General features: G+C 40.0%; 22 protein-coding genes and 3 long non-coding RNA genes across 44 annotated transcripts; 11 read left to right on the top strand and 14 right to left on the bottom strand.

Moving 5' to 3' along the window:
• Window positions 1-7,269: 7,269 nt before the first annotated feature.
• LOC117227652 (uncharacterized) lies at window positions 7,270-672,195 on the bottom strand. Of its 5 annotated transcripts, none has more exons than XM_033483090.2 (16): window positions 671,411-672,195; window positions 669,502-670,196; window positions 117,847-118,035; window positions 116,594-116,751; window positions 106,107-106,153; window positions 71,859-72,010; window positions 53,001-53,162; window positions 51,696-51,752; window positions 42,088-42,154; window positions 37,332-37,497; window positions 36,372-36,600; window positions 29,710-29,808; window positions 24,955-25,293; window positions 21,620-21,835; window positions 18,636-18,786; window positions 7,270-16,971 (listed from the first exon to the last, which is right to left on the bottom strand). In XM_033483090.2, exons 2-16 carry the CDS (start codon window positions 669,997-669,999, stop codon window positions 16,244-16,246), a joined length of 3,258 nt encoding a protein of 1,085 aa, XP_033338981.1. In that variant the 5' UTR covers window positions 670,000-670,196; window positions 671,411-672,195; the 3' UTR covers window positions 7,270-16,243. The 5 variants fall into 5 exon arrangements, with proteins under 5 accessions (XP_033338981.1, XP_076380431.1, XP_076380432.1 ...); XM_076524316.1 differs by having other exon boundaries at window positions 671,356-672,195; XM_076524317.1 differs by having other exon boundaries at window positions 71,871-72,010; window positions 669,502-672,195.
• Window positions 672,196-758,138: 85,943 nt separating this feature from the next.
• On the bottom strand, window positions 758,139-759,784 carry LOC117223131 (uncharacterized). The gene is made up of 2 exons (XM_076524040.1): window positions 759,681-759,784; window positions 758,139-759,334 (listed from the first exon to the last, which is right to left on the bottom strand). The coding sequence occupies exons 1-2, from the start codon at window positions 759,693-759,695 to the stop codon at window positions 758,456-758,458; spliced, it is 894 nt and encodes a 297-aa protein (XP_076380155.1). The 5' UTR covers window positions 759,696-759,784; the 3' UTR covers window positions 758,139-758,455.
• A 256,076-nt stretch (window positions 759,785-1,015,860) lies between these two features.
• LOC117217667 (glycerate kinase) lies at window positions 1,015,861-1,023,834 on the bottom strand. Its single transcript, XM_033465445.2, has 4 exons — window positions 1,023,407-1,023,834; window positions 1,022,397-1,022,958; window positions 1,020,495-1,021,366; window positions 1,015,861-1,017,777 (listed from the first exon to the last, which is right to left on the bottom strand). Exons 1-4 carry the CDS (start codon window positions 1,023,671-1,023,673, stop codon window positions 1,017,421-1,017,423), a joined length of 2,058 nt encoding a protein of 685 aa, XP_033321336.1. The 5' UTR covers window positions 1,023,674-1,023,834; the 3' UTR covers window positions 1,015,861-1,017,420.
• Window positions 1,023,835-1,025,550: 1,716 nt separating this feature from the next.
• Window positions 1,025,551-1,026,398, bottom strand: LOC117217666 (uncharacterized). Its single transcript, XR_004489611.2, has 3 exons — window positions 1,026,104-1,026,398; window positions 1,025,919-1,026,014; window positions 1,025,551-1,025,727 (listed from the first exon to the last, which is right to left on the bottom strand). It is a non-coding gene; the product is annotated as an uncharacterized LOC117217666 (long non-coding RNA).
• Window positions 1,026,399-1,028,128: 1,730 nt separating this feature from the next.
• On the top strand, window positions 1,028,129-1,030,631 carry LOC117217669 (uncharacterized). The gene is made up of 6 exons (XM_033465448.2): window positions 1,028,129-1,028,520; window positions 1,028,840-1,028,995; window positions 1,029,218-1,029,479; window positions 1,029,566-1,029,676; window positions 1,029,757-1,030,113; window positions 1,030,205-1,030,631. The coding sequence occupies exons 1-6, from the start codon at window positions 1,028,356-1,028,358 to the stop codon at window positions 1,030,426-1,030,428; spliced, it is 1,275 nt and encodes a 424-aa protein (XP_033321339.1). The 5' UTR covers window positions 1,028,129-1,028,355; the 3' UTR covers window positions 1,030,429-1,030,631.
• A 134-nt stretch (window positions 1,030,632-1,030,765) lies between these two features.
• On the bottom strand, window positions 1,030,766-1,040,722 carry exp (expansion). Of its 2 annotated transcripts, XM_033465446.2 has the most exons (10): window positions 1,040,432-1,040,722; window positions 1,040,187-1,040,316; window positions 1,033,867-1,034,000; window positions 1,033,525-1,033,682; window positions 1,032,979-1,033,210; window positions 1,032,381-1,032,579; window positions 1,032,066-1,032,304; window positions 1,031,824-1,031,914; window positions 1,031,495-1,031,713; window positions 1,030,766-1,031,233 (listed from the first exon to the last, which is right to left on the bottom strand). In XM_033465446.2, the coding sequence occupies exons 3-10, from the start codon at window positions 1,033,975-1,033,977 to the stop codon at window positions 1,031,118-1,031,120; spliced, it is 1,365 nt and encodes a 454-aa protein (XP_033321337.1). In that variant the 5' UTR covers window positions 1,033,978-1,034,000; window positions 1,040,187-1,040,316; window positions 1,040,432-1,040,722; the 3' UTR covers window positions 1,030,766-1,031,117. The 2 variants fall into 2 exon arrangements, with proteins under 2 accessions (XP_033321337.1, XP_076380328.1); XM_076524213.1 differs by having other exon boundaries at window positions 1,040,187-1,040,722.
• A 198-nt stretch (window positions 1,040,723-1,040,920) lies between these two features.
• On the bottom strand, window positions 1,040,921-1,042,426 carry RpS13 (ribosomal protein S13). Its single transcript, XM_033465449.2, has 3 exons — window positions 1,042,278-1,042,426; window positions 1,041,614-1,041,741; window positions 1,040,921-1,041,269 (listed from the first exon to the last, which is right to left on the bottom strand). The coding sequence occupies exons 1-3, from the start codon at window positions 1,042,298-1,042,300 to the stop codon at window positions 1,040,965-1,040,967; spliced, it is 456 nt and encodes a 151-aa protein (XP_033321340.1). The 5' UTR covers window positions 1,042,301-1,042,426; the 3' UTR covers window positions 1,040,921-1,040,964.
• Window positions 1,042,427-1,043,263: 837 nt separating this feature from the next.
• LOC117217702 (uncharacterized) lies at window positions 1,043,264-1,045,562 on the top strand. 2 transcript variants are annotated; one of them, XR_004489617.2, is made up of 3 exons: window positions 1,043,264-1,044,448; window positions 1,045,020-1,045,327; window positions 1,045,402-1,045,562. It is a non-coding gene; the product is annotated as an uncharacterized LOC117217702 (long non-coding RNA). The 2 variants fall into 2 exon arrangements; XR_004489616.2 differs by lacking the exon at window positions 1,043,264-1,044,448 and having other exon boundaries at window positions 1,044,455-1,045,327.
• A 38-nt stretch (window positions 1,045,563-1,045,600) lies between these two features.
• LOC117217701 (small ribosomal subunit protein uS15) lies at window positions 1,045,601-1,047,048 on the bottom strand. Its single transcript, XM_033465497.2, has 3 exons — window positions 1,046,958-1,047,048; window positions 1,046,294-1,046,421; window positions 1,045,601-1,045,949 (listed from the first exon to the last, which is right to left on the bottom strand). Exons 1-3 carry the CDS (start codon window positions 1,046,978-1,046,980, stop codon window positions 1,045,645-1,045,647), a joined length of 456 nt encoding a protein of 151 aa, XP_033321388.1. The 5' UTR covers window positions 1,046,981-1,047,048; the 3' UTR covers window positions 1,045,601-1,045,644.
• A 589-nt stretch (window positions 1,047,049-1,047,637) lies between these two features.
• Window positions 1,047,638-1,061,129, top strand: PHRF1 (PHD and ring finger domains 1). 2 transcript variants are annotated; one of them, XM_033465418.2, is made up of 15 exons: window positions 1,047,638-1,047,825; window positions 1,048,622-1,048,779; window positions 1,048,868-1,048,942; window positions 1,049,028-1,049,097; window positions 1,049,171-1,049,508; window positions 1,049,583-1,049,816; window positions 1,049,943-1,050,100; window positions 1,050,225-1,050,774; window positions 1,050,854-1,051,095; window positions 1,051,174-1,051,824; window positions 1,051,913-1,052,885; window positions 1,052,959-1,056,762; window positions 1,056,990-1,057,118; window positions 1,057,191-1,057,321; window positions 1,057,684-1,061,129. In XM_033465418.2, exons 2-15 carry the CDS (start codon window positions 1,048,663-1,048,665, stop codon window positions 1,057,700-1,057,702), a joined length of 7,491 nt encoding a protein of 2,496 aa, XP_033321309.2. In that variant the 5' UTR covers window positions 1,047,638-1,047,825; window positions 1,048,622-1,048,662; the 3' UTR covers window positions 1,057,703-1,061,129. The 2 variants fall into 2 exon arrangements, with proteins under 2 accessions (XP_033321309.2, XP_033321311.2); XM_033465420.2 differs by having other exon boundaries at window positions 1,052,959-1,056,678.
• A 361-nt stretch (window positions 1,061,130-1,061,490) lies between these two features.
• On the top strand, window positions 1,061,491-1,063,830 carry LOC117217713 (CCA tRNA nucleotidyltransferase 1, mitochondrial). Of its 4 annotated transcripts, none has more exons than XM_033465527.2 (6): window positions 1,061,491-1,061,803; window positions 1,062,034-1,062,413; window positions 1,062,499-1,062,775; window positions 1,062,891-1,063,085; window positions 1,063,157-1,063,513; window positions 1,063,614-1,063,830. In XM_033465527.2, the coding sequence occupies exons 2-6, from the start codon at window positions 1,062,137-1,062,139 to the stop codon at window positions 1,063,783-1,063,785; spliced, it is 1,278 nt and encodes a 425-aa protein (XP_033321418.2). In that variant the 5' UTR covers window positions 1,061,491-1,061,803; window positions 1,062,034-1,062,136; the 3' UTR covers window positions 1,063,786-1,063,830. The 4 variants fall into 4 exon arrangements, with proteins under 4 accessions (XP_033321418.2, XP_033321417.2, XP_033321419.2 ...); XM_033465526.2 differs by having other exon boundaries at window positions 1,062,107-1,062,413; XM_033465528.2 differs by having other exon boundaries at window positions 1,062,111-1,062,413.
• Window positions 1,063,831-1,064,420: 590 nt separating this feature from the next.
• On the bottom strand, window positions 1,064,421-1,067,354 carry TfIIA-L (transcription factor IIA L). The gene is made up of 7 exons (XM_033465529.2): window positions 1,067,190-1,067,354; window positions 1,066,332-1,066,542; window positions 1,065,912-1,066,250; window positions 1,065,628-1,065,833; window positions 1,065,388-1,065,531; window positions 1,065,220-1,065,309; window positions 1,064,421-1,065,102 (listed from the first exon to the last, which is right to left on the bottom strand). Exons 1-7 carry the CDS (start codon window positions 1,067,211-1,067,213, stop codon window positions 1,064,995-1,064,997), a joined length of 1,122 nt encoding a protein of 373 aa, XP_033321420.2. The 5' UTR covers window positions 1,067,214-1,067,354; the 3' UTR covers window positions 1,064,421-1,064,994.
• Window positions 1,067,355-1,067,785: 431 nt separating this feature from the next.
• Chmp1 (charged multivesicular body protein 1) lies at window positions 1,067,786-1,069,834 on the top strand. The gene is made up of 4 exons (XM_033465530.2): window positions 1,067,786-1,068,082; window positions 1,068,541-1,068,861; window positions 1,068,930-1,069,074; window positions 1,069,162-1,069,834. The coding sequence occupies exons 1-4, from the start codon at window positions 1,068,061-1,068,063 to the stop codon at window positions 1,069,271-1,069,273; spliced, it is 600 nt and encodes a 199-aa protein (XP_033321421.1). The 5' UTR covers window positions 1,067,786-1,068,060; the 3' UTR covers window positions 1,069,274-1,069,834.
• A 224-nt stretch (window positions 1,069,835-1,070,058) lies between these two features.
• Ist1 (increased sodium tolerance 1-like protein) lies at window positions 1,070,059-1,072,417 on the top strand. The gene is made up of 6 exons (XM_033465531.2): window positions 1,070,059-1,070,520; window positions 1,070,599-1,070,875; window positions 1,070,947-1,071,108; window positions 1,071,177-1,071,308; window positions 1,071,412-1,071,465; window positions 1,071,563-1,072,417. The coding sequence occupies exons 1-6, from the start codon at window positions 1,070,252-1,070,254 to the stop codon at window positions 1,071,740-1,071,742; spliced, it is 1,074 nt and encodes a 357-aa protein (XP_033321422.1). The 5' UTR covers window positions 1,070,059-1,070,251; the 3' UTR covers window positions 1,071,743-1,072,417.
• Obp59a (Odorant-binding protein 59a) lies at window positions 1,072,405-1,073,956 on the bottom strand. The gene is made up of 6 exons (XM_076524167.1): window positions 1,073,678-1,073,956; window positions 1,073,234-1,073,499; window positions 1,072,999-1,073,134; window positions 1,072,890-1,072,925; window positions 1,072,595-1,072,786; window positions 1,072,405-1,072,523 (listed from the first exon to the last, which is right to left on the bottom strand). The coding sequence occupies exons 1-6, from the start codon at window positions 1,073,738-1,073,740 to the stop codon at window positions 1,072,500-1,072,502; spliced, it is 717 nt and encodes a 238-aa protein (XP_076380282.1). The 5' UTR covers window positions 1,073,741-1,073,956; the 3' UTR covers window positions 1,072,405-1,072,499.
• A 365-nt stretch (window positions 1,073,957-1,074,321) lies between these two features.
• LOC117217717 (uncharacterized) lies at window positions 1,074,322-1,077,036 on the top strand. The gene is made up of 3 exons (XM_033465533.2): window positions 1,074,322-1,074,473; window positions 1,075,037-1,075,332; window positions 1,075,405-1,077,036. Exons 1-3 carry the CDS (start codon window positions 1,074,456-1,074,458, stop codon window positions 1,075,574-1,075,576), a joined length of 486 nt encoding a protein of 161 aa, XP_033321424.2. The 5' UTR covers window positions 1,074,322-1,074,455; the 3' UTR covers window positions 1,075,577-1,077,036.
• LOC117217718 (1-acyl-sn-glycerol-3-phosphate acyltransferase gamma) lies at window positions 1,075,650-1,080,099 on the bottom strand. The gene is made up of 7 exons (XM_033465535.2): window positions 1,079,942-1,080,099; window positions 1,078,459-1,078,720; window positions 1,078,106-1,078,278; window positions 1,077,844-1,078,005; window positions 1,077,420-1,077,758; window positions 1,077,113-1,077,332; window positions 1,075,650-1,077,036 (listed from the first exon to the last, which is right to left on the bottom strand). The coding sequence occupies exons 2-7, from the start codon at window positions 1,078,637-1,078,639 to the stop codon at window positions 1,076,951-1,076,953; spliced, it is 1,161 nt and encodes a 386-aa protein (XP_033321426.2). The 5' UTR covers window positions 1,078,640-1,078,720; window positions 1,079,942-1,080,099; the 3' UTR covers window positions 1,075,650-1,076,950.
• Window positions 1,080,100-1,081,277: 1,178 nt separating this feature from the next.
• cpb (F-actin-capping protein subunit beta) lies at window positions 1,081,278-1,084,206 on the top strand. Of its 2 annotated transcripts, none has more exons than XM_033465536.2 (4): window positions 1,081,278-1,081,437; window positions 1,082,106-1,082,317; window positions 1,082,413-1,082,785; window positions 1,082,900-1,084,206. In XM_033465536.2, the coding sequence occupies exons 1-4, from the start codon at window positions 1,081,435-1,081,437 to the stop codon at window positions 1,083,131-1,083,133; spliced, it is 822 nt and encodes a 273-aa protein (XP_033321427.1). In that variant the 5' UTR covers window positions 1,081,278-1,081,434; the 3' UTR covers window positions 1,083,134-1,084,206. The 2 variants fall into 2 exon arrangements, with proteins under 2 accessions (XP_033321427.1, XP_033321428.1); XM_033465537.2 differs by having other exon boundaries at window positions 1,081,295-1,081,343.
• Window positions 1,084,207-1,084,814: 608 nt separating this feature from the next.
• Window positions 1,084,815-1,089,684, bottom strand: eEF5 (eukaryotic translation elongation factor 5). 3 transcript variants are annotated; one of them, XM_033465539.2, is made up of 4 exons: window positions 1,089,547-1,089,684; window positions 1,087,761-1,088,056; window positions 1,087,385-1,087,519; window positions 1,084,815-1,087,178 (listed from the first exon to the last, which is right to left on the bottom strand). In XM_033465539.2, exons 2-4 carry the CDS (start codon window positions 1,088,034-1,088,036, stop codon window positions 1,087,107-1,087,109), a joined length of 483 nt encoding a protein of 160 aa, XP_033321430.1. In that variant the 5' UTR covers window positions 1,088,037-1,088,056; window positions 1,089,547-1,089,684; the 3' UTR covers window positions 1,084,815-1,087,106. The 3 variants fall into 3 exon arrangements, with proteins under 3 accessions (XP_033321430.1, XP_033321431.1, XP_033321429.1); XM_033465540.2 differs by having other exon boundaries at window positions 1,089,513-1,089,647; XM_033465538.2 differs by having other exon boundaries at window positions 1,089,289-1,089,589.
• Window positions 1,089,685-1,090,470: 786 nt separating this feature from the next.
• Window positions 1,090,471-1,092,498, bottom strand: Urod (uroporphyrinogen decarboxylase). Its single transcript, XM_033465456.2, has 7 exons — window positions 1,092,270-1,092,498; window positions 1,091,769-1,092,103; window positions 1,091,489-1,091,647; window positions 1,091,248-1,091,409; window positions 1,091,034-1,091,171; window positions 1,090,755-1,090,928; window positions 1,090,471-1,090,685 (listed from the first exon to the last, which is right to left on the bottom strand). Exons 2-7 carry the CDS (start codon window positions 1,092,063-1,092,065, stop codon window positions 1,090,545-1,090,547), a joined length of 1,071 nt encoding a protein of 356 aa, XP_033321347.1. The 5' UTR covers window positions 1,092,066-1,092,103; window positions 1,092,270-1,092,498; the 3' UTR covers window positions 1,090,471-1,090,544.
• A 105-nt stretch (window positions 1,092,499-1,092,603) lies between these two features.
• Ssrp (structure specific recognition protein) lies at window positions 1,092,604-1,096,505 on the top strand. The gene is made up of 14 exons (XM_033465455.2): window positions 1,092,604-1,092,857; window positions 1,093,072-1,093,257; window positions 1,093,355-1,093,570; window positions 1,093,671-1,093,846; window positions 1,093,932-1,094,067; window positions 1,094,151-1,094,254; window positions 1,094,339-1,094,467; window positions 1,094,537-1,094,828; window positions 1,094,915-1,095,073; window positions 1,095,140-1,095,289; window positions 1,095,395-1,095,586; window positions 1,095,691-1,095,912; window positions 1,096,021-1,096,098; window positions 1,096,173-1,096,505. Exons 1-14 carry the CDS (start codon window positions 1,092,807-1,092,809, stop codon window positions 1,096,290-1,096,292), a joined length of 2,211 nt encoding a protein of 736 aa, XP_033321346.2. The 5' UTR covers window positions 1,092,604-1,092,806; the 3' UTR covers window positions 1,096,293-1,096,505.
• On the bottom strand, window positions 1,095,038-1,098,344 carry LOC117217676 (uncharacterized). The gene is made up of 2 exons (XR_004489613.2): window positions 1,097,215-1,098,344; window positions 1,095,038-1,096,608 (listed from the first exon to the last, which is right to left on the bottom strand). It is a non-coding gene; the product is annotated as an uncharacterized LOC117217676 (long non-coding RNA).
• On the top strand, window positions 1,098,339-1,103,306 carry LOC143259932 (serine/threonine-protein phosphatase 2A regulatory subunit B'' subunit gamma-like). 2 transcript variants are annotated; one of them, XM_076524173.1, is made up of 8 exons: window positions 1,098,373-1,100,326; window positions 1,100,771-1,100,941; window positions 1,101,036-1,101,166; window positions 1,101,240-1,101,626; window positions 1,102,098-1,102,423; window positions 1,102,509-1,102,722; window positions 1,102,805-1,102,932; window positions 1,103,016-1,103,306. In XM_076524173.1, the coding sequence occupies exons 2-8, from the start codon at window positions 1,100,896-1,100,898 to the stop codon at window positions 1,103,125-1,103,127; spliced, it is 1,344 nt and encodes a 447-aa protein (XP_076380288.1). In that variant the 5' UTR covers window positions 1,098,373-1,100,326; window positions 1,100,771-1,100,895; the 3' UTR covers window positions 1,103,128-1,103,306. The 2 variants fall into 2 exon arrangements, 1 of the variants encoding a protein (XP_076380288.1); XR_013033983.1 differs by having other exon boundaries at window positions 1,098,339-1,100,941; window positions 1,102,509-1,102,726.
• Window positions 1,103,307-1,103,844: 538 nt separating this feature from the next.
• Window positions 1,103,845-1,111,905, top strand: LOC117217665 (anillin-like). 5 transcript variants are annotated; one of them, XR_013033982.1, is made up of 20 exons: window positions 1,103,845-1,104,320; window positions 1,104,661-1,104,787; window positions 1,104,941-1,105,135; window positions 1,105,755-1,105,927; window positions 1,106,001-1,106,195; window positions 1,106,340-1,106,871; window positions 1,106,973-1,107,250; window positions 1,107,342-1,107,444; window positions 1,107,509-1,107,738; window positions 1,107,830-1,107,937; window positions 1,108,222-1,108,424; window positions 1,108,497-1,108,629; window positions 1,108,701-1,108,953; window positions 1,109,034-1,109,198; window positions 1,109,272-1,109,528; window positions 1,109,640-1,109,810; window positions 1,110,211-1,110,433; window positions 1,110,515-1,110,659; window positions 1,110,751-1,111,078; window positions 1,111,206-1,111,905. XR_013033982.1 is itself a non-coding variant. In XM_076524168.1 (19 exons), exons 1-19 carry the CDS (start codon window positions 1,104,303-1,104,305, stop codon window positions 1,110,857-1,110,859), a joined length of 3,618 nt encoding a protein of 1,205 aa, XP_076380283.1. In that variant the 5' UTR covers window positions 1,103,845-1,104,302; the 3' UTR covers window positions 1,110,860-1,111,905. The 5 variants fall into 5 exon arrangements, 4 of the variants coding, with proteins under 4 accessions (XP_076380283.1, XP_076380286.1, XP_076380284.1 ...); XM_076524168.1 differs by having other exon boundaries at window positions 1,110,751-1,111,905; XM_076524171.1 differs by having other exon boundaries at window positions 1,107,509-1,107,732; window positions 1,110,751-1,111,905.
• Window positions 1,111,906-1,112,257: 352 nt separating this feature from the next.
• CPR28 (cuticular protein 28) lies at window positions 1,112,258-1,115,182 on the bottom strand. Of its 2 annotated transcripts, XR_004489607.2 has the most exons (4): window positions 1,115,024-1,115,182; window positions 1,113,678-1,113,925; window positions 1,112,863-1,113,005; window positions 1,112,258-1,112,397 (listed from the first exon to the last, which is right to left on the bottom strand). XR_004489607.2 is itself a non-coding variant. In XM_033465417.2 (3 exons), the coding sequence occupies exons 1-3, from the start codon at window positions 1,115,030-1,115,032 to the stop codon at window positions 1,112,945-1,112,947; spliced, it is 318 nt and encodes a 105-aa protein (XP_033321308.1). In that variant the 5' UTR covers window positions 1,115,033-1,115,182; the 3' UTR covers window positions 1,112,258-1,112,944. The 2 variants fall into 2 exon arrangements, 1 of the variants encoding a protein (XP_033321308.1); XM_033465417.2 differs by having other exon boundaries at window positions 1,112,258-1,113,005.
• Window positions 1,115,183-1,134,429: the final 19,247 nt, after the last annotated feature.

Consider the following 1,134,429-nt stretch of genomic DNA (forward strand, 5'->3'; position numbering starts at 1 on the left):
TTTAGAAAAGTTACTACGTTTTAGAAGGTATACGAACACTTTCGTGGACCACCGGATCATCATTATTTTGAAAGCGATTGTAACAAAATACGTAAATAGAAATGTTAAATAGCGTTACACTTCATAATTCATAAATAACGTGTTCGGGTCAACGAATTGACGCACACGCGTTTTTCATTTTACAGAGCAGCGGCGAAGTCCGTTTTCTGCCAGGGCATTCAGCAGGTCCGCCGTTTTTTCTTCGTTTCATGCGCAGAGTGAAAATTTGTCCTTCCCAACGCGTTTCTCGCTTTTCCGAAAAGGTTCCAGCACTCCCGGTGGTCTCGAGATTTGGCACCCCGTGATTTTCTTCGTTTTTCTCGAAAGTGAAAAACGCGCTCGAGGCAACGTATTTTCGCTCGTTGCAGGCGGCTAGGGAAAAAATGCAGGCTCTGCTAAACACTTTGATTTCGAGGTGTAGAAACCGCAAATGCAACGGTGTACAAGTGAAAGTACTTTCGCGCGTGCAGCGCAATAATTAAATGTTCACGGGTCCCGGTCGAATTGCTGTTCTTGCAAATACCGAGCTTTTTTTCCTGATTAAGTAACTCTCATTGTGCGATTTATCCATCGGACGTATTATCGATCGTTACGAATGAAAAAGAAAACGCACTTAACGTCCGATGATGATGTTTTATAAGAATCGAGGAACATCGATCGATCGGAACTGTATGTTTCGTTCTCCCCTCGCTGTTCGATTGCAACTTAAAAAAGTTTAGCTCCGAGTGGAGGATGCTATCCACGGTAACCACGTTTTCATTGACTAGGAAAAGTGTAAGAAAAGATTCGAGGAGAACGCGCGATACGAAGAAGAAAAACGAATGTAGCCGTTGAGACGATCCGCGAGCGCGTGGTTTCCAAGCAATTGACTTCAACCCGTTCAGTGAATCCGAAAAATTTCGATGCAAATTGTTTACGATCTTCGCATCGGATCGTAGACGAATTTACATTATTTAACATTACAGGAATACGAGTAAAACAAGCATTTAAAATTGCTCGTCTCTCCGATAATCGCGAGAACGAAGCTAGTATTTTCTTGCTAGTTTTAAGATGACATGAAGTATCGGTGGTTTCGCAGCGACGTTTTCGTTAAGCCGGGTTCAAAGTGTAAAGGGTGTTTATTCGCGTTCTGTTGGAAATATTTCTTCGTTTTTCCCTATTGTGTGCACAAACGAGCGGCCACATTCTTTCACCGTAATTCCAGAAAGTGAGCTGAGCTAAATGGATTGCGATGTCTTGCGGTCCTTTGCGCCATTTAAAATGAATGACTGTGTCAGATGGATTTATGTGGAGTTTTAAAAGCTGCTTTTTCCAAGGGCATCGCCGTGCCTCACACCGGTGGCCGTCCGTTAAAGAAATAATCCAGCAAATAAAATTACACCGGTCCTTGTTGAGTCGACACTGGTTTCACCGAGTGCTTAATGTTTGGCCTAACCTTCGGGGGCAATTAACAGTACCAATTGCGAAGCGCAGCGATTAACAAATCCCATCGACCAACATTATTCGAACGTTTAACCATCGGAACAATGGACAAATATATATTCGCGCATTTCAACGCAAAACGTTTGTCGACGGTCGTGTATGAATTTCTAATAAATCATTAACGCAGCGACGCGTAGAATTTCGTTTATCACGCAACTCGAACTGCAACGGAATTAACGCGTGCTGTTTATTCCGGTTGAAACTCTGCGCTAAAATAAGACGGCGCGCACTTGTTAGTACGAACATGAACTACCTGTGATTGTTTCTTGGTTTTCAATGCGAGACGGCAACGAACGGCGTCGGTTGAGAAGGAGCACGATAACTTCCATTCGTCGGGGTTAATTTCCGTCAAATTAGTACCTCTAATACGTCAAGCGGAATGATGAAAGAGCCGGAAGCGCAATCAACGGACTCGCGTCCAGTATACTAAGGCTCGCCTCTTTCTTTTCCGCCGGCCATTCCGTTTTTTTTTCTCTCTCAATCAACACGTGCTTCCTCTTTTAACACCTGCTCGCCGTATTGTTCTATCAAACTTCTGGAAGACCGCCGCAGTTACACTCAAAGAAACGCGCGAGCGACAAACGCGGGAAACTTCGGTGCTGCTCGAGACGACACTCTTAATGCTTTGTCAACATCCTTATTTAAATCCTCCTCCTTTACCCACTCTTTATTAATTGTCACCTTCGCGAACCTCGACTTTCGCACGAATAAACAAACTTTTACGTAAATTGTTACAAAGGCAGAGTCCTGTAACATCTCTCGATGACTTTACAGTGGCTCGCGACAGTGTTCGTACACCTTTTAAAATGCAATAACTTTTTTAAAACTGGACCGAGCGACTTGAATCTTTTTTAGATGATAGCGGGACTAGTCTAATAGACGATGATCAAAATGTTTTTTTTTTTTTAATTTTGCTATTATTTGGAATGACAAAATAAAAACTCTCGTTTTTCGATTATTTTATCTGAGTCTATAACGGAAATTGAAAATATGCTTCCCGTTGTCTCGGTAATTTACACGCATGTTGAAAATTTTCTCGAAATCGGTTGACGTTGATAAAGTTAAAGGTGGTAAAAATCGCAGCTTTATCACGATTTTGACCAAAAAGTGGAAGAAATCTGCAGTTTTAAATCTTTCAACGCCCGTAGCTTGACTCTGGGTTAACCGATTTCGATCAAATTTAAAAAATGTTAAAATTGTAAATTCGTTTTCAAATTCGTTGTTCAAATTTGAAAAACGTTTTAAAAGATGTACGAACACTTTTGTGGGCCACTGTGTTTCATGTGCGTTGAAACGTGTAAACGTGATCAATGTCGATCCTTTTATTCAACTTAAGACGATCACATAACAATTAAAACTAAGAAAAACAGAAAAGTTATAAATTACTGTTACATTGCTTTCAATCTATTAAAATTGTTAAGAAAAGAAATCGATTTCTGCTCAAAATCTTTTTATTGCGTTTAAGGCAGACAATTTTTATTCGCTGCTACGTAGTTAGAATTTTGGGATTGACGTTTGCGATACCGTGGTTCCAAAAATAATTTCGACGGTTCTGGAAAATTATTCCGTCACGTTTTACGAACGTACATGAAGAGCCCGCCGACGAATATCAATCTAAGAGACGGAAAGACGCAATTTTTGCAGACAGCGGTTGTTTGATAAAATTTTAATGAAGTGCTCCGTAATTCCGCCTCCGTAAAATCGTAATTAATGTTTCGTTGGCTAAAAAAGATTGAAGTGCTAAAAATATTTGCCTGTTCCCTGTAAAACGTGACAATTGATAATTATTTGGGCGATATTCAGTGCTCATTATCGGCGATCCCTTTTAATTAAAACGGCCTTCTCTCGAGGAAACGAGTGATTTCAACAATCGTTGGGGAGGTCGTTCTCTCGGTCGAGCATCATCCCGGCGGATCTATTTCTAAATTTTCTTTTTGGACGTATTTGGACTGTAATCAGTTTCAAAAACTCTTGTCACGACTCGGTAATCAATAGCGGCTGTTCCCCTGTTTTCCCTGCGGAAACTGTTACGCGGCGGTACTTACGCCTTCCTTTGTCTTGCATTAACAAGCTACATCCGAATAAAGTAGTCTTGCCTCAATTATAAGTCGGACAAAAACTCATCCCGACAAACCTCTGTTTCCTGTAACTACGCTGGCGAACATGCCCCGCTAGATGGGATTTGAAATCTTGAATCCCTGTCGAGAAGTTCGAATTTGTTCGCAGGCTGCGTTGTATAATTTTAACGAACGGAATATTAATAAATCCTTGACCCCTCGTAGTTTATTCTTTCAGTACCGATTTCCCTTTTAAAGCTGAATAAATTAAATATTGAATTTAAATATTGAGTTAAATATAAAAATGCTCGAAACTGCGAAATTATTGTGACTGTAAAACATTCAAGAAAACATCAGAATCCTTAAAATAATTTAAGCGGTTATGTTAAGCTAAAAATGTGAAAATAAATATATAATTCCTATTTGTTTTGTTTGTTTGTTTGTTTAAGACAACTACCTTCTGTAAAAGATATATTCTATAACTCGAAGCAAATTTTTGCAGAGGTTTTTAACAGATATTTTCAAATATTTTGCTGCAAAAGCTTGCACATTGCACATTGTTTTTATCTAAAATATTTGTTTAAAGTTAAGGTTATTAATTTTCGCGGGAAAAGCTTCTAAAAAATGGCGGATTCTTCGGATTGTTGACCAAGGCTGATTAATATTAATTAGCCTTTGATCGATGGCTAGACAAGATCGATTATTAATTTAATTTTCGGATCGAAATTCTTCGTATCAATTCTGCTTGAAATCAAACGCTTATCCGAACTTCCTAATTAAAGCCGCAAATTACCCGGCACGGACAAAGCACACTGTCGGATGTGTTACATGCTGGCACACGACCAAGAATTAAAATCCACGGGGCACTAATTAATGTGGATCGGATGTAATTACCGATGCCACAGCCAAGTATCATTCTCGAGTTTTCGTGTCTCGAGTATTTCGCAGAGAAACATCGCGATGTCTTGCAGGTGTGCTAGCGAACAGCACACTGATTTCTGTGAGGAGCGTTCGCTAATAATTTCACGACGAGCTTCCGTCAAAATATTTCTGTAACTCCGTACAATTTTACAACTTCCCACACCTAGGAAATTCGATTAAAAAATATACAACATTTCGCCGACGTCGCGTAACCTCCACTAACTGTTCTTTGATTGCACGCCATTAAAAAATATTTATTTCGATTCTGTGATTCTAGGCGAATACGCGCGAGTTAAATTCGTTTTATTTAATCTCATTTATGTTTGAACGTTTTAATAGCGTATTTTAGGAGGATATAACAATTACACGTAATTTAAGTAGGATCCTTGGTTACGAACGATTAAAAACTCAATTTATATTCAGTTGGATAAATTTTATATATCTTTGTAGAATCGCTTATGCCGGTTTCGTTGATATACAGGGTGGACCACGCAACTCGTGCACTTCCTATAACTTCCAAAATATGTGTCGCATGAAGAAATATTGTGTACAAAAGACGCATGGTTTCAAGGGACACATTATATAGTGCATTTATTTTTTTTTATAGGTGGGGGCGTTTCGGAGATCCGAAGGTCAACTTTGTTTTTTTATATTGATTACTATATTTTTTACATAAAAATATGGAAGGATATCGAATTCTGAGTAAAAAAATATTGACCTTTATCAGCCCTAAACCTAATAGCTAAGGAGTAATTTAACTTTATTTTTCGAACATTTTCTTCATTTTTCGCTGTCCTTCGGAAATCTGTGATAAGAAAATTTTCAAGAAATAAAGTGAAATTACTCGTTAGCTATTAGGTTTAGGGCTAATGAAGATCGATACTTTTTTACTCAGAATTCGATATTCTTCCATATTTTGATGTAAAAAATATAGTAATCCATTTAAAGAAGCAAAGTTGCCCTTCAGATCTCCGAAACGCCTCCATCTATAAAAAAATAAATGCCCTATATTTTTGTATACAAAATTTTTCACCCTGCATTCATTTCATGGTAAACACGGTGTTTCGGATTTCGACGAAATATCATTGGATATTTAGTGAAAGATTATGAAGTTAATTCGCGGCCGCGAATTTCGAGAAATGAATTTTTCCGGGGGAAATTCTGTTTAGAGCAATAAAGGTTTAAACTCCTTAAAGAGCGGCCCCTGGTACTTTCGAACCATTTAGAGCAGCACGATAAGAACATCAAACCGGACGAAGTTGGCAAACTCACGGGGAAACCTCGAATCGCCACAAATCATTGTAATTTCGTGCAGTGACTTTAAAAGTTAAATTAGATTTCAACCTAAACGGGCAACGAATTTACTCACGTGGTCGGTGCCGCCAGCGAGGAAAGATACTCGTCGAGTTATTACCGTCATAATCTACTGTACTAAAAGTAACTTGGCCTTTCGAGACTGGTCTCGAAATAGGTGTTACGAATGGACACGTACGTGTCGTTACGTTCGAGACGATTCTCAACGGATGCATTTACATGCGTCGCTAAATGCATTTTATTGCAGTTACGAAAGTTCGTTCCACCGGCGGATCATTCCTTTTGCACCTCAGTTTTTGGTCCAACGAGTTCTTATTAAACGGGCCAAGTTATACGACTGCGTATTCTCGCCATTTCTCACTTGTGATTACTTTCCGGTGTTACCTGAGGAGTAATTTTTCAGAAAGTGTGATAAAAAATTTAACAGCGGAATCGCCGAAAAATAAAAATGACTGATTTAATACAATTCTCTGCATTTTTTGTAACAAAACAAGTGAAACTTATTAAATAGTTTTCCGCGGAGTCTTCACAAAATTAAAGATCAATTATTATAACCGGTTCGGACGTTCGAATGTTGAAACAGCAGAATAAATTCGTTGATTTTTTTCAGGAATCGCCGAAAAATAAAAGTGTCTGATTTAATACAATTCTCTGCATTTTTTGTAACAAAACAAGTGAAACTTATTAAATAATTTTCCGCGGAGTCTTCACAAAATTAAAGATCAATTATTATAACCGGTCCGGACGTTCGAATGTTGAAACAGCAGAATAAATTCGTCGATTTTTCTAAAATACGCTCTTCTGCATAAGTTACGTTCATATAAACGCATTTGTTAAAAGATATATTAGATTTATACAGCTTTCTCTTAATTCTCATCTTTCACACGTAAGTTAACCAACTAAATCAATTACATTTATTTAGGATTGGCAGTAATAAAATTATTTTTAACGTATTTAAAAGTCGTTTGTAGTAGATTAATAATATTTCCTTTAATTTAAGTTAATGTTACATTATAAATAATGTCTTTTTATAGATTTAATTAGAATTATGCAACTTTTTCTTAATTCTGATCGTTTACGTGTCAGCTCACTAACTAAATCAATTATATTTATTTACCATTGACAAAAACAAAATTATGTTTAACATATTTGAAAGTCGTTTGTATTGCCTGATATTATTTCCTTCAATTAACGATAATATTACGCTACACATAATGCTTTTACCGAAATCAATGTCAAAGAATGTACAGTAACGAATTAATTTCATTAGAATAATAACAACGAAACCAAAACTGTAACATTACATAAAGACTTTCTAGAGAATTGAGAAGAAGTTTTTTTCGATGATAAGCGACGGAAAGATTTGTATATTACGAATGATCTTCTTCTAGAATCTAAGAGGCCTGTAAAAGCGGGGATTTGGAAAGTTCGGGGTAAGAAACGTAGAGAAGCCGGATTATTTCTTTCGCCGTTTATTTGAATTCGCCGTCAATAAATTAGCACTTATCGTTGAAAAATCATACGAGAACCGAGAGACGATAATAATGAAAAAATTCGTGACCTCTGTAAATCCCGTAATTAATTAATAAATACAAAATCAGCTTATAAAAATGTACGGTGACGCGCGCTGGCGCGGTCGCCGCCGCTTCTCCTAACTCTGTTTCCGTTATTATTTTTGTTCTTATGTACAGATCGTGCCTCGCATCGAATCGTAAACCTCGGAAGAAGAGATAGACTAGACCGCTAAGTAGATACTTAATCGTGTTTCACTAGCGATTTAGCTACCTTCTAGACGCTATGTTTCGCAAGATTCCCGCTCGCTCCGTCCGAGCCGGCTGATCGTCGAACGGAAGATCTTCGATCGCATAGAGATCGAGATCGGGATCGTCCGCGCGCCGGACACCGAATATCATCCGGAGACACGCGCGCGCACACACATAGAGACGTGCCGACTCGCGCAATATGTACTCATTTTTCGCAAAGGTCTCATTCCGCGTGTCACTTCGATTACAGGTTTTTATCGTGTCTACCGTTAGAACGAATCTGATTTATTTATTTGTTACCTTGAATTTTTACATCGAATGCGACTTACCTCCCCAGCTAATAAAATCACTATCGTGTCTATACGTACTCTTTATAAACTCGTTATCAATTAACATTTTCCTCGCGCGTCCCTCACCCGCCGTTCATTGTACACCCACTCCTCTCACACCATGCACACGCGAGCGCGCGCGCGCGCGCGCAATTAATTCATCATTCTCTACGCGTAATGTTACTCTCGATGGAACGGATAAGCTATAGCGTTTATTCGTAATTCGTGTGTATAGATATAATAAACATTTCGCTAATTTTTATTTCGCTAGAACTGTTCGAACCGTTTCTTCTTTCTTTTTTTTCCATTTTGCTTGCTTTTCGAGTACAGTCATTGTTGGGTTTCGTCGGTGCCCACCGCGACCAGAGCACCAGTCGTTCGTTTTACAAGAGAAAAAACGGAGCGCGCTTGTCCTTATCGCCTAAACGCGCCTTCGGAAATCAAGATGAGACCGCGCGCGATGCCGTCGAAGAAAGACCTAAGTAAAGAGGATCGTAGTCATGGAAGCAGCCTGTACCGATCGGATCGCGTCGAGCCGCGGATCCGAGAAACGATCGAAACGGCTTGCGCACAAACGAGTGCTCCGTCTCGATCGTCTATGTATGTATAATCATTGTACGAAAGAGCGCGAACAAAAATCTCCGGAAAGTTCGTCGAATCGTTGACGATCGGACCGCGGATCCTCGGGCGATCGCTGCGAATTTATAGAATTAGGGAGAGCACGTGCCAATCGACGGCAATCGGCAGGATGTTGCAAGTTTCAGGACAGAAATAGCTCCGTCGTTTTGATTTCCTGTAAAGCGTGTCTCGACGAGACGCCTGCACGAGGATCCGGGGCCCAGCGGTGACGATGTTAAAACATGCATCTTAAATTCTATAAAATCTCTAACACTTTGCTCGTCAGTCCCCCGGCTGTGTTCGACAACGAACGAGTCGCGCTCTCTTTCGAATTCGTTACGTGTGTATTCTTATTTACAGCGATCGCAACGCGTTGTCCGGAGCGCTTGTTTACCGTTTTTTTTTTTTTTTTTTATAATCGCGCCAAATCCGCTCTCGTCAATGTTTATGCTACTCTCCCCCGTGGTTTCCCTTCCGTTCATTCTCTCTCTCTCTCTCTCTCTCTCTCTCTCGCAAGGGTCGTCCTCGTTTCCCCCCTGCCCCGATTACGGTGCGCTCGCGTCACCATAAATCCGTCTAGCATTATACACTATACAAAAGATGTACAGAAGATCCAACGGTGCGATATATAATCGTTATATGTATATTTATAAGATCTGTATAGTCTAATGTTTTGGCAAAGATCGGGTCAATATAAAACATCGTTTTTTTTAGGTTTCTATGCGCGTCGTTATGTACATACAAAAACTTTGTTAAACTTTCAACGTTCGTCGCGGCATTGTAGAATATACACATGTACATGGGTTTTACCATCGTGTCGAAGAACTGGGGTTGCATCGACGATGGGGATTGTCGATCGTGTACTAGTTTTATGCAGCTCTCTCTCTCTCTCTCACTCTCTCTCTCTCTTCCTTTCTTTCTCTAATAATGGGACGTTTGCTAGCTAGAGAAATCATCTTCGATTTGGATTTTGTGGTCGTCCCACAGAATTGGATAAAGTACAGTAATGTCTCCCTAATTGACGCTCAGATTGTCCACAAAAATGGGCAATTTTGGAAAGAGGAGATACGATTATTCGAGCGGCTCGTTTTTAATAGTTATCGATTGTCAACAACTATAAAAACGAGTTGCAAGACTCGGATAATCGTATCTACTATTCCCAAATTGTCCAGTTTTGTGCACGATCCGAGCGTCGGTAAGGGAGACTGTAACGCGTGTCGGCGATACTTCACAATGAACATTTTGTGAAAAAAACGCGCATGATTTCTTATATTATGTACGTAGGTGGTACTGGAAACCGTTGTTGCTATTGCTCGTTGGTTTGATATGCTCTAAAACATTCGTAGACGCTTCGTTCGTGTTCCTACTGTTGGACACGATTTTGGATACTGAAACCGGCATCGCTTCGAACATCAGTCGAGAGGATATAATTTCTTTAGCAAAAGCTGAATTAGAAAGGATGTTCATAGAAAAAGTTGCTTGAGCACGGGGAGAAATGTTACGACTCGCTAAATCTTATCGTTAAATGAACTCGTGGACGAAGACGCGAGTCGAGTTTTGTGTGAAACGATTAAAAATCACGTGTTTTCTGTTGATGTGAACTATACTGTCAGTCAAAATATCGGATCAGTTCGTCTCGAACCAACTCTGATGACCAACGAAAACGCGAGCGTGCTTGTCCGCGGAACGCGTGAAATGATTAAAAACGTATTATTCTACCGGCGAACTCGTGTATCAGTCGTTAATGTTGGCTCTCCTCGTCGAATGAAATCAAAGAAATGTTCCGATCTGTAAAATCTTATTGTTCAACTCTAACTTGAGCACGAAAATGTGAGTTGGCTTCTGTTTGAAAACGGAGCGACTGAAAATGTGGTACTATGACGACAAAACTCTTCGTATCAGTCATAAGATTAGTTTTTTCGATCGGAAAAATGTTAACCCCTTGACATACAGTGACGAATTGGGCTCGTCATTCGTTTCATGTGCCACTGTAGACTTTGACGAGTCTAACTCGTCAAGAGCTGTTTTCGGCGGACGACATGCAGTATATTATTAGATTACTCGGTTGCTTCGCTCGTGTATCGATTCTGGTCTGTTTACAATGTTCACCCTACCACCCTGTTCACCCGCCCAACTACCTTCTCGACGGTACCAATAACAAAGTTGCATCCACAAATCAGTAATCCAAATTTCGAAATAAAATATTCTCTTTCTCAGTTTGCACCAAATTGTTCAGTTGAGCCAAATTAACCCTTTCGCGCCGAGCATCTCATATATGCGGCATCGAAATGAAGTGTATACAGAAGACGGGGATGTGTAATTTGTAGCAAAAATGATAAAAGAACGGATTCGCGGTACGAGTGCAAAGATTGCGATGTTGGCCTTTGTGTAGATCCTTTTTTTCAAACATATCACACAGAATTATATTATTAGTTTTTACATATTATTATATTTTAATCATTTCCGTCTCTCGTTATTAATTATATTAAACATTTAATCGTTAGGCTTTGTAATTATATAAATACCTATGTTACCTATAATTTTGTAAGTCTTTTCGAATTAAAAATGTAAATATACTTGTTACACATTAGAGCAATGATTGTTTTATTCGGCACAGTGATTATTTAAGACTTAGAACAACATATATACAGAAACCACGCGCACTGTGCATATTTCCGGAGCGGGTTTCCGTTCAGTGACGGTACTTCGGCGGATGGAGCTGCCGTAGCGAAAGGGTTAAATAGTATTTGTCGGACGCATCAATTTCCGTTTGATTCAAGTATAGTGTATGTCAAGGGGTTAAGAAACATTTTGATTTGCAGGATCTTACTCTTGAGCAAATTCTAACGCGAAAACGCGGATCAGTGTGCTTTTTAAAAAAGTTAGAATATTCTTAAAAACATTCAAAAATCTGTTTTATTGTTTCCGTTCTAATGACTGAGACGGTTATTGGACATCGGACTTTATGCGTTTCCGAGACAGCGAGTGTGTGCGGCCTATTAAAAAGCGAATATTTGAATAATCTTCTCACGGGATCTCGACTTCTCTTCATCTTCTCCGGATTCCTGCCAGAAAAACGATACGTCTGATCTTCGTTCTACCAAAAATAACATAAAAACATCTGCAACCGCGCAAACATCGAATAAAACGTTGTTGCTTCGATAGAAATCGAAGCTTCGTCCGACAGATATTTCCGTCGGCAAAATCAATCAATAAAAATCTGTCGCGGCATTTTTCCAAATTTTAACACACTATTTTACCCAACTCTGCGCAAAGCTTCGCGCGTACTGAAACATTAACGAAGAACAAAAAGAAGGACAACGACGCCATGGAACTAGCAACGAAAGACACTCGGAGCCTGCGTGGATACCTGGAGCCTATGGAACACGCACTTACGAAACTAGCTTCCGCGCTTATCCGCAAGAACATCTTCGCACTGAAATGCTCGGTTCGGTCGTCGTACGTATTATTTTCGTAATCGGTATACATCGAGAGGAAACGTAGCACAAGAGCTTAACAATCTAAGGGATGAAGAACAACTTTCTCGATCTCGGTAGAAAAGCTTGGCGGTCTTTAACCTAAACCGGTGGCTAAATTGAAAAAGTCAGTCCTTCCGTCGATCGAACGAGAAATCAGGCCCTCTGCTAACGTCTTAAACACCGACGACCGCGACACGCTTGTCCGTCAGGCTCGCGGACATTTCGCGCGAACGTCGGCGCAACGCCGGCGCAACGCTAATTTAACCGGAAACAGCGAAATCATGTCTCTCTCCACTCGACGTCTCACCTACGGCTTATCGTTATGCGGTAAAATTGCGAAGAAGATCTTTCCGTTACAGGCCTCCGATCTATCTATATGTTAGAAGGGGCGTTATATTGCTACTATATCACATAATATTCCTTACGATTATTACTATTGTTACTGTTAGCGTTATTAATCTTATCGTAATTACTATATTAACGTTATGAATTAGACGAGCATTTTGTAAACGATAGACGAGATCGTGAAACGATCGGCAGTGACGTGCGGATTTCAATTCGTCCACGTTTGTCCTGTGTTCTCTTTTCGGTGAACCGCGCGCGCGGCCACGCCGAAATTTTCCGTCGGGTTCGTCGGCGACGGGCGCGCGAACGTCGAGAAACTTTGCTCGCTCTCCTCGTTAAAACTGCTTAAATTTTGCTTCTTACACCCTCGCCCCCCTGACTCGCCTCCGTCCCACCACCACCTGCCGCTCCGAACCCCGCGAAAGGTATCTTCTGTTAGAGGGAGTTTGAAAAATTCAGAACGTGAATAATGAAGTACATCCCCGGCCCGATGTTTAAATTGAGGTGGGAGAAACGAAGTCGGAAGTCTCGCCAAAAAAAAAAAAAAAACGGTCGGCGGCGGCGGCATATACCTTTGATTATAGAGCAACGAGGAGAAAGGATCGTTAAGGCAACAAAGGGTACCACAAGGCACCTCGTTATTTCTTTCGATCCCCCCGATGTATTTGAAGATACAATTCACTATTATATGAGGTGAAATTAAAGCAAACGAAAGACCTGTTCCGTGATATTTACAGGATCCGTAAGATGCGGGCGGCCGTGCTCCGGATCTCGGATAGAAAACTGATAGGAGGCTCTAAGGAGAGGACGAGCGCTCTCCGCGCGAGTCCGGGGCTACCGCTTCGCTACACACGTACAGTGATTTCTTCCTAATTCGCGCTCAGATCGCGCACAAAAGTCGGCAATTTGGAGAGAGCAGATACGATTATTCGAGCCTTGCGTCTTGTGTTCCATAATTATGTTAACACCTGGAAAGGGGTGATTCCTGAAGTCATTTGAAGTAACTTTTTCCGTTACAACAATTTTCTCCGAGGCATCGTTAACGAGTTATTAACGAAAAGCGCTGACCAATGAGAGGCGAGCTCGGCTGGCGCGAGGCGGCCCAGCCAACGAGCGCGCGAACTCAGTTCCGCTGATTGGCTCGGGCGCCTAGCGCTAGGCCAGCTCACCTCTAATCGGTCGCTTGGCTCGGCTGGCGCGAGGCGGCTCATCCAACGAGCGCAAGAAGCTCGTTCCGCTGATTGGCTCGGCCGCCTAGCGCTAGGCGAGTTCGCCTCTTATTGGTCACCGTTTTTCGTAAATAACTCGCAAACAAAGCCGCGGATTGTATTTCCGCTAAGGAAAAAGTTACTTCGAATGATCTCAGGAATCACAACTTTCCGGGTGTTAATGTAATTATGGATCACTCTGTATAGTTGTTGACAATCGGTAATTATAAAAACGAGCCGCAAGGCTCGAATAATCGTGTCTCCACTTTTCAAATTGTTCATTTTTCTGCGCAATCTGAACGCGAATTTGGGAGAAATTACCGTATTGGTTTCCCAGTCGTTTCGAACGCTATCTTTCGAGCGTCACCATTCGATTTTTACTAAATCTTCGTGCATCGCGTGTCACCGTGTACGAGGCGCGACGCGGAAATAAACGAGACCTTGTTTCTCGGGGAATTACCTCATTTCGACAATTGAAATTTGTACACTTTCAATCTCGTAATCGTAGACCCTTGATTTTTCACACGTTACAAACATGGACAGGTGTATGCGGATACCTTTTAAAACTGAGCAACTTTCTTAAAATTGGACCAAACGTGTCGAATCTTTTTCAGATGTTACAGGGATTAGTGTAATAGACGATGCTGCCGTTCTTAGTTAAAATACCGTGTCTACTAATTTGCCACGTTTCAGGATATTTTACAATATTTGAAATATCGCGTGTCTTTCATCTTTTAAGCAAAAAGCTAGAATACTCGATATACTTCAATTCCACTTATTTAGAAATGATCTTATTAATTTGAGGCTTGATCTTTTGGATGATCACAGGAATGTTAGTCGAGACAATTTATCTACGGAGAGCAGCATGTATGAAGATATTTTTCGCAAGAATAACAATCGCGCGAAATGACAGAGACTGCTGTGAAAATTAGAGAGACTGTTTTTTCAACTGTTTTACCCGAGCCTGTAACGAAAACGTAAACAATGCGTTTTGTAGGTCTTTGAGATTTATATGCGTGCTGAAAATGCCATCCAATTCGGTTGACAAAGGGACAAGCGACAGGTATTGTAAGATGACAAACTCTCTCGATTTCTCATAGTCTTTGGTCGCAAGTTGCGAAAAACTGCGATTATTACTATTTTTAATTGTTCGTAGCTCGTTGCAGCGTTAGCCGTTTCCGACGAAATTTCTCAAAAATACATCGTTTCAATTTTAGTTATGTGCTCGGTTAAAAAGTTGAGAAGCGTTATTTTTGTTGTATTTTCTATCAAATCGTTCGGTCTAATTTTAGGAAAAATAATCTGTTTTAAAAGGTGTTCGCTTTTGTTTGTCCACTACTGCCTGTCGAATAAGGAAATCTAACGTTTCAGAGTATCTCCAACATGAAATGAAAATTTCGGAGGTCGGGAATATTGTGTCCGTTGTCTGTATTTGTTTAATAAAAGTCATAGATATTCCGGCTTTGTTTTTTTGGATCGCACCTCGCACCTTCTGTGTTCTCCGAAGGTTACCGGAATCTTTGAAACCGTACTTTGGTATCGTCGGGCCCGTTCCGCGCTTCAAATTTCGATCATCGTCCCGAGAAGCATCTCGTTCAGAGTCAGCCCGCCGCACTTTCGGCTGGACTCGCGTCAAATTTAGAGACTATACCCTGCTATATATAGAGTACTTACGACACAGCAGAACAATCCCATCGACGTTGTACGCAAACAACCTGCAAAGTCGCACGCTGCCCCGAGCGAAGCAGAAACAACGCCCCTTTCGTCGGAAACTTGTCGGTTGAATGCAGGTAGCATGGAACATCGCAGAGAATCTTCTGGTACAAGTTTCACATATTTCATATAAAAAATTTCTTCAAAGCGATTGGGATATTTAAATATTGTACCGAAGAAAAGTGAAAAGATCGCGTCCAGTTAACGATCCGAGAAAAGAATTTTTCCTGAGAAAATTAATGGAGCTTCTTCTCTAACGAGTACCTTATTCAAAAGTATATTGTGTATATATATATGTATATTGTAAAATTTGCTTTAATTGTTTGGCAGCTGAATCTTACAAAATGCCTGAGTAGCAGCCTTTTCCCCAGAAGTTGTCTTTCTATTCTTGAACAATTTGCTAACAAGAAAAGCTTTTCACGCAAATGATCACTGAACTGCGGATCTCTCTTTTCTTCTTCAATAATTTGAATACACTGAGAGGAATGTATCAACAGTTTTGAATTCTTCAAATTCCTTTCCTGTTTTATATTTCACACGCTCGTCTTTGTCATAAATGCATGAAAATCCGCAGTCCAGTGATTACATTAACCAAAAACGACAAGTCGAAATTATAGTGATCTCAATAATCTAAGAGTTATTCGCTCAGAATACTCGATACAGGCTAGAAAGATGGCGTCGAACGTCATTAGCCATTAGCAGTTCTGGATCAGCATTCAGAATACTCCAATTACCACAAAACGAGCCTTAAAATCTACTAAATAATAATCACCGATAGAGATATCGTTCAGTGTCAACTATAGAAACAAACAAAAATTCCGTATTACTACTCCCTCGCCTCTCCCGCAGGTTTCATTGAAAAGACAAACTTTCCTACACGTTTCGCAAGCTTTAGGTGTTCCAGGCTACCCGCGTCCAGCTTACAGCATCGAAGCAAGATAAATCATGGTTCTGGTCTCGCAGCCCTGTCGCTTATCACGGGTAATTAGCGTCGCCGTTTTGACCTTTGCTGCTCGTCGGCTGGGAGGTGGGCGACGACTTGGTGAAGTTGCCGAAGTTCTTGGTGGGCGAGTCCGAGGCCACGCTGGCTAGAGCCTTGTCCCTCGGCGGAGGTGCCGAGCTGATGCTGGACGAGCTGACACCGGAATCGCTGGACTTCTCGCTGACACAGCCCCGCTGTCCTAAACCGGCGACGGATCCGGTCCCCTCAAGGCCAATGTCGCTGCTGCCGACCACGTATTTCACCATGTTGCCGAGCTTCTGGCCGCCCTCGTCCTCGATCACCACCGACTCGCCGAAGTTCCCTCTCTTCGCGATGTACCGTATGTTGCCGCTGCGCAGCAACGGCGACTTGTCGAAGTGGCCGTCCTTCTGGCCGGCCACAGAGCCGGTGATTGGGATGTTCGGATGGAAGTCGTCCTTGCCGTCGGACGCGCTGCCGCCCTCGGTGCTCGAGCCGCCGACATTCTTCGTGGTCGTGGTCACGTCCAGATTGTTCTCCCTCGACAACTTGGCGCCCGTCGATTCCGGGCTCACGGTCCGCCGGCTCGTCGGATTCTTGTGAGCGTCATAGCAACCGGAGTCCCGCGGGAACTGGCGGCGATTAAACGGTGAACAGTGACCGGATGTCTGGCCAGAGGTTAACACCAGCCGGCTGACCTCGTCGCCCTCCGAGCTCGACGCCAGATCGCCCTCGCTTCCGGCTGTTCGAACAGAACAACACAACGACGTGTAGCCGCGCCATCGACTTCTAAGGAGCTTTGCTTATTTTAGCTTGGACTTTGTGTACAGCCTAGAAGGAAGTTCGGTGTCACGATCACCACGGTGCGATTTTATCGGGGTCGGCATAACAGATAGCGCAGAACGGACGGTGTGTCGCGATTCGAAATTCGGCGTTTTGAAAAATGATGCAAGAGTGTCGTAGTTGCGACGACTGGTTTCTGAGCTTTTTCTTTTACTATTCCCGATACTATGGGAACGTTTTTGTTGTAAATTTTTATATAAACTTCTTCGTTCGAGCACATGCTATAATGCAAATCGTGGAGGTTTAACGCTAGATTTACGGAGCATAAAAAACAGCTGTTTTATATTATATATAAATATATTGTAAAAGTAATATATATTGTATACTATATTTATTATATATATATATTTATATATATATTATTATTATTGTTATATATATATATATATTATATATTATTATAATTATATTAATATTATTATATATATTGTAAAAGTAAGAATAAGACGTTTATTCTGACTTTTAACGAGTGTTGTTGTAACATTTGCCGTAAGTAACGTATAAATTGAATAAATAACTCATAAATGTGTCTTCACGACATGAATAGTTGTAAATGAAAAAATTAGTGACCCGCCATTTTGACGGGTTCCGTAAATCTAGCGTTAAATGAATTCGATCGTGTCGTTACGAAACAACAACATTGCTCGAACGTTGAATAAGCAAGCAAAAAACGTCCGCGATGTAATCTGAAATTATTCTGATGAAGGATCGCAACTCAACCGGCTTCTGGACAAACGTAGATGTATTATTGATAGACTGCGGATTTTTGTACCGGATAAAAATTGTTTATGTAAATTGTAACGAGCACACAAGTTTGATGAAAATGTGTTTCTTCTTTTAATAATTATAATAAGTTGAATATAATTTTACGATCTCCTCAAATTCTTGTCATGACATCACAATGTTATATTTGACTACATTTTTTACATAAATGCAGAAAAGCCGCAATCTAATCATTAGTTATACAGGGTGTGCCAAAATTATGGTATTTCAGAGAAATGAGGTGTTCCTGAGGTAATTTGGAATAGCTTTTTCCTTTGCGAAAATGTAATCCGCGGCTTCGTTTACGAGTTATTAACGAAAAACCGTGACCAATGAGAGGCGAGCTCGTCTAGCGCTAGGCGGCTTAGCAATCAGCGGAACTGGGCTCCGTGCGCTCGTTGACTGGCCAGCCTCGCGCCAGCCGAGCCATGCGACCAATGCGAGGCGAGATGAGCTGGCGCGATGCGGCCGAGCCAATTAGTGGAACTGGGCTCCGTGCACTCCGAGCTCGCCTCTCATTGGTCACCGTTTTTCGTTAATAACTCGTAAACGAAACCGCGGATTGCATTTTCGCTAAGGAAAAAGTTGCTTCAAATGATCTCAGGAACCCCTCATTTCTCGGAAGTACCATAATTTTGGGACACCCTATTGTGAATTGAAAGTTGATGGATCGCGTAAAAGATACGAGATCTAATACGTCTGTCCGAGACTTCGTTTTCGAGAAAATTGAAATGCAAAATCACACTGCGGCGGTCGTGGCATTTTATCGATCATGGCGGGAGAAATAGTTGAAATGCTTACATTGAAGATCGTGCAGCAGTTGCACGGCGGTAAGTATCTTCGCGCGATGCTCCGGCTGGTGGATGCGTAGATAATCGAGATCCGCGGGCTCTATCTCTCGGAAGAGTTCCAGATCCTCGTACCCGTTCAAGACAAATACGGGAATGTGTTCCTGCGAATACGCATTATTGAAGTTTATGTCGCGATTGTGGCCGGCGCTCCATCCTCCAATATTGCTAAATGTACGTGGCGCGCCGTCATAAATATTTTATCGCTTTTCATCTTTTGCTTTTCTAAGACTGAATTTCATTCTGCCCATCGTTCCTATAACACAGAGCAGCGGCGAAACAGCGGATCGTGACAAAATATTCAGCGGCTTGAATTTTACCCAGCTGCCTGTGACATTTTGATGATGAACTATGTCACGCCGATTTTTCACGATACGATAAAAAGATTTCAAAAGAATTTGGAAACAATTCCAGCTATAAACGCGCTCTAGTTGTCGTTTCCATTCGTAGCGTTACGAACGATGAATATGTATGTTTAATTAATGAAACAAGACACCTGGAAAATTCATAGTAATCTATCGTAGTAAATTAATAAAGACTTTAACACTTCCTATAGCACTCGTTAGCGAGACTACGCACCGTTCCGCGCATAATACCTTTTGTCCCTGTTATTCTGCATTCTGAACACTGCTGTATTTTATACGAGACAAAGCGAGATTTATACGAAAATATAAAAATGTGTCAATGATGTCATTCTATTCGTAAAAATGCCTCCTTTGTTCTCCGTTGACCTTCGTCGAACCATAGGGAAGAATCGTATTTTTAATCCTTTGCTCAGCGAAAAATCAAACTACGCACGTTGTTCCGTAATCTGTCGATCCAAGCGAAAAGATTCGACATAAACGAAAATATTAGGGTGTCCTATAAGTTCTTTGCTTTTTTCGGATGCGAAATGATTACACGATATTTGTTGTTTAAGGTTGATTGATTGAGTTATATATCAACCATTCTGCTCTATTACCTTCTTCCATCTTTCAGGAAGCCTCGTTACGCCGTCTTCCCAAGATTGTTGAGGCTTGTTTGCAAAATATTGATCAAGGTGCGTTTTTATTTCGCTTACGAATTTAAACCGTTTTTCACGGAGAGAATTTTTGAACGAGAAGAACAAGCAATAATCGGATGGTGCAATGTCTGGAGAGTACGGAGGATGAGATAGAATGTCCCAATCAAACTGCAATAATTTTTGTCTTATGATCAACGCAACATGTGGTTTTGCGTTGTCGTGATGAAAATTTGATGGTGTAGAACTTCGAATCGATTCACATATCCCATCTTGATTAAATACTTATGTACCGTTGTCCTGGGTATGTTAGTGGCATCCGTTATCTCGCGCACATTACAGCAATGTCTCCCTAACTGACGCACAGATTGTACACAAAAATGAACAATTTGGGAAGAGGAGATGCGATTATTCGAGTCTTGTGGTTCGTTTTTATAGTTGTTGACAGTTTGTAACTATAAAAACGAGCTGGAAGGCTCGAATAATCGTATCTCCTCTCCACAAATTGTCCACTTTCGTGGACAATCTAAGCGTCAATTAGAGAGACATTACTGTATATCGCGGATTTTCAGCGAGCATATCTTTGATACGGTCCGCATCCGTCGTCGTTGGACGCCCGCTGCGGTCTTCATCTTTCAAATCATGATTGCCAGCTCTAAATCTCTTAAACCAATCGCGGACTGTCCTAATAGTCGTAGAACCATCACCGTAAAACCGGTACAAATCTCGTTTGCAGTGATCTTTGCCCTATCACTTTTTTTTTTAAAGCAATGAAGCATAACGTGCCGCAAATGTGTGCTTCTTTTGGCTATCCATATCGAACGGCGTAGAAAAAATTTTGTTGAGGAACTTTATCACCAACGAAACGTACTCTAAAAGAGCTCTGGGACGACTGAAACCGATATCCTAAACAGCTAAGAGATAAGCCTGCGTATTTATACAGGGTGTCCCAAAAATGTCTCGCAATCCGAAAGTGTCGGGTTCCTCAGGCCATTTGAAGCAACTTTTTCTTTTACAAAAATTTTCTCCGAGGCACCGTTAACGAGTTATTAACGAAAAACAGTGACCAATGAGAGGCGAGCTCAGCTGGCGCGAGGCGACCAAGCCAATGAGCGGAACTGGGCTTCGCGCGCTGGTTGGCTGGGCCGCCTCGCGTCAGCCGTACTCGATTTTTATTGGTCACTGTTTTTCGTTAATAACTCGTTAACGGTGTCTCGGAGAAAATGTTTGTAAATGAAGAAGCTGCTTCAAATGATCCGAGGAACCCGCTATTTCCGGATTGCGAGACATTCTTAGAACACCCTGTATAAACACAGCCAGTTAGAGTCATTCATAGCGCGGCGCGGGAAGAACTTACGGGACACCCTAATAGTACGATTCGTTTTTCGAATGATCGGTACACGCGAAATTGACGTAACAGGAATAAATTCGCGTCTGCTACGTTTTAAATTAGCCGGGGCCCCGCAGCTTTCGTCGACGCGTACCAGCGAAATGATTCGATCGCGTGCTCCCGCGAGATTTGTGCAAATCGCAGCCTCGGGATCGGTTTAAAAAGAGCGTCGCCGTCTAAGTTCCCGGGCGACGCCGTGCTCGAGTATCAATGGGATCGATTCAGGCACCGCTAAACAAAAAAGGCACAGGCGGGAAAGAGTTGACGAGAAAGGAACTCGCCACGATTTATGATGTAACTGTGATTTATACGCGATATAAAAGATATGTGCGCGGATGGAGGTGTACGCATGAAAAGAAAAGGGGGGCCGCGGCGCACGAAAAAGAGCAGAGAAAAGGAGTGAAAAAAGGAAGGTGAAGGATGAAGGTAAAAAAAAGAAGAAGAAGAGAAAACATCGTATATAAAAGCAGAGACTCCCTGCTTTGCATTCGAAGCAATGCAAATGGGAATCAGTTTGTTCGAGTCGCAGCAAGATATTGCTCTCTACCTGAAGATTCATTCTCTGCAAGAGCTCTTGAACGGAACCGGGCTTCTGTCTGTACCTCAGGCCCCACTTCCCCCGGCCTTCGGGTTCTCCGCGCCTTGGAACCCTGTCGTTCAGTATCTCAACGTTTATGAATTTGAAGTGGCCTATCCTGTTGTGCAGGATACCCTTCCACAGGCCGCTCTTGTTCATTTGCACCACGTCGATAATGTCTCCCTTCTGCAACAAAAAAACAGCGACGCTCGCGATTCGCCCGATACCTTCCGACGCGCCCAATGTCCTTAACGACACTTCTGCCATGCAATTTCGCAAATTGAACATGACGCGCAACGCAGCGGCGTGACACGCCGCGCAACGGCACGTATAGAATAATACCGAAGAATAGGAAACCAGCATCAACAGATTGAATCGGGAATCGTCGGGTAGCGCTTTTCGATCTGGCCGTTTTCATTCATTTGCTCCCGGGATTATCGTAACATCGGAAGAACGCGTTGCAGGATTGGTTAAATCGTTAATTTTGCGCCCATTGAAACAAGCAGAATTGATTGCAGCAGGTTGGAAGAAGGAAACGATTTGTCGATTTCACTCTTCGGGGCACGGTGGGATTAAAAATGTCCCATCTATTCGATGCGCGGTAACGCAGCATGGGACATTTTTATGCCCACCTCGAAATATTGCAATAGCTGCATGCGGGACTATTCGAGTCCCATAACAATAGATTGAATTTAATTATTATTATTTTTGTATGTTTTTATATTATGTGCATGTCTAAGCAATTTTCTATTTTTCTTTAGCAGAATGAAAACGGTGCGATCTGTTTGTTCGATTACTTTTGACCAGGGCACTGTGCAAAGAGTAGAAATTATAGATGAAAAAAAACTCGTATAAAAGCATCTTCTATCGTGTTTAACGTTTTACCGAAGATATCTTGTTGGGTCCGAGACATTTTGCATATATTTATGTCATAGAAGAATGTAAGTAGTCATGCAATGTACTATAATGTACACTCCTTTTTATGAAAAAATGTGCAAATAAGAGTTTCAGATGCGGACACAAATTTTGTGATTGTATTTTATCGTGATCCTCGAACAGAGAGAGAGAGAGAGAGAGAGAAAGAGAAAGAGAGAGAGAAAGAGAGAGAGAAAGAGAAAGAGAAAGAGAAAGAGAAAGAGAAAGAGAAAGAGAAAGAGAAAGAGAAAGAGAAAGAGAAAGAGAAAGAGAAAGAGAAAGAGAAAGAGAAAGAGAAAGAGAAAGAGAAAGAGAAAGAGAAAGAGAAAGAGAAAGAGAAAGAGAAAGAGAAAGAGAAAGAGAAAGAGAAAGAGAAAGAGAAAGAGAAAGAGAAAGAGAAAGAGAAAGAGAAAGAGAAAGAGAAAGAGAAAGAGAGAGAGAAAGAGAAAGAGAAAGAGAGAAAGAGAGAAAGAGAGAAAGAGAGAAAGAGAGAAAGAGAGAGAGAAAGAGAGAAAGAGAAATTTGGACAAAGAGAAGTAAACAGAGAAAGAGAGAGAGAGAGAGCGAGAGAGAGATAAAGGGAGCGTTGGAAAGAGAAGAAGAGAAAGAGAGAGTTGGAGAGAGAGAGAGAGAGCGCGAGAGAGAGAGAGCGAGAGAGAGAGAGAGCGAGAGAGAGAGAGCGAGAGAGAGAGAGCGAGATTTGTTCCTTTTATATCAAGTTTTATCTTCGAAAAATTGAAGTCGAAGTCACGCTGTGATGACTTGGAACTAGAAGTTTCGAATTAGAGACAGTAGATCGTTCAGGAACATACGTAGATCGTCTCATGGCATGTAACCAGGTTTCTAGTTGAAACGTAGTTCCAAGTTACAAGATAAATTGTCTCGTGTCGTGGAACCAGGTTTCAAGCTTAAAATCTAGTTCAAAATGATAAGATAGATCGTCTTACGACGTGGTACCAGGTTTCTAGTCGAAAAGCTAGTTCCAAGTGACAAGATAAATCGTATTATAGAGTGGAACCAGGTTTATTAATATACACCGTCTTATAACATGGAACCAGGTTTCTAGTTGAAATGTAAATCCCAATTGTAAGATAGCTCGTCTCGTGAGATGGAACCAGGTTTCTAGATTAAGAGTTAGTTCTAAGTGATCAGATGTATCTAGTTTAAAATCGTTTCAAAATGATAAGATAAGATGGTCTTACGACATGGAATTATATTTCTAGTTCAAAACCTAGTTCCACAAACGATAATATACAATAACTATTTTAAAACTGAACTAAACGACTCGAATATTTTTTAAATGATGGAGGAATTAGTCTACTAGATGATGACTGAAATGCTTTTTCTTTTTTAATTTTGCTATTACTTGGAATGGCAAAAAGATAAAAATCTCTCGTTTTTTAACTTTTTTTATCTGAGCCTATAACGAAAATTTAAAAAATGTCTTTTTTAGATCTCGATAACTTATATGCATGTTGAAAATTTTGTCGAAATCGGTTCACGTTGTCACGAATTACGATAAATTAAAGATCGCAAAAATTGCAGTTTTATCACGATTTTGACGAAAAATTGTAAGAAATCTGCAGTTTTAAAAATCTTTCAATACTTCGACCATACTTCTATCAATACTTAACCAATTTCGATCAAATTTTCAGCACGCATACAAATTACCGAGATCTAGAAAAGGTATCTTTTTTTAATTTTCGTTATAGGCTCGGATAAAAAAGTCAAAAAACGATGGTATTTAATTTTTTCTTTTCATTCCAAGTAATAGTAAAATTAAAGAAAAACTTTTCAGCCAACGTCTAGTAGGCTAGTCCTTCTATTATCTAATAAAAATTCAAGTCATTTAATTTAATTCTCAAAAAGATATTGTTATTCTAAAAGATGTACAAACACTTTTGTGGGCCACTGTACATCGTCTTATAACATGGAACCAGGTTTCTAGTCGAAATATAGTTCCTAAATTATAAGATAGATCGTCTCATGAGATGATGTGATTTTTGATCTTTAGATCAAAAGTTAGTTCTAACTGACAAGATGTATCTAGCTCAACATCTTTTCAAAATGATAAGATAGATGGTCTCACGACATGGAATTATATTTCTAGTTGAAAACCAAGTTCCAAGCGAAAATATATAAAATATAAAATATAACATAGAAAATATAACCTGATTTATAGTTGGAAACCTAACTTCAATCGGCAAGACTGTTCGTCTTATAACAAGAAAAAGAAACAGATTTATAGTTCAAAATCTGGTCCCAAGTGACAAGATTTATCGTACTGTTGCATGAAACCAGATTCCTAATTCAAAATCTAGTCTCAAACGATAATGCGCTCGACGAGTGTTTTCCACCGCGTTCGCTAATAGCTGATGGTAAAAACCGACCTTGAATTTCAGGGCGTCCTTGTCGTAAGGGCTTGGCGTGTAATCGACGAGCGCCCTGGCCCTGCAGAGCACGGGTCCCGTGGCGGTGGGGCTGATGGCGTCCCTGTCCTCGCAGGATATCGAACTATGATTGCTCCCTGCACGTACAAGAGCTTGCGTGCTGGATCCGCTTCCACTCGGCAGGCTCTCGACGCTGCTGGCACTGCAGGGAAATGCTTCCGAGGAAGCTCGATCCTGCCGGAGCCTCGAAATCTTGCGCTGCACGTCGTGCCGCAAGTTTCTCGCTGGTCCAGCGATTCTTGCCCGAGCATCGCCCTCGAGCAGCACGCTAGCCTCGGACTGGAAAATTTCAACAACCGATTGGAGCACACCAGGAAACCGAGGGACCCTTCCTCTTATTCGGTGAACGACACCGAAAGGCGAACGAAAAGAGGAAATTCATGACAGTTGCCCCGCTTGCTCGATCGAACAGCTACGCGAAAGACAACGCGCTCTTAGATGCAATTGTGGGCTTAGAGTTCGTCCTGGAATGTCGAGAGCGAGAGGATCCCCGCTAGAAGAGATCTCTCACGATTTCGTCTCCTTTTCCGACGTTCTTCTAGAATACACTTCAGGGATATTTCTTTGAGGTTGCACTTGTTCCTGGAGTAGCTCTTTGAAGTGAAACAGAGTCTTGTGCAAGTTGGACACTCGGGCGCAACCGCCGGGCATCTCGACTGAAGAAGATTCTACTTGGTTTAGGATTGAACTTTTAGAATCTAGGTTCGCTCTGAGTTTTGCATTCAAGTATTCGGTTATACTCGCGATAGACTCGGGCCGTTGCGAGTCCTTCGACGAAGGAGGTTTTTTTCTTTTAAGTAAGTGGTCACTCTAGACCGGCTGTTTCTAGGAATTCGAGATATATGTACTGTGGTGTCGCAGCTTCAAGCTTCGCACAATGATTAATTAGTATGCGAGGAATGTGCTAAGGCAATGATAAAAATGTTCGCTAAATTTGCAGCGATAACGATAAGAACGTTTTTAGAAAGAGGTAAGAAGTTTCTCTGATTTCAGGCTATAATTATAAGGTTGGCGTCGGGCATTTTTTTCAAAGAGAACCAGTAGATTAACCAGTATGCGAGGAATGTGCTAAAACAATGATAAAAATGTTCGCCAAATTTGCAGCGATAACGATAAGAACGTTTTTAGAAAGAGGTAAGAAGTTTCTCTGATTTCAGGCTATAATTATAATGCTATCGGGAATTTTTTCAAAGAGAACAGTTCGATATTACAATTTTAAACTTTGCACGATTGTTCACTAGCATTCGAAGAATGTACTCGAATTTTGTCGTCTACCAACAATGATTTTCGGCAAAGTTACAGCGATAATAGTGAGAAACATTGTTCTGAAAGTTCTCGGTTGCTGTTGTAATTGGATGTCGGTCGTTTCGCGTAGCTCTTTGATCGACGCAAAAATCGATCGGTGAAGTCTTTTTACAAAAGGTGTAGGGTCAACAGGACACTTCTGTTGTTCTGCAAAATGTTGAGAACATGCAACAATTATATATATATGTATATATATAAGGTATCTTAAACGGCACGATCGTGAAAGATTCACAAAGGCCGTTGAGCCTCGGCTTCGAGCCAGCACGATGTCGTTGTCGACTTGTCGGTGGAGTAGACGCACGTGTTGTGATTGTATAACAGGTAGAAATGTTCAGGAATTAGAGCTACCTTTGCGCCGAACTTGTGTAGATTTCTAGGGCACGGGCGCGAAATGGTTTCGACTAGGATCCAGCGAAACAAGAGCGCAAAACAAAAATCGTAACGAATTCGAACGGCTAGTTGCATGTATACGTGATCAGGGGGACTGTGTACATTCGATTTAAAACACAGGTTTTGTTCGTTTGAACTCGGGGGGAGGGGGGGAATCGCCATTCTGACACGATGCTCAACAGGGATGGACTGTTCGTAAAAAATAATGATTAAATATAGAATTATTTGGAGAACGGATGGACGGTTCGTCGAATGGGAAAGCGAAGATGGCCGCTACTGACATTGAGACTGTCACTTACCCAACGATTATGGTGCATAATACTAAAAAATTACCAAATAAAGCATCTCACGTTTGCCTATCGAAATGTTGATGTAATCTCGTCGGGCTCGTGAAAAAGTAATGTCGACAGTTTTGCCAATGAAATGAAGAGTTACGTTGAAATTTCAATTCCATCGACTCGCCTTTTATTGTTATTTCGACAATTCTGTTTCGACTATAATTTCATTTTGTAAAGAATCTGTGATCTTCGCAAGCTGTACTTTCACGAGCTATATTTTCCGTGGGTTAGTTATTTTACGTACATCGCGCGAGCTTCTGTCTATGAACGAGCTATACTCTGAAAAAATATCGGTATTCTATAAAAAAAATTATATATTCCGTGGTAGCCTTATTATTTCATTTAGGACACATATAATGTATCGATCTCCGATAGTTCCCTTAAAACAAATAAATTGTATCATACAATAATTGTATCGTCAATGCAGCAAGTTTACCTCGCGTTCGATGATTGTGTAAATAGAGAAGATGTACACCGTTGGCGGGAAGTTTCCGTCCACGTTTACTTTGATCAAAAACCGGAGCGAAGTAAATTTTAATAACAGCACAGTTATTACAAAGAATACGTACACATTATACCGCGTATATACACCGTTCCGAAAGTGCGGAAATTGTGTATGGAGGCAATATATTCCTTTCTACGATACTCCCTTTTGCTTTAAAGTCCGTTTATGCCATCCGTAAATTGCGTAGTTGCTTTGGGATCAACTGCCCACGAAAAAGCTACGTTGCTGCAAGCTTAAAAACTGAAACGGAACATTTTGCACCGTTGTGCGAGTTTAATCGCTGTTTAACATACGGCGATATTTTTCCTAAAGCAACGCTTACATATTGTATAGACAATGAACGAATTGTTTCGCTCCCTTTAACGCACGAACAGGTACACATTTCAACCTTTTACACTCCGATGGGAGATAATAGAACTAGATTGATGATCACGGTGCTTTCAAAATTAACAATTATTTGCTTTTTAAAATCTATATCGATACAATCTTTTATCGAATTTCATCCGACAATTTTTGTTTCTTCTAATTATTTCCAATGTTTTATCGTTTTATGTTCTTTTTTTTAAAGCGTTATTAACTACTTCGCGAATAAATGCGTACGAGTTTTTGGTAGGTGATCGGAGAAAATTATCCGAAGATTAACCCTTTGCACTCGAGTGGCGAATCTGAGGCACCGCTAAAATTGTTACATCACGTTCCAAGATCATTTTTGTATTATAAAAGCTTAGATATAAAAGATTGCTATAAATGTCGAACTGTTGTATGAGTCACGAGATTCAATTTCATATGCATGAAATGCACTTTGTCATATAAAATGGAGACACCATGAGTCAGAGAAATTAATTCAGATTTACAGTTAAAATGAGCCCGAGTGCAAAGGGTTAATACACCACGTTACAGTAATGTCTCTCTTACTGACGCATCAAATTGTGCAGACAAATGGACAATCTGGGAAGAGAGGAGATACGATTATTCGAGCCTTGCGGTTCGTTTCTATAATTATTGACAATCGATAACCATAAAAAACGAGCCACAAGGCTCGAACAATCGTATCTCCTCTTCCTAAATTGTCCATTTTTGTGGACGATCTAAGCGTCAATTAGAGAGACATTACTGTATCTCTATGCAACTGTCGAAAAACCTGCGAAACCTCCTCAACTAATAAAAAATTGTTTTCTAAGCGATCGGCACAACTTTCCGCCTACATATCCCTCGATGTTTCCCTATTTTCGTATTTCGCTTAGCTACAGCTTTCGCAACGAACCTACATCAAAACGTGCATGTACCTAGCTCCCTCGTAGGCCAATACGATCCCAAATAACAGCAGATTTCATTACATCCTCGAAAAAGAACGTCACTGCGAGTCAGCGGTAACATGACCTACTGGCAAGATTCTGTATCACGCACGGACAAATCGCGGAACATGGTTGAATTCGTCGAGACAGACATCACTTTTCCACCGGCCCAACACCGTGCATCATTTCACCGTGTGTATGCGCTACTCACATTTAGTCGTTTCTACTAGACAGCCAGGGGAATGGTGTTCTACGTAGCCCACGATCATGCAACACTTAAACCAGTGCAACGAAGGGACTGAATATACAGGGTGCCCAACAATTATTGTACAAGCGAGAAATGAGGGATTCCCGAGATCATTTGAAGCAACTTTTTCCTTAGCGAAAATGCAATCCGCGGCTTCGTTTACGAGTTATTAGTGAAAAACGGTGACTAATGAGAGGCGAGCTCGGCGTCGAAGCCCAGTTCCGCTGATTGGCTCGGCCACCTAGCGCCAGCTGATCTCGCCTCGCATTGGCCCTTGGCTCAGCTGGCGCAAGGCGAGCCAGCCAACGAGCGTACGGAGCCCAGTTCTGCTACTTGGCTCGGCCGCCTAACGTTAGGCGAGCTCGCCTCTCATTGGCCACCGTTTTTCGTTAATAACTAGTAAACGAAGCATCGAATTGCATTTTCGTTAAGGAAAAAGTTGCTTCAAATGATCTCAGGAACACCTCATTTCCCGCTTGTACAATAATTTTGGGATACCTTGTAGAAAGAGAAAAAGTGAAAAATAAATAAATAAAGAAAGAAAGAAAGAAAGAAGAGAGAGAGAGAGAGAGAAGGAGACATTTTGTGAAAGGAGGAGTTGTATATGTCACGTACTGTGTGTACGGTGGCGGAGTGCTGATTCTCAAGTTCTTCTTGATCCTCGTAGTCGCTGCTCTGGCTCGGCGACAGTCCTTCTTCGCCGCTACTCCGGCTCTAAAACGTTGATACTCACAGAGACTGTTCTAATCACGCAAATGTAAAAGGAGAAGCGGGCTTTAGTTCGAGTTTTAGTAGGGGTGCTGTCGCAGGTGATCGATCGTTTACGTGGGTGGGTAGCTAGATCGACAATCGAATCTATAGGGCGCCATCGATAAAGCGTTGATTGGATCAACGCCAGAATCAGTAGGATCAGAGAGTGTTCATGAATGTGTGTATATGTGTGTATATATCTGGATATATAAAAATAGTTATACCATACGTGCACGTACAAGGATCAGCCCAGAATTATGTGCATGCTGTGAGCTTTCGGGATCAGAAAGTTAGGGGGTACATTTAAGCGATTCTGTCATGTTCTTCCTACACCTGATTAATTCGAGTGATCTCAACCGGCCGACGAACGACTTGCAGATCACTTCGGTTTCGTAGATTCATTCATTAGCTTAATTCATTCGACAGTCGCGTCGAATTGTAGTGAAATCGAATAAAGTAATAGATCGCAGATTTTGTGCACTTATAAGAAGAACGAATAGCTGATTCAAACAGTAAAATGAGTTGAGTGAATTTACGAGTGCCCATATATTATTTTCAATTCGTAATACAGTAATGTCTTCCTAATTGACGCCGAAATTGTGCAGAAAAATGGACAATTTAGGAAGAGGAAATAGGATTATTCGAGCCTTGCGGCTCGTTTTTATAATGGTCGACGATCGGTAACTATATAAACGAACCGCCGAGGCTCGAATAATCGTATCTCCTCTTCCCAAATTGTCCATTTTTGTGCAGAGACATTACTGTAATTGTTAAATGTAGGAAGACGGTTCACGCGATCATCGTTGTTGGAATTCTAGTAAAAATTCAAGGAAAGATAGTAGACTGAAGATTTGATGCAGTTATGTCAGAATAAATGATTGTTTAAGACAGTAGAGCGGTCAAATGAATCGATGAAAACGTGCATGTATTGTTTCCAATTCATTACAATTGTTAACCCTTAGCGCTCCGAAGGCTCCGCTACGGAGACACTTATCATTTGTTCCCTAACTCCGAAGGCTCCGCTGCGGAGCCAAATGTTTTTAGCATACGTTATCGTCGGCGTTAGCAATTGTTATCTGTAGTTAAAACGTGCTAAGTTTGTACCATTACGATTAAACCATTTTTTGACCTTTTCTATGGTTAGCAACGTGGAGAAAAATAAATATTATGATGAGAATTTAGAGCCGAGTGATATCGAAGACGTATTTGATTTTGAGGAGTTAAAAGACATTGTGGAAGACAATGTTGGTTATGATTTTAACACTTGAAGTAGTAGTAGCGAAATTATACTACCAAAGAGACGAAGAATGAGAATGATTGAAAGTGAAAATTACATATTCCAGATAGAATATTCCTTTTAGTGTATTGCCACAGGTCATTGGACCACAAGTTCCTACAAACGTTGAACAGCCGATACAATATTTTTAATTATTTTTCACGGACGAATTGGTAAATGAAATTATAAAGGAAACCAACGATTACGCAGAAAATGTTCTAAACTTGAAAGAAATATCTAGTAACTATATTTGGCAAAGTGAATACTGTGACACTTGTCCAAGTAAGCCCAGAATGCACATGGGAGATTGTTACCAAAGATATCACACCATGGTGAATTACAGAATTTAAAATTTATCTTTTATTTACAATAGGAAAATGTATATGTGTGAAATAAATAAAATATCAAATGCATTCACAAGGACGTGTAATCAAAATAAGACGCTCAAAATAAGACTTCCTTTATCTCAGGCGCTTCGCTCCAAAAATGTGCCGGAGTTGCTGGGTAGGCAGTACTGGAGAAACGCGCGGAGCGCTAAGGGTTAAATGAAGAAAGACGTTTCATGCCCTCAATGAAGAAAATTTATAAGTTGCCTCAAGATCTGCGGCCTAAATGTAACACTGTCGAGTTATACGATCTTCGAGGACTGCGTCTGTTTAAAATGTCACCTTATCTCGTGGAACAGATGTTTAAACAAATAATTTGTATCTTCCATAAGTTACTTTCGCGGTAAAATTGCGTCTGCAAGTCGTTCGTTGAAGTAGAGATTTTCCTGTTGAAACATCACTGTTATTAACGTTCTCGGAGTGTTCGTAGGGTTATCAGTCACTTGTACATAACGCGCGAACATGTGATCGGCGAGAAACCGCGTGGACACGCACGCGGAGTGGAAGGAACCCAATCACCCCTAGAGTTAGTAAGAGGAAAAACAATAAGATCGACGAAATTTCTATCTAAACATGCCTCGGAGAAGTTTCAGGTACCAGCATTCCCTCGTGAACCGGGATTATGTTTTTATGTACAAACTCTTGTTTTATTGTTAATAAAACGCAAGCGCTTGCAATAAGATACCCTAAGTTGTAGCGGAGATTGAGAGCAGTGTATTAGACGTTCCAAAAGTTTGAATTAAGTTCCTGGAAAATTGCATTCTCAGCCATTCGCTCTAAAGTTCACGAAGCTCGGCCAGTCAACTTGTCGTCGTCGTGTATGAAAAAAGTTCCGCGTGTCCGTCGCAGCACGCTTAATTTTCTACCGTGTCTCGTTTGGTGAACACTTGGAGCAATCGCGACAAAATGTGTCGTCGAAATCACGGAATTGTTCGTTCGTTCATTTGTTCGTTCATCGGCGAATCGAAATTGCGGAATAATATTGGCACGATCCGCGTCGATCTCGATAGAGATTTGCAATTTTATCAACTACTTTGTTGCTACGTGAATTAGAAAGTTTATAGAGAAAGCGGTGTTAAAGCAGTCTGCGGAAACAGACGAATTTCTGGGAATTATTCGGTTATTAAATCGTCGATGTTCCAGATGCACTTTCTATGAGATTAGCGATCATACATCATGTATTATTGGAGGCACTACACGGGCCATGAATATTTAGCTCCGAATGCAACGAGAAGTATGCACTTTGGATTTGTACATCATATAATTAATAATATAGTTCAAATGTTTGCAGTAAATATCAATAGATGTACCACTAAAATTATTCCGAATAAATATTTCATTATTCGATCTTATATCGATTTCCATAAATTACGATCTGTAATATTAATGTATCTGAACCGTCATGTGGCGTACGTTCCGGACGCGATTCTAAACCCTAAATAATCTCTTGGAAATCATCGCTAAATTTACCAACGTAAATCATCCGTAAATCATGGTGGAAATTATTTCGTTTACATTCGTAATAGTTAAGTAATCGAAGCTTATTTTTATTACCTAATATCTTATCTAAAATAAGGAATATCAAGGGCAAAGCAATTAACGTTTATAAATCGATACTCGATTGTCCCGTTTCTCCAGAATTAACTAAAATTAATGAAGATTGAAGGGGGCCGTAAAAGCTTGATCGATAAAATTACTTTGGACGGGAAGGTTTGTTAAAAAATTATATATCGCGAAAGTTTGAACGACGCACACAAATAACAATAAGAAAAAAAAAGCAATATTCGTGATCGCCACGCCTATGTACAATGATACGTGCCGAACCGTAGAAGTTTCGTTTGTCCAGGATCGAAGACGTTGATGTTCCTGTGTTCAATGTGTCGGCGCGTTCAGGCAAAAGTGTAATCGCCGAAACGTATACACCTGTATGGAAATTTCTGGAACGGTGTTGCATACGCGCTACTAGAAACTAAATAGATTAGTATGCAGCCCCGGTTCTGTTCCATTAGGTAAATAGGAAGGTGTTCCGAGGAATATAATCGCGTTTCGACGTTAGAAGATAGCGAATTGCTTGGAATAGTTAAGCAGAAGTGGTTTGTTAAACCCCCTTGCATTCGTATTAAGCTTAAATCTTGAATATAATAAGCGAAAATTAACTTTGCCTTTTAGATTCTGCGCCGTTTGCCTAATTTTTTGCCCTTAACCGTACCGAGGAAAACGAATTGTAATCGTGCTTTCACTCTTTCGATGCATTTTAATTGTTTATTTTACTGTATCCGTGGACACGCTGATATTTAGTCTCGTAATTCGAACGAATCTCGTAGGATATTACGTGGCTGCCAGCGACAAATAAAAAGACAGAGGATACCTAGAACAATGAAACGATAAAGAAGAAGAAATACACCGATCCTTCGTGTTTCTGGTTGCTAATTATTGCCAATTGTTATAAAGTTTCAATAGCGACCTCGTCGTACAATTACGCTACACAAGTGATGTCCACTTAACACTTTCACCTGATCTCCGTTGTTTTGAACGACACGAGAATATGTGCAAAGAAAACAATGTTTACTTCAGCGTGTCAATTATTGCGATGAAAGAGATTTTGCTTTTGAATCTAATATTTTCTAATATTTCAAGATTATCGTCGTTTATTTAAATGGGGAAATAATGTAACGCAAACGAGAAAACGAATTTGACTATATTGACCTTCAAGTGACCTCCGGAAGGAATAGTATGGTACAGTACATTGCTATAGTATTTATAGTATATTACTTATATATAGTATAGTACTTATATACAGTATATTACTATTTATAGTATATAGCTATAGATACTATAGTAATAGTAATATTTATTATATTAGTATAGTAATAGTACTATACCTATAGATACTATAGTAATAGTAATATTTATTACATTAGTATAGTAATAGTAATATTTATTATATTAATATAGTAATAGTACTATACCTATAGATACTATAGTAATAGTAATATTTATTATATTAGTATAGTAATAGCACTATACCTATAGATACTATAGTAATAGTAATATTTATTATATTAGTATAGTAATAGCACTATACCTATAGATACTACAGTAATAGTAATATTTATTATATTAGTATGGTAATAGTACTATACCTATAGATACTGTAGCCTATAAGCTATACTATAAGCTATAGTATCTATATAGTATCTATAGGTATAGTACTTTGTAATACGTCATCCTTCTTGAATTAGAAGATAATATGAGCGCGGAGAAGAAAATCTTTTCTATCACAACGATCGGCGCATCGAAGAAGTTTCTTTTCTTAGACACCTCGTTCCGTCATTAACAACAATGGAGGCAATTCCGATGACAATGTTAGTCGATTTACTTTGCATAGTCGGCGAAGTACGTTTATCAACTTACCGCTCGTCCCGACAATAGAAATGCAATGTCAGCAGTAACTGTGAGTGTGCGAATGTTACATCGACTGTAATTGTAGCGAAGCGGTGATTGGGTCAAATGTTGGCTTGTTCACGATGTCGGTGTGTCGATAGTTATGATACTGTTCGTGGTGGTCGTAACGACTGTTGCGAGGGTGATGGTCAGGGTGTAGATCACCCGCCACCGAAAGTTAGTAACTCCTACTCGTGTTCACCGACACAGTCGACAGTCTCGAGCTCACACTTTACACCACCAAAATTAAATCAATCACGCCTTGACGTGTAACCACGACTACGTGGGCGTCATTTTGACGCCTTCTCGCGACGGGGAGGGTAAACACCGATCGGGATGAACCGAGACAAAAAACGAGCACCGTACTTGTCGCCGTCGGAGACAATGGGACCCAATTAGCGATCATAAACGCCCCGCGAAAAAGCCAATCGAAAATGCCGATTGAAACACGTTCATATGAAATTTCGTTTCCAACGATCGCTAACTTAATCCTGAAATTAGTCAAGAAAGAAATTTCTCTTTGTTCCTAATTTTTTGCATCGCGAATGCAGACAATTTTGATAAAAACAAATATATACGTATCAATTGTTAAATATTGTTCCAGATTTCGTTGGCAATTCATATTTCCATTTTTTCTTTAAATATGTGAACGCTATAGATTTTTTAATGGACTGGCTACTCTGTCCGATCATTACTTAGCATTTCTACTTGTGTTAGACACGCAGTGGTGCGATATTATTTATTTACAATAATATCGTAGCAAACACTGTTTGTAAATATAAACGCAAGTAGAAATGAATGAGTTAGAATGTTGAAATTATATCGTCTCGAAAACAAAATTTTATACGAAACGATGTTATTTCTAAATTTCCAATTTGCTTCTTTTTTAAGTAAATTCGCGTCTTCTTCTTGCTGTGGATTATCCTATGTAAGATTTGTCAATATAATGTTTCGTATGTGCATTTACTAAAGAATCCTTTATTGTTGCAGCGTGAATCGGAATCGGCGAACGGTGAAAAGAAGCGCGTAACAAGTCCATTTAGACTTTTGATTATTCAAGGATAACGTAACAAGTTTGAGAATCGAGTGACTTTTGCTAGATCGATACCAACGATTGTTCCCGTTTAAAAAACAACATACTTTGCAACGCGAACGGTGGAATGTTTCACGAACGTATTTGGACTCGAACAATTCCGATTCACTCGGCAATACGAGACCACGTTCGACGATATCCTCGTTTAGTACGTATCTGGTAAATTTTACAGTCGATCACGTGGTCTAGACGTGGCATCTATGGAAGTACATGAGACTGCAGAACTGAAAATAATCGGGACCAGGCGAGACACTTCGCGCTATGGTTCCCGTTCGATAAATATATGCGTACAGCGTCTTCAAGAAACTGGTTTCGTGTGCAAACTTACCTGAACGTCGCTACTCGCGTAATCTCCGCTTTCTCGAGAGGCTCTCGAGTGCGTAAGTGGTATGATAGTGGGTGGATTATTGTGACCTTGCGGTACAATAAGTCCTCGCATCGTCGAACTTGCTCCTTTCCTAGAACGATCTCGAGGTAAACTGATGTCTCCAGCTGTCCGAAGCGATATCACTCCCTCGCTTCTGTTCTCTGGCCTCAAATTCAGCGTGAAGCACACTCTAGAATTTATTCACAGCTTTGAGCTTGATTCTTCTACGTGTACGATAACATCGATTACTAATAACTATATTCGTTATTGTTGTAGAACGTCGGTGACGAAAAGCAGTCGAATCGTTTATTCGAAACGTTTCATTTGCGAGGTAACTAATCGAGAACGCAAATTAACCACAATTAATTGATCAAAGTTCAACTATATTGTACTTTTAATGAAAGGAATAAAGACTGCTGTTAACCCTTAGCACTCGAGTGGCGACTCTGAGGCACTATTAAAGTTGTGTTACATCACGTTAAAAGTCTAATTGTTGTATGAGTCGCAAGACTAAGTGCATAAAATGCACTTTGTCATATAAATTGGAAATACCATAAGTCAAAGAAATTAATTTAGATTTACAGTTAAAATGGCTTCGAGTGCAAAGGGTTAATAACAAGAATTTAAGATTCCGTATGGAAAATAATGAATAAATCTATTTTCAATTTGTCGTTTCCTTCTCGGAAAAAACGAACCAAATAGAATTAAACCTCTTCTTCAATTTCTACTTTTCTCTGTATTTGTTCCAAACGTTTCGTCTTTTTTGAAGGATCTGAACCACGTTTCGCGTAGGAAAATATATACCGAAGAGGTTCAAGGATATTTCGCAAGAGCGAAATATTTGTGGTTAAATAACGAGACTGTTGGATTATGTCTGTATGCACGTGGAGACAAGCGTGACAGAAAGTAACATGATTTCACCTTCCGTTCTGAATAGTCGCAGTTGGAACACCTCCGCCGCTTGCTCCCATGAGGAAATCTTCAGGGTCTGACTCATACGGGGGCTCGTCGTACCAGTGCTGACCTCCAGGGCCTGGACCTAATCCACCCCCGCACCGTGCGTCTTCGTCATACATGTACGTGTCATCTGGAAATGGAAGATCGACTTCGATCAGTGGTTTGGCAGCTGTTCAAATTAATTCTGTAAAACACTCTGCATTCACGTTTTGACCACTGTTGCAGCGTGCATTGAATTAATGGTCGTACCTAATCGCAAAATATGGAAACAATTTTTGTTCGAGGGAAGTTAGACGTGTTGAAAATTTTAGGAAGAGTGAACGAGTCAAATTGTTCATTTTTCTACGAATTAAGAATCTTCTACGTATAAATACAGTAATAAAAAAAGGCCCATAAAAGTGTTCGCACACCTTTTAAAACGCAATAACTTTTTCGAGACTGAACTAAACGACTTGAATTTTTAAAAAGCTTTTTTTCTTTAATTTTGCTATTACTTGGAATGAAAAGAAGAAGTTAAAAACTCTCGCTTTCTAACTCTTTTATCTGAGCCTATAGCGAAAATTTAAAAGATGCCAAAAAAATTTAATCGAAATCAGTTAGCCCCGAGTCGAGCTACAGGCGTCGAACAACTTTAAAAACTGCAGATTTCTTACAGTTTTTGGTAAAAATTGTGATAAAACTGCGATTTTTGCGATTTCTTATTTATTGTAACTCGTAAACACGAACCTATTTCGATAAAATTTTCAACATGCATTTCTACGAAAGACATTTTTTAAATTTTCGTTATATATATAACGAAAATTTAAAAAATGTCTTTTGTAGAAATTATATATATATATATATATATATATATATATATATATATAGAGAGAGAGAGAGAGAGAGAGAGGCTCAGATAAAAAAAAGTTAAAACACGAGAGATTTTTATTTTTTGTCATTTCAAGACGAATTCATCATTCCAGTCTAAAAGGGGTTGGCATTCGGGCATTTTTCACCAATTTTTTTTTGTGATATAGAGTGCTCGTGGAAAAAAGTGTCCATTAATTTTCCGACGAAAAATTCCGAAAGATCGCGTCTCTTTCAGACTGTTAACTAGTCATGACCCTTTAAGACGCGGGCGCTGCTGCTAATGCGAAGTAATTTGAGACTGGAGAAGACCCCGAGTCACCGCGGCTGGTGAGAAAGACTGACAAGTGAGCGAAATTAACTGTCTGAGGATCACGCACGTGCGTGTGGGCGCGAAAAAAAAAAGGAACGTGGAGATCGGAAGAGGGAGGCGTGGAGAAAGCAGTCGACGGCTGTTGACGATAACGAGATTAGCCAGTATATGTATAGCAGAGGCTTCGTACCGCGGTTACTGCCTCCCCTGGCAACGCGATAGCAGCAAATAAAGCCGCCGAGTCAGTGATAAATCGGCGATACGAAATTCAAAGGGCGTCCGGAAGATTATTCCTGACACTATTCGTTTTTTCTTATGACGCACCGTACACGCTGCTGTCAGAAACATTTCGACCCTTACGTGTTTGCTGATACTACCGAAATATCTCCTTAATGTACCAGGCGTTATTGTAACACTTTATAAATGCTAATGTTCGCAAAATTATTATTCCACGACAAAAACAGTACTTGTAATTGGACTGCAACATTTGTGCACACTTATGACAAAATTGAAACTGAAAGCAGTTGGACGTTTACATGTTTGCTGGTACTATTATAATATTTCCTTAATCTACCACGCGTTATTGTAACACTTTATAAATGCTAATGTTCGCAAAATTATTATTCCACGACAAAAACAGTACTTGTAATTGGACTGCAACATTTGTGCACACTTATGACAAAATTGAAACTGAAAGCAGTTGGACGTTTACATGTTTGCTGGTACTATTGTAATATTTCCTTAATCTACCACGCGTTATTGTAACACTTTATAAATGCTAGTGTTCATAAAATTATTATTCAACGATAAAAACAATATTTGTAATTGGACTGCAACATTTGTGCACACTTATGACAAAATTGAAACTGAAAGCAGTTTTTACATGTTTGCTGGTACTATTGTAATATTTCCTTAATCTACCACGCGTTATTGTAACACTTTATAAATGCTAGTGTTCATAAAATTATTATTCAACGATAAAAACAATATTTGTAATTGGACTGCAACATTTGTGCACACTTATGACAAAATTGAAACTGAAAGCAGTTTTTACATGTTTGCTGGTACTATTGTAATATTTCCTTAATCTACCACGCGTTATTGTAACACTTTATAAATGCTAGTGTTCATAAAATTATTATTCAACGATAAAAACAATATTTGTAATTGGACTGCAATATTTGTGCACTTATGACAGAATTGGAACTGAAAGTAGTTAGACGTTTACATGTTTGTTGGTACTATTGTAATATTTCCTTAATCTACCACGCGTTATTGTAACACTTTATAAGTGCTAGAGTTCGTAGAATTATTATTCAACGACAAAAACAGTATTTATAACTCGACTGCTACATTTGTGCACACTTATGACAAAATTGAAACTTAAAACAGTTGGACGTTTACATGTTTGTTGGTACTATTGTAATATTTCCTTAATGTACCACGCGTTATTGTAACACTGTAAATACGATTATATGGGAAATTATTATTCAACAAAAGAGACAGTGCTTGTAATTAGATCGCAGACACAGTGCATTTATGATAGAATTGGGTAAATGAAAGTCAGACGAGTAGAACAATTAAAAGAATGCAGAATGAAAGAAGTCTTGCAGTCGACGCAGAAAATTTTTGTTCCAATGCTATGTACAATCTCTTATTACATAATGCTGTAATATATTTTACATATTATGTCCTATAATATGTATAAAGAGTTGCAGTCCATTTATAAGAATAAAGTAGTAACCAGATTGGTACAGTCTTCAATTCGTTTTTTCTTTGATTTCTTTTTGCTTTCTTTTTCTTTCTTTTCTTTCTCTTTTCGCATTTTTCACATGATTTTCGCTTTCGGTGTTACAATAGTTAACCCTGGGATCAAATACGTTTCTACAGAGTATGTTGACTAGGTTCATCAAAGGTTTGCCTAGAGACTGGCAAACACAATTTGAAGTTTCTCCTATTTGTTGAGATATGTTAACTATTTCAAGCATGTACGCGAGATTCTGGATCTAGTAACTTGTATCTTGTTCTACCTAATTTCGGGAAGTTTAAGCATTCGGTCGGAGATCTACGTCACCGGTATTCTAAATGTAATCATAATCAAGTTTCTACAGTTTAATCAGTCGTCTGAAATGCAACACCGAACATCGTCGTTTCTTATACGTATAAATTAGAAGAGAATGCTGTCGGTTGATCGGTTTCGTCATTTGCGGTTTCAAATTGCCGAACTGTCTATTGTGTCTCAAGATAGAGCAGATGGGTGTGCGCGAAATGAAACTTGAAACTACCAATTGCATATGGTGCATATGTTACAGCAGCGTGGCTTTTATCGAGTCGCTGTCGACACGAACCGCAGACCTGCGCGATGATAAATCAATTTAACAATCCGCTCACAATGTCTTCTTTCATAGACGATGGTTTACAAGAAGAGCTTAGTAATGACAAAGTAACGAGACGAGCGACACGATTCTCAGAAATGAGAATTCAATTAAGTTTGCGCCGATATATTCAATGTATGGAATTCAGTTTGGATTTGCAAGATACGACAGGATCGATAGAGATTAACTGTCAAATTTTGATTTCATTATGCACTTAAGTGATTAGTCCGCGACGGTCAGTGACATTTATTAAAAATGTAATCGTGTCCTAATGAAATATATTTTACGCCATTTGACCCATTTCTTTCACTTTTCATTAAATTAGGCAACATTAACACCGGATTCTTGAATTTCGCGAATTACAGTAAATTCTCCCTAATCGACCCTCAAATGTAATCGTGCCCAAATGAAGTATTTTTTACGCCATTTGATTTGACCCATTTCTTCACTTTTCATTAAATTAGACAACATTAACACCGGATTCTTGAATTTCGCGAATTACAGTAAATTCTCCCTGATTGACGCTGAGCTTGGAAACAAAAACGGACAATTCCGGAAGAGGAGATACGATTACTCCAGCCTTGCGACTCGTTTTCATAGTTGTTGGCAATCGGTAACTATAAAAACGAGTCGCGGGGCTCGACTATACGTGTCTCTTCTTACCAAATCGTTCATTTTTCTGTTTTAAGCTGAGCGTCGATTAGGGAGAATTTACTGTACTTGAAGCGTCGATCTCCAACGTTGCGACAAAACCAAAATCGAACAAAATTTCTGGAGTAATCGACACGGTGATCTATCGTCGCCGAAATGAATTCTCAAGCCTGAGTAAATAATTCAGCGAAATATGGTTGACACAGCAGCGAAATTCCACGCGAACGGAACGCGACTACCGAATCGATAGACCAAACAGTGCTTTTCATCGACTGTGTACTTGAAGTTAGTCTGTCGAGGATGTGCTGAGACCTCGGAAATGCGCGAGGTGTCAACCATTCGTGATTTCGATTCTCGTGTCGGTTGGCGCGTGCAGGTTTTGCCGAAGGTGGTCACGCCTATGTATTGTGACAGGACCGTACTCGCACACACAGAAATAGGACCAAGAACATGACACAGCGAGTTCGTGGAGACGCTGTAGGTTCTAGAGCGACAAGGCGACAACTAGCTAGAGGTTGCTCCTTGATGTACTCACCTCCAGGGAGCTGACCTCGCCCGTCCCGTCCAAGTTGCATTAGCCCCTGCCGAATGTCCCTCAGTATCTGAAACAGAACAATCATGGGAATGAACGTTTCTTCGATAACTCGATTAAAGCGTACATTAATCGGGGACATCGACAACCGCGCCGTCGTCGCTCGACCGCCCAGAAAATTCGCCCGATCCAATTACTTTGGCAAACTAGAGCCCTAGGTTCGGCGGCGATAAGGAATTTAATGAGCAATATGCGATCAACTATTCTATGGTGCAATAATAATGGCGCATTCGGTTTTTCATTATTAGATTATCGGATTAGTTACGCAGCACCCCGATTTTGTGCGACAATGTTTACATAAATTTCTATTCCCGAACACTGTTTTATCAAATGCAGACAACGTGGATTTCTAAAACATTTCTTCTGTCTAATGAAAGAGGTCCAAGAGATCCAAATAACGTAAAATGAAATCCTATTAATTTTGGTTAACGGTAAATATTTTCGTAATCGAAATGTTACGATTATTTTTCAATGAAGTTTTATTTCAAAATCGGTATAATCAAAATGGCGGAACATCTAAATAAATTTAGTCTTGTCGTCGTTATAAAGCATTAGTTATTATTATTATTATTATTATTATTATTATAAGTAACTATTTTGGCAATCGAACTGTTACGATTATTTTTCAATAAAGTTTTATTTCAAAATCAATATAATCAAAATGGCGGAACATCTAAATAAATTTAGTCTTGTCATCGTTATAAAGCATTAGTTATTATTATTATTATTATTATTATTATTATTATTATTATAAGTAACTATTTTGGAAATCGAACTGTTACGATTATTTTTCAATGAAGTTTTATTTCAAAATCGGTATAATCAAAATGGCGGAACATCTAAATAAATTTAGTCTTGTCATCGTTATAAAGCATTAGTTATTATTATTATTATTATTATTATTATTATTATTATTATAAGTAACTATTTTGGAAATCGAACTGTTACGATTATTTTTCAATAAAGTTTTATTTCAAAATCAATATAATCAAAATGGCGGAACATCTAAATAAATTCAGTCTTGTCGTCGTTATATAAAGCATTAGTTATTATTATTATTATTAATTAGTTAGAATAATGATCGTCGTCGTCTGAAAAACAAAGTAAATGATACAATATAATTTTGCCGATTAAATTTTCCCGAACTGCATTGTCCCGTCCAAGACCTTCGTCCTTTTTTCGAGTTTAGAAACACAGAGTTCAAAGATTTCAACAAGAAGTACCATTTTAAAGAAGCGAGAACTCGTTTGTAAATTGAGAATGTTGCTTGCTCTGTTGCCAATTTCATTGTCGCGACAACAACACGCAGGCATTGAAGTGCCACGAGATCCGCAGTCTAGACTGCGATGTAGGAATTTCTCGAGGACTCGTGATATGGTTGAAAAATGTCGAGTGACTACTTTTTTTTTTTGGAAAGTATTCGAGCATTTTCGATGACAAGTGGCGGCGCATCGTGAGACCACTCAAGACGAGGAGGACCCAGGATGGACTCGGATGAGAGACTCGTTCAATGTCCTTGTAATGCATACTTGTTGACAACACGCGGCGAACTTCAGAAAACTCTCGATTGATTATTCTCGTCCACGCCGAGTCTGTCTCGGAAGTTCAATTAAAACTCATAAAGAGCGGTAAACAAGCCGCTGGGAGCAGGACATTTCGCGTTTCCGCTTCGCACGCGAGTTGTGTTCATCTCTGTCGGACTCGTTGAGAAACTTTAATACCATTGAACACGAACACTATTTTGAGAAGAGTACAGTAAATTCTCCCTAATTGACGCTCGGTTTGTGCGCAAAAATGGACAGTTTGAGAAGAGAGGATACGATTATTCGTGCCTATTATAATTGTTCAAATTATATCGTCTCGAAAACAAAATTTTATACGAAACGATGTTATTTCGAAATTTCCAATTTGCTTCTTTTTTAAGTAAATTCGCGTCTTCTTCTTGCTGTGGATTATCCTATGTAAGATTTTTCAGTATAATGTTTCGTATGTACATTTATACTAAAGAATCCTTTATTGTTGCAGCGTGAATCGGAATCGGCGAACGGTGAAAAGAAGCGCGTAACAAGTCCATTTAGACTTTTGATTATTCAAGGATAACGTAACAAGTTTGAGAATCGAGTGACTTTTGCTAGATCGATACCAACGATTGTTCCCGTTTAAAAAACAACATACTTTGCAACGCGAACGGTGGAATGTTTCACGAACGTATTTGGACTCGAACAATTCCGATTCACTCGGCAATACGAGACCACGTTCGACGATATCCTCGTTTAGTACGTATCTGGTAATTTTTACAGGCGATCACGTGTCTAGACGTGGCATCTATGATGAAACTGCAGAAACATGAAACTGCAGAACTGAAAATAATCGGGACTTTAATACCATCGAACACGAACACTGAAAATTTTGGAAAGAGTACACTAAATTCTCCCTAATTTACGCTCGGATTGTGCATAAACATGGACAATTTGAGAAGAGAGTATACGATTATTCGTGCCTATTATAATTGTTGACAATCGGTAACTATAAAAACGAGCCGCAAGGCTCGAATGATCGTATCTTCTCTTCCCAAATTGCCCATTTTTGTGCGCAATCTGAGAGTCAATTGGCGAGAATTTACTATATTTTGATTCAAAATAAGAGGAGAGAGTCGCGAATTGAAATTAAAATTCAGGCTCGATAAAAATGCACGATTTATATGTATACCGGAATAAAATGTTCAGTAAAAATATTCATCAAAGATTTCATAGTGGCAGATTGATTTCCACGTCGTTGCCAGAGGTGTGACGAATTTTAATATTCTACATTCCTGCTTCAGTTTTCAAATTCCTTCTCTTGTTCATATCTAAACCATAACTAGACAGTGGATTTTTATGCGAAATAAAAATCGTCTGCCGTCGTTGCAGTATACGAGAAGCCAAGTGTAATTTGTAATTATTTTTTTAAATAATTTCAATAAGACGTAATTAAGACATTAACATTCTTAGCCTCTTTTAATCTCTTCACTATTTTGAAACGCACCTATTCGCGTTTTTGTCATAAATGCATAAAATCCGCAGACAACTCGTAAAATTTTCTGCTTCCTCATTTATTCACTTGATGTCGGATCAGCTTTCCAGCAATATAATAATATATAGACCGCGGATTTTATGCATTTATGTCAGAAATATGCAAGTCAAATCTCAAACTGTGAGAAGATTAAATGAATTTAAAGATATGAACTTACTATCTTCCACTGGTTAAGATTATTAAAGGAAGAATGAAATTTAGTTTCATCGTTTGTTCAACGAAAACAAGAGATTTTTCTTGCAACAAGTAGATGTATTCAATATTCTTGATATTGTCAACAGCTGCGAATGAAAAATTTAACGCGAATATTTATAAAATATATCTAATAAATAAATACTTATTGAATTATTTATTTATTTTGATTTTAATAAATATTATATACGGTGTTTTCTATTGTTTATATTAGCTTCCAAAAGTGTATTCATTTAAAAGTATCTATTTAAAAGTATTCTTATATTCTTTTAATATCTAATATTGCACATTTCTGTTTCAGTCATCAAATTCCTCCTTTCTGTAATATTAATCCTTTGCGCTCGATGTCATTTCAACTGTGAATCTAAAATAAATTTTCTGATTTATAGCATTTCCATTTCGTATGTCTTGCGGTGGCTCGTACAACGGTTAAGCTTTTAACAATTTTTTAAATCTAAACTGTGTTGGCATAAAAATTATCTTTGAACGTGATATAACAATTTCTGTAGTGCCACGGAGTCACCGCTCGAGTGCAAAGGGTTAACTCATAACCTTTTCTGTTTCTTCATTTGTTCATTTGATGTCGAATCAGTTTTCCCTGATATAAAGAGCGACTAAATTGCACAATGTTTCCCCAAAAAAGTAAGAAAAACCAATAAGATCTTATTTTTCCAAACTTTTCTTCCACGAAGTAGATGTATCAATAGCTCTGTTATTCTGAACAATTACGAAATAAATCAATCTGGGTCCATTATTTCGACAGGCAGTCCAAACATTGAACGTCTGCGACGGGCGAGCATTTAGCCGAAACAAATGAATCATAATTATACTTGCCATTAATCTCCGCGGCGTTGCTCGTCGATTTGCCGGGAGATAGCTAATAAATATGTAGAAGCGTGGAACTTGCGTACATTAATCGCCGGGCGAGGAGGACGGGCAGAGCGGAGGCGAGCGGAAAGCGGTAGCGGGAAAAGGAGCTGGAAAGGACGATACGGAGGGATAGATGGTCAAGTGGTTGCCCGTGGGATGATCCCGCAGTTTCTTGTGCAAAAGAGAAGTCAGCCGGATAGCGGCGAGAATAGAAGGCGGAGAACAGAGAAGAAAGGCGGGTTCCCTCCAGGGAGCAGTAAACCTGCGGAGGAGGAAGTGACACTAAAACTTTTACACGGATACCGGGGCCTTTATTTACATATTGCTCGCAGACTCAAAGGAAACTGTTCGCTTTATTTCCATCTGGCTTTTTTCTGTCTCGCTGGCTAGCCCGCGGCCGGAATAGGTAGTTTCGGCCAATTTTTATGGAACCTTTTCTGCTCCCTTAACATTTTTTTGAAAGGACCCGGTGAACTTTTTCGCCCATTGCACGCGCACCGGAATCGTTCGTTCTCGTGGAACAGAGAAAGAGAGCGGGAGAGAGTTAATTCGAAACTCGTTTGCCATTACTGTGCACGACCGCACCGCACCGCGCGGAAACGATCTCGGCGGGGCAGCCAAAATATTCGCGGCGACAGCCGTTTCGCGGCGATGGATCGCGATACGACGCGACGCGGCGTCTCAACCTTGCGGATGTCACAGCTGAAATTTTAATGGAAGTCCTCGGCGAGACGCCTCGTTTTAGCCGTCGAAGTGTTTGGACGATCGCCACACTGCGGATCTTCGCGCGGGATCCACATTTTCTCGAGCAATTGCAATCGAACGGTTGAAAGTTTTACTATTTCGAATCTCACGTAATCAACTTTCTCGTAAGCGGGCGAAATCGAAAACTCACGACCTTCTGCGGATTCTTATGCGTGATAAAAGTTTTCTATGTTAACTGCATGAAGTCGCAGGGATAGGAACGATCTCTTGGAAAATATGCCTGATATGTTCGCAAATACAGTGGCCCATAAAAGTGTTACTTTTAAAATGCAATAACTTTTTGCGAACTGAATTAAATGACTTGAATTTTTTTTTTAGATGACAGAGAGACTGGTCTAAACGATGGCTAAAAAGATTTTTTTTTTAAATCTTGCTACTACTTGAAATGAAAAGAATAGATCGTAAACCCTTGTTTTTTAACTTTTCTATCTGAGCCTATATCGAAGATTTAAAAAATGCCTTTTGTAGATCACGGTAACTTATATACGTGCTGAAAATGTCGTCGAGCTACAGGCATTGAAGGATTTTAAAAAGTGCAGATTTCATCCAGTTTTTGGTCAAAATCGTGACAAAAAACTGCGATTTTTGCGATCTTTAATTTGTTGTAACTCGTAACAACGTGAGCCGATTTCGATACAATTTTCAACATGCATATAAGTCATCGAGGTCAGCGAAAGATATTTTTAAAATTTTCCTTCTAGATAAAAAAGTATAAAACGAGAGATTTTTATTTTTTATCATTCCGAGTAATAGCAAAATTAAGGAAAAAAGCATTTCAATCGTCGTCTAGTAGACTAGTCCACCTATCATCTAAGAAAAGTTCAAATCATATAGTTCAGTTTTAAAATAGTTATTGCGTTTTAAAAGGTGTGCGAACACCTTTGTTGGCTACTGTACGTGAAACACGATGCTTCGTCTACGATAGAATTGTATTCGAACACAGAAGTTCATTTCTTTTAAATTTAGTGCACGGAAGAAACTATAAAATAGCGCTCCTCAATTTTTCCAAAGCTTTTACTACACATTTTGAATCTCGTGTACTCAACTTACTTATCCGCAGTCTACTTATTATTTTCTGCTGATTCTTATGCGAGATTCGGTAATTTCTCCCTAATTCGCGCTCAGATTGTGCAGAAAAGAGGTCAATTTGGAAAGAGAAGATATACCTTGCGGTTCGTTTATATAGTTATCGATTGTCAACAACTATAAAAACGAATCCAAAGGCTCGATTAATCGTACCTTCACTTCCCAAATTGTCCATTTTCGTTTCGAAGCTGTATTCCTAAATTTTTCACCATTTCGTAACTCATCGCTCAATTTTCTCACACAGCGCACACTATTCACATTACGTCTACGATTTCTTAGCGTATCTTGACGCAGAAAACTTGAATCGTTCGTGACCGCAAGAAGCAAAAGTTAACTGCTGCCTATAAAATGATCTATGAAAATGAAAATCCTCATAAAGCTCTGACCCGTTACGTTTAATCCTCGAAAATTACGCGGAGGAATCCGCATCGCTCGTAAGCCGCTCTGAAACGTCCTCCGACGAGCAATCGTTGGAACGACGACAGGAAAGCGTTCGCACGGTTTTGATAACTCGGCGCGTCTAAAAATCTGCAGCCGGTCTCCGAACACAATCAAAGAGATCTGCGGAAGTTCGACGGGCCAGGAACTTCCGTAATTTCGTAGGGAGGGGAGGGGGAGGGGGAATATCAGGGAGCTGAAAATATCGCGTTTCTAGATTAGACTGCCGCCTGGAGCGGAACGAGAGTTAAAACGCAACAAGGATCGGGACGGTAAGCAGTTCCCGATACCGAAAATCTGGCGGAGCATCCGAAGGTATCTCCGGTCGAAGGCGCACGCACTCGCGGCGAAACAAAAAGTAGCAAAGAAATCTGGAGAAACGAAACCGTCGGTGGGAGGTACACGGGAGCGCAGGAGAGAGATATCGGGAGAAAGAGAGATATACGTATAGCAGAAGAGAGAAGGAGGAAGAAAGAGAAAGAGAAAGAAAGAGAAATAAAGAGAAGAAAGAAAGAGAGAGAGTGCGAGCGAGAGAGTGAAAGAGAGCACGAGAGGGAGCGAGAGAGAGAGTGAAAAAGAGCACGAGAGAGAGCGAGAGAGAGAGCAGGAGAGAGAGTGAAAGAGAGCAAGATAGGGCGAGAGAGAGCGAGAGAGAGGGAGAGTGAAAGAGAACGCAAGAGAGAGCGAGAGAGAGCGAGAGAGAGAGAGAGAGAGAGATCAACAACGCTGCCGGCGATGCCGTGCGATTGCGCATAAGAAATTCCAAGCGTAATGTCGCGGTACACATTGACGATTATGACGATATCGTGCTGATCTCTGGATGCTTTGCATAATAAGAGGTATCGGGATGGCGCGAGACAGACAGTCGACGGTCCTAAAACGGGGTAGCGGGAGCGGGATAGCCGCGACTGTTGAAAAAGCACCGAGCGAGGAAGAATAAGCGTGGGTGAGGGACCGGGAGCGAAGTGATAGCGCTCGCTTGCACACATGCAAATTTTCTTCTTGTGAGAATTTTGTCGAGCAACGATCTCGGGGGTCGCGGATCGGAGGGCAGGGGCAGGGGGAGGGGGATCATTGTATCGGATAAAACCATTGGCTCGCGGAGCCAATATTGGTCGAACGACGAGAAAGGGGGTTTGTCGATGATCCGGGGAATGCACCGGGGAATTGAAGGAGGGAAATAAACGAGCTGGGGCACAGATTGGTTTAATCGAGATAGGTTTTCTCTTGTCATGATTACCCGGCCTGATAAAAGAAATTGTCACTCGCCGAACACCTTTGCGAATAATTTACAACGCTGTAAACCGAACGCTCGGCTATCGAATCGTCACCTCGTTGCGGAGATAGCGGCGCGTTGCTTTGTCTTCGACGATTCTCTTGGTGCAGGTGATGCTTGTTGGGCCTATACAGTGGTTTCGACAAATTGTTCGAGCAACAACAATTCGGGTCCCGAATTTCTCGCTTGCTGTATCGTGCAGAATCATTTTTGGAAACGATTGTTCACAGCGGTGTGAAAGTGGAAATTTGGAGCTTCGAAATGAAGCCAGGTTCGTTGTTGCACGATTGCTCTTTTTGGAAATTATAATTGGGTCAATGTCACAATGATTTGTTCAATGTTTAGTGTTCGAGTATAGAATGTTCGTTTTGTTCATTTTGATTTATTTAATCCATTTAGTGCCGACCGAAAGAGTCGTGTGTACTTGAGCGACATATATCAAAATTGCTTGACATAGTTTGGTAAAATTTATTATATTTGAAGAAAATTATAACAATTTTGTAAAACTTAATACTGTGATTTCGCTTAATCCTTTAATGGAAATTGAAAAAGTTAGCTCGTTATTCATTTTCTTCTTGATTCATCAAATTATTATTTCATTGTACATGTGTCGTAGCACAGTAATTTCTGCCTAATTCGCGCTCAAATTTTTGATGAATATTTTTACTGAACATTTTATTTTGCCTGAAATTTAATTTCAATTGGCGACTCTCTTCTTTTATTTTGAATCAAAATATAATAAATTCTCCTCAATTGACTCTCAGATTGCGCACAAAAATGGGCAACTTGAGAAAAGGAGATGCGATTATTCGAGGCTTGCGGCTCGTTTTCATAGTTACCGATTGTCAACAACTACAAAATAAAAGAATAATCGTACCTCCTTTTCCCAAATTGTCCATTTTTGTGCGCAATCTGAGCGCGAATTAGGGAGAAATTACTGTAATTAGAAAATTCAAAAAGGGAGAAGAAATGAGAAACGAACGCGTAATTTATTAAAAATATTATGAAAACAACATTTTTACAAGCGTAACCAACAAAGATATATTGTTTGGCACTAAAAGGGTCGATTGGTATATCAAGGTTATTTTAAGAATATGTGTTATTAAGTAAGTCAAGGTTATATTAAGAATAATACAAAGTAAAAATTGTATCAATCGCAAGAAACAGAAGATAAAGCAAGAAGATATCGCAACATTTTAAAATTCTTCTTGCTTTAGTTTCTTTCGATTTGTAGGGGAAGAATGTCGCAGCTTTGTTATTGCAAATATTGCTAATATTTAAAAGGAGGAAGCAATTAATAGGACGTTCATCGCGGTCACTCTAAAAAAAGAATATTTTATCGGAAGGAAATGGTGGAATCACCTTGATAATTCATGTGATTTATCGAGATTTTACGCACGCTGTCGAATGCACTAAATATGCAATGCACGTGTTTTACTGCAGTTGATTTCGGCGGAATATGTTTGCCGTTGTTTACGCACGCGGCAACATAATAGCGTATCTATTGATATTAAAGTTTGCACTTTTCTGGCGGTCAGAATGTTGTGTTTGCTCAAGATTTTATCGTCGCGCCCATTCGTCAATGTTTATATTAATTAATGTTCGCACTCGTGAGCCTGATCTGCGGTGAAATTTTTATACATATTTTAAATTTCACATTTTAAGACAGGACAAACGCAGTCGCGACGTGAATTGATAATTAAATCGGTCTGTTTGCCGCGCATCGCGTTTGTTGAACTTTTTCTTTTTTTTTATAAATATATACTCCCTGCACTTCTTCGCCGGCAGGACTCGCGTAATTTCATTAGCGAATTATAAAACGCGGATGAGCTTTAATTTGAACTGTACTCACCTCCTCGTGTTCCCGGTGAAATCTCTCCTTCTTTCTCAGTTCCTCTTGAACCTTGAGCTGCAAAATACAAAGGAGTATAAACAGCCGGTCAATTGTATCAACCAACATCTGGAAAGTGACGGCAAATAATATGTCGGCCGGCCCGCGGGAACAACGGCTCGCGGGATACGAATATGTGGAAGCGCAGCCTTCAATTCTTTTGCCACGCGGTTTCCTACGCGGAGGGAAACTGAAACCTTCGCGGAGAGTAATTATCGCGGATCTTGCGATAAAGCGAGCTCACCGGAAATTCTACGGTTTTAATGAACTACAGGCAATGCGCGCGGCAATTCATCAATTTAGTCAATTCCGTGGAATGTTTGAACGCACTTTCCATTTTCGCATTGATGGCTTTGTATTTCATTAATTGCCACCGTACCCTGCCGTGAAATTAAATAGATGATGTTGTTCAGACTAGAAATAAACTCATTTAACTGCGAACACGTTGACGATCAAAGTTTCGTTAAATTTTTAATTTGGTGTTCACACCGAATTTTCTACTTCCAAAGTGAAGCATATTAATAATTAATTGCTCCCGATGCACAGCGTCAAATATAATTTTGTTTAGCATTCTTTTGAAACATTTAGGATCATGCGAGATTAAAATTAAAATAAACATTTTCTACTTCCAAAGTGAAACATATTAATTAATTGCTCCCGATGCACAGCGTCAAATATAATTTTGTTTAGCATTCTTTTGAAATATTCAGAATCATGCGAATTAAAATTAAAATAAAAATTTTCTACTTCCAAAGTAAAACATATTAATTAATTGCTCCCGATGCACAGTGGTGAATATAATGTTTTTTTAGCATTCTTTTGAAATATTCAGAATCATGCGAATTAAAATTAAAATAAAAATTTTCTACTTCCAAAGTGAAACATATTAATTGATTGCTCCCGATGCACAGTGGCGAATATAATGTTTTTTTAGCATTCTTTTGAAACATTCAGGATCATGCGAATTAAAATTAAAATCGAATCTTCGTTGCTCGTTGATTCCAAATTAAATGAAATTGTTGATACTTCGACGACAATAAAATATTTTAAATTATTGTGTTAGAATTAAATTGTTATTACTATGCATTCATATATGTGGAAGAAATATTCGTCGTCCAATTATCCGAAAAGCTTATCTGTTAGCCAGATTGTAGGATCAAGATTCTGCTGTGTACGCAACGAGATGCATCAATATTTATTCGTCTAGGCAGCAGCATCAAGAACACGATCTATAATGTTTACTTTAATTTAGCAATGAAATCATACCCTGTGTATAGTCTCCTCGAAGCTGTTCGGCTGACTGCCGTTCATCTGCAGGCATCTTAGTCGGTCGTAATCTTTGGGATCTACCATAGAACGTAGAATCGTGTTCCCCATATCTTTTCTTAAACCCAAACCGCTCTGCAATACGCTGTCTGGCGTGTCCACCTGTAACGAGCGGAAAAGAGGAACGATTACTTGATTTTTGTGCAGTTTACGGAACATTTAGACTGCGCATCTTTATGTAGAATTTAGCATGTTACATACATCGTTTCGATTCATTCCAAATTATTAACCCTTTGCACTCGAGTGGTGACTCTGAGACACCACAAAAATTGTTGCATCACGTTCCAAGATAATATTTATATTATCAAAGTTTAGATATAAAAAATTGTTAAAAGTCTAATTGTTGTATGAATCACAAGATTCAATTTCATATGCATAAAAATTGTACTTTGTCACATAAAATGGGAATACCATAAGTCAGAAAAATTAATTTAGATTTACAGTTAAAATGGCTTCGAGTGCAAAGTGTTAACAGAAATATTTGTATTTAATTTCTGCTTCTTGCAATTGATTTTAGAAAGCGTTTGTCTCTTCTATTGATGATCTGAATAAATCGAAGATGTAACAATATTTATAGACTTTTCGAATCTCATTATTTAAACGCATAAAATCCGCAGTCTAATTAAGGATTGGTACTCTCTTCAAGTGGCCGATGCTCCAATTGCTTATCATTTTGATCCGTAACTAATTTATCGATCTCTTTAATTAGTTTTCTCTCGAAATAGTCGTTGTTATCGTTATCTTTTATAACGAGCAATTTGTACCATTAACATCAAATATTGCAACGAACAAATTAAAAAAAAACACTTATTAATCCCTGCCCGATTTTTTCCGCTGACCCTCAACTTTTTTTCATGCCTCCAAAATAATCGAGTTCGGTGAAACAGAATTAGGATGCGTTAACTAAACACAGACGAGGCAAATTAGTATGAATAGAGGACGTATTCCCGTCAGCGAGTAATTGAATTCTGAATTCAGCCTTTGCACCTGCACTTGCGTCCTGCACTTGCGTTTCGGGCCAGCGTCTGTGCCCTGTTTACAATAAAACGTAGCCGAAATTACAGAAGTTCTTTTTATTTTCTCCGGCAAATTAACTTAGGCGAATTGTTCGGCCAGCTTAATTCATTTATGAATTCGCTTCGTCAACTAGCCACGCACAGGAACGAACAATTTAATTAATTGCTTCTCGAGAAATAATTTAACAAGCCTACGAATTGCTTGATTTTCTATTCGCGATCTCTGATTCATTTTCAGAAACTAGTCTTCGGTTATGAAATTTCGTGGCTGTTGTTATGTTCGTAGAAAAATTGAGTAAAACGTCTGAATATTGCAATCGATATATCAGAGCTGTTGCAACGTTTTCGATTTTACATTCGCGAGATTTCTTTTTTTTCAAAAATGTAAGAATATAAAAATTGTCGCGCGGTATTAAATTATAAATATTTTAGAGCGTTAACAGATTGCACTAGATCTGTTGGTATCACTCGCTTCATAGACAGAGCACTGCGAGGTATAAAATATCCAGCTTGAATTTCACTAGATGTAATATACTTAGCTTTAACCGCGTGATCTTCGATATTGGAAGCGAACGGCACAAACATTCTGGTCACGATGCTCAGATAAAAGTGCTTCCCTGTAGAGCATCTTCTGGGTCCTTTTATGAATATTGACGTCCTCGCCGAGGAGAAAGTATACGAAAAACCCCAAATATTTTACGCAGCGCTATTATTAAAATAGATCTTCCCTACGGTCTTATTAATCTTACCCAAATATCAAAAAATACCATTTATTTAACACGTCTCCTATCAGCGTCACCCATCGCTGCTTCTTACGTCTCGATATTATAATGCACAGTAATTTATACAATTTAAGAAATTTCGAACTATTTCGATGCGTTTATTCATAAAACCGTTACTATGAAGAGATGTTAATATCAACACATACTTTAAAGATGCAGAACAGTTCTCTGCATTTTCCGATCGCGTGTAAAATTGAATAGAAAGTTCATTTCCGACGAACGTAGATTTTCTGTGCGTTCATTTACCAAATTGTTAAATACAGTAAAAAGGAAAATTAAGTTTCTAGTTTTCTCTATTTTTCTACCTTTTTTCCTGTATTTTAAAGGGAGTTCGTTTTTGCGTAATTGTGTCATTTTTCTGTGCGCTTGATTATCGAAGTGTTCAATTTAGGAAAATAATGTTTCTATTTTTTTACTTGCGACACCAAAATACAGAAAACTGTACTCTATTTTTAGAGATTTTTTGACAGTTGCTAATACAAAATACCTTCTTAAGCTTGATCATGCCTCGGAATTACAGCCAGCTGGTAGCTGCGGGTTTTAGGACGACATTAAACCAAAATTTTCTGCAGGGAACGTGGTATTCGAAGCACGCAGACGTCGGTTCGAAGTTAGAAAAGCAACAAGCACGCGAAATGCACATCCCTCAATATTCTACCAAATATTTAAGGGAATTCCAGTCACGAGTGTTATCACGCCACTTAGATGAAAGCGTCTTACGTCGAAGATGTCTGTGAGCCTTCGAACCTAATAGGAACACTATGAACTTCGGCTGGAGTTTCGGATGAGCATTAACTCCTGTCTGGCTTCCGGTTCGTTATTAACTTTTTATTTATAACCACGCTCTGATCAACGAAAAAGCCGAACCACGAATTATACTGAGCTATAGAAAATCCAGTGAAAATATTTAATCGATACCAATAAATTAACTCGTTGAAGGCTTTGGCTTTTTCATCGATTATGAAAACGAGACGCAAGGCTCGAATAATCGTATCTCCTCTTCCTAAATTGTTTATTTTTGTGCGCAATCTGAGCGCGAATTAGCGAGAAATTACTGTATTAGGTTATTAACACGTTCCGTGCCGAGCTTTTTTTACTCGAATCTTCACACTTTGATATTTTACTAAAACTTGATGTATTACGTGCAATTATTAATTCTCGTACACATAACAACGTAACAAGAACTTATCAACGCCCATTCTTGCGGTGGAAATTGATTCTTCGGTTCTAAATTTCTTGTAAACAATTTGTTCAGTTCACTGAGTAAACATGCAAGCGTGTACCATCGATGGTACACGTGGCACGGAACGTGTTAAATATAAGCTTACGAAGGCTTTGAATTAAAATTGATCGGAAGATGTTACTGGAAACACGGGCACTGGATAAGAGCCGAAAGAATATTCCGAAAGGATATTATAATCTCTTTGAACTGATGAAGTCGAGGAGAGATATCTATGTAGAACTGTTAAACTTGTTGTGCGTGCTTTGTAATCAAACAGAAAATTACTGGAATTGCAGATTTTAGTACCCAAAGAATCTTGCGGCATTCTATTCGCTTCATTAATGCTATTTATTATTTCAACTTATGGTAAAAATAATCGATTATCGCATCGTTACGCGAAGCGATTCTCGCTTTGATCGACTCGCTGAAACAAAGTAATTTCATATAATAATGTGAAAATCAATAAATGTGTAATAACGAAATTGTCAACGTCGTTATCGGCGATCAAAGTTATCGTCGAAAAATTATATTAGACTTTACTCTTTCGCAAACGTCAATTTCAAACACGCGTTTGCGTAATGTAACAAGGCGCGAACCAACGAATGAGGTTGAAAAATCGATTTTGCGCTAAGTGTTTTATTTGTTCGAAACATTCTTTCCAGGTCAAAACTCCAATTATGAATTTATGCACGTGCATCGCTGGCAGTTTGCGTAAATCGATTCTCGGCCAGGCTACATACGTACACGTGATCGACGCGGGGCATTTAAATTGCACGTAATTCAGTAATAAATTAAGGCGTTCAACGTATGCCACATAATTTATGCGTTAAGCTCCGGTCTCATTCCACGTTTTTATCGACGTGCCATTACAAGATCGAACGCAATTCTGTTACGTAGAAATCGCTCTACTCAAAGATTCGTCTTCCTAGTTGACGGATGAAGCAGACAAATGCGATATTGCGTGTGGTCGTTGCAAGTTCTTGGATAGACTTAATTATTGTATTAATTATATTAGCAATATTAGGCGAACTACGTGTAATCTATTTCTTGTTCCGAATCACACCGTACGCTCTATTGTTATCAAAATTGTTTAAACCGTTCACTGATCGTCGCAAATCACTTACGGATACTCTTATTTTTTTTCTAATCATCTCATCTTTCATATTTCCTTACATCTATTATTATTTTCACCATTGCTATCATTTTTGTTCTGTATTCTGTTTTGTTGCATTTGTATTGATGTCTTTCTTACTCTCTTATTATTATTATTAGTATTATTATTATTATCATCTTTCTTACTTTCTTCTTCTTCTTCTTCTTCTTATTTATTACTATTATATATTTATTTTTCTTATTATTTATTATCATTTTGTGTATTCTATATTCTTCTAACTCTCTTATAACTATACTCGCGTGACAGCTTTTGCGTCGCCGGTGTTATCAAAAATCTTAATTCATAAATTCTTAATTAATAAAATTATAAAATTCTTAAAATTGTGAAAATGCACGATAAATATAATAATTTTCTGTAAGGTCACTTCAACATACATGTTACGAGAAATTTCCTACGTTAATTGATCACCTATCTCGAAGTACTATTTTACCATCAGTTACCGACACGCAACAGCCTCTCTGTCGCGACCGTTTCAATTTTCCACGCCCAAGATAAAACGGAAGTGTTCAAGAAAACGAAATAGCCACTTAGTTCTCCGTGTCGCCCAGGGATTTAATAACTAGCATTACTCGCAACGACTGTATAAAAACTCTGCCGCGATAAAGCTCATAGCCGCCGTTACACCGCTTACGTTTATGCAGATTCGCGTCTTCATTGATTAATACGAAAAAGAAAAAAAAAAAACACCGGTATTACATAGAAAACGACTTCAACCGGGGCGAAGTGACTCGTTCCAGGTGAAAGCAGCCCGGAAGCTTTATCGAACCTCAAAAATAACCGAGCCCGCCGCGCTATAAATACGTAACAACTGCTTCCCAGTTGCGATTAATCAGTCGCAATATCAGGCCGCATATATTCCTGCCTCGGAATTGCTTCTATCGCTTCTTGAGCCGTTGGTTCGCTTATGATCGAAACGTGGCTCCGCGCAGCCACGATGGGATACGTTTTACGGTGTTAGCACAAGCTTGTGTTATCAGCGGTCTGCAACCGGCCAATAAAGTCGAGGGCCGCGCGCGGTCGCAGCGTCGTCGATTTTATCGTTCAGAAAACCGTCTTCGATTTAAGTGCCGGGGACATTGCCCAATTGATGCGGACGTATAATCAAATTTCGTGCCGTGCCATAGAAAAATATCCTGTTTCTAGCTGGTCGATGTCGCGCGCGTGCACGCTCGGCGACGCTTCTCTTAAACATTTTCATTGGCTGATGACACGACGGCCGTGCAATATGAATACGATCGATGCTTCTCTTAAACAATTCCGTTCGCAATTAACACGACGTTCGGGCGATACGGTAATTTCTCGCTAATTCGCGCTCAGATTCCGCACAAAAATGGACAATTTGGGTCAGAAAAACTATATTAAATTTTTCGTTAATTTGGCTTCGAGTGCAAAGGGTTAATAACTTAATACAGTAATTTCTCGCTAATTGGCGCATAAAAATGGACAATTTGGGAAGTGGAGATGCGATTATTCCAACCTTGCGGCTCGTTTTTATAGTCACCGATTGTCATCGATTATGAAAGCGAGACGCAAGGCTCGAATAATCGTATCTCCTCTTCCCAAATTGTCCATTTTTGTGCGTAATCTGAGCGCCAATTAGCGAGAAATTACTGTATTAAGTTATTAACCCTTTGCACTCGAAGCCAAATGAACGCAAACTGAATTTTGTGATTTGTGTAACATAACTGTTACGCACATTACCGCTTTCGACATTTCTTTAAATATAAACAAATTTGATTGATAACATTATTTTGAAACGTGACGTAACAGGTTTTAATGATGCCTCGTAGTCGTCAGTCGAGTGCAAAGGATTAAATATGAAGTGCATACTTTGCTCTATAATTTTATTATAATATCTACGCATTTCATACTTAACGACCTAATAGGAATTCTCTACGTTAACTGCAAGAAGCTGCAGAGACAAGAACGATCTCCTGCGAAGTATGTCTGACACAAATGTATGAAACATGATGCTTCGTTTATTAGACAGAAGTGTTTGGACGCTTGTATTCGAACAGAAGTTCATTTCTTCTTGTACTTTTAAGTGGATCGAATAGTTAATAATAATAATAATAATAACAATTTACGCAAACGTAATGGATCTTTATTAACACGCGCGGCTTCGACAGAACTGAACATTTAATAAACAAAAATCGACAGGGACGATTCCACGCACAGGGATACCTAATTATTACATATAAAGCTTAGTAAATTGACGAAGCTAGGACAGTATTCGTCAGTATTTTTAAATTTTTTGCCATTTTACTGTGCTATCGTTCAGAATTTCGTAATGCTGAATCAGTCTGTTTCGTTGCAAAATGAAACAAGAACAACGAATGAATTCTACTAAAAAGACAGCTAATATAGATAACTTCATTTTAAAAATATTTTTATTGATCCTCCGTGCTTGTTAAGATTATTTCTCTAGGCAGGTACGTAGTTTACTGGTAACTTCAAGAATGACGTAAATGATTCATTAGTATCAATTTTGAAGACAGAGGTAGGATAAATCTTTTTTCGAACCCTCATACGTCACTGAAAAACAATCACGTAAAAGATCCGTTTAATTTCATCGATTGTATTTTACTCGTATTTAATTACATTTTAAATAAGCACAGTGGAATATCTTAGAAAAGAACAGTCTTACAACGAGCGAATGCCACAGCGAACAGTTTCTCTCATTAAATTAAAGTGCTACGCCGAACGAATGTGGAAGAATGAACGCGGGGAAATGCAATAAAAGTAGAATCGGAGACCGACTCTTCTCCTTCCTCCTCTTTTTATTTTTTTATACAATTTAAATATAACAAAATTTAAGTTATATTATGTATAATTGCATGGTCTCTTATGTTCTCTTTTTATTTCAGATTAAAAGCCTATATTCTGTGAAATCATTATATTCTGTAATAACTGTTCCGTATATTTGGTAATAATATTCGGTAATATATATATATATATATATATCACAATTATGGCACTTCCGGGAAATGAGGGATTCCTGAGGTCATTCGAAGCAACTTTCTCCTTTACAAAAATTTTCTCCGAGGCATCGTTCACGAGTTATTCACGAAAAACACTGACCAATGAGAGCTCGACTGACGCGAGGCGGCCGAGCCAGTTGATCTCGCCTCCCATTGGTCACTGTTTTTCGTTAATAACTCGTAAACAAAGCCGCGGACTGCAATTTCGCTGAGGAAAAAGTTACTTCAAATGACCTCAGGAACCCCTCATTTCCCGGAAGTACCATAACTTTGGGACACCCTGTATATTGTAAGATATAAACGAATTAGTTTGTCATAGGATACCTAATTGTATTTTATTATAATATCTACGCATTTCATACTTAACGATGTAATCGTTAATGCTGTAATTAATTCACAGCACAGAATATTGCAAAATCTGCAACACAAAATGTACGAGAGTATGTTTTATTAAAAATAGTTTCACAGGTATACTGCTTGAAATGGACGGGAAGATGGCGCGGAGACTAAAGTCTTGAATGTTCAACGCTGTCTGGGAGCAACGCATTTCAATGCGCCAACAACATCGACGCCGGCTTTTCTGTCTACTGTCTGCCGCCATGTATGTATCTAAGTGATTCGGGATTGGCGCGCTAATGACTGTTTCATATTCATTGGGCGTGCAACGTGGTCACCCTACTACTACGCCCGGGTCGCACGCGTCTCATTTTATCGCTTCTGGTTCGCTTCCATAGCGGCATCTTTCACATTGTCGCCCCGATAACACCTTGCGTGAACGGCTAACCGTGTATTATTGATCCGTTACTCTTCGACTGATTTCAGTGGCTGTAACAGCACTACCCGAAACTTCATAACCGCATTGTACACTGTCTACCTCAGCATCGGAGACCTTAACGAGCGATAATTGAACCTCCCGGGTAGACTATTTCGCATGAAATTAGCATTTTTGTGAGTTATGCGATTATCTTCGGTCGGGGATTGGTATTCTGATGTAGTATAATTTGATTCAGCTGCTGCGTGCACAGTAATGTCTCCCTAACAGATGTTCAGATTGTGCACAAAAATGGACAATTTGGGAAGTGGAGATACGATTATTCGAGCCTCGCGGCCTGTTTTTATAATTGTTGACAATTCGTAACTATAAAAACAAACCGCGAGGCTCGACATTGTTCGTTTCTGTGGACAATCTGAGCGTCAATTAGAGAGACATTACTGTACTTGCCAGTGCCTTTTCAAACGTATATATCATTGATCCTTTCATTGATAACCGCATTGTACACTATCGGAGACCTTAACGAGCGATAATTGAACCTCCCGGATAGACTATTTCGCATGAAATAATTAGCATTTTTGTGAGTTATACGATTATCTTCCGACGAGGAATGATACTCTGATGTAGTATAATTTGATTCAGCTGCTGCGTGTACATGTCTCCCTAACTGACGCTCAGATTCTGCACAAAAATGGACAATTTTGGAAGTGGAGATTATTCGAGCCTCGCGACCCGTTTTTATAATAGTTGACAATTCGTAACTATAAAAACAAACCGCGAGGCTCGACATTGTCCATTTCTGTGGACAATCTGAGCGTCAATTAGAGAGACATTGTTGTACTTGCCAGTGCTTTTTCAAACATATGTATCATTGATCCTTTCCGGGCGAGAAATATTTAAAGAATATTTCCCTTAGAAAACTAGATTATGGTATCAAAAAGACTTAAATAATGAAAAAAAGGAACAATATTGTAGAACGCTTGGCGTCGTGTCAGCTAAGGGATGCGATCGATAAGAGGATCGTTTAATACATTACGATGTTTATTCGTTTCGACAAAAGGCGAGCCGATGTTGGAAACAGTTCGCGCCGAGCCTTTATCAAATAAACACGTTTAAAACTTCGACTTTGAATAACAAATTTGCCGAATCATTACGTACAATATATGTATACTGATCTTGTCTTATGTACGTAAATAAATTTGCTGGTTACGTGAATTATCTTGAAATCATATATTTCGAAACTCCTGTAGGAAAATGTTTGAAGAAGTTCAATCGAATTTCTTACTCTCTTTGGAACATGATAAAACCTTTGATGAAGTGAATTGGAATTTCTGCTCCTATTTTGCTCGTGAAAATTTGTATTTACATAAAGATCGCAGTTTAATTAATCTCATTGGACTCCAGAAGAAAGATTGACTGTTCAAGGATGAAACTTCCAGCACTAAAACGATTCTGAATAATATGATACTTCGTGCAAAATCATAGCTGTGCCAAGAGCATTATTAACACTAAATCTACCCAGTTATAAAATCAATTAACGTTTCTTGTGTTATAAGAATAACAAGATTGGATTTATTTAAACCTTTCTCTATTTTTATTAGAATAAAATCTTGACATAACAAGATTGGATTTATTTAAACCTTTCTCTATTTTGATTAGAATAAAATCTTGAACTTGATTTATTTAATCGTTTCCTGACAAATAAGTACTGTGCATTGTTCTGTAACGACGAAAGGACCGTATTTGTTCCGACCTCTCGCTACTATTAATAATATTACACATTGGATTAATGTGTTAACAGATTATTGATCGAGAATGTCGGTGCCGACTTTTGATACGTATTCGTAATAAATAGATCGCGCAATTAAATATTAATAGAATTTTGAAATGTCAACGAGATATCGTTAATCTACTAAAATTAATAAATAAAGAAAGAACGTTCTATTTACTTCCTATTTCTTGCAATTGATGCAGACAATTTTTATTTTCCATAAAATACCGCAGTCTGATAATAAATGTTACATTACATAACAAACAAATGTTACAAACGATACTTAAAATAATTTGATACCATATATGTATACAAAGTTTCGAATAAACACTGTATGCGATCAAAAAGTTGTTCATTTTTCTGATTCGCTTTTAGGAAGAATCGTCTGCCAGTCGCACCAGTTTCCACAAAAAATGTGAATAACGCGTTAAGACAATTAAACTTTGGCGTTAAGTTAGCCAAATTTTGTTCTAACACGGCGAACGAATCGTGCGGGAGTGTAAAGGTCCTGGAAAAGGTGAAGAAGCGCGGAAAACGCCGCAAAACCCGGGCGCGCGTCGAGAAGACCCCGTTCCTTCGTGCAGTAATCAATTTGTATCGCCGGGCGCGATTCGGCGTGCGCGCGTTAAAAGTAAGCACGAACGCGTTCAAACGAACCGTCTAGACAGTCCGCAATCGATCAACCCCACTTCAGAGAAATCTCGCCGTGAAAACGACGTCGCGTGAACCGCGCGTGTCGCATGCGTGCGAAATGGTACGCGAACTTCGACACCGCGCCGCGGCGGGAAAACAGTAGCGCTCCGGGGGCTGGAGGCGACGCGGCTCTGAAATATCTTTTTGACGGCGTTTCATCCGGCTGGATACATTTACTAATTAAAACAAGCCGCTCGAAAAGTCTGGCTGCTGCGGCTTCGTGTCCCGCTCTGCTTAGACACCGGCTGCATTACAAGCGCGATGACAGCGACTGCGACGACAGCTACGACGACTACGACTACGACGACGACTACGTCGACGACGACTACGTCGACGACGACGACGACGACGACGACGACGACGACGGTGAGACGTTTCGTCTGGATGCGGAAGTAAAAGACAGAGACGAAGGGAACACGTCCGGCGAGAACTGAATGGAGAAACCGAGCGGCGAACATTACGTTATCGCGGCGGAGCGAGAGGGACGCGGAGTCTAAGATGAGACAGGTGGAGAAAGGGGAAGAGAGCTACAACGAGGGTGACATACTACATCGATCGCACCTGGAACATCCCCACCCCTCGCTGTCGCGGTTTAGTCGCAAACCTTTTCTCCTTTTTGCTTATCGTCTACTTTTCCAGCCACCTCTCTGTTTCCTCAAACATGCACGCCCCTCCTCATAAATGCCGAGACACCTGGCTCTCGCGATAAACGAGGTAACCCCGGATCGATACTTTCGAAAATTCACCGACTTCTTTGATCCACAATGCCTGACATTTTCTATGCGCGCTTAATACACTACTCGTTGTTTCGGATCTATGTATGAGGGCGAAGGGTAGATTACAATGTGTAAGAAAATATTCACAATTCGTAAATAAAACAAGAACTATTTATTTATTTATAGATATTTATTTTGTTAGCAACACCACTTGCTCACAGCGGGGCTTTGAGAAATTCCGGGTACTTTCTGTACATAATGCACTGTCTCATTGAGAATCATCAGTTTCGTTTGCTTCGCGCAGTTACCATTAAATTGCGGATTTTATGGATTTGTGTCAAGATTTAATAGTTGCTGTTTAAAATGTGCGATTAAGAGCACAAAAAGCAGCTGTTTTATATTAGTTCATGAAAGTAACAATAAGAGATTTATTCTGATTTTTAACAAGTGTTATCGTAACATTTGCCGTAAATAACATATAAATTGAATAAATAACTCATAAATGTATCTCTGCGATATGAATAATCGTAAATGAAAAAATTAGTGACCCGCCATTTTGACGGGTTCCGCAAATCTAATGTTAAAAGAATTAAAAAAATGCCAGTGTTCCATGTTAAATCTATTAACCCTTTGCACTCGAGTGGCGACTCCGAGGCGATATCGAAAATTGTTACAGCACGTTTTAAAATAATGTTGATATCACCGAATTTGTTTATATTTAAAAAACATTACGAAGTGCAGGTGTTGCTCGAGACACAAAATTCAACGTTGTATGCATAAAATGCGGTAAGTTATATGAAATGGAAGTACTATAGAACAAAGAAACTATTTCAGATTTCGAGTTAAATTTGCTTCAATTGCAAAGGGTTAACCCTTTTGCAAATTTAACCCTTTGCACTCGAATGGTGATTCCGAGGCACCACTAAATATTTTTATACGACGTACTAAAATAATGTTTACATCATTAAATTTATTTATCTTTTAAGTACTGTTAAAAAGTATAGTTGTTATATAGACTCAATTTCACGTGCATAAATTGTACTAATAAGTCATGTAAAATGGAAATACTGTAGATCGTCCGAAACTATTTTGGATTTAGAGTTAAAATGGCGTCGAGTGCAAAGGATTAAATTTAGTAACGAAGGGAGGAACTTATTATTTATTTTCTATTTCTTTCAATTGACGCAGACGATTTTTATTTTGCACGGAGCACCGCGGTCCTGTTATCAATTTTATCGAAATATGTTCACCCGTATCGCTTTGATGCAAATACGTGAAAAATATCGCACAGCTTACCTCGACGCGTCGACTCAATTGTTAATTTTTAAATGCGAAAAAATCGTGTCGCTTCAGGAAGGATGAATTCGCGAATCGATTGCAACAGTTCGCGAAAAAGGACACACAAATTTCGATATAGGTGCAACGTATCTCTAGGCTACAAGATAATCCAACGATTTCGGCCCCGCAGTTCCATACTAATAAAATAAACATAGACAGTTTCTCAGTATCTGTGAACTCTCATTCGGTTCGTCGCGTACGGTACTTTCAGCAGCCACCGATAGCTCGTGCTTGCAAACTGTTCCGTCCTGTGGAACGAATGCCATTCTTCGTGCAGATGGTATTTACATTCGGAAAAGCCGGCGAGAAACCGAAAAAACGATGAATCATTTAGTTTCCCCCGAAAAAAAAAGTTCGTAGGAAATCCGGATAGCTGTTCGCAACACGTATTAGTATCACTGGGTCGAAAAAGTTCCGAACCATTCCGGGTAACGTGAAATATCAATATTAACGAATTTGGAAATGTAGACACACCCTCCGAACATTTTTATTGTGAGCGTTGCACCTGTAAAATTCGGGATATCGATTCCGCGGTTCAAAAATCATATCGCGCTTTCTCATGGTAAGAAATAGAAAATATTTTTATAAAAATTGCCAAGGAGGCATTGTACGAAAATGTCTGAAAATGAAACGCAAATTCTCGCGCACATTTAATTAATCATACCATAGATATTCATGCAAAATGATCATCATTAGAAATTTCATCTTTCCTTTGATAAATTCAGCGAGCCAAAAATAATACACGATTATCCTTAAATGCTTTCGATGGTTTCATCGTTTTAAGTTTCATCTAATCTTGTTATAAATGCATGGTATCTTTCGATGTAATAATCAAGATTTAATCATTCGTTATGGAACTATTTTATGTTTCGAATAAATCATCGCGATGCGTATTGTTCCATCTTGGGGGGAAAAGGGGAGAAACATTCGGCAGGTTATTCGGCTGATGTAATTGCAAATTCTGGTTCATAGTCCGCAATATGTTCGAGTTCGGGCCAATCGAACGTTCTCAACAAGTTCATTAAAAGCATTCCATAAACTTTCACGGAAAAGTGGCCGGAAACACCAAGAATTGGAAGTTCGGTTTTGCCCTCAACTTCCACGGAAATTGCTTATCCGCGCAGCACTTTCTGGCTGTCCGTTTCCCCGCAGAAAAACCGTTTATACTGCCGCTTTTCCAATCGGTCGTGCTCTTTCTCCAGCACATAATCAAGGACCGGCGTCTACCTCAGCACACGTCGCGGTAGAATGCCGCCTTTTCGTTCCGTCCACGAACTGCGGGAAACTTGGCTCGTCGATGTATCGAAACGTCGCGTCATCAAAATGACCATGATACCTAAATGAACATAATAATGATGCTTCTTCTTTCTTTGAACGATATGTGCACGGATTGTATGCATTTTAGAGTAGTGGAAAGATTAAAAGCTTTACGCAATTTATACACAGCAGATTTAAATTTTGTTTATTTAAGTATAAAATTTAGGTATTTTTTGATATGAACTAATTATATATATTATAATATTATATAAATTTAATATAAATATAAAATATAATTATATATATATATATATATATATATATATATATTATAATTATATATACTATAATTATTATAATACTACTATACTATTTAAAGTTATAAAAATGGCGACAAGAAATATCTGTTAAGAGGCAGAATTCGAGATGTGAATTGTTATTAACTATAGTCTGCTGTTTCTTATGATTATATCCTTCACAACAGAAAATATTGATATTTTTTAATGACGAGTATACATTCTTTATTAAATTATAAATTTCATGGAATCGTTGTATTTAAAAAGATATGATTCATAATTTCTCAAAGGTACATTTCATATTTATTTTATACACACTTGTTCTAAATTATTTCTTGTATTTATTTCATGGAAGACCAGCTTAAATTAATAATTAACAAATTAAAAGATTTGAGAAACATTTTATGATAATATTAAATCAAACATATACAGTTCACACTAATACACAATTACACTAACTTACACATGTTTCAAAGAGATTGCACCAGCCAACTGGTTAAATTGTAGACTTTATTTGGACTTTCATTTCACATAATGTTGACTCAGATATAATATTATCATAAAATGTTTCTCGAATTTTTTAATTTGTTAATTATTAATTTAAACTAGTCTTCCATGAAATAAATACAAGAAATAAATGTAAGAAATAATTTAGAACGAGTGTGTATAAAATAAATATGAAATGCACCTTCGAGAAATACAATGCAATTTTAAATACAACAATTCCATGAAATTTATAATCGAATAAAGAATGTATACTCGTCATTAAAAAAAAACGTCAATATTTTCTGTCGTGAAGGATATAGTCATAAAAAACAGCAGACTAGTTAATAACATTTTACATCTCGAATTCTGCCTCTTATCAGATATTTCTTGTCGCCATTTTTATAACTTTCAACTGTACAATGACAGAAATTAGTTCATCAAAATACCTAAATTTTATACTTAAAAAAACAAAATTCAAATCTGTTGTGCAAATCAATCGCTTAGAGCTTTTAATTTAGAACGAGTGCGTATGAAATAACTATGAAATGTACCTGTGAGAAATTACGAACAGACTCGTTAGGACAAATTTTGATTTGCAAATGGAAGGAGAATTTTGCAGGGGTGAAATCGAAGGAAGAAACCATTGCAGCATTTCGCACCTTTTACCTCTATTTCAGCCCCGATCGGAAGAAGAGATGTAGAGCTAGTTAACCCTGAACTATCGTACATTCGCTTAACTGCCACCGTAAATTCTTTCAAATGCCTCGTTGTTTCGATACTTACTGCATCGGCTATGTAAAGTAACATCATTTATGTTGAACGCAGATTTTCCAGCGCGGCTCCCGTATCGAGATTCAAGAAGGAAAGAATAAAGGTGGACATAAATAAGGGGATGTACGCGTATAACAGGAATTAGAATTGCTGAAGTTGTTAAAAGGAACCCGATAAATTGCACTCGAGCGAATTGCTTTTTCGCAAAACACGTTGGTGCCGCCCACCGCACACTTACTTACGCTCGCAGACGATATTAATTACCCATACACCGCTGTCGCGAAAAATGCTTAGTGCTTGGAAATTTATTGGCCACTTGTTCGTACAAATGCGGGACTGCTGTATTAGGTTAAACGCGGCCGCAGGAATAATTCTTCGATTTCTTTCGCGGCAGAGAGACCACCTTTCTCCCATCGACAAAAATGAAGTATAATTAATTTGTATTATGTATACGCAGCTAGCGATAAAATTGCGGCTGAAATTAATCTTTTTTTTTGTTACGGAAGGAATGGAACATAAAATGTAATTGGACGAATTGAAATGTGAGGCGAAGGGGTAAGAGCAAATTATGGGAGCATATCTCGTGCGATCATTAGAGACGAGTGCATAAGGATTAATTACCTAATTTAAATATGATTTAATTATAATAGACATTACTATACTGTTGTTCTTTTGCATTTATGGCAAAGAGATGTGTAGCTGAAATATAAAATTGCGAAGACAATACGAAATATTTAGTAATATTTTTACACTGTTTCCGAATTATCAAAATTATTAAAAGAAACAATTTATTTTTCTCGCATTTATGTTTCTTACAACCGTGTTCGCAAATCTTTTTATTTTACGAGATCGATCGAAGCTATGAATTCCAATTAAAATTCTTCCTTAACACGTCCTGTGCCACGTGTACCATCGATGGTACACGCTTGCATGTTTACTTAGTGAACTGAACAAATTGTTTACAAGAAATTTAGAACCGAAGAATCAATTTCCACCGCAAGAATGGGCGTTGATAAGTTTTTGTTACGTTGTTATGTGTACGAGAATTAATAATTGCACGTAATACATCAAGTTTTAGTAAAATATCAAAGTGTGAAGATTCGAGTAAAAAAAGCTCGGCACGGAACGTGTTAAGCTTTCCAAGATTTTCCAAGATTTTTGCGTCATTCGGACTCAGGTTTTCAAGGATTTCTCGAAGCGTTCCAGCGCGAAAATTATTGCTTCGAAATGTTTGTCTGAAATATCGCTGGGTTAGTATCTGGGTCACAAGGAACGGAAAGCTGGAGTTGACTATCTCCGACAAACGTGTTAGTAGTGTTTATAGGAAGTGAACGCGCAATTCTGTCGTTAGGTTCGCGCGAGCGTTATGGTATTACTGGCAGCGGTGAATCCAAAACAAGACAAATCGCAATGTGCGGTAAATGGCGTCGACAAGAGATAGACATATGTCGACAGTTCGCGATATTCTATTCCAGTGGATCGTGGTCCAGCTCTCGTATCCTCCGAGAACTCGTCGGTTGCCTTCCATTACAGACACAGGATGTCCTGCTAGACAGCGAAACGCAGTTCTGACTGTGGTCACAGAGCGAATTCATACAATGGTCGCGGCAGTCATGGCGGCGGCAGTATTCATGGTATAGTAATACAGGTACTATGTATATTCTATGTGCCCACGTATATGTATGTACAATATATACTTGTTCGGGATTAGATGTAATCTTGATACCAGCAATTTATTTCTTTTTGCTCTCTGATAGAATCGAGATTCGATTCGATGCACGATCTTCCTTTTCTTTAATAGAAATTGCTAATTCTTGTTGTTTTTGTACAGCGTGTTTAACACGTTCCGTGCCACGTGTACCATCGATGGTACACGCTTGCATGTTTACTTAGTGAACTGAACAAATTGTTTACAAGAAATTTAGAACCGAAGAATCGATTTCCACCGCAAGAATGGGCGTTGATAAGTTCTTGTTACGTTGTTATGTGTACGAGAATTAATAATTGCACGTAATACATCAAGTTTTAGTAAAATATCAAAGTGTGAAGATTCGAGTAAAAAAAGCTCGGCACGGAACGTGTTAATGTTTCAGAATTTGACCCTTCGCACTCGAGTGGCGACTATGAGGCGACGCTAAAAATTGCTACAAGATTTTCAAAAGAATTTTCACGTTATTAAATTGTCAAATAATAGAAATCTTCTATAAACGCTTAAAAATAATCATATCGAATGAGAATGCTGTAGGTTGAAATATCTCGATAAATTGATGATTTATCAATTATTATATTACATAAATCGATAAATTGTCAAATAATAGAAGTCTTCTATAAGCGCTTAAAAATAATCATATCGAATGGAAATACTGTAGGTTGAGATAAATGCAGTTAAAATAGTCTCGAGTGCAAAGGGTTTATAATTATTGCAAAAGTAATCATGTACAAACGTTATAACGCTTAAGTCAATTATTTGTAAGAAAACTATTATTCTTTTCTCATTTCTGTGCAATTTTTCTGTCCTCCATTTTTCATAGCGTATAAAAGTTGACACATATTCGTCCGGTAAATTTTTGCACCGTCATTCACAAAATGCCAGCATTTTTTGACACTATCTGTAGAAATGAGATATGGTCTATATAAAAACAACGTAACTTGTTAAAAATCGTATATTTTTCCGTGAAATTTTGGAAAATGATGTAAAACAAATTTGTCTTTATATATAAAATTTTTAATTTCTTTTTTTTTGCTTTCCGAAGTTAAAAAAAAAATTATATCCACAAAAAGGTTGAAATGAATTACTGAAAACACAAAGTTATTATTCTCTTTTTTAATTAGATGAAGTAAATTATATTCGAATCTTTAATTTCATAAATAATTGATATTTCTTCAGCGTTATGCGACGCAACTGAAGCCGAAATCAGTTCTTTATCGAAATTATCTCTGTTTGGTAAAAATTAGAATTTAATTTATTTAGAATTAAAAGAACAAGAATCAATTATTTTCTGTAACATACAAATGACGAATTTTCGTCATTTGGCGTTTCCGTCATTTTATCGTTTAAATGGTTTTATCGAGTGCTAGACATTTGAATTTATCCCTAAATGCTTCGAGAAAGTGATTTTAATCGACTGCTATTTTGCAATGTAAACACGTTAGATATGCATAATTTCCAAATGATGAGAAGGAGACTTTCCCCGAGATGTTTGAGCTGTTCACGTTTGCTTAAGGCGGTCTCCTTGCATTAACAACCAAAGACAATATTTGGATTATCTTATCAGCGTAACACTGTGTTATACTAAAATTTGTGTTCAAATTAAATCTTGATCGTAAGTAAAATAGCAAAACATTATCTAATATCGTGATCCTCGGAAGAAATTGTATACTTGGTCAATTCTTGGAATCGAAAATGACTTGGAGCATTCGCCACTTGTGTTGTGATCTTTACGTATCGCGTGGCGAAATTTCGATCACAAGGAGCGCATTTATGGTAGGGGAGTAATATGAATATATAAATTGATAAACATACTTGAAAACTTACTCTTTGGGGCACCCCCATCCTGGCACGACCGTGTCTTGGGGAACCCTGAGTTTGACCTTGTTTTTCTTTCCGATGCGTTTTCAATCCCCGAAGCAGTCTCGAAAACGTGGTTTTCTTCTTGTTCGTATTTTGTCCTTGTTCTGAAATTAAAAAAGACGCAAACATTCAATTTCGAAAAATATCTCAAAAGATCCAGTTAGGTCTAAAAATTAGGTCAAAAAATCTTATGATATTCAACTCTTAACCCTTTACACTCGATCGGCGACTCTGAGGCGACACTAAAAATTGCTGTATCGTTTTTCACAAGAATTTACACATTGTTAAAGTTCTTTTCTAAAGTAATTCAATAAATTGATAAAAAATAGAAGTCTTATATAAGCTAAAAGGTTAAATTTTCTGTACATCCAATAAATACAACTATACAAAATGCGAATACTGTAGCTTGAAATAAATGCTTTCATTTTGGAGTTGAAATAGTCTCGAGTGCAAAGGGTTAATATCGTTCTATTCTTTTTGGTAGCCTTTCTGTTTATTCCACGAACGTTTAGTATCTTCCAACTACAATCCATATTTTATAAATAATTTTTTTAATTCCATATTTTATAAGCAAATTATACAATTCTTTAATATTCGTCTAGAATAAATTTTGGAAAATATCCTTTTGCCTATGATGGTACGCGGGAGGATGCAAAACGGTGCTGCACGGTAATCAAAGTGCGAGCAATAATTGTTTACATATCCTCTCGAGGATTTTTTTAACTGATCTACGAAGCATCTTCTCTCTGGTGAAATTAGTTGCAGGCCGATCCATCGAGTGGTTTCTCTAGGAGAAATGTTTGAAAACGTCCTTTTTTTCGCACCGACGAGGTAACAATTGAGCCGTTTATTTTGAAAGTGGCATAAGTCACTTTACCGTAATGAAAAGTGGTGATTTTTTAATGATTATACGAAATTATTTATACTGAGAAAAATATCAGTATCCTGAGATAACAAGTACAAGTAAATCTTCTCGAAAGTTAGCATCCATATTTTGAAACGTGTTAAAACGCAAACCCTTGAATATATCGACTTAAAAACAAAGTGACTTATGCCGCTTCCAAAATAAACGGCTCAATTATCGATGTGATTTTAAGTTCGAAATAAGAGAAAAGAAATGTCGTCGATGATTTCCGATGAAAAGCGAACAGAAATCTTCGGGTAACCGTGGCTTCGAATAGCGATATCCATAGCCAGAGTTCACGGTCTCACAAATAATCGAATGAATCGGGATTAGCCGCAACATCACTATCCATTAATGCATAATTCAGCTATACCGTTAGTTATCCTACCTTCCCAACCCTCTAATCCTATGCTGCGTCTGTATATTGTATTAATGTCAACGCATCCGTTTATTAGCACCGACAACAATGCCGCCTAATTAACTATCTTTGCGTCCCGAATGTTTGGAACCTGGAACGTATTCTGATGCTTTTAACTAGATGCTCGTTGTCGAGCTAACTTTCGACTAAGTCCTAACGTTGGACAAACTTCCCTAGCGTTCGACCTGTCTCTCTCTCTCTCTCTTTCTCTCTCTCTCCCTCTGCGGCTCCGTAAACCGGCACTCGCTAATTTAACGAATTACGTAATCGACGTAATTGTTTGACTTGGTCAAATGGGATATGTTGGGTGACACTGATTCCCCTGTAACACTTGACGGTTCTTGCTGACTTCAAAAGCAAAGCGAACTTCCGCGACTCTTCCAAACGGAACTGACACAAGGGTTTTGAACTTTGCGGCCGTATTCGACGATCGCTGCTGGCTGTAAGTTTTTCACTTTTGTTGGAACTCTTTGAAAATGAGGAAGTGAAAATTTTGTTGACTGACACGGTAACACCGCCAAGTGTAACACGCCGATTTTAGTAAAATTTGACTGCGGGAAATTGAAAAGTATTTCACAATTGACATTGTGTGGAACAATGAATTTAAGAAAAAAATACGTGTTCAATATTTATCGACAAACTATGTTAAAATTTTATTAAAAGCCAATGCGTTCGCTTGTAGTAATCGTATGAGAATTGTTTCGGATAATATATTTATCTGGAATAATTATCCGAATGAATTATTTTTAGTGGAATATTTTATTCGAGTCAACTTTTATTCGAGTAAAAGTTTATTCGGACAAATCGTCATCTAGATACGTTCTTATTCGCTTGAATATTTATTCTATAATGACGTTTCCAGTGAAATGTTTATGAATACATTTCTCCGACAAAAGAGCGAAAATTATATTTATTTTTCTGCAGGCAGGAAGCAGAAAATGTAAATAAATTCCCGTATCGTCATTACGGAAATGCAGTACGGTCGAACTTTTATGGTAAAATTTGTGCAATAACAGTACATTTACATGTTCAAAGTTTTGTATCAATAAAAAAAATCGAGCAGTTAACGGCGAGAGCTGCGAACAGGAAAAACGATACGTGTCGCAGAAAATTGGGAAATGCGTTTCACACATAGCAAAACGTTTTAAATAAAGTCGAGGGTTATTATTTCGCAGCAACTGCATATTGTATATTCGTCGGTACGTTTTTTACGGATTTGTTGAAACTTCTAGTGACTGTTGGATGATTGACAGAAATGGGATCCCGTCGGAGTACGTATTATCGATTGTTAAAACCGGTTTCATTTTTACATGCGTTCCGCGTTGACGGGGAACACTGCTCGAAAATGGAAACTGCGTTTTCTGCGTCACTCCGGCCATCGAGCTCGCTTATCGCGTGGTGTTAAACTTCGTAAAACCGTTTATGAAATTTGACTATTTCCTGCGGTCCGGACCCGTAGAGAGTCGTGCATGATTTTTCCACGATCACTTTATACAAATCAATAATTACTAGACTGTGGAATTTTATGCAAATCAAAAATTGTCTGCATCGATTGGAAAAGACAAATGTCAAATACGAATGTATTTCCTCTTTGAATAGCTTTAACGGCTTGAAAGTAATGTAACAATTTCAAAAGCTTTTAACACGAATGCATAAAGTCCGCAGTCTAATAGTTATGAATAAAATACAATTGCAGCCATTTATACAGGATGTGTCAGAATTCAATTTTTTAGTACAACCGAGCAGGGAGTGATTTTATGTGAAAACATTTTATACAAAAATATTTGCTACAACATTTTTTTATCCCGGGCTCCGTTTTCGAAAAAATCGACTTTAAAGTTTGTTCATCTTTGTAAAGGATTTAATTGTCGTCTATTCTTCTACCGCAGTTGTCTTCGTCCGAAATAGTGCTTACAAATATTAATTGTTGCGAACCATGTACTGTCCGTTGCTCAGAAGAATTCTGCTGAGAAATGTTTAGTAGGACCGATTTCCATCAATTCATCCATGTTAACGCCCTCGCAGAAGTAGGACCCCAAATTAGCCGTCATACTGAATTTCCACGAAACGAGGGACTCGAGTTCGGCCGATTAAAAACAAACAACGGGACCTGACTCCCGTCACATCTCGCTCTCACGTGGTCGCCATTTTCGGCTAGGAGAATATCGGGCGTGTGTGTCTGCGCTTTCTCCCTCTCTTTTTCTCTCTCTTTCTTTCTTTCTCTCTTTCTCTCTCTCTTTCTTCCCCCTCTCTCTCTCTGTGTGTGTGTGTGTATGTGTATGCTCTGTATGCGTTATTTGCGCGACCACGAGCGAGCGAGACGCGTGAGACAAAGTGACACAAACAAAGTGAAACAGACGCAACAAATACAAGATGCATTAACTTTAAATTCTTCTGATGATCACACGATTATTTGTAGTTACTAATTACTAATTAGTATCTCGATTTTCTCTCATTGGGTTACGTAGCAAATCACACATTTTTCTTTATTTTTCCACGTAGAATCAGCTTCTGCTCGGTTGCACTACGAATTCCGGCACACCCTGTGTCACCAACGAATGCTAACATTTTTGGTTTTGTTTTTCCATAGTGAATTTTCGAATTAGTTAAAGAGATTATTGTTTAAAAAATGAGCTATGAGAATGACAGAGTGCATTAAAACTTGCAGTCTACATACTTACAATAAATCAAACATATTCAACGCACTGAATTTTGCATTAGCATTTCTTTAGATGTAACGACTTTATTGTTAACAATATAACTACACACACGAAAAATAAGAGTAGTTGCAATGATGCGCAATCGATGGTATCCGTTTGGCGAGCTTACACCTCAATTGCGTATGAAATACGCGCTTTTTCCCCGAATTTCCGTGTCGCAAAGCAGGACTCGCGGCCGCAGTCATTCTAAATTAACACGATCGAGGATAAGCGAGGTGCCAACCTTCGATATTCGCGTCGAAGCTACAAATTCGCCAGGAGAGCCGCTATTATTCCGGCCGGAATTGTGCGTATTTTACGAAGGCCGGATAGCGATCGGCGCAGGCAAAGAGTACAAAAGACTCGCGGGTCCACGGTCGGAATGTCGACTCGCCATATTGAAAATATATTGCCGAGCCTGTAACCGCAAGTCATGTTCAATCGAACGAGTCGTATGGAATAAAAATAAACCTGCCCAACGTAGACGGAAGGTCCAATACCGTTCTCTCGAGCACAAGTGGCAAGCAGATCGGCGAGTAAAGGAACCCGGAAGGATGTCATGCCAAAGAGCAGGACAAGAGACAGGAGAAAGTAAAAAGAAGACTTTTGCCAATTGGAGAAATGTTTTAGAATGAGATCCTAAGTGAAATCTTGGAAATGAAGTAATCAATTATGGCGTATATCTTCATAAAAAGAACATAGTTGAGTGCGTATCTTATTTTTAATAATCTAAGGATTGTTGTAGAGCAGTTTAAATATCATCGAACAGGAAGTATCGTTACACAAATAATTATTTCAAACGTTAGACGTTCAAAGAACACTTTGCATATTTTTGTAAATTATGGCAATCGCGAATTTTATGTAAATTTCCGAGAGGAATTCGAAAGAATTGTTGAATTAAATAATTATTACAACAAGAAAGCTCCCGCGTGTCGTGCACAATTTGTTTATTTTTATAATTATAAGGAACGCAGAATTCGCTATAGCATTATAGTAAATTCACGCAAGAACATTAAGACGAAGCTACCAATTTAATTTTACGAGTGAAACGATTACGAGCATAATTGAGGCTGACCGTTTGAAGATACTGCAGGGAATGTAAATTTAGCAGGTGACCGGAACAAGTGTCTCGGAATCGACGTCGAAAAGTATGAACGGAAAAGAAGAAATCTAGAGAGAACAGTCGGTAGAACGACGAGTAAATAGGGCAGTAGATTTGGTTACGCTTCAGTTGACTAGGTTTCCTGGATATATCCATCCCGTCTGACTTCCAACCTATTCTTCTTCTTCCTTACACTTCCCCAGCTTCTCACGGTTTTCCCTTCCGTGTCGTCTCTCACCGAATATTGCGCAATCCTCCGGTTTAAAATACCACCGTAACCGGCTGAAAAATTATCCAATTTCGGGAGATCTTCCGCTACAGGCGTAAAATATATTTTGTTCAAGCGATGACAGAAGTAGTCCGGCATGATTCATGAACGGTTTATCTTGTTATCGTTTCTACCTATGGTAACCGCAAATTGGACGGTATGCGTTAAAGAAATCGCGAGGAAAGAAGAAACGGAGAATCGAGGCGGTCTCCGCGAAAATTGGAATCCCAAAACGTTCGAACCTCGTTGTACACTTTTCGAAATGACCATCGCGATCGCGCAAGAATCTCCTCGCACTTTCGAGAACGAGCAGTAACCAATTAACGAACGTGAAATAAACTTATCCTTGGCTATCAAAAGTTTTAATAACACATCCATCGAGTTACTTAATTTTCTAAAATTGCGGAGCCATCTGAAGACATTTTAGTAAAATTAGATTTCCGTATTGTCATCAAATTGATGACCTGAAATATCGCATAAGCTGCTTTCTGCTGTTACAGATATAAAATATAACCGATCAACAACGAAAACTAAATTGATCCGTGCCGTTAATAATTTTAAAAATACATTCATTGAGTTAATTAATTTTTCTATAAAATTAATCTTGGATTAATTTTTCTATAAATTAATTTTTTCTATAATTACATTTCCACATTAGCATCGTACCTGTGACGTCAAATATTGTATAAGTTATTTCTGCTGTTAAAAATATAAGAAATACATAAGAAATACAAATCAAAATCTAAGATTGATAAACAATTGTACAAATTAGATCAGCCCTTTAATAATGAATGAATAAAGGCAATTCGTGCAATGAACGTACGCGGTCGTTACGTTCCTTCGTTCCCGCTTTAATGGAAGCAGTTAATTAGCCTCAATTAGTTCAGTGGAAAAAACAGGGTACAGCGCAAACGTTGGCCAACGAATTCAATCGACTCCGCGCGAGGATACGGTTGATTATAACTGGACCACCCGGATAAAAGTAGCTGGCGATAATATTGTTGTCGGTTTCCGGCCATCGGCACGTTCCCCGTTAACTTACAGGGCGAGTTTCCCGCGCCATGTTCACCGTACCGCGTCCTTGTTTCTTACATTGTAATTCCACGTGAGAGGAATTCCCGGTTGCGGCAGAAATGGGATATTCAAGTCAGCGATTCGGTGGCCTGCTCTTTTCGCCTTTCCGAAATTGTCTTGAAGGGTCGAGAAGTGCGGAAACTTTTTCCACCCAGACGTCGTTACTCTGTTTTGCACGGTTGCGATACGAAGAAACGACTTAATGGCGGTATTGTACCCAAGAAATTTGGCCAAGTTCTCTTACGCTTACTGTAATAATTCGATGAAAAATACTTTTGATAATAAAAAAAGTGTTTTTTTTTTGTGGTAGCGTAACTCGTATCCACGCTTATGTCAAGTAAGAAAACTAAATTCCCTTTTTATCTTAGAGATTTTGCTTTTTTCGTTATATTTTGTTCATTATATATATTATTATATTTTCAAATATATTAGCATGTATTTGCAACATATAATATGTATTGCTAATATATATTATATATTAGCAATATTTTATTGTATGCTAATTCAGAGACCCTAACTGTTACAACAGAAATAGAATAACAATTATTTATTCGACCAAAGCGTTTTCTGTTGCAAACAATAATTATTAATAACGGAAAAATCATTTTTATTGCCGATAACGATTATCGATGTAACTGATATGGACAGTCGAAATGAATTGCCCTCGTGAATAACTATTATAAGTAGACTGCGGATTTTTATGCAAAATAAAAATTGTCTAACTGGATTATAAGAAACGTAAGTGGGATGAAACTGTTTTTGATCTGTTACTAGTTTTAACAAGTTGTGCATAATATAAAAATATTCTAAAATTCTTCTCATGTTTTTACAGTCTTGTTTTTGATCCAGTCATTCTTGTCAAAAATACATAAAAACCGCGGTCTAATTATAAGTGACCGAAATTGAATTCTTTTCGTTAATAATGATTACCAGTAAGGACGAATTTATTTGGTGCCTTGCGATAGTTATTTGCACTATATTTTTCGATAATATATTGATCTCAACTTAAATAATAAAGAAGTTTCGACTATTGATTTTGTTTACTTTATCAAATTATTGGACCAATTCCCTGGACTAATTACACATAGAGAGCTTGATCTTTATTTTTCAGTCGTCGAAAAATTTGGGGATCGTGTTGAGATATCGATTAAAACGTACATGTAAGTATGATGACGATAAGTGTTGTAGTTTTCTGCCAAAAACAATCGCAGAGTTGGCCTAAAAGATACTTTCGCATTGCTTTTAATTGTACGATTATTTCGATTCTCGGTTAAATATATCGAGAAGGCGGGATAAAATCCAAATTGGATTCGAGGTAGGACGTGCTTCGATAGGCCGTGATTACGGAGATTTATTTATTATTCAGGAACCAGCCAATTCTGTATTTGAATGAAATGAATCGGTATTGGTCGGGAGGTTGCAATCGGCGCAGGTGTGCTTTAGCGGCGCGTCTCACGTGAGAAACCTGGCACTTTGCAATAATACGCGGGATTCAAGTGGTAACTCTAAGGGCATATCGTATCCGGAATTCTGGAGCACAGTGGCTTATAACGACAGGCTCGTTTTCAAGTTCATGTCACTATAATCTCCCCTCGTTTCCATGTGGAAACTATTCAGAACATGTGAACGATACTTGACACGTGATATACAATGAACACCCTATACAAAAGGTGGCACGCGGACGATTTACTAGCCAGTAATTGGTTCACGATCAATTCGGATCAATAAATGTGCTCGTTTTCCGGGGGAAAGCTGTCTCGAATCGAACTATAAAATTTATGGAACAAATATCGAATAATTGAAATTATATTAACCAGTTAGCCGTGTTTGACGAGTATACTCGTCATGGAGAAATGGCAATATTTTGTGACATGACGAGTATACTCGTCGCGCGTAAGAAGTAGTGACCATTGGTCATTTAAATTGTAATTTTAAGGAAAACAAAAACATATTCTCAAATTTCAAGATGTTCAGAATATTTTCAGGCCAATCCTGCACGAAGTTGTTTACATTGTTATAAAAATAAAATTAGAAAAGAATCACGGTATTGGGGTGTTCGACGTGCAAAGTGCCATTATATATTGTTCCTTGCTTTGCTAAATACCACTCTCTCTCTACAGCAGCAATTTGAATTTTTAACTTTTATAAGTATTTGATTATCTCTGGGTTTTTCGTTTATTATGTGAATAAGTAAATATTAGTAATAAAATTGTTAATTTTATCAAATAAAACCGTTTTTTTGACCCAATATTTTAACAACGACACTAACATTGTGTTCGACGAGTATACTCGTCGTCGCTTGATTCTCGCGACACATATAGGTGCGCGCTCTAAAATGGAGGCGCCACAGCTAACTGGTTGATTTAATAGTCGAACAATGTGTACTACATAATAAGAATCTCCGAGCTGCGGGCGTGATTGCAATGATTGCATAGAAATTAAAAAGAAAAAATGTTAAACCTCTGGGATGTGCTGTGTGCTCTAATACTGAAAGCAACGAACGCGATCGTGCTTTTGCAAGAAATGATGCACGAACTCGTCGATTGTAATTCGAAAAGCACGCGCGCATTCGTGTTCTTTTTAACGAAATCAAACTATCAGATCAATCATTCACATCTCGCAAAATAAAGAATGAAATTAAAGACTCTGTTTTGGAAGCAGAACGTGCACGCTGTTTTTAATCGAGTTATTGAAAACGCGTAGTTTATCCGATGTCGTGTGCAAATCGAAACAACGGTACAGTGGCCACGAAAATTCTTTCTAGAAGCAGATAAGGTATTTTTATTCGATATTGTTGCATTCGATCGATCGACAGTTTTTAAACAGAATTCAATCGTCGTGTACCCATTGTATATGTTCGCTAAGCGACCACTAAAATTAGATTCGATAAACTTTGTGTACGAACATTTTCGTGGACGATTGTACATGGACAGGTTCCAAAACAAACCGAATGAAAAAATATTGCCTTTTGATTGTGAATGCTGGCACGCGAGATCGATCGATCAGCTGTCTGAAGTTTAACATGGATGATATCACTGTTCTGCAGTGAAATTAATAGTAGTTGAAGCATTGTTAAAGTAAGATCCGGAAATTAACGTTCATGGTGCGATGGCTGTTGTTTAAAGTTTCAGAAATGTTATTCTATAGCTTACTGTCGGTATAGAATTTCTGGCGACAGTCAATGAACAAGTTAACTAGTTAGTTTATATACAATATTTTTATAAAATATATAATTTAATAAAGAATATATATATAGATATATTATATAATATATATCATATATATTATATTATTATATTATATTATATTATATTATATTATATTATATTATATTATATTATATTATATTATATTATATTATATTATATTATATTATATTATATTATATTATATTATATTATATTATATTATATTATATTATATTATATTATATATTATATATATTATATAATATTAATATTAAGTATTATAAATTAATATATAATATATATTTTAAATTATATACACATATATCATATTATCTTTCTTAACCAGTTAGCTGCTTTTAACGAATGCGTTAATGGTCACTTTTAACAATAAAGTAACGTGTGAGATAATGATAGAAAAGTAATCGAAAAATCGAATTTAGGTAATGATTTTCCTGACACAAAAGTTAGTGCAGAAGCTGAACTTGCAAAATGCCGGTTTCGGCTTGTATCGAGAATGTTTCGGCTGGTCCAATAATTTTGAGACGCCCTGTAGGTCGCAGCTTCCGTCGGCAGTATTGAACCTGGCAGTGGTAGGTCGCCACCGACGTGAACAGGATTGTTCACGTTTACTAGTAAGTTGAGGATGCTCGAGAGCGGCTAACCGCTGTCACGTTCTTGAAATTCCATCACGACAACGTAGGTTTAACCACGTCGCGTACCACTTGCGCAAATTCTGCCTTAAAAACAGTGAGGGATTGCGAGTGCTGGCGCTGTTTACACGTGTATCGTCTTTAAGCAAAATCTGTGCGCCGTGCCCTGTTGACTGGCGCCGTCATGCAGAGCCCGATAAAAAACCGGGTTTAGAACTTTCAGGGCTGATAACACAATGGGGTATGGCGTAGCTTATGTTCAACGCGTCCACCGCGGAGCCACGTAATTCTCCGAAAATTAAAGTAACGCATTCAATCTGAAGAAGTTGCTCGAAAGATACAGAATTCTCGCAGATCTTCGAAATCTGGATGTGAAAATTGGCGAAAAGATTCAAGAAACTTAACAAGTAATTTAGAAATATCGAAATTAATCGTGAAAAGTTTAGTCTCGCGCTGGGTCGAAACGGACCCGACGATCGTCACGCGAGAATCGACGCAGACAGAAATGATGTTCGAAGCGATCGCGACAACTGCGCGTTTAATGAAACACCTTTTATAATATAAATTATTTTTACTGCGAGATTCGGTCACGCATAAGAATTCGTCTCTAATTGGATTTCAACGTTGACCCAATTTAATTTACAAAATATTAACGCAATCGCTATCAGCGTCACACATGCGCGACCCCGTATTTTGCGCGAAGAAGGGCGAATTAATTTTATGCACGTTGTTATTTAAATCCGTAACGTAACAATTAGGGAATTCTCTCTTTTCCTTCGTTAAGGTTTAAATGTTTCACGAATGGGCGGGTTTAATCATTCTACGCTATTCAGAACCGGTTGCACAATGCTCTCGCAATAATATATGTGCTCGAGTATAAAACTCCTTCAAACAATTATAAAAACATTTTATATACCGTCGACGAGGAACAAGTCAGAAAATTCTAGCATTAAATGCGCGCGAACCTCGCTCTTTTATAAAACACCGTTCAACCATATTTAAATGTCTATACATCTCTGAAGTGTCTCTCAAAAAGAGACACAATTTCGACAAATTTTTATTGTAACTTTTGCTACGATCGTTTACAGTTACGTACGAAATACAATGTCATCCATTGTTTTCAAAATTCTTTGACACCCACACAGTGGCTGCTCAATCTCTTCAATGATCCGTGGGACGTTATCTTCCGGTTCATCGGTGGTTTGTGGATTATAGCTAGCCCCGTAGAATGAAATGGTTTTTTTTTGTTTTAGAAAAAAGGGTGACTGAGTGCATACAGAGTTTGCGTGGTCGTTCGACTGATATCGTATTTCAAACATAATTGCAAACGAACGAACCAGGAGTTACAATGAAAATTTGCCCGGTTTTGAAAATATAAACGCGTTTGCAAAAACTATCTGTAGCTCTTGTTGAAAAAACCCTTTACTTGGTAGAATTTATAAAATCCTCGTTTGTACAATTGTTACGATGCGAAAGCAGAAGGTATTCTAAAATCTAACCTTTTCTCGGGATTAAATCTTTTCTACCTAGAAAACTAGCGCCTGAAATGAAATGTGAAACAATACGTGAAGCTGAACGAAACGAGTGTTAACCCTTTGCACTCGAAGCTGTTTTAACGAGAAATCTAAACTAGATTAATAAAATAAATAAAATTAAATAGAGATAAATAAAAAAAATAAGATAAATAAAATAGATGCAACACTGATCTGTAATATTTCCATTTCAAATAATTTGCTGCATTTTATTCATACGACGTTCGATTTTGTGATTCAAGCAACAGTTACACTTCGCAGTTAAAAAAAAAATAAAAAAAAAATATATATAAATTATATTATTAACTATTATATATTTATTATTATATAAACTATTATTAATTATTATTATATAATATATAATATAATATAATATAATATAATATAATATAATATAATATAATATAATATAATATAATATAATATAATATAATATAATATAATATAATATAATATAATATAATATAATATAATATAATATAATATAATATAATACAATAATATATAATAATATAATATATTATATAATAATTGTAACATCATCGATTGTATTTGTACGTATTGTGGTACAATAATTTTTCTGACACCTCAGTGTGTTCACTCGAGTGCAAAGGGTTAAGCCTTAAGGCAGAATCTAATGAAACAAGTACGCGAGGTAAAATATAAGAAACGTGCGAAGGAAGTATTCGAATAGCAGGGGTAATTTCGCGTTTTAGGGGGAGCACGCCGGGGTCTTTCGAAATTTGCATAAGCGTTACGTCAGAATCTTAGCATACGTGCGCTAATAATGTCTGCGCATAGTACGTACGCGGGAGTAGAACAAATCTGTTATTATGAAAATCCTTGCGCAGCGAAAGCGGGGCTATAAGCATGAATAAATAAGCGTTATTAGGGTTCACTTTCTTCCTCGTTCTTTTCTAGTCCTCGAGCGTCGCCGCGCGTTTCCTTCCTACTCCACATAGGGCACCGAGTTCTACTTCGCGGCCGGTGTAATGGCATTCCTCTTCTCCTTTTTCTTCCATCTCGGCAATTTACTTCGTTTAGGGGTGCTCCTCTACCACACCCTCCGGCCATTCTCCATCTTCACTTATTTCTCGATAAACGTTACTCGACGGAGAAACATAAAAATGCATCAGCTCCTTTAATAATAAACTGTACGCGGGATAATCTGTCAGCCTTCGCGCTCGGCCAAATTATTGCCGACACTCGGCAATCGATCGTCGAATTTTTCACGTGGCTGTGTGAAATTTAGACGATCCGAAAAACCGAGCCGATCTCTACGCACGAATTAACACGTTCCGTGCCACGTGTACCATCCATGGTACACGCTTGCATGTTTACTTAGTGAACTGAACAAATTGTTTACAAGAAATTTAGAACCGAAGAATCAATTTCCACCGCAAGAATGGGCGTTGATAAGTTTTTGTTACGTTGTAATGTGTACGAGAATTAATAATTGCACGTAATACATCAAGTTTTAGTAAAATATCAATGTGTGAAGATTTGAGTAAAAAAAGCTCGGCACGGAACGTGTTAATAACAAATTCAAGTTTTCAATTCAAATTCAGCAATTTTTTTTTCAAAAATCACTTTGAACTGTGAATAGATAAAAATCGTAATCCATAATCTTCATGATTATGAAGGAGAGATAAGTTATTTTTGAAAAAACCCTATACTAAAAAAACCCTACTCACGCTAAGGAAGAATTAGGTTAACCAGTTAGCTGTCGCAGTCTCGTTGAAAAATGAATAATAAGTTATTTTAATTACACCGTGTAAGTTAGATTTTCTTCATACTTCGTTTCAATATAATATTATTATAAAATATATAATTTAATCAAGAATATCAATGCGTATATTCCTCTTAATCAGTTAGCTGGTTTTGACGAGTATACTCGTCGCGAAGAAATAGTAACATTCTGTGTTCCGACGAGTCTACTGGTTAAAATAAGCTAACTGATTAACAGATAATCAAGAAATCCGCATGCAACTCGAAACATACCGTTATCGATCTCTAGATACGAATTAACGAACAAATGAGAATTTTTTTTAACTCGATGGAGAAATAATACACAGTTTCGCCACACTGTCGCTGAAAATCAGAATTCTCTCAAATTCGTATTTCAATGTGAACTGTCCTCAAATGTTTACTTTGCATAATAATAATAATATAATATGGATGTTGTGTACGATTCAATATTTAATTGCAATGGAACTTCCGGTAAATCTACTCACTTGTATAACGTCACACCTTATTTTCATGTTTAATTAATTATTCAGACCGGCATTGTTTGCGCGCGCATGTAATTATACATTAAAATTAGAGACACCCTGGAAACGATGGTTTGATATTTACCTCGGAAGAAAATATAAATAAATCGAAATCAGGCGACGCGTGAAGACCGTAAACAAGCATCGTGGATGTATTGAAACGAATTAAATTTATTATTATAACAACGATAATAATCATGACAACAAATTCTGGGAAAATTTCATATCCTCCTAACCGTACGGTATTTCACGATTTTGTACGAAATACACGCGATGCACAGAGTCTGCCCGACGCTGACTAACAAATTATTGTAAAATATCAACGTCGATGAAACGGAATACAAATCTTTCGTCTGTTTGTAAATATTTGAAATTCGACGGGAGACTTTTATGATCGGACAGCGAATCTTGCAAATCGATGCGTCGATTACGAAATTAGTAATTCGGTTTATGCGATGAACATGTTCATCTCTGTCGTAAATGTATAAAGCTCGCAGTCTACAATTTAGGATTTTTGATAAGCTAGATGCATGTCGTGAAAAGAGGTATAATAACGGAAATAAATCTGTGCATCGTTTACGAAAAGCAAAGTTCACAGAAAATGTGTACAATAAATTCTCCCTTGACGTTCATCTTGTACATAAAAATAAACAACTTGGGGAGAGGAGATTTATTATAGTTTACTTTTAAGCTAGTACTTTTTATAGTTAACGATTATCAACGACTATAAAAACGAGCCGCAAGGCCCGGTTAATCTCCCCTTCCCAAATTGTCCATTTTTGTTTCGAAGCCGAGCGTCAATTAGGGAGAATTTACATAATAGTTTGGTTCATGCGATTAACTCGTTCACACTTTTTATCACGAATTCATAATACAGTAATGTTTCTCTAATTGACGCTCAGACTGCGCACAAAAATGGACAATTTGGGAAGAGGAGATACAATTGTTCGAGCCTTACAGCTCGTTTTTATAGTCGTTGACAACTCGTGGCTATAAAAATGAACCGCAAGGCTCGATTAATCGTGTCTCCCCTTCCCAGATTGTCCATTTTCGTGGACAATCTGGGCGTCAATTAGAGAGACATTACTGTACTCGCAGTCCATTTCTTGATTTTCAGCAAGCTAGATACGTGTCCGGAGAAGCATTTAAATGAAACAACGTTAATAAAATCGTGGACCTTCCTTGTTTCACGAGGCTGAATTCGAAATATCGTCTACGAGCACGAAACTCAGATTTTGACTGTAGACTACGGTCTTTTCGAAAGCAGCGAGGATTCTCAGCCCGGGGGAGTCAGATTAATGCCGGCTTAAAGTCGACCACCTTTAACGACACCGAATAAATGAACAGGAAGATAAATGACGAGAGTATGCCGATGTTATCGGGCCATCCATTTTTCACTTTCTCGATATCGTGCGAGTAGTACGGCAGCCGAGTGGAAATCGCGCTATTAATTATTACGCGATAATCGGCAGAAATATATGATGATCGTCGATAGATTCCATGGAAAGCGATTTAAGCTTTAACTCAACGGGGAAGTGCAGATTGAATTAGCATCGCCGTACAATAAATCCCGCGGACAATAAATATTTCATATTATAAAATGCGGCCGTAGGGTGGTTCACATCATGGATTTACCGGGACGAGAAACTTGCAATATACGTGCGACGCCTTGCTAAACCTGCCGTTAATAAAATTAGGGTGCTATCGCAATGGCTTCGAGGTAAATCGAAAAAAAGTACAGTGCGGAGAAAGCCGGGATAAAGGTTGCGTAATAAAACACATTAATATATTATTGCATTCGTCATTACGCGCGTGACATGAAACGTATATATTCGTTGTTTCATGCGTCATTTTCGCGTGGGAAATAAAATACCTTAATATAATATTTCGTACCTTATTATATGTATTACATTTCTACAAATTGTTGGCGTGTTTACGAGATGTTCGTACTGCGGTATTCTTTGCAATGCGGTAACGTTACACTTGAAGTATGCAATTTAAAGTTTGGAGTAATTGTTAGGATTAAATTATACATTATGTATTACATATTATATATAAATATAATAAATATATTATATTTATTATATTCGTTCTTTCGCGTTTTAAGAAACGGATATTTTATTTTTTCAGTGAAATCTTTTCAAGTTGGATATAGAGGGAGACGTTATTATAGTTGGCAGCACGGTTTAGATTGCATAAAACCGATGCTTCAGAGGTTAGAGTAAAAGTCGCGGCACGCGAATCTAAGGGTTCGAAGACTATACTTATCAGGATCAAAGGACAGAGGATTGTCAGAGGGTGTGAAAGTTGGACGAGTTCCAAGGCATGCGGGAGAATGGTTTTAACCGATAAACACGATGGCTCTTAGTCTGGTCTCGAATTTTCCTCGTGAATTATCAATTTGCCTGTCCATTCTCGCGTGGCGTTCCAACAAATGTATTTTTCAGTTACTGCTGGCAACGTTATCAATTTCACGAATTATTCTAACCACGTTGCGGGCACCTATTCAATCAACAGTTTCTAAAACTAAGCTTCGTCTATTTCTTGATTTTAGAGATTTTATTATTTTGTAAAATATTACAAAATTTCTAATTTATATCGAAAAATATGTCGCTGTAATATTTGACAATATACATTCGATCTATCGATGTAAAGTGTATAAAATAAATAGACGAAAATCCTCTGGGATCTATAAGACATTGATCACAAGTAGACTGCGGATCTCTGTGGAAGAATAAAACTAAAAATAAAGATTGTGTGCTTAAGCAAACATATTTTCTCATTCCTGAATAATTTGAATAAGTCGAACAGTGTAGAATAATCTCTTAAAATTCAATTTGATCCACTCACTTTCGTCGTAAATGCATCAAATCCGCAGTCAAATGATGAGTGACATAATTCTTTCAAAATTCTGTAAATATTCACGAGATCTAAAAGACTCCATAAATGAATAATCGTTGGGATAAAAATTTAAAATCGTCGCCTTTAACACTAGATTTATGGAACCCGTCAAAGTGACGGGTCACTAATTTTTTCATTTACGATTATTCATATCGTGAAGATACATTTATGAGTTATTTATCCAATTTATATGTTACTTACGGCTAATGTTACAATAACACTTGTTAAAAATCAGAATAAATGTCTAATATAAAACAGCTGTCTTTTGTGCTCCGTAAATCTAGTGTTAAATGAACGTATTAATTATCAAACCGCGCCAAAAATTCCAGAAGATCGAACTAATCGGTAAAACCTTCGGTTTTAAAGCCGTAGTTTTTTGGCGTAGTTTGATAGTCAACACGTTGACGCAACTACAGTAATTTCTCCGTAATTCGCGCTCAGATCGCACACAAAAATGCACAGTTTGATTGATTATTCGAGGCCGGGCTCTCGTTTTACAGTTGTTGACAATCGTTAACTATAAAAAGTGTTAGCATAAAAGTGAACTGTAAATCTCTTCTTCCCAAACTGTCCATTTTAGCGCGGAATCTGAGCGTGAATTAGGAAGAAATTACTGTATTTTGACACAGAGCATTCGAATAAAACTGAAGGAAACCGTATCGACGATTTAATTGGAACAATGATCGTGAAAATAATGTGCAGAGAATAGAGGCGAATCCTGCGAACAATTCGGTAGCGAATTGCTATATTGGACGGTGAGCAAGGCGCGTGGGCGAGACGCTTGTCAAAGAGGAAAAGATGCGTGGCGCAGGAAAGGCGAAACTTGGATGAACTCCAAGCATGAGAGCGGATGGTGTTACAAGCACAAACGATCTCGGTTCGAAGTAGCTGCCGCTAAGAGTCCTGTCGAGAGGAACATCGTCATTGTCTATTCTGTTCCCTGTTTGTCACGCCTTTGCTTTTGTGGCCGATGCCACGCGCGTACCAGTGTTGTTACCATGACAACACCACGCTGACTGCTGGTGCGTATGTATCCTGTGGATCAGAAACGTCTCTATACCTCGTTCTTCGGAAATGCATAACTGGACACCGAATGCACCCGAAATGCCCCGTCGATTCTCGCTTATTCGACCACCCCCATCCCGTCGAATAATATTATTTTTATCAGCCACCGTGATCTCTATTCGAAACTATTCGAATAATGCATTTATAGGAACCGCATATAATGCACCGCTTGTATCGGTTAAACGAAGATTCGTTCAAAGTGTAAGCATGTTTGATTCAGAGGAGAATTTTAATGCACATTTCAGAGGATCCTAGGGATGTAAATCCATTAATAGCGAACAGAGTTTGCCGAGTATCGTAATTAATTCATGGCAAGATCGTTTCGTGGGCGGATTGAATCGCTGATGAATTTTGTAGTCGATGTGTTGCAATTATATTTTCTTGATTAGCATTATGTTTGAGCCGGTTCCAACATCGTTTATAAATACAGCTTAATTCATCGATTTCGAGAATAATTCAAGCAAAACCTTCGATTATGGTTCCTGTTAAATTCCTCTTAAAATTGGCGCAACCGACGTGTCATTTACATAATCGACAAAGCACAATTCACTGTAGTTTGTATTGCAATCAATTTTAATCGTGCACATATTGACCTTTATAAATAACAGTCAATGCGAAATTTACGATTTTCTCTGCGTAATATACTAAATGACTGAATCTATTATTAAATACTAATACACGGAATGATAATTTACAAGTCATTGAAATTACTTAATAATTCCAATAATGATGATACAACAACGATCCAGCGTGTGAAAGTGAAACGATTTATAAATTCGATGCAATCGCGCCAATAAATGAGTAAAAATTACATAACGATAAAAATGAATAAGTAAAAATTACTTAACGATAAAAATGAATAAGTAAAAATTACTTAACGATAAAAATGAATAAGTAAGAATTACTTAACGATAAAAATGAATAAGTAAAAATTACTTAACGATAAAAATGAATAAGTAAAAATTACTTAACGATAAAACCGAATAAGTAAAAGCTATGTCCCGAATAAACAATGTCGCAATAATTTACCGAATAGAAGCGAAACAATTCAGAAATTTACCAAAGTTCCGTCAACGAATAAATAAAAGTTATAACGCAGATTTTATAGCATTTCGCATATAAACAATTTGACAATTTACGAGTTACCGCGAGGAGCGCATGATTTCCCAATAAAAATAATAGAACGAAAATCTAGCGAATAGAAGCGGAGCGATTTGATAATGAAGCGGAATTTCGAATAATTATTTAGATGTTCCGTTTCTGGCGAACCACCCTTTATAGGATAGCCGTGAAAGCCCGTTTTTTCATCCCCCCGTTCTCGCCGAGAGTAGGGAGAAACCGGCTGCGGGAGGAAGAAGCACTTGTGCGCTATGCGGAAGTGTAACGTCACGTGTCCGCGCGAATTGAAAAGCGTCTACTTCACACTCTCCTGCCTCTGTCTCGACTTTGTTCCATCGCTGGCTCCCTCTTCCACCCCGGTCTTTTATGTTCTTTTCTGTTTAATAGTCACTTTGTGCCTCGACACGGCTCATCGCTAAAACTGTTATGTGATTAGTGGTGGACGAACGTTTCGCGTTCTGCTGTTCCTATCGGCGACGACACTTGCGACCGACTTCCAGAACCACCGAATGACAGTTCAAACTTTGCACAACTCTGTAGACTTTGGCCCACCTCGGCAATTTTACGCTCTTTTACCGATGCTTGCCTTGCCAGTTTCGCATAATCCGTTTAATTTCGGAAGATGTCGCGGACAATGTGGTCTTTAAATTCGGTTATTACCGAAATCATTTTGCAGACGGTCGCAAAATATTTCAGCTTCGTATGTAGTCTACAGTTCTCTATGTAAATTCTCATTTTCGAAGCATATTTCATTAAAATCAGAATAAGTCGACTGTCAGATTTCTTGCATTTCTCTATATGGTTTTTTAACTATTCGTTTTAGGTGATTCGTAAACTTATTTTGCAAGCAGTAGCAACAGAACTTCATCTTCATATGTTGACTATGTAAATTCTCATTTTCGACGCATATTTGATTTAAAAAATCAGAATAAATCGGCTGTCAGATTTCTTGCATTTGTCTATATGGTCTTTTACTATTCGTTTTAGCTGATTCGTAAACTTATTTTGCAAGCAGTAGCAAAAGAATTTCATCTTCATATATTGACTATGTAAATTCTCATTTTCGAAGCATATTTCATTAAAATCAGAATAAGTCGACTGTCAGATTTCTTGCATTTGTCTATATGGTTTTTTACTATTCGTTGTAGGTGATTCGTAAACTTATTTTGCAAGCAATAGCAAAAGAATTTCATCTTCATATATTGAATATGTAAATTCTCATTTTCGAAGCATATTTCATTAAAATCAGAATAAGTCGACTGTCAGATATCTTGCATTTGTCTACATGGTTTTTTAACTATTCGTTTTAGCTGATTCGTAAACTTATTTTGCAAGCAGTAGCAACAGAACTTCATCTTCATATATTGAATATGTAAATTCTCATTTTCGAAGCATATTTCATCAAAATCAGAATAAGTCGACTGTCAGATTTCTTGCATTTGTCTACATGGTTTTTTAACTATTCGTTTTAGCTGATTCGTAAACTTATTTTGCAAGCAATAGCAACAGAACTTCATCTTCATACGTTGACTACAGGTCTTTCTGTAAATTGTTACTTTCGTGAAACATTCAATAAAAATTAGGGTGGAAATAAATACTTTCTCATCGACAGTCAGAATTCTTGCAGTTACGTGTATATTCGTTTACTAGTTGTTTCAAATTAATTTCATTTTTGTAACTCGATTTGTTCCTATCGAATTCGCGCAACGGTACAAAAAATCTGTACGATAGAAAGGCGAACAATTAAATACTTAAAGAAAAATTGTAGCAAGACGTATATGGACCTTTAGGAATAGTGAAACGCGTGCCAAATCGATACAACGGAGTTGGTTATGTAAACATGCCCAACAGTTCCCGAAGTTTGCTATCAAATATTGTTAATAGTGAAACAGGAAACCTGCTAGTAGAGTAGAATTATTTATGTTCCTCTAGAAACAATAGCCGTCCCGTAGCACCAAAGAATAGTGGCAGCTTGGTGAAATTGATATTGAGCACCTTACTCGAATGTACAGTTTGTATAGAAGTTGAATGTTCATTTTCTGATTAACGTACACCCTTCGCCAACGTGGCACGATGATTTATAGCGTTCTGTAGCCCATGGCGGATTCGAAATTAAGATGTTCCACTGGTAGCCTAACTAGCCAAGTTACTGCAGAAGAGTTTTCCGTGACGTCGAATGAATCAGACAGCAAAAGCCTGTCCCTCCGTTTGAACTTCTCACCGCGTCATGCAATAATTCTATGGCTGTTAACGTAATGCAACAGAATTATTCGCCTATTTTACTATGATAAGCGGAATTTGAATTTTTACGAAAATCGGAACGAAGGAAGAATTTATTGCTGGATCTATCTTGGCCCAGTTCTAAAGAACTTCATTCAACTTTTCACCTTATGGTGGTAGCTAAGAAATAAGATTCACGTTCCTTGAAAAGATACTTTGTAAAGTATGGTTAAAACGTGTCCTACGGTGAGTAAAGAGTAGATTTATTTATGGTATACGTGTGAAACTAGAAAGTGTCCATTTTGCAGGGGTCAGGGGTCGAATAGCGTCATTAACCAGTTAGCTGTTGCAGTCACTTTGAAAAGTGTGCAAGTTACTGTAATTGTACTGTCTGTGTTTGATTTTCTTCATATTTCGTTCAAATACGTTACTTTTACATATTTTATATATTTATATATATATTTTATAAATATCTTGACAAGGAATATCAAGATATATATCCTTTTTAGTGAGTTAGCTGTTTTTGACGAGTATAATCGACATGAAGAAATTGTAACATGTTATGTCACAATGAGTATACTCGTCAAAAACAGCAAACGATGCTATGTAATTAAAGAGTTACAATTCTTAATCTTGTAATGAAACTATAGGAATCTTCATGCATTTCTTACATTTACAAATTTTTGAAAGTATTAATAATACTTTATTAGCCGGCTAGTTGCTTTCGACGAGTATACTCGTCACGAAGAAATGACAACATTTTCTGCTATTACTAGTATACTCGTTGAAAACAGTTAATTGACTAATAAAGTATATTATTCAACGTATATTTCAATGTATATTATACGTTGAAAAATTTGTAAACGCGAGAGGCGCACAACAAGATTCTTAGTTTGATTACAAGATTAAGAATTGTAACTCTTTAATTATATAGGATCGTTGAGATAGATAGTAATATTCGAAGTTCTATCGCTGCGAGACCGAAATCCAAGATCGTTATGGTGAAACTTACGAGTTGAAAATTCGATAGGGTGGGGGAACGCGGCGCGTTCGCGTCCCACGAAAACAAGGAAACATTTTCCAAAGTGAAATTCAGTGGATATCAAGAAGTTCCGAGTTTCCTCATTCGGTGTGCTTTGTTTTACGATACTTGCGTGAGATACGAGCAATATATGCTGTAAAGTGGTAAAGAATGACGTTAAAAGCATATACTCGTATCCTTTTATTACCACCATCTTCGATTGATGCGCTACTAAGAAAGTTAAGCTTATAACACTTTATCGTCCCCATTGCATTAAGGGTCACGTCTCTACTTTCACATATAAAAAGCTTAATTTTTTAGCTCTTTAAAAGTACCCCCACGCGTCGTTCATATTGCATGCTCGGCCCTGATGGCAAGCCAGCTATTGCAACGAATAAACTACTTTTACTGCAATTTTTATCGATACTCTCATCATCTATGAAACGTTAATAACAGTTTCTGTAACTAGTGACAACGCGACCCGTCCCTAAACAATTTTATTACTTTCTATGACATTACACGATAACATTAAATTCATCAAACCTTTTTATGGTTGAATTTATAACACTGGAAAATAAAATGTGTAAAATTTCTCAGATAAAATGATACGATAAAAAAGAATTATATCTGCAACATTTAAGTGAGAAAATGTTGCGACTCGACTAAAAGTAAGTAAATAAAATATCTATAGGTAAATATAATGATAACAAAAACATGACATAGAAGCTAAAAAATTCGATTTCCTGTTTCGATTCGAGTTTTGACATTTATTTTACGAAGTGTGCTACAACGATAACTTGATTTGCTTTATTTATCTTCGAAGATAATCAAAGTCAACCAGAATTGTTGTAACACAAGTAGTTCAACTATGTAGTTCAACTACATGCTTATCGTGTGTCTCCTAAGAAAACTTACATTCTGAACTTGCGTATTATCTGCATATACATCGGTAGTGTAAAGTAGTTGCATAAATTTATTTAACCGTATGCGATATATTTATTTAACCGTATATACACCGGTAGTATAAAGTAGTCGCATAAATTTATTTAAACGTATGCGAAAACCGTCAGACACGTTAAAACGTTGAAACTTATTAGCCAGTTCACCAGCTGAAAAGTTTCGACTTACTTGGCGAGCTGTTTATCTTGAAATGTTCGCTTTACTTGCGAACATAAATTGATGGATTGCGAAGATACATTTGCACCGAGTTCATATGCAACACGGGCTGAAACAACAAGTTTAACAAACTTACATCGGACTATTACGGTTTTAGATAACGAGGACACCGGTTATTGGATGAATGTCTGAAGCGCATTCATTTCCGACGTCTTCTTCATTCTCGACCAATAGGAACTCACAATTAAACAGTGGATTTTATGCAATTATGAGATGAATCAGCAAGTGAAATATAGAACAATGAAAACAGTTGAAGAATTTTCAAATGCTGTTATATTGTTTGCAACATGCCAGCTTTATTCACAGAGAAAATACATTTCTATTCGACTGTGGTTTATTGTGGTGTATTAATCGAGCTAGATAAATTTGATTCTGTATAGAAAATCCGTTGTTTACCCGCAAAAGTCACTTGCAATTGGGAAATTAGGACGAGTGACTTTTGGGACACCAGGTACAATTTATCAGATAAATGTTACGAGAATACAGTAATTTCTCCCTAAATCGAGCTCAGATTGCGATTATTGATAAAAACAACAATAAAATTTTAATGTTCGATTATTCGAGCCTTGCAGCTCGTTTGTTTATCAACAAATATAAAAAAGAGACGGAAGACTCCAATAATCGTATCTCCTCTTTCCAAATTGTCCTTTTTTGTGCGCAATCTGATAATTAAAATTACTGTATCCTGCATCACGTTGACCATTCATTATAGTAGACTGTAGCCGTGTTACATTTCTTTTCTCCAGCTAGAAGATAGTACATTAAAAAACGTATGCAAAGAAAACAGTAACTTATAAACTGCGTAAGAATGGACTTCGCCAGTCAATCCGTTGAAGATATACGTTCATGTATGCACTCGTGGGAAGTTTGCACAGGGAAATATTTGAAGCTTATGACACGTTGCGATGATCCATAAAAATCCCTGATAAAACAATGAATATTCCGAAGATTTACTGTGCACGAAAGTTTCGACGATGGTAAACAGTTCGCTGCAACGCGGCGCATCATGTAAATCAATATTTAAGCATTCTAGACAAGTACATCAAATAACGTTCTCTGCTTGAACAGGTTTATTGTTCAGCGCGGAAACTCTTTAATGGTTCCCCTTTGTCTTTTTGCTTGAAACGAAGTTCAATGCGTTTCGGTTCCTACGGAATCTTCGAAAGTTATCACGTCGGAACTAATCTGATTCACTCCCGGGGAAACTAATATTCTCCGTTTTAAATTTTTCCACGCCAGTCAACTGTACGGACGGCGAAGTATAAAGTCGCAGCACATATTACCGAACTCCTAGGAACAAGTTAGCCAAGTCTTTTGCAGTTAGTTGTAACGTCCGCGAAGATATCCGCGCCAAATGTTACTGGAAAACAGGAAGCCCTGAGCCCCTAACTGGAGCTTAAAGTTTCCTCGCCTTCGAATAACGGGGCATTTAGAATCGTCAACGTTCTCAGTCGAGAACCACCGTCTTCATGCTTTCGGCTGTAATGCCAACAATTTTATCGAATTCGATTTTTCACGCTTTTTGACATTTTAGACTAGGAAATGGAACGGAAATTTGATGCTTCGGTTGAAATAAACAGGAGCCACTTAGAACAGAGCCATTCTTTCTGTAATAATTCTAATCAATATTATCGAATTTTAGGAGTTTTTCTTCCTACTTAAATATTATAATATAATATAATTTATATATATATATATATATTCTAATCAATATTATCGAATTTTAGGAGTTTTTCTTCCTACTTAAATATTATATTATAATATTTAAGTAGGAAGAAAAACTCCTAAAATTCGATAATATTGATTAGAATATATATATATAAATTATATTAAATATTATAATATAAGAATTTTATATATTATATTATAATATTATATAATATATGTATAAAATTCACAGTCTAGTTATTACGTTCTTGTTGAACTAACAACAGTTTTTGTCCAATCTCATTGTGATTCTGAAATTAAGCAACATACACAATTGAATCAGAATTGCAAAAATCCTTCAACAGTCTATGATACTTTTCTTTTCCGAATTCCTTCTTTCTCATATTGTTACACTTTTTACATTTTCAAATATGACTAGGGATTGTAACTGACCCTTAAATATATATATACAACATAAAAATATTTTATATCAATTTTATTAAATTCAGACTTCATACACACCGTATTTAGAAGTTCTCGAAAGCTTAACAAAAAAAGATAACAGATCGACAGCGTGCTTTTTTCGGTGAAAGAAACGTATTACAATAAGCTAGACACTTTTCGGAGCTTCGTAAAACCGATATGCCCTTAAGGGATCAGCTAGATGGACGGGAAAAAAATCAGTTTCTTTAAAAATATTTGAAGTCGATAGCACCGCGTTTAAAGTAGATTCTCCGAAAATTTCGTTGAAAAATTCATAAAATTAACGAAGTTGTGGCCTGCAATGGACAACTACTCCAACGATCCTCATCCACTGCCTGTAGCAGTGTTCGAAACTTTAAACGCTTTTTTACCGAAAGGGTGTTTTAAAAAGTGGCGACCGATACTGCCCTTAAATTAATGGTCCCATTCGACCGAGATTTGCCACATAAGTTTCCATACAGAACTATTTAGCTGTCTTGTATGTTCATTAATGACTTGCTTCATTTCCAATGAAAGAAATAATTGCGAATTTTCTATCAAAAATATGATTTCCTCAATTAAATTGCAGAAGTTGATATCGACTGGAATATTCAAGATTAAAAAACAAATTATGCTTATTGACATAAGGGTTAAACGACTGGTTCTATACGTATAACAGCTTCTTATATATAGTATACAAAATTTATATGTATATAGAACAAATTCATTTAAAATTAACTTTTCTTGAATAATTATTTGTGTTATAATAAATTGTTTGTTCAAGATTAATTACTTCTCGATAAAACAAAACTAAATTAAACTAGGATAAGCAATTTTTTTAAGATGATTTAAAAATTCATTTACAATATAATTATTATATTATTAAGCTACAATTATATACAGGGTGGTCACTATATAAACGTCAAACATTTGTAGACTGTCCTGTACATAAATAATGATAACAATTCACTTAATTTTGCCAGATGACTCGGGCGTACTCGACTGAAATCTTTCTTCGCACTTCGATTTTCGTCTCGAGACTAATTCTCAGGATGAGAGCCGTCCTAGTTAGGCGGCGGAGTAGGCTAATGACGCCCGGTGCCTTTGATTGATGAGTACAAGCTGTAGAGAGTCGCGACGGCATGCATTTCACCGGTCTCGCCTTACGAAAAGAATTTCCCTCGATAGCGTTCGGACACGCGACGCGAATAAACACTGGGGAAATTATTAGTCGTCGAAGAAGAAACCGCGGTCTCCCTCCGTGCACAAACGTACACTTCGGAGCCTCGATCACGCCAGTGGCGGATTAACTTACGCGTTTGCGGAATTCCCGTTGAAATCACAGATTATGTGCTTTTACCGGGTCGGCCGAACAAAAACAGCGAGTTCGCACGCAAACGCAGCTCGTCGCTCGGCTCCGCGTCGGGGTGTGAAATATATTCACGAAAAACGGGCCGGGGTTCGAGCACCGGGGAATCGCGTTCTCTCCTTCCGATATAACACCGGGCACCGTATTACGTTCAAAATAGCCGTGGAAAGAACTTTCAATCCTCTCGACAAGCGTTTTTATTTTCTGCAGACCTACCGACACGAAATGTTCCGTCGGCTTCGTCGCGCGGAAGAAGACGCTTTCCGGATGAAATTTTATCTTCGAAAACGCGATTGAGAAATTAAGCTGAACGCCGAGAAACGGACCGCGGACTTTTATTTTCGCAAACGGATCGAGTGCGAGGCGGTTTTTCCTGAGAATTGGTCGCAGGTTGCATACAGAATTTTGGCACGCGTTATCTGCAAGATTTATTTTCCGGGTCATAGCGTCAATATAAAGCGTTGAAGTTTACTTCATTGATCTTGATATTCTTAATCTTAAACAATTTCGCAAGATTTTAACAAGTTACAAGGAGCAATAATATATATGAGAAAATTATTATAACTAGACTGCGGATCTAGGTGCAAAATAAGAATTTTCTGCATTGATTGCAAGATGCGGAGGTTAACAGAAGTTTGCTCCTCTTTTTTTAGTAAGCTTAATGAATCGAAGGTGAACAATAGCATGTTTGAATTGTTTAAATGTTTTCACTGTTTCGAATTTCATCTATTTAAATTTCATCTATTTTTGTCTTAAATGCATAAAATTCGCACTCTACTAATTACTTTGTGTAGAAAGATCTTACAACATTCTTCCTGTGCTCACCTCAAAGAGTCATCATTCTACTTAAACAGCATTAGTCTACAAAATATTTTGAGATCCTTTCACCCGAAGTTAGAACAGATCAAAATGTTCCTTTGATCCTGTGCAGTTGTTGCGAGCTTGAGAACGCGATTACTGCCTTTGTTGTTAGAAATGTATCACAATTCTCGCGATACTGCGTCCCTTAACGATATTGAAACTAATTATTTCTAGACTGCGGATTTTACGATATATAAAAATATCATCGAATATAAAAGTATGAAAATTATTCGCATAGAGAATGAAAATGTTTAGCTTGGAAAGTATGAAAATGATTGACATGGGAAATATGAAAATTAGAAACATGGAAAATATGAAAATGATTAATATGGAAAATATAAGAATGACTAATATGGAAAATACGAAAATTATTCACATAGAAAACATGGAAATGATTAACGTGGAAAATATGAAAATAACTACATGGAAAACATGAAAAATATGAAAATGACTAGCATGGAAAACATGAAAATTATTCACATGGAAAACGTGAAAATGATTAACATGGAAAATATAAAAATTACTTACATGGAAAACATGAAAAATATGAAAATAACTAGCACGGAAGATGTGCAAATTATTTACACGGGAAACGTGAAAATGATTAACATGGAAAATATAAAAATTACTTACATGGAAAACATGAAAAATATGAAAATGACTAGCATGGAAAACATGAAAATTATTCACATGGAAAACGTGAAAATGATTAACATGGAAAATATAAAAATTACTTATATGGAAAACATGAAAATTATTCACATGGAAGATATGAAAGTGGTTAACATGGAAAACATGAAAATTATTCACATGGAAAACATGAAAATGATTAACGTGGAAAATATGAAAATGACTAGCATGAAAAATATGAAAATTATTCACACAGAAAACGTGAAAGTGATTAACATGAGAAATATAAAAATGACTAACATGAAAAATGCATTTCCATGTAACTTTTGGGAAACCGAGGCCGACCATCATTTTTCCTATTAAAAGAATTCGCAGTACGTAGACGCTTCGGTTGAGAACGACAACAGGAAGGATCAGTTTGCGGCGAGTGTGCGATCGTTATAATTCGAGGGTGCTCGAACAGTTGTCAGAATATGTAAGCCCCGGCAGTGGCTCGATGTAAATGTAGAGCTGTAGACTGTAAACGTATTCTTCCGGCGCCAGTATTGCGGAGAGAGCCACCACGTGGATTTCAGTTAGAACAAACAGGCTTGCTCTGTCACAGTTGACACCGAGCAAACAACCCGGGCGAATGTGTTTGTGCATTCTGGTAAGCCTCACGAATTTTAGGTTAGATCCGGCGCCAGGATTCGGTAGTTACCTATGCACTGCAACAAACGCGAAGGGTTCAAACAGGTTCGACAACGGTGCCTCTTACCTTCGGTCGTTGTCGGAGAGGCGTCGTTCGGGACGCATTCTTGCGTCAACGGCGTTTACGCGCGACGTATTCGCGAGGAGAACGGAAACTATCGCTTTATAGCGGTGATTAGCAATTTCGACAACGACGATTTAACGGATGATTTACAGGCTTTCCAAATGGGAAAGGACAGCTCGTCGCAGAGATAAATTATGTAATAAAATGTTTAGCGACGTGGAAGTTGTAAGATGAATAAATTGTATAACTTGCAAGATTCTGTAAATTTCCTAAACTTCAACAAAATATAACAATGCTTTTGCAATGCAATCTACTACATTATTTTTATTTGTTATATTTATGACATATTGTTGTATTATATTTATTTCGTATCGAAATGAGATTATATATCTCTGTTAACGATACCCGATCATTAGAGGTAATACAGGTAAAGAATAGATTAAAATTTGTCCACTTTTGTAAGAATTGATAACAACGATGAGATAGAGACAATGGAATACTTTACTTGAACGTAAATCGAAGATATGGTAAGATGCGATACAGTCGAAATAAGTAGATAATCAACGATCATTGCCAGCAGCTATTGTCAAATACTCGAAGTCAACTTACTTATTAAGTTTCATTGTCCACTCTTTCAACATATTTAACTCTAAAACCTACCGTGTGTCGGTCAAAATCACAAATTCCATATTTTTTAATTTACAGTTGCACAAATTGCAGACTCTTTCTTGATGAATAATTTGATGAATAATAAAATGAATAATTTTCTTACTCCGAGCATACGCTATAATACAAATTGTGAGAGGTCTAAACAAATTCTTGCTTGCCATCGTTGTCGTGTCATGTTAAAAAGAGGACAAACAAACAATTATCGCAAGCGAAGTGAATAGAATTTTCTGAAGAGAATAGTTTTACGCGGCAGAATAGAACATTCGGCGAAAATTGAAAGGATTTTCGCTATATTCGGCGTGCTCTCGATGTAAATATCGGCGAGATGAAAGGCGCGCGAAGAAAGTACGGTCGTTAAAGATACATATGTCTGCGGAGAGGACGGAAAAGGAGCGGGCGATCTTAATTATACATTCATAACGTTGGGAAGAGCGGGGGCCGATGGGGCGAGAATGGCGGGCGTAGTCAATGGAAATGAAATATCAAAGCTAACCCCTTTGGCCGGCGTGCCAAACGCCTCTCCAATATGGGATCTAAAGTGTTTTTCGATATCTTGAAAAATTCCAATGGCACCGCGCGTCCTTTCTTCGTGATCTTATTTGCTGTTCTCGACGTCTATCTTCGGCATAACTACGTTCCGGGGCTTCTATACTTTATCACGGCACCCGCGGAAATCGAGCGTGGATTCGAGTGCGATGACGGTGCATTTGCTCGATTTTCTTTTCAGCTGCAAAGACGCGGGTTCGATTATTTCGGCGGAGCATTTGACAGCGGCCAGACGCGGAAGTACAACGTTTGCGCGAATGGTGTTGACCCGAATTCGCGAGCTTCGGTCCCGACCATTATAAATTATGAATATCCTGTCAACATCGCAATATGACGCCGAACGCTTTGCATTCAAAGCCATTCCGACCCTAAATTCGAAATAGCTTCTTCTGACTCCCAGTATGTCCACTTTATATATGACTATTAGTGTATTCTGTGCACACGAAATTGAGTCTTGCGACGCGTACAACAGTTTTGCAAAGATACGAACAAATTTGGCAACGTAAAAATTGTTTTCAAATGCGATGTAACAATTTTTAGTGGTAAATTCTCCACTCGAGAGCACAGGGTTAATGGACATATATTTTTGTTTCAGAAATTGTTAAAACGGATAAACTAATTAATAATAATAATAAACTATTAAAATTTTATAAGCACAATATTAACATTCAACTCTGAAGAAATAACCTTTCGAGTAATATAAACGTCATTTATTCGCTCCTGGGAACCATTAATTCCATTTTAATATAAAAACCGCCGTATCCTCGCTTTATAAAAATTAGAACAATTTTATTCGCTATGCGGAATTTTTGTGTTTATATTTTATAAAGTTGTTCACGCAGTAAACTTATTTATACACTATCTGTATGCGACACAACGAATGGAATAAACGACTGCAATGGTAACGCGAGTAACCCGGGGTAACAGGACATTTATATCATGCGGTTTCGCGCTAACGTGCTTATAGAATTGGGGGAACCGCCGTGTAAAACAGAAGCTTTCGCCGAAAGGAGCGCAAAATTGAAGAAAGAACTGCGCGGAACTACGGCGAGGCCCGTGTTTTAAAAAATTCTAAAGATCTTTCAAGAAAAAGCGAAACAAGTGAAAATAACAGACTTCGTGGGAAAAAGCGGAGCGCAGGAATAAAGACGTCGCAGGCGGTGTCGTTTAATTGTGTTGAGCAGTGACAGCAGAAAGGAATTAACGCCCGTCTGACAATAAGATTAACTTTTAATGGATGTGTCGTTCGTGTAGCTGCGAAAGCAAAATAGTTTTCCCTGCTTTGGAACGTGATTCTGTGTAGTATACTGATCTTTCTGGCAATTTCGAGAGACCGAGATTTTCAAACAGCGATAATTTAATAAAAAAAAAATGCAATACATTTGTCGAAATTCATTTACTTGTTACCAAAATTATTTTGTGTTCGTTGCTTAGCAAAAAATAGTCGAGAATTTTCAATAACATTTTGGCGATTTTATCACTCGATTTACCATTTTCTCATAGTTGTTTTAAATTCGAAGTTCAACAGTTAAGCGTTTCTTAAAAAATTGTTGAAAAATTAATAAGGAAAAATTATTGGAGATATATGCGATATATATGTCATCTATGAAATAACGAATAACGAAATAATTCATTATTCGAAATTATTTCAAATGGATCGATATTATTAATATTATCAAATAACAGCATTGCGAATAAATGAAATATTTCAAACAAAATGAAATTAAATATTTCAAATAATGTTTTTATTTTCGTGTCGAAGAAAATTTGTCCAGGTGCGCCGTGCCACAAACCAGTTGTTAGCAAGTTCTAACCGCGAATACTTGTCCCTTTGTCCGAGCTTACATCTAATTCAAGCTTAGCCGTATGAACACATATTCTATGGGCGACTTTATCTGCGTGTATCGTAGACGGATAAGCTATAGAATATCATTGCAGCGTAGAGTGCAGAATCTAGATATATGCGAAGGCAGCTGCACGCATATAATGTGCCGCTAGCAGAGGATCTAAAGGCGCGTGGCGAAGACTGCATAAGGACTGCAGCCTTCTCGCGGATGATACTACACTCTGCGACAATACTGCTAGACAGTATGCACAGTATGCTGCAATATGCACGCATAACTTCTGATACGACTCGAGTGCTTGTCCTATAAAAATTGTTACACGACGAGTCTCATAATGCGGCCTAGAATCCACCATTCTCGGCGTGCATGCGAACGACTGGTTGAAAGTTACAAAATTATAATCGCGAACCACGATAATTTTTCTTGAAAAATTCTCTTTCGGAAAAATTGTAACTGTGTGCAGATGAACGATTTTGTACGCTTTCAGAATCATTCGTGGTTATCATTTTTAGACAATTTCGCGAGTTGGGTTTTCTGCGGTTCTCTTTGTCAACATGTCAGTCAACCCGATTTTTAATGAGCACCAAAGTCTATAATAAAAATTTATTTAGGACTATATTATTCTCCTGTCATAAATTCCTGAAAATGTCCTATTCGTTGTCCGATTTTTTGTCGTTGTTCCCGACTAGTAGTTTCTAAATATTAGAAAACGAGCGGCCGATCGAATGCGCTAAAAGTTCTGTGATCCGTCTCAAAGACTCGGAAGCTTCGGAATTTCCAAAAATATCGCTTCGATCGAATCACTTTCCGCATCTGGTCGAGTTGAAAATGATTCGCGTGAAAACATTTCGCGTGCCATTAAAAATAATGAAGGCGCTTTTGTGTCTAGCTTTCGGCGGCTCGGGCAGTATATTTGGCCAGGAACCGAAAGCAGGAACAAGCAATGCTCTCTCTTGGAATAACCGTCTATAGCTGGCGGCGCGAATGCATGCATCGCGGCGAGCATTAGTTGGCGCGTTAAATAATCCGAACTGCATTCACAGGCGGCCAGATCTCTCTACTTTCTTTGTCTATTCCCCTGTTTCATGGCCACTTAATGCGCCACGGATGTCCATAACGGTTTGGTTTACAATGGTGCCGCATTAATAATGTGATACGAATTACGGTGCCGCCGACGCCGACGCCGACGCCGCCGTCGCGTTGGAACATCGTGATGCAAATTGAAAGGCTGAATGGAACAGGAACTTTTCGAGTTAACTGATTTAACGTGGTCGAAATTATATGGGCGAGATCATGCTTGTTTTGCTATGCGCGCCGGAAAGTTACTCGGACGCGTATCCATCCTGCCGCGTTCTTTTTTCCGCCTTCGTTTTAACTTTGAAGTGTAGCATTTTCGAGGGGAGCAGGGAGGGGGCAGAAAATTAATTTGTCAAAGAGAGACGAATGCGCTGAAAAATATATGAAACTACAGTCTTCGCTGGCGCATGATGTATTCATGGAATGACGCGCGTTAAACTTCTGTACAGGTCAAACGGGAGGGCGAGCGAATTTTGTTAAAGATCTTCTGGTATCTCCGCCACGTGATAGAACGTTTCAATGAATTATTCGGTGGGATCCAGGCGAGAATTATGCAAGGAAAATTCTGTATTGTAGGTATCTCTGATTTAATGAACGTGGTTCTTACATTTTAAACCTTATAATTTTATCGTTCGGCATTGCTTCGAATTCCAGCAGAAAACTTTATGCAGTCTCTCCTAATTATTAATATAATTAAATAACGTACGAGATTTTTTTTTCGTGCAATAACTTACCGTTAGGTGGAAACTCGTAGAAGAACGCTGATCTCGGACTTAGGCAACTGGAACATCAAAAAGTTATAATTATACATTATGATTTTACGATGAATTATTTATTTTGCGTATCTACCTGCATGAAACTATTTTGATATTATACAGGGTGGGGGGTTAAATGGGAGGTTCTTGAGGCCATTAGAAGTAACTTTTTCCTTAGCGAAAATGCAATCCGCCGTTTCGTTTACGAGTTATTAACGAAAAACAGTGACCAATGAGAGGCGAGATCAGCTGGCGCGAGGCGGCCGAGCCATTCAGCGGAACTGAGCGTCGTGCGCTCGTTGGCCCGGCTCGCGTCAGCCGAGCTTGCTTTTCATTGGTCAGCCTTTTTCGTTAATAATTCGTAAATGAAGCCGCGGATTGCATTTTCGCTAAGGAAAAAGTTACTTCGAATGATCTCAGGAACCCCACATTTCCGGATTGAGAGACATTTTTTGGACACCCTGTAGAAAGTGACATTGCACAATCGTTATACTGTTGTAGAAATAAAAATATGGATGGCTCAAAAAAGACTTCCGAAATGCAACAAGACTAAGAAATGTTAAAAAATGTGCCTGTTGTACTTTGATCACAAACAGAAAAACAATCGTAGACAGACTCAATCTATAATTTGAAGAAATCTATGTAAAAATCTACATTATCGAATAATTAAAGCGGTATAAATTGCAGGAGGTTTTACCTATTTTTCGTATTAAATATTTTTAATCTGTTCAATTATTTCACCCGCAACACTATCTTTACCAATAGTTTCTTACAATTTTATCCAAGTGGAATTTTATCAATACTCTTCGAATTGAAATTTTATGTACTATAGTTTTAAGTTGTTGAATATAATTACACAATCCAGTTTGACATGAAAGCAATATTGCTAGTAAAAAGAATATTTTCTATATAGAGTGTTCATTTGAAAAATTCTTCATCTCAAATATTTCTTCTTTTCTCGCGTGGGAAAAAAAACCTGTAAATTAAAGCATAGGTTTTCATTTCAGAACACAAAGATTCCCTCTAAATAACATCAAAGCGATCACCAAGAAATCGAAAAAATCCTTGAAATCGAGTAACTTTTGCATTTAATATTTTTCCCAAAAATGCGTTGTTTTCGAGAAATCTCGATTTAAAGTTTTCAAATGAAACATGTGGTACGCATAATTTTGTAGAATATAATGTTTCATAGTATTGATACAATTTTAGTAGAAAATACTTCGATTACAAGTGCAAACATCAAAGCGAGCTTCCGAGATTTCTTATAAATTCCATCCACTGGCGAGGTTCCCTGAGATTCATGAAACGCTGACCTAATCCTAACTCGACAAATGGCGCGTAAAACCGTAAACAAATATCTTAATAGCGTTGGTAACAGCGAAGTTGACTGTCGTGTTTTCTTAGCGCACTGTATTTGCCGAGGTATTCGAAGAATTCCCCATGGAGTGGCGAAGGGCTCGTCGACCGCGTATGGTAGATTAGGCCGGAATGCTCGCACAATGATTCCCGGGCAAGGCTGGTGTTCCGTGGGCAAGACTAATCGTCTTATTGGTACGAATCGACGGACCCTGTTCTATCGATCGTCCAACAAAGCAATCTACCGTGGAAATACAGTCTCCGCGTGGAGGGTCGACGGTTCACATGCCAGGGAATCGGTAATAGATGGCGATGTATCATCCACGTATCCCGATACACCGTTCTGTAATACTAACTGCATACTAATAGCGGTCTTTGACGAAAAGCTAACATCTCGACAGGCAAACCACGTTGCAATTCCGGCCGGACCCCAACTGCTGCTTCTGTCCAGACCTCTCGACGCTTCTCTCCTCTAACCTATTCTCGTTCTCTCCTTTCTCCTCTCTTCTTTCGCCAACTTTCTCTTTCTCTCTAATTATCTCTCTCCGTTTCTCTCCAATTATCTCGATCTCTTCAACTCTCTCCATCTCTCCCACTCTATCTCTGTTTCCGTCTGCCTGTCTGTCTGTCTCTCTCTCTCTCTCTCTCTCTTTTTCTATGCATCTTTCCAACTCTCTCTCTCTCTCTCTCTCTCTCTCTCTCTCTTTCTATGCATCTCTCCAACTTTGTCTGTCTGTCTCTCTCTCTCTCTCCCTCTCTCTCTCTCTCTCTCTCTCTTTCTATGCATCTCTCCAACTCTGTTTCTCTCTGTCTTTCTCTCTCTGTGTCTCTCCAACTCTGTCTCTCTTCTTCTCTCTATGCATCACTCCAACTCTGTCTCTCTCTCCCTTTCTCTCCCTCTCTGCATCTCTCCAACTCTGTCTCTCTCCCTCTCTCTCTCTTTCTCTCTCTTTACATCTCTCCAACTCTCTCTCTCTCTCTCTTTTTCTATGCATCTTTCCAACTCTCTCTCTCTCTCTCTCTCTCTCTCTCTCTCTCTTTCTATGCATCTCTCCAACTCTGTTTCTCTCTGTCTTTCTCTCTCTGTGTCTCTCCAACTCTGTCTCTCTTCTTCTCTCTATGCATCACTCCAACTCTGTCTCTCTCTCCCTTTCTCTCCCTCTCTGCATCTCTCCAACTCTGTCTCTCTCCCTCTCTCTCTCTTTCTCTCTCTTTACATCTCTCCAACTCTCTCTCTCTCTCTCTCTCTCCCTCTATCTATGCATCTCTCCAACTCTGTCTCTCTCTCTCCCTTTCTCTTTCTTTTCTCCAATTCCCTTTCTCTCTTCTTCTTTTCAACGCTCTCTACCTCTCTCTTTTTCTCCGATTCTCTCTGTTCACTCTATCTCTGCAACTCTTTCTATCCCTTTAATAAGGAAGAATTTTTTTTGTAGGTGTTCGCCACCGATTGCTTTTGTTTACAAATATGTTATAGATAGACTGTGGATTCTTAGTTTCTTTTAATAGGATTGATGTCCCAGTTTCCGTGCCTGTCCCAATTTCCGTGCTTCCGAATTAAAAATGTATAGAAAGAGAAAAGTGTTATATATAAATTGATGATCTATTTTTCTTCGTTATGTTTACCTATCAGAAGAATTTAATTAGTACGTCTTGTCAAAAATCGTAAGAAACGATTGCTGAAGATTTTCGTATAAATTAATTATTGATGTGATTTACGTCGCACGAAGCGTACATTATGTACACGGAAATAGGGGGCACACAATCATGTGTAGAGCTACTGGAAAAGCATGGAATTATGGTCAGAAACATCTTTTTTTATTTCATTAATAAACATTATTAAATTACTAATTTTTATCATGCAAAGAAATATGTTTAAAATAAAAGATATCTGAAAAATCGAAATATATTTTTACAGTGCATTAAATGAAAATTATAGTGTTTTAATGACAGCTTACACCGAGATAAGGATGACTGACATAAATCATAATTTTTTAGTTAGGAGGCGAACACCCCAAAAGGCTTGCTTGTAAGTCTCTCTCCCTCTTTCTCTCTCTCTCTCTCTCTCTCTCTCTCTTTCTCCCTATTTACGTTTCTCTACCCAACCTTCTCTCTTTCGCTCTCGCGCGCTCTCTCTCTTTCTCTCCCTCTCTCTCTCTTTGGCGCACCGGCGAGAGATGATTGCCTCTCGAGTGCACCCTTGCCCGAATAGATTCGTAATTGTTCTACCGGTTACGTGCAAACGAACAATGTCCGTTATATCATCCGAATTCTGTTGCTATTAGCCCGATCGCAATTTGACGACGAGCTGCGCGAATCAGCGAGGAATCGGACTGTCCCGTGATCAATTTCACATATAAATGTCCCCGAAATGAACGATTCCCAAGCGGAGAACCTCGAGCCTGGAACCCGCGGTCGATCTCGATCCTCTGAGAACTCGGGTAACGAGAAAATCATTACGTAACCCTTTTATGGTAGTTTCGCCATATTTGAAGAACGTGAGTTTCATTCTTGATGAGCTGGTGGTTATTGACAAGGATTTATTGTCTGTAGAACTGCTGAAAAATAAATTTCTCCAAATTGTATATTCTCTTTATGCAAACAAAGATTGCTAGAGCGATTTTTGTTGTCGAAAGTGACCATTAGATAAAATCTGAATTATTCGGTTGGTATAGTATTTATGGATTAGACTTTTGATGACACTTTTACGGTGGTAATTTGACTCGTTTAGTACATTATTTAGATTTAAATCCAAAATACAGTAAATTCTCTCTAATTGACCCTCAGCTTGGAAATAAAAATAAACAATTTAGGAAAAGGAGGTACGATCGAGCCATGCGGCTTATTTTTGTAGTTACCGATCGTCAACAACTATAAAAACGAGCCGGCTCGAATAATCGTACCTCCTCTTTCCAAATAGTCCATTTTTGTTTCCCAGCTGAGGTACAATTAGGGAAATTTTACTGCACAAGTACACAGGATGTCCCAAAATTATTGTACAAGCGAGAAATAAGGAGTTCCCGAGGTCATTTGAAGTAACTTCTTCCGCAGCGAAAATGTAATCCGTTGCTTCGTTTACGAGTTATCAACGAAAAACGGTGACCAATAAAGAGGCGAACTCGGCTGACGCGAGGCGGCCAAGCCAACGAGCGCACGAAGCTCAGTTACGCTGATTGGCTCGACCGTCTCGCGGCAGCTGATCTCGCCTCTCGTTGGTCACTGTTTTTCGTTAATAACTCGTAAACGAAGCAGCGGATTGCATTTTCGCTAAGGAAAAAGTTACTTCAAATGACCTCAGAAACCCCTCGTTTCCTGCTTGTACAATAATTTTGGGACACTCTGTATAAAACGATCATTAAACCCGTAGCTGTGAAATTAATTACTAAAAAGCTTCGAATATTAGGATTAATATTAAAAATGTCATGGTTCCTCGGAAAACGATAAAATCAGAAAACATCCTGAAAATTCTTTCGATCGAAGAAGACATCGCAATGTACACTAATTATACCGCAACAGAATAAACAACCGCTAAGCTAAGCTATTATAAAAACAAATAATACAAATGTAATTCGTTGCGTTAATAACTAGAAACATTGATAAAAGAGTTTAGTAACGTTTCCAAGTCCCGCAGTTGTCGGTTTTATTATGAATTTTTAGACGGTAGTTATTAGCGCGCGCGCGTTACTGTACATATTCTTCCATCGTGCGAAAAACTCTCTGTCAACGTAATTATCCAGTTTCATCATTGTCAGGTTACGAAATACGACGTTTAAATCGTTCGATCGAAACGTATCTCGTTTCGTACGTTTCCGCGTTGTACGTTATCGCGGGCGAAAGAAAGCTCGGGCTGCTGTTTACTCTAAAAATTGTATGTTAATTCCTTCGTTTCTAATTAAGAACTTCCTTTGAAGTTTATTTTAAATCCAAATTTAATTAAAACTGGAATTTCCCCGTATGTACAGACGGAGCGGGATAGAGAGAACGAGAAAGAGAGAAAAAGAGAGAGAGAGAGAGAGAGAAAGAGAGCCAAACCGTTTAAATGCAAATGCTTAAAAAGTCAATAGGCACACGCCGCGGCATCGTCAGCTGAAATCGTCAGCTGAAATCGTCCGCGGCCACGATAGCCGACATTTTTTTCCGGCGCGGTACGTTTTCGGCCGCGTTCCCTAAACGTATGCAGATTAATATGGAAGTTCATTTAGCGGAACGGTATAAACGTTCGTCTTTCCGAGTCGACCGGAGCATCTGCGGCTCGCGGAACACCGGCCGCATGGTCACGGAATGGAAACGACGCGTATCAGGACCGGCGCATTAACATGATTCCGGTATAATCACGTACGGCGGGATTCTAACAACGAATGAATTCGTGCCGGGCCCGTCATTACTCGGTCCGCGAAAGGCACCGCCGCGCGCCGATCAAATTTTCAGCGTTTTATTCGGAACAGTCGCGTGATCGATGCTGGCGGCCGGTCACATTTGCCGAACTCCAGAATGCATTTAGTGCGCCGAGTGTCACGCGAATTTTAGGAGCTTTGCTTGAGCGTCGTTCATTTCGCTTGTTAAGGAGGTAAGAGTGCTATTTAACACTTTAATGGCCCGTACGTCTACGCAGTCAAACGTCGCCAGAGGCCGGCAATATTTATGTAAATTCATGAAACAATTCAACATGCGCGATCATACACGTAAAACACAAAAAAACGACGACAATAACAATACGTTTAATACAACAAATTTCATATTTTTCCATTGTGTGATAATTGTCAAAGCAATCACCTAAATAATTATTAACCCTTTGCACTCGAGTGGTGACTCTGACTAAAATTGTTACACCACGTTCCAAGATAATTTTTATATTATCAAAGTTTAGATATAAAAAATTGTTAAGAGTCTAACTGTTGTATGAGTCACAAGACTAAATTTTGTGTGCAGAAAATGCACTTTGTCATGTAAAATGGAAATATCATAAGTCAAAAAATTAATTTAGATTTACAGTTAAAATGGCTTCGTGTGCAAAGGGTTAAAGCATCGCACAAATGTTGTGTGTGCGGCCATTAAAGTGTTAATCACAGTTATAAATTTAGTCGACGGAGCTGTTTTAAACTCGAGCTGTCGTTCGGTTCATTGTAATTTTCACTCTTTACTGCACGGTTTCTTTCCCGGAACAAAAAATCTAGTTCTAGTGCCGTTTATAAAGTTGTATATCTTGTATACTGCACGTCGGCCGCCGAAAACAGCTCTTGACGAGTTGTCGAGGTCTACAGTAGCACATAAAATGAATGACGACCCCATTGGCGACCTCCCAGTATGTCAAGGGATTAAATAGATAAAGGTTGAAAACAAATGAAATGCAAAAAAAAAACAAAATAAATATTAAAAAAAAACAGAACTTGTTTATAACTCGACCTAATATTTACATAAGTTCATAAAGTTGTGCACAAAAGTCTGTATACATTAGTTAGAAATGTTTAGAAAAGAAACAGGGTTTGTTCTGACTAATAGACGTCGGATTTTATGCACTCGCGACAAAATCGAATAGATTAAATGCAAAACAATAGAAACACTGAGAGAATTGAAAAAATACTGCTGCACACGGGTCTCAACTTGCTAATTATTAAGAGAAAATAAACATTTCTGGTAACTTCATTTTCAGGAAATTAGAACAGGCGATTTTTATGTTGCATAAAAATATACAGCAAGTTGGCCAAGCCGTGAGAAAGTGTAATGTTTTCTTTAGGTTCGTTCGGCCGAAAAATAACTGAACGAGAAGGAAGAAACTATAAAGATCGTTACTGGACCAGGAGAATATATAATAGTAATATAGTAATTATTTATGGACTGTCATGGATTATGATCAAATCGAAAATCGGACATAAAATCAATCAAAAATAAATCACAAAAGCATAATAAAAACGAAAAATCTTCCGCGTTGTCCTTCACAGTGATTGCACATAAAACAACATAAAACTGTCGCAAAAAGTGGCAATAAAGTTACGTCGTCAATTTTCCAGAATCCATCTAATTTGATCTAATCAATGAATTTATCTAATTAAAACACTCGGAACTCGACTGATCGTTTTAAAAGTATTTCATTCGCCGATAAAAGCAATAGAACATTAACACGTTCCGTGCCACGTGTACCATCGATGGTACACGCTTGCATGTTTACTTAGTGAACTGAACAAATTGTTTACAAGAAATTTAGAACCGAAGAATCAATTTCCACCGCAAGAATGGGCGTTGATAAGTTTTTGTTACGTTGTTATGTGTACGAGAATTAATAATTGCACGTATTACATCAAGTTTTAGTAAAATATCAAAGTGTAAAGATTCGAGTAAAAAAAGCTCGGCACGGAACGTGTTAAGACAAAAAATTAACAAGCGGAAATGAAACCGTTTCCCTAAACGCTCCGTGAGAACCATGTGAGTTTTGTTGCACTGGTCAGCATTTAACCGTTCTTTACCGTGCTCGTTGTCAACACAAAATGCAACCGGCCACAATGGAAGATTACTTTTCAATGAAACGTCATAGATTCTGCATCGCACTTTTGCGAATTCGCCGAACGAGATGACGAACGCGCCGAATCATTTTCCCCGGTGTATTTTCATTTTCATTTTACATTTGTCAGGATATTAATAAAAATTGGTGTGCACCACTGATAGCGGTATTTCTCGGCGCGATTGCACGCCGCTGGAAGTACATCAATTTCACTTTCGTAACAGGTTTAGTATCCGAGCGCGACGATTTCTCGTTCAGATCTATCTTAATCTATTGCGGCAACGAACGATGCTGTAAATAAAAATACACATTTGAGTGATATAGCCGGAGCAGAAGTGCTTCTCAACGGGAAATCCCATTTTCTCGCTGGGCGACGTAAACGTGGTATCGATCCCGATGCTAAACATTATTGAGGGTTATATGCTATCTACATATATCGTCAATTAAAATTCGGCCGTTCTGTCAGCGGTCCGATAAAAATTCACGTACCGTCGATAAAATGAAAATGTAACCTGCAAATCGATGGCATATCTCTGCTGCCGAATACTATCGAAACTGGTCTAACAAAAATTTACGATTCCCCTAATGATACGATGGCAGACAGTGCACATTTATTCGTTTACGTCACTTAGGTGCTTCAGTTCTCACTCGCTCGCGTCAAATATGTTTCACGAACGTACAATCGAAATTTCTTCACTCCGATACTAATAAAATTTAGATAACAGAAATTTTCTTTTAATCAACGTGAATGTGAATACAGTGGTGCGTGTTATTATAGAGGCAAAGTAACGTTTACGTTGTTACTGATGTATAATCGAAAACTTAACAATATATATAGCAATGTATATTTCTATTTTCTATTATTTCCGAATGGATATATGTATATATATATATTTATGTATAAATATATATGTATTTATTTATTATAAATATATATGTTTATATATATTTATATATTATTTCATTTATATGTATATTATATATATATATATATATTATTTATTGTATATATAAATTATTATATATATTATTATATTATATTATATTATATTATTATTATTATATATATATATAATATATTAATAATTAATATGTTAATATATATTTTTCGAATATGGATTTTGGTTACGTTTTTGTACAGATATCACTAAAAATGTAAAAGTTACTTTCAGTCCGTAATTATTCACATCACTGTAATTTATAACACTACGAATACAGTAATTTCTCCCTAATTCGCGTTCAGAGTGCACACAAAAATTGACAATTTGGCAAGAGAAGATACGATTATTCAAATCTTCGTGCCTCGTTTTTATAATTGTTGACGATCGGTAACTATAAAAACGAGCCGCGAGACTCGAATAATCATCATCATCCCAAATTGTCTATTTTTTAAATTGCTGTTGGAATTACTGTACTATGATACATGGTACAACGAAATAACTATTCGATGAATCACGAAGAAAATGAATAACGTGCTAACTTTTCAATTTCCATTAAAAGATTAAGCGATTTAGATCAATGAAATAGCTAATATTTGATTGGAGGATTTGGTGAATCTACTTTTGATTCTTACGCCGGGGGGGATTGGAACGACAGGCGGTTAAATAAGGGTGTTGATATTCCGTTCAAAGTGCGCATTAAAGGCGATTGTAATGGATGTGTAATCGCGGATTGCATCATTGACCGTGTGACAAACGGGCGTCACGTATTCGTGTGCAGAACCGTGAACAATTAACACACACGACCTATTCGTCACTCGAGCACGCCTGTGTCGACGCTAATCAATTGGACGACGATCGTCTGATCTGTAATGGTGTGATAACGAGGCAGAACATGTGTCCCATCAACCGCTTAAAATACGGAAATCCTACGAAAAGATTTCCCAAAAATCTAGTCACTGTCCGATATAATATTTTCATGCATCACTGAATATTCAATAATATACATACAATAGTAACATGTTCTGCACTTATGAAAATGTGTTTGTAAACTATGTGAAAAATTTCATAGGATATCCACATTGTTTTTATCACGCAGAATTTTATAGTTACAAATTATTATGCCCATTTCTACGAAATAAAAAATTCTTCGAGGCATAATTGTCAACGATTGTTTTAAGGCTTACTGTATCGAGCGTTAAAAGTGACTTATAAAAATGACAGGATTTAATTTCGTCGGATATTTTGAAATTTTTATATCAATACGGATAAATAAATTCAATCAATGATTTCCGATGGAAGCATCTTTATAGGTTCAATAATTGTGGAATAATATTTACAATTCAAAACGTTCGTTTCACCGGCGATGATACGAATCATGTAGATTTTTTTAATGAAAATATTTGAGTGTAATTTTTATGAAATAAAGAAAAATAATCGCATAGAATTAATGGACGCTTTTGATTCTAATCTTTACGAAATAAAGAACAATAATCGCAGAGAATATTCTATCTATCTGATTTCTATACAAGAAAAGAATTTTGGATATTCGATACTTTTTTGCAAACAGAAAAGACAGTTGTATAAATAATTGCTAATGGCCCACAAGATTCAATGTCCAAAAGCAACAACACAAAGTCAGCAGAAGGGATGAAAGTGGAGTTAGGAGAAGTTGTTACCTTTGATAAGGCTGCTGATGTCCACCAGGTGCTATCGTAGTATTTTGTGCGGCGAGAGCGAGTTTCTGTTGTCGGTGTTGAAGCATTTGTCTACTGAATACTCCGTATCCAAAGCCATAGATTTCGTCCTCTTCTTTGTCGCTCAGACAGCTCGAGGGCTGCACAAAAAAAGGAACATTCTCCCTTATCCTGTTATTTTTCTTCTTGCCATTGAAACCTCCAGTTTCCCTTGCGTGGCAATAAAGAAGACCACCTTCTTTTCAGAAAATATTCCGTACACAATTACTCAGAATTACTGTTTTCAAAGTTGCAGTAATTTTGAAAATTCGTTTCGCTGGTCGATCATCGCGTAATTATTTTCTGAACATTTAAAACTATTTAGCACTGTTGCACGAACGTGGAAATATGTCAAATATTAATTCGAAATTGCAAAAACAGATGCGGCATTATCGAGATCTCTTAATAAATCAATTTTTAACGATAAAACAGTTGAGATGTGCAATTTGTTTGCGCAAAAAAATAATCAATAAATCAAACTTCAATGATTTTATGCTTCAAAAGTTACTGTTTCTGTTGAACACGACGCGTCTGATCATGGTCGATCATTTCTACTTAATGTAGACATTGACGTTGAATCAACGTGTGCTGTTAATAGAACTTATATTTAATGCAAAGTTTTACACAACAAGCAAAAGTGAACGGAGCACGTGAAAATGCATAAAATGTAATAAGAATAATTAAAAGGTAAATAAACAATACTATTTTTAATTAAATTCAAGAGCGACTGTGGAACGATACTACTCACAGATACCAAAGATAGAGATTAAGAAAGAATTTAATGAATTAACTTCCCCGAGAACGATTTAAAATAATTTAAAATAATATCGCTGATTATTATTTTTATTCTATCCTGCCCTTTTATCCGCCTAAATTTTATGTTTCAGAAAATAATTTTCTGAGAACAAAACAACGAAAGCAGCAGTTTGTCGACAATTCGTAGAATCCATCTGGCAAGCAGCCGCTAATAAAGTGACTATTTCAACAGTAGTGTTGCCACTGGAAACAAGTTTCTACGATTGCGGGAGAGAGGCAAAGAGCAAAATGTAAAATCGGTGTAATTATGTAATGTATGTACCAAGGAATTCTGTCGGAGTTAACGAACAAAGGAAAAGTATAAAGGAGAGACTGACGAAGACAAACAGAGAAAGGAGAATGAAAATCAAGGGCGGCGAGAAAAGGACAGATTCACTCACCGAGTATTTTCCAGGCACGTAAATGGGCTGTGAATGACTGGTGGTGAGTTGAGTGTTGGGCATTCTGGGGGAAGCATTTGTTTCACGGCGGCGTAGTTCCTCGAGTGGCTCCAGGACGTCTCCGTAATGTGTTCTGAAGAGGTCTGCATATCTTGAAGCGAGCCCCTCTAAGTAACCCCTCTCACCTTCCTGTAACAGGCATTCGAAAAAAAACGAAATGTCAGAGGGGTGTCTTTCCGTAGATACCTGGCTGCAAACTATTCTTCTTAATGCTACGAATCGTTTTACCGCAGTAGCCGACAGTTTCTTATTACGGCAGAACCTCCGTTATCGGAAATGATCATTAAGATCGTGAATAGCCGGATACTAGAACGCTTACTTGGACAAGCTGCTGGATTAGATCTTATCTTTTATGTAAATGTGATTGCATTTATCTGTTCATAAATCAATCAAATCGGATATTGGTTAGTCGGAATTACATTTGAAATTTAGAATGAAAGAAAATGTTTGCACATTTTGATTGTCACGTCGACCGTCGCAAAAATTGTGTAAAATTATAGTATTTTATTGAATCAAATTAGAATGGAAGAATTAAGTTGTATGACAAGAATTACATTTTCAATATTCTTACGTTTTGCGGATCTTATGAATAAAATTAGAAAGATGTAATAAATAATAGATTAGCAAATTAATTTTTAAACCTGAGCAAATAATTCCGTCACTCGAATATGGTTGACATGGCGGTTAAAGTGTTGATGTGGTCGCATTAACTATGGAGTCATTAGCGTTCACACGTTTTACAGAATTAACGTGGGTGACAAATAAGTGCATTAATATTTATTTATATTAATGCATTTATTTATATTAATGCATAATAAATGCATTAATATTAATTTATATTAGTGCATTTATTTGTCGTCCACGTTAACTTTACGATACAAGAATATGGTATATAAGTCAATGAATTACGAAAGTTCAATAGGTTCACAAATTTTCCACGAGTAAAGGACAACATTATTTTATAACGCTTCAAGTTTCTAGATTCGAAGTAAAGGAGAACGTTTCGCATGTTATTTGCTTCGATTAAATTCGTCCCCTGGGTCACTTTTAACAGGGTAACGAGTTCGTTCCTTGTTTACAATAAATAGCCAAACTGGATAATAGCGAATTTAAGTATCAGAGGTGCGGATAATCGAGGTTCTATCGCACTGGACTGTGAATATTAATAAAAGCATCGTAAAACTAGCATCTATCTGCTGTGTTTCTCGCTTAGAACAGTTTTATCGCGTGCATGAAAATCCACAGGTCCACTTTCAAGATATTTATAAAATGTTTACTGGCAATCGACGTGTTAATAAAGGTATTCGAATATGTGCGTCTCCGTTTTCGTGGATAGAGAAAATATTGTTCAAAGCTGTTGGAAACTGGAGAAACAATTGCTTCGCCACTTTATACGCGAACTTTATTGAGAAATGCATAAAATAAAGCAATAAACCTGACATTCATTATCGCTTCTACATAAATAATTTCGCGTAGTTTGGGAATTCTTTATTATATATTGGTGGATACACGAGGTCGGGCCGGGTTTACGATACGATCGTTACGTGTTGCTCTTTTCATAATTAAAGGTTCTGTGTTCGCCTCTGTGGTGTGCGGCACTGTTTCATTCTTATTTACCATCATTCTTACTTATATCTTATCTTATTTACTTTCCATTTGTCGGTTAGTCTGATCTCAGAAAGTATACTAAGTGATATTTAAGTAGACACTTTATTAACAACTTTCTTACAGACGATATCACGTTGAAAAAAGAGCTTAACAATTTTCTTCTGAATAATAATTGTATAGAAATTATCGAATTATGTTTCCGAGAGCGACTTATCGTTTCCCGTCTGAAATCGGGTATTATTATTTATTGGCTCGTGTGCATTGCCTTATAAAAGTAAGAAGAATAGTTACTGCAATATTGCAATGAATTCTATCATTTTCCACGAAAGTATCTCTATAATTGGAATAATTGTAAAATGAGAAACAGGCGATTAACCGTGGTATGTTTGATATTAAGGGAACCGTTGAGAAAAATTATCGACAGCAAAATAAAGTGTTAACAAATTACGAAACGGTAGTACATAATCCTAAATGAATTTTCCTCTGTATTTAGACCAGTTCCTCGTTGATACACCGATACCGGCAACGATCCGAACGACAGACAGTCATTACCTATTAATTGTCGAACTTTCCACTGGCACAAACTCGAGTCCATGAATTTGTTTCCTACGACGTCGCTCGATAAAGGATACGCGATCCGACCAGCGACAGGAACAAGCGACCCTTCGGTGTTCCGTGTGCCGACATGTACGTACACCCTTTGACAAGATTGTTGGGCTACGTGGGTGTGCCAAGAAGAGACGGGTAAACGTCAAAGAACGAGAAAAACAAGAGAGAACAAAAATACAAGAAGTGCAAGAGGAGAGGAGAGGAGAGGAGAAGATCGGCGCACAGCCTCGGCGGAAGTCGCATTAATATTTCAGAATTCCACTTTTGCTGGTTCCCGATTCGGCTTCGTGCCGTCCGTGAAGGGACTACGCTCCTTTTTTCTTTCAAGCTTTAAGAAAGCGAGAAGAGGGATTCACAGAAGGTTGGAAAAGGCGGAGGAGAATACTTTGTCTGGCTTGAGTCTGCTTTTATTTACACTATGAGCGTCGCCTTTCACCCGGCTGCCATCGCCCTCTACTTCCGCGGACGATCGTACGTTTCCTGGACCTGAATCGCGTTTATTGCCTGTCCAATTACGTTACAGACCCAAATTTTCAGCAGATACCGACGTTACGCGTTCATTATTTCCTCGCGAGAGGAGAAAATAATCGATCTTTTTATCGCCATTGTCTTCGTGTTTCTAGACACGCGGTCTTTGGAAATTTTGATTGTACATTTGCCAAGTGCGATTAATATACGCGAACGTTATTTAGTTATTTACACTTTTCTCTCTCATTTTCCATTTACCCATCGCGAATATCCTTCGGAAATCGATGAACAATAGACCGCGCAACGAGCCGACTGTGTCGCAAATGTAAGGTAATCTAGATTATCGGATTTTACTTTCTTGTTGCATTAGTATCATTGTACTTGGGTTACTTTGCTACTCTTGGACTGAATTGATACTTTGATCATTCTTGAATATTGGAGGAACTAATAATGGCAGTTGAACGATTTTTTTTTTTAATATTTGTATCTCAAGTTTTCTTTAACTTGTAATGGAGTATCCTCTGAACTGATTTTCTGATTTTGGACAGTTGGGTCTAGATCTTGTAGCTAATTTGTTTCATGATTTTAAACTACACTGTTCTAACTGTGTGTTTATTAACACTGACTGCCGCGCCAGTAACCTGCAAAATTTAATAAGACGAAAGTATATTATAATTGCTTTGTCAACATTTTTACGTTTCGCAGATTATAATAAAATTAGGAAGATACGCTAAATTATTGTAAAACAATTTTCAAGTCTAAGTAAATAATCATCTGAGTCATCCGCACATGGGTAACGCGGCAGTTAAAGTGTTCATTAGAAATTCTCCGACTCTCTTATTAGGAATACAAAGTGTCCCAAAAATGTCTCGTAATCTGGAAATGGGGAGTTCCTGAGGTCATTTGCAGTAACTTTTTCCTTAGCGAAAATGCAATCCGCGGCTTTGTTTACGAGTTATTAACGAAAAACACTGACCAATGAGAGGCGAGCTCTCCTGGCGCTAAGCGCTGGGCCGAGCCAATCAGTGGAACTGGACTTCCACCGCTCGTTAGCTCGGCCGCCTTGTTTTAGTTGAACTCGCCTCTCATTGGTCAGTGTTTTTCATTAATAACTCGGAAACAAAGCCGCGGACCGCATTTGTGGTAAGGAAAAAGTTACTTCGAATGACCACAGGAATCCCTCATTTCCCTCGTTTCCAGGTAACATACTTTTAGGACACCCTGTATGTATACGGTATCGATGCAATACAATGGTTTTGCTACTGCATTGCCATAGATTCGGTTTTTCACAGATCATACAATGATCCCGTTGCGCACCCGGTTACATTTTGTCGCGTTCGGCTAATTAAACTTTTTTCGCCGTGCGTGACACACAGGCTTGGAGCAGCACAGAGGGTTTCAATAACTGCTGATACATCGGTTGATCGAGAACGTAACAATGAACGTCGCGTACAAATCTTTGCCGGGCAGAAATCACGGCCTCACGATATTGCATGGTAACAAAAGAATCTGCTATTTACAATCGACCTATATCCTTTCAGCACGAAAACAAAGCCGGCAAAAGCGCGGGCAAATTCGTCCATCCACTCGTGTAAATGCAGGCGTGCAGAAGATAGACAGGTGAGAAGTATCGGCAGGATAAAATCTGGTAAAGGAACGATGCTATGATAAAAAAGTGAACCCACGCAATCCTTTGATATACTAGCGTCGAATAGGGTGGATGTCCCAGTTGCTGTCGATGTCTTTATAACACTGCCACTTCAATTATTTTACTTAATGGCGAAGTACAGTAAATTCTCCTTGTCTTTTAGCTTGTAAACAGAAGTGGATAATTTGGGAAAAGGAGATGCGATTATTCGAGTTTCGCGGCTCGCTTTTATGGTTATCGACAATCGGCGACTATAAAAACGAGCCGCGAGGCTCGAATAATCTCGCATCTCCTTTTCCCAAATTATCCACTTCTGTTTACAAGCTGAAACGTTTATGGCGCGCGCTATTGGAAATTAAGTTGTAAGGCAAGGGATTACATTTGGATTTCGTTGTAGGTAATATTAAGGAAACATTGCATACTAATATTTATAAATTAGTATTAAAAGGCGAATTTACTATTAACGTATCAAAAATGCGACTGGCATAAATAGAATAACGAAAAAGTCGAAAAGGATAGCGATAATTTTATTGTTCATCTCATATCTGCTGTAATAAATGAATTATAAACATATTTAATAGTTATTTGAATAATATAAACGAGTAAAAGTAGCGACATTTATTGCTAATTTATAATAATTAGTGGTGGCAGTATTGGGAACAATGTTATTTTGTTCTGTCCATTTGATTGAAAAATTGACAAATTCGTTTGTTTGGTCGAATTCGAGTAATTTTTGCATGTTGCTTTTACTTATTTATTGCCCCTGACGTTTGAAATGCGCGCATAATCATTACGCGACAAGAAGGCAGCTTTGTGTTTACATTCCCCCTCTTACTAGCTGCGGCAGTGGTGCGTCTAGTAAGAGGGAGAATGTAAACACAAAGATGCCTTCTCGTCGCGCGAGGACTGTACGTAGCATTATGTTTATTTATATGCACTAACGTACTTATATAACAGGACTTTTTTAAACGATTTTTTAAATGACAGCTATAGGGATATTCCATTTCCTTGTACATTTTCAACTAACCATCAATTAACACATAATATTTATAACATTAAAGAATGTTCTTTAATAAGAGAGATCTTAAAAGCATTATTACGCAGCAAATTGGAATTATTTTCAGGTTAAACAACTTCTGAAACAGGCAATTAAAGTTATGCTGTATCAGATCGAAAGACATTCAACTTGTAAGACTGAAGTTAAATCAATTCGAGACTAGAGCCGAGCAGAAATTATTTTACAATGCCGCAACAACGCGAAAACTATACCAGATGAAACTAAAACAGTTTATTTCCCCACTATCGATTGAAAATAAGTTGTTTTCTTTTAGTCAAAATTGCATTATGCGTATTGAGTTTGCGAATAGAAATTTGTTTGCCGAGCAAACTAACTCGTAACAGTTGCGGATGTTGTTTTAACCAGCTTCGTACGGACGATTTTCATTTCACACGGTAGATTTCCTCCAGTATACTAGAGGATGCAGTGTATACAGATCCTTTCTATACAGGGATCTGTATGCAAGGATCAACAGAGAGTTTTCAGTTTGCAAGTGTACGCGACACGTTCGTAAAGCGGAACGGAATTGACGCATGCTAAGGTTTACAGTCGAAGTTCATCAACGAATTCACGTGCAAGCCGGAAGCATATTTTTTCCCGCGAGCTCGGCGCAACGTAGAGATCGACCAGTCATATGCAAAGATACACGGCCGGCGCAGTGCCACTCATAAGTTTTCGGACAAATAATTCTTCGCCGGCGTGCAGCCGTTGATGGTGTGTAAAGGCCGTCGGTGTTCGAAATATTTACGGAGCTGCGAGTACGCTGTTCTTTTTTCCACCCCATTTCCAACGATTCCTGAGAATTCACTTTGTTTCGTGAAATTGCTTTGCTGTGTACTTTCCGTCGATCTAGTTTAACTGTTCTTGAAATAAAACGCAAAATATTGCTTCTCAAAGGATTCGATGGAGACATTGCTAAAAAACTGCGAGCATTAAGCCAAAGAGTGATAAACGTTCGTATATTTTGTGTGAATCAACTCTTTCTACAACCCAATTCCAATAATTTTGTCAGGATCTCTTAGTAAAATAGCTTTGATGCATGCTTTTTGTCAATTTATTTATATTTTTACTATAATACAATTATAATAGAATTTATTATATTATATTATTATATTGGTATATTTATTATATTATATTACTATATTAGTATATTTATTATAATACAATTTATTATATTATATTGTTATATTAGTATATTTATTATAATACAATTTATTATATTATATTATTACATTAGTATATTTATTATAATACAATTTATTATATTATATTATTATATTAATGCATTTATTATCATACAATTTATATCTTATTATTCTTGAAAATAATGTGCAGAGTGTTTCATTTTAAAACATTCGATGGAGAAATCGCTGAAAGGGTGAAACAGTAATAAGCTACATAGTTAAACATTATTATAATGAAACTACTCCTTCTTCCACCCCATTTCCAGTGATTCTTGAGGAATCACTTGGTTTCATGAAATCGCTTCGCAGCCTACTTTTTATCAATTTAACTTACTTAGCTGTTCTTGCAGTAAAAAGCGGAATGCTGCATTTTCAAAGATACAATAAGATTTTATTAAGAATTAAATCACAACGTTAAAAATGTGTTTGTATTCAATCTGTTCTTCTTTTCACTTTATTTTTAATGCTTGCTAAGGATTTACTTCGCTTCGTAAAATTGTTCCGATGTACACTTTCACTCAACACGAACTGTCTGTTCTTGAAATAAAACACAAAATGTTACATTTTCGAAGATTGAATGAAGCTTTGCTAAAAAGGCGCAGCGGCAATAAGCCACGATGCTCGAAATTCTCGTATTGAATCTGTCAAAGGAATATTTGATCGTTCCACACAGTAACACGTGCCGAAGCAATTCCATGTAATAGTTTTACGCGTAAACATTTCACCTAGATACAGAATCGATCAAAGCCAGACTCCAAAATATCAAGATCCGTACGTTTTAGTATTCGTGATTGATACTGCTCTGTCAGATAGACGTAGATGTCAATAAACCAGACAATAGGATCAGCAGAATGTGTTCTTGTACCATGCAAATCGTATTTGTTCGCGAAACGTTCGATGAATCGAGCGTGGAGTGGTCTCATCAAATGCCTAGGTGTCTATCGTGAAAAATTTCGTACGATTTATCCTATTGTTTCCTAAACAAATATTACAACGAAACTGCGAACCTTTCTGCGAAATGCTCCGCGAAATTCATTTTAAGAAGTCGGAGTTGAATAGAAATGTCATTAAACGGACGAACCAATTTTGTAACAATTGTAACACTGAGCTTACAATTAAACCTTTCGCGCCGAGCGCCGCATATATGCGGCATCCACTCGACGACCTGTGGGTGCGGGCGCCGCATATATGCGGCATCGAAATGAATTGTATACAGAAGACGCGGATGTGTAATTTGTAGCAAAAATGATAAAAGAACGGATTCGCGGTACGAGTGCAAAGGTTGCGATGTTGGCCTTTGTATAGATCCTTGCTTTCAAATATATCGCACAGAATTATATTATTAGTTTTTACATATTATTATATTTTAATAATTTTCGTCTCTCGTTATTAATTATATTAAACATTTAATCGTTAGGCTTTGTAATTATATAAATACCTATGTTACCTATAATTTTGTAAGTCTTTTTAAATTAAAAATGTAAATATACTTGTTACATTAGAGCGATGATTGTTTTATTCAGCACAGTTATTATTTAAAACTTGCAACAATATATATATAGAAACCACGCGCACTGTGCATATTTCTGGAGCGAGTTTCCGTTCAGTGACGGTACTTCGGCAGATGGAGCTGCTGTAGCGAAAGGGTTAAGCACATTCTAATAGAACGTCCAGTGTACAACAATATCAGAAAAAAAGTAAAAATGCCCAATACCATCAAAGAATATTTCGACAACTACAAACAAACAGCAAAAGTTATGTCATACTTAGAAAAAACCTAATTGATTAACGAAATTATATAGTGACTTAAGAAACCTAGATTAAGAAAATAATGCAAAAATGTAATCAAAAACTATTGTATATTACACTGCATGTAACTTACAAATGTTATCCCACAAGTGGTCGTTAATTGCTATTAAGCAGATGCGACATTAAATAAATTAAATAAAAAAAGAAAAGAAATTTCATTCTTTATTCAATAATAAGGTAAAAGATGGACGATGCTTCTTCATCTCACAAGTTTAATTAGTATAATTAAATCATTCATTAATAGACAGCGGATTTTTATGCAATATATAAATCGTCGGTACTTATTGCAAGTTCCAGATTTATAATACATACATGCATACAGATTTATTTATTTCCTTAATCATTTAAACGAGTTGAAATTAATGCAACAGTATTTTGAAATTCTTTAAATGCATTTAACGTTTTGAATTTGGTTCACTCATTTTTGCTATAAATGCATAAAATCCGATGTCTATTCATGAGTAAATTAAATTCTTCTATTTTTAGAAAGCTTCCGAAACGAAATGTTTCATATTACTAACTTTTATCCTATTTCTTCCTTTTTATTTAAAATGATATCAGTCTAATGTCATAAGTAGATTATGGATTTTATGCATTTACGACGAAAGTAAGTTGGTCGAATACAAAACAATAAATGCAGGAGAAGAATTGAAAAACGCCGTTAGATTGTACTCAACTTGTTAAAAATATTAAGAACGACAAATAAATTTTTATCTAATTCTCGTTTGTTTCTATCGAGGTGGAGAACTTTCATTCTGCATATTCAGGGTGGGCCGGAATTTGTAGTATAACCGAGCAGAGGATGATTCTACGTGAAAAAGTAAGAAACAAATTTGATGTAACATTTTTTTATCCGGGACTTATCGACTTTAAAGTTTGTTCATCTTTATAAAGGATTTTGTCGCAGCGAATTATATACTATCCGCCGTTTAGAAGAAGTGCGCAGAGAAAAGTGTAAGACCGATCCCCACCAATCCATCTATGTTAATGCCCTCGCAGAAGTAGGGTAAACGTGTTTCCCTTATTGGCGAAAATAATCCCTCCTTATTAAACTCAAATGAACTTCAACGCTGAATTTCCACGAAACGAGGGACTCGAGTTCGGCCGAATAAGAACGAACATCGCCTCCTGACTCCCGTCACGCTCGCTCCTCCGTGATCGTCATTTTCGGTCAGGAGCACATCAGACGCGTGTGCCTGTGCTTTCTGTGGATGTGTACGTGTGTGTGTATTATTTACGCGACCACGGACGAGCGAGACGTGCGACGTGAGTTAGGAGGCGTAGAACAATCGACACAAAGTAAAACAGACGCAACAATTACAAGATGCAAGAGCGTTGATTTATCCTCCAAGCATTAACTTCAGATTCTTCTGATGAACACATGATTACAGTAATACCTCTCTAATTGACGCTAAGATAGCCCACAAAAGTGGACAATTTGGGAAGAGGAGATACGATTATTCGAGCCTTGCGGTTCGTTTTTATAATTGTTGACAATCGGTAACTATAAGAATTAATTGCGAGGCTCGAACAATCGCATATTCTATTCCCAAATTATTCATTTTTTTGCACAATCTGAGCGTCAGTTAGGGAGACATCACTGTATTTGTATTTACTAATTACTAATTAGAATTTTGATTAACTTTTCATTGGATCATGCAGTAAAGCCGCTGTTCTATACACACATTTTACATATTTATGTTGTATCATATGGTAGTTCACGCCTACGTTAACGTAATAACGAGAAAATGAAACACTGCGCATAAGCTAAATGACGCTAGGTGCAAGGGGCAAGGGGAATCGGTTGCCCGCTTCACCTAGCCTCTTCCAATTACGCGCTGAGTAAGAGACGTGATTGGGTGGAGCGGGCGACCGATCTCCCAATAGAAGTGGGTTTCGGGAGGTCATAGAAAAAAGTGGTGACTACGGGCGTGCAGATGAGGCGGGGCGAGCGGAATATCCCCCTTCCCTCTACCGAAACGACGGACTTCTTTCTGAGCAATGGAGAGTAGTAAACGGAATGTTTCCATCACTGTCAATGTTTGTAAACACTATCTTGATCAGATACGATTTTGCAGTCGATTTCCTCGAAAACGAAACCCCGGATAAGAAAATGTTATACCAAAATTTGTTTCTTATTTCTCTATGTAGAATCACCCTCTGCTCGGTTCTACTACGAATTTCGGTCCATTCCATGTATATTCGCAGTCTAGTCGCGAATAGACTGTGGATTTGATGCATTTATGAAAGAAACGAATGGATGAAATACAAAACGATGAAAACATTTAAATAATTTAAAGATTGTATTACTATATGTATAGTATTGTATTACTGTACAATCTTTAAATTATTTTATTACTATACATTTATTTTATTTATTTATTTTATTACTATACTTTTATTATACATATTTATTTGATTACTACGCAATCTTTAAATTATTTTATTACTATACATTTATTTTATTTACTTATTTGATTACTATACAATCTTAAACTTATTTAAATGTTTTCATCGTTTTGTGTTTCATCCATTCGTGATACTTCACGTTCAACTGGTTAAGCTTATTAAAAACCAAAAAAGAAAACAAATATCTTTCAAACACCTGCATCTTGCAGCCAATGTAGACAATTTTTATTTCGCATAGAGATCCGCAGTTTGGTAATGCGTTACGATTTCAAGTCACGATTTCAAGATTGTAAAAGCGATGAGATAATATTGAAACATCATCTAGACTAAATCAATAATTCTGACATGTTTCGCGAACTCCGAGGCGTTTCAGCAGGAATTAATAGAACGGGTCACTTCTTCACCCTATTTCCTGTCAAAGGTAAAGGTTCGAATATCGCTGAAGACTGGAGTTGCCATTGGTTGCTCAGCGAAAAGGGCAAGCTCTCAAAGGGCGGTAATGGGAAGGGGGGCGGGGAGGACTTATCGATGGGAAAGTTTTCGGAAATTACGCGTACAACGTCGATACGTAGAACAGAATCGAATCGGATTGTGTCCTCGGAAGATCGGCCGGGTTGATAAAACGCGGCTGAATCGCCCCTCGATTATCCGTTCATGGATAAAATTTTAATTTACGAAGCGGCGAAGTTCCAAACAGTTACGGCGCTACGGAAAATTCGTCCGCTTTATGTGCTGTCGCCTCAAAAGTTTCAGTTTGATCGTTAAACCCCGCGGCGGATCTGGATCTGGTCGGCGCGCGGGGTTGGTGGCGAAGAGGGGGGGGGGGTTAATCGGGAGACAGAGAAAAACGCGGACACCGTGGGAGAGAGGGGGGTTGGCTGAAGGGACGGTGACAAGTGCTGCAAGGAAATTCGAAGCAACGGGTTTGTCATATTAAACCGGCAGATTGGAATTCTAATTAATACTCGTGAATTATCGATAAAGACGCGCGGGGGGAAGAATGGGGGATGAAATTGGAAGGGGAAGATGGTACGACTATAATTCATCCCGTTCGTTTCATCTTTCATGCTGCTTCGTCTCGTCCCCTTAAATACCTTCTCCAACTTGCCAACGCTTTCCGGTTGGGTCAGTGGTTCTCAAACGACTGTCCGGGAAGTTTCATCATTATGCAGAATATCATCGATCGGGCTGCTGGAAACCCATTTAACCCGTTGACACCCGAGCAACGACGTCGGACGATTTTTTTTTATAGAACGCGTACAGGGTGTCCCGGATCGGAACCGACGAACTTTCCTGACACGTTCGGGAGATCGTTCCGAGCAAAAAATGTTACATACGTCACAGATCGATTCGTCCTCCTTTTCGAAATATGGATGGAGATACTGATAATTTATAATACGGAACTGTACGTCTCTTCGATGTTCAAATAAACAGTTCTGTATATATCTTCGAAAGTTAAGTATCTGTGATTACAGAGTTGTGCAGAATTACGATTGAATTATGTCAAGGAATTACAATGACGACGTAATTTAATTATTAGGTCTGATTATTCTGATAATGTCTGACAATGTCATTGCAAATTTTAATAGATATGCACACATTCATGTGAGACATATATTTTTGAAAAATGTTGCTCACAAATTGCCATCACGCTGGCAAGAGGTCATAAGTAACGACGGAAATTATATTGTACAATAAATATTACTAAATTTATGAAAAATCTATTATTTCCTTTCATTTCTTAAACGGACAGACCTTTCCGGTAGACCTAATACATTATAATTCAATCACATTACAGCTTAATCACATTGTAATTCGTTACAGAGATTTCCATTCAATTAAATGACAATGTGATTCGTAATTGCAATTGGTGTACAATTACAGAATACTAGGCAATTAAGTTACATTAATCGCGAATCAGGATGTAATACAATTTAAATTACAGATTAGGAAATAATAAACGAATAGGCAATAAGAAGTTGAAAAAACCATGCGAAGGTTTCAAACGGAGGAATATTATTATTTATAAATTCATGTCTGAACAGAAATAAACCGTAATTCGAAGAACTGTAACAGCATAAATAGAAAATAATAATAGAAAATAATAAAAACGTAAATAATTACTAGACCGAGACTTTTGTGAATTTATAACAATAACTTCTACGCACTACTTTCGACCTTAATTATTACAGAATCGACGTTGTTAAAGAAAGAAATGCAACTTCTAAGTTGAAGTTGAAGTCTAATAATTACATACAAACTACACTGTGTCTTCTCGAAACATAAACGAAAATGAAAATTGTTGGTAACAAGATTATACTACGATCCGAAGCTGCATGACTGAAAATTTAATTTTATGATCGATACAATATACCGTGCAAAAATTAGCGTGTTTGATTTTCGAATCGTTCGAAGCCCCAAGATGATTGCGTCATTAACGCACAAACAGCGAAACGTCGGTAGTTGGTGAACGTTACCCCTACGCGGCACAGTTTTGCTTTAACGAACTAGAAATACAGCACGGCATGCCAATCTAACGTAATAGGGACATACCGTGCGCCACGATGACGAGCCACGTGCTTTAATTATATTCCACGTTACACGACGAATTTTCTGCGGAGGCAAGCGGAACCGTTTTCGTTTGGATTGTATTTTCCGGCAAATAGGAAACTGTTCGTGAAATGGAAACAGGATCCAATATTGAACTTGGATCCGATTGTAGAATGATGGTTATTTTATCCAAAATGATTCCAGTCCCGGGGTTTCTTCAATTCTATATTGCGTCGCGTTCATTCGGATAAATTTCTGGGAACGTTACAGGTTTACTTAACAGTTAGATTGCTTTTTCCAAATTTTTTCCGCATCGCTGCGTCGAATTAGCTTCGTTCACTCAGTCGCACGATAACGCTCGAATAAATTGTGAAACACGAGAAGGACAAATTTGGACATTTTATTCGTAGGTATTATGGATTCGTAGTTATTTTTATCGCAAAGTTTGAAATGCATGATCGAGTGAAGTATGTACAAATTGTCGATTGACGCGTTTGTTACATTTTGGCAAAACGCCCAACGTCTCACGATTGAATATAAAAGAAAGTCTCACGAATTTCTATACATAGCAACCTAAGGTCATTTGAAGTAACTTTTTCCTTAGCGAAAATGCAATCCGTCGTGCATGCAATGCTTCGTTTACGAGTTATTAACGAAGAACAGTGACCAATCAGAGATGAGATCAGCTTGCGCAAGGCGGTCGAGCCAATCAGCGGAACTGGGCTCCGTGCGCTCGTTGGCTGAGCTGCCTCGCGCCAGCCGTGCTCGCCTCTCATTGGTCGGTGTTTTTCGTTAATAACTCGTAAACAAAGCCGCGAATTGCATTTTCGCTAAGGAAAAAAATTACTTTAAATGACCTCAGGAACCCCTTACTTCCAGCTTGCGCAATAATTTTGGGACACTCTGTATACAACATTCTGTTCTACGCAGTATCGTTCTTAATATCGTTAACTGTGATAACTAGATACATCGGATTTTATGCATTTGTGATAAAAATGACCAGATCAAATACACAAAACTGTAAAAACATTAATTTAATCGAAGAATATTTTTATGCTATATATGCAATTTAATAAAGTGATTAAAAGCGAAAAGATTTTATTGAACTGTCGATTCTAATAATTGACTTAGACAAATTTTATTTTGCATAAAAGTCCGCAATTTAGTGATAACAATAACTTTCATAGATTTTAGACTATTTTATTTATTATTTTATCACACATACAGACACCTCTATTGACTTATGTATAAATATGATTTTTCTCTTTGTTATGTATTTTCCTTTCCTTTATTCTTTTACTATCTCTGCACTATTCCGTATATAAGTCTATTGAGACTAATGGGTTTTATTATCCGTATACGATGAACAATGGTATTAATAATTAAACTACGAATTTTACGCATTCATAACAAAAATGAATAGTTGAACACAAAAATGACGCTATTAGAAGAATTCAACAATTTGATTATTTGGTTTATAACTCATTAAAGTTATTCAAGGCTGTCTATTGCAATCGATGCACAACATTTTGATTTATCGCAAAGATCCGCAGTCTATTCATAACACTAATCATAGAACACCGATGTCCTACAGTTAGTACATAAACTGCAAAATGAGAGAAAAAACTTTGTTCTTTCAAGCAAAAAATTCCTTACGATCGAAATAGTACGAACGGATCGTTGACTTTCGTTAACCCAAATGCTTTCTGCTATTTAAAAATGAGTGCCACCAGGGCATAAATCGAACGCTGCGTAGATTTCGAGGAAGCATTGAAGTACGAGGACGCGTGAGAAAGTAATGTAGAAAATACGAGGCGCATCGACGAGATAAGGTTACCTCAATAGGAGAGCCGGTATTAATGTTTCGTCTTTTGTCCGTGGAGACGTCACGAAGTGGAGCACCGTTACCACGATTGCACCGGTTGGCTCGTTTCGAGGGGAAACGAAAAAACGGAAATGAACCGGCTCCAGGAACGGCGCTGATGTTACTTAGTTTGTATTAACAAACGCTCGTTGAATTTCCTTTTATACGTTCCGTTGAATCTGAGCCCGTAATCATCGTGCGCAGCCAGTAACGAGAAATCTTGATCCACATTACTTTCCCTTCACAATGTCCCGGGGAGAAGCGAGGAAAACCAAGGGAATTAGAGTCACGTGTCCGCAATAGTAATATCCGTGATAATAATTTCGTCTGTGCAAAGTCGAAATGTCGCGAGGAAATACAGTGAATTCTCCCTAATTGACGTTCAGATTGTACAGAAGAATGGACAATTTCGGTAGAAAAGATACGATTAGTCGCGCTTTGCGGCTCGTTTTTATAAGTTGCCGATTGTCAACGATTATAAAAACGAGGCGCAAGACTCGAATAATCGTACCTTCTCTTCCCAAATTCCCCATTTTTCTTCCCAAATTGGGCGTCGATCAGGGAGAACTAACTGTAGCGCGTCGAATATTAGCCTGACAGGAACGCGCGTTAATTCTTATCGGAGCGTTCCGGATATTTTTCACTTATGACGAGAGGTCAGGGAATTTAGTTATGCATACCACGCATCGAAGGTATCTTGACTTCGCAGAAGTTTGTCTATCATAACTTGAAAAACGGGAACTCGTCCGAACTTTTACAGTCGCTTCGTATAAAGGATCCGACGTCTAAGACTAGAATCGCAAATACGACCCCTTGATTTTATGTTCCGAGCAGAGAAAGAATCTTCGGTAAAGGAAATCTCTGATTTGAAAGGACGTATGTACATACACACACTCTCGGTAAAACTTTCTATCAACTCGCGATCGTGGCTTCCGACGTCTCGGAATTATGCGGACTTCTCCTCGTTCGCGATGCGATTAATACGTCTCCTGACATAACACGGATTCCGTTGAGCACACCTCAAACTTTCTGTATAATTTAACAAGTGAAATATTATGTATTTAACACTTTAACTGCCGCGTCACTCCTACATGGCTCCGATCGAATTATTTACTCAGATCTGGAAAATGAAATTTCACACTCCGGGACCAAAAGAAGGCGCACCTCGAAAATCTAATGTCATCGTCACATGTAGATAATAATAATAATAATAATAAATATAATAATAATAATAATAATAATAATAATAATAATAATAATAATAATGAATATAATAATAATAATTATAATAATAATAAATACACTCTTATCAGTAAAGTAAAGTACTCTTAAATGTACTCTTGATAATTGTACATTTTCCTTGCGAGATAAACTACATTGCAAACAAAAGATCACAGGAATTGAGCCGTTTATTTTGAAAGTGGCATAAGTCACTTTGTTTTTCAGTCGATATATTTAAGGGTTTGCGTTTTAACACGTTTCAAAATATGGATGCTAACTTTCGAGAAGATTTACTTGTATTTGTTATCTCAGAATACTGATATTTTTCTCGGTATAAATAATTTCGTATAAACATTAAAAAATCACCACTTTTCATTGCGGTAAAGTGCCTAATGCCACTTTCAAAATAAACGGCTCAATTGTCCGTTTGTTTAAATATATAAAAAGAATCAGAAGCCAATACGACTAAATGATGCCACGCATGCAACAAAAACGTGAATTGTATATTTCCTTAGAGCTTGTTTTATTCGAGCGTTATTTAAAGTTAGAAAAATATTTAATACTATTAAATTTTATTGTCATTCAATTTTATATAAATAAAGTTAGCGAAATATTCGAACGAAAATGGATTGGCATGTTCATAGCCGAATAGTGCCGTCACAACTGCGACCCCTACTATTATTAAATCAAATTCTAATTTTGTTCTAGTACAATTAATAATGTTCATTAATAGAGAATTCATTTTATACCGTTATTTCGCGCAACTTGATTACGTTCAGGTATTTCGAATAAAGTGATTCCAAATCGAAATCATGAAATATCACAATTGTGTATCGCGTTCAACGATATGAGTAATGCTAAAAGTACCTTTACCGCTAAACGCTATTTAACAAAAAAATATCCGAATAAGAGTTAAGAGCGCATTGTCACCACGTTTATTTATCATCGATCCTCGATTTCGATCATTATACTACTCTCGGTGTGATTCTGTTGAACTTTATTTACAGCCCCCAAGAACTTTCTACAAGCTTTCTACCACACAACTTTCTAATAATCGTTGTGTACAAACATTTTATTTGCTATGACACGAGATCCTGACAAGAGATAGCCGCGTACGATTGCTTCTATCATCTTTTTGCGGTAAGTATCGCGTTGCCATCCCGGAACCAACAGAGAATCCAGCTTATAGAGTGACAAAGCACCGATATCGAGGAAAACGAACAGAAACCGTAACGATCGATAAAAAGATACGGCGTGACCGTGCAATTTTCTCGGAACTGGGTCGTTAATCTCGTCAAGTGCTATAATTTTCCGAAAAATTACTTTAGCCGATGCCAAAGGCGATTCCTACTGACTCACCCAGATAGCTCGGACCGACTGGCTCTCCTAAAGAGAGGCGGAGATCTCCGACGAGCAGGACGCCGTCGAGGGGAAAGGAAATTGAAAAGTCAAGAAGCTTTCCCCCTCTATTCACCGTCTTGCTCGCGGAGTTTAACCGTGTATTACAAGGCGACTTTGTCCACCTTCTGCTACTCTGTTTCGCCATTCCTCTCCCGGCAACGGCCACTCCAGATTCCTATCTTTTACATCTTCACGTTGCGACTCGCAACACCGCGCACACATTCCGTGTTTCGACCTGCTTACAACAGCTACCACACGTTTATACGCAATCTCCCGCAATTAACACATCGTAGTTCTACCTACCGGCCCTTTTAGTTGACCCTTTGCGCTCGAAGCTATTCCAATTCGACATCCAAAACATGTTCCCTCGGCTACGATATTTCCGTGATTTGTTGCAACTTATACGGTAATCGATGTATTCGTTCACCTTTCTCGAAACGCAATAACATTTGTATATAGAGCTCTTGAAGAAGATAAATAATGTTTTTTTTAATACTTTGACGGCCGCGGCAAACATCTCGAAAGTTTCATAAAGTTAAGATATTATATTTTATTCGGTGAGATATAAAAATTGTACAGCAATTGTATGTGGCATACGTTACTTTTTCAATATTCTTACGCCTTGCGAAGCTTAAGAAAATTAAGAAAATATAATTGACTGGCGAAGATGAATAACTCATAGTGTAATTATAATACATTTTTTAAATGGTGCAATTATATGATATATCTTATTAATAATATAAACAGGATAAATTTGGTTAATAATATAATTATGGTGCATTCTTAAAAAAGTTACGCTTACATCGATTTCTATAATTAAAATTTTATAATATTGTAATAATACAATTTTATATTATAATATAATTATATTATATAATTTATACAATAATATAATTGTAATATTGTAATTTTATAATTTTGTAATAATCTCGAAAGAATTTATTAAATTATATCGTCCTAAATAATCAGATCTGAAATTGCTGTTTTAAAGAAATCAACTAATTACCTTCTGAATAAAAATCAGAAAAGTATACCTACAGTATTTTCACTTTGTCTTATAAATGAATTAGAGAACAAGTACAATTTCTGGCAAAAAGTATTCGAATACCTTTTAAAACGCAATAACTGTTTTAAGATTAATGTTCCGAGGAAGTGGAGATGTTTAATGATTTTATTATTTGTAAAACGATTACTTATTGGATATGGCAGCGTAATCATGGCTGCACTGGGAAACCGAAGAATAAATATTTATTTCTTCCTTTTATTGTTATTATTACGTTCTTTCAATCTGTTCACCGCTTTTTATATTATACATTTTTGTTGTGACTGTAGTTTGGTTGTGAACCACACACACACAACTACTATGATCAGCTCTTATCCAGTGTAAATTATCCACATAGCGGCCCAAAAAAGTGTTCGTACACCTTTTAAAACGCAATAATCATTTTATAACTGAACTAAATGATTTGAATTCCTGTTTTTTAGACGATAGGAGGACTAGTCTACTAGACAATGATTAAAATGCTTTCTCAAAATTTTGCTATTATTTCGAATGACACGGCGCGATTAATTAGCGTGTCCGAACGTACGATCGAAGTTAGGGTAATTTAGTTTATGCGAGGAATGGAGAATATGTTGTGAAAGAAATGCAAAAGTTGTTTCAGCCCGGGAAATAAAAATGCATTCGATTTTTGAATATCGAAACAATTCTTTTCTTCCTACGTGGCGTTTTGATGGAAATTCTGTTGCCGCGAGAATCTGTTGACTATTCATATTTTCAACAATTTACAATTCTTGTGTACGAAAATATAAAGTACTTTCATCGCGATATTCTGGTTCGTCTTCCCTCTATCCGTTACATATTGATTGTCGTGTTTACAATGGATCAATCGATTTGCATCGAAGCGATCTTAAATTGCGGACACGTTGTTAATGCATCGAAAATTCTGTCGGACGAAGGTATTATACTATCGACGCAAGCTCGTCTACACCGCAAACGTCAAAAATCGCGCTGCAAGTTGTAACGTTGATTCAAAGTCTAGGCCGCAAACGCTAAAAAACGTACAGCAAAGGAAAATGTTCAACGAGCACTGTGCAGCCGGTTGTTCGATCCTTCACCACATTTCAATCTAGAGTGCATCGTTGCACAATGTGCAACACGCGTCCTGCAAATGCGCGATGAGGAGGATCCCAGGTAAAAATGGATAGAAATGTTGCACGCTCTAATCCTGTAATAGTATCGCACAACACGACCCGGCGCAGATTTTCAATAAAACACCGAAAGTTTCAGAATGCCGGGCAACTTCTGTTCTAGCTGGAAAAAATTGAATGAACTGTTTCACGAAATATTGTTCTGGAACTTTTCCCCCGATAGAATTTAGTAGCTCGCTTAATTATAGAAAAAAGAACGGGAGATACCGGCGCATTTTATGCTGCGTTAACAATTTTCCACATTTTGACGATGACACGCGATGGAGATTTCGAGTAATAATCTGTTAAGTATGAATGTTGTTCCGTTCTTTTTAGTCCGAATAAAATTCTGATTTCTCGTCATCAATATTTAAACATTTCAGTAAATATAGACACGCGATAAATGTAAATTGCGGTTTTTTTTTCTTAGGGATTATTAGAATCGAAAAACTTCTAATTATTGAAACGAAAAGTAATCAATCTGCAGTCTGTGCAAGAACCGTGTAAGATTGTTTCCTAGATCGTGACAGCAGGTGTTTATATTATACAACGTGAACATTGTTTGAATCAATTGCTAAACTCGCTGCGCCATTCTCAAATGTGGATATTCTTTGATTTTTAAAAATGGTCAAATTCTAATAACTATGTAATTTTAACTAGGATTTCAGTTGTTAAAACGGAATAACTTTTTACAAATTGGACCTAATGATTTGACTTTTCTTCAGATGCGAGGCCGTCACTAGGGTTTTATGCATTTATGATAAAACTGATTAGGTGGAATACAAAACAGTAAAAACATTTAATAATATAAGAAACGAAATAAATGTCTATGTAGTTCTTGCATTTTGCAATTAATGCAGAAAATTTTTATTTCGCATAAAAATTCGCAGTCTACTGACTAAATAATGAGGAAGAAATTTTGTAAACATTGCGATTGGTTGGAGCGATAAACAAATTAAAAGATAATGTGTTATTAGTATTATTTTTTGTATTCATATTAACACGTTCGTTACCAGCGTTAGTAGCGTACATAGTTATATTTACTATATTGGATCGTATTAAAAATTATGATAAAAATGTCCTCAAAGAGAAGCTTATATTATTATATATTCTCTAAACATCGTTCAATGTGTTACAATTTTAGTGACATACGTAAAATGAATTTCATGTTCTGTACGCGAATTGGAAAATCGTGATCGTCGCACACGTGCAACGCTGGTAGCGGAAACGTGTTAAATAAATATTTCAAAGTTCAATGCGTCAAACATCAATCTATCGAATAGTAGTACAGATCTATAGAACAGTAGTATGAATATTAAACAATAACACTTTTAAGTTCTAACAAAATCGATGATAATCCGACACCTCTTGAAAAGCGTTCCATAATAGAGTAGTGAAGCCGGTTACGGTGGGTTGACCAATTGCCGTGCATTTGGTTTATCGAATGAAACGTATTAAATTTGTTTATTATTTCATTTTGTTTGTTTTCGAATACAAATATTTATAATCTGTTTTATTCCATGAACATAAAATCAATTACGCCCGAAAACAAACCAAAGGCACAGCAATTGGTCATCCCGCAGTAGAGACAAAGAATTATTAACCCTTTTTAGTGTCAACATATTATTAGTTATTAGTATTATTTTGTATTTATATTAACACGTTCGCTACCAGCGTCATACAATAAATTTCACGGACACAACGATTTGACAACCCAAAGAGTATGAAAAATGTAAAAGTATTATATTGTATTCTTTTTACAATACAATAAAAATACAATATAATAAATACAAGTTACGAGGGTACCGACATTCTCGGTAACTTATGTGCGTACTTTTTTTTACGTATTTTTATTTAAAAACTGCAAATTTCTTACAGTTTTTGATCAAGATCGAGATAAAACTGCGATTTTTGCGATCTTTAACACTGCTTGGCTAAGTATTCTTTCCGACTCTACCGAAGATGCCTATATACAAACATATTAAGGCATTCCGCCTATAAATAGTAGAAGTATATAAATAAACATATTATCGAAGTGGCATGGAAATATGTAAAAGTTCATTTAGATTATCTTTCGGTATCTCGGCTACTCTGATCGGAACTATCGGCAGTACGAGAAAACAATCGATAGTTTTCTGTAGCGAAATAATTCCCCAGCTCCACCCGACGGCTCCGCTACCCTAAGTACATTTACCTTAACAATCGAAACGAAGTTACGGGTGACAATGGGGGTCCCGGCGGAGGCGACGCGCAAGGCGGTTAATTAAAATTTGGAAGATGTTCGCATGGGCGAGCATCGATTTTTCACGCCTAGTAAGATTTATTGCCGGTCGTATTGTCCACGGACAAGCGTCACTCTTCATTTGCTTAAGCCCGAAGCGCGAAGTAGTAGGTAGGCATTTCACGATAATTGGGTGGCCCGAGGGGGATTCTCTTGGCGAGACGGAATTATTTTCGGATAGCCCTTCAACGACCGTTGCACCCGCCATTAGTGCAGCCACAGCCCCCAACGTATTCATTCCCACCCTCATTATTTACATATACTTCATGTGCTTGCCTCCGCCGCCCCCTGCCGCCCGCCCTCTGCCAGCTGCCTGCGTTCCTCCCTCGCCGATTACGAAATGTAATTCGTGAAAAGCGAGGTGAGCCGAAAATCGGGATCTTCTGCCGCCAGACGTCATTCAAATTCATCGTTAATCGAGTGCCGGGCCGGCCGGTAAACAATGAGTTTCGACGAAATCTACGTTTTATATAGCTTTTTTCCGGCCTTTTTCACCGGCGAGCTCTCGCACAGATCCGCGGAGCAGAAACTGATTCGATGGGACGAAACGTTCGAGGAATCGATCCGATGATGAACATGCTCCGAACTATCTCTGTCGGAAAAACGCGCGTTGTTTCGTTGCCGCGGACGAATTAGGTGTATAAATTAACCAGTTTGTCGAGTATACTTGCCGCTGAGAAGTGGCAGTACAGTAATGTCTTCCTAACTGACGCTCAGATTGTGCACAAAAATGGACAATTTGGGAAGAGGAAATACGATTATTCGAGGCCTGCAGTTTGTTCTTATAGTTGTTGACAATTCGTAACTATAAAAACGAACCGCAAGGCTCGAATGATCGTATCTCCTCTTTCCGAATTATCCATTTTTGTGGACAATCTGAGCGTCAATTAGGGACATTACTGTGTATTTTGTGTCACGATGAATACTTGTCGCGCGTAAAAAGTAGCGACCATTGGCTGTTTAAATTGTAATTTTAGTGAAAACAAAAACATATTCTCAAATTTCAAGATGTTTAGAATATTTTTAGGCCAATCCTACACGAAGGTGTTTACACTGTTATCAAAATAAGACTTGAAAAGAATCACGATATTGGCGTTCAACGTGCAAAGTGCCATTACGTATTGTTCCTTGCTTTGCCGAATACCACTCTACAGCAGCAATTTGAAGTTTTAACTCTTTTACAAGCATTTGATTTCTCCTGCGTTTTTCATTTATTATGTATCTAGTATATTTTAATGTTAAGCGAATAAGTAAATATTAGTAATAAAATTGTTAATTTTATAAAATAAGACCGTCTTTTTGATCCGATATTTTAACAGCGACGCTTAATCTGTGTTTGACGAGTATACTCGTCATCGCTTGATTCTCGCGGCACATATAGGTGCGCGTTTTGAAGAGAAGGCGCCACAGCTAACGGGTTAATTCGCGGACCCGCTTTGAAATCAGCTGTAGCATTGATGTAAAATTGTCAGTTTCCGGTCTCGTTTAGCGTACTCCAGTAACAATGTAAAAACTGACTTCGTAAAAATTTGAAAATGGATATTATAACCTCAAATAAACAGTGAAGTTTGTATTGCCACAATGATGTTCCAAAAGGAGCATCTTCGTCGTTGCATATTATTCGTGCTTGAAATGAAAACAGTGCAAAATATTGCACTATTTAAAGTGTCGCTCATTTTCTAAAAATAAATATTGAAGCTTGCAAAAAAGGCCGAGGACCAATTTGTATACCTAATACAATGATTCGATTGTAATTGAGATCTTAATTCGCTCATTATGAAACTGAACGAAAACGTAAATTGTCCGGATTGCACGATTCTGTGTGCGTGGCGGCGTGTTTCCTTTGCTGCTTTAGAGACGAAGGTTCTGCAGTTATTTTTTTATTATTTCTCGCTATTCGGTCCGACTATTGCCAGTTTCGGGTTCTAATTTAGAAACGTCGAGTTCATGGGTCATCCTGCAGCCCGATAAAAATTGGCGCACCATAAAGTCACGCAAACTTATGACATGCCTGTCCGCGATCGTATATCCGATCTGAAAAACTGAAACTGGCGATTGTATACAGGGTGTCCGCGTTTAAGTGGTGCGGCCGATTACTTTGTAAAATATTGAGGTTACGGAAAATGCATTAGTCAAACCGATCTTTTATTTACACTTTTCATTTCGGAGAGGGAATGCGCGAGTTTCGTTTGTCTAATGGAGCTGCGCGTGTTTCTGAAATATGGCGAACAATGTATTCTGACAAAAATGAAAATATTCCTACGGATGAAAGCATAAAAGTGTATGCAATTTTTTACTATCGATACAACTCTTTCCACGAGGAAGAGGAAACGATAACGATCAATTTCTTCTCGTTCGTGTTTTACAAATAATATTTCCAATAAACCTTATTGCTACTATTGCTGTTGGTCATTGCAACAAAAGCAGACCTTCGTTGTTGATTGCGCTTTTTTTATTGCTCAAATATAGAGGGTGTCCCAAAAATGTCTCGCAATCTGGAAATGGGGGCTTCCTGAGGTCATTTGAAGTAACTCTTTCCTTAGAGAAAATGCAATCCGCGGCTTTGTTTGCGAGTTATTAACGAAAAACGGTGACCAATGAGAGGCGAGATCAGCTGCCGCGAGACGACCGAGCCAATGCGCGGAACTGGACTTCGTGCGCTCGTTGGCTGGGCCGCCTCGCGGCAGCCGAGCTCGCTTCTTATTGGTCAGTGTCTTTCTTTAATAACTCGTAAACAAAACCGCGGATTGCATTTTCGCTAAGGAAAAAGTTACTCCAAATTACCTCAGGAACTATTCATTTCCGAATTGCGAGACATTTTTGGGACACCCTATATAAGTTAATTGAACGTCATCTGTGATCCATAATTTATTTTCCAAAGTATAAATGTCCCAATTATCGGAACACTGTAAAAGTATCGATCTCCTTAATAAAATAATCAAAATACTACGAATATCGATGCATATTAGTCGTTAAAAGCAGAACTAGTCTAAGTCAAAAAAGTTAATTTGTGGATCATAAAGGATGAATTAAAAGTTCTGAATAATGCAGTTATAAAAAATGATTACAAGTCTTTTATGTAAGCTACTTTCAAGCTTTAACTTGAAATGATACAAAAAGATCAAATAAAACATTAAATTGAATATGATTTGATAATATTAAATCAACCTAGCAAAAAAATAACTTACACCATGTTTGCTTTAAACGGTTTACATAAACCAAATGTAAAATGTCAAACTACAAGAAAAATTGACATTAACAAATACTAATAACTAAACCGTGGATTTTATGCGTTCATGATAAATATGATTAGACGAAATTCCATGCAATGGAGACATCAGAAAATTTAAAAACATCTCCACATTCTTCTTCATTCGTTGGAATCATCAATAGAACAAACAGATTTGCATGAAAATCTTGTTCCTTACAATTGATTTATCCGCATTGATAAATCCTTACAAATCCACCAAATACCATTTCTATTTCATTCTGCCCGGAAAGAAGATTTCCAGTCGACGAACCATATTCAGTCTTCGGTATCTCAGCCTCCCGGAACAACCATCGAAAAATATGAATTTGCACAAAGATTCTTTAATTGAGATGATAAATCCGTCAGAGAAACTTTTCAGTCTCTGTGTCATTAAGGAAACTGCTTTGATTCCGTCGAGTTTCAGCGAGGTGATTGATCGTCGTGTTTAAATCTATTGAACTGCCGCTGAGAACGTCGACTGTCGCGCGGAGAACAAAGTATTAATTGTGACGAGAGACGATCTTGCTGCGAGATCTTGTCGCGCGGCCACGCGAACAAGATAATTACGGAGCGAGGAAATAATTTTGGCAAGAGAAGACGGCGACGTGAAAGCAAAGGCGAAATATAACGAGGCGGAGACCGCCGAGTAATGTGCAGCAGACCGGTCTAGGAGAGTCGTGTTATAGTGGGTGGCAGGTGGTAGGTATTTCATTCCTTTTTAGCTCGACGAAAGTCTCGCCGCGCCGTCAGGATTTCGGCGTCAGGCTTAAGAGTCGCCACCTTAATCTCTTCGTGCCCGACCGATCCTTCATTCCCCACCATCTGTCTTCTTTCTTTTTCTTCCGAGCACGCCGCCCACCTCTTCGCTCACCCTCTCTCTCTCTCTCTCTCTCTCTTCTCTCTCTTCTTTCTCTCTCTCTACTCTCTCTTCTTTCTCTCTCTCTTCTCTCTCTTCTTTCTCTCTCTTCTTTCTCTCTCCTCCTACTCCTCCTACCCTTCTCTTTTAACCTTGTATTCGTGTCTTCTGCCTACCTTATCCAAGAGCCGGCACTTCCGTATTTCGACCCTTTACAAAGCCTCGCGGCTTTCCCCACCCTTTTCAAGTTTTCTGCACATAGAACCGCGGGAATGTTTACGGAAACCCGGTTGTTAAAGACGTCCAAGAGGAAATCGTGAGAGATGGAGGCAAGAAGCTCTTCTGACGCTACAGACGAATAAAGCTTCTTTTCTTTGCCGGCAGGCAGTCGAAATTGACGCGTATTTTGACCAGCAGCTACATTCTTTGAAGTTACAATATGGCGGCGCGATTCACCCCGACGAGCAACGCCGCGGGCTTCACCTTCGTTCTCCGCCTTATCGTCTGGAGATTTCTATCATTTACCGCGCTTCGCCGAAACCAGTTCAGTGTAATAAGACTCTGGCCACGTATGTGCCGCTGCACCTTTCAATGGTCAACGAACATTTGCCGTCTCTTCTCTAGATGCATTGTGTCGCTGCTGTGACAGACCTCTGGTAGCCAATAACGTTACAAGGTGATATTTGAACAAGCTTACGGTTCATACTGTAAGGAAATGGTTTCCGATTATTTGCGAAGACTTATTTTTAAAAACGTTATTCTTAAAAACTGTTATTTTCAAAAACGATGTTACATTTTGGATAGATTGAGCTTTATCTTTTATCCATGATCGAATTTTTATAGAATACAATTTTTATAGAATAAATTTCTTTTTTTTTAGGTAGTTTATAAATTTCTGCCATTAAAAACCGTGATATCCAATTTATTTGTTCGATGCGAATTTTGTACTTCTATTACAATTCTTTCCTTTCTCTTGTTAACTCTGTTCTCTGTCACAACTGAACAGATGCTTTTCATTACTGTGAACTAATGGGCTTTTGCCTGTATAATGAATGAACGAATAAATAAATAAATAAATAAATAAATAAATAAATGATTGAATAAATAAATAAATGAATGAATGAATAAATAAATAAATGAATAAATGAATGAATGAATGAATGAATGAGTGAATAAATAAATAAATGAATAAATGAATGAATGAATGAATGAATGAGTGAATAAATAAATAAATGAATAAATGACTGGATAAATGAATGAATAACTAACTAAATTAATTTATTTAATTAATATAGAAATAAATAAATAGTTATTGCCTATTGTCTAGGTAAAACAGAAGTATTCACCGTCTTTTTAACATCGACATGGACTCACCATCGTCCTCCTTAACTCTTACATTGCTATTTGGTCGGAGCGAATTACGAGGGCGAATTGAAATTTCCGTCGGCGGGGTCAAAGACCGCGGTCAGGTCGCCCTCATACTTCGAATTTTGACATGTTCAGGTTTTCATCAGGAAGCTACAGGTAATGCATTCGCTGGTCCAAACAGCCAGTGCATACACACACACACACACACACACATACACACACGAACACACTCATCGGCGTCGTACGCCAGAGAAGCGTAGCAGCTGCATGGCTAAATTTTAATCAGAAAAATGCATTGCTCATTGTTTTAACAGTCGCTTGCCGGATAGACCGGATCCGTGAGATAGCCTGAGAAGCTGTCAGAGGGTTTCTCTCGCTCGTGGATGGATGTGTTGCCGGTGAAAAATGTTGCCGAGGGTGTGAGCGAGCACACGCGCGCGTACACATAAAAAGAGAGAGAAAGAGAGAGAGAGAGAGCGTGAGAAAGAGTGAGAAGGGGAGAGAGAGAGAGAGAGAGAGAGAGAGAGAGAGAGAGAGAGAGAGAGAGGGGTGCGAAAGAATGATTTGGATGGGCGTTTGAGTGTACGCGGCTGGGTGGAACGATTCGGGAGGGAGGAGGATAGCTGCGCGAGAACAGTATATGCAGGAATGGATTGTAGCATTGTTAAGTGTAGCAGTGCAGGGCTGGAGAAAAAAAAGTGCTATTGTCAGTTTAGCGCTCGTTCCCCTAGTCTAAACGGGCTTAAAGTCTTCGCACAGCCGGAAAAATTCCTTCTTTTTTCCTCTTTGCCTAATAGCTTCGTCCAACGTGTCTCTCTTTTCGTCTCGTTGTCTCTTTCGCCAATTTCTACGCCATTCTTTCTCTTCCGGTCTCTCGCGCGAGATTTCCGGCATTGTAAATCCCGCGACAGAGGATCTACCGTCGCCTAGCGATCCCCGAATGATAAATGCCGACTGGACCGCCGCTCGTCCGCCATCGGGATCGTCAACGTTCGCACCGTGATATTGACACCTGCGCGCTATAGCAATCTCGGTTTTTAACGGTCGAGATAGCTATCAGGTCTGAGACGAAAACTCTGGCCAGATCTCGGCGCCTTACTCGACCTCTTGACCCCCGTGCCGGCAACTACGATTTTCCAGGATTTTCAGCGCAGTGACTCGATTACGTGGATCTCATGTTGAAATTGTTAATTTCATTCATTATGTTCCGAGAAAGTGGAGACGTTTAATGATTTTACTATTTGTCAATGAAAACGTACAAAATGTTTTAGAGGCAAGTTCGCGATGTCAGCAAGAAGATTACTTATTGGACATGGCGGCGTAATCATGGCTGCACTGGGAAACCGAAGAATAAATATTTATTTCTTCTTTTTAGTGTTATTATTACGTTCTTTCAATCTGTTCACCAGTTTTTATATTACACATTTTTGTTGTGACTGTAGTTTAGTTGTGAACCACACACACACACACAACTACTATGATCAGCTCTTATCCAGTGTAAATATTCTTAGAACTAATTTATCAAGTTATTCATACAGTGGTCCAAAACAGTGTTTGTACACCTTTTAAAACGCAATAATCATTTTAAAACTGAACTAAATGACTTAAATTTTTTGTTAGATGACAGAGGGACTAATCAACTAGACGATGACTGAAATGATTTCTTTTTAAAATTTTGTTATTACTTGAAATAACGACAAAATAAAAATCACTCGTTTTTTAAACTTTTTTTATATCTGAGCCTATAACGAAAATTTTTAAAATGTCTTTCGTAGATCTCGGTTCACGTTGTTACGAGTTACGACAAATTGAAGATCGCAAAAATCGCAGTTTTATCACGATTTTGACAAAAGAACTATAAGAAATCTGCAGTCTTTAAAAAAAATACGTAACAAAAGTACGCGCACAAGTTACCGAGAAAAGGCATTTTTTAAACTTTCGTTATAAGCTCAAATAAAAATGTTAAAAAATGAGGGTTTTAAACTTTATCTGTTCATTCCAAATAATATCAAAATTAAGAAAAAGCTTTTTAACCATCGTCTAGTAGACTAGTCTCACTATCATCTAAAAAGAATTCGATTCAAGTCCAGTTTTGAAAAACGTTTTAAAAGGCGTACGAACACGTTTGTGGGTCACTGTATATATTTTCTATATATTTTATAAAATTGTGTAAAAGTTTGTATTCAAACAAAATACGAAGAAAATCGAACATATATAATACAATTAACTTACACACTTTTCAAAAGAGATTGCAACAGGTAACCGTATCTTAAAGAGTAAACACGCGAAAACCTTGTTTTAATAAAGATCGAGATAAAAATCCTGTTCCCACCAATTGATACTTCAACAAAGCAAAGAGCTATTGTTTGAAACGTAACGAGCACGTATGCGTATGAAAATCGCATGCGCGCCAGACCCGTAACAGCCTTCATTTCTGCAGACTCGAAATTATGGCAGTCGTGTCTCTCCACTTTCCTTTGTTGTTCCTCTCCCTTGCGAGCGTTCGACCGCCTTTTTTCGTGCGTTTCGCTAGCTTCCCGCTGATCAAAACAGCGCGTCGGTGTCCGCGGGATCTCCGGGAAAAGAAGCTTTTTAATTTCTAGAAGTGGATCCTCTGAGGCCAAGGTGGACAAAAATTTGGAGACTTTTTCGGTAGCCCGTCTGTGCCTCTGTTTATGTTTGTCGGCTGTTTGTCGAGTTGATGAAAATGTTCGTGCTCTTGTTACGAGAGTGGACGTAAGCCTAAGGAAGAGAGATTTCTCGCTATCTCCGTAATAATACTAAGTAAAATTCGCGGCACTCGTACGCGTACAAACACCGTGGAAGCTACAAAACGCAACCGGATATCTATTGTCGTTCATATTTTCTTATTTCAATTTGTTTACGGTTCCCAGCGATCAACAGAACTTCAAACTAATAAAAAAAGGCCGCTTTTTCTAGGATACAAAGTATCGTTAGTAATAAAACCTGTAGAATTGTGCGTTTCTTACAATAAACGAAAAGTCGCACAGTAAATGTGATAACATTACTAATATTTACTAACCAAACGTACGAAATATGAAATATTACAATATGTATAACGTAAATATAACTAATATACTAATATACTAATATATAGTAAAAACAAAAAATTAGTGGAAAAAGAAGTGGCAATGCGAATAAAATAAATAGTGACAAGGATAAAGTAGAAGAAGAAAGTAGATAAAACGAAGAAAAATAAATTAGAAGTAAATGGAAGGAAATTGCAAAAAAGTAAATAAAATAAAACTTTTACGTAGCACAACAGAGTAGAGGATAATTCTACGTGAAAAAATAAGAAGCAAGCGAAAATTTTATTTTCGATAAAATCGACTTTAAAGTTTATTCATCTTTGTGTAGGGTTTAGTTATTGTCTATTCTTCTAATTGTTGCGAACAATGTACTGTCCGTTGCTCAGAAGAAGTCCGCTCAGAAAAATGTGTAGAACCGATTATTTCTTTCCTTAATCATTTAAACGAGTTGAAATTAATGCAACAGTATTTTGAAATTCTTTAAATGCATTTAACGTTTTGAATTTGGTTCACTCATTTTTGCTATAAATGCATAAAATCCGATGTCTATTCATGAGTAAATTAAATTCTTCTATTTTTAGAAAGCTTTCGAAACGAAATGTTTCATATTACTAACTTTTATCCTATTTCTTCCTTTTTATTTAAAATGATATCATACTAAGTGATTTTATGCATTTACGACGAAAGTAAGTTGGTCGAATACAAAACAATAAATGCAGGAGAATTGAAAAACGCCGTTAGATTGTACTCAACTTGTTAAAAATATTAAGAACGACAAATAAATTTTTATCTAATTCTCGTTTGTTTCTATCGAGGTGGAGAACTTTCATTCTGCATATTCAGGGTGGGCCGGAATTTGTAGTATAACCGAGCAGAGGATGATTCTACATGAAAAAGTAAGAAACAAATTTGATGTAACATTTTTTTATCCGGGGCTTATCGACTTTAAAGTTTGTTCATCTTTATAAAGGATTTTGTCGCAGCGAATTATGTATTATCCGCCGTTTAGAAGAAGTGCGCAGAGAAAAGTGTAAGACCGATCCCCACCAACTCATCCATGTTAAAGCCCTCGCAGAAGTAGGGTAAACGCGTTTCCCTTATTGGCAGAAATGATCTCTGCCTATTAGTCCCAAGTTAGCCGCTATACTGAATTTCCACGAAACGGGGGACTCGAGTTCGGCCCAATAAAAACAAACAACGCCTCCTGACTCCTGTCACGACTCGCTCCCCCGTGGTCGCCGATTTCGGCTAGGTGAACTTCAGCTTGTGTGCCTGTGCTTTACGTGGCTGTGTGTATACATATATTATTTAAGCGAGATAACGGGCGAGCGAGACGCGCGACGGGAGTCAGGGGGCGTAGAACAATCGAGACAAAGTAAACAGACGCAACAAATACAAAATGCAAGAGCGTTATCCCTAATGCATTAACTTCCGATTCTTCTGATGAACACGTGATTATTTGTAGTTACTAATTACTAATTAATAATATATGTAATAATATATAATAATAATTTTATCAAGATTATTACATTATTATTGTATATATTATAATTTATATATTATAATAACAATTTTATCAATAATAACTTTATCAAGATTATTATATTATTATTATACATATATATATATTATAATTTATATTAATTTATATTAATTATATATAAATTATAATATATATATAATAATATAATAATCTTGATAAAATTATTATTATAATAATATAATAATCTTGATAAAATTATTATTATAATATATATATAATAATAATAATATAATAATCTTGATAAAGTTTTCATTGAACTATGCAGCAAATTTGCTCTACTATATACGTATTTTTTATATTCATGTTGTTGCATATGATATTTTACGCCAACGTTAACGTATAACGTTAAGAAACTGGAGGTAATATCGGAAAACGAAAAAATGAAACACTACGCATAAACAAAATGACGCAAGAGGCAAGGCGCCTAGGGAATCGGTCGCCGGTTCCACCTAGCCTCTTCCAATTTTCAGACTTTTGATTATTATTGGCTAAGTTACGCGCTGAGCAAGAGGCGTGATTGGGTGGACCGAGCGACCGATCCCCCCTTGCTCCTCGCGTCAGTTAGCTTGTGGGTTTTCTCGTTTACCAATAGATGTGGGTTTCGGGAGGTCATAGAAAAGTGGGGACTACGGCGTGCAATTCGGGTGGAACGAGCAGAATATCCCCCTTGCTCCTCTGCCCAAACAGCGGACTTCTTCTGAGCAACGGACAGCAGTATAAATGGAATGTTTCCATTATTGTCAATGTTTGTAAATATTATCTTGGACTGAGGCAACTGCGACGGAAGAATAGACGATAAACAAATCCTTTGCAAAGATAAGCAAACCTTAAAGTCGATTTTCTCGAAAATGAAGTCCCGCATAAAAAAATGTGTTCACGTAAAATCACACTCTGCTTGGTTCTACTAGGAATTCCGGCTCACACTCTGTACATCATTATAAATTATTACACCAAGATTTTCAAATACCACAGAGTAAAATATAGAAAAATGAAATTTTTTAAAAAATTACGCTGCATTTTAATCGTTTATATACTTCGTTTTTACAAAATTTATGAGACGCGTAACATTAAATTAAATTTTACTATATTTATACTGTAATAATTAACTGTGGTGTAGGAACGGTGTTAGATGCGTATTTTACTAGATTTATACTGTAATAATTAACTGGTGTAGAAACGGTGTTAGATGCCTATTTTACTATATTTATACTATAATAATGTAGTTAGATATCAAAAGTGAAATTAAATAAATATTAAAATAATCACGTAATAGATTTCTTACGTTAAACATTTAAGCATTACGTTGAAATTCCTATAAATCCTCGACGTGGCTACCCCATTGTTTCCTATGAAAATGAAAGCAAACTAGAATCGTAACAATCGTAACAATCGAATTTCGTGCTCAAAAATCCGTGTACATCATTCAACCATTTTTAATAGTACTCGTTTGAATTAACCGTTAGTTCGTTAGCACTCGCTTCGATTTGACAGACGATGGAATTGTGTGTGTCACTGTTTCCACCGGACGTGTTCAACAAATTCCCAGGTCGTTCCATAAAAAAAAAAAACGGGAATAAATGGAAAATCTGTTGCGTCGACAAAAAAATCGTCGCCTGTATAAATAAAATAAAGTCGCAATTGCAAAACCGGGTCGTAGAAGCTCCGACCGATATAAAAGCGTCTGGGCAAGGACCAGAAATATGAATGTCCTTTGCAAAAAAGATTAGCACTTTAAAACATCAAATATTAAAAACCGGTTGCAATTACAAAGAAACTCTGCGCGGAGCGAGAACCGCGAATTGCGAAGCGCGGGTCTGCTTCCGCGCTAGAAAATTTGATCGCGGCTTTATTCTTCGGAACGCTGTTAATTCTCAAACGGAATATGAAATTAGCCGGGCGGCGGTGTTCACTGGTGAAAAATTGTTTGCGTTAATTATGCAGATATTGTCCGATGCAACGTAGCCCAGTGCGCGCGGGGGTGGGTGGGGGGAGGGGCCAAGCGTTCCTTCTGGTCGGAGTTAAGCCTATGCCGCGATTATATTAACCGGGGCGAAGTGTACCATTTGCATAATTTCTTTCCACTCCCGAACAGCCAATTTGATCGCGGCCGATCCGCCTGTATGGCGCAAAAGCTAAACCAAATAGCCGGCCTCGTATATTATGCCGCTGCTCAAGTTTTATGGAAACCGGCGCCGCGCCGGTTTCTCCCGGCGAAAAGTTTTCGCGTTCGTTGAATATTGAATGCAAATTAGTGCGTGCGCTAGTTCCTCAGACCAAAGTGGAAATGATATGGCGCGCGCGGGGCGACTTTGTTTCGTTTCGAGTTGTCGGGGACCGCGCCGATTACTTCGCGAAAAGCGTGGCCCAACGTTGCGCGCGGCGGGAGGAAGGGGGGAGAGGCTGGCTGCTTTAAAATGCAAATCAGCCCCTCGGTTTACAAATTTATGGAACGCACATTTCGCCGGCATAACGACGGCTTATCCTCCGTGCTGTGTTCATTAACGGTTACGCGCGTACGCCCGTCAGGTGACAACTCTTTTCGTGTTATTTCAAGAAGAATAGCTGATGCGGCTCGTCACCCCTTGATCAGAGCTTGGCAAAAAGTAATCTGATTAATAATTAACGATTATGGCTAACCTAAAATCATCCTCATGACGACGAACTGATCTCGATCCGCGATTCATTAGATCTGAAGGTTATAACGTAGTTTCGGAAAATACGTTCAAATAGAAAACACGATCGTTTTATTTTGAGTATTTTATATCGTTTTATGTTTTGTTACACTGTATCATTTGATTTTATTCCGATTTTGTGTTCCTATGTTTTTATTCTTTAATCTTATTCTAATTCTCTATCTAAATCCCGCTGAATTCTCACGGAAATCTAAAATGTGATCGGGGAGGCATATTTAGACATTTAGCCTTATATTTAGACATAGTGTCACTTCCAAGAAGATTATGAACTGACAACAAACATCTGCGTTAGAGAAATACAGATGCTCACAAAAGTGTTCGTACACCTTTTAAAACGCAATCACATTTTCATAACTCAACTAAATGACTTGAATTTTGTTTTAGATGAGACAAAGGGACTAGTCTATCAGACGATGGATAAAAAACTTTCTTTTAATTTTGCTGTTACTTGGAATGACAAAAAGATAAAAATCCCTCGTTTTTTAATTTTTTTTATGTGTGCCTATAACGACAATTTAAAAGGCGCCTTTTGTAGATCTCGGTAACTTGTACACATTTATGAACACTACCCAATCCTCTTTTAAGATTTCGGGTATCCCAAAAATTCTCGGGGCTCGTTTTCAAATTCGGGTACTTTCCAGATACCCAAAAATTGCGGATTCCGACTCGAAGAAAATAATTTTCTTCCGAACCCGAAGAAAATATCCGACCAGACTTCAACCCGAAATCTTGGATAGTATATGTATATATTATATACACATATTATATACTCTAATATTGTATACACGTGTAGTTTGTAATTTTTTAGTCACGATCATGGGTCAAAATCGATCCTCACCAATACCAGTAGAGTTCGATTTCACGTAGTTATTTCCATTTTAGACCTATTAAAATTCGAAAAAGAATAGACAGTAAATGCAAATAACATTTTTACAACATCTCTGTATACAGTCACACTTTTCACTGTACAAAAACATTCGGTGTACTGCCACGTTCAACGAAAATGTGATATTCAAATATATTTTTATGTCCTTAGCGCCAGTAAAAAGTATCATATAATGCAAATTTTATAATCGACGGTCTACTATAAATTTTGCTGCAATACTAAACGATACGAAAAATATTGTATATTATACTCGCACCGAGAATACATGAATTTTCTCGTGCGTTCGACACTAAGGAAAATGAATTGGACGTTAAGCGCATCGCGTTCTCGTTATTTTTACAGAAACGGTGTTTACAAGAATTATATACAACAACGGCGCGGTGCAATAACGGAAAAAGTAAATTTGTCGGGCGCAGGAGAGTATCACAGATTTCATGTTATTTTATAGTTCCGCGTAGTTACGCTAGCTTAGTAGGTGCTCACCGGGCAAGTGCGAAATTTCTCCTGTTCGCTTGCAGCGTGCGTAAACTTTATGATGGATACTAGCTGTTTATGAGCGTATTTTTTGGAAAAAACTCGTTGCGTGCGTCCGAACATTTTCACGAATTCTCTCTCTCTCTCTCTCTCTCTCTCTCTCTCTCCTTTCTCTTTCTCTCTTTGTCTCTCTTTCTGCATGCGCGAATATTCCGATGGCCATTTTTGTGCACGCGCGAATATTTCACACACACAGAGGATACTTGCTCTCTATTTAAAGATCCGGCGAGAGCGAAATTTTATACGCGGATCACGCCGATCCACACTTTTTTGATAAAATGATCGAGATATTTCTCAAATTATCTGCAGTTCTTTTTATCAGGGTGAGTGGTTGATGATTATTATTGTTTCATGGTTCTGACCGAAGATTCCTTCTCATTAGTTCATAAATTCTATTTGTTACAGCATCGTTCGACTCATAGTTGACCAGCGATTGAAAAGGTTCTGAAAATAACTGTTTCAAACTGTTATATGCTGGTTCTGACTTTCATAACAGTTATGAGGTATAACGGTTTTAACTTATATTGGTTCTTCAGAACCGAGATATTATATTATATCGGTTCTATAACTGTTATTTCTCGGTTCTGGATTTCGATTATATCTGCACATATTGGCAAAATTCAATGTAGTGTAAGAGATGGTACACCCTTTTTCTGCGTGGTCGGCAAAACACTACATTAGCCGTAGTCTCAGCTTCTCTATAACACAAAGTACAGTAAATTCTTCCTAATTGACGCTCGAATTGTGCACAAAAATGGACAATTTGGGAAGAGAACGTACGATTATTCGAACTTTGCGGCTCGTTTTTATAATTACCGATTGTCAACAACTATAAAAATAAGCTCGGATAAACGTGTCTCCTCTTCCCAAATTGTCCATTTTTTGGAACAATCTCAGTTGAGAAGAATTTACAGTTACTTCTCAGTTGGGAAGAAGTATTTGTTACATGAACTGTAATTAGAACCGAAATTCATAACCGAAATTTAGAACCAAAAAATAACAGTTATAGAACCGACATAATAACGGTTCCGAAGACTCGAAACCAATATTACATGAGCCAGAACCGATATACCTTATAACAGTTATGAGAACATTTCGGTTCTTCATAACTGTTTCGAGAACCGAAACCGGTATCGTAACTGTTTTCAAACTCAGCTTATTTTAATGATGTGTAATTTTACACCAGTTTTGTGTGTTCAAAGAGGCGATTTTCAAATTTAATTAACCACCATCTGTGCATTAGTTGGCCGGATCAGAAGCCAATCAGTGTTAAGTTCACTTTTCTTCATTCAATTCATAGCGTCTTTCGGTCGATAAATCAATGTAGTCGACTTCTTCGTATATAAACAATAGATAGTAGCACTTATGTCGACCATGGAATGTCTAAAAAAGATTATTCAGAGAGAATTTCATTTCTAATAGAAATACAGAACGTTTTATTTAGTTTCTGCTTCTGTTAAGTTTATTATTACTTATAATACAAATTGTGCTTTGCGTTATGAATGGCATTGTTAGATTTTTGCAGCTAATTTTCAAAATCCTTTCATTCATCTCAATTTTAAGATTGATAGATTGACACTGATTGGCTTCTGATCCGGCCAAATAATGCAGATGGTGGCCAATTAAATTTGAAAATTGTCTCTTTGAACACGCAAAACTGGTGTAAAATTACATGTGATTAAAATAAGATAAGGAAGAGCGTGCTAAGCAGAAGCTGAAAATCGTTATGTGTCCATTGTGTCAAATTGTTACTAAGCCAAATTTACTGTACCCGGAGTTTCACTATTGTGTTACAAGATCATTTCAAATATGTTCTAGTCAATTAAATTCTGTAGACCTAAATTGTATACTAGAAAGTATTTTAACCCTTTGCATTTGATTGGCGACTCCGAGACGCCGCTATACCATTTCTCAAAATAATTACAACAGTATCAAATTCGTTTATATCTTTAAAAAGCTGTTAAAATTGCAACTATTGTACTTGCTCAATTTCGTAAGCATAAATCGCAATAAATCATGTAAAATAGAAATACTGCAGATCAGAAAACATGTTTTGGATTTCGCATTAATACATTTAGCGCTCACAATTAGCCACTAAAATTCCCTCAAAGCTAAAGTTAAATCGAAACTAGAATGTTGAAATTTATCATAGTGGACGATATTCGAATTCCTTCGCGTCCGAAACATCCTAATCAAATTCAGTTTGTTCGAATATATTATAATGGAAATGGATTTTCAAAATTTGTGAAAAATTAGTGTCACGCATATATTTGACCGACACGGTGCTGAACGTGTTAAAACAGCTTCGAGCGCAAAGGGTTAATACGGTATTCTCAAAAGAATCCCATTCTTAATAAACTGTTGAAAAGTGTTAATATTTTGAATAATAAGACCCATAACGACGATTTCGTAACACAGAATCACGATTTCGTAACACTGGTTGGTAACTGTGATCGAAGAAAATTCGCGCACACGGGTCGCCGGCAGTCAAATTATGAAAAATGACTGGAATATTACGGCGAGAGGCTGCGTTTCATCGCTAGTGTGGTATTTTATTCGATAATCCGAGATTCCTGCGTTACCAAGGTCCAAACTATTTCAGAAAACTTGGCCGATGCAGAAGTTCGTTCGCGAGATTGTTCGACAGAAGAATTTCAGAAATGTCGTTTATCGTGTCCAATAAACCGTATTTCGCGGAATAATTACAACGGGCTGAAAAATCTTGACAGAAGAATGCGGCGACAGTCGGATCGTACAGGAATTTCATTCGCCCGATGCCTCGCTGCGAAATTTTGTTTCGGCAACGAGACGGGAAAATAGTCCGCGCGCATCTCGCAAGAAATTACAAAAACTCGTTAGTAGACGGTCCGCTAATAATACCGGAAACTTAGTGATCAACGACACAGTCGGATAATCAGCTGCAGACGCAACTAAAGCAAACATTAATTAACGTATACAACGAGGAACGTGTACGCAGCATTATCGCCGCCTACACGACCGGCTCTAGTGCAACTGCAATCTAGCTACCGGATTGTTCATTTAAGTTCCGACGATGGAATCGTTTATTTGAGAACGAGTTAGTTGCTTCCGAAATAAGTGTTGTCTCCGATGCGTTGCTACATCTTCGTCGTTAACCAGCTACAGACGAGTTTGCCAGCGGCCGTTTCGTAATGGTTTATCTCTCCATTTATTTTCCGAATGTTTGCGGCTCATTTGACAATTATCACTAGACTAGACAATTATTATGTAATTACTAGGCTAGACAATTATTATATAATTGCTAGGCTAGACAATTATTATATAAAGACATGTTTCATTTTAAAAGGTTCTATTTGAAGAAAGCAGCATTTGAACTTTCAGTGACACTTCGATTAAAAAGGCAAAATGTGTTCGACTAATTGATATTATTTTAACACATTTTTCAAATAAATATTTGATTTATTTATACCATATAAAAATGTTTATTAAATATATATATATATATATATATATATATATATATAAATATTTATTAAATATATAAGTATGAATATATATTTATATATATTTATATTATATTTATATACACAGTGAATTATTTTCTCAAACATAGAGCGAAGACAAAATTTCTCGCGCCGAAGATGAAATAAAAATCCTATGATATTGATTATTTAAATAACTACCAATACCATCGAAACAGAGGAAGGGAAGATATTTAAAAATGTAATAAACTAACGAACCTCTAGATTTATACTTCTAATTTTCCGAAGGTAAGATTAATTTCGATGAATGTACGCGCGCCTTGTCTTTAGCAGATTCATAAAAATGCAATAAAACCGCGCAACCACGCAGGTGCAAAGCGACCGTCAGACGCTGTGGAAAATTAAAACAGCCATCGGGCTGTTCCACCTCCCGCAATGCCAAACGCAAGAAAACGTAAAAAGAAGGATCGTCGTTCGTTTCGTCACGCCGCGCCGGGGAGACCGGTTGAACGGGCCGTATCGGAACGTACAGCACACGGTTCTTTTTAAGTGAAACATCCAAAGGGACATTACTTGCAGGTCTTCTTTGGAGAGCCACGGGAAATCTTTCGGAGAGCAGCCGAATCTCGGAACGCGTGGATGCAAAAGGTAGGAAAGTTATAACTCCGAAGGAGAAACCGATCAGATCCGCTGGTAATTGAAAGGTTCGAAGGTTTCAAGGGGGGTGAACGTGCTCGTCGTTCGCCGAGGAGCGCGCGACCAAGAGAAAAAGCATAGAAACGGTGTCGGGACGTCGGCGGGGAGGTGTCGTGGGACCGAGGGGGTGGGTTAGACGCGACGCGGAATTGGATTGGTTTTTTACTAATTAAAATTTCAAACTTGACACCTGAATGTGCCGTCTTTAATGAGAAGCCGTCTGGCCGTGGGTTTCTCTCATTATTCTCGCGGGTGCCGGTTACACACTGTCGTCCGAGAGAAAAGGGGATCGAGGAAAACTGCTGTTCGGAAGACAAAGGACAGAAAGGACCAAGACGGTGTTGGCCCCGCAAAGTAGTTCCGCGCGCGTGCCATCCCCGCGCGAATTTACTTGTTGACAGTGCGCGCATGAACTAGCGCAAAATACGCGGCGCTTACTTTCTATCTCGCGGCCGGAAAACTCCTGTCCTAATGTCGCATGCTTTCTCACCCGGTCTTTCTTTCGTTGTTTCTGCGGCAAATGGCGACGCTGAGACGCCGGAGGGAAATTATTTCGGAAAATAAACGAATTTGCGACATTTTGGAAGAGACAAGGCATCTTCGGTTTTTAACGCGTTAAAAAGCGCCACGTCGGTCAAATATGGGCGACGCTAATTTTTGACCAATTTTGAAAAGTCATTTTTCAAAAGTCATTTTTCATGGTAATATATTTGAACAAACAGAATTTCACTAGGATGTTTCGGATGCGGAGAAGTTCTAATATCATCCATTATGATAAATTTTAACTTTCTAGGTTCGGTTTGATTAATTAAATTGCTTCAACTTTGTGGGAATTTTAGTGATCGATTGCGGGCGCGCTGAATGTGTTAATCATGTTTTACGAAACAAAACAATTGTTCAGAAATGAAATTTTTGGGGTGCGAAAGTAGAGACTTTGAACTTTAAAATGAGCTCACGTACTGTCTCGGATGAATCTTTTTTATGAAGTTACAACGGTTCAAAAGTGGACAACTCTCCGATGAACATTTAGTGTTTCTTTGATTTTTGCGGGCGAGTGTATTCAGATAGGTGAGTTTATTATCTTATCTTGTATTAAATTATTACAAATATTGTATTATTGTCTATCGTCTTAATCAACGTTCCGAACAAAAATGTAAGAACAACATTGAAAAGATTTTAGACGACGTTACTATCGTCTTTGCTCTTTACTCTCTCCTCGCAGAATATTCAATCTGAATATACAGAGTGTCCCAAAAATATCTCGCAATCCGGAAATACAGGGTTGTTTCTGAGATCATTTGAAGTAACTTTTCCCTTTGTGAAAATGCAATCCGCGGCTTTGTTTCCGAGTTATTAATGAAAGACACTGATCAATGAGAGGCGAATTCAGCTAAAACAAGGAGGCCGAGCCAACGAGCGATGGAAGTCCAGTTCCACTGATTGGCTCGGCCCGGCGCTTAGCGCCAGGCGAGCTCGCCTCTCATTGGTCAGTGTTTTTCGTTAATAACTCGTAAACAAAGCCGCGGATTGCATTTTCGCTAAGGAAAAAGTTACTGCAAATGACCTCAGGAACTCCCCATTTCCAGATTACGAGACATTTTTGGGACACTTTGTATTCCTAATAAGAGAGTCGGAGAATTTCTAATGAACACTTTAACTGCTGCGTTACCCATATGCGGATGACTCAGATGATTATTTACTTAGACTTGAAAATTGTTTTACAATAATCTAGCGTATCTTCCTAATTTTATTATAATCTGCGAAACGTAAAAATGTTGACAAAGCAATTATAATTTCATTAAATAAGATACTTTCGTCTTATTAAATTTTTCAGGTTACTGGCGCGGCAGTCAAAGTGTTAATAAACACACAGTTAGAACAGTGAAGTTTAAAATCATGATACAAATTAGCTATAAGATCTAGACCCAACTGTCCAAAAATCAGAAAGTCAGTTCAGAGGATACTCTATTAAAAGTTAAAGAAAAAACTTGAGATACAAATATTAAAAAAAAAATCGTTCAACTGCCATTATTAGTTCCTCCAATATTCAAGAATGATCAAAGTATCAATTCAGTCCAAGAGTAGCAAAGTAACCCAAGTACAATGATACTAATGCAACAAGAAAATAAAATCCGAGTAAAATCTAGATTATTTTACATTTGCGACACGGTCGGCTCGTTGCGCGGTCTATTGTTCATCGATTTCCGAAGGATATTCGGGATGGGTAAATGGAAAATGAGAGAGAAAAGTGTCGAGCAAGTCGAAGGATAGAGGGCAGTACGTAACGTGTAAATCAGAGCAGGACAAGGGAAACACAGAGGCGAGGAAAGCGTGTGTATAGACAAAGACGTTGGGCCCGAGACGCGATACATATCAACCGACACTACGGCCTTACTCAATTTGCAGGTCGGTCTTGTTGATTGTGCACGTAATGCCATTACCACGGGCGCCACCTTCGTCCTGGAATCCGTTTTCCTCGTCGCTGTTACATCGGAACAATGTATTTACTCGTGCGATACCGACGGGATTTTAGCACCAGATGAACACGATCCACGAGATCCAGCAGACAATGCCGCGTCAGATCTTTTGTCCTCTCCGCGCGAATATTAAATTTTATTGCCGAACTTTTTCGTTCCTTTCGACGCTGGATTTCGGCGGGCTCTCTCGGACCTTTTGTTCGACGCTGTTACCACGAACGAGTACGTTCGGTGTTGGCAAATTTGCTTTAGACAATAAAAGTGCCAAGCAATCGCCTGTATAAATAACCCATTTGTAAGTTTTTTCTACGAATCACGAAAGTACATTTCCATTCTCACTCGAATTCGGAATGTGGGATCTTTTTGTACATTTATGGAAATTTTTGGACCATGAATTTATGGCATTTTTACTTTTCCCCCGCCTATCTTGGAGCGAGAACGTCGGACGTTCGCTTTGCCTCTGACAATAAAAAGCGCCGAGCAATCGCCGGTATAAATAACCGATTTGTAACTTTTTTTGCACGAACTTTGAAAGTACATTTGCATTTTTATACGAATTGCGAATGTTCATCTCGTACATTCATGGAAATTTCTGGACTCGGAATTGATGGCACTTTCATTTTTCTCCGTTTATCTTTATTTTGACGGTAGCTTTGCCACGTGACTCGTCGAAACGGCGCGGGTTGAATATTTCTTAATTTACGTCCAGCGAGATTGTAAACATGCGTTTATGGAGCATCAATCAACTTTCTTTAAGCATATTTTATTGTAATAATCGCTAAAAATCTGAATAACTGTACGTTCGTTGTTTTTATTAAATATTTTAAAATTGTTGCTTTTAGTGGTCCATGAATCTGGTGTTAAATACCTACTTGATAATTATCTAAACTAAGATATTTTTTAATACAATTCTCAGAGTGTGATTACGTGAACTCGCGTTTAAAAAAGGTCTAATTGAAACTTTAGCGAACAGAAATATTATGAAAGTATGAGAAGTGGAACGATAATGAACTAATGGAACGTTTACAATAACGATTACGGAAAGATGAATCGGCAAGTCGAAAATCAGTGGAAATGAGAAGACAGTTTAGGCTGTAAATGGAATTCCCAAGGGAAACAGGCGTGATACCGGGGTAGAAATGTGCGCGTTGCGTGACCACGTTATTGTTTCTTGCAATTTGTCACACCCACGCGTAACAATAGCGATACGAAAGTCGTAGACCGCACGCATATATATCACTTGTTAGAGCACAATACTATCATATTTGTTTAATCTCTTGACTACATATCCATATGATTATAAGCGAACACGATTATCGTGAGATTGAACGATTGCTATCGGTGTTGACATTGTACTTTCGCGGTAAATGAGCGATTAAAGTGCATTGTTAGCTTTTGTCGATATTGTTAAGATTTCCTGGACATTGTATGCTAAACAATCTGTGAGCAGAACGTGGGTATCGGTGTGCCTTTAATCTTTCATTCCACTTTGATTGTATTGTAATTTAATGCACTCGATGAAAAAGAAAATTACGAACGGCGGAATATTTTTCAAAGCATAGTATTTCTGAACAGAGCATATAAAATCGAAGTTATTACCTTCGACTGATATTATTAACGATGATTCGTCGAGATATTGCTTCAATAAAGAACATTGTTAATTGCTATTTCATAAAGACATTTGCTTCAATTATTTTCTGCGACAGCGTTTCCACAATTGCAATACATTTAAAATAAAAAATGTGAAATAGGTCAGTTTGATCGACAAGGTAGGTTTAGCGTTAAAATTTGCTAATTATTGCATACTGATGAACAGCGATGCGAAATAGAAATTGACTGCAAAGCTGTACTTCTGCTAATAGTTCCAATAAATTGAAAATATTTGTTGCTCCGTGTTTCACTTACACATATTTGGCATAAAGAGGCATTTACATGAAGATATTCATCGGAAACGGTCGGATTCGTGCAAAAAGATTTTGCAGATTTAGATTTTGCACCGCGATAATGCTCCGTCGGTGCAAATCCGTCTTCGTACGCGAATTTTTCACCAAAAGCTCGTTGAATGCTAAGAACAATGGCAAAAGCCACGTATTCCTTCGGTTGAGGCCTATTTCGACGGTCTATTTTGTTTAATCCTTAGCGCTCCGAAGGCTCCGCTACGGAGACACTTATCATTTGTTCCCTAACTCCGAAGGCTCCGCTGCGGAGCCAAATGTTGTTAGCATACGTTATCGTCGGCGTTAGCAATTGTTATCTGTAGTTAAAACGTGCTAAGTCTGTACCATTACGATTAAACCATTTTTTGACCTTTTCTATGGTTAGCAACATGGAGAAAAATAAATATTATGACGAGAATTTAGAGCCGAGCGATAACGAAGACGTATTTGATTTTGAAGAGTTAAAAGACATTGTGGAAAACGATGTTGGTTATGATTCTGTCACTTCGAGTAGTAGTAGCGAAATTATACTACCAAAGAGACGAAGAATCAGAATTATTGAAAGTGAAAGCGAAGATTCGTTACAAGACTTAGATGAATGGCGTGATGTTACGGAAGAATTACATATTCCAGATAGAATACCTTTTAGCGTAATGCCACAGGTCATTGGACCACAAGTTCCTACATACATTGAACAGCCGATACAATATTTTAAATTATTTTTCACGGACGAATTGGTAAATGAAATTATAAAGGAAACCAACAATTACGCAGAAAATGTTCTCAACTTGAAAGAAATATCTAGTAACTCTATTTGTCAGAGTGAATACTGTGACACTTGTCCAAGTAAACCCAGAATGCACATGGGAGATCGTTACCAAAGATATCACACCATGGTGAATTACAAAATTAAAAATTTATCTTTTATTTACAATAGGAAAATGTATATTGATAAAATAAATAAAATCAAATGCATTCACAAGGACGTGTAATCTTTTCCGCTCAAAGTAAGGCTTCCTTTATCTCAGGCGCTCCGCTCCAAAAATGTGCCGGAGTTGCTGGTAGGCAGTACTCGATAAACGCGCGGAGCGCTAAGGGTTAATCAACAAATGTTGAGTAAACAAGTAGTTCGTATTTTCTTTACAGATCACGGGATACTTTTTTTCGCGCAATGTATCTTCGACGGATGAAGTAAGGAAGAATGTTTCGAGAATTCACGTCGCGGAAACGCGATGAGTAAACGTCGCGAACACCGACAATCACCTGTACGTGAAGCAATACACCTGCTTGTGACCGTCGGACGATCATGCAGTAAACGTAATTCAACGCTTGCTCAGTGAATTAACTGAATGAGGGGAGCGGCGCTATGTATGAAACAGTGAATGGCGAGGCGAGACCGAACATACGTAGTACGAGCGAACTAGACATGCGCCGCACGTACTAGTGTAATACTACGGGCACGTGCGGCTGTTAATGAATAAATGGGGCTGCAACTAAACGCACATACTGTCATATTAATTATTGCCGGTGAAAAGAACGTTGATTCACCGGTCGCGCATTCGCCGCGATACCGTTCCCATTGAAAACGCGAACGAAAGGAAAATCGCATCGATTGTTTGCGATATCGTCTCGCTAATTTTTCTGCCGCCGCGAAAATTGGCGCAACAGCTGCATTTTAATCCTCGCCTTTCACTCGCGTAATTTCTGCGTTTCCATTCGTATCGAATGCTTAATTAAAATCCAAAATATATGCGAGAATTTGATTTCGGAATATCCATCGTAAATCCTGCGTCCAGACAGAAGTTCAATTATAGGTTTTAAGTATGTCTCTGTATCGTATTTTCGAGAGAGAGAGCGAAAAATTATTTGCTTTTTATCAGGTACGAATAAATTTACGGGCAATTCTGGTAGTAAAAGGATCGCCGATGCAACATTGTTATTTTCCGTATTGATATTGCCCGCAAATTTCGCAATAATTTCGTACGCAACATTTTATCCGCATACCGACGGAACGAGAGGAACAATACTTTTAATTAAAACATTCACCGAAAGAGAATTTTCCGCTTTTCGGTTTGTACGTTTTCCACGAGGACTCTCTCTCTCTCTCTCTCTCTCTCTCTCTCTCTCTCTCTGTCTCTCTTTGCCCTCGGATTCTATCTCCGCGTAAATCTACGCCGTCATCTGAACTGCAACGAGGAAACGGTATGACAACGGTTACACGTTGCAATTATCGTTTAAATAATTATATTCGATCAACTAGTACAATTTATCGTACGATAAATCGTTTCGTTTTAGCGGCGGTTATTATATTGCTCGTAACTGTCTCTCGTTTTGTAATTTCGCCTGTAATTGATTTCATTAACGAGCCGGGTCCCTTATTACTCATTGTCAAACGGCTGTTGAACCTGAAAATTTCATTCGCGCGCGTTCCACGCGCGTGTTTTGCATTCGACCGCGCGTGCATCCGAAATCGGGAAGAAAACAAATTTGTCAAAATGTGCTACGTATACTTTGCATAAGCCATCGAATTAAGGATCATTAAATAGAACGATCCCTTGGGATCGCCGATCACACGCAACATTTGATTTGTTGATTCTTTTTACATTTTGAAAATTGTAAATAATATTGTAATTATTAAGATTTTATTTTGGATCGCATGCAACGACGTCACGTATGTCGAAAAATAGAAGGGGTCGTTCAAGAAGCCTAACTTCGTCGTCCTTACAAGCCTAACTTCGATGTATTCTTGACAAAAGCACAAAATGCTTTATTTTATGAATCTCATTGTTTAAAATTTTTGAAAATTGTGAGGTAGATTCGCGATGCGTTTACGATGGGAATTAGGGGATTATAAAACTGCTTAATATAAGCTTAATAGATTTAGATTAATATAATAACATAAGCTTCGGAAGAATTTGACGAGCTTAACGTCTTTGATGTTCTTTGACGCCAAAGCCACCAAGATTAATTGAAAGATAATTCGCCGATTTTGGTATCCCAATTATTTCAATTTGTTTAATTAATTCTTTGTGCATCGGAAACATTAGTTTTATATATTTCCTAAATATGTCGCAAAATATTTTGTCAAAACAAATAATCGACAAGTGAAAAGCGATTTTTGTTATTATTTTAAACGTATCAATAGAACTTTTTACTGCGAAGAAAAAGGTCCCTATTGTGACACACAAGTCGAACAAACGTTAATTCCCCGGTTAACAGATTAATTAAAACTGGCGGAGGAAATGAAATTTCTGACGAACATTCTTGCAACTGGTTCAGAAAATTTGCTGAAAGACCCGTCTACGAGCTGGAATGCGTGAACTCGCAAAATCTGGTCGTCATCGGGCCGAAAATATGGGAAGACAAGGCAGCGGTTCGCGTTCTCCGCGGCGGAACTTCGGCGAGGCAATAATTTTATAATTCCTGCTCGCGGATTAATCCAGCGGCGAAGTTCGCGAAACGAGAGACCCCCAAAGGATCCCGGCTACACCCGAAAGAACGGCTACAGGGGCAAGAGAGGGGAAAAAATCCTAGCTGGGTCTACTAATTGGGCAATTCAGTAAATCTTTGGCGAATCTTGAAATTTCGCCGGAAGTGCCGCGAAGAGTCTTTCTTCGAGAAAGAGTCCCGGCCCCGGCGGAGAGGGAATGAAAAGAAGTTTAAGACGAGTCTGTGGGAAAGTTGGTGGCAGAAGTTGGATGACCGGGGCCTGGCTTGTACGAGGGAACGGAGTCGAGCAAAAATTAGTGTCGCGTAATTAACTCTGAAGAATAAATTCGCATTAAAGCGGCGGCCGAAAGAGAACGGGAGAGAGTGCGGAAGAGAGAGAGAGAGAGAGAGAGAGAGAGAGAGAGAGAGGGACCAATGAGAAGAACGTACACGAGGAACGGAGCAAAAATCGCGGCTGTAAAAATTAACCGTTTTAAACGTCCCGCCGAGTAACGAATGAACCTTCAGGCGCACTCTTCTTCGAGAAAAATAGGACTGAAACGCTTGTTCAACTACTCGTACCGACCGGCGCTATACTTCTCCTAGTTTCTTCGCCGGGCATTCTGTTTATATGTAACACGCGATTTGGAACTAACGACTCCACGGCGCGTTAATACTAATTCAAAGTTACAGCGTTGCCTTCTGTGCGAAATCAACATCCACCGGTTACTCCGCGGTGACAAATTGCCTTCGGTTTGTTTTCGAGAATAATTGACTTTGTATTCATCAAATAAGACATCACTTTTTCCGTTGTTCTTTTATTTTGTTTATTTTTGAAATCTGTGCTATCTTCTCGTTGACGGCATATAGACGGTGTTTTTTCATTCGCGATACAAATTAGATCATAAGACGAAAATAAAGAATAACGAAATTACGTGGAAGACTTCATTTCCGAGGAAATCAAATTTAAATTAATCAAATACATGCATTTTGAACAATGCCTTGACTGAAAACAACAAACTAAAATCGACGAAAAATACGCTGATTATTTTAGTATCCTGTGTTTAATGGATACAGTAATGTCTCCCTAACTAATTGTGCACAAAAATGAACAATTTGGGAAGAGGAGATGCGATTATTCGAGCCTTGCGGCTCGTTTTTATAGTCGTTGGCAATCTATAACCATAAAAACGAGCCGCAAGGCTCGAATAATCGTATCTCGTCTCCCCAAATTGTCCATTTTCGTGGACAATTTAAGCGTCAATTAGAGAGACTATTGTACTTCTATCGTATCCTGATAGCCAACAAGCTCTGACATTCTATCACGAATGCTGACGATCGTATCAGTAAAGTACAGTAGTATAGTATTAGTAGTATAATGATCGGTTATTAATTAAGTACACGTACTGGCTGTACACGGCTGTTGGCGCTTGGAAATTTTGTTATTCTTCATTTTCGTCTTATTTTCATCACACAGAGTCTACCTCGCCCAATTTGTAACGTGAATTATGAAACATTCTGTATTTACATAAATAAAAGTGAACAGTACTTTCGTGTCATTTCCATTGCAAGGTGTATTTGTGTCCATGAAGAAACATCTTCGTTGTTTTCGTTCCCGTGAAATTAAATGTGGAACAATAGTTTTCACGAAGATGTACAGTCTACGTTTTCCTAATGATGTCTCTTATTGTTTTCTAAGTGATCGTTTCATGGGATTAATAATTCAGAAAATTTTTATTTCGAAGATTAAGGAAAGTTTGACCCGTTTAACATGTTGAGTCGAGGCAGTATGAAATATAAATATCTTCGTCTGGAGTTGGTTATTTTTAGAGTTCTGTTATATTTTGCGAAAGCAAAACGACGAAACAGTTATTGTCGTAGATGCCGTTTCCAGTTGAGCTGCAAACTTTATAAGTACACGATACTTTGTTGAGTTTCGTCGGTTGCTCGTCAATTAACGTCAATTAACGTCGTATCCGGTGATGTATGTAAATTGTTTAGAGAGTGGAAGCTGAAATACCTCGGGGAAATGTAAAATGATGGAAGGTTTCGCGTTTTCTGTTCTGAACTCGGCTAAGCGAGTCGAACGAGCTCGTGCGAAAGTTTAAAAATCGTTGAAGAAACATCGATACTGATTTATGACACTGAAAAATGGGAACAAAATTGCATTTCAGTCAAACAAAGATGAAAATCGAACCGTACAAATTAAATTCTTCCAATTGTCTTTGCGAACGTATTTGCGGATGGTAAAATTATGTATCAAATTCCCTTTCATTTGTAGCTCATACATAAATTCAATGATCGTAATTACAGATACGGTAAAACTAATGCGACGGTAAACGTAATTAATGGCGATGTTTAATTGTACGATTGATCAAGAAAAATGGAGTGGCAATTTTTTAACGAACTGGCGATTAAAGCAATCTCTACTTTTTATCGCATGTGCCGCAACGAATATAAATGAAGAAACCGTAGAATATTAATACTAAAAGCAATAATAATCGTGATATGAATAATTTAATAATTAATTTATAGATGTCAGAAAAAAAATTGCCACTCTTCTTTCTTGATGAATCGTGTCTTATAGCCGCCGAAAGTAGCGCAACAATTCCAGCACAAATAGCTCTCTCTCTCTCTCTCTCTCTCTCTCTCTCTCTCTCTCCTCCCTCTCTCTTTCTCTGGCCAGCACTCAAATCGCAAATTCGACGTTCCAGACGCCGAATAAAGAACGCCACGTCGATGATCCCGAAGTGGCATATATCTCATCGTACGGCTGGAACTCCCTACTCGAGGGTCGGCGAAAGTGTTCGTCTTAAAAAAATCTAAGACCGACTGGTGCGAGCATCGAATCGCAATTTGCCCACCTCGGTAATCCCATTCCTCCGGAAAATCCCCGGTAACTCGGTTGGTAAACAGAGGCGCTGGAACAGTGCCTGCCAGTTTTTCTGTTTTCGTTTGCCCCGGTATCTTCTCCATAAAGAAATTTCCATCGTTCACCCGGGACAGGCAGCGGTGCACGTGCAGCAACCAGCTAGCAGCTAGCAGCACCAGCACCAGCAGCCGTAGCATCAGCAGCTAACAGCAGCAGTAGTAGCAGCAGCAGCAGCAGCAGCAGCAGCAACACTAGGAAAGCACAGTCTGGGCATTGTGTACGCGGTTATCGATTCGTCGAAACTCACCCCCGGTTAGCCCCGCTGCCGGTTCACCCCCGGAGCTAAACCGACGAATATCGTACATTTTCAAGGTCTGAAATACTTTCCCCGGAGAGCGACGAGAGAGAAAGAGAGAGAGAGAGAGAGGGAGAGAGAGAGAGTGAGATAGAGACATGGAGGGAGGGATAAAGAGAGATAGAGTTAGGGGTGCGTGGGCGGCGGGAGAGCACGACCGCGTGTTCATGCGCACGTACACACACCGAGGCCAACGCCTGCATCTTTTAGAAAGCCTCGAAACGTTTCAGGGTACACCGACCGGCCGTTTTCATGTCTGAGACGCGATAGCACGACGAGGAAGACCCGGCCAGATATACCGGGAGGACCGAGGAAGACGGGAACATGCGAGCACCGGCAGGGAAATAACATTCCATCTCCTTCGGCGGACTCCTTGGAAGGGGTTGAGAGACAGGGGCGAACAGGGTTGAAGAGGGTCGAAAGGGGCTGCAGGTGGGAGCAATGATACGTGCGTAGAATAGCCTTGGTGTTTTGAACTCCTTCGAGATTTAGTTTGCGAAGTAAAGGCCTTCACCTTCCCCTACCTTTCTCCTGCGACGCTTCTCCTTTTTACTTTTCCACGGACTTGCCCATTTTTCTTGCTACTCCTCGAATTGCTTTGGTTTCAGGCTGCTTGTCTTCTGCGGCTGCGGAAGCCGCTGTGCCGCGATTTACGTAATTATTGCGGCCAAGTTATTTGGAAAACTTTTCTTGTCCACGGTTTGTGTCGGGTGCTGGAATTATCCGAATGCGGATTCTACGCATTTCCGATAGGGTAGATGTCCCAATTTCTGGGCCTTTGCGCCAATTTTTGTTTCGCCGAAACTCTCATTAGATACTTTAATTTTTATTTAATAAATATTTTTGTGTTTAGGAATATTTTTTGCGTGGCAAAATTCAGTAGCTTAATAATGTTTTTATTGAGGTAGAAGTAGGTGTTGTTGACTTTAATTCTGTGTTTTTTGAGAGGCTCTTCACATAATTTTGGGCACCATATTTCTATGTCTGTCCATATGTCTGTGCCTCTTAGTTCTGTACCTGTCCATATTTCTGTGCCCCAATTTCTGTGCAGTATAGAAAGCATGAATGGCACACATACGATTTAAAGTATTGTATTTTATATTTGACTATTTACAAAGGGTGTATGAAAATTAAAATCGTTTGGATTGTATATCTATACTTCCATTCTGATAAATTAGTCTTCAAAAATTATATATTTATGTACAGAATATAGCTATTTTAATGAGTGAAATATTTTATAATTTCCAAGTAGTCTAAGAATACTGAAAATCAGTTAATTATTCAGTCGGAATGAATACATTAAACAACGAATTATCATTAAAATATCTTAAACAAAATTGATAAATGTAATGAAATTTGCTTTGCCATAAAAGATTATCCAAATCCGGAGATAATCGCATTAACACAATTAAACAGCCATGAATATAGACCGCAGATATTATTCGCTTATGATAAAAATGCGTGGACGAAAATATAAAACAGTAGAGAGCTTAAAAGAATTCATGAATATCAGTGTATGAAAATGATTAAAGTTTGAAAGAATTTCAGGACTAAATAGGTAGATTATTTGATAAATTACACAAGGAACCCCGGTTTAATCATCGACAATTTTAATAAGAAAAATTCCAGTACCACACTTAAAAGTTGAACGCCATAATCTCTTCGAATAAATCCGTAAATCCGACAAGATCTAGAGGCTCGTGTATGATTTTCTGTAATCGTGACGGCCGTGCTGATGATCTCGGCAGAACCGTTTGTTTTTCCACAGTTTTTCATGCTTTCCTCAGAAGGATCAGCAATCTGAAAATATTACCTCGCAGCATGAGTTATCGTGGTATTTAATCACCCCCAATAAGCTCGGAGATCGCGCAGCCCCACGCAGTCGCCGCATTCTTTTCGTTTCCCGGCTAATGCTTCTTTTTCTCCTCTTTCCTCGTCAAGTGTTCTGGCTTCACTCGAAGCACATTTTCGGCTGCCGTTTTTTCGTTTTCTTTTTATTCGCCTTCTTTTTTCGGCGGAGGACTAGCTCCGAGGTATGGCGCTTAACGATCCTCCACCACGTTCTTCCTGCCAAATAATTAAGAACGATCGAAAAATCCTCGTTGCACGAAATACGTCGCCGCAATCGTCAAACTTTCGTAGAGACGTTCGTTCGGTCCTCGGAAATATTTTCCGGTTGGCTCTCCGTTTTCCGAAGGGACTTCCTTCCAATCGCTCGTCGTGCACAAAGCTCGTTTTCACAGTCGTCGAACAATCGTTCGCAAACAAACCACGTAAATAATCAAACATTCTCGTTAATTAATCCGTTGGAAACTAATTCGAGACTCGATCGCATTTGTCGTAAAATTCGCATCGTCGTAAACAGCTGTAAGCATTCTCTCTATCGATTTTCCAACGCCACGAACTTTCTATAAGCGTGAATAATTATTTATCCCTTTTTCGTAGACGTTGTATCAACTAAAAAATTCGTTCGCATACATTCGCGTCGGAAAGTATTACGATACCATCTCAAACGAAATAACTATTTTAAGATTGGTACGAATAACTTGAACCTTCTGGACGCATTTTTTAGATGATAGCGATCAGATAAAAAAGTTGAAAAAACATCGTGTTTTAATTTTTGTTATCATCCCAACCAATTAAAATCTAATAAAAATGTTTGTATACTCATTCCCTAGAAAATTAGTCCAAGATCTGAGAAAAAATTCAAGTCATTTGGACCAATTTGAAAAAAACTATTCCAACGCGAGTGTATATAATAAATTAATATTGCTGATAATGAATTAGTCGGTCCAAGATCTGAGAAAAAATTCAAGTCATTTGGACCAATTTGAAAAAAACTATTCCAACGCGAGTGTATATAATAAATTAATATTGCTGATAATGAATTAGTCGGTCCAAGATCTGAGAAAAAATTCAAGTCATTTGGACCAATTTGAAAAAAACTATTCCAACGCGATTGTATATAATAAATTAATATTGCTATAATATTTGCTGATCGTAGGATCATTGATGGTAAAATGTTAACGGCCACGTAAACGTTAATATTATTTTAAATATCGCCATTGTGTTTGTATCGCGGTGCAGATGCAATTTATATAAATTTTCATATTTTGGAATTATACACCTAGCGATAACAATAACACGTTGAATCTTACTTGAGACCTCCGACGATTCGATTTCTGTATCTCAGGATGCTTTTAGAATCGAACGAACAAAGAAACGAAATCTAGCTTTGCGGAATCGAACAACACATATTGAAGGGTCGTTTTCGGAAACGCTGGTCTCATCGAAAAGGAATGGGATACAGACAAGGGCTTTCGAAAGGAAGGAAAGTGGATTTTGCAGGTACGTCGCTTCATGACAGGATTTCTGGGGAAATCGACGCGCCAATTGCCGTCTGGGGAGTTTGGCTCGAGTAAACACAATCTTAAGATACATGCCGAAGTGCCGCATTCTGCACACATACCAGCTTGAAAATCGCAATAGTACATAGATTCAATTTGTCTGCTTTTGTCAAAATATAATACCTATTCAGATCTCCTACGAAACAACCCGAATTTGAAATAAATTGCCTTAAAAAATCCGAATCGAAACGCATCAACGAAATAATAAATCGAGACTGTATTAAAAAGAACGAATAGAAGCACAACTTAAAAATGTCAATTGCAACGAATGAATGAAAGTACGCGATTTAGAAATCTCAATTGAAACGAAGGAATCGACTTGAAAATCTCAATTAAAATGAATTAATAAACATATTGCTTTATCTTGAATGTGAACTAAAACGAACGGAAATATACGCGAGTTAAAAACCTGAATTAAAGTGAACAAATGAAAGGACAACTTAAAAATCTCAATCATAGTGAATGAATAAAAGTACAACACTTTTGAACTTGAATGTGAACGAAGATGAATAAATGGCCTGAATTAAGAGTGACGAAATAATAAAAAGAAATTAAATAAATAAAGATGTATCTCAAAAGTCTGAAATAAAATGAATAAATGAAAGCACAGCTTAGAAAATGGAAAATAAAATGAACGAATGAAAACACAATTGAATCTCGAATATGAACAAAATTAATGAATGTATAACTTAAAAATCTGAATCAACGTGAACAAATGAAAGCAAGACTGAAAAAAAGTCTGAATTAAAACGAATGAATGAATGAAAGCACACCGCAAAAATCACGACCAAAACGAACAAACAAAATCGCGTCTGAAAAACGTGGCTAAAAATAAATTAACCGTACGAGTGAAATTAATCTGCACTCACTCGAAGTCAGAAGTGAATTTAAATTGACTGACCACGAAAGGTCATGTTCAATGATCGATCCGCCAAAGAACAAAAACTCCCCAAGAGAAAATCCATTTTTCATAAACCAAGTAGATACATAATCGTTAAGTAGAATCGTTAACGGTGTATCAATAATTAGAAAATTCGTAGAGCGGGATCGCGAAGGAACAATTGATTACCGATTTGTTGCGGTTCGGTGACACAATGTTACGCGCAGGTAATTGAACTCGCGTGGGCGACGGCTGCGGCGAGCGGCGCCATTGGAAATGTAAAAACATTTCCAGGCCGTCGGCGATCTATGGGAAAAAACACGCGTAACGTAGTCTGTGCCGCTCGCGTTTTACATTCTTCCTGGGAATACAGATATTTCGCTGAAATCACATTTGTCGATTGTAAATCCAGTGTTCCGCTGATTTTGCAATCCCTACACCGTTCTCGGATAGGTATTCCGTTCAGCCCCGTCGGGTCCCACAGGGTCACCCAGCCACGGCGGTGCTTCTCTTTCCCTCGCGCGCCAATCGACAGATGGAGGATCCTTCGCAAAAGTTTACGCACCGTCGGAATAGACGGCTGAATTTCCCCAGCGAATTGCGCGCGTGTACGTATACGTTACTGGGTCGATCCCCGGGAGGCGTTGTGGAAATGTCAGAGTCAGTGATTCAAGTGGAATCAAATCTGGTTCCCGGGTGAAGAATAAGGGAAATGTCGTTGCCCGCTATGAACAGCCTAGAACCCGATCGACGAGCGACGTTCCGTCGCCCCGAAACTGCTCAAGACCGAAAATCAGTTTGCGCCGGTCTGCCGACCTCGCGCGATCCGATCAACATTTTTATTCGAAGCCGCTTTATAAACTGCTGGTTCGACGTTCTCGCTCAACTAACTAAACATTTGGACGTCGTTAGGACGCGGATATTTCTGCAATACAAATATTGCCTGCAGCGATTATATACTAGAATATTTTATTTGCCGATTTATACTGGGTGTCCCAAAATTATTGTACGAGCGAGAAATGAGGGGTTTCCGAGGTGATTTGAAGTAACTTTCTCCTTAGCGAAAATACAATCCGCGGCTTTGTTCGCGAGTTATTCGCGAAAAACAGTGACCAATGGGAGGCGAGATCAGCCGGCGCGGGGCGGCCGAGCCAATCAGCGGAACTCGTCGATCGCTCGTTGGCTCGGCCGCCTCGCGCCAGTTAATCTCGCCTCTCATTGGTCACTGTTTATTTGTTAATAACTCATAAACGAAGCCGCGAATTGCATTTTCGCTAAGGAAAAAGTTGCTTCAAATGACTTTAGGAACCTCTCATTTTTCGCTTGTACAATAATTTTGGGACACTCTGTATACGAATGGAGCACAATTCGTTGATTTTAAGTATCATACCGCTAGGATCTTTTATTTATTATTAATAATTATTTGTCCTACTATTTACATACGAATGAGACACAAATTGTTGATTCAATTTATTCTTTCCTAAGATTTTCAATTGAACTATTTCTACATGAATGAAACACACAATTCGTTTATTGAATGCATTGTATTCTATCAATTGGTTGATTTAATTATACTCGACAATTTACAAAAGATTTATGAAAAGGAAATCCGTTTGGATTTTGTGTCTAAACTTCCATTCAGATATCAGTCTTCTGAAGTCACTCACTTCAACATTTAAAAATGTCCAAATAGTCTAAAAATTATCGTCTAAGAACGAATTATCACTGAAGTGAAATTTGTTTAAAAACTGGGAATTCGAGATTAATTTACATCTCCGTATTATATTTGTATGCCCGTATAAAAAATTCGGATCATAGAGAGTTAAATAAAAATGTCCTATCAATCTTAATAGTCTCTAGTCTTAATTAGCCTTCGTTCTTCTTTCAGACTTTATAAATTGTAAACAGAGTAATTAAATTCTTACAAATGTATAAAATCCGTAGTCTAATTCATTAGACTACGGACTTTGCATGTTTTAATCGCTTGCTTTATAATTACCAGTCAGACTCGCGACGACGATATTGAACACGATTTATACAATATGCATGTTATTAATTTTCTTTAATCTGAAATGGAATTTTGTTTACCTGTTATCGATGTGCAATCATTTATTTCTCTTTCTTTTATGAGAAATCGTAAATGACAACAAACTTCTGACTACTGTGGCTGCTGCAATAATTGTGTATTTTATGATTTTGCGAGGAAGAATGAGGCAGCAATGAACCTGCACTCATTTAAATGATTTCTGCATCTCCGTTCGCTGTGTATCGTTCATTTTACTGCAAAATACTTTTACATATATAAATATTCGAGCCTTGCGGCTCGTTTTTATAGTTATGGAAATCGGTAATTATAGAAAACGAGTCGCAAGGTTCGAATAATCGCGTCTCTTCTTCCCAAATTGTCTATTTTAGTGCACAATTTCGGCGACAATTAGGGAGACATAGATGCCGGTAAATTTCAAACCCATTTCCACTGCAAGTGAATTGAAACATCTCTTGTACAGAAATTTTCTTATCTTCAGACTAGGCTGAATCTATCGTGAATTTAAAGATTGAAGCTTCGCCTTCACAACGACCTCAAAAAAACTTGCTATACGAGCTTTTGTTACCTTTTCATTGAGCCTCGAATGAAAGGTGCAGTGCAAACTTTGCAGTAACTTGTTCCGCATCTTTGTTGCACGAAACTTCTAAAAAAAGAAGATCGTACATCAAGTTTCACGAAGTTCTTATAAAGCAGAAACCTCAATCTTTAAGGCAGTTAATAATAAATCTGAGGTAGATTTAAATAGGAAAAGAATAGTGTACAGTGGATTTAACGCATTTATGAGGTAAATCAGCGGATGAAATATAAATAACCATGAAAACGATTGAAGAATTTAAGAGAAAACATTGATATACCATTATCCCCAACTTACAAGATTTATTAACGGAATACAGTTTTATTCGAGCTCTGATAAACAAGTGTTCGTGAAAGACACGCGAAATCGAAGTGTATCGTTTAACAGTGAAAACAGGAAGGGCAGGATTTATTATAGAAAAGTTTGGTTTGCTGAATAGATACTGTACTAAAGGCGAGCATACATAGCCGACGTTCTACCGAAAGCGTTACTAAAGACAGGATAGACATGAGATTATGTTGTCTTTCGGAACCGAGCAAGATTGATCCGATTTTCTTACACGAACTAAGCTATTCAGCTTCGTAGCCCGGGCTTGTACAAAATATGATCAGAATAAAGCTACCCTAGAAGCATCCGCGAGAACAGCCTCGAAATTTGCTCGACAACGTTTTACCGGTAACAAAAGCATAAGAAGCAGCTCGTTGTCTTTCCGGAATAAAGTGAGTCATGCTCTGTTCGGTCTACGCTTCCGTCTTATCGTTCGCGGAACGCTATCGTGGTAGTGGAAACGATGTCATCGATACTTTCCAATGAAATCTATCTAGGGAAGTGGAAGCAGTCGTTTCATCTTCCGCACGAAGTTTCTCGTCCCGTGGCGAAGAGAGAGAGAGAGAGAGAGAGAGAGAGAGAGAGAGAGAGAAAGAGAGAGAAAGGGAGAGAGAGGTAGAGGGAGAGTAAAAAGGATAAAGATAGAGGAGAGAGAGAGAGAGAGAGAGAGAGAGAGAGAAAGGGAGAGAGAGGTAGAGGGAGAGTAAAAAGGATAAAGATAGAGAGAGAGAGAGAGAGAGAGAAAGGGACAGAGAGGTAGAGGGCGAGTAAAAAGGATAAAGATAGAGAGAGAGAGAGAGAGAGAGAGAGAGAGAGAGGGAGAGAGTAAAAAAGATGAAGATAGAGATAGAGAGAGAGAAAGAGAGAGAAAGAGCGAAAGCAGAGGTATTCGATATTCGATGTAAGGTGCCGTGAAACACTTTCAAGTGAAATTACTATCAGAAGGGAAGTTGGTTGCGCGCGAAACGTCCGCAAAGCGAATAAAATTGCTCTTAAAGTAATTACTTCTTGCATTTTACTCTCGCTTAATGTTTCCCGGCTGTGTTTAAAACACGGCGAACTTTTCAATGCGTATGGCAATTCAGGTAATTGCATTTAATCGAGCGCAACACGGTTCTACATCGGTGTAGAAACACTGGCGAACCATACAGAATAGGCATATTTCAGCGGTCCTCGTGTCTCCGGAAACAATTCCGCCGCCGCCGCCGCGGCATGAAATTGCTTAATATCGTTCCTGGGAAAATAACGTCGATAGTAGAAACTCATTTCCTTAACAAGTGGCGGCTTAAATGGAAGACTTCGCCGGGATCGTCTTCGGAATGCATCCGGTCTTTCAATGAGCAACTAACAAAAAGTTTTTCGAAAGCAGTGGCCAGTCGGAGGCAGGAACTTTTTAGAGGTCGTTTATTGATGGCCCATTGATGGGGAGCTCCGTGTAAATGGAGATCGCGAGGATTTTCTGAGAAGTGATTACAAAACGAACGATTATAGAACTTTATTCCATTGAGTTTTTTTTGGCGAACGGATGATCGAAGGAAGAGCAAACCTTTTGGAGCATTGTCGGATGCAACGAACGATGGTCGTTCATCTTCGAATGATGGAAAAATGGGAAATTGTAAGCTATTATTCGTTATTAATAGAAATTAAGACGGAGCATTTACTAAATTAATTATACAACGATTCGTATCGCTGTTTCTCGGATTAATTTTCACCGTTTCTTGAAATCTCCGTGTAGAAATTTAATGTAATAACTTTTGAGTGGTAATTTTTATTGTATGGTATTTAATTTATTAAAATAGTAATTTAAGATTCGGCGTTTATTCATTTTAATATTAAATTATTCCTCCACGTATATTATGAATGTACTACTGTTTTTTATAATTGTGTGTACTGAATAAAGTGGTGTGCCAACAAGTATCTGTACACCGTCTCTTTATCTAACATTAATTTTCACACGAAAATCAAAGTATACCTCTATTGCAGAATCTTTTTATATCATATTCGCTACAATTCTCTAAACACTGGTTAAATATTGTTGACCACGTGAAAATGTTGCTTTAAATAATCATCGCAATAGAAATAATTAAATTATACTGCTTCAAACGGTTTGTCGATTTATGATCAGAACTGCTGTTCACACACACACACAGTGGACAATACATTATAAAACTCTCTAGAGTCTTCGTCTTTTTTCAAAAGAGAGAATTTATTAAACTATATCGTCTTAAATAAATAAATCTATGAACGAAATCTTCTTTCGAATAATTTAATTTTGAATAATATCTAAAATGTATAACCACTGTATCGTCACTTTTTCTTACAAACAAATTAAAGAACAAGTACTCGCGGATAATGTTTTAAACATTGTATAAATGGAGTATTAAATTCAAGTATATTAAATGGAATCTGATTGTACATAAAATATATTGTTTGAAACTTCATCGCGTCTTTTTATGATTTTTATAGGATTACAATTTACTTTGAAGCCAGTAATCCAATAACTAGTCAATAAATCTTGTACAAGCCTTCGGGTAATTCTAAAATGATTCTAGTCGTCCAGAAGCGATTAGGGAAGTTCGAACATCGGCGATTACGGATTGAGAAAGTGGAGAACTGGCATCCCACGCCAGCAAGCAAGCAAGCTGCTTTTTGTCATACTTTTTCTTCTCATGTTTAGACTTTCGGTTAATTAAGTCATAAGCGTTCGCTGTAATTGGTGCTTGCTCTTGTTGCAGCTCGATTTGCGTTTCACTTCCGTTGTTGGAATTTGCAAAATTATATTTCGTAATCCATGATTTTACGATGCTCCCAGGAATGCTGTTTCTAATCACTAGGTAGAAGTCGTCGTTACCCATATGGAAGTATTAATTATCGAGCGTAAGATAATTTTACGAGCATAATTATGTCGCTATTTAGGTGAAGTTCGCGTTGCGCCCTCGTCTTTGGAGCGCCGTAACCGTGTATCATTATTTCTGTGTTAAACGCTGCTTAGAAGTAGGACTGCTATTAGGATATTATAATTACGCTTATAACTGGATGGAGAAATTCCGTGAGATTGTGTGGGAAAACAGTGTTCGGGCGTTGTAACGCCTGGGAACGATTAGCATGGTGTTGCGATTAAAAATATCGTAGATGAAATTATGCTTGAACCGCAAAACTATGCTTATCCCAGGAGTCTATCAATTTCATTAACAAATTGTGCAGATTTAAAGATTCTGAATAATTGCGAGGATTGAACAGTTTGTAAGATAACTTTTGGCAAATGCCACCAGAAATTTCTCCGTCGATTTTAACCTGAATTTGGAAAAAAGCAGTATTTTGCTATAAAGTGAAGGAATTGAACCTGTCGCAGCCAGTTTTGCAATTTTCAGCTTTCGCAACGAGAAAATGTATCCTGTATAGTTCAGAAAATGTATAGTTAAAATATTATAAGTAAACAATATTTAACCAGTTAGCTGTGGCGCCTCCATATCAGAGTGCGCACCTATAGGTGTCGCGAGAATCAAGCGATGACGAGTACACTCGTCGAACACAATGTAAGCGTCGTTGTTAAAATATTGGATCAAAAAGACGGTTTTATTTGATAAAATTAACAATTTTATTACTAATAGTTACTTATTCGCTTGACGTTAACATATACCATATACATAATAAACGAAAAACCCAGGGATAATCAAATACTTATAAAAGTTAAAAATTCAAATTGCTGCTGTAGAAAGAGTGGTATTTAGCAAAGCAAAGAACAATATATAATGGCACTTTGCACGTCGAACACCAATACCGTGATTCTTTTCTAATTTTATTTTTATAACAATGTAAACAACTTCGGGCAGGATTGGCCTGAAAATATTCTGAACATCTTGAAATTTGAGAATATGTTTTTGTTTTCCTTAAAATTACAATTTAAATGGCCAATGGTCACTACTTCTTACGCGCGACGAGTATACTCGTCATGTCACAAAATATTGCCATTTCTCCATAACGAGTATACTCGTCAAACACAGCTAACTGGTTAAGTTATGCGTTTGAGAGATTACACTCTGATCAGAAGTCGCGAGTAGACTGGAATTTTTCTATGTAGAATATTCCACGGTGAACACTTCTTCGAAATGAACACTGTTCGTAGTTTATCCGAGAAGTCCGTCGAAATCTATTTTTACACAAACTGTTCGATTTTAATCTATATATGAAGATAACTCGTTAATCGTCCACTGTATAAAAAAAATGTTTCCCACAAAAATGAAACGGTTTCGAGAGAGCAACACGATGACACCATTAATTTGTCCGCAAGTGGACGCGTATAGAGCAAATACAGGTCAAGTTTGCTTTTTTAAATGGAATCATATAATTTTGAATACACTTTTATCACAAACAAAATATCAAACTACATATGGCAAAAAATTATTAGTTTACGAGACAGTTAAGTGTGAATATTGCAATACCGTATAAAAGAACACTCGTGTCACAAAATATTGCCATTTCTCCATGACGAGTATACTCGTCAAACACACAGCTAACTGGTTAAATATAAAATATATAACAGCACATAGCCTAAGATTTTTCCAAACAGGATCGTACGAACGGTTCAAAATCGTCGGAATAATTAGAAGGGATTCGGTGGATGATGGTCGAGGGGAAAAAATGCGAAAACGTTTGGCGCGACGAGTGACGCGAAATAAGCGTGCAAATTCAACGCCGTGCCGGCTGGTATTCGCGGCCGGCGAAATGAGCGCGCTCGTCGCATCGCATCGCATCGCCGCGTCGCATCGGCTTCAAGACGCGTTCGCGTTTTCCACGTCACCGTTAAGTTGACCGGCGTTCAGCTGCAACTGTATTTAAATGGACGAATATTTCGACTTAATTAGTGGCCTCCGGTGAATATTCGGCGAGGTTCGTGTAACGTTTGGCGGAGCACCGCACGCATTTACATCGACCTGCCGCCGTACGCATCTCGAAATATGCAAAACAGATTATGTTGGCGACTCGGTTGCGGTTAGGATGGACAGGACGTACGTACGTGCTTACGACGAAGTCGTTAGATTATTCATTAAACCGTCCTCTCTATACGGATACACGCGCATTCGTCGACAGTTGTCCGAGTTTAATAGAAGGGCCGCCGCTCTAATAAACCCGCGGATTAGGACGTCGAGAAGCGAAAAAACTGTTGGACCCTAAATTGGCAACCTTTGCACGGTGTTCGGATAATTGAGACACGACTTTCGGGAATTATCGGGTTCACGCGCGAACCCTGACGCTTGGTTTTATCCTGTTTTATTGCGAAGGGAAACCTTTTTTTTTACGTTTTGTATCGTTTTATCTATCTATTTGTATAACATTTTTTATGTTTAACAATTTGGCCGGTTGTCGATGTGACAACCTGAAAATTGTATAAAATGAAAATAATTGTATGAAATGAATTTAATCAAGTTAATATTGAAAAGTTAAGCTGTATGATATTAATTGTTTTATCGATATTTCTTACGTTTTGAAGATCCTAATAAAATTAGGAAGAAATAATAGGTTAGCGTAAAAATTGATTTTCTTTCCGAGGAATTATTCTTATATGTCAAATGTAAATTATACTGTTAATGTAGTAGTAAAGGTCGTTAAAAATTGTCGACGTGTAGTAAATTAAAATTTTAATAAGATAACCATGATTCTTTATTTTTTCAACGATTGAACCGTGTCTAATAAAAGTTCGATAATTATATCTTCTAAATAATAATTTCAAAAGAACTTGTTACATTAAAATAATCCGTATAATTTGATAAGTTGTGAATCAGATTATTGTAGTTTCTGGAAAATTCTTTTAGAATTTGTTAACTATTGATCTTCGATTTTGAAAAACAAAGAATATTAAAAAATTCAATCTACTATTAAAAGCTCAGTTAATTTTTAAGCGTTGAATTAACAATCGATAACTCCTGCCAACTAAATATGGTGCAACAAATTTTCATCATGGATATAATATTATACATTTTAGAATTTTGTTGACGAGAGAAGCGAAATTTAATCGAGTAGCCGTGATTACTATTTAAAATTGCGCCCGTAGGTGCACCAGTAATCTCTGATAATTCCATCGAAAATTTTCGTAAAGTGGTTTGCACGGTGCAGGTATTTTGCTAGCGGTGTTTGAAGTGACTGAAATATCTCTCTCGATTTTGATCCGGATAAAAAAAGCAACATATTCCCATAAAGTAGACAAATAAATCTGATCCGCGCTTCAAAGCCGATTTAAAAAATTTCAATTTCTCGATAAGTGCTGGTCATTTCAAATGGAAATTGCGAATCTCTAAAAATAACTATCGTTCGAAATAATAATATTCTTGGATTATTCTATATATTTCCTCTCTTAATAAATAACTCCAACTTAAACAAGAGATAACGATCTTATACAACCAACCGGCTTCATTTGAATCGAGAGTATTAATTAAACGAAACAGCTGTATGCAACGGTTTCGTCAATTGTCACTTTTCCGCCGAGTAATGCATTGCGTACCCAAATTGGGTATAACATATCATCATAATAACTATCTGGGGCAAGGAGAATTCTGGTTGCTGTCTCGTGTTTCCAAGTGCTGACTGTAGCTTTATGCCCGGAAACTTGTCTGCCTCTATTTGCATAACCACCTCAGAAATTACAGAATAATACGGCGAAACAATAACATGAACAACGCTGTACATTAATTACACCGATTGTTCTGTAATCTATTAATTCTTGCGTTAGGGCACAGCTGATCTTTTTTTCGCAAAACAACAACGTAACGTTAAAATCTAACAAAACGATTTGTGAATAATTGTTTATTATAAGAATGTTGTTTATTACAAGTATGCGTAACTGAGCCATTATTAATGACAACTGAATTAGTTATAGGACACTCTCATTTTGTGTCGATGTTATTTCTGTACAATAACATGTAAAATTCACTGAGATTAAAAGCTAAACAAATGATAAATGTGTACAAAATTGTTCCTGAAATTAGTCAAAAACTGTAGCAGGTTTTCTCAGACTTTTGATTAATCACAAAACCAAAATAATTCGAAAAAAAATGTATATATATATTTTTTTCTTTTTCGAATTATTATACACATATAATTATATTATTATTATTTATTATATATATATATATATATATATATATATATATATATATAATAATTGCTCGATACTAAAAGGATAGCTAATTTACTTTTTCATCAAAGTTCACGAGTCTTTTATAAATATTCTCAACGTAAGAGAAAGCTTCTAATTACGATGAGAAACGTTTAGAGCAATATATTCTTAACGTAACAAGATTGTTAACTCGTTGGAAAATGTTTACTCACTGCCAGCAGGGAAAATGGTCCAAAAAACATCTTCCGCAACTTACCTGGAACATAAGAAAAAAATGTTGTTACTTGTGCAAATTGGTACAGCTAATTATGAAAGATCCGATCCGGAATGTATCAAGTAAATGATGAGAAATTTGACTAACACTTTGGTAAGAGGAACAATGACCTACAACAATGTTTCGACGAGGGTAAATATAGGAGAACGAGAGTTGTAATTTAGCGAATGATCTTGCCCGGTTAATATCCCTAACGAGGCATACGAAGTGATTAATGCTACCTCGATGCAGTTCACAGGTACTGATTAAAGCTGTCTCGGTCAGGTGCCGAGGTGGTTAAACCTGTCTCCATAGTGTTTAAATGAGCTGACGATCAAACCTACCTGTGTAAAGTATATAGAAGTTGATTGAAGTTGTTCGGGGTAAGCGTGCGAACGGGCTGGTTAACGTTGTCTTAGACGGTTTCCAAGGAATTGATTAACCTTGCCTCAATTAACTTCGTAGCAGTTCATTCGAGGCAACGTAACCGACTCTACAAGACCACGAAGAATCAGGACAAAATCGAACGAAAAGAACGATTCTACTTTTTCGAAAAATTAACACCTTGAGTGACATTAATTTCTGACTAGTTTTCATAGTTCGTTCTTCTTGCAATATATTCGAACAAGCTGAATTTTACTAGGACGTCTAGAATGCAAAAGAGTTAAACTATCGTCCGGTATAATAAATTCGATATTTCTAGTTTCAATTTCGTTGATGAAATTTGTTTGATTTTGTGGAAACTTTAGGGGTTGATCAACGTGTTAACCCTTTGCAATCGGACACATTTGAACTCCAAATCCAAAACAGTTTTTCTGAGAACTACGGTATTTATATTTTCTGTGATTTGTAACTAGTATATTTTATGCAAATAAAATTTAATCTCGCGACGCATGCAACACTTTTAATAGGTTTTTAAATATAAACTATTTTGGTGATTTGAAAATTAGTTTGCAACGTGATGGAACAATTTTTAGTCCCAGAGCTTCAGAGCTCTGCATCTTTAGCTTTAGAGTCACCTTTTGAGGGCAAAGAGTTAATAACATCGGTTATCCAGATAAAATCTCACTGTTTTGTAACTTCTGAAGAACAGTGTTGAACAACTCGGGATTCATTCGATTTGTCTTACTACTTAATGTTGATTTTGTCTTTTTCATCGGTATAAACATAGTCTTTGACGAGTTCGGTGTCGATGGAACACAGTCTAAATCAATTTTCTGCGACTAATTAAAATATTCCCTCCCAAATGAAATAATACATATTCTCATAAACTTTTATTCATAAACACGTTTATACCCTTTCCCGTGTATCTTTCAATTTATTTAGAAGACCGCAGCTTCGAAATGAAAATAGCATATTTCGTAGACAGCAGATTACTGTAATGAAACTTTCGCTGGGGAAACGCGGGAGAAAATACTTGAAATTTCGACGAATTAGTGTAAAACAGTTCCAGCTCGACGACACCTGCGCGCTCGCCAGTGGTTTTTTGATTCAACAATTTTTTTCCGCCAAGGTAGAAAGCAGAACCGGCTGCAGCACACCTCAAAATAATACGCAAACGTTGAATTGCTTAGTGTGTACTCGGCGGGGTAGCACAAAACTACGGGGCCAGGGCGCAATTCTCTCGTTACCGTGCTTAATTATTCAGCGAACGCGATTAAGTTTTTCTCGGCTTCTCGGCACGATGGGAATCCAGTAGATTGCAACATTATCGAGTTACTGTCATACTCCATGAGAACTGTCGCTCGTTTTTGTGTCACGAGTTTTCCACGCGTCCCGACGCGACCCGCGCGGTCAGCTAAAGCTTCAAAATTACCTTTAAACGTTCGCGTAATCCTCGCGATGTGTGGAACGCTTTAGTTAATTGTACGTACAGGTTCCGCCCATAATTGCGTAGCCGTGGCTCTCCAGAAGAACATGATTTCTTACGGAACAAAAATTCTGAAAATGTAAAACACAGTTTCCTATAGCCTTTCTTCTGCCTGAGAGATTAAATTTTCCTCTTACGGGAAGCAAAAAAAAGAAAGAAGAAAAAAACGAAACAGGCTCTTGACTTTAATTCTTTCTACCTAAGAGATTAAATTTTCTTCTTCGGATGAAAATATTAAATCGAAATTTTGCTCGTTGCGAAAACATTCTTACTACGGTTTTAATGCTGATTAATCCAATTTTCAGACGCGTTCAAGGGCTTGAAGAAACTCAATTTGTTAATTGAAATGACGAATTGTAAAAATTCTATCTCGCCAAAAAATTTACTGAACACACTATTGCTACTATTGAAAAAAGACAATTATTTTTAATCTATTAAGGTTATTAAAGAAACAATGAATTTGCTATGTAACTTCCATTTCCTGAAATTGGCTCAGACGATTTTAGTTTTTCATAAAAGTCTATAGTAACATAAAATAATGAAAGACGTAAGACGATAATACAACGTTTGAAATATATTATTATTGCTATTATAGATATTATTATTACAGATTTCAGGCAACAAACATTTTTTACGTTGGAAGCTACTGGAACCTTGTCCTTTGACAAGGGACGTCAAAGGGTTTAAAATCGAACCAATCTTGCACGATAAAATTAAAAATGTCTACGTCTTTTTAATTAAAAAATGATAAAGAAGCGGTGTTGAATAGAACGCTATTGATAGAGCAAATGAGACAAATTTCTCACTAACACACTCATTCGATAAATTAGCATAGTACACATTACCGCTTGGTATCCGAGGCCAATAACAAATGAGGTGACACAAACCTCGAGGATTCGACACAGCAGCGTACAAATTCGTTGTAGCCACGCCCCTAGGGACCACCACCCTTGCAGGTCACTTTATGGGGGATTCTGACCCCCATGGATGACGCACTAGGCATCAACGCCTAAATACCCTCACTATTTATGGCCGCAAGAAAAGCTTCTCGGAACTGAGCTAATTTTCGCGGCATCAAGTCAGTATCTGCAGAGTGTCCTTTTCTGTAAATGTGATCATTTCGTTTCGTATATCAAGTTTAACGTTAATTTTCGTAATGGAACTTCGATAGATATCGAAGAACTACTCATTGAACTGCTCATTATGACTAGACTGCGGATTTTTTGCATTTATGGGAAAAATGCAACGATGAAATTTCGAATAGTGAAATGAATTTATTAATGACACTATGAATGTATTAATTTCGACTTATTAAAATTCCTAGGCCTTGCAATTGATACAATCTTTTTTGTATAAAGATTCGTAGTCTACTTGTGACTTATGACATTAATATTCGACGGTTTAGTTAAATTGAAAGGTAAATGCAATTCATAATCAAATTCTGCATCGAATGTTTATATTTAATATTTAAGTTGAACACGCGGAGTTAATTAGTTATGTTATAAGCAAGAAGACAAGATGATTTCTATGAATATATTTAATTTAAATCGAGTTTTGATATTTTTCTTTAATCCATGATTCAAGTATCCATAAGATCTCTTCGGACATATAATATTAATATTATATAAAAATAAATAATAATATTAATATTAATATTATTATGTTAATATTTATAATTATTATTAATTTATTCATTTATTATTCAAAATTGCCATACCACAATTCACAGCAATATTTGCACATCTAAGTCTGATATTAAAATAATAGCTAAACAATTAAATACGCTATAGGTAACTGCGCTTGATTTCATATAGACGGAACGGAAACGATAACAAAGAATGATAATATTAGATCAGATGGTGAAAGAAGAACGAAACCCGAAAAAAATTGATAAAAACTCTGCAGATGTTTGAAATTCGAGAATGTTTGTGAAATAGAGAAGTACCTTCACATTTTTTCGTTTCGCACACGAGTAGAAAAGCATTTCGAAATAAAATCGTCAGAAAGTTCGAAAAGTGGAGATTTCGCTGTTCAAAATGAGCAAAGATTGATCTCTGTACGAGATGTTTCTCAACGAAAATATAGCAGTTCGAACGTTGTTAATTTTTCGATCACTCGATCCCTTAATTTTGCTCATCGATGTATGTGGCTCGAATAAATCGAACCTTGACCAACAAACTCCTCGTAAAGAAATGTATCAAATTCCTCCGACTTCGGTAACCGTCAGAAGAACAAATTAGTAATCAGTCAACAGCCTGTCAACAGCCCACATTTCATCGCGCGGAAAATGGCGACACGTTCTCGCAACGTCCGTCGTTCCAGGCGCATTCGCCCGGCAAAAAAAATTGATTTCAGGGTCGCGAAAGCCTCCATACAATCCGCGAAGTGTAAAAGGAATCGTGGTAAGCGAGGTGCGGAGGCCGTTGCCGAATTACTAGAGTTATTTTTGTCGGTGACGGAGCGATTTGCATTTAAACAACCCCGGCGTGTCCCCAAGGGTTCGTCGGGGGCTACCGGTAATGGGGTCGTTGCTGTCCCGTCTGTTGTCATCTCGAAAACCAAAGGCCTGGATCAATTTACCAAGTATCGGCTTTACTGCAGTTTTATTATCCTGTTTACTGTCTTCCTCGCATCGGTCCCGACGCCGCGGCCGAACCCCGGCGACCTCTTAATCTATGTATTCGCGCAGTCGACGAGGAAGCAGCCGGCTTCTTACGCATTTTTATTGGCCCATTATTCCGTCGTAATCCGAATCCGTCGATAGACCGCTGTGCGTTGCCCTACAGGGGGGATGCCTCGCGTTTTCTGGGATGGCGCGAATAATGCCGGGAAGTCGACTATTTGTGCAGATCGATCGCCTTTTATCGCGGCCTGCCGCGGCGACACGTTAACGCCTCAACACTTTCCCGACGACAACGCGTCACCGCTTTTATGACGACAACGCGCCTCCGTAACGTCTCGGCCAATCAGATGCAAGATAAATTTTATTTGAAATGAAAATAAAAAGAAACTGTTTGAAATTTAATTTATTTCAAGGCGGCTTTCTAATATTTAATTTCTAATATTTCATTTATATTTCTTTTATCTAATTTATTTCAAAGCGTTAATTGAGAAGATAAAAATAATATCGATTCATTTCAGGTTAAACGATGTTGAACAATACTTTTGGCACATACAGTAACGTCTCTCTAATTGACGCACATAATGCACAAAAGAATGGACAATTTGAGAAGAGGAAATGCGATTATTAGTGCCGTGCACCTCGTTTTTATAGTTACCGATTATCAAGAGCTATAAAAACGAATCGCAAGGCTGGAATAATTCCCTAACTGTCCATTTTTGTGCAGAATCTCAGTGTCAATTAGAGAGACCACTACAGTACTTGATTTCAATGTAATTATCCATTTCCAGTGATTACGAAATAAATACAGTGAGTAATATTAACGTTTTGTGCTCGAATGTCGCCGATATGGCATTTCTTTTTAATTATTATTTCCTTGTTCATACCGTGACGTGATCGTGCAAAATACATGAATGAAAACACCAGATCTGTTATTTATTAATTCCGATGAAATTTGTCAGCAGTATTTTTATCTCAATTCGATTTTGTACAGCAAAATCACAATTTTTTGCAAAATTGCAACGAGTGCTCAAGGTCAATTTCTATGAAATGCTTGGTATTTGCCAGCAGAGAGTGTTTATTAGCACCCAGGAATAAGAGATGATACTGACAACTTAATTATATAACATAATTTGAATTACGCATAAAATGTTCACGAACACGCGATTCGATCGTGTACATAACAAAAGGTCAGGACAAATTGTTTATTTCTGCCCTCATTTAAGTTTTTCGTACGTGATCTAATTCTCTGAGGAATATACTCTTATTTTGAAAATGTTCGTCCGTGGAAGCTTAACACGTTCCGTGCCACGTGTACCATCGATGGTACACGCTTGCATGTTTACTTAGTGAACTGAACAAATTGTTTACAAGAAATTTAGAACCGAAGAATCAATTTCCACCGCAAGAATGGGCGTTGATAAGTTTTTGTTACGTTGTTATGTGTACGAGAATTAATAATTGCACGTAATACATCAAGTTTTAGTAAAATATCAAAGTGTGAAGATTCGAGTAAAAAAAGCTCGGCACGGAACGTGTTAAAAGAAGATATTCCAATGAATTCGATACTAATCTGGACGAAATGATTCTTACTTGGCGCGACGTTTTCAATTCCTTTCGCCGTGAAATTTGTACGAAGTTCGGGAATATTGTCGGAACGTAGGGAAACATAAAGCTCGCCGGGGAAACGAAGGAGCAGGCAAGAATGGAACAACAAATAGTAATGAATTCGTTTCGAACGACAGCTTGTTCTGGTTGAAAGAGGCGCAGGAATTGGAACGGTTTTATTACGATGATTCCGCGCGCGGCGACGCGGCGCGGCTTGGTGTTACCGGCGAAACTATGAGCCGTACACGCTGAAGCCTGGCTTCAAAGAATCTGGATTAACGGTTTCACGTTCCATTTCACCGAGGGTAACACTGAATTCTAGGCTTCCGCTTTGGACGCCGGTGTTCACGCTCGCAACACAGGAGTTCCACTATCCGACGCGTTGCTTGCCTTTTCATTATTACACGTACACGCGTGCAACGCGGATCACTCCACTTTAGCTTGTCGATGTGCCCATGTTTTGTCCGGTCACGGGAAAAAGAGTTCGTAGAACCGACCCGGAAAAGTGATACGCGGACAAATTAAACGCGGGGCGAACGACCGCCTTTTTCCGACCTGTAAGAACCTGATTGATTCGTCGGGATTAAACGAATTTTTACTTCGCGTCGGCGACGTCGCTCGTATTTAACTCCGGAATCGCCCAGCGTTTTGGCGTGACTGACGCAACGATTTGAATTGATTCGCAATCGCGACGAAATTTCAAACTTTGTACGAATTTTGTTATAATGTGCAATTAAACAGTCCACGAGAACGTTCTTATAATTCGAACAATTGTTAGTTGTAACAATCGGAAACGAGTCATTTTTGACCGTCCGGTAGTTGCGATGATGAATGATCCTTGGATTTTTGTAAAATTGTCGATATTTATAAGCCGTCGTACTTGGATACAAATATTTGAGAAAATCTTTGGTAATACTTAATGAAATACTTGTTTGCATGAAATAACTCTTTGCACTCGACCGGTGACTCCGAGGCGACACTAAAAATTGCTGTGCCATTTTTAAAAAGAATTTACACATTATTAAAGTTTTGCATTCGATACATTGTTAAGAAATAGAAAGCTTCTGTAAGCGAACAAGTTAAATTTCCAATACATCAAACGAAAACAACTGTAGCTTGAAACCAATGCTTCCATTTTGGAGTTGAAATAGCTTCGAATGCAAAGGGATAATATTTCAAGATCTATTTGACGTCATAGAGATAAATACATGTATTGAAAATAGTTATATGGATAGTATATTAATAGTTACATTAATAGTATTTACGTTGGAAAATTATTCATTGAAATAACATTTTTTCAAGATGTACTGGAAACAGTTATTTGAAATAGTGCCTAAATTACTATGAATTATTTGAGATTCTATTTCTTACGATTATTATTTATGAGAGAAAATAAACCTTCAGAAAAAGTACATATTTGTTTTGGAAAGCAAGGTTCTTTTCTTATATTTCTCATGAATAATTAATTTACTTGGAACATTTAACCCATTTGCATGCTTTTAATAATGTACACATTTCACACACACGTACATATCTCAAATGTAAACACGAATGCCAAGTATACTCACAGTTGCTTGGTCGGAAAAATGTCATGGAAATAATATCCAAGTGTTTTTTTGTTTTGTTTTTAAATGAGATTTACAGTCTATCGACCCCGAGATCGTTAGCGCCATGCTGGGTTTTTTCTTTATACTTTGTCAATGTACATTGGATTTCTTTTAAGTAACTGATGGTATTATTTTGATGCTTCGGAGAAGTCAAAGCGGTGTTTGGGCTTGTTTCACGTACAATAAAGAAAATATTTCTTTCAGTGAAGTATTTCAGGTTCGCATATTGTAAAATATATATTTTAAATACTTATTATATATGTGTATATATTTATAATATAATACTTATTATATAAAATCGTTTAAGTGTTTCAATTATTGTTTCATTTAATATCAAAGTAAATTACTATTTCAAATGAAGCATCTGCAACGCAGTTTAGTGAAATAGTATTTGTTAATACTTATATTTCTTAGTTGAAATATTTTTACTCGGGTCTGGTTGTAACTCTGTAAAGCACGATAACGACCAGATTTTCTACATTTATGCTATATAGAAGTATTTAATATTGAATTAAACGCGCGTATTAATAGAAATTAATTGTATTCTAATTCTACGTTCACTAGAATGTACATACTAATTGTATTCTACGTTCCACGTTTTCTAGTTAATTGAAGAAGTCTTTTCCTTCTTTAAATTTGTATAAAAAAATTCATAAAAGTAACAATTCACACGAAGATTCGCAGTCTAGCGATCAGCAATAATCCTGTGCATATTTTAGAGTTAGAAGCATTTACGTTTGCAACATTCAGTTTCTTCGTATAATATTTTCGTAAGATATCGTTTCGGTAGCTTTATAGAAGCACGTTTTTCCTAAAAATACTACAAATTGTCCTTACAAACGTCGAAAAATTTTTCCTGCGAGTAAAACTACCTCTGATTTGAAGCTCGAAGATTTTCCGTTACAATAAATCATTGAAACTTGATATACGATTTTTCAGTGCGACAATAGACTCGAAGAAGTTCGATCGCCTGACGTTATTCTACTCTTTCCATCACAAACTTAATAAATCGGCTTAATAAAGCTTAATAAAAACCGCGTACATCAAGTTTTAACCCTTTGCACTCTAGTGGTGACTCCGAGGCACCATTAAAATTGTTGCATCGCGTTCCGAGATCATTTTTATATAATAAAAGTTTAGACGTAACAAAATTGTTAAAAGTCTAATTGTTGGACGAGTCACAAGACTAAATTTCGTGCGCATAAAATGCATTTTGTCGTATAAAATGGAACTACCGTTAGTCAGAAAAATTAATTTAGATTTACAGTTGCAATGGCTTCGAGTGCAAAGGGTTAAGAGCTCGCTGCGAAGAAGCGTAACTTCGATCTTTAAATTCACGGCAGATGCGATAAAAACATTTTCCACTGTTCCTGAATTTTTCGATATTATCGTTTGCTTTCGCATATTAGAAACCGTCTATCTGGCTTTTATGAATCGAAAATAGCCCAAACGAACGGTGGCACGCTAAATAAACGAGCAGTATCAGTTAATAACAGAAGCGTCGTATTGAATTCCCATAGGAGATCGGCGGGTTCATTAAAGCGAACTAGGACAAGAAAACAATGGCCGGGTGAAATAATTATAAAACCATTTGGGCATGCGATGGCTCGAAAAATTCCGGGCACTTTGCTTTTAATTATTACACCATTTTCACGCCATTACATTCTATTATTCGCGTACGGTTGCGCGGCGGGGTAAGCTCGTAAAAAGCGTGATCGTCACGGATTACAATGTTCCGTTTTAACTGCGGATTCGCAATCAACTTTGCCCATGCATCGGGAATAGTAGTCCATGCGGAATCGTTCGTTTCCTCTCGAAACATCGTTCGGCCGCGAGCGCGTCGAATGTATGCGCGCTACGCAAACTTTTCAGTCTGTCTGTTTTGTCGTAAACATAGTTTAGTACCCCCGAAACAGGACCGATAAACGTATTCAGCGCTTCGGCGAATTTAAATCCCGCGGAATCTGAAATCGGTTCGGTCAACTATTGTAAGACTCCCGATTCTTTGTCACGGGTATCCGCTTCCCGAATTTATTTTCTGTTTTTATTTCGAGTCTGTCCCGTGACAAACTGTATGCAGATAAAACCTAACTGAGTTATCAGCCCCGGAGTTTCCCCTGTCGTACGTTACCTACTGAAACGTATGTACACGATCCTACACGATTTTGCATATTTCACCGTTTTTTTTTTTTTTTACCCGCCCCGTTGTTCGGCCCGGCCTATTTTTGAACGTTCTGCCCATCTTTCTCGAACTATAATGACGTTATCAATGAACAGAAAAATATTTCGCCTACGGTCACAAATTTCGTAAACACGCTTTCAAAAGCGTCGTTGCAAAGAGAATCTCTTCTGCAGAAGTTTACTTTAATCACTTTTACTGAAGGCATATTAATATATTATCCGCAGAGAGTCTCGGGCATTATTAGGATTATTTCGAATAAATATCTATCTAAAATTATTATTCGAATGAATTCTTTTTAGTCGAACGTTTATTAGAATAATATATATTTCTTATACGAATAAATGATTCGAATAGAGATTGTATAATTATTCGAATAATGATGCCAATTAACTTAATTTATGTTTTTCATTACATAAATCTAAATGGAGGAAATGAGTAAATTATGGAAAAACAGAATATACTATTATTTTTTATTCAAATTGATTATTTCCCGAATTAATTCTAGTACAAATATATAAATTCTTATTCGCATAACAAATAACTTCTTATCGAAATGAATCTTTGTTCGACTAAAATCTTATTCGGATAAATTGTTATCTAAATAAATTCTCATTCGACTGGATATTCGATAATGTCGAATTTTTTTTTTTCGTTGATACTTATGTTTTATCCGCCATGTGAACAAAAATTTGGCCGAACTCTGATCTTTCAATGATTGCACTGTGTTAGAAGTGACAATAATAGCTTCCCATTAAATAACAAACCTTCAAGAAAATTGTATTAATTTGTATCTGATCAATACACGAGCTCGATGAATAATTGAAATTGCTTTTGCAGGAACGATGAAAAAATTAATTACCAACAATCGTAAAATAATGTGTATCAAAATTAAATTCCTTTTGGAACTATCGAGTCGACGTTGTGTCCCTGTAATTAGAACCGAGGCCTTCATCGAAACTAATTATTTTAATCAGATTTCAGCGTTGTACACATTAAGATTTTCCGTTGGCAAAATTCCGGAAGAACGAAATTGTTTCGGAAAGGTTAAAACGCTTCGGGTGGTGCTTACGGTATTTCGAAAAGCCAAAATGCACATTTCAATAGCAACGCGGCAAAGCAGCGGCGCGAAGAGTGGCCGAGAGAATCCGAGGTTACAACTTTTAATTCGTTTAATTATCTTAATGTAGATTTATGGACTTGACACGTTGAAGCACCCCGTGTATATAACCCCTTGGTTATCTCCGTTCACGCTGTTTCGTGCTGGCCCTTGCGATTCATTTGCCAGTCCCTTTCACGTCCATGCGTTCATTAGACGCCCTCCCCCCCTTCCTACCCGTTCACTATATTTATTAGCGAAAACCTGGTCTAATTGTTCTAAAAGCTTCTTCAACAGTCCCCTACCTTTCAAATGAGATTTGATTGCAGCTTTATTAATCACGTAGAACCGCGGAAAACCGGGATGCCACCTCTGTTGTAATCCCACACACAGTATTATATCATGAAAAATCTCGTCGTGTTTTCGCTACGCCAGGATTCACTGTGTTCCCAAAATTTGCCAAAATATTCCGCCTTTGAAACATTGGGGAGGGGGCCGCCCGCGTGTAACGCGCTCATCTCGTGTGAATACGTTCATCGTTAGATCGATCCTCGGTTAAAATAATTCAATTCCGAGTTCCCGCGGAGTGTAAAAAAAGAGAGAGAGCGCGGGGCCGGTAAATGATTCAAGATTTTTGCACACGTAACGAGAAACAATTATTTGGGACGGTTTCCATTGGTCGGCAGTTTAACGCATTTTTCGGGAACGCGTTCGAACGGTCGGTTCCAGGCAATCGACACTGGGGACTACCAAAACGATCGACAACCATTAACGGCTTTGATCCGGAACGAAGTGCTAATAAAATGTTCGACTATGTGTTAACGATCTTTTCAACGCCGCGCTCTGTATATTTCACGATGTTTTACGATGCCCGCCCGCTTTCGGCATCCCGCGAGGAACTTTCGTTCCTCTGTAGCGCACGTTCGTTGGCATTTCCATCAACAACCAATGACGACACACACTTTTGTCAACGTTCTTGCAAAATAAACCGAGTCACCCGCGGGACAGTCGAAAAGTCCGGTCGAAATTATTTCACCGACGAAATAATTCTCCTTTTATTTATTAGCGCCATTCTTCTTGGCCATTTTATCGAAATGAAGGAACTTTATTTTGCCGAATAGCATATCGTAAAATATTATGACATAATATTTTATATATATGTAATTTTACAACATGAAATTTTAAACCTTTACATGCATCCAGCACTGTGCCGTGTAATGCTGTGCATAATTAATGAGAAGATATTGACTGGAGTCAGATCCGGGTAAAAATATTTCAAGTAAGAAATACAAATATTTACGAATTATTTAATTAATTGAACACTTAATTGAGTTTAGGAATATGTAATAAGTGCGAACCTGAAATAAATACTTAAAATACTTAAATAAATATCTAAATACTATTATATTTAATTTATTTATTTTACTGAAAATTGCTATCGGTTATGCCAAGGTTATGTCAATGTAGAATATGTTGAATATGATGCCAATATCTTGAAATTTTCAAAATGAAGATGAATTTTCAAGATCCGTAGACCCGTAACCACTCATTTCGCATTTTATGGAGAAAAAATTGATTTCATCTTGTCATAGAAATTTTACGGGCGCTGATTCGTAGAGACGATGAAATAGCTTGCGAGGTTCCTCCGAGTGTATTACGTGGATCGATTAAAAAGGGACACCCAGTATGTATTCCTGGTTCCAACTCGTTTGAGGGTGGTCTCGTTACACGGCTTCCTCAATTTATCTCCATGTTCCCTTTGAACTAGACGGTCATTAATGCCATAACTACCGCAGCCGCCGAAATTCACACGTCCTTTCTAACCCAATCGCCCTCTTCACCTCTTTCATCGCCCACCTTCATCCGTGACGAACGCTGAAAGGTGACCATGAATACACATCAACCGACGAATGTTAAATTCACGAGGTTCAATCAGACGCGCGCGCGTCAAAACTGCGAAAAATTGAAGTTTTCGCTGCGACGAAGAAACTCTTATGCACCAACAATTTGTCTGCCAGAAATTCTTATAATTATAAATAACCGAATTTACTTCTGATCGTATATGTAAACGGAAAAACAACGTACAAAACATTTGTTCGAATATCTTCCGATCGAATGGAAAAATTGTAACATGATACCTGGATGTACATTTCTGTTGCAATGTTGTTTTAGCGTTCTTCAATAACGTGTTTATATTAATTTTGTAACGCGTTATTTTAATGCGGTTGCACATAATTAATTGAAATATTCACTGGAGCCAAACTCGGGTAAAAATATTATCAATGGAAACGTACAAATATTTGCAAACATTATTTCTCTCGACTGTGTTACATACGCTTCGTTTAAAAAATATGTATTATTAATTATAAATATTCTCTCAGAAATGTCAAGCGTAAGTTATAAATTTTAGATAATTAATAGAAATTCAAACGCATGAAATACTATTTCAAATCATTATATCTAGTATATCTTAAGAAAATACTATCATAATTAATCATTTTCTTTACTATGACTTGAATAACTACCATAAATTCTCTTCAATTGACCTTCAGCTTGTAAACAAAAATGGACAATTTGGGAACAGGAGATATAGTTTTTGACAATCGGCGACTATAAAAACGAGCCTCGAGGCTCGAATAATCGTATCCTCTCTTCGCAAATCATTTTTGTTTACATGCTGAGGGGCAATTGGAGATCATGCGAACAAAAGTATTTGATTAACGATTTCCAATACTTTCTCAAATATTTTTAATCAGGTCTGACTGGAGTTTTATCATTTACTGAAATTCATTTCGCCAGTTTCGTTTAAATGGTAGAAAATGAAAGTTCGCAAAATCGTTTCGAAACTTCGAGCTCCCGCAGCTTCGACAACACATGCTCGGCAACTAAATGCCACTTCGAAATGTCATTATGAAATGTCGTGTAAAACGCTAACATAATGCAGCATGCACCGTCACAGGATTAAAACGAATCATAATTTTGTTTAAACGACGCACTGATACCTCCTTATAGAATCAATGAATTGCAGACAATAGAAAAATGATAAACCAATCAGAGGCCTTTCAGGACTGGCCAGTCGATCAGCTTCTTCGTTTCCCGAAAATCAATTAAATGGTTTGAAGAAGATCTCGAGCCACATCAAACACGCCGCGGTTAGCAGAAGATTCGGCAACCCGGAGAAAATGGAACGTCCTTTAGATCCTGATCAATTGAATTCACCGCGGTTAGAGCCGATACGGTGGGAGTCACGAATACATCGAAGGATTTAGTAGCAATCAGAAGTGCTACATCAGCGCCGAGCAAGACACACGAAACGTCTCAGTGATTCGGCTGCATGGTAAGCGCATCTTCGCCGTATTCGACGCATCAAATCTCGTACTCATCAGCTGCGCGCTAGTAAATCGATTATAAACACCGAGCTGGCTGGGACGCACTAGCCGAAATTTAATGAAGACACAACCCCCATAAACATCGCAATCTCTGCCTTTGTAACGGCGCCCATTGTACGACACTAACGGCTTCAACAATAGTAACGCACGAGTTCCCGACTGACGTCGAGCAGTACATAAATCAGCGCAGCAGGAACAAGTTTACTTAATAAAGTCGAGTTACATTAAAATATATATATATAGTTCAGGATTAAATTTTATCGATATATATATATATATATATATATATATATATATATATATATATATATATATATCGATAAAATTTAATCCTGAACTTGGGTTGCGTCATAATATTTTTAACCCGAGAAAGATAACCTACGTCGCAGAGGCGCCTGCGAAGACTGTTGATTTTTGTTAATTTTTCATAGAGGTCCAGTGATTTAAGTTTAAAATTACTTAAAATATAAAAAAATATAATATAAATGCATTTTAATTTTTACAATAATGCCAAACCTTTAAAATGACTAGATTAACTTAAATAAATATCCATTGTTAGTATAAAATTGACGCCTTAGAAAAGCATGCGCCTCTGAAGCGTATGGTTATCTTTTACGTACGTTGTCATATGATTATCTTTCTAGGGTTAATGAAATCAAACATTCAAATCGAGTAGCATGAAAATATTCTTAAAAAAATCACATTCCAAAATTAAATTCCATCAACATATCTTTAATGCCACTCCTGCATAGGGCATTGGGGCAAATCAACCCTTCCGTCTCCGGCCCTGTCGGAAGACCGGCCGGATTAACATCCTGACCCCACTGATAATCCGAACCGAATCGAACCGAACCGAACGAAACTGTAACAAACATAACCTAAACTAACATAATTTAACCTAATCTAATCTAACCTAACCTAACCTTATTTGAGAAAACCACCCCCTCTCCAGCCGAGAGGGTTATATTGTATATTGAGGGTTATATTGGTTATATTGTCAGAATATAATTAAATTCTGAAATTAAATTTCATCAAAATAACCTAGGTGAAATCGAATCCTAAAATTGGTCTGCATTAAACCATTTTTAACATAATTAAATTCTAAAATCAAATTCGATCAAAATATCCATAATGAAGACGAATTAGAAAATTAAATCGTATTAAAACGTTTTTGCTATAATTAAATTCTAAACTTGAAATACATTAAAGCGGCTTTAATGGTATCAATTTCTAAAATTGAATCTCATTGAGAGTTACTTATTTATTTATTTAATTCCTGCCCTGCGACGCAGAAATAGATTTGACTTACATTTTTACATATTCATATCCATCCTTCCGGACACCTTGGCCTAATCTATTCTAAGCTAACCTATCATAATTTATTCTGCCTAGCTTCTGTTGCACATAATTCCTTCCTGTAGCTACAGCCACTTTTCCATCTTTTTCTGTATTTCCAAGCCGTTCTACTTCAGCGAAACTTCCTCCATAAAAATATGTTTGCATTTTGGTGTTCTACGAATGCTTGTGTAGTATTATATAATATATAGAAAATACGATTTTTTATAGAACCATGAAAATCTACGTAATATCGCATTCTTTCAAAAATAGAAAGAAAAGTATTTAATGTATAAGAGAATGCATCATGGAGGCAGTTTCCAATGATTCTGCTTGTTCGCAGTGTCATGGGAAATTGATAGCTAACAAACAGTAAAGTGCTGTGAACCATCTAGTAGTAACCTGACTGCGGGTTTTATGCATTTGCAGCGAAATGCGTGGGCGAAATATAAATTTTGCAATTGGAGCGGACAATTTCTATTTCACATAAAAATCTACGGTCTACTAACTTGAACGCCTATACAAAATGAATACTTTCATATTTATTTAATAATAGAAATACGTTTGTTTTCTGCAAGAAGAGGAAAATGATATCCTCTGATTTCACGAACTACGGTAAATTCTCCCTAATTGACGTTCAGATTGTACAGATTGTATAAAAATGGACAATTTGGGAAGAGGAGATAGAATTATTCGAGCCTTGAGGCTCGTTTTTATAGTTGTTGACAATCGATAACTGTAAAAGCAAGCCGCAAGGCTCGAATAATCGTATCTCCTTTCACCAAATTGTTTATTTTTGTGCAAAATCAATTAAGGAGAACTTACTGTATTACTAAAACATCGAATCCTCGAGACTAAATTTTAACCCTTTGCACTCGAAGCCATTTTAACTGTAAATCTAAAATAATTTTTCAGACCTACGCTGTCTCTATTTTATATGACAGAGCGCATTTCACGCGTATGAAATTGAGTCTTATGACTTATACAACAGTTATACTTTTAACACGTTCCGTGCCGAGCTTTTTTTACTCGAATCTTCACACTTTGATATTTTACTAAAACTTGATGTATTACGTGCAATTATTAATTCTCGTACACATAACAACGTAACAAAAACTTATCAACGCCCATTCTTGCGGTGGAAATTGATTCTTCGGTTCTAAATTTCTTGTAAACAATTTGTTCAGTTCACTAAGTAAACATGCAAGCGTGTACCATCGATGGTACACGTGGCACGGAACGTGTTAATAATTTTTCAAATCTAAATTTTGTTGATGTAAGAATTATTTTGGAACATGACATAAACATTTTTTAGTGGTGCCTCGGAGTCACCACTCAAGCATAAAGGGTTAAGAAACCACATATGTACATACTTCAATTCAGACCTCGATAGCATATAACTTTGCTTACGTTCGAAATAATACAAAAATTAACTACCATTTAAACTTGACGATTCGACATTATATAAACCTCACGATTAAATGATGTAAAATCGAAAATCAACATCGACCGTAGCTCTGCCGGTTGAATTCGCTGGATTATTCGGCCGAAATTTCTTGAGACTCCGCAGTATCGGTTCATCTTGAGAGGATCACACTGAATTTCCATGACAACTGAAAACGAAATGTCGCTCGTCGCGCAAAGCGCTCGTATTCATCGGCCGCGTTCCAAATGTCGCCGCATCAATACGCTTCGCACGTGGGCATTATCGTCCTCCCTCTCGGCCAGGCTACTTCCATGGATCATGGTTGCATAGCAGACGTGGTCCATTTGTTATTTACCGCGAGCGCGGGTTCGCACGATACGCAACGCTACCTTAGCCCCGGCGAACAATGGAAGTTGCTGCGGACCGAGGGAAACAATCGTGGTCGCACGTACGCGCGCGTGATCGCGATCGTGTGTTAGAAATAGACGCGCAGTTAAGACCGATAAATCATTCCTGCGTCGCTGTTCGCCGGTTACAGCCTCTGCATCGACGTAATTATTTTATGGCTCGGCAACGCGACGAGCCCTTTAGCCCCGGCTTCTTGCGTGGAATTTTTACGCAATCGATGCCTGATCGCGTAATCGAACCTCGAGTCGAATGATTCTCATAATGTCGTAGCTGCTTCTAATGATTTTCTTTATCTAAAATATTATCGTTGTCTCATTGCGAGCGTTGAGTTAGCGATAATTAATTTGCGAATATAAAAAGAAATTAATATAGACACACTGTTCCCAGATTATAACGCTATTTATGGGGTATTTTTTGTACGCGATATCAGCCGGTGAATCTTTGAATAGCTCTTGAATTGACCGAAAAATTGATTCAAACATTCAAGGATGTTGCTGTGAATGGTAGCAAATTTATGAAAGCTTGGTAAAAGAAAATGTTCAGACAAAATTAATCCGACAAAATTTAAAATGAAAATGAAGTCGAACTCTTCCAAATATTTAAAACGATCAAAATGATCACTTTGCGCCAATTAAAAAGGTAAGGTTGATCGTTTGATATTAATATTGATATTAATATTAATAAATTATTATTAATTTACTTTTGTTTTCTGAGATGTCATAATTATGCTTTTGGTATACCGTGCGAAATAAAACTTATGATAACTTCTATATCCAATATTTCTTCTTTCATACTTACAGACTCGTGGAACAAAAAGGATATTAATTATTATTAATTATTAAACAAAAAGATTAACAAATTTGTGTTTTACAAATGCACAATGAAAATAATCCGTAAATCTTTCATGCGAAATATAAAATATTGAAAATGCTCTTTCGGAGAAAATAATGGAAGCACATTGGACTTAAAAAAGTTCATTATTATTCATGAATGTAAACATAGTGTGTCAGGAATCAAGTCGGAACTATATTCAGTATTTGCACAGGTATCTATTCTGTTCTTGTTCGATCTGGAATGTGTACAGCGCAACTATGCAGATTTTGATCTCGTCAATTCAATGAAGAGCGGATGAAGAATGACTTACACGGCACAGTATAATGGAAAATGTGTTGACGAGTATTTAATAACCTCCTGATGAGCTATCCGCTTAGACAAGTTTGAAACAAGCTTACAATGTAGTCAGCCCTGAATAGTGTCTATAGTGCGCGCTCGCTTAACTAATTACACGTAGGTGCACCACCAACAGATACTGCACTTGAACCCCAAAAAAATGCTCGCTTGAACAGGAAGTTGCACGTGAAAATAATTATAAGTTATATATTTTGAAAGCTACACTCGATAAGTTTCCTATTTCTGTCCCACTTTATTATGGTTTTCCAAATTTGTTTTTCCACTGACACGTCGAGTGTCACGGCGGGCACTTATTTTTTTATTTTCGCATTTCCGAAATTCTGAATTCACTATAGTTTCAGTTTCGTTGATTCAATTACTTCGATTTTGTAGGAACATTTTGGATATAAATATTTTCGGCACTTAACATGTTCGCTACCAGCGTCGCACATGTGCGACGATGATGATTTTCTAATTCGGGTGCAGAACATAAAATTCATTTTACGAATGTCACTATTTAAAGTTGTAACACATAGCATGATATGTTTTGTCCGTACGTTCGGTTAGTCGCCTAACGTACATGCGCGACCGAACTATTGTACGCTCGATTCGCGCTTCCTACGGCAAATTAATGACGTGGAAGGGTCTCTAGTAGTCTTAGAGAACTTTATTTTTTGTGTTGTACTCTCTGCGAGCGCTGGTGGAAGAATGCTCTTCCAACGCTGGAAAGTCGTGGAAGAGCACCCGTGGATGGAGGTAGATTGTTTATTATTGGTCAAGGCACGAATCACCCCTTGGAGGGGGGTGTCTGCCTTGACCCTTGTTGGGGCCTGAGAGGGTTTCCCCAATGGTGGGACCTTTTTATGGCCCTTGTCTCTGGACGCAACATGATATACGCATAAAGAATTTATTTTATAGCTTTTCTTTGGCGACATTTTCGATTGCATTTTATAAGGGGATACGATGTATTTAACACGATAAACAAAATAAATGTAATTAAAAACTAATAAATGCAACGCTGGTGGCGGACGTGTTAACGTGTCAATTAGAGTATAGAACAATTGCAACCGTGCAGGGCTACTCGCGCAATTAAATCTCGACGTCTCGGTTGGTTCAACGAATAACGGGCCTCGTATATTTTGTTATCGAAACAATGGTTAAATTATTTAAAGCATTCAGGTTCTCGTGCACCGAGGCCAGTCAACATATTAATCGCTCTGCGCTCTGCGTACATATTTGCAAATATTAGTCGCGAACGAGCGACAGAGAGGAGTTTGAAAGGTGAAACCGTTCCCGATGAGTTTCGTTCATCGTTTCCCGATGCGGTCGCCGGCGAAGGGCTTTTTGTTGGAGGAAAAAGTCACGGACTTAAGGGCTTGATTCAATAAACGGTGCCCCTTGGCAACCAGCAGTTGTATGTATACATATGTACGCATTAAGAAGGCTTCAGAAGCGGACAAAAAAGCCGGTTGGTGTACCGCGGACTCCTGGTGCAGGAAGTATATAATAGAGGAACAAAGGAAAGCTAACCACAATGAATAATGTGTAGAAGAAATATGCTGAATTTCTAATGATATATAAAGCGGCCCCCGTCCATAAGACTCTCGAATATCAACGAGCACAAGTTTCATGCGACTGAGCATTGCAAAAAGGGAAACAAAGGCCGCATCACATTCGGCTTTTTAGCGAGCCGGGAAGAGATTCGACACCTGGCCAGGTACAATTTCGCTTCGAAAAATGGGTTTCGTAACTTTTCGAATCGATAATGAAACTCGATCCAAAAAAAAAAGAAGAATTCCGACAAAATCGAAGTAATTTAATTAACGAAGCTGAAATTGAAAAGTTTAAATTTACCACAGTGGATAAAATTCAATTTGTTCGAATGTAGTACAAGAAATATTGATTTCGAACACATGTCAGGAATTAGTGTCCAATTTCTTGCGAATGATGCAGAAACTTTTATTTTGCATACAGATCCGCAATTTCATAATGAGTCACAATAATATTAGCGATCTTTAAGACTTTATTGTAGACGAAAGAAATATACACCTTATGCGTCAACGTTCTGTCACGTTGTCTATATTTCCTATGGCAATTGTGTTCCACAAGTTCGAAAGTTTAAAAACAATTTAGCTCTCCTGGGGAAGTTTATTTTACTTTCCCTTCCATTCGGGTGTATGAAGATTGAAAAACTATTCCCTGTTTCCCTGTCGATAGATTCTATTTTTATTTCCCAAGTTGATATATTCGAATGTTATTGTTAACTGAAAAAGCGGAACTTTCAATTCTGCGATGGTTTCCTTTCCAAACAAAACGCACTGATGCAATTAAACATTAAAGCCATAAACTGAAAGAGAATATTATTTCGACTCGGAAACAATCGAACAAATCTTGTTACGCGCTACACGAAGTCAACGGGTTGAAATAAAATGATCGGCAACGGTAGAATTACTTGTATAGGGTGTATCAAAATTATATTTTTTTCATACATAAAAATTTGTTCAAAGTAGCATGTGTAACTAACATTTTAAATCGAAACTTCCCCTAAAAGTTTAACCAACTTTAACCAACCTTCTACACAAGAAAGAGAAATAAATTATCGTCAATTATAAATGATTACAGCAAAGCAGAGTCGGGCATTTTTTAAATGTGAAATTTTGATTAGACTAATCGTTCAAACAAATTCTTCGAACAATGTTTTATTCGAATAATGATTCGAATAAATTATACGAATAAAATTTTATTATAATAATAATCCGAATGAATTCTACGAATAAAATTTTATTCAAATAATACTTTGAATAAATACTATTTGTTATTTAAAATTTTATTTGTATTTTAAAATTTCATTTGTTATTCGTTGTTCGAATAAAATATGCCCAACTCTGCGTCAGAGTTTGACTGTTGTTATTTGACTATCTAATTCCCGACAATTAATTAATTAATTTATTTATTTAATTATTGTCATATGTATAACGTGTATAGAAGGGGTAGCTTAAAAAAAAATACGTTCCAAACATTGATGAATAAAGTTACAAATCATTCTAAACGCACTCGGTAACGTTTTTGTCGAAACGGTCCAGCGATAAACAACGGTTCGAGTGTGAAATCGTTCGCAGAAAATGATTCGACCCGGCGCCAACTAACGACGCCGTTAGGTCAAACTTGTGTCCCGCGAGTATGCGTATGTGATTGAAAATTTGCTATTCGCGGCAACGTGGTGGTTTTCGTTGGCCGCGAAGAGAGCGAGCTGAACTTTCGCCGGCGACTCCCGGTCCCCCTTGACTTTAAGCTACCTTTATTCGCAGCGTGGCCGACAACGTGGCAATAGAATCTGCCGGCAGACTACTAATTAAGTCGCTAACATTTTTCCCTCGTCGCCTTCGCCTCGGCGACGGTTCTTTTGCCAAGCAAATGAGAGTAATTGGATAATAAAATAGCCTCCGCGCGACTGGGAACAATATCGCGGAGGAAGGAGGACAGAGACCGGAATAGAAAAGCAAAAGAGGGCGGGTGACCAGAGGAAGTGATGGAAGCTGGTGACAAAAAACTAAGAGTAGAGGCGGAACGAAACGGAGGATGAAAGGATTTGCGCTTTATAATCGTGAGACTGTCTGGCCGCGATGAATGAGCGGGGGCGTTTAAAAAAGATTGGGCCTCCTGGATGGCTGGTTGGCTGGCAGTGTGCCTGTCACTTCTACTCTTTATTCTCTCGTTCTCCTTCTCTCTTTCTGGCTATCTCGCTCTTTTTTCCATGCCCGTTTCCTTTTCGCGTCGCTTTATCACCCTCTAGTCGTAGTCGCAATCGTTGCGAGACTTTTCCATTTCTTAAGGGGTCGCGCCTAGTTAGCTGTCTCGAAAAGACACGATTTTTAGGAATTTTTTCTGGAAAAGTTGAAAGGCTACTCTTTCAAACAGGTACCTCGCACGAGAAATACGCGTATCGTACTGCTTGCCGGAATTTTTTGGTTACGGAATCTTAAATAGTGCGGCGGTAACAGCGTGTCTACCAGAGGACTGCACTGATCGCCTGAATTAGAACATTTCGCACTACGATCTCTTTCACGGCTTCTTTGATCAGCACTCTTTCGTTCTGTTTCAGATTTCTTTGCTTCCAAGTTACTGAAATTGTATAAAGACAATTTCATAGAAAATGTCGTAATATGGTCAATAGAAGCATACATTATAGTACAAATGGTGAAAGGTCTGAACGAATACTTGTCATCGTAATAAAGCAGTGACTTTTACACTAGTTACTTTTTAAGTCTCGGTAGATTTAGTGGTAACAATTTCCTGATAGAACCAGATACACTTTCTACGGCTTAATAATAGTGGAATCAAATTTCGTTGCGATTCAGTCGAAATTAGTAACATTCGAGTTTAGTAAATTATATAGAAAATCTTCATTACGAGGGTAATTATACTGGGTGTGTGTGTCCTAAAATTATGGTATTTTTGGGAAATGAGAAATTGATGATGTCATTTGAGGTCACTTTTTCCTTTGCGAAAATGCGATCCGCGGCGTCGTTTACGAGTTATTAACGAAAAACGGTGACCAATGAGTGGCCAGATCAGCTGGCGTGAGGCGTCGCTCAGCCGCTGCTGAGCCAATGAGCGGAACTGAGCTTCGTCCTGTCGTTGGCTGGGCCGCCTCGCGCCAACCGAGTTCGCCTCTTATTGGTCAGTGTTTTTCCTCAATAACTCGTAAGCAAAGCCTTGGATTGCATTTTCGCTTAGGAAAAATTTACTTCAAATGAGCTCAGGAACCCTCCATTTCTGGATTGCGAGACATTTTTGAGACACTCTGTATATATGTATAAATAATATATATTGAAAATTAGTATTTTATATATTAAAAAAATGTTCGTGTACATTTTACTTCAAATTATCAAACCGATGACAGCGAATTTTAAGCATTTATACCAAAAATGAGTAGATCGAATGCAAAGCAGTAAGGACATTTTCAACGAATTTACAAACACTATTACTGTTACAAATACGAATTTACACAAATCTTTAAAATTACAAATACGAATTTACAAATCTTTAAAATTAATAAGAGGGGAAATGAGAATGTGCGAGTAACTCCTGTATCTTGCAATTAGTGTGAACAGTTTTTATTTTGCATAAAAATCCGCAGTCTACTGTCGAGAGAGAATACATTACACAAGCATTGTTTAAAATTTTTCAGTTAAAATATTACTGCAGATACTTGTTTAAAAAATAAGTATTTTGGTTCGTTCGGGAGAATTTCGGGATGGCAGAGCTCTCCGGAAGCAACGAAAAGGCGACTCGCTAAGAATACAATTAATTCGATCAATTATTTGCAGCAGGACACGGCCGGAAGTCACGAAGCTGGCTGCGCAAGCTTGGCTCGTCCTTTTTATTGTCCTTACGTTGCGCTGGCGTGGCACGTATTCATTCTTTCGACTTTGGGATCGCCAGCCGGCGATAGCGAGTAACTTACGAGGACCAGCTCCTGCTAGAGGGCGTGTTCCAGTGATAAGGAACCTTTTATACGTCATCGAGCTGCGACGGTTTTTCCACTCTTCGGCTAAATGTTAATGAATTGCTGCTTTAGCGTGCGGTGCGTTCGCAGAACTCCCGAATAAGTACCCCTCGCAATTTCATGACGGTAAAGTATTTCTCCAATTGTTAGAATAAATTATTCTACTAATAAATTTCTATTTATTAATTTCTATTTATTAATTTCTATTAATAAATGTCTATTTATTAATCTCTATTAATAAATTTCTATTTATTAATTCTTATTTAATTAATTTCTATTAATAGATTTTTATTTATTAATTTCTATTAATAGATTTTTATTTATTAATTTCTATTCATTAATTTCTATTTATTAATTTCTATTAATAAATTTCTATTTATTAATTTCTATTTATAAATTCTGTTTATAAATTTCTATTTATGTCTATTTTATTAATAAAATTCTATTAAGAAATCAATAAATTCAATTACGAAAGATTCTAGATTGTTGTTCACCAATAAATTTACACTTTAATACAATAAGCTATGCGTTACTCAAAAGTTCATATTCTAAGCAGATACATTAAAATTACATTAAAAACATATTAAATAAACAAACAATATATTGTGTTAAATAGTGTCTATAATCATACTTTATCAGAACCTAGACGATTGTTAAACGTGATGGATTATTTATTTTCTTTCTTTACATACTATACAAACGTACATAACCTCGAATTGTTGTTATTGTCTTAAAATAACAAATTGCATTAGAATATTACCAGAAGTATAAGAAATTCACAGTGAATCGAAAGAATCGGTTCACTACAAATTTTCTTTGTTTTTTTACATTCTTCTTTTAAGAAGAATTTAATCGAGAGAAAAAAGAAACTGTTCCAGGAATGTTCACGTTTGAAACGAAAATGTCAAAGTAGCTTAGAAAATAGTTGAAAACGGTGCGAGGGAAATATAACAGCAGTATCGAATTCAACTTCTCTCGTTCGATAACACCGGCATAATGTAGCTTCATCTTTAAGAGCGTTCGAGGGGAGGAGCACAAATACGACCGCAATAAACTCGACGGGTTGTTTTTCCTTAAATAGGATCTCATAGTACGATTCTGTGTTTGCATACCAGACCGGTCAGGGAAGCGGAACTGCAGCGAGCGTATTCAGCACGCTAAGGACCGCCCAAGAATCCTGAACATAAGCCAATTGAATTGTTCGTGTGCTCCTACAACGCTCCGTTGTAAAAGTATTTCACCACCTCGAAAATTCCTATTTTAATCGTACCGTTTTGTCATTTTATTCTTATTAAAGTCCATTTCTAAAGTAAAATTCTTTTAATATCACCAATGATTTAATAAATAATCTTTTAATATTACTAGAATATTGTACATCTGTGTGCAGAGTATTGTACATTCTCCGTGTGAAATTGTATTTAAATGCTAAAGATCGCGATGGCCTTTAGCTTCCTCAGAATACCGTATGAAATTATTATTTCTAGATAGAAAGAATATCGGTTAAGATCACTATCGAATATCATTAATAAACCCTTGGATAATAGATCAGTTTTATTAACACGTTCCGTGCCACGTGTACCATCGATGGTACACGCTTGCATGTTTACTTAGTGAACTGAACAAATTGTTTACAAGAAATTTAGAACCGAAGAATCAATTTCCACCGCAAGAATGGGCGTTGATAAGTTTTTGTTACGATGTTATGTGTACGAGAATTAATAATTGCACGTAATACATCAAGTTTTAGTAAAATATCAAAGTGTGAAGATTCGAGTAAAAAAAGCTCGGCACGGAACGTGTTAAATGAAGAAGTTTGAAATAACAATTTCGCTACGTTTGCAAGATAGATCGCGCCTGTAAAGGTATTGGAAACAATTTATCCGACTATGTTAACAAATGAAGACTAACGAACAAAATTTGATTCGACGCTGTCGAATAAGAATTTATCTAGATAAAAATCTATATAAAAATTCGAATAAGAATTCATTCATAAAGTAAAATTAATGTATTCGTACAATCGAATTCTTACAAAATTACGTAAAAAGCGAACACAGTCAACGATCATTCGCATTATTATTCGAATAATTTTACAATCTCTAATCGAATAATTTATTCGAATAAATAGATAAAACAATTCACGACGAATAATGAACAGTTGTTACACGAATAAAAAAAATATTCGACTAAAAAGTATTCGTTCGGATGATTATCTTACATAAATTCGTAACAATTCGAATAATGCCCGGTCCATACGATATATGGTCCATTCTAAGAATTCTTTCGATCGAACGATCGACTTTGCAAGGCCGTCGTTTAAAGTTTCCTCCGAACGCACAATATAGAAAACCTAGGTGCCTTTAGGACACGTTTCTGTCACACGGCGAGTATAGCAGCGGATCGAATATTTTCTGAACATATTACTCTGTTTAGAGTACTTTTACGCTCGAAGCCTGAACACCGATATCCCGCCGCAGCCTTTGCATAACGCATCAACTCATCCGTTGTGCTCCGCGTAAGCGACTATCGTAGAGCAGACAAGGCGATACGCAACAATGCCGTTTTCTATCAGTATCGTTACCACCATCCGAAAGGAGAGCGGTTCTTAAAGCTCCTCCAGGGCTTCTTCGTTTTATCGCTTTCAAAAGTACCGCATCAATAAAAAAAAGGAAAAAGAAAAAAGGAAGAAGGAAGAAAAAAAAGGGCAAAACGAGGGAAAAAGATTGCAGGCGGCGCGCTATTGTAAACGTCCACGACACTGGCAAAGCGATCCTCCTCGAGCCTGTTGACATTGAAACGAGCATCCTTGTCCGTGAAATTCCTTCCTTTACGAGGACACGATAGACCATTTTTGAGGCTAGTCAAAAGGACATTCCTGGGACGGTAATAATGTCGTCCTTGGCTTCTTGCTTGCGAAAATGTAACTGCATTGTCGAAGCGCACAGCGCTTGAATGTATAAAGAATTAGGGTCGTAAAGTGCCTTTGACGGCCGCGCGCCAATAATCTCAAAGATTTCGTAATATCGAAGTGCTTTGTTCAATTAAATTGTTATTACAAAGCAAAGTAGAATGGCATCAATTACTTGTTCAACGTTCTTACCTCCTGCGAGTATTAAATCTTAAATTATTTTGTCACCCACGTATATGTGACGCGGCAATAGTAAGTATTGGGTTGGCAACTAAGTAATTGCCGATTTCAGTTATAGATGTCTCTCACTCCCATTTCGTACTCCCACTCCGTAAATGTTATATTATAAAATTATTATTATTATTATTATGTTATTTTTTATTATCCGCGAATGTTAGCAACTGGACAAGTTGAATGCAGCGGTTAAGGAAAAGCGACCAGAATTGGTCAATCGTGAAGGTGTCATTTTCCACCAGTACAATGCTAGGCAGCACACGTCTTTGTCCAATCGGCAAAAATTGATGGATATTGGTTGGGAATTGATGTTACACCCACCATATAGCCCTGATCTCGCGCCATCGGATTACCACTTATTTCGATCCCTGGACAACTCCCTTCGTGGTAAAACTTTTAACGATGATGACGCTGTGAAATCTCACTTAACTCAGTTTTTGGCCGAAAAGGATCAGACATTCTACGAGCGTGGAATTTTCAAGTTGTCAGAGAGATGGCAAAAGGTCATCGAACAAAATGGAAAATACATTACAGATTAAACTTCGTTCCAAGTAAAAAAAATTTTTTATTTCATTGAACAAATCGGCAATTACTTAGTTGCCAACCCAATATTAACAGGGTAATTATGATACTCACGTCAAGTTTTTGTATTATTTCGATCAGATGCTTTCTACGAGTCGCATTATTATTATAATTACGTATCTGATTCAATCGACGACTCTTCAGAAAATTCTTTTCAATTATTCCTTATCATTTCATCATTTTCCTTCCATAGACAAGTCCCTCGCATTTCTACCGACTCGCCGTTTCACAGTTTCTTATCATACATTATTGTACTACGAAATTGATAACAATAATCGAACAGATGAAGTTTAAAAGAATTTAACAATGTCAACACACTATTTTCAACCTACCAAAACAATTAAAATTGAATTCTGCACGAAAGTTCGCGGCCTGGTTACAACACCTGGCGCGGAACCACGATCGAAGCGTTGACATCTGACATTTTTACCCTATCTCACATCCTGTGTATCGATTTCCACAGATCCTAGATACTCGTATACGCGAGAGCCCCAGAAAAAGCTTCATTCCCACGCTGGGAACAGCCATAGCGCCGTAAACTCCGAGAAAAGCTAATGCCGACGAAATGTAACTAGCTGCCGTCGCCGGCGTTGATTCGCCCTCGCCCTCGGTAAACTACACGCCGGCATCGGATGATACAGGGGCCTCTATCCGAGTAGCACTCGCGATCGATTTTCATTCCTCGGTAGTCGTCGTGTACCCTGTCGCGGCTGTTGTACTTTACCTTTACATCGACGCCGCGCCCCTCTACGCCCCGGCCGCCCTGTGTCTCAGGGGTGAAACGGAGAAGCAGTGGGTGGCTCAGCTGGGGAAGCAGGACGAGGGGTCGGAGAGGAGGCAAAGGTCGGTGTAACGATGAATACGATATTTCATAGAGCGCCCCTCTTTCGGAAAAAGCCTCGGGCAAGCTTTCGAAAGCACAAAGACGTCGCGGCGGGTGTCGCGCGCTCGTCTACACGTGTATTATGCGCGAAAGCTGCGCTACCAACGGTGTACACCACGTCGGAGCACACGGTTTCCCAACCGTCGGCGACACCGACGATGACGACGACGACGACGACGACGACGACGGCGGCGGCGGCGGCGTTGACAACGACGACCACGGAGGAGTCGTGGGACGACGGTGACGGTGCGTAGGTGAAGGTGCATCGCGAGCAGAAAACAACCAGAACGGGGGCCACCATCGACATTAAATATGCATCCGAGACTGCGAGGGTGACGGTGATCAAGGCTGGACGATCATCTATCATACATGAGACGTCGGAAACGGAGTGGCCTACCCACGAGTCGGGGGGATCTTTCCACGTGGAACCGTTACGGCGAACATTTTAAACTTTGATCTGGCGTCTATCAGTGCGCCCGCACGAAACCCGCCGCCGGAATTCAATGATGCATCCTCTCCTGGATTTTTCAACCGCTGCTCGCGCGCCCCGGCTGTCTTCTTTCGGCTACGACGACTTCTGCGGATTGTCTACGGATGTCTGGCGGTAGACAATCTGCGGGGAGATTGTCTTGCATCGACCTGTCGATTTTTACGGAATGCTGGGATTTTTACTACGTAAACGATTTTGTGTTTCCCTGCAGCCGTGGCCGGGTAAGTCGCCGGTAGGGTGGCAGTTGGAGCCGATTACTGTGAGCTGACCAATTGCTGCGCCTGTGGTTCGTTTTCTGTTAGATTTTGTATTCGTTTATTTTGTTTATTTTTGTAGAACAAGAAATTTAACCTTTAGCGGACGGCAAATTTCTCTGATGGGAGTACCAGCTAGTCGGAGAAAATTTAGCTTTCCGGCGTTATTTCTTCCTTAACGATTTAACCTTTTAGGTACGGCTGAATTCTGCGCGAGGCTATTTCTCTGGACGGCAGAGTCTGATATGCACTGTACAGAGTCTGATACTGTATATACAGGGTGTCCCAAAAATGTCTCGAAATCCGAAAGTGGCGGGTTCCTCAGGCCATTTGAAGCAACTTTTTCCTTTACAAAACTGTTTTCCGAGGCACCGCTAACGAGTTATTAACGAAAAACAGTGACCAATGAGAGGCGAGCTCAGCTGGCGCGAGGCGATCGAGCCAATGAGCGGAACTGGGCTTCGCGCGCTGGTTGGCTGGACCGCCTCGCGTCAGCCGTACTCGATTCTTATTCGATCACTGTTTTTCGTTAATAACTTGTTAACGGTGCCTCGGAGAACATTTTTGTAAAGGAAGAAGTTGCTTCAAATGATCCGAGGAACCCGCCATTTCCGGATTGCGAGACATTTTTGGGACACCCTGCAGACTGTTGTAAATCGATGTGAAGACAAAAGAAGTGTGAAACAATACATATGAAGACGATTATTTGGTTCAAACGATGAGCGAGTGAGCTACTAGAGCAAGCCACTATAGTGGCGCGTCGTGCCTAAAAGGTTAAAGTAAATATATGGATATTAACCCTTAGCGCTCCGCGCGTTTCTCGAGTACTGCCTATCCAGCAACTCCGGCACATTTTTGGAGCGGAGTGCCTGAGATAAAGGAAGTCTTATTTTGAGCGGAAAAGATTACACGTCCTACTGAATGCATTTGATATTTTATTTATTTTATAAATATACATTTTCCTATTGTAAATAAACGATAAATTTTAAATTTTGTAATTCACCATGGTGTGATATCTTTGGCAACAATCTCCCATGTGCATTCTGGGTTTACTGGGACAAGATTTCGTCGTTAATACTTAATTATTTGACTAAATATAGGCAGACAATAAATATAAGTTTTCTTTTTTTTTTTTGAAGAAATATTTGCAATCGAAAAGAGTTAATGCTGAATCTATTAAGCTAATCAAAATGATTGATTTTTGATTATTTCTTTCATAGTCACTGAAATTATCTATTCTCTATTAACCCCATTGATATACCATTTGTTTCGCGGTTACTGCGATTAGAAATTTTTCGATTGCAATGATTTCTTAGAAGGGAAAGAAAATTGATGCTTATTGTGTGACCAAATTTACTTGAACGTTTAAATATTGATGACAAGAGATTAGAATTTTATTATTTATTTATTTATTTATCTTATTTAATTTAATTTTATTAGAATTTTATTTATAGGACAGAATAACATCTATACACGACGAGAAAGGTAATTCGAGGATTTGTTCGAGTAGAAAGCAGATCGTGGTTAATTAATGCTACTCTTAAGTAATAGGAAGAACATTGGAAATCGCGTAATCCGTCGCTAATTACTCGCATTGTGGCGACAGCCTCTTCTTGAAACAGAAAATTCAGAAGGAGGACAAGTTTTCAATGTATTCATGACAACGAGAAACTTCGCGGATGCTGCAGTACACAACGATCACCATACTGAGTGTTTACAAAGTCGGCACACATTTGTTGCTGAATTTGGAAGTCAATGAGCCCGGCAACTATTTAAGAACTATATGGAAACATAGAAAATATTCTAGTATGTCCGTACACACTTGAGCTTTCGATAAGAAAATCTCAAAAAAATGGTTGGAAAAATAGTTATTTAAATTCCGAAGATCGCTAAACCGTTCATACGATTTGTTAATTGTTTCAACGATCGAGAACAAAGTTATACAAATAATAAGTTCGATATTTTTCTTATATATCGTGATAGATTTTGACGCAAGAAGTAACGTTTGTTACAAGCCTTTTTTCTGTCGTGTACAGTTTACAAATTATGGCAATAAAATCAAAAATAGCTAAACATTTGGATGTTAATTTCCTCTCCATAAAGTGAATTTATGTGAGAAAAAAGATTTTTTTTTTGCATGATAGAGATCCGCGTATGCTCTACGTATCCCCAAAGTTTCAGAATATTTTTAATTTTCAGGTTAGGTATCATCCCTTGTTAGTTATAGCACCAGACGTTATCGTTATCGATTTGCACGGTAAATCCTGTTGCATATTTGTCTCAGATCGAACTAATTAATAAACTGCGGATTTCATGAATTTATGAGAAAACTGAGCGATTGCAGCTTAAAATACATGAAAGATTAAAAGAATTGAAAAACGTTGATCCCTCACCTTTAACCCTTTGACTACGAAAGGCGTATATATACTATATGTATTAATTATGGTACTTCCCGGAAATGAGGGGTTCCTGAGGTCGTTCGAAGTAACTTGTTCCTTAGCACAAATGCAATCTGCCTTTTCGTTTACGAGTTATTAACGATAAACAGTGACCAATGAGAGGCGAGATCAGCTGGCGCGAGGCAGCCGCGCTAATCCAAGGCAGCCCGTTCGTTGGATCGGTCGCCTTGCGCTAGCCGAGCTCGCCTCTCATTGGCCAGTGTTTTTCTATTAATAACTCGTGAACGATACCTCGAAGAAAATTTTTGTAAAGGAAAAAGTTGCTTCGAATGACCTCAGGAACCCCTCGTTTCCCGGAAGCACCATAATTTTTTGACACTCTGTATACGAAAGACGTAGACATACGTCATACTTATTAACGTTTTATATTAAAACACCAATTATTATTGCAGAAACGTGCAAGTAAATTTAAAATGGCTTAGAAAACTACGCTCAAGATAGATACTTAATTCATTTGCAATTATTTATTTCTTTTCAAGCCCTAAGAGCGGTATCAAATCTCTGGGTGTCGTTTTGGACAATCAGTCGGCGCATATCGACTGAAATGCGAATATCGCGTCGTCTGTATCGATGGTTATCTCCGAGAGTGCGCCGCAGTCAAAGGGTTAATCAACTAAAATGATTAAAGGAAGAATGAACTTTCTATTTCTTGTTTCTTTTCTTATTTTCCATAAAAATCCGTAGTAAAACGTATTCACATGTAAAACCTACGTGGATATTATCGCGTTGTCGTGCACGCAGTGTCGGATTTCTATTCTATTCTAGATTGCCCGCAAAAATGGGACAATTTGGGAAGAGGAGATACGATTATTCAAGCCTTGACATAACCTTGACAATTCGTAACTATAAAAACGAACCGGAAGGCTCGAATAATCGTATCTCCTCTTCCCGAATTGTCCATTTTTACGGACAATTTGAGCGTCAATTAGAGAAACATTACTGTAGAGCTAGAAAAATGGGTTTAATATAAACGAATTCGAAATCGAGTTCCAGTGAACTCTACCTTAGGTCTGCTTGCTCTCCATTCTTTCAGCTAAATAAATCGCACGAGTTAGATGGCCGTGGAATTCTTAATTTCAGTTCACGAAATACAGTAATGTCTCTCTAATTGACGCTCAGATTGTCCACAGAAATGGACTATTTGGGAAGAGGAGATACGATTATTCGATCCTTGCGACTCGTTTTGTTATAGTTGTTGACAATTCGTAACTATAACAACGAACCGCAAAGCTCGAATAATCGTATCTCCTCTTCCCAAATTGTCCATTTTTCTGAACAATCTGAGCGTCGATTAGAGAGACATTACTGTAAATATAAATCGAAAAGCCGCCGCGCTTCGTGTTTAACAACCGAACCGAGATAAGTCTGATATCGAAGGGCCGGATAATCGAGGTTCTATTGCACGCGCAACGAGATGTTCGCCGAAAAAGGGAGCACCGCGGGTACGTGCGCGCACCGTCTAGATATTTGTTGGAAAATTTGGAAGTCAATGAGCCGAGGCAACTAACGGTGCAAGGCAACAGGAAGGGACGAGAAAATACAGCGACAGAAATAACCGGTGCTCGTGGAAATAAGCCCTGAATGGCCTTGAGCGGCCGGTTGATTTTCTCGTGACTATAGCGGCCGTAACGAGCGCGTCTACGTGTGCACGTATCGGAAGCAAGAGCTGCTGGCCTAGTTGTTTGCCAACACGCTGGTAATTACTGATACCGCTTTAACGCCTGCACCGTGTCCAAGCTACAGCGAAGTCTCCGCCACGGGTGAGACACCGCAGCCTGTTTATACGGAAAATGGAAACTTCACCGTACCCAGAACCACCCACACCAGCCCGGAGAGCACCGGCGCACACGTCAACGCTTCCGCCGAGCAAACGGACACGACTGTGCCCGAATGAATTATGGTTTATAGTCTTATGGCTTACATGAAACTCGGCAGTCGCCGGCTGATTAAGGAGCCTCGCGCATCTGGCTGCATCCAGAAGCCCGAAAATATTTTCGTCCGTGTCGTTACGAAATTGCTTCCCCTGGAAAACTTCGTCGCGCGAATGTTTCATCGGTACCGAACCGGTTCATCTGGAACGGACATTGTATTCCTCGTTCTAAATGGGAATCGTTGCCGGATTTTATGCATTCCTGTTACGAAAAACGCGGCGATGGAGTACGAACGATTTCTAGAAAAAAAGATTATTTTCACATTTTGTTAACGCTTCTACGGTGCTTCTACAGGGTGTCCCAAAAATGTCACGCATTACGGAAATGTGGGGTAGCTGAGATTATTCTAAGTAACTTTTTCCTTTGCGAAAATGCAATCTGTGGCTTTGTTTACGAGTTATTAACGAAAAACACTGACCAATGAGAGAAGCAAAGCTCGAGGCTTTGACAGAAGGTCGGGACGGACTCGAGCCGCGTTCGAAGTATTGAACAAGTCACGAAGCGTGAGCTTTCCGGATTTTTTTTACGTATGTAACAGTGATATTTTGAAGAAAAACGTACGTTCACCTTTACTTTAGAACGTCTGAAGAATATTTACTAATTTTTCGGACCCCAAATAATATGTAGTTTAACCGTGACAGCCGTTTTAATTTCCTGAAGTGCATGACACTTCGTGTGTACCATATGAAAATTTTAAACAAGATGTACAGTGAAGATTAACAATGTTCGTAAATGATATTTTAATTTAAATAATTCCATGTCCAGGCTGGTCGCGTATCAGGCTTATGTGACTTTTTTTAATTACCACTTTATTCGAGAGAAATTTATTGAATTCTGCTAATGCATTTCTTTTTATCTTTTCTTTATGTCCTTTCATATAGTAACGAGCCTAAAGAGTTAAGACGTAATCATTGCATTGTATTATATCGTACTATAGAGCACCATTAGGTTGGCTTTTACGAATAACGTGGGAGGATTCTTAAGAGAAGATAAACGTTCCTCTGTGGCAACTTGTTCGTTGCAACCGATGCAGAAAATTCCTGCACTGCGTAAAGATGCGCTGCTTTATTGTAACCAATTTGATTCTCCGCAATAAAATCGGACTTTCAACGTATATGCTCATTAGTCGCTCGTTCATTCGTTATTTCAATCGAATTTATCGCAACAATTTGTTATTCCATTGCGATTTAACGAAGAACTTTTCGAGAAGATTGAAATATTGTTACGATTTTACATAGTAATGAGCTCTGCTCCTCGGAGGAGAAGACATTTGTTCAGTAACTAATACAACAACTTCGAGCTGAATTATTTAATCTCTTTAACAAGAAACGAGAAACGTCCAGTACAGCAGTGCAATATTTTTCATAGATTGCAACAACTTGGACGACCAGTATTTTTCATCTTACACAAGATTCGAGGGACCACAAGTATTTTGATCAACTTTTCGGACCTAACACGTACTGCGTGTCGTAACAATACAGTAGAGTCTCCCTAATTGACGCTCAGATTATGCACAAACATGGACAATTTGGGAAGAGGTGATACGATTATTCGAGCCTTGCGACTCGTTTTTATAATTGTTGACAATCGGTAACTACAAAAACGAGCTGCAAGGCTCGAATAATCGTATCTCCCCTTCCCAAACTGTCCATTATTGCGTGCAATCTAAGCGCGAATTCGGGAGAAATTGTAATCTCTCTCCAATTGTCCCCTAGTAAACAAAAATCGACAATTTGGGAAGAGGTGATACGATTATTCGAGCCTCGCGACTCGTAATTGTTGACAAACCACGACTTTAAAAACGAGCTACGAGACTCAAATAATTGTATCTCTTCTTCCCAAATTGTCCATTTTTGTCTACAAACTGAAGGACAATTGGAGAGAATTTACAGTATCAGTCATTACTGGATCGTCGCAGAAATGTATACACAGATATACATACACGGTGTCCCAAAAATGTCTCGCAATCCGGAAGTGACAATTAGGGAGACGTCATTGTACTTCGCTTAGGCTCGGAAAGAATGATAAAGGATCAAGATGAACGTTACCCCAATCTCAGTCACTGCGTCGCAAAAGATTTCTTCCTCTCCCGACGAATGACGATTAAACTGCAGATTGTATTTCGTTCCGCGGCACTCGCACAAACGCAGAAGACAATAGCCAGCCGGGACGGTTCGGTAAACTCGAAAACAATTTTCGTATCAGAATCGTCTTCGCCGTTTGCGACCGCGTTGCGCAAACACAGAAATTTCTATTCAACGCCGCTTTTCTGAACTGGTCCAAACAAGCGTCCGAGTTCGCCCAGAAAAGTCGGCGGGTCTGGTACCGGTTGATAATTTGAATAATCCCGTGTGGCAGCGGCTAACAATCAGAGAACTTTCACCGAAGTTTTCTGCGGCTGGATGTTACGTGCGTTCTGCGAGCCATGAATTTCTGCGCGCATAGACAGAGAAAGAGAGAGAAAGAGAGAGAGAGAGAGAGAGAGAGAGAGAGAGAGAAATCGGGCAGCGATAAGAGCTCGGTACTTTATTTTACAGGAATTCTCGGATGTACTTTCTCGGTCGAAGGATCGAAAATAACAAGAGGCCGTCGCCGGTCTCTTCCAGGATACACAGAGATAAATATCCGAGAATCGGATCTTCACGCTCGACACACTTCCCCCGTATTTCCAATCGCGCAGCAGACGGAATTTCTGCGAGGCAGATTGAATCGCCAGTGGTGCGGTAGTCCTGTTATTGTCACACATCGTGGCCCGATTGTCTGCCGGCTACGATCATCGTCGGAATCGAGCTACACGGATGAATGGCTGAATAGAGGCATATCTTACTCCGACAGAAGTACTCGCGAAGAGACAAATGTGCACCGCAACCGCAGATGTATGCATATGAAAGATAACAATAGGTGCCATGCAGTCGGCTATATCAGATCTACATATATCGATTTCCTCTGTCTCTCTCTCTCTCTCCCTCTCTCTCTTTTTTCTCTTCCTCTTTCTCTTTCTCTTTTTCCCTCTATCTATCCATCTACCTCTCCCGGGATTATTTTTCTGCCGGAACACTCGCAAAATCTATCGATTATTAAATCGTTTTTACAACGGCCGATTGGCACTCGTGTCTAAAGCGATGGAATTCAGTTTCATTTACCGGTTAAAATGCAATCGGCCGCGATTCGTTGTGACGTGGAAAAATCATACGTAAATTCAGGTACATCGGTTCCGTTTGCACAATCAATTAAATCTCTGTAGTTCATTATGTATATATGTATATAGGGTGAACGCGTTGACACGGTCAGCTGGGAATTGTTCGGAAGTTAGTGGACGAGTACACTGGTTCACTGCGGCACGATCTCTTTGCTTCTGTTTTGTTTCCGTATAACGTCGTCAAGAAAAGGACACTTCGGTCAATTTCGAAATGGCGTCGCGTAAAATGTACTGATTTTTGCAAAATAATGTGTCGGAATATTTATTATCTTTACTTTCAATATGGTAGATCATTTAACTCGTTCACCCTAACTTTTCTTGCAAACTGAATGTATAGAAAGGTGTTTCGAACGAAAGTTGTTTGGTATAAAGAGAACCATAGACGGCAATAATTAATTTTTCGCTGTTTTCTTTCTTTATCAAGATATTGAGGTCATCCGGAATCTTTTTTTAAACTATAATGTAGAAAATTTAATCATGCCATTCGAAAGTCTATTAAATAGAGAATGGGATATTATTAAGATGAAGAAGGGTTCAGAAATTAAAGTTTATCGAGATACTGTCCAGTTGATTTTCAGTTCAGGAAATGTTCAAAATGTTGTCCATTAGAATAAACGCAAGTGCACTATAGGAGATTGAACAATGCGAGTGACCTATGAGTAAGTATTTCATATTTCGTCAAATAAGCTACATATTTTGATGAAAAAGCAACATAGCAGAAAGTTCATTGTTGAGCGTATACTCCTTTATATAACAACTTCTGTTCGACAAAATTTCTCCACGCGTGTAATTTACAAGAAAAATTAAAGTGAAAGAGTCAACTAACTCACCCTTATATTGTATATTTTAGTTGAAACATTCAAGTTCACGTTCATGGAAAAAGTTACTTCAAATAACCTCAGGAATCCCTCATTTCCCGGAAGTACCATAATTTTGGGACACCATGCCGAGGTACAGTTATTACACAATTTGAGAAGAGAAGTTACGATTAATGAAGTCTTGCTGCTCGTCTTTATAGTTACCGATTGTCAACAACTATAAAAACGAAACGCAAGGCTCGAATGAACGTATCTCATCTTTCCAAATTGTTCATTTTTGTTTACAAGCTGGAGGTCAATTGGAGAGAATTTACGGTAATTATTCACATGTCATAGTAAAGAAAATTATTAATTGAGATAGTATTTTCTTAAGATATACTAGACATAATTATTTGAAATAGTATTTCATGCGTTGAAATTTCTATTAATTATCTGAAATTCTATATAACATACGCTCAATATTTCTGAGAGAGTATTTATGATTTTTCAAACGAAACATATGTAACACAGTCGAGAGAAATAATGTTTGCAAATATTTGTATGTTTCAAATATTTTTACCCGGGTCTGGCTCCAGTGACTATTTCAGTTAATTATGTACAACCGCATTAAAATAACGTGTTACAAAATTAATATAAACGCGTTACTAAAGAACGCTAAGACAACAATCTTTCAAGTATTATTTTCTCCAAAATGCATCGAGCTGCCGATTATTTTAATAGCATTTCCATAGCAACAACAATAATTTCTCAACACTTTCTAGACCATTAATTTATTAAGCATATTAGAGCATTAATTTATTTTCAACAGTATGAAACACATTCTCTTTTCTCTTCTTTCGCTTTATCAAGCATATTAGAGCGTTAATTTGTTTTCGACAGCATCATGAAACATTTTCTACAACTGCGGTCTCGTTTTTTGCAGAAGGAGCTGCGCCAGCTGCAAAAATTGTACGGGCTCTGTGTGCCAATGAAATAAAGTTCGGCAGGTTTCAAGGTAAACCGAAGCCGGGAATACTAAAGAAAAATAAAGTTTGAGATCCCCGGCGGTAATTGAAGGAGTATTTTCGTTTGCAGTTAAAGACATTACGGTGAATTTCAATTTCGACTGGCACTCGCGAGTCTCCGGGAACGGATCTGAGAATTCTGTCACGTCTACGCTCGCTCCGAAGGGTGTCAATGAAACAGGGTCTCTCGATCAAGGGAACAAAGGGACGCCCTTCTCTCCGATAAGGCGCGGCAAGAAAGTGGATAGCGAATAAAGCTAGATGAAGGAAGGGAAATCGAAGGACGCGGAGACCAGACCCTCTGTGAATCATCGGTGGCACGGGCGGCGTTGCTTTTAATTTGTAGCCCTCGGCCCGTAAACAGCCGAGGCTAAATAAACATTGACTGAGCTGCCAGATTCGCGAGAGTAGACGGAAGAACGGAAGGAGGATGGCAACGCAATCACCGTAACTAGATGTAGAACGATGGGAAACCAATTCTCGGGAAGTTCTTCCAGCGCAATATTTATCGTGTCAATTAACAACGAGGCCACTCTTCCTCAATGCCGCATAGACCGAAACCTGAAATCGATTTTCTCAACGTTCCTACCAGATAAACGGAACAAGTAGGCTTGTCACAGAAATCGGTAGGCGATATTTTTAACGCGTACAGAGTGTTTCAGATCGAAACAGAAAATGTTGTTACATACCATAGGTCAATTCGTCTTCGTTTTCGATCGTTTCTCGAATCTATACGTTTCTCTGATGTTTAATATTGATCAGAGAGAAACGTTGACAATAATTTTGCTGCGTATATACGATCAAGAGGTGCTCTCGTTTTGAACAATCTCTTTAAATTACTTAATCCAGTATAAATAACTGTAGAACATAATGGTGAATAATGATTACGTATTTTTAAAAGTTAAGTATAATAGTGCCACCCTTATCCTGAAGATTTATTTTTGTAATATCCTGGCACCGAAACGTTCTATTATCTAAAAATTTCTGTAAAAAGTTCCCTACTAGATGATAATGTGTCTAAATAATACAATGATTAGGTAATTAAAATACCATGCTTTACGATAAAACTTTAACTCTCCAGTTTCAGTTTCATTAACGTGTTACTAATAGTGATAAGTTGAACATAATGTAACATCTTCAAATTCTTCTAATATCATCCCACAGTTTTGTCTTGTCCATAAATGCATAAAATCCGTAGCAATGATGACGCGATGATTGCAGTTGATATTTAGATGCTAGAAGTTCCCAATCTACGATTAATCGATCTATAATAGATGTTCAAAGAATTGGGAGCCAAAGTTTGAAGACGTGCTTAACGAGTTCTCTCCTAAAGAAACTTTATAATTCAGGAAATTTCATTGTAATCTTCAAATTAACGACTCTGTGAACTGCCAGGCTCTCTGTCCAAGGTTCTGATCATCAGAATTAACGTCGGTGTTAAAGAATTCGTCCATAAAATTTCCTTCAAATATATACATTCGATTTAAAAAAAAAATACACATTTAGACCATTCGGTTTATAAAACTGTGACTATTTAAGAAATTTTAAATCGCTCGAACGAATGCTTACTATAAACTAGGATTTGTAATTCTCTCATTGAATAATTCCTTCGTCAGAAGTAGCCTCCGCCAAACTAGAACACGAAGCCATAAGATTTCGTTTAATTTGATATTCGGAAACGCGAACAGACGTAAAAAACTTTAACCGAACTTCATTTGAATCCATTATCTGTTTCAATTTACTCTTAGGGACCATTAAGCAGTTCCACTGCCGAGGCAAACAGTGTTTCGCAGGAAAGACAGCATGCGTTCTAGCTAAACAGCGGTTCTTTATGCAAAATAAAAATTATCTGCATCGACTGCAAGCCATATGAACCAAATACAAGTTTGTATCTTTCTTTAACAATTTTAATATGATCAAAATAATCCATCGACAATCTTAAGTTTCTTTTAATCTCATTTTCGACGTAAATGCATACGACCCTAGTTGTAACTATAAAAAATGTTCGTTAAAATTAAACAGTAATTATTACACTGCAGATTTCCTGCGTTTACAGTAAATATAATCGAGACACGATTAATTACGCGGCTTTATGAAGGATATTGCTCGCAACACTATTGTAACAGAATATGTTTTGTTAACTTTTGTTTCGATTCAGATTTCTGTTTCGCCGGTGATTAGCATGCAAGCAGTTCCACTGCCGAGGCAAACAGTGTTTCGCAGGAAAGACAGCATACGTTCTAGCTAAACAGCGGTTCTTTATGCAAAATAAAAATTATCTGCATCGACTGCAAGCGATATGAACCAAACTCAAGTTTGTATCTTTCTTTAACAATTTTAATATGTTCAAAATAATCCATCGACAATCTTAAGTTTCATTTAATCCCTCCTCTGTTTTAAGTTATATCTACTCATGTTCGACGTAAATGCTTACGACCCTAGTTGTAACTATAAAAAATATTCGTTAAAATCAAATAGTAATTATTACACTGCGGATTTCCTGCGTTTACAGTAAATATAATCGAGATACAATTAATTACGCGGTTTTATGAAGGATATTGTTCGCAGCACTATTATAACAGAAAATGTTTTGTTAACTTTTGTTTAACTTTGTATCTAGATCACTGTTTCACCGGTGATTAGCATGCAATAAAGCCGATTTTGCGGTTCTTTATGCAAAATAAAAATTATCTACATCGACTGCAAGCCATATGAACCAAACACAAGTTTGTATCTTTCTTTAACAATTTTAATATGTTCAAAATAATCCATCGACAATCTTAAGTTTCATTTAATCCCTCCTCTGTTTTAAGTTATATCTACTCATGTTCGACGTAAATGCTTACGACCCTAGTTGTAACTATAAAAAATATTCGTTAAAATCAAATAGTAATTATTACACTGCGGATTTCCTGCATTTGCAGTAAATATAATCGAGATACAATTAATTACGCGGTTTTATGAAGGATATTGTTCGCAGCACTATTATAACAGAAAATGTTTTGTTAACTTTTGTTTAACTTTGTATCTAGATCACTGTTTCACCGGTGATTAGCATGCAATGAAGCCGATATTGCAACGATCGAATAGTTTTTCGCGTTATTCGACCGTAGAGGAACGCTCTGGCTGAAAAGTGAACAGTGACTCTGTATAAATCTGATCATGTGTGTCGAACTCTCCTTTTTCCCCTCCTCTTTTCTCGTGAGCCGAGCGCTATTGACCGAAGAGCACTTCGCGTTTTGAAGTTACCGCTCGTGCGCACGATGCGCATCTCGACCAATTTATATCGAGCAAACGTGCTTAGCCTGCCGCGTCATTCCACTCAAACGAAATTCTGCTCGGATTCGGATCCGAATGCGCGAGGCGCTAAAATAGAAACCTGCGAATTTTTCGAATCCATTAAAACCCGAAGAACAGCCGCGCGATTCACCTTAACGTACAAAGAACCTGCGCACAGCGAGCACCGTCGGCGGTGCAATCTTTTTTTCACTAATCCCGGCGGCTCTGTGAATAAAACAGCGAAACCTGAATAAAATAGCACCATGCACCATTATGCCCTAACTGTTGATTCGATCATTCTGCGGTTTCGTTGCAGACTCGTTAGACGCTCGTACAATTTTTACAAGAAATTCTGTCTATGGAACCGATGGAAAAAATGAGTTGCAGTGAGAATGTTGGTTTAGAGAGCGAAGTAATTATTTTCTGACGATGACAAGTCTTTCGATGTAATTTTGTTAGGACGCTGCGAAAATTATTGCAACTTTCGAACGTCAAACTTCAACACGTTAAACGCCAAACCTGTTTTACTTATTGTGATTATTAAAAAGAAAGAAAAATGAAATTTCTATTCGTCCTTCGTTTCTTCAAGTGGATATACAGTGACTCGCATTAATATTCGGACACGATATTATTACAAAAATTATTGCTCCCTCTTATCGTTTATGATAGTATGTTATATTAAAATATTAATGTTATGATAACATGAGTAAAAAGATTTTCATTTTACATAAAATTAATGTAATTCATTCACTGTCCGAATATATTTGCGACGTTAAATTTTGTCACAATCTTGTTTATCGCTTATTATACAAAAGAACATGAGCAATAAATAAACAAAATTTATGTTTCTACTTTAATAAGTGCTTTATTATATGATAAAACAATTGATTCAATAATATTATCATAAACAATAAAAAGGAGCAATAATTCTTCTAATAATATCGTGTCCGAATATTAATGCGAGTCACTGTACAAAATTTTGATTTTGCATAAAGATCCGCAATCTAGTTGCACAACGGAAGTAAACTGTGTAGCGCAATGGACCAGCAATTTATCCAAAAAAAAAAAACAGACGCAAAGATCGCTACGACACGAATCACGGTTAATTTTCCGCCGACGCAACAATTGTCTCGTTTAATTGGAAAACAGAACATTGGCTTCAGCTGCCGGGAAAACAAGGGTTACACGATCTCAAACAGAATGACCGAAGCAATTTCTTAAAGGGGCCTTTGAAACTGTGAGTTTCCGATATGACTCGTCGGAGCAGCGAATTTCCATAGCTATCTGGTGCTCATTACCGCAGATGAAAAGTCAATATAGACGAACTTTCTTATTTCTTCAATTAAAAAAATATATATATACATATTACAGAGCCGAGAAGAATTCTTCGAATACTAATGACCGAGAGTCAAGGGGCCACGGTTTCGTCGGTGTTGACCGAATTTCGGGAAAGAATAAAAGCAGCGGCAATAGCGAAGGAGCCAAAAGCCGAAGCTCTCGCGTGGACGTTGTGGAACTACTTCCTTTTCATCTTAGACGTCATTACGTTAACATCCCGGGGCCGATGAGTGCTGGTAGGCGACGTCCACGGTCTCATTCGGGACACAAAACACACTCGTCGAGGCCCAGGGCCAGCTCGAAGCTGAAATTATTCAATTAGCTTAAAATTGCAGTCGCCAGTGGCCTCATTAAGACTGGGCTAAGAGGATTTCCCGACGAAACGGTTAGCCAGGAACAGTTCATGCAGGAAAGTGGGGGAGGGGCGGGGGGGTCGGGGTGCACGGTAGCAAAAGGTAATCCAAGCTTCCTGTATCCTGGCCAGAAGTTAAGATTCAGACACCAGGAAACCAACGACTTTGTTCTCCGCGCGGGTCGCCATTTCTCTGTCCGCTGCCTCCCTCTCTTTGCTGCTCCCTCTTTCTCTCTCTCTCTCTCTCTCTCTCTCTCTCTCTCTCTCTCTCTCTTCCTCTCTCCCTCTCTCGCCGGTTCTCGTCTCTTTGGGTTATACCGTCTGCGGTAACTGGCTTCCGTAATTCCGGGATTCCTTATGTAAATGGTTATCACAATAGCTGCGAAACGAGAAGATGGAGGACGGGCGAAAAGAGAGGAGACCGAGCTGAAACCGGTGGACAGATAAGAACTCGCCGGAGCTTTTCCAAGTCGTCCGCAAGCCGTGAGAGGACTTACGGAGCCGCCGCTATCACGAACTCCCGTGTAAAGGGTGCAGTCAGAGTTTATTGGTTACGACAGTCGATCCCGGGAAAAGATTCTCCCGCTCGATCCATTTATGCCGGCGTAAAAAACCGCTCCGCTCCGGCGTAGTACTCGCGCCAGAGCGTTACAACGTTCTGATCTCGCGGAGAACTCGGGAGGATACCTTTGCGCAGGGTCTCCGGAAAAATTATGATCGGGGTTTGGCTGGCTTCGGTGTGTTAAGGTCGTCGCAGTCTGCTGCAATGGTTTCTTTTAACAGCGAACGGCGCTGCTGGTCAGAGCGACCGGTTTCGCGTTATTTATTTTGCAATCGTAGGAATTACGTGTAAAGACTGTTCCGTGGAAAATCAGTGTTGACTAGGATCGGAAAGTATATAATAGAAACAATATCTATCTCTTGTATTATTTTCACGACTACATGATATGAGCCGTTTATTTTGAAAGTGGCATAAGTCACTTTGTTTTCAAGTCGATATATTTAAGGGTTTGCGTTTTAACACGTTTCAAAATATGGATGCTAACTTTCGAAAAGATTTACTTGTATTTGTTATCTCAGGATACTGATATTTTTCTCAGTATAAATAATTTCGTATAAACATTGAAAAATCACCACTTTTCATTACGGATGCTTTTCATTACTTATGCCTCTTTCAAAATAAACGGCTCATATATCTGTGTCATACAGAGTGGGTCGGAGTTCGTAGTGCAACCAAGAAGGTGTGATCTCCGTGAAAAAATGAGACAAATTTGGTATAACAGTTTTTTTTTATCCCGGACTCCGTTTTCGAGAAAATCGACTTTAAAGTTTGTTCATCGCGTTCAGAGCTCCGTGGTTTTAGTGTTAACAAATTTGTTCATAGCATTCAGAAATACTTGGACGTTTATTTTATAAAATCACAGAATTGGAAACTTTTTGCGGCAGCATCGACTACGAAGCAGGTTTTAGAAACTTTGTGCTAAACAATTCTCGCAGAAATGAATTTTTGCAAATTCTACATATATGTATAGTTGGTAAATGCATCGAAGATATTTTTTGTTCTTTTCTTCGGCTTAAGTTGTACCGTAGTCTGAGCCACGTGGAAGAAGGTCGCTCAAATTGGTGCAGTATTACGAGAATTCCAGTTCAGCCATTGTTTAAAGAAAACGAAAAAGGAGAGTACAGAAATACTACGTAAGACCTGTATAATGAAGGCCGTATTCTGGTGTTTCCTTTTTAAATTTATTCCTTTGTAAGCAAAAATTGCGGCAGGAGTCTCTTAAGCTACTTATTAATGAGCACGGGTTCGTGGATCTTGTATAATCGCGACGAAAGAAATATATAGAATGATTTATATAGTTTGTGTTAAAAATATAAAAATGAAAATAAGATCATTTCCGCTCTTGTTTTCTTTTGCCAAATATTTTTCGATGAAACATGTTGAATAATTTCAAAGCGATGTTCAACGAACCCCTTCTATTTTTCGGCATAAGTAACATTATTGGATTGATAATTTTTAATAATAATAATATTATTATATATTATTATATTATTACAATATTATTATTATTATATAATATATAATATATAATAGTATAATATAAAATAATATACACACTATGTAATATATATTATAATATAATGTATTATATATTATTATGATCTATTATGGGTTGTATAATATGTAACCTCAATGTTTAGTATTTATTTAGACAAAGAAATTAAGACTTATTTAGCAAAGAAACGAAAAATTGTATAGGGTCGCCGTTCTAGAATTGATATTGAATTCATTTTCAGATTTCAGCGAAAAATCAAGGTTCGTCGAACGGTGCTAATTAACGGCTGACTTCTTGTAGGATCGCCGAGCGTCCGAAGAAGATTAATTTTAGCGCATGAAGGAAGGAATTCGCGGATAGTTCCGCGGTTTACACGCATGAATTTCCCCGGGATATTATTTTGAGAACGGGAATACAATTTCGATGGATGGTATTCGGATGAGTGGATCGCGTATATCATAAACAAATTACTGACGTGACCACGATTAAACATTGTGCGCCCATCGTGGTTACGGTCAATAACGCTTGCCGACCGCCGGCAACCGACCGGCAAGTATATTTCCTCGAAACTTTTCCGTGCAATTACAGCGGAATGTAATTTCACGCTTCTACATAAAGCATCGACGTTCTGCCGCGCGATCGTCGGTCACCCGGCAAGGGAAACTATTTGCATTTCCCTTGGACGGTCAAACGTTTCAATTAACATTATTTACGCGTTTTCTGCATTCCAACGGCTCCGGTTGCTCTACGGAAAATGGAGGGAACTTCGGCTGTGGAGACGTCCTCCTCCGCGCATTCTGTTGCGTTACGACGGACCCCGTAATTTGATGAAACAATGCGTCACACTGCGCAGAATGGAGCAAATAAAATGTTTGCGAATTGTTCTGCCCCGAAACTGCATTAGACGTCGTGTTCACCTGTCGGATTAAATTGGACAGGGTTTATCGATACGTTCGTTCTTGTATGAACTCTTCTTATCGTTTCTACTCTGCCTAAGAACGTAATATTTTGTGTACAATATGTTTATGCAAGTCATCTATCGTTCGAACCGTAAATATATGCGCCAAATGTCTTAAGGACAAAGTTGAACGGTTCAATGCGGCTCACACGATGCCATAAACATATTTGTCTCGTTATCCTTTTTAGAGAAGACAAGATCACCTTCAGTTTATTGTATAATATATATATAATACAATATAATATAATATAATATATATATATAGTATAATATATATAATATATTGTATAATATAGTGTATAAATATCGGAAAATTATTATAAGGGTGTCTCAGTAACTCTGTTACAAAGCGATATCTCCATTATCGTTAATGATACGCGGAACGCTTGAAGAACAAATTGTTTGGTTCGAAAGGACACATGTTATGGTGGAAATCATTTTTTTGTGAAGGACATATTTTTTGAGATTTCAAGGTCATCGACGTTTTTTCAAATGGGATTACATATTTCTATCATTACAAAATATTTACAAAAAAATGATTTCCACCACAACACGTGTCCCTTCGAACCAAACAATTTGTTCCTGAAGCATTCCCGCGTATCCTTAACGTGGATTTGATGATGTGGATTTTATTGTATATTTGTATCATTCCTGATACTTAGAATGTTTATCATTTCTCACAGTAGCGCGCGGAAATATTTTTGTAATTCCATTTTCTCTAAATTGGCCTATAAAAATTTATATCTGTATATAAAGATCCACCATTTAGTGATTTCATTTAGAGAAAACCATGTTTGCCTGCTGTTAATGATACGATTAGGCTATAAATTGCAATAAGTATTGTTGACGAGAAAATATGATTTGCTTGAATGTAGCTAAAACTTGCCGCGAAGAGAACGCCCGAAGGAAGTAGCATAATTTCTGGCAAACAGAGAAGCCCGCTGATTATTCGGGAAGATTAACCGACAAATGTAAGAAACAGTAGGGTGGATAGGGTTAAGATATCCATCGACGTCAAGAATATTCATCGCTCGTAACGATGTTTGTCTTAATTATGGGACTGAAAGTTGTTAGCACGAAAATCGCGCGGCAGAGAATCAGAGGCGTGTCGTGTTTCTTTGTCAGGACAGCGCATCCTTCAGGGTGGAAAAAACAATTTACCACGAAAGGTTGAAAGCTTACCATCTCACGGTCTCTAAACTCCCTCGTTAATTATTCCCGCTCAGGGAATTGTGCCTGTAATTAACGTTGGACTGTCGCGCGTTATTACGCGAGCGGTGAATGACAGATAACGTTCATACTTGTTGCCACAACTACGGGAGCGCAAAAACTGTTTTTGTTACGAATGGGATACGCGGCGAGCCGAAGTTCGGTTCTTTCACCGGTACAATCTAAATTCTAATCGACTGACAATCTAAATTATAATATTCGTCATTTATGTTGCGAACACCTTCGGGCGTCTTACCTAACTTTACAACGCTTTGTGTACCATAAGTTTCACCATGTTCGACAAACCAACATCTTGTGTTTACCGATTTCTGTCAAATTGTAGAAGCTGCAAAATGTGCAACGCAATGCATAAATTGATGAGAATCTAATCAAAATTGAAAATATCGAGAGAGCCGCGACGCGAGCAATTTTCACCAATTACTTCGCTACTCTTTATCGGACAACGGTGTAAAACACTAAATCATCGTCGGTGTAAAAAATATTCGTACACTTTTTAAAGTGGAATACCTATTTTATAATTGGACCAATCGACCCAAACGGTTCGAGATGTCAAATCCCAACAAAATCCCAGCATCCCAAAACGATCGTTGGGTCCAATTACAAAAAGGTTTCTTCATTTACAAAGCTGTACGAATACTTTTTTACACACCGACTGTATTGCGTACAGACCGAAATATTTATCAAAAATAGCGCATCGCAAAACTTCCAAATTTCTGTGCACCGTGTAGACAACGGGAATTACAACAATTTTCAACATTTCGTGGCTCCGGACGCCTCGTGTTCGGCATGCGAAAAAAACACCGGCTGTTTTAGCGGAAAATTCGCGGATCCTGTAACGCATTATAAGAAATTAATACGCACGCTGTGCGTGCATTATTCGCTCGCACGACCGCAGCACAACGCACCGAGACAACCAAACCGTACAAATCGATTTTCCAATAAATTGGATCCGGGCGAGCGCGTGTGTACGTCCGTGTACGCACAGTAAACGTGCAACGAAGTAGGAGAAACGCGTTACCGATCTCTTTTCAATTCGGCGTCGAATCGTTCCAACAAAATATGAAAAATTCAGGCAATTTGTCCGACGACACTTCGAAACGTCGCTAGAACAAAATAAACCTCGACCGTCGGGAACACATTTTTACATTCATCTTCTGACGTTAGTGATATCGGCGAGGGTGTGCAGACCCGACATATTCCGTCTCACGGAATCCAGAAGAATTTACGAAGAATGCGATTTTCCATTATTCACGATGACTCGTACACCCCGGGGATGAAATGGAGAAGGACAGAGGATCGTTATAATTTTGGTGGCCGTGGTGGCGTCCGTGCGCCAGTCGGAATATCTTTTTTTCTACCTTGGCCCGGTACGTGACTCGCCTGTTGTTTCACCTGTTTATTTCTTTTTCTAAACGTTATGACTGTCATCTTGACACACGGCGTTTACAGGTAACCGTGCAATCCATGCGACCAGACTCTCATGAATGAAACAATGACTTGCGTCTCTCTCGTACAACTACGTAACAGCATAGCTGTCGCAGTATAGCTGTGACCAGTATAACATATACACAATCTCTCTCTCTCTCTCGCTCACTCTCTCTTTCGCTCGCTCTCTCGCTCACTCTCGCACTTTCGCTCTCTCTCCCTCTCTCTCTCTCCCTCTCTCTCTCTCTCTCCCTGTCTCTCTTCGTCTTTCTTTTTCCCTGTGTTGGTGGACCCATCGAGCAATAATGCTCGCCGAAGGACGAGTCAAAGGGCAAGGTGATGAAACATCCTGGGTCCTGCCTCGCAACTGCCAGTCTACATTAGTCTTACTGTCAGCTAAGATACTCATTCGGCATCTGTATGTACAGGACGTTAGAGAAACTTATGGTACACTGTCTTTCCTTATCTTCGTTGTTGAAGCTATTTCTTAAATGATATTATTTTTTATTTATCTAATTTATTTAATGTCGCGTCTGCTTAATAGCAATTAGCGACCACTTGTGGGATAACATTTGTAGGTTACATGTAGCGTAATATACAATAGTTTTGCATTACGTTTTTACATTATTTTCTTAATCTAGGCTTCTTAAGTTATACTATATAATTTCGCTAAACAATTTGGTTTCTTCTAAGTATGGCATAACTTTTGCTGTTTGTTTATTCTTGTCCCAATATTCTTTCATGGTATTGGGCACTTTTACTTTTTTTTCTGATATTATTGTACACTGGACATTCTATTAGGATGTGCTTAACTGTAAGCACAGTGTTACAGTTGTTACAAATTGGTTTATCTGTTTTAGAGAGTAGATATGTACTGATGTGTTATTTGAGTATGAACAATTCTTAGTCGAGACAGTACAATTTGCTTTCTTCTTGTTAAATACAGGGTGTCCCAAAAATGTCTCGCAATCCGAAAGTGGCGGGTTCCTCAGGTCATTTGAAGCAAGTTCTTCCTTTACAAAAATTTTATCCGAGGCACTGTTGACGAGTTATTAACGAAAAACAGTGACCAATGAGAGGCGAGTTCAGCTGGCGCGAAGCGACCGAGCCAATGAGCGGAACTGGGCTTCTGTGAGCTGGTTGGCTGGGCCGCCTCGCGTCAGCCGTACTCGATTCTTACTGGTCACTGTTTTTCGTTAATAACTCGTTAACGGTGCTTCGGAGAAAATTTTTGTAAAGGAAAAAGTTGCTTCAAATGATCTGAGGAACCCGCCATTTCCGGATTACGAGACATTTTTGGGACACCCTATATACTGCTGGGTTGGTAGAGAATATACTTTCCCTGAGTTCGTATCACAGTTTCAAAACATGTTAGCTTATGCAGTAATTGAGATAATTGAATATAAGATTTACGTATATATATATATTATAAGAAAGGTCGCAAGAACATATTTGATAGGTTCCACAATTAAAAAAAAAGGAAGAAACGAGAAAACATTACGGGTAAAAAGCAATTAGTGATCAGAACTCTAAGCGAATCATGAAAGTGGAAACAAGCGACACGCGCCGTTATACTTCCACGTTATCGCAGAGTAAGAGAGTGTCGACGAGGACGCAGTCAACGTTTATTATTAAAGATGACGGCAGCTAAAGCGCGATAGTCACGTATGATTGTCAAATCTCGTCGATCCACGAAGGGTATCGAGGGGTGTGTTAGGTCGAAAACTGCGAACGAGGAGAAAATCCGAAGGCGAAGAACGGCGAGAAGGTGGCGGATGTGGTACCGCGCGAAAGGCATCGCCACCATTTCGAATTCCAGACGAGGGTGACTGAGCGAGTGAGTGAGCGTGTCGGAATTACATTTTGACGGCATCGTTTGTCAGAAGTGACCAAGATTATTAGGTTTACGAGTGACCGCCTTGGTACGTCCATCAAGATAACGATGTGGGTCCAGGCAGCAGGATAGAAGTGGCACAGAGGCCGTGAAAAAGACACGAGATACTGGAGAAACTGAAAGAAGGAGGAAAAGGAGGACGGACAGCTGACTGGTCGTGCGAATAAGCTATTGAAGGATTCCCATTTTGCCTCCCTTGCTCTCTGCTGTTGACGTCCATTCGATGCTTTCCGCCCACTAAAGCTTCCAGCATTTTGATGCTCCACGGTCCATCCTCCTAGCCATCGTTGTCTCCTCCTCAGTTGTTACGGAGGAGTGCGTTCCGCGTGGTGAAACCCTTGGAAATGGTCCCTCTGCCATACCAATTAGCCAACCACGCGAAAATACGTCGAATATTAAAAAAGTAGTAGAGATTTCAACGATTTGATAACCTGCAATGGGCCAAAAATGCATTGGCCCATATTATTCATAGCTGCTATTGTTTAATTTTCATGAAATTTAGATTTTTAGTGCTTAGCATATGCTAGAAATATCCACGATTTATCATTAATCGCTTGCACTGTAACAACGAAACAGACTCGCGACGATGTTTCGACTGTCATTCATTTATTCTAAATCGAAACAAAATTTTATTCTTTCGTTGTTATTTCTATTTCTCCCTAATTCGCGCACAGATTACGCACAAAAATGGACAATTTGAAAAGGCGAGATACGATTATTCGAGCCTCGCGTCTCGTTTCTATAGGTTATTCCATAATTATGTTAACATCCAGAAAGGGGTGATTCCTGAAGTCATTTGAAGTAACTTTTTCCTTTACAACAATTTTCTCCGTGGCGTCGTTAACGAGTTATTAACGAAAAACACTGACCAATGAGAGGCGAGTTCGGCTGGCGCAAGGCGGCCGAGCCAACGAACGGTCGGAGTCCATTTCCGCTGATTGGCTCGGCCGCCTAGCGCTAGGTGAGCTCGCCTCTAATTGGTCACTGTTTTTCATAAATAACTCGTAAACAAAGCCGCGGATTGCATTTTCGCTAAGGAAAAAGTTACTTCGAATGATCTCAGGAATCACTTCTTTCCGGGTGTTGACATAATTATGGAACATCCTGTATAGTTGTTGACAATCAGTAACGATAAAAACGAGTCGCAAGGCTCGAATAACCGTATTCCCTCTTCCCAAATTGTCCGTTTTTGCGCGCAATCTGAGCGCGAATTAGGGAGAAATTACTGTAACTCTTTCTTTAGCAATTTTCACAGATTGAAATAACGTCTAGCCATCGAAATCTATGAACGAAAGTAAATAAAGACACGCAAGAAACAAAAATTGTCTCGTTCTATCAGAAAAATTGTTAAGGACGAGGAAGTGCTAATCAAAATAGAAGAAATAAATAATATCGTTTGATAATTGAACAATTGCCTAGTCAGAGTGCTGTGAAATCTTGACCAATTTGTACAATAATATTGTTAAGGACGCGGAAGTGCTAATCAAAATAGAAAAAATAAATAATATCGTTTGATAATTGAACAATTGCCTAGTCAGAGTGCTATGAAATCTTGACCAATTTGTACAATAATATTGTTAAGGACGAGGAAGTGCTAATCAAAATAGAAAAAATAAATAATATCGTTTGATAATTGAGAATTGCCTAGTCAGAGTGCTGTGAAATCTTGACCAATTTGTACAATAATATTGTTAAGGACGAGGAAGTGCTAATCAAAATAGAAAAAATAAATAATATCGTTTGATAATTGAACAATTGCCTAGTAGTCAGAGTGCTGAGAAATCTTGACCAATTTGTACAATAGTGTTGTATGTAGATCGCTTTAGATCGGTCTATTTACGCGAGAAACGCGGTTGGATAATAAAGAACTCAGATGTTCGGATAATCAAGGTTGCACTGTACGGAGCAGGTATTAACGATTTATAATACTATGACTTTGAGATGCCCTTGAACCTCGGCGTTGTCCGAGGGTGGAACACGCCTTTGTCCTCTTCTCAAGCAAGCTGTTTGCTTGTATGGGATACACACATAATGCGGTGCCTATGAAAACAGAGCGAGGGAAGTGACGAAGGCAGGGAAGCAAGAGTAATGGAACTAGAACGAGAAAAGTTCCTTAATCTTCGCCGCTTCTGTTGGTCAACAAGCTTCGTACCTAAAATACGTCCCGATTGAACATCGAACTAAAGCAATTACATTCGCATGCTATTTATGTTGATATTTATAAATATTTGTTATTTACAGTACTTTGTAAAGACAGTGTTATTTTAATCTATCATACCAGCCAAAATGAGCCATTTCATATTATTTATTTTAAAACAATTAAAACTATGAAGACTTTATCATAGGAAATGATTGAACGAATTTTTCAATTCAAGTACACATTGTAATAAAAATAATGGAAGGTTTAAATAAATTCAGTTTTGTTTTTCTCATAAAGCAATACGCGGCAGTCATTTTTGGAACTATAGTGTCCCACAAAAGCGTTCGTATACTTTGTAAAACGCAATAAATTTTTCAAGACTGAACTAAATGACTTAAATTTTGTTTTAGATAAGAGAGGGACTAGTTTACTAGACGATGGCTAAAAACCTTCTTTTTAATTTCGCTATTCCTTGGAATGAAAAGAAAGAATTAAAAACCCTCGCTTTTTAACTTTTTTATCTGAGCCTGAAACGAAAATTTAAAAAATGCCTTTTGTAGATCTCAAATCTCAAAGGTAACTTATATGCGTGCTGAAGGATTTTAGAAACTGCAGATTTCTTCCAGTTTTTGGTTAAAATCGTGATAAAACTGCGATTTTCGCGATCTTTAATTTGTCGTAACTAATAACAACGTGAACCGATTTCGATAAAATTTTCAACATGCATGTAAGTGACCGAGATCTACGAAAGATATTTTTCAAATTTTCGTTATAGGCTCAGATAAAAAAGTTAAAAAATGCGAGTTTTTTTATTATTTTTTTTTGTCAATCCAAGTAATAGCAAAATTTAAAAAAAGCATATCAGTCATCGTCTGGTAGACTAGTACCTCTATCATCTGAAAAAAATTCAAGTCATTTAGTAGATTTAGTTGAAGTCATTTATGTAGATTTAGTGTTAACCATCTAAGACCATCTTTATTGTTTTTTCATCACTTCCTGAGCATTTCGTGATCACTTTTCAAGCCAAATGTTTGTTCGAATTCGAAAGAAATTATGTTATCGAGGGTCAGCATTTTCTCAGAATCATCGGCTACATAGCGAAAGAAAGAAGTTGTAGAGGAATATCCTGACATTGCGTGCAGCGCTGTTATTTCGTTTCCCATCTCCATCTCATTAGAATTTTCATTGCTACCGCTGCATATATACATCCCTATCTTCGATCTAATCGAAGGGATCAAGATCGAAATTAAACATGCAGGAACAAAGAAGCTCAGCACCTCAGGAATCTCTTTTCGAATATACGCTATCCTCGAAAAGTATGTAGGTATATTCGCATATTCGACGACCCCACTGAAATATTTATCATATAACTCTCTACGAAAAAGTTTTATAATTAAACTACGGATGTTTAGGCAAGTGCATATTTCTCTAGAAAATAGGTAGACACATAATACCTGGACGGAAATTTATATCGACTGCATATATGCCATGCTATATATGTGATTAAAAACACATTCAATAATATATTGCGTATGTTATTTGCCGTGTATATACATATATCATGCTCGTCCGAGTAATCTATCGTGTTAAATTTATTTGGTCTATTAGTCGAGACTCGTATCATAACCGGATTATGTTGGTAGCAGTTAATATCAATATAATACTGAACATACGCCGCAGGAAATTATGTTTTTGAAACACTGAGTTCGTGATTGAACATCAGATGCAGCTATTAGTCTTTGAAATTCGAACATTTCAGTTTTATTATTAAAGCGACGAGCGTTTCAATTTTTCTAAAATGCCAAAAGTTCAGGAATGTAGAATTTCATTAATGAAAAACTGGGTCGAATACAATTCCAATTTTATCATTGATGAGAATAATGAAGAAAATATTTATTGTTGAACATGCAATAAAAGTGTAAAGTGAGATCGAAAATCACAATTAGTCGAACCAATAAAAGTAGTAGAACCAATAAAATTATGTGCTGCGGAGCGGTCATTTTCGACGTACAAATAAATATTTGAATTAATGGAAACGCCAAACGCCGTCGACTAACGTCATCAAATTTAGAAAAAATGCTTGTAATATACTGCCATTCGGAGTATAATACATCAGAATAACTGTGAAACGTTTCTTGATACTTAACACTAGAAACCTAAGCAAGACTTATGCATATTGTTTTATAACGATGCCACACATCATTGGATTTCTCTAAACTCTGTGCAATTTCTATTATAACTTATGCTTGAATAAAAAAGTTTATCTAAAAATTTCTCATAGTAACATTTTTATAATATCAGGAATTGCAGAAGAAAATATTAGAAACAAGTCATTTAGTATATACTCAATTTTGTAAATATGTACATATTACCGTGCATATTTTTCGCGCACAAATGTCACATGCATTTTGAATGCATTACGCACACTTATCGTGCATAAATATCCACAGTTTACTTACAATATTCTGCTCATTTCAATTTCACACCGTCCAATTTAATTTCTTTCGGACTTCCTTTTACGTCACAAAACGGTGAACTTCCAAGTGAAAATTGTTCTTTTTTCAGAAAAATTTCTATTATAATTCCTCTGCGGAATTGAAACTTACAGCTCCGATCCATGTTGCAACCAACAATCGAATAAACCCGCGGATTTCTGGATCCACGATGCTAAAATCAATCATTCGTTAGGTCGGACCGCGTCGTAACGGCTTGTTCCCGCTGGAACAGCATGAAAAAGTCGGCGACAGAAAATTTTCCATTCCTCCGGGTTAAATTATACAGTCCGCAAGATTGCACAGGCTCGTTTCTTCAACGTCGCATTCGACTTCCTACGTCCGTCCTTTCCTATTTCCGCTTTTGGCTACGCTAGCAGGGACCGGAAGCCGTGTTTCACACGGACGTCCGTCCCTTGGTCGGCTTGCGGCCCAAATGCCATGAATTATAACCACGGAATAACAGCGTGGTTTTCAGAAAATTCACGAGAAGGAAGAGGGTGGGACGGCCGGGGAGAATGTTCACTGTTGGGGCTGAAATCGCAGATCCTGCGGTGACAACGCCGCTCGTCCTTTTTTCTTGCTAAACGCAAACTGGTGAAACATTCTGCCGGCTGAATTATACGGGGGTGAATCGTGACGCGCGGCTCCTCTGGAGCATGCGTGAACCCCAAATGCGAAGAGTAGTCGTTCTATGTATACGGTGGCCTATTATTCCTCGTCAAAATTGTTTACTTAATTTCTGTTTACCCGCGGAATTTATTTTACGCTCGTGAAGTACTTGTCTTTGCAATTTCGCAATTATTCTTCAGCTGAAACGCCTAAAAGTTATTTTGTACATCAAATGGAAAGAATCTACATTTATGTTGTTTTAAAATGAAATAAAATTCATATTATTTTCTCATATTTTTTATGTAATCGTTTATGGTTTGCTTAAGGGAGGCTGATTTTATATCCAGAGATTAATATGAAACTGCCGAATAACTTAGCTGACTGCAAAAATAAAATATAAAATAATTATAAAAGAACATTGATAGAGCAAAAGTACTCGTTTAAAACTGTGCGGACATTTTTCGACCCACCCTCAAGCATACTATGGTTAAAGAAAGAATATTTATTTACTTATTATAGTGGTTATAATATAGTTATTATAGTTCTAGGGATATAGTTATAGGGATCTTGCTATACTGAAGTATTCTATGGAGTCTCGATTCTATGCAGCCTAAGTAAACATTCAGAAAATAAATATTAGGTGATTTGAAAGTTATCTCTTTGTACTCGATTGATGACCCTAAAGCACCACTAGAAATTGTTACATCACGTTCCAAAAAACCGTTTACACTATCAAACTTGTTTATATTTAAAAAAATCGCTTTTTTAGCGATTTACGCTTTTGCGTAACCGTTGCATTATATGCATAAAATGCACATCGTATAAAATGGAAATACTGTAATAACAAAGGATTATACGACGAAACAATTATCTTTTCAATAAAATGATGGCAGAAAATCGTCGATTAACTTTCGGGAGATCATTGTAAAGGAGAGACTGCACTGTATGAGTTTACGTTGGAACAACCGTGGAGACAACATTTTCTGTTTGTATTTGTAGAATTCCACGTGTCTAGAAAGATATGTGGCATTCTTCTTTATTTAATATTTTTTAACACGAGAAGATTTATTTAACACGATAAATAATTTATTTAATATGAAAAATTCGAAGTAGACAATTTGAAACGACCAATTGTTACATAATTGTTATTTATTAAATATTTACACCCACTTTACACCCACCGTTAAATGTTTACACCCACTTTCATGCGCTCTATCTATTTTTTGATCGCGTTGATTGTGCTAATGTTTCAAGAAGGCGTCACAAGTGAGCGGTGTTTTATAATGATACTTTTACCTTCGCAGAATCTGTAAAGCGCGAGGCCGGGGGGACGCCCGTCTTTCTTTTCGATTTCGAAATTCAATTATCGTCCCTTCTGCGCGCCTTTTCAGGCTTTACGCGAAACATAACGTTCCTCTGACCTTTTCGACGCTATTGGACCGTGTAACGAACACCGTTCCCTTTCTTTCGAAGGATGACACATCGGGGGTGGAAAGTATAGTAGTCGGCGAAGCAGGAATCGACGGAAGAAAGGATAATGAGGAAAGCAGCGAAGACGAACAGATTCTATCGAGAAAGAGAGCGCGAGAGAGGGGGGATGCGACGGAGGGGGGGGGGGGAGTAAATAGGGACTGAGCGAGGGGGCAGAAAGGGGGCGCCGTGTACGCATCCGTTAAACCGAAGAATTTCTCCTTCTGTTCGCCGCTGTTCGCTTTTCCCATACTACGATAAGACAGTGCAATAAATATTCTGTTCCACGGACGTCTTCCCTTGATCTTGCATGCGAGATACACAACGAGTTTCTACCTGCAGCGACGAGGAATGGAGCTATAACTGTGCTGCAAAGCGGAGATGACCTGGATTGATTCGGTATCGCAGTATGCTTTACGGGGTGCTTCCAAGCTGCTTTCAGTCGAACCCAGAGATTGTGTAATCTGACGGTGTGTTTAATTAAACGGGAAAACTAAGGAAAACATCTTTACAAATCACGTATAGCCAGCCTGCGCGGGACCCTTCGACGTGCTCTGCAATTACGCTTTAACGTTCGCACGCTTCCAATTTGTAACTTCAATAGACTTTTGATTGTAGGTTTTCGAATCTAGGATTTCTTGTTACTTAACGCCAGAGAGTTCTATAGAATCACAAGTGAATTACTGAAAGAATTATAATTACAAAACATTTTAATTATACATTGTAATTTGTAATTCAGAGCGACATCGAATTCAGTCACAAAGTAACTCGAGTACTTTGTAATCCTATTACATCGTAATTCAATTACGTTTTAATTCAATTGCACTGTAATTCAATTACGTTTCAATTCAATCACATTGTTATTCAATTACGTTTTAATTCAATCGTGTGTACTGTAATTTAATTACGTTTTAATCCTATTAAATCGTAATTCAATTACGTTTTAATTCAATTACATTGTATATGTATTACAATGTATTTCAATTACACTCGTGATTAAAATAATTAGTAATTGAATTAAGTAATTGAATTATGTAGTTGAATTACAATGTAATTGAATAAGCACAAGTCTGCTTAACACTAGGTTTACACAATCTATCAACATGGCGGATTCGACAATTTTTAATTTACGATGAAATAAAATTACTCATGAGTTTTTTACCCCTGTAACGAATAAATAAAATAGAAGATAAAAATAGCGTTATTGAGATCGCGAAGATACGATTATGAAACATCTATTCAATTTTGTTGCTTCGGATAAACATTGCAACAGAGGTCGTTAGAAATCGGAATCAATATATTATTGTTGTTAGTGTTTTTAGCGATTCGTAAACCCTACGGTTAACGCTTTGACTGCCACGCCAGTAACCTCGATAAATTCATAAAATTCGAATACCTATATCTATTTAATCAAATTTAAATTGAAAAGTTCAGTTGCACGATGTCAATTACTTCACCAAACGTTCTTACATTTTACGGATCCCAATCGAACGAGAAAGACCGAGTCCAGCCGTAAATACAAAGGCAACATCAAAAGATCGCGCTCTCGCCGTATAATTTACATAATTTGCGTCAACGCGCGATCAATATTAATCTCGAATTTTGTGTTGAACACAATTTCCTTCAACCACAAAGTGTACCGCCTAGTTTGAAGCTCGAACGTCAGAAGCATTCGCCGGAATTTCCACTTTGCAAATTCAAATCGCGGCGAAAGGGAGCTCAGCGCGCGGCGTTTCTGTGCCATTTTCGCAAGGCCGGGCTTAAACCTGCGGAAGATATGCTTGGTCCCCGGAATAAGGGCCGGCGTAGGCGTAACGGAAACGTTAACAGGACAACGAGAAGCCAGATGCAACAGATCTACGTAGATCGCTCGTGCAGGCCGCGCGTGCATTCATTAAAACTTGTTCGCTTACCTCGGCGAATAATCGCATAAAACCATTAATTGATTATAAACTAGAGTAAACGATATATAGAATAATGGCCGGCCGCAATTCCATTATTCGGCACTCGCCGGGACGCCGAACGAAAATACACGTGCCGACGTGGGCGCAGGCGCGGGGGCTTCGGGCTTCGCTGGGCTGGTATCGGTTCGAGCCGAGGACCCGAACAAATTTTCATCGCATAATGACACAATTAAAGTTTCATACGGCTGTGTGCATAGCATATCACACGGACACCGTGGCGCAAGGGTGGCGCGTAGGCAGAGCGGAGGCTAAGTGCAAACTCGGTACACACGGGCCGAGTCGGGCTGAGTCGGGCCGGACCGGTGCCAGGCCGGGTAAAGGGGTGCAGTGTAGTCATTAAAGCCGCGGGGCAAGAGGAGCCAACGAGCAAGAGGAGTGGGGGAGACAGAGACCGAGAGAGAGAGAGAGAGAGAGAGAGAGAGAGAGAGAGAGAGAGAGAGAGGAAGAGGGAGAGAGAGAGGCCGGCACGGTGAAAATTAACTATAAACTCAATTAATCCGGCAAAAGGACATCACACCCTTGCGCATTAACGCGGACGTTATTAAAAAGCAACACTTTTAAATCAATGTCTGTCGCGGTGTGCCGGAGCGAAAGTGGCGCTTTAAGCCGGCGGATAACATTTACTCTTTGGGCAAAAATCTCTTTAGCCGTAATTGAGAAAAATTATCGTCTCCTTTGTGCCCTCTCGCTACGGGCTCCGGCTCTCTCCTTTGCTCGCCGATGAACCGACGGATGCGCGTCCTCTCCATTGTGAATGAGAGCGTTAAAAGCGACAGACTTTTAACCCTTCTGCTACGGTCAGAAACTCGCGCAATTAAATAGAGGTACGCGTGCCGCTCCGCACCGCGTCGCTCCGCGCTGCGAGAAAGGCCTTCGGATTCCCCATTACCCCGGTCAAAGTGACGTTTTTTCACGCGTTCCAGAGAAGGATTTTCGAAAAACTGTCCGCAGTAGCCGACGAACTCTCTTACGCCCGCTAAAATCATTTCAAGCAGAAATTACCACTTTCCGGCTAACTTTGCACAATCGATTCGGCTGGTCGAGCGAACGTTTCCTTCTTCCGCCGTTTTATCGTCATTTTTACCCTTCGTGCTGACATAGCTTCGTCGAATTACTATTTCTTTAAGTTATAACAGCGTTATTTAAGGGGATATTCTAGTGCGAATCTTTGAAAAAAAAGAAATAGATTTTCTCTTTCTGTTTACATTTTCTTCTTGTTTTAAAACTAAACTGCGGATTTTATGCACTTAATGTCAGAAATTGGTAAGGTGCATTAAGAAAAAGGGATAAATTTTTAATCTATTTCTGTTTTATACAATTTTATCAGTATTATTTTTATTTCGCATAAAGATCCGCGGTCTGATGATCGCTAATGGAATACAAAATTTTGAACGCGTTTTACTCGAAAGTATGTTTTTCAAAACGCTGACCACGATATCTCAAAATCTTCTTAATCAATTGCCATCAAAATTTAGCTGCACATTCGGTACACTTATGCCTACAGCTCGTACGAAGAACCAACTCAAAATTTTTTAGTTTTTACATTTTTCTCGGCTCCCAATATTAAAAAATCAGTGGGAAAGATCGATAATCAAATTTCGAAATGTCGCCATTTTTGCAATTATCGACTTGTTCCTTTCGTTCTTGCTACAGTCGAACTCATAATTAAGGACATAACCTTACACGTTTTATCATCTCGGATAAACAAAATGGCCGCGATCATGATCTTCATGGGACGATTTTCTTGAAATTCCACTATGTTGGCAAAGTAGCCAGTGCCGTCAATTTTAACTCTTTTTAACCCAAAAAATGTTTAACTGTTATCGAAACATGCATAAATAAATCTTGTAAATGCGACTGCATTTTGTTTCTTCACAAAATAGGCCCCAAGAAAAGTTAAACAAAAACGCAATTTACAGCAGCCTTCAACCAGTTGACAATGTTCGAAAATCGTAGAAATCCTCAAATTTCAAAGCGAAAGAAGGGAATGTATTTTTGTTGTTTTCATTGCGGCAAGATGGTTGTAGAATACTATAGAAACTAATTACGTTGGGAACAATAAATGATGCAGATATCATTGATCTTCGGAATAATTTTAGGGGATAATTTCTCCCGCAGCGGACAATAGAGACGTCGAGTTCCCGTGCAGAAGCGGGCTGAAAAAGCGGAACGTACTTTTCTGGTACACGACATTGTTCTTACAAAGAGATCGTTAAAAATTCTATGCACAAGTTTTAATTTCAGCAAATGAAAACGCTTCGAGGCTGCCGCTAACGTTCTACCTCATCCGACCACTTACCAGAAACTTACCGGTGCTGTTTCTTTAATTATTTGCACGTGTTTCTCGCGAATGTTGAGCGAGCTCCGCTTGCAAATAATAAAACGTGCGAATGAAAGACTTTTAATTTGCTTCGGCAACGATATAATACATCTCCGAACAATTCGAGAGTAGCATTAAATTAGAGAAACGCTTTAGTATCAACTGCACTTGGAAACCAAAGAATTAGGCGAAAATATGTAAACTATATACGTACATCTTACAAAACAAACGGAAAGAAATCAAACGTTTCGTGGTAACAATCAGTTAAACAAATCAGAAAAATACATTTGTACCATTGATCGTTAATCGCTGTCCGAATCGTTGCAGTGTAATTAGCTGTTCGTTTTGTAAAATGGTTCGTTCGATGTATCGCAAGCACAGTAACTAACTCATCGAGTGAAAAATAGATTCACTTACTGTGCACACAGTAAGTAACGCACCGAACGAAAAATTGGTTCAGTTACTGTGCACGGTAAAAGAAAAAGATTAAATAAATATAAAAACTAAATAAACGGAAATTGAAGCTGAAAGCAAGAATTCGAATACATAATCGCTATTTTATTTTTCCGTAATCTTAACGCGTTTTACCAATACAATTAATATTATGATATCGTACATAGAACGATTTATTTTACTGTTTATTGATCTTCGTCCGCGTTCAGTATTTTCTCAAGCTTTCCCATAACTTTTCTTTACAGAAAATTTCACGAATACAATATCAAAAAGTTGAAATAATTCTTGTGGTATCTTAACACTTTATCGTCCGGTCGTGGTTGAGGCTGCCACTCAGTAAGGACTGGCTTAGTCGCGCGCGCATTTGCTCCCAGTACCGGCTAAATTTTCGCTATTCATTGTGTTGTGCTTATTCCTTTAAAAATAATAATAAATAATAATATAATTATTATAATTATAATTCATAAGGATATGGGGAGGTCAGCATACAGGAGGTCAGCTACTAACAAAACAGTAAAGAAGCGAAAACCGTCGATAGCTAAAAGTCGATTAATAGGCTATCGGTCGATAAGCATTGGCAATCGAAAAGCCGATTGATAGGCTAGCGATCGATAAACATTGGCAATCGAAAAGCCGATAAATAGGCTAGCGGTCGATAAAGTGTTAAGAACTTCCGTCTTTAACACGTTTAATCTTAACAAATAAATAATTAAATGAATTCGAATGCAAATATTTCATATGCCTTATTCGATAAACATAAGGTTAATTATGCTCGAAAGTAAACAAAAGTCACAGTAACTGGCTCCACTACCCTACGACAGACCACCAACGTGCTTCAAGATCTCTAAGCGACAAATCCGAAAGTAGTCTGAGAAAAACGTTCGCAAAATCCGCGCGGATAAAACTAACAGAAATCGGCGTCGGCCGCCATAAAGCCAAGGTTGTACGGGTGCCGACGTGTCAAATAATCGCGGCTACCGCACGGCGATGTCGCACTTCGGGAACGCGCAGCATTGTTGCCGTCCTCCGGATTTAATTGTCCCGAGTTTGCCGGGTCGGAACGAGGCGGCTCGCGCGTTACCGAAGATTTGAAGCGCGTGCACGCCGGTATTTTTTCCGGCCGCTCGTCGAGAAGAAAAGAAGCAAACAGGAATATCCGATACGCGGCAAAAACACGTGCGCGGCCGTATAATTTAGCAGATATTGAAAAGTCCGCGCGTTGCATCGGTTCGCGCGAGGCGGCGGGACGCGGTAACTACCGCGGAGCCCGGCCGTATTTGCATTGCACGTATTTTATTGAAAAGTTCACCCGGCGCTCTCTTTACATTCCGATACATTTTTAACCGGTATCGTTTTGTTGATACGGCCCGCGCCGCTCCGCTCGGCCGCCATTCCGCTCCATTCCGCGCGCGCCATTCTGCTCCATTCTGTTCGCGGCGCTGTTGCCGCGTCGCGTCGCCTCGCCTCGCCCCGGCTCGCCGCGGCTCGGCTCGGCGTGCGATTCGCCGCGCGAATTGGGTGCCGCAGCGTTCCGTCGACACCAGCTATCGCGCCGGCAATATTTAAATGATAAGAGACGTCGGGTCGGAAAGAGGGGAGACCGGCACGGCGCGACAGCCTGCAATAATGATCAGGAAATACGACGTCTATACGCACTAAACATGCACGCCGAGCCGCCTCGAGGCTAACGCATGCTCTGCCGATGTCTAGACCACTGATCATTCCGCGGCCGAATCACCGTTTCGCGGATAAGCTGTCGTTAAGCTGCGTCTCGAGTGTCGTTACGGGGTTTGCTCCGAGCCGGAATTGAAATAGCGACGAGCTAACTTGAAACAAGACCGGCGAAACAATCGAGACGTTCCACGGTGCGTTGTCCTCTGGACAGAAATCGGTGGATCGTCTTTTCGATCGGTTAGAGCAGAATTTATTAACGTGTTGTAGACTGAGATAAGGTAATGGGAAATGACATGTTTAATGGCACGTTTAATGACATGTTTTTGCACTCGAGTGGCGACTCTGAGGTGCCGTTAAAAATTGTTACGTCACGTCTCGAAATAATTTTATTAATCAAATTTGCTTATATTTAAATAGCAAAATAATTTTATTAATCAAATTTGCTTATATTTAAAGAGGAAAATAATTTTATTAATTAAATTTGCTTATATTTAAAGAGCAAAATAATTTTATTAATCAAATTTGCTTATATTTAAATAGCAAAATAATTTTATTAATCAATTTTGCTTATACTTAAGGAGCTGTTGAAAGCGTAACTGTTGCACGGCTCACAATATTCAATTGCATGTGCATAAAATGCACTAAGTCATATAAAATGGAAAAACCGTGGGTCGGAAAAATTATTTTAAATTTTGCGTTAATTCGGTTTCGAGTGCAAAGGGTTAGACCAGAGTACGTAACTGTTATAAGGGATATATTAACAATTAGTACTTATGTAATGCCATTATGTTAATTGATTTTTCTTAGGAATCAGCATTTTGAACGTTATTTATTTTATGTTATAATAATCATTATTAATGAAAGAAATTTAATTTGATTATGGTAACCAGTTTGTATGGCCGGAATTCGTTTTGATTATTAGTAACCATTATCGATGACTAGAATTTATTTTGGTTATTCATAACCATTATCGATGTCGAATAACCTTTTTTTGTTATTCATAACTATTATCGATGGCAAATAATATTTTTTTGTTACCGGTGATCAATATTGACACCGAAAATACTTTCTGGATAATCGTTTCAACCGAATTCAAATGTTTTGGCTGTCAATTTAAATTGTTATCTACAGACATAAAATTCGATAAAAGGATTAATCGTTAGTCCCAAATAAGTAGATTCATAAGGCGGGCTCGGTTGATGCGAGGCGGCCCAGCCAACGAGCGCGCGAAGCTCAGTCCCGCTGATTGGCTCGAGCGTCTCACGGCAGCTGATCTCGCCTCCCATTGGTCACTGTTTTTTGTTAATAACTCGTAAACAAAGCCGCGGATTGCAATTTCGCTAAGGAAAAAGTTACTTCGAATGACCTCAGGAAACTCCCATTTCCGGATTACGAGACATTTTTGCGACACCCTGTATGTCGCCTTTCGTAGACAAAGGGCTGCTCTAAACAATTTCATGGATTCTGAATGACATTATTGTAGATCGTGATGTTTTAAAAAATTCTCTCAACTGTGAATCTTCAATCTTAAAAGAACTATTGGAAAACTGCCGGTAGATATAGTATTAAATTTTTCTACAGTCTTTACTGGTGTGTACGCCACCTACTCATTTATGCCGTAATTGCATAAAAATCCACTGCTAAAAGAGTCTACTAAAGAAGAAGAAAGTCTACAAAAAAGAACCTGTTACCGAAATTTTAATTGTACACCGATCTGGAGAGATTTTGAGATCTGCGAAAGAAGTTCGTGCGTTTATTCGCGCGAACCTGTACGAAGATTCCCATTATAATTATAAACGACACATGCCTGAATCGAATTAGCGATTTAAGGAAAAGGCTTACGCGCTCTTTTTCCATGAATGGTCCCAATTTTCCAATTTGCCGCGGCCGCGCGTTATCAGCGCACCGGGAGCCTTTGATTGAATACTGTCGACAGAATCGGGGTCGGCGCAGATGAAATTGCCGATTGCGGCCAGCGTAAATGTTGTTCTACTTTGTTTGTAGTCGGTATACGTACATCAACAAATGCTGACGCCGGTTCGTAAAAATGTTGCCAAGGTAAATGACCGCATTGCCTACCGCATAAGAATATAACTGCTTTGCGGCGGGCGTTATACGCCGAGCAGGCCAATAGTTTCGTCGTGCTTCATCTAGATCGGTGTTTTCTTGTTTAACGCTTTAATGGCCGCGCGTCTACGCAGTTAAACGTCGCCAGGGGCCGGCAATATTTATGTAAATTCATGAAGTAATTCAACATGTATAAACATACAAATAAAACGAAAAAGAACAATAACAACGATAATAATATTAATACAATCAATTTAATATTTTTCCCTAGTGTGATAATTATTAAAGCAATCACCTACATAATTATTAAAGCATCACGCACATATTGTACGAGCGACCATTAAAGTGTTAATTTGACGCCGTGGTATTTTCTGTAGTTTAAACTTTTGCACTAAAAATTTCTTGTATGAGACAGATCATTTATGTTTCTCATAATTATGTTTCAATATCGATAATTAAAGGATAGAATTCGATTCTGATTAAAAAGACGTGTGGATAACAGCCATATTTAGTTCCAAAATCTTCCAAATCTTTCCAAACAGTCTGACACGATATTATAGACAAAAGATATTATAGATATTATAAGGGGTTAATGCTCCACTGTATTTTTCCGAAAAATTAAAGAAATTTAAATAGAATTACTTTACTGTAAAATTTTCATATTAAATGATTGTGTTGCTGACGAGAGAGATTTTTGGAATTTAGCCATGTTTCTACAGAACTTTACCAGAAGAATGTAGCAATTTTTGCTAATTATGACCTCTTTCGTTTTGCAAGTGTTTGTGTCCGTTTTCCTGGAAAATCGTACCAAATGTGTTGAAATGATTAAAAGACAAGTTTAACGATTTTTACGGTAATTAGTTTGAATCGGTGAGTCAGTTTAATGAAGTTTTATAGATTAGGGGGTATTTGCCCGCACCATTGTTTTCGATTATACAGGAGCCATTTTCGAACATCCCTAAGACAAAACAGAGATAACTAGAGCGTTCACATAATAGGGATTCACGTGGTTACAGTGATTCAGCTTGTTCGCATCCAGACTATGCCTCGACCGAACAACAGAAGTGATTGTGTTCGTGTAGCAGAAGTGCCACTTGGCAGTAGTTCAAACAATAGGACCTCATGGAAAGGTTCCGGTATGCATGCATTCAGAAAAATTTCATTCTGCGCCGCCCAAGAAACTTTAACGGCCTTTTCCCAATCAGAAACAAGCGTGTCCTTGCTTCTCACTGGGATTTTGCAACACTCGTTACGTTACTTCTGACTTCGAAATTAATTTGAAGAGAGATCTAAAAGCATAGAGAGATAAGATTTTTCTCGTTCTAGTCTTGATTTATTAGGAAATTAAGTTGGAAAGTTTATTGGGTTGCGCGTGATGTTAAAGGGGAATTGGATTGTGGCATGTTCGATCATGGCCGATCGTTTCTAATTCTGGTAAAAGTCATTTCTCGATAGATTAAGTTCTTCCTACGTTTCGTGCCACATGTACCATTGGTGATACACGCTTATATTTTTATTTAATGCGCTAAAAAGATATTTTGTGACAAGTTTAGAACTGAAGAATTAATTTCCAGCAAAAGAATGGGCTATAATAAGTTTGTTTCATGGTTATACATAAGATCATTAACAAATACATATAATATATTAATTTTTAAATTATCAATTTAACCAGAATGAAAAGTCCACTGAAAACAGCTCGGCACGGAACGTATTAACCCTTCGCTGTCGTATTGGGTCAAAACGTCAAACATTCTTTTTTCCCGAAAAAGTGATATTGTCATGAGAAGAATGAAATGAGCAATTAATTCAATATATGTAAAGTGAGATATTAAGTTCCAATAAGGGAAACGATGCTTTAGATTCTCAGATTATATTCTTAAATTATATTCCGAAATGTCTGGGTCTGTGAACTGAACCAGGTCTGAGTATGACACAGTATAACGTTTATGTTCTGCATAGGAACGTGTGGCAACGATAGATTAAAATACTATATAGATATAGATATATAGATATAGATATATAGATATAGATATATAAATATAGATATATAGATATATAGATATAGATATATAGATATAGATATATAGATATAGATATATAGATATAGATATATAGATATAGATATATAGATATAGATATATAGATATAGATATATAGATATAGATATATAGATATAGATATATAGATATAGATATATAGATATAGATATATAGATATAGATATATAGATATAGATATAAATATATAGTTGTAGATATAAATATAGATTAAAATACTAATATTGTTAATTCATCACTAACATAAAAATAAAGTCAACTAGGACAATGAAGCCTACAAGATCAGAACTTAAGTGTTCGTCACTTCAAATAATCCATCCATAAATTAATATCTCGATGGAAAGATATCGGCGATGAACTAATTTTACGCCGCTTTCTTCCACTATTCCAATCCTCGTTTCAAAACTGAACTTCAAAATGCAAGAAATCATACATTTCCAATTTCAAAATGAATTTTTCAAACACTCGTAGACCTCCTCGAGCACGTAACTGCCAGGAACCCTCGCCAATTTCTTTGCGTCAACCTCGTTAACGAGAAACACGTCCCAATTAATGGTCGATTCCAAAAACGAACTGCAATCGATATATCGGTCGATTCGGAGCCGGCCAGCATTCGATACATGCATCAGACCGTTCATTACTAATGCGTTCCGCGGAATTCCCGCGGCGCGACACTTAAACGAAAACGAAATTTTCAAATCGGCAAAATTAAAGTCACTCGTCCGTCTGTTCGACCGCTGGCTGCAGATAGAACTCGATTTTACGCAGGACTTGCTTTAGGCTTTTTGCCGGAGGGAGAGAGAGATCACGAAGAGAGCAGGAGATCAAGAGAGAGCAGGTGATCAAGGGAGAGAGAGAGAGAGAGAGAGGTAGAGTAAGAGTGAACGCGTCCCTTTGAAGGTGAAAGAGGGAAGAGCGGCGGACCTTTTGCCGGCTGACTGGTGGATCTGTAGGTATACCGACAGTTCGTTAAGCTACGACTGCCTCTGAATGAAGGTAATGGAGTGGGTAGGGCCGGTAATCTAAATTTCTCATGTCGCGGACGTGCAGCTCGCCGGCAAATGCCGGGTCTTCATGGGCAAAGAGGCGCCAACAGAAGGTGAAAGAAGACGCGGAAGAAAGAGTCACGGACGCGAGAGCCCGGTTTCGATTTTCCTGCGGTCGAACGTATCATGCCAGTTACAGGCCCACCTAGCCGTGACTTCGACTCGTCCTTGTCACAACCATGTGACTTCTCCGTCGAAATTAGGGGAAATCTGACCGACTACGTTTCGGTGTTATCTCTAAGAACGAATATACAGCGTGGACGACGTAACGTGATCAGTTTAATTCATTCTGCTGCCAGTGGTCAGACTGGAAATTTTTTCAGCTAAAATCGTATGGATTAACCCTAGAAAGATAACCATATGACAACGTACGTAAAAGATAACCATACGCTTCAGAGGCGCATGCTTTTCTAAGGCGTCAATTTTATACTAACAATGGATATTTATTTAAGTTAATCTAGTCATTTTAAAGGTTTGGCATTATTGTAAAAATAAAATGCATTTATATTATATATTTTTATATTTTAAGTAATTTTAAACTTAAATCACTAGACCTCTATGAAAAATTAACAAAAATCAACAGTCTTCGCAGGCGCCTCTGCGACGTAGGTTATCTTTCTCGAGTTAAGGAGAGCTTTTTAAGATGATCGCGCCAAATTTTTGGTCAACCCCTTTCTTCCGGGATTATCAAAGTCATCTTCAGTTTTTTATAGCTCGACCTACGATTTTTTTGTACGCACCTTTTATGGGATGCCGAGTTGAATTCGACAAGCGGCATAATATATAGTTTCTTTTGAAAGCTCTTAAAGTAAGTGGAAATGGATAACTGAATGCCTATGAAGAAAATGGTGTTCCGCATTTGGCCATTTTCCTGTAATAACACTATCGCTTCAACACAATCGTTCCAGTAACTTATTTAAGAAATAATGTCGCGACCTTCTTACTTCCCTGGAAACGATTAACAAAATTAAGCAGACGAGCTTCAAAATTCGATTCCTATCTAGTCCTATTTAACTAAACGAAGTTCGAAGTTAAACAAAGTTTCGAATTTCAACGCTGTAGGTGTGAAATTCTACTCCGAGGGCCCAAAACTCGATTATCGCATACTTAAACTACCTCAAATTTGATAAACACGTTTTCTGACGAAACAAACGCCATTCGAACGCCTAAGGACATTTCGCGAAATTGTTATTGTAAATAATCCTTATAAAAGTTTCTATAAAAATAGAAACTAGTTTCTTTGAAAATGGCGATCAGCACGAACATCCGTAATGTGTAATGGTTAGCATTTTTTTACAGGAACGAGTAGGAATAATAATAAACTGTAAAAATTCTGGACATAATTTGAGACATGTTCAAACTATTGCACGAACAGATCAGATCTCGACAAAATTGATTTTAAATAGTAATTCAAAAATAAGAAATTCAAATAACGCCAATGGATATGTCATAAGTAACGTATTTTAATAAATCATATGTTCATCCGTTTGGTTAATTAACAGTGAATGCAAATATTGATTATTTGAGAAAATAACATTTATTTCTTAATTAAAAATTTGTATAATCGTCTCAAATCTTCGAAGAAAGCATTGAATAATACACAGAAAAAATCATAGTAAATGTGCAGTACTGTGACTGATAATAATAGTGATTAGATTACTCAAGGCCACGAACTCGTTTTAAATGAGATTTGAAATTAGATACAAATATAAACTGACTTTTAATTGTCATATTATTCGTGCATTTCCTTACACTTTGCCGGAGTCACGCGAAAATTAGAATTATAAAAATCTATATATATCTGACTTTTTGAAGAATGCATCATAATTATATTATTAAGCAAAGCTTATGTGTTTGTATTATTAATAAGGTATATCATAATTGCACTATTTAAAAGGTGTATTATAATCGCAGTATTAATCATTTGACCGCCGCGACACCCACATGTGAGTATAACAGAGTTGTTTAAAATTTAATTTTCGAAATTTAAGTTCTTCGCTAGTCCATTATAATTTCTTAATGTTATTAAAATTCGCAGGAGATAAGAACGTTGAAAAAAGTAATGTATGTCACATAAATATATCACCTAATAAAATACTTTAATATTATTAAACTTTCGAGGTGTTTGCCGCGACTGTCAAAGTATTAAAGTACACTAGCTAGGTAAAACTTTAACACGAGTACCATATAATAAAGTGTTTGTTAAAGTTCTTTTCGTTATTTCGTCACCTACATTATTATTGACACTGCCAATAGATGATTCGTACACGCGGCTAGAACTATTGTCCGTTGCTCAGAAGAAGTCAGCTGATGAAAGTGTAGGACCGATTCCATGTTGCCGCCCTCGCAGAAGTAGGGTAAAACGCGTGTCTCTTATTGGCAGAAATGATCCCTTCCTATTGGTCCCAAATTAGCCAGCACGTTGAATTTCCACGGAACGAGTTCAGCCGAATAAAAACAAACAACGCCTCCCTGACTCCCGTCACCGTCTCACTCCCCCCCGGGGTCGCAATTTTCAGCTAGGAGCACATCAGACACGTTGTGTGCCTTTGCTTTCTGTGGGTGTGTGCGTGTGTATTATTTATGTGACCGAGACGCGCGGCGTGAATCAGAAGGCAAGGCAACAATCAAGACAAAGTGAAACAGTCGCAACAATCGCAAGATGCAAGAGCGTTAATCCTAAATATTTATATAATTTATATGATAAATATTTATATTTTCAAATATCAATAAATTATTGTTATTAAATTATAAATATCATTTTCACGCTTCAAAATTAAAAATTCTTCTTCTAAATATTTATATAAGTTATATAATAAATATCTATATTTTCAAATATATCAATATATTATTGTTATTAAATTATAAGTATCATTTTCACGCTTCAAAATTAAAAATTCTTCTTCTAAATATTTATATAAGTTATATGATAAATATCTATATTTTCAAATATATCAATAAATTATTGTTATTAAATTATAAGTATCATTTTCACGCTTCAAAATTAAAAATTCTTCTTCTAAATATTTATATAAGTTATATGATAAATATCTATATTTTCAAATATATCAATAAATTATTGTTATTCAATTATAAGTATCATTTTCACGCTTCAAAATTAAAAATTCTTCTTCTAAATATTTATATAATTTATATGATAAATATCTATATTTTCAAATATCAATGAATTATTATTATTAAATTATAAATATCATTTTCACACACGCTTCAAAATTAAATACAAACGTGGTTGCGTCACCCGAGAAAGCTGATTCATTCTGAACGACTTTCTACGTTTCGCGAGTAGTAACGCCTAACAACAAACACAAACCATTAACAGTGACTCAGTTCTAAGAAACGTAGTAAAATGCGTCGTAAGAAGCGTAGTAAAAATCGTAGTAACAATCAAAGTCACCGTGAATTATTCTTAGTAAGGAATAGTAATAGTATGAAGAGAAATAAAACACACTAAGAAACTGAGTTATTTTGGTGACATCCAAATAACAAATAACGAATTACAATATCAAATAACAAATGATTCATTATTTGAAATGCCAAGTAAATCATCAATTGAAGATACATCAATTCATTTTTCATATAAAATACTTTTTAACATAATTGTGTCACTGTCTCATTTTGAAATAGTTTATTTATCAAATACAGTAATTTCTCCCTAATTTGCGCTCAGATTGCGTACAAAAATGGACAATTTGGGTAGAGCAGATACGATTATTCGAGCCTTGCGACTTATTTTTATAACTGTTGACAATCGGTGACTATAAAAACGAGCCGCAAAGCTCGAATAATCGTATCTCTTCTTGCTAAATTGTTCATTTTTGCGCGGAATCTAGTATCTATTTAGTCTCTAAATAGTCATACCTAACAGGTTATTTCTAGAAATCACGAGTCAAACTCGTCGAAGTACGGTTAATGAATAGAATAATGAAAACAAGGACGTTTATTGAATGGTATTGTTTCTAATGAACCATGATAACCAGTTACAAAAATGAATGTATAAGTTTCTAACTAAAATGTTAGGAAAACCATGAGAAGAATTTAAGGATACAGTAAGTTCTCCCTAATTCGCGCTCAGATCGTACACAAAAATGGACACTTTGGGAAAAGGAGATACGATTATTCGAGCCTTGCGACTTATTTTTATAACTGTTGACAATCGGTGGCTATAAAAACGAGCCGCAAAGCTCGAATAATCGTATCTCTTCTTGCTAAATTGTTCATTTTTGCGCGGAATCTCAGCGCGAATTAGAAAGAAATTACTGTAATTCTGGAAACTAAGTTCGAAATAATGCAGTTTGAAATTTTCTGAAAAACGCCCTGATCTGCAACAGATAATTGCACAAAGCCATTAAAAGCTTCCTTTCCGCGTTACTATTAGTCAGTTCTGTGAAAGCATTGTCGCCGAGCCTGACAGCAACTCATCCCGGTTTTTGCGATCGCAGATCAGCTCGCAATCAGCCAGAACGAAGGTAAAACCATATTGACGCGATCACTCGGATCTACAGGTACGTCACGAATAGATTAGGCACGCATGCGAGTACGCGGGATAGTTACGGCACATTTAGCGCAAGAATCCGGCCGCATCCTGCGTCAAATGAGCATCGCGGCGAGCTTAATATGCGGTGCCCGAGAAGAAACCGTGCGTTCTCAAGGGATAAGTCTTACATGCTCGCGAGCGTAATAAAAATTCAGTCGGGTCGGCCATCACGCGACCGACACGCACCGCGTATCTTTATGGTGGCCCATAAAGTCGCGTAATTGTGAAATATTGCCGGGCACGGCAATGCTTTCGCGATAAAAGGAGGAGGGGTGGGGAGAGGACGTGATAAAAAGAGATCGAACCAGAAGAAGCCACGTCCTTACCCTTTTTTCTTTTTTCGCTCCCTTTTACTTACTCCGACTGGCTAAGATTTTCGCTGCGCGACGAAGAAATCAAGAGCTAGGGATAAAGATATATATATATATATATATATATATATATATATATATATATATATATAATATAAACAAAATAATAATAATAATTTTATATATATATACAATACAATAATATATATTATTTTGTTTTTCAACATTAGTTGGTTGGCTTCAAGGTAAAGTCCGGGCTTATACCAAGTCTTGCTATGTAGAAAGGTTCTTACGATATTGCAAGTTTTCTGTATTATGGCCTTCTGTATCATGGCCGAGGCGACGCTAGTAATTGCTACGCTATTTTCAAAAGAATTTTCGCGTTGTTAAATTTGTCAGTATTCGATGAATTGTCGAATAATAGATTTATTGCAAGAAATGTTCGAAAATTCCTCACACTGCAGGAATGCAGGCTTTTTCATTCGTCGAATTGGTGATTGTCGAAATCTTTCAAATATCCCATCTGTATTGGAAATACACAGTAAATGCATTTTGTGTACATTCCCAAAATTGATCTTCTGTTTATATTGCATTTTTATAAACCAACGCTTATATAAATTTTGAATGCTCATATCTTTTCAATGCAGCATTTTCGGACACAAGTTTATATTCATATTTTTCATCTATTTGACCTCGGTACGACATAGTATAAGTTTGGTCCTAATCTTTCTGGTTGCCCTGTATATCTAAAGAGAGAGAGAGAGAGAGAGAGAGAGAGAGAGAGAGAGAGAGAGAGAGAGAAGTATGAAGACGATGAGAGAGAGAGAGAGAGAGAGAGAGAGAGAAGTACAACGACGATGAAAGAGAGAAAGAGAGAAAGACCGAGAGGGAGGGAAGTATAAAAACGATAAGAGAGAAGATTAAAGAGTTGAAGAGACAGAGATATATAGAGACGAACACAGGGAGAGGGAGAGAGAGAGAGGGAAAAGAAGAGAGATATGAAAAGAAAGATGAAGAGAGAGAGTCAGATATAGAGACAGGGAGAGAGAGAGAGAGAGAGAGAGAGAGAGAGAGAGAGAGAGAGAGAGTGATGAAGACAGAGTGAGATATAAAGACAAAGAGAGAGAGAGAGAGAGAGAGAGAGAGAGAGAGAGAGAGAGAGAAATGAAGACAGAGTGAGATATAAAGACAGAGAGAGAGAGAGAGAGAGAGAGAGAGAAATGAAGACAGAGTGAGATATGAAGACAGAAAGAGAGAGAGAGAGAGAGAAAGAGAGAGAGAGAGACAAGTGCGAACAGCCCCGGATAAATCAAGCTGAATTACGCGTAGGGATAATGGAGGGACGACGGACGGGCAAACAAGGACGTCGCCTGAAACAAGGAACGGATGAGCGAAAATGGTGGCCGTGCGCGAATAAATATAGCGGGACAACGAGGGGGGCAGAAGGGTGTGCGCATGTTATAACAGAGAGGCACGCCGGTGAAAGCGGCAGTCGTTGCTCGTTTGCACGAGTTCTCCTTTAACGACCTATGCGAACGAATACACTCTGATCAATTGCAATCCGGTTGAGTATACCTCACGAGAAAGACCTCCCGGGTCAATACCACCATTGTCAGGGTCCGTATGAAAAAGTTTGGATATTCTAGGAACACCGTATCAGCTGTAATTGAGGCCATCCCGGTGCAATCACGCCCATTTTGCGGACATTGGCGACGACGTATTCTACACAGGACCTACATTCAACAATCAGCTCAAAAATCTAACGGCGTTGACTACAACTACTTCGTTGTGTTTTCATCGGTTGGTAAAGAGCTTCATGGCTTTGCAATGATGTTATGATTGAATTGCGGATTTTTAGACGATTTCTCACTTTTATGCATTGTGTTATAGAATTTATCATGATTTGCTTCTGGAGGAGAGAAGCAAATGTCCTTTTTTTTATTTTATATCGGCTACAAGATTTCTCGTGAGAAGCATGAATTAACCCTTTGCACTCGAGTGGCGATTCCGAGGCGCCATTAAAAATTGTCGCGTCACGTCACAAAATAATTTTACCAATCAAATTTGCTTATATTCAAGAAGCTGTTGAAAGCGCAAGCTGTTGCACCGGTCGCAATATTCCATTGAGAAAACTGGAGAAACCGTGGGTCGGAAGAACCGTTTTAAATTTTGCGTTAAATTAGGAAATTTGCAAGCCTTAAATTTAGGATTTTCAAAAGGAACGAATACAAGCGTTAATATTTTATGTACTTGCGCGACTGTTGTCCTATCTGTTCTATAAAATCCCATGTAAAACGCAAGGGTATTTCTTGAAACTTTCGTTGCATACGTTTTTGTGCCATCATCAAATAACTCGGATGGAAAACAGGTATCCCCTCTCAAATTCGAAAATGTCTTGTAAGGCTTAAAAATATTTTTGCGAACAGTAGTAAATATATTATCAAATACATGCTTCTTACAACATCGATACAATTCCTCTAAAAATACCCAAAAAATTGGCTATACAGTTTCCTAACAATTTTTTTCCGATACTCCAGTTACATTCATACGTTCCGTGCCGAGCTGTTTTTACTCGTCTTTTTACACTGGCCATTTGATATGATCAAATATCCGAAACTTGATATATTATATGTAATTATTAATTATCGTGTATATATATAACAATAAAACAAAGCTTATTATGACACACTCTTGTGGTGGAAATTAATTCCTCAATTCTAAATTTGTGACAAACTATTTTTTTAGCGCATTAAATAAACGTGCAAGGAAATAATATTTTTTGAAGTGTGATGTTCAATCAACCTTGAAACTTGATATATTATTTGTAATTATTAATTATCGTATACATAACAATGAAATAAAACTTATTATGACCCATTCTTGCGGTGGAAATTAATTCTTCAGTCCTAAATTTACGACAAACTATTTTTTTAGCGCATTAAATAAACGTGCAAGGAACCAATATTTTCTGAAGTGTGATGTTTAATCAACGCATATATCGCTGTTCAACACTGAAAGGGTTAAGATGAACGTAACTCGCACCAATATACGCACCAATATATAAAGTGCCCTAAAAATAGTCGATTGGCGATATATTATCATAAAAGAAAGATGAAAAGAGAGATTCAACTATGACTGAGCTTTCGAGTCGCAAGAGGCTGATATATCCGAGAGCTCGGAACCGCGTATAAAAAGCCCGATAAGCCATATATTTTAGCTTAAAGAGCCGTGTTCAATGAGACCGTCTGTTGTTATTAAAGCTAATCCAACGACAGGGCATAATAATATGATAAGGACGATGTAGTATCGGGCCGCATTTGAATATCGGCGCTTTCACGGTGCACGCAGAAAATGCATAGGGGTAAGTAGCGTCGAGTAGCGTGGGAGGGAAGTCGGTCAATGGCGCGGGTGTAGACGCGAGGTTTCGGCCACTCGTGTGCGCAACATTCGTGTCGAGGTAAGGTCAGAAATATATGATAAGCTGTGTTTCCATATGCAGTGCGTGTTCCAGAATACATTCGAGATGCCTCCTCGGGCCGAGCGTTGCGCGTCTCTAAAAGGCAACCCCTTTTAAGTACTTCGAGTGTGTTTTAAATATCGCGGCCACGAGGTCGAAGTCTTTAATATTAACTCTGCCCCATCCCCTGCGCCACAGAGCCGAGCATATCAATGATAAAATGGTGAAACGCTTTTTCCCCGAGACCGTTGGAAATTCTCTTTTCTCGCTCGCGTCAGAGCGAACTACGGGTCCCGTGTCTTCTTCCGACAAAGTGGTAAGGCACTTTACTTATTTGCGTATCTTGCGTAATTATTCCTTTGTACGTCCCTCGTGTCGATTTCTCACATTCATCGTGGACTCTACCGTTCAACCTCTGTAACCATTCAAGTCTTGTTTCAAGCCTCAAAGGGCTTGGAACGTACAGTGACGAGCATATAAATAGGGAAATATATGTGTAGATAAACATGTGTGTAATAACTTTTCTAAAATACGACCAAATGGCTTGAATCATTTTGGGATGTTAGACCGACTAGTTCATTAGAGAATGATTTTTTGTACTCGATCGTACAAATATTTGTCTGAATAAAATTTTACTCGTGTAAAAATTCATTTGAATGAGAAGTTATTTGTTATTCGAATAAGAATTTAATTGCGAAATTTAATTGCGAATTAATTTCGAAAATAATATAAATATAATAATAATAACAATAATAATATAAAAATTATAGAACACGGTGTTTGTCCATAGTTTATCGATTTATTTCCGTCACGTCAATTTTTATAATTAACTTTTTTTATCAATTGCTGCATCAGAAAGTTTGTTACATTTTCGTACATAGATCATTGACGTATAAGTAAATAATATTTCTTCGGGTGCAAATGAAGTCGTCGTACATTCCAGGATTCATATTTTCAACACATACCTATATGTTTAAAAAATTGTGTAAAAAAACGGTCAAGAATAATTCGCATTATTATTCGAATAAGAATTTACAATGTCCATTTAAATAATTTTGCAATCTCTATTCGAATGATTTATTCGAATAATTTTACAATCTATATTCGCATAATTTATTGGAATGAAAAATGAAAAATTATTCGAATAAATTGGTAGAGTAATTTAGTCGAATAAAACATGAAAAACTATTCGAATAAATTGGTAGAATAATTGATTCGAATAAAAAATGAAATATTATTCGAATAAATTGGTATAATAATTTATTCGAATAAAAACTGAAATATTATTCGAATGGAATAATTTGTTACGAATAACGAAATTCGAGTAAAGTATTCGACTAAAAAGAATTCAACTGAATAATTATTTCAGATAAATATTTATATATATTCGAAGCAATTCGAATAATGTCCAATTGGGCAGCATAATTATATTCTGTTTAACAAATTTATTTGGAACTCGTTCCTCCAACGAATCTGTAATCCTTCATACGAGGAAGAACGAGAAATTCAGTGACACTGGTTCGATTTTAAGAGCCAGCTCGCGAGCCAACGATCGCGTGATTCGTCGATCAGGTAGAAATTCGATCGTGGAAACAGCTCGGAGGTGGGCTCCGGACGAATTTACAGCGAAATGGAAGGCGGAAAAGTGAAAAGAGACGTCATTGGACGGAGGGAAGAGACGATCGAGCGGCGAATTGTAGAAGGAATGCAAAATGAGGACGCTCCGGGGTCTGGGACGTGCCGCCATTATGTATACGGATTTCTCAGGCCTAGTCTGGATTAGAAACTTCTGCCTTAGAAAAGGCCGTGGCCCTGAGGAAGCCTCCAGCTGAGAAAACAGATTTGTGAGTTGGCTCTTGATTTTGTGCATCAGCCGGATCCCAAAGCTGACGGAAAACTTCGCGGCCGTCTTAGGATTTGCACTTTTGTCGTAATCTCTGTAAAACCGTTTTGTAAACGGGTTTCGCTCGAACGTTTGCCGCCGTAATGATAAGTCCAAGCTTCGCGAATTTATAAAAGGATAACGAATCAACGAGAACGCGTTTCTAATCATTGCGACGAATCGGTTGGTCCATTGTTTTCGCGATGCAAAAAGTATTTGAAGCGAAGTAAAATCTAATTGCTTTAACGTGTACTCTTCGCGGCGTGTAATTGGAACGTGGAAGATTTATACCGCGATATTAAACGGAAATTATAATTGGATTACGAGCGTTTTATGCAAATTCAGTTTATGCAGATTCAAGTATTTATGGACTCCCTTATGAAAACGAGAATTACATAGAAACTTGTTACCTCGACGAAGCATTCTGCGCGATAAAGGAGAATGAGGCTGCGTTATGATTAGTATTCTCAATGCGATGCGTCTTTTGTTTACTCATAGTTATTATGGAACATTTTCCTTCGACTTCAGACTTTTATTTAGCGAGTTCTATTTGTTACCATTTTTGTTCATCTTTTCTTCCTTATCTGTTCGACAGTTATCACTTTCCCTTCCAATTGTGTGACACAAAGTCTCGTTAAAATATTGAAATAAATAAATAAATTTTCCGTTTCGTATTGCGTTTGTGCCTCTTCGATTCCTTACAAATTCGGTGGCCTGTGTTTGCGTCCACTCTACAGAATATAAAATAATATATAATACACATCTTTGAACTTTCCCGCGTTCGTGTGAAATACACGCATGAACTCCAAACGGGGTCGATTAAAGGTCATCTTTTCCCCCGTTTACGCCCTTTCTTAGGTCACTTCGAAATGTATTCCAAGATAGAAATCGTTTCATTTGAATTCTACATATCCGTGGACCCATTTCGTGCACAGTATTGCCGCAGTTTCAAACGTGTCCGATAAAGTCATACGAATCCTTATGAATGACAATTAAGCTATGTATTATAGCACTTTAGAAGATCATCAATATTTCGGTTCTATTCGAAACGCGATCGTTTATATTTATAATAAAGTTCACCGACGACGATGGAACTGGCGGAACTCCTTTAATTCGAAAGTTTCTTACGAAGGAAGCTAAAGTTATTAATTCAAACGTAGCAGTAGACAAGTACCACTGCGTTGGTAAGTGGACTTGACATTGACATTTTTAAATCAAAACTTGGTCCTCTTCATTTTAGTTGCCGTAAATGGAAAGGAATTTTCTGCCACTTCATTTTACTCGCATAATAGCTTAAAGAAATTCCAGAAATGTTGACACTTCAACCGTTTCCGAGCTCGTGCAACGATCTTTCCATAATTATTATCTTTCATTGCTCCATGTGAAAGTTTGACGTTCACACAATTTAATAATAAAACTCGGTATATTAACACGAGCACTAAAATTTACTTTGTAATTAAAGCTTATAATTAACGATGCAATAATGTAAATTATCCGAGAAGAATTGCAACCGAAGTGAACGCCGAACTTCAACAAGTTAATTAACGCGGCGACTGCTGTGTCGGTCGAATATGGGCGACACTAATTTTTGACTAGATTTTGAAATTCATTGATATTGTAATATATTAAATAAATTGACTATTACTAATGGATTAATGGGCAAGCAATTTCGTTTGTCTGAAAAGTTTTGTTTCGCGAGGGTGTTGAAAAGCACTTGACTCAGTATTCCGCCAATAGAAAACAGGTCTTCTACGATCACAAGATTTCAAAGCTACCAGAAAAATAACAAAAAGTTATAGAACAATGCGCATCACTGAATAATATTTATTTAAAGCATTAAACAATTATCTTTCATTTTCTCGTGAAAGAGCGAAATTACTTTCCAAACAGAATTTTTAGAATACCAAATAATAGAATCAATATTTCCTGTGATAAATTTGAACTTTCTAGTTTCGATTTCATTGATGTTATTCGAATAATATTTTCATATTATGAGAATCAATATTAAATTCGAAAGAACGGAACATCTGAGAGAAAAGTAATTTATCGCGAAACATGATATATGTAGTCAAAAGAGCAATAATTGACTCGTTTAATTTCTTCAAATTTATTCGATCGATAATTGAATCGGTACTGGATACGTGCACACGAATGTAGATAATCATTCGCTCGTGTGGTTGTTAATAGAACTTCCACGTATCCGCAGGCGGGTTTACACGTATGACCACAGTTAAGCGAATCACAGGTGCAAGCTCGTAGAATTCTGCGAAGCGTGACGTAGACGTCTCTGCGGTTAACCGACTTAATCCGCTCTTACGTTAGTCTGCTACCATAGAACAATAGTTTACAGCCTATCGATCGAATTGTATGTTGCTCTCGTTTATACGAAACCCATTCCAGCGTGCACATCTCGTCCCTCCGATTCTGAGCGAAAATCTTCTTCCGCCTCTGGTCTTATTCCACGCTGAGAAACCATTATTTAGTAGTTTATTCGTGAAACATTGTCAAGTTGGAAAATAGAAATTAAATTGTTAAAAATGGCATAGAATCGCTATTATGAAATCTGCTAAATATGAAAATTCGCTTTATTTTGGACTCACGGAAATAAGTTGTGCAAAGTGATCAATAATTTCGCAACGAAAATATTCTCGCAATTTTAGAAATCGATTCCCTGGAATTCAGTTTAAAATTAGAAAGTCGACTCTGATTCTGAACAAGTGCTGGAATCTGTTTTCTTCAAACTAAAACAGGTATCGATACATTTGTTTCCCAAATCTTACTTTTTATACTATTTATTTTACCTTTTTTTATTGTTTTTATTGATCAGCAGAATTCTAGACCTTAGTTTTGTTGTTTAACACTAAACCTATCGAGCAATAAAACTGTAAGACTCGTGTTGCTTTATAAGAATGATAAGACTGACTCTATTTATAAGTTTCCTTAGTTTTACTGCAATTTATGCGTGAATTAAGGAATTTATTGAACCATTTCCTAAGAAAGAATCTTTACAATTAGCAATTTTAAAAGTGAAACATGTGAAATCGATCCATAAAAATCATTTATGGCGTGTGTAAATTTTCATCAGTAGATTTACGGAGCACTGTTTTACATTAATTTATTAAAGTACCAATAAGACATTTATTCTAATTATGAACCAGTGTTATTGTAATGTTTGTCGCAAGCAACGCATATACTGAACAAATAATTCATAAATGTATCTTTACGATCTGAATAGTCGTAAATTAAAAAATTAATGACCCGTCATTTTGACGGGTTCCGTAAACCCAGTATTAAATTGTAACGATAGATACAATTAAAAAAGGTCTAACTGCATTTTTATGTTCTTCTTGCAATGAGTAATTTTTTGTTTGACGAATTACGCATTTGCTTATTCGTAACATTAGAACTACCGAGCTCTAAACGCGACTAATGTGTATTGTTTTATAACAATGCCAAGACTGGATTTATTTAAACTTCGTTTGATTTATGTTATAATATATACTTCAATAAAGTAGTATACCTAACAGTTGCTCCTAGATATATTTTTATAATATCACGAAAAAATCAGAAACCAATCATTTTTACTGGTTCGGTAATTCTAGTATTAATTTTCATAAAATTCCAAATAAAAGTTGAAGTTTGCATAAAGATCCGTGGTTTTATTAAATTAAACTTAATTATATTAAATTTTTAAAAAATTAAAAAGAATTAATTAAATTATCCAAATAGTTATAATATATACTTCAATAAAGTAGTATACCTAACAGTTGCTCCTAAATATATTTTTATAATATCACGAAAAAATCAGAAACCAATCATTTTTACTGGTTCGGTAATTCTAGTATTAATTTTCATAAAATTCCAAATAAAAGTTGAAGTTTGCATAAAGATCCGTGGTTTTATTAAATTAAACTTAATTATATTAAATTTTTAAAAAATTAAAAAGAATTAATTAAATTATCCAAATAGAGAAATATGTTATCCGATCATCTGCTCCGGCGCATAAAATTTAACAAGTGACGTAACTCATCTTGCATCTCTCGCCATATAGACCAAGTAGTATCCTAACGTCTTACCTATTAGGAGTAAAATCGCATTACGATCTGATGATCACGATTCTCGGTCCTTTCTAGGATATCCTCTCGCGAAACTACACAGCCGACATCGAAAAAAGGAAAAAGGCTCAGAGGAAAGCAGCATTGATGTTTCGCGCTGGCACTGTTAGCCGGTGTGCCGTAAGAGAAAGTGAAGGGCGTGGATAGAGGCAAAGGGTAGGTACTGTTGGAAAAGGGAATAAAAGGCAACTGCCATAAAGCCATTGATAGAGGTCGTTCGAGTTGGTCGTTAATGGCATGGAAAAATAGCAAAAGCCAGCTAACTTTTCGCTATGGCTTGCCGGCAGTCGTGGCAGCTGCGACGCGAATACTCTGCACGTTGCGAATAGGGAATGCACAGTACACAGTTTTGTTCTCTTCCACATTCTCTCTCCCTCTCTCTCTCTCTCCCTCTCTCTCTTTCCTTCTCTCTTTTCGTTCTTTCTCTCGTGATCCGTGTCTCTTCTTTGCCTCCCCCTTTTCTCGATGCAGACACCTCTCTACCTACGAACTTGGCTAAGTGTTCGAGCCAGTGATGGCATCAATTGCAGAGACAGTAAGAGTCCCGTTGCCTCTGATAGCGCCGAGAAAGATTGTGGTAGTAACGATTGCGCTGCAACTGCTACGAATGAACCAGTTGGAACTGAGATAGGTCGGAGAGAACTCTGTAGCCCTCTGCGCCTCCCTCTCTCTCTCTCTCTCTTTTTCTTTCTCCGTTTCTCTCTATCTCTTTCTCTGTTCTCTCCACCTTTCTCTCCTATCCCTGGTGCTCGAACCGACCGAAAGAAACGCCGGAAAGCAACGACTACGTCGCCGGTGTATGTACACTCTTAAGTTTCTGCCGAGGTTTCGAATGAGACCCATTTCAGTCCATCACCTGGACAGAGTGTACATAGAAACCCCGGAGAACAGAGGAGACCAAGGCAGAGCGAGGAGAGGAGAGATCAGTCGTGTCGACATCACGTCGAGGGCCAACGTGCCACGGGAACACGAGAGCTGAGGGTAGCGCTTTTCGAGATAGCCGACGCGCCGCAACGCGCCGCGCCGCTCGGATCTGCTCCGCTCTGCTCCGATCAGAGCGGAAAGATACAATCATTCCGGATGCGTCCATGACGCCGCGCTTCATCGATTCTTGGCACGTGATCGGCGAATAAATTAATCCTTTCGCGAAATGGCCGCCTGGTTTAAATCGACCAAGTATTTTCAATACCGAACGTTGTTATGATGCGCACACCATATTATAGTGATTTTTTTCCCTAATTCGCGGTCGGATTGCGCATAAAAATGGGCAGTTTGGGGAGGGGCGATACGATTGTGCGAGCCTTGCGGCTCGTTTTTATAGTTGTTGACAATCGGTAATTATAAAAACGAGCCGCAAGACTCAAATAATCGTATCTTCTCTTCCCAAATTGTCCATTTTGTGTGCAAGCTGAAGGACGATTGGGGAGAATTTACTGTAGTTAGTGTATTTGTTGTTAACACTAGATTTGCGGAGGACAAAAAATAGCTGTTTTATATTAGTTTATAAAAGTAACAATAAGACATTCATTCTGACAAAAGTATTTTAACAAAACGAGTATTATTGTAACATTTGCCGTAAGTAACGAATAAATTGAATAAATAACTCATAAATGTATCTTTACGATATGAATAATCGTGAATCAAAAAATTAGTGACTCTTCATTTTGACGGGTTGCGTAAATCTGGAGTTAAATATTAAAATGGTAAAATAGAATGGCGTAGAAATCACTAAATTTTGAATAAATGTTATTGACTGTTTCGGGCTAGTCACTTGAAGCATTAAGGCCGGAGAGGTACTAATCAACGCAGCTGCGAAAGAAATCGTAGCCCAAAGGGTTTACAATTGAATTGAGGAATATAATTAGCTAACCGAGTGAATGTTATATGTTCAACGAGGGACAATCCCTTAAAAATTGTTCACGCAAGAAGGAGAGAGTACTATTCTTTCATAATTTGAATTCTCAAATGATTAACCGAGATTCATTGTTAATTTTAGGTACACTAGAAAAACATTTATTTATTTTCTTAATAATTTTAACGAGTTGCAAATAATACAGTAGCATTTTCAAATTCTTCAAATGCTTTTACTGTTTTGAGATTAATTAGAGTTCGTGGATATTTTATTACAATATATACTTGAATAAGGAAATTAATCAATCATTTTTCATAATAGTATCTTTGTAATTTTAATAATCCTAACATAGAAAATTGGTCGGTTTATTGGTCATCATAATTTAAGTAGTTATACTTTAAAGTAGCCAAATTTATTTGTATTGTTCGTAGTATACTTTAAAGTATCATAAGTGGAGTATAGACAGGAGTATGCATATAGACGTTTGTAGTTTATTTTCTGAAAGCAGCAATGAATTTTGAAGTCTTCGAAATGCCTTTACTACTGCAGCAGATGTATGCATCGCGAAAAATTCTATGTTGCCTATAAAATTTGTAATATTTAAATGCTGCGCATACTTTGGATTATATGTAATTGCACGATGATTGAAGCTAGAGATTCCATAACATCGACTGCAGTTTAGAAGATCGTTTAATAGCCTTTGTAATTAAGGTAGATTCCGAGGCAACGTAAGTTGTTGATTATGGCGAAAGGGAAATGAAGAAAAAACACAATAGGATCCAGTAAACGTCCATATTGTAGCAACCGTTCAGTCCCCGAGGTCCATGAAAATATTATAAGATATCACATTAAGCATGCATAACGTTGCTGCCGACGGGTTGAATCTGCGCCCGTAATTTCCGCTAATAATAATTTATAAAGCGCAATCCCCGACGAAACGAAAAGCCGACGATTTTCTGGTACGGCGAAGGCACCCTCCGTTCCGCCGTTTCCCCATGGTTTCCGTGTGTTGAGGTACAACACAGAATTCATAAATCTGCAACCGGACCTTATTGTAGCCATCTTTCTCGGATCTGTTTAATTTTCACCCGGCAACTCTTTCTGATATAATTAAACAGAAGAAGAATTACTTCTCCGAGCTCTCGAGCACAACGAAATGCAATTCCAGAATAACGCTGTTAATAAAACCATGTAAAATATATCTTTAATCTTGTATCGGAAAATATGATCGTGTTTCCCTTTCTTTTTGTTTTTTGTTTAATTGTTCACCCGAAATCTCGAGTTTTCGAAACTGTGGAATCGGCATTTTTTTTAAAAAAAGAGCGATACTCGAATGCCACAAAAATGAATAATACATCGATATAAAAATGCTCATGGGATTAAAAGAAATCACTGATTGAATGCATTATCCGGTGGGAGTCCCTTGATTGCGCTTTCGCGTCATTTGAATATATTCGAAAGATAAAACGTGCAGCTTGTCATAAGTTCTCGCGTGCAAGAATTATTCGACAAATTGTTGCGATGCTATGCACGTGTCGTCTTTATCCGATTCCATTAATATTTCTCCCGAAATTAATTACTACGGATATCCGGTGATTGGAAATATGACACAGCAAACGCATTACATATTCGTGGAGTCCAGTGATAGAAAAATTTCGATGACATTATCGGTAAAAGTGCTTCTAATAATTAGAAAGAGAAATTCGAAGAAAATTGCAGGACACGCTCCTGACTATTATGAAACTCTTATTTTGTACAATTCTAAACGAAAAATATCGTAGATTTGCAAGATTTTTGACGCGACACCATTTTTAACACGTTCGTCCACAAATTCCATTACAATATGTTGATCATTTTCTGTGCGGTCAAATTAAAAGGAGAAGAAATCGTGTTCAATGAAAACTTGCTCGATAGCAATTGCGAGTTATATTTCCTCGAACATTTAAAATCCTCGGAGCAGAGGATTAATTTTTTTTGTTTACGAATCACCGCATGAAATTATACATTTATGAGCTAACGATTAGCTTCTTTGGAATCGGAGAAAACGAGTTGAATTTTTTGCAGACGTTAGGAGGACCAATTTATGAAGTAGAGAATTTGTTGACAACTTTTTGCAGAAATATCGAATGGGTCAAGCAATGCATTGTTTTTGGTCGAAAGTTGTGAAAAACGGACTATCTTTAATTGTTCGCGCATTGTATAAATTTTCGTTATATGCAGGGATAAAAAAGATAAATACGTAAATTTTTTAAATTGTGTCTTTTTGTCATACCACCCGATTGCAATTTTGCAAAAACAAAAAAGTTCAAATCCTTCGGTCAAATTTAAGAAAACATTATTCCAAAAGGTGTCTTCGTAAACGTGTTCTAAAAGGTGGCCATTTGCTCGCGATTGTAATTACAGGATTGACGAGCTCCGCGTAATTGTTGTAAAATGACGTTTCACCGTTCTCTTAACCGAGGCAGCTCCAAGACTTTTGGTCGTGTGTATTTCTTTCATGTAGCTGAAGTACTATCCACCTGTGCTCCAGATTCCTTCCGCGCCCTCAACCTACGTCGATTTAGCCAGAAACGTGCTTAATTTGCGAAAGCGGCCGGCATGCCCGATGCATCGCAGGAGTTACCAGCCAGGCTATACCGCACGAAAGAGGATTCGCCGGCGAAGAAGCACTAATGCTTTCACTTCCTCGTGTTTCATTCGTTCCTCGCCTTCTTTCTGCCACTTAGATCGGGGCAATAACAAAGGGGGATGAATTAATTCGCACGAACGTCGAGAGCAACCTTCTGGCAAGTTCATTTGGGTCTAGAAGTTCTTACACTCCCGAAACAAAATTTCCTCTCCTCTCTTCTCTCTCTCTTCTCTCACTCTTTCATTCTCTTTCTCTTTTTCTCTCATTCTCTCTCTCTCTCTCTCTCTCTCTCTCTCTCTCTCTTTCTTGTCTCTTCTTTTTAAGGGAGGGGCGCGCCGCACACTATGAGAACCCACACATAGCAGAAAAGCCATATACTACTGTGATCAAAAAGTAAGGTGAAATTGTCATTTAAAACTCCCGGACATTAGGAAGGCAGGCAATTGTTTTTTTCCTAGGTTGGTAGGACTGTCTATAACAATTGCCAAGCGTCTGTTTGTTAAAAGGTTTAATTATCTCCGAGTTACACGTGTTTTAGTAAACGACCAAAAGTGAATTTTTCGATTTTTACAATGGGTGATTTTGTTGAGCAAAGAACTTGCATCAAATTTTGTTTGCGGAACGAATATTCTTGTGCGGACACGTTGAAAATGTTGCGGAAGGCCTTTGGTGATCAAACTATGGCACAAAAAAACGTTTATAAGTGGTACAGCGAGTTCAAAGCGGGCCGAGAAAGCGTTGAAGACGAACCGCGCTCTGGACGACCATCAACGTCTACCGACGAGGGCCACGTCCAAAAAAATCGAAGATTTGGTGCTTGAAAATCGTCGACTGACAATGAGAGACCTCGCTGATAGTGTTGGAATATCATTTGGCTCAGTCCAAACCATTTTGAAGGATGTTTTGTGTCTCAAACGCGTCAAGTCTCGATTGGTGCCATGTCATACTGCATTGGTTCTTCGCGACCTTTTGCCAAAAACTCGACTCATATCGTTCCGCAACCACCGTATTCGCCTGATTTGGCTCCGTGCGACTTCTGGTTATTCAGCAAACTCAAAAAGCCAATGCGGGGACGCCGTTTTGACACGATTGAGGAGATCAAAACCGAATCGAAGAAGGTCTTGAAGGCTATACCGGAAAAAGACTATTCCGACTGTTTCGAGGACTGGAAAAAGCGTCGGAAACAGTGCGTTTTATCGGACGGGGATTACTTTGAAGGGGATGAAATTGATTTGGAAGAATAAATAAAGAATTTACATTGTATAAACAAATTCACCTTACTTTTTGATCACAGTAGTACGTATGTTAGTTTTAGAGGATTACATCCACTAAAACTGACGCTTTAATATCGAAGTGTGCAGTTCACAAGTGGAAAATTTAGATTCCGAAAAGACTAAACTACTGGACTTCGGTTGTAGAAATATCCGTTTTGCAGTTATTGCGGAGATATTTGCAATATTCGGCCAGAGAGTGGTGTCAATGTCACGAGCAAGACGACACAAGATAGCCGCCGCTAACAGTTTTTCGTAAATATCGAGAGATGTAGAGCTCGAATCGAAAATTCACAACCGAAGTCGCCGAGATAAGGCATGTACAAAGGCAGTGGAGTGTATTTTCAGTTGATTACTTAGTTAATTAAGACATACGATTAGTGGATCTGAATTGTATCCGAAACACCACCTCGAGCTTCCGACATTCTTCACTTACTTACATTACATTCTTCGCCTCCTCAAGAACATACTACTCGCACGTCGCAAAAACTGTAAATCCAAAGAACAAAGTTTCTCTATAGGGTCGGTGGGAAAATAATTTCGACTTTATGGTCCCGTAAATCAATTTACAACAGCGTTACGATTCCGGGTCATCGCACTGCGCGGCGCTCCTTTATTCTTAATTAACAATTAACGAGCGGATCCTCGTGCATTTATGGCTCGTAAAAATATTCAAGACGCAATAACATCGAAAGCCCGATAGAATTTAATACTAGTTTTGGTCGCCTTTTGCCCGCAGAGGTTGTTACAGGAAAAGTCTTCTACGTCCCACTATTTTCACCTGTGTCCGTTAAAGGAAAAATTTCCTCCACAATTTTCCAGCAATTTCCTCGATCAACATTTTCTCAAATATTTATGTTTCTACCGTAAGAACTTTAATTTCTGCTTGTGTTGTACGATCTACTCTTCGAAACCATGGGATCGGGATTTGCTCGTTCAAAACAGAAAGTTTAAGTGAAATGAAAAGTTTAATCAAAATGAGACTTCGTTAATTTTCCAACAGGAAAGGATACTGGTTAAGCCGTCTGTACTTAATCGGTTCAAAAGACGTGTAAGTTCACTTTTGCTTTGAAAATGAGTTACGTTTAGGATGACTGAACGAAATTTAAAAAATATTATAAAATAAAATAATTAAATATTAATATTAATTTTTTTAAGTTAATACTAGATTCACGGAGTACAAGAAACAACTGATTTATGTTAGTTTATAAAAGTAACAGTAAGACATTTATTCTGATTTTTAACAAGTGTTATTGTAACATTTGCAGTAAGTAACATATAAATTGAATAAATAACTCATAAATGTATCTTTACGATATGAACAATCGTAAATTAAAAAATTAATGACCCGTCATTTTGACGGGTTCCGTAAATCCAGTGTTAATTATAATAAAAATTGTGACTCGCATTGTCAGTTGCACAGTTCTTTTTTTACAGCTAATGTGCAAAAACCTTATTCATCTGAATTTTAAGGTTAACGAACTTAGCTTCTAAGCTGTTCAATCGTCTCTGTCTTTTCAGCTGAGGAAATTCGAAGAATGTTTAACTAGAACTAAAGCACTTTTGTACAGATTGTGTAGGTCGTACAATTGTAAAAATTGGCAATTTGAGAAGAGGAGATACGATTCGAACCTTGCGTCTCGTTTCTATAGGGTGTTCCATAATTATGGTAACACCCGAAGTGGAGTGATTCCTGAAATCATTTGAAGTAACTTTTTCCTTTACAACAATTTTCTCCGAGGCATCGTTAACGAGTTATTAACGAAAAACACTGACCAATGAGAGGCGAGTTCGGCTGGCGCAAGGCGGCCGAGCCAACGAACGGTCGGAGTCCATTTCCGCTGATTGGCTCGGCCGCCTAGCGCTAGGTGAGCTCGCCTCTAATTGGTCACTGTTTTTCATAAATAACTCGTAAACAAAGCCGCGGATTGCATTTTCGCTAAGGAAAAAGTTACTTCGAATGATCTCAGGAATCACTTCTTTCCGGGTGTTAACATAATTATGGAACATCCTGTGTAGTTGTTGACAATCGGTAACTATAAATACGAGTCGCAAGGCTCGAATAACCGTATTCCTTCTTCCCAAATTGTCCATTTTTGCGCGCAATCTGAGCGCGAATTAGGGAGAAATTACTGTAATACGATTTCTGACGATTAGTAACAGGTCTTTCATCTTCAGTGGGAATAGAAAAAGAATGATTGGTCGGTATCTCGAGATTCTACGTTAAAAACACTATATAGACAGAAGGAGCAGCCGGGGATAACGAAAGACCAGGTTCCGCTGGGAAAGTAAACTATTAGAGACGAGGAGGTACCGGCGTCTTCCATGAGCGCAGCTTTCTAACTAGAAGGATCAGCATAGAAATGTGTAGAGATAGAAAACGAAGGCACCAACGTCCTTGATGGGCTCGGATTCCTTCAAAAGGGTTAGGAAGAGTTTGATCTTCCAAGTTCTTGTTAGGCTCGGTCGTGCACACTGATTTTGCCCCGAGTCCATAGAAAATACGGACGTCTTCAATGCCCCCCAGGAGAACCTTCTTTGTAGGATAGCGAGCCAAGATAGGCGGCTCGAAAATGACTAGCTTTTTAAGGCGGAAGGTCCTTATGCATTTGTATTAATCCGAGTCGGCGGGACCCGTCAATGAGAAAGGTCTTCGACCGCATCGTCTTCATCGGTAACATCTTGTTTGACTGTTGCCAAAGACGCGAGACTTGCTACCGGTTGCGGTCGACGATCACTCCGATGATTGGCATTTCCAAAATTTTCAACCCATTTCGAGATGGAAGCGATAAGTCGAATATCGATTTTATGCAGTCGCGACGATATTCGGTGAGCGATATAGCAAATGGTAAACGATAAGGTTCTTAAGATAAATGCAGAATTTTATAATTAATGTTTATAAATAATGATTATAAACAATATTTACAACTAGGTTCACGGAGCATTAAAGGCAACTATTTTTTATATAACTTGATAAAAATAACAAAAATATATTTATTCAGATTTTCAGCGATCGTTATCGTTATGACAATGTTCGACGAAACAAATGTATTGAATTAATTCTCCGTGAATGTACGTTTATGACACCAATAGTGGTAAATTAAAAAATTATGATTCCTACGTTTTGACGAGTCTCGTAAACCTAGTGTTAATGTAATCTAATTGGTAACGATTAATAATTGGTAACGAATAAATCATTCTGATGTTTTCCTATTCTTCATAATATTCTCTCATATACCGTTTTCTTTACTGGTCTTGTATGCTTTTTATAATAAATATGTAATGTATCATATATGTAGATATGTATATAGTAAATATAGATAAAAAATCGAAAACTAAACAGAACGATTGTTTTCTATGAGTAAACATTTACAAAAGACTTTAACAAATTAAAAATGTTACAGGAACATTTTCATTCAATTTTTGCCTCTTGCACAACATTTTTATTCTGCATACAGATTCTATAATACTTCTGTAATTTATCATTTTGGTTCATCCGATTAGTCTGCAAATTTTATGCATTTATATACATAGATTTTTATTTAACTCTTTGTAACAAATGCGGAAAATAGTTATTTCGCATAAATATCTGCAATACATTAATTATAATGATTAAAGATAATGAATTAAATTTTGTTTGATAATTTAATGTGATTGAAAACATATTGAAGATAATAAATTTATAATTTATCATTAAAGTAGTAAAGCAAGGATTTAATGAAATTCTTTTTGCTCTGTTTCGATTTTTCCAGTATCCTGTCAGGACGATAATTTGTGGAAAAATTGACAGACGAGCATTTTGTGGCGAATTAAAGAGCTTGAAACCTAATTGGACGATTATTGCATGGCAATGAAAGCGAAATCCCAGATTGGCATTAAGCGACCCTTTCCTGGAATTAATCTCATTGAACGCAGAGAGCATTCTGCAAGGGTAATGGATTTCTGTAATTACATACATAATACTTTAGTCTATAAATACATACTCCAATTGTAAACATGATCGACAGTCTGCATATTAATATTTTCCTGCTGCTATCGGAAACATATGCGATTATTGGATGAAACGGGATTATAAATTATTATTCTTAATACTTAGTAAGTACATTAAAATTGTTATTAAATCCTACCGAAACATTCTATATAAAATGCTGATTTTCATGTTGTTTTCTCTTATGGCATTTTAAGATTATTTTATTCTTTCCATTGTTCGAAATTTGGCCTATACTCATTTTTTACCAAAAAATACATCACACGTCACAGTTTCACGCCATCATCACCGAAAATTATACTTGCGAATTGATCGTAATATTCTACAAATATAATAAAAAAAGAAACATCTGTCTTTTAACAATTTATTTGCCGGGAGCTTATTAATAAATTTTCTAATCACTGAGCTGTATATAAAAGAAGCTCGATGATTTTCTTTCGAATACCAATGCCAGAAGAAATTGCTACACTATTTCAGTTCGAACAATTTAATAATTAAGGATAGAATTGTAGTCGCTTTTGAACAAATGTTTGAAGGAACTCTCAACTATTTCGACTGTAAAAGGACTAAAAACTACCGCTATATACAGTGTTAAATATGAATAAAATCTACAATCCAATTACATCTTTCTAACTAGACAAAATAAGACTAAAATTACATATATTTAAGTATCAAAATGCATTATGAAAGCAGGCCACGTGATTGCTAATCGCTAAACTCCGAATTTCATGCGTTCGCGACATAAACGCAAAATAGCAAAGAAATGCATACAATTTAAAGACAATATGATATTACTGTCAATTTATTAAAATGAATAAATGAGTAAACAGTAATTAATGAAGAAAAATTTTATTTGGCTAAAAACTTCTCAGTCTTGTTAAATTGTTAACGTTATCATATCAAAGTAAACTATAAGTAAATAAATAAATAAGTTTCGCATGAATCTTCTTGCAAATTCAAATTCGGAACTCTCCCGAATAATTAGAATAAATGACGCTAGGAACCAGTTTACGAAAATCGCGATAACGTTGGAATAAAATCGCGATAACGTTGAAATAAAATCGCGACAAATCAGAAGCAGACAATACTACGGCAAAAGGACAATCGACTTAAGAAAACGCGCAGCAGCGATGACGAATTAACCCTTTCGCTACGGTGGTTCAGTCCGCCGTAGCGCCCCTCCTGAACGGAACCACCCGCCGAAATTGTGCACATTGCGCGTGGATAGTGTATTTGGAAAGAAAAGGGATTTTTCTTTAAAACAATATAGTTATAATTTCTGCATAAGGTATAAAGTTATTTAATAGGTAAAAAAAGTTTCATTAACAATGGAAAAAGTGAAGAAATAATATATAATATACAGTAATAAAATAAAACATAATATTCATAATACAAAACGTAATACATAATAATTAGTCCTAAAGTTAGTACTTTCGATTTTCTATCCCTTTATGACATGTAACACAATAATAATGGGAAATGCAGGTAGAACAAATATAACTTGAATGGTGTGTCGTTTATTTCGGACTGTCGTTTGTTTGTTTCGTCAAAAGATTCACGCAATAGTAACAAGAGGCGGTGCAGTCCAAAAATTAGGTCGCGATTTTACCAGCATGTCGGAAATATCCGGCGTTCGGCTCCGCGAGTGTTCATATGGATGACGGATATATCCGTCGTTCGGAGCGAAAGGGTTAAACCGGTGTGGCTCAGCCGCATAACAATCACCGTTTACATCGCATTATGTACATCGCAGGTCGTCGGACCGTAGAACTTCCTACCGTAGCCTTCGCGTTTGTTACGGAGAAGCAATCGATTCATTTCCGTATATAAAAGCGTCGCTGCGAGAGTTGGTCGTTCGCCGATTCTATTATTACGTCATCGAGCGCGAAGCTCGACTGTGAAATCACTTTCGCGCACAATACAAGCTGCGCGTAGGAGACACGCGTTGAACGCCGCGTCGCGTCGCGTCGCGTCGCGCCGCGCCGGGATCGCATGATGGGAGAACAAAAAATGAAGAGAACAGCAAGGCGAAATAGGATTAACAGTTTTCGTTCGTCAGGAGGTCGGTAGGAGGGAACTTAGCGCGCCGGCATCCATCGGGGCGAGTCTGTCAATTTGTCTCGCACGACAAATCCCCTTTTCTATACCGGCCGATGGGCCATTAATTCCCGGGGAAAAAAATCGCGGAAGGTGAATAGTACGCTAATTCCCGTTATCGTCGATTCGGTAGCATCTGGGCGTAGTCGGCTCACCGGCGGACACGACATTTCAATCCGCAAGCAGCGAAAGCGGTTTACCGCTTTTTTCGACGGCCGCGTATACGCGAGTTCCGCGCGAATACGCTCGTAAAACGGTTATTCCCGAGAGAGCAGGTGGCAATGATGGCGATAGCGGCTGCCGGAGGAGGGAGGGAGCTTTTGAAACGATCGCGGACCGGAGCGCCGGGGAGGATCGGGTTGCGGGACAATCGACGCTCACGTGTGTTTCGACAAAATCGGCAGGCAAGAAGTTTCCTGTGCTCCCTGTCGACGGACCGCGCCGTCTATTAACACTTTCCTGGCCGTGTATAATGAAAGAACGAGCGAACGTATCGAAGTACGCTACTTTTTTTATTCTTTTTTCGCCGGATACCGGCGTCGGATGAATTCTTACGCGAATAACCGTGGATCGCTCGGTGAATGGAAATGGTTTATCATTCTCGGATGCGATTGGGCGTAACCATTTGTGTTCTTCAAGCACTTTAACTCCTTAACTCTGTAAATATTGTATAATTTGCAGTGCAGTAGGGGCCTTCTTATTCGAACATTTATTTTTACGATCTTCTTTTCTTATCTAATCGCATTATTTAAATACCTAGTAGATTAATATCTTGAATTATTAAATTAATTTAATGCCTATTTAATTACCTAGTGGAGAACTCGAATGAAACTTTTAAATAATAGAACGTTTTGGATATTAAAAAAAGGATATTAAACAAAAATAAATCTTCAGATTAGAGAGTGTCTACTTGCGAGAAATTTTATCCAGCGTGACCTGTCTAATGAATTGTATGTAATAAAATATTTATCGTCCAAATACAATTTACTCGATGTGAAACTACGGGAGAATAGAATAAGAGAAAGAGAATGGAAGAAACTGATAATCAAATACAGAGATCCTCTCTTAGCAAAATGCAAGAAAATACAGGAGCAAAGAGAGGCACTATAGTTATCGATTGCTAAGTTTTGTTTATATTGTTCTCTCCTATTGTTAGTCGATTTTGTAGTATAAGATTATGTTAAAGGTTTAATATACTAGTTATCGAGTGTTAAATTTTGTTTATATTGTTCTCTTCTATTGTTAGTCGATTTTGTAGTATAAGATTATGTTAAAGGTTTAATATACTAGTTATCGATTGCTAAATTTTGTTTATATTGTTCTCTCCTATTGATAGTCGATTTTGTAGTATAAGATTATGTTAAAGGTTTAATATGGAATGTTAGCTTATAAAAGGAAACGAAATAAGCGAATCACTGACTTACGAGCTAAGTGAGTCGAACGGATGCGAGTCAGTAAATGTAAATAATATTGGAAAGACCCCGAGGCCTATTTCTAGTATGGGTGTGCGGAAATATAAAATGTGATCGGGGAGACATATTTAGACATTTCATTAGCGTCGCGTTCACATAGTGCGTCGTAGAGTCACTTCCAAGAAAATTACGAACTGTCAATAAACATCTACGTTGGAGAAATAGAATACGATATTTGTAGTCTTCAGTATTTCGAAGGTTGTTGGAAGGTGTTGTACAAGGCTGTTGGTGTGCGAATTCGGGAGAATCAATAAAGTGTTGTTACATTATTAAAATGTCACAAATATCATTAATTTCTAAATTTTAGTATAAATGTGGTATTCACTCATACTTGTTCACTCAGGAATTGGACAGATCATCTTACCATGATCTTTATGTGATCTACATATAATATAATATTTATAATAATAAAATATAAATCTACATATAATACACATAATATGTTGTTATTGTAAGTACAAATAATATAATACGAATACAATATAAAGTCACAAAAATAATATAAATAATTATATTATATTATAGTCAGCATTGAAAGGGTTAAAATATTGCTTTATAATATATATATATATATATTATAAATATTTATATTTATAATAATAATAAAAAATAAATATTAATAATAATATTAATATTTATAATATAATATTTTAACCCTTTCAGTGCTGACTGAAATATATATATATATATATATATATATATATATATATATATATAATATATATAATATAATATAATATAATTATTTTTATTATTATTTATAATTAATTATTACTTATAATTTTATATATATATAATTTTCTCGAATTTATAATTAAATATAAAGCAATATTTTGATTCTTACAGTGGCGACTGAAATATATATTATACTTTTTCATTTCAGTGAGCACTGAAAGGGTTAAAATATTGCTTTCGTTAAATGCTCACATATGCGATCCCGGTGTGCACATTCACCCCCTTTTGTTTTTAAATGTTAAGCAATATTTGAATTCCCTCTGATTGCGGTGCAATATCGTGTCGGAGTAAATAGCATCATTCCAGAAGTAATTAAATTCTTGCGTACGCGGCATAATGAACATTTATGCTTGCTTATTATATGTATATCTGAAGCATGCGTAACAAAAAGTTCGTCATTGGCCAAATAACTTGCTGTTGACGATCGATAATAAAAAGCGTATAATAGTTTTGTTATTTGCGTTGCTCTCCGCCGGAATCGTATATTTATAAGTAATTATTATGCGCGCCGTAATTTTACAGGAAACTTCGATTAAATTGCAGGAAATTTACATAGCAGCCCTGAACGTGTAGTTTGGTTGAGACACACCATCGCGTGGTTCAATGCCGGGCTGTGTGATCACGTGTTGCGAATTCCTGATGGGGGAAAGCATGTCTATTGACCTTGGAAACTGACGGAACATCTACCCTACTTTAACACGCTCGCACTCAGAACGTTTCAGCTTGGACTTGCGGGTAAGCAATGGCTTTGATAAGATCAATAAGGAACACCCTCTTTCTTTAACGGTTATGTAGTAGCATTTCGTTAATTTCAACATGAGATCTCGATGGGGAAATTGAGTGAACGAATTTTTTAATACAATTGGGCCAGTCAAATTTTCAATGAAATCGTACGAGTTCACTTTTTAACACACTTGGACGAGTCAAGTTTTTTTTATAAAATTAGACGAGTCAACTTTTTTAACAAAATTTGACGAGTTAAGTTTATTATAAAATTGGACGAGTCAAATTTTTTAACAAAATTTGGCGAGTTAAGTTTCTTTTTATAAAATTGGGCAAGTCAACTTTTTTAACAAAATTTAGCGAGTCAAATTTTTTTCTATAAAATTGGGCAAGTTAACATTTTTAACAAAATTGGCGAGTCAAGTTTTCAATAAAATTAGACGAGTCAACTTTTTTAACAAAATTTGGCGAGTCAAGTTTTTTTTTTATAAAATTGGGCAAGTCAACTTTTTTAACAAAATTGGCGAGTCAAGTTTTTTATAAAATTGGACGAGTCAAGATATTTTAATAACGAGTCAAGTTTTTAATCAAATAGGGCGTGTCGATATTTTCAATAAAATTGAGCAAGTAAATTTTACAATCAAATTGTACTCGTTAAAGTTTTCATAAGGTCCTGGTAGCTTGGTACAAGAATCAGACAGTTCTCGAAATTTGAATTTAGTTTTTGAACAATGATCTAGTAATGTACTTTATGTTTTAGATAATTATTTGCCTAGGTTACAAAACTATTGAGAAATTAATGAAATACGAGGTTTCAAACATGTAAATACTACTTTGTACCATGTTTCATCTAATCGGTATTTACTAGATAATCTATTTAGTGTGATAAAGTGCTCGAAAAGATATTTTCTATATCTGCAATTATCTACATCGAAGGGATGAGATTATTTCCACGTATATTTAATGAAACACATATGAAAGAGAATTCATTATTATGTATTGCCAACTGTAGAATTTAATGCATATTTCTCGCAAAATGTTAACATTTTCGTGAACGTTGATGTTTATAAATTGTACTCCATTATTGAAAGTATACGACTTCGAAGTTTTAATTGCAACGTAATTTCCGTAAATAAACACGGCCTGTCAATCACATGTGAATCATCTGACAAGTACCACAGCTTCTTAACGCGTTTCCACAATTCCAAAATATAAAATATTCATCGAAATTAATACGAATGCTTAATCGTTATCGAGAAGCTGTACTTTCTAATTCCACTCAAAAATTAAAAATTCCTTAACGCTTTATTTACCAGGGCCCCGTTAATTAGCATCCTAATGACTGAACTATGTTTAAGAGTAGCTCGACAATTTTCTGTTCAATATTCATTTTCAAGGAAATTGTTACAGTACATCAAATCAAATAATTGGACGATAGATAAAAACATCGTCGTTTCAAACAATATTTTAAGAAATTCTCAACTTTTTAATGACTGAACAGCGTCCGAGACTAGCTCGACAATTTTCTTTTATATATAAATATTATTCTAACATCGATCCAAGTATGTTAGATCATAAATAAAGACATCGTTGTATCGAACAATTTATTAAGAAATTCTCAACGATCGATCTCCGATTTAAAAAAGAACTGTTAGAAAACTGGCGGTGTCTAAAGTGTTAAAAATTCTTCAAAACGGAAACGCAAAAGAGCGAGAAACGTCTAATTCAGAAAGTAATTAAATCAACGTCGTAGAAAATCCGGAGCCGACATTAATCCGGACAGTCAATAGAACCTTCGCTAAACATTCTGCATAAACGAGAGGGACCCCGTCGCGTCTACAGTTGAACGCGTGTGACACGAGCGGTTCGACGCGACGATCGACTACCGTGCAAAACAATTTTCCATTTTTCGATTGCCCGTCGATTTGCAACGACGCGACGCGACGAGACGCGACTCGGCGGCGCGGCGGGAATTTCATTCTCATTCAATTTGACTTCCCTGTAATTCGGATCAATCCGTTTACCTTGGATTATCTCTCATCATATCTGGAGACTCCATCGTGTATCACGATCAATATTCTCCGGTTCCGCCGCGTCTATCCCCCTGTCGCGACTATCCTTTTAGCGATCGGTTGCCCGCCGCTATAACCCGCACCGAAAATAACAACTGGCAATAAGCCGTTGCTACATCCGGTCTAGCTTTTCCACATATTAAACCTGGCTTTGCCAAAATATTTGCCGGCCACTGTTACAAAAAAAAATGCTCACGTGAAAGTCAGACCGATAGGAGAGGGAGAGGGAGAGATGGATAGAGGAAGGAAAGGAGAGAGAGAGAGAGGAAAGAAGGGAGAGAGAGACGAAGAGAGAGAGAGAGTGTGCGAGAGAGAGATGGAAAGAGAGAGACCGATCGAGAGGAAGAAGTATCGTCGAAGGGATGGGGTTTCGCCGGTGGTGGAGGGTGTATGGGGTGTGTGGGGTTGCGTTATAGGAGAACGAGACACGAAGCGAGGTAGAAGGAGAAGAAACAGCATCGAGAGCAGCGTTTAGTAGGTCCTGGGGTATACGCAATGCGATATTGAGGCGCGCGCTCGGCGTCATTAAGCCATGGCGTTATCGGAAGGGTGGACAGAGAGGTTCCTGGGTGAAAGAGAGAGAGAGAGAGAGAGAGAGAGAGAGAGAGAGAGAGAGAGAGAGACAGGGGCACACAGGAGTGTGAGAGAGAGTAAGAGAGAGAGAGTACAGGAGGGATGGAGTCGACGGAGAGAGTGGAAAACCGAAGAGGGGATCGAGACGGGGTAAATTGTCGAGAGTGGCAGTCAGGGAAAGAAGCCTAGGTGCGGGGGTGGATGAGGAGTGTCTGCTACGCGGTCGGAATAAAACAATGCCCTTCCTCGAGAGATGCCGCCGACGCCGACGTCGTCTCTGGCCTGTGTTGCTGCTGGTGCCAAAGCAACTTCTCAGGAAAGAGAAAAAGGCGGAGTGGCTGCTCGAGACAGTCTATTTATACGTACGCGGCTACGTATATAATATATAATATATATATATATATATATATAATTGTAAATATATATGTATATATGTACATCGTCTTTATATAATGTATATAGGCTATAGAAGTGCGAGTGTGCTGGTGCCGAACTATATAAGTGGGTATGTATTGGTACATAGCCGGTGAAAAGATTTTTTGGGCATGGACCAGCTGAGAGCCTCCCGGATAATGATAAGACGACAATTAGTCTGGCGCTGGGGAAGAAAGCCGATGCTCTGCGTTGCGGTCCTGGAGACTGTATTCGTGGCTGGAATTGAAAACATCCCTGCGTCGATTTTTTTCTAGGGACACTCTTTCGACGGTAAACAAAAGTTTAATAATTCACCGGAATTTCTGCGTCGACTTGTTTCTCAGTTTTTACTCCTTCTGTTTTATAATTTGTCTCTAAAACAAAGTGGAAATACCGTAGAATCTGAGATTATTGTTTCAGAGAAAATGATATTTGGATTCTTTCAAAAATATCCAAGAAGCGAACGATAACAATTGCAAGTTTCTTAATATATATCGTTGAACGATGATAAGCTTATAGCGATCTTAGTCACAGATCAACAAGTTATTTGGAACAATGTACGAAGTCGTTCGAGATTATTATTTAAGAGAAAATCATTCGGTTTCGTTTAATATTCCTTGAGAAAAAAAACGGGGACTACTAATCGAAAATCTCTTAGCTCTTCTTATAACCTTATAGCGATCTCAGTCACAGATCAATAAGAAAATAATAATATCGAATAATAATAATAAAAAATTATTCGGTTTCGTTTTTAATATTCTTTGAAAAGAAACACGGGACTACTAATCGAGATATTATACTAATCGAATTCCTTATTGAATTATTTAGTGACAACAGCAGTTCTGTTTATATAATATATTGGCGCACATTTATTTGTATACACTAGTTTATATGCATTTGTTTGAAGATATACACCGGTTCGCACGTACGCATTTGTTCGTATGCACCAGCCTGCATGCATTTCTATGCATTTGCTCGCACGCATCTATTTATACCCACTCGCTCGAATGCAGCAAAAGAACGATCACCCTGCGTCAGCCAAGAAATCCAATATTTCATGTCACACGACCGAACGGGAACAACAAAAACGATTCCACTCACAAGTTTTAATAAATTCGTGAAAGTGCGAAACTAATAAAACGTTTTATCGAGCTTCGTAAAACGAAATCCTCTGTAAACGCAGGATCTAAGTAACGCGTTTGGGATGTATTAACGAAAAATCTCGCTAAGATCCATTGAAATTCTGTTCTAGAGCAAAACAGAAACAGGCACACATAGAGCGTCTCGGCGCTATCCGGTAAGTACGTATTGTTCGCAACATATATTCGGTTTCATTGTTAGTAGCGGCGAGCCAATTTCTGGGGTGGCGGATATAAAACGCGGATGATTGCGCGTGCCGTACACGTAGAAGGCGCATGCATCGAATGTCTGCAGCAAGGGAGGATCGTCCTTGCACGGCGTCGTTGCGTTGCAGACGATAATAGCGGCCGGAATTATTTCTGTGCTTAGAAGCAGCCGGCGCGACGTTGATACCCCTGCGAATGGATTAATAGTTCCTACTTAGCCGGCGGGGAGGGGTTGTTAAAAGACATTCCCCTCCGTTGTTCTTACCGAAATATCCGGGCACCGTCGGGATTTATCGAATGACTTAAGTCCAGGCTTATTTCTTTGGCCCGACTGCGCTACACAATGGAGGCACCAGGAGGAGTATTCGGCTACCCTGAACACTGAGTAAACCTCGCGCGGAATTCTAAGTCGCGAAAGTAACCGTGGATTAACATCCGGAAGTTATTTAATAAATGCTTCTTGGCAACGCCCCTCTTCTGGTTCGGTCGTCGCTGCCGGTGTTCGCGAAAACGTGAATTCGCGTGGATTAAATTAGAGAAATTTATCTGCTGTTCTAGAGATCGATGGTGGGGTTCGAGTCCACCGTGAATCCCGTTCAATAATTTATCAGCTTGTCTCACGTGTAATTTCCTTTCATATTTCTCGATCATAGCATGGAATTGTTGTCCGCGTGTTCTCCGGCATTTGCGAACATTCTGTGGAATAACGCGCGGAAGATTGATGAACGAAGATATTAAGCTCTCAAAAATATGAATACCGCATGCTAAAACATGAAGTGATTGATTCGAAACGGAGTCGGGCATTATCCGAATCAGTTTTTATCTAGACAATTATTCGAACGAATAAATAATTTAATAATTCTATTCTCTCGCGAGCGCATGTGCTTTGTAAATAAGTCAAATTATTCGCGAATACTTTAATCGCGAACAATTTATTTGCGAACAGCTTATTCGTTGTTTGTAATAACATCGATGTGTACAAAAGAGTGGTGGCAATCAACGAGACTATTTTATACCTAATCGTTGTTCGTCGATCGAATGAATTTTAGCCAACTCTGATCCGAAAAAACTGCGTTATACTTAAATTTGCTGCTTGAGCGTGGAGTATAAAACATATCTCTGCGCAATAATATGAAATTTCGTATATTCTAGTAGTTCATTAAAGACAGAATGATCACTTTAAAGTAAAGGCGACCGTGTCCGATGAAATTGGACACTAATCGACGTCTCTAATTGACGCCCAGATCGACCATACAAATTGACAATTTGGGAAGAGGAGATACGATTATTCGAGCCTTGCGGTTTATTTTTATAGTTATAAATTGTTCACAATTATAAAAAAGCGAGGCTCGAATAATTCCGAAATTATCCAATTTAGTGGACAATCTGAGCGTCGGTAAGGGAGACATTACTGTATCTGAAAAATGAAATAGCGCGATTTCATCATTAAAAGTCTAACTACGGAATTACGGATTATTCGAAGTATTTGAAACGACTTGGCAATAAGCTTGTCCTCGGGGAAATTATAATTTGTAAGCGCGAAGGCAAAGCGAATGTAGGACAGGATCCTAAATATAATACAAATGTACGTGCTGACAGCGATACGCGGTTTCGATCGGCAATCATTTTCGTGTCGCGTGCGTTTGAATCCAGTGCGCGTGTTACGGCTGAACGATAAGATAAACGCTTATAATAAATCGCAGTATATTCCATGGAAGTGTTATCGTAATGTTTTTTTTGTTGTATAATAGATACCCACTCACAGATAATATTCATTTCGCGGCGGGCACTTGCACTGGCGTTATTACTCTCTATTTAATATGCACCGTGAAAATTCAGCCGTAAAATAATACAGGTGCTTCGGATGAATACTATTAATGCACACCGACACTGATAATTTAGACTAATAATTACAGCCGTATCAGCGGCGTAAACAAAACACGCGACAGCCCCGTATAATATGCTTTTATTAACGAAAATTTTATGGTAAAAGCTGATCCGGTGCGAAAATGCTCTGTCTGCGGTCTGATACGCGTATGAAACATTAACGAACGTAAAAATTTAGCTGACAAAGGGTGCATTATTGCAGTTTCTCATTACATCGGTGGTCATTTTCGGAACGCTTAACATTCGCGAATAAAAACGATCGCGCACGCGATTGAAATGGAAAATAAAACAACACAAATTTCCGAGGGCGTTTTTCGCTTCAAAGTTTTTCGAACTTCATCGATACGTTATTAACTCTTTGTACTCGTAGTTGTTTTAACTTTAAGACTAAGGTATTTCTTCCAATGTTGTATTATTTTTGTATTGTTTGCATATGAAAGTCAGTTTACTCGCTCGTACAATAACTACACTTTTAATCATTCTTTCAATGTAAACAAATTTATTAAATATATATAGCTAATTATATGTTTGATATCTAATTATATATATATATATATATAAAATAATATAGCAAATAAGTATACAAAAATAATACAAATATAAAAATATAATACAATAATAAATAATATAAGCTAAATATTACATAGCAATTTTTTAAGCGACGCCTCAGACTCGCCATTCGAGTGCAAAGAGTTAATCACCTAACAACAGGCGAGTTCTTGATTTTGCGGTATAAAATCGCAGTTTATTTTGTTATGCAGATGCGTCCTCAGAATTAAAAATTGATATAAAACGAGAAACCAAAAGATATTGTAAAGATTACAATTAAAAATTTCTCACAGTTCGTTTTCTTTTCGTTCAATTTTACAAAATATTTCCAATGCGAATTCCACGTTTCGAACGGTTGGATGATTCAAAGATTTTTGATGAAGTAATTCGACGAAGTCAATTCGATGAAATACTACTGTGATCAAAAAGTAAGGTGAAATTGTCATTTAAAACTCCCGGACATTAGGAAGGCAGGCAATTGTTTTTTTCCTAGGTTGGTAGGACTGTCTATAACAATTGCCAAGCGTCTGTTTGTTAAAAGGTTTAACTATCTCCGAGTTACACGTGTTTTAGTAAACGACCAAAAGTGAATTTTTCGATTTTTACAATGGGTGATTTTGTTGAGCAAAGAACTTGCATCAAATTTTGTTTGCGGAACGAATATTCTTGTGCGGACACGTTGAATTGTTGCGGAAGGCCTTTGGTGATCAAACTATGGCACAAAAAAACGTTTATAAGTGGTACAACGAGTTCAAAGCGGGCCGAGAACGCGTTGAAGACGAACCGCGCTCTGGACGACCATCAACGTCTACCGACGAGGGCCACGTCCAAAAAATCGAAGATTTGGTGCTTGAAAATAGTCGATTGACAATAAGAGACCTCGCTGATAGTGTTGGAATATCATTTGGCTCAGTCCAAACCATTTTGAAGGATGTTTTGTGTCTCAAACGCGTCAAGTCTCGATTGGTGCCATGTCATACTGCATTGGTTCTTCGCGACTTTTTTGCCAAAAACTCGACTCATATCGTTCCGCAACCACCGTATTCGCCTGATTTGGCTCCGTGCGACTTCTGGTTATTCAGCAAACTCAAAAAGCCAATGCGGGGACGCCGTTTTGACACGATTGAGGAGATCAAAACCGAATCGAAGAAGGTCTTGAAGGCCATACCGGAAAAAGACTATTCCGACTGTTTCGAGGACTGGAAAAAGCGTCGGAAACAGTGCGTTTTATCGGACGGGGATTACTTTGAAGGGGATGAAATTGATTTGGAAGAATAAATAAAGAATTTACATTTTATAAACAAATTCACCTTACTTTTTGATCACAGTAGTATCTAAAAGGTCAAGTGTCTTTTTATTCAGTTAGGTTTACTCACAGTTGTTCTCGAACGAGACCCGAAAATCAGCGACTTACCTGCAAAATAAGACAACGGAATGTTAGTGTATATCGAGTAGAACAAGTACGCGAAACGGAAACGCAATTGTAGATGGCAATTACGATAAGCGGCTAACGATTTATTTCCACGGCGGGGCGGCGCGGCGGAAGAAAAAGAAACGAATGTTTCGCGCGATTTTACAGCTATAAGGTAGCTCGAATGTGTTCACGCATGGCCGCCTATCTCCGCTAATGTGTGAAACCACTTAGAGTGCAAAACCATGTAAAGCGTTTAATGCAACGCGATAGATTGATTAAACGGTTACACGAGTCTCGATTTGTAAATTATTAAACAAACCGATCGTCAACGTAAATTGTCGGTCGGAGGCTTATTTCTGTTTCTCGGTGCACGATCGGCCTATCGATTAGCCAACACACCGTGCGTTTCAATTCGTTTCAAAAAACAGTATAAAAATACCTCGTGTGCTACAAGCTGTAAAAAAGCGATTGCTGTAACCAGTTTTGCTTTCTCTGCTCTTGTATCGTTAAATTTATATTGTTATTCCGATTTTTTGCGTCTGTTATGCACACTGGTATGCGAACAAGAAATCGATCTTAGATCTCGACGAAATATACGAAGCAAAACAACACGAAAGAAATCTCCTGAAAATTAAATGTATGGGTATATGGGATAAAATGCGATGTTAAAAAATGACAGAAGAAAAAGAAATCGATCTTTCACGAAGAGAAAAATATATGCAAGAGTTAAGAGTAAGGACAAAATCTCGTATCGAGCAAGTGTTGTAACTAAACCGCGTATTTTATATATTTCTGACAGGAATGAGTGGATCGGGCGCAAAACATTGAAAGCATTTCAAGAGCTTTAGAATGCTATTTTAACCTTGTACGTTCAATTAATCGACGATATTAGAAAGAGAAACAGCTGTCTACGTAGCCCGCGGTGTCTTGCAATTGAGCCGGGAAATTTTAACCCTTTGCACTCGAAGCCACTTCAACTGTGAATCTAAAACAATTTTTCTGCCTCATAGTATCTCCATTTTATATAACAAAGTGCATGTTATGTATACAGGGTGTCCCACAATTATTTTAACAGCCGAAAATGAGGGGTAGCTGAGGTCATTTGAAGTAACTTTTTCCTTTGCGAAAATGCAATCCGCGGCTTTGTTTACGAGTTATTAACGAAAAACACTGGCCAATGAGAGGTGACGGTGCGAGAGAGAGGGTCCGCGAGAGAGTCCGCAGCACGAGGCTTTGACAGAAGGTCGGAACGGACTCGAGCCGCGTTCGAAGTATTGAACAAGTCACGAAGCGAGAACTTTCCGGATTTTTTTAACTACATAACAGTGATATTTTTAAGAAAAACGCTGTTCACCTTTACTTTAGAACGTCTGAAGAATATTCACTAATTTTTCGGACTCGAAATAATATGTAGTTTAACCGTGACAGTCGTTTTAATTTTCTGGTGTGCATGAACCTTGTGTGTACCATATGAAATTTTTATGCAAGGTGTACAGTGAAGATTAACAAAGTTCGTAAATGATATTTTAATTTAAATAATTCCGTGTACGAACAGAATTCAACGAATGATTCGCAAAGCTGATTTAATAATAAATAATCGCGTTAAGGTACGTAAAGGATTTGTTTTTTAGAGAAATATGAAAAATATTATCGATAAGAAACTCACCCATTTAGTTGAGGATGCATTTGCTGACTCGTACGTACTGACCTCGTACAACGAACAGCTGATCCCAGGTCGATGACCGCAACATTCGAGGGATACTGTCGGTGGAACCTCTGGTATGGTTATTTGCGAAGTTCACTTACACTGCACTGTCACCAAACACTGATCAGTTATTTAATCACTGATAATCCGAATCACTTGTGGATATTTAAGAAAGATCACTGAGACTCGTTCGCGGATAATCGTTTATTCGACGCGTTCGTTCGGAAGTCGACGTTTCACTGCCGAAAAATTCAGGCCTTGACTGTGGGTCCTTGTTGTTCTTCGTTCGGCCGTCCGAGGAAATGACACTCGATACCATTTTCTTCGCACGGCCATTAATTACGTTCTAAGAGCGCAGGGTGACAGCGGGTCGGACACAGTTTACGTCTCGGCATATCTTGTTTATTTCATTTGGCGGTACCCTGCGCTTCGAAGAAAATAGTATCGGGTGTTATTTCCTCGGACGGCCGAAAGACGAACGACAAGGGCCCACGGTCGAGGCCTCGATTTTTTGGCAGTGAAACGTCGACTTCCGAACGAACGCGTCGAATAAACGATTATCCGCGAACGAGTCCCAGTGATCTTTCTTAAATATCCACAAGTGATTCGGATTATCAGTGATTAATTAAGTGATCAGTGTTTAGTGACAGTGCAGTGAAAGATCAGCTGTACGTTGTACAAGGTCAGTGCCCTTCGACATCATGAATTTCAGCCAGCAAATGCATCCTCAACTAAATGGGTGAGTTTCTTACTGATAATATTTTTCATATCTCTCTAATAAACAAATCCTTTACGTCCCTTATTTATTATTAAATCAGCTTTGCAAATCATTCGTTAATCTTCACTATACACCTTGCATAAAAATTTCATATGGTACACACAAGGTGTCATGCACACCAGAAAATTAAAACGACTGTCATGGTTAAACTACATATTATTTCGAGTCCGAAAAATTAGTGAATATTCTTCAGACGTTCTAAAGTAAAGGTGAACAGCGTTTTTCTTCAAAATATCACTGTCACGTAGTAAAAAAAAAATCCGGAAAGTTCTCGCTTCGTGATTTGTTCAATACTTCGAACGTGGCTCGAGTCCGTCCCGACCATCTGTCAAAGCCTCGTGCTGCGTACTCTCTCGCGTACTCTCTCTCTCGCACCGTCACCTCTCATTGGCCAGTGTTTTTCGTTAATAACTCGTAAACAAAGCCGCGGATTGCATTTTCGCAAAGGAAAAAGTTACTTCAAATGACCTCAGCTACCCCTCATTTTCGGCTGTTAAAATAATTGTGGGACACCCTGTATGAAACCGAGTCTCGCGATTCATACAACAGTTACGCTTTTAATGATTTTCAAACAATCTAAACTTCGATCACATAAAAATGATCTTGGAACGTGATATAACAATCTCAGCGGTGCCCCAGAGTGGCCACTCAAGTGCAAAGGGTTAATTTTGCCTAAAACTCCTCGAGTTGAATTGTAACAGAGAATTTTTCTCGAAAGACGGAGAACTTTCCAGGAAAGACTTTCGTGAAACGTTTGCCAGGCAGGAAAATGTTTAGAGAACGGAAGCGATACAAGTTCGAGTTTTATTTATGATCGCGGCGGCTTGAAGGAATCGGCCCGAGGAAGCATGTTCGAGAGCTTTCTCGGAAAAATGGGGACACACGGCAGGGGATGAGGGGGGGGGGAGGTGACCGGGCACGTGTGAAAAATATTTTCACGGTGGCGGTCCCGATCGCAAGTGTGTAATTGAAGCAATTTCACGGATACTCCTCCGTAGCCGACTCGAGTCCCTTTTTGCAGAGATAATGACTAAGCCTAGGCTAGGTAATCGATCTCCGTCAGACTGTCTGTGCCGTCCCGTCTCTCAACAGTCTGCTTGAAACCGCTTGGCCGAATACACAAAAGCAGAGCCGGGGTTGGCTTTCCCCTTCTTGGTCACGGGTAAAGCCAAACGTCTTTCAGACCGATGCGGCTGCCCCCCCCCCCTCTTTCTTTCGTTCTTGCCGTGGAAGGAGAGCAGCGGTGCAGTTTCTTACCGGTAAGAAAGTAATTAGTGCCGCTTTCGGAAGCGAGAACTTACTGCACGTATCGGTGTAAATCTCCGGGGCTAGACCGGAACAGCGGATTAATAGTTACGAGAAATCGAGAAAAAGGACCTTGTTATTGCGGAACCAGTTTGTCAGTCGCGTTCCGATCGCGTTCCACTTTTACGGGCCGCTGTTCAACCGTAAAAGTCGCCGATATAATTCCCCCGAGCAAATTGCACGAGAGATCCATTCTATCCGAATGCTAACGATCCGTCGGTGTTTCTTTGTGTAATACAAAATGGAAAATGTTTTCTCGATTTTTATCGTCGATTCATGCCGGTTTACACGGTTTCTCGTTTTCCAGAAACTTGCGTGCTGCGAAGATACGGTCTGCTGATTGCGTTTCATCAGTTAGCTGTGTTCGACGAGTATACTCGTCATGGAGAAATGGCAATATTTTGTGACATGACGAGTATGCTCGTCGTGCGTAAGAAGTAGCGACCATTGGCCATTTAAATTGTAATTTTAAGGAAAACAAAAACATATTCTCAAATTTCAAGATGTTCAGAATATTTTGAGGCTAATCCTGCACGAAATTGTTTACATTGTTATAAAAATAAAATTAGAAAAGAATCACGGTATTGGTGTTCGACGTGCAAAGTGCCATTATATATTGTTCCTTGCTTTGCTAAATACCACTCTCTCTACAGCAGCAATTTGAATTTTTAACTTTTATAAGTATTTGATTATCCCTGGGTTTTTCGTTTATTATGTATATGGTATATGTTAACGTCGAGCGAATAAGTAAATATTAGTAATAAAATTGTTAATTTTATCAAATAAAACCGTCTTTTTGACCTAATATTTTAACAGCGACACTTACATTGTGTTCGACGAGTATACTCGTCGTTGCTCGATTCTCGCGACACATATAGGTGCGCGCTCTGAAATGGAGGCGCCACAGCTAACTGGTTAAGGGATATCTGACCACCGCCGACATTTTCTGCTTAAGCTAAAAATGCCATTTCCGAATAGTTCATTTGTACTGGATTATTATGAATACAAGTCTTTCTGAGAAATAACAAATTTTGATAATTTTTATTTCACATAAAGAATTCGAATATTCTTAATATTACAATTGTAATTAATAATATTGTTATTGTATTAATATTATGTATCACTATTACAATTATTATTCGTTAATATTAGTATTGTAAGATTAACCCTTTGCAGTCGGAAGTATTTTAACTTGAAATTCAAAATAATTCCTTCGATCTGTAGTATTTCAATTTTGCATTTTGTGACTCATGCAACAGTTAGACTTTTAGCAGATTTCGTATATAAACCGATTTGACGATGTTAAGATTATTTTGTAACGCGATACAATAGTTTCTAATGGCGCCGCAGAGTTGCCACTCGAGTGCAAAGGATTAACATACTGTAATATGACACGTATCATAGTTACACATATTGTAATATAACATAGACATAACGTATTTATAAATAGATCGCCTATCAAGATAAAACAAAATAAAAGTTCTGGCATCGGTTGCAGGAATCGAAAACTGCATAGACATTTATTCCCCTCTGATATAATCGATCGTTAAATTCGTTGAATATTGTCACTGTCTCGTGTTTCGTCTACTCATTTTCGACATAAGTGTATAAGATCTGCAGTCTATAAACATCGTAAAATGTGGGAAGATTTATTTTGTGAATTTTGTGCAGAAATTTAGTGTTTCGTTTCGTCGATTTATTTTTCTGAATAGAATTGTCGTAGCATTTATCGTGGGCTTTATTGCATGAAATGGTAAATAGAGCTACAGTAAATTCTCTCTAATAGTCTTTCAGTTTGTAAACAAAAATAGAGTCTCCTCGTGTCTCGTTTCTATAGTTGGTTGAGAATCGGCAGGTTCGAATGATCGTATCTCCTCCGAGCAAATTGTTGCATTTTGTTTACAAACTGAAGAACGATTGAGATGAATTTACTGTGTACACAAGTGACTCTAGACTAAGGATTTTTGCAGTTGCGGACGGTGTGCGCGCGATTAGGACAGGTGAGCGGCCGTAGCGCCGACACCCCATCTTCTTCACTTTGAAACAATAGCTTGAAAGCCTTCTCGAGACACTTTAAACACAGCGAGTCAAGATGGCGACTCAATAGACCGAGACTGACAGAAACTATCAGTGAAAGCAGACGCTGTGCTTTGGCGGAGACGGTGAGCATTCCATAAACTACGTAATTATAAATTATTTGACAGAATCAACATTATAATGCAAGCACGATAATTGATATCTGTCACAATCATCTTTAGCTGAAGATCTTTAGTTGATCTTGAAAATTTTCGATGTAAATTTTTAAATTTGTAAAATATTTTTCATTCCGAATTCGTCGTTCAATTGGAAAATTTCGCAAGTATTCATTGCTCGAGAGTTTAAGCAACATTATTTCGCAAGTAATTTCGAAGACATTAGAGATATTTAAATGTAAATTACATGGCGAATATCGAGCACGAGTGGTCATCGTTTTAGAGTTTAAATAATATCGCATTTTGCAGTAATTTCGAAGACATCGAACAAAGTTAAACATAACTGATACGTCCTCGCTGTCGATAAATTGGCTTTCCGTTCCTGATCTTATTAACGTGTAAGAACCCCAAGATAATATGAATATACGCCGTTGTCCGAAGCCTTCTTGATATTCGGAAATTTATCGAGCAAATATCCGTAAAATTGGTGCGATTACGAGCTTAGGTTTCAATCTACCGACGCAACAAAGCTCGATACGGTTCCCCCCTTGTCTGATATATATACTTATTCTGGATCGCTCCAATAGACATTTCGATCGCTGACTATAATTCAAACGCACCTATTTTGTCGCCGACGATCCACAACAGCGTCTGTTGTAACTGCTTACAAAAGACATTCAAGAGTAAAAATAAAAATAAATCTAATCGCGGCACATAGTCAACAGAAAACGATAAAATATTTTAATCTACCAATGACGAAGAACTTCAAACACAAGAAATAAAACATTTCAACAAAAAGCATTGCCATTTTGACGCATTTTTTTCTCGTGGCACCAACTACACCTACACTTATACTAAATAAATCACCAAAAATGTTCTAAGAATATGAAGTATGTTTAGATTTTACTTTTTCTTGAGAAGAGGTTATATTTTTTGGGAAGTCATTTCGTTCATCGAGAAACACTTGATTCGAAATTCAAAAAGAATATATATTTTCTACTTGAAAACACGAATTTACTTTCGAAACAATCGAATAGTTGTTCTGTTGAATAGATGATTTGTTTAAAAATGAATAAAATTTTCGTAGAACACAGAATTCCGTGCCGGTAAAAGATTTCCCTAAAGAATAGCGTTACGGCGTTGAATTCTATGAACATCAGCTATCGCTAATATTAAAAATAAAATGTTGAAAATATGTTTTTATAACATCCCAATTTCGTGAATATATTCTTTACGTAAGGAAAAGATTTCTTTTTTCGAAAAAATCATCGGAGCGTGAAACCATACCCTTATTTTTTCAGTACCGTGAATATATATTATAAAAAATGTTTTTAATATATTGCTTATAATTATTCACAGACATCGCAACAGAAATAATATACAGTGATAAAGCATTTATATTGCTAATATAGCAATATAAAAAAACATTGTAACTTCTACAAAAATAAAATTTTGGTGCTGATTTTTTTACAGAATATATTTACGATACTAACAAAATGATGGTATGGATTTCACTATCTGATGATCTTATCGAAAAAAAAACATTTTTTCACGTAGAAATATTCTTACAACCTTAATTTCCACGTATTCGAATTTGTCGTAAAAGATCTTATGAAAACACATATTTTCAAAATATTGTCCCAAACGTTACTGGTAGCTAATGTTCACATGGTTGCCCACCCTTAATGCAGCATTGTACGTCTACGTCTGTCTATTTATATATTACCTTGAATGATCGCCGACAAGCTTTGATTCTCCGCATCACGAAATTTAAGCTTCCCCCCTAAAAGCTGCTGCTATGGTGCGCGACGGGGGAAGTGGCCCAGTTGACAGAATAGGTACAGATCCCCTCTCCCCTCCACCCACAGCTTTAATCGGCCGCTAATGCCTCCTAATTCATCGCTCATTGTTTTCGAGTATTAGGAAATGAGGGTCGATTGTACGTAATACGTTAACTGTACGAGAATTGAATATTAGTAGATGTTGTGTCGTATGTCGGCGCGATGCGGTTTAAATCGACCGTGCGTTCGCTCCAACAACTGCGAACGCCTGTTTCGTAAATAATAGGTCGGTTCATAAGTTCGTGTGGATTTAATCTCGATTTAAATTTCCCGCATAATAATCGCCTCACACGCCATTCGATAGCTTTGATTTTCTCCTGCTGTGCAAATGTTCATTTATTCATTCTGTGTAAGTAATAAAGCGATTAACTCTCGGAATTAATAATTTATATTATTATTATTATCATCATCATTATTATTATTATTTTATTATCATTATTATACATATATTTTTTTACAACCAAATACAAAATGTTCATTCTTGTTAACATAATTCTCTATAATTTTCAAAAATTTTGATCACTTTATTGTGGACTCGATCGTTCAGCGAAATATGTCGGAGATGTACATTTTTGTTAACTTGACACTCCATTGCTTTAAAAAAAAATCTCTTTATAATTTCAACAATTTTGAAACGGAAACTGTAAAGTCAGTTTTGATCAGTACGGCAAGTTCAGTATTAAATCCTGCGTTCTGGGAGAAGAAAATTACGTGGATTAAAATGAACGTTGCAAAATGTATGAGGTGTTTTGCTTGAGTTTGTCAATCGTCGTTTACATATTTTATATTTTTGTCTGACTTCCAAATATCTCGAGGAAATTTTTAGTTTAAAATTGTTTCGGTGGTAAATAAAAGATAGAAAGTTATGTGATATATGCACATCGCGTAGATTCTAAATTTCTCACTGAAATAAATTTTTATTTTCGACAAGACATTGTCGAAGCATTCATCACAGGCTTAACAAGGGACGAAATTATTAATACCGGTAGAGTTTGGTGAGACACTCGGTATATTGTTGGATATTCTAAATTGTAAGAAGAGAGCGGCGGGAAACGCGTTGATGCTTCGGGTCTAGGTACCAAGGCACAGGGTTGTAAATCTTCCGTCTACCCTCTGGAAAGGCAACGTGGAACTCTAGAATGTCCTTCTGAACCACCCTCCCGCTAACTTTTTAATCAATGACAATGAAATACATTATCCCGTTCGGCCGAGCCACGGAAAAATCGCTCTGAAATGAAATACGCCACGGATCTAATCAACTAAGATTAGAATTCGGACCTGTTATTTAAGATAAACATATTTCCATTTCAATATTAACATTAGCGCATTTGCTTATTTCAAATGAATTTTCGCTTTGACGTCGAAATTAAACTATCTGCTTGTATCGAATAAATTCCCATTTTAAAGTTGAAATTAAAGCGTCCGCGGATTATAAATTACTTATATTGAAATTTCGAGCTCTGCTTATTTTAAATAAATATATATTTTATGTTGAAGGTAAAATTGTAACTTCTGGCTGTCGCAAATAAATATATTTTCGCGTCGAGGTCGAATCCTGCCTCGCCGGTGTTCAATAAAATTTATAAATCGCAGTGAAAGGAACGTTTGGTGGAATTGAAAAGAAATCTGCTTACAATACGTTGCATCTGGCTTTTTAAATCCGTGTTTGGCTCCGAAAGTTACATTCGCGTTGTTTGAACGATAAATTTTCGATAGACCGAACTGAATTTCGATATTTGCATCTGTCAAGGAAACAAGACGAATGAAGATCCCGTATAAAATGAATGCCGTGCGCAGTGAACACAGTGGCATGGTTTTGTGGCTTCACTTAATGCCACAATTCATCAATACGCGGAGACAGATTACATCGGATTTCGTTCATTAAAGCAAATATAATTACCGAGAACTGTGGTCTCGTAATTGACGAAGAATACATCCGCGCTGTACATATCACGAAATATCACAACGATGTTTCAAATATCACGCGTTTATCGATACGACGTTAATAACAATGCACGAGTTGTATTTGGACACCTATTTAAGATGATTAATAAATTATGCTGATTATTATTAATGGACGACGGGCATCTATCTTTCCATCACGTGATATCTTTTTTAATATCTTTTTAACGTGTCTGCACGGCGCTTTCATTATTAAATGCACATCATGTTTTATAATTTAGTACGAACTGTACAAGAAGATATTATAAATATTTATATAATAAAGATCTATTTTAGTGTAAACTGCACAAGAAATTATATATTTTTATGAAATTTATATTTATAGTATGAACTGTACAAGAAAAAGTGATACATTTTTACAAAATATGGTTTCATAAAACTGTACAAGCAGAAATTATAATTATTTATAAAATATAGATCTATTCTAGTGTGAACTGTACAAGGAATTATATATTTTTACGAAATTTAAATTTATAGTATGAACTGTAGAAGAAAAAATGATAAATTTTTACAAAATATGGTTTCATAAAATTGTACAAGAAGAAATTATAAATATTTATAGAACATAGATCTATTCTAGTGTGAACTGTACAAGGAATTATATATTTTTACGAAATTTAAATTTATAGTATGTGAACTGTACAAGAAAAAATGATAAATTTTCATAAAATATGGTTTCGTAATACTGTGCAAAAATACCGATAAATTTGCAAGTTTGATAAATTCAGTATGAACTGAACAAGAAAAAATTGATAATTTTTCTACAATTTCACGCGTCGAAATGTTATCAGAAATTGTATAATAAATTGGATCGAAATCCAAAGTGTAATGGTAAAAGAATGCTCTTTGTAACTATGAATACCTAAACGTTAATGAATCTTTTTGATAAGCGTAAAAATGGCCGAGAAATAATGCACGATAGTTAATAATCGATTGTGAGCGAATCTTCTGTTTTCCGATTTACCAACGGACCATGACGGAGTAATGCACAGCACCGTAGGAATTTTACCCCGTGGTGTTCGTAGAATGCTCTCCTTCTCTTCAAACGACGCTGACAAGATTGTTAACATGACGCATTCCTTCCTTGGAATCAACGTAGCCTCGTGACGAATTCAGTGCTTACAAGGATTTCCAGCCAGCCTGGGAATTCTGATTGTAATGAAACTTTGTATGCACGCAGAGCATAATGAACTATTCAAGAAATTATTCATTTCAATGGGAAATCACTCTAACCCTCGTACACGCTCTACGGTTAACAATTCACTCGTTCTCTGGATGTCGGAAAATGTCTTCGTTCTACTCTACTTTCTCTGCGGCCACACGATAATATTGAATACTATTAAATATTAGGATATAACTAAAATGAACATGATTCATTTTCTTTCTACGGAGTACGAAGTATCACACTGGAATCTCTCGAAAATTCCGTAAAAACTCACTGCAACACGAACGTTCAAAAGAGATAATTTATCTCCAATTTATATCAAAGATAATTTATCTGCCGTCGTGACATAATCTATCGATTGGTATCAAACAATTTGACAATACCATTGAATCATGGCTGAAGCCATGGTAAAAGTTGTTTTTGCTCCACACCGTTTACTTTTCCCATAATAAATCCTTAACACTGAATCTACCATGCCGATCAAACTGATTGGACTCGAATGATTTATTTCAAGATTGCTGGGATTACAGAGACAATTTCGTGAAAAATAATTGAATAAAATTTCTTACGCCAAGCGCACATCGTAATAAAAATAGCGAGAAGTTTAAACAAATTCTGACTGATTATTCTTATGAAGCATGACACGTCCGTTGCCTCCTAGTGCTCGATAGTTGCGGTCTTAAAGCAGCCCATATTTACGAGGAATATCCTCGGGCAAAAATTTCCTGAAACCCCGGCTCACTATCAATTATCCAAATTGCCAAGTATTTCGCAAGTATCCCGGCGCTCGTATACAGTTAGAGTAGCTACGCGTAATAACAGCACGGCGTATGGAAGTGGCGCGATGCGAGCGCGGAATGTGGAATCGAAGCAAATCTGACAATAACCACGGAAGCGTATAACGTTTTTATTTCTTCGCGAACAAATGCCGCTTAAGCGACCCCGTTCCACAAAATTGCTAAAGTTCCACTCGCGCAACGCGATACGAAATTTAATACGATCGGGAAACGGAAGTCGTAAATCCCGGCTGTACTCGGCCGCGCCGCGCCGCGCCGCGCGCTGGTTACATGGAACCGTTAAAAATTTCCCGTGTTTCCGTTCTCCCAATTAATACAGAAAGAGCGAGCCGGAGCGAGCGAGTCGGAGCGGAAATCGGCGGCAACAGCTGTCTCGGTGGACTCCGCGCCGCGCCGCGCCGCGCTGCGGCGACAATTTCGTTCCGCGGATTAATAAGAACGCTCGTGAAAACTTTACGACACCGTTGCGTTTCGGGACACTCTCAAAGACCTCTTCCATTTACTAAGGACTGCCGGCTGTTTACTTTGTTTTACGATCATGCCAACGGAGCTGTTCATGCCCCGGGTCTAACGCACGTATCTTCGACGCCGCGCCGCGCCGCGCGGCGCGACGCCCACGCGCGAGAAACCAGCGAATCTGCACGAGTGTTATTACGTCGTCGAATCAAATTCCCGTGAGGAACTCGAACCGCCTGATACAGGAGCTGGAACTCATTACTGATTCATTTTACAGGGGATTGAAAGTTCCACGACGGAATTCGGATACTTCGCGGGGAGCTTCATTGTGCTGGAATTCGCTGGTTCTTGGGAGATCCTGACCACGGAAACGATCGTGAGCTGAGCACGGTCGGTGCTGTTTTTGAGGTAACTTCGTCTCGATATGAAAATAGAGGGAAGAAGGATGAGACAGGTTTATTATCTGTATCGTTCGTTTAACTCTACGTATACTACGATATTTTAGAGTGTTTTATTAGCTTCCTCAGACTGTTTTCTATAGAGAAGATACATTTTCTGTACTGTTTTATTAATTTCCTAGTTCAATTTTTTACAGGATAAACAATTTTAGGATAAGTTGCAAATAATTATGGTTTATTAGCTTCTTAAGACTGTTTTCTATACAGAAGATACATTTTGTGTACTGTTTTATTAATTTCCTAGTTCAATTTTTTACAGGATAAACAATTTTAGGATAAGTTGCAAATAATTATGGTTTATTAGCTTCTTAAGACTGTTTTCTATAGAGAAGATACATTTTGTGTGCTGTTTTATTAATTTCCTCGGTCAGTCCTGTAAAACAGGATAAACAATTTTAGGAGAAGTTAAAATAATTATGTTTTATTAGCTCTTTAAGACTGTCTTTTACAAAGAAAATACATTTCGTGTTCCTTCCGTCTCATCGTTCTGTGTTTTACAGAGAAGCGAATTTCAAAAAAGAGTTAAGAATAATTATGTTTGATTAGCTTTTTATGACTGTCTTCCACGAGAAAGACGCGTTCTGTAGATCGCGTATTATTAATTTCCTCGTTCTGCCTTCCAGAGAGCAGTCGATCTTATAAGAAGTTAAACGCGCGCGCGCGCAATTATGTATTTATAATTATTCTCGAATAGAGTAACAGAAATCAGAGTGGAAAGTGCAGAAAACCGTAACTGCAACTGTGCAATTTGATATTAACGAGGAACATATAAGACACCGGTAAGATAATCATCGGAGAAAGTACAAGAAAATTTAATTATTTATGATCTACTCAAACGATTAAACTTATCTTGTACAATATTTATGTGAAACACGGACGAGATAATCATCATAACGATACGAAAAGAGAAGAAATCGTTTTAAAATTTGCCTGGATGATTCGTGTTATCCTGTTTAATATCTATAAAACACGAATAAGTAAATCGGAAGAATTCAGTCATTCCTGATTAGATTGCGGACTTTGATCTAATGATTTATTTAATTGATGTAACTTTTCACAGTTTCAATAAGTTAAGAATACTATATGTACATATATCTTTGTCATAAATGCATAAAATTCATAGTCCATTTATGATGCACTTCCTGAAAGCTGAAAACTTCGAAAATCTTTGCTAACATTCTGCTCGGCGAAATCGTTAAATGGTGAAATGAATGCAGAAAAGGATTTTAAGTGGGAGGGCGATTTCCGATTGGCAGAATACGTGTGTTATCATCGTATTCTACGAATCGGAATTTGAATCCCAGCTGGGAGGTGTTCATGAATTTGTATGAGTGGAGAACGGATAAAGTGAGCCGAGTGTATTACATGCAGATTGCATATTATACAGACTGAATCTACAAGGATGTAAAATCTATATCCCTGGATGAAAGCTTCATCTTCCTTGCGTTACAGCGCGCGATAGAGATCCGTTAAATGCTCCGTGGACAGACCTTGTTTGCCTCTTGTTTGACTGCAATTCATCCTCCGGACTAGTTGCAATCAAGCTTCGACGACGGTGAAGTAATATTTTCATTGCCATCCAATAAAGACGAATTTTCGGATTTGTAAATATGGAGCCGATTGTTCGCTGTAATCTAGCGACAGCAAATTGCAAACTGAGGCTTGAACGTGGGACACAATATTTTTAGGACAAGACGTCCATTTCTTACAAACTTGTAATAGTTATGTTATTAATGTTATTGGATTATTTTCTCTCTTTTGAATACTCAGAAGTTTTTCCTTCTAGCATATAAGTTACAAAAACGAATCGACGCCGAGAGTCTCGCCAGAGTACCATTAGATAAACAATGATTTCATATGTATATAGAACAGAGTGCTCTTTGTCTTTAGGTGACGTTTTTGGTTTCGTCTTTGTGAATAGTCTTCAGTCTCCTGGAGCAATCAGGAGAGTAAAGACGGTCCTTCCTCGTACATCAAATTAATAAACTAAAAGGGATAAGTTTAATTCACTGCGTTTTACTTTTATTTATCTACCCATTTCCAATAAATGTAATGTCTAAAATTCATTTTTATTGTAATTTACAGTGACATCGTTTTTCTGATATAACAGCGTGTTTTAATATTTCATATTTCCTGTATTGCAATATTTCTGTTTCTTGTTATTAGACGACTCGTTACAACGCATTTAATTGGCATTATTTAAGTAATATAACTTTTTATTAATATGCTTATTCTATTAAGATTGCAAACATTTGGAAATTTTATGCGAAATAAATATATGTTCGCTGAATATTTTTGTATTTAAAAAATTATCATAAATTCAATTAGAGGTTAATTAATTACCAAGAAAACTTAGTTTAGTCCTCTACTGTTTTTATGACCATTGGAAATAATTGTAGTTTCAGTTCCATTAATTAAATTACTTTGATTTCCCGGGAATTTTTGGGCTTGATTTTCGGCACTTAACGCGTCAGAAAATTTTATATTCGCAATTGTTTTGCGATATAACGCTACACAGCGTAAACAATTTTGCTGAGGAACCTGCTCTAGAAAATGAAAATCGTGTACTTGCAATTCGAGAAAAATTCGTCCCCGATATTTAAGATTCATTTCGGTTTGAAAATCCATTGCGTTTCATGTAGAAAACTAGGAATACAATAAATAGTTTAAGAATGATTTCCGTCGTACAAAAGATCAGAGATCTCCTTTCCTCGAAGATTTCGCGCGTGCTGCTAATTACCTGTTTCATAAACTGTTCGAGATGCGTTCGCGTTTAAGAATCTCCGCGCGTACATTAATCTTCTTTACGTTTTTTATCGCCAGCCTTCAGCACACTGCAATTAACACCTACTCGTGATTCTATCCGACTGGTTGGCTAACTACTTTATTAATCTCAATTAGAACCGTATAACAGAGGGTGTATTTTAGTCGCACTATTTTTCAGGCGGCCGTGCCATTGACATTCAGATTTCAGCGAAGATACGTGACACAGTAGCATTCCCAGAATCGAAAGTAAAAATATTTTTCGTTTAATGAGAACGATATCTAAGCTCTTTATTACACTTTAAAAACGACAAAGCTTTTATAACTTTCTTTAAACAGCTGTTTTTTTTTTAATCTAAAACAATGTCATATTGATTTTTGTTACATTATTGTCAGAATAATATGTGAAATTCACAATTAAATCATGACGCACTTATTACGTTTAATGAGAACGATATTTAAGTTTACTTGCATTTTAAATGACACAGCTTTTATAACTTTCTTTAAACAGCTGTTTTAATCTAAACCAATGTCATATTGATTTTTGTTACATTATTGTCAGAATAATATGTGAAATTCACAATTAAATCATGACGCACTTATTACGTTTAATGAGAACGATATTTAAGTTTACTTGCATTTTAAATGACACAGCTTTTATAACTTTCTTTAAACAGCTGTTTTAATCTAAACCAATGTCATATTGATTTTTGTCACATTATTGTCAGAATAATATGCGAAACTCACAATTAAATCGTAACGCACTTATAAAGAATTACGAAAATGTTAATACTTGCATTTTGTGCAAAAGATTAGTACACTGTTTATGTTAAGAAGTTCGGTATAAAGTATTTGAATGTTAAAGAAATACTGCATATTTTTTTCGTGCATTCTTCACAGTTAAAAAAGCGGCTCTTGCGTGGTTCGCGGGTTCGTGTACGTGTGCTATGTCGTATGTAACAGCATGTAACATCGCCGGTGACTTAATTATAAGCCCACGTGTGTACATAAAAGCGGGCCAATCTAGAAAAGCATGGCTGACAGTGTTAATTTCAGATGATAGATATCGGGTGCCTAGATGCAACGCAAATGAGCCTCACGCGATGACTCTGAAGACATGCGAAGCGAACTGCATTGCTGTTTATATCACGGCAACACTATTATCAGTAAACCCTGCACTTTCTTCCTGGTATCATTATTGCACCACCAGAATGCTAAATTCGACAAACCAATTTGACACACGTAGATAAAAAAAGCAAAATCTGTTTTCGTAATTTGCTGCAGCCTGATTGCGAGACAGTTTTGGGGCACTCTGTATAATAAAATACACTACTTCAATAAATATATTTATATATATTATAATATATATATAATATATATAAATATATTTATTAATAATATATTTATAAATAAATATATATATATATATATATATATATATATATATATATTTATTCGCAATGCAGTTCGCTATATATATCATAATTTTAGGACGCCCTGTATATATACATATACATGATGATACTTCCGGGAAATGAGAGGTTCCTGAGGTTATTCGAAGTAACTTTTTAGTTAACTTTTTATATATAGGGGTATATAAAATATACCACTTGAAAGTGTATAATAAATTATATTACTTAACCTATACATTCATTAGATCATCGCACTGAATACGACATTCAAAATGAAACAGAAAATGACGTACTTTTCCCTACAGTAAATAACAAAGAATTGCGTATAAAATTCTTCTATCTCGTTGTTTATTTTCTCCATGCGCAGGTACATATTGCCGTAGATACAGATAAACAAGCACGACGTTACGGGACGTAAGAAAAACTGGCAAATGAAGTTCAGTTGCGTTTCTCATCCGCATTAAAGCCGGCTATTTACGACGCTGCTTGAAATGTACAAAACTTGGCCAAAGGGAAACTAGTTGTTCAATTTTTATCGTTTGCACGTGGATATCAAGTCAGGGACAACGTGAATATAGTGTTAATATTACGAGCGCGACGAAGCTGCTATCAGCTACCTGGTTGCAGATCTTGTGAAAAGTTCGTCCGTAAAGATTGCAGGCTAGAAAATGTAGTTGCTTGGGAATTGAAATACACCTTACGTTACATAAATGTATTACACAGTCGCCGCAAAAAGACATAAACGTCTGCTCAGCAATTCAATGCTTCCCATTCGAAAGTAATGCATTATCAGAATGCGGATTTTACGCATTTATGATAAAAGTGACTAGGTGAAATTCCGAGCAGTGAAGATGTTAAAAAGAGTTAAGGACATTTTTAGATTCTCCACCATTTATAAAAATCATCGGAAGAAGAAATAGATTTTTATTCGAATCCTGTTTCTTAGAATTGGCTTAGACAATTTTTATTTTGCATAGAGATCCGCAGTTTGTTAATTACTAGACTAGTTTGTTAATTACTAGATCGCAGATTTTATGAATGTATAATAAAAATGGGTAGGCGAAATTTCAAACAATGGAAATATAATTTAAAATAAATCCCTAAACATTTCTAAATTCCTAAAAAAGGAAAAAAACGGAAAAAAGAGGAAAAAATTTGTATTTGACTCATGTTTGTTGCAATCGATGAAGATAAGTTTTATTTTGCACATAGATCCGCAGTCTATTAATTACACTGCCAACGAATCACTATTATCCCGAGGAACAAGGGCAAAAATGCGCAAATTCGATTTCGCAGCTTGCGAAATCTTACCGAAACGTAAGCCGAAGGAGACCCAAGTTGTTGCAGAACGATTGTTCGCGATTGCGGAGGAAAGCTGGAAACAGTCGTTTCAGGAATTTATAATCACGTCACAATTCAGCGTGCGTACTTCAATTATCCGAACAAAGTGCGTTCATACATTCACTCTTGCGCGCACTTGTTACGCTTCCGTCGACAAACTATTAACGTTGAAGAGTATCTCATTTCGTGACAGCGAGTGCTTTTAAACGCTGCGCATTATTACGTTCGTTCTGTCGTGCCTTTAAACGGGCCTGAAATGTAGGCAATTCAACCTGTTTTTAATTCCTGTTTTAAACTGTGTAATTTACTGAAACGGTTTCGGGGAATCCCTCGACAGTACGTATTCAACCGGAGACCGACTCCAGCCCGAAGAAATGATGTGTAACTTTTCCAGAAGAATTTGTTCTTCCGATAATTACGCATTCTTTCACGGTTTGTACGAATGCGTTTGCAAATTAGCACAACACTCTATACCGAGCTGTTGCATTTCCGAAGTCCATTTAACCTGTCGATTGTTTGGTGTTTTCGATTCGGTGTATTTACGGGACAATACCAGGCGAATGAAATTGATGTAACAATTGTTCTGTCCCCGGGAATGATTGAATCGAGAACTGACAAGTTTCTGTTGGCATTGACACTCCGTAGACTGTTGACCGTTATAGCTGGATTGATGTGAAATGATCATACTGTATGTTGCTTCCATCCATTGACAAAGTTCTACATTGACACTAAACCTTCCGAGCATTAAAAGCAACCAACATCTGCTGCTTCATAAGAATAACAATACTGTATTTGAGCCGTTTATTTTGAAAGTGGCCTAAGTCAATTTATACTTCAATTGAGATATCTAAGGGTTTGTGTTTCAATACAATTAAAAATATACGTGCAGGATCCTAATGAGTCATACTGCTTAAGTGTATCTAAAGGAGTTAAATTCATAGTTCCTATTAAAATAATAATGTCAATTATTACGCGAATAATATGCGTTTTCTTACAAAGAATGGAGTTAGGCCACTTTCAAAATTAACAACCAGATTCGTTATAAAATTTGAAGGAGCCCAAGTCCATTCGACATAATTTAAGATGCTTCGAATTGAAAAAGAAAACAATGCTCAATTTATTTTATATATATCTTTACAACACTTCAAAAACATAATTTATGCGATTCAAAACATTTTTTTAACTACATAAATTACAAAATAAGTAAATTGTTTTGTAATGCAGTAGTAAAGCAGTAGCTCGTCTACATTTTGTTTTAGAAAACTTTTAATCTTTCGCACTTTTTGGATGCATGTTCCATCAATCTTTTCTCCATTGTTATCTGTATCTTCGTCCCCTGACGACGAATATTGTTCTATAATCCTCTTTCTTCTTCGATTTTTCTTGAAATCGTTAGTTACTAATTCACTACTTCTTCACTATCTGAACTAAAAGGTCTTGTCGTTTTGTTCTTCCCCATGGGTGAAATAATGTCTAAAATTTAATATATATATATATATATATATATATATATATATATATACATATATATATTAAATTTTAAGTTTTATATGTAACTGTAAGTATGATTATTCAACTAAAGCAATTGTCCAAAAACTGAGGTTAACTTGTTAAATACTAATTAATTAAAATTACCTTCATCACTGCCTTCGCACATTATCAATAATAAATATCTCAATTTAAGTATAAGTGGACTTGGGCCACTTTCGAAATGAACGGCTCAATTATCGAACTAACTGTGAAAACTTATGTGTCCAATATTATCGTATTTACTCGGAATGTGTATTGATAGATAACTTTAAGTTGTACATGTAACCACGGGCAACCGGAAATAATTGACAAGTGGACTTTAGGTCACTTTCAAAATAAACGGCTCATTTAGACTTTGCGTTATTTTCGAGTTCGATTTAGGTCCGCAACAATTCTAGCGATATTCTTCGTCACCACAAACAAGTGCGTTAGAATCACAGCGGTGTAAGTCACATTTTCGAAAATGTTCACTTACGATTAAAAGGACGAGTGAAATAAATTATAATGTTACTACGAATTAACTCGATTCTCGTTATTTGTTTTATAACCTAATGCTTCGATTACGAAGTTTATTCGATCATTTCCTACGATGTAGACTTCATATCATGAACAATTTGAAAAAAAAAGTATGAAACCGATGAAAATGACTGGCACGATAGGTTTATTATAAACAACGCCGTAAACAATCGGAATAACGTCCAACTCTGCAATGAACGATGAACGATTAAAATTAGATATAACCGACAATTTCCTGCTGGAATTGACACATCGTAGCTTGCCGATTATCATACCTAAATTACTAAAATCATTGCAACAGGCCATGAAAATACATCGAAGAAGAAGCATAGTTTATCGACAGCCACATCGCGCGAGAATGTTATCGACGATGAAATAAATTGCTAAACGAAGAAGATAAATGAAATCACACGTCGGCGAACCCTTCATTTAGTTCGAGCCGGCGAGCAATTACTTGATCAAAGAAAATTAGACAAAAATGGGGAAGACGGCGGCGGCGGCGGCGTACGCCGGATCTAGGGATGGCTCGCACCCCCATCGAATATCTGATCGAGGGGCAAAAGATGATCGACGTCCCTTCGCAACGAGTTCCCCTTGTTCCTTGCACCCGACCGCGAGAAGGCGTGGACTTAGGCTACGGGTATCCGAGGCAAGGAGCAGTCTGCTAGCACCCTGGGGAACTACTCTAGACATATGTATGTTGCCACGTACCCTCCATCTAACAGCGTTTTTCTTTTGAACTTCGGAACACCATGGAACGGGGACTAATCGTTCTAAACGGGCCACAATCGCCCCCCGTTTCAGAGAACGAAGCAATCGCGGTTGCATTCAATCGCGGAAATGGGAGCATAATGCCTGGCGAACAATCGCGTGGTTTTTTAGTTTTTGAACTTTCCGATATAATGGACGGTCTCTTGTTCCGGGCAGGCGATACGATTCACGCCGGGTTAGGTATTTTGTCCTGAATTGCACGGTGTTCTTAGGTTCGTTGGTTCTAAGTTGCACGCTGCGCCGATCCTTCTTTGTACGTTGGTTATAGATCTGCGAAAAAAATTAGCTATATCTTAACACTTTATCGACCGCTAGCCTATTTATCGGCTTTTCGATTGCCAATGTTTATCGATCGCTAGCCTATCAATCGGCTTTTCGATTGCCAATGCTTATCGACCGATAGCCTATTAATCGACTTTTAGCTATCGACGGTTTTCGCTTCTTTACTGTTTTGTTAGTAGCTGACCTCCTGTATGCTGACCTCCCCACATCCTTATGAATTATAATTATAATAATTATTATTATTTATTATTATTTTTAAAGGAATAAGCACAACACAATGAATAGCGAAAATTTAGCCGGTACTGGGAGCAAATGCGCGCGCGACTAAGCCAGTCCTTACTGAGTGGCAGCCTCAACCACGACCGGACGATAAAGTGTTAAGTGATTTTGTTAGTGGAAATTGCAGTGCTCGATTTAGATCCAACAACAATTTCATTGATATTCTTTGTGTTGAAATTTTAGCCTCGAACAAAAATTAATCTATAGTTTACTTAGTAAGATATCTTCAGTTAAGATATCGATTTACATTTCGCCGGCTCCGTCAGCGGGCAGCGACGGTGATGTAAACTGTATATATTAGATGCCGCGATACATCATCGCCGGTACCTTTTGATATACATCGTGCCCTGACTGTTTGAGGGTCCCAGCGTCACGTATACAATGTAAAACGCGACAAATAAAACGTCTCTAATTGGTGGACACGACGAACCCAAAAAGGGTATAAAAGAAGCGTTTCTTCTTACCGGACTCTTAGTAGAGTTTGGTCGCTCGATCGGTTTCGCTCATATACCTTCTCTCAATAAAGGATTAAAATAAAGTCTTCTGAAGCAAAGAATTAGAATCATTTCCATTCCATAATCCCAACACTTTGTCATCCATATAGGAGTATGTTAGAATAAATCATTGGTGTAAGTTACATTTTCGAAAATGTTCACTCGTGTCTTAAAATGTGATCAATACGTGTCAAAATGTTAAAAGGACGAGTGAAATAAAAATTATAAAGTTACTATGAATTGATGTTAAAACTTTCAATTGTACTCGTCGTTCCGTGTTTCATCCGCTCATTTTTTTTTCTCGCAATTGCATAAGATTCGCTGTCCAATTATCACTCTTCGACAATTCTTTCGATTTCAAAACGATTTATTGAAAAACTCCCGGTACAATAAAGTAAACGACGCGCACTATTAACCCTTTGCGCTCGAGCGGTGACTCCGAAGCACTACTAAAATCGTTGTATCATGTTCCAAGATAATTTTTATATGGACAAAGTTTAGATTTAAAAAATGGTTAAAATCGTAACTGTGGTACGAGTCACCAAAAGACTAAATTTCATACGCATAAAATGCACTTTGTCATATAAAATGGAAGCACTATAAGTCGGAAAAATTGGTTTAGATTTACAGATATTAAAATGGCTTCGAGTGCAAAGGGTTAACATTCGGTTATCCGGCTAACACGTGCAACACAGGCACGCCGCGAACAAGTTCATTTCGTCGCATCCGCGAAACCGTTTGCTGCCGTTTGACATTTCGCGTTGCGTAAGAAGAAAGAAATCGCTATCAACCGCGGCGGATTATTAGCTGGAACTTTCTCGCTTGTTCGAACCCGTATAGGAACGATCGTGCGACACAGTGCCGTGGTAATATGTCGGATGTCGCAAGAGAAGAATCGTCACGGTTCCAGCCGAAGCATTGTTGATTCGAACCTCTGGCAGCTTCGCCGAATTACCAGGTGTGTACCCAGCGCATTGAGACATCAGTCTGACGGAAGCATTCCGAACACAGGTCGGCTACAAGGAGGGATCGTTAGCTGGGACACCATGGAACACGGTGGAAAAAGAAAGCGTAGAAACAACGAGATCGTTGGGGAGGAAAAGCGTACATTGTACGCGTACGATTGATGCGAAGAGTGAAAGAGGAAATTGGAGAGAAGTGCGAACGGGTTAAACTGGAATTTCGGGTCAGTCGTCTATGCGACAAACAGGGAGCGTGCAAACACGCCTGATTTATAGGTCAGGCGATCGTCGAACGGAATAGAGAGAGCCGCGGAGAACCAGAGAGTGAGGAGAGAGAGAGAGAGAGAGAGAGAGAGAGAGAGAGAGAGAGAGAGAGAGACGGGAAAGAAAGAAGTAAAAAGTGAGCGCGCGGAAATGCTGGTCGGAAGAGAAAGGACTAATTAATTGCCATAGTAGTGTTGAAAAATGCGCAGGTGCACTTAGTCCCTTTCTCTCTCTCTACAGGTGTCGTTGTGTTGGCAGTCGGTTTCGACGGGTGCACCGGCGACCATATGTGTGCTCGATAACAAATGCGGAAACGCTCCGGCGTCTGTTGGATCGATCAGACTACAAATGCTCCGTATCCGTTGATTCCGCGCCACTCGATCGGGCAAATTCTAACAATGCTTTCTGAGAAACAATTGGCCCGATTGTGCCACCAAAGAGCCGGCGATTGTTCCAATTTTTTCGCGAAATTTTCACGTTTCGAGGGGAATTATATGTGTATAAACGGAACCGCTAATTATTTTTCCGCGAACCATTCGCGCAGTCGATTTATCCGCGCGATTTCTTTTATTTTCGGCTCTCCGGTTTGTCTTGGAAATTTTAATGTTCATCCTTTGACTTGTAACGAAAACGAATTTTTGATACCGTGTTATTTCCATTCACAATTGTACAACGTCCATTGTTTCCTATCCGATTGAACGGAAACTTAACATCAACGCGTAGACGTTCCGTCCTTCGCAGTTCATTAGCGGCGATGAAGTCGTTTCAGCGAACACAATTACGAATATATCGTATGAAAATTTATAATGCTTCATTAGTGTTACTTTTTTTCATGCTATATAATTTATTCTACCTGTTATTATCGTTGATTTTAGATATAACCGTCGGTCGGGTAATGTCTTATGTAATTTGTTATTAAATAATTGTGTTCTTATTTCTCAGTATTGGCCTGCAATTAATTGCTGCAGAACTCAGTTCTGATATTTTCAATTTGAGAAAACAGCTTCGCCAGTCGTTGTTGTAGTAAAAATCCCGCGAAACACTTCTATGAATTTAATATTGCAGCGATAAATGCTAGAGGAGATTTTTTACCAGTAAATTACCCCATCCGATAATAATTAGGTTAATGCATCGTACTACACCGGTTGGTAAAAGTGAGGTCTAATATTAAGGACGGCAATTATTCGGAATCTCGAGTTCTGTATGTATCACCGAACCAACTAATTAGAAATTAGACCTCGATACAGCAGAGTGAGTGCCTTGTGGCTATATTCATAATCGATATTGCCTCGGGCAAAGACAAAATTACCTCTGGGTTTTCGGGGGTTGCTTCAACGCCTTCGATGTTCTTGATTGAAGCTGAAGATTCTACAGTTCTGAATTGTGAAATAATATTCCGAATAGCTCTCGCGTCGGGACAATGAGTTCCAGGATTATTTCCATTTATTAGAAAACTGATGAATCTTTGCCAACAGAACTTCGTTAATCCAACAGTCTGTGTTTGTTATTTTCAACTTTGCGCGTCTTCGGGCTGCCTTGCCATAGTCGGACAGAGAAGTGAAATTTAAGTGACACTATAATTTACTATTTGAGTGATTTCTTTAACAATGAAAAATAAGATTTAGGATACAATTTTACACAATATTGACATTCGATAACGTACTCATGTTTGAATAAAATTTGAAGGTAGAAAGATGAAAGTTTTATGTAGTATTGACATTTTATTGTTTAACGTTTGAATAATTTTATTAAGAGAACAAAAAAGTGTAAGATTTAGGACACAATTTTATACAGTATTGATACTCGAAAATGTACTGTTATTTCAGTAATATTCTGATGATAGAAAAATGAGACACCAAATATAAATTTTTATGCAGTATTGATACTTTATAATTTACTATTTTGAATGATTTCTTTATATATATAAGGAATAAAGAAGTAAAATTTAGACTAAATATCTATACAATATCAATACACGATATCTTGAAATTAATAATAATATTTTCAAGCTAAAAGAATTGTGACTAAATAAAATTTAAACTGGTGATTTCATTTTCTTTTCATTATCTTCAAAGAAAAAAGAATTGTTTACCTCTAACGGAACGTTACTTCCAGCTACGATAAAATAATGAAATATCATAGATAATATTAGCACGCTATGTTTGTGCCGTATGTTAACATTTCCGTATACAGCGTGCTTCGCAGAAGTAAATACAAGAACATCGAGCAGCCGCCACTGATTAATCAATGAGGAGTACTCATCGACGTCGAGATATTTCGGAAAACGATGACACGCTTGCACGTGTAAAGTGGAAACAAACCAAGACTGCCGGCGACGTTTCCAGCCGGAAGGCAAACTCCGGAAGACGTCGTCTCCGGCGGAGCTCTCGACCTCTCGACCTTTCGAGAGGTCTTCCAACATTTCCAGCGACGCTGTTGTTCGTCACCGCGGCGAAAGTATTTCCATACCTCGCGAAATGTATATTCACCCCGAAGAGATATCAGGAAACTTTTTGATTTCGTCCCGGCGCCCGTGGCCGGGGATTAACTCTCGTAAAAGTGCAATTTGTATTCCCACTGGGAAACCTTGCCACCGCATTCGCCGGCAGTTCCCCCCCCCCCGTTTCTGGGGGCCGGGCGAACAAGTCTTTTTCATGCCTCGCAGTCAGTTTGCTTGACGATCCTACTCTCCCGGACCGCAATTCGGATTTCAAGAGAATTCGCCCGCCTGGAAAATATTAAAAATTACGCGCGGTCGGAATTCCTAAGACAGAGCCATTGACTTTGGGGAAAGTCTTCGTTCGATGGCATTGTGTTTAACGCTAAATCTACTGACACTTCGCCTATACTTATATTGCACAACTTATGGGTTTTAATATACAGGGTATCTTAAAATTATGATACTTCCGGGAATTGACTATCTGAGATCAATTGAAGTAACTTTTTCCTTAGCGAAATTTTAATCCGCGGCTTCGTTTACGAGTTATTAACGAAAAACACTGACCGATGAGAGGCGAGCTCGCCTAGCGCTACGCGGCTGAGCCAATCGGTGGAACTGAACTTCGACCGCTTGTTGGCTCGGCCGCCGCGCGACAGCTGATCTCGCCTCATTGGTCAGTGTTTTTCGCTAATAACTCGTAAACGAAGCCGCGGATTACATTTTCGCTAAGGAAAAAGTTACTTCAAATGACCTCAGGAATCACCCATTTCCGGGTGTTAACACAATTATGGGACACTCTGTAGAATGGAGATAATAGAGATATAGAGAATAATAAGAATAATAGAGAATAATGGAGAATAATGGAGACAATATAAAAATGTAGTTTCTTTTGTTCAGAAGTATATAATGTACATTTTATTCGAGGTTTCGGACTGCTTTGGATACCGAACTGGCAGATAAACACCGCGAGACCGATAGACGAGCGAGAACTGTAAACACTTGGAGGTGACGTAAGGCAGTCCCTGGAAGGCACGTTTCGACTAAAATCATGCCATGACTGCATTACCTTTTGTTTGTAACGACTTCATAGTTTCAGAATTGAGATTATGACAGAATTATATTACAAAAAGATATAAATCGTTCAATCGGTCAAATTTCCGTCGTGGTAGGTAAAACAGACTACAAATTTTTCTCAAAAAAACAAACAATAAATAAAGTAGTGAATATTGGGAAATTTCGTATAATTTTCGTATAATTTCGAAAATTCCTATGTTTTAGGAAAAGTCGTGAAGTTTAAAGGCGATGCAATTACGTTGTACATAGGAAACTCTAATCGAAATATTAAAAACGGTCATTCGGCCGGACGTGGTAAGAATAGTTTACCGACCACTAAAGCAATTATTTTATGTCGCTTCAGAAACATATCAATAATATATCTGTTCGAATTTTTAACGATTTGTTATCACACCGAACGAAACAAAATTATTGAATTAATTCTTCAGAAATGTTCGCAATCTCGCTGAACGCAAATTAAGAAATATGAACCCGTCATTTTGAAGAATCCTGCAAACCTAGTGTTAAACTATAAAAGCAGAATAGATCAACTAAATGATACATATAATAAATAATGAATGAACTAACATCATTTGTAGATTTTTGTTGCAGGATTTTCCTGACGCAACTTATATTTTTCCATTGCAGCAATTAATGTCTACTTCAAAGAGGGATTTTGTTTCTCACGAAATATATTGCAACGGTAGAGATCCACTCGAGAAAATTCGATTCGCAGAACCATTTGCCAGAAGCACCTCTTTATCGATTTTGCAAATAAAATTCAAAGAGTTTACAGAAGAAGGTACGCAGTCAGTGTAATAATGTTTTGATAAAAGATAACTTCAGCTCGAAGAAATACCGGTGAAGGAATTAAACGGACGATTAAATTCGTTCGCTCTCGAATTTCGTTCAATTCGTATTACATCGTTGTTGTCGACCAGATTATGAAATACTGTGCGCTATACAATACTGTAACTGATTAGGTTGAATTCCCGAATTAATGTTCGAGCACAGACCTCGCTAAACCTGGACGGAGTGAAAGAGTGAGAGAGAAAGAGCGAGAGAGAGAAGAAGCAAAAGCGAGAAAGAGGGAGTGAGAGAGAGAAAGGGAGCGAGAGAGATACAGTGAGAGTGAGAGAGAGGGAGGGAGCGAAAGCGAGAAAGAGGGAGTGAGAGAGACGGAGCGAGAGAGAGCGAGAGAGAGCGAGAGAGACGGAGCGAGAGAGATGGTGCGAGAGAGACGGTGCAAGAGAGAGGGAGCCAGAGAGAGCGAGAGAGAGGGAGCTAGAGAGAGTAAGAGAGAGCGGGAGAGACGGAGCGCGAGAGCGGGAGAGAGGGAGCGAGAGAGCGAGCGATAGAGCGTGAGAGAGAGCGGGAGAGAGAAAGTGTGAAAAACTGCCAGCGAGAGAAAGAGTGAGCGAGAGGGAGAAATAACGAGAGAGAGGAAGGCACGATTTATAAAGATTTATTATTCAGATGTATCGAATCGATTCGAAAACTAGAACGAACGCGTAATGCAACGAGTAATGCAACGTGTGATGAACGGCTCACATGAACGCATACAGAATCGTTAGGGAAACCGTAAGCGACGGAAACTTCGATTTTCTTTCTAGCCGGGGCTGCGGCTAATTACAGTGCCAATTAATTACATAATTAATTGCGGTTAAATGTGTCGCCGGTATGGTAAAAACGTGTCAAGCTGCGGATCAGTCATCGGAAGTCGAGCAGCTTTGGTGAAAGCAGTTTGTTTTCTGTAAAAAGCAGTCGTCCGAACGAGAACTGCGGTAAGAGTCACCTGCAAGGAACGAGATGAGGATCATGCTAGGTAAGCGAGGAAAGAAGCTGGTCCACGGACTCCGGTGCTAATTAATCCAGTTCTTTCCCCCACGGCGAACCCGGTTTCGCTTCTTTTAAGCAACACGCGTTCAGTCGCAGCCATTGGCTTGATATTGCTAAATGAATTAAATCTTAATTTCCGTTTCGTTTCGAATTAGCAAACTTATCTTCGCCGAAAAACTTCTCCCTCTTCTTCATCATGCTCTGTACACACTTACAAGTGTGGACTGTGGATCTTTATGCGAAATAAAAATTCTTTACGTCAATTTCAGTACGCATGAACCATTCATGAATTCATTATAAATGTATAAATAAATTTAATTCCTCTGTGAAATTATTTATAAATTTCATGTTTTATAACCATTATAATCATTCATGAATTCATTATACATCTATAAATAAATTTAATTCTTCTATAAAATTATTTATAAATTTCATACCTTTGTACAATTTTATGTAAATTCATATATAAGTTTTATTATATAGTAATTTAATTTGAATCAATGTCTATGACTTTATCTGCAAATCTTAAATTATTCTGAGATCGAGGCAAATGTTTTCTTGTTTATTATTTCTTAGCAAGAAATCTGACTATTTCTAACCTATTCTTTAAACCTTGTATTTTGACAATATTAATTGGTTCGAAGCAGACTCAATCTACATAAACAATTTTCTAAAAATATGCAACAACAACATGCAGTTCTGCATTCATTACAAGGAAATATAACCAAATAGTTTTTTCCTTTCTGAAGTATTCTGAATAAATTGGAAATCTGCCGGTTGAAAATAATTAACGATTTTCTACACAATTTACTTCATCTTGTAAGAAATCTTAAGCATTTTTTTTGCGTACCATAAGAAAAAGGACTCACAGGCAGCTTCCTTCTTTATTCGATATTTTTATTAAATTCAAGATGGTATATTGGTATTAACTTTTAAAAATCCAATTTATTCATTTATACCATAATGAATATATATTTAGAATCAGCAATCTATTTATTACGTTTCTTGACCAAATCTTTTATACCAGGACGAGAAACATATTTTATTTACAAATTATAAAATTCTATATGATAAAACCAGGCTAGAAGCGTCGGTTTTTGTTCACATACATATATTTTCTAAAAATGTTCGAATACCATAAACGTATAAAAATCCACAGTATAGCCATAAACTAAATGTAAATTTCTGTAAATTTCTGTCAGCGATTTCGTAATTAAGACATTGAATTACGATTTTAGAGGCCTCGGTCCTCGTAGCATCATTTGCAACTGTAACCCGAAAGAAACAGAACGCGATACAAAACGATAATATTCAGCCATGAATCATGCATTGCTTGACTCGTCACCGAAGTCGCCTGTAAATAACGAACTTTCTGCGCTTTGAACAATTTATTCCGACCGCGTGTATCCGCAATGAAACATAGATAACGCCGGTGGTATAGATTGCAGAAAGCATAAAGATCACCGTAGCCAACCTCGACTTCGCCACACGGCAAAAGCTAACTTCTTAATTGCTTTATAATCTGGGAAACCAAATGTGCGCGGAATGTCGCGAAGTTTCGGAAGTTTTCAAATATAATGACAGTGCCGTGGTAATTTGGTAGTTAAGCTTGAACGTTCGCCGGGTCGTGTTATAAAAATTACAGCCTCCCGAAGTTGCGCGATTAATCCCGCTGCTCGGGCGAACTTTAGCGCTGAAACAGACGCGTCGCGATGGTCGCGAAAAAAATCATAAGAATTACACAAATCGTGCAGGAATGTCTGCAATTACTGTCACGCCGCGGACTGCCTGAAAAATCCTTTAAATACTGCATTTACAAGGATGTTGCAAAAATGTTCCAATCGAATGAAACGGGCGATTTCTGTGCATATTTGAAGACACTTTTTTCTAGGCGAAAACGTTCTCCGTGGCTTTGTATTTGAGTTGAGAAACAGACGAAAATCAGAGCGCCCGAATTCTTCGTCATTTATCTGGAATAATGTTTCCTATACAGGGTGGGCCAGAATTTGTGGTGCAACCTAGCAAAGTGCGATTCAACATGGAATAATAAGAATCAAATTTAGACTCAAATTTAGTATCAAAATAGACTTATCGTCTATTCTTCTACCAGAGGTGTCATCGTCCAAGGGATAGTGTTTATAATCATTGACAATAACGGAAACATTCCGTTTACTTAATAAAAAGTCCGTTCTGCTCAGAACAAGTCCGCTGGGGAAAGTGTAGAACCGACTCCCACCAACCCACGCATGTTAACGCCCTCGCAGAAGTAGAATAAACGCGTTTCCCTTTTTGGCTGAAACGATACCTTCCTATTAGCCCCAAATTAGCCGCTATACTGAATTTCCACGAAACGAGGGACTCGAGTTCGGCCGAATAAAAACAAACAATGCCTTGTGACTCGCGTCACGACTCGCTCATCCGCGGTCGTCATTTTCGGCTAGGAACACATCAGACGTGCGAGCCTGTGCTTTGTGTGGTTGTATTATTTACGCAACTACGGACGAGCAAGATGCGCGATGGAAGTCAGGAGACGCAGAACAATTGAGACAAAGTGAAACAGATGCAAGAGCGATGCAAGAGCGAATACAAGATGCAAGAGCGTTGACTTATCCCCAAAACATTAACTTCAGATTCCTCCGAGGTAATACATGATTATTTGTAATTACTAATTATTAATTAGCATCTCATTGTACAGCAAATATGCTGAACTATACACATGTTTCTTATATTATTCTTTTTGTACCATATAATTGTTTTAAACGGTCATCATACACGTCTTAAACACGTGTTCAATATTTATGAAGTATAAGTAAAAATAATCATATTTTGCTCGTGCAGTATTGTTCCCATGTTGGCAGGCTTGCAATGTATTATTCGAGTATAGACATTTTTTTTACCGATGTCTTACGCCTACGTTAGCATGCAACATTAACAACCTGAAGATAATATGGGGAAGTGAGAAAATGGAACACTACGCATGAACTAAATGACGCAAGGGGCAAGGGGATTCGGTCGCCCGATTCACCTAGCCTTTTCCAATTTTATTTTATTCCAGACTTTTGTTTATTATTGGCTAAATCACGCGCTGAATAAGAGACGTTACAGATAGTGAGAAGACGTTATGAAGTAGAAAGACGATTAAGAAATACTGTTGTTACTTCGAAAGAAGTGTTAAAACGAAATATTATTGAAATATGGCAATCGATAGATGCAAATGCTACTTCTAAGTTAGTCCACTCAATGGAAAACAGACTTAGGGCTGTTATAAAAGCAAAAGGTGGATCAACTTCCTATTAAAACCTTTAATCGTTCAATTTAAATAACTATTAATTGTTTCGTTCGAATACTTTTGTGAGCCACTTCTGCTAAGTGTTTATAATAAATGTACTGTAAAAACGTTATATATTGTTGAATTATTTTCTAATTTCGCTTACGCAGTCTTAAGACCCATCCCTTGTTATATGTGTCATATTATATCAAATGCTTCAGTTTAACACATATATTTTATCAATTGAATGTTAGAAACGCGTAAGCGTTCGAATACTTTCGTGTATGAGTGTAGATAGACGTTAATAGGAGACGTTATAAGAAATCTTAAACATAATTTTTTTAATATATGCATTACTATACTGCAGATCTTCGTACAATATATTTTAGCAACGATTATAATGAAAAGGGCGCAAGAGTCATTTCTTTTTCTATTTACTTTTATTAGTAATATTTACTTTTATTAAATTCCAAATTTTCTCGAGAAATTTTGTCTGTCTTATATATTTGATAATATTCTACACGCTTCATTTTATCTGGCAAAGAAATGTTAAACATCATATTAATAATATGTGCATTAGTAAACTTCGAGTCTTCATGTATAATAAATATTCTCTTATTCTCGACAATAAGAAAAGAGAAACAAGCAGTAATTTCTTCCCATCTCCAACATTTTTAATAAATTCAAAACAGCATTGATGTTTTCTGAAATTCTTTTAAATGTCATCGACTCATTTATGTCATGAATGCATAAAATCCGCGGTCTCTTTATATTACATTTCTTGACTAATTCGTTTTTTAATATTCATCTGGTGTAACGCAGGTGTCGCGATATTTCGTGCACGTATTGCCGCGCGAGAAAGGTCTTCGCCGACTCGCGCAAAGTGCCTCTGAAATCAAGGTACAGGCCTTATCTTAAAGACAGCCCGCGCAATTTTGACGTTTTAATAATTGCGACGAATCGAGAGACCTCTTGCGGCAAATACACGTCCGTGGGACACCGTTTTTAATTGAAATCCGCAGTTTACCTGCGACCGCACTTTTGCCAAAAGTTCGACGCCGGACAGATGGCGCATCTGTTCCTGCGGGACAACTATCAGAACGCAAAAAACAAGGACACGTGGATATTGCAGGCGGTATAAATAAAAGCAGAGGCTGCTCGGGACAGCTGCAGTGCGGTGTTCACCTGTGCGACCGTGGTGTACACGGCAGAAGCGGGCGAGACGCGGCGGACAGCTTTTTCCGGCGTTTCGCTTTTAATGTCGAACGAAAGTAACCGGCGTGTCCCGCAGCGTCTTTGGATAATGATCGGGCGAGAAGAGACGAAAATGTAAAAGGAGAACAGAACGAGAGAAAAAGAAGAAGAAAAGGGAGACGTAATTTCAAATAGGAACCGGCTTTTATTCGGCCGCGCACAGTTGCGCCGAAGACCCGTTCGACTTCGGCTATACTCGATTTACCCCGCTTTCGTCTTTTCTTTCGTGTTCTCCCTATGCTGTTTACCGATGTGTGCACAACCAGGTCAAAGAAACGAGTTCCCTTTAGGAGATGTGCCGCAATATTCGAGCCCGTGGCGTATACACTCGAAAGGGAAAAGGAACCAGGCGTTTGTCTTTCCCCGCATGGTATATTGGAAAAACAATTGCATCACCGCTGCATATTTGACTTTCCGCTTTCCATCTGAATCCACTTTCTCGGTGGCCGCTTACGAAAAACTGTACCGCGAGCACCGCGTCGGCGCGATATTCCGAAATAATTTCCAGCCCGCAACATTTTTCTCGCGGCCTTGTTATCGCCCGCCGCGATCCGCGGGAACAAAATACCATGCACCGAAGGACACTGATTTCGGTGGGCCGAAAATGGAATCGACCTTGTAACGCGTCGCGTCCGCCAATGATAATTGGCAAACTGTAGGAAATGTTAACCCTTTCGCGCCGAGCGCCGCATATATGCGGCATCGAAATGAAGTGTATACAGAAGACGCGGATGTGTAATTTGTAGCAAAAATGATAAAAGAACAGATTCGCGGTACGAGTGCAAAGATTGCGATGATGGCCTTTGTACAGATCCTTGCTTTCAAATATATCGCACAGAATTATATTATTAGTATTGGATTATTTCTCTCTTTTGAATACTCAGAAGTTTTTCCTTCTAGCATATAAGTTACAAAAACGAATCGACGCCGAGAGTCTCGCCAGAGTACCATTAGATAAACAATGATTTCATATGTATATAGAACAGAGTGCTCTTTGTCTTTAGGTGACGTTTTTGGTTTCGTCTTTGTGAATAGTCTTCAGTCTCCTGGAGCAATCAGGAGAGTAAAGACGGTCCTTCCTCGTACATCAAGTTAATAAACTAAAAGGGATAAGTTTAATTCACTGCGTTTTACTTTTATTTATCTACCCATTTCTAATAATTAGTATTTACATATTATTATATTTTAATAATTTTCGTCTTTCGTTATTAATTATATTAAACATTTAATCGTTAGGCTCTGTAATTATATAAATACCTATGTTCCCTATAATTTTGTAAGTCTTTTTAAATTAAAGATGTAAATATACTTGTTACATTAGAGCAATGATTGTTTTATTCGGCACAGTTATTATTTAAGACTTAGAACAGAAACCACGCGCACTGCGCATATTTCTGGAGCGAGTTTCCGTTCAGTGATGGTACTTTGGCGGATGGAGCTGTCGTAGCGAAAGGGTTAAACTTAACTTTCTTATGTTTGTTTATGATTAAGTTGCGGATCATTATGCAACGCGACAATTTTCTGCAACAATAACAAGGCAAAGGAAAGTAAAAAATAATTGACAATTTTCCATACACTTTGCTTTATGTTATCAAAAATCTAGAACGTCGCTTTATTAATATATTCATTAGGAAGAACTAAGTAGATTTTTTATCTTGCTTCAATGTCTACTTTAAATAAATTGGAAATCTTCTAAGAAACTGTGTCAAGTCAAAGATAATTGGCAATTCTCTACACGCTTTAGTTTGTCTCGTAAGAAATTTTAAACTTAATTTTGTTAATATGTTCATATTACTAAACTGCGAACCTTTATGCGCAAAGAAGATTTTCTTGTACCCAATAAGGAAGAAGGAACAAATAGAAATTCTTTCGTATTTTCAATCATTTTAATAAATTGAAAATTGTACATCGATGTTCTCAAATTCCCTCGAATTTCATTTACTTTAAATAAGCGCTACTACTACTCTATGTAAGTGCACAAAATCAGCAGTCCATTCGTCACGTTGCATAACTAATTCTTCTTTAATCTTGTCGCGATTCCTTGTAAAAATATTTGTCTCAATTTACGATGCACATTTGCAACTGTGTATGTTATTAATGTGCCAAACTTTTTTTTTATTTAACTATATAGTTTCTGTAAATGTATTATTTATTGATATTGTATTATTTTAATATATTGTATGATTTATTGTATTATTTAAATATATTGTCATCCACTGGAGAAATCGAATGAAATGTTTATAGATAATAAAATGTGGACAGGATATTATAAAAATAAAAACCTTCAGATAAGAAAGTCTCTACTGTTTCCATCGAAAATGATCTTTTTGTTTTCGAGATTATTCTGTGATAGAAAATATTCGGTGCAGCGTGTTCATTGTCGGCCACGAAAAAATATTGGGACACTTTTTGATTGTTTTATTTATCATAATTGAAGAACAGGTTAAACCATGCGAAACTTTTATGGTATTTTATATTTTTGCTATGCATACTTCTCATTCAAAGCACACAATAAAACAACAAAAAATCATACATACACTTTTGGGATGGTTGTAAAGAAGAAGCTTGAATCTAGAAATCCATAACAGATTCAATCACGAAAAAAATTGTTCAATGTTTTATAAGTCGTTTCACATTGTCTGTTATTTTCTGGAGGAAACGTGTCTTTAGGTGAAACATCTTAGAACAAATTAATTTGTGGGCTCTGAAAGTAGAAGTTTTTCTGTAAAAGCGTAACAGAGCGTAATTCTGTAAAAAATAAGGTAAGAGATTAGAGTTACTTTCGTGCAAAATTTCATGTTCCAGAATATACGCACAATTCAGCGCGTTACGGCGCGTGTTTCATACCATTCATTATCCCAGGCTGTTTCTAATTTTGAACATCGATGGTTGATACGTTATTATCCGATTTCCATAGCTGCTTCGAAATTGATAGTTGCTGGACAGTGCGATCGATAGAAAACACGTAATAATATGTCATTAATGCTTGTAACATGAAAGAGCTGCGATTAATGAATAGACCTGTTAACTGACCTCCATTTATCGTCGAAATAGAATATCTAAGTTCGAGGTAGTGATAAGTGCAGTGTTTTTATAACAGGTCGGTATATAAACTATAAAATGTGACAACTATCGTTGCAAAATAGCAGCTATCATTATAAAATAAAAGCTACTATTATAAAATGACAGCTACGACTATAATGCAGTTTGGAAAAATTGAAGACACGTTTTCTCTAAAAAAAATGTTACAAACGGGAACATCTCTAAAAACATTGATCAATTTTGTTCACACGGCCGAAGCCGCCGCGGACTCGAAGATTGAAGCTTACCCTCCGTAACAAACCCCTAAAATTTGATGTACGATTTTTCTTTACTGTCCCATCGGACAAAAATGAGAAACAATTTCTATCATGTAAAGGGCTCGCGATGCGCCGTACATTTTTATAAAGTTGCCAGTGCAACTATCGTTCAAAGTTCGATGAAACAACAACAAAAAATCGCACGTCAAATTTTAGGGTCTCGGTGTAAAGAGCAAGCTTCGATCTTAAATTCCATGGTGGACTCGGTCATGGAAAAAATTGTTCAACATTTTTGGATACGTTCGAACGTGTTGCATTTTAGAGGGCGATTGTAACTTCAGTTTTTCACCGGCTGTATTACAAGAAATTATTATTATAAGAAAACGTTTCGAAACGAAAGGAGATGAACAACAGATTATAAAATTAGGTACTCCAAATTGTAAAACGGGTCCAGGTTCGCTGGTGTACGATATTATTTCAGGAAACTGCAACAGTTCGAATCTCGCAAAAATCGGAAATTTATATTTCGAATTATTTTTGCGCCAGCAAAAAGTTGTCTTCGAACTAGGATCTCTATTTTCGTAGAAGAACCGGCTATGTGTGTGAACCGTCTGCGAAGATGACAGTGCACGCGGTCGACGTCGTCCACATGCTATAAGGCGGCAGAGTTAAAGCCCGGCGAAGCCGTTTTGAGCCCCGGCCTAACGACGCGGACGACGGGACGTGGAGAAATGAACCAAAAAAGGGATTGACAGGTATCGAGACGAGGAAGAAAGTGAAGGAGAAAGGGAAAAAGAGGGAGCGGAACGCGAGAAGTTAATGAGGAAACCGTTTGCGGCGGTCGATATAGTTCGGGGATTGGCGAGATCAACGGCACCGGTAGGGCTCCTCTCTGATCGCTAGCGACCGAACCGGAAGAGAGTGGGGCTGTCGCCAATTAACCGGCTAGGTAGGTTTATTGCCTAATGAGATAATACCCGGCCTAATGAGCCGCGATTATCTACAATGGCGTAAGGCGGGCGATGTATCATGGTTCAACCCGAGGCCGTTTTCGCTCGGCCCTCTATGGTCTGCTTGTTGGATATGGGTCCCCTGATTTGCGAGAATTGACCGAATCGAAGATTGAGGGACCGGGAACACGCATTCTTTACACGGCACCGGTGCTTCCTGGAAGATACTCCCGTGAAACGACCACCCCGAGTCGTCGTTCGACTATTTTAGCCATTTCGTGAACACTTCGGAACGAGAATTTGCATGTTCGTTGCAAAATACGTAGATCGTTTTCTTTAACGATAAGTCTAGAAACTTATGTGAGGAGTTTTAGAAACGATGTACAGTAATGTCTCTCTAATTGACGCTCAGATTGTCCATTAAAATGGACAATTTGGGAAGAGGAGATACAATTATTCGAGGTTTCTTGCGGTTCGTTTTTATAGTTACGAATTGTCAACAACTATAAAAAACGAGCTACGAGGAATAATCGTATCTCCTTTTCCCAAATTGTCCATTTCTATGCACAATATGAGCGTCAGTTAGGGGGAGACATTACTGTACATCTTCTCTTGAAGAGAGATGTGCACCCGTCTCGCAAATGACACGAATTTCCGTTCCACGTGGATTTGTTTTACGCGAATGAAAATCGTGCGAATAGAGTCTGTAAACACAACGGAAAATATATTAGAAGTAACGCAGCTAATTTAAGTTTTAGAAATATATATTTTGTTCAGATAGGTGAACGAAATTCATCGATTTTAAATTTGAAATGTAATTTTCATTATGGTGTTCGTAATCGATGGAGGTCGATTGCTTGAATCATTATTAATAAGTAATTCAATGTTTGAATATTCGAGAAAATTAATAGTTCATTAAATTCCATTGTCTAAAACTGATAATATTAGAGACTGTTGCTAATAGAAATAAGGAAAGTGAAATGAGAAATTAATATTAACCCTTTGCATCACGTAAAATACGTAAATAAAGAGAGAAAATCTTTCATTTATTAATTCCTATAGAATTTCACAGTGGTATAATGATTTTGATTTCAATTCAACTTCCCATACTGGAATCACAATTTTAGCAAAATTTGCCCCGAGTTGCTGGTAGCTGTTTATGCTGAAAAAATCATCGGAGTTCTAAGGGTTAAAAATATATCGAACATAAACATTTAACTGTATTCTAGATTCTATTTTAACACCGAACCTAACGAACATTAAAAATAACTGACCTGTGTTGCTGTATAAGAATGAAGAGACTGAATTTACCTAGACTTCTCGCCATTTTTATTTCAACATTATTAAATTATGATTGTACAATTTATCGAATCATTTCTTATGAAAGAGTATTTATAATTTCAACAATATATTTGGTAGGTTTAGGTATTAAAAGGTTTTGATAGAACTAGTTTTGCGAGCATCGTTTGATTCATTCTTAATTGGGGATTAAACTTAGAAACTTATTTGAGACTTGTTTATGCGATATCACCGATAAATTTGCATTTCAAATTGATACGTACTCGTGCATCAATCTATTGTACGATACGCTTCCAAACAATCTGGAATATATTGTAACAAGTAACTATAGCGTCGATCTGCGTTAGTGTTAAATGCTCGATACGAGATTAATCGTAATCCACAAGAGGCGGGACAAAGTATAAATTCATGGCGGATAAAAGTCCTCGTTGTAATTTAATGTGGTAAATATAGAAACACACCTCGTTAATGCTAGCATTTTTCACTTTCAGTAATTAGATATCCTGTTAACCTGTGTACAATGTCGAAAAAATGATTAGTTTAGCAGATACTTAGTGTTATTTTCCGAATTGTGAAAGTTCGCATAAAAAATCCACGTTAAAAATCCAGAAAATTAAAGCTAAAATATCTGCTAGAGCAATTATTTTTCGAATACGATGCGACAAGGCAGAGTTTTAAGGATGACACAGAGTTTGAGGATGAGTCAACGATGACATCATCAGTTTTCAAAAGATTTTGGGATGGCACGCAACATCGGTACCGCGTCTATTGAAATCTGGGTCCATCTCGCCGAATTTATTTGAAGCTGCTTTAGACAAGGTTCGCGCACGAACCAACTAGTGATCGAGTTAGAAGAGTATTACTACACGCTTTGTATGTGTTTGTACAGTATATAAGCTTATACGTACATATAGGCATAAAGCTGTTTCCGTGGAATATATATTATGCTAATTCCTATAACATCGACAGAACGGAGTTTAGCGTTTAGTGGAATTTATATGTCCAGAGCAATTTGGCACCGTGTGCAGAAACAAATTGCTGCATCTGCATGAATTAATATGAAAACTCGACTTTTCTCTTCGAATTTAAAGCATTTCCACATTAACCCGGCCGACGTGCATCACGTTGAATTAGAGAGCTGTACACGGCTATCATCAATTTCTTCTTTCAGCAGTCTGACATCCAAGTTACGAATCGTACGCGTCTAACCGAAAATTAGTGGATTTAAAAGAATTGTATTAATATCGAATTCACTGAAATTATATTAACAAAATATATCTCTATTTGGTGCTTGACGAAGCGAATTTTTATTTTGTGTGCACTAGAATTTGGATTGTGTAAAATGAGCACAAACAGAACGTTGTAAAATTGCATGAAAATATTTTTCGAAAATTTAAACTACAGTCTGATCATCATCAGATTGTGAAAATAGGGGCTTCACTGTATAAAATGAGCACAAACAGAACGTTCCAAAATTGCATGAAAATATTTATTGAAAATTTAAACTACAGTCTGATCATCATCAGATTGTGAAAATAGGAGCTTCACTGTACAAAATAAGCACAAGCAAACCTTATGAAATTACATCGAAATAATGTCCGTAAACTTAAAATAGAATCAGTAAAAATAATATAAGCTACTTTTAAAAAATGTGTAAATATTTTACATGATAAACGAGTGAAAATAGAAATTTGGCAGTATAAAATGAGCTCAAGCAGAACCCTGTAAGATTTTTGTACGCGAATTCAATGCTTCAATTTTGTAATGCAGCTTATATTAGCGATCGTATTTTACAATAATCATGGTTTTCACATACTTTGCAACATAATAATGATAACAAAATTTGTTGACAGCCCGTAGTACAAATTCTGTTTGGATTTCAACGATTCCAGGCGATTGATGGGGGAATTGCGGATGACGACGGTATGGCAGCCTGCGAAATTTTCCTGGTTTTCTGCAGTTTGCATACGATCTCCGGGAATCCACCGTGTTATAGGCAACACGCAGATACACAACGCAGAGAAACGTTGCACGCATCTTCACTTTGCCGTGCCAAGCCGCAGTCCCACAGTGCCTGTCCAAAGTTCACCGTCACCGGGAGCTTTAGGCGGAAGAAACCCGAAGTTTTAATTAAAATTTGCACTTTTCCGGCTCATAAATAACTACATTGAAGAACGATGGGGGTAAAAGAAGCACGCAAGAACTAAAGCTCAAAAACAGCGAACAAGTCACGTACTCGTCGTAAACTGAACCTACCTCGAAAACCTTAATAGTTTCGAAGTAAAGAAAATGCATCGGCGCTAGATAGTGCAGGTACCAGCTAATACAGCACCGTTCTACTTTCTACTTAAACCTGTAAATATCGATACGCGTGTAACATTGTTGCGGAAGTTGCGAGCTTCCAATGTTAATGTCAATGAAAATTCAGACAATAAATACCTTACACCAGGATTCAGCTTTTGATGTATAAAAGCATCGAAAGTAGCTGTTTTAGAATACTTACAACAAATATACATCTGTTTCGGAATATATAAAATAATATACAGGCTGTCTTAAAATTATATTTTCGGGAAATGAGGAATTCCTGAGGTGATTTAAAGTAACTTTTTCCTTTACAAAAATGTTCCCCGAAGCATCGTTGACGAGTTATTAACGAAAAACACTGACCAATGAGAAGCGAGCTCGGCTAGCGCGAGGCGGCCGAGCCAACGAGCGCACGAAGCCCAGTTCCGCTCATTGGCTTGCGCCAGCTAATCTCGCCTCTCATTGGTCGCTATTTTTCGTTAATAACTCGAAAACGGAGCCGCTGATTGCATTTTCGCTAAGGAAAAAGTTACTTCAAATGACCTCAGGAACCCTCCTTTTGCGAGACATTTTTGGTACACCCTGTAGATAAAATATATAGCTATCTCAAAACAAGTATAAGGAATATACGTATAGTGGTTTTAGAATATGTATAGCTTAGTTTTCAATTTTAGAATACGTGCAATAAATATGTAGCTGTTTCGGAATATGAAAAAAAATATACAACAGTTTTAGAATTTGTATAAAAAATATATGTATAGCTGTTTTAGAATGTATAGACAAAATATATAGTTACCTTAAAATAAGTATCAAGAATGTGTATAGTTGTTTCAGAATATGTATGAAGGATGTACAGCTGTTTTAGAATGTATACAAAAACAATGTATAGCTGTCTTAAGAATATAGACGAAGATGTAAAACCTGAAAAGTATTCAATAGCGATCAAAAATGTTTGTAGCATGAAGAGAAGGCTGTAGAATAAAGTATTGAATAACGAAGCAGCCGAGAGAAAATCTCGTGGAAGATCCTTATTAAATGATTAATTAAATAGAGTCCTTCATTCGGTGGAACGTTCGATGAGACATTAATCGCGGCCGAAGTCCACTTAACCGCGGCCCTTCCGTCTTCTCCAAACAATCGCGAAAGAATAAGTCAACAGAAGGGGAGGGAATTGGAGCAATAACGAAAGTAGAACAATAAACTGTATCGGTACAATGAAAATTAAGGAAAAAGTTATCAGATTCTTCCCGACGGGATGAGTATCGACACTTCTCTCCCCCGTTCAGACGAAAGTTTCACGCTCCGTTCACCTCTCCGCAGCTTCGTCGACTTTTTTTTATCTGCTTTCTTTCGTAATTAAGGAAGTCAGCGAGGCAGGCGCCGGCTCCAAAGTGATTTTTTCCTCGCAATTACACTCCCCGCGCTCTAATATGGAATCAATCGCGGCGCGTCTCACTTCTCTCGGAATTTTGGTTATTAATGTACGCAACTAAATTATAGGACCAAGTGTTCGGGCCAGAGCTGAGCATTACATATAAACAATAATAATAATAATTCATTAATTGTTGTAAATTGTTCTATCGATCTATTTGAACAATTCTCTATTCGATGTATTATTTAATAACAAATTATTCCAATAATATATTCGAATAGAGATTGTACAATTCTTCGAACAATTTACTTGAACAGAGATTGAAAAATTATTCAAATCATTTATTCGATTAGAGACAGAGAAATGATTCGAATAATACTGGGAATAATTGTTGATTGTTTTTGTTGTTACGTAATTTCATAGAAATATACAGACGAAAACTAAATCCTTTACAAAGATGAACAAACTTTGAAGCCGATTTTTCCGAAAACGGAGCGCCGGATAAAAGAATGTTATACCAAATTTGTTTCTTATTTTTTTCAATTCCGGTCAATCCTGTATTTATAGGTTCGAATATATTCATGATCAGATCAATTTCAAATACTTAGGCCGTGGTGCGACGTCGAGCAAACAGGCACAATGCCAACAGTTGAAAACAAGTTAATTGTAAAAAGTAATAAGGAAGAAATAAATCGATGAACTATGAAGGAACACTTTATATTCTATCATTTTCATTCAAGTCGATTATTTTCCGTACGAAGAACGGGTACGAAAATAAATTCTTATTCGAGTAAAATCATCCTCGAATGAATTCTTATTCGAATAAAAGCTTAGACGGATAAATTTGTATTTAGATAAATTTGTATTCAAGAATGCCGAATAAAAGTTTATTCGTTAGTCTTTATCTCTTATCCGTCATATGAATAAAATTTTGCCCCGCTCTACTACGGAGCATCAAACGCAGCTATTTTCCATTGCTTCGCGAATGTATTTATTCAGAGCTCTAGCAGCTTTTATCATGGTATATGTCCAATGAAACTTTATCGAATAAATTTCCTATAAATCTATATTTACAATTTCGACAATCGTAAATTAAACTATTTGGAACGCGTCGTCTCGACGCTTTCCGTAAACTTGGTTTTAAAATGCATTTTTTAATATTATGTGATCTGTTCAAGTTCCACTAAATGTCGAATCAAATGTATTGCGTTTTTAACAGCACCAAAGTGTGCGAAATACTCTAATTTCGCCTGAATTCGCGCTGAGATTGCGCACAGAAATGGACAATTTGGAAAGAGGAGAGCCTTGCGTCTCGTTTTTATAGTTGTTGGCAATCGGTAACTATAAAAACGAGCCGCAAGGCTCTCCTCTTTCCAAAAATGGTTAATTTGGGAAGAGGAGATACGATTATTCGAGCCTTGCGGCTCGTTTTTATAGTTGTCGGCAATCGGTAACTATAAAAACGAGCCGCAAGGCTCTCCTCTTTCCAAAAATGGTCAATTTGGGAAGAGAAGATACGATTATTCGAGCCTTGCGGCTCGTTTTTATAGTTGTTGGCAATCGGTAACTATAAAAACGAGTCGTAAGGCTCGAATAATCCTATCTTCTCTTCCCAAATTGTCCATTTTTGTGCGCAATCTGAGCGCGTATTAGGGAGAAATTACTGTAGTATAGACTGCACGCGCAACAAAGTTCACGGTTCTTAGTTTCTGACACTCTCTGTTACTTCGTAAACTCATCATTCCACAATCGGAGTTCCATCTTATTGGAACTTTCGATGTTAGCATAGTTTTAAAACATGTCTCCAATCTCGCATTGCCGTCGGATATCGCGCGTTATCGCAACTTTCGCAACTGCACGTTTTTAGATTTTGTAACAACATCGTGCAAACGTCACGCTGCAATAATCAAAATATAATTAGTAAGTAATTCGCAAAACTTGATTGGGAGAATCGAAGCAGAAGAAACGTGCACAACATAATTCAGGTGCAAATGCAGTTCAGTTATGATGCAGAGTTTTAATGAAGAAAACGAATTATGTACACGGTAATTCGTAAAATGAGACCGTATAGAGAGATCATTCTCATTATTCCTCATTAAAGAAAACCATTTTCGACAACTACTCCACTCCCTCGACACTGTTCCCAAAAAAATGAGAATATTCAGAGAACTCCGCGGTCCATTTAAATTATAATACCATGAAAACAAAGTCAAAATCCGAGTCTGCGGCCGTGGTTCCTACAACTCCGCAGACCCAGTTCGGAACTGTAAATCCCGGAATTTTTCGCCAGCGATGTTTTTTTTCACGTTCGCGCGATTTAACAATGCGCTTCGACTAGATAAAATACTACACCGTTAAAAAATGTCCAATTAACGAACGTCGACAGGGCGCCTCGATAAATCAGATTGTCTCAAGCGTTCTTTTTCGTCCGATTGTTTTTGCTCCCGTACCGTCGAGTTCACCGGTGTAATGAAATATTTGGACATGTTTCTCAATTGCAGCAGAATATGGAGCGCGTCGTTGTTTTATCCGCGTACAGTGGGTCACGAAAGTATTCGGAGGCCTTTTAAAACGGAACAACTTTATAATTGGGAAGAGCGATATACATTTTTCGAGGTAATTGAGGTATGCATTGAGTTATTAGACAGTGTCTTAAAAAGTCTTTTGAAAAATTGCAATTACAGTAAAGTCTCCCTAATTGACGCTCGGATTGTGCACAAAAGTGAACAATTTGGGAAGACGAGATACGATTATTCGAGCCTTATATTTAGTCTTTATAGTTACCGATTGTCAACAATTATAAAAACAAGCCGCAAGGCTCGAACAATCGTATCTGCTCTTCCCAAATTTTTGTGCCTTGTTCATTTTTGTGCACAATTTGGGCGACAATTACGGAGACATTACTGTATCTAGTTGGAGTGACGAAGAAACGACCGCACCCAACGTAGCATAGTGCAGTCTTAACACTTTAATGGCCGCTCACACAACATGCGTGTGATGCTTTAATAATTATGTAATTGCTTTAATAATTATCACACAAAGGAATAATATTACATTTGTTGTATTAAATTTGTTGTTATTGTTGTTGTTTTTGTTTTATGCGTATGTTCACACACACGTGTTGAATTATTTTATGAATTTACATAAAGTTTTTTTAAAATTAATTCTTCAAAAATATTGCCAGCCCCTAGCGACGTTCGTTTAAATTACTTAAAGGACTTAAACAATGAAATCCTTCGAATCGATATTACATATAGCCGAAATGAAATTTGTCGACATACATCATTTTATAGCATTGATTCATATTATATATCACTCATTTATTAAAACTGGAAAGCGTTCACATAATTAACGTATAAATAATATATAATAATAATAATTACTATTATTGTTAATATTATTATTATGTGTAAATTAAATTTATACACAATCAACTAAATACGAATGTTATTCGTTCCTTCTAAATGGAAAGTAAATTCGATTCTTCTGTTACCAAAGTACAGGAATGAAATTAAATGTAGACGTACGAGAAACAAGAACTGTCTCGTTCTATTAGGGATATTAATAAGGACGAAGAAGTGCTAATCAACGTAACTGTGAAAGAAATCATAGTTCAAGAAGTTAAGGACGGAGGTGAGTGTAAATTACCGAGACCTACAAAACGCAGCTTGTGTTCTATGCTCAGATTGAAAAGTTAAAAAACGCGAGTTTCATTCGGTTTTTGTCACTGCAGCAATTTTTGGAAACAATATTTTAGCCATTACTTAGTAAACTGATCATTTTAACGTCTCAAAAATATCGCTTGGCCCGTTTACAAAGAAGTTATTCCGTTTGAAAAAAAGGCTCGAATACTTTCGTGGCTCGCTGTGGATAGAAACAGCATTCGGTTTCAGGTTCCGACGTGTATTTTTGCTCCGTTGAAAGCAAGACGAGACAGAGTAGGTACCAGGCATTGCAAACTGGCTTACTCAGGAGATCGACCGCCGGTGTCTGTGCCCATACACGGTCCCTCGATTAAATTGACTTTGGGTAACCACCACCTGGATCGAGAAAATATAGCCTAATATCGAGGTAACGTCGAGGGATGCCGGTATATATTCTCCCATAGACGTATCGCATTGACGATTTGTAGGTTCACCGGCAGAAGCGTTTCGTAATTCATAAGTGGCGTGCGCGCTCACCTGTGATATCAACCGCGCGTACCTACAATTGCTCGCCGACTAAACGATCCACCCAGAAGCAATTAAACGGTGTCTATTGCGATTCTGCGGCTCTTAAAAACCCGGCTGAAAAACCCTTTTACTTTAATCAATTCCTTAACGTAGAACTATCGAGTCCTAAGCGTGATTAATACGCAGTAATGTACATTTTAGTAGCGACCGTAAAAAGCCGACGAATTTTAATTTCACTTACACGCAGACCGCATCGCTGTCACTTATTTAATTTAGCTTCTTTCGCTTTGAAATCTACGGATGCAGGTTTCGCTTTATTAATCTCGAACATAGGACTGCGTTTAAACAAGATACAGTTTGTTTAGATTTAGGTTTCTGGTCTCCCGACATTCATACGCTATACAGTAATGTCACCCTAACTGACGCTCGGATTGTGCACGAAAATGGACTATTTGGGATGAGGAGATAGGATTATTCGAGCCTTGCAGCTCTTTTTTATAGTTGTTGACAATTTATAACTATAAAAACGAGCCGCAAGACTCGAATAATCGTATCTCCTCTTTCCAAATTGTCCATTTTTGTGGACAATCTGTGCGTCAATTACGGAGACATTACTGTATTGACTCCGACAAATGTTTCAAAATTGATTACACAGAGTCAGATTATTACAGTACGATACACTCCCACGCGTTGTGGCTTGCTTTCAAGAATTTCAACATAGCTGTGGAAAATATCAAAAAGTCCAAATCACCATCGGATTATAATAACGTCTCAATGTACAACAATTGTATAGAAAGAAATTGACAATTGCGCACGATCCTCGACCATGTCCACGTTGCACTACGTACCAGAAATTTAATTACGTAAGCATATTGTGTACGAATACAACGAGTAAATCTAACGATTTACATAACTATTCATCTACATCGATCTATTCATCTTTTGTCCGCTACTATATATTGCTTTACAACAACGACAAGATTGATATCGTTTAAACTTCGCATGATTTCTATTATAATGTATGTATAAGCTCATTAGTTGTTGAGGTGTAATAAGGTAAATTTCTTGCGGAATCAATTTTATAATTTCGGCAACTGTGAAAGAAGAAGTCCGGAACCGTTCCAGTGTTAAATTCGAAAACCAGTTCTGTCGAGAAGAAATTCGCGTTTCATGCCGCAAGATGATGATCCCACTTTCGCGCAATACAATCAATCGTCTCGAAAAGATGAATACGAACAAGTAACTGAGAGATCCCTTCGGTAATATTTCACCCATCGTCGTTCCACTTAATTTTACGAACTGTTTCTCATTCTTCGACTGCGGATTTTATGCGATCATGCTAAAAGTAACCAGAAAGAAGATACAGAAATGTGAACGCATTAGAAAGATTTATGAAAATTGCTATCTTCGATTCAATTTATTGCAATCATTAAAGGAAGAGATACGTTTTTATTTCGTTTCTATTTCTTGGAATGACGTCGGACAATTTTTATCTCGCATAAAGATCCGCGGTCTAATAGTTAATTATTTATTTAATTTGAATCGTGGAATGTAAAATGACTTTCTTTACACCCGAAGGAAGATTATTTAAATTAATTGTAGAAATTAGCGTGGAAGAAATGAATCAGTAAGCTACGGAAAAACACTATATTCTATAATTTCTATTCAAATAGATTGCTTTTCGAATTAATCCCTGCACAAATAAATTCTTATCCGACTAACAAGTAACTTCTTATTCAAATGAATTTTTAGACGAATAAAAACTTATTCGGATGAATTGCTATCTAGATAAATTCATATTCGATTGGATATTTATTCGATAATGTCGAAGTAAATTCAAATTAAATTTTGCCCAACTCCGAAATTGTGTCAGTGCACAGTAACTTCTCCCTAATTCGCGTTCAGATTGCACACAAAAAAGGACAATTTAGGAAGAGGGGATACGATTATTCGAGCTTTGCGACTCGTTTTTATAGTCACCGATTGTCAACAGCTATAAAAACAGGCTGCAAATAATCGCATCTCCTCTTCCCAAATTGTCCATTTTGTGCGAAATCTGAGCGCGAATTAGAGGGAAATTACTGTTCAATCTGAGCGTCAATTAGGGAGAATTTACCGCATCTTCAAATAATCTGTTTGGAAGAATCGCGGAATAAAGCTCGAAATTGCAATCAATGCGTCAATTAGGGAAAATATACTGTGCTGAATAGAAGCAAAGATGCGTGAACTTTCAAGCAAAGAGCTTAGGAAGATTAACCCTTAGCGCTCCATGCGTTTCTCGAGTACTGCCTACCAGCAACTCCGGCACATTTTTGGAGCGGAGCGCCTGAGATAAAGAAAGTCTTACTTTGAGCGGAAAAGATTACACGTCCTTGTGAATGCATTTGATTTTATTTATTTTATAAATATACATTTTCCTATTGTAAATAAAAGATAAATTTTAAATTTTGTAATTCACCATGGTGCGATATCTTTGGTAACAATCTCCCATGTGCATTCTGGGTTTACTTGGACAAGTGTCACAGTATTCACTTTGCCAAATAGAGTTACTAGATATTTCTTTCAAGTTTAGAACATTTTCTGCGTAATTGTTGGTTTCCTTTATAATTTCATTTACCAGTTCGTCCGTGAAAAATAATTTAAAATATTGTATCGGCTGTTCAACGTTTGTAGGAACTTGTGGTCCAATGACCTGTGGCAATACGCTAAAAGGTATTCTATCTGGAATATGTAATTCTTCCGTAACATCACGCCATTCATCGAAGTCTTGTAACGAATCTTCGCTTTCACTTTCAATAATTCTCATTCTTCGTCTCTTTGGTAGTATAATTTCGCTACTACTACTTAAAGTGTCAGAATCATAACCAACATCGTCTTCCACAATGTCTTTTAACTCTTCAAAATCAAATACGTCTTCGGTATCACTCAGTTCTAAATTCACATCATAATATTTATTTTTCTCGATGTTGCTAACCATAGAAAAGGTCAAAAAATGGTTTAATCGTAATGGTACAGACTTAGCACGTTTTAACTACAGATAACAATTGCTATCGCCGACGATAACGTATGCTAACAACATTTGGCTCCGCAGCGGAGCTTTCGGAGTTGCAGAACAAACGACAAATGTCTCCGTAGCGGAGCCTTCGGAGCGCTAAGGGTTAAAGAATACTTCTGTTCCCAAGGAGAGATATTGGAACTGTAGCAGGATATCGCGCGAACAATAAGGTCACATTCCCGCGACACCGGCCGGCAAGGAATTAATAAAGAACGTCCGGCCCCGGAGACCGAGAAGTTTCAGCGGATCGGGGGAACATAAATTTATCCTTGGCGAAAAGTCTAGACACAGTCGGCTCGGAAATTCTGTCGGCGCAATGACTGCTTCGGATTCCGAATGTGGGAGGCGATTCCATAGTACCGAAGTAAAATAGGTTACAATTGCACGGAACGCAGGTCCTTCGTTGGACAGTGAATTGCATTCGATATCACGATGTCGAGTTCCGGGCACGTTTTTCGGTACAGAAAACGCTATTTCGTACGTGGAAAGTGTCGACTATAAAACTGTCAGGATATCTCAGAATGGGAGGCGGCTCTTTTCCTGTTGGACAGGAAGTTGTCGAATCCGCGCCGGTTTTCCTGCGAATAAACCAGTGACGGCACTATAGGCGACCATTCAAGAGTTCTCGATACGTTCTGAAAAGAATTTCAGCCCGCTACACCGACATTTAACTACGAAGCCAATGTTGTCTACGTGCCCCGACGCTATTGTCTCATTATGGAACGTCTAATAGGAAACTGGTCGCGCGAAATATCGCGCTGGTCGCGCCTTGGCAATTAAGAGACGCGGCAATTTCATCGTTAAAGAAACAGGATTGACAAACAGATGGCGGAACGTCCGACACTTGGCCGGGAAACTGGGCCAGGTTTCGCGTGGGTCAAATAAGATCGTCGGCATTCGGGATGATAAGGATTTTATGCATTTATGGTAAACGCAGGTAGCTTGAAACGGTAGAAATATTTAAGAAGCTCGACAGGACGTCTAATTAGCCAGCATATTTCATGTAGACAGTAACAAAATGAAAGCGAAAAAAATTATTCTATTATTCAAGTAATATGACGTGTACATATATATATTCAAGTAATATGACAAGTACATATATATATATAATCGGTTTCTCAAATTATATATATTTTACGTTAAAATCAAAATAACGTTAATTTTATAAAAGAATATTAAATTTTCATTACGTCGATATAACAAGTACGTATAACTCAATATATATTTTCGAAAATAAGATGCCATAAAACTCGAAACATTACCTAAGCCGAATAAAACATTACAATTTATCCTATTAAATAAGCAGGTGTCCTAATACATTTAGGGGAAGAGTACAAATTACTATGCATGTATGTATGTATGTATGTACTTAGGAATTACTTTACAGGTCCGTAACTTTTTATCCGAACGATGGTAATTTCCTGTAGATTTACTTGCTTCGAAGTGAACAGAAATTTGAAAATATGTTGCAAGAATCGCATCATGATTTATTTTAATTATGAACAGAGGCACTAGCATCGCATTATGTATAGTCCACCTTAATATATGCATTCAGGCATTTTTCATGAACCACTTTACTCGGAGTAATATCTCAAGATCGTTATTTCGCCAGCAGCCAACGGGATCGAAATGTAAATTTAATATCACGCTTCTAGACATGATTATTATAGTCTATGATCCTCGTTATATTCTTAAGACTGATTGTAATCCGTATACATAGATGTTTCCATCAGAATGTTCGCCTGGTACCGGTCCCAATTTAATTCGGTAAATATCCGATATTCTTTGGCGCAATAATAGCGTAAAGATTAAAGAGATTGCCTGCCACAGCTACGACGTCAAAGAATGGATTAACTATGTAAAAAAGAGCAGGAATGTAAAAAGTACAAGAGGCTGCATCGCGTCAACGGACAAGCAGCATTTTAGATTAAATTTTTTCATAAAATAGATAGCCTCTTCAAGTATGCCATTCCTTAATAACATAATCTCCCAAAGCTCGGCGAGCCTGTATACATAGCTTGTAATGCGCGACAAGCCTTGGTTGATAACCAATTTCTCGCGAAACATCCTGTACTGCAATAGTTTAATCTTAAGAGAGAGAGAAAGAGAGGACGAAGCTTGTGAATTGTTCCGCATACCGAAGTCACCAATAAATTGCGACGACAACTATTTTAATTCACTTCGCGGCCGGCTGGATAGATAATTCCAAGAGATATATTTGTTTAGGAAATTGAAATGTTTAACAATTTTTTACGGAACTCATTGCGAAATTTCCAGTTCGATTGAATTTCAGCATCGCGTTTTGACGTACAGTAATCTTTCCCTAATTCGTGCTCAGATTGCGCACAAAAATGGACAATTTTGGAAGAGGAGATACGATATTCGAGCATTGCGGCTCGTTTTCATAGTCATTTCTTTGCGCATTTTATGCGTAATCTGAGCGCGAATTAGAGAAAAATTACTGTATTTCTATATTATATACGTCGCGATTATCCGTATTCGAAAAGGCTACTTAAGATTTATCCACGACTTTCTGACAATTAAACAACATCCTCCTGAATGAATTTTATTAGGCGAGTTAATTCGTAACCATCGCGCGCGTACATTACTCGAATGCCCCAAGATTTCCCTGAAACGAACCAGACTTTCCAGGAACTTTTTGCAATTATTAATATTGTAAGATAATCATACAAAATATAATAGATAAATAAAAACACAAAATCTTTCATTTATTAATTTCTCTAAAATCTCACAGCAGTATAATGATTCTTATTCCAATTTAACTGTTGATATATTATAAATTAATAATAATAAAAATCGACATCAAAGCTTGTTCATTTGAACAAACTTTAAAGTCGATTTATAATACAAAATATATAATCATAAAAAATAAAATAAAAATAAAACCTTTTATTTATTAATTTCTCTCAAATCTCACAGCAGTATAATGATTCTTATTTCAATTCAACTGTTGATATATTATAATGAATAATAATAAAAATCGACTTCAAAGCTTGTTCATCTGAACAAACGTTAAAGTCGATTTTCTCGAAAACGGAGCTTCGGATAGAAAAATGTTAAAAAATGTTAAAAATTAAATGTAAGATCATCCTCTGTTCAGTTGTACTACGAATTCCGGCCCACCCTATATATCTGGTTATAATATGTATTGGTAGGTACAGTGACCCACAAAAGTGTTGGTACACCTTTTAAAACGCGATAACTTTTTCAGAATTGAACTAAGTAACTTGAATTTTTGGCTAAAATGGCTAAAATGCTTTTTTCAATTTTGCCATTACTTGGAGTGGAAAGAAAAAATTAAAAACCCTTGTTTTTTTTAACTATTTTACCTGAGCCTGTAACGAAAATTTAAAATATGCCTTCCGTAGAACTATCGATTTCTCAATTTTTTTGGTCAAAGTCGTGATAAAACTGCGATTTTTACATTTAATCTGTTGTAACTCATTACAACGTGAACCAATTTCTACATGTTTATAAGTTACCGAGATCTACGAAAGATATTTTTAAATTTTCGTTATAGGCTCAGATAAAAAAAGTTTAAAAAGGAAAGATTTTTATTTTCTTGTCATTCCAAGTAATAGCGAAATTAAAAAAGAAATCATTTCAGTCATCGTCTAGTGGACTACTCCCTCCATCATCTAAAAAAAAATTGAAGTCATTTAGTTCGGTTTTAAAATAGTTATTGCATTTTAAGAGGTGTACGAACACTTCTGTGGACCACTGTATATCAAAAAAAGTTTCAGGGAGCAACTGGTTAAGGGGGAGCTCAAAGCCAAACCTAAACGAATACGATATGTTACAGTTACTCAAGCTATATATATAGTATGAATGTTAATTATATTCGAAAATATAAGTGACACGTTAATTACGGTATAGTTCATTGTTAAGACACGTAGTCGATAATGACCTCGCTGTTAATGCGGCCACGCTAAAAGAGACAAACTTAGAATAATAATAATATAATAATAAAGAAAATTAATAATCTCATTAAAACAGAAAACCTGCTACCTACCCGTCAACAGATTCTCCCCGTATCGACTAACAAAATAATTGCGGGCGGTATTAAACGGGAAACCTTCTAAAAATTCGCCGTGTACTACCTAGGATATAAAATACAGAGCGCATTATCAAGCGGCATTACGAAGTCAGCGGGCTAATTATCGCCGGGATCGTTCGCCAGGATCCGGACCGGAAGACAAGTCGGATAATGAAAACTTGACAACGATTCAACGCTCGTTACGGGTTCCCAATCTGTGAATATAAATGAAACGCCAGTCGGCTAGTCAATTTCATTTCGAGTCCCCGGATGGAGTCACCGTGATTCGGATGGGCCCGCATAATTGTGGAAATTAACCTCGGGATAATTGCCGGCCGTCGTTACGATCCGCCGCGTAGAGCACAGTGAAAAATCTTCGGCCGGCCGTTCCCGCTGATTGGTCAATCGAAACGAAACAATTCGGCGAAGTATTCGACACACACGTAGATGGAAGAGAGAGAGAGAGAGAGAGAGAGAGAGAGAGGTGAGAAGTGAGAGAGGAGAGAGCAGCCCCGTGTGCGTGCTCGACGCCCATTAATTCCGGCGCTCCTCTCGCCTTCGTGTATCGATACACACACCACGATCGCGATCGGCCGGCAGCGATGGTAATTCTAGGATAATTCCAATTTCGAGTGGTGATTTTGTTGCGCAATTCGTGTCGGCGAAGGAATACGATATTGCGGCCCGCAATGGCGGATCGTCATGCAAGACGCTCGCCGAACTTTTATCGTTCATATTTCCCCGACGACGAGCTTCTCTGTTCCTCGACCGCGTCGCTGAAACGTTCAATTAAATCTGCGGATTTCGTCGGGAATATACCTTTTGCGAACTCGTTTGGATATTTCTTCGGTGGCGGACCAGAAGTCGGAATTATTGGCTGCGCAGAACGGAGCATTTCTCAGATGCAATGCACATAAAAGATTATAAGTCGGTATTATTTGCCGCGCGGAACAACGAATTTCAAATGCGGTGTACGTAAAGAACTGAACATAAAAGATGACAACTAGACGACGGATCGTTATGCAGTTTCCCCCATTCTTACGGATCGTTCTTCAATTGGCGGAGAAATTCGTTTCGCCGAGTAGAAAATCCATTGCAGCGAGAAACTATTAGGTCTACCGGAAAGTTCTGTCCGATAGTGTCACTTCAAGTTTCAATCCATATGCACATGTTGATTTGAGGCATATATGTGACTATCTCTCTTTATCATTGCATTTACACGTATGTACTCTCCTAAATAAACTGAAACAAAGATGTCTCATGTCATTATTAAGTGAGATGCGATCGTGAAAACATGGCTACCGATGATAATGCCAGACCACATGCTGCTTTGGCGACTCGTCAGAAAATCGCAGAGCTAGGCTGGGAAATTCTGTCGCATCCACCATACTCCCCAGATCTAGCACCCTCCGATTATCACTTGTTTCTCTCTTTGCAAAACTTTTTACAGGAAAAAAAATTCAAAACTGAAGCTGATGTCAACCAAGCACTAGTCGAGTTCTTCGCCTCTAAAAATAAATCATTTTTAAAAATGGCATTTACAAGTTGCCATCACGCTGGCAAGAAGTCATAAGTAACGATGGAAAGTATATTCTACAATAAATATTATTAAATGTATGAAAATTGTGTTATATTTCAATTCAAAAACGGACAGAACTTTCCGGTAGACCTAATATGTTAAAGATGCTATTAGTTTTTGATAATGTAAATGATCTTTTCGTATTCCACGAAACTGCACACCGCATAAATACGTAAAGATCGATGGTTCAACGATAACTAGACTGCGGATTTTATGCATTTATGGGAAACATGATTAATGATAATTTGAAACAGTGAAAATGTGAGAAGAAACTGCGGCTGTCGATGTATCGGTTCGCGCTTACTAAAATGGTTAAAGCAAGGAAGAAAACGTGTGCTCGGCTACTATGTCTTGCAATTTAGGTAAAGGTAAACACTACGTTCAATGTACACTTATTTTTTCATAATTGTGACTTACGTTGGTTTAGTTAAAATGCGATTTAGGCGATGCTGTCGAATGTATACCGATCACCTAAATCGTATTCCATCGTCGGAATCTCTTTTTCGAACATGATTCATGCATAAATAGTCGAAGCAATCAACATGCAACACTATTTATTGCACGAATCAGTACAGATTTAATCTAGCACTGCAACCAGGAAACTGTTCTGCCATGATTCTCTGATTAGCTCGGATGACCGAGGTTCTACTGTAGTTTAACCCTTTGCGCTCGAGTAGTGACCCTGAGGCACCACTAAAATTGTTACATCACGTTCAAAAATAACTTTTATATATTATCATAATTTAGATATAAAAAATTGTTAAAAGTCCAACTGCTGTACAAGTCACAAGACTAAATTTCGTATGCATAAAATACACTTTGTCATATAAAATGGAAAATCAGAAAAATTAATTTAGATTTACAATTAAGATGGCTCCGAGTGCAAAGAGTTAATCCTAGCGACATACACCATCGGGTTAGTGTTACAATTCTTTTTTCTCTTTAAAGAACTCATTTTATTTCCAATGCTTCATTATCGCCAAACAGAATTTTGCTATGTCAGAAGTAAGTATAATTTTGGAGACGATATAATCGATGAACATGATAAATGAGTCTTTGTAGGCAGTTTATTTCCTTGGAACATCAAGATATTAACCAATCGTTTTATCTATTCATCTCCAGAAAGAAGCATAACGAATTTCATCGAGAATTTAAAATATTTTATTTTTATGTTAAATATTAACGATTGTACATAAACCTGACCGAAGGAAATTGAGAAATTACAATAGAGACTTCTTTGTATAATATTCTGGTATCCAAACATTCGATTATCTCAGCATTTATTTATTTATTATTTATTTATTATACATTATTATCCAGTAGAGAACTTGAATAAAATTTTCAGATAATAGAATGTTTCGGTATCAGGATATTACAAAAATACACGTTCAGATAAGAGAGACTCTCTGCAGCAGCAGAATATTTTCATTCGAATCCACTTCTATCTACCAATTTCCAGAAAAATCGAATCCGACGATTCACTCTACAAATCGTGTTTCCCAGGGATTCCAAGTTGCACAGATTTATGCAACCGGTCTGCACTGTATTATAAAGCTTAGCTGGCCTGTCGGGAAGCGTATTCGTGAAAAACAACAGCGATAACTCTCTCGCACCCGATCAGTAGTCTGGTTCCCGTGCCAAGTGGGTTCGTTCGGCCTGGCAGCTGCTCGATGCTCTAGGCGCGGCCGAAAAAAATAGATGTTAACAAGCGTTTCGGCAGCTCGCGAAAGAATTCTCTAACGTTAATTCAAGCAACCCGCACAAAGTTCCCGTGCCCGGGGGCTTCGGAACTAGACGCGGCAGACTCGGCTAAATCATCTTGCATTTTTCGCTAACAAGGGAGGCCGCTTTTCGTACACGTTCCCCGGCGCGACGGTGTCGCCCGGTCCCCGAAAACGTACGAGGAAAGAAGGACCCGGCTTTTTAATGACTCCCGAATTTCTGCGGTTCCAAACGGCCCGAAAAAACTCACGCCTCCGGGCATTCGCGATCGTTAGACCGTCGATCTTTACGGTGTTCATGAACTCGTGAGGTGCGATGGAACTGCACTGAAAGTTGCCGGCAGAAAATGATTTTATTGGTGCAGAGTTGATATTCCGTGTGCCCAATATGGTAATTTCTACTTAATTTGTGCTCAGATTGCGCACAAAAGTGGACAATCTGGGAAGAGGAGCTACGATTATTCCAGCCTTGTATCTAGTTTTTGCAACTGTTGACGATCAGTGACTATAAAAACGAGCCGCAAGGCTCGAATAATCGTATCCCCTCTTCCTGAATTGTCCATTTTTGTGTGCAATCTGAACGCGAATTAGGGAGAAGTTACTGTACACTGACACAATTTCGGAGTTGGGTAAAATTTGATTTGAATTTACTTCGACATTATCGAATAAATATCCAATCGAATACGAATTTATCTAGATAACAATTCATCCGAATAAGATTTTATGGAATTAATTCGAAAAGCAATCGATTTGAATAGAAATTATAGAATATAGTGTTTTTCCATAGTTTACTGATTCATTTCATCCACGTTAATTTCTACAATTAACTTAAATAATCTTCCTTCGGGCGTAAAGAAAGTCATTTTACATTCCACGATTCATATTAAATAAATAATTAACTACTAATTAAATAACTGAAAGCAAACACTTCGTAAACCTAGTCAATTAATTATTTTCGACATGTTATTTTATCATCGAAAATTTCAATGAAAACCCTTAAGTGGTGCAGAAGATATGATTGTTTTAAAGTGTGTCGGTTAATTATCAGGCACACTGTAAATACATTATAAATATATAATCTAATAATCTAAAGAAGCACGATGCTCTTGAAGTAAAAACTGTCATCGAAAAACGATGTTACTTATGCTAAACTTGCTTAAATAATTAACCCTTTGCTCTATTTTGACGAGTCTGACTTCTGATAAAGATTTTCAGAAGTCGGAATTTTAAGTCGGAATAAAATTTTGTTCTATGGACCACATCGAGAAAAACAAACCCATCAACATGGTACAGAATTTTTTTCAACAATCGCGGAGTAACGACATGAATAGAAAGGAGAGAATAATTATTAGGTCATTCAATATGAACTGCATAATTCTAAATTTATCTATAAAATTTATATATTTCATACTTAACGCTAGATTTACGGGGCACTGAAAATGCAGCTGTTTTATAATATATTAGTTTATAAAAGTAACGATAAGACATTTATTCTGATTTTGTACGAGTATTACGGTAATATTTGCCACAAGTAGCACATATATTGAATAAATAACTAATAAATATATCTTTACGATCTGAATGATCGTAAATTAGAAAACTAGTGGCCCGATATTTGGACGGGTTCCGTAAATCTAGCGTTAATGACCTAACATTTCAAGATTGAGATCGGGATATAAGATCACAAGATCAAGGACTCAGATCACGAGCACCTATTCGAGATAACGAAATCACAATGCAATCCGTGTAACGCAGTATGTATGTACTAAACAATCAACCGTCGCAAGAACAAAACGCCACTAACAACCAACCATCTTCTATTTGAATGCAGGAAATACCAAAACAATAGAATGAAATATCCTCATTGGATTTGACGTGACAAGAATAAATTTAAAACATCCTGAACCGATCATGAAATCATTAAAGATCAGGGAAAAGAAAATTTCGTTCTCTTGTCGTCAGTATTTAAACACTTAAATAAATCTATCCGCAAGATAAATATAAAATTCCTTTTTATCCTATGAAATTATCATAATCGAAAAACTTGTAATTATTTTAACAATGAAGAATATGATACAGCGAGGGTTTAAAAAGTGAAATATATATATAATAGACAGCTCTGCGATTTTTGCGATCTTTAATTTGTTGTTACTCACAACAACGTGAACCGATTTCGATGAAATTTTCAATATGCATATTAGTTACCGAGATCTACGAAAGGCATTTTCTTAATTTTCATTATACGCTCGGATAAAAAAGTTAAAAAACGAGGGTTTTTAATTTCTTCTTTCCTCTCCAAGTAATGGCAAAATTGAAGAAAGCATTTTAGCCACTGTTTAGTAGACTAGTCCCCCTATCATAAAAAAGAATTCAAGTTACTTAGTTCAATTTTGAAAAAGCTATCGCGTTTTAGAAGGTGTACCAACACTTTTGTGGGCCACTGTACCTACCAATACATATTATAACCAGATATATAGGGTGGGCCGGAATTCGTAGTACAACTGAACAGAGGATGATCTTACATTTAATTTTTAACATTTTTTAACATTTTTCTATCCGAAGCTCCGTTTTCGAGAAAATCGACTTAAATGTTTGTTCAGATGAACAAGCTTTGAAGTCGATTTTTATTATTATTCATTATAATATATCAACAGTTGAATTGAAATAAGAATCATTATACTGCTGTGAAATTTGAGAGAAATTAATAAATAAAAGATTTTGTGTTTTTAACCAGATATACAGGATGGGCCGGAATTCATAGTACAACTGAGCAGAGGGTGATTTTACGCGAAAAAATAGAGGTAAATTTGGTTTAACATTTTTCTATCCGTTTTCGAGAAAATTGGCTTTAAAGTTTGTTCAGATGAACACAAGCTTTAAAATCGATTTTTATTATTATCCATTATAATATATTAACAGTCTTCATTTCTTTGTCAGAGCATTTCAGTCGTCGTCTAGTAGACTAGTCCCTCTGTCATCTAAACAAAATTCAAGTCATTTAGTCCAGTTTGAAATAGTTATTGCGTTTTTTAAAAAGGTGTACGAACACTTTTGCGGGCCACTTTTCAATTTTGTACTTCGTCTATTCAGTTTTCTGATAAGTGTTATCAAACGTGATCTCTCTCGACGCGACTTCAAAGTTCCGATCGCACTAACTTCGCCGTACCCGGGTCGCGATTGACCCGTCGTTCGCCGGCCAAAGCGAAAAGTCACGCGCGACTCACACGCGCGCGCGCGAGAGGGTGAGGAAATAACAGAAATCGAGCGGCAGCTGGCTTAAGGGATCGAGGGCCGGATATACTGACCGTGCGCGAGATCGGCTACGTCGATCGAACAGTTCGCAATCAGGATCGCTTATTGAAGAAGAGAACTGCAATTTATCGATTCGAGCGTTGAAGTGCAACCCTTAGCTCGAGTTCTAAAATGCAGTTCAGCTGAACGAGAGGAGTGGAGAGATGGGCACGTTGTTACGGTGGAACACGCTGATCGATTTGTAAAGGTTTTCAGCCCCGGAGAACCTGCTATTTGATTTGTCGAAAGTATTCGGTTTAGCCGTGGGGGCGGATTCAGTGTACAGCCCCCGCTAACGACCTGACGAATTCTGAACTGAAAAATAAAACCAAAAAGAAACGAAAGGAACAGCAACAGTAGCAGCAGCAACAACAACAACGACGACGACAACGACAACTCGCGTTGAAGCGGGTTAGAAAATTACTGCATAATGAGTCGCGTTCGTAACGCGCGCCGGTTGTAAATGAAAACGAGGAAAAAAAACCAGAAAGAAGGAAAGAAAGAGCTTTCTGGGTTTTAATGTTCTTTCAGAAGACGATCCATTGTGAGCTTCCTCATTCTTCCTGCTCGTCTACTTCCTCTTCCGTGCTAGGTGTGCTGGGTGTTGACACAATAAATACGTTACGGATCTCCACAATTAATTGCAGCACGAAATTGCATAATGTCCTATGCCCAAGGTCTGGCGTCACGGTCTGGCGCACAGAAAGAATCTTGAATAGAAAATGCAGTCGCGACAATGTACGTACATACACCGCGCGCGAACTTTTCTAAACAAAAATTTTGAATGCCCCCGCACGTTTTAGAACCGCCTAGCGGAGCTCGCCTTTTTCTGAGCACTCTGTGATACTTTGATTAACCCTCGCTAGACGGTGGCTGCGTCGATTGTGACCGAGAGTATTTGAATCGTTCGATTCGCTACTCACTTTTCGGCAATTAAATTAAATTAATTACTGATAACGTTAAGAACAACAGAAAGGCTGATAAGTCTGCAAGAAATATCTTGGAAAATATGTTTTGAAAAATTGTTGAACGAAGCTCAGGATTGTTATAAACACCGTCGATGGTATAGTTGTGAAAATGGTTCGCCGTTCGAGGGTTAATGAGTAAATCTTTCGAATAGTTTACCTTTCGCGTTACTTCACGGTTTCATAGGCTAGATTTTCAGAGGAAACGGCAGCATTGTGGCTATGCAACTCACCTGAAACATAAAGGAAGGTATTGTGTTAATTGAATGCTTTCTGCATAATATCTTCTTAATTATTTCTTAACTTGTATGGAGCATAAGACGAATCAATATTAATGTACAGTCGCCTTAGAAAATACGTTAACACCTTTTCAATCGGAATAACTTTATTCAAAAGTGGTTCAAAGGACTTGAATTTTTTTGAGATGTTAGACCGACTAGTTTTCTATGGAATGAGTCCATAACGAAAATTTAAAAAAGGCATTTTGTAGATCTCGGTAACTTATAATATAATACATGCTGAAAATTTCATCGAAATCGGTTGACCTTGATATGAGCTGTAAGCAATTAAAGATCGCTAAAATCGCAGTTTTTCACAAATTTCAAACAAAAACAAGTAATTTTTATAACGTTCAGTGGCTGTAGCTTAAAAAATACATTTTTTAAATTTTTGTTATGGGCTCAGATAAAATAGTTGAAAAAGCATAATTTTTTAATTTTTTTATCATTCCAATCTAATGCAATCTAGAAAAATTTTTATATACTCATTTCATAAAAAACTGGTCGGTCTAACATCTTAAAAATATTCAAGTCTTTCGAACTAATTTTAAAAAAGTTATTCCGATTGAAAAAGCTTTAAGATGCTTTCCAAGGCGACTGTTTCGAAGAAGAATCATTAGGATTACTCTGCTGTCGGAACGAGATTTTATCGACGATTTTTATCGAATGATTCTCGATTTTAACGAGAAGCAAAACTGAAGCACCTTTCTTTCAGGGAACCTCAAAGGGAATTTAAATAAGGTCTGAGACCCATTAAGCACAAATCGTGATGCCTCTGTAAGACAACTGATCTAATTAAAACAGATACAGCGAACTGTCCATAAAGCTTTAAAAATGACGTATATTTCTATTCGAAGTGCAAGCCGAGATCGTCCCACAACAAGCTATCTTCAATGCTTGTCTCGAAAAATAGCGATTACATCAAAGCAGTTGAGGATGATGAAAATATGCTATTGATTTCTACAGAAACGTGTAAAGAATTGAAAACCGATACGGGTTCAACAAATTACCCCAAATGCATGTCTCCAGAAATGAGGATCGCGTCAAACTAATTAAGGAGGATGAAAATATACTATTTATTTCTACAGAAACGTGTAAAGAATTTGACAAATTATCTTGAATGGCTACCCCTTCGAAATTTGTCATCTCACAAAATTAACTCCGATGAAATTATTTGTAGAATGCCCCAACAATCTTTTACAAAAACCCACCATGTTTTTCTATCTTATTTTGATGTGTCTGTATTATTCTCTTTAGTATTCATCCTTCGAAAAGGATGCTCCCATCGGTTAACGCTTATGCTAACGACATTGATTTCTTTGTTGATGACTTGATGACAGTTTCTATGACAATTTCTATGTCAACTCTATAACGTTATCAGAAAGTCGGACCGTTCAGTTTGTGTTCGTTTTTTTTGTAATCGTATTGTTTTCGTATTCATTATTATTTTATTATCCGATACCACCCTCAAGTAATGTGTAAAACAGTTCTGAGGTTGGGTAATGCAGACGTAAGGGGTTTTTTTAGTGGATAAGATCCCGACATACAGTAATGTCTCCCTAACTGACGCTCAGGTTGTGCACAAAAATGGACAATTTGGGAAGAGGAGATACGATTATTCGAGCCTTGCGACTCGTTTTTATAAGTGTTGACAATTCGTGTGGACAATCTGAGGGTCAATTAGAGAGACATTACTGTACGTCGGGAATCTGGCTGCGTCCGGGGATCTTGTTGAAGATTTTCCCTCGCTATAAAAATCAAACAAGAAAATTATTTTATTACTACTACTGTTATTATTACTATTATCATTATTATTATTATTATTATTATTATTATTATTATTATTATTATTATTGCTATCATTATTATTATGTTGAATTTGTGTAGAAAAATTAAAAGGGAATTTGGCCCGTTTATGCTCCACAAATAAGTAAATAAATAAATAAGTAAATAAAAATTGTTCAGATCGCTTGATTCTTTTCGAAAGCGGTGACAAATAGTGCAGATATTTGGACGATTCCGAAACGATAGATCTGATTCGATGATCTTAAATGCCTCGGCCAGGGCACAGGACAGGGACACGTTCCTGCAGATGTCTACATTTCTATCCGTCAGTCAACCTGTCTATCCGCACACTATTTTTTTCCTCCAGTTTGTATTTTCCAGCCATAGAAGGTCTTCTGTCACCGAGATTAATTCTTCACCGGTTGTCCTCAACGTTGACGCGTTGCATCAGTCGGCAATCCTTGTCACGTTTTTCGATTTTTCACCGTGTGCCTCTGTATACTACAGCCTCGAAACTGTCGATTGACGCTCTCTGGCTTCCCCTCCTCTCTCTCTCTCTCTCTCTCTCTCTCTCTCACTCCACCCCTTTATTTCATTGTTTCCCCGCACAGACGTATTCTCTTTCCTCCAATAATATTGCTGTCTTCTGGTCCACATGAAATTGAACGCCGCCTTTAAATCGATTCCGGCGGAAACGAGGATCGCGTGCACGCCATGCAATCACGTGTAAATATCGAACGGTGTGTATTATTTGTGTGTGTATGTGTGTACCAGACCCGGAGAACATCGGCGTTGTTGCTACCGGGGAATTTATTTAACTGTTTTTCTTTTCGGGCCGAGTCGCCGCGAACTATTCAGATTACCGCGCCGGACAATTAACAGTTATTAGCGGCGACGTACACACGTACGGCTCGGTATTAACGTTACCAATTAACCGGCAACGTATTATCCGCGACGCGTGACCGGCTGTCTCGCGTGTTGTGTTTTGGTTTCCGTTTCGAGCACGTATCGCTGCGAGCCGCCGGCGAAAGTCTTTTTCGCGTCGCTCTAACACTGGGTTTACGTGTAAACAATTTTTTTCCATTTACGATTAGCGAAGTTGGAGAGGTACATTTACGGGGAATTTATTCAACGTCACGCATTGGATATATGGACGGTTCAGATGCCGATCGGTGTAAGGCCACTTCCCTTTGGAAATGAGCTGCGCGGTACAGACGCGTCCTTGTCGTAGGAATCCTTGTCGATAAATCAATAGAGTCGATTTCTTTCTAAATAAATGATTCTTCGCAATAAATTGCAGCACCTACGTTGACCATCGAATGACCGAACAAAATTGTTCCAGAGGGAATTGTTCTTGCAGAGAAAAACGCGTTGACGCTTTTCTTCCGTTTCCCTTCTGCTTTATTAAAAATTTATTGAAGACACTGAACAAAAAATGTAACAAGAAAGGACTATTAGTCTCAGAATTTTCGAAGGATAGTCGAATAATTTATTAAAAATAGTGAAGAAAAGATGTAACAACAGAAGACAATTAATCTCAGAATTTTCGAAGGATAATCAGGTAATTTATTGAAAATAACGTGCAAAGACTGCAACAAGAGAAGAAATTTTACGATTTTCGAAGGATAGCCGAATAATTTATTAGAAATAACGAGCAAGAAACTGTAACGAGAAAAGACTAATTTTAGGAAGTTCGTCAGGATACTCTCGCGGAATTCCGAAAACGGTATATTGTTATTCCGCATTTAACGTTTACTACAAAGCACGTTCCAGGGTTTTATCTTCGGTTTAAGAATAACGGTTTTACGAGTGACTGGACATTCAGTGTGTCTGTTGGGAAATCAGATAGAACCCGCGTATCGGAAAACCCATCAAAGAGAATCTATATTGTTTCATTGAACCAAAGACGTCGATATTTAACGAAGATCCATTATACATTGAGAACCATGACTCGGATTAAATGTGAGAAGAAGAATCAGCCTGAGCATTCCGCTTCAATAATTACGGTGAAAACGATGGGGACCGTACGGCCGTGTCAATAACACTGAATAAGCAAGACGCGACGTGTCTCTGGTACTTCGGGAGCATCGTCGGCCATTATTGTAGACATAATTTGTTCACAGAAGTCTCGATTATCGATCACAGTCGCGTGATTTATTATCAACTGAACATTGCATTGCATTTGCTTCGATGCACCGTGAAATCTTCTTTTATTCAAAGCAGAGAAATCATTTAAAGAATTTGAAACTACTGCTGTGCTGTTTTTTCGATGCATTAAGATCGTTGAGAAAAGAAATATGTGTGTATGTAGCTTCTGTATCTTTCAATTAATAATAACAACATTATTGTGACAATATTTATCTTGCATAGAAACCGCTGTCAAATAATGAAGGTGTGACGAAGCTTTCAAAATCCTAATCCAGTAAATACGAATTTTTCTAATTTCTTCTAAATCGAAAATTGTCTCACTTTATCAAAATTGTTTATACAGTAAATTCTCGTCAATTGTCCTTCAGCTTGTAAACAAAATGGACAATTTGAGCAGAGCAGGTACGATTATTCCAGCCTTGCGGCTCGTTTTTATAGTTACCGATTGTTAATAATTATAAAAATGAGCCGCGAGGCTCGAATAATTGTGTTTCCTTTTCCCAAATCGTCCATTTTGGTTGCAAATTTGAGGACAATTGGGGAGAATTTATTGTAGTTAATATATTTGTTGTTAAATGTTAAAATGGTGAAATAAAATGGCGCACAAATCACTAAATTTTGAATAAATGTTATTGACTGTTTCGGGCTAGTCACTTAAAGGGTTAAGGCCGCAGAGGTACTAATCGATGTAGCTGCAAAAGAAATCGTAGTTCGAGGGGTTTAAAAATGAATTAAGAAATACAATAAGCGAACTGAATGAACATTATATATTCAACGACAATTATATATTCCTTAAAAATTGTTCACGCAAAAAAGGGTGTACTATTCTTTCATAATTTGAATTCTTAAGTGATCGATCGAAGTACATTGCTAATTTTAAGTATACAGGATGTCAATATTACAAGATTGATTTTTGATACGAGAAGCTCGATTTTTACACATAGTCGGTGTACGAAGTATTCGTCCAGCTTTTAAAACGGAATAACTTTTTCACGATTAGGCCAAGCGATCTAAATCTTTTTGGAATGTCAGAGAGATTAAGATAGAGTTTACTAAATAATGGCTAATAAATTATTTTCAAGAATTGTTGACATGATAAAAAAGTAAAAAAGTGATACTTTTTCAACTTTTTCACGCGAACCTATAACGAAAATTTAAAAAATGTGTTTTGCATATCTCGGTAACTTGTACACATGCTGAAGATTTCATTGTGATCGGTCGACATTGTTGCGAGCTGTTAACATTTAAAGGTCGCGAAAATAGCAGCTTTTTCCACGAATTTCAACCAAAAAGAGATCATTTTGACATCTCACAGTGGCTGTATCTTCGCTATGCATCGATCGATTCCAACGAAATTTTCAACATATCAACAAGTTACCAAGATCTGCAAAATGCATTTTTAAAATTTTCATTATAGGTTCAGATAAAAAAGTAGGAAAAAGCATCGTTCTTTCATTCCCTTGTCATGCCAATCAATTGCAACTCTTGAAAACAATTTTCTTCGTCATCGTCTAAGTAAATTAATCCTTCTAACATCGAAAAAACAATTTAGATCGTTTTAGCCCGATTATAAAGAGGTTATGCCGTTTTAAAGCGAACATTGTACGAATACTTTGTACTTTGTACCCTGTAGTGCATTCGTAATAACTGGAAATCCATATCACATTATGCGACCAATTGTTCGATTCCTATCAAGATCCACTGAGAACCGCGTCAAAGCGAATAATCGACAATCAGGAATCAGTAATTAGGTTCGTTAAGAAGTCGATCGACGTTGAAGTCGCTTACGGATCGAGAATAAAAAGTTCGCTCGCGAGTCGCAGTTGAATCATTGCTAAGTGTTCCACGCAACAAGCTTTTTGCTGTTTCATTACATGAATGCTCGCGCGAAATTATGTAAAATGTAGACCGTGGGGCAGCGGCCACGCCATCCCATCGCTTTTCTCTTCATCTCTCTCCTCGTCTCTCGTCCACTGCACGCACGATGCACGCGCGTCGCACGTACGAGCGCTCGCGCGCGTGCATTCACTCGTTCATTTTCCCTTTTATTCTGTTTCTCGCTCTTTCATAACACGCACGAAGGAAAATGGGATGAAACAGGGAGCACCGTGGAATGCAGCCTGCCGGACGATAGACAGAGAAATGAGCGGGAGGGGGGAGGCGTGCAGGATGCAGGCAGTCACCTGCATAATTTCCTGCGTTCCAGGTAAAACAACCCACTCAGCATCGAGCGTGAGGCGCATATTATAAACGCATTCATAACTGATCGCAATCGACGTTAATTGATGCCGGCGACAAATGAGGTCGAGCCCTTTTTCTGTCCACGTATCTGCTACCTTCTTGTTAGCCTCCGCGGAATTAATGGGGTTAGTTGGGGCCGCGGCGACAAGCAAAAAATATATTCCCAGATACGGGTTTATTAGGCGAAAACGTTGACCAGCCGCCGCGCCGACGTTACTCTACTGCTGCTGGCGAACAGCGAAACTTTTAAATACCTCCGCCGGAATTTCTGCAATTAGTATTCCGGCGCAGACGTTAATCGGTAACGAGGGTCGGACAATTTCTTACGCGTTGGAAAATTTCGAGCTTTCGACAATTCATATTTCGCTTCGATCTCGTTATATTTTACAGTGGATGATTACATAAATTTTGATACGATCAGTGAATGAAATGATAATATTACTGGACTGCGAATGTTTACGCAGGTGCATATTTTTTAGGACAATCGGAAGACTAATTAAGATCTGGATAGTTTATGGCATGATTATATGATTCCAAAAATATATTATTTATTTTGTATATTTTGCATGTAGGTAATGGTAATATTTTGCATGTCCTGTAATTATGTTAACACTCGAAAAGGAGTAATACCTGAGGTCATTCCAAGTAACTGTTTCCTCAGCGAAAATGCAATCCGCGGCTTTGTTTACGAGTTATTAAGGAAAAACAGTGACCAATGAGAGGCGAGTTCAGCTAAAACAAGGTGGCCGAGCCAACGAGCGGTGGAAGTCCAGTTCCGCTGATTGGCTCGGCCTAGCGCTTAGCGCCAGGCGAGCTCGCCTCTCATTGGTCAGTGTTTTTCCTTAATAACTCGTAAACAAAGCTGCGGATTGCATTTTCGCTGAGGACAAAGTTACTTCAAATGACCTCAGGTATTACTCCTTTTCGAGTGTTAACATAATTACAGGACACTCTGCATATAATTACATAATGCAATAAAATGGAATATATTATTGCATATATAATATATAATAATATAAATAAATATCTAATGAAATTAAAATGTGAAACCATATATTATTCTATCAAACTAATTTCGTTGATTAGTTAGCACTTGTGCCATAACCAGATTATATTGGCAACAGTTATTATATCATTATAATGCTGAATATACGCCACAGGAAACAATGCTTTCGAAACAATGTGCTGGTAATTGAATATTAGAAGCGAACTATTGGTATTTCGGATTCGAACAAATCAATGTCATTATTGAAGCGATGAGGTGATTTTTGTGCGAGTGCATTTCAATAGTTTTGAAATGCTGAAAGTCAAATGAAAGAAATGTAAAGTGCAATCAAAAGTCACAATTAGTAAATTTAACATCGAAATATGTACAAAAATAATTGCCATTATGATTTTGTTCACATCTACGTTGATTAGCATTTCTTTCTTCGTGAGTAAACTCAACGTCGTCAACTGTACGTTAATTGTAATTGCCAAATATCAAGTAACGTTCATAATTAATAAAACCATGTTCGAAATCGTCGTAACGGGTCTGACACGGTAGTCGATTAACATCGATGTCCAGTCGTTCAAACAACGTTTAAAAAGTATTAATAAAATTCTGCACACGTCCGAATCGATTTCTCTGATCCCGTTCGGATCCTACGGAAAAGTTTACTGTTCGGCGAATGCAGGTGCGAAAACGGCGTCGTATCCTCCGATGTACAAAATGAAACTCCGCAGTGTACCAGTTGAAAGTTTTATTGAAAAGTCGGAAGAAACTTAAGGACTCCGAATTCCTAATTAAAATTCTGAACGCCGTCTAGCCACTGCGGCAAACTGGTTACCACATATTCCCAAGGGGGTTCAAATGAAGATAGGTTGCAGTTCTCCGCAACCTATCGATCAGTGTTCGATTTTCTACGTCTACATATATCACGTTTGCGAAACCATCGATCAAGCTTGAACAGTTGTTCCCGATTTTTCATCAGGAAGACATTAAAATGAAATATTCTTGAATCGTCGATCGTCTTTGGTTCCCTAGACATTTTTTTTTTTATATCGGTCGAGATAGCACTTGTGGGAGCTGCGTCAGTGATTTCAATATAACTCTCGGAGAGCCACGTACTCTATTCTATAATATAGTTTTTTAATTGCTCAGCCTGCCAATTAAAATCTCTAGTCGGTGGCCATTGATCCGGAACGTGAACAGGGTTCACTTTCCCAGCGAACCACTACACACCGCGCGATAGCGTTAGTGTGTAATTCAACCCCCTGACGAAGGCAGCTGCGATGTTAACCGTGCGTTCGCATGATTTCTTGCAAAAGACCGCAGCTTATTAAATCGTCGATGCCGAGACTTTTGATGCATTGTATTCGCAACATTGTAGTATATGTATATTATGCTGGTATTAAATTTCCTGGTAAATTAATAAATTGATGTGCAATGAAAATTTTATCAACAAGTCAGCTCGTGTGTGAACGTAAATAAAATTAATGATACCTGTAATGTAATCGGAGATCACGATGAATACAATTTTATATTATTTACCTCTGTTTATATAAAATTATCAAATTCCTACAAAAATTGTATCGGAGAATAATAATAATATTATATATATATATATATATATATATATATATATATATATATATATTATATTAAATATAATATTATATCAAAATATTACTATGATATATATATATATATATATATATATATATATATAATAATGATATAATTTGATATGTTTACTTCTTCTACGTGAAATTATAAAATTGCTATAAAAATTGTATTAAATAATAAAATATAAGAATATCACTGTCCATATAATTTCGCGTGCTAACATTTAAATAATACGAATTAAGATGCATCACAATAAAAATATCATCAACAACTGTGGAGATTTCGATTTCGTTACCAGTGAAAATGTGTTTTCAGTATCGCAGCACAACCGGATAATATTGCTTGACCGTTTCCCCGTGACGCCAGTGAAATTGTTAAATATGATTCGCCTATTCAAGTTCGTCCGACCTATTTACACTTTCATGCCTATGCAGCGTTCACTTTTAACTGGCGGCGCAACTTTCCGTATCAACGTGAAGTACCGCTCGATTCACAAGTTTCGGGAGCAGTCTTAAAATACTTTTGCTCATTTACGGCCGCAGCTGCGGCACTAAGTCAACCGACCATGGGTGTAACTCATTATCTATTAATTAAGGCGTTTCTGTTAATTAAAACTTTACACTCGCGGCGCCCCACATTCGTACGGACCAGGGACGGCGAGATGTTTTCGAAACGCGACGGGTTCAAACTTTCGTCAGCCCCGAGAAATTTCGAATTTTGTCGCGGCCAGTTGGAAATTATATTAAAAGACAATATAGAACAAAGTTGAGCTTCCATTATAGTCGCGATGTTATCTGTTAACAGAAGCGGAGAATAATTGCGAGTCGATTGCAGAATCCGTTAACGAGAGCCTTGGAGGTTTCGCGACTGATCATCGATCAGCAAAATGTTCTGCGTTTCTAGTAATCGAAGTTGCGCAATGCAGTTGGGACAATCCTATTCTCATTCCCGTAGATTTTCTAATCTGATTTCTTAACAATGCCACTTCTCTCTGCGTGCAAACTAATATTTGTAAGTAATGATTTGTCAAAACGCATGAACGTCCCAATGTATTAAACAAGCTTTGTATCGATCGCATCCCGTAGCCGACTCGACGCGACAAAAAGCTACTTTTGCGTCGTGTTCGTCTCTTGATACCAGTCAAACTCTATACGAGACAATTTTTTGTAACATCACTATTGGAGGAGATATTTCGGTGGAAACATTTACGTGGACCACACTGTAAACATTTTTATAGTACTTTTTAGTACTATTTTATAGTACTCGTGTGTGCGTTCCTTTCTTTTTATTCCTCTTCGATTATAAGAAGGAATTTATATCACATCGTACGTACGAATAAAGTTATTATTATTATTAATCCGATCGGATCTATTAACGACTGCGCGCTGTAAACGAAGCCGGGTGAAATAAATGTTTACACGGTATTTCCCCCCGGCTATTTTTTTTGTGCCGAACTGAACGGTTAAATTATGGCACGCGGTGCGTAGCGCGGCGCAAGTCGCGGCGTAATTGAATGGCAATTTATCGCGATGGAAGATGAAGATACTATTAAGCCCCTCAGCACCATTTGCATTGGTCATTGTCTGAAGTGCATAACGTGACGTCGGCCGTCATAAATATCGCTCCCCGGGAAAATGTTCGAACGGTATTTAATGGCACGCTCGGTAACCCAGCAAGGGGGACGGACGTCTTTAATGTAATCGCCATCGAGCGGAATTACTTTATTGGTGGTTCCGGCTACAGGAATCTAAAACGAATGAGAACGAGGAAGAAAGTTAATCAAGACTCTCCGTCGAATTCGATCGTAGACTTAAACTATCCATTTTTCAAGCAAATTCAATTAAAATCGACCGTCCCGACGATTTTCGAACCTATTTCCGATGAGAAAAGGGACTCGCATCGTTGATTAATCTCTCGTCGTGCACGAAACCGTCAGAATTAGATAAATTCCCGCGAACGATAAATTAGAGCCGAACTTCCTTCACCGGCGGCCATTAAATCGGTTCGATAGCTTGATGAGAATTTTCCGGAATTTTTCCTGCGTTTATCAATCTTCTACGCGACGACATCTTACTGTTCGACCGCTATCGTCTATATGTTCTTCGCTGGAATTAACCAACCGAGATCAATTCAGCACACTTAGCATGAAAATAAAACGGGGCAAAATGAAAAACAGAAGCTGGCATGCAAAAATTACCGCAGGAAACGAATCCCGGCAGCCGGATAAAAATTCAGTAATATATTCGAGCATCTATTAAGAAATACAAAACTTTTTCTAATGCGTTTTAAACAATATAAATTTCTGTGTAAATTTAATTTTTATTATAAATTTATGTATAAATTTAATTTTTATTTTAAATTTGTGTATAAATTTCATTACTACTATAAATTTGTGTATAAATTTAATTACTACTATAAATTTGGGTACAAATTTAATTTCCATTATAAATAAATAAATACATTATATATGCATCATTAAATTTATACAGAAATTTATAATAAAAGTTGAACGTGTACAGAAATTTACATTGTTAAAAATGCTTTAGAAAAAGTTCTATATTTCTTAATAGAAGCTCGAATATATTATTAAATTAAAGATTAAGAGATACTTGAACTATATATATGTTGTCCACATATTTCGATTATATTTAATTTCTTATGTAATATAAATTACATCCAATAGTGAATTTAATCGAAATGTGTACATCATACATACAGTTCAAGTACCTCTTAATCTTTTATAGCTTGAAGTTATAAAATCGATGAGACAAGAACAAATTCATAATTTCATAAATCAAAATTATAAATCATGATGCATAACCTTCTTGATTACGAAGGAGAAACAATAGAACAAGCTGCTTTCTTTACGATATGACTGAAAGTGAAATTAGATTGAAAAACATGATGAATCAGTGGCAACTATTTTTAAACGATATAATCCGATTAAATGTACGAAAACAGTGATTGACTATTGAAAATCATGGATAAGTGATTTTCCGAGCAGAGTGGAGGCGAACTTTCGGCACAGGTATAGTGCTGCATAATGGCACAGTAGACACTTGGAAATTCTTCAAAGGCACGCAGATGTCTGGACCGTTCGGGAGACGGAAAAAAAAATAGATTGGTAGCTAACTTTCGGGGAAAAGGTCGGGATGAAAACGTTGTAAAAACTTTTACATCGTAGGACGAAAATTGCGTAGCGATGGAGGGGTGAGGTGGAGGAGGAGTGGAAAAAGGCTGGAGAAGCCGGGAACTCCGGTCGAGGTTGCTCGTCCCGTTTCACGTTTCCGCTCGTTCGGCTGTCCTTAAGCATCCTTTTCGCTTCGTTGAGCTCGCCACGCATCTTCGAACTCGAGAATGAGCCCGCGAACTCTTAAATCCGATATTTCGTCGCGTTACATACTTGACTGGCGGCTTTACGTCCCCTCCAGAAAAATCCCCTCTATCTACTTCGGTTTTCACTTATACCGCGGGTAAAGAGCAGCCGTGGTAGGAGACAGACGCTGTTTCTTCGATTGTGGTGTTTCGGTATCATTTTTGAAGAACTTTTTCAGCTTCTAAATACATAGACTGAAGCAGACCTTCATGGTGCATTTCAAGTGGTAGTACTTCAGATATTATTTCGAATAACGAGTTATTTTATTTCATAATTATCTCCACGACTGTGATCAGTGTACTGCGGATTTTTTGGCGGAATAAAAATTGGTTGCATCAGCTGCAAGAAATATAAATTAGATAGCTCTAGATCTTCCTTTCTTCAATTTAACCTAAATAGATTGTTAATAATTAATTGGCATTTTCTCAATTTTCTTGATTTTCTTATTATTTTAAATTTGAAAGAACATTATTTGAAACATTATTTTAAATAACATGCTATTTTATTTTACAATCGTTTGAAATAATATTATTTAAGATAGCTGTGAAATTCTTATTTATTAATTTAATTATTAGTTTTGAGTCTGATTTATTAGATGGACCCAGACAAAAAAAACTTTATTAGGGATGGACTTGAAAAAAAAGTTTCGCTTGAAGCAAATTGTTGTAAAGATTTCGTAAATTAAAATCTTTTTGTTACATATTATTTCGAGGTTTTTATGAGGAGAAAGTTTTACTTAAAGTAAATTGATGTAAATATTTCTTAAAATAAAATCAGTTTGCTGGATATTAGTTTGAGGATTAATTCTTTTGCAGTATTAACAATAAAAATATAACGAGATCATTTTTTGATTTTCTACAGATTTTTATGCACAATCAGTATTGCTTGCATCGAATTTAAGACACAAGAATCTAATAGAAATCTATATTTTTCTTCGATAATTTTATTAACGTGTAAATATTGTAAGGTGTAAATAAATGTAACTATTTTTGAATTATTTATTTTAAATTACGTATTTTTGACAAGGTTAATCACGATCAGAAGAGAAAGTACAATAACTTTTCTACATTTAACGTAATAAAAATGAAGATTGAGTTTTTTAATATTTTGTTTACGGAGAAAAGGGAATTTCAGAATGACAATCACCTAGGAAAGTAAGTTAACAATTTCTCCAACATGTTGTCCTCAATTATTGAAAATTCTGAACTTTCATTGGTTGGCAATTTCATGCAATAAATTTGCAAACTTCGGAGTTCGCTAACTTACTTTCCGCAGCGACTGTGGGAGTCATTAAAATGTAATTTTAATGTCACGTAACACGACGTCAGGTTAATCTTTTTAAAAAAACACTACACTGAATTTATTGCTTTGGCTATAAACATGATTTAAAATATGGCAACAGTAATTTATATTACGCTTAAAAAAGTAAGAGATTAAAAAGATACTCACGAGTAAAACAATAAATGCTGCAACATTGCTTAAAGTGAATGCAAACATTTGAATTATTATGTTAAACAGAAAAATATAAAAGCACTTCAGTGTCCCTCTAATTGCAGCAATTAATTCTAGGAAATGGTAGTATTATTAGAAAAACTGAAGCTATGATCGCAAACGTGATTTATTTAGAATAAATGGTTTATGGAAGAGGTGTCGATAGGCTATTTTCCTTAGAATTGCATCGCTGCACTATATCATACGGCTAGCCGAGGATGGGCGGGGTTTGATTGAATCTAGGCGACAGTGAAAGAGTAGGAGCATCACAAATGCCAGCCAATAAGACGACCGTAAAATCGAGTTCCCCGTTCCCCTATCCTGACAAACAGAACACAAATTTCATGGTAAGCTTTCGTAAAGTTCCAAATGCTTCTCTTCACAATTTATTCATATTTCCTTGAAAAAAAAGAACAAAGAGAAGAGAATAACCAGGAAAAATTCTCTTATAAGTGGATCAAATTTTTTAGAAACGCATAATAAACATACGAACGCATACAACACATACGAACTAATTTTTTTTTTAGATTTAAAGATATATTTTACATTTCACATTTAAAGATTTAACCTTTTTGGTAACGACCAAAGAAGTCGAAGCTGATAGAAAATAATGGAAATCAACTTTCCATTATCCGAATATTCAAAATTGTTTAGCCGTCTCCTTATAACATAGCATTGCTTTAACAGAGGAAAACTGTTCCGATTTATGCCGGAACAATTAATGACGAATTTTTATCAGTTTAAAAAATGGTAAACATTGTACGTCAACGAAATTAATTTGTGGACAATGCAGGATGAATTAAGAGTTCTGTAAAATGTAATGACATAAAAGAACTCTAATACAACTCTAGTTATAACTCGAATAATTCTCGAATATGTAATTCGACAAAGTAAATATGAAACTTTTTTTTCAAATCAATTATCTTGCGTATGAATTCCAGAGTACGAATAAATTCTTATTCGAATAAAATCTTATTTGAAAATGAATTCTTATTCGAATAAAATCTTATTTGAATTGTTGGGATTATGGAATGAAAATGAGAATATGATTCTAATTCTTTGCTTAAAAGGACTTTATTTTATTCCTTTATTGAGAGAAGGTATATGGGCGAAAACGATCGAGCGACCAAACTCTACTGAGAGTCCGGTAAGAAAAAACGCTTCTTTTATATCCTTCTTGGGTTCGTCTTATCCACCAATCAGAGACGTTTTATTTGTCGCGTTTCACATTGTATACGTGACGCTGGGATCCCCAAACAGTCAGGGCACGATGTATATCTAATGGTACCGGTGATGATGTATCGCGGTATCTACTATATACAGTTTACATCACCGTCGTTGCCCGCTGACTGAACCGACGAAAATGTAAACCGATATCTTTAGTATCTTAGTACTAAGTAAACTATAGATTAATTTTTGTTCGAGGCTAAAATTTCAACATGAATGAATTCTTATTCGAATAAAATTTTATTCGGATAAATTTCTAGCTACATACATTTTTATTCAGTTGAGTATTCAGTTGAATTCAATAGCGTCGAATAAAATTTTATTCGAATAAATGTATAACTAGATAAATTTGTATTTGTTCGAATATTTATTCGATAGCGCCGAATGAAACTGATTTATCGTAATCACTTTATAACTTTGATTTCGTTTTAAGTTAAACATTGGATGAAAATATCGAACTCGGAAATAAATGATTTTGCTTGACACGAAATATAATTTTAACCCAAGTATTCTACGAAGTTCCTAAATCTCTTAAAAAATTATAAATAAAATAAATAGTTAATAATAGTAAGTAAGTAGTATAAGTAACAGTGAATAAAATAAATAGTTAAGTAAATTTCCTGGATCTCTTATCATTTTGTCCAGCGGTATATACCACCGTGTAGATACCGAGAGGGTGAAAAATACTGAAACTAGAAAAAGAGCCTCGCGAAGACGTTCATCTCATCGACTCAAAAACCGCGAATCCGGAATTTCAAGTAGACCGTAATAGCGCAGGTTGTTCTTCCGGGACGATGCAAAACGCGGCGAGGGAAAGAGGGAAACGCGAGGGGAAAAGGGCACGAAGACAGCGGCGTTATCTCCTCCGGAAATGTTTTTCCGAGCGTGATACCGCGTCGCGTCGCGCGTCGGTGAGGTGTCCCCGCGAGCGAGATAAATGAGCCAATTTTCCGAGGCTTAAGTCACTAGCAATATTGCAGGCTGCGAGCGGCTTCCTAGGCCGACCTTCCATCTTCTTAGATTGGTGGCACCGTTTAATGTGACGCACGATGCGCTATGGATCTTCTTTTTCCCGGTGTACGCTTGCACGCGCGACGCAGCGCGTTCCAGCGCGCTGCAAAGCGTTGCAAAGCGTTGCGACGATCTGGGAACCGGCTCCCACGCAGAGGGCTGCGGCTCGCCGATCTCGCCTCGAGCGTGAAGATGAAGAGCGTGGGATAATATTATAGTTTCATTGGAGCACCTGAGTCGCGTTATAACACTAGCAGCGGCTCGCACGACTGCCTTGTTCCGCCATTTGTCTGGATTGCACTCCCGTGGATCTTTATTTCAGATTTACTCGCTACCTGATACCCGCCGCGATACGCCGGGACGACGCTCGTTCAGTTTACAAGCGGTTCACTCGCTCTATCGTTTCGCTCCCCCCATTGTCACGGAACTACTCGTAAAACTATTACTGACCTTGGAAAGCACCGGCAACACCTGTCACCGGCGACCAAGACGATCGTCGTTAAACCAAGGATTCGCGGCACTTTGTTGCGGTCCTCCGAATTCGTACGCTCATTCCGATCTTTGTACATGTTCTGTTCTGTGTTCCGTCAGTCATTTCGTACAGACGAGATTCAGGGAAGAATTTATTTTGAAATTTATGATGTCACGTTCTAAAATAATATTTTTACATTAGCAAAGTTTAGATTTAAAAATATTGTTAAGAGCGTAACCGTTGCGCGAGTCACAAGAGTCAATTTCATATGCATAAAATGCACTTTGTCAAGGTTATATAAAAATACTGTAAGTCAGAAAAATTATTTTTGATTTACAGTTGAAATAGCTTCGAGTGCAAAGAGTTAATTTACAGTTGCTGAAATTATAAAGACTCTTACATAGGAAATGATTCAATGAATTTCTTAATCCGCGAATTCGTTATCAGATCGCGGATGTTTATGCAGGATCAAAATTTTCTGCATCGATTGCGAGAAATAAGTACCGCGCGTCCGTTTAATTCTTTCTTCGATTAACGCTTTGACGATCGCGGCAAACACCTCGAAAATTTCATAAAATTAAAGTATTTTGTTCGGTGAAATAAAAATTGCACAGAGCAAGTTTATGTGACATATATTACTTTAACAACATTCTTACGCCTTGCGAATCTTAATGAAATTAAGAAATTATAATCGACTGGCGTAGAAATTCATTTTCGAAAATCAGATTTTAAATGACTCTGTTAGCCACGTGTGGATGTCGCGGCGGTCAATTAATAATGTAATTACAAATTAATAGTGTAATTACAATACGCTTTCTTAATAGTGCAATTATGGCATACTTAATTAATAATATAAATGGGATAAATTTGGCTAATAATGTAATTAAGATACATTCTTCAAAAACTTATTCTAAATAGATTTTTACAATTCAAATTTTCGCGTGTACGCGACTTCGGCCGTCAAATTGTTAAGGATCAAAGATTATTAAAACTTTCCTCGTGCATCGTTAGCTTTCCATTACGGTAACGAACTAGTCGAAGAAATATAAATACTTTTATTTCCTAGAGCTTTGAAACAGTAGCTGTTGCGCCTACGCGATAGTAAATTATTTGAACGAAGCGGGCGAATGAAACTCGATTAGCTGATTTCGCGTGCCAGGTCGAGCCACTTTTGCACGAATACGAGGATTTTGACTAATTTCGGCTGCAACGCCGGCCGTATTTAGCCCGCGTGTCGTAGTTTTAATTTTAGCCGTTCTTTTTTTTATATATATAAACAGTACCGGTTCCCAGAAAGTTTTTAATTAAATTAGAATACATGCTGCCAGGATGGACAGCTACAACCAGGAAATCCTTCCTCTCGCGTGGGCACAGTGCCTGCCGTAAAAATGATTGAATTTCGCTGGACAAGGTGGATCTAACAAGGATACTTGAAATGTCTCCGTTATTTCTAGCAGTGCGAGAAACTGTCGACGGAAAACTTCTCATTTATGCAGACAAATGTAAATGCATAAGGATTCGCGGGCTAATAGTAACGATATACAGGGTGTCCCAAAATTATGGCACTTCCACGAAATTAAAGATTCCTGAAGTCATTCGAAGCAACTTTTTCCTTTAGAAAAAATTTCTCCGAGGCATCGTTAACGAATTATTCAGTGAAAAACACTGACCAATGAGGGGTGTGCTCGCTCGGCGCTAGGCGACCAAGCCAATGAGCGGAACCGAGCTCCGTGCGCTCGGCCGAGCTCGCCTCTCATTGGTCACTATTTTTCGTTAATAACTCGGTAAACGAAGCCGCGGATTGCATTTTCCCTAAGGAAAAAGTTACTTCAAATCACCTCAGGAACCCGCCATTTCCCGGAAATGCCATCATTCTGGGACGCCCTATATAATAAACCGCGGATTATGTACACCTATACGACGTTTAATTGAACCCACGTGTAAGAGAAAAAGAAGCTATTGACCCGTTAAAATAATACCCCCGATTCCTGCTCTCGTAAATCAGCCAATAAAACTTTCGATTTGCATAAGTATCCACAGAACCGTTAAAACTATGATCTAATTGCATTTTATTGCTTCCGCAGTGTACATATGTTTCAATCAGTGTCATGTTCTTGTCTGTACGATATGAAACAGTCGAAGCTGTAAAAAAAGAGCTGATGCACATTCGTTTTACATATAATTGTTTAAGACACATGCTTCCACAGGATTAGAACGTTCATGGGGCAGAACAAACGGTGCAACCGGCTCGTACAAGCGTGCAATCCCGTCTGACCCTGAACACGCGTTGTATAGTTAGACACTATTAATATCTACCGAGAGAGCTAGCCCTAAAAATATTAATTACGTACAGGACAGAAACAAAGCTCCGGATTACAGATTTGCTACAGAGTTTCCAGACACAGCTAATTTGCATGCTTAAGAAGACCGGGCATAGTCGCACAGTATAGCGCGGTGCTTTGTTTCGCCGGCTGGCCAAATTGCATCTTCAAGTATTTATTAGAGATTTGATTTCATCTGTTCCACGGGTACGTACTCCGACTGCGCGATTATTTTCTGCAGCATTAGCCGTGTTGCCGGCGCATTTTTGCTGTCCGAGAAAAATTGTACCGCACGAAATTGCAGAACTGTTCCGACGGTAGACTGATGTAGCATGAGCAGACCGTGAATTTTCATGCGGACATAAATTTTAATGTACCGAGATTCAAAAACTGACGAGGATAGGAATTTACTTCTTTGAATACGGTTCTACTGTAGCGATAGTGACGGTGGCATTAAAATTGTGTCGCGTGCGATTGTTCAATGCGATTGCTCATTTGCATCGTATTTAATTCATTCATTTTATGAACATTCATTTTTATGCAGAATAAGATTTCCGAGACGAATTATACTAAATTGAGCAGAGTTGAACATTATTCGAATTGTTTTACGTAAATATTTATCTAAAATAATTCTACGAATGAATCCTTCTTAGTCGAATATTTTATTCGAATAACAATTATTCATTGTTCGTAACAAATTATTCTATTTCTTCGAATAGTTCTTCATTCTGTACTCGAATAAATTCTTTTTAGTCGAATATTTTATTCGAATTACAGTTATTTGTAACAAATTATACTATCTATTTATTCGAATAATTCTTCATTTTGCATTCGAATCACAGTTATTTGTAATAAATTATTCTATCTATTTATTCAAATAATTCTTCATTTTGCATTCGAATCACAGTTATTTGTAACAAATTATTCTATCTACCTGTTCGAATAATTCTTCATTTTGTATTCCAATAAATTATTCGAATGTTACATTATTTTTCCAGCATACATGTTTGTGTTGTAAATAGGAATCGTGAAAGAAATGAATCAGTAAACTATGAAAAAACATTCTATTCTATAATTTCTATTCAAATCGATTACTTTCCGAATTAATTCCTGTGTACAAATAAATTCTTATCAAATTCTTCGAATTCTTCAAATGAATTTTTAGTCGAATAAAATCTTATTCGGATGAATTGTTATCTAAATAAATTCGTATTCGATCGGATATTTATTCGATGATGTCGAATTATATAGATTCTATTCGTTAATTCTATCTCTAATCAGTCATTCGAATAAAATTTTGCCCAACTCTGAAATTGTGTCAGTGTACAATAATAGGAGATAAGATGATTCGAGCCTTGCGGATCGTTTTTATAATCACCATTTTTGCGCGCAATCTAAGCGCGAATTAGGGAGAAATTACTGTATTGCAAATTTCGAGTCCTACAAAGCGTGCCGACAACGTCATGCTTTTGACAAAATTACAGCTTCCAAAAGAGAGAATAATCGCGAGTCGCAAAATGTGGTCGCGGACGATGAAACTAACGGCAATTATTTTTAAGAGTTTGCGGCTCGGTCTCAAGAGGAAAGTAATCTCGGCGGACTGTACGTATTCGTATCGGGTTTAATTAATTTCGTTCGACGAAATAAAATTAAATAAATCGAGTAATTTGTCCATCGTTTCCAGTTGGTTCTTCCGGAGGCACAGATTATTGTTCACTTACCAGGCCACTTATCTCGAGAGACCAAGCGCTCTTCGTTACGTACATAACGACACACGATTCATTCCGCGAGAGGGTTATTACACTCCACCGTCAATTTTCGGAAACAAAGGGACGATCACGTGGTAAATATTGTTGCCAGCAGATTGGAGACGCCGAATGCTGCACTGTAGATGATTTAATAATTGAAGATCATCATTTGCTTTCTCTGTGCCCACAATTTACGAAAATTTGTCCTCCACCTTTTCCAGTGACTGCGTCATATTTTTCAAACTTATTTACTGCTCAATCTGCTTAATAGCAATTAGCGCAAATATTATTTTATAATATAATATATATTGCTATTAAGCAGATTGAGCAGTAAATAAGTTTGAAAAATTAGCGCAAATATTATTTTATAATATATATATATATATATATATATATATATATATATATATATATTTGCGCTAATTGCTATATAATTGCTATATATATATAATAATAATAATAATAATATATAATATATTAAAATAAAATAATATATTTATAATATAATATAATAATATTATATTTAATAGCAAATAGCATTAGCTCTTGCGAGATTACAATTGCTGGGTTACATGCAGATGTAATATATACGATAACTTTTACGGTAAATTTTCTATACTAAACACTGTGGCTTTAACATTAATTTCTTTATCTAGATTCCTTAAGTTATTATATCATTTCACTAAATAATTTGCTTTCTTCTAAACGTGACGTAACTTTTGCTATGTGAAACTTAATCATATTCTGGTAAATTAACAAAAGAGATCGAAAAGATCATTAAGTAAAATAAGTCACTGAAAGTCACTGATTGCCGGTTCTAAAAAGTTCTAAAAAGTTGATTAAGAATTTCTGTAATGTTGAACATTTTTGAGCAACCGTTGGCAAGTAATTTTTTATTTTCTTAAACTGCAACATACTTCTTTGCGGCGGATAAATTTTGATCAGCTTCTCTCGACGATGACAAAAATTTGAAATTGCAGACTTTCTTCCGAATTATTGAAAATTATATTGCTTACATCGATGCGACTTTTTCAGAGCATTTCTGGTTACGAAAGAGAATATTCCCTAGCCAATGGCATTATTTTCGTCGTTCCCAACTAACCACTTCAGTCTACTCCCTGGTGTATTAATTCTTCTGGAGACGAAGTCAGCACTTTTAAAATCAGTCGATTAGGGTCGCAAAAGCGAGATCGTAGTGAACGATCTAACAAAACAGAATTGAAACAAACCAATGGACTAGACGATAATAGACAATAATAACTTTTCTGCAAGTAAACGGTTATGTGAACTAAAATATCTATACTTCTATCTTATAAATATCTATACTATGAACTATAAAATATCTTTATTTTATTTTATGGAAGTAAATCTGGACCAATTGAGCAATAATACGATTGTAACAATCAATTACTCATGTAGTTACTAATTACTAAACTACGGATCATTATGGAAAATCAAAATTTTATGCATTGATTACCCTTTCTTGAATCATTTTCATAATGAGATAATGATTGTAATGATAACAGTATTACTGTTTTGTGTTTCATCTACTCATAAATGTATAAAATCCGCAGTCTAGTAATTACAATTAACCAGGAAGTAATACGTCAAAACCAATTTTGATTGTGTGTGTGTGTATATATATAATTAATAAACTCTATTAAATCTCTATACGAACAATATTTTGTTCTTCGTGCGTAAATGTTAGTCATAAACATGTGCAAAGTACATTGTACCATAAACAAACAAGAAACAATATACAAGGTGTTTATCAATTTCAGGAATTCTACGTGAAAAAATAAGACAAAAATTTGGTGTAACATTTTTTATCCGGGGCTCCGTTTTCGAGAAAACCGAATTTAATGTCCGTTCATGATTTAGCTGTAAACGATTTAGTTGTCTCTTCTTCAGTTACCACCGTCCGAGATAGTGTTTACAAACATTAATTGTTGCGAACTACGTAGTAAACGAAATGTTTCCATCATTTAAGCATCGATTTAAGCACTCAGAATACAACTTCTTTAACACAATATTATCTGAAGAACGATGCTGGATGAAATAAAAATTAACAATATTCTTTATAGTTCCATAAATTTTAGATGAAGTAAACAATTCATCAAATTACAATTAGTTTATCTGCTATATCGCTCAGTTGTTCTTGTTTAGAACTCAATGGATTATCCTATAACAAACTGATCCGTGCCAAGAAATAAAGTGGAACTTCGATTATCCGAACTCAAAATTGATAGCTAATTTCTTTTCTTTTTTGAAAAATTATTGACTCATTAACCCCTTAACGCGCAGAAACGTATTAACACGGGCGTGCAAAACCGGCCAAAATGTGCAGACCCGTATATATACGGTCGGCGTCGCAACTTATGTTATGTTACCTATATTAATTGAAAAACAGTACGATGGGTACAAAATTCGATCTGCAATGCGATTCAATATTCACTATAATTATTTATCCATTATTTTTATTGAATTTTTAGTAATTTTTGCATTTTTTTTTACATATTTATTGAAATTAAGGTCCAAATATGTATTTTCTTAGATTAAAAAAATTGATTTTTTTTGGTCGGTTTTTTTTTTAAATTGTGCATTAAGGGGTTAACTGTCAAATATCTTTTTTGAACTTTTGACGGGGGAAGTTATGTATATGCACAACAAATCGTATAACAATATAATTATATCCAAATTATGTGTTGTTGTTAAAATATTTTATATTTTTTAAAAAGTCTCAAATGGGGATTGCGGCAGATTGCATGAACAAAAAAGAAAAGAAAAATTTTTTTATTCTATAAAAACAAAGGATTAAGAAACACATAATTACTATAACCTCTAAATTACATATTTATGTATAGTATTTAATTATAATATAAAAACCAAACCAAAAATATCGTGCTCCAAATATGATTATTTCGTTGTGTTCAACTTACAGATGAGATTTCCAAATTTGTTCACTTGTTGAAAAGAAACGAAACACAAAATACACATCGTCTGCTATAAACAATGTTGCAAAATCCGCAAATGGGGATCATGGGAGTTAATGGGTTAATACAATAGTGTAAGAAGACAGGTCGAGGTTTAATCGAGGTCTTTTTATAGTTTCATCGTAATTGCTTGGAGTAATCAAAAATCTAAATAATAAAGATCGAGGAAAATCCGGTACGGTTAATCGTGGCTCTACCGTAGTTCGTTGCGCGAACTATAATTTTGCAACTTCTCGATGTTCCATATACCCTGAACAAATGAAAAAATCCATAAACATCTTATTAATGTCTGAACAATCTACCGCGATTATTGCAATAAAAATTTTGAAAACCGGTTTCGCCGGGTATCTATCCCGACCGAATGAAATCACGGAACAAAGCGATCCCGCGCTCACGATAGAAATTTTCGCGTTAACAACAATCTCGTCGACGGCTGCGGCAAACACCCGTCCCAAGTAGCATAAATAAAGGGGCAAGTATTCGTCAGAAGGAAGGACCTACTTAACATTCTTCGAGGCCCGCTCCAGACTTCGCGGTTACCGCAGGAATACCCGCGGAATCGTCGACAGTCGCTTCACGTAGAACTCAATTTATTTCTCTCATATAATCGGGACACGGTCGCCGGCATGTAAACGCGGGCGAACCGAGAAGTATGGCGGGGCCCGGGATGAATGCACAGGTAGAAGGGAAACAAATTGGAAATAGAGAAAGCAAGGAGGACGGAGATTGGACCGAGAATGCGTCTCGGTGCGTACGTGTTGGTTGTTCTTTATGAAAGGCGAGTAGCTAAACCGCTTTCGATTTGTAATCCGGACGGGGACGCATTCACTCCTAGATTTACAGACGAGGGCGGAACAGGGAGGGAAGGAGAACGGGCCACGGATAACCGACGGAAACAGGACGAGGGAGGAAAAGAGACGGAGAGAAAGAAACGGAGAAGGAATGGGAGAGAGAGAGAAAGATAAATATGTAGAGAGAAAGATGTGCAGAGAGAAGAGATAGAAACGGAGAACGAAAGAGAGAATAACTGAGAGAGTGGATCAGAGAGAGAGAGAGAGAGAGAGAGAAAGATAAATTGTAGAGAGAAAACGCAGAGACAGAGAACGAAAAAGGTAAAGAAAGAGAGAGAGAGAGAGAGAGAGGGAGGGCGAGAGTCAGAGAGGAGAGAAAGGGAGAGAGAGCACGAGAGCGAGAGTCAGAGAGGAGAAAGAGAGAGAGAGAGAGAGAGAGAGAGAGTAAGAGTCAAAGAGGAGAGAGAGGGAGAGAGTGCGTGAGAGCGAGAGTCGGAGAGGAGAAAGAGAGAGAGAGAGCGAGTGCGAGAGTCGAAGAGGAGAGAAAGAGAGAGAGTCGGAGAGGAGAGAAAGAGAGAGAGTCGGAGAGGAGAGAAAGAGAGAGAAAGCACGAGAGTCAGAGAGGAGAGAGAGGGAGAGGGCGAGAGTCAGAGAGAGAGAGAGAGAGAGAGAGAGAGAGAGAGAGAGAGGGCAAGAGTCAGAGAGAGAGAGAGAGAGAGAGAGAGAGGGCAAGAGTCAGAGAGAGAGAGAGAGAGAGAGAGAGAGAGTCAGAGAGAGAGAGAGAGAGAGAGAGAGAGAGAGAGAGAGAGACAATGTTCGAACCGATGGTGGCAGAAGAAAGTCAAAAATAAAAGAAAGCCTCGGTAAAGGAAGAGCAGACACAAACGTGAAGAACGATCGCCGTGTTATTTCGATTCAAAGGAGCAATAACGAGTAAATCCGATCTGCTTGCAGTTTCCCACTATCGGCTGCCTTTTTGCCGCCATCAACTAACTAGCTAATCCCTTATCGAATGGAATATCTGCCTACATACGTCGATAGTATGTACCTATCTCATGTGCATCTATCTCTATATGCATTTCTGCAGTTCGTGGCCATCAGGGTGGCATATGACGGATATTGGATACAACGCATAAATGGCACCCTCCTTCTCCCGTCGCTAAAAAAACATTTCCAGAAAGAAAAAAAGAACGGCTTAGCTCGAGTTTGGAACGGTACTCCGATTTGGAAATAAACTAGAGAATACTTTAGTGGAAACAGCACTCGCAACACCGTTAGCCTGCGTGAGTGAATTCGATTTAACTTGATTAATCTTTTCAGTTCTCTCTGTTCCAATATACGATTTTTACGATGTTTGTAAATTAAAATCGACGTATTTATTCATTTAATTACCAATGCTTTAAACCGAATGGTTTATTTGGTAAACGCCTAATTGTTACACGCATTGTTTTGAGGAAATAGTAAATTATTCTAGGTCTTTCTATATCGGGATTACACCGAACGAAACTAACGCAAAGACAAAAAGTATTATAAATCTTGCCTTTGAAAAGCTTTGCTTATTTTATCGAATCTTATAGACAGATTTCAAATTTCCATATCTCTTATAATTTCCTCTGTATATTAAAAATCTGCAAATACTAAAAATGCAGAAAGATTTACATTTCATCAAGCTGAGTTAGTCAAAGACGCTTCCGTTCATGGCTCGTGTAGAAATGCAAATTTAATCTACATGAATTACGAGCGAACATAAACATTTTCTGCAACAATGTAAATTCGAAGTTCGCCGTCGTATTAAATAATACAAAAATCCGAAGTTTTACATTTCATTCATCGAAATCCGACACCGCGAAGACCGAGAAGATTGAAAGGCCTCTTCGACCCACAACAATATGTTGATTAAAAAAGTCTGAAAATAAAATGCAACGACAAAACGCATTATTCCACTGTCAATACATACTTTGATCAAAGGCTCGCGACGTTTGACTATTTTTAGGTATTGAGTATATCGCGCGCATTCACGCGTGTCTGCTCTTCTCTTTTTCTTGTTCACTCGCGGAAAGGAAGTATAAAAAATGCGGGAATAGACGGGAATAGTTGCGCGATATAGAATTTTGATGCGACGATAGTGCACGTCAGTGACATCAAAGGATTTCAAACGTACCCACTGTCATGGTTTCGCTGGTCCTTGCGCGAATTAAAATCTCAGACGTGAGTGCGCTTTCACGCTGCACAGTATGTGCACTCTACACGCGAGAGATGCGCATCGTGCCTAGACCAAGTGTCATCAACGCGTCGTGTTGTACGTCTGGCGCATTCAGGTAAAACTATAACGCCATGTTGTTTTTCGCGGAGCGGACAGCCTCAGGATTTTCTGCTTTCCTTGCCAAGAAACGTATATATAATACTTTCGTTGATCGCATCGTCGATACAAAAATTACATATGAACCGAGTAACGCGTTGATCGAGGATATATCGCATAGTTCGTTTCTCTATTGCAGCTTCGTCAGTTTAATCAATTTGTTCGAAATAAAATATCATTTTTGAGACAAGAACTGCATTTTTGGAAACAATGTATAGAGGAAATTCTTTTTGTAATAACAAAATTTGTAAAAGTGTCTGCATTTTTATAAATTGCAACGTTTCATTGCTGGTGGACTAATAATGACTGAATTGTTCGCAAATAATTTTCCTGACAGAACATTTTCTTTTTTGCTTGGTGTTATTTTAAAGATTGTAAAATACACTAGGGAAGAATTTAACGTAATATGGTGAACGCGTTAGTTTTTAAGTAAATGTGCACTACTTAAAATTGTTACATAAAACATTTCAAAATAATTTTAACGTTACCAAATTTGTTTGTATTTTAAAAACTGTTAAAAGTGCAATTGTCGCACGAGTCATAAAAGTCGATTTTATGTATATAAAATGCGCTTAAGACATACAAAATGGAAATACCGTAAGTTAGAAAAACTATTTTGAATTCAGTGCTAAAATGGCTTCGAGTGCAAAGGATTCACAGACAGAATATAATCGTGAAGGAGACATTCGATTTAATTCTAGAACATTTTTAAAAAATTGTAATTTTACGCATTTTTGTTTTTATACATTTAGATGTTTATGCACTGAGTGAATAATATATGTAGAGTTTCAACCCTTACGAACCGGAAGATTTTTCTGATGTTTGCAAAAATTGTAATCTTTCTATAGAAAGTACAACTTAAATAAAAACATTAAATTATTTTTAAAATTTTTATTTATATCCTGTTAACGTGATAGATAACCGTAAAATCCGAAACGAAACATTCCAGAAATGAGACATTGCATTCGCCTATGCACCATCTACGTGTCACAAATATAGTACAAAATATAACACAAAATACAATAATGTCTCCCTAACTGACGCTCAGATTGTGCACAAAAATGGACAATTTGCAGCTCGTTTTTATACTTGTTAACAATTCGTAACTATAAAAATGAACCGCAAGGATCGAACAATCGTATCTTCTCTTCCGAAATTGTGCACTTTTGTAGAAAATTTGAGCGTCAATTAGAAAGACATTACTGTATAGCACAAAAGATTCCGAATCAATTTTCGTCCATTTAAATCGAACCGATAGCGTGCCCACCATAATCTCACATTTTGAACAAGACAGCGACATCGTCCAAAATTACAGAAAATTTCGAACACACGACTGTACGAACGTACCATCAAAAAGGCATGTACGACGAATAATAGAGACGCGGTTGCGAACAGGACATTCACCCAGCTCGATGATTTGCTTTTCGCTTAGCAGTCGTCTTCCCCGCTTTTAGGCAATATTCGCAGACCTTCGCTCCATTGGTAGGCAATATGTCGCCGGTGAAACCGTGCATGCGTGCCGGTTCGTTGGACAAAGATAAGACGATGGAAAAGGAACAAGCGCAGCGAAAAATAGGAACAATGATCAGACACCGAGAAAAAAAGCAGTATATGTCGGCTAGAAAAAAAAAGAGAGATGAGAGACCGGGGAGGGGGGAGGGAGGGGGTTCGAAGCATTGTAGGTGGAATAAAGCGGCAGATGCAAGGCGAGCATCGAGCAGAGAACGGAGATAATGAAGTCGCATACATTCACGGGTGTAACTAAACTTCTCATTTAGCGATTCTACGCCTCCCACTTCCTTCTCTGGAACGAAGATCCGTTCATTCATAATACAACGGCTGGAAGGTACGGGGCATAACAGGAGTACCTGAGACGACATAATGAACACAATTACGCGGGGAATAATGAACACCGCATCCAATTGGAAATGTTTATTTCATTAGCGTCCGTTAAGATTCATCGTTTCCCGCAAGGATAATTTGCGAACGTACGTACGGATCCAGCCGCGAGCCTGTTTGTTAAGCCGCGGACGAAACGAAAAATCTCAGGAAAAAAGCCGAACAACTCTTTTAAATCCTCGGCTCGGACAGACGCCGAGCCCGTTTTAATCTCTCGCGCGCGCGTTGCAACAACAACGCGAGTCGAGCTCGACAAAGTAAGACCGGTTATCGCGTTAACGAGATTCTTGCATCATTATCGCTCTAATTCGACGGATCCTGTTTTCATTTCGAACGTCCTCTTTTTATTTAGAAGCTCCCGCATTTAACCCTTTCGCTACGGCGGTTCAGTCCGCCGTAGCGCCCCTCCTGAACGGAACCACCCGCCGAAATTGTGCACATTGCGCGTGGATAGTGTATTTGGGAAGAAAAGGGATTTTTCTTTAAAACAGTATAGTTATAATTTCTGCATAAGGTATAAAGTTATTTAATAGGTAAAAAAAGTTTCATTAACAATGGAAAAAGTGAAGAAATAATATATAATATACAGTAATAAAATAAAACATAATATTCATAATACAAAACATAATACATAATAATTAGTCCTAAAGTTAGTACTTTCGATTTTCTATCCCTTTATGACATGTAACACAATAATAATGGGAAATGCAGGTAGAACAAATATAACTTGAATGGTGTGTCGTTCATTTCGGACTGTCGTTTGTTTGTTTCGTCAAAAGATTCACGCAATAGTAACAAGAGGCGGTGCAGTCCAAAAATTAGGTCGCGATTTTACCAGCATGTCGGATATATCCGGCGTTCGTCCCCAGAGGGCGATCATGTGGATGTCGGATATATCCGGCGTTCGGCTCCGCGAGTTTTCATATGGATGACGGATATATCCGTCGTTCGGAGCGAAAGGGTTAAAATAGCGCGCAAGAACGGCGACACGGTCGCCGGAGATCGAGCATTCGGCGGAATCCGCTTGGCCGTGGAACGCGGGCAGAGAGTACAATAATGTCTCCCTTACTGACGCTAAGATTGCGCACAGATATGGACAATTTGGGAAGAGGAGATACGATTATTCGAACCTTGCGACTCGTTTTTATAGTTGTTGATAATTCGTAATTATGAAAACGAACCGCAAGGCTCAAGTAATCGTATCACCTATTCCCAAATGTTCTCCTATATCAACAAATTTGTGCACAATCTGAGTGTCAATTAGGGAGAATTTACTGTATTTATCGTACAATAGCATTCTGCAAGCGCGTGTTTCTCTATGGAAAAAGGAAATCCAACATCGTCGAAAGCTAAAATAAAAAGTATTAGTTCGCGGCTCGTTTTTATAATTGTTGACAATCGGTAACTATAAAAACGAGCACCAAGGTTCGAATAATCGTATCTCCTCTTCCAAGATTGTCCATTTTTGTGCGCATCATCTTAGCGTCAGTTAGGGAGACATTACTGTATTCGCTTGTTGCAGAAACATTCTCGGCGATAAAGCCGACCGAAACGGTCTCTCCGCGCGATCTTTAACAAACAGAAACGGTATCGGTAACACGTAGTAATCAGGCGGAGGCGCAACTTTAAAATTAACCGTCGTAAATTTAAATGAACTCGCGTTACCATGGCTGGGCGCACGCACGTGACTTCGCGCGTTCACGCCATTAACTCGAAAAGGTTGCCCGCCGAGACAGGAAGCTGCGAATCGCAGACGTGCCACTGAGAATCAGCAGTTTCTACCGCCGCGTGAAAGTTCCCCGCGTTTTGTCGAACCTTTAGCATTTTACTCTGTCGCAGCACTGCCGCGGTCTCTGTGCTTGTGCATTTCTGCAATCAATTCGCAGATTACAGCCCATTTTAGACGTGCCTCGCGCCACGAAGAGAACGCAGCCGTTCCTGCGTTCGACGAAATCACTTACTTTTGCAGGTAATATTCAATCTTTTGAATAGCACTTTCATTTGAAATAATATTGTTTCAGTCTTGGTTAAATTCTAATCTAAATGAAATTCTATTTATTTATTGTTTTACGTATGTGTGCGTGTTTTGTGAGAAATATAAAGGAAAATGCATTCTTCGTTCCGTTTGATAAAGTTATGATTTTACATTTTTGTCAAAAATGTCGATATCGAATCGCTTTCATACAAAGTTTTCATTCGATCAAATTAGTGTTCTAGTTTTCATAAAAATATGTGTTCTTATATAACAGCTTGTTTAAATATTTAGTTTCATTTTTCTCTTTATCATGAACATAAAAGAACGCAGATCTTCCTCTTATTTTGATAAAACCAAGATCATTAATGTCCACAGGAAATGTCAGCGTTGAATTTATCCGAAGAAAAACTTGAATTAAATAAGAATGAATCATGAATTGTATATTTGAATTGAAATAAGACTGTTCCTATTTTCATTCAAATCTAAATCAAATCATTATTATTAGAATTTAAATCAATTCATTTTCACTTTAATCCATATCAACTCGTTCTTATTAGAATTTAAATCAGTTCATTTTTGTTCGAATTTATAGATCAACTCATTTTTATTAGAAATTAAATCAGATCATTTTTGTTCGAATTTAAATCAACTCGCTGTTATCAGAATTTAGATTAATTAATTTTTACTAGAATTTAAGTCAAATCATTTTCATGAAAATTAAATTCAAATTATTTGTATTAAAATCTCAATGAAATCATTCTTATTAGGGTTCGAATAAATAATTTGTATTACTATGCAATTTAAACAGAATCGTTCTTATCTGAATTGAAATCGAATTATTTTCTTTGCATTCCTTAGAATCAAAAACAGAATGGATATTCATCAAAAAATTATACGAGGGGCAAATCAATTGGCACATCATCCAAGAGAATAATTTTGGACTTCGACCTGCATAACGACGAAAATTTCATTCAATGTAAGAAAGTAAGGAAACGTGTAGGCCAGAGTGGGTCACGATAAATCTAGCAGCACGTCGGGAAAAATCTGTGTGCCGTCCCGATCAATAGATTATCAGTAGGTGTGTATGTACAAACGCGGTTTAATCACCGTGCTGATTTATGAGCCGTGGCCATGCGAGGATCCGCAATCGAACGATGGCGAACGCGCGTGTCTTGCATGAACGTATCCCGGGAATGGATCGTTCCACAATGAAATTCCTATTGACTGAAACTCGTCTCAGTTTTAATATCTTCAGAGCGAGGCTTGCCTCTAGAAATGCGCGCCGGGAATCGAAATGGACGGCTGATAGCGAATTTCGACTGACAAAGATCCACTTTCCATTGTATTCCGAAGCGATCGTCAAAATTTCATTATTTGTCAGAGAGAAACTAATATGCAACGTTCGGAGCTAAATTGAAGCTTCAGAGATCATCAATGCTCATCAAATGTTTATATCTGCATCCTACGTTCGATAAAAATTAATAGTTCATTCTCGTGACATAGAATTTCACAATTTTGCCGAAAGTTTTCGTATGAATTGCTGCATGGTAAATTCGTTAATGAAACCTGAATCGATGAAATCGTGCGCCACCTTGCGTGGCTGTTGCTATTATACTTATCGGGGAACATTTCACGTCAAATAGTTCACGAAAGATTCGTAAATAATGCTTCAACGTCTGAAAATTCTCCCTAATTGACGCTCAAATTGTACACGAAAATGGACAATTTCGGAAGAGAAGATACGATTATTCGAGTCTCGAGGCTCGTTTTTATAGTTTTATCGATTGTCAACAACCATAAAAATAAGCCGCAAGATTTATGTCGTACCTCCTGTTCCCAAATTCTCCATTTTTGTGCGCAAGCTGAGCGTCGATCAAGGCGAATTTACTGTACTTGTTGCAAGAAAAAACGAATCGACGAATAAAACATAATTGTCAGAATTACGAAAACAATTGGAACGTTACCAACGGAAACGTAGACTGAAATTATGTTGCAAATAGTTCCCATTTGCGGGAACTTTGAAAAGTGATTGTGCTTTCGAACGCCACTGGTTGCCATGTCTGACCATTGCCAGCTATTACTACTGGCAACGCTCGATCACAATGCACGTTTCCTGCTTCCGAGTGGTTCAATTGATTTCTCTCATACTGTTACCCGTGAAATCGTTGTTAAACACTATCGAACGAATAATTCCACCGCATTCTCTAAAATTCGGTATTAATTGTCAAACAATAACGAAACGAGAAAACGCGATGTTTATCATTTTTCGAAGCCGCAAAGGCGGGTAAAGACGAAACAGAAAATTCGATAACATCGCGGCTCCGATGCCGTGTCTAACAGCGACACGCCAGCAAAATATTTCACTCCCGTTGACATAATTCAAAAATTTCATTTCCACCGCAGGAACGTAACAAAGACCCGCCCCGAATATTGTTAATTCATAGGAATCACCGTCGAAAACTTCCGCGTTCCACGGCAGCCACCTAAATTGACGTAAGCAGCAAACATACGTTAATAGGTAGTGCTGTGCATGCTCTTTTGGAGCGGCCACTCTCAAAATTATTCGTGAACAAAGGTCCGTGAAAACGGGGAAAGAAGGTGCGCGTTTGCATTCCCCATTCGCCGAGCCCCGGGTACTCTGGACTTCGTGTTTGAACGCATCGTTGACCTGTCACAAACGACACACGTGGAGACCGCACAATAAACAAAACTGCAAATGAGACTCGCGATTCGGCCTTTTCCTCTTCTCACGATGTTGCCTGGTGCCCCTTTCACAAGTGAATGACAAGAACGCCGGCAAAGGCAAACAAAGAGGGCGGAGCTCTCTCGAGGACACGTGCACCATTTGAAACAACGCATTTTTTTTTAATCCTTCCTTCCCGGCAGTTGTCCAAATTGAACGCTCCATAGGAACAATCCTTCCGACACCCCTGCATCGTGTTCTCTCCTGATCGAAATTTTTTCATCGCGTACGGAAAATTCATTGAACCGCCGCATTCTTGATTTTCGGAAAGTCTTCGACGTTCGAAATGTGATTTCTGGATCAGACGTTACGCGTCGGTGACGAAAATTTACGCGATAAATGCGAAACTGTGAGGACGGTGTAAGAGTTCAAGGACTATTATTATTATTATTATTTTCAATTTTTTTATTGCTTTTATTAAAAGAGGAGAGACACGTTTGTCTAACTGATAATCAACGTAGACAATTTTTATTCTCCTAGCTGAGAACAAAATCGTACGATAATATGCTGACGATTATGATACTTTGAAAGTTAACAATTTTTGTTTTATAAAATCTGTTTCGATAGAATTTTTAACTAATTTTTAAGAAGTTCTCAAAATTCGTTTCTATTCCAAGATATTCGAACGAACTGAATTTTACTAGAATATATAGAATGCGAAAAAGTTAAAATACCATCTGTTATGATAAATTCGAACTTTCTGGTTTCAGCTTCATTAATTAAATTGACTTTATCGAAATTCTTGGGTCCGATTGTCGGTACTTGACGCGTTAAAGCGTTATTTATTATTTCTGCAAGTGCAAAGGGTCAAAATTGAAAAACTCTACTCTCGCGAGAACTATTTTTATCTAAAATACTCTCTCTTTTGTACGATGTATAATAAGCGTAAAACTGAAGGTTATTTCTCTCAATTATTTTTTCTTCTCAAGCAACAGAAGAATGAAATAACAACAACAAAACAAAAATATATATATGATGAATTTACAGAACTAATTAAGAACGTGTAAAATTAGAAACAATACAAATGGACTCAGTTGTTGACGATTACAAAATGTACACGAAACGTTTCAAAAGGTTATACAGGGTGTGCCAAAATTATTGTACAAGCGGGAAATGAGAGATTAGCGAGATTAGCACGGCGAAGCAACCGAGCCAACGAGCGGTCGAAGCCCGGTTCCGCTCATTGGTTTGCGCCAGCTAATCTCGCCTCTCATTGGTCGCTGTTTTTCGTTAATAACTAGTAAACGAAGCCGCGGATTGCATTTTTGCTAAGGAAAAAGTTACTTCAAATGATCTCGGGAACCCCTTATTTCCCGCTTGTACAATAATGTTGGGACACCCTGTATAGTAAGATAATAATATAGTAGTATAGTAATATAGTAATATAGTAATATTTATTAGCAAGTAATGTAAATTATTCATACTAATAAATTAATATGCTATTTATACAAGAGTAGTATAGTAATATAATAATATAGTAATATTTATTAGTAAGTAATGTAAATTATTTATACTAACATATTAACCCTAGAAAGATAACCATATGACAACGTACGTAAAAGATAACCATACGCTTCAGAGGCGCATGCTTTTCTAAGGCGTCAATTTTATACTAACAATGGATATTTATTTAAGTTAATCTAGTCATTTTAAAGGTTTGGCATTATCGTAAAAATAAAATGCATTTATATTATATTTTTTTATATTTTAAGTAATTTTAAACTTAAATCACTAGACCTCTATGAAAAATTAACAAAAATCAACAGTCTTCGCAGGCGCCTCTGCGACGTAGGTTATCTTTCTCGGGTTAATATGCTATTTATACAAGAGACAGCGTGTTACGCGAACAGTGTCAAATAATTCGTTTCAGTGCATTTCACGTGGAGCCGCATGATCGACGAGACTGGGGATCGAGATTTTCTTTTCGCTATACTTATCCCCACCCGGCGTGGTTCCACTCCACCCCGGCATTTTGTCTCCGAACCGAAAACAAGAAATGTATGCGAAATTTATACGGGCCCGGCGATGAATTTGCATGCGAAATACTAGGTACTCGCAGCCGTGGAATAGAGCAAGCTGTACGACGACGATAACACCAGACCACGCTGGCAAAGATACCTACGACGTCTACATGCACTCTATGGAAACGTATGGAAACGTACTCGCGGCTCGATCTGTATCGGTAAAATTCGTTTCTGTTCTGGCACTGTCGTTTTCCATCGCTCTGCCAAATTCGATTCGGCGGACGTTTAATGCCCGTCTCGAACTTTGCTCATCCACGCTCGCTTTCTCGTTTCGGTTAGGCGAGTGGAACGATTGCGAATTAAACCGGAAACGTAAATGAAACTGAAACTGTAAATGATGTTCGAACATCGAGTTCAATACGATACTGTTCGCAGAACTTCGCCATTTAAATGGAAACGACGAGTCTCGCGCGAAAACATTTTCTGTGTTGAGTTGACTGTCTTTTGACTATTTAAACAAATGATCATGATATTTACACATTCTCTTGTCATTTTTGATTAGAAAATAAACAGTATTGAAAAGAAATTCAAATAGTTCGTAAATTCTGTTCAGAATAATTTCAATTATGTCCAGAATTTCTTTCGTAATCTCTTTGTAACTTGAAAAGGATATTCCTCAATTTTTATTGAATATTTGCATTACTTTATTAATCCGTTCTATTATAAATGGAATGGTTTCCACGATTATATGTAAATGTATTAAATAAAAACAGAAATATTTTAGTTTTACTTTGTGATCGAGAAAACTCAAAATTAATTAAAGATTGTTTAATAATCAGGAAGCATCATTAAATAACTCTTCTTTCGTCAGAATGAAACACACGAGTAAAGTGAAATTTAACTGTTTTCATGCTTCGATAAAAATTGTTTAAGATAGAATATATTAAATCATTTATGCTTTTTATTAAATCTTTGTGATTTCAATGTATTCTTTTATGTTAAAGTTTCTGATGCAAATATGTACATTCAATCGCGTGTGACTTATTCTAAAACGTTTTTACTTGTAATTTTAAATGTATGCTCACGAGTAGACTGCTGATTACATGTACCTGTGATAAGTAGAACAAAGAATAGTAAAACTGTAACATCCGTTTGTTGAAATCGACGTAGAGAATTATCGTTCTGCTCATACATACACAGTCTACTCGTCAAATTTAGTGTTTTGTTATTTGCTTGAAAATCGTACAAAAGCATTTTTCCTTTTTCAGACATTCAACCAAGAAACTTTGATGTATAAACTGAATTTTTGCGACAAACCTGACCCGCCTTACAACGTAAATTCTGCTTTACAACGTAGAACTGTTCGCTGTAGAATAAATGTTTTTTCTTATGGAGCCCGAGGGCATTTAATGGAATTCAGGCGACATATTTCAGGTCAATCCCATTCGAAAAGGGCCGGTCATTATCATAACTCGTGCTTGTAAACGTTATGAATGCGGAACGCTTAATTAAGAATCCAAATCCATAGAGTTATATACCCGACAAGACTCTGTCATCCAAACTGCCTGTAATAACGTTTTATCACCACTCGTGCGCATAATAGAGCATCGCGCACCCCACTTGCATTTATGACTGCAAGAACGCTAGGGTTTCTTCGCGAGTCCCACATTCTCGCTGTCTATTGTCACCACCTTCTGCATTGTACCGGCAGAAATCCGCATAAGCTTCTCGTAAAAATTAATTCCCGTTAAAGGATCACGCTAACGCTCTGACGAGCAGCAGAGAAAATGCACGGTGGTCATACGTGAAAGTTGAAAAATTCCGTGAACAGAAACGTTTGCGCACGCGATAAACTGTTACACGTGGATTCTGTTGTTTCGAACTCTGAAAATTCGGCATACTCGATTAAACTTCCCTGATTAAATCGAGAACACCAACACGTGCTCCGAAATCGGAATCTCGCGAAAGTAAACCAAACCGCCGTCCTCGTTAATTACTGGCCGTTGATTACCCGGCAGTGGATGCGACGACGTAAAGCCTCGAACAAAAGAGGAAAAAAAGAACGAGATTTTTCCTTGGATGCTTGATCTTTAATTTCTTTAAGTGGCGCCGAAGGAAAAGGGACTGTGATTGAAAAAGTTCCAGTAAAAATAAGAGCTCGGTTGGTCCGATTTAAGTTGTTTACAGATAGCAAACGAAGGAAGAGTGCTATAAATTAATTGAAGGTGCACGGACCTTCGTCTTGAACGATCTCCGAGCTTCTCTCGTTCTACCATTCTTCTCGAAATCGGTGTATCGGTTCCACTATGCGGCACTGCGTTTCAATATTTGTAAGTAAACGTTAATTAACGTTCCGTTCGCTAATCGATTTCTTGTTGACTCGTGTGCATATCGACGTTTGCGCCTCGCAAGAAAACTGCGCGGCTCGATATTTGTTCAACACAATTTCGTGCTACGGCGTATTTCATTTTTCGTTCGACATAGAGAAAGAAAGAAAAGAACCGAATTTTCGCAGCAGAATCTGGCGCAACCTGTACTCCAATGTACAGCAATGTCTCCCTAACTGACGCTCAGATTGTCCAGAAAAATGGACAATTTGGGAAGAAGAGGGATACGATTATTCTAGCCTTTCAGCTCGTTTTCATAGTTGTTGACAATTCGTAACTATAAAAATGAATCGATTGGATCGAATAATCGTACCTTCTCTTCCTAAATTGCCCATTTTTATGCACAATCTGAGCGTCAATTAGGGAGACATTACTGTATCTAATACGCGATTTATATACAGAGACTCTTATTAATATTCGGGCATCATGCTATTCAAACAATTGTTGCTGGATTCGATTGTTTGTAATAGTAAATTTGGTGTTCTTGTTTTATAATATGATAGAACTTGCATCGTAGTTCGTGATAACATCAATTTTATTTACTTATTGCACACACTTTTCTTAATACCAAACAATAAACTAAATTATGTCGAAATTTAACGTCGCAAAAACATTCGGACGCTTGATAAACTGTAATATTTAAACATGAAAATTATTAACATAAGCATTAATTAATATTTCGTTGGATAGTCCTTAGCTTCAATTACGTGTCGCAACCGCTTAGGCATATTGTTTATAAGTTCTTGCAAGTAACTCAGCGGTATATGTTTCCATTCTTCAATTAATCGTTTTTTATCTTTTTTATCTTCCTTCGATCTGATCGGTATCGTTCGAATTTTCCTGTCCACACGTCCAGTGACACGGATTGCGCTTTAGCTCGGTGAAATTCGCGATGAAAAAAACGTACCGCATCGATTTCGGCCTGACAGAGTAGTTGCAATCGTAGGCGAATTGCTCCTTTGCGGCGCGAATAACGTGGAAACAATTGGAAGCAAGTTGAAAACAAAGCGTATGAAAATTTGCGCGAGGAAACGCGTCGTGAAAAGGCATTAAGTTTCGCGCGAATAATTGACGGCAGGAGAGGCAGAAACGAGAGCGAGCGACGATAGGCAGTAATAATACTGCAATTATACATTCTATGCATTCGAACGCGAATAAAAATATTTACTGACCTGTTAAGCAAGCAACGCAGAAACAGTCCGCTGTGGCCGTGCTTGATTTTTGTTTCGTCGTTAAACGTTCCATTTAATCGCGGGAACGGTCATCGACAGCTCATTAAGGATCAAAGCGTTCTATGGTTTGCCCGTGAATGACACCCGGGCACCAAGAGAAATAAAATTTGAGGTAGCGAATTCCATTACATCGTAACTGGCTGCGAACGCGAGAACAGAACGTGAGAGCAGCAGATGGCGGCGACGATCCTGGGGAGATTTAGATTGCTATACTGTTTTTGATACAACAACGCCCTAAAACGTACGTCTCTCTCTCTCTCTCTCTCTCTCTCTCTCTCTCTCTCCCTCTCCCCGCGACAAATGGAATTTTCTTTTTATTCGATTTTCCTTCCGTCGATGTACCGCCGCGTATCGATCCCCATATTAAAGGCAGATAACAGATTCACGCTGCATGATTTAGCCCCGGATTTAAATTGGATTCCGCAGTTTCTAATTGGTGTCAATTAGCGCTCTACGCAGGTCGGCCACTCGCGTATTAACCCTGTATCGCTCGCGTAGGGTCAGGTAAACACCAATGGATTTCGTTTAATTAAATTTAAATAAATTTAATCAGATTTAATCATCTGTGAGGAACAATTAGCCACTTTAAAAATGGGCTGCGGGAAAACTCGTTCGCTAAATAGAATGTAAATCACCCGGACCGAATCCCGCTCCCGACGAGCCGCAGTTTAAAAAATATTTACTCGCCGCGCATCCCGGTTTGCGAGATAATTAAACAAATGAGTTTTTAACTACATCGCGAATTTCTGTGTTTGCGATGGAAATGCGACGTTCGAAACCGTGGAAAAATTAAAAGAATTTGAAAATATCGATGCATCGCTCTGTGCCCGCTGTATGAAATAATTGACGAAAGAGTGTCGAAAGATCGATCGAATAAATGCAGAAAAGTTTTATTTTCCATACAAATAATTAGGATCTAGATATCGATTCTTCGTTGCGGGCGATCGCTAATAAAGAAATGTTACACCAGATGCTATTACTACGAGTAGCTAACGATAAGAGAACATATACATAGATTCGATATCACCGAACATGGTCTCATAGAAACGATTTTGCAGCACGAATACTCTTTGTTCGCGTGATTAATCACGTGTTTAATCACGTTAATTTGATCCGACATAATATGAATACATCAATGATTATTTCGCATCACAGCAGCACACAATCAGCCGTGTTTTAGCTATTTACAAGTTATACATATACATATATTCAGTTACGTATAATGCCGACTTTGCTGCTGACTGCAGCCGTTATTACTGCGCCCGACAGCTACATGCATTTCAAATGTTCAACAAGATCGTGTTCATTTTATCACGGGAACAGCAGATGTTCTTAGGTTCAACTCTCCATTCAGGTTGTCGCACTAACATCACATCTCATTGAATTTTCATCTGAAATTACTGTAAACTACGTTTTCTAGCTTCGTCGAACTAGCCCATCTTTTTTACAACAAACAACAAACTACAATTTAAGATATATAGAATTTCATTGTTTATGTAAAAAGAGTATTAGTTACGTTAACCGTCTGCAATCAATTGGCGACTGTACGAGACCATTCAAACTTAAACTATGTTATTTTTCGAAAGAATCTTTACGCTACTAAAATTATGTTATATTTGAAACATCGTTAACATTCATTCTTAAGTGGCATTTGAAATTCAGTTTTATTATGATATATTCGAATAAACCGAATGTTCCTAGGATTTTTGGAATACAAAATAGTTAACCTAATATTTCCTATGGTAAACTTGGACGTTCCAGTTCCAGTTCCATTAATTAAATAACTTTGACTTCGTGAGATAATCCTTATTTCATATTATTATATATTATTATATATTATTATATTATTACATAATATTTATATGTTATTTTATAATTATAAATATATAAATATATGATAATATTACATATATATTATACGTATAATAATATAATACCATTATATATGTATAGTATATACGCATATAATAGGCATAATATCATAAAATTGAAATACTGTACGTCGGAAAAAAAATACAATGGTTTTCGAGTTAAAGCTCCAACGGGTTAATAAAGTCATGCATAATTATCCTGCAGTTGATACAAAATTTCCCTTGATAGAAAACCTCTGACAATCGAATAGTCCCCGTATCGAGCAGAGAAGATGTTTAATCTCGAAGAATATTTTAAAAAATACTGCGAATTGGTATGTTCCCATGTCCGACCAAATCGGCGTAACAGTTGATAAACGAAAGAGAAGTGCATCCCGGTGCGCGCGACAGCGTCAGTCTCATTTCAATTACAAAGTGGGCCATCAAAGGACTATCGGTGACATAATTACAAGCTGACGGCGACATAACTCATTTTTCAAAAACGAGAGGGCCATTTGTCAATACGAGCGCGCGCAATTTCTCTTGCTCGTTCCAGTCGCGGACCGACGAGGATTGACAAGCCGCGATTCCGGAGCGATTTCCATCGGACGTTACAACGAATGAGCCAATCGGAAAGAATCCCACGGTGGATTTCGATTATGCGATCAGCGGGCTGAATCATCGAAACGGCGAGGTACACTGAACCTCGTCGAAGAAACCCGAAGGGAGAGAGAAAAGAGAGAGAGAGAGAGAGAGAGAGAGAGAGAGAGAGAGAAACGGAAAGAGAATGAGGGACAGAATGAGAATGAGAGACAGGAAGGGAATGAGAGAAGAGATAGAGAGAAAGAGAGGCCACCGAACAGCAATGAATGATCGAGAATAGCTCCGCGGATACACCCCCATAACTTACCACCCGCGGATGGTGATCGTATTACCGGTTGATCCTTATCTGGCAATTCTGGAGCACTTTTTGAAATCTCTTGCGAAGAGAAAATCGGATATGGGAATCCGGAAAGCGATCGTTGCGATCCTATTCCCAAAGACATTTTTCTTTAATCGCACAGATCCTCTGTCAAATATTAGATCCCCTTTTGAAAATCAAGCGAACGAGTTAATTAAACGTTCGTGGAGGGGGGGGAGGGGGGAGAAAACCGGACGATTGAACATTTATGCGAGCTTGATCATTTTTTTTTACCAAAGGGATGTAGAAAGTTGATGATTGGTTTCTTAACAATTTCGTGTTACTTCGCGCTGTCAATCTGATGTTTGTTAAATTCCTAAATTGCTGATTATTCTAAATAATCGTTGCTCACGATCGTATATCATGCACGAGGCTATTATTCGAGCTGTTTCCATATGATTAATCATCACGAGTTAGATTTAACACGCTCACTGTCCCGTGCATCCATACACGATGCACTTAATTCTGTTTCACTACCTTCAGCGTATCATTTGCTGTTCACAGTGTTTAATGCACGATTATAATCAGTACACAGCGGATATTTATGGAAAATAAAAACTTTCTGCATCGGTTGCTGAATTCGTTTCGATTTTAGTGTGAAATCAATATTTTATTACGAAACGATTTATCAACGTTTTAGTAAGAAATAGTTGATCAACGTTTAATTAAAATAAATAGTTGCTACGGCTCAATTATCGAAATAGTTACCATTACTATTCGCAACGTTGCCACATTTTTGAGATAATTAATGTACAATATCGTGATAAAAGCTCAACGATTTTTAACCAATAAACACGGAGACTTTACGGACGTGATTAATCAATTTACAACGTGTATCTGTTAAGTAATGTTGTAACGATCTGGAATTAAACTAAAAATGTTGTACAACAGTTATAGGAAATCAATAGAAACATTCGTTTATAATTTTAATGAATTACAAGTTACACATCGATGTTCGTCAATTGTTTTACGAATAGTTCTCGTATATAAATTGCTTTTTAATTGTACAATAGTTATGTTTATTCCATAACACTAATCGGAAATAATTCATTTCTACATCTGATAGTTCTGTCTTGAATAATTTTAATAAATTTTCACCGTTTTCTGTACCATCCACTCCTTTTTGTCACAAATTCGCAAAATTCGCAATCTAATAATCTCGTATTGAATTTGTTTTCGGTATTTATAATTTATTATTTATATTTATATTATATTATATCTATATTTATATTATATATATTTATATTATATTATATTATATATTATTATATATTATATATTATATATATCATATAACTTATATAATTTTTATTTAATAAATAACTTACCAAAAACTAAAAGTAACTGCTACCTTCTAAAAATTGCTCTAGCTTCGTTGTATTTAAGTTCCTTATAAGTAATTTGTATTACAATCGGATGAAGAAAATTTAGCATTTCTGACGGAACTATTTATAAAAATTCGATAATTGTATAATAGGAAATCTAAAATCGGTCTTTCTCACAGAAAGGTTAAGAACGAACACGAGTGAACTTCCAAGTTTAATTTCGTATAAGTAGATTTCTAAAACGGTTGATAATTTCGCAGAAATATCCTGTTCCTCCGGCGGAACATCGAACACCACGAACAGAGAATAAAAATAAGTAACAGAATGGGAGCTGAGAGGAGCTAGCAAATAATTTTCTTGGCAATAGTCTAGCCGTATCGGTCGAAGCGCATTCAAGAGTGAAACAGTTCTTCAGTGTCACTCGACTGATCTCTCCCGAGATCAAACAGGAACAAGAGATGGATCGAGGGGAAACGTGATATCTCTGTCGCCGGCAAGGCAAAGATTATTCACAGTTATCATTGACATCACTGCGCCGCTGATATGAGAGCTTCTCTCGAGAAGAGGAGAACGTCTTGATGTTGTAAAGGGGGTAGCTGACTTCTGAAACTGTTCATGATAGTCGAGAAACTTCATGGAAATTGATCGTCCGCGCGGCTTACAGCTCCAATTAATTGTTCCATAAAATGGTGTGGCAGTGTTCATCTTTTATTAACGCTACGCTCCGCGGAAATAGAAGCGTGAAAGATACTGTGGATAATTCTTCCATTCTTGCTTTATAGTTTAAATCAACTTCATTCGTGATTCCGTACTGTGCAACACTAAATCTGTCGATCATGTTATCTTTGTTACAATGAATGCTGTGAGTCTTTACAGTTTCAACCATTTTCAGATAAAACATGAACAGGGGGGCCATTTTAACCGGTACGATAGGTTTATTGTTAAGTAAGTATTTTATTATGATCTTAATATTAATGTACTTGGTTTGCAATGTATGATAAAAAGTATGCGATCAGCTGATTGGTGAAATAGGTATCATATCTTGCAATTTTTATGTATAATCCTCGAAGCAGCATTTTTTAAAATGACAGATGTGATTTAACACTTTAGTCGGTTCGTTATTATTATTTATTATTATTGTTGCTATTATTATTATATATTATTATTATAAGTTTGTTTATTTTAGCGTGGTTGAATTAACTACGATGGCATTAGCTACGGCATGGTTTGCAATTAATTATATACATAAGGACTTACATTCTAGATTATAATTAAAATTTATGTTGACATAAGTAATTGTAACAGAAAACTGTAACGAGTCATATAGATTTATAGATTTCAAGAAAAGGGTTCTGTCAATATACATAGTTTCATTGTTGGAAGTAATACTTCATCGAAATTTGCGATGTTAGCTTTTGCAATTAACAAAACAACTTCTTGTTTGAAACTACGTCACTCTCTCATTCTTCGTACCTTCCTAATAATTCCGAAATGTTTCTAAAAATTGTTGCACGCTCTTAAAGCAAATACGAACCACATTTTCGCATGATCGTAGAAGACAGCGAGTTTTTACGGTCACACGAGGCTCCTTAAATTAAACAATCTATTGATCCGCATTAATCTAATTTATATGGATGGAATTTGCATTAAAAAAAAAGAGACTTTTCCGTCGGGCGAAGTTACCAAGGGAGTGCGGTAGTACGAGAGCGAGCAAAAAGTGGAAGAGAGAGAGAGAGAGAGAGAGAAGTGTGCGAGCTCTCGACGAGTTCATGGACTTGATTTCCACAGTCAAATCTAGCTCTTTTCTCTTTCGACCGATGATCAGCGAGGTTATACGCGGAGCCGACGATGATAGTATTGGTGCCAGAAGCAGAAGTCAGTGATTCGGCTCGCCAACGATGGCCGACACAGTTAGGGACGCGTTTGATTACCGCGGATTTAACGGCTGCACTCGAATACCCGGGGTTAGATTACTTTCAGATGGCTCAGGACGCAATACGCTTCCCTCGGGCTGGCCGATTGCGTGGCAGAATGTATATCGATGGCGGCCAATTTAGCTCCCAAATCTGGATTAGCGTCGGGGCGGCACAAGTGGTTTCGTATTCTGACTGTTAATTTTTATCCCGGCGTACATTTCTTTCGCGGCCAGTCGAATCCGATCGATCAATCGTTGCCTCGGCTCGTTGCGGGCTTCGACCGAAATTAACGACTCGCCGTGGATCAATTGGCTTTTACGTCAATAGCTACATACATCATAATGGGATTTCAGGTACATCTCGTTTTGTAACGCTGCTCCGGCCCTCTATCCTCCTCCCTTTCCATTTCTATTTCTCTTTTTCCCTATTCCACGGGATCCCTGATCTCCCGAGCTGGACAGGGAACTCTTGAAAAGTACGGAATTAAATTGAATGTGTCGCGGAAATCGGATGAAACGATACTTAGGGTATAAGCTTCTTTTCAACGGTATTGTGGAACCGGCTTGATAAAGGGCTGGGCCCCGCCCACGACGATTAATAATGCCCGATAACGGTAAGAGAGAAATATGACAACCGAACGAAATTTTTCGAGATGATCGCCGAAATCGGAGTGAATAATTTCGGACGATAAATCCGGATTCCTTTATCCTCTCTCCCTCTCTCTCTCTCTCTCTCTCTCTCTCTCTCTCTCTCTCTCTCTCTCTCTCTCTCTCTCTCTCGAGGATATGTAGGAAATAAATCTAAACATATTCGATTAAGCTCCGCCACGGAAAATAAAAGACCATGGGCGAACGGTTTTACCAACTATTACTCAATGAGAATCATCCCTGCTACAGTATTTATCGGTGGAAATTATTGACAAAAAACAGCTTAAGCTCTTCGCGCGAATTAAAGCATTCAAAATATTCGTTCTCTCTGATAAAATCACGATTCGTTACTTTCTAGGAAAATCGTGTACGCTATTCGCAAATTAAAACAATTTTTTTCTTGACACTTCAACTGCCACGTCACTCAGACATGGGTGAATTATTTGCTCATAATAATTGTCACTTGACAATTATTATGTCACTCTACAATTATGGAAATTATAAAGGCACTTTCACCGGAAAGTGATGAAGTTAGATCAATTTATTCGGCCGAACACATATTAATATAAAAATTGGAAACATCTAAATACATTCAATCGTGTGATTTTAATCAGACAATACGAACGAGTCACTTTTAGCACCCGGTACGATTGGTGTTAATATTATTAGAATCTGGTAAATGTAAAGACGTTGTAGCAGTAATTGATATCATACAATTTAAATTTTCAATTTTCATTTAAGTAAAGTACTTTAACCTTATATTTTTCAGGTCGTTGGCACGACAGCCAAAGTGTTAATAATAAGTAGGAGAATTTAAAAATATTACTTGAAAATATTGCAAATAGAACCCTATTTAATTCTTCATTGTGATCTTTTTAAGTCAACGATTAGATTTATGTCCGAAATAAATTCTACATCGATTGCAAGCGACGGGATAAAAATTGAAAATCAAGTGAAAATTCGATATTCTTGAGATCTCTCGATCTACACAAATAGAAGCACGAGTTTTTTTATTATTTTCTAAATATTTTACAATTTATTATTAATTATTTATCTGTTGGACTAAATATCGCCTAGATGATTTCTCCATCGGAAAAGTGTCCATATTTTCAGGCTCTAAGGATCTGTCAGATCAGTTAGGTGAATTCTTCGGGTTACAGTAAATTCCCCCAAATTGTCCCTAAGCTTGTAAACAAAAATGGGCAACTTGGGATTGTCGACCCACGGTTCGTTTTTGTAGTCGTTGATAATCGACAACCCCCTAGCCCCTCTTCCCAAACTGTCCATCTTTGTTTACAAGCTGAGAAGCAATTGGGGAGAATTTACTGTATCTTGAAATCACCAACAATTATTTCATCGATACGATTTCAGCGTCACCGCATTTCACCGTCATTGTTTATATACTGACACGTTGAAATCACCGACAAATGTTATTATCGGCACTTAGAACCTTTGGCAGCATGCCAAGTATACGTTTGAACGTCGTATCACGCACACCTATTCTCAGTGCTGTGGTTTGCATATTATTTACGGTAAAAGAAATGGATTTATCAACAGAAAGTCACACTTCTGAGAATAAAGTGCAATTGTTGCAAATAGCATTGCTCATTCAGATTCTTCTTCAACGACTCTTACGAAAGAGTCTTCCATTTCAAGTCTTTCCAGTTTTCCATTCCAAGTATTCAACATTTTGTCGGACAAATTAAGTTCGTCGATATTTTTTGGTTCAGCAGATTTATTTTTTCGCCATTTAGATAACACTTGCTGTTTCAAAGCAGAATTACTCGGAAGTTGCGGTCGAATAATTTCCTTTGTCTCTACGATCGCATTTCTGATAATCTTGCATGGTATCTCGTCAATAGCTACAGTCAGTTCATTTATTTTATTGCAAATTGTAACAATTTGCGGACGTGTTGCTTCTGGTGCGTGATTATGTTTTGTAGAGTCATCAGAACGAATAATGTGTTTTTCATTTACATATACTGTATTTATTCTTCCTCTGCACTCGCAACTGTTTCCACTTCTGCCACTTTTTTCACACACCCGGTAGAACAGATTGTCTGTATTTGGACCGTTTATTTTGAAAGTGGTGTAAGTCCTTTTTTAAAAAAAATTAGATATGACGTAATTTATGCTTAATTTAGTGTAAACCTTTTGTTTATAACTAATTGGCCGGTAAAAAAAATTGCGTAACCATTGATTATGAAAGTGGTGTAAGTCCAATTTCCATCACGATGCCAAGCCTATTACATACGAAAAATATAAGGATATGCAGCAGCTATTACCTTATATACCTCCTGTGCATCATGAGTATTTCAAAACACTGCCCCATGAAGAGCATAAATAATTAATAATACCAATATCTTGTGTTAAGTTTAACAATATATAAATATAATTAACGTTGAAAATAAAAAATGCTAATCCTATTGTATTTCTTGTTATTATTTATAAACAAAATTGGATTAATATGAGATATATTTTAAGTGATATTTGTTATTTCAAAATTGAAATTAAATGATATTTACAATTGACTAATTATGAAAGTGGTGTAAGTCCATTTGCAGCCTGAAAATTGTATATTATTTTAGTTAAATTCGCCTAAAAGAAATTTATATAATCAAATTATATATTGATAAATTAGTACAAACATTCCCAGACTTCACATAATTAACCTATATTTTTTAATTGTCAGATCTGCTAACATTCAATTTTCTCGAAACGAAAGAAAGTGGACTTGCACCACTTTCAAAATAAACGGTCCATTTCTGCATTTCTCATACACGAAGCGTCGACGATAACATTTGTCGGTGATTTCAACGTATTGGTGAGATGCGGTGTCGCTGAAATCGGGTCGACGAAAACATTGTCGATGAAATAATTATTGGTGATTTCAAGGTACTGTCAGTACTGTCTTTCTAATCGACGTTCAGATTGTGCACAAAAATGGACAATTTGGGAAGAGGGGATTGCAGCTCGTTTTTATAGTTGCTGAGAATCGGTAATTACAAAAACGAGGCGCCAAATTGTCCATTTTTGTGCGCAATCTGAGCGTCAATTAGAGATACATTACTGTAATTCGAATTCTTCGAGAAGTAGAAGTATAATAAGAACAATTATTGAAAGCAGAGACACTATTTGAGTTACCCGGAGGATGTTTCCCAGCAACAAACGATTGCCCAATGCTCGCTACGTCTCAGTATAAATTCTGAAATCTTTCCGTCGACTGGACACTCGAAAAAACGCAGTTTACTCTAGCTACGGCTCTAGACACTTCTGAAGAATACTTGGAATTTCTGCGCACGTTACTCGAAGAATTCCATTAGCCGGGAAGGTCATTTTGTGTCGGTAGCCGTGGCCGGAGTCGAAACTTTTTCGGGATTCGGTAAATTTGCACGTGGCGTGCTGACTAATACTCGAAGGGGCATCCATTTATCAAGGAAAGGAACTACCAACTTGGCTTCGCAGATTTATTAAAGCACGGAACTCGTAAAGTAAAAACTATAAGGGCCCCCCTCTCCCCCCGAACGATGAAAGTTTCGCTTTAATTGCGCGATGACAAGAAAAATTATATCGCGAGAATCGATTTCTGGTTAGCTCTCCGTTGTTAACGGCACCTGGAATTGATCAACGTTTTCACGTGCACGATTTGAGCGATCCAATTGTTAAAAGCGAGCAAAACATCGTTCGCATATTTCTGCTACAAACTGCGAAACCGCTGTCAAAAATTTTATCGATTATTGTCTCTGAAAATTATTGTGAGGAATAACCGGCATGAAAATGTCTTTCTTTTTTTAATAATTTAATAAGCTGTACACGACGTAATGATATCCTCAAATTCTTCTAATGTCTATAATTTTTCTTTTTTAATTAGTCGTTCTTGTGAGAAATCCATATAAAATCCGCATTTTATCCGTAAATTATGTTCTAGAGTCAAGGATGAGGACAAAATTTCATACGTCAACACAATATTCTTTATCGTGAGGTAACACTTTGGTCTTTTTACAAGTTTAGAGTTTCATGAATACACTGCAACATAAAAATCATCTAAGTTAATTATGAGGAACTTAAATCGGATGAAAACGTTTTTTCTCTTTCAATAATTCCAACAAGTTTCACACAATAGAAAAATATCCTGAAATCCTTCTGTCTTTACAGCTTTGTTTTAGAGTTAATCATTTCTATGTAAACCGCATAAAATTCGCAGTCTAATAATAATGAATATTTTGGTAATCAACGAGTAATTTTAGGAACGTTACAAAATTTATTTCGGGTAAATGTATGTGATGGCTTGTTTGGAATAATATTCCTAATATTGCAGACCGTTGCGAATTTTAGTAGTTCCCGGGTAAAATTGGCTCGAAGCGTAAGTGCGAATGTGTCGAATGGCGCAGTGACCTGCACCTGGTATGCCAGAGGGCTCATGGAAGTCATCGATAACTGGTAATGTCAAAATTAATTAACGCACATGCGCCGAATAAACGGTAATAGTTGTAAACTTATTAACGCTAGTATGTGTCGCGCCCGTAAACCGGCGATCCCTGATAAGATAAATTGCACGGAATACCATAACACAAGTTGACCTAAGAATTTCCCGCAGTATTTCGCCCATTATACTGCATGTAACGTTCATGTGGGAGCACTCGAACAATTCTGTAACAACATAGCAAGCATCCACGGCTTTTTATTCAAATTAACACTTAATCCGCTGGATAATAATTCAGCGAATAGTACTGAATGTATCTTTTTATTTGATACAAGTATATGCACATCTTTTCTATCGACGAAAAAACTATACTGAAAGTTGAACAGCAATTTGTTTCTATGGCTATGTTAACTATTATAATTTAGGTGTTTCAGAATATGTGCATTAATTTGCGAAGATTTTACTTTGGCTTCGCAGTTGGCAATTTACTGTCTCGACTACTCTATCTACTATTTTATCCATAAAAATATTATTCTTAAAATATAAAAATTATAAATCAACAGAAACGACAACAGTAACCTCTTGACGCCCCGCGCGGTTTCGGCTGCAGAGCCACTTTAAACAATAATCATTTTCATGGATGGACGTTGGGGGAAGTGATGTTGGTATGATCATACAGGTATCTAAAAATCATTCTACTTTGTTAATTATATAAAACGTCGAGAATTCTCCTTAGTCAACTGAATGTTAATGTTCAAATAAATTATAAGCAATATTTCTTATAGACAACAGCATCTTTAAGTACGAAAAATGTGCTATTGGTAAAATAAAAATTTGCGAACACCATTTATTATTCCCATGTTATCGTAATTTTTCAATCATTTCCGGTGCTTTGACAAAAAAATGTTTCGAACGAAAATTAATTAGTATTCAGTCTTCTATAAACATCAATATAAAAAATTAGAAAATAGATTTTTTTAAATAAAAAATTAAAGTCACCTTGATTTTTTAATCGTTATCATATCTTTCTTACTTAATAATGTTATAGCTGACGTCAAGACGAATTCAACGACCTATATAATACTGTTTTCACGTCTTAAAACGTCATCGATTGGGACCACTGTGCGCCGGTTTCATTTTAAAATTGTTGCGATTATAGAGACACTTTCGTAGGAAATAATTGCATCAATTTCTTGAGTTAAGCGGACGTTGCGATAAAAATGGCGAAAAGTTCAAATAAATTTAGACTTATCACTCTTGATAGATCGCATATAGCGATTGTAACTTTCGTAAACCGTTCGATAGATTTTTATTCGACTAAAAAAGGATTTCTACATATTTAACCACGAACTCCAACACTTACATGTGCTGCTTAAGGAATAAGAGACAGCTCGAAAAGGGAAAATTGCCTGGATCGGGACGAAAGGAACACCGAGTATACAGCGGCGGGCTTAATTAAAACATTTATTTTAGCGAGTTTCGCAGGTTACGGCGTGCCATGAATGCATAAACTTCCGCAGACTAGTCGTAATCCGGTGTTAATGGAGGAATTACATATACGCCTGAGTCAAGATGAGATTCTTTATCTTTGATGGACCGGAGCGAATATTGAGGCGGGAAGAGTGAAACAAGCGAAGCTAGGTTTTATCGGCGGGACGCTGAAAATAGATCTCGAAGGCGACAAGATACTGAAAGAAGTTTTCTGACCGGGAAACCAGGTCGATCTCGAACGAAGATTATTTCATTGAAGTGTTTGATCGGCACGTAAAATTAAGTCGGCTGATTAATGGCGGCTGCGCCTCGCAGTTCCTGATTTCATTTAAGAACCATAGTCCGCCGGGAATTTATGACTCATAACTTCCAGATAAACAGATTTACGGACTTATCGTGTGCAACATTGGAACGTTCCTTGATTACGGTGAAAAGCAACCGAGGAGGGACCTTCAGATTTTACGGTTGCTGCTTGATTTATGGCCAATGATGCAGTTGCATTCCACGGCTAACTAAGTTGAGTCGCGGCAAACCGATTGATAAAGTGATATAATTCTAGAAACCTGGGCAGGCCTGTCTTCGAAATATGAAGCGCCGCGAGGAAACGTTGCAAAATGTCTGCCTTGTGAAGATGCTCCGAAAGAAAATTATCGAACGATGTCAGTCGATGTAACATGCTTCTGTAATCGAATATACATACTCTGTTATTCTATTAAATCACGAGTCCGTAACCATTACCTCAGAAATTGTGAACTTTTCTTGCAACTCTATGCAGAATTAATTGTAATCACAGCTAATTCGTTACTGGTTAATACGTAATTATGTTAGACAATTTTTCACATGCTCGAAAATAATACTTTTCTTTCTTTTCACAACGTTGCACGAAGAACTGTTACTATTGATAGCATCGGATTAGTAGCAGATTACTATAACATCGGATAGCCTTCTTTTATCATAGTAATTAAACAAGTTAAATTTTTGATGTTGTTACATGGACATTATATAGTTAAATATTTGAAATGCTATTTCCACATGTAACTACAATTACAAAACAATTTTATTTGCCAAATTCTGTATTACATGCGAAGATGCAAATATTTATAGTCTATTTACTATTTTAAATTACTATAGCATCGGATTAGCAGCAGATTGCTATAGTATCGGATGGCCTTCTTTTATCGTGATAATGAAACAAGTTAAATTTTTAATATTGTTACATGGACATTATATAGTTAAATGTTTGAAATGCTATTTCCATATGTAACTGTTATTACAACAAAAATGTTATTTGCCAAATTCTGTATTACATGCGAAGGTATAAATATTTATAGTCTATTTACTATTTAAAAAATCTATTTGTCCGCAGCCCCGCCAATCTCCAACCGAATTCCAAGATATCGTTGACAGAAGGAGCATTATCGAATCGAAGATATTTATTACTTCGCGGAACGTAATTTAAACTTTCGAGCGGCGCGGCTCGAAAACAATGGCGATATAAGGTTCCACTGACTTATGGTCGGCTTCGGAACGCATAAACTGATCAGAGAATGCCAGGAGCAGGACACCGTGACGTTAATCTGTTTGGACGTCTCGGAAATATCTCTGTTACGGGCGTCAAACGGGGCCGCGATATACTACTGTGATCAAAAAGTAAGGTGAAATTGTCATTTAAAACTCCCGGACATTAGGAAGGCAGGCAATTGTTTTTTTCCTAGGTTGGTAGGACTGTCTATAACATTTACCAAGCGTCTGTTTGTCAAAAGGTTTAATTATCTCCGAGTTACACGTGTTTTAGTAAACGACCAAAAGTGAATTTTTCGATTTTTACAATGGGTGATTTTGTTGAGCAAAGAACTTGCATCAAATTTTGTTTGCGGAACGAATATTCTTGTGCGGACACGTTGAAAATGTTGCGGAAGGCCTTTGGTGATCAAACTATGGCACAAAAAAACGTTTATAAGTGGTACAACGAGTTCAAAGCGGGCCGAGAAAGCATTGGAAACGAACCGCGCTCTGGACGACCATCAACGTCTACCGACGAGGGCCACGTCCAAAAAAATCGAAGATTTGGTGCTTGAAAATCGTCGATTGACAATGAGAGACCTCGCTGATAGTGTTGGAATATCATTTGGCTCAGTCCAAACCATTTTGAAGGATGTTTTGTGTCTCAAACGCGTCAAGTCTCGATTGGTGCCATGTCATACTGCATTGGTTCTTCGCGACTTTTTTGCCAAAAACTCGACTCATATCGTTCCGCAACCACCGTATTCGCCTGATTTGGCTCCGTGCGACTTCTGGTTATTCAGCAAACTCAAAAAGCCGATGCGGGGACGCCGTTTTGACACGATTGAGGAGATCAAAACCGAATCGAAGAAGGTCTTGAAGGCTATACCGGAAAAAGACTATTCCGACTGTTTCGAGGACTGGAAAAAGCGTCGGAAACAGTGCGTTTTATCGGACGGGGATTACTTTGAAGGGGATGAAATTGATTTGGAAGAATAAATAAAGAATTTACATTTTATAAACAAATTCACCTTACTTTTTGATCACAGTAGTATGTATTTCATAATTTAACAAAGACATCGGGAGCCGGCCGCCTATCCGTACACCGAACAAAACCGATTCGCGATCGTCGGCCTTTCACATCCTGGTCCAGTCGAACATGCCCGCGCGCCGGCTGTGCAACGACGGGGTACGCCGTTCGAAATCGATCGTTATCACGAAAGAATCGCGATAACGCAATTAAGTAGCCGGCCGAAGGTGCCTTTCTGCTCTCGTACTTGGCATTTAAATAAAATCAATTTGCGCAAGCGTAGGCAAATGTTGACTCAAGGCATTTCAATGTGGCTAACTGCATGAGTGAGGACGAGTGCTCTTCTGCCACAAAATGGAGGGAAATTGTAGGTAGGAACGGCTCTGCCCGGCGTTTCGAGCCATTTGCAAACCAAATTGCCATTATTGATGGTAATAACCATACAGTCGCGTCTATCTCTCCCCCGGTCTGGTTTCTTCCCCTGACGATCCCCCCCTCGTGCTCTTCAGATATATCGCCGGTCGAAATGTTAACAATATTCTTTTCTGTCAATACAGCATACAGCCGAGGCACGGCCAATTGTCCGTCAGTCCGCCGGTCGACTACCAATTCCGTGAATTTTTGATTTCTTACGATCCCAATTGCCCTCGCCACATCGAATCGTCGTATGAATTGCGAAGGCGATACGGTCGAGTCAATATGTACAGGCTAATTGAACTCTCTGCAGGCCATAGAAGATTTTAATAGTCCCATAATAATGATGGTTCGCTGGATCGACGAATAACAATACAGTAGATTCTCTCTAATTGAGACGTGAAGCTTGTACAGAAAAATGGACAATTTGGAAACAGGAGATAATTGGTAACTAATATATATAATAATAATAATAATCGTATCTCCTCTTCCCAAATTGTCCATTTTTCTGCACAATCTGAGCGTCAATTCGGGAGAATTTATTGTAACTGTTAATATTGTTGGCGTTTCTATTTGCTTGATCTATATTCGACTTTCTGCGATAAATTTGTATGTACTCGTAACGATTGCGGAATTCTTGAACAGGATTAGCGAAAAATATTATCTTTTCCGAATTTTAATCGATGATTCAATCTGTTTGGTTAATCGTCTTGTGGACTTTAAACTCTGTACATTTTTGTTTAAAAATTAAATACTTCTCCGACTATTATTTATTGATCTAGCATTTGAAGGAATGTATGTTGGTGAAATGAATTATATCGAATCACACGAAGTTTATATTGTTTGTCATAAACGGCAGTTAATGTAAAATTTACTTTATAGAAATAGACGTCTCATGGAACAATGGCAGTGTTCGCTGATCTAAGGATAGACCTAATTAAATTTTATTTGAAAGTAAAATAAGAAATAACTGTTTGAAATAGTTAGTTTCAAGCTGTTATTTCGAAATAAAAATATCGGTCCATTGAAAAAATAAGTTTGATTTGTCTGGGTTCGTCTAAAAAATAAACGTTCCACTGGTTTGGAAATTGGTCTTTTTATGTTTTCAAAATATCAATAAGGATACTGATAGAAATTCAGAGGATATTAATAGACTCCGAATTTATAATTAGTTGACAACGCAATTTCCAAGAATTGAATTTGCTATTTGAAACAGAGTAATAATGTAATTTGAATAATGTAATTTCTAAAGTGAATCACACAGGCATGGAAATAATTACGGGATAAAATAACGTATTATTTAAAATAATATTTCGAATAATGTTATTATCAAAGTGATCGCATGTACAGAAATAATTCCGAAATATAATAACACGTTAGACGAAATAATATTTCAAATAATAATATTTCAATGACGGTCACGAGCATGGAAATAATTTCGAAATAAAAAATCACATTTCGAACAATATTGCTTGGAGAGTGATCGCAGGCATGGGAATAATTACGAAATAAAATAACACGTTATTTGAAATACAATTTCAAATAATGTCATTCCGAATGTCGCTAGATCCGCTGACGCCTACGTTACCTAAGTAAATATCGCATAAAACGCTGTTGCATTTCTAAGAGTGTCCCCCCCTATAACAATTAATTCCCCGAGGAATAAAACGCGACGTATCTAACGAAGCAAAATTACGCGACTGCGAATGACCAATAAAACGCGGAACGTAAAATTTTATACGGGAAAACAGTATTAAAGTAAGTGGCAGTCAGTTACATTAATTACGCCGACCGTTAACGAGACCCAACGTTATTGTGCCTGCCGATAAAATATTTATCGATTTCAGCCGGATTAGGTCGTCAGTTATTAATCGCCGATTTATTATTAACAACGAATCCATTTCCTTGTAGCTGTACGCATTAATGCTAATTATCCTTAATTGATCGACGCGGCTGTATTAGTTTTACGTGCCGGCTCTCCTGCCCGCCGAAACTCCCCCCCCCCCCCCGGCCCCTCCTCTCGCGTGCCGCCCTCCTGTTGAAATTCAAGCGGCGGCCTCTGTTTGTGATTCAATCGACAAACACGATTCTGTGAACAAAACAAAGCGGGAAGAATTTGCTCGGTATGCGTTCGCTGTCCCGAGCTTACGTTGATACGCGACGAAGTGGGATGGGATCAATCGGAATTAAATCTTTCAGTTTCGTTCATTTGTTTGGCGGCCGCCATCGTACAGAGACGAAACAGAATGCCGTATCTTACCGCGTACAGCAACTCTTGCTCTTACAAATTAACCCGAGAAAGATAACCTACGTCGCAGAGGCGCCTGCGAAATAAACAACTGACTGCACCGTGGATGACGCAAAGACTGGAAGCACCCACTTTGCCAAGGCATGTGCGAAGCAACATTGAAAATATTCTTCCAAAATCTGCTGTACAGGCTTCCACAGATGATGAAGAAGAACCCTCAGCCAAAAAAAGGCGTTATTGCAGTCTTTGCACGTCTAAAAAGAAAAGAATGTCAAAGATGACCTGTGCCAAATGCAAAAAGACAGTTTGCGGTGAACACAAGAAAGACGTTTGTCATGACTGTCTCTAAAGAAATTTTTTATAATATTATAGTTTTTTTTACACTGATTATATTATAGTCTACTAGTTTGTAAGGATAAAACACTATTTTTTGTGATATTTTACGGGATTTGTTCCCATAAACCGAAGACTGTTGATTTTTGTTAATTTTTCATAGAGGTCTAGTGATTTAAGTTTAAAATTACTTAAAATATGAAAAAATATAATATAAATGCATTTTATTTTTACAATAATGCCAAACCTTTAAAATGACTAGATTAACTTAAATAAATATCCATTGTTAGTATAAAATTGACGCCTTAGAAAAGCATGCGCCTCTGAAGCGTATGGTTATCTTTTACGTACGTTGTCATATGGTTATCTTTCTAGGGTTAATGACGTCTGGATGCGCAAACGGGGTTTAGTTTGGATTGCGTGTTGAAACAGCAAACCGTGACATTAGATGCTAGAGGAATCGATTGAAATCAATCGACTTCAATTTTTCAAAATTCACGAAGTTCGAATTCGAACGATATTTCGAATAAATTCTTTGAATAAATTTTTATTCGAACAATGATCCGAATATATTCGTCGAATAATGTTTCGAATAAATTCATCAGATAAAATTGCATCCGAATAGCATTTCGAATTTAGTAAACTATTCGAATAAAGTTTTATTCGGATAACTTTTCACACTACATGAGCTCAATGAAGTAATATGTAATGAACACAAAAAGAACTTCACTAGAGTGTTTATTTTGTTTAGTTAGTTATGTTTATTTAAATTTGCTTTTAATGCAACTTTCTTTTAATGTAATTGTTAAGTAAAAGAACCTTTGATGTTATAGGATGGTCGACTGTGCTACCTAAGCTCCTTTGAATAATGAATAACATTGGATCCGAATAGCTGTGCAAATCAAACAGTTATTATTATGATTTTATCCTTGAATAAAATCATAATCAAATAACATTTTAAATATATCCATCGAACACATTTTTCGAATAAAATTTTACTCGACTAATGGGACTGTGTAATTCTGGGAATAAAATTATATTCGACCAATGTTTCGATTAAATTCTAGGAATAAAATTTTATTCAACCAATATTTCGAATAAATTCTAGGAATAAAATTTTATTCGTTATAGATACATCGATAAAGATACATCGATAAAGTCTGAACTGTGTGTAATTAGGTTTAGCGGACCATTTAAAAGGACTCATTTTCAATTTTTTTCTGAAAAGACTGCAATTTTCATGCTTGCACATAAAATCTCAACGTAAACGATTCAATAGAAGAAAAGATGAATTGATCATTGTGACGAGCGAAATAAATTCTTCCTGACCTTAAATTTCAATAAACCATAACAAAAAGATTTTATGTTGTGAATATTTTACACAATTTGTGAACTGTATTCTATCGAATAAATCCAATGCAGTAATGCGCAATAATTATGCGAGGAAACATAATCATGATTGCACTTATCGAGCAACGAATCCGAGAGCAGCGATTTAGCATCGTCTAGTTCCAAGTTTTTAATTTCAGTCGCCGCATATATTTCTGTGGCACCCTGTGCATTTTCTAAATTACCGGGGTGTAACAACGGCCGTATCGTTATCATCCCAGCGAGTACGTTTGTTAACCACCCGTAAAACTTTAGCTATGTCACCGGACAAAACGCGGACGCGACTCTCTAACATAAACGAGACTTTACATACAGCAGGTGCAAATTGCGCTCGTTGCCATGACAACACTAAGTGTTTATTTCGCATGCGTAAAATTGTTTTCCAGTCTGTGTACAAGCCTGCGAGCGGCCGTTTGAAATTAGAACGTATGAGACGCGTGTACCAGATTCAATTGGACAGGATATGGTTGGTAAACTCCAGCGTAATGACGCTGTTACACCGATTAATTCCTGCGCCAAGACTGCAAAAACAATTCTTTCGACTTTCCTAAAAATATCTCACGAACTCTTTTCCGAGAAAACAGATTAAAAATTATGCACTCTTATAGAACGAGTAATTAAGTGGGAACACGAGACCGCGAACGATTCCGGTTATCGATTTAGCTGACGATCCTGTTTCATCCAAGTAGTATGTGTATGTGTGTATGTGAAAGACACGTTTGCTAGATCGTATTTAACACTAGATTTACGGAGCACACAAAAAACAGCTGTTTTATATTAGTTTATAAAAGTAACAATAAGACATTTGTTCTGATTTTTAACAAGTAAAATTTGCCGTAAGTAGTATATAAATTGAATAAATAACTCATAAACGTATCTTTACGATACGAATAGTCGTAAATGAAAAAATTAGTTACCCGTCATATTGACGAGTTCCGTGAATCTAGTGTTAAATACAAGACAGTAAAGACATTAGAAGAATGAAAGAACGTCTTTCTAACGTGTGCAACTCATTAAAACGACTAAAAAGAGGGGAGACATTTTTATCAGACTTAAGATCCTTAGAATTAGCATAGACAATTTTTGTTGCGCACAAAAATCAGCAGATATGAAATTGCATACAAATCAGTAAAGACTTTAGAAGAATTTGTATTATTTTGTATTCTCCTTGTATTATTTTTGATTTACTGACATTATTAAACGAAGAAATACATTTTTATCTTAACTTCTGTTTCTTACAATTGACAGAGGAATATTTTACTTTGCATAATGATCGGCGATCTCCTCGTCGCTTTTATACGCTCATGAATTCGACGAAATTCCGCCCGACTAGTTTACGAAAGGAACAATATAATATACCAAAAGTATGATAAGTAAAACAGCGGCTGAAAGTGTTTCTACGTAACTTTGATAGAAAGAACGGATAGAACGGTTTTTCAAGGAACCAATCACAATGGACGTACAAAATTCCTGTAAAAGTGGCGAGCGTTCACAGTCTCGATAACGTAAAAGCGACGGGCTTCAGGTGTGTAATGTCTCCCTTACTGACGCTCAGATTGTGCACAAAAATGGACAATTTGGGAAGAAGAGATACGATTATTCGAGCCTTGCAACTCGTTTTTATAGTTGTTGGCAACCGATAACCATAAAAAACGAGGGACAAGGTTCGAACAATCGTATCTCCTTCTCCAAAATTGTCCATTTTTGTGGACAATCTGAGCGTCAATTAGAGAAACATTACTGTATATATCTTCTGTCGTACTTGAATCCACCGAAAACATCAATCTTATTAAAAAATTAGCGACTCGTCGTTTCGACGGATTCCGTAAACCCAGCATTAAATTACTGGACGTGCCCGAACCAGCCTGTACGGTTTATTCCGTCCGTTCGAATAAAGAAATAAGTAAAGAAAAAAATGCACGTCGCTGACGACCACAATCCGACGGCGTTTCGCGCGACATGATCGGGAATGAATTTGTTTCGTCGCTGCCGGGTCCTGTTACCCGGTGAGCGAAGGCAGACACGTGGATACAAAGAAAACGTTTAAAAGCGCGCGGGAGAGAGGAAGAGAGAGAGAGAGAGAGAGAGAGAGAGAGAGAGAGAGATGGGGGTTGTCTCTCGCGTTCCTATATCGGCACGATTCCGAGGCACAAAAAGCTGAAATGGAGTTTGTGTGAAAGGGTAGAAAAGGGATAGGACTGCCGACGATCCATATTTTACGAGAGCAAATAGGAAACGCTTGAGCGAGAGACGCGGAGAACACGCGGGGGAGAGAAGAAAAAAACGAGAAGGGAGAGAGAGAGAGAGAGAGAGAGAGAGAGACAGACAGACAGAGAGACAGAGAGAGGCAGAAAGGAGAGAAGAGGGTCTTTCTTTCTTTCTCTTGATCTCTCAGCAATATGCCGCGATTTTTCGCTCCTCTCCTCCATGCCCTCGCCTCTTTCCCTCGTATCAATATCTTTTCCCAGCTCTCAGCTTCCGATTCCTTTCTGATCCTCCTGCTCATAGCTCTGCGGCTTCCCTCGTGCCGGTAAATTCTCCGCAAACTCCTCGTGTCTTCTTGACTGGAAGATTGAATACGGGAGGACAACGACAATACGCTCGCCGCCGGTTTTGGGAGACTCCCAGACAAGTGTGCTCGAGATTATTCGCGAAACTTCATTCTCAGGATTTTTTTCGATGAATAGCTTCAGGAAAATTTTAGATCTCAATAACCACAGAGCGAGGAGCTCGGTGGGAAACAGGCCGCAGAAATTTTATAATTTTCGAAGAGAGTACATACGTTAAATTGATCGTGACAATTAGGAAAAATCGATTGTCATTTGACAGGATCGCGGACGTGACATTCATTAGCATTCGTTTTTGTTGCGATGCGAAATGACTGAATGCTGGAACATTACAGTTTACAAGCCACATTATCAAGCATTCTATTGTTTATAACGATTATTTACTGAAATTATTGTACACCATAACATTTAAATGACAGCATATTATATCAATTTAAATTGAAATTATTATGAGAATTATTAAGAGATGTGTATACGCACTATAAATCCTGTAACGCGTGAATTCGTTTGAATATTTTGTAATACTTAGCAACTATTGTTAGAACAGATAATTTTCAGAGAAAAGAGATAAAATAACGTGATATCGCGTTGCCGGTCTTTTACGTGTCGGCATTGAAACACGAGAAACCTCGTGAGCGATTTATTTTACTTTGTCTTTTCTTTGGGTATAAAAAATGTAACTATTAAAACGTGATATTTCGGTGTATTGGAACAAAATGCGTTTATTTTTGCAAATCATTAAAATTTTTACTGTCCGCCAACGTGTCAAATTTTTGCTGCAAAATTCTTTTCACTGTTACATTTTTTTATTCAATGTCGAATATTGCCAACGTTGTCGAGTTTATTGAACGAATCTAATAAAGCAAAAAAAAACAAAATTGATGCACACGTGGCATGTGCCAGTTTTACACTGAGCCCTTCGATAAAATTTTATTGAGGGGAAATTTTAATTAAAATTTTATTTTAATATTTTTTTCTAATACAGTATTTGAAGAAACTGAATGTTACTAATATTTTTAGAATGAGGGTTAAAGTAATAGTTACTATAATAACCTCGAATCCCCCCAAAATAGCTTCTCTGACCTACGGTAAGGTAAAACGTACCTAATACGAAACGCTTTTCACGGGGTATAAGATTATCATCGATTTTACTACACGAAAGCGTTACTGTTGAATACTTATACTACTACCCGATAGATTAATATTTCTAGATAACGTAATGTGTTTTGAAATATTTATTTAATATGAATAAAAAATAAGACGAATAAAATAATGAAGTACGAGCGTGTACCTGCTATGGAACACCACACATCTGTTTTGAAATTTGGAAATTGTATGATCAAAGTTATATCTAACATTACGTTGTATACATACATTAATGCTGTAACAACTTACTACAACAACGAGTCAGACTCACATTGAGGACTTAATTTGTTAATTATATTATTAACTTATTTATTAGCTTATGATTTACCTTATTAACTATAACTTTATAACTTATTATTAACTATATAATTATTATACTTTTATAATTATACTTATTGATTAACTTATAATTTATTACAATATGAATGTTATTAATTTCTTCTCGATCGAAACAAACATTATCTTATTCTATTAGGAAAATTCTTAAGGCCGAAGGAACGCTAATCAACGTTCAATTGTCTAGAATTTCTTAAAAAATTCTTCAAAAACTACAACAATCTCTTCTATAATTCATCAAATTATTTAGATCAATATAATGTAACAAGTTCTTTTGAAATGATCGTTTAAAAGAAAATTACCGAGCTTCCCTTACACACAGTTCGTCAATTTAAAATCCTACTAATTTTCTCTCGATAAATATGGCCTGCCGATAATTAAGAACCTGCTGATTTTCTCATGATTACTTCACAGTATGAAAATTCAATTATTTTCCCTAGATAATTTTCTGTTTTAACATAAAATAAATTTTCTGTTCTAACATCAAATAAATTTTCCGTTCTAACATAAATTCCATTAAGCTCAAAGATTATAAACGAACCACAATCTGCTCGTGGATAAAGCATCATCCTAAAATCTCTCACACAACCATTTCCGAAGAGAGTAGATTCCCGCGCCAGAATCCCAGAAGGAACGATTCGATTTCCGATTGAAATCGACCACAGAAGGATTAAGCGAAACAAATCCGTGCGTGTCCCAGATTTCTGAAAGCTATTCACTAACTAAATGCTAAAAGTTGCCATTAAACTGCGCTTGAAACGGCGAACGCGTCGAGTGTTCAAAGGACACGCGTGGCATCCAAAAGTGAACATACGTCGGTGTTTGGTTTCCAGGCGGAAAGATCGTGGTTACGGTGTCTGGCCAAAGCGTTTTTTCAGTCGGATAGAACTGGGAATGCGCGTAACGGTGGACGATGGAAAAAGGAAAACCACCATTCGATCTCTGCGTGTCCGTGTATGTGCGCATGTATGGTGTCTGAATGTAGAAAGAACAACGGAAGGGGGCGAACGAAAGAGTCGAAGGAGGAAGCGGATTATTGCTTAGTGGCGGTTGTAGGCGGTTTCGCAGTGGTTTCAGCTTAACGAACCCACGGAAGCGGACTCACCACCGTCCCAATTTCTCGAACGGTCTCGAAAGGATACTAGCTCGGCTTCAGGCTTAATAAGGTTAAGGGGTTGCTAGAAGGGGAAAGGGATGGTGTAAGTTCAAAGCACGGGCTCCGGAGTCGAGTTAATCTCACGTGTTGGGAATAAAGTTAGCGGCCGGGAGCCGTTTACTCGCTGCACAGCCTCAACCGAGTCATTTTCACCAGCTATCCGATCCCGGGCTCCTTATAGGAGGACCGGGCCCGCCAGCCGGCGCTTTAAGCGCCGCGATTGCGATAGTTATTCGCCGCTTAACTGTCCGAAGACACCGCAGAAATCTCGGATAAGAAACGTTGCGGTTATTCCCCGGGATTGTTCCCAATAGATGCTTCCGGGCGGCGCGCGTTTCGCTCATGAGTTTACAACTTGCGGAGCCGTTCCGAACGAGCCGGCGCGCCGCGCAAAGCGATCCTCGTACACGTTTCCACGGAACGAGTCCGATGTCCCCTTTCAGCGGAAAGTAATCCGTTTGTTCAACATGCTAATCTTCTCCTTAGCCAGACCGCAAGGTTTAACCTCCTAGCCAGGCCACTTTGCGGCATCGCGCGTTTTAAAACCTCCGCCAAAAATTACTCGCCGCGCGACGCACAGTTGCCGATTCAATTCTGGAAATCGGACAAACGTAATCACGACTTGAAACCTTGCTCTATTAACACTTTATCGTCCGGTCGTGGTTGAGGCTGCCACTCAGTAAGGACTGGCTTAGTCGCGCGCGCATTTGCTCCCAGTACCGGCTAAATTTTCGCTATTCATTGTGTTGTGCTTATTCCTTTAAAAATAATAATAAATAATAATTATTATTATTATTATAATTCATAAGGATATGGGGAGGTCAGCATACAGGAGGTCAGCTACTAACAAAACAGTAAAGAAGCGAAAACCGTCGATAGCTAAAAGTCGATTAATAGGCTATCGGTTGATAAGCATTGGCAATCGAAAAGCCGATTAATAGGCTAGCGGTCGATATAGTGTTAACAGCTAATCGAAATGGAACGTGAGAACGTATCATTTCTGTCAAATAATGACATAACGTTATTATTGATTTCTACGCTTCTTTGATTGCTAAACCCATGGGGCTTGTTATCAGAATCCGATTTTATGCGAAACTCTTACGTTGCAATAGAACTAACTGTCTTCCAGACGATAGAACTAACGATTTTGTGGTTGCAAGTAATAAGTAGCTTATTATATGTACATCAAGAAAATACATACTCATTTTAACAGATTCCAAAGAAGTCCCGTATAAATACTCAAATTTTTTGTAAGCTTTTCATCTGTTACTAATTAATTCTTCTAGTATCTAATACTTTGAAACGACGTGTTCAGTTTTTAAGCAACTTGGAGCATGCTCATTTTCATAGGAGAGAACGTGATTTAAATCATACGTTTATTATTATTAGTAACGGGAAAAATTGAAATAATTAAAAATTGGTCGATTTAAATTATTTGTAGTTTGGTTTATTATTGTCTAATACATAGAAAATTAGTAGGTTTTATACGTTTCTTTTTACTAATAACTGAACAAATTCAAATTATTATAAATTATGATACTTATCGATGATAGGTATTGAACGATAATATAAATCATGCTAGAAACAATGTACACTTACAAAACTATCTTTTTTTTTCATTTCAGTTCCATTTTCTAAGAAAATCGACCAATTTTCAATTATTTCAATTTTTCCATTATTAGTATTAATCAACGTACAAAATCTACCAATTATTGGTATTGGACGATAGTAAATCAAGCTAGAAACAATTTACACGTACAAAACATTTGTTTCATTTCAGTTTCATTTTCTAAGAAAATCGACCACCGTGCGACGCAGCCTAACAATTACTGTTTCTTTGAAGTTATCCGAGCTGATGCGACGTGACATCGACGCGCAGAGTGCAGAACACGGAAGTTTTATATTACATACCATGTTCTTTTTCGTTTTCAACTTTTTCGAAAGCCTTTTTCGCTTTTGCAGGATGTCAACTTTGGTGAACGTTCTGCGCAGCGTATGAAGCTTGTGATTTTGACTGCCTTTGTTAGGTCCACATGCCCCGATGACAGCGCAACGTATTTTTATCTCGACTCTTCGATGGAACGATAGCGAATGATATTTTGATTTTAACAGGCAAAGACATATAAATTAATAAAATCGTTGAATAATTTCATGAAGATATTCGAAAAATCGAACGAGATGGCGATCGATCTGGCAAATTGAAAATATTATTTCATTTCGAACAATGTTTTACATCTTCAAACGGAAGAGATTTTATTTACTTACTCTCAGAAGCATCTCGAAGCAGTGCTCAACTTACCTGCAACAAAAGAGAAAAGAATGTATAATTTATCGTTTATACAGTACAAACAGCATATTACATAGTTGCTGTCAGAATAAATACACGAATTCAAAATAGTAAATCTAGCCCGATAGAAACCACAATTTCTAAGCATGTAAAATTATAAAGAATTTGCGAAAATATGATGAGAATACGTCATAAAAAGAAAGCATAGTAAATGAATATCCGTGTACAGTAATGTCTCTCTAATTGACGCTCAGATTGAAGCGGAGATACGATTATTCGAGCCTTGCAGCTCGTTTTTATAGTTGTTGATAATTCGTAACTGTAAAACGAGGCGCAAGACTCAAATTAATCCCCTTCCTAAATTGTCCATTTTTCTGCGCAATCTAAGCGTCAATAAGGGAGACATTACTGTATATGGTACGAACACACTGGCACACAAGCACGTATACTAAACGTCTAATAATAAGAACACCGATTAACATAATGTCGGTCGAGGCAGAGCATTCTTTGGACGACAGATCGGCCATTATGAACGATAATGAGGCGCATGATAGGCGATTATAGACAAGGACCGTTCCCTATCTGACCTCACGGATGGAGGGTCCGGGTCAGCTTTAACAAAGGTCAACCAACCGAGGGCGACAATCGAGTTCACCGGCGGAGTTTCGAATCGGTTCCCAGGCAATCGGCACCGCGTTACACGTTGGATCGCTCGGTCTTAAGGATGCATTCTCGCACGCGCGACGTGTGAGGCGCAACACATTTCAGGTGCTCGAAAGGGGTCGCTTTTAAAAGCCGCCTGTGCACCGAAGAGGCATCTTAACCCTCTTGTTGCGACGCGGGCGTGATTTATCCCCTAACGTACACACTCCTGACATACTCGTACACAGCCGCGCGTCTGGCCGAAAATAGCAGTTTCGCGTTGCGGGTTAAATTGCACATCCTACGGCTCTTAAACCTTCCAGTATTATTTATTCTTAAGAGATCGAGCCCGATTAACCGCCTGAAACCACGTAATCTCCAGGATTTTGTCCCGAGGAAATTAATGGAATTGTTCCTTAAACGAGTATCGAATTCAACGATACATACATTGTAGATATTGTTGCAATTTTTCTATTGCGAAATTTTAAAAATTCGGCCAGTTTGTCTGTTACATGCAGTCTTTTTGAACATAACCAGCAAGATTGTTCGAAGTATGTATAATAAATAAATCGAACTATGTATAATACATAGAAAATGCAGAACCATTGATTTTGATTGATCCCAAGGAAAGTTATTCAACATTAGAACTAGCAAATCAATCAAAATGACTGGTTTCTGATTTGTTTTCTATTACAATTCCCGATATTACGATAATGTTTGTGTGAGAAATTTTTAAATAAACTTCGTTCGTCAAGTACATGGTCGCAATAGAAGTTTTAAAATTGGAACTGAGAACTAATTGCCGAAATTAATTTTTATTGTAATACATTCGAATAAACTGCATTTTCATTAAGACGTAAAAAATGTAAAAGTGTTAAAATATCATTCACTATGATATGTTTCAACTATCCATAGTTTCAGCTTCACTGCATGCCAGTTATTTCTCGCCTTCCACAATGAATTATTTGATTTGAAATTATATATAATTGTGATTTCAGACGCTCAACGTGTCAAAGACATTCGATCTTGTCATTGTAAGAGAACACTGTACATTAGCGGCGTTTGAAGCTCCGTACTTCTATTGTTAACACGTTCCGTGCCGAACTTTTTTTACTCGAATCTTCACACTTTGATATTTTACTAAAACTTGATGTATTACGTGCAATTATTAATTCTCGTACACACAACAACGTAACAAAAACTTATCAACGCCCATTCTTGCGGTGGAAATTGATTCTTCGGTTCTAAATTTCTTGTAAACAATTTGTTCAGTTCACTAAGTAAACATGCAAGCGTGTACCATCGATGGTACACGTGGCACGGAACGTGTTAATAGACGGGGAGCCTAATTGGAATTGAAACCTCGAAAGAGCATGCGCTGCGGTGTGTCATAAAAATCGAGCCTGGTGACCGTAGAACGCGAAATCGCGTTCGCGCAAGAACCTCGAAGCAACAAGCACCATTTCGCATTAAAACGCTGCGTAGTATTTTCTACGGCTCGCGCGGGGGCCCGAAGTTACCCTCCCTTTATCAGGCCAACCTAGGGTTGAAATGGTTAAAAGCTTTTTGCGGAGCATCGCACGGAATATTTTCTGGGGAACGATTGGTATATTCGTGTTGTCCATTTACCAGACGCAGACCCTTAAAAGCGAGCACATACGGCGGCGCGCTGGTGTGCGAGCGATCTGAAATCGTTCTACGTAAAACTATGACTGCTTCCACTTTGGATAGAATATTTACTTCGCGTAGAAACGTTCCGTAAGGTACGGGGGAGAACTTGTTTTTCGAAATGCTGCTCCGCTCTCGGAGCGGAAAAATACGTCGTTCAGTTTCTGCGCGCAGTCCTGGAAATACGACGATGAATAAAAATCTATCGAACTCACAAGACGGATTTGGACTTTCTGAATTGTTCATGGAGGGTATTTCAGTTGGTTTGTTATGTGTGTACAGCGGACAAAATGGAGTTTCCATTACCATGGTGCAGAATCGTTTTTGGTATATTTTATCTTTGTCTTTAGGTTTCATTGTAATCGAATATTTATCTATACAGAATTGTATGGACGATGATCGATGAATTCGATTAATTACAATTTAGACTGCTCGAGGATGTTAGGTACATTATTATTATATAGAGAGGATGGGCAAAATGGATTTGGAATTGTCACAGTGTAGGATTAAATTTGTTATTTTATTTTCCATGTTTTCTTCTAATCGAGTGTTTTATCTTCAGAATTACGTGCACTATCTTAAATAAAATGGACTACTTATAAATTTTGTAAGTAATATTTAATATAGTTTCAGTTACTCTATCTGATCTCGTTGGACTATGTGTGAGACTGTTTTATTGGAAACATGATTCGGATGCCAATTAGTAAATGTGAAAGAATGTATAAATTGAATGTTGCATGAGATGTTAAAGAGAGAAAGAGAGAGAGAGAGACTCTGTCAGATATATAAAAAGACATTATTACATTCATATTTGTGTCTTATCGAGTGATATCAAAGTTCAATTTATTAATTACTCGCTGTTGTCGAATGAAAACGAAATAGAAATAAGAATCGTGTGCTTCTTGATAAAATTCGCAATTAACTGCGAATCGATAATAGAAGTTCGAGTAAATGAATTGGCGATGTTACAGCATGTTTTAGGCGGGTTTCATAAGATGACGAGGCGCGTCACCATTGAAAAGGAGGTTGTTAGTTAATCAGACCGATGCAAACGAGGAAACCGTGCGCCAGGTATTCAGGCGTGGTCATTCCAGCGCCGAGGGGAACATCTTTATGGTAATGGCAGGACTTTTATCTGAATTTCCGAAGGTCGGTGCCAATTTTCCCACAGCAGGAACATTCGGTTGAAAACTGAGTGGTCTGGTTCACATTAACTGCGCGGTCAAGAAGGGTTCGGCTAAGCGGAGAGAGAGCCGAGCTCGCGTCGATCCGATCCCATGGGACCTCGCTATTCCACCGATCTTTTGTTGAATGGAAATACCCGATATTGCACCTCGAGGAACTTGACTCACAAAACGCGGCTCGTAATCTAACTAGAAAAGCATAGTACTCCGTTCACAAAAATTAAGCTCCCCTTTGAATCTTCTTCGCCGTTGCACCCGGAGAGAACTTATAAACTACTCCTACGCGAGAGAAAATGCATTGGTTGTTCGGAAAGTAATTTCGCGTTTTCTTTCTTCCTTTTTTTTATTAATAGCCAACCTCGCCAATTTTTTGACCAGCCAATTTCACTCTAAACCGTATTTTCGTTATATATTTTTTCAGCCGACATTTCAAGGTTTACATGTACAAAATTGTATTTGATTCCGTGCGGTTGCTTCTTTAGATGTCCCACCAAATCATAGACAAAAGTCCCATAAACGAAAGCTTAAAAACAGTCTAAAAGTAATTTCGTTTTTTCCACGAAAAATAAAAAATGCTTGTCTAATACTTAGTTGTCACCTATAGATTTTATTCATCATCTTTCTGGTAACGATGAAATCCCACGCTGGTAGAAGTCCAGCTACTTATTGAAAAATATTGAATCAAGTGTTTTTTGAAAAAATTATACACAAATTGTCCCGCAATTATGGTATTTCTGGGAAATGAGGGATTCCTGAGGTCATTCGAAGCAACTTTCTCCTTTACAAAAATTTTCTCCGAGGCATCGTTCACGAGTTATTGACGAAAAGCACTGACCAACGAGGGGCGAGCTCAGCTGGCGCAAGACAGCCGAGCCAACGAGCGGTCGAAGCCCAGTTCCGCTGATTGGCTCAGCTGATCTCACCCCTCATTGGTCACTGTTTTTCCTTAATAACTCGTAAACAAAGCCGCGGATTACATTTTCGCTGAGGAAAAAGTTACTTGAAACGACCTCAGGAACCTCTCATTTCCCGGAAGTACCATAATTTTGGGACACCCTGTATAATAAAAATAAAGATAATATCAAGAAAATGCGTAAATGTGTATATGTAGTTTCTGGGTTCTATTTGTTGCAACAGTTAATTCTACGAGCATTTTTCTTGTTGTAGATGCTAACAAACTTAAGCTTATTTATTATTATTTATTTGTGTTATCTATATGTGACCGACGTGGTAACGGAAGTGTTAATCGAGATTCCCAGAAATGTCTCGAAACGCGGTGTAACGATATTATAAAATATTTGAATGATGCGCCATATAGTCGGGACTATTGCACACGATTTCAGAATAAATATGGTACGCCCGAAATGAGATACAAATTCGATTATATTAAATGGGGGATGCACAAAGAATAGCAAGCGCAAAATTCACGCCTGGAATACGGAATTCCAGTCAATCGGGATTTCCGTGAATTCTCGAGACACAAGGTAACCATGGCGGCCCCGCGTGCCATCCCACGCCACACCATTATCATAGAAAAAGTATTCTTCATATAAGAGAGGCGTAATAAAGTCCTATGGGAGAACGCGGTTCCCATATTAGAATAGTCGAGGGATGACTTTCCTGTGCCATTGAATTATTGCGTCTCTGCGTAGTCGACGCTATTACGTCTCTCTTTTCCAAGCGTATATCTTCATTAAAAATGGATGTTGCAGTTTATTTGCAGTCGGCCGTTATCATTTTATTTTTCGGAATAAAATATGACGCTCCTTTCAACAACAAATGTCACCGCGGCTAATGCAATTTCTGCGGCCTGAATTATTGATCCTCCGCTCTTCAGCGCGAATGTCCGAAAAATTCGTCGCCGCTTTTTGTTCCTTTCTCGACGCTTCCCGGAATTGTTTCACGCTCCGCCTAGCGAAGCCCTCGTCAAACTTCAATCTTTCCCTTCGCTATGAAATACGCATGTTCATCGAATATAATTGTCAGTAAGATCTTTGTTGTGCGTATAGTCTTGTCAGGGCTCGATAATAATAGCGAGCTATTGTCTGTGCTCGCGTCTCATTGTACTACGTTTGCGTGAGGAAGACGCGAAAATAAAAATAGTCGGATAAATGGTGAAGAATATATAATAGATAGAAATCAAAATAAAAGAATCATTTTTATTATAGATAAAAATAAAAATTGTCGAATTAACGGTGAATAATATTTAATAGCAATTTGAAGAGAGGATAAATAAAGAACTGCCTATATTATCGTACAATGACAGACTTCAGAATAAATGTAAGTTCAAGCTGTCAATGTACGTTATACAATAGATGGCAGTTTTTTATTCATTCTGTCTTTAGATCGATATTGAATACATTTACTTATTTGATTATTTCTATTTTTATCTTCTTTACACAATATATTACATCAACGTGTGGGACGGGTGCAGAGACAAGTTACCTGAGTCGAGTCCCTATTGTTGAGTCTTGTCAAGGCACACGTTAATTTTCTTCATTAATTGTGCCAAGCAGGAGTCACTATTTCCTCTCTTTAATAATTTTAGTACGTCTAATATAATTGATAGAGTTCGTTCTTACACAAATTATTCACGATTTTATCTAACACTGTAACTACATAATTGTTCTATTATACGATCATTTTCTTGATCTTTCCGCATAACCGAGGCCCTACCGTATTTTTATATTACGTTGGTCTTTCTACTTCTTCTAATTATAAGTAATTTCAGAATAATATTTAAAATAATATTTAAGAGAATATTTAACATATTATTTATAAGAGAATATTTAAAATAATATTTATAAGAGAATATTTAAAATAATATTTAAGACATTATTGAAGAGAATATTCAAAAAAATTTTGAGATATTATTTAAGAGAATATTTAAAATAATATTTGAAATAATATTTAAGAGAATATTTAACATAATATTTAAAATAATATTTAAAACATTATTGAAGAGAATATTCAAAATAATACTTAAGATATTATTAAAGAGAATATTTAAAATAATATTTATATATATAAAATAATATTTGAAATTGCGAGCGTTTGAAAAGTTATCGAAATTGAAGGCTGAACGTTGAACGATGATTATCGGTATCGTTCATGTGACAACTGCACGTTGATCCTGCACAATTCGTACGCACAGTACGACGTGCGCAGCCATAGGCTCACCGTTAGTCTTGGCGGCAGTTTCGAACGAGTTTAAATTAGTTTAGTTGGCAACAAGTTTCGCGAACAGCACTGTGCCACGATTAATCCGCCGTACGTGGATTTATGGTTTGCCATAGACGGTCATTTCTCTTCGTCAGCCACATACCAACACAGGCCACATATCCACATCCGGCGGCGTGCTGGCTGCGTGAATTCATATTATCGAGTCGACCGGCTGGACGATCAGCGCGATAAACTTTCTTGGTTCCCTGCCCAGGAAGTATAATAGAGCCGTTATTGGATATCCTTATAACGACGTAGACTACCCTCCGCAAGTATTTCGACACGTAACTTCCACCGAAACGCGATCAAATAATTAATTGCTCCGACCGAAAATTCCTGATAACTCTGCGTCTAATTTCCAACATTTATGATCCCTTATTTCGTTGAAATGGAATAATCAAAGTGATATCTAACGTCAAGATCACTGGTTACACAGTTTTCATTTAAAAAGAAATTGTTTCAATCATAAACGTATCGCTGTGATTTTGCTTCGATAATTTGTTAATATTATAGCTTCTTTGCTGGAATTATAGCGGCTCTTTCGTAGAAAGTGATTCAATAAATTCCTCGATCCAAACATACATTACAATAAAGTTGGTGAACGGTCTAAATAAATACAGTTTCCTCGTCGTTATTCTCATCGGCAGACCCGCGGTGAAGATTTCGTGCATAATCTACCAAATATGAATGTTATTCGTTCTTTTAAAAACGAAAGAAAATTTGATTCTTCTCTCGTTCCATTGGGGCATTTATTAAGGACGAAGAAAGCTAATCGATGTAGCTGCGAAAGAAAATAATAAAGCCAAGTATTTCAGATATAAACATTTTTTTTAGTAGTTTTAATTTCTGTTTGAAATGAAAATTCGGAGAATACGTTTAGAATGACAGCTAAAATACAAATGTTTTATGACACATTTAAATGATATAACAGTGAGGAAGTATCGATGGGATATCACGAAATGTCCAAATAATAATGAACGGTAGTATAGTTCGTTGGTAACGAACCTCCGGACATGTGAAACTAATTGGAACATTAGAAATGACGATACATTTGACAACGCGAACTCTCGACAGTGCAAGAGACGAGACGAAATTAATTTTGATCTGGCAATTACGTACCAGTTAAATAATTATACCGAAAGAGGCATCTGTGTGTTTCGACCATAATATGTTGCTGTCAGCATCCTAACGTACCATAATTATATGTATACATACATCTTTAAAAGGATGCTATGCACGTATAATTAAAACGCTAGCACTATGTCGAATAAATATTTACGCGATTCGCATTGCCAACTATTTTTATGGCGAACGTCGACTATTTATGGCAAAATTGAGTAATTGCAATTTAAAATAGTAGAAACATTAGGGGAGTTGAAAAATATCAGTGTATTATTTTTAATCCATTAGAATATTATTAAAGAAAGAAAGGACTCTCTATTCAATTTCTATTATAATTTTTATGCTGCATAAAAATCCGCAGTCTATTCATGATATAAACGAAGGCATCACTCACATACTAATTGCGATACTATGCGATCATAAGTGTGAACAAATGCGTCACTACTAAACAGACTGAATATTTTATACATTTATGACAAAGATGATTCGTTCAAATACAAAACAGTAAAAACGTTTCAAAAATTTAAAAACACAGTCGCATTACATTTCAACTGGTTCAAACTTTTTAAAAAACGAAATAAGTGTTTATGTAGTTCCTGTGACATGCAATTAGTGCAGACCATTTTTATTTTCCATAAACAGCCTAAAATATTGCACCTGTTATTTCTTGTAAAGTATACTTGTTGTCATTATTATAACGATTGTTAGCGTTGTTACTCTTTGCGGAATTTTCTTATTAGAGCAATCTCTTCGTTGGTATAGGGAACAGTAGCAGCCCGAAACGTTAGCGAAGCACGAAACACGGTCGTCCCGGACGTATTCTCATGAATCAGGAATTTATTCGACTAATCTGAACACGAATCGCAAGAAAAATAAACCGAGAGCGGCTCATAGCGTCCATCGGGCAACGAGCTGGCAAGGATAATTCGATTTATCACCGTACTCCAGCCCCGTACTGTAAATTGACTTCGTTACTTGAAAGAAGGCGGTGTCTGCTCCACGCCGGTGCAATTAGCGAAACATTTTCTTACGGAGCGCCGATGAGTAACAAGGCGTCGAAACCGCGGACGATTTTATCCCGCCTTTACTGTCGAATGATAAACATCTGCCTTGTTATTTTCCGCCGGATAGCCGGCTATCTAGTGAAATACAAGGAATTCATTAATGGCACTGCCTCCGGAAGGAAACATCATCTCGGTGGATACAGGCGACACCAGTTTTTCAAGTCGAAAGCAATCCTACCATTACAATGCTAATTGTCGTGCCAATCAACGCTGTCCACGATAACCACCGGTAGATGTAGAGTGCTGCAAATATTTCTATACAGCACTGGATCTTGTCTCAACGCGATGGAGGAAGTTTTTTAGCTGCGAGTTTGTTCAGTTTTTCTGCAAGAAATTCTTAAAGATGTCCGACTCTTTACTTTTCTCGAGTTATATTTTTAAGATGACCTGCTTGCTCCCCGAAGAAATAATTACATTATTTAAACAACAAAGATTCTGTGCTTATTTTATTTTTCTTTTCTAGAGTGAATTATGCATGAGCATTATGTATTTTGCATTTGTATCGTATCTAAACAGTCTCTGAAGTTGCATACTGGTGTTAATTGAAAAATAAGAGCGTATATTCACATTCATTACGTTTTTATTTCTATTCTTGCAAATAGACGCAGTTAATAAACACAGTTTTCTGAGAAATATATGTTTCTTTATCCACAAAGAGTGCAGTCTTTACATGCAACGTGGCTCTCTAAAAAAAAAAACGTTTATAATATTTTATGAAATCCTGGTCTGCAAAGAATGCTGTGTACTCTTGTCGTACTTTCATGGAGCTTTCTAGGAAACAAGTATAAATGTTATTTCGTTCTTTCAAATTGAAATACAACTCTGTTCTCTCGTGGTCAATATTCAAGCACTGAACTAAATGCAGGCAAATAATAATTGTAAGTTTTTTGTTTCCCCGAAAAAGTTATTAAAATCAAAAAATTCTGAATTTAACTGTTAACGATGAAAGTGGTTTTTAATTCTGCAAATAATAAACGAAAATGTATATTGTATTATCATAAAGTGGAAAATAGCTGTCTGGAGATTTGGAATAACGATGAAAATATAGTATTACTGCATTACTTGCAAGGCATAGGAGTCACAAATACAAGCTTCATTTCTCTATCAATTTTAATGTAATAATATGCAATAATAAATAATAACAATAGTTTATTCATGTCGACGGGAAAAACTTTCTGTTGCATAGCGTGGAGTAAAAATATAAGATATAAAAAGATGTATGAAGAATGAAATACATAAAGAAAGCAGTCATTTAAAAATATATAAAACGCTACGACAAATTATTGAACAATTTATTATCATCGATATTATTGCCAACAATTATTAATATTAATGTGTTCAAACTACTGTATCAACATTCTTAGTTTCCTTTGATCTTTTCGCTGCTTTTAAATCGTACCTACTCAATTATACCATAAACGCATAAAATTCGCCGCCGAATTATTACACTTTAATCAATTACAATACGACAAAGGGCTAAACACAATCAACTAACACATCACCGACCAAGACTACGCAGCCCCCCCATGTCAATCCGGAATCCAGGAGTTAAGAACCGCGAATTGAATTTACCGACTTCATCGCACCCGGCCGTTCCGGCGACTGTCTTTGATGATCTCCTCGTCATCCCGCGTTAAAATCGAGCAACCCTTTTCTTACGGGGTCCCCCTCGCTTATTGTGCCCAACGATTCTCATTAAACGAGCCCAACGCCCGCATCCCTCGCTCTTCGCCCGGTCGGTCCAGCTAAGATCAAATACGGCCACCAGACGAGTGTAGGGACACTGGAAGAAAAATGGCAAGATAACTCGCGGCGGAGAGCCCGGCCGAAAGAGATGCACACGTGAACCGCGGGCAATTTATTTCCATTACGCTCTTTGCGCCGGGAAACAACCGTCCGGAGGAAACAATGGTTCTCAACCGTTTTATTTTCCGGCGGGCCTCCGAACGTCGAGCCCGAATGTTTCCAATTAATCGAGAGAGCACATTGTCGCGGCTCGATTTGATCGGGTTCGGTAGATCGTCGCGAGCGCAAACACGCTGCTGCACAAAAATATTTAATCGTTTATGCGCCGGAGTGTTTGCGGTCGTCCGCCCGCCGAAATTAGTGCCGCGGAGACAGATGTTGTGCCGTTGGAATTATTTATACACTTATAATTAGACCCGTTGATTTGATTGTAGTTGTAGCATGAATAACTTGTCAGCCAGAGTCGCACAGAATTCATTCGATTTAAGATTAACGAATTAGAATACATTATTTATTCATTATTCGTGGACGACGAATAATTAGATTTGCTCGAGAAAAGTTTATTGGAACAGGAACAATATTTTTATTCGTTATTCGCGAATGACGAATAACTACGTTTGTTGAGAGAAAAGTTTATTCGTATCAGATGAACATTTTTATCCGTTATTTGCGAATGGCAACAACGAATTAGAATACATTTTTAATTCATTATTCGTGGACGAATAGTTTAGAAAAGTTTATTCGAACAGGAACAACATTTTTATTCGTTATTCGCGAATGGCGAACAACTAGAAGTACGAATATTCAATATCTCGTGAAATCAATGGTTTCTTTGACCATGATTTTAATCGTACAGGTAAATTACCATTGCTAAAGAACGTTACATGTGTCATCGGAATTGACAAATAATCGCTTAGAAATACATTTTTTTTTCGTAAAGACAAATAACATTTTATTCGCGAATAAATTATTCATAAAGAAATGATTCGTGAATAAAATGATTAAATTGTTTATTTATTCGAATAACTATTTAGATAAAAAGAATGGAAAAGAAAGATTAAAATAATATAAGAATGTTCTATTACATCGGATATATGAGAATTGAGCTTCTTGACATTATGTCTGATGTTAAAAGAATTCGCAATTGAAAGACTCCAAAAGCATCGAATTTGTTTAGCTACCTTAGGTAAGCTTGTAGTTTGTTTTGCTATCTTTATATGTTTCAATTTAGAGAATCGTTTATAACTATCTCAAAAAAATTAACCACGGTATCGTGTTACAAAAGATTGTTTAATACTTGAAATGCAGGACTTTTTAACAAAAATATAACCGAGTATAGCTTCGGATTACTTAGAAATTTATTTATCAATATTTTTAAATATATTTTTAAATGTACTCCTTCCAGGTTCGTTAATTTCTCTGGATGTATAGTTTTTCCTTATCGAAATATGTAAAAAATTATATTACTTGTCAGAAACTTGCTATTCGAATAACAATATTTAAAGTCTGAGTGTTAAATTGATTTGTCATGTTCCTTTGTTAAAAACAAACTTCATTTTTATTTCAATGTATTCGAACAAATCGATTTTACTAGGATATTTAGAATGCAAAAGTGTTAAAATACCACCCACTATGATACTTGTAACTAATTGTAACTTTCCACAGTTTTATTAATTAAATTACTTTGAGTTTATGAGAATTGTTCCAGTTGATTTTCGGCATTTGACATGTTAACACCATAAATAGTAATAAATAGTGAGAAAGAAGAATGGCAACGTTAACGCTCAGTCACTTTTAGGAACTAAATATCACACGGAAATTAGCTGCATATTATAGCTCACCCTTTTGATCTTTATCACGAGCATTGCGAGTATAATATTCTCCTGCCGTAATCACGTCTTTGACCCCTTTGTAACAGCATTGCAGTATTATGAGGTCATAGCCGCCGATAGACACACTTTGCTTCGAGTTGGTGGCATCAAGACAGACGAAATGGCAGTTCCGCGAGATGCGAGCCAATGAAACGATCATGGAACCCTGCGTACAGGTCTTTACAATCGCGTTGTCGATTTTTACGTTATGACTGCAGTTACACGGAAAGTCGTAACTATCACATTGTTTCACCCTGCACTAGAGTATTTGTCAACAGTTTCGAGGGTGTTGCAGCTGAATTGATCGCAGAAATTTCTCGAACATGTACATGACATAAAGTGCGTCAAGATTCACTACCTAGTGAATCTATTAACCCTTTGCACTCGACTGGCGAATCCGAGGCGTCATTAAAAACTGTTACGTCATGTTTCAAAATGATTTTATTAATCAAATTTGTTTATATTTAAAGAACCGTCGAAAGCGTAACTGTTACACGAGTCACAAAATTCAATTTCATATGTTCGAAATGTACTAGATTAAATAAAATGGAAATACCACGGGTCAGAAAAACTATATTAAATTTTGCGTTAATTTGACTTCGAGTGCAAAGGGTTAATCTATTGCATGTATCCTATGAACCTAGGTTTTTTAAACCCTTGCACTATAGCAGCTAATCAGACTTGTAACGAAAATTTCTTATGATCTACTAAATATGAATGTTATTCATTTTTCCTAAATCGAAACGTATTCTATTTATTTAAATTTTTAATTTGTAATATTAATTAATTATAATGAATTTTTATTATAGATTTTAATTATAACAGAGTTTTAATAGAAATTTAATTCGAAAATTTTAATTATAATAGACTTTTGATAAATCTGCGAATGAAAATAAACGTAGGCCAAATGATTAAAGACTAATCAAAGCAAAGGTGCGCTAATGTAGGTGCGAACGAGATCGTAGTTGCAAAGGGTTAATTACCGCCGCATGCATTTTCAATTACCGCCACAACTATTACTGAAGTTGTTAAAAAATGATTCCAATTAGAACATTCTTGCTTATATTATGTCTAAACTATTGTTGCGCGGACGACTGCGTATTTGCGATATAATTGAATAAACAGACCGTATAGTAAATGAAACTTAATCTCTTTATTCCGAGAAGTGTCTTCTTAAAACATCACTATCGAAACGTTGACGTTATCGAAGCAACCAAGATCGTTTAATGTATACAATGATAAAAGAGATATCGATAGCCGGGATCAATATTCACAACCACGACTTAATTAAAAATAAATTATTCTATAATAAAACACAAAAATATAAAATGTACATACATATTTATAATAAAAATTAAGTTCACGTATTTATACTCGTTTTTGGATCATGATCTATGTACCTAAGTTAATTTCGAATCAGTTAATCTCGCTGTCATAAAACAACGAGCGTTGTCATAAAACAATTTTGATGGGACATTTTTATGCTCATAAACGTCAAGACGAAGGAGAAATAATTTGTTTAGCGATCAGCGAATCTCCTTGAGTTCGCCGAAAATCACTGATTCCCGTAATCCGTTCGATCAAACGGTTTCCGCCGGCGCCAGAGATGTAAACGTGCGCGGAGGATTTTATTGTGCTAATTCCCTGTTTGCGCAGGTGCTCGATCGCTCATTCCGAATGCGTTTCTCGCGTGTTGGTCGGCAACGATCGTATCGATACCGACTCAGCCGATAATTTCATAGATTTAGCGAGTCGGGCTTATCGCATCGTCCGTAACAGGCTGCTATAACTTGCCACTCATAAACTATTCAGAAATTGTCACATACACGAGGCCTGTCTAAAAAAAAAAAATGTAATAAGACAGAAACGTGTACGTTCACTGTATACTCAGTCGAAATTTCAGATCGATCTCGGCTTCTTCGACTTCTTTTTATTCGCACAAATCCACTTCGTTCTCGAAGCCTGCCATTTCGAAACTGTGATGGATTAGCTGAAGGCAGCACCCACCGATTCAGGCCTGGGCGAAATTTCTTTCACATAGTAAATTAAATCTAATCATTTCAAACAATGGTAATTGATATTTCATAAATGATGTATTTCAATAGATTTTATGTACTTAATTTGGTCAATTAATGGTGAATTGAAACACTGATTATTTGGACACAACTAACATTTATCTTTTAATTGGAATTTTTTGTAGCGTTCGAAATAGCGTTCAGAAAAAGAATTTTATTATTGTATACGTTCATTGAATAATATACGGAAAAAACCGTAGTTTATCACATTACTCAACGCCATGAACTCGTTTTAAATGAAATTTAAAATTACGTGGCACTTCTTACATTTGATTGTTACAGTAGCCGTTTGTTGAGGACTCTAGTGGTGTTGAAAGGATGAATAGTGGACTGTGTGGTTGTAAAACGCTGATGTAATAAACTAAATATATTTCAATAAATCGGATATACAGGGTGTCCCACAATTATGGTACTTCCGGGAAATGAGGTCATTCGAAGCAACTTTCTCCTTTACAAAAGTTTTCTCCGAGGCATCATTTACGAGTTATTGACGAAAAACACTGACCAATGAGCGGAACTGGGCTTTGACCGCTGATCTCGCCTCTCATTGGTTACTGTTTTTTGTTAATAACTCGTAAACAAAGCTGCGGATTGCAACTTCGCTGAGGAAAAAGTTACTTCAAATGACCTCAGAAACCCCTCATTTCCCAGAAGTACCATAATTTTGGGATACCCTGTACATACAGAGGAAGCGAATGTACAATAAAATGATGAAATGTGATGATGTATCGTGCAGCTCACGAAAGAGACGATCAAGCGATCGATGTTCGACTACAAAGCTGTAGCGAAGATTGCAAGCGCAATAGAAAAGAGCGAAACTCACTACAGACGGCCCTCGACTTTCTCACATTCTACTTTCGCACAATTCGCTATTTCGCATATTTTCAAAGATTCAACTTTGTAAGCCTTTGCGGTCGAATGTTTCCTCTGAGCGGACATCGCGAGTCGAGCAGGCTACATTGTAATTGGTTGCCCCCTCTCAGGGGACAACCCTGAGTTTTATAAAAGTTACCCCTAACTTTCATAAAATTAAAATAGATTTTCATTTAAACTGCACAATTACATAAAACTTTCTACAAATATTTTTTTTTTAAATCATCCAATTCTATAAAATTATCCCGAACTTTCATAAAATTAAAATAGATTTTCATTTAAACTGCATAATTACATAAAACTTTCTATAAATATTTTTGAACAAAATCATTCAATTCTATAAAATTACTGTGAAATAAGATTATTATGAAATCTTTATATCACAAAAAGAAAAAAAAGGAGGTACTCAACTAACTCTTGACAAGTTTATAAAGAAAACACGCGAAAGCTAAATAAATAAATAAATACTTTAAAATACCGTTTTTGGTGCATATTTTGTTACATCCCTCTACTTTCGAACATCCAATATTCGCACACACTTTCAGGAACCAATTGCATGCGAAAGTCGAGGGCCCACTGTACTTCGATCGCGTTGTGCGAACCTGTTTATATTGTCGTAGGCCATCGATTAACACGTTCCGTGCCGAGCTTTTTTTACTCGAATCTTCACACTTTGATATTTTACTAAAACTTGATGTATTACGTGCAATTATTAATTCTCGTACACACAACAACGTAACAAAAACTTATCAACGCCCATTCTTGCGGTGGAAATTGATTCTTCGGTTCTAAATTTCTTGTAAACAATTTGTTCAGTTCACTAAGTAAACATGCAAGCGTGTACCATCGATGGTACACGTGGCACGGAACGTGTTAAAAGGGGTAAATGAGTGGGGAATCTGAAATTTGGAAGGACTAAGCAGTGCTGAACGTTCGTTACAGTGCATGAGAGCGATGGCCTAACGAACAGCGCTGCATAGAAAACAACGGAAAATAGGTAACGGATTTGATAATGGGATTATTTGGAAGGATGGCCCAGTCGATAAATATGATACATGGCGACGATACAAACGTAAGACCGTGGAATATATGCAAGGCGGGGCCGGCGTCAAGCTCGAACAGCTGAGTTTGACCTTTGTGTACAAAAACTGACGTCGCGCTGGAGTTCTTATACACAGACCCAGGTGATACCCGTAAAAACGCTGTGATCGACTGGCGATCTAAAATTCCTCGATTTTTATTTTAGACGCCGTTAACACTAGATTTACAGAACTCGTCGAAATGACGACTAACTTTTTTAATTTACGATTGTACTCATATCGTAAAGTTACATTTACGAGTTATTTATTCAATTTATATTACGGCAGATGTTACAATAACACTTGTTAAAAATCAGAATAAATGTCTTGTCGTTACTTTTATAAACTAATATAAAACAGCTGCTTTTTTTTCTGCTCCGTAAATCTAGTGTTAAAGTACTCTTGTTAAATACAGGGATCGGCGACACGCAAGAATGTCGAAACTGTGATCGACGTTGTAGAATTCAACTTTTCGAAATCTAATTTGTTCGAATAAAATACATTCGTTTTATGAAATTTTTGAGGTAGTTGACGGTGGCAGCCACACGGTGTTAAAGAAAACCGAAATACGTTCGGTGTCGCTACTTTAACCCTTTCGCTACGGCAGCTCCATTCGCCGAAGTACCGTCACTGAACGGAAACTCGCTCGGGAAATATGCACAGTGCGCGTGGTTTCTGTATATATGTTGTTCCAAGTCTTAAATAATAACTGTGCCGAATAAAACAATCATCGCTCTAATGTAACAAGTATATTTACATTTTTAATTTAAAAAGACTTACAAAATTATAGGTAACATAGGTATTTATACGATTACAAAGCCTAACGATTAAATGTTTAATATAATTAATAACGAGAGACGAAAATGATTAAAATATAATAATATGTAAAAACTAATAATATACTACTGTGATCAAAAAGTAAGGTGAAATTGTCATTTAAAACTCCCGGACATTAGGAAGGCAGGCAATTGTTTTTTTCCTAGGTTGGTAGGACTGTCTATAACAATTGCCAAGCGTCTGTTTGTTAAAAGGTTTAATTATCTCCGAGTTACACGTGTTTTAGTAAACGACCAAAAGTGAATTTTTCGATTTTTACAATAGGTGATTTTGTTGAGCAAAGAACTTGCATCAAATTTTGTTTGCGGAACGAATATTCTTGTGCGGACACGTTGAAAATGTTGCGAAAGGCCTTTGGTGATCAAACTATGGCACAAAAAGACATTTATAAGTGGTACAACGAGTTCAAAGCGGGCCGAGAACGCGTTGAAGACGAACCGCGCTCTGGACGACCATCAACGTCTACCGACGAGGGCCACGTCCAAAAAATCGAAGATTTGGTGCTTGAAAATCGTCGATTGACAATAAGAGACCTCGCTGATAGTGTTGGAATATCATTTGGCTCAGTCCAAACCATTTTGAAGGATGTTTTGTGTCTCAAACGCGTCAAGTCTCGATTGGTGCCATGTCATACTGCATTGGTTCTTCGCGACTTTTTTGCCAAAAACTCGACTCATAACGTTCCGCAACCACCGTATTCGCCTGATTTGGCTCCGTGCGACTTCTGGTTATTCAGCAAACTCAAAAAGCCAATGCGGGGACGCCGTTTTGACACGATTGAGGAGATAAAAACCGAATCGAAGAAGGTCTTGAAGGCTATACCGGAAAAAGACTATTCCGACTGTTTCGAGGACTGGAAAAAGCGTCGGAAACAGTGCGTTTTATCGGACGGGGATTACTTTGAAGGGGATGAAATTGATTTGGAAGAATAAATAAAGAATTTACATTTTATAAACAAATTCACCTTACTTTTTGATCACAGTAGTAATTCTGTGCGATATATTTGAAAGCAAGGATCTATACGAAGGCCAACATCGCAATCTTTGCACTCGTACCGCGAATCCGTTCTTTTTAATCATTTTCGCTAGAAATTACACATCCGCGACTTCTGTATACACTTCATTTCGATGCCGCATATATGCGGCGCTCGGCGCGAAAGGGTTAAACGTAGCATCGGCTCGACGAAACATAGAACGATGATCCAGAAACGATGGTTAGGGTTGCCGTTGCTGATTCGATCTCTGTGAAAACCGCATTAATAATACATCGATTAGTTATCCGCTTACATCAGCGGCCGGGTCCGCGCTCATCTAACGTTTCCACGAACGTGATCAATTTCCATCGACGCGGCGAACGCTCCCGGTCTAGCCGAAACTGCAAATCATAGCGCCGATACGCACCTCCGTTGAATTATTAACACTATTCCTACCGGGACCGGTCAAATGACCGTTTTTAAATTTTCAATTGGAATTTCTTACATTCAACGTAAGTGAATCGCCTTTAAACTTTACGACTTTTCCTCATATATATGTATGATACATTTTTCAATATTCACTTATTTTTTTATTGTTTATTTTCTGAGAAATATTTGTAGTCTATCTTACCTACCACGACCGGTCATTTGACCGGTAGTACGATTTATACACTTTTGTAATAGTTTCTCTCTAAGACTCAATGCCAAAACTATAAAGTCGTTAGAAACAAAACATAATGTAGTTGTGGCACGATTTTATCCGAGAAGTGCCTTCCAGAAAATGGTTTACGGCACTTACAAGTGTTTACAGTTCTCGCTCGACTATCGGGTTAGCGGTGTTTATTTGCTTGGTTGATATCCGATACGGTCCAGATCCTCGAATATTCTTACGCCATCTTATCTACTATGACATAAAATAAATAAACTTATGACTGAAGGAAATGTATAGACGTCTTCTCACGAATTCAAATCAGTATAGTCTTGCGACACGAACAGAGTGCATCGAAACGTGAAAATCACAAAGAGCATACTTGGCAGTCTTTTATTATTATTTTGTAATATTCTATGTCATAGTACGTGTTATAAGTGCAATTTTCAAAATAGTGAACAAGACTAACAATACGTCGCAGTAAGTTTCACATTTTATCTTTTATTCATTTTTTTATCTATTTTGATTTACATTTTCATATTTTAGTTTTTATTTTCTCCGTTGAATATTTACCCCAAAATATCAAGACGTTTGAGGAGTGCGAATGTATTATTAGAGAGAATAAATGATATCGATGCAGAATGTTCTGACGATGATCAGGAAATTCTGGATATGGAAAACGACAATACGGAAAATTATGATCCATTTGAAACCGACTCGAACACCGATGAGAACGAAGAGAATATTTCGAACGTACGTAGACGACGAAAGAGAAGGAGATTTTTAGTTAGTTCCGATAGTGAGAATGAGGAAGAGGCAAGCGAAATTGCGGTGGACGGAACTGTTTGGCAGGAAGTAAAAATAGGGTCTAATCCTGGAAGAGCACCTGATCATAATATTTTTAGGGAAACATCAGGTCCGACTGGGTACAGTAAACGTAATATTATGAAAGGCGAAGTTAGGACGGCATTTTCTGTGATAATTGATAAGAATATAATCGAACTTATAAGAAAGTGCACAAAGGCAGAGGCATTTAGAGTGTTGGGATATAAATGGGAACTGTCTACTGCAAAGTTATATGCATTTTTTGAAATTCTGTATGCACGCGGCGCATATGAGGCTAAGAATATAGATATAGCACTTCTGTGGAATAAAAAGTGGGGCCCGCCTTTTTTCTCAAATACTATGAGTAGACATGACTTTACGGAGATTATGAGATTTATTCGATTTGACGACAGAAATCAACGAAGCCAACGGTTACAAACTGATAAATTCGCTATGATTTCCGAAGTTTGGTACAAGTTTATTTACAACAGTCAAAATTGTTATAAACCAGGACCATACATTACTATTGACGAACAATTGTTTCCAACGAAAGCAAGGTGTAGATTCACTCAATACATGCCCAATAAACCGGACAAATTTGGTATAAAATTTTGGTTAGCATCCGATGTACGCAGCAAATATATAATAAACGGCTTTCCATATTTGGGAAAAGATGAAAGTAGAGAACCCTCAGTTCCTCTTGGAGAGTTTGTCACTATGAAATTAGCAGAACCGTATGTAGGATGTGGAAGAAATATAACCACAGACAACTTTTTTACAAGCCTACCTTTAGCAACAAAACTTTTAGCAAACAAAACTACGATTGTTGGAACAATTAGAGCAAATAGGAAAGAGCTACCAAAACTAGTAAAACTGAAAAACGACGACATGGCACTTTTCTCAAGCAAACTCTATCGCTCAAATAATTGTATGTTGACAATTTACAAAGCCAAACCAAGAAAGAAAGTTTTAATTCTCAGTTCAATGCACAACTCCGTACAAGTTGAAGAAAACGACACCCGAACACCGGAGACAATTCAATTGTATAATAGCACCAAATTTGGCGTAGATGTGACCGATCAAATGGCCAGAAATTATTCGGTAAAATCTAAATCTCGGAGATGGCCTTTGCAAGTATTTTTTAATATCTTGGATTTAGCCGGGATAAATGCATGGGTGTTATATAAAGAAACTGCGGGAGGAGAAATTACAAGACAGGAATTTCTATTCCAATTGGCAGAAGAACTTGCCATCGAATATCAACGAGAGCTCGGCAAAGAAAATCAACCAATACCCATCGCAAGTACAAGTACAGGTTCCCGTGAACGGAAAACATGTCAGATAAGGTATTGTAAAGATAATAAGACGAACAAAATCTGTCTAAAATGTAAAAAGTACGTATGCGGAAAATGTACAGTTGAGAAGCCCATTTGTAAAAAATGCGACGAAAAAGAATGAAATGTAGATTATGTACTCTTGAATAAAAGAAAATATATTTTTATACTGGTAAACTGGCTATTGGTCTGCATTCAATATTGAAAATATAAGTTGTGAAAAACCGGTCATTTGACCGGTCGCGGTAGGAATAGGTATACGTGAAGTGTCGGTAGGAATAGTGTTAATGGCGTCTCACTCTTATAAATTTACTTTACGCCCGGCCACGCTGCTATAAAACGAAAGCTAGAGAGGGGCGGGGAGGGTGGAGGGGGGCAACGTGAACGTAAATTTAAGCACTCGCCCGGCCGATGAGCTTTCCGTGAACTTTGAACGTCACGCGCGCTGTACTCGCGGAATAAGTAAATAAACGGAAAGAGTCGGGCTCTCGGTGAAATATTTTGTCTGAATGTACCATGAATTATGGATCGAACGTCACTTAGGGAGCCCTCGACAAGAATCCCCGGCCCCTATCCGAAAGGTGCACGAAACTCGCGAGAGTGGATCGATCTCGCGAGTTTTCGAGACTTTGACGTTCCGCGTCCGAAAAAACCGGTAACCAGAGCCAAAAATAGGAGAACCTTCAATTATTAATTCCCGCCTGTCATCCTGACGCAGCCGAAAATTTTCGTGTATTATTCAGCGGACACTGTACCCTGCAACTGCAGTTTCTCGGCGTGTTACTTTCTCAGATAATAAATATCATATTGTTCAACGAGACACACACTACGAGTAGCTCAACCCTTTGCACTCGAATGGTGACTCTGAGGCACCACTGAAATTTGTTATGTCACGTTCTAAGATCATTTTTACATTAACACAAAGCTTAGATTTTAAAGAATTGTTAAAAGTGTAACCGTTGTGTGCAAGACTCAATTTCGCACACATAAAATGCACTTTTTCATATAAAATGAAAATACTATAAATCAGAAAAATTATTTTAGATTTACAGTTAAAATAGCTTCGAGTGCAAAGAGTTAAAATCGTGGTGGCGTTAAGTGACATTTCCTAAAATTTTGACTTATGTCTTAAAATGGAATGGAAAAGAATTAAAGGGCCAAGTGAAATAAAATATAAAGTAACTGTGAATTAACTTAACTCTGAATTATCTTGTCGAATTACATGATTGTTTTTTAGATAGTTTTCTAGAGTCTGAGTATACAATACATTTTTTCGATTGCGATTAACTGGCATGATAAAAAATTAAATATTATGTTTTTCGACTTTTTCATCCGAGCCTGTAACAAAAATGTGAAAAATGCGTTTTGCATATCACGATTATGTCAAGGTCACGAATATATCGCTTCGTCAATTTTTTAAAAAATTGTTGTATCGTTTCAAACAATTGCGATCTTTATACTCGTTCCCTAGAAAACTAGTCGATCTAACATCTCGGGAACAAATTCAAGTGATTTCGACCAAAATTTTAAAACAGTTATTCCGCTTGAAATGGTGTTAACATACTTTTCGACGCGAGTGTACATATGTATAGTCATGAATGAGACGTTGATAACATGGCAAATGCTTTTATACTTCCAACACGTAGCTTTCATCCATTTGCGTTTCACGTTTTAATTAACTTGTTTACAATCTCTCATTTTAAACAAATACACGGTGTCTGAAACAGAAAATGAGCATACGAGAGGTAGCAAATATTTGCACCAGTGAAAGTACAGCAATCGGACTTGAATGAGAGCAAAAGTACTTGATGTGCATTTCATGAAAATGTCATACTTGCGGCAAGAATTAATCGTAACAAAATGCTGTTCGAAAATAAAAATGCTGTTCGAACATGTTAACTCCTTGCAGTATGATTTCTTTCACTGCCACGTTAATTAGCATTTCTTCGTCTTAACGACTTTTCTAATTAAAACGAGATGAATTTTTGTTTTTTTATACGTAGACTGCGGATTTTATACATTGTTGACAAAAATGACTAGATCGAAAACAAAATTCTAAACACATTAAAATATTTAAGTAAAGATATCTTTACATTCTATACAAATTATTGAAATTATTAAGACTGGGAAGACATTGTCACGCAACTTACGTTTCTTATCATTAATTTAGACAATTCTTATTTTGCATAAAAATCCAGATACTAATTATACGTCTCTGTGTATATGTGTACTTTCATTCTTAGAATTTGATGACAGAAGAATCAAATGTTGTTTCGATTTGGACGAAACGTATGACATTCGTATTAGACAGATTATTAATGAATTCATCATCGAATGTCTGATCTCGTTGCAAGAGAATTAAGAAGCGTAAAAGTGATACAATTTCGCACGAACTTCGAAATTTCGTGGACGAAGACGCGAGTCGTTGCGAAGAGTGACGACGGAGGGCCTGGACAATTAACAGATTATTTCAGGGCAACGCTGAAGATTTTATCTCCGATAGAACGTCTAAGTTTATGGACCCTGAAAACTTAACGAATTAAGTGGCACTACGCCGTCAAATAGAATTACGCGACGTAAAAGTTACGACTACTCGAAATTTATAAGAGGGAAACCGCATCAAGTGTTGCCAGAGTCTGCTAGATTAAAACCTGGACACGTTAAACGCTCAGTTGCCGAAGAGTCGATTACTGTGCACTGTTAGCAGCCTTTAGGAGTTTTCGCTGCTAAAGACAACTTTAGCAATTTAAATGACATTTCTTAAGGACTACTGTCGATATCAATTTTCCCATGACACGCGTATGAAATCTTCTCTCAATATTAGGAAAAAGAAAAGAAAGGTTCTGGAACCAGTTACTGTGTGCCTACGATGTACAGCAGGCCTAGGCGAGTCATTTCGACCGCGAGTCATAAGCTCCCACTACAGTAAATTTTCCCTAACACGTTCCCTGCCGCGTGGGGCGTATACGCCATTCAAGCCATTTGGTATTATCATTGTAAAATGAAGAATTTTTTAAAAATTCATTATGCAGTCAATTATGGACATCTTAATACTATTGCTGACGCCCTCATTTAATCGTGGGGCGTATACGCCCCACGCGGCGTGATGGGCAATTTTTCTTTACTGTAACTTGTTTTAACTGCATTTCTCTTATTCCGATCAGTCATTTATTCGCGTGTCGTTGACACAATACTTACTGCTTCACTGAAGCTGGGATTGATTTATAGTTCTATAGTACTGTAAAAGTTGTAACATTCTGCGATAGTTGTGTGGATAAACCACACTTATGTTTGCCATGTTTTAACAAAGTTCATCGTAACATCCCTTTGTAATCGCATACAAACTTGAATTTAACTAAAATGTTATATTTTAAACTAATACAGGCATGATAAAAAAGATTATATGTGAGGATGCAACTCGCTTGGCATAATAATGATCAGCCAGGTATTTGTTAAAGTAATTCCTAGAAAAATAAATTTATTGGTTTGCTGTGTTATGCATGTTAAACTATACAACCTTTCCTTGATAATTATGATTTGTGTACTATTTTAATTATTGTAAAGCATACGCCAGAAACAAAATAATACAAATGTAAAGCGTGGGGCGCATACGCCCCACGCGGCTTGAACGGAAAGTCTTCAAAAAACGGTCTGGCAGGGAACGTGCTAATCGACGCTCAAATTGTGATGATTATTTTAGTTTACGAATTTTTATAGTTACCGATTGTCAACAACTACAAAATCGAGCTGCAAGGCTCGAATAATCGTATCCCTGCTTCCCAAATTGTCCATTTTTGTGCACAATCTGAGCGTCGATTAGGGAGAATTTATCGTACTTAGGTTCCGTAAACACCACTACAGTAATGTCTCTCTAATTGACGCTCGGATTGTCCACAAAAATGGACAATTTAGGAAGAGGAGATACGATTATTATCCTTGCGGTTCATTTTTATAGTTACGAACTGTCAACAACTATAAAAACGAGCTGCAAGGCTCGAATAATCGTATCTCCTTTTTCCAAATTGTGCATTTTTGTGCACAATCTGAGCATCAGTTAGGGAGACATTACTGTACTACTCTATGCACATGGCTACGTATAACATGGGCAGCCGCGTGGAGCACGAGGAAACAATGTCAGAATGTCAAACAAGGTGGATAGCGGGGTCGAGCCACGGAGCACGTAAGAGGGCCAAAGAGGGGGAAGAGCCACATTTGACTCGCGAGCCGTGACTCGCCCAAGCCTGATCTACAGAAATCAGTTACTGTGCTCCCACCCTGAATACTGTATCTCAGTTACTGTGCCTACTCCCTGAATACCGAGCCTCGATAAACGTGCACAATAAAAATTTAATACTGAACATAAATTATTATTTATTATATATATTATAATAATTAATTAATAATTAACACTTTATCGTCCGGTCGTGGTTGAGGCTGCCACTCAGTAAGGACTGGCTTAGTCGCGCGCGCATTTGCTCCCAGTACCGGCTAAATTTTCGCTATTCATTGTGTTGTGCTTATTCCTTTAAAAATAATAATAAATAATAATAATTATTATAATTATAATTCATAAGGATATGGGGAGGTCAGCATACAGGAGGTCAGCTACTAACAAAACAGTAAAGAAGCGAAAACCGTCGATAGCTAAAAGTCGATTAATAGGCTATCGGTCGATAAGCATTGGCAATCGAAAAGCCGATTAATAGGCTAGCGATCGATAAACATTGGCAATCGAAAAGCCGATAAATAGGCTAGCGGTCGATAAAGTGTTAATAATAATGAAATAAATTATATATCATAAATTATTTTATTAGAGATGACTGCTTTAACAAAACTTCATATTTACATTTCTCCTCTTTAAAAATATCATAGAGACCTATCCCGTGGTAAGCAGCACAGTAACTAACGCATTGAGCAAAAAATAGGTTCAATTACTGTGCACAGTAAATAAACGACTCAAATTGAAACTAAAAGCAAATAAATAACAAATAAAATAAACAAATAACCAATCACTGTATTGTTTTTCCGTGATCTTAATACGTAATAAATAATACGGTCTACTAATACAATTAACATTGCGATATCTTACCTAGAATGATTTGTTTGACTAAACATTAATCTTCATTCGTTCAGTATTTTCTTAAGCTTTTTCATAAGCTTAACAGGAAATTTCGCAAATTCGGTATCAAAAAATATTGAAATAACTTTCTTGGTATTTTTACATATTTAATTTTAACAAACGAATAATCGATTGAATTTAGAATAATAAAAGAAATTGATATGTCCGATGCGATGAATACAAAGTTAATTATGCTTGAAAATAAACGAAAGGCACAATAATTGGCTAGCCCGCGGTAAATGGCTCCACAAAACCGTACGCCCCGTATTAGAATTTTAATGGCCACCAATCGGCGTATTGGCTCGTGATATCACGCGAAACGCGCGCGACCAATATTTACACGAAAACTAATATTTTTCAGCGTGTAACACGGACGAATGTTTTGCAAAGTTTGCCATCCTAACACGCGTATATTTCACGGTGAAACGGAATCCGCTTATGAACATTCATTTCGAGCAGAGAATTCCCGTGCATCTGTTGAAGGTACTCATTCGACCATGCCTTTCAATCTGGCAAACTCTCCGGGTTGCGTAGTGACGTGATGGTCGAAAGTTGCTTTGATCAATGTAATACACAGACTTCCCGAGCCGGGAATAATTAGCATATCGTTTATAAATATGCGTGCACTTACGCTGCAACTTCCCGCAATATCGCAGTTGAACCTACTCTCGCTGCCTCCGAATTACCAGAAAGCGGATAATTGTTCGCTAATTATCCGCTGATAAATTTATCAATGCAGCCGAATTAATGCAGTTCCGATGGAACACCGGACTCGGGAAACGTTAATCCTTCGTTAGTAGAGGTTTTTCGAGTAAATAATATTTAAATTAAACGGAGAGATAATACTGAAGTTCTGTTTTTTTGCGGACAACGAATGAGAGCATCTTAGTTGACAAATTCGAACGTTTGTTTTTTTTACTTAAAAGAAAAGTTCAGAACAGAATGTAGCTTTATTGCGAGAAAATATAGATATAAAATAGCGATCACCGTAATATAATTTAAAGGAAAAATTACATTTCCTTTGACGGTCGACAAACGATATCGTAACGAATAATCAAGTGCCATTGTTACACTGAATTGTGATAACTGGGCTGCGGATCTTGATGCAAAATAAACATTTTCTTCGTCAATTACAAGAAGCAGAAGCCACTCAGAGAATTCATTCTTTCTTGAATGATTTTAGTGAGCTGAAAATAATGTACAATTATTTTTATATACTTAGTATAGAGAAGCAAGGAAAGGGAGAAAAGAAGGGGAAATAGAGCGAGAGAAAGAGCGAACAGGAGAAGAGTTGCGTTAATTGTAGGAGTTAGTATCTAAGCGTCAGTTGTAAGCGTTAGATTCAAGTAGTATTGTTAAGCGGTAATTTTAATTTTAAACGTTAATTGTAAGAAGCGGATGTCACGTGAAACCCGTAAGGGATCATTAAGTACTATTTTAATAAGATAGTAAATATCTACTATACTATATATAGTAAAGATAATAAATATCTACTATACTATACTAAAGATAGTGTAAATATCTACTATACTGTACCAGAGATAGTAAATATCTACTATACTATAGTAAAGATAGTAAATATCTACTGTACTATACTAAAGATAGTAAATATCTACTATAATATTCTAAAGATAGTATAATGCTATCTTTAAATACTCTCAATCTCTTCCTGCTTTTCTAAATTGCATCTTCGCAACTGATCGCATCTTAGTCGCACCTTGCACAACTTACAAAACTGTATAACTTTTGTTCGAAATAGCTTTTTTGTACAACGAATAACGTACGATTTGTTCGAGTCGTGTCACGTGACGAGATTAACTCTGTACAATTTTGTGTAAATTCAGAACTCGATATTATTCGAAAGCTTCGCCCGAATAGCGAAAAGTCACCGTTTGACCGATTGCTGGAACATTGTATTACGTCTTTATAAGTCTCCAGAATGACGAGAAACAACTATGTACTCTGTAAGCTCCTCGTCGAAAAGCAGCTGCCTAATAAAGAGGAACGAAGTGACATTAAAAAGTTGGCTCAATACATTTCCCCAGAAAGAACCAACATCTACAGAACTGCTGGTTTAGACGTTTCGAGGCTCGGTCCGTGATCCGAGGGCTAAAACCGAGAGAACTCAGAGGTTGTTTCTGAACGCAGTTCAGAAACAAGCGATTTCTGATCTTCGTCGTGAAAGTCGAAGGCAGAGAGGAAGAGAAGGGAGGAAGAAAGGGCAGCAAGGAGGAGATCGAACGAGAGAAATCGCCGCGCTGCGAGATACGAGGTTGAAACTTGATTTGTGGCATCTAAAGCGCGCCGCTCTTGCGAGGATTACTCGCAGCCTCTCTCTCTCTCTCTCTCTCTCTCTCTCTCTCTCTCTCTCGGTCTCAACTATCGACTTGACATTTGTTAATGCGTTTCAGTTGCCGGATTACACCGCATGTCGCCGTCCGATAAGAGTGCTCGCTAATTTATGCGCATAATCAACTGGCCCCATTGCTGTTATTCCGGGATGCACGCTGCCTACACACCACTATCTTTTTCGTAGATGCATATGCTAAGGTCCGGCATATACTGCCCCCTTAACCCTTCGCGGTGAATGACAATCCATGCTTGCGATTTATCTCGGACCCCTACGCGTGTTTGTCGAGCTCGGGTTTGTGAAAGCCTGAGAATTCGCCGAGTTAAATCAGTCTCTCTTCGATGATCTGGCAACGATTGAGTCCGCTGTGTTTCATCAGATCTTTACATTTATTGATTTTGTTCACGCCGCACCTACCATGCCGATCATTTCAACCGGTTTCGCAATTTTTATTTTAAGACCGTTGACACTGTAATAGCTTTTTCGTAGATATCTTAGTAATAAATCGACGGTGGATTTTAAGCATTTACGATAAAGATAACTCGGTGAAATACCAAGTCGTGAGATCATTGGAAGGATTTAGGAATATTTATGTATCCTCCTCCATTTTTGTTGAAATCGTCGAAAGAAGGAATACATTTTTATTTAACCCTTTTAGTGCAGATCGAAAGAGTCTTGTTCACCCGAGTCAAAAGTACCATACTTATTTGATGTAATTTGATAATGTTTCGATAAGAAGTTATAAAAATTTTAGAAAACCTTAGAAAATTAAAAAAAGAGCAGAAATTAACCCTTTGCGCTCGAGTGGTGACTCTGAAGCACCGATAAAATTGTTATATCGCGTTCCAAGATAATTTTTATATTAAGTTTAGATTTGTAAAATTATTAAAAGTGTAACTGTTGTACGGGTCACCGCAAGACTCAATTTCATATGCATAAAATGCACTTTGTCGTATAAAATGGAAATATTACATAAGTCAGAAAAATTATATTTGATTTACAGTTAAAACGGCTTCGAGAGTGCAAAGAAATAAAACTTGTGTTTATTAAAATTATTAAGAAAACAACACCTTCTCAAGTGTAGCCAACAACGACGCATGTATCGATATATGACTTCCGTTCCTTAAAATTGATTCAGATCATTTCATTATGCATAAAAATCCGCGGTGCGATAATTTACGTTAAAAACTATGTGGCATCGAATGGAAAAAGAAACGAGCACTTCTCTGTCGTATCTAAAATATAATCCAAAATTATTTCGAAATCACAGTTCGATCAAAGACGCCGGCGAATTAATAGCGCTAGATACGATGAACAAATCGAAATCGATCGGTTGAACGAAAGGATCTGCGCCTATCCTGCGTCTGAATGAGTGCAGTGAAGCTTCGAGTATTGCACGAAAGCGGTACTGAAAAAACGCGCGACTACCGAGATATGTACTACACCGGTCTGTATCGTAAGACCATCAAAAATTCTACTGCCGCCGCTTGTAAGTACACGATCTAGAGTCTAGAGGAATGCGTGACACAATGTTGCATTAAGCAGAAACGTCAAATCAGCATATAAATCAACGCAGCCGCATGGAACGTCGGTGGCTCGTCCGGAGTTCTTTTATCAACAACGATCATTCATGTTCGAGATTGCAACGGACGCTTTCAACCGTGGCGAGACTCTGCGAGACTCCTGTTCGCAGATAAAATATTAAAAAGTTCTCGATAGAATGCGGTGTATCTAAATCCTGATCAATTACACTTGCAGAAGCTGCGGACACTGCGCGACATAACTTAATCTTCGTACGCTCCTCGGCTGAAAATTTATTTTATGCTTTGGACCCCGCACAATTCCTCTGATCATCCTATGATTAATTTTATGTTGTACCTCGGAATACGAGATTATGAACAAAATATAAAGAAGATGATAAGGTGTCTGACACGTGTTGCATTGTCAGGATTAGACGACTGGATTTAGTTAGACACTTTGTTATTTTTATTGCAATGTCTTTAATTATCAAACGTATTCAATCATTTTCTACGAATGTCTTTTTATTAGTTCAACAATTTTGAAATAGCTGGCCATTTCAACCGACACGGTAGGTTTAGGATTAATAGCTAATATGAATAGTAAATAGAAATCAATAGTAAATATAGAAATTAATAATAAATGGAATTTAATAGTAAATAGAAATTAATAGTAAATATAAGCAGTAAATTTAGATAAATAATAAATATAAATTAAATAATAAATATAAAAAATTAAATATGAATTAATAGTAAATTTAAATTAATAATACATAGAAATTAATAGTAAATTCAAATTAATAGTAAGTAGAAATTTATGTAAAATTAGCTCTACCATGATCTCTGTGTAATTGATAATGCGAATATAATGTGAAGTGATAAAAATACTATGAAAAGAAGAAGTTTGCGCAATACGAATATAATATAAAAATCATAAAAATAATGTGTAAACTAGATGTTTCTATAATACGAATATAATACAAAGTCACAAAAATAGCATGACAAGTGAATGTTTGTTTCGTTACATTTTTTCACTTCAATCAGCACTGAAATCGATTAAACGAAAGATTTCGAAAATCAATTTTCTGTATATGTAATTTATTTCAACATCGGATTAAAAGGATTAAGAAGCAGTGACTAGAAAACTGAAATGAAACATGCTCGAAAATGAAGATCCGTTTTGCGAGTACAGTAATGTCTCCCTAACTGACGCTCAGATTGTGCACAAAAAAAAAATGGACAATTTGGGAAGAGGAGATACGATTATTCGAGACTCGCGGTTCATTTTTTATAGCCACCAATTGTCAACAACTATAAAAAAAAACTCCTCCCAAATTGTCCATTTTTGTGGATAATCTGAGCGTCAATTAGAGAGACATTACTGTAGAACGTTGCCTGGCGACAGAACAGTTTGCGACGTCGGTAACGAACAGACAAGCGATCCCGAGAGGGACACCGATGCGTTAGCGAATCCGGCAATCACGCAAACTGAACTACTAATACAGATACTTTACGTTTCGATAAACAAGTGATTTCGGAAGATTACGAGATCGTTCGGTTGCATGGATTGCTCCATGCTAATGAACGAGCATGCAATCCAGATGCGCGTAATACATACACATACATGCGATCGGTCAACGGGTAGGGTTACCGTCGTAACATGCTTATCATGTTCTAAATCACAATCGTGTTGCCAAAACCGATCGCGCGGTTACAGTTCGAATTCAATTCGACGGGAGTTATTTCATTGCCTCGGATATCGGCCGCGAAGGGCAAGTTTTGCACGTGGAATAGTCGCGTTTTTCGGTGGTCCGTACGGCACCGGTGAAATTGTTATTGTCTCGTTGAGCGCCCGATGCGGCGACGGTGATTAAATATTATCAATACCGGCACCGCTCGGCCATTATCATTTAATGCGGCAAGGCGTGAGAAAGTCGCGATTAAAGAATCGAAGTGAACAGATTCGGTTTAATCTGACGCGAAATTCCCGATTGATAGAAATCCAGGCTAATGCAGAGAAAATAATCGAATCTACTATTTTGATTAGTCGATAAATAGTATAAAGCTAAGTTGGACATTATTCGGATTGTTTCGAATAAATATTTATCTAAAATAATTGTCTAAATGGATTGCTTTCAGTCAAATAGTTTATTCGAATAATTCGAAAAATTTTTTATTCGAATTATTTGGAGAAATAGTATGGAAGAAATAAATCGATAAAGCACTTCATAAAAAAAAGCACATGGAAAAGCACTTTATATTCTATCATTTTTATTCAAATATACTTTCCGTACGAATTCCTGTACGAATAAATTCTTATTCGAACGAATTCTTATTCGGATCAATTGTTATCTATACATCTTTACTCAATAAAATACTCGAGCTCTGATATAAATAATAGTCTAATACAATGGTTTTGATACACCAATTTATTAAATTGAACTGAAACAGACTTCGCGGGAACTCCGAGACTCCAATTACGGTGTTACTACTTTCCTTAAATGCATCAAAAGGCACCTTAGTTCGCTATGTATGCCGTGCTTCTACATTCAAGTTGAAGTTATTGCCATTCATATGTGGTATGAGAGCGCAGCTTCTCTGCGAGATGACTTCAGTCCACGAAGTCCTCGCATCTCATCCGAATCACTTCAGATGAAATGTCAGAAAAATGTCTTTGCCTAACTTAACCACATTCTGCACGCGTGACGATAATTTAAAAAAATGCATCGACACTGTTCAGTAACACTAGATCGTTTAAGATATTGCAAAGTATATGGTCTGCCTAAGGGAGAGTCATTTTGTGTCCATGTAAGAAAAAGTGCTACAAATATTATTTTTTCCGATCGAGGTATATCTACTTATACAATACCGTTAAACAATACATTTACGTACTTACGAAAGTCACCCCTTTGCACTCGAAGCTATTTTAATACCGTAAATCTAAAATAATTTTTCTGACTTATAGTATTTCCATTTTATATGACAAAGTGCATTTTATGCATATAAAATTGAGTCTTGCGGTGACTTATACAACAGTTACACTTTTAACACAATTTCTTAAATGTAAACTTTGTTAATATAAAAATTATCTTAGAATATGATATCACAATTTTTTAGTGGTGCCACAGAGTCACCACTCGAGTGCAAAGGGTTAAATATAAAAAATTCATAAAAGAACATTGTTAACACAAAAGTACATATTTAAAATTCCGTGGACAACTGTTTTCCCTCCTTTAACCCCTTGCCATACTTTGACGAGTTCGATTCGTCATGAAAATTTCTAGTAATAATTTATCGAGTATAGCTGTTATTCTGTCCTTTAAAATTGCAATAAATTTCTAATCTCTTGTTATCAATGTTTAAGCATTCAAGTGAATTTAGGCATATATATATACAATAAGCAGCAATTTTCTTTCGCTTCTAAGAAATTATTGCAATCGAAAAATTTCTAATCGCAGTAACTGCGAAGAAAATGGTATGTCAAGGGGTTAAGCATGCTAGAGTAAAATTAGCTCTACCAAATCGATATTTAAAATTCTCCATAAGAATAATTTCCGCAAATTCTGTTAACGTTTACGGAACGCCAAAAACCTCGTAAATCGTAATTGCGGCGACATCGCGATCCACGACGAAATTTCACCTAAGCACTTTTATTCGATCATGCTCGTCCCCGGCACACGATAAGAAGCACGGTGAAAGGGCAAAAAATTGTTTACTATTTCCATCAAGCGGACGAAGCATAAATCTTTCATTTATCTTGCAGGGAGCAGCAAAGTCAACGTGCCCTAATTTCACGCCGCGTTTCCACACATTTAAAAATAGTGACCACGGGAATTTTCCGCGTCGTAATTCCCCGTCCTCGTCGGCAAACAGTGATTACTTGCTGAATTCATGAAAGTGCTTACAAAACATTTCATACGGTCGTGCTTCATTGGAATGAACACACGCGCGCATCCCGCCGCGCCGCTCGGATCGAGAGCCATGTTAATATAACGCTCGCGCTGAAAAGAAATTCCGGTCAGAGAACGATACCAGCCAGAGCTCTCGAAGAATCGCGTACGTTACGGAATTTTATATGCTACACATTCATCGTCCGCGCGAGAGATGTTGATCAAATTTCTCGACCGAAAGTTAGGGCACCCGGCTGAATGCTCTTGCTATTCGTAAATTGCGAGCAAACGAGTTAGGCAGACACGAAAATAAACCAGAACCGCGGTTACGATCGATATTTAAACGGATTTCTTGCTTCCTCCCGCTTTTCAACTTTTTTCCGAAAATCGACGGTGCGAGAAATTTGCTTTTCTCTTTATTACGAGCTTTCGAAACTCACGTGAGACTTATTCGCTGCATAACGAAGTGCATGTACTTGATCATAAATCTTAAATTGTAGTCCGTTGGTTATTTATACGTTTATATTAGACGTTTTTAAGAATAATAAAATATATGCACACGCTTCGATATTGGGTTCAACCAGGAAAAAAGACATGGTGGTTGGTTGACACAGTTTTAAGCTACTAAGTTGCTGATGCAGTTTGCATTTTTCAGATTCGTAAAGAGAGCATTGCCAGGCATTGTGTGGTTAACACGTTCCGTGCCACGTGTACCATCGATGGTACACGCTTGCATGTTTACTTAGTGAACTGAACAAATTGTTTACAAGAAATTTAGAACCGAAGAATCAATTTCCACCGCAAGAATGGGCGTTGATAAGTTTTTGTTACGTTGTTATGTGTACGAGAATTAATAATTGCACGTAATACATCAAGTTTTAGTAAAATATCAAAGTGTGAAGATTCGAGTAAAAAAAGCTCGGCACGGAACGTGTTAATGTCTTGTTCGCTGCTATTGCATGAACCATTTGGGATTATCCGATAATCTTACTCTAAGGCGCGAGAAATTGACTGTTTGCTTCATTTTGATCTTTATCGCTGCGATTATACGACTGCAAAGATTATACAGACGTTTTCATGGGAAATCATAAATCTTAAATTGTAGTTCGTAGGTTATTTATACGTTTATATTAGACGTTTTTAAGAATAATAAAATATATGCACACGCTTCGATATTGGGTTCAACCAGGAAAAAAGACATGGTGGTTGGTTGACACAGTTTTAAGCTACTAAGTTGCTGATGCAGTTTGCATTTTTCAGATTCGTAAAGAGAGCATTGCCAAGCATTGTGTGGTTAATGTCTTGTTCGCTGCTATTGCATGAACCATTTGGGATTATCCGATAATCCTACTCTAAGGCGCGAGAAATTGACTGTTTGCTTCATTTTGATCTTTATCGCTGCGATTATACGACTGCAAAGATTATACAGACGTTTTCATGGGAAACGATTGGATGAATTACTTTATTGGAATAATTATTATTATAAAAATTGTGCGAAATCTGAATAAAATTTACTTTTAAGAGGCACTGCTTATCAGTCATTTGCGACTGATAAGTCGCAAATTTATTTGCGATTTATTTGTTTCAATTGTTGTTTATTTTTTTTTCAAGTCATATATGCTCATTAGGTTAGTGTTAAAGGCTCAGAAATGATACACAATTTTTCTTTTTCCAAGAAAAACTGAGATTAGATCAGTTGTAGCAAGAACGTAAAGCATAAGTTTTCAATTTTAATAGAAAAACAAGCATTTTTCTAAGAAATATCTTAACAACTTTCTGCTACGATTTGAAAAACAAATATTGACACGATTGCCTGATGATTTTCTACACATGTGAAAACCTATGAAACAAACTTTACCAGTGACAATTTGTTCTACTTCTTTGTATATGGTTAAAAAATTGTAAATATTTACAAACATGCGATACTAGTTGCATAAACCAGTTTCGATTTCTGATTTTGTACGATCGATACTGTCCGAGAGTTGCATGAATTTTATTAACGATTTATTGCCGAGTTCTGAAAGTGACTAGCAAAAACAATGTTTCATAAAAATGACAGGATTGAATTTATTTGCAACTCTAATTAGAATGTGAATTTATACCATCGTTTCCTAAGAAAAATTATTCACAATTTCAACTTGAAAACAAAAAGTGTGTAAGACCGGTCATTTTGACCGCAATGGTAGGTTTAGTGTTAAAGGGTAGAACGTTGCTCGAAACATCAAGAAATTGATTTTAATAACACGCGTATTTCAGACTATTGGGATTATGGAATGGAAATGATTCTAATTCTTTGCTTTAGAAGACTTTATTTTAATCCTTTATTGAGAGAAGGTATATGAGCGAAACCGATCGAGCGACCAAACTCTACCGAGAGTCCGGTAAGAAGAAACGCTTCTTTTATACCCTTTTTGGGTTCGTCGTGTCCACCAATCAGAGACGTTTTATTTGTCGCGTTTTACATTGTATACGTGACGCTGGGACCCTCAAACAGTCAGGGCATGATGTATATCAAAAGGTACCGGCGATGATGTATCGCGGCATCTAATATATATCGCTGCCCGCTGACGGAGCCGGCGAAATGTAAACCGATATCTTAACTGAAGATATCTTACTAAGTAAACTATAGATTAATTTTTGTTCGAGGCTAAAATTTCAACACAGACGAAAACTATTTCCTCGGAAAAATGATCGAACCACGTGCAACGCGCGTCTCGGGACCGCGAAGCTGCCTTAAATACCGCAAGAAGGAGACGCTGGAATATCTTAGGTCGAAAATTTACTCGAAAGTTCAGCCGCGGTCTTATCGGCGTATAGACAAGAGAAAAGGTTTAAAGCTCCGGCTGTGTATCCACTTCGTCTTTACGATCCAACGTCTACTTGGTGCGCTAAGGTTTATGGAAAATAAAAGCTTACTTTTGGCATAAACGCCGCGGAAGAAGAATTCGCCGTAAAGGGAAGAGCCGCCGTAAAATTAGAATATTATAATTCGCGTAAAAAAAAAAAGAACGGAAGGAAAAAAAGGAACGTCTCTCACCTTCTCGGTGCAGCGACGTGAATTTTTCCGAGTCTTCCGAGTGTCGTCGTAAATTTTCTATCGGGAACAGGGCGAATCTATCGTGTCGGAGGAATCGTTTATTGCGGGTTCCGGACTCGAAGCCTCAGATTTGTTTCGATCGACCTTTATCGCGTGCATAAGCTCGCTTGTATCCGCCCGATAAATGCAGAGGGAGCTTCTCAACACATGAGTTTCCTGCAAAACGCATCGCGGGTCGAATAAATACCGCGTGTATCGCGTTTCTCCTGAATTAAAGCGCCCTTTTCCCCGTTCCAGAGAAGCGAGATAACCTTTCCGGCTTTAAACTACCAACAAGCTTTGGTTCAAACAACTAATATGCGAAAATTCGGTTGCGATCGTAATTATTCGATCTCTTGAGCGAATAACTATTTTCATACTAAATTTTCTGCAAGTGAAATAAAGGAAACAATTTCTCTCGGCCACAACGAAACATTCCTTGCGTCGGATTTATAATGATGTATGCCAAACAACAATGAACTATAAGCATGTAATTAACGAAAATTAACATCACTCTCCACGTACATTTTAAACACGGTTGCCAAAATCAATTATTTATACATATTCAACTATCTTCTTCCTCTTGCATCTCAAGCTACATTATCTCTAAAGGTTCTTTCACACTCGCTAATTGTTATTTAAACCACGTTCATAATTAACGATAAAGCAATGTCACACATCTTGTTCTCCTTTGCTTGTATCGGATTGTTCGGAAAGTTTGTTTCAAGTTTTGTATATGAATTCGAAGAAAAGAACTCTATGAAATGCGAAACGAACTTCCCTAACAACTTAATATTAATTAGGTCAAGTTAGGTTAGGCTTATATATATATATATATATGTAATATTTACATTATTTAGCTTGTTCGGAGAATTCGTTTTACATTTCATGGAGTTCGTTTCATTGAATCCGTATAAAATCTTCAAACGAATTTGCCGAGCAACAAAATGTAAAAAGTCTGCGTGATATACAATTACTCATAAAATTAAGCGCACACCTTTTAAAACGCAATAAGTTTTTAAAAACTGGACTAAGTGACTCGAATTTTTTTTTTTAGATGATAGCGGGACTAGTCTACTAGACGATGACTTTTTAAATTTTGAATTTTTAAATTTTGCTATTACTTGGGATGACAAAAAAAAGTAAAAAACTCGTTTTTTAACTTTTTTTATTTGAGTCAAAATGCCTCTCGTAGGTCTCGATAACTGATATGCATGCTGAAAATTTTATCGATATCGGTTCACGTTATAAGTTACAATAAATTAAAGATGACAAAAATCGGCAAAAAAGTTAAAAAACGAGAGTTTTTTATCTTTTTTTTGTCATCGTAAGTAATAGTAAAATAAAAAGAAGGCATTTTAGTCATTGTCTAGTAGACTAGTCCCTCTATCATTTAAAAAAAATTCAGGTCACTCAGTCCAGTTTCAAAAAAGTTATTGCCTTTTAAAAGGTATATCAAAGGTTCAATTTCGTGAGTAACTGTATATCGTTTGAGAAATGATGCAACGAAAGCTTTCACCATAGCTTTCCCGACGTTACGTCTATTGTCACAAGAAAAATATTCTTTAATGCATCGTGCTTCTCCGAAGGTACAAAAATTGCTCCTTTTAGAACCCGGTTCTACCATAATCTAAAGCTCCTTGAAGGTGCGACACGTATTTCTAAATGAATAATACATAATACTGAAATTTTAATGCATATTTCATGTACGTGTGCTGCATTGTATCATTTTTGTTGCTCGCCGGAGCGCGGATAGCGAGCAACAAAACCGAATGTAAAACGGTAATACGATTTTGTGAGATTATTATGTAAAACATTTCAACGGGGACGAAAATTATTTTAAATGTCGATCGAGACTCAAATGTAGATGGAATTTTCTCTTTAACACTGGCATGGGTCCATTTGGACCCCGAGTATGAAATATCATTAGCTTACTCTCTGGCTTCTGGCAATTAAATCAAATTTCCATACGTTTTATTCAGATCTGTAGACGAATTAATCTATCTAGAAGGACTACCTTCAAAAATAGTTATAGAAATTCATGAATATAGTTTTATAAATGGTCCTAAACATACTAAGTTATATTTTTGTCAAAAGTGTCCGCTGTTCGAGTGTTAAACAATAATATTCGTTCACGATTTTAAGAAGCATGTGCAATACGAAAGAATTTGTTGGATTTGTATTTTGTCAAAGTTTTAAAAAGGTGAAGGAAAATTATCGTAGCTTTCATTATTTCTTTATAATATCTGTGTATATATTTTATCTTTTTATTATGTATTATGTTACAAAGGATTTCTCCTGTTGACGTCAATAAACGATTATTATTATTATTATTACTGTTACTATTACTATTATTATTATTATTATTATTATTACTATTACTATTATTATTATTACGCATTGCTAGAGCGCTGTCAATCGGAAAGGGCTCGTTTCTTCAGCGATCGTCTCGCAGTTTTCCCAGAATGCACGGAGTCCCGTTAACACGAAACGAGGGTGGAGTTAATAAAACTTGGCTAGTGCAGAGAGCAGGATTAATGACACGAGGTTAGGTGTTAACGGGAGGCAAAGTGTTTTATATTCACAGAGAAGTATGCGGCTTGTCCTGTTGCACGGTTCGGCTCGTTTATTCTTCGTTCGAGAACCGATGGGCGAGGAGCAGGGAACAGGAAGCGGTAACGCAAAGTTTGCGCGAAAACAGCGGCACCGCATCACTTAAGTGGCCAGGTCGCGACCTGTAAACGAGATGGTAACCCGCGATTTATCGCTAATAACGGCGAGTCGTGTATCGACTCGTAATTTACCGTCGCGTCGACGTTAATCAATTTTATCGGACAAGATAAACCGAACCGATGCTTCCTTCCGCTCGCATGACCGACGATCCACAGTTTTCCTAACAAATCGCGGCGATTGTCTGAAAGCCGATGCCTATCATAGCTTTCTTCGGTCTTCAACAGCAAAATTGAATGATACCATTAATAATGACGCAACGACGTCGATAAACAGGTTGGTGAAAAGTGTGCTCTAGAGAGTTGGCCACAAATTTTGTTCGAATGGCGGATACAAGAGATGATAAAGACTAACGAATCAAATTTTATTCAACGTTATCGAGGAAATATCCAATCGAATACAAGTTAATCCGTATAAAAGTGTATTCGAATAAAAATTCGTTCCAATAAGAACTTATTCGAGTAAGAGAGCTCATTCGTATAAGAACTCGCTCGAATAAGAGCTCATCCGGAAAAGAATTTGTACGAATAAATAGAACAATTTATGGCGAATAATGACCAATTGTTATTCGAACAAAATATTCGACTAAAAAGAATTCATTCGGATAATTATCTAAGATAAATATTTATTCGAAACAATTCGAATAACGCTCAATATTGATACACTCTAGTGTACATCGATTGTTTTCGAGTTTATGACAGTCTATGATATTGTCTTAGATTTTGTTCTGAACTCGTTTGAACAGTAAATAATGTTATTAATGTTATTACGGTCATTTAAGTTGAAATAAAATCACGTTCTCTTGTCATCGATATTTAAGTATTCAAGTAAACTGTTCGATCGATGTAAATATCGTTGTGTGTTAATGTCTCAATATTAATTACATGGCACACACATTCCAATACATCGCCATCCATGGCTTGCGTTTATTACTTTTTCGTATTTTATAAAATTATTTAATTTCCTTTATAGCTATTTCATTCGGTAAAGTTTAAGTATGTTTATAAGTAACGGTCTATATTATTTCCTGCCATAAATGTAGGCACACGATGAACATAAGTTTTATAATTGCCATATAATATTAATATTTATTTAATATTTTTACCATATAATATTAATATTTATTTATTATAATATTAATATTTTTTAATATTAATAAAATATTGCCATATAATATGTGTATGGCAATGAACATAAATGTTCTCTTTCTTCTAAGAAATGCTTAGGATCAAAAAAATTCGAATCACAGTAACTGCGAAAAAAATGGCACGGGAACGAGCGACGACTAGAACATACAAATGTTCAAAAGAAATGAAGAAATTTCATTTTCGGAAGCATTTTGAGATTCTTTGGTGAAAATCGGTATAGAGAAGATTTTACTGGGTTCATGAAAGCGTGGCAAAATGTGAGATATGGCATTCTGCTTCGGAGGCATCCTGCGGAACGGAAAGTGTGTCCAAATTGTCAGCAGGACAAATCTGGTGTCATAATTCGACGATTAGACGTCGGTGAAGCGGATAACAGCTTCGACCAATGCCTGAAGGGTCCACTGGAGCGAGATGGCTTGCGCGATCGAAAGGGAATAGCGGAAAATTATCAAGCGAGTATCGCGAAGGAGCCAGGAACGGAGCTTTCGATTGTAGTATGGCGATAAAACGATCGTGACGTTCCCCATTCTTCCGTTGCATCTCTCATCCATTTTTTTTTCCTTTTACTGTACCGACGAAGTATTCGTTCTTTATCGTTCCTTTGCGACTGAAATACCCTCGCTTAGATACAGCAGTATCGTAAAGCACCGAGTTGAAAACTCTGGAACAAACAAATAATTGTCAAACTGTGGCCGAGACGGGGAAAAATCAACAAAATATGCAGGGTGTGAAAAAAACATAAATGCCACGACTACGGTAAATCGAGTGTACATTCTCGATTCAGCGGAAAACAATGCGAGCAAGGTATCGCGAAATTGATCTTGATTGGTTTTATTATATTGTAAACTTAAAAATATCTTCCAAATCAATGATGATTCGCAATAAATGGCTTAGTACCTTTATGTAGAAAAGAACGAGCTGCATCGATTTGTACAACGAAAAATATGTGATTTCATTTTGAAAAATGAAATTGACCGTCGCATCTTCTTTACGCATCGTCGCAGAAGAATCGTACTAAAATCGGATAATGTACCTCTGGAATTATGCAACTTTCATTTGAAACATTTTTCAGTATCGTGAACGATCTGCAAGATATTTGACCGAATTGATTTCAATTCGTCACTCCGTATACGCAGTTGTAGTCCCAATTACACGCATAATTATACATATAGACGTACATACATTATATTATACAATGTCTGTGAATAGTGTCGCACAAAATAGCGTTGTATAAATAGTAATTATATCGGGCTGAAAACCACCGGCATATTCGTCTTTGCAATTTCGACAACGAAAGGACGTTCGCTCTGTGCCGCGCTTTCATTCTCGCGCTAGCAAAATGTGTGCACCAAAGTATGTTCCCCTCGAACAGATTAACGTGAAATCAAGTTAAACGACATACAACGCAAAAGCAGAAACACGAAAATCTCGAATGCATATTAATCCGCGAAGAAGGACCCGCTTTGAGCTCGTTTCCCGGCTAACGCAATTTGGCTTATTAATTAACGTGGTAAGATCCGTGGTGATTTTGCCGGGGATAATCTTTCACTGCGCCCCGGCGCAGCGAGGATGAAGTGTTTTATCATGCGAAAGCATATAAATTCCGGCCGTCTCTCTCTCTCTCTCTCTCTCTCTCTCTCTCTCTCTCTCTCTTTCTCTTCCCAGGCGGGCTCGCGGTCCCGCTTCCGTCAATTTGTTGCCTCGCGCGACTCCGTTTATCTTTATTACGTAGACTGCCGGCAGTCTAAAGGCGAAGAGAGAAACCCGGGCTGCGCATCTTCGGCACAATTATCAGCCACCCCCGCCCGGTTTCTTGCGGAGGCCCGGCCCGGCCCGGCCCGTCCCGTCCCGACCCGACCCGACCCGACCCGACCCGTCGGCTGCACGTACACACAACAACGCCCGTTACATCGCTGGGAACAATGTTTGCAGTGCAAACACGAGCCACCCGAGAATTTGAATTCAATTCCAGGTCTCGGTCCTAAGGTACACCAAGGTTGAAACGAGTGCGCCCACACGTTTTAACCTCCGTCTTGTCACGTAGAGTCTCGGAAGGCCTTCATTATCGCTCCACAAAGGGAAAGAATACAGCTGTCTGGATATCTGTCGAGCGAGGAATTCTTTATTACGGCCAGCTAAAGTAATTTCAAACCGGTGGAGAGGGGTGGGGAGGGGAGGAGGCGGGGCCAAGGGGGAGAGAGAGAGAGAGAGAGATCTGTCGGCGGCCGGCAGCCAGTTATCCGGCTACGTGCGCCATTTTTTAGACATTTATATGGAAGTTGGTGGTTAAAAAGCTTACGAAATTATTACCGTAATGAGCCGGCCAGAAAGGAGACCGGCAAACAGAATTAGAAAATTGTACGCGACATGCGACGCAGTCGGCTAATGCACTTTGCGCTCTTCGTTTCCGCGGATACGTTGAGCAACAGACTTTAAAAAGCTTCGCGGAACGTTCGCCGAATTGTAAATTTACGGAACACCCGGAGAACTTCTGCGCTCTTGCTGTAGTTTTTATTTTTGATCTTTCATGCTCTACGAGCATTCTTTTTACGTCAAGAATTCCGAAAAACGATGCTCGTTAGTTCCGTCTCGTTTATTTTGTTTTCTTTCGTTGATTCGATTTATCCGGATGTACACCGACGTTCGTAAGTACATAGGCACGTCCTTGAGAGATTGTTACTTCGGTCAAGGGACCGGATTCATATTTTTTGTATCGTAGTTATTGAAGTCGTGTAGCTGCTTTTATTAGAAATTGTTGAATATATTTCTTTGTTAAGGCACGCGGTATTATAAAAAGAGTGAAAAAATTTTAATAGATTCAATTTTGTAATTCTTATAAGGCAACACTTGTCAGTGACTTTTAATGTTAACGAATATTATCACGATTTTTGTATCTACTTTGTACTATATTAGAGAATATATTTTACCAATGGCGAATTTAATATCTCGTTGATAATAACAAAAAAAAACAATTTAATTCTTTTTAGACATTCCAGCTATCGATAATCCAAAGAAATATCCGTCCATTCAGCTTGTAATATTCATGGTAATGAATAAGCGAAATTAACCTCGACGAACGACAAAGTTCACAGTCTTAATCTGCCACTTAAACTTTTAATTACTTAAAGAACTTAAATAATGAAATCAACCAATACAAAATATTTATTGTTTCAATAATATCTCCTTAGAAACATGAAACTATTAAATTTGTATTGCAACCATTTTTTAGCGAGACATCTATCTGCATACACGAGGGATGTTTTCGCCCTGGAGAAAGGAGTAAAAAATAGCCGGTAATAAAAATATCACGACACATCTCTTAAGGTCCCCAACAAACGCGCACAGTTAAAAAAAAAAAACAGAATTTTCGAGTTACCGAAATTCTCTTGTGACTTCGAAGATGATATTTTTTACAATTAACCCTTTGCACTCGAAGTCGAATTAACGCAAGATTGAAAATAGTTTTTATTTTATACGACCTAGTGAACTTTATGCATATGAAATTGAATATTGTGACCCGTGCAACAGATACGCTTTTTCAACGGCTCTTTAAATATAAACAAATTTGATGAATAAAATTATTTCGAGACGTGACATAACAAATTTTAATGGCGCCACGGAGTCGCCACTCGAGTGCATAGGGTTAACCCTTTGCACTCGGATGGTGGTGACCCTGAGGCACCATTAAAATTTGTTATATAAACTTGTTATATTTGTTTCATATTAACAAAACTCAACTCTTCATATGCATAAAATACATTTTATCATATAAAATGAAAATACTATAAGTAGTATTTCAACTACAGTTGAAATGGCTTCGAGTGCAAAGGGTTAAATGTGTATCGTCGACTTCCATCGTTCCCTCAGCGTATGTACTGATCGAAGGCAACAGACGATATCCATAGAACAGTCTGATTTGTTCAAAACCGAAGAAGAATGCTTCCATTTCTCGATCAGCTATAAATTATCGTCCCACAGAATCTGTACGGAGTCCGCGCTTCCCTTTCGAAAGCAAAGCCAAAATCCAGGCGAATTCCGTAGATAGCTTTTTCGCCTACGGTGTGTCAAAAGGAAAGCTCGTTCCATTTCGGGCCGGAAGGTCTCTGCGCCTTCATCGTTGTCGGCGCGATTTCTTCTTTTCCGCGAGAGCCATTCCGGCGGTAAACACCGGTCCCGGATTTTTAATGGAATTACTTGAGCGATGAGGTACACCTGGGAAACCTTGTAATAGAAAATATCCGAACAAATCTCGTGTTCCGATCGAGCGGGCGAGATTTCAGGCAGGTTATCGAATTTCACGAAACGAGGATTTTCAATTAGGCAGGGAACTTGGCAGACTGCATGGCTCGAGTAACAAAGCGGCGGTTGTTTCGTCGCGCGAAAGACGCAATTACGCTAACACATTTCCAAACCTAGGCGACGGTCTATCGCTTTTGTTTTTATCAAGGAGAGCTCCGCCGTGGAGATGCGAATCCGAGTTTACCTGTTGATACCAGATGACTCTCCCGCTGCCGCGGCTAATTGCGAAAGTGAGACAATGAGACTGCAGCTGCAGGCTCGCCGGCCCCGCGCGCTCGCTTGCTCCCGGTTCCCCGGCACTCCTGTCACATCTGCGAAACACGACATCCTTAAAACGCCGTTTACGATTATGGCCGCTGATAGCGAACGCTATCTTCCCGCTATCTCCAGGATTGCTCCGATTTCGTTTCGCGTTCTAACGGAATTCCATGAACCAACGCCTTAATGATTCGCATTCCGTTGAAACACGGTTTACAGATTTTAATGGCGAATATTCCCGAGAACTGTTCCTCGGCGCAATTAACGCCCTGCCGGCGTTTATTTAACTGTCCTCTATGAATCTGCAATTACCGAAGACTATCTTCAGCCGGTTATCGGCACCAGCTGCCATCGTCAGTAGATAAGTTACGAAATCGTTAACGCATTATTGGCCGGGGTCCGGAGATTATTCGACGTGTATCGATAATCGTACGTAGCTGTTTCGAAGTCTGCTGCTTTTAACGGAGCTCCTGACCAAGATTCGTCCTTTCGACGAATATGTGTACAGTATATTATAGTTATATATAGCATATATTGTATAATATATCATTATTATATTATTATACGTATATTTATATATATATATATATATATATATATATATATATATATATATATAATAACATATATAATATAATATAATATTTTATATTATATTAATAATATAATCATGATATATATATATACAGATTAAAATAATATAATCATATATATTGCTAGAGGTTTATATAATAATAATTATTATTATTATTATATAAACTCTTCAGTGTAACCCCTCATGTGTAACTCTGATTTTTTGTGTGATTAGCCTTTGTACAATGCTAGAGGTTTCGATGAAATTTTCCGTACGCATCAAATGCGGTTTTCCTTAAATTTTCGGTTTTTTCCTTGGATATAAAGGTTGAAAAACGTAACTCTTTAATTTTTGCTGACATTCCAATTGCCATTCAAATTGAATTACTCGAGGATTTATAATTACAGAGTAATTCGGTTCAATTACAATTCAATCACATTGTAATTCGTAATTCAGATCTCCATTCAATTAAGATACAATGTAATCCGTAATTGTAATTGGAGTACAGTTACAAAATACTAAGTAATTTAATTACATTAACACTTCAATGGCCGCACGTTTACGCAGTCGAACGTTGCCAGGGGCCGGCAATATCTTTGAAGAATTAATTTAAAAAAAAAACTGTATGTAAATTCATGAAATAATTCAACATGTGCGAACATACACATAAAGCAAGAGACAACAACAATAACGACACATTTTAATTTACACACAATTTAATATTCTTCCTTTGCGTGATAATTATTAAAGCAATTACCTATATATATATATATAATTATTGAAGCATCACGCATGTGTTGTGCGAGCGGTCATTAACGTGTTAATTACGAATTACGATGTAATGGAACTAGAAGTACGAATTATTAGGTAATAAGAGAAAAAAAATATGCAGAAACGACAAAAAAATGGGTACACGAAAAAGAAAACACAATTTATCTCACACTTCTTCAAATATCCGGGTAGTAATTTGAAGAACAATGCTTCAATGAAATTGTGTGTGTGTGTGTGTGTGTGTGTGTGTATTTGAATTACATTCGCAATTAAAATGATTAGCGATTGAATCAACTGAAAGACTCGAACTATGTAATTCAATTACAACATAGTTGATTTACTATGTAATTGAAATACAATGTAATTAAATTGCGAAATTGAATTGCAATGTATTCGAATCGACATTACTATGTCTAGAAAGCTAACCCCTTCCATATTTCGCAAAAGTTCGAGTCATTTGATCCTTTCTGAAAAATATTATTCCGTTTTAAAAGAATAACAATTTATTTGTGAATACTTTCACGAGCCACCGAATGTACAAATTACACGCGACGAACAAGTTGTTTATATTTAATCATACGCGATTTCTTTCTTATTCATTTTTAGAAAACGTCACCGGCCACGTGCGTCAGGCTTCTACACAAATCCTCCGGTCAATAACGTGCATGTAAACGATAAGATGCATTTCTGATGCATCGTCGATGGATTTTTCAACATTCGTTTCCGGTGTAGCTCAAAGATGGAAAAGAGGCCGGCGTTAAAAACTTCGCACGATTTTTTCCGCAGCACTTCAGAAACATCGTTGTCCACTCCGTTCGTTCGTTCGTCGTTTCGACGTATCAGAGTTCGCCAAATCGAGGATAGAAATTTCAATTTGATATTGTTTCGCTCCGGCGAATAAAGTTTCACGTGCCGGCCACGTCCACTGAACCAAGAACAGTGGAAATTTCACGTTCGACGGATTTCACGCAATCGAGAAACAATATGAACCTCCGTTACTACCGAGGTAACTTTCCTCCCTCGGAAATGGAGAACGTTTTCCACCCGTCCCGCGCTTCACTCTCCGGCTGTACGCAACTTCCCCAACGATTTGTTCGTTCTCTGGCGTTTACCCTACCGCGTACTGTCGGCGTTAGGGCCCGGGGTTAGCCCCGAGTTCATCGGGACCTCTGTTTTTAAATCGAGTTGATAGTTGCGCAACTTTCCTCGCGGCTTTCACCTAATTTTTACATCTGTTCACTTAGAGGCTGCACCAAATCGACGCTATTTACGATTACGACGTGGTACCGAAGTCTTGAATTTCGGCGGACGATTTATGCATACGGTTGCCTACGAAAGTGTTCGTACACCTTTTAAAACGCAATAACTTCTTTAAAACCGGACTAAGTAACTGGAATTTTCATACTTTTAAATGATAGCGGGACTGGTCTACCAGACGATGACCAAAATGCTCTTTTTAAATTTTGCTATTACTTGGAATGACAAAAGTAAAAGAAATAGAAACTTTCGTTTTTTAACTTTTTTATTTGAGCCTATAACAGAAATTTAAAAAAATGCCTTTCGTAGATCACGGTATGTATATAATATGCATGCTAAAAATATTTTCGAAATCGGTTCGCTTTGTTATGAGTTACAATAAATTAAAGATGGCAAGAATCGCAGTTTTATCACGATTTTCACCAAAAACTAGAGATTTTTTAAATCTTTCAACGCCTGTAGCTTGACTCTGGATTAACCAATTTCAATCAAATTTTCAGCACGCATATAAGTTACCGAGTTCTACGTTACTTTTCCAATTTTCGTTACAGGCTCAGATAAAACAGTTGGAAAACGAGTGTCTCTTATTTTCTTTTTCGTCGTCCTAAGTAACAGCAAAATTAAAAAAAAGGCATTTCAGTCATCGTCTACTAGAATAGTTGACTATTATCATTAGAAAGTTATTATGTTTTAGGAGGTGTACGAATACTTTTGTGGACCACTGTATGTAGAAGTTTAGAAATGCATTATTTTGTATAGTTTTATGATTTTGTTTCTTCGTTTTATACACAATTCTATAAGAAAGTGAGTGTTTCGTGCATGAAAAACTTCCTGTTTATAAACAACGTTTAGTCAACGTTACTCATAAATAGACTGCGTATTTTATGCATTTATGATGATTTATATGATGTTATACGTCATCATCACTAGGGAAAATATCAAATCGTAAAGACATCTGAAAAATTTAAAAGTCTTCCTACATTCTTTTGAAGTTATTAGAATTATTAACAATAGAAAAATATATATATTTTTACTTAACTCACGTTTATTACAATTCATATCAGAAAAATTTTAAATTGCGTAAAGTTTATTAGGAGCATTATTAAATGTAATGCGCAGACAAAATTTGTCTATGGTACGGAATGCGACAGACTTTTTAGCTCTGCACCATTCAGTTTCGTTGCAGTAAATTCCAACAAATGAGATACTTTTATGTGACTTCATGAAGTGTTACTCTTAACCAGTCAGCTGTTGTCATCTCTTTGAAAAGTGTGAACCTAACATGTGCCGCGAAGGAAAGAACAATTATTTGCTCACATTATTCACAGTTATTTCGTAATAATTATTTATATATCTTTATTTGTCCGTTTTATTTCGTTTTCGTCCTCAAATATTCAAGAAATCTTAGAATTTACGAATATATTTTAGTTTTCACTAAAATTGCAATTTAAACAGCAAATTACAATTACATTTTGCATACGATATTTAACGAATATATAGCAGCTTAAAGAATAGAAAGAATAGAATAGAAATCTTAAAGAATTGATACGCTGAAATTATTAAAAGAAAAAAACAATAATTTTCTTGTGTCAGGTGCCGAAACCCTTCGCTTTCGCGCAGAGTCGAGACGTGACCATTACTATTTCACGAAACTGTCAATCGAATCTTCCGGTAACGCGCGTTCGCGCGTTGCAGTTTCTAAAAACACAAGAGAAATTCGCGAGAAATCCCAGCAAACCAATATCCTCGACAGTTCGGAAATTTGGTAGTCAAGCAAAAGATGGGATCTCGCGCGTTGCCGCGACTTCAGAAGGGAACTTCGCCAGATTCGGCTGGCGGCGAGTGTAAAATCAAAGATGTACCGAAGTTCGTAGGAGATCCGGGCACATTCGTCGAAAGGGAAAGCACAAGCAACAAACGCGGGCACAAGGGGTGATCGGAGATGGAAGGGTGGCTAGGTTTCGGGGGCCAGGGGATCCTTTGATAATTTAGGGCACGTTGCAAGAAGGAATAGCAAGGGGCAGACGGTATTATTACGGTAATGTTATTAAAACTTCGCTTCTTCGGCTCCATCCCGGCTAGCTCTCTGCACCGCCATGCTTTTGTCCTTAATTAACGAGTTAAGGAGGAAAAGTTAGGACCTGTAAACCTGAAGGAACAACGTGCTGGAGCCCGCGGGATGCGACGAATGACGAAATTAACGACTCGTCCTTTCCACTCGAAGTCTCCTCGCACGTGAGCTAGAAACTTTCGGTCAACTTCTTCGGCCGGGCCTGTCCACCGGCTTTTGGAATAGAAAAAGTTCCAGCGAAATTCGAAACGGCTTGTCTAACTTTTTTTACGATGAATTTAAGCAACTCCATCACCGCCCGCCCGCGCTCCACGTGGCGTCCGCGCCCGTTCCTTTCGGCGGACAACAGTCGGATCAGATGTTAACCCCGAAATGCTACCAAGTTTCAGCACGCTGTTAAGCGTCACGCTTGCATCGTTCCGTCGCGAGCCATAAAATATTTATCTAAATACTCTAAAGGAAGTTAAAGAAACTTGGTGCTTGTGTTCGACTCGCGGCGATCCCTGAGCCCGAAGCCAGAGTTGGCCATTATTCGAATTGGTTGAAATAAATATTTACGTATGATATTATTGAATAACAATTATTTATTATTCGTAACAAATTGTTCGATCTATTTATTTGAATAATTATTCATTTTTTATTCGAACAATTCTTCGTGTTTTATTCGAATCATTTTTTAATCGAATAATTCTTAATCTTTTATTTCAGTAATTCTTCGTTTTTCATTCGAATAAGTCATTCGAATAGCGATCGTAAAATCATTCGAATGATAATGCGAAGTAAATTGTAAATATTGACGTGGAAGAAATTAACCAATAATATAATTTCTATTCAAATCGATTATTTGTCGAATTCGTTCCTGTACAAATAATTTTTATTCGAATGACAAATGACTTCTTATTCGGTTGAATTTGTATTCCAATAGAATCTCTTTCAATAAATAAATAAATTCGTATTCAATTGGATGTTTATTCTATAATACCGAATAAAATTATATTCTTTAATTCTCATCTCGTGTCTACCGTCCGAAAATGTTTTACCAAATTGATAAAGAAGTTGATGAACGAAAAATATTGCTACAAGATTGACGTCCTTTCATAATTGGATGAAACAGTTCCACGGTGAGAGTTCGATCAATTTCGTGGATTAAAATTGACGTAAAAAATGAAGCAAGATAACGACATCGCCGTGTTTTTCAAGCCCGCTAAGGCAAGAACAAAACTTGCGGAAACTTGATAATGCTTAACCTTTCTGACGGTACTTCTCAACTCTTGGAGGAACGTTCGAACAATAATTTTGAAAGCTATTTAAATGCTCAATAAAACTTTTAATTACTCCGCAGTAATTAATAAGGATTTACGTACGAAACGGTCGCGAGCTTCTTATGGGCTGAACGCTGCTGATTGTTGCAAATCGGACACCTCGGGTTAGTAAAAAGTGAATAAAGACCTTAGAATTGAATGTTCTGTGGATTTTATATTCGTCATTTAAATGACAATGATTTTGAAGATCGATTGTTATAATACAGACATGATCGGAGAATATAAAATTCTAGATTAACCCTAGAAAGATAACCATATGACAACGTACGTAAAAGATAACCATACGCTTCAGAGGCGCATGCTTTTCTAAGGCGTCAATTTTATACTAACAATGGATATTTATTTAAGTTAATCTGGTCATTTTAAAGGTTTGGCATTATTGTAAAAATAAAATGCATTTATATTATATATTTTTATATTTTAAGTAATTTTAAACTTAAATCACTAGACCTCTATGAAAAATTAACAAAAATCAACAGTCTTCGCAGGCGCCTCTGCGACGTAGGTTATCTTTCTCGGGTTAAATAAATTATTCTTCGCTCTCGTATCTCATATCAATTATTATTCATTTCGAAACAGATCGATTCGTATTTCAACAATCAATGAAAAAGAAAGAAGGATGCAAAACAAAAGAGCAGAACGCCTGAAAAAAGGACAAAAATATAAAAATCAGGTCGGAAAAAGATTCTGTTCGCCGAATAATTGATAACACGTAATCGTACGAGACTCGAACAAGATTATCCGCAGTCACAAGTAATACAAATGTAATTAATTGTAGCAACAATTAGGAACGTTGATAAAGGAATTATGTTCAAGAATCTGTGTCAAGGTAATAAAAATAGAATTGGTCAAACGCGGTGAAAACGAACAAACACGATACGTTTCAGAGTGTTTACAAATTACTGGTCAAACATAGATCCGTAAATACATAAATTCGAAACTTTTTTGAAGGTAAACAAACAAGGCGTAGGACGCTCGACAATGTTTGAACGATCTAAAATAAAAAATTGATACCCGTAAAATCAGTTTTCAACGACCGGTAAAAATCAAATTAGAATGTGAAAGTATGTTAAGAATAGAATAAATATTATATAGTATGTGTATTCTTGAATGGCCGCCCACACAACATGTGTTGCGATGCTTTAATAATTACGCGTAGGTGATTGCTTTAATCATTCTCTCACAAAGGAAAAAATATTAAATTTGTTGTTATCGTTGTGTAGTTGTTTTGCGTTCGTTTTATGTATATGTTCGCACATGTTGAATTATTTCATGAATTTGCGTAAACATTGCCAGCCCCTGGCGACGTTTGACTGCGTAGACGACGTGCGGTCATTAAAGCGTTGATCGCTTTGTGTTAGCGAAAATGGCATTGGAACGCCATTACTGTACTCGAGGAACGAATCTGTGAGTCAGCAATATGTATGTAGTATCATAAGAAACTTCCTAATTAAGCATGATCGTATCCTTCAATTCTCCATGGAACAACCTTGTCTTGTTAGGTGGCATTAGTCTGCTTTCTGAGAATAACTATATCTATGGCTTGGAATGGATTATGTTGAGACTGTCGTCTTTGAAGGATTTTAATGCTTTGTCAACGGTGTGTCATTAAATGATTAGAGACACGTGAACATACTTATTGCGATATTATCATTATTATTATTATTATTATTATTATTAATATCGATAATCACTATCGATTCTGACGACACTGAATCTTTATCGTAGCAGAATCTTTATCTAACTCGAAGTTCACTGTGTAAGCACCTAAGATGACAAATGCTACGAAGTAATTAAATCCGTGTGGCTCAAGATCACTCGCGATGCAAGTATGTATCGATTACAAATACGATCGATACAATATTGCTGGTTCTTCCAAAGCGAAGATATCGACCAAATGATGAAAATTGATCGAAGGTAGTGGCCAAGATGATCGGATCGTGCTCTCCGGTATGAAACAGCTCTATTGTAAACGTAGGTATCGTTTCCAGGTTATTGCTACCGATTTTTCAGCGATCCATAAATAGCCGCATTGACGATAGCGGACAAAGGCAACGAGAATAACAGCGTCGGTACGCAAGCATAGATTAATATCCGAACGGATTATTAATGAAGTGTAATGACACATCTTTTATGAGCATGCGTAGCCAGCAGCCTGTAATTTGAATAAGCAAAAGGAGCCGCCCTTCGGGCGATGCATCGGTTTGCCCGTGATATTACAGACTAATGTAGACGCAGGGGAAGTTACAATAGCAAGAAAGATATATGAGAGTGGAGAGCGAGAGAGAGAGAGAAAGAGAGAGATAGCGAACGAGAGGCTGTAACTGCTGGTTAGAGACGCGGAATAGAGAAAGGGAGACGAACTGCGCATTTCGTGCCTCGTTCGATCAGTCATGAGAGCTACAGCGTCTAATTAAGCTCGCGTTAAAATCCCAACAGTAATCAGGTCGACGAGTCATTTGTCAGCGTCGATCCGGATGGGAATTGGGCAATGCGATTATATCCTCGTGCTCTCGGCTCTTATTCGATCGAGCCGCCAACATGGCCGATATTAACTTTGCGCATCGTACCAAGTAGATTTCGACAGAGTCGAATAATACAAACGATTCTGAATGGATCTGCCTCGGTCGGCGAGCAATACTTCTAATTCAATTGCGGGTCTTTATATGTACAAACTCTCTGCTTACTCATCCGCTGAAAAATAATAGAAATATCCATTGAAATTCTGAAGGCGCACTCGAAGCCCATCCACGTCTACGTTCATCACTAGACCGTGGATTTTGTGCATTTCCGACAGGTAACTAGGTTAACACTAGATTTACGGAGCACGAAAAAAACAGCTGTTTTATATTAGTTTATAAAAGTAACAATAAGACATTTATACCGATTCTTAACAAGTGTTATCGTAACATTTGCCGTAATTAGCATATAAATTGAATAAATAACTAGAAGAATGAAAGAACGTCTTTCTAATGTGTGCAACTTATTAAAACGACTAAAAAAAGGGGAGACATTTTTATCAGGCTTAAGATCCTTAGAATTAGCATAGACAATTTTTGAAATTGCATACAAATCAGTAAAGACTTTAGAAGAATTTGTATTATTTTGTATTCTCCTTGTATTATTTTTGATTTACTGACATTATTAAACGAAGAAATACATTTTTATCTTAACTTCTGTTTCTTACAATTGACAGAGGAATATTTTACTTTGCATAATGATCGGCGATCTCCTCGTCGCTTTTATACGCTCATGAATTCGACGAAATTCCGCCCGACTAGTTTACGAAAGGAACAATATAATATACCAAGTGTGATAAGTAAAACAGCGGCTGAAAGTGTTTCTACGTAACTTTGATATGAAGAACTGATAGAACGGTTTTTCAAGGAACCAATCACAATGGACGTATAAAATTCCTGTAAAAGTGGCGAGCGTTCACAGTCTCGCGATAACGTAAAAGCGACGGGCTTCGGGTGTGTGTATAATATCTTCCGTCGTACTTGAATCTACCGAAAACATCAATCTTATTAATAAACTGCGTGATAATAAATTACGATTTAAATTGATCGTCAGAAGTTCGATGGAACGGTCGTGTTAAAATAGACCGAAGACGAGTCGATGGAACCAAAAAGTAGAGATATTTTTCGTTTCTCTGACCCGATGAACGCTCTTTGAAAAATGTAACCAGTTTAGCAACAGTATAGAACGAGAGATTCAAAACAAGAATAAATTGGAGTTGGCTGAACCGCAACCGCTAGCAGACTGTAATTAAAAAATCATTAATCACGCCGGTGCTCGGAATGAAAAATTCGTTTCCCTTTTTCTAGCTTCCCACGCGTGGAGAATTTAATCGAAACGTAACGCTGGAAAAACGTCGCCTCGGCAACACGAATTAAAATGTTCTTGCGTAAGCACAAGAATTACTCACTGTCAAGATGGCACACCGACTACTTTCTTCATTATTATTGCAATTGATGTTGTTTAGCTGACGCTTGCTTCGGCGGTGTTCGATGTTCGTTAAAAAGAATTTTTACGTTAAACCTACCATATCGATCGCGCAATAACCGGTTTCACAATTTCTACCTTAAAATTCTTGAAATTATGAAAATCCTTTCATAGCGAATGATACAATAAATTTCTACGTGCCGGTCAAAATGATCGGTTGCACATCATTTATTTTAAAATCGTTGAAATTATAAAGACTCTTTTTTGCAGAAAATGATTGAATAAATTTCTTATTTGAAGAGACAAGACACAGCCATCTTTAGTGCTCGGTAGGTTTAGTATTAATCTAAACATAGATTATAATAAAACCTTATTATCATAAATAATATATAATAGATATATTTATATAATATATTAATTATATAATTATAATTTAATTAATTATATATAATTATATTATTATAATATAATAATATATTAATATAATATATTTACAATATTATAATAATATAATATAATATAGCTTATTAAACGAACTCTTGTTATAACAAGAAATTTAAGAGACTTCACTTTTAAGACGCGATAGATTTAGTGTTAATAACAAATAAATGGGATTACAGTAATTTCTCCCTTTAGAGCCTTGCGTCTCGTTTTTATAATTGTTGACAATCGGTAACTATAGAAACGCGTCGCAAGGCTCGAACATTCGTATCTCCTGTTCCCAAATTGTCCATTTTTGTGCGGAATCTAAGCGCGAATTCGGGAGAAATTACAGTACCTACGAAACAATGTCCGTTGTGTGACAACAAGAATTAATTAATCAAGGAAGAACTACACGAGAAATTGGATGATTGTGATCGAACCCCGATGAATCCATTGACCACATGCGCTTCTAACGTTCCCCCTTTGTTCCGATAACGATTGACGTGTCACATAACCATGATGCGCCACGCGCACTCAATGACCTTAACAGATGTGCATCCACGGTTTCAATTTTACTGTGGCTCCGAGCGAACGACAATCTGCGCGTTCTGCGCGTGGCATGATTATCGACAATCGCAACGCTATAATATTGTTCGATAACAGACAATTTAGTTATTGTTACAACGTTCGTTTCAACGTAATCCTTTAGCGCGTCGCGTATTCGATATACTACGCGATAATGCGCGAATAAACTGTTAATTTGTAAAACGCGAACCCGTCGGTACTTTCTTTCGAGCCGGGCCTCGCAAAAACTTGAATGTTACCGTTCGAAAGCGGAACACAGAACGCGGAGTCGCGTAGCATGTAACAAAAATCGCAAACTGCACCGTGGAGAGGGTTGAAACGTATTTTGCAGTCAGACATGCTCGCGTTCTACGTCAAAACGTTTCGCATGAAAAGTGACTGAGTGGTAATTGATCTGGGTACCGAAGGTTTATCGAATTTTTCACGCGACCTAGTTGACAAGGAAAGGAACGAATCGGATAGGTCGTATATGCCACGCACGTACGCGTGCATTTGCATGCTCTTAAGCCTCCCGGGGCGTTTTTTTTAGCGTGATTAATTTGTCAAATGCCGGAACGGAATCAACGGGTGCCGCGGACAATACAGTTTCGCCAGGCTTCCAACGAATTTCCCATTTGTGCGTTTCAAAATAACGAAATTGCTTCGTATCCGATTGGTACTCTCTCTCTCTCTCTCTCTCTCTCTCTCTCTCTCTCTCTCTCTCTCTCTCTCGCATTTATTCGCATTCCGTTGTACTCGAATTATGCGTTCAAGCAATTAATACAAATTATATCGTGCAACGAGCGTTGTTTATGCGAATAGAATAATACATTTCGTAGACCACGAATTCAACATAGAATTACGATTGTTGTTTAACGTTATATATATATATATATACGGTTTAAAGTTGCAGCGGAACAGCGCTGCAAATAAACAGAGGGTTTCATCCGTCACAGCTGGTTTTATGTAGGTCGAAAAAGTTTGTTAAAACTGTCCACGTGCTTTAGTGCTTTAAACTAGCTTAAAGCCGAAGTGCGAGTCGCAAAACATTTAACCTCTTCCAATTTTTCACATTTTCGGTGCAGCGCGAAATTAAATTACTGTTTTGCACGAAGTAATAATTTAGCTCTGCCGCTGAAAATCGTGTTTCGAATTCGTAGCAAAAGACGGTAACGCAATAACGAATACTTTGTCGGAGTTGCGTGTAATACATATCGTAGCGTTGCTACAAGCTCGCCCGACGCTGCCCGAACGCATGATTTAAACACGGAAAGTGATGCGCGACTCGAATCCCTGCAATTAACGTGCACGTGTAAACCCCAAAAAATCAACAGACCTGCATATTTATTATCAAGTTAATTCGCCGCGTAGTTTGAAGTTAGTTAACTGTTACTGCAAACTAAGGGCAACATGTAGCAGCCAACGTGAAACAGTATGCTGATCGAACGCAGATACGGTAACGTTAACGTAAACTAGTCTTGCGAGCACACAAGGAATACATTTCTGCTTTGTGCTTTCAATTAATTAGTTGCTACAATGTGCCGAGTATTTGTTTGAAAACTTTAAGTCTAAATACATACATCGAAAGCAACAGATTTTCGTAAATATGTTAAATACAAAAATTACTTGATTTTCAAGGAGGAAATGCGAATATTTCATTTTTTTTCTTGTTGATCGCGTTTTGAAGATTACATGCAGGATAACTTTATTCCTTTAAGTGGAAACCTACCTTTTTATTCAGATATTTATTCACGCGAAAGAAGAATAAACCTTACGTATGAAACATTTTTCTTTCTTCCTTTCTTTCTTTCTTTCTTTCTGTATTTCTCTTTATTATTTATTTCAATGGCGATAGTTTATTGTTTTGAGCCTTCGTTTGATACGAAAAGCCTGCACTTTAAAAAAAAACGATAAAATGGTTGTAGTTCGCTCTTGAAATCGCATAACTTTGGCATTTAACATTTATCCCAAAAATGCGTTGTTTCCGAGACATTTAGATTTAAAGATTTCAAAACTTTTCAAGTTTTCAAGTATAATCCGCTGAGATATTTATTTATATGGATATTCTCATAAAATTGCATCACCTGCTAATCTATGCAGTTAGTATATAATGCCGATATTCGTACTTGCAGCATTTATCAATTTAATAAACGTGAAATTATATGTTTATATTGACAATTCTTTTAGTTCACAACAAAAAGGAGAAAGTATAAATGGACGGCTTAGATGCCGATCAGTGTAATCAGCATCAACCTTAAAGTTGAGATAAACAAGGACAAATATATATGAGGCAATATAATAAGGCAAATTAACTGTAAAAAATAATTGTGTCACGAGAATGCAACGCGCAATTTTAATCCTTTGCAGTTGAAGTTGTTTGAATCCGAAATCCAAAACGTAATTTCTGATCTACAACATTACTATTTTATATAATTTATTGCGACTTATGCACATGATATTGAGCCTATTGGCAAGTACAATGCAATTTTAACAGTTCTCTTTTTTAAATACAAGCGAATCTGATGTTCTTAGAATGGATTTTGAAAAATAATATACCAATTTTTAAGAGAGGAAAGAAAATGTTTTAAAGACGAAAGAAATTAATTTATTTCATTTTTTTATTTATATTTCTCTCAATAACTTTTTTTGTTTTGTTCAGTCATTCCGCGGTCGATATAAATACTGCTATTTGTGACCGATTGATTTGTCGAACGAAAGATCCTATGAACAGATATGTTTGCACCTATTTTCAAAGAAAAACGGATTCATTGCGTCTGAACCGTCCAAATATTGTACGACATAATTAAGATTTCCGTAGGAAAAACCAACATGTCTAGAAGGCGTATGTATCTGTAAAAAATAGGTTGAGTCAATTGGTAAATAAATATATATATATATATATATAATATATTATATATCTTATAATAATATTATTATTATATATATAATAGTTATATATCTTATAATAATATTATTATTATATATATAATAGTTATATATATACACACATATATAATAATAATAATATTATTATTATAAAATATATAATATATTATATATATATTTATTTACCAATTGACTCAACTTATTTTTTATAGATACATACGCCTTCTGGACACGTTATCTATAATGTAACAACGTTACAACCATGCTCGGTTCTATTTTTGTGAAAAAGATCTCGGAGAATCTGTAAAATCCGTGCGGCCCGTTCAATCCGAAAAGAAAAAATTGAAAAGTAAAGGAACAGAATCGATTCGCTTACGTGCGGCGGTGACCTAGTATGACAAAACGAGGAGCGAAAGCGGAAGAAGGCCTCAGGTGGTCCCGTTCGAAGGTGGATCCGACTTTTTCGGCGTTCCAAGAAAGCTGGATGATGGGGTTTCGGTGGCGACGGGCGCGGTGGCGAGCCATTAATAAAATCTTAGAAAACTAAGTTGCCGGCATAGTCCTTTCTCTTGGCAAGGAGAATCGCGGCCGAATCAGTCGGCACGTCACGTGCCAAGTCGCCGGAGTTCGAAAAGAGTTACGGTTGAACCGCGGGACAGTAATATTGGACCTCCGACCCGGATAAGCCAATCTCGAATCATTGGTCTGCCAGATTTTCGCCGGAGCGGATTTCGGTGACGTTCCACGAATAAAGTACTCAGCGAAACTGCGACAATTGGTGACAGCTTATCGATAGCTCCCGATAAATCGGTGCGAATAAGTGTTGCAACTGGCGAGCAAGACATTCTGGCAACGTCTCTCGTCTTCGTTCTTCAACCTTTTAGTCGGCGCATTCATTCAGAAACTGGATAAAAGAGAGAAAAAAAGAGAGAGAGAGAGAAGTAGAGAGAAAGAGGGAGGGTAAGCTCTCGCGTAGCAGCAACAGTGAAACGTGTATTTAATCAGGAATCACAGTGGGACACGTCACGACAAGGTTCTCGACGGAGAGCAACCTCCGAGAGCAAATCTGTGTAACTACGGTCAAATAGCACAAGTAAGAGGAAACTGTAATTTGACGTCTTAGAAGAGAATCCTACGGTTGTTTTCCCCGCGGATTTTTATGAAATTTAGACCGGTTAGGTGAGAAGTTAAATGCCAGCTCGCGTACTTTTTCTCGTCTCCTGCCACCCTTCTTTTCCAAAAACAATGTTTATCAATGGTAATCAAATAGGAGCCTGTCAATTGATGATCTTTATGATTTCAATAGCAAAAAATAGTCTGATACTAGAGAGTGAACAAATTGAAAACGAATATTGTTTTATAAACATCGATCCATACTTCGGTCCAAATTATTCGGATTCTGAAAAAACAGACCAGTTCTCTGTATTATCTTAAATAAAATGCGATGAAACTCCTTGCCCGTCTGTTTCGAGCACCGTAAACGTGGCGAGCGGATGTGGATTTTTCAAATGAACGTTGATACGTATAAAAAAAGAAATCGCTGGAAGAACGTAGCACGCACGAAGCCTGTTTTGTTTGTAAAAAATTAATTGACGAAGTTACATATTGAAAACATTTATTCATCGGAAATCGATACTGATTCAGCCACCAGTTATATCATCATTAGAAAAATAACTAATAATTAGCGAAAATATATATGTTTGGATAGTTTGATATAATACAAGGTTTGGATTATAAATTAGGAGAGCAGGTCGTTGAAAACTGTGTGCTGCTCCATCTGCGATGGCTACAGTCAAGAATTGAGATGTCTATAAGCAAGAAAAATGTAAAATAAAGCATTAGAAGAAGCTGTTGTATTATTTCCAGATCATGAGAAACGTTCAAGTAACGTTTTTATTTAGCAAGACGACGATGACTTTGACCGGATACCAGCTCGCATAACTTTCAGTGATATCCTGCGATCGCGAATCACGCGAGGAACACGACTGCCACTTCTGCCGTCTACATATTAGCTTGTGCATCCGTTCGAAAGGCGGAGATCGTGTACCAGCAAGTTTACACTTTCCGCTTTTCAAACAGGTCGTTGGGATGATGGGGTGAACTATAGAGTAAAGAGACCGGGCACATGAGAGAGCACCATGGCAGCGGAACGTTACGACGAGGTCCCTTCCGCGTAACTTGAAGTCGCCGATTGATTCCGGGCCACGCATGCCTCGCCAAACACTATCAAATTTTCTATGCTACCGTGTCACTGTGCTACACGCCGGTATTTCGAGAAAAATCAAGGAGAAAAAAAGGAACCGCCCGGAACCGACGAAAAGTTCCACAGTGGCCGATAACCATTAGAAAGAAGAAAGAAAGATCGCGGAGAAAGAAAAGATCTTGTAAATTGAAAATAATCGGTTTGATTTGTTACTGTGCATTATGCATAATTGATAAATAATCGTAAGTGAAATAATTCAAACTGTTACAAGTCGTTTAAAATTTGAAAGCAATTTTTTTCTCCAACTAAATCACAGAAGAGAAACTGAAAATGTGACTGTCGTGTATTAGAATATTCGATGAATTATTTGAGCAACTATTATTAGTTACTCATTACTGTGCACTACGCATAATTGATAAATCATCGTAAGTGAAATAATTCAAACTGTTACAAGTCGTGTAAAATTTGAAAGCAATTTTTTTCTCCAACTAAATCACAGAAGAAAAACTGAAAATGTGACTGTCGTGTATTAGAATATTCGACGAATTATTTGAGCAACTATTATTAGTTACTCATTACTGTGCACTACGCATAATTGATAAATCATCGTAAGTGAAATAATTCAAACTGTTACAAGTCGTGTAAAATTTGAAAGCAATTTTTCCCTGCAACGAAATGACAAAAGAAAAACTGAGAATGTGATTGTCGTGTATTAGAATATTGGACGAATTATTTGGGTAGCAGAAACCAAAGCAGCCGCGGCTTTTTGCGGTTTTTGCTCTTAGTTACGTTAATCCCGTTTTAATCCCTCAAAGAGAGCTTTTTAAAGAGTACGAATGATACGAAAAAATATATCGAGACCTATCATGCTGCAATAACAAGTCTCACGCGCTTTTACTCTCGAAAAGCCATTACGCTCATTGATAGCAAATCACTATTTGAGACTGCGGCTACTTGAACATTTTAACCCAGTATACTTTCAATCGTCACATAATTACTCAATTAAATTGCATAAATTGCTGTTACACTGGAAACAACGGAAAGAATGGTCTACAAGAAGAATCTAGAAAATGATGTTCCGAAGAATGAATTAATAAAGTTGACAATTATTGAAATCACCGTCCATTGTACGCAGTTGAAATGGTCCGTCGTTCGAGGTTTAACAGGCATATTTAATTATATTATTTGCCAATGAAGTAAGCTGACTTTTTGTCCCACTTTTTCAGAAACATCGACCGCTGCGCGATCTTTTTCGGTCACAAGGTTCCAGCGCGTGTAAGAAACTGAGTGGTTTCGGCTCGCTTAAGTGCTATTCAGATCTTGATGGAATTTCTATTAGGTTGATGAATACTTCACGTGTGCCCGCCGGAGGATTCTGCGCATGAATTCTGAACAATCCCCTTTATCGTTCCGCCAAAGAAATCCATCGTAGATATTAATCCGGTTATCGGAGGATGAAACGCGAAAGGAAACGGGGCCCACCGGCGCGGCCGAGCCGTTTCACGGCTCTGTCGAGCCCGATTCGCGTGTTCACCGGCGATAATTAAAATCTGATAATTTCTTACGCGGCTGCTGGAAATTAGGTTCCAGGATTTCACGGATGGCGCGGCGGCAGCGGCGGCAACAGTTGGCGCTACTTACCTGAAACAAAGAGAATGCAAATCGTTTATAATTTGATCGTTACGCCGCGCGATGTCGTGATTATTTAGTATAATTACGCGGAACGAGGCATTCGGCTCGAGACGTCTATCTCCAGCGAGCGGTGAGCGAAGAGCAGAAATAGTGTTCGCGGAACCAAGTCGATCGCGCGAAATTAATTTAATATGCATGTGTTATGGTTTGAGGGACCGGTTTAAGATCCCGACTGTAAATGTTAATAGGTGTGTCGTGACTAGAGTGCGGATCTTTATGCAAAATAAATAATCGTTTGCATCAATTGCTATAGAAAAAAGCCATGTAGACAGTTCTTTGTTTCTATAATTATGTTATCGAGTTCGAAATAATACGACAAATTCTTTAAATGTTTCCACCGTTTTGCATTTGATCGACTCAGTTTTGTCATAAATGCATAAAATCGCCGGTCCAGTCATGACTTATACTGCGGATTTTTGTGCAAACGATACACAACGATACATAATTCGATTGTTTTTGACAATAATTTTCATATGTTGAAATTCTTTGTCCTCAGTCTTAGTTTCTTTGAATCTTTTCACTGTCTTTTGTCTGCCCACTTTTTCCATAAATGCTTAAAATCTGAGGTTTAGTGATAACTATGAGATGATTCCTAGTGAATATAATAATAAGTTTAATTATAATACAATAATAAGTTTATTGCTTATTTGAATCGTGCGCTATAAAATGCATTAAATCCTGACTCATGATAATCCTTTTGATGTAACATTTCTGATGTACATTCACGATACACTTCAGTAGAGAACTTATGCCAATTATTTTTGCATAAGTCAGACTAAAGGATACTTTTTACCAGCTAATGACCCGCCGTAGTCGATAGTACCTCTTTCCTTTTTCTCCTAAGAGACAGCAAAAAAACTATAAGTTTCTACAGAAGATACTTACCTTAAAACGAATGCAAAGTGATTCCCTGATCTATATTTATTTTGTCTGGACTTGTTTGTCGTCGTTTCACTTATTACCTTATAGCAAAGTTTTCTAAGTGGAAATGATAACTTCAGAACTTTCGATTATTACGAACGCAGGTCCCTGTTTCTCGAGTTGCAGGATCTTGAATTTCACAAGAGAAGAAAAATGTTGTATTTATTACGTGCATACAATTTACTCGAGTGCTTAAATATTGACAACAAAATATTATTAAATATTAATCATTAAATATTATTCCGAGTGTTTAAAAGACGGTAAAATAGTCATACCTAACAGGTTATTTCTAGAAATCACGAGTCAAACTCGTCGAAGTACGGTTAACACGATCCGTGCCGAGCATTTTTTACTCGAATCTTCACACTTTGATATTTTACTAAAACTTGATGTATTACGTGCAATTATTAATTCTCGTACACATAACAACGTAACAAAAACTTATCAACGACCATTCTTGCGGTGGAAATTGATTCTTCGGTTCTAAATTTCTTGTAAACAATTTGTTCAGTTCACTAAGTAAACATGCAAGCGTGTACCATCGATGGTACACGTGGCACGGAACGTGTTAATGAATAGAATAATGAACAAGGACGTTTATTGAATGGTATTGTTTCTAATGAACCATGATAACCAGTTACAAAAATGAATGTATAAGTTTCTAACTAAAATGTTAGGAAAACCATGAGAAGAATTTAAGGATACAGTAAGTTCTCCCTAATTCGCGCTCAGATCGTACACAAAAATGGACACTTTGGGAAAAGGAGATACGATTATTCGAACCTTGCGACTCGTTTTTATAGTTGTTGACAATTGGTAACTATAAAAACGAGACGCAAGGCTCGAATAATCGTATCTCCTCTTCCCAAATTGTCCATTCTTGCGCGCGATATGAGCGCGAATTAGGGAGAAATTACTGTACCGACACCGTTATTGTCATCTTACCAAAATTGTGGGGACAGGAAACAACTTTCTATTTAATTCCTGTTTCTTACGACTCGACGAACAGGTTTTCTATTTTGCATAAAGATCCGAAGTCTAGCGATAAGTGTTCTCAGTAATCGAAAAAGATGTTCGAACGGGGGGAACGGTACCGAAGCATGATCGTAACGAGAATGCACGGAAGGGGTTCGGAAGTTTCGGTCACGATGGTATAACGTAATAGAAAATCATTGCCGCGGGAATCGTTTTTCAAACAATTTCAAGCTCAGATCCGGCGGGGCAATTTAGCCGAACGATCGTTTCCGGCGAATCTAACGTCTAAGTGTTTCTTTCCCGACGAGGAAGAAGGGAAGTTTGTAGAGGTTGGAGAAGCAGCAGCGCGACGGCAATGAGTCTTTAATAGTTTTATGGTTCATGCCGGTCGCGGTGTTATTCTCAGCTCGTTTCTCTTCATCCACCACGGTCTCCAGATCTTCCGGCTGTTTTCTCAGCGTGGACTTTGCTCTTTGCTCGCTTCATTCTCCTTATAGTATCTCTTGGCTTTCAGCGGTAAGAACAACTGGATGGAGGAACGAAAACGAGGAGAAAAGGTGAAAGATGGCGGTAATGGCTGTTGGCCAGAGAACCCGAGACGAAAAGAGAGAAAGAGAGAGAGAGAGAGAGCGAGAGAGAGAGAGAGAGAGAGAGAGAGAAGAGGGAACGTGTGTTGCCTCGTTGCACAAATCTGCGATAACGAAACTCGCTATTACTATCTCGAAACAACTTCCCTTTCTGGTAATAAACTCGCCTAATCCCTGCCGCAGCATCAACTCGACTGTCTCGACTACGGTCATTTCTTACTTCGTTGATTCTCACTCCGTTTGCTCACGGAATCTCTTGGCTGGATACAATTTTACTCTTATCCGGAAGCGATCGCAGTCTGCGCGCCTCTCTTGAAAATTAACCGATCTTCCCTTATCTGCGAGTCGATAGTTCTCTAGTTGAAAAGTTTATTACGGTGACAATAGATCTGCTGAAATAATTCTGCGACGAGCAATGTTTAACATCGATTATCGATACTTTTGGAAAATATTTAAATAGATCGATCGTCATTTCTTTTTCTGGAGATATTAAGACATGAAGTATGAAATGCCGAGATTTTATAATAATATTATCGAGTAAAGTATGCGTTCCACGTTTAACGACCTAATATAACGAATCTTGTGTATCGGTCGCATAAGCGAAGAGATCAAGGAAACGCTCGTTCAAAGACGACGATATTATAGCAAATTTTCTAGCTGCGTTAAAACCTAGTGCAGTTCGAATGACGCGCTAATCCGAAATTAGCGATGGAAACATCGGACATAAAATTTCATTAAAATAGATAAACGCATCTACATTTTTTTAATGCTCCAGATATCGATGCGACATTAATGTTTGAACACTAAACCCACCACATCGGTCAAAATAAACGGGTTCATACAGCTCCATTTGAAAATTGCTGAAGTTGTAAAGACTTTAAAAATTTTTAAATGTCCAGAAGTCTAAATAAATAAATAACCTTGACATAACCTTGTTATTCTAATAGAACAACGCGCATTAGTCGCTTTTAATTGTTCCAACGATAGGTAGATTTAGTGTTAGTTAACATTATAGTTAATATTATAAAGATTTACAAATTTTGAATGTTCATTTGTTGTCATTCTAACAGAAAAACACGCATTAGACGCTTTTAATTGTTTTAACGATAGGTAGATTTAGTGTCAAATGAAAATAAATGCATTTTAACAACTTAAAAGTTTAGAAATTTTGAATGTTCATTTAATAACATAAGAATTACTTATAAAGCCCTTTTGGTTTCGTATTTGAAGATTGTTGACAGTACAAGGACTTGTGGGAAATGATTAATTCGCTCATACGAGATAAACAAAATCTTGTCACTTTGTAAATCAGTACACGGGAATTTAGTGCTCAGTGACGCGAATGTCTTTGTTGCCCAGTTGCCCTGTACTTTTAGTTAATTTTAACGCGCAGGATAGACGAAGAAATATGCGACAGAAATTCGCAGTCCTTGGTCGCCAGGGGAGTTGGGACTTTCAATTAGTAGTCACGCTTTAGGAACCGTCCCTTTCTTCCGGATGTTTTATTTAAACTGAAACGCGAAGACTTAAGCTTAATCGGCCCTCCCGATTTATCTGTCAGGGCTTACCCTAATCGTCTACGGATGGTCTGCTTGATCGAGCAACCGTGTCGAATTTTCCACTCGGGTAGACCGGTTCCGTAACTTCGCAGAAATCTCCGAAGATTTCGCAGCCGTGATCCACGCCGAAAATTCTCGCGGAAAATAGGAGAGACACGAACTTTCGATCTGATATCCAACGAAGCGTGCACGACGTGGCTTTAGGGCACGCGTAACTCTCTCTATCGAAAAGGTTGCCTCCCGCGCGGCCCGCCGAGTTTCATTTAAATGCGCCGGGAACTTTCGTCGGCTCCTGTTTAATAACCTTTTCGGTACCTTTATAGAATTCGCCGTAATTCGAACTCGTCCGCTGCCACGGCGACGAGATAATTACCCACGGCAAAAATTCCAATATAAATTAAACAATCTTTCGCAACGGCAAATTATTTGCGACGGGCAGCCTCGAAGCGTGCGACTCGTATACACAAATTCGTCAAAAAATAGTCAACTTACACGAAGCGTAAAACAGCTTGTGTATTCCAAAGATAAACAGTTGCTGAAACGAGTATTTGAATTTCGCAATTACGAAATTATTAGAAGATCAAACAGTCATTTTATTAATAAAATTTAAAGGATCTTCTATTCCGTAGATGAACGGTAGTTGAAACAAGTATCTGAACTTTCGCTGTTATAAAATAATTGTGTAAGTCAAACAATTATTTCACATGAAATTTAAAACGGCTTGTATTCCGTATGTAAACAGTTAGGAAATTATGATACAATTTTACGTAAAATTTCGAACATCTTGTAATTTCGTAGATAAAGCGAGTACCTGCGTTTCGCAATTAGAAAAAGAATTGAAACGAATTCCATCGATGAAAAAGGTGCCATTGAATAACGGAAGAGGTAATAAGGAGTGCTGGGGAATTGCCTCGATGATTAATCAAAACCACCGTGGAGGCTGTAGAATTTCCGCGTGGCAGATTTCTATGACATTCGCAATCAGTTCAAGGAGCCCGGCAAACGCCGGAGACCGTCGACCCTAAGAAGATATCGACACGGTATATCCATTTCTCCGGACAAGTGGACAAACAAGTATTGGTGTCGGAACAAAGAAGGAATTCCAAAAGACGGATCGATCTTTCAAGTCACGCGGATGTACGATCGAAAGGAGAGCCACGTAGGGAGGAGTGGGAACAAGATAAGGCGAAAGGGGAATAAGAGACTTCGAAGAGAATCGGCGGGCACTCGTATAAATTCATCGGACTTCATCTTGACAAGGGTGTGCTTGCGAATGTTGCAACGGCTCCGAAAGCTGAGAATGAAAGTCGCTCGCTTCCGGGGTTGATCATTCTCGAACTGTCGAGCATAGGACTGACAGAGCAGATCAAGCAATAACGTTTTTATGGCTGCGATTTCAGCGAAATTCATTTCTTACACCGTATGCACCGGCCCGAAATTTTATTATTAAATTGCAGAATGTCGCACCATCTTGGATCCGAAGTAATAATGACTGAACGGAGCGCGCTTGGAAGATCCATACTTTTCTGCAGCGCGGAACATTGTCGAAATCTTCGGGCGAGAAGGACACATTCGTAATGGTATCTTTGTGAATTTTAATTGAACGGTTCAGATGCTAATCAATATCAGTCCACTTTACTTCGAAAATCGATGCAAACGCAGCTTTATCATGCGTATAAATCGATTATATCGACAAATCGATATAGTCGTATTCTTCATAAATAAGCAATAGACTGAACAACATAAAAGAGAATGTAGAATAAATTAAATTAAATAATTAAATATTGATATTAATTCTTTTTATTTAATTATTATAACAATAAATTAAAGTTTTTTTAGAACTATATATAATTTGCAGAATCTGTATTTATCGCAATTTTAAGGTTAATAGACTTATACTGATTGGCTTCTGAGTCGTTCAATCGTTGAAAGGTGGCAGAGAGGATGGTGGATAACGAAATATAGGAAATGTAGGGAACAATATTCGTCGTTTTGATGAACTGTTAAATTCAATTAGAATTTGCTTTTTAAAATATTGTCTAGTTTGGATAGTCTTTTTCGACCGACAATAAATTCTATCTACTTATCTACTAAAAGCACAGATGGGAATTGAAACACATCCTGGCGCGCTTCAGATAGAACATATCCGAACCTTAGAGAGAACACATTTTAGTTTCAAGAAGAGCATGCCGGGGGTCTCATAGGAACCATGCACAGAAATCGCAGGGAATACATTCAAGCATTAAAGAGGACATCTTGAACTCGTACATTGAAGATGTTTGAAACAGTCGCGAATAAAATTCGCCTACTTTTAATGGGATTATTTCCGACGTGCTATACCACTTTGCTATTATTCGGAATAGTGCTAGCTGTTAAAAGTTAAATATTAGTTTCAAAAAATGTATGACACTGTAATATACCAACTGTTGTGTATATAATAGCAATGGAAATAGTATCTTTATGACTACGAAAATACAGACTTCTCAAATATGATAATTGAACATGTTACGGATTAAAGTACAGAGTAATTGTAACATGATCTAGAAGCAGTAATTATTTATTTTCTGGTATTTATAATTTCATAAAATGAAAAAAATAGACAGTAATGCAGGGTCAACATTTAATTAAACTTGCAATGTATTAAGATGTGCAACAAAGAGGAGATAGTATCTTTATCTTTATGATTTATGGATTGTATAGATATATATTTCTCAAATAAAATAATTGAACATGTTGCAGATTACACAGTACCTGTAACATGATCAAGAAGCAGTAATTATTTATTTTCTGGTATTTATATTTTCATAGAATGTATCATAGACATTAATGCAGGGTCAACATTTAATTAAACTTGCAATGTATTAAGATATACAAGAAAGGAAATAGTATCATTCGGATGGCCTATGAAAATATACATAGATTCCTCAAATGAAATAGTTGAACGTATAACAGATTACACGGATTACACGAACGTATAACAGAACACACACATGTTCTCGAAGCAATAATTACTGGTATTTATGGAACGCATCGAAGACGAAAACATTAATGGCAGTTTATATTTCAGCGTGGGCATTCCTGTAAATAGATCTTCTAATTAATAGCTCACTCGTATTAATAGCTCACGTTCGCCGTGCTTCGAACGCAGCAGCACGCAATTAGAAACCGTAATTAAGAAACGACAGGATATTAGGTTGCTCGTTTAGAATTTGACGTATGACAGAGAAAACTATATTTCCGCTTCCAGCTTCCATCGCGGACGCAGCGGTGACGTATTAGAGTCGGATTCCCGGGGATAGCCTGGTTACATCGCGATTATTAAAGATGTAACACAAGCCCGTAACTCGTCTAAATGAAATTCCAGCGAACCATTTCTCGCTGCGATTACGTCCGAAATAACTGAAGTCGGAAAGCATTGCGCCGAAGATCGGGGGCGGCCGTTAACTTTCTTTTATTTTATTAATCAACTTCGTAATAAAATACTTCGCCCGGGCATAAAACCTAAGGCCGAGCTATAAAAAAAAAAGTATATTTTATTGCCTGATCTCATAACAGAACGGATATAACAGTTTGATGTATCGGTATCATTAATGTTCCACTCGAATGTGCGGTTCGAAAATGGCGGTCACGTCGTATCGGGGCAAGGAGATACGTTGCTGGCGATTTTCCATCTTTTTCCGAGCAAAACTCCTTAGCTTGGATAATTGAAGTCTTCGGCGGAGACTATTTCACTATATCCATGTTTAAACATGCTCTTATCATCGCGCGGACATTGTTAGACTTGAGACAAATCAATAAGAGCTGTCACAGTTGCACATTTAATCGATGAATTTAAGTATAGCACGAGAATGTTATTTAAACAACGAGTGCATGCTTTTACTCTTAACAATGAAAAAGTTCAGACTTATAAATACAAATTGAAGTGAAGGAACATTATTTACAAACGAAGTGTACAAGTTTGCTTTTTTACAAAGTAAATTCAGACTTGCAAATACAAGTTAAAATACAAAATTATATGAGAAAGGAGTGTATACACTTACGTTTTACATAGAAAATTCCTGGCTTGTAAATACATGTGCTTTTTAATGATTACTACAAGCTGTTGGTATAGATAAACTGAAAACTCTTGAAAATTTCTGACATCGACTGTCCAACTTCATAATATTGTTGGTTTTGGTGAAACTAAAGCAAGAGATGGTTGTTTGTAAAACATTGATGAAATATCGATTTGACGATAAATCGATGCAGAATGACGATCGGAGAGAAAACGCATTCGGCGTGCGACGAAATTATGCCGAAATACGAAGCAAGGGTACGCGGATAATAATCGCGTATTGGTCAACTTTAAAGGATAGTTAAACATCCCGAAGTGTTGCAATCGGCCGAGTAAAAATCATGATGGAAATGTGGTCGCGCTGGTAGACCGCAAATCTGGCTACCGTGCACACCTCAACGGCCTTCGTGGAATCGATAAAGAGAGAATTTATGGAGAAATGGTGACTGTTCACTGTATGCGAGTGTGAATCAAGTGAAATACATATCTGCTGAAATCAATTAGAGGGAAAACACGTACTTCAACGTGAATAAAATCGATGCCTGGAGAAACTTCGTGCAACTAAATTGTTCCGAATAAATTCCATGCATTTAACTCGCATAGACACGATAATTATGTCCCTCTTGAATAGAACCGTCGACGAACGATACCATTTTTGGCATAGAACAATCGCACGCGTTAATAACTAGCTCTGAAATATTATTAATTTTTCCATCTAAACATAAAGAATTAATCGAGGTTAAACACTGTCGGAAACTTATGGATCATTAAAAATAACTAGCGTGTATTGCTTCGTAACGATGACACGGCGCAATTTATTAACACTTTTATTTAGACAATTCTAGATTTCAGCTACTGTAAACTAAAAGATACGAAATCGATCGTTTTGACCGAGTCGGTAGGTTTTAGTGTTAACAAATAATAACTGCGCTGCGAATGTTACGCATTTTAACGAATACAAGTCACTGTAATTATGCTATTACAAGAAATCTAGAAAATAATAGCAAAACTTTTAAGAAAGGTATTTTAGTCACTCTACAGTGTATTAGTCGTTTCAACAATTACAACAAAATCCAAGTTATTTAGATCAGTTTTAAAAACATTATACCGTTTTAAAAGGTGCGTGTGGACACTTTTGCTCCTTACTGTACATCCTTAACCAAATTAGTTGTTTCCAACGAGTATATTCGTCATAAAGAAACGACAAAACTCTTTATTATAACGAGAACACACGTCAAAAACAGATTACTGGTTAAGAAGAACGAACGGATCAAATATAAAACGTTTGCACAATCGAACTCCTTAACCCTTTCGCTACGGCGGTTCAGTCCGCCGTAGCGCCCCTCCTGAACGGAACCACCCGCCGAAATTGTGCACATTGCGCGTGGATAGTGTATTTGGGAAGAAAAGGGATTTTTCTTTAAAACAATATAGTTATAATTTCTGCATAAGGTATAAAGTTATTTAATAGGTAAAAAAAGTTTCATTAACAATGGAAAAAGTGAAGAAATAATATATAATATACAGTAATAAAATAAAACATAATATTCATAATACAAAACGTAATACATAATAATTAGTCCTAAAGTTAGTACTTTCGATTTTCTATCCCTTTATGACATGTAACACAATAATAATGGGAAATGCAGGTAGAACAAATATAACTTGAATGGCGTGTCGTTTATTTCGGACTGTCGTTTGTTTGTTTCGCCAAAAGATTCACGCAATAGTAACAAGAGGCGGTGCAGTCCAAAAATTAGGTCGCGATTTTACCAGCATGTCGGATATATCCGGCGTTCGTCCCCAGAAGGCGATCATGTGGATGTCGGATATATCCGGCGTTCGGCTCCGCGAGTGTTCATATGGATGACGGATATATCCGTCGTTCGGAGCGAAAGGGTTAAAATTATTTAAAAAAAGAAAAGGGACAATCGCGTAGCTCTGTATCTTTCTATTAACGCAGACAATGTTTACTTTTCATAGAAATTTCGATCATCCATCACGGCTAACTTCTTCGCAGATCGTGTCTTCTCGACGCGCATTCGGCTAAGGTCGAAGAGAAAATCGTCTCCCGCGGCGCGATAACAGACGGCCGCAGACATAATTCAGGCGTGGATGTACAACGGCAACCTTAATTTCAGTGATCCTCGGCGAGGTAGACGCTCGATTCTGGGACAAATATTCCGGTGAATAGGGGCACTCGCGTCGTCACATCCAGCCGTGCGATGTGTCTCGTTCCGCAACAGAGGGACGACATCGGGCGAAATAAAGCCGCGGGAACGGCACCGTCGATGAGCGCGTCAAAGTGCTGGCTGCCACCGAAAGGCGATCTCTATCCCGTGCGATTGTGCCATTTGTGTCGGAGGGACAACCGGCGGTGGTATGGGCGACCTGGAGTAACAGAGAACTTTCGAGGAACCGTGGTTCGCGCGGAAAGAACGAGTTGAATACTGATGCAGTGGCGCCGCGCGGCAAGTGGAATCAAGTGGAGCCAAGTCAAGTGGAGGAGTCTGTGCCGGGGCAGCCACGGTAATACATCATATTAATGACGGTACTGGGTTCCTCCGTTGACTCGACGATGTTGAGCGCCGCGCCAATTAAGTCCTATATCATTAGTAAGGAAAAGCCGAGCCTCCCGCCGCGCCGTGCCGCTGTTGGCGTTTCCGCTGTGTGCTTTCAATCTTCGCGTTAAGGACAGAAACACCGTACGCTGTCGCGCGACTACCCGCGTTTTCTGCCACCGGTACACCGATCGCGATCCTAGAATTTAGCTGGATCACGGGCTTCGCGCGGGCCGACGTTCCTGTCACGACATTTAAAAATAACTATACCGAGCCGGTCGAAATTGACCGATCTCGCATTACTTTCGAACATATTTCTTGCCGACTTGTCTGCTGTTCCTAATGTAACAACAATTTATTTGATTTTATTGCCGAAAGCTCAGTTTATTACGTGGTTAATTAAAATGAAATGATTTCGGTAATTTAAATGAAATAATTAAAATGAGAAATAATTAAAATAATTAAAACAATTAAAATAAAATAATTAAAATGAAATAATTAAAATAATTAAAACAATTGAAATAAAATAATTAAAATGAAATAATTAAAATAATTAAAACAATTGAAATAAAATAATTAAAATGAAATAATTAAAATATAATTAAAACAATTGAAATAAAATAATTAAAATAAAATAATTAAAATAAAATAATTAAAATGAAATAATTAAAATTAAATAATTTAAATAATTAAGTGAACGATTTAAATACTCTGGGTCAGAATTGGCCTAGCCATATTCTTGCGAGGATTAACATTCTTGAAATTAAAAAGACTTTTTCGTAGAAAACGCTCGAATGGATGTCTGTTTAGCCAAGCATGCATTAGAACAGAAATTGCGTAAATTCTAAGTACATATGTGTATGTATTTGTATATGTTTGTATTATTATAGCAAACTTTCTAGGTACGTTGCTACCTAGTGCAGTTTGATCCGCGGTCTAGTTATGATAATTTTTAATAGATTCTACCTCAAATATAGATCGCGAAACTGATTTGAGAATATTTTTTCTCGTGTTGCTCTCGATTAGAACGATATGGAGTAAATTAGAGGCACCTGGAAATTGTGCGACATCGAAGTCACACAGCGTTAGAGAGACATCATAATTATAAGACATCATAATTTTTTAATGATGTACAATATATTATTGTACGATGAATTATTATTATAATATTGATATTATTATATGTTAGTTAAAGCTAAACTATATATGTAACTTGATCTTTGTTAATTTTTTGTCACGTTCCGTGATTTAAAAGCAGTCGCGTCTCTTAAATGTTTATTTACCACCGTGTGTGAAAAAATTGTTCTCTTCATACTATTTAATAACCAAAATCATATTTCTGCCTTCAACAGCTTGCGAGACAATCAATTGCAAGTTTTTTTTAACAACTGCACAAGGTATTGCAGCATTCAGTTCTCTGGGAAGCAATAAATCAAAACTTCGGAATAATATTTATTCCTTTGAAGTTTTGTTTCGGAGAAAAACGCGTTTGGAAAGTCGTGAAATCCGCATGGCGTTGAATAGGTATAGTCTGTTCATGGCCGACTGGTCCTACTGACGCGTGTCTGACGGATCTTCGAGCTCTATTTCCACGAAAAAAAAATTGCATTCTATTTGTTTGTCCCAGTTTTTCACGTAAAATCACCGCTCTTCCGTTTGCACTATGAAAACAGAAACAACCCTTGTATAATAAGTTTACCTTCCAAAAAGTCCCCTGGCTTTTCGCAACTACGGGAGAAGTGAGTAGAGTAGAAATTTAATGTCAGTGTTGGGCAAATCGTATTTTAAGTAATAAATAAACAAATAACAAATTACAAATTAAATTAATATTTTATTTGCAAAATTGAAAAATCATTGAAATAATTCCACAAGCAATTTATTTATTACTTCTTATTTGAAAATCAAGTGTTCTTCTTTATTTGGATTTTCGCCAAATAAAATGTTATTTTTTATTCGAATTTAGGTGAGAAACAAAAAATAAGTTATTTTTACCTTTCTTCTCGTTTATCGTGCGTTCGACTCGTTGTGCCGAATAAATAATAAATATAATCAAGAATTAAATGATAATTGATAAGTAACAATAGAAATTGCATTTATAAATAAGAAACAAATTTCATTATCTTAAACAATTTATTTAGATCTAGATAAATAATAAGTAATTATTTGTCTTTCGTTTAAACGTCGAAATAATAAACAATTTTTCATATAAATCATTTATATTACCATTTATATACTATATTTATATTTTATATTTATTTTAAATCTACTTTTATATGTCTATTTATTTATCATTTATACATTATATTTATATTATCATTTTTAAATTATAAGCAAGACTAAAACGTGAAAAAGCGTGAATTTGTTTCCGAGAACGAAACCAGGAAATTTTCACTTTGAATAAATGCCCGCGGTCTAATAACAACCTGTAAGTGAACTTCGTACGCGAGGTAATTGCGCCCCTGGAAGCTTGATCGATTCCAGGAAATATAGAATTCTTCGCAAAGGAATAGTAATAATTTTCTTCTCACGATTCCAGCCAGGTCGTTTTCGGTTTTCATGTTTGCTCGTTTAGATAGAGTTTTTCGAGCGACGCCGCCTTTTCCGCGATAGTCGGCTCGCCCGGAGTGAGAAATTCCCGGCGCGAAACGACAGAAGAAACAGTTTTATCGCGCTAATACTTTCCGAACGGTGGTGGCACGCAACGCCGGCGCGCCGCGGCGCGGTGTGCGACTGTGAAAAACGCGGGACTAATTAATATTTGTGTCGCTGTTAAAGCACATGGAGGCCCGACCGCGGGTAAACGGTTTATAAGGCACGGTTTACGTAAGACGACGGTATTTCATATCTCGGTCGCGATAAATTTTCGAGTTTACCGGCCAGCTCTAGCGGAACACGAACACGTACGCTAATTTTTCCGCGATACCGCCGAGTCCCGTTTTAGGTTTTTGCTGGTTTAATATTACGCGCGGCACTGTAAACAATCCCGTTGCCGAGCAGTGTTTCATTTTAAATTGAAAATCGAAACGCGGTAAAAAATGCGACACCGATGCGTCGCGCCATTCGGCGCACGATAGCCTGGAAACCTGTTTTTCCGTCGCCAGTTTAAATAATTATGTGTGCGGGGAGGTCGCGGTTATTTCGACGAAGAAGAGAACGCGTTCGAAAATTTGAAGTGAAACCAATTACTCGAAGAGCTCGTTATGCAGCATGTATCAACAAACTCGAATTAATGGTTTATACATATTATTAAGGGTATTTTCATTGTTTAACATGTTTTAACATTTTAAGTTTTTATTTTAATTTAATCGTAAATAAAAGAAAGATCCAAAGAAACACCAAATAGATCGAATATTTGTGACAGTAGTTATTGGCATACGTGTAAATCTAAAAGATTTTACTGGCATTATAATATTAAGTTCGGCCATTTAAGATCTTGAATAGAGATAACAGATTTGAAAATTAATTTTTACGCTAATCTATTATATCTTCTCAATTTCGCTAAGATTCGTCAAACGTAAGAGCGTTGAAAAAATAATCGATGTTATAAGCCAAAACTTTGTAATATTAATTTCATTAAATAAAATACTTTCATTTTATGAAATTATTGACATTATTTTGGCGTGCCAATCGAAGTATTATCCATGTACAAACGTCGCAATATTTATGACAAACTAAACTTTGCGAAGGATTTAAAAATAATGTGAAAAATTGTGTCCAATACAGAGTTTGTTTCATATGAAAGCTTAAACAATTAGAAAGAGTAACACATAAACTCCAGGAGCAAGGGCCCGAGGGCTATAAAGTTACGCGAATTTTAAGGAACTCGTGGCAGCATTAACTCGTCGGTCAATAAACGTTGAAACGATATTAGATGATGAACAAAACATAGCGTCGGAATTTCGGAGTTTATTGCAGTTCTCGTTCCGCCGTATTTCATCCGCAGTCAATTCTCGCGAACGCATAAAATCCGCACATTAATTACTACAATCGAAGTTAATATCGCATATTGTAGCGTGAGCGGAAAACCGTATTAGAAGCGATGCGTTGCACATCATCGTTTGTACGGAACATAACTGCGCACCGAAACTTGTGAATCGCGCGATTGCAACAGTTTCACCCTTTCTTTTTATTTCACAAATATCCGATTAACCCCTTGACATACCGTGACGAATTGGGGTCGTCATTTATTTCATGTGTCGCTAGACTTTGACGAGTCCGACTCGTTAAGAGTTGTTTTCGGCGGACGCCGAATTTTATATACAATATGATATAATATAATATAATATAATATAATATAATATAATATAATATAATATAATATAATATAATATAATATAATATAACATAATATAATATAATATAATATAATATAACATAATATAATATAATATAATATAATATAATATAATATAATATAATATAATATAATATAATATAATATAATATAATATAATATAATATAATATAATATAATATAATATAATATAATATAATATAATATAATATAATGTAATGTAATATAAATATAATATAATATTAATATAATAAGTCATTTTTTAAACAAAGATCTTCGTGCTGTGTGTCGCTTGACATTTGGCGGCGAATGGCTGCGCGAATTCATTTGGCACAGAAATCTAAACAACAATCGCGTGAAATTGTAGAACTGTTGAAACTGTTTCGTGACTGTTTGTAATTAGTTCGTGGCGTCTTTACGAGGCTTCAACATTTTCTGAAACGATCGTGAGAAACAAGGGACTGATGGAAATTCATTCTACTTTTAGGAATTTTGATAGGATCAGAACAATCTAATATTTTGTTAATTCTTTTACACTTTTTACTGTCATTTGTCCACAGTTTAAAGCAATTAATTGTTTAAATCAAGATTTTAATAAGCCACTGTTCTATTGTCCGATCAGAATTGAGCATTATTCGAATTGTTTCGAATAAATATTTATCTAAGATAATCATCCGAACGAATACTATTTTTATATGGATTCTTGTACGAGTAAATTCTCTTATTGGAATAAAATCTTATTCGAATGAATTCTTATTGGAATAAAATCTTATAAGAGGATAAATTTGTTACCTAGATTTTTTGCTCGATTGCATGTTTCTTCGACAGTGTCGAATCAAATTTGATTCATTAATCTTTACCTATTATCCGCCGTACGAATAAAATTTTGACGAACTAGTTCCGATCCGAATTAATTCGAATAATCGATGTTCTATTATACTAATTCTTGTCGAAGACGCAGAAAACCCATTCACATACACCGTTTACGATCAATTATCTGTCAACAGTGTTTTCACAATTAATTCTTACCAGTTTCAAACGCGCGAGAAGAACGTACAAGTAAAATCGCCGGCAGAAAATGGACCAATTTACTAGCTTTCGAACTTTCTCTCTGCTATTATTTCCACCGTGTTCCGGTAACAATTAATTACCATTAGCAGCGGACGCGTTCCACGTCTTAAACCTCGCCAGTGGATTCGTGATTAAACAAACGCTGGTAGCGCGATAAATTCCCAGAGAATTTCACGGGCGCGCGGCTCGACCCACGATCCGTAAAGAACACGGTCCGCAAGAGTAGCGGGAAATCGATCGTTACAAGAATCGAATCACATTTTTATAGAGCCACGCGAAACTTATTTCCGGTAACACCGCGATCGAATTGTCCCAACACGTCCATTAAATCCGCTGTCGGGTTTAATGCAAAGAAGAACGAGACGAAAGCGGAAAACAAAAGCGAGAACAATCGAGCGGAAAGGAGGGGTGGGGTGGGAGCGGAGCGGAGAGGAGAATAAAGGGGCAGGGGAAACACGGGTGCGACGCACAGTGTTTCGTCCAATGGAAATAAGTCGGAAAATCACAGTGTACGATCTGTGCAATTGTCAATCTTAAAATGTTCATAACAAAACGTGGTCTGCAAAACTTTCTTTAATTGTAACTGATTAAATAAACTATCGAAGACCGTGCGTTACATCGAACATAAATCTTCCGCAAACTATTTGGCTTTTTAATTTGTGTTTTACAGGGTGTGCGTTTAGTATTATAAGACCTTCCAACTGCGAAAGAGTTTATGTGAAATAATCTCAATTTTTGTCCTAATTTTGTATTTTTAACTTTTATCAATTTGGATTCGAATTTTAAAAGAAGTACCAAAAAATACCCATTCCTCCTCCAAGAGAAATTATGTACATCAATTGGTGGTATATTAAACATTAAATTCGCGTGAGAGAAATGAAGAGAATTATAATAATCCATAATAAGAAGCGCAGCGCTAAGGTTTTTTGCGTAGTCTTTCGAAGAAATTTGTTGCAATTATTTTTAAACGCGTGCTATTTGATACTCACAAATGTGTTTGATTTTATTCTTATAAATTATTTATTTAGCGATCAATTATTTATTTAGCGTTCATAATTATAATATTTGAATCAAGTATTAAAGAAAGTACCGAAAGGTAACTTGGAGAGAGAGAGATTTTCTAATACATTAATTTAGAACACATTGGATTTGTTATTATGGCCGATCGTTAAGTAAATAAATATGCACAAACATTAAAACCACTACGTGCCTTACTCATTATGATATTCCATATATACAGTCGATCCCATATTTTCAATTGTTTATCCGATATCCGTTTCCCTGACTTCTCCACGATTTTCAGCCGTAAAGTCGTAGTCAATTGTAAACGCATACAAGTTAATATTCTGTAAATTCATTTCGCAGAGTATTCGTACTTATTCTACATTTCACATTTATAATATTCTGTAATAGTATTTTTGTTACTTGACTATGATGATCTTCTCGTCAAAATTGAAGAACACATTTTATTTAATAAACGAACAAGGCGATCGCAAATATTTTTAAATCAAACGATATTTCCTTACTTACCACCATTATCGATTCAGATCTGTATTTTATTTTGAAAAACGCGTTCAGCTACTTTACTCGAGAATTAATTAGTTTAAGAGTTTTGACTTTTTTCCGGGAACGCTCGTATACCGGAAACACTGCGCGACGGCGAGGGGATCGGGTGCTTTTGGTGGCCCCCGACGACCACATCCACCTGTTCAAGAAAGCGATTAATCGTGGCGGCCATTCGTGCGTCGGAAGCGATTCGAATTAGACAGCGTTCTCGCGGAGCCACGTTCGACGAATGAGAATCCAATAAATCGTCCGTGCGCGAGAAATGAGCTCCGGCAGGAGCAGGTGATTCAAGAGAAAACGGCAGACCGAGGAATGGGGTTAGAGAAGAAGCCAGATAACGATAAATTGCCCGTAGAATGCATTCGTATTCTCTTTGCGCGATAGACCACCGTCGGGAACACGGCCATTAAAAAATTCTGCGAATTCGAATGACGTTCCTCGAGGACCTCTAAAATCCTCGCCTTCGCCGCGAAATCTTATAAATAATCTCGCCGCGGGATCTGCCCACTATAGACGTTTTTATTGGGACATAACAACGGCAATTCGGGTCGCGGCAGACCGACATTTCGAATGCCCCGTGGTCGAGGTGTAAAAGAATCATTCGTAAACTAGACGAACCCTTTATCGGCCGTATAACGCCGTAATTGTCTTGCATCGCGCGGCGATAGTACTAGTGCGACGGCTTTGTCCGATATTAGTCATTGATATCGACCGTGTTGCTCCGTCTTTTACTGGGCCAGGAATTTTTATAGCAAACTCCGTGGGAACATTGTAAGTTACGACGTATGAATTTAAGATGTACAGTAAAGTTTCCCTAATTTACGCTCGGATTGTGCACAAAAATGGACAATTTGGGAAGAGGAGCATCGCGGCTTGTTTTTATGATAACCGATTGTCAACAGCTAGAAAAACGAGCCACAAGACTCGATTAATCGTAGCACCTCTTCCCAAATTGTCCATTTTTCTGCACAGTCTGAGCACCAATTAGAGAGAATTTATTGCATTTGAAAGAATATATGAGAAATCTTTGTCAAAGGACCGCAGATTCTATGCGTTCACGATAAAATGAAGCAGATCAAATTTGCAATTTTGTACATTAGCCGCAGACTCGATTAATCGTAGCTCATCTTCCCAAACTGTCCATTTTTGTGCAATCTGAGCGTCAATTAGAGAGAATTTATTGCATTTGAAAGAATATATGAGAAATCTTTGTCAAAGGACCGCAGATTCTATGCGTTCACGATAAAATGAAGCAGATCAAATTTGCAATTTTGTACATTAGCCGCAGACTCGATTAATCGTAGCTCCTCTTCCCAAACTGTCCATTTTTGTGCACAATCTGAGCGTCAATTAGGGAGAATTTATTGCATTTGAAAGAATATATGAGAAATCTTTGTCAACGGATCGCGAATTCTATGCGTTCACGATAAAATGAAGCAGATAAAATTTGCAATTTTGTACATTAGCCGCAGACTCGATTAATCGTAGCTCCTCTTCCCAAATTGTCCATTTTTGTGCACAATCTGAGCACCAATTAGAGAGAATTTATTGCATTTGAAAGAATATATGAGAAATCTTTGTCAAAGGACCGCAGATTCTATGCGTTCACGATAAAATGAAGCAGATCAAATTTGCAATTTTGTACATTAGCCGCAGACTCGATTAATCGTAGCTCCTCTTCCCAAACTGTCCATTTTTGTGCACAATCTGAGCGTCAATTAGGGAGAATTTATTGCATTTGAAAGAATATATGAGAAATCTTTGTCAACGGATCGCGAATTCTATGCATTTACGAGAAAATGGAGCAGATGAAATCTGCAATTTTGTTCACAGGTCAACACCAAAATAATTTGACAATTTCCTATTGACAATAGAAATACCGAGCCTTAAACATTTCAGTGCTGGCCGAAAAGTTGCACCTATGCGAAAAATATTGACAACGTGTCAAGTTGATGTAACTCTTGGTAAGGTTTCAGGAGAAAGTTATGGAAACTCTGCTGAAAAAAATTATTACAAAATTCATAAATGTGGGCAATAAAAGTGAAAATTTTATGTAGGAGAAACGTTAAGAAATTAAGCTTTTCTCTCAGATGTAATCAGCAAATGTACATCGTTCTTCGGTGTTACAAGGGCTAAACGCGACTAATATAAATTGTTTTATAAAAATGACAAGATTATACCTATTTAAACTTCGCATGCTTTCTATTACAATCTATGCTCGAAGAAAGAAATTTCTCTAAAAATTTCTCGTAGAAAGCGATGAGAAGAATTTCTCATAGAAGTAACATTGGTATTAACCCTTTGCAGTCGGAGCCATTTTAACTCGAAATCCAAAATTTATATGAAATAGAATTTTGTAACTCGTGCAACAATTACACTGTTAAGAGTTTCATAAATATAAGCAAAATTTGATAACGTCAACATTATTTTCAAACGTGACATAACAATTTTTAATGGCGCTTTAGAGTCATTATTTCGACTACAGAGGGTTAAAATGATCAAATCAAAGAGAAATTTTTCACTTATTTTCTAGTTTAGCAACTGAAGCAAAATGTTGCGCATAAAGATCCGCGGTGTATTTCTTAACATTTTCTTTAGATATTGTTACGGCGACTTGTCCAAATCAAGTCGCTGTAATGTGAAACTGCCCTGTTGTGAGCAACTCCTTAACCCGAGAAAGATAACCTACGTCGCAGAGGCGCCTGCGAAATAAACAACTGACTGCACCGTGGATGACGCAAAGACTGGAAGCACCCACTTTGCCAAGGCATGTGCGAAGCAACATTGAAAATATTCTTCCAAAATCTGCTGTACAGGCTTCCACAGATGATGAAGAAGAACCCTCAGCCAAAAAAAGGCGTTATTGCAGTCTTTGCACGTCTAAAAAGAAAAGAATGTCAAAGATGACCTGTGCCAAATGCAAAAAGACAGTTTGTGGTGAACACAAGAAAGACGTTTGTCATGACTGTCTCTAAAGACATTTTTTATAATATTATAGTTTTTTTACACTGATTATGTTATAGTCTACTAGTTTGTAAGGATAAAACACTATTTTTTGTGATATTTTACGGGATTTGTTCCCATAAACCGAAGACTGTTGATTTTTGTTAATTTTTCATAGAGGTCTAGTGATTTAAGTTTAAAATTACTTAAAATATAAAAAAATATAATATAAATGCATTTTATTTTTACAATAATGCCAAACCTTTAAAATGACTAGATTAACTTAAATAAATATCCATTGTTAGTATAAAATTGACGCCTTAGAAAAGCATGCGCCTCTGAAGCGTATGGTTATCTTTTACGTACGTTGTCATATGGTTATCTTTCTAGGGTTAAAGAAAAATAGAAGAGAGGGGTTGCCACGGAGGTGTTTTATCAACGGACAATCGAAGAGTCGGGATCGGACCGTCGAGCGATCAACACCATCTAATTCAAAGATCTCTAACATAATTTAATTTAGTTGTATTATAGTTCGTGTTCTCTATTGTAAATAAAATGCCGCGACGCGGGAGAAGTGTAGTAATTCGTAACAATATCATAAAAACTTTTGTTTCGCGTATTATATAAGAAGATAAATAATTCGCGTAAAAAATTCAAGCTTAGTTTAGCGTCGAACAATTTTGCCCTCCCCCTGAGCGAAATCGTGACTACGCCCCTGCAAGACGAAGTCAGAAATGGATCGTTTCGATGCGTTCGATGACTCTTGCGGCCCCGAGGAAAAAAAAAAGTGAGCGAAGATCTCGCGGAAGGACGACGGGGAGAGCAGCGAAGTGCAGTGTTATTCCGCATAACGGATTAACCGTGTTAAACGTCTGTGGCGCATGGCCGTGCAAGCAAGGGGGCGCAACGGCGAACATAAGCGCAAGCCGCATGGCACTAACGCGATTGGTTCGCGCAGCATAGAAATTAGAGTTTGCGGCAGCAGTCAAGCAGCGTACGGCGCATTACCAGATTTACTGCTAATTACATAATGCTCGACGACTTACACCGCTACATAAATCACGAGGCGAGCCGTGACACCGCTTAACCATCTGCACGCCAATGCTTTCGGCGCACCTTTTCTGCGGCCAAGTTTTCCTTGGTCCCCGCGATTTGCTCCGGCGAGCAACTTCACGGAACTTTCTCCCGTGATTAATTATTTTTCGACACGCGGCGCCGCGGCTGTATGCAGATCGGTCCAGAGGTTAGTAGGCTGGAACCGTTCGAACGCGGTGAAATTGAAAGAATTTAATTGTACGTCACGGAACCTGGCCGAACCTCCGCTTGCGCCGCCGTCTGAATAATTCTGCTATACGTAACTATCGTGTAAATGGATTACGAAAAATTGAAAATCTTATTACCGCACTCTGGGCGATAATTAAATCGTTGATTAGCAAGCGGCAGTTTTTATTTCGTGGAAAATTATCTGGGATATATTTCTTAATGCAATTGGTCGTTATTTTATTCCTAGGATTAAATTTTGAGTAGAATCATTCGTTATTTAACTCTTTGTTTATGTTTTCTCAATGCAATCGTTCGTTACTCTACTCTTTGGATAGTTTTCTTTTTAAATATAATTATTCATTATTGTACTTCTAGGATATATTTTTAATGCTATCATTCGTTATTCTACTCCTACGGTGTTTTATTTAACACAAAAAACAGCTGTTTTATATTAGTTTATAAAAATAACAATAAGACATTTATTTTATTTTGATTTATTCTGATTTTAACAAGTGTTATTGTAACATTTGCCGTAAGTAACATGTAAATTGAATAAATAACTCATAAACGTGTCTTCACGATATGAATAATCATAAATTAAAAAATTAGTGACCCGTCATTTTGACGTAAATCTAATGTTAACAGCAGAATTCGATTTTCAAACAAAAAAATCAGGAATTGATAAGATTCCAAAATTAATGTTATAAATCGGGTCTGACTGAAACAGTTACGAATAGACTGTGGATTTTTATGCAAAATACAAATTGTCGGCACTAATTGCAAGATACAGGAGCTACATAGACGTTTATTTCGTTACATAAGAATTTGAATTGGTTGAAAATAATGCAACAGTATTTTTAAATTCTTTAAATGTTTTCACTGTTTTGTATTTGACCTAATCATTTTTGTCATAAATGCATCAAATCCGCAGTCTAATTACGAAATACTCAAAAAATCTTCTCAATGCTGTTCTATTCATCTCAACATAACATTCGCATTCATTAAACTCGGATTTACGTATTCATCACAAGCTTCGACGTGAAACATCAAAAATGATGAAATATCTTTGCGAGAAATGTAAAAGCGAAAGTAGCAAAAGCGAAGCAACGGAAGGATTTCGTTGCTACGATTTCATGCAATTTCACACGATTTCACGTGACATGACATTAGTATATTTCTACCTTAATCCTAGATTTACGGAGCACCAAATGCAGCTGTTTACATTTATTCTGATTTTTAACGAGTGCTATTGCAGTATTTGCAACAAGCCATGCATACGTAACATCCCGTAGCACGTGGGACTCACCTCAGGAAATGAAAACAGTTCATTCAAGCATATAGTAATGTTTCTCTAATTGACGCTCAGATTGTCCACAAAAATGGACAATTCGGGAAGAGAACATACGATTATTCGCGCATTGCGATTCGTTTTCATAGTTACGAATTGTCAAGAACTTTAAAAGCTAGCTACAAGGCTCGATTAATCGTATCTCCTCTTCCCGAATTGTCCATTTTTGTGCGCAATCTGAGCGTCAATTACGGAGACATTACTGAATATTGTACTGTACTTGCTCCCATTCACGACTCGTCTTAACTCGAAAACAAAGTCGAATAATACGTATGTTTATACGAACTTTTTTTAATCGTTTTAATGTGTAGAATATATTCCTGAGGTGGGGGATTGAGGTAGACACATGATACGCGGATACCCTGATATTGATAAAATAATTCATAAATGTATCTTTACGATATGAATAATTGTAAATGAAAAAATTAGTGACCCGTCATTTTAACGTAAATGCTATTCTAGCGGTTAAATCTAGCGTTAACACGTTCCGTGCCGAGCTTTTTTTACTCGAATCTTCACACTTTGATATTTTACTAAAACTTGATGTATTACGTGCAATTATTAATTCTCGTACACATAACAACGTAACAAGAACTTATCAACGCCCATTCTTGCGGTGGAAATTGATTCTTCGGTTCTAAATTTCTTGTAAACAATTTGTTCAGTTCACTAAGTAAACATGCAAGCGTGTACCATCGTTGGTACACGTGGCACGGAACGTGTTAATGCTGTTCAATATTTGATCGAAAATTCGCGATTATTCGAAGTCGACACCAACGAAAGTAAGGCGATTACGTGCAGAACCGCGAGCTCGTAAAAACATCGCGCGCGACCTACAGTTTTTGTGTACCGCGTCGAGCTCAGCTGTTCGAGTACGACGCGGTAATTCGGGTGAACGAACCCAACGCGTAAATAGACTAACGTCAGATGTTTACTATCCGCGACGCAACGTACGCAGCGCTCATTGATTCTTTATATCATAACTTAACACGTTCCGTGCCGAGCTTTTTTTACTCGAATCTTCACACTTTGATATTTTACTAAAACTTGATGTATTACGTGCAATTATTAATTCTCGTACACACAACAACGTAACAAAAACTTATCAACGCCCATTCTTGCGGTGGAAATTGATTCTTCGGTTCTAAATTTCTTGTAAACAATTTGTTCAGTTCACTAAGTAAACATGCAAGCGTGTACCATCGATGGTACACGTGGCACGGAACGTGTTAACCGCTCGAGTCCCAGGGGTTATTCAGAAAACACAGTCGAAAAGTGGCGAACACAGCGTAATAACGCTTGTCTTAATTGATTGCGAAGAGATCCAAGCGGCGCGATAGCGCTCGTCAAGATTGACAAACAAAACGAAAAGAAAAAGAAATGAAAAAAAACAGCTATGCGATGTACATGCGTCACTAAAGTTTGATCACGACACAAGATCTGAACAGCACGATCGCGCTGCTTGGGACTCAAACGGTTAAATCCGTTATCTAATTTTCTTGCACAGCAATTTCTCCCTAATTCGCGCTCAGATTGCGCACAACAATGGGCAATTGCGTCAGGTTTTTATAGTTGTTGACAATCGGTAACTATAAAAACGAGCCGCAAGGCTCGAATTTTTGTGCGCAATCTCAGCGCGAATTAGGGAGAAATTATTATATCCCAAGCAGTGGCGGTTGTCAGGGCATTGCCCTAACGGACGCGCTGTTTCACCCTGGCCTTTGTCTTTCCAAAAATCTCCGGTATAAATAAGTATCGACCACAGGCGCGTGTGCCTAATTCGCTCAGCATCGCGAGAAAACGAGACGTTTAGTAGCACACTTCGATTCTCTGTTAATTTCGCGACTTCGTACCTTGTAAAACTCAGTGTGTATCATTTATCCAGTATTAGTACAATAGATTCATCTTTTATCCTCATAATTCAACAGTTAATTCTTCTACCTATTAATCTCAATTCTTTCTTTTCATATCTCTTAACACAGTCCTATAAACAAATACGATAATTCTTCATTCTACTGTTATGATATATTTTTAATACAGTGATTCTTTATTCAACTCCTAGGATATATTTTTAATCATTCGTTTATTATACTACTAGGATATATTTTTAATAGAAACACTTGTGTGTATGTGTGTGTGCGTTATCCTACTGCTTGGATACATATTTAATAGAAACATTCGTTATTCTACTCCTAGGATATATTTTTAACACCATTACTAGAGTAATAAGTTAAGTAGTAAGTAATTAAGTAGTAAATAATAAGTTACTTAGTAATAAGTTAATATAATTAGGGTGTCCCATAATTATGTTAACAGCCGGAAAAGGGTGATTCCTAAAGTCATTTGAAGTAACTTTTTCCTTGGCGAAAATGCGATCCGCGGCTTCGTTTACGAGTTATTAGCGAAAAACATTGACCAATAAGAGGCGAGCTCGCTTAGCGCTATGCGTCGTTTTATATACCACATTTTACCACATTTTGGAAATACCATAGAAGATGTAATTATTTTGTGAAATTCATACAGTATCTACTTAGAAAGTCTTATTTAGGGTTTAAGGAAAACATTTCCGTTTGTTAAATTACACTTTATAATATATAAGTATCATTCAATTTATTCGAAAACGTTATTCTTCAATCATTTGTTTCTGTGCATAATAGCATCACTCTGCTGAAAAGAAATGATCGAGACTCTGCGAAATAAGGCGAATGTTTCGAATCTCTTCAGGGTATATTCAGTTTCAATTAACAAATCACTCGACGCCCACGAAATTAGCAATTCTTCGTAACTGCTGAAATGCATGAAATGTGTAGACTTTTGCGAACGACTGTAACATTAAAGGATCGCGGAAACTCGGCAAGATGTAGAATTTTCAATGGAAGTAGTACAAAATCCAAGGGAGAACTGCACAAAAACTCTTCAGTCTGTATTACAAAGATTCTAAAGATCCTCGGACAAAAAGTAGGCAAGCAAAGATAGCAGGCTTCTTGGAAAAAAACGCGAGCCATAGAAAAAAGAGCCTCGCAGATAGGAACACAAGTTTGATATCTGAAATTAAAAAAAACAGTGAAGTTTTACGATGTGTTACAGCAACAGAGACTAATGAAATTAGCTAATATCAGCACGCAAATATCTATAATTACGAATACTTTCAACGAACACGTTTCTTACATTTATAAAAGACAAGTGCTTTCAATTAAGCATTTAATATGACGTAAAAATTTTGCTCAAGTTCTATAATTATTAATACTTTCAACGAAGATGTTTCTTACATATATAAAAAAGTACTTTCACTTAAATTTTCAATATGACTTAAAAATTTTGTTCAGGTTCTATAATTATTAACACGTTTCTGACGTTCATAAAAGACAAGTGCTTGTAATTAAGCATTTAATATGACGTAAAAATTTTGCTCAAGTTCTATAATTATTAATACTTTCAACGAAGATGTTTCTTACATATATAAAAAAGTACTTTCACTTAAATTTTCAATATGACTTAAAATTTTGTTCAGGTTCTATAATTATTAACACGTTTCTGACGTTCATAAAAGACAAGTGCTTGTAATTAAGCATTTAATACGACGTAAAAGTTTCGTTCAAGCTCTATAATTATAAATACTTTCAACGAAGATGTTTCTTACATATATAAAAAAGTACTTTCAATTAAGTTTTCAGTATAACGTAAAAATTTTGTTCAGGTTCTATAACTATTAACACGTTTCTTACATTCATAAAAGACAAGTGCTTGTAATTAAGCATTTAATACGACGTAAAAGTTTCGTTCAAGTCCTATAATTATTAATACTTTCAACGAAGATGTTCCTTACATATGTAAAAAAGTGCTTTCAAATAAGTTTCTGATGCGACGTAAAAATTTTGTTTGCTCGCGGAAAAATTATGTTACCAGACAAAAACGGTCGAAGTTTTTTAATCAGAAGCTTCCGAAAATAGTTGACCGCGTAGGTTGGCGAAAGGATCGCTTTGGAATTTGTATTACAAGGGTGTAATAAAGCGGTACGCAACGGAGGCGAGATCTACTATATACGTGTTTTCGTGTAAAAATTCTTATAGGATCTTCGGAAGAGCTGCGTCACGTGCAGCAGACCGAAGCGCGTTGGGTGCAATAATGTCAGCTTGCCACGTGGACGCCCCATACGCCGGAAGAACATTAAAATCTCTTCATACATATGTATAAATGGAGCCGGAGAAGGGCAATATTAAAAACGAGTTCAATGAAAATAGCGAAAAAAGAAAGGGGACCACGGCGGAGGAGCCAGCTGGAACTTCAGCCGCGACAAATTGAATTCTTCAGGGCCACGGTGAAACTATTTCTACGTGTGGTCGTTCTCATTAAAATGGAGCAACGAACGAAGGGTGGATTAGTGTTCCCTAATTGAAGTTTATGAACATTTGTGCCTCTCTCTTTTCTCTTCTGCGACACGTTTAAACAATAGAATTTCTAAACCAAGTGCTATCGATTGAAGCAAGGCTTTCAAATGCTGTGAGAGAAACTTCGGAGATGCTCGAGAAAATACTTGATGAGATCGAAAAAAAACCAGGGTTACGAATATAATGTTAAAAATCATGGATCTCGAGAATGACAATGATCCGAAAAATTTGGATGGAAAAGATATTATTAAGAAAAACTCCTTTATTACTAAGTTAAGGAAAATACTCGTAAATTATAACAAAATGAAACAAGAGGAAAAACATGATTTTAAAAATATCAGGAAAATTTTCTTTCTTATCAATAACGCGATCATTGATTTCGATGGCTCGTAACAGTTTTCAAAAACAGAAAATTTGATTATCGGCAAAGAAAGCTTTTGTTTCATTATTTATAATCGTTATGCCTAACCAAAAATATTTTAATCCAACGAAGAATTTTCATGCTACGACTTCTTTTCATTTTGATTATGTCAGTTGAGATCCCTGTTGGGAATAAGTCCGGCAATTTTGTTCAGTGACCAGAGAGTTGATATTTCCAATAATTATTTTAGATGACGATTATTTTTGCTTCGCGACGGCTGTTCAAGTATTTCGAGTTTTACGTTGAAGTAGAAAAGCGATGCTCTACCGAAGAACTATGTACGATACTTTTTAAGGGGTGAAGTGGGTCAATACTCGGCCCCGACAAGAGAAATCGATAAGTCTTTCACCATTTTCCAATCTTAAACACGGTTCTCAAGATATCGGCGGTTAGAATTTAGGGTTCTATGCTGCACATTGTTGAAATCCCAAGGGGTAAAGGCGACCGCATGAGAAAGAAGCGCAGAAAACATTCATTGTGATAACTACTTTAGATATTTTTATCAGAGCGCACTTTTTTTCAGACAGACTCGACGTAAACTAGGATCGCGAACACGTATTGAATTGAAACCAAGTAAAATAAGGTAAACCGAAGTCATGTCAGAATCAGCTTTTTTGTGTATAAAAAACTTCCAACTATCTTGTAGACACTATTTTTAATGTCTTCTTATTTCATAATCTCCATCTTCATTTACTTTTTTAACTCTCGTATATTGCTCAACCCTTTGCGCCCCTATATCAAATCATTGACTTTTCATCATCGACACCGACTTTTGCATTAATAGTTTATTTTCTCGATTCGCATTATATTTATTAACACATTACATGGTTAAATTACGTAATTACGCGATACGTAGAATAATTGTAGCATTTCTAGTTCTAGTTAGGTTGTAAAATTACGTACAGGAGTATGCTTGGATTGCATTATAGCAAATTCTGAAATAAAAGCTAGAAAATACTTTGGTGCTCAAAGGGTTAAACATACCTTCAATTTAATACTTAAAACAAATGCATACACAAATAAAATGTTGGGAAAAATGAGAAAATTTGCAGTTCTTAAAAAAATGATCTGCATCTTAAAGTTACTCGTCGCAATCATACTGTTTTAAGTGAATATTTTCACACATGATATTTATCGACAAAAAAGTTATTCTAACGGAGAAACGACAAAAAATTAATGGTCAATTCGGATCGTCTGATTAACTCAACACGATCCGGGCTGTTTGTGCGAAAACTTTGGCGTGTAGCCGACACATTTTCAAGATTGTTGCATCATTTTAATATAATAAAAAAATAGGTATAACTTATATAACATATCAGTCAGTTAAATCGAATTATAAGATATGTTGCTTCGTTCAAAATAGCTTTAATTTAGATTCGACTACACTGATAAATGTTATGATTGAATTTCCTACTTTCAATTGCATTTCACGAGCAATCAACGAAACGACTACATACTTCAATCATACGGATGGCAATGTAGTATTAACCCTTTGCACTCGAAGCTAAATTAACGCAAAATTTAATATAGTTTTTCTGACCCATTTTATATAACCTAGTGCATTTCGAACACATGAAATCGAATTTTGTGACTCACGCAACACTTACGCTTTCGACGGTTCTTTAAATATAAATAAATTTGATTAATAAAATTATGTTGAAACGTGACGTAACAGTTCTTAATGACGCCTCGAAGTCGCTAGTCGAGTGCAAAGGGTTAAGATATAGATTCTAATCGATTAGAGTACGAACTAATTCGTCCCTTTTTTCCCGATTACCATTGCAGGCTTTCTCCGACGATAAAAATACTGCATAAACCGAGTGCAATCTGCGGCAAAAATACGTCCAACCATAAACCGTAATATTGATATTTGTATCCAAGTCAACATCGTTCGGAAGCATCGATCAATGCTCGGCCTGTTCGTATAATATTATTCTACGGCGAGGACCCCACGAAATAGGACAATTCACTAAATATGCCGGTTCCCGGCGGTTGTGTGGTTCGTGGGATACGAATGTAGGCCAAGCCATGTTTCTTCCGTGTTTTTGTCCGCGGGATGCGCCTCTATTTATGGGGGGAAGCCAATCCAAGAAGACGCGGTTGTTCTCTCGGAACGGGTATTTTAGAGAACAGTAATGACGCTTTATGGTTGTCGTTTCTCAGCCCACGTGGTGCACGAATAAAACGTCTCCGCCCCTCTGAAAAATAGTTTGACTAGGTGAAAAGCATGAAAAGCGATACATTTAGCGGCGCGAACGGTATATGTTATTTCCCGGTGTCATGGCAGAGGGACGGGGAGAAACGGGGGAAATTCATTCTGATATAGAGTCTTATAGCATACTTTCCACTCGTTCCGCTTGTTATTTCGTTGGCGGAAGACGTCGGAAAATTTTTATTCCGAGCCTTTATTCTCGTCGGGACGCGCCAGCTTTTTTTATGCCGTATGATCTAGAATGTATAAATTTATTTTAGGAACCGTTCTTATCCGGTTATGTCGCCGATAACCTGTGGATATTTACGCTCCAATTCCCTTTCAGCGAACGGTTAACGTTTCTTCTTTCGCGACCGTCTTCGGTAACAGAAAGATAAAAATAATGTTTACTGTTAAAGAAATTTCCAAGTGCCGAAAATACACGAAGACCTGGATTTGTTTCACTGCGGATTCTGTTAAACGAATTCAGCAGGCAATAAATGTTTCTCAGATTAAATTCCGAGCAAGTTTAATTAGACATCGCATTCGTTTCCATCGAACGAAACTGTGCACGAGAAATATCCATTGGAAAGATCAACGTTTCATATGTTCTTTGTATTATTATTATAATATTTATCGAGAGTCTGGTAGAAATTTTTTTCATGGAAGCATTGTGAGTTCGAGAACGTATCTGAAGGCCGCGTGCACAGTATTAATAACGCAGACTGAAAACTGAGAATAGCACGTCGAGTGAGACGTTGCGAAGCTGAAGGTGTACTGTTAATCTAATCTGATACTGACTAATCACTGGAGCAATGAATCGTCCACGTTCAAATTGTACTAATAAGGAGTATCGGAATCTGAGACCACTGTATCGCTTGAGAGACTTCAGAGATTAAGGTGCGCTGTTAACGTAGTACCAACTAATCACTCGAGCAATGAATGGCCCGCCCTGAATCTATAGTAAAGCGCCAGCGAAGAAGACATTCTCCAGCTGTTAGTCTGACTCGTGTCTTAAAATGTAATAATCCAAGTAACCTTGACAGAATATTAAAAAGACAAGAATATTACTATAAAATAACTTAGATCCGAATTATTTTAACAATAAATATGACCGGTAAGCGATACAATGTATATATAATATATAATAAAAATATATACAGGGTGTCCCAAAATTATGGTACTTGAGGGAAATGAGGGGTTCCTGAGGTCATTTGAAGTAACTTTTTCCTTAGCGAAATTGCAATCCGCGGCTTAGTTTACGAGTTATTAACGAAAAACAGTGACCAACGAGAGGCGAGCTCGACTGGCGCGCGGCGGCCGAGCCAACGAGCGCACGGAGCTCGGTTCCGCTCATTGGCTCGGTCGCCTAGCGCCGAGCGAGCTCGCCACTCATTGGTCAGTGTTTTTCATGAATAATTCGTTAACGATGCCTCGGAGAAAATTTTTGTAAAGGAAAAAGTTGCTTCAAATCACCTCAGGAATCCCTCATTTCTCGGAAATGCCATGATTCTAACGCACACATATCTATAATAGAGTATTTGATCGATGTACCTTACAACATGTATCCTCATAATTTAAAAAAGCAAGTGATAACTAGACTGCGGATTTCTATGAAAAATAAAACTTGCCTGCATTAATTGCAATATACAGAAGTTGCATAGATATTTCTTTCATTCTCCAATTATTTTATCGAGTTGAAAACAATGCAACAGTACTTTTAAATTCATTAAATGTTTTCACTGTTTCGTATTTGATCTACTCATTTTATGCGTTTATGATAAAAATGTCCATCGAAGCTATCAAATCGTGAAGACATTGTAGAAAAATATAAAAATCGCTCTACGTTCTTCTCGATCTATTCGAACTATTAGCAAAATAAATGCATTTCTATTTAACTTACATCTCACACAATTTACTAAGAATATTTGTATTTCGTATAAAAATCCGCAATCTAGTAATAACAGATAAAGCGACGTGAAATATTTTCTTTACACACACACACACACACACACACACACACACACACACACACACACACACACACACACACACACACACACACACACACACACATGTATCACCTTCTCAATGATGGTCAACTATTAATTATCAATCTTGTCAAAACTTATAAATAGCGCGTTGCACAGCATTAGACACACATTTCTTCCATTTGGTGTTTACAGGTCTGAAAGGAAGGTTGAAAAGTAGCTCGACGGAGAACATATTTCATGAAACGGCTCGAAAATGAATGTTCTTAATTAAATGAAAATAATAGCGTCAATAGCGTCAACAGAAGGGGAAGTTGAAAGCCGAATATATACGCGCACTTCGGAGCGAAAAGCAAAGAGAAGCATCGAAGCTAATGTTGCGAGAAGAGCGTGGAAATACAGGAAAGTTCAGTGAAAACGATAAATCTTCATACTTTGAAACGCTTCGTAAGTTTTCCAATAAAATTTTCTTGGCCCGTCGAACATTAACTCTCCCCCTCCGCCTGTTCTGATACAGTAAACCAGCAAGGATGACGCAGAATCCGATCGAAAAACGAAATACACATGCAATCGATTACCTAAGTCGCGTTTTATGATTTTACTGTATATAACTTATACATGTAAGAATTTTGAAAAATTACATTAAAAAAAGTAAAATAACTTCCTCGAGTCAAGAAACCTTCTTTCAGCTATTTAAAGACGATTCAACGACGATTCAACGTTTTCCAGTTCCGTTCGTTTCCGAATCAGCTAACGTTTGGAGATCGAACTTTGGCGAATGGCTTCGTGGTTTAAACCTGAGCTAACGCAGTTAAGGAAAACACACGTTCGTTATTTCTGGCCTTTCTAAAAACCGATCGAACCGAAAGTTCGCGACCGTTACTTTGTCGAAAGCTGTTTCTCGAAAGATCCGAACTGATGATTGAACCGCAGACGCTGGTGCATTCTATGCACATTTTACTTCCATTTCCATTTTATTTGTATTTACAATTATATTGATATTCAATGATCGTGTTTGTATTTGCAATGAAATGTTTTTTTATCAGACATTCGTATACTTGTTTTCGTATTGCAAATTATTATGTTATAAACAATTATATTTGTCATTTTTCTATGAAAGCGACACAAGCGTGATCGTTTAAATATGATCGTGCTTTCTCTGTACTATCAAAAGTAGATTCACAATATTAGCAAACAATAGAACGTAAACTTTCAAGTTAACCGCGGTAAATCTGGTAAATCTGGCGTTAGTCCTGTACTACTAAAAAAACTGAATTTTTCACTATAAAAAGTGTCCTATTAAAGAACAAAATAAAAGCTCTGTGAATGAATTTCAAAACTCGAGAGTTGCACAGAGCTTTATTTCTTCTCTCTGAACGCATACAATTCGCAATCCAATTACCATCGTTATGATCACGACTATTCGCCTCTATTATCTCGTCTTAAGCTACTTTCTATTGAGCGTCGTGGAATACTTTTCGATTTACCATTTGCTTACAAAGTCTTAAATGCTTTCTACCGTTGTCCTAATATTTTATCAAAGTTCAATTTAATTGCATCTCGGACCTCATTGAGGCACCATTTAATTCGACAAGAATTCCATCGAACCAATTATCATCATTTCAACAGCCTCGACAGAAGATTTCATAATGTAAATAGATTTGCCGGATTTCGAAATTTGTTCTCTTCCCCTCTTACTTTCAGAAGTAACGCAATGCGATTTCTGGCCTCGTATAACGGCACTAAAAGCAATTGTTTTGTATTAGCTTATAAAAGTAACAATAAGACATTTAATCTAATTTTTAACGAGCGTTATTGTAACGATATATATTATATATTGAATAAAATAACTCATAAATGCATCTTTACAATCCGTACAATCGCAAATTAATAAATTAGTGTCACGACGATTTAACCGGTTCCGTAAACCCAGTGGTGACCCGTTCATAAATAAATCAATAAAATAAATCACGCAGAGAGAGAGAGAGAGAGAGAGAGAGAGAGAGAGAGAGAGAGAGAGGCAAATGTCCAATGAACATCTTGCTACAGGTAATATTAAAAACCTGCAAATATTTCATTGTGATATTTATGTAATATTTATAGTTTCCGCAAGTAACACATATATTGAAGAAAATAGCTCATAAATGCATCTTTACAATCCGAACAATCGCAAATTAATAAATTAGTGTCGCGACGATTTAACGGCTTCCGTAAACCCAGTGGTGATCCGTTCATAAATAAATCAATAAAATAGATCACGTGCAGGCAAATGTCATCAACACCTTGCTCCAGATAACATGAAAAACCTGTAAATATTTCATTGTAATATTTATGTAATATTTATATATATAGTTTCCGCAAGTAACACATATATCGAATAAAATAGCTCACAAATGTATCCTTATAATTTGAATAATCGTAAATTAAAGAATTAGTGTCCCGCCGTTTTGACGGGTCGCGTAAACCCGGTGGTGTCCCCCGTTCACAAATAAATCAATAAAATAACTAAAATAAATCACGCGGAGGCAAACGTCTACCGAGCATCTTGCTCGACGTAATTATTAAATACCTGCAAATTTAATTCGACGATCATCCACCGTGAAAACTGCAGTAAACATCGAAAACCGCGGTGGCCTGTCTGCAGGATATACAAGTTTAATCCGCGTCCCGAAAAAAAAAAAAAAACAGATTCCGATACTATCTCGAGCGTCCGTATTCCACGGCGGCGCGGCGGTATGGCCGGCCAGTAAACTAGTCGCAGCCAATGAACCTTAAATCAATCAGTTATCAGGGAAAACGACCTCGCCGATTGAGTTACGTGTCTCGCCCCTCCGTGGAACGACGCCGCGGTATTACGTACGAGGCCGCGCGGGCGACACACACGAACACGGTTATAAATGCACGCCGATGTGTGTCTATGTATACATCTAGTTGGCCGAGTAATAACCATTCGTTCCGCTTATAAAGGCATGCATCAAGGAGGCAATAAAAGCGGCACACGCGGGGAAAGTACTTGTTTTCATTTACATGGGCGCACTGCCAAAATGGGACGCGGGGAAACGTACGTGCGGAAGGAGACTAAGTCGACGGAGGTTTTAGGGAAGACCTCGAAATCCCGCGAGCTATTTATGGAATGGTTATTGAAATCTTACGGACGTTCCCTGCGTTCGCGGGACATGTTCCCGTGCGCGGGCAGCTCGTCGAAAAACGCCTAATAACTATCGACGTTGTTGCCCCGTTGTTGTTCGTTCTGACTCGATGATATTTAAGGTGAAAGCGCCGATTATGCAGCGATGGGGAAAAATAGATTTTTATGTAATGCAGAATTTGGCATATAAATGTTCAAGATATTTATAATATTTACCATTTCAAAAATCTATTTTTTTACAATTTATTTACACATAATTTAAAATTTTTTGATATAAATATAGAATTTATAGCTCGTTAAAACAGTATAAAGACAGCTAGTCTCGTTCATAGGAATTGATGGACTAATTGTGGAAAAAGAAAATCTTCCCATGTAATGCAGAATTTGGCATATAAATGTTCAAGATATTTATAATATTTACCATTTCAAAAATCTATTTTTTTACAATCTATTTACACATAATTTAAAATTTTTTGATATAAATATAGAATTTACAGCTCGTTAAAACAGTATAAAGACAGCTAGTCTCGTTCATAGGAATTGATGGACTAATTGTGGAAAAAGAAAATCTTCCCATGTAATGCAGAATTTAGCATATAAATGTTTTCCTTTTCTTTTTAAATTAGTTCATGAATTCCTATAAACGAGACTAGCTGTCTTTTTATACTGTTTTAACAAGCTACAAATTCTGTATTTATATGAAATTTTTAAATTGTAAATATAAAAGATTAGGATATATGCTAGATCAACAAAAAAATGTTTGAAAATAGAAGTTTGCTTTACAAATATATTGTAGCAATAAATAGGGTAGTGGAGACGATTACTGTGGGCTGACATAATTAACATTATATTGAACGATATATTAAACTTTAAATTTTAAATTTTACATATATTGAAGATATATATTAAATCTTGTTATCCTTTTATATTGTTTATTTTTAAATAAAAGAATTGTTTTATGTGACCTATCCGATGAATATAAAATCAATTATGCCCGAAAACATACGAAAAATTCAGCAATTTGGTCACTGCACAGTAACCGGCTCCACTATTCTAGATATTTCATGTTCAGTACGTATTTTACGTTTTCCAGACGAACGTATTTGTAGAAATGGCTGCGCCGTACAACGAAGAGAGCAGAATTTTTCGAATTCACGGTGCTTGGTAGTTCTCCGAATCATGATATTTTTTGTAGGCAAGCCTTCGAGACATTGCACGGCAAAGGATTCGGTATTAAGCGGCAAACATAAACGTGTGGGTAGTGTTAACACTAAATGTCAAGATATGACAATGCCTCGAGGCATGAGTCTCATCGTCCTCCATGCTGTCGGCCACCCATATGAACGTCACATTATGCTGCTCTATCTCGGATCATGAACCTTTTGTCAGGAAGAACGGAGAAAACCTCGCCTTACCGTTTATCGTTCAACTTGCACAACGCGTGGGCGTTTAAGAAAAGAGAAATGCACGTACGTTCCTCATCTGCAAATAGCGCTGCCATACGAACGAAAACGTGAGTCACTCGTTAGTAATATTTTATCACGTTGCACCGAATAAAAAAAAAAAAACAGACAACAATGAACATTCAAGCTAAATATTAAAAAGACGCGCAACAAAAACCATAGAATTGTAAATGTTCGCAATAATTTCCACATGTGGATTCACTTATTTCAGTTTTAGCCAAAATTTGTTGTTGCGATCAAAAATGTTGCAATCTCGTCGAAATGTGTGTGATTTTCTTTTATATTCTGTTAAAAAATATAACACTTTTATAAGATATATAATTTAATAAAGAATATCAAAGCATATATCATTCTTAACCAGTTAGTTGTTTTTGACGAGTATACTCGTCACGAAAAAATGACAATATTTTGTATTGTGACGAGTACAGATCGTCAAAAACAGCTGACTGAATATGATATAACATTTTTCTTTTTTATTTTTTTACTCGACTCTTTGCACTATTTGTTATTTTATTAAAAATTCATATATTTTATGTAATTATTAAACAGAAAAATTATCGTATATTTATATATACGAAACAAACTTATTACGACTCATTCTTGTAGTAGAAATTAATTCTTCAGTTCGAGATTTGTGATAAACTATTTCTTTAGCGGAGCAAGCATGTACCGTCAGTAGTACACGTGGCACGGAACGTGTTAAAAGAGCAATACAGTAATTTCTCCTCAATTCGCGCACAAAAATGGACAATTTGGGAAGAGGAGATACGATTATTCGAGCCTTGCGGCTCGTTTCCCTAATTACCGATTATCAAATGTATTGCGTTTTTAACTGCATCAAAGTGTGGGAAATACAATAGTTTCTTCTTAATTCGCGCTGAGATTGTGCACAAAAATGGACAATTTGGAAAGAGGAGAGCCTTGCGTCTCGTTTTTATAGTTGTTGACAATCGGTAACTATAAAATCGAGCCGCAAGGTTTCAATAATCGTATCACCTCTTCCCAAATTGTCCATTTTTGTGCGCAATCTAAGCGCGAATTAGAGAGAAATTACTGCACATTTTACAGGTTCGAAAATCCACAAAAATGTCCTCTTAGGACACGAGCAATTTTATTTCATCGCCGTGGAGACGTTGGGAGTTACGCGTGCAAAGTGTTTCGAACAAAACGGATACGATTTTATGCGACGTATTCGGGTCCGCTGCTGCTGCAACCGCAGAATATCACCATCTTTAAAGCTTCGCGCCTGGAGGTCGTTACCTCTCACTCCCAAGAACCTGAACCCATCGATAACGACCTTTATGTAGGTTTATGCTCGTGTCGGCTCCACCATCAAAATCCAGATGAAGGACTTTGAAATATAAATCCCGTTTGACCCCCATATTTCAATTCACAACCTCAATCCCAGCGATTACAATAGATTTAATTGTGCGCCGAGCAATCGGCTTGTAGATCTCCGTGCATTTGCTGGATCCGGGGATTTATTAATTACAAGAAACTGTTTGCGTCAACAGTATAGCGGTTTATCAACCCATTCTAACGACTATAATACAATCGACGATAATTCTAATCGCTCTCATTCATTAATGAATTTATTCACACATCACTCTTTATTTTTATTATTACTCGCTTGATTCATTATTTTATTTTCATTACCAATGACTTTATTCATTATTTTATTTTTATTAGTAACGATTTTATTCATTATTTTATTTTCATTATTAATGGCTTCATTCATTATTCCATTTTTATTATTAATCCCTTTATTGATTATAATCATTGATTTTTTAAAACGTATTTCTGAAGACTCTTCTGGTAGATCTAAGTGAAGGTGCCTAATATGAGACTCGTTTTTTAAATTTTAAATCACAGTTTTCGATTAAAAACAATTATTAAAAGTAGGTACACGTTTAAAAACTGAAATATGTATTCCTTTACAATCTGCTGGAAAATACAGATAAAAAATTCCTCTCCTTCGTAGTAAAGGAAAAGTTAAAAGCATGCAAAGTCGCAGATTTGAAAAATGAGCTCCCAATACGAAATCCAATTTGGTTTTATCAGAAAATTGATTTGTTCGGCAATTTATTTTATCCACTTTCCGTAGATCGATTAATTAGGTGACGATTAAAAGTACAACGGACCAGAATGACCCAGTAACCGTAGATAGCGGATTAATATCTTAATCTTACTAATGCGATTATCGCGTAGATTTATCGTTTAATATCGACTTCATGACGTGGCGTTTCATTTTATCAAATTGTAGAGAGCTTCTCCTAGTGGAGGAATATTTTCCGAAAGAAAACAGAGAGGCAATTACAAATTTCTCAGATTTCCTCGGAAGCGAGAAAATAAGTTCGAAATGTGCCCTATGATCTGTTCAAAGAAACGCATTCCGGAAAAGCTTTAACCTTCGCTCGACTTCTCCGGCCGCCGCGCCGCGAGGAAAAATTGGAGCCGGAAAGGTCGGAATTTGCATGAGCACACTTTCAAGTTTGACACCGTGAGAGATTTTAACAATGTATAATCTCCCACGCTCGGGGAACCCTGCGGAAGAAAAAGTGCGCGCGGAAACGAAGGAACGTCCGAGGGAAATACGAGGCGAAACGAACGCGCGGCAGAATACATCTTTCGTTTCGCGGCGAATCGATATGTGGTACGTAAAGCTTTCTTTTATCGGTTTAATTGCGTTGCGCCATTGTAAATAGAATCCTGACGACTCGTCTGACCGCGGCGATGATTTCATTTCATCTCGCGGAACCCGAGACGCGCGGGGGATTCCGTAAACGCGGCCGGAATCATTACGAAAATTGCAAGTAATTAATATATAATCTACGGCGAAAGAGAGCCGAACCGAAATCAATGAATTTTCTGGAACCACGGGAACGCGTAAAAATGCGAATGAAATTCAACGGTAGAACTTGGACGGTTCTAATTGAATCTAAAGATAGAACACCGGGGAGCATGGCCCCGGCTCAAAGCGAAGAATGAAAATGTGGTGGACAAAGGGAAAGGAGGAGGTCAAGGAACTCGGAAGATCTCGGATGACAATTATTTTTTGAGTGTATACTAGAACACGAGCGGAATGGCGCGCAGCGGCCAGAGAAAAAAACCGAGCAAGGCGAGCGTTCTGTGCCTACCCTGCTTTTTAATTTGTGGTGAAAAATTTATGGGCCGTCGACATTGTATCTGAACGGCCGAGAATCCGCGAGGGATGCGCGCCTTAGTGTCCCGCAGTTTTTTCCTGGCCGACGAGACAACAGCCAGAAGAAAATCCTACCGAAACCCGCGCACTCTGACCTTTTCACCGCTGTTGTCTCGTAAATATTTAACACTTGTTACAACCGGTGATTTACTTTCCGAGTTTTCGTAACACCGTACACAGTGCTCGTAACAGTACTTCCACGATACGCCTATTCGACATACCAGTTTTTTCGCAAATAATGCGAGATGCTTAACAGTTTGATGGTACAGTAAATTTGATACACACAGTAAGTTTGATGGTACAAGGAAAGCTGAAGGAAACTTCAGCTTGTGAACGAAAGTGGACGATTTGGGATGAGGAGATGCGATTGTCCGAGCCTCGCGGCTCATCTTTATAGTTGCCGATTGTCAACAAAGACGAGGTGCAAGGCTCGAATAATCGTATCTCCTCTCCCCAAACTGTTCATTTTCGTTTAAAAGCTGAAGGAACATCAAATATAATATAATATAATATATAATATTATTATTTAGAAAGTGCTTTAGGAGTATAAAAGAGTTAGAATAAAAAATTAATTAAAAATATAACAAAATTAATTAAAGTGGCACCTCAGATTTGGGGCTTAAAAAATATTATTTAGTGAATATATTATGGGGATAAAAACATTAGAATAATTTTTTAGTTAAAGTGTAAAATAACTTGAATTATTATGCATAAAATTTTTGTGTATAAAATATTATTGCATTAAAAATTTTTGAAAAAAGTAATTATTTAGAAAGTGCTTTAGGAGTATAAAAGAGTTAGAATAAAAAATCAATTAAAAATATAACAAACTTAATTAAAGCGGCACCTCAGATTTGGTGGAATATTAAATTTGATTTATATTCCTTCAGCTTTTAAACGAAAATGAACAGTTTGGGGAGAGGAGATACGATTATTCGAGCCTTGAGGCTCGTTTTTATAGTTATCGATTGTAAACAGTTATGAAAACCTGCTGTAATGTTATTTATAATCGTACCTCCTCTTCTCAAATTGTTCATTTTTGTGTACGAGTTGAAAGTCAATTAGGGAGAATTTACTATACTCGGTGACGGAAGTCCACTTCACGATTTAAAGAACTTCATCTTCCACAGGAGTTTCATGGAAATTAAAGAATTCTTGGAATTGCTATTGTTATATAAATCATACAAGGGCGCTGTGCGCAACGTTGAGGACAGTTCCTAAATGTTTTCAATTTTCCAAATGTTACGTATGAGTACACAAATGTTTATGTAACTCTAAATCAGGAGATATCAATTTTTGCACGCAAATTAAGCACGAGTTAACAAATTTAAATAGTTGAATCTTCTCTGATGCGAAATTTTTAATTTCTCGATCACGAAGGAGAAACGACAGAACAATATACAGGGTGTTCCAAAATTATCGCATTTCCAGAAAATTGAGGATTCCCGAGGTCATTTGAAGTAACCTTTCCCTTAGCGAAAATTCAAACCGCGGCTTTGTTTACGAATTATTAACGAATATCAGTGACCAATACGAAACGAGCGCGCGAATGCAAGGTAGTCGAGCGATGAAATTAATCGTCTCGAGATTGAAGGATATTTTGTTACGTGTCCATGAAGAATTGTCTTCGTCATGTTTATTACTTTACCATATATAGATTTGATTTTATCATTATTATTCATTATTACTCCCTCATAGAGGGAGGGAGGGGGATTTCTACTTGAGTCGTGTTGATCGCGGCTAATAATTGAAAGAAATTGAATCGTTAATCGCGATTAATGATTAAAACGAATGTAACCATTAATCGACGATCGACGATTGACAGTAGCAATTCAATCGTCGATCGTCGATTAATTTCTTGCCCAATTCTGCTGAGAGTTACGCCGTGCCACGGACGACTAAAAGTATGTGCAAGCCGCGCGCATAAATCAAGAGAGAGCGCCGTTAATTATATTATCGTTTGAAGCGGTTTATTCAAATTCACCAACAGGGTCGGGGGCTGTCTGCTAATACAATTAGGTACATAACCGAGAAAATGACTTGTCTATATACTTCCTATTTAATTTGTATAATGGAGGTTCTACCATCGGGCTCTAGATCTGGTCGGGACTGGGACGTTTAATGTAAACGTTAATTAAGAAAAGTGTCTCCGATGAACAGAAGATTTAAAGCATCGTGTTTAACTCCAGTTAATTCTTGACATTTAAATATCGAACACTCCGGCGAACTGGTTTTTCTGAAATGAGATTAATACGTACCCGGTGTCTCGCAGCTATCCTTTGGACGGCAAGTGAAACGAAGATTCTTGTAAATTATTCATTCGAACGAGGTCGTCGCCGACACTTAAGCGTTGTCACGGTTATCGACAGAACAGACGGCAAACCCTTCGCAAATTTGTCTCGACGTTTAATTACCTAACCAAGTTTTTACGCGCTATCACATTTTAATTCAAGGTATTCCGTCCATTCCCCTTCCATCCGCTCGGCCCCCTCTTCCCCCTCCCTCCCATCCCTCCCGCCGATCTTCCCCTCTCCTCCGCGCCGAGAAAGTTTAATTAAAGTTCGTCGGACGTTTTCTCTACCGTAAAATTCCGACGGCAGTTAGAAAAGTTTAAACATCATTAATTGTACCATCCTAAAGGAGATCGAGACGGGGACGCGGAACTGCACTAATCCCTTAACGGAGTAAATCTCTTTTGAAAGTTAAGGACGGGATGGACAGCCGCGAGCGCGCGCGCGCGCGCGCTCTGTTCCCCTTGATCCAATGATGATATTTAAACTGTCCCCATAATGCCAGATCGCCCGATCGCTCCGTGGTCCGAGACCCGAAACGATAGAGAATTAAAGAGATTTGGACCAAAATAAATAAAATGGACCGAATAAATTTTTTTTTCTTAATGTTAGAGCGTCTAGTTTAATAAACAGTCACCGAACAAATTTTTGCAAAGATTAAAATTGGTAGAAATTTCAAAAGAAACTCGTATTTTCTAACTTTTTCGTTTTAGTGAATAAAAAATATAAACAAAATAATAAATAAAAACTTTAAACATTGCACTTTGTAGATCTCGGTAGCTTACATGCATGCTGAAAATTTCATCGAACTCGGTTAACGTTGTTATGAGCTATAAAGAACAAAAGATTGGGAGAATAGGAGGTTTCCATTATTTCGGAACAAAAACTGTGGGAAGTCTGGAGATTTTTACATCTTTCAATGCTTCACAGTCTGACTTGGTATTATACAATGCAATAAGTAAATATATGTATGCAAACATGACATTAGATACCACTTTAATTATCCAATTTCAAAAATGCATGAACGTATAAATTTTCGGAAATTTTTTGTCAGAATTTGAACGTCGCATGTAGACTGCGAATTCCATACACTTCCGATAAAAATCAGTGGAAGTTTAAACCAGTGGCAAACTTACCAAATTTCAGAACACCTATCATTTTTAACTCGCGTGAAACTATTAGGCTGTTACGATCGATGAAGAACATTCTGCAGCGATCATACAGAATGGAAATGTTTTATTAGCCCACGAACGTCTCCGTTGCAAACGACTTCGAATCGAAGATGTTAAAAGCAGCAGTAAAAACTCCAAGAAGATCTATAATTCTCCTGAAGCTGTTATGTCAGAGTTAGGTCCATCAACTTTCGGTTAATCAGTCGCATCATTTGTTCGATCGAAAAAGCATTCTGACTTGGCGTCGAGCATATGAAAACAGAATTGGCACAATGACAATCTGATAAATTTCTGTTGCGATTTATAGGAGTCGCTCGTGTTTTATATGTACAATAAATTCTCCCTAATTGACGCTCGGATTGTACACAAAAATGGACAATTTGGCCAAAATTGCGGCAAAGCAATGGCAAACCTTGCGGCTCGTTTTCATAGTTGTTGACAATCGGTAACTATAAAAACTGTCCCCATAATGCCAGATCGCCCGATCGCTCCGTGGTCCGAGATCCGAAACGACAGAATCCCGCGAAGCCGCGTTCTCTCGTCCGCGATTAAATTTACAACGCCAATGTTAGAATTTGTCGCTTTCCGACGAACGCTTTAAATAGAGCCCAGGATGAATGAAGAAGTTTCGCCGCGTCAATGGGAGCGCGCCGGCAGCGCGCGATCGTAGTTTCAGAAATAAATTGATTCGAGGCGACGTCCCTGTTTCGGGATTGTACGAGCTTCGAGCAATAGCGGGCCGCCGACGATATTATGAAATTTTCATCGGCGATCGTCAGGTTCGTATTAGTTCGCCGCGTAGATGCTCTGCCCGCCGACGCGAAGTCCCGTGCGATTTTTAACAGCTTCAACGGAGCTTCGCGGCGGACTATTCTTTTCTGACAGGCTCTCTCGGCCGAGCTCGCAAATTGCGTTGCGCTGGGAAAACGGCTTATTGGTCGTTTGGTTTCAGTTTTTCTTCGATATTTAGTCGTGGATATACGGTTGCCCCCATTAATATTCGGACACGTTTTGAAACGCAGTTACTTTTTGAAAACTGGACCGAACGATTTGAATTTTTTTCAGATGCTAGAGGAACTGGTATACCAGACAATGGCGGAATTATTTTGTTACAATTTTGCTATTGTTTGAAAAACAAAATTAAAACTATCGTTTTTTAACTTTTTTATTTGAGCCGAGAATTATATAATAATTATACTATATTATACTATACTATATACTATACTCCAATTTAATTATACTATACTATAAATACTATATACTATATTATACTATAACGAAAATTTAAAAAATGTAAATCTCGGTAAGTTATATGCACGCTGAATGTCTCATCGAAATCGATTAACGCAAAGTCAATTTACAAGCGTTAAAAGATTTTAAAAACTGCATTTTTCTCACACTGTCGTTGGTGGAAAGTGTCAAAACTCGGGACAAAACTGCAATTCTTACGATCTGTAATTGTTTACAGCTCAAACCAAGGTCAACCGATTTCAATGAGATTTTCAACATGCATATAAGTCATCGAGATCTACAAAACGCATTTTAGGCTCGCATAAAAAAAGTTACAAAATGAGTGCTTTTCTTTATTTTCTTTTGTCATTCTAACCAATATTAAAATTTTAAAAAAACATTCTAGTTATGGTCTAGTAAACTAGTTCCTCTATCATTTAAAAAAATAAGTTCAAGTCGTTTATAGCCTAGTTTTAAAGAAAGTTACTGCGTTCTAAAAGGTGTCCGCATATTAGTGGGAGTCTAGATGAACAAACTCTATAAAGATCAACCGTGCTTCTTCTGAAGATCTTTAAAATACGTGTACGCATTAATGAAAATCGAGAGATTCAAACGTCGTATACAATTCTCTGTTTATTAGGTTTCTGTTTATATAGTATGAACGATCTATCACAAGCGTCCTATGGCCAGCGGGTTACCGAGTGACCCATTTGATAATTTGACAATTATATTTTGTATTTATAACAATTAGAACTAGAATTTTGAATTATTATGTCCAAAGATTAAAAGCATATTACAATTACGTTCTCGATCATATTTATCCTATTATTCTCTAAAATACGGTTTCAAAATGAAAATACCACTGACCCGTTATCTTAATAGTCACATTTTGATTGATTTTGACCCACAGCCAATATCTATTAATAATTTGATCGATCCAGTAAAATTGAACATCTGCGAGTTGATTAATTACTGGACTGCAGGTTTAATGCGTCTCTGTCAAAAATGAACAGCTGAAATATAAAATTGTGAAGAGGTAAAAAAAACAATTCAATAATATTGTTACACTATTTGCAACTTACTTTTCAAATTATTAGAGGAAACGATCGATTACTTATTTCGATTGCTAATAATAACGATTGATACTTAATTTCTGTTTCTCACAATCGTCTTCGAAAATATGATTACCATTCAATTGATTGCTATCGATATTTGTGATTTCGGTGAGCCTGGAAGGCAGATAAATTAGACAAAAACCGCATGTACGAGAGAAAATAGGACCGTAATTTGCGCAACTCAACGAGGAAATTCTATTCAATTTAGTCAAATGCAACGTGCGATCTAACAAAAAAAAAAGAAAAAAAAATAGAAAAAATCGGTACTTTTCAGGACAAAGAAGAAATTGCCCCCTTAATTGTTTCGGATTAGAAGCGAAAGGGCCACGAGACTAGAAATCATAATGAATCGGGTCCCTTGAAATGAAACGAGTCGGACATTAAATTCCTCTAGTCCCGGGGACAATCACGGGTAACGTGCAATTCCGATCGTCGAAGGAACGGGTCTTTTAACGCTGCGCGATTGTTCGGCCAACTTTTCTGCGTTATTTGACAGAGCAAAGGGAGCGTACCCCTGGTGGGCTCGTCCTTCGCGTAACTATTGATTTCCGGAAGGTCGGCCGGGGTTCCTCTGCTGGTGCGAAACATTCTATTTCGAGGGGGTAGGAAAGGAGGTGGAGGAGGAGCCGGGGGGGAGGGGGGAGGGGGAGTGGCAGCGGAAGGGAGCAGCAGCACGAGCCGGAGGTGGTGGAGAAAAGGGAGACTCGTCAGAGGGTAGAAAGAAACTACCACGAATGCGGCAGGCGTCACGAGTCCGTGCATTGCGATGCTACAGCCGGAATCCGAGGGTAAAATCGAGTCGGACGAATCAGCTATTTTGGACAAAGAAGCATCGAACGCCTCGACACTAATCGACTTGATAGCCGTGACGCAATGAACACAGCACGCGCGAACAGCCACCGATGCATCTTTCGCGAATTCCATGGCTTCGCAGCGCGCCGGATTCCGAGCAAAGGTAATCCACCGGAAATTGCTGCCCGATTCGAATAGGGTAATCCAGTTGCAGATTTTTCTACGCCGGAGCCCGCGTTCTGATCGCTAGCCCATGCTTAACATTCGCCGTTACGAATGATTTCGCGCGCGCGATCGAGAAAATTGAAGTCGTTTGTTCCACCGCTTTTTCTTAATATCGGTATTATTGCTGCGCGCTGCGAGTTTTATCTTGCCGCGGCTTCGACCATCGTCGATGAAAAAAACTCTTGACCGTGTTACGTCTCTTCCCCTTTCGTGTCGAGGATTTCGCAAAATCAAAATTAATATTTTTAATTAACCTCTCGACGAGACGACATACGTTCGAAATACGGAATGTATTTTTTTCATACGTTGATACGGGAATAACGTTATAATCTTAATGATATTAACGTTACGACATCGATTTTATAACGTTGGCATAACCTTATTATCAGATAAATACATTTTTTTTTCAAATTTAAATTTCAGAAAAGAATTTACAAAAAACTGTAACGTATCGTCCTAAGTTTCCAGAGTCACCCCAATTATGTTTAGAATGTTTTAACGAATTCCATCGTAACTAATAAAATTTAATAATATTTTTAAAACAAAGTATAATTTGTTAGTATAAATATATTTTATATTTTATTATTAGTATAAGTACGTTTTTAATGTTTGTTTTTCTTTACTTTATACTTTATTGTTACTCAATATCGTCTATACTCGTTTTATAGTTGTGTTACAAATAAAATTACTATAAATTCTCTCCAAAATCCTGCTTTAATTAGACGAAGACTGCGGAAACACAGCCGTCATCCAGATATGGGTGACGAGGCATTCAACGTGTTAAATTGGTTTATATTTAAAGAGTTGTTAAAAATATAGGCATTGCACGGACAAATAATCACAATTTATTACGTGTGCAATTAAAAAATCATACGGAATGAAAATATTATACGTTAGAAGAAATACGTTAATCTTTTGGTAAAAATAGATCGGGTGGAAAGGGTTAAATCGATGAATAGGGGAAGAATAAACCGATTGTATATGTACATAGAACAGGAATTAATGCAAGAATTACAAATATTTAAGATGACTGTCGCACGATTTTTGCAACTATAACGAGTAAAATTCGTAATAAAACTACTAAATAAAAAGGATTGTTCATCCCTGTGTGCAGAATCGCTCCTGTTTATGAATTTATTGTTTACGAATTATATTCAGCTCTGTCAGAGCCACAGGCTAATAAAGATCCATTATGTTTACATTGGTTATAATTATAATATTATTATTAAAATGTGAATGTTATACATTTAATAATGAGATTAATATATAATTTTATACTTTTAAACTGGAACGAAATTCAATATTTCTATTAGCAAATTCTGGGAATATATGTAAATGTAGATAAACGAGAAACAAAAACCGTCTTGTTCCAGTAGGAAAATGATTAAGAATGGAAAAATGCTGATCAACGTAGTCATGGTAAAACATTGCGATGCACGCAATTAATGCGAAACATTTTTATTGGGCGCAAGAAGCACCGTCAAGAATAAATAATGTTGTGAACGGACCCGAACGTTGTTGCAATTAAAATATAAGTAATTAAAAGTGACCGGAGGATTAAGGAGAAAGAAGTATGACGACCAAAAAATATTTCGTCACCAGCGAGCCTTCGTGGAAGAAGGGAGGAAACGGAAGTCGCAAGAGGTTACATGACGATCTTGATCATGTCCCGATGTGTGAAAAAAACCCCTATCCTCGACACGTTCCATCCCTCCGTTTGCTAGCCGGCAGCGTTCACAATAAAATGCAGGCTCGGGTACGCCTTCTATGTGTCCTATGGAAGATAGCATCGTACGGACACATGTAAACGGCAGCATTCCGCATGTCGAAACAGCCAGATAGGTAGATGGCAAACAATGTCTAGAGGAAGACTGGGAGCATCCCTATTACACATAATAGAGAGCCAGGCTTCACTAAAAATGGCTTTCTCTCTCTCTCTCTCTCTCTCTCTCTCTCTCTCTCTCTCTCGCTCGCTCGCTTTCTGATATAGCCGGCTTCGTTTCGTTTCGGAACGCGTGCTCGTTTCACCGAGCGATCAGATTTACGACGGCTTATTTGCATTTTCGTTGATCAGGAATGCGGCTGACCTTTCACCCCATCGCACTGGCACGATTATAACTAGACTGCGGATTTTTATGCAAAAGTAACATTTTCTGCATCAATTCTAAACGTGAAAATCTATTTCTTCTTTGAATACAGTAATTCGAGCCTTGGCGGCTCGTTTTTATAATTGTTGATAATTCGAAACTACAAAGATAAATCGCAAGGCTCGAAAAAACGAGCCACAAGGTTTGAACAATCGTATCTCCTCTTCCCAAATTATCCATTTTTGTGGACAATCCGAGCGTCAATTAGAGAGACATTACTGTAGTCCTAAAAAGTTGGAAATAAAGTAACAATGTTGTTACATTCTTCCGATATCTTCGCTGCTCGGTATTTCACTGATCCATTTTCGCCATAAATTCATAAAATGGTCGCTAAATACCAAGTACATTAGAACCTCGATTAACCAAACTGGATATTCCTCGATCTTTATTATTTAGACTTTTGATTATTCCAACGATGAAACTATAGAAAAACCTCGATTAAATCTCGACCTATCATTTTCTACTATTGCATTAATAATTTATCGAAAATAAAACAAAATTAACTATCAATTTTGTATTCGGATAATCGAAGTTCTATTGTAGTTTAAGCAACTTTAACACGTTGAGTGCCGCGTCAGTCTCGCACGGGTGACGCTAATTTTTAACTAACTTTTGAAATTCATTTATGGCGCACTATATATCGAAGAAGCTGGATCAAGCTGGAACTTTTAAAATACGAACGTGTCAAACTAATATTTACCACGGTAAATTTTAACTTTCTAGTTCCGGTTTCATGAATCAATTGTACGAAATTTTGGCACTGTTAACCCTAGAAAGATAACCATATGACAACGTACGTAAAAGATAATGCGCTTCAGAGGCGCATGCTTTTCTAAGGCGTCAATTTTATACTAACAATGGATATTTATTTAAGTTAATCTAGTCATTTTAAAGGTTTGGCATTATTGTAAAAATAAAATGCATTTATATTATATTTTTTTATATTTTAAGTAATTTTAAACTTAAATCACTAGACCTCTATGAAAAATTAACAAAAACCAACAGTCTTCGCAGGCGCCTCTGCGACGTAGGTTATCTTTCTCGGGTTAAATAAAGCCTGAGGAGCTGCGAGAAAATGCGAATAATTCGGATTGGTCCAGAAAATACAGGAAAGTCTCCAACAACCTCCGTGGAACCCGAATTTAGCCGCGACCAGACATCGAAAATTTGTCGGACGTTCAAGGGATCGATGGTTAAGCAACTGACGCACGAAAATATCACTGTCCATCGGAAGAAAAATCACGGGAAGCCGGGTAAACGTTTCAGAAGGAGAAGATCGGAGCAGCTTTATTCGGGAGTCGTTCACGACGAGGGTTTTCTTGAGCATTCGAGGAAAGGCCATCGTAAATGACCGTCGGGTTAGGGTCACGTGGATCAAGCCGAGATGAAACACGTGGGTGGAGAGCGTCTGCCAAGTCCACCTAGTGCCTCCCAGGCAAGTGGTCTTCGTCCGTAAATGGCTATCTCTGTACAGAAGCCTGCGTAAGTATACACTGCCCTGTAACTCAAATGTTTGCTCGCTTGTGTACGTGTCTGCGCGCGTCCGTGTCCGTGTCGATGCGCGTATGTGCCCTTAGACGGCTAAAGTAGGCATAGATACGAATGTAATGTTTGAAGGTGCTACAGGACAGACCGCTTCGACAGGATAAACGTGTTCTGCTTAACTTGCGACGATCGCGGCTCCAATTTCGAATTCCACGGAACGGCTGTCAAAGAAGGACAAGATTGGTCTTTGCCCGATTGTTTGAACCAACAACACGCCGACGAGTATTTGGCTTCACACTTGTCCATTAAAATCTTCACCTGCAACGCACGGTTAGGCATTATGTAATCGAATCCTTTCGAACAAATACTTATCTACGATAAATATCCGAATGAATTCTTCTCACTCAATCGAATATTTTAGTCGAATTACGAGCATTCGTTATAAATTGTTATATCTACTTTTTTCGAATAAACTGTCCGTACAATTCCATATTCGAATAAATTATTCGCATAATTCGCGTAATAAAAAAGCACTTCGTATTCTATCATTTTTATTCAAATCGGTTATTATCCGAATTAACTCCTATACGAATAAGTTCGTATTCGATAAACTATTAACTAATATAATATAATATTAACTATTAACAAATATTAAATATATAAACTATTATTAATAATATAATATAAACTATTAACTAACTTAATATAAACTATTCGATTGTATAGTTAATACAATTTTAAATTTTGCCCAACTCTGGCACAATGTTCTCCTTTTTATTTGTAACGCGAGTGCTGTTCAAGAAACTTGATTTCACCGGTGATGTCATTATTATTTAAATTCACGACATTCATCCTTTTATTCTGAAAAATCATATATAGCTTGTTTAATTTTTGAGTGGTGAAATAGAGATTCTAAGATGCTGTAATAATTTCTGAACATATTACAAATTGCCTGGATCACAGAGAAAATTTGTCTATCATTGCTAAACTGTGAACTCTTATTCTTATCATTAATTTTGTCTCCTTTATTGAGTCAGTATTTGCTTAAACGTAAAATTGTCATCTAAAAGTGTATCAGATTTCTTCCTGCCTGTAATAATGTCTGGATAATTCGTATTAGCAGATGCTGTCACAGTCCGCTGAAATTAGTAGGAAACTTCTAGCAAGATCAATTTAAAATATGCACGGAAAAATATTTCTCCGAACACAAAAACTTCGAACTTCTAGATGATATTTTTTAAGTAACTTCAATTCACGGTTCTAATTATGAGAGAAACAATTTATCACTTAATTATATCATCGTAATTTAAATCCATTAAAGTTTCATAATTTAATCGCGTCCTAGAATTCCTTGGAAACTCGATCTCCTTTTTGCATGCGCTTAAACTGCGGCATCTTTTATCGTAGCTGATTATTGCTTTCAAGGAAATATTAAAGATTATTAGAGCTCTCTTGACAATATCGTACGTGCAATTGAATGCATTTCTTTTTCTTTTTCTTTCGTTTGGCTGTTCAATTTACGAACGCTTCTATCGACACGATTTTTGCATTTTAAAAACGCTCCTGATCACATTCTCTTCACAATTACAAATTATAAGTAGTTGATAGAACGGTTGGCTTCCCATTTGCATTGTACATACCGCGAATAAATGAAATTTGCATTCGCGGACGCGGACGGTTCGAATTTTTTTTTGGAAATTTTGATTGCTATCGACAATACAATTCGCGCTATCGGTTTTATTTGCTTTGATCAGCTGTTAAACGCGGAATTCCTCGGAAATCTGGTCAAATGCAAAACATTACTCTTTCGGGTCGCTTTCTGCATTCAGAAATAAAGCAAATGGCTCCCATGCGTCTCCATACTTCTGGTCACGGGAATTAAACGCCACCGAGGAAAATAGACGATGTTGCAGAAATAAATTCTATCTGTATAAATGATAACAAAAACAACAAGAGAGAGAGTGAGAGAGTGAAGGGGAGAGAGAGAGAGAGAGAGAGAGAGAGAGGGAGACACGATGAAACATTAAAAGCTGTTATTGCTTTAATGTACACGTACGCCGAAGAGACCAGTGTGTCATTTAGACTCTCGATAAGTACAATATCCCGATGCACGCTATTATATAAATCGCTCTTCGGTTTTGTTCTGTTCTTTACACTATTTTATTGACTACGCGACCATTATTATCGTTTCTTGTAACGGATAATGGAATTTCAATTACTTAATCGCATCGGCAATTTAGCTTTTTCCGGTGAAAACTTCAAGGCCTCGGAATTATCCCAAGACAAGTACCTACATCAAATCACTGAAACCATGTATTTAATGACTAGCTGTAACGACGACTTGTTGAGCCTGACATGGGATAGCTCGACGAAAACAATCATTGGCACATTTTTGGAAAAGCCAACGACTTGTAACTTGCAATTGGATTGTATACAAGACTCAAATTGTATGCATCTGATTTTCGAATATTGTTGCATCTCTATTTGAAAAGTACTTACACAAGTTGTTCATATGCGAACACGTTTTTATTAACAAAATGTGTAAACCTTCTGCGTCTAAAAGAGGTCAGTAAAATGATCGAAGTCAAATTATAATGAATTATAATAAATTTTAAGAAAATTACTGCTTTGTCGACATTAAGTCAATTAGGATTTATACTAAGGATTTCAAGGTTCGATTATCTTAATATTTATATATTTAATGAATGTATAAATTGAATTAACGACGATCATGTTTCTTCGTATAAATTCATTCAGTGCATTGCTATTATTTCTGAAACAAACTCTGCGCTAACGAAGAAATAAATAAAACCCTCTTGATGTTTCTAGCTGAAAAATACAGAGAAAGGAACAGACTTTTCAATGTATTATGATTTTAATTTTTTGTTACTCGATGAACAGCCGCTATAATTTTTAATACAAGAGGCGAGAAATTCATTTAGCCCGCTATTATGAAAATTTCCGACGCGAACTCTGCACTAAAAAGAAATAAATAAATTACTCACGATTTTTCTAGCAAAAAAAGGCAGAGAAAGGCATACAACACTTCTCAATGTATTACATTTTAATTTCTCGTTATTCGATGAACAGCCGCTATATTATTTAAGAAAAGAGGCGAAAAATTCGTTTAGCCCGTCATTATTAAAATTTTCAAAGGTGACCTTGCGCTACAAAGAAATAAATAAATCGTTCACGATATCTCGGACGGAAAGATGCAGAGAAAGTAAAATGTATTACAATCTTAATTTCTTTTGTCACTGGATGAACAGCCGCTATAATTTTTAAGATGAAAGCCGATAAATTCATTTAATTATTATATTATTATATTATTACATTATTAAACTATTATGTTATTGCATTATTATATTATTCAAATTGCTGATGCGAACTCGGCGCTACAAATAAATGAAAAAAAAAAACATCGCTCACGATACACAACAGAAGGATTCGATTCGAACAGAAAAATGCGGAGGAAGTAAAATTGTTTTTAAATATATGACAATCTCAATTTCTTCTTACTCGATGAACAGCCGCTATAATTTTTAAGATAAAAGCCGACAAATTCATTTAATTATTATATTATTATATTATTTAAATTTCTGATGCGAACTCTGCCTACAAATAAATGAAAAAAAAACATCGCTCGCGATACACAACAGAAAGATTCGATTCTAATAGAAAAATGCGGAGAAAGTACAATTTTTTAAAAATGTATGACAATCTCAATTTCTTCTTACTCGACGAACAGCCGCTATAATTTTCAAGACAAGAGGCGACGAATCGCAGAATAACCGAGAGACGTCCAATCGAGAGAATTATCCCGACTGATTAAGATGCTTTTGCACACAGCGGGCGCCGGCTAAGAGGAATCGGCGGATCGTTTGCGCGACAAAATCAAAGATCGAGCGAGGAAATACGAGGGAATTTTTCTTCCGTCGGAAAGAGCAACACGAGAACAGAGAGGAAGATCCGCTTGCTTCTTAATGAAAGTGTCTCCGGCCGAAGACTCGGCCTTTTGCGACGGCACCATTGTGATTACAAGAACGTTCGTCCTATCGGCTTGCCGGGGAGCAATTATAGAAGCGTAAAGGCAATTACGCGCGGAAGGGAAAAAGTGGCAGGAACGAGATGCGGGGGAGTATGCACGAATTACACAGTGCAGCGACGTAATTACGGAGCCGGCTATAACTGCATTCATATGTATATGCCTATACGGTTGGACAGGATGCATTGAATAGGCTGCTTAAGCTGCTTGGGTTCCGTGATCCTTATTGTGGGCACATTTATCGCGCAATATTAATTTCTGGGGATCAACTCTCGAAATTTTAGCTACCATGGAAGAGAGACGAGCCTCGCTGCTCCGGCAACTCGGTTTTGCAAATCCTGCACCGCTCGCATAAACGGTCCTTTAAATCGTAGTTCGTTTCTAATTATACTATTCGCTTCATCTTCGATCTAACTGTTTATTCATTTAAAATTCTCCGTTTCTTTAATACTACCGTGCTGTTCAAAATGACCGATTTCACATTTTCTATATTTTAACGCTTTGACTGCCGCGTCACCCGTATTTCCATAGAAATTTCTTAATTTTATTAAGATTCGCAAGAGAGGTAAGAATGTTGAAGTAGTAATCGATGTCGTATAACATTGCTTTGCAAGTTTGGAGTTACAAAGATTTTTTCTCTCTTACGAAATAATTGAATAAATTTCTTAATTCGAGCATACATTATAATTAGACTACGGATGTTATGCAGTTATGAAAAAAATTCATAGATCAAATACAAAACCGTAAACACGTTGCAAGAATTTAAGGATATTATTACAATGCTTCCAACTTATTACAATTATTAAATGAGAAACGACTTTTCTTATCTAACTTATGTTCCTCACAATTAATCCAGACATGCATAAAGATTCGCAGTCTAATTATAATAAAAATAAGCGAAGTTCTAAATAAATTCAGTCCAGTAATTTAAAAAAAAGTAATTTTCAATTTTTGTAAAACTCAAGTTTTCCAGTGTTCTCACAGTGCCGGTAGGTTTCGTGTTAATGAATGGGGCTCGATATTTTTATTATATTATATATAATATAATAAAAATTATTATTATATATATATATATATATATATATAATATAATTATATATTTTAATTATATTATATAATATAAATATGAAACTAATGACAGAAATCATTGCTTAAGTTCAGATAGTTTCTTTTACAGTTTCTCAGTGGCAACAGCTACTTGTAAACCACTTTAAGTAACATTATTTAATCATTCTTTCTGAGGAGGAAACTTCTGGTAGTAGCATAACAATTAAAAAACTGACGCGTGTAACAAGAGCTGAACAAGAACTCCGAAAATTCTCATAATATCAAAATCATTTAATACATTGAATATCGCATCGGACACATATGGACGACACTAATTTTTAACCATGTTTCGAAATTCGTTTTTACAATGCTTTTTGAATAATTTCTAGAATGATTTTTAGAATGCAAATGAGTTAAACTAATAGTTAGTATGGTAAATTTTTACTATTCAATTTCGATTTCATTCATCAAATAACTATGGTGTTATGCGAATTTTTGAAAGTTACAATGTATCGTAGTAACTATTAGTTCGACTCACTTGCATTCTAAAAATTGTTGTGACATTCAGTTTGTTCGAATCTACTACAACGAGAATAACCTTAAAGCCTAATTAATAATTAGCGTCACCCATATATGAGCGGTACACGTGTTAAGAAGCTTCTAATTTAACTTTTTCCATTTAAAAAAAAGAATAGTAAAAGATAGAGAAATCGAACGAACTAACAAGATTGCAATTGTGTTTGTTGCAGTGCGCACGTTCACAATTCCATAATCAAAATTCCGAAATGACCGTTCGTTTGAATCGCAACGAAATAATTTATGCGGGAGCGTAAACACCATCCGGCTGTTGCGCGCCACGTTTTACGGTTCGATTAATTTCACATTTAAAGACTGTTGCGTTTTGTTATTTTCCGTTTCTGGGGCAAAGCAAGGCGGGGCCGCGGCCAATGCTCATCATCAAGATCCAATTTTCTCAATAGTATGCACAGTACATTACATAACTGCGTGCAAGCAATATGGCTGGTAATCCGATTTACTGCTTGAAATTAATCGTAATTGCAGGCAATGCGAAATAACGCGAGGCACCAAAGCGATTAAGCGTTTCATCGCGGTGGCCTCCTCATTGAGGATTGCTTCGCCATGCAAACCGTTTCATTACGATAGAAACACACTCGGACGGTTCCGTATGCGCGTACTACGTACAATCGGACTTTCATATTTCACTTTGTGGCTTGCACGGGACAGACCGAAGTTCGAGACATTACAAACAAAGGAGATATTTTACCCCTCAAAGTCGACTCGATGGTCGCGACGATTTCCTTTGTTCCGAGTTCAGTTTTCGAGAAATAGTATGCCAATCTTTATTCCTTAGCGCTTTGACTTTGACGGTAGTCGGGCATGATTGACGTCATTCTTTCCAGCAGGCTTCGACATTAATTTTACAATTAGTAGTCGACAATTCGACGATTCGTAGTCGTCACGAAAATATTCGGCCACTTTTCAGCACGGAAGAGATTTGGACTAAAATAAATAAAATGGACCAAATGAATTTTTTTTTCTTAATGTTAGAGCGTCTAGTTTAATAAACAGTCACCGAACAAATTTTTGCAAAGATTAACATTGGTAGAAATATAAAAAAAATCTCGTATTTTCTAACTTTTTCGTTTTAGTGAATAAAAAATATAAACAAAATAATAAATAAAAACTTTAAACATTGCACTTTGTAGATCTCGGTAGCTTACATGCATGCTGAAAATTTCATCGAACTCGGTTAACGTTGTTATGAGCTATAAAGAACAAAAGATTGGGAGAATAGGAGGTTTCCATTATTTCGGAACAAAAACTGTGGGAAGTCTGGAGATTTTTACATCTTTCAATGCTTCACAGTCTGACTTGGTATTATACAATGCAATAAGTAAATATATGTATGCAAACATGACATTAGATACCACTTTAATTATCCAATTTCAAAAATGCATGAACGTATAAATTTTCGGAAATTTTTTGTCAGAATTTGAACGTCGCATGTAGACTGCGAATTCCATACACTTCCGATAAAAATCAGTGGAAGTTTAAACCAGTGGCAAACTTACCAAATTTCAGAACACCTATCATTTTTAACTCGCGTGAAACTATTAGGCTGTTACGATCGATGAAGAATATTCTGCAACGATCATACAGAATGGAAATGTTTTATTAGCCCACAAACGTCTCCGTTGCAAACAGCTTCGAATTGAAAGTGTTAAAAGCAGCAGCAAAAGTTCCGAGAAGATCTACAATTTTCCTGAAGCTTTTAGATCAGAGTTAGGTTCATCAACTTTCGGTTAATCAGTCGCATCATTTGTTCGATCGAAGAAGCATTCTGATATGGCATCGAGAATATGAAAACAGAATGGCTCAATGATAATCTGATAAATTTCTGTTGCGATTTATAGGAGTCGCTCGTGTTTTATATGTACAATAAATTCTCCCTAACTGACGCTCGGATTGTACACAAAAATGGACAATTTGGCAAAAATTGCGGCAAAGCAATGGCAAACCTTGCGGCTCGTTTTCATAGTTGTTGACAATCGGTAACTATAAAAACGTGCTGCAAGGCTCGAATAATCGCATCTCCTCCTCGTAAATTGTCCATTTTTGTGTACAATCTGAGCGTCAATTCGGCAGAATTTACTATACCTGCGTTTCATCGAATTACAGTAAATTCTCCCTAATTGGTGCTTAGCTTGGAAACAAAAATGGTCAATTTGGGAAGAGGAAGTACAATTATTCGAGCCTTGCGGCTCGTTTTTATAGTTGTTGGCAATGAGTAACCATAAAAACAAGCCGCAAGGCTCGAATAATCGTATCTCCTCCTCCTAAATTGTCCATTTTTGTGTAGAATCTAGGGGTCAATTAGGCAGAATTTACTGTGTTTCCGTGTGGATCTGAGAAGTAATCACGATGCTTATAAACTTGTTTACAGGGACGAAGCAATAAAGCACTGGAGAAGTTTGTTGAGCGCAGTAGAAGGATGTTTCGGTTTACAATTTGGTTAGTTCCATCGAATTTCTACCTAAGGGATCGCGAGTCGCGAATTCCTGGAATGGCGGATGTTAGACTCAATTAGAATACTGCCACTGGCATACCATTCGAAGTCTGCGGTCTATGACAGTAACCGTCAAAGGATATTTGTGGTCTGTATCTCCGAATGATCGGGTAAACTGACCACTGGTTTTTAAATCGGTGCCGCAACTTGATTAATAATCTATACAGCAAGTGCGTGTAATTCTGTGTTAGTTATTAAGTAAATCGTGGACATTTTTCGAAAATCAATAATCAATTTTTTTCAAAATCTATATCTCTGCTATGCGTTTTCTACACAAGCACGATATCGCTTTACATAATTGTTACCTTGTTAACGCTTCACTATTGCCTGTGGATAAAGTAAGCGATCTTTAAGTATACTTCTCAACGAACCTTCCTTTAGAAACACTCGTTTTACACAACAGTAGCGCAACCTTTTGAACTCTCGGATTTATTAACACGGTTGCGAAGTATTACAAAGATACAAGTACAATATATTACTTGTATTGTGTTTTAGTACGATCCAAATTAGGATAATAATGAAAATTTAAATATAATAAATACCATGATTTCACCGCCGTATTGTCAATATCAATCACAAGTACGTGAAAGAGTTAAAGCTGCTGGTCATTTACAAATTTCTATGGTAGTAATCTCGATCAGGATTATTCAAAAATAGAAGTTCAACTAAATTTATAGCGGTTCGATCATCGTTCTATCAAACCAAATTTGATCTTCCCTTGCAAACTCCTCAAAAGTCATTGTTATATCACCAGAAATACTATCTAGGATAAATTTAACTACGCCAAGATTAACTGTGAGAGAACATTATAATGTTACACGTCATGACTTTCATTCTTCGCTGCATGGTTCATAACACTACGTGAATCGTATAATTATCAATATCAACAAGTTTTGCGAACACATTTCGACTTCTTCTTCTATCCCACTTTCTTGCAGAAATTCCACGCTAGAGTAAAAGAGTTTTACAATTTACATAATTTACACGAGTTTATGGATACATTTATTACATTTCTGTTTCTATTTATTAGTTGTATACAAGTATACGGGTTTGTATACAAACCAGTAAATAAATTAAAATTGAAATTAAAATTAAAATTAAAATTGAAATTGGAATTAGAATTGAAATTGGAATTGAAATTGAAATTGGAATTGGAATTGGAATTGGAATTGAAATTGAAATTAAAATTTATTATCATAAAATTAAATATAGAAAATTGGCTTGAAAAAGATTGTTTATCACATCATGGTTTATAGCTCCGAAAGTGCAGCGTACGCACATACTACGCAGGCTACATACTACTTCAACCCGCATTACGCATCCTGGAAGTCTATGGCCCGCCTTCGAACATCTTCAGTAGACCAAAATTTCGCGGGAATGTCGTTGGTTGGAAGATGAAGCGCATATCGCGGCTCGCAGTGTGATTTGACGGTTGATTAATGGCGCAGCTTATGTAGCACTTGCCGACAACAGCCGTTAGAAACCATCCGAGAGTGTAGCAGAACGAACAACATTGTGAAAGCAAGCATAAAGTAATTAATCAGTATTCTCACACTGCGACCAGTTAATTAATACGCTCTGCTGTTCGATGCGCGTCCATCTTCGCCCCGGCTAAGCGAACGCGTTGAAATTCGTGAAACACGGTCGCGACCGTTTCGCCGATTAGTTTTGCATTCGAACGTCGTCGAACCCTTTGGGATTGCATCAACTTTGTTATCGGTAACCACTTTTAGCCGACCGACAGACAGTCCGAAGCTGAAATTTATCAATAAAATAACTCACTTTTGATCGCTCTGCTACATAATACGCTGACAACGCGAGATAAAGATAAAATGCATCGGCAAACATCGGCAAAAACGATTACTGGCGACATTTACCATGAAATTCAATCGGAATTATTTGCGCGGGTTCTTGATCGATACCTTGTTCCTCGATTATCGGCAATGAAAGGCGCTTTTGTCGAATATATTACCGAACGGATTAATTTATCAGCGCGCAACAAAAGTCAGACAGGATCTCAATAAACGCCCCTGTAATTTGCGTACGGAAATATAATACGAGCCAGACACATTGAGTGTTCATTGAGTGCTGCAGCTCGTTACATAATTCACGTATCGCCGGTAATTAATTTATATTTTCGTATCGTCCCGACCGGTAATAACAAGTCGCTGGCTACAATAATCCCGGTTTCGCGCGCGCGCTAGTGGAAAAATATTATTCGAACATTCCTTACAAATTCATCGGGCAGGGGTCATTGAATCCTCGCATCCTCCGGTTGGCATTCCACGCGAAGTGGAACGGAATAAAACAATAAACATCCCGATGAGAGAAGTTTCAATGCGGAAACCGGGAATACGCGGCGGACAACGCGCGGCCAATTAACCGAACGACTTCTTTTCGCGCTCGCGAGCGGGTGGGGAACCGAGAAAATCATTGGCGGCTCGTAATGACGCAACAACGATTGATCACAATGAGTTATTTCTGCCGGTACGAGAGCCCCGCCGAGGGAAAGAAACGGCCGGGTCAATTACTCGACAATGCGCGCCGGTAATAACAATAATCCGGCACCGACGAAAAGATCGTTATGTGTGACAGGGACCGAGCCAAGCCCGAGCCAAGCCCGAGCATCGCTGTGGGACAGACGCACGCCGAACGCGATAAAAAACATCTTATGTCTAAAATTATATATGTATAACTTATTTCTTGATTTTATACGGTTCCAATGCGTGTTTAATTTATTTTTTAGTCTTTCCCGATGCTGTGTCACTTAGGCACTTACTATTTTTACGTGCTACTTTTTTGCTGTATTCTCTTCGAATACCAAATCTTGTGTATTTCATTTCTCAAATAATTGTAATCCATTAAGATCTTTAGAGTTTTGTAAATATGGATATTTTAGCTGATAGCAGAGAATAACATAAACAAATTAAGTAACATTCGTGGACAACATTCTTCGAGCATTCTTTTTCTTTTTAACCTCTTGACATGCAAATGACGAGTTCGGGTCGTCATTCATTTCATGTATCACTGTAGACTTTGACGAGTCGAATTCTGGTTTGTTTACAATATTTAAGCTGCCCCGCCCTGCCCCACCTTCACGACAGTAGCAATAACAAAGTTGCATCCACAAATCAGTAATTTAAATTTCAAAATAAAACATTCTTTTCCTCAGCTTGCACGTGACTGTTCAGTTGAGCCAAATGGAATAGTATTTCTCGGACGCATCGAATTCCGTTTTGTTTGTATGTCAACGGGTTAATAACGAGTAAATTCACAGAATGAAATTTTCAAAACGATTTTTGAGAGTTATGTTTAGAAGTTTTGCTTCTCGTATAAGTGTATACCGATATTGTAAGTAGTATATGAACTTTTTGGTGGGGAAAAACAGTACACGTCTTAATTATTTTGTTACTACAGTGTAACAATATATTATATTATATTATAACAATATAATATAATATAATTACATTCTAACCATATAATATAATATATTTATATTATAACCATATATTCTATAACATATTATTTAATCTGACGAGGAAACTGACGTTGCATAAACTATATTTTATTCACCCTTTAAAGTGCTACCAAAATTAACACTGCATTCGCAATGAAAAAATTAAATGAAACGAAAAAATTCAAAGAACAGAGTTGTGGATTCGAAACAAACGAATGGTAAAAAAGGACATGATACGTTACAGGCCGTGTATATGTCTAATTAACAACTGGTAAAAATATCCTTCACCACAAGCATACTTCCACGAAATGACATCTTGCCGTATATGGCGCGCGATTGGCCCATAGTGGAGCGGATCGGAGGACGAGCGAGTCAGCCATCCATTATGATGTTACAATCACGCGGAAGAAAATGTTCGTGTATCGAGACGGAAGGAATGGAAAAGAAATGGCTCCGGATTGGAACAGAGGGAGGATTAAGCCGGCGATGAGAGAGCGTTAAAGGCTTCGGGAATGGAGCCGGTGGAAATTCAGGAAACGATAGGACGCGGAGCGCCGCGCCGGGTCCACGGATGGCCAGTCGTTTAGGTTCGCATTTCACGCAGCAGCGGACCGTTAGATGGCTTGCCATTGTGAGGCGGATATTTTATACTGTATAAAGATGAAAGGCAATAAAGATTGCGGCCCATTGTGTTCCCTCAGTTAAATTCAAACCCCCCACCCCCACCCCCTTCCCTACTTCGCGATCGTTGTTTTATTTTCAGAAAAGAGAGAGAGAGAGAGAGAGGGAGAGAGAGAGAGAGAGAGAGAGAGAGAGAGCTTTGAGGTTGATGCCTTCACTTTGACTCGCCGACGATAATATCTTGTTTCTGCTGTGTCCTTTGTGTCCAGGGCGTCGCGCGTTTTCTCCGAAAGTATCGTAAATTAATCGCGTGACAAAAATACAGAATCTCGCGGCGATTAACCTGCAGAACGGCGCGCTTCGTAAAAACCTCGGCGTAACTCAAACGAACGAATTAGTTAACAGAGGAACCGGCACAGGTAACAGTGCTCTCGACCTTCTCTCTCTAATCTTTATAACGTGGCTTTTATCGTGGCTCGTTACGGCGCCGACAAAATGCGGCGAGGACCAAAATTGAACCAATATGTACAAGCGCTTTTTGTGAGAAATGATCATTTATTTATGTATATGGGAAATCTTCGAGCGATACTGAAGATAACTATTATACGCGGCGAATATGATCCTTCATCAGGAAGAATCAATACAATTGTCAATATGAACAAGTTTTGCGAACATTTCGACTTCTTTTTCTATAGCCCACCTTCTTGCAGAAATTCAACGTTAGAGTAAAAGTTTTACAACTTACGTAATTTGCACGAGTTTATGGATACATTTATTACATTTCTGTTTCTATGTATTAGTTGTATACAAGTATACGGGTTTGTATACAAACCAGTAAATGAATTAAAATTGAAATTGAAATTGAAATTAAATTAAAATTTATTATCATAAAATTATATACCGAAAATTGGCTTGAAAAGATTGTTTAGCAGATCATGATTTATAGTTCCGAAATTGCAGCGTAAGCATATATTACGCATACTTCAATAAGATAACAATTATACGTGGCGAATATGATTTTTCATCAGGTATGAACAACAGTGGTGTGCAATTCCCCAAGAAGTTTGCATAAATCTAGTTGAGACTGTGCCAAGAAGAATTGAAGCCGTTTTAAATGCCAGAGGTTCGTGGACCAAGTATTAAATCCGCTTAAATTTATGATTTTCTATCTTACTTTATAGGGTAGTGGAATAGGTTACTGTGACCAATTAACTTTATATTTGTCGAATAAAACATGTCACATCTCTTTTTATTCAAAAAGAAACCAAATAAAAGAATAACAAAATTTAATATGTCATGTTTAATAAATATAAAGTTAGTTACGCACGAAAACAGATCAAAGGCACGGCAATTGGTCGATTCCACAGTAATCGGCGCCACTATCCTAGCGGTGCAAAATTGAGTCAGAAAGTATAATTGTACAACTGTAAAACTACGATAAAGTAACAATAAAAAAAGGTGTATATATAGCAATAAGTAAATAATAATTAATAAATTAATTGGAGGTAATGAAAGGCAATGAAGTAATTTATACGTTCGTTACATTAAAATAAATGTAAAATAGCGTATACCACTGGGTTCTTTCATTTCCTAAAACCAATGCCACTAGCATTGGTTCAATTTTGCTCCTCGCTGCATGTATTTCCGTGGTCGATATAATGAGAGAAACAGCAAGCAAATAAAAGAGAGCGGGATGCTGCAAATGAAACCTCTTTCTTCGACTCTTGATTTTAGGAACGTACCTGCAATAACCTTATTTTGAATTTATATTTCCACGGGAAACGTTGCGAATGAAGGCAAAGGTTTGCTTTCGATGAACAAGCGTAACGCGTGGAATTACAGTAAATTCTCTCTAATTGACGCACAGATTGTACACAATGGTGGACAATTTGGAAAGAGGGGATGCGATTATTCGAACTTTGCGGCTCGTTTTTGTAATCGTCGACAGTCAGTAACCATAGAAATGAGCCGGAAGGCTCGAATAATCATATCTACTCTTCCCAAATTGTCCATTATTCTGCAGAACCTGAGCGTCAATTAGAGAGAATTTACTATAGTGCGTTGCACAGTCTCCCTAATTGACGCTCAGATTTCACAGAAGAATGGACAATTTGGGAAGAGAAGATAAAGTTTATTCGACGATCGATAAACATGACAAAAGAGCCACAAGGCTCGAGCAATCGTACCTCCTCTTCCAAAAATTGTCCATTTTTGTGGACAATCCGAGCGTCGATCGGGGTGACATTACTGTAATCGGTAATTCCTCGACCAATAAAAGAAATTCTGAACAATATTGTTTTCGCACGTGGGACCAGGCAATCTCCCTGCTATAATTCCAACAAAATCGAATCGAAGTAAACGAGCGATTACTTTTAGTGCACGAATGATTAATAACACAATTCATGAGATGCGCGATGAACTAATTGCCGCTCGCCTAGCTCGTTTTTACCGGTTCCGCGCTCGATCGCGCTCGCCCCGAGCGTGTAATAGCCGTCGGCCATGTTGGCGTAGGCTCATTTCCGGTGTCGGTGCGGCGGCTCACAGACGAAATAAAAATGCAATAGATCATAATAAACGAGTGGTAAAACAGAGGGGGCACGGGAGCACACCGTCGGTCTTCCACTTTTTTCTCGCGAAATTAATAACGACCACCGACGATATCTGCCAGGGCTAGTATTTCTTCATTTTCAGTTAATTGATCTTTCGATGGGATATCAAGGATTCCCATCATGGCTGCTAAGAAGATGCTCGTCCGGAATGGAAAGTGGACACTGGCTTGCCGGCTCGGTTCTGCGCTCGGCTTGCGGTTCTGCTATCATGAAAACCGCAGTGCCACCCGCGTTGACGGCCAGTAAATAGCGTGCTTCTTCATGGAACTAGCGAAAATGAGAGAAAGAAAATGGCGCGGCGCGCGGAGGCCTTCGCGAGCAGGAGAGACACGGCCTCGAAGGTCAAGGGAAAAGGGAGGACACGTTGGTACCGATTGGTGGGGGGGAGAGCAATCCTGTTCGGAAGGCGGCTCTCGCTGCAGGCCGCTGCAGGCCGCTGCAGGCCCGTGGCTGCTGGGAGAGGATGCGCGCGTTTGACAGACTCTCTCAGGCTTACATTGATGTTTTATTTCCCATTATTTAAGTGCCTAAGTGAGTTAACAAAAACCAGTTGCGCTGCCATGGAATTATTCCCAGCATCCACCGCGCGCACATGTTACCGATGAACCTCTCGGACGGCGCGGCGGTCTCCTCCTCGCCGTTCCCGATCGCGCCGCTGCCTTTCTCCTTAACCATTACTCTTTCCAACATTGTTGTGCGCGGAATTTGGTTTTACAATTCCCATACTACGTGCCACTAATTTTAATAGCCGCACCGGCAAAAATCCATTCGACGCGGCCAATGGGAAATGCGAGACGCGCCCGCGAGACTTTTCAGCCACGATTTTCTTTCGGAACGAAAAAACCATCTTTCTCTCGGCGCGCCCATTAACGTATTTGAAATTCGCCTGTTAGCTTTCTACCAGGCCCAACGCGTTCGGATGAATTTTTGCAGCTTTCCCGGCAATTATCTTCGCACTCTCAACATGCTTTAGATTTTAGATTCCGCGTGTATTTTCGTTTCTTTGTGGCTTTGCGAGCGATGGATTTGCTTGAAATGTGAGATCGTGGATGAAATACGATTGGTGTAGGCAAAGTGCGAAACTGAAGGGAAATATTAACTCCTTGCAGTACCATTTTCTTTACCGTTACGACGATTATAAGTTTTTTTTTTTTATTGAAAAACTTTCCTAGAATAAAAATGAAATATTTATTGCATAATCAGATTTACGGACAAAAGTTGAGAAACTATGCCTTGTCAACATTCGAGTAAAATTTGATATCTTAAGAAATATAGGTCTTCTTAAATGAAAAATACATGTTACAGTGAAGCATATAAAACACTGTTTATATTGCAATATTGTTATGATTAGTGCGTACGACAAGTGAAACAATAATAAAAATGAAAAAGATAGAAAAAATGTAAAGTAAAAATTAAAAATTAGAAAATTGATATAGAAAATTAAAAAAATCTTGATCCTATGTTACGATGGTTTACCGTACCCAAGAATACGCATCTGTGTAACACGTTCTTCAATAACAAGATAAAATAGTAACGATCCAAAATGACATTTATATTGATCTAATTATTACTAGAAATTTCCACCACGAATTCGACACTTTTAAACATCGCAAAAAATTAACCAAGAATCTTCAGTGCAATGGCGAATAGTGATCGATAAAGATAAAGGTATGAAAGCATCGACAAATGCTAAGCAACGGTTAAACAATGGAAAAGAATTACATAGAAACGGGGCTTTGCGACTCCTTGCTCGTAAGCATATTTGGCAATGGTCGCTAATTAATACAAACTCCGTTCTATAGAGCTCGTGGTGGGGTCGGGGAATTTAAGAAGCGAACCGTTCATAGAATACTAGCCGAAACTGGTCGTCTGACTTTCCCGTTTCAACTACGTTGTTAAGCAGTTTCGAAAGGAAAATAGGTCGCCGTGGACAATTCGTATTCCATGGTAAAGTTACAACATGCAGATGTCCTGAAGTTTTACAAGTTCCAACAAAACTCCGAACCCTTCCACTATTTCCTGAATTTCACCAGAAACTCCTAGTGGTTATCCGTTTCATAATATATTCCGCTTTAAATCTCTCCGATTCCGAGTCTACGTTTGCATTTACATTTGTCATATTAAAATATCTGCGTTACACTCAAACGGCAACCACACGGTTTCCTGTTTCAAATCGTGTTTGGACGCTTAATGGCCGTCGCGCCAATTCAATTCCACAAGAAACAACGTTCTTCTTCCATGGAACGGCTAAATTTTAACGAACATTATCTTGTTCCAAAGAGATAAACTTTGCAAGAGTTTCGTCGGATCGATTGTTCTCCAAGAAAAGAGTTTCATTATTAAACCAATAACCGAGTTGTACGACGAACAACGTATTTCTTTCATAAAACGTCCAACTTTTAATCAACAATCTCTTATTCCAAATATACAAACTTTGCAAGAGTTTCGTGGATCGATTGTTCTCCGAGCAAAGAGTTTCATCATTAAACCAATCATTGAATTGTGAAAGGAACAATATCTTTCTTCTATGAAAAGTCTAATTTTTCACGCGCAGTTGTTGTTACTAGAGTTTCAAATATTTAAAATTTACTAGAGTTTTATACCAAGAAATGAGTTTCATTATTTCAACTAATAATTGAGTTCCAGAACGAACATCGTTCTTCTATAAAACGTGTCATTTTCAATGAACCACATATCTCGTTCCAAATATTTGAAATTTGCCAGAATTTTATGGTCGACCGCCTTCCAAAAGAAGAATTTCATTATTAAACCGATCATCGAGTTCCAAAGAGTTCTATAAAACGTGTGATTTTTAGTGAACGATATCCCGGTTCCACAAATTTGGGAGCTAGAGTTTCGCGATTAATTATCTTCCAAGAAAAGCGTCTCGTTATTATGCCAATAACCAAGCAGTAGAAGGAAAAGCGCGGAATGCCTGGCAAAAAAAAAGGAGGTCGACCTTGACCAAGGAATAATATTAACAGATTGCTCAAGGCGATCGAGTCGCGCTGTCCACCCCGTACAAACGATTCGCGATCGGTCACAGCTCGTATCGTTTCGAGAAATCTTCGCGAAATCCCGGCGCATTTATTAGAATACGCAGGCCGCGATCTCGGGTCTGCAAAAGTCGCGATAGATCCGATCGATCGAGAAAAGTCTTCGGTTTGCGACACGAAGAAACCGTCGGGAAGATAAAATCTTAATTACAATGATATCAAAGGCCCGCGGGAGCATCACCTTAAAGGAGAACGCGACAACCATTGATGGATCGAGAAACGCGTCCTTAGCCCTGGCGGATCCCGTTATTAGGATGGCATGCAGACAAACTGGCTGGTCCACCCAGGCCGCGCAAGAGTCCGAAGAAGTGTCCACCGGCAGTGCAAAAGCGGCAGCTGGCCCGAATAGCCGAGAGGCTGACATTGATGCATGATGCAGAAATTAAAAGTGGACCGCCGAGCACGCACGCAGCATATGTTGTCGACAATAAAGTGCGAACTGATTTTCTACCGGGAAGACACGCTGCTCGCGGAACGATACTTCGAAAACGGACTAATCGTAGTTTCCTGGACGCTTTTCGGACAGCATGAAAACTCGCTCTTTCTCTCTCGCTCACTCTTTCTCTTTTGCTCGCGCTCTCTCTCTCTCTCTCTCTCTCTCTCTCTCTTCCGCGCTCTCTCTCTCTCTCTCTCTCACTCTCCCTCTTACTCACTCTTTCTCTTTTGCTCGCGCTCTCTCTCTCTTCCGCTCTCTCTCTCTCTCTCTCTCTCTCTCACTCTCCCTCTTACTCACTCTTTCTCTTTTGCTCGCGCGCTCTCTCTCTCTCTTCCGCTCTCTCTCTCTCTCTTGCTCATTCCCTCTCTCTCGCTCCCTCCCTCTCCTCTCTCTTACTCTCTTTCGCTCGCTCTATCTCTCTCTTTCGCTAACGCTCTCTCTCTCTCTTTCGCTCGCTCTCTTCGTCTCTTTCTCACGTTGCTCGAAGCGTTTACAGTCTGTTTACACGCTCGCTTCTCCAGAACTTTGGGCGGAACGCTTACACGAAAACTATCGTGTGACGAAGCGTCGATCTCGCGGAACTGTTGGCAGCACACTTGTTGTATTCATTGTCGGCTGATTGTGCTTTTCAACCGATAATTTAACGGAGGACGCGACGAAACGTTGATCCTCGATTTGATAAAGGGCTGATTGTTCGTATTGTCGGAGAAATATCTGACGCAAAAGTTTCAACGCACGAGCGATCGACTTTTTTGGCAAAAATATAACAAAGTATGTTCGGAATCGCTTGCAATTTTATTTATCAATTTTCTGTAGATATATTTGGAGTGTACTCTTTCTAAACGCCTTAGGCTCTCTCGGTAGAAAAATAGTCCCAGGACGGTGAAGCTTTTGAGAACAAGGCAGCATAATGAACCATTATTCAGCCAATTATCGGAAAATCGATCTTACAAAAATATTTGGCACATATTCGGCACCGTTGTTATCAATGATAATATCGAATGAAGTAGAGCAATTAAAGAAGAAGTCCGGAGAATGGCAACGACGATTGGCGCTGATGAATTCTCGGTTTGAACAGTTGTAATGACCCTATAGTAAACGATGTACTCCGGTGAAAAAAAAACAACAGGAAAACGAAATTGAACCAATCGTATTTTTTTGAGATATTAGAGTTCGAATTACATAGTTGGAACAATATATATAAAATAAGAAACTCGCGTCGGTTTCGTCGTCGGGCCCTCTCGGGCCCCGAGAATCTTCGAATCATTGAAGCCGAAAGAACATTGCCCACAGCAAAACGATACTAACAGATCCTAAAACTCCTACTTAATTGAATAACAAATGCCGATTTACATCGCGAGAATTCAGCGTATCTTTTCGAAACGAACGAAACGAAAAAGTTACGACCAACCGCTCATCGTCGCGCGAAGATCGTACAGATTTTACGGCAGATTCCACGTCCGTCGAGATCCGCAGTTCAATGATCAGGAACAGATGGACATCGGCGGAGCCATTTCCACGGGAAACGACAAATAATATGACACTACCTAGTAACGTATGATCCACGGTACTTATTTTAGTCGTACGGGAAGCAGCTCGCAAAAAGAGGTTAATAATCATAAAAATTTTATTTCTCGTATACGGGGGACAGTCGTCTCCCAGTGGCATCGAGATTGAAACGTGCCGGGTTTCGAAAGTTGCATACGTCGGATAATAAACGGGATAACTAGCGAGAGCAATTCGACGAGTTCGATCACGGGGAAGGTTTCGTTGCCGTCAACTCTCGTATAAAAAGCCATTCAATATCCCCCGATGAATTACAACCGAGTACACAATGCCAGTTTCCACTATCTTCATAGGAAATTAGTGCGCATTTTTATTAGCGTGCCATGGGTTTCTATTAAACATTGCTCGGTAATGGCGCGGTGAAAGTGCGCGAGCGATGGGGCAATAATCGTTGCATATAATGGTAAGACCGGCCATGCTGGGTGCCTCGGTTTCAACGTGGAACGTTTGAAATCGAGCGTATCGAATAACGGCCCGTAAGCAATTTCGCTTAGCTGCTTACTATGCTGCCTGAAGAGTGGTCGCGCCTTGTAAACGCCCCGAGAAATTAAAACGATAGGGGGTAATCCGCCCCCTATATGGCGGCGTCTGGAGACACCCGGTCGCGAAGGCAAACTCTTTACGACGAGATGCTTCTCCGTAATCTTTCACTTAACCCCTTGCCCTGCGATTTCTTTCACAGCTACGTCGAGCGACACCTCGACCGCCGCGCGTCAACCGTATCTGGGTCACGGGATTATTTGGTCAGATCTGAAAATTCATTTTCACGTTATTGTACAGCTCGCGGTAAGAACACCGCTCGAAACGGGACAACTTTTTAAAACTAAGCTAAATTACTTGAATTTTGTTCAAATGTTAACGCTAAAGCTACCGAAGTCTAACAGCGACTGACAAAAATTGTCTTGTAAGAATCATAAGATGGAATTTATTCAAATTTTTCAGAATTTTTATGACAGTGTGCGCCCGGATAAAGAAATGTATTCAACGATTTTTAATGGAAGCAATTTGGTGACTTGAATAATTATGAAGTAAAAAATGTGTAACCGGACATTTGACCGACGGTGGTGTACTGTACAATAACTAAAGTATTTCTTTTTTTAATTTTTCTGTTATTTGAAACGATAAAGAAACCCTGGTTTTTTAACCTTTTTAGCTGTTTCAATTTTGAACATTTGATTGAAGTTGATTGACGCATAGTCAAGCTACAGCCACTGGAACTGCGACTTTCAGGATTTTTTATTGTTTATAACTCGTGACAACGATCAACTGGATTTCGATAAAATTTTCAATATGTATAAAGTGATCGAGATCTCTACAAAACACAGTTTTTTCAATTTTTTCTTTTCAGACATACATTAACATTTTTAAAAAATCAAGTCATTTAGTCCAATTTTTATACAATTATTATATTTTATTAGGTGTTCGAATACCTTTTGCCAGGAGTAGTTTGCCATAAAACTTAACTTCTCGATTTTAATTTGATTAAACAAAATACTTCAGTTTCGTAAAATATTTAGATTGTTGGCGCCGCAGTCGAAACCAGTTAAATAAGAACCAAGGAGAAAGTAAAATTCGAACTTCAAGCATTTATGATAAAAATTAATAAGTGAAACGCAAAACTGCGAACACATTAGACGGATTTAAAAATATTTTGTCTATAACTTTCATTTGAGATATTGCTTCTAATATTTTTACAGAAAAAAAAGGACAAGCCTTCTGTTTGACCTCTTCTGCACAAAGCTATACAATTTAAAAATCTTACGGATTTCATTAGGATCCGCAAAGGGTACGAATGTTGAAAAAGTAATCGATGTCATACAACTTAACTTTTCAATTTTAATGCGAAATGTGTCGATTTGTTAATGCGTTATTGTCACTAATAAATTCCAGCATGAGATGTATCGTTCGTGTTTCGCTTTCCAACGTTTACTTCAATGTTTAAATATTGACAATATGGAGAGGTGGAATTTTGTTTCAATTTTACACACGCGAATAACATCCATATTTAGTAGATCATGTTTCAAATTTTTATAACGAGTGTAACACGATATTATATGGCAAGGGGTTAATGTGATCTTGTATAATCTGGAGAAGACAAAATTATCGAATACAATTGAATAATCGAAACAGGATGCTTTATAGGAAATATGAGACTTTGTTACAAATCTTCGATAAATAAATATTCTTCGATTAATTAATATTTTATGCACTCATTTATTTTCAATCCTAGATTTTGATAACAAAAGAATCGCATAGCTTTAGAAGAGATAAATAACATTTCTATTTGGTAGACAATGTATTAAATCTTTAGGGTTTAATGCTTTATCAAAGATAAATTCTTTGTTTTTAAATTCTCTATTATAATAAATCTAGAATTTAATTCTTCATTAAAGATAAATTCTTTGTTTTCAAAAATTCTCTATTATAATAAATCTAGAGTCTAATTCTTTATTAAAGATAAATTCTCTATTATAATAAATCTAGGGTTTAATTCATGAATGCATAAGATACGTAGTCTTTTGTTTACCAAGGAATTTGACGCTATCGACGAAGCGAAATTCAGATAATAAAAAGCCAATATAAATAACATAACGGGGCGTTTAGCATCCTGTTCAGTTTAATTTCGCAACTATGACACATGTTACCAGTATCGATGCATTTAGAGGAATCGAATGCAAAATGCGACATCGCTTGACGTGATGAACGACACAGAAAAACGAAGGAACACAGAAAGTGGTAGCGAGTAGTAGCAACTCGGTAGCGATTCGATTGGAAAATCTGGCGTGCGGTTATGAGAGAGAAACAGTAATTCCGCGCCTTTTAACCCTTTGCACTCGAAGCCATTTTAACTGTAAATCTAAATTAATTTTTTTGTCTTATGGTATTTCCATTTTACATGACAAAGTGCATTTTATACATATGAAATTTAGTCTTGTGACTCATACAACTGTTAGACTTTTAACAATTTTTTATATCTAAACTTTGATAATATATAACAATTATCTTGAAACGTGATGTAACAATTTTAGTGGTGCCTCAGAGTCGCCACTCGAGTGCAAATATTAATTATTAAAAGAAATTAATATAAAAAATATATTTAAAAAATTAATAAACCAATATCAAAAGGATAGATTTCGGGTACGGGAAGAAAGTGGCCACGAGATATAAAGCGTTTTCATGGAAATTTATGGAAACATGCATTCCATAAGAATCTATACGTAAGTACGTTCCGAAGAATCTAAACCGAAAGGTTGAACGCGCGCGCGTGGTTGTTATCGTGCGCGAATAACCTTCTTGAAACATGAATTTGAATAACCCGCCGCAATCGTGGTCCTGAATATTAATGGGAATCTCATCGCAATGCAATGTTAATTGCCCTCGGGTAGATTCCAGCCGATACTTTCGAAGTACAATAAAGCATTTCAACGAAAGTGCACGCGATATGCATAACCGGCGCGGCTCGGCGCGGAGCGCAAGGATAAATCCGAAACGGGATCAACGACAGTTGGACGTCCTTCGGTAGGAAACCTTGACTGATCTTCCAGGCTGCCTCCAATTAAATATACATTAACCGCCACTGTCCTTCGCAAGGAAGTCATGAATATTAATTAGACGTTGGCCGGGCTGATCAATGACTGATAAGGCTTCGATCGTTAAGAAACCGGGGAACGGGCGCGGACGGGGCGCAATGCCACGGACACGTAAAACCGACAAACCATAAAATATGAGCGTTCTATTGCGGTTGACTTCAATTTCACGTTCACGGTTGTTTCCTTGAAAAACGGCCGCTCTAAAACCGCTCGCTTTCTCTCCATCTTACGCCATCCTTCTTTCCCGTTTCTCTCTCTCTCTCTCTCTCTCTCTCTCTCTCTCTCTTTCTCTCTCGCTCACTCGCTCTTCGCCCGTGCATCGCGAGAACGGAGCTGACGATTAGAATGAAGCTCGATAACGTGCACGCGAATTTCTCGTAAGCGTCAGAAACACTGAAACCGACGAACAAGTTCGTGAACTTCGCCGGCAATATCTTACTTTGAAAAATGATCATATCTTTACTCACCGCTGTTTCCGAAGATTGGATAGGCGAACAGACAGAGTGTCGAGGCTATTAGAACTTACCTGAAATAAACGAGAATTTTGATCAGCGTTTCTGTGTCGGCGGACCGACCGATCGAGAATGGAACGTTCAATGGGAGGAGCATGATCGATAACCCGGAGAACGTTGCATTAATTTTGATCGGCTTCGTTCGATGAGTTTTATACCCTTCGGAATGTTTATCGAGCGATTCGTTTTAAACGGTCGCGACAACGAGCGTAAAATACGAACCACTTTCCAGGATGATACCCGAAGATAACGATATTGTTGCTTCCCATTGAATTTTCTCAAGAATTTCGCGAGCGGTTTAAAGCTCTTTCTCGACGACACCGTATTAATTAGGACGTTCTAGATTATACGTTTACGCTTTTTGCGTTAATCAAAATGAAAAGGTTTATATAAGAAATACTTATTCTTTATGTTATTTTAATGACATCACGTTGTGTGTTCGCATTATTGTACAATCAAACATTGAAAGGGTAACACGCGTTGATCATAAATCGTAATAATTTTGAAATCGTGACTGTATTCTGATGATTTTAATCCCTTGCCGTACCATTATCTTCACAGTAACAATGATTAGAATTTCTTGATTTCAATCATTTCTTAGAAGGAGAAGATAATTTATATTTGTCGTGTTCCGACATTTACTTGAACGATTAAATATTGATAATGATGGAACGGAATTTGATCCCGACTTAAAAGAATGGAATAACATTTATAATTGACAGGCTATTGCTAGAAATCTTCATCGCGAGTCACACGCGTCAATGTACGGCGACGGGGGTTAATTGATTCAATAATCTTAGTAGAGTTAGATTTTCATTTTATTAAGATTCTAATTGTACAAACAGTCTACCACGCTGACAATCGAACAGACAATAATGTTCAAATACGCGCGAATTTCCTGCGGGAAATTGTAACGTGGACGACTCCAATAAAAAATTTCTGGTTAATCAGCTTTCTCGGAGAACAAAAGTGCCGCAGTGTCAATTGAACGAGTTCTGAAGTGCAGTTAGTCGCGTGATAATGGTCGATCCTTTTTCTACAGGGTGAAAATGGAGGACACCGAAGGAGAGACGAGTTTATTGTCGTTAATTGAATCGTCGAATGACCGTGCCGCGCGAACTAAATTAAAATACCTGTTGTCTAGCTGTCTGCGGTGTGCATGTAATCGACGCGAGGAAAATTTCTCGACCTGATCACGGCTTTATTCCCGTCGGTATTTGCGGTTCTCTCGATCGTATTGGGGCTGTCAATTCTTATGAATTACTCGCCGTTTACGACGCCTGAATTCTGAATATTATAATTGTTCTCGTCGCGAATATTAGTCCAATTTTGGCATAATACTTAACGTTGAAAAATCTATTTCGTCGAACCACTCGAAAATAATAAAATAAAAAGTTTCGAACTGCAGTACGATGAAACTCCGATTAATCGAACTGCGTTTATCGGAACGAAATTTTGGACAATGCTCGATGTAGTGAACTTCTCTTGTACTCCTATTATCCGAACTATTGTTGAGCATTACTTCTCTGAGTTCATACAAATGTGAAGTTCCACTCTATGCGCGTTTTTCAATGATAAATTAATTCGTGTAAACGGATATTATTTATTATTTGGTTGTCACCAAGAAATAACTAGTTTCTTACCGCGAATTCTTAGCAAAATTTTTATCTCAGCGCGAATTAGAGAGAAATTATTGCAAATACTTTACAAAGATGAACAAACTTTAAAATCGATTTTCTCAGAAACGGAGCCACGGATAAAAAAATGTTATACCACATTTTTTTCTTCTTTTCTTCACGTAAAATCACCTTCTCTGCTCGGATTCAGATATATTATTAGGAAATTCCATAGAAATTTGTAGACAGAAAGCGCGCACTTGTGTTGGAAAACGACTGACAATTTCCAGCTGCACGTCTCTATTTATCTACTTGTTCGCATGACCGATGACGCTTCGATCTTGGTAGATCGATTGCACTGCGAACTTGACAGAGTGAACAGGTGTCTGCGGAAATTGATCTCTCACGATTCCAAACTGTCGGTCGCGAGTCGCAGAAGACACGTTCATTTGCACCCGCGCATATGCTCCATGGAAAGAGGAGGCTCTAATCAGTCTCCAGTTTCTGGGTCAGTAAAGCAGCCAACTACTTTGTGCAACGAAAATTCTTAAAATCTATTCGTCTATCTCGTCAGCTCTATACCCATGTGTGCTTTTTGTAAAAATAATCGTCAGTCGGAGGAGTTTCGTTCTAAAATTTCTGATTTATAATCTTGATATACAGGGTGAAACCGGAATTCGTGGTACAACCGAGCAGAAGGTGATTTTTTTTACGTGACTAAATATGATAAAAATGTGGTATAACATTTTTTTATTCGTGGCTCTGTTTCTGGGAAAATCGATTTTAAAGTTTGTTCATCTTTGTAAAGTATTTGCAATAATTTCTCTCTAATTCGCGCTGAGATAAAAATTCTGCTAAGAATTAGCGGTAAGGAACTAGCTATTTTAGTGATAACCAAATAACAAATAACGAATTACAGTATCAAATAACAAATAATTAATTATTCTAAATACCAAATAAATCATCAATTGAAAATACAACAATTCATTTTCCACATGAAATATTTTTAAAAGTAATTGTGTCATTTTAAAATAGTTCATTTATCGAATACAGTAATTTCTCTCTAATTCGCTCTCAGATTGCGCACAAAAATGAAGAATTTGGGAAGAGGAGATACGATTATTCGAGCCGTGCGGCTCGTTTTTATAGTTATCAATCATCAACAACTATAAATAATCGTATCTTCTCTTCCCAAATTGTCCAGTTTTGTGTGCAATCTGAGTGCGAATTATGAAGAAATTACTGTAGTTGTCTATTCTTTTACCGCAGTTGCCTCCATCCGAGAAAGTGTTTACAAACATTAATTGCTGCGAAATATTTTTAGCAAACGGAATGTTTGCTTTTCCACAATTATCTATTAATTTATTAATTTATTATTTTTGTATTCACAATTTTGTGTAATGCAATTTAATTATCAAGTATTCTCTAATTGTATTCCAATTGCAATTGCGAATGACATTGCAATTGAATTGAATGGAGATTACGATTTACAATGTGATTGTATTATGATGTCATTGAATTAGAGTGTGTGATTATAATTCCTTTAGTGACTCAATTGTAATTCTGCACAATTCTGACTCTAAGACCGTTTCGTTAACTGATAATTAGAATGCGGTGTAGCTTAAAACAATGAAAAGATTAAAAGTAACTAAAAATGTCGACGTTTCAATTTGAACTTGCAATTGATGCATATCATCTTTATTTTACATTAAAAATCCGCTGTCCACTGATAACTTGTTCTTCTAAGCTTCTTATAACAAATATTAATACAATCACAAAATTTAGACGTATTATTATTTCTATTATAACGCGTGTTTGAACTAAGAAATTGATTAAACCATTTCCTACGAATGATTCCTTATCGTTTCAACAATTTTGAAATAAATAACGCGAAATTGGTAACGCTGGCCGATACGGTAGGTTCGGTGTTGAGCAATGGAGAAATCGACTTTTTGGCCTTATTGATCGCGTCTGCCCCTTTAATTGAAACTTGTTATCAGGCAGTGTGTCGATATATTCTATAATACGGCCCACGCGTGTCCCTGTGAGAAACAGGATGAGCGTGAATTGTGTCGTCTAATTGAAAGCGTCGTATTGAGAAACGTTCGGTCACTTTACATGTCGCGCGTGAACGGTGTACGTACACATGCGTATATACATACAATAGCGTCACATGTTACTTGCGCACGAGAGCCGCATTCTAGCTCCTCGGCCTGTAATCGTCTGTATAATTACGCGTTTGAGAGGAATTCGAATAACCTGTAACTAGACCATATGCAGTCGTAAATTCGGCCGTAATTCCGTGAATAACGCGTTACAGAAATCTACGAATTAATTGTTGCTACCTGTTCATTTATCCGCTACGACCACGCGGAATGAATCTTCGCCGTTCTCGGTAGTTATGCTTCGCGAAATTGCGAAATTCACGGACCGATAGAGTCCGCGGAACGACGATACGAATGCCTACTGGGAGACTTCGACTACCAGTTCCTGATTGTTTCCGACTCTCTAACAACGAATATCGTATCAGAACGCTATTGGAGGTTCACGGAAAAGATGGACAAAGACCAGAATTGGACATTATTCGAATTGTTTCGAATATGTATTCGTCTAAGATAATTATCCGAATGAATTTTTTGCAGTTGAATATTTTATTCGAATTAACGATTATTCATTATTCGTCATAAATTGTTCTATCTATGCATGTATTCGAATAAATTGTTCTATCTATATATGTATTCGAAAAATTCTTTATTCGAATAGATTGTTCGATCTATGTATGTATTCGAATAATTCTTTATTAGAATAAGTTGTTCGATCTATGTATGTATTCGAATAATTCTTTGTTCGAATAAATTGTTCTATCTATGCATGTATTCGAATAAATTGTTCGATCTATGTGTATATTCGAAAAATTCTTTATTAGAATAAGTTGTTCGATCTATGTATGTATTCGAATAATTCTTTATTCGAATAAATTGTTCTATCTGTGTATATGTTCAAATAATTCTTTATTCGAATAAATTGTTCTACCTATGTATATATTCGAATAAACTGTTCGAGTAGAGATCGCTGAATTATTTGAATAATAATGCGAATAATTGTTGGCAATTTTTTACTTTTACGTGATTTACGAATGCATATTCCATTATGTACGTGAACAGATTCAGAACCGACGACGCGAACAACGACACCGATCAAACGAGTGCATGTTCGTTTGTAAACATGCATAAATAAACATGAAATAGCAAAAACTAGCTGACGCAACGTTGGGAAAGAAATGAATCGTAAAAATGAACATCGAATAAACGAATCGATAAACTTGTACGTTCCACGTAGCAGTATGCATTACGAACATGAAGAATGTGGCAAGAAGCAAACGTTGCTGAAACGTATCCTCGGTAAATGTTGCAAAAGCAGCAGCTGCGGATTGGAAGTCGCGTCGCAACTTCTAGTTGATTCTAGATGTTGAATATTTTCATTTCGAAACGATAATTACGGAGTCGTAGCAACGGCAGCTGTGCAACATCTTCTTCCGCGGAGCAGTTTCAAATATTTATCGAGCGTCGTAGGGCACGTGTTTGATCGTTCACCGCAATTAGATTCAGCCATAAATCACGAGAACGACGAAAATTGCGCTGGACGTCTAGCGGTGCAGTTGCGCGCGGTCATAGGCGCGAATTATTCGGGAAAATTGGGATCGTTGGTGCGTCAGTGCGGTCAGTTGGCCAATTTTGAATACAACGATAGCAAACGCACGAGATCTGCGTGCAGGTAATCCGGCCGCAACGGGAACGGTGGCCGAGCAATCGCGATGTTCTCTCGCATTCTTGTCGAACGCGTAATTATTCGCGGAGCGGTACTCCGGCCGCAAACAATGCGTGCCGCGGAATCGTGATTAGGCCGATTCGGAGACGCCGCGGCACTCTGAGCTGGGTCGCGGGAAACTCCTAATCGCAATAAAATCGGCATTGTCTAGGCCGGATCCGCGACTCCGGGTCGCGACGAGGAAAAATTCGAGAAAAGGTATCCGATCTCTCGCGAACCCTTCCGAAACGAAATTAGATCAATCTCCTCTATCGTTATATTTCTCACCGGCGACTAGACTTTCCAAGGTCTAAAGAAATGAACGCCATTCATTGTCTAGTCGTTTCAATGGGAACCCGAAGAGCTTCGTCCGCGTACTCGATTTTTCCTTTAAACGAATCCGCTTACAATTAGTCCAGAAGAGCAACGTTTCTTCGCAGTAAATAGATTTTCCCTCCTTAATCACTTGAATAATCGCTTAAAGGTAATTCGCGGGAGATTAAGCGATCCTAATTTGTTCGTTAAAGGCTTCCGGTTCGGCGAGGAACCAGTGGTAAGAATCCTGGTATTGTACAGTGAATAGTAAGTGCAGTAAATTCTCTCTAATCGACGATCAGATTGTGCACAAAAATGGACAATTTGAGAAGAGGAGATATAGTTATTCGAGCCTTGTGGCTCGTTTTTATCGAGTTACCGATCGTCAACGGCTATAAAAACGAGACGCAAGACTCGAATAATCGTACTTCCTCTTCCCAAATTGTCCATTTTTGCGCGCAATATGAGCGCGAATTAGGGTGAAATTACTGTACCGACACCATTATTGTCATCTTACCAAAATTGTGGAGACAGAAAACAACTCTCTATTTAATTACTGTTTCTTACGACTCGACGAACAGGTTTTCTATTTTGCATAAAGATCCGAAGGATAGCGATAAGTGTTCTCAGTCATCGAAAAAGATGTTCGAACGAGGGGGAACAGTGCCGAAGCATGATCGTAACGAGAATACACGGAAGGTTCGGAAGTTTCGGTCACGGTGGTATAACGTAATAGGAAATCATTGCCGTAAGAATCGTTTTTCAAACAATTTCAAGCTCAGATCCGGCGGGGCAATTTAGCCGAACGATCGTTTCCGGCAAATCTAGCGTCTAAGTGTGACACTTGAAAAATCGTTCGTAATAACTAGTCTGCGGATTTTATGGATTTATAACAACAATGAACAGGTGAAATACGAAATTGTAGAGTCAACAGACGAATTCGAGAACACTGTTACATCATTTTCGGCTTATTCGAGTTCGTAAATAAGAAAATATATACTTATCTAATCTCAATTTCTTACAAGAGTGAGTTAGAAGATTTTCTATTTCGTATAAATATCCGCGGTCTAGTTATGGCGAATGCCTCAAAGTGTAGCAAAGTAGCTTTCACTTTAATCCGGACACTTGTTGCACGCAATTATTGTAAATTACATCCGAAAGCGGCAACCACTGACAGATATATTTTAAAACATAATTATTTAATTTCCTGATAATCGTGTTGCTGTCGCGCTGCCATCAAGATGCCGTTCGATGCAGATCCATATTTCATTGCGAACGCGTGATCCTTCAGATTACGCGCGCTGCTGTTAACTCGTAATCGGTCCGTTCCAAGCACTAGAAAATTATTGAATCAATTTCTTAACCCAAACATACGCTATAATAAAAACGGTGAAAGATCTAAATGGGCACAGTACTTTTCATTATCGTTACAAAGCAACACGCGTTAGTTAGTTTCATAGCTCGTTATGTTTAGCTTTAACGCGTTCCATTATACCGATAGCAACCAATTTATTGGACAAATGTAATCCACAAACTGCATCATTGGTCGCAAATATCGCCAGTGATTGAAATCAAAATCGAAGTTTTGAGAACATGCTGTCAAGAGAATTCTATAAACAGTTCTATTGTTACATCGAATATACTAATTATGTACTCACACTTCTGTTTTCATTTCTGAATAAGCAGCATTAACACTTTGAGCACCGCGTCGGTCACATATGGGTGACACTAATTTTTCACCAATTTTGAAAATTCATTTTCATTATAATATATTAGAATAAACTGAATTTGACTAGGATGTTTCGGATGCGACAGAGTTAACTTTCTAATTTCGGTTTAATTAATTAAATTTCTTTGACTTTGCAGCAACTTTAGTGATCGATTGTCAGCGCTGAACGTGTTAAGGGAATTTTCGATCCACGAATGCTGTATGTATACTTGTTCAACGTGATTCACTAAATCTTGTTGTAGGGTTAATAATTAATCTTTCTTAATCCGCGCCTACTTTACGTTACTATTTATTTTATGCATTTATGACAAACATGAATGAATACAATTTAAGAGAATAAATGGACTAAAAGAATTTAAGATCATCAATGTAACATTTTCAGCTTATTGAAATGAATCAGGCAAGAGAAGGATTTCTATGCGATTCCTGTACAATGGAACTGATGCAAACTATTTCGATTTGGCATAAAGATCCACGGTCTGTTCATTACGTTATCAGCGTGGCCTCTCGCAACCTCGGCTTAATTTACAGGCTAGCAAACTGCTTCCGGTATGTATACACAATTAAAACTTTAAACGATTCATTTGTTCGCTCCGAAATTGAATACTGCCCATTGTCAGTCATCTGGACATCCTATCAAAAAAGAAAGATCACTGTACAGTCCTTCAGTATACATCCAGCACAAATTTTCGCGTTTAAATTCTTACAAATTAGGTAACCTGTTGAATTAATTGAAGAATTAAGACAATTAATTGTCTAGCGTTGCATCATCATCGTATTATCTCCAATTATTATCTCCGTATTATCTTACGTTTTAAATGTCCAATGTTGGAAATTGTATTATTATTATTATTATTATTAACGTTTAAATGTATCATCGATAGCTCTTAGAATACCACCGGATTCTCTTAGAAGAGTTCCATAGAACACAATACGGCCGATTTAACTCCGTAACTCGTTTTTATAATCGTTGACAATTCGTGACTATAAAAATAAACCGCAAAGCCCGAATAATCGCATCTCCTCTTCCCAAATTGTCCATTTTCGTGCACAATCCGAGTGTCAATTAGAGAGACATTACTGTATTTGCAAATTTTAGGCATATCCTCATTACGTATTTTGCGTCATAGCGAGGTCTCCCTCGTTTAATTTTTCGAGTCTCATGTACCAAAGGCTCACATCCGCTAACCAATAAATAATAATAACAACAACAACGACAACGACAACGACAAGGGCAAGGACAAGGACAAGGACAACAAGGACAAGGACAACAAGGACAAGGACAAGGACAACGACAACAAGGACAAGGACAAGGACAACGACAACAACAACAATAATAATAATAATAATAATAATCTGCACACGCAAAACTTTCACCTAGTCCACAGAAAATCCGCGAAGTACCATAGAAATCGCAGCCGGACAGCCCGCGATTTAATTCGCGAAAGAACACGAATGACGTTTCCGGCTGGAAAGTCGCGTGCTTGCAGGTCGATCGTCAGCGTCTGACGGATCCGTGGTCGGTGACCGTGGACGCGTTCTCGCGGGGAAAATGGTGATCAATAGAGTTCAGTAAAATCGTGACGCCGAGAAATTCCAGGCTGTCGTCGAGGGTTTACGGCCGGTTTATAGAGTCAAGACGCGACGAAAAAGGAGAAAGCGGGGAAGAAAGAGGCGAGAAGGACAGAAAGGGGCGAGGGAGCTCGGCGTGCCCGGCGAAGAAAACGAACTCGACCGACTGTGTATAGACGCTTAAGAGGCAGATATTACGATGTGCAGGCGCGTGCACGATGTTCCTTTTTACTGGCGCACCCACATGGGGTGCTCTCTCTCTCTCTCTCTCTCTTTCTCTCTCTCTTGCTCGTCAACCGCGTCCTCCTCTTTCGGTCTGGCGGAGCCATCCTCTCCGCCTGCGTCCGCGAACGCAGCGTCGCGTCGCGTCGCGTCGCGTCGAGTCGAGTCGAGTCGAGTTGCGACGAGCCGAGTCGATTCGCGTCGTCGTCCAGGTTACTTGAACATTATGTGCAGTTGCTTCAATAAAACCACATTTTTACAGCGGCACACTACATTCGTTACGGCCGAGTCCGTTCTTCCACCCACATTTTATGGCCAGCCGCTTATAACGACGAGCGCATCTCGCGGCCTCCTCTTTTTGGCAGCCGGCAGGAAAACTCGACCGCCGTTTGCGTCCCGTCCAAGGAAACTTCAATGGCTCGGCGCAAACATTTTACTGCGCCGACGATATAGGAACCGCGCGACGGTGAATCCGGAAAAGTCATCGAGACGGTTCAAACTCCAGTCGATATGTGCCCCAACGCCAATTTCGGCGAAAGTAAATCCTGTAACAATGCCCATCTACGGCTCTCTTGGTGGTTCCGATTCGAGGTCGGCGTTCTTTCATTACGGACGTCCGCGTCGCGCGACTGCCGAGATGCTTTTCTATCTGTACTTTGAAATGGATACGAGTTCGTGGAACTGATTGTACACACGTGGTTCGTTATTAACTGGTTCGGATTGGCTAGGAGGTAACATAAAGAATCAACGAGCCCCGAGCATTTGGCACGACATTCTTGCGACCGAACCTGTTTTAACTCTCGTCGCAGAAAACAATTTTTTAAAATGGTAAGAATATTCTCTTCGGGGACGAGATTACGTATCAAAGACTTACAGTGGCTCGTAACAGTGTTCGTACACCTTTTAAAACACAATTTTTTTTTTTTATGGCGGAGGACTAGTCTACTAGACGATGACTAAAAAGCTGTTTCTTAATTGTGCTATTACTTGGAATAATTTTTGGTTCTTTAATTTTGCTATTACTTGTAATGACAAAAATATATAAATCTCTTGTATTTTAACATTTTTATTTGGGCCTATAGGGAGAATTTTAAAAATGCCTTTCGTAGATCTCGGTAGCTTATATGCTGGCTGAAATATTTGATCGAAATCGAGCTACAGACGTTGAAGGATTTTTAAAACTGCAGATTTCTTACAATTTTTGGTCGAAATCGTGATAAAACTGCAATTTTTGCGATCTTTAATTTATCGTAATTCGTAACAACGTGAACCGATTTCGATAAAATTTTCAACATGCATATAAGTTACCGAGATCTACAAAAGACATTTTTTAAGTTTTCGTTATAAGTTCAGATAAAAAAAGTTAAAATACGAGAGATTTTTTGTCATTCCAATTAATAGTAAAATTAAAAAAAGATCATTTCAGTCATCGTTTAGGTCAGTTTTAAAATAGTTATTGCGTTTTAAAAGGTGTACGAGCACTTATGTGGGCCACTGTATATCCTGACGATGTATCCTGATCTTTTATTATTTATTTATTTATTTATTTGTTCATAAACAATATAAATTTGTTCATGAACCCTTTGGTGGAATGAAATGCAGAGAAAAATTTTTACACAAGGCCATCGTAGCATAACATTACTTGTAAAAGTAAGAGAGGAAATGGAAAAATTTAGAGATCCGCGTCAAATCTATTTACATTAAGAAATGTATTCTGTCGACATAACCATAAGCGATGCTATGGAAGTATTAAATCAAAGTATATGGTCCCACACTGAGATCTGAAATGTTTTTAATTCTAAATCTATCAAGCGGTAACAGAAACTGCTATACATTGCTTTATAAAAGTGAGAAGATGGGATTCATTTAGATTTGTAAAGATTGCATTATAAAATTTGTTGCAATAATTTTGCTAAACTTGCTCTTTTAATTTCGACCGCGGTAAGTTTAATATTAAATATAACATGGATAAAATATCAAAACATCTGTAGAAACCACTTAAAACTTTGAAAGCAAACAATAAGTAGAAAAATGTGCATGGTCGAATAATATTTTTGCAACTTCTGGAATAACATTTATAATCCTAACGTCTTCAATATGTCGACATCCGTTCTCAAAAGGTTAACCCTTTGCAGTCGAAGCTATTTTAATTCCAAAATATGTTTTCTGATCTGCGGTATTTCCATTTGATATGATTTATTGCAATTTATGCAGATGAAATTGAGCCTATTGGCAACTATAGTACTTCCAGTTCTTTGGTACAGCAATTATTGATAGTACCTCAGGGTCGCCGCTCGAGTGCAAAGGGTTAATCGTCACCTGCATAGTGCATATAACCTTGATGGTATCGCTAGTCTCTTGAGTCAAGAGAGTCTTAACACCACACCTGTGTCTTCTTTGAAACCTGAATTTCTTGACTCCGTCGGAAACTTGCGTTTTTCTGCATCCGAATCGTACAACCATTTCTGTTAGCGATTCTTCAACGAAAATCGAGCATTGCCGCTCGATTGGTATCTCGTATAGCACACGATCGTAGCAATTGTCGTTCCGTTCGTATTAACGAAAAACACTGACCAATGAGAAGCAAGCTCGGCCGCCACGCGCCGGCTGATCCCGCCTCTCATTGGTCACTGTTTTTCGTTAATAACTCGTAAACGAAGCCTCGGATCGCATTTTTGCCAAGGAAAAAGTTACTTCGAATGATCTCATGAATCCCTCAGTTCCCGGAAATACAATAATTTTAGGACACTCTGTAGTTACCGATTACCAACAACTATAAAAACGAGACTCGAAGCTCGAATAATCGTATCTCCTCCAAATTGTCCATTTTCCTGCACAATCTGAGCGTCAATTAGGGAGAATTTACTGTACTGTTCTAATAACTAACGCGTCAAATGAAATATAAAGTGATGTGGAACGCTGTACAGTTCGATTATTCTGAAAATTGTATTTAGACCGTACCGATTAATATGACCGGTTTCATATTTTCCAGTCGGAAATTATTGGAAATATAAAGACTCTTTCGTGGGGAGAAGTTGAAAGAACTTCTCAAATCGAGTATGAATTTTAGTAAAAATGCCAAAAACGCCAAAAATTCAGAGAACTTTTGCTTTCCATAAAAATCCGTAGTCTACTATATGTTATATACAACAATAATTGAATTAATCGTCGATAAGTTTTCTTGTAGGAAAATTGTGAAGCATCTCTTCTTCTCAAATCGTCCATTTTCCTGCACAATCTGAGCGTCAATAAGGGAGAATTTACTGTACTATTCTAGTAACTAACGCGTCCAATGAAATATAAAATGTGATGGAACGTTGTACACAATTCGATCATTCTGAAAATCGTATCTACACCGCACCAGTTAACACTTTATCGTCCGGTCGTGGTTGAGGCTGCCACTCAGTAAGGACTGGCTTAGTCGCGCGCGCATTTGCTCCCAGTACCGGCTAAATTTTCGCTATTCATTGTGTTGTGCTTATTCCTTTAAAAATAATAATAAATAATAATATAATTATTATAATTATAATTCATAAGGATATGGGGAGGTCAGCATACAGGAGGTCAGCTACTAACAAAACAGTAAAGAAGCGAAAACCGTTGATAGCTAAAAGTCGATTAATAGGCTATCGGTCGATAAGCATTGGCAATCGAAAAGCCGATTAATAGGCTAGCGATCGATAAACATTGGCAATCGAAAAGCCGATAAATAGGCTAGCGGTCGATAAAGTGTTAATATGACTGTTAGCGATTCTTCAACGAAAATCGAGCATCGCCGCTCGATCCGTATCTCGTACAGCGCGCGGTCGTAGCAATTGTTGTTCCGTTCGCATCTGTCTCGCTTCTGACAGTCTACCGGTCGGTAAAAATTCCGGCCACTCCGTAGTTTCGCGGTTCGCGCAAGAAACGCGCCGCGAGACCGTGTTCCCGTGCGCCGTGAGAGAAAAAGTGTCTGGCCCCGAATAAAAATGTCGTCGTAAACCGCTCGGAGCGGCGTTCGGTGATCAGGTGCTGCCAGTTCCCCGCAATTGGATACTTATAACAGAGAGCTCAGCCTTGAAAACTGCAGTTCTCGCCGACCGATAAATTTTACGGTCCGGAGCTTATCGGGGGAACGCGATCGCGGCCGAGCATCCGAAAATACAAACCCTCCTACAAATGTTCCGCGGAGCCCCCGGACGGGTTCGGCGCCCATGATCTCGCCAAAAGAATAATTCGCGCACGTGACTTCGATAAATCGAGCGGCTCGGGTCACGTACCGCTAGTATACTTTCCCGCCGGTCGAGTATACTAGCACGCACGACCTAACAGTGCAGATTCATTTTTCAAATGGTCCCGCAGTTGCGTCTCGATCCCGATGGAATACGCTCGAATTGCGCCTTCCTCGCGGAGACCAGCACTGTGTTGTTACTCGAGCTTATCTTATCGTTGATTCCGCGACCCGTTCATTAGCGTTGTCATTAGCTTAAACTTGTTATTGTCCTAATGTCGGCCGCCACGCTGGTTAATGCGCACACCGTAACAACTGTTTGGCGACTTGCTCATGCGATTCCGGCCATTCGCTGTTGCTATTACCGACCTGTTTGCTTCCTCCTGGCCGTTGCTCAAGTACTTTTTTCGAAATCCTTGCAGTCATTTCGACGGACTGACTCTGTCTCTCTCTGCTCTTTCTCCCTTTCTCTCCCTGCTTCTCTCTCGCTACCTCTCTCTCTCTCTCTCTCTCTCTCTCTCTCTCTCTCTCACTCTTTAACTCTCTTTCGCACTCTCTCTCTCGCTCTATCTCTCTCGTTCACTCTCTCTCTCTCTCTCTAACTCTCTCCCTCTCTTTCTTTCTCTCTCTATCTAGCTCTCTCCCTTCTCTCTCCCTCCCTTTCTAGTTTTCCCTCTCTCTCTCTCTCTCTCCCTCTCTCCCTCTCTCTCTCTCTCTCTCTCTCTCTCTCTCTCTGTCTGAGACTCGATCTTCTGGTTGGGCTTGATAAAAATGTATTTGAAGTTTAACATCGGAATCTGAAAAGTTGATTGAACACCAGAAGGGGTAAAATGAAACTTGATGTTCTGTCGTACTTCTTTCAGGAATGTCGCCAGATGATCTCAAGACTCGAAAAAGCCTAAAAAGTTTCATAAAATTAAAGCATTTCATTCAATTACATTTTTAAAAATTTCAAAGCAAAGTAATATGATATCAGTTACATTTTCGACATTCTCACGAGTCTTGACAAAATTCAGAAATTATATCGGATTAACGTAAAAATTAAATTTAACAGTATAATAGCGATACCCTTTCTTAATGGTGCAATCGTGATATACCTTAATAATAATATAAGTAGGATAAAGTTTGTGAATAACATAATTCTGAACGACTCAATATACAGCTCGTTTGGAAACAGTCTAATACGTAAAGGGCTATGTTCGTTAAATACTAAACAAACAAAAAAAATAATAATAAAAGTATTAATCAATAATAATAATAATAAATAATAATAATAATAAATATATATATAAATAAATAAACAACCTCGAGGAAAATAGAAGAAAGATTGGATGCGTAGAAAAAGCTGTTCTGCAACGAAAATGATATTTCCCTGTCCCTCGTTTGTATCCTTGATTGCGTCGACGCCAGTAGTCTGACGATTTCGATTTCGCGATCCTTACAGTTACAGAGCGACTGAATAAAATGTGAGCGCGATTCATGAACACGGGCCGGGAGGAAGCCGGGAAAGCGCGGCGCGGCGCGCGAGGAAAAGCGGAGAACGCGGGAGAAAGTATCGTTATCGGGGTTCCATGAGCATCACTTTTCCTTTCCGCGGTTCGATTATGCACATCCAGCTTACGGGAAGGTAGACCGGTGCAACGGCATTCGTGTGCACCGCCGGAAAATCCAACGGTTTGCCTTGCGGAGACAGAAACAGGGAAGCGAGAAGGGTCCGCGCGCGACCGGGTTGGGGTGAGATTGGGGTGGTTTGATATTAAATCCCGGTGACTGGCGCGGCCTAGACGCGACGAGAGACGACGAGAAGCCTCGCAACACCAGATGGCACTGACGTGCTGAGTGACGTCAAATTAAAACACATAGCAGTGACGCGACGATTCGACATCCCATACAATTCCGTTCCCGCTGTCGCTGCTGCTGCTGCTGTTAGTGCTACTAGTGCTGCTAGCGCTGCAACCGGTTCGCGGGTACTCCATATCTCTCTCTCTCTCTCTCTCTTTCTGTTTTTTTTTTTATAGCGTTCGACAAACTTGTACAAGCACTGTCTTCGTCGATTCGCCGGTCGCTTTCGACAATATGTTTCCCTTTATGTATTTTATTTCAACAGCCAATCGACTTCACGCCGAATAACGAAAATATTCGAATAGCGGCCAGTGTTTGAACCAATTGTATCCTAATTGCCGGTGCGGACAGCCTGCATTTCTTTTGCCTACGGCCAGCAATTTAATCTAGTTAACAATTCTGAGCTCGTGGAGCTGGTCGATTCGTTCTACAGCGGACCCGCAACGTGGGGGGTGGGGGGGGGGCGGGGGTAGGAATTTTCGGACGCGGAAATTCTAGCCTTCCCATGTGCGCACCGTACGCGGTCTCAAGGACCCGTCGTAAAAGTGACGAAGTCCAGATGCTGGGCCTTGTCGTTGGAGAATCCTCACAGGCGACCGATTTTTCCGAAATTGTTTTACGAGAGGCTCATTCTTCCTTCGTTTTCAAAGGGTGACGAATTTCCCACTCCTTCTTTTTAGCAATTCGGAAACTCGTCGACTGGGATGACCGTACGTCCCTGGCCAGTCGAGTCGAGTTCTTCAGAAAGAGTTGAATGACGCAGATAACAGAAGTATCTCGCCGCGATATTTTCTTTCGTTGGGAATTAGTTTCGTTGTTGTTTCGTTGTTGCTATTTTCCTTCGTTACTGTTGCTATGGTTTCGTTGTTGTTGTTGCATCGTTGATTGGTCCATTGTTATTGCTGTTTTGTAAATGTATCTCTTATCTGTTATACTTTACACGCACATTATTAAGTACTATTTATTATTCACACACGCCTTCATCCATACAGTATAGTAAATCATTTTGCACGTGGACTGCCTTGGATCGAGCTGATTACATGTGCAATGTATTTGGATGATGGACGATTCTGATATTGAATGAGGTACTGAGTATATTCTTCCTAATTGACGCACAGATTCTGCACGAAAATGTACAATTTGAGAAGAGGAGATACGATTGTTATCATACAGGATGTCCCAAAATTATGGTATTTTCGGAAAATGTGGGGTTCCTGAGATCATTCGAAGTAACTTTCTCCTTTACAAAAATGTTCTCCACGGCATCGTTAATGAGTTATTAACGAAAAACACTGACCAATGAGAAGCAAGCTCGGCCACCGGGCGCCAGCTGATCCCGCTTCTCATTGGTCACTGTTTTTCGTTAATAACTCGTAAACGAAGCCACGGATCGCATTTTCGCCAAGGAAAAAGTTGCTTCGAATGATCTCATGAACCCCTCAGTTCCCGGAAATACAATAATTTTGTATGACACACTGTAATTACCGATTACCAACAACTATAAAAACGAAACATTTACGTGTACAATCTGAGCGTCAGTAAGGGAGAATTTACCGTACTATTGTAGTAACTAACGCGTCAAATGAAATATAAAATGATGGAACGTTGTACAGTTCGATTATTCTGAAAATTGTATTTACACCGTACCGACTAATATGACCGGTTTCATATTTTCCAGTCGGTAATTATTGGAAATATAAAGACTCTTTCGTGGGGATAAGTTGAAAGAACTTCTCAAATCGAGTATGAATTTTAGTAAAAATGCCAAAAACGCCAAAAATTCAGAGAACTTTTGCTTTCCATAAAAATCCGCAGTCTACTGTATGTTATACGTATACAACAATAATTGAATTAATCGTCGATAAGATTTCTTGTAGGAAAATTGTGAAGCCAAAATCTCCTCTTCCCAAATTGTCCATTTTTGTTTCCAAGCTGACCGTCAATTAGGGAGAATTTACTGTATAATTTAGAATGCGTAGAGATCCTCTCCGTCCTCAATAAAATTGGCCTGGCAAAGTGTATTTCGAGATTTGCTCACGGCATGACTGCATAATCGATCAAATGCCTTGTTCGAACGGTCTCCTCCCTTCGAATGGAACCTTTTTTCAAAGCCCTCTAATCCTAGCGGAGCCCTCCACAGGTAGTGAACGCACAGAGTGCTACAGAAACACACTGATAACGACGTGACCGTCTAATTCACCACTGCCACATGGTCATTGTCCATGAAATACAGAGCAATCCCTTACAAATATCGACCGCGGTGCACCACAGTGTGAATGTATCTCGGGCACGATAAAACTGAAACGCGACACACAATCGCCTCGATTAATCGACATGCTTGTACACCAAAACACCAACGATATAACATTCTTCCACGCCACATAATAAAGTTCTGCCTTTGTTTCCCTCCCCGTCATGCCCTGTACGAATGAATTTTTACGCTTCCCGTTGGCATCTGGCTTCAGTCTATCGAATTGTAACACGACGAACTGGAAATATGGTTCGCAGACGTAACCCGGACGTTTCAGAAATTCTGCTTCGTTTTCTAAGGCATTGTTATTCAACTTTAAAAGAATAGGTTTTCTCTTGTTTTAGAAATATTGCAGCAGACGCCATTTTCAAACACACGTCGTTTTACTTTTAATTTAATTTAAATTAATTGAATTGAATTTACTTCAACCACTTAGCTGCGTCGATCTATTTTTTGAGATCAATTTTGTATGCGTTTTTTATCGATCACACTGGATGCAGCGCACGAAGCCCAGTTCCGCTCATTGGCTCGGTTGCCTCGCGCCAGCCGAGCTCGCCTCTCATTGGTCACTGTTTTTCGTTAATACCTCGTTAATGGTGCCTCGGAGAACATTTTTGCGAAGGAAAAAGTTGCTTCAAATGGCCTGAGGAACATTTTTTGGACACCCTGTAGAATATTCTAGATATATCGAGAAAGCAAAAAGATACGCGATTGTTCCAAATATTTTCAGATAGCTTGAAATGTGGAAATTATTGATCGAGTGACAATTATATTCTCACACGTGGACGGATTTCACATAATGAGCTTTCCTTTGATTTCGCGCGATTTCTCGAAATATGTCACGAATCAATTAGCATGATTCCAGGTTCAAACATTTCCTTTGTCACTCCGGCACTTATCAATTTTATATCAGAAATCGAAATAGAAATCTAACCGCGGCGTCCGATAATTCTCGAAATGTCAATTATCGGCGAAGGGGCGCAGGCGATAACGATTGCTTAAAACGCGACCCGTCTGCGTAGCTAAACCGAGAGCTTAATTAGTTTTCGTCGGCAACTGTGTGACAGCAGTCGCGGCCAGCTTTAAAAAACGTCACAGCGATACGAATCCACGATTATTACACTTCGTTACGTCGGAATGAAATTTTAATTAGAATCCGTATAAATTCGCGGGCGCGTTGCCGGCGCGAAATTAGTGCCGAACGTTCGACTGCCTACGCACGTGCGAGGCTAGCACGCGCGCGGCTGTCCGCCGGCGCATCCTGCGTCGCGCGGCGCCGCGCCGCGTCGCGCCGTGACACGCATCGCGCGCGCGTGCACGCGGGTCACCGAAAAAATGTAACCTATCGCACAAAGGGAATCGCATTGCACTTCCCGAATAAAACATGCGCCCATTGAAAAAAAACGTGCGCTAACGCGTGACGGGGAAATTAGATCGAGCAGAAATTTGTTTACCGGGCCCGAGAGGACAATTCGATTATTGTAAATCGGATTTTTTAATGGAAACCGTGAAAGTCCAATTCTCTCGATGGAAGTGAACGCGTTTGCAGATTTTGCTTTTACGCGAATTGAAGCGGCAGTCTCTGCGAGAGAAGTGCGCTTCAGGACCCTTTTTTTTTGTTTACTTCAAGATGGAAAGGACTGGTGGTGCCAAGTTTTGGGTAGTATTTTAGGCCTTGGACGACGGCAGCAGGGTCTATCTTGATCCAAAATAGCAGAATCATCGTTTGTGGGGATATTTTAGTGTAAATTGCGTTTTTCTTTAACTTTCTTCGGCGTTTCTTTCGCGAAGGAACTGTGACAACATTTGCAATCACGTTGACAAGGTTTATTTATGCGTGCGTCAATAATATTTAACAATTTTTCGGATTAGGAAAAGTTAAAACTGATGACAGTGGCTACTTTGAAACATAGTCGAATTTCAAAAGGATCGTGCTATGGTGACCATAATTGTGGTCATTTTGTTTATCTGATATGAAAATCGTGTAAGATTCTTAACTAGTATGAGTTTGGCTATAGTAAGAGTACTAAAAAAATGGATTTATCAAGATTTTGAGAGCCTAGAAAAATGTAAAAAATCCGAATTTTGTGTTGGTCCTATTATAGTTCGGGCTATAGGAACAAGTATACCGAACGTGCACCTAAATTTTAAGGACAATTGGTTAATTAGATTTTGGGATATTATTATTTGGTCGCCATTTACAAAAACATACTTTCGAGAAAAACATATTTAAGATATAATTCGTACGATACATAATTCATATTATGGATATAATACTCACTATACTTCGTTTACTTCAAGAATTCAGACGTAAAGTTTTGTAGTATATTTTTGTGCCTATATTCTTTAAGAAAATGTAAAAGTAATCGATTTTTTCAAAGATTCATACTAAAATACTGAGGATTTATTTTTATCTTCAAAAATATAGTTGAAAGAATGTGCTGCATTGGTTAGTGAACTATTGTCAACTGAGTACAGTAAATTCAATTGACAATTTCGGAAGAAGAGATACGATTATTCGAGTCTTGCGACTCGTTTTTGTAGTTGTTGATAATCGGTAAGAATAAAAAACGAGCCGCAAGGCTCGAATAATCGTCCATTTTTCTGCGCGATCTCAGCGCGAATTACGGAGAAATTACTGTGTTACGGTATTCGAGGATTAATGCGTATTACACCGTATTAGGTACTGTATCTTTTTTCTCGAGTGAAACGCGACAGCAAGTATGTACATCGAAGTTTTCGCGGTACGTCTATTTGCCTAATACATACTTTACCAAGCCGTGTAAGAAACTGGCAATCAATCTTAGTCAATCTCCGAGTTAATTACAGTTCGCTACGAGATAACATCTGTCAGCCACATCCAGACCTATAAGTTCTCATCATCCATATAAGTCAAATTATCCGTGACTACATCTGTATATTCGCGCAAAGATGGCAGCCCGAGATTATTGGTCTCTTCCAACAATCTCGTATCTGTTTCTTTTCGAGATCAAAGAGGAAATGTATTCGAAGTAGATTGAACTTCGCACACGAATACTTCATTTCAGTCCATCAAAAGTACCTCTCTTCGCAAAAAGCTGCAGCTACTTCGTGTGAGTTTTATTTATTTATTTATTTATTTAGCATCGGCGGTTCAAATGTCATTTAAATTTTTCTTACAAGAATTCAACGTAATAATAAAAATAGCGATAATAATAAAATAATAATAAAAATGAAATTGAAAATAATAGCTTACAACATCTAAACAAACGCAAACTAATCATCCTAGCTTGCGATAACATAATGAAGTTGATATTTAAGTGTTTCAAAAACCGTCAGGACACAAAATATTGCCATTATGTTCATGACGAGTGTACTCGTTGAAAACAGCTAGTAATGTCTCCCTAACCGACGCTCAGATTGTGCACAAAACTGGACAATTTGGGAAGAGGAGATACGATTATTCGAGCCTTGCGGCTTAGTTTTATAGTTTATTTTTATAGAATTGTCAACAACCATAAAAACGAACTGCAAGGCTCGAATAATCGTATCTCCTCTTCCCAAATTGTTCATTTTTGTGCACAATCTGAGCGTCGATTAGGGAGACATTAATATGGTTCTGCGAAGGAAGGAATCCCCCCCCCCCCATCGATGAAAGTCCCTGCAAAGAGTATAGAAAGATACGATGACTCTTGTTACGATAGAACGTTGAATCGACATCGTACGTAGAACTAACTGCGACACGAAATCACGCATCATCAATTTAATGGTCTGCTCGTAAAATGAATCTGCTCTTAAGGAGAATTAAAATGTTTGCCAGATCGAGGTACCCTAAATGTGTTTTGACAGTCTCAGTTAAGGATGAAGGGTTAATGATTATACAAGAAGCAGCTTTCGTTACGACCGCCGGTTGTCCCGGTGATTAACGTTAAGGGATACGCGACAGGAAACATTGAGACAAATGAACGCACTCAGGGTAAGCGTACGGCCATACAACGACTTTTAATTGCATTTCATTATTATAGTTAACTGCGCCGACACGAGGACATCCAGACGCTCGTCATCGAGCAGCAACTGCGTATAACATATTGCGCGTTAAACCGCGCGGAATACAATTCCATAAAACGCGATGAAATTGTGACAGTGGAATCCCGTATCACGCGATGACGTATGCTCCGACACAACGTTTATTCTTTTTTCTTTTTTCTACGGGGTCTGCGAACCGCGTCCCGGGCGACAATAATGAATTTTTAAGTAGAAAAACCCTGCATAAAGTGCGAATGCGAAAGTTCGCGATTCTTTTACAATGCACACAATGGTCGGCTGGGCGGGCTGCACGCCGAGTTCTCAGTCATTTCGTTTTCAAGTTCCTTTTACCAGCGACACGCGTTCTTAAGAACTTTCGACTCTCGAAAATGCAAGGAAATTTAATCTGCAATAACTTTCTCGCAAAGATAAAATTTCAAGTTTCAGCGGAATACTTTTCAGAAATGAATGTCAAAGGGAGTCTTTAGCACTAGTAGGTTTTCAGCCATTTGCGCGCGTGGAATTTCTGAAAAATCTTCTTGGACTTTCGATTATGATGTGCCGAATTTTTTGCCACTTAGTTGGAGCGTGTTTTCTTATCATTTTCAAGATGATTAAATATTGGACAATTTGTGAAGAGAAGATGCGAATATTCGAGCATCTCGTCTCGTTTTTATAGTCGCCAATTGTCAACAACTATAAAAACGAGCCTCGAGACACGAACAATCGTATCTCCTCTTCCCAAATTGGCGATTTCTGTTTACAAGTTGAGGGACAATTGGAGAGAATTTACTGCAATTTCTTACTTTATTAAGATTCGCAAAATCCGTAAAAATGTTGTGGAAGTAACTAATGTCATACAACTATGCTCTACAATTTTAATTTAATTTTGAGTATCCAGCGCGGCTCTCAAAGCGTTAAGCTTTTTCATAAGCTATGCAGAAAATTTCGCGAATTTAGTATCAAATACTAGGAATAATTTTGGTAGTATCGCGAATGAAGCATCGATCTTGAATAAAACATTGTGATATCAATTTTCATCTTATTTATGTTACAGAGAGAAAAAAATGCAGCTAAAAAAGAACCAGCCGAGGGACAATTGGAGAGAATTTATTGTATTACGCGTGGCGTAGAAATCTAGCCCATGAAAGTACTCGAGGATTTAAAGGATTCAGTGTCGCATAGCGACTAAAGAAGAAGTCCGAACCGGTCAAGCCGATGATCCGCTGTCAACTTACGTTCATTCACGGCTATCGGAAAATTCTGCCGAGCACGATAATACTCTGTACGCGTGCTTGTAACGAATAATTAATCCCGGACGTATCCGCGCGAGGAAACTTTACATTTTGTCGGGATAAACGATCCGGCGGAACTTCTAACGCGGCCGTTAAGGGAGATAATCGCATTATGCTCGCTGGAATACAAAAGTAATGGAATCACCAATTACGTCCTCGCCCTTGCGGAGTTCGGAACTTCGATCAATAGTGGCAACATCAAAAGCAGCTACGAATTGGCTGCGTAAATCTCGTCGTTCCCCAAGGTTCCTTGTCCAAAGCGGAATCGATGTACTTAGACGAGTTGGCCGGCAAGCAAATAAATTTCTGTTAAGTTGCGAGAAGCTGCGAGAAACTGCGAGAGCTCGGCAATGGCGTCGAGTCGCGCCGGGTCGGCGAAGGTGAAGAGGATCGGGGCCAGAAAACCGGTACCCGATTATTCGAATATGCAAAGCAGCAGATGCGAGGGCCGAGTTATTGTTATCGGCGTATTTACGTAACCACGAGCCCTCGGATCTCGTTCACCGTTTCTCATTAATGATTTCGATAGAGATTACGAACGGCCCCCGCCGCCATTCGATGACCGCGGTCGCTCCGAGGGATGCGATTTCGGGACTCCGAGACGCTCCTCGCCGTTAACCAGCGGATTTTTAAGCGAAACCGTGCTCGCGCCGACTAATTTACTGAGATTGCCGCTGAACAGAAATCACCGAACAGGTGCTTCGGAAGACTTAGTCCGTCGTCTCGCTCTAATTGGTCCTGTTCGCACTGGCTAAGTTTTATCTCCCATGAAAATAAGAAATAACTATCTCGAACCACGTTAGTTTCGATGCAGTTAATTTGAAAGTAAAAACGCTATCGACGCGTTCGAGATAATAGCAATTTTTCAAATAATGAATTATTTCATTATTTTGTAGTTGACGAATAATCCTCAAAATAGTATGAAACAGGACGATTTTACTTGAACATTAAACCTACCGAACGTTAAAATCGGTTAATGTATGTTGCTCCATTAGAATGACAAGACTGAATTTATTTAGTGTTTTCACACTGTTTTTATTCAAATCGATGCTTGGATTAATAAATTGATTGAATCATTTTCTATGAAAGAGTCTCTACGGCTTCGACAAATTTAAAATAAATCATGTGAAATCAGTCATTTTGACCGGCATAGTAGGTTTAGCCTTAAGAAACCTTCACATTTTGCATTAGGCTCTCTAACTATCCATAAAGATATAATTCTCGAAATAATATGCAAGGAAGAATCTTGATTAAATTGAATTTAAAATTAATTTGAAATTAAATTTGAAATTAAATTAAATTTAAAATTAATTTGTAATTAAATTTGAAATTAAATTAAATTTACAATTAAATTTGAAATTATTCGAAATTAAATTCGAAATTAATAAAATATTCATAAAAAAACGATTCACATAATAAAACGATACGATTTTCGTTTCACCTTTTTTTTAAATATCATTTGCTGTTTTACAGATATTTCACAAATGATTTTTCAAGGGCTGTTTCCACCCCTTTAAACCCCGTATCAGCGCTAAATAATATAGTTATATTAGGCATAACTGTGGTGGCACAAGAATAATACTAGATCGTGTAAAATCAACCGTATGGATTTCATGCAAAAATTGTACAACATTCTACTAAGAACAATACCATAAACAAGCAAAAGTAATCCAAACAGAGACTGCAGCACTGTATCGAATAAACAGACCTGATAATCACAATATAATTTGGAAGAAAAATTTCAGAATTTCTTCCATAATTGTTATAAAGAATATCTCAAATAATCTGCCCGGATCTGTATTCGCAGTAATCGAAGCATCGAATTAGCTTGTATAATATATGGGTTCTAACTGCTGATTAAATGAGTCGTATTTCGCAGAACTGTCGATGCAACGCGCGTATAAAGTGTAGAATTTAGTTGGCATCGCGTGGTTGAAAATAAGCTACATTGTGCGCAACGCATCGACGATTCACGACACTTTCTATTTTCCACTCTTGCGCAACTTGTTACCATACATACGCGAAAACTACGACTAATACAATTTATCATCAAGATAACATTGGATCGTTCGAAAAGTTGTTTCGTTCGTTCACGAGAGAATGAAAGACGACTTGCTAATATTTATTGTAAAAAGGGATAAAGAGTTTCGAGACATTTTTCTGGTAGCCTCGAAATCTTAATCCAGTAGAAGGCCTTGTCTTTTTTATTCGCAAAATACCGAATCGTGGTGCCTTTTAGACACCGGTACAAATTTTTTGAGAAACCAAACAACTTTCCGAACGATCCAATAGTACCGCTAATGATGCCTAAGCGCTTTTTACTCCGCAGCAAAGTATCTTAAACTTGAGAAAATCGGACCCGAAGCGCTTACAAAAAAGTTGAATGGCAAGTTAGCAGTTCGGCTGATATTGCTAAAGCTCATTTGTTGTTTCACCGTTGCCGCTTGCGGTTGGAGAAAAGAACAGTGTAAAAGCTGTACAGTGATATTTGGCGCGATTCAGATTCAGGGAAGTGGCCCTCAGCACTGAATCGAGTTTAATACGATTGTGCTCCGCTCCTTGCGATTTCTGGTTGCTGAGAAATGTCGGTTTGGCACAGGAATATTACACAAACGGTGCCAACTCACGTCGAATGCCTGTTATAGAATACATAGGCAATGATACCACGGCCCTGCCCCACCGCATACTACGCCCAAGTGGAATTACAAATGGAATAAAGGTGGATATCAGTCCCTTAGCTCCTATCAAAATTCGATTTACTCGAAAACAACGCAATAATCGCTACGTCGACGGTGCTCGTAGAAGAATAATTATATTATTATATAGTTTATTATATAATATAATAATAATATAATAAAAAAACTATTAATGTAATAAACTATATATATATATATATATATATATATATATATATATATATATATATATATATATATATAGTTAATATAGTTAATAATATAATACAAAAACTATAAATGTAATAAACTATATATATTATATTTATTTATTTATAGTTCTTTTTATTATATTATTATTATATAGTCCACACTTCGACCAGATTTGAACATTGTCCGAATTGTTTCGAATAAATATTTATCTAAACTAATTTCGGTCGAATATTTTATTCGAATAATGATTTTTCGCCAATAACGATTATTCGATGAAATTCATCTACCCACATTTATTCGAATAATTCTTTATTGCTTGCACCCGCAGAAAAATTATTTATTTACGCGTCGATAATCAATTTAACCTAAAAGTAACGAACTTTCCGATGCAACATGTGAAAAAAGTTAATTGTGAGAGGGAATATGATGGAAATAAATCGATAAACCATGCAAAGAAAGAACACTTTATATTCTATCATTTTTATTTAAATCGATTATTTTCCGTTTGAATTCCTGTAGGAATAAAATCTTGTTCGGATAAATTGTTATACCGGCAAATTTTTATTCCATTGGATATTTATTTGATGTCGACTGAAATTTTATGCGTTAATCCTTATCTCTTATACGTCAACCGAATGCATTTTTTTCCAAACACTGAATTCAGCTACCATAATATTCATCGTGAATTGTAAGTTAATAACAACTATTGTAATCATTTCAACCTGTGTAAAATAAAAAGCCTGCGTGTACAATGGCTGCCTTCGGGTTGCATTTAAATATAATATCGGATCGGCAGTGCAATAAATTAAATCGTTTCAACGTAAAGTAATTTGAAATGCAACGAGCAACGCCTGTACTTTATGAAATTGGATATTCGACGAGAGACGAAAATCGTCTTCGAACACGCGATTAGATATTTCGTCCAAGGCGATAATTTTTCGCCGACAAATCACGTTTCTGTTGTGCGAAAGCACACGTAGTTTCTCGCCCAGCCAAGTGTGAAATCATGCGAACAGGAATGACAAGACGCTTTGCAAATTGATTATCGAAATACTCCTCGTTAAACAGTTCCTACCATTGAGTTCCAACTTGCAACCATGTTATCACAAATGACTGGCGTATCTGCTGCGCAGAAAGTTGCAGGAAAAGTGGACCCATCCAGTCCAACCAGTTTACAAGGTATCTCGTGATTTTCATACCGCAGCGTTGCTAACGAGGATTGCACAGTTAGTTAGAGATTCCGTTGTATGTTAAACTCGCCGGTTGCATACACATACGTCACTTGTTAGATTTATAACACGTGAATCGCTATTAAGGACAGGGACGTGGCACGCTAGAAGTGAACGTTTTCTATGATTAGCGAACGTTTACCTCGATTCTTACGCGGATAATCGCTTCGACTCGAGCCGTTCCCCGCAGCTTTAAGTATACACCTCATTTTAGTCCACGATTACTTTACTGACACGTGTCACGCCGAGTTCAAGAATGAGGAAACTAAAAATAATACAATACTTTCTCCATAATTCGCGCTCAGATTGCGCACAAAAATGGACAATTTGGGAAGAAGGGATATGATTATTCGAGCCTTGCGACTCGTTTTTATAGTTACCGATTGTCAAGAACTACAAAAACGAGACGCAAGACTCGAATAAACGTATCTTCTCTTCCCAAATTGTTCATTTTTGTGCGCAATCTGAGCACGAATTAGGGAGAAATTACTGTATCGTCATTCAAACTTTGCTTAAAAAGCCAGACAGAGAATATTATTTCAGAGCATGGTGCAGGGGAATTGTGCATTTTCTACATTTATGATCAAAGAACCCCTGTTTATCGTGATTGAAGGAGACAAATCTCATTCGCACGAAGGTCTGAGGTTTAATACTTAAATTTAAACGATTGTGATTTTCGATGATCATGGAAGATCAATCTATTTACCAGACTAATGAATGATCTTTGATCGGGCTACACAATCAATGATAACTTTTAGATCTTGGTAACGAATAGTTACTACAAAAACACATGCTTAATCGAATATCTGAGAAACTATCACAGTCGCGCGCGTGCGAGAACTATTTAAACAGTATAATCTTTCATATTGTAATAAGAAATTAAAAACCATCCATTAGCAGAGCAGCTGAAGTTGGGAATTATTCGAATAAAATGTTATTCCAACAACATTTCGAAATATTCGAATAAATTATACGAATACAATTTCATTCGAGTAACGTTTCGAATAAATTCTTCGAATAAAATTTGATTCCGACAATATATCGAATGAATTCTTCGAATAAAATTTGATTTGAATAATACATCAAATAAATTATTCGAACAAAATTTGGTTCGGATAATATATCAAATAAATTCTACGAATAAGATTTGTGATTCGGATAATATATCAAATAAATTCTGCGAATAAAATTTGATTCGGATAATATATCAAATAAAATCTTCACACAAAATTTGATTCGGATAATATATTCGAATAAAATTTGATTCGGATAATACATCGAACAAATTCTTCGAATAAAATTTAATTAGTTATTCGAACAAAATATGCTCAGCTCTGGCAGAGTAGCTTTTCGTGAACGTTCTCATTCGCAATAGTGCACGCAAAAAAAAAAAATAACACTAAAGAAATGTTGAGCAGAACGTACCGAAGGTTGGGCGAGAAGAAATCATAATAAAAATCGTCTGACCTCGCGAACGCTTTTATCGGTCCAGTTGAACACGGATCACGAAGAAAGAAAGACGCGAGGACGCACACGTCAAGTGTGCATTGTGTTCGCGGGCCGGTCCGGTATTCAACTTGTATCCAGGACTCGGAAGACAGACCAAATAACGGTGGCGCGAGATCACTGTAAATAAACTATATAAAACCATTCGCGAGGAGTTGGCACTATCGCGGCAATATCGCAGCGCGCCGAGTCGACGTTCTTCAACGGTCAGGAACCGCAAGGAGTCCTCGGTATATCTCGGACGGCGCGCGGCTGTGTGGTGTATGTTGGTGTGCTGGTGTGCAGAAAATCCGGGAACGGGACATAAATTTCGAATTTCTCCGCGGAGCGTTTTTGCGTGCGCTTGCGCCATGATTTTCGAGCGGCGGCGTTTACCACTCGAAGCAAAAGAAATAATTCTCTCAAGGGCAAGAAAAACACGACGCCTCGAGCTCTCGCGACGCGGCCAGGAGGAACCAGGGGGATATGTAAAACGTACGAGCATGCAAGGGGTGAAATCGATAGTGTCGTGGATGGCGAGCGTGGCTGAGTCGCCGGTGATATTTTTGCAACGTCGCCATCCCCTCTCATCTTTCACTCGCGGCTGGTTTCCGCGTGACTTCGCGCTTCCTCCCCCAAAGAAACTTTAATCTAACAGATTAAAGAGTCTTTGTGCCACGGAACAGATAAATGTTTCGGCGTGTACACGCCGCGGGGGCTCGCCGTGCACGCTTTCGCATATCTCCCAGTGTTTACGCAATTGTTTGCGGAAACTTTGCCCCACTGGCTTAGAGATCAGCCGGAGATGGAAAAGATTCCCCTATGTCGGCCGCTTTGTCCTCGTTATCGGCGACGATGGCATCAGACCGGGGCATATAAATATAATTTTAATTTATAAATAATATAATATAAATTTAATAAAGAATATTTAATTATAAATAAATAATAGCGTTATAAATCAATAATAACTACAGTAAATTGCCTCCAATTGTACCTCAGCTTGTTGATAAAAATTTGTGAGGAGGAACTACGATTACTCGAGCCTTGCGACTTGTTTTTATTTTATCGTCAACAACTATAAAAACGATATAAAAACGAGCCTCGAATAATCGTGTCCGCTGTTCCCAAATTAATTACAGTCAATTAGAGAGAATTGACTGTATATCGAAAGTTCTTCGGTGGATGTGATCGATTTAATCTTGGTTTCTATTTCAGAGACTATATTTTTCTCTATTGTCATGAATCTTTTAATAGCGATAAATATATATATATATATATATACAACATTCGTCTACATTAGATTCAAATCGCTTCACGGGTTTGATCGTTAGATTGTGGATTTTATGCATTTACGGTAAAAACGTAAATGTGCGATTTGAAACAGCACGAAGCACTTTTGTTTACAAACTGAAGGAAAATTGGGGAGAATTTACTGTATTTGCAATTATTTATTTCAGACCGTTACTTCCAGTGCCGTTATTTGAAAATGAAAATAATATCGATTCATTTGAGACAAAGCGATTTCTGATAAATTATTCCGTTTCTTTTTTATTTCGAATCGTCCAGAAGGAGCAAAGCTGAAAACGAACAAAAAGATTTTATTTTATGAAATCTTCACAATCGTTTGCTCAAAGCAAAAAGGTGTAAAAACCAGTCTCAAGCATTAAATTTCATAATTGTTTGAAATAATTATTTTAGATAATTATAAAATAAAATGGCATGTCATCTGAAACAATATTTCAAATAATGTTATCTAAAAAATGATCGCAGAGACATCAAGATAACTATGAAATAAAATAACACGTTATTCGAAATGATATTTCAAATAATGTCACGTCAAACGTGGCCAGGGCTGGATGGCATTTTCGGGCTTGAACAGTGGTGTTAGACTGCCGACTAAACCGTGACGTCAGCGATGGTCGGATCACGTGACGTGTAACAAGCGTTAAGTGGGAGAAGGCCGACTACTAGCGCCGACTAGCGACAGCGCCGTGACACTCCGTTTCGTTTGGACAGTGCGACGCGTGTCATAAGTAAAGCTTCTACCGTCAGAGGCGCGAGAATAGATCTGGAAAGCCGAACTAGCCCGAAGTAATCCGAACGTCGGTGACGTCACGGTTCAGCCGGCAGCCGGACACCACCGAGCTTGAATCACGTACATATTCTCAAAGTTTTCTTATTTTAGTTTCAGTGTAAAATTCGATCAATTTTCTTCACAATTTTAGTCATGATGCAGCATAAAGAAGTCAAAGATTTTTCAATCCCAAAAATAGAAAATGTTTCTACAAAATTCAAGGAACACTGAATTATGGTCGAAGTATTATCGAACGTTAAACTCCTGTAGTATAACTTCGGATAAGAAAGTCTTACACCGAATGTTAAAGGAGTTTGAAGATCAATCATTTTTATGTCACAATTTACTGCTTCTTTAACATGGTGGAGCCATTTATAAAAGTGATCCAGATTTTGTACGTTCGTAAAGGGAATCAATAGGTAAATTATAACGCTTAAGAAAGATTAAACCTTTGCACTCGAGTGGTGACTCTGAGGCACCATTCAAATTTGTTATATATCAATTTTTAAGATAATTTTGATATTAACAAAGTTTAGATTTAAAAAATTGTTAAGAGTGTAACTGTTGCGCGAGTCCCAGGAGTCAATTTCATATGCATAAAGTGTATTTTGCCATATAAAGTAGAAGTACTATAAGTTAGAAAAATGATTTTATATTTTCAGTTAAAGTAGCTTCGAGCGCAAAGGCTTAAAATAATTTTAAAATATCTATATGTTGTTACATTATTATTATTTCAATTAATAATTCTTTTTATAAAAACAAAATAAATTGTACCTATTTTCCATACACGTACCGATCTCTCTGCGACGTCAAATAAATCTTGAAATATTATTCCATTCGAACGAAAGTATTTCATTAACTGTTTCCAATAATTTTTTTAATATTTTTACCCAGCCCTGGATGGATCACTTTCGGTCCCTTTCCCACCGGATGGCCATCTTATACATTCACCAGCCCCTCCGGTCGACTTTCTTATTCTGTATTTTCATACATTTCTGTTTTTATTTTCGGTCGAATTGGGCCACGATTCGACAGAAAAACTTTAGAAATTCAACGGCGGTGGCGGCAGCGGCGGGTTTTAAGGGAAAAGACGAAGTTATCGGATGAAGAGGGCAGAGGGAAATGGCGCTATAAAGTGCACGATGGAAGAAGAGAAACCGGGGGACCAGACGACGCGAGGCGACGCGCAAAAAAAGCCCCAGCAAACGATTCATCTTTCGCCGAGGTAGGATCGCGACGTGATTCTGTATCACGGGACCAACTTTCTTTGCTTTCCTCGGGCATGCGAATTTCGCGGGTGGCGAAGTTCGCGGCCGCCTGAAAGACGAAAATTTCGTGGGTCCAATCGACGCCGGGCGTCGCGTCGTGTCGCGTCGGTGCTGAACCGCCTGGATAACTGAAAATACGCCGGTCGCATAGTGAATGAAACTGCCGGGCGAAAACCGGGCGCAGCTTCCACGGCTCTATGGAATGAGAAAAGTTTCTAAGCTGGTTAGAATTAAAAGTCATCTGGTCGGACCGTAATCCCCCGGTAATGTGAGTCATTCGAGGCTGACCCAATTGTCTTCGCTCTTCGACTAGCTACAGGTACTTTCGCGCATCAATTATGCCCCCGATTAGTTAACGCTCCATAGAGGATCGGCCGGGGCCGTTCTAATTGTTGTTGGCCTTACGCGCTCGAAATTGGGAAAACTGGAATTCAGCTGGCAAACTTCTCCGGCAAAGAGAATACTTTTTTAATCACGCGTGATGTCCTCCTTTTTTTCAACCCTTTATGGTACGAATCTTTATACCGGTGTACGGAAATTTATACGACTCGAAACAAGCGATTATCAACCTCCAGATACAATTTTTATATACGAGTTCACAATTTTTAAATGCGATGATTTGAACGTGAATTTTTGAACTTCGATGCGTGAATTAACCTCTTTGCACTCGAAGACAGTTTAACTCTAAATTCAAAATACTTTTTCTGACCAGTATTTCCATTTGATACGATTCTTTAGCACTTCTACCAGTTTTTAAATGTATGTTTTTCTCTTTCGCTTCTAACAGTTTTCAAATATATTATCTTTTACTATTTCTAACAGGTTTTAAATATATGATTTTTTATCACTTCAAACAGTTTTTAAATATGTTTTTATCACTTCTAACAGTTTCTAAATATGTTTTTTTTATCGCTCCTAACAGTTTCTAAATATATAATTTTTTTACCACTTCTACCAGTTTTTTCAAATACGAATAAATTTGATGACGTGAAAGATATTTTGGACCAAGTTATATTAATTTTTAATGGTGCTTCGGAATGGAAAAAGTTTAGGAGTTGGAAATTACGATGTATAACTTCTACGATTACATAGGAGAAATAAAAATAGTTTTGCCACACTGTGGCTGAACATGAAATTAGGTTGAAAAATATAATAAATCAGTATGCGACTACAAAGATACACTTATATATATAGGTGTGTGTGTATCTAATATTATATATATATACTATATATATTTATATTATAAATATATAATAACTCGTAAACAAAGCCGCAGATTGCATTTTCGCAAAGGAAAAAGTTACTTCAAATAACCTCAGCTATCCCTCATTTTTGGCTGTTAAAATAATTGTGGAACACCCTCTATATATAATATTATATATTACATTATTATATATATAGGGTTAACAAAACTGTTTTACGTACAGCATTTCGGATGCTCGTTACCGGTTTGCCAACCGCAAATTTTTTTAAAAGACAATGACACATCATAAATTGTATTTGTTCGCAAAGTTATGGGAAATTTTTTCCCATTTTATGGAAGTTACCGTATGAACGCTTTCGTGGGAATCGCGACTTTCCCTCTTTAAACCACCTGCAGCAATCGACGCATTACTATGAAAATTAATGCACTGCGATATACTGTTTACTTAATTAGACTTGGTCGTACAACTCTATTCATTGCAATGAAAAGAGAGAGATCGTTAATTCTGATAAAGCGTAATTTAATCGCGATTGAATTTTTCAGAGAACTTAATCCTTATAGTCATGCTTCTAGTAATAACTACAGGGCGTCTAAAAAATGTCTTGCAATCCGAAAATCGGGGGTTCTTGAAGTCATTTGAAGTAACTTTTTCCTCAGCGAAAATACAATCCACGGTTTTATTTACGAGTTATTAACGAAAAATACTGACCAATGAGAGGCGAGCTCGGCTGACGTCTCATTGGTCAGTGTTTTATGTTAATAATTCGTAAACAAAGCCCTCGGATTGCATTTTCGCTAAGGAAAAAGTTACTTCAAGTGACCTCAGGAACCTCGTATTTCCAGATTGCGAGACTTTTTTGGGACACTTTGTATACTCTGTAGTCGGAACAACTTTTCGGATATAATATCTTTCGAGACAATAGCACCAAGTAGATCAAGATTAATGTTTGATTAACTTGTTTTTCAAATACGGAATGAATTACTAAATTTTGGACATAACGTAAATTCTTACGTCAAAGAACCTTCGCGGATGAGGATTTGTTTCAGTAGTAAGACTATTTTCCTCGATGAATTAGCTTACTTATCGAAGACCGAAATAATAGAAAAAGTGAACAGAAAGTCCTGATCTTTATATATACATATAAAGATTAAATTTAACCTCGATCGATCGTCCACGTTGTAATTCGCGCCCTCGCCTCTCATTGGTCAGTGTTTTTCGTTAATAACTCGTAAACGAAGCCGCGGATTGCATTTTCGCAAAAGAAAGAGTTACTTCGAACGTCCTCAGCTACTCCTCATTTTTGGTTGTTAAAATAATTGTGGAACACCCTGTATAATCAACTTATACACTTGCAACTTCTGGAACGAGATATACAATGGCAACGTCGTTAATATGTCGACATTCGTCGTCGAAGGGTTAAAAAGCTTGATCAGATAATAGAATGTACAATACAAAATATTTTCGAAAACGATGACCAGACTGCGTATATCTTTGTGCAAAATAAAAATTTCCCGCACCTATTACAGAGTAACTTAGAAGTTGCATTCTTTCTTTAATCATTTTAGTAGTATATTGAAAATAGTATATGAACATAGCAAATGTTTTCAGCCTTTCTACTGCTTTAATCCACGGGTACGCGTTTATTTCTGTAATTTCCTGATACCAAAACATTCCATCGTGTAAAAATATATAAATTATAATATATATATTATTATTATTATTATTATTATTATATTATTTATATATATATATATATATATATATATATATTATAATAATATTATAATAATATATATATTATAATTTATATATTTTTACACGATAAGTAAGTAACGCAATGTTTAAACAACAGAACGTTCGTTATAAACGCGTAAAATCCGCAGCTTAATCATAACATTATAAAGAATAATTTACTGAAACGACGAGTCAAGAATAAACGAAGAATTATTCTAGAATCCTTCACGCAAATACTCGAGGATCGTATACGGAGATCTCTTGTAAATTGTTGAAGAAGAGAAACGCGCGCGGCCGCAAGGACTAGCTTCCGAAGCGGCTGTGTATAAGAAGAAGACAACGCGCGTAGCGAAGTAGCCGGCGAGAAAAACGTCTTCGTAAACTCCATCCGCAACGGTTTCCGTCGGCCGCGGCCCGCAAGATGGCGTGAGATTTTTGCAGGGAATTGTACATCGAGGGTGGAACAGGAGACACGAAAGTGTAGTCTGTCGGTGGGAGCGAGAGAGGGAGTTAGCCTTGAAGGCACAAAGCCTTCCCCTGGTCGTCCTAACGAGCCCACCAGCCGGTATCGTATTTCACGGGCTGGTGCATGCATAGTAAAGCTTATTAATTCCATTTAACGGGCTTAAGTCCGGCTCTCCCCTTTCGCTGGCCAAGTAGATCGGGAATACGAGTAGGTATACTAAAAGAAGGCGGCCGAATTAGCCCATGTTGCGATCGGCCTACCCATGGCGAGCATGAGAAACGAGTCGAGCAGAAGACTCTAAAACGAGTGAAAAACGACGGGGCCGGCCGCGGGGAAAGAAAAAGGACCATGGCCACGAAGAGAGCCGGGCACGATGCGCGTATATATACAAGCGCAAAACCAGATATCGTCGTCGTCGTCCTCGTCGTCGTCGCCGCCGCCGCCGTCGACTCTCATCCGCCGATCCTCTCTCGGTTCCCCTTTTACGGGAGCGGAGGAACGCGAGCCCGTTCACTACCTAACTTGCTCCAATCTGTAGTCCCCCTTTCTTTCAATATTAAATTCACCGGCGCGATATATCGCGTTCCGTTATCGATTCCGCGCGGATCAATTCGTTAACTCTTCGGCTACGAACGGTCGCCGTCTACCGCTTTTGTCCCTTTGTTCGACGCCAGCACGGAGTGACATATTTGCTACTAGATATCTGCCTTTTGTAAACGCACATTGTTAACTAAGTCGGAACCCCGACTATTCTGTACTCCATTCGGACGCCGTGAGATTGTTTTAGAAAATATTCGGGATTATTATTGTTATTAGTAATGAAACAAGGGTGTGTATGTGAGATTATCTGATTGAGAATTGGGAATTTATTAGAAATGTTAATCGGTGAGTGTCGCGCGTGAAAGAACGTTGAGCGAGCTTTAAATGAGAAGAGCAATATATTTCAAATATGTTGAAAGATGTTATTTTTATTATATTGATATATTGATTGTGGTAATTACAATGTATATCAAATATGCTGAAAGATGTTATTTTTATTATATTGATACACTGATTGTGATAATTGCAATGTATATGAAATATGTTGAAAGATGTTATTTATTTATATTTATTGTATATATTATATGTTATTTATTGTATTACTACTATATTATTATGTTATTTATTTATATTTAGTGTATTTATTGTATGTTATTATATATTTATAGTTCGTCGTTATTTGAATGAAATTATTATATAAACCTCGATTATCCGGACCTCCAATATTAGAACTCTTTATTGCTCAAATATTTTTCACGTGTTATGTTATTGTATTCCCTTGTCAGGAAGAACTCAACGACCTGCTGTAGCATGAGTTTGAGCATTTGACCTTGAACTGAGAAATTTGAGTTCAATGTGAAGTCTGTAGATTGCCGTTCTAGAAGATTTTCTCGAATCGACAATTACATTTTACTGCGAACTGGCAGGTGTGCGTTATCAATTTGTTCATTCTCAGTCACATTCCGTTCATTCTTCACGATTGTACTCGCTACGCGCAACGCCCTTTTCCGAATGAATCTCTTCACTCGATTTTAAAACGTACGTCGCGCTCGTACGTATCTGGTATGCAACAGCTTCGACGTTGGAATCCGGGCGGGAATAAAATGCAATAGCGACTCGATTCTTGAAAAATGTAATTTCTTACGTAACTATCAGCGTGCGAACCTTTCTGCGAAACAAAAATTTTCTACATTAATTGGAAAAAATGGATATATATTACTAATGTTATCTAAATAATAATAATAATAATAATAATAATAATATATATTATATATTTTATTATTATATATTATATTATATATTTTATTATTATATATTATATGATACATATATTATTATTATATATTATAAAATATGTATTATTATTATTATTATTATTATTATTATTATTATTATTATTATTTTGATAATATTAGTAACTTATTTCGATAAGATTTAGCAACATATTTTAACAAACGTTAATAACTTACTTTGACACCATGAATAAATAATTATTTCAATTGAAATTAAATTAAAATGAATTGAAATTTATGTTAAACTTGACGAGCTCCAACAAATTTGTGATTTATCCAGTACTATGAAAAGTTGTATCTTTTCGTCGGACATGTTACACGTCATTTCCCGTAGATCTCGACGCGCTGATTTCAAATTCGTTCGTAAAATTGCTCTAGCATTTCAGAATTTTGAAGAAAGATCGATTTAAGCGAGAGAACTAACGAAACCGTGATTTCGTGAACATATTATTATACGATGAAAAGAAACAATTAAAAATCCTCGTTTTTCAACTTTTTTATCTAAGCTTATAACAAAAATTTTAAAAATGTCTCATATAAATGCGTGCTAAAAACTTGATCGAAGGATTTTTAAAACTGCAGATTTCTCACAATTTTTGGTAAAACTGCGATTATTGCGATCTTCACTTTTTATTGTAACACATAACAACGTGAACCGATTTCGATGAAATTTCCTACGAAAGACATTTTTTACATTTTCGTTGTAGGCTCGAATAAAAAAGTTAAAAAACAAGGGCTTCTTATTTGTTCTTGTCATTTTGCAATCAATAGCGAAATCAAAGGAAAAAAGACTAGTCCAAAAAATCGCCTAGAAAAATTCAAATAATTCAGTTCAATTTTCAAATAGTTATCGCGTTTTAAAAGGTGTGCGAACACATTTGTGGGCCAGTGTAACTATAAATATAGACGAAGCCTGCTCCGAACGAGTCGAAAACATCGCGTCAGCCCTCGAGCGATCGTTCCACCGAAAGCGAACGCGCCCGGAGAATAATTAGCCGGAGCGTGCAAGCATCCTGTCTAATCATCGGTCTTCGAAATCGATCTCGAGAACGGAAGAGCAGCGTTAATATTGAAGGTTTTGCATACCGGCAGTGCCGGCACTATATTTAGAGAGTGTCAGCAGTCCGTGACATTAACACCTTATCGTCCGAGCTCGGCCAACTGGCGGAATACGATCCTGGGCGAAAAGGGAAAAGATAAAGGGAACGACTCGGCGACGGTGGCGGCGGCCGGGATCGTACGAGGGAACGAGAAGCCGAGCAATTCTTTGCATCGGAGCGAGATTTTTTAGGCGGCCAGTGATTTATTCGAAGCGGAGTCGGGTGTGCAATCGAGAACCGAGGGTTCTCCGCGGTTGCGGGGGAAAACTAGGTTGAACGTGAACGAGGGGGAATCGCGGTAACGACTCATCCGTGGCAGAAAGGAACGGGACCATAGTTCAAAGCAAAACGTGGCGTGACACCTTGCCACGATGCGTGACTATTGCCGCAATGAATCGAGCGTGCACCCCTCGCACGCTGTCGTCTATCACGGCGTATATTGTCATTGTATTTTCGTGAACTGATTCATAGGGAGCCGGTAATCTCGGACAGCTGATAATGCGAACGTAGGCGTCGTGTTCGCGGATTTTTATCTGTTTCGACGTGGAAAATATCCCCTTCGCTCCTGCCGTTACGCCTATTTCTCATTTTACCGACTACGTTCTACTTTATCTTCGAACTTATTCCCCAAGAATTTCGACGATTATACAGCAGATGCAACGTATCGTCTAGACACGTGTCACCTACGATCAATTTTTCGCGGAGTTACCGAAAAACTGCGAGATTTACAGTACTGTCTCCCTTACTGACGCTTAGACTGTCCACTAAATTGGATAATTTGGGAAGAGGAGATACGATTATTCGAGCCTTGCGGTTTATCTTTATAGTTATGAATTGTCAACAATTATAAAAACGAGCCGCCAAGGCTCGAATAATCGTATCTGCTCTTCCCAAATTGTCCATTTTTGTGTTCGATCTGGGCGTCAATTATAGAGAGACGTTACTGTACTTTTTAAAGTAAAGTGCTGTGTAACACTTTAAGAGCTGTAACTTCGCGAAGAAAATTGCAGCCATATTTCTTTTTTTGTTTAAATTAGAAGGAAAGGATCGAACTTCATTCGGCTGCAAACAGCATCCTCGAAAAAGTTTTTTCAATATCGGTGCATTTCGTTAAACTCGACTTAAAGGATTACCGCGATGAGGCTGGATCGTACTTAAAATCCAGAAACATTACCTTATCGCGAAGATTTCAAGCTTTAATTTAAAACAAAAATCATCATCCTTCGATGATTTTTCGTGGACTTATCGTCAGTTAAAGCTGGCCAATTTTTGTATGGAAAATTTTTTTATAATATAATTTTTTCAGCGGTGTATATCAACGTGTTTTATGCGCGATCGGGTGACAAGTGACTATGAAAACGACTCTGTCTGCAGGGCGGCATAATAACTGCGGATAAGCGCATCAACTTAATATAGATGGGCGTCGACATCGGCATTGTGTTACAGCAAGTCAACGATCCAAAAAACACGGTTAACAAAACTCTAAGAAAGCTTTAAGGATTCCTGTGGAATTTATTGAACACTGTAACACCATTGGATAAGAGAACCAATAAAACAGCATTTTTCAGAAAGTTGTAGTAAGAATTTGAAAATATCTAAGTATTAACTTGATTGTATAATTTACTTATCATGTAATTTATTACGTGTCCACTTATGTTTGTCCCTCCTTGAATAGTTGATTATTTTGTTGAATGTGGATTGCGTCCATAAAAATGTAAACATTAATTTAAACTACTCGTTAAATGATCAACGTATTATAAGGATAGACAATAAATAAAAGTTAGATTTGTAACTATAATGAAAATTCAACTTTCATTATTCGCGAAAGACAACATTTCTTGTACTTGTGGAATACGTACTTTATAAAACCGCATAATATTTATTTAAATATATCCATACGTTTTCCAACTAAAAGTTCTTAATTATGCCGATAAAATCGTCGAGATGGAATTCATTTAGACTTCGCACTACTATCGATACTATTCGATCATTCTCCATGAACAATTTGTAATTTCAATAACGATAAATCACAAAAAACCTGAGTTGGCCATATTTATATAAGACAATAACAAATAACGAATAAAATTTATTATATAAACTTTATTTTATACGTAGAACTTATTCGAAACGCTGTTCGGATAGAATTTGGGAAGAATTTGTTCGAAATGTTATTCGAATGAAATTTTATTCGAATCATTATTCCGATAAAAATTTCTTCGGATCATTATTCGAATAAAAATCTATTCGAAAGATTAGTCGAAATGTTATTCGAATAATCTTCAGCTCTGCAGGAAGCCGGTCATTCGACTAGCGTTTGAAAAACTCTGATCGAACCGATGAAATGTTGCTGCCAAGGGCTAAATGTTAAATAATTGCTGTCGATACTCAGAAATTTACTGCTTAATTTTTCGGAGCAGCTTCGAGCTGGACCGAGGAAGCGGCGACCCCGCAAAAAACAAGGTGGACGCGTTAAAGTGTGTATCGCGTTTTATTTGTAACACTCCGGAGACTGGTCGGTCTCACGCAGCGGCGCATACCGGGGGGAGAGTTCGAAAAATGCAACCCGGGACCCACAAAGAAAAACCGCGATATTGAAAGGGGAGGAAGAGCGGAGATGAAAGAACGGAGGAAGGAGCAAAAGAAGCGATCACGCCGGAACGAGCATCAGCCAATTAAACCGCGAATCACCGGCAATGGGCTTGATCCACGTGTTCCGGGCAAGAACGGACTGCAGGTGGAATTTGAGGCGCGGGTCAGCCCGAATGCCGCGTCTGTTACGGACGTTTTCGTCACCGAACGACAAAGGTAAATCGACGACGGCGAATTCCCCCTTTCGGGGATCGGAGCCGTCGCGTCCGGAGACAATTAAACCAAGAAAACGGTATTGCCGTCTCCGGGGCTCTCGCGTTGCATTCCGTTGCGGCTGGATAGAGGCGGAAAAGAATCCTAAGCGGATTTATCCACTGCCGTTTACTACCTATTCATTTGACCCGGAAAATCGATCACCAGTCTCGGCTCCATGATCGTGGCATTTCACGGATTTTGTGCCCGTAGCGTCGACGTTCTAGTTTTCCTCGGCGTGCAGTATTTTCGAAAGATATTTTTGCGGAATCCAATTTTTTTCCGATTCGTTGTAAGCTTCGAAATGAAATCGATGCAGTTCGATAATTGGTGACTATGTATCGACTGAATTTTTTATATGGCTATAAACAAATTTACTTAACTAAAAACTGGGAAATATCAGAAGAAATGAATTCATGTAGAATTAATGTAAATCCGAGTTCGGCATTGTTCGAATTGTTTCGAATATAAATATTTATCTGGAATAATTTTATTCGAAAGAATTCTTTTTAGTCGAATGTTTTGTTCGAGTAACAATTTTTCATTATTCATGACAAATTCTTCTACCTACTTACTCGAACAATTTTTCATTTTTTATTCGAATAAATTATTCGAACAGAGACTACAAAATTATATTATAACTTTTTTTAAAAATTGAACTAAATAACTTGAATTTTTTTAGATGATAGAGGGATCAGTATACTTGACAATGTCTCTAATACGTTTTGTAAATTTTGCTATTACTTGGAATAACAAAAAAATTAAAAAACTCATGTTTTTCAACCTTTTTATCCGAGCCTGTAACGAAAATTTAAAAACTGTATTTTGTAGATCTCGGTAAGTTACACACATGCTGAAAATTTCATCGAAATCGATTAATGCAAAGTCAAGTTACAAGAGTCAAAAAATTTTTAAAACTGCAGATTTCTCACGTTTATTGGTCGAAAGTTTCAAAATTCGGAATAAAACTGCGATTTTTGTGTTCTTCAATTTCTTACAGTTCCTTGTCAAGATCAAATCAAAATTCATCGATATCGATGAAATTTTCAGCAAAATGCCTTTTTTAAATTTTCGTTATATCAAATCAAAAAGTTGAAAAACACGAATTTTTTAATTTTTTCCCTCATTCTAAGTAATAGCAAAATTTAAAAAACGTATTACCGACATTGTCTAGTAGACTGATCCCTCTATCATCTAAAAAAAATTCAAGTCATTTAGTCCAGTTTTAAAAAAAGTTATACCGTTTTTCAAGTGGTCTAAAATATATGTCCGCTACTGTACATACTTATTTCGATGAATAAAAATCTAAAATAATTTATTCTAGCTAGTACTGCGGGCGCGCATAAATTGTTCCACGCGTGAATTTAACTCCGAAGTTCACGTTAAACTTCCCGTAAAAACACGAAGCTCGTTCGTCTGTGTTTTTTGTAAATAAAAAGGTAGACGGCCACTGTGTCCGTATTAAAGCGAAGTGTTGAAAAAATTCCTTGACTTCGAAAAGCCCGGTCGCTTTTGACAATGAAGCTCGCGGAAAGTTGTTTAACAAACTTAGCACTTGATATATTTTCCCGTAACTTTGCACAATGGCTGACAACTTCCTTTTTTTTTCTCGCTCGTTTCTTTGGATCGTAAAACGCAAACGAGAATTCTCGTAACTGGTCTTTTACGCTTGAAGCGTGAAAAACGGCAGAACTCCTGATTCTTTTAAGTGTTAAAATGAATTCAGGCGGATAATGAATCGAAATTAACTTCTGTTAATTATCTCGTGTACATTTAAACTCACGAACTCCGCGCGTTCGATTCGTAATTAAACGCTGTATGATCGTATCTCGATGCCTGATAAAAAGTCTGATTGCAGAAAAAGATCGTGCAGGTGATAGACCGGCCATGCCAATTTATTGCTTTCGTTGTATAATTTTTCTTTTGCACTCGCTGCGCAATGCCAGCCATTTAGACTTTCGTGGCTCCGTAAACGCAATTATTACGAAGAGAGAGAGAGAGAGAGAGAGAGAGAGAATCAAAATTACCAGTTTATTTTTGAAGCGCATAAAAAAAGGCAGCAAAATTATTTCGCATATTTCAAAATACTGTTCTTATCGGAGCAAGTACTTATACATATACGTTTGATTGGGGACAAATTGGTTTGCAGCGGCCGTTGTAGCCTAAAGGTATACTTAACTGTTGACTAAGTGATTGACAGTGGCTTACTAACAGTGACGGACAGTGTTATGTTTGCCGATCTTGTCAGCACGTAAGCTTTGTGTTGGTCAAGTTAAATCGGTGTGTTTGCTTATGTTAATTTGATTGAATTGACTCTTGGGTCTCCTTGAGTCGCTTTCTTGAGGGCTTTAACCAATACACACTGCAGGAGGAAATTGCGCGCAAACAAGTATCAACTTCGTACTGCGAATGGTATTATACCTCGCACGAATAACATTCGAACATTGCACTATTTTTCCAGAAGCAATACTAATTAAAATTTTCGTACATCTTATAAAGATCATTTGTGTTCACAAGTGACATCATTTCTGTTTTAGGCAGGCTATTTCCAAATTCGCATTTTTATCCCAATACAATAAATTCTCCATAATTAGCGATCAGTTTGGAAACAAAAATGGACAATTTGGGAAGAGGAGATACGATTATTCGAGCATTGCGGCTCGTTTTTATAAACGAGATTGTTAACAACTATAAAAACGTATTTTCTCTTTTCAAATTGTTCGTTTTTGTGTACAATCTGAGCGTCAATTAGGGAGAATTTACTGGACATCGCAAAGAAATTTGCGAGAGCTCAAGTTGAATCTTCCATGTTTTTATTATTTTATAACTGGCTAGAATGGATCGTTTATCTAGAATTAGATTAACTCGTCTTTTTGCGCTTTTTATTTGGGATTTACTATGATCCCAGGATATTTCTGTAAAAACTATCGTTATTAAAATTCTCGTAAAATAAAAATTCTCTTAAAATTATCGTATTAAATTCTGTAATAATTACCACATTTAAGGATTAAATAACGTTCAAACATTACACTCTTTTTCTAGTACCATTATTCGTTAAAATTTTCGAATATTATCTAATAAAAATAATGAGTAATGAGATAAAAATGCGAATTTGCAGATAGTTCTCCTAAAAGGAGAATGATGGCACTTGTAGAAAAAGGATTTCTATTAGATTAATGTTAAAAGTAATGCCACAAGTAGCATGTTGGCACTTGTAACAAAATTATTTTTATTCGATAATATTCGAAAATTTTAACGAATAAAGATACTAGAAAAAGAGTGTAATGCTTGAATGTTATTATTATATAAAATGGTACGATAATTTCTACGGAAATGATTAGTATACTGGGACTATAGTAGACCTCGTATAAAACGCGCAAAAATACGTATTAATCTAATTCTAAATGAACGATCCATCCCAGCTAGTTACAAATGAATAAAAGCAGATTATTATTAAACTTTTACCAGAGAATAAAATGGAAATATAATGTTCGGGTCACTCGCGACCCTGGCATACCGGACAAAGGTTCGGTAACAAAACCGCGAACGCAGCGGCAATTTCCATGTCGGGTTTAGCGTCCGCGACGATCCCTTTTCCGCCGCAGAAATTTCAAACATTTTCCAAAGCACTGTCGCGGCCCGCTTTGAATTTAATTAAAAGAATATAGAATTGCACTCGGCGACGGGGGGGAGGGCGCGTCCGCAATTTTTTCCGATAGCTGCTTGTATCCTGATGAAATTTCAGAAATTGGCTGGTTTCACGTTACAGGTGTATTTGATGGTGTTGCGTTTCGTAAAAGTAGACTCTAAGTCGGCGTTCTCTTCTCCGGTGTGTCTAAGCTACGATACATCGCCGTTCTCCGGACCCCCTTTGTTACAGATTCCGAATGCGCGTCGCTGACAGGAGACGTTTAACCAAAAGCCACTGAATCCGTGCCGGGTACACTGACATCACGGTATTCCTGTCCTCGGCTACGTGCGCTACATACACGCACACAATAACGCGACAGATTCGCGCGCAGACGGTATTTTTGGATTCGACTGAGAATTCGTTTTCTCCTCTTCTTTTTTTTTGTTCCCTTCAGCGGAACGGTCGCGGAATGAGAATGCTGACGGACAACAACGCGAAAGTGAAATTTTAACGGAGACATGACAAAACGTCGGGGTTCTATGTCGGTCGGAGTTCGTGTTCCACGAACATGTGTTTGACCATTTCGAAACGCATCTTAGCTGTGTAAAGATACAGAATGATTCGAGAAAATCCCTGAACACACAGTCCGGTTGGGACACTTAATTAGAAAAATCAACTTTGGTTTAGATGGTTCCTGTTCGTTTTGGAAGTCGTGCGGAGGCTTTCGTAAATGTGTTTCTAGATTGTTGATTAATTTTTACGTGGTTTCGAGTATTTTTTTTTTATTTAAACTCAAGGATTACATGTTCTTAAGCAATCTTTTGTAACGTACTCTTAAGTATTCACCTTCACGACTAAGGGAAACATTTTTCCCCATTTTAAAGTTGGCGATTGTCGTACTTAGTTATTGGTTATTTTTGGTACAAAACGCAATTTGTCAGCATGCAACATGCATAAAGCGAAAAAAATGAAAAAATGTGCAAATTGTGCTAAACGCCGCATAGAAAATAGAACACATAATACATATGTACTATGTGCAATATTCATCTTTGCTTCGCAACCGAAAGAATTTGCTTCGCAGAATATCATAATTAGCACATCATCTTGTATAATAATTTTGTATTGTTTTAGTTAACATTTTGTTATAATGAACCAATAAATAAAAGACATTGCATAATAAGCCTAACCATAATTTGTGTTATCTTTACAGTCCATTGGGAAAAATATTTTCCATAAAATTCCAAAAAAACTACAAGTTGTTATGTATTTTTCTTATAATTTTTATTTGTTTTACGTCTAAACAAACTAAAATAAACAGTTACATACTAATATTTACTCTTAGCAACCTTATGGTCCTGTAAGGATTAAAGTCTAGTTGTCCTTAAGTATTCTTTTACATTTTTTCGTATTTACTTTAGAATTCGAACGATGTCGCAGTACTCATCTATAACATTTTTATTCGAGAGAAAATCGTTTTCCGAATGCAATTGTATACTTCTCTAAAATAATATTTTGTCAGAAATTAGAGCGAGGATCTTTATACGCGTATATCTAGTTATTGATAACGATGTGATTTGTTTAAAGTCTACACTCGTATATTCTCGACTTGAAAACACATAATCCGACCATTCAGAGTTTTTTGTTTCGATGAATAGGCGGATTCGATCGAACACGTATTTCATCCCTAACTTCAAGGGTCCTTCTCACCACTTCAAAACTGAACGATTGCAGGTATGAAAAAATACGTGTCGAATATTGTTGCGAGCTCTATATCATACTAAACACGTATCAAAACCGTGTGTCACTTGCCTGACTTAACCACGTTATCCATTCAATAATTGAATCTCTGTCTGCCAAAAGCGATCACAGTGGAAAATCAAAGAATTCTAGGATTTAAAATAGTACGAATCAGATTTACTTAATCTTATACACTTCATAAATTCTATTATCCATCCTTCGTACACGGGGGTTGCAATATAAATTGGTTATAACTGCTTCGACCGCTCTTAATCGAAAGAATCCAACAAAGTCAAAGGAATTTAATCATCGCAACCATGAACCCATTTTGAAAATATTACCTTTTAATCCCTTAAATGGAAATAATTTTACCTCCTTAAATATATATATAATATAAAGTTCTTTTAAACGTTAAACAAAAATTATTATTAGACTGAATTCGTAGTTCAACCGAGCAGGGAATGATTTTATGTGAAAACATATGAAAAAATTTGCTGTAACATTTTTTTGTCCCAGCTCCGCTTTTTCGAAAAAATTTTATATTTACTATTCTTCTACCGCAGTTGTCTTCGCCCCAGATAGTGTTTACAAACCTTAACAATGATAGAAACATTCCGTTTACTACTGTCCTTTGCTCCTCAGAAGAAGTCCATCGTTTCGGTAGAGGAGCAAGAGGATTAGGGTCGATTCACATCGACGTGCCAGGTTCGAAATGTGCTCCAAGGCCGACCAAGGCCGAATTATTCTTACATTCGATTTACATTGGAGTATTCACACTACGCGTGCCGTGTTCGCAGCGTGCCAGGCCGGCCGGCACCGTACAAACGTGTTCACACCTACAGGCATGTCCGGACTAGGCTTGCTTCGCCTGTAATCAAAACAAAGCGAGACGCAACCACAGAACTGGTACGATGTGGACAGAGTAAGCAATCTTTCGAGTTAATGTTGCAAGCAATAAAGCCGGGACTTTTCGATATTTCGTCTTAACAAAGCATGCAAAAAAAGGAATCTACAGGGTGTCCCAAAATTATGGTGCATCTGGGAAATTAGAGATTCCTGAAGTCATTCGAAGCAACTTTTTCCTTTACAAAAATTTTCTCCGTGGCGTCGTTAACGAATTATTAACGAAAAACACTGACCAATGAGAGGCGAGCTCGGCAGGCGCGCAGCGGCCAAGCCAAGGAGCGCACGAAGCCCAGTTGTTCCGCTTTATTGGCGCTGCCGCCCAGCGCCAAGCGAGCTCGCCCCTCATTGGTCAGTGTTTTTCGTCAATAATTCGTTAACGATGTCTCGGAGAAAATTTTTGTAAAGGAAAAAGTTCCTTCGAATCTCCTCAGGAAACCCTCATTTCCCGGAAATACCATAATTTTAGGGCACCCTGTATAAAGGCTAGATGGTGGCTTAACTTCTGGTGACCACCTGAGGTGGGAGGGAGTTGATTGGGAGGAAGTGGAAGGAAGTGGGACGAAGAGGGTGGTAGTGGGTGAAGACATAACCCTGGCATAATCTTGACATAACTTTGGCATAACCCTGATATAACTTTGGCATAACTTTAACACTTCCACGACCGCGCTAGAAACCTGAAAAATTTTCATAAAATTAAAATATTTCATTCGATTAAACAAAAATTATGAAGCAAACTTATATGGCATCGATTACTTCTTCAGCATTCGTACCTCTTGCAAATCTTAATAAAATTAAGCAATCATTTTTAATTTTTCATTGATCATCCATTCGGTCGTCAACCGACTGAATTTAAAACAGGGAGATCTCCCCGTTCGGTTGGCTTAGTGTTAACATAACTTTGGCATAAACCTACCGCAGTCCAACTCTCCGTCCCGGGATAAAAGAATGTTATATAGAATTTTATCACGTAGAATCACCCCCTCCCAATCATATTACGAAATTCTGGCCTACCCTGTATAATAATTTCCTCGAGAAAGTAATCTTCCTCGAGAGTAAATGATAAACATTAAATTCACCAATTCTTCTTAAAAATTGATGGGTTCACGAATACTTTCTACTTCCGCTGCAATTTTGACTGACGGCTCTGTTTTGTCGATGAAAAGCTTTCGGACGTTTCTCGTATTCTTTTTCCCAGCTGCAGCAAACGAACGTGACCAATTTAACTTCGCGTTGGGGGATATTGTATCGCGGTTATTTCGTTTGTACATTTTGTACATTCGGGCTAAAAAAGCGGTGCTCGTCGTTAGAACGGTCTTTCATAAAATGGATTTGATATTGTTACTGTTCGCGACGCCTTAGGGTCGATGCACATGTACGTGCTAGGCTCGGACCGTGCTCCACGGCCGAAACCAAGATTATGTTACACGCTACGCGCGCCATGCTCGCGGCGTGCCAAGCCGCACGGCACCGTCCAAACGTATTCACACTTGCAGGCAGGCCCGGGCCAGGCTTGCTTCGCCCGAGTCACACTGTACTAAAACAAAACTAGACGGAAGCGATCTTTCGTTCTAGCGTTGCAGGCAATTAATCCGGGAAAGCATCTCGATTTAACAAAGCATGCAAAAAAGAAGGAATCTACGAAGCCTAGATGTTGGCTCGACTTCTGATAACCACCTGTGAGTCATAATTAACACTTTATCGTCCGGTCGTGGTTGAGGCTGCCACTCAGTAAGGACTGGCTTAGTCGCGCGCGCATTTGCTTCCAGTACCGGCTAAATTTTCGCTATTCATTGTGTTGTGCTTATTCCTTTAAAAATAATAATAAATAATAATATAATTATTATAATTATAATTCATAAGGATATGGGGAGGTCAGCATACAGGAGGTCAGCTACTAACAAAACAGTAAAGAAGCGAAAACCGTCGATAACTAAAAGTCGATTAATAGGCTATCGGTCGATAAGCATTGGCAATCGAAAAGCCGATAAATAGGCTAGCGGTCGATAAAGTGTTAAATAGAATGTTAAATTCTGAAGAAAGTAAAATTAATGTTTAATTCTGAAGAAAGTTAAATTCGAAGAAAATGCATTCTACGGATGGGATGGTATTGTTTGGCGAACAGATGGGGTCCAAAGGGAATTTCCCGATTCTTCTCGACCTTCGACGCGGAACATGATGTATACTCGGTTATTCATTTAAAAAATACATTTTAAATGCTACAATAAAATATAAATTTTAATGTAAGATTCATTTACGTAAAGACTAAAATGGAAAAATAGTAGCGGCCATCGAGACACGTACAATAATCCCTTCGGCGTGCAGGAACATAGTTAGGCCAGTATACGATGCGTGTTGCAACGGCAACACCGAGAATCAACACCATTCAACACTATTCCGGATAAAAAAATGTTATACCAAATTTATTTACTATTTTTCCACGTAGAATCACCCTCCGCTCGGTTGTACTACGAATTCCAGCCCACCCGGTATTTACACATCTCCTTGCCGATTTTTCTATCCAAGCTCGTGCTGTTGTAGTTACACAATGAATTATTATAAAATAAACAACATTAAAAAGGAATTTAAGTAGTTCGTAAATTTTGTTCACGACAATTTTAATTATGTTGAGAATTTGTTTCTTAATTTCATCGTAACTTGCAATGGGAATATTTCAATTTTTATGTAATATTAGCATTACTTTATATTAATCGGTTCCGTTGCAAATTAAATAGTGTCCACATTACTATAAATATATTCAATGAGAACAGAAATATTTTGGTATTCTTTTCTGAGAACTAAAATAAACAGTTACATACTAATATTTACTCTTAGCAACCTTATGGTCCTGTAAGGATTAAAGTCTAGTTGTCCTTAAGGGCGCGGGTCGCCGCACACTATGACGAGCCACACATACAAGAAAACCATATACGTATATTAGTTTTAGAGGTTTCTATCGACCAAAACTGACGCTTTAATATCGAAGTGTGCAGTTCACAAGTGGAAAATTTAGATTTTCTTTCTTAAATTTAGAAAATTTAGAGCATAGAGTTGTGCGAAAATTAAAATAAATCGTAAGGCAACTGATTAAGTTACAATGAACGAATCAAACGTGACAAGGTTCACGCTGTTCGCCCTGCTCGTGCAACAACTACGAAACAAATTCGCTCTTCTCATCACCCTCTCACAATTATTTCACCAATCCGGCGAAATCGAATATTATTGAATAAACCGCTCCTTTCCGTAGTCGGCGATTCACTGGAAGTGTTGTTCAAATAAATCCGCGTTCTCCCGCGGGACCGGTGTATTTTCTGTCGCGTAGGTACAGTAGAAAACACAGTAAGAGAGTATCGGATGGAGAAAAACCGTATCGAGGGTCACGGGTTCGGCGGGGACGGGCGACGGAACACCCTTTGGTGGTACGAATTGGCGCGTGCAATTGCATCCCGTAATTGGGGCTCGGACATTGAATGGAAATACGAGTGTAGAGTGTGTTCGACACGCTTCGTTGGCCGCGTAATTTTCGCGCGGTGCACCGCGCTAGAATTTTCAAGAGATTATTTTTTCGGCAGGGGAAGGGAGAGAGTGTTACCGCGTCCTCTATCTCTCCCTCTCTTCTCCTCTCTGTCTCTCGCACGCGCGCACACATATACACGTGTGCGGTAAATCGTGTTCCATTAGAGGTACGAGTCCGGCAGCGCGTCACATGTACTTTACGACACGAAGAGCGCCATGAGAGAGAGAGAGAGAGAGAGAGACGGAAAAGCCCCGGCCTCGAAATGAATAGTCAATCAACAGAAAAATGCGGTAGTTTCATGGACGGCGTCGGCCGCGTTTAGACACGACCAAAGACAGAAGGGTGGGTGGGGGGAGGGGGGTTGGCTACGTATCATTTGAAGGCGATTCATGAATTATTAAAACTAATTAATTTTGGTTAGATGAGTCAGCCAGAATCCCCGTGACCGGAACAGGTGGGTCGACGAGCACAACCCGCGATGCATAAGAGCCGCCCCCACTCGACTTATTTAACCGGCGTGCGATGGTTTAATTGAAAAAGTCGCGAGAACCTATGTGCACGTGCACGCGCGAGAGATCGCGCAGACGCGATTCATTCAGGGTTGCTTTAATTTTCCTCGGATTATTTACGTGCAATCTATATTCGCGTTAATTGGGAGAGCTCCTTTGATCACCGGTTTAAAGTGGCCACACGCTGGCGTTACGCGCGGCTCCAGATGTTGTTATTAATAAAGAATAAAACAAACTCGAGTGATCGCGGGTTGCTGGCGGCGCGGCAACCAATTCGACCTAATTGAACGCGCTATAATTAATCAGGGACGAATTTAGAATGCTTGCCGGTGATTTATAGCGGGCCACTATGTATTTTAAGAATGTGACGGACGTATCTCCGTCGGTGCTAGAAATCCTGCTTTCCGTTGATGAACGGGAAGGATCTTTTTTACGATAGAGCGTTTCTATACAGAGCTGGTGTAGTAATTACTTTGATAAGAGACGGATCATTGCCCTATATTTCCACGGAAACATCTGTTCTTAGCTCTTATCTGCTCTTGGATGTGCTCGTATGAGTATAGTCGGTGGAAAAAGCATTCCTGCGGATAGAATTTCTTTTGAACGCTTATAAATTTATACAGATAACAATCGCTACGTGCTTTAGAATATTCGATTTAGAAGTTAAGAAATGTTTGTTCTTCTTTTCTATTAAATATTTCACATATCTCACATATTTCATATAAAGACTTTTTATAAAATGTTTGTTGTGTCATATAAATGCTAAATTGTGAAGATATATTTTCTGAGACACTGACAAATGTTTCTATCGGAAAATCTTTACATAAACGTTATTATATTAATTATTATAATCGTATAATTATTATAATCGATTATTATTATAATCGTTATTCAAACATACAACCCCCGTGCAAAAAGTATTGAACACCTCTTAAAACGCGTCAGTTTGATCAAAAGTGAATAAAATGATTTGAATTTTCTTTGAAATTTTCGGGGATGATATAGTTATGTAGTAATAGCGCGGAATTCAACCAAATTCAATCGCATGTAATTGTTACAGAACAATATATATACATTAATCTCTCGCATTAAGAACTCGACAGTGTCAGTATTAACAGCTGAATTAACAGTTTGAACAATTTTTAGATGAAAAATCCGAAATGGGCGATTTTGTTCACCCGTAACCCAGATGTTAATTCGGGTTAAGGGTGAACGATTTTCCGAATTTGCGGATGAAACGTCGAAACTGCAAGGGAAGATAGGAGCGCGTGCGCGAATTCATTCGAAAATAAAAGGAGCGAAAAGAAAGTAAAAAAGGAACGAGGTGACTCAAAGGGCAAGAGATAAAACCATAGGAAGGCAGACCATATGCTGCATAGAAGCCTACTAGTACGATAACACTGAGTATGATTTAATTAGTGTGATCCGACCTGGTCCCCGAGCCGCACGAGAGGTCTCCTGCATGTCTGTATGCTCCTTGTACACGTATCTTCACCCTCCTCTCTCGCTCGCCCTCATTTTCTAGCTTCATGAGCGAAACCACTTCGCCCTCTAACTATCCTTCTGGCACGCAATCCTCCTTTGCATCAGGGGATGGCGAAAAAGAACCAAGCGAAAAAACCTCCTCGCCTGCTTGACGAATAATACAAGCTAACACAGCAGATAAACGCAAGCTGTACGTTTCTGTATGAGGAATTCTCGTTACCGTCGTTAGGTGGCAACAAGACGGCGAAGACACCGACTCCAATAAAATACGAAACCATCGCTATACTATCATCTAACGCGAACTATGCGAACGTTGCGGACACTGTCCTTCCGTTTGCGCACGACGTCCACTAGTTTCATCCTATGGGAAATTTTTTCACAGAATTAATAACCTCCGAATTCATTCATTTTCATTCTAGGATTCCTAATACAGTATATTCTCCCTAATTCGCGCTCAGATGGTGCACAAAAATGGACAATTTGGGAAGAAGAGATACGATTATTCAAGCTTATTTTGGCTCGTTTTTATAGCTGTTGACAATTGGTAAGTATAAAAACGAGCCGCAAGGCTTGAATAATCGTATCTCCCCTTCCCAAATTGTCCACTTTAGTGCGCAATCTGAACGCGAATTAGGGGGAATTTACTATATCACTAGCAAGTATCTGAACTCACTCTTTCTAATTCCTAAAAACATATTGACATTCAAACTGTTATAAATTCGTAGAAAAAAAAATCATACGACAATAAATCTTCATTCATTCTAAAGCGTGAAGCTTCTTTTTTACAACAACCATGCAAAAATCTATGTATGATATTTTCTAGCCGTTTTATGAGAGAGGAAAGATGAACAAGTTTGACAACAACGTATCTTATATTAGCATAAAGTTGGCGACTCATCTTCCATTTGAACTTCAATAAAAAGTCCAAAAAAGGATTCTACGTCAATATTTTCGACATCGTTGTAAAAATGAAGCTTCAATCTTTAGAAACACACAAGCTTATCGCTCTACAATTTTTTTCTACGAAATTACAATAAATTAATTGTCGACAATTTTCGATTAGAGATCGAAAACAATTAGAAAGGATTGACATCGAAGAGATGATAAGATAAACTTATAATTCGACTGAAACAGCTGGAAAACGAATGAGAGGCATATACTTTCTCGTCTAACTGTTTGCGGATTATTATTCAAGCCTTGCGGTTCAACAACGATAAAAACGAGTGGCAAGGCTCGAATAATGGTATCTCCTCTTCCCAAATTGTCCATTTTTGTGCAAATTACTGTACCTTTTTAAAAAGCATACGAAGATTTAGCAACGAATGAGCAAAAACACAATTGCATTCAAAAAAGTTTAACCCTTAATTATTGCCTACTAATGCGTTTTCTTTTTTTCGGAAATTTATGTTTGCCATGTGTAACTATGAAACATTTTGCAATGAAAATGTGCGATATATGTTACGTTTTATTTCTGTATAAAAATTAATATTATATTCATTTTACAAATAATATTCGGATGTTCGCAGATAAAGATTACATAATTTTAATTTTCTTTATTAAATACAAAGTTTCTTGTGAATTTTATCACTGTAATTTGTAGTCAATGCGAATACTGAGCAACTTTTACGTAAACAATTTTTTGCCAGTTTATCGGCCATGCGTGAAAAATCGGGATGATCGTGCAGGAAAATGGAAAAAATAACTTCGCTGCAAAGTAAATTTTTTTCATCGAAACGCAAGGTGTAACATTGTCCTTTTCACTAAAAACAGAGGACAGGTAAACAAATTGTATAAAGTCAACATGTGTGCACGATTTTTTCACATAGTTTCTGTTGACTCTCCAAGTTTTTTTGTCCTGCCGGCTTCCTATTTTAATTGATGATTCACGATCTCGTGTTTGTGAAACGAAACACAATCCTATACAAATTGACAAGTGTAACATTGATTTATGCCTCTATAAAATTGCATTACTATACCTGTAGATTATTAAAAGGTTATAGGTTTTCGCAACAAATTAAAATTATTCTGAATCAAGAAAAATATGAGCTAGATGAACATTAGTCTCTCCTCTTTAGAAGTTTAGCAAGCTCAAAATAATATAATAGTATTTATTTTCTACTTTATTGTATTTCTCATGTCGTTTTTACCATTAGAACGCGGATTTTATGCATTTATGACAAAAGTGAATAGCTGAAGTAGCTTTAAAACAGAAGTAGAAAGTTTTCATCTTATTGAAATTATTAAAGAAATAATTCAATTCATGTTTGGCTCCTATAATGTTCACGATTGATGGAAAGTATTTTAAATTTACCGAAAAATCCGCGGTCTATTTATCACAAACGCAAGAAATCTGCATGGATTTAGGAGTAAAAATAAAAAGCGAAAATTGTGGCCTTCTAAACTAGTTTGACAGGAGGTCGAACGGTGTGTGTACTCGCTCCATAAGTGAACAGATCAATCATTTTTATCGGAACACATTGTGCAGTCTGCGATACCTACGTATGCAGAGGCATCTACATCCATTTTAGTCCCTCCGCAATGTTTGTCCCCTCTTTCACCATGTTTCTGTTTCTCATGACATAAATTAGGGCTGCATGAGATACGTTAGGTCTTACTTAGATACGTCGGAATCCCCTGGCCTCCGCCCTTTTCTCCCTCTCTCGGTTGTTTTAAAGCGCACCCTAATATTTTCAAAGGCATAATTCAGCAAGGGAGAATGGTTATGTTATCCTTGAGGCGAGTAAACAATGAAAAAACCATATTAACATCGCTTACTTCACAAATTGCATTTCGATATCTGAGTTGCCAATGGATTTTTCATAGAATATACATAAACTATATAGCGTAACAAATAATTCGGTTTACGATTTCGTATCAGCTCTTTGTTGCTCCGTGTAACTTTGTTGTCATTTACTGATTTATCATATTTTTAGACATAACGTGACGAAATTATCTTGTTCCGTTAAGCCTCAATCGTAATCAATGAGATTACGCGTCGGAATTTTTCATTTCTATTTCGCGGCTCAGAGTAAAAACTATTCCTGAAATTGTAAATTCGTTGTTAATTTATGTGTAGAGAATATTTTACTGTATCTAGAGATTCCAAGCTCGTAATTCCTGTGTTACGGAGTATTTTAATATCAAAGCTATTTGGTGCAACGACTGTGCATCGTATTCTTTATTAGTAAACGCAGGTACTTGTTCTTGTCACTCGGAACAAACAATGTAGGAATTTGCATGCGTTTCTGTTGGACTTATACCGAATTCCTCGCTGCTCCTCTATGAGAAAATTCTCGAGCATACTTTAGAATTTAGAATTTTATCTTTACAAATTCCGCAAAAATAACGGAGTCGCCCCCGTTATATTATCTAACGTTTAATTACGATTTAGTTCATCGGATTGTTTATTAAAAATTTGCGTTATTTATGCTTTCAAGCCATGGATTCGACTATCTTATCGTCGATCTAGAATTGTTTTTAAATCGTAGGAATCCGTAGTCCCGATGGGGGTTTGATTTCCCTGCTCAGCAAGTAGGAACAGTTGCCTGTTGCACGCGAATGTATCATCGGACGTAGGATAATAAACTTTACGACAGCGATTATGCCGTTGTTCGGAGTTTCTGCACTTCAATTCCAAAATTGAATTTCTACAAGTTTAATGAGTCTACGGTGCTATACAAAATGAATTTATCGTTAATATATGACAGACACTCATTGAAAAACTAGCCCCTTAGGTCGCGATTTTACAGTTTGTTTGCTCAAGTTGTCAAGCACGTTCGTGCGCAAATAGAACTACAGTAATTGCTCCCTAATTCGCGTTCAGATTGCGCACAAAAATGGGCAATTTGGGTAGAGGAGAAGCGATTATTCGAGCCTCGCGACTCGTTTTTATAATTACCGATTGTCAACAGCTATAGAAACGAGGCTCGAAGGTTTGAATAATCGTATCTTCCCTTCCCAAATTATCCATTTTTGTGCACAATCTTGGCGCGAATTAGGGAGAATATACTGTATTAGGAATCCTAGAATGAAAATGAATGAATTTGAAGAATATTAATTTCGTTCCAAAATTTCCTATAGGAAATTTCCAAATAATCAATAATAAATAAATATAATATAATATAATATAATATAATATAATATATAATATAACAGTAATAAGTACTAACAGAAAGCCCTGAAAGGATTGCTTTTGGTCTGAAACAGTGACAATATTTATACTGCGGCAGGAAATAATCGACAAAAAGTTATAAAACGAGACAACCCAGAATTAAATGCAGCTACATTGAAGAAAGGACGAGTATTGGTTTCGACCAGTTCATTTGTATTTACGTAAGAGTAATAATGAGGTAACGAAAAAAGTTAAGCGAACAGAGATCCGCCGACTTTTTCGTGTCCGTTCGTCCTTGCACAGGCGTACGAAAAAAGTTTTTCCACGAAAAAAAGAAAGGTAGAAGCACTCGTAAAGTTTTAGGCGAAAGAGGGTCATCGTGTACACGGGCGAGTTCCGCAGGATGCAAATAGTTCATTAGGAGTTGCATTTTCAATAAAACTGGCCCGACTGAATGCTGATTCGAGTGCGCAAACACAGGTTTCTTCACTTCGTTCTTGGCTGCCTCCGTTCGAAAACCTGGCCCGTGAGAACACACACAATTGATTCATTAGGAAGAAACATTTCTCCCGGGGAAAGAAAGCGTTTCAATTTTCCAGCACGAACAAAAAGGTTGCGAATGAAGAGTGGACTTGAATACAATAGGGCTTCGAATGAAATCAGAACGGGTCCATATTATTTTTACAAGAGCGTAACGCGATTCTTGCGGCTTGATTACAAGAGAGAATAAAATGCTCGTTTTACGAGGAACACCGTTTTGTTTTCGAAAACTTTAATTATTCCTCATCTATTCTTTAGTTATTACTTTCGATCGTTGCACAATGATAGCATCATTTTAATAAAATAATTGTACGATCACAATGATAACGCGAACACGTAAACAATTATCTGAACCAATAATACTTCACATTAAAATGTTAACCCAAATCAGGGCATATTTGCGGCGACATTTTTGTACAATTATCGCATAAGATATTTATTTGAAACTTTGTACATATGTTATCAAAATATTCTACTATTTTTTAAGGATACGATAGGCTATAATGGTAGGCACCTTTTCGAGAGAAACGTAAAAATATGTAAAATTACGAAAATCCAAAGAAAACGCGAATAGTCTCTGAAGCTGTCCAAGAAGCTCTTGAAAGCCGGCGCAAACGATTAAAGCGGATGACTGTAGAGAAGTTCAAAGTGTGAATGATAAAATGGCATCATCGCGCGAAGATTACGAGATACGACTACGTCGGTGCATCCGTCGTATGTGCACCCATCGTTTATTAACGGCGAGCAATCCTATCCAGACTGGTCAACGACATTGATTACGTTTGTTTACTAAGAACAAAGAGCAGCTCGAGACAAAGGAAGATCACAGATTACTTGGATGCAACGGAGGCTAGAGCGTTCCTTTTAAGCGTGACTAATGCCTACGGGGTCTCTGGAGCTCATGGCTCAGGTGTTTTCGAGGACTACAATGAGATGCGGCTTGTCCTGGCTATTTACGCACGTGCGGCCCCGAAACAGTCTTCCACCTGCTCGATAAAGTATCTGCCTGCCAGCTGGTAACTGCAGTTGCTAATCGTGCTGATGCAATTTCAAGAAGATACGAACGATGTAACATACGAACCTCGAAGTTTATGCGTCTACGCCGAACCGGAGCAAAACGAAGTTAATGAACCTGCTATCGGTGTTGGAATTCTATCGAGGGCAGCACACGATCTAATCGAGCCTTTCACGCATCGATTCACAACTTTACATCGTCGATTGTTCGATGCACTTCGAAATATTGTACAATCGAGTCGAATTGAAATGAAAAATCATTATACTAAATACTAATCATTATACTTAAATCATTATACCGTGAAATTTTATTGGTATTAATAAATAAAAGATTTCACATTTTTAATGATGTTTTTCACAGGATTATCTTACGGTGCGAACAAAATAATAATGAAAAAGGAATGCCATTTTAAATAAGGCTAAAACTACCAAGAACTAAAGCTGTTTAACATGTGTTGTTTTAAAAAAAATTGCAAGAATGAATTCACACATTTAGACATCTTGCTATTTTAATTATAATAGGTGTTTGATTTAAGTAATTTAATCAATCATTCCCTGCGAAAGACTTCTTACAATTTCAACAATTTTAAAAGAAAGTAGCTTTAGCGTTCATTGCAGAGCATACATTCGCGATCAAATTCGCGATGCGATCAAAAGGAGAGTCAAGCAAGTATTTCTGCCAGAACATCGTGCACGTGGATCTAGGAAACTGTTTCATCGAAGGAAAATGTGTAACAAGTCGCGAGCATCTTGGTCAGAATTCTCGTAATACATATAACTAGTTGCGTGTTCGGATTTCGATTTGGACTCGGTCGTGTTAAGTTAAATAGATGTTGCCTTCAAAGAGAGATCGAAATCTATTTGGCTACGAAACCAGTGCTCTCATGGAACTCCAGCTATGAAGTAATTTACTTAATCCAACAAGGACTGAAAAGTCCAGATTTGTCACGGCGATTGCTCTTTCGATTAGCCGCCACATATTAACCCTTAACGGTCGTAAGTCACCTTGCGCGTGCTGTAAGACCAGGTACCGTTGTCGCGTCAGTGATGACTTGCCGACCGTTAAGGATTAACATTTTGATCGATGAAATTTAATGTTAGGTTGGCTCAATTTACATCATCTTACTACATTTACGACCGATTTAAAAACCGATTTTATCAATCACCAGCAAGTTCGCATCGTGCGATGCGAACTGATGACGAAATCTTACGAGTAGACTGCGAGTCGTTATGCGACATAAAAGTTATCTAAATGAATTGTAAGAAATATGAATTGGATGAAAACATCTTTTCTCTTTTAAGAATTGCAACAAGTTGTAAATAATGTCCTATTATGTAAGAAATATCCTTAATCATAGAACGTCCTTCTATTTTCTAGCATAAGTAACATCGTGGGGTTTCGGACGATCCAAAATAAAATCTTAACACTATGCCGTCCGCAGATCTCAGATATGATTCTTTTGTTTCACGCCGGCATAATAGCTTGGAAATTTTAGATTTTAAAAAATATTTCGAAGATGACGATAATATAAATTCCTAAAATTAAGATATGTCATTCAAGAATTTTCGTAGTTAATTCTTAGTTAAATAAGCACAATGTTATAGTTTGCTGCCTTTTAACACCCAAGAAATATAGTTCAAATGTTATTTCAGTTTTTTAAAATGGCACCAAAGTGGTACCACCGGCATACAACAGATAGTTTTTGCATGGCACCAGCGTGGTGCCACCGGACGGCATAGTGTTAAGAATTAAAATATTATTTACTATTTTCAGAACATACAAAAAGCCAAAGATTCAATACTTTGTAAAAAAATATATTTGTACCTTCATAAAGTACAACATGAGTTAGCTGGCTAAGAGAATCCTAAATATTTTAGTATTTATTTAGTATTTGTCTTTTTTTACAGAAAAATTAAAAATTTTGTGGGATCGCCGGCAACCCCAGGGTGTCGTTCCAAGGTTAAATTCCTATTCTATCGTCTCAGTTTCGTATTTGAGCTATTCATTTTCGCCATAAATGCATAAAATCCGCGCTCGTTTCGAAGAAACGAAACGATGTGTTTCATTTGCTAGACAACACCGGCCCATTTCTGCGGCACAAATGAAGCAGAACAAAACAAAAAAAAAAAAGAAAAAACGCAAGAACGTCGTGAGAATGATCGCGTGGCGAGCCAGCAAGCAACGCGTACCCCAGATATACACAGGTGCTTGTTAAGGTCTACAATGCCGGTTGTTTCGAGTGGTCAGCGTGTCTTACATTTTCCCAGTTTCCTACTTCGTAGGGACGACTGGAGTAGGAAAAGTGCGGAATTAAAACTGAAGCATCCGCACGGTGTACAGGGGCGAGAGCGTAACGAAGAAACTGGAAGATCCACGGCCGGTTGGGGCCGGGTCACGGAGGAAACGATAGAAAGTTCGGAAGTTCTCTTTCGGCCGTTGTTTCTTCGACGCGGCGCCGCGCGGCAGGCTTTCGCTGTCGGAATATAAAAGGCTTTGATGAGCCGGCTGCACGGGCATTACCATCTGCCCGGTCCACCGACAAATCGGGCAGGTTGCTCCTCCGCACCTGCGACGCTGCCATCCTCCTGCAAACGCCGCGACCCCTAACCCCCCGGATCGTAGAACGCGAACAAGATCGTTTCCTCAGCGCCGCAAAGGTCGCACACATGATCGTCAATCAACGCAGCCCCGGCTCTTCCAGCCAGCCAGCTAGCTAGCTAGCTAACCGCACTGAATAACCTTCCGTAAGTGTTTTGCCTACACTTCCGTTACGAGCAAATTGAAACGCGGAGCGCAGCCTCGACGAGGGTAATGAGAGGGAAGCGCTCAACAGACGGGCTAATCGTATCATCAGGAATTAAGACATGTAAACATTTGGACTGGCTAGCGGGGCTCTCCATCGTCCGCGCGGCAACAACTTCGACTGCTCAGAAACAACACCGGCTAATTATTATTACTGCGGTGTCTTGGGAATCGTTGCGTTTTAGAGCGCGATTAAGTCGACTACGGGTGTTCATGCGGACGCGGACCGATGGGAGCTGAACGGAACATGTCACGATCAGGTGATTTAAAAAAACGTATCTTTTACTTTCCACGTTTTGCAGATTTATTAAAACCATGTATATTCTTGCATTTTGACAAAAAAATGAATGGGTTCAATATGAAACCGTGGAGAAATTAGAAGGATTTCATAATGCTATGTTCTCTCTCATCGATTTCTAAATTTATTAACACGTACCGTGCCGAGCTTTTTTTACTCGAATCTTCACACTTTGATATTTTACTAAAACTTGATGTATTACGTGCAATTATTAATTCTCGTACACATAACAACGTAACAAAAACTTATCAACGCCCATTCTTGCGGTGGAAATTGATTCTTCGGTTCTAAATTTCTTGTAAACAATTTGTTCAGTTCACTAAGTAAACATGCAAGCGTGTACCATCGATGGTACACGTGGCACGGAACGTGTTAAAAGAGGTAACACATTGTCATTTAATATCTGTCTTTCACAATTGATTCAGACAATTTTGTATTCTGTATAAAAATACGCAATGTACTCGAGGATGAGGTTATGTTTTTGTTATTTGTTTCTTTTTTTTTTGTTATTTGCGATTATTGAAGTTTTGAAGACAGTTTGGAAACGATTGTATGGATTTTGTTATTTTCAAAAAACGGAAGAAGTTTGAAGAAATTCAAGCTTCTGATTTTTATAAGGCGATACATGTTAGTTTTAGTGATTATTGGATTTAGGGTTTTAGTGTATCGATTTTAGTCTGCATTTTTTACCATTGATCAAATATGTATATCATGATTCAGTAGATTTCACGTTTCATATAAAGTTAAATCTATCAAAATATTTGGGACATTTAAGACAGTGACTTTGCATTAAACATATACATGCAGCAAATTCTCCCAAATTGACGCTCAGATTGTCCATAAAAATGGATTATTTGGGAAGAGGAAATACGATTGCCTTACTATACGATAGCCTTGCGGAACACAACCTCCAAATTCATTCATTTTCATTCTAGGATTCCTAATACAGTATATTCTTCCTAATTCGCGCTCAGATTGTGCACAAAAATGGACAATTTTGGGGAGAAGAGATACGATTATTCAAGCCTTTGGGCTCGTTTTTACATTTCGACTCCCTTTTTGATAATCTGTAACTATAAAAACTAGCCGCAAGGCTTGAATAATCGTATCTCCCCTTCCCAAATTGTCCACTTTCGTGCGCAATCTGAACGCGAATTAGGGGGAATTTACTATATCACTAGCAAGTATCTGAACTCATTCTTTCTAATTCCTAAAAACATATTGACATTCAAACTGTTATAAATTCATAGAAAAAAATTATACGACAATAAATCTTCATTCATTCTAAAGCATGAAGCTTCTTTTTTGCAACAACCATGCAAAAATTTATGTATGGTATTTTTTAGCCGTTTTATGAGAAAGAAAAGAGGAACAAGTTTGATAACAACGTATCTTATATTAGCATAAAGTTGGCGACTCATCTTCTATTCGAACTTCAATAAAAAACCTAAAAAAGGATTCCACGTCAATTTTTTCGACATCGTTGTAAAAAGGAAGCTTCAATCTTGAAAAACATTGCAAGCTTGTCGCTCTACAATTTTTTTCTACGAAATTACAATGAATTAATTGTCGACAATTTTCGATTAGAGATCGAAAACAATTAGAAAGGATTGACATTGAAGAAATGATAAGATAAACTTATAATTCGATTGTTTTATATTGAAACAGCCGGAAAACGAATGAGAGGCGAACATTTTCGCGTCCAAGTGTTTGCGGATTGAAACAGATTCGTTATTGAATGTACAAAAGATTTCGTACAATGGAAAAATCATTCGCGATCGCAATTACGATAGAGCGTGGGTGTTCAATCGAAACCGTATCAAATAACAGTCGTTAAATTACATTATTACGGCGCAATTTACCTCACGAGTGACAGTGTAAAGTCATTTAAGCCTTTCTAATGCGAATTTATTGTAGCCGAGCAGCAGACAACCGAGCAGTGCACTTAACAGATAACTAAATATTTGGTGTTGATACATTATCAATTCATTGAACTCCTGGGTTCCTCTTCGATCCAATATCGCATGAGATACTATCTCGATACTATAGGAACGAACACAATACGCTCGGTGAAATGTTATCGAAATTAAGTACGATATATAAAAAGATCTGTTCTCTGTATTTCCGAAACAATCGAGAAACATTTTTTCACAGCTAATCAATGCTTTCCGGTAAACGGAACATTCACAGTTCGAAACAGAAAAATTATGCATTCACGCTAGACGCTAGATTCGACGCATTCGAAACGAGTAATTGCAATATTAATCTCTTGTCAGAAAAATATCAGAACTTTCCTGCAAGCGTACAGAGATTGTCGTTGCAGTTACGTGTGATCGATAGCATCAGCATATAGTTGATTGATTGGCGGTAACTCTTTGTGTCCGACTCTATAATTTTCCCTATAGCTTTCCCTAGAAGCCTAGATATCGCTCTCTATCGACAATATGAAATGTAAATATAAACTGTTTAGAAAGCTTTTTACTTCTGAATCATTTCTTTTTGTTTTCAGTTAACTTTTGCATGAACACTTTAATCCTACTATAAAAGTTAAATTGCGATCATTATTTTGCATTTAACTGATAAAAATTCCCGAGGAATATTTATTTCTCGATAGATATTTTCAAGTAAACATTCATTCCAAAGTATATTTTCATTAATACTAGTCTTAAGATCGATGAGAATAAACAAAGCACTAAATGCTCTTTGCACACCGACTTTGTGTAACAGAAACATTGTAAAGTGCTACCGCTAACTGACTCCGATTAATACAGAATTCTAGTATGTGAACATTTAAATCAACTCTGTGTAAGACTCGGCTACTTTCAATTTGTTTGAAAGTAGTCCTTTACCTTTATCAAAAGAGAATAACTATTATTATCCAACTAGAATCTTTTTCCCATTTTCAAAAAAATAAAAGTGTTCTGTTTAATGAATGAAGAATCATACCAGTTTAGAATCATTCGAATTAAGAATCATTCAAATTAAGAATCATTCGAATTGAGAATTATTCGAATAAAGAATCATTCGAATTAAGAATTATTCGAATAAATAATCATTCGAATTGAGAATTGTTCGAATAAAATATTCGGTTAAAACCAATTCATTCGGATAATAATCTTAGATAAATATTTATTCGTAACAATCCGAACAAGTGTCCGAATCTGAATTGAATTGTCTTGTAAACGATGGGAAACGGAGACACACACACACACACACACACACACACACACACACACACACACACACACACACACACACGTAGACGATGGTGACAATGATTTCCTTGTTTCTCAGGAAATAGCTATCGAAGTAACATTTCGTAATCCCTCTGTTGAGGTGATCAAGAGGCAGCGATGTGATTCGGAATGATGTAAACGCCATTCAAAACACGCAGAACCATCGTAAAACGGGAATGGCCGATAAACGTATTACGTACCACCGGGCTACGTTCCGCGGCGTGAAACCGTATTTTCGAGAAAAAAAGAGGAAAAGGACAGCCGCTCGGGAACATTCCGTCGACGGTGTTAACGAGCGGGGAAAAAATTCGGCAAGTGTGAGGATGGCTTAAGGAAATCACCCGCGGACAACTATTACCAGCCGTTAAAACGGGTAACCTCCGCCACTATCGTGGCATAACGCGACGAGAACGCTCATAACGAAATTGCGGACGCGAATGAAAACTCCAGAATGTCGTTAAAGACGAAGATGTCGTGAGTAGTGGGCGGGGGGAGTCGCGCTGATATTTTCATTGAAGCGCCGGCGTTGATTGCGACAGCAAATAATGAAGGAGGGAAAACGATGGGCGAGACGAGAAACGTTATTAACGGTCCCATCTGATAGGAAATTATACCGGTATTTAATTACGTTTCTCGGTTTCACTGTATTATCACAGCCATAGTATTCGGTCCGGCGTCGTTCCGATCCATCGGTGTTCGACAACAACGGTTAATGCACACTGTCGACTCACTTGTGCATTTCTTTTTAACCTCGATCGATGCCCGAGACATTCGTCTCACTGTATATCGTTTGTTTTGCGACGGAACATGCAGAATTCTATGCGACACGAATGCTCAAAAAGTTGTCTTCTTAATTGCAGTAATTTGAATTTTGGCAAAATAACTCGAAGATTAATCACTCGCACCATAACAACAAGACAGACTCGTGATGAAGATTTTGTTGAATATTTGAACATTGATAGTTCGTTTCTTTTAGTTTTCGATGAATTATTAACACAATAGCATAAGACGATAAGTCGAGGTCTAATCGAGGTCCTTCTATAGTTCTATTATTATTACTAGGAATAATCAAAAAATTAAATAATAAAGATCAAGGAAAATCTAGTTCGGTTAACCGAGGTTCTACTGTATTGAAAATATGAAGTATGCAGTGAGTTCAATGTGTTGCGTACAGAGTTAGGCATTATTTGAATTGTGTCGAATAAATATTTACCGAAGATAATTATCCGAATAGATATTTTTTATTCGAATAACAATTATTCATTATCCGTCATGAATTATTCTATTCATCTATTCGAATAATTATTTAGTAAGCTCGTGAAATGTAAGTGGAGACGTGCGAGAAACAAAAATTGTTTTTATTATGGAAATTATTATCATCTGTGATAATCATTTCTGGTCCGATTATTTGACCACGTGTCTCACACGTGATAATCATTTTTGGCCCGATTATTTAACCACGTGTCTCACACGTGGTAATGACATCTGACCACGTATCTCAGACGTGATTGTAAGGCAAAGGGTTAATTGTTGCAAACTATATAGTAAACGGAATGTTATCATGATTGCTAATGTTTGTAATCGAAATCCTTTAGAAAGATGAACAGACTTTAAAATCGATTTCCTCGAAAACGGAACCCCGGATAAAAGAAATGTTATACCAAACTTTTTTCTCATTTTTCCACATGGAATCACCCCCTGTTCTGTTGTACCACGAATTCCGGCCCACCCTGTATATAAGTATAACTTGTATATGCATCTACTGAAATACATTTAAGAGCAAAAATGTCATGATTACGTGAACGTTATACAAATATTGATAAAAGTGTTATTGCCTTCTGGAATGCATCCGAGTAAATGGCAGCTTTCCGATCACATTAAGAGTTGTTCCATCCTAGTGAATGGTGATACATCCTGAACATATTGTTTGCGAAAGCTAGCCATAAAAGCGTCATAAAAGGTAAATCCATTTCGTAGACCGACATTGCCGATACTAATGGTAACAATAAAATGTTCTACCCAGAGACACAGGCATTACTTATATTAGAGGGTTATGAGAAACGTGCATTTATGGCTGCTACGCCCTAAATGCATTGTTTACTTATATTTTTTTCGCAGTCGACATATTTCTATCGTACGCGTAATTGTCTATTTGATTTTTACGAATTTATCTATAGTCCGATTAAATCTAAGTTTGGCGAAAGTTTCGAGCAGAACGTCATCCTTTTAGATCCGAATTCAGGTCAGAGGGTTTTAGGCAACAGAAGCAGTAACAGTCGCTGAACTGGATCGAAGGACTATCAAATAATTAGAGCGGGACATTACAGTCGACAGAGGAGTAATTAAACCGTAATTTATAGACAGACATTCGACAAAACTGATTGCATTCCTGACAAAATTTCCCGAATAATACATCAACAATTTTACGGTATTGCGGACCGCCGAATGCCGCGCAGTGATGCGGTATCAACGCGATAGTTTGTCCGGACATTATGCATTGCAGTCGCGAGCCGCGTTACAGAGAGTCACCGGTGGATTGGGCGTGGCTTACTTTTTATTACCACTGCATCCACAAACTTGACACCGCCGAGCTGTCTGCCGTCTATCAGAGACAACATCTATTGGGAATCATCAATGGACCGGTCTAGCATAAAAGTTCTCGCAACATGCAGTAAATTCATCTCCGTGAAAGTGAAACCTGTATCCGAAGTGAATTTTTCGAATTCTTAGCATAGTCGAGTGCAGAGAAGGGGCTCCGTGAATGCGCTAAAATGTCCTCGCACCTTTTATGCTACAAATAAATTCAAACATTGAAGCCAATAATAACGACAATGAAAAGAAGCATAAAATAAATTAAACGAATTAATAATAAATGTGTACAAAACAAAAATAAATCAGAAAATGTGGACGTGTTCGGTGTGTTCTTCTTTTGAACCACATCTTAGAAAGCGACTAATTCTCGCATTGTTCGTTATGTCAGTTCATTTCAAGTTAAATTGTTTCATTTACGTATAACTACATCGCAATCACGTTATAATAGAACATAATTATATAACATATCGTGAATAATAAAAAGAGTTATTAAAAATCCAATCGAGGTGTTTTAAACGAGTATTGTTCTGTCTTGTCTCGCAGTGGAGTACACTGATACATTTTGCATTCGCTTAGAGAAAACATTTTATAATTCATGTTTTATGTATTTTCTCGAATCGTCCGTTACAATATGTAAAACGGAAGGATCGAAGTGTATTTTAGTATTTTTTTTATTAAGTAATTAGCTCAGGCAAAAATTTTATAAATAAAAAAATAAAAAATGTATTAACTTACACTAGTCGCAACGTATGAATTTTACAGCGCATCGACGTGGTAAAAATAAAATCACTAAAATGGAACAATCGTAAAAATGGTAACGAGTGCCGAGAAAACAGTGAAACTATTGCAAAGTTGTTCTAAAGTAAACTGGTCGGATTATAGAATGGCTAAGTATGAAAAGATGCGCGGCCGTGCCAGTTGAAATTCCGCTAATCTCGTGTTACGCCGTATACCGGAATTACCGAGAGCGATATTAACAGCTTTCGCAGAATCGACGCTTAAAGTTGTGGTTTACATCGTGTAAAAATGAGAAAAGAAAACAGTAAGTACAATCAAGAATGTTACAATGCCGCATCATGGTATCAACTTTTCAATTTACAAGAGGCTCCTTAAAAAATCAAAACGATCGTTTCCGTGGCAGAACTGAAACATAACTCGGACGATTAACTTGCTACGTTGTCGGAGCTTGTGCCCCATGATGGAATTCGAATTTCAGTCGAGAAATATTGCATTTAATCCCTTATGACCGTCGCTCGCGTGGTGTATCGACCCATAAACCTTCATAGCGGTCAATGTTCAGCGCTACACTTCTTGTGTTCGCGAATGAAACTTTAACGATTGCAGGTACATATATACGTATACAGGGTGTACCGTAAGTTCCTGGCAAACTTTGTCAGTCTGCTCGACGATTGAAGTTGGTCAGAGTTAGTTGAAGTCAGACAAATTGTTCGTATAGACTCCGTCTAAAAGTTCCAATAAAAATATGAAAACCGGCGGAAATGTCGGAGTCCTATGAAAGATTTACAATCCAATGATTCACGTGACGTTTAATATATCGCGCACGTGAACTTTCCACACATTTAAATGTGATTAATATGAAATGCAAGCCGTTTATGTGCGGGCAGAAGCGGTTATTATAGTCTTACTAAAACTTCACTTCCGCACTAGATTGCATCTGTTCACTTGAAAATTCTATTACTAACAAAAGTTTCATTGTTATTTATACGGCGTCAGTTGGCTACGAAATGGAACAATATTGTGACGACGAATGAAAATGAAAATTTTCGAATTACAGTAGTTTCTCCTAATTCGCGCTCAGATTGCGTACAAAAATGGACAATTTGGGAAGAGGAGAGAACGATTATTCGAGCCTTGCGGCTCGTTTTTATAGTTGTTGACAATCGATGACTATAAAATAATCGTATCTCCTCTTCAAAAATTGTCCATTTTTATGCGCAATCTGTGAGCGCGAATGAGGGAAAAATTACTGTATCTCACTGGAAAGCATAAATTAAAAATATTAACACTGAACCTACCGAACATTAGATGTAAGTAACTTGTGTTGCTTGATAACGACGAAAAAAATAAATTTATTTAGAGTATATGTTATTTATTCATGGCCATTTTTATTATAATACACGCTTGGATTAAAAGATGTATTCAAACATACTCCACGAAAGAGGCGCTATAGTTTCAGCAACTTTAAAACAAAAACACGTGAAACCAGTCATTTTGACCGACTCACTGGTTTTAGTGTTAAATTTTATGTATTTATGATAGTTCTACATTTTTTTCGAATATAACAAAACATTAAGTTCATTCCTATTGAATTTTGGTGTTGATAGATTACATTTGTCCATCTTGAGTAGATCGTGGACAGATTTAGGCCTGCCATTCAATTTATTGAATTCGATCTTCAAATGGATCATATATGTGCATTCTTAATTAACCCTAGAAAGATAACCATATGACAACGTACGTAAAAGATAACCATACGCTTCAGAGGCGCATGCTTTTCTAAGGCGTCAATTTTATACTAACAATGGATATTTATTTAAGTTAATCTAGTCATTTTAAAGATTTGGCATTATTGTAAAAATAAAATGCATTTATATTATATTTTTTTATATTTTAAGTAATTTTAAACATAAATCACTAGACCTTTATGAAAAATTAACAAAAATCAACAGTCTTCGCAGGCACCTCTGCGACGTAGGTTATCTTTCTCGGGTTAAAATAGCAAAATATAAATCCTACACGATATAATTTGTCAATATATCACGCCAGTCCATCATTCTATACATAGAACTATTACTTCGAAACTGTTGCAGTCACTTTATACACTATTCAGAAGTGTGTATTCAATTATCGAAATCGTAAAAGTGATTTTTTATTTACTCAATTCCACCAATTCATTTGCAGACGTTCTGTAATAAAATTAAGTCAAAAACAGAGGAGTACTTATCAAATCGCGGTCAGTCTTCGACTGCCGGCGCTAAATCGAGAGTTTCCAGCTGAAATTAACGCCAGACCAGAGTTCGACATTATTCAAATCGTTTCGAATAAATATTTATCAAAGAAAATTGTCCGAATGAATTATTCTTTTTAGTCGAACTTTATTTTATTGGAACAGCGATTCTTCATTATTCGTTATAAATTATTGGCATACTTATTTATTCTAGACTGTTTTTCTTTTTTATTTATACGAATACATTCGGGATCAGTATAATTTCAATTACTTGTATAATTATAAAAAAAAAATTGATCGTTAAAAAAGTAACAACTTTTCCGATACAATATTTGAAAAGTGGTATACTGAAAAAATGAATCGAGAAACCATGATAAAAGCACTTCATATTCTATCATTTTTATTCAAATCGGTTAGCGTTCGTATGAATTCCTGTACGAATGAATTCTTCTTCGAACGAGCTCTTATTTGAACGGATTCGTACACGAATGAAATCTTCCTCGAACGAATACTCGTTCGGATTGACATCTAGATAAAGTATTCGATTGCATATTTATTCGATAGCGTCGAATAAAAATTGTATTCGCGAAGTCTATACCTATAATATTATCCGTCATCCGAATAGAATGTTGTCGAACTATGCGGCAGACACGCGCTAGAATTTCGCAGTGCCGGATGGTGGCCTGATTCGACGCGTGATCTACCATTTTTCTCCGCCGCCGAGATTCCGCTGGTCGAAGGGGGTGCCTTGGCCAGCTGTCCGTGTCGAGTCACGAGTCACGATTCCGAGCCATCTTGCACAACAACCTTGCCTTGTTTCATTGCTCCACCCCCGGTTAGCGATCAGGAAACATAAAAGTCGTCACGTTCGAATGGCTCGGTTAATCGGCTCCGATGATGTAGCACGGAGTGTGCAGTAACGACATGGGAACGGGATCGACAGGTAGCACAAAAGGGGTCTTACCACACGCGCGTACCGTGCGAAAACCATTTTGACGGGGTCCAGAGCAACGGGGTACGCGTATATCGATATTAGCCCGGTTCCACGAGCTGCATGCAAGGCGGTAGCGGGGCCGGAAGAAGCTGTCTAGTTAGTACTAAATCTTCGTAGCAGCAATGAGTCCCAGCAGACCTGTAATTTTCGGAAAGCTACACGCGGAACTCCCGCAATTACAAATTAATAAACGGTCTGCGGGACCTTACTGGCCTTTTCCTCCATAATTTATATCTGCCGTGCACCTTAATTACCCCCGCGGTCTGCTTCTATCCCGTGCACGACCGTGCAAACTTCACTGGACAACGTCGGATCGCTGCGATACTTGTCATTCCCGCGAGCCCGACGGCGTTTTACCGAAATCGGGGAATTTGTTTCGACGATTCGATGTTACCATTACGCGACGGGAAACGACCCGACGTTGACAACAGTTGCTCGTCGACGATCGCCCGGCGACGTATTAATCCCATTTCCCTCGGCAAGGATGTCGATGCCGTTTTATCGCCGGGAAATTACTGTCCGGTACTCTGCCGTATCAATTACCGGACACCACGGTTCCGATATATTTTGGCGGATTTTTCATCGGGAACTTCGTAGACGATATTATAATCGTGCAGATAACTTTTTAGAAGTACAGTAAATTCTCCCTAATCGAGGCTCGGACAGGGCACGAAAATGGACAATTTGGGAAGAGGAGATACGATTATGTGATGTTTATGTGAATAAATATGCAATCGAATACAGTAATATCTCTCTAATTGACGCTCAGATTGTGCACAAAAATGGATAATTTGGGAAGAGGAGATAAGATTATTCGAGTCTTGAAGCTCGTTTTTATAGTTGTTGACAATCGATAACCATAAAAAACGAGCCACAAGGTTTGAACAATCGTATCTCCTCTTCCAAAATTGTCCATTTTTGTGGACAATCTGAGCGTCAATTAGAGAGACATTACTGTACTTTATTTAGATATCACAGTCCCAAGGAGATCTTATTCGAACGAGTATTCGTTCAAATAAGAGCTCGTTCGAAGCAGAATTCGTTCGAAGAAGAATTCATTCGTACAGGAATTCGTACGAACACTAATTGATTTGAATAAAAATGATAGAATATGAATTGCTTTTATCATGGTATCTCGATTCATATTTTCAATATACCATTTTTCAAATATTGCATCGGAAAAGTTGTTACTTTTCTAACGATCAATCTTTTTTATAATTATACAAGTAATTCAAATTGAATTGATGAACTCGTAAAATTGAATTGATGTATTCGTATAAATAAAAAAGATAAATAGGCTAGAATAAAGAAGTGTGCCAATAATTTACAACGAATAATCGCTATACCAATAAAATGTTCGAAGAATAATTCATTCGGATAATTTTCTTTAATGGATATTTATTCGAAACGAATTGAATAATGCCGAACTCTGGTCTGGCGTCAATTTCAGCTGGAAACTCTCGATTTAGTACCGACAGTCGAAGACTGGCAGATTGTGCACAAAAATGAACAATTTGGGAAGAGCAGATACGATTTGTTCGAGCTTTGCGGCTCGTTTTTATAGTTACTGATTGTCAACAACTATAAAAACGAGCCGCAAGGCTCGAATAAATCGTATCTGCTTTACCCAAATTATCCATTTTTGTGCACAATCTGAGAGTGAATTAGGAAGAATTTAGTGTATTAGGAAGCCTAGTATGAAAATGAACGAATTTGGAGATTATTAATTTTGTTCCAAAATCTCCTATAAGATTAAACAGTGAACGTCGTGCGCAAACAGATAGACAGTGTCCGCAACTTTCGCATAGTCGCCTATACAATGGCTCCCAAAAGTGTTCGTAGACCTTTTAAAGTGCAATAACTTTTTCAAAACTGAACTAAATGACTTGAATTTTTTTCAGATGATAGAGGGACTAGTCTACTAGACGAGGATTGAAATGCTTTTCGTTAATTTTGCTATTACTTGGAATGAGAAGAAAAAATTAAAAACCCCCGTTTTTTAACTCTTTTATTTGAGCCCACAGCGAAGATGAAAAAAATGCCTTTCGAAAATCTCGGTAACTTGTATGCGTGCTGAAAATTTGATCGAAATCGGTTAACTCAGAATACGTGCGAATCGTTGCTGATTGATCTTGAAAATTTCACTACCAGCAATATTTACAAACTTCGAAACTAAAGGCGTCCCGTTGATCAATAACTAAGAGTGCTGAGACCTGAATATTTTAAATGCTAATTAGGTTGCTTAAGAAGGAAAGCTGAATTATTCAAAGCTCATCGTTTTGGAAGCCGCAATCTGTCGTTAGTGAATAAATTGAATTGATGCACTTTAAGGGCTCGCATGCCTGATGAAGAGGCTGTAGCCGATACTTGAAATTGGCTGTGTTCATAGCCGATTAAATCAATTAAGATTTTCCTATCGGAAAACGACTACCACTTCGCAATACGTCGACATGTCTACAGCATAATTTTACCGATAAAATATTCGTACGTGTTTTTAATCATTCATTGGCAACTCGGGTCTTTAACCCTCCGAAGACGGACCTCGCAGAGCACGGTGTCGTGACATTTTCGACCCGTGACAATATCTGACATAAACAAATTTTTGACGGCATACGAACCGCTTCTTCGTACTGAAAGGGTCGAATAACCTGGTTCAAAAAGCTTAAATAAAAAAAGCTTAATCATCAATAGTACATATACAGGGTATCCAAAAGATATTTCGTAATCCGGAAATGGAGGATTCCTGAGGTCATTTGAAGTAACTTCTTCCTTAACAAAAATGCAATCCGCGGCTTTGTTTACGAGTTATTAACGAAAAACACTGACCAATAAGAGGCGAGCACGGCTGGCGTGAGGCGGCCCAGCTAACGAGCGCACGAAGTCGCCGTCTCGCGGCAGCTGATCTCGCCACTCATTGGTCATTGTTTCTCGTTAATAACTCGTAAACAAAGCCACGGATCGCATTTTCGCCAAAGAAAAAGTTACTTCAAATGACCTCAGGAACATTTCTGGAACATTTCCCCATTTCCGGATTACGAAACATTTTTGGGACACCCTGTATTAAAGTAGTGTTTCAGAATTTTTTCAAACTTTTTTGAAAGCCTAGAATAATAAAAATAATCAAATCCAAAGTTGCCGGCCGCGTTCGTAAAGATTGCCGACCTCGCCGACGGAGGGTTAAATTGAATGTCAGATATTTTCCATTATTCGAATATAATTATTATGCGTCGCCGGATCGATCACTGACGCATCAGCAAGACCGCCGATATGTTTGGACAACATTATCTTCGTTTGCGACTTTCGAGATTGGAACGAGCCACTCCGGAATACCCTTTTCCCGACGAATTTTTCATTTGTTATCGTCTGTCAAGGGAAACGACGAGACCTTTCCCTTTATCCGCCACGACCCTTTACATAACCGTCCAAGACTCACCCCTCGACACATGCCATTGGGGAAGTTTGCTTCCAGGGGTGCTATGCGATCTACGTGCCGCGTATCAAACGTGATGTCATATTCCGCTTGGTCCCCAGTCGAGGTTCAGAGTCGTACAAAAGGTATTGACGTGAAAAACATTGAAGAAACCGACACGGCAAGATACGCGATTTATGGCGTACAATAATATTACTTTTGATTTCTTTTTGATTTATGCGACCGACGACGCCGACCACACCGCGTCGCTGCGCAGCTGTTATACAGGGATTACGTTTTTTCCAAAGGCGACGCGAGTCAAAATATTGACATTTTACGAGTAGACACGCTGTACGCTTATTCTATGCGTTCCTGCTTTCAACGAAAGCAACGAATTGTATACAATGCTGACGAAGATGCAGTAATTTCTCCGTAATTCGCGGTCAGATTGCGCACAAAAATGGACAATTTTGGAATGTTATTTAGTGTAATCTTGGAATGTTACTATTGAGATGGATCGTTCACTTAGGATTAGATTAATACGTATTTTTGCGCGTTTTATACGAGGTCTACTGACCCCAGTATACTAATCATTTCCGTAAAAATTATCAGTACCATTTTATATAATAATAATAACAATAATAATAATAATAATAATAACATTCAAACATTACAATATCTTTATTCGTTAAAATTTTCAAATATTATCTAATAAAAATAATTTTGATACAAGTGTCAACATGCTATTTTTAGGAAAGTTATTTGTCAATTTCCAGTTTTATCTCGATACTTTCATTCGCAAATTAATTCGAAGTATTGAGATAAAAATACGAATTTGTAGATAGTTCTCCTAAAAGTAGAATGTTGGCACTTGTGGAAAAATGATTTTTATTACATTAATGTTTGAAAATATTAATGGATATAGGTACTAGAAAAAGAGTATAATCTTGGAATGTTATTCAACCCTTAAATGGTACGATAATTTTTAGAAAAATATACTGGGATTATAGTAAATCCCAAATAAAAAGCGCAAAAAAACCAGTTAATCTAATTCTAGATAAACGATCCATTCTAGCTAGTTAATTAATAAAATAATAAGAACATGGAAGATTCAACTTTTGTTCTCGGAAATTTCTTTGCGAATAGAAATCCAGTAAATTCTCCCTAATTGACGCTCAAATTGTACAGAAAAATGAACAATTTGAGAAGAGGAAATACGTTATCATAGTTGTTGACAGTCGGTAACTATAATAACGAGCCGCAAGTCTAGAATAATCGTTGTCTCCTCTTCGGAAATTGTCCATTTTTGTACGCAATCTGAGCGCGAATTAGGGGAAATTACTTCTTTGAAACTCTGATCTTTTCTTTTCATAGTTATGCGCAAGTGGAATGACAAATATTTTAAGAAATCTAAGGTGGATGAACAATGTTTATCGAAGATAATTATCCGAATGAATTCCTTTTAGTTGAATATTTTATAAGAATAACAATTATATCATCCTTATTCATCATAAATTATTCGATTTATTCGGGTAATATAGGCGATATTCGAATAAATTAGGCGAATGTGAAATAAAATAAATTATATTCTATAATTTTGATTCTGTTTATGTGTGTACGAATAAATCCTTATTCAAATAAAATCATATTCGACCAAATTCTTATTCGAATAAAATTGTATTCGTTAGTCTTTATTTCTTATCCATTATCCGAATAAAATTTTGTCCAATCTGATTTAAAGTGCCATCTAAATAACAAAATATTTGTCTTCAATGTGTACAATACGAAATGTGTAATTTATAACAAAAATGAATAGGTCAAACAGAAAAAATTATAAAGACATTAGAAAAATTTGAAGATATTATTACATTAATTTCAGCTTATTACGATCGTTCAAAGAGAAAACACATTTTCATCTAACCGAATGTATGCTTATACAATTAAAACGAAGAGATCCGCAGTATTTTAGTTATTTAATTGAAATGCGCCCTGACGGGAGAAAAATATCCGTAACATAATACGAAGAGAAACGTCGCACTGCAGATATGGGGAAAAAAGCGTGTGGCAAATTAGGCAAGTATGATAGGATGCGCAGAATCAAAGCAGAGACGCAAAGCGTACTTACGTGTGCATGTGTACGTTTGAACGGTCGCTCCGCACCAACAACCATTAAGAGCAAACGCAGCAAACTGTTCGCCATTTTTCACGTATTGGTGCACCGTTCGCGAGCGACTGTGACGTGCACAGTGGTTGTAAAACACGATTTATAGAGGCGCATACACGATACACCGATATATATCGAGCATGCTAAGCAACCACCGGAAACGTAGAAAAGTGTTTACGCAAACCTGGCCAATATATTAGGCTATTGTTCTTAAAATACGCATCGCGGTCGCGCCGCGCCATTCGCGTACCGCCGAGCACCGAGTTATCGCCGGTGAAACGCTTTAACCGCGATAATATCCTTTCCATCCGCATACCATTTGTACTATTCATTGGTAGAAGTGCACTGAGCTGTTCAATTGAGATGTTCGAGGCGATACCGACATCGTTACGCGCTAGATTTTTCCCTAGACCCTCTCTAGCTCCTTCGAGCACGTCGATGCGGTCGACACGGGCTACCTGGACCCTCGAAAATTTCACATCGAAATAACCCAAAGCTGGAACATTGATTCGGTAATACCTGAACTGCAGATTTTAGACTTTACGGAAGAAATGAGAAGGGTTTTTTCGATTTACAGAAAGTAAAGGGACTAAATGTATTTAAGAAAATATGGATCTATTAGTTTCAGCTTATTAAAATTATTCGAGCGAAAATTACATTTGTATTTTATTTATTTCTAACTTAGAGGTTTCTAACTTAGCCCTTAGAGGCTTTTTAATGAATATTTTACGAGAAAAACTCATCTGTGCAAAATTTCGACCTTGCAACTTGTCTGTGAGGATAAATTCGATGACTTTCTAAAATTTAAAAAAAAATGTAGCCTGTTTTGGACATCAAGCCGCATATTACAGAATTTTTTCAAATTTTTCGCTTGCAAGCTGCAGTTATGAAAAATGGAAAACCCCCCAAAAAATCGGAAAATTAAAGATTTCTCGAAAACAAAGAATTGTGCTTTTTTTATATTGATTCCCTGATAAGGTACCATCGCAAGTAGTGCACTCAATTTTTCTCAGATTTTTCATCCAGATAGATCATTGTCAAAAAAAAAGGGAAAACCGAATTTGCTTTTACCGCGAGGAAGAAAGTTGGGTTTACCGCAAGTGTAGATTAAATAATTTTAAACGTTACTACATTGAAACGAGCAATTCTTTGCACAGATGAGTTTTTCTCGGTCAGCCATCGAACGGTATAATGTTCATTTAAAAAACCACTATATTGACCATCTTAATCGGCTAGTCGCTTTTTGCGATTCTAACTTGCGGCGCGCGTTTTCTTCTAGCCACAGAATTTTTGTCGCCGAGAGTCACCGTTCGTGGAGCAGCCAGTAGATCGAATAGATTGCACGGGTTCGAAGCGTCGGTCATTAAAATATGTATAAGCAAAGTGGTCTCACGAGCTTGGTTTATCCGCCTTTATCAGGCGCGGGAATAGATACACATAAATATATCCGGCGTACGAAAGTGCTCGAACCGGGAGTGCGAATACGGAGGTTCCTCGGGAGTTTTTAGCCGGCGGGCGATAGATAAACCTTCCGTAACAGATAAAAAATTCGGATAACGTTGAAACGGTGCCGGAAGCGGGCCCGGCTAACGACTGCCAGGCGAAACGAATGTGTGCCGAAGCTTTCCGGAATGGCAACAATGAGGGGCGCTCTGATCTAAGGCCGAGGAACCGCCACATCTTCGGCGCAAATTATTGTAATCTGCATCAGTTAACTCCGTAATCACTTCGGGGGTTACAGGTTAAAGGACCATTACCGTCTCCTCGCGGGTACAATGCCGCTGCGGAATAGGCCTCCGTGTACCTACGCCGTGAGCACAATCAACACCTGCCGCCGTACGGACTTCCAGCACTTACGTAAAGTGTGTTTAAGTGGGTATACCTTTGAAAACATTAATTTTGTGTTTTTATCACATTTTCTTGAAGAACACGGTTTCGAAAATACGCCCGCAAAACCTTGAGTCTGAATTCTTCAAATTGACAAAATTACAGTGAGTATGATATTCGTGGTATGAATGATCAGTATTGGTATTCGAAACTTTAAACGTTCTTCAAAACGGTACCCATGATATCTCAAAAACTCTACTTAACCAATTTTTCCTTCAATTCACTATATACTTACGCGTACCACCCAACGTAAAATTCAAGGCTCTCGGCGACAAAAATTCTATGGCTAGAAGGAAACCGCAAGTCACAATCGCAAAAAGCGACTAGCCGATTAAGATCGTTAATAATGAATATTATATCGTTCCATAGCTGACCAAGAAAAATTCATCTGTGCAAAAAATTGCTTGTTTCAATATAATAACGTGTTTAAAATTATTTAATCTACACTTGCGGTAAACCCAACATTCTTCCTCACGGTAAAAACAAATTCGGTTTTCCCTTTTCTCTTGACAATCTGGATGAAAAATCTGAGAAAAATTAAGTGTACTATACCTTATCAAGGAATTAATCAGAAAACACAAAGAAAGAACACAATTCTTTGTTTTCGAGAAATCTTTAATTTTCCGATTTCTTTTTTTTTGGTTTTCCATTTTTCATAACTACAGCTTGTAACAGAAAAATCTGGAAAAATTCTATAATATGCGGCTTGATGTCCAAAATAGGCCATATTTTTTTCTACATTTTTCTAAGCTCCCAGTCTTGAAAAATCAATAGAAAAAATCGATGATCACATTTCAAAACGTCACCATTTTTTAGTACCCGCTAAACTTAAACTCGTACTAATTAAGAATCTTACACGTCTCTTCATACCGGATAAACAAAATGGCTGCGATCTTGGATAGCATAGACAATGTTTTTCAAATCTGGACTATATTTCGAGGCAGCCATTGCAACCAATTTTTTCTAACTGAACAAATTTGGAAGTGGTGCTTGAAACGCGTAGCGTAACGGAAGCTGGTTGCTCCGAGGTAAATAATTGCTGTGCTTTCGGTATATTTTCGGGCGTAATTAACTTCATATTTATCGAATACTGCATTTTTCATTCTTTTATTACATTTATCTTTTAATAAAGAAAATTCAATATGCAAAATATAAACAAAAAATTCATTTTGCCCGAAAACAAGCCAAAGGCGCTGCAATTGGTCAACCCACAGTAACCGGCTCCATTAGTTTGATTGCAAGAAATGTTATATATGTTCACAAAAAGGTCTCGTAAAAAGCTAAAAAAAAGACACCGTTCACACTAAAATACCCTCTTAACGCGGCCGGTAGCTCTCGGTCGTCGTTGGAACACTTTCTCAGAAATATTAGTGGAATTAAAAACTTCCGACCGGCCAACGAAATTTCCATTCGTTTCTTTCCCGCTCCTAGAACCCCTGTCCTCTCCCCGCGGAACAACGCGCAGCACAGATCTTATTAATCTTCACGGTCTTATTTTCTTCAACTCGGCGACCGTGCGGCGCACTCCATTACTTCTGAAAATAGTATAACTTTCTTAATGGCCGTACTCGATGCCACTCGGTACGCTCCTCCCGCGCCGCAGTTTTTACCCTGACGCTGCGCTGTCGAGCTTGTAAAAGCAATTTGTGTTTATCCCCGAGCATCCCATACACCGGCTCACCGATGATGTAGTTTGTTGTTTACATGTTCTCATTTTTTTAGCGTCTTCCTTGCCTTACACTCGGTCGCTGGATTTTCCTTTCGCGACGTTTCAATGGTCCGGATCTTTATGCTTTTATGGTGTTCGCGCGTTTTTAAAGTGCAAGCGTTTTAACCCCTTGAGCTAGGACCTTTTTTATAGCTGCGTTGATTAGCACTTGTAACGAGACAATTTTTGTTTCCCTTATGTCTTCATTTACCTTCATTCTTAGAAGAATCTAAGAAAGAATGGAGAATGAAGAATCAGAAATAACTATGCGGGTCGTATGCATTTATGACAAAAACGATTGCCAGCAATTTCAAACGGTGAAGAAATTAAAATATTGGGGCGTTCGAAAAGTTGTTCCGCTCTTTCACGAGAAAATGAAACACGGTTTTTTAATGTGTTTCAAGTAAAAGAAGAAACTTGCCGACATTTATCTGGTAGCTTTGAAATCTTATGCTAGTAGAAATCCTGCTTTTTATTCGCAAAATACTGAATCGAGTGCTTTTTTGACAAAAGGAACGAAACACGATGTACTTTACTTTCAACCTGTTAAAATTACTCAGGAAAAAATTGATCGGAGATTTGGCAGAGACGCAACTAAAATTGCGTTTCCTGTACTATTCCACCCACAGAAAAACAATTAATACTACACGATGTAACCGAACCTACCAAACTACTTTCATAAGAACTATTTTTTAATAACCATAACTCCTTCCTATAATTCCTAGACAAGACACCCTGTGGAAAGAAGGTAAACAAAATTCCTGTTAATGTTTCCATGATTAGAATTTTTCTGAAAAAGATTCATCGCGAAAAAATGCCCTCTCGATTAGGGTAACAGTCGGTTTTTGCGAGTAGCAAAAGTGGTAAATTTGTTCGAAACGTCATCAGCGGCACAAGCATTTTGTCGGGGAAAGGCGCGCCGTAAAATATTAGTCGAATTTCGAAATAATGATCGAATTTTTCGTGCGGAACGATAAAGATTAAAAGGCAAATTGCATATTGCACCGGCGCGGTGCGGCGCGGCGGCGCTTGCATATTGTATCCGACGATGTTTTTTCGCGTGTTTATTTATTCAGCCGGCTATCCCCGTCTTTAATTGCAACGTAGTACATCCATTTCGCTATAAATTACGTTATACGGCTCCACGCACCGCGACGGGACACGTTAAATCACATTCATTCGCATCGCGTGCGACGTAACGTTTATGATCGAAAGACGACACGTTCAACGAGCAAATGACGAATGCCTTTACTGGAAAGACATTATGTTTTATTGTTTCGTACTACGGTAAATTCGCTGTGACTGTCCCTCAGTCTGTAAACTGAAATAGACGATTTGGGAAGAGAAGATGCGAATATTCGAGTATCCTCGTCTCGTTTTTATAGTCGCCGATTGTCAACAACTATAAAAACTAGCCGCAAGGCACAAATAATCGTATCTCCTCTTCCCAAATTGTCCATTTTTGTTTACAAGCTGAGAGACAATTAGTGAGAATTTACTATGCATATAGTGACTCCCGTTAATATTCGGACACTATCCAAAACGTAATAACTTTTTTAGAACTGGACTAAACGACGTGATTTTTTTTTTTTTTTTTAGATGATAGAGCGATCAGTCTACTAAACCATAACTAGAATATTTCTTTTTAATTTTGCTATTGCTTAGAGTGACAAAAGAAAATAAAAACCTCTCGCTTTTTAAAACTTTTTCTATCTGAAACTATAACGAAAATTTAAAAAATGCGTTTTGTAGATCTCGGTAAGTTATATACGTGTTAAAAATTTCACCGAAATCGGTTGACCTCCGTAAACTTCGTAAACATTCTATAAACAATTAAAAATCGCAGTTTTTACAATCTTTTAACGCTTCTAACTTCATTTTGCGTTAATCGATTTCGATAAAATTTTTAGTATGCATATAACTTACCGATAACTTACCACCTTACGTGGTAATCATTTCTTGCCCGATTATTTGACCACGTCTCTCGGACGTGGTAATCATTTCTGATCCGACTATGTGATCACGTCTCTCAGACGTGGTAATCATTTCTGGTCCGTTTATGTGACCACGTCTCTCAGACGTGATAATCATTTCTGACCCGATTATCTGACCACGTCTCTCGGACGTGGTTGTAGGGCAATGGGCTAAGTCTCTGCAGCACAGAGCCTGCAGCGGTCAAACAGAATGCGAAAAAGTCGTGGTTCGATGACGTCGCGTATTTTTCCCCAGCGTGTCCCTTGTTTCCCGCGGAATGACCTGTGAAGCATATCGCGTTAATTGGTTATTCGCCGCCGCGTCATATCGCTGAAATTAAGCGGACCACGGCGGCACAGACAACGTCCATTCGAGTCAGGAATTGCGACAGCTGTTCCGGGAAGAATTAATTGTGCCTTTGAGTATACAGGATCGTTTAGAACGATGGGCCGAATGAAACGGAGCCGGTACGTGTGCGGCATGCCGAAAGTTTCGCGACTGGAATTCCATGTCTGGGGCATTATAGGTTCCTTTTCTTCGAGCCAACTCGCAAACTTTGATATAAGTGTCAAACCGCAGAAGTTGCCGCAAGTATCTATATTTGTTACCGGCGCCGTGGAAGCCCGGAAAAGCGAACCCAGACAAGAAATACCTTCTACGAAATCTGATCTGCCTTGGGTCATTCATAACGATGTCGAGCACTTATAAAATCAACAAACTCGGGTCAATGGAACTTTCGACTTTGCTACTTTTTAAGTTCAACTGCTACGAAAATTTCAATGTTTCAACACGAGATCATCGCCCTCCAAACAACAACTGCAACATAATTGACGCTCAGATTGTCCACAAAAATGGATAATTTTGGAAGAGGAGATACGATTGTTCGAGCTTTATGGGTCGTTTTTCATGGTTATCGATTTTCAACAACTATGAAAACGAACTGCAAGGCTGGAATAATCGTATCTCCTCTTCCCAAATTGTCCATTTTCGTGCACAATCTGAGCGTCAATTAGGGAGACATTACTGTATTCCGTGGCAACCCCTATCTTCCATTGTTTCCTAAGAGGTTGTTCACAACAGGGCAGTTTCACATTACAGCGACTTGATTTGGACAAGTCGCCGTAACAATATAATATAATCAATAAGCAGATCAATTTTATCTCGTCCCCTATTTTTAGATCCTATATCAGCTACAATTGCATAAACCAGCTGATAAAAGCGTAACATAATTATATAAAACTATTGAAATTTATACTGCACAGGTATAGAAATTTTACATGAAACTTCATAAACACCCAGAAACACCGTAATCGAACATTTAAGTAAACGTAGTAGCAAAGTGTCTACGTAATTATCTTCGCTTAAGATATTCCAAAGTTCACCTGAACATTATAGAAAACATGTGCACAGACTTACGGCAGACTTGTCAGCCGGGGATGGAAAAATTGTTGAAAAACGATGAAAGGAAGGCGGCAAATGTTTCACAGAAGAGTCCTAGTCGTCGCCAAATATCCCTAAATCACTTGCTCCCAGCCTATCCCGAAGAGTTAAGTACGAGTTAGACAGCAGGAGCTGGCAGCAGCGTGAAGAGTCTCTCGCGGTCGGACAAGCGTCTTGAAAATTCATTTTACATTCTCCTTAAAAAGTTAAGTAACTCTTCTGTTGCGGAGGAAAACGGTTGCCTCGAAGGGAATAAAACAAAAGTGACGGAAGTAATCAGAAACCTGAAGGATCTCGCTCGTTGGAAGTCGGGTAATGGTGTTGGTTCGACTGCGCCCTCTCTCTCTCTCTCTCTCTCTCTCTCTCTCTCTCTCTCTCTCTCATCTTTCTCGCTCTCTACGGCGATCGTCGTTGGTACGTTGGTAGAGGACCGAAGGTTGCATAGGTTTCACTGATTTCCACGGTGCCGGTTTTCCGGCCGCCAGACAGAAATAAATCTGCCTCGTTCGCAAATCGGAGGAAATCTTGCTTGGTAAGAGAGATATCTAGTAGCAGCTGAGTTTTCGCCGTGAAACGAAGTTAAAGAGGCGTGATATATTGTACAGCCCTGTGCGAAGCTACCCGGAAACGGTAATAATTCATGACCGGTTAACGGAATAGCATTAAGGATCCCCGGACTTACTGTTATTCTTGCATCGCCACTTGCTCGGGTCCGGAGAGCCGGCAACCGGCGGCGGGATCCCCCCCGGGAATCCGGCCGGTATTCCCGAAGAAATCGAAATTTCACGGTATCCAATGCATGTTGCTCGAATTACCCGATACATACTTTATCTGGGTCAAACTAGTCGGATTTCACGGGCGATGCATAGTTCTGGCCCCGGAGTAAGACCGCGCCGCGCCGGCCGCGTTTACGCTGCCATGCCGCAACGAATAGCGCGGTGCACGCTCGGAATACTTCGAAAAAAGTCACTTTTAATGGAACCGCATACGGTCGGCCGTTAACGGAGTGTTCCCGCATGCGAAAACGCGAATACTTTCGCGCCGCGGCCCCGGCCACCGGCCCCAGCCCCATTCAAAGAATACACGCTTCTCGCCGCCGTTCGCGAAAAAATGTCTGACCCGGCTTTCACGGGTAATTGATAAAAAGGGAACCGTATCATTTGTTGCGAAACTTTCCGAGCGCGGAATCAAAGACCCCCGCGAAATTCCGCAGTTTAAAACGACCAAAATTATGCGCCGCGAACGAGTCATTTTTATTGGGTGCTCTTCCATTTTCTTTTTTTCTTGATGGATTTTATTTTGATGAATCTGGTGTTAAACCCTTGCATTACGATTGTTTACACAGCTACGTTGATTTTTCTAATAGAACGATAGAATGTTCCTGCTGGATTTTGATAACAGATCGATCAAATTATTCTTCTACTTCTTCTTGAAATTTACAGTCGCATCGACGGCCGGGTCACGAGCAACTCGAGTCAGCATGAATTGTGTATGTATATCCTGTTAATTAATTAGGTTCGGTCAATATTTAACAGCTTACGTTTTTCTAATATTTGAAAAACGAAGATCGACAGTTAAGAATTTCTTGAAAAATACTTCTAAAACCACAACGATCTGATCCATAAGCCATGAAATTATTTAGATTAATGTATTGTGACAACTTCTCTTAGTCCAGTCATTGAAAAGCTTATTAACCCTTTGCACTCGAAAGCCACTTTAACTGTAAATATAAAATAATATTTCTGACTTATGGTATTTTCATTTCATAGGACGAGTGCATTTTATATGCATATGAAATTGAGTCTTGCGACTTATATTACAACAGTTACGCTTTTAACAATATTTTTAAATCTAAATTTTAAGTAAAGATTATCTTGTATCGTGGTATAACAATTTTAGCGGTGACACAGAGTCATCGCTCGAGTGTCAAGGGTTAAAGTGCTTCCGGAAAACAGGCGAACGGCATTTCACAAAGATTTTGTTCAACATACTCTTAACTTTTAACTCCTTCTAGACACGTTAGCTTGTCTATAGAGCTTAACGAAACGACTGAAAATTAAAATTCATTGTTAGAAACAAGATAGTCAAATAATGAGTCAAATAATAAGTGTCGGTCAAAATTTCATATTTTTTATTTTTGAATTGTTGAAGTTATGAAAACTAGAGAAAATGCGATATAAAAATGTTCTGTATTAATTCTAACAACTAGTTTCTAATAATTCTAATAATCTTGAAAATAGCATAACTATCGATAATTTTATTACATCCCTCGACAGGAGATGTCAGAGTGCAAAGGATTTTAGGCATTCACGACAGAAATAAACAGACCAAATCGAAAACTTATAAAAGATTTATTAAGATTATTATTATTATTATTATTATTATTATTATTATTGTTATTATTAGAAAGGGAAGTACTAAGAATAGGGAGAATCGATATCCTCGAATTCTTATAATTTCTCCAATGTTATGAACCTCAGATTTATTTCTGTAATAAATGCATAAATTCTGTAATCTGCTCATCAGTCTGCATACTTTGTCGTTAATAATTTACTAGAAGAAAAAGGATTTCTATGTCGACTGTAGGTTAGCATTCACGCCGAGGGTTAAATATTGAAGATTGGAGACTGCGCAATTTATATATTTATGGCAGTTTTAATCCTTTAAAACTTTTAAAAATGCAAATACGAATTCTTTAAAATACGACAGTACGCCTAATGCAGTAACGTAATTATTTCCGGTTTCAATTTGTGTAATTCGCCCCGTGAAAATCCATATTTGCATAAGGGTCTGTAATCTTTAGAAAGCAGCATCATTTTATTCGTATATTTGAAATTCGCGTTTTCTAAACTCGAATACGAATCTTAATCGCCCGTTTATTAGAGTTTGCACCTACAGCACGAATAAAAGGGCAGCGGCGAGCAGAGGATCCGCATATGCGGAGTTGAAGTCGTGTGAAATTAATGTGGCTGTAATGGTTATCTGAAAAATTCAAGAAACATTTTCGCTTTGCAGCCTGGTCCAGATTATTCTGCCCTCATAATGAAGCATTTCCTGTGAAAAGCATGAAATAATTTTGCTTCGTTCGAAGTTTATACTTAAAACTTTCCTCCGAATAATTTCGACCCGCGAAATTAATATTTAATTAACGTCTGATGCATTTAAAACATTTCCTTAAAAAAGGAAAATTCGCACGCTTTGAAGGTACTAACTCATTTATCAGCCATAGTTGCCAGGATATTTACCTTGCCGAACATTGCCTTATTGGTCAGTGTTTTTCGTTAATAACTCGTCAACGAAGCCGCGGATTGCATTTTCGCTAGGAAAAAAGTTGCTTCAAATGACCTCAGGAATCCCCTATTTCCAGATTGCAAGACATATTTGGGACAAGACATTTTCATCTTTGATATTATTCGCGATATTAAACAATGAAATACGCTTTTTATTCGACTTTTGTTTTTTACAATTGACGTACAAACATTTGCTTGAATCGAGAAGTTTATTCAATCGTTTCCTATGAGAGCGACTTCGTAATTTCAACGAGCCTAACACGTTAAATGCCGAATAGCAACTTTAACTCTTTGCACTCGAAGCTATTTTAACTGTAAATCTAAAATAATTTTTCACGCACGACAGTTAGACTTTTAACAATTTTTTCAATCTAAACTTTGTTGATCTAAGAATTATTGTAGAACGTGATACAACAAATTTTAGTGGTGTCTCAGAGTCACCACTCGAGTGCAAAGGGTTAAAAATTTGCACACTATGAAAATCATTCAATCAAGGAAACCGAAATTAGAAATGTAACCATAGACAATGTTGGTTTAATTCTTTCGTATTCTAAAAAAACTTATTAACATTTAGTATATTCGTAGTATATTATTGTTAGAATAAAAATGAATTTCAAAATGAAGTTAAAAATTACTGTCAATCATATGTGAAATTGATCATTTCGATGGCACGGTAAGTTCAATGTTAAAAAAAGTCCTTTCTCTCCAAAACGAGCTATTTTAAGGGTTTTAAACGGGTGTGTCGAATTCGCACGGTCACACTGTCCCCCATTAAGAATGCTTTTACGATCTCAGAGATACGGTGGCTAGGTTGAAGAGGGACAGCTGCGACCTGACCCTCCGTTAAGCCTCTTCGATCACCGATCATACCCCAATCCAGAAATCCTTGTTTCGAAGAAATCCAGCCTTGCCTGTGCGCGCTCTCTCTCTCTCTCTCTCTCTCACTCTCTCTCTTTCGCTCGCGCTCTGTCTCTCACTCTCTCACTCACTCTCTTTCTCTCTCTTTCGCTCTCTCTCTCTCTCTCTCACTCACACACTCTCTCTCTCTCTCTCTTTCGCTCTCTCTTTCTCGTCTCCGCTCCTCACAGCCCTTCCCCTTTTCTCGGTATTAGACCACGAAGCTTTTTAGCTTCGCCGGCCTTAGCCGACGGTAACGAGACTATGCTTTTGTTTCACGGCGGATCGGAGCTTCGCAGTGTCCCACCCTCTTTCGACCCTGATCGATCGGTTACAGCTGATAAATGTGGCCAACTCGCCGACGATTTTATCGGTATTCAGTGCGTGACGCAACTGATATGCTGGGATTGATAACACCGCCGTTCGCTGCACAGCGAAATCACTTAAGGTCAACTTTCTTTTACAGCACTGCGATATTACTGGACGCTGTATACAACGCAGTGGTTCGAAACGAGGTGATCCTTGTCCAAAAATGAACTGATTCCACAGATTCAATTTTTGGAAAAATATTTGCCTTCCAAAAATGGATTAATAATCCTTCGAAACCTCGATAACCGAAATATTACCTTCATCGGATCACTCTGTAATTAAATATAAATTCTCATGAAGTTAAAATTTTGAAACTGAAGTTGAAGACATTTGACTTAACTTACTTAAAACTTACGCTTTAAGACATTAAAATACCAGTTCGATCTCTATCTTGACGTTTAAAAGTACCTCTACTTTTAGTAGTACTTACAGTAGATATTTTAGTTTTTTAATTTAATTTAATTCAATTTTGAGAAAAATTATTAAAATGCGATGCAATATAATAGACGTCAGATTCATTTCATACAAAAGCTTACAGTATTTGCGAAAGTCATATGGTTTATATGGATTTTAACAAACGACGTCCTAACATAATAGGAGTACGATTTTCTTTAATAAATTTCGATTATAGCAACTATTTAATTCTGACCAAAAGTTATCGCGGTCCAGACCACTGTGCACTGCGCCGCACACAATAAATAATCTCTAATAGCTATTTATATGGTGTCATTCGATTTTTAAATTTGACACGAATTTCATTACAAAATAATTTTATTATAAATAAGTGAATTTAATTTGCCTAGATATGAATAAGAACTACAGAAGGGTCATTCTGTTTGCAAGTCTACAAAAGGATTAATTATCAGTGTAGAACCTGTACGTAACAATTAGAATAAATATAAACATCATACAATAAATTTCATTCATAGAAATTCATAAAAATTTCATTCAAACAAATTCGACGTAGCAACGAAAAGACGTCGATGATCTTTCAATTTTTCTAAATCTCACCGATCGAGCATTTAAAAATCGCACGGACACACTATACACCATCAAGAATCATACCAGATTTAAAATCGAACAAAGAATGCTTGCGATAAGAAAACGTGTTACAACAAGACCCCGTGCACTAACAATCCCCGAAGAAATAATTCCGTCACGGAAAGTGATTTATAATTGGCGGTGTAACAAAAGAAAATTATCAGAAAAATCACTAGCCGTGAATTATAGGTTTCGGATGACTGGAACACGATCGCGAGGTAATACGTTAAACTGTTTGCTCCGCTCGTAGCCTTAGTACAAACATTCGCGCGGTGAATGCATCAAGTGCGTGATCGCGATAACGGAACAGCGAATCAGCTAATTAAACACGGCTGTCATTAGAGTGATACTTAATCGAGGAAATCGAGCGAAGCGAAGTACGAAGACATTTTTTCCTGCTCTCCATCTCTCTCTCTCTCTCTCTCTCTCTCTCTCGCTCGCTCTCTCCCTTGGTTCATACACATGCAGCTGCAGTTAAGTAGAAGCATTACCGTGCAGAGTATTCCCCTGTCGGGTCGGAGGGTTGGCACGCAACGCATGCAGCGCTATCTAGGAAACATTAAGGACTCGCCGGGTTGTATTACGGTTGCCGGGTAATAAACATGTTTAATTGCAACGCTAATGGTTAAGGCGGGGGTGCAGCCTGTCTCGTGTCCCTGCAACAGTCTAAACCCATTGCGTCGGCTTTGCTTTCCAGCAGAATGCCATCGTTACCCTTCGAAAGGAAAGGAGGAGGGACATCGGCAATCGATCGCGACGGAAAATACGATCAAATCGATCGGGTGGTAAAGGGGAAACCGGTGCGTTCCTGTTCTAAAAGCTTTACCGGCGCCGATATTTCGCCGGTGATCAGAGTTTACGGCTCGTCGAGTGTCTCCATTTATGTAACGTTCCCGAGATCAGAAGTCCCCCTGTAACGATGGCAATAATTGTTCCCGGCGAAACTACCGTCAACTCGCCGAACCCGGGACAAATGAAGAGCCGATCGAAACCCACCTTTGCCGCCGCTATCATGATATCGATCACCGCAGTCAATCTTTCAACTCCGTTTCGTCTTTGTAGACAATTCGGTACAGCGGAACGCGTGTCGCGTAAAATCGGTGTGATTAGGTTGCCGTTATTAGGCCGCCCCGCAACGTCCCGCCGTTTGAGCTAGAAACGTGCTAATGTCACGTCACGTGAGGCCACGTGATATCGCAGGAAAAATGATACGCGGGACGATACACGAACAGCGTCACGTAATGCCGATCCGTTTCCAACAGACTTGAAATAATAGGAATACAGTAATGTCTCTCTAATTGACGCTCAGATTGTCCACGGAAATGGACAATTTGGGAAGAGGAGATACGATTGTTCGAGATACGATTCTTCTTCTGAAGAATTCTTTCTTCGATCTCAAAGAATACTTGAAATCGCAAAAAATTTCGAGAAGCTCGTGGAACTACGAGAGAAGGTAACAGAAACCAGGATTCGAAACAAACAGGTATCTCATACGCTTCGTTGAACAAAATATCTGTTTCTTGAAATGAGATCTTACCTCTTGAGAACTTTCTCAATAAATGTTCTGGTGAAACGGATATTTTAGAATCGGTGCATTAAAAGCTCCGTGTCAACAAATTATTTTAGAACGTTTACTTAAAAAAATCCTTATGAAATAAACAGAACATCGAATTATTATATGCTGGATTTATTAAACGATATCGTGTAATATTATTTATAAATGAAAGAAACGGTATGAAAATCAGAACATAAGCATTCTATTTTTACTAGAAATATTGAATAAATAAAATCAATTTAACTTCAGAAGCAAAAGATTTTCTAAATTTGTAGGATTTAAATTATTATTCATTAAATAATATTTGGCACTTGTTATTACGTTTCAGAACTTTTTTCCACTAAAATAAATCTATTTTTAATAGAGATATATTTTATAAATACAATTCATAATAATATCTTTACTTGCAACAAACGTCCATTTTGATTCAACAAAACATCTGTTCCCGTTATAGAATGGCTTTTATTTTCAAATTCCATTAATTCCAGTGAAACCAAAACCGATTAATTAAAACAGTTCCAGAACTTTTTCGAACCCCGACAGAAACTGTACCGAGACGAGCTATAAAGAAATCATTTCCATCGAAAGCAACAGAACGAAGGAGGCCTGTTTAAAATAAAAGCGCGCGTACTTTTCGAGCCAGAAGATCCGAAGTCTTCGATATTAACTCCTTTCGATTCTATTATTCCTCTGATCGCAGTAGAATCGTTTCGATAAAATACGATTCAATTTAATTTCAGAACTTGTTGCGTCAAAGAGCGTCCGGTAATACGCGTTTTCGAATAAAATGAAGCATTCAGGACGGCGGGCATAATGCAACTTTAAATAATATTTTCCACGGTCCTGGGAATCCATTCGCGGGGGAAACGCAGGCCATTCCAAGCCATTTTCACAGTCGACTGGGCAAATAAAGTAACTAAAAAAAAAAAAGGAGCGAGGCGAGGCGAGGCGAATAAGCCGTGCTTCAAGGAAGACGCATAATGTAACGTAATGTGGCACCGTCGAGATGCCGGGTCTGTGTAAATAAACGCTTCATCGCTGGGCGCACGGCTCGTACTTCCTTTCTTTTCATCCCCGGAACCGTTGTCTTCTTCGTTGCCTTCTACCTTCCGATCCTTTCTCGCTACCGTAAAGAGAGCGAGAGGGGCGAAGGGGGGAGGGGGGACACATAACGCAGAATACTGGCAGCGGCTCGGCGAGCAATAAACTGTAACTCGCTAAGTAGCCACTTGAACCAATTTGCGGAGAGCATGCGAATTGTTAGACGGGAACACCGCTTTCCTGACTCTGATACGGATTGTCGAAATATCGAGGGAACTTTGAAACACTCCTCCCGGCCAGTGACGTCACATATAATGTTCCGACACCATTCCGAGCACTGTTTGTCCCGCTTTATCGAAACGTTGCCTGAACTTCCCACTGTGTCCGGAACCGCTGTCATCCTCTCTCTCTCTCTCTCTCTCTCTCTCCCTCTCTCTCTCTCTATCTCTCTCTTTCTGACCACCCACGAGTTTCTGTTTCATACTCAAAAACACTCTACCCTAAATTGTCACCGACCCTATGGAATTATCACTTCGGATACGAGGGATTCGAAAAACTAATCGGCAAGAAAATAACGAATTCGACGGGTTTTGTACAGAGGCTAGGTATCCTTGGACCAAAGAGAATGGCTCGTAGATCGACTCGATCTGAATTTTTAGATACGCTTGCCTCGTGGAGTAATTCAATCGGTATTTTTTTAATATACTCGGCGCGTGAAGTAATTTCACATGAATTTTGTTAATAATGTCTAGCTTGCAGGGTAATTCGATCTGTATTTTTTTAATATACTTGGCTCGCGGAGCAATTCAGAATGAATTTTTAAATCATATCGGGCTTGTAGAGTAATTCAATCTGTATTTTTTAATATACTTGTCCCGTGGAGTAATTTAAAATGAATTTTTAAGTAATAACTGGCTTGTAGAATCATGCAATCTGTATTTTTTTCGTATACTTAGCTCGTGGAGTAATTTCGAATGAATTATTAAATAATATCTGGCTTGTAGGGTAATTCAATCTGTATTTTTTAATATGCTTGGCTCCTGGAGTAATTTCGAATGAATTTTTAAATACCTGGAATAAATCGTTTGTGTTTTTAAATGTGCTTGGCTTGTGGAGTAATTTAATCTGAACTTTTAAGCATACTTGATTTGTACGATAATTCAACCCGTATTTTTAAATAATACCTGGCTCGTAAAGTAATTTAATCCGTGTTTTTCAACAATATTTGGATCGTAGAGTAATTCAATTGGTATTTTTAAATGTACGTAGCACGTAACGTAAATTAATCTGTATTTTTAAATAAACCTGACTCGGGAAGTAATTTTCTCTGTAAAAAGAAACTGTTCGTCTCTAAAATAAAGTAGTTTAATCCTAATTTTGAAAATACACCTCGAAACGATTGACACGCAAAGTATTTTCATTTATAATTCACTTAAAAGAAAGACGATGTTCCTTTTTTTATACGAGTGCAAAATATGTAACAAATGTTTCACAAACTGTACGAGCAAGATAAAATAATTGCTTGGAATGCAAAATATGATTCACGTTTTCCCAACAATTTTTCAACAACCGCCGAATATTTTTGAATATCGCTATTCAAAAACTTTCAAATATTCATTCAATTACTAGAATTTCGATTTATCAAAGAAATTTGTGTTTTATTTAGAAACGGAGGGAACTAAAACAATATTTTGCACATTTCTTTACGCCCAGAAAGGATGAAACTAAAACTTTCAATAAATTCCAATCAGGTAATGAAACTTTTGTAGGATCCGCATGATGACCGTATCACGTAGAACCGGAAAAGTAGATATCGATCATGAATAACAGATTTAACGTGCGCGTATACGGTTGTTCGTCCGCTCGACATATATACCGGGCCAGGAAATGATTGGTTCCGGTCAAATCCTCAAACTTTCTCGCCACATAGGATCCCTCCGAAATCATGGTTACCCGTCGCTGGGATCAGGATGCGCATTGTAATTCTCGGGGCAACATTTCCCACACTTTACCGTAATGGCGTTTCTCAGAAATTCTGCGGGTACGTGGAAGCAGCCTCTCGATCTTCTACCTACGCGATCTTTCAATAGCCTGTGTGAAAAGAATTGGCCGAAGTGACGTACCGACTCATGCAAGCTGTAGATTCGGTATATCAGAACTCAAGATGTAGATTCAATTCTAGAACTCAAAATCTAGATTCAGTTCTAGAACTCAAGATTTAAAGCTTGGATTAAATATCAAAACTCCAACTTAAAGATTAAATATTAAAACTCAAAATGTATATATATATATATATATAGATTCAATTCTAGAACTCAAAATCTAGGTTCAGTTCTAGAACTCAAGATTTAGATTCAGTTCTAGAACTCATGATCTAAAACTTAGATTAAATATCAAAACTCCAACTTAAAGATTAAATATTAAAACTCAACATGTATATATATATAGATTCAATTCTAGAACTCAAAATCTAGGTTCAATTCTAGAACACAAGATTTAGATTCAGTTCTAGAACTCATGATCTAAAACTTAGATTAAATATCAAAACTCCAACTTAAAGATTAAATATTAAAACTCAAGATGTATATATAGATTCAATTCTAGAACTCAAAATCTAGGTTCAGTTCTAGAACTCAAGATTTAGATTCAGTTCTAGAACTCATGATCTAAAACTTAGATTAAATATCAAAACTCCAACTTAAAGATTAAATATTAAAACTCAAGATGTATATAGATTCAATTCTAGAACTCAAAATCTAGATTCAGTTCTAGAACTCAAGATTTAGATTCAGTTCTAGAACTTAAGATCTAGAGCTTAGATTAAATATCAGAACTCCAACTTAAAGATTACATATTAAAACTCAAACTTTACATTATTTATTGGAACTCAAGCTCAAAGATTAAACATTGGGACTTAAACTCGAAAATAAAAATATTAAAACTCAAGCTCAAAGATACAAATATTAATATTTAAGCTCAAGAATAAGGATATTAAAACTCAAGCTCAAAGATTAAGCATTAGAACCGAAGCTAAAAAATTAAATATTGAAACTTAAAATGCAAGCGAATATTCATTTCCACTAAAAAACGTGAACAGGAACATTCATTTTACCGAGAGAACTGATGAGTTTTTTCTTCGATTTCGCGAACACTTGAAGTTTTAATGGTTTCGTTATATTTATTTTGGGTGTTTCTATCGTGAAATGCACCTGTATGATTTTAGGTACGGTGCAATGCATGCCGAAAATTTTGATGTGAACCATAAGAAAGGCAAACTTGGCTTTGATTTCGGTGAATACAGAGCAGGTTCATTATGAAAACATGACTCCAAGGGAAAAAAAATTTGCGGGATCTAGGGTCGCGCACGGTTCCCTATTCCAGAGAGTGAAGGAATCGGTGGATCGAATTACCGAATCCGGATGCGAACCCGTATTTTTCGCTTGCCGACCAACTGCTTTAACCAATTAAGCTATACATGGGACGACGAAAGAATCGACTTGGGAGGCCTCCCGCCAGTCTTGTTCAGGAGAATTCTGCCCCTTCCTACTTCCTTCGCCGATGACTCGAATGCTGAAAGCACGACAGTCTTCGATGGCAGTAATAATAGAATCGGGCGTTTCGTGTCTGCCCTTATTTTTCTAAATTCAACTCGATCCGAACGAAATACGTCTCGTGCGAGGAGCTACAAATGCCAATCCTTACTTAGATTAATGCTTCAGCTAAATAAAATAGTTTATAGATTCTTCAGAAACATATTTTTATATTTTTCTTATTGTGCATAATTCGATGTTTCTAATTGCACCACTATGCGTAATTCACTATTTCATAAATTGCTTCGCTCCACGCGATAGGATTAGTGGGCAAATTTTGATTTACGTCTTAAAATGTAATTTATACATGCCAAAATGATAAAAAGACAAGTGAAATAAATTATTGTTATTATTTATTTAGTGTTAACGGATCGAAACCCTTCGTTAAAAAGATAAAGAAAATGCAATATGTTCGTAGTTGACGGTTAAAAAATTATGAAGTTACTATCGATTAACTTAATTCTAAATTACCTTAGCGATAACTTCGCTGAGTAAACAATACGCATGTTAAAAATAACACATGTTTCTCACAATCAAGAAAACGTGACTTACGCCACTATATGATTCGATTACTTTCATGTTATCGTCCCATTGATGATCCTCTGTCGGTAACGAAAATGAAATCCTAATCTCATTGGATCATAGTTCTCATGAATGATAAGGTGGATAAGAAGTATTTAAACTGATAAAGAATATTGACGACACTATCGGAGTACATTGCAGCTCAACTTCAATGAACCGACACATTACCGTAGAGATCTCGAACAAATCCTAGAAAGTGAATTTACAACGGTCCGGAATTTTAATTTCGAGAATGCATCGAATACGTCGTTACAACTGTACGCCATGAAAGAGAAACGGAAGAATGACGACCATCCGCTAAAAGGAGTATGCGGGAAAGAACAGCCGGGCTCTTTTGTCGTCTCCACTGTGCCCCAAGTTACCAGTGAATTCGTTTTTCTCAGAGTTTCCGAATCATTCGAAGCCGCATTCAATGCGAAAATCAAATAATTAAACCGAGAGAAACAGGAAACTTCTATACCCGAAAACTAAAATCCTTTTCGATTAAACGCAAACAATTCTTTGAACACACACGATTGCATAATTTTTTACATAATCGTACTGCTCGCTAAATTTCTAAAAATCAGGATATCACTTTCTAGTCACTGTTTAAGATCTAAACTTACTGGATACTACAACTGACTGGAATTTGTTGATGCATAACGATGGATATTTATTGGAATACGAACATTTTATTACGAAAATGAGTTAATTGATTTCTGTGAAAGTATCTTCATAATTTTTTTTTTTACATTTTTATAATAAAAGATATGAAACTTAACCTTGACCTTCTCGGTACATATAGTATAATAATAATAATAATAATAATAATAATATTTATTATATCAACGAGGTGGACCCTTGGTTACAGAGAATGTTATAATAGCGAGCACACGAGACAAAGATAGAAAGACGGAAAAGTAATAGTGACAAGATAGCACTGAACGAAAATGGAATGGAATATATCGGTACTAATATGAGAATTAGATAATAAAGATAGTGGTAATATGAGTAACATTAACGGCAGTAATAACAATAGGAGAAATAATAGTATGTTATAATAACAATAACAACAACAACAACAACAACAACAATAATAATATAATAGATTATATTATATATTATTAGTATATAATAATAGTAATATATTGTATTATATTATTATATATTATTATTACATAATAACAGTAATATATTAATATATATTAATATTAATAATAATAATAATAATAATAATAATAATAATAATAATAATAATAATAAAGCGATGACACAGAGTGTTTAAATGAAGTAAAAGACTCACAAAAGAAGTTGAGAATGGCCGTGACGATTGGTATGAACGACTAAGCAATTTAAACAAACATTTGACGAATTTCACGATAGAAATAACTGCACCTATTATATGTTTCGCTAAATAGAACGAAGTTGGTCAGAGTATCTGAACAGTTCGCTGCCGAGATGTGTAAACTATCGAGGAAAATTTATTTTCAAGTTGAAATCGGAATCGGAACGCAGAGGCAATTTTCTGCGACAAGAAAGTTCCGGGATGCCGGCTCGATAAAAATAGCCAACCCCCTAGCGCACGCTCATAGTTGCCCGTAATCGAACCCACAAATCCCTTGTCTTAAAAAACTTTTTGAAGTCGGATCGTCTGCGTTCGATTTCCACAAACAGATCCGTGTAAAACCGGAGAGGAGACACGCCGCGCCGAGAGGAATGAGCGCGGCACACACATACACACACACACACGCACACACACGCACGCACACACACACAGAGCCAAAGAGGGATTTCTGGCGAAATCCTCTACAAGGCTCACGGCCTCGCTACGCATTTGCGTTCCTAATCTAAGTAGACTGTTACAGGACTACGAGATAGATTTCTCTGCTAATTCTTGAAAACACCGACGCGTCGCTGGGCTCGCGGAACAATGATTAATCGCACCACTTTCGAATTAGCGACGCTATCGGAAATGTAACTGGATTGTACGCGCGCGGTCGAGCAGCGTGTAAATGCTGTATGTATTATTCATTGTTCCGAGAAAGGAAACTTCTCTTTAACAGTTCTCCCGTAGATATTAAGAAGTTTATAGATCGATCTACTCGAGAATGAAAATATGTTTCGATTCGCGATTATCGATGTTCCGAAGACAGAGTTTGGAAACGATTTAATGCATTTTGTTGTTTTCGAAAAATGCACGAAGTTTGAAGAAATTCAAGCTTCCGACTCTTTTATGCGGCGATACATGTTAGTTAGTTTTAGCGATTTTTCGGTTTAGCGTTGGTGTATGGATCGTTAGTCTGCATCTTCTACCATTGATCGAATATGTATATCATAATTCAGTAGATTTCACGCTTCATGTAAGTCAAATCATTTATAACAACTATGAAGGTCGTTGATGATTATTTTCTAGAACTGTACGCGATAGGATCCAATGAGATTAGGATTTCATTTTCGATACCGACAGAGGATCATCAATGGGATAATAACATGAAAGTAATCGAATCATAGTGGCGTAAGTGACATTTTCTTGATCGTGAGACACATGTGTTATTTTTAACATGCTTATTGTTCACTCAGCGAAGTTATCGCTAAGATAATTTAGAATTAAGTTAATCGATAGTAACTTCATAATTTTTTAACCGTCAACTACGAACTTATTGCATTTTCTTTATCTTTTTAACGAACGGTTTTGATCCGTTAACACTAAATAAATAATAACAATAATTTATTTCACTTGTCTTTTTATCATTTTGGCATGTATAGATTACATTTTAATACGTAAGTCAAAATTTGCCCACTAATACCATCGCGTGCAGTGAAACAATTTTTGAAACAAACCGCAAGGTTCGTTTAATCGTATCTCCTCTTCCCAAATTATTCATTTTTGTGCACAATCTGACCGTCAATTATAAAGAGAATTTACACTTTCTAAGTATACACTTTTTATTAAAAACATGTAAGACAGTCTCCGACGTGCCTCTTACGTATTTGTTGGCCAAACTTCCATTCTTGTGCTCGGTATTTTAAGTCTTGTTTGAGATTATAATAAGAGCGCCATGTTAAAGCGTAGTCCAGTTGTGCTTCCTCTATTCGGACTGAAGCGGCCGCGTACGAAGTCCTCGGTTACTTTGACTACAACTGGGCTACCGAGAACAGTCTTTGTGGTCCGCGACGTTCCGATTTTCATACTTTTCTCTCATTTCCATCGCGGCGAGGGGGAACGGCGCGACATATCCGCGGCGGCCTCTGAAAAATGTTTAACATCCGCGCTATCATCCGGCGTGTTCTTGTGATAATCCAGCCGTGAAGAAGTGCACATACAAGGATTCCGCGGAGCCGGAACGAGCTGCGGGAAGAACGGAGATGAGGATAGGATTACGTTAGGTCGGCCGTGTGTACGCTCGCGTAAGTGTAAATCGAGCATACGTTGCCGGAGATGCGGCAGATATATCTGAATGCCCGTGATGAGAGTTAAAAGTCCCGACACGGGGAAGTCCTCTTTGTTGTTCCACTCCTCGCCCCTCCGCCCCCTCGCCGCCGTTCCTCGTCCGTTTGTTTTTCGCTCGAGTGTGGTCGATGTCCATCTTGGCGATTCTGCCGGCGCAGTGAAGTCTTGCTTTCAGCCGACAGTCCCGTCTGGTCCACTTGATCGACTTAAATAAACCAATACGCTGTAATTTTCTCCCATCGGAACGAATCAAACACTCGACCGACCGATCATCTCGGAGTACGTACTCGATTTTTCTACATCAGCCGGTCTAATTTGTTTACTTCTAAACAGAGAATACTGTCGCGAATCTCTTCCTGCCAGCCGGACTGTACACACTCGAGCAGTCAAATTTCGCGAAAACGCTTACGGGGAAAAATAACTTCGCTTAATTAAAACTGCGAAGGTGCCACGTTCTCCTTGGCTTATACAGTGGCAGGCTATTTAAAAATTTTGTAAAAATTTCCTGAAGTACTGTCCCGGGTACCTTTCGGGGCTGCGAAGTTGAATCGCTCCGGAGAAGTTGAAAAAATTCGCAATTATTTCGCGATGCAGTAGCGAAAATGAGCGCGCAGAAATTTTTGCTGGCCCACGAGGTACGTAGCTGGATTAGCAGCAGTACCGTCATGGCAAAAACTCTCCTCGGCATTGTTTAAACTTCATGTTACGCCGTCGTTGCTATTTTATCTCTTTTCGGCGAAACCAACATGTCCGTGTAAGAAAACCATTTTGTTGCTACGTCGACTTTAACCCTCTACGGGCCCATGTAACTTTCAAGTCACAAGCTGTTATATCCACATTTTACCGAATAGTCTTAGTTTTTTTCACAAGATGATATATACGTCTTAATTATATAATGCCTCTGAAATTATCAATAACAATATTAACGACGGTTGGCAGCACCAGCAACCTGAAATGTCAAAATAAATACCTTGCAATTGTTGTCTGCAGATAGAAACCAAAGGGATATCTTGCACAATTGAAATTATTTGTGTTTTTGTCGGTGTTTACTAAATAAAAAAAAGCGCACATAATAGCACTGGGTTGGTATATCAACAACAATTTATTTATTTGCATTTCAATAATCATTTTGTTACTATTTGTATATGATACAGTTTTGTAACTTTCAGGTTACATTGGGATATTGTGGTAGATTCGAGTGTAGTTAGGATATAATAGTTGTGCTTTCTTCTATTTTCAAATTTATACATCAAATACCCAAAATATGGATACAAAATCATATAAAAATAAAAAAGGAATTAGAATTAGACCCATTAGCGGTAATAGACCCGAAAAATCTTTATTAGATTCTGAGTTCGATGAAGGTCATCCAGCAGCATTTACCTGACGACGCATAAATATTAAAAGAAAAGATGAAGTAGCACATTGGTCAATTTTTTCAGCCAACAGAGGGCGCTGCAAAAAGCCGTAGTGTAAAGGAGTTCCAAAAATTAAATGTTCCAAATGCAACGGCATTAACGCCAAATTCAAACTGTTTTGTGGAATTTCACGCTTAAGCATTTATGCACAGAAGTGGAAACATTGTCGTTACTTCAAAGTTACAAATTGAATTAATTATAATACAGTTGTTTAAACCGTTAAATATTTTCTTAATTAGCATATATAGGTTTATAATAATAGATTTTCCGTTGCATAAATTTTTTTATATTTAAGAAAATAATTCGACCCATGGAGGGTGAAAAGTTTGCAAGAAATATGTACGACGAATTTTGCCTGTTTATAAATGAAAAATAAATTGGTGAAAAATCTGAAAATTTTGAGAGATAGAAAATTCGTCTCCCTTGCAACTAACGCAAAAAATCATCGCTAATGAAGTTTCGTAGGCTAGTAATACATATGTGCACGACCGAGGAGCAAGTTCATTACCGAAGTATGTAATTCGACGCAGAGCTAGACAGCCGGCGCGGATGCTTCGACGGGGACAGCTATCTTCGATCAATTACGGAGTGTTGTCGTCGTCGTATAATGTATAACGTTTTCTGTTCCACGCTTCCTCCGGGGTCCCATTCTGCTTCCGGAATAAGAGAATCTCATTCGCCGCGTTTGATATTTCATTGAAACGTGCTCGGCCAGGCCGCTTGCAAGATGGAACGAGTCGGAAAGGAACGGAGAAGAGAACGAGCGGTTCAGAAAGAGCTGTGACGGGGATGCCTAAGGGATATCGATTGAACATTCGTTCAAATATTTAAACGCTATTACCGCCGGTCTGCGTGTAGTTGTGCCACACGAAGAACTTAGTCGCTGTACTGGTCTCTCTCTCCCTCTCTCTCTCTCTCCCCTAGAATATCAGAAACTCACCTGATCGATCACTTACTAAGCATGTGTGATTGGGATCGACGAAACCACCATTGGTGGCTCGGTGTTTGCGCCGACCACATATTTATGCGATCAAAAATGAAGATAAGAGAAAATATCGCGTTGTCGAACCGGTTCTGCCGGTCTACCGCAGATCTACGAGATTGTCTCACTTTCTGGAATATTTAGAATCATTTGGTCCATTGTTGCTCGCACAACATATTCGACGAACCAACATTCTGGTACATTTTCCTTCGACCATTGTACAATGGTTAAATTGCAGAGAAGCGGGATCCTATCGCAAAAATCGAATTTCTTCTCCGTTTTCTGTATGTACAGAAATGTCTCCCTAATGGACGCTCAGATTGTGCACAAAAGTGGACAATTTTGGAAGAGGAGATACGATTATTCCGAGTCTTGCGGCTCATTTTTATAATTGTTGACAATTCATAATTATAACCGCAAGGCTCGAGTGATCGTATCTCCCTCTTCCCAAATTATCCATTTCTGTAGACAATCCAGAGTGTCAATTAGGGAGACATTACTGTATTTAGAAAAATTTTTCTTTGCTACAAGATGGTAACATGTTTCACAATCGAAATATATTTCTCCTTTTACGTTATTATGTAATAAGAAATACCGACTTGACGACCGAATTATGCAAATGAAGATAAAACTTTTGTAACTCATTGGAAAACATAAAAAAAACAGGTTTGCATTATACTTCGATGCTTGTTGGAAAGTATATTTCAGTTATTTTTGTATGATTTGTTGGTGAATATAAACGAGTCTTTAATCAATTTCAATGTATTTAGAAAAACTGTAGAGTTTATAACAGTTGTAACTTCGAGAAGGTTTACAAAAACATGGCGAACTTGGGGCTTCATTCGTACGAAATTGATTTGTTTTCACACGTCATTTCGCGAGTGCTACTTCTGGCTACTTTTAAGTACGTGTGATTTTGTAGAAATGAACGGCCAAGGTCTTAACGGGCGCGTGCCGCGTTTCAACGCTCGTCATTCTGAAAGAAAGAAGAAATTTCTTTTTATAAGAAATACTAGTCGCCTCGGTTTTTTCAATGTTAATACATATTTTAGAATCGATAAAATTATTCAAATTGCTTTCTTCTTTCAATAATTGTAACAAGTTGAAAATTACTTTATAATATCCTGAAATTCTTCTAACGTCTTTACAGTCTTGTATTTCACTTATTCGTTTCTCTCACAAATGCATAAAATCCGCAGTCAATCTATGAGATTAAAGATGGAGATCTGCAGGCGGTTCTTTACAGATCCGCGAGATTGTCTTTCTTCTTCACGAAATATTTAGGCTCATTTGGTCCACCGTTCTTCGCAACCTTTAGCAAAGTGGGATTAAAAACGAAGTTTCTCACGGATTCTCAAGATTTTCTATTTTCTCTAAATATTTGATAACTTTCTGTCCATTATTGTGTTGACTTATTCGACGAGGCAACGCTTTGGTACATTTTTCTCCGATATAACCAATTTTGAAGTCAGATTCGTGTTTCGAAGATAAATTTCGATCGAAGCATGTATTTTGAACAGGATGGAAGAGGAAGTAATAGAAGCAAGGGCTACCGAGTAGACAGCACTTCTCCAGAATCTCAAAGAGCCATTTTTGTAAGGGTCGTTGTACGAACTTGACCGATGTCACAGACGCTGATTTTCACCCGACCGAGATTCCACGATTTTTAAACGAGCTGTTGTTACAAATATTCTGATTTGCAACAGTGACGCAGAGAAAGAAACCCGTAGAATTGTTCGTATGTATGTAATCCGTTAACAGATTAACTTTTTAAAGTGAAAACCAGTACAGCTACTTTTACCTTGAGGATAATCCGATTGAATCTGATTAAAATTGTAATCCGCACTAAAAACGTATTGTGACAAAATTAAAAGAGTCTTTTAGAGAAAGAAATGATTAGACAACACAGTTGAACATGTTTCTCAATTTACACGGAGCATTCGTTTCAGCTGGTTCTCTTTTTAATATCGAAACCGCTTCAATCCAGTTTGACGATACAACAAAAAATGTATAAGAGCAAAGCCCCGTGTACGGTAGAAAAATATTCATTTTCACGAACTTTTACCAAACATAATAAATAATGAAACTTCAGGAAAACCAATTCAATTTTATTTGTTATTGCTCTCCTTTTTAATTGGTTCGAGGTTAACGATCTCGATACCCAAATATTTCCCACTGGTGTAATAATTTTAATACCGTAAAGCGTACTTTACGGGAAATTCTATGGCGCATCCCGCGGAGTTCCAATATTTGAAAAGGAATCAAGATTTTTTAAAAGCTGTTAGCACGATTCGTTTAAAATTGAAGCGGGGAATATAACCCCTCGTTCTGTCGGCCAGTAAATAAATTGTCTAAAATGATGGATATTTAAACTGCAATTTACCAATCCCTTACATGTATTTTCAACCAGTGTTCGCTAAACCCTATGTTACCTGAGCTTCGTATCACACGAACCCTACATCAGCGTATTCTGATACACACATTGTAACAGTTGCGCCCTAAACCTTACCCTATCCGTTTACCCTTACTTTCGCTTCGAAACCTTTTCCAGCTCAAAATCCTGCAGAAGGAACAATAAAACTTCACATTCCTCCCTTTTTGTTATTTTATCGGGGTAGGACGCGCGTCTACCACTTTATTGCTGGAACAGAATTCGTACGTTGCGTTTAGCAACTTTTTCCACCGTCAAACATTCACTCATCATGTCACCGAAAAATATTAATCTTTTCGTGGATTATAGTCGATTCTTCGACAGATCAAATTACAAACATGAAACTGCAATCATGACAAAAGTAAGAGAAACGCAAAATGGTGAAAACATTCGAAGAATTTCAGAATAAATGTCTGTTTAACATCTGCCGAAATCGAGCTGGAAAATTTCTAATCATTATACTTTAGAACATTACGCAAATTATCATTTTCATACATTTTACAACAATTTCGAATCAACGATACGTTTCTTTCGTCAACTGGAAGATCACTCGTTGTAAAAAGAAAATGAAAGTGTTGCTAGATAATATAAAATCACCTTAAATCACATAAAATAACCTTAAATGCATAAAGATTTGCAATCTACTCATATTTATTGTTTTAGATCATTTAGATGTTAGTTAATTCATAGTAACTTTATAATTTATTTCACCTTATTTCAATTTGTTTCGTCTTTTTAACATTTTGGTATGTATAGATTACATTTTAAGACATCAAAGTCAATATTTTCGAATATACGACATACGTCATTATGATTCTAATCCACTTAATTTGCAGACACATCGTTTCTTAGCTAAGAAAATGCGTTCGAAGATCTAAACGCAGCTAAAACGATACGCGCATTAACCCTTTACGCTCGAGCGGCGACTCTAAGGCAGCACTAAAATTGTTACACCACGTTCCAAGATAATTTTTATAATATCAAAGCTTAGGTATAAGGAATTGTTAAAAGTTTAACTGTTGTATGAGTCTGAAGACTCGATTTCGTATGCATAAAATGCACTTTGTCATTAAAATGGAAATACCATAAGTCAAAAAAGTTAATTTAAATTTTCCAGTTAATATGACTTCGAGTGCAAAGGGTGAACGAAACCCCCGGTATACAAAAGTAGAGTCGCTTCAGATCCTCTTGAAATAAATTAATGCAGAAACTTATGAATTCGTACGACCATCCAGAATGTGTCCGCTCATGATGTTTAGCATGAAAAGTTCCCGTGCCGGAGTGCATGCGTGCAGCTATAAATTGTCACGAAGAATCGGAGCCGCAAGACACCCACGTGGGAGGTACAAAACGCCAGTTTTATTGAAAGAACGAAAGCCAGGAGATACACACCGTGCGTTCAAGTGAGCGTTTAGAGCGCTGTTCCCCGGACTGTTGCGAAGCGTGTAGTGTGTTTCAGGCTCGGCGGGCAAACTTCGCCAAAAATTATAACTAAACAACGTTGCCGCTCGCCTACGCCCGTTTTCTCCAAGCTAGAGCTGCGGGGTAGAAGCGCACGTTACGAATCCGCGTTGAAGCGCGCGGCTGCCTTCTACGATTCTCAAACGTTTCACTGTGTGTATCACGGCTTCGCTCCCGAGTGCTATAAATTCGACAATTTTCAGAATTAATGCCAGAATCCACCTACAATTTATTAGTATGCTCCTTTTTTCTTGAAACTGATCAATATCATTTCAATTCCCTTTTTTAATCCTTTGCACTCGAAGCCATTTTAACTGTAAATCTAAATTAATTTTTTTGGCTTATGATATTTCCATTTTATATGACAAAGTGCATTTTATGCATATAAAATTTAGTCTTGGGACTCACACAACAATTAGACTTTTAACAATTTTTTACATCTAAACTTTTATAATATAAAAATTATCTTGAAACGTGATGTAACAATTTTTTAATGGCGCCTTAGAGTCACCACTCGAGTGCAAAGGGTTAAAGATGCAGTAGAAAATTTATTAGCGTAAGTAGAAAGAACGAAGGTGAATCGTGTTTGAGTGTTGCATTGGCATCGTACTTAGCAACATGATACATATGCAGTGGCGCGCATTCGGACATCGTTTAAATCAGAATAATTGTTTTAATAGTGGCCCAAAATTGTCTACAATTTCTTTTGATAGTAATTACTTGGAATGGAAAAGAAATAAAAAAACTCACGTTTTTCAACTTCTTCATCTAAACTTGTAACTTACAGGGATGCTGAAAAATTCGCATTTACGTCTTTTATTTCCAGCTGTAGAATCTACTTGATACAATTCCCTAGCATGAATTATGAAACATCCTGTACAAGTTACCGAGATCTATAAAACGCATTGTTTCAATTATAGGCTCAGATAAAAAAGTGAAAACACTAGATTTTATATACATTATATATTAAAATCATTTTAAATATATTATTATATATATTATATATATATATATATATATATATATATATATATATATATATATATAAACTAGATTTATATATATATATATAAACTATAAATAAATATATACCATAAATATCACTTATAAATAAACTTTTATTTTTCCCGTCGTTCCAAGTAACAGCATAATGAAAGGAAAGTATTTTAGTCATTGTACAGAAAACACGTCCCCGCTAACATCTCCAAAAAACTCAAGTCGTTCCGTTCAATTTGGAAACAAGTTATTCGGTTTTAAAAGGTGTACGAATATTAATGCGAAGTCAGCGTGTGTAGATCGTATCACAATTGCCGGCGGAGGACCTCCCCAAAAATTCTGGAATCGCAAACTCAACTGTAACTACGCGACATCGCATTCGAGACCAGCCGCGGCGGTACGAGCAAAGAAAACGTGTTCCAGCCGAAATGTTTACGCCTACAGGATGTCGTCCGAAGAATTTCCTTCACAATGACACTCTCGGCTAAAAATATGGTAAAAGAACAAACACGCAGGATCGGTGTCGTTAAAAGCAGAATTTATAAAATTGCAAATTCCTCCTTGATCTCTTTCATTCGAGTGCATTAAGGACTCTGCAGAACGAGCTTCCACCGATGCCCTTAATTAGCGAACATAGCTTGCGTTCGTACTTTTCTTACAGAGCTGATTAATAACGCGTCGGCAGAGGACCTTCTCCCTTATTTTTTCGCCGTAAGATATCCCCGGTGCCGTTTGATAGAGCGTGCTCTCCTCAGTATGCGCATAACCGTGATCCGTTTTGCAAAAGAACCTTTCTTTTTTCCGAAACGGTCCACGGTCCGCCGATGCAATATTCACGACGTGTTTACTCTTTGCACCATAAACGAGCAGCTGAACAAATAAATAGGCGCATAGTGGTGCTGATTGTATCGCGGATACCGTAATTGGCTACGTGGTCCCTATGCTTGGAATGTTGATTGGCCAGATACGTGGCCGAGGCGCCGTACAAATCGGACCTTCCGGATTGAACCAATAAATACGAAAGTATGCATCCGAGCCGGAGGTGGTAAGTATCATTTTGACGGAGGTCGATGCCGATGCGTTCGCGGGCCGTGAAATCTTGCAAGCGGGCTGAAATCTTGCACGCGTGTACACACGCGCGTTGCACGTGGAAAGAGAGAGAGAGAGAGAGAGAGAGAGAGAGAGAGAGAGATCAGCACACCGGCAACGCGAGTTCGCATATCTCGTGCGTGGTAGGGTAAAAAGGAGCAAGTGACGGCCGGACCACCGTGCTCTGAGAGAGAACAGGCATTTTTATTGCCTTTTTCTTGCGCCGCAGTCATTTGCGTGCGAGTATGCGAGTATTCGCAGAGAAAAACCGTTGCGCACACAAAGTGCCCCGAAACGTATTGAAAAATATGAAATTCGACGGGGGTCGTCGCGCTTTAAACTCTAATACCGCGCTGTCCTTAGCACCAGCTGGTAAATGTTCGACAGAGATTAAACCGTTTGTTCCTTTCACGTGAAGATACAACTGCGGAAAGATCGAGGATATCTAAACGAATGATATAGATATACAGAATGTCCCAAAAATGTTTCGCAATACGGAAATGTGGGGTAGCTGAGGTCATTCTAAGTAACTTTTTCCTTTGCAAAAATGCAATCTGCGGCTTTGTTTACTATTTTTGTATATAACGTAACAGATACCATAACGATAGAACCGCCGAACGGGTCAAAAGGGATCCTAATTTTTTCATTTTATCGTTAATGAAATTATGAGAATGTTTCTATGAGAAATGTTCTCACGTATTCGTTTACCAATGTTTCCTAATTTTATTTCACTTTTAGCCACAATGTGGAACGTTGATTTGTTGTTTCGCCTTTACAATCAAAATCATGCATCGCAATTTTTATACCTTTCTATTGAAACTTACTTTTTTATAAAATTGCAAATTTCTTGTTAATTTATATCTAAATTATTTTATAAAAAGAAATTATTCCGAGATAAAAATATGGATATATGTATAGAAGGTTAAATCGAAGCCTGTAGAATGATTGTTTAACAATTTGTTTAACACGTTAACTGGCACGTTGATCGGAAATTACATTTTTATCGCGACAAAGTCCGCTTTCCGGTTTTACCGATTAAATTATTTCGATTTTCGCTGAAGGATAATATGTATAGGTTGAACAACGTCTATGTATTTTCATTTCCATAAACAAGCATACAACGCGAGACTTTCCTGCCGTCCACATTCAATTACGATTTGTTTCGGTGCAATTTACAAATTGGTGGATCGGGTCGCAGAAATGTGCTCGGTGGCCGCTTTGAGGATAAATTCCGTGACGTTTAAGCGAGACCCCCGAAACGCTTTAATACTTCGGAATGCAATATAAACCGCGAGAATTAATTTAACCGGTAACATTCTTCATAAAAAGTAACGAGAAAAACGCGCTTTTTTTCTCTCGTACACCTATTACTTACAAAAAATGGGGGGGGGCGGTGGGGGTGAGGTGGGGAGAAAGAGAGAAGAACGCTCTATCCAGCGGCACCGCGAACGCTCTGCAGATAATCACCCTTAACCCGCTAATTCCTAGACTTCGCTGCATTTTAATTTGCTCTTTTGCCAGCCGGTTTATCGATCAGCTACAGCACCGTAAGCCCGGTGAATTATACGAGTTCGCAATTTCATTAATAGCCCAACGTTAAACACTGTTTTTCATTGCGGCGCGGCGGCTCGTAAAACGAGCCGTAAAATTTTCAAATTCTTCGCGCTGCCTTCATAAATTCGATATTAATCTGCGCCGAGGAGGCGCGGGGGCGTTGCGGTTTAATGCGTAACGACACGATCGAATTAAAATTTAGAAACTATTAGGGGAACCGACCGCGGAAACGTATCCAAGCGGCACGCGTGAATTCCTGGTGGTCGGCGACCAATCGTAATTCCCGCGTAATTTACAATTTTCACCGTGGCACCTGGCCTTTTATCATTCAAATTCGACGGCCGCCGCGTCGCGTCGCGCCGGACCCGAGCCGAGCGGGAGAACCGCGATTTGTATAAGCGCCACCTTGCCCAATAAGCTAAGCAGCCGTGACCATAAACCGGTGAAATAAGAGCCTCGACGTAAACGCGGGGTCATAATGTCGCGGGCATGAATGTAAATAACAGCTGAGACTTATCCTCCCGCGATAAAACCACCCAGGCCTCCCAATATAAGGCGTCTATCTTTCCATCTGCATTCAGCCCGCCGCTCGCTAATTAACGCACGCAGATACGGGAAAGACGTTGTCGGGCTGTGTGAATCATTAGCGACGAGGTTGAACCTTACAGTTGTTTCGAAGTCGATAAAGCGACCAGGCTTTACATTCGTGATAACGATACGACTGCACACACACACACATACACACGTGTCGGGAACGCGGCGAATCCCACCAGCGACAATGACGAGTCTCTGTAATTCGTATTTCACTTAATTCGAATTCCATTTGCCTTACTCGGCTCTTCATTATCAGTCACGTTACACGTTTACACCCTCCCGGGCCCGTAATAAGTCGTGTATTGAGGCATGGAGGTCGAGGAGAATAACTGTTCCTCTCTGTACAAACAGTCACGAAAGTCCTACGTGCGAGTCCTGAATTTCGGCAGACGGATCGCGAAATGTTTCTAGGGTTTGTTTATGGAATATTCGATGGAAACTCGAAACGGAATCTCACGAAAATTTGCAATTACGTATCCTCTTGGCGGATTGCAGCGATTATTGTCGTTTTTATACTATTTAAAATTTACTTTATGAATTTGTTTTTGTGAGCAACTGTGCTCGTGAATCATATAAAAAGCGATTAGCTATTTGTTATTTGAAAAGTGAACAAAATTTCAGCAGTGGACGCTTTATTATACGTTTTCCTGTGTGTGTGTGTGTACTTCTAGTACAGTAATTAAAACATTGCCTGAAACGCGTATTGAAAATTATTTGACTGCATTTGTTACGCAAACAATTTCTCTGGTAGATACAATTTGAGAAAAGTTACCGCAAAATAATCCTTCCAAACATCCTTTCTCGTATGAAACTAGTGTATAATTTATAAATATTTATACTCTCATTTACTTTGCATCATCAAATTACTTCAGCTTACAGCACGAATTTTAATATTATTATTTGAAGTTATTATCAAAAATTTGAACTCTTGAATTCAAATTATCTTTCAACTATCCTTGCTGCGACGTCCAAAAACAAAAATGGCTACTACAAATTTGACCATTTTGGCAGCAATACATTCGGTGCAAAAACATTTCATCATACAATTGAGCCGTTTATTTTGAAAGTGGCAAGGGGGGGTTTTAACACGTTTCAAAATATGGATGCTAACTTTCGAGAAGATTTACTTGTATTTGTTATCTCAGGATACTGATATTTTTCTCAGTATAAATAATTTCGTATAAACATTAAAAAAATCACCACTTTTCATTGCGATAAAGTGACTTATGCCACTTTCAAAATAAACGGCTCAATTAGTGAACTGCTCAATTAATTATACGTCGATATTTCGTCAAGTAAGATAGAGCACTGAAGTATTATAGCGTGGTTTGCCTTATCCGATGCGGTTGCTAATAGTAACAAAACAATGAATCACGGGATAATCCGCGCTCCGGGCGTATCTCGCGAGGCTTACGAGTTTTCTGCATCTTCTGTTCCGAGTTACTATTGACCCAAATACAGTCCTTTAACAGCCTAACACAAGTCGATTCGTGCCTCTACAGTGGTAACCGTAAATTCTTTAGCGCGATTGAAAATAACAATACGGCTGGATATGTTTAATATTTAGTGTTTACATAAATTACATAAGCTATTTACATCTTCAGTTTACCCGTTCTGTATTAATATATAAATTAGCAATTTGAATAATTTATGTATGTATATAATTTATGAATTTACTTTACGCAACAGTCCAATATTTAATGGTGCCGGAATTATCACTCGATGAAACTTTCATTTACATGTGACATTTGTATTATTAATTGTTTCTCGATGTAAGTGTTATCGCGTAAAAGGTTCGATACATTAATTGTTGCATGGAAGTTGGTGAAAGTTTATAAAATTGCTTTCCTAAAGCTATTATTATACTGTGGCGTTAAATTTGTAACGGTGTGTCGAATTTTCTCTCTCTCTCTCTCTCTCTCTCTCTCTCTCTCTCTCTCTCTCTCACACACAGAGATTGAGTGTATTCAGTAGTTACATTTTTCTAAACCGTGAATTGGAAACGGATTACCTTTGAATATATGTGATTCGGTATATACTAGGACCAACCGATTCTATAATGAATGCGGTTTAGATTCAATTAGTTCGTTCTAGCATATTCCATTATAGAAGCAATATATTTATTTAACATGTTTATTGCGTTCCAATCCCGATTCGAATTAAACTGTCTACACCGTCGCGTTCAAATGTGCTCAATCTAATAATTGACGGTTCTTTAAAAAAAAAAAAAAACAATATTGTTGCCACTGTTAACTATTGCTTTTATTTCGAACTATCCTTAAGTATAACTACAGTATTATTAAGCTTCTTAATTACAAAAAAAATTGTGTACCAGTTTAATGTGGGCATACATTTTTACACCATAAGTATTTCTCAAATGAAAATAGGACATTGTCGCTTTGTATAACTAAACAAAATACTGAAAGAAGAAGAATAAAAAATTCTCCAAGGATGTTATCACTTAAAGTGCATCATGTTAGCAATGAATGAGACCACTCCTTCCAGCATACCGCGTACACCTATCTTACACGTATGTTATGTTATCCTACCGTATCCTACAGTATCAAGCCGTTTATGCTCAAATAAAATACCTTGTTCAAGCTATAATAATTTTCTAAAACCAACAATATCAACCACAATCATCTCAAACAGCCAACATCTGGCGCCCCCTAGTTTCCTAACTCAGTTCCCTCGCTGGAGGAAGCAACCATAAAAAAAAGGAACAGTCTATGATTGACATATCCAGAGTCAACGGAATATATTTAAAATATTAAAGACCTTACTATCCAAAGAATCGTTCTTAACGACCAGTAAATGACAAAGAAACCAAAAGAATACAAATTTGAGGTTATACAATTTTGTACCGGCTGCCTGCCAACTCCCAGGCTTTCATCGACAGAGGAGACATCTCTCGAAGGAGCGAAGTGAAATTACGAATAAACAAAGACAGGTCCGAACTCACCGGTGTTGTGTACGGTTGGCAGGCGAGCCTGATGCCGTCGTGTCTGAGCTTCTCCTGCAGCAGCATCCTCAGCTGCATCCCCGGGATTCTGACGAGTTCCGCCTTCCCCTCCTCGTACTCGTCCGCGAACTTGGTTAATTCCTGACCGCCGCTGGAAGAACTGGCGGTCGGCGATGCCCTCTGTGCCTCTTTATCGCTGGGTGGTCTCTCGGAGGACGTCCTGGAGGACTTGGAGCTGACATTGTCGCAGAGACAGTCGTTGCTCTCCTCCAGCGTGAAGTAAACGCTCGCGGCGCCCTCTTCCCGGAGAGTCTTCACCGATTGCAGCAACCGAGCGCGATGGGTCTGGTTGAAGACCCCGATCGCGTCGAGATCGGGATCGCCGATCTGCTTGCAGATCTCAAGGTCGTCGTAACCGTTGTCGATGAACGATTCCGAGTATTGACCCAGGTGGAGGGAACGCAGCCACTCCACCACGATGTTGCTGGCCATCGTCATCTCTGCCGCCGCTCTGTTTAATAACCGCGAAAACGCTTCGAGAACGCCCTCGCGCGGCTCTTTCTTAAAGTTTCGCCTAAGCGAGAGTCTGCCGCCCCCGCTGCTCTAATCAGCCCCGTGTTTGTTAATTTTTGTTAATCAGCCCAACTCTTACGCGACGGTTCCTCTCGATGCTGCTGTTGTTGCTACTGCTACTACTGTACACCGTGACATCTTCGAACGTTACACAGGAGAGTAAAAGAGGAAGAGAGAGAGAGAGAGAGAGAGAGAGAGAGAGGAAGAGTGAGATAACCGAGCGAGAACTATGTAGTCCCGGAGACCACGTTCCTTCGGTCCGGGAACGATGCTCAAACGAAGAAATCACGTATAATATTCGCGATTCAATCGGGTGGACCGATTCCCTCCGAGGGCGAGACGATCCCAGGCCCGATTGGTTTTTCGTGTAATGGGCGGCACCTCGATTAACGGCTCCTTCGAGGATACCGGATAGAGGATGCGGGGGGCTACTGCACCGGTCACGTTCGATCCCCAACGTACACTGCTCTAGCTCATTACGAGGCGCGGACCGTCCAACTGGTCCAATGTATCGATACGATCTCCTCTTGAACGCTTCTACAAAGCCACTCGCCTGATTCGCTCGAACGCTTCGCGTGTACGTAGAAATATATACACACGTACACGATATAAAGGTTATGTGTATGCTCCCTCTCTTTCTACGGTGTGTCCGTATGTATAGGTGCGAATTAAAAGACGAACGCAGTTAATCGCGCTCCGTGTCCCTGCCTCCGTTTCACGAACCGCGGTCGGGGGTAGCGGCCAGCAGAGACCTACGGGGAGAGGCCAATCATTTCAACCCCAAATCGAAACCGGCGCTCGTACACGTGTCCCGATGGAAGCACACGAGAGAACCCAGCATCGGTAGGTTGGAGTGGGGGCCGTTCGGGGGGAGGTGAAGGAGGAGGGGGAGGGGGGTGGGCACACCGGGGCAACCTGCAAATTACAACTGAAACTTTTATCAGCCGCCGCGGAGAACGGTAACGCCGGCGACCGCGCGACGAGAAATTAATTTTTTATGTATGGACCGTGTCGTCCTCCGTCACTTCGGTTGTCCTTGCTTTTTACGCGCAGCAGAAACATTCAGCGGCCTCGCACAGGGTCAACGGCCACCGCGGTCCAGCAGACAAAGGGACACTGACTTCGCGCGATTCGTTTCAGTCTGTTTTAATCGGTTCGCGTTTTATCCCGCGAGTAAACAACCTCGCGCAGCACACACACACACACTCTTGTATTTCTTTCTCGCTTTCTCTCTTTCTCTCTCTCTCTCTCTCTCTTTATCCTTATCCTTGCAGCACGCACGATTTCAAGTCGAACGTGTTTCAGAGGTTTTCTATTTTCTCGAGTTTCACGATACCGAAATTGGTCGTTAGAGATTCGCCCCGCTACCCTGTGTCGCTATTACGATCCTGACACGTCTCTCTGGCTGGTTCTCTCCCGTGACCTTGAGGATTCCTGTCGCACAAGCAGCTCCGTTCCGACACTATTATCCATTTGCATCGACCACCGACAGGGGCCCCAACGACTACGATTTCTTTTCTTTTTTCTTCACTGGTATAACGACGAACACCTTTGCATACTTGACACAAACGCACCGGGGGATATATGTATGTATATCTCTTCTGCCACACGCGACGGTTACCGAACGTCAGAGAAGACCAAGCGATAGAAGAAGGACGAGAAGAAGAAGAAGAGTCGATGATGGTGTCTCGGGACCCGGACCGCGGAGACGAGAGGCTTCTCTTTTGATATCGAGGGCGTGCGTTTTGTTGCACGCCGAGTGACAGAAAAAACAGGCAGAAGCAGCGGCCCGGATCGTTCGTGCCGGCAACCGAACCGTAACCTTGAAAAACCCCCCGAAAAGAGCCTGCGGACCGACACACGGCTGGGAGCACGCGGTCCGCAACAAACGGCTACGGAACTTTAGCGGTAGTTCTCGGTCGCGCGTTTTCCCGATCTTTTCTCACTGGACTGCGATGGAATGTAACGGAACGACGTGCACGACGAGGACCACGGTGACGATCTTCGATTCGGCTTCACTGAACTCACATCGCTCATAATCACAGGAAACAAAAGCGTCGCTGGTGGTTGACGCGACACGCGAATCGCGGCCCCACGACACAACACTACCGCGACGCGGCACACGGCTCGACTGACACGAGGTCTTCGCCAGAGGGAGCTCCACTCGGCTCTCCGCTTCGTGCCGTTCCCCCACTACTGACCACTGATCGCCGATCCCCCCACCATCGGACCCGTTCCATAACCCCACCACCGGCACGCCGAAGCTACTTGGTCCGGCGAGATCCTGTTGATGCACTCCTACGCCAGGATGCAACAGCCGTGTCCTTCGTCCTCTCTCTCTCTCTCTCTCTCTCCTTCTTCATCTCTTTCTCGTTACACTTTTCTGTATTCTCGCACTCTACCTGTATCTGCCCGGCTGCTCTCCCTCGCCCATGTTCTTTTTCGCGAGTTCGACAGGAGTAGATTACACTGTTTACGAAATACCGGAGCTGTTTCTGTGCTGGTAAGCTCTTACTCTTTTCGTTTCTCTCTCTTTTTGATGGCAGAAAAACCTGCGAGGGTTTCCGAAAAGTTTCGTGATATTGTTTAATGATTTTTTTGTCGGGATATCGCTTGTTTCTTGCGATGTCGAAAGGAATTTGAATGGGCGCGGTTGCCTGCTGTGTTAACTTAACCTCTTATACTTGAATGGCGCCACTATACATTACTATGTTGGAATTGATTGTTTTGTCGATCCGTTCATAATTTTTGTACGGTGACACGTTTTATAAAATGTTTACGATTCGATGAAATTTTTGTATTTTTAGCGGTTAACACGGTGGCTGCGGTACTTTTGTGTGTTTTACCTTGTCGTCATATTTGAATTCTTATAATTAAATGGTCGATGGCAAAATATTTATTATCATTAAATAATAAATAGTAAATACGATCGTATCTTTATCTATAACGTATTTTTCATCACTAGTGATCATCTAGAGTGCAGATTTTATGCATTTACAACGAACGGCGATATATATAGTGATTTATTATGTTGAACTCTATTGAACTATATCAATTTACTGGGTTACAAATTTTCTTCAATATTATTACGAATGCATAAATCTATGTATAACGAAGAAAAAGAAGAAACTATAATTGGATTTACAACAATTTTGGAACCATATTTTTGAAATTCTATACTTTCCAGCCTAATTATTCATACTTTAAAGTATTCTTTAAACAAATTCCTAATGTTTTTAATATGAACGAATATCTCAGTTTTGATTTTATTCACTCTTCAATGTCTTTCATTCTACATAAATATTGAGTGATCACAATATTGTTTGTCATTGTAATTTTGTGTGCAAAAGGCATATCTTAATTTTTTTAATTGAACGAGGCTGTCGGATAGATAAAGCGGTAAGCACACACCCAGAATACATTAAGTTGGGCTGAAGGAGAGTTACTATCGATGATTATCTGCGAGCATCGCAATCAGAGTCTTTGGTATACCTGTGGCATTTATAAATGAACCTCTAACAGAAATAGTCCTCGGTTTACTAGGGCAATAATTTTTAACACCAAGACGTTTATGAGGCTCGTATATTATCCGTACACAATTACTTTATCATACATTCAACCGAAATTAAATTACATTGTTCACATAACGGTTGCACAAGTTTTAAATTATTCTTTTCTCCTTTAACTGTGCAAACTAATATAAATTATTCATGATCAAATTCCATTTGTTGTTGATGGTATTGAAATTCTATACATTTAAGACATACTAGTAAACGTATTAATATCACAACCGACAGGAGCGTATTAATATCACAATATTACAGTTTCCAAAATACATACAGTGCGGCAACGTTTCATTGATATCTGCTATACGCTCCATAAACTAATAAAACAGTCGTCCATACTTCAACGTAACGTTCGACGTCTAAATTTTGATACCTTGATCCCGAAACGTACAATTTAATCATTATTATTATTTTGAAGATTACTATCCAAGTCTACTCTATCAGATGTTCCTAGAATTTGTTAATCTTTTCAAAAACATTTAACTTAAAAAAAAGAGAAATAAACAAACCAGTATGTACTGTACATTTCTTAATTTGATTATAGTTACTGCAAAATAACTTGTCACGAGTAAAAAGAAAATGTCAAAGATTACCTGCGCTAAAAAAAATTCTTCTAGGCTAATTTTAAATATATTTTTTAAATACAGAATTCTAATTTGAAAAATATACTCTTTCATAGAACGCTTTATCATATCGAATTAAAGATAATTGACACATACTGAAATCGTACGTATTGAATGTAGTTTGTTATAATTACACACACTACTTTATCATATCGAATTAAAGATAATTGACACACATTGAAATCGTACGTATAGAATTTAGTTTGTTTCCGTGGTGTGTACGAAAATTCGTACATATAAGATCGCGATATCAAGCGGCAACGAGCAATGCTAGCCGCGCAGAACTTTCCTGCGATTATCATCGGTATTTATGTGAGTAAAGGTGGAATTAATTGAATGATCCACACGGACATCCTGTGACGCCAAAGCAGAGAATGACAAGTAGCTCTCAATAACGTGATATGACATCGCGTGCCATGGACACGAAGGACCCCCTCAACGCAACCCTCGCTATTTCCTCGCTTTGGTCGAGTAATTTGCTTTTGGGTCGGAGATGAGATCGAAAGGCGAGTCACCTGCCAATATATTAACTCGTTTCCGCAGCACGGGAAATTATTACGACGCGGACAATGGATTTCCTTCGTGTGACACCTTTGATATGCATGCTTACTCAATCATGACGTCAACTAATCTGTCAGATTTTCATCTCGGCGAAGGAAACGTGTCGACGAAACGTACACTGTTTAGGTACGCGTCTGTCATGCTAATCTCGTCTTCGATTTAACACGTCTAATCACCGTTCCTGGTTGGTATTTGTAAGTAGAAGTTCTCGATTTGAAATAAAACGTTCGTTGAATGCGATCCGGAGACGCTTAGTACTTGCCGCGGCGGAACAATATTAAACAATTCAGGAACAACCAGGAAAATGGGAAAATAATTGTACACTAGGAGTGAGTGAGCTGTTGAGCTTAAGCGTAATATGCCACGGAACTTTCAAGATCGTGTAGCTTTCCTAATGGAAATGATTTCGTTCCAAAAAGTATTCAATCATTTCTGATAGCGTGATCACAAAATCAAATACGCTCCGAGTGCTTTAAGTGCGATGAATTTTGTAATAGATAGCGTTCAATTGCGACATGCTTTTCGCGTATGAATATTTTATAACTTGCTCGCAAAGCGTCGCGTAACATTTATGGAATTGGAAAGACCAGAAAATACTTCGTATCCTTTTAAAGATCGTGCCGTTCGCAAAGTTTTAACATTGAATTTTTACGGAATACCGAAACCGAGTCATTTCTGCTCTTCGGATATTGCGCGTGATTCTTAGAAAATTTCGCGTCGAAATGCTCGTTTGCGCGACGGCGGTTCCTGCGGTGTTATCCGAAATTGAATCTACGTTTGCCGACTGAACCCTAACCACTTAACTGTCGACTTGAAATTTTAATTCGAATAATACATAACAGCCGAGCGTCGCGATAATTGTCGACCGGGCACGATAAAGCATAACCCTCGGATACAAGGAACCACCGTATACGAAGTAGGGTGAGCCGGTCGCGTACTAGGCGGTCGTTTTATCTTGAATCTCGAAAACGGTGAAACGTGATGGTAACAAAGATTCGTAGGCGACCAGAGTTTAATAGAATCATTGAATATTAAGAAACAAAATAAAAGAGAATCGAACTTGCTCACCGGCTCGCCTATGTAAATGATATTCGAGTGGCGTTAGTTGCTAGGTTCGACTAAATTGAATTAACCAGAACCGATTGTACCGATAAATACCGGTTTGTCTGGCAACCGTGTCCGCGCGGTTGTCGTTTAAGGCGAGATTTTCTTCTCATTATGTTCTACTGTTTCTGTTCGATCACTTTTTCCGGTTCGTTATCCGATTTTCTTCTGTTTCTCTCAATCTTACATTTCTCGGAATTTTAATGAGATTACTTCATCGGGAACTTTACAGTCGGTGTCGTATTATTCATGACTAGAGCAAATAGAGGTCAAGCGTAACGCGGTCAAAATGTTCAGAGGGATCGAGCATTCTGCTTGCAACCTGTTCAAATTAATTTATTTACACGGTTACATTTTCATTTTTCGCTTAAAAACCCTTTAATCGCCGGACTGCGGTGACCGGGGTCAATTAACGGACATTAAATTAAGTTGCTTTTACACTAGTAAAACTTACAATAATAAATCAAGAAAAAGAATCTTCAAAAATATGTTTTGAGGGGTTAATTATTATTAATTGAAAATTGTTAGAATCATCGTCAATCGTATAGTTGTAATAAAATGGTCTTAATTAATCACTAGTTTTTTTAGATTAAAAGACAGGATGTTACTATTTCTATTCGCATAAAAATTGATGTTGATTTAAAATAGAATAAATGGTGAAAGTAGGAGAAAATTCGATAGCTTATAGTTGCGTTTCCGCGATACTGAATGCAACTTTCGGGAGCAGTCTTCGTAATCAGCGACACGTGTACGAGCACGGCATGGCGAGGACAGTATAACTGAAAGAAATCGATGGATAAGCTTGTTGTGTGAAAAATCCGGTGCAGGTCCGTTGTATAAAAATGGCGAGGAAGCTGTGTCGAAGAACCGCATGGCGAGTTTACGATGGTCCCGCGCGCTATTGAAAACGATCGGATGGGACACTAGCAGCATACGTGGTCAGCAGAAACCGGCAAGTTTCTAGTAAAAAGCAGCTTCCGGAACAGCTTGCTTAACCACTCGATTGATTCATAAACATTTCCTCGAAAGCTGTCCTCGAAAAAATTGCATTTCTGGAACAGCGATAAACTCGACTTTCGAAGCACCTGAATACGCAGCTGTTTTCTATCGAATTCTCATTGTAATTATTTTCGTAGCTGTAAGATAGTAATAGCAATTGCTATACACGTAGACGCGGATACTTTATGATAGATGCGAAAATTTTTTTGAAAACGAGGAGCCTAAAGAAGTGTGATAGAACTACCGTATCAGTAAAAATGACTGATTTTTCATTTTTTCTTTCACAGGTGCTGAAGTTGTAGAAACGTTTCTATAATATTAGAAATTTGTTGATAAATTTCTTTATTTAGGGCTCGATAATTCTAATGTTAATGGACTGCGGATATTTCTTCATGAGTGGATGCCATTTAAAAAGTGGAACAGATTAACAAAATTAAAAAATAGTGATATATTATTATCAACTTATCAAAATGATTAGAGAAAGACAGAAATATCCTATTTTATGAAATTGATGTACATTATTTCTATTTTGCACAAAAATCTGCAGTTATTAATAATTTCAAAGTTATCATATTTTTCTTGTCAGCGTAGTCGAATAATAGCAAAATTAACGAAAGGTATTTTAGCCATTGTGCGATAAGCTAGTCCCTTTAACATCTCCAAAAATCTCAAGTCATTTCGTTCAATTTGAAAAATGTCATTCCATGTTACAAGATGTCCGAATACTTATTTTTCTATCCAGTGTAATTGCATCGAAAAAGGTATAGATTTTCGAAATGGTGAAACGGCAAGAAGATAGAACTAGCCGCAACCTTGAGCTGTGTTCTTGCACAATCTTTTTTTCACTTCCAATGAGACTCGAGATATAACCCGTCCCATTCGGGTGGATCGTTCTGTACAGCGGAGTTCCTCACACGTTTTACACTTCCACCAGTCGCAATTGGCAATAAAGGATCGCGGTTACAGTAAAAGAAAGAGAAGTCGGATTCACGTGTTTAGCATAGATGGCAGCGGACGGCGTTATACTTGGCGTCTTGGTTACCTTGACGACGCAAGTGGAGTGGGAGAATCCCAGTTTTCCTCGTGAGTATAGCTTGGAAACATTATCCACCACTGTAATTTTTTCGTGTCCCCAAAGCTTTGAAGCCGCCGAACCATACACGAACAGGATTATCTCCGGCGTTAAAAGTATCACATCCTCGAGATACTTTTTAAGGCGGAATCAAGTTTAAAGCATTGCACCTTAATGACTTGAATATTTTTGAAATGTTAGACGGTCTAGTTAGACGATTCCTGCGAAGATTAAAATTGGTTGAAATGGCAAAAATATTTTTAAAAAAGATCATATTTTTAACTTCTATTATTTCGGTTAACGTTGTTACGAGCTATAAACAATTGAAGATCGTGAAAATAAAAATTGTATTGAAGGTCTGACTGCATTTAGGATTCGAAATTAGGACCACCGTAAATTTTTCCTAATTGACCCCCAACTTGGAAACAAAAATGGACAATTTAGGAAGAGTAGGCACGATTACTCGAAGCTCGCGGTTTTTATAGTTGTCGTCGAGCCGCAAGACTCGAATAATCGTATCTCCTCCTCCCAAATTATCCATTTTTGTGTACAAGCTGAGAGTCAATTAGGGAGAATTTACTATAGGTTTTATAGGATTGGTAAATTTATAGGAACATTGTATTCTAATAGTGTTACTATTTGTAAGTGATGACTAAATAATAAATAAAAATGAATTTTAGGTTTTTATGAGATTGGTAAATTTATAGAAATATTGTATTCTAATAGTATTAGTATTTGTAAGTGATGACTAAATAATAAATAAAATTGAAATTTAGGGTTTTATAGGATTAGTAAATTTATAGAAATATTGTATTCTAGTATTGTAGTATACTATTAAATGTACAATACTATTTAGTATTGTTTGGTGCAAAATGCCACATAGTAAAAATGACTTTTGTATGAATAAAGTGGAGTAGCGGAGATTTTGAAAGAAGATAATTTATTTTAAATGGCACACGGTATAGTTGTCTCCTAGTATTCTAGCGGACGTTGAGACAACTTGAACGAAGCACTGCATGATATCGTTCAGCACATAGTAAAATCTCCTGCTATTATCTACTTTTTCAAAGACACTTTTTTGACAGCTTCTACTGCTTATAAGATATTCCGTGCTTACCAACTTGTATATCCTTTACACGTTTCCACGTTTTACTTTCTTGACAGCCTATCGACAGTCCACAAAACTTTGTATATTTCCCATATGGGAATAAGGGTGATGAATTGGCCACGGTTGGCTATTGTCACGTTTTCGAAGCTGCTCCTCTGTCTTCTTATTCTTTAGATACATTATTTCGCAAACATTTTTGTCTGCCGCTCCGCTGCCATATTTCCACGGCCCTATCGATTGAGCGATATTAAAAAATTATTCTGTTCCAAAGAATTTTTGGCTCCACGATGCTATTATAAAACGTTTAGGAGCGCATGTATTCGGCGGAGTTGTAAATCAGTCAATTTAATTTCCTCGTGCACAACATTCTCGCCGGTGAAAGCAATATTAATAAAACATTTTAATAAAAATTTTTCAAATTTCTCGCCTGTATCGTCGCGCAACTAGACGATTCGTTGCATGAAACCCGAAATATGAGCACATAGAAGAATACAAAATACTCCCGATGTTATAAAATACAGGTGTACACGAAGACAAATACAAAATCAATCTGCAGAAACAAAGGAGTTGCAGAAAGCGGTTGCAATTTCAATTTTTCTAGTGACTCGATATAAATAATAAAATTATTGGTCAGTGTTATATATTTACAGCACATTGAAATCTCTTCGTTTTCATCCTCAACGAAACAGAGGTTTATGAAGTAAAGCCAGCCATTTGTAAGCGAGAGAAGCCTGATCACCCAACTTCGCGTCTTCGATACTTGTTTTCCACTATTTCATCGTGCTTTACTGTCGAATCACGGTAATAAATTATTCGCACTATGCAGCGAAGACATCGTTAATCATGGGAATTTTGCACCATAATTGCGAACAATCTGACTCAGCTTGGCAACAAGTTTGAACAGATGTTGACGTATGTACATAACGAGCAACAACTTTTCTACTTTGTTAGAAGCACGTATTAAAGTATCGTGCAATAAATTATGTTCGGTAAATATGTATTTGAATTCGATTCATTTTGCTCACTCTAGCAACATCGTTGCAAGTCTTCATTCGTCCGTTTGTACACCGCTTAAACCTACAACTCATGTATAAATGCGGTAGCATTGTTTACGAGCATTGTGACATCACGTTCCCGATGTATTTTAGAATTTCAAAACAACCAATAAAACGACGGGTTGTGCTTCCATGCGACGCGGCGCAACTCGAAAACCCCTGTGTACCTGCAACCAGAATTTCAGCCTTGCGTTGTCTACGCAGTGGGCATACTGACGAGCATCGATTTTATTTATTGTCTTCTTACCGTTTCTTCTTTGTAAATAATCTTCCAGAATTTGTTCGTCCCTATTTGCTTCCCGTTGACCCGGTTCCAGGTTAAGCATTTGTTAAAACGCATCAGCATTAAGCAATGCAACGTGCTGATTTAAATCCTGTATATTTTATATTTTGCAGATTTCTATAATTTTGATTTTTAATAACAAAAATCTTCGAAATGTTCAGAAGTTGATTATCTGAGCGAACATCAAAGTTCTGAACATAGTTATGAGAATACTGTTGAAGCATGAATCAATGTCGACCATTTCAGTGTTAACTAAAATGAACAAATATAATAAAAAGGATGTCTACTTTTTATATTATTTTTATGACTTTATATTATGTTCATATTATAATGTGAATGTCATTCAGATTACATTACTCGTACTTACATCATTATATTATACCTTTGCATTCGAAGCCGTTTTAACTGTAAACCTAAAATGATTTTTCTGACCTACGCTGTGTCTCTATTTTATAATATATGACAGAGCGCATTTTATGCGTGTGAAATTGAGTCTTGTGACTTATCCAACAGTTTATACTTTGAACAATTTTTCAAATCTAAATTTTCTCGATGTAAGAATTATTTTTGAATGTGACATTAACATATTGTTTAGTGGTGCCTCGGGGTCACCAGTCGAGCGCAAAGGGTTAATAATCATGTAGGTGATTGCTTTAACCCTTTGCACTCGAGTGGTGACTCCGATGCACCAGTAAAATTGTTATGTCACGTTCTAAAATCATTTTTATATTATCGAAGTTTAGATTTTAATTATTATTAAAAGTATAACTATTGCATGAATCACACGAGATGCAATTTCGTATGCATAAAATACACTTTGTCGTATAAAGTGAAAATACTGTAAGTCAGAAAAATTATTTTAGACTGACTGTTAAAATGGCTTCGAGTGCAAAGGGTTAATAATTACCACATAAAGGAAAAATATTAAATTTGTTGTATCAACCCTTTGCAGCCAGAGCTATTTTAATTCGAAATCCAAAAGATGCTTTCCGATCTGCAGTATTTTATGCATCCGAAATTGTGCCTATTGGCAAGTACAATAATTGCAATTTTAACAGTTTTTTAAATACAACAAACTTGATACCGTTATAATTATTGAATGAAAAATGGTGTAACAATTTTTAGTGGCGCCTCAGACTTGTCACTCGAGTGCGATGGGTTTTATTCTATACTATACACACATATATTACATCATGTAGAGTTTACGATAGATCGAATTTTTTATAAATACTGCACACTAAACTGCATTGATTACACGTTGAAACGACGAAAAGTGGATCCATTTGCATCTACAGTAATGTCTTTCTACTTGACGCTCAGATTGTCCACAAAAATAGATAAATTTTGGAAGAGGAGATACGATTATTCGAGCCTTGCGGTTCGTTTTTATAGTTACGAATTGTCAACAACTATAACAACGAGAAACGGAACACGAATAATCGTATCTCCTCTTCCAAAATTGTCCATTTTTATGCACAATCTGAGCGTCAGTTAGGGAGACATTACTGTATTACGCTGTCACCCACAGCATTAAAACCAGTTCAAAATTCTCTTCTACGTTTCTTACGCGACTAATTGGGGACAGTTCAGCCAGCTGGCTGAAAGCAGGCTATTTCGAAGCTGACAAGCTTAGCCAAGCGAATAATCTTTGATGAGTAACAGACATATTTGGAGTGCGGTCATTAACTGTCGATTCGTCTAAATGGGAGTAAAGAATACCGTGTCTAGTGGGACGTTGGGTATGGCCGTCGTAAATAACAACTTGGTGGGTCAACATAAAACTTGGCCGAATAGCTAACAGCTGAAGCTTAAGCCGGTGGTGGTCGCTTACAAAAAGCTGGTGGGCATCGTTGGACGAGCGTTATGCGCGTATATCATCCGAGTTAACTGCCGATATAAAGTCCAAGCAAAAATTTAGATGTATGATCTACCGTGTTGGCTGTTCGCCGTTACCATATTCGCAACAATGTAATTTAATGGCGGGGCAGTCAGTGTATATCATTGCCGCGACGCTCAAGTCCGGCCCGGAACGTTTCCATTTCGTGCCATTAACACTTTTCTCAGTTTGTTGCTACGGATTGCACGCGTACACTCGTAACAATTACCTTCGTTCTGCTAGATTACGCGGTTCACCAAATTTCACAGCGGGCTCACAACAAACTTCTATCAGCGGCGTAGTGCCTCCACCTTTGAAACGGGAACAATAGGTTGCGCGGCTGTGCACAGTCACGTTTCAATTTTAATGCAAATAGCAATTTAGATTTCAGAGAATTTTGCAATAAACTCGCAACCAACTCTCTGTACTCTAACTAACCACGAAAGCTGTATAATAAATCACCGATATTGAGAATAATTAAACTGTTGACGGACGTATACAAAGTGACAAAATTGTTACCAGAGTTCAATTAACGGCAATGTTAATCAAATTAGCAATTAATTATATTCAATGTGTCATATCCAACTGCTCGTAACTTATATTTGTTTTTCGTCTATTCGCATCCTCTCTTTACTCCGACCGATGATCCTCGACTAGAGTTGCATTGTCGAAGATTTATGTCATATTTAGAATATTATTAATAATCGTATTAACCGGCCTAATATTTTGGAAAAATTCAATTTCTATGCATCTACTACTATTTTCCCTGAAATTCACTGTACGCTCTATGAGTGTCATAATTGTTTCAACTAGCCAATCAAAATCGCTATGGACTCTGTCTTGATGATTTTTAAAGCTCAAAGAGATCTTTCAGACCTCTTATTACGATTACGATTCAGCATTCTACTACCTAACTTGTCACATTTCTTATTAACCCCTTGACATATAATGATCGGGGTCGTCATTCATTTCATGTGCCACTATAAACTTTGACGAATCTAACTCGTCAAGAGCTGTTTTCGGCGAACGCCATGCAGTATATTATTAAATCATTCAGTTGCTTCACTTGTGCGTCGATTCTGGTTTGTTTACAATGTTCATGATGCCCCACCCTCCCACCTTCTCGACGGTACTAATCACAAGGTTGTAAGTAATCCACATTTCAAAATAAAACATTCTCTTTCTCAGCTTACACATAACTGTTCAGTTGAGTTAAATTAAATAGTATTTTTCGGACGCATAGAATTCCGTTTTATTTGTATGTCAAGGGGTTAATATTCCTTTTGTATTTTTTAGTTTAGCAATGATATTACTTGTATGTCTAATAATACATATATATAGAAGAGAGAGTGAAAAAAAATATATATATATGTATATATATATATATATATATATATTTTTATATATATATATATATATATATATATATATATATATGTAATATATGTATATATATATGTAATACAATATAATAATTATTATTTTATTAATATAATATTAATTATAATATAATATATATATTTTTTTTTATTGTACTCGTGTTACAGTTACACAAAATCTTTCTATTTCTTTCTTGTATCAAAGGGTTTTCCCAGTCTAAATGTATAAAATTATCATTTTATTATCATTATTTCTTGCAAAAGAGAAAGAACAATCGTCAGATTTCCCGAATATATCTAATATCGAGGAAAAATCGAATCAACGGCGTAACCTTTTGCGACAGACTGTAGATTATTAAAAACTGGAAGCTCGCCGCGATGTTGTACGACATCAAATTCGCGTGTTTATCCACAATAAAGGGTCTAGTATAATTAATTCTAACCATACCAGACGAGCTTCCTGCGATAATCTACATGCGTGAATTCGTATAACTCAGACCAAAGTAGAAACTTTCGCTTTCTCCGTTGTAGCTTAAATACTGAGGGTGCTAATGATGCTTCGGAATCCGCGTAATTAAGCGAGGGTCTTGCGAATACATTTGCGCTGTCCATAAATCCTTCACGTTAGATAAATGTTTACAATTAGCTCCTACGTTGCACGCGTTTCAACTTGCCGATGCCTCTTCCGTTCCCACTAATAAAATATCGGCCGTTCCAACTACCCGCGTAATCAACGTTCCTCTATTGTTGGCAACGTGTTTACTCGCGTTAATAATCGTCCCTAATTTACCCGCGACTGGCCGCATGAAATGAACATGATGGATACTCGCCAGCACTTAGACCACGCGTCAATCTAGGGCCTATCTAAATTCATAGATCGTGTTAACGAATCTTTTTCCACTTTCTATTGCACAGTGCCTCGAAGACCTTCTATTGCAATTTACAGTAAATTCTCCCTAATTCGCGCCGAGATTGCGCACAAAAATAGACAATTTGGGAAGAGGAGATACGATTAGTCGAATTTTGCGGCTCGCTTTTATAGTTGTTGACAATCGGTGACTATAAAATAATCGCATCTCCTCTTCGTGAGACCTTCGTGAAACCTTGACATAACCCTGACAAACCTTGACATAACCAACAGCTCAAAATCTTGCTCAGATAAGTGCGAGTGCGAACACCAACATGCTCCGCTGACGTAACTGGGGCAATAAGATTTCCTTGACATAACCGTGAGAAACCTTAACAAAACCCTGACAAACCTTGCCAGAACTGACAGCTCAAAATCTTGCTCAGATAAGTGCGAGTGCGAACACCAACATGCTCCGCTGACGTAACTGGGGCAATAAGATTTCCTTGACATAACCGTGAGAAACCTTGACATAACCGACAGCTCAAAATCTTCCTCAGATAAGTGCGAGTGCGAACACCAACATGCTCCGCTGACGTAACTGGGGCAATAAGATTTCCTTGACATAACCGTGAGAAACCTTGACATAACAGACAGCTCAAAATCTTGCACAGATAAGTGCGAGTGCGAACACCAACATGCTCCGCTGACGTAACTGGGGCAATAAGATTTCCTTGACATAACCGTGAGAAACCTTGACATAACCGTGAGAAACCTTGACATAACCGACAGCTCAAAATCTTGCACAGATAAGTGCGAGTGCGAACACCAACATGCTCCGTTGACGTAACTGGGGCAATAAGATTTCCTTGACATAACCGTGAGAAACCTTGACATAACCGACAGCTCAAAATCTTCCTCAGATAAGTGCGAGTGCGAACACCAACATGCTCCGCTGACGTAACTGGGGCAATAAGATTTCCTTGACATAACCGTGAGAAACCTTGACATAACCGTGAGAAACCTTGACATAACCGACAGCTCAAAATCTTGCACAGATAAGTGCGAGTGCGGACACCAACATGCTCCGCTGACGTAACTGGGGCAATAAGATTTCCTTGACATAACCGTGAGAAACCTTGACATAACCGTGAGAAACCTTGACATAAACGACAGCTCAAAATCTTGCACAGATAAGTGCGAGTGCGAACACCAACATGCTCCGCTGACGTAACTGGGGCAATAAGATTTCCTTGATATAACCGTGAGAAACCTTGACATAACCGTGAGAAACCTTGACATAACCGTGAGAAACCTTGACATAACCGACAGCTCAAAATCTTGCACAGATAAGTGCGAGTGCGAACACCAACATGCTCCGCTGACGTAACTGGGGCAATAAGATTTCCTTGACATAGCCGTGAGAAACCTTGACATAACCGTGAGAAACCTTGACATAACCGACAGCTCAAAATCTTGCACAGATAAGTGCGAGTGCGAACACCAACATGCTCCGCTGACGTAACTGGGGCAATAAGATTTCCTTGATATAACCGTGAGAAACCTTGACATAACCGTGAGAAACCTTGACATAACCGTGAGAAACCTTGACATAACCGACAGCTCAAAATCTTCCTCAGATAAGTGCGAGTGCGAACACCAACATGCTCCGCTGACGTAACTGGGGCAATAAGATTTCCTTGACATAACCGTGAGAAACCTTGACATAACCGTGAGAAACCTTGACATAACCGACAGCTCAAAATCTTGCACAGATAAGTGCGAGTGCGAACACCAACATGCTCCGCTGACGTAACTGGGGCAATAAGATTTCCTTGACATAACCGTGAGAAACCTTGACATAACCGTGAGAAACCTTGACATAAACGACAGCTCAAAATCTTGCACAGATAAGTGCGAGTGCGAACACCAACATGCTCCGCTGACGTAACTGGGGCAATAAGATTTCCTTGATATAACCGTGAGAAACCTTGACATAACCGTGAGAAACCTTGACATAACCGTGAGAAACCTTGACATAACCGACAGCTCAAAATCTTGCACAGATAAGTGCGAGTGCGAACACCAACATGCTCCGCTGACGTAACTGGGGCAATAAGATTTCCTTGATATAACCGTGAGAAACCTTGACATAACCGTGAGAAACCTTGACATAACCGTGAGAAACCTTGACATAACCGACAGCTCAAAATCTTGCACAGATAAGTGCGAGTGCGAACACCAACATGCTCCGCTGACGTAACTGGGGCAATAAGATTTCCTTGACATAGCCGTGAGAAACCTTGACATAACCGTGAGAAACCTTGACATAACCGACAGCTCAAAATCTTGCACAGATAAGTGCGAGTGCGAACACCAACATGCTCCGCTGACGTAACTGGGGCAATAAGATTTCCTTGATATAACCGTGAGAAACCTTGACATAACCGTGAGAAACCTTGACATAACCGTGAGAAACCTTGACATAACCGACAGCTCAAAATCTTGCACAGATAAGTGCGAGTGCGAACACCAACATGCTCCGCTGACGTAACTGGGGCAATAAGATTTCCTTGACATAGCCGTGAGAAACCTTGACATAACCGTGAGAAACCTTGACATAACCGACAGCTCAAAATCTTGCACAGATAAGTGCGAGTGCGAACACCAACATGCTCCGCTGACGTAACTGGGGCAATAAGATTTCCTTGACATAACCGTGAGAAACCTTGACATAACCGACAGCTCAAAATCTTGCACAGATAAGTGCGAGTGCGAACACCAACATGCTCCGCTGACGTAACTGGGACAATAAGATTTCCTTGACATAACCGTGAGAAACCTTGACATAACCGACAGCTCAAAATCTTCCTCAGATAAGTGCGAGTGCGAACACCAACATGCTCCGCTGACGTAACTGGGGCAATAAGATTTCCTTGACATAACCGTGAGAAACCTTGACGTAACCGACAGCTCAAAATCTTGCACAGATAAGTGCGAGTGCGAACACCAACATGCTCCGCTGACGTAACTGGGACAATAAGATTTCCTTGACATAACCGTGAGAAACCTTGACATAACCGACAGCTCAAAATCTTCCTCAGATAAGTGCGAGTGCGAACACCAACATGCTCCGCTGACGTAACTGGGGCAATAACATTTCCTTGACATAGCCGTGAGAAACCTTGACATAACCGTGAGAAACCTTGACATAACCGACAGCTCAAAATCTTCCTCAGATAAGTGCGAGGGCGAACACCAACATGCTCCGCTGACGTAACTGGGGCAATAAGATTTCCTTGACATAGCCGTGAGAAACCTTGACATAACCGTGAGAAACCTTGACATAACCGACAGCTCGCAATCTTCCTCAGATAAGTGCGAGTGCGAACACCAACATGCTCCGCTGACGTAACTGGGGCAATAAGATTTCCTTGACATAACCGTGAGAAACCTTGACATAACCGTGAGAAACCTTGACATAACCGACAGCTCAAAATCTTCCTCAGATAAGTGCGAGTGCGAACACCAACATGCTCCGCTGACGTAACTGGGGCAATAAGATTTCCTTGACATAACCGTGAGAAACCTTGACATAACCGTGAGAAACCTTGACATAACCGACAGCTCAAAATCTTGCACAGATAAGTGCGAGTGCGAACACCAACATGCTCCGCTGACGTAACTGGGGCAATAAGATTTCCTTGACATAACCGTGAGAAACCTTGACATAACCGTGAGAAACCTTGACATAAACGACAGCTCAAAATCTTGCACAGATAAGTGCGAGTGCGAACACCAACATGCTCCGCTGACGTAACTGGGGCAATAAGATTTCCTTGATATAACCGTGAGAAACCTTGACATAACCGTGAGAAACCTTGACATAACCGTGAGAAACCTTGACATAACCGACAGCTCAAAATCTTGCACAGATAAGTGCGAGTGCGAACACCAACATGCTCCGCTGACGTAACTGGGGCAATAAGATTTCCTTGACATAGCCGTGAGAAACCTTGACATAACCGTGAGAAACCTTGACATAACCGACAGCTCAAAATCTTGCACAGATAAGTGCGAGTGCGAACACCAACATGCTCCGCTGACGTAACTGGGGCAATAAGATTTCCTTGATATAACCGTGAGAAACCTTGACATAACCGTGAGAAACCTTGACATAACCGTGAGAAACCTTGACATAACCGACAGCTCAAAATCTTGCACAGATAAGTGCGAGTGCGAACACCAACATGCTCCGCTGACGTAACTGGGGCAATAAGATTTCCTTGACATAGCCGTGAGAAACCTTGACATAACCGTGAGAAACCTTGACATAACCGACAGCTCAAAATCTTGCACAGATAAGTGCGAGTGCGAACACCAACATGCTCCGCTGACGTAACTGGGGCAATAAGATTTCCTTGATATAACCGTGAGAAACCTTGACATAACCGTGAGAAACCTTGACATAACCGTGAGAAACCTTGACATAACCGACAGCTCAAAATCTTGCACAGATAAGTGCGAGTGCGAACACCAACATGCTCCGCTGACGTAACTGGGGCAATAAGATTTCCTTGACATAGCCGTGAGAAACCTTGACATAACCGTGAGAAACCTTGACATAACCGACAGCTCAAAATCTTGCACAGATAAGTGCGAGTGCGAACACCAACATGCTCCGCTGACGTAACTGGGGCAATAAGATTTCCTTGACATAGCCGTGAGAAACCTTGACATAACCGTGAGAAACCTTGACATAACCGACAGCTCAAAATCTTGCACAGATAAGTGCGAGTGCGAACACCAACATGCTCCGCTGACGTAACTGGGGCAATAAGATTTCCTTGACATAACCGTGAGAAACCTTGACATAACCGACAGCTCAAAATCTTGCACAGATAAGTGCGAGTGCGAACACCAACATGCTCCGCTGACGTAACTGGGACAATAAGATTTCCTTGACATAACCGTGAGAAACCTTGACATAACCGACAGCTCAAAATCTTCCTCAGATAAGTGCGAGTGCGAACACCAACATGCTCCGCTGACGTAACTGGGGCAATAAGATTTCCTTGACATAACCGTGAGAAACCTTGACGTAACCGACAGCTCAAAATCTTGCACAGATAAGTGCGAGTGCGAACACCAACATGCTCCGCTGACGTAACTGGGACAATAAGATTTCCTTGACATAACCGTGAGAAACCTTGACATAACCGACAGCTCAAAATCTTCCTCAGATAAGTGCGAGTGCGAACACCAACATGCTCCGCTGACGTAACTGGGGCAATAACATTTCCTTGACATAGCCGTGAGAAACCTTGACATAACCGTGAGAAACCTTGACATAACCGACAGCTCAAAATCTTCCTCAGATAAGTGCGAGGGCGAACACCAACATGCTCCGCTGACGTAACTGGGGCAATAAGATTTCCTTGACATAGCCGTGAGAAACCTTGACATAACCGTGAGAAACCTTGACATAACCGACAGCTCGCAATCTTCCTCAGATAAGTGCGAGTGCGAACACCAACATGCTCCGCTGACGTAACTGGGGCAATAAGATTTCCTTGACATAACCGTGAGAAACCTTGACATAACCGTGAGAAACCTTGACATAACCGACAGCTCAAAATCTTCCTCAGATAAGTGCGAGTGCGAACACCAACATGCTCCGCTGACGTAACTGGGGCAATAAGATTTCCTTGACATAACCGTGAGAAACCTTGACATAACCGTGAGAAACCTTGACATAACCGACAGCTCAAAATCTTGCACAGATAAGTGCGAGTGCGAACACCAACATGCTCCGCTGACGTAACTGGGGCAATAAGATTTCCTTGACATAGCCGTGAGAAACCTTGACATAACCGTGAGAAACCTTGACATAACCGACAGCTCGCAATCTTCCTCAGATAAGTGCGAGTGCGAACACCAACATGCTCCGCTGACGTAACTGGGGCAATAAGATTTCCTTGACATAACCGTGAGAAACCTTGACATAACCGACAGCTCAAAATCTTCCTCAGATAAGTGCGAGTGCGAACACCAACATGCTCCGCTGACGTAACTGGGGCAATAAGATTTCCTTGACATAACCGTGAGAAACCTTGACATAACAGACAGCTCAAAATCTTGCACAGATAAGTGCGAGTGCGAACACCAACATGCTCCGCTGACGTAACTGGGGCAATAAGATTTCCTTGACATAACCGTGAGAAACCTTGACATAACCGTGAGAAACCTTGACATAACCGACAGCTCAAAATCTTGCACAGATAAGTGCGAGTGCGAACACCAACATGCTCCGTTGACGTAACTGGGGCAATAAGATTTCCTTGACATAACCGTGAGAAACCTTGACATAACCGACAGCTCAAAATCTTCCTCAGATAAGTGCGAGTGCGAACACCAACATGCTCCGCTGACGTAACTGGGGCAATAAGATTTCCTTGACATAACCGTGAGAAACCTTGACATAACCGTGAGAAACCTTGACATAACCGACAGCTCAAAATCTTGCACAGATAAGTGCGAGTGCGGACACCAACATGCTCCGCTGACGTAACTGGGGCAATAAGATTTCCTTGACATAACCGTGAGAAACCTTGACATAACCGTGAGAAACCTTGACATAAACGACAGCTCAAAATCTTGCACAGATAAGTGCGAGTGCGAACACCAACATGCTCCGCTGACGTAACTGGGGCAATAAGATTTCCTTGATATAACCGTGAGAAACCTTGACATAACCGTGAGAAACCTTGACATAACCGTGAGAAACCTTGACATAACCGACAGCTCAAAATCTTGCACAGATAAGTGCGAGTGCGAACACCAACATGCTCCGCTGACGTAACTGGGGCAATAAGATTTCCTTGACATAGCCGTGAGAAACCTTGACATAACCGTGAGAAACCTTGACATAACCGACAGCTCAAAATCTTGCACAGATAAGTGCGAGTGCGAACACCAACATGCTCCGCTGACGTAACTGGGGCAATAAGATTTCCTTGATATAACCGTGAGAAACCTTGACATAACCGTGAGAAACCTTGACATAACCGTGAGAAACCTTGACATAACCGACAGCTCAAAATCTTCCTCAGATAAGTGCGAGTGCGAACACCAACATGCTCCGCTGACGTAACTGGGGCAATAAGATTTCCTTGACATAACCGTGAGAAACCTTGACATAACCGTGAGAAACCTTGACATAACCGACAGCTCAAAATCTTGCACAGATAAGTGCGAGTGCGAACACCAACATGCTCCGCTGACGTAACTGGGGCAATAAGATTTCCTTGACATAACCGTGAGAAACCTTGACATAACCGTGAGAAACCTTGACATAAACGACAGCTCAAAATCTTGCACAGATAAGTGCGAGTGCGAACACCAACATGCTCCGCTGACGTAACTGGGGCAATAAGATTTCCTTGATATAACCGTGAGAAACCTTGACATAACCGTGAGAAACCTTGACATAACCGTGAGAAACCTTGACATAACCGACAGCTCAAAATCTTGCACAGATAAGTGCGAGTGCGAACACCAACATGCTCCGCTGACGTAACTGGGGCAATAAGATTTCCTTGATATAACCGTGAGAAACCTTGACATAACCGTGAGAAACCTTGACATAACCGTGAGAAACCTTGACATAACCGACAGCTCAAAATCTTGCACAGATAAGTGCGAGTGCGAACACCAACATGCTCCGCTGACGTAACTGGGGCAATAAGATTTCCTTGACATAGCCGTGAGAAACCTTGACATAACCGTGAGAAACCTTGACATAACCGACAGCTCAAAATCTTGCACAGATAAGTGCGAGTGCGAACACCAACATGCTCCGCTGACGTAACTGGGGCAATAAGATTTCCTTGATATAACCGTGAGAAACCTTGACATAACCGTGAGAAACCTTGACATAACCGTGAGAAACCTTGACATAACCGACAGCTCAAAATCTTGCACAGATAAGTGCGAGTGCGAACACCAACATGCTCCGCTGACGTAACTGGGGCAATAAGATTTCCTTGACATAGCCGTGAGAAACCTTGACATAACCGTGAGAAACCTTGACATAACCGACAGCTCAAAATCTTGCACAGATAAGTGCGAGTGCGAACACCAACATGCTCCGCTGACGTAACTGGGGCAATAAGATTTCCTTGACATAACCGTGAGAAACCTTGACATAACCGACAGCTCAAAATCTTGCACAGATAAGTGCGAGTGCGAACACCAACATGCTCCGCTGACGTAACTGGGACAATAAGATTTCCTTGACATAACCGTGAGAAACCTTGACATAACCGACAGCTCAAAATCTTCCTCAGATAAGTGCGAGTGCGAACACCAACATGCTCCGCTGACGTAACTGGGGCAATAAGATTTCCTTGACATAACCGTGAGAAACCTTGACGTAACCGACAGCTCAAAATCTTGCACAGATAAGTGCGAGTGCGAACACCAACATGCTCCGCTGACGTAACTGGGACAATAAGATTTCCTTGACATAACCGTGAGAAACCTTGACATAACCGACAGCTCAAAATCTTCCTCAGATAAGTGCGAGTGCGAACACCAACATGCTCCGCTGACGTAACTGGGGCAATAACATTTCCTTGACATAGCCGTGAGAAACCTTGACATAACCGTGAGAAACCTTGACATAACCGACAGCTCAAAATCTTCCTCAGATAAGTGCGAGGGCGAACACCAACATGCTCCGCTGACGTAACTGGGGCAATAAGATTTCCTTGACATAGCCGTGAGAAACCTTGACATAACCGTGAGAAACCTTGACATAACCGACAGCTCGCAATCTTCCTCAGATAAGTGCGAGTGCGAACACCAACATGCTCCGCTGACGTAACTGGGGCAATAAGATTTCCTTGACATAACCGTGAGAAACCTTGACATAACCGTGAGAAACCTTGACATAACCGACAGCTCAAAATCTTCCTCAGATAAGTGCGAGTGCGAACACCAACATGCTCCGCTGACGTAACTGGGGCAATAAGATTTCCTTGACATAACCGTGAGAAACCTTGACATAACCGTGAGAAACCTTGACATAACCGACAGCTCAAAATCTTGCACAGATAAGTGCGAGTGCGAACACCAACATGCTCCGCTGACGTAACTGGGGCAATAAGATTTCCTTGACATAACCGTGAGAAACCTTGACATAACCGTGAGAAACCTTGACATAAACGACAGCTCAAAATCTTGCACAGATAAGTGCGAGTGCGAACACCAACATGCTCCGCTGACGTAACTGGGGCAATAAGATTTCCTTGATATAACCGTGAGAAACCTTGACATAACCGTGAGAAACCTTGACATAACCGTGAGAAACCTTGACATAACCGACAGCTCAAAATCTTGCACAGATAAGTGCGAGTGCGAACACCAACATGCTCCGCTGACGTAACTGGGGCAATAAGATTTCCTTGACATAGCCGTGAGAAACCTTGACATAACCGTGAGAAACCTTGACATAACCGACAGCTCAAAATCTTGCACAGATAAGTGCGAGTGCGAACACCAACATGCTCCGCTGACGTAACTGGGGCAATAAGATTTCCTTGATATAACCGTGAGAAACCTTGACATAACCGTGAGAAACCTTGACATAACCGTGAGAAACCTTGACATAACCGACAGCTCAAAATCTTGCACAGATAAGTGCGAGTGCGAACACCAACATGCTCCGCTGACGTAACTGGGGCAATAAGATTTCCTTGACATAGCCGTGAGAAACCTTGACATAACCGTGAGAAACCTTGACATAACCGACAGCTCAAAATCTTGCACAGATAAGTGCGAGTGCGAACACCAACATGCTCCGCTGACGTAACTGGGGCAATAAGATTTCCTTGATATAACCGTGAGAAACCTTGACATAACCGTGAGAAACCTTGACATAACCGTGAGAAACCTTGACATAACCGACAGCTCAAAATCTTGCACAGATAAGTGCGAGTGCGAACACCAACATGCTCCGCTGACGTAACTGGGGCAATAAGATTTCCTTGACATAGCCGTGAGAAACCTTGACATAACCGTGAGAAACCTTGACATAACCGACAGCTCAAAATCTTGCACAGATAAGTGCGAGTGCGAACACCAACATGCTCCGCTGACGTAACTGGGGCAATAAGATTTCCTTGACATAGCCGTGAGAAACCTTGACATAACCGTGAGAAACCTTGACATAACCGACAGCTCAAAATCTTGCACAGATAAGTGCGAGTGCGAACACCAACATGCTCCGCTGACGTAACTGGGGCAATAAGATTTCCTTGACATAACCGTGAGAAACCTTGACATAACCGACAGCTCAAAATCTTGCACAGATAAGTGCGAGTGCGAACACCAACATGCTCCGCTGACGTAACTGGGACAATAAGATTTCCTTGACATAACCGTGAGAAACCTTGACATAACCGACAGCTCAAAATCTTCCTCAGATAAGTGCGAGTGCGAACACCAACATGCTCCGCTGACGTAACTGGGGCAATAAGATTTCCTTGACATAACCGTGAGAAACCTTGACGTAACCGACAGCTCAAAATCTTGCACAGATAAGTGCGAGTGCGAACACCAACATGCTCCGCTGACGTAACTGGGACAATAAGATTTCCTTGACATAACCGTGAGAAACCTTGACATAACCGACAGCTCAAAATCTTCCTCAGATAAGTGCGAGTGCGAACACCAACATGCTCCGCTGACGTAACTGGGGCAATAACATTTCCTTGACATAGCCGTGAGAAACCTTGACATAACCGTGAGAAACCTTGACATAACCGACAGCTCAAAATCTTCCTCAGATAAGTGCGAGGGCGAACACCAACATGCTCCGCTGACGTAACTGGGGCAATAAGATTTCCTTGACATAGCCGTGAGAAACCTTGACATAACCGTGAGAAACCTTGACATAACCGACAGCTCGCAATCTTCCTCAGATAAGTGCGAGTGCGAACACCAACATGCTCCGCTGACGTAACTGGGGCAATAAGATTTCCTTGACATAACCGTGAGAAACCTTGACATAACCGTGAGAAACCTTGACATAACCGACAGCTCAAAATCTTCCTCAGATAAGTGCGAGTGCGAACACCAACATGCTCCGCTGACGTAACTGGGGCAATAAGATTTCCTTGACATAACCGTGAGAAACCTTGACATAACCGTGAGAAACCTTGACATAACCGACAGCTCAAAATCTTGCACAGATAAGTGCGAGTGCGAACACCAACATGCTCCGCTGACGTAACTGGGGCAATAAGATTTCCTTGACATAGCCGTGAGAAACCTTGACATAACCGTGAGAAACCTTGACATAACCGACAGCTCGCAATCTTCCTCAGATAAGTGCGAGTGCGAACACCAACATGCTCCGCTGACGTAACTGGGGCAATAAGATTTCCTTGACATAACCGTGAGAAACCTTGACATAACCGACAGCTCAAAATCTTCCTCAGATAAGTGCGAGTGCGAACACCAACATGCTCCGCTGACGTAACTGGGGCAATAAGATTTCCTTGACATAACCGTGAGAAACCTTGACATAACAGACAGCTCAAAATCTTGCACAGATAAGTGCGAGTGCGAACACCAACATGCTCCGCTGACGTAACTGGGGCAATAAGATTTCCTTGACATAACCGTGAGAAACCTTGACATAACCGTGAGAAACCTTGACATAACCGACAGCTCAAAATCTTGCACAGATAAGTGCGAGTGCGAACACCAACATGCTCCGTTGACGTAACTGGGGCAATAAGATTTCCTTGACATAACCGTGAGAAACCTTGACATAACCGACAGCTCAAAATCTTCCTCAGATAAGTGCGAGTGCGAACACCAACATGCTCCGCTGACGTAACTGGGGCAATAAGATTTCCTTGACATAACCGTGAGAAACCTTGACATAACCGTGAGAAACCTTGACATAACCGACAGCTCAAAATCTTGCACAGATAAGTGCGAGTGCGAACACCAACATGCTCCGCTGACGTAACTGGGGCAATAAGATTTCCTTGACATAACCGTGAGAAACCTTGACATAACCGTGAGAAACCTTGACATAAACGACAGCTCAAAATCTTGCACAGATAAGTGCGAGTGCGAACACCAACATGCTCCGCTGACGTAACTGGGGCAATAAGATTTCCTTGATATAACCGTGAGAAACCTTGACATAACCGTGAGAAACCTTGACATAACCGTGAGAAACCTTGACATAACCGACAGCTCAAAATCTTGCACAGATAAGTGCGAGTGCGAACACCAACATGCTCCGCTGACGTATCTGGGGCAATAAGATTTCCTTGACATAACCGTGAGAAACCTTGACGTAACCGACAGCTCAAAATCTTGCACAGATAAGTGCGAGTGCGAACACCAACATGCTCCGCTGACGTAACTGGGACAATAAGATTTCCTTGACATAACCGTGAGAAACCTTGACATAACCGACAGCTCAAAATCTTCCTCAGATAAGTGCGAGTGCGAACACCAACATGCTCCGCTGACGTAACTGGGGCAATAAGATTTCCTTGACATAGCCGTGAGAAACCTTGACATAACCGTGAGAAACCTTGACATAACCGACAGCTCGCAATCTTCCTCAGATAAGTGCGAGTGCGAACACCAACATGCTCCGCTGACGTAACTGGGGCAATAAGATTTCCTTGACATAACCGTGAGAAACCTTGACATAACCGTGAGAAACCTTGACATAACCGACAGCTCAAAATCTTCCTCAGATAAGTGCGAGTGCGAACACCAACATGCTCCGCTGACGTAACTGGGGCAATAAGATTTCCTTGACATAACCGTGAGAAACCTTGACATAACCGTGAGAAACCTTGACATAACCGACAGCTCAAAATCTTGCACAGATAAGTGCGAGTGCGAACACCAACATGCTCCGCTGACGTAACTGGGGCAATAAGATTTCCTTGACATAGCCGTGAGAAACCTTGACATAACCGTGAGAAACCTTGACATAACCGACAGCTCGCAATCTTCCTCAGATAAGTGCGAGTGCGAACACCAACATGCTCCGCTGACGTAACTGGGGCAATAAGATTTCCTTGACATAACCGTGAGAAACCTTGACATAACCGTGAGAAACCTTGACATAACCGACAGCTCAAAATCTTGCACAGATAAGTGCGAGTGCGAACACCAACATGCTCCGCTGACGTAACTGGGGCAATAAGATTTCCTTGACATAACCGTGAGAAACCTTGACATAACCGTGAGAAACCTTGACATAAACGACAGCTCAAAATCTTGCACAGATAAGTGCGAGTGCGAACACCAACATGCTCCGCTGACGTAACTGGGGCAATAAGATTTCCTTGATATAACCGTGAGAAACCTTGACATAACCGTGAGAAACCTTGACATAACCGTGAGAAACCTTGACATAACCGACAGCTCAAAATCTTGCACAGATAAGTGCGAGTGCGAACACCAACATGCTCCGCTGACGTAACTGGGGCAATAAGATTTCCTTGACATAACCGTGAGAAACCTTGACATAACCGACAGCTCAAAATCTTGCACAGATAAGTGCGAGTGCGAACACCAACATGCTCCGCTGACGTAACTGGGGCAATAAGATTTCCTTGACATAACCGTGAGAAACCTTGACATAACCGTGAGAAACCTTGACATAAACGACAGCTCAAAATCTTGCACAGATAAGTGCGAGTGCGAACACCAACATGCTCCGCTGACGTAACTGGGGCAATAAGATTTCCTTGACATAACCGTGAGAAACCTTGACATAACCGTGAGAAACCTTGACATAAACGACAGCTCAAAATCTTGCACAGATAAGTGCGAGTGCGAACACCAACATGCTCCGCTGACGTAACTGGGGCAATAAGATTTCCTTGATATAACCGTGAGAAACCTTGACATAACCGTGAGAAACCTTGACATAACCGTGAGAAACCTTGACATAACCGACAGCTCAAAATCTTGCACAGATAAGTGCGAGTGCGAACACCAACATGCTCCGCTGACGTAACTGGGGCAATAAGATTTCCTTGACATAGCCGTGAGAAACCTTGACATAACCGTGAGAAACCTTGACATAACCGACAGCTCAAAATCTTGCACAGATAAGTGCGAGTGCGAACACCAACATGCTCCGCTGACGTAACTGGGGCAATAAGATTTCCTTGATATAACCGTGAGAAACCTTGACATAACCGTGAGAAACCTTGACATAACCGTGAGAAACCTTGACATAACCGACAGCTCAAAATCTTGCACAGATAAGTGCGAGTGCGAACACCAACATGCTCCGCTGACGTAACTGGGGCAATAAGATTTCCTTGACATAGCCGTGAGAAACCTTGACATAACCGTGAGAAACCTTGACATAACCGACAGCTCAAAATCTTGCACAGATAAGTGCGAGTGCGAACACCAACATGCTCCGCTGACGTAACTGGGGCAATAAGATTTCCTTGACATAACCGTGAGAAACCTTGACATAACCGACAGCTCAAAATCTTGCACAGATAAGTGCGAGTGCGAACACCAACATGCTCCGCTGACGTAACTGGGGCAATAAGATTTCCTTGACATAACCGTGAGAAACCTTGACATAACCGTGAGAAACCTTGACATAAACGACAGCTCAAAATCTTGCACAGATAAGTGCGAGTGCGAACACCAACATGCTCCGCTGACGTAACTGGGGCAATAAGATTTCCTTGACATAACCGTGAGAAACCTTGACATAACCGTGAGAAACCTTGACATAAACGACAGCTCAAAATCTTGCACAGATAAGTGCGAGTGCGAACACCAACATGCTCCGCTGACGTAACTGGGGCAATAAGATTTCCTTGATATAACCGTGAGAAACCTTGACATAACCGTGAGAAACCTTGACATAACCGTGAGAAACCTTGACATAACCGACAGCTCAAAATCTTGCACAGATAAGTGCGAGTGCGAACACCAACATGCTCCGCTGACGTAACTGGGGCAATAAGATTTCCTTGACATAGCCGTGAGAAACCTTGACATAACCGTGAGAAACCTTGACATAACCGACAGCTCAAAATCTTGCACAGATAAGTGCGAGTGCGAACACCAACATGCTCCGCTGACGTAACTGGGGCAATAAGATTTCCTTGACATAACCGTGAGAAACCTTGACATAACCGACAGCTCAAAATCTTGCACAGATAAGTGCGAGTGCGAACACCAACATGCTCCGCTGACGTAACTGGGACAATAAGATTTCCTTGACATAACCGTGAGAAACCTTGACATAACCGACAGCTCAAAATCTTCCTCAGATAAGTGCGAGTGCGAACACCAACATGCTCCGCTGACGTAACTGGGGCAATAAGATTTCCTTGACATAACCGTGAGAAACCTTGACATAACCGTGAGAAACCTTGACATAACCGACAGCTCAAAATCTTCCTCAGATAAGTGCGAGTGCGAACACCAACATGCTCCGCTGACGTAACTGGGGCAATAAGATTTCCTTGACATAACCGTGAGAAACCTTGACATAACCGTGAGAAACCTTGACATAACCGACAGCTCAAAATCTTGCACAGATAAGTGCGAGTGCGAACACCAACATGCTCCGCTGACGTAACTGGGGCAATAAGATTTCCTTGACATAACCGTGAGAAACCTTGACATAACCGTGAGAAACCTTGACATAAACGACAGCTCAAAATCTTGCACAGATAAGTGCGAGTGCGAACACCAACATGCTCCGCTGACGTAACTGGGGCAATAAGATTTCCTTGATATAACCGTGAGAAACCTTGACATAACCGTGAGAAACCTTGACATAACCGTGAGAAACCTTGACATAACCGACAGCTCAAAATCTTGCACAGATAAGTGCGAGTGCGAACACCAACATGTTCCGCTGACGTAACTGGGGCAATAAGATTTCCTTGACATAGCCGTGAGAAACCTTGACATAACCGTGAGAAACCTTGACATAACCGACAGCTCAAAATCTTGCACAGATAAGTGCGAGTGCGAACACCAACATGCTCCGCTGACGTAACTGGGGCATTAAGATTTCCTTGACATAGCCGTGAGAAACCTTGACATAACCGTGAGAAACCTTGACATAACCGACAGCTCAAAATCTTGCACAGATAAGTGCGAGTGCGAACACCAACATGCTCCGCTGACGTAACTGGGGCAATAAGATTTCCTTGACATAACCGTGAGAAACCTTGACGTAACCGACAGCTCAAAATCTTGCACAGATAAGTGCGAGTGCGAACACCAACATGCTCCGCTGACGTAACTGGGACAATAAGATTTCCTTGACATAACCGTGAGAAACCTTGACATAACCGACAGCTCAAAATCTTCCTCAGATAAGTGCGAGTGCGAACACCAACATGCTCCGCTGACGTAACTGGGGCAATAACATTTCCTTGACATAGCCGTGAGAAACCTTGACATAACCGTGAGAAACCTTGACATAACCGTGAGAAACCTTGACATAACCGACAGCTCAAAATCTTGCACAGATAAGTGCGAGTGCGAACACCAACATGCTCCGCTGACGTAACTGGGGCAATAAGATTTCCTTGACATAACCGTGAGAAACCTTGACATAACCGTGAGAAACCTTGACATAAACGACAGCTCAAAATCTTGCACAGATAAGTGCGAGTGCGAACACCAACATGCTCCGCTGACGTAACTGGGGCAATAAAATTTCCTTGACATAACCGTGAGAAACCTTGACATAACCGACAGCTCAAAATCTTCCTCAGATAAGTGCGAGTGCGAACACCAACATGCTCCGCTGACGTAACTGGGGCAATAAGATTTCCTTGACATAACCGTGAGAAACCTTGACATAACCGTGAGAAACCTTGACATAACCGACAGCTCAAAATCTTGCACAGATAAGTGCGAGTGCGAACACCAACATGCTCCGCTGACGTAACTGGGGCAATAAGATTTCCTTGACATAACCGTGAGAAACCTTGACATAACCGTGAGAAACCTTGACATAAACGACAGCTCAAAATCTTGCACAGATAAGTGCGAGTGCGAACACCAACATGCTCCGCTGACGTAACTGGGGCAATAAGATTTCCTTGATATAACCGTGAGAAACCTTGACATAACCGTGAGAAACCTTGACATAACCGTGAGAAACCTTGACATAACCGACAGCTCAAAATCTTGCACAGATAAGTGCGAGTGCGAACACCAACATGCTCCGCTGACGTAACTGGGGCAATAAGATTTCCTTGACATTAGCCGTGAGAAACCTTGACATAACCGTGAGAAACCTTGACATAACCGACAGCTCAAAATCTTGCACAGATAAGTGCGAGTGCGAACACCAACATGCTCCGCTGACGTAACTGGGGCAATAAGATTTCCTTGATATAACCGTGAGAAACCTTGACATAACCGTGAGAAACCTTGACATAACCGTGAGAAACCTTGACATAACCGACAGCTCAAAATCTTCCTCAGATAAGTGCGAGTGCGAACACCAACATGCTCCGCTGACGTAAATGGGGCAATAAGATTTCCTTGACATAACCGTGAGAAACCTTGACATAACCGACAGCTCAAAATCTTGCACAGATAAGTGCGAGTGCGAACACCAACATGCTCCGCTGACGTAACTGGGGCAATAAGATTTCCTTGACATAACCGTGAGAAACCTTGACATAACCGTGAGAAACCTTGACATAACCGTGAGAAACCTTGACATAACCGACAGCTCAAAATCTTGCACAGATAAGTGCGAGTGCGAACACCAACATGCTCCGCTGACGTAACTGGGGCAATAAGATTTCCTTGACATAGCCGTGAGAAACCTTGACATAACCGTGAGAAACCTTGACATAACCGACAGCTCAAAATCTTGCACAGATAAGTGCGAGTGCGAACACCAACATGCTCCGCTGACGTAACTGGGGCAATAAGATTTCCTTGATATAACCGTGAGAAACCTTGACATAACCGTGAGAAACCTTGAAATAACCGTGAGAAACCTTGACATAACCGACAGCTCAAAATCTTGCACAGATAAGTGCGAGTGCGAACACCAACATGCTCCGCTGACGTAACTGGGGCAATAAGATTTCCTTGACATAGCCGTGAGAAACCTTGACATAACCGTGAGAAACCTTGACATAACCGACAGCTCAAAATCTTGCACAGATAAGTGCGAGTGCGAACACCAACATGCTCCGCTGACGTAACTGGGGCAATAAGATTACCTTGACATAACCGTGAGAAACCTTGACATAACCGACAGCTCAAAATCTTGCACAGATAAGTGCGAGTGCGAACACCAACATGCTCCGCTGACGTAACTGGGGCAATAAGATTTCCTTGATATAACCGTGAGAAACCTTGACATAACCGTGAGAAACCTTGACATAACCGTGAGAAACCTTGACATAACCGACAGCTCAAAATCTTGCACAGATAAGTGCGAGTGCGAACACCAACATGCTCCGCTGACGTAACTGGGGCAATAAGATTTCCTTGACATAACCGTGAGAAACCTTGACATAACCGACAGCTCAAAATCTTGCACAGATAAGTGCGAGTGCGAACACCAACATGCTCCGCTGACGTAACTGGGACAATAAGATTTCCTTGACATAACCGTGAGAAACCTTGACATAACCGACAGCTCAAAATCTTCCTCAGATAAGTGCGAGTGCGAACACCAACATGCTCCGCTGACGTAACTGGGGCAATAAGATTTCCTTGACATAACCGTGAGAAACCTTGACATAACCGTGAGAAACCTTGACATAACCGACAGCTCAAAATCTTGCACAGATAAGTGCGAGTGCGAACACCAACATGCTCCGCTGACGTAACTGGGGCAATAAGATTTCCTTGACATAACCGTGAGAAACCTTGACATAACCGTGAGAAACCTTGACATAACCGACAGCTCAAAATCTTGCACAGATAAGTGCGAGTGCGAACACCAACATGCTCCGCTGACGTAACTGGGGCAATAAGATTTCCTTGACATAACCGTGAGAAACCTTGACATAACCGTGAGAAACCTTGACATAAACGACAGCTCAAAATCTTGCACAGATAAGTGCGAGTGCGAACACCAACATGCTCCGCTGACGTAACTGGGGCAATAAAATTTCCTTGATATAACCGTGAGAAACCTTGACATAACCGTGAGAAACCTTGACATAACCGTGAGAAACCTTGACATAACCGACAGCTCAAAATCTTGCACAGATAAGTGCGAGTGCGAACACCAACATGCTCCGCTGACGTAACTGGGGCAATAAGATTTCCTTGACATAGCCGTGAGAAACCTTGACATAACCGTGAGAAACCTTGACATAACCGACAGCTCAAAATCTTGCACAGATAAGTGCGAGTGCGAACACCAACATGCTCCGCTGACGTAACTGGGGCATTAAGATTTCCTTGACATAGCCGTGAGAAACCTTGACATAACCGTGAGAAACCTTGACATAACCGACAGCTCAAAATCTTGCACAGATAAGTGCGAGTGCGAACACCAACATGCTCCGCTGACGTAACTGGGGCAATAAGATTTCCTTGACATAACCGTGAGAAACCTTGACATAACCGTGAGAAACCTTGACATAAACGACAGCTCAAAATCTTGCACAGATAAGTGCGAGTGCGAACACCAACATGCTCCGCTGACGTAACTGGGGCAATAAGATTTCCATGATATAACCGTGAGAAACCTTGACATAACCGTGAGAAACCTTGACATAACCGTGAGAAACCTTGACATAACCGACAGCTCAAAATCTTGCACAGATAAGTGCGAGTGCGAACACCAACATGTTCCGCTGACGTAACTGGGGCAATAAGATTTCCTTGACATAGCCGTGAGAAACCTTGACATAACCGTGAGAAACCTTGACATAACCGACAGCTCAAAATCTTGCACAGATAAGTGCGAGTGCGAACACCAACATGCTCCGCTGACGTAACTGGGACAATAAGATTTCCTTGACATAACCGTGAGAAACCTTGACATAACCGACAGCTCAAAATCTTCCTCAGATAAGTGCGAGTGCGAACACCAACATGCTCCGCTGACGTAACTGGGGCAATAACATTTCCTTGACATAGCCGTGAGAAACCTTGACATAACCGTGAGAAACCTTGACATAACCGACAGCTCAAAATCTTCCTCAGATAAGTGCGAGGGCGAACACCAACATGCTCCGCTGACGTAACTGGGGCAATAAGATTTCCTTGACATAGCCGTGAGAAACCTTGACATAACCGTGAGAAACCTTGACATAACCGACAGCTCGCAATCTTCCTCAGATAAGTGCGAGTGCGAACACCAACATGCTCCGCTGACGTAACTGGGGCAATAAGATTTCCTTGACATAACCGTGAGAAACCTTGACATAACCGTGAGAAACCTTGACATAACCGACAGCTCAAAATCTTCCTCAGATAAGTGCGAGTGCGAACACCAACATGCTCCGCTGACGTAACTGGGGCAATAAGATTTCCTTGACATAACCGTGAGAAACCTTGACATAACCGTGAGAAACCTTGACATAACCGACAGCTCAAAATCTTCCTCAGATAAGTGCGAGTGCGAACACCAACATGCTCCGCTGACGTAACTGGGGCAATAAGATTTCCTTGACATAACCGTGAGAAACCTTGACATAACCGTGAGAAACCTTGACATAACCGACAGCTCAAAATCTTGCACAGATAAGTGCGAGTGCGAACACCAACATGCTCCGCTGACGTAACTGGGGCAATAAGATTTCCTTGACATAACCGTGAGAAACCTTGACATAACCGTGAGAAACCTTGACATAAACGACAGCTCAAAATCTTGCACAGATAAGTGCGAGTGCGAACACCAACATGCTCCGCTGACGTAACTGGGGCAATAAGATTTCCTTGACATAACCGTGAGAAACCTTGACATAACCGTGAGAAACCTTGACATAAACGACAGCTCAAAATCTTGCACAGATAAGTGCGAGTGCGAACACCAACATGCTCCGCTGACGTAACTGGGGCAATAAGATTTCCTTGACATAACCGTGAGAAACCTTGACATAACCGTGAGAAACCTTGACATAACCGACAGCTCAAAATCTTGCACAGATAAGTGCGAGTGCGAACACCAACATGCTCCGCTGACGTAACTGGGGCAATAAGATTTCCTTGACATAACCGTGAGAAACCTTGACATAACCGTGAGAAACCTTGACATAAACGACAGCTCAAAATCTTGCACAGATAAGTGCGAGTGCGAACACCAACATGCTCCGCTGACGTAACTGGGGCAATAAGATTTCCTTGATATAACCGTGAGAAACCTTGACATAACCGTGAGAAACCTTGACATAACCGTGAGAAACCTTGACATAACCGACAGCTCAAAATCTTGCACAGATAAGTGCGAGTGCGAACACCAACATGTTCCGCTGACGTAACTGGGGCAATAAGATTTCCTTGACATAGCCGTGAGAAACCTTGACATAACCGTGAGAAACCTTGACATAACCGACAGCTCAAAATCTTGCACAGATAAGTGCGAGTGCGAACACCAACATGCTCCGCTGACGTAACTGGGGCATTAAGATTTCCTTGACATAGCCGTGAGAAACCTTGACATAACCGTGAGAAACCTTGACATAACCGACAGCTCAAAATCTTGCACAGATAAGTGCGAGTGCGAACACCAACATGCTCCGCTGACGTAACTGGGGCAATAAGATTTCCTTGACATAACCGTGAGAAACCTTGACATAACCGTGAGAAACCTTGACATAAACGACAGCTCAAAATCTTGCACAGATAAGTGCGAGTGCGAACACCAACATGCTCCGCTGACGTAACTGGGGCAATAAAATTTCCTTGATATAACCGTGAGAAACCTTGACATAACCGTGAGAAACCTTGACATAACCGTGAGAAACCTTGACATAACCGACAGCTCAAAATCTTGCACAGATAAGTGCGAGTGCGAACACCAACATGCTCCGCTGACGTAACTGGGGCAATAAGATTTCCTTGACATAGCCGTGAGAAACCTTGACATAACCGTGAGAAACCTTGACATAACCGACAGCTCGCAATCTTCCTCAGATAAGTGCGAGTGCGAACACCAACATGCTCCGCTGACGTAACTGGGGCAATAAGATTTCCTTGACATAACCGTGAGAAACCTTGACATAACCGACAGCTCAAAATCTTCCTCAGATAAGTGCGAGTGCGAACACCAACATGCTCCGCTGACGTAACTGGGGCAATAAGATTTCCTTGACATAACCGTGAGAAACCTTGACATAACAGACAGCTCAAAATCTTGCACAGATAAGTGCGAGTGCGAACACCAACATGCTCCGCTGACGTAACTGGGGCAATAAGATTTCCTTGACATAACCGTGAGAAACCTTGACATAACCGTGAGAAACCTTGACATAACCGACAGCTCAAAATCTTGCACAGATAAGTGCGAGTGCGAACACCAACATGCTCCGTTGACGTAACTGGGGCAATAAGATTTCCTTGACATAACCGTGAGAAACCTTGACATAACCGACAGCTCAAAATCTTCCTCAGATAAGTGCGAGTGCGAACACCAACATGCTCCGCTGACGTAACTGGGGCAATAAGATTTCCTTGACATAACCGTGAGAAACCTTGACATAACCGTGAGAAACCTTGACATAACCGACAGCTCAAAATCTTGCACAGATAAGTGCGAGTGCGAACACCAACATGCTCCGCTGACGTAACTGGGGCAATAAGATTTCCTTGACATAACCGTGAGAAACCTTGACATAACCGTGAGAAACCTTGACATAAACGACAGCTCAAAATCTTGCACAGATAAGTGCGAGTGCGAACACCAACATGCTCCGCTGACGTAACTGGGGCAATAAGATTTCCTTGATATAACCGTGAGAAACCTTGACATAACCGTGAGAAACCTTGACATAACCGTGAGAAACCTTGACATAACCGACAGCTCAAAATCTTGCACAGATAAGTGCGAGTGCGAACACCAACATGCTCCGCTGACGTAACTGGGGCAATAAGATTTCCTTGACATTAGCCGTGAGAAACCTTGACATAACCGTGAGAAACCTTGACATAACCGACAGCTCAAAATCTTGCACAGATAAGTGCGAGTGCGAACACCAACATGCTCCGCTGACGTAACTGGGGCAATAAGATTTCCTTGATATAACCGTGAGAAACCTTGACATAACCGTGAGAAACCTTGACATAACCGTGAGAAACCTTGACATAACCGACAGCTCAAAATCTTCCTCAGATAAGTGCGAGTGCGAACACCAACATGCTCCGCTGACGTAAATGGGGCAATAAGATTTCCTTGACATAACCGTGAGAAACCTTGACATAACCGACAGCTCAAAATCTTGCACAGATAAGTGCGAGTGCGAACACCAACATGCTCCGCTGACGTAACTGGGGCAATAAGATTTCCTTGACATAACCGTGAGAAACCTTGACATAACCGTGAGAAACCTTGACATAACCGTGAGAAACCTTGACATAACCGACAGCTCAAAATCTTGCACAGATAAGTGCGAGTGCGAACACCAACATGCTCCGCTGACGTAACTGGGGCAATAAGATTTCCTTGACATAACCGTGAGAAACCTTGACATAACCGACAGCTCAAAATCTTGCACAGATAAGTGCGAGTGCGAACACCAACATGCTCCGCTGACGTAACTGGGGCAATAAGATTTCCTTGATATAACCGTGAGAAACCTTGACATAACCGTGAGAAACCTTGACATAACCGTGAGAAACCTTGACATAACCGACAGCTCAAAATCTTGCACAGATAAGTGCGAGTGCGAACACCAACATGCTCCGCTGACGTAACTGGGGCAATAAGATTTCCTTGACATAACCGTGAGAAACCTTGACATAACCGACAGCTCAAAATCTTGCACAGATAAGTGCGAGTGCGAACACCAACATGCTCCGCTGACGTAACTGGGACAATAAGATTTCCTTGACATAACCGTGAGAAACCTTGACATAACCGACAGCTCAAAATCTTCCTCAGATAAGTGCGAGTGCGAACACCAACATGCTCCGCTGACGTAACTGGGGCAATAAGATTTCCTTGACATAACCGTGAGAAACCTTGACATAACCGTGAGAAACCTTGACATAACCGACAGCTCAAAATCTTGCACAGATAAGTGCGAGTGCGAACACCAACATGCTCCGCTGACGTAACTGGGGCAATAAGATTTCCTTGACATAACCGTGAGAAACCTTGACATAACCGTGAGAAACCTTGACATAACCGACAGCTCAAAATCTTGCACAGATAAGTGCGAGTGCGAACACCAACATGCTCCGCTGACGTAACTGGGGCAATAAGATTTCCTTGACATAACCGTGAGAAACCTTGACATAACCGTGAGAAACCTTGACATAAACGACAGCTCAAAATCTTGCACAGATAAGTGCGAGTGCGAACACCAACATGCTCCGCTGACGTAACTGGGGCAATAAAATTTCCTTGATATAACCGTGAGAAACCTTGACATAACCGTGAGAAACCTTGACATAACCGTGAGAAACCTTGACATAACCGACAGCTCAAAATCTTGCACAGATAAGTGCGAGTGCGAACACCAACATGCTCCGCTGACGTAACTGGGGCAATAAGATTTCCTTGACATAGCCGTGACAAACCTTGACATAACCGTGAGAAACCTTGACATAACCGACAGCTCAAAATCTTGCACAGATAAGTGCGAGTGCGAACACCAACATGCTCCGCTGACGTAACTGGGGCAATAAGATTTCCTTGATATAACCGTGAGAAACCTTGACATAACCGTGAGAAACCTTGACATAACCGTGAGAAACCTTGACATAACCGACAGCTCAAAATCTTGCACAGATAAGTGCGAGTGCGAACACCAACATGTTCCGCTGACGTAACTGGGGCAATAAGATTTCCTTGACATAGCCGTGAGAAACCTTGACATAACCGTGAGAAACCTTGACATAACCGACAGCTCAAAATCTTGCACAGATAAGTGCGAGTGCGAACACCAACATGTTCCGCTGACGTAACTGGGGCAATAAGATTTCCTTGACATAGCCGTGAGAAACCTTGACATAACCGTGAGAAACCTTGACATAACCGACAGCTCAAAATCTTCCTCAGATAAGTGCGAGGGCGAACACCAACATGCTCCGCTGACGTAACTGGGGCAATAAGATTTCCTTGACATAGCCGTGAGAAACCTTGACATAACCGTGAGAAACCTTGACATAACCGACAGCTCGCAATCTTCCTCAGATAAGTGCGAGTGCGAACACCAACATGCTCCGCTGACGTAACTGGGGCAATAAGATTTCCTTGACATAACCGTGAGAAACCTTGACATAACCGTGAGAAACCTTGACATAACCGACAGCTCAAAATCTTCCTCAGATAAGTGCGAGTGCGAACACCAACATGCTCCGCTGACGTAACTGGGGCAATAAGATTTCCTTGACATAACCGTGAGAAACCTTGACATAACCGTGAGAAACCTTGACATAACCGACAGCTCAAAATCTTCCTCAGATAAGTGCGAGTGCGAACACCAACATGCTCCGCTGACGTAACTGGGGCAATAAGATTTCCTTGACATAACCGTGAGAAACCTTGACATAACCGTGAGAAACCTTGACATAACCGACAGCTCAAAATCTTGCACAGATAAGTGCGAGTGCGAACACCAACATGCTCCGCTGACGTAACTGGGGCAATAAGATTTCCTTGACATAACCGTGAGAAACCTTGACATAACCGTGAGAAACCTTGACATAAACGACAGCTCAAAATCTTGCACAGATAAGTGCGAGTGCGAACACCAACATGCTCCGCTGACGTAACTGGGGCAATAAGATTTCCTTGATATAACCGTGAGAAACCTTGACATAACCGTGAGAAACCTTGACATAACCGTGAGAAACCTTGACATAACCGACAGCTCAAAATCTTGCACAGATAAGTGCGAGTGCGAACACCAACATGTTCCGCTGACGTAACTGGGGCAATAAGATTTCCTTGACATAGCCGTGAGAAACCTTGACATAACCGTGAGAAACCTTGACATAACCGACAGCTCAAAATCTTGCACAGATAAGTGCGAGTGCGAACACCAACATGCTCCGCTGACGTAACTGGGGCAATAAGATTTCCTTGACATAGCCGTGAGAAACCTTGACATAACCGTGAGAAACCTTGACATAACCGACAGCTCAAAATCTTGCACAGATAAGTGCGAGTGCGAACACCAACATGCTCCGCTGACGTAACTGGGGCAATAAGATTTCCTTGACATAACCGTGAGAAACCTTGACATAACCGACAGCTCAAAATCTTGCACAGATAAGTGCGAGTGCGAACACCAACATGCTCCGCTGACGTAACTGGGGCAATAAGATTTCCTTGACATAGCCGTGAGAAACCTTGACATAACCGTGAGAAACCTTGACATAACCGACAGCTCAAAATCTTGCACAGATAAGTGCGAGTGCGAACACCAACATGCTCCGCTGACGTAACTGGGGCATTAAGATTTCCTTGACATAGCCGTGAGAAACCTTGACATAACCGTGAGAAACCTTGACATAACCGACAGCTCAAAATCTTGCACAGATAAGTGCGAGTGCGAACACCAACATGCTCCGCTGACGTAACTGGGGCAATAAGATTTCCTTGACATAGCCGAGAGAAACCTTGACATAACCGTGAGAAACCTTGACATAACCGACAGCTCAAAATCTTGCACAGATAAGTGCGAGTGCGAACACCAACATGCTCCGCTGACGTAACTGGGGCAATAAGATTTCCTTGACATAACCGTGAGAAACCTTGACATAACCGACAGCTCAAAATCTTGCACAGATAAGTGCGAGTGCGAACACCAACATGCTCCGCTGACGTAACTGGGACAATAAGATTTCCTTGACATAACCGTGAGAAACCTTGACATAACCGACAGCTCAAAATCTTCCTCAGATAAGTGCGAGTGCGAACACCAACATGCTCCGCTGACGTAACTGGGGCAATAACATTTCCTTGACATAGCCGTGAGAAACCTTGACATAACCGTGAGAAACCTTGACATAACCGACAGCTCAAAATCTTCCTCAGATAAGTGCGAGGGCGAACACCAACATGCTCCGCTGACGTAACTGGGGCAATAAGATTTCCTTGACATAGCCGTGAGAAACCTTGACATAACCGACAGCTCGCAATCTTCCTCAGATAAGTGCGAGTGCGAACACCAACATGCTCCGCTGACGTAACTGGGGCAATAAGATTTCCTTGACATAACCGTGAGAAACCTTGACATAACCGTGAGAAACCTTGACATAACCGACAGCTCAAAATCTTGCACAGATAAGTGCGAGTGCGAACACCAACATGCTCCGCTGACGTAACTGGGGCAATAAGATTTCCTTGACATAACCGTGAGAAACCTTGACATAACCGTGAGAAACCTTGACATAACCGACAGCTCAAAATCTTGCACAGATAAGTGCGAGTGCGAACACCAACATGCTCCGCTGACGTAACTGGGGCAATAAGATTTCCTTGACATAACCGTGAGAAACCTTGACATAACCGTGAGAAACCTTGACATAAACGACAGCTCAAAATCTTGCACAGATAAGTGCGAGTGCGAACACCAACATGCTCCGCTGACGTAACTGGGGCAATAAAATTTCCTTGATATAACCGTGAGAAACCTTGACATAACCGTGAGAAACCTTGACATAACCGTGAGAAACCTTGACATAACCGACAGCTCAAAATCTTGCACAGATAAGTGCGAGTGCGAACACCAACATGCTCCGCTGACGTAACTGGGGCAATAAGATTTCCTTGACATAGCCGTGAGAAACCTTGACATAACCGTGAGAAACCTTGACATAACCGACAGCTCAAAATCTTGCACAGATAAGTGCGAGTGCGAACACCAACATGCTCCGCTGACGTAACTGGGGCATTAAGATTTCCTTGACATAGCCGTGAGAAACCTTGACATAACCGTGAGAAACCTTGACATAACCGACAGCTCAAAATCTTGCACAGATAAGTGCGAGTGCGAACACCAACATGCTCCGCTGACGTAACTGGGGCAATAAGATTTCCTTGACATAACCGTGAGAAACCTTGACATAACCGACAGCTCAAAATCTTGCACAGATAAGTGCGAGTGCGAACACCAACATGCTCCGCTGACGTAACTGGGGCAATAAGATTTCCTTGACATAACCGTGAGAAACCTTGACATAACCGTGAGAAACCTTGACATAACCGACAGCTCAAAATCTTCCTCAGATAAGTGCGAGTGCGAACACCAACATGCTCCGCTGACGTAACTGGGGCAATAAGATTTCCTTGACATAACCGTGAGAAACCTTGACATAACCGTGAGAAACCTTGACATAACCGACAGCTCAAAATCTTGCACAGATAAGTGCGAGTGCGAACACCAACATGCTCCGCTGACGTAACTGGGGCAATAAGATTTCCTTGACATAACCGTGAGAAACCTTGACATAACCGTGAGAAACCTTGACATAAACGACAGCTCAAAATCTTGCACAGATAAGTGCGAGTGCGAACACCAACATGCTCCGCTGACGTAACTGGGGCAATAAGATTTCCTTGATATAACCGTGAGAAACCTTGACATAACCGTGAGAAACCTTGACATAACCGTGAGAAACCTTGACATAACCGACAGCTCAAAATCTTGCACAGATAAGTGCGAGTGCGAACACCAACATGTTCCGCTGACGTAACTGGGGCAATAAGATTTCCTTGACATAGCCGTGAGAAACCTTGACATAACCGTGAGAAACCTTGACATAACCGACAGCTCAAAATCTTGCACAGATAAGTGCGAGTGCGAACACCAACATGCTCCGCTGACGTAACTGGGGCAATAAGATTTCCTTGACATAACCGTGAGAAACCTTGACATAACCGTGAGAAACCTTGACATAACCGACAGCTCAAAATCTTGCACAGATAAGTGCGAGTGCGAACACCAACATGCTCCGCTGACGTAACTGGGGCAATAAGATTTCCTTGACATAACCGTGAGAAACCTTGACATAACCGTGAGAAACCTTGACATAAACGACAGCTCAAAATCTTGCACAGATAAGTGCGAGTGCGAACACCAACATGCTCCGCTGACGTAACTGGGGCAATAAGATTTCCTTGATATAACCGTGAGAAACCTTGACATAACCGTGAGAAACCTTGACATAACCGTGAGAAACCTTGACATAACCGACAGCTCAAAATCTTGCACAGATAAGTGCGAGTGCGAACACCAACATGTTCCGCTGACGTAACTGGGGCAATAAGATTTCCTTGACATAGCCGTGAGAAACCTTGACATAACCGTGAGAAACCTTGACATAACCGACAGCTCAAAATCTTGCACAGATAAGTGCGAGTGCGAACACCAACATGCTCCGCTGACGTAACTGGGGCAATAAGATTTCCTTGACATAACCGTGAGAAACCTTGACATAACCGACAGCTCAAAATCTTGCACAGATAAGTGCGAGTGCGAACACCAACATGCTCCACTGACGTAACTGGGACAATAAGATTTCCTTGACATAACCGTGAGAAACCTTGACATAACCGACAGCTCAAAATCTTCCTCAGATAAGTGCGAGTGCGAACACCAACATGCTCCGCTGACGTAACTGGGGCAATAAGATTTCCTTGATATAACCGTGAGAAACCTTGACATAACCGTGAGAAACCTTGACATAACCGTGAGAAACCTTGACATAACCGACAGCTCAAAATCTTGCACAGATAAGTGCGAGTGCGAACACCAACATGTTCCGCTGACGTAACTGGGGCAATAAGATTTCCTTGACATAGCCGTGAGAAACCTTGACATAACCGTGAGAAACCTTGACATAACCGACAGCTCAAAATCTTGCACAGATAAGTGCGAGTGCGAACACCAACATGCTCCGCTGACGTAACTGGGGCATTAAGATTTCCTTGACATAGCCGTGAGAAACCTTGACATAACCGTGAGAAACCTTGACATAACCGACAGCTCGCAATCTTCCTCAGATAAGTGCGAGTGCGAACACCAACATGCTCCGCTGACGTAACTGGGGCAATAAGATTTCCTTGACATAACCGTGAGAAACCTTGACATAACCGTGAGAAACCTTGACATAACCGACAGCTCAAAATCTTCCTCAGATAAGTGCGAGTGCGAACACCAACATGCTCCGCTGACGTAACTGGGGCAATAAGATTTCCTTGACATAACCGTGAGAAACCTTGACATAACCGTGAGAAACCTTGACATAACCGACAGCTCAAAATCTTCCTCAGATAAGTGCGAGTGCGAACACCAACATGCTCCGCTGACGTAACTGGGGCAATAAGATTTCCTTGACATAACCGTGAGAAACCTTGACATAACCGACAGCTCAAAATCTTGCACAGATAAGTGCGAGTGCGAACACCAACATGCTCCGCTGACGTAACTGGGACAATAAGATTTCCTTGACATAACCGTGAGAAACCTTGACATAATAACCGACAGCTCAAAATCTTCCTCAGATAAGTGCGAGTGCGAACACCAACATGCTCCGCTGACGTAACTGGGGCAATAACATTTCCTTGACATAGCCGTGAGAAACCTTGACATAACCGTGAGAAACCTTGACATAACCGACAGCTCAAAATCTTCCTCAGATAAGTGCGAGGGCGAACACCAACATGCTCCGCTGACGTAACTGGGGCAATAAGATTTCCTTGACATAGCCGTGAGAAACCTTGACATAACCGACAGCTCGCAATCTTCCTCAGATAAGTGCGAGTGCGAACACCAACATGCTCCGCTGACGTAACTGGGGCAATAAGATTTCCTTGACATAACCGTGAGAAACCTTGACATAACCGTGAGAAACCTTGACATAACCGACAGCTCAAAATCTTGCACAGATAAGTGCGAGTGCGAACACCAACATGCTCCGCTGACGTAACTGGGGCAATAAGATTTCCTTGACATAACCGTGAGAAACCTTGACATAACCGTGAGAAACCTTGACATAACCGACAGCTCAAAATCTTGCACAGATAAGTGCGAGTGCGAACACCAACATGCTCCGCTGACGTAACTGGGGCAATAAGATTTCCTTGACATAACCGTGAGAAACCTTGACATAACCGACAGCTCAAAATCTTGCACAGATAAGTGCGAGTGCGAACACCAACATGCTCCGCTGACGTAACTGGGGCAATAAGATTTCCTTGACATAACCGTGAGAAACCTTGACATAACCGTGAGAAACCTTGACATAACCGACAGCTCAAAATCTTCCTCAGATAAGTGCGAGTGCGAACACCAACATGCTCCGCTGACGTAACTGGGGCAATAAGATTTCCTTGACATAACCGTGAGAAACCTTGACATAACCGTGAGAAACCTTGACATAACCGACAGCTCAAAATCTTGCACAGGTAAGTGCGAGTGCGAACACCAACATGCTCCGCTGACGTAACTGGGGCAATAAGATTTCCTTGACATAACCGTGAGAAACCTTGACATAACCGTGAGAAACCTTGACATAAACGACAGCTCAAAATCTTGCACAGATAAGTGCGAGTGCGAACACCAACATGCTCCGCTGACGTAACTGGGGCAATAAGATTTCCTTGATATAACCGTGAGAAACCTTGACATAACCGTGAGAAACCTTGACATAACCGTGAGAAACCTTGACATAACCGACAGCTCAAAATCTTGCACAGATAAGTGCGAGTGCGAACACCAACATGCTCCGCTGACGTAACTGGGGCAATAAGATTTCCTTGACATAACCGTGAGAAACCTTGACATAACCGTGAGAAACCTTGACATAAACGACAGCTCAAAATCTTGCACAGATAAGTGCGAGTGCGAACACCAACATGCTCCGCTGACGTAACTGGGGCAATAAGATTTCCTTGATATAACCGTGAGAAACCTTGACATAACCGTGAGAAACCTTGACATAACCGTGAGAAACCTTGACATAACCGACAGCTCAAAATCTTGCACAGATAAGTGCGAGTGCGAACACCAACATGTTCCGCTGACGTAACTGGGGCAATAAGATTTCCTTGACATAGCCGTGAGAAACCTTGACATAACCGTGAGAAACCTTGACATAACCGACAGCTCGCAATCTTCCGCAGATAAGTGCGAGTGCGAACACCAACATGCTCCGCTGACGTAACTGGGGCAATAAGATTTCCTTGACATAACCGTGAGAAACCTTGACATAACCGTGAGAAACCTTGACATAACCGACAGCTCAAAATCTTCCTCAGATAAGTGCGAGTGCGAACACCAACATGCTCCGCTGACGTAACTGGGGCAATAAGATTTCCTTGACATAACCGTGAGAAACCTTGACATAACCGTGAGAAACCTTGACATAACCGACAGCTCAAAATCTTCCTCAGATAAGTGCGAGTGCGAACACCAACATGCTCCGCTGACGTAACTGGGGCAATAAGATTTCCTTGACATAACCGTGAGAAACCTTGACATAACCGTGAGAAACCTTGACATAACCGACAGCTCAAAATCTTGCACAGATAAGTGCGAGTGCGAACACCAACATGCTCCGCTGACGTAACTGGGGCAATAAGATTTCCTTGACATAACCGTGAGAAACCTTGACATAACCGTGAGAAACCTTGACATAAACGACAGCTCAAAATCTTGCACAGATAAGTGCGAGTGCGAACACCAACATGCTCCGCTGACGTAACTGGGGCAATAAGATTTCCTTGATATAACCGTGAGAAACCTTGACATAACCGTGAGAAACCTTGACATAACCGTGAGAAACCTTGACATAACCGACAGCTCAAAATCTTGCACAGATAAGTGCGAGTGCGAACACCAACATGTTCCGCTGACGTAACTGGGGCAATAAGATTTCCTTGACATAGCCGTGAGAAACCTTGACATAACCGTGAGAAACCTTGACATAACCGACAGCTCAAAATCTTGCACAGATAAGTGCGAGTGCGAACACCAACATGCTCCGCTGACGTAACTGGGGCATTAAGATTTCCTTGACATAGCCGTGAGAAACCTTGACATAACCGTGAGAAACCTTGACATAACCGACAGCTCGCAATCTTCCTCAGATAAGTGCGAGTGCGAACACCAACATGCTCCGCTGACGTAACTGGGGCAATAAGATTTCCTTGACATAACCGTGAGAAACCTTGACATAACCGTGAGAAACCTTGACATAACCGACAGCTCAAAATCTTCCTCAGATAAGTGCGAGTGCGAACACCAACATGCTCCGCTGACGTAACTGGGGCAATAAGATTTCCTTGACATAACCGTGAGAAACCTTGACATAACCGTGAGAAACCTTGACATAACCGACAGCTCAAAATCTTCCTCAGATAAGTGCGAGTGCGAACACCAACATGCTCCGCTGACGTAACTGGGGCAATAAGATTTCCTTGACATATCCGTGAGAAACCTTGACATAACCGTGAGAAACCTTGACATAACCGACAGCTCAAAATCTTGCACAGATAAGTGCGAGTGCGAACACCAACATGCTCCGCTGACGTAACTGGGGCAATAAGATTTCCTTGACATAGCCGTGAGAAACCTTGACATAACCGTGAGAAACCTTGACATAACCGACAGCTCAAAATCTTGCACAGATAAGTGCGAGTGCGAACACCAACATGCTCCGCTGACATAACTGGGGCAATAAGATTTCCTTGACATAACCGTGAGAAACCTTGACATAACCGACAGCTCAAAATCTTGCACAGATAAGTGCGAGTGCGAACACCAACATGCTCCGCTGACGTAACTGGGGCAATAAGATTTCCTTGACATAACCGTGAGAAACCTTGACATAACCGTGAGAAACCTTGACATAACCGACAGCTCAAAATCTTGCACAGATAAGTGCGAGTGCGAACACCAACATGTTCCGCTGACGTAACTGGGGCAATAAGATTTCCTTGACATAGCCGTGAGAAACCTTGACATAACCGTGAGAAACCTTGACATAACCGACAGCTCAAAATCTTGCACAGATAAGTGCGAGTGCGAACACCAACATGCTCCGCTGACGTAACTGGGGCATTAAGATTTCCTTGACATAGCCGTGAGAAACCTTGACATAACCGTGAGAAACCTTGACATAACCGACAGCTCAAAATCTTGCACAGATAAGTGCGAGTGCGAACACCAACATGCTCCGCTGACGTAACTGGGGCAATAAGATTTCCTTGACATAGCCGAGAGAAACCTTGACATAACCGTGAGAAACCTTGACATAACCGACAGCTCAAAATCTTGCACAGATAAGTGCGAGTGCGAACACCAACATGCTCCGCTGACGTAACTGGGGCATTAAGATTTCCTTGACATAGCCGTGAGAAACCTTGACATAACCGTGAGAAACCTTGACATAACCGACAGCTCAAAATCTTGCACAGATAAGTGCGAGTGCGAACACCAACATGCTCCGCTGACGTAACTGGGGCAATAAGATTTCCTTGACATAACCGTGAGAAACCTTGACATAACCGACAGCTCAAAATCTTGCACAGATAAGTGCGAGTGCGAACACCAACATGCTCCGCTGACGTAACTGGGACAATAAGATTTCCTTGACATAACCGTGAGAAACCTTGACATAACCGACAGCTCAAAATCTTCCTCAGATAAGTGCGAGTGCGAACACCAACATGCTCCGCTGACGTAACTGGGGCAATAACATTTCCTTGACATAGCCGTGAGAAACCTTGACATAACCGTGAGAAACCTTGACATAACCGACAGCTCAAAATCTTCCTCAGATAAGTGCGAGGGCGAACACCAACATGCTCCGCTGACGTAACTGGGGCAATAAGATTTCCTTGACATAGCCGTGAGAAACCTTGACATAACCGACAGCTCGCAATCTTCCTCAGATAAGTGCGAGTGCGAACACCAACATGCTCCGCTGACGTAACTGGGGCAATAAGATTTCCTTGACATAACCGTGAGAAACCTTGACATAACCGTGAGAAACCTTGACATAACCGACAGCTCAAAATCTTGCACAGATAAGTGCGAGTGCGAACACCAACATGCTCCGCTGACGTAACTGGGGCAATAAGATTTCCTTGACATAACCGTGAGAAACCTTGACATAACCGTGAGAAACCTTGACATAAACGACAGCTCAAAATCTTGCACAGATAAGTGCGAGTGCGAACACCAACATGCTCCGCTGACGTAACTGGGGCAATAAGATTTCCTTGATATAACCGTGAGAAACCTTGACATAACCGTGAGAAACCTTGACATAACCGTGAGAAACCTTGACATAACCGACAGCTCAAAATCTTGCACAGATAAGTGCGAGTGCGAACACCAACATGCTCCGCTGACGTAACTGGGACAATAAGATTTCCTTGACATAACCGTGAGAAACCTTGACATAACCGACAGCTCAAAATCTTCCTCAGATAAGTGCGAGTGCGAACACCAACATGCTCCGCTGACGTAACTGGGGCAATAAGATTTCCTTGACATAACCGTGAGAAACCTTGACATAACCGTGAGAAACCTTGACATAACCGACAGCTCAAAATCTTCCTCAGATAAGTGCGAGTGCGAACACCAACATGCTCCGCTGACGTAACTGGGGCAATAAGATTTCCTTGACATAACCGTGAGAAACCTTGACATAACCGTGAGAAACCTTGACATAACCGACAGCTCAAAATCTTGCACAGATAAGTGCGAGTGCGAACACCAACATGCTCCGCTGACGTAACTGGGGCAATAAGATTTCCTTGACATAACCGTGAGAAACCTTGACATAACCGTGAGAAACCTTGACATAAACGACAGCTCAAAATCTTGCACAGATAAGTGCGAGTGCGAACACCAACATGCTCCGCTGACGTAACTGGGGCAATAAGATTTCCTTGATATAACCGTGAGAAACCTTGACATAACCGTGAGAAACCTTGACATAACCGTGAGAAACCTTGACATAACCGACAGCTCAAAATCTTGCACAGATAAGTGCGAGTGCGAACACCAACATGCTCCGCTGACGTAACTGGGGCAATAAGATTTCCTTGACATAGCCGTGAGAAACCTTGACATAACCGTGAGAAACCTTGACATAACCGACAGCTCAAAATCTTGCACAGATAAGTGCGAGTGCGAACACCAACATGCTCCGCTGACGTAACTGGGGCATTAAGATTTCCTTGACATAACCGTGAGAAACCTTGACATAACCGTGAGAAACCTTGACATAACCGACAGCTCAAAATCTTGCACAGATAAGTGCGAGTGCGAACACCAACATGCTCCGCTGACGTAACTGGGGCAATAAGATTTCCTTGACATAGCCGTGAGAAACCTTGACATAACCGTGAGAAACCTTGACATAACCGACAGCTCAAAATCTTCCTCAGATAAGTGCGAGGGCGAACACCAACATGCTCCGCTGACGTAACTGGGGCAATAAGATTTCCTTGACATAGCCGTGAGAAACCTTGACATAACCGTGAGAAACCTTGACATAACCGACAGCTCGCAATCTTCCTCAGATAAGTGCGAGTGCGAACACCAACATGCTCCGCTGACGTAACTGGGGCAATAAGATTTCCTTGACATAACCGTGAGAAACCTTGACATAACCGTGAGAAACCTTGACATAACCGACAGCTCAAAATCTTCCTCAGATAATTGCGAGTGCGAACACCAACATGCTCCGCTGACGTAACTGGGGCAATAAGATTTCCTTGACATAACCGTGAGAAACCTTGACATAACCGTGAGAAACCTTGACATAACCGACAGCTCAAAATCTTCCTCAGATAAGTGCGAGTGCGAACACCAACATGCTCCGCTGACGTAACTGGGGCAATAAGATTTCCTTGACATAACCGTGAGAAACCTTGACATAACCGTGAGAAACCTTGACATAACCGACAGCTCAAAATCTTGCACAGATAAGTGCGAGTGCGAACACCAACATGCTCCGCTGACGTAACTGGGGCAATAAGATTTCCTTGACATAACCGTGAGAAACCTTGACATAACCGTGAGAAACCTTGACATAAACGACAGCTCAAAATCTTGCACAGATAAGTGCGAGTGCGAACACCAACATGCTCCGCTGACGTAACTGGGGCAATAAGATTTCCTTGATATAACCGTGAGAAACCTTGACATAACCGTGAGAAACCTTGACATAACCGTGAGAAACCTTGACATAACCGACAGCTCAAAATCTTGCACAGATAAGTGCGAGTGCGAACACCAACATGTTCCGCTGACGTAACTGGGGCAATAAGATTTCCTTGACATAGCCGTGAGAAACCTTGACATAACCGTGAGAAACCTTGACATAACCGACAGCTCAAAATCTTGCACAGATAAGTGCGAGTGCGAACACCAACATGCTCCGCTGACGTAACTGGGACAATAAGATTTCCTTGACATAACCGTGAGAAACCTTGACATAACCGACAGCTCAAAATCTTCCTCAGATAAGTGCGAGTGCGAACACCAACATGCTCCGCTGACGTAACTGGGGCAATAACATTTCCTTGACATAGCCGTGAGAAACCTTGACATAACCGTGAGAAACCTTGACATAACCGACAGCTCAAAATCTTCCTCAGATAAGTGCGAGGGCGAACACCAACATGCTCCGCTGACGTAACTGGGGCAATAAGATTTCCTTGACATAGCCGTGAGAAACCTTGACATAACCGTGAGAAACCTTGACATAACCGACAGCTCGCAATCTTCCTCAGATAAGTGCGAGTGCGAACACCAACATGCTCCGCTGACGTAACTGGGGCAATAAGATTTCCTTGACATAACCGTGAGAAACCTTGACATAACCGTGAGAAACCTTGACATAACCGACAGCTCAAAATCTTCCTCAGATAAGTGCGAGTGCGAACACCAACATGCTCCGCTGACGTAACTGGGGCAATAAGATTTCCTTGACATAACCGTGAGAAACCTTGACATAACCGTGAGAAACCTTGACATAAACGACAGCTCAAAATCTTGCACAGATAAGTGCGAGTGCGAACACCAACATGCTCCGCTGACGTAACTGGGGCAATAAGATTTCCTTGATATAACCGTGAGAAACCTTGACATAACCGTGAGAAACCTTGACATAACCGACAGCTCGCAATCTTCCTCAGATAAGTGCGAGTGCGAACACCAACATGCTCCGCTGACGTAACTGGGGCAATAAGATTTCCTTGACATAACCGTGAGAAACCTTGACATAACCGTGAGAAACCTTGACATAACCGACAGCTCAAAATCTTCCTCAGATAAGTGCGAGTGCGAACACCAACATGCTCCGCTGACGTAACTGGGGCAATAAGATTTCCTTGACATATCCGTGAGAAACCTTGACATAACCGTGAGAAACCTTGACATAACCGACAGCTCAAAATCTTGCACAGATAAGTGCGAGTGCGAACACCAACATGCTCCGCTGACGTAACTGGGGCAATAAGATTTCCTTGACATAGCCGTGAGAAACCTTGACATAACCGTGAGAAACCTTGACATAACCGACAGCTCAAAATCTTGCACAGATAAGTGCGAGTGCGAACACCAACATGCTCCGCTGACGTAACTGGGGCAATAAGATTTCCTTGACATAACCGTGAGAAACCTTGACATAACCGACAGCTCAAAATCTTGCACAGATAAGTGCGAGTGCGAACACCAACATGCTCCGCTGACGTAACTGGGGCAATAACATTTCCTTGACATAGCCGTGAGAAACCTTGACATAACCGTGAGAAACCTTGACATAACCGACAGCTCAAAATCTTCCTCAGATAAGTGCGAGGGCGAACACCAACATGCTCCGCTGACGTAACTGGGGCAATAAGATTTCCTTGACATAGCCGTGAGAAACCTTGACATAACCGTGAGAAACCTTGACATAACCGACAGCTCGCAATCTTCCTCAGATAAGTGCGAGTGCGAACACCAACATGCTCCGCTGACGTAACTGGGGCAATAAGATTTCCTTGACATAACCGTGAGAAACCTTGACATAACCGACAGCTCAAAATCTTGCACAGATAAGTGCGAGTGCGAACACCAACATGCTCCGCTGACGTAACTGGGGCAATAAGATTTCCTTGACATAACCGTGAGAAACCTTGACATAACCGTGAGAAACCTTGACATAAACGACAGCTCAAAATCTTGCACAGATAAGTGCGAGTGCGAACACCAACATGCTCCGCTGACGTAACTGGGGCAATAAGATTTCCTTGATATAACCGTGAGAAACCTTGACATAACCGTGAGAAACCTTGACATAACCGTGAGAAACCTTGACATAACCGACAGCTCAAAATCTTGCACAGATAAGTGCGAGTGCGAACACCAACATGTTCCGCTGACGTAACTGGGGCAATAAGATTTCCTTGACATAGCCGTGAGAAACCTTGACATAACCGTGAGAAACCTTGACATAACCGACAGCTCAAAATCTTGCACAGATAAGTGCGAGTGCGAACACCAACATGCTCCGCTGACGTAACTGGGGCATTAAGATTTCCTTGACATAGCCGTGAGAAACCTTGACATAACCGTGAGAAACCTTGACATAACCGACAGCTCAAAATCTTCCTCAGATAAGTGCGAGTGCGAACACCAACATGCTCCGCTGACGTAACTGGGGCAATAAGATTTCCTTGACATAACCGTGAGAAACCTTGACATAACCGTGAGAAACCTTGACATAACCGACAGCTCAAAATCTTCCTCAGATAAGTGCGAGTGCGAACACCAACATGCTCCGCTGACGTAACTGGGGCAATAAGATTTCCTTGACATAACCGTGAGAAACCTTGACATAACCGTGAGAAACCTTGACATAAACGACAGCTCAAAATCTTGCACAGATAAGTGCGAGTGCGAACACCAACATGCTCCGCTGACGTAACTGGGGCAATAAGATTTCCTTGATATAACCGTGAGAAACCTTGACATAACCGTGAGAAACCTTGACATAACCGTGAGAAACCTTGACATAACCGACAGCTCAAAATCTTGCACAGATAAGTGCGAGTGCGAACACCAACATGCTCCGCTGACGTAACTGGGGCAATAAGATTTCCTTGACATAACCGTGAGAAACCTTGACATAACCGACAGCTCGCAATCTTCCTCAGATAAGTGCGAGTGCGAACACCAACATGCTCCGCTGACGTAACTGGGGCAATAAGATTTCCTTGACATAACCGTGAGAAACCTTGACATAACCGTGAGAAACCTTGACATAACCGACAGCTCAAAATCTTGCACAGATAAGTGCGAGTGCGAACACCAACATGCTCCGCTGACGTAACTGGGGCAATAAGATTTCCTTGACATAACCGTGAGAAACCTTGACATAACCGTGAGAAACCTTGACATAAACGGCAGCTCAAAATCTTGCACAGATAAGTGCGAGTGCGAACACCAACATGCTCCGCTGACGTAACTGGGGCAATAAGATTTCCTTGATATAACCGTGAGAAACCTTGACATAACCGTGAGAAACCTTGACATAACCGTGAGAAACCTTGACATAACCGACAGCTCAAAATCTTGCACAGATAAGTGCGAGTGCGAACACCAACATGCTCCGCTGACGTAACTGGGACAATAAGATTTCCTTGACATAACCGTGAGAAACCTTGACATAACCGACAGCTCAAAATCTTCCTCAGATAAGTGCGAGTGCGAACACCAACATGCTCCGCTGACGTAACTGGGGCAATAACATTTCCTTGACATAGCCGTGAGAAACCTTGACATAACCGTGAGAAACCTTGACATAACCGACAGCTCAAAATCTTCCTCAGATAAGTGCGAGGGCGAACACCAACATGCTCCGCTGACGTAACTGGGGCAATAAGATTTCCTTGACATAGCCGTGAGAAACCTTGACATAACCGTGAGAAACCTTGACATAACCGACAGCTCGCAATCTTCCTCAGATAAGTGCGAGTGCGAACACCAACATGCTCCGCTGACGTAACTGGGGCAATAAGATTTCCTTGACATAACCGTGAGAAACCTTGACATAACCGTGAGAAACCTTGACATAACCGACAGCTCAAAATCTTCCTCAGATAAGTGCGAGTGCGAACACCAACATGCTCCGCTGACGTAACTGGGGCAATAAGATTTCCTTGATATAACCGTGAGAAACCTTGACATAACCGTGAGAAACCTTGACATAACCGTGAGAAACCTTGACATAACCGACAGCTCAAAATCTTGCACAGATAAGTGCGAGTGCGAACACCAACATGCTCCGCTGACGTAACTGGGGCAATAAGATTTCCTTGACATAACCGTGAGAAACCTTGACATAACCGACAGCTCAAAATCTTGCACAGATAAGTGCGAGTGCGAACACCAACATGCTCCGCTGACGTAACTGGGACAATAAGATTTCCTTGACATAACCGTGAGAAACCTTGACATAACCGACAGCTCAAAATCTTCCTCAGATAAGTGCGAGTGCGAACACCAACATGCTCCGCTGACGTAACTGGGGCAATAACATTTCCTTGACATAGCCGTGAGAAACCTTGACATAACCGTGAGAAACCTTGACATAACCGACAGCTCAAAATCTTCCTCAGATAAGTGCGAGGGCGAACACCAACATGCTCCGCTGACGTAACTGGGGCAATAAGATTTCCTTGACATAGCCGTGAGAAACCTTGACATAACCGTGAGAAACCTTGACATAACCGACAGCTCGCAATCTTCCTCAGATAAGTGCGAGTGCGAACACCAACATGCTCCGCTGACGTAACTGGGGCAATAAGATTTCCTTGACATAACCGTGAGAAACCTTGACATAACCGTGAGAAACCTTGACATAACCGACAGCTCAAAATCTTCCTCAGATAAGTGCGAGTGCGAACACCAACATGCTCCGCTGACGTAACTGGGGCAATAAGATTTCCTTGACATAACCGTGAGAAACCTTGACATAACCGTGAGAAACCTTGACATAACCGACAGCTCAAAATCTTCCTCAGATAAGTGCGAGTGCGAACACCAACATGCTCCGCTGACGTAACTGGGGCAATAAGATTTCCTTGACATAACCGTGAGAAACCTTGACATAACCGTGAGAAACCTTGACATAACCGACAGCTCAAAATCTTCCTCAGATAAGTGCGAGTGCGAACACCAACATGCTCCGCTGACGTAACTGGGGCAATAAGATTTCCTTGAGATAACCGTGAGAAACCTTGACATAACCGTGAGAAACCTTGACATAACCGACAGCTCAAAATCTTGCACAGATAAGTGCGAGTGCGAACACCAACATGTTCCGCTGACGTAACTGGGGCAATAAGATTTCCTTGACATAGCCGTGAGAAACCTTGACATAACCGTGAGAAACCTTGACATAACCGACAGCTCAAAATCTTGCACAGATAAGTGCGAGTGCGAACACCAACATGCTCCGCTGACGTAACTGGGGCATTAAGATTTCCTTGACATAGCCGTGAGAAACCTTGACATAACCGTGAGAAACCTTGACATAACCGACAGCTCAAAATCTTCCTCAGATAAGTGCGAGTGCGAACACCAACATGCTCCGCTGACGTAACTGGGGCAATAAGATTTCCTTGACATAACCGTGAGAAACCTTGACATAACCGTGAGAAACCTTGACATAACCGACAGCTCAAAATCTTCCTCAGATAAGTGCGAGTGCGAACACCAACATGCTCCGCTGACGTAACTGGGGCAATAAGATTTCCTTGACATAACCGTGAGAAACCTTGACATAACCGTGAGAAACCTTGACATAACCGACAGCTCAAAATCTTGCACAGATAAGTGCGACTGCGAACACCAACATGCTCCGCTGACGTAACTGGGGCAATAAGATTTCCTTGACATAACCGTGAGAAACCTTGACATAACCGACAGCTTAAAATCTTCCCCAGATAAGTGCGAGGGCGAACACCAACATGCTCCGCTGACGTAACTGGGGCAATAAGATTTCCTTGACATAGCCGTGAGAAACCTTGACATAACCGTGAGAAACCTTGACATAACCGACAGCTCGTAATCTTCCTCAGATAAGTGCGAGTGCGAATACCAACATGCTCCGCTGACGTAACTGGGGCAATAAGATTTCCTTGACATAACCGTGAGAAACCTTGACATAACCGTGAGAAACCTTGACATAACCGACAGCTCAAAATCTTCCTCAGATAAGTGCTAGTGCGAACACCAACATGCTCCGCTGACGTAACTGGGGCAATAAGATTTCCTTGATATAACCGTGAGAAACCTTGACATAACCGTGAGAAACCTTGACATAACCGTGAGAAACCTTGACATAACCGACAGCTCAAAATCTTGCACAGATAAGTGCGAGTGCGAACACCAACATGCTCCGCTGACGTAACTGGGGCAATAAGATTTCCTTGACATAGCCGTGAGAAACCTTGACATAACCGTGAGAAACCTTGACATAACCGACAGCTCAAAATCTTGCACAGATAAGTGCGAGTGCGAACACCAACATGCTCCGCTGACGTAACTGGGGCATTAAGATTTCCTTGACATAGCCGTGAGAAACCTTGACATAACCGTGAGAAACCTTGACATAACCGACAGCTCAAAATCTTCCTCAGATAAGTGCGAGTGCGAACACCAACATGCTCCGCTGACGTAACTGGGGCAATAAGATTTCCTTGACATAACCGTGAGAAACCTTGACATAACAGACAGCTCAAAATCTTGCACAGATAAGTGCGAGTGCGAACACCAACATGCTCCGCTGACGTAACTGGGGCAATAAGATTTCCTTGACATAACCGTGAGAAACCTTGACATAACCGTGAGAAACCTTGACATAACCGACAGCTCAAAATCTTGCACAGATAAGTGCGAGTGCGAACACCAACATGCTCCGTTGACGTAACTGGGGCAATAAGATTTCCTTGACATAACCGTGAGAAACCTTGACATAACCGACAGCTCAAAATCTTCCTCAGATAAGTGCGAGTGCGAACACCAACATGCTCCGCTGACGTAACTGGGGCAATAAGATTTCCTTGATATAACCGTGAGAAACCTTGACATAACCGTGAGAAACCTTGACATAACCGTGAGAAACCTTGACATAACCGACAGCTCAAAATCTTGCACAGATAAGTGCGAGTGCGAACACCAACATGCTCCGCTGACGTAACTGGGGCAATAAGATTTCCTTGACATAGCCGTGAGAAACCTTGACATAACCGTGAGAAACCTTGACATAACCGACAGCTCAAAATCTTCCTCAGATAAGTGCGAGTGCGAACACCAACATGCTCCGCTGACGTAACTGGGGCAATAAGATTTCCTTGACATAACCGTGAGAAACCTTGACATAACCGACAGCTCAAAATCTTGCACAGATAAGTGCGAGTGCGAACACCAACATGCTCCGCTGACGTAACTGGGGCAATAAGATTTCCTTGACATAACCGTGAGAAACCTTGACATAACCTTGAGAAACCTTGACATAAACGACAGCTCAAAATCTTGCACAGATAAGTGCGAGTGCGAACACCAACATGCTCCGCTGACGTAACTGGAGCAATAAGATTTCCTTGATATAACCGTGAGAAACCTTGACATAACCGTGAGAAACCTTGACATAACCGTGAGAAACCTTGACATAACCGACAGCTCAAAATCTTGCACAGATAAGTGCGAGTGCGAACACCAACATGCTCCGCTGACGTAACTGGGGCAATAAGATTTCCTTGACATAGCCGTGAGAAACCTTGACATAACCGTGAGAAACCTTGACATAACCGACAGCTCAAAATCTTGCACAGATAAGTGCGAGTGCGAACACCAACATGCTCCGCTGACGTAACTGGGGCATTAAGATTTCCTTGACATAGCCGTGAGAAACCTTGACATAACCGTGAGAAACCTTGACATAACCGACAGCTCAAAATCTTCCTCAGATAAGTGCGAGTGCGAACACCAACATGCTCCGCTGACGTAACTGGGGCAATAAGATATCCTTGACATAACCGTGAGAAACCTTGACATAACCGTGAGAAACCTTGACATAACCGACAGCTCAAAATCTTGCACAGATAAGTGCGAGTGCGAACACCAACATGCTCCGCTGACGTAACTGGGACAATAAGATTTCCTTGACATAACCGTGAGAAACCTTGACATAACCGACAGCTCAAAATCTTCCTCAGATAAGTGCGAGTGCGAACACCAACATGCTCCGCTGACGTAACTGGGGCAATAACATTTCCTTGACATAGCCGTGAGAAACCTTGACATAACCGTGAGAAACCTTGACATAACCGACAGCTCAAAATCTTCCTCAGATAAGTGCGAGGGCGAACACCAACATGCTCCGCTGACGTAACTGGGGCAATAAGATTTCCTTGACATAGCCGTGAGAAACCTTGACATAACCGTGAGAAACCTTGACATAACCGACAGCTCGCAATCTTCCTCAGATAAGTGCGAGTGCGAACACCAACATGCTCCGCTGACGTAACTGGGGCAATAAGATTTCCTTGACATAACCGTGAGAAACCTTGACATAACCGTGAGAAACCTTGACATAACCGACAGCTCAAAATCTTCCTCAGATAAGTGCGAGTGCGAACACCAACATGCTCCGCTGACGTAACTGGGGCAATAAGATTTCCTTGACATAACCGTGAGAAACCTTGACATAACCGACAGCTCAAAATCTTGCACAGATAAGTGCGAGTGCGAACACCAACATGCTCCGCTGACGTAACTGGGGCAATAAGATTTCCTTGACATAACCGTGAGAAACCTTGACATAACCGTGAGAAACCTTGACATAAACGACAGCTCAAAATCTTGCACAGATAAGTGCGAGTGCGAACACCAACATGCTCCGCTGACGTAACTGGGGCAATAAGATTTCCTTGACATAACCGTGAGAAACCTTGACATAACCGACAGCTCAAAATCTTGCACAGATAAGTGCGAGTGCGAACACCAACATGCTCCGCTGACGTAACTGGGACAATAAGATTTCCTTGACATAACCGTGAGAAACCTTGACATAACCGACAGCTCAAAATCTTCCTCAGATAAGTGCGAGTGCGAACACCAACATGCTCCGCTGACGTAACTGGGGCAATAACATTTCCTTGACATAGCCGTGAGAAACCTTGACATAACCGTGAGAAACCTTGACATAACCGACAGCTCAAAATCTTCCTCAGATAAGTGCGAGTGCGAACACCAACATGTTCCGCTGACGTAACTGGGGCAATAAGATTTCCTTGATATAACCGTGAGAAACCTTGACATAACCGTGAGAAACCTTGACATAACCGTGAGAAACCTTGACATAACCGACAGCTCAAAATCTTGCACAGATAAGTGCGAGTGCGAACACCAACATGCTCCGCTGACGTAACTGGGGCAATAAGATTTCCTTGACATAACCGTGAGAAACCTTGACATAACCGTGAGAAACCTTGACATAAACGACAGCTCAAAATCTTGCACAGATAAGTGCGAGTGCGAACACCAACATGCTCCGCTGACGTAACTGGGGCAATAAGATTTCCTTGATATAACCGTGAGAAACCTTGACATAACCGTGAGAAACCTTGACATAACCGTGCGAAACCTTGACATAACCGACAGCTCAAAATCTTGCACAGATAAGTGCGAGTGCGAACACCAACATGCTCCGCTGACGTAACTGGGGCATTAAGATTTCCTTGACATAGCCGTGAGAAACCTTGACATAACCGTGAGAAACCTTGACATAACCGACAGCTCAAAATCTTGCACAGATAAGTGCGAGTGCGAACACCAACATGCTCCGCTGACGTAACTGGGGCAATAAGATTTCCTTGACATAACCGTAAGAAACCTTGACATAACCGACAGCTCAAAATCTTGCACAGATAAGTGCGAGTGCGAACACCAACATGCTCCGCTGACGTAACTGGGGCAATAAGATTTCCTTGACATAACCGTGAGAAACCTTGACATAACCGTGAGAAACCTTGACATAAACGACAGCTCAAAATCTTGCACAGATAAGTGCGAGTGCGAACACCAACATGCTCCGCTGACGTAACTGGGGCAATAAGATTTCCTTGATATAACCGTGAGAAACCTTGACATAACCGTGAGAAACCTTGACATAACCGTGAGAAACCTTGACATAACCGACAGCTCAAAATCTTGCACAGATAAGTGCGAGTGCGAACACCAACATGCTCCGCTGACGTAACTGGGGCAATAAGATTTCCTTGATATAACCGTGAGAAACCTTGACATAACCGTGAGAAACCTTGACATAACCGTGAGAAACCTTGACATAACCGACAGCTCAAAATCTTCCTCAGATAAGTGCGAGTGCGAACACCAACATGCTCCGCTGACGTAACTGGGGCAATAAGATTTCCTTGACATAACCGTGAGAAACCTTGACATAACCGACAGCTCAAAATCTTGCACAGATAAGTGCGAGTGCGAACACCAACATGCTCCGCTGACGTAACTGGGGCAATAAGATTTCCTTGACATAACCGTGAGAAACCTTGACATAACCGTGAGAAACCTTGACATAAACGACAGCTCAAAATCTTGCACAGATAAGTGCGAGTGCGAACACCAACATGCTCCGCTGACGTAACTGGGGCAATAAGATTTCCTTGATATAACCGTGAGAAACCTTGACATAACCGTGAGAAACCTTGACATAACCGTGAGAAACCTTGACATAACCGACAGCTCAAAATCTTGCACAGATAAGTGCGAGTGCGAACACCAACATGCTCCGCTGACGTAACTGGGGCATTAAGATTTCCTTGACATAGCCGTGAGAAACCTTGACATAACCGTGAGAAACCTTGACATAACCGACAGCTCAAAATCTTGCACAGATAAGTGCGAGTGCGAACACCAACATGCTCCGCTGACGTAACTGGGGCATTAAGATTTCCTTGACATAGCCGTGAGAAACCTTGACATAACCGTGAGAAACCTTGACATAACCGACAGCTCAAAATCTTGCACGGATAAGTGCGAGTGCGAACACCAACATGACCCGCTGACGTAACTGGGGCAATAAGATTTCCTTGACATAACCGTGAGAAACCTTGACATAACCGTGAGAAACCTTGACATAACCGACAGCTCGCAATCTTCCTCAGATAAGTGCGAGTGCGAACACCAACATGCTCCGCTGACGTAACTGGGGCAATAAGATTTCCTTGACATAACCGTGAGAAACCTTGACATAACCGACAGCTCAAAATCTTCCTCAGATAAGTGCGAGTGCGAACACCAACATGCTCCGCTGACGTAACTGGGGCAATAAGATTTCCTTGACATAGCCGTGAGAAACCTTGACATAACCGTGAGAAACCTTGACATAACCGACAGCTCGCAATCTTCCTCAGATAAGTGCGAGTGCGAACACCAACATGCTCCGCTGACGTAACTGGGGCAATAAGATTTCCTTGACATAACCGTGAGAAACCTTGACATAACCGTGAGAAACCTTGACATAACCGACAGCTCAAAATCTTCCTCAGATAAGTGCGAGTGCGAACACCAACATGCTCCGCTGACGTAACTGGGGCAATAAGATTTCCTTGATATAACCGTGAGAAACCTTGACATAACCGTGAGAAACCTTGACATAACCGACAGCTCAAAATCTTCCTCAGATAAGTGCGAGTGCGAACACCAACATGCTCCGCTGACGTAACTGGGGCAATAAGATTTCCTTGACATAACCGTGAGAAACCTTGACATAACCGACAGCTCAAAATCTTGCACAGATAAGTGCGAGTGCGAACACCAACATGCTCCGCTGACGTAACTGGGGCAATAACATTTCCTTGACATAGCCGTGAGAAACCTTGACATAACCGTGAGAAACCTTGACATAACCGTGAGAAACCTTGACATAACCGACAGCTCAAAATCTTCCTCAGATAAGTGCGAGGGCGAACACCAACATGCTCCGCTGACGTAACTGGGGCAATAAGATTTCCTTGACATAGCCGTGAGAAACCTTGACATAACCGTGCGAAACCTTGACATAACCGACAGCTCAAAATCTTGTACAGATAAGTGCGAGTGCGAACACCAACATGCTCCGCTGACGTAACTGGGGCATTAAGATTTCCTTGACATAACCGTGAGAAACCTTGACATAACCGTGAGAAACCTTGACATAACCGACAGCTCAAAATCTTGCACAGATAAGTGCGAGTGCGAACACCAACATGCTCCGCTGACGTAACTGGGGCAATAAGATTTCCTTGATATAACCGTGAGAAACCTTGACATAACCGTGAGAAACCTTGACATAACCGTGAGAAACCTTGACATAACCGACAGCTCAAAATCTTCCTCAGATAAGTGCGAGTGCGAACACCAACATGCTCCGCTGACGTAACTGGGGCAATAAGATTTCCTTGACATAACCGTGAGAAACCTTGACATAACCGACAGCTCAAAATCTTGCACAGATAAGTGCGAGTGCGAACACCAACATGCTCCGCTGACGTAACTGGGGCAATAAGATTTCCTTGACATAACCGTGAGAAACCTTGACATAACCGACAGCTCAAAATCTTCCTCAGATAAGTGCGAGGGCGAACACCAACATGCTCCGCTGACGTAACTGGGGCAATAAGATTTCCTTGACATAGCCGTGAGAAACCTTGACATAACCGTGAGAAACCTTGACATAACCGACAGCTCGCAATCTTCCTCAGATAAGTGCGAGTGCGAACACCAACATGCTCCGCTGACGTAACTGGGGCAATAAGATTTCCTTGACATAACCGTGAGAAACCTTGACATAACCGTGAGAAACCTTGACATAACCGACAGCTCAAAATCTTGCACAGATAAGTGCGAGTGCGAACACCAACATGCTCCGCTGACGTAACTGGGGCAATAAGATTTCCTTGACATAACCGTGAGAAACCTTGACATAACCGTGAGAAACCTTGACATAAACGACAGCTCAAAATCTTGCACAGATAAGTGCGAGTGCGAACACCAACATGCTCCGCTGACGTAACTGGGGCAATAAGATTTCCTTGATATAACCGTGAGAAACCTTGACATAACCGTGAGAAACCTTGACACAACCGTGAGAAACCTTGACATAACCGACAGCTCAAAATCTTGCACAGATAAGTGCGTGTGCGAACACCAACATGCTCCGCTGACGTAACTGGGGCAATAAGATTTCCTTGACATAGCCGTGAGAAACCTTGACATAACCGTGAGAAACCTTGACATAACCGACAGCTCAAAATCTTGCACAGATAAGTGCGAGTGCGAACACCAACATGCTCCGCTGACGTAACTGGGGCAATAAGATTTCCTTGATATAACCGTGAGAAACCTTGACATAACCGTGAGAAACCTTGACATAACCGTGAGAAACCTTGACATAACCGACAGCTCAAAATCTTCCTCAGATAAGTGCGAGTGCGAACACCAACATGCTCCGCTGACGTAACTGGGGCAATAAGATTTCCTTGACATAACCGTGAGAAACCTTGACATAACCGACAGCTCAAAATCTTGCACAGATAAGTGCGAGTGCGAACACCAACATGCTCCGCTGACGTAACTGGGGCAATAAGATTTCCTTGACATAACCGTGAGAAACCTTGACATAACCGACAGCTCAAAATCTTGCACAGATAAGTGCGAGTGCGAACACCAACATGCTCCGCTGACGTAACTGGGACAATAAGATTTCCTTGACATAACCGTGAGAAACCTTGACATAACCGACAGCTCAAAATCTTCCTCAGATAAGTGCGAGTGCGAACACCAACATGCTCCGCTGACGTAACTGGGGCAATAACATTTCCTTGACATAGCCGTGAGAAACCTTGACATAACCGTGAGAAACCTTGACATAACCGACAGCTCAAAATCTTGCACAGATAAGTGCGAGTGCGAACACCAACATGCTCCGCTGACGTAACTGGGGCAATAAGATTTCCTTGATATAACCGTGAGAAACCTTGACATAACCGTGAGAAACCTTGACATAACCGTGAGAAACCTTGACATAACCGACAGCTCAAAATCTTCCTCAGATAAGTGCGAGTGCGAACACCAACATGCTCCGCTGACGTAACTGGGGCAATAAGATTTCCTTGACATAACCGTGAGAAACCTTGACATAACCGACAGCTCAAAATCTTGCACAGATAAGTGCGAGTGCGAACACCAACATGCTCCGCTGACGTAACTGGGGCAATAAGATTTCCTTGACATAACCGTGAGAAACCTTGACATAACCGACAGCTCAAAATCTTGCACAGATAAGTGCGAGTGCGAACACCAACATGCTCCGCTGACGTAACTGGGACAATAAGATTTCCTTGACATAACCGTGAGAAACCTTGACATAACCGACAGCTCAAAATCTTCCTCAGATAAGTGCGAGTGCGAACACCAACATGCTCCGCTGACGTAACTGGGGCAATAACATTTCCTTGACATAGCCGTGAGAAACCTTGACATAACCGTGAGAAACCTTGACATAACCGACAGCTCAAAATCTTCCTCAGATAAGTGCGAGGGCGAACACCAACATGCTCCGCTGACGTAACTGGGGCAATAAGATTTCCTTGACATAGCCGTGAGAAACCTTGACATAACCGTGAGAAACCTTGACATAACCGACAGCTCGCAATCTTCCTCAGATAAGTGCGAGTGCGAACACCAACATGCTCCGCTGACGTAACTGGGGCAATAAGATTTCCTTGACATAACCGTGAGAAACCTTGACATAACCGTGAGAAACCTTGACATAACCGACAGCTCAAAATCTTCCTCAGATAAGTGCGAGTGCGAACACCAACATGCTCCGCTGACGTAACTGGGGCAATAAGATTTCCTTGACATAACCGTGAGAAACCTTGACATAACCGTGAGAAACCTTGACATAACCGACAGCTCAAAATCTTCCTCAGATAAGTGCGAGTGCGAACACCAACATGCTCCGCTGACGTAACTGGGGCAATAAGATTTCCTTGACATAACCGTGAGAAACCTTGACATAACCGTGAGAAACCTTGACATAACCGACAGCTCAAAATCTTGCACAGATAAGTGCGAGTGCGAACACCAACATGCTCCGCTGACGTAACTGGGGCAATAAGATTTCCTTGACATAACCGTGAGAAACCTTGACATAACCGTGAGAAACCTTGACATAACCGACAGCTCAAAATCTTCCTCAGATAAGTGCGAGTGCGAACACCAACATGCTCCGCTGACGTAACTGGGGCAATAAGATTTCCTTGATATAACCGTGAGAAACCTTGACATAACCGTGAGAAACCTTGACATAACCGTGAGAAACCTTGACATAACCGACAGCTCAAAATCTTGCACAGATAAGTGCGAGTGCGAACACCAACATGCTCCACTGACGTAACTGGGGCAATAAGATTTCCTTGACATAACCGTGAGAAACCTTGACATAACCGACAGCTCAAAATCTTGCACAGATAAGTGCGAGTGCGAACACCAACATGCTCCGCTGACGTAACTGGGGCAATAAGATTTCCTTGACATAACCGTGAGAAACCTTGACATAACCGTGAGAAACCTTGACATAAACGACAGCTCAAAATCTTGCACAGATAAGTGCGAGTGCGAACACCAACATGCTCCGCTGACGTAACTGGGGCAATAAGATTTCCTTGACATAACCGTGAGAAACCTTGACATAACCGACAGCTCAAAATCTTCCTCAGATAAGTGCGAGTGCGAACACCAACATGCTCCGCTGACGTAACTGGGGCAATAACATTTCCTTGACATAGCCGTGAGAAACCTTGACATAACCGTGAGAAACCTTGACATAACCGACAGCTCAAAATCTTCCTCAGATAAGTGCGAGGGCGAACACCAACATGCTCCGCTGACGTAACTGGGGCAATAAGATTTCCTTGACATAGCCGTGAGAAACCTTGACATAACCGTGAGAAACCTTGACATAACCGACAGCTCGCAATCTTCCTCAGATAAGTGCGAGTGCGAACACCAACATGCTCCGCTGACGTAACTGGGGCAATAAGATTTCCTTGACATAACCGTGAGAAACCTTGACATAACCGTGAGAAACCTTGACATAACCGACAGCTCAAAATCTTCCTCAGATAAGTGCGAGTGCGAACACCAACATTCTCCGCTGACGTAACTGGGGCAATAAGATTTCCTTGATATAACCGTGAGAAACCTTGACATAACCGTGAGAAACCTTGTCATAACCGTGAGAAACCTTGACATAACCGACAGCTCAAAATCTTGCACAGATAAGTGCGAGTGCGAACACCAACATGCTCCGCTGACGTAACTGGGGCAATAAGATTTCCTTGACATAACCGTGAGAAACCTTGACATAACCGACAGCTCAAAATCTTGCACAGATAAGTGCGAGTGCGAACACCAACATGCTCCGCTGACGTAACTGGGGCAATAAGATTTCCTTGACATAACCGTGAGAAACCTTGACATAACCGACAGCTCGCAATCTTCCTCAGATAAGTGCGAGTGCGAACACCAACATGCTCCGCTGACGTAACTGGGGCAATAAGATTTCCTTGACATAACCGTGAGAAACCTTGACATAACCGTGAGAAACCTTGACATAACCGACAGCTCAAAATCTTCCTCAGATAAGTGCGAGTGCGAACACCAACATGCTCCGCTGACGTAACTGGGGCAATAAGATTTCCTTGACATAACCGTGAGAAACCTTGACATAACCGTGAGAAACCTTGACATAACCGACAGCTCAAAATCTTCCTCAGATAAGTGCGAGTGCGAACACCAACATGCTCCGCTGACGTAACTGGGGCAATAAGATTTCCTTGACATAACCGTGAGAAACCTTGACATAACCGTGAGAAACCTTGACATAACCGACAGCTCAAAATCTTGCACAGATAAGTGCGAGTGCGAACACCAACATGCTCCGCTGACGTAACTGGGGCAATAAGATTTCCTTGACATAACCGTGAGAAACCTTGACATAACCGACAGCTCAAAATCTTCCTCAGATAAGTGCGAGTGCGAACACCAACATGCTCCGCTGACGTAACTGGGGCAATAAGATTTCCTTGACATAGCCGTGAGAAACCTTGACATAACCGTGAGAAACCTTGACATAACCGACAGCTCGCAATCTTCCTCAGATAAGTGCGAGTGCGAACACCAACATGCTCCGCTGACGTAACTGGGGCAATAAGATTTCCTTGACATAACCGTGAGAAACCTTGACATAACCGTGAGAAACCTTGACATAACCGACAGCTCAAAATCTTCCTCAGATAAGTGCGAGTGCGAACACCAACATGCTCCGCTGACGTAACTGGGGCAATAAGATTTCCTTGACATAACCGTGAGAAACCTTGACATAACCGTGAGAAACCTTGACATAACCGACAGCTCAAAATCTTGCACAGATAAGTGCGAGTGCGAACACCAACATGCTCCGCTGACGTAACTGGGGCAATAAGATTTCCTTGACATAGCCGTGAGAAACCTTGACATAACCGTGAGAAACCTTGACATAACCGACAGCTCAAAATCTTGCACAGATAAGTGCGAGTGCGAACACCAACATGCTCCGCTGACGTAACTGGGGCAATAAGATTTCCTTGACATAACCGTGAGAAACCTTGACATAACCGTGAGAAACCTTGACATAACCGACAGCTCAAAATCTTGCACAGATAAGTGCGAGTGCGAACACCAACATGCTCCGCTGACGTAACTGGGGCAATAAGATTTCCTTGACATAACCGTGAGAAACCTTGACATAAACGACAGCTCAAAATCTTGCACAGATAAGTGCGAGTGCGAACACCAACATGCTCCGCTGACGTAACTGGGGCAATAAGATTTCCTTGATATAACCGTGAGAAACCTTGACATAACCGTGAGAAACCTTGACATAACCGTGAGAAACCTTGACATAACCGACAGCTCAAAATCTTGCACAGATAAGTGCGAGTGCGAACACCAACATGCTCCGCTGACGTAACTGGGGCAATAAGATTTCCTTGACATAACCGTGAGAAACCTTGACATAACCGACAGCTCAAAATCTTCCTCAGATAAGTGCGAGGGCGTACACCAACATGCTCCGCTGACGTAACTGGGGCAATAAGATTTCCTTGACATAGCCGTGAGAAACCTTGACATAACCGTGAGAAACCTTGACATAACCGACAGCTCAAAATCTTCCTTAGATAAGTGCGAGTGCGAACACCAACATGCTCCGCTGACGTAACTGGGGCAATAAGATTTCCTTGACATACCCGTGAGAAACCTTGACATAACCGACAGCTCAAAATCTTGCACAGATAAGTGCGAGTGCGAACACCAACATGCTCCGCTGACGTAACTGGGGCAATAAGATTTCCTTGACATAACCGTGAGAAACCTTGACATAACCGACAGCTCAAAATCTTGCACAGATAAGTGCGAGTGCGAACACCAACATGCTCCGCTGACGTAACTGGGGCAATAAGATTTCCTTGACATAACCGTGAGAAACCTTGACATAACCGTGAGAAACCTTGACATAACCGACAGCTCAAAATCTTGCACAGATAAGTGCGAGTGCGAACACCAACATGCTCCGCTGACGTAACTGGGGCAATAAGATTTCCTTGACATAACCGTGAGAAACCTTGACATAACCGTGAGAAACCTTGACATAAACGACAGCTCAAAATCTTGCACAGATAAGTGCGAGTGCGAACACCAACATGCTCCGCTGACGTAACTGGGGCAATAAGATTTCCTTGATATAACCGTGAGAAACCTTGACATAACCGTGAGAAACCTTGACATAACCGACAGCTCAAAATCTTGCACAGATAAGTGCGAGTGCGAACACCAACATGCTCCGCTGACGTAACTGGGGCAATAAGATTTCCTTGACATAGCCGAGAGAAACCTTGACATAACCGTGAGAAACCTTGACATAACCGACAGCTCAAAATCTTGCACAGATAAGTGCGAGTGCGAACACCAACATGCTCCGCTGACGTAACTGGGGCAATAAGATTTCCTTGATATAACCGTGAGAAACCTTGACATAACCGTGAGAAACCTTGACATAAGCGACAGCTCAAAATCTTCCTCAGATAAGTGCGAGTGCGAACACCAACATGCTCCGCTGACGTAACTGGGGCAATAAGATTTCCTTGACATAACCGTGAGAAACCTTGACATAACCGTGAGAAACCTTGACATAACCGACAGCTCAAAATCTTGCACAGATAAGTGCGAGTGCGAACACCAACATGCTCCGCTGACGTAACTGGGGCAATAAGATTTCCTTGACATAACCGTGAGAAACCTTGACATAACCGTGAGAAACCTTGACATAAACGACAGCTCAAAATCTTGCACAGATAAGTGCGAGTGCGAACACCAACATGCTCCGCTGACGTAACTGGGGCAATAAGATTTCCTTGACATAACCGTGAGAAACCTTGACATAACCGTGAGAAACCTTGACATAACCGACAGCTCAAAATCTTCCTCAGATAAGTGCGAGGGCGAACACCAACATGCTCCGCTGACGTAACTGGGGCAATAAGATTTCCTTGACATAGCCGTGAGAAACCTTGACATAACCGTGAGAAACCTTGACATAACCGACAGCTCGCAATCTTCCTCAGATAAGTGCGAGTGCGAACACCAACATGCTCCGCTGACGTATCTGGGGCAATAAGATTTCCTTGACATAACCGTGAGAAACCTTGACATAACCGTGAGAAACCTTGACATAACCGACAGCTCAAAATCTTCCTCAGATAAGTGCGAGTGCGAACACCAACATGCTCCGCTGACGTAACTGGGGCAATAAGATTTCCTTGACATAACCGTGAGAAACCTTGACATAACCGTGAGAAACCTTGACATAACCGTGAGAAACCTTGACATAACCGACAGCTCAAAATCTTCCTCAGATAAGTGCGAGGGCGAACACCAACATGCTCCGCTTACGTAACTGGGGCAATAAGATTTCCTTGACATAGCCGTGAGAAACCTTGACATAACCGTGAGAAACCTTGACATAACCGACAGCTCAAAATCTTGCACAGATAAGTGCGAGTGCGAACACCAACATGCTCCGCTGACGTAACTGGGGCAATAAGATTTCCTTGACATAACCGTGAGAAACCTTGACATAACCGTGAGAAACCTTGACATAACCGTGAGAAACCTTGACATAACCGACAGCTCAAAATCTTGCACAGATAAGTGCGAGTGCGAACACCAACATGCTCCGCTGACGTAACTGGGGCAATAAGATTTCCTTGACATAGCCGTGAGAAACCTTGACATAACCGTGAGAAACCTTGACATAACCGACAGCTCAAAATCTTGCACAGATAAGTGCGAGTGCGAACACCAACATGCTCCGCTGACGTAACTGGGGCAATAAGATTTCCTTGATATAACCGTGAGAAACCTTGACATAACCGTGAGAAACCTTGACATAATCGACAGCTCAAAATTTTGCACAGATAAGTGCGAGTGCGACCACCAACATGCTCCGCTGACATAACTGGGGCAATAAGATTTCCTTGACATAACCGTGAGAAACCTTGACATAACCGTGAGAAACCTTGACATAACCGTGAGAAACCTTGACATAACCGACAGCTCAAAATCTTCCTCAGATAAGTGCGAGTGCGAACACCAACATGCTCCGCTGACGTAACTGGGGCAATAAGATTTCCTTGACATAACCGTGAGAAACCTTGACATAACCGACAGCTCAAAATCTTGCACAGATAAGTGCGAGTGCGAACACCAACATGCTCCGCTGACGTAACTGGGGCAATAAGATTTCCTTGACATAGCCGTGAGAAACCTTGACATAACCGTGAGAAACCTTGACATAACCGACAGCTCAAAATCTTGCACAGATAAGTGCGAGTGCGAACACCAACATGCTCCGCTGACGTAACTGGGGCAATAAGATTTCCTTGACATAACCGTGAGAAACCTTGACATAACCGACAGCTCAAAATCTTCCTCAGATAAGTGCGAGGGCGAACACCAACATGCTCCGCTGACGTAACTGGGGCAATAAGATTTCCTTGACATAGCCGTGAGAAACCTTGACATAACCGTGAGAAACCTTGACATAACCGACAGCTCAAAATCTTCCTTAGATAAGTGCGAGTGCGAACACCAACATGCTCCCCTGACGTAACTGGGGCAATAAGATTTCCTTGACATAACCGTGAGAAACCTTGACATAACCGTGAGAAACCTTGACATAACCGACAGCTCAAAATCTTGCACAGATAAGTGCGAGTGCGAACACCAACATGCTCCGCTGACGTAACTGGGGCATTAAGGTTTCCTTGACATAACCGTGAGAAACCTTGACATAACCGTGAGAAACCTTGACATAACCGACAGCTCAAAATCTTGCACAGATAAGTGCGAGTGCGAACACCAACATGCTCCGTTGACGTAACTGGGGCAATAAGATTTCCTTGACATAACCGTGAGAAACCTTGACATAACCGTGAGAAACCTTGACATAACCGTGAGAAACCTTGACATAACCGACAGCTCAAAATCTTCCTCAGATAAGTGCGAGTGCGAACACCAACATGCTCCGCTGACGTAACTGGGGCAATAAGATTTCCTTGACATAGCCGTGAGAAACCTTGACATAACCGTGAGAAACCTTGACATAACCGACAGCTCAAAATCTTGCACAGATAAGTGCGAGTGCGAACACCAACATGCTCCGCTGACGTAACTGGGGCAATAAGATTTCCTTGACATAACCGTGAGAAACCTTGACATAACCGTGAGAAACCTTGACATAACCGTGAGAAACCTTGACATAACCGACAGCTCAAAATCTTGCACAGATAAGTGCGAGTGCGAACACCAACATGCTCCGCTGACGTAACTGGGGCAATAAGATTTCCTTGACATAGCCGTGAGAAACCTTGACATAACCGTGAGAAACCTTGACATAACCGACAGCTCAAAATCTTGCACAGATAAGTGCGAGTGCGAACACCAACATGCTCCGCTGACGTAACTGGGGCAATAAGATTTCCTTGACATAACCGTGAGAAACCTTGACATAACCGTGAGAAACCTTGACATAAACGACAGCTCAAAATCTTCCTCAGATAAGTGCGAGGGCGAACACCAACATGCTCCGCTGACGTAACTGGGGCAATAAGATTTCCTTGACATAGCCGTGAGAAACCTTGACATAACCGTGAGAAACCTTGACATAACCGACAGCTCAAAATCTTCCTCAGATAAGTGCGAGTGCGAACACCAACATGCTCCGCTGACGTAACTGGGGCAATAAGATTTCCTTGACATAACCGTGAGAAACCTTGACATAACCGTGAGAAACCTTGACATAACCGACAGCTCAAAATCTTCCTCAGATAACTGCGAGTGCGAACACCAACATGCTCCGCTGACGTAACTGGGGCAATAAGATTTCCTTGACATAACCGACAGCTCAAAATCTTCCTCAGATAAGTGCGAGTGCGAACACCAACATGCTCCGCTGACGTAACTGGGGCAATAAGATTTCCTTGACATAACCGTGAGAAACCTTGACATAACAGACAGCTCAAAATCTTGCACAGATAAGTGCGAGTGCGAACACCAACATGCTCGGCTGACGTAACTGGGACAATAAGATTTCCTTGACATAACCGTGAGAAACCTTGACATAACCGACAGCTCAAAATCTTCCTCAGATAAGTGCGAGTGCGAACACCAACATGCTCCGCTGACGTAACTGGGGCAATAAGATTTCCTTGACATAGCCGTGAGAAACCTTGACATAACCGTGAGAAACCTTGACATAACCGACAGCTCAAAATCTTCCTCAGATAAGTGCGAGTGCGAACACCAACATGCTCCGCTGACGTAACTGGGGCAATAAGATTTCCTTGACATAACCGTGAGAAACCTTGACATAACCGTGAGAAACCTTGACATAACCGACAGCTCAAAATCTTGCACAGATAAGTGCGAGTGCGAACACCAACATGCTCCGCTGACGTAACTGGGGCAATAAGATTTCCTTGACATAACCGTGAGAAACCTTGACATAACCGACAGCTCAAAATCTTCCTTAGATAAGTGCGAGTGCGAACACCAACATGCTCCGCTGACGTAACTGAGGCAATAAGATTTCCTTGACATAACCGTGAGAAACCTTGACATAACCGTGAGAAACCTTGACATAACCGACAGCTCAAAATCTTGCACAGATAAGTGCGAGTGCGAACACCAACATGCTCCGCTGACGTAACTGGAGCAATAAGATTTCCTTGACATAACCGTGAGAAACCTTGACATAACCGTGAGAAACCTTGACATAACCGACAGCTCAAAATCTTGCACAGATAAGTGCGAGTGCGAACACCAACATGCTCCGCTGACGTAACTGGGGCAATAAGATTTCCTTGACATAACCGTGAGAAACCTTGACATAACCGTGAGAAACCTTGACATAACCGACAGCTCAAAATCTTGCACAGATAAGTGCGAGTGCGAACACCAACATGCTCCGTTGACGTAACTGGGGCAATAAGATTTCCTTGACATAACCGTGAGAAACCTTGACATAACCGTGAGAAACCTTGACATAACCGACAGCTCAAAATCTTCCTCAGATAAGTGCGAGTGCGAACACCAACATGCTCCGCTGACGTAACTGGTGCAATAAGATTTCCTTGACATAGCCGTGAGAAACCTTGACATAACCGTGAGAAACCTTGACATAACCGACAGCTCAAAATCTTGCACAGATAAGTCCGAGTGCGAACACCAACATGCTCCGCTGACGTAACTGGGGCAATAAGATTTCCTTGACATAACCGTGAGAAACCTTGACATAACCGACAGCTCAAAATCTTCCTCAGATAAGTGCGAGTGCGAACACCAACATGCTCCGCTGACGTAACTGGGGCAATAAGATTTCCTTGACATAGCCGTGAGAAACCTTGACATAACCGTGAGAAACCTTGACATAACCGACAGCTCAAAATCTTGCACAGATAAGTGCGAGTGCGATCACCAACATGCTCCGCTGACGTAACTGGGGCAATAAGATTTCCTTGACATAACCGTGAGAAACCTTGACATAACCGTGAGAAACCTTGACATAACCGTGAGAAACCTTGACATAACCGACAGCTCAAAATCTTCTTTAAGAAAAGTGCGAGTGCGAACACCAACATGCTCGGCTGACGTAACTGGGGCAATAAGATTTCCTTGACATAACCGTGAGAAACCTTGACATAACCGACAGCTCAAAATCTTGCACAGATAAGTGCGAGTGCGAACACCAACATGCTCCGCTGACGTAACTGGGGCAATAAGATTTCCTTGATATAACCGTGAGAAACCTTGACATAACCGTGAGAAACCTTGACATAACCGTGAGAAACCTTGACATAACCGACAGCTCAAAATCTTCCTCAGATAAGTGCGAGTGCGAACACCAACATGCTCCGCTGACGTAACTGGGGCAATAAGATTTCCTTGACATAACCGTGAGAAACCTTGACATAACCATGAGAAACCTTGACATAACCGTGAGAAACCTTGACATAACCGACAGCTCAAAATCTTCCTCAGATAAGTGCGAGTGCGAACACCAACATGCTCCGCTGACGTAACTGGGGCAATAAGATTTCCTTGACATAGCCGTGAGAAACCTTGACATAACCGTGAGAAACCTTGACATAACCGACAGCTCAAAATCTTCCTCAGATAAGTGCGAGTGCGAACACCAACATGCTCCGCTGACGTAACTGGGGCAATAAGATTTCCTTGACATAACCGTGAGAAACCTTGACATAACCGTGAGAAACCTTGACATAACCGACAGCTCAAAATCTTGCACAGATAAGTGCGAGTGCGAACACCAACATGCTCCGCTGACGTAACTGGGGCAATAAGATTTCCTTGACATAACCGTGAGAAACCTTGACATAACCGTGAGAAACCTTGACATAACCGACAGCTCAAAATCTTCCTCAGATAAGTGCGAGTGCGAACACCAACATGCTCCGCTGACGTAACTGGGGCAATAAGATTTCCTTGACATAACCGTGAGAAACCTTGACATAACCGTGAGAAACCTTGACATAACCGACAGCTCAAAATCTTCCTCAGATAAGTGCGAGTGCGAACACCAACATGCTCCGCTGACGTAACTGGGGCAATAAGATTTCCTTGACATAGCCGTGAGAAACCTTGACATAACCGTGAGAAACCTTGACATAACCGACAGCTCAAAATCTTCCTCAGATAAGTGCGAGTGCGAACACCAACATGCTCCGCTGACGTAACTGGGGCAATAAGATTTCCTTGACATAACCGTGAGAAACCTTGACATAACCGTGAGAAACCTTGACATAACCGACAGCTCAAAATCTTGCACAGATAAGTGCGAGTGCGAACACCAACATGCTCCGCTGACGTAACTGGGGCAATAAGATTTCCTTGACATAACCGTGAGAAACCTTGACATAACCGTGAGAAACCTTGACATAACCGACAGCTCAAAATCTTGCACAGATAAGTGCGAGTGCGAACACCAACATGCTCCGCTGACGTAACTGGGGCAATAAGATTTCCTTGACATAACCGTGAGAAACCTTGACATAACCGTGAGAAACCTTGACATAAACGACAGCTCAAAATCTTGCACAGATAAGTGCGAGTGCGAACACCAACATGCTCCGCTGACGTAACTGGGGCAATAAGATTTCCTTGACATAACCGTGAGAAACCTTGACATAACCGTGAGAAACCTTGACATAACCGACAGCTCAAAATCTTGCACAGATAAGTGCGAGTGCGAACACCAACATGCTCCGCTGACGTAACTGGGGCAATAAGATTTCCTTGACATAACCGTGAGAAACCTTGACATAACCGTGAGAAACCTTGACATAACCGACAGCTCAAAATCTTCCTCAGATAAGTGCGAGTGCGAACACCAACATGCTCCGCTGACGTAACTGGGGCAATAAGATTTCCTTGACATAGCCGTGAGAAACCTTGACATAACCGTGAGAAACCTTGACATAACCGACAGCTCAAAATCTTGCACAGATAAGTGCGAGTGCGAACACCAACATGCTCCGCTGACGTAACTGGGGCAATAAGATTTCCTTGACATAACCGTGAGAAACCTTGACATAAACGACAGCTCAAAATCTTGCACAGATAAGTGCGAGTGCGAACACCAACATGCTCCGCTGACGTAACTGGGGCAATAAGATTTCTTTGATATAACCGTGAGAAACCTTGACATAACCGTGAGAAACCTTGACATAACCGTGAGAAACCTTGACATAACCGACAGCTCAAAATCTTCCTCAGATAAGTGCGAGTGCGAACACCAACATGCTCCGCTGACGTAACTGGGGCAATAAGAATTCCTTGACATAACCGTGAGAAACCTTGACATAACCGTGAGAAACCTTGACATAACCGACAGCTCAAAATCTTCCTCAGATAACTGCGAGTGCGAACACCAACATGCTCCGCTGACGTAACTGGGGCAATAAGATTTCCTTGACATAACCGTGAGAAACCTTGACATAACCGTGAGAAACCTTGACATAACCGACAGCTCAAAATCTTGCACAGATAAGTGCGAGTGCGAACACCAACATGCTCCGCTGACGTAACTGGGGCAATAAGATTTCCTTGACATAACCGTGAGAAACCTTGACATAACCGTGAGAAACCTTGACATAACCGACAGCTCAAAATCTTGCACAGATAAGTGCGAGTGCGAACACCAACATGCTCCGCTGACGTAACTGGAGCAATAAGATTTCCTTGACATAACCGTGAGAAACCTTGACATAACCGACAGCTCAAAATCTTGCACAGATAAGTGCGAGTGCGAACACCAACATGCTCCGCTGACGTAACTGGGGCAATAAGATTTCCTTGACATAACCGTGAGAAACCTTGACATAACCGTGAGAAACCTTGACATAACCGACAGCTCAAAATCTTGCACAGATAAGTGCGAGTGCGAACACCAACATGCTCCGTTGACGTAACTGGGGCAATAAGATTTCCTTGACATAACCGTGAGAAACCTTGACATAACCGTGAGAAACCTTGACATAACCGACAGCTCAAAATCTTCCTCAGATAAGTGCGAGTGCGAACACCAACATGCTCCGCTGACGTAACTGGGGCAATAAGATTTCCTTGACATAGCCGTGAGAAACCTTGACATAACCGTGAGAAACCTTGACATAACCGACAGCTCAAAATCTTGCACAGATAAGTCCGAGTGCGAACACCAACATGCTCCGCTGACGTAACCGGGGCAATAAGATTTCCTTGACATAGCCGTGAGAAACCTTGACATAACCGTGAGAAACCTTGACATAACCGACAGCTCAAAATCTTCCTCAGATAAGTGCGAGTGCGAACACCAACATGCTCCGCTGACGTAACTGGGGCAATAAGATTTCCTTGACATAACCGTGAGAAACCTTGACATAACCGTGAGAAACCTTGACATAACCGACAGCTCAAAATCTTGCACAGATAAGTGCGAGTGCGAACACCAACATGCTCCGCTGACGTAACTGGGGCAATAAGATTTCCTTGACATAACCGTGAGAAACCTTGACATAACCGTGAGAAACCTTGACATAACCGACAGCTCAAAATCTTGCACAGATAAGTGCGAGTGCGAACACCAACATGCTCCGCTGACGTAACTGGGGCAATAAGATTTCCTTGACATAACCGTGAGAAACCTTGACATAACCGTGAGAAACCTTGACATAAACGACAGCTCAAAATCTTGCACAGATAAGTGCGAGTGCGAACACCAACATGCTCCGCTGACGTAACTGGGGCAATAAGATTTCCTTGACATAACCGTGAGAAACCTTGACATAACCGTGAGAAACCTTGACATAACCGACAGCTCAAAATCTTGCACAGATAAGTGCGAGTGCGAACACCAACATGCTCCGCTGACGTAACTGGGGCAATAAGATTTCCTTGACATAACCGTGAGAAACCTTGACATAACCGTGAGAAACCTTGACATAACCGACAGCTCAAAATCTTCCTCAGATAAGTGCGAGTGCGAACACCAACATGCTCCGCTGACGTAACTGGGGCAATAAGATTTCCTTGACATAGCCGTGAGAAACCTTGACATAACCGTGAGAAACCTTGACATAACCGACAGCTCAAAATCTTGCACAGATAAGTGCGAGTGCGAACACCAACATGCTCCGCTGACGTAACTGGGGCAATAAGATTTCCTTGACATAACCGTGAGAAACCTTGACATAAACGACAGCTCAAAATCTTGCACAGATAAGTGCGAGTGCGAACACCAACATGCTCCGCTGACGTAACTGGGGCAATAAGATTTCTTTGATATAACCGTGAGAAACCTTGACATAACCGTGAGAAACCTTGACATAACCGTGAGAAACCTTGACATAACCGACAGCTCAAAATCTTCCTCAGATAAGTGCGAGTGCGAACACCAACATGCTCCGCTGACGTAACTGGGGCAATAAGAATTCCTTGACATAACCGTGAGAAACCTTGACATAACCGTGAGAAACCTTGACATAACCGACAGCTCAAAATCTTCCTCAGATAACTGCGAGTGCGAACACCAACATGCTCCGCTGACGTAACTGGGGCAATAAGATTTCCTTGACATAACCGTGAGAAACCTTGACATAACCGTGAGAAACCTTGACATAACCGACAGCTCAAAATCTTGCACAGATAAGTGCGAGTGCGAACACCAACATGCTCCGCTGACGTAACTGGGGCAATAAGATTTCCTTGACATAACCGTGAGAAACCTTGACATAACCGTGAGAAACCTTGACATAACCGACAGCTCAAAATCTTCCTCAGATAAGTGCGAGTGCGAACACCAACATGCTCCGCTGACGTAACCGGGGCAATAAGATTTCCTTGACATAACCGTGAGAAACCTTGACATAACCGACAGCTCAAAATCTTCCTCAGATAAGTGCGAGTGCGAACACCAACATGCTCCGCTGACGTAACTGGGGCAATAAGATTTCCTTGACATAACCGTGAGAAACCTTGACATAACCGTGAGAAACCTTGACATAACCGACAGCTCAAAATCTTCCTCAGAGAAGTGCGAGTGCGAACACCAACATGCTCCGCTGACGTAACTGGGGCAATAAGATTTCCTTGACATAACCGTGAGAAACCTTGACATAACCGTGAGAAACCTTGACATAACCGACAGCTCAAAATCTTGCACAGATAAGTGCGAGTGCGAACACCAACATGCTCCGCTGACGTAACTTGGGCAATAAGATTTCCTTGACATAACCGTGAGAAACCTTGACATAACCATGAGAAACCTTGACATAACCGTGAGGAACCTTGACATAACCGACAGCTCAAAATCTTCCTCAGATAAGTGCGAGTGCGAACACCAACATGCTCCGCTGACGTAACTGGGGCAATAAGATTTCCTTGACATAGCCGTGAGAAACCTTGACATAACCGTGAGAAACCTTGACATAACCGACAGCTCAAAATCTTCCTCAGATAAGTGCGAGTGCGAACACCAACATGCTCCGCTGACGTAACTGGGGCAATAAGATTTCCTTGACATAACCGTGAGAAACCTTGACATAACCGTGAGAAACCTTGACATAACCGACAGCTCAAAATCTTGCACAGATAAGTGCGAGTGCGAACACCAACATGCTCCGCTGACGTAACTGGGGCAATAAGATTTCCTTGACATAACCGTGAGAAACCTTGACATAACCGTGAGAAACCTTGACATAACCGACAGCTCAAAATCTTCCTCAGATAAGTGCGAGTGCGAACACCAACATGCTCCGCTGACGTAACTGGGGCAATAAGATTTCCTTGACATAACCGTGAGAAACCTTGACATAACCGTGAGAAACCTTGACATAACCGACAGCTCAAAATCTTCCTCAGATAAGTGCGAGTGCGAACACCAACATGCTCCGCTGACGTAACTGGGGCAATAAGATTTCCTTGACATAGCCGTGAGAAACCTTGACATAACCGTGAGAAACCTTGACATAACCGACAGCTCAAAATCTTCCTCAGATAAGTGCGAGTGCGAACACCAACATGCTCCGCTGACGTAACTGGGGCAATAAGATTTCCTTGACATAACCGTGAGAAACCTTGACATAACCGTGAGAAACCTTGACATAACCGACAGCTCAAAATCTTGCACAGATAAGTGCGAGTGCGAACACCAACATGCTCCGCTGACGTAACTGGGGCAATAAGATTTCCTTGACATAACCGTGAGAAACCTTGACATAACCGACAGCTCAAAATCTTGCACAGATAAGTGCGAGTGCGAACACCAACATGCTCCGCTGACGTAACTGGGGCAATAAGATTTCCTTGACATAACCGTGAGAAACCTTGACATAACCGTGAGAAACCTTGACATAAACGACAGCTCAAAATCTTGCACAGATAAGTGCGAGTGCGAACACCAACATGCTCCGCTGACGTAACTGGGGCAATAAGATTTCCTTGACATAACCGTGAGAAACCTTGACATAACCGTGAGAAACCTTGACATAACCGACAGCTCAAAATCTTGCACAGATAAGTGCGAGTGCGAACACCAACATGCTCCGCTGACGTAACTGGGGCAATTAGATTTCCTTGACATAACCGTGAGAAACCTTGACATAACCGTGAGAAACCTTGACATAACCGACAGCTCAAAATCTTGCACAGATAAGTGCGAGTGCGAACACCAACATGCTCCGCTGACGTAACTGGGGCAATAAGATTTCCTTGTCATAACCGTGAGAAACCTTGACATAACCGTGAGAAACCTTGACATAACCGTGAGAAACCTTGACATAACCGACAGCAAGAAATCTTCCTCAGATAAGTGCGAGTGCGAACACCAACATGCTCCGCTGACGTAACTGGGGCAATAAGATTTCCTTGACATAACCGTGAGAAACCTTGACATAACCGTGGGAAACCTTGACATAACCGACAGCTCAAAATCTTCCTCAGATAAGTGCGAGTGCGAACACCAACATGCTCCGCTGACGTAACTGGGGCAATAAGATTTCCTTGACATAGCCGTGAGAAACCTTGACATAACCGTGAGAAACCTTGACATAACCGACAGCTCAAAATCTTCCTCAGATAAGTGCGAGTGCGAACACCAACATGCTCCGCTGACGTAACTGGGGCAATAAGATTTCCTTGACATAACCGTGAGAAACCTTGACATAACCGTGAGAAACCTTGACATAACCGACAGCTCAAAATCTTCCTCAGATAAGTGCGAGTGCGAACACCAACATGCTCCGCTGACGTAACTGGGGCAATAAGATTTCCTTGACATAACCGTGAGAAACCTTGACATAACCGTGAGAAACCTTGACATAACCGACAGCTCAAAATCTTGCACAGATAAGTGCGAGTGCGAACACCAACATGCTCCGCTGACGTAACTTGGGCAATAAGATTTCCTTGACATAACCGTGAGAAACCTTGACATAACCATGAGAAACCTTGACATAACCGTGAGAAACCTTGACATAACCGACAGCTCAAAATCTTCCTCAGAGAAGTGCGAGTGCGAACACCAACATGCTCCGCTGACGTAACTGGGGCAATAAGATTTCCTTGACATAACCGTGAGAAACCTTGACATAACCATGAGAAACCTTGACATAACCGTGAGAAACCTTGACATAACCGACAGCTCAAAATCTTCCTCAGATAAGTGCGAGGGCGAACACCAACATGCTCCGCTGACGTAACTGGGGCAATAAGATTTCCTTGACATAGCCGTGAGAAACCTTGACATAACCGTGAGAAACCTTGACATAACCGACAGCTCAAAATCTTCCTTAGATAAGTGCGAGTGCGAACACCAACATGCTCCGCTGACGTAACTGGGGCAATAAGATTTCCTTGACATAACCGTGAGAAACCTTGACATAACCGTGAGAAACCTTGACATAACCGACAGCTCAAAATCTTCCTCAGATAAGTGCGAGTGCGAACACCAACATGCTCCGCTGACGTAACTGGGGCAATAAGATTTCCTTGACATAACCGTGAGAAACCTTGACATAACCGTGAGAAACCTTGACATAACCGACAGCTCAAAATCTTGCACAGATAAGTGCGAGTGCGAACACCAACATGCTCCGCTGACGTAACTGGGGCAATAAGATTTCCTTGACATAGCCGTGAGAAACCTTGACATAACCGACAGCTCAAAATCTTCCTCAGATAAGTGCGAGTGCGAACACCAACATGCTCCGCTGACGTAACTGGGGCAATAAGATTTCCTTGACATAACCGTGAGAAACCTTGACATTACCGTGAGAAACCTTGACATAACCGACAGCTCAAAATCTTCCTCAGATAAGTGCGAGTGCGAACACCAACATGCTCCGCTGACGTAACTGGGGCAATAAGATTTCCTTGACATAACCCTGACAAACCTTGACATAACCTACAGCTCAAAATCTTCCTCAGATAAGTGCGAGTGCGAACACCAACATGCTCTGCTGACGTAACTGGGGAAATAAGATTTGCATTTTCGCCAAGTAAAATTATCAGTTACCGATTGCCAACGACTATAAAAGCGAGACGTAAGATACGAATAATCGTGTCTCCTCTTCCCAATATTTCCATTTTTGTACGCAACCTGAACACGAATTAGGGAGAAATTACTCTATTCGCCATGATACCGTCAACTTACTAAACTTCTTAGACACATCTTGTTCTGTATTGTTTAGTAATTAAATTTTGATAGATCGCAGTTGGAGAGTTGGACTTTCGATGGAACATTGTTTCACAATTTTCGTTCAAAAATTATCCGTATGTAGAATTGAAAGTTAATTTTTACGCTAATCTATTATATCTTCTCAATTTTATTAGAACCTACGAAACATGAGAGTGTTATGGACGTAATGAAGGTTGTACGACTTATCTTTTCAATTCTATTTTGATGTAATAAAATACTTTCTAAAAGACGTCGTCGACGTGGTAGTGAAGGTGTCAACGTTAATCCTATCGTGTCGGTCAATATGGCCGATCTCGCATTTTTTATTTTGAACTTGTTGAAATTATAAGAATGCTTTCATAGCAAATGATTGAACAGATTTTTCAATTCAAGTATACATTACAATAACAGCTGACGAAAGCTCTGTGTAAATTCCATGTCATCGTTCTTATAATATGGCACGCGTTGATCATTTTTAGTGCTCCGTAGGTTTAACCCTTTGCACTCGAAGCTATTTTAACTTTAAATATAAAATCATGTGTCTAACTTATAGTATTTTTATTTTATATGACAAAATGCATTCTGTACATATGAAATCGACTCTTGGGACTCGCATAACAGTTACACTCGTAACAATTTTTTAGATTCAAACTTTGTTAATATAAAGTTTATCTTAAAAACGAGATATAACAAATTTTAGTGGTGCCTCTGAGTCACCACTCGAGTGCAAAGAGTTAATATTAACACTAGATTTACGGAGCACAAAGAACTGCTGTTTTATATTAGTTTATAAAAGTAACAGTAAGACATTTGTTATGATTTTTAACAAGTGTTATTGCAACATTTGTATGTAGTATAAAGATAAGTAACATATAAATTGAATAAATAACTCATAAATGTATCTTTACGACATGAATAACGTAATCTAATATGAATAAATTGAAAAATTAGTGACCCGTCATTTTCACGGGTTCCGTAAGTTCTAGTGTTAAACAGAAGAATGCAACCGAATTATCACGGTGCATGTTCGTATCATCATGCATTTCCCATGGGCTCGATTAACTCGCAGGACACGGATTTCCACCGGAAGTGTGTCAAGACACGAGACAAATTTAGTGTGAAGCTGTTTAACGATAATTTCGCGCGACGGCGAGCCGGCGCGGCGTGGCGCGGCGCGGCGCGACGCGGCACTCCGATTCAGAATTATTCGGCTTTCAGAGCTTGGTACGAACTGGGGCATTCCGGCGGCGCATGATTGAAACTGCAGCTTTTCACATCTCTCGCCGAAAAAGAATCTTACGCGGAGGTTATTTGCGAGAGTAGATAATTTTTGTTTTTATTTTGCTCCGCCGTCAACAGAAACAAATTTCCCGGCAGGGCGCATCTAATCTCGAGCCGAGGTTCCTTCATTCGCTCTGGTCGACGGGAAGCTTTTCTAGCAACGGTGCAAAGTGATATCAAGGATGGCAGTTTAACGACATAGTAACCCCCACGTGTACAAACCAGGGACGTACTTCATTTCTAAGGGAGGGGCGCTCTCGGAGGGTCGCTAGTCCCGGAAAGCTTGGATTAATTTAGAGGCCCGGCGTAACTCGTAAAATAGTGCGTGACTGCCAGTTTTTCGGCGAAAACCAGGTACACGCGGAGCTTTCGACTAGAGTTTCATCGTTGCATAGGCGAAATCCTTGTGTACGTGGAACCGTAAAGAAGCTGGCTACGGTGACTTATTCTGTACCATGGAGCACCCACGTGCCTCTACTATGGCAACGGACACCGTTGTAAAATACGACTATACGTAACTGAGAAATTATACAACCTCGAGATTCTTTGTCTTTGAACGTCTCCCGCTGCGAGTAGTGACACTTTCATGTGGGTAACACAATTTTTTCGTTATACTGGACACAACACGTTGAGTGCTGAAAATCGACCTCAGAAGCATTTACTTGATATATTATTTCATATATTGTATTTTGTATTTTATTATATATAATATATAATATTATATATATAATAATAATATAATATATTATATTATATTGTATATTTTTTCTATATAATTATTATATATAATTAATCCAATAAATTAATATATAATAATTATAATTATTATATATTTTTATATACATATTGTATTTCATAATTAATTCCATGGCTGTGATCCCTTTTGAAATAACATTGTTTGAAATATTATTTTATTCCGTAATTATTTCAAATCATGATTTGAGATAATTGTAAAATTCTTCTTGGAAATTATGCGATCTACATTCTAACGAAACGTCCTCATTGGCTGATTTTCTTTAGCGACAATATTAGATGGAACCAGGCAATAATCTCTTAAGGATAAAGTCCTTGAAGAAAGAGTTCTGTTGAAAGCAAATTGCTGTAAATATTTCATGCAATCGAATCGTTTTGTTCCATATTATTTTCAGGATTATTTCGTTTGACAGATTTAAAATTGAAAAATAACGAAATAAATCACTATTTGAAATTGCTGGAAAAAGAACGTTTTCTTTTTACATTAAAAAAAATAATTCAGCGTACACTTCGTACGAACGGCGGGTAGCTAAAAAAGAAGAAGAGCTGATTTCACAGTTTCGAAAAGGTAATAGAATTTTTTGGTACGACCTTCACACACCTGTTTCTCGCGTATCTCCGTGATTCTTCATTCATAGAATTCATTTTCCATTTGTATGGTGAAAGAGGAAAGTATTCAAATGAATTTCGGTGGCCTCCAAATTCTCGAAGTACTCCATTCACTGGGTTCCGGAGTGGCCGAGATATGACTATTTGATGACGCAAGGATCGATAAATCACTCATCTTTATTGACTGACTACGAGCGTAGATCACCGATGGAAATTTGTCGGACGATGTTCTAATACGAAATAATTCATGGTCGCCCATTGATCGTTCCATGAATTCATCCTTAGAAACATTCTCTTCAATGAACCTCGTAAATCATTTTTTCGCAATTGTGATCACGCGATCATGAATTTTTAAGCTGTAACAATAAGAACGATCGTATTAAATTTTTTCAAATAATTGTACACGAGATACTCGATGCTTTACAAGACCGAAATTATGACAACACAACTATCCTGTGTGACCGTATTTTCTGTATTTATGGAACAATGATTACAGTAATGTCTCTCTAATTGACGCTCAGATTGTCCACAAAAGTGGATAATTTTGGAAGAGGAGATACGATTATTCGAGCCTTGCGGTTCGTTTTTATAGTTACGAATTGTCAACAACTATAAAAGTGAGCTGCAAGGCTCGAATAATCGTATCTCCTCTTCTCAAATTGTCCATTTTTAGGTACAATCTGAGCGTCAATTAGAGAGACATTACTGTACATCGAATGCGAAACAATAAAAATTCACTGTTCATGTTTCTTCTTTGTTTCAATCTGAACCGGAAAGGAACGACAACAATACAGCAGAAATACAGACGGAAAATCTAATACGAAGCAACATGTAGGGAAACGTAGAAAAATTTATTGGCTTCTTTTTACAGTGTACAAGATTCGGTGATAAATATGAAACTCTACTTTACTCTACTTTACTCTACTCTCACAACTCTTCCACGAGAATTGCCAACCTGACGTAACGCACAATAATCCATACAATACTTCAACATCCTTCTACCTTTCAAGATCACATTTCGGTATCATCTAAAAGCAATTCTAGGATAAGTTTGATGACGTCAGTTTGCAGCATGTTCTAGACGAAAGATGCGAGGACTCTGATACACCTTGGACCCGCTGTTTCGAGATTCTTCTATTAGATTGCGTTTTAGACGAGGAGTTGCTTCGACGGAACGGGATACGAGTATCCATCGTCTTGTCCCAGGGAAGCTCCTCCAGAGGAGAGGTCGATGGCGCCGACTGCGGATTGCTCGGCGACTCCCAAAGATCCGGAATGTACACTCGAATGGCCCAGAGAAAGTCCAAGATTGAGGCCAGTTTGGGGGACAACGGGTGCGTGGTCGACGACGGCGGATAGGCTGGCTACGCTAGGTACGCCGTAAGATGCGCTGGGTGCGCTGTAAGATGCGCTGGGTACGCTGTAAGATGCGCTGGGTACTCTGTAAGATGCGCTGGGTACGCTGTAAGATGCGCTGGGTACGCTGTAGCTGGCGCTAGGCACACCATAAGACGTGCTGGGCAGACTATAAGAAGCGCTGGGTACGCTCAGGTGTCCCAAAGACAAGCCACTGCTGTAGCCGGAGCTGACGGACACCGAGTGCGGGACCGGGGCACTGTAAACTGGAGTTGGGGCACTGTAAACTGGAGCTGGGGCACTGTAAACTGGAGCTGGGGCCACATAGGCTGGAGCCGGAGCGACGTAGGACGTCGTCACGGGCTTCACCACGGAGACTTGCGAGTGGACAGCAGGGACACCGTAAGTCGCAGCTGGGACAGCGTAGGATGCTTCATTATAGGTGGAGACAGGAGAGTTGAAGGACGGGACACCGTAGGTCGAAGCTGGAGCAACGAACGATGTGCTCAATGTTTGAGGCTTGTACACGGGAGCTTCGTAAGATGTAGAGACAGGTGGAAGGTATTGTGCGGACCCATGACCGTTGCCTTCGAGGGCAGCAAGTCCTCGTTTGTGGAGGTTCTTTACGGCCGCGTTCGCGCTAGCGGCGACGACCAGCAAAAGTAAAGAAGCCTGGAAGAGAACAAACGATGTTAATGAAGGCTGACAAACAACTATTATCGACTGGCAGAGAGAGATAGAGAGATCCAGTTGAGAATTTTCAAGTAATTATTTTATGAAAACTAATTGTAAGTTAGAGTGTCCAAAGCTTTATGGGTATGTTCAGATGCAAGTTGCAATTGCTGCAATGAATTTAACAATGAATTTAACAAGTAGATTCACAAATGTGGAGAAATTTTTAATTAAACTAAAATTAAATTAGACGAAGTGTTCTCTCATCGTTGACCAGAGAAGTGAATCTACATTGCACATTGCAACTGCAAACGAAGTTCTGCAGTTCTCGGGCTGCGATACTCACTGCGAAGGTCCTCATGTTGTACTTGATGTGAGAAGTAGAATCGAAATGTGACTTAAACCGAAGATTCTGCGGTTTTTATACCGAGACGGCCACCATATTCCTTTCACTCGAAAGGCACGAAGTTCCCCAAACTTTTCTACTGACGTAATAATGGACCACGCCGCGGGGACTCCGAAATGATGCTGTGCTATTCGCCGCACGAGATAATGATGATAATATCTTGCTACTTACAGCCAGAGCGACACAGGATCATTACTTTCACGGTGTCCTGTTATTAATTGAAGTCCCATGACTTGATGACAAAGTTTTCTGTGACACAAAAATGATCGATCCTACTTGCAGTAAACAGAAGTTACACAAAAATTGATTTCTTCTCTTAGTAAGAGTTGCAAATAATGTATCGTAAATAATGTATTGTAAATGCTTTTTCGAAAAATAAATTCTCATATGTCGTGTAAAGGACATAAATGCTATGCACTTTTGTGAGCATTTATTTAAAAAACGATAACTAATGATAGCTAAACTTTATTTAATTTTTTCTGTTGCCAAAAATATATCTTTCTATAATCTTCGATATGACTGTAGACTATAGCGTACAGATTATTATATATTATTTATGGCAAAAATGAGTAGGTGTAATTTAAAACAGTGGAAGGATTAATAGAATCTGAGAATGTTAATGTGCTTCGCTTATATGGCTGGCAATTGATGGAGGCAATTTTTATTTTGCATAAAGGTCCGCAGTTTAATTATAATTACAGTAAATTCTCCCTAAGTTTCCTTCAGCTTGTAAACAAAAATGGACAATTTGGGAAGAGGAGGTACGATTATTCGAGCCTTGCACCTCGTTTTTATAATTGTTGCAATCGGCAACTATAAAAATAAGCCGCGGAGCTCGAATAATCGTATCTCCTCTTTCTAAATTGTCCACAAGCTGAAGGAAAATTAGAAAGAATTTACTATACATAGAACGTAGAATAGATATTTTCTCATTTTCCTGTAGAAAACTTTAAAAAAAACTATCGCTTTAATAGATCCATATTTTCATATCTCAGAGATCAGATTTTTGTGTCGTGAACGAATGCTGTGGAACGCAAGTTTTTGCAACGGCCTGTACCCTGCTTTGTTCTTCGGGGCAGCGGAAAGAATAATCGATGGCTTGTAAACTTGTTGATATTTCTATTGTCCGTACGACGCGATTACGTTAGTGTGTTCTAAGACGAATATGATTCCCAACGGGTACGGATATTCGTTTTAGCAAGTTATGCAAATCGACCACCTACAGAAAGTTCCGTACGCTCCACGTAACACGTACAATCAGGTATTCATGCCGCAGTGTCTCTGTGTGCGTGGTTTTGTTATATAAATGCAAAAGACATAAAAACGTAAGATTTCGCTCTCACCTTCTTCGTCTTCGGAATTTATGATGGAGGAAAAAGCGGTGCGGGCTACAAAATATTTCGGGTGTGTACAGGTTCCTCGGGTCCTCGCTTCCTCGCACACGTGCCGCTTCACGGTGAGAGGCACTTAGGTGTTCCTCAATGTCAGAAACACCACTTTGATTCACTTTTCGCCTATGGTATTTCGTAATTGCCCCATTATTCGTCGAGCACTGTCGAATCGCAGCCGGAACAATTCTAAATGCCGTTTCAAACGCGGCGCGTGTAATGTTAACGCGACTGTGATATTTTTAAATGTAACGAGCGAATCTGCTTGCTCTAATTTTCAATCGTATCTGGAGCACTTTATACTTAACACTTTTAGCGTTGAACAACGATATATCGTTGTTGGCTACACTCGAGAATTATTTTATTACACTTTTTAATAAATAACAATTTTATTTTCCATTATTCTTCTTTTCCGAATTTCCTAGTTATCAGGTTTTACAAAAATGTTATAATCTCTTTTCGGAACTTCAGCAAACTATAATCAAACACATATATTTCACTGAGGGTTAATTTTTCGATGTCACAAATAAGTTATATCGCATAGACAATTGCCTCTATCTTTCTATATTAATACTATTCTGCTTTACTGATATAAATACTGAATAATATATAAAAATATAATATATATATATATACTGAACTTTTCGATATTACAAATATTTTTAATGCGTTTAGTTCGCGTTCTATTATTTTTTACTTCTTTTATTAATACCGTAAAAGTTTTCTCAAAGTACGAAAATATAGTGGCGACAATTGTATCGAGCATTGACAATGAACTGTTATGTCATACATTGTAACAGGAAATTCTGAGCAAACGTTATGAAACAGCCCGTAGCATTCAACGATGATTCTGCATTGTGGATTCTGGATCGTAACCTTGATCTGTCAGTCGTGGGTTTCTTTACCCTGAGACACTTCTATTCCTCTTACACAATTATAACTTACGGTTTCTGACTCATCGTCGGTTTCTCTTCTATGATCTGTTTATGGTACGTTTGAAATACGTCCAGCAGAATTGTATCATTTCTATTCTTCTGGCTGTTTTGTTACACTGAATAACATTTTACTGAAATCTTACTCTAACGTTTAAATCAATGGTTATACATTGCATATTGAAAGAATACGTAGTATGCTATTTATACGAGTTACAGTAAGTTCTCCCTAATTGACGCTCAGATACGATTATTCGAGTCTCGCGGCTCGTTTTTATAATTGTTGGCAATCGGTAACTATAAAAACGAGCTCCGAGGTTCGAATAATCGTATCTCCTCTTCCCAAATTGTCCATTTTTTTGTACAATCTGAGCGTTAATTAGGGAGAATTTACTGTATTTATCGTACGATAGCATTCTGCAAGCGCGTGTTTTTCTATGGAAAAAGGAAATTCAGCATCGTTGACAGCTAAAATAAAAAATATTAATTTCGGTTCTTTATCGTTCAATATTAATTTGCAAGAACATGTTCCTGCATGGACGATGGGAATTCAACATCGCCGAAAGCTGAAATAAAAAACATTAATTTGGAACTTCCGTTAGGACGCCAGTAATGCAGTACATTTCACGGTGACCGATGCGTTAGCACGAGTCGCGGACAATTTTCAGTCAGAGCGACTGTACATACATATATTAAGCGCATCTACGAGAGAGAAAAAAAGGAGCTTCCTCCTCTTTAGACCGAAATTATACCGGGTATTCATCCTACCGGAGGCTACGATTTTTTACGTGCTTCCGATGGTCCGCGGAAAAAAATCTGTACACAAAAGTTTGCCGGTTTTGAATGGCGAATAAATTGCCGCTCTGCAAAACTACGACGATTATTTTTTCTTCCATAAAAATCGAGACTCATTTCAATGAAACGATACACGCCGTTTTTTAGGATATTTTAGCCAGAGCTCGGCAAACCTAAAATTTCGACTTCAATGTACGAGCTTCGGGCCAGCTAATGAAAGAAATTCAATTGCGAGTTTACGAACGAATCATTCAAACGAGACACGACACTGCGAGACGCGTACGACCCGGTGAAATATTTTAATTTGAAGCGTGAAATGTTTTTCCTGTTTGTCTAACAATTAATATCTTTTTTTGCTGTGTCGTTGCGACGTTGACGCTGTACAGCCGAGCAGAAATACATAAAGTTCTTAACTCGAGCACTTTACACGAAAACTTTCTAATCCGTTGAAAATTGACTAGACAAATGTCAACTTTCTTAAGACCCTGTTGCATCGCGGCGCATTAACCAAAGTTTCAAAGCATGTAGGTGTCAGAAGGGGTTGATGCACGCTGGCCTCGTATGCGAGGGCGGAAGAAGATGCGTGGCTCAAGTATTAAATGGAGCAGTGTAAGCTGGTTACCGCGAGGAGACGCGATGAAAGCTCGGCTAATTCTAAAGAATCGGATGAGATCCAGATTAAACTGAAGGTGTAACGTAACTTGCTACGAAAACTACGGTATCCCTTTCGCTAACGACGAAAATTTTAACTAACGAAAAATATTGGTCTCTTCTTTATTCTGTGGACGATTGAATTTTTCCTTCTTTCCGATTGCTCCCTTATTTGAAAATATTCATTTTCATCGATCATTTTCTAAATATCTAAAGAGGGGAAAATTTTTTCAATTGGATAGGGAAGTTTCTTATGATGGAATGATAACACAATTAACTTTTTGTCAGTATGTATATTTTATTGCGTTTTATATACTTGCATGTGTCATGGATGCTTAAATCTTAAATGCCATAATCTTAAAAGGAAGCAATGAAAAACTTTATTGATGATCGCCACACAATCGATCTTCATGCAGCGGTGCGAAGATCTTACTGAAGGACGAATTCCATTCGATGACTAAACAATTCTTTCCGATAAAAACCTTCACACTTCGGTTTGCTTTACCATAAATTTGCATAAATCCGCAGCCTAAAGGTAACGCGTTTATAAAACGACGATTTTTTTGTATACATACGTATTTTCGAAAAGTCGTAAATCGAGGCGACGTGTAATAAATTTGTATTACACGTTAGAGTACAGTTTAAAACAGTGCAACGTGGGAATGTAAAAGTCGGGTCTCAGGAGGATGTTGTAAATTATATTGTTTGCAACGATAGGGAATAGATCACCGAACGATAACAATCCGAGTGCGTGAAACGGTGCTCGCGAAAACGATACATGTTTTCGGCTCATGTTCCACTAAACTGTTCTGTCGATTACACAAACGCATGGGCTTCGAGTTGGTAATCGATGCTTATCGACACGATCCAGGGCTAACCGGTAGTACTATCTACGGTTGAGAATGAATTGCTCAGATTGTCAGTCGTCTGTGTTCCAATCCATGCGTTCTATTGAAAATCCGAGCTATCCAATTTGGTGGAACTTTTATAAACTTTCACGCAGTCGTTTGCAGTCGTTCCATCGAATGAAAAACATGATATCGAAAATTTTCATTTCCATAATGTTTATTAAGTTCTTGAAAATCCATACGAATTATTTCTGTTATGTAGAGTTTTGAAACGATCTAATTTTTTCAATACTGGACTAAATGATTTGGATTCGTTGGAGATTTTAGACGGACTTGTTTCAATTTTGCTGTCGCATGGAACGACAAAATGGAAACGAAAAAACTCACGTTTTATAACTTTTTTATCCTGAGCTCATAACGAAAATTTTATACAATGCATTTTGTAAGTAACTTATAGTGTAGACTGCGGATCTTTGTGCAAAATAAAAATTGTCTGCGTCAATTCCATAACATAGAAGTTAAGTGCAACATTTTTCGTCTTCCAAGTAATTTTGCATCAACATTCTTAGTTCCTTTTAATCTGTTCACTATTTTATGTTATCAATTTGTTTTCCACAAATGCATAACATCCGCTGTCCACTTATATGCAGGCTAAAACCTTCATCGAATCAGTTTACGTTGCTACGAATTACAAACAATTAACCCCTTGCGCTCCCATGTTGAGTCGGACTCGACATTCATTTTTGCATTAATAGGTTATTTTCATGATACGCATTATGTTCGTGAATATATTACGTGGCAAATTACGCAATTACGTGGTTGGTAGAACAATTGTAGTATTTCTAGTTCTAGTTACGTTGCAAAGTTACATACGGGAGCATGATTGGATTGCGTTATAGCAAATTCTGAAATAAAAGGAAGAAAATACTTTGGAGCGCAAAGCGTTAAAGCTCGCGAAAATCGCGGCCTTTTCACGATTTTTCATCCGATAATTGTAAGAAGTCTACAGATTTTTACATCTTAGAACATCTGTAACTTGATTGTACGTCAACCGATTTCAATGACGTTTTCAGTATGCATATAAACGACTGAGATCTATAAAGCATAGTGTTGAAATTTTCGTTATAGCCTCATATCAATCATGCCGTTAAAAACTCACGTTTCTTATCCTTTTTGTCATTCCAGGTAATAGCAGAATTAGAAAAAAGGTATTTCAGTCATTGTACAGTATAAATTAGTTCCCCTAACGTCTCCAAAAGATTCAAGTAATTTCGTCAATTTTTTTAGAAAAGTTGTACCGCTTTAAAAGCGTCCGAACACCTTTTTACCCGCCGTATCTTCTTCGGTCCGTGTTGATGAAATACGCGCAAAAGAAACAGCGTAGCGACAGAGTTATGGTTCCCGTCGATTCCTATCGAACGCGCGAGCCTGTCTTAATTATACTTAACAAAGGGAAAAAGAGTCCGTTGTGGAACAGAGAGGAAATTCGCGAAAATACGGACCGGTAACGCCATCCCTTATCTTAATACGATTTTCTAATTAGCGAGTTCCAACGATTTCCCGTCCGCGAGCTGTACAAAGATTTATCTCGGCCATTCTTTATATTCTGGCATTCACAAGTGAACGCCTGCAAAAAGAATAGAAAGTAAATTGAGATATATTTCCATAGGAACGTGCAAGTTACGATGAATGCAAAGAGGGAGCTAATGTCAGAGATTAGAGGTAATCCGTTTTAGCTGGGCAATCGTCGAGAAGGTCTCCCGCTCGTCGTTTCGATTTAGATAATGTACCCTCTGTCGCGGGCTATCTATTCCTTCTTCTTCACTTTTTTTTTTCAACACTTGTTCACCTCTTTCTATCAGACGTCTCCTTGGTAGGATGAATTTGAAGGAGTTATGGGGAAAGCTGTTCGAGCCGCGCGACCCGTTAACTCGTCGTTACCACCAGTGGCAACACTAATTGCGAACTCGTCGCAGGCTGCTTCTAAATACAGTAAATTCTCCCTAATTGACGCACAGATTGTGCACCAAATTTTCGGTACAGGAGAACATTTGGGAATAGGAGATACGATTACTCGAGCTTCGCGGCTCGTTTTTATAGTTACCGATTGCCAACAATTATAAAAACAAGCCACGAATTAATACTTTTTATTTTAGCTTTCGACGATGTTGAATTTCCTTTTTCCATAGAAAAACACGCGCTTGCAGAATGCTATTGTACGATAAATACAGTAAATTCTCCCTAATTGACGCTCAGATTCTACACAAAAATGGACAATTTGGGAAGAGGAGATACGATTATTCGAACCTTGGGGCTCGTTTTTATAGTTACCGATTGCCAACAATTATAAAAACGAGCCGCGAATTAATACTTTTTATTTTAGCTTCCGACGATGTTGAATTTCCTTTTTCCATAGAGAAACACGCGTTTGAGGAATGCTATTGTACGATAAATACAGTAAATTCTCCCTAATTGACGCTCAGATTGTGCACAAAATTTTGGGTATAGGAGAACATTTGGGAACAGGAGATACGATTATTCGAACCTTGGGGCTCGTTTTTACAGTTACCGATTGTTAACAACTATAAAAACGAGCCGCAAGGCTCGAGTAATCGTATCTACTCTTCCCAAATTGTCCATTTTTGTGCACAAACTGAGTGTCAATTGGGAAGAATTTATTATATTTTGCGTTCATGTCGTCCTATCGCCGCCGAGATAAACTTGAAGCTACAACTCCATGGGGAACTGTCCTAATCCATGAATACTTCTGTCGTCGCCGTCTTATTTTCTCCCATTTTTAATTAACGATTATCGATGACGATACATAACATTCATAAGTTTCCATGATAATATCCTAGAGTAGGTTAGCAATGACTGCATTCCGGGTTACCGGTAAACGAAGTAAAGTTATGTCACGAGTAATTTGACCGCGGAAACATGTACAAATATTGCGATAGCCTGAACCCTTTGCACTCGAGTGGCCGACTCTAAAGCACCACTAAAAGTTGTTATATCGCGTTTCAAAATAATTTTAACATTATTAAATTTGTTTGTATTTAAGGAACCCTTAAAAGTAAAACTGTTGCACGAGTCGCAAAATTCAATTTCGTAAGTATAAAATACATAAAGTCATATATAAATTGAAAATATTATTTAAAAAAAATTATTTTGGACTTCGAGTTAAGATATCTCCGATTGTGTGCAAAAGATTAACCCTTTCCACTCGAATGGCGACTCCAAGGCACCATTAAAAATTGTTATGTCACGTTTCAAAATGATTTTATTAATTAAATTTGTTCACATTTGAAGCACTGTTGAAAGGATAACTGTTGCATCAGTCACAAAATTCAATTTCATACGTATGAAATGCATTAGGTTATATAAAATGGGAATACAGTGGGTTAGAAAAACTATATTAAATTTTGCGTTAATTTGGCTTCGAGTGCAAAAGATTAAAAGTATCAAAAATTGCACATTTTATTGTTTACATTTGAAAATACATATTTTATTTTCTCCCTTTTTGTTTATTGAACACCGTGCTTTCTAATTAATCTCTACGACAATTATAACTCGGACCGGGAACGCCTTCATTAATTTGGATCATTGCAAATAGATCGCATTACGATGCCACGGCGGACAGTGAAAACGCGTGGAACAAGCTTCGAAATTTTTATCGTAAAATTTGCTCACAAGGTCGGCCAGGAAGAAACGCGGAGGAAATGTAATCAGCTTACATTATGTCTATATCTATTTTTCCTCTTCTATTTGCCCTTGTTTCTCGAGTTGAAATATCGCAGCTTTGCGTCAGTTCGCTTAGTTACGTTATTTATAATAATTCAAAATTGTTGAGAAAAGGAATACATAGAGCCTCGTTTAAATCCTGATTTTTACATTTAACGAAGATATTCTTTTATTTGTCAGAAGGAACCACGTTCTAGTTAGCGCAATTTAAGTATCGACAATTTTTCATGCAAGATTTATGAATCTTGAATCGTGATCGTTAGCGCGTACGCTGCGACGAATCGTACGAATCGGATCGTTTACGATCTACGAGACACAACTAGGTTAAAACCGCGATTACTATACATATCGTAACTTATAGGATCATTAATTAGGATGGATTTTGTAAAACATTTCTTGGAACATTAAGGTGATAATTATGCGGTTAGCACAGAGAGAAGCAAGTGTCGCTAACGGAAAATTTTCTCTGATCGAACAGAGAAGACATCTGGAAATGGGAATAGCTAAATATAAACGTTGCAATTAATTATTCATACGATTCTGATGTGACAAGCACATACACATTTAAATCTCCTCGCTGACAAGGTTGGTGAAAGCAGATCGGCAAGCAAGATAGTGACGTCTAATTTGCGGATTACAAAATGGAACCACTGCCATTATTAATTACACAAAATATCCGTCCGAACATTGCCGTCAAGTGATCGTACGAACCGCATTATTTTCTCATTTTCTCTGCGAAAACAAATTTTCGAGTAGAAATTGTTCTCGCAAGATTACATGAAACGGTATAATTATGTTAGTCTTTATAACCGTCTCGCGGCGGATATATTAAGGACAATCATTCGAATGCAAAACGACATAGAATTTTTAAGTCGAGTTAACAGGAATTTATAAATAGTCTTGCAAACGTCCCTGACCTTTCGAAACAAATTCTTCCAATTCGAAAAATTCGCCTCGAGATGCTCAATTAATAAACGTTTTTTATTTATTGCTTCTATATGTTTCGATGTTTCTTTTTTTCTTCAGCAATTTAACATTTCGTCTGTCACATCAAAGCTACACGAGTGACACGATTTTATTATCAAACTTGAAGATCAATTTTTTATTGGGATCCCGCTAAGCGAATCAAGCTTGTCGAAATAATCTCTTTAAAATAAATGTTCTCTTTTCTATTTGCGAACAATCGACGCGCGACAGTCGACGCTTTAAATAAACAGACACCGTTTGTCGTCTTTTATTTTTCCCACGCGTTAAACAGTTTTCTAGAAGGAAATGTTCTTGGCACACAACGATTTGCATATTTCCGCGATGACATTATGTTAATGCGTTACTCCCGAGCTGCGCCAAAAATTCGTCGAATTTTTAACTATTCGGATTTCTCAAGAGTCAAAAAAAAACTTTCGAAAGCGGTCGCGACGACGGGGTCGCATAAATCGCCCGAATTCGACGTGCACACACAAACACGCGCGCGCGCGTGCCGTCGCGTAACTGCCGCCTAAACATCGTTTTACGGCGTTCGGGATGGTGGAAGGAACTAAACAGTCGTCGAAATGGTACGTCCCGAAAAGAACGGGGAAAGTCGATTTTCTTGGCGGAATAAAAAAGTTTCGCCGCAGAAGTTGTCCGCGTCGCGACGCGTCTCGTCTCGTCTCGTCTCGTCGGCGCGGCGCTGCATTTTCACACCGGTGCTCCTGTCCACGACGTAGTGCGCAAATTGCGACTACCGACAATCAAACTTATCTGTGGCGAAGTCGCGAAGTTGCGAAGTCGCGAGACTCCCGGCGAAACGATTCGGGGCAACGGCGCGCCCCGCGAGTATGGGCATGCGTTGAAATACAACGGGAACGGACGAAAGTGCCGAGCAGTTCTCAAAAATTTCGCCCGCCGAAATAGGTCCGAGCGGAAACTTCCAACGACAAACAAACGGAACGTCTGATTAGGTCGGCGGCGACGATATCCGAGCCGTGAAATTTTATCGACCGCGCTAATCAAAGTGGTTCGAGAGTGCGCCGAGATTTGTTACGACGGTGTGTTTCTTAAGGTTCGAGAAACTTGAAGTGGAATTGTAGAAATACAGTTACTCATATTCGGACATTTCTTAAAACGGAACAATTTGTCCGAAATTTTGGTCGAAATAACCTGAATTCTTTTCAGTTGCATTATTTGTTGCTACGCAATGAGCACGCAAGTTTTTGCGAAAGCTGCGATTTCTTGGAATAACGAAAGAGTAAGAGATTAACGAAATAACTTTCTTAGACGATCCTATAACGAAAATTGAAATAATGCATTTTGTAAACGTTGTTGACCTTTCTTTTTACCTTACTGGGAGCTGTAAACCTACTTCTTTCGATGCTTACTCATAACAACATGTATTTTGGCTATTTACTTTATATCTACCAAAATTATTCTTTTACATTTTTACTACATTTTCTCTATCATGTATTGGCTGTTACTATACTTGTTTTGTTTTACCTCATGATTGGCATTGCCCGTAAATAAAATAAAATAAAAAAGAGTAAATGAATTGATTTCATTTGAAATGTTTTTATTTTTGTTGTCAATCTAACTGAATGCAAGTTCTACAGTGATTTGTTTTCACATATTTATAGTAAACCAGTTCCTGTGTAACTGAAAAATAATTAACGTCATTTGGTCCAGTTTTTAAAAACGATCTTATTTAAAAGGTGTCTGAATAGTTCGGAGAGTAATTGTATATTTTCAGGTCACGTGTGTGGTAGTCGTGGATTATTTATATTACAATCTGGACAATTAGTGGGATTAATAACGATGTCCTCGAATCTTGGGGATTTTTGAGGAACACGTGTTTGATTGTTTGCCTCACGAGCCACTCTCAAGTGTGTCGCCAGGGCCGCGTATTTTGCACTCTTGCCTCTCATATGCTTACGACATACAACGATATGTTTGACCTCACTTTGGTTAACAATTTTAGATGTATGAATTACGTCAAGATCTATGTACAAAGTGATGCAATAGAAAACAGTATTTTAACCGTTTGAGTCCCAGGGTTTATTCAGAAAACACGGCCGAAAAGTGGCGAACAGCGTAATAGCGCTTGTCTTAATTGATTGCGAAGAGAACCAAGCGGCGCGATAGCGCTCGTCAAGATTGACGAACAAAACGAACAAAAAAGAATGAAAAAAAAATAAAGTTTGATCGCGACACAAGATCTAAACAGCGCGATCGCGCTGCTTGGGACTCAAACGGTTAAACATGTTAACAGGAAGGAAAAGTGTCATGACGAAATCATTCAAGCAAGAATTGTACAGATTTGTAAATATAACAATAACAAACGGAACTAGAAGCTGTTGAGCTACGTATAGCCTAATAGTGGAATACAAATTTTGAGAAATAAATATCTTCGATGAGGTCATTTTTGTGTATAAACAGGCGACGATTGGACGCGAATAAGCATCGACGCATGCCGATACTAATTCAGTGGGGAGGGGGAAAAGCCGACGGCGGTCTAAAATGTGCAGCATTTAAAATTTGCCGGTATCGTTATACTGTATTCTGGCATGAATATTTAAGTGATAATGCATTCAGAAAACGTTCGTTTCATTTCGGCGGCGAACTATTATCCGTGGATTTCGAGCTGAATAAATTTCTGTTGATTAATGTCATTTCGAAACTCTGATTCCGTAATACACATTTATTCCCCAATAATGAATTTATTTATTGCCCAAATGAAGTGTAGAAACACTTTTGTCAATGAAACGTATCATAATGACGCAACGATACCGCCGTAGCCTGTAAATGTATCGATATTAAATTGTATCCAAAGCTCGGCCGCGAAGCTGCAAAACTGTGCATCGGAACGAATTGAATCTGGCCGCACGTATATATCTCATATTTCAGTTTAATGCAATTATTAACCCGTTGCGTCGATTCCGGCATTAATAATACAACAGGCTCTGGACACGGAGACATAATAATGTTATCAAGACGGACTGTATAGACTGGAAAATTATTGTTGGCGTCGTCATAAATAAAAGTGCCGGGTATTTTACATTTCCATAATCGAATGAATCTCGCCACGTGAAACCGTGTGTACGTTTAATACGCCGATGTTCCTCCTCTATAAATTATTATGCAATAACAGTGTTAAATTAGATTCGATACGGGTCGAGCGATTTCGAGAGAAAAGTATAGAATAAGGGTGTACCAATATAACGTGCGTGTTTAATTAATGGAACTTGTCTTCCATTTGACCTGACTCGTATTGATTAATCGACATACTTCCATAACTCGCATTTCCCCGAACTATTCTGTATTCAATTCGGAGCGCGGCGGAACATTCGCAAAGAACACGAAGCCGACAGAACGTGGCAACGTGTAAAATCCGTTGGATTGTTAATTACCATGGAAAAGAGAAAATTCCAAACGGAAGATTTATTTCTCTCGTACGCCGTTCTACAATTTAATTTTATATCAGGGGGCGGCTACGGTGAGACGAGGAGGAAATATAAAATTTCAGACTCAGAAAAGTAAATGTTAAGAGGACCAACGGAGGATAACCAGACCCTGCTTTGGAGTTCACATTAAGGGTCCTTGGAAGAATTTCGTTGCAACGAAACCACCGTAGTTGGCGGAGCGTTAATCCTCGAAACGAGTCGCTAAAAACACTTTGTCTCTCTTTACCTTCTCGAAAATTTTCTTCTTCTACTAGATAAGGACCTTTGATGAACACTGAACAGACCGCCGACGAATACCTCTTTGACAATTTAGGCGGATCTTCCTTTGTACAGGAAAAAAGGTGGAGCGCTGTATCCTTAAAAATAGTATCTCAAAGTAACGGTGTCGAACATTTTTAAAGTCTTCCGGCCGGAATTTCTGGGTACGACGGAACAATCCGCCAATCCCTAAGCGCGCTCGCGTAAACAAGCGAAATCGGATTTTTTCTCGTTTCACATACGAGTAAACCCACCCACGATTCGGTTTCCCTTTGTTAGCGATTTTTAGCAAACCTTTCGGCGCGACTGGTAGGCTTCTTATACCGATTAAAGAGCATAACTTATGATCGGAAAAAAAGAAAGAAAATAAATTATAAAGTTACTGTGAATTAAATAGACTCCAAATTATCTTAACAATAATTTTGATCGGTAAACAATATACGGGTTAGTGAACAATGACATTCGTTGTTCCTCGCGATGAGGAAACCATAAGCCGCTATGATTCTGGTCCATCCGTATAGTGAAAGAAGACAAACACTTTGGCTCGTTATTCTAATATTTTAGGATTTCATTTATCAGAAAATTTTATTCTAAAATTGTAGAATTTTATTTATCAGAAAATTTTATTCTAAAATTTTAGAACGAGATTATTCGAATCTTCTTTTAATCTTTAGCGAATCTACACTCATTGTCAGTAGAAAAAGTGTGTGTACACCCAGTAAAACAGAACATTTTTTTCGATTTCGCATCAAACTTTGAACGAAAATTGGACCAGGCGACTTAAATTGTTTTTTAAGATGTTAGAAGGACTAGTTTACCAGACAATGAGTACAACAATTTCTGCAAAAATTGCAACTTTTTTATCCGAACCTCCAACAAAAAAATCTAACATTTACAATAAAATTTAACATTTATAAATCCAACATTTATAACATTTTAACAAAAATATAACATTTACGTTATGCAATGATTGTACACGTTTCTCAGTCGAGATTATGGCAGCTTAACGAAATCAGTCCACAAAAACGCGAAACGCGTTATTTAGTATATCTTAAATAGAAAAATCAATTTTTCCACGGATAAGTTACGAAAGGCAAAGTTTCGTAGAGGTTTCGACGTCATTTGGCCGATTGATGTTACAGTCGGTTACCAAAATATCGACCCGAGAAAATCGCGTTTAAAGTTTGGAAGTACGCGCGAGCCAGCGGAATATTTCAGAAAGTGTTCCAGGCTCCTCCGCGAAGTCACCGATTTTTCGCCTATGTTCGTACCATTTGTCGATCATGCTTTAAAGTCGTAAAACCGTGAGACAGCGAAATTTTTGCGTAGGCGAGGGCCGACCCAGCGAAGGCGATTCATACTTTCCTACGGTTTCAGCCATGCTGAAATTTTAAAACGGAATTATCGTTGTGTAATTAGCAGTGTTTGCGGAGAGCATCTGTTAATTTCTCAGCGAACGTAAGAAGATCAAAGGCGGATCCACGAGAAAACGAGGAAAATGTTGCAAGAACCCGCATACGGTATTCGGCATTATAACGTTACAACTCGTTACAGTGTCTGGCAGCACGAGGGCTTCATTGTCAGCCCCAGTACTCTAGACATTGTAGACTGATGCCTCAGCTTAATTGGAGTGTTATATACCCCGTTTTCCCTCAGCCACCCACTTCTCCGGTAGTGTTATGAGCATGAGGCTATACCGGTGCTCGCCGCTGAACTTGTCACCGATGCGATGATACGTTACCATTCAGAAACCTCAATGATTGCGCTGGTTCAACGACCTCCCGACGACACTGATTCAAACGGACGCGATGCTAATGCATTTCTACGCGAGTTAAAATTGTCGACCGATACAAATTTTCTTTTAAAATTTTCTGGACACGGATTTCCGAACCGTTGTATGTACAGTAATGTCTCCCTAACTGACGCTCAGATTCTGCACAAAAATGGACAATTTGGGAAGAGTAGATACGATTATTCGAGTCTTGCAGCTCGTTCTTATAATTGTTGACAAACTGCTAACTATAAAAACGAGCTGCAAGGCTCGAATAATGGTATCTCCTCTTCCCAAATTGTCCATTTTTGTGCAGAATCGGAGCGTCGATTAGGGAGACATTACTATAATTCGCTCCTCGGTGTTTTCGTTTCTAACACAGGAAATTACAGTAATGTCTCCCCAATTGACGCTTAGATTGTCCACAAAAATGGACAATTTTGGAAAATGAGATACGATTGTTCGAGCCTTGTAGCTTGTTTTTTATGGTTATAGATTGTCAACAACTATAAAAACGAGTTGCAAGGCTCGAATAATCGTATCTCCTCTTTCCAAATTGTCCATTTTTGTGCACAATCTGAGCGTCAGTAAGGGAGACATTACTGGAAACATTACTGCAAACATTACTGGAACATTACTGCAAATAAACAACCGAACGGAAGTGCGATAATAATTTTGAGATATGCTCGGCGTTTCATTAAATGGCAGATCGATCGTTAAAGTGCGCTAAACCTAAAGCCCATAGTTCGCCTCCCACAGAAATATGATAATCGATCGTTTGCCAATCATTTGTTATTCGTGGAAATGAATTCATGTATAATAAATAACTTTCGTGGGTGTCTTTTAGCGAAGCGGAACTTGGAATTTGGCGAATGTATCGGATGACGTGAATTTTGAATATGAAATTCGGTGTTCTATTACAGAATTGCAAATCTTAACCAGGACATCATACATATTCCTTTTTACCAGGCAGTATCTCATCTCTATGGAAATTCGGTATAGGTACACAATTTTCACGGAACTCGAAATTATTTAGAAACTTATTTTCGAGTATACAACGAAATTATATAATATATAACGCGGAAGTATTCGAACGCTAGTATAACTTTGACTTTCTACGCCATGTATTATATTTAAATAGATATACATTAAAGAGAAAAAGTACTTTACGGTGTATTAAAGTAGAATATAATAAATGTCGAAATGCAAGTAACTTCCGATTTAGTATAAAACGTTATCTACATAATTAAAAAAATATAAAGGAACATCGAATTTTCGCGCAACATAAGTATTCGAACCCATTATAAAATTCAGTCGAAATGTTATAAAAATAAATTTTTTTATTAATTTTTATTACTAATTTTATACCTTTATCGTTTAACAATATGTTTCAAGAAGTTTGACACTTTAAAAATAAGTATTTATTTAAGATCGATGTCGTTTTTTTGTCTCTATTTTATACGATTTAATTACGTTCGAAAATTAAACGGTACGATGTTTCGAAACGGAACGTCTAATTTGTTAATTTCATCAACTTATGTTGAGGTTTTCTTTTGTTTTATTTCATTTCACTGACCTATAACAACGTTTTAATTGTCGAACAATAATTTTTTAAGGTATGTTTAATTACTAGTTTCGGTATATAGAGATCAATCATTTTTTTTGTAGCAGTTATTCTTTTCACAAGAAAAAAGTTCGCGCTCGTTCGTCCGTGTATGGTTATTTGAACTTCCGCAGTGTTATAGGAACAATTAATTCAGGATTTCCAGTATTTTCTGTAATTTACAGGTTTGTAGTTTGTTCAGATTTTTATCAGCAGAGTTTGTTCTTCCGTACGAATTTGCAGGATGCGCGGCATCGATTGCTTTTTGCTTAAAACTTTCCGGCCCGAAAATAAAGGGAAAGCTCAACGCGAGCTTAACAACATGAATAACACTCGTAATTATCATAATACTCTATTATACCTGTGCTTGCACGTTCGTATCTCGGTCGCTAAATGACGATTTATTGCGACTTTGAACATTAACGCTGCTAAAGAGCGCCAATAAATTTCTCCGGTTTGCTTTGGAAAAATTAAACAACAGATGTTTATTCGTTTCGCAACGCCATCGTTAAATGGTAACAAAATGTTGCTCGAGAACTACATCCATTTGTTAACGTTACATTGCTTTCATAAAGTTTGATTAAATTACCGAGGTTACTAAAACCATAGAAGATAGCAATGTTTGCCCGAATTAATTAACTAGTGAATTAATGTAGAAATGGCTGTACACTTTCAAGTAGGAAGCAACAATTTTACAAACAATTGCTTGCAGTGTAATTAATTATGCTGAGCCTGCAACCAATTTCGTCTGTCAACAAAATGCAATAGTATGCAACCATATTGTATAGTGTTATTTATTTATTAATTAAACATTAATTTAACCTGAATAAATCGTATTAGATCGTACGTTTGTGTAATAATTATAGATTTATTTTAATGTGGAAAATAGAGAGAGTATAGCATTCAAAAAAATTCCACTCAAATAAGATTTGATTCAAACAAAATTCAAATCAAATCAAGTTCATGTTGAAATTGAAATTCAATTGAAATTCAATTCAAATTCAATTCAAATTCAATTCAAATTCAATTCAAATTCAATTCAAATTCAATTCAAATTCAATTCAAATTCAATTCAAATTCAATTCAAATTCAATTCAAATTCAATTCAAATTCAATTCAATCGAAATCAAGTTCGAGTCAAATTCAATTCAAATTTAATTCAATTCAAATTCGATTCAAATAAAACTCAATCCAAATCAAGTTCGAGTCAAATGAAATTCAATCAAATAAGAAATTCTGATAGAAATTTGTTTCATAATTACAGGATAGCTGATCCTTCAAGGAGAGAAAAACCGTGGAATTAAATTCCACGACGGTCGTTGACACGGAGTTCAGGAAATAAAAGAATTCTGGAAACTTGACCTCGATCTGTACATCATGATCCACTTGAATTGTTATGGGATAGTCAGGTTCCCGCTATAAAAAGTTAGACTCCAGGTCCGCGACAACCTTTGCACTAGCGCAGAAAAGAACGGAAGCGGATAATAGCTGGGGAATTAATTGCAAGGTAAATTACAAGAATTTCATCTGATAAGTAATCTCGTTTCCCGTTCTCTACTTTTAAAACGCGGCAGCAAAGATTTCATTAAAAAAAAAAATAATAATAATAATGAAAACACGACTAGATAAATGAAATGGAAATTCATTTGTTAGAACTTCAACAACCAGACTATCTTTTATGTACTTTGCGAGAAGTTCTTTTACGCAAGTTGTTTGTAACCGAGAGTCTACTTTGCAAAGAGAGCAAATATGTGGGTGTAACAGTTTAACGAACTTTGGCAAGCAAGCGAAAATAAAAAGAGGTTACCTCTGAAGCTCTGGAGGGAGTTCAAAGGAATCATTAGAATTTAAAAGATCCCTTAGTTCTCTCTCTTTCTCTCTCTCTCTCTCTCTCTCTCTCTCTCTCTCTCTCTCTCTCTCTCAGATGCCGGGGTTGTTGCTCGAGTTCGAATTCCCTTTTCAAGGCGACGCCTGCATGTTCCGTAACAGTGAAATAATTAAACGATACCATGATTTATTAATATACTGGAAAAAAACGGAGTAGATTACAAAATTACATAGTGTAACAGTTGTGCAAAGTTTTCTTCTCTTGACTGTAATGACTACTATAAATTCAAAAATACAAACACATCGATTGAAAAATTGTGATTTAACATTTTCACTGGCAGTCCAGCGATCTCAAAAATCTTACAAAATCGAAGTACAGTAAATTCTTCCTAATTGACACTCACTTTACGCACAAAAATGGACAATTTCGGAAGAGGAGGCTCGTTTTTATAGTTACCGATTGTAACAACAATTATAAAAACGAGCCTCAAGGCTCGAACAATCGTATCTCCTCTTCCCAAATTGTCCATTTTTGTTTACAAGCTGAACGTTAATTAGGGAGAATTTATTGTATTAGGCCATTAAATATAAGATGCATACTATACTCTATACAGTAATATCTCTCTAATTGACGCTCAGATTCTCCACAAAAATGGAGAATTTAGGAAAAGGAGATATGATTATTCGAGCCTTGCGATTCGTTTTTATCGTTTCGAACAACTATAAGAACGAGCTGCAAGGCTCGAATAATCGTATCTCCTCTTCTCAAATTGTCTATTTTTGTGCACAATCGGAGCGTCAGTTAGGGAGACATTACTGTATTTTTATTATAAAATTGAGGAGATTAATCGTAGATAGAGATCACAAACTTAGACGTCTATTCTCTCTCTCTCTCTCTCTCTCTCTCTCTCTCTCTCTCTGTTTTAATTAAAATAAGTTTATTCACAACACTACCTTAACTAAATACAATTGCACGGTGTTACTATATTTCTAACTTGGAATCGCTGTGTGAGGAGAACGTCGCGTCGGGGAAGCACTCCTCTCTAACGAGACGGTGAAACGAATGCCCCGAACGATGTATTCGGAGGTCTATTTATTGTGCCCTTGCAAAGGACAGAGTATCCTTCCTGACAAGGACAGGCAAACGCTTGGAAAAATGTGTCAGGCATGTTGAAAATCTAGCGGATATCCCTTGGTCGTGCGTGGCTGGCTATCCGGTATATACCTCCAATGGCTGAACTCATCACGAACCAAGGACGCTCGTTGGCAGGACGACATAGGTCCGGACAAGTTTGGCTGCCAGAAATGTTACCGGGAGCATCATAAAGCGGCTCGTAACGGGCCTAAGTATAAATATCATTGAAGATAATGGCCCTCGAAATTTCCCGGGCCTCAATAACGATCGGATCGCTGCAAAATCTATGCACTTCATACTTGATGATATTACAAAATTGAAGTATTAATCTAACTAAATTAAAATTGAAAAGTAAATATTCTCAATATTATCAATATTTTCACGCTTTGTGGGTTCTTATAAAATTAACATGGTGTGATAGATTTATCAGCCAGATATTTAGGTGATGCGGTAGTAAAATTGTTAATGAAATAGAAATTGAAAAGTTGAGGTGAATGATACTGTGATTGCTAGACTGCGGATTTTATGCGTGTGTGATAAAAATAACTGTAGTGGCCCACAAAAGTGTTTGCATACCTTTTAAAACGAAAAATAGCTATTTTAAAACTGAACTAAATGACTTGGATTTTTTTTACATGATAGTCTACTAAACGATGACTGAAATGCTTTCTTTTTAATTAATAAAAATCTTTTTATCTGAGCCTATAACGAAAATTTATGAAATCTCTTTCGTAGATTTCGGTAATGAGTTGCAACAAATTAAAGATCGCAAAAATTGCAGTTTTATCATGATTTTTACCAAAATCTGTAAGAAATTTACAGTTTTCAAAATCTTTCAACGCCTGTAGCTCGACTCTGAATTAACCGATTTCGATCTAATTTTCAGCACGCATATAAGTTACCGAGATAAAAGTTAAAAAACGAGGTTTTTTAATTTTTTCTATTCATTCCAAGTAATAGCAAAATTAAAAAGAAGCTTTTTAGTCATCGTCTAATAGACTAATCCATTTATCATCTAAAAAAAAATTCAAGTCATTTACTTCGTAATTTTTGTTCATAACTTTTGTTCATAACTTTTGAAAAAGTTATTGCATTTTAAAGGTGTACGAACACTTTTTGTAGGCCACTGCAGGCGAAATACCTCGCAGTGAAACAAATTTTGAAGAATTTAAGAATATTCGTACATTCTGCTCAATTTGTCGAGACCATCGAAAGAAGAAATACTGTTTTATTTAACTGTCGTTCCTCATAATTGAATCAAATAATTTTTATCTCGCACAAAAATTCGCAGTCTCCGTACTTCCAAAAAATTCATTTCTAAATCTAAACAAACGATTTTATCAAAGTTCCCCTTTACACAATCCGCTAAAAAACCGCGCATACACACCGTATTCGTTCATTTCATTTCATTTTATTTTATTTTATACTGAACGAGAAATGTGCCGATAATTTTGCAATGATACGAAGTACACTATGAGGGCTTCGCCCTGCGTGAAATTACGGTGACAGATTCGAGCGAGCACAATGTACCACCAGATCGTTAGAATTTCTTTAAAAACCAAAAACAAAAACCACGCGAGTCGGTGAAATGATAAAAATACAAATACAAGCGCGGCAAATTACTAATGTAACGGCGAAGCGAAACGAAACGAAACGAAAATACCAGGGTCGGATCGGCAACGAGCTTTCGATTATTATTCGAAGTAATTATTTCCATGCCGTTGGCGTGTCGCGGTCCCGTCAATTAAACGTTCTTCGACCGTTTATTTTCCCCTGTCTGCGGAGCAGTTATTAAAGTTGCTTTTCTCGCGCGATGAAAAGTGCGACCTGACCACACAGAGTTCATTTGAAGCGGAACGATTTCCAGGCGCCGCCTCCGATTTTCGGGGTGAATTCGGGCTGGAGTGCGCCAGGCGTCGCGTTCCACCCCCCTTTTTCTGCCTTTCGGGCTTCTCGGTACACCTGAGCAAAAAGGAAAGGACAAAAAGCCCGGCAAAACAAAGAAAGGGAAGGGATGGAGGTAGAAAGGGCCCGCAGACGCGCGTAATTAAAGACCCGGCACGAACCTCGTGTCTCAAGATATCATTTACCAAAAAAATGCTGAAATTTCGGCAGTGGACTCTAAGGGCGCGACCTCCCGGCGACTGCGATGCTGTGGGACGAACGTTGGTGGGGGTGGAAGGGGTCCACAAGGCGGGGAGGGAGGCGAAGGGTGGGGGCCATGGCAGAGAACGACGACGACTTACTTTAATTAAATGCCCGTAATTGCTTTTCCCGCTAATTACCACGGCTCCCTCGAGGAGCGTTCTACTACGAAAGTCGAAAAAAAATTCGGAACCCGCTGAACTTTGTTGAGTAGGTATGTATTCGTTTTTCTCGTCTGGAGGTGTTCGAGGAGCTAGGTGCTTATAAGCACCGAGGTCCCCTATGGGTCGGCAAATGATCGGGGCCGCCAGTCTCTCGTCGAATTTCAGATTACGACTGTGCGCGATGCCGCCACTTTTTACCCTCTTTCGCCGCTCTACTCGCAGGAAAACTCGACGACGCGGCGCCTAAACGCGAGAGAGCTCCGCAAGATTTTTTTCAAGTGATAGTGCGCGCGAACTTTAGACAGCATGCGGGGCAGCGTTGCCCGGCAAAGGAACAATCGTTTCAGCATTTTATTTGCTTCGTCTTTCGGTCTTTCGGCGAGCACGGATGATACGTTACCGACGCAATTTCTGAGAAATTAAGGCGGCCAAGAAAAATATTATGCCGAAGGTATGTTGAGACAGTGTTTCTTCCCGTCTCTTCTTGAGGAAAAGAAAGGTTCCAGTTTCTCATTTTCCGAGCGACTGTGAAATTTGCCGAGCAGTTTCCTGGAAGAATTCTGTGAAAGAAGTTCAATTCAATATTTCATCATTTTCGGGCCGATCTGGATTAAATCTGGCGTCGGTGTGATATAAAAATGCGACGCGATAAGTCTGGTGGTTCTTTAACGCAATGATTAAAAATGTATTTTTAATAAGGAAATTTTTCATTCAAATAGTGCATTTGTTAATATTGTTATAAAATGTACAAGGATGTACGTTATTATTATTATTATTACGATTATTATTATTATTGTAATTTCGCTTGAAGCAGGTTGATAGTTTAAAAATTGCTGGGGCATGTCATGCCCCATTTAATAAGAAGGTATACATATTTTTAGTGAAATATGGAATAAACGTTTAGAATGAATTTTGTTAAGCTTCGTCAGAAGCGAAAATATCCGTCAAGATTTCGTTTGTAAATTAATTACAAAATTACGATTGTGAAGACGATGTTCGAGACATTCAAGTTTAAATATTGTGCGTGATGAGAAGAATTCTTAACGCGATGGATAAGACGATTTTTTCTTGAAAATCATTGATATTGTTGCTAAGTCTTGCATATAAATACAGTAATTTCTCCCTAATTCGCACTCAGATTGCGCACAAAAATTAATTGGTGAAAGGAGATACGATTAGCCTTGCGGATCGTTTTTATAGTTAGCGATTGTCAATAACTATAAAAACGACCCGCAAACCTCGGATAACTGAATTTCTTCTTCCCAAATTGTCTATTTTTGAGCGCAAACTGAGTGCAAATTATGGAGAAATTATTATACATATAGTCATTGACGAAATAAGTGGTCAGGTGGAAACAATGAAGTTTAATCGAATATACGTCATTGTCATTAACTTAACGATTATTTCTTCAGTATCCTTATAATACACAGATTACTCCGTGAGAAATTCGAAGTAATATTTACTTACTTGAAAGTTAAGATAATAGCAGTAACGTAAATTCGATTGAACTGCATTGATTCAAAATCTCGTTATGTATGTCGCCCGGACGGACAACTGGCGGAATAGAATAGTTGCTGATGGCATTTAATTATATTGATATTACGTAAGACGCTGAAAGCAATTAATACGGATCATTCGCGAGAGATCCGGTTGATGCCACTTCGGCTCTTCTACCGTTCTTCTTGCATCTGTTGAATATGCTCTAACGAAGGATCAGTTGTAATTCAAGTTTCGGATTCGCGCGAATTTCCCTGATTCGTGATAATAATCTGTGTCGCTTACAATGGCATCGAAAAAGTAAAAATATTTAAAAAGACTATAGAGCATGCGAGGAACGAAGAGTTATAATTATTATAATATATAATATATTATAATATATAAATATATTATAATATATAATATATTATAATATATAAATATATTATAAATATATTATAATAATATAATAAATAATATATATAATAATTATTATATTAAGTACAAAAAACTTGTCGAGGACTCGAACAGAGCTTCGATCGAATTGTTAATCAGATTAGAGTTTCGTAAAGAAAAAGATTCGATTCAATTTCGGTTGTTTTGAATCGGTTTAATTCAATCTTGAATTTTCGAGACGGCGAGCACGTAAATCTCGCTGTCGGGAATGTGTTAATTAGATGTTATTCCGCAGTGATAATATTCGCTAATGAATAATACTACAATTTGGTAAGTTGTTACAAACTAGCGCAGTGTTATATCCTCCAGAAGTACTGACAAAGTTTCCATTAGTGTGACCGTAATAACTTTAGAAGGGTCGTTAGCGCAACAATGCTTCTAAGTTATGTTCTATCTCACCTGATAAGATAGATGACACAGTAGTAAATTATCATCTACGAGGTTTTAGTGACTTTGCCCCTGTTTAACATTAGCGCCATCGTGCCGCCATACCGACGGCCTCGATATACGTTTTTTGTTCTATTTTCGCATTTATTAACATTTACTTGACCTCTTTATTGACCGCTTTATTTTTAAGGTGGATCATTTATTAAATTCCCAACACGATTACGTCCAGACGAAAACAGACTTTGATTCCTCGATTCCAAATTGGATATCGCGAATTAAATAAAGATTAGTTCTTATGGAGTCGATTACCTTCTATAAGAGGAAAACATATTTAGAACCGCATCAAACCGACCATCGGAGACATGCATAATTACTGCGATATCTATTTGGGTCGATTCGGGTAAACATACTCGCTGCTACGTCGGGTCGCTCTGAAATAAATAATGTCTTACTAATGTGTTTTATTTATGTTCTAATTCTGTTCTACTTATTCATGTTATAAATTCTGATCTATGTTCTTCAAAAAAAAAGAAAAGAATTATAGAATGTATAAATAAAAGCATAGAATTTAAGTTGTATCCAATAGTTTCGCGATACAAAATAATTGCTGAAATCATTTATTTGCTGGAAGCCTGTCAACAACCATTTTCATGACTGAACTATGTTTAACATAATTTTCTTTTAAATAGTAAATCCGAAAGAACTTCGACGGTGAAAGATTTCATAAAATTGATGTATTTGATTCGATTAAATTAAGATTGCAAAGCAAAGTTATAGGACGTCAATTACTTTCTCAACATTTTTGTATCTCGCGAATCTCAATAAAATATGGATGAACGCGACAGTCAAAGTGTCAACAGTGTGATTACGATACCCTTCGTTAATAGTGCAATTATGATACACTTTATTAATAATATAAATAGGATAAATTTTACCAATCCTTTGCACTCGATTGGCGACTCCGAGGCGACGCTAAAAATTGCTACACTATTTTCGAACGAATTTTCACGTTGTTCAATCTGTCTGTGTTCGATAAATCGTCGAATAATAGAAATCTTTTATAAGCGCACACGTTCAATTTCATACTGTACCAAATAAAAACGATTGTACCGAATGGAAATAACGTAGATTGAAACAAATGCCTTCATTTTGAAATAGTTTCGAGTGCAAAGAGTTAATAACATAAATATGATACATTTAAAAAGAAAAAACCACACTGAATCGATTTTCATAATATAAATCTTTGCGAAGTCACGTGTACGCGAGAACGGCCGTCGAAGTGTTAAAAGAACTAATTTAAAAAAACCGCCGGTGGATAAAGTGTTAATTAAACATCGAACCTCGCAATTAACATACCAGGTCCAAGAGATACGAGCCCGAAACGGATCAACAGTTACCGAGCGGCCAAAGGAAGGCATCCGCAGCAACGATCCGAATGCATCGCACGGCAATGCAACCCCTTCGGATCATGCATACCATCGTTGAAAGGTGTTGTTCCGGTTTCGAGGACGTTCCGGTAGAGTTGATTTCCGAATGCGAGGTGAGTTCGAGACGTACACAGGCGGCTGTGATGTCCGTTGGGGTAACGTCCGAAAATATCCCGGGTTCGGGTTGTCTGAAAGTGGCTAGGAAGGAAGCCTCGGTTATATATATATATATATATATTATATATATATATAAGATAATGGTCGTGCTCAAGGTCTTAGGGGGGGCGAGGCTTTTCAGCGACACCCGAGGGACAAATATATTATTACTAAAGTGTAGGAAATTTAGGAGCCGTGAGGCCCCGATGAAGTGCAAGAGACTCCGGCGAACAGAAAGATCCGCGAGGGGGATGAAAGCAGAGGCAACCCAGCAGACAACCAGAACCAGGGAGGGAAGGGGACAATCGAGGGGTCTGCATTAGCACTGCACGGTAGCCACATTGCTCCTTTGAGACTAGGCGTTCGCGGTTCCCCGTTAATGCGTCCGTTCTCAGAAAATCGATAGAAACGTTAAACCATCGGCGCAAAGTAACGCCACCTTCGCGACCCACGATCTTTGAGACCCTTCCTGCTCTTCCTGTTCTTCCTTCCTTCCTTCCTACCTACCTTCCTTCCGTCCTTCCTTCCTTCCTTCCTTCCTTCCTTACTTACTTACTTAGTTACTTACTTACTTACGTACTTACTTCCTTCCTGCGTCTTCCAGCCGCCTAGTGGTAATCGTAACTTTTGATTCCAGGCACGTTGTCACTGCTCGCCAAGCCGAGCCGACGTGCCACACTCAAATAACATTAATCACTTATCTTGTTAGGCTAAGATGTCCTCGGAATTGCCTAATTGTCGAACTGAAATTATTTCAACGGGAATGGCATGCCCACCGTCCCGGCTGCGCAACGATCGTGATTGTAATCTTGAGCATTGTGTTTCGGTACGTGAGAAGTGGAGGGGGTTCTTTGGGGATGCGGAAATGATTTAATGAACATTTTACGAAATGATACGTTGTCGAGAATTTTTATTTAGAAACCAACTACATAGTTGGCCTGCGATTTCTTTCACTTCTACACTGATTATAACTACATACTTTGTCGTTTGCCAGTTTAGCTGTTTTTAACGAGTGTACTCGTCCTACTGAAATGGCAACATTTCGCGTTGTAGACTCGTGTTTTACGTACAGTGGGCCACAAAAGTGTTCGTACACCTTTTGAAACGAAATAACTATTTTAAAACTGAATTAAATGACTCGAATTTCTTTTTAGATGATAGAGAAACTAGTCTACTAGACGATCACCGAAATAATTATTTTTTTATATTTTGCTATTACTTGGGATAACAAAATAATAAGAATTTCTCGTTCTTTAACTTTCTTTATCTTATCCTTAAAAAATGTCTTTCGTAGATCTCGGTAACTTATATGCATCTTGAAAATTTTATCGAAATCGGTTCACGTTACGATAATTAACGAGAGAAGATTAAGAGAGAGAATTAAAGATACGACAAAAAAATTAAAGATCGCAAAAATCGCAGTTTTATCACGATTTTTACCAAAAACTGTAAGAAATCTGCAATTTTTTAAATCTTTCAACGCCTGTAGCTTGACTTTGAATGAACCGATTTTGATCTAATTTTAAAAATTTTAAATTTTTGTTATAGGTTCAGATAAAAATGTTAAAAAACGAGGGTATTTAATTTTTTCTTTTCATTCCAAGTAATAGCAAAATTTAAAAAAAAATCTTTATAATCATCGTTTAGTAGACTGGTCCCTCTATCATCTAAAAAAAGTTCAAATCATTTGGTTCAGTTTTGAAAAAGTTATTGCGTTTTAAAAGGTGTACGAACACTTTTGTGTGTATTCGTCAGAAACAGTCTTTTCGTGGCAACTTAATTCTTATACTCTAATAAGTCACGCACACATACACTTTTCAAAGAGGTTGCACCAACTGATTTTCCTATCTTTGTAGGAAAATTTATATTTTATATATCGACGTGACATGTTAACGGTACAGGATAACCAAGTAACTATTTTCCAGAGAGATCTGAAGAACTCGCATCCAGTGACAATATGTCGGATTTATCGATCCCCCGGTATGCTGCCTTGCTTGTTCCCCGGGGTCGCATTTTCGAATGCGTTTCATCAGGTCCGCCATTTTATGACTTACCGCTGTGTTCGTGTGTAGTAGTAGCAGGGCAAGGGAAAACACGTATGAACGTATGTTAAATGCTACCAGACGAATGGCGCCTGTATATTTCTCGGTTCTCTCAGGATATTTCAGTTACCCTTTTGTTCCGAGGCATTGCATAAATATTGATCGACTCGTGCTCGCTGTTACTTCGAAAAATTCACGGGCATAAACGAAATATCATTTGTTGCTTGAAAAATTAGTGCATTTAGCATCTTACGCTGAATTAGACATCCCTTTGTATACAAATAATGCGTAGAATGAAAAATGTAAAAAGAATATAATTGTAAAAGCTTATAAACTGGATAAACTTACGATTTACTCGTTGCCTGACAATTTTAATCCCTTCCTGACTTTGTCATTTATTAAAACGGTTCGTTAGACATTCGAAATGCTTTCACCCAATCTGACAAATCCGATATATTGAAATTCTCATATAATTTGATGTACTTTCGTTTTAGTTATATTTCTGAAGAAAGTAGGTTAATCCATTGAAACCATTGAAACCATTTAAACCATTTAAACCGTTCAAACCATTGGTGCATTATGATAGGAATCGCGACAGTATAATGCAATAATTTAAGAGTTTCGACGGGCTAGCGAACTATCTTGTGTATCATTTGCTCTGGTTCGAGTTCCCCGAGAGCCTTAGCCGTATCTCAGAACATAGTTCTCCTTTCTTCCTTCCCCGGAGAATAACAATGTTGAACTAACACAATATCCGTAGGTGCCAGAGAATCGTCTGAACAAATTTAACATAAGATCAAAGCTGCTCGGACTTACGCATATTAAACAATTTATATTAAACAATTTGGGGAAGAAAGAAGAAAGCTGGCGTTTCCAAAAAAAAAATGGAAACTGATAAACCTAGAGCTTCGTCATCGTCGAGTAAATCGCAATTAATTGGTACATGGTTTCAACGTCGCGTACGATTCGAGAAAAAAATTCACGTCACGCGCCATAGATACTGGAACGTTTGGAGCGGAGATTACGTTCAACGTATAACAATTATCTATAGGGGAACGACTAATAAATTCGCGCGTCTCTCTACACAGAGCATGTTCTACGCCAGTGAGGAAAGCAGCTTACGAGCAATTCGCAATGATATATCAGGCGTGGCACACGATTTAGAAGCGGAATTCGGTGATCAAGATTTCTCTTTAACGAAAGCGTTCGCTTCGATCCGATATGTGTGTAATCTGCTCGCAAATAATTTCCGAACAGTTAGAACAGAATGTTAAATCCGTTTAGAGAGAAAGTTAGTTCGACGCCACGAAATGAAAATATTTTCGCGAAATATTTTTGAAATCCAACGAGATACAGTAATGTCTCTCTAATTGACGCTCAGATTGTCCACAAAAATGGACAATTTGGGGGAGAGGAGATACGATTATTCGAGCCCTGCGGTTTGTTTTTATAGTTACGAATTGTCCACTTTTCTGCACAATTTGAGTGTCACTTAGGGAGACATTACTGTACATGTCCCCGTGTACATCGACTGTCACTCGTTGAATCTTAAACTGCCTTTACGCGATACAGTAATGTCTCCCTTACTGACGCTCAGATTGTCCACAGAAATGGACAATTTGGGAAGAGGAGACACGATTATTCGAGCCTTGCAGCTCGTTTTTATAATCGTTGACAATTCGTGACTATAAAAACAAGCCGCAAAGCTCCTCTTCCAAAATTGACCATTTTTGTGGACAATCTGAGCGTCGATTAGAGAGACATTACTGTACATGCATTCGTAAGCACGATCATTACAGGCCGCAGAAGTTTCAGTGTAATATTGTCGTTTTATGAACACCTTCAGCGCGAAACTCTCGACTTACGGAATTCCCTGTTGGTGTAATATTCACTTCGGTTCACCTTTCAACGTTGTGTCTGTTTACAGCGTATGCGGACTGTAAATTTCTGTAACGTTGATGTTTTCGTAATACGCTCGGATGTTAATCCCGCGGTTACACGGGTTAAATGTGTACTTATTCTCACCTGGTCGGCAACGATATTGTACTTTGCGAGACCGTTACCAATCAATAGACTAATTCGCATTATCGAGGACGATATAGTAATGGCCGAGAATCGTATACATATAATTTCAGAAAATGTACCGTGCCTTATACCATTGGCATAATTTGTCGAGACGATTTCCAGTTAATTATTTGAACGAGTTTCCTGATATTGGTCGGCTCTGCGGCTCGTTTATTAGTAATTGACTTGCCCCGATGCAATTACTATTCTGTTATACAAAGCGATTATTCACTCGCTTGTGTTTAAGCGAATTCATAATAATGTAATGCCGCATTGGCTCTGCTACGTACATAATTCCTTCAATTTAGTTTATTTTTAGCGTCTATCGACGTCCCGGTAATCATCTTGCATTATTGAATTGTTTTTAATCTGGAATTTAGTGCGAAGCACGATATTCGATCATTGTACGTATATCTATGGCGCCAACCTCGTTCGTGTTGTTAAATATGTAATACTAGTTGCCTATGCAACAGCATGCAACATGCACGATGTGTATTGACGGCTTAGAAGCCAATCAGTGTAAGTCCATTAACTTCAAAATTGATATAAATAAGAACTTTGCAAATTAGATGTAAATATTAACAGTGCAGCTAATAATGCAAAGGACAATTTTAATTATAAGATGACGTACGAATGAACGTAACCGGAAGAGAGACAAAAGAAAAATGTCAATGTTGTTTGAGAGAGGACAAATTAATTTAATTAATTAATTTACTCATTCCGAGGTCGATATAAATGTTGCTACCTATTGTTTATTTATGAAGAAATCGATCTTGTGATAAAAATGAGTGTACGCTGCGTAACTGATTTCCAAGGAAAAGTGTACTTACAGTGATTGGCTTCTGAACCGTCCATATATCTATCCTGTGTAATCTAACCTGTGAATCTTAAACTTTGCCCACCGCGCTATTCTTCTTCCATTTCCTTCTTTCACAACAAAGTTAGATAGGTCGTACGTTAGCATTTAAATAGAGTAAAAATCCGTGCCGCGGCTTTAGCAGCTCGAAGCGACTTAGCTACCCGCCAACTGTTACTACAATGCAACACCGATGACAAAAGATATGAAGATTAATATTTTCTACTTTCAAATTTACATTCAAATGTTCATGCTCGTTTCCCCGCGTCTCTGGATCTTAACTTCTACAGTGCCTTCAATAAATACGTATCCAAGTCTAAGACGTACAGCAGACAGTTTTTATTTAATTAGACATTTATCTTTGTATACGAAATATTTTTCAGATTAAACTATCATGGTATATGAAATGATTGAAATAGCAACACGAGAAAATAATCTCGTTTATTTCTATAAAACTTACACAAAGATAAATTGTCATTTGTTCGCTAGAAGAAAAATTTGTACGATTTCTTTATTTTTCTGTAACAAATTACGTTATTTCATCTTGTTTTTAAATACCTGCACGAAAAAAATCATTCGTAACAGAGTTTCGGAACAAGAATATTCCCTATAGTTTGATATTCTTTATTATGTATTTCATAAAGGCGTCCTCTGTTTAACACTAAACCTACCAAGCAGTAATACTAACTGGCATGTACTGCTTCACAAAAGTGAGAAGACCGAATTTATTTAGAATTTGTAAAGTTTTTATTATAAATCTTGCTCCAATAATATAACTTATTCAAGCGTTTTCCACGAAAGAGTCTCGGAACTTTGGAGAATTGCAAAATAAGAAAGCGGTCACTTTGACCGCGGTAGGTTTAGTGTTAAACAAAATATGAAGAAAATGAAACGTATACAGTTACAATTACGACACTCTGATACTTTTCAAACGAATTGCGAACAGCAAATTGGTTAAATCTTTGTGCTATTTTCAACATCGTCCATTCAATTTCATCATGAAATCCGCAGTCTACTAATCCCCGCAGTCCGCGAAATCCAAAAATGTCTCCATTTTGGGACATATCGCGCACGCTCGTTTATTAATATTTTATTCACGCGTATACAACGTTCGCCGGCAAGATATCATTAATGTGCATTCACACCAAAGTGGATTTCCTACACAGGCAAATAAAAAAATCCGCGCTGTCCGTGGTAGAGCGTTGATGATCGAGGTCGGAGTGTTCCCAGGCCGGAGATTTTATTGGAAACAGACATTACGCGGGCCGGGAAAAAAGCGAGCGTGGAATATTTCGTTAGACGAAGATGCGACTAGCGGCGGCGGCGGCGACGGTGTTTGTATGTCCGCTTAATTAGAACCAATTAAGAGTCGCTGCGCCCGAGTTAACGACGGGGGCCGAGTATGCCGAGCTAGACCTTACAAAATTTGTTTGCTGGTGGCATTGGCACGCGGTGATCCTTGATTCGCGGCGCAGAAACCGTGGCGAAAGAATAACGCGCGCACAAATATTTGGCCGCACGAATCGCGGCATAAGTAATTTGTAGGATTCTGTGTTGACAACCGGTGTACATAAGCGAGGGAGAGAGACGGAGAACACGGGAGAAAGAGGGAGAGAGAAACGGACTACAAACGGTGGTTGAACTGGCCGGTCGATCATAAAAGCTTGATTAATTAGCTATGCCGTGTTGATGGAGCTTTCGTGACACAACCCAGTTCTAAGCCTTACGAGCGGATTCCGACGTATCTCTCTCTCTCTCTCTCTCTCTCTCTCTCTCTCTCTCCCTCGCTCGTGTTGTGCCATGAAAACGGCAGTTCCGTGGCAAACAAAAAATAAACCGGCAGAAGTGGAACAGAGTTATTGTGAATTCCGAAGATCGTGAAAACTTCGCGAGCGACAGGAATCGTGTCAGTTTAAGCATAGATTAAATCACGATAATGGAGCTTTGTTGGTCGGCAGACGTGAACGAGCGCTGGCAACCGTTCCTTTCACGGCTACCAATTTTCAGAAAAATAAAATATCACCATTATTATATCGTCTATCTTCTTTCGCCTAACGATCGCGCATAATAAAACTTTGCGAGAACGTCCACGATTTCTTGGATTCTCCTCTGCTGATATTTGAGAACGATGTTTATCTTCGTGTTTCGGTTTAATATAAGTTGAGCAATCGAACGTTGCTTTTGTCGACACATTTATTGATTACGGAAAAGCAAACTTCGACGTGCAAGAAACCGTGTGTCTTCAAATTGCTCTCTTATTGGTCTCCGGGTTAGGTTGGTCTCTTGCAAGATCGAGTCAAGTATTACACGAGTGTGTATTCTTGGTTTCTACTGTAAATAGACCCGAATACATACAGGGACGACGCGTGTCCATTGGGACAAACAAACAAATTGGGATTCACGTGGCGGCCGATCTCAGAAGCGAGCTCAATCGATGTTCGTCGGGAGCGGTGCGGAATTAACGGGAATTTAACCCCTTGCCATATTTTGACGAGTCCGACTCGTCATGAAAATTTCTGATAATAATTAATTGAGTATAGATGCTATTCTGTGTGTGTCCTTTGAAATTGGGATAAAATTCTAATCTCTTGTCATCAATATTTAAGCATTCGAGTAAATTTATGCACACAATAAGCATCAATTTTCTTTCCCTTCTAAGAAATTATTGCAATCGAAAAATTTCTAATTACAGTAACTGCGAAGAAGACGGTTTGTCAAGGGGTTAATTGTGAACTTTAAGAGACCATCGTGATAAGAGTAGCGATGCAAACGTCGATGCTACGCGTGTATATCGCGTCAAATATAATATTATACTTATTTAAAAGAAACGGAAACACACAGAAAACGAACATAAAAGCACTAAGTAGTTTAACACATAAGTGATTTTGATTTGCAGTGAATTGTTCGGCTTCAACTTTTTCGATACACAATTCGGATTTGCTTAAAGAACCTGAATTATTTGCAGAAACGTTAGTATTAAGTTTAGCGTGACTGTAGCGACCATTAATTTATCTAAACTAGTAATAACTTAACTACCGCCCGGTGATCAATCGGAAGTGGACCCACCCATATTGTAGTTCTCTAATATGCAACAGAACTTAGTTCACGTGTAACTTGATTGACTAATTGTATGCCAGCTAAATTGCTGTGTTACAAATAATTACGCTCCACACGCAATTCGGTCGCCTAGCTTGCATAACGCGTATGAGAAACGCCTTTACTGATTCAAACATCTTTGTTTCGTCGAATTTTTGGAAATAAACTCTTCTTGTTATACAGAGAATTTAATATTTAATGTTATCCTAAAATTTGCCACTAATCAATCAAAATCTTTACTTCAAGCTAGAGATCACGATTTCGAACGTTTATCGAGGATACAACGTATACGTGTGTATGTGTATGTATCGAAATGAACGGGTAATTCAGGGCTATCCATTATTTTCAAGCACGTGGATCATTTGTGAAATACTGTAATAGCAAAATGGAACAGCTGGATATAGCTGATTTCTTGGATTGAGCTGCTTTCTTGGATTTAGCTGTTTCCTCGGATTTATCTGTTTTTTCGGATTTAACTGTTTTTTCGGATTTAACTGTTTTTTCGGATTTAACTGTTTTTTCGGATTTAACTGTTATTTTCGGATTTTTTAAAATTCCGATTGTTCTAATTGTTCTGAATGATGTGATAGTTCCAAAAGTTCTGAAAGCTCCGAAAGTTCCGAAAGTTCTGAATGTTCTGAATGTTCTGAATGTTCTGAAAGCTCCGAAAGTTCCGAAAGTTCTGAATGTTCTGAATGTTCTGAAAATGCCGAAAGTTCTGAAAGTTCTGAATGTTCTGAATGTTCTGAAAATGCCGAAAGTTCCTACGCCGTTCGTAGACCGTTTGTTGGCTGTTTATAGGTCATTCAGGACGTCTTTTTGCTATCTGGGTATGTATTTCGATACACGCGTAGCTTTGTATCTGTATACAAAGAAGTACACGGATTATTTCACGAACATATTAATTACACGTGTAATTTAAATACACGTGAAACGAGTATCTCTACTTCGCTCAAACTTCCAGATCTTTACAGACCCTTGCAAACGTTGGAAATTTCGGTTATTAACACACATGGCAACGTTTTTATTATATACATAGTATTACGATTAAAAGACATCATTAGTCGACCAGGCTATTGAAACATTTAAATATCCATAAACACGCATTCAACGAGACGACTTCGCCGGTCATTCAAAATAGAATTACGTGGACGACATAAATTCGCTTCAATCAGTTTTACCACAAATAATCTCGTGCGTCCGTCGAATAACGTTCACCGCACGGTTCTAAATGTTTCAATACGTTCATTACAAAATTCCGCGAAAAATAGAAGGGCGGTGCACGCGTGCCACGTAACAGGTTTTACAATTTCGATTCAATTTATCGGCTCTATTAATTTCCGTCCATGCGATCTAGCGTCGAAATATGACGCGCATCATCATATGGACATATTCAGAAGCCAGTCGGTGTAAGTTCACTTTTCTTTGAAAATCAGCTACTCGGTGCAAACACATCTTTATCATAGGATTTTCCGGTCGATAAATCAATGTAATAGATTTCTTTATAAGTAAACAATAAATAGCGGCGCTTATATTGATCACGAAATGACTAAACACATACAAACCAGATTTGAGCAGGTATGACCGAGGGAAAATTTTCCGCATATTAACAATATTATTATTAATGCCGCGTCATCCGTATGCGAGAGAGAATGACGAAATTATTAAAAATTTAATTTCTATGCTAATCCATAATATTTCTTAATTCTATTAAGATCCGCAAGAGGTAAGAATGTTGAAATAGTAATCGAGATGTCATATAACTTTGCTGTTCATGTTTAATTTAATTGATTGAAATTCTAAGAAATACTACTTTAATTCTATGAAATTTTTAGATGTCTTCGGTGCGGCCGTCATTATGTTAATAGGACACATTAAAGAAACACATTCATACCTAACAATTAAGAATTATACACCAAAGTATACAAATTGTAATGAAAACCCTAATGAAATAACTGCAATATTTTGGAATGCAATGACCTCCATTATAACAGAGACAAATATGTAGTTAAGAATAATATGAGTGACATAATAGACTCAAATGGAATACAGAATTTAATGTTATTTTCGAAAGACATCAACATAAACCCAACAATTAAAAAAAAAGAGAGAGAAAAGGGAAAACTGATCGATAATTCTTTATAACCTGAGGTGTTATATAATGCGACTTAAAACCCAAAAAAGAATTGTTCAGAGATAATTGTCTTTTCTAAAAAAATATTGACATTTCCCTTTTGTTTCTTCCGGTTGAGCTCACTTGTACGTCATCTTCTATAAACATTGCGCTTTGCATTATTAGTGGCGTGCAACGTCACTAAGGCGTTTTAAAGATTTTTTACAGCTAAGTTGCAAAATTTTATATTATTTATATCAATTTTAACACGTTGAACGCCCAGCGCGAATCGGTAGAGTTTCTCCTAGCGCCACGAAACAAAAAAAATTTACAAAAGACTATAACGTATTGTCCTGAGTGTCCAGAGTCACCCCAGTTATGTTTACAATGTTTTAACGAATTCCATCGAAACTAATAAAATGTTATAATATTTCAAAAACAAATTTAAATATAAGTATAATTTGTTCCACAATTATTTTAACAGCTGAAAATGAGAGGTAGCTAAGGTCATTTGAAGTAACTTTTTCCTTTGCGAAAATGCAATCTGCGGCTTTGTTTACGAGTTATTAACGGAAAACACTGACCAATGAGAGGTGACGGCGCGAAGTTCGAGAGCCCGCAGCACGAGGCTTTGATAGATGGTCGGGACAGACTCGAGCCGCGTTCGAAGTAGCGAGAACTTCCCAGATTTTTTTTACTATGTTTGTTAGAGAAATATGAAGAATATTATCAATAACCTTGACATAACCTTGACATATCAAGGTCATAGGATAACCTTGACATAACCTCGACATCACCTCTATATAACCTTGATATGACCTTGGCATGACCTTGGCATAACCTTGATATGACCTTGACATAACCTTTATATGACCTTGACATGACCTTGATATGTCAAGGTTATGTCAAGGTTATTGATAATATTCTTCACATTTCTCTAACAAACAAAGTAAACAAAAATCTGGGAAGTTCTCGCTTCGTGATTTGTTCAATACTTCGAACGCGGCTCGAGTCCGTCCCGACCATCTGTCAAAGCCTCTCATTGGTTAATGTTTTCCGTTAATAACTTGTAAACAAAGCCGCAGAGCGCATTTTCGCAAAGGAAAATGTTACTTCAAATGACCTTAGCTACCCCTCATTTTCGGCTGTTAAAAGAATTGTGGAACACCCTGTATAATAACATATATAACATATATGTTATTATCTTATTTTATTATTATTAGTATACTTTTAATGTTCGTTTTTGTTTACTTTATACTTTAAATTGTAAATAATAATATAAATAATATATAATTGTAAATAATAAATAATAATAATAAAAAAATATTGTTACCTATATCGTCTATACTCGTCATAGTTGTGTTAGAAATAAAAGTTACTATAAAAATAAATTTTCATATAAAATTACTATAAATTACCTCCAAAATCCTGCTTTAATTGAACGAAGACTGCGAAAACATAGCCGTCGCCTAGATATGGGCGACGCGGCGTTCAACATTTTAAGGTTAATGAACACACACCGATTGGCTTCTGAGCCGTTCACACGTCCCTCCGTTTGCGAACTACGGATAAAATGTCGCTTGCGATCTACGGAAAATCGGCAGCCGCGTGCATGTCGCATTAAAACGAATAAAGTTCGCGATCGAACCGGATTCATTAACCGACGCGCGTGCTGAATAAAGTCGAACAAAAGCGGTGTAAACAATCGGCGGTTAGAGAATCGCGGGGGGGGGGCGATCGTTGCCGGCCGAGCTTTTCTTTAGAAATGATTTTTGCTCGGCGCAACGCGGCTCGGCGCGGCGTCGCATGGCATCAGGATTCGGCATGGCGACCGCCGGCTTCTCGTCCCCTGTTCCAGCCGGAGGAAATTAATTGTCCGAACAGTCACGCCTTTCTCGGTAAGTAAGAGAAAATTTAGTTAGGTCGTTAAGTGTCACGTAGAGGGAAAGGCAAACAGTTATTTAGCCGATGCTGGTGGCAAGTCCCGCCGAAAAGTTTATAACTTTATCACAGATATTCCGGGGCTACCTAGAAAGAATTCCCTGATGCAAAAGTTTGAACGAGCCCTCACACTCTTCGCGACCACTTCGTATTTCAAGTTTCTCCGTCCCTTCTCCGTTCCTGCCGGTCCCGAACACAGTGTCCACACTCTTCGTCCTTCTCTCTCTCTCTCTCTCTCTCTCTCTCTCTCTCTCTCTCTTCGTCTTCTTTTATTTTTCCCTCTTCCCGTTAGCTCGTTCTTAGCCGGGGCCGGCTCTTTTCGACCATTCTTCCTACTACCCCGAAACGTATAAAAGTCAAGACCCCGCACGTTGATAACGGGGCGCGGAGGCAGGACGAGAAGCGAAAGAGAATCGCTCGCGTGTATCTTGATATCCTGTCCCGGCCGAAAATTACTTAGCCTTCGCCGGGTGTTTGGATTGCGACTGTAAATTGCATGAAAACGAAGTTCCGCGCGAACAGTTCCTGATTGTTTGTTGCCGGGTAACTCGCGCGAACAGCGAAACTCCGCCCAGCGCGTTTAACTGGATGATATAATACAGGGATACAGGAATATAGGGAATACATAGAGGCGCGGGATCAGTTTTTCACCGGAACTTCGCGAGACCCGCGCTTCGACCCGAGCTTAACGCTTCGGTAATGAAGATAACACTATCTGCTGCTCTACAGTAGACCGAATATGGGGCAGCGTTATTCCGCGATCGGGAACATTTTCTGGCCTGCGCGTTGACGTAAGTGAAAATGCTACTACCACTGACGATCCCGTCGTCGGTATTATTCTCTATTTTTCAAGTATTTGTACGGTTGCTTGGCCAATGTACCGTTCAATTGCGATGACATTTCGTACAACTGCTCGGAATATTTCATCGAGCCACTGTTTCGCGTCTGGCTGATTCGGAACTGAAAAGATATTCATCATTTTGTATACGATAAAGTATTGTATACAGGATGAATCGCGGAACTGTGGCAAGCTATATCTTTGTTTTTTGGTTCGAGTTAAGAAAAAATGTTAGAGGAGAAAGATGACTGGTCTTATCTCCTTGTCATAATTCGACGAGTTTGACACGTGACAGAGATTTCTGGTATATGAATGCTATCCGGTTCATTTTAGTCTGAATAAAATTCCGATTTCTCGTCATCGGTATTTAAACATTTAGATAAATGTGGATAAATATGAATTGTCTTTTTCTTTCTTAGAAATTATTGCAATCGAAAAACTTCCAATCATTATAACTGTGAAGAAAATCGTACGGCAAGGGGTTAAAGGGGTGATAATGTGAAATAAATATAATAGTTCTCCCGTAGATGGACGAGTAAAGGTCATACAAAGATCATCGACGTTTTTCTAAATGGACACTTACATTCTTCTTCGCATATATCGAATTCTTTCTTTATTATGTATAAAAAAGTGTTAGGGTAATATTATCGAAAAATGAACAATTTAAAAGGTTTTCTTTTATATTTTATCATTCACCCACACCTCAAAATATTGAAGTTACTCATACTCACACAGTTTGATGTTTGAATTAGTTGGCAGTGTTATGAACCATCGGGGAGTGAGCCAATAAGCGAAAACAAATATTTACACAAGTCAAAACGTATTAGTAAGTTGTTGACACTGGTGTGATTAAGGTTGGCGAATTGTGTTCTGCAGTGAACTTTGTCCTACACATACGGTGTATATTCTGTACATACTTAATTCCAGATAATATTACAATTTGCTGAGGACCCCACCCCCCTTCTCTCTCTCTCTCTCTCTCTCTCTCTCTCTCTCTCTCTGTGTGTGTGTGTGTGTGTGTGTGTGTGTGTGTGTGTGTGTGTGTGTGTAATAGGTATTACTTTGAAGAATTTCAATACATATTTTCGATATCCTTGCAGGTATATTTAGGTTCCCTTTAGAGTCATTCCTGATTTTAAACCGATTGCTTTCCGGTAGCAACCTGAAATAATCTAGTAAAGTATTTTCTATATTTGATAAAGCATATAGTTGAAAGAATCTATAAACATTTTCTACAAACAAGAAACATCTGCATCGTAATTTTCTTAATGAATGATCATGTCCTATACTCAGTAAGGATGTTATTCTCTTCCTTTTTTTTTGCTAACCCTTTGCACTCGCGTGGTGACTCTAAGGAATTGCTAAAGATCGTGATATGACGTTCCAAAATAATGTTTTCATTACCAAATTCCTCTATATTTAAAAAGAATAAAATAAAATAATAATAATATAAATATATAATATATATTATATATAATTTTATATATACGTATATAATACATAAAAATAAAATTCATCAAATGCACTATAGAGAATTAAAATAGCTTCGAGTGCAGAGGATCAACAACGAAGAAAGATGCTATTAAACGTAGCTGTGAAACAAAATCGTAGTGCGATGGATTAATTAATTTTCTTATTAAGAAAAAACCATACAAATTTCGAGTACAATATCTTTATACAATATCGCAAATATTATAACAAGATTAATCAAAGTGAAGCAAGTTGTATCTTTAGCTTTAACTGAAGCAAAAAGTTCCACCTATCTCGCTGAAATTGCAAAAAGATGCACGGTGTACTAGAAGTGAGAACAATACGAAAGTTTTTTCTGTTGACGAGAAGAAGATCGCTCGGCAAGAATAAAAATACAATAAATTCTCTGCCACGCCAACAGCATCAAAATTTCTGTAAAATCAAATTACTATATTTAATCCAATGAAAATTGACAAGTTAAGTTGTATTACATCAATTATTCGTCCAGCAGTCATATATGTTACAGATTCTAATAAAATTAGAAGGTTTAATAGATTAACGTAAAAATTAATTTTCTATTACGAGCGAATACATTAAATTCTCCCCAATTGTCCTTCAGCTTGCAAACAGAAATGGACAATTTGGGAAAAAGATATACGATTATTCGAGCATCGCAGCTCGTTTTTATAGTTGTTGACAATCGGCGACTATAAAAACGAGCCGCGAGGTTCGAATAATCGTGTATACTCGTGATAGACAGCAATTTCAACTGCTGCTACCAAATAGTAACAATCCTAACTACGGACACGGAGCGAAGACCGTCTTCCAACACGCAAGTTGGACCAACATCGGACACTTGGCAGTCTGTTCACCGCTGATTTTCCATCTCTAGCATAAGCCCGAACGCCTTCATCTAGTCATAACTGCCAACATTATTAAGCAACACACGTCGCGAACACGTGAACGTACAACGGTACAACAATAAATACATAACATTCTCCATCCAGCATAGTCCGCCGACGTTTCGAATATTAATGAAAGAAGTTAATTCTGAACGTGTAACGTGATCAAAAAAAAGAAAAAAAAGGAAGAAGAAAGGGAGAAAGAAAGAAAGAAAGAAAGTGGAGGGGAAAGAGCGTCTAATGAATCCCACAAACGATCCCAAATATTGAATCGCATTTTTCCGCGACAATGGTGGAAAGGGGTGGAAATATCACGTTGGCCCAGTGAGGAAACTCGCAGTGGCAAAGACGCCGAGTTGTCCTTCCACCCAAGAATATTACGGTATTATTGAGAATAATAAATCCCCCGAGGATGAGCCGGAATTAATTGCAGGGGCGATTGCAAGCAATTTACGACACTGATTGCAGCCGAGATGAGAACCATCTTGGGAAAACCTTTCGGACGACTGAAGAAAAGGAACGTCCCTCTCCTAGTTCTTTCCTCGTTTCTTTCTTTCGTTCTGTTCCACCGACGGTCTGCTCTACCAACCACCCACGCCCACGCTTCCCCGCAGCCCTCCGCCCCCTCGCCGTTCCCCTTCGGTCCGCGGCCCTCCCCCTTTGTTCCTTCGCTCCTTCCTTCTCCTTTGAAGCGCAGATTTGAATCTACGTTTTACGGCGCAATTAATTCCCTAAGGAGAGTTGCATTTCTTGCTCCGCCGAGGCACGGAAAGGGATTTGCGAACGGAAAGGTTCCCGAACTTCCCATAGGGATACGGATGACGGACAGGAACCGGGGAGAGATAGTCACGCGGGGCGGTCGGGAGCGCCGGGAACGACGGGAAAAGAGAACCGGCAAAGAGACGGCGGAATCGTTTTTACAAGCTAAGGGATACGCGAGGACCCTTTGCCGGCATTATCGGGAACCGCGAATCATTTAGGGTTTATCCGAATTTGTCTCGCGGTGCCCGCCGATCCGAAACGTACGCCCGCACGATTCAAAGGGAAACCTTCTCTCGTCTGGTTTGCTACCCGACCGCTGAAAATTCTCGCGGCACCATGTTCCCGTGCGCGGCGCGCGCTGACGTTTTATGCGAAAGTAAAATGGGATATCGCTCGTTCAAAGTGATACTCTTTCGGGGGACGTACGCCATTTAAAATAAACGAGTCATACGCAGTGCCGGCGATTCGAATTTAAAACATATAGACAGCTCCTCCCGTGGCAAGCGTTCCGCGCATTTGCGGCGACATTAATGGTTTTTTAATAAAAACGCCGCGGCAGCCCGGATTTTAAGAGTGACGTCACGGACGTTCGTTTCCGACGTGATAAATTCGAAACGGGTTCTCGAATCGACCGCGAACCTTTTATTAGCGGCCGCAAGAAGCAAAAATGTTAAACCGAACGAATTTTCTTTCAAGCCGACCGAAACCCTGCCAATGCTTTTTATAATTTAACCTTTCATTCGCGTAAAACGCGAGCATTCTATTGTCATCGGATGATAATCTCTGATTTAATTTATTCATTTCATTCGTTTCTTTGGCGAAAACTGCGGCTCGCTTTCAGATTTTCGAGGAGATTATTGGATCAAACTATTCCGTAATTTTGTATTCATTTTACTGTTACAGTCTTTATAAACGGTTAGCTAATTGCACGTGTTCCATGAAGCATGGGAGATATATAGATAAGTTAATACACAAGGTAGAATGATACGGTGAAATTATCAAGAGGTTGTAATTCGATTAGCAACAAACGTTTAATGCTCATTAATTAACTGTTCCCTGCGATCGATAGCATTTTTGTATATGCGCATCCTAGCGGTAGCTGTTCAGTTCTTTTTGTTCTTCTGGGACGAAAGTGTACATACATCGTGTCCCAAAAGTATGGTATTTCCGGAAAACGTGGGATTCCTGAGGTCATTTGAAGTAACTTTTTCCTCAGCGAAATTGCAACCCGCGGCTTTGTTTATGAGTTATTAACGAAAAACAGTGACCAATGGGAGGCGAGATTAACTGGCGCGAGACGGCCGAGCCAATGAGCGGAACTGGAGGAGAACTCGCGCTAGCCGAATTCGCCTCTCATTGGTCAGTGTCTTTCGTGAATAACTCGTGAACGATGCCTCGGAGAACATTTTTGTAAAGGAGAAAGTTGCTTCGAATGACCTCAGGAATCCCTCATTTCCCGGAAGTACCATAGTTGTGGGACACCCTGTATATATCACTCTATATATTCTATACGTTCTCGATCAGTCTGGAGATTCTATAGAAAACTTTGTTTCATTTGTTTAAATTTTCTTTTAGTGATTTGAAAACAAGGTAATTACATTTTTCAACTTTGATCGTATGGTCTACATTTTTTTCTGGAAGTGTTTTTTTACAGTGATTTCCTATGGAGCAGATTGAAGAATTTTTCCTCGGCGGCATGTTGATATAATGTATCATAGGAGATAAAACCACAGAAAGGGTTAAAAAGAAATGTGTAAAAGAAAAAAAGAGCACTGAAGACTCAGTGCTTCAATAAGGAATAGCAGTAATGTAGACATTAAAGCCATTAAAATTAACAATAACAAAAGATCAAATTAATTAAACAAACTAATAATAAATGTGTACAATACAAAAATGAGTCGAAATCAGAAAATAAGGACGTGTCTCATTTGTCTTGAACGTGTCTAATTTTTGTTTTATTCACCATGTCACTCAATTTCAAGTAAAATTGTTTCATTTGCGCACGTGTATAATTAAATCATAATTACGTTATAATAAACATAATTAAATAAGATGTTCTTAAATTAGTATCGATCTGTTCCCAAGGCAATATCGGCTTGTCCTTCAGTGGAGTACATTGATACGTTTTGCACTCTCTTAAAAAACATTATAATAATTTTTATTTACATTATAATATTTTTTTTATTTTACGAAGTAATTATTTCGCATAGAGATTGTACAAATCGAAAAGCGAGAAAACCTAGACTCCTGTACTTCAATAATGTCTTCGAAGGTGAAGAAAATTCGTATTCGCTACGCGAGAATCAAAATTGCATTTCGACTTGAAAGAAACGAACAGAGACGGCGGCGAGGTGTTGGACAAAGAAAATCGCGTTCGCGCCGAATTTCTCGAGGAAGACGCGCACCGTCAAATAAATTTCGCTTGCGGTGGCATAATGCCCGCCTTAATTTGTATGCACACGCGTCAGTTCGCCGAGCATCACTTTCGCCGGTCGCCGTTGCCCCCCGCGGCGGGGGCGTTTCCCTTTTCAATTACCTGGAGAGAACAACCTTGTTTGTATGCCGAAAAAGAAGGAAACGGCACGGAAACCTGCGACGTCAACGTGTTTAAATTATTGAATCACACATATTTGAAGTAGCGCCGTCCTCTCGCCCCGACGAAAACATCATTCACAAGGGAGTCGCATTTCTCGCGAGCGATGCCAGCGCAATTTGAATTTCAGGAGATTTTTATATCCGTGTGAATTCGAAGACACGCTGGAGACCTGTATCACGTAGCGCGGATCATTCCTGCCTCTCTGGCTGCCTTTTGCCGACCCCGTAGTTTTGCCGAGCACGCGTTTGGGTCGAACAAACGTAGGTGTACCTGCAAGACACGTCTGCAAAGGGGCTTCTTATTCGCCTGATGCGGACCTCCATCGCTGATACCGCTTCTGCTGTCCGCTAGGGAAATTCGATACGAAGTCTACTCATGTATATTTGAGGATCTCTCTCTCTCTCTCTCTCTCTCTCTCTCTCTCTCTTTCTCTCTTGGATACCGCCGGATAAAGTAAGCCGAGCCCTCTTAACCTTTTCGCGTGTGCACACAAGCACGGGGCTGTCAAAAATCTTTCGAAAATAATTTCGCCGTGGTTATATATGGATAAGGGACGGCACGGTGTCGCTCGAAAATATCAACGCGACGGGATTCCGATACGCAGTTTATGGAACTTCATGCATTTCTGAGGCAAACGATCCCCGTTTGAGACTCCATCGCTATTCCCGACCAGTTGCCCCATTTACGTTATTGAAACCTGCGAATATTCTTACAAGTGTTTTCGAGTGTAACTCGTTCTTGGCGATGATTCGGAGTTATTAAGAGTGTTATGTCAAGTTGGTTCACCTAGAGGAATCTAGAGAACGCGTTTCTCTTACTACAGTAATGTCTCTCTAATTGACGCTCAGATTGTCCACAAATATGGACAATTTTGGAAGAGGAGATACGATTGTTCGAGCCTTGTGACTCATTTTTTGTGGTTATCGATTGTCAACAACTATAAAAACGTGCTGCAAGTAGCTCCTTTTCCCAAATTGCCCATTTTTGTGCACAATCTGAGCGTCAACATTACTGTACTTTCTCGGGATAACACAGGATTTAATACAACTCTGACAAATTTGAAAATGTACTAATTTATACCGTTTCATAACAATGAGAAGATTGTATTTATTTAGACCGCTGATACTTTCGTTATAATATTATATATTCTTGAATTAAGAAATTTGTGTTCGATCATTTTCAATGAAAATGCCTCTATAATTTCTACACTCGAAGCTATTTTAATTACATTTTAAACATATTTTTTGGTCCACAGTGTTTCTATTTTATATGATTTATTGCGATTTATGCGTATGAAAGTCTATTGGCAAGTACAAAACTTGCAATTTTAAGAGTCTTTTAGATATAAACGAGTCTGATACTACTACAATTATTTTGAAAAATAGTATAGCAATTATTATTTAATAATAGTATAGCAATTATTTATTTTTAGTGGTGCCTCAGAGTCGCCACTCGAGTGCGAAGGGTTAATGATTTTATGTGATAAACTAAAGCTTTATTGTTAATTAAAACATTAATTGTAGGAAACGGTTGTAGGAAAGACAACTGACTTCGTCATAGAGACTTTGAATAGTAACTTGTGAAGTGTTAATGTTATTTCGTTCTTTTAAATCGAAATAAAAATTTCGTTCTTTCGGGTCCAAATAAAATTCTGACCTTTTCTATTATCAATATTTAATACGTCCGGTGCCGAAAATCAACCCCAAACGTTCCTGCGAAATCGAAGCAAGCTCGATAAAGTGAAACCGAAACTATAGGAAGTGAAAATTTACCGCAGCAAATATTAGTATAACTCTTTCGTCTTCTAAAAATCCTAGTAACATTCGATTCGTTCAATATGTTACAATAGAAATGAATTTCGATAACTACGCAAACATTAGTCTTAACCGTATGTGACCGACGAGGCGTTTAAGGCGTTAAGCGTTCAAATAAATGTAGCCAATTGCAATAAATATAAATTTTCCGTAACATCTGAGAAACGATTACAGACGGAAAAGTAGTCGTTGCTGCTGCGAATAAACGCATAAAGTCTAGCAATTATAAATTTGCGCAGCCAATGATCAGACACGGTTCACGCGAACTTCGCGAAGCTCTGCGAGGACGAAACGGACGAGAAAAATAGAGCCCGTTCAAGAAGTTATCTTCTGATAGTGATGGCTCCTCGGCCGTCTGAATAATTTCGTCGCGGGAACCTCGCCGGCAGAAACTTTATTTAATTAAAAACGTTCGCCGATATGATCGCGTAGACAGAGTGTATAATTCCCCTTTGCAATCTCGCGGATCCATCGCCGAATATCTTCTCAAGACCTTTTCTGCGCCGTCGGTGGCCAAATGAAAGTAATTAAACAGATAACGGGCGGGCCGAAGCGCGGGCCGGCATTATTTATCGCGCAACAAATCCGTCGCGACGTCGAAACCGTTCGACTCGAACGATAAAAGTCGGTTTTGTCCGCCGTGAATGAACGTGCCGTTCCCGCGTTAGACGCGGAAAAGTAACGCCGGTGAATCGTCGTCGGTGTGCCCTTTGAGCGAAAACTTTCTAATTAATTTCCTAATTAGGCGAACGCGTGTGACGGCCCGTTCGCGTGTGGGTACGCGTTAAGCCGAAATCTTAATTAGATGTACCCGGGAGGACGAAGTTCAGCCACAAATTTATCGAAGTCAGGCATATCTCTGACCTGAAACTTCCACGTTCGGATACGTTCGCGGGTTGCTCCCTCTTTCTCTCGGCCACGTTTCTCGCCACCGTGAAACTTTCCCCTCGCGCGGCGGCCTGCTTGTTTACACGAATCCGATTTAATCGAATTCGCCTGATTCACCGACGCGCCCCCCGAAATTCCAAGTCGATCCTGACACGATTCCGTTTCCCGCCCGCGCCCTCCGCCCTCCGCCCTCCGCCCTCCGCCCGCACACAACGGTCTACCCCCCGGGATCCTGTGTCCTGCGCCGCTGCCGGCGCAGTTTGTCGAACAACGAAGATTGGTTAGATCGAGCAAATTCGTCCTGAATTTGCATGCTGTGGACTTAGATCCACGATAGGTGAGAGCAGGAGCGAGGCGGAATAGGAGGGCACTCCGGTCGGATGCATCGAACTGGGGGAAAGGGCGCGTTTAACTAACCTATAGCGGTAACGATGGAATAGTTCGCTGGCTCATAGTTCACCATAGACGGGGTGCCGCCTGTACTTTCCAGCGGAAGGAGTTTGGGGAAACAGGGATGCGTGAAAGACCGTCGGGCGAAGAGAGACCGAGAACACGTTCGCCAAACAGAGAGGATGAGTTATGGTCTCGCCGCGGCGCGAGAAGGACCGGCCCTCCGCGCGAAGCCGGAGAAAGGGAGACTATAATGGGAAACTTCCAAGGGCCGCGTTACAGCTACAGCAACAGCCAAGTCTCGCCGTTTCGCACGCGCTCCCTGCCTTTTCACCTAGCAGACTCCAGTTACAAGTTGCGTGTCGTTGAGTGGTCGTGTTGGGCGCTTCGGTGTGGCCACCGTTCCGTCGTGTCCCGTCGAACAGACTATCCGATAGTCCGACAACAGGGTACCGTGTTGATTCATTAGCATTTTTCCACCTACGTCCCTCCCCCCCTCCGTCTCCCGCCGACTTTTGCGACTTTTTGCGGATCGCGTTTCTTCGTTCTTAACCCTCGAGGATCTCCGCTGTTCAGATCGACGCCAAGTGCTTCCGCGGGGGTAGAATTTCTATCCGATTCGGAAACTATAAATATCTGTGCTGGCTTTGTATTTAGAAATCATTGTTTTAGGGAAAATAAATGTACAGTTAATTCTCCGTAATTGATTGTGCACGAAAATGGTCGATTTGGGACGAGGAGACGATTTGGGTCGGTTATTCGAGCCTTGCGACTCGTTTTTATAGTTATCGATTGCCAACAATTATAGAAACGAGACTCCGAATAATCGTATCTTCTCTTCCCAAATTGTCCATTTTCGTGCACAATCTGAGCGCCAATTAGGGAGAATTTACTGTATTCGCCATGATACCGTCAACTTACTAAACTTCTTAGACACATCTTGTTCCGTATTGTTTAGTAATTAAATTATGATAGATCTAAAATCGCAGTTGTTGGAGAGTTAGACTTTCGATGGAACACTGTTTCACAATTTTCGTTCAAACATCACTCGTATGTAGAATTATTTGCTAAGATTTGAAAGTTAATTTTTACGCTAATCTATTATATCTTCTCAATTTTATTAGAACCTTCGAAACATGAGAGTGTTAAGGGCGTAATCGAGGTTGTACGACTTAACTTTTCAATTCTAATTTGATGTAATAAAATACTTTCTGAAAGAGGTCGTCGACATGGTAATGAAGGTATCAACGTTAATCCTACCGCATCGGTCAATATGACCGGTCTCGCATTTTTTATTTTGAACTTGTTGAAATTATAAGGATTCTTTCATAGCATATGATTGAACAGATTTTTCAATTCAAGCATACATTATAACAACTGATGAAAACTCTGTATAAATTCAGTGTCATCGTTCTTATAATATGGCACGCGTTGATCACTTTTAGTGCTCGGTAGGTTTAATATTAATACTAGATTTACGGAGCACAAAAAACAGCTGTTTTATATTAGTTTATAAAAGTAACAATAAGACATTTATCCTGATTTTTAACAAGTGTTATTGTAACATTTGCATGTAACATATGAATAAATAACTCAACAAGGTTAAATATAATTTAATATTTATTATATATCTGATTATACATTTTATTTATTTACCTGAATGACAAAGCGAGGATATGAATAAAAATATTACGCGTAAGGTAGAAATAGACTCGAGAAATCCTTTGAGAGTAAACCATTTGCACTACGATTTCTTGCGCAACGACACATATTGGTCGATAAACATTAGGATGTTAGGTGCCGAAAATCACAATCCTAAATATTCCCACAAAATCAAAGGGATTTAGTTAATGAAACCGAAACTCGGAAGATAAAATGTATTATAGTGATCGGTACTTTCATCCTTTAGCATCCTAAACATCTTAGTAAAATTCAGTTTGTTCGATATACGAGGATAAAAATATATTTTGAAGACTAGTCAAAAATTAATGCCTAACTGAGGTTAGTCGGTGCTTGATTATGGGATTCCCCTGTAGCAGCTACAAACGAAAGTGATTTTCATGAATTTTTTTCGGGAAAACTGTTCGTAATATGGGAACGAACTTTCTTGATGTAGATACGTTCCTGAGCTATGAGAAGATATTTTGAAGATATTTTAAATTGAATAAGGTATAACAAGTAAAAGATGTTCCTATGATTGTCATAATTCCAACTATGTATTTTACTTCTGTACTTTATGCAAAAGAGTTGTTGACAATTGTTCACTGGTAGATTGCGGATCTTTGTGCGTTGACTGTAAAGAATAAAAGTTACATAAAAATGTATTTCATTCATCCACTTTTCTCACGAATGTACACAATCGTTTATCCGTTTTATGTAAACGTAGCTAGTTCAACCATAAAAAGAATAGCAAGAAACTGAAAGAATGATCGCCGAACCGCGGATCTCTTAGTAAAATAAAAATTGCCTGCATAAATTGCAAGAAAGAAGAAACCAAGTGCACCGTTTTTCCTTTCTTAGTTGCCTTTGATCTTTTCACTGTACCATGTTTTACCGATTCACTTTTGCCATAGATGAACAAAATCCGCAATTTAATAATCATATTTGGAAGTCGAGTATTTATATCTCGTCGAGGGGAAACTGTCGGAGAGTGTCTCGGTAAATGAAATTTTCTGAGATATTCGATTTGCATCTCTTATCGGGCCTAACAACGAGTACAACTGTACTTCATTCAGAAGCGCCGATGATCAATAAGGTGGTAATACTTTTTCAATCTGTAAGGAGTTCGCAGGAAACGGCTCCGTCGAATACGAATAAAGGGCTGTTAACAAAGTTTCGAACTATGAAAGCGTTTCATCTCGATAGATGAATGAAATAAGAAATCCTTTGGTATGCAAAATATTGAGGATCCCCTACCATCGGCCATTAATGTCGTATTTGAGACTGTCCATCGAGCACTTCAAAATAATCTTGTTATAGGAGGGTCTGATATGGAAATCAGTCGCTTCTTTCTGTAACTATTTGCTTGGCTCGTCAATCTCCCTTCCTACGTAATTTTGTCGTGTTGACAGTAAGATGAACAAATGTTTCTTTGATCTCGGAGATTGTCTTGTGGTATACAGGATGACCCAAAATTATGGTACTTCCAGGAAATACGGGGTTCCTGAGGCCATTTGACGTAACTTCTTCCTTGGCGAAAATGCAATCCGCGGCTTTGTTTACGAGTTATTAACGAAAAACAGTGACCAATGAGAACTGGGAACTGCGAAACTGGGTTTCCACCGCTCGTTGGCTCGGTCGCCTTGTGCTACCTGAGCTCTCGCCACTCATTGGTCACTGTTTTTCGTTAATAACTCGTAAACGAAACCGCGGGTTACGATTTCGCTAAAGAAACAATTACTTCGAATGATTTCAGGAACGCCTCATTTCCTGAAAGTACCATAATTTTGGGACACTCTGTATATTTCAAGTGCTTCGAGTAATACAGGGTGTTCCAAAAATGTCTCGCAATTCGAAGATGCGGATTCCTGAGGCCATTTGAAGTAACTTTTTCCTTGGCGGAAATGCAATCCGCAGCTTTGTTTACGAGTTATTAATAAAAACACTGACCAATAAGAGTCGAGTTCAGCTGGCGCGAGGCGACCGAGCCAAGGAGCGCACCAGCTGATCTCGTCTCTCATTGGTCTCACTGTTATTCATTAATAATTCATGAACAAAGCCGCGGATTGCACTTTCGCTAAGGACAAAGTAACTTCAAATGATCTCAGAAATTCCCAATTTTCAGATTGCGAAATGTTTTTGGGACACCTTGCATATATTGAGATATAAAGAATATTTAGACGAAAGTTATTAGCCCAAGTAAAAAAGAGAATTAAATTATATCTCAATTCTTTCGAGTAGTATATCAAATAATAGTGTATCTAATGTGAAAATCTTTACGTGGAAGTTAATTTTCTAAGTGAAAAAGAAAATTAGATTTCAAGTTTTAAAAATGATCTTTTCTGGAATCTTATCGCATATGTTTGCGACTGGAAATAATCATCTTACTTTCTACGGTTCCGTTCGTTTGTAACATTTGATTAAAGTTGCAATAACCATGATCTCATCTGCTCCGCTGATTTATGAAAATTTCTGCAGGCGATATTCTCCGACCGTACAGCGCGACCGCTTTTAGTTATTCAAAAGCCGCAGGGAAAGGGTAAATAGCTATTCAAACAAAACACGGCAATGTTAATTTAAATGAGCACGTAATTTGAACTGCAATCCCGTTGATACAGAAAACGGCACGTGTAGATTTCTACAATTGTAGTCATTCGTGCACGTCAAGTTTGCGTGTACAGAAGTTTCTTTTTAATAAATTAGATACGGTGTTTTTTTATTATCTCAATTTACTCAAGCCAAAGTAGAAAGCTGTACAGATATCGATTTTAATGTTAAAGAGAAAACTCCGCATTGTTCGGTGCAACATCGACGTGAACAGTTTTTCAAAATTTTCTTTCAAGATTTTTCAAACATATTTTAAACTAATAATGCGCAAATTTTATTTTAAAACATTTTCCTCTACCTTGGACATTATTAGTCACCGTTCGGTGTCGCCAGAAACTTGTCAGAAACCTCCATTAAAAGTTTGATTAAATTTGCTTGTTCAAAGCCTAAAAAAGTGCGTCAGAGTGGACACAAAAATTCAGTTTCCGTGGAAAGTCATCTTTTTTTGACGAGAAACGTCGGCAATTCAATTTGTATCAATTTATTTTGTTGAGCTAGTGAGTAGAGTGCAATTCAAAAATGCGTGGAGTACAAAAGAAAAAGAGATCGGACACGAAAAAGAAGATCTTCAAAATTTCATTCTGGAAAATATAAAAGTACCAGCCCTGGCAAAATGTATTCGAACGCCTTTCAGAACGTTGTAACTTCTTTAAAACTGGACTAAGTGACCTGAATCCTTTTTTAAATGTTAAAGGGACCAGTTTTGCTCTACAATGTCTAATGCGCTTATTTTATTTTTGCTAGTTACTTGGATTGACAACGTATTGAGAACGTACATTTAAAAATTATAAAGAACGAGATCTTTTTATTTTCTTCCGTGATATTCAAATCAATAGTAAACTTATAAAAAAAAGTATTTTAATTACACAGTAAACTAGTCCCTTTAACAATTAAAAAAGATTCGTCATTTAGCGCAGTTCTGAAAAAATGATTGCGTTTCAAAAGGTGTTCGAATACTTTTTGCCAGGGTTTGTACATTGCATGGTAGCATAACTTCGTCTAACGTAATCACCACTTTTTCTATGATCAAAGAAAGCGTTGCTACAAAATAATTGATCAGAAAATAAACGATAAGTGCTCGCAGCGCAGCATTTATGTGATCGCAGCATTTATGTTCGGCCGATCCCATAGAACACGGCGACCATGATTAAAGAGTTTAACACCGCCAGGTGAGAACGGATTATAGTAAAGAGCACATTGTACGCGCGGTATCGCGATACACGTGACTCGGTCCCATTATTTCACGGGCCAGAAGAAGATATTTATCGGTCCCCGCAGGTTCATTAATGCTTCCTGTACAATTCTAATTGCTAAATCGAAGCGTTAACTTACCGTGTCCCGTAATGTCCGCCTCCGAACATTGAAGCGTGATAAAACGCAGCAACTTAGGTCTGCGGGAAGCAGGGTGGGGCTGGGCGGAGGCTAAAGCCTGATATTCTCGATCTCTATAACTATAAGCTGCCACGGTCTGGCCGTGGTACTTTCGAGACAGATCAATTTGTACGTCTCCTAGATCCCGGATCGTAGATGAGCGTGTAATTGGGTAGCCCAGATCCGCTATGGCATATAGTAGGAGTAAGAGACCACTAGGGCGAGCTGGAAGAGGCACGGTTCATCGATATCTATGATGTTAACCGAGCCGTGCTTCCCTCCCGATAGGCTGCCGCATAATTACCCGAGGTGTGCGTTCGGCTTAATAGTTGCGTCATCATTCGATAAACATGTTATTACTGGACGAACGAAGGTGCGTCGCGAAGGTGAAGCAAATTAACGGGCACGCATGAACATAACATTTCGATGATATTACCGAACAGGACTGCGGATATTTCTGGTGAAACACTTGAAAATATTGCATTCGTTATACTGTTTTCACAGGCTCCAAATCGATCACGGAAATATTGTGGAGTAGCGAATACATCAGCGGAATTAAAATTTAACTACACTTTTTCTTCACTTCAAACTTTTTAGGACTATCGCAGAAAGAAATATATTTACAAGCGAATTAAATTTGTATTCGATTGTATAAAACTGTTTATGTTGCACGTACATTATAAAATATTGTGGAGTAGCGAATACATCAGAGCAATTAAAATCTAACTGCATTTTTTCTTCCCTTCAAACTTTTTAGAACTATTGCAAAGAGAAATATATTTACAAGCGAATAAAATTTGTATTCAATTGTATAAAACTGTTTATGTTGCATGTACATTATAAAATATTGTGGAGTAGCGAATACATCAGAGCAATTAAAATCTAACTGCATTTTTTCTACCCTTCAAACTTTTTAGAACTATTGCAAAGAGAAATATATTTACAAGCGAATAAAATTTGTATTCAATTGTATAAAACTGTTTATGTTGCATGTACATTATAAAATATTGTGGAGTAGTGAATACAACAGAGCAATTAAAATTTAACTGCATTTCTTCTTCACTTCAAACTTTTTAGAACTATCGCAAAAAGAAATACGTTTACAAGCCAATGAAATTTGTATAGAATTTTATAAAAATGTTTATTTTACACGTGGATTATATATTTATCTGTTACAATTAACCCTTCAGGAATTATATCGTTATGCTGACCCTGATAAATGTTTCAAAAATTGTCCAGATTATTAGATACGATGCATCTCTAACGTTGTGCAACAACGTTTGTATAAAAAGCAATCGACAATTGGGCGTCATCCTCGAAAAGGGTTAATACCGGCGATTCTTGAGAGAAAACCAACTTTTGTGAACATTATAGCCGCCACCGTATGTTTTCTGGTATAGTATCAGTCCACGTTGCACTACGTACCACTTACATAATTGCATAAGTAAATTGTCTGTAAATATAATAGAATGACTAAATCTATCGATTTACATAACTGTTCATCTATGTCGATGAGCAGAACGATACTTGGAAACAACTAGTCTTTCTCTTACTGCATTTCATTTTAGTCCTACACACATTGTGTAAATAAATCTGTAAATAAATCGGTAAATAAATGCTAGACACATCGCCTTCATTCAAGAACAAGAAAATTAATAAGTAATTAAATTAGGTACAAACAATGTCTCGTTGCATTGTATATTTGTCGAAATACATCGTACTGTACGAGATAATCGACGAAGATCTTCAACGTATCGGTAATCTTGCAAACAATTGATTTAGAAAGCCTCGTTGCAGGCATCTGTTGATTTTTCTCCAAAAAAAAAGAATAAGATAAAGATTAAAATAGAATATCAGTTCAACTACGTACAAAGTGTACTTCCAATCTTTGATGTAATGGCGCAGATATGTTTTTCAGTGGCAGTAAAGCGAAATTCGTAAAAGGCGAAGTTTCGCCGATGATAACCATCAAAGATTGACGATATCAATGCAATCTTTCCGGTTCACGGGGTCGCGAAAGCCCAGGCCGTATAAAACTGCCCGCGTATGTACCTTCATTCCTTTTTATAACTGTGATCATCGCATCGATATGCCTTCTCCATTCTTCGCCGAAAATCTGTGGAGCACGTTAGGAGAAGCTTTCAGCTTTGCTTGAACGGTTAATTGCTCCGAAAGCGATCTTCACTTTCCCAAAGCTGATTAGATCTCGTTCCGGCAACGGGTGACTTCCTTTAAGAGCGGGCGGAGCCATTTCTCCTGAAAACACCCCCAAATTCAAACCACCGAAACCACCCTTCTAGAGAGTAGCACACAAGGCTGTCCATCATGTTCGCAGCTACGTTGAAAACCGTTTCGACCATGCTGAAAGTCTTTACGAGCTTAGAAACTGGGGAAAGCATCGCAGAAATGTTTATCGTTTCTGAAAATTTGTTGAAGCCGAATGAACCGTCGTCAATGGACGGTACCCTGCTTTTAATAATAATTGGGTATTTAAGGATTTAATTGGGTATTCTTAACCATTTCTTACGCCTAACTAATTATTTTGATAGAAACTTGCTGTGCGAAGAAAGATTTTAGAACGTATCAATTCGCAGCGTACGTTCTTGTAGAATTTACAAGGAGTTTACTAGATGAAAACAGTAAATTCTTCCAAATCGTCCCTCAGCTGGTAGACAAAATGAACAATTTAGGAAGTGCAGGTACGATTAGTCTAGCCTTGCGGCTCATTTTTATAATTGTCTATTGTCAACAGCTATAAAAACAGTCATATAGTAATTTAATTTATAAAAAATTTAATTTATAATTTAGTAATATTAATTAAATATATAAATTAAAATTGAATTAATAATTTAATCGCGTCTCGTTTTTATGGTTGTTGACAATCAGTAACTATAAAAACGATCCGCAAGGCTAATCGTATCTCCTTTTTCCAAATTTTCCATTTTCGTGCACAATCTGAGCGCGAATTATGGAGAAATTACTGTAATCGTATCTCCTCTTCCCAAATTGTCCATTTTTGTGCGCAATCTGAGCGCGAATTAGGGAGAAATTACTGTAATCGTATCTCCTCTTCCCAAATTGTCCATTCTTCTTTGCAAGCTGAGGGACAATTGAAGAGAATTTACTGTACTCACCGTGAAATGTTTACACACGCATACACAGCGGGAAATCGCACATCGTAGCACGCCTGACACTACTTGGGAATTGCAGTGGAAAATGTAATTACCGATCGTTGTGCAAAATCGAATACCGATAACTATATAGCCTCAGTTCTCACGATCAATAAAATATCAAATTGATCTGTAACCCACATGTATTGTAATTCTACGTTACAAAATAGACTTGCTTCGAAACAAAGAATTTGTCGAAAGAATTATTCCATCGTTGTATCTTTTGAATGCTGAAATATAATTCTTTTAATCCAATCTAGTCATATAGCGTATGCCGGAAAGAATCAAGAGAGAGAGAGAGAGAGAGAGAGAGAGAGAGAGAGAGAGAGAGAAATATAGAGAGTGATAAAAATCTTGTCACGTTCTGTATTGTTCAATTGTATCGAGAGTATAAAGGACTCGAAAAATAAAGAACCAACGGGCACATTGTTGAAATCTTTTCCACAGAATGTCGAATGAAACATAGAACGAAATAACAAAACCATAAACGTCTAGACCATTTCAATTTCGTGATCAATTGCTACAATTCAACGTGATTTTTTGTTTTATCGTGTCCTTCGAAATCAATACAATTTTTCTTCGAACCTACACGGTGTTCCAAATATTTTCAAAACTTCGACCAAAAGTCCTGCAGAGGAATCGCGATCCTCCTAAATCGATGATCACTTTAAAAACACGGTAGAACGACAGCAAACAGTTAGTTTATGGTCTTCGAAGGTTTCAAAGCACGCGAACATTGGACGTTAGGGGTCGGGAAGCAGGATTGATGGGAAATCAAGCCGTTTCCGTGCACGTCTTTTACAACCGAATCGGACGCTCCGAACAGCTGTAACTAAAATCCCAATCAGTGGACACACATTTTAAGCGGGCTTGAACGAACGATAGCAACGAGAAGACTCGAGGTCTTTATCGGGAAACTTTTCTCCACGGACGTTTCCCGACCACATCTACATCTGCTGGAATTTATAGACGTCTTACGGGGAATGGATCCCTTTCACCTGTTATCGCCGATAGTGGTCGAGCCAACTTTGTCCGAACACTCGAAGCGGAAGAACAGGTACTTGACGTGTTATCAAGAGATTCAAGAACATCTACAAAACAAATTGCTATAGCAGCTACTCCCTTGTGGCGGTGCCTGTGCCGAGAGAGTTCTTCGCGAGGAAGTTCCTCGTCGGTTCCCAAGTTCAGACTCTTTTCTCCACTGGATCATCCCTCGTTAAATGGTTTCTATTCGCTGGTTGCTTGTTATACCGCGATAGTTTACGCAATATTTAAGCGAAATGATAATTATGTCGGTTAGAAACGTGGCGGCGTAAGTCATATTCTCGAATATTTTAATTCATATCTTAAAATGTAATATATACATTTAAAAATGTTTGAAACACAAGTGAAATAAATTATAAAGTCGCATTAACTTAACCCTCTATGGGACGAATTCTTTTCTTACATACATACATATATAATAAAATATAATAATAAAAAAATATATATACATCTTAATTCATATCTTAAAATGTAATCTATAGATTTAAAAATGCTTGAAAGACAAGTTTAGAGAGAAAGAGAGAGAGAGAGAGAGAGAGAGAGAGAGAGAGATTAAAGAAAAAGATTTATCAATTTAAACACTTTTATTATAATTAATTCACTTTTGTTACTTTGAAATAACAACGGCTTACAATGTTTGCACTTCTGTGCATACAAGCTTAAGCGTGAAATTCCATAAAACAGTTTGCACTTGGCGTTAAACGTGGATGTACGTTGCATTTGGAACATTTTGTTTTGGGACTCCTTTATAGTCTGGTTTTTTGCAGCCGGGGCGAAACGGTCTAAATTTTTGTTTTCATCACAATCGGTCGATGCATAGTTAAGCTGCAGCCACTGAAACATGTAAAAGTTACTTGCTTCTCGTTGAAATTCGTGAAAAACTGTGTTTTTAATTACTTTAATTACTTACAACTCATGTCAAGGTTAACCGATTTCAATGAAATTTTCAGTGATAGAGGTATATATAAGTTACCGAAATCTACAAAATACATTTTTTAAATTTTCGTTATTTTTTCGTCATTTTTTATATTCTTTTATCGTGCCAACAAATTGCAATTTTTGAAAATAATTTTTTAGCCCTTGTCTAGTAAACTAATCCTTCTATCATCCCCAAAAAAATTTATACCACGTGGTCCAATTATAAAAAAACTTATTCTGTTTCAAAAGGTGTACGAATACTTTCTACACCCTCTGTATTAGTATCTGACCTGAAAGTTACGCGGGCCTATAGAGGGTTAACTCTAAATTATCGTAACAGAAAATTTGATCAGTAAACAGTATATATGTTAGTACACAATACACACGTAAACAATGACACTCCTTGTTTCTCACAGTCAGGAAAATGTGACTCATGGCACTATGATTCGAAACCACCTGATTATTCGGGGCTTGTAATAACGGCTCGATAAAATCGTCGAGCACCGTTTGATGGATGTGTACGAAGATCAGTTATGCACTATACAAGGTAACATATCTAACGTTTGCCCAAACATACAATAATAAGTTACCGAGATCCATGAGGGGCATCTTTTAAATTTTTGTTATAGGCTCAGACAAAAAAAGTTAGAAAACAAGATAAAGACTTCAAATTATACTATTATAGGCAATCCAATAATTTCATTTGGGACTATTAATTGGAAGAATATTGTTCAAGTACCTACTTAACACTGAAACACCGTAAGAGGTACTTGTTCAAGTACCTACTTAACACTGAAACACCGGTATAAAACAACGACATCAAAATTTTCAATTACTGTGCTATATTGAGAGCAATTCAAACAACATTTCTTAAGTTCCTCTTTAACACTTTCTCTAGACATCAGAATTTTCAATTACTGTGCTATATTAAGAGCAATTTAAACGATCTTTTTCTACATGATAATGCCGATCGAAATTAATAGATAATATTATCGCCGTCGATTTGTTGGTACACAATAGAAATAACGCCATTAAACAATTTATTAAGAAATTGTTCACTGTAAAATATATAGAATTACGTTTCTTATCTTTTTCCGTCATCCCAAGTAATAGCAAAATTAAAAAAAAAAAGATATTTCAGTCATCGTCTAGCAAACTAGTCCCTCTATCACCTAAACAAAAATTCAAGTCATCTAGTCGAGTTTTAAAAAAGTTATTACGTTTTAGAAGTTGTACGTACACTTTTGCGTGCCACTGTAGCTGTGCTTCGGTAATCTTAGACACATAAGTAACGCGTGGATAACAAAATCGTCATTGCAAATGCAACAGTTTCGTGTGTAATCATATCTCAAAGTAAAAATGTTACATTCGCGGCCGATCTCCCCCGATCGCCACACATAGACGTCCACATTTATCGAGTTTTGTAAGGACCGAGTGTCCAGATCGGAGTCAAGAGACGCTCCGCGGGAACCGACTTCTTCAGAAATCGACTTGACAGATTTCGGTGGAAAGGTTTGTAGTAAGTACACGAGAGGTCGGCTCGATCCTTTCCACTTTTCGGGTCACGGACACAGTCGGTTCCAGGGCACAGTCCATAAAGCCGGAGAGTCCCGGGCAGATATAAGGGCTCGATAACTGCCTCGCGACCATAACCCTGCCCAAAGCACGAGCCTCGGCTCGACGCAAGAAATTGGTATCGTGGCGTCATTTTCAGCGGCTGGCGTTTCGCTGCCAAATCAGTAAGAGGAACAGCCGGCCAGCAATGGAGGTAGGACGGAGTTAACGTTTCCGGTGCGCGATTAAGGTGCGCCTATATCTCTTGCGGTTTTTCGTGCTGGCGTCGCGCCGAGGCCGACCGAGGCCCGAAACCGAGGCCGAGGCCAAGGGACGGTAAGACAGAAGAATACTTACTCGGCGAGGTAATAGGACGAAGAGGAAAACGGCGTCGCGCGAACCGGACGGGGTGCGAGGGGGTGGCGCGGAACTGCTTCTCGCATGACCAGAAGGAAACGTCGCGTTTCATATCATTACGCATATTTATAGGCGGCTTGGAAAACTACCGCTATCCCGGCGTAGCCGCTGGGCCTCGGTAAATAACCGCTTTTGAGCCCGAACCTACGCGCCAGTCGTCCCAGTTACCCACGACGCGGGAATAACAAATAAATACGTCGGCAAAAAGTAGTTGCAGCAGCTAAGTTACGCGGCCCACCTAGCCATAAATAAACAAAGTTGTGGCATTTATGGGCGCATACTTGTACGAACAACGTAGACCTATGCCTCACCCGATGCGTTGTCGGTGCTCCTGGGAGGTGTGCAAGCGGAACGCTTCCCTGAATCGTTCCCTCCCATCCACTATGGAGATTCTGTGGCCATTCGGGGAATGCCAATGGCCTTCCGGAGTATTTTGCACGGTTCCATGGGGGATTTAGCTGCGTCGCCTGTTCAAGACTGCGTCAAAGGTCTCGCCCGGGCACTGCGATCCTGTGGACCGGCGAGATTGATTGAACGCCCCCGAGATATCCCCTAAAAGGTACCAAGACTATCAGCGTTCCCAGCTCCGGAACGTTGCTAACCGCTGCACAGCTTTTTCACCGGAGACAATCCCGTTGCTCCCAATTCCTGAAAACTTGCTACATCGATTTCACAAGGCTCCGAAAGAGTAAAGGCGTTCCCGGCAGAATTGTGTTCCGACGCGTCCGGCTTCGTAGTTCTACTGCATCGAAAATCGAACGGTGAACTTTCTCGAGAAAAATATGTATGTTTACCGTTATTTTTTATAATTTTATTTATCGATTCTTTTATGACATACTCTTTCGAACGACTTCTGGACACGTTGGATCTTCTGTAGACCTTCGATGAAACTGGCGATAATTTAAAATAATTGTTAAAAATTAGATAGTCAACAAATAACAACACACTTACAGTCAAATTTGAAGTCAAAAGTAAAGTGAAATTAAGTCAAATATAAATATTTATTCTCTAGATTTAAATGAACCTTAATCATTAATTCATTAATTAATTCATTAATTTTTCGTGTTTTCCATGTAATAATCACGATGTTAGGTTGGTAATTTATCGATATATCTAGATAAAACTCTGGATTCTAAAAGCACGATGAAAGAAGAAATAGCATTTCTCTTGAAAAATATTTCGATTAAAATATGTATATAGGAAGCGAAATTTAGTTTCTTCTGTGTAAATAATTTTAGTAAATTGAAAACGTTTAACCTTCTCACCGTTTTAAATATTATCCGCAAGTTTTTGTCGTGAACGTATAAAATCCACCATCTACGGTGAACAATGTAAAGAAAAGCAACGAAGTCCGTTTTGAATATCTTTATTGTTTGTAATAATATGGAGACGCGTTATGTCTAAAACTTGCGTGTGGCATTCGAACTGACGCAATAGAATGAAAAAATCCTTTGGGACATGTTTCTTTCGAGCAAACTCACTCGGGTAATATTACTCGGATAATTTGTATATATGTCTGACTATTGCACGCACATTCTACTTGTTGTAATTTCTGTACAGGGCAGCAGAAATAATCTCCAACTGTAACAAAAATTTTATTACAGAAGTTAACCACACATTACGTTCTCATAATAATTGTCGTTCCACGCCATATTTATCTAGTTAAATGTCAAGAAATGGAAAATATTATAATACAGTAGCCCAAAAAGGTGACTTGATTTTTGTTTCAAATGATAGAGGGATTAGTGTACTAGACGATGGCTAAAAAGCTTCTTTTTTAATTTCACTATTACTTGGAATAAAAAGAAAAATTTAAAAACCCTCGTTTTTTAACTTTTATATCTGAGCTTAAAACGAAAATTTAAAAAATGCTTCTCGTAGATCTCGGTAACTTATATGCGTGCTGAAAATTTGATCGAAATCAGTTAACCCAGAGTCAAGCTACAGGCGTTGAAAGATTGGAAAAAAACTGCAGATTTCTGACAGATTTTGGTAAAAATCGTGATGAAACAGCGATTTTTACAACCTTTAATTTGTTGTAACTCGTATTAACGTGAATCGATCTCGATAAGATCTTCAACATGCGTATAATTAATTATTTATTTTTTATTATTGTCTTTATTTAGTTATTAATTTTTTAAATTTTAGTTATAAGCTCAGATAAAAAAAAAGATAAAAAACGAGGAATTTTTATTTTTTTGTCATTCCAAGTAATAGCAAAATTTAAAAAAAATGTACTTCGGTCATTGTCTAGTCCCTCTATCATCTAAAAAAAATCAAGTCTTTTAGTTCAATTTTAAAATAGTTATTGCATTTTGAAAGATGGAAACAAAACGAACACTTTTGTGGGCAACTGTATATGAACTGTTCCGCTTGCGTTTGTCAATTATTTCTAAGCATACAGCTATAGTACTGTGGCGGCGACAAGCCGGCGCCACGTCTCCGCCATGTGTTTAGTTTTAAGGCGTAAGAATGTTTGGACGAATGGGCCGGGCTGCATGCTGTGCGTTAGCGTCGAGCGAATGTCTAGACGATTGGTTTGAGTGTCGCGTAGAATGAATGCGTCTAGCCAGGACAGAGTGAAAGCGAACCGTGAGAATGAGAAAGAATGATCTGGATGGGATGCATCGGTGAGCGAATGGTTAGTTCAGTAAGAACCCTCATCGGGAACGGTACGCGAGCGTCGCGGGTTTAGTCCCGATTGTAAATAAAGATAGTCTAATTGTAACCGGGTTCAATTCTCTCTTCCCGTCGCCGATCCCACCTCCTCATTGGTGACCCCGACGTGATCTAAAGGAAGCGAACGACACGAATTTTGCAGTCGCATTTCGTTCGTGGTTTCGTGGCAGTGGATCGGGAGTTTTCGGAAGAGAACACGGACATTCGCACGTTTATTCGGTACGATGGCATCCCCGCCCGCATCGACAGTCAGCCGCGTCGCGGTGAAAATACCGGAATTTTCGCCGACCGACCCCGAGCTGTGGTTCGCGATGGTCGAGGCGAGTTTCGAGACGAGCGGCGTTACGACCGAAAAGACGAAGTTCGGGTACGTCCTGGGCGCGCTCAAACCACAATACGCGGCCGAGGTCCGCGAAATCATCTTGAATCCCCCGGCTGAGCCGTTCACTAGGCTCAAGACAGAGCTGATAAGGCGGATCGGGGCGTCGCAGGAGCAGAAGACTCGGCGTCTCCTCGAGCACGAGGAGATGGGCGACCGCAAACCGTCGCAGTTCTTACGCCACCTGCGGACCTTGGGAGGAACAGCCGTGTCGAAGGAGATACTGCGTACCTTGTGGTTGGGCCGGCTCCCCGCGAGCATGCAGGTCATCCTGGCGACGCAGCGAGACGTCGAGCTCGACCGAGTGGCCGACTTGGCCGACACCATCGCTGACACGATGGGCCCACGCACGCGGGTAGCCGAGGCCTCTGCGGGTGCCGTCGCACGGCCGTCGAGGGATATGTGCGAAGTCGAGGAACAACTGTGCTCGAAGATGGCACAGCTCACGGCGACGTTTCGGCAGGAGCTCGCAGCAATTCGTCGCGAGATAAACCCCGGTCCGCGTTTTTCCCAACGGCGACCATCCACCCCGGGCCGAGCGCGATCGCTATCCCGAGAACGACGAACCGCGCTACGAGGCGGGAAGTGTTTTTACCACTACAAGTTCGGCGCGAACGCGTTCCGTTGCGAACACCCATGCAATTGGTCCGCGTCGGGAAACGAGATGGGCAGTCGTTAATGACGGCCAGCGACCACTGCCCACCATCGCGCCGTTTGTTCGTCACCGATCGAGTAACGAGAACGCAGTTTTTAATCGACACCGGTGCCGATCTCTGCGTTTTTCCTCGATCGAAAACTCGCGGGTTCCGCGAACGCGCATCTTACGCTTTATATGCGGCGAACGGGTCGGAAATTGCCACGTACGGGACGGTTACGCTGAGCCTCGACTTCGGGCTCCGTCGCGCTTTCGTATGGCGTTTCGTGGTGGCCGACGTGTCAAAGCCGATTATAGGCGTAGATTTCCTCGCGCATTACGAACTATTGGTGGACGTCGGAAAGTGCAAACTTTTAGACCAGGTGACGTCGATGACGGTGCCGGGACGCTCAGTGCGCGAGTGCGGGCCATCGGCGCCCTCGGTGAAGACAATTTTCGGTGATTCGAAATTCCACGAATTGCTGCAACGTTTCCCGAACATTACGCGACCAGTGGGGACACCCGTGCAAGTGCAACATGAAACGGTGCACTACATCCGCACAACGCCGGGTCCGCCTGTGGCTTGTAGGCCCCGGCGTCTCGCGCCGGATCGTTTGAGGCACGCGCGACAAGAATTCGAGACGATGATGCGTCTCGGCATCGCGCGACCGTCGGAAAGTGCGTGGTCATCGCCTCTCCATATGGTGCCCAAAAAAGAACAGGACGCTTGGCGACCGTGCGGGGATTACCGAGCTTTAAATGCGCGCACGGTGCCGGATAGGTACCCCGTGAAGCACATCGAGGACTTTTCTCACGCGCTTCACGGGAAGACGGTGTTCTCCACAATAGATCTGGCGCGCGCGTATAACCAGATTCCAGTGGCCACAGAGGACATCGCCAAAACCGCGATAACCACCCCTTTCGGACTATTCGAGTTCCCCTGTATGTCGTTCGGATTGCGAAACGCGGCACAAACGTTTCAACGTTTCATCGACGAGGTGCTGCGCGGCTTGGATTTTGTGTACGCGTACATCGACGACATACTGGTGGCATCGTCGACAGAAGAGGAGCACTTGCGCCACTTGGAGGAAGTTTTTTCACGCCTCGACAAGTACGGCGTGACCGTCAACGGGGCGAAATGCATTTTCGGCCAGGCGCAGGTTAAATTCCTGGGGTTCACCGTATCGTCCAAAGGCACCAGCCCGTTGGAATCAAAGGTGGAGGCGATCACCAACTACCCCCAACCGACCACCGCAAAACGGCTGAGGCAGTTCCTGGGTATGCTAAATTTCTATAGGCGTTTCATGCCCAGGGCTGCGCAGGTACAAGCGCCCCTCAATAACCTACTGCACGACGGCATCAAGGGTAACGCCAAGTTGGCGTGGACCGAGGAAGCTACCGCGGCTTTCGCCGAGGCGAAGGACAGTTTGAGGCAGGCGGCGTTATTGTCGCATCCGAGGGACGACGCGCCACTCGCCTTGTTCTGCGACGCGTCCGATTTTGCTGCAGGTGCGGCACTGCAGCAGCGGGTCGGAAAGGATTGGCAGCCGGTGGCTTTCTTCTCCAGGAAGCTCAGCGCCGCCGAGCGGAATTACGGCGCGTACGACCGGGAAATGTTGGCCATTTACTCGGCAATCAAGCATTTCCGACACATGGTGGAGGGGCGAACATTCACCATCTACACGGACCACAAACCGTTGACATTCGCCTTCCAACAAAAGCCCGAGAAATGTTCTCCCAGGCAATTTAGATACCTGGATTTCATCGGGCAGTTCACCACCGACATCCGCCACATCGCCGGGAAGGACAACGTCGTCGCCGACGCGCTATCCAGGTTGGAAGAAGTGGTAGAGTCTTTCAGCTACACCGATTTGGCGGAGTCTCAGCAGCGCGACGCGGAACTTCAGGCGTACATGAGCGGGAGAATAAAAAACAATTTACGTCTAAAACGGATACGCCCGCCCGATTCGAACACTGAAGTGATCTGTGACGTGTCTACCGGGATTGCGCGACCTTTCGTCACGGGACAATTCAGGCGAGCCGCATTCGACTCGATGCACCGCTTGGCGCATCCAGGCGTTAAAGCAACGGTGAGACTCGTGACGGAACGATATGTGTGGCCGTCCGTCAAAGCCGATTGCCGGAGTTGGGCTCGCGGTTGCGTTCCGTGCCAGCGCGCCAAAATAAACAAGCACGTTTTCGCGCCGCCGGGAAGTTTCGACGCGCCGACCGGAAGATTCGAGCACGTGCACATAGACATTGTAGTTCTTCCGGTCTCAGAGGGGTTCAGGTACTGTTTAACCTGCGTCGACCGTTTTACGCGCTGGCCCGAGGCTTTCCCAATTCGGGATCAAGAAGCTTCGACCGTGGCACGCGCCTTTTACGAGGGTTGGATTTCACGGTTCGGAACCCCGTTGCGCGTGACGACCGACCAGGGTCGACAATTCGAGTCGCGCTTGTTTCAGGCATTGTCACAGTTAACAGGTGCAGCCCACTGGCGGACAACGGCCTATCACCCGGCGGCAAACGGAATGGTGGAGAGATTCCACCGCCAATTTAAGGCAGCAATCCGTTGCCAGCAAAACGTCAGCTGGACAAAGGTTCTTCCCACCATCTTGCTGGGCATCCGCGCAGCCTGGAGGGAGGACTTACAATCCACCGCAGCTGAGCTGGTCTACGGCGAGACACTGCGCCTACCAGGGGAATTCCTGGTCCCACAGAGAGCGGAGTCGCTGCCGCTGCCAGGGGATTTTGTCGCGGGATTACGAAAGCATTTCGCGACCCTCGCCCCAACGCCTGGCAGCAATCACTCGACGAAACGAGTTTTCGTTTTCAAGGACCTCGCCACGGCAGAGCATGTGTTCGTGCGGAACGACGCCGTGCGAGGAATCCTCCAGCCGCCATACGACGGCCCATACAGGGTCCTCGAGCGAGGGGACCGGACTTACTCCCTCAGTATCCGGGACAAGGCGGTCACAGTGACCATAGATCGCCTAAAGCCGGCGTACTTGCTGGCTACAGATCCAGCACCGCCGACGATACCAGGGGCAACACAGCCAGCGTTACCTGGAGAGTCCGAGGGGCCACCAACACCATCATCACCACCCACTCCGAGCGAGTTTACGGGGCAGCCGCCCCAACCATCGCCACCATCTCGGGGTCCGGCGGTGCCGCCCCCCATAGTAGTACCACCAGGTGCGGGTTTACGCACCACACGGTCCGGAAGAAGAGTGCGTTTCCCGGACCGATTGCAAGTTTCGTGATCGAGTCAATCACTGGCGGGGGGGTGATGTGGCGGCGACAAGCCGGCGCCACGTCTCCGCCATGTGTTTAGTTTTAAGGCGTAAGAATGTTTGGACGAATGGGCCGGGCTGCATGCTGTGCGTTAGCGTCGAGCGAATGTCTAGACGATTGGTTTGAGTGTCGCGTAGAATGAATGCGTCTAGCCAGGACAGAGTGAAAGCGAACCGTGAGAATGAGAAAGAATGATCTGGATGGGATGCATCGGTGAGCGAATGGTTAGTTCAGTAAGAACCCTCATCGGGAACGGTACGCGAGCGTCGCGGGTTTAGTCCCGATTGTAAATAAAGATAGTCTAATTGTAACCGGGTTCAATTCTCTCTTCCCGTCGCCGATCCCACCTCCTCAGTACATTACCATTTAAGCGTTGGCAATAGTATAATTTATATCGTAGAAGGTAGGTTTTTATTATAATTTTAAATGGTACATTTTTTATTATGTTTTTAAGACATAACAGTTAATTCATCGCCGGTTCTTTCAGCACATGGCTCAAGTTATTTAACTCAACGTATATAACGACAAGAAATTACAGTGCTTCAGAAAAGCCCAGAAGCGAGCATTGTCCGTTATTATTAAAAACTGTAGCCGCTAGTTGCGACGTTGCAAATTATAAGGAATCGGAAACGATTCGAAAGTTCGGTCGGCCGGGCCGGATCTAATAAGTAGTTGTAAAAGTTTATATTCTTTAATAAGTGCGAAACCGGCTGGGCATGAAAACCTACAGAGATTCCCAAAGTTCGCCGAAAGATCAATCTATTTTAATTTCGTCGGTTACGCACAATCTGGGAAAGTTCCGAAAGTTGAGTTCTGCAAATATTCCTGCGGCCGGATAGAACACCCCCTTTCGGCTGTAAGTAAATAGAAACTCCTTAGTACGGTCAAGGGGAGGCTCGTTGCAGCAAGACCGGAAGTTCAACTAGCAACTTGCTGAACGAATATATACTATGTATGTATAGCGTATACATATATAGATAGATAGATAGATAGATACATGCGCGCCCAACTAAATGAAGCGACTTAAGTGAAAAGTTTGCTCGTGGATCTGCTGAAAATACTGCAATGTTTACGTATTGAAAATGCAGTAGAAATACCTACGAAATCCGTAACTGCTCAGAGAGAATCGGCAAAACGTACAGCTTTTGAACGAGCCGGATATGTATATTGGAATTTGCATCGTTCACTTTGCGGAATATAAAACGATTCGACCTGCCGAACTTTCTCAATCATGCTTCGTGGTTTTAACAAGGAATATTTTAACATCCGTCCTTGGCTGTACTGTCCCAGCTATCTAGGACTGAAACATAAAATTGTTTTGATTGTTTCGAACCTTATCAGAAAGTGTCCGGGAGGAAGGACACTTCCTTTTTACGGGACAAATATCGTGCATACCAACTCTTTCAATCCGGATTAGGATAAAAAGGAATGAAAACACCGGATGGAATATACAGTAATTTCTCCTCAATTCGCTCACAAACATGGACCATTTGGGAAGAGCAGACACAATTATTCGAGCTTTGCGGCACGTTTTTATAGTTATCAATTTTCAACAAACATATTTTACGATTCTTTATCTGGAAATGTGTGTAACGTGCAGCGAAATTCACCGTCCGTGGTTGGTACTAGTGAGGGGTTCTAGGGCCTAGGTACGGGTACCGGCCAATACATTTGAACGGTGCCGAGCATGAGTGAACATTCCAATGTAAAACAAATGGAAGAATCTACCGGAAGTTCCAGAAATTGCAGAAGTTCCAGAATTTCCAAAAAAGTTCCAGAAGTTCCAGAATTTCCAAAGAAGTTCCAGAATTTCCAAAAAAGTTCCAAAAGTTCCAGAATTTCCAAAGAAGTTCCAGAAGTTCCAGAAAAGTTCCAGAATTTCCAAAAAGTTCCAGAAGTTCCAGAATTTCCAAAAAAGTTCCAAAAGTTCCAGAAAGTCCAGAAGTTCTAGGTCTAAGTACGGGTACTGGCCATCGATGGAGAATTTCGCTAGTCGTTTAGTTCAAGTTTTAAAAAAGATGCTACGTTTTAAAAAGTGAGCTATATGGTGGGTGTAACATCAATTCCCAACCAATATCCATCAATTCTTCCCGAGTGGACAAAGACGTGTGCGGCCCAGCATTGTCCTGGTGGAAAATGACATCTTTACGATTGACCAATTCTGGTCGCTTTTCCTTGACCGCTGCATTAAATTTGTCCAGTTGCTAACATTCGCGGATAATAAAAAATAACATAATAATAGTAATAATAATTTTATAATATAACATTTACGGATATCATAAAAATGGGAGTGAGAGACATCTATATATAACTGAAATCGGCAATTACTTAGTTGCCAACCCAATAGAAAGCGATGTTAATTCGGTTAATTCAAGGAAATTGATTTGTTAGCAAATTAACAGCTGTTCTGGCGGTTAACAGTAGATCTTGTAACATCAGTCAATTGACAATAGTTGCTTGTTGAGTCACCACAGTCACAGTTGTAGAACAGTACGGCTGTTGGACGCCTGAGAATATAACTTAGAAATTATGCGGAAATAGGTAAATTGGAAAATCCTGTTATACGGCTGGCAATCGCGGCGCCGGTAATGCGGCGAATTCGTCGCGTAATAGTTTACAGTACACTGAACTAGTGTATTTCTCTCTTGTTTTATGAGGTGTATATACCTTACGATAAGGCTTTGCAGTCAGGCCGTTCCCGCGCAAAGCACAATTTACGATTCGCCGCCTCTACGCGGAGGATGTAGACGCCGGTAGACGCATATCTAAACGCGAACTAATTTAAGTGAAGAACATAGTCGCTTTGGGTGACGATTCGACGTGTTTATCCTCCTCGAACCAGGCTGCCGCGCTGTCAGATACTCCTCCACCATAAATCTGTATAGCTGAGGAATAAACGCCGCCTGTCATCGTTTCAAAAAATTTACGTTTACGCGTTCGTTGATTTCAGACCTGAGCACATATGAAGTGACATTAATTGAAATATTATTCCAAATAAAGTGTTATTCTATTTCGTAATTATTTCCATGCCTGTGATCTCTCTTTCTCTCTCTCTCTCTCTCTCTCTCTCTCTCTCTCACTTTTGGAATAACATGGATTGAAATATTCTCTCTCTCTCTCTCTCTCTCTCTCACTTTTGGAATAGCATTAATTGAAATATTATTCCAAATAACGTGTTATTCTATTTCGTAATTATTTCCATGCCTGTGATCTCTTTCTCTCTCTCTCTCTCTCGCTCTCTCCCTCTCTCTCTCACTTTTGGAATAACATGGTTCGAAATATTATTTTAAATAACATATTAGTTGATTTTATAATTATTTCCAATAATGATTTGAGATAACTATGAAATTCTTCTTGGAAATTATACGGTGATCTAGTTGCCAGTTCTAAGTCTGATATGTGCTGACATCCTCATTGACATTTACGCAAGATAGTAGGACCGATTTAGCTATGTTGAAATGTTCATCTGATAATGAGAAACATTTTTCACTCGAGTTTTGCACTCGAAGCCATTTTAACTCGAAATCTGAAATAGTTTCTCTGTGATCTATAATACTTTTATTTCAAATAACTTACTGCATTTTATACATTTAACATTGAATTTTGTGACTGAGGCAACAGTTACGCCTCACACAATTGTTTAAATACAAACAAATTCGATAATGTCAAAATCATTTTACAACGCGATACAACAATTTCTGATGGCGCCTCGGAGTCGACACTCGTGTGCAAAGGGTTAAAGCATACGGTAAAGGCGTGTAAAGCGAAGTTGTCTGATGTAATCGCGGCACCTGAGCCAAAATAAATGCACGTATCAACGTCTATTAACCCCTTGACATACAAATAAAACGAGATTTAATGCGTCCGAAAAATACTAATTAATTTGGCTCGGCTGAACAGTTATGTGCAAGCTGAGAAAGAGAATGTTTTATTTTGAAATCTGGATTACCGATTTGTGGATGCATTTGTGGATGCAACTTTGTTATTGGTACCGTCGAGAAGGTAGAAAGACGAGGCATCTTGAACATTATAAACAAACCAGAATCGACTCGCCAAAGTGGTGCATGAAATGAATGACGAGCCCAACTCGCCGTTGTATGTCAAGGGGTTAAAATTACGTTCGCCTATTGACCAGAAATCCACTAGTTTTAGTTTGATATCCAATACTGTGGTAAGAATACTCGTTGCAGCAGCTGCGACGATCTTTGAAACTTGGATGAAGCGAGCCCTTATGCTGTTCTTATCCTCGAAGAAGTAGCATCTATCGAGGCACCGATCGGAACACTGCGTTGTTTTCCGCAAGACAGCGGTTTCGATAACACTAGATAATCGGGGCCGTGGATGCAATAAGGGCACGAGGTCAGCTCGCATTTTGTATCGAAAAAGGTATGCTACTTGAAAGTTCGCTTGCAACGTCTTTTTCTTTCTTTTATGGAAGATAAGGCTCTCTGAGGTGTAACTCGGTCGTTGATGTAATTACTATATATAAATTCCTATGATTATAATTACTAAATTCTTATGGTAAATAATGAACGTTTTGCAAGCACGCGAACGACGAAGTTTTCTAGTCCAGGAAATGTTATAACTGATCTGTTTCCCGGACTGTTGTACTCCTTCATCAGCAAGGTGCCATCCTAAGCAAATTAGCAACACTGACACTAATTCTGCGGGTTGTTACTCGCGCAATGCTAAGCCACCTACGGGATGGACAGTAAAGCACTCCCTTTGACATACACAACCGTACCAAGAGACGTGAACGCTTTAACCAAGAAGGGACGAGTAAAATATGTTATAAGAAACAATAAATAGAAATGGAAGATATTCTGGCGCGGCGACGAATACTGCGACGAAAACAAAGAAGTGCAATGATTTATCAAAGTAAAAACAAGGTTACCGCGAACGCAGCAACCATACGCAGATACGATGTATCTAATTAAGGTCGTGAATGCGAAAGCTTTATATGTATAATCACTCTCCTGAGTGATCATTTTCCGGAACATAATGGCAGAGGAACAAAGCATATCGAAGTACAAGCGACTAATTAATGAAATACATTTTCTTCGTTCATTTTGAATTTAACCTACATTGTCCTTTTATAAGAAAATTAATGTTCCGGCCACTGTTTTAGATGCGAGAACAATTGAAGCTGTAATTGGTGCCTATTCAAAATTTGCATTAATTCGCGTTATTATTACGGAATAAATGTCAAGTAGACCGTCCGATAAATGAAATGATTGACGCCAATGAGTTGCCGAAAATCAGCAGCCGGATTTGCGAATTACGTAATCATTGGACAACATCGGTAAAATCAACGATAAATCGTAAAATTGAAACTGTGTAAAGCAACATTGTAAAGGAAATAACTATGCAAAAATTAAGCGTAAGATCCCCGTGCAGATCCCCGTGATCGATCTGAGAAACCGTTCAAATCCACTCGATTAATTCAGCAAAGGTTGGACACAAAATCACGTGAGCCACGGTACAAATTATACTCTTATTGAGGAAGTACAGTTAATTCTCCCCAATTGACGCTCGGATTGTACACAACAATGGACAATTTGGGAAGAGGAAGAGGAGATTCAATTATTCGAGGTTGGCGGCTCGTTTTTATAGTTGTTGGCAAATGGTAATTGTAAAAACGAGCCGCAAGGCTCGAGTAATCGTATCTCCTATTCTCAAATGTTCACCTAGATTCAAAATTTTGTGCACAATCTGAGCGTCGATTAGGGAGAATTTACTGTATTTATAGTACAATAGCATTCTGCAAACGCGTGTTTTTCTATGGAAAAAAGAAATTCAATATCGTCGAAAGCTAAAATAAAAAGTATTAATTCGCGGTTCGTTTTTATAATTGTTGGCAATCGTATCTCCTCTTCCCAAATTGTCCATTTTTGTGTAGAATCTGAGCGTCGATTACGAAGAATTTACCGTATTTATCGTACAATAGCATACTGCAAACGCGTGTTTCTCTATGGAAAAAGGAAAGTCAGCATCGTCGACAGCTAAAATAAAAAATATTAATTTCGGTTCTTTATCGTTCAATATTAATTTACAAATACATGTTCCTGCATGGACGAAGAGAATTCAACATCGCCGAAAGCTGAAATAAAAAACTCCTTTTCCCAAATTCTCCATTTCTATGCACAATCTGAACGTCAATTAGGGTAAATTTACTGTGCGCATGAACGGCGATTCCATTAACCTTAAAATTGAGATGAACAAGGATGTTGCAAATTAGATGTATAAAAATAACAATGCCGCCAATATAATGCAAAGCATAATTTTTATTATGAGGTGACATACAAATGAACTTCTTCGGAAGAGGAATGAATGAGAAATGTCAACATCGTTCGAGATTGTTCAGGAACGACCGGTCTGTTTTTTTTTCTCTCGCGGCGAAACAAAAGTGAAATCCGCGGCAGCCAATTCGATATTTCGATTGGAACCAGATTAATTGTCAGCCTTCCGGAACGCGAAACTTCGCGGGTGAAAGAAAACAATATCCGCTCGCCGACAAAAGGCGGCGTGTTATGGCTGCGGCTCGTTCATCAGAATCGGATAACCATACAAGGATATTCCTGTCGAGCCAGGCTCGGGCTCGAGTTCGGGCTCGGGCTCGGACTCGGACACGGGCTCGGGCTCGGTCTCGGGCTCGGGCTCGGGCTCGGGCTCGGGCTCGGGCTCGGGCTCGGGCTCGGGCTCGGGCTCGGGCTCGGGCTCGGGCTCGGGCTCAGGCTCATACTCGTGCTCAGGCTCGTGTTCGGGCTTGGGCTCGGGCCGAACAGCAGCGTATGAATATAACATTCATTTAGTCGTACAGCCATGTGTCTGCCGCGCCAGTAATCCGGAGCGATACTGCGGGAATTTTCTCGAAACAAGAGCAACGTCGTGCGGCTAATATCGGACGCCGGTAGTCGCAGAATGGGAGCATAGATCAGGTTAGCCGTAGCAGCAATTCAAAGACAGAATGTCGTAGGTATTGCGTTTTTACACCGCGACAGTATCTACACGTGTACAGGGTCGCCGATAGACACATATATAATACCGAGACAGTGAGAGAGAGAGAGAGAGAGAGAGAGGAGGGAGAGGGGGGAGCGCACGCACACGTACAGTTCTCCGTGTTTCTTCGTTTTCCTCGATATAAATCAACTCCGCCGCTACCGTAAACTTTATTTGAAAGTACCCGGCGAAGATTTAAAGCCATAGACAAAAATAATCCCGGCAAGAAGGAGGAAAGTAAACGGCATGTAAACGGAAACGGAACAAGGACGGAGGTACAGAATGGCGGAGAAACGCTCGGGGAAAAGGTAAGATAGAGAAAGGACGAGAGGGAAAGCAGAGGAGAGCGTAAGGCAGAGAGAGAAAGAGAAAGAGAGAGAGAGAGAGAGAGAGAAAGAGGGAGAAAGAGGACGAAGGAATGAGAGTTTTCCCACGTAGATGGGATAGGAAGTAAAGTCGATAAGACGTATTGGACCGTGAACAACATTGGTTGCAGGGCTAACACTTCTTTACGTCTAGTGAAGGGTCGAAATTGCCATACCCTTGTGCTAGTATGGACCGCCGTCTCCTTGCCCGACACGTCCTCTCGCGAACAAAAGTAAGAAGAAACGGTTTCGATTGTAATACTAATAAGAATATCTCTCGCGCGTCAGAAACGGGAATTCCCGCTGCGAGCGGACCTGGTTTCCCAAATTTTCCGTGCTTCCGTTTCTCGCGGGATTTCGTCCGTTTTGTTTTACATTTTACCGAAAGAAAATCGCTCCAAAATTCTTCAGACAATTCATTGCTGAGTTTCATATTAACCCTTAGAGCTCTATGGACGCATATATGCGTTTGGCGAAAGTCATCCGTGTAGCCTAAGGCCGCATTTATGTGTTTTCTCTAAGTCATCGGCCTGGACTAAGGGCGCATATATGCGTTTGTCGATTTTTTCAATCAATATGCAGTTATTTTCGTGTAAAATTAATACAGGGGCACTCGTATCGGTCTATGTATTGATAATTGTTTTGAAATTTTTCACACACAATTAAATTATTAATTCCTGTTGTAAATATCAAATTAAGTTTTTTAGTCGATTGTAAAATTTAATGTTTTAAATTGTTAATGTTTATAATACATAATTTTAATGCTCAAAAATAACAGTCTTTAATTATTCAACCTTCTGCAAAAGAATCACTATAATTTATTACTGTTTGCGCCTTGAATAGTCACTTCAGTGTGGCAAAAAAGTATTCCGCCCCCAGCGATGGTCAGCGATAGCCGTGCTCCGTCCCTACGAACCGTTTCGACCAGGAGTATTCAGAGCTCAAAAGGTTAATGATTAATTTAAATTTTCACATGTTTCATTAAGCTCTGAAAACACATCTAGAAAGAAGCATGTTATATTTTTGTCCAGAAAAGTTTGTTATTCGAGTGCTAATTTTTTACCGCTGGATTAACGCGATCCATGAAACGTAAAATCTTTATCTAAGGAAAATTTGCTTGGAACAAATTTGCATCGGAACAGCGTCAGAAAATTCTTTAAACCTTTGCACTCGAGTGGTGACCCCGGGGCACCGATGAAAATGTTATATCACATTCCAAGTTAATTTTAATATTGTCAGAGTTTAAATTAAAAGTATTGTTAATAGTGTGACTGTTGTACGAATCGCAAGACTCAATTTCATATGCATAAAATACGTTTTGTCGCATAAAATGGAAATACTATAAGTCAGAAAAAGTGTTTCAGATTTACAATTAAAATGGTTTCGAGTACAAAGGGTTAAATTGTGTACCGATGAGTCTCGGGACAAATATATCGCTTCTAAACTACCGAAATTCGTTGCCCCGTAAAAGTAAAATTCTTTTTAATATCAACCCTTTGCACTCGGAGCCATTTTAACTGTAAATCTAAAACGATTTTTCTGACCTACGCTGTCTCTGTTTTATATGACACAGCGCATTTTATGCGTACGAAATTGTGTCCTTGTGACTTAAACAACAGTTTATACTTTTAACAATTTTTCAAATCTAAATTTTCTCGATGTAAGAATTATTTTGGAATATGACATAAACATTTTTTAGCGGTGCCTCGGGGTCACCACTCGAGCGCAAAGGGTTAATAATTTTGTTACGCGACGATGCACATAATCCCGAAAAAATGACGGAAATATCAGAGAAAAAATTTGTTACCGTTAGATCGACGAAATTCACTGACCCAAGAAGCTCGAAACTTGTTTTTCTATTAAGAATTTGTCTATTTAATCGTTGAATTCCGAATTAATCGAGGCGCGGATGGAGTAGAGGACACCGGGGATAAGGGGTTGTCTGTCTGGGACATAGAAGAAAGCCTAAGCGTTCCAACTACCATAAATACGAGAGTAGGGTGCACGAATTTCATTGTGCGCAGGGGTGCGAATGAGTGTTATTACCGGGAACTTGTACAGCAATGTCTTTTAATAAGTAATTAGATAGGCTGGGGCTCCCAATTACGTATTTCCCATTGATATTAAATTCTGCCATTAGCTGCTGCGTTTGCGCGGAAAATGGATAACCAACTTCAAAATTTATCTTCACCCTTGACAAATCGAAAATGGGAGGGAAATACGAAAAATGCTCGGCTGCACACATTACATTAAATTACATTAAATACACAAACATTAAATTAAGCAAAAATACGTCGTGCACATTTTTTGCTGATCATCTATTTTATAAAAATGTTCAAATTTTCAAGATCTATTTCCGTATTAAATTTCTCCGACGTTCCTATTTTTTGGTATCTAGTCATTAGACTGTGAGTTTTCTGGATTTATGTCAAAAACGAGCATAAACGCCTAATAATGTCAATACACATTACATATTCGACCGACTAAAATCGTTAAGGAAAGAATGCAAACTTTTAAGTTGCTTCTATTTTTTGCAACAGATTGCAACAGATTTGCAACAATTTGTATTTCGCATAAATAGCCGCAGTCAACTAATCATTTTCATCGAAAGAGTATCTTTGCGGTTTACTTACTACAAAAGTAGAAAACATATTATTTTCGTTTCCTCCAATGATAAATTCATGTGAATAAAATTGCCTCCACGTCAAACTGGAAAGTTTATTTCGAACGCTAGAAATAGTGCAACGCGTTATCGATGTTTCTACCGGATTCGATATTTTAGAGAGTTCAATAGTTAATAATCGGTATATACGCGGCCCTCTAATTAACGTTCGCCCAATTTTCAATTTCGAAACACCGCTGCGGCTGGAGGATCCGGCTATCAGCGGTCTAAACATTTCGAATTCGGATCACCGAGTGAACTGCAATTGTTGCATGCCAAATTACGACCGCGATCATGAGTAATTGCCGGGTAACAACTATCTGTCTGACCAACTGACAAAGTTATCCCAATGCATTACGACTTCCATCCCATTGCATCCTTAGCGCGGCTCCCGGTTTTCCACGGTGTCTGTTGTTGCAACAGCGATACGAGCCCCGAACAAGGGGGTGCACGGAAACTTTGGCAACCATGCAGAATTTCCTCTAGGCTTCGAGTCTTTAGCTCTGGCGCATCAGTCTCCAAGAACCGTTTGTAGGGGCCAGCCATTACGGTTATGGGACTTCGGGAGGGGAGAGTTCATCGACGGTCTGGAGAGTTTAATTGATTAAAGCAGTCGCTCGTCGAACGAAAGATCCGAATTCGAAACTCGGCCCGGCAATCCAATCGATTCATTCTATTTCTTCTCTCTATTCGTTTAACTTCTTTTCATTTTGTTCTCAACACACAAAAAAAGAGAAAAGAAAAAAGAGGAACCGCCAAGTTTATGGAATACCGATTTCGTTTCTGCCGCGAACGAACGAACGAACGAACCTGCGATTCCAAAGAAATATTTTTCACGGTGAACTATTTTTATTTCTCTATGCGATTTTTTACGGTTACCGTTACGTAAACATTCCAGACGATCACTCGTCCGTTCCTACTTCTACTCGTAAAAGTCTTGTTCATTTTCATCTTTGAGGACCACCGAATTTATCAGATATTCTATTTTAGCGAACGATCGGAAACTTGCTATTCTAGAGAAGTATTTTTCCACGGTAAACTATTTCTATTTTTACACGAATTTTGACCGGTACCGTTTCGGCAAACGCTCTAGTCCGTTTCTACTTCTACTCGTTAACTCTTTGAGGCACGGCGGGATTAAAAATCACCCACCTTTTCGATGCACGGTGATGCATGGTCACTTCGAAATATTGCAATCTAACTATTGCTAAACTAATTGAATTAACTATTTGAGCTATTGAACGAACTATTTGAATCCCACCCTATAACAACAAATTGAATTGAATTATTAGCTTTTTATATTTTTATATCATGTAATTCCTTGTAACGAAAAACCGTGACCAATGAGAGGCGAGCTCGGTTGGCGCGAGGCGAACGAGCCAATGAGCGGAACTGGGCTTCGTGCCCATAATATATATATATTAATTATAATATTATATTAAAATAATAAAAAATATATTATAATAATTAATAATTAATCATATTAATTAATTAATTATAATAATTAATATATGTTAATAAATATAATATATGAATATATTATATTATTATTAAAATATATTATATTATATTTTATTTATATATATACAATATATTTAATTTTAAATACACTAAAATTTCTGTGCACGTCTATTTTATTTTCTGAAATCCCGTGCCCAAAAGAGTTAAAGCCTTCATTTTCATCTTTAAATCCGCTGAACTTGTGAGTTACCAATCCTGTCGTCGCTGCGAACGAATCATCAATTAATTATTTTTCTGATTGCCGTCAAGAAAAATATGCAAATGTTTTTACTGTTCTGCTCGCGTTCGGTGGCAGCTGCTCTAGAGTGTACGTTCGGAACGAATTATCTCCGCACGCGTGTATTTCAACGCCTGCTAGAACGAACAGGTGCTATAACGAACGCGGGACTCTAGAACCAATTAGTTCGTTCCAGCATACTCTCTCGCTGTAATGGCCAAATAACAACTAAACTCAGCAGCATCCGCAACTGATAAAAATCGTTATCATTCAACGCGCGACAAAGGAAACGGGAACGGCATCGCGGAACGTAATTGCAGACGCTAAATAATTTCCTTAATAACGTTTTAATAAACAGTTCGCGATGTTATTAAGCTGTTCAAAACAAAACAGTCGGAATTTATAAAGTAGAACAGGCGAACGTTGTTAAGAGGCAATAAAATTGTCGCGAGCGAATTGGATGATTCAAGAATGCCGGGAATCCAATATCGCGGAATTACTGAAAAGGAGAAGTAATGTAATAATGTAATAACATCGCGTGCAAGCGTTTTACATGTTGGCAACGACATCCTCAAAAATCGGGGTTGCTTATGAGATTTTCGAATTTCCTTCGAATAGCCTGCATAGCGTGCACTATGGAGAGTCGTTTTATTGCGTATATAGGATGGTTTAACTAAATTACTTCCCACATAACCACTGGAGTGGTATGACATGGCCGCATAGTTCTCGGATCAAAGGTTTTCCCCGAACGTTCCCTGCCTTTCATGTGCCGGCGACTCTTTTCGTCAGTCAGGATAATTTCATAGCCGTCGGTAAAATCATTAATTCCGGCTTCGGTCGTGACTTATTGCGATCAATTTGAAATTGTCTACAAATAGATCCGTTCGAAAGAACATTGACCACTCGAGCGTTTCGTAGAAAGCTATCACCTTTAACCCCTTGCCGTACGTTGGCGAGTCCGACTCGTTATGAAAATTTCTAGTAATAACTTATTGAGCATAGATGTTATTCTGTCCTTTAATCCTTTCAGGACCATGAGGTTGCTAAGGGTAAATATTAGTACGTAACTATTTATTTTAGTTTGCTTAAACGTAAAATAAATAAAAATCATAAGAAAAATACACAACAATGTGAAGTTTTTGGGGAATTTTATGGAAAATAAGTAACACAAATAAGTAACATAGGAAATATAATATAAATAATAGAAATATATATATATATATATATATAATATAAATAATATAATATATATATATATATAATAATGTAATATATATAATAATAATATATATATATATAATGTAATATATATAATAATAATATATATAATATAAATAAGAAATAAGTAACACAAGTTATGGTTAGACTTATTATGCAATGTCTTTTATTTATTGGTTTATTATAACGGAATGTTAACTAGAACAATACAAAGTTATGAAATAAAATCACTATACAGAATGATGCGCTAATTATGATATTCTGCGAGGCAATTTCTTTTGAAGCGAAGGGGAATATTGCACATAGTACATATATTATGCGTCCTATTTTCTGTGCGGCGTTTAGCACAATTTGCACATCTTTTCATTATTTCCGCTTTATGCGCGTTTTATGCTGGCAAATTGCGTTTTGTACCAAAAACTAACCAATAATTAAATACGACAATCGCCAATTTTAAAATGGGGAAAAATGTTTCCCTTAGTCGTGAAGAGGTTAAAATTGGAATAAAATTCTAATCTCTTGTCGGCAATATTTAAGCATTCGAGTAAATTTAGGCACGAAATAAATAAATTTCTTTCCCTTTTTTGAGAAATGATTGCAATCGAAAAATGTCTAATCGCAGTAACTGCGAAGAAAATGGTATGTCAAGGGGTTGAACGAAATTCTATCGTTACAGAACATCGCATAACTTTATCATCCGGAACTTCTTCCTGCCTCCGTAAACGGCTATAATATCTAAGCAGTTTTAGCTAAATTCAGGCAACAGATTCCGCGAAATAACACTTTTACCGAGCTTTTAAACAGTTCTAAGCTAATTTCTCGATGAAAAGCCATGTTGATGGACGCCGCGAAACAAGTTAAGCATACTATCAACCATGCTGCTGAATCTGTGCTCGCGCTATTTATACTCGGCACTTTTATGGTATCCCGTCTCGAGTAGCGTGCAAACAAAAACGGAATTGCACTCCTGGAATTTTTCCTTGAAAAAAAGTACGAGCGACCTCGGATCGTTTGAAATCAAACACGCGTTCCGCCGACGCGACAACAAACAACACGAAACGCATATGAGTCACTTAAAATGGGTCGCTTTTAATCAAACAATACTCCCTACGGGTGAAGAGAGGTTCATGATGATCAAAACGAAAGCTCGTCATGCCCACGCGAATTCACGTTGCCCGGTTGCCGGAAGCATTCGAACAAATTTGTATTTGTCGCGTTGCGTTAATGCATTCATGTCCGAAAACGTATAAATATATGATAAAAATGCATCGATAGATAATGCACCTGTATCGTGCGTGTGCGTGCGTGCGTGCGTGCGTGCGTGTGTGTGTGTGTGTGTGTGTGTGTGTGTGTGTGTGTGTGTGTGTGTGTGTGTGCATTCGTTCTGTAAACGTTATCTATTACTGTGCGTTATGCTTAAGATAACGTCTAACGTAAGTGAAGAACACATAATCCACTAAATAATGAATTATATGTCTTTATAATTATGGCGGAGACTCAGTTGGCAAATATTGACGATGTTGTGGTGAGTCCTCGTAATGGTAAAAAATTAACTTGCACAGAAAATGTTACATAACTTGGAAGTGTTAGGTTTTGTTTATATTGTATGTAATTATATGTATTTTTATTTCCATTGTATGTAATTGTATGTATTTTTATTTATATTTTATGTAATTGTATGTATATTTTTATTTATATTGTATGTACATCGTAAGCCTCATTACTAGACTGCGCGGATTTTATGCATTTATTCGAAAAATAAATAGGCCAAATACAAGACTGTGTAGGTATTAGACAAATCGAAGGGCATTGTTAAATTATGATATATTTCTTCGAATTAACTTAGACAATTTTCATTTTGCATAAAGATCCGCAGTCTAGTAATGAGACTTATTATTGCCACTTGTAGCCAGTGTAAGTGATCGAATGATGGCAATTTTTAATAATATAAACTACATTGTGTGTGTGTATACACAATTATACGTTATTTTGCTTATTTATTAATATAATAGCAAATAATATTAAAACAGCAGTTTAATCCGGGATAAAACGCTAGCTCCCGGTTTTTCATAAAATCGCGTGGCCCGTAAAGTGTTAACGCTTGTTTGTAACTAGGCATATTTTGTGCAATTTATAATTGTATAAAATTGTTTTCGGCACTGTCCAAAGAACAAAGTGTTGCCACTAGCAAGCAGCATAAAGTTCCCCTATTGAAATCTGCCTGTCCATTTTGAAACTGTTACGGTGGTGCACGCCCTGGCTGGCCTATCTAGCGGATGACAGTGATAAATAGACACCAGACAAGGCCACCTGCTCGTATGTGAATTAGGTTGGTGAACCCGTGGACTTTGTATCGTCAAAAATTTAAATACGCCATCCCATAGACGGGGCTAGTTTTCGTAAATTCGCACGTCGGTAAACGCAACGCGTGCACCGATAAATTTAAATCGCGACAATAACTCTTTTCCACGTTGATTAATTTCACCGGTGCTTCGCGGAGACGCGCTTCGTTTAATTATAAGAGGCAGAACATAAATATGTTGTCTGTCAAACGTGAAATTAGCAACAGTGTGTACATATAAAAGTATATATACGACGGATACGTGTTTAATTACTCTAATTGCTGACAAGATTTTCAAATAAAATAAACGAATAATAATGTTAATGTGTGGTCTGATTTTGATATCATCAATTTGAGAAACTCGTTACGTGATAATTGAAGCAATCGCACGATTTCCCACGAATTTCTCTTAAAGTTTATCAATCATTTCTCCTCGAACCCTAAGATTAGCATGATATTATCTTGCCCCAATTTCTATGGTTACATTTCCAAAAAATTGCGCAATTTACGTTTAACGTAATTTCATGTTTGACATCAACTGCAGTATGTAGTTGCGCCACTTCCGTCTGTGCGCAATGAATAGGATATTTTCCTAAATATATTGTTCCGCGTGTGTAGATACCGTGGGTAGCGTGTCCTACTAATAATATTCGTGCATGATTGTATATTCAAGTGATGAGAAACAAATAAACGGAACCCTGATTGGTTTTGCGATTCCGTTTGTTGTGCAAATAAACATTGCTCTTCTCCTTTCCATACTGCACCCGATGCATTTTAATAAATAGTATTGTTCTTATTTAAAGATATCTTGTTCCGCGTTCAGACACTTCTTTAAGTAGAACAGATGCACCGCTTGTAGCCGGTTGCACCGTTTCTGGCCATCTGTATTATCATTCATATTTTTTTATTTGAAAGATTGTATTATTACTAGTGGATACGTACAATTGATGAAAAAGAAAAAACATTTTCACTACACTATGAAGTATTCTTAACAAATTAACTTGTAGAAGTGTATGTTTTTCTTACAATAAACGTAAAGGTTGCGCGGTAAGTAAAATAGCTACATTTACTAACTAAATAATAACCTATTATAAATATAATCTCAAGCAAAAAATGGCATTAGTGCTAAAAGCAAATGCAATGCAAATAAAATGAATAGCAAGAAGAGTAAAACAGGAGAAAGCAGAAGAAATGAAGAAAAACAAATTAGAAGCAAGAAAAAGGAATTGGAAAAATAGGAAAATACGAAGAATGAAAGAAATAAGAAAGATATAAAAATAACGCAAGAAAAGTAAAAAAGAAATAAGTAATATAATACTACTTTTACGTATCGTTATTATATTATAATATATGTAATAACACCAAGATTTTCAAATACCACAAAGTAGAAAATAGAAAAGCGAAATATTTTAAAAATTATTAATTATTTTTTTATTACATATTTATGATATAGTATAATATTAAATTCTTGAAGTGGCCAGAAATGGTTCTGAGCATGGCCAGAACTAGTGTACAAAAAGAAATGCGTATTTCACTATTTTTCTACTGTAATATTTCTTTAACGATTTTGTTACCCTATCGCAAGTTACAGTAAATTCTCCCTAATTGACGCTCAGATTGTGCACAAAAGTGATTGTGCCCAATTTGGCAATTGAACGAATATTCGATCCTTGCGAATCGTTTTTATAGTTACCGATTGTCAACAACTATAAAAGCGAGCCGCAGAATAATCGTATCTCCTCTTCCCAAATCATTCATTTTTGTGTAGAAGCTGAGCGTCAATTAGGAAGAATTTACTGCATATATCAAAACAGAAGGTATTAAATAATCTACTAAAACTTGCAGATTTCGTATATGATACAAGACTTTCAGAATATTTCCGTTGAAGTTCATATAAATCCTTAACGTGGCCACAACCGCTGCATCTACCGTAAATTCTCACTTCGTAGGTCGCTTCATGTTTGTGGTTGACAAGTCAAGATTCTCGCCGAAGAATCGGATTTCCATTTGCCGGAGTAGTTCGCAAGCCAATCCTGTCTTTGATGAATAACACCGCGCGGATCAAAGCTGCAGAGCGGCATAAAAAAATCATGAAGATCATGGCCCCGTATAAAAACTCGATGCGTACATATATTAATAGCGGCGAAGTATGTTGCTGCCTTAACAGCAGTCCCAGTGGAGGCGCCACAAATCCCAACCCTATCTGTGAGCTGAACCACAATCTCCGGGGGATCTACCGCAAGATACTACTAGCCAAGAACTCTGCATGAATTCGAAGTATGACGATTAATATTGGAGAAGGGTTGTTGCGGATTATTCACCGGCAAAGAACAATACTTCACGCATCGGATGTACGTATCTTGCAGTAATATCAAAAGGGTCCGGAGGGACGCTCCCCGGTCGCCGAATGTTCAGGCACGGGTCCATTTCGACCCAACATTTCAAAGGCACCATCCGGCTGCTCGGCGTCCGGTAAACAACTTGAATCGAAAATTTTTTCTTTTTAATTGGCTGCGATAGAAAGACCCATGGCTTTAGATAAAATATTATGAAAAACATGTTCAAGAAAATTATAAATTGAACTGAACATTGCCGTTTGCGCGACCATCGAAATGATCTGTCCACCGATTATTCAAAAACCTATGAAAAATGAATGTGTAAAACAATAAGCTGTTAATTTGTCGAGCGTGACGAATCAAGGCGATTAATTCTACGAAGATTAATGTAACATATCGAAGAGATTAAGAATGCGGCTATATAGATCTTGTTATATTTTACGTAATGCAATTGCATAAACTGGCTCGGAGGTGACTCCGTGCGGCACATTTCTGATTAACCGAGAAGAGGTAGAATAATTTGTTGAATCTGAAAAGATTCATGCGATTCATGTTTAATTCATGTTGAATATGCATCGCGTCTATCGCAGTCGTGCGACATGTAGCGGTATTAACCAGATTACTTGTTTTTTTTTTCTTTTTCGTCGGGTGCATCGCATTAAAAAGGAACTCAACTATTCCGTGCGGCGCCTTGAAACTCCAGCGTGCTCGTCGATACTTTCGCCCGTACTTAAAAAGTACGATCCATTTATTTCCGCACACCAACAAGGTTGGAAGCAGCACCTTTTCTACCTGGCGGTGAGACAGCGTTTAAAATGTAACATCGCAGATGTCCGGGGTAATTATTCCATTTTTTGCTTTATCCGCCGCGATGTATTGATATCGCGGAATGGCCAGGTGATAGAGAGAGGGAGAGAGAGAGAGAGAGAGAGAGAGAGACTCGATATTTCATTATAGGCGATAGAAAAAGCGGCGGTCGCGCCGCGGCGACGCTCAGAGTAACTTTTAGGATATTTGTAACTGGCGGGAATGCTTCGGAGTGTGAAATTTTCTTTGACGTTTCGTGAGACAGCACAGCCCGCTCGACTAAGAGCACTTTTTGCGCGAACGTCATTAAGAAGAGGCTGAATGTCCTCCCGCAGACGACGCAGATTCCTTTCATTTCGGCTACTCTCTTTCAATGGCCAAGGAATGAGATATGCGTACAGAAAGAGAGGGAGAAAGAGAGAGAGAGAGAGAGAGAGAGAGAGTGCTTCGTTCATCGAGCCCACCTTCCACTTAGAGGAACCAGCAGGAGCTCTTTTTTCACCAGCAACCAGCCGAGCCGTGTTCAAAAGCTGCGTTTTTAAAAACCAAATATTATTCTGTCGTTTAGGAGACGATTTGACGAACTTTCTCGACGCTGTTTCTAACGACATCGTTGAAAAACTGCAAACGTTCTTGAAATGTCATTTTTGATACTCCATTGTGGCTAGTATTTAATTTACTCCACGTTTCAAAACAATTTTTACATTGTCAAATGTGTTTATATTAAAATACTTATGCATTTTTACATTAAATTTTAATAATTATTATTAAATGTATTAAAATACTTTATATAAAACATAAATACTTTATATTAAAATATATTATATTAAAATACTGTTAACGCTTTGACTGCCATGTCAAAAATCTGAATAACGTCCTAAAATTGGAGTATGTCATTTTATCAAATGAAAATTAAGATTCTTACATTGTCAAATGTGTTTATATTAAAATACTTAATATTAAAATACTTATATATTTTTATATTAAATTTTAATAACTATTATTAAATATATTAAAATACTTTATATTAAAATACTTTACATTAAAATACTGTTAACACTTTGATTACCATGTCAAGGATCTGAATAACGTCCTAAAATTGAAGTATGTCATTTTATCAAATGAAAATTGAAAAGTAAAGATTGATTTCGAACAGTTACAAACTGATTCCGAGATCTGAGCAAATAATTCCGTCACCGAATTCTGTGAGTCACAAGACTCAATTTTGTACGCATGAAATGCATTAGGTCATATAAAATGAAAGTTTGAACTTGGAGTTAAAATGGCTTCGAGTGCAAAGCTGCTTAACATAATACAGAGTACTTAATATTTTTTCGTACACAAAATGTGTAAATGTTCCACGTTGATTTAGACTTGGCAAGTGTAAATGATGCTTACATAGCCTCGGTTACTGAGCGATTTAAAACTGACGTAACACAGTGGACAGCTCAAACTGTGGACAACTGTTCCTCCGCATATGTCTATTCTTGATCTTTAACACGTTGAATGCCACGCCGGTTTTACAGAAATTGTCCGTGGCGCCACGATGAATTTCCTTTTATGTGATATATATAATGTTGAAATATTATCTGCAATAGATAAGTCACAGTGGATGTTAATTGCGACAGGGGTCACTGTTTGAATTGACGATGGTAATAATACCAAATTTTAGATATTGACATTTGTTTTAAATTATATATATTTCTATCAATTTAGGCGCGCCGGTCACCGGTGGCACCCTTGGCATTCAACGTGTTAATGGTGTGAAAAATATTTGAAATATATTAGGTCGTTCGGAAAGTTGTTTCCTTTTTTATAAAAATTTCATTTTGTGAGCGTGTTAAAAAAACACTTGATTCAGTATTTTTCCAAATGTAAAACAATAAAGATTTCAAAGCTACCAGAAAAATGTCGAAAAGTTTGCTTTTACTCGTAACATTAAAAAAAAATCGTCTTTCATTTTCTCGCGAAAGAACGAAACAACTTTCCGAACGACCCAATAGTTTGATGATTTTTCAACGCGGTTTCGTATTTGTCACACGTCATGCACGAGAGTGCACTCGGCATCGAAACGATGCAACAAAAATTTCACACCCGAAAGAAGATAATAAAAAACGGCAAATAAAAGTAAAAATCGCGTGCGCGTTCACAGAAAATAAGATTCGCGCGCAAGTTAGTGTACGACGACCAGGCGGATGGTAAAAGTGAAACGGAGTTAGGCGAGCAGGGCATCTACGAAATTATTTCAGCTGTATACGTTATCTCGCATCAGCGGCAAACGCATAGAAAACTGACGTGGCTGGCCCGTGTGCACTTCCGAGACTTGTTTTCTCGCTTTTGTGCGGGCACCTCGTGAAAATTATCGCATTTTCCGTTATGACCGAGGTTCGTGTCCAATTAAAAATCTGTAAATATGCGACTGTTCCTTTTGTTCCCTGTCAAATGTTCGTTTCGAATTCAAATGACTTTTCACGGGGCACTGCCGGCAAATGAGTTTAATTACCGAGATATCTGTACAAAGACGGCTGAGCGCAACCGCTCTTTTAGCGTCGCGATGCAGACGACTAGCCCGTTTCCATGTTCCTGGAATCTTGTTTCAAATTTTGTACGCCGAATAAGCGAATGTATTTAAAATCTGCCGGAATGTTTCGGCGGTCTGATTCGCGGCACGGACACGAAATCATTTAACACGTCCTTCGTGTATTTTGTATTCATTTGTTCAGCATATAAATTAGGTGGTAAAATTCACCCGGCTGATCATCGCCGGCCGGTATCCGTTTTAACGTTTATGAAATTGCATAAATACGGCAAATTTTTCATTAATTGGAGATATTCCGTTCGATTTTTCCGAACACCCGTTCGCACTTTTCGTCTTCATTTCGTTCGGCGCGTGCCTCATCTGTAATATTAATATTATTTTATGCGCTCGAAGCGTGAGGGATGTTGCTCATGTATTTTTTTTTGTTAAATAAATAAAACGAATGTAACGTCTAGACAGCGGATCTCCATGCGAAATAAAAGTTGCCTGCGTCAATTGCAAGAAATACAAACTAAACGACAGATTCATTATTTCTCTGGACGTTTTAATAAAATTTAGACTAATACATCGATATTTTAAAATTCTTTCGATCCATCGATTATTTTAAATTTCAACTGCCCAAGCGTCAAATCCGTGGTCTGGCGATGGCGTTGCAGAATTTTTTTTGGTGAACGACGAAGCGTGGGTAAACAAAAATGAATTAAACGAAGAACGAAGACGCGACGAGCTATTTTGCCAAAACGCAATTAATGGAAACCCGAATGAATGTTTCTGCGATAATTTAATCCGCGCGTAGATCCGACTGCGCAAAGCATGGAAACGGGAACGGATTTATATCTTTTAAAGACGTTTAATGAATTTCGCAATTAGATCGATACCGATCATGAGCGCCGCGGTCGCGCCGCAATATTTTTCCTCTTGACGGTAATGCTATTTACTTGCATGCGAAATCAGCGGAAATTATTTGTGGCGAAATGCGGAGACCGAATGGAACCGTTCTGTTTGATTTTGCACGTATGCGACGACTCAACTAAACAAACGGTTTCCGCGTTGATATGCACACGAGAGAATTGGTTTGCCGAAAAGTAAGTGCCCGTACACGTGCGCAATTATACAATAGAAAACGGGCCGTGCCGGCCGAATAAAACTACAGTGCCGGACAAAATGATAGGACGTTTGATGTCTTTGAATCTTTCGCATGATATAGTGAACTATACGTACATTGTACACATGCTTCATATGTGTTATGGCGGTACTATATTATTATATACTTATACTTATACTTATACTTATACTTATACTTATACTTATACTTATACTTATACTTATACTTATACTTATACTTATACTTATACTTATACTTATACTTATACTTATACTTATACTTATACTTATACTTATACTTATACTTATACTTATACTTATACTTATACTTATACTTATACTTATACTTATACTTATACTTATACTTATACTTATACTTATACTTATACTTATACTTATACTTATACTTATACTTATACTTATACTTATACTTATACTTATACTTATACTTATACTTATACTTATACTTATACTTATACTTATACTTATACTTATACTTATACTTATACTTATACTTATACTTATACTTATACTTATACTTATACTTATACTTATACTTATACTTATACTTATACTTATACTTATACTTATACTTATACTTATACTTATACTTATACTTATACTTATACTTATACTTATACTTATACTTATACTTATACTTATACTTATACTTATACTTATACTTATACTTATACTTATACTTATACTTATACTTATACTTATACTTATACTTATACTTATACTTATACTTATACTTATACTTATACTTATACTTATACTTATACTTATACTTATACTTATACTTATACTTATACTTATATTATTTATGGCGGTACCCTGCGCTTGTGCGAAAATGGTATCGGGTGTCATTTTCTCGGACGGCCGAACGACGAAAGGGCCCACTGTCGACGCTTAACTAAATGGATGAGTTTCTTATTGATAATATTTTTCATATTTCTCTAATAAACAAATCCTTTACGTCCCTTAACGCGATTATTTATTATTAAATCAGCTTTGCGAATCATTCGTTGAATTCTGTTCGGACACGGAATTATTTAAATTAAAATATCATTTACGAACTTTGTTAATCTTCACTGTACAGTTCGCATAAAAATTTCATATGGTACACACGAGGTGTCATGCACACCAGAAAATTAAAACGGCTGTCACGGTTAAATTACATATTATTTCGGGTTCGAAAAATGAGTAAATATTCTTCAGACGTCCTAAAGTAAAGGTGAACAGCGTTTTTCTTAAAAATATCACTTGTATACGTAGTAAAAACAAATCCGGAAAGTTCACGCTTCGTGACTTGTTCAATACTTCGAACGCGCCTCGAGTCCGTCCCGACCTTCTGTCGAAGCCTCGTGCTGCGGGATCTCGAACTTCGCGCCATCACCTCTCATTGGTCAGTGTTTTTCGTTAATAACTCGTAAACAAAGCCGCAGATTGCATTTTCGCGAAGGAAAAAGTTACTTAGAATGACCTCAGCTACCCCACATTTCCGTATTGCGAGACATTTTTGGGACACCCTGTATATTGGAAATGCCCTCCAAACTGAGCATAGTAAACCTTGTTAATTTTTTAAATAATTAAAAGTGTGTATATTATACATGAACGAAGCTAGAGGAAAAAATTTAAACATGAGCTGATCTCACTCAGTCAAAATGATAGGACACATCACATATTTTCCATTATTGTATTCTCTGTCAGTCGTTTCTCAGCATTGACTATAGATGTGAACGTGTTAATCTGTCATTTATCTACAGTATTGGTACAGTTAATCGTTAAAACGGTGCCAAATGGGTCGCGGAAAACAATTGAACAGAAGTGAAATCGATCGAATCTTATTTGTACCCTGATTACGACGTCGGCCGCGACGAATAAATTCCTGCACGTAACTTTCAATAAACATTAATAAACCGACGACAAGCGTAGAAATAAAACAAATTCGGTTGCTACTATCGAGTGACATTGGAACGCGATGTAACGTATGTAACCGTTCGTCGGTCGAAATAATTAGTCAATATTCTGCTATTTGTCCGCCGTAGCATGCCGTACACAATTTTCACAGCAGCGACATGTTGACAAAAGCCTTAACAATAATTTCGTCGTAATGTCGCGCCAAGGACGCATACGGCATTGTAGAATACAAACTTGATTTCCATTGTTCGTGGAATCGTATAAATAATAATCTCGCAAATGGCTGAATACTTAATCAAGTAATTAAATATATCGTTCGCGTGAGAATTGAAAATTTTGATGTCTAGAAAAAGTGTTAAAGATGAACTTAAAAAATGTTGTTCTAAAGAATAATTCCCTTAAAAATTATTGGATTACCTTGCTGAAACCGATTCGATAGATACTGCATCTTTCAATTAATAGTCTAAACTAATAGTAGTTTAATTAATAGTTATAAATGGAATTATTAGATTGCCTTCCTAAAAGTGACTATACAGATCACTACGTATTGGGTTGGTAACTAAGTATTGCCGATTTCAATTACAGATGTCTCTCACTCCCATTTTTATGATATCCGTAAATGTTATACTATAAAATTATTATTATTATTATTATTATTATTATTATTATTATTATTATGTTATTTTTTATTATCCGTGAATGTTAGCAACTGGACAAATTGAATGCAGCGATCAAGGAAAAGCGACCAAAATTGGTCAATCGTGAAGGTGTCATTTTCCACCAGGACAATGCTAGGCCGCACACGTCTTTGTCCACTCGGCAAAAATTGATGGATATTGGTTGGGAATCGATGTTACACCCACCATATAGCCCTGATCTCGCACCATCGGATTACCACTTATTTCGATCCCTGGACAACTCCCTTCGTGGTAAAACTTTTAATGATGATGACGCTGTAAAATCTCACTTAACTCAGTTTTTGGCCGAAAAGAATCAGACTTTCTACGAGCGTGGAATTTTCAAGTTGTCGGAGAGATGGCAAAAGGTCATCGAACAAAATGGAAAATACATTATAGATTAAACTTCATTCCAAGCAAAAAAAATTTTTATTTCATTGAATAAATCGGCAATTACTTAGTTGTCAACCCAACACATTAACGCTTCTATGGTGTTTCGGGTCTGTATAATTGAAATCTTTATCTCGTCTTTTAACTTTTTTATCTGAGCCTATAACAGAAATTTAAAAAATGCCACTCGTAGATCTCGGTTACTTTGTACGCGTGCTGGAAATTTGATCGAAATCGATTCACCCCCAGAGTCGAGTTATAAGCGTTTGAAGGATTTCAAAAACTGCAGATTTCTTCCAGATTTTCGTCAAAGTCGTGATAAAACTGTGATTTTTGCCATCTTTAATTTGTTGTAATTCATAACAACGTCTCTCAACCGGTTTCGATAATAATTTACCGAGATCTACGAGAAGCATTTTTAAAATTTTTGTTATAGGCTCAGACAAAGAAGTTAAAAAACGAGAATCTCCTTTTTTCGTCATTCCAAATAATAGCAAAGTTCGAAAACTGAATTTTGATCATCGTCATTGTAGAATACGAACTTGATTTCCATTGTTCGTGGAATCGTATAAATAATAACCTCGCAAATGACCGAATACTTAATCACGTAATTAAATACATCGTTCGCGTGAGAATAAACTGATAGAATGCAGATTCTGAATCGATGATTGCAATAACCTTCTTAACGATAATTTTCATGGAATTTCGGCTTGGAAATACGAACTTAAACTTTACATTATTCATGAAATCGCCGCGCGAGTACTTTTCGCGCGAACGCTATAACAGAACGTTTCCACAAGTAACGGAATACATACATAGTTCATTTGCGTAAACCGATGCTGAACGGGGAGCTGATTAACATAATATTCTTTTTTTGTCGGGATTGGTAAACTAACGCCAACAACGAGACAGAAACTGAAACCGACTGATTCGCCGCTGAAATTGAGGACGGATGGAGCTCTCGTGCCCGTCGTTCCAAGTCTCCGTAGTTCTCGGAAGACGTACATTCGATGTCACAGCTGTCACTATAGCTTATTTGAACTTTGATTACACCATAAACTTGGTTTTAATTACCATTATGATTCCAGGTATCCCAGCATCGCCCTAGACCGCGGCACCGCGCGCGAAGGAGTTTCACCGAACTTTCTCCCCGAGCCGGGGAACTTTCGCGGATGTCAAAAATTGCGCGTCAGCTGTCGCGACATTTAATACCGTATCGCGCGTATAAGCGTGCAAAACGCGTAAAACTATCGCCGCGGGGACTTGCCGACAAACGCGGCTAACAATATAAATTTTGCGCGGCGCGTTCGAGACAAATGATTCCTGAACTCGTAAATCAACGTTCGTCGCACCGTCTCTTTTATCTCCGCTGCATCCGCGGAGCGCCGTTGCCGGTCCGCGAAAACAAATTCGTTTCTATCAATAAACGGGGAAACCGTTTATTCAACATGTTTATTTAAAAACCAAAAATCCTCGGGTTAATTAATCTTCATTCGTCCGTCCCATCGAATTGATACATTTTGTTCGGCGATTTTGAACAAACACGATGTATCTCGGTTTATTCGTGCTGCAAAATTAACATTGTCTCGTGCTATAATGTTTTGTTTTCAGAAAAGGAATTTCCGTGGTTAAGGAACTATTTTGCGGTTCGATTGGTTTTCTTGCAATTGCACGGTGCTCGAGAAAGCGGGACACTGCAAATTAGAATACAAAAACTTGCGAAGATTTTTTTTATAAAAATAGTTATATCTCGATTTTCTAGATATGAATACAGATTTTTGAACTGATAATATTCTAGCTTGTGTTCAGACGAATTCGATGACCTGCTACACTATAACCTTAAATCTTAACCAATTAGCTGTAGCGCCTCTTTTTCAGAGCGCGCAGCTATACAGGGTGTACCAAAAATGTCTCGTAATCCGGAAATGGGGAGTTCCTGAGGTGATTTGAAGTAACTTTTTCCTTAGCGAAAATGCAATCCGCGGCTTTGTTTACGAGTTATTAACGGAAAACAGTGACCAATGAGAGGCGAAATCAGTTGGCGCGAGACGGTCGAGCCAATGAATAGCACTGGGCATCGCGCGCTCGTTGGCTGGTCCGCCTTGCGCCAGCCGAGTTCGCCTCTTATTGGCCGGTGTTTTTCGTTAATAACTCGTAAACAAAGCCACGGATTGTATTTTCGTTAAGGAAAAAGTTGCTTCAATGACCTCAGGAATCTTTTATTTCCTAAAAATACCATAATTTTTGGACATTTTATATATTCGAGCTCTATACAGGGTGCCCCAAAATTATGGTACATCCGGGAAATGAGGGTTAATGATGTCAAGAATCCCCCATTTCCGGATTGCGAGACATTTTTGGGACACCCGTGTATGTGTCACGAGAATCAAGCGATGACGAGTATACTCGTCAAACACAAGGCAAATGTCGCTGTTAAAATATTGGATGAAAGAGACGGTTTTATTTTTTAAGATTAACAATTTTATTACTAATATTTACTTATTCACTTAACATTAATATATAATAAATACATAATAAATTAAATACATAGGAAAAATCAAATACTCATAAAAGTTAAAAATTCAAATTGCTATTGTAGAGTGGTATTCGGGCAAAAAATATAATAAATACATAATAAATGAAATACGTAGGAAAAGTCGAATATTTATAAGAGGTAAAAATTCAAATTGCTGCTGTAGAGTGGTATTCGGCGAAGCAGAGAACGATACGTAATGGCACTTTGCACATCGGACACCAATATCGTGATTTTTTTCTACTCTGATTTTTATAACAATGTAAACACCTTCGTGTAGGATTGGCCTCAATATATTCTAAACATCTTGAAATTTGAGAATATGTTTTTGTTTTCTCTAATTGACGCTCAGATTGTCCACAAAAATGAATGATTTGGAAAGAGGAGATACGATTATTCGAGCCTTGCGGTTTGTTTTCATAGTTACGAATTGTCGACAACTATAAAAACGAGCTGCAAGGCTCGAATAATGGTATCTACTCTTCCCAAATTGTCCATTTTTGTGCACAATCTGAGCATCAGTTAGGGAGACATTACTGTACTCGTCAAACACAGCTAACTAGTTGAAACAACTCTAAACAAAATGTATGCCGCAGAAAGCGAATTCCCAGACCACTGTGCATCGTGTCAATTTGATCTACTTAGAAATTGAGATTATAGAATTTATTGTATACGTAATTGCATTAACGCGTTGGCGAGTTAAAACCCGGAGGAGGAGTAAGTACCGCGAGATCAGAATAATTTCGTTTATAATGCGACCGGAATGGAAGTTGACGCAAAAATTATGAGCCGCGACAACGCGCGCGTGCGATCATAACATTGTTATTTACGAGAAAGAGAAGATTTCAGCGGGCGTATCGGAAATCGTTGCAATGTAGGTACACTCTGCCGAGAGATAGCACGTGCTCGCATCGTTTTTGAGCTTGCTACATTACACGAAATTTCGCTAATAATCCCAGCAAATGGCCGTATTCGCGCACCGGCTTCAAGTGTTCGCGGTAATGAATTTAACGTCGTTGTCGAAAAGTAGAGCCATAAAATAAATCTCGCCGGTGCCGAGGGCCGTCCGGAGCATTTCAGAGACGTTTATTACGTACTCTCATTAAAATCTTTATGAAATAGTGCTGCGCGGCTTTACGAGAAGAAGGTGCGAATTACTGCGAACTTTCGTCAGGACGATAGCAATCGAACACGTGGAAACCGACGCCATCGTTGCCCCCTCCTAATACCCGAATACTTCTTCCGTGGCGTAATCATGAACTTGGTATGCAACCATGATCCACCAGAATAGGCGTCACCCTTTCGTTCGTGAAATTCGACGAAATATTTTCCATAAAAACAAGGCAATTAATGTCACATACAGTGGCCAACGAAAGTGTTCGTACACCTTCTAAAACGTAATAACCTTTTTCGAAGCGGACTAAGTGACCTGAATTTTTTTTTGGATGACAGAGGGATTAGTGAACTAGACGATGACTAAGACGCCTTTTTTTTATTTTGCTATTACTTGCGGTGACAAAAAAAAATACAAAACTCACGTTTTTTAACTTTTTTATCTGAGCCCATGACGAAAGTTTAAAAAAATGCCTCTCGTAGATCTCGGTAAATTATACGCGTGCTGAAAATTTGATCGAAATCGGTTAACCCAGAATCGAACTGCAGACGTTGGAAGATTTAAAAAAACTGCAGATTTCTTCCAATTTTTGGTGAAAATCGTGATAAAACTGCGATTTTTGTCATTTTTAATTTATTGCAACTCATTGCAACGTGAACCAATTTCGATAAAATTTTCAGCATGCATATAAGTTATCGAGATCTATGAGAAGCTTTTTTTAATTTTCGTTATAGATGAAAAAGTTAAAAAACAAGAGTTTTTATTATTTTTTCTGTCAGTCCAAGTAAGAGCAAAATTTAAAAAATGCATTCATCGTCTGGTAGACTAGTCCCGCTGTCATCTAAAAGAAATTCAAGTCACTTAGACCGGTTTTAAAAAAGGTATTGCGTTTTAAAAGGTGTACGAACACTTTTGTGGGGCCTTGTAATAATAAGCACAATGAAATCCGGTATACAGCAAAAATTTATCTATAATACTGAATAATGTTCGAGCATATTACAAAAGGTTTCTCGATTTTAGATCATTTACTTTTCATGTAATGCAATCCTAATGATGATTGCGATTGACTGAAATCCGTCAAAATATAATTCAATTAGTGGAAGTATTTATGCATGACGTGTTTTTAAAATTTTACTACGTAAAATAGGAATTGTTATAGTTAATAACAAAATAACAGTGAACATCGATGGCTTCAACGTGCACATTCTGCTCGGAACACCAACAGAAAAATATATTCGAGCGTGCGAGTACATAAATGGAGAACGTAATGTACATATAAGCTGTGAATTTGTTTTGTATACAGAAGATTCAATGACATTTATTCAAGTACAATAATCCTGGAGAAATTCTCTCCGCAGTGTACGCACGACTATTTTCAAATTTCACGACGTGAACTCTCTCGTCACAAATTTTTACTAGTCACACAAGATTAATTTGGCGTGTGACATGAAAGTTGTTGCAGCGAACGCGGCAGTTTTTATATCACAGCATATAAATGCTGACAAGACCAATGCCTGACTTTTCGCTGTAAAAATTATTCCGTGTACCTGCGAACTTCGTATAGCTCGGTTTAAAATAAATTCACCTCTAACGCAGGCCGGCGTAATTGTTTTCGTGAACAACGAGCCTAGAACACGACGGAATCATCCGTGCAAATAATTCGGAACACAGATGAAGTAATGCTATCTCTTACGTCCATTATCTATTTGAAGAACGCGATTTTAAAGAAAATAAAAATCCAAGTTGCACGGAATATACCGTAATGAAAAACAGAAATTTACTGCGTCAGACAATTCGCCAACCTTAATCACCACAGTGTCAAAAAAATTACTAATACAATATTAATACTAATAGTATTAAATACAATATAATATAATATAATATAATATAATATAATATAATATAATATAATATAATATAATATAATATAATATAATATAATATAATATAATATAATATAATATAATATAATATAATATAATATAATATAATATAATATAATATAATATAATATAATATAATATAATACAATATAATATAATATAATATAATATAATATAATATAATATAATATAATATAATATAGTATTAAATACAAATTACTAAACAAATAAATTTTTGTTTTCGTCTGATTAAAAACCTGTGAAGGAAATATTAAACTGTATGGCTGTGGGTAAGTTCGATTCTTGAGGTGGGTTAAATTATAATATATTTAACCATAAATAAAAAGCTAACAAGAGATGGGACAATTTTTAACTCGTCTAACTTGAAAGTGTTATGTCACGTAATTTCAGCTATTTCATTTATCCAAGACACAAGTAACGTATCATATTGCTTTTCTAATGTTATTACGTGAAATTTGTTTATCTAAACGCGTGCTTATTTTTTCGAAAGCTGCGCGTAGGTACAGAAAAGTATAAGAAAATTGTTACTGAGATACATGCGCCTCCTTTCTCAGCGTTACTTCAAATGTATAACACAGCGGAGGACCGCGGCTGGGTTTATAGTAAGAATTGTATGACGTTGGGTCGCGAGAGCCTCGAAAACACTGTTCGTATAACAGAATATCCGGATTATGTACGGATATACTGTACCTTTTATGGAAATACGTCTTGAATAAATGATTCGCAAAATAAAGATCATACCTTCCGAATCCCTTCTCGGTGAATTTTCTGATCTTCAGAAACAAAATGACTAACGTTCTAGATACAGCAACAAGAATTATCATTGCTATGTTAAAACATTGTCTACCGGCGATGATTTTATACTTTTTTCTAATTCTATATATTTTATAGTTAACAATTTCTTAATAAATAGTTTAATGGCGTTATATCTATTGTGTACCAACAAGTCGACGCCAATGACGTTTACACAATAATTTCGTTCGGGATTATCATGTAGAAAAAGATTGTTTAAATTGCTCTCAATGTAGCACAGTAATTGAAAATTCTGATGTTTAGAGGAAATGTTCTTAAAAAATGTTGTTTTATACAATAACCCTCCTAAAAATTATTGGATTACCTTGCTGAAACTGATTCTATAGAGACTGCATACTTTAATCCTTCTGCGGTGTTTCAGTGTTAAGTAGGTATTTTAACAATATTCTTTTAATTAATAGTCCCAAATAAAATTATTGGATTGTCTTCCTAGAAGTGACTATACAGATCACTACATACATTAACCCTTCTATGGTATTTCGGGTCTGTATAATTGAAGTCTTTATCTCGTTTTTTAACTTTTTTGTCTGAGTCTATAACAAAAATTTTAAAAATGTCTCTCGTAGATCACGGTAACTGGAAGATTTTTAAAAAAACTGCAGATTTCTTCCAATTTTTGGTCAAAGTCGTGATAAAACTGCGATTTTTGCCATCTTGAATTTGTTGTAACCCATAACAACGTGACCCAATTTCGATAAAATTTTCAGCATGCATAATAATTTACCGAGATATACGAGAGACATTTTTTAAATGTCCGTTATAAGCTCGGATAAAGAAAGTTAAAAAACGAGATAAAGACTTCAATTATACAGACCCGAAACACCATAGAAGGGTTAATGTATGTAGTGATCTGTATAGTCACTTCTAGGAAGGCAATCCAATAATTTCATTTGGGACTGTCAGAACTTTTTGTCATTCCAAGTAACAGCAAAGTTCAAAAAATGAATTTTGATCATCGTCTGGTAAAAAAGTCCCGCTATCATCTAAAAAAATTCGTCACTTAGTCCAGTTTTAAAAAAGTTACTGCGTTTTAAAAGGTGTACTTTTGTGGGCCACTGTACGTTTGAAAATTGTACTATGATACAATATTTTTAAGTTTATCATATGGAAGGATATAATAATTAATATTAGAAAGAAAGGATATATAACAGTTAAGAGTTATAATATATATAATAAATATATGATAATAATATATTATATATTATAATATATTAAAAATAATATAATAATAAAATAAAATAATATATTATATAATAAATATATAATAATAATATAATATATAACAGTTTAGAGAGACAAAGTCATTAATACAGAAAGTCGAAGAGAATGAAAATGCGAAGAACCCTAGAAGAGCCCTATCTTAAGATCCGCAAATTTTCTCGTCACCCACCGATGGTTCGGAAACCGTGCATTAGGGTTCCGAATGGAAAGTGTGATCAAAAGGGAATTTGTAAAATTGAGAGAGTCGCGGAGCAATGAGGGACACGAATCTATCGGAGACGCATATGTCGTTTCATGACAGATCGGCGACCCACAAGAAGGTGGCTCGTATACAAACAAACCACTTCAATATATAGGGTTGAAGGTGGTAAACGATGTACTCCTGGTTCGAGTATAACCCCTATTCCGGTAATGTTGTTCCCCAGGCGAAGTGCCTTCGAACATCAAAAGGTGGAATATTTTCTGATGGAAAAGCGCACCTTTCTGCACGGCGGGGGCGGCTTGCGAGGGGATCACGCGTACACCACATGAAAGAAGGACTTCTAATAAAAATAAACCCTGACCATTCACATTTCCATAAAGTTTTCTACAGAACGCCTGCCACCATCTGGCATATTTATGCCTCGTTGTGGACGGGCAGCATACTTTAAAAGGGCCTATTTACATCCGCGGTCTCTGTTAAATAAAATATGTAGGCGCCGACGAAAAGGCACGCTAACGCGCGAACATTCGTGGATTTTAAAGGCCGACAATAGGGAGAATGAGGACGAAACTGAATTTTCGCGAAGCCACATCAAAACAGGATTCACTCCGCGATATTACCCCCGCCACGCCTCGGACGTCGTTTTAACCGGCGCGGTACTTTGACGCGTGTTTCGAGATTCCGTAAAAATTCCAAACATTTCCTCGCCCCGGGCAATTTCGTTTTCTCGCGACGACTGTGGCGAATGCAACATTTTGCTGCGCGAAAAGCCGAGCCGGTCGCGTTAACACAGACATAATATGTATTCTTATTGGGTAAAGGTGTCTAATGCGAGATCCATTCTTTTTTAGAACACTTTCTTTGACAATAGACGCGCGTTTAATCGTCTCAGTGCTGACCAAGAGTCGTGTGCAGTTGAACGAAAAACAGTAATTTCTCCCTAATTGACGCTCAGATTGTACACAATTTGGACAATTGGACTCAGATTGGACAATTTGGGAAGCGGAGATACGATTATTCGAGCCTCGCGTCTCGTTCTTATAGTTATTGACAATCGGTAACTATAAAAACGAGACGCGAGGCTCGAATAATCGTATCTCCTGTTCCCAAATTGTCCATTTTTGTGTGCATTCTGAGCGCGAATTAGGGAGAAATTTTGTGTACAGTAAATTCTCCCTAATTGACGCCCAACAAAAATAGACAATTTGCGGCTTGTTTTTATAGTTGTTGACAATTGGTAACTGTAAAAACGAACCGCAAGGCTCGAATAATCGTATCTTCTGTTCCCAAATTGTCCATTTTTGTGCGCAATCTGAGCGCGAATTAGGGAGAAATTTCTGTACAGTAAATTCTCCCTAATTGACGCCCAACAAAAATAGACAATTTGCGGCTTGTTTTTATAGTTGTTGACAATTGGTAACTGTAAAAACGAGCCGCAAGGTTCGAATAATCTTATCTCCGCTTCCCAAATTGTCCAGTTTTGTGCGCAATCTGAGCGTTAATTAGAGAGAATTCATTGTATATCGAACTTGTTCGATGTATTAGGCTGGCCAATAAATGATTGCGTTTTTTCCCATAGATGGCAATACAGAAAAGCGCAATAATTTATTGGCCAAATTTCGGAAAGAAATTGCAAGAAATTTTGTAAAACATGACAATTGAAAAATGCAAAAAAGAAAAGGAAATCAAAAATGAAATTGTTATTTATTAAAAACATCGAAGAAACATTTTCTCAAGTATTGCCAACGACGATATATCGTTGTTCGGCACTAAAAAGCTTAAAAACTAAGACATGATTTCTTTTACAATGTACTGAAAAATGCAGAGAAAAAATATCTGCTTTTTCGTAATAAAAGAAAAACGAAAATTATGCAGATTCACAGATTTGGAAAATGGATTCCTAATATGAGATTCAGTTTGGCTTTTTTCAGAAAATTTATTCTTTTTGCCTTCTTGTTCACCATATACGTCTGAAAAATAAAGGCGTGTACAAAACAAAACATTCTGCATCGTGATTTTGTTCATAATCACTTTCGTCTTTTAGAATAATATCTTCGTCATCTGTTGAACTATCACTTTCTATACGATTTCTTTTAATGGTTTTTTGGGACATTATCTTTTTTTGTTCAGCATTATAATACGAACTTTCAAAGGTTTCATATTTGGAAAGAATAACGTGAAAATTATTAAGGAATTTTGAAGATAACTCTTCAATCTCGACTGACATACAGGATGTCCCAAAATTATTGTACACCTCAGGAACCCCTCATTTTTCACTGGTACAATAATTTTGGGTCACCCTATATAACCAGTAAATCTTAAACTTCATTGAATGCACTGTACAATGATATTTATGATTATAATTACAGTGTTAACATTTTTGGAATATTCGTAATATAATCGGACTCCTTCGAAAACTTTCTACAACTTATTTTAACAAATACGGTTGTTTTATAAAGAACGAAAGATACGAGTTATTACGCAAAAAAGAAATGCGACACTCGCGACATTTATAATGGAGATAAGCTAGAGTCTCACATTAGGAGAGGTTTTCCTATTGGGCAACATTATCGTATCGTTCGCGCGATTTTTAAAAGAATCTCTGCTCCTGCTGCGAGAACGGGGGGGAATTTGTTAAAGACCGCTGAAAATAAAATCTCGCGATGTTAATGCGTTTAAACCGGTATAATATCGTTCCCGTAATTCCAGGACAAATGCTACGGTCCCTCCTTCCCCCCAGATCATCCACACCAATCCCGACCGATCTCGTTTTTCTCCAGGTTTTTTTCAAATATATTATGTGCACATGCAGGATCCCACCTAGAAAGGTAACCGCTACACACGTACAGATGAAGGAGGATGTATAAGAAGCTCGCCACGGGCAGCGAATTTACTGGAGTAATGAAACTATCAGATGGTCTGAGTTATATTGGAGCTTTGCCGCAAGCCCGCTCGCCAATAGCCCGTGGCTACTATTTGTCTACTTGCCGACTGCACCGATTAAAATACTTACGCGATTAAATCGTGCTTTCTCGGTGGATCTACAGCGACGGCAAAAAAATTCAGCTTATCCTCCGAACCGGTCTCTCAGGAAAACTGATACGAAATCCCGCGTATTTATATATTTATTCATTTATTTATTTATTTATCGGCGAACACCAAACCCCTTGATTTAAACTATTTTATCAAGATTGGACCTATCAATATCTTGTATTAATTTATTTTTCATACAGCGAAAGGTCACAGCAAAAAAGTCACAGCGAAAATATATGGAGCAACGATGCTTAATTATTTGAAGTACATCTTTTCTTTAGACCAACTAGATTAACTACGATTCAGTTGAAGGATAAAGACGTATTTGATCCGCCTTGGCAGCTTAAAATTTTGTAAAAGCAAATGCTCACAATTAGCGAAAGATTAAAGAACGCGCAACGATAATAATAACTTCATATAAAGCACGATAAACGTCCACTTTTGTTGAAATTTCACCAAAGCAGAACAACAGCTACTTATTACGCACTGTATTTTCACATTTTTCCGTTGAAACGTAATTTATTTTAATGAGCGGGAACGCAGTCCGCGAAACAATTGTAGAACCGAGTTTACGGAATTAATCCATTTCCGTTCTGTTTAGCGAATCCTTTTCGGGGGAAAATTTCGGCTGTCCGTTAGATTTGAAATTGCAACGAAAAGACAGGTCGCAATTTTCTACCGTGTCGCTTTCGTTGAAGCCCTCTTCCATCGAACTTCCGATTTTGATAGATGGTTTTTTTTCGGGTTCGGATAAAATACAACGGAGAGATTTATTTTAAACGCGTACCGGCGATACGAGCGATTCTATCGATTCGAACGGTGAACTGAAAGCAACGTTCTAATTAGCATGATCGTAGAAAAGATTTCTTCCGTTGTGCGAGAGCTCTGGCTTCGATAAATGTTTGTACGTTACCTGTTTTAAGCCTTTCCTGCTTGAACGTCCGCAGTTTTCATTATAAATGACGGATTAGAGAGAGAGAGAGAGAGAGAGAGAGAGAGAGAGAGAGAGAGAGAGAGAGAGAGAGAGAGCGGGGAAGAGAGCGAGGGAGAGAGCGAGGGAGAGAGCGAGGGAGCGCGAGAAAGAGCGCGAGAGAGCGAGAGAGAGCGAAGGAGAGAGCAGGGGAGAGCGAGAGAGCGCGAGAGAGAGCGAGAGAGAGCGAGAGAGCGCGAGAGAGAGCGAGAGAGAGCAAGGGAGAGAGCGAGAGAGAGAGGAAGAGGTAGAGAGAGCCGACTTTCGGAAGCTATTCTTCTCCTGTATTTGCGTTTTGCGACTTTGTTTTTCGAACAGTTTCACCGGTGACGTTCAACTTTTCCACGAATCCATTAGCCAACTCTAATTTCATGGAAACTTCGTTTGACAAATACCGTCGCAGAAAACAATTGATCGCGTGGCTATTGAAATGCAAAAATGAAATTCCGTTCTATGGAACGATCGATTGAACGGAATTAAATTCAAATAATGTTTGACCGCTGTTTAATATAATGCACATTATTGTACGTTGTAAATTTGATTTCAGTATGGTAGGCGCATTTAAATTCACAATAAATGCATAAAATCCGCCGTTTCATAATTATGCGGTTCGCTGCTCATTATTTAACAGCAACGTAATTGTACATAAATATAATGCACCGTTCGAGATCTACCTCCGTTTTGTTAAATACCTTTTCCCGGTGGTTTCGAGTCGCTTTTAATAGCTCGAAATCATGCGCGTTTCTTCTGGATTTTATCTGCCATTAGGAACTGTGTTTTCCCGCGCGTTATGTAACCATGTTATTTTCATGTTGTTTCACAGTGAACGACGCCTATCGGTGCAGAGCATTAGGGTCGATGCACATTTACGTGCCAGGCTCGGGTCGTGCTAGCAGCGTGCTCGATTGAGAGTGATCACATTAGACGCGCGAGCATGGTGCCAGACAACTGAAGAATAAATAATAACGCAATGTGTAACTTTTTTATTTTTCATTACGTTTTAATGGGACCTTCTCCAATGCAATCGTGAGCTTTTTCTGATTAAGATAAGACCAAACACGATAAGATTATATTGATTTTTATTAAAAATATATATTATATACTTTTCATATTAACATTAACTTAAATATTTGAGGAAACCAGTGAAACGTCGTTCTATCGAAATGATTGTCTAGTTTATAAATTTGCCTACTGCAACGACTGCGTCAAGTACATATATCGCCTAATCCGCTGAAAGGACGACAAGATACCGGACGAAATTGAGTGGACACTTCAAAACGTAGCATCTTTTTTTAAAACTGACTAAAGGACTAGAATTTTTCTAAACAACAGTGGGACTAGTCTAACAATGACTATAATTTAATTTTTTTAAGTTTTGCTATTACTTGAAATGACAAAAAAAAATAAAAAGCTGCTGCTTTTTAATGTTTTTTATCTGAGCCTATAAACGCGTTTTGTAGATCTTATATCCGTACTGAAAATTTCAACGAAATCGGATGCCCTTGAAATAAGCTGTAAACAATTAAAGATCGATCGATTAAACACCCGCCATCATTTTAAAAAAAAATTCTAGTCGTTTAATCAAAGTTTTAAAAGAGATAGTGCGTTTTGAAGAATGTTCGCTCAATTTTGTGTGGTAGTGTATGTATCGATAGCAGATTTTCCATTTTAGTCATCGAGTGTGACATTCAAATTTATATTTCATTGCACAATTGAAAATGTATTTTTTAAATGAATAACTAGGTATACGTCATATTCCGCGTTCAAAGCTGTAAATTCCCTTTCGACCCTATCTGTTCGTCAAACAATACTAATCCATCCGTAGTATGTAGTTACTCCGAAAAGCCGTTACTTTCTTCAAAACTTAACATTTTATTTAATTATGACTCACAGATGGTTACCAGAAGTCGAGCCACCTTTTTTTTCGAGATTCCTTTTTTTTTGCATGCTTTGTTAAGTCGAGATGCTTTCCCGGGTTAATTGCCTGCAACGCTAGAACGAAAGATTGCTTCCGTCTCGCTTCGTTTTAGTACAGTGTGACTCACGGGCGAAGCAAGCCTGGCCCGGGCCAGCCTGCAAGTGTGAACATGTTTGGACGGTGCCGGCCGGCCTGACACGCTGCGAGTTAGTCGCGCTGCTAGACGGTCGCGTTGCTAGACGGTCGCGTTGCTAGACGGTCGCGCTGCGAGCAAGGCACGCGTAATGCAACCACTCCAATGTAAATTATGTGTAAGAATGATTCGGTTTTGGAGCACGGCCGAGCCTGGCATGTAGATGTGCATCGACCCTTATAGTACAGGAAAATACAAGCGTCGCACGCTTGACGCGCGCATCAGCTTTTAGCTATGTAAAATTGCGACGCGTTGCCAATAGGGTTAATGTATTATACATAGATCACGCCGCGTTAATAATTTAATTTAATACGTTCACTTCCGCGTTCTGCTGGTCTCACTTTCATGATAAAACATTCTAACGAAAGAGAATTATAGTTCGCCACGCGGAAACTTCGACTTCGGCTCGTGCACGAAATTTATTTGCCTATACGCACGCGTATTCTATTTAGACGTTACCGAAACACACCGCGAAGTTCTCCGGTCTGCCGAACGAAATTCGCAACTCACTGGCTCGGTAATATGAAACGTGCACGCGTTTCGTACGATAACGAAACCCGAACTGATATAATGGAAAACTTGCGGGGTCGGATAAACTGTCCTGAATCTGTCGTTCGGCTAAAATAATTCCAGAGAGAGACGAGACCGCTGATCTTCGTCTCGCTAAGTCCGGCGTTGCTGCTTCATACCGAGTAGTCGAGTGTGAACTTTTTCAATAAAACCGTGCACAGAGCTAATCCTTTAACCAAAACTTTAATCACGCGTCTTTTAATCGAGTTACTGTGAAAGGCACCTTCCATCTCTTAGCACCGTACCTAGAAAACAGCGAACTTCTCTCTTGACTTCCAACATTGACGGGCTAAATCTTAAGTAAGAGAACGCCCGCCGCGTCTTGCGTGACTACGACAAAATAATCCTGCGGTTGCATAAAAAGGTATTCAAATTTTATATGTATTTCAACCATGTATCGTAACGTTTTAATGTTCATTTTTAGACGCAATCTGGCGAATGTAAAAGTAGGTACTTTCTTCTGTTGCTCCTCCTTTATCACCAAGAAGTTTTTACATCTTAATTTCCAGATCTTACTTCATGCGTCAGAGTAAGCTCGCTTTTGTTAAAAATTATAAATTCGTTGCTGATTTATATCTGGAAGTTGATACTCGGTGGTTTTAAATTATATCAATTATTTTGAACTCATATAAACAATTCGGGATATAGAGGGTTAATTACGTTATTTCATTCGACTCGTTCGATTCATTTGATTCATTCATTCGATTCATTCATTCGATTCATTCATTCGATTCGTTCGATTCGTTTATTCGATTCGTTCGATTCATTCGATTCATTCGATTCATGCCATTCATTCAGAATCATTACTAAAAAATTTGCATGTGTAACGTTTGTCAAAATTGTGACACAAGGTTCAATTTTTGTAACAATACTCAAAGGTTCCTGTAACGTTCGATAAGCTTTTGGTATATTTTTGTACTTCGAATTGAAAGCAATTAATTTCTGGTGAAAACGTAAGAACGTAAGCCAGTTTCGTCGCATTTTAACAAGAACGGCCGGATAAAAGAAATCAAACGTCAGAAAATGTATCGTAATCGCTTCTGAATGGTAACTTAATCTTTTTGGAGGCATCTATCGACGAAAGCACGATTGTCCTTTTATACACAATAACGTGCATTCAATTTCTAAATAATAAAGTTTCACAGTTCATTTATGACGCTCCCCAGGCTTCTCTCGATCTGGTTGCAAATGAACGACCGTGCATGAACGAAGTTCGGTTGCATAGTTCGGGATTCTATCGTGCCGTGAAATAGTTGGCGTGCCATTAAGGGCTCGAATGATCCCCGAATGGAGATACAGGGGGGATCGGACGAGTCGGACGAGGGGAGCAATCGAATCGACGTCCGCGGATGTCAGGATGGCCTGCCACGTTCGAGGAAGTAGGCCGTAAATTTCGTGATCTTATTCAGGACGACGCCACGGCGGAGCATCGACAGAAAGATGTCGACCAGCAGGTCGCGATGCTTGTTCTGCCGCGAGACGCTACTTCCTCGAGTCTTTCGTAGCGTGACGCCTTTAACGACCGCTGTGTCAGAAAGAATAAGAAAACGCTGAAACGATCGGCTCGACGGGTCCAGTTTATCCTTCGATTTATGCTTCAGATTACAATCCGGCCCTTTTATGATGCCGGCCCTAGAGTTTCGGCTTTCGGCCCCTCCAGGAAACGATCGATCCCGGAACAGAGGAAGCTGGGCGATTTTACCCGAAGCAGAGCTCCCTTTGACATAACCGAACTTATCCCTGCGTTCAGACCATGCGAAACAATCTATTCAGTATTGTTGCATGATTTTTAGAAGATAATGAAATTGGCTTTTCCGTTCTCGTTGGAATTAAATTATGCGACCGTGACGTTTCGCAGTGCCAAGCTGAATTCTTTTAGAATCAGCGAAACTGGACCATGGTTTGACTTTCAAGCAAAACGCAGTTCAAATGGTGCTTCAATAAAGCCTGACGATTGCAGCTGGTTTATAGCCTGCGCCTATTTCATAAATTTCTTAAGTTTACTTTCAGCACTAATTAATGAGCTATTCATTTTATCATGCGAATCGTGTATGCGCGGATATATTTAGCTGTGCATTATTTCCATGCGCAAATTTTTGTCCTACTTTCCGTTTAATGCGATGACAAATTACTCGTGCAGTAACGGGCTACAAAAGTGGAGAAATTGATTTAATTGTTTATTCGTTAACACTTCAATGGACGCTCACACAACATGTGCGCGATGCTGTCGCCCAAAGTTATTGAAAAACAAAAAAATAGACATAGAAACTTTCTTCCTATGTAATAAATTGTGCCATATTTAACTCGTTTCATATATATGAACATTTAAAAACCGGTCTCATTCGGAAATTAAATTGCCACGATTTTTTACTTCAATTAGCAAGTACGTGGATTAAAACCAATGATGATGATCCTGCTGCATCTCGCTTCGTCGTTCGTCCAGTTAAAAGATTAGCCGGAGGAATGAAACGTCGATTAGTTAAAATATCAGCAATAAAAAAATGGGTGTACGAAGGGATATTGTCGTGTTTGCTATGCGGATAAAATTAGAAAACCTACATATTTTATGTGTAAAACTTGCCAAGCAGCATTGCATGTAGGTGATTGCTTTAATAATTATTGCGCGAAGGAAAAATATTAAATTTGTTGTATTAAATGTGTTGCTTTTGTTGTTGTTGTTTTTTTTTGTTTCATGCGTATGTTCGCACATGTTGAATTATTTCAGGAATTTACATAAAGTTTTTTTAAATTAATTCTCCAAACATATTGCCGGCCCTTGGCGACGTTTGACTGCGTAAATGTGCGGCCATTAAAGTGTTAATATTATTATTATTGTTGTTGTTGATGGTTTCCTTGTAAATTCTCGGAGGATTTCCTCTCTGGTTTGTGCCTATCTTGAACTGTGCCACTTGATATCTCTGTGTAGAAATTTTCTTATTATTGTCGTTGCGTTCAGAATTATTACTTTTTATATATGCGAACGTATATGTACTGGTAAATGTAGTATATGTAGATTCTGTATGAACGATTTTGCGGAAATGCCTGTTGCCGATATTATGAATGGTATTATTGTCACTTTCTCTTGGTTCCATATTTTTCTTTCTTTCCATGTATGTTATTTTTACGCTATGGGTACTGCTATGTTAATTATGTACGTGGTTCTATTTATTTTATTTATACGTGTGATATCTCATTATTACTATTATTATTATTGCTGCTGCTGCTGCCGCTGCTGCAGCAGATTTGGGCAGATTTGGGCAGATATGGGCAGATATGTGCAGATATGGGCAGATATGGGCAGATATGGGCAGATTTGGGCAGATATGGGCAGATATGGGCAGATATGGGCAGATTTGGGCAGATTTGGGCAGATATGGGCAGATATGGGCAGATTTGGGCAGATATGGGCAGATATGGGCATATATGGGCAGGTTCGGGCATATTCGGGCAGGTTCGGGCAGGTTCGGGCAGATTCGGGCAGATTCGGGCAGATCCGGATCCCATATCCCATATCCCGGATCCCATATCACATATCCCGGATCCCATATCCCATATCCCATATCCCGGATCCCATATCCCATATCCCATATCCCATATCCCGGATCCCATATCCCATATCCTGGATCCCATGTCCCGGATCCCATATCCCGGACCCCATATCCCGGATCCCATATCCCGGATCCTATATCCCATATCCCGGATCCCATATACCATATCCCGGATCCCATATCCCATATCCCGGATCCCATATCCCGGATTCCATATCCCGGATCCCATATCCCATATCCCGGATCCCATATCCCATATCACATATCCCGGATACCATATCCCATATCCCATATCCCGGATCCCATATCCCGGATCCCATATCCCATATCCCGGATCCCATATCCCGGATCCCATATCCCGGATCCCATATCCCGGATCCCATATCCCGGATCCCATATCCCGGATCCCATATCCCGGATCCCATATCCCATATCCCGGATCCCATGTCCAATATCCCGGATCCCAGATCCAGATATGGACAGATTCGGGCAGCTTCGGGCAGATTCGGGCAGATATGGGCAGATATGGGCAGGTTCGGGCATATTTGGGCAGATAGGGGCATATTCGAGCAGGTTCGGGAGATTCGGGCAGATTCGGGCAGATAGGGGCAGATAGGGGCAGATATGGGCAGATATGGGCAGGTTCGGGCATATTCGGGCTGATTCGGGCAGTTTCGGGCAGATTCGGGCAGGTCGGGCAGATTCGGGCAGATATGGGCAGGTCGGGCAGATTCGGGCAGATATGGGCAGGTTCGGGCTGATTCGCGCAGTTTCGGGCAGATATGGGCAGATATGGGCAGGTTCGGGCATATTCGGGCAGGTTCCGGCATATTCGGGCAGGTTCGGGCAGGTTCGGGCATATTCGGGCAGATTCGGGCATATTCGGGCAGGTTCGGGCAGGTTCGGGCAGATTCGGGCAGATAGGGGCAGATAGGGGCAGATATGGGCAGATATGGGCAGGTTCGGGCAGGTTCGGGCATATTCGGGCTGATTCGGGCACTTTCGGGCAGATATGGACAGGTTCGGGCATATTCGGGCAGGTTCGGGCAGGTTCGGGCAGGTCGGGCAGATTCGGGCAGATTCGGGCAGATTCGGGCAGATTCGGGCAGGTTCGGGCAGGTTCGGGCAGGTCGGGCAGATTCGGGCAGATTCGGGCAGATTCGGGCAGGTCGGGCAGATTCGGACAGATTCGGGCAGGTCGGGCAGGTCGGGCAGATTCGGGCAGATTCGGGCAGGTCGGGCAGATTCGGGCATATACGGGCAGGTTCGGGCAGGTTGGGGCAGATTCGGGCAGATTCGGATCCCATATCCCATATCCCATATCTCATATTCCGGATCCCATATCCCGGATCCCATATCCCGGATCCCATATCCCGGATCCCATATCCTGGATCCCGGATCCAGAAATGGACAGATTCGGGCAGCTTCGGGCAGAAATGGGCAGATATGGGCAGGATCGGGCATATTCGGGCAGATGGGGCATATTCGGGCAGGTTCGGGCAGGTTCGGGACGATTCGGGCAGATTCGGGCAGATAGGGGCATATTCGGGCAGGTTCGGGCAGATATGGGCAGATATGGGCAGGATCGGGCATATTCGGGCAGGTTCGGGCAGGTTCGGGCAGATTCGGGCATATTCGGGCTGATCCGGATCCCATATCCCATATCCCATATCCCATATTCCGGATCCCATATCCCGGATCCCATATCCCGGATCCCATATCCCGGATCCCATATCCTGGATCCCGGATCCAGATATGGACAGATTCGGGCAGCTTCGGGCAGAAATGGGCAGATATGGGCAGGATCGGGCATATTCGGGCAGATAGGGGCATATTCGGGCAGGTTCGGGCAGGTTCGGGACGATTCGGGCAGATTCGGGCAGATAGGGGCATATTCGGGCAGGTTCGGGCAGGTTCGGGCAGATTCGGGCAGATTCGGGCAGATCCGGATCCCATATCCCATATCCCGGATCCCATATCACATATCCCGGATCCCATATCCCATATCCCATATCCCGGATCCCATATCCCATATTCCATATCCCATATCCCGGATCCCATATCCTGGATCCCATATCGCGGATCCCATATCCCGGATCCCATATCTCATATACCATATCCCATATCCCGGATCCCATATCCCATATCCCATATCCCGGATCCCATATCCCGGATCCCATATCCCATATCCCATATCCCATATCCCGTATCCCATATCCCGGATCCCGTATCCCATATCCCGGATCCCATATCCTGGATCCCGGATCCAGATATAGACAGACTCGGGCAGCTTCGGGCAGATTCGGGCAGATATGGGTAGATATGGGCAGATAGGGGCAGATAGGGGCAGATATGGGCAGATATGGGCAGGTTCGGGCATATTCGGGCAGGTTCGTGCAGGTTCGGGCAGATTCGGGCAGATTCGGGCAGATCCGGATCCCATATCCCATATCCCATATCCCGGATCCCATATCCCGGATCCCATATCCTGGATCCCGGATCCAAATATGGACAGATTCGGGCAGCTTCGGGCAGAAATGGGCAGATATGGGCAGGTTCGGGCATATTCGGGCAGATAGGGGCATATTCGGGCAGGTTCGGGCAGATTCGGGCAGATTCGGGCAGATAGGGGCATATTCGGGCAGGTTCGTGCAGGTTCGGGCAGATTCGGGCAGCTTCGGGCAGATAGGGGCAGATAGGGGCAGATATGGGCAGATATGGGCAGGTTCGGGCATATTTGGGCTGATTCGGGCAGTTTCGGGCATATTCTGGCTGATTCGGGCAGTTTCGGGCAGATATGCGCAGATATGTGCAGGCTCGGGCTGTTTCGGGCAGTTTCGGGCAGATATGGGCAGATATGGGCAGGTTCGGGCATATTCGGGCAGGTTCGGGCAGGTTCTGGCAGATTCGGGCAGATTCGGGCAGATCCGTATCCCATATCCCATATCCCGGATCCCATATCCCGGATCCCATATCCCGGATCCCATATCCTGGATCCCGGATCCAGATATGGACAGATTCGGGCAGCTTCGGGCAGAAATGGGCAGATATGGGCAGGTTCGGGCATATTCGTGCAGATAGGGGCATATTCGGGCAGGTTCGGGCAGATTCGGGCAGATTCGGGCAGATAGGGGCATATTCGGGCAGGTTCGGGCAGGTTCGGGCAGATTCGGGCAGATTCGGGCAGATAGGGGCATATTCGGGCAGGTTCGGGCAGGTTCGGGCTGATTTGGGCAGCTTCGGGCAGATAGGGGCAGATAGGGGCAGATATGGGCAGATATGGGCAGGTTCGGGCATATTCGGGCAGGTTCGGGCAGGTTCGGGCAGATTCGGGCAGATTCGGGTAGATCCGGATCCCATATCCCATATCCCATATCCCATATCCCGGATCCCATATTCTGGATCCTGGATCCAGATTCGGGCAGATTCGGGCAGGTCGGGTAGGTCGGCAGATTCGGGCAGGTCGAGCAGATTCGGGCAGGTTCGGACAGGTCGGGCAGGTGGGGCAGATTCGGGCAGGTCGGGCAGATTCGGGCAGGTTCGGGCAGGTTCGGGCAGGTCGGGCAGATACGGGCAGATTCGGGCAGGTCGTGCAGGTCGGGCAGATTCGGGCAGATTCGGGCAGATTCGGGCAGATAGGGGCATATTCGGGCAGGTTCGGGCAGGTTCGGGCAGATTCGGGCAGATTCGGGCAGATAGGGGCATATTCGGGCAGGTCGTGCAGGTCGGGCAGATTCGGGCAGGTCGGGTAGGTCGGCAGATTCGGGCAGGTCGAGCAGATTCGGGCAGGTTCGGACAGGTCGGGCAGGTGGGGCAGATTCGGGCAGGTCGGGCAGATTCGGGCAGGTTCGGGCAGGTTCGGGCAGGTCGGGCAGATACGGGCAGATTCGGGCAGGTCGTGCAGGTCGGGCAGATTCGGGCAGATTCGGGCAGATTCGGGCAGATAGGGGCATATTCGGGCAGGTTCGGGCAGGTTCGGGCAGATTCGGGCAGATTCGGGCAGATAGGGGCATATTCGGGCAGGTCGTGCAGGTCGGGCAGATTCGGGCAGATTCGGGCAGATTCGGGCAGATAGGGGCATATTCGGGCAGGTTCGGGCAGGTTCGGGCAGATTCGGGCAGATTCGGGCAGATAGGGGCATATTCGGGCAGGTTCGGGCAGGTTCGGGCAGATTCGGGCAGCTTCGGGCAGATAGGGGCAGATAGGGGCAGATATGGGCAGATATGGGCAGGTTCGGGCATATTCGGGCTGATTCGGACAGTTTCGGGCATATTCGGGCTGATTCGGGCAGTTTCGGGCAGATATGCGCAGATATGGGCAGGTTCGGGCTGTTTCGGGCAGTTTCGGGCAGATATGGGCAGATATGGGCAGGTTCGGGCATATTCGGGCAGGTTCGGGCAGGTTCGGGCAGATTCGGGCAGATTCGGGCAGATCCGGATCCCATATCCCATATCCCATATCCCATATCCCGGATCCCATATCCCATATCCCATATCCCATATCCCGGATCCCATATCCCGGATTCCATATCCTGGATCCTGGATCCAGATTCGGGCAGATTCGAGCAGGTCGGGTAGGTCGGGCAGATTCGGGCAGGTCGGGCAGATTCGGGCAGGTCGGGCAGGTCGGGCAGATTCGGGCAGGTCGGGCAGGTTCGGGCAGGTTCGGGCAGGTCGGGCAGATACGGGCAGTTTCGGGCAGGTCGGGCAGGTCGGGCAGATTCGGGCAGATTCGGGCAGGTCGGCCAGATTCGGGCAGATTCGGGCAGATTCGGGCAGATTCGGGCAGATTCGGGCAGGTCGGGCAGATTCGGGCAGGTTCGGGCAGATATGGGCAGGTTCGGGCAGATTCGGGCAGGTCGGGCAGATTCGGGCAGATTCGGATCCCATATCCCATATCCCGGATCCCATATCCCATATCCCATATCCCATATCCCATATCCCGGATCCCATATCCCATATCCCATATCCCATATCCCGGATCCCATATCCCATATCCCATATCCCATATCCCATATCCCATATCCCGGATCCCATATCCCATATCCCATATCCCATATCCCGGATCCCATATTCCATATCCCGGATCCCATATCACATATACCATATCCCGGATCCCATATCCCATATTCCATATCCCATATCCCGGATCCCATATCCCGGATCCCATATCCCATATCCCATATCCCATATCCCATATCCCGGATCCCATATCCCATATCCTGGATCCCATATCCCGGATCCCATATCCCATATCCCATATCCCGGATCCCATATCCCATATCCCATATCCCATATCCCGGATCCCATATCCCATATCCCATATCCCGGATCCCATATCCCGGATCCCATATCCCATATCCCGGATCCAGATATGGACAGATTCGGGCAGCTTCGGGCAGATTCGGGCAGGTCGGGCAGGTCGGGCAGATTCGGGCAGGTCGGGCAGATTCGGGCAAGTCGGGCAGATTCGGGCAGGCCGGGCAGATTCGGGCAGGTTCGGGTAGGTCGGGCAGGTCGGGCAGATTCGGGCAGATTCGGGCAGGTCGGGCAGATTCGGTCAGGTCGGGCAGATTCGGGCAAGTCGGGCAGATTCGGGCAGATTCGGGCAGGTCGGGCAGATTCGGGCAGATTCGGGCAGGTCGGGCAGATTCGGGCAGGTCGGGCAGATTCGGGCAGGTTCGGGCAGATTCGGGCAGATTCGGGCAGGTCGGGCAGATTCGGGCAGATTCGGATCCCATATCCCATATCCCATATCCCGGATCCCATATCCCATATCCCATATCCCGGATCCCATATCCCATATTCCATATCCCATATCCCGGATCCCATATCCCGGATCCCATATCCCATATCCCATATCCCATATCCCGGATCCCATATCCCGGATCCCATATCCCATATCCCATATCCCATATCCCGGATCCCATATCCCATATCCCGGATCCCATATCCCGGATCCCATATCCCGGATCCCATATCCCGGATCCCATATCCCATATCCCATATCCCATATCCCATATCCCGGATCCCATATCCCGAATCCCATATCCCATATCCCATATACCATATCCCATATCCCGGATCCCATATCCCATATCCCGGATCCCATATCCCATATCCCATATCCCATATCCCGGATCCCATATCCCATATCCCATATCCCGGATCCCATATCCCATATCCCATATCCCGGATCCCATATCCCATATCCCATATCCCGGATCCCATATCCCATATCCCGGATCCCATATCCCATATCCCGGATCCCATATCCCGGATCCCATATCCCATATCCCATATCCCGGATCCCATATCCCGAATCCCATATCCCATATCCCATATACCATATCCCATATCCCATATCCCATACCCCGGATCCCATATCCCATATACCATATCCCATATCCCGGATCCCATATCCCATATCCCATATCCCATATCCCGGATCCCATATCCCATATCCCATATCCCATATCCCGGATCCCATATCCCATATCCCATATCCCATATCCCGGATCCCATATCCCATATCCCATATCCCATATCCCGGATCCCATATCCCATATCCCATATCCCATATCCCGGATCCCATATCCCATATCCCATATCCCGGATCCCATATCCCATATCCCATATCCCATATCCCGGATCCCATATCCCATATCCCATATCCCGGATCCCATATCCCATATCCCATATCCCGGATCCCATATCCCATATCCCATATCCCGGATCCCATATCCCATATCCCGGATCCCATATCCCGGATCCCATATCCCATATCCCGGATCCCATATCCCGGATCCCATATCCCATATCCCGGATCCAGATATGGACAGATTCGGGCAGGTCGGGCAGATTCGGGCAGATTCGGGCAGCTTCGGGCAGGTCGGGCAGATTCGGGCAGATTCGGATCCCATATCCCATATCCCGGATCCCATATCCCATATTCCATATCCCATATCCCGGATCCCATATCCCGGATCCCATATCCCATATCCCGGATCCCATATCCCATATCCCGGATCCCATATCCCGGATCCCATATCCCATATCCCATATCCCGGATCCCATATCCCATATCCCATATCCCGGATCCCATATCCCATATACCATATCCCATATCCCGGAGCCCATATCCCATATCCCATATCCCATATCCCATATCCCATATCCCGGATCCCATATCCCGGATCCCATATCCCATATCCCATATCCCATATCCCATATCCCGGATCCCATATCCCATATCCCATATCCCGGATCCCATATCCCATATACCATATCCCATATCCCGGAGCCCATATCCCATATCTCATATCCCATATCCCGGATCCCATATCCCGGATCCCATATCCCATATCCCATATCCCATATCCCATATCCCGGATCCCATATCCCATATCCCATATCCCGGATCCCATATCCCATATCCCATATCCCGGATCCCATATCCCATATCCCATATCCCGGATCCCATATCCCATATCCCATATCCCGGATCCCATATCCCATATCCCATATCCCATATCCCATATCCCGGATCCCATATCCCATATCCCATATCCCATATCCCGGATCCCATATCCCATATCCCATATCCCATATCCCATATCCCGGATCCCATATCCCATATCCCATATCCCATATCCCGGATCCCATATCACATATACCATATCCCGGATCCCATATCCCATATTCCATATCCCATATCCCGGATCCCATATCCCGGATCCCATATCCCATATCCCATATCCCATATCCCATATCCCGGATCCCATATCCCATATCCTGGATCCCATATCCCGGATCCCATATCCCATATCCCATATCCCGGATCCCATATCCCATATCCCATATCCCATATCCCGGATCCCATATCCCATATCCCATATCCCGGATCCCATATCCCGGATCCCATATCCCATATCCCGGATCCAGATATGGACAGATTCGGGCAGCTTCGGGCAGATTCGGGCAGGTCGGGCAGGTCGGGCAGATTCGGGCAGGTCGGGCAGATTCGGGCAAGTCGGGCAGATTCGGGCAGGCCGGGCAGATTCGGGCAGGTCGGGCATATTCGGGCAGGTTCGGGTAGGTCGGGCAGGTCGGGCAGATTCGGGCAGATTCGGGCAGGTCGGGCAGATTCGGTCAGGTCGGGCAGATTCGGGCAAGTCGGGCAGATTCGGGCAGATTCGGGCAGGTCGGGCAGATTCGGGCAGATTCGGGCAGGTCGGGCAGATTCGGGCAGGTCGGGCAGATTCGGGCAGGTTCGGGCAGATTCGGGCAGATTCGGGCAGGTCGGGCAGATTCGGGCAGATTCGGGCAGGTCGGGCAGGTCGGGCAGGTTCGGGCAGATATGGGCAGATTCGGGCAGATAGGGGTAGATTCGGGCAGATAGGGGCAGATTCGGGCAGGTCGGGCAGATTCGGGCAGATATGGGCACATATGGGCAGGTCGGGCAGGTCGGGCAGATTCGGGCAGGTCGGGCAGATTCGGGCAGATAGGGGCAGATTCGGGCAGATTCGGGCAGATATGGGCAGGTTCGGGCTGATTCGGGCAAATTCGGGCAGATTCGGGCAGATTCGGGCAGATTCGGGCAGATAGGGGCAGATTCGGGCAGATTCGGGCAGATTCGGGCAGATATGGGCAGATATGGGCAGGTTCGGGCTGATTCGGGCAGATTCGGGCAGAATCGGGCAGGTCGGGCAGATTCGGGCAGATTCGGGCAGGTCGGGCAGATTCGGGCAGATTCGGGCAGATTCGGGCAGATTCGGGCAGATAGGGGCAGATTCGGGCAGGTCGGGCAGGTCGGGCAGATTCGGGCAGATTCGGGCAGGTCGGGCAGGTTCGGGCAGGTTCGGGCCGGTCGGGCAGGTTCGGGCAGGTTCGGGCCGGTCGGGCAGATTCGGACAGATTCGGGCAGGTCGGGCAGATTCGGGCAGATTCGGGCAGGTCGGGCAGGTTCGGGCAGGTTCGGGCAGGTTCGGGCAGGTTCGGGCCGGTCGGGCAGATTCGGACAGATTCGGGCAGGTCGGGCAGATTCGGGCAGATATGGGCAGATTCGGGCAGGTCGGGCAGATTCGGGCATATAGGGGCAGATTCGGGCAGATTCGGGCAGGTTCGGGCAGATTCGGACAGATAGGGGCAGATTCGGGCAGATTCGGGAGATAGGGGCAGATAGGGGCAGATATGGGCAGATATGGGCAGGTTCGGGATATTCGGATCCCATATCCCATATCCCGGATCCCATATCCCGGATCCCATATCCCATACCCCGGATCCCATATCCTGGATCCCGGATCCAGATATGGACAGATTCGGGCAGCTTCGGGCAGATTCGGGCAGGTCGGGCAGATTCGGGCAGAATCGGGCAGATATGGGCAGGTTCGGGCATATTCGGGCAGGTTCGGGCAGGTCGGGCAGGCCGGGCAGATACGGGCAGATTCGGGCAGATATGGGCAGGTTCGGGCATATTCCGGCAGGTTCGGGCAGGTCGGGCAGATTCGGGCAGATTCGGGCAGGTTCGGGCAGGTCGGGCAGATATGGGCAGGTCGGGCAGATTCGGGCAGATATGGGCAGGTTCGGGCTGATTCGGGCAGTTTCGGGCAGATATGGGCAGATATGGGCAGGTTCGGGCATATTCGGGCAGGTTCGGGCAGATTCGGGCAGATAGGGGCAGATAGGGGCAGATATGGGCAGATATGGGCAGGTTCGGGATATTCGGGCTGATTCGGGCAGATATGGGCAGGTTCGGGCATATTCGGGCAGGTTCGGGCATATTCGGGCAGGTTCGGGCATATTCAGGCTGATTCGGGCAGATTCGGGCAGATCCGGTTCCCATGTCCCATATCCCATATCCCGGATCCCATATCCCATATCCCGGATCCCATATCCCGGATCCCATATCCCGGATCCCATATCCTGGATCCCGGATCCAGATATGGACAGATTCGGGCAGGTCGGGCAGGTCGGGCAGATTCGGGCAGATTCGGGCAGATTCGGGCAGGTCGGCCAGATTCGGGCAGATTCGGGCAGGTCGGGCAGATTCGGGCAGATTCGGGCAGATTCGGGCAGGTCGGGCAGGTCGGGCAGATTCGGGCAGATTCGGGCAGGCCGGCCAGATTCGGGCAGATCCGGATCCCATATCCCATATCCCGGATCCCATATCCCGGATCCCATATCCCATATCCCGGATCCCATATCCTGGATCCCGGATCCAGATATGGACAGATTCGGGCAGCTTCGGGCAGCTTCGGGCAGAAATGGGCAGATATGGGCAGGTTCGGGCATATTCGGGCAGGTTCGGTCAGGTTCGGGCTGATTCGGGCAGTTTCGGGCAGATATGGGCAGATATGGGCAGGTTCGGGCATATTCCGGCAGGTTCGGGCAGGTCGGGCAGATTCGGGCAGTTCGGGCAGATATTGGCAGATATGGGCAGGTTCGGGCATATTCGGGCAGGTTCGGGCAGGTCGGGCAGGTCGGGCAGATTCGGGCAGATTCGGGCAGGTCGGGCATATTCGGGCAGGTTCGGGCAGGTCGGGCAGGTACGGGCTGATTCGGGCAGTTTCGGGCAGATATGGGCAGGTTCGGGCATATTCCGGCAGGTTCGGGCAGGGCGGGCAGATTCGGGCAGATTCGGGCAGGTCGGGCAGATATGGGCAGATTCGGGCAGGTCGGGCATATTCGGGCAGACAGGGGCATATTCGGGCAGGTTCGGGCAGGTCGGGCAGATTCGGGCAGGTCGGGCAGATTCGGGCAGATTCGGGCAGGTCGGGCAGATTCGGGCAGATTCGGATCCCATATCCCATATCCCATATACCATATCCCATATCCATATCCCATATCCCGGATCCCATATCCCATATCCCATATCCCGGATACCATATCCCATATCCCGGATCCAGATATGGACAGATTCGGGCAGCTTCGGGCAGGTCGGGCAGGTCGGGCAGATTCGGGCAGATTCGGGCAGATACGGGCAAGTCGGGCAGATTCGGGCAGATTCGGGCAGGTCGGGCAGATTCGGGCAGATTCGGGCAGGTCGGGCAGATTCGGGCTGATTCGGGCAGATTCGGGCAGGTCGGGCAGATTCGGGCAGATTCGGGCAGGTCGGGCAGATTCGGGCAGATTCGGATCCCATATCCCATATCCCATATCCCGGATCCCATATCCCATATTCCATATCCCATATCCCGGATCCCATATCCCATATCCCATATCCCATATCCCATATCCCATATCCCATATCCCGGATCCCATATCCCATATCCCATATCCCGGATCCCATATCCCATATCCCGGATCCAGATATGGACAGATTCGGGCAGCTTCGGGCAGATTCGGGCAGGTCGGGCAGCTCGGGCAGATTCGGGCAAGTCGTGCAGATTCGGGCAGATTCGGGCAGATTCGGGCAGGTCGGGCAGATTCGGGCAGGTCGGGCAGATTCGGGCATATAGGGGCAGATTCGGGCAGATTCGGGCAGGTTCGGGCAGATTCGGACAGATAGGGGCAGATTCGGGCAGATTCGGGAGATAGGGGCAGATAGGGGCAGATATGGGCAGATATGGGCAGGTTCGGGATATTCGGATCCCATATCCCATATCCCGGATCCCATATCCCGGATCCCATATCCCATACCCCGGATCCCATATCCTGGATCCCGGATCCAGATATGGACAGATTCGGGCAGCTTCGGGCAGATTCGGGCAGGTCGGGCAGATTCGGGCAGAATCGGGCAGATATGGGCAGGTTCGGGCATATTCGGGCAGGTTCGGGCAGGTCGGGCAGGCCGGGCAGATACGGGCAGATTCGGGCAGATATGGGCAGGTTCGGGCATATTCGGGCAGGTTCGGGCAGGTCGGGCAGGTACGGGCTGATTCGGGCAGTTTCGGGCAGATATGGGCAGGTTCGGGCATATTCCGGCAGGTTCGGGCAGGTCGGGCAGATTCGGGCAGATTCGGGCAGGTCGGGCAGATATGGGCAGGTTCGGGCTGATTCGGGCAGTTTCGGGCAGATATGGGCAGATATGGGCAGGTTCGGGCATATTCGGGCAGGTTCGGGCAGATTCGGGCAGATAGGGGCAGATAGGGGCAGATATGGGCAGATATGGGCAGGTCGGGATATCGGGCTGATTCGGGCAGATATGGGCAGGTTCGGGCATATTCGGGCAGGTTCGGCATATTCTGTCAGGTTCGGGCATATTCAGGCTGATTCGGCAGATTCGGGCAGATCCGGTTCCCATGTCCCATATCCCATATCCCGGATCCCATATCCATATCCCGGATCCCATATCCGGATCCCATATCCCGGATCCCATATCCTGGATCCCGGATCCAGATATGGACAGATTCGGGCAGCTTCGGGCAGAATCGGGCAGGTCGGGCAGGTCGGGCAGATTCGGGCAGATTCGGGCAGATTCGGGCAGGTCGGCCAGATTCGGGCAGATTCGGGCAGGTCGGGCAGATTCGGGCAGATTCGGGCAGATTCGGGCAGGTCGGGCAGGTCGGGCAGGTTCGGGCATATTCGGGCAGGTTCGGTCAGGTTCGGGCTGATTCGGGCAGTTTCGGGCAGATATGGGCAGATATGGGCAGGTTCGGCATATTCCGGCAGGTTCGGGCAGGTCGGGCAGATTCGGGCAGATTCGGGCAGGTCGGCAGATATGGGCAGATTCGGGCAGGTCGGGCATATTCGGGCAGACAGGGGCATATTCGGGCAGGTTCGGGCAGTCGGGCAGATTCGGGCAGGTCGGGCAGATTCGGGCAGATTCGGGCAGGTCGGGCAGATTCGGGCAGATTCGGATCCCATATCCCATATCCCGGATCCCATATCCCGGATCCCATATCCCATATCCCATATCCCGGATCCCATATCCCGAATCCCATATCCCATATCCCACATACCATATCCCATAACCCATATCCCATATCCCGGATCCCATATCCCATATCCCATATCCGGATACCATATCCCATATCCCGGATCCAGATATGGACAGATTCGGGCAGCTTCGGGCAGGTCGGGCAGGTCGGGCAGATTCGGGCAGATTCGGGCAGATTCGGGCAAGTCGGGCAGATTCGGGCAGATTCGGATCCCATATCCATATCCCATATCCCGGATCCCATATCCCATATTCCATATCCCATATCCCATATCCCATATCCCATATCCCATATCCCGGATCCCCATATCCCATATCCCATATCCCGGATCCCATATCCCATATCCCGGATCAGATATGTGACAGATTCGGGCAGCTTCGGGCAGATTCGGGCAGGTCGGGCAGCTCGGGCAGATTCGGGCAAAGTCGTGCAGATTCGGGCAGATTCGGGCAGATTCGGGCAGGTCGGGCAGATTCGGGCAGATTCGGGCAGGTCGGGCAGATTCGGGCACGTCGGGCAGATTCGGCAGGTCGGGCAGATTCGGGCAGATTCGGGCAGATTCGGGCAGGTCGGGCAGATTCGGGCAGTCGTGCAGATTCGGGCAGATTCGGGCAGGTCGGGCAGATTCGGGCAGGTCGGGCAGATCGGGCAGATTCGGGCAGGTCGGGCAGATTCGGGCAGATTCGGGCAGGTCGGGCAGATTCGGGCAGGTCGGGCAGATTCGGGCAGGTCGGGCAGATTCGGCAGATTCGGGCAGGTCGGGCAGATTCGGGCTGATTCGGGCAGGATTCGGGCAGGTCGGGCAGATCGGGCAGATTCGGGCAGGTCGGGCAGATTCGGGCAGATTCGGGCAGGTCGGGCAGATTCGGGCAGATTCGGATCCCATATCCCATATCCATATCCCGGATCCATATCCCATATTCATATCCCATATCCCGGATCCCATATCCCATATCCCATATCCCATATCCCATATCCCATATCCCATATCCCGGATCCCATATCCCATATCCCATATCCCGGATCCCATATCCCATATCCCGGATCCAGATATGGACAGATTCGGGCAGCTTCGGGCAGATTCGGGCAGGTCGGGCAGCTCGGGCAGATTCGGGCAAGTCGGGCAGATTCGGGCAGATTCGGGCAGATTCGGGCAGGTCGGGCAGATTCGGGCAGATTCGGGCAGGTCGGGCAGATTCGGGCACGTCGGGCAGATTCGGGCAGGTCGGGCAGATTCGGGCAGATTCGGGCAGATTCGGGCAGGTCGGGCAGATTCGGGCAGGTCGTGCAGATTCGGGCAGATTCGGGCAGGTCGGGCAGATTCGGGCAGGTCGGGCAGATTCGGGCAGATTCGGGCAGATTCGGGCAGGTCGGGCAGATTCGGGCAGATTCGGGCAGGTCGGGCAGATTCGGGCAGATTCGGGCAGGTCGGGCAGATTCGGGCAGGTCGGGCAGATTCGGCCAGATATGGGCACATATGGGCAGGTCGGGCAGGTCGGGCAGATTCGGGCAGATTCGGGCAGGTCGGGCAGATTCGGGCAGATTCGGGCATATAGGGGCAGATTCGGGCAGATTCGGGCAGGTTCGGGCAGATTCGGACAGATAGGGGCAGATTCGGGCAGATTCGGGAGATAGGGGCAGATAGGGGCAGATATGGGCAGATATGGGCAGGTTCGGGCATATTCGGGCAGGTTCGGGCAGATTCGGGCAGATAGGGGCAGATAGGGGCAGATATGGGCAGATATGGGCAGGTTCGGGATATTCGGGCTGATTCGGGCAGATATGGGCAGGTTCGGGCATATTCGGGCAGGTTCGGGCATATTCGGGCAGGTTCGGGCATATTCAGGCTGATTCGGGCAGATTCGGGCAGATCCGGTTCCCATGTCCCATATCCCATATCCCGGATCCCATATCCCATATCCCGGATCCCATATCCCGGATCCCATATCCCGGATCCCATATCCTGGATCCCGGATCCAGATATGGACAGATTCGGGCAGCTTCGGGCAGATTCGGGCAGGTCGGGCAGGTCGGGCAGATTCGGGCAGATTCGGGCAGATTCGGGCAGGTCGGCCAGATTCGGGCAGATTCGGGCAGGTCGGGCAGATTCGGGCAGATTCGGGCAGATTCGGGCAGGTCGGGCAGGTCGGGCAGATTCGGGCAGATTCGGGCAGGCCGGCCAGATTCGGGCAGATCCGGATCCCATATCCCATATCCCGGATCCCATATCCCGGATCCCATATCCCATATCCCGGATCCCATATCCTGGATCCCGGATCCAGATATGGACAGATTCGGGCAGCTTCGGGCAGCTTCGGGCAGAAATGGGCAGATATGGGCAGGTTCGGGCATATTCGGGCAGGTTCGGTCAGGTTCGGGCTGATTCGGGCAGTTTCGGGCAGATATGGGCAGATATGGGCAGGTTCGGGCATATTCCGGCAGGTTCGGGCAGGTCGGGCAGATTCGGGCAGTTCGGGCAGATATTGGCAGATATGGGCAGGTTCGGGCATATTCGGGCAGGTTCGGGCAGGTCGGGCAGGTCGGGCAGATTCGGGCAGATTCGGGCAGGTCGGGCATATTCGGGCAGGTTCGGGCAGGTCGGGCAGGTACGGGCTGATTCGGGCAGTTTCGGGCAGATATGGGCAGGTTCGGGCATATTCCGGCAGGTTCGGGCAGGGCGGGCAGATTCGGGCAGATTCGGGCAGGTCGGGCAGATATGGGCAGATTCGGGCAGGTCGGGCATATTCGGGCAGACAGGGGCATATTCGGGCAGGTTCGGGCAGGTCGGGCAGATTCGGGCAGGTCGGGCAGATTCGGGCAGATTCGGGCAGGTCGGGCAGATTCGGGCAGATTCGGATCCCATATCCCATATCCCATATACCATATCCCATATCCCATATCCCATATCCCGGATCCCATATCCCATATCCCATATCCCGGATACCATATCCCATATCCCGGATCCAGATATGGACAGATTCGGGCAGCTTCGGGCAGGTCGGGCAGGTCGGGCAGATTCGGGCAGATTCGGGCAGATACGGGCAAGTCGGGCAGATTCGGGCAGATTCGGGCAGGTCGGGCAGATTCGGGCAGATTCGGGCAGGTCGGGCAGATTCGGGCTGATTCGGGCAGATTCGGGCAGGTCGGGCAGATTCGGGCAGATTCGGGCAGGTCGGGCAGATTCGGGCAGATTCGGATCCCATATCCCATATCCCATATCCCGGATCCCATATCCCATATTCCATATCCCATATCCCGGATCCCATATCCCATATCCCATATCCCATATCCCATATCCCATATCCCATATCCCGGATCCCATATCCCATATCCCATATCCCGGATCCCATATCCCATATCCCGGATCCAGATATGGACAGATTCGGGCAGCTTCGGGCAGATTCGGGCAGGTCGGGCAGCTCGGGCAGATTCGGGCAAGTCGTGCAGATTCGGGCAGATTCGGGCAGGTCGGGCAGATTCGGGCAGGTCGGGCAGATTCGGGCATATAGGGGCAGATTCGGGCAGATTCGGGCAGGTTCGGGCAGATTCGGACAGATAGGGGCAGATTCGGGCAGATTCGGGAGATAGGGGCAGATAGGGGCAGATATGGGCAGATATGGGCAGGTTCGGGATATTCGGATCCCATATCCCATATCCCGGATCCCATATCCCGGATCCCATATCCCATACCCCGGATCCCATATCCTGGATCCCGGATCCAGATATGGACAGATTCGGGCAGCTTCGGGCAGATTCGGGCAGGTCGGGCAGATTCGGGCAGAATCGGGCAGATATGGGCAGGTTCGGGCATATTCGGGCAGGTTCGGGCAGGTCGGGCAGGCCGGGCAGATACGGGCAGATTCGGGCAGATATGGGCAGGTTCGGGCATATTCGGGCAGGTTCGGGCAGGTCGGGCAGGTACGGGCTGATTCGGGCAGTTTCGGGCAGATATGGGCAGGTTCGGGCATATTCCGGCAGGTTCGGGCAGGTCGGGCAGATTCGGGCAGATTCGGGCAGGTCGGGCAGATATGGGCAGGTTCGGGCTGATTCGGGCAGTTTCGGGCAGATATGGGCAGATATGGGCAGGTTCGGGCATATTCGGGCAGGTTCGGGCAGATTCGGGCAGATAGGGGCAGATAGGGGCAGATATGGGCAGATATGGGCAGGTTCGGGATATTCGGGCTGATTCGGGCAGATATGGGCAGGTTCGGGCATATTCGGGCAGGTTCGGGCATATTCTGTCAGGTTCGGGCATATTCAGGCTGATTCGGGCAGATTCGGGCAGATCCGGTTCCCATGTCCCATATCCCATATCCCGGATCCCATATCCCATATCCCGGATCCCATATCCCGGATCCCATATCCCGGATCCCATATCCTGGATCCCGGATCCAGATATGGACAGATTCGGGCAGCTTCGGGCAGATTCGGGCAGGTCGGGCAGGTCGGGCAGATTCGGGCAGATTCGGGCAGATTCGGGCAGGTCGGCCAGATTCGGGCAGATTCGGGCAGGTCGGGCAGATTCGGGCAGATTCGGGCAGATTCGGGCAGGTCGGGCAGGTCGGGCAGGTTCGGGCATATTCGGGCAGGTTCGGTCAGGTTCGGGCTGATTCGGGCAGTTTCGGGCAGATATGGGCAGATTCGGGCAGGTTCGGGCAGGTCGGGCAGGTACGGGCTGATTCGGGCAGTTTCGGGCAGATATGGGCAGGTTCGGGCATATTCCGGCAGGTTCGGGCAGGTCGGGCAGATTCGGGCAGATTCGGGCAGGTCGGGCAGATATGGGCAGATTCGGGCAGGTCGGGCATATTCGGGCAGATTCGGGCAGATTCGGGCAGGTCGTGCAGATTCGGGCAGATTCGGGCAGATTCGGGCAGGTCGGGCAGATTCGGGCAGGTCGTGCAGATTCGGGCAGATAGGGGCAGATTCGGGCAGATTCGGGCAGGTTCGGGCAGATTCGGACAGATAGGGGCAGATTCGGGCAGATTCGGGCAGATAGGGGCAGATTCGGGCAGATATGGGCAGATGTGGGCAGATTCGGGCAGATTCGGGCAGATAGGGGCAGATTCGGGCAGATATGGGCAGGTTCGGGCAGATATGGGCAGATTCGGGCACATAGGGGCAGATTCGGGCAGGTCGGGCAGATTCGGCCAGATATGGGCACATATGGGCAGGTCGGGCAGGTCGGGCAGATTCGGGCAGATTCGGGCAGGTCGGGCAGATTCGGGCAGATTCGGATCCCATATCCCATATCCCGGATCCCATATCCCGGATCCCATATCCCATATCCCATATCCCGGATCCCATATCCCGAATCCCATATCCCATATCCCATATACCATATCCCATATCCCATATCCCATATCCCGGATCCCATATCCCATATCCCATATCCCGGATACCATATCCCATATCCCGGATCCAGATATGGACAGATTCGGGCAGCTTCGGGCAGATTCGGGCAGGTCGGGCAGGTCGGGCAGATTCGGGCAGATTCGGGCAGATTCGGGCAGGTCGGCCAGATTCGGGCAGATTCGTGCAGGTCGGGCAGATTCGGGCAGATTCGGGCAGATTCGGGCAGGTCGGGCATATTCGGGCAGGTACGGGCAGGTCGGGCAGGTCGGGCAGATTCGGGCAGATTCGGGCAGGACGGGCAGATTCGGGCAGATTCGGGCAGATATGGGCAGATTCGGGCAGATAGGGGTAGATTCGGGCAGATAGGGGCAGATTCGGGCAGGTCGGGCAGATTCGGGCAGATATGGGCACATATGGGCAGGTCGGGCAGGTCGGGCAGATTCGGGCAGGTCGGGCAGATTCGGACAGATAGGGGCAGATTCGGGCAGATTCGGGAGATAGGGGCAGATAGGGGCAGATATGGGCAGATATGGGCAGGTTCGGGATATTCGGATCCCATATCCCATATCCCGGATCCCATATCCCGGATCCCATATCCCATACCCCGGATCCCATATCCTGGACCCGGATCCAGATATGGACAGATTCGGGCAGCTTCGGGCAGATTCGGGCAGGTCGGGCAGATTCGGGCAGAATCGGGCACATAGGGGCAGATTCGGGCAGGTCGGGCAGATTCGGCCAGATATGGGCACATATGGGCAGGTCGGGCAGGTCGGGCAGATTCGGGCAGGTCGGGCAGATTCGGGCAGATTCGGGCAGGTCGGGCAGATTCGGGCAGATTCGGATCCCGCATCCCATATCCCGGATCCCATATCCCGGATCCCATATCCCATATCCCATATCCCGGATCCCATATCCCGAATCCCATATCCCATATCCCATATACCATATCCCATATCCCATATCCCATATCCCGGATCCCATATCCCATATCCCATATCCCGGATACCATATCCCATATCCCGGATCCAGATATGGACAGATTCGGGCAGCTTCGGGCAGGTCGGGCAGGTCGGGCAGATTCGGGCAGATTCGGGCAGATTCGGGCAAGTCGGGCAGATTCGGGCAGATTCGGGCAGGTCGGGCAGATTCGGGCAGATTCGGGCAGGTCGGGCAGATTCGGGCTGATTCGGGCAGATTCGGGCAGGTCGGGCAGATTCGGGCAGATTCGGGCAGGTCGGGCAGATTCGGGCAGATTCGGATCCCATATCCCATATCCCATATCCCGGATCCCATATCCCATATTCCATATCCCATATCCCGGATCCCATATCCCATATCCCATATCCCATATCCCATATCCCATACCCCATATCCCGGATCCCATATCCCATATCCCATATCCCGGATCCCATATCCCATATCCCGGATCCAGATATGGACAGATTCGGGCAGCTTCGGGCAGATTCGGGCAGCTCGGGCAGATTCGGGCAAGTCGTGCAGATTCGGGCAGATTCGGGCAGATTCGGGCAGGTCGGGCAGATTCGGGCAGATTCGGGCAGGTCGGGCAGATTCGGGCACGTCGGGCAGATTCGGGCAGGTCGGGCAGATTCGGGCAGATTCGGGCAGATTCGGGCAGGTCGGGCAGATTCGGGCAGGTCGTGCAGATTCGGGCAGATTCGGGCAGGTCGGGCAGATTCGGGCAGATTCGGGCAGGTCGGGCAGATTCGGGCAGGTCGGGCAGATTCGGGCAGATTCGGGCAGGTCGGGCAGATTCGGGCAGATTCGGGCAGGTCGGGCAGATTCGGGCAGATTCGGGCAGGTCGGGCAGATTCGGGCAGATTCGGATCCCATATCCCATATCCCATATCCCGGATCCCATATCCCATATTCCATATCCCATATCCCGGATCCCATATCCCATATCCCATATCCCATATCCCATATCCCATATCCCATATCCCGGATCCCATATCCCATATCCCATATCCCGGATCCAGATATGGACAGATTCGGGCAGCTTCGGGCAGATTCGGGCAGGTCGGGCAGCTCGGGCAGATTCGGGCAAGTCGGGCAGATTCGGGCAGATTCGGGCAGATTCGGGCAGGTCGGGCAGATTCGGGCAGATTCGGGCAGGTCGGGCAGATTCGGGCACGTCGGGCAGGTTCGGGCAGATATGGGCAGATTCGGGCAGATAGGGGTAGATTCGGGCAGATAGGGGCAGATTCGGGCAGGTCGGGCAGATTCGGGCAGATATGGGCACATATGGGCAGGTCGGGCAGGTCGGGCAGATTCGGGCAGGTCGGGCAGATTCGGACAGATAGGGGCAGATTCGGGCAGATTCGGGAGATAGGGGCAGATAGGGGCAGATATGGGCAGATATGGGCAGGTTCGGGATATTCGGATCCCATATCCCATATCCCGGATCCCATATCCCGGATCCCATATCCCATACACCGGATCCCATATCCTGGATCCCGGATCCAGATATGGACAGATTCGGGCAGCTTCGGGCAGATTCGGGCAGGTCGGGCAGATTCGGGCAGAATCGGGCAGATATGGGCAGGTTCGGGCATATTCGGGCAGGTTCGGGCAGGTCGGGCAGGCCGGGCAGATACGGGCAGATTCGGGCAGATATGGGCAGGTTCGGGCATATTCCGGCAGGTTCGGGCAGGTCGGGCAGATTCGGGCAGATTCGGGCAGGTTCGGGCAGGTCGGGCAGATATGGGCAGGTCGGGCAGATTCGGGCAGATATGGGCAGGTTCGGGCTGATTCGGGCAGTTTCGGGCAGATATGGGCAGATATGGGCAGGTTCGGGCATATTCGGGCAGGTTCGGGCAGATTCGGGCAGATAGGGGCAGATAGGGGCAGATATGGGCAGGTTCGGGATATTCGGGCTGATTCGGGCAGATATGGGCAGGTTCGGGCATATTCGGGCAGGTTCGGGCATATTCGGGCAGGTTCGGGCATATTCAGGCTGATTCGGGCAGATTCGGGCAGATCCGGTTCCCATGTCCCATATCCCATATCCCGGATCCCATATCCCATATCCCGGATCCCATATCCCGGATCCCATATCCCGGATCCCATATCCTGGATCCCGGATCCAGATATGGACAGATTCGGGCAGCTTCGGGCAGATTCGGGCAGGTCGGGCAGGTCGGGCAGATTCGGGCAGATTCGGGCAGATTCGGGCAGGTCGGCCAGATTCGGGCAGATTCGGGCAGGTCGGGCAGATTCGGGCAGATTCGGGCAGATTCGGGCAGGTCGGGCAGGTCGGGCAGATTCGGGCAGATTCGGGCAGGTCGGCCAGATTCGGGCAGATCCGGATCCCATATCCCATATCCCGGATCCCATATCCCGGATCCCATATCCCATATCCCGGATCCCATATCCTGGATCCCGGATCCAGATATGGACAGATTCGGGCAGCTTCGGGCAGCTTCGGGCAGAAATGGGCAGATATGGGCAGGTTCGGGCATATTCGGGCAGGTTCGGTCAGGTTCGGGCTGATTCGGGCAGTTTCGGGCAGATATGGGCAGATATGGGCAGGTTCGGGCATATTCCGGCAGGTTCGGGCAGGTCGGGCAGATTCGGGCAGTTCGGGCAGATATTGGCAGATATGGGCAGGTTCGGGCATATTCGGGCAGGTTCGGGCAGGTCGGGCAGGTCGGGCAGATTCGGGCAGATTCGGGCAGGTCGGGCATATTCGGGCAGGTTCGGGCAGGTCGGGCAGGTACGGGCTGATTCGGGCAGTTTCGGGCAGATATGGGCAGGTTCGGGCATATTCCGGCAGGTTCGGGCAGGTCGGGCAGATTCGGGCAGATTCGGGCAGGTCGGGCAGATATGGGCAGATTCGGGCAGGTCGGGCATATTCGGGCAGACAGGGGCATATTCGGGCAGGTTCGGGCAGGTTCGGGCAGATATGGGCAGGTTCGGGCATATTCGGACAGATAGGGGCAGATTCGGGCAGATTCGGGCAGATAGGTGCAGATTCGGGCAGATATGGGCAGATATGGGCAGGTTCGGGCTGATTCGGGCAGATTCGGGCAGAATCGGGCAGGTCGGGCAGATTCGGGCAGGTCGGGCAGATTCGGGCAGGTCGTGCAGATTCGGGCAGATAGGGGCAGATTCGGGCAGATTCGGGCAGGTTCGGGCAGATTCGGACAGATAGGGGCAGATTCGGGCAGATTCGGGCAGATAGGGGCAGATTCGGGCAGATATGGGCAGATGTGGGAAGATTCGGGCAGATTCGGGCAGATAGGGGCAGATTCGGGCAGATATGGGCAGGTTCGGGCAGATATGGGCAGATTCGGGCACATAGGGGCAGATTCGGGCAGGTCGGGCAGATTCGGCCAGATATGGGCACATATGGGCAGGTCGGGCAGGTCGGGCAGATTCGGGCAGGTCGGGCAGATTCGGGCAGATTCGGGCAGGTCGGGCAGATTCGGGCAGATTCGGATCCCATATCCCATATCCCGGATCCCATATCCCGGATCCCATATCCCATATCCCATATCCCGGATCCCATATCCCGAATCCCATATCCCATATCCCATATACCATATCCAATATCCCATATCCCACATCCCGGATCCCATATCCCATATCCCATATCCCGGATACCATATCCCATATCCCGGATCCAGATATGGACAGATTCGGGCAGCTTCGGGCAGATTCGGGCAGGTCGGGCAGGTCGGGCAGATTCGGGCAGATTCGGGCAGATTCGGGCAAGTCGGGCAGATTCGGGCAGATTCGGGCAGGTCGGGCAGATTCGGGCAGATTCGGGCAGGTCGGGCAGATTCGGGCTGATTCGGGCAGATTCGGGCAGGTCGGGCAGATTCGGGCAGATTCGGGCAGGTCGGGCAGATTCGGGCAGATTCGGATCCCATATCCCATATCCCATATCCCGGATCCCATATCCCATATTCCATATCCCATATCCCGGATCCCATATCCCATATCCCATATCCCATATCCCATATCCCATATCCCATATCCCGGATCCCATATCCCATATCCCATATCCCGGATCCCATATCCCATATCCCGGATCCAGATATGGACAGATTCGGGCAGCTTCGGGCAGATTCGGGCAGGTCGGGCAGCTCGGGCAGATTCGGGCAAGTCGTGCAGATTCGGGCAGATTCGGGCAGATTCGGGCAGGTCGGGCAGATTCGGGCAGATTCGGGCAGGTCGGGCAGATTCGGGCACGTCGGGCAGATTCGGGCAGGTCGGGCAGATTCGGGCAGATTCGGGCAGATTCGGGCAGGTCGGGCAGATTCGGGCAGGTCGTGCAGATTCGGGCAGATTCGTGCAGGTCGGGCAGATTCGGGCAGATTCGGGCAGGTCGGGCAGATTCGGGCAGGTCGGGCAGATTCGGGCAGATTCGGGCAGGTCGGGCAGATTCGGGCAGATTCGGGCAGGTCGGGCAGATTCGGGCAGGTCGGGCAGATTCGGGCAGGTCGGGCAGATTCGGGCAGATTCGGGCAGGTCGGGCAGATTCGGGCTGATTCGGGCAGATTCGGGCAGGTCGGGCAGATTCGGGCAGATTCGGGCAGATTCGGGCAGGTCGGGCAGATTCGGGCAGGTCGTGCAGATTCGGGCAGATTCGGGCAGGTCGGGCAGATTCGGGCAGGTCGGGCAGATTCGGGCAGGTCGGGCAGATTCGGGCAGATTCGGGCAGGTCGGGCAGATTCGGGCAGGTCGGGCAGATTCGGGCAGATTCGGGCAGGTCGGGCAGATTCGGGCAGATTCGGGCAGGTCGGGCAGATTCGGGCAGATTCGGATCCCATATCCCATATCCCATATCCCGGATCCCATATCCCATATTCCATATCCCATATCCCGGATCCCATATCCCATATCCCATATCCCATATCCCATATCCCATATCCCATATCCCGGATCCCATATCCCATATCCCATATCCCGGATCCCATATCCCATATCCCGGATCCAGATATGGACAGATTCGGGCAGCTTCGGGCAGATTCGGGCAGGTCGGGCAGCTCGGGCAGATTCGGGCAAGTCGTGCAGATTCGGGCAGATTCGGGCAGATTCGGGCAGGTCGGGCAGATTCGGGCAGATTCGGGCAGGTCGGGCAGATTCGGGCACGTCGGGCAGATTCGGGCAGGTCGGGCAGATTCGGGCAGATTCGGGCAGATTCGGGCAGGTCGGGCAGATTCGGGCAGGTCGTGCAGATTCGGGCAGATTCGGGCAGGTCGGGCAGATTCGGGCAGATTCGGGCAGGTCGGGCAGATTCGGGCAGGTCGGGCAGATTCGGGCAGATTCGGGCAGGTCGGGCAGATTCGGGCAGATTCGGGCAGGTCGGGCAGATTCGGGCAGGTCGGGCAGATTCGGGCAGGTCGGGCAGATTCGGGCAGATTCGGGCAGGTCGGGCAGATTCGGGCTGATTCGGGCAGATTCGGGCAGGTCGGGCAGATTCGGGCAGATTCGGGCAGATTCGGGCAGGTCGGGCAGATTCGGGCAGGTCGTGCAGATTCGGGCAGATTCGGGCAGGTCGGGCAGATTCGGGCAGGTCGGGCAGATTCGGGCAGGTCGGGCAGATTCGGGCAGATTCGGGCAGGTCGGGCAGATTCGGGCAGGTCGGGCAGATTCGGGCAGATTCGGGCAGGTCGGGCAGATTCGGGCAGATTCGGGCAGGTCGGGCAGATTCGGGCAGGTCGGGCAGATTCGGCCAGATATGGGCACATATGGGCAGGTCGGGCAGGTCGGGCAGATTCGGGCAGATTCGGGCAGGTCGGGCAGATTCGGGCAGATTCGGATCCCATATCCCATATCCCGGATCCCATATCCCGGATCCCATATCCCATATCCCATATCCCGGATCCCATATCCCGAATCCCATATCCCATATCCCATATACCATATCCCATATCCCATATCCCATATCCCGGATCCCATATCCCATATCCCATATCCCGGATACCATATCCCATATCCCGGATCCAGATATGGACAGATTCGGGCAGCTTCGGGCAGATTCGGGCAGGTCGGGCAGATTCGGGCAGATTCGGGCAGGTCGGGCAGATTCGGGCAGATTCGGGCTGATTCGGGCAGATTCGGGCAGGTCGGGCAGATTCGGGCAGATTCGGGCAGGTCGGGCAGATTCGGGCAGATTCGGGCAGGTCGGGCAGATTCGGGCAGATTCGGATCCCATATCCCATATCCCATATCCCGGATCCCATATCCCATATTCCATATCCCATATCCCGGATCCCATATCCCATATCCCATATCCCATATCCCATATCCCATATCCCATATCCCATATCCCGGATCCCATATCCCATATCCCATATCCCGGATCCCATATCCCATATCCCGGATCCAGATATGGACAGATTCGGGCAGCTTCGGGCAGATTCGGGCAGGTCGGGCAGCTCGGGCAGATTCGGGCAAGTCGGGCAGATTCGGGCAGATTCGGGCAGATTCGGGCAGGTCGGGCAGATTCGGGCACGTCGGGCAGATTCGGGCAGGTCGGGCAGATTCGGGCAGATTCGGGCAGATTCGGGCAGGTCGTGCAGATTCGGGCAGATTCGGGCAGATTCGGGCAGGTCGGGCAGATTCGGGCAGGTCGTGCAGATTCGGGCAGATAGGGGCCGATTCGGGCAGATTCGGGCAGGTTCGGGCAGATTCGGACAGATAGGGGCAGATTCGGGCAGATTCGGGCAGATAGGGGCAGATTCGGGCAGATATGGGCAGATGTGGGCAGATTCGGGCAGATTCGGGCAGATAGGGGCAGATTCGGGCAGGTCGGGCAGATTCGGCCAGATATGGGCACATATGGGCAGGTCGGGCAGGTCGGGCAGATTCGGGCAGATTCGGGCAGGTCGGGCAGATTCGGGCAGATTCGGATCCCATATCCCATATCCCGGATCCCATATCCCGGATCCCATATCCCATATCCCATATCCCGGATCCCATATCCCGAATCCCATATCCCATATCCCATATACCATATCCCATATCCCATATCCCATATCCCGGATCCCATATCCCATATCCCATATCCCGGATACCATATCCCATATCCCGGATCCAGATATGGACAGATTCGGGCAGCTTCGGGCAGATTCGGGCAGGTCGGGCAGGTCGGGCAGATTCGGGCAGATTCGGGCAGATTCGGGCAAGTCGGGCAGATTCGGGCAGATTCGGGCAGGTCGGGCAGATTCGGGCAGATTCGGGCAGGTCGGGCAGATTCGGGCTGATTCGGGCAGATTCGGGCAGGTCGGGCAGATTCGGGCAGATTCGGGCAGGTCGGGCAGATTCGGGCAGATTCGGGCAGGTCGGGCAGATTCGGGCAGATTCGGATCCCATATCCCATATCCCATATCCCGGATCCCATATCCCATATTCCATATCCCATATCCCGGATCCCATATCCCATATCCCATATCCCATATCCCATATCCCATATCCCGGATCCCATATCCCATATCCCATATCCCGGATCCCATATCCCATATCCCGGATCCAGATATGGACAGATTCGGGCAGCTTCGGGCAGATTCGGGCAGGTCGGGCAGCTCGGGCAGATTCGGGCAAGTCGGGCAGATTCGGGCAGATTCGGGCAGATTCGGGCAGGTCGGGCAGATTCGGGCAGATTCGGGCAGGTCGGGCAGATTCGGGCACGTCGGGCAGATTCGGGCAGGTCGGGCAGATTCGGGCAGATTCGGGCAGATTCGGGCAGGTCGTGCAGATTCGGGCAGATTCGGGCAGGTCGGGCAGATTCGGGCAGATTCGGGCAGGTCGGGCAGATTCGGGCAGGTCGGGCAGATTCGGGCAGATTCGGGCAGGTCGGGCAGATTCGGGCAGATTCGGGCAGGTCGGGCAGATTCGGGCAGGTCGGGCAGATTCGGGCAGGTCGGGCAGATTCGGGCAGATTCGGGCAGATTCGGGCAGGTCGGGCAGGTCGGGCAGAGTCGGGCAGGTCGGGCAGATTCGGGCAGGTCGGGCAGATTCGGATCCCATATCCCATATCCCATATCCCGGATCCCATATCCCATATTCCATATCCCATATCCCGGATTCCATATCCCGGATCCCATATCCCGGATTCCATATCCCGGATCCCATATCCCATATCCCGGATCCAGATATGGACAGATTCGGGCAGGTCGGGCAGGTCGGGCAGATTCGGGCAAGTCGGGCAGATTCGGGCAGGTCGGGCAGATTCGGGCAGATTCGGGCAGGTCGGGCAGATTCGGGCAGATTCGGGCAAGTCGGGCAGATTCGGGCAGGTCGGGCATATTCGGGCATATTCGGGCAGGTTCGGGCAGGTCGGGCAGGTTCGGGCAGATTCGGGCAGGTCGGGCAGATTCGGGCAGATTCGGGCAGATTCGGGCAGGTCGGGCAGATTCGGGCAGATTCGGGCAGGTCGGGCAGATTCGGGCAAGTCGGGCAGAGTCGGGCAGGTCGGGCAGATTCGGGCAGATTCGGATCCCATATCCCATATCCCATATCCCGGATCCCATATCCCATATTCCATATCCCATATCCCGGATTCCATATCCCGGATCCCATATCCCGGATTCCATATCCCGGATCCCATATCCCGGATTCCATATCCCGGATCCCATATCCCGAATACCATATCCCATATCCCATATCCCATATCCCGGATCCCATATCCCATATCCCGGATCCCATATCCCGGATCCCATATCCCGGATCCCATATCCCATATCCCATATCCCGAATCCCATATCCCATATCCCATATACCATATCCCATATCCCATATCCCATACCCCGGATCCCATATCCCATATCCCGGATCCCATATCACATATACCATATCCCATATCCCGGATCCCATATCCCATATACCATATCCCATATCCCGGATCCCATATCCCACATCCCATATCCCGGATCCCATATCCCGGATCCCATATCCCATATCCCGGATCCAGATATGGACAGATTCGGGCAGGTCGGGCAGGTCGGACAGATTCGGGCAAGTCGGGCAGATTCGGGCAGGTCGGGCATATTCGGGCAGATTCGGGCAAGTCGGGCAGATTCGGGCAGGTCGGGCATATTCGGGCATATTCGGGCAGGTTCGGGCAGGTCGGGCAGGTTCGGGCAGATTCGGGCAGGTCGGGCAGATTCGGGCAGATTCGGGCAGGTCGGGCAGATTCGGGCAGATTCGGGCAGGTCGGGCAGATTCGGGCAGATTCGGGCAGGTCGGGCAGATTCGGGCAGGTTCGGGCAGGTCGGGCAGATTCGGGCAAGTCGGGCAGAGTCGGGCAGGTCGGGCAGATTCGGGCAGGTCGGGCAGATTCGGATCCCATATCCCATATCCCATATCCCGGATCCCATATCCCATATTCCATATCCCATATCCCGGATTCCATATCCCGGATCCCATATCCCGGATCCCATATCCCGAATCCCATATCCCATATCCCATATCCCATATCCCGGATCCCATATCCCATATCCCATATCCCATATCCCGGATCCCATATCCCGAATCCCATATCCCATATCCCATATCCCATATCCCGGATCCCATATCCCATATCCCATATCCCATATCCCGGATCCCATATCCCATATCCCGGATCCCATATCCCATATACCATATCCCATATCCCGGATCCCATATCCCACATCCCATATCCCGGATCCCATATCCCGGATCCCATATCCCATATCCCGGATCCAGATATGGACAGATTCGGGCAGGTCGGGCAGGTCGGGCAGATTCGGGCAAGTCGGGCAGATTCGGGCAGGTCGGGCAGATTCGGGCAGATTCGGGCAGATTCGGGCAGGTCGGGCAGACTCGGGCAGGTCGGGCAGATTCGGGCAGATTCGGGCAGGTCGGGCAGATTCGGGCAGATTCGGGCAGGTCGGGCAGATTCGGGCAGATTCGGGCAGGTCGGGCAGATTCGGGCAGGTTCGGGCAGGTCGGGCAGATACGGGCAGATAGGGGCATATTCGGGCAGGTTCGGGCAGGTCGGGCAGGTCGGGCAGATTCGGGCAGGTCGGGCAGGTCGGGCAGATTCGGGCAGATTCGGGCAGGTTCGGGCAGGTTCGGGCAGGTCGGGCAGATACGGGCAGATTCGGGCAGATTCGGGCAGGTTTGGGCAGGTTCGGGCAGGTCGGGCAGATACGGGCAGATAGGGGCATATTCGGGCAGGTTCTGGCAGGTTCGGGCAGATTCGGGCAGGTTCGGGCAGGTCGGGCAGGTCGGGCAGATACGGGCAGATTCGGGCAGATTCGGGCAGGTCGGGCAGATTCGGGCAGGTCGGGCAGATTCGGGCAGATTCGGGCAGGTCGGGCAGATTCGGGCAAGTCGGGCAGAATCGGGCAAGTCGGGCAGATTCGGGCAGGTCGGGCAGATTCGGGCAGGTCGGGCATATTCGAGCATATTCGGGCAAGTCGGGCAGGTCGGGCAGATTCGGGCAGATTCGGGCAGGTCGGGCAGATTCGGGCAGATTCGGGCAGGTCGGGCAGATTCGGGCAGATTCGGGCAAGTCGGGCAGATTCGGGCAGGTCGGGCAGGTCGGGCAGGTCGGGCAGATTCGGGCAGATTCGGGCAAGTCGGGCAGATTCGGGCAGGTCGGGCAGGTCGGGCAGGTCGGGCAGATTCGGGCAAGTCGGGCAGATTCGGGCAGGTCGGGCAGATTCGGGCAGGTCGGGCAAGTCGGGCAGATTCGGGCAGATTCGGGCAGATTCGGATCCCATATCCCATATCCCATATCCCGGATCCCATATCCCATATTCCATATCCCATTTCCCGGATTCCATAACCCGGATCCCATATCCCATATCCCATATCCCGGATCCCATATCCCATATCCCATATCCCGGATCCCATATCCCGGATCCCATATCCCGGATCCCATATCCCATATCCCATATCCCGGATCCCATATCCCATATCCCATATCCCATATCCCGGATCCCATATCCCATATCCCATATCCCGGATCCCATATCCCGAATCCCATATCCCATATCCCATATCCCATATCCCGGATCCCATATCCCATATCCCATATCCCATATCCCGGATCCCATATCCCGAATCCCATATCCCATATCCCATATCCCATATCCCGGATCCCATATCCCATATCCCATATCCCATATCCCGGATCCCATATCCCGAATCCCATATCCCATATACCATATACCATATCCCATATCCCATATCCCATATCCCGGATCCAGATATGGACAGATTCGGGCAGATTCGGGCAGATTCGGGCAGGTCGGGCAGATTCGGGCAGGTCGGGCAGATTCGGGCAGATTCGGGCAGGTCGGGCAGATTCGGGCAGATTCGGGCAGGTCGGGCAGAATCGGGCAAGTCGGGCAGATTCGGGCAGGTCGGGCAGATTCGGGCAGGTCGGGCATATTCGAGCATATTCGGGCAAGTCGGGCAGGTCGGGCAGATTCGGGCAGATTCGGGCAGGTCGGGCAGATTCGGGCAGATTCGGGCAGGTCGGGCAGATTCGGGCAGATTCGGGCAAGTCGGGCAGATTCGGGCAGGTCGGGCTGGTCGGGCAGGTCGGGCAGATTCGGGCAAGTCGGGCAGATTCGGGCAGGTCGGGCAGATTCGGGCAGGTCGGGCATATTCGAGCATATTCGGGCAAGTCGGGCAGGTCGGGCAGATTCGGGCAGATTCGGGCAGGTCGGGCAGATTCGGGCAGATTCGGGCAGGTCGGGCAGATTCGGGCAAGTCGGGCAGATTCGGGCAGATTCGGGCAGATTCGGGCAGGTTCGGGCAGGTTCGGGCAGGTCGGGCAGATACGGGCAGATTCGGGCAGGTCGGGCAGGTCGGGCAGATTCGGGCAGGTCGGGCAGATTCGGGCAGGTCGGGCAGATTCGGGCAGGTCGGGCAGATTCGGGCAGATTCGGGCAGATTCGGGCAGGTCGGGCAGATTCGGGCAGATTCGGGCAGGTCGGGCAGATTCGGGCAAGTCGGGCAGGTCGGGCAGATTCGGGCAGATTCGGGCAGCTTCGGGCAGGTCGGGCAGATTCGGGCAGGTCGGGCAGATTCGGGCAGATTCGGGCAGATTCGGATCCCATATCCCATATCCCATATCCCGGATCCCATATCCCATATCCCATATCCCATATACCATATCCCATATCCCGGATCCCATATCCCATATCCCATATCCCATATCCCGGATCCCATATCCCATATCCCATATCCCATATCCCGGATCCCATATCCCATATCCCGGATCCCATATCCCGAATCCCATATCCCATATCCCGGATCCAGATATGGACAGATTCGGGCAGGTCGGGCAGGTCGGGCAGATTCGGGCAAGTCGGGCAGATTCGGGCAGGTCGGGCAGATTCGGGCAGATTCGGGCAGATTCGGGCAGGTCGGGCAGATTCGGGCAAGTCGGGCAGATTCGGGCAGGTCGGGCATATTCGGGCATATTCGGGCAGGTTCGGGCAGGTCGGGCAGATTCGGGCAGATTCGGGCAGATTCGGGCAGGTTTGGGCAGGTTCGGGCAGGTCGGGCAGATACGGGCAGATAGGGGCATATTCGGGCAGGTTCTGGCAGGTTCGGGCAGATTCGGGCAGGTTCGGGCAGGTCGGGCAGGTCGGGCAGATACGGGCAGATTCGGGCAGATTCGGGCAGGTCGGGCAGATTCGGGCAGGTCGGGCAGATTCGGGCAGATTCGGGCAGGTCGGGCAGATTCGGGCAAGTCGGGCAGATTCGGGCAGATTCGGGCAGGTCGGGCAGATTCGGGCAAGTCGGGCAGATTCGGGCAGGTCGGGCAGATTCGGGCAGGTCGGGCAGATTCGGGCAGGTTCGGGCAGGTCGGGCAGATACGGGCAGATAGGGGCATATTCGGGCAGGTTCGGGCAGGTCGGGCAGGTCGGGCAGATTCGGGCAGGTCGGGCAGGTCGGGCAGATTCGGGCAGATTCGGGCAGGTTCGGGCAGGTTCGGGCAGGTCGGGCAGATACGGGCAGATTCGGGCAGATTCGGGCAGGTTTGGGCAGGTTCGGGCAGGTCGGGCAGATACGGGCAGATAGGGGCATATTCGGGCAGGTTCTGGCAGGTTCGGGCAGATTCGGGCAGGTTCGGGCAGGTCGGGCAGGTCGGGCAGATACGGGCAGATTCGGGCAGATTCGGGCAGGTCGGGCAGATTCGGGCAGGTCGGGCAGATTCGGGCAGATTCGGGCAGGTCGGGCAGATTCGGGCAGGTCGGGCATATTCGAGCATATTCGGGCAAGTCGGGCAGGTCGGGCAGATTCGGGCAGATTCGGGCAGGTCGGGCAGATTCGGGCAGATTCGGGCAGGTCGGGCAGATTCGGGCAGATTCGGGCAGGTCGGGCAGGTCGGGCAGGTCGGGCAGATTCGGGCAAGTCGGGCAGATTCGGGCAGGTCGGGCAGATTCGGGCAGGTCGGGCAGATTCGGGCAGGTCGGGCATATTCGAGCATATTCGGGCAAGTCGGGCAGGTCGGGCAGATTCGGGCAGATTCGGGCAGGTCGGGCAGATTCGGGCAGATTCGGGCAGGTCGGGCAGATTCGGGCAAGTCGGGCAGATTCGGGCAGATTCGGGCAGATTCGGATCCCATATCCCGGATCCCATATCCCGGATCCCATATCCCATATCCCGGATCCCATATCCCATATCCCATATCCCGGATCCCATATCCCGAATCCCATATCCCATATACCATATCCCATATCCCATATCCCATATCCCATATCCCATATCCCATATCCCGGATCCCATATCCCATATCCCATATCCCATATCCCGGATCCCATATCCCATATCCCGGATCCCATATCACATATACCATATCCCATATCCCGGATCCCATATCCCATATCCCATATCCCATATCCCGGATCCCATATCCCGGATCCCATATCCCATATCCCATATCCCGGATCCCATATCCCGGATCCCATATCCCATATCCCATATCCCGGATCCCATATCCCATATTCCATATCCCATATCCCGGATTCCATATCCCGGATCCCATATCCCATATCCCATATCCCGGATCCCATATCCCATATCCCATATCCCATATCCCATATCCCGGATCCCATATCCCGGATCCCATATCCCATATCCCGGATCCCATATCCCATATCCCATATCCCGGATCCCATATCCCGAATCCCATATCCCATATCCCATATACCATATCCCATATCCCATATCCCATATCCCATATCCCATATCCCGGATCCCATATCACATATACCATATCCCATATCCCGGATCCCATATCCCATATACCATATCCCATATCCCGGATCCAGATATGGACAGATTCGGGCAGGTCGGGCAGGTCGGGCAGATTCGGGCAAGTCGGGCAGATTCGGGCAGGTCGGGCAGATTCGGGCAGATTCGGGCAGATTCGGGCAGGTCGAGCAGATTCGGGCAAGTCGGGCAGATTCGGGCAGGTCGGGCATATTCGAGCATATTCGGGCAAGTCGGGCAGGTCGGGCAGATTCGGGCAGATTCGGGCAGGTCGGGCAGATTCGGGCAGATTCGGGCAGGTCGGGCAGATTCGGGCAGATTCGGGCAAGTCGGGCAGATTCGGGCAGGTCGGGCAGGTCGGGCAGGTCGGGCAGATTCGGGCAAGTCGGGCAGATTCGGGCAGGTCGGGCAGATTCGGGCAGGTCGGGCAAGTCGGGCAGATTCGGGCAGATTCGGGCAGATTCGGATCCCATATCCCATATCCCATATCCCGGATCCCATATCCCATATTCCATATCCCATTTCCCGGATTCCATAACCCGGATCCCATATCCCATATCCCATATCCCGGATCCCATATCCCATATCCCATATCCCGGATCCCATATCCCGGATCCCATATCCCGGATCCCATATCCCATATCCCATATCCCGGATCCCATATCCCATATCCCATATCCCATATCCCGGATCCCATATCCCATATCCCATATCCCGGATCCCATATCCCGAATCCCATATCCCATATCCCATATCCCATATCCCGGATCCCATATCCCATATCCCATATCCCATATCCCGGATCCCATATCCCGAATCCCATATCCCATATCCCATATCCCATATCCCGGATCCCATATCCCATATCCCATATCCCATATCCCGGATCCCATATCCCATATCCCGGATCCCATATCCCGAATCCCATATCCCATATACCATATACCATATCCCATATCCCATATCCCATATCACGGATACCATATCCCATATCCCGGATCCCATATCACATATACCATATCCCATATCCCGGATCCAGATATGGACAGATTCGGGCAGATTCGGGCAGATTCGGGCAGGTCGGGCAGATTCGGGCAGGTCGGGCAGATTCGGGCAGATTCGGGCAGGTCGGGCAGATTCGGGCAGATTCGGGCAGATTCGGGCAGATTCGGGCAGGTCGGGCAGAATCGGGCAAGTCGGGCAGATTCGGGCAGGTCGGGCATATTCGGGCATATTCGGGCAGGTTCGGGCAGGTCGGGCAGATTCGGGCAGATTCGGGCAGATTCGGGCAGGTTTGGGCAGGTTCGGGCAGGTCGGGCAGATACGGGCAGATAGGGGCATATTCGGGCAGGTTCTGGCAGGTTCGGGCAGATTCGGGCAGGTTCGGGCAGGTCGGGCAGGTCGGGCAGATACGGGCAGATTCGGGCAGATTCGGGCAGGTCGGGCAGATTCGGGCAGGTCGGGCAGATTCGGGCAGATTCGGGCAGGTCGGGCAGATTCGGGCAAGTCGGGCAGATTCGGGCAGATTCGGGCAGGTCGGGCAGATTCGGGCAAGTCGGGCAGATTCGGGCAGGTCGGGCAGATTCGGGCAGATTCGGGCAGATTCGGATCCCGGATCCCATATCCCATATTCCATATCCCATATCCCGGATTCCATATCCCGGATCCCATATCCCATATCCCATATCCCGGATCCCATATCCCATATTCCATATCCCATATCCCGGATCCCATATCCCATATCCCGGATCCCGGATCCCATATCCCATATCCCGGATCCCATATCCCGAATCCCATATCCCATATCCCATATACCATATCCCATATCCCATATTCCATATCCCGGATCCCATATCCCGGATCCCATATCCCATATCCCATATCCCATATCCCATATCCCGGATCCCATATCCCATATCCCGGATCCCATATCACATATACCATATCCCATATCCCGGATCCCATATCCCATGTCCCATATCCCGGATCCCATATCCCATATCCCATATCCCATATCCCGGATCCCATATCCCATATCCCGGATCCCATATCCCATATTCCATATCCCATATCCCATATCCCATATCCCGGATCCCATATCCCATATCCCGGATCCCATATCCCGGATCCCATATCCCATATCCCATATCCCGGATCCCATATCCCATATTCCATATCCCATATCCCGGATTCCATATCCCATATCCCATATCCCATATCCCATATCCCGGATCCCATATCCCGGATCCCATATCCCATATCCCATATCCCGGATCCCATATCCCATATTCCATATCCCATATCCCGGATTCCATATCCCATATCCCATATCCCATATCCCATATCCCGGATCCCATATCCCATATCCCATATCCCATATCCCGGATCCCATATCCCATATCCCGGATCCCATATCCCATATTCCATATCCCATATCCCGGATCCCATATCCCGGATCCCATATCCCGGATCCCATATCCCGGATCCCATATCCCGGATCCCATATCCCGGATCCCATATCCCATATCCCATATCCCGGATCCCATATCCCGAATCCCATATCCCATATCCCATATACCATATCCCATATCCCATATCCCATATCCCGGATCCCATATCCCATATCCCGGATCCCATATCACATATACCATATCCCATATCCCGGATCCCATATCCCATATACCATATCCCATATCCCGGATCCCATATCCCATATCCCGGATCCAGATATGGACAGATTCGGGCAGGTCGGGCAGGTCGGGCAGATTCGGGCAAGTCGGGCAGATTCGGGCAGGTCGGGCATATTCGAGCATATTCGGGCAAGTCGGGCAGGTCGGGCAGATTCGGGCAGATTCGGGCAGGTCGGGCAGATTCGGGCAGATTCGGGCAGGTCGGGCAGATTCGGGCAGGTCGGGCAGGTCGGGCAGGTCGGGCAGATTCGGGCAAGTCGGGCAGATTCGGGCAGGTCGGGCAGATTCGGGCAGGTCGGGCAGATTCGGGCAAGTCGGGCAGATTCGGGCAGATTCGGGCAGATTCGGATCCCATATCCCATATCCCATATCCCGGATCCCATATCCCATATTCCATATCCCATATCCCGGATCCCATATCCCGGATCCCATATCCCATATCCCATATCCCGGATCCCATATCCCGGATCCCATATCCCATATCCCATATCCCGGATCCCATATCCCATATTCCATATCCCATATCCCGGATTCCATATCCCGGATCCCATATCCCATATCCCATATCCCGGATCCCATATCCCGGATCCCATATCCCGGATCCCATATCCCATATCCCATATCCCGGATCCCATATCCCGGATCCCATATCCCATATCCCATATCCCGGATCCCATATCCCGAATCCCATATCCCATATCCCATATACCATATCCCATATCCCATATCCCATATCCCGGATCCCATATCCCATATCCCGGATCCCATATCACATATACCATATCCCATATCCCGGATCCCATATCCCATATACCATATCCCATATCCCGGATCCCATATCCCATATCCCGGATCCAGATATGGACAGATTCGGGCATGTCGGGCAGGTCGGGCAGATTCGGGCAAGTCGGGCAGATTCGGGCAGGTCGGGCAGATTCGGGCAGATTCGGGCAGATTCGGGCAGGTCGGGCAGATTCGGGCAAGTCGGGCAGATTCGGGCAGGTCGGGCATATTCGAGCATATTCGGGCAAGTCGGGCAGGTCGGGCAGATTCGGGCAGATTCGGGCATGTCGGGCAGATTCGGGCAGATTCGGGCAGATTCGGGCAAGTCGGGCAGATTCGGGCAGATTCGGATCCCATATCCCATATCCCATATCCCGGATCCCATATCCCATATTCCATATCCCATATCCCGGATTCCATATCCCGGATCCCATATCCCATATCCCATATCCCGGATCCCATATCCCATATCCCATATCCCGGATCCCATATCCCGGATCCCATATCCCGGATCCCATATCCCATATCCCATATCCCGGATCCCATATCCCATATCCCATATCCCATATCCCGGATCCCATATCCCATATCCCATATCCCGGATCCCATATCCCGAATCCCATATCCCATATCCCATATACCATATCCCATATCCCATATCCCATATCCCGGATCCCATATCCCATATCCCATATCCCATATCCCGGATCCCATATCCCGGATCCCATATCCCGGATCCCATATCCCATATTCCATATCCCATATCCCGGATTCCATATCCCGGATCCCATATCCCATATCCCATATCCCGGATCCCATATCCCATATCCCATATCCCATATCCCATATCCCGGATCCCATATCCCGGATTCCATATCCCGGATCCCATATCCCGGATCCCATATCCCGAATCCCATATCCCATATCCCATATACCATATCCCATATCCCATATCCCATATCCCGGATCCCATATCCCATATCCCGGATCCCATATCCCGGATCCCATATCCCATATCCCATATCCCGGATCCCATATCCCATATTCCATATCCCATATCCCGGATCCCATATCCCGGATCCCATATCCCGGATCCCATATCCCGGATCCCATATCCCGGATCCCATATCCCGGATCCCATATCCCATATCCCATATCCCGGATCCCATATCCCGAATCCCATATCCCATATCCCATATACCATATCCCATATCCCATATCCCATATCCCGGATCCCATATCCCATATCCCGGATCCCATATCACATATACCATATCCCATATCCCGGATCCCATATCCCATATACCATATCCCATATCCCGGATCCCATATCCCATATCCCGGATCCAGATATGGACAGATTCGGGCATGTCGGGCAGGTCGAGCAGATTCGGGCAAGTCGGGCAGATTCGGGCAGGTCGGGCAGATTCGGGCAAGTCGGGCAGGTCGGGCAGATTCGGGCAGATTCGGGCAGGTCGGGCAGATTCGGGCAGATTCGGGAAAGTCGGGCAGATTCGGGCAGGTCGGGCAGGTCGGGCAGGTCGGGCAGATTCGGGCAAGTCGGGCAGATTCGGGCAGGTCGGGCAGATTCGGGCAGGTCGGGCAGATTCGGGCAAGTCGGGCAGATTCGGGCAGATTCGGATCCCATATCCCATATCCCATATCCCGGATCCCATATCCCATATTCCATATCCCATATCCCGGATTCCATATCCCGGATCCCATATCCCATATCCCATATCCCGGATCCCATATCCCATATCCCATATCCCGGATCCCATATCCCGGATCCCATATCCCATATCCCATATCCCATATCCCATATCCCGGATCCCATATCCCATATCCCATATCCCGGATCCCATATCCCGAATCCCATATCCCATATCCCATATACCATATCCCATATCCCATATCCCATATCCCGGATCCCATATCCCATATCCCGGATCCCATATCCCATATCCCATATCCCATATCCCGGATCCCATATCCCATATCCCGGATCCCATATCACATATTCCATATCCCATATCCCGGATTCCATATCCCGGATCCCATATCCCATATCCCATATCCCATATCCCGGATTCCATATCCCATATCCCGGATCCCATATCCCGGATCCCATATCCCATATCCCATATCCCGGATCCCATATCCCGAATCCCATATCCCATATCCCATATACCATATCCCATATCCCATATCCCATATCCCATACCCCGGATCCCATATCCCATATCCCGGATCCCATATCCCATATCCCATATCCCGGATCCCATATCCCGGATCCCATATCCCATATCCCATATCCCGGATCCCATATCCCGGATCCCATATCCCATATCCCATATCCCGGATCCCATATCCCGGATCCCATATCCCATATCCCATATCCCGGATCCCATATCCCATATCCCGGATCCCATATCCCGAATCCCATATCCCATATCCCATATACCATATCCCATATCCCATATCCCATATCCCGGATCCCATATCCCATATCCCGGATCCCATATCACATATACCATATCCCATATCCCGGATCCCATATCCCATATCCCGGATCCAGATATGGACAGATTCGGGCAGATTCGGGCAGATTCGGGCAGGTCGGGCAGATTCGGGCAGGTCGGGCAGATTCGGGCAGGTCGGGCAGATTCGGGCAGATTCGGGCAGGTCGGGCAGATTCGGGCAGATTCGGGCAGGTCGGGCAGAATCGGGCAAGTCGGGCAGATTCGGGCAGGTCGGGCAGATTCGGGCAGGTCGGGCAGATTCGGGCAGATTCGGGCAGATTCGGATCCCATATCCCATATCCCATATCCCGGATCCCATATCCCATATTCCATATCCCATATCCCGGATCCCATATCCCGGATCCCATATCCCGGATCCCATATCCCGGATCCCATATCCCATATCCCATATCCCGGATCCCATATCCCGGATCCCATATCCCATATCCCATATCCCATATCCCGGATCCCATATCCCATATCCCATATCCCATATCCCGGATCCCATATCCCATATCCCGGATCCCATATCCCGAATCCCATATCCCATATCCCATATCCCATATACCATATCCCATATCCCATATCCCATATTCCATACCCCGGATCCCATATCCCATATCCCGGATCCCATATCCCATATCCCGGATACCATATCCCATATCCCATATCCCGGATCCCATATCCCGGATCCCATATCCCATATCCCATATCCCATATCCCATATCCCGGATCCCATATCCCGGATCCCATATCCCATATCCCATATCCCATATCCCGGATCCCATATCCCATATCCCGGATCCCATATCCCATATCCCGGATCCCATATCCCGAATCCCATATCCCATATCCCATATCCCATATACCATATCCCATATCCCATATCCCATATCCCATACCCCGGATCCCATATCCCATATCCCGGATCCCATATCCCATATCCCATATCCCGGATACCATATCCCATATCCCATATCCCGGATCCCATATCCCGAATCCCATATCCCGGATCCCATATCCCATATCCCATATCCCATATCCCATATCCCGGATCCCATATCACATATACCATATCCCATATCCCGGATCCCATATCCCATATACCATATCCCATATCCCGGATCCCATATCCCATATCCCGGATCCAGATATGGACAGATTCGGGCAGGTCGGGCAGGTCGGGCAGATTCGGGCAAGTCGGGCAGATTCGGGCAGGTCGGGCAGATTCGGGCAGATTCGGGCAGATTCGGGCAGGTCGGGCAGATTCGGGCAAGTCGGGCAGATTCGGGCAGATTCGGGCAGGTCGGGCATATTCGGGCATATTCGGGCAGGTTCGGGCAGGTCGGGCAGATTCGGGCAGATTCGGGCAGGTCGGGCAGATTCGGGCAGATTCGGGCAGGTTCGGGCAGATATGGGCAGATTCGGGCAGATAGGGGCAGATTCGGGCAGGTCGGGCAGATTCGGCCAGATATGGGCACATATGGGCAGGTCGGGCAGGTCGGGCAGATTCGGGCAGGTCGGGCAGATTCGGGCAGATTCGGGCAGGTCGGGCAGATTCGGGCAGATTCGGATCCCATATCCCATATCCCGGATCCCATATCCCGGATCCCATATCCCATATCCCGGATCCCATATCCCATATCCCATATCCCGGATCCCATATCCCGAATCCCATATCCCATATCCCATATACCATATCCCATATCCCATATCCCATATCCCGGATCCCATATCCCATATCCCATATCCCGGATACCATATCCCATATCCCGGATACAGATATGGACAGATTCGGGCAGCTTCGGGCAGATTCGGGCAGGTCGGGCAGGGCGGGCAGATTCGGGCAGATTCGGGCAGATTCGGGCAAGTCGGGCAGATTCGGGCAGATTCGGGCAGATTCGGGCAGGTCGGGCAGATTCGGGCTGATTCGGACAGATTCGGGCAGGTCGGGCAGATTCGGGCAGATTCGGGCAGGTCGGGCAGATTCGGGCAGATTCGGGCAGGTTCGGGCAGATTCGGACAGATAGGGGCAGATTCGGGCAGATTCGGGCAGATAGGGGCAGATTCGGGCAGATATGGGCAGATTCGGCCAGATATGGGCACATATGGGCAGGTCGGGCAGGTCGGGCAGATTCGGGCAGATTCGGGCAGGTCGGGCAGATTCGGGCAGATTCGGATCCCATATCCCATATCCCGGATCCCATATCCCGGATCCCATATCCCATATCCCATATCCCGGATCCCATATCCCGAATCCCATATCCCATATCCCATATACCATATCCCATATCCCATATCCCATATCCCGGATCCCATATCCCATATCCCATATCCCGGATACCATATCCCATATCCCGGATCCAGATATGGACAGATTCGGGCAGCTTCGGGCAGATTCGGGCAGGTCGGGCAGGTCGGGCAGATTCGGGCAGATTCGGGCAGATTCGGGCAAGTCGGGCAGATTCGGGCAGATTCGGGCAGGTCGGGCAGATTCGGGCAGATTCGGGCAGGTCGGGCAGATTCGGGCTGATTCGGGCAGATTCGGGCAGGTCGGGCAGATTCGGGCAGATTCGGGCAGGTCGGGCAGATTCGGGCAGGTCGGGCAGATTCGGGCAGGTCGGGCAGATTCGGGCAGATTCGGGCAGGTCGGGCAGATTCGGGCAGATTCGGGCAGGTCGGGCAGATTCGGGCAAGTCGGGCAGAGTCGGGCAGGTCGGGCAGATTCGGGCAGGTCGGGCAGATTCGGATCCCATATCCCATATCCCATATCCCGGATCCCATATCCCATATTCCATATCCCATATCCCGGATTCCATATCCCGGATCCCATATCCCGGATTCCATATCCCGGATCCCATATCCCATATCCCATATCCCGGATCCCATATCCCGGATCCCATATCCCGGATCCCATATCCCATATCCCATATCCCGGATCCCATATCCCATATCCCATATCCCATATCCCGGATCCCATATCCCGAATCCCATATCCCATATCCCATATACCATATCCCATATCCCATATCCCATATCCCGGATCCCATATCCCATATCCCATATCCCGGATCCCATATCCCATATCCCATATCCCATATCCCGGATCCCATATCCCATATCCCGGATCCCATATCACATATACCATATCCCATATCCCGGATCCCATATCCCATATCCCATATCCCATATCCCGGATCCCATATCCCGGATCCCATATCCCGGATCCCATATCCCATATCCCATATCCCATATCCCGGATCCCATATCCCATATTCCATATCCCATATCCCATATCCCATATCCCGGATCCCATATCCCATATCCCATATCCCGGATCCCATATCCCATATTCCATATCCCATATCCCGGATCCCATATCCCGGATCCCATATCCCATATCCCGGATCCAGATATGGACAGATTCGGGCAGATTCGGGCAGGTCGGGCAGATTCGGGCAGATTCGGGCAGGTCGGGCAGATTCGGGCAGATTCGGGCAGGTTCGGGCAGGTCGGGCAGATTCGGGCAGATTCGGGCAGATTCGGGCAGGTCGGGCAGATTCGGGCAAGTCGGGCATATTCGGGCATATTCGGGCAGGTTCGGGCAAGTCGGGCAGATTCGGGCAGATTCGGGCAGGTCGGGCAGATTCGGGCAGATTCGGGCAGGTCGGGCAGATTCGGGCAGGTCGGGCAGGTCGGGCAGATTCGGGCAGATAGGGGCAGATTCGGGCAGATAGGGGCAGGTTCGGGCAGATTCGGGCAGATTCTGGCAGATATGGGCAGGTTCGGGCAGATATGGGCAGATTCGGGCAGATAGGGGCAGATTCGGGCAGATTCGGGCAGATAGGGGCAGATTCGGTCAGATTCGGGCAGATTCGGGCAGATATGGGCAGGTTCGGGCAGATATGGGCAGATTCGGGCAGATAGGGGCAGATTCGGGCATGTCGGGCAGATTCGGGCAGATAGGGGCAGATTCGGGCAGATTCGGGCAGATTCGGGCAGGTCGGGCAGATTCGGGCAAGTCGGGCAGATTCGGGCAGATTCGGGCAGGTCGGGCAGATTCGGGCAGATTCGGGCAGATTCGGATCCCATATCCCATATCCCATATCCCGGATCCCATATCCCGAATCCCATATCCCATATCCCATATACCATATCCCATATCCCATATCCCATATCCCGGATCCCATATCCCATATCCCGGATCCCATATCCCATATCCCATATCCCGGATACCATATCCCATATCCCGGATCCCATATCCCATATCCCGGATCCCATATCCCGGATCCCATATCCCATATCCCATATCCCGGATCCCATATCCCGGATCCCATATCCCGGATCCCATATCCCATATCCCATATCCCATATCCCGGATCCCATATCCCATATCCCGGATCCCATATCCCGGATCCCATATCCCATATCCCATATCCCGGATCCCATATCCCATATCCCATATCCCATATCCCGGATCCCATATCCCATATCCCATATCCCGGATCCCATATCCCGAATCCCATATCCCATATACCATATCCCATATCCCATATACCATATCCCGGTTCCCATATCCCGGATCCCATATCCCATATCCCATATCCCGGATCCCATATCCCATATCCCGGATCCCATATCCCGGATCCCATATCCCATATCCCATATCCCGGATCCCATATCCCATATCCCATATCCCATATCCCGGATCCCATATCCCATATCCCGGATCCCATATCCCGGATCCCATATCCCATATCCCATATCCCGGATCCCATATCCCATATCCCTGATCCAGATATGGACAGATTCGGGCAGCTTCGGGCAGATTCGGGCAGGTCGGGCAGGTCGGGCAGATTCGGGCAGGTCGGGCAGATTCGGGCAGGTCGGGCAGATTCGGGCAGATTCGGGCAGATTCGGGCAGGTCGGGCAGATTCGGGCAAGTCTGGCAGATTCTGGCAGGTTCGGGCAGGTCGGGCAGGTCGGGCAGGTCGGGCAGATTCGGGCAGATTCGGGCAGATTCGGGCAGGTCGGGCAGATTCGGGCAGATTCTGGCAGGTCGGGCAGATTCGGGCATATTCGGGCAGGTTCGGGCAGGTCGGGCAGGTCGGGCAGATACGGGCAGATTCGGGCAGGTCGGGCAGGTCGGGCAGGTTCGGGCAGGTCGGGCAGGTCGGGCAGATTCGGGCAGATTCGGGCAGGTTCGGGCAGGTTCGGGCAGGTCGGGCAGATTCTGGCACATTCGGGCAGATAGGGGCAGATTCGGGCAGGTCGGGCAGACGCGGGCAGATTCGGGCAGATATGGGCAAATATGGGCAGGTTCGGGCAGGTCGGACAGGTTCGGGCAGGTTCGGGCAGATAGGGGCAGATTCGGGCAGGTCGGGCAGGTCGGGCAGATTCGGGCAGATTCGGGCAGGTTCGGGCAGGTCGGGCAGATTCTGGCACATTCGGGCAGATAGGGGCAGATTCGGGCATATTCGGGCAGGTTCGGGCAGGTCGGGCAGGTCGGGCAGATACGGGCAGATTCGGGCAGGTCGGGCAGGTTCGGGCAGGTTCGGGCAGATAGGGGCAGATTCGGGCAGGTTCGGGCTTATTCGGGCAGGTGCGGACAGGTTCGGGCAGATTCGGGCAGATAGGGGCAGATAGGGGCAGATATGGGCAGATATGCGCAGGTTCGGGCAGATAGGGGCAGATTCGGGCAGGTTCGGGCTTATTCGGGCAGGTGCGGACAGATTCGGGCAGATTCGGGCAGATTCGGGCAGGTCGGGCAGATTCGGGCAAGTCGGGCAGATTCGGGCAGATTCGGGCAGGTCGGGCAGATTCGGGCAGATTCGGGCAGATTCGGATCCCATATCCCATATCCCATATCCCGGATCCCATATCCCATATTCCATATCCCATATCCCGGATTCCATATCCCGGATCCCATATCCCATATCCCATATCCCGGATCCCATATCCCGGATCCCATATCCCATATCCCATATCCCGGATCCCATATCCCATATCCCATATCCCATATCCCGGATCCCATATCCCATATCCCGGATCCCATATCACATATACCATATCCCATATCCCGGATCCCATATCCCATATCCCATATCCCGGATCCCATATCCCGGATCCCATATCCCATATCCCGGATCCCATATCCCATATCCCGGATCCCATATCCCGGATCCCATATCCCATATCCCATATCCCATATCCCGGATTCCATATCCCGGATCCCATATCCCATATCCCATATCCCGGATCCCATATCCCATATCCCATATCCCGGATCCCATATCCCGGATCCCATATCCCGGATCCCATATCCCATATCCCATATCCCGGATCCCATATCCCATATCCCATATCCCATATCCCATATCCCGGATCCCATATCCCGAATCCCATATCCCATATCCCATATACCATATCCCATATCCCATATCCCATATCCCGGATCCCATATCCCATATCCCGGATCCCATATCCCATATCCCATATCCCGGATACCATATCCCATATCCCATATCCCATATCCCGGATCCCATATCCCATATCCCATATCCCGGATCCCATATCCCGGATCCCATATCCCATATCCCATATCCCGGATCCCATATCCCGAATCCCATATCCCATATCCCATATACCATATCCCATATACCATATCCCATATCCCGGATCCCATATCCCATATCCCATATCCCGGATCCCATATCCCGGATCCCATATCCCATATCCCGGATCCAGATATGGACAGATTCGGGCAGATTCGGGCAGGTCGGGCAGATTCGGGCAGATTCGGGCAGGTCGGGCAGATTCGGGCAGATTCGGGCAGGTTCGGGCAGGTCGGGCAGATTCGGGCAGATTCGGGCAGATTCGGGCAGGTCGGGCAGATTCGGGCAAGTCGGGCATATTCGGGCATATTCGGGCAGGTTCGGGCAAGTCGGGCAGATTCGGGCAGATTCGGGCAGGTCGGGCAGATTCGGGCAGATTCGGGCAGGTCGGGCAGATTCGGGCAGGTCGGGCAGGTCGGGCAGATTCGGGCAGATAGGGGCAGATTCGGGCAGATAGGGGCAGGTTCGGGCAGATTCGGGCAGATTCTGGCAGATATGGGCAGGTTCGGGCAGATATGGGCAGATTCGGGCAGATAGGGGCAGATTCGGGCAGATTCGGGCAGATAGGGGCAGATTCGGTCAGATTCGGGCAGATTCGGGCAGATATGGGCAGGTTCGGGCAGATATGGGCAGATTCGGGCAGATAGGGGCAGATTCGGGCATGTCGGGCAGATTCGGGCAGATAGGGGCAGATTCGGGCAGATTCGGGCAGATTCGGGCAGGTCGGGCAGATTCGGGCAAGTCGGGCAGATTCGGGCAGATTCGGGCAGGTCGGGCAGATTCGGGCAGATTCGGGCAGATTCGGATCCCATATCCCATATCCCATATCCCGGATCCCATATCCCGAATCCCATATCCCATATCCCATATACCATATCCCATATCCCATATCCCATATCCCGGATCCCATATCCCATATCCCGGATCCCATATCCCATATCCCATATCCCGGATCCCATATCCCATATCCCGGATCCCATATCCCGGATCCCATATCCCATATCCCATATCCCGGATCCCATATCCCGGATCCCATATCCCGGATCCCATATCCCATATCCCATATCCCATATCCCGGATCCCATATCCCATATCCCGGATCCCATATCCCGGATCCCATATCCCATATCCCATATCCCGGATCCCATATCCCATATCCCATATCCCATATCCCGGATCCCATATCCCATATCCCATATCCCGGATCCCATATCCCGAATCCCATATCCCATATACCATATCCCATATCCCATATCCCATATCCCGGTTCCCATATCCCGGATCCCATATCCCATATCCCATATCCCGGATCCCATATCCCATATCCCGGATCCCATATCCCGGATCCCATATCCCATATCCCATATCCCGGATCCCATATCCCATATCCCATATCCCATATCCCGGATCCCATATCCCATATCCCGGATCCCATATCCCGGATCCCATATCCCATATCCCATATCCCGGATCCCATATCCCATATCCCTGATCCAGATATGGACAGATTCGGGCAGCTTCGGGCAGATTCGGGCAGGTCGGGCAGGTCGGGCAGATTCGGGCAGGTCGGGCAGATTCGGGCAGGTCGGGCAGATTCGGGCAGATTCGGGCAGGTCGGGCAGATTCGGGCAGGTCGGGCAGGTCGGGCAGGTTCGGGCATATTCGGGCAGGTTCGGGCAGGTCGGGCAGGTCGGGCAGATTCGGGCAGATTCGGGCAGGTCGGGCAGATTCGGGCAAGTCTGGCAGATTCGGGCAGGTTCGGGCAGGTCGGGCAGGTCGGGCAGGTCGGGCAGATTCGGGCAGATTCGGGCAGATTCGGGCAGGTCGGGCAGATTCGGGCAGATTCTGGCAGGTCGGGCAGATTCGGGCATATTCGGGCAGGTTCGGGCAGGTCGGGTAGGTCGGGCAGATACGGGCAGATTCGGGCAGGTCGGGCAGGTCGGGCAGATTCTGGCACATTCGGGCAGATAGGGGCAGATTCGGGCAGGTCGGGCAGACGCGGGCAGATTCGGGCAGATATGGGCAAATATGGGCAGGTTCGGGCAGGTCGGACAGGTTCGGGCAGGTTCGGGCAGATAGGGGCAGATTCGGGCAGGTCGGGCAGGTCGGGCAGATTCGGGCAGATTCGGGCAGGTTCGGGCAGGTCGGGCAGATTCTGGCACATTCGGGCAGATAGGGGCAGATTCGGGCATATTCGGGCAGGTTCGGGCAGGTCGGGCAGGTCGGGCAGATACGGGCAGATTCGGGCAGGTCGGGCAGGTCGGGCAGATTCGGGCAGGTCGGGCAGGTCGGGCAGATTCGGGCAGATTCGGGCAGGTTCGGGCAGGTCGGGCAGATTCTGGCACATTCGGGCAGATAGGGGCAGATTCGGGCAGGTCGGGCAGACGCGGGCAGATTCGGGCAGATATGGGCAAATATGGGCAGGTTCGGGCAGGTCGGACAGGTTCGGGCAGGTTCGGGCAGATAGGGGCAGATTCGGGCAGGTTCGGGCTTATTCGGGCAGGTGCGGACAGGTTCGGGCAGATTCGGGCAGATAGGGGCAGATAGGGGCAGATATGGGCAGATATGCGCAGGTTCGGGCAGATAGGGGCAGATTCGGACAGGTTCGGGCTTATTCGGGCAGGTGCGGACAGATAGGGGCAGATATGGGCAGGTTCGGGCAGATTCGGGCAGATTCGGGCAGATATGGGCAGGTTCGGGCAGATATGGGCAGATTCGGGCAGATAGGGGCAGATTCGGGCAGATTCGGGCAGATTCGGGCAGATATGGGCAGGTTCGGGCAGATATGGGCAGATTCGGGCAGATAGGGGCAGATTCGGGCAGGTCGGGCAGATTCGGGCAGATAGGGGCAGATTCGGGCAAGTCGGGCAGATTCGGGCAGATTCGGGCAGGTCGGGCAGATTCGGGCAGATTCGGGCAGATTCGGATCCCATATCCCATATCCCATATCCCGGATCCCATATCCCATATTCCATATCCCATATCCCGGATTCCATATCCCGGATCCCATATCCCATATCCCATATCCCGGATCCCATATCCCGGATCCCATATCCCATATCCCATATCCCGGATCCCATATCCCATATCCCATATCCCATATCCCGGATCCCATATCCCATATCCCGGATCCCATATCACATATACCATATCCCATATCCCGGATCCCATATCCCATATCCCATATCCCGGATCCCATATCCCGGATCCCATATCCCATATCCCGGATCCAGATATGGACAGATTCGGGCAGCTTCGGGCAGATTCGGGCAGGTCGGGCAGGTCGGGCAGATTCGGGCAAGTCGGGCAGGTCGGGCAGATTCGGGCAAGTCGGGCAGATTCGGGCAGATTCGGGCAGGTCGGGCATATTCGGGCAGGTCGGGCAGGTCGGGCAGATTCGGGCAGATTCGGGCAGGTTCGGGCATATTCGGGCAGGTTCGGGCAGGTCGGGCAGGTCGGGCAGATTCGGGCAGATTCGGGCAGGTCGGGCAGATTCGGGCAAGTCTGGCAGATTCGGGCAGGTTCGGGCAGGTCGGGCAGGTCGGGCAGGTCGGGCAGATTCGGGCAGATTCGGGCAGATTCGGGCAGGTCGGGCAGATTCGGGCAGATTCTGGCAGGTCGGGCAGATTCGGGCAGATTCGGGCAGGTCGGGCAGGTCGGGCAGATTCGGGCAGATTCGGGCAGCTTCGGGCAGAAATGGGCAGATATGGGCAGGTTCGGGCATATTCGGGCAGATAGGGGCATATTCGGGCAGGTTCTGGCAGGTTCGGGCAGATTCGGGCAGCTTCGGGCAGAAATGGGCAGATATGGGCAGGTTCGGGCATATTCGGGCAGGTTCGGGCAGGTCGGGCAGGTCGGGCAGATACGGGCAGATTCGGGCAGGTCGGGCAGGTCGGGCAGATTCGGGCAGGTCGGGCAGGTCGGGCAGATTCGGGCAGATTCGGGCAGGTTCGGGCAGGTCGGGCAGATTCTGGCACATTCGGGCAGATAGGGGCAGATTCGGGCATATTCGGGTAGGTTCGGGCAGGTCGGGCAGGTCGGGCAGATACGGGCAGATTCGGGCAGGTCGGGCAGGTCGGGCAGATTCGGGCAGGTCGGGCAGGTCGGGCAGATTCGGGCAGATTCGGGCAGGTTCGGGCAGGTTCGGGCAGGTCGGGCAGATTCTGGCACATTCGGGCAGATAGGGGCAGATTCGGGCAGGTCGGGCAGACGCGGGCAGATTCGGGCAGATATGGGCAAATATGGGCAGGTTCGGGCAGGTCGGGCAGGTTCGGGCAGGTTCGGACAGATAGGGGCAGATTCGGGCAGGTTCGGGCTTATTCGGGCAGGTGCGGACAGGTTCGGGCAGATTCGGGCAGATAGGGGCAGATAGGGGCAGATATGGGCAGATATGCGCAGGTTCGGGCAGATAGGGGCAGATTCGGGCAGGTTCGGGCTTATTCGGGCAGGTGCGGACAGATAGGGGCAGATATGGGCAGGTTCGGGCAGATTCGGGCAGGTTCGGGCAGGTCGGGCAAGTCGGGCAGATTCGGGCAGGTCGGGCATATTCGGGCAGGTTCGGGCAGGTCGGGCAGATTCGGGCAGATTCGGGCAGATTCGGGCAGATTCGGATCCCATATCCCATATCCCGGGTCCCATATCCCGGATCCCATATCCCATATCCCATATCCCGGATCCCATATCCCATATCCCATATCCCATATACCATATCCCATATCCCATATCCCATATCCCGGATCCCATATCCCATATCCCGGATCCCATATCCCGGTTCCCATATCCCATATCCCATATCCCGGATCCCATATCCCGAATCCCATATCCCGGATCCCATATCCCATATCCCATATCCCATATCCCATATCCCGGATCCCATATCCCATATCCCATATCCCGGATCCCATATCCCATATTCCATATCCCATATCCCGGATTCCATATCCCGGATCCCATATCCCATATCCCATATCCCGGATCCCATATCCCGGATCCCATATCCCATATCCCATATCCCGGATCCCATATCCCGAATCCCATATCCCATATCCCATATCCCGGATCCCATATCACATATACCATATCCCATATCCCGGATCCCATATCCCATATCCCATATCCCGGATCCCATATCCCATATCCCGGATCCAGATATGGACAGATTCGGGCAGCTTCGGGCAGATTCGGGCAGGTCGGGCAGGTCGGGCAGATTCGGGCAAGTCGGGCAGATTCGGGCAGGTCGGGCAGATTCGGGCAGGTCGGGCAGATTCGGGCAGATTCGGGCAGATTCGGGCAAGTCGGGCAGATTCGGGCAGATTCGGGCAGGTCGGGCAGATTCGGGCAAGTCGGGCAGATTCGGGCAAGTCGGGCAGATTCGGGCAGATTCGGGCAGGTCGGGCAGATTCGGGCAGATTCGGGCAGATTCGGGCAGGTTCGGGCAGGTGCGGACAGGTTCGGGCAGATTCGGGCAGATAGGGGCAGATAGGGGCAGATATGGGCAGATATGGGCAGATATGCGCAGGTTCGGGCAGATAGGGGCAGATTCGGGCAGGTTCGGGCTTATTCGGGCAGGTGCGGACAGATAGGGGCAGATATGGGCAGGTTCGGGCAGATTCGGGCAGATTCGGGCAGATATGGGCAGGTTCGGGCAGATATGGGCAGATTCGGGCAGATAGGGGCAGATTCGGGCAGATTCGGGCAGATTCGGGCAGATATGGGCAGGTTCGGGCAGATATGGGCAGATTCGGGCAGATAGGGGCAGATTCGGGCAGGTCGGGCAGATTCGGGCAGATAGGGGCAGATTCGGGCAGATTCGGGCAGATTCGGGCAGGTCGGGCAGATTCGGGCAAGTCGGGCAGATTCGGGCAGATTCGGGCAGGTCGGGCAGATTCGGGCAGATTCGGATCCCATATCCCATATCCCATATCCCGGATCCCATATCCCATATTCCATATCCCATATCCCGGATTCCATATCCCGGATCCCATATCCCATATCCCATATCCCGGATCCCATATCCCGGATCCCATATCCCATATCCCATATCCCGGATCCCATATCCCATATCCCATATCCCATATCCCGGATCCCATATCCCATATCCCGGATCCCATATCACATATACCATATCCCATATCCCGGATCCCATATCCCATATCCCATATCCCGGATCGCATATCCCGGATCCCATATCCCATATCCCATATCCCGGATCCCATATCCCATATCCCATATCCCATATCCCGGATCCCATATCCCATATCCCATATCCCGGATCCCATATCCCGGATCCCATATCCCGGATCCCATATCCCATATCCCATATCCCGGATCCCATATCCCATATCCCTGATCCAGATATGGACAGATTCGGGCAGCTTCGGGCAGATTCGGGCAGATTCGGGCAGGTCGGGCAGATTCGGGCAGATTCGGTCAGGTCGGGCAGGTCGGGCAGATTCGGGCAGATTCGGGCATCTTCGGGCAGAAATGGGCAGATATGGGCAGGTTCGGGCATATTCGGGCAGATAGGGGCATATTCGGGCAGGTTCTGACAGGTTCGGGCAGATTCGGGCAGCTTCGGGCAGAAATGGGCAGATATGGGCAGGTTCGGGCATATTCGGGCAGGTTCGGGCAGGTCGGGCAGGTCGGGCAGATACGGGCAGATTCGGGCAGGTCGGGCAGGTCGGGCAGATATGGGCAGGTTCGGGCATATTCGGGCAGATAGGGGCATATTCGGGCAGGTTCGGGCAGGTTCGGGCAGGTCGGGCAGATTCTGGCACATTCGGGCAGATAGGGGCAGATTCGGGCATATTCGGGCAGGTTCGGGCAGGTCGGGCAGGTCGGGCAGATACGGGCAGATTCGGGCAGGTCGGGCAGGTCGGGCAGATTCGGGCAGGTCGGGCAGGTCGGGCAGATTCGGGCAGATTCGGGCAGGTTCGGGCAGGTTCGGGCAGGTCGGGCAGATTCTGGCACATTCGGGCAGATAGGGGCAGATTCGGGCAGGTCGGGCAGACGCGGGCAGATTCGGGCAGATATGGGCAAATATGGGCAGGTTCGGGCAGGTCGGACAGGTTCGGGCAGGTTCGGGCAGATAGGGGCAGATTCGGGCAGATTCGGGCAGATTCGGGCAGATATGGGCAGGTTCGGGCAGATATGGGCAGATTCGGGCAGATAGGGGCAGATTCGGGCAGGTCGGGCAGATTCGGGCAGATAGGGGCAGATTCGGGCAGATTCGGGCAGATTCGGGCAGGTCGGGCAGATTCGGGCAAGTCGGGCAGATTCGGGCAGATTCGGGCAGGTCGGGCAGATTCGGGCAGATTCGGGCAGATTCGGATCCCATATCCCATATCCCATATCCCGGATCCCATATCCCATATTCCATATCCCATATCCCGGATTCCATATCCCGGATCCCATATCCCATATCCCATATCCCGGATCCCATATCCCGGATCCCATATCCCGGATCCCATATCCCATATCCCATATCCCATATCCCGGATCCCATATCCCATATCCCGGATCCCATATCACATATACCATATCCCATATCCCGGATCCCATATCCCATATCCCATATCCCGGATCCCATATCCCGGATCCCATATCCCGGATCCCATATCCCATATCCCGGATCCAGATATGGACAGATTCGGGCAGCTTCGGGCAGATTCGGGCAGGTCGGGCAGGTCGGGCAGATTCGGGCAAGTCGGGCAGGTCGGGCAGATTCGGGCAAGTCGGGCAGATTCGGGCAGATTCGGGCAGGTCGGGCATATTCGGGCAGGTCGGGCAGATTCGGGCAAGTCGGGCAGATTCGGGCAAGTCGGGCAGATTCGGGCAGATTCGGGCAGGTTCGGGCATATTCGGGCAGGTTCGGGCAGGTCGGGCAGGTCGGGCAGATTCGGGCAGATTCGGGCAGGTCGGGCAGATTCGGGCAGGTGCGGACAGGTTCGGGCAGATTCGGGCAGATAGGGGCAGATAGGGGCAGATATGGGCAGATATGCGCAGGTTCGGGCAGATAGGGGCAGATTCGGGCAGATTCGGGCAGATATGGGCAGATTCGGGCAGATTCGGGCAGATAGGGGCAGATTCGGGCAGATAGGGGCAGATTCGGGCAGACGCGGGCAGATAGGGGCAGATATGGGCAGGTTCGGGCAGATTCGGGCAGATTCGGGCAGATATGGGCAGGTTCGGGCAGATATGGGCAGATTCGGGCAAGTCGGGCAGATTCGGGCAGATTCGGGCAGATTCGGGCAGGTCGGGCATATTCGGGCAGGTTCGGGCAGGTCGGGCAGATTCGGGCAGATTCGGGCAGATTCGGGCAGATTCGGATCCCATATCCCATATCCCGGGTCCCATATCCCGGATCCCATATCCCATATCCCATATCCCGGATCCCATATCCCATATCCCATATCCCATATACCATATCCCATATCCCATATCCCATATCCCGGATCCCATATCCCATATCCCGGATCCCATATCCCGGTTCCCATATCCCATATCCCATATCCCGGATCCCATATCCCATATCCCATATCCCGGATCCCATATCCCGAATCCCATATCCCATATCCCATATACCATATCCCATATCCCATATCCCATATCCCATATACCATATCCCATATCCCGGATCCCATATCCCATATCCCTGATCCCATATCACATATACCATATCCCATATCCCGGATCCCATATCCCATATCCCATATCCCGGATCCCATATCCCATATCCCGGATCCAGATATGGACAGATTCGGGCAGGTTCGGGCAGATATGGGCAGATTCGGGCAGATAGGGGCAGATTCGGGCAGGTCGGGCAGATTCGGGCAGGTGCGGACAGGTTCGGGCAGATTCGGGCAGATAGGGGCAGATAGGGGCAGATATGGGCAGATATGCGCAGGTTCGGGCAGATAGGGGCAGATTTGGGCAGATTCGGGCAGATATGGGCAGATTCGGGCAGATTCGGGCAGATTCGGGCAGATATGGGCAGGTTCGGGCAGATATGGGCAGATTCGGGCAGATAGGGGCAGATTCGGGCAGGTCGGGCAGATTCGGGCAGATAGGGGCAGATTCGGGCAGATTCGGGCAGATTCGGGCAGGTCGGGCAGATTCGGGCAAGTCGGGCAGATTCGGGCAGATTCGGGCAGGTCGGGCAGATTCGGGCAGATTCGGGCAGATTCGGATCCCATATCCCATATCCCATATCCCGGATCCCATATCCCATATTCCATATCCCATATCCCGGATCCCATATCCCATATCCCATATTCCATATCCCATATCCCGGATTCCATATCCCGGATCCCATATCCCATATCCCATATCCCGGATCCCATATCCCGGATCCCATATCCCGGATCCCATATCCCATATCCCATATCCCGGATCCCATATCCCATATCCCATATCCCATATCCCGGATCCCATATCCCATATCCCATATCCCGGATCCCATATCCCGAATCCCATATACCATATCCCATATCCCATATCCCATATCCCGGATCCCATATCCCGGATCCCATATCCCATATCCCATATCCCGGATCCCATATCCCATATCCCATATCCCGGATCCCATATCCCGAATCCCATATCCCATATCCCATATACCATATCCCATATCCCATATCCCATATACCATATCCCATATCCCGGATCCCATATCCCATATCCCTGATCCCATATCACATATACCATATCCCATATCCCGGATCCCATATCCCATATCCCATATCCCGGATCCCATATCCCATATCCCGGATCCAGATATGGACAGATTCGGGCAGGTTCGGGCAGATATGGGCAGATTCGGGCAGATAGGGGCAGATTCGGGCAGGTCGGGCAGATTCGGGCAGGTGCGGACAGGTTCGGGCAGATTCGGGCAGATAGGGGCAGATAGGGGCAGATATGGGCAGATATGCGCAGGTTCGGGCAGATAGGGGCAGATTCGGGCAGATTCGGGCAGATATGGGCAGATTCGGGCAGATTCGGGCAGATAGGGGCAGATTCGGGCAGATAGGGGCAGATTCGGGCAGACGCGGGCAGATAGGGGCAGATATGGGCAGGTTCGGGCAGATTCGGGCAGATTCGGGCAGATATGGGCAGGTTCGGGCAGATATGGGCAGATTCGGGCAGGTCGGGCAGATTCGGGCAAGTCGGGCAGATTCGGGCAGATTCGGGCAGGTCGGGCAGATTCGGGCAGATTCGGGCAGATTCGGATCCCATATCCCATATCCCATATCCCGGATCCCATATCCCATATTCCATATCCCATATCCCGGATCCCATATCCCATATCCCATATTCCATATCCCATATCCCGGATTCCATATCCCGGATCCCATATCCCATATCCCATATCCCGGATCCCATATCCCATATCCCATATCCCGGATCCCATATCCCATATCCCATATCCCATATCCCGGATCCCATATCCCATATCCCATATCCCGGATCCCATATCCCGAATCCCATATACCATATCCCATATCCCATATCCCATATCCCGGATCCCATATCCCGGATCCCATATCCCATATCCCGGATCCCATATCCCATATCCCATATCCCGGATCCCATATCCCGAATCCCATATCCCATATCCCATATACCATATCCCATATCCCATATCCCATATCCCATATACCATATCCCATATCCCGGATCCCATATCCCATATCCCTGATCCCATATCACATATACCATATCCCATATCCCGGATCCCATATCCCATATCCCATATCCCGGATCCAGATATGGACAGATTCGGGCAGGTTCGGGCAGATATGGGCAGATTCGGGCAGATAGGGGCAGATTCGGGCAGGTCGGGCAGATTCGGGCAGGTGCGGACAGGTTCGGGCAGATTCGGGCAGATAGGGGCAGATAGGGGCAGATATGGGCAGATATGCGCAGGTTCGGGCAGATAGGGGCAGATTCGGGCAGATTCGGGCAGATATGGGCAGATTCGGGCAGATTCGGGCAGATAGGGGCAGATTCGGGCAGACGCGGGCAGATAGGGGCAGATATGGGCAGGTTCGGGCAGATTCGGGCAGATTCGGGCAGATATGGGCAGGTTCGGGCAGATATGGGCAGATTCGGGCAGATAGGGGCAGATTCGGGCAGATTCGGGCAGATTCGGGCAGATATGGGCAGGTTCGGGCAGATATGGGCAGATTCGGGCAGATAGGGGCAGATTCGGGCAGGTCGGGCAGATTCGGGCAGATAGGGGCAGATTCGGGCAGATTCGGGCAGATTCGGGCAGGTCGGGCAGATTCGGGCAAGTCGGGCAGATTCGGGCAGGTCGGGCAGATTCGGGCAAGTCGGGCAGATTCGGGCAGATTCGGATCCCATATCCCATATCCCATATCCCGGATCCCATATCCCATATTCCATATCCCATATCCCGGATCCCATATCCCATATCCCATATTCCATATCCCATATCCCGGATTCCATATCCCGGATCCCATATCCCATATCCCATATCCCGGATCCCATATCCCGGATCCCATATCCCGGATCCCATATCCCATATCCCATATCCCGGATCCCATATCCCATATCCCATATCCCATATCCCATATCCCGGATCCCATATCCCATATCCCGGATCCCATATCCCGAATCCCATATACCATATCCCATATCCCATATCCCATATCCCGGATCCCATATCCCGGATCCCATATCCCATATCCCATATCCCGGATCCCATATCCCATATCCCGGATCCCATATCCCGGATCCCATATCCCATATCCCATATCCCGGATCCCATATCCCATATCCCATATCCCATATCCCGGATCCCATATCCCATATCCCGGATCCCATATCCCGAATCCCATATCCCATATCCCATATACCATATCCCGGATCCCATATCCCATATCCCATATCCCGGATCCCATATCCCATATCCCGGATCCCGGATCCCATATCCCATATCCCGGATCCCATATCCCGGATCCCATATCCCATATCCCATATCCCATATCCCGGATCCCATATCCCATATCCCGGATCCCATATCCCGAATCCCATATCCCATATCCCATATACCATATCCCATATCCCATATCCCATATCCCGGATCCCATATCCCATATCCCGGATCCCATATCACATATACCATATCCCATATCCCGGATCCCATATCCCATATCCCATATCCCGGATCCCATATCCCATATCCCGGATCCAGATATGGACAGATTCGGGCAGCTTCGGGCAGATTCGGGCAGGTCGGGCAGGTCGGGCAGATTCGGGCAGATTCGGGCAGGTCGGGCAGATTCGGGCAGATTCGGGCAGGTCGGGCATATTCGGGCATATTCGGGCAGGTTCGGGCAGGTCGGGCAGATTCGGGCAGATTCGGGCAGGTCGGGCAGATTCGGGCAGATTCGGGCAGGTTCGGGCAGATATGGGCAGATTCGGGCAGATAGGGGCAGATTCGGGCAGGTCGGGCAGATTCGGCCAGATATGGGCAGATTCGGGCAGGTCGGGCAGATTCGGGCAGATTCGGATCCCATATCCCATATCCCGGATCCCATATCCCGGATCCCATATCCCATATCCCATATCCCGGATCCCATATCCCGAATCCCATATCCCATATCCCATATACCATATCCCATATCCCATATCCCATATCCCGGATCCCATATCCCATATCCCATATCCCGGATACCATATCCCATATCCCGGATACAGATATGGACAGATTCGGGCAGCTTCGGGCAGATTCGGGCAGGTCGGGCAGGGCGGGCAGATTCGGGCAGATTCGGGCAGATTCGGGCAAGTCGGGCAGATTCGGGCAGATTCGGGCAGGTCGGGCAGATTCGGGCAGGTCGGGCAGGGCGGGCAGATTCGGGCAGATTCGGGCAGATTCGGGCAAGTCGGGCAGATTCGGGCAGATTCGGGCAGGTCGGGCAGATTCGGGCAGATTCGGGCAGGTCGGGCAGATTCGGGCTGATTCGGACAGATTCGGGCAGGTCGGGCAGATTCGGGCAGATTCGGGCAGGTCGGGCAGATTCGGGCAGATATGGGCAGATGTGGGCAGATTCGGGCAGATTCGGGCAGATAGGGGCAGATTCGGGCAGATATGGGCAGGTTCGGGCAGATATGGGCAGATTCGGGCACATAGGGGCAGATTCGGGCAGGTCGGGCAGATTCGGCCAGATATGGGCACATATGGGCAGGTCGGGCAGGTCGGGCAGATTCGGGCAGATTCGGGCAGGTCGGGCAGATTCGGGCAGATTCGGATCCCATATCCCATATCCCGGATCCCATATCCCGGATCCCATATCCCATATCCCATATCCCGGATCCCATATCCCGAATCCCATATCCCATATCCCATATACCATATCCCATATCCCATATCCCATATCCCGGATCCCATATCCCATATCCCATATCCCGGATACCATATCCCATATCCCGGATCCCATATCACATATACCATATCCCATATCCCGGATCCCATATCCCATATACCATATCCCATATCCCGGATCCCATATCCCACATCCCATATCCCGGATCCCATATCCCGGATCCCATATCCCATATCCCGGATCCAGATATGGACAGATTCGGGCAGGTCGGGCAGGTCGGGCAGATTCGGGCAGATTCGGGCAGATTCGGGCAGGTCGGGCAGATTCGGGCAAGTCGGGCAGATTCGGGCAGGTCGGGCATATTCGGGCATATTCGGGCAGGTTCGGGCAGGTCGGGCAGGTCGGGCAGGTCGGGCAGATTCGGGCAGGTCGGGCAGATTCGGGCAGGTCGGGCAGATTCGGGCAGATTCGGGCAGATTCGGGCAGATTCGGGCAGGTCGGGCAGATTCGGGCAGGTCGGGCAGATTCGGGCAGGTCGGGCAGGTCGGGCAGATTCGGGCAAGTCGGGCAGATTCGGGCAGGTCGGGCAGATTCGGGCAAGTCGGGCAGATTCGGGCAGATTCGGGCAGATTCGGATCCCATATCCCATATCCCATATCCCGGATCCCATATCCCATATTCCATATCCCATATCCCGGATTCCATATCCCGGATCCCATATCCCATATCCCATATCCCGGATCCCATATCCCATATCCCATATCCCGGATCCCATATCCCGGATCCCATATCCCATATCCCATATCCCGGATCCCATATCCCGGATCCCATATCCCATATCCCATATCCCATATCCCATATCCCATATCCCGGATCCCATATCCCATATCCCATATCCCGGATCCCATATCCCATATTCCATATCCCATATCCCGGATCCCATATCCCGGATCCCATATCCCGGATCCCATATCCCGGATCCCATATCCCATATCCCATATCCCGGATCCCATATCCCGGATCCCATATCCCATATCCCATATCCCATATCCCGGATCCCATATCCCATATCCCATATCCCATATCCCGGATCCCATATCCCGAATCCCATATCCCATATCCCATATCCCATATACCATATCCCATATCCCATATCCCATATCCCATACCCCGGATCCCATATCCCATATCCCGGATCCCATATCCCATATCCCATATCCCGGATACCATATCCCATATCCCATATCCCGGATCCCATATCCCGAATCCCATATCCCGGATCCCATATCCCATATCCCATATCCCATATCCCATATCCCATATCCCGGATCCCATATCCCGGATCCCATATCCCATATCCCATATCCCATATCCCATATCCCATATCCCGGATCCCATATCCCGAATCCCATATCCCATATCCCGGATCCCATATCCCATATCCCATATCCCGGATCCCATATCCCATATCCCGGATCCCATATCCCGGATCCCATATCCCATATCCCATATCCCGGATCCCATATCCCGGATCCCATATCCCATATCCCATATCCCGGATCCCATATCCCGAATCCCATATCCCATATCCCATATACCATATCCCATATCCCATATCCCATATCCCATACCCCGGATCCCATATCCCATATCCCGGATCCCATATCCCATATCCCATATCCCGGATACCATATCCCATATCCCATATCCCGGATCCCATATCCCGAATCCCATATCCCGGATCCCATATCCCATATCCCATATCCCGGATCCCATATCCCATATCCCATATCCCGGATCCCATATCCCGGATCCCATATCCCATATCCCATATCCCGGATCCCATATCCCATATCCCATATCCCATATCCCGGATTCCATATCCCGGATCCCATATCCCATATCCCATATCCCGGATCCCATATCCCGGATCCCATATCCCGGATCCCATATCCCATATCCCATATCCCGGATCCCATATCCCGGATCCCATATCCCATATCCCATATCCCATATCCCGGATCCCATATCCCGAATCCCATATCCCATATCCCATATACCATATCCCATATCCCATATCCCATATCCCGGATCCCATATCCCATATCCCGGATACCATATCCCATATCCCATATCCCGGATCCCATATCCCGAATCCCATATCCCGGATCCCATATCCCATATCCCATATCCCATATCCCATATCCCGGATCCCATATCCCGGATCCCATATCCCATATCCCATATCCCATATCCCGGATCCCATATCCCATATCCCATATCCCATATCCCGGATCCCATATCCCATATCCCGGATCCCATATCCCGAATCCCATATCCCATATCCCATATCCCATATACCATATCCCATATCCCATATCCCATATCCCATACCCCGGATCCCATATCCCATATCCCGGATCCCATATCCCATATCCCATATCCCGGATACCATATCCCATATCCCATATCCCGGATCCCATATCCCGAATCCCATATCCCGGATCCCATATCCCATATCCCATATCCCATATCCCATATCCCGGATCCCATATCACATATACCATATCCCATATCCCGGATCCCATATCCCATATACCATATCCCATATCCCGGATCCCATATCCCATATCCCGGATCCAGATATGGACAGATTCGGGCATGTCGGGCAGGTCGGGCAGATTCGGGCAAGTCGGGCAGATTCGGGCAGGTCGGGCAGATTCGGGCAGATTCGGGCAGATTCGGGCAGGTCGGGCAGATTCGGGCAAGTCGGGCAGATTCGGGCAGATTCGGGCAGGTCGGGCATATTCGGGCATATTCGGGCAGGTTCGGGCAGGTCGGGCAGATTCGGGCAGATTCGGGCAGGTCGGGCAGATTCGGGCAGCTTCGGGCAGGTCGGGCAGATTCGGGCAGATTCGGGCAGGTCGGGCAGATTCGGGCAGATTCGGGCAGGTCGGGCAGATTCGGGCAGGTCGTGCAGATTCGGGCAGATAGGGGCAGATTCGGGCAGATTCGGGCAGGTTCGGGCAGATTCGGACAGATAGGGGCAGATTCGGGCAGATTCGGCCAGATATGGGCACATATGGGCAGGTCGGGCAGGTCGGGCAGATTCGGGCAGATTCGGGCAGGTCGGGCAGATTCGGGCAGATTCGGATCCCATATCCCATATCCCGGATCCCATATCCCGGATCCCATATCCCATATCCCATATCCCGGATCCCATATCCCGAATCCCATATCCCATATCCCATATACCATATCCCATATCCCATATCCCATATCCCGGATCCCATATCCCATATCCCATATCCCGGATACCATATCCCATATCCCGGATACCATATCCCATATCCCGGATCCAGATATGGACAGATTCGGGCAGCTTCGGGCAGATTCGGGCAGGTCGGGCAGGTCGGGCAGATTCGGGCAGATTCGGGCAAGTCGGGCAGATTCGGGCAGATTCGGGCAGGTCGGGCAGATTCGGGCAGATTCGGGCAGGTCGGGCAGATTCGGGCTGATTCGGGCAGATTCGGGCAGGTCGGGCAGATTCGGGCAGATTCGGGCAGGTCGGGCAGATTCGGGCAGATTCGGGCAGGTCGTGCAGATTCGGGCAGATTCGGGCAGGTCGGGCAGATTCGGGCAGATTCGGGCAGGTCGGGCAGATTCGGATCCCATATCCCATATCCCATATCCCGGATCCCATATCCCATATTCCATATCCCATATCCCGGATTCCATATCCCGGATCCCATATCCCGGATTCCATATCCCGGATCCCATATCCCGAATCCCATATCCCATATCCCATATACCATATCCCATATCCCATATCCCATACCCCGGATCCCATATCCCATATCCCGGATCCCATATCACATATACCATATCCCATATCCCGGATCCCATATCCCATATTCCATATCCCATATCCCGGATTCCATATCCCGGATCCCATATCCCGGATTCCATATCCCGGATCCCATATCCCGGATTCCATATCCCGGATCCCATATCCCGAATCCCATATACCATATCCCATATCCCATATCCCATATCCCGGATCCCATATCCCATATCCCGGATCCCATATCCCGGATCCCATATCCCGGATCCCATATCCCATATCCCATATCCCGAATCCCATATCCCATATCCCATATACCATATCCCATATCCCATATCCCATACCCCGGATCCCATATCCCATATCCCGGATCCCATATCACATATACCATATCCCATATCCCGGATCCCATATCCCATATACCATATCCCATATCCCGGATCCCATATCCCACATCCCATATCCCGGATCCCATATCCCGGATCCCATATCCCATATCCCGGATCCAGATATGGACAGATTCGGGCAGGTCGGGCAGGTCGGGCAGATTCGGGCAGATTCGGGCAGATTCGGGCAGGTCGGGCAGATTCGGGCAAGTCGGGCAGATTCGGGCAGGTCGGGCATATTCGGGCATATTCGGGCAGGTTCGGGCAGGTCGGGCAGGTCGGGCAGGTCGGGCAGATTCGGGCAGGTCGGGCAGATTCGGGCAGGTCGGGCAGATTCGGGCAGATTCGGGCAGATTCGGGCAGATTCGGGCAGGTCGGGCAGATTCGGGCAGGTCGGGCAGATTCGGGCAGGTCGGGCAGGTCGGGCAGATTCGGGCAAGTCGGGCAGATTCGGGCAGGTCGGGCAGATTCGGGCAAGTCGGGCAGATTCGGGCAGATTCGGGCAGATTCGGATCCCATATCCCATATCCCATATCCCGGATCCCATATCCCATATTCCATATCCCATATCCCGGATTCCATATCCCGGATCCCATATCCCATATCCCATATCCCGGATCCCATATCCCATATCCCATATCCCGGATCCCATATCCCGGATCCCATATCCCATATCCCATATCCCGGATCCCATATCCCGGATCCCATATCCCATATCCCATATCCCATATCCCATATCCCATATCCCGGATCCCATATCCCATATCCCATATCCCGGATCCCATATCCCATATTCCATATCCCATATCCCGGATCCCATATCCCGGATCCCATATCCCGGATCCCATATCCCGGATCCCATATCCCATATCCCATATCCCGGATCCCATATCCCGGATCCCATATCCCATATCCCATATCCCATATCCCGGATCCCATATCCCATATCCCATATCCCATATCCCGGATCCCATATCCCGAATCCCATATCCCATATCCCATATCCCATATACCATATCCCATATCCCATATCCCATATCCCATACCCCGGATCCCATATCCCATATCCCGGATCCCATATCCCATATCCCATATCCCGGATACCATATCCCATATCCCATATCCCGGATCCCATATCCCGAATCCCATATCCCGGATCCCATATCCCATATCCCATATCCCATATCCCATATCCCATATCCCGGATCCCATATCCCGGATCCCATATCCCATATCCCATATCCCATATCCCATATCCCATATCCCGGATCCCATATCACATATACCATATCCCATATCCCGGATCCCATATCCCATATACCATATCCCATATCCCGGATCCCATATCCCATATCCTGGATCCAGATATGGACAGATTCGGGCATGTCGGGCAGGTCGGGCAGATTCGGGCAAGTCGGGCAGATTCGGGCCGGTCGGGCAGATTCGGGCAGATTCGGGCAGATTCGGGCAGGTCGGGCAGATTCGGGCAAGTCGGGCAGATTCGGGCAGATTCGGGCAGGTCGGGCATATTCGGGCATATTCGGGCAGGTTCGGGCAGGTCGGGCAGATTCGGGCAGATTCGGGCAGGTCGGGCAGATTCGGGCAGATTCGGGCAGGTCGGGCAGATTCGGGCAGGTCGGGCAGATTCGGGCAGGTCGGGCAGATTCGGGCAGGTCGTGCAGATTCGGGCAGATAGGGGCAGTTTCGGGCAGATTCGGGCAGGTTCGGGCAGATTCGGACAGATAGGGGCAGATTCGGGCAGGTCGGGCAGATTCGGGCAGATTCGGGCAGATTCGGATCCCGGATCCCATATCCCATATTCCATATCCCATATCCCGGATTCCATATCCCGGATCCCATATCCCATATCCCATATCCCGGATCCCATATCCCATATTCCATATCCCATATCCCGGATCCCATATCCCATATCCCGGATCCCATATCACATATACCATATCCCATATCCCGGATCCCATATCCCATATACCATATCCCATATCCCATATCCCATATCCCATATCCCGGATCCCATATCCCATATCCCATATCCCATATCCCGGATCCCATATCACATATACCATATCCCATATCCCGGATCCCATATCCCATATCCCGGATCCAGATATGGACAGATTCGGGCAGATTCGGGCAGATTCGGGCAGGTCGGGCAGATTCGGGCAAGTCGGGCAGATTCGGGCAGGTCGGGCATATTCGGGCATATTCGGGCAGGTTCGGGCAGGTCGGGCAGATTCGGGCAGATTCGGGCAGGTCGGGCAGATTCGGGCAGATTCGGGCAGGTCGGGCAGATTCGGGCAGATTCGGGCAGGTTTGGGCAGGTTCGGGCAGGTCGGGCAGATTCGGGCAGGTTCGGGCAGATTCGGACAGATAGGGGCAGATTCGGGCAGGTCGGGCAGATTCGGGCAGATTCGGGCAGATTCGGATCCCGGATCCCATATCCCATATTCCATATCCCATATCCCGGATTCCATATCCCGGATCCCATATCCCATATCCCATATCCCGGATCCCATATCCCATATTCCATATCCCATATCCCGGATCCCATATCCCATATCCCGGATCCCATATCACATATACCATATCCCATATCCCGGATCCCATATCCCATATACCATATCCCATATCCCATATCCCATATCCCATATCCCGGATCCCATATCCCATATCCCATATCCCATATCCCGGATCCCATATCACATATACCATATCCCATATCCCGGATCCCATATCCCATATCCCGGATCCAGATATGGACAGATTCGGGCAGATTCGGGCAGATTCGGGCAGGTCGGGCAGATTCGGGCAAGTCGGGCAGATTCGGGCAGGTCGGGCATATTCGGGCATATTCGGGCAGGTTCGGGCAGGTCGGGCAGATTCGGGCAGATTCGGGCAGGTCGGGCAGATTCGGGCAGGTCGGGCAGATTCGGGCAGATTCGGGCAGATTCGGATCCCGGATCCCATATCCCATATTCCATATCCCATATCCCGGATTCCATATCCCGGATCCCATATCCCATATCCCATATCCCGGATCCCATATCCCATATTCCATATCCCATATCCCGGATCCCATATCCCATATCCCGGATCCCATATCACATATACCATATCCCATATCCCGGATCCCATATCCCATATACCATATCCCATATCCCATATCCCATATCCCATATCCCGGATACCATATCCCATATCCCATATCCCGGATCCCATATCCCGAATCCCATATCCCGGATCCCATATCCCATATCCCATATCCCGGATCCCATATCCCATATCCCATATCCCGGATCCCATATCCCGGATCCCATATCCCATATCCCATATCCCGGATCCCATATCCCATATTCCATATCCCATATCCCGGATTCCATATCCCGGATCCCATATCCCATATCCCATATCCCGGATCCCATATCCCGGATCCCATATCCCATATCCCATATCCCGGATCCCATATCCCGGATCCCATATCCCATATCCCATATCCCATATCCCATATCCCGGATCCCATATCCCGAATCCCATATCCCATATCCCATATACCATATCCCATATCCCATATCCCATATCCCGGATCCCATATCCCATATCCCGGATCCCATATCACATATACCATATCCCATATCCCGGATCCCATATCCCATATCCCGGATCCAGATATGGACAGATTCGGGCAGATTCGGGCAGATTCGGGCAGGTCGGGCAGATTCGGGCAGGTCGGGCAGATTCGGGCAGGTCGGGCAGATTCGGGCCGGTCGGGCAGATTCGGGCAGATTCGGGCAGATTCGGGCAGGTCGGGCAGATTCGGGCAAGTCGGGCAGATTCGGGCAGATTCGGGCAGGTCGGGCAGATTCGGGCATATTCGGGCAGGTTCGGGCAGGTCGGGCAGATTCGGGCAGATTCGGGCAGGTCGGGCAGATTCGGGCAGATTCGGGCAGGTCGGGCAGATTCGGGCAGGTCGGGCAGATTCGGGCAGGTCGGGCAGATTCGGGCAGGTCGTGCAGATTCGGGCAGATAGGGGCAGATTCGGGCAGATTCGGGCAGGTTCGGGCAGATTCGGGCAGATAGGGGCAGATTCGGGCAGATTCGGGCAGATAGGGGCAGATTCGGGCAGATATGGGCAGGTTCGGGCAGATATGGGCAGATTCGGGCACATAGGGGCAGATTCGGGCAGGTCGGGCAGATTCGGCCAGATATGGGCACATATGGGCAGGTCGGGCAGGTCGGGCAGATTCGGGCAGATTCGGGCAGGTCGGGCAGATTCGGGCAGATTCGGATCCCATATCCCATATCCCGGATCCCATATCCCGGATCCCATATCCCATATCCCATATCCCGGATCCCATATCCCGAATCCCATATCCCATATCCCATATACCATATCCCATATCCCATATCCCATATCCCGGATCCCATATCCCATATCCCATATCCCGGATACCATATCCCATATCCCGGATCCAGATATGGACAGATTCGGGCAGCTTCGGGCAGATTCGGGCAGGTCGGGCAGGTCGGGCAGATTCGGGCAGATTCGGGCAGATTCCGGCAAGTCGGGCAGATTCGGGCAGATTCGGGCAGGTCGGGCAGATTCGGGCAGATTCGGGCAGGTCGGGCAGATTCGGGCAGATTCGGATCCCATATCCCATATCCCATATCCCGGATCCCATATCCCATATTCCATATCCCATATCCCGGATCCCATATCCCATATCCCATATCCCATATCCCATATCCCATATCCCATATCCCATATCCCGGATCCCATATCCCATATCCCATATCCCGGATCCCATATCCCATATCCCGGATCCAGATATGGACAGATTCGGGCAGCTTCGGGCAGATTCGGGCAGGTCGGGCAGCTCGGGCAGATTCGGGCAAGTCGGGCAGATTCGGGCAGATTCGGGCAGATTCGGGCAGGTCGGGCAGATTCGGGCAGATTCGGGCAGGTCGGGCAGATTCGGGCACGTCGGGCAGATTCGGGCAGGTCGGGCAGATTCGGGCAGATTCGGGCAGATTCGGGCAGGTCGGGCAGATTCGGGCAGGTCGTGCAGATTCGGGCAGATTCGGGCAGGTCGGGCAGATTCGGGCAGATTCGGGCAGGTCGGGCAGATTCGGATCCCATATCCCATATCCCATATCCCGGATCCCATATCCCATATTCCATATCCCATATCCCGGATTCCATATCCCGGATCCCATATCCCGGATTCCATATCCCGGATCCCATATCCCGAATCCCATATCCCATATCCCATATACCATATCCCATATCCCATATCCCATATCCCGGATCCCATATCCCATATCCCATATCCCGGATCCCATATCCCGGATCCCATATCCCGGATCCCATATCCCATATCCCATATCCCGAATCCCATATCCCATATCCCATATACCATATCCCATATCCCATATCCCATACCCCGGATCCCATATCCCATATCCCGGATCCCATATCACATATACCATATCCCATATCCCGGATCCCATATCCCATATTCCATATCCCATATCCCGGATTCCATATCCCGGATCCCATATCCCGGATTCCATATCCCGGATCCCATATCCCGAATCCCATATCCCATATCCCATATACCATATCCCATATCCCATATCCCATACCCCGGATCCCATATCCCATATCCCGGATCCCATATCACATATACCATATCCCATATCCCGGATCCCATATCCCATATACCATATCCCATATCCCGGATCCCATATCCCACATCCCATATCCCGGATCCCATATCCCGGATCCCATATCCCATATCCCATATCCCATATCCCGGATCCCATATCCCATATCCCGGATCCCATATCCCGGATCCCATATCCCATATCCCATATCCCGGATCCCATATCCCATATCCCATATCCCATATCCCGGATCCCATATCGCATATCCCATATCCCGGATCCCATATCCCATATCCCATATCCCGGATCCCATATCCCGAATCCCATATCCCATATCCCATATACCATATCCCATATCCCATATCCCGGATTCCATATCCCGGATCCCATATCCCATATCCCATATCCCGGATCCCATATCCCGGATCCCATATCCCATATTCCATATCCCATATCCCGGATCCCATATCCCATATCCCGGATCCCATATCACATATAGCATATCCCATATCCCGGATCCCATATCCCATATACCATATCCCATATCCCATATCCCATATCCCATATCCCGGATCCCATATCCCATATCCCATATCCCATATCCCGGATCCCATATCCCATATCCCATATCCCGGATCCCATATCCCGAATCCCATATCCCATATCCCATATACCATATCCCATATCCCATATCCCATATCCCGGATCCCATATCCCGGATCCCGGATCCCATATCCCATATCCCATATCCCATATCCCATATCCCATATCCCGGATCCCATATCCCATATCCCGGATCCCATATCACATATACCATATCCCATATCCCGGATCCCATATCCCATATCCCATATCCCATATCCCGGATCCCATATCCCGGATCCCATATCCCGGATCCCATATCCCATATCCCATATCCCGGATCCCATATCCCGGATCCCATATCCCATATCCCATATCCCGGATCCCATATCCCATATTCCATATCCCATATCCCGGATTCCATATCCCGGATCCCATATCCCATATCCCATATCCCGGATCCCATATCCCATATCCCATATCCCATATCCCGGATCCCATATCCCATATCCCGGATCCCATATCCCGGATCCCATATCCCGGATCCCATATCCCATATCCCATATCCCATATCCCATATCCCATATCCCGGATCCCATATCCCATATCCCCGATCCCATATCCCATATTCCATATCCCATATCCCGGATTCCATATCCCGGATCCCATATCCCATATCCCATATCCCGGATCCCATATCCCATATCCCATATCCCGGATCCCATATCCCGGATCCCATATCCCGGATCCCATATCCCATATCCCATATCCCGGATCCCATATCCCGGATCCCATATCCCATATCCCATATCCCGGATCCCATATCCCGAATCCCATATCCCATATCCCATATCCCATATCCCATATCCCATATCCCATATCCCATATCCCATATCCCGGATCCCATATCCCATATCCCGGATCCCATATCCCGGATCCCATATCCCGGATCCCATATCCCATATCCCATATCCCGAATCCCATATCCCATATCCCATATACCATATCCCATATCCCATATCCCATACCCCGGATCCCATATCCCATATCCCGGATCCCATATCACATATACCATATCCCATATCCCGGATCCCATATCCCATATACCATATCCCATATCCCGGATCCCATATCCCACATCCCATATCCCGGATCCCATATCCCGGATCCCATATCCCATATCCCGGATCCAGATATGGACAGATTCGGGCAGGTCGGGCAGGTCGGGCAGATTCGGGCAGATTCGGGCAGATTCGGGCAGGTCGGGCAGATTCGGGCAAGTCGGGCAGATTCGGGCAGGTCGGGCATATTCGGGCATATTCGGGCAGGTTCGGGCAGGTCGGGCAGGTCGGGCAGGTCGGGCAGATTCGGGCAGGTCGGGCAGATTCGGGCAGGTCGGGCAGATTCGGGCAGATTCGGGCAGATTCGGGCAGATTCGGGCAGGTCGGGCAGATTCGGGCAGGTCGGGCAGATTCGGGCAGGTCGGGCAGGTCGGGCAGATTCGGGCAAGTCGGGCAGATTCGGGCAGGTCGGGCAGATTCGGGCAAGTCGGGCAGATTCGGGCAGATTCGGGCAGATTCGGATCCCATATCCCATATCCCATATCCCGGATCCCATATCCCATATTCCATATCCCATATCCCGGATTCCATATCCCGGATCCCATATCCCATATCCCATATCCCGGATCCCATATCCCATATCCCATATCCCGGATCCCATATCCCGGATCCCATATCCCATATCCCATATCCCGGATCCCATATCCCGGATCCCATATCCCATATCCCATATCCCATATCCCATATCCCATATCCCGGATCCCATATCCCATATCCCATATCCCGGATCCCATATCCCATATTCCATATCCCATATCCCGGATCCCATATCCCGGATCCCATATCCCGGATCCCATATCCCGGATCCCATATCCCATATCCCATATCCCGGATCCCATATCCCGGATCCCATATCCCATATCCCATATCCCATATCCCGGATCCCATATCCCATATCCCATATCCCATATCCCGGATCCCATATCCCGAATCCCATATCCCATATCCCATATCCCATATACCATATCCCATATCCCATATCCCATATCCCATACCCCGGATCCCATATCCCATATCCCGGATCCCATATCCCATATCCCATATCCCGGATACCATATCCCATATCCCATATCCCGGATCCCATATCCCGAATCCCATATCCCGGATCCCATATCCCATATCCCATATCCCATATCCCATATCCCATATCCCGGATCCCATATCCCGGATCCCATATCCCATATCCCATATCCCATATCCCATATCCCATATCCCGGATCCCATATCACATATACCATATCCCATATCCCGGATCCCATATCCCATATACCATATCCCATATCCCGGATCCCATATCCCATATCCTGGATCCAGATATGGACAGATTCGGGCATGTCGGGCAGGTCGGGCAGATTCGGGCAAGTCGGGCAGATTCGGGCCGGTCGGGCAGATTCGGGCAGATTCGGGCAGATTCGGGCAGGTCGGGCAGATTCGGGCAAGTCGGGCAGATTCGGGCAGATTCGGGCAGGTCGGGCATATTCGGGCATATTCGGGCAGGTTCGGGCAGGTCGGGCAGATTCGGGCAGATTCGGGCAGGTCGGGCAGATTCGGGCAGATTCGGGCAGGTCGGGCAGATTCGGGCAGGTCGGGCAGATTCGGGCAGGTCGGGCAGATTCGGGCAGGTCGTGCAGATTCGGGCAGATAGGGGCAGTTTCGGGCAGATTCGGGCAGGTTCGGGCAGATTCGGACAGATAGGGGCAGATTCGGGCAGGTCGGGCAGATTCGGGCAGATTCGGGCAGATTCGGATCCCGGATCCCATATCCCATATTCCATATCCCATATCCCGGATTCCATATCCCGGATCCCATATCCCATATCCCATATCCCGGATCCCATATCCCATATTCCATATCCCATATCCCGGATCCCATATCCCATATCCCGGATCCCATATCACATATACCATATCCCATATCCCGGATCCCATATCCCATATACCATATCCCATATCCCATATCCCATATCCCATATCCCGGATCCCATATCCCATATCCCATATCCCATATCCCGGATCCCATATCACATATACCATATCCCATATCCCGGATCCCATATCCCATATCCCGGATCCAGATATGGACAGATTCGGGCAGATTCGGGCAGATTCGGGCAGGTCGGGCAGATTCGGGCAAGTCGGGCAGATTCGGGCAGGTCGGGCATATTCGGGCATATTCGGGCAGGTTCGGGCAGGTCGGGCAGATTCGGGCAGATTCGGGCAGGTCGGGCAGATTCGGGCAGATTCGGGCAGGTCGGGCAGATTCGGGCAGATTCGGGCAGGTTTGGGCAGGTTCGGGCAGGTCGGGCAGATTCGGGCAGGTTCGGGCAGATTCGGACAGATAGGGGCAGATTCGGGCAGGTCGGGCAGATTCGGGCAGATTCGGGCAGATTCGGATCCCGGATCCCATATCCCATATTCCATATCCCATATCCCGGATTCCATATCCCGGATCCCATATCCCATATCCCATATCCCGGATCCCATATCCCATATTCCATATCCCATATCCCGGATCCCATATCCCATATCCCGGATCCCATATCACATATACCATATCCCATATCCCGGATCCCATATCCCATATACCATATCCCATATCCCATATCCCATATCCCATATCCCGGATCCCATATCCCATATCCCATATCCCATATCCCGGATCCCATATCACATATACCATATCCCATATCCCGGATCCCATATCCCATATCCCGGATCCAGATATGGACAGATTCGGGCAGATTCGGGCAGATTCGGGCAGGTCGGGCAGATTCGGGCAAGTCGGGCAGATTCGGGCAGGTCGGGCATATTCGGGCATATTCGGGCAGGTTCGGGCAGGTCGGGCAGATTCGGGCAGATTCGGGCAGGTCGGGCAGATTCGGGCAGGTCGGGCAGATTCGGGCAGATTCGGGCAGATTCGGATCCCGGATCCCATATCCCATATTCCATATCCCATATCCCGGATTCCATATCCCGGATCCCATATCCCATATCCCATATCCCGGATCCCATATCCCATATTCCATATCCCATATCCCGGATCCCATATCCCATATCCCGGATCCCATATCACATATACCATATCCCATATCCCGGATCCCATATCCCATATACCATATCCCATATCCCATATCCCATATCCCATATCCCGGATACCATATCCCATATCCCATATCCCGGATCCCATATCCCGAATCCCATATCCCGGATCCCATATCCCATATCCCATATCCCGGATCCCATATCCCATATCCCATATCCCGGATCCCATATCCCGGATCCCATATCCCATATCCCATATCCCGGATCCCATATCCCATATTCCATATCCCATATCCCGGATTCCATATCCCGGATCCCATATCCCATATCCCATATCCCGGATCCCATATCCCGGATCCCATATCCCATATCCCATATCCCGGATCCCATATCCCGGATCCCATATCCCATATCCCATATCCCATATCCCATATCCCGGATCCCATATCCCGAATCCCATATCCCATATCCCATATACCATATCCCATATCCCATATCCCATATCCCGGATCCCATATCCCATATCCCGGATCCCATATCACATATACCATATCCCATATCCCGGATCCCATATCCCATATCCCGGATCCAGATATGGACAGATTCGGGCAGATTCGGGCAGATTCGGGCAGGTCGGGCAGATTCGGGCAGGTCGGGCAGATTCGGGCAGGTCGGGCAGATTCGGGCCGGTCGGGCAGATTCGGGCAGATTCGGGCAGATTCGGGCAGGTCGGGCAGATTCGGGCAAGTCGGGCAGATTCGGGCAGATTCGGGCAGGTCGGGCAGATTCGGGCATATTCGGGCAGGTTCGGGCAGGTCGGGCAGATTCGGGCAGATTCGGGCAGGTCGGGCAGATTCGGGCAGATTCGGGCAGGTCGGGCAGATTCGGGCAGGTCGGGCAGATTCGGGCAGGTCGGGCAGATTCGGGCAGGTCGTGCAGATTCGGGCAGATAGGGGCAGATTCGGGCAGATTCGGGCAGGTTCGGGCAGATTCGGACAGATAGGGGCAGATTCGGGCAGATTCGGGCAGATAGGGGCAGATTCGGGCAGATATGGGCAGGTTCGGGCAGATATGGGCAGATTCGGGCACATAGGGGCAGATTCGGGCAGGTCGGGCAGATTCGGCCAGATATGGGCACATATGGGCAGGTCGGGCAGGTCGGGCAGATTCGGGCAGATTCGGGCAGGTCGGGCAGATTCGGGCAGATTCGGATCCCATATCCCATATCCCGGATCCCATATCCCGGATCCCATATCCCATATCCCATATCCCGGATCCCATATCCCGAATCCCATATCCCATATCCCATATACCATATCCCATATCCCATATCCCATATCCCGGATCCCATATCCCATATCCCATATCCCGGATACCATATCCCATATCCCGGATCCAGATATGGACAGATTCGGGCAGCTTCGGGCAGATTCGGGCAGGTCGGGCAGGTCGGGCAGATTCGGGCAGATTCGGGCAGATTCCGGCAAGTCGGGCAGATTCGGGCAGATTCGGGCAGGTCGGGCAGATTCGGGCAGATTCGGGCAGGTCGGGCAGATTCGGGCAGATTCGGATCCCATATCCCATATCCCATATCCCGGATCCCATATCCCATATTCCATATCCCATATCCCGGATCCCATATCCCATATCCCATATCCCATATCCCATATCCCATATCCCATATCCCATATCCCGGATCCCATATCCCATATCCCATATCCCGGATCCCATATCCCATATCCCGGATCCAGATATGGACAGATTCGGGCAGCTTCGGGCAGATTCGGGCAGGTCGGGCAGCTCGGGCAGATTCGGGCAAGTCGGGCAGATTCGGGCAGATTCGGGCAGATTCGGGCAGGTCGGGCAGATTCGGGCAGATTCGGGCAGGTCGGGCAGATTCGGGCACGTCGGGCAGATTCGGGCAGGTCGGGCAGATTCGGGCAGATTCGGGCAGATTCGGGCAGGTCGGGCAGATTCGGGCAGGTCGTGCAGATTCGGGCAGATTCGGGCAGGTCGGGCAGATTCGGGCAGATTCGGGCAGGTCGGGCAGATTCGGATCCCATATCCCATATCCCATATCCCGGATCCCATATCCCATATTCCATATCCCATATCCCGGATTCCATATCCCGGATCCCATATCCCGGATTCCATATCCCGGATCCCATATCCCGAATCCCATATCCCATATCCCATATACCATATCCCATATCCCATATCCCATATCCCGGATCCCATATCCCATATCCCATATCCCGGATCCCATATCCCGGATCCCATATCCCGGATCCCATATCCCATATCCCATATCCCGAATCCCATATCCCATATCCCATATACCATATCCCATATCCCATATCCCATACCCCGGATCCCATATCCCATATCCCGGATCCCATATCACATATACCATATCCCATATCCCGGATCCCATATCCCATATTCCATATCCCATATCCCGGATTCCATATCCCGGATCCCATATCCCGGATTCCATATCCCGGATCCCATATCCCGAATCCCATATCCCATATCCCATATACCATATCCCATATCCCATATCCCATACCCCGGATCCCATATCCCATATCCCGGATCCCATATCACATATACCATATCCCATATCCCGGATCCCATATCCCATATACCATATCCCATATCCCGGATCCCATATCCCACATCCCATATCCCGGATCCCATATCCCGGATCCCATATCCCATATCCCATATCCCATATCCCGGATCCCATATCCCATATCCCGGATCCCATATCCCGGATCCCATATCCCATATCCCATATCCCGGATCCCATATCCCATATCCCATATCCCATATCCCGGATCCCATATCGCATATCCCATATCCCGGATCCCATATCCCATATCCCATATCCCGGATCCCATATCCCGAATCCCATATCCCATATCCCATATACCATATCCCATATCCCATATCCCGGATTCCATATCCCGGATCCCATATCCCATATCCCATATCCCGGATCCCATATCCCGGATCCCATATCCCATATTCCATATCCCATATCCCGGATCCCATATCCCATATCCCGGATCCCATATCACATATAGCATATCCCATATCCCGGATCCCATATCCCATATACCATATCCCATATCCCATATCCCATATCCCATATCCCGGATCCCATATCCCATATCCCATATCCCATATCCCGGATCCCATATCCCATATCCCATATCCCGGATCCCATATCCCGAATCCCATATCCCATATCCCATATACCATATCCCATATCCCATATCCCATATCCCGGATCCCATATCCCGGATCCCGGATCCCATATCCCATATCCCATATCCCATATCCCATATCCCGGATCCCATATCCCATATCCCGGATCCCATATCACATATACCATATCCCATATCCCGGATCCCATATCCCATATCCCATATCCCATATCCCGGATCCCATATCCCGGATCCCATATCCCGGATCCCATATCCCATATCCCATATCCCGGATCCCATATCCCGGATCCCATATCCCATATCCCATATCCCGGATCCCATATCCCATATTCCATATCCCATATCCCGGATTCCATATCCCGGATCCCATATCCCATATCCCATATCCCGGATCCCATATCCCATATCCCATATCCCATATCCCGGATCCCATATCCCATATCCCGGATCCCATATCCCGGATCCCATATCCCGGATCCCATATCCCATATCCCATATCCCATATCCCATATCCCATATCCCGGATCCCATATCCCATATCCCCGATCCCATATCCCATATTCCATATCCCATATCCCGGATTCCATATCCCGGATCCCATATCCCATATCCCATATCCCGGATCCCATATCCCATATCCCATATCCCGGATCCCATATCCCGGATCCCATATCCCGGATCCCATATCCCATATCCCATATCCCGGATCCCATATCCCGGATCCCATATCCCATATCCCATATCCCGGATCCCATATCCCGAATCCCATATCCCATATCCCATATCCCATATCCCATATCCCATATCCCATATCCCATACCCCGGATCCCATATCCCATATCCCGGATCCCATATCCCATATCCCATATCCCGGATCCCATATCCCATATCCCTTACCCCTGATACCATATCCCATATCCCATATCCCGGATCCCATATCCCGAATCCCATATCCCGGATCCCATATCCCATATCCCATATCCCATATCCCGGATCCCATATCCCATATCCCGGATCCCATATCCCGGATCCCATATCCCATATCCCATATCCCGGATCCCATATCCCATATCCCATATCCCATATCCCGGATCCCATATCCCATATCCCATATCCCGGATCCCATATCCCATATCCCATATCCCGGATCCCATATCCCGGATCCCATATCCCGGATCCCATATCCCATATCCCATATCCCGGATCCCATATCCCATATCCCATATCCCATATCCCGGATCCCATATCCCGAATCCCATATCCCGGATCCCATATCCCATATCCCATATCCCATATCCCGGATCCCATATCCCATATCCCGGATCCCATATCCCGGATCCCATATCCCATATCCCATATCCCATATACCATATCCCATATACCATATCCCATATCCCGGATCCCATATCCCATATCCCATATCCCGGATCCCATATCCCGGATCCCATATCCCATATCCCGGATCCAGATATGGACAGATTCGGGCAGATTCGGGCAGGTCGGGCAGGTCGGGCAGATTCGGGCAGATTCGGGCAGGTCGGGCAGATTCGGGCAGATTCGGGCAGGTTCGGGCAGGTCGGGCAGATTCGGGCAGATTCGGGCAGATTCGGGCAGATTCGGGCAGGTCGGGCAGATTCGGGCAAGTCGGGCATATTCGGGCATATTCGGGCAGGTTCGGGCAAGTCGCGCAGATTCGGGCAGATTCGGGCAGGTCGGGCAGATTCGGGCAGATTCGGGCAGGTCGGGCAGATTCGGGCAGGTCGGGCAGGTCGGGCAGATTCGGGCAGGTCGGGCAGGTCGGGCAGATTCGGGCAGATTCGGTCAGATTCGGGCAGATTCGGGCAGATATGGGCAGGTTCGGGCAGATATGGGCAGATTCGGGCAGATAGGGGCAGATTCGGGCAGATAGGGGCAGATTCGGGCAGGTCGGGCAGATTCGGGCAGATTCGGGCAGATTCGGGCAGGTCGGGCAGATTCGGGCAGGTCGGGCAGATTCGGGCAGATTCGGGCAGATTCGGGCAGGTTCGGGCATATTCGGGCAGGTTCGGGCAGGTCGGGCTGGTCGGGCAGATTCGGGCAGATTCGGGCAGGTCGGGCAGATTCGGGCAAGTCTGGCAGATTCGGGCAGGTTCGGGCAGGTCGGGCAGGTCGGGCAGGTCGGGCAGATTCGGGCAGGTCGGGCAGATTCGGGCAGATTCTGGCAGGTCGGGCAGATTCGGGCAGATTCGGGCAGGTCGGGCAGATTCGGGCAGATTCGGGCAGCTTCGGGCAGAAATGGGCAGATATGGGCAGGTTCGGGCATATTCGGGCAGATAGGGGCATATTCGGGCAGGTTCTGGCAGGTTCGGGCAGATTCGGGCAGGTCGGGCAGGTCGGGCAGATTCGGGCAGGTCGGGCAGGTCGGGCAGATAGGGGCAGATTCGGGCAGGTTCGGGCAGGTTCGGGCAGGTCGGGCAGATACGGGCAGATTCGGGCAGATTCGGGCAGGTTCGGGCAGGTTCGGGCAGGTCGGGCAGGTCGGGCAGATACGGGCAGATTCGGGCAGGTCGGGCAGGTTCGGGCAGATAGGGGCAGATTCGGGCAATCGGGCAGGTCGGGCAGATTCGGGCAGATTCGGGCAGGTTCGGGCAGGTTCGGGCAGGTCGGGCAGATTCTGGCACATTCGGGCAGATAGGGGCAGATTCGGGCATATTCGGGCAGGTTCGGGCAGGTCGGGCAGGTCGGGCAGATTCTGGCACATTCGGGCAGATAGGGGCAGATTCGGGCAGGTCGGGCAGACGCGGGCAGATTCGGGCAGATATGGGCAAATATGGGCAGTTTCGGGCAGGTCGGACAGGTTCGGGCAGGTTCGGGCAGATAGGGGCAGATTCGGGCAGGTCGGGCAGGTCGGGCAGATTCGGGCAGATTCGGGCAGGTTCGGGCAGGTTCGGGCAGGTCGGGCAGATTCTGGCACATTCGGGCAGATAGGGGCAGATTCGGGCATATTCGGGCAGGTTCGGGCAGGTCGGGCAGGTCGGGCAGATACGGGCAGATTCGGGCAGGTCGGGCAGGTCGGGCAGATTCGGGCAGGTCGGGCAGGTCGGGCAGATTCGGGCAGATTCGGGCAGGTCGGGCAGATTCGGGCAGGTCGGGCAGGTCGGGCAGATTCGGGCAGATTCGGGCAGGTTCGGGCAGGTTCGGGCAGGCCGGGCAGATTCTGGCACATTCGGGCAGATAGGGGCAGATTCGGGCAGGTCGGGCAGACGCGGGCAGATTCGGGCAGATATGGGCAAATATGGGCAGGTTCGGGCAGGTCGGACAGGTTCGGGCAGGTTCGGGCAGATAGGGGCAGATTCGGGCAGGTTCGGGCTTATTCGGGCAGGTGCGGACAGGTTCGGGCAGATTCGGGCAGATAGGGGCAGATAGGGGCAGATATGGGCAGATATGCGCAGGTTCGGGCAGATAGGGGCAGATTCGGGCAGGTTCGGGCTTATTCGGGCAGGTGCGGACAGATAGGGGCAGATATGGGCAGGTTCGGGCAGATTCGGGCAGATTCGGGCAGATATGGGCAGGTTCGGGCAGATATGGGCAGATTCGGGCAGATAGGGGCAGATTCGGGCAGATTCGGGCAGATTCGGGCAGATATGGGCAGGTTCGGGCAGATATGGGCAGATTCGGGCAGATAGGGGCAGATTCGGGCAGGTCGGGCAGATTCGGATCCCATATCCCATATCCCATATCCCGGATCCCATATCCCATATTCCATATCCCATATCCCGGATTCCATATCCCGGATCCCATATCCCATATCCCATATCCCGGATCCCATATCCCGGATCCCATATCCCATATCCCATATCCCGGATCCCATATCCCATATCCCATATCCCATATCCCGAATCCCATATCCCATATCCCGGATCCCATATCACATATACCATATCCCATATCCCGGATCCCATATCCCATATCCCATATCCCGGATCCCATATCCCGGATCCCATATCCCATATCCCGGATCCAGATATGGACAGATTCGGGCAGATTCGGGCAGGTCGGGCAGGTCGGGCAGATTCGGGCAGATTCGGGCAGGTCGGGCAGATTCGGGCAGATTCGGGCAGGTTCGGGCAGGTCGGGCAGATTCGGGCAGATTCGGGCAGATTCGGGCAGATTCGGGCAGATTCGGGCAGGTCGGGCAGATTCGGGCAAGTCGGGCATATTCGGGCATATTCGGGCAGGTTCGGGCAAGTCGGGCAGATTCGGGCAGATTCGGGCAGGTCGGGCAGATTCGGGCAGATTCGGGCAGGTCGGGCAGATTCGGGCAGGTCGGGCAGGTCGGGCAGATTCGGGCAGATAGGGGCAGATTCGGGCAGATAGGGGCAGGTTCGGGCAGATTCGGGCAGATTCGGGCAGATATGGGCAGGTTCGGGCAGATATGGGCAGATTCGGGCAGATAGGGGCAGATTCGGGCAGATTCGGGCAGATAGGGGCAGATTCGGTCAGATTCGGGCAGATTCGGGCAGATATGGGCAGGTTCGGGCAGATATGGGCAGATTCGGGCAGATAGGGGCAGATTCGGGCATGTCGGGCAGATTCGGGCAGATAGGGGCAGATTCGGGCAGATTCGGGCAGATTCGGGCAGATTCGGGCAGGTCGGGCAGATTCGGGCAAGTCGGGCAGATTCGGGCAGATTCGGGCAGGTCGGGCAGATACGGGCAGATTCGGGCAGGTCGGGCAGGTCGTGCAGATTCGGGCAGATAGGGGCAGATTCGGGCAGATTCGGGCAGGTTCGGGCAGATTCGGACAGATAGGGGCAGATTCGGGCAGATTCGGGCAGATAGGGGCAGATTCGGGCAGATATGGGCAGGTTCGGGCAGATATGGGCAGATTCGGGCACATAGGGGCAGATTCGGGCAGGTCGGGCAGATTCGGCCAGATATGGGCACATATGGGCAGGTCGGGCAGGTCGGGCAGATTCGGGCAGATTCGGGCAGGTCGGGCAGATTCGGGCAGATTCGGATCCCATATCCCATATCCCGGATCCCATATCCCGGATCCCATATCCCATATCCCATATCCCGGATCCCATATCCCGAATCCCATATCCCATATCCCATATACCATATCCCATATCCCATATCCCATATCCCGGATCCCATATCCCATATCCCATATCCCGGATACCATATCCCATATCCCGGATCCAGATATGGACAGATTCGGGCAGCTTCGGGCAGATTCGGGCAGGTCGGGCAGGTCGGGCAGATTCGGGCAGATTCGGGCAGATTCCGGCAAGTCGGGCAGATTCGGGCAGATTCGGGCAGGTCGGGCAGATTCGGGCAGATTCGGGCAGGTCGGGCAGATTCGGGCAGATTCGGATCCCATATCCCATATCCCATATCCCGGATCCCATATCCCATATTCCATATCCCATATCCCGGATCCCATATCCCATATCCCATATCCCATATCCCATATCCCATATCCCATATCCCATATCCCGGATCCCATATCCCATATCCCATATCCCGGATCCCATATCCCATATCCCGGATCCAGATATGGACAGATTCGGGCAGCTTCGGGCAGATTCGGGCAGGTCGGGCAGCTCGGGCAGATTCGGGCAAGTCGGGCAGATTCGGGCAGATTCGGGCAGATTCGGGCAGGTCGGGCAGATTCGGGCAGATTCGGGCAGGTCGGGCAGATTCGGGCACGTCGGGCAGATTCGGGCAGGTCGGGCAGATTCGGGCAGATTCGGGCAGATTCGGGCAGGTCGGGCAGATTCGGGCAGGTCGTGCAGATTCGGGCAGATTCGGGCAGGTCGGGCAGATTCGGGCAGATTCGGGCAGGTCGGGCAGATTCGGATCCCATATCCCATATCCCATATCCCGGATCCCATATCCCATATTCCATATCCCATATCCCGGATTCCATATCCCGGATCCCATATCCCGGATTCCATATCCCGGATCCCATATCCCGAATCCCATATCCCATATCCCATATACCATATCCCATATCCCATATCCCATATCCCGGATCCCATATCCCATATCCCATATCCCGGATCCCATATCCCGGATCCCATATCCCGGATCCCATATCCCATATCCCATATCCCGAATCCCATATCCCATATCCCATATACCATATCCCATATCCCATATCCCATACCCCGGATCCCATATCCCATATCCCGGATCCCATATCACATATACCATATCCCATATCCCGGATCCCATATCCCATATTCCATATCCCATATCCCGGATTCCATATCCCGGATCCCATATCCCGGATTCCATATCCCGGATCCCATATCCCGAATCCCATATCCCATATCCCATATACCATATCCCATATCCCATATCCCATACCCCGGATCCCATATCCCATATCCCGGATCCCATATCACATATACCATATCCCATATCCCGGATCCCATATCCCATATACCATATCCCATATCCCGGATCCCATATCCCACATCCCATATCCCGGATCCCATATCCCGGATCCCATATCCCATATCCCATATCCCATATCCCGGATCCCATATCCCATATCCCGGATCCCATATCCCGGATCCCATATCCCATATCCCATATCCCGGATCCCATATCCCATATCCCATATCCCATATCCCGGATCCCATATCGCATATCCCATATCCCGGATCCCATATCCCATATCCCATATCCCGGATCCCATATCCCGAATCCCATATCCCATATCCCATATACCATATCCCATATCCCATATCCCGGATTCCATATCCCGGATCCCATATCCCATATCCCATATCCCGGATCCCATATCCCGGATCCCATATCCCATATTCCATATCCCATATCCCGGATCCCATATCCCATATCCCGGATCCCATATCACATATAGCATATCCCATATCCCGGATCCCATATCCCATATACCATATCCCATATCCCATATCCCATATCCCATATCCCGGATCCCATATCCCATATCCCATATCCCATATCCCGGATCCCATATCCCATATCCCATATCCCGGATCCCATATCCCGAATCCCATATCCCATATCCCATATACCATATCCCATATCCCATATCCCATATCCCGGATCCCATATCCCGGATCCCGGATCCCATATCCCATATCCCATATCCCATATCCCATATCCCATATCCCGGATCCCATATCCCATATCCCGGATCCCATATCACATATACCATATCCCATATCCCGGATCCCATATCCCATATCCCATATCCCATATCCCGGATCCCATATCCCGGATCCCATATCCCGGATCCCATATCCCATATCCCATATCCCGGATCCCATATCCCGGATCCCATATCCCATATCCCATATCCCGGATCCCATATCCCATATTCCATATCCCATATCCCGGATTCCATATCCCGGATCCCATATCCCATATCCCATATCCCGGATCCCATATCCCATATCCCATATCCCATATCCCGGATCCCATATCCCATATCCCGGATCCCATATCCCGGATCCCATATCCCGGATCCCATATCCCATATCCCATATCCCATATCCCATATCCCATATCCCGGATCCCATATCCCATATCCCCGATCCCATATCCCATATTCCATATCCCATATCCCGGATTCCATATCCCGGATCCCATATCCCATATCCCATATCCCGGATCCCATATCCCATATCCCATATCCCGGATCCCATATCCCGGATCCCATATCCCGGATCCCATATCCCATATCCCATATCCCGGATCCCATATCCCGGATCCCATATCCCATATCCCATATCCCGGATCCCATATCCCGAATCCCATATCCCATATCCCATATACCATATCCCATATCCCATATCCCATATCCCATACCCCGGATCCCATATCCCATATCCCGGATCCCATATCCCATATCCCATATCCCGGATCCCATATCCCATATCCCTTACCCCTGATACCATATCCCATATCCCATATCCCGGATCCCATATCCCGAATCCCATATCCCGGATCCCATATCCCATATCCCATATCCCATATCCCGGATCCCATATCCCATATCCCGGATCCCATATCCCGGATCCCATATCCCATATCCCATATCCCGGATCCCATATCCCATATCCCATATCCCATATCCCGGATCCCATATCCCATATCCCATATCCCGGATCCCATATCCCATATCCCATATCCCGGATCCCATATCCCGGATCCCATATCCCGGATCCCATATCCCATATCCCATATCCCGGATCCCATATCCCATATCCCATATCCCATATCCCGGATCCCATATCCCGAATCCCATATCCCGGATCCCATATCCCATATCCCATATCCCATATCCCGGATCCCATATCGCATATCCCGGATCCCATATCCCGGATCCCATATCCCATATCCCATATCCCATATACCATATCCCATATACCATATCCCATATCCCGGATCCCATATCCCATATCCCATATCCCGGATCCCATATCCCGGATCCCATATCCCATATCCCGGATCCAGATATGGACAGATTCGGGCAGATTCGGGCAGGTCGGGCAGGTCGGGCAGATTCGGGCAGATTCGGGCAGGTCGGGCAGATTCGGGCAGATTCGGGCAGGTTCGGGCAGGTCGGGCAGATTCGGGCAGATTCGGGCAGATTCGGGCAGATTCGGGCAGGTCGGGCAGATTCGGGCAAGTCGGGCATATTCGGGCATATTCGGGCAGGTTCGGGCAAGTCGCGCAGATTCGGGCAGATTCGGGCAGGTCGGGCAGATTCGGGCAGATTCGGGCATATTCGGGCAGGTTCGGGCAGGTCGGGCTGGTCGGGCAGATTCGGGCAGATTCGGGCAGGTCGGGCAGATTCGGGCAAGTCTGGCAGATTCGGGCAGGTTCGGGCAGGTCGGGCAGGTCGGGCAGGTCGGGCAGATTCGGGCAGGTCGGGCAGATTCGGGCAGATTCTGGCAGGTCGGGCAGATTCGGGCAGATTCGGGCAGGTCGGGCAGATTCGGGCAGATTCGGGCAGCTTCGGGCAGAAATGGGCAGATATGGGCAGGTTCGGGCATATTCGGGCAGATAGGGGCATATTCGGGCAGGTTCTGGCAGGTTCGGGCAGATTCGGGCAGGTCGGGCAGGTCGGGCAGATTCGGGCAGGTCGGGCAGGTCGGGCAGATAGGGGCAGATTCGGGCAGGTTCGGGCAGGTTCGGGCAGGTCGGGCAGGTCGGGCAGATACGGGCAGATTCGGGCAGATTCGGGCAGGTTCGGGCAGGTTCGGGCAGGTCGGGCAGGTCGGGCAGATACGGGCAGATTCGGGCAGGTCGGGCAGGTTCGGGCAGATAGGGGCAGATTCGGGCAATCGGGCAGGTCGGGCAGATTCGGGCAGATTCGGGCAGGTTCGGGCAGGTTCGGGCAGGTCGGGCAGATTCTGGCACATTCGGGCAGATAGGGGCAGATTCGGGCATATTCGGGCAGGTTCGGGCAGGTCGGGCAGGTCGGGCAGATTCTGGCACATTCGGGCAGATAGGGGCAGATTCGGGCAGGTCGGGCAGACGCGGGCAGATTCGGGCAGATATGGGCAAATATGGGCAGTTTCGGGCAGGTCGGACAGGTTCGGGCAGGTTCGGGCAGATAGGGGCAGATTCGGGCAGGTCGGGCAGGTCGGGCAGATTCGGGCAGATTCGGGCAGGTTCGGGCAGGTTCGGGCAGGTCGGGCAGATTCTGGCACATTCGGGCAGATAGGGGCAGATTCGGGCATATTCGGGCAGGTTCGGGCAGGTCGGGCAGGTCGGGCAGATACGGGCAGATTCGGGCAGGTCGGGCAGGTCGGGCAGATTCGGGCAGGTCGGGCAGGTCGGGCAGATTCGGGCAGATTCGGGCAGGTCGGGCAGATTCGGGCAGGTCGGGCAGGTCGGGCAGATTCGGGCAGATTCGGGCAGGTTCGGGCAGGTTCGGGCAGGCCGGGCAGATTCTGGCACATTCGGGCAGATAGGGGCAGATTCGGGCAGGTCGGGCAGACGCGGGCAGATTCGGGCAGATATGGGCAAATATGGGCAGGTTCGGGCAGGTCGGACAGGTTCGGGCAGGTTCGGGCAGATAGGGGCAGATTCGGGCAGGTTCGGGCTTATTCGGGCAGGTGCGGACAGGTTCGGGCAGATTCGGGCAGATAGGGGCAGATAGGGGCAGATATGGGCAGATATGCGCAGGTTCGGGCAGATAGGGGCAGATTCGGGCAGGTTCGGGCTTATTCGGGCAGGTGCGGACAGATAGGGGCAGATATGGGCAGGTTCGGGCAGATTCGGGCAGATTCGGGCAGATATGGGCAGGTTCGGGCAGATATGGGCAGATTCGGGCAGATAGGGGCAGATTCGGGCAGATTCGGGCAGATTCGGGCAGATATGGGCAGGTTCGGGCAGATATGGGCAGATTCGGGCAGATAGGGGCAGATTCGGGCAGGTCGGGCAGATTCGGATCCCATATCCCATATCCCATATCCCGGATCCCATATCCCATATTCCATATCCCATATCCCGGATTCCATATCCCGGATCCCATATCCCATATCCCATATCCCGGATCCCATATCCCGGATCCCATATCCCATATCCCATATCCCGGATCCCATATCCCATATCCCATATCCCATATCCCGAATCCCATATCCCATATCCCGGATCCCATATCACATATACCATATCCCATATCCCGGATCCCATATCCCATATCCCATATCCCGGATCCCATATCCCGGATCCCATATCCCATATCCCGGATCCAGATATGGACAGATTCGGGCAGATTCGGGCAGGTCGGGCAGGTCGGGCAGATTCGGGCAGATTCGGGCAGGTCGGGCAGATTCGGGCAGATTCGGGCAGGTTCGGGCAGGTCGGGCAGATTCGGGCAGATTCGGGCAGATTCGGGCAGATTCGGGCAGATTCGGGCAGGTCGGGCAGATTCGGGCAAGTCGGGCATATTCGGGCATATTCGGGCAGGTTCGGGCAAGTCGGGCAGATTCGGGCAGATTCGGGCAGGTCGGGCAGATTCGGGCAGATTCGGGCAGGTCGGGCAGATTCGGGCAGGTCGGGCAGGTCGGGCAGATTCGGGCAGATAGGGGCAGATTCGGGCAGATAGGGGCAGGTTCGGGCAGATTCGGGCAGATTCGGGCAGATATGGGCAGGTTCGGGCAGATATGGGCAGATTCGGGCAGATAGGGGCAGATTCGGGCAGATTCGGGCAGATAGGGGCAGATTCGGTCAGATTCGGGCAGATTCGGGCAGATATGGGCAGGTTCGGGCAGATATGGGCAGATTCGGGCAGATAGGGGCAGATTCGGGCATGTCGGGCAGATTCGGGCAGATAGGGGCAGATTCGGGCAGATTCGGGCAGATTCGGGCAGATTCGGGCAGGTCGGGCAGATTCGGGCAAGTCGGGCAGATTCGGGCAGATTCGGGCAGGTCGGGCAGATACGGGCAGATTCGGGCAGGTCGGGCAGGTCGGGCAGATTCGGGCAGGTCTGGCAGGTCGGGCAGATTCGGGCAGATTCGGGCAGGTTCGGGCAGGTTCGGGCAGGTCGGGCAGATTCTGGCACATTCGGGCAGATAGGGGCAGATTCGGGCAGGTCGGGCAGACGCGGGCAGATTCGGGCAGATATGGGCAAATATGGGCAGGTTCGGGCAGGTCGGACAGGTTCGGGCAGGTTCGGGCAGATAGGGGCAGATTCGGGCAGGTCGGGCAGGTCGGGCAGATTCGGGCAGATTCGGGCAGGTTCGGGCAGGTTCGGGCAGGTCGGGCAGATTCTGGCACATTCGGGCAAATATGGGCAGGTTCGGGCAGGTCGGACAGGTTCGGGCAGGTTCGGGCAGATAGGGGCAGATTCGGGCAGGTTCGGGCTTATTCGGGCAGGTGCGGACAGGTTCGGGCAGATTCGGGCAGATAGGGGCAGATAGGGGCAGATATGGGCAGATATGCGCAGGTTCGGGCAGATAGGGGCAGATTCGGGCAGGTTCGGGCTTATTCGGGCAGGTGCGGACAGATAGGGGCAGATATGGGCAGGTTCGGGCAGATTCGGGCAGATTCGGGCAGATATGGGCAGGTTCGGGCAGATATGGGCAGATTCGGGCAGATAGGGGCAGATTCGGGCAGATTCGGGCAGATTCGGGCAGATATGGGCAGGTTCGGGCAGATATGGGCAGATTCGGGCAGATAGGGGCAGATTCGGGCAGGTCGGGCAGATTCGGGCAGATAGGGGCAGATTCGGGCAGATTCGGGCAGATTCGGGCAGGTCGGGCAGATTCGGGCAAGTCGGGCAGATTCGGGCAGATTCGGGCAGGTCGGGCAGATTCGGGCAGATTCGGGCAGATTCGGATCCCATATCCCATATCCCATATCCCGGATCCCATATCCCATATTCCATATCCCATATCCCGGATTCCATATCCCGGATCCCATATCCCATATCCCATATCCCGGATCCCATATCCCGGATCCCATATCCCATATCCCATATCCCGGATCCCATATCCCATATCCCATATCCCATATCCCGGATCCCATATCCCATATCCCGGATCCCATATCACATATACCATATCCCATATCCCGGATCCCATATCCCATATCCCATATCCCGGATCCCATATCCCGGATCCCATATCCCATATCCCGGATCCAGATATGGACAGATTCGGGCAGCTTCGGGCAGATTCGGGCAGGTCGGGCAGGTCGGGCAGATTCGGGCAAGTCGGGCAGGTCGGGCAGATTCGGGCAAGTCGGGCAGATTCGGGCAGATTCGGGCAGGTCGGGCATATTCGGGCAGGTCGGGCAGGTCGGGCAGATTCGGGCAGATTCGGGCAGGTTCGGGCATATTCGGGCAGGTTCGGGCAGGTCGGGCAGGTCGGGCAGATTCGGGCAGATTCGGGCAGGTCGGGCAGATTCGGGCAAGTCTGGCAGATTCGGGCAGGTTCGGGCAGGTCGGGCAGGTCGGGCAGGTCGGGCAGATTCGGGCAGGTTCGGGCAGGTCGGGCAGATTCTGGCACATTCGGGCAGATAGGGGCAGATTCGGGCATATTCGGGCAGTTTCGGGCAGGTCGGGCAGGTCGGGCAGATACGGGCAGATTCGGGCAGGTCGGGCAGGTCGGGCAGATTCGGGCAGGTCGGGCAGGTCGGGCAGATTCGGGCAGATTCGGGCAGGTTCGGGCAGGTCGTGCAGATTCGGGCAGATAGGGGCAGATTCGGGCAGATTCGGGCAGGTTCGGGCAGATTCGGACAGATAGGGGCAGATTCGGGCAGATTCGGGCAGATAGGGGCAGATTCGGGCAGATATGGGCAGGTTCGGGCAGATATGGGCAGATTCGGGCACATAGGGGCAGATTCGGGCAGGTCGGGCAGATTCGGCCAGATATGGGCACATATGGGCAGGTCGGGCAGGTCGGGCAGATTCGGGCAGATTCGGGCAGGTCGGGCAGATTCGGGCAGATTCGGATCCCATATCCCATATCCCGGATCCCATATCCCGGATCCCATATCCCATATCCCATATCCCGGATCCCATATCCCGAATCCCATATCCCATATCCCATATACCATATCCCATATCCCATATCCCATATCCCGGATCCCATATCCCATATCCCATATCCCGGATACCATATCCCATATCCCGGATCCAGATATGGACAGATTCGGGCAGCTTCGGGCAGATTCGGGCAGGTCGGGCAGGTCGGGCAGATTCGGGCAGATTCGGGCAGATTCCGGCAAGTCGGGCAGATTCGGGCAGATTCGGGCAGGTCGGGCAGATTCGGGCAGATTCGGGCAGGTCGGGCAGATTCGGGCAGATTCGGATCCCATATCCCATATCCCATATCCCGGATCCCATATCCCATATTCCATATCCCATATCCCGGATCCCATATCCCATATCCCATATCCCATATCCCATATCCCATATCCCATATCCCATATCCCGGATCCCATATCCCATATCCCATATCCCGGATCCCATATCCCATATCCCGGATCCAGATATGGACAGATTCGGGCAGCTTCGGGCAGATTCGGGCAGGTCGGGCAGCTCGGGCAGATTCGGGCAAGTCGGGCAGATTCGGGCAGATTCGGGCAGATTCGGGCAGGTCGGGCAGATTCGGGCAGATTCGGGCAGGTCGGGCAGATTCGGGCACGTCGGGCAGATTCGGGCAGGTCGGGCAGATTCGGGCAGATTCGGGCAGATTCGGGCAGGTCGGGCAGATTCGGGCAGGTCGTGCAGATTCGGGCAGATTCGGGCAGGTCGGGCAGATTCGGGCAGATTCGGGCAGGTCGGGCAGATTCGGATCCCATATCCCATATCCCATATCCCGGATCCCATATCCCATATTCCATATCCCATATCCCGGATTCCATATCCCGGATCCCATATCCCGGATTCCATATCCCGGATCCCATATCCCGAATCCCATATCCCATATCCCATATACCATATCCCATATCCCATATCCCATATCCCGGATCCCATATCCCATATCCCATATCCCGGATCCCATATCCCGGATCCCATATCCCGGATCCCATATCCCATATCCCATATCCCGAATCCCATATCCCATATCCCATATACCATATCCCATATCCCATATCCCATACCCCGGATCCCATATCCCATATCCCGGATCCCATATCACATATACCATATCCCATATCCCGGATCCCATATCCCATATTCCATATCCCATATCCCGGATTCCATATCCCGGATCCCATATCCCGGATTCCATATCCCGGATCCCATATCCCGAATCCCATATCCCATATCCCATATACCATATCCCATATCCCATATCCCATACCCCGGATCCCATATCCCATATCCCGGATCCCATATCACATATACCATATCCCATATCCCGGATCCCATATCCCATATACCATATCCCATATCCCGGATCCCATATCCCACATCCCATATCCCGGATCCCATATCCCGGATCCCATATCCCATGTCCCATATCCCATATCCCGGATCCCATATCCCATATCCCGGATCCCATATCCCGGATCCCATATCCCATATCCCATATCCCGGATCCCATATCCCATATCCCATATCCCATATCCCGGATCCCATATCGCATATCCCATATCCCGGATCCCATATCCCATATCCCATATCCCGGATCCCATATCCCGAATCCCATATCCCATATCCCATATACCATATCCCATATCCCATATCCCGGATTCCATATCCCGGATCCCATATCCCATATCCCATATCCCGGATCCCATATCCCGGATCCCATATCCCATATTCCATATCCCATATCCCGGATCCCATATCCCATATCCCGGATCCCATATCACATATAGCATATCCCATATCCCGGATCCCATATCCCATATACCATATCCCATATCCCATATCCCATATCCCATATCCCGGATCCCATATCCCATATCCCATATCCCATATCCCGGATCCCATATCCCATATCCCATATCCCGGATCCCATATCCCGAATCCCATATCCCATATCCCATATACCATATCCCATATCCCATATCCCATATCCCGGATCCCATATCCCGGATCCCGGATCCCATATCCCATATCCCATATCCCATATCCCATATCCCATATCCCGGATCCCATATCCCATATCCCGGATCCCATATCACATATACCATATCCCATATCCCGGATCCCATATCCCATATCCCATATCCCATATCCCGGATCCCATATCCCGGATCCCATATCCCGGATCCCATATCCCATATCCCATATCCCGGATCCCATATCCCGGATCCCATATCCCATATCCCATATCCCGGATCCCATATCCCATATTCCATATCCCATATCCCGGATTCCATATCCCGGATCCCATATCCCATATCCCATATCCCGGATCCCATATCCCATATCCCATATCCCATATCCCGGATCCCATATCCCATATCCCGGATCCCATATCCCGGATCCCATATCCCGGATCCCATATCCCATATCCCATATCCCATATCCCATATCCCATATCCCGGATCCCATATCCCATATCCCGGATCCCATATCCCATATTCCATATCCCATATCCCGGATTCCATATCCCGGATCCCATATCCCATATCCCATATCCCGGATCCCATATCCCATATCCCATATCCCGGATCCCATATCCCGGATCCCATATCCCGGATCCCATATCCCATATCCCATATCCCGGATCCCATATCCCGGATCCCATATCCCATATCCCATATCCCGGATCCCATATCCCGAATCCCATATCCCATATCCCATATACCATATCCCATATCCCATATCCCATATCCCATACCCCGGATCCCATATCCCATATCCCGGATCCCATATCCCATATCCCATATCCCGGATCCCATATCCCATATCCCATATCCCGGATACCATATCCCATATCCCATATCCCGGATCCCATATCCCGAATCCCATATCCCGGATCCCATATCCCATATCCCATATCCCATATCCCGGATCCCATATCCCATATCCCGGATCCCATATCCCGGATCCCATATCCCATATCCCATATCCCGGATCCCATATCCCATATCCCATATCCCATATCCCGGATCCCATATCCCATATCCCATATCCCGGATCCCATATCCCATATCCCATATCCCGGATCCCATATCCCGGATCCCATATCCCGGATCCCATATCCCATATCCCATATCCCGGATCCCATATCCCATATCCCATATCCCATATCCCGGATCCCATATCCCGAATCCCATATCCCGGATCCCATATCCCATATCCCATATCCCATATCCCGGATCCCATATCCCATATCCCGGATCCCATATCCCGGATCCCATATCCCATATCCCATATCCCATATACCATATCCCATATACCATATCCCATATCCCGGATCCCATATCCCATATCCCATATCCCGGATCCCATATCCCGGATCCCATATCCCATATCCCGGATCCAGATATGGACAGATTCGGGCAGATTCGGGCAGGTCGGGCAGGTCGGGCAGATTCGGGCAGATTCGGGCAGGTCGGGCAGATTCGGGCAGATTCGGGCAGGTTCGGGCAGGTCGGGCAGATTCGGGCAGATTCGGGCAGATTCGGGCAGATTCGGGCAGGTCGGGCAGATTCGGGCAAGTCGGGCATATTCGGGCATATTCGGGCAGGTTCGGGCAAGTCGCGCAGATTCGGGCAGATTCGGGCAGGTCGGGCAGATTCGGGCAGATTCGGGCAGGTCGGGCAGATTCGGGCAGGTCGGGCAGGTCGGGCAGATTCGGGCAGATTCGGTCAGATTCGGGCAGATTCGGGCAGATATGGGCAGGTTCGGGCAGATATGGGCAGATTCGGGCAGATAGGGGCAGATTCGGGCAGATAGGGGCAGATTCGGGCAGGTCGGGCAGATTCGGGCAGATTCGGGCAGATTCGGGCAGGTCGGGCAGATTCGGGCAGGTCGGGCAGATTCGGGCAGATTCGGGCAGATTCGGGCAGGTTCGGGCATATTCGGGCAGGTTCGGGCAGGTCGGGCTGGTCGGGCAGATTCGGGCAGATTCGGGCAGGTCGGGCAGATTCGGGCAAGTCTGGCAGATTCGGGCAGGTTCGGGCAGGTCGGGCAGGTCGGGCAGGTCGGGCAGATTCGGGCAGGTCGGGCAGATTCGGGCAGATTCTGGCAGGTCGGGCAGATTCGGGCAGATTCGGGCAGGTCGGGCAGATTCGGGCAGATTCGGGCAGCTTCGGGCAGAAATGGGCAGATATGGGCAGGTTCGGGCATATTCGGGCAGATAGGGGCATATTCGGGCAGGTTCTGGCAGGTTCGGGCAGATTCGGGCAGGTCGGGCAGGTCGGGCAGATTCGGGCAGGTCGGGCAGGTCGGGCAGATAGGGGCAGATTCGGGCAGGTTCGGGCAGGTTCGGGCAGGTCGGGCAGGTCGGGCAGATACGGGCAGATTCGGGCAGGTCGGGCAGGTTCGGGCAGATAGGGGCAGATTCGGGCAATCGGGCAGGTCGGGCAGATTCGGGCAGATTCGGGCAGGTTCGGGCAGGTTCGGGCAGGTCGGGCAGATTCTGGCACATTCGGGCAGATAGGGGCAGATTCGGGCATATTCGGGCAGGTTCGGGCAGGTCGGGCAGGTCGGGCAGATTCTGGCACATTCGGGCAGATAGGGGCAGATTCGGGCAGGTCGGGCAGACGCGGGCAGATTCGGGCAGATATGGGCAAATATGGGCAGTTTCGGGCAGGTCGGACAGGTTCGGGCAGGTTCGGGCAGATAGGGGCAGATTCGGGCAGGTCGGGCAGGTCGGGCAGATTCGGGCAGATTCGGGCAGGTTCGGGCAGGTTCGGGCAGGTCGGGCAGATTCTGGCACATTCGGGCAGATAGGGGCAGATTCGGGCATATTCGGGCAGGTTCGGGCAGGTCGGGCAGGTCGGGCAGATACGGGCAGATTCGGGCAGGTCGGGCAGGTCGGGCAGATTCGGGCAGGTCGGGCAGGTCGGGCAGATTCGGGCAGATTCGGGCAGGTCGGGCAGATTCGGGCAGGTCGGGCAGGTCGGGCAGATTCGGGCAGATTCGGGCAGGTTCGGGCAGGTTCGGGCAGGCCGGGCAGATTCTGGCACATTCGGGCAGATAGGGGCAGATTCGGGCAGGTCGGGCAGACGCGGGCAGATTCGGGCAGATATGGGCAAATATGGGCAGGTTCGGGCAGGTCGGACAGGTTCGGGCAGGTTCGGGCAGATAGGGGCAGATTCGGGCAGGTTCGGGCTTATTCGGGCAGGTGCGGACAGGTTCGGGCAGATTCGGGCAGATAGGGGCAGATAGGGGCAGATATGGGCAGATATGCGCAGGTTCGGGCAGATAGGGGCAGATTCGGGCAGGTTCGGGCTTATTCGGGCAGGTGCGGACAGATAGGGGCAGATATGGGCAGGTTCGGGCAGATTCGGGCAGATTCGGGCAGATATGGGCAGGTTCGGGCAGATATGGGCAGATTCGGGCAGATAGGGGCAGATTCGGGCAGATTCGGGCAGATTCGGGCAGATATGGGCAGGTTCGGGCAGATATGGGCAGATTCGGGCAGATAGGGGCAGATTCGGGCAGGTCGGGCAGATTCGGATCCCATATCCCATATCCCATATCCCGGATCCCATATCCCATATTCCATATCCCATATCCCGGATTCCATATCCCGGATCCCATATCCCATATCCCATATCCCGGATCCCATATCCCGGATCCCATATCCCATATCCCATATCCCGGATCCCATATCCCATATCCCATATCCCATATCCCGGATCCCATATCCCATATCCCGGATCCCATATCACATATACCATATCCCATATCCCGGATCCCATATCCCATATCCCATATCCCGGATCCCATATCCCGGATCCCATATCCCATATCCCGGATCCCGGATTCCATATCCCGGATCCCATATCCCATATCCCATATCCCGGATCCCATATCCCATATCCCATATCCCGGATCCCATATCCCGGATCCCATATCCCGGATCCCATATCCCATATCCCATATCCCGGATCCCATATCCCATATCCCATATCCCATATCCCATATCCCGGATCCCATATCCCGAATCCCATATCCCATATCCCATATACCATATCCCATATCCCATATCCCATATCCCGGATCCCATATCCCATATCCCATATCCCATATCCCGGATACCATATCCCATATCCCATATCCCATATCCCGGATCCCATATCCCGAATCCCATATCCCGGATCCCATATCCCATATCCCATATCCCATATCCCGGATCCCATATCCCATATCCCGGATCCCATATCCCGGATCCCATATCCCATATCCCATATCCCGGATCCCATATCCCATATCCCATATCCCATATCCCGGATCCCATATCCCATATCCCATATCCCGGATCCCATATCCCGGATCCCATATCCCATATCCCATATCCCGGATCCCATATCCCGAATCCCATATCCCATATCCCATATACCATATCCCATATACCATATCCCATATCCCGGATCCCATATCCCATATCCCATATCCCGGATCCCATATCCCGGATCCCATATCCCATATCCCGGATCCAGATATGGACAGATTCGGGCAGATTCGGGCAGGTCGGGCAGGTCGGGCAGATTCGGGCAGATTCGGGCAGGTCGGGCAGATTCGGGCAGATTCGGGCAGGTTCGGGCAGGTCGGGCAGATTCGGGCAGATTCGGGCAGATTCGGGCAGATTCGGGCAGATTCGGGCAGGTCGGGCAGATTCGGGCAAGTCGGGCATATTCGGGCATATTCGGGCAGGTTCGGGCAAGTCGGGCAGATTCGGGCAGATTCGGGCAGGTCGGGCAGATTCGGGCAGATTCGGGCAGGTCGGGCAGATTCGGGCAGGTCGGGCAGGTCGGGCAGATTCGGGCAGATAGGGGCAGATTCGGGCAGATAGGGGCAGGTTCGGGCAGATTCGGGCAGATTCGGGCAGATATGGGCAGGTTCGGGCAGATATGGGCAGATTCGGGCAGATAGGGGCAGATTCGGGCAGATTCGGGCAGATAGGGGCAGATTCGGTCAGATTCGGGCAGATTCGGGCAGATATGGGCAGGTTCGGGCAGATATGGGCAGATTCGGGCAGATAGGGGCAGATTCGGGCATGTCGGGCAGATTCGGGCAGATAGGGGCAGATTCGGGCAGATTCGGGCAGATTCGGGCAGGTCGGGCAGATTCGGGCAAGTCGGGCAGATTCGGGCAGATTCGGGCAGGTCGGGCAGATACGGGCAGATTCGGGCAGGTCGGGCAGGTCGGGCAGATTCGGGCAGGTCTGGCAGGTCGGGCAGATTCGGGCAGATTCGGGCAGGTTCGGGCAGGTTCGGGCAGGTCGGGCAGATTCTGGCACATTCGGGCAGATAGGGGCAGATTCGGGCAGGTCGGGCAGACGCGGGCAGATTCGGGCAGATATGGGCAAATATGGGCAGGTTCGGGCAGGTCGGACAGGTTCGGGCAGGTTCGGGCAGATAGGGGCAGATTCGGGCAGGTCGGGCAGGTCGGGCAGATTCGGGCAGATTCGGGCAGGTTCGGGCAGGTTCGGGCAGGTCGGGCAGATTCTGGCACATTCGGGCAAATATGGGCAGGTTCGGGCAGGTCGGACAGGTTCGGGCAGGTTCGGGCAGATAGGGGCAGATTCGGGCAGGTTCGGGCTTATTCGGGCAGGTGCGGACAGGTTCGGGCAGATTCGGGCAGATAGGGGCAGATAGGGGCAGATATGGGCAGATATGCGCAGGTTCGGGCAGATAGGGGCAGATTCGGGCAGGTTCGGGCTTATTCGGGCAGGTGCGGACAGATAGGGGCAGATATGGGCAGGTTCGGGCAGATTCGGGCAGATTCGGGCAGATATGGGCAGGTTCGGGCAGATATGGGCAGATTCGGGCAGATAGGGGCAGATTCGGGCAGATTCGGGCAGATTCGGGCAGATATGGGCAGGTTCGGGCAGATATGGGCAGATTCGGGCAGATAGGGGCAGATTCGGGCAGGTCGGGCAGATTCGGGCAGATAGGGGCAGATTCGGGCAGATTCGGGCAGATTCGGGCAGGTCGGGCAGATTCGGGCAAGTCGGGCAGATTCGGGCAGATTCGGGCAGGTCGGGCAGATTCGGGCAGATTCGGGCAGATTCGGATCCCATATCCCATATCCCATATCCCGGATCCCATATCCCATATTCCATATCCCATATCCCGGATTCCATATCCCGGATCCCATATCCCATATCCCATATCCCGGATCCCATATCCCGGATCCCATATCCCATATCCCATATCCCGGATCCCATATCCCATATCCCATATCCCATATCCCGGATCCCATATCCCATATCCCGGATCCCATATCACATATACCATATCCCATATCCCGGATCCCATATCCCATATCCCATATCCCGGATCCCATATCCCGGATCCCATATCCCATATCCCGGATCCAGATATGGACAGATTCGGGCAGCTTCGGGCAGATTCGGGCAGGTCGGGCAGGTCGGGCAGATTCGGGCAAGTCGGGCAGGTCGGGCAGATTCGGGCAAGTCGGGCAGATTCGGGCAGATTCGGGCAGGTCGGGCATATTCGGGCAGGTCGGGCAGGTCGGGCAGATTCGGGCAGATTCGGGCAGGTTCGGGCATATTCGGGCAGGTTCGGGCAGGTCGGGCAGGTCGGGCAGATTCGGGCAGATTCGGGCAGGTCGGGCAGATTCGGGCAAGTCTGGCAGATTCGGGCAGGTTCGGGCAGGTCGGGCAGGTCGGGCAGGTCGGGCAGATTCGGGCAGGTTCGGGCAGGTCGGGCAGATTCTGGCACATTCGGGCAGATAGGGGCAGATTCGGGCATATTCGGGCAGTTTCGGGCAGGTCGGGCAGGTCGGGCAGATACGGGCAGATTCGGGCAGGTCGGGCAGGTCGGGCAGATTCGGGCAGGTCGGGCAGGTCGGGCAGATTCGGGCAGATTCGGGCAGGTTCGGGCAGGTTCGGGCAGGTCGGGCAGATTCTGGCACATTCGGGCAGATAGGGGCAGATTCGGGCAGGTCGGGCAGACGCGGGCAGATTCGGGCAGATATGGGCAAATATGGGCAGGTTCGGGCAGGTCGGACAGGTTCGGGCAGGTTCGGGCAGATAGGGGCAGATTCGGGCAGGTTCGGGCTTATTCGGGCAGGTGCGGACAGGTTCGGGCAGATTCGGGCAGATATGGGCAGATTCGGGCAGATAGGGGCAGATTCGGGCAGATAGGGGCAGATTCGGGCAGATTCGGGCAGATTCGGGCAGGTCGGGCAGATTCGGGCAAGTCGGGCAGATTCGGGCAGATTCGGGCAGATATGGGCAGGTTCGGGCAGATATGGGCAGATTCGGGCAGATAGGGGCAGATTCGGGCAGGTCGGGCAGATTCGGGCAGATAGGGGCAGATTCGGGCAGATTCGGGCAGATTCGGGCAGGTCGGGCAGATTCGGGCATATTCGGGCAGGTTCGGGCAGGTCGGGCAGGTCGGGCAGATTCGGGCAGATTCGGGCAGGTCGGGCAGATTCTGGCAGGTTCGGGCAGGTCGGGCAAGTCGGGCAGATTCGGGCAGATTCGGGCAGGTCGGGCATATTCGGGCAGGTTCGGGCAGGTCGGGCAGATTCGGGCAGATTCGGGCAGATTCGGGCAGATTCGGATCCCATATCCCATATCCCGGGTCCCATATCCCGGATCCCATATCCCATATCCCATATCCCGGATCCCATATCCCATATCCCATATCCCATATACCATATCCCATATCCCATATCCCATATCCCGGATCCCATATCCCATATCCCGGATCCCATATCCCGGTTCCCATATCCCATATCCCATATCCCATATCCCGGATCCCATATCCCGGATCCCATATCCCGGATCCCATATCCCATATCCCATATCCCGGATCCCATATCCCGGATCCCATATCCCATATCCCATATCCCGGATCCCATATCCCGAATCCCATATCCCATATCCCATATCCCGGATCCCATATCACATATACCATATCCCATATCCCGGATCCCATATCCCATATCCCATATCCCGGATCCCATATCCCATATCCCGGATCCAGATATGGACAGATTCGGGCAGCTTCGGGCAGGTTCGGGCAGGTGCGGACAGGTTCGGGCAGATTCGGGCAGATAGGGGCAGATAGGGGCAGATATGGGCAGATATGGGCAGATATGCGCAGGTTCGGGCAGATAGGGGCAGATTCGGGCAGGTTCGGGCTTATTCGGGCAGGTGCGGACAGATAGGGGCAGATATGGGCAGATATGGGCAGATTCGGGCAGATAGGGGCAGATTCGGGCAGATTCGGGCAGATTCGGGCAGATATGGGCAGGTTCGGGCAGATATGGGCAGATTCGGGCAGATAGGGGCAGATTCGGGCAGGTCGGGCAGATTCGGGCAGATAGGGGCAGATTCGGGCAGATTCGGGCAGATTCGGGCAGGTCGGGCAGATTCGGGCAAGTCGGGCAGATTCGGGCAGATTCGGGCAGGTCGGGCAGATTCGGGCAGATTCGGGCAGATTCGGATCCCATATCCCATATCCCATATCCCGGATCCCATATCCCATATTCCATATCCCATATCCCGGATTCCATATCCCGGATCCCATATCCCATATCCCATATCCCGGATCCCATATCCCGGATCCCATATCCCATATCCCATATCCCGGATCCCATATCCCATATCCCATATCCCATATCCCGGATCCCATATCCCATATCCCTGATCCAGATATGGACAGATTCGGGCAGCTTCGGGCAGATTCGGGCAGGTCGGGCAGGTCGGGCAGATTCGGGCAGGTCGGGCAGATTCGGGCAGATTCGGGCAGATTCGGGCAGGTCGGGCAGATTCGGGCAGATTCGGGCAGGTCGGGCAGATTCGGGCAGATTCGGGCAGATTCGGGCAGGTCGGGCAGATTCGGGCAGATTCTGGCAGGTCGGGCAGATTCGGGCAGATTCGGGCAGTTCGGGCAGGTCGGGCAGATTCGGGCAGATTCGGGCATCTTCGGGCAGAAATGGGCAGATATGGGCAGGTTCGGGCATATTCGGGCAGATAGGGGCATATTCGGGCAGGTTCTGGCAGGTTCGGGCAGATTCGGGCAGCTTCGGGCAGAAATGGGCAGATATGGGCAGGTTCGGGCATATTCGGGCAGGTTCGGGCAGGTCGGGCAGGTCGGGCAGATACGGGCAGATTCGGGCAGATAGGGGCAGATTCGGGCAGATAGGGGCAGATTCGGGCAGATTCGGGCAGATTCGGGCAGGTCGGGCAGATTCGGGCAAGTCGGGCAGATTCGGGCAGATTCGGGCAGGTCGGGCAGATTCGGGCAGATTCGGGCAGATTCGGATCCCATATCCCATATCCCATATCCCGGATCCCATATCCCATATCCCGGATCCCATATCCCGGATCCCATATCCCGGATCCCATATCCCATATCCCATATCCCGGATCCCATATCCCGGATCCCATATCCCATATCCCATATCCCGGATCCCATATCCCATATCCCATATCCCATATCCCGGATCCCATATCCCATATCCCGGATCCCATATCACATATACCATATCCCATATCCCGGATCCCATATCCCATATCCCATATCCCGGATCCCATATCCCGGATCCCATATCCCATATCCCGGATCCAGATATGGACAGATTCGGGCAGCTTCGGGCAGATTCGGGCAGGTCGGGCAGGTCGGGCAGATTCGGGCAGATAGGGGCAGATAGGGGCAGATATGGGCAGATATGCGCAGGTTCGGGCAGATAGGGGCAGATTCGGGCAGGTTCGGGCTTATTCGGGCAGGTGCGGACAGATAGGGGCAGATATGGGCAGGTTCGGGCAGATTCGGGCAGATTCGGGCAGATATGGGCAGGTTCGGGCAGATATGGGCAGATTCGGGCAGATAGGGGCAGATTCGGGCAGATTCGGGCAGATTCGGGCAGATATGGGCAGATTCGGGCAGATAGGGGCAGATAGGGGCAGATATGGGCAGATATGCGCAGGTTCGGGCAGATAGGGGCAGATTCGGGCAGGTTCGGGCAGATAGGGGCAGATTCGGGCAGATTCGGGCAGATTCGGGCAGATATGGGCAGGTTCGGGCAGATATGGGCAGATTCGGGCAGATAGGGGCAGATTCGGGCAGATAGGGGCAGATTCGGGCAGATTCGGGCAGATTCGGGCAGGTCGGGCAGATTCGGGCAAGTCGGGCAGATTCGGGCAGATTCGGGCAGGTCGAGCAGATTCGGGCAGATTCGGGCAGATTCGGATCCCATATCCCATATCCCATATCCCGGATCCCATATCCCATATCCCGGATCCCATATCCCGGATCCCATATCCCGGATCCCATATCCCGGATCCCATATCCCATATCCCATATCCCGGATCCCATATCCCGGATCCCATATCCCATATCCCATATCCCGGATCCCATATCCCATATCCCATATCCCATATCCCGGATCCCATATCCCATATCCCGGATCCCATATCACATATACCATATCCCATATCCCGGATCCCATATCCCATATCCCATATCCCGGATCCCATATCCCGGATCCCATATCCCATATCCCGGATCCAGATATGGACAGATTCGGGCAGCTTCGGGCAGATTCGGGCAGGTCGGGCAGGTCGGGCAGATTCGGGCAGATAGGGGCAGATAGGGGCAGATATGGGCAGATATGCGCAGGTTCGGGCAGATAGGGGCAGATTCGGGCAGGTTCGGGCTTATTCGGGCAGGTGCGGACAGATAGGGGCAGATATGGGCAGGTTCGGGCAGATTCGGGCAGATTCGGGCAGATATGGGCAGGTTCGGGCAGATATGGGCAGATTCGGGCAGATAGGGGCAGATTCGGGCAGATTCGGGCAGATTCGGGCAGATATGGGCAGGTTCGGGCAGATATGGGCAGATTCGGGCAGATAGGGGCAGATTCGGGCAGATAGGGGCAGATTCGGGCAGATTCGGGCAGATTCGGGCAGGTCGGGCAGATTCGGGCAAGTCGGGCAGATTCGGGCAGATTCGGGCAGATATGGGCAGGTTCGGGCAGATATGGGCAGATTCGGGCAGATAGGGGCAGATTCGGGCAGGTCGGGCAGATTCGGGCAGATAGGGGCAGATTCGGGCAGATTCGGGCAGATTCGGGCAGGTCGGGCAGATTCGGGCATATTCGGGCAGGTTCGGGCAGGTCGGGCAGGTCGGGCAGATTCGGGCAGATTCGGGCAGGTCGGGCAGATTCGGGCAAGTCTGGCAGATTCGGGCAGGTTCGGGCAGGTCGGGCAGATTCTGGCAGGTTCGGGCAGGTCGGGCAAGTCGGGCAGATTCGGGCAGATTCGGGCAGGTCGGGCATATTCGGGCAGGTTCGGGCAGGTCGGGCAGATTCGGGCAGATTCGGGCAGATTCGGGCAGATTCGGATCCCATATCCCATATCCCGGGTCCCATATCCCGGATCCCATATCCCATATCCCATATCCCGGATCCCATATCCCATATCCCATATCCCATATACCATATCCCATATCCCATATCCCATATCCCGGATCCCATATCCCATATCCCGGATCCCATATCCCGGTTCCCATATCCCATATCCCATATCCCATATCCCGGATCCCATATCCCGGATCCCATATCCCGGATCCCATATCCCATATCCCATATCCCGGATCCCATATCCCGGATCCCATATCCCATATCCCATATCCCGGATCCCATATCCCGAATCCCATATCCCATATCCCATATCCCGGATCCCATATCACATATACCATATCCCATATCCCGGATCCCATATCCCATATCCCATATCCCGGATCCCATATCCCATATCCCGGATCCAGATATGGACAGATTCGGGCAGCTTCGGGCAGGTTCGGGCAGGTGCGGACAGGTTCGGGCAGATTCGGGCAGATAGGGGCAGATAGGGGCAGATATGGGCAGATATGGGCAGATATGCGCAGGTTCGGGCAGATAGGGGCAGATTCGGGCAGGTTCGGGCTTATTCGGGCAGGTGCGGACAGATAGGGGCAGATATGGGCAGATATGGGCAGATTCGGGCAGATAGGGGCAGATTCGGGCAGATTCGGGCAGATTCGGGCAGATATGGGCAGGTTCGGGCAGATATGGGCAGATTCGGGCAGATAGGGGCAGATTCGGGCAGGTCGGGCAGATTCGGGCAGATAGGGGCAGATTCGGGCAGATTCGGGCAGATTCGGGCAGGTCGGGCAGATTCGGGCAAGTCGGGCAGATTCGGGCAGATTCGGGCAGGTCGGGCAGATTCGGGCAGATTCGGGCAGATTCGGATCCCATATCCCATATCCCATATCCCGGATCCCATATCCCATATTCCATATCCCATATCCCGGATTCCATATCCCGGATCCCATATCCCATATCCCATATCCCGGATCCCATATCCCGGATCCCATATCCCATATCCCATATCCCGGATCCCATATCCCATATCCCATATCCCATATCCCGGATCCCATATCCCATATCCCTGATCCAGATATGGACAGATTCGGGCAGCTTCGGGCAGATTCGGGCAGGTCGGGCAGGTCGGGCAGATTCGGGCAGGTCGGGCAGATTCGGGCAGATTCGGGCAGATTCGGGCAGGTCGGGCAGATTCGGGCAGATTCGGGCAGGTCGGGCAGATTCGGGCAGATTCGGGCAGATTCGGGCAGGTCGGGCAGATTCGGGCAGATTCTGGCAGGTCGGGCAGATTCGGGCAGATTCGGGCAGTTCGGGCAGGTCGGGCAGATTCGGGCAGATTCGGGCATCTTCGGGCAGAAATGGGCAGATATGGGCAGGTTCGGGCATATTCGGGCAGATAGGGGCATATTCGGGCAGGTTCTGGCAGGTTCGGGCAGATTCGGGCAGCTTCGGGCAGAAATGGGCAGATATGGGCAGGTTCGGGCATATTCGGGCAGGTTCGGGCAGGTCGGGCAGGTCGGGCAGATACGGGCAGATTCGGGCAGGTCGGGCAGGTCGGGCAGATATGGGCAGGTTCGGGCATATTCGGGCAGATAGGGGCACATTCGGGCAGGTTCGGGCAGGTTCGGGCAGGTCGGGCAGATTCTGGCACATTCGGGCAGATAGGGGCAGATTCGGGCATATTCGGGCAGGTTCGGGCAGGTCGGGCAGGTCGGGCAGATACGGGCAGATTCGGGCAGGTCGGGCAGGTCGGGCAGATTCGGGCAGGTCGGGCAGGTCGGGCAGATTCGGGCAGATTCGGGCAGGTTCGGGCAGGTTCGGGCAGGTCGGGCAGATTCTGGCTCATTCGGGCAGATAGGGGCAGATTCGGGCAGGTCGGGCAGACGCGGGCAGATTCGGGCAGATATGGGCAAATATGGGCAGGTTCGGGCAGGTTCGGGCAGATTCGGGCAGATTCGGGCAGATATGGGCAGGTTCGGGCAGGTCGGGCAGATTCTGGCTCATTCGGGCAGATAGGGGCAGATTCGGGCAGGTCGGGCAGACGCGGGCAGATTCGGGCAGATATGGGCAAATATGGGCAGGTTCGGGCAGGTTCGGGCAGATTCGGGCAGATTCGGGCAGATATGGGCAGGTTCGGGCAGATATGGGCAGATTCGGGCAGATAGGGGCAGATTCGGGCAGATTCGGGCAGATTCGGGCAGATATGGGCAGGTTCGGGCAGATATGGGCAGATTCGGGCAGATAGGGGCAGATTCGGGCAGGTCGGGCAGATTCGGGCAGATAGGGGCAGATTCGGGCAGATTCGGGCAGATTCGGGCAGGTCGGGCAGATACGGGCAGATTCGGGCAGGTCGGGCAGGTCGGGCAGATTCGGGCAGATTCGGGCAGGTCGGGCAGGTCGGGCAGATTCGGGCAGGTCGGGCAGGTCGGGCAGATTCGGGCAGATTCGGGCAGGTTCGGGCAGGTTCGGGCAGGTCGGGCAGATTCTGGCACATTCGGGCAGATAGGGGCAGATTCGGGCAGGTCGGGCAGACGCGGGCAGATTCGGGCAGATATGGGCAGGTTCGGGCAGGTTCGGGCAGGTCGGGCAGATTCTGGCACATTCGGGCAGATAGGGGCAGATTCGGGCAGGTCGGGCAGACGCGGGCAGATTCGGGCAGATATGGGCAAATATGGGCAGGTTCGGGCAGGTCGGACAGGTTCGGGCAGGTTCGGGCAGATAGGGGCAGATTCGGGCAGGTTCGGGCTTATTCGGGCAGGTGCGGACAGGTTCGGGCAGATTCGGGCAGATAGGGGCAGATAGGGGCAGATATGGGCAGATATGCGCAGGTTCGGGCAGATAGGGGCAGATTCGGGCAGGTTCGGGCTTATTCGGGCAGGTGCGGACAGATAGGGGCAGATATGGGCAGGTTCGGGCAGATTCGGGCAGATTCGGGCAGATATGGGCAGGTTCGGGCAGATATGGGCAGATTCGGGCAGATAGGGGCAGATTCGGGCAGATTCGGGCAGATTCGGGCAGATATGGGCAGGTTCGGGCAGATATGGGCAGATTCGGGCAGATAGGGGCAGATTCGGGCAGGTCGGGCAGATTCGGGCAGATAGGGGCAGATTCGGGCAGATTCGGGCAGATTCGGGCAGGTCGGGCAGATTCGGGCAAGTCGGGCAGATTCGGGCAGATTCGGGCAGGTCGGGCAGATTCGGGCAGATTCGGGCAGATTCGGATCCCATATCCCATATCCCATATCCCGGATCCCATATCCCATATTCCATATCCCATATCCCGGATTCCATATCCCGGATCCCATATCCCGGATCCCATATCCCATATACCATATGCCATATCCCGGAACCCATATCCCATATCCCGGATACCATATCCCGGATCCCATATCACATATCCCGGATCCCGGATCCCATATCCCGGCTCCCATATCCCATACCCCGGATCCCATATCCCGGATCCCATATCCCATATCCCATATCCCGGATCCCATATCCCATATCCCATATCCCGGATCCCATATCCCGAATCCCATATCCCATATCCCATATACCATATCCCATATCCCATATCCCATATCCCGGATCCCATATCCCGGATCCCATATCCCATATCCCATATCCCATATCCCGGATCCCATATCCCATATCCCGGATCCCATATCCCGGATCCCATATCCCATATCCCATATCCCGGATCCCATATCCCATATCCCATATCCCATATCCCGGATCCCATATCCCATATCCCATATCCCGGATCCCATATCCCATATCCCATATCCCGGATCCCATATCCCGAATCCCATATCCCATATCCCATATACCATATCCCATATCCCATATCCCATATCCCGGATTCCATATCCCGGATCCCATATCCCATATCCCATATCCCGGATCCCATATCCCATATTCCATATCCCATATCCCGGATCCCATATCCCATATCCCGGATCCCATATCACATATAGCATATCCCATATCCCGGATCCCATATCCCATATACCATATCCCATATCCCATATCCCATATCCCATATCCCATATCCCGGATCCCATATCCCATATCCCATATCCCATATCCCGGATCCCATATCCCATATCCCATATCCCGGATCCCATATCCCGAATCCCATATCCCATATCCCATATACCATATCCCATATCCCATATCCCATATCCCGGATCCCATATCCCGGATCCCATATCCCATATCCCATATCCCATATCCCATATCCCGGATCCCATATCCCATATTCCATATCCCATATCCCGGATTCCATATCCCGGATCCCATATCCCATATCCCATATCCCGGATCCCATATCCCATATCCCATATCCCATATCCCGGATCCCATATCCCATATCCCGGATCCCATATCCCGGATCCCATATCCCGGATCCCATATCCCATATCCCATATCCCATATCCCATATCCCATATCCCGGATCCCATATCCCATATCCCGGATCCCATATCCCATATTCCATATCCCATATCCCGGATTCCATATCCCGGATCCCATATCCCATATCCCATATCCCGGATCCCATATCCCATATCCCATATCCCGGATCCCATATCCCGGATCCCATATCCCGGATCCCATATCCCATATCCCATATCCCGGATCCCATATCCCATATCCCATATCCCATATCCCGGATCCCATATCCCGAATCCCATATCCCATATCCCATATACCATATCCCATATCCCATATCCCATATCCCGGATCCCATATCCCATATCCCGGATCCCATATCCCATATCCCATATCCCGGATACCATATCCCATATCCCATATCCCATATCCCGGATCCCATATCCCGAATCCCATATCCCGGATCCCATATCCCATATCCCATATCCCATATCCCGGATCCCATATCCCATATCCCGGATCCCATATCCCGGATCCCATATCCCATATCCCATATCCCATATACCATATCCCATATACCATATCCCATATCCCGGATCCCATATCCCATATCCCATATCCCGGATCCCATATCCCGGATCCCATATCCCATATCCCGGATCCAGATATGGACAGATTCGGGCAGATTCGGGCAGATTCGGGCAGATTCGGATCCCATATCCCATATCCCATATCCCGGATCCCATATCCCATATTCCATATCCCATATCCCGGATTCCATATCCCGGATCCCATATCCCATATCCCATATCCCGGATCCCATATCCCGGATCCCATATCCCATATCCCATATCCCGGATCCCATATCCCATATCCCATATCCCATATCCCGGATCCCATATCCCATATCCCGGATCCCATATCACATATACCATATCCCATATCCCGGATCCCATATCCCATATCCCATATCCCGGATCCCATATCCCGGATCCCATATCCCATATCCCGGATCCAGATATGGACAGATTCGGGCAGCTTCGGGCAGATTCGGGCAGGTCGGGCAGGTCGGGCAGATTCGGGCAAGTCGGGCAGGTCGGGCAGATTCGGGCAAGTCGGGCAGATTCGGGCAGATTCGGGCAGGTCGGGCATATTCGGGCAGGTCGGGCAGGTCGGGCAGATTCGGGCAGATTCGGGCAGGTTCGGGCATATTCGGGCAGGTTCGGGCAGGTCGGGCAGATTCTGGCACATTCGGGCAGATAGGGGCAGATTCGGGCAGGTCGGGCAGACGCGGGCAGATTGGGGCAGATATGGGCAAATATGGGCAGGTTCGGGCAGGTCGGACAGGTTCGGGCAGGTTCGGGCAGATATGGGCAGATTCGGGCAGATAGGGGCAGATTCGGGCAAGTCGGGCAGATTCGGGCAGGTCGGGCAGATTCGGGCAGATTCGGGCAGATTCGGATCCCGGATCCCATATCCCATATTCCATATCCCATATCCCGGATTCCATATCCCGGATCCCATATCCCATATCCCATATCCCGGATCCCATATCCCATATTCCATATCCCATATCCCGGATCCCATATCCCATATCCCGGATCCCATATCACATATACCATATCCCATATCCCGGATCCCATATCCCATATACCATATCCCATATCCCATATCCCATATCCCATATCCCGGATCCCATATCCCATATCCCATATCCCATATCCCGGATCCCATATCCCATATCCCATATCCCGGATCCCATATCCCATATCCCATATCCCATATCCCGGATCCCATATCCCATATCCCGGATCCCATATCCCATATCCCGGATCCCATATCCCATATCCCATATCCCATATCCCGGATCCCATATCCCATATCCCATATCCCGGATCCCATATCCCGGATCCCATATCCCATATCCCATATCCCGGATCCCATATCCCGAATCCCATATCCCATATCCCATATACCATATCCCATATACCATATCCCATATCCCGGATCCCATATCCCATATCCCATATCCCGGATCCCATATCCCGGATCCCATATCCCATATCCCGGATCCAGATATGGACAGATTCGGGCAGATTCGGGCAGGTCGGGCAGGTCGGGCAGATTCGGGCAGATTCGGGCAGGTCGGGCAGATTCGGGCAGATTCGGGCAGGTTCGGGCAGGTCGGGCAGATTCGGGCAGATTCGGGCAGATTCGGGCAGATTCGGGCAGATTCGGGCAGGTCGGGCAGATTCGGGCAAGTCGGGCATATTCGGGCATATTCGGGCAGGTTCGGGCAAGTCGGGCAGATTCGGGCAGATTCGGGCAGGTCGGGCAGATTCGGGCAGATTCGGGCAGGTCGGGCAGATTCGGGCAGGTCGGGCAGGTCGGGCAGATTCGGGCAGATAGGGGCAGATTCGGGCAGATAGGGGCAGGTTCGGGCAGATTCGGGCAGATTCGGGCAGATATGGGCAGGTTCGGGCAGATATGGGCAGATTCGGGCAGATAGGGGCAGATTCGGGCAGATTCGGGCAGATAGGGGCAGATTCGGTCAGATTCGGGCAGATTCGGGCAGATATGGGCAGGTTCGGGCAGATATGGGCAGATTCGGGCAGATAGGGGCAGATTCGGGCATGTCGGGCAGATTCGGGCAAGTCGGGCAGATTCGGGCAGATTCGGGCAGGTCGGGCAGATTCGGGCAGATTCGGGCAGATTCGGATCCCATATCCCATATCCCATATCCCGGATCCCATATCCCGAATCCCATATCCCATATCCCATATACCATATCCCATATCCCATATCCCATATCCCGGATCCCATATCCCATATCCCATATCCCGGATACCATATCCCATATCCCGGATCCCATATCCCATATCCCGGATCCCATATCCCGGATCCCATATCCCATATCCCATATCCCGGATCCCATATCCCGGATCCCATATCCCGGATCCCATATCCCATATCCCATATCCCATATCCCGGATCCATATCCCATATCCCGGATCCCATATCCCGGATCCCATATCCCATATCCCATATCCCGGATCCCATATCCCATATCCCATATCCCGGATCCCATATCCCATATCCCATATCCCGGATCCCATATCCCGAATCCCATATCCCATATCCCATATACCATATCCCATATCCCATATCCCATATCCCGGTTCCCATATCCCGGATCCCATATCCCATATCCCATATCCCGGATCCCATATCCCATATCCCGGATCCCATATCCCGGATCCCATATCCCATATCCCATATCCCGGATCCCATATCCCATATCCCATATCCCATATCCCGGATCCCATATCCCATATCCCATATCCCGGATCCCATATCCCGGATCCCATATCCCATATCCCATATCCCGGATCCCATATCCCATATCCCTGATCCAGATATGGACAGATTCGGGCAGCTTCGGGCAGATTCGAGCAGGTCGGGCAGGTCGGGCAGATTCGGGCAGGTCGGGCAGATTCGGGCAGGTCGGGCAGATTCGGGCAGATTCGGGCAGATTCGGGCAGATTCGGGCAGGTCGGGCAGATTCGGGCAGGTCGGGCAGGTCGGGCAGGTTCGGGCATATTCGGGCAGGTTCGGGCAGGTCGGGCAGGTCGGGCAGATTCGGGCAGATTCGGGCAGGTCGGGCAGATTCGGGCAAGTCTGGCAGATTCGGGCAGGTTCGGGCAGGTCGGGCAGGTCGGGCAGGTCGGGCAGATTCGGGCAGATTCGGGCAGTTTCGGGCAGGTCGGGCAGATTCGGGCAGATTCTGGCAGGTCGGGCAGATTCGGGCATATTCGGGCAGGTTCGGGCAGGTCGGGCAGGTCGGGCAGATACGGGCAGATTCGGGCAGGTCGGGCAGGTCGGGCAGATTCGGGCAGGTCGGGCAGGTCGGGCAGATTCGGGCAGATTCGGGCAGGTTCGGGCAGGTTCGGGCAGGTCGGGCAGATTCTGGCACATTCGGGCAGATAGGGGCAGATTCGGGCAGGTCGGGCAGACGCGGGCAGATTCGGGCAGATATGGGCAAATATGGGCAGGTTCGGGCAGGTCGGACAGGTTCGGGCAGGTTCGGGCAGATAGGGGCAGATTCGGGCAGGTCGGGCAGGTCGGGCAGATTCGGGCAGATTCGGGCAGGTTCGGGCAGGTTCGGGCAGGTCGGGCAGATTCTGGCACATTCGGGCAGATAGGGGCAGATTCGGGCATATTCGGGCAGGTTCGGGCAGGTCGGGCAGGTCGGGCAGATACGGGCAGATTCGGGCAGGTCGGGCAGGTCGGGCAGATTCGGGCAGGTCGGGCAGGTCGGGCAGATTCGGGCAGATTCGGGCAGGTTCGGGCAGGTCGGGCAGATTCTGGCACATTCGGGCAGATAGGGGCAGATTCGGGCAGGTCGGGCAGACGCGGGCAGATTCGGGCAGATATGGGCAAATATGGGCAGGTTCGGGCAGGTCGGACAGGTTCGGGCAGGTTCGGGCAGATAGGGGCAGATTCGGGCAGGTTCGGGCTTATTCGGGCAGGTGCGGACAGGTTCGGGCAGGTTCGGGCAGATAGGGGCAGATTCGGGCAGGTTCGGGCTTATTCGGGCAGGTGCGGACAGGTTCGGGCAGATTCGGGCAGATAGGGGCAGATAGGGGCAGATATGGGCAGATATGCGCAGGTTCGGGCAGATAGGGGCAGATTCGGGCAGGTTCGGGCAGATTCGGGCAGGTCGGGCAGATTCGGGCAAGTCGGGCAGATTCGGGCAGATTCGGGCAGGTCGGGCAGATTCGGGCAGATTCGGGCAGATTCGGATCCCATATCCCATATCCCATATCCCGGATCCCATATCCCATATTCCATATCCCATATCCCGGATCCCATATCCCATATCCCATATCCCGGATCCCATATCCCGGATCCCATATCCCGGATCCCATATCCCATATCCCATATCCCGGATCCCATATCCCATATCCCATATCCCATATCCCGGATCCCATATCCCATATCCCGGATCCCATATCACATATACCATATCCCATATCCCGGATCCCATATCCCATATCCCATATCCCGGATCCCATATCCCGGATCCCATATCCCATATCCCGGATCCAGATATGGACAGATTCGGGCAGCTTCGGGCAGATTCGGGCAGGTCGGGCAGGTCGGGCAGATTCGGGCAAGTCGGGCAGGTCGGGCAGATTCGGGCAAGTCGGGCAGATTCGGGCAGATTCGGGCAGGTCGGGCATATTCGGGCAGGTCGGGCAGGTCGGGCAGATTCGGGCAGATTCGGGCAGGTTCGGGCATATTCGGGCAGGTTCGGGCAGGTCGGGCAGGTCGGGCAGATTCGGGCAGATTCGGGCAGGTCGGGCAGATTCGGGCAAGTCTGGCAGATTCGGGCAGGTTCGGGCAGGTCGGGCAGGTCGGGCAGGTCGGGCAGATTCGGGCAGATTCGGGCAGATTCGGGCAGGTCGGGCAGATTCGGGCAGATTCTGGCAGGTCGGGCAGATTCGGGCAGATTCGGGCAGGTCGGGCAGGTCGGGCAGATTCGGGCAGATTCGGGCAGCTTCGGGCAGAAATGGGCAGATATGGGCAGGTTCGGGCATATTCGGGCAGATAGGGGCATATTCGGGCAGGTTCTGCAGGTTCGGGCAGATTCGGGCAGCTTCGGGCAGAAATGGGCAGATATGGGCAGGTTCGGGCATATTCGGGCAGGTTCGGGCAGGTCGGGCAGGTCGGGCAGATACGGGCAGATTCGGGCAGGTCGGGCAGGTCGGGCAGATTCGGGCAGGTCGGGCAGATTCGGGCAGATTCGGGCAGGTTCGGGCAGGTCGGGCAGATTCTGGCACATTCGGGCAGATAAGGGCAGATTCGGGCATATTCGGGCAGGTTCGGGCAGGTCGGGCAGGTCGGGCAGATACGGGCAGATTCGGGCAGGTCGGGCAGGTCGGGCAGATTCGGGCAGGTCGGGCAGGTCGGGCAGATTCGGGCAGATTCGGGCAGGTTCGGGCAGGTTCGGGCAGGTCGGGCAGATTCTGGCACATTCGGGCAGATAGGGGCAGATTCGGGCAGGTCGGGCAGACGCGGGCAGATTCGGGCAGATATGGGCAAATATGGGCAGGTTCGGGCAGGTCGGACAGGTTCGGGCAGGTTCGGGCAGATAGGGGCAGATTCGGGCAGGTTCGGGCTTATTCGGGCAGGTGCGGACAGGTTCGGGCAGATTCGGGCAGATTCGGGCAGATTCGGGCAGGTCGGGCAGATTCGGGCAAGTCGGGCAGATTCGGGCAGATTCGGGCAGGTCGGGCAGATTCGGGCAGATTCGGGCAGATTCGGATCCCATATCCCATATCCCATATCCCGGATCCCATATCCCATATTCCATATCCCATATCCCGGATTCCATATCCCGGATCCCATATCCCATATCCCATATCCCGGATCCCATATCCCGGATCCCATATCCCATATCCCATATCCCGGATCCCATATCCCATATCCCATATCCCATATCCCGGATCCCATATCCCATATCCCGGATCCCATATCACATATACCATATCCCATATCCCGGATCCCATATCCCATATCCCATATCCCGGATCGCATATCCCGGATCCCATATCCCATATCCCATATCCCGGATCCCATATCCCATATCCCATATCCCATATCCCGGATCCCATATCCCATATCCCATATCCCGGATCCCATATCCCGGATCCCATATCCCATATCCCATATCCCGGATCCCATATCCCATATCCCTGATCCAGATATGGACAGATTCGGGCAGCTTCGGGCAGATTCGGGCAGGTCGGGCAGGTCGGGCAGATTCGGGCAGGTCGGGCAGATTCGGGCAGATTCGGGCAGGTCGGGCAGATTCGGGCAGATTCGGGCAGATTCGGGCAGGTCGGGCAGATTCGGGCAGATTCTGGCAGGTCGGGCAGATTCGGGCAGGTCGGGCAGGTCGGGCAGATTCGGGCAGATTCGGGCATCTTCGGGCAGGTCGGGCAGATACGGGCAGATTCGGGCAGGTCGGGCAGGTCGGGCAGATATGGGCAGGTTCGGGCATATTCGGGCAGATAGGGGCATATTCGGGCAGGTTCGGGCAGGTTCGGGCAGGTCGGGCAGATTCTGGCACATTCGGGCAGATAGGGGCAGATTCGGGCATATTCGGGCAGGTTCGGGCAGGTCGGGCAGGTCGGGCAGATACGGGCAGATTCGGGCAGGTCGGGCAGGTCGGGCAGATTCGGGCAGGTCGGGCAGGTCGGGCAGATTCGGGCAGATTCGGGCAGGTTCGGGCAGGTTCGGGCAGGTCGGGCAGATTCTGGCACATTCGGGCAGATAGGGGCAGATTCGGGCAGGTCGGGCAGACGCGGGCAGATTCGGGCAGATATGGGCAAATATGGGCAGGTTCGGGCAGGTCGGACAGGTTCGGGCAGGTTCGGGCAGATAGGGGCAGATTCGGGCAGGTTCGGGCTTATTCGGGCAGGTGCGGACAGGTTCGGGCAGATTCGGGCAGATAGGAGCAGATAGGGGCAGATATGGGCAGATATGCGCAGGTTCGGGCAGATAGGGGCAGATTCGGGCAGGTTCGGGCTTATTCGGGCAGGTGCGGACAGATAGGGGCAGATATGGGCAGGTTCGGGCAGATTCGGGCAGATTCGGGCAGATATGGGCAGGTTCGGGCAGATATGGGCAGATTCGGGCAGATAGGGGCAGATTCGGGCAGATTCGGGCAGATTCGGGCAGATATGGGCAGGTTCGGGCAGATATGGGCAGATTCGGGCAGATAGGGGCAGATTCGGGCAGGTCGGGCAGATTCGGGCAGATAGGGGCAGATTCGGGCAGATTCGGGCAGATTCGGGCAGGTCGGGCAGATTCGGGCAAGTCGGGCAGATTCGGGCAGATTCGGGCAGGTCGGGCAGATTCGGGCAGATTCGGGCAGATTCGGATCCCATATCCCATATCCCATATCCCGGATCCCATATCCCATATTCCATATCCCATATCCCGGATTCCATATCCCGGATCCCATATCCCATATCCCATATCCCGGATCCCATATCCCGGATCCCATATCCCATATCCCATATCCCGGATCCCATATCCCATATCCCATATCCCATATCCCGGATCCCATATCCCATATCCCGGATCCCATATCACATATACCATATCCCATATCCCGGATCCCATATCCCATATCCCATATCCCGGATCCCATATCCCGGATCCCATATCCCGGATCCCATATCCCATATCCCGGATCCAGATATGGACAGATTCGGGCAGCTTCGGGCAGATTCGGGCAGGTCGGGCAGGTCGGGCAGATTCGGGCAAGTCGGGCAGGTCGGGCAGATTCGGGCAAGTCGGGCAGATTCGGGCAGATTCGGGCAGGTCGGGCATATTCGGGCAGGTCGGGCAGATTCGGGCAAGTCGGGCAGATTCGGGCAAGTCGGGCAGATTCGGGCAGATTCGGGCAGGTCGGGCATATTCGGGCAGGTTCGGGCAGGTCGGGCAGATTCGGGCAGATTCGGGCAGATTCGGGCAGATTCGGGCAGGTCGGGCATATTCAGGCAGGTTCGGGCAGGTCGGGCAGATTCGGGCAGATTCGGGCAGGTCGGGCAGATTCGGGCAGATTCGGGCAGGTCGGGCAGATTCGGGCAGATTCGGGCAGGTCGGGCAGATTCGGGCAAGTCGGGCAGATTCGGGCATATTCGGGCAGGTTCGGGCATATTCGGGCAGGTTCGGGCAGGTCGGGCAGGTCGGGCAGATTCGGGCAGATTCGGGCAGGTCGGGCAGATTCGGGCAAGTCTGGCAGATTCGGGCAGGTTCGGGCAGGTCGGGCAGATTCTGGCAGGTTCGGGCAGGTCGGGCAAGTCGGGCAGATTCGGGCAGATTCGGGCAGGTCGGGCATATTCGGGCAGGTTCGGGCAGGTCGGGCAGATTCGGGCAGATTCGGGCAGATTCGGGCAGATTCGGATCCCATATCCCATATCCCGGGTCCCATATCCCGGATCCCATATCCCATATCCCATATCCCGGATCCCATATCCCATATCCCATATCCCATATACCATATCCCATATCCCATATCCCATATCCCGGATCCCATATCCCATATCCCGGATCCCATATCCCGGTTCCCATATCCCATATCCCATATCCCGGATCCCATATCCCGAATCCCATATCCCGGATCCCATATCCCATATCCCATATCCCATATCCCATATCCCGGATCCCATATCCCGGATCCCATATCCCGGATCCCATATCCCATATCCCGTATCCCGAATCCCATATCCCATATCCCATATCCCATATCCCGGATCCCATATCCCATATCCCGGATCCCATATCCCATATCCCGGATCCCATGTCACATATACCATATCCCATATCCCGGATCCCATATCCCATATCCCATATCCCGGATCCCATATCCCATATCCCGGATCCAGATATGGACAGATTCGGGCAGCTTCGGGCAGATTCGGGCAGTTCGGGCAGGTCGGGCAGATTCGGGCAAGTCGGGCAGATTCGGGCAGGTCGTGCAGATTCGGGCAGGTCGGGCAGATTCGGGCAGATTCGGGCAGATTCGGGCAAGTCGGGCAGATTCGGGCAGATTCGGGCAGGTCGGGCAGATTCGGGCAAGTCGGGCAGATTCGGGCAAGTCGGGCAGATTCGGGCAGATTCGGGCAGGTCGGGCAGATTCGGGCAGATTCGGGCAGGTTCGGGCAGGTGCGGACAGGTTCGGGCAGATTCGGGCAGATAGGGGCAGATAGGGGCAGATATGGGCAGATATGCGCAGGTTCGGGCAGATAGGGGCAGATTCGGGCAGGTTCGGGCTTATTCGGGCAGGTGCGGACAGATAGGGGCAGGTATGGGCAGGTTCGGGCAGATTCGGGCAGATTCGGGCAGATATGGGCAGGTTCGGGCAGATATGGGCAGATTCGGGCAGATAGGGGCAGATTCGGGCAGATTCGGGCAGATTCGGGCAGATATGGGCAGGTTCGGGCAGATATGGGCAGGTTCGGGCAGATATGGGCAGATTCGGGCAGATAGGGGCAGATTCGGGCAGATTCGGGCAGATTCGGGCAGATATGGGCAGGTTCGGGCAGATATGGGCAGATTCGGGCAGATAGGGGCAGATTCGGGCAGGTCGGGCAGATTCGGGCAGATAGGGGCAGATTCGGGCAGATTCGGGCAGATTCGGGCAGGTCGGGCAGATTCGGGCAAGTCGGGCAGATTCGGGCAGATTCGGGCAGGTCGGGCAGATTCGGGCAGATTCGGGCAGATTCGGATCCCATATCCCATATCCCATATCCCGGATCCCATATCCCATATTCCATATCCCATATCCCGGATTCCATATCCCGGATCCCATATCCCATATCCCATATCCCGGATCCCATATCCCGGATCCCATATCCCATATCCCATATCCCGGATCCCATATCCCATATCCCATATCCCATATCCCGGATCCCATATCCCATATCCCGGTTCCCATATCACATATACCATATCCCATATCCCGGATCCCATATCCCATATCCCATATCCCGGATCGCATATCCCGGATCCCATATCCCATATCCCGGATCCAGATATGGACAGATTCGGGCAGCTTCGGGCAGATTCGGGCAGGTCGGGCAGGTCGGGCAGATTCGGGCAAGTCGGGCAGGTCGGGCAGATTCGGGCAAGTCGGGCAGATTCGGGCAGATTCGGGCAGGTCGGGCATATTCGGGCAGGTCGGGCAGATTCGGGCAAGTCGGGCAGATTCGGGCAGATTCGGGCAGGTCGGGCATATTCGGGCAGGTTCGGGCAGGTCGGGCAGATTCGGGCAGATTCGGGCAGATTCGGGCAGATTCGGGCAGGTCGGGCATATTCAGGCAGGTTCGGGCAGGTCGGGCAGATTCGGGCATATTCGGGCAGGTTCGGGCATATTCGGGCAGGTTCGGGCAGGTCGGGCAGGTCGGGCAGATTCGGGCAGATTCGGGCAGGTCGGGCAGATTCGGGCAAGTCTGGCAGATTCGGGCAGGTTCGGGCAGGTCGGGCAGATTCTGGCAGGTTCGGGCAGGTCGGGCAGGTCGGGCAGGTCGGGCAGATTCTGGCAGATTCGGGCAGATTCGGGCAGGTCGGGCAGATTCGGGCAGATTCGGGCAGGTCGGGCAGATTCGGGCAGATTCGGGCAGGTCGGGCAGATATGGGCAGGTTCGGGCAGATATGGGCAGATTCGGGCAGATATGCGCAGGTTCGGGCAGATAGGGGCAGATTCGGGCAGATTCGGGCAGATATGGGCAGATTCGGGCAGATTCGGGCAGATAGGGGCAGATTCGGGCAGATAGGGGCAGATTCGGGCAGATAGGGGCAGATTCGGGCAGACGCGGGCAGATAGGGGCAGATATGGGCAGGTTCGGGCAGATTCGGGCAGATTCGGGCAGATATGGGCAGGTTCGGGCAGATATGGGCAGATTCGGGCAAGTCGGGCAGATTCGGGCAGATTCGGGCAGATTCGGGCAGGTCGGGCATATTCGGGCAGGTTCGGGCAGGTCGGGCAGATTCGGGCAGATTCGGGCAGATTCGGGCAGATTCGGATCCCATATCCCATATCCCGGGTCCCATATCCCGGATCCCATATCCCATATCCCATATCCCGGATCCCATATCCCATATCCCATATCCCATATACCATATCCCATATCCCATATCCCATATCCCGGATCCCATATCCCATATCCCGGATCCCATATCCCGGTTCCCATATCCCATATCCCATATCCCGGATCCCATATCCCATATCCCATATCCCGGATCCCATATCCCATATCCCATATCCCGGATCCCATATCCCGAATCCCATATCCCATATCCCATATACCATATCCCATATCCCATATCCCATATCCCATATACCATATCCCATATCCCGGATCCCATATCCCATATCCCTGATCCCATATCACATATCCCGGATCCCATATCCTGGATCCCGGATCCAGATATGGACAGATTCGGGCAGCTTCGGGCAGATTCGGGCAGGTCGGGCAGGTCGGGCAGGTCGGGCAGATTCGGGCAGATTCGGGCAGATTCGGGCAGGTCGGGCAGGTCGGGCAGATTCGGGCAGGTCGGGCAGATTCGGGCAGATTCGGGCAGATTCGGGCAGATATGGGCAAATATGGGCAGGTTCGGGCAGGTCGGACAGGTTCGGGCAGGTTCGGGCAGATAGGGGCAGATTCGGGCAGGTTCGGGCTTATTCGGGCAGGTGCGGACAGGTTCGGGCAGATTCGGGCAGATAGGGGCAGATAGGGGCAGATATGGGCAGATATGCGCAGGTTCGGGCAGATTCGGGCAGATAGGGGCAGATTCGGGCAGGTTCGGGCTTATTCGGGCAGGTGCGGACAGGTTCGGGCAGATTCGGGCAGATAGGGGCAGATAGGGGCAGATATGGGCAGATATGCGCAGGTTCGGGCAGATTCGGGCAGATAGGGGCAGATTCGGGCAGATTCGGGCAGATATGGGCAGATTCGGGCAGATTCGGGCAGATAGGGGCAGATTCGGGCAGATAGGGGCAGATTCGGGCAGACGCAGGCAGATAGGGGCAGATATGGGCAGGTTCGGGCAGATTCGGGCAGGTCGGGCAGATTCGGGCAGATAGGGGCAGATTCGGGCAGATTCGGGCAGATTCGGGCAGATATGGGCAGGTTCGGGCAGATATGGGCAGATTCGGGCAGATAGGGGCAGATTCGGGCAGATAGGGGCAGATTCGGGCAGACGCGGGCAGATAGGGGCAGATATGGGCAGGTTCGGGCAGATTCGGGCAGATTCGGGCAGATATGGGCAGGTTCGGGCAGATATGGGCAGATTCGGGCAGATAGGGGCAGATTCGGGCAGATTCGGGCAGATTCGGGCAGATATGGGCAGGTTCGGGCAGATATGGGCAGATTCGGGCAGATAGGGGCAGATTCGGGCAGGTCGGGCAGATTCGGGCAGATAGGGGCAGATTCGGGCAGATTCGGGCAGATTCGGGCAGATATGGGCAGGTTCGGGCAGATATGGGCAGATTCGGGCAGATAGGGGCAGATTCGGGCAGGTCGGGCAGATTCGGGCAGATATGGGCACATATGGGCAGGTCGGGCAGATATGGGCAGATTCGGGCAGATAGGGGCAGATTCGGGCAGATTCGGGCAGATTCGGGCAGATATGGGCAGATTCGGGCAGATAGGGGCAGATTCGGGCAGGTCGGGCAGATTCGGGCAGATAGGGGCAGATTCGGGCAGATTCGGGCAGATTCGGGCAGATATGGGCAGGTTCGGGCAGATATGGGCAGATTCGGGCAGATAGGGGCAGATTCGGGCAGATAGGGGCAGATTCGGGCAGACGCGGGCAGATAGGGGCAGATATGGGCAGGTTCGGGCAGATTCGGGCAGATTCGGGCAGATTCGGGCAGATGTGGGCAGATTCGGGCAGATTCGGGCAGATAGGGGCAGATTCGGGCAGATCCGGGCAGATTCGGGCAGATATGGGCAGGTTCGGGCAGATATGGGCAGATTCGGGCAGATAGGGGCAGATTCGGGCAGGTCGGGCAGATTCGGGCAGATATGGGCACATATGGGCAGGTCGGGCAGGTCGGGCAGATTCGGATCCCATATCCCATATCCCGGATCCCATATCCCGGATCCCATATCCCATATCCCATATCCCGGATCCCATATCCCATATCCCACATCCCATATCCCGGATCCCATATCCCGGATCCCATTTCACATATCCCGGATCCCGGATCCCACATCCCATATCCCATATCCCATATGGGCAGACGTGGGCAGATTCGGGCTGATATGCGCAGGTTCGGGCAGATTCGGGCAGATTCGGGCAGGTCGGGCAGATTCGGGCAGATATGGGCAGGTTCGGGCAGATTCGGGCAGATTCGGCAGGTCGGGCAGATTCGGGCAGATTCGGGCAGATATGGGCAGATATGGGCAGGTTCGGGCAGATTCGGGCAGTTCGGGCAGATTCGGGCAGATATGGAGAGATTCGGGCAGGTTCTGGCAGGTTCGGGCAGGTCGGGTAGATTCGGGCAGATAGGGGCAGATTCGGGCAGATATGGGCAGGTTCGAGCAGATTCGGGCAGGTTCGGGCAGATTCGCGCAGATAGGGGCAGATAGGGGCAGATATGGGCAGATATGGGCAGGTTCGGGCATATTCGGGCAGGTCCGGACAGGTTCGGGCAGATTCGGGCAGATTCGGGCAGATAGGGGCAGATAGGGGCAGATTCGGGCAGATATGGGCAGACGCGGGCAGATTCGGGCAGATATGGGCAGATATGGGCAGGTTCGGGCATATTCGGGTAGGTCCGGACAGGTTCGGGCAGATTCGGGCAGATTCGGGCAGATAGGGGCAGATAGGGGCAGATTCTGGCAGATATGGGCAGACGCGGGCAGATTCGGGCAGATTCGGGCAGATTCGGGCAGATAGGGGCAGTTTCGGGCAGGTATGGGCAGATTCGGGCAGATTCGGGCAGGTCGGGCAGGTCGGGCAGGTCGGGCAGATTCGGCTAGATATGGGCAGATTCGGGCAGGTCGGGCAGATTCGGGCAGATAGGGCAGATTAGGGCAGATTCGGGCAGATATGGGCAGATTCGGGCAGATTCGGGCAGGTTCGGGCAGATTCGGGCAGATATGGGCAGATTCGGGCAGATATGGGCAGATATGGGCAGGTCGGGCAGGTCGGGCAGATTCGGGCAGATATGGGCAGATTCGGGCAGGTCGGGCAGATTCGGGCAGATAGGGGCAGATTCGGGCAGATTCAGGCAGATAGGGGCAGATTAGGGCAGATTCGGGCAGATTCGGGCAGGTTCGGGCAGATTCGGGCAGATATGGGCAGATTCGGGCAGATATGGGCAGATATGGGCAAGTCGGGCAGATTCGGGCAGATATGCGCAGGTTCGGGCAGATAGGGGCATATCCGGGCAGTTTCGGGCAGGTTCGGGCAGATATGGGCAGATTCGGGCAGATAGGGGCAAATTCGGGCACGTTCGGGCATATTCGGGCAGGTCGGGCAGATTCGGGCAGATTCGGGCAGGTCGGGCAGGTCGGGCAGATTCGGGCAGGTCGGGCAGACGCGGGCAGATTCGGGCAGATATGCGCAGGTTCGGCAGATTCGGGCAGGTCGGGCAGATTCGGGCAGATTCGGGCAGATATGGGCAGATATGGGCAGGTTCGGGCAGGTCGGACAGGTTCGGGCAGGTTCGGGCAGATAGGGGCAGATTCGGGCAGATTCGGGCAGATAGGGGCATATCCGGGCAGGTTCGGGCAGGTTCGGGCAGATTCGGGCAGATTCGAGCAGATAGGGGCAGATTCGGGCAGGTTCGGGCATATTCGGGCAGGTGCGGACAGGTTCGGGCAGATTCGGGCAGATTCGGGCAGATAGGGGCAGATAGGGGCAGATATGGGCAGATATGGGCAGGTTCGGGCATATTCGGGCAGGTTCGGACAGGTTCGGGCAGGTCGGGCAGATTCGGGCAGGTATGGGCAGATTCGGACAGATAGGGGCAGATTCGGGCAGATTCGTGCAGATAGGGGCAGATTCGGGCAGATAGGGGCAGATTCGGGCAGACGCGGGCATATAGGGGCAGATATGGGCAGGTTCGGGCAGAATCGGGCAGATTCGGGCAGATATGGGCAGGTTCGGGCAGATATGGGCAGATTCGGGCAGATAGGGGCAGATTTGGGCAGGTCGGGCAGATTCGGGCAGATAGGGGCAGATTCGGGCAGATATGCGCAGGTTCGGGCAGATTCGGGCAGATAGGGGCAGATTCGGGCAGATTCGGGCAGATATGGGCAGATTCGGGCAGATTCGGGCAGGTATGGGCAGATTCGGACAGATAGTGGCAGATTCGGGCAGATTCGGGCAGATATGGGCAGATTCGGGCAGATTCGGGCAGATATGGGCAGATTCGGGCAGATTCGGGCAGGTTCGGGCAGATAGGGGCAGATTCGGACAGATAGGGGCAGATTTGGGCAGATTTGGGCAGATATGGGCAGCAGCAGATATGGGCAGATCTAATCTGCCAATTTCTGACCATTTCTGCCAATAATCTGCCCATATCTGCCCATATCTGCCCATATCTGCCGATATCTGCCCATGCTGCTGCTGCTGCTATTATTGTTATTGTTATTATTATTATTATTACTATTACTATTACTATTATTGTTATTATTATTATTATGTTGAATTATTGTAGAAAAATCAAAAGGACATCTGGCCCTTCGATACGAATCAAATTAAATGGAATTAAATACCAAAGCCAAAGTCGACGTGCGCGCCAAGCAAAGTTCAATCATTTATAAAACGTGAATATGTTCTAAATTGCGCTACGTTCGAGCGATCTTTGCTGCGTCCGATGTCTCTCCTCTCCGAAAACAGTTTGGGGGAAATCGACTCGCGAAACACTGCGGACGGGCGTGTCGACAATTTATATTCAGGAAGTACTCTTTATGGAAACGTGTGTTATTTTCCGCCAGAACGCGTTCCAATAGAGGTCGTAATGCCTCGACATAAACCGGGGAGTAAGAAGTCGAGACACGAGTAATAAGTTCATTGTCCCAGAGTTTAGCTCGGCCGATTGGTGTACGTAGCAACACATTCTAGGCAACGATAATGACTCAAATTTACGCACAAACATTAAACCACCCAGGAAGTTCGTACGTGCCGGGCAGATGCAGGCTCGTTTATTACAACTATAGGCGGCGTTTAAGTGGAATTTGGTATTGGTCGTTTTAATGACAGAAGGTAATTCTTTAGTGTTTAAAAATTCGTATTATCTTCGCCGGTAAAAGAGCGTGCACCGCTCGAGAATATTGATGGCAAGCCATATTACTGATCCACGAACGATTCCTATCAGCTATTAATTATTTGTTACCGAAGCTACCGCATCGATGATACAGGGTGTCCCCAAAATTACGATATTTCCGGGAAACGTGGGGTTCCCGGGATCATTTGGAGTAACTTTTTACTCGGCGACAATGCAATCCGCGGCTTCATTTACGAGTTATTAATGAAAAACAGTGACCAATGAGAGGCGAGATCAGCTGACGCGAGACGGCTGAGCCAATGAACGCTTCGCGTGGGCTGATCTCGTCTTTCATTGGTCACTGTTTTTCATTGATAACTCGTTAACGACGCCTCGGGGAACATTTTTTTGTAAAGGAAAAAGTTGCTTCAAATAACCTCGGAAACCCCTTACTTCCCGGAAATGCCATAATTTTGGGATACCCTGTGTGACGAGAGTCCCGCGTGAGATAAACATGATCGTTAACGTCAATGAACGTATAGTAAGTACTAAGAAACAATTCAAACCAGGAGACGACGCGAATTTTCGAAATGTAACGTGATTTACTTCTGTCTCTAAAATTGATGGTGAAATTCGTTTGTAATGCCATCTTTAAATAAGAAAACAATTTATAGTGACAGAATGCCGAAATATATCGCAGTACGTCACCGTTTATAGCCTCCCAAATTGAGGAAAGTTAACTTGCACCTGTCGAGGATTAAGTTGGGAACTTCCCCTCAATTTCTGGTAGCTGAGTACCGATAATTACTTAAATTAGTTTACAGCGCGTACTGGACCAAATAATTAGACATAGAAACCTCTGCGCAGCGACAAGCCAGTCATCGGCCATCAATTTGCTAATACACCGTGGCGTTTTAGCAAATACTTTGTTTTGTTAATAATATTTCAAGTAAACCGAAGCAAACTCAAGTTGAACGTAACGCGAAGCGTTCCGTGAACGTTCGAATAATACTTTGGAGATTCGCGCTTTGTGTATACGGAACTCCTCCGCGTAACTCGTATTGCTTTGTAAAAAGCACAACAGTGTCAAAGGTGGAAAAGATACAAACGAAATCCAAGGGAATTTGAATTTGCTAAACTCGGCCGAACAGTTATACCGGGTCGGTCGCATTTTCCTCGGGCACGCGTATTAAACGCACAATGCAGAAATCTCCTCGACTTTTGATTGGGTAACTGTTACGTTATAGAATAAACTTCTTTGGAGGCCGCCCGAAGATCACGGAGGCACAAGACCTCTTTGAAGTGATATTTCGAGGAAACTTCGCCGGTAGTTGAAGAGGAAATCGACAAAATTCCGGTAACCAATAGCCTACGTTCAACAACGGTCTCGACACAGGCTTTTACGATTCTTCTGTAACTTATATAAATATTTCAAGGGGCCCAGATATTTTCTTGCCAGTCTACAAAGCGTTTTGAAGTTTGCCCCGCGTTCTTGCTAACGAAAAAATGTCTATTGAATTTTAAACCGAGCACTCGTAAAAATGTGGAAACCAGTGACCGCGAGTTCAAGCTAAGAATATCGACGCGGGAACAATGCGTGCTCTCCGCGTCTCTTGCTAACACAATGGAGTCACCGATTTTATACGACTATCAACAAATTTCGAGCTACCTAAAGTAGCAGTCTTCGAAAATATTCTTTTCTTTTTTAACGTACTTCGTTTTCTTCAAAATTTCGCAGTAATAACATTTTATTAACCCTTAGCGCTCCGAAGGCTCCGCTATGGAGACATTTGTCATTTGTTCCGTAACTCCGAAGGCTCCGCTGCGGAGCCAAATGTTTTTAGCGTACGTTGTCGTCGGCATTAGCAATTGTTATCTGTAGTTAAAACATGCTAAGTCTGTACCATTACGATCAACACGTTGAATGCCACGCCGGTTTTACAGAAATTGTCCGTGGCGCCACGATGAATTTTCTTTTATGTGACACATATAATGTTGAAATATTATCTGCAATAGATAAGTTACTGTTTATAACCATGTTTGACATGTTAATTGCGACAGGGGTCACTGTTTGAATTGACGATGGTAATAATACCAAATTTTAGATATTGACATTTGTCTTAAATTATATATATTCCTATCAATTTGGGCGCGCCGGTCACCGGTGACCTCCGTGGCATTCAACGTGTTAAACCATTTTTTCACCTTTTCTATGGTTAGCAACATTGAGAAAAATAAATATTATGATGAGAATTTAGAGCCGAGTGATACCGAAGACGTATTTGATTTTGAAGAGTTAAAAGACATTGTGGAAGACAATGTTGGTTATGATTCTGACACTTCAAGTAGTAGTAGCGAAATTATGCTACCAAAGAGACGAATAATGAGAATTATTGAAAGTGAAAGCGAAGATTCGTTACAAGACTTAGATGAATGGCGTGATGTTACGGAAGAATTACATATTCCAGATAGAATACCTTTTAGCGTAATGCCACAGGTCATTGGACCACAAGTTCCTACATACATTGAACAGCCGATACAATATTTTAAATTATTTTTCACGGACGAATTGGTAAATGAAATTATAAAAGAAACCAACAATTACGCAGAAAATGTTCTAAACTTGAAAGAAATGTCCAGTAACTCTATTTGTCAAAGCGAATACTGTGACACTTGTCCAAGTAAACCCAAAATGCACATGGGAGATTGTTACCAAAGATATCACACCATGGTGAATTACAAAATTAAAAATTTATCTTTTATTTACAATAGGAAAATGTATATTGATAAAATAAATAAAATATCAAATGCATTCACAAGGACGTGTAATCTTTTCCGCTCAAAGTAAGACTTCCTTTATCTCAGGCGCTCCGCTCCAAAAATGTGCCGGAGTTGCTGGTAGGCAGTACTCGAGAAACGCGCGGAGCGCTAAAGGTTAATCAACAAATGTTGAGTAAACAAGTAGTTCGTATTTTCTTTACAAATCACGGGATACTTTTTTTCGTGCAATGTATCTTCGACGGATGAAGTAAGGAAGAATGTTTTGAGAATTCACGACACGGAAACGCGATGAGTAAACGTCGCGGGCACCGACAATCACCTGTACGTGAAGCAATACACCTGCTTGTGACCGTCGGACGATCGTGCAGTAAACGTAATTCAACGCTTGCTCAGTGAATTAACTGAAATACAAAATCGAGCAGCATGATTTAAAAAAAGAAAAGAAAAATGTAAAAGAAGGATTGACCTTGCAACTTCTCCATGCAAGATATGATTTACCAGTCTGTATAAATTGATGATCGAATAAGTTTGAGAACATTTCTTAATTCTGCGCAGTATTCGTGATCCTCTTCCGTCGGGGCTGAGTAAAAGGTACGTTTATTCGCCAAGTTCATGGTAGGATTTTATACAGAAGTTTTCGACTGGTACTGACGGCACCGTAAAAAGGGAAGATGGCGACGTCTCGATACTTCTCTCCTCCACTTGGAAGCTCAAGAATGCTCCTCTATAAACTTGGCAATGACCCGGAAAACTCCACGTGATATTACGAATTTGAAGTATTTCGGTGAAAGTTCTGATCGTGTTTTCTTTGCCATTGTGTGTTCCCCCCTGGCTCGGATCCACCGTATTTTTCCATCCAGATTATTATGAAATCGAAGTCTGGCTTCTCCAGCCAATCTTTTAGAAGAACATCCACCTCCCAACCGCGTGTTGTAAATAATCGTAACGTATCGTAATCATTACAAGCTCTTAAACACCATTTCAATCGAAATGTCTTCTCCTGACAAATTGAAACAAATTTTTAAGTCTTGTTTCAATCCGTAGTCTGCACATTGCAAATGGAAGATATAGAAAACAATAAAAATCACACAACCAAGGTCTGAAAGTGGCTGGTAAATATTTCACAATTTTTATAATAGCGTGCACTTGGATAAAGAAATTGATGAATTTCAACAAATAAGTTGAATAAAAGAGTCGATCTAGCAAATAGTTTTTTTATTTACCACCTGATATGTTTTAATCGTGAAGGCAAGTGATAATGTATTTTGTCTTGTAAATATATCAGAATTTTTAATAGGGAGTACTTAGAGAAATTGTTGAATTTCAACAAATAGGTTGAATAAAAAAGTCAATCTAGCAAATAGTTTTCTTATTTATCACCTGATATGTGATTAAATCGTGAAGACATGTGATAATATATTTTGTCTTTTTTAATCGCTTTCACCGAGTTGAACAGTGTCAATTAACGCAGACATCTCATAAAGACAGAACATATTTTATACCTTCTTTAATTAAATAAAAATTCTAATTAAAAGATCAAACAGTGAAAAGTATTAAAGTTATTCCCGTAACTAAATACAATTCAATAGAAATATAATGAACAATTCCCAATGGAAGTCCCAGTTTTATGCTCTCAATAATTATAAATAAAATAATAATAAAAAAAGTGTGCAACTAGTTACTCGGTCGACGGTGGGGCATTTAATACGTAACTGGAAGTTCTATTTGTTTTAAGATGTCGCCGTATAATTTTCAAGCGAAACGTCCAGCAGTGCGATGGTCGTTGTTTGCACGCGAAACAGGAGCGCTGCTTTTTCCGTATCCGACTCAAAAGTGAACGTTTCGCGTCATAAAACGCGTTCATTTTGTCATCAGTTTGTCCGTCCCATGTTTGCATGCGTTTACGGGACAATCGGACGGGTTACTGGTGTGCGTGTCGCGCGGGCTTCTGGGGAATTACCTCTCTCTTTCCAGCAACAAAATACAGTGGTAACACGCGGATCGATGCGAAACGGAATAAAGTATCCTGCGGTCTCGCGGTATTCCCAAGGAAACTTATTACCGTACAATCGCGCGGCTGTGGATACAATTCATACAATATCCTTCCGCGGCAGAACACACATGCTGCTAACGTACGCTCCGCTACGTGCATGCCTTGTTTCCGCATAAAAGCGTGCGCATGAATGCACATCATGCGGGGCAGGACTAACTAACATACCAACAATGCCGGGCACAACGACAAGGGAGCGTTAAAGGATCGTCCGTATGGACTTTATTACGAATAATATGTTCGTTGCTCATCTTTCAAAGCCGCTGGAAATAAATTAACGAGCACGATCGTTGAATGCGTCCTGCAGCTTCAATGCGTCTTACAGATTCAAGCATGCGAACGGCGACGTTCGATCACATTTCTTGCAGAATTCGAAGTTCGATGTCTTGGTTAAACGTATCTGTGCAAATCTATGCGACTGCGAAATTAGGATTATTATTATTATTTAGATTCTTACGATTATTTCAATGTGTACCTTGTAGATGCGAGCATACTATTGGATTGGCAACTAAGTAATCGCCGATTTGTTCAATGAAATAAAAAATCTTTTTTTACTTGGAACGAAGTTTAATCTGTAATGTATTTTCCATTTTGTTCGATGATCTTTTGCCATCTCTCCGACAACTTGAAAATTCCACGCTCGTAGAAAGTCTGATCCTTTTCGGCCAAAAACTGAATTAAGTGAGATTTTACAGCGTCATCATCGTTAAAAGTTTTACCACGAAGGGAGTTGTCCAGGGATCGAAATAAGTGGTAATCTGATGGCGCGAAATCAGGGCTATATGGTGGGTGTAACATCGATTCCCAACCAATATCCATCAATTTTTGCCGAGTGGACAAAGACGTGTGCGGCCTAGCATTGTCCTGGTGGAAAATGACACCTTTACGATTGACCAATTCTGATCGCTTTTCCTTGGCCGCTACATTCAATTCGTCCAGTTGCTAACATTCACGGATAATAAAAAATAACATAATGATAATAATAATAATAATAATTTTATAATATAACATTTATGGATATCATAAAAATGGGAGTGAGAGACATCTATAACTGAAATCGGCAATTACTTAGTTGCCAACCCAATATTTTGATAGTCTTCGTTGCATTAGTTCTAGAACAAGTGTGAAATATTTTTCAAAAAATTACAACCGTTCAGAATCGATATTTTTTAATCACGATTTTAATATATATCTCAAAAAGAAGTTTGTCTAAGAGTTAAATTTGCTCCGTATGAATATTAATGTAATTATAAGTTCAAGCAGAAAAATTAGTAGGACAATATCTAAAAACATTCCTACGTTGTTACCTACAGTGGCCCGCTAAAGTGTTCGTGCAAATTTTAAAACGAGAACTTTTTTGTAACTTTTTTTAAATTTTGCAATTACTTGGAGTGACTTTAACTTTTTTATCCGAGCCTATAACGAAACTTTAAAAAATGCCTCTCGTAGATCTCGGTAATGTATACGCATGCTGAAAATGTTATCGAAATCATTTGACGTTATTGCGAATTTTAACAAATTAAAGATGGCAAGAATCGCAGTTTTATCGAGAGAAAAAAACTGGAACTTTTACCGAAAACTGGAAGAAATCAATTTTCAGCACGCGTACAAGTTACCGAGATCTGCAAAAGGCATTTTTTAAATTTTTGTTACGGGCTCCGATGAGAAAGTTAAAAAAACGAGGGTTAAATCTTTATTTGTCATCCCGAGTAATAGCAAAATTTAAAAAAAGCATTTCATTCATCGTCTAGTAGACTAGTCCCTCTATCATCTAAAAAAAATTCAAGTCATTTAATCGAGTTTCAAAATAGTTATCGCGTTTTAAAAGGTGTAGCAACACTTTTGTGTGCCACTGTACGAGTAGACAGTGAATTGTACACTTAAAAGACTTCGAGAAAGGAAACGAACCTTTATTTTAACTCTACTTCGTTGCAATTGCGATAGAAGATTTCGTTTTACATAAAAATCCGCGATTTGCTTGCGAATATCAATGCGATCATACGTTGAACCATAAACCTTTGTAAAAAAAATTTCTCGCGTTAATACGCTCTTCCGGTTTCGTTTTGCAACAACGGTCTAAGCAAAAAGTCAAGATCAATTCGAGAATCGTTTCTGTTCCATTGCACTTTTTTCCAATTTTCAGAGGCGATTTATGTGAATGGAATGGACTGATTCGCAAAAAGACATAACGTATAATACGTAAGAACTGTAGATTCTCTGGTGTCGATTTTATGGTGCATGGAAGATGTAAGGCGCGCCATAATTTTGTCCGGCGCTGTACATAAATTGAGGGACACCGGGAGAACGTTAGATCCTCCTCTTCCCGTTCGGGCCCGCCCCTTCCCTTGCCCCGCATATTTGTCTTTGACTCCGTCTTGTTTCTGCGACGAATACTTTCGCAACATATTTGCGAATAAACAAAACGACGGTAATCCGTTCGAACCGCTCGCGCGTGTATTCTTCTTTGTCGTTGAAGCGCCGTTTACCCGTTTCAATAACAGACCGTAAACGAGATCCCAGAGGGGATCCTGGAGGTTTCGCAGATTTTTTTCAAAGCCGTTTGCGAGATTCCGTTAGAAAATGACTCGCACGGCACTTTTTCCACCGTCGGGTTCGTTAAAACTGCACTCTCGAAGGCGCGGTGAAATTTCAAAGTTTATTTCAGTTTAACGAATTAAAGAAGCCGGGCCGCGCCGCGTGCTCTCGTCATTGATATCAAGGATTCTCGAAAAACTCCGATTTTTCCTGACACTTTCGCATCTTTCCGCACGATTTTATGTACAGTGGCCCGCAAAAGTGTTCGTACAACTTTTGAAACGCGAGAACTATTTTAAAATTGAACTAAACGACTCGACTGTTTTTTTAGATGATAGAGGTACTAGTCTACTAAACGATGATTTAAGTGCTTTTTCTTTCATTTCGCTACTATTTGAAATAACGAAAAAATAAAGATCTCTCGTTTTTTACCTTTTTTACATGAACTTATAACGAAAATTTAAAAAATGTCTTTCGCGAATCCCGGTAACTTGTATACACGTTGAAAATTTTATCGAAATCGGTTCACATTGTTATGAGTTACAGCAAATTAAAGATCGCAAAAATCGCAGTTTTATCACGACTTTCACCGAAAACTGTAAAAAAATCTGCAGTTTTTACAATCCTTCAACGCCTGTAGCTATAGTAAATTTTCAGCACGCGTATAAGTTATCAAGATCTACGAAAGGAGTTTTTTAAAAATAAGAATCCATTAAAAAGTTAAAACCGAGGGTTTTTAATTTTTTCTTTTTATTCCAGGTAATAGCAAAATTAAAAAAGGAAAAGCTTTTTAGCCATCGTCTAGTAGACTAGTCTCTCTGTCATCTAAAAACAAATTTCAAATCATTTGGTTGAATTTTGAAAATGTTATTGCGTTTTGAAAGGTGTACGAACACTTTTGTGTGAGCCACTGTAGCTGTATATGCGCCACTGCATTTTACGTTACGGTTTTTCAGCAACATTAAGATCAAAGTGAGAATTCGTTCCGCGAAATAGAACGCGTGATGAGAAAATGAATTACGATAGAGCCCGGCAAATGTTTCGATCACAGTGATTCCAGTGATCGTAATAATATGCATGAATTATTGGTCTTTTACCATTCTTTAAAATGCTGTACGTACGGTGCGTAGACGTAGCAGCCTGTCAGAATAGAACGTTCCGACAGCCGATATCGATTTCTGATAATCAAACGCATTTCACGTGCAAAACGATTGTCAGTCGGTACTGATCGATTGGTCACATACGTAGACGTCTCCTCGATTAGATTGTTAAATCTACTTTCAAGTACACTGTATCAGCGCGACTGTGCGTAAAAGGACGAAGAAATTCGGAAAATCCCGTACGAACATGTCCCCCGACGTGACCTATTGCAAGCAGATCAAATTGAAAAGTGATCCAAAATGTAATTTACAATTTCTGATCAATTTCTGTTCGATGTTCACACGAGACTAATCATAATTTTCAAATAAAAAGCTTTTTACCTAATTCGTTGCCATCACACAGGTCACAATACAGTTCCTACAAAATGTTAATAATAGCATTGGCAATTAGTTGCAAAATAAATTTGACATATTTAGCGGAAGGTTTGTACCATTTGTTTTTCCGCGGAGTCCAACTTTCGACGATTTTTTGCCTAATATTTCTACACCCCGCCTGTCATAATTTGTCAAACTCCAACGGTTCTCATTTGCGCCCGGCAATAGCTCAACTGGTCCAACGCTACTTTTCACAGTAAAATTCATTTTCATATCCGCCTGCAATTGCGTGTGGAATACGTAGCAGATAACTAAGTCATTAATTCTGCTTTACTGTCTGCTGCTGCTACATCGTAGAATGATCTTAGTTTAAAAATCATCTCCGCGAAAGATCAATCGCGCGTGCGATGACTACAGTAATGTCTCCCTAACTGACGCTCCGATTGTGCACAAAAATGGACAGTTTGGAAGAGGAGATACGATTATTCGTGCCTTGCAGCTCGTTTTTATAGTTGTTGACAATTCGTGACTATAAATATGAACCGCAAGGATCGAATAATCGTATCTTCTCTTCCTAAATTGTCCATTTTCTTTTGGACAATCTGAGCGTCAATCAGAGAGACATTACTGTAGTCTCATATTTATCGTTTCAAAGCAGTTGAGAAACGTTAAGGATTCCTTTGTAGGGAATGATTGAATTTAAATTGAAATAAAAAACATTGTACAATTATACGCAAAAAAACATCTTGAAAACTTAAAAAAAGAAATTACCTTAGAAACAAGATTTTTTTTGTAATGGTTTTTCCAAACCATTGAAATAGCATACAAAATATATATATATTTTTTGGAACCCCCACAATTGAAGGAGATATTTAGGTGGCCTTATTTAGGTGGACCACCCTGTAGTAACAATCGTGAGAGAGAATAAATTCTGAGATTCAATCTTGCCATCGTTATGAAGTAAACACGTCAGTCGCGTACAGGTTATATTAATATCGGTTGTTTTAATGTTTAAGTCACTGATGAACCAATAACTAATATTGCGAGATCATCGAATTAAATCAATGTTTTTGTACGCGACATTGTAACAACTTCCTCCGTACGTATGAAAATCAAAATGTAGATATTTTAATTTTATTACAGGCTTTTTGACAAAAAGAAACACTGCTCAAATTGTCCCTCGGCTTGTAAACGAAAATGCACAATTCGGAATGAGGGAATACGATTACAGTAATGTCTCCCTTACTGACGTTCAGATTGTCCACTAAATTGAATAATTTGGGAAGAGGAGATACGATTGTTCGAGCCTTGCGGCTCGTTCTTATAATTGTGGACAATTTATAACTATAAAAATAAACCGCAAGGCTCGAATAATCGTATCCCGTCTTCCCAAATTGTCCATTTTTGTTGCCAATCTGGGCGTCAATTAGAGAGACATTACTGTATTCGAGCACCGCGGCTCGTTTCTATAGTCGCCGATTGTCGACAATTATAAAAATAATTTCATTTAAAAAGAAAAATTGACGCGGGACTCGAATAATTGCGTCTCTTCTTCCAAAAATTGTCCATTTTTCTTTACAAGCTCGGGAACGATTCGAGAGAATTTACTGCGAATTCGCATTAAAATATGCATTTAAAAAGAAAAAGAAAATAGAAAATGCACGCGACGCATTTCCAAATAAACTTTGTGAAATACGAGTGACAAGAGCAACTTCAGAACCGCTTTTCAACGCGTCGGCGCGTCGGACTCGGTGTGTCGCCAGGTAATAATTCGTTATGTCAGCGTAATTGATAAACGTCGAAGAAATGCTCCAGAGGAACGATGTGTGACATTAAACGAACGTAAACGACGCCGCTGTCGGACCGCTGATACGATCTTTTACTCTCTTACTATGACGCCCCTTTCATTCCTGAAGCATTAAACACGCGTTGCCAGCCATAGATCTCGTTTCCAACAGTGGTGCACGAGAAATTAGAGGGCTGTCCACGCTGATCACGTACAGTGGCCAGGACAATCTGCTCGTTCTCTTGCCGTCACGTTTGACGGTTTGTGTCAGCCGCGTCATGTGTCTACGCGTGTTCTTCGCCCCCAACTTCGGCAACGTGTCAATCATACTTGGCTCTCCAGAGATTCGTTTCCCGACTCGAAATCGTTCGAGCGAATGTGCCCGGTATTATCATTCCCCGGGATGTAATTAGTTCGTTTTTTTCGCCGTTCCTAGTCAAACCGACGCCCTTTATGTTTTGTACATATACAGGCTGGCCCAGGTTTTAATGTTCAAACTTCGTCGATGTATTCTATGGCACAAAGTAAGAACAAAATATTATGTAAACACAGGTCATACAGAGCTTTATTAATAAGTTATAACAAAAATTCAGAATAGGAAGTGAACATTGGCTTGAATAGATTAGAACATGCCGTGTGTTTATGTAAGCTGTGTTTCTAAATACATTTCGAAATGTTTACCGTTGTTGACGATACATGATTGACATCGATCGAAGATCGAATTTATGACCGTGCGAATTTCGTTTCTATTCTCTTTCATTTCATTGAACGCACTATTAATCCTATTCTGAATTTTTGTTATAACTTCTTAATATAAAGCTCTATACGACCTATGTTCACATAACATTCTTTTCTTACTTTGTGCCACAGAATATACTGACAAAGTTTGAACATTAAAACCTGGGACACCCTGTATAATACATGAAGTTCGTCTTGATTTATGAATTCTGCAAGTAACGTTCTTAGAAAACATCAGATAATCGATTTTGAAAATACAGTAATTTATCTCTAATTTACTTTCCGATTGCGCACAAAAATGGACAATTTAACCGATTGTCAACAACTATTAACCCTTTGCACTCGAAGTTATTTTAACTTCGAGACTAAGATATTTCTTCCAATGTTGTATTATTTTTGTACTGTCTTCATATGAAAGTCAGCTCACTCGCTCGTACAATAACTACACTTTTAACAATTCTTTCAATATAAACAAATGTATTAAATATATATAGCTAATTAATATTATACAGCAATTTTTAGCGGTCCGTTTGAACCCAGTCATGGGATCTACCGAAATCTAGCATAATAGCCCACTGTGTAACGTGAAAGTCACAAAACTGTATCACATGCAAATAGTAACAAAATGATTATTGAAATGCAAACGAATAAGTTGTCTAGCCGATCATTTAACCGATGGTAATATTTAACCCATTACCCGCCGCAATTTAGAAATACAAGAAAAAATTAAATTGAGGTTACTAGTTTCAACTTGAAGTTTACAATGATTTAAAACGAAACAGCGGGAATTCTTAATACTATTTTATTTAGAAGTTGCAGTTTTTAGAAGAAAAGAAATTTGAAAAAGTGTCCCAAAAATGGGACATTGACGAATAATAGATCAAAGAAAGTTCTTCAACGATTTCGAGAAGGATTTTTAAAAGAAGTTATCAAGGAACGGAAACGCGATTATAAATAACATAATGCGATCGTTAAATCGTTTTAAGGATACCTTGATATTCAAACGGCTGAAAAATGATGGAGATGCGTGGCAATTAAGATTCCTTCCGACCGAGCATAAAATAAGGAATCGTGAATGTTATTATACGATTCGCAGAATTTACCGGAATAATGGAATAATAGCACGTTCTCTCTTAAGAATTTCCTGTCTGCCAGACAGTCGTACAAACTAATTACGTTAATCGATTGCGTTAAATGCGTATAAGCACTGTTCGGCGACTATTAAACGCGTAATGATAAAATTTAACGAACCGGGACACGTTCCATTATTCTCCAAATATACAACCGGCCCGTTCATGTATGGAAAATAACGTGATATCGTCGGAATAGAACTTTTCCGCGGCAAACGGAATTCAGGCTTTTCAGTTTTACTCGTGAAATTCAGTCCCAGCTAGGATGAAATATTGGTATAACCAGTCTGGCCGACGATTTCGTGTGTTCCACCCCACTGTTCTCTGCACAATCGGTAAAAGTGATAGGCAATTGGGATAGGTATCCGCGTTCCAGTACTTTCGAGCGAACGACAAATACGAAATGATGACGCACTCTGTCGAAAAGCCGCCGTGATTTTCGATGCGTTTATAACGGATAGGCCGCTGAGTAACGCTGACGTGAACGCTAACAGATTAATGCTAATTTACTCAATATTTACGCAGCTCCTCGACATCCATGGCCCCGCGCAACATATTTCCATTGTTTTATCCCGGGTAGGTCAATATTGAATAGCGCCCGAATCGACTACTCAGATGCGTGCCGCAGCTAGTCCCCCTCTCGTGTATTACCTCAAAATCTGGCTATGCCAGCGCGTTAACGTTCCGAACTCTTTTCGTCATTCGATATGGGATTCGTATCGACGTAACGATAGTTACCGATCGTAACTGGTCTGTCTATCTTCGACCGCAGTTTCATTTCGATTCGATCGAACGATTCGTTTACGAAGCTCATCGTTCGTGTGTAATTTCTTCGGTAATTTAACCCCCGTTTATCGCGCGGTTAGCTTTGATCGTTTGTTTTCATTATTAATCCCTTGACATACAAATAAAACGGAATACGATGTGTCCGAGAAATACTATTTAATTCGGCACGACTGAACAGTTATGTGCAAGCTGAGAAAGAGAATGTTTTATTTTGAAATTTGGATTACTGATTTGTGGAGAAGGTGGGAGGGTGGGGCACCTTGTAAACAAACCAGAATCGACGTACTATTAAAGGAACTGAGTAAACTAATAATATATATTATTATATTATAACATATTTTGTTATTGGTACTATCGAGAAGGTGGGAGGGTGAGGCATCTTGAACATTGTAAACAAAGCAGAAGCGTAAAAGTCTACAGTGGCACATGAAATGAATGACGACCTCAACTCGTTGTATGTCATTGTACGTCAAGGGATTAACGTAATTTCGCGCAATATATTACCCTGTTAATGCAATTTTGTTTTTCTAGACACTGATGCTTTCAACGCATACACGATCGCTGGTACAGAAAACCATGCTGATACATTTTTCTACAATTTTTATTCGAGTAAATTACTTTTTTGTAATACTATACATCTATGGACTGTGCCACTACATAGGTTATACTTATAATACATATATTATAATCAGATTGCGGATCTTTATGCAAAATAAAAATTGTCTACCTCAATTGCAACAAACTAAAGTAAAGTAATAGTTCGTTTTCTTTCTCTTAATGTATTTAACAGGCCTACACATTTTTCTCGTAAATGCATAAATTCCGCACAGACTAATTATAATACTATACAGGTTGTATTATGATTTTATTCGATACAAATGTTACTTCGTTACGAACCGTTTTATAATTGCAATCTAGCATTTTTCGTAAATTCATTTTACAGTATACGAACAACACAAAATGTTAATTGTTTCATTTTTTATTTAATTTATTTGATGTCGCGTCTACTTAATAGCAATTAGCTACCACTTGTGCGATAACATATGTAGAGTTACATGTAGTGTAATATACAATAGTTCAATTATTTTCTTAATCTAGGTCTCTTGAGTTACTATGTAATTTAGCTAAATAATTTGGTTTCTTCTTATTGTGACATAACTTTCGCTGTTTGTTTGTAGTTGTCCAAACATTCTTTGATGGTATTGAGCATTTTTACTTGTTTTCTGATATTATTGTACACTGAACATTCTATTAGGATGTGCTTAATTGTAAGCTCAGTGTTTTACAGTTGTTACAAATTGGTTTGTCTATTTTAGAGAGCACATACAGTGACTCGCATTGATATTCGGACACGTTATTATTAGAAGAATTATTGCTCCTTTTTGTTGTTTATGATAGTATTATTGAATCAATTGTTTTCTCATATAATAAAGCACTTCTTATAGTAAGTAGAAACATAAATACTATCATAAACAATAAAAAGGAGCAATAATTCTTCTAATAATATCGTGTCCGAATATTAATGCGAGTCACTATATATACAAATATGTTATTTTAGTATGCCCAATTCTTAGTCGAGATAGTACAATTTGCTTCCTTCTTGTTAAATATACTACGAGGTTGATATTTCTCTGAGTTCATGTAGAAGAGAGAGGTTCGAATTTTATTAAATATATATTATTTTGTTAAATATTCCTGAGCATCCTCAAATGGGATCTCAATGTGCCTTACGTCTACATTTATCTCGTTATATATCAGAGGGTTATATTTTGGTGTTTGTATAACAATATTTTGCAAATCACTGATTAAATTGTTAGAATTGAAGGGAATTTTTACTTCCTTGATTATGTCGAAGTCGTCAATATTGAAGTTTTGTTTTTCAATTTTTCAGTTTTTTATTGCGAAGAGAAAAATATCGATACTACAGGATTTCATTGAAAAAACACAAAATTGTTAACAAGTAAAACTGTGGAAACTGTGGTATAATAATATTTTGCAAATCACTGATTAAATTGTTAGAATTGAAGGCATTTTTTACTTCTTTGATTATGTCGGAGTCGTCGACAGAAATTATATTGAAGTTTTGTTTTTCAATTTTTCAGTTTTTTATCGCGAGAAGAACAATGTCGATACTGCAGGATTTCATTGAATGGACACAAAATTGTTAACAAGTAAAACTGTGGAAGTGGTTTTAGTTCTGTAATTGCGACGTCGTAAGGTTCTGAAAATTCCAAGTATTGGTTTCGTAGCCATGTGAATTCTTTTAGCGATATTATGTTGCGAGTCTGCGAAAGAAAGAATTTCTTGGCGAACGGAAAAGGTAATTGTTGAAACGGAAGTCGTAAATCTAGCGGATATGTTCCAAGATTACGCAGAGTGGGGCATTTTGAAAGCCGCCCCGCGGAAACGAAGGTTCCGTTTGTTTTCTCAAGAGTTTAAGCAATCCAGGACATCCGAAACTGCTGATCTAGGTTCGAACAATTGCGTTTCGCTTAACTCGGGCCAACCGGCCAAACTAATATCAATGGAACTCGGAAAGTACAAATCGATGACTGAATCGTGACAAAAATTTGAACTATTGAGACTTCATTTTACTTTCACGGGTCGCATCTATCGATCACTCTACTTTTAATTGTACATCTATTATGTGGTAAACACAATTGTACAAATATTAAATATATTTGATTTGCTTCTAATGTCGCGTGAAATCATTTTTATCCGAATCTAATATAATATAGCTCTGCAAACATTTTCTCTTTCTAACAGACTGGAACACATCGACGAGCACAGGGAAATTGCACGCGAATTGCAAGATGTAACAACCTGTAATGCTTCTTGGGAGCTCTGTTTGAAACTACTAATTTATTATTCAATTAACCTTCGTATTATATCTTCTCTTCGAGAAGGGGCGATTGCTGATTGTGAGATCAGTTCGTTGAACTAAATAATAAAGTTTCTTCCTGCCCGGGTTATTATTATTGTCTGCTAGAATTCTCTGTCATGTATTTCATTTATGTTTCATAATTATTTCAGACTGTTCGGTCAATCTGGTTACTCGTTAAAATTGATTGCATCACAATATAAATTAAACAGGCCATTATTTAACGAGAACTTCACCACTAAATTCTATTCGAACATAATCGATGCATCGTTGAATCTTATAAATTGATTCCTACTACACGAAAAATTGATTTTCCAAAGTTCCATAAAATACCTCCACACGGATAAACAAATCATAAGACTCGCGTGCTATTCGCTAACTTGTCCGGCCATGAATTACCCATTCTGCTTCCTGTGTACACCGATGCCGTGCTCGACCAGTTTTAAGCCACGATTTTATCGAGCACAAAACCTCAAAAATCTTTATTCTACATCCTTCCCTTAGTTACACTACGAGTACACGCTGCACGACGTAATTCGTCATCGTTCATACTCCGCTAGATGCATCGAGAACAGTAATCGAGTGTTTCGGACTTCTTTCTCGTCATTAAACGAATTACACCGGCAAAGATACCGTCTGCTAGTTTCGCAAGCGCTCGTTTGCCGCGTGTCTCTGGAGATTCCTATAATTGGAAATGGAATGCAAGTTGCAATTAAATCCGAGTAACACGCCATTTCGGGACCACCCGGAGCTTCTTTCCCTTTATTCCTCATTCTCTCTCGAGACGAATTTGAGTCGTGACTTCATAATTACCCCCATAACTAATTCGACTTCGCGCTAGTAACTTCAGCGTTTTCGTGTTACGGAATGCGCGTCGGTACTTTTTCCGTCGCAGAATTCTCCATGAATCTTTAAATGTCATGCGACATTCTAGCATTTAATAAAGCAGTTATAAATAGACCACGGGCCTTTATGTATAATAAGAATAGTCTGCACTAATTACAAGATAGTGGAGTGCACTAATTACATAAACATTTATTTTGTTTTTCAATAGTTTCATCGAGCTTGAAATAATGCAACAATATTTCTAAATTCTTTAAGTGTGTTCGCTGTTGCGTATTTTCAAACTAGTTGTAAAACTCAAAATTTTCCGGTACATAATAACGAGTAGACTGTATTAATTACAAAATGCAAGCTACTTGATTGACGATAACGCATCGCTATACTTAAATTCTTCAAATATGTTCCCTTATTTCGTATCCGATCTATTTATCTTTGCCATACTCGACGTACCCAAGATATAAAATAGGATCTACTCCAATTCTGACATAAATGGATAACATCCGCGTATGCGACGATCAACTACCATGAAAATCGAAGTATAAAGAAGTGGAAATTAGGTACATTCTCTTAGGTACTTAAGGGCAAACGAGAACCCGGGTATGTATTCCGCGACAGCGTGGAACAGAAAGAAGGGCAAAAACAATCTCAATATAATTTCGTGCGATAAATGTCAAGCCGCGAGTAATAAAACCGGCGTGAATTAAGGCGCTTCAACACGGAATCGTGTAACACCGTCGAAAGGACGTAGTGCGTGTAAGCACGGTAGAAACTCTCGCGAAGGTTCGCCGACGGTGCGTGGTGGTTGGTTGAGTAACGAGCGGTGCATATTTAGTCGCGGCTTCTCTGCAGAGAGACATGCAAATCTACGATGATACCTCCTCCCGGCTGCCTTGCCCCCGCGCCGCATGAAATATACCTTGCTTTATGCTTAATCAAGATTTCGTGGATCATTATACACCTCATACTTCATACACTCTTACCGTCGGAGACGCTTCTTCCTTCGGCACGATCATTCGCCTCGTCTCCCGATCTTATCGTTTGATTGATGGTAAACTCTGTGCTTTCACTGGAACCGATGCATTATTACAGTTACGTTCGATGCGAAATAAAAAAATGTCTAACAATGAAATTTATGCGAGACGCGTTCGTGTCGACGCTAAAAATTGGTAACACTGTTCTCTTTACAGCATTCGGTTTAGAAAGCACTGACGGCAGCTATCTTACGTTGCTTCACAAAAATAACAAGCAGATACTTATTCGGATTTTAATTATAACGTACAGTGTGGCCCGCAAAAGGGTTCGTACACCTTTTCAAATGTAATAACTATTTTTCAATGAAACTAAATGATTTAAATTTTCTTTTTGATTGATAGAGGGACTGGTCTACTAGACGACGACTGAAATGCTTTCTTTTAATTATGTTATTACTTGGAATGACAAAGAAATGAAAATCGTTAGTTTTTTAACTTTTTTATATGAACTTATAACGGAAATTTAAAAAATGCCTCTCGTATGCATTCACATTGTTGCGAGTTGCAACAAATTAAAGATCGGAAAAATCGCAGTTTTATTACGATTTTGACCAAAAACTGTAAGAAATCTGCAGTTTTTTAAATCCTTCGACGCCTGTAGCTCGACTTTGGGTTAATCGATTTCGATCAAATCTTCAGCACACATATAAGTTACCGAAATCTACATAAGTATTTTTAAAATTTTCGTTTGTAAGCTCAGATAAAAAAAATTAAAAACGAGGATTTCTTTTTATTTTTTTATTTTTCTAACAAACAACCCTCTAGCATCTAAAAAACAATTCAAGACATATAGTTCAGTTTTGAAAAAGTTATTGCGCTGTAAAAGGTATACGACACTTTTGTGGGCCCCTGTAGATATGTTCAATGTAACAAGTTTATCGAATAAATTCCTTGTAGATGTATCCTTATAATTTTAGCCGTCGCAAATTAAAAAATCTCGGCAAACTTGGTGTCAAAATGTCCCGAGACATGGAGAATATAGAAAAGAAAATATAAATCAGAGATCACACGAAGAAAGAAAAATGAAAATCGTAAGTTTAAATAATTCCTAAAGATCTGAACAGCTTACAAAAATGCGAGGAGTCTAAATAAATGAACAAAATACTTAATGATTAATAATAATAATAATAATAATAATAATAATAATAATAATAATAATAAAATAATAAAATAATAAAACAATAATAAATAATAATAAAAAATAATAATAATAAAATAACAAAATACATTAAATAAGACCAGTTTTTCTAAAAGGAAATCACGACTCTAAAGAAGGATCGCAAAATTACTTAAAGGCGTTCGAGAAATATATTTTCTACATCGGAGCATTTAAATTCTAAGTTTAATCCTTCGACTCCGAAACACGTACACAGGGTGTCCCATAATTATGTTATAGGACTGCAGTACGCTGCAGTGAAAGGGTTAAAATATCGTCGAAAATATAGCGCGACGAGTTGCATCTGTCGACGCAGAAACGTTCGCGGTTCGCGCACGAGCATCCTTGCGAAAAGATCGAAATTTCGTTTGGTTTCGTTTCGCGAAGCTGCGACTGGTCCCCGGAAAAATTTTGATTTCGTCGCGGGGCGCGCAGACAAGCGGACGTCCCCGGGGGAATATTTTCACTTTAGACAGAAAGGAATGCTAAAAAAAGAAGACAGCGAGAGAGAAAGAGAGAGAGAGAGAGAGAGAGAGAGAGAGAGAAAGAGCCGCTCTGTGCAGCGGCAAGGTGTCATTGAGCTGGTCGAGTCCATTCCCGCGGCTTTGTTGAACAATATTGGTAGCGAACCCATGGGACATGGCTGCCCTAGAAGATCTCTATTACGTTAAGAAAGAGCGAAATGAGCTTCTCGGGATTTTCATTCCATTCATTCCTCCTCGAAAAACCGAACGCTCAATAGACATCATTCCGCCCCGGGCGTATCGACAAGTTTAAACGATGAAGTTCGGGAAGTATCCGTTCAACAGATTGCCTTGATTGAAGCCGCCGCGCAACGAGAGGTCTGTATAATTCACGCTGATCTGTCCGGACGAAAGAAAAATCCTCGGGCGCCGAAATTAATGGGTTTTCCTCTTATTCGAAGTAATATACTGCGCCGTGTATTGCGCTAGCATTTTAATGCGGTGCATAAACATAAAATATGATTTTTACACAGCCAACGTTCGCACGTATTTGCATTTACGAAGACAAATTCGGGAGACTGTCCGCGCGAGTTTCGAATAAATCTTCAATTCTATCTATGCGCTCGAAATTCAGTCCGAGAAGCACCGTTTTCCAGAAAATGGACTTCGAGCATTCATCACCGGATATAAGCGAAATGTATTTTTCGAAGGACGTTGAATCTCGCAGAAACGACGGATCTCGAAGGAAGTTTAAGGGTAACGCAAGGATCTTCGATACACGTTAATTCGATCTGCACTCTTTATTGTTCGTACATTGGAGATATATCTTATACAGGGTGGTCCACCTAAATAAGGCCACCTAAATATCTCCTCTAATTATGGGGCTACAAAAAAAGAAATTTTTCTGCTATTTCAGTGGTTCGATGGTTTGGAAAAACTATCGTATTGCAAAAAAGATTTTTTTCTAAGGTTATTTTTCTCGAAGTTTTCAAGGTGATCGATGGTTTTTTGCGTACAATTGTATAATTTTTTCTTATTGCATCGTGTAACTGATGTAAAAATACGTTCAGATATCACCTTGAAATGACCTTCGAGATCAAAAATTAAATGGAAACGACAAATTTCGGCCGCGTGCCACAAGCTCCTACTACAGTAAATTTTCCCTAATCGACGCTCAGATTGTACACAAAAATGGACAATTTGGGAAGAGAAGATACGATTATTTTAGTTTACGAGTTTTTATAGTTACCGATTGTCAACAACTACAAAATCGAGCCGCAAGCCTCGAATAATCGTGTCTCCACTTCCCGAATTGCCCATTTTTGTGCACTATCTGAGCGTCAATTAGGGAGACATTACTATACATATGGAACGATAGTCAAACATTTTTTTGAAAGTAGTAAATACGAGATTTGAACGGGCAACATTTGAAAGAGTATCAATGTGGAACCAAATGTATCAATGTGGAACCAAAAAATAGGTTTGTAAAAAAGTCTTATAAATTTCGTGATAGGATTTCGTGATAACATGTTTATTTATACTTACAGATTCCCGAACGACGTCTTCGTCTCTCTAAAATCTCGATAGACAAAAATTTGTCGTTTCCAATTTCAAAAAAATAATGTTTGATCTCGAAGGTCATTTCAAGGACATGTAATGTACATAACTAAACATATTTTTACGTCGGCTACACAATTCAATACAAAAAATATTTTTGAAATACGATGGTTTTCTCAAATCGTTCAAATAGCGTACAAAATATTTTTTGAACCCCCATAATTAGAAGAGATATTTAGGTAGCCTTATTTAGGTGGACCACCCTGTATATTGAAGATATTAGAAACGTCGTAGACCGAAGAATATTGTGTTACAAATTCATTTATGCGACAGAAATTACTGAAGTCGTATTTGCTCAGAATTTACGGATGTACAGTGTGTCCCAAAAATGTCTCGCAATCCGCAAATGGGGGATTCCTCAGATCGTTTGAAGTGACTATTTCCTTAGCGAAAATACAATCCGCGGCTTTATTTACGAGTTATTTACGGAAAACAGTGACCAATGAGAGGCGAGCTCGAATGGTGTGAGACTACCCAGCCAACGAGCGCACGAAGCTCATTGACTCGGCCGCTACGCGCCAGTTGATCTCGCCTCTCGTTGGTCAACGTTTTTCGTTAATAACTCGTAAACAAAGCCGCGGATTGAATTTTTGCTAAGGAAAAAGTTACTTCAAATAACCTCAGGATCCTCTCATTTTCGGATTGCGAGACATTTTTGGGACACCTTGTACAGTCTAAAATACGAATACATTTCAGCGGAGAATTAATGCGTCGATTAACTTTCGTTTTCACAGATCGGTTACTTCTTTCTCTTTACCAAGTTGGCAACAGTACTGCGTTTTCGTTCGTTCGCCAGGGGTCATTGCAAGATTGACAGGGCATTCTTCATCGAGGCATATCCTGTCTTCCGGTCCATGACAAACACCGTTACAATTACACTGGAAACGGACGATTCGTATGATATGGAGGTCCCCAACGTTCGTGAAAGTATAATAATTGCCAGTCTTCAGCAGCAACAATTCGTCTTCGTCGTTGATGCTCAAAAACATCGTGTTCGTATTGTTTTGTGCCAAGACTCTCGCGGGCATAATAGACTCGAATTGGTCTTTCACAACTTTCAGATCAGCCATTTCTCTGTGGGCTCGCTGAAAAACGAATGATATTTTACTGTTAACCCTTTGCACTCGAGACTATTTTAACTCCAAAAATGTAGACATTTGTTTTAACCTACATTATTTCCATTTGTTACGATTGTTTTTATTTGTTTCTTTTTACATATGAAATTGAATGTTTATGCTTATAGAAGGCTTCTATTATTCGACAATTTATTGAATACAGAAAAATATAATAATGTAGAAATTCTTTTGAAAATAGCGTAGTAATTTTTAGCGTCGTCTCGAAGTCGCCACTCGAGTGCAAATAGTTAATTATTAGATTGGCAAGGATGAAATTTGTATTATAATATTGTCAACTTTAACAGCTTATATTTTTTGTTGGAAAGTTACACATCTTGCCTGTTTAAAGAAATCATTGTAAGCTCTAAAAAATATTGAAAACTTTTCTTAAAAATTAATTTTGTTGAAAATGAAACGATCGGAAATTCGTACTATTATGAAGTAGGAGTTCTTACGTGGATCTACAGCATCGCGGATCGTGCGAAACATCGATAGTTTAGTTGGCTCTAGTGTTACTACGCAACAATCACTATCAAATTGGTTCGCCAAATTTCGTACAGGTAATGTTGACCTCACAAATGAGCCACGAGGTCGCCCAGAATCAAATGTTATCACACCTGTCTAGCGCAGATGTGATCCATTATGATTTCATGAAACCTGGCTCATCGATCACAGCAGGAATATACTGCAATCGACTGAACGAAATGATACAAAAACTTCAAGAAAAACAGCCTGGATTGGTCAACAGATCGACTCTTATCTTATTACATAATAACGCCAGACCACACGCTGCACAAATGACTGTGGCAAAACTACAGCAATTGGAGTTGGAACTCCTTCATCATCATCCATACTCGCCAGACCTAGACCCTGCTGACTACCACTTCTTCCGCAATTTGGACAACTTTTTAATAGGAAAACAATTTAATTCCGACAATGCTGTAAAACTGACCTTCCAGGAATTCATTGACTCTCGTCCACCAGGGTTTTATACCACCGGCCTGAGCAACCTACCACTCGGCAAACATGTATGGCAAACATACACAAATGGCAAAAATGTATGGACAATATGGGAGCATACTTTGACGAATAAAATAAATCCTTATATTTGTAAGTTATCAAGCAACTTTGCCTTCTTTCCTGCAAATTTCATCCTCGACGATCCGATCAAATCATTTCAGTATAAATTTCTAAGAATTTAAGAGCTAAATTGATTCGGAATTTACAATTCAGGGAACCGTGATAACAATGTTTCATTCGCAAAAGCATCAAAGGTGTCTTCAATTTATGATGAAAGGTCGGTGCTAAAAGAATAACGACACGGCTGGTCGGTGTTTTCAGTGTCGCACGAGTACGGAACGTTGCAGTTCTTTGTAATATATCCATAGAAAATAATCAAAGGAAGCTCGTTCGGATGACCGAGATAGCCAAAGAACGGAAATCCACATTATTCACTTTTAAAAGAAGATACCTTCCATTTCGTTCCTTGAGCACGAACCATTGTACAATGGGATTCAATCACGTCACATTCGCATCCTAAGAACCGTATCTAACGACATTTCTACGTTTATTTAATATGAAATTGCGACCGCGCCATTCAATTCTCGCGAAGTTCCACGTTAAACGCGACGATTTCGAGACGTTGAATTAATGAAAGCGACGCGACGATTAGAAAATGTTCCACATTGAAAATTAGTGCGTCGATGAATCTTTTTTTAGTTCATCTCTGTCTCGACGTCGGCGCAGAAACGTGCGAACGAGGGAATAAAAAGAAATGTAACGAAGCGTTAGGGGCGGTGTAACGAGGATATAATAATGAATGTAATTTTTAATCGATCACTCTGTACGCGCGCCGCGTTTGTTCCGCTCGTTTAATGGCCACTGAAGCAGAGACGGTTAAAAAGGTAATGACGGTACCTCATTTCGAAATAATCCTCGTGAAATTTTGTTAACCAACCATAAAACAACGGCGCAACGAACTACCCTAAAACCGTATTCCGTCGTACAAAATACGCGTACTTGTTGAATTTCAACGCGAGTTGAAACAGCATCGAAAATATATTTCGTTCAGGACAAACAGATACGCGATTTAATACAATAATTATCGTCATAATACAATTGCAAAATATACATTTTGCATCTACGTAAAATCGAGATGTGTGGTTCCTACGATCATTTGAAGTAACTTTCTCCTTTACAAAAATGTTCTCCGAGGCATCGTTAACGAGTTATTAACGAAAAAAAAACAGTGACCAATAAGAATCGAGTACGGCTAACGCGAGACGGCCCAGCCAACCAGCGCACGAAGCCCAGTTCCGCTCTCATTGGCTCGATCGCCTCGCGCCAGCTGAGCTCGCCTCTCATTGGTCACTGTTTTTCGTTAATAACTCGTCAACGGTGCCTCGGAGAAAATTTTTGTAAAGGAAAAAGTTGCTTCAAATGGCCCGTCGAACCCGCCACTTTCGGATTGCGAGACATTTTTGGGACACCCTGTATATACAGTATCAGACTCTGTACAGTACATATCAGACTCTGCCGTCCAGAGAAATAGCCTCGCGCAGAATTCAGCCGTACCTAAAAGGTTAAAATAGCTTCGCGCGCAAAGGGTTTCACTTTTCTATCGTGAATGGAAATGGCTCGTCGATTCTTACAGCATAGGACGCATGAAAAACGTGAAATTTGTTTACCTCTATCGCGAGCGGGTTTCGTCTTTCCTCTTTAAGTTTCCACCAGTTCGCGTTAGCAGTATTATACGCGCTCAGCGCTTTTTCGTATTCCGGATAAATATCAGTAGCCAGGCTCTTATAGCCGAAAGCACCAGCTGCGTCGGTATTGCCGTCCTTCCCGTAAGAGCTGCCGCCGAGGAACCAGACGGTGTACTCCCTCAAAATTGGATATTGCTCCGTGCTCATATACCAATATAATGAAAAGTATAGAGCTAGCTCGTGATTGGGACCGCCTTTGCCGGGATGAAGGCATAGATTGACAGTTTGCCGGCCGCCCAACAAAAGGCACAGCCCCAAACCCCATTTGTCTTTCGCTGGGAATATCTCGTGCACCTTCTTGTCGGTCAACGGGCAGACAGAGCTCTCCCTCATGTCCAGATACATGTCCAGCATATTGATCTTCCCTTCGACCGCCAGGATCATCAGCGAGGTAATTTTCACGTACTCTCGCGCGAACTCCTGAACCTCGCCGAAACAAGTGGAGTTCAATTTCACCGGGAACAGGCCCAACTTGAAAACCTCCACGGCCATGCATTCCATGGCGTCCGCGTTGCAGGCTATCACGTATTCGTGGACGAACTTGTACTTTTTCTGCTCTGTCACTTGCTTGTCCGCCGCCATCGTCCACGGGACGGTCTCCTCGACGAGATCTCTCACGCTCTGAGATAGTTTCTCGAGCACCCTGTACTTCGATAAAATTTTTAGTGCCGCGTCGCCCTTCGGGTCGTACACGCACGGCCCGCCAGAAAGCTGCGACATCGGCTCCGCGGAGACGTCCGACGTGATCAGAGTGATCACTCTGGCCGGGTATGCGAACCGTGCTAGATCTCCTCCTGTGGATACGTATACAGGATTTTCAAAAAAACCATTCAATATCATATAATTAATATATATATAATATACATATTAATGGCATTTGGTATCAATGAACGTATTGTCCATGTCTAAAAATTTCTTTATTTTTCGTACCCAAGGTCACATGAAGGTCATGGTATTATAGGTTATTAGATTCGTCTTGATCTTAGCTATCATGATATAGTGATGGAAATATGTAATCCCATTTGAAAAAACATCGATGACCTTGAAATCTCAAAAAATATGACCTCTACAAAAAAATGATTTCTACCACCACATGTGTCCCTACGAACGAAACAATTTGTTCCTCAAGCATTTCCGCGTATCATTAACGATAATGGAGATATAATATAATATAATATTCAATATATATATCCGCGGTTTCGTTTACGAGTTATCGACGGAAAACAGTGAGAGGCGAGCTCGACTGGCGCGACGCGGCCCAGCCAACGAGCGGTCGGAGCCCTGTTCGGCTCATTGGCTCGGCCGCGTCGCGCCAGTCGAGCTCGCGTCTTATTGGTCGCTGTTTTTCGTCGATAACTCGTAAACGAAACCGCGGATCGCATTTTCGCTAAGGAAAAAGTTACTTCAAATGACCTCAGAAACCCCTCATTTCCTGGAAATACCATAATTTTGGGACACCCTGTATATATATAATAATATTATACATATATAGGATACATTGTACTGAGTAAAAAAGCTTTAGTAAACATAGGTCGAAAATATAGTTCTTGACAATCGGAAGCTATAAAAACGAGCCGCAAGGTTATGTCAAGGTTATGTCAATCGCATCGACTCTTCCCAAATTTTCGATTTTTGTGTAAAGTCTAAGCGTCGATTAGGGAGAATTGAGGAGAATATTAGTTAGAGAATACTATTAAATTATTAAATTTTAGGAGAGTGCGTGAAACTAAGATTATAGATACGAAAGTTAGCATGGACAGAGCGAGTAAGATGATGACCGGCCACAAATATTGCGTATGCAAATGAAAACCTCGAATCATTTACCTCGAATGGCAGACAACTTGTTTCTTACGGTATTAATCTCCTCGGGAGTTGCTTCGGCTATCTTCAGCCTGTTTAATGCTCGAAGTTTATCCCTGAGCCCAATTTCTTCCCGCGGGCAACAGAGCAGATCGTCGATTCCTTGCGATAGCATCACGATTAGCAGATCCTTCCTTTTCAGTTTCTTGCAGTAGTGAAGAATTTTCTTCGTGGTCGCGACGGACTTCTCGTCCGGAAGCCCGTTTGTCCCGGCCTCGACGTAGGAAATGGCACTGTCCAACCTTGGGAACGCTTCCGGGTAACTCCACATCCGGAAAATCGATTTACGGGGCACGATCACCCATCCTTTTTTCAATTGTCTGCCGACGATCCGTTCGAACGCGGCGCTCATCGTGATTGCTTCTTTGCCCCATCCCACTATATGCAAGTTTTTCTTCACCTTGTATTTCACCCCCTTGATCGACAGGACCGATTTACCGTCGTATTTCACTTTTTCCGGTATAATGACGGATGTGTACACGCACTTTATGCCCGTCTCCACGACTCTGCTTAGGTCGTCGCGAATCTATCCTTGCGGAGAAAAGTCAACAACGCGAAGGATTAGTCTTGAGATAGGCGAGCAGCTCAATTTTAAGACAGTATAAAGATTGAAAACAAATTCAAGAATGCCTATACATATTGTGCGCAAAATATTCATATCATTGAAACGCTCTCGTCTGTTGCAATTATTGTAGCAATCATTTGCAATCATTTACACATAATTTAACGCTATTTTTAACAAAGCGATTGCAAGAAGGTTTTTAAAAATTTCATGTAAAATTATTTGCTAAGTTTAATCACTTTTCTTCAATTGAAGAATTTTCTATAATCTTCTTGATTATAAAATTAGTTAAAATAGTTGTATACCAAAGATCGGTGAAAGTAGCGTTAAGAAAGACTGGACGACTAAAAAATCGTTAGGATGTTATTAAGGAAGTTGCTATTGTTAGTGCATGTAATCTGGCTCGGGAGACCTGTAACATTATTTTTTCACTCCCTTCTTTCTTGGCATCCCTTGCATCCTTCTCGCGAAATTTTTCTTCCTTCTCAAGACGGCCCCTTTCTATTGCAATTTTGTCCATTCGTCTTTCGTACAACGATTGTTTAACTTCTTCTATAACCTTTTGTCTCTTCGCCTCGATCGCTGCAACCCTTTTCCTAGTTTCTTCCTCCCTCTCCGGATCTTTAACCTTCGGCTTTCGTCTTCTCGGCGGTAACTTTTTCTTTGGTGGCCTCGCCATCGCTTAACCCGCGTATTAGAATCGAACTTTATTCCAGCGACATATGGAAGACGTACCACATTTTTAGATTATTATTTAACCGGCATGGTGTTAGAGTGCAGATACATTTTATTCAAATTGGCTGGAAATGTTAAGCGTGTGTCAGCGTGAAGGTTATTAAAATTTCGTCTTACGACGAGAACTTTCAACCAACTTCATTGGATTCAAGCATACAAAAATTATACATACAATATTTTTATTATTATAATACAATATTTTTCAATTAAAAATCATTGCAGAGTTGATATTATACTTTTCATCAATAACACCATGCAAAAAACACAATTTCTATAAAAGTAATGAATAAAAGTGTAGTGAATACGAGGTCTTAATTATAGGCCTTTACTTTGTTTATTATAAATGAAATCTGTTTTGTCTGGAAAATGTATTGGCAATTTTATAATTGACAACCACGGAAGAAATTCCAAACATGCCTATAATAAATTTGTGCATATCCGAGTTAGAACTGATCAATTATTATAGAATTTTTCATTTCACGTTCAAATATTGAATATTGCAACTTTTAATCGTAGGAAGCAAAGTGCATTTTGGCACGTATTTCATGTTGTCTACAAATGTCCCTATAGCACCAATCCACGTGGTAAAACGCTTAAACTGTTGGCCCTAGTGATCGATTGAGTAAACTAAAATCTAGCACTGGTGGCGCCCCTCGTGGCAAAATATCGAAGCTCTATCCGAGGCTACGCACAACACCGCTTAGCGTAGTGGCGAAAAACTCGAACTGTTAGCCAAAATCAACTGCTGATAATATTGTCTACCAATCTCACGGTTTCCTTACCAGTTACCGACAAAATGAGACGAAAATATGAATGTACGAGGTAACACTTAATTATCGTAAATCAGCATTTTTTTCGATGTATATTGATATCATTCATTGGAAAAAAAAATTCATTGCGCGAATGTCAGACTTTACGAGAATTATGCAGATATTTGGTAATATATGTGTTAGGAAGAAAGGTAAAAATTGATTGAACCGAAGCCGTAGAATCCAACTAGTTTTATACCATTGGATGATTTTTGTCGATGAAAGTGTGACATTCGCGCGCTGCATTGAACCTTCCTCTTTCGAATGATACCAATGAATATCGAGAAAGATGCTGATTTAAAGTAGTCAAAATTCATGATATCGATAATATAGAGCAAAAAATTTGACAAGTTTAGTTATACTGGTGCTTATAAGGTGGCGCCTAAGTAGGACTATTAACGTGAAATATAATATAATACAGATTCCCAATAGATTGTGGATCTCAAAAACTCTAAATTATACTAGATTATATTTTGTTACCACGTTGTACAGAAAAATTTATTAGAGCGTCTAGTCATAAAATACATCAAGTGATAATGCGATGTGATATAATAAGAGAGCATATGTAAGAAAATCTATTAAAATATATATATAACACATATAATAAACCAACCTAAACCTAGATGCCAAGAATCTTGGGTTGCGGTTATGTCGGATGCCTATTCGCTCATCGGCAGTATGCGTCTGCATATATCTGCATATGTAATTTTCCTATTTATGCAAGTAGTCCTTTAGTTTGTTTTTTCGGACGTATGAGAACGATTAGCAGTTACAAGCAGTTGTGTCCATATTCATATACGTGACCAGAATATTCAGTTCTATACATCATTTGAAATTGCGATTAAATTTGTATACACACTGACCGTAGAGATTTCACATATTATCACATTATACAGAAAATTAAATATAATAAATATAATGTTACGTCTGGAAAAGTTACTACTTATAGTAAATGTCATTTTCACACTACATGTTCAAAATAAATTTTCGAAATAAATTCGCTTCTTCCAACTTTTCCTTATTATATTGTTTTATTAGCTTACAAACTATAATTAAAAATAATTGAAATTATAAATTCCGTTTTACGCTACCCCCCGTACTCACTCACGGGCCCCTCCCTGCGGGACCTCCGATCGGAGGAATACCAATTTCAACAATTTGCAGACGAAATCTTGTTCCGAGCCCTGAACTGAAAATATAAATCCACACACTTTAATTTATCTAATTATTTAAAAATCATACACAACACATTTGTTACAGTTTGATACTCTATTTTGCAATATCAAAAAGAATTCATAATTAGCAGCTATTAGCTCGGTATCATCCTCGCAATTTGCAACATTTATGGACCGAGGATGATACCGACTGCCCGAGTCTCACCGCGAGGAGGTTGCTGCTTCAGAGACCCAAAAGGGAGTCAGAACGAAGCTTGACCGCGTTGCTTCCCGATCCCAGTTCCGCATGCGATTTCAAGATCTGTAACAATAACACGAAATTCGATTAAATTCAATCGCAAGACAATATGATAATAGATTAGGATGAGTAGAGAAAGGACTACAACGTACCACGTAGCGATCTTTGTTTGACGTAACTGATTCTTTCCTTCTTAGATGTTACTTGTTCGGGTATTAGCAGCGAAACTCACGACGGGTATATGCGACAGAATTTTCAAGGAAAATCTGAGCTTCGATTCAGTTCAATTCTCGACGACCAAATATGCTAGCAAATTAAATACTTCAGCGTTCGAATAGACGTACTGACTGAACATCTCAACGATATAATACCCCAAGAATACAATTTTCCGAACAGCGATAGGTTAAACTGATCGACCGAAAATAACGTCAACACGCCCTTCGCGATCCGAGGCTACCGAGTGAATGAGCGAAAGTATGACGCACTCGTGTTCACGGCCCGCGGTCCCCTTCCCCCACTCTATCGACAAGACGACTCGTAATCAAATTCTGCTCTTCGAGCATTGCGTTTTCATAATCCTCGTGACGTATTATAGCAGCGTCGAGTTAATTCGGGTAACAGGCAACCTCGAGTCGACGCGTAGAATACAACAATCACAATTTTGTCTGGAGTCGAAACCCGTTTCTCGTATACGACTCTTGAAAAATAAACTAGCTCATCGCCCACTTTTCTTTCTTCAGATTAAAAACCGATTTTAATTGCACAAATAGATCGATACGTTATTAGATACATATAATTATATCATAGTATATTATATTAAATTATATTATATTATATTATATTATATTATATTATATTATATTATATTATATTATATTATATTATATTATATTATATTATATTATATTACATTACATTACATTACATTACATTACATTATATTATATTATATTATATTATATTATATTATATTATATTATATTATATTATCGATACATATAATGAACTCCTTCCATTAATATTTATTATTTCTAGCTTCTTAATATTTATAACAATTCCGTTTGTTAGAGATACGAACAAGGAGAGGTCCCCAGGGATGATACTCACTTTTTGATGAGATTTTGCAGGGTGATAGAGCTTGTAAAGCTGAATGCAATGATATACTCGGTTTTGGATGCAGACGGCTTAGAGTTTTTGAGATATTTAATGTTAAAGTTGTTAATAACAAGACCAGAAAGATGTATTGAATTACCGCGCGTGACGGCGCATGCGGCAGAAGGTGGGGAGGGGGGCTCACGTTCAGGTAGGGTAGACCAGATAGATCGTGCGACCCCACCCCTTGGCTCGCGTTACTCGGAACCAGAGGTCCCTATTTCACATCTACCTGAATACACGTGGGCACGTGTAGTTAATATATACGTGTATTAACCCGCGTACTTCTTAATACACGGGTACTTATATTGAATTAAATTTTTCAAAATTTGTAACAATTTAATATACATATATAAAAAATTATAAATGGATTTTTTAACAAATCAACGAAATAGCCATATGATTGTTTAATATAAGCATATCAAATAAAAAATGTCGCTTGTACAGATTCCAAATCTGTGCTGTCGCCGACAAGCAGGGATATATCGTGGCAACAATGTACTTTTAAAAGCTGCCAATGCTGTAAATTTAGCCATCTCAGACACGCATTTAGGCCGTTATCGTACTACAGCATTTTCTACAGAATCGGTAATTCAGACTCTGAGACAAAAAAAGCATTGCATGCAATGTCTGTACGGATCCTAAATCTGTGCAAGAAGCATAAGTTCTTTCGATCAGAGATTTCAGATTTCATATCATTTTTAATACATATACATATACTTTTCACGATTCACTTAGCAAGAAGTGTTAGCGAATTAAAGACCAAAAAACCATGAAGCCTAATATGCAGTTTATATTTGAATTCAAATTGTGATGTTTTGAATTTAAATCGATTATCGCAATCAAAGCATCGATTATTTCGATAAACACCCATTACGATATCAAGCTATCGATACAATTTTGAATTTGCAAAATAATCTTTACAAAATACGAGAGAAACTAAAATAAAAAAATTCTTTTTGCAAATAATAGATTTAATTTCGTGAATATTCATAAAATGAAACGTAAAAAAAACAGGTAGCTGAATCAGTATTGGGATTTGGAGTAGGTTAGGTTATCTTCGTATACACTAATCAGCTGTGCCAAGTTCGAACTGAAAATTCGCGAATAATCCGTTAAAGGATTTTGTTTTCGCAATCTTGCTCGATGTTCGTTTTATATCTCTATTAAATTAAATAGTTGTTACACGGTTTCAATTCTAATTGTGCAAAAGTATTTGTAAACAGAGGTAGTGTACTTGTTAATACGTAAAATGAGCGAGGTTCAGGAAAACGAGAACGATAAAGTGGAACCAAGTGTCGTTTTGGAAGCCCAGGATATCGAGGAAAGTGAAATAGAAAAATTGAAAGGAGATACCGTGGGAAGTACCCTTTACAGTGGTAAATGGATAATCAATGTTTTGCTTTCAATATCAAAGGTAATACTAATAATTTTTGTATCACAGTTTGCAACTTTACCTCCAATCATTTATTGATCTATCTATCTTACAAGAAAAGAAAATCTAAAAATTCATTACATCATACTGACCAAAACACAGTGGCACAATTGATCTTAACATCTATGTTTGATGTATTATTTTAGTACATAAGATAATTTCAATGCTCATGCGTAACTATTGCTTGACACTACTTTTTAAAATAGATAATATTTTTAAAAGTTATATCTCATGAATATTAACAAGATCTTATATTAGTATTATATATTTTAAATAATTCCAATTATAATATATCTTAAAGATTCCTGAAAATGGCTGGAATGAAAAACTGGAAGCCGATCTGTGTACACTGTGGGATATAACTACTGACAAAGATGTTGTTCAATTTCTTCTGGACAATGATTTTTATAAAATTGCAGAATTTTCATTGAAATCTTCTGAAGAGCCAAGATTAACGGTACAATTTATTTTAAGATTATTCTATTTATTAAATCTGTATTTTACTTATTCAATAAAATGGTCATGAAACATTCCTTGAGTTAATTCCATAAAATCCTCCTGATACATTAATTCCTTTTAAAGTATTTGTCCATTTTGTATACCCCTTCTTTTTAAACAAAAATATCTTTTTACTAATACTTTTCTTCAATGCTAACAAAATGGTTTATATTATTTGTAGGAAATGATTTTGGGAATAATTGGAAATATGACTTGTGAACCTTCTGCACTCGATACATTAGGAACAAAAGAAGAACTCCTTGAAACAATTCTTCGGCATCTGTTCTCCGAAGACAGTGCTACATTGGTACAAATTCTTCGGTTGTTACGTTCCGCACTTTGGAGCATTCAAAACAATTCAGATTCGCAATGGAGAGTGAATTTAAGAAATTCAACCTACTTGAGAGAAGTAATTCCCTTTATCTTAAAAAGTTCTACAAATGGTAGGTACAAATATTAAATTATTAATATTATAGTTAATATTCAAAATTAGAAAATTTGTTCATAATTGCCTACTGATTTATTATAGAGGAGCTCCTAATTGCAACAACAAGCTTTCTACGTTCTTTGGCAGAAATTGATCTTCCGAATGGAAAGACATTATTAGATGAACTATTTGAGTCATCTAGTTTTCTTCCAGGTATTAAAGTAGCATATATTTTTTAATTTTAGTTTCAAAAAATGAGGAACTTAATTCTTCTTCTCATAACAAATTTATAGGCATGTTAGAATCATTTGAAGAAGTTCTTCCTCAAGACGAAGCTTCCTATTCCGCTCCCACCTTAAAGTATCTTGAAGATTGGTTAGAGTTGTTTTCCAATCTACGAAAAGGACCCCAAATTCATCAAGAAATTTTGCAAGATGACAATCTTACACGAACGATAGAAATTGCACGAAGAATCTTATCAAATTTTATAGATCCATGGAATCTGTTTCCCCTAGATGAGACTAAGGCCTCTTGTGTCCACAGATGTGCAGAAATGATTCTCGATTTTCGATGGAAAGGATTTTTAAGAGCAGAGTCTGCAGATGATATAGATGATACAATTCTTAGAATTATTTTTAGCATTAACACAGGTGAATAATTCATATAAAAGAGATATGAATTCCTAGTAAAATTTAGAAATTGTCTATACGGATTGTATACATATTTTGTAAAAATTTTCAGTAATGAAAGAGGAAAGCGAAGATTCTGAGGAAACGATGGAAGAACTGTTGAAGTATCTTGAGAGCTATTGGGTCGAAGTAGCAAAGGTTGCCACCACGGATGAGATTATAAAAATCTTGAAAACAAATGACAAACCAGTTGTAGATTATGCAATAAATGTATTAAAATCAAAAATTCCTGGAGAGAAATTTAACAGTGTTGCAGTTGGATTATCGGACAAATGAGAGTAACATCCGTAATAGATTAATTTTTCAATTACGTAAGCAACAAGTGTTTCGTATTATCTTCAGGGATAAGGACAAGAACAAATTCTCAAATCATTTCAGAACATTCAACATCTTTTTTTATCTTTACAAGCAAAATACTCTTTTTCTTCATTATATACAAATCTTGGAATATGTTACAAATAACACCACATTTTATACGATGTTCTGTATTGTCTTTTATATCCTTATGCACTGCGTTTACATTAACATATTTTTTACTGTACTTCTATTTAAATTATTTTTATATTTTCCTATTAAATAGGAAATAGGAATAGTTCGTAAATAAAAGTACACATTGTTCTACAATTTTATTGCGATAAAAATTTGAGTATTTTATGTAGTACATTAACAATATACAGTTTATAGGTACAAACGGAAGATTAGTTCTCCCTTTTTATGTTTTCTTCTCTTTTCTTTTACTTCAATCTTTTCTGCTCTTAATTATTACTTGCTGACATATAATCTTCACTCCAATTTTTAAATCCTTTCATCATCCTTTATCTTATCATCTTCTTTTCACGTGATCTGTATGTTTCTTCTATTTGTCCTTATTACATGGTGTTCCGAAAACGTTGTCATCTTTTGCCCCTGACTTATTTGTTGTCCACTCATTTATACGCTTTCTTTTGATCAATTGTTCTTCACTTTCAATCCCATTCTCCGATGTACATTGCTCTAGGCTGAGGAGGCATTACACCTCTAGTCGGTAATGGAAATCTTCCATATATATGATTATATGGTGATTCGTTTCTACCGTCAGAATCTGCAATGCAACAAACAATATTAGTATTTATTCCTATCGCATAGTAAATAATTATTGTAAGTGCCATTGTTGACTTCACTCTATACAAAATTATTATATTAAATCGTTAAGCCGTTACAGTGTGTGTACCCTTGAGGTCCAATAATAAATTAAAACTATGTTCTTCTAGGTAAAAAAGCCAGCCAAAATAATATTAAACTTTTGTGAATTAATTTGATAATGGCTTTGGTCAAAATTTCTGTTTCATAAAATGTATAATACCAAGTCCACTTTCAAAACTTCTTGCATGATACATAATTGGTGGTCGATTCCCAGGTAAATGGCCATATATTTGTGAAGACTGACTGCTCCCATATCCTGTTGCAGCATAAGTGGGAGCCTGTGGAGGTCTGGCGTAGCCTCTCGTCGAGACTTTACTATTCTTCGCCATTTTGACAAAGTTAGGAACACGAGCTCGTAATCCGCAATAATACGGATCGTCTGTAAACGAAAAATAACGTTTGTTAAATTGTATATACTCATTTTAATCACTACACTGACATGTATAATTATCTTTGTCTTAAAATGGTTCACAAATTGGTAAACATTACCGTATTTCTTCTTATCATCGCCTCTTCTCTTTTCTTCATTTGCTATGACTGGTTTTCTGGCATAGTCATCTTCTATGTCGTCGTAATCAGGCTAAAATGAAAGAAGAACAATTACTATCCGTGCAAGTTAATTTCAGTAATCTTCTGCTGACAAATTCTACAATTTATGATTTGTAATGATCGTGAATTTTTAAGATTACAATCTTTAGCAATACAAAACATTCTTGAAAGGGATGAAGTACTTTAGGTATATCGTGGCTGTAGAGATTCTCTCTGGGTGGCAGTTTCGGTGGTCTTTCGGCTCTTCTTTGTCGACAACTTGTCGATTGAGCGTAAATCTGTTCTCGAGTTTCTCGATCCTGCTGGAAGGCCTCCGAGACTCCTATAGAGGATGATACTCCCGCTACGCTGTAAGGATCTTCGTCGGGAATCGGTATCCTCGGCCTGTTCTTTATGTCTACAGGCCTTTGTAGTGCTAAAACTAATTTATATAATATTAATCAGTTTTCTATCGACGGTGACAATAAAAATAAAATGATGTCGTTTTGATATCTTACCTGGTGGTAACTTGGATTTTAACATATCCAGACCAACGACATTAACAATAAGAACCCAAACAGGACACTGAAGGAGGTCTGCTTCGGTTCTAACAAAAACGATAGCACTCAAACATTGCATTTCTAATCTCCTTCTGTCGGGGTAGGCCCTCCGAGTTTCTCGGGACAGGTTCGTTTGGAATTTGTTCATGTCGAACACCTAGTAAAAAATATAAAATATAGTATAATAAAGTGAAATAGCAAATGTAGGATTGAATATTATTCACTGCTGAAGAATCTTTCTTTTTTGAAAAATACAGTAAGTACAGCAATGACAAAGAATATAAAATAAATTAATAAAGTTATTGCCAAAAGAATCGACTTCTCAATGTCAAGGGTGAACAGCTACAACAAAAATGACAACGATGAAAGTAATAAGTGAAATGGCAATTATTACAGTCCAGTTCTCAGTGCTTTCTTTACGAAGAAAAACGTTACGAGACTGGGAAGTCTTATATTGTTATTTTAAGTGGAGAACAATTTCGTGGATCGTAAAAGATCAAAGAAAAACGAAAAATGGCGCGCAAGTTGAAACGATACGGACTCGTAGAATACTTACTTTCCCTGGCTTCTCGTGTTCTAACGCTCCTTGAGAATTCCGTGCGATTTCTGCTCCAATTGCGTTGTCTTCCTGACTTGTAGGCTTTATGTAAACGTTATTTTTACACAGCCTTTTTATTAGGATATTCCCCTGCTCGTCCATCTTGATTTTTACACCTTGATTTATGTGCTTCTTCGCCTCCTCTGTTTTCACGTCTCTCATCGGGTTCTCGAAACCGCATAGTCCTATCCTAAATTTCCAAAAAACGAACACTTTTATAAAATTCGAACTTACATCGAAATATTTTCAACATTTTTTCATAGTTTCTAAAATACTTCTATGAAAATATCTCGTTTCCTATTCATGAATTTTTCCTTCCTTAGATAGTTTAACATCATTTAGGAATATAATCTTTGCGAACATTGTGTTGCACTAATCTAAAATCTTTTCCCTTCTTTGCAATCGCCGAACTTCGAAACCAGAAAAAGGGAAACACTGTCGTTTCACTTTCACTTTAGATTTTATTAATAGATATTTTGATTCGCGTGAATCGCGTGGTTTTACCTGAATCCATCGAAGCCGTCATTCGATCCGTTAATCGTGAGAACCGGTGCCCTGGCGTATGCTTTTGCTACCCTTCGATTCCTTTCGAAAACTATCACCTTGGCCCAAATTTCGTCGTCGATCTGATTCCATTTGTCCAGCACTTCTTGTATGTGATCCTGAAACGAAAGTGACAACGATTTGCTATTATTACAAGACTTACACTATGACAGCATTAATCAGCGTTAATCCGAATTTTCTCTACGAGCATAGTAAACCTAACCAGGATATACTTTTAGCCTATGTTTTGCAATAAAGTCATTGAACCGCGTACAACGAACTTAGAGAATTTTAATTGTTCACCTTGTAAAGTTTATCAAGATTATACCACACGTCCTCTTCGTCCTGTTCCTCGTACTGTGATTCGACAAGATTGTCCCTCGATCGAGACAGAATTTTCCGTCTCGATACCATTTTTCCACCAAACGATGGTCAACCTGCACCAGAAGAACAGCATTTTCTACTTTATGCCATTTATATCGATTCCCGAAAACCGTCGAAAAATAACAAACAAACGGTAGACATTCCTGACGAAATATTTCGCAAGCGGAAGAAAACAGTCCACGTTAAATAAGGAAGAGCGCAATCAATCCTAGTCGAGAGTTTAAACAAATCTTGTTTTCCCGATAGTTCAATGACTGTCGATTACGATCATTAGAGACAAACGCAGTCGTAATCGCTGATCAATGAGTCCGCGGCAAAGATTTGTGCCTTTTCCATCGAAAGTTGCCGTCGTTATGTAACAGTATCTATCTGGAAATAATTTCAATTTTTCTGGTAAACTGAAACTGCCCATACTTTCACCGTCCAACTTTTCTGCGATACAGCAAGTGTGCTATTTATTTTTCGTTCAAAATTATACGCTCCCGGTTCCTGTTAGTTTCTTTTCAGAATCTTTTTTCAGACGTTCTTCAGATTTCTCTATTAACATTTTTATTTTTTACGTTTTTATTACGACTTTAAGATGATTATGATAATTCTATGGTGGAAATCAAGAGTTAAGTTCTCTTCTAGGGATTTTAACATGCTACAAAGTTTCCCAAAGAATTGTATATGAACGCGATATATCGCGTTGTCATCCAAAAGCAATGTGCTTTCTTCGTTGAGATCACTCTGATTCATCGAAATTCGGAGAAATAACATACATGCAGGTGTTGCAACTATCGGACGGTGCCAATGAGTAACCACAGATCCTCTTAACAGTGGTATGAAATTCTCTCGTATCAAAGACGCGTAATCATTTGTTCTAAACTGAACTGAAAACGAAATAGTAGCGAGCCTCTGTTGAACGTTACTTCGTCGCACCTTCGTCGTACGGATCATTTTGCTTTGTTATTTCCAAGAAGTAATTTGTAATTAAATAAAATCGAACTGTTCTGCAAGACCACGAGCAAGTCCAGGTATAGTGTGAAAGATTGAACAGCGGTTCTGGAAAATTGTGAGCCGACGTTTAGTCCAGCCTGTATTTTGCGTGTTTGCTTATGCTGGAAATGCATAAGCACTCGGAGTCCGCTAATAATTCGCCATTTGGAGAAGCGGCCAGCCTCTCGCCGCCATGGATCAACGATGGAAGGGGAAACGAACGGGCCAACGAGAGTGGCTGGGTTGTTGAAAAATTTTCTAAACGTATTGCGACTGGTGAAGGGGGCAGTTGGTACGGCTCTGCCGGCGCTCAGCCTTCGCATTCTTCGGAGAGAAGTGAAAGCCAAGAGTTTCAGGGAAATTCGACGCGGAATCGAATCCCCTTTTTCATCGTCTCGGCTCGGTTACATTGCGAGAATTTTTCTTTGACGAGGGCATGCCACCGAGAAAATCGAAAAAAAATGCTTCGAAATTAGTATCATTAAATGAGCCATTTAATTTTAGAACGCTGGAACAGCTCGATCCTTCCCAAAGCTTTAACACGCCGTAAGAATATTTTATAATTTTTTATAGTTCCGTTGGTAATTCGTTTCGTGTTATTTTAAAGAAGTCGGTAATTAATATTTTACATATTATCTATTCTTAATATTTAATTAATGCTTTTTATCATTGTCAAATGTACAACACGGATAGAGATAAATATATTCTTGTAGCTGGAGCATTGTATATAACAAACATTTATTTTATAATGAGAAAGTATATGTCGACCTGAGTGGGCTTTAACAGGTCTGTTTTAATGGGTCATTTAATGGCGCAACAAACTGGATTTCAGATGTGGCAGAATGTTGCATTGATGTGTGATACTATTTCCTTGCAGTTAAAACGAGTTAAAATATCGTTAAATATCAACTACTATTACCGCTGTGGAAAGTATTTAATTTTTTTCTCGATAAAAAATTATTCCTTATTAAATAATCGTAGCCTATCTCAACGTTCTTATAACAATTAATAAGTCTCTACTGTTACATTCCGATTTCTCCTAATTAAATAATTAGAAGATAATAAATCAATCGTAACGCGCGACTGTGTCAGAGCTATTTAAATAAATGAAATTCGTAGCAAACGATTTCGGATAGAGATGCAATGTTTTTCTTTTGCTTCGAGTTACCTTGAACCTTCTGCATGAAACATCGTATTTACTTTTACATAATCATGCGGCTGATGCATGGAGGAACTCAATGATCTATGATAAGAGAACCTTGAACCTGATTAGTCATGATTGAAACGATGACAGAGAGATTCAACCGCGTTACTCAACCTAAATCACCCGGATTTCTCCTTCTAATTGAGAAGGACGTGCCACTAAAATCTGTTACAGAGTGCATGAAAAATGCGTGCAAATTATCAAGCTTGCGATGAGATTCCACGCGATACATAGTATCGAAGCTATCTATCATCAATTCATTAATGAAATTAGAAATCGAGACAGAGTAGAAACGGCTGTTCAGACACCGGCCAAATGAATTCTGCAACATGTAACTGAATAGCCTAAATTTCACGAGTCATTTTCAAAAGAATGCGCACACTGTTGACCGGATACTCTAATCCTATAACACTCTAAACCAATTACTCGACGACTTCTTTGAATGACAATAGCTCATTTATTGTATATCACCGTGACAAGTGGTGGTATATTACGGTAAAGGTCGTAACAAATACTAGATGAAACACGAAAGAAACACAGAATTACAGTAGTCATACAAAAATAAGTGACGAGCTATTAAGATCCTGTAAGTAAATCGAACACGAGAAAAGTTGAATGCAGATACAAAAAAGAAAGAACAAGTGTATCCATAAAAGCACAACAAAAACAACAATAAAAAAAATAATTAAAAAGAATAAAACAATCAAAGAAAATTGTAAGAAACTGTCTAACAAATAGGACGTGATGTAACGTTATTGCACACGGTTTAATAAAGTTCAGCAGGTCAACGTGTTAAAGTGTTCGATCCCGCGCTTCCGTTCGCGTTAACGAAAAGTAGCTTTCGAATTGACGACACGAAATATCTCGTCGCGTTAGGTGTGTCGGCTTCGTGTATGAAATTCCTAAGATTCTTATCGTGCGACACGATGTACAAGACGATATTTGATGTCGATGTTCGTCGAACGTATCTAGAAATTTGGATATTGTCACGAATCAGGAGTAAACCACAATCGAGGGTATCCGGTGCACAGTTGCGAGGCTGTTGCAGCCGTAACATCTCTCTACACTTGGGTTGCGTGTGGATTCGCGAGAGATTTCGAACATTTTTTTCTCCGACAGATTTTCCTAGCTGCTTGAGCAGCAGCATAAATGAACCCTTGCGAAAATAGCACACTTTCTGAATTTTTTTTTATAGCACGATGGTTTTGATAGCAACTTTTCATTTCTTTACTACATTCGTATATCATCGTTCCGAGTATTCGTGTGAGAAAAATTTCAATTTAGACGAACTGTGTTTCTCTTGAAGTTACGCCTCTGTTTATAAAGACCCTTTATTATACATGTAAACACGTATCTTCTACTCAACTTTACCTCTTGGAATTAAAAAGAAAAATAGAAAAGATAAATCCCAAATTCAGTCTTTCCGACCGAAATTTTATTCCTTGTGTGCCTTTGATAATTCCATTATTATTTAAAATATTATTGCAATAATGGTAAATAATTGCTGAAAGGGCAAGCCACCTTCGCGTAACTGCAGCTGATAACAGTGAAATCGCATGCAGGCGACAGCAGTCAAAGTGTTAAAGACCGTCGTGAACAGACGTGAACTCGAGGTTCGTGTGAATAAGCTCGTATATAATTGTTGCAACGTCCGTTATAAAAACACTTATGTGACCGCGCTCTAAGGGAAGGAACGCCTGTGCTGTAAACCGTGCATGAATTGAATACAAATGTAGCTCCATTTAAAAGTTCGTACGCGTCTTGCGCAGCCGTGCATGCATGCATATTAATGATGGCCGAGTACTCGAATATTTTCGAGTAGCCCGTCGTCGACGATGACGACTTGGATAGCTCGATGATTCGTATAACTTGAAACACGGTCGTAAATATAGAGGGTCCTCTATGTCACGAAAATACGTGGACAATCCTACCTTTCTTTGGCGTATCTCTATGCAAGATTTTGTCATGCAAGTGAAAGAAATCTCGAGTAACCCTCGGAACAATTTAAGATGACTTCGTTGATTGATTAATTTGAAATATGTTCGAAATACTCCGATTTCCAGTTGACTCGAAAAGGTCACGCACGATCGGAGAAAACTTCGGCGACCTTGATGGTTCACACGATTCGAAAACGGAATTTCTACGGATCATTTCATGCAATTCGATCGCGTGAGTAATTCACAAGGATCTCGAGATGCGAAAAGTATTGAGTAACTGAATAGAATCCGTATGACTCAAGGAACTTAATTATTTACGTAACTCAGGACACGTTTGTATGCTATGATCAAATTTATAAAATCCGATTGTTGGCGAGCGTTGGTATTCTTAACAAAATCTAAGATGCATATTAAAGGTAACAATCCTGGAAATACATTCAGTAACTTGAAGAAAGACACGAATTTACCTCCTCTTAAAAACGAAAAAAGAATAAAACCCTGGGGGAATATTTATTTTGAATTTTTACTGATTCATAAACTTCTCCTAGGTACAAGTAATGATGAGATTCGAGCAATTCACAAATTTTAACTTTGAAACAAATATTGCTAAAAATGTGACTTTAATATGAATATTATTTAGTTTTTTCTTTACAATATTGTGAGAACGCATTAAGAAGAAGATTATCTGCGTATTCTAACAAGTTTCGAGTTATTTGGACAATTAAAACATGTGAACAGCCTTGAGGTGTACACGTATACGCTCGTGACATCGCTTGTGCAAGTCAACGACGTTGAAATCTCCCTCCCCGAACGAAATCCACGATATAGAGTTCGCACAAATGTCGAATCAAAGTTGATTAAAAAACGCGTAACTCGCACAAACTAACACCTAAAACTATGTACTTTCTTGCAGCATCTATTACAGAAATAAAAAGAAATGTATATTATTTATTTTAATAACATACGATCGACTTGTGCAACAGCGTAACATTGCGGATGGAATTACATATCGCATTTTTATCAAATTTTCTAATGTGTGATTACAAATATTGCAATCATTTATGATTATCCAAATTTAGTTATCAATTTCTATTATTCTCTTTATCTCTGCACTAGACGATATCGCTGTATTAAAAATTGCTTATATTAACTTGAAAATATTGATAACAATATAAAATCTGATTTGCAATTTGAAACAGAAAACATCAAACTTTTATTCATGAATATATCGAGTTTACAAAGTTAAATAAGCAATTCCTTGTTAGTAATAAAAACAATAATAATATTAACCATTATATCGATATTCTACAACACATTTTATAATTGAAATGACATAGTTTCATTTATTAAATATCATTTCATCATTTAATTATTAATAAATACATCTTGCACTACTATATAATGTTATATTATAAATAATAGTACCGCCATTATCAGTGTCACTATTATTACTATGAAAATATCTCTTCGATTCCAGCTCACTTTCACTTTCATAAATGATCAAATAATCTAAAACCTTCGGGCAAAGAGTATTTTTAGATCCCAGAGAAACATTTATTCCCCTAAATCTTTCTAAAAGTTAATTTTTTGTGTGCCTATATTGTATTCTCACGAATTTGACCATTTTCGTTTATTAAAACACGAAAGCAACGACATCGATCTTCGGTCAATCACTATACAGTATTATAACATTGAGATCATTTCTCCTTGCATTTTCATAGATGCGAAACAACAAATGTTTCATGAAAAAAAATGACAAAGATGAAGACATCCGCATATATGAACCTATCCCATATGCGATACCATTTTAGGTACAGTGCAATTATTAAAAAAAATCCGAAACATTTTTCGCAGTGCCGATCATAATACTCGTCAATTATTAAAGTAGATTATCAACTTTGAAATGAAGAAGTACAACAGAAGGTTTCGCTGAAAATGTTAACTTTTTTTATAATTAATTTCAGAATAACGAAATAATATTCGTGCGGGCCAGCATTCAAATCACCGATACGATAGCGGTCGGCGTTCGGCCACGATATTCAAATTATCATCGTAACGATACTCGGTACTCTGTTAAAATACGACAGAAGAACATATTATTGTTTTGTTAATTGGCATACCTCTCTTTGGTAACGAAACTCCTCCAAATGCCTTTCAATATGGTTCGCAAACGTCAAAGGCACTCGCGTCTTCTCCGTTACCCATAATTCACTTCCTGAAACCGTCGAATTCACGCGCGCAGACCGTCAACTACACAACGAAAAACGAAATGAGCCGTAGACCGCGATTTTTCAATGCGTATCCACATGTGCCGACCAGCTCGAAAATCAGCGAATTATTTCTGTCGCTTTTTAATATGGCGCACCTTTGAAAGAGCCTTGCCTACTGGAGAGTGAGAACCCAACCGCCATCTTGGTGAACGCATGCGCTGTCCTCGAGAAAAGTCGAGGACGAAAGCTGCACATGCGCGATAGTCACCTCCTCGTGGACCACTCTCTGACTTTAGATGAGCTCTGTGACGTCAAAATTGGGCCAGCTGTTGCGATGGGTTAGAACAACGCTTCACGCAACAAACGAAGTAGTACTTTCCATAATTCACTAATAATAAATCTACATACATATATGTAAAAACCCTTACTAAAGTTGCCGCTTGTTTCAACTCAAATGTATAATCTATAAAAATATGAACAGAATTACATACTGAAGTTTTTGTTTGTTATAAAATACTCTCAGAACATTTCGGAATTGACTTAAAAATGTTAAATAAATTAACTAAGAATTGTAGCATATTCCTAAACCTTAATATTAACTTACTATTTATTTGTTTAATGCATGGATTCTATAAAACAACCACTTGATATTTACATTTTCATTTTATTGAGAAATGGGAAAAGGTAATTATGCGACAAGAGCACTAGCAGTAGAACTCTCATATTTCCAATTTGCAGGTAGGGTTCCCTTCGATTTGTAATAACGGGCAAGCCGATGAATTCTCGACTCAACAAGAATTAGTCTAAATTTACTGTCTTTATCTTTGCGGTTTCTTTCTAAATGCTTCCTGATGGCTACTGCTTTCTTGATCAAATAATAAAGATCTTCTGGTAAATCTGGAGCAAGTCCCATGCTCTTCACAATCCTCAAAATCTTGTTTCCAGTTCGGAAACGCACCTGAGCAACTCCATGAGAATCTCGAAGAATTACACCTGTATACAATAGCTGATTATTTTTCAATTGCTATTTACATACAGAGATAATTTAATATCAATATTTCATGCAGAAATCTTATTTTTAATAATGTACGAATAAAATACAATTAAAGATCTTTTAAATGTTAGCGATTACCTACAATGAAATGATAAATATATCATAATTCACATCAAAATGACACCACTTTAATATTATGAGGCAGTGATAATACACTGAACCTTAATTAGTTTGCTTACTTCTACGGGTATAATGTTCACTAAATTACATTATATACAACAGAACCACTTATAAATTAATTATTTGTACATTCTGAGCTAGATGAAAGATAAAAAAGATTTACCAATTTGAGATGGCGTGTGACCCTTCTTTGCTAGTTTATAAATCAATTCTTTGCAATCTTCTGGCGTCAACTTTAACCATGTTGGCACACTGCGTCTGTATGGCAACGCTGACTGGGATATACCCTTTCTAAAATATAAAAAGTTTTCATTGTAAGAAGTTTCAATACCACCATCAATAGTATGTATTTTTCATAATACTGAATCTTGAAAAATAATAAGTAGGAAATTTCATCTGAACTTTCATTTTAGTAGTAATTGTGGTATTATAAAAGTGATATTGAACAACCACTAGATACATAAATTATTTGCTTTTTAAAATATTGCAACTATGAACATGAATGTCGGTAGTTAAAAATATTAAGGTTATGTTCAGACAAGAGTAAAACATATATCAAACATCTCAAAGATACAAATTTTTACACTCTTGAATTGAAATATACGTATTAATGTTTATTTAAATATGTTACAACATATACAAATGGACACGTGAACTCTATTTATTGTTAATTTAAGAAGGGAATAATGCGAAGCTACGTCTCCCCTTTTGCATACAAGAAATTAATAATTTTATATTATAACAATGAAAAAAATTAAAACAATAACGAAATAATGTTTCCTCAAGCGTAGTAATAATCAATTTAAAAAATATTTAATTTAGTTTACCCTGGTGCGTGCATACGACCCATCTTTGCATGCTTTTATGAGACAAGAGACAGTGGCGCCGTTTGAGTTCAGTCAGCAATTCATAGAATTATGTGTTGTATATGTAGTCATGCCTCACCTTAGTCGCGAAGCGGGGACAACCAGCTTAATAGCATGAAGCAGGTAAAGAAATCTGATTGGTTGATGCTTCACAGCTTGACAGTGCTGCCCTCGCAGTTCTAGGCAAAGAAAGGAAGTGGCAAGTGAGCAAGAGAGTACGATACCAGCACAACAGCAAGCAAAACAAGTCACACCGACGACCAATGTAACTTGTCACACTTTACCGTTCTTGCGTCCTCACTCTTTTCGCGCACTCATATGCCTAGTGGTCCATCTAAAACACGTGGCACGATATTCGACTTGCACTTCTCGTCCCATAGGATTTTCTACCACACAGTCCAGCGTCTTTACGAACGTCTTAAAACGACGATCATTTCTACAATTATTAAAATTTTCGAAAACTCGTAAGCTACATTTTAGTTAATGGTTTCTACTTTCTGAAACAACAAATTTTTTTTTAATTCAGCCTTCCCGGCCAACAGTTAATATTATACTCTACGAAAAAAAATTTCGTAGCAACAGATAATTTCGTATTTATCGAAGCTATGAACGAAACTAGGAATATAATGAAATGTTTGTAGATCTGAATAAAATAGAAAATGGTATTTTGTTATCGCATCGACATTATTACTTCTGGAGTAAATGAGGCTAGAATGAATTTGAGACCCTGAAAAGGGCCGTTATTAATAAATAGTGATGTCTGTGGAAGACAGGAGGTTGTTATTGCTTCTATGATTCGATCGCAGCCCGTAATTCTGGAGTTTGAACCTCGCGCTACCTTCATCCTGCGCAGAACGTTACTGCGTCTTTAGTGGCCCGTACTACCCCACTCGTGTTGAACCTTGCGATGACGGCGGAGCAACTCGGCTGAGAAGGCTCCCACCACCACCCCATCCTGCGTAGAACATTACTGCGTCTTTAATGGTCCATACCCCGGTCGTGTTGAACCTTGCGATGACGGCGGAGCAACTCAGTTGAGAAGGCTTCTACAATCACCCCCATACTGCACATTTCGTGACCCATGCTCTTGCTATCTTACACCCTTGCGACGATTTAGAAAATTCATTGTCAAGATGTTACAACTTTTGAACCATTAGAGATATTAAAATGAAATTTTCACTACAAATAATTAAAATATTAACGTCAGGCACGATTTTTGATTTCCTGCAGCCGCTATGAAATTCTTGTAAAGTTTCACTCCCTGATCAAGTATCCGAAAATCGAATTGCTCTATCTTCCTTAGTTTTCGAAAAAAACGAGCTTATGTAAAAACTTAGAATTTTCGACAACAATGAGGTATTACGTGAAAAATAAAAACATTAGAAAGTTCTAGTGTGATCCGTCTTAAAAGATAGAGGAGAGTTTTCCGAATGTAGTGGTATACAATTTATTAATTGTTTTTAGTCCCAATGTTAATGTTTAAAAAAGAGTCGACGCAATATTTTTGTATTTTTATGAAAAGTTCTTTATCCAGCACGATAACTCTACGCATAATCGGATTCTGTAGACATTTCTGAAGAAGAAACGACCTAATAGAAGTATCGATACGATTTATATTTCGAATAGGCAAAGAAAATGTTGTACACAATGCACGACATTTTCTGCCATGTGCTCCGCAGCTCACTTCTCTAAGGTAGACAGGGCCAAAGCTATGCGTAATCAACATCGATGGAGGAATCTAACGGAGCACCCACTTTGTGTAAATAAAATTTGAATTTTTTTAGTACTTCAGTGTTCTGTCTTCTTTCATACATTTCCCTGGATACTAATCACCAAACTATGATATATTTTGTGACGAGAAGTCGTAAAGTATAAAAAGTTATTTACATAATTAAAAAAATATAAAGAAATATCGAATTCTCACGGCACATAAGGATTCGAATGCCTTATAAATGTATCATAGTTAGGTGATTAGTATTCAGAGAAATATATGAAAAAAGATAAAACACTGAAGTTCTAAAAAAAATTCAAATATTATTTGCATAAAGTGGATCCCCATTGGATCCCTCTCGTTGATTACGCATAGCTCGGCCCTGTCTGCCATAGAAAAGCGAGCAGCGAAGCACGTGGCGGTAAATAAAAATGAAAATCATTCTGACACTTTCACTGGGCCGCTTCTTCTTCAGAAATGTCAATAGAATTCGATTTATTCGAACAAACTATTTCATCTACTTATTCGAATCAGCTATTTTATTTATTTATTCGAACAAACTGTTTCGTTTATTTATTCGGAATATTAAAAACAAAACAAATTCAAAAAGCATTTACGCAAATAAAGTATTTTAAGCCTTTATGTTTTCTTATCCATCTGTAAAGAATTATCATTTATTTTACACAAGTAAGCCCTGAATCTCCTTTTTTGAGGGTTACCGGTCGAACGGTGAGAAAATAACGCAACGTCGCGAACGGCATCGACAGCCAAAATGTCAGCAATTTCTCAAAACTAAGCGTATCCTCTGTCAACATTTGTGAATCTCCATCAAAGTCAACATCGAATCAGCCAATAATTGAATAATTGACAATGTATAATCGATATTGGATCCACTTAATGCAGTGCTAAATCGAAATCTTCGGACATTTTCTCGGTTCTCCCTCGACACACTGCTCGAACCTTAAATAATATTCTCCCAACTTATTTATTAGGGGAAAGCAGTGACACTACCGAATGGCAATCAGACTGGAGCAGTTCCTTCTATCAAGCGTAAAGTTCTTGGAAAACCAAGATATAAAAAACCTCTAAAAATTCTGTCAGATGTAGATACTGATACTAGCGAAGAAAGAAAAATGTTCTATATATTTACTTCCCTTTAGAAGGCATCAGTTAGGCACACCTTCTTCCTGTGAACATTATTTCTATTTAGAACGTCTAATCGAGCAAAAATGTAAACACTTGACCAGTAGATCGTCAAACGTTTACAACAATCACTGTTAGAAATGAGCTTGCAGGACAGGTATCTTTTTAAAAATTAATATCCCATTTAATAATAGTGCAACGTAAGTAAACTTGACTTTATTTTTGTTATAGGTTATTAGACAAGTTCCGGAAGAAGTTGCCCCTCGTGTTGAAGATGAACTTTTAGAAGATCCTACATTTTGCAACCAAAATACAATAGGGAAGATCGTATGCTTCTTTGCGATGGTTGTGACTGTGATAATCATCTAATAAACCTTAATATTAACTTACTATTTATTTGTTTAATGCATGGATTCTATAAAACAACCACTTGATATTTACATTTTCATTTTATTGAGAAATGGGAAAAGGTAATTATGCGACAAGAGCACTAGCAGTAGAACTCTCATATTTCCAATTTGCAGGTAGGGTTCCCTTCGATTTGTAATAACGGGCAAGCCGATGAATTCTCGACTCAACAAGAATTAGTCTAAATTTACTGTCTTTATCTTTGCGGTTTCTTTCTAAATGCTTCCTGATGGCTACTGCTTTCTTGATCAAATAATAAAGATCTTCTGGTAAATCTGGAGCAAGTCCCATGCTCTTCACAATCCTCAAAATCTTGTTTCCAGTTCGGAAACGCACCTGAGCAACTCCATGAGAATCTCGAAGAATTACACCTGTATACAATAGCTGATTATTTTTCAATTGCTATTTACATACAGAGATAATTTAATATCAATATTTCATGCAGAAATCTTATTTTTAATAATGTACGAATAAAATACAATTAAAGATCTTTTAAATGTTAGCGATTACCTACAATGAAATGATAAATATATCATAATTCACATCAAAATGACACCACTTTAATATTATGAGGCAGTGATAATACACTGAACCTTAATTAGTTTGCTTACTTCTACGGGTATAATGTTCACTAAATTACATTATATACAACAGAACCACTTATAAATTAATTATTTGTACATTCTGAGCTAGATGAAAGATAAAAAAGATTTACCAATTTGAGATGGCGTGTGACCCTTCTTTGCTAGTTTATAAATCAATTCTTTGCAATCTTCTGGCGTCAACTTTAACCATGTTGGCACACTGCGTCTGTATGGCAACGCTGACTGGGATATACCCTTTCTAAAATATAAAAAGTTTTCATTGTAAGAAGTTTCAATACCACCATCAATAGTATGTATTTTTCATAATACTGAATCTTGAAAAATAATAAGTAGGAAATTTCATCTGAACTTTCATTTTAGTAGTAATTGTGGTATTATAAAAGTGATATTGAACAACCACTAGATACATAAATTATTTGCTTTTTAAAATATTGCAACTATGAACATGAATGTCGGTAGTTAAAAATATTAAGGTTATGTTCAGACAAGAGTAAAACATATATCAAACATCTCAAAGATACAAATTTTTACACTCTTGAATTGAAATATACGTATTAATGTTTATTTAAATATGTTACAACATATACAAATGGACACGTGAACTCTATTTATTGTTAATTTAAGAAGGGAATAATGCGAAGCTACGTCTCCCTTTTTGCATACAAGAAATTAATAATTTTATATTATAACAATGAAAAAAATTAAAACAATAACGAAATAATGTTTCCTCAAGCGTAGTAATAATCAATTTAAAAAATATTTAATTTAGTTTACCCTGGTGCGTGCATACGACCCATCTTTGCGTGCTTCTATCGGACAAGAGATAGTAGCGCCGTTTGAGTTCAGTCAGCAATTCATAGAATTATGTGTTGCATATAAATTCAAAACCTGCGCGGGAATATTGAAAACAAAACAAATTCGAAAAGCATTTATGTAAAGAAAATATTTTAAGCGTTTATGTTTTCTTATCGACCAGTATAAGTTAGTTTTAATTAACTTAATATATATTAAATATCAATTTGGTATATGTACACAATTTATGTACACAATCTGCTAATCATGTATTGCACTTCAAAAAGATAAATAAATTTTGAAATTTTAAATATTATTCTAACTATTACTAATAACAGTATAAGCGGTGAGAAAGAAAATGTTATGTGTTCTAAACAGAGAATGTTGGTCAAAAGTATTATGTTAAGGGAAGCTTTACTTCTTTATATTGTGTTTACTGGCTTAAGTTAAATTCGGTGTTTTATAGAACTTCCGGCGGTTGTTCACCACAAAAATCAAGTCAATATCTATCAAATTTTCAGTTTATAAGTCCCATAAGTTATAAAAGAACTCGGTACGAGTGTGAAAATTTGTTCTGCAAAGAATTATCATTTATTTTACGTAGGTAAGCCATGAATTTCCTTTTTTGGGGGTTATTGGTCGAACGGTGAGAAAATAGCGCAACGTCGCGAACGGCGTCGGCAGCCAAAATGTCGGCAGTTTCTCAAAACTAAGCGTATCCTCTGTCAACATTTGTGAATCTCCATCGAAGTCAACATCGAATCAGTCAATAATTGAATCATTGATAATGTATGATCGATATTGGATCCCCTTAATACAGTGTTAAATCGGAATCTTCGGAATTTCGAAGGTAAATTCACATTTTCTAGGTTCACCCTCGACACTGCTCGATCCTTGTCCTTTTCTCTGTGTGTAATTTCATCGAATATGTGGAAAATTTTTTATAACAATTTTCCGACCGATACTAAACAATCGATTATTTCAATGAAACATTAGTAATTTGCATTAGAAGGTGTAATTTTTTATTCTGCGATATTTTTTTGAAGAAATGAAATTAGTGGTGTGTTAATGTGGTTATATACAGTGACTCACAAAGTATTTCACTAAGTTTTGAGTGTGTAATTTAATTGAATTTCAAGAGATTTTTATGATTATATTGATCAAAGCATGAGTCAAACTAATAACTTCAAATTTATTTGAGTGTATTGTGATTTAAATTACACTTAAGTGTAATTAGTTAGATGTATAATAATTTTCTAAATTTTTTGTATTAATATTGAAATTTAGATCACTCATACTGTTATTGTTTTAGATATTTGTTTACTTTTGGTTTGCTATCCAAATGTTGATATTACATTAATTTAAATTTAAATTTCTTCATTTAATATATTTTTTCCTAAGCTCTTCATAGCTTTCAAAAAAGTTTAAGTACGATTTAATTAGGGTACCTTTTAAGTTTCTTTGTTGTGTATAATAAAACTCTTCTAAAATGGTTATTAATTATTTAATGATGTACTTTATATATTTTGTTTTATATATTGATTTATGAACAGAATAATAAATCAAAAAGAAAAATCATAACTTTGTTAAAAATGAATGATACAAAGATCTCATTAATAAGATTTTGTTTTTTCATTTACAAATAGGACATGTGACAAGACGGGTATGATTTTGTAGCAAAGTTAAAATGTCTAGCGATAACAATCAAATACCCAAATCCGTTAAGCGGAAGAAATTTGTCATACCTGATAGTGAAGATAGTGATGAATCTATTGTGCAATCTCGTAGGAAGAAGAAAACTCATGTATGTACTATATTTGTTAATATTCATGATAAAATAGTATTTGTAGTACTATTAATTTGAACTATAATAAAATTCTATATGCTTTTAGAGAGTCATAAGTGAAGGTGAATCTAGTGATGAAGACAGTGATATTCAAAGACCAACTGTAAGAAGACAAAATCAAGTAAGCTACATTAGTGGCTAACACAAGAATTATAAATCATGATATGTGTAAAATATCATAGTATTTATCTATTTTAAATTTTCAGAGAGTTATTACTGAAGATGATACTAGTTGTGGCAGCAGCAGTTCAGGTTCAAATAATTATAACGAATTAGGTAAGTGCTGAAAACTTGTATAATTAAGTATATAATGTAATTTTAAATAATATTCTCCCAACTTATTCATTAGGGGAAAGCAGTGACAGTACCGAATGGCAATCAGACTGGAGCAGTTCGTCAGAATCGGAAAAAAAATCTTCTATCAAGCGAAAAGTTCTTGGAAAACCAAGATTTAAAAAACCTCCTAAAATTCTGTCAGATGTAGATACTGATACCAGCGACGATCAGATCGAAAAATGTCCTATATGTTTACTTCCCTTTAGAAGGCAACAGTTAGGCACACCTTCTTCCTGTGAACATTGTTTCTGTTTAGAATGTCTAATCGAATGGAGCAAAAATGTAAACACTTGTCCAGTAGATCGCCAAACGTTTACAACAATCCATGTTAGAAATGAGCTTGGAGGACAGGTATATTTTTTAGAATTAATATCCCATTTACTAATAGTGCAACGTAAATAAACTTAACTTTATTTTTGTTACAGATTATTAGACAAGTTCCGGTAGAAGTTGCTCCTCGTGTTGAAGATGAACTTTTAGAAGATCCTACATTTTGCGAAGTATGCCACCAAAGCGATAGAGAAGATCGTATGCTTCTTTGCGATGGTTGTGACTGTGGCTATCACCTAGAATGTTTATCTCCTCCAATGAATGAAGTACCTATGGAAGAATGGTTTTGTCCAGAATGTTCACAAAACAGTCAAAATGATGCAGAAGCTGTAAGGCTCCCTTATTTTTTTTTCATTACTTTTTATTTATAATTTTTTCATTATAATTTACAATAATTGAGTTTTCTTATAGTATTCTATGTTCTTCACAACCATATTTCGTATTTATTCTACTAGGTGGAAATTGATTTTGACGAGATTGCTGATTTAATGGAAGAAGCTCGAAGACTTGGCGTTTCTTACGGTCGCGCACGTACTGGCCAATCTCAAGATACTCAACCACGAATTGTACCTCGTACTAGACATACAGAACGTGTTAGAGCTACTATTCGCAGGTACCGATATGCTGAATAAAATAAAATTATAATATGAGTGTTACTATATTTTGTATAAAACGATTCGTTTTTTGTAAGCTTTTGATACGCAATATAAAATCATTTAATATAATTGTGTTAACAGAAGAAATAGAATTTATAACAATTCACAACCAACCCGTCAACTAACGTTTGATCCAAACCAACCTTCCACCTCTTCTGGTTTGGAATCGTACGGAGACAACAGTCGAAGTCGTTCTCCGAGCAATGCCTTTCATACATTGGGCTCCGGAGATCGAAATTGTTCAAATAAAAATTCACGGAAATATCAGAGATCTAGAAGCAGCTCAAGTAATTCTAGTGGCGAAAGTATTTCCCCGAGTTCTCGAAGAAGTACCAATGATAGAAATAATTCCAAAAATTCTGATAGTGGTCATTCAAAGGGCAGTTCTAGAAAAAAAGACAGCACTTTGGGAAGTAATAATAGGAAAAAATCTGGGAGCAGTTCGAAAAAGAGAGGAAGGAGAATCAAGTCAAGAAAGTCTGGAAAACCAAGAAAAGTTTCCAGTAGGGAAACAATATTAAAAGAAGTTAGAATCACCGAACGTAATGAAGACGGAGAAGAAGAAGAGATTGTTACATTTGTCAAAGTAGCTCCAATTGGAGTACGAAGAAAAAAAAAGAAAAGAAGGAAGGTAATACTGCACAATTTTAAACGTATTAATTATTTGAACTAATTAATAGGAAAGCAAATAATAATATTTCGTTTCATAGAGGAGAAGGGTTAGGCGTCAAGCTAGAACTGTATCAAGCGTTTTAACTACTACAAAAAAGAGACTCGCATCTTCTTTAGGTATTTGTAAGCCAGCCAAAGGTGTTCCAGTTTTAATACCTAGTGTTAGAAATCGTACAGTTGTGCCTGAGAGATCTGCACTGAACACTGCCCGATATGAAGCTGGAATTACAAGGGTTAGTCTTTTTGGAGCTGGTCTGGGATTAGATTATAGTCCTCCAGGGTAAATAGAATACTTTATATATCTATTTAATAGAAATTAACGAAAATATAAAAATATTCAAAACCTTTCCTTTTATAGTTCCGATACTGAGGATTATCAAACAACCAATGGTCCTACTATAACTATTCATAGACGTTCTATAATGTCTTCCCGAAGACACCTTAGAGTAAAAAGCATTGCTATTCCTCACCAACCACAACCTGATTTTCTAGACAGCATAATATGTAGTCAGGAAAAGTGGCATTCAAAAAGTAATAATGTCATATTGAAGGCAGATGGTCTTTCATTAATTGACAAGAGGAACGATTCCAACGATTTAAAGAAAGAAAAAATAGATGATGAAACATCATCTAATATAGAAAAAACAGATCATGTAGTAGAGGATAAGAAAACATCCACCATGGATGGACCATTGGAAGCATCTAAAATTAATTCAGAGTTAATTACGCAGGCTCCAATGTATAATAATCCATGTGGAGGGGGAAATAGAGGCAACTTCAGGGGTGGTTACAGGGATAATACAAGGCATAGTCATGGTGGACAAAATTATGGGAGAGATTCTCTACCTGGAAGTGGAAGACATAGTTATGGTGGAAGTGGTAGCAATTTTGGAAGAGATTTTGGCCCTCCTGCGTTTTACAATCCAAATTTTGAACACTGTGGGCCTCCAATGTTTGGAGGAAGTCCACCATTTAGAAATCGCAATCCTCAACACTTTAGAAATGAGAGGTATTGACTATGATTTTAAATATACATCTTAGTATGTTTCAATTAATTACATTTAAACAATTTGAAATGTATTCTATTAAATTTTCAGATTCCGTTTCATGCCACCAGGGAGGCCACCATTCAATTTTGCAGAAGGATTTGAACACCATGCTTTTCCTGAAAGATTCAATCGTCCTAGATCTCCGCAAACTCCTGTTGAACGGCCTCAAAATAATATGCCAGCAAATTTACCAGAGGATACTCCTGGTAATCAGTCTGTAGAGCAGCAACCACAGGATACTGAAAATGCTTTGAATAGACAAGAAGAAGATTGTGACATCTATTGTGACATTGAAACAAAGTCTGATGGAGAACTTCAAGACCAACAAAATAGCTCAGTGGCACTCTTACCACCTCCAGAACCACCATCAGGTCTCTTAGATTTTGAAGAAAACTCTAGAAGTGATAAAGATAGTGATCAGGAGTTGGTTATTGATGACAGCCATAAAGAAGATACTCCAAAAAATGACAAGTATGATCCCTTTTCTGTGGATAGTGATAGCGATAGTGAAGGGAAAAAGAATGATGAGGTTGAAGAACAAAAAAAAGAAGAGACAATGGAAAACGTCACACAACCAACTGAACCTCAGAATACATCAATTCGTTTGTCAGCTTACGATGATGAAGATGAAGAGGATTCTCAAGCAGATTGTCCCAATTTCTCCATTTATTCCTCGCAAACAATGGATGTTGCCCGACATACCGAGCAACAATTATCGCAACAAATAGGACCACTTGAACCACCTCCTCTTCCACCTTCAATACCAGATGATGATGATGTTATTGTTGGTGATGTTCAAGCTTGCGATCTTGCCGATATTCCAGAGCCATCAGATCCGTATGTGGAAGCATTGAGGAAAGAAAGACAAACATTAAGCAAAATTCCTCCAAAGAAAATTTCCCACGACAGTAGGGGTAAAATTACTTTCAAGATTGGAACCAAATTAAAGATTAATAACAGATTATTAGGGTTGCAAGAGGAAGAAAAAGAAATTGAAGAAGAAAAGAAAAAGGAGAATGAGGTAAGCGATTTGTTAATTGAATTTATTTAATAATGTGCCTATAATATGTGATATTGTTATATGAATTTTTTAGCCAATAAAGGAAGAAGAAGCCTCTATTGACCGTGAAGAAGAAAGAAAGAAAATTGCGAAGAGTAAATTTGAAGAAAGTCAACCAAAAGAAGAAGAGGAGAATGAGGAGGAAGAAGAAGAGGAGCCAGCAGACACATCTATTTTTGTTGCTACTTCAAATCTAAAAGAAAGAAGTGGAGACGAAGTGTCAAAAGAAGAGGAATCGGTAGCAGTTTCTGGAAGTGTCTTAACAGAAAAAATACCAAGTGTAGATGTACCAACAGAGTCCACTCAGTTATCTCCTAAAAAAGTGGAAAGTGAGTTAAGCAATGAATGTCCTTCAGAACTAGTATCGGAGGAAGGTAGTCAGTCTCCTACTTCACTTCCTAAAACTTCAAATGCCGATATTAACGAAGAAATTCGGAAAGAGCCCATAGATATTGAAGAATGTACTACTGATGTAAAAGTTAAAGATGCTGAAGATGCAGAAAGTGAAAAGGATGAGAGAGAACCACGCCATTTTGATGTTGAGGAAGAAGAAGAAGAGGAAGAGGAGGAAGAAGATGAGGAAGAGGAAGAAGAAGAGGATGATGAAAATAAAAAAGAAAGATTTCCTATTGAGAAAGAGAAATCGAACAAGAAAACAGTAGTTGAAGAAGCTATTGAACAAAACAAAGATTGGGAATCAGATGGGGCTTATACTCCTTGTAAAGATGAACTTCCTTTGAAGGAATCTAAGTCTTCAGAGCACTTGCCACCGATTGAAAGTGGCTTGGAACCAATCACGCCAACAAAAGATAAACCAGACGACTTGGATAGCTGCAGGACTCCAGTAGATTATAATGTCTTAGGCACTGAAGCTATTTCAGAAACAGATGAAGCAATGAATTTTGAAGATGAATTAACATTATTGAGTTTACGAAAGGAAAAGGAGATGGAAGATGGCGAAATTGTTGAAGAAAAGACTGCCAAGGAAGGTGAGAAGGTAGAAAAGGAGAAAGAAGAGGAAAAGAAACGTAAGAAAAAGGAGAAGAAAGAGAAAAATAAAGAAACTGAGAAGAATAAAGAAAATATCGCTTCAGAGAATCAAGTAGCATGGAAAAAGCTTTCAAAAAGCACAAAGGAAAGATCGTACAGAGACAAGGAGAAAAGGTCGAAGTCAAAAGAAAAAGAGAAACCCAAGAAGAAGAAAGAAGTGGTAAAAAAGAAAGAGAAAAGAAAAGAATTACCTAGATACGACGTTAGGAAAATAGTCGCAGAGAGACCTTCAAGACCTAGGAAGGATGAATATGGGCGGGACATAAGAGAAAAATCAAGACAGAGGAGCAGATCCAGAAGTCTCAGCTCAAAGCGTTCAAGATCGTATTCGAAGCTGCGATCGAGAAGCAGATCTAGAACTAGAATTCAAAGATCTTGGTCTAGAGATCGTAGATCTTATTCAAAATCACTTTCCAGGAGAAGATCTCTCTCTAGAGGAAGACGTAAATCTTCAAAAAGAAGATCAACTTCGAGAAGAAGATCTTCGTCCAGAAAAAGATCACTCTCTAGAAGAAGATCAAGATCTATTTCTCGCAAACGGAGATCTTTGTCAAGAAGACGATCTAGGAGATCAATTTCAAGGTCTAGAAGATCTTTATCAAGATCTCGACAGAGGAGATCTCTTTCCAGATCCAGAAGGTCCTTATCTAGATCTCGAGATAGGCGTAAGGATAAGAAAAAGTACAAATCTCGTAGCCGATCAAAAAACCGAAAGAGATCTCGATCAAAATCACCTCGGAAATCTTCAAAATCTAGAGAAAGGAAGCTTCCAAAAAGAAAAGCACAAAGCAGATCAAGGTCCAGAGGAAGATCCTGTTCAAGAAATTGGGATCAAGTAGACAAAATTGTCGAACAAGATTTTTCAAGAGAAAGAGAGGAAAGAGATTCGTGGAGTGCTCAGTGGACACCATCTTGGTCTAGATCTAGGTCGAAAACGCCTCAACATGTGCAACAAGAACCAATTGCTTCTAGAGAATGGTCTCCGGTACTAGATAATGTCAATGTTCCACCAAAAAATCTGACTGTAATTCTAACAAATAAGGAAGCTATTAAAAAGAAGAAGAAAGATCGCAGGAAAGAGAACAAAAAAGCAAAAGACGAGAAAAAGAGAAAAGGAAAGAGAAATAGAACCCCACCACCTTCAAAAGAGGTTTTTGCAAGCGGTGATAATATCTTAGTCAGTGTGTGTTTTAACAAAGACAATGAGAATATACAAACTGGAGTCCCAGAACTACCAGAAACAATTCCATTGATACCTCCTTTAAAAAGACGCCGCAGAGAACCTCTTCAAGCTGATCCCCCTAAACGCTCAAAGAAAGAAAAATCAAAAGACAAACGTTCCAAATCACCAAAACCCAAGAAAGATAAAAAGAAAAAGTCTAAAGCTGCTGAAATAGCAGCCACAAAAAAACCAGTTGCAGTAATAGATTTGGATCAATCACCATTCAGAGAACAGACTCCATCTCCAAGAGATGTAATAGTCCTCAGTGATGATGACGATAAACAGGAGCAACAAATAACTCCTGATCAGTGTCAACCATCACAAAACTCTCCACAGCGAGAACAGTTTGTTTCTCAAGGACCGAAAACTCCTCCAGAACCTCAAATAAAATTCTCAATAAACAAACAAACTAGTAACTTGCGCCCATCAATGTTAAATCCACTTTTAGATGAAGAAGAGGAGGAAGAAATGGATGAGAGAGTCGAAGAAGAATTAGAGATGAGAGCACAAGAAGAATTAGAATTGAGATTAAAAATTGGACCAAATACTCCTCCAGAGCCTCCAACATCTCCTCCAACCAGCCCAGATGCTTACGATCCATTCGATCCAACAAAATCTAGATCTCCAACACCTGATGTCAGTCAAGAAGCTAATTCTAGTGATGAAAGAAGAAGATCTCCAAGAAAGCATGATTCTGTGGATGGAAATATTCATGAGGAGGAGAATATGCAGAAACAAGAAAGGCAGAGCCAAGAAAAACAATTGGAGAAGCCTAAAATTATTTCTATGGTAACAATTAAAAGAGCTTCACCGCAAAGAGATGACGCTAATGAGAATGAAAATAATAAAGATACTGCAGTTTCGGCAGGAAATTTGGAAGGACAGCAAAGTCAGCAGAGTGTACAAAATCAGAATAATCCTTTCAGTGTAATGAATCCTGTACTTGCTACAGTGGCTGCAGCAGTTCAAAGAAGTGGGGTATTCAATTCTTCAAATGCAAACAGCAATCAACGTAACTTATTACAATCAAATCGAATTTCACCAAGTAATCAGCAGAAACAACGTTCTGGAGATCGTTCTCAGGCACCCACAGTCTTCACGAATTCAGGAAAACCAAGGAATTCTAAGTCTGGGCAGACGAAGAATAATGGACAAAATGGGAATGATACTGGTGCAGAACCTACTGATAATGTAGATATGTCTTCACCATATTCACCTGGATCGACGCTCAGTGATGGAATTTTTGATCCACCAAGCCCTGGAAATTTCAATAGTTCACCTGGAGCTGGTGCAGGAACTGCTGGAGGAACCGTTGGATCACAACCCACAAAAAATAGCAACTCGAAGGCAGCGAAAAGTGCAGAGAAAAAGGATACATTCGATGCGCTTTTTGGATCTGTACCGACGACAAAGACTGCTAGCAAACCCGCCAGGAGCAAAAAAACTGACAAGGATAAAAAGAAAAAACCGACAAATCCAAAGGTTGGTGTACGCATGGATGAGAATCAGCTTCAGATATTGGATGATCTTCCAAGTTCTGCAGTCGAGATGCAGGTCAAGGATAAGGTTTGATTTTTGTTGCAACTATAGTTTCAGTACATTAAAAAAGTTTGGTCACATTTAAGAAACTATAAATGTCTAAATATTTTACAATGGCAAATATGTAGATTTTATTTAAACAATTTCAATTTTCTTATCAATTTAGTCTTCATAATTGAAATATACAAAATAATTTGTTTCTTGAAATTTCAATCATTGTGATTACTTTATGATTAATTAGTATTATGTTTTAGTTCCTAAAGAAACTAAATCGTCAAGAACGAGTGGTAGAAGAAGTAAAATTAGTGCTAAAACCGCACTACACAAAGAAACATGTTACAAAAGAAGAGTACAAGGATATTATGCGTAAAGCCGTACCCAAAGTAAATACTTAACGTTAAATAAAGACGTTCTATATTTATTTCTTTAATGCTTACTCTATATTCTTTTACTAGATATGTCACAACAAGACGGGAGAAATCAATCCGAAAAAGATTGCCCATTTAATAGAAGCTTATGTTAGGAAGTGCAGAAACAGTAAGAAGAAGACCACTGAGAGTTCCTCTACAAAGGCCTCTAAACCTGCGTAAGTATTTCATAATTTAATTCTTCTAAAACTGTACTTTCTCTCTCTCTCTCTCTCTCTCTCTCTCTCCAGAACAAGATGCTTCAATATCTGTATAAATATGATTTATATATCTATATATTTTATATATTATAAAAGGGAATCTTATATTAAAAATTATATTATTTGTCCATATTATTATATTAAGTAAACAGTAATTAAACGAAACTAATATCTAAGTATAAAAAAATTAAAAACGAGTTAACATTTGCAATATGTTAAGTTAGATTACTTCTTTCAATTTTACTTTTGAAACTTATAGTAAGTAAAAATAGAAATGATTTTAAATTTAAATAAAAAATATTATGATTTATTTGTTTTAGGAAAATTTTATGGAGTTGATCATGAGTCAGCTAGGTGTCTGTTCAATTCTCTTCAATTTCGTAGTTCAGACGATCGTCGTGCTCGATGAGTGGTGAGTGAGCTTCGAGACAGCTAGTCTCCTCCTCGATGATGCGATGTATCTTGTATTCTCTGTAAATACGTAATTAATTCATTTATTGGTCGATTGTTTGCTTGCTTGCTTGGTTGATTGATTGATTGATTGATTGATTGATCGATTAACTTGTAAGAGTACCATTTATTATTTATATAAACAATATCCTTTGTCTTGTCAGGGAATCCAACTGTCTCTACGGAAGAACCATCGATAATAGATCTTGTTTATTCATTTTCTGCAATTGTAAAGAATTTAAATATGCTTGGAGACTAGAAAATTATAAAAATCTTAAGAATACATTCATTTAAAAATTGGATATTTCCGATGCTATATAGATTGACAATCATATTTTGACTTGAAAAATAAAAGTATTCACATAATGGATTTTATTTTAACACTTGAAATTTCTCATTACTTAATATCTACAAACTTATGGAAGTTTATGAATGCGTATTACCTAAACTTACTCGTGAATGTGTATTTTAGTATACAAAAATTAGAACTTTTACTTAATTTCTTATACATATAGAAGATATTAATAACACTTAAAATAATTAAAGATTTCAAGGAGTCAAAATTTATATGGATAAATTTTCCTTAAAACACAAGCAACAAATTGAATATTATAAGAAAATAGTATTAATATACTTTTGATTGCTATAACTGAATTGTATCAATATACGTTGTTCTTGTTTATATTAACACGTACTTGATAATTTGATACTTATTTATTCAAATGATTAAATATATTAGCACTCCTTTTTATTCTTATAGAAAATGATATATGCTAATAATCGTGATATTTGTATTTATAATAGAATTTTTGTGCCAAGAATTGGCATTTACCCTGGCTTTTCCGCAGAGACTGTCATTTTCGTATTCTTAATGCACATGTAAAAATGCTTAAATGCCACGTTTCTAACGTACATATTGTAATTTCACTCTTTCTACAGAGTTGGACGTTATTCGAATAAATTATTATTCTTATCAATATCACTGCTATTATTATTGTCACATTGTATTATTCTTATTTCCGTCATATACATCATTAATATACATATAAATATTTAATTCGAATCAATTTTACGTGATAATTTTTTCTTTACTTTTATGATTATTTACGAATCTGTTTAATTACATCATTGTTCGAATAAAAGTGCAATGTATACATCTTTTTTTTATAGAAAAGATCGTTTTAAATAATTGGATCAACATTAAAGTACAAAAGAAATTAGCTCGATGATAAGAAATAAATTTTGCTACAATAAACTTCAGGACTAAATCTTAAATATCTAATCTAATTCTACTATTAAGTAACAAATAGCACAAAAGTTTAATTATGAAATTGAACAAGTTATGTAAAAGATACTATAGTACAACCGTTAGAATATTGAATATGATACGAAGTTATTAATGTTGAAATCAATTATTAACAGTATCAAGATCAAATATAAATATTGAAGTAATTATTATCGTTTAAATTATTTAAAGATTATAATTCGAAAAAACGTGCAATTTGCAATCGTGAATATATTGAACTAAAGTAAATGCTATTGTTCATTAACTGTTATTCGAATAAAAGTAGTCCAACTCTGATTTTGTATAGCCATAAAATGTGTATGGGAATGAGAGAGATAGAATGAATGAGAATTAGCCTTAAGCGATAGCAGATCTGGTTTCGTGGAATTGTAAAATAAGAAATTCAAGAGAGTAGATAGTGCTCAAATTACGTCAAATCTGATTGTCTCAGTGTTTAACCAGTCAGATTAAACAATATCCGACAATGTTCGATTCTTTCCAACTATGGCCGACAAAAAAAATATAAAAATTCTTATATCTTTATGTTACAACCAGTTAAATCGAATACCAGCAACATAAGTAATTTTTAATTGTAATTAATAATATGCATTCGATCCGATTGTACTTACACTATATTTGTAATTTACTTTTTTAAGAATGTACTGAAATAACTAAAATGAAATAATTACTTATGAATTATTTAATTTTTGAAATTATCATTAAAAAAATGAATTTAAAAGAAATTTAATAACAAAATATCAACGTGATTATTTTTTGGAGCTCTACCTGTTATTATCTCAGTTAAATTTTGAAATAATTAAAGTATCACCAATCCTCCCAGAACTTGGGCGGATAATGTGACTTCTAATTAATATCATTTTCTTGATTCTATCTGCTAAACAACTTTGCAATTATTTTAATTATACTCTTTCTAGTTTTATTTTCAATTTATTCTCATTCGTACTGTTTCTATGGTGGCAAAAGATTGGAAAACAATTTTTAAATATTATTTATTCTATGTTTTCTTTGAAATACATACGAGTTAAAACTTACTATCAAAAAGTTACCTATTATATGAAGTAGTTAGAATCAAGTTATAAAATTATATTTCGTTTACATTCATAAGCAAGACAGCTTCTTAAAAAATCTTCCCTACTGAAAAGTTCTTATTTTTATCCATACTCCATAATATCAATTTAAATTATTCAATCATTATACATATATGTATGTAGGCACATGTACACAAATATAAAATATGAATGAATGAAATATTACATAGCACCTCATAATAAGGATTAACTACAAACGTTTTGTAATTTTTCATTTTTAATAATAATTTTTAATAATTTATGATTACGGTTTCAAAGTATTTGGAGGATGCTGTGTGTATGATGAATTTGATATCCCATGATTCTATGTGGAACCAATATTTTTACCATAATCATTGTGTGAAAGAAAGAGTCAGATCTTAGTTTTACCATAATAAAATATTGTGTACGTCGTACAAATTAAGTTATGTAAATGTTTCTAAATCTATTACGTATTCGGTAATTGCTCTTCTATGTGAAGTTGTCTAGATGGCGCTTGTACCTCGTGTCATCTTCTAAATGTCCATGATAACTCTATAAGAGCTCCAAGAAGTCGTCGCAGACGATATGTATGTATTGATAAGAGTTTCAGTAATAATCAAGCGATTATAAACAGTAAGAATGAAGAACTGATGATTGCCGCTTCAAACGATATATAGTAAATATTTAAGAATCGAACACAATATTCCTAGGACATTGAATTTTTATAATACTTTGTACCCTTTTAAGCCATCAATTAGATACAATAATAATATATATTGAAAAGTGAACTCACTATATAGTTGACATTAAAAAATTGAATGAATATTAACTAAATTATGTCATTAGGTGCGATTAATTACGAGTGTGTCTGCGAGTGCGTGTGTGATATCTTTTGTACTAAATAATGATGTACATATACATAATGAAGGGAGAAATAAAGAATTTAATATTATCGAACAAATGTAGTTAAATTGTTATATAGTCATGACAAGTGTTTTGTATCAACTCAAATTTCTTGTTTTTATATATTTATTTTCTAAAGTTGTACAATGTAATGTACAAAAATATTGCATATTTTTAAGAAATAAAAAAGTGACAAATTTCGCGTGGTAGGTATGTATGATTTGTGAAACTAATCTATTTATAAATATCGACCTTAAGGTTCAACATCAAATTAATATATACATAAAATAAATGTAATAGATTTTACAATAAATACACTTTTAGAAAAATATAAAATTATTCTGATTATTTAATTGGATGAAATCGTGTAGCACGTATCGTATACACATACACACATACATATAATGTATGTAGCACAAATTTGAAAGTTATACATATGTATGTATTGATTATCAACTTGGCACTCGTATTCTGAATTTTATTTATAATTTTCATTGCTTATTTATTTCATACTTTGGATAATATAGTAGTTAAATTAAAATTAAAGGACAGATTGTAGAGAGCCTTCATCACACTGTCAATACAAGATACGGATATAGTGACCAACGACAATGCTTTCGTCATAAAGTAATTGAATTTTTGTTTCATAAAACAAAATTGTCATCAAATAATTTCAAAATAATGTTAATTTTGCCACAATTGAATTACTTGGCATCGTATTGTTTTTTGAAGGTAAATGTATATTTTGCTTTATACGAAATATACATAACTTTACTTAGCAAGTGAGGTTAAGTGCTGGAATTTGTTGCAATAGATTACTAAATTTAAAATTGTTCTTTTGTAATTTATTATCTATGAAAAGTCAAACTTAAATTGCTAGACGATGTAATCTGGTAGATACAAAAAGCTACCTGCTAGCATTTGCTGTCTTAAGATTATGTTTTTATTTTGTTTGTTTATAGACACAACATATCATTTTAGTCAATATTGTATTATAAAGAATTTTTATTACAATTAATGTTTTAAAATTTTAAGAAAGCATACCATCACTGGGTACCAGTTGAGATGAAAAACATTCCACCCTGCAGAAATGATCCACTGGTTACAAAATTGGATAATCCTTTATTTCATTCATTGTTTACACCAGAATTAAACATTTTAGCAAAATTATTTAAAAAACGAAATTATGAAATAAGAATTGTTGGTGGTGCTGTCAGAGATATTCTTATGGGTAAAACCCCAACAGATCTGGATTTTGCAACAGATGCAACTCCAGATGAAATGAAAAATATGTTTGAAGAAGAGCAAATTAGAATGATTAATAATAAAGGAGAAAAACATGGTAAATATAATACATTAATATCACTACTAATAATTAAATCAAAATATTTCAGCAGAATGAGGTTAATTCGTTAAAAATTTTACAGGTACAGTGACCCCAAGAATCAATGACAAGGAAAATTTTGAGGTAACTACTCTCAGAATTGACGAACTTACAGATGGTAGACGTGCTAAAGTTAAATATACAAAAGATTGGAAATTAGATGCCCTCCGTAGAGATTTTACAGTAAATTCCATGTTTCTTGATTTTGAGGGAAATGTATACGATTACTTTTTTGGTTTTGACGATCTACAAAAAAAACAAATTGTATTTGTTGGAGTTCCAACACTCAGAATCCAAGAAGATTATCTTAGAATATTTAGGTATTCCTTAATTTTAATTATATTAATATAATATATAATTCTTTAATAATATTACAATCGAAAATCTCATATAGGTGCATTGAATAAATTATATTTAAACTTTATTATCCTGTAGATATTTTCGGTTTTATGGAAGAATTACAGAACAAGCAGATGCCTATAATGAACCAGCAATAACAGCAATAAAAGAAAACGTACAGGGTCTAGAAATAATATCAGGTGAAAGAATTTGGAGTGAATGGTCGAAAATTCTTTCTGGGAATTATGCAAAGGAGTTGACATTAAAAATGTTGGAATGTGGTATTGCAAAGTAATGTTTTCATTTACAATGATAGTGATGATCATAATAATTAAATAATAACCAATACATTGTTTTCTCAGATATGTTGGATTACCAGAAAATGTGGATACAAAAAGGTTTGAAACTGTTTATGATAAATGCAAAGAAAACAATGTTTCTTTGAATGCAATCTCCTATGTTGCTCTGATGTTAAAAGATGTAGATGAAGCGTTCAATCTTCATAAAAGATTAAAATTGTCTGCATTCGAAAGAGATTTAGCATCATTTTTAGTCAGTTTCAAGGAAAGCAGACCATCAGAAAACCTAAAATATTATAAAAGTATTCTTGTTCATTGGAAAGGAAACACAAATTATTGCAAGGCTTTTATTTGTGAACTACTTAGGTGCAAACTACTTTTTAATTATGTTGCAGAATTTGAAAAATTTGCACTTCCTAGGTAAAGTAAACATGTAATGGATATTCTCTAGTTAGGATTAAAATATCCACATTTTGTATTTATTACTAGTGCTATCATTTTAATATCTATTTTATTTTAGGTTTCCAATTAGTGGACACATGCTGAAACAAGAGATTAAAAAGGGCAAAATAATGGGTATAGTTATTAAAGAACTAAAAGACATTTGGTTGGATGCAAATTTTGAAATCGATACAGAAAAATTGCTTCAAGAAGTTCCACGAATTGTTAGTGAAATAGAAGATAAACAATGATGTGAATAAACACCATAAATAAAACATCGTTTTTGATTTTTTAAATTTGCTTATCTGTGGCGCATATCTTTTGAAGTCCAAATTTTTATAAATTATCTCTCAGAAGCAGGAAACTGTAAATTACAATTTTCTACTAAAGTATGCAGTTCAAAAACTTTATATTTAACAATAATTAAAGTCTATAGAACGTTACAATAGTAATTTCTTTAAGTTGTTTATAAAAACAAAACATACATTATCAATACATATAAATTTGTATGTTATCAATATGTATAAATGTTGTAAATATTTGAAAATAATTCTGTTTATTTCTTGCACTAGTTCTTTGCATGTTATAAATATATAAATATGTCATTCAAAGAACTTTTACATTTAATTATTAGCTTATTTATTATTTCGACTAAATAAAAATATTTACACGAAGGGATGATAATTTAACTAATACCTATGTTTTAGAATAAAGTTTCAGCATTAACAATCGTGATTAATTTTTTGTGTTGAGTGTTTAAACTAATTAAAATGAGAAAAAATGTATATAAACGAGAATATCGCGCTTTTGAACGAGGATAAAAAAAGGAAAAACAATTATACATTACAAATGTATAATCTTATAGGAAATATTTTATATTGAAATCTTTAACAGTATAAGACACATTTATTTTCAAGAGCATCACATACTTGTGGTAGATTGCAATCCCTTAGAATCTATTTACACATTAAACTCACGTGAAAAATTCCCACTGATGGGGCCCCTCAAAATATAATTTAGGATATTTGCTTGATTATGCAATTAATTATGCAATTAATTATGCAATGAAACCCTAATTACTCAAAAGAATATTCTTACTATTGATTTAGATAATACTGGATTGATTTTTCCTGTGTAACCCTTTTTAAGTCTTTGCAAAAAAAATATAATTTCCATTTTAGAATTTAATCATCCTATAATACAGTTTAAAAGACATAAATGTTTTTATTAATATGATTAATAGAGGTTTCAATGCATTTATTTCCCAAAAGAATTCTATCCGAGTCTATCTCAGAATGAATTAACTTTCAATCAATAATAAATTTCCTATTTATTCTTTAAAACTTGCTTCTAAGTTCAAAAGAATTTTTGTAGAAGCACAAATCTAGTGTAAAATTTTTATATCAATTTCACGTGAACACATCATCAAGGTCAATTTCCATAGTTTTACATAGGAGTTTTTACCATTCCGCATCCCCGTTCATTTTCTGAAAAACATAATCCTTACCACTGAGGTTCATTATACCGTCTTTGAGGTAGAATTTCCATTTGTTTCTACTCCTAGTTATCTGAAAGTTTTATAATAATCATTGAATTAGTTTTGGAAAATGTTCTGTAAGAAATATGAATAACAATATAATGTTATTTTTTAAATAAATAGAGTTCTTATTTTTTGCTACAAATACCTTGTCGTATTGACAAACGACTACATTATCAGTATCAAAAAGATCTGCTGGATCATCATCTGTAACATCATCTTCTGAATTTAATGGCTCCTAAAACAAAGAAATACATTGCTGTAAGAAACTTTTTTAATTGCACTAATAACTTTAATTTTAGTAATTTTCAAATACCTCTTCTCTTGCTGCAGCTTCATCATTTTCCTCTTCTTCTTTGTCTTCAAGATCTTCTTCTTCATCTTCGTTATCCTCTTCTTCTTCTTCTTCATCATCGTCCGATGAATCTCCAAGTGGACCATCTAATTGTGCTATATTGTTCTATATAAATACATAATAGCAATAATAAGAAATCAATTTTCATTTATGTGAAATACAATACTCTTATAATTTAAAATTAGTATTTTTATTAATTACCTGATTTTGTACAGGTCGCTGAGAGACATTATTTGTACTCTGTGTAACAACCTGAAGTGGCTGATTCACTTGGAGGGGTGGCAATGTTGCTTGACCCTGAAGGGTGGAATTGACATGCTGTTGGAGCAGTGTGGATGCCAAAGTTGCTGGTAATCCCATTGCAGCTGAAATAACTGGACCTGTCAAAATTGTGTGCAACTGGTTGCCTGAGAATAAATGAGATTCCATTAATTACATATTCATAACTAAATTAGCTACATTGTTACATTGTTATTTCAGTGTACCTTGAATTGCTGATGCAGGAACATGTATAGTCAATACTCTTTGTTGACCATCTGGTACACCAGTCTGTGGTGGTAATGTGATCTGAATAGGAACTTGTCGATCCATTACTGCAGACGTAGTTGTTACCAATTGTTGTACCGGAGTACTAGTATGTTGTTGCATGACAGCTGTGGTCGAATGAGTTTGGGTTTGCGTTTGCTGTTGTGGTTGTTGTGCCTGTTGTTGTTGTTGCTGCTGCTGCTGTTGTTGTTGTTGTTGTTGCTGTTGCTGCTGAGACGATGGCTGTGCATTTGCATTTCCTCCCGTTTGTTGTACAAAATGATTTCCTACATTTATTCCTGAAACCATATAAATATATATAAATACTGGATTAAACCTTGTTAATAGATTTTTCTTATTCTTGCAGTCTTATTTCGTACCTTTATTGACAGGCACAGTTTTGTGCGTATTTATTTGTGGGACTTGAGGTTCTGGTGGATCTGGATTAAGTTCAACAGCTTTGCTAGACATTAATTTTGTTTCCCATATTTGTTTGAGCTCTAGTAGCACTTGTTCATCTACACCTTCATCTATAAATGATTCCCTTACACCTGATATAACATCCTCTATCACAGTATTGTATAATCTTAGCTGCAACAGTAACATATGTGTCATAACTAAATAAGAAAGATATTACATTACAGTTCTTTACGAACTGCGCAACTAATTACTGCAATATACTTCTTTTATATTTCACCTTTACTCCATTTTATATTTGAAAATTAAAATGTTATAATTACTTCAAAATCAAGCTGTTCTTTGTGTTAAATGAAGAATAAGAACATTAAAATTTTCTCTACAATAAATTACATTTAACGCAGTCATTACTTGATAATATTACATACAAAGTACTGAAAATGGTAAATTTTCAAAGCATTAGACAACTTTAACTTAACCTCACTTATCAAAATTATTTAAAAAAGCTTCAATCTAAAAAACTTAATCAGAAAAAGTGTAAACAAATTTAGGAGTGATTTTTATAGCAACGAGATATCAATCGTTTGATATTAAAATCTAAAAATTTACAAATTATAATTATTAAGATTTTATAAATAACATATAAATTCGTCATGATTTATGAAGTTTTTATTGCAGTAAAAGGATCAGAGATTAGGATCATAGTGACAAAGGTGATAGAATAAAATTAAACGACAAAAATCGTCATTGCCGTCATTAAAATGATCATAATTAACTGTCCCTTCAATTGGTCGTCAGTTTTGTTCATATTTATTACTCACCACGCTTGTCTGACTGAGGGCCATCGCGAGGATGATTCGTATTGTCTAATTACAGAAACAATAGGAATAATCCAACGAATAAATCAGCCCCAGTTCAGAAGCCGATTCGCGGTAGCATCGCTCTTTTATATACTGTGGACACGTCTCCCATTCCACCTGATTCTACCGCAGAGTATTGATAGAGATGTGAAACTCCAATTCGAACCTTTCGTACATCTGCCTACAAGTTGAGAAACCTTGAAACACTATTTAGAAACACTGTTGTTGCCTCCCTGCATACGTATCGTTTACAGTTGCTGTTGCATCATTTGATTCGTTGACATTATCACTTCGATCAACAAATAATTAATCATACTTATATGCAATTAGATACACCAATTAAGAATGTGTATAAAAATGTAATGCTAAGAAAGTAGAAAACGTGCAACGTTAACAAAACAAAATTGATCATGTTTAGAAAAATCCTACTGATTTCACGTCTACAGTAACGGTACCATTTTCTCAGTCGATACAGCAGTTTACACACTTTGTAAATTCGTAATTTTGATCTTTCTACATAAGATCAATTGTCAATTGTCATTTATGCCAGCTTGGAAAAGATTAGTAATGATACGATACTAATATATTCTGACATATGTACTGACTGATGACTAATAGTGCCTTGAATATACAACTTATCAAATTGATTGCAGTTGATTGTAATTCCTTTAACCATATTGATGTCAATGATTGACATGACAGTTTCTCTGAAGATAGAGTGACAAACAACTCAAATATTGAACAAACTATTTTTTTCTAAAAAAGAAACCATTTCATTGTTTAAGACGTTAATTACATTAGTTTTGTCACAACGGGGGCCGAACAATCAGTCATGTCCGTCTCTCAGATGGAAAGTATCCTTTCTTTTAATATTTATCACGATTCATATATGTATTTAACATTTGACATTTACTGAATTATGTTTACATTTGTGTAAACATTTTTGTAGGATAATTTTGCGTTTAAGATCTTAATATATGTAGATTACAAGTGAATTATTTATGATAGTTTGACTATTTCTAAAAGTTCTTCAAACATAAGATTTCATTTTTACAATAGCCAATTTTGTCCACAAATCAATTATTTATAGAAATTGATTACAATTTTTTCCAAATTTTTCATTTAAAAGTTAGGTTACGTTTGTTTTAATTGGACTTGACATTTGAAATACTCATTCGAATGTCTTTGTTGTATGATTATATTTTTATAATATAAGTAATAAAGAAGGTATTAAAATCGTTCCAAAAGATATTCATTTAATCAATCAAAATTCAGTTACAAAAAAAATATATTTTCTTAAATTATTACATAGAGAACTTATTTAATCTTAAGTTCGCTGTAAAAGAACTGGAAAGAAACTCAAAGAAATGTGACAAAGAAGAAAAAGTAGAAAAAGCTAAAATAAAAAAGGCTATTCAAAAGGGAAATATGGAAGGTGCCCGTATTCATGCAGAAAATGCAATTCGTCAACATAATCAATCATTAAATTATCTCCGTATGAGTGCAAGAGTTGATGCAGTAGCTAGTAGAGTACAAACTGCTTTGACTACGCGTAAAGTTACTCAGTCAATGGCAGGGGTGGTTAAAGCAATGGATGCTGCAATGAAGTCAATGAATTTGGAAAAAATTTCAGGTAATAATAAAACAGTATTCATATAAAGATCTGAAATTACAGTTCATAAAATAATTATTTACTTTTAGGTTTAATGGATAAGTTTGAAAGTCAATTTGAAGATCTAGATGTTCAAAGTTCATACATGGAAAATGCAATGTCCCAAACTACAACCACTAATGTTCCACAAAATGATGTTGAATCATTATTACAACAAGTTGCAGATGAAGCTGGGTAAATATGTTTTCTAGTTCAGTCCTTGGATTTGATAATTAATGAATGAGACTGAATTAAGAAATAACAATCTATAAATGTTTACAGTTTGGAACTGAATATGGAATTGCCATCTGGACAGACAGGTAGTATAGGTACCACTACTGTCAGTCAGGAACAAGATGAACTCACACAGCGATTAGCAAGGCTTCGGGAATAGTAATATATAAATAAAATTATTAATTGCACAGATATATAAATAAAATAAATAATTAAAGCTTGTCCAGTATAATTAGCAATATACTCAGTAAATAAGGCAACCAAATGTTGCCTAACATATATTTGGTTACTTTTGAAATTAAATATGTTTCTTTCAATTTGCAAGGACTATTTTCAAACAAAAGCCTCTTGGAACAATTAAAAATATTAAATATTTTATAATATTAATGCTTACACTTACATGATTCAACAAGAATCAAAATATTAAAACCATAACTAAACATGCCTAACTATAGTAATAATAATATGTGTGCACAATATGATAAATATATATATTTAGATAATGTACATATTTGTTTAATTGTCAGCATAAAAATAATTAATGAAACTAAATGTTTCTTTTTGTAATTATGCAAATATATAACTGTACTGCGAGATGCGTGCTTATGATAAATATATTAAAATGTTCTGCAAATATTCGTACATAAAAAAAATTCAACTATATCTTTGATGCAGCTTTTACTTCACAAAACTTTGGAATAAAAAACATTATTAAAATTAAGTATAATTTTATGTATAAGAAATTATAAACCCAATACAACAGAGTTTTACATTAATAAGAAAAAGGCAATTATTTCCGATATTGTGTACTTTATATATCCATACTATGCTCGAAGTTTCAAAAATTTCTGCTCTTTAACGTAGATGGCGCAAAAAACCAATGGTGTTTAATACGCGTACAGAGAATTTCTAACCCTATCTCTGTATGTATACTCTATGTTCAAATGATAATGCAGTGCAGATGATGATACATAACGTCACGCTCTATGGTTTGTGGTGATGTGTTCTTTGTTCGACAAGTTCAACGCTAATAAACATTTTTGCTAAAAGATCCTGCCCCGAACAATATGTATTAACTAACTGGACGTAAGAGTATAAATCATTTTAGTTGTTCATATTTGTGAAACACCGAACAAAAATGTTCTCGAAGGGAACACAATACAAAACGTTGAAGACGCATTTGCGTCTAGCAATATATCGAATGCAATTACTCGAGAAGAAGAAAACCGAGCTCGCGCAAAAAGCACGAAAAGAAATTGCTGACTATATTGCAACGGGAAAAGTAGAAAGAGCTAAAATACGCGTGGAACATATAATTAGGGAAGATTACATGGTCGAGGCTATGGAACTGCTTGAAATGTATTGTGATCTCTTATTGGCACGTTTTGGTCTCATCATGCAAATGAAGTAAGAATTCTATGAATAATGACTATTTTCAGATGACACACTTATCATATTCATTATACATGTATTGGGTTTTTATAGAGACTTGGATGAAGGTTTAGCCGAAGCTATTTCTACAATAATTTGGGCTGCTCCTAGAATTCAAACTGATGTTCGTGAAATGAAAGTAATTGCTGACATTTTGTCAGCAAAGTATGGTAAACAATATACAGATGCTTGCAGAGAAGAAGCGGTGCAAAGTATTTCTGAAAAGTTGAAACAGAAGATGAGCGTACAGTCACCGTCCAAACTTCTTGTTGAAAAATATCTTATAGAAATTGCTAAGAACTATGATGTTCCTTATGAACCAGACCCCCAAGTATGTATTAAAAAGTAGAAAAAAATGACAGTAGCTTATAGTATGTACATGCATAAACTTCGATGATGTAGGTAATGGCGGAGGGAAAAGATACATTGTTGATAGATATTGGAGGTAATGGAGAAGGAAGGAATAATTTAGATACAGCTTCCGGAGGTGGCATGCCACAACCAGTTGGATTTATTGGATTTCCTCAACCTCCACTATTACCAGATCCTACAGCGAATCTGATAGTAAGTGGTGTTCACTTCCATAAGAACTTTTCTAACTGAAAAGAGTTATTATTTATTTATTTTCCCAGAATTCAGAGAAAGGAGCAATGGGTTTTGTTAATCCTTCAGGACCTCTAGAAGATAAAGCTCAAAATGTTCCTCACAATGTTCCTACTGTTTCATACAACATTCCTTTAGATAACTCCAATGATAACAGACCTGTGAGTAATCATGACATCACTTCTATAAATACTTCAATTATATAACACATCTTAATTTTGATTTTTCTTTATAGTTCTAACAGTACAATATTTATTTGTTTAGGAAAATGACTTACCTCCACCATACAGTTCATTTCCACCTGATTTAAACAAACAGGTCAGATAACGATATATGTGTTCTAGCATGTGCAAAGCAATATTGTTGCTAATTTTGTTCGATTTGTAATTTATAATTTTGTAATTCTTCATTACAGTCCGATCAGAAACCAAAACCACAACCACGATCAAAAATGCCGATGAATGATTTTCAGCTTCCAGATTTACCAGCTGTTCCATCGGAGAATGATTTACCTCCAATTAATTCAACTACTACCGAAGATATTGATTTTGATGATTTAATGAAACGTTTCGAAGATTTAAAGAAGAGGAAATAGTCTTTTATGTTCATAAAAATATATTGCGTAAATTATGTATGTTATAATGCAACATATGTATATGTACAACTGTAAAAATTTGAAATATTGTAGTTTTATCGTTGTATAATATTTTGCAATTTACGTAACCAAATAACGTTACAGTTAATAATTACTATAATATAATCAGTATTAGTTTTAAAATCAGTTTGTAAAATATTTTCTTTCATAATTCAAAAATTTGAATAAAGGGATTTCATTATATTGTAATTTCTTGAGTAATTTGAAGTTAAAAACTTTGAGGTATTGATTATATATTCTTTATTTACATATACTTTAATGTAATAAAGTATAAATATTTTAAAAATTAAAAAATTTCATTATTATGTTCATTGTTGGGGTCTAGAAACTTAATTACGAACAAAAAAACCTGTGTATTTGTAAATTGGTAATATTTTGTAAGCTTTAGAATAATCTTTTATAGTTGCATTTCTGTTAGTCTACCACTCATAATGTTGCTTGTATATATTGTAAAATATTTATATTGCATTGTTTTGTAATGTTTTAAATGGAAAATTTGTGAGAACTGTGCAATATAAAAATCTTGAAATATTAATGTGTGTACAGCATTGTAATAAAGTGTACTCAAACTCTTTTTATTTTGTATGTTAATAGAAATATAATTAACGATAATAACCGATGCATTTTTTATTTAATACAATATTTTTGTTTTTCAAAATACATATGGAGATGCTTTAATGAATCTTCTTGTGTTTCTTTAACTGTCCCAATCTTCACATTTCTGAAATTAACAATCTTATTAGCAGTAATAAAATAACATTAAAATTACTACGAACTATACTATATACTTACTTGTTGTCCTTTTTCAGCTAAACACTTTAAAAGATTTTGAGAAAATTCACACTTATCTTTTTTATTTGTATCAAGATAACGGAAACATTCTATGATCGATTCTTCAACGAAATCTTTCAACTCTGGATCTCGAATATCTTGATTCATTAATGGAATTACTGAATCTCTGTCCGGAAAACCGTTTTGATCTACCTGTAGTATTTAAAAAAATAAATAAAACGAATACAATTTTTCGTTTATTTAACAAAGTGATCTAAAATAACTTTTGTTTTCCCTTCTCTTAATTTTTACTTACGACATTCAATTCGTTGAAGAAGCACTGTATGACACACTGAAATATAAAAAATTTATTTAACTAAATAAAGTTAGTTTGTTCTATATATAGTTCTATATTAAATACTTACTGCTTTTTCGTGATCTGTGTTATTGTTATAACGTGAATCCCCATTATTAAAATCACCTTTCTTATTCCGAGGGTCCCTCGAATTCCAGGAGTCTCCACCATTATCATTGTGATTATTTTTTGCATTTTGATAACTTCTATAATTTTCATTGGTTATTTAATAGCTTCGCGTTCATAAAACAATTAGTTAAGATAATGTATGATTTATATTTAATATAAATCATTCAGACATATACCTATTTCTTTGATTATTCATTGATTGATTATAAGAGGAGCGATCGCTATTACTATAGAAAATGTGTTTATCGTAAAATATCTTTTCAGAACTAGAATCACTTTCTGAACTCTCGCTATCCAAATTTCCACTATCCGAAGTTTCATCATCCGATGACATCGAATCATCACTACCTGTACCAACGCCACCGTGCTGTTTCAAACAGGTTTTAAACACTTTCTGAAACTGCATGTCTACTTCTTGACTTCTTGTGCGGCATTTTAAGCACTACAAAAATTATGTTACTTTATTTCGATTTTCTATATTAACGAAACCTTTGTGTAATCGATTAAAAAAAATAAATTTTAACAACAGCGGTAACTGTAGTCGTAGGAATAGTGAGAGTTTTAATGTCGATAGCGTACAATTTGCGAAGTTTGCAATATTAACAATGAAATTAACTTACTGCTCCCGCGTTAAGAAAGAACAAAATAACGCAACACAAAAAGAGCCGAACGAGGTGATTCATGGCAAATACAAGTACGTTTTTCTAGTCTTCGACCAACCGATAGATGATTAATGAAAACCAATCTGTGCCCGGGCGTGTTTATAAGCCAAACAAACAGGAAAAACATTTTGACATTAATTATCTGTTACGGTGTATCTGAAAAGAATTCGAGTTCAGTGGATGTTTGCGACATTTCGGTGGCACGGCGCATCCGGTTACGATTATTTCAATTGTGCGCTCTCTGCGTGTCGCCGATTGCACAATCCTGACTGAATAGAACATAAAATTGATCATTGTCGACGCTCAAACCAATTTTCTCAAACAGGAAAAGAGATATTTCGGGGTTCTGGATGACGGACTCGATAATATTATATACTACTTATTTTTTCAATTTATTAAATGCACAACGTTGTTATGCGCTGTGGTACGTAGTAATTTTTAACATAGTAAATTACTTGTACATAGAAAGAGGACAGATGAAATGCGTCCTGTTGCTGTTTGCAGCCTTTGGTAGCCGATAAGTAACGCGTTAATCTATTGTAAAAAAAGGGAAAGGGTAGGGGAAATTGCGAGAGAGAGAGAGAGAGAGAGAGAGAGAGAGAGAGAGAGAGAGAGAGAGGAATATGAAAGAAAGTAGATCGAGAGATAGGATGAAGCAAAAATACGACAGTAAATTCATAACGATAGATTTGAGGAGATTCGTGAGCTCTTCATTTTTGCATATCAACAGCGCAGGATGCGTTACATATTTCTTGTAAGTACAGATTTTCTTGAAAAATTACTCGAATACTTGGACGACAGTTATTTTATTGAATGATTCAGAAGGTTTTGTAAATAAACGTGGGTCTTTCGAGTTTATAATGTGTACGCGTGTGTGACAAATAAAACAGCTTTCCAAATCGAATTTTTGAATTAATTTCTAGTGCGATAGACGTTATAGACGAATATTTTTGTCCTGTTTCAAAATTTCTTAATCAAAACCAAATGTTCTGAGCTGACTTGCAATTTTTATCGTTGCAATCGCCGCTATTTGTAAATGCAGTTCTGCGAATGTATTTATTATTCTGGTATGCAAATAATAATTCATTAAAATAGGAGAAGTGAAAACAGAATTGTAAATTGCGTTCTTAATCTTGAAAAGCAATGAACCGTGCGAATGGATGAAAGCGTGACTGATCAACAAAGAATTTGTGATTCAAAATAGTAAGCGGTCACATACATATATATATGTATGTATGTGCATTCAGTGCGGATTACAAAATCAATATAAAATTCTACGTTTTTAATCAATTCGGTATTTCCATTTCTTTTATATAGCTTTCAATAAATGCTGCTTTTGCTTTGACAACTAATGATGATTCAAGGCCCAAAAATCATCGATTTTTCGACAACGATCAATTACCATTGACTATTAAGAAACCTTCGAAGTCTACAGTAGAGAAGTCCTCGTATGGACTAGAAAGAGACAAACTGAATGATGACGATCTGAAGAATAAAACTGAGGAATACGCAAAGCCATGGGACAAGTTTAAAAAAACGGATAGAGTACAATTTCAAATAGAGGGTCATGAAGGGCCCCAAACTTATATTTTTGGATTCGACACTGGACGCGGGTAAATACAAAAATCACTTTAATTAACATTCAACATTCGTTATATGTTGAATATGTAATAAACTACTTTCAGGAGAAGTAGACAATTTAGATTAGAAGAGAGACATTCTGATGGTACTGTAAAAGGACAATATGGATATTATGATGCAGCAGGCAAATTGAGAACAGTTCAATATGTTGCTAGACCTATCGACGGATACACAGAAAGACATCACGAAAGTAACGTGAGAACACTAAAAAATTAACGGGGCACGCTTAAGTCGAATCTGATACAAGAAACATTTCGTCATGTATTACATATAATGGGAAAAGAAACACTGGGATTAAATTATTTATTCAACAATAACAACAGCTATACAAGAAAAATAAAAACAAAAGGTACAGACATGTTTGATTGTACATCTGAATACAATAGTAAGAAACAAACGGTTCTGTTGGTACATATACACATGTATGTACAAGGGAATATATGTATTTCTGTATAAGCATTACATTCACACTCATAACATATACATCAGATTACAAAAATAGTTTAATTAAAAAAGTTAAGGTAACATACATACCTTAATTAATTTTTATTGATCTTGTTTGAATAATGAATATTCAATTTTAGGTGTTGACATTTTTTTATAAAATATAAATAATCTTGAAATAAATAGATCAGGTAGAGTCAAATATAAATGAAGTCATTCGCGTGGGACTGAAGAACACGAGTATTTTTTTTCTTGATGTTATTAGACGTACAATGTTTTAATATTACCAACATTTTTATATCGTCTATACGAATGAGACGGTAATAAGCAGTGTGCAACATGCTGCATGCTGAGGAACGATATGACGTAATAAAAAATGACTTGCACCTTCCCTTTGAATGCGTTCTGATTTTCAACGCGATTGATTACATGTAACAAGCTGCGCCGATATTACACAGCGGAAAATGTGCTAACAGTATAATGCAGTATAATTAAGGAACATCGAATGCATTCAAATAACAATAGCATACTGTGTGTAAAATGCTCGTGTATTTCAGGCCGTATTCTTAATGATTACGTCGAATAATTTTCAGTTCGGACTTTCATTTACTTCTCTGTGTAATCTTTAAATCTTTATCTTTTATACAAATCATAATTTGATAATTTATAAATCGTTTCGCAGTGTACATACTTCTGAAACCTTTCTAACAGCAAATAAAGGATTCTATAAAATTCTTAAAAGTAAAAATTACTGAAATATTGAAGGAAATTATCAAAAAGCGTAGAAATAATCGGCTTAATACTTTTATAATTAATGTGACACACATATAGAACTAAAGATTCCCAAATAAACCTTTTTGAACAAAAGAAACCATCCAAATACAAATAATAGAACTATAACATGTATCAACGATACAATGTACATTGTATAGATTTAACAAAATGAAAGGGAATAATCAACAATGATAAAACTTAAATACTTTCGCAGGTCATTAAAAACATTGCGCGTGATGTGATTTGTACCGGGAAAATCACGTGGAATACAATACGTAAAAAAAAATTGAATAATACTTTTTAGAAATGGCCCCTAGAAACATATCAACTTTTTTCACGATGTATTCCTTTTGTTATTTTCTCCTCCTTTTGTTACTTCAATTTTTTATCATCCGCACCGTAAGATGAGCTTTTGCTTATTTCAGACATTCCTATCGTTTTGTGCATAAGTAGGTAAACTGAAATTAAAGGGGGATTAAATATTACGGTGCGAGGAGTGATAATGTAAATTGTTAAATAGAAAATGATACTTACACAAGAAAATAATACCCACACCAATGGAAAAGTAAACGGTTGAACCAGACAAGAAAAGATTGACTAAATAATAAAGCATTGGTACTAATACTATGAATGCCCAGAAAATTGTATTTAGTAAAGTATAAGGTCTCCTATTCACTTCAAAACAATCTGTTCTGGGAACGCCACTTGTGGCAAAGAAGTCACCAGTATTTATGAAACTTTCTGCCATACGATCCTGAAGAAAAAAGAAACAGATATATTATTTTAAATTTATACATTTCATATATTAAAAGTGGCTAAAGAAGACAATAAGAAATTGTACCTTTGTTTGGTAAAGTTTGTGAAGCCATTCAGCTGCAGCTTCATCAGTTTCTGGCACATCCTCCAAAGGAATCCTTTGTATGTACAAATGAGCAACAACTGATTTGCCCAATAATAAATTTTTAATCGTTGGCTTTACTGGATCGTCGGCTTTAAAATTTATTTGTACATTATAAATTGCGGGAATTTTACCACGCATGTGTTGTATACTTGCTGTGAAACCCTTTGTTCGTGGAGTTAAATGGTATTTTAATACTGGAAGACCCTTTTCTCGAGCAAACTTCTGACTTGCTTCTAATTTCTTTGCCGTAAAACGTGTTCCTTCGGCATTTAAAAGTAACTGCAAATAAAATTTAAATAAATTATGATTTAAAAGTAAATTATTTGAAATCACTTAATCAGCTTAAAACGACAGAAAATATTACCCATATAACATCAGGGTAATTTCCAAGTTCTTCAATTTGAGAACCAATTATTCGTTTATCTTTATCCCAACTTCTATCTAGAAATATACTTTCTGCAAATTTCCATGCCCAACCTAATGTTGGGATATACTGTATCGACTTCTTGGCATATGCTTTGCAATTCTGAAATGTGCATATATTTTATAATTAGTGAAACTAATTATTATCAAAGTAAATGTATTATTCAGCAGATATAAAAAAATAACTAACTGATTGTACTTACACCAAGTGTTCCAAGACGTTCACAAAAACTCCACCCAATAAGCCAATCTATTTCATAGGTATGATTCATTAATAAATATCCATGCTCTTTCCCATAATATTTCTCAAACTCTACTTTATCTATGTACATCATTATTCTTGTCCCAGACCACCAATCTGTCATAAATACTAATTCTGAAAATGTAACTTAAATTTAGTAAATGTAATTCACTATTATTCTGTGTAGGCAACGTAATTACAATTGAAATTGAAGAACAAGATGAGTAGAATTACTTGTATAAAATATTTATAAAATTTAATCAAATAAACACAATTATAAAAATAATATATGGTGATGGAAATATTTTAACTTACGGCTGTAAAAAGTGTAGCAGAGATAGTAGTTAATCTTCCGATAAAAATATTTGGAAAAAGGTCTAAGACCAAAATATAAAATACATTGGAAGAAATTGATTATCAATCCTGATGTAAAAAATGTTATAGCAAACATCAGGTGAATAACTGTAGACTGCTTTAAGATTGATAGCATTTCCATCTTTTAAAATGACTTATCTGTGCGTTTAATAAAGCAAAAATATATGTATATATCACTTGAAGATCTTGAAGTATTTTGTGCCTGGAACAAACAAATTTGATTTCTACATTATATGTTCCAGTACATTATTCTGTTTTGGATGAATTAAACTTTAATAAAAGTAAGAATATTCAAATAACTTCTAATTTTGCTATACATATATTATACATATATTGAAAACATAAATGAAATTTAATTATATTTAGACTTCCATGAGATCTTTTAAAAAGAATTAAAATATGAATTTTTATTATAATTAATGAAATTTAATATATTCAAAACCATATTTATATCTTTTAAGTCATAAGACTTTGAATAATTTGAATTAACATTATTCTTCATTGTATATAAATTTACATTTGCAAACTGTTGTCGAAAAACCAATTTGTCAATATAACATAAAATGTTTGTTTCAATCATTAGTATGGTTAAAACAATGTTTAAAGTTAAACAAAATATAATTTAAACAAATTAACTCTTTTACTTTAAATATAAATATCATATTTATTAGATAAGGGGACAGGAATAATGTTCTACCAAAGTCAATAAGTTGGAATAATTAAGTCTTTTATTAACTCATTATTGTCACCTCATGTCATGTCATGTATATAAACATCAGTTTAAGAATGCATTATAAAATCCTTAATAGATAACACTTAATATGAATACTAATAATTACAAAAACGTTAATACAATTCCTTTCCTACACACACATATGTAATAACAATTATCTGATTTTTCTAAATTAAAAATGATATCATCAAGAATTAGGATATATGTAGCATTTGTAAGATTAATCACTGAATTACATCATTCATTTCTCCATATATCTTATTGTAAAATGAATCACTTCGATTTATTGAAGATTATTTCAATGATTTCATTTTTACTGTTTTCATATAGCCTTCAAAATAAATTACAATACCTAACCTGCTCTCATACAAACAGAAAGCACCTAAGAAAATAGTTTGCTTTTGAATGAGAAATGTTACGAAACTATTGCTCCAATTGTTGCTGGCAAGAAAAATCTATTATATCGAAGACCACAATAAAATTTGTATGTTAGAAAGTCGATGAATAATTTTAAATAGAAGAGTTTATTAGTATTCCAAAAATACGCTGAATTAAACATGAATTTTTTGAAGAACTATATGAAATCATACGTAATATTTTCAAAACAGTTTACACCTTTATAAAGCTTTTTTAACATTCACAATTAAAAGTCGAAGTGAGTCGTAAGTTTTCGACAAAAATTAAACTCACCCGTCTCAAATCATTTCTACACTATCGTTACAATCAACTGTTTTGTAAGGAAAATGCTGAGTAAAACGCCACACGCAAAATGTTGCCAAGAGAATTGTATAGTATTCTCTCCACAGTGTCGCGCTTTCGCTACGACCTCTCCGGCATCACATTTCTATCCCTACCATTCTATTTTATACTCTATACATGCGCAGTATGTATTCCGAGAAAAAGTAGAAGCGATGAAAGAAGGAGACAAAGCCAAATATGGAAATATAGACCATGGATCTAAAAATTAAAGTCCAGGTGTGTAAATGAGTCCTTATCAATACGGCTCCTATAGAGATGAAACTCCAGTATTTTTCAAAAACCAATTTTCAATGTACAGTTGTGCCTGAAACTACATTTCCTTCCTTCTCATGATTGGTTGCACGTTACACTTACTGATGTACACCGTGGTCATAGACTTAAGCCATATAGACGGAACATATATGTACCTTGAAAAGGAGAAGGGGGAAGTGAGATTCACCGTAAAGTGGGACTACATGCACTTCAGTTGTATGTACATACACTAATGAGTCCTATTCCTGCACCCTTTTCTTGCTCCCTAAGCTGGCGCGCACATCCCCACCATTTTACGGCACATCCAATCCGCAGTGAATATTGTCTCAGCAATGGATCGTCAGTCAATCAGAGCAAAGAAAGTTTCGATGTTGACCCTCGCTAACGGATCAAACTGCAGACTGGAGGTGTGCAGGAGTAGGATTCATTACTGTAATTCGGTTAGACTCGGAATCACTCGAATCACACGCAAGCAGCCTAAATGCACGTAATCTTCCCTTGCCGCGAATCTCATCCTCCCTCTTGTCCTAATGCTCCGTCCATTAGTATTCTTAGTTCCATGGTTTATAAGAAATCCATGCTAGCACTAAGAAGCGCGGAATATTATAGCGCCATCTGCTGGAAGATTTTATAAAATAGAGAATTGCATGGTATGGAATGTTGTATTGCAAGAAGATGATACGATATTTTGCAAAATCAATTAAAGAAATATTATTCGCGTTTTAAATGTATAATATAAATTAATAAGAATCTGCTTTTATTCGATTTATAATTCCATCTGTAATACTACATAATAGTTCTCTCCACGATGATGTTATATTTAAAACGAGTAAAAGTTCCTATATTTGAATTTATATATGTAGATATCACAAACGTACATTTATGTAGATATGTCGTTCTTGTAAAATAAGGTAAATAGAATTTTCTTTATTAATAACAATCTTAATTTTAAATCTTTCTTTGATAGTTAGCATTTTATCAATATTAAGTTGATAGCATTGTATTACATATTACCCAATCAGCGCTAGTCTTGACACGCCCCTTGAATATTCGTTTTCGGTGGCTGAATGCGGGTTAGAGGGTAAACAGTTTCGATAAATTTTTCATTGATTTTGTAATTTTTATTGATTGATGCTCTGATCGACGCTCGTAAAATTTTTCAATCATTTAAAATGGTGAGTTCAACACTCTCCAACAATAAGTACAATGTTATATTTTTTTGTTAATGTCGTTATCTAAAACCATTGTTGAAACTGATGGTAAACAGTCTCTGTAACAACGAAACTTTACTTTTTAAAATATTTCACCCTTGATTAAATTTATGATCGTTATTTGATGTAGAAGACATTATTTTTTTACAATTTTAAACCACGGAAAAAAATTTTTGATCTAACCTCAAACGAAACAAATGTCAAAATGGCGCTCTACACTGACACATATTAAAATTTCGGTTGTTTGATCAATTTTAAGAAAGCATGAAGACAACAATGTTTTTCATTTTCTTTTAATAATGACGATTCTCTGTGTTATTCTTATTGTATGCTAAATTGCTGATCGTTCTCAAATTAACAGATATTAGTTCATGTCTTACAATATTTCTTATCCTTTTTAGTAGTAGTTGTAAATAATGACAGTTAATTATTATTCTTTAACTTATACGCAAAATGATATGATTGAACTTCCAAATTTAAGAGTAACAGAATTGCATTTATATTTTAAGTTATTCATTAAAGTTTGAAATTAGTTTTCCCAAAATTAATTGATATTCTTTTAAGAAACAATTTGTTCACGAACTGAATATTGAGAATGAAATTAAGTTTGCATTTGCATGTTCTTTTAAAAGACGGAGCAACAAATGGATTGTGCATTGGATTTGATGAGAAGGTTGCCACCACAGCAAATAGAAAAGAATTTAAGTGATTTAATAGATCTTGTACCAACACTCTGCGAAGATCTTTTATCATCAGTTGATCAGCCTTTGAAAATTGCAAAGGATAAAGAATCTGGAAAAGATTATTTACTTTGTGATTATAACAGAGATGGAGATTCTTATAGGTAATAAATTTTAAATCTATTTGAACCTTCTTCTTTGTTGTAACTGATTCTATAGAACTAATTAGTTAGAGTAAATTAAAAATTATAATTTTTAGATCTCCTTGGAGTAATACATATGATCCTCCGCTAGAAGATGGTTCTATGCCTTCTGAAAGACTGAGAAAGTTAGAGATAGATGCAAATCATGCATTTGATCAATACAGGGAACTCTATTTTGAAGGGGGAGTTTCTTCTGTATATCTTTGGGATTTGGATCATGGTTTTGCAGCAGTGATTCTTATTAAAAAAGCTGGAGATGGTTCTAAGAAAATTAAGGGTTGTTGGGATTCTATTCATGTTGTCGAAGTTCAAGAAAAATCAAATGGGAGAACTGCACACTACAAATTGACTTCCACTGCAATGCTTTGGTTACAGACCAATAAGCATGGATCAGGAACAATGAATCTTGGAGGTAGCCTTACGAGACAGGTCTGTTTATAATTGTTTCTGATTTTAGTAGACTTAATTTCTGATTGATTGTTTTATATAATGATAATAAGTATTAGCAGTAATTTAAATTACATAATTAATGAAAATTTGTAGGTTGAACAGGATGCTCAAGTAAGTGAAAGTTCTCCACATATTGCCAACATTGGGCGCATGGTTGAAGACATGGAAAATAAAATCCGAAATACCTTGAATGAAATATATTTTGGAAAAACGAAAGATATTGTCAATGGATTGAGATCTGTACAATCTTTGGCTGACCAGAGACAACAAGCTGCCCTTAGACAGGATCTCGCAGCCGCACTTCAAAGGAGGAATGCTAATAATTGATCCTACGAGGAACATCAACTCTTATCGGATTCAGAAGAGTGTCAATAAAAAAAGAATAAGAAAGATACAAATAATCGTAAATGATGAAATTAAGATTCGAATTGTTGCAAATTCTGTGACAACAATTTTGGATAGTTTCCTGTGATATGCAGGGTGCAACGGTAAAGATGAATTTTTTCCTGAAGTATTAAAGAATTAACAAAAAAAAAAAATGAGTAATTGAATATCAATTATTAATTATGTCGAGATTTTGAATAAAATATTAAGAGACATTACGAGTGTCTGAGTTTTATATATAGGATGTGTTTAAAGGTATGTAACACCTTACATTGATGTCAACTAGATAATAACCAACTTGTATCATTTTCATAGAATGCAATATTTATGTTTCAAGATTTTTCTTTGAAATACATAAATAACAATTTCATGTACTTATACTTCATTTTATTGTGCACTCTTTTTTGTATTACTTTTATTCATTTAATCATGCACGTATTAAATATTAATTTATAAAGCATTGTTATAATTTTCCGTACATTTTCATAGTTTTATGTAGTGATTATTTTTAATTTCATAAATCGCTATGGACCTTGTGGTTCTTTTTGAAAATTTGACTTATGGGAACGTACAAAGTCACAGTAGTGGTTAAAGAATTTTTCAGAAATTGTAATAATACGATATCTATAATCTGGTTGATCGTACACACTATAGTCAGTCTGTGTAGGTTTAAGTTACAAGAACATGTCCTTGTACTTGTACAAATGCATCTAATTTTTACAACGAATAAATTATAAAAGAATTAAGATTAATGCACATATAGATACATTCTTGTTTCTGTGTTACATATCTTTCGACATGTTCTACACGTGTGTGTGTATGTTCCAGTGTGAATGTGTATGTATGTATGTGTGATGTGCGTGCAGCGCTCATATAAGCGTGAGCACAAATATATTATATATATGTAATGGCACTCGTAATGTTTTTTTAATCATTAATAATTATTAATAATACAAAATATAAGAGTATTAATGTTTGAAAATGTAGGAATATTAAAGAGAATATTTGCGAATAAATTTTTAACAGTCTCTTCCATGACTTCCTACCCAATTAGTTAAAGCAATTTATAAATAAATTGAAAATAATTTGACTTTATATGAAATGAAAGTATTTGTAAACAGAGAGCTTCAACTTATTTAAAACTTTTGAATCAAGTTTAAAAAAAAGAATAAATATTAATATTTAAAACAATTCTTCATTGTATGAACTTTTTATTTAATGTAATGCAATCGAATTAATTTTTTTCACCGCTATTATCAGCGTTAACTTTTATGTCAATTATTTTAATAGCACTTTAGTGAAATTACGAAATTATAAATATAAAAGCACTACTAATTAACAAAGCTATGAATTGAATGTATATATGTATTTCTAATCTATAATTTCCAATAAAAATATTTCGATACAATTTAGGTAGCATTAATTAACAGATAAACATAACATAAGAAAAGCAATTAAAAAAAAGAATTGATGACAAAATCGTCAAAACCTAAACTTCTTACAAAATGTAATCGTAAAAAGTTAAACGAAATATTATATCGAAAGTGACTTAAAAGCACCGACGGCTTCTGTTTCCTTTATTTGTCCTCCATTGACCTCTGCCGTATAAACAAATGCTCGTTGGTATTCGTTCATTTATATATTTTACGTTTGTGTTTTCTGGATCAAATTCCACAATCGTGTACTTTCACATATAATTATGTGTATTTCCATATATTTTACCGCTGCGTGTATTTTGTATACGTGTGTATGTGTATATGCATTTTTGTTTGTCTATATACACCAATGCTGGTACATTTAAAAAACATCCATATACCGCTATATTTTATTGTACTTTATGCTTTTATCTTGTAATAAATATTTTATGATTTATTGTATGTGTATGTAATAAAAGATAATATTTCAAGAAAATCTCTAAATCAAACCATATACATGATTGTAAATATCAATTATAAATGCAAAGTAAATTTTGTTCACAAAGATATACATAATCTTTACTAACATATTAGTAGGAGATAAATATCAATAACCCTTTATCAATTTTAATTTAGCTAAACATATTCTTGAAATACTATTTCATATATATCTGTGCCTATAATATAAATGAATATTTTTCTTAATTTCCAAATACCTAAAATATTAAGTAACTCAATAGTATCTGGATGAAAAACCAGCAGTGGTATATATTTAATTTAAACAGAGTATCGAGAAGCAGAAAAGAATGGTTTCCATCTCTCGTGGTTGAAATTCGACCATGAGGCCGATTGATTCGTTTTTCCCCTCGTAGATTAAATTCATTTATCTAGGTCGTCTTAATCTTAAATTAGTTTGCTTAGATTATAATAGCTTAGTTTTTTCTTATTATTCATTTTTCTTATAATTTTAAACTTCCTTATTCTTTTGCTGATGGTATAGTCTGATCCGAATTCGAGTTTTAAATATAAGACAAAAGTTCTTACATTAGAACTCTAATTCCAAATAAAAATTCATAATTATCAATTTAATCTAAAATAGTAGTAACTTTAACGTTTTCATTTTTCAACATTTCATCTATCAAATGAAATTTTTATAGTTCAAAATAAAAATGTTCAATTCTAATATGCAAACAAAATATGTTTGATACATCTCAGATATAAAACAGCCAATGATGCTACACATGTTTATGAAAGGTGAATATAATTTCTCAGATCTACATTTAACATTAATTTCCAAAATTCGAAATTATGTATTAAATTCTGAAACTTGCAGTAAAGAATTACATTTGAATTGTTAAGTCAAAAGTGTTAATCTGACTTTTCTTCACAAATTTGTAAAATTATGCAGTATATCTAATTTTAATCATTTTTAATGAATTATAATTGTAAATAAGAAGAATGTAAAATATTTAAATCACCTACAGAAGAAAAAATTTTAACAAGTCAATAATCAATAAAAATTTTGTATTCGTTGAGAACTCTAATGATCTTTAACATAATGTGAATATTCTTAATGAATTTTCGAAACTATTGAATTTTACTGAATGTTGGTAGAATTGATGTAATATTATATATCAAAAAGGGTTTCGAAATTATGGGATAGGAATTTAGAATCAGGTCAGATGTTCTAAAATAATACGTTTTAATAAGAAAAAAGAATTTGATGAACTTGAATAAAAAAAATAAAAATTCCAACAAAATCAAGATATGACAAATATTCAAACATTGGAATTCTATCTAAGTCTATTAGTGTTTTAATTTGAGCATGGTAGAAAATTTAAAAATCAAATATACGAAACGTTTTGAATTTCGATTGAAATATTAAGAGAGAAAGGGTTATTGTAAGGGCATAAAACTTTTTAGGTAATTAGAATTCTAGGTGCATCGGAATTATAAGAACATCCTGATCATAGTAAGAACTTCGTATAATTATTATTGTAAAGCATTTGGGAATTCCAATAAACACAGAATTCTAATTACATTGAAGTTTTAAAAATTACAAATAAAGGCAAAATAGTTTTCTTCCCAAATTTTCGACCGTCAAAATTGCCTTTTAATCTTAATATCTTAAACCGCCAAAACATTCTTTTTTTTCAAGATCTAAGCTGATACTGTTTCCTGGTTTATTCTCTTTTTATTTGTTATTCTTTTGCGTTATTTGTAATCCTCTCCCCCTCACACTTACACGCTCACGTACGTTTACTTTGCACTTCTCTTCATTTTTAATTATGTGTGTCTCATTCCTTTTCTTCGTTTCTTTATCCTTCTTTTTATTCATTTTCAAGTGCCCCCCACTTCTTTCCCTTCCTATTTGTTGCTGGTAGTTCTTATTTTAACCACTGATCATCTTGTATTGTATCTTAGGTTTCGCTTAATAATATATTAGCTGTGTGTGTTTTGTTTTCTCTTTAATGTGATGGTGGAGTTTGGACTGAACACAATTATTTATCGATGGCAGTATTGGTTTTGATGGCAATCACGACCTCTTCACCACAGGCTTTCAGCACAGTGCACTAAAAAAAAATTTATATTTGCTTCTTTTGCGATCATGCAAACTTTGATTGATATATTCTTTACTGCAGTTATATAAATTATATAAGTGCATGAAACATTTTTTTATAAGGAGAAGTGAAATAACTTTCTTATCTTTAATAGATTCTGATGTAATATTTAATAGATACATTGAAAGCTAATATAAAATAGCTTTAATGGTACTCACAAGAAGCTCCTTCCCAGCCTCGTGGTCAGTACGCAACTGAGCACCTAGGTCACCATCAGGAATTTTTAAATCCTCACGAAGTTCACCATTATCAGCCATCAGGCATAAGTAGCCATCGTCGGATATATCTGCTAGCTGTAATATAAATATACAAATTTTTATCAAAATCTTTGTTTATTGCTTAATATAAAATGTTATGATATATACATATATACTGCAACAAAAATAAAAAAAGTAAAAATTCAATGCTTAATACAAATCGTATAAAAATGCTTAAAATTTTGCTTAATTCTAATGATTAATATGTAGATATTACATGATTCAAAAAAATATAAAAAGTACATAATTAACACTTTCCATGAGAAAAACTATATACCTGGTAATCTTCCCGTTTAACGAACGGCACGTCCATATTGTGCGTAGAGGGACATATATCCTCATATTTCTTTGAAGTAAAAATGTCAATGCCTACAAGATGTACTTTGGCATGACCATGCTTGCCTGTCTTGGAAGTTGACATTTCTACAATTTTACATGGTCGAGATTTGAGCATTACAAACCCATTTTTACGCAGTGCTGAACACTGCATTGGGTATGTTACAGAAGCACCGGAGTCTCCGGTTTCGAAGTGAGTATCCTCTATGTCTGCCATTCTGGGTTTCTTTTGTTAATCTGTAAGTATTATTTTACATAAATCATCTAATATATTTCAGTAATTATATATATCTGAATCTACTATATAAAAGTAATTATCTATATCAGGCGTTGACAACTTTTTCTAGCTGTGGGTCAAAATCAACCAAAATATAACTATTAAGAAGAGGTTTTGGGATAGTGGTATTTTCATTTTAAAACAGTATTTAAGTTAATAATAAAATAAATATTATTGAGAAAATAATTACAATATGCTTTTAAATTTTAGTCATAAAAATTCAAAATAATGACTCTAATTATTATAAAAACAGACATAATTGTCAAATGAGTTATTTAGTAACCCACAGGATCATAGGGGTTGCCAAAACCTGATCTACATCATTATAAAGCAAAATTAAAAATTTTATTAACTACAAAATTATAACTGTCATAAATGATATAAATAACATTAATTTGTAAACAAGACATTTTGAAAAATTATGAGGTACCATTATAAATTATATATAATTTCAGTATCACTGATAAAAATACTAGTGCTAAATGACATTACTAAATTTACAAGGATTGCAATGAAATTATAATTTTAAATATATGAAACTCAAAACAGAAATATATATAATGGGTTTAATAAAATTGAGTTTATTTAAAATGTTATATCATGAAAATAATACTTTGCTTACATATATAAAATTTAATCATCACATAAAAGCAATTATACAACAGTAGAATAGATAACATTGAAATAATAATAAATAGAAAACGTTGAGTTTTTAATACATTTCATTATGTTTTGGAACATAACAGTGAACTCTGATTATTTCCAATTAAAGTTTAAAAAATAAAATTCATCTTTAACATATAACGAAATTACAACATCATATCAAAAGTGAAAATTTTAAGTAATTTCATATAAGTTTTTTGGCTTTATGAAAGAAAAACTGTCTTTCCCAAGTATACAATGAAAACTATATAGAATACCAAAGAGTTCGAATATTTTGGAAGTACGATAAAACTGGTAAAGTAAGTGCAAAAAAAGAAAACATCGTATAATAAACTGACCGAAGAAAATTTTCTAACCGATTAATTAGAATGCGGATAGCTTTAAAATGCTTTTGAATAATGAAGGTAAAGTGTACGAACACGTTGTGGAAGTACGAGATAACCAAAGTTTTAACCCGACTGACAGTTCTTTCAATATCAAAGCTTTTATATGAAAAATCAACCGGAGAGCCTCGTGAAAGTCGAATTACCTTCGAGGACGAGTTTACTGCGGTTTTTTCACCGTTTTCCTCAAGAAGATGGCGCGAAAAGGATTGCGTGCGGTTCGTCGTCGAAGTTGCCGACTCTCGGAGAAGGTTTCAGATATCACGGATATCAACTGGTTTTTAATAACGTAGCTCTTTATTTTTTGGAGCTTTTAACACACGTTTTATAAACTTGCTCAAGCGATCACAAGTCATTCAACTAGACTCACCGTGAAAAAAGGAGAACAGACTGGAGATACTCACATGTGATCAAAATGGACACTCTAACCAGAAGAGTTGGTTGCGCTTGCGCGAACCGCTAATCGGCGACAGGGGGCCACCCGAATAGATCCACGGATTCCGACTGAAAGTCTGCGTGGGGTAGAGTTGAACCTGACATTTTATTACCAGTTCATGTCAGCTGCAAATAGAATAGTAGAGGCGAAACTCTTACTGAAACTTTTAATGCTCATGTCCCCAAAAGTTTAACGCCCTTGACAATATTATATACATGTGTACAACGTTGTCACTTTTTAAAGTGAATATTTCTATATTCTATCCTTTTCTCTGGTCCACTGTATGAAAGAAAAAGAAAAGACTAAAAAATTGGAAACATTGGACAACGTGGCAATGTGAATACTAATATGATAAAAAACGATGTTGAATAAATTATGTTAAATATATAACTAAATTTTCTCACCCTTTTCTAGATTAATTGAAAATTCCAAAATTTCTTCCGTACTTAATTGTATGTACAGTACAAATTTATAACTAATGTATTACACTCTACTTGTGGACGCATGCGCATTGAAAATTGTTTCTTAAAAAGCACTAGTTCTGTTACTATCATAGATATGTACCCGGTGCCAGGACCTACTCCTGCACGCTTTTCTTACTCCCTAAGCTAGCGCGCACATCCCCACCATTTTATTGCGCATCGAATCCGCAGTGGATCCCGTCTCAGCAATGAATCGTCAGCCAATCGAAACAAAGAAAATTTCTCTATCGACTCTCGCTAACAGATCAAGCTGCGGCCTGCAAGTGTGCAGGAGTAGAACCCATTACTGTACATTAATACATTTTTCACATTAAAAAATTTCGATAATTTAAACCGAATCGACACAATTTTTAAAATCTATGGGTACTTATATAATATAACAACATAACATTCTTATAGAAACTCAAATGTACTTCAACAATAACATTTGTTTATTATAAATGCATACAATAAAAAATATACTAGAAAAAGTTGGAATAATGGATTACACTGAATGAATCCCTTTTATTAAAGCTTCAACAGATTTAATTGGAGTATCTGGTAAAATACCATGTCCTAAATTTGCAATATATCGATTTTTACCAAATTTCATTGCCATTTCTCGGCCCCGACTTATTATTTCCTCCTATATAAAAAGATTTATTTAGTATTCTATTAATAGAAAATGAAACTAACGTTTCCTAATAATGCACACCTCAGAAGCATATAATGCACATGGATCCAAATTTCCTTGTAAAGTAACATCAGGACCCAATCGTTTTCTTGCTTCTGTTGAATCCACAGTCCAATCTAGACCCAATACTTCATAAGCCTTTGATTTTGCTAGCATTTCTAAAGAATTCATTGTTGCGCCTTTAGGAAAAACTATCTAAAATTTAATATTTATGCTTTCAACTTATGTATGATTCAGTTTTAAGTTATATACTTCAGAAGTATATTAAAAATTTTAATTACTGCTCCATCTTATCATTACCATTGGTACTTCAGGTATCTGTTCTTCTTTCAGTTGTTTTCTGACCTTCTCACTGATCTCCTTCAAGTATTTGAATGAATAATTTGTAAACAATTCATCATTAAGAAAATTAGCATGACTTTCAAACACTTGTAGTAACTACAAAATAAACATAGTCTTTAGAAAATTAATTATTACATAAATTTGAATATTGTCACAGTAATTTTATATATACTTGTGCACCAGCTTTCACTTGCATAACCAGATAATCCACAACTACATTCGTGATCATTTGTAAAAGTTTGTGGGAATCTTCTGAATATTTATATAGCCAAGATCTGGCTTTAGTCATTGTTGAACTTCCACCACCTTGGATCATGTAGCTCATTAAAGTCCACTAATAATTTATAGATATGAATCATTTTAATATAAAATCTATATAGTTTTATACATAAACATGAAAAAATGTTTCTCACTGGTGCACCAGTAAAGCCAATTAATGGAACTTTCCCTTCCAATTTGTGTCGTGTTAATGTTATAGCTTCCCCAACATATTTTAAATCATTCTCTACATTAGGCTGAACTAGCCTAGCTAAATCTGATGGATCATTTAATGGTTTTGGTAAAACTGGTCCCTGTAATTAATAATTTATTACAAAACATTTTCATGGCTTTGCTTCCAATAAAATATAAAGCTTAAAAGAGTTAGAACTCCTTATTTTACATTGTATAAAATAAAAGTTTTGACAAACAAACCGTTCCAGGGACCATTTCAACAGTTAAACCCATTGCCTGAGGGATTACTAGAATATCAGAGAAAATAATGCTGGCATCCAAGTCAAATCGTTTCAAAGGTTGTAAAGTAACTTCAGAAGCTAAAGCAGGTGTTTGACACACAGTGAAGAAGTCATGCTTTGACCTAACTTCTTGAAATTCAGGAAGGTATCTACCAGCTTGACGCATTATCCATATTGGTATACGTGTTACAGATTCCCCACGTGCAGCTTTCAAAATGAAGTCATTTTTTAATGTGGGGAAACCTGATTGTGTCATTATTAGTATATAAGATTATTACAGTCTCTATGAAGAACCTGTAAAATAAAATAATAATTTTTATAAACATTTAAAAATAATGGGAAGACACAAACATTATAATTTTGTCATCAAATATGTGAAATTATTCAGTTATATTCATGTTTATCTTTAAGTACTTATAATAAATTAGTTACAAAATCGTATGATATTTTATTTACTTACTTATATTTATTATTATAGTTAATTAGATATGTACTTATAACCTACAAGTCAAGTAACAAGTTTTTGGAAAATATAATTTTCCATTTAAACAGTACTGTTTCTTATGTTATTAAAATTTATTATAGATAAAATGACTGTTGAGAGATGAATTGCACTTTTTTTAAATATGTATGTATGTATTGTACATCACGTTTCAAGTGGTTCTAACTCTAACTCTAACTGACCAATTGTATTGCTTAAAGAATTATGTAAGTGCACGTACATATGCCACAAAATTGACATATGTACACATCTGTTGGAATCTCTTCATTTCTTTAGTTCATGGTTTAAGCTTAAGCTGTAACGCATTTATGTCCGCGGAAAAGTTTTGAAAGAGTCAGATTGGCGTGCTGTGACTCCAGTAACGCATGTAACGCATGCATTGTTGCGTTATTTGGAACAATTCTGAATTCTCTTTGTTTGAAGATAAGGTTATGAGGTTAACTATTAAGTAATAGAGTTAAATAATAAGCAAGTTGTGCTTGAATAAACTCGAAAATGGATTTTTTGGAGTACACGGATATAATCGCAGAAGTGAAGGGAGCTATGGTAATTATATGCAATTTATTGATGAATGTACATTTGTCTCAACAACAAATTGCACGTTTCTTTAATATTATTATGTTACTCTTATTGTTTGTGTAATTTGGTTGTGTAAATGTTTGAGGTTAAAATTTCATAGAATACTACATTGTTTCTTTTTATTTACTTCCAATTATTATTATTATATGTGATTGATTTCTTTATACATTCTTTTTTATAGACTCCTGGACGACTAAAATTAACAGATCAGCACTTAATTTTCAAAAATCAGAAAACAGGAAAAGTAGAACAAATTTCAGCATCTGACATGGAAATGGTAAATTATCAAAAATTCATTGGTACCTGGGGGCTACGAATATTTTTGAAGAATGGAACATTACATAGGTTTCGTGGTTTTAAAGATTCTGTAAGTAAGAAATTTTTAAATGCGTAACAATTAACTGACACTATTTCTTATTACTTGAATTTAGAATTAAAGAAAGAATTAAATAATGTTTGTACAGGATCAAGAAAAAATTGCAAAGTTTTTTGTACAAAATTATAAAAAAGACATGTTGGAAAAGGAACTTAGTTTGAAAGGTTGGAATTGGGGTACCGCAAGGTTTAACGGTTCAGTTTTAAGTTTTGATGTTGGTCATCATACAGCATTTGAAATTCCACTGTATGATGTATCTCAATGTAATACTGGTAAGAATGAAGTTACTCTGGAGTTTCATCAGGTAATTTATATTTCATAGAAAAAGGGATTTTATATTTTTTGTTATATATACTTTATGAATTTATCATGATAATTAGTACATATGTTAATAAAATTTTCAGAATGATGATGCTCCTGTAAGTTTAATGGAAATGAGATTTCATATTCCAGTTAGTGATAGTGTAGATCAAGATCCTGTAGAAGCATTTCATCAACAAGTTATGGAGAAAGCTTCTGTTATTAGTGTCAGTGGAGATGCTATTGCTATATTTAGAGAAATTCAGTGCCTAACACCACGGTAAATATTTATATTCAATCTATATATTTAAATTGTATTGACAGGAAAAGTTCACTGTATTCAATTGAGCTTTTTGTTATTTCAGTGGTCGTTATGATATAAAAATATTTCAGTCATTTTTCCAATTGCACGGAAAAACATTTGATTACAAAATTCCAATGTCAACAGTTTTACGGCTTTTCCTTTTACCACATAAAGACAGCAGACAGATGTATTTTGTCGTAAGTGTTTCGTAAACATAACAAATTTTTTCATTTTTACAATCTTTTATTTATTATATTCTTATTGTCACATATTTTTCCAGGTCAGTCTAGATCCACCAATTAAGCAAGGCCAAACTCGTTATCATTATTTGGTATTATTGTTTAATCAAGAAGAAGAGACTTCTATTGAACTACCCTTCTCCGAGTACATAAAATACAATTCCATTAATAATTATAAAATAAATTTAATATTAGAATAGAGTGTTTTAATATCTTGTTCTATTTACAGCAAAGAATTAAAAGAAAAATATGAAGACAAGTTAACGAAAGAGCTGTCAGGACCAACATACGAAGTGTTAGGAAAAGTAATGAAAGTTATAATAAACAGAAAAATCACTGGTCCTGGTAATTTTACGAGGTAAATATCAGTCACACAAATATTGAGTCATCTGCATAGAAGTTATATTACAATGTTTTAAATTTTCAGTCATTCTGGAGCTCTTTCAATTAGTTGCTCTTTCAAAGCAGCCGCAGGTTCCCTCTATCCTTTGGAAAGAGGTTTTATTTACGTTCATAAACCTCCTATACATATTCGGTTCGAAGAAATCGCATCTGTAAACTTCGCTCGTGGAGGAGGCTCTACCAGATCGTTTGATTTCGAAATTGAATTAACCAGTGGTGTTGTTCACACATTTAGTAGTATTGAGAAGGAGGAATATGGAAAATTATTTGATTTTATTACTTCGAAGAAATTGCGTGTTAAAAATAGAGGCAAGAGTGTAAGTAAGACATTTTATTTAGAAGTACTTCAATATTTGTATTGATGATCAGAAAATTATTAAAAACATTTTTGTCTTTGTAACAGGATAAACTAACCTACGATAATGACTTTGGTGATAGCGATCAAGAAGATGAACCAGATGCGTATTTGGCAAGAGTTAAAGCTGAGGCCCAAGAAAGAGATGCAGGAGATAATCAAGATTCTGAAGAAGAGTCGACAGATGAAGATTTTAATCCCAATCAAGTACGGAATTTACATTTTATAAATCAAATTATTTACGTATACATGTAACTCTTCTGTCTTCTTTAGGATGAGAGTGATGTAGCAGAAGAGTACGACAGTAATCCCAACACTTCTGAAAGTGAAAATGATTCTGACGCTTCTGGAAAGAGTCAGAAGAAAGACAAAAAAGAAAAGAAAGAAAAGAAGGAAAAGAAATCGAAGTCTGCTAAAACAGTGGTACATATTATTTATTGTTTAAATAAAACTCAGTAGTGTCTATTATTAGTTAAATATTGAGAAATGTGTGTGTGTGTGCAATCCTATGAATCGTGTGTTTTGTAGTCTGAAAAACCAAGAAAGCCTAGGAAGCAGAAAGCAGAAAGAGATGCAAATAAACCTAAGAGACCACCAACAGCATTCATGATATGGTTGAACAGTGCACGAGAAAAAATTAAAGCAGATAATCCAGGAATTGCGGTTACAGAAATTGCCAAGAAGGGAGGAGAAATGTGGAGAGAGCTCAAAGATAAATCTGTAAGGATGTATAAATATGTTTGATCTTTTCTTACTCTGGTACCGAATTTATATACTGAATTTTTATAATTATTTATTTTTCATATTTTACATGTGTTATTTAGGAATGGGAAGAGAAGGCAGCTAAGGCGAAAAAAGAATATACGGCTTCAATGAAAGAGTATGTAGCTAGTGGAGGTGGTGAAGTGAAAGAAAAGAAAGAAAAAGGTGAAAAGAAAAAGAAGGAAGTGAAGAAAGAATCTCCCAGTAAATTGATGTCAGGAAGTACTTTCAAGAGCAAGGAATATATTAGTGAGGATGACAGTAGTAGCGATGAAGGCAACAAGGTATAAGAGATGGTGAAATCTGCTCTATAAGATAATTCACAAGACAAGTTGTTCAGGTAATTAGAGTTATAATACATAACACGTTTTCATCTTTTTACATGTTTTCAGAAAGCAGAAAAGAAACGTTCAGATGAAGATAGTGACGAAAACAAGGGAAAGAAAAGAGGAGACAAACGTGCTGCTACGGTAATAATTTCGCTATTTGAATAATGTTACAATGTAATTTACACATAGTATAATCTAAATTTATTGGCTTCTAGGAAGATGATGATAAAAAGGTAAAGAAAGAAAAGAAGGATGAGTCTGATGAAGGCAGTGATGAAGAACCTATTGAAAGTACTCCACCATCCAGTGATGCAGAATCTAAGGAAAGTGATTGATTCATTATAATTACTATATGTATATATGTACTATTAGTATTTAAAAGAATATTAAAGTACATTTCCACCTCATAACTTTTTAAGTTATACAACTATGTTATACTAAATTTTTGTACTTGTGTTATAGCAATTTATTTAATTTTCTATTTGTATTCCGAAGAACAGTTTCTTGCGAATTAACGAATTGATTAAATGTTCATTTAAGTATTGAAATCTCGTATTCAATGATATAACAGTAGTACCTCTGCTAGTAGTACCTGCTCTGCTCCTGTGATTGATTAACGCTTCACAGCTAGACAGTGCTGCTCTCACAGTTCTAGGCAAAGAGAGAAAGTGGCAAGTGAGCAAGATAGCACGACATCAGCACAACCACAAGCGAAACAAATTACACCAACGACCAATGTAGCTTGTCTCACTTTACTGTGCTTGCGGTTTCACTCTTTTCGCGCATTCGTATGCCTGATGTTCCATCTGAAATATGGTGCGATATTCGACTCGTACCTTTCGCCCCATAGGATTCTCGACTAGCTAATGTTTTCTACTTTATGAATCTACAAAATTTTGTTAATTCAGCCACCCCAGTATTTGTTAACTGGGGCGACCAACAATCAATATTCTGCTCTACGAGAAGTTTCGTAAGCAACGAATAATCTCACAATTATCGAAGCTAGGAACAGAACTAGGAATACAAGAAAATGTTGTTTGTGGTTCTGGATAACAGGAAATGGTATTCTATTATCGTATCGACATTATCACTTCCGGAGTGAAAAAGGCTGGAATGAATTTGAGGCCTTGAAAAGAACCGTTATTATTAAATAGAGGAGCCTATGGAACACGAGAAGTTGTTGCTTCTATGGTTCGATCGGAAAAATCGAATTTCGCAGCTTGTAATTCTGGAGTTTGATCCTACGCAGATCGTTACTTGCGCATTTCTTGGCCCGTGCTACGGATATCTTGCGCCTTTGCGAGACGAAGCAACTCGGTTGAGAAGGCCCCCACCTTCATTCCCATCTTGCGCACTTCGTGGCCCGAGGTTTGGGGTTGTGAACCGCCCAGCCTAACAGGCTCGAGGCAGAGTTCAAAATTATTCGAACTATTTCAAATAAATATTTCACTAATATAGTTGTCCGAATGAATTCTTGACTGTCGAATATTTTATTCGAATAATGATTATTTATTATCCTAACAAATTATTTCATTTACTAACTTACTTTACCAACAATCTGTTCCAACTATTTATTTGAACAAGCTATTCTATTGATTTATCCGAAGAAACTATTCCGTTTATTTATTCGGGTATTGCACAATTATTCGAATCATAAAGTGAATATTTGTTAATTGTTTTTGTTTCTACATAGTTTTATGAGGATATATTTACACTAAGAACATTGAAGATCAGTTTAATTAGCATTAGCACTGATCGAAATAATTTTCTTCGTGGAATAAACATGCATGTAATATGCAGTTTTTCGCAGAGTGCATGCCGTAAGCAGCTGTTTTGTCAACAGCTCGTTTTTTTCGGAAACTCGGGGAGATGGAGTAATTCGGTTTTCAGATTCTTGTTTGGGAAGTGAAGCTCTACAAGAATTTCATAGTGGCTGTAGATAGCGACTATGTATTGCCAAACCGTTTCCAGCACGCACACGTGCACGCGCGCACACAAATGACAGCTAGAAAACCGCTGTTCCTAATAGTCGTTTTGAAAATTTTTTAAATTTCCTGAATTTTTCACCCTTCGGTGGTTGGCTCGGAAAAGTTGTAACATCGACTTTTACACTCCCACCCCTTACCCATTCAGAAATTCGCACTTCATGCCGGATTTTCACGGTTGCCTCCAGTTTCTGAGCGTTTACGACGATTTCGAAAATTCATTGACAAGTTGTTATAACTTTTGAATCATTAGAGATATTGAAATGAAAGATATTGAAATTTTGTCTAAAAATAATTAAAAGATAGTAGTCAGTTTTAGCTACTGATAATATTAATAATATTTTTTGCATTTATTGAACAATAAATTTCAATAAATTTTCATTACTATTTTTGATATAAAAAAGATTGTTTAAATGCAATCATACATACTATTTTTTACTTTCTAAATATTTTCACTTTTTTATTATTTCATATTTATATTTCATACATGTAACGTTTTATGAAATACGTTATATGAAATACCAGCAGCCGAGCCCACCCGTGAGCAATATGTGACGCGGTTGTCTTTTAACTACCTATAACTTTCAATTTGGTTCCTATAGGCAAATGACCTCCTCACACTTATTTAAAGGAAGATAAATAGAACATATTCTTTTTTGTTAAGACACGAAGTCTGTGCAAGTTCCGAAGTTATACTCTTATAAATATATACAATAAATCCCGTTAACTTATAATTCCGTATCATAAACCGTAATCGTGGATCGTGTTTGTAACCGCGTTCGTAATCGTAGACGTAATTGTAGGGTGCACAGCGAGTACACCTGATACTAAAATTGCGCGATTACAAAATCTCTCGGGTTGTAAGGCCGATTACGCTAAGCGACGGAATTGATTAGTATCGCAGTTCGTCTAATTAAAGATGAACAGCTGTTTAATTTCGAAGAATGAATTGAAGCACTATAAAGCACTCAATTCGATGGTCTGAGGTTGAAAGACTATCTGAGTAGTAGACTAGCGTGAGCTGGAGTCTACTGAAGTTGAAGAGTTGAGTGTAGTAGACTAGCGTGAGCTGGATTCTATTGAAGTTGAAGAGTTGAGTGTGGTAGACTAGCGTGAGCTGGAGTCTACTGAAGTTGACTGAAGCAGATTGACTGCGATTCAGAAGTTAGTTGAAATGAACAGCGCGTGCCTGTTGAAACAGAGTCGTGGACTAGAGACCGAGCGAGAATTGCTGAGTTTAACTGACACTGACTGACACGAATGAGACTCAAAGACGAATAGACAAGACAGAGAAGACCAAGAGAAGAATCAGTTTCGAGTTTTTATACCGTTTCGTGGACAGAAGACTAGAAACTGATTGGCCAGTAACGCGATGGAAGGGGATGTAAAAGTGACGTAACACGCAGTGCCGCAGGTAGCAAAAAACCCCGGACGGCCGACCGAAGCGGTGCATGCTGGCGATGAGGCGTGCATTACTCGAAAGTGCAGGAATGACTTTATTGCTGGAAGGAAGACGGCTCGAAAAAATCATAAACTTAGAAACTGCAACGAAGAAAGCTATGGCTCTACGAAATTGAAAGCCTAACGAATGTGGCCTTTTGTCGATTGCACATCATTCTCGTTGAAGGACTGGAATTTGTCTCGCTCTGCCGAAGATTCCCCGTAAATAAAATGTTTTTTTAGGGATAAAAGAAAATGTAATTCGTCCCGGAGAAAGTTAGACGGACGCAGCACGAAAATTCCGTTGACGGGAGTCGGCGAACACCGATGACAACGGACAACGGACAAACGGACAAACGGACAACTGATTTAAATAAACTTAGTCGATATTTGAAAATTGTCGATAAAATAGGAAACATTAATTATCTACATCTGCCACAACTCAGCAACAATAGCGTCGCTTGTAGCAAAATCTTGATGCTGGATTGTGCGGTCGAGAATCCTACGGGGCGAAAAGTACATGTCGAATATCAAGCTAAGTGTTTCAGATGGCGTGCCAAGCAAACGAATGCGTGAATAGAGTAAGATTGCAAGCATGGTAAAGTGAGACACTACTTTGACTGTCGATGTGACTTGTTTCGCTTGTTGTTGGGCTGATGTCGTGCTCTCTTGTCCACTCGCCACTTTCTCGTTTTGTCTAAACAGTGAAACCAGCACTGTGTATCTGTGAAGCATCAATCAGTCAGAGAAGAAGTAGTTTATTATCTGCTTCATAATTCTAGGCCGGTTGATATGAAAATATTTATGAAATAATTATGCAAACAATTATTATTACATTGAATAATTATATCAATTACATTTTTAATTTAATTTATAATTGACATTCAACTGTATATTTTTTGTATCGTAAACTGATTTGAAAAAAGTGCGATACATTTGGTTGGGTACGTAAATACAATATATCTTGCTTACCGATTTTGAGTTGTGAATGTGTGATAATACTACATTTGCATATGCATGTATAGTAATTTGCACCTCAAGTTTTGAAAGAATCTCCGGTTGTAGCACGTTTCGTTAGCAAGGATTAGAGTAGAAATTGCTTTGCTTTGATTGGCTGACGATTCAATGCTGAGACAGGATTCACTTCGGATTGGATGCGTAGTAAAATGATAGGGATGCTTACAAAAATTAATGGAGGTAAAAAATCGTATAATATCTGAGGTATTACTATACGTAAGTTTATGCAAACGTAGTAGAAATTAGTAGAAATCAGTTATGTATGTGTATATATTATGTATGTAGTGTATATAGAATTAGTTATATACATCACTTAATATAAGTTCATAAAGTGTACATATGTATAATTATTTATGTATTATGTTTGGTAGCACTGATAGGTGAGAGGACACATATAATTACATATGGTTCCATATACACAATAGATAAGGTCTGTGACGACATTTAACATTAGTGAACCTTAGTTACACTTACGAATTATTAAACAGAAAATCAAATGGAACTGGAAACAGTACTTCGAAAATGTGTTGTAATAAATAAATGTAAGTGTGTGAATTCATAATTATGATCAATGAATATATTCTTAATATGATATTTAAGTGTTTTTATTTTACGACAAATGTAACATTTTCATAGCAGAAGAAAAATTAACAGAAAATGAGTTCGTGGAAGATGAATATTTTCAAAAAATTTATGAACAATGGAAAGGCGCCAAAGCTAAAGATAAAGATTTAACTTACAAAGTGATCCCAAAATTTTATTTTAAGGTTATATATGTCAATATAGAAATCATATTTTTCAAAGTTTTCACTATTTAATATATTAATATTTATACATTAGTTACCAAAGGAAGATGAGATTCTACCACAGAAACTACGAGAAGAGACAAGAGCACTATTTTTGCAAAGACGTTCTCGACAATTACTAGATAATAATGAATTAAAAGCATTGTGGGTATTATTAGACAAACACCATAGTCCCCCATTATCAGGTGATGAACAACTAATAAATTATGAAGATTTTAAAAAAGTTGGTAAATTAGCTGGTACAAAGTGTAGTCCTTATTTTACTGCAGTTGTATTTGCTAAATTACAACAAGGTGATCCTCACGGTAGAATTAGCATAATGGCATTATTTAATTATGTTATGAGAAAAGTATGGTTACATCAAACAAGAATTGGTCTCTCTTTATATGATGTTACTGGTCAAGGCTATCTTAGAGAATCTGTAAGTTTTCATATTTTGTTATGTAGGGTGTTCTACTTTAATCTTTTCATTCAACTGTCTTTGAAAATGTAATAATTTTGTTACGACTAAAGAAGAGATATCTAGATAGTTACTTTATGGTAACTACTCTATATATAAACAATGAATTATAAATCATCTCATATACACATATTTAAGATTTTGTTAAATTAATACAATTAAGCTATAAATATAAGAAATGTTTTGATATATACTTGTTCTTAACAATACAATTTTTAGTTCTTCTATTTGTAAAGTCTAAGTGTAGCCTAAAATCTCTGAGGTAACTTTATTTAGTTAAGTTTGTTATGAGATATTCACCTTAAAACTAAGTAAGTTGTATTTGAAATATTTTTATGATTTCATAGTTGAAAAGTTGATTATATGAGAAGATTAAAGTTGGACCTTGTGGATTCTATTCTAAATGATTGTAACTATCAATAACTGTTTTAGGATCTAGAGAACTACATATTAGAATTGATACCAACTCTACCTCAACTTGAAGGTTTAGAGAAATCTTTTCATTCATTTTATGTCTGCACAGCAGTGAGAAAATTTTTATTTTTCCTTGATCCCCTCAGAACTGGTAGAGTTAGAATACAAGATATTTTGGCATGTAGTTTCCTCGATGATCTCCTTGAATTGAGGGATGAGGATTTACCTAAAGACTTACAAGAAGCAAATTGGTTTTCTGCTCCATCCGCACTTAAGGTATATGGACAATATTTAAACCTTGATAGAGATCATAATGGTATGCTCAATAAAGAAGAACTTGCAGGGTAATTTGTATAAAACAATATAACCTTTCATACTTATATTTACAGTAGATTGATGTAATAACTGTATAAAATCATTATTTACTAGATATGGCACAGGAACTTTAACTGGTGTATTTCTCGAAAGAGTATTTCAAGAATGTTTAACATATGAGGGAGAAATGGATTACAAGACCTATTTAGATTTTGTTTTAGCATTGGAAAATCGACATGAACCACAAAGTTTACATTATTTATTTCGAATATTGGATATTAATAATCGTGGTTATCTTGACACATTTTGTCTTAATTATTTTTTCCGTGTAGGTACATAAATGATAAGTTTTAACAAACTTCTAACTTTTAATCTGCATGGTCTTACCTTAAATTTAATTTACTGTCTAGGCTATACAAGAACAAATGACAATGCACGGTCAGGAACCTGTAAGTTTTGAGGATGTTAAAGATGAAATATTTGATATGGTAAAACCAGCAGATCCTTGTAAAATTACATTGCAGGACTTATTATCTTGGTAAATACGTTGACAATGTTATATAGATTTGAAAATTATTTTTTGTAGATAAAAAATTGTACTGAATGATTCGTATTTTATAGTGGTCAAGGTGATACAATGGTCAGTATTTTAATAGAATTTCATGGATTTTGGGCGTATGAAAATCGTGAAGCTATGGCTGCTGACACTGGTGATGAATCATCTCATGTTTGAAAAAAAACAGCCCGGAAATGTGATATACTTCTGTGACTGCTCTGATAACTTTCATTTACATTATAATTATGATTCACAAAATATTAGAATATGTCAACTATTTTTTGTAAAAAAATTCTAAACATGCTAAGGAAAGGATGTACAATATTGTTTTTATAATAAAATTTTTTATTTCTTAACATGCTTTAGTAATTTACGATTTTAACATTATTTAATATTTAATGCAAACAATAATAACAATATTATTTGCTAATTAATTATCTTATAATTACTACCAACATTAATATATGTTTAGAATACGTAAAAATACATATATTGCAAAAAATAATAAGTTTAAGAATTATTTAAAAATCATTATTATCTTTTACATATAGTAATACACTTTTACTAAAAATTATTATTATCTTTTACAGATCATTTCCAAAAGATAAATAACGGACTTACATATAATGTAAAATTACAAAAGAGTTACTTAATATATCGTTTTATGTATTCTTATATATAGTGTTTGAGAAATAAAGTAATATTTTAAATGAATATTTTCAAAGTTTATCTGAATTTTATTACAAATCTCTTTCATTCATGCACATTCGTGTATTTATATACGTAAACATTTCTTGACTTCTGTCGACCAATAAGATCGTTCCATTTCAAATGATCCTATGTAAACGTGCGTTGCCCCTCCACAGCAGAGAGTTTAATGACGCTTCCGCTGTGTAGTTGCTCCAATCCTGCGAAGATCTTTGGTTTGTCTCCTTGCAACGTTTCCCATCATATTTCAATTGCGCGAAAGTTTTTCCGTGTGCTGCGTCACTTTTCTCGCATAAGTACATTACGGTTTAGAAAACATGTACTTTGTGTTAAATGCGAATTGAAGAAGCTTTTGTAACAAATAATTTGTCACGAGAATGGATGAGAAATAGAAACTGTCACTTTCGATATATCACGGTATACTACACGCGTTTGATTGCCCCGGCGGTTACGTTTAAATTCAACGGTCGTGAATAGTTTCCCATGCGTAACACTTAAAAGAGCATTTGGATTCTTTTGATAATTTACGTGCGTCGATATTTTTCAATAAACTACTCAAAATTGTGTAAACGTAGTCGTCGATATTTCATAGTCATTTGGTGTGTTCGTTAGATATAAGTTAATACTGTTTTGCGTCACATACAATGGACCCTTTCACTCAGGTAAAGCCCTTCTATACAATTACAATGCAGAACCGTGACAGTGGTTACGAATGTTCATGATTTAGGCAAAAGATTTCGCCATACATTCATTCCTCTATTTTTCTATATTTGATCAATATTTAAATTTTGTTAATATAGAGCAGATGCTTGCTGTGTAAAAATTTTATGTTGATAATTACTTAATGAACTATCGAAATTGTATATAATTGTGTATTTATTATTGTGATTTTTTATAAATCTATAAATTATAACTTAATATAAATTAATATAAAATAAAGTACTAGTCATTATTTTTTCCGTAAATCTATGTTTCGAGATAATAATTGGTTTTTGTAAATAGAGGATGTTAGAACGTGCTAGAGCAAGAAGAGAAAAATTAGACACTCAACTATCCAATGCTGGACATTATGTTAAAGGAAGGTGTAATCCTTTAAAGGATGCAAATGCTATATTAGAACAAGCTACAGGTATTATTTTTATAGTATATTATACTTATTAGTCAAATTTGTTATTAAATGTTTAATGAAATAGTTTTGCAAATGAATAAAGTCTATATAATATCATTGTAATATATATATAGAATGTATTTTAGTATTTATATATTTTGTTTACATTTATAGTTACAAAGAATAAAACCCCATCCAAGTCTCCTGCCAAATTATCAATCAATAGTCCATCTCCAACAAAATCTCCGAGAAAATCTGTATCTAAGATAGTAGAAACAGTCACAGAAGGACAAGTAAATAAAGAAAATAAGAATATTGGACTGTGCAATGTGAAATCAAAGTTACAAAAGCTTGGCAAGCTATATTCTGGTAAGTTATATTGTGTAGTACACCCACACGGGTTGCTTCAAACTGGTTTCTTACACTAGTATACTGTAATATCTATATTCCTACGTGCAAGTCATATATAATTGGTAAACACAATTGCTTAGCATAGAATTTATGTGAATGTTTTCTGTTACCATTATTATCTATAATCCTCTTTATTTTAGAATCATGTAATCAGTATATATATTATCAGTATATATAGATATATATATATATTAACTATGTTAAGTGAGCCTAATTTTAAAAGTGCATCTATAGACTTCATTTAATCTTCTAATTATGGCTATTGTCAATACATAAGAAAACTTAAATATGAAATGCAGCTGTTGCAAGGAAGGAAACAATAAAAATAAAATTCATTGAGTTATGTAAAACAAAACTTAACATATTTTATTTGAATCTCTCAAAAATATTTTAGTAGGTAGAAAGAGTTTCTCTATTATACATAGTATTCGAAATACTCGAATTCTTGATAAATATTAGGAAAAATAAATATGTTATAATAAAAAGCTTGTGGATGCTGCAAGTGATGTTTATTACATTATTATAGATTGTTTTTGGGTATCAAGTTTTACGAAAGCTAAATAATTTCTTTTTATAGATGACAGCACTCGGGAATTAAGTTCACCTATCCACAGGACAGAAGAAAGATTCAATGCAGAAGAAAAGACTACAGAGAAAAAGCCATCCAAAAAAGGAGCTAGACTTGATAGACTAGCAGCTCTTGCTTCAACCATTAATAATTGGGAAGATGATTTGTCTCATCCAACTTTGGTAAATTTATTACAAATTTTTTGAAAATTGTATTATATTTTAGTAAAATAAATTGATTTGGATGTTTTCTTAGACAAAATCAACAGGCACCAATGCAGATAGAATACATGCAAAATTTAATGAACAAGTTAAAAGCATATCAGAACCACAACCAAGCACAAGTGGATACAAATCAGGAGGTAGAAACAGTAAAGGCTGTAGTCCTAAAAAGGATGAAGCATCTTCAACAAAACAATTGAAATGGGATAAAACTGTATTACAAACATTGGTAACTATTTCTATTGATACATTTGTTTCTTGTATATGACTAAAGCTTTAAAAGTTTGTTCTGTGAAGTAAATCTAAAAAACAGTTACAAAGATGAAGGAATATGTCGCGTATTATTGAGTCTGTTGGATGGAAATATTTACAGGAGGCTCAAGGCTTTAGTCGTACAAAAAGCAATAGTCGTCTTGTATATGACTATAAGGCTTGTTCTCAGGGAAAAGATGCAGGTTCTCCAAGTTCATCTACACAGTCTAAACAATATACACAACTTAAAGAAGATGCTACACATCATGAAGAAAAAAGTTATAAAAAAGCGCAAGAAAATGTACTTAAAAATGCTAATACTCCAGAGAAAACGCCGAAAAATGCAATATCCAGCACAAGTAATAATTCTCGACCTTCACCGAGATTCGGCTTTAATAATTCTCCCAAAAGTCCAGCTCAATCTAGCCCAGGCTCTGTGCTGAGTAAAGCTTCTCTATTTGAATCTAAAAATATAGAAGGGAAAGCAAAAGATCCAGCTCAGATGACGCTTTCTGAGAGAATGGCGCTTTTTGAAAAAAATAAAGGAGAAGCGCCTTTATTGCCGAAAGCACCTCTTACTATGTCCGTACCACCAAAGAAACTGCAAGAGAAAGAGAAAGCTAGATCAGCGTCAAGAGTTTCGGCTAATGGAGGTATTTTTAATATTGTAATTTAAGTAGGAAAGCGTATTATAAGTTAATCTCATTGATAATAAATTTTTACTCTAATCATATATTTGAAAATTCTATTTCAGCAAAAACTAAGACTGACTTCACTAATAATTCTGTCAATGTCCAACGAGAAAAGTTTGAACAAGGTTTAAACACTCAGGAGTTAGAAAATAATATTATGCGTAATACTTATCTGGAGAGACAGCGCGAATTAGATATGTTACGTACACGTTTTAATAGAAATAAAGAAATGGCTCAAGCTGCTGCTGGTTCTTATATTAGAACAAGCGAAAGCAGTGAGGGAAAATCGAATTCTCCTAAAAACTCTCCAGTGTGTCCTGTCAAACCAACACCTGCACCTGTATGTAAAAAGACATTCTTAATTTTATAAATAAATGGTTTTTTTTATGTCAAAGATAATTGAAATTATGTGTCTAACGTTTTTAAAATAGGAATTTAGTGTTCCACCGCCGCCACCACCTCCTCCGCAAGTACAGATTTCTACTTCAAGATCTTCTCCAAATCAAAGCAAAAATTCACCAGTTAAAAGACAAGGTATTTATTAAGAGACTTATATTTTGTTCCGTAATTAGAACATTTTTAACGATTTCTTTTAAAGTAGTAGGTAGTTCGCCAAAAGCACAAGTAAAAACAGTGTCCGATGTTAAGCGTATTCGTGTCGCACCGCCGAAACCTGGACATATTTATCCTAATCTCTCTGATATTGAAAATACAACTGAGACAGAAACAGATGCAGAGTATACAGTAAATAGTACCGAAGCAGAAACTGCTACCCTAGATGAAAAAACAGACACTGATACAGCAACAGAAGCTGAATACTATGTACAAGTCAGATAATTGAATAAAACTTCAATTCACAAAAATTGTTATATTTGGTATGATTTTGTGATGTTAATTTCACACATTTTATTGTAAATAGGAGAACGAAACCGAAGTCGACAGTCAAGAGGAATGTGAGGAATTAAGTACCAGTCTTGGCAGAAGTATTTTACGAGCGGTAAATGAACAAGCATTTTTAAATAAGAAGGTACATTATTAATAAATTTAATTATTTACTATGGTAATATTAATTATTTAAATAGTTTTTGTCAGACATGGGCAAAGATTGCATCTAAAAGAGTGTATTGTTTTTGTTTTGTCAAAATTGACAATAACGGTTAGACAATAACTATTAGATACATCTTAGATGGAGCATAATAGGTAGTGTTTTATATATGACGTTTGTTGCCCATGCCTGGATTACATATATTTATTTATTATATGTATATTTTTAACGTTTTAATTATAGTATTTTGGTAATATGGTTTTTAGAGATCAATCGATCCAGATCCAGATAGTACAACTTCCGATATTTCGGTATTGGATGAAATGGATGAATATTTAGATGAATGTCTTGCACTACAGGAAACACACGGTACAAATGGTAATACAGAAGAAGGACCAACTCCACCCAAGCTAAACAAAGGTGGTAAAAGTCCATCGAATGTATCATCGAGTTTCAAACATAGTCAAGGGTAAGGTATAAAATAGATATAAATCGATTACAATGTTAATATATGGATTAAAGTTAATACTCTTTTCTTAAGATCGTTGTATCGATCACCTATAAAAACGATTTCACCCAAATCTCCAAAACAAGGTGAAACTTATGTGATAGACGGTGACAACTGTGTACCATTAATGCACAGTGTCAGTTTTTATCGACGCCAACAATCGCAAGTGGGTTGTTTAAATAATTTAATTATGAATTCGCGTTTGACACTTAATTTTAATGTATACATCAATTTTAGACACCTAAAACACCAGTGCGTATAATATCGAGAACACAAGAATCTCCAGATACTTTTCCCAATGTAACGCAAATTAATGCTAAGAGTGAAACTATATTAGTACAAGAAAAAGTAAAAAACTTGCTAGATGAAGTGTGCAAGCAACAAACAATCATTGGTCAAGCTAGTCAAGCATTAAACTTATGTACTTCTACCGTAGAATTCAATGGTTCTAGAGAACAAGTAGAAGGAGAAAGGCTATTGCTCGTTGCCAGTAAGTTAATATAAATTCCTAACTTAATTATTATTAGCAATTTTATAACATATGAATAATATATGAATTTTGAACTACAGCTCACAGACGGCAAGCTGCTTTAAATGAAGTTCAACGATTAAAAATAGAAGGTACACTGAAGCCTGTCACTCCTGGATCACCAGAAGTGCAAGAAAGTGGTTCTTTAACAGTATCTGCTATCACTTTACCTCTTAAGCGAGAGTACTTCCGCAATAATGGCACAAGTAATTATCGCTAAATACAATTTTTGCAAACATTACGTTCAAATAACTTGTTAATTTGATAATTTTATTGTAGATACATGCCTTCATTTTGTGTGTTTAATGCGACATTTGGAGGAAATTGTAGTTACTCCAGTGGTTGTTGCAGAACCTGGTGACTCGTGCCTTCGATTTCCATCGACACTTAAGTTACACGATTTATATAATGATTTCAAAATTACTGTCGAGATATATTCACTCCAGACACAGCCTGAAATTTTGCCACATGAAATTAAATATCACATTAATGGTGGTACTGGATGCAATAGCAGTAACAACAACTGCAATAAAAAGGTAACGGTATTTTCACACATATATATTATAATATATAATTATAATACATATTATTATATATATTATATATTATTATAATATATGTTTACTACATAGTGAAATATTTCACAGCTAGCAAATAGAACTCCTAAAAAGTTTTTAAAACAAGAAAGCCGATTAATAATGCCGAACGTTCAAAGCCCGGCTGGCCCATCTGCTGTTAGATCTCCCGCATTCCAATTGTCGGGATACGTTATTTTTAGCCTAAAAGAAGTGCATCGACAACAATTTACATTAAATAAGGTTTAAAATACGATATTTATTTTCCATACATATACTGCCTATCCACTTTTTTTTTATTATATAAAATCGGAATAGAAAGAAATGCCGCAATATGGAACTCCTTTTTTGAGTAATTTCAAGAAATCAACAATATACATGATTATTTAAAAAATAATAAATTAATCATGCAATGAATGTACCTCCAAAAGCTGTTCCTTTAATGTGCATCGCCACATTTATTACTTGGAGCTATCTTCCTATTTACATAAAGTGAATGATCATATTATTTTTTCGATTATCTTCGAACGATCATATTTTTTAAAATGCGATATGTATAAGACAAATTATAAAAAGAGTGGAGTTGCTCCATATTGCTGTAATGACGTATTATTACAAAAGTTATTTTCTCAACAATGTTTAGGTACCGCCTCAGTCACCATTAGAAGGACGGCTACAGATGCATGTTTCTTGCGAGCTTTCAGTATCGGTCGAACACAGAGGATTTCTGACTATGTTCGAAGACATTTCTGGTTTTGGAGCTTGGCATCGTAGATGGTGTTTGCTCAAAGGATCAACATTATCATATTGGAAATATCCTGATGATGAAAGGAAGAAAACTCCCATTGGAAGTTTAGATTTGCAAAGTAACTTTAACTTAAATCAAAATTCATCATTTTATCAAAACATCTGCTACAATAGCATTTATTTTTCTTTTACATTTGTAGGTGTTTCTACAACTCATGTTGGATTAGTTTCTCGAGATATATGTGCGCGTCCTAATACATTCTTACTTGAAACAACCAGAAACGCAGAACCTGGTGACACTGAAAGCTTGATTATGATCAGAAATGTAAATACAACAGTAATTAGGTACCTATCCTTTGTATTTAAAAAAAATGAAGCATGTAAGCATTAAAAGTTCGTAAATGAGGCATAATCGAAATATTCGTGTTCTTTTTAGGCATCTATTATCTGCGGACACGAAGGAAGACAGATTAGAATGGTGTTCGAAACTTAACAAAACATTGAATTTGATACATGCTTGGGGTGGAGTGTCGACATTGTCGTAACCTAATTTACATTTATAAACGTCAAATGTAGCGTAGTCCAATACGCTTAATAGTCGGTACTGCATTTACAGATTTGCTACACGCAATGTAGGGTTGCGTATGCTAAATAATGTAACCGATTTTTAATTTACTACGACTTATTTGATACGAAAATATAGATGTATTAAGTGTCGTATATTGCGAAACCTATATTTTGCTATGAAATATGCAACATTAATGGTAATTAATTAATTACAACATTAGAGTAACATTAATATTCGTAAAAGGCTTAAAAGAAGAAATTATTTTGGAGTTTGAATATGATGCAAATAATGGATATAATCAAATTTTCAATTCTAATTTCTAGGAAAATTAATAATCATTAAGGATACACATTTATTCGTGATTCAAAGAACTAATTCTTCTTTATATAATTTTGTTCCACGAATAGTTGACAGTAGTGCTATCTCACGGATGTATTTTGTTTCGAGCGGCTTGGATACTTATCACTTTATAGTTGACAGCAAAGTGAATCTAAAATAAGTATGTGACAAAATCTATTTCATTATTTATCTTACTACGATTAGTTACTTTCCGAAAAAATAACGAATTGAACGGTATTTTTTTTTGGTATGCTTAACTAATCCTATGTACAAAAAAGAATATTTCAAAAGAGCAAATGAATTACTATAACCATATATAGTTAAAACAGAGTTTGCATTCTACTAATGCATTGTAATGAATTTTAGCCATGACGTTAAGTGGTGTATGGTAGTACATAGAGATATCTTTGTACACATGCTCTACATAACGATTTGTGTCTTTTGACGTCAATTATTAGGTTGCTAAAGGCCATATATTGTAAATAGTAAAACGATTACTAACAAGTATATTAATAAATATACATTTATGTATACACAAATATCTTTTTTTTTATATATATATATATATATAAATATATTTACTATAACCAGGTGTTATATTACAACCATGGAATTCTGAACGCACAAAAAAATTATTTTTACGTTTTATGTAAAATATTAATAATAAAATATCAGCAAATCAAATATACTATTGTTATTTTCTTCATAGTTGTGATAACTAGAATAGACACCAACTATTTTTTTTGATACGTTTAGTTGTTCTTTATAAATTGTAAATTTGTTATAAAATCATTCAGATCCGATTCTTTCTTAAACTTTGTATATTAGTGAACTTAAGAAAATGTTTTACTGTTGGGAAATTGTGAAATTCGTAATAACATAATTATGTTGCGTCTGGCTAATTTTCAATCTTAATAAGTCAAACTTTTTTTTATATAACCTTGGCACTGGCATAAAAGTTGGCAAATATTTGTATTACATCCGTTTTGTGTGATGCAAGTAGGAAGGTTTAATATTTGAGAAATACATATGCTACTTTACAGTGTACATTTCTTTTTATTTGCACAAATGATGTGTTGTTATACGTACATACATACGAGAATGTGTATAAAAAAATAACTTGTTTCCATATTAATTCTGAAACGTGTTATCGAGTAGGTCGTCGTCGTCGCTTCTCTGAAAATAGTTTATGAGGGGAACTTCTAACGCCTCTTGTTCAACATGTTCATCAATAGTTTTGCAGGATTGTGTAACATAAATCATTTCTGCACACTGGCACGCGTTTCACGAGTAAAATCGTAGTATAGATTATTATATTTAAGTAATCTCATTTATTTAAAATATATATTTAAAAGGTTCTTTAAAGAAAATATATATCTCGTTCATTACAGGTCTTATTACCTTTCAATATTTATAGCAGTCTGAAAATGCTACTATTGTAAGTTATCTGCGTTGTTTTGAAATATTTCATGTTTTTACAAGATTGAGCAAACATCCCTTTTTTCGAAGTGTATCCATCTTATATCGTAGATTAAGATTTTAAATAGATAAAGATAGAAAGAAAGAAACAATTATTTTTCTTATCAATTGGTGAACCGCGCGCCACAAGTTCAAGTATCTACTTATACAGAGTATTCTCACATTTATTTATAATGGTGTCTGTCGAAGGTCCAAAAAATGCTAGGTAACGTTGGTAGCGCAGGACTTCAGTTCTCAAACTTCTTTATTTCGAAACAAGATTGATTGTGGGATGGAATCCGTCTTTGTCAGCGGTATAATCAACCCTGTAAAGAATTAATTTCACTAAACATCATCTTGTACTAAATTTTGGTTAGTTTGGTTAGTTGTTTAAGTTTACGTATAAAAACGGTTTAATGATGATAATAGAAAATGAATGAATGAGTTTCGTTTATAAGTAAAATCTAGGAATAAAATTAAATGTCTGCTTATTTATAATGTTACAAGATGAAACATCTTTGATGTTACAAGATGAAACATCTTTGAAACCATTGCAAAATTTTTCTTACCAATAAATTCACCTCTGATTCGAAGATCGAAGGTTCTTCTACACAACGATCCTCTCAAATTTGTGTAATTTGTTTTATGAATTAATCTAAAGTCATCATAATGTACCTTATGTTACTGTAAATTTGACACTGCAGTTATCATTTAAAGAAAGAAAGAAATCGTATGTCATATTTTAAGAGGTTGTTGTAAAGGGACTATATTTAATCTTAAAATCTATGGTAGATTCATTAATGAAAAACTTCTGCAATGGTTTCGGAGGCGTTTCAATTTGTAGCATCTTCAAAATAACCCTCAGTTTCCACCATATTATGTAGAAGTATTTTAGAAAATTATATTATTATTATAATAGTTTAAATATTGACAACTTGTCGAAAATTGAAAATTTAGTGCGCAAATATTTTTTTAAGTCGCCGTACACATTTACTTACCTGTAAGTGTGACCATCTGGCGACGTGAAAGAGAAACTACCGGTAACATCGAGGGATTCGTCGTCGGTACCCTCGTTCTTTAATTCTGCGGTTTCTTCTCTTTTTTGGCCGTCGCTTTGCTCGTAACTGAAATGATATCCGCCCACGCCGATATTGTTCGATTCTTCCTGCTTTACAATTGTAATATCATTTGGATTGCCTTGAGGTGCTGCGAGAGCTCCTACTATCGCTGTCACGAAGATGATGATCTACAACAAATAATATTGTTTAATTATTTCATTTTATACCAACTTATCTTAAATTTCTGGTACAAAGGAATGTCGATGTATACATATAAGTACAGAAGTTGACGATTTTCAATTATGATTCAAATTAGTGTAAGTTTCACTTCGTGAATTGTGCACTTTTAAAAGGTACAATAAACAATAAACTATTCTGGATTTCTAATTTGGATAGAAGTTAAGAATTGGATGAATTATAACGTTTGTTCAGACATAATTCGTTTATACGTAGTTTAGGTTTCAGTAGCAAAAATTGAGAGAAATCAATTGGTAGACATCCAAAGCTATCTCGAGTCCAGCGTCAGCGTGCACACTACTTAAATACACGACGAATCTAAAATCCAAAACTTTATATTTCGATAAATTGTAAACGCATGATATCAATGTATGTACTTTGCTTGGAACGATTATATTTCATCAGCGAACATAGTCATGGTTTATTAAACAATATCCACTAATTCTAAGGGTCACTGAACAGAATTATACAAATATTTAATAATCATTCGTCTTAGATCGTGTGCTGTCACAAAGGGTCGTACAACAGTAACAGTTTTAAGCAATGAATGTTTCCTAGAACGAAGCGGCCAATTTACGATTTTGCCACCTATTTTCATACGAATGAACGGCTGATTTTCTCTAGTGCTGTATTTCTATAGGTGCACTTTTATTGCAAGAAGTTCGTCGCGAAGTTTGTTGTCGTCAAAATGTTTGCACTAACGAGAATTTACGTTACTGTACAGGCTTTTAATTCTTCGCTGTGAATACGATAAGATGGCTTAGTTTCAAGGATCAGACCAGATCCTGTCGCCGATACACGGAACCGCGGGCCCGATGATCGTTCGCCGAATTTTTGATTAATCATCCGGTGTGCGTGTAACATCCCGCGCGCACACAAATGTCACAGTTTTCTTCACTTTCACTGTTACGTAAATAATTTCGGCCGACTGCGCCCCGTAGTCGCAAAGAATTTCCGGTACCCTATCCCAGCACGAACACGCGCCTGTTTCATCGACGAATGTTTAGGACGGAACGCGGGTATTCTTCCTCCGTGAACTCGACACCCACCGTCTTCATTGCGAGGACTCTTCGTGCGAACGATTCCTGACCCTTTCGTCCTTAAACAGCGATCGACACGCGATACCAAGAATCCACGGTGCATTTGCCTTTATATAGTCGGAAAATCATGAGCGTTGCACCCCCACCTGTATTTTAGACTGAATAGAGATTCGCGGATGAGTCTCCCCTAGCATGCATCTGTGAGTGCAACGGTGCAACTATTCACTCTTTACGAGCCTGTTTGCATTCTTCACTGCGGCGCTCTTTGCTCAGCCGTTTCTCTTACTTTGTTCCACGGCGCCGGTGGCAAGGAGACACTTCAAATTCGTAAAAATCCGAATCCTATCGAACATCATGCTTTCGTTTACCACTTAAATCAACTTGGAAATTGTATGTACACAGCTTCGGCTTCGGCTTCGTGTTGTCCGAGGATTTGTAGAGCGGTTGTATTTCTTTCAATTAAATTCTTTCATGTCACAATTTGGAAGAACTCGTCAAAGTTTTCCAAAAGATAATTATATACTTATATATATATATATATATATATATATATATATATATATACTATTTATATTATATATTATATATACAATACTTTAATATTGTGCAAAAAAGCGAATGTATATATGTAACCCCTGGCAAAAAGTATACGTTCAAATGAACTAACTAAGCGTCTGTCACATTATACTTCTTCATATAATTCATATGAAAATCTTTTCCTTGAACGATAAAGGCTAGTGTAGTAATTGTCCGCTCAGATTTCGGTTGATCTTCAAGTAACAAGTTCAAATTAAATACGATGGTTCGTACGGTTTAGCAGCTGATAGAATCCTGTTTTGTCATTGCTATGGCCGAAAATCAGAGGATTTCGATTGAAGTGTAACTGACCTGTTAACTTTTTGGGGCACGGTGGGATTAAAAGCGTCCCATCTTTTTTTATGCATGGTAATGCATGGTGGGAAATTTGTATGCACGGTGGCACCTCGAAATATTGCAATAGCTTCATGCCCATTCATGAACCCACGTGGCACCGTGGGACTGTTTGAGTCCCACCCTATAACAACAAATTGAATTGAATTATTACTACTTTTTTTTATGTTTTTATATTATGCGATTCCTTCGTTAATAAAAATGTACCAATTCTGTTTAATTTAAAACGCAATGAAATTACTGTGCAAAACATGGGTCTATTTTATTTTATGAAATCCTGTGCCCCAAAGAGTTAACCGAGTCTAATGAGACGTATCTAACAGGTGAAGTTCGCGGTAGTAACTTCGCTCGCAATGCCAGAGACCTATCGTTTCTCTATACAGAGACGATTGTTCCTGTTCTCACAGCATGCGAGGATGTGAGCCTAGTCACGTCAAGTTCATCTATGTTTAGATCGCAAGAACAAATCTCACAATCGGTATCATATGCATCTCGAATTCAGCTGAATGGAATCACTTGTTAACGCTAGAACTGTGTCTATTTATTCTCCGATTAATTTTTAGTGCAGTACACTTGCGAGTAAATCAATTTGTTTAATATATTATTAATTAATTAATTATAATTATTAATTATATTACATATATAATACAATTAATTTATAATCATATATGTATATATTATATAATTAATTAATAATTATATATATATATAAAACGAAAAAAATTATTGCAAATTATTACAAAGAAAATATATATAATAATATATATTATATATAATTATATATAATAATTTATAATTAATTAAGTTTAATATATATAATTTATATATAATAATAATAATTTTCTTTGCGTTTCTAACCATTGGGATGCATGAAATCTGAAATGAGCAGCTTTGGCTCGTCCGGCAGTGTTAGTGCTAATTACAAAGTAAATATGTACATACATAGAATCACTGTACTCCAAATATTTAGAAGAAGAATTTCTGCCATTGTTTGGGGCGTAGAAAATGATCAGTCAAGAATAAAGTATAAATAATTCTTCAATTCTTCTCTGCCGCCAGATGCGTGGTATGCAAAGCTACAAATACATACACCTATATCTCGATCAGTGTAATTGAAACTATGTTCTATTCGCCTTTACATAATTACTTAATTGACGGATTTTCGCTTTCCCATACAATTCGTAGCGATGTCTCGCTCGAGAGGCTAAACATATGTTCCCAATTCTTTTTTTCACGAAATCAAAGATTAACTTGTATCGTGGCCTTTCGTTCACATAGAGTTCACAGGTGGTTGTTAAGTAATTAAGATTCCGTATATTTACATCACATACGTAGCATGCGTCTGTAATTTTACTCCGCGCTTTCAGTGATGCTTGACGTCGAGCAAGTGTTGATCCGTGCTTGTTATCAAACGTAACATTCTCTGTTCTACTCATTGGAGACTCTAGCTACAATTGTTTTTCAACAGACAAATTCCTGGTAATGATTTTTAAATTGTACATAGAGTGGCCCATATTCGTACACCTTTCGAAACGCAATAACTTCTTCAAAACTGAACTATATATGACTTGAATTATTTTTAGATGATAGAGGAACTAGTCTATTAAACGATGGCTAGAAAGCTTTCTTTTTTTAATTTTGCTATTCTTTGGAATGAAACGAAAAAATTAAAAATCCTCGTTTCTCAACTTTTTTATCTGAGCTTATAACGAAGATTTAAAAAATGCGTTACGTAGATCGCGATAACTTATATGCGTGCTGAAAATTTGACCAGTGGATGGCCTTCATTTACAATATTCTGAAGATTGCCAGTTGTTTATTATTATGGCTGTATATTATTTTTACAAAAGTATCAAGATCAGCATAATTAAATCAGCAGAAATATTTGTATGAAAATCGTACGAAGAACTGTGCTTGACACCGACTGGGAACCGTTTTCAAAATGTGCAGGCAATGAGACATTTTTCTCAAAAGTTCGCCGCTTAGAATATTTGAGATAAAATTTTTCATGTATGCCACATGAACAATGTATAATATAAAAGAGAAGTGTAAAATAGGTCTAATAAAAATTGACATAAATGTCATGGATTAAGCGACAGTAGCAGTATTCTCGTTCAAAGCATAATAAAACGGCGATAAAGCATCATAGATGACATTTTTATTATTATGGAGCTGCTATAAAGATTATTATCTATAACAGATCTAGGTGTAAAGATTCGATTGTGAAACAAAGTCAAGCCGATAGAAACGTTTTGGTATCCGAAGAAATCAGTGGATCCAACGTTACCAATGAGTGCGGCAGAATTATTGTTGCGTTTAAAATCACGACGTTATATCGGTTTAGATAAACAGTTTAACATTTTTGTAGTTCATTTAAGATTCATGAAATGAAACGTGAATTAGATATCGCACAAAATCATCTGTAACTAATATATTATATATAATATAATATAATATATTATATATAATATAATATAATATAATATAATATAATATAATATAATATAATATATCATCTGCAAAAATATTGTTTCCGAGATGAACCATAAATTGAAAGTAATATTAAAAAAATTTCTTGCGCTCTTTGTAATCCCTAATGTAATTTTTTTTGTAAATTATACGCGATCATAACGAGTCGGAGAATACTCGAAGAGCGTTAAAGGCATCCATTCGCAATGAACACGATAAATAAGTATATCATAAATTTCTTCGATTCTATCCGCAGAACGATATATTGTCGTAGCCTCGCGTTTCGACTTTATCTAAAATTTGTTGGACACCGTTTACGGTATTACGGTAACCTTCTGTTCCCCGAAACTACCGTTCTTAATCTTGATGGGCTCAGAGGCGATTGGTAGTACACCCGGGAACATTCTTTTTTTCCCTCCGAAGGAAGATGTGAAACGGCCACTTAGAAGATGTCAGCGGTTTCATCATCCGGACGGTAAATCCCTGAGAATGATCGGGGCAAAGGCGTAGGAGCCAGCCGTGTCCACCTGTCGTTGCCGTGCGGGCCGAATGTGAAAGCCGAATCTCCGAGACGTCGCGACGGATGCCTACCTCCCAGGCTCTCCGACGTTGTTCGTCTTCGTTTCGTCGTCTCGTTGCCCGGAGGCACCGTGCACGAGGTCGAGCGTCCTTGGTAATTGTGACATTTGGTGTTCGCTGTGTTGGGCACAGCGCAGCCGCCGGGAGAAGCAAGCCGAGGAAAGTTGGGTGACGTAACTACCGGTGACCTTGCCATTTCAGAAGATGCGTCGCGAAAGAAGAGGACGCCGAGAGGACGCCTCCGGCTACTCGCGTCTCCAGGCATCTTCTCTCGTTCCCTTCCCTTCTCTTTCCGTCCCTTTCCTTCCCTTCACTTCGCTTATATTTCTCCGACGGCGAACCGTGGTCTCGCCGTGGAATCGAAATCCGTGATCCTCCTCCATCCTTCGCTGGCTTTCCTTTTCGCACGTGAAATAATGAACGCGTGTGTCACGAATCGAACACCGTAAACGGAGAACGATCCACGTACCGGCAATTGTGCAAGAGCCACGGGGTCCGAATTCATCTCGGATAGGTTTTCGGTCATTGTCCACAAAAATGGAGATGCGATTATCCGAGCCTTGCGGTTCGTTCTTATAATTCTCCATTTTTCTGGACAAATTGAGCGTCAATTAGAGAGACATTACTGTAATTATCGAACGACAGTGAGATCGACATTCAATAATGTCTCTCCAATTGACGCCTAGTTTGACCACAAAAATGGAGATACGATTATCCGAGCCTTGCGGTTCGTTCTTATAATTGTCTATTTTTGTGGACAAACTGAGCGTCAATTAGAGAGACATTAGTGTAATTATCGAACGACAGTGAAATCGAAATTCAATAATGTCTCTCTAATTGACGCCCAGTTTGTCCACAAAAATGGAGATACGATTATCCGAGCCTTGCGGTTCGTTCTTATAATTGATCATTTTTGTGGACAAACTGAGCGTCAATTGGAGAGACATTACTGTAATCATCGAACGACAGTGAGATCGAAATTTGGGAAGAGGAGATACGATTATTCGAGCCTTGCGGTTTATCTTTATAGTTATAAATTGTCCACAATTATAACAACGAGCCGCAAGGCTCGAATAATCGTATCTCCTCTTCCAAAATTATCCATTTTAGTGGACAATCTGAGCGTCAGTAAGGGAGACATTACTGTAGAACTAAAATCGGACAGAAATGAAGCAGGCGCTCGGTGACGTGTTTACCGTCTTTACAGTCGCGTCGTGTCGTCTAGCCTGGGAAGTTTTTTAAAGACTTGCGGTGACACGATTACTTTCGCTAATAAAATCCTCTGGCATGCCGATAGGAAATTATTTAAATTCTGATACGGTTCGACTAAAATAAATTTCTCCATCTTCGATTTAGATTCGCAAAATGGTGTGGGGGGGGGGGGATTAAGGTCAATTCTGATTTATAAGAGATTTTTAACACCGATTTCTTTTTTTCCCTTGAAATGCAGGTATAAGATCGGATCGTGTCACATATAACTGCTTAATGCTAACTCGGAAACAGGTTCATCGAATAATTTATTGATTTATAGGGAAAACACATTTCGTTGCGACTTCGTATTTCTCTAAAATAAAAATATATCAACGTAAAGTCTCGCGTTTTAATGGTTTTTCGTGTCAGGAAATAATTGAATAGATGCGCGAAGAACACTTTCTTAGATGGAAAATCAATTTTTATTCTGGATTATCGTTTCTTATCGATACAAGACGAAACACATTGTTATATATTAATTAATCCTATTCTACCATTTTACCGAGCAAAGTATATAATTTAGAAAGAAGTTTTTTATTTCTTTGCGTACAAATACTTAATGATATATTTCGAATGATTTGAAGCTTCAATGAAAGAAATACGACAAATTTTAACATTGGTAACGGATGGACCATAAATCATTTTTGCTATTGAGAAATCAAATTATGTATATTTTACTTTCCTTTATTTCTATCAGATTTTTCTCAATCAAAAATCGAGAATTTATAACATTTAGCGGCACGTTCATCATAAAACATCCATCTATCTTAAATCGAGTTCGTGAACAAATCGTTTTTATATAAACATATATATCAAAATGACAAGTGTACCAAAATCCAATATATATAAATTATCTGAACACAGCTGGAGAAACATTTAAAAATCACTTATAAACACTGACAGTGGTATAATAATGTTTCTTTGCATAATGATGGGCAATGCGATGGCAATGTACGTATGTACAAGTACGCGCAATGTCTATAAACATTTTACAATAAATATAGTTCAGTTTATATCAATTATATAAACATACCTTTTAAGCACATAACTGATTACTTGAACGATCAATTTGCGGCTAGTAAGGAATCTGACATTTCATTCGATACCTAATACAGTGATCGTGTAATTTCTCTCTAACTCGCGCTCAGATTGCGCACAAAAATGGCCAATTTGAGAAGAGGAGATACGATTGTTAGTACTTATAGTTACCGATTGCCAACAATTATAAAAACGAGCCGCGAATTAATACTTTTTATTTTAGCTTTTGACGATGTTGAATTTCCTTTTTCCGTAGAAAAACGCGCACTTACAGAATGCTATTGTACGATAAATACAATAAATTCTCTCTAATTAACGCTCAGATTCTGCACAAAAATGGACAATTTGAGAATAGGAGATAAGATTACTCGAGAAAATAAACCGCAAGGCTCGAATAATCGTATCTCCTCTTCCCAAATTGTCCATTTTCGTGGTCAATCTGGGCGTCAATTAGAGAGACATTACTGAATTTCGATCTCACTGTCGTTCGATAATTACAGTAATGTCTCTCTAATTGACGCTCAGTTTGTCCACAAAAATGGACAATTATAAGAACGAACCACAAGGCTCGAATAATGGTATCTCCTTTTCCCAAATTGTCCATTTTTGTGCACAATCTGAGCGTCAGTTAGGGAGACATTACTGTACTCGGCCCACGCTGGTTCGATGAAGCCGTAATTCTAGTCGATCGAGAAATTTAATTTAAGGCTACGTCATTGGGAACGACTAATTCTCGAAAAAGCTTTTCGTTTCTATCAGTGGAACAAATGTATCCGACTTTATTGGTGTCAAGATTAAAACGGCATTGGCGTGTCGTATGCATTGTACAACGGCAATTAACAATTCGCGATTCTTAAGAAGCCGCCGCGCCGACTAGGCCTCCATATTCGACGAACGTTAATGTCACCTCGAGCCAGCCGGCTGTCTTTAAAGGGATTTTAATAGGTACATACACGGCTGGGACGCATCCGTGAGTGAAACGGTCGCGATGGATACTTTTAAATGTCAGTGCAAGCCACTTGTACTTACGCATTTCCGTGTAAGTCGTAGCCGCTAGTGAACCGATCGACTGCATTTTCTTGAGAAGCATTTGTTGGTATTCAAGCTAACAACATTATAACACGACTTACGATGTAATGGTTGAAATGAAAACCGTTAAATAATACACGAATTTTCTCGTAATGTAACATAACAATCAGTCAACAACATAACAATTCAGCTAACAACATTATAACACGACTTATGATGTAATCGTTGAAATAAAAACCGTTAAATAATAATGCACGAATTTTCTTGTAATACAACATAACAATCTGTCAGGAAAGTATTCGGTCATTTTTTAAAGACCGAATTTTACTCTTTTTTTTCTAACTGGATCAAACGATATCGCTTTCTTCGACATTTTAGAAGAACTAATTTACTTGGACAATATGTGAAACAAATTCTGCAAGAAATCGCAATTGACCGGAATGACAAAAATGTAAAAACATTGTGTTTCTCAACTTTGTTCGTAACTTTTGTGTACGCTGAAAATTTTATCGTGGAGATACTTTTCACACTGAACCCCGATCCTTGGGGGCATGCAAGAGAATGACGAGTAAAATATGGTCTTGCTCGTGGAATGGATGGAGCCTTTGCTTCCGGAGCTGGTCATAAGCACGTTCGTCTTCACGTGCGGAGACGTGGAGGCTCCACTTGTTGACACGAAGAACTCGTGGACAGGGCATGAGGGCTCCGAAAAGGAATTTGTCGGAGTACAGTAATGTCTCTCTAATTGACTCAGATTGTCCACAAAAATGGACAATTTGGGAAGAGGAGATACGATTATTCGAGCCTTGCAGCTCGTTTTTATACTTGTTGATAGTTCGTAATTATAAGAACGAACCGCAAGGCTCGGATAATCGTATCTCCTCTTCCCAAATTGTCCATTTTTGTGGACAAACTGGGCGTCAATTGGAGAGACATTACTGTAATTATCGAACGACAGTGAGGTCGACATTCAGTAATGTAGTTCACAATTTTATCGGCATGCTCAACAAAGCCTGAGACTCCGAACATCTTTGGTCCCTGTTCAACCAATCTGACCGACTGCCAATATAGGTTTCGAAGAGACCATTCAACTGTGTTCATCCTCAAGTAGTGGTTAACAGAGTTCGCATTAGTTCGGGGTGGGGCAGCATTGATAATAAGTATTGATATTGTTATAAACACGCGGCGGATTTTTATGAAAATATATAAATTGTCTGCATTTATTATAAAATAAGATGTTAATCATTTTAATAAATTGAATGCAGAGTTGGGCACACATAGAGTAATATCTATAATATATATAATTTAATAATAATTTTTAATATCAACAATTTATAATACTATTACCATTATAAATTACTTACAGTAACTGACGAGTTGTAATCGTTAATCATTAACGGAATTCGATGCGTCCGAAAAATACTATTTAATTCGGCTCGACTGAACAGTTACGTGCAAGTTGAGAAAGAGAATGTTTTATTTTGAAATTTGAATTACTGATTTGTGATATATCGCATAAATCGAATTATAAATAGTTAATAATAATAGTTGATAATAGCTAGAAAATTTTGCACTAAAGAATAATAATTTAATTGAATGTTAAAACGTTTCGAATAACAACATTGACGCTTACTATTTATGAAACAGTAAGGTTGCGTAACTTCGGAAGAGAATCCTTTGTACGTTGAAGGCGTAATCATTTAATCAACACTTTAACGAAACGTTTACCCTTAATTGATTAGTCATGGTATTCTCTGACATTGCGACCAAAGTTATCGCGGTTTACCTCCGCGCATGCATACCGAAGGTCGACTCTATAGATGCAAAATGCAAACAGCATAGCATAAATCATAAATAAACCCGGACAAAAAATGTTCCAAGCGTAGTTCATATATGATTAAAAGTAAAATGCTTTATCTATACTTATTATCCATACATCGATTACAAATAAATCCGTAATATTTTGCAGATCCATATTAGCAGAATAGTTCTCACAAATATAAAAATACTGTTTTCTGGACCCTCGTTCACTATGACCTTGTTATCTGTTTTCATGGGCAGCTCCGTGAATGACTTGTTGTTTGGCAAAATGTTTCTAAAGATTACCTAGCAGTGTGATGTTGATGACACATGTAAAGATCAAGGACAATAGAACCGGGCTTCCTAAACAATATTTTGACCATCGAAGATCATCTTCGAAGCTCTGAAATATTTCTATTTATTGGGTTGGCAACTAAGTATTATAATTGCCGATTTCAGTTATATATAGATGTCTCTCACTCCCATTTTTATGATATCCGTAAATGTTATATTATAAAATTATTATTATTATTATTATTATTATTATGTTATTTTTTTTTTATCCGTGAATGTTAGCAATTGGATAAATTGAATGCAGCGGTCAAGGAAAAGGGAACAGAATTGGTCAATCGTAAAGGTGTCATTTTACAGCAGGACAATGCTAGGCCGCACACATCTTTGTCCACTCGGCAAAAATTGATGGATATTGGTTGGGAATCGATGTTACACCCACCATATAGCCCTGATCTCGCGCCATCGGATTACCACTTATTTCGATCTCTGGACAACTCCCTTCGTGGTAAAACTTTTAATGATGATGACGCTGTAAAATCTCACTTAACTCAGTTTTTGGCCGAAAAGGATCAGACTTTCTACGAGCGTGAAATTTTCACGTTGTCAGAGAGATGGCAAAAGGTCATCGAACAAAATGGAAAATACATTACAGATTTCATTCCAAGTAAAACAATTTTTTATTTCATTGAACAAATTGGCAATTACTTAGTTGCCAACCCAATAGAATAGAGAGAAATTCGTGTTCGCCAATTTCGTACTTATTTTGTAGCATATGTATAGCTTTCCTTGGCATCATCTTTTTGTGCAGTGTGTAATCAATATTAGTTTAATCAAGAAGATAGCATTGGATAAGTTGTTGCTCTATGCACCAGGAACAAAAAATGATGCGAAAGGAATGCAGCACCGAGATATATGATCATATTTAAGTAAAATATTAATATTTTATGCACATATTACGCGAGCAGATTTGTCTGAAGAGCGATCGGCAGCGTTCCATTAGCATCTTTTCAATTTGCAAGACACATAGAAAGACTGCAGTTTTAAGTTCGCTATGCTTCGCAACCTGATGACGTGGCGAGAATTGCACAGTTAATTTGCGTAGCCGCATATCGTTGAAAAAATTGCTGGAAAACTTAGAAATGTCAACGAGACGTCGCGTCGTGCCGTCGGTTCTGTCGCCTCGTCGTAGATCACTCATAGTTGTTTTACAGATATCGGCGTATATTAATACGACACGGTCCGGGCTGTTTGTGCGAAAATTTTTGCGTGTAGCCGGCATATTTTAAGGTTATTGCATCGCTTTAGAAAAATAAATGTAGCTTATAAAATATCATAATTAAAGTTCTAACTATTAAAAAATAGAATAAAATATCATAATTAAAGTCCTAACTATTACGTTCTTTTTATTAATTTTCGACTACTTCACGAACAATAAAAAAATGGCTAGTTTTAGTACTTCAACATTTCACGAGCAATCAAGAAAAAGGCTATTTTCAGTCATCCGATATTTCACGAGCAGTCAAGAGAATGACTATTTGTAGTCATCGGGACGGTAATGTGTTAATAACATGGTGACGACAGATTATATCAGCAATTGTGATATTTGATAATTAGACTGCGTGTCTATATCTATCTATGGCTTGCACGAATGTTGTTTTCTTTTACATTGTATTTTCTTGGTTGTGTTGAAAATTGATCATGGAGCATTTGTCATTAAAAGGGGACTTTTTTTTTATTGTGCTCTTTGAATAATAGCAATGCTAGATTTGCTAGCACTGTCGTATGTCGAACATATAATTTTGTGTAATAAGTTTTTTTGAACGACGTATATATAAATAGTGTATTGTGCACAATTTACAAAACTAATGCTTTCGTAATATTACACATACAATATGTAACATGCGAAACATCCAAACTGCACTGCACCGATCCCTTTACGCATGCTTGAGCAACGGCGTAACGATTTTCATCTCCGGGTTGTAATTGTTTTACTATTGTACCGATGAATTTGTGACGTATATGTACATCCACAGTTTTCGTGTGTTTTTATTGTTTGGACAAGATGAGGGCGAGCACAGCTACGACGACGATGTAGTCGACGACGTAGATAGACGATCTTCTTCGCTATTCGGTGGCATAGTGTGTCCATTACAATACTGTTCTCAGTATAACACATGTTATCACTAAACACGGGGCCGTGTGTTTCTTACACTATACTTTATTATGAAAGTCCTCTTCGAAGTACATCGCCTGCCCTATTCGCACATTTGCCAGCGGTGTTTCCATTTCGCGAAACAGCCCTGGATAGCTTCATTTGAAATGGCCTGTAAGGTCTGTGACGAATTTGCTTCGATGCAATCATACATAATCCGAAAACATCCGCTCGCAGAGGGGGATACACGCAACGCAATGCTGCCAATCGCATATCACTAAATATTAGGGGGACCGGAAAGTTATGTCGTTTGTTTACATTTAATTCAAACAGATAAACTTTTAACTAGTTTTTATTTTCAATCAATGATGTAATCACCCTCATTATCAACAACCTTTTTTTATTTAGTATGCAAAAAAAAGGAATACTGACATGCGCAGAAACGACATTACTTTCCGGTCCCCCTAATACTTTCATTGGCGCGTAATTTAAAAATTTCGGTTAGATTCTAAACAGATCTCGCGTATGAAAATGAGAATTTGTATAAAGCTCTGTACTCTATTGATAACGAAGGTAATGCGGATAGGATAGGATATGGTGAATTAAGTGGTGACATAGATACGCAATAAGTTATTATTATTATGCGTTGTTTGTTATGTTTTGATTAAGTAGATTTTGCGTCTTCTGCCGCTTATTTTGATATTCGACGTCCATCTATGTAGTGGCACAAGTGTATCGAACAGTTATACTCGTACAAAAAGACCTTGTCAACATTAACACTAGACTCACGGAACCTGTCAAAATGGCGGGTTAATTAATTTTTTAATTAATTAACCTTTCAGGCACGACGCGCCACTATAGTGGCTTTGCTCTAGTAGCTCACTCGCTCATCGTTTCAACCAAATAATCGTCTTCATATACACTGTTTCACACTTCTTTTGTCTTCACATCGATTTACAACAATCTACAGGGTGTCCCAAAAATGTCTCGTAATCCGGAAATGGCGGGTTCCTCGGATCATTTGAAGCAACTTCTTCCTTTACAAAAATATTCTCCGAGGCACCGTTAACGAGTTATTAACGAAAAACAGTGACCAATAAGAATCGAGTACGGCTGACGCGAGGCGGTCCAGCCAACCAGCGCGCGAAGCCCGGTTCCGCTCATTGGCTCGATCGCCTCGCGCCAGCTGAGCTCGCCTCTCATTGGTCACCGTTTTTCGTTAATAACTCGTTAACGGTGCCTCGGAGAAAATTTTTGTAAAGGAAAAAGTTGCTTCAAATGACCCGAGGAACCCGCCACTTTCGGATTGCGAGACATTTTTGGGACACCCTGTTTATACAAACACAGAATATACAGTATCAGACTCTGTACAGTACATATCAGACTCTGCCGTCCAGAGAAATAGCCTCGCGCAGAATTCAGCCGTACCTAAAAGGTTAAGTTAATTTTTTAATTTACGATCATTTATATCGTAAACTAATATAAAACAGCTGTTTTTTGTGCCCTGTAAATCTTGCGTTAAATAAGAATTATTGATTCGTCGAAAGTCCTTCGTCACGAATAATTCAGGTTACATGATGACAACTCTGTACCGGTCTTTCCATATTTCTCTCAATCGATCGTTCTGTGACCTATCAAGGAAATGATGCGCCACGAACATTGTCAGGAATGTTCCTTAGTCGCTTAAAAAGAAATACGTCAATTGACATATACAATACTTAATAATGCACGTTTATCCTTTCTCTTCAAATGATGCAACCGACGATCTGTCTTTTCCGATGACGCAACTGTTGTAAAATTCTCCAGGTAACCATAAATTCTTATAGAAGTCGGCACTTTGCGCGTGAAGAGACGTTCCCGATGAACAGAAGGGTGTTAAAAATAACGTATTCGATTGAAAGATGACTATACACTTTTACATCGTGGCAATTATTCATTACTTTTTCAATATCGTTTGACGTTATCAATTTAACTTCAAGGATAGTAAGCAATATATACCTTATTTACTAGCTATTATAGCTAGTTAATTGCAACGTTAGAGAACTTTACTGCAACCACTTTTGTGGTTTCAATTCAATTTTCTAACTTTGCCAATCTTTGCTTCGCGATTGAAGTAATGTAAACGGCAATAAAAACGTTGCTTACGTTTATGGAAAATCTGTATAATTTACTCATAGTATAACGATTTGTAAGTACATGTACTGCTTTAATAATATCTTCTGGAAGATTTCGAATTTTATAATAAAATATTTATTATTCACAGTTATATGTTTATAAAATTATAACAGGTATGAAAAATATATTTACGTTTGATAAAATAATACGATTGTATCGTGATCAACCACGAAAACTATAGAAAATTAAATAGATTTTATAAAAAATTGTTTTTCTGTCTTACTTGGATGTACAATAATCTCTTGAGTAAGATTCGCGGAATTGTTAGAATCATTAATATTATTCAGGGACAACATATAATATCAGGTTTAATCTCAATGACAAGAAAATCGGAATGTACAGTTCTAAAGTACCTTGGGCAGAAGTCGTTTGGCATTCGAGTAGCACAGTTCCGTCTTGCGTAAACTTTACGCGGCAAGGTAAACGTCCTTACCGTAAGTCGTAACCACGTTAAAGTTTAAGCATTTTAATCTCTTATTTTCTTCTTACTAGAGATTGACTAGTCATCATTGATGGTGACTCATTATATTAGCCAACACATTTAATTAGTAGACAAATTTTAGATCACAAACTTTTCACAAGCGGATGATAAACATAAATTTTAAATTTATATTATATTAATTAAAAATAATCGGTTTTTCGGTTTCTTTTTTTTTTGAACAAACAGTAAGTCTTTTCGTATGAATTTACTAATATTTCAAGTACACGAATTATTTTACAACAGCAAAACGAATAAATATTATACATGCGTTGTGTTAGTTTTAACAAAATTACCAACAACGTGAAAACTACAAAGACAATATTTATCGAAACATTAAACGATTTTGATTATAAAATAGATCTGAGTAATTAGTTGTATCTAGTGTTCATCTACGAAAGCATTTTTAAAATTTGTATAACATTAAAGCAGAGAATCTGTAATCCGCTATTTTGTGGGATTTGGTCGCTCGGGTGTTAAAAAATTGTCGGACCGGTGGTAAAAAAAATATCTCAGATACCTATGTAAATATAGTAAATTCTCCCTAATTGATACTCAGATTGCAGCTGACGCCTTGCAGCTGGTTTCTATAGCTACCGATTGTCAACAACTATAAAAACTATAAAAACTATAAAAACCATAAAAGCTACAAAAGCTACAAAAGCTACAAAAGCTATAAAAGCTATAAAAGCTATAAAAACTATAAAAGCTATAAAAGCTATAAAAGCTACAAAAGCTATAAAAGCTATAAAAACTATAAAAACTATAAAACAACTATAACAACTATAAAAACGAGTCGCGAGGTTCGAATAATCGTATCTCGTCTTCCCAAATTGTCCATTTTTATGCACAATCTGAGCGTCAATTAGGGAGAATTGACTGTACTTGTTCCTATCGTTCCTACGTGAGAGCAATGCCTTATAGAAACGAAACAGTTCATTCATGATATTGCTAGACCGATCCTGAATTTAGTCGGGCAATCGTGTTTCCCCGAGACAACGTGAATCGATTCCTTCCACCATTCTTCTTCCTTCAATCGCGCAACTTTGCAGCAAAGGTCGCACAGCCGCATCTATGTACATGAGAGGTAACGAGGTGCTGTTCTGTCGCAATGCCGAGACAACGCGAGTCACGATCGGTCAAGAGAGTTTCAAACTGAAATGCCGCTCTCGGACGAAATTGCATTTCCGCAACACGGCCATTTCTTCTGACCGGGAGCCACGCTCAAGGGAGACTACAATTGCCTCTTTTGTTTGAGAAAGTCGGAGGATGCGAGACCGATCCGTCTGAAAATACAATACAAAAATTCGGTCGAAAACGATACACGTAACCGCCAAACGAGATGTCAATTACAATTTGCTAAAATTCTCGGTTACATTACCTTGACCCTGTTGCAGCTTTCACCGATATCACTTAATTCGTAATAGTTACATCCTTTGGTCTTTCTTTTGATAATCAGGACTTCTGTCGTGTCGGTTCAAGGACAGAAATCGCGCTTCTTCCTTCAGATTTATGTACAAGTTTTATGTTTTGTTGCATATTACAATTTCGCCGTTTCGCAGATCAAATTCGCAGTTTTCTAAATCAAATTCATCTTTTCACACGATCAAATTCGTAAACGATGCATTACAGACGAAGCTACGATTGATATTAAATAATTATTTTATATTCATTGTTATATACAATAGTGGCCATATACTTAACATCACTTAAAAAATGCTATAACTTTTTGAAAAATGGACTACTAAATGATTTAAATTTCTTTTTAGATGATAGAGGGACTAGTCTACCAGACGATGATCAAAATGCTTTTTTTAAATTTTGCTATTACTTGGAATGACAAAAAAAAAATAAAAAACTCTCGTTTTTTAAATTTTTTATTTGAGCCTGTAATGAAAATTTAAAAAATGCCTCTCGTAGATCTCGGTAACCTATATGCGTGCTGAAAATTTTCTCGAAATTGGTTAACCCGGAGTTACACTAATTATAGTACTACTAGTATATAGTATACATATAGTAGTAGTAGTCATAACTAGACTGCAAATCTTTCTGCGGAATAAAAATGTTCGGTATCTGTTGCAAGAAATACGAGTAACTTAGGAGTTACATTCTGTTTTTAATATATTTAACCTTTTAGAGGCACGACGCGCCACTATAGTGGCTTGCTCTAGTAGCTCACTCGCTACTCTAAACCAAATAATCGTCTTCATATTCATTGTTTCACACTTCTTTTGTCTTCAAATCGATTTACAACAGTCTACAGGGTGTCCCAAAAATGTCTCGCAATCCGGAAATGGGGGTTCCTCGGATCATTTGAAGCAACTTCTTCCTTTACAAAAATGTTCTTCGAGGCACCGTTAACGAGTTATTAACGAAAAACAGTGACCTATAAGAATCGAGTACGGCTGACGCGAGGCCAACCAGCGCACGAAGTCCAGTTCCGCTCATTGGCTCGATCGCCTCGCGCCAGCTGAGTTCGCCTCTCATTGGTCACCGTTTTTCGTTAATAACTCGTTAACGGTGCCTCGGAGAAAATTTTTGTAAAGGAAAAAGTTGCTTCAAATGGCCTGAGGAACCCGCCACTTTCGGATTGCGAGACATTTTTGGGACACACCCTGTATATACAGTATCAGACTCTGTACAGTACACATCAGACTCTGCCGTCCAGAGAAATAGCCTCGCGCAAAATTCAGCCGTACCTAAAAGGTTAAGGTAGGTTGAAATTTTATTTCACATTGCACATACTCATTTTTGTCACGAATGCATAAAATCCGCAGTTTGTTCGTAACGATCATGATTATTTATATATCATGCAAATGATGAGATGTTTAACGTTTGTGTTGCTCGTAATCTATGCTTAGGATTCAATATTTCAATGCGACTGAAACATCGACCGCAGAAAGTAACTATTTCTTGGTAATGTTTACGAGTATGCTTCCAGGTTCGACAGTTCAACAGGTTAGGCTTTGAACAGAGTTACTTGTTTATTCAGGAAGCTTCAATGACAACAACAAAATCTCCGAAACCAGTTTCTTGATGATGATGTTTTACAAGTTTAATAATAAGATAAACTAGTCGCCACGTGTCTTAGGTGGAAAATTATCATAGAATAAATCTCAGCAATCATCAGATTTATTTTTAAACGTCTTTTAGAATAATCATGTCGGTAGCAAACTATGTACTGCGCATAAGTTACGATAAACCATTTGCCCTTGTATATGATTTTAATAAAATGTTAATAAACTTTCAAATGTTGATAAACTAAAAAACGAGTTTAGGAAATATGGTATAGTTTTGTATTAACAACCACAACATTATTTGCAAAAGAACAGCAGAACTTTCCCCTCCCTGACTTTTTCTGTTTTTCTTTTTTTCAAACTAATGATTTTTTGTCCAACTAATGATAACCTACGTGTAATTAAACACCAATTACGAACGATGCAGTACAACATAATAATTCAACTTCGTACAGCAACACGTGTTCCATATTTTTGAACGTTCAAATAGTTTTGCAAAGAACTCGCATGATCGTTTTACAAGTTAAACTTTCTCATTTTTCAAAGATCAATCGTTTGAACTTTGCAACGGGCCTGCATCCTGTTGGTGTAATTATAATATCTTATCGCGTGGATGTCGTTCCCTCGCCGCTGAAGAGATTCCTGGTGAATTACGAGTTTGTACTGCATCGGTGCGTGTGCATTCGAGCCACACAGGTGGTTCAACCTCGTCACCTAACCGCAACGCGGCTGTTCTATCGTTGACACCCGTTAAATAAATCAATTACCCGCGATCGTGTGCAGCTTAAAGAAGGATGGCTCAGGGACTTCGATCCGCAACCCGCAACTCGCAATCTGCAAATTGCAACAGGCAGACGTCGCGCCGCGTGCATAGTTGTCAACTTTCATCATTTTGCGGATTAAAAATCAATATTGCTTAAAATCTTATAATGTTTATACCATCGTCGATAAGTATAATTTATTATCTTCATTGATTGTAACTAGTTTTTTTATTACCAATAGTTGTAAGAAGATCTTCATATAATATATTCAGTAAATTCATTATACAATTGAATCTCGATGATGCGAATCCTCATGATAATTATACAACAAAAATTAAGCCAGACATATTTTTGCAACATCAGTAAGACAATAACACGTAGCAGTAAATAATATAGAATTATGCAGGGCGTTCCAAAATTATGGTACTTCCGGGAAATTAGAGATTCCTGAGGTCATTCTAAGCAACTTTTTCCTTTACAAAAATTTTCTCTGAGGTATCGTTAACTATTTATTAGCGAAAAACACTGACCAATGAGAGGCGAGCTTGGCTGGCGCGAGGCGGCCGAGCCAACGAGTGGACGATGCCTAGCTCCGCTCATTGGCTCGGCCGTCGAGCGACAGCTGATCGCGTCTCTCATTGGTCAGTGTCTTTCGTTAATAACTCGTAAACAAAGCCGCGGATTCCATTTTCGGTAAGGGAGAAAGTTACTTCAAATGACCTCAGGAACCCTTCATTTCCTAGAAGTAACATACTTTTATTTTTTTTTTTTTCAAATGTAATAATATTTTCACTCTAAATGATAAAGATAATTGCTTAACTTTTTGTCCCATTAATTTCGCACGAGTTGCTGTTATATTTCTGAATAAGGAAAATAGTCTTTCACTCGTAGTTTAAGTGGCAGGTACAGCAAGAAATTTGCTAAGGCAGCTAAAGGCAGCAGTGGAAGTCGGGTTACCTTGAAATCACCAACAATGTTTTCATGGGCACGATTTCGTCGACGTTGTTTATATACCGACACATTAAAATCACCGACAAATGTTTACATCGACTCTCGCGTTTCACCTGACACATACTATTATTGACACTTAGAACTCTTGGTAATACACGTTCGATGATTTCACCAGCTCCGTACATAACCATAATTGTTCAATCGAGCTGTTGTCGAAAATATATTAAAACAATTATTAAACGGTGAGCCAACACGAAAAGGAAGAACAAAACATGAAAAAAGGGAAGAAAGAACAGAATATTACGAAAGCGTGAAACTTACACAGAAATGAATTTCCTTAAATCGTTAACAAATAATGTATCTCTATAACTCCATTTATAACTAGCTAATAGTTCTTTCTCGCAAGTACAATTAACATATAATATGTAACAACTAAGTAATTAACGTTAATCGTTCGTGTGTACAAACATCAGTTTAAATTGCTTTATCTT

Source organism: Megalopta genalis, chromosome 8 (assembly GCF_051020955.1).
Source record: "Megalopta genalis isolate 19385.01 chromosome 8, iyMegGena1_principal, whole genome shotgun sequence".
Taxonomy (NCBI): domain Eukaryota; kingdom Metazoa; phylum Arthropoda; class Insecta; order Hymenoptera; family Halictidae; genus Megalopta; species Megalopta genalis.

Bases quoted from the DNA above. Each gene is read 5' to 3' on its own strand.
- Ssrp (XM_033465455.2), top strand. From the start codon at position 1,092,807: ATGGATTTTTTGGAGTACACGGATATAATCGCAGAAGTGAAGGGAGCT. The intron at 1,094,255-1,094,338 runs GTACATAAAATA...TTCTATTTACAG, and splicing joins ATTGAACTACCCTTCTCCGA to CAAAGAATTAAAAGAAAAAT. The intron at 1,095,290-1,095,394 runs GTACATATTATT...TGTGTTTTGTAG, and splicing joins CGAAGTCTGCTAAAACAGTG to TCTGAAAAACCAAGAAAGCC.
- RpS13 (XM_033465449.2), bottom strand. From the start codon at position 1,042,300: ATGGGTCGTATGCACGCACCAGG. The intron at 1,041,742-1,042,277 runs GTAAACTAAATT...TTTATATTTTAG, and splicing joins GGTCGTATGCACGCACCAGG to AAAGGGTATATCCCAGTCAG. The intron at 1,041,270-1,041,613 runs GTAAATCTTTTT...TATTGTATACAG, and splicing joins TCACACGCCATCTCAAATTG to GTGTAATTCTTCGAGATTCT.
- LOC117217669 (XM_033465448.2), top strand. From the start codon at position 1,028,356: ATGAGCGAGGTTCAGGAAAACGAGAACGATAAAGTGGAACCAAGTGTC. The intron at 1,029,480-1,029,565 runs GTAGGTACAAAT...GATTTATTATAG, and splicing joins CTTAAAAAGTTCTACAAATG to AGGAGCTCCTAATTGCAACA. The intron at 1,029,677-1,029,756 runs GTATTAAAGTAG...ACAAATTTATAG, and splicing joins GTCATCTAGTTTTCTTCCAG to GCATGTTAGAATCATTTGAA.
- Obp59a (XM_076524167.1), bottom strand. From the start codon at position 1,073,740: ATGAATCACCTCGTTCGGCTCTTTTTGTGTTGCGTTATTTTGTTCTTT. The intron at 1,073,135-1,073,233 runs GTATATGTCTGA...TGAAAATTATAG, and splicing joins ATGAATAATCAAAGAAATAG to AAGTTATCAAAATGCAAAAA. The intron at 1,072,524-1,072,594 runs GTAAGTATATAG...TGTTAATTTCAG, and splicing joins TAGCTGAAAAAGGACAACAA to AAATGTGAAGATTGGGACAG.
- CPR28 (XM_033465417.2), bottom strand. The intron at 1,113,006-1,113,677 runs GTAAGTAAATGT...AATTCTTTACAG, and splicing joins CCAGATGGTCACACTTACAG to GGTTGATTATACCGCTGACA.
- PHRF1 (XM_033465418.2), top strand. From the start codon at position 1,048,663: ATGTCTAGCGATAACAATCAAATACCCAAATCCGTTAAGCGGAAGAAA. The intron at 1,050,775-1,050,853 runs GTAATACTGCAC...TTCGTTTCATAG, and splicing joins AAAAAAAGAAAAGAAGGAAG to AGGAGAAGGGTTAGGCGTCA. The intron at 1,056,763-1,056,989 runs GTTTGATTTTTG...ATTATGTTTTAG, and splicing joins AGATGCAGGTCAAGGATAAG to TTCCTAAAGAAACTAAATCG.
- LOC117227652 (XM_033483090.2), bottom strand. From the start codon at position 669,999: ATGACGATGGCCAGCAACATCGTGGTGGAGTGGCTGCGTTCCCTCCAC. The intron at 116,752-117,846 runs GTGAGTGAATCT...TTTTTTGTGCAG, and splicing joins ACGTGCCTGGAAAATACTCG to CCCTCGAGCTGTCTGAGCGA. The intron at 18,787-21,619 runs GTAGAGAGCAAT...GCGTATTCGCAG, and splicing joins TGCAGAGAATGAATCTTCAG to GAACACATTCCCGTATTTGT.
- eEF5 (XM_033465539.2), bottom strand. From the start codon at position 1,088,036: ATGGCAGACATAGAGGATACTCACTTCGAAACCGGAGACTCCGGTGCT. The intron at 1,087,520-1,087,760 runs GTATATAGTTTT...TTTATATTACAG, and splicing joins TTAAACGGGAAGATTACCAG to CTAGCAGATATATCCGACGA. The intron at 1,087,179-1,087,384 runs GTGAGTACCATT...ATTTTTTTTTAG, and splicing joins AGGCTGGGAAGGAGCTTCTT to TGCACTGTGCTGAAAGCCTG.
- TfIIA-L (XM_033465529.2), bottom strand. From the start codon at position 1,067,213: ATGGCCCTCAGTCAGACAAGCGTG. The intron at 1,066,543-1,067,189 runs GTGAGTAATAAA...TTACTGTTGCAG, and splicing joins CCCTCAGTCAGACAAGCGTG to CTAAGATTATACAATACTGT. The intron at 1,065,310-1,065,387 runs GTATTTGAAAAT...TCTTTGTTTTAG, and splicing joins AAGCTGCAGCAAGAGAAGAG to GAGCCATTAAATTCAGAAGA.
- LOC117217667 (XM_033465445.2), bottom strand. From the start codon at position 1,023,673: ATGGCGAGGCCACCAAAGAAAAAGTTACCGCCGAGAAGACGAAAGCCG. The intron at 1,022,959-1,023,406 runs GTCTCCCGAGCC...CCGCAAGGATAG, and splicing joins GTGAAAAAATAATGTTACAG to ATTCGCGACGACCTAAGCAG. The intron at 1,017,778-1,020,494 runs GTAAACAAATTT...TTCGTTTTTCAG, and splicing joins GAAACCCGCTCGCGATAGAG to CGAGCCCACAGAGAAATGGC.
- LOC117217718 (XM_033465535.2), bottom strand. From the start codon at position 1,078,639: ATGGAAATGCTATCAATCTTAAAGCAGTCTACAGTTATTCACCTGATG. The intron at 1,077,759-1,077,843 runs GTAATATTTTCT...TTTTATTTGCAG, and splicing joins ATTACCCTGATGTTATATGG to TTACTTTTAAATGCCGAAGG. The intron at 1,077,333-1,077,419 runs GTACAATTTCTT...TTTTTTCTTCAG, and splicing joins ACAAACTTTACCAAACAAAG to GATCGTATGGCAGAAAGTTT.
- Urod (XM_033465456.2), bottom strand. From the start codon at position 1,092,065: ATGACACAATCAGGTTTCCCCACATTAAAAAATGACTTCATTTTGAAA. The intron at 1,090,929-1,091,033 runs GTAATGATAAGA...ATTAAATTTTAG, and splicing joins AGATACCTGAAGTACCAATG to ATAGTTTTTCCTAAAGGCGC. The intron at 1,090,686-1,090,754 runs GTGTGCATTATT...CTTTTTATATAG, and splicing joins GTGCATTATATGCTTCTGAG to GAGGAAATAATAAGTCGGGG.
- Ist1 (XM_033465531.2), top strand. From the start codon at position 1,070,252: ATGTTCTCGAAGGGAACACAATACAAAACGTTGAAGACGCATTTGCGT. The intron at 1,070,521-1,070,598 runs GTAAGAATTCTA...GGGTTTTTATAG, and splicing joins GGTCTCATCATGCAAATGAA to AGACTTGGATGAAGGTTTAG. The intron at 1,071,109-1,071,176 runs GTAAGTGGTGTT...TTATTTTCCCAG, and splicing joins ATCCTACAGCGAATCTGATA to AATTCAGAGAAAGGAGCAAT.
- cpb (XM_033465536.2), top strand. The intron at 1,082,318-1,082,412 runs GTAATAAATTTT...TATAATTTTTAG, and splicing joins AGAGATGGAGATTCTTATAG to ATCTCCTTGGAGTAATACAT. The intron at 1,082,786-1,082,899 runs GTCTGTTTATAA...GAAAATTTGTAG, and splicing joins GAGGTAGCCTTACGAGACAG to GTTGAACAGGATGCTCAAGT.
- exp (XM_033465446.2), bottom strand. From the start codon at position 1,033,977: ATGGTATCGAGACGGAAAATTCTGTCTCGATCGAGGGACAATCTTGTC. The intron at 1,031,915-1,032,065 runs GTACTTCATCCC...CTTTCATTTTAG, and splicing joins ACAGCCACGATATACCTAAA to CCTGATTACGACGACATAGA. The intron at 1,031,234-1,031,494 runs GTATTATACATT...GTTGCATTGCAG, and splicing joins AAGTTTTGAAAGTGGACTTG to ATTCTGACGGTAGAAACGAA.
- LOC117217713 (XM_033465526.2), top strand. From the start codon at position 1,061,753: ATGTTAATTTTGCCACAATTGAATTACTTGGCATCGTATTGTTTTTTG. The intron at 1,061,804-1,062,106 runs GTAAATGTATAT...TAAAATTTTAAG, and splicing joins CATCGTATTGTTTTTTGAAG to AAAGCATACCATCACTGGGT. The intron at 1,062,776-1,062,890 runs GTATTCCTTAAT...ATTATCCTGTAG, and splicing joins GATTATCTTAGAATATTTAG to ATATTTTCGGTTTTATGGAA.
- Chmp1 (XM_033465530.2), top strand. From the start codon at position 1,068,061: ATGTCCGTCTCTCAGATGGAAA. The intron at 1,068,083-1,068,540 runs GTATCCTTTCTT...ATTATTACATAG, and splicing joins GTCCGTCTCTCAGATGGAAA to AGAACTTATTTAATCTTAAG. The intron at 1,068,862-1,068,929 runs GTAATAATAAAA...ATTTACTTTTAG, and splicing joins GAATTTGGAAAAAATTTCAG to GTTTAATGGATAAGTTTGAA.
- LOC117217717 (XM_033465533.2), top strand. The intron at 1,075,333-1,075,404 runs GTAAATACAAAA...AACTACTTTCAG, and splicing joins GGATTCGACACTGGACGCGG to GAGAAGTAGACAATTTAGAT.
- LOC117217701 (XM_033465497.2), bottom strand. From the start codon at position 1,046,980: ATGGGTCGTATGCACGCACCAGG. The intron at 1,046,422-1,046,957 runs GTAAACTAAATT...TTTATATTTTAG, and splicing joins GGTCGTATGCACGCACCAGG to AAAGGGTATATCCCAGTCAG. The intron at 1,045,950-1,046,293 runs GTAAATCTTTTT...TATTGTATACAG, and splicing joins TCACACGCCATCTCAAATTG to GTGTAATTCTTCGAGATTCT.
- LOC117217665 (XM_076524168.1), top strand. The intron at 1,107,938-1,108,221 runs GTACATTATTAA...TATGGTTTTTAG, and splicing joins AAGCATTTTTAAATAAGAAG to AGATCAATCGATCCAGATCC. The intron at 1,109,529-1,109,639 runs GTAACGGTATTT...AATATTTCACAG, and splicing joins ACAACAACTGCAATAAAAAG to CTAGCAAATAGAACTCCTAA.
- LOC143259932 (XM_076524173.1), top strand. From the start codon at position 1,100,896: ATGGAACTGGAAACAGTACTTCGAAAATGTGTTGTAATAAATAAAT. The intron at 1,100,942-1,101,035 runs GTAAGTGTGTGA...ACATTTTCATAG, and splicing joins ATGTGTTGTAATAAATAAAT to CAGAAGAAAAATTAACAGAA. The intron at 1,102,424-1,102,508 runs GTAATTTGTATA...ATTATTTACTAG, and splicing joins AATAAAGAAGAACTTGCAGG to ATATGGCACAGGAACTTTAA.